This window comes from Phodopus roborovskii, unplaced genomic scaffold (assembly GCF_943737965.1).
Source record: "Phodopus roborovskii unplaced genomic scaffold, PHOROB, whole genome shotgun sequence".
NCBI classification, from domain to species: domain Eukaryota; kingdom Metazoa; phylum Chordata; class Mammalia; order Rodentia; family Cricetidae; genus Phodopus; species Phodopus roborovskii.
Window position 1 is genome coordinate 38,668,049 of NW_026126410.1, and position 1,153,433 is coordinate 39,821,481.

General features: G+C 41.0%; 3 protein-coding genes across 3 annotated transcripts; 2 read left to right on the top strand and 1 right to left on the bottom strand.

The window, feature by feature from the left end:
• The first annotated feature begins 46,793 nt into the window (after window positions 1-46,793).
• Window positions 46,794-838,307, top strand: Ctnnd2 (catenin delta 2). Its single transcript, XM_051182606.1, has 23 exons — window positions 46,794-46,915; window positions 188,581-188,717; window positions 331,950-332,062; window positions 450,407-450,441; window positions 451,018-451,131; window positions 464,819-464,991; window positions 477,969-478,524; window positions 499,528-499,722; window positions 511,695-511,950; window positions 598,725-598,857; window positions 629,892-630,105; window positions 677,873-678,056; window positions 718,361-718,478; window positions 723,991-724,176; window positions 739,546-739,719; window positions 754,846-754,920; window positions 755,922-756,072; window positions 795,945-796,155; window positions 801,467-801,551; window positions 822,437-822,563; window positions 826,489-826,620; window positions 831,890-831,963; window positions 837,117-838,307. Exons 1-23 carry the CDS (start codon window positions 46,858-46,860, stop codon window positions 837,375-837,377), a joined length of 3,762 nt encoding a protein of 1,253 aa, XP_051038563.1. The 5' UTR covers window positions 46,794-46,857; the 3' UTR covers window positions 837,378-838,307.
• A 165,958-nt stretch (window positions 838,308-1,004,265) lies between these two features.
• On the top strand, window positions 1,004,266-1,053,902 carry Dap (death associated protein). Its single transcript, XM_051182605.1, has 4 exons — window positions 1,004,266-1,004,446; window positions 1,017,239-1,017,335; window positions 1,052,467-1,052,509; window positions 1,053,507-1,053,902. The coding sequence occupies exons 1-4, from the start codon at window positions 1,004,392-1,004,394 to the stop codon at window positions 1,053,618-1,053,620; spliced, it is 309 nt and encodes a 102-aa protein (XP_051038562.1). The 5' UTR covers window positions 1,004,266-1,004,391; the 3' UTR covers window positions 1,053,621-1,053,902.
• A 22,988-nt stretch (window positions 1,053,903-1,076,890) lies between these two features.
• On the bottom strand, window positions 1,076,891-1,139,713 carry Ankrd33b (ankyrin repeat domain 33B). The gene is made up of 4 exons (XM_051182607.1): window positions 1,139,235-1,139,713; window positions 1,099,110-1,099,239; window positions 1,086,048-1,086,188; window positions 1,076,891-1,077,747 (listed from the first exon to the last, which is right to left on the bottom strand). Exons 1-4 carry the CDS (start codon window positions 1,139,589-1,139,591, stop codon window positions 1,076,915-1,076,917), a joined length of 1,461 nt encoding a protein of 486 aa, XP_051038564.1. The 5' UTR covers window positions 1,139,592-1,139,713; the 3' UTR covers window positions 1,076,891-1,076,914.
• Between the last annotated feature and the right edge of the window lie 13,720 nt (window positions 1,139,714-1,153,433).

Here is a 1,153,433-nt window from a genome sequence, read left to right on the forward strand (position 1 = left end):
AAAGCCAAGTATTTCTCACCACAAAAGTCAAATTAGCAAATAAAATTTATATGTGCATGTGTATAGTATCAGGCACAAAGATTAGTGCAGCTTTTGTAATAAAATATCATTAAAATTTAATGTATGGTAAAGTTGATTTTAAATTATTTCAAACCAGTTCTGAACCCCTCAAAATATGGTCGTGTATTTTTAATTAATTTTCCTGTTTCAGAAACATACAGATTTCTTCTCTACCGTTATCACATCAATATTTTCTGACCAGAAGTTTCTCAAATATCAAATCTAAAAAGTTTAAAATCATTGAAACTTCAAGAAAGAATCTGGGTTAATTTACTTATGTTTACATAAATTATTTTTCAAGAAACATGAATCATCTCCCAATAGATTTTTAGTATTTTTAATATAATTCTACATCAAGTAACATATTATTCTGTTTGTACCATAGTTTACACGTCACAAATTTTATACTCAAGAATTTAGAAAAAACACAGTAACATTACTAATTCTTTATTACCTTCAACTTTCTTAATAAAGTGATTGTAATTTTGAAATGGGAAAAAAAGCTTCTTATAAAATTATTTTTATTACGCAAAATAGTCTTAAATAATAGTGAGGACCAAACAATTACAAAACACTGATATGTTAAAAATATTTTTGTCCAACTTGTACTTCACTGTATTTGTTTTATAATTCATAGACCTCATGTTTAATTCATAAGCAACTCTAATTTTCTCAAGAAAAGAAAAAAAAACAAATGTGTTCTCTTTAGGTGGGGTGGCATTTATACTATTCTTTCTGCTGTTGAAAAATGGCTTTTTATACAGAATATGGAAAAATGTTCAGGATTATTTCTGTGTAATAAGTCTACCCTTGAAACACGAATAGCAATGCTTGCTTCAAATTTGGCATTGTTCAGTGCTTGGGCCATGACATCCAAGCCACAAAATGGTGTGGAACCCATCCTAAGAGAAGTTCATAGATTTCTAGAACATTCTTTAAAAACAATTCCATTGTGAGGGAATGTAAATTAAAACCAATAATGTACAACAACTTATTGATGATTATGAAAAAAATTAACTTTCACTCACACATTTAGAAATAGCATTGTTTTTTTCTAAACAACACCTCAAGTCCTGGATTATTTATATTTAAACCAGCCTTGGATTCCAGAGGGGGGAAATGTTGGAAGAAGAAAAGAGACTCTAATCTACACATATACACAGAGTACATACAAGCATACACATGCATGTGCTTGCACACACACAGGCTCATATACATCAAACACATAAATGTGTGTTTTCACATGCACACAATCACACATGTACATGCCCACATACAAATACACACACACACACACACACACACAGTGTCACACTTGTGGTCCCTGCACACAAATGATTTTAAAAATGCAATTATAAACTTCTGTTAATGACATAACACGATTTTCCAGAAACATAACTTTAATATTTTGATTTCTCCAGAGTGATTTAAATTTACTCTGCCACCATCTCTAAGTGAATATAACACTGAAACGAGTAAAAAAGTATTTAGAAAATTATAACTATACTAAACAATAAAAAAAAAATTAAAGAACTCCTGTAAAAATATGACGTTTACAGAATACCTGAGAAAAACAACTGAAATCCAGCTGGGTTTGACTATGTTGGGCAAAGTATCTTATTTTCTCATTACAAACCTTGCCAGAGAACATCTTCCTGCAAGGACACCTCTGATTCATTTCAGTGAAAACCTGATTGTTGGGTGCCTATGCAAATCAAAAGTTGCTTTGCACTACACCTCAAGAACAGAAATCAGTTTCTGAAAGACAGAAGGCAGAGCCAATTAGCTTTCCAAACCTTAGGCTACTGCAGAGATTTTAAGTTAATTGAGCTTCTCTTCACTGTGAAAACCCAGCCGAAACCCACAGTTCTCTCTAAGGGCACTGTAATGAGAAATCATCTCTCTTAGGAGGTAGATAAGTTAAGCCAATTTCTGGAAGGGGACAAATGGGATATTATAATGTAAAAATCTCCATCATTGCAAATGTACAGTTTTTTTTGATAATTTTTTTTCAAAACTAAACTATAGTAATATCTCAGAAGATACTGGAAAGTGGACCTGTCCACAAATCTAAGAACAGATATTTAATGTTTATCGTTGGACTTCCCCTGCAAGCAGAAATGGAGATGGTAAACGTTGGTCTTCCGTTAAAAGCTGGGGTGTGAATGCTATGTATTACTTTATGAGTTTTAACAATAGGAGAGAAGCTACAAGCAAACAAAAGGACAACAAAGCAGTAAAGCAAAGGAAACATGCAGGTTTTACATGTGTATCTAATAGCATCAGGGTCACAGTGCTGTTGTTCCTGCTCAGCTGTGACCTTCTCTCAGGCCTTTGGAAAGGTGTCCATGTCGACATACTCCTCATTAAGAAATAGGAATAAAGGAATGCTCTCTACCATCCACTTATATGCAAAGGCAAGATCACCAAAAGAAGGCTAATGCTCACTCCTCTGTACAAAAAATACAGCATTTCCTGCATAAATGTATTTTTTCCTACACTCCTGTGTGATGAAAGTAAAACCATTCACACAAATCGCAGATTAATGTAGTTTAGCTCCCTATGAACAGATTATGTTCTTATATTTTCTTTTGTAAGTCCCAGCAAACTGGGATTTATCATTTAATTGTATATGCAGAATTTTGAAAAAAAACTTACAAAATCTCAGTGAAGAGAAAATAGTAAAACGGAATAGTGAGAGAATGTTCAGAAGGGCTGGCATTGTGATCTTCCTGATGTTTTCAGTACTTCCCTTAAACAGAAACTTATCCTTAGCTTTAAGGACAAAATGATCTCTTCTCATGGTATGAAAATATTTTTACTCATAGGCTGGGGAGGCTAAGCTAGCAAAGAGCCTGCTGTGCAAGCCTAAAGACCTGAGTTCAATTCTCAGAGCTCCCATTTCAAGGCCAGGTGGGTATGTGCTGTTCTCCTGTGGCACCTTACTGGGCACATTGCGGTTATTATGAGAGGTAATCCTCAGGGAGGAGGCTTCTGGGTTCATTCTAGCTCTGCTCTCCTAGTACTGTGTTGAGCATATGTAATATCTTCAGTAAGTCTATACACCACAGTAATGACAAACATGCCAAGATATGGCCGCTGGTACCAAGGAAGAACATTCATCTTAGTGGTAGCTAACAGTTGTCTAGTTGGATGGACAGCCCACTCAACAGGAGGAAATCAGTACTGTAAATCTAGCCAATTACCCCTGGCTAGAGAGGCTGTAAATGCTATAGATGAGCCTGATATGGTCGTTTCCTAAATCAATATAATTTCTAGCTGCATTCTAAATCCCTGTCTTTATACCCATAGATAAGTGTGACTTTTTTTCCCTCTCATCTAAGAACCTTCTTTTGCAGCAGGTGGAGGTCACTACAAAGATCTTCAGTGGGTCAAAATGTAGAAAGTACATGACTATGGGGCAGCTGGCCTCAGGGGACATCGTGGAAGCAGGATAGAAAGAATGAAAAAGCAAAGTAACAGGAAACCTTCTGGTAGATAGTATCTTCTAGACATGACAGTAATTGTATCCATGACATCCCAACAATATGGTTGTCTAAATAAAAATAGTGACAGCAGGACAAAATGAACAGAGGAATTTTCATAAGGTCCCACCCCTTGATGGAGACCTAGAGACAACCAATAGCTACTGAGAGATTTAAAAAGCAAAAAACAAAAAAACAAAAATGAAAACAAACAAACAAAAAACTAATCTACTTTAGGGATTAGACCTCTGATAAGTTAAATACTTCAAAGTATTTAACCCTATGTACATGCAAGAACATTAAATGGACTCAGTAGAGGTGTGTGTGTGTGTGTGTGTGTGTGTGTGTGTGTGTGTGTGTAAAACAATAGTAATTATAAAAGACGGGGTTATGAATTTGAGAGGAATTGAGGGGAAAAGAAAGGATTTGTGTGGGGAAAGGAGGAGAAAATGATACAAATATAGTTCACGTATAAGAAATTCTAGAAAAAAAATTAATTCATACAATCTAGGTGTGGTGGCTTCCCTTGCAATCCTACCACTGTAGAGAGAGAGACATGCAGGTCTCTGCAGTAAGTTGCAGAGCTAGTGTAAACTACTGGACAAGAACAACTTCACCTCAATGAAAGGCCCTGTCCAAAGAAATAACAAAACCAGTCTTCTTCTGGCTTCCAAGATGAGCACACACATACACACACACACACACAACTATACAAACATGTTCCCATACACACATATATGAATCTATAGAAACAAGTCTCCACACACAAAAGTGAGCATAAAATCACTTGACTTGTCAGTTTCTAAAGTACATTGAAGTTTCCTGAAACATTCTTTCAGCTTATGTATATCATGGGTATTTTCTACCTATTTTGATCCTTAAAAGCATGTATACAATCACTCATAAATGTCTTCATTACAGACTTGTGAATGAAAGTATTGCACTCAAAATAATTTGAAACTATTTTTTGGACAGGAAAACTGAATAAGAGAGAGAGAGAAAAAAACATTGTAATATGTTCCAGATGCCTGCTGACAAATAATTGCTTATAATAAATTTCTAGTATAGTACTCACTCTATTGTTTAATGGTAAAATAGCTGCTAACAATGACATACTTGTTAGTTTTGTGTCTGTGGATAAGTATTAAGGACACTCACAATCATTTTTTCTGTGCTATTTACCTTCGTGTCTGCATTGCTTCATGGTACTTTTCAAACATACTTTAAATGAAGATACAGATTTCATAGTGTCAGAGATGGGAAAAAATCAGGACAGAAATAAACAGCAATAAGGATTGAACTAAGAATTGCATTTCATATCTCTTAAAATTGAATGTGATTATAAGCTCTAGTCAGTTAATGTCAACATCTGTAACAATATCTCCTTGCTTTTATTACCACAGCATAAAAACCTAAGTTGGCAGACTTGCTGTGAATGGATTATTCCATTGTTGTGTTAAGTTCTTATATGACAATGGTAAGTTTATTCAAATAAACATCACTTCAATTTCATCAATGTGGTTTATAAATTATCTTCCTATACATATCACATATTATTGTTTTCCTTTGCAATAAATCTGGAGTGTGCCAAGTAGACTGCTCTGAACACTAGGGTAATTTTAATGGTGCTGTTTGATCATTGTAACAGAGGTTGCATGCAGTAACACACAAAAGCAGGACATGATGAAGACTAAAAATAACAAGCAGCAATCAGTTGCTTCTGAATCCCAGGTGTACAACTGCAGTATCTTCTGAATCCAGTTCCCAAAGGAACAGAGCACATTTAGGGCAATTAAATGGCACTATCTTTTATCTCATGAAAGGGTCAAAATCTATTTTTGCAGTCAGCAGCAATTATTGGCCCATTATCCTATATTTACCCCTGAGGATTATTCGCCATCTTAGTTCTCCTCCAACACTTGGGCTCCCTGAACATGGGCCTTAAGAGAGAAGTCATCAAAATGCAAAAGGATGAAGGCTCAGTGACAGCCATCTGGGAAATAATGATATAACTGGCAATTGGCAAGATGGATTACTGTGGAGCATTGATGAAAACACACACACACACACACACACACACACACACAAATGAATGCAATCATTCTGAAAATGCACACTAAACATATGTGATCAGACATTGCATTGATATGTTGGCATTTTTGGGGGATGTGAGGTAAGTCACAAGAGTTCATTTTGGCTAATCATTTCATAGAAATGCATTTAGCATCTATTATGTACAAAGAATTACTGGGTACTGGCACTGCCGTGACCTCAATGTTAAAAACAGAACTCAACCTGCCAAGAGATTTAGTGGGGGCAAGATCAGACAGGGAATGATTTCAAGGTGGGGTGTAATTACAGTCTTATAAGTGGACTGTGCAACACTGCACAGTTATTGTCACTTAAATCACCCTGACTGGTGCCGAGAGGGATCAGGTAATAAAAGAGGAAACAGTTCCTTGGAACTGCATTCTTTCTGAGGGGATCTCAAAGACACCAAGATAGGGCAGTTTTATTTCAGTGTGTTTTCTGGCCAGCTCAGAATGGAACAGCATCTCCATAACACCTCATTGTTCTAAGCCATTATGAAAAATACCAACATACTTATTTTCGGAAGGAAACTTGACTGCATTTTCAATCTTACAGGTGTATGGTTTTCAATAATGTTGTATGCTTTGGCCAGCAAAAGCCAAATGGTTGTTCTGAATCTGATTGGCCAAATATTACTAGGTTTCTTGGGAAAGGGGTAAGAACTCATCTCAATGATTTCATTATCACTGAGATTTAGAAACGATTTTACCTAGAAGAAAGGGACCACATCACATAGTAGTGTAGTCACAGCTGGCTGGACTCATGTGACTCCACTGGTTACAAACTCCCAAGATGGAAAAACAATCCTGGGTATCACAGCTATGCATTTTGTTTTACCCTCTCCAAGATATTGATCCAACTGCCTTGTCATTTCTCCCTGAGCCAGCACTGCTCAAACTGATTGCAGGACAGAGTACAGTTTCCAGCACTGGAGGGAAAATGGTAGGAAGGCTAAGAGTTCTATACTTCCCATGTTAGCATGCTTATTTGTTTTAGAAAGGAATATTCTAGATAATGAAGATTGTAGGGGAAAAACCTTCATAACATTTCCTTCTAACTAAATTTAAAATAGATAAATAAGATAAGACTGGAGAGACAGCTCAGCATGTTGACTATATCACAGATTCTTAGGACCCATGGAAAAAAGGTGCATGTCACATTCATGTTTTTGTAGAACTAGGGATTCAGTCTGGCTGAATCTGTCAATAAATTCCAGCTTCAGTGAGTAACTTTGTCTCAAGAAGTAAGGGGGAGAGTCACCGGAGAAGGCAGACATCCTCTGCTGACCTCTGGCTACACGTGAACCACTTACATAATGCACCCACATAAACATGCACACACACAAATGTGAACACACATGTACAACACACACATATAAAGCATCATTAAATAAAATATGTCCCATAAATTTTGTTTGTGCTCACACATGATTTTTCATAATATTAGCATATGTCAGCATTGCAACCCATTTACTTTTTAAAGCAATTACTTGCTCTTTATTGTTTGACTAATGAAATAAATTATTTTAAATGCAATAAAGAGTATGAGTCAGACATACACATAATATCCATGAATCTTCTTTTAATTCAACGGATTTGGCACAGCTGTAGATTTCCTTGGATGTGGGTTGTAGCAAGCAAAGTAACGTGATCTATTTGGATTGAAAGTTGTAAGGGCTCATTAATAGAAAAATTGAATATCAAGACATTTAAGAACACATAGCACCACATGATCAGGAAGTTGAGCTTTACTCTGAAAAATAAAAAGAATAAAGTTTTTCAACAGGAAATTGAAATGGTCAGGTATGGTCTCAAGGAAAATTAATCTGACAGCAATGGTTGTGTGGATCAGATTGAGCAGGACTGGAGTGTGGGAGAGCATCATCTTAGGTGAATTTCTTGAGAATCTAAATTAGAGATGTGTCAGTGGAACTAAAGGGAGAAAAGGATCTATGAGGCATGTTTTAGAGTCAGGTCCAGCTGCATTCAGACATTAACTGATGATGCAACAATGGAGGCCAGGTAGATGCACTTATCTCAATTTCTGGGAGCTGTGTACTTACCTGACAGACTTATGGGGAAAGAGAGAGATGTTGGAAATGTGAGAAACTAAAATTCTGAAAATATGACAGCCTCAGTTGGAAAGCAACACAGCACAGTAAAACCTAGTGAAACTGCATTCCATTCAAAATAGAAGAATTTAAAATACCCGTAGAGACAAACAAAACAATGATGGGATGGATTTCTGAGGAAGATGGATAGAAAAAGTAAAGTGGGCCAAAGACTTTTCTTTCTTTCTTCAGAGGAGAACCATTGCAGGAAACTATTGTTATGTTTATCCTGGGCTGAGGACCTGGATGTCAAAGGGTGAATTGTGTTGACTTTTGAGTCTTTGAAAGGAAGACTGTCAAAACATGTTTATTATAGTATTTAATTGTCTCAATATGTAAGCCAAGGAATTTATATATACTATATGGAGCAATTAACAAGGCTGACTGTGTTCCAGATGTTTCTGCTCCAGGGTTTGAGGCAAGACTGGGTCCATAACATCATACTTATGAAACTGCTAATTATAATGCCTACTGGGAGGCTGAATATTAACATGGGCAACATCCAGACCATAAAGGATGTCAGAAAGTAAAACTGCCCTGCAGCCACCAGCTCAGGAATCAACCACTGCAACAACCAGCTCCTGATCTACAGCAGGAGCCCATTGAGAACAGGATTTGGTCAATGACTATGAACGTTGTCAATCACTGTAGTTTCCAACCCAGGATCAACTAGAAAAACAGTATGCAACAAAACAAATCACACAAAAACTTCACTTTTACTGAACTATCTTCGACCAGATCTTACACACAGTACTCTGCTTGCTCCTTGGCTGAGTTGTTTGGTTATTGTGTGGTGTCATTAAAATTTCCTTTGTCTCTGGCTACCCTTGGATCTCTGCCAAACACCAGAGAGGGTGGCTTGTCCACTTGTTTTAGGTATCTGTGAATGATTAGATTATGGGTTTGTTTGCTTTTAAAATTTAGATGGTACTCATTTATTTATAGAATTTTCCACAAATCTCATCAAGAAATTGAAGGCATCAATTTCAAATACAGGATTCATAGAGCCTTTTGTCACTGTAGCCTCTCAAATATGTGACAGTGTACTGCTAAGTTAGAGCATGTCAAAGTCAGGTCCCTTTGTGTTGAGTTCCCTGAGAACACTGTATGATGCCTAGATGCCTAAATGTTGCTAGATCCCATATGTCATATGTTAATCCTGCAGGGAATTGGGACATTAAGTTTCATTCGTTTTAATTCCTTTTTTTTTTTTTCTTTTTGCATTTCTATGTTATGGCACTCTGTCTAAATTCATTGTTGGTTGTGTGGAGAATTTCAGTGGAGAATACCACACCCTTTCTCTTGCCCTGTTATCAAGCTGGCTCCATGGACTACGAAAGGTGTGGTTCTCAATGCTCTGCATCCTATCCAAACATTCCTATGAGTCACCAAGAAAACTGAATGAAATTCCCTCCCTTTCAATATTTTCTTCCAGGAATTATGGCTCCATCCCAAAGAATAATTTCAATCCATAGAAAAGCACAGATTATTAAGACTCAAGTTGTAAACAGCCATTAAACATGAACCCCAAAAGACAAGCACCCAAGAATCACTTTGACTCACCATTGCCACCAGTCATAGGGTCATTTCCACTCACCGGACACTGGGTCATTTGTGCTGTATATAATCATACTCTGTATTGTAAAAGTTTGAATCCTTTGTTCCTCTGGAGAAAATTTGTGTCCTATATCCATTCTCTCTGAAACAACAATTTTTGTATCTACTACATCCCTTTTATAAACAAAATTATGGCAAGAACAAAATAAGATTATGGATTGATGGGTCAATAAGTAAGGTGGTTTTTATTATTTTTAACCTTAGTATTTGTTATGAGTCTGTCTAAGTTGTTGGGAGACCCAAATAATGAGAGATAAACTGGACCACATCTCAGATGATTATCTATTGGTAAGGAAACTGGTAGATAGTGTATCAGGAGGCACACCAAGATTCTTTTTTTCTTTTTTCTTTTTTTTTTTTTTTTAAGATTTAAGCTTATAAAATGAAATTCTGGATGAAGAAAAAGCCCAATAGTTAGATTTAAAAAGAACTCCAAAAAAGAAAAATTACGTTTGATATCCTGTCTTTCCTTAAATAATCAAGATGAACTATGAATATAAAAGGTCAATTTCATCAATTTTTGGTAGATGTGGGTTCTATTATTTCTATACTAACACTTGTCTCTTATTCAGAGCCAGGAAATATTTCAAAATAATTCATTGGTTTTTCCTGTCTCCATAGGGCATCTGTTCTTTATTGAAGTACATTCTATTTATTTATTTATTTATTTATTTATTTATTTATCTTACTTTACATATCAATCCCAGTTCCCTCTCTCTCCCTCCCTTTCTCACTCCCTGCCATGCCCCCCCCCGACCACCCTCCCATCCCATTCCCCCCTACACTCCACAGGGAGAGTGATGCCTTCCAGGAGGGGTCAACAAAATCTGTCAAGTCATTTGGAGTAGGGATTAGGCCCTCCCTCCAGCCTCTTGGTTAAGGGAGTATCCCTCCATGAGGAATATGCTCCCAAAGTCCTTTTATGTACCAGGGATACTGGTTCCATTGTCTGAGGTTCCTTAGAATGCCCAGGCCTTCTAGCTGAGACCCATGTTCAGGGGTTCTGAATCAGTCCAATGCTAGTTTCCCAGCTATCGGTCTGGGAACCCATTAGCTCCTCCTTGTTCAGGTCAGCTCTCTCTGTGGGTTTCTGTAGCCTGGTCTTGTCCTCCCTCTCTGCATCTGGATTCCAGTTTGGCTCATTGTTTAGCTGTGTGTGTCTGCTTCTGTTTCCATCAGCTACTAGATGAGGGCTCTATGATGGTGGATAAGTTAGTCATCAATCTCATTATCAGGGAAGCACATTTATGGTAATCTTTCCACTGTTGCTCAAATTGTTAGTTGGGGTGAGTCTTGTAGGTCTCTGGACATTTCTCTAGAGTCATTCTTTCAAACTCTATAATCATAGTTCTGAAAATAAGATTGTAAGAAATTTACTTTACAAAAGAAATTACCAAGGAATATTCTTCAGAACAATAAGACCTTTCTCTTTCAATAACCCCCAACAGGCACACAAGAGGCCCAGTTTCCATAATGGAAAAGAGAGTGTGACGGTGTTAGAGCCAGAGGTTGAGGACAGGAGCCAAACATATTCTTCTGGACATGACAGAACTGCTACACTCATGAAGTCACAACAGCTATGGTTGTCTACACAAAATCTGCACTAGATCAAGGCATTCAAAGTCCAGTATGGAAGGGAAAGACTCACAAAGCCCCACCCCTAACTGATGAGTTTTTGATAATGAATGGTTTCTAGTGGAAGGAGAGTAAGTTTTCTTTAACTTAGTGGTCCCTAGTAGGTTGACCACACTCCTGCAGAGATATTCCTAACCATTAGTACATGGACAACACAATTTTGACTTGGTAAATGTTTTTATTGGGCCTGAGAGGAGTGATATAAAGTAGTTTTAGAGGTGAAAGCAACTAAAATATTTTGTATGAAATTCTCAAAGCAACATGATGTACTTAAAAATTCCTAGTTGTTCACCACCTCCCATCTTCTGGAAAGGGTGCAAAAATGAATCACATCCACACTTGAAACCTACTTACAGGAAGTCATACTATACTTCATAGCAATATAATCTATTCCAATGTACTCCTATCACCTATCTTCCTATGAGTTGATGATTGGAAGACCCACAGAATTATTGATTGCCTTTCAAATCCTCGATTCTGTCCTGCAGCATAGAGACAGGACACATAAAGAGACTTCAATACATTGAAATCAGTATCCCTGACAATGTGGTGCCTCATGCAACATACACATCCTTTTCCTTAGTTCTCCAGTCAATCCTTTATGATAGTACCTTCTTTGTGTACTGAACCGGCCTATTTGCTTCGGCATAGAATACTGTGCAATGTAGAATACTATACAGTGTAGAATACTGTACAGCATAGATTCTTGAGGGTCATCTGTACATAAACTGTAATTGCACAGAGTAAAGACTAAAGAGTCCATCTCAATGGTGAGCAACAAAACATAAACTTATTGATTATTAAAGCACTTCCATCTGAGAGTTATGCAACTCACTCCTCTAATGGTTAGAGTAAACTCCTCCATGGTTAGAGTCTTATCAGTAGGATAGATAGTAAGAAACATCACCCACATTGACAGATACTATTGATGATAAATATACTTTTGCTGTGGATAGAACATGTATCAGTCTCAGTTTGTTGGCAAAAGTAGTAATGAGCAACTTACTGCATTGAAAATGTTGCTGACTAGTCATGATGCCATCTGTACTATATGATATACTTATATTTAAAAAGTACTTATATCAATAAAATGTCAAGCAGTAGTGGGGTCTATATTGCCTGATTGAGGGGTGTGGGGGAAGAGTTTGTATTCTATAGAGTTGATTCTTCTGGCCAAAGTTATGCTTTCTTGGCATAATCTGTAACATTGGTGATAACATTTTTACAGCATTTGCAGGAGGATTCTTTTCTCTGTTTTGGTCTGAATAATAAAGATGATGGCCCATACCATTCTGTGTCAAAACCTGGGAATGATGTGTGAATGGTCCCTCTCTCCAAATGAGTTCATGATGAGATGACCAAAAGTTCAGAGTCTTTCTCCATAAAATGAATAAAGACACAGATAATTCTCAGTTGTTTCCTTCCCTGAAATGATTGCCTTTTTACAAACAGAAAGTAATGAAAATGGTCAATGAAATTTGAATATAAAAAGGCATAAATTTAAGGCATAAATTTAAGGCATAAATAGACAATAGCTAGACCATATACCAACACTGTTATTTTCAAATGTTATAAAAAAAAAAAAAAAAAAAAAAAAAAAAAAAGCTTACCGCTACTCATTGAGACACACTGGAACCTTCATATGTAATTCTCTGTAATTCTCTTTTGCCCCTGCTTATAAATTAGGACCAGCCACTTCAAATAAGCTCACCTCTAACTTTGCAATGTTAACATCCTCCAAACAGAGCATACCAGAAGCCACCCACCATTTTTCCATTATTGAGCATTTTCACAATTCTTGGCTCATATGCCTGCCCAATACAGAGCACATGCCCTGGGGTGGGCACATGTCTTTTGTCAACCCTTAGATTTTCAGAATATAAACAGGCTTGGAGATAAGGTGCTTGAATAGATTATTGAGTTAGTAAGAAACTATTAGGATGAGATTCTTTTAATGTGACAAGTTATAAAAAAACGAGAAGCCTCAAAAAAAAATTCAAAAAACAAAAACAAAAAGAAAAAAAGACAAACAAGAAATTTCAGGTGAGTATACAGCCTGAAGATGGCTATCTTCAAGCCAATTAGAGGCCAGGGGAGAAACAATGAGACCTACTGGCATCCTAAACTTAAACCTACAGCTTCTGTCACTATGGAGAAATACATGCCTGCATATGGCACCTGGGCAGTGCTATTATATTTCATCAGCACTAGAAAGCTACAGGTAACTTTTCAGGGTCCCATGGCATTATCTTTGGCTGGTCTGTGTAGATTCATTTTGATACTAAAAGAGTGTTATGAGACAGGTATTCTCTGTTAATCATACTTTCAATACCATGACCAAATCTAACAGAAACAACTTAAAGCTAAAAGAAATCAATTCTGGCCCACAGTTTCACAGGTACTATCCATCATTACTGCGAAGGAGGCCCTGGAGTGGAATAATTAACAACACATAGCCAAGAAGTACAGAAAGGGAATGTCCCATGTTTGACTGACTTCCTCCTTTTTCTCTTGTTATTCTATATAGGCCTTGAGCCCCTGGTAAGGCATTGGCCACATGCAGGGTGGGTGTCTCACCAAAGTTAATCTTTCCTGGAAATATCCTCACAAACACAACTGTAGATGTCCTTACTGGCCTCCAATGTGATTCTAAATCAAGTCAAGTTGAAAATACAATTAATCACCATGAGTATAGTTTCTTTCTTTCTTTTCTTTTCTTTACCTTTTTTTTTTTGATACAGATATGAAGAATAAAGATTTGCATCTAGATTGTCTGCCCTGTGATCCTCTCAACCAACCTGCCTTACAATTAATGTAACAGCATTTCTTTAGGAAAGGCATCCCCTCTCCTAACTTTTATAGCCAATTGAAGTACCTCTCCTTTTGCTTCAATGACTACTCTTTGGAAGAATTAATGGTATACATAAGCAAATAGTTCTCATTTCAAGCTACTTTAACTTTTTACCAATATTGAAAAAACAAATACTTAAAATGTCATCTGATTTGCCAATTCATTTGGATTTATTTCCATGCTATCTCATGTGTCTTTGAAGGCATTTACTTACCATTTTTGTACATCATGCCGTGAAGCACAAAGAAGTCTCATTTTGTTCTGGCTCTTCATCAGATCACATGTGCTGTGTTGTGATTTCCCTGCTCCAGTAATATTTCTCCTATTAAGAGATAAGTTAGTTGTGGTTTGACCTTTATACACTTTTCTGAAGTTTCTTCTAATTGTACATCTTAGACACTAAGACTATAGAGCAGAGATAAGACAATTAAGGAGGCTTATATCTCACTAGGCCACTGGGCAAGGTTTGAGAGTTGTTAAAAGGGTAATTAATGATGTTGATGTTATTAATAACTCTTAATGAAACATTCCTTCTGCTGCCTACATACTTCTTGTAAGAAACATGTTGAGGAAGGGTGTGTTTGGTCTTCCTAATTGATAGCTCTTGGACTTTCACTGGTTCTCTGGCTGTCTTCAAACAAAAGAGTCTTACTCAAATGACCATCTGGAATGTCATTAAGCTAGTGTTGGCCACTTTGAACACGGAAGGAAGCTGCACCCAGCCCTAACTGTTTTCCAGGATGTTCAGTTTATACTAAACTGTTTGCCACCACAAGGTTGGCAAATTATAGGTGAATCTGGAGGCTATTTCACCTAAACCAAGAAAAGCACACTACTGAGTGGCCTAATAGAGGGACTGCCATGGCTGACAATGAAAAGACTAACAGAAAGCATCATTTTCATGGAAAGCATACTGTGTTTAGTACCAATACTCATTCTCTAGCTAGAAAAGTAGACTATTCACTTGGTTATCATGCTAAAAAAGAACAGTAAATGACTTTGGGGGAAGAGAACCGACCTGAATGAGGCTGGAGCAGGCTGGGCATGATAAGGTTCATTGTATGTATGTATGCCAGTCTCAAAGAGGTAAATAAAGACTTTAAAACTAAGTATAAGTAAAGGTGGAGAGACTAGCAGACCAAGCTCTTGCAGCAGCAGAGTGGGTAGCTCCTTGCCAACTAACAAGAAGGTGGGATTAAGCAGACAGCAAGCCAGGGTGCAAGAGATACAGAGCTGTGTTGACAGCTGGAAAGGTAACTGAGCTTCAACTCCTGCAGCTGACAGTGGCAGCCTTGACATCAGCGGCAAAAGAAGCCAGAGAAGCTGCTTATGAACTTTCTTCAACCCTTCAACTGTAACTATGACTATAGAAATGTAAAATGGCTTGGTAGTTCAAGAGAGTGGCCTAAGGAGGAAGAAGGACAATGGAAGCAAGTCAGAAAGAAAAGAGGGCAGAGAAATCAGCCTGTGGAGAAACAGAAAGGGTGAGACTCACAGGAAGGAATGGTAGATCTTGGTCACTAAGGAGTTCCAGAGAGCTGTGATTCTTTGGTGCTAAGGGTCTCAGAAGCAGGTTGAGGTTCAGGGCCCATAAAGATGTCTCTTCTTCATTTGACTCAAGGTCAGAGAGTACAAACCTGTCCTTAGTCTTCCAATGTTAAAGACAGAAGACCTAAAGGTCAGCTTGGCTACTTAGGATGTTTTGGTCTTGGTAGCAGATGACTTATCTAAATAACAACAGACTTGGGCTAAGGAGTGTTTGGTATTGACCCTCAAGGCCTGATAATAGGTGTAGTTACCAAATGCTTGGAGGATTAAAGGAAGAAAGTCTGTTTGCTCCTTATGCATGATCATAGAAGTCTTCTGCCATGTCATCCCCTCTTGATTAGAGTACTTGAGAATGTTGAAGAATATACTTGGGGCATTCAGTATTCACTAGATTGCCCTCCTGATTATCTTGTCTCTCTTTCTCTTTCTTAGAGACTTTGCCATTTTTCAATCCACACTCTCCCTCTTAGGTATGAACCAGACAAGTCAGATGGATCCTTCTGAAGGCCCACAATGAAGGGTTCCTACACTGAAGGAGTACAGTACAGGCTGCTTTCAATACTTATCCTAATGCCTAACCTTGGAAACTTTTACTGTGGAAACTTTAACTGCCAGACAACCTAGGCACACATGAGTTATACACTGGTAGAGCTAAGTAAGGGGTTCTAATACCAGAGATGTATAAACTGTATCATTTGTAAGGCTATGTGATCCAAAATCCAAGCTTGCACAAGAGCTACATCCAGAGGGATCTACTTGTGGATGCTCAATCTGTGTCACCCCCAAGGCTTGATGCGTCTAGACTAAGGGATAAAAATGTTCAGTTCTGAAAATACAAGTAAAGTTATACAGACTGAGTAGGTTGTGTTTATATATTTAGAAGTGTGTGTGTGTGTGTGTGTGCGTGTGCGTGTGCGTGTGTGTGTGTGTGTGTGTGTGTGTGTGTGTGTGTGTGTGTGTGTTAAAAGTTAAAGAAAAAAAGAGGCTATTCATTTGAAGAGAACAAGGCTGGGAAGCTGTGTGGTAAGGTTTGGAGGGAGAAAAGTGAAGGAGAAATGATGTAATCTTACTTTATTTGAAAGCTGAGGGATGTAGAGCCACTGAAGACAAATCTGGAAAGCTTCCATCCACCTGTATTTCATCTGTGAGAGCATGATAGGAAGCAGAAAGATCACTCACTAATGTGAAGGACACCAGAGTCTCTGATTAACTACTTGTGGCTCTTGGGGCACATATTTTCCTTTCTTGGGTTTTAGTTTTGATTTCTCTGAATTTATAAAATGGAAAACTTGGAATAAATGAGCAAAGTCACACCACAGGAGGTAAATCCAAACCAAGAAAAGCACCACTCCTGCTCCTAGCGCCTGAGTGCATACTCTTATAAACTTTATACTGCTGGCAAGCTGTATGCCTCTCAGTGCTCGCCCACTAATTAGGTTTTGCAACTAATAAAACCTTCTTGGCTTTAAAAGGTAGGTGATGATGGAACTCTCCAACAACTGTTTCCAAAGTGCTGGGCTTTGACAAACAGTCTCTTGGAAAGGAAAATTGACGCTCAAGTCCATGTTTCTTAATTAGATATTTAAGCTAAACCTCTAGAGTTAGATGCGTTTCTGTCACATAAGTCTGCAGGATGATGTCAGGAAATCATTGTATGTTTACTAATAACTAAACTTTAAACAACATATCATATTGATGGGTAAAGTATATTTCTCAAAAGAAGCTTGCTTCTTCACTAAGAATAATGTAAATTGACAGTTTACTGTTTATTATTTATTGGTTTGTAAAGATGATAAAAGTGACTTTGAAAAAAAATTCTGTTACTTCTTACTCTTTCAGTTATAGTGATTTTTAACTATACCAAAAATATAAAACTGAATAAAAGCCAAAATTAATTTTATATGAAAAAATCTACTTAAAGTTGTCATAGTTATAGAAACTTTGGATTTAGTACCTATATAAATAACAATTGCCTATGTTGAATATCCACTTGCTTTTAGAAATCACATTTGCTATAACATTCTGAGCAAAAGTACAATATAATAGGTTGTTCCAAGTTTTCATTTTGATCATAAAAAGAAATTCAATAGCTCTTTGTTTACTAGTAAGATTCCTTTATTATCTTACCCAAAGCAAATTTAAATAATTTTAAAAATATTCTTTTTGTACTATATTTTTAGTATGCTCTAATGGTGCTCTAATCTCACTTTTATTTTATATCAAGTCCAAACATATGACTATAAAGGAAGAAATTTTCAGATTGCTAGAAAATCCTGACATTTGTCATGGCTTTTTTCAAGACAATGTATCTGGACAGAATATAGATGCTAGCAAAGATCAGGACATTTGATGAATAATTCCATGATGGCAATGGTGGTAGTGGCTCGATGATGATGGTAGTGATAACACTGATGCTCTTGATGATGGTGGTGGTGATAGTGATAAGTTATAATAATGATAATGATGCTATGATAATGGTGATGGTGCTATTATTATAGTGGTAATGACAGTGTGATGATGATGGTAATAGTGACAATGATGATGATAGTGATAATGACACTGTGATGATCATGGTGATAGTGACAATGATGATGATGGTGAAAATGATGGTATTAATGACAATGATGATGCTATTAATAACAATGATGTTGATGATGGCACTGTGATGATGATAGTGATAATAATGATGATGGTGCTACTGATGATGGTGGTAATGACAGAATAATGATGATGGAAACAATGACAATGGTGTTGATGGAGATATTGACAATGATGATGATGGTGATGACAATGATGACAGTGTGAAGATGATGATATAATGGTGGTGGTAGTGTTGCTGATAACTTGTTCTTTGAATAAATGGTCTTTGACATGGAAACTATTTCACAGTTTGTTTTGGAACCCTACTGTAATAAAATGATGCTATGAGCTGGTGCTCTTGTTCTCTAATTTTAGGTGAGAAAATGAGGCACAGCAAGGATTGTTTACATGAGTGCTGACTTGGTTCAGGGCCTGAAAAGGTAGTTCAGCAGTTAAAGAGCACTGTTTGTTGTTTGAGAGAACCCGGGTCTAGGGGCCTTCCAAAGGACCCTAGCACCTACATGGTGGTTCACAACTATCTATAACTCCTGTCTTCCAGAAGTCCTTATGCCTTTTTCTGGCCTGTAAAGGCACAAGGCACACATATGGCAAGCAGGCACATGCAGAAACACACACACACACACACACACACACACACACACACACAAACACACAATTATTTTTCTGGATCAACAGCTAAGCACACTTTGTGCTGTAAGGAGTAAGGTGTTTCCTCCCGCCACTGGTCTTGTCCTGCCACCACGCCAGCCCCAATTAAATGCACAGAGACTCTGTATTTGATATAATGCTGTTGGCCAGTTACTTGTTCCTTATCATCTAGATCTGTCTTAATTATTAACCCATTTCTATTAGTCTAGTATTTCCACATGGTCTTCTTTATGGGGAGTGTACCAGTGTCTGGTCTCCCCAGTCTCTCCATCTTGACTCCTCCTTAAATACTTCCTCTTTTCTCCTTGTTTCCTCATCCCTCCTATCTTTCTTTCCTATTGGCCAACAGTGCTTTATTCATTAGCCACTATAAGAAGCATATTTACAGAATGACATCTCCCATCATTGTACTTTGTCACATTAATTGGCATATTTTTACTCAGCATCCATAAAACTAGGTGAGGTGTTCTAAAAAATTAAGACGGTTCAGTTCAGTTTGTATGTATTTGTTACACATAGATATTAAAAGGATCTTACAAAATAAGAGTATAGCCACATCCTCATAAAATAGTCCTCTTTCATCCATTCAGATTTTAAAGAATTGTTCATAAATTTTCATTTTATGTGAGAGCAAATGGAACTCACATGTGAGTGCAAATGAAATTTTACATTTTTGTTGTTGTTTTGAGACAGTCTTATTGTGTAGCCATAGCTAGCTTGTAAATCACTATATGGAATAAGCTGGCCTTTAACTCAGAGAATGCCCCTGCCTCTAGAATGCAGAGATCGAAGACATGTTGCGTTTAATTCATGGGTTTAGTTTTTAAAATATTTTAGTGGAGTATTTAGGGTTTTCTACATGTAAAATTATGTCAGCTAAAACCAGAAATACATGTACTTTTTCTTCACATGTATATGCCTTCTGGTGGTTTGAAAAAGAACAGCCCCCATAGGCTCATGTATGCTTGAATGCTTGGCTCACAGGGAGTGGCCCTATTAGGAGGTGTGGCCTCATTGGAGTAGGTGTGGCCTTGTTGGAGTAGGTGTGTCACTGTGAAAGAGTGCTTTGAGTTCTCCAATGCTCAACCTGTGCCAGGGTTGCACACAGTCTCCTTTTGCCTGTGGATCATGATATGGAGCTCTCAAATCCATATCTAGCACCATGACTACCTGTATTCTACCATGTTTCCAACCATGACAATAGTGGACTAAACCTCTGAAACTGTAAGCCAGCCCCAATTAAATGCTTTCCTTTATAAGAGTTGCCATGGTCATGGTGTCTCCTCACAGCAAGAGAAACCACAACTAGGAAATACCTTTTATTTTCCTTAAACAAGTATGATATATAGGACTTCAAATACCATATTCACTACAAGCTAGAGTGACAACTTTGTCTATTCATGGTTTTTTGGAGAAACTTACAAGTTTTCACCATTGTGTATGGATAAGCTGAATTGTTTTGTTTTTTATATATATATATATATATAAAGAGGTTGTATTGTGTTGAATTCAATCCTCATGCGTTCAGTTTTTAATATGTTTCCACTAAGAAAGAACACTAAATTCTACAAACTCCATCTATTCAAATATCTTAATTGTTTACATATATTAATGTGGTATGTTTAATGAATTGATTTTCATATAAAAACCTATCATGGCTAAGATGAAATAGTCATCTAAATATACACATTGTATACCAAAATCCCACATGATTATGGGGTTTGCTTCTTTGAGCTTGCTGATGAATTCCATTTGCTATTATTTTGTTAAAGTTTTATTTTACATAAGTTCATCAAGTTTATATTTTTATGGGGAAATTTTTCACCTTTCTTTCACATATAAATATTTTTGGTTTGAATATATTTTTGAAATTTTTGCTCCTTTATTTACATATAATTGTTTATTTATTTACTTACTTATTAAGGTATGTATGTATCAAGGAATGATAGTGGAGATAAGAAGACAACTTGCAGGAGTCAGTTCTCTTCCTCCATCATGATGTTTTCAGATTAAAGTCAGATTGTTATGCATGGCAACTAGTGACTTTTCCCACCAGTTGGCCTTACTGGTCAACCACTTTCTTTGTGAAAAGCTTCTACTTAGAAGTTCATATTGCAAAGGGGTTCTCTTGTCCATGGGCATAACTTTTTCTCACTGAGAACTTTCTAATTTTTCCCTTTGTTTTTAAATGCTGACCATTTGATGACAATATTATTGCTTGATGCATTTTTGTTTGGGTTCTTCACTTTGGGGACTTCACTGTCCTCTCCAAATATGAGAAGTCTGCTGGGGTTTCTATAGTGGACTTTCTTCCCATCTTTCTAACTTTCCAGAGATTAGTATTATATGTAAACAGATCGCATGCCACATGTCTTCTAAGTGTCATCCCTTTTTTACTTCTTTTTTCCTCCTGTATCAAGATGACACAAAATTACCTGTCAATTTGCTTCCTGAATTGTTTTTCTGATGAGATCTGTTATTCAAGTTATTTGTTAATAGATTTTGGTTCAATTATTATTTTATTTTTATTCTTCAGCTCCAGAATTTCTGTTTAGATCTTTTCTACAGTTTTTATCCTGTTGTGTTAATATTCTTTCTTTCTTTTCATAATGGTGGCTTGATTTTTTATTCTCTCTGTGTGTCCACTTGTAACTTACTGAGATGTGAGACAATTGCACTGACATTTTATTAGATATATATGAGTTCTGCATTTCTTTATAATGATTTGCCATTTGCTGAGTATTTATATTTGGTTCTGTCACTGTTTCCAACTTATTTATGTTCCTCTTACCTTTGTGACTTTATCATTTGAAGAAACATCTATGTTTACTTTATTTTACACTTTGTTTTAACAGGGAGATATGGGCAGTCTGCACAAAGACTCTAACATATTGTCTGATCCTTTTCAAGACTGTGCATTCTTATATTTGGGTATGCAAATTTCTAAACAGGAATCATCCTGGTGAGTGGTGTTTAAGGTTTTGTTTTTGGAAGCCCTAGCCTCTTGTTCTTTCTGGTGTCCAACTGTAGACTCATAGGCTGGGGTATGGAAGGGTATTCCATTTTTACCCCACATTCCCTCTGAAGAAACAACTTTATTCACACTGTGTACCGGAATGCACTGAATCTGCTTCCCTCTGTTTATAGTTGATGACTTCAAACTATATCAATCCCTGGTATGCTTTTTGTTAAACAAACAGACACAACCCCTTTGGGAAGTGGCTCCCAAAACCAAGGTTGTGTAAAGTACTATCTATTCTTCTTCCCTCTCTGGGGGAGATGAAGCCTCCAACAATGTACCTTGTGTCCCCACTCCGATTACCTTTTTCTTAACTATTCCCAGGCATCAAGATTATTCCAGATCTATCAGAGCCTGGAGTAAAGTGAGGAAGAATCCAGTCATCTAGGCAGTATAATGAAGGCTAAGGATTTTCAAGATACACAATGTTTTGTTTTCTTTTTCTTTGTGATGACAGCCATGGGTTCAGAGTTAGGGTCTTTACTGTAAAGTTCTGAGTTCTGCTGGTTTGAAGGAATATTTGATGCTTATTATAATGTAAGTTTGTTACTATACAGATTAATGCACCTTCTCCTAGCTACTCAAAGAGTGAATTTTATGGACTTACGAGAGAATGAAGCTTTAGAAACTTTTGAGTGTAAACTTTATTTTACTTAATATTTATTATATTTATGCTTGTTATATACTATAATATCTTACATACTATAATAAGTATAGTTCTGTTTATTACACTTTGTTATACTTCTAAACTCATTATATAATTTAGAGGTTTTTTTTTTATAGGTTTATAGGTGGCAAGTCAAGACAAAGAGAACATAGTATTCAGTATAGCATCCTAGAGATGGGTACCATCCAGAACATCTACCTGGTTGTTAATATGCACTTCTGGGTTGAGGCAAGAGGGCAACAAGTCAGGTTGAGGCTGGTCATTTCAGCTGGCCAACCAATAAGGCATCTTAGTGCCTCTTCATCTAGACAGTGATGTCCTCATTCTAGGCAGTGCCACTCATTTACATTGTATAGAAGAATGATTTCAATGACAAGCTGAAGAACCATAGCTCCTACCTGATGTTTCTGGCCCCTAGCTAGGACAGAACTAATGTGGAAAAATGAGGATGGGAAAACAGATAGGCTGAATAGATGTTTATTCAGGGAGAAATAACTTACAACAGAGACAGATGACCGCCAACAGGTTCTCGTCCCATGAATGCCTCTGGATCAGGAAACAAGAGGGAGCTCTGCTGTCCCCAACCTCAGACCTAGTTCTCCCAGGTCATGTACTGACTTGTCCCCACCCCTGATGGGTGGGGTCTGTGCAACAGGTGCTGGCAGGGTGAATATTTCACTACACAGAACCAAGAACATTTCCATGCTTGAACCAGGGACAAGATCTGTGCTTGGCCCTAAATTGACTGATCGGCTTCTATATCTTCTTCTCATGACTTTTGTGAAAGAACAGGGGTCACGGCTCTGAGAACTAGCACCTTTCTGATGTCAGCTTCACTGCTGTTTCTTTCAACCTTTGCTTTTCTTTGTACAGGGGAGGTGGAAAATATGGAATGCATTCATCATCCATTTTAACTCGAAATTTCAAGCCCAAATCATATTCTAGTTTTCTTACATAAGTGTGTATATGTAAAAGTAGACATGTTTCTTTCACATATGAGGAGATTTTACTCCCTTTGTTGATGTCTTGACCAGCCCAAAAAGAAACCTGTATTTGTCTGCTAGATCTGCTCTAACAAAATACCATTGGCTGGGTGTTTTAAACAACAGAAATCTATTTTCTCATGGTTTTGCATGGAAAGTCCTAAATCAAGGTCCAGTGGGGTCAGTTTCTCCATTACAATCAGCCACCATTAACAGGGGCCTCATACACATTTCCCTTGGGCATAGCAGATGGATGGACACAAAACCAGACAAAAATTTGTGCCATATTATCCCCCTTCATATAAGGATGTCAGTCCCACTAGACGATCTGCCCTGAAGATTCCTATTGTCCTTAATGTTCTAAAGAACACTATCAGATTGGTGGGTGTGGTGTCCATATATGTGAGGGTACGTATTTTAGTACATAATAAACATCACAAACTTTTCTCACAATTATACATTATTTCAAGTGATGATATTTCAACTTTCTTTTTTGCATAATACCAGGATTACTCATGTGGTCACTGCCACACTATAACTGTGTACTATTTGTATAAGTAATAGTATCATCACACATGTGGATGTAATAGTTATAGATGATCACCAGCATTTCCAAATAACCTATTCAAATTCTTACAAATACTATTGAATTTATATTTGATTAAAATAGAATCAATAGAACTCTACTAAATCACATCGTTAAAGTAGAAAACCAATCTCATTTTGCAATTTTGTGAACCATATTAGCTGTTCAACAATGAATTTAAGGGAATGGGTTTTTCTATGAATAGTATGTATTATGAATACTAATGGTAATTTCTTGTAACAATATTATTTGATGAAGTTGTCTGAAATGTCTGGTGTTTATTTTCATGTATGTAATTGATTTTTATGTGCTGTATATTTTTCAGAATAGAAACTTATTTTACTACTTTACAGTTTGGGAAATAGTATTTTGTCTTTTGAAAGAAATTACAATTACAAAAATAAAACTTGAGTTGAGTTGAAGATATGTATTCAATTTCTTCTTGAGATCAAGATGAACTGAACTGACTTTGATGAATCTGCCACTACTGTTAAGAAATATATGTATGTATATACATGCATACATACATATATACATACATATAATCTCCATATTTTCAGCAAATGTAGATCGGAGGACAACAACTACTTGGGTTATCATAAATTTTAAGTTATGTGCATATGTATCAAATGGCTTGGAAAACATAAAATGCTATCAGCAATGTATTATTGTTTTCATAGTAACCTGTTATTACCACATTCAAAGCAAACTGCAAAGTTCTTTTGACTGAGGGCAGGCAGTGTTATTGGACTAGCTCCCTGTGTTGTTCAGTAGTAGATCTATCAAATAACTATGTCAGCAATAGTGTGGTTGTTTGTGGTGTATTTGCATCTTTCTAAAAGTATTTAGTTAAAATGTGTTATAATTAATGCATGGCTTGGGAATTGATGTCTATCCTAACTTTTTTGACCTTGGACAAATAATTTATCTCCTTTATGCTTCAGAGGCAAAATAAAGGAGATCATACTAGTGATTTATAACATCCTTCTAGATGAAACAATCTAGGATGATCGTCTGAAATTAAGAACTCATTTCCTTCAGGCAACAAACATTTTAATCAGACTCATATAAAAACTCTTCTGCTTAATGGCATCCCTAGCCAAAATATGATTTTAAGTGCAATGTCTCCCCCCTTTTAAAAATAATAAATATACATCATCATCAAATACACATGAATCTATTAAAATGGCATATTAAAATTTAAAAAGTAATCATTGACCAGGATTCCACTTTCTACATCCTTACCATGCTTCTTTCTATGGACAGGGATTAAAAAGGAATAGGGCTCTGTATGGCTCCTGTGTTGTCACCCATAAGCAGGAAATGGGAAATGCAGTACAATTGCCATCCCAGTTATTCTCGGCCTGTTCATGCACAATTTTGCTTGACTAAGTGAAGAAGAGAAAAAAGTGGCTCTCTTAATAGTTGTCTCATGGGAACACTACAAAGATTCAACAAGAAATGTAAATAAATACACCCAGAAAAGTTTCAGTGTTCATGCAAATGGAGTTGAAAAGTTTCTACACCCTGATAAACCTCTCCGCTGATGTAGCAATCCAAATCAGACCAAATCAAACCAAATTAGAAAAAGCCCATGTTTCATAGATACAATGATCCTGGATGGCTTTCCAGCCACCCAGAGAGGACAAGGGAAAACCATGAGTCTGTTTTCTAGGAGACAGTTAGAATACCCTGTGGGTGTGGTCTTGAGCATCTATTGGGGACGAGGTCATCATTTGTCGGGCTTTCTGAGGTGCAGCAGAGTTTGGAGGGAGATGGGGGAGGGAGCTTAGGTGAAACTTCTACCATAACATCCCAGACTCTTTGGGTCTTTGGTTGCTAGGGGCTGGCGTGAAACCTCCACCAGAACATCTGGAGATGATCTTCTATGCCTATAATCAGTATATGCTTCTACAGTGGCCACACCAGTTTACTGTGATAACCCACAACTTTCCATAGCAAGGGAGTTACTTTAATCTGCACACAAACAGTACCATCTGTGTTTCTCTTGCTAACACTGCCTGGGATTCCCTAGAGTCTAGAGAATTCTCAATCTGTAGGTCAGGACACCCATATCAGATGATAATTCACAGCAGGGCACAATTTCAGTTATTAAGTAGAAACAAAATAATTTTATGGTTGTGGGTCACCACAACATGAAGAACTATATCAAAGGCCCACAGGATTTGGAAGGTTGAAAAAACACTGTGATAGATTATCTGGGGAGGGTAATAGATCCTATCTATTAGCTTTAGCTCTGTGCTTTCAGATATAACCATGGGCAAATGCACTGTGTAAATATTAAATAGAAAATTCTACAAGAAAACAATTCATCAGTTTTAAATAACATTTAGTATAGTATTTTGCTTTGGTCCAGTATTTTCTCACTGTACTGCATTTCACTGCTTTTGGAATGGTAATGTATAGTCTGTACTGTTGCAAGTTAGAAGTATATGATCTGCATTTTATTTTATTTTATTTTCTCAGGGCATTACAGTTAACAGGTTACTGTAAGTCTCAGAAATGACTTTGAACTTTGGATTTTAAAGTGTTGAGACTGTGATAGACTATGGGAACTTTTGAAGTTGGACGGAATAAATTGTTTGCATTATGATATGGCTACAAGACTATGGGGGCCAGGGAATAAAAGGTGGTAGTTTGAATAGGAATGTCCCCTTCAGGCTCAAATATTTAAATGTTTGGTCATTAGAGAGTGGTGCTACTTGAGAGGGGTTAGGAGGCATAGCCTTATTGGAGTAGGTGTGGAGTAAGTGAGGCTGAGCTTTGGGGTTTCAGAAGCACAAACCAGGCTCAGTGTTTTCTCTTTTTGCCTGCTGCCTATGAATCCAGATGTAAAACTATCAGCTACTCTCCAGCACCATGTCTTCCCGTGTTCCACCATGCTCCCTGCCATGTTGACAATGGGCTAAACATTTGAACTGTAAGCCAGCCCCAGTTAAATAGTTTCCTTTATATGAGTTGCTGCGGTCATGGGATCTCTTCATAGCAATAGACCATTGACTAAAACAGTGGAGGTTTTAGTGATACCTTGATTTTATGCACTGGGCAACTAAAACTCAAGCTCCATGGGAGGGACTGCTGTATGTTAACATGAAGTGTCCATGTTCTTTCTCGAACATTCAAAGTACAGCCTCTGTCTTGCTGTCTTCTCTGCTCTCAAATGCAGCCAGTTGTGAAACCACTACAGGGTAAGGAAATCTAAGGTGTCCAGGTACTTGCTTCTGGGGCTTCAGAAGATAGCCAGCATCATGTCCAAACTCACCAAAGAAGAGGCGTCCATTTCCATTGCCCCTAGCTTCTTTTATTTTATTATTGTTTTAATTTATTTTATATAACCAAGTCCATATAAATGAAAACAAACATTTATAGACAATATTTGGGAATTTGGGCGTCATTCTTTCCAAACTACTTCCTGCTGGTAAGGGGCACTGTCATGGGGGATTCGAAGAAGATGCAGAAATCCTGGCTGTAGACTGTAAGGCTGCTTTGTCCAGCTGTTTTGAATGTAGGCTCACCTGGTACTCTGTTTCAGGCGGTCTGGCTTGATCAAGCCACATTAGTCTGGAAGGAATCCACATCTTTTCATTTTCTGTGGAAACAAAAATAGAAATCCTTTTCCCCAGTAACTTGTCCTTGAACTTAAATTTTGGAGTCAAAGCATTTTTTTTATTTAATTTATTATTTTACATGTCGATCCCAATTCCCTCTCCCTCCCTCCTTCCCTCCCTCTCTCCCTTCTTTCCTCTCTCCCTCCTTCCCTCCTTCCCTCCCTCCCTTTTACCCTCTCTGCCCTCTCACATATACCCTAACCACCCTCCCCTCCCATCCCCCCACTCTAATTCCATATGCAGGGGAATGCCATCCAGTTGCCCCTAGCTTCTTTACTTCTGTCAAACCTCCAGACATGTGGCAGAGATGAAATGCCCTCTGCATCTGGGTCAAATCTTTACTCATATAAACAAACAGATCAATAAATTAATGAATATTACTACTACTGTTTGTTTATTTTCTTAAGTGTTACAACTTTTTTAATGGTTCTTTCAACAACCTATAAAATACTAAATTTTGACTGAGTCAATTTAGAGCAAAATCCATACCATAGGTATTGAGTAGGGTATCACCCACACATAATTATAATCATAATATAAAACTCATCATTGTATATTGGACCATAAAAAGATAAACTCCGGCACAATATGACTGATTATGAAAGTCTTTACTTATGTATCACTAAAAACATACTTTTAATCATAATCATACAATTATTTATATTATTATTCATGCAAGGTGTCAGCTAAACAAAAAAGCATTATTTTCTCTGTTTTCTTGCTCTCCCTACTGAGTCTCAGTCTCTACCACTCTTAGCAACTTGGTGTTTCACATGTTCTAGTGTGGCCAAGGGATCCACTAAATGGCTGCAGGAGATGTAAGAGCAATCACTTATTCTTAGGATAAACACATCTTGTCACAGGAAAAACAGTGACAGAGAACACTGTTATAAAGGTTGTTTACCTGAGGCAGTACTATTGGTCCTCTAGCTCTGCAGTTTCCATAGACACAAATTCAAGCAACATTAGATGGAAGACATTTTAAAATAGAGCACTGAATATGTTCAAAGTTTTCATTTCTCATTGCTCCTAAATGACACAGGCTTGGTGCATCACTCAGGGATTTTGTTCACTCTGATGTGTACCCAGGGAAATGACTTAAAGGAATGTCAGGTTTGTTTTGTCTCAGAGACTCTGAGGTCTCAGTACATGGCTGTTTTGTCCATTTCTCTGAGCCTCTGGCAAAGCAGAGTGTCATGGTGGCAGGAGCAAGAGGTAGGCAGCCCAGAAACAGGAGGAGGCAGAAAGGATGGGGCAAGAGACTTCTTTCAAGGTCTCTAATCCTGCCCCCTTTCACAGCTCCTACATCTTAACTAGATCCCAACAATGCCATTAAATTAAAAACACATCAATGGGTTGATTGAGTCATAAAATAGACCCACCATGATCAATCACTTCCCAAAAGTCAATTATAAATACTTCCTGCATGGGGAACCAAGTCTTTGATATATGGGTCTTTTGAGGGAATACTTCATATCCAAATCATAACATATTGTGCCATGCATTAGATAATTTAAGTAATCTAGAGATGACTTATAGCAGAAGGCAATATCTGTGTAGTTCATGTGTAAATGCTGTGCCACCATTGCAGAAAGTTTTAGGCTTCTACTTATTTGACTGTGGTCTCAGTATCCATCTCATGCAGTTTTCTTATGACACAGCTGTGTTTTCTCTCTTCTTATAAAGAAAATATTTTTTTTTTTGGAATGGCATTCACGTAAAGTCAACAAAACTTGTCTTAACTTACTTAAATTTACAAGAATTCCTTTTCTAAATATATCTGCTCTTGAGCTCATGTAGAGATGAATTTCAGGGGCTAAGTTGGCTTATTATATGTGTCAACCTGAATGGTTATTTGGTATCCACATTGAATATTACTTCTGGATGAATCTCTGTGCCTGTGTCTCCTGCCATCATAGTGGGCTCTCTGTCATTGACTCTAGCTTGGAGCTGGCAAACTGAGGACTAATCAGCTTTCATGGTCTTGTGTCAGTCCCTCATAACACGTCAGAGAATATACTCAGTTTCTACATTCACTGCCATGATTTCTGATCCTTTTTTTACAATAGAGTGAAAACACAGCCATATACCTATTCTATGTCTACTGTGCCCTGAATTATCCAGCAAATTACATGATATACTCAGCACTTAATAAAGTTGGGGTTGTGACTTCCCTAATGTAAGTGTTGCTACAGCATTTAAAACTGGCTAACCTAAAATTTTCAAAAAAATATATAATACATTTTCCATCCAAAAATATTTTTACCTTCTCTTTGGTTCATTGGGATGGAAACCCACTGTAAATCAAGGTGTGTGTGTGTGTGTGTGTGTGTGTGTGTGTGTGTGTGTGTGTGTGTGTGTTCTGTTTCTCTGGAGGCTAATACAGAGTAATAATACAGAGGGACACTATTTAACCCACTTCAAGGTATCACTGTATTACCGGGGTTAGTTGACTGTGGACATGAGATAATTAAAGTTTTATAATGAAGGAGTATAAAGAAAAATAATAAAATTTAAGAAATTCATAAATATATACATTATAATTTTATTAAACTGTTGTTAATGTCAATATATTTCCAAATATTTTGTCTATACTTTTATATCGAGATATGATTTATGTACATTTTGGTTAACTTGGGGCTCTAGCTATGAGTTTTGACAAATTTATTGTGATGTTTTGTTAGTTCAAAGAAAATTTGCAACTTCCAGGTTTATATAAGAGGAAGAAGTTGGAAATCCATATGTTGGTGATCCATAAGGTATTTATTGACAAACAGTATTTCAATGCAGAAGGGTAATATTTTATACATGTGAAGTCTGTAAAAACTGTTCTATGAGTTTACATGGGTCAGGTTTCCCAGTAATACTTCCACAACAATAAAGGATACCTTCAGAAGCTCTTCACATACTAGCAGAGCTGAGATTTCAGATACTGTTATTACAACCCCTGCCCCTTGCTCTCAGACTGTAGGTTTGTCAAAGAGTTGTCTGTCCCTGTTCTGGTAAAATGTCTGTAAAGTGATGTATATGTCCATGGCCAGTCAGATTGCTGGTGTACTTGGAGGGTGCACTGGACAGTGTTCTATTGTAGACTGCAAACAAACCCTCCAAATGCAAGGATTTGGGCCCTGTCTGGTATCTAGCAGTACTGTGTAGTAATATTACCTTGCTCCATCCTACTCCCAGGGCCAGGTGAGATGTTTCTTTTAAACAAACAGAGAGGAGAAAAAAAGCAAAGCAATAAAGATGTTAGGAGTTAATGGTGCTTGTAGAATTCATAAACTTTTGATTTCTCTGATATGGAAATACATGAGCTTATTGTTGACATCTAAAAAGAGGAAGAAGGAAAAGAAAATATAAAGTCAAACTCCCTCAGTGTTTATTGTACATACATATTCTGAGTTTTGTACCCACTCCTGACATGCAACACTGTCACAAATTCCTTCTTGCTTTCACTCCACACATAAACATAGATAGCTTATTGATGCAGGGACCACAAATAAAGCATGCAGAGAGGGAGGCCTCCTGCAAAGAAAAAAAAAAAGGAAGAAGCAAATCAAATAATCAAATAAACGAACAAACAAAAACCCCAACTAAGAACTTTAGCCTGAATAGCCTGAATATAATACAATCTCTTTTTGCCAAAGAAACCTACCTAATCAGGATAGAGGGACATGAGTTGAGGAGCATTATACACTAAAAGGAAACATAGAAAAATAACATGTCAAACAGTGGTCTGTGATGTAAAATATTATAGAAAAGTATTATGGGAACCATTATAATTCAAGGTAAGATTTTACAAAAATTACAGATGGGTCAGAGTAAGATCATGTCGGTATTACTTCTTCCCAGTTGTGCACTGGTATTATCTAGCAGAGTGATGGGAATCTAAGACTGATAATACTGAAAGATGTATGCAACTTTAAAGGGGAAAACGCCAATATATATACTCTTCTGTGTTAACAATGCAAAAATCTACTGAGAAGGTCCAAACAAAACTTACATAATCAACCTGGAAATCATTAAAGAAGTTATCAAGGTTACTGCTTCCTTCTGTTAGTGTGTGAGTCAATGGTTGTTTAAGAAACATTTCCTGGGCCTGGAGAGATGATTCAGTGGTTGAGAGCACTAGCTGTTCTTCCAGAAGTTCCTAGTTCAATCACCAGCACCCATGGTTGCTCATGACCATGGAATCTAACGCCCTTTACTGACATAAAGTCATACATGCAGAGAGAACACTCATATACATAAAATAAATAAATTTTAAAAGAAAGAAACATGTCCTATTTGAAATACAACCCTTTCTTAACTCACTCTCTATCCCCCCCCCACATTCTCCAGTAGCTGGAGTGCAGAGTTTCAATGCAAGTTTCAGTTGGGATAGAAATGAATACAGCTTTCCCTGTCAGGTTAACACTTGGATTTATGAATCCATTTCTCTTACATAGAAATGAAGAGGCCCTGTACCAACTAACAAAAACATCCACAGTGTTTACTAAACCACATCTACTTTGTTTTTGCACCTGCCAGTAGCCCTACATGATATTCTCACAGCTGTCCATCTTTCAGGAAATATGCGTTCTCCAAATGGGAAGGAAATACTGATTTTGGATTAAACTTGTCCAAATGGATGTATTATAGTTAATCGCAATTGTCATCTGCACCAGATCTAGAATTGCTTAGGAGATAGGACTCTGCATATACTTCCAGGAATTATCTGGGTTAGGTTAATCTTGAGGCTTGTCTCTGGGAAGTGGTCTTAATGATGTGAATTGAGCTGTGTAGTGATATTTTTTTCGTGATCTAACAAATAAAGCTTGCCTGAAGGTCAAAATATAAAGCTAAGCCACTAGTAAGACACACACACACACACACACACACACACACACACACACTAAACTACTAGTTAGCCACACACCTAAGCCACTAGTTAGCCATAGAGGGCAGGCCATGGTGGCCATACCTTTAATCCTATCACTCAAGAGACAGAGGCAGATGGATCTCTGTGAGTTCAAGGCCACCCTGGGCAGGAGCTCAGTGCAGTCTCAGAGAGGAATCTGAGGATTTGTGGAGCCAGGATCAGCCCTTTCAGTCTGAGGTAGAGGTAAGAGCTAATGGCTGGCTGCTTTGCTTTTCTGATCTTCAGTTTGAACCCCAATATCTATATCTGGATTTTTATTGTTTTGCTGCAGAGCTGGAGTCTGGGCTGGATTAAAAGGAGGGAGTGAGCTGAGCAGCAGCATCTGTCACTCACCGGTTCTTGAATTTGAACTCAATGTGCCCAGCAACCTGCAGCTCCTGCTTCTGTGACTGGTTCAGAGATAAGGACTGTGCCTGAGACTATGAACCAAAATGAACTGTCCTTGTTGCTTTTGCCAGAGTGTAACGAGTATGGGTTTTTCCATCTGCAGCCTGGTCTTGTCCTGCCACCACGCTGCCAGCCCCAAATAATGCACAGAGACTCTGTATTTGATAAAATGCTATTGGCCAGGTGCTAGTTTCTAATCGGCTAGCTCTGTCTTAATTATTAACCCATTTCTATGTATTTCCACGTGTTCTTACCGAGAGCAGAGGAATGGCGGTTCTGTTCTCTCCAGGCTCTCCATCCTGACCCCTTTACTACTTCCTATTTCCTCCTTGTCTCCTAGTCCCTCCTATCTTCCTTTCCTATTGGCCAACAGTGCTTTATTCATTAACCAGTATGAGAAACATATACAGAATGACATCTCCCATCACCAGAGTATCTGCTTTTACATTAATAGGAATAAGAAAAGAACTAAGACAGCCTGCATGCCTCTCAGGGTAGGACTCTGTCACTCCCAACAGGAGCTGCACATCTCTAACTGCAGATTCTCCAGTCAGGTACATGACAGGCAGCACTTGAGAACAACCAAATTGAAGAACACTCATAACCTAAGAAATCAAAACTTCATTATCCGTAATCCAGAAATCCCTAACCAGCCCTTTTGGGTGATGTTCAGAATTGCTGTCTCTGTTGTGAAGGTTTAGAAAATTACAGTACAAGTTTGTGCACAATCCATTCTCTTGCCATTGTCCCTTAAATTACCCCTGCCTGGGGACTTTAAACTAGATGCCTTTTCTCTCTGTAACCCCAGAGGCTGAGAGCTAAGAGCATGCATTGCTCATGGTTATTTTCATTTGACCTTCCTCCCCACCTTGAGCTTATAAAACTGGTCCTCTATGGTGCTCTGGCTTGCTCTGCAAGTAGCTGTGCTCTGACCTTTTTTTTCCAGGATACAGTTGAGAATGGAGGTTGAGCTCAGTGGTTAATGCTTGTCTAGTATGGACAAGGCCCTGAGTTCAGTTCCAGCACCATAAAAATGAACAAATAAATAATAGAGATGACAATTATAGTAGACTATACCCCAATCTATATGACATCTTTTTAATTTTAGTTGTCTTTTTTAAAGACATTACCCCCAAATATAGCCATATTCTGAGGCTTGAGTGATTTGAACTTTAAAAAGCAATCTTTTTTGTAGACAAAATCTAGCTGCCTCCCCACACCAAGTCTCTCATCAGTGTTTTGCATTGTGCTGCATGTTGTCAATTGGCTGATTCGTTCATGTACTGCATGCCTCTTTCCTTTCTGCTGGGTTTGTGCATGTGTATTGACTCATCTCATGGCCTCTACGAAAGACCTTATGTGTTTATATATTTTATTAACCCTAAGTCTATGGTCAAAGAGAAATTAAAACATTAAAAATACTTTTCAACTACCCAAATCCAATGGTTACGACATCTGTCACTTTCCAGACAGAGGGAGAGAGAGAGAGAGAGAGAGAGAGAGAGAGAGAGAGAGAGAGAGAGAGAGAGAGAGAGAGAGAGAGAGAGAGAGACATGGCCTCTAGAAGCAAACTGATCTTAGGCCTCTTAGACTATACAGAGTTTCTAAGAACCAAACATTTTTACCATTCACCTATAACATTTTCACACAAAGCCCTAACCATTTAAAAACATGTAAAGAATCACAGGGAATTAATACCCAGCAAAACTCTTTCTTATGTCACCACCAACAGTGAACAGGGATTGGCAGCACTGTGAGATTCTTTGGAGGTGTCCCCTGTTGAACCCACAGGAAGGGGTAGAGGAATCCAACTCTTTCAGAATCACTTTTGCTTTGTTCAAATTGTTGCCTGACAAATGGAATTGCTTTAGACTGTGGCACATCACACATTTTGAAGAGCAGACCTCCCATAGTACTATGATGCTACAAACTCCTGAAACACTTATTTTGACTGGGGAATCCTGGACCTGAAATTTCTAACCATACCTGCCTCCATCCATACCTTTGCCATCCTTGTTCTGGTCTCTACAAAGGCATCATTACTTCTACTTGCTTCTCTGAGTGTCCACACTCAGCAAATAGAACATTAGATAAAGGCTCTAGATCAGATCATAACAGGATCTGGTCAAAATTCACCTATGCCCCTTCATAAGTGCAATGTACAAGTCTTCCTGTGACCTAAAGAACATTATTTAGGCCCTGAACATGCTATGCACATTTTCGTCCATACTTTATATTTTCTACAATACCCTTACATCCCTTGCCATTGTTGTGAAGTCTACTTAGAATGCGTGCATCTGAGGTATTAATAGATTTCATTATGTGTTCATACTAGAGATGCCATCTACTCAGAGAAGGCCCCCTGAGCACAGAATTCAAAGTGGCATGCTTTAAAGATCCAGCACTTGCTTCCAGGCCCTTCATGTTTCAGCTCTGACATCCAATGCTACAAAAATTTGGAGAAGTTTCATTCTCTGCTCATTGCCTTTGTCCTCCTCTAGGGTGTTAGTTACAGGACAGCAGTGGTGCCTGCCATTTCTGGACCCACAGCATAGCCTACAATTGAATAAGGACTTAATGTTTGATGAGCTAATGAATGAATAAATGAATAATGAATTAGCAGGGTGAGTGAAAGAGATCTAAAGCCCCAATTATCATCACAGACAACCAAAAGATGATCACTCTTACAGTTAGAATTGTGACCCATGTGTAAGTTGAAGCTTTAAGTCTCATTCCTTAGATTATGACAACTTTTGGAGACAAGGATGTGAATAATGTAATTACATTAAAACTAGAGGGAAAGCTGGAGGACTCATAAGCCCAACAACATGAGAAAACAACAGAGCAATGGTTCAGAGAAAACTGCAAAAAGCCATGGGAAAGCCAAGTGCAGTCTCCATGGAAACCAAATCTTCACCCACCTTGATCTTTTAGTTCTATCCACTTGTAGTGGTATGTTTGCTTTGGCAATCTTTGTAAACTAGCACAGTATCTGAACTGGTTAAACCAACAAATGGGGGCAGAAGCCTAATATTTATATGTAAAGGTGAACAGCAAAACACAGGACATGGTGAATTCATAGTTTAGTAGGCATATTGAGCTGGGATCTAAAATTTACATTTGAAAATTATACATTTGTGAACATGCAAATAATAAAACTTACCTTTTTGGTCTCTTTTGAAATAGTTTAAATTAAAATCCTAAAGATTTTTATCTCTTTTAGATGTTGATTTCTGGCTTAATCAGAATATTTGAGAATATCGTCTGAGTCAGTCTAATCTAATAAAGCTTCCTAAAATTTCCCTTACAAGTTAGTGAATAATTTATCTGTTGAATGTCTAGAAAATATTCTTATCTATGGTATTAAATAGAGTCTAACAAGCTTCAGTTACTACATACATTCTTGGACTCATAGCAGAGTTATCCTCACAGATTCCAGTGTCTGGAGAATTTGTTGACATTTTTTGTTGTTTCTTCGTCACTTCCTTGACTTCTATATTACTTTGAACATATAGATCATTACTGACCTAAACATCCTATCTCCGGATTCCAACTTCTGGAACACTTGTGAGTCTCTTTCCAGGCCATATTGTTCAGTAGTTTTTAGTCATTATTGTATAAACATTGTCCACATTCCTGACTAACAAATTGCACTGAGTAGTAGGTCATGTGTATACACACTGTGGAGATTTGCCTGAAAGGTTTCATGCTTCCCATACCTTTTCCAGGCAGAAGGATGACCTTTGCATTCAGGGGCTTCACTAATTGGAGCAGAGCCATCATAAACACACACAATTATTACTCATTCAACAAATGAGAAGAGCAGGACCTCTGCCATCATTCAAACAATAGTTTTCTACCTGGGAATCTAGCCTCTTCCACTGCCCTGGACTGGCAGAGACCCTTGAGGGAGAGCAAGAATGTGACATCAGCTCTGCCCTGCACACTTTGTTGTCTGGGATCTTGTCTCCTCTGTTTTTTTGTTTTGTTTTGTTTTTTTCTTCATCAAGGCTCTGTGCTTCCTGGGCATATTTCTGTTCTCCATTCAAGACATCCACTTATACCCTGGCAGGAATAGAGATTTGCCACAAGCCAGTCCATCCTACCTAGAAAGAGAAATCCAAAGTATTTCAAAATTGAAGCATTTATCTTTTAATATGAGTGAGGAAAGTCTTCATTGAATGTCTTGTTGACATATAAACATCATATAAAATGGAATGCAGGATATTTAAGGGATGTTTTTGCCGTGGGACAGAAGTATGTTAGAAACAATTTTAAAGTAGAGAAATATGGTTTTATGTGAATGCAGGCATTTTATACAACATCTCAATTTAATAAAAACATTTGCAATGAAGGTTAAACCAAGTGTTCTAAGGGGTGATGGTCTTGCTTTTTTGTATATTTCTGAAATTTCCATTTTATTTAGGTCAGAACTTACTGATTTTTTTTATAACAAAAAGCAAAACATATAACAACATACACAATGCAAAAGTAAGTTTGATTTCAAAAAGCATAAAATATTGCTTCTATATATCCCATGTACAGAGACAGAATTCTTTTAAAATATGAATCTCATCTGATAACGTATTAGTGAATAAATCAGACTAATGGACTGCTACAGAAGAAGAAAAAAAAAACAAAAGCATCTAAAGATATATAACAACATGAGATATTGTAAAACAGATAAGCTTCTTCAGTCTGTGTCATAGATTTTCCCATTTTAACTCCTTAAAATTTAGTGAAGGCACTTAATAGAGCTAGTCTACACGGTGGAACTGATTGTGAAATATCATCATTAATCTGCATGATATAATTGCCTGTATGTAGGAAAAGTTCAGCTAATGCTTATTTGAAATAAATGAATATGAAAATACTGTATTGCAACACTGCATATAACCTATGTCTAAAGATTAAAACAAAATCCAGTAAGTGTGTTTTGATACAGCAAGACCAAGGCAGTAGCTGTCAAGGGCATTTAAATGTCACTGCTCATACCAGCCATCAATTATTAACCATTTCCATGTCCAGGCACTGGGGCATTTGCTTGTGATGCGCTGATTCACTAATTTTAGATGCCCGGCAGATTAGGGAACAACATTGTGTTTATTGTAGGTGACAGACATGAAACATGCAATGTAACATTACTACAATGAATAGAATCACTTCATATTGTGCTTTGTATACCATCTTGAAAGTAACACTTGAGTGGATGGGAAAACATAAAGCTGACCTATGTCTGAGGGAAAAAGAAACTACCCATTGGGGATGGTGGTAAAACAATCACTGAAGCAGTCTCCTCACACAAACCTCTGAATGAGGTGCCATTTGCAGATCATTTAACAAACAGGTCACATCGCATGTCACTTACTGTCCTCCACTCTCACACGTGAGGTCACAGACACACCAGCTACTTACTTCAGTGAAAAAGGATTAATTTTAATTTAAGAGAACATACATGTGAGGAAAACAGCCACAATATATTTATAGTAAGAGGAAGAAAGGGCTTATAGGCAGACTCCACCCCCAAAACAAGTTTTTTTCTAGCTTTCTCATATTGAAAAGCTGTTCTTCATACAATATGTTCCTATTACAGTTTCACCTGCCTCAAATCCTCTTAGATCCCCTCACTTCTCCCATCTACATTCAAACCCTTTCTTTCTCTCCTTTAAAAATAAGTATTTACGGAATAATAATAAAATAAAATAAAATCATATAAAACAAAATAATCTAAAATAGCATAAAACAAAGAAACAGAATAAAAAGAGCAAAGAGAACACACAAGAAGTACATGCAGAGGCAGAGACAACCACAACCACAACAACAATAACACAAAACCAGAAACCACAATATATATGCGAAGGACCTTTAAGATAAAACAAGCAAACAGTTCAAAGAACCACCAAAGATGAGAGTAAGTTCATTGTGTTTCAGATATCTATGAAGGTGCATGGGGACTTAAACCTCAGTAAACCTTGCTTTGTATCCCCAGTGAGACCTTTGAAGAGAACTGATTTTTCGTTTGCAAGTGGTTATCAATTGGGTTAGGGATGGAGGTCTATGTCTACTTCTCAATGCTGGAAAGTGCTTTTTGGCACAGACTCATAAAGGCCTTGTGCATGCTGTCACATTCTCAGAGAGTTCACCTGTGTGTCCATCCTGTCATGCAGCGTTAGAAGGCCTTCTTCCCTTGGTGATTTCAATCTTCATTGGCTCTTACACTTTTGCTGACTCCTCCTTCGTAGGACTCCCTGAGACCTACGGGGAGGGAATTGATGAAGGCATCCCATTTAGGACTGAGTGTTCATTGGTCTCTCACTCTCTGAATATTGTTCAGTCTCTATATTTATTTCCATCTACTGTGGGAGGAAGGTTCCCTGATGATGACTGAGCAAGGCATTAATCTATAGGTATATCAGAATGTCATTAGGAGACATTTTATTGCTATGCTCCTTTAACAGAAGAGCCATATTTAGTTTTATCCTAGGTCCCTGACCTGTTCCTTCTCAGGTTTTTAGCCACATGAACAGTGTAGGACATAGATTCCATCTCATAGTGTGGTCCTTAAGTAAATTAGGCATTGGTTAATTACTCCAACCAACTTTGTTCCGCCAATGCACTAGTGCATCTTGCAGGCTGGTTGTCATTGTAGTTCAAAGAGAAAATAGTTGGGTTGATGTTTCCCTTTGACTTATGGTAGAATACAGAGTACTTCAAACACTAATCAGTTTGGGCAAAGGCTCTAGCTCAGCACCACCTCAGCTTCTCTATGTTTAATGAGTGAGCTGTGTAGGCATTATCTTCAGCAACAGTGCCTTATTTTCAATTTGAGGAGAGAACCTGTAAGCCTTGGCAATAGGCTGGGTTATTTGGGGTTTTCTATTGGGTCTCTTTGGCCAACAACTCAATCAGATTTTTTTTCTGCAAATTTTCATGATTTCATTCTTAATGACTAAATACTCTTCTACTAAATGAATATACACACTTTTTCACCCATTCATTCACTGAAAGACAACTCAACTGTTTCTAATTTCTGTCTATAATGAATAAAGCAGCAATGAACATGGTTGAGCAAGGTCTCTGTAATAGGGTGAAGTGTCCTGTGAGTATATGCCCAAGAATGATATAGCTGGGTCTTGATGCAGATCAATTCCCATATTCCTGAGGAACCACCACCCTGATTTCAACAGTGATTATACTAGGTTGCACTCCTACCAGCAATGGATGAGTGGGCCTCTCATGCCACATCTCACCAGCACGAGCTGTCACTTTTGATCTTAGCCATTCTGACACATGTAAGAGAATCTCAAAGTAGTGTTCATTTTCCTTATCACCATTCTGTCAGTTCATCATCATGAACTCTAACCCTTTGGAACCACAAGTCCAAATAAATCTTTTCTTCTGTAAAGTGTAAGGAGTAGGTTTATTCCTCGTGCCGCTGGTCTTGTCCCACCTCTGCGCCAGCCCCAGTTAACACACTGAGACTCTGTATTTCATATAAATCTGTTGGCCAGGTACTAGTTTCTTATCACCTAGCTCTGTCTTGATTATTAACCAATTTCTATTAACCTCCACATGGTCTTATTTTACCGGAGAGAGAGCCCGCCGGCATTCTGCTCTCTCCGTCTTCCATCTTGACTTCTTTTCTACTTTCTCTTTCCTCCTTGTCTCCTAGTTCAGCCTATCTTGCTTTCCTATTGGCCAACAGTGCTTTATTCATTAACCAGTATGAGAAACATATTTACAGAATGCCATCTCCCATCAGTAAAGTGCCTCATAACACTGTGGTTTTATCACACCAATAGAAAGGTAACTAACACAGGGTGTGCTCCAGCATCCATGTCATTGGGGTAATGATGAGGGATCCTGGGAATTTTGTGCCCAGCCTCATTTCTATAATATGTATTTTTGTAAATGTAATGAAGTCATCAGTTCCTGTTGGCCTAGACCCCTGACCTACAGTTCATTTCTGATGACTAATATGTGTTCTTTCTACATCTGACAAGACTATGGAGAATTCAGAGATTTCAGTACAAACCTTGACCTTGATTCTTGCAAGGATACTTACTTGACTTCCTCATTGAACCTCCAATCCTCCTATTGGTGTAAGTACTTGCTTCATTGTGATTCAAAAAACTTAGCTCCTAACCTAATATGATCTCTCCTTGTAAGGAGTAAGGGTTTTACTCCTGCAGTTGGTCTTGTCCCGCCGCCATGCCAGCCCAAATTAACACACAGAGACTCTGTATTTGATATAATGCTGTTGGCCAGTTACTTGTTTCTTATTGGCTAGCTCTGTCTTAAGTATTAACCCATTTCTGTTAATCTAATATTTCCAGGTGCTTTCATCTAATCGGGGAATGGGGCCTGTGACTGGTCTCCCCAGTCTCTCCATCTTTACTCCTCCTTACTACTTCCTCTTTCCTCCTTGTCTTCTAGTCCTGCCTATCTCGCTTTCCTATTGGCCAACAGTGATTTATTCATTAACCAGTATGAGAAACATATTTACAGAATGACATCTCCCATCATCTGGTTTTGTGTTAGGACTTCATAAACTATTTCTTTCCCATTCTAGCTTCAGTGGCTTAAATGATAATGAATCCCATAGGCTCATATATTTGAATACTTAAACTCCATTTGGTGGTTGTTTTGGAAGGATTAAAAGGTGGGGCTGTTGTGGGATATTTGATTACACTGTATGAAGATTTGTTGCTGTGATTGGTTTAATAAAAGGCTGAGTAGCCAATAGCTAGGCAGGAAAGGATAGGCAGAACTTCTGTAAAGAGATAGGAATTCTGGGAAGAAGAAAGGAAGGATTTCTTCAGGAAGATGCAGAACAAGTTGGATGCACAGTGCTGATAAGAGATAAAGAGCCACTTGACAAAACATAGATTAATAGAAAAAGGATAATTTAAGTTATAAGAGCTAGTTAGAAACAAGCCTAAGCTACGGCAAATCTGTCATAAGTCTCTATGCCATTATTTGGGGGTTAGTGCTCCAAAGAAAGTATGGCAAGAAAGACCTGATATATGTGTCCTTGTTGGAGGACATGCATCACTGGGGCAGGATCTAAGGTTTCAAAAGACTCTCACCATTTTGAATTCTCTCTCTCTCTCTCTCTCTCTCTCTCTCTCTCTCTCTCTCTCTCTCTCCCCCACTCCTTGAAGTTCAAGATGGGATCTCTCAGCTGTTCCTGTCATTCTTTCATGGACTCTAATCCTCTGGAACAACAAATCCAATTAAACCCTTCCTCTTATGAACTGCCTTGGTTATGGATTTTGGCTCAGCAATAAAAATGTAACTAACACATCACCCTGTCCTGGCATAGTAAATAGAACTGCTTGAAGAGAAATGAACAATTAGGGAACAATAGAAGTTGGAAATGAATCAATGACTCATAGCACCACATAGCACACTTACAAGCTAGAGGAAGGAGAATGTTTTCAACATAGGCTCTGTTGGATCTTTCCCTTGGATGCTTTCTTCTATTCTTACTCAATATCCCTAGTGTAAATCATAGGTAATTCATCCTCTTCTCTGTTATTCCTCATTGATTTTACAAGTTTATTCTGGTAGCAAAAACACAATAGACACTCAACAAACATTTTCTGAATGAACAAATAAAAAAAATATCTTCATCATGCGAACTTTAGTGGCAATAAAGGACAGTCTACTTAGAGTGAAAAGTTTTTAATAAAACGGTGAAATGACCCAGACACTGGACTTCACAAATGTGGTTAGTGAAGATTAGAATCGCTGTTTTATCTTTTAGTATTTTTTTCTGAAGTCCTCAAAAAAACAGTAATGCTCTAAAGTAAGATGCTACATCTCTCATGTTTGCTATGATTTATATGAATCATATAAATCACATGTGATGATGACACTCATGGACTACTTCACATACAGATCCTTGGTTGTAGAATTTAAATTGTGATTTTTGTAATACATACATACATACATATATATATATTTAAACGAAAGGTTTGTAGTGCCCATGGAGGCCAGAAGGCATCAGATCTTCTAAAATTTGAGTCATAGTTGGTTGTGCGCTGACTCACATGGGTACTGGAAACAAATTTAGGTCGTTTTCAAGAGCCTTATGCATTCTTAACCGCAGACATCTCTACAGCCTCAAAATTACGAATTTAAAAGAGTTATTGTGACTATCTGTGTTTAAATACAGAACAGCAACTAAAATTGATGACATATAGTTATACTTCCAAATTTTTCAAAAGTTTCGTTTAGCAACAGGTAATATACTTTAAAAATTTCATGACTAAGATAACAATTTACTAACATAAAAATTACACTTTTTCTAAAATCAGCATAATTTGAACTCTGCAATACGATACAGGACTTCATGAAAATGTTTTTCATCATGATATTTTATACCCAAAACTTAAGTCAAACTTCCATCTAAAAATATAATTGCTTTAAGTTATAAGTTGATTTGGAAAAGAAAATCAAGAGGCAGGTGTTGCTTTTCCATGTGATCTCTGTAAAACATGGCTCTAATAATGTGCAAACATAATAGCAACAATAATGAATTTTCATTTAGCACCGATTGCTATGGCTTGGAACTAACAGAGTAACAATTTTCTGCATTCTTAGAGGATGTGAATTTAGTATGCTGTTTGTGACAGGATCCACAAGAAGCACGAGGCAAAAGATGGCAGCAGTGAGTCATCCCAACATCCAGAATCACACGGAAGCATCGCGTCTTATTTTTCAAAATTATCTAATTGTGAATTTAATAATATCTCCAGTTACAAATTATTCTGGAAGAATAGAAATCACAAGTGTTTCAATGAAATGCTGCGAAGAGTAAATTAAATCAGCATAGTCCAGGGCATTTCTGTTTCCTAAGTACCCACACCCACCACAAGAAGTCCAGCAGGGACTATTCAAGGGTGTTGCCACGGTGCATAATAAACCAATGGGAAGTTTGCAATTGCTCATAAAGGAAAGAAAGAAAACAGATGGGGGAAAAACTCTAAAAAAGGCACTCTAAGGTCATTTTGTCACACTGAGTCTATTTGGACATAAACATATACATAGTTCAAGGACAGAATCTGTGCACCTGCTACATACATACATACTGATGTTGCCTTTACTTGCTCCCTCTCCTCATTGCCTCCCTGAGTTAAAATACATAAGAAAAGCAAGTGACCCTGAGAGATGCCCAGGTAAGTGTGTTTGTTCTACAGCTATGAGAAACTGAGTTCCTATCCCCTCACAAAAAGCCTGATGACCCCAAGCTCATACCTGTAACCCCAGAATTGTGGGGACCTGGAGATGGGATTTCTGGGGACTGCTGTCCTCCAGATTAACAAGTTTCAAATTCAATTGGAGTTGATATAGATGACACCCGAAAATGGCCACAAGTCTTTCCTCACAGTAATCAGGCTATGTCATTGTCATACCATCTTCAAAGTAGTACTCCCACTGGAGAATTGTTTCTGGAGAGGAGACTTAGGTCACGTGAGACCCGAGGTCAGCGGAATGATGGCACATTTCACTGTTGAGAACAGGCATTGCTCCATCTTCTGTTCATTCGTTCACCTGCTCAGTCTGTTCAACTTTTCTTTACATTTGTCTCAGCCTTTAACTCCGGGGAATAATAGAGGATATCTCAGATTTAATGCAAGTAATTTGACTTCATTGGATAATCTCTTGCAAACTGAATAGAAACCTCCCTGAGATTACTGAAGCTGGGACGGGCTCCTCCTCTTATTTTTGTGCTTTGTGTCACACTTATTTGTGTCTCAGAACATGGTCTTAGGAAGCTGTAGAGTGGAGAGTAAACCTCAGAGTGTGGGATCTTCAGGGTCAAGGGAGATGAGTACTGGGGTAATTATGAGAAGTATTTGCCCTGAATGTGACACTCATGAATGCTGCAGCACAGGGCCACAGGGGAAGAGCCTGATGGCCTGCCTTGCTTGACATATGGCACGGGTTTTGTTTTTCAACAAGACTTTTCATAGTGTGACTTTGCTTTCTAGATTTCGTACTCTGTGGACTAATAGCTATCTAACCGAGAGACATACAGAAAACTCAGCTGGACTTAGAGAAAGCTGCACAGGCTTTTTGGGGTCTGCGGGGGAGGAATGAAGTTTCCATTTTAGCATGGGAAAATGGGAAGACGAGAAGGAAAAAGTGTTGGAGGTGCAGAAGGCACAACTGGATAAGAAGAGACACTAGGGCGAGGAGGAGAAACAGACAGTTTTTAAAGTTCTAGATCCCACAAGGCCCTTCCTTGCAGGAAATTCACCTATGTGCCAGATTTGAAACCAGACTGAATTTGCGTAAGGAGAGAGTATCTCCAGGAAAACACCATCAAAACACGGGAGGTGGTGGATACAGGACAGACAATATGAAGAGAACCTCACAGTCTCCATGCGTTCTTTGCTTTGGAACCCTAGAATCTGCAAAAGCATCCATCCCCATCCATTAGCTCACACGGCTGTCTTGGTGCTCTCCCTAACACCCAGGCTTGTCTAGAACCCCTTGCTCGCTCTACAGATTGGCATATGCCCTGCCAGAATCTACTCTCCACACCTGCTCCAGCCTGGGTGCTGTGCGCTCCCCAGGATGCTCGCCCAACCTACTCAGCCTCCTCCTCCCCTCTCTGCTGCTGTTGCTGCCACCGCGAAAACCAGAAGTGGAATTCGCGTGGCGAAGCGCCGCGCTCTCTCTGCGGCACTGGGCATGCTCCGCACCCGGGGCAGCTTTCGGCGGCGCGGCGGACGCTCGCTCACTAGCCAGGCGCCAGAGTCGGCCGCCGCGGCTGAGCCAGAGGGTGAGCTGCGGCGCGCAGCGGGAGGAGCCTCGCTCTCGGCGGCGGCGGCACAGGTGGCGCGGGCCGCGCGCAGGGCGCAGCTCGGGAGCGCTCGGCGCCAGGCGCCAGGGCGGCCCAGGCTCGCGCCCGCGGCGGCAAGCGACCGAGCGGAGCGGCGGGCGCGGTGGCTCGGTAGCCCGGGCCGAGCCCGGGGAGCCCCGCGGAAGCCCGAGCAGCCCGCGGAGCCCGTGGAGTCGGGCAGGGGGCGCTACGCTCGCCGAGCTCGGAAGGGCGGCCGGGCCGGGCGCTGCGCACTCGCGTCGGGAGCCGCCTCTCGCCCGCCGCGCTCGCCCCTGCTCCCCGCCAGCATCACTTGTCCCGCGGCCGCGCTCCGACAACAAAAGCGGAGGATGCTGCAGCTGGGCAAGGTCAGGACCTTGCTCTGAAGCCGGGCGGCGGCGCGCACGCCTTTCCCCCGACTGAGGAGCTGTCTTTGGCGGCGGGTGCATGTTCGCCAGGAAGCAGTCGGGCGCCGCGCCGTTCGGTGAGTTGCCTTCGCTGAGCTGCTGGAGCCGGGCGCATCCTCCGGGCGTCGTCCTCTTGCTCACCGCCGGTGGGGGTTGGTCCTCCGCTGCCGGCCGGGCCAGGGGTGGTGGCGGTGGCTGTGGGGTGCTGTCTGCCCCTGGGGAGGATCGCGATCGCGCCGGGTCCCCTTTCGGAAGACGGCTTTGCCCCGAACGGGGTCCGGGGCCAGTGTCTTTCTTGGAGCGGTTACCAAGTGGCTTCTCCGCGTGCTCCCCTCCTTGCCGCCCCTCTCCCCCGGAGGACGCGTATATAGGGCAACACCGACTGCTCCCCGCCACCCTCCAGAGCTACCCGCTTGCTTTCATGACGTCCCTAATATAAGGGAGAAGAGGGGGTGGGGGTGGGGAAGACTTCCTTCCAGTCTTTTGCCCTTATGTTCAATGTCATTACGATGTTTGGCTAGAACAAAATGGAAAGACTTGGTCATATGTGTCCATGGCCATTTCTTCAGTCTCCCGCTGCTCGCCAGACCCAGACCCCTTTGGTCTATATTTAGCGTTTCCGAGGACGCATTTTCAGAGGGATTCACTGGCTTCTGGGGCTTCTCTGCCCTGACAATAGATAGCGAGGCTCTGGAAAGCGCTGCCTGTCAGCCAGGTTTGGCAAGGGTGCTTGTGCTTGGGAGATACGCGTAGCGATATTTGGGTGATTGGTAATTAATGGCTGAAAGCAAAGCTGCGTTTCGCTCTCCTCCTACCCGACCTTCCTCTTCTTCTGGTGTGTAATGTGTTTTCATCGATTGCTACTCAGCAGGTTTGAGCCACTGTGTTCAGAATAAAGTCGCCAGGAAGGAGGTGCAGCCTCCTTGGTTTGAGGTTGAGGGTCTGAAAACAGACTTGGGCTCTTAGGGGGTGTGCATCTCTGTATTTTCCACAAAGAGCCACTTATTTCCCAATGCCCAAAGTTGTGTATCACTGTAAACACGGTGGTAATGAAGGGTGTGGAAGAAGAGGGTAACGGGGTGGGGGGTGGGGGTGGGGGGAGGAAGCTATGCATACAAGGGGGTTTGTATCTCCCTTAGTTGAACTGATCTGATGTGCTTTATCTCTGCAAGGCTTTATAAATGTGCATGCATAATGTTCTCAAACAAATACGTTGGCTTAGAAAAGAGATCTATAACGAGCAAAAATCAGGCCTGATAAGCTTGATGGACTGTTCACTTTTAGGAACTGTGTGACTGATATGTTAAGATACTGGGAATTTTCTGCATTGACTTCCTTGAAAATGGGGGGGGGGTGCTGCCACTGCCCATGAGTTACCTCATTGTGCGCTCTTCTTCCACTGATGGTAGTTTAGTTGATGTCTGCTGGTGGGCACAAATCTACATAAATAGATGGCTTCCCAGCCACACCACTAAAAATCCCCTGATAGAATGTTTGATATGACTCCTTTTAGATTGTCAAAATAGATCTGTGCACGATTTGGGTATTCTATTTATGGAGAGTATGACCAATAGGGGCAAGAATCCTAGTGTATGGAATAGCTGCTTTCAACTACCGGATGCCGCTTCCTTTTAGTGTTTCTCTGTGCCAAACAGAATCCATTGTTAATGTTGAACAAGTATTCTTACTGGTGTGTAGGTCACAAGATCTCAGGGCTTGACTGAAGATGGTTATGTTCAGAATTAGTTGCTGAAATTTTGTAATTATACTAATAATAAATGAGTGTGGTGAGCGCTCTACCACCAGAGGCTACACTGTTCAAGTTAAGGGAGCACTGTGGTTCTTTTTTACTTTCACCTTTATTCACATTTCGGAAACTTTACAGGGGCATCCTAATCACACTGTTGCAGCCCTTGCATTATATTAATGTGAAATTTCTCTCAGAAGCGTGACTTGGATGAAGAGGGAATGCGTTTCTCCCTCCTTCCCTTTTCTGTCAAGTCTAGCGTTTCAGTTTCAACCATGATTCTTAGAGACTAATTGACACAGCTGCTGGGCATGGGAGAAACCTCCATGTAGTGTGCACGAGGCTTTTATGATAGTACCTAACTGAATGGGAGTTATAGCAAGTACGTGAGATTGTTGTTGTAATAAAATTGTCTCAGTCTTGTTGAACGAGGTTATTTAATTTTGTGTGTTTGTGCAGTTCTAAAACCCAGTTATTATAGTTGTCACTAGTGTTTGCATTGTTTGTACTAAAAGTCACACACAGTCAAATTACAGCATTACCAGCTACTTCACATCTTTCACAATACAATAGAAGTCATCAGTTCTTCCTTGCAGTTCAGTAGTTCATCACAGAGAGGGAAAAAATGAAAATCAAATAATATTAGTTGGAAAGGGCAGTTTGTAGTTTAGTTAAATATTTTCTAAGAATAATATCATTTTCATAATGGGCTGTAAAATTGAAAAATGAACTTAGACCATTCTCCAAGTATCTCTTCGTGCACATAATAAAATGTATACAACTCTTTATGCTGAGCACATATGTGGAACTGGTGGAGAGTTTTGCACAGTTCTCTTATATTTTGTCAGCTTCCTCTTATAAAGGAAAGCCATCACTTTTAAATTGGAAATGATTCATAATAATTTGTCTATAAAACCATACATTCTTTGTATGTATCAGTATATCTAGTTGTAACAAGCCAACTGAAAGCAAAATAGGAAACCTATCTCAGACTTCTCCAGAATGAATCCCTTGCTCCCTTCATTTTGAATAGAATATGGACACATCCTTCTTGTTGGTTTTCTTTTTTCATGAATGTTGCTGTCATTTTTAAAGAAAAGTGAGGCTTGCATTGCACTTGCTGGCATAATTTTCACTTTGAAAACATCCCACATAGTTGGCCATATTTAAGCTCAAATTCATACTATGAATAAAATCCAAGCATACACTGTTCAGATATTTTTTTAAGCCAGTAGTTTGGTTGAAGGTGTCACACAATGGGTTTCTGTTGACTAGCTTATGAGTAAATAATCTTTAAATCCAAATTCTCCCACTGGATTCCAAGAGGGTTGTCACTGACCATGTTCCAAAAGTGAAGTCCTTCATTGGCTTCATGAGGTATGTGCTATTGTGTGTCAAAAGTTAATTTCAGTGAAACAGTTCACAGTTTTTGTTGCTCGCTTCAAGTTTATCTGATTACATGCCAAAGTAGCAGATTTTTATATGACTATAAAATATTAAACATGTCATACATAAATAGTTTCCATAACATTGTCTGCCAATCCAGCCTACTGATTAATAAACTGCCTGGTTAGGTTTAATGAATCCAATTATGTTCACAAACAGTACCTCTAACACAGGAAACTCATAGAAATATTTTCTCATTTTGTGATTTTAGTCCATTAAATTATGACTCATAACAAAATATAGGATAATGATAACTCCAGTTCTTCATCTTTTAATCACATGACAGTTGAAGTGATTTCAAGGACTTTGTCTTAGTTAATTGATTTGTAGGACATGGTTCACTAACATTAGGATATAGAAGTTACATTCTGTATCAGTTATTTTTATTGACAAGTTACAATTAATGACCAAATAAATGAGACAGTGATTCCTAGAAACTTCTGTCTTACATGTGCATCCACCCATTTTCCTGTTTGCTGAATGCTAAACTTATAAGTTAACAGATATTTCATATGACAGTACATCCCAACATTTGAAATTGATACAACAACGACACATGGATAGTAGGGCATGACCCAGTTTTTCTGTATATGTATGATTTGCAGTAAAAGTTATTAGAAAAGTGAATTTAAAGAATGTAATGCTGTCTTGCATCTCTCCCAATGGATAGAACATTGGCTTTGAGTGAATGCCAACTCATGTATTTTAGCTGCTTGGCCCCGACGATTTATATGGTCATCAGGCCCAGATTATTTATCTGTAATATGGGTAAAGTAAGGTAGACTATCTCAAAATGTTGGTTAGAATGTAAAATATGTGACTAAATGACTTGTAAATTTATAGTTATCAAGATGTGTGCTATGAAATAGATTATTGACATTAAATGTTTCCCATCCTCTCTAAGATTAGACATTGTTGTAGTACTATTTTGTATACATACATCATTGTAATATTTTATTATGTAGGTTGACATGTCAAATGAAAAATGTTCTCCCTTGAAATGCATGTTTCCTTTTTTTAATTGAAATATATAACCATTAAGGTAGAGGAAATTAAGCTATATTTCCCAGTGCTATTTCTTTAAATGCTTGTCATATCTCAGTAATCAGAAATTTCAAGACTTTGATATTCTTTATTATTGTTATGTCAGCTTCTTGATAAAGATCAAATTTTCTACAATGATTAATGTACGGAGACTATTACAGACTGTTTAATCAGCATCACTCTGTGAGGTCAGATATTAAACAGCTGCTCAATTTAAAGACAGATAACTTTATCCTCAGCAGAAAACTCATTTTAAGGGAATAATAAAAGGAAACATAAGCAGCAAAAACTGTTCAGAAAGGAACTGGCATCCCTGTTTAGCTGATGTCAGTGGAAACAGAACTGAGAGTGTGCATTGGTGCCGTTTTGAAGATCAGTGGTCATTTTCACGCATTCCCTCATCCTAGGGATCTACAATGAAGACAGACATGGACTTCAGTTTCTCTGGGCTTGAGGGTGCCTTCCTCCTTTGGTATTGCTGAATTCTCCAAAGTTGATGCTGCTGTGACCTTGTGTAGCATAAATTTTATGGTCACTAGCTTTGACTGGTAGTAGGATTTGTTACAGAACGTGACCCCCATGACAGCAGACTAATTTATCTTCAGTGAAGGAAACATTTTGAATGGTTATTGATATTCAAATTTGTGTTTTGTTGTGAGAAGTGCCAGTTATGTTTTCAGAGTAAAGTACATCCTCTTGTGAGAGGCATTGCTGACTTTAGTTTTTGTTTGTTTGTTTTTGAGCAAAGTAGGTAAGCCAATTATATTTGGCTAAATCAATATAGGTATATGTGTGTCAAAATTTTCTACAAGTTTTGAGTGACATGAACACACTTCTTTCTGAAAGTGATAGTAGCATTAACTCTAGAAAGACTGTTGTCCATGTTATTAAGGTTAGTAAGTATGGTTATCCTCCAGAGGTAAGGGCTCGTATTTCCTCATTTGTATTGTTTTATTCATTTAATAATTGTGGTTACCACAACTGATATTAGAAATTAGATTTTAAAAATGTGTGTTGGTTAAAATACATTTTTGTAGCTGTTACATATAATTCTGTTGGTTCAGGAAACTCTTCATTTCTACTGAAATACCTCTTCTCGTTTACATGTGTACCATTATTACAAAATATATAGTTTGTCTGAAAATCATGAAATACACTGAAATGTTGATTACTGTTGTCTTTAAGGAGCCACATAAGTAACCCCTCTCTGATGTTCTGGGAAAGCTGGGAAATTAGAAGTGGAAAGATGAAGGAATCTCCTCAAGGGACCAAACATAGCTTTGTGTGACCACTGAGTCACATTCTAAGTCCTTGGTCCATCTTCTTTCTTCCTGCTGTTGGAGATTCAGCTGCATCTGAGCTGCTATAGACTAGACTTGGTCTCTGTCAACAGGGTTTTTTTTTTTTTTTCCCCAGAGGAAGAAGGAAGAAACAAGGTCACCGATTCCTGTGTTCTTCAGAGGTAGAGAGAGATAGTGGAAGTTTGGAAAGGGGCCGGAAGTGTTTCATTAATTAAGTTCCCTTCACCTGAAAGGAAGCATCAGAAGTAAAAAACAAGGGTTCCCTGTTGGCATGGTCTATATAGAATTATGCTTCAGAGAATTCAGGTCATTGAAGCACCCTCAGCATTTCATTTAGTAGCTGAGTTCTTTAAATATTTCATGCTGTTTTGTCACCATATGAGGAATCGTCAGGGCTACTGCCCTGCTCATTTGTAGTGAGGATGATCTAGGACTTTCTATTGAGTTATGAATGGAGAACTTGAAAGTAACTTTCTTTCTTACTCTCCACATTATTTTTTAACTAATTAATTGGATGGCTTTGTAAGCAAAAAAAAAAAAAAAAAAAAAAAAAAAAACATTGACCAGGAAAAGGTGTGTCACAGGCTAACTTCCCAAACCACGTATAAATGCTGACCCAAGATAGCTATTATCAAGAGTATATTTCACCTCAGTGGAGTTAGAGTCTGAATGGTGTTTAATGTCTCAGGGCTAATAGGAACAATCATGGGCAGAGTTAAGAAAAAAAATCATTAAAAAGAAATATGTTTTATGTGACTCTGAGCATGAATGTTCAATCTAAAAATTTTCACTTCTTATAATAAATTTTATTCTTTATCAGATATTTTATTTGGTCCTTCAAATATTATAGTAACATAGTAGTCATTATCTTCAACATAGAATTACTTAACTTCCAGAAAGAACAATTCTTCAACAGTAAACCAAATTCTCCAAATAAAAAAAGAGCTATAATCCAACCCTCTGCCTCCAAACCAAACCAAACCAAACCAAACCAAACCAAACAAAAGCCCTCATCGATACAGAGCATTGCTCTGGAGTCCTAAGGAGACTGATTGTGAATTATGTATATGTTGATATAGTGTCTTCCAAACAAGTTGTATCCTTTATATTTGACCACAGCAAAAGTAAAATTGTTTTCTCATAATGATGGCAGCAATTGTAATTATAAAAGCAATTTTCCTGTCATGTAGTTTGCTTCTTTTAAAAATATTAAGGTTAAACATTTCACCAGCTTGTATACTTTTCTTTGGGGAATCCCATATTCCTACCTTCTCCTTTTCTCTATTGCCCTTTAGTTATTTAAATTGTTTACTTGTAGTAATTATCTTTTCCTTATCTATGTCTTACAGCTATTTGCCTCGTTCCATTAACTTTTCTTTGTGGGGCATGGTTCTAAACCGTGACCGTTGGCTTTTATGAAAGAAAACATCATATAACTCAACTGATTTTGTGTCTTGGTGAGAAATAAAGCAATGGAGTGGCTGTTGAGAAGACACCTTAAAAGTTGGCCCCAGTGGAGCGGGTTGTTATTGTCATTGTAAGTCTAGGGGACATACGAATTCCTGCATTTTCCTTCATATTGTTTCATAGACTTCTGTCTGTCAGTTTCAAGTTCACTGGGGAAGTAGTTTGGCACTGATCTAAGGAGAAACACATTTTTTACTTACATTTATCATTTTCCTCCAGAGATGTGTGCCCTTTTCCCTGGATATACATAGTATACCTTTTACCAGAATTAGCCCATTTGGGAATTTATTTAGGTGGTGATTGGCACATAGTAAATATGCTAATCCTTACAACCCAGATATACAACTTTGCTTGTATTGTCTAAACCAGTTCATGAACCTTCATGAGGTTTTGTTGTTATTCCCTTTGGGTTAATTTTGAATACTGACCACTGTAACCTTACTGGAAAAAAAAAATATGTAGTTCCACAAGTTCAGTGATCTATGATGGCAGCATTGGGGACTTCTGTTCACCTTACCTATGGGCCTGTTTTGCCATTTGCTTATTGAAATGAAACTTTCCAGGGTTTGTGGACGTGATAAGGTAATTAATGTGAAAACTATGGGAAACATTTAAGATCAAAATAGGTTATTTTTGAACTCCCGGTGTTCTCCAAATATGGTAATTTTTATGAGTTGGGATAATAGTATTTTTTTGCCTGTATAATAGTGTTTGAGCTCCATTACAAAAACAATTACAACATTCCCACTTCATTAATGACTTTAATGATTGCTGTATGGGAGAACATTGGGTATTGCACAAAGGAAGGAACCTCAATGTTAATATACTTGTTAGTTCTTTATACTACTTCAAAAATTTGAAGTTATGTTAAATTGAATCAAGAATTTTGGTACTCTCAAAGGGGATAGCATAAATCCTCAATGTTCCTCAGCTGTGAAATCTGTCAAGCTATCTCTAGAAGTTTTCTCTCCCAGAGGGTTGCTATGTCTGGTGCCAATGAGACTTTATCAGAACAGTTTTAGAAGTGTGAACTGTGTTTTGGCTTCTTATTTTTAAAGTATATTTCTTTAAAAAATACTTTGAATAGAATTGCAGAGATTATTATCACTCTAGTGGTAGACTATCAATTGGAAGAAGTCACAAAACCTTAATTTGTTGTGCATTTTCCAAATCTTTGAAGGAAATAAGGAAGGGGCATTATTATTCCCTGCTGAGTATTATTACTTAGCAAGTGGCAAGATTTTAAGGATTGGAGAGAACATGTTTTTGTTGATGTTTATTTCAGGCATATTGATCTATTTCCCTTATAAATCTGAAGTCCATTCTGCAACTCAGGTGCATAATTTGTAGATAATTTGTAGAATGACACCATTTTGCCCGCTTGAGAACTTAGAACTGTACAAGGGGTGATCGTACCTTGCACTTGTGGATACTAGATAGAAAGGAAGGAGTGGAAAGATAGTTTGTGTAATTGACAGGAGACACCCCTTGCTCAGTAGGTTTATATATGGACACACCAGACTAGGTGTGTTTTGGCGAATGCTGAGCTTGGTGCTTGGGTAAAAAGGGAAGACATTTTAAGAACTGTCAAAGAATGAATGAACAGCTTAAAGCATGTTCACTAAACTTGACAGAATTAAGCTTTAGGTAAGTAAGAAGCCCCCAGAGGAGCAAACAACATGTTCTGGGTGTGTCCCTTCAGAGCAAAGAAAGACTATCTCCCCTTCTAGATGAGGGGTTATTTTTCTACTTGAAAGGTTACAACTTTCCGGTTCTAAATTAGTTTTTAAAAATGTAGATGTTGGTACAACCTTATTTTCTATCAGGTCTCTGACTTACTTTCTTTCCTCTGTGTATACTCTCTCTTAAAATATACTAGCCACAGGGCCTCTTAGCATTGTGTACATACTCTCTGCTTCCCACAGTGTAGCAAGATAAATTTACCTGTCTTTCCTGTAGCCTGACAAACTGTCTTATACAGTATCCCGGTTTGTACACAGAAGATGGCAGCCTAAAAGCACTGGATTTCTTTAAACAGGGTGTTGGAGGAAATAAAAACTAAGTCATTTTTGAGCTTTCATAGCACATTAGTTTTTACATGTATATGCTCATATTCTCTCAATTGAAAATGATACATTTTATTTTAAAGCAACATATCTGATATCGCTAGTCAGTTTTGTTGTGCTCATGGCTCTTCAGAACACCCTTCAGTGACATCTACTTGATTGTAAATAGCAGGAAGTAATCTCAGGCATTTCTCATTGTAGCTTTTCAGGTGGGCTCTGATCCAAAGAAGATGCTAAGCTATGGTCACACACTCTCTCAGTATCCTTCATGCTCACTCAATTCTATTTATTGCACATCACTCTTTATTTTTCTTCTTAGTATTTAGAAAAAAAACTAGTATACTCTACCAGTTTATTAAGGTTCAACATGGTAATGAGGATGCTCACATACTGTAGGAGTGATTTCAATTTTACTGCTGAATAGCAGAGTGTTGCTACCTATGTGTTTATTGCTGATATGTCTTTGAGAGTGGATTCAACAGGTCATTTAGAAAGAATAAGCATGCTTCTATGTTTCTTACAAGACATCAGGAAGGTAACCCAAGATGAGATAATCATTCTGGACTTTGCATATCCTGCTCAACAGTTTCTAGTGGAACTACCAGCATGTGGGAACTCTCATAATCCTGTCTGGAAGCAAGCTATACATGTATACTGGTTTTTAAATATGGGGACACAATAGGGTTCCAGGTGTTGCAGTGTGTGGCTGTTGGGTACCAGAATACTAGATGAATGGCAGGGAACATATAGCATTTTAACAAAGTATCTATTGATTACATTACAAATTGAGTAGAATACTGAATGGCATTAGTTATACCTGATTCAAGACCTAAGAATATACCATGTCTCTATTTTGTGGGTATTCCTCACTGGCTTCGGGGAAACTCCATTAATCAGAATACAAAAAGACTCTTGGTAAGCTTAGGCAGTGGTCAAAACAAGATAGCAAAGAGCGTCAGGACAGACAATAGACTTCTTTTCATGTTTTCTAGAAGTTGGGAAATTCTGCATACTTGGTTGCTGGTAAGGACCACTCTTCCTAGTTCCAGATACTCCCATCTAGCTGTCTCTTCCTTCACATGGTCATTTGCCATCTGACCTTTCCTGGGAGGTATTTATATCCACCCCCATGACAGAATGAATGAGTGATTTCATCTAAGACAAGCTTAGCAAATCAATGTGTTTACTTAATAGAAGTATCTCTGACTCTTAGGCACCTGCTTCACTGAAAAATCCACCCCAGCACAGATGAATGACTAATAGAAGATGTATTAACAGAATCCCCATACAATTTTCAGGTAGTTACCTCATTGAAGAGTTTTATCTTTATTCTGTAAACCATAGGAAGGACTTTGTGAATCTTATGTTTTCTTATGAGCCCTGCCAATTTATCTCTGTTCATGTTTCACTCTGGAGAAGCAGCTATACACTCATGTTCTAGATTTGTCTTCACCCTACATTTTGCAAGGTTGGTGATTCCATAAGATCCTATTTCTGTGACTTCATGTTACCCTGCTTACCCTCAAAAGACCTCAATCCAACCATTTCCAGAGCTAGAGCTTCATCAGATGCATTCCTGCTGGGATGAGCAAGTGTTTCAGACATTTACTACAGGAAAAAGCCAGTGAGGTCTCCAATGTCAAGAAGGTCAACCATAATAAGTTTTCTATTTAATACTGAATAATTTCCTGAATGATTGAGAATGTTCAATAGATAATATTAGCAATTCTTGAAGTAAAATAAAATTATTCTTCAGGTCTTCTTAAATATTTGGCTTTGATTCATAAGCGACAGATGGTGATGTGAATCATGCTAGACACACATGTGTGTTTTTAAGTCTTTGCAAATCTATTTTTGCATGTATTGTTCAAAATTAGATGGGTGCTACTCATCTTGGTTCAACTTGCTGCATCTCCTTGCTTGAATTCTTAATGCTGGTCCAGTTACCCCACAACACACACACACACACACACACACACACACACACACACACAGATTTTGACTGTAGATTCCTGAGAGCAGGAACACTCCTTTGCCCTGTTTCCCTCCAGTACATTATTCCCACAGCTTCGAGAAGGCTTACATCTTGCTTTTGCTTATGATACCTGTAAAGATGGTGAGGGAAAGGACCAAATCTTATGATTGTTACATCTTCTCCAACAATCAGTGTCCTTAATTTATTCAGTTTCAGCTCCTTTGATCATCTTTCGGTCTTTTCTAGGCTAACATAGACATTTTTCTAGTAAAAAGCCCTTCCTCCCAATTTTATCACCTTAATAATATGTGCGTGAAGCAAAACTCATCTCATCTACAAATTAGTTTGCATCCTTGAGGGTTGATGGTTATGATATTTTAAAGGAAGCATAGGTGGATGTTGCACTGCACTCTGCGAACATTAATGCATGCCTGGCTTCTAGGCAGATGCCTTGTGAAGGATACATTTTTTAAACATTATCATCATTCAAGCCTGCGTTAAGTTCATTTTGAAAGCAGAGGAGTCAGAAGACAGATAAACCAACAGTAGATGGCTATCACAGATCAATATGGCTGATAGTGAGCAAGAGTTGACTGCGTTTCCATAAATAGGTCTTTCGCAGTGCCTACCCTAGTAACCTAGCTGCCTTATATTTCTTGGTATCATCAAACACAGCAGGTTGTTTCTCAAAGGTAGATTATCTCATTATAAATTCAAATATCCAGAATATTTTGCTGCAGAATAACACTAAGCATACTTTTGGAATCTAACCAACTTTGTATTTTCATGGGAAAGTTAAAATGTTACCTGGAAGAAAGTTGTATGTTGGGAAATACATGGGAGATGCTGATTTGTGTATAATCTTGGAGACCATCCTTCTAAGAACATTTTTTAAGGATAAGTATAGATGAGTAATAGTAACATTAGAAATGATTAGCACATTTAATAATCAAGAGTAGATTTGTTTTCCCAAAGTATGTATTTACTGTCAGATGTAAATTTCTATTCACTAGAATATTGAAACTGAAAAGTAAATTATTTCAAACTCTACCAGTGTCCAAATGTTGATGCTGGAATAAAACCTTGATTGTTTCATGTGGAACACACTGTATTGACTTTCAAAAGGGATACATTTTAGTGTGTGTGGGTTATTAACAGTTTTGAAATACTGAAATGTAATAAAAATGTTAGGTCCCAACAATATGATTTCAAGAGTAGAATTTCGATTTCAGTAGTTTCTTGGATACTATTGTTTTTTTCCTCACATTTGTGACTCATAATTAATTTATTTGCTGTTATAAACATTCATATCTGTTGTTTGGAATTTCTTGCCACAAAACCTCCCTGCCTAATTAAATTTCCTGTGCCTTAACTTTCACATTTAAACTGTATTATTGTCAAATGTGCCACCATACTGGGGATTATCCTTCTGACTTTGGAAGTGTATTTTAAGGTAGTTTTCTTGTGAGATTGTATTTTTTTGGCTGTCCACTCAAAAAGCTTTGCAGTGGTTCCATGTTTGTGAATCTTATGCTTTTGGATACTTCACTCTGTTAATTTTTCCTTAAAACACTTGACTCAGTTTAATTCTAAGAGAGGGCACTAGTGTTCAGGACTTAGTGTAGGTTCTCAGTGGCTTTGCTGAGAAGCTGGTCACCTCAGGGCAGGTGAAATTCTGGCTATCCTTACTTTCATGTGCACTGTTGACATTCTGTGTGCTATTTCAGATTTTGGCTTTGAGTCTCACAGAAAGGGAGAAAAGGAATATTCACCTGACTATTTGCCAAATGTGTCCCATGCCTTGAAAATGTTCCTCTTTATATCATTCTGAAGATGTGAAAAATACACACTGACCAGTATTATCACAGTGTTTCTGAGAATATTAGATGGGACCAAGAGAATGTCTGCTGTGTTTTTTTTTTCCTCCCTTTAATTCTTTTCCTCTTTCTGTTCTTGAAATAGGATCTCACTTTATAGATCAGTTAATTTGCAATTCACTATGTAGCCCAAGCTAGCCTTAAATTTTACATATTCTTCATTAACCTTTCTAGTGCTGAAATCATCATGTGAGATACAATGCTTTTACACCCATCTTTTGTCTAAATAATAATAATAATAATAGTAATAATTTCAATCTAATCATCATTTCCCCCTTAATCGAGGAACTAATTAATCATTTAAATACAATGTTTATTTTTTTCTTCGCTGAAATTTGCCACTTGGTGGCTTACCAAGTAAGACACTCCTGTGTTTTCAAAATACTATGGGAGATGTGCCAACTGCTAGGTCACAGGGGACCTCATGATTGGATTAAGATTGGTGTGGCTGAAAAGAATTAGCTGAAGTCCCCAAGCAATGCAAGAATCTTTGGGCTGTGTGTGTGTGTCACTCTCTCATAGGCAATCTTTCTTATCTTCAACAACAGTTTTGCCTTTCCTGGGGTTTTATACCCATCTGTAATGTATGTTTGGTCTTTAATCCCCAGAGAACTCAATTGAAATAGCATTGTAATATGCTAGTACTTTTCAAGGAAATTTTAATTTCTGAGCTATACCTATTATTAAAAAATTATCCTTCTTTCATATATTGCATCCTGACTGACGTTTCTCCACTTCCCTTCCTCACCTCCCCTCTCTCCCAGGTCCATTTCTCCTCCATTCCCTTCACAAATGAGCAGGCCTCCCATGGATATCAACCCAAGACAGCATCACAAGATAAAGCAAGACTAGGTACAAATCAAGTAGGAGGAAAGCAGTTCCAGGAGTAGGCAAAACAATCAGAGATAACCTCGATCCCATAGTTAGGAGTCCCACAAAAACACCAAGCTATATCACCATAAAGTATATGCAGAGGATCGAGATCAGACCCTGAGTTTTATGGTGTAAATATTTGCAAGTAAAAATGTTTAATAAACATTTGAAAAGAAATTGTAATTTATATAAGGTACTATTCACTTTAAAATACCTTTTTTTGGTCAGTGAGTCACTAGAACCATGGTGAAGGAGAGAACCCCTGAAAGGGGTATGTGTGTGTGAGTGTGTGAGTGTGTGTGTGTGTGTGTGTGTGCATGCAGATATACATACACAGGAATACATAATATAAAAGTTTTATTATTATATATGTTGTCATATATAATATACAATATTATATATTATAGGAAAATGAATCCTGTCCAAGAGTTCATTGTACTTTGGATATTTTGTTGATGTGGTGTTCTGCATCCAAGGACTCAACATGCACCAAATAAAAATAAATAAATACTAGTATGTATAATGAGTACACACAGGGTTGTTTTCATTGTTTCTGTTTCCCAAAAATTACTGTGTGACAGCTGATCACATAGTGTTTGTACTGTTTGCAATGTTGTGGTATTGAGAGCTGATGTAAACCAGAAGAGCATGCCCATAGGTCATACAGACATTGCATTGGTTTCCCTAAAGGGCTTGAATATCCAAGTACCATGGCAAGGGCTGGAACCAGTATACTAGAGATAGTGAAGGATCACTGTACTGAGTTGTGTAGTCTAAGATGTGAGCAAACAATTTCTAAAATTGTCAGTAACAATGATGCAGAGAGTAGCACTTGATCTTTGTGGGTTCCTGTGATGCTAATGGCATCAGTCTCCTGTGGGAAGCATTCCATGTGTCATAGGAACAATGCTGTTAGAATTGTTAAGGTCCTCAAAACAAGGGAAGTTTTAGCTGGATAGTTTAAAGTCCTGAATTCAGGAGTTACTTCTTTAGAGAGTGCACTTCTAGACACAAAACCACACCAGGTTTCAGAAATTTTCTGCTTAAAGCAGAGCCTTAGATTTTGTGCAGAACTAAGAAAAAAATGTCAAATGGCACAGAATAGTATGTGAATCATGATTGAGAATCAATATTATGATAATGTGCTCAAATAAAGTAGCAGCACATTCCAAAGCAATCTCGTTAGCTTTCAAGAATTACTATTTCCAGACATCAAGAAAATCAAGACCCATTTTTTAAAAGAATATAATAAAGGACTTTGGTGTTCATGTGTGCCTGTGTGTATATTAAGCAAATACTTGCGTGTATTTGGGTGATAGATAGGTTGATTTGTGTGTTGATTTTTATTTTGTTCTATTTTTCATGTATTTATATCTACATGTGTGTGTTCCTGAGTGAGTTTTATGTGTATCACGTGCATTCAGGAGCCAGACAAGAAGATCTTAGATCCTCTGCAACTGGGATTTCAAGACCCTGAGTTACAAGAGGTTGTGAGGTTGGGTGCAGGCAACCAAACTATGTTCTTTACAAGAGCAGTGAGTACTGTTAGCTGTTGAGCCATCTTCCAGCCCTGTTGATTTGACAATTTTGTCTTCATTTGGTAGAAGCAATGGATCATCACCAGGATGCTCATTTTCAGTCTCCTTCCCTCCTTCTTCCTTGCTGCCCTCAACCCGCATCTTACTTGCCTGTCACCCGAACCTCAACGGTGTTAGTTCAGCAGTCATGTTTCAGTGCTCCACTTGGCATCTACCTCACCCTCCCTCTTCATGCTGGCATGGTCTCCATGGCAACCCCAGGCTGCTCCACAGGCAGCTGGCCATGCAGGATGGCTGAAGCTGGCTGGCAGAAGCGATCAAAGAGCGAGGAGGCCTTGAAGAGCCCCAGGAAAAGCTTCTGGTGTAATTGCAGAGACAGAAATGAAAAATGTTATTAATCTGCGATATTCAGGGTAGCGGTGAAAGTCCCATGAGGACCAATCTTCCACCTGCACATTGCAAATGCCAGTATTCCCAAGTCCCCATGCTTTTTCCATGGGTGTGTTTACTCTGTTGGTAGGTGCAAAAAATATGGGCAGACAGATTGACCACTGAGCAAGGGCTAGTATCTGCATTGGGCAGTCGTGAAGGGCTTTAATAAAATACTAGGAACAGTGATGGCACCAGATCCCAACGCCACTGCATTTTATGATGCAGATTTCAGGTTAGTAGTCTAGAAATTAGTTTTATTCACTTCCTTAATTTAGATGTGCTAGAGTACATTGATTCATTTGTACTTAATGTGAGGTCTGAACTGCAGACCACTATCAAACATTTACTGGTCATATGTCCTTTAAGAATTGATCAGTCCTGAAGGTATGAGGCAAGCTGCAGAGTAAGCTCTGCTTATGCCTTGGGTTCCTCTGAACCTTGCTTGGCTTGATTGACCTTTCTACAGGGAGTCCATCCCAGAGACAAGCTATCAGATGTTTACAAGACATAGCACAAAGTGGATAAGAGTGAGATCAAAGAGCAGGGAGGAGACCTGCTTGGGGAACCACGTCCAAAGTAAATGTGTAACAGTTACATTACAGCTTAAAATACCTTCCATGCACACGTGTTGCTCTGTGCTTCCTAATGCCCAGTGCTGTTGTTTTTCAACACAAAGTGAAATACTGTTCAGAAAACATATAATTATATCTTTAATCCTCTCTCTCTCACTGCTTCTAAAAAATTCCTTTTTTGCATATATGTGTGTGCAACTTAAGTATTCTACACTGAACTTTTAGAATGATAAAGAGGGACTAGAAGGTAATTGTTTAATATTTTTCTTTCCTTATAAGACTGAGTTATCAGAAAATATTAATAATTTTGCTCAGTACTCTGTGGTGCTTACATATTTTTAGTTATTTTGTGAATGATGTGTAAATACCACATATGTGTAAAATAATATATAAAATGTATATGGAATTTGTATATAATTTATAGCTGAATTTACTTTCACTTGTAGTATGGAGATTTTCCTGATGTAAAATAAACTATATCCATTCATCATTTCATGGTTTGGTGATGTTATTTATCTTATAGATAATTGATATTTTCAAACATATGTTATGGATGTGATCCTGTCAATAATGGAGAGCATTACTGAGTGAGGAATGTTTTTTCCATGCCTGTTTTCAAACTCTAGGATAGTGACTCGGAATAAAAGCTGCACAATAGATAACTACAGCAAGCAGAGCATCTCTGAGGATATTCAAATATTGATAATAACGATAACTGAAAAATATGTCTTCAATTCCAGAAACCTTTCTTAAGAGTTAAATCTGATTTTTCAATGATAGTTCAAAAGTTTTAAAAGTCGGTTGACTTATAGAGACCACATATCTTACTTTCTGTTAATAAGCAAGTATAACTAAAAGAACATATCTACCCAATAGCAACATTTGGTAGTATTTAATGCACACACTGGAAAAGAAAAGCATCTGATGTGAGCAGTGTGCTTATCTGAAGACATTAGGGAAAAAGACAGGAAAGAAAATGAAAGAAAGCCGGTGGAAACCGGCCGTTACAGACACATGTGGTATAATCGGTCCTAAGAACCTAAAATTATTTACTAATTTAAAGCTAACAGTGACAAGTTTTACAATGGAATTTAAATGAGGGTGTTTGATGAACAGTTGATAGGAAAGCTGAGGAGCCAAACAAGAGGATGATGAGCTTATTTAGAGACTAGTCTAAGACAAGCTTTGTTTCCTTTAGCCCCACTCACTGTTCCTAGCATAGGGCTATGTTGGATGCCCCTCTCCCACTCCCCATCACCAGTTTCCTCACTAGTAAACCCTTTGGTATGAGCAGGGAGAAAGGGAGAAGTGTTATTTGAATCTCATATATAGGCAGAAGGATTGACCCTCCATATTTAGCCCTGCATTGCTAAGCCTGTAGTCTCCAAAATGCAAGGGTTGCTAAAATTGAGGAAGAAATAATGACCTAGAAAGATAATGGAAGGCACTCTCCATGAAACAACAGCCCAAGCTATGCAGGAAAGTCACAGAGAGTATGTAGCTTGGACTTTGAGGAAAGCAGTGAGATTCTGGGTCTTCCATACTTCCTTCTGTTCAGAGCTTCCAAGTGGTTAAGTCCATTAAAATCCATCAACAGAGACAGACAAATATAGAGGTCTACCTACAGGGCAGCCCTATGATATGGACCAAGCCTTGCTGCAGAAGGTATGGGAGTAAATATATATATATATATATATATATATATATATATATATATATATATATATATAGAGAGAGAGAGAGAGAGAGATATGAACCAGGTAACATTTCTAATCAATGCCTAAAATATAATAAACTCCAAAATTGTGCACAATCAGCAACTCCCAGTAAACTAGGTATATAAGAAAATATTCTGAATCTGAATAAAACTTAAACCCTAAACTTTTTGTACTGTTTTGTCATGAAAAGGAAAATAAGAGTTTCTGTAGCTACCATAGTATATAGAAAGCAAAGGTTTTAAAGAAACTCCAAAATTGTGCACAATCAGCAACTCCCAGTAAACTAGGTATATAAGAAAATATTCTGAATCTGAATAAAACTTAAACCATAAATTTTTTGTACTGTTTTGTCATGAAAAGGAAAATAAGAGTTTCTGTAGCTACCATAGTATATATAAAGCAAAGGATTTAAATATTTAGTATGTTTGAAGTAATTGTTGGTGCTGGAGAGATGGCTCTGCCTTTAAAGGCTAGGCTCTCAACCAAAGAAGTAATTGTTCATGCAGATTTGACTATTCCTATAATCAGCTTTCATGTAAAGCTCCTCTTTTGGTCAATTATTGCATTCTTTTACATTATATGTGTCAGATGTATGTTAAAGATTTAATTATGTTTTTTTGTTAAGGTATGAGCCTATAGATGATTTTTTTTTCCTGTGAAATGTGTACATGACCAAAGTTACTGTCTTACATTTCTACTGTGGTGATGAATACCATGGCTTTGGCATAGAGAAGATAAAGTTCATTGGGCTTACAATTTTAGAGGATGAATTCATCCATGACCACCATTATATGGAACACGGCAATATGCAGGCAGGCATGGTACTGGAACAGTAGCTGAGAACATGTATATTGTGACAACCACCACCAGGTAGAGATGAAACTGGAAGTGGTGTGGGCTTTTGAAACCTCAAAGCAGAATCACAGTGATACATTCTAAAACAAGGCCGTGACTACTCCAACAAGGCCACTCCTGACTCTTCTCACACAGTTCCAACAATGGAGATTAAATATTCAAAATTGAGTTCATGGAGATATCCTGATTCAAATCATATTTACATTGTTGAAAAATTATATATGTACTTTTTATATCTACCTACATATCTTCTTTTCACCTTCTACCTAAACTCCGGACAAGCCAGGATCTATTAATTCACTCAAAGGAAGATGAGTATGCAGTGCCTCTTGTCTTTTGTTTTGTCAATAAACATGATGAATACAATATAAATAGAGGCCATTTGATGATATTTTTTCAGTTGTGATATCCATAGTGTAATATATACTTCTTCATTATTTTATTTGCTTAATTTGTCACCAACCATGGTCTTGTAAGATTGCATGGAAGCACAAAACAGCTTTGTCAGAGAACCAACATTTGAGGTCTTACATCAATGCAGTAAGAATCAGAAATTTTCCATTATGGTCTTAGTTAACTTAATATAAAATATGATAGAATGGAGCCGGGTGTCTCTTCTTATAAGCACCCTGACCACATAACAAGATTCCTAATGGTAGTTGTTGGTTTTACTCTTTGACTCCTTGAGGGGCCTGCTACCAAGCTCCCAAATAAATACACAGTCTTATATACACACAGTCTTATTCTTACTTAAGAATGCCTGGCCTTGGGTTGACTTATTACTAGACAGTTTTGCTTAACTAATTATCCCATCTTTTTTTTTATTTATAATTTTTTATTTAATTTTATATAACAAAGTCCAATTAAATGAAAACAAACATTTAGACACAATATTTGGGAATTTGGGCGTCGTTCTTTCCAAACTACTTCCTGCTGGTAAGGGGCGCTGTCTTGGGGGGATTTGAAGAAGATTCAGATATCCTGGCTGTAGTCTGTAGGGCTGTTTTGTCCAGCTGTTTTGAATGTAGGATCAGCTTGTACTCTGTTTCAGGCGGTCTGGCGTGATCAAACCACATTAGTCTGGAAGGAATCCACATCTTTTCATTTTCTGTGGAAACAAAAATAGAAATCCTTTTCCCCAGTAACTTGTTCTTCAAGTTAAATTTTGGAGTCAAAGCATTTTTTTTTTAATTTATTATTTTACATGTTGATCCCAGTTCCCCCTCCCTCCCTCCCTCCCTCCCTCCCTTTTACCCTCTCTGCCCTCTCACATGCACTCTAAACACCCTCCCCTCCCATCCCTCCACCACAATTCCATATGTAGGGGAATGCCATCCAGTTGGGGTCATGTAGATGTGACAGGTCCTGTGAAGTAGGGACTAGGGCTTCTCTCCTGTCTCTAGAATAAGGCAGTTATCCCTCCATGGGGGATATGTTTGCAAAGTCCTTTTGTGCACCATGGATACATCCTGGCTCCACTGTCTGAGGTCTCTTAGACTGCTCAGCCCTTCTGGCTGAGACCGGCATGTGAGAGAAAGATTCCATACCACAAGGTTCAAGAAGAGTTTTTTTTTTTTTTTTTTTTTTTTTTTTTTTTTGTTGTGTTTTTGGGTGGGGGAAAGGGATCATAAAATGAGTAAAGAGAAGGGGGAAGACAGGTCTCTGGAGTCAGGAGCAGCAGGAGAGAGGAGAAGGAATGAGGGGGAGATAAGAAAGGGGGAGGGGGGAGAGAGAGGAATCGAGGGAGGAAAGGGGAGGGAGAAGAAGAGAGGGAGGGATCAATAATGAGAGATAGAGAAGGATGGGAGGTCGCCAGGGCCCTTTTAAAAGGGAACATAGTGAATGTGCACAGGTGTAGCTCTTAGTGGCTGCAGCTGATGGCGTATCCTGTCAGAAGCCCAAGGATAGGCCAATACCCTTTTATTATAAACAGGTGAGGAGTTAGAAAAGGATAGCAGGTGAGGCAGGGATGAGGACACCATGTGTTCAAGACTACTTCCTGCTGACCTGGGGCATGTCTTTCATCTTTGGGAACCTGGGAAAACTGGGGAGCCACTCACATCCTGGAGTAGCTGGCTCTTTCACTTCACCATCCAGGCTCTGTGGAACAGTCAGGAGACTCCTGGATCTGTTCTTGGCAGATCCAAACCAGCTCCTTAGGGCTTTAAATACCTGATCCTTTCCCATCACCACTGCATCATCTGGACATGGTTGGTAGTCCTGCTGCCTCCAGTTCTATGGCCAATAGCTGGTAGTCCTGCAACAATAGCTGATTAGGAATGGTCAGTGGGTCTCCACCAAACATCCCAATGGGAGAAAGGAGGTATAGATGATGACATAGCTCCCACGAGTGAGGCAGAGAAGACTCAAGGGTCTTCAATTCCTAGAGTCCCAGGAATTCATAGAGGTTTGATTTTGAAATAGGCAAAGGCTACCCAATGAGTTGTCACCAAAGGGTAGGGGCCAAGGGCTCTGAGCCCAAGAGACACACAGTTGCCTGGTGCCAGAACTTCAAGAAAAAACAGAAGTTGAGGAAAGGACTGTGCTTGAGAAAGGAAGCCTCACATCCAGGGGAATGGTCAGAAGTGGATAACTCCACCAGAGACCCAGTTGTTAGTATTGAATGGAATGTAAAGTCATCAGTGAATGAAACAGATTTGTTACAGGTGGTAGTAGAGAAGATCTTTTGAGTGTGGAACAAGTGGGTAGGGTCCTAGCGTGAAGTGATTATAAAGTGCTGGGAAGCTGATTTTTGGTGGGCTTATTCCACATGATCGAGGCAGAACAAGATTGAGGATCCAGTGAGAAAGGGAAAAGCTGCCTTGGTGATTCATCAATCAAGGGACAGGACCGGAGGACCGGATGGTCCAGACTGGCACAGGCCATCCAGTAGGTTGTCACACAAAGGGTGGGACCAAGGGCTCAGAGTGCAAGAGAGCTGTGGGTGCCTTGTACCAGGACTTAAGAAGGCTAAAAATCGAGAAACCACACTCAAGAAAAGACCTGAGTCCTCACCTGTGGGAATAGCCTAAGGTGGGCTCAACAGTCACGACCATTTTGGATGGAAGGACCCAGAGATCTGGAGAAGTGAGGCTTGTGTGTGAATTGGGTTCCAGGATCCTGGCTTGCCTCAAGCTGCCTGTGGGGGAAGGAGGAGATGCCACGGGAGTCTTGCCTATCAGGGAACCAATGTTGCAATGTAAAAAAAGCAGCATGTGAGAGATAGGGTTCAAGTGTGTGTGTGTGGGGGGGTGGAGTTATTAGGGAAAGAGATCATAAAAAGGGGAAAGGGATGGGAACGACCAGCCTCTGGAGGCAGGAGCATCAGGAGAGAGGAAAGAGGGGAAGAGAGATAGGGAGAGAAAGAAAGAGAAGGATGGAAGGTAAGCAGGGCCCTTTAAAAAGGGAACATAGTGAATATGCACAGGTGGTGCTCTTAGTGGCTGCAGCTGAAGGTGTATCCTGTCAGAACCCCAAGGACAGGCCAGTACAGATGCCTGAAAACTAACACCATCTATCTTTCATCTCTGGGCTTTAACCTTTCTCTATTTCTGTATACCTTTCTTTACATCTTACTCAGTGGCTGGCTGTGTAGCTGGGTGGCTGGTCCCTTGAATCTTCCTCCTTCTTTTGCTCCTTGATCCTTTCAGATTTCTCCTCCTGTTTATTCTTTCTTCCTGACAGTCCCACCTATCCTTTCCTGCCAAGCTCCTAGTTGTTCAGCTCTTTATTAGACCAATCAGGTGTTCTAGGAAGCCCAAGCAATGCAGCTCCACAGAGTTAAACAAAAAGAACATAAAAGAATGCAGCATATCATTGCATCATTAAACAAATGTTCCAAAGCATAAACAAATGTAACACCCCTTAAAACAATACTCCACAACACCCAACTTTGTAAAATTTTGTAAATCTTATTTCCTCCCTCAAAGTTGGTATCATCACACTGGGAGTTCAAGTGTTATCAGTGACCTGGGGGAAAGAATACATTCTCTCTGCTTCAGTCACTGACCACAGTCTAAAGTGCATTCAAACGCCAATCCTCTTCCAAGATCTGAACGTTTTGAGCAGAGCTGTATGTTCTTAGACCAAGAATAATAAGTGCTGGGTGTGCTTGCACAAATTTATCCATGATTATGGAGTTAGGAAGCAAGACTAAAGGTTGTGGGTAAGGGAAGTAATTTCAGGTTGAAGAACTGAACAGCTTAATAGACTAATAGGTAGTCTGAATGTATGGTTTGAAACTTAGCAGAATACCGGTTTCTACCAGAAGGATTCAACAATTTGGAAACCTTTGTTTGTGAAAGAATAAGGACTTTGTATTTTTATACAAAAAAAAAAACTTTAAACTATCCACCCAAGTGAAGGAATACAGCCGTAAATAGTTCTCTGAGGCTAAAAATCTAACTTGTCATCTATCTGTGCAAACCAATTTTGGATAAATTATTTACAGTTATTACAGTTATTTCCATAACTGTAATATTCCACATAAGTGTTTGAAATATTCAAATTAATAACTACTACATAAACATTCTTTCATGTATATTCTTACATCTATTTGTGTTATATTTTTCCTTCAAAATTATTAAGAAGATTTGCCTTCTTTTAGGACAGGCTACCTTATTGGCAAGTTACAGAACTTATTTCCTGAATTAAATATTATTACTTTTCCTTGGATCCATGATACCTGATCCTGCTTCTCGGTGTTTCTCATGAAACAGTGTTCAGGATGAAAAGGAATTATCAAATCTTGCTAATTGTAGTTGAGGAGTAGATCTTTGAGGTTTTGTTACTGAATTCCAAAATTTCCTTTGTTCTTGGATCCTTTTTGCTAAAAGCAAGACTGTATAAACTCTTATCAAGGGTCTTTCCACCAAGGACCAAGCAGGCTCTGAAGGAGTGTTGGAAGGGCTCTCCATTTCCACTTCTCTGTAGAATGCTCCTTCCTTTTCCTTATAATATCCCTCAATCTCTGGAGAGGCTACTTGCTAAGACATCCAGTAGATGCCTAAGACAGTGGCTAGTACTGAACTGTAGTGAGATATCCATCCACATCTCACAGCTCACATCTGTTGCACTGACCACACCCATTGGGGGCGTGGCCACAGGTGCCCATGTGACCCATGGGAAGCTAGGTCTGGGCTCTTGGACCCCAGCGCTCTGGCTTGCTTCTGATTGGGTCACACAGGGCAGCCAGTGTGGATCATCTGAACAGGGACTTGCGAACCATGTGCATATGAGAAGTGATATTTTATACCAAATGGCTGTGAGGTAGGTGGTATATACAGCAGGGCTGCTCTTTATTTATGTATTTAGAGGTTTAATTTAATTTTGATTTATGTGTATGGGTGCATTGCTTGAAAGTGTCTGTGCACCAAGTGCAACCTGTGCCCATGGAAGCCAAGCAGGGTATCCAATCCCTTGGGACTGATGCTACAGGTGGCTGTGAGCCTCCATGCTGGACCTGGTGGTTGGACCAGGACCCTTCTGAAGAGCAGCCTGTGCTCTTTAACCACTTAGGCGTCTTCCCAGCCCCAACATGACCACTTTCAATAAAGGCATAGTTTAGATGGCAAGAATTCTCATCCCGATTGTCAGAAATATGTGCAGTTTCAAACTTACCATTTATTTATAGAATTACTCTTTACATTATAAGAGCTGTATATGTGGATATTTTACCTTTATATTTGTCTGTACAACATGCTTGCCTGGTACCTACAGAGATCAAAAGAGGGTGGTGGATCTCCAGAAACTGAGTTTGCATGTGGCTGTGAGCCACTATTTGTGTTCTGGAATTGAACCTGGGTCCTCAGCAAAAGCAGCCAATGCTCATGGTCCACAGAGGAACTACTCCCTACTATTTCCCCCTTTAAGCTCTTCAAATTTTGTTTAACCAAAGGTAATGAAAACCAGAGGAAAATAAACCATAGCTAAGAAGGGATCACTATGCTTTTGCTTTAACACTGGAGGGAACAGCACCCACCAGCCCCATTGTTAAAGAAGTGAGCTGAAACTCAGATTCTTCTGTGCACACACTCCCTCTGGTCAGTTCCAAGGTGACTTGGTGTCATAGGTGTAGCCTTCTTCTGGACCCTTCTTCACTTGGGAGGGTTTCATTGAAAAGGGATCTGCAGTCTGCATGTTTTGGCTACTGACCCAAGCTTGTGCTTTGATCCATCAGTAATAGAGTGCATACACTCTTATATTTCTTAACTGGCTTAGAATGAAGAAGTTTCATATATCCTACGCATTCATTTTTTTTTAATATTGTGATAAGGTGGTAAACTCAGAGACTATCAATTTTAAAAACAAGCTTGTGTGACTTTATCTTGGAAGATAAATGCATACTACTGATGACTAGCAGTCTCATTCCTCCCGATATGCATCTCTGTACATTTGCTAACTTGGATTATGTATTACTGTTTCATAATCACCTTTCTTTGCTGCCTTATTCAGCTGGGACAAGATGCCATTTTCATCCTTCAGTCTGAAGCTTTGTCATTTCAGAAAGAATTTTGAAGCAGTTCACAGTTTATATATTTAATATAGATTCATTAAAAATAATTTAGCTCTATTTTATGCACATTTGTGTGAAGGTGTCAGATCCCTTGGACCTGGAGTTACAGACAGTTATGAGATGCCATGTGGTGCTGGGAATTAAATCTGGTTCTTCAGGAAGAGCAGCTGATGATGCTCTTAATTGCTGAACCATCTGTGCATCTCTCTAGATTCAGTTTTAAGTGTGTGTGTGTGTGTGTGTGTGTGTGTGTGTGTATGTGCATTTGTGTGCATATGCATGAGTGTGCTTGTACATGTGTGTTCCAGCAGAGGCCAGAAGAGTCTTGGATTCCCTGAAACTGGTGTTACAGGCTGTTTGTGAGCCACCAGATGTGGGTACTGGGTATGAACTCGGGGCTCTGGAAGAGCAACAAGTGCCCTCAACTGCTGAACCATCTTGCCAGCTCTTGTTCACACTGTCAGTGCTACAGTTTAGATATGCTCCAGTTTTCATGCCATAGGCCAACATCCTCCCACCTTTTTTATGTTTTAAGAAGCAGCTTTGGGTGAGTCTATTGAGTCACTGTTTAAGAGTGAATAGGTTTTTCTAGGAAATATATTCAGGAAGTATCTACCAAGTCATACTACTACTTTTCCTACCTCTGAAAAGTTTGCAGAGAAAACTCTTCTTCCTGTAGTTAATTCTATTTTAACTGCTCTCCTCTCATGACCCCACCTGCTCAATGGGTATGGGAGATGTGCTATATTTTAATTTACTAAATCACAAACAGTATCACAAAGAGGAACCAAATAGTTTAAGGTCATTTAGAGGCCAGAGTAAAGTCTTAAGGGGTTCTGTGGCATGTTTCTTTGGAATAGTAGTGATGATAGGAAAATTCAGCTTTTAAATATTTTTAGCACGATGCACCTTTTAATGCAATATTTTTATTTTATTCTGAGGGGAGTTCAGACATGCCTACAGTTTATTTTGATCATGTTTACCCCACACTACGCCTCCTAACTTCCCAAATCTAATCTTCATCTCCACACTTCTCCCCAATTTGATGTCACACGCACACACACACACACACACACACACACACACACACACACTGCACAATAGATACACTCACAGACTGCCACCACCAAGTTCAGTTTGTATGGTGTGTCGGAACCATGGACAAGATCATGGACAGAGTACAAGGAACCAAACCCTTAAAGAAAAACAAATGTTTTGTTACCCACCGGAAGCCACCTCCTGATGATTACAAATATATTAGTCCTGAAAAAAAATAGACAGCATGTAGGACAGAGGGGATCTCTGGCTAACAACCTTACTGAACCTGTTGTGTACACTGAAGGGATGGTATCTCTGGCAGACACTCAGTGCTTGTGCACAGGGAAGTTGACAGTGACAGCTGAGTGAGCAAAATGGTAACAATGGACTGGGAAAGTCTCTGCTGTCCAGGAGATGTGGAAGTCATATGTTTCTTGCTGTGCCCTTAAGCCAACTTGGCTCTGGGAATATGTTTAGCACCCTTTTATACAGAGAAGTGAGTCCAGAGAGCTCCCATTTATCATCAGGCCTGTTTATGTCAAGGGATGTTACAAAAGAATGTTTACTATAAGCAGATTTGGGGCTTTTATATTTTTGACCATGTAGCTTGGTCACCATGTTCCTATTGTCCCATTTTTAATGGAATGAACAAACTTCAACTGACTTTGTTTTCATGTAGCTGAAAGTTTGTCCACCTTAGTACTATTGACACTGGATTTGATGACATCCAGACTGTTCTTTGCATTACAGGACTTTTAGCAACACCCTTGGACTCAAACTCACTGAATGACTCTTGAATTCCATCTCCCAGTTGTCATAGCTGATGATGTCATAGGCATGGGTAAATATCTCCTGGAGAGAGAATCGTAGATGCATGTGTAAAGAGCCTTTATGGGAGCCCAAGCCTTGCAACTGCTCCCTGTGGTCCTGCCAATAGGCTGTGAGGCTGCATGCTGTCCTGTGCAACAAGCCACTTCCTACCACATCACTTAGCAAGTATCTATCAAATGAGTGACCTACTCCAGCAAGACCTCTGTCATCTTCCAGAGGGCCAGACGCTTTGAAATTTTTGTGCCATACCAATTAGTGACTGTGTCCAGAATGTTAGAACTTTCTTGCTTTCTTATTTTCCCTTATTTTATTCCCAGTGCCTCAGTTCTATTGTTCAAGGAATTAAAACATGAACTCTTCCGTTCTGTGATCAGCAGCCAAAGGGATTGGTCCTTGGTGCTCCTTTCAGCACGAATAAATGGTAATTTTAAAAGTGCTGATCACTTACTGCTCACACAGTAACCCTGTGTCTTTGCATCTTCTGCCAGACTGAACTGCCATCATCTCCATGTGGAAGGGAGAAAGGAAATCTTAAACAGCTCATTAAGGTTCTGATTGGCTGATTATAATAATCTGACATGTTCTTGTGAGCCTGCAATGTTTTCTATGATTTGTATTTTTCTTCCCCCAAATAAAAACAAAACCAGCAATTATTTCTTGCCTCAAATAATCATTGGACGTTTTCTCTGAAATGAGTCCAATGTCTGAGCAAAGGGCAAATTTTCTGGCTAGAATGAACGTGATATAAAATTAGCACTTGAGCCTTCAGCAAGTCCATGTTTTTCTGGAATAGTTTGACTTGTTGAACCCTTCTCTGGCTTCAGTGCATTTTGCATCAGCCAACCAGCTAGGCATTCTCGGCAAGTCATTATACTTTGTTAGTACAAGAGGAACGAAACCTCAAGCCTTGCTCAGAATCATGTGGTATTATAGTCAGGCCTGTGGTATTAAAACGAGGCTGGGAAGAGAAGGTGTAATGCTATGTCATGCAGCTGTCACAATGATAGATGTGCTTTCAGATACCTAGAAAATTTGTTCCAGCTTATCTACTGCTCCTGATAAGGTGTCATGGAGGCAGCTACTAGGATTGTGTGCATGATGACTGGAATCACGTATTGATTGGAACCACACCGAGTAGCACAGTTATTGATTGTTCTAAGACTTCTAAGAGTGCCAGAGTGGCACGTGACTCACCTCTCTGTGCATTTTGCCTGGGCACCAGAATAGATTGTGATGAGTTCAACAAAGGGAAGACTGCCCTTAGGACAAAGGTTCCCTTTCTCTCTGTGGGGAAACCCAAAAATGTCCAGATTGAACTCTTGTTTAGAACTTAGGAGGTATCAGGCACTGTGTTGCATATTTTAGGTATCAAATTTCTTCAAATTCTCCCAGGAGCTCCCTAAAGTGGATTTTAAATGACAATTTCAGTATTATCTAAAGCCTTCTGATTCTTTTACAGAGAGGTGACTTGGCTCACAGTAATATTTATATAACCATTGAACGTTCTGTACTGAGAAGTATTTGTTAATTCTTTTTTTTTTTTTTTTTTTTTACTTTTTTTGGAGACTGGGGTTTGCTGTGGAACAGCTCTGGATGTTCTGGAATTTGCTTTGGAGGCCAGGCCTTGAACTCACAGACAGAGATGTGCCTGCCTGTGTCCCAAGTGCTACAATTAAAGGCCTGCATGATGGTTGGCTTGGTTAGTCTTCCTGGGGTTCTTTACATCTGAGTGCATTGTTTTTTTCTTCCACTGTAACAAATCAATGTGTTGCACTGCTGTAAAATACCACATATTTATGCTCTTGAGGTGCTGTGTACCTGAATTCTCCTCAGGCTGTCACTGGTACCATCCAGGCTGTGATGTCTATGGAGGCTTCCTCCACAAGGCAACCCATTTCCTGCCCCTCCCAGCTTCTGGAGGTGGCCATAGTCCTTGACTTGTCTACCACTCTCCTCTTTTTCAAAGTCAGAGACCCATGGTGTGAGTGGTTTGAGTTGCACATTCATTGCATCATTCCCCCTTCCACCTCCTCTGCTCTCCTTCCTCCCTTTCCTTTCCTTTTCCGTTGAACTGATAAGAGAGATCTCCAACAAGAGAGTGTTTCTGAGCTGTTTGGAAATTCTTCCCCTCAATAACCATAGGTCTATCACACGACTTCAGAGCACTTGGATGGTCACTCTGATAGGAATATCTGAGTGAACTGTCTCTTCTTTTGACCTCATTTTAGAGATTTATGCCGTAAATCCCCTGAGATTTGATGGGTGGGTTGTTTGTGGTTCTCAGTGGAGGATGGTGATGCTGTGTGGGACACTGACTGGTGTGTGGCACTGACTAAGGTTGTTTTTTTTTTTCCATTCCTCATCTGGGCATGATGGGATGGCTAACAGCCTCCAGTCTAGGTCAGAGTCCAGCGAGGTGTTTTAGCACTTTCCGTCTCAGGGAGAGGCTCCATAGTGAATGGTTTTCTAATCTGCAGTACTGTTGGTTTTGTAACATGGGCTATGTAAGGTAAATGCTCAGTCTAGTAGCACTAACTGTGAAGCCTGTGCTGAGTCTGCCAGACAATCACAAGGGACCTAAGAAGCTTTCATCTTTCAGGAGGTGACACCTTGGGATAAAACTGCAACTGCTTTTGCTATAAGTTAGTGTGCTCATGTTTTATGAATCATAGTCAGGAGACTTCTAGGTTTACACCACATAGTGCTTTCTTTGCTTGATGTGGCTTACACCTTTTAGGTAATACATTGATGATTTTTTTCCCCTCTAAATAAATCAGCATGAATTTCTAGGAATTGTAGCATCATTTGTTGGACTTTACGTGTAAATGAATACTTGCTTCTTTCTCTGAAGGGACTAGAAGTCCTCCAAGGTCATTCCTAGTAGAAGCTTTTGACCTGGCTCTTAGAACTTTTTTTTTCCTTTGAGGAAGATGTCATCAGTTATTGAAGAAGACAAACAAATCAAGGAACAATTAAGATGTGGAGAAGCTGATCTGAATGGAGAAACTGATCTGAATTAATGGAGAAGCTGATCTGAATGGAGAAGTTGATCTGAATGCTCTAAAAGGCTAAAATGCAACTTATGATCTAGTTCACAATCATGATCAAAGTTTCATGGAGCTGTGAAGGAGTAGGATGAACAGACCTAAGCTGCTGCTCCACAGTCTGTCCCAGATAGTTGCCAAATAAAATCTTAAATAAGTGCTTATTAGCCTAAATGGACTAATGCTGATTTAAAATATGCATATCTCTTTTCTACAGAACTGTTGAAGAGCATTATAGAATTTGGTGTACCTAATTCATCTTGTGGTCAAACAGCCAAGTTTTATACTACCCTTAATTGTGTAATATCTTCTGTTATGTTTCCTTCATACACATGATTACATTATTGTGACATTCAGTCTGGAAAAAACCAAGCCTAGGCTACAACTTGAATTTTATGCCAGAGATGTGTTTGGAGCATCCTGGTATTTGTTAGGGCTTATTAACTTTACTTTTCTGGGCTTGCATTTAATTATTATTATTTTGTTTTAGAAAAGTCAGGATTAAAAGGACAGAACTCCATTTCATTCTTGTTCTTCCCATACATATTATATGCAAGCACCTATTATGTGAATAATTGAATTTACTGTGGGATGTTATTAATAATTTTATTGTCCTAGTAGCATCTGCCCATGCAATGCCTATTCCAATCAGAAATAATTGGTTCCTTGGCTAGGGAATCTATTGTGCTTGGGGTCCTGGTGTGATATTTCTAGCCCTGTAATTTGATTTATTCCTGTTGAACAAAGTCCTTTGAGACCTGTATCCCTTAAGCTCTAAAGGAGAATATTTTCAGGATACAACATTCATGCTAAGAAACAGCAATTGTTGGCAATCAGCAGTTTTATTATTTAGTACTTATTTGCATAACAATGTGCTGAGTACCAAGGAGAGTGTAGTTGAATATCTTCATAGGATTCATTTTCTTGAAGAGAAAGTTTTCATCATTATTAGGAAGAACTCATCTAAACACATGAAATTCAAGGGTTAAGGGAAACCTAATAGAAGAGATGACATCTGGCTGTAACTCCATGCCAAGCTTCTCAGTCTAATTCTGAGCTCTGTCCCTCTGCTCTTGAAATCTGAATGGACTTAATATATTATTTTACCCTTAAGTTTCCTACTGAATTGGATGTAAAGGGCTTTTTATTTTAACTTGTGTCTCAAATTGATATTCACTCTATTTCATTCATGTTCAATTTAATATAGCTCTTGTTTGTATCGCCTTAGATGTATTCAAAATGGATTTACAATAACTGTAAAGTAGTTTGAGAACTGTCAAGAGGCTAAGAATGGAAGGGTTTCCTCACGTGCAGAAGGAAATAAATTGGAGTTGAGCCTAGGGGTAATGGCCTAATAGCTATGATAAACAGAAGCCCCTTTGACAGAAGAGGTTGGGATGTGGAAAGGAAGTTACAGTCAGTAACAGTAGGATGATTATTGCTTTTTAAGTCACTTTTCAAAATGCTTACCTTTTTTACATCCATAGGTAAAGGACCAAAAATAACTACTTTAGCAATAATGATTAGGATACATCAAAGTTTTAAGTTGCCTTAACCTGTGCATATACTGTGAGCTCTTTTAACACATGAAATATGAGGGTTATTTTCTTTTGTTTAGCTTTTTCAAAACCATTGGTCCTTTGAAGTAGACAGGGGTCATGTGGTTAGTGCACACTTCAATGTTTCCAAGGAGCTCTGTCTGGGAAATGTTTCAGCAACTATAAATTACTGTTGAAAAACCTTCATATAGTAAAATAAAAAAAATACTAGCATTATGTGGTATAACACAAAAGTATTTGAAGAACTTTTCAAAACTAATGCCCCAAATTAAGAGGTTACACCTATGGAAATGTGGTTAAATCTGCACTTGAAGGAAGTTTTGACTACTTTTTTTCATTGAATTCAGTTTTCTTTTAGTTGAATATAGAATAGTTTAGGAGGTGATATGTCATTAGCAACTGTAAGGCAACCTGGGATGGTTGTGTACTAGAAGGTAAGATGCATCTTTTGTAGTTGTAAACAGAGTGGTGAGAGACACTCATTGATGTCATTCAAGATAAAATTTCAGGAAGGTGGGGGCAATAGACAGTAGACATGTGGATAATTAGGTGCCAGGCAATGAACCAATAGCTTAGCTTCCTGTAGAGTGAGAATACTCCGTGTACTTGCAGAATGTCAAGGAAATCAACTGGCTGGGGCTTGTAGCCAGGACACACAATATGAGATGTAGGGATGATGTCAGTGTTAAAATGGGAGGTCAAACCAAGTGGGCTTTGTGAGTCACTGTGAAGGTTTCATAGCTTTCATTCTCTAGGGTTTTAGGAAGTGGCACAACCCACTTCACATTTTCAAAAAGTAGTTTTTTTTTTTTTCTGCCCTAATTGTTTTGGGACCAAAGTTAGAGCAGCAAGCTCAGTTAGGAGACCCTTGCAGGGATCTTAACAAGAGAGATGATATGGTCTGTATAATAACACTGATTGTATTCTGTGTGTAGATTTCTAACAGATCAGGTAGGGTTGAAGAAATATTGCAATAGAAGGTAACTATAAGATTTGGCATGGCAGAATTATCTGAGCTGTCATTGAGAGTGCACTGAGTTAATCTTTGGGGGAGAAAGTTTAGTAGGTCAGTTGCACATTGAAATGTAGCAGATACACTATATTGTGTTAGGCTGTGCCTGGATGTAGAGGTCTACCAGCTGTTTAAGTAGAAGGGCCTATTAGATGATAGGTTGCACACTTCTGGTTCTAAGCAGAGAAGTCATTGGGACTCCAAAATATGAAGGTGTATAAAGAAGAGTACAGTACATTATTAATAGAAGAATTAAATATGCTGTTAATATTTTGCAGAAATAAAAGAAGGCTGCATAGAAAAATGATGCATAAAAGCTTGTTTTCTATTTAAGCAATTTCCTACAATTTAAAATTTACAGGACAGTGATAATAAGAACAGGCCTTTGCCTTTTAGGATCCTGTTACCTGAAAACAGTAACTTGATTATGATTGGCAATAGAGATTTCTGAAGACATTATTTTTATATATACTTTAGAATAAAAACAAATTATGATGTGTTGAAATGATAGAAATTCTACTGCAGTAGTTATATGTTGATGGCACTTTAGACGGATGCACTGCCATGATTTATACTTTTTATGTTGTTAGGGTGTGGCGTTTTATACAAAACCTTGAAGTAAAGGAGATTTGGCAGCTGTCTTTAAGAACTAGTGTATTTAAATGCCATGTTGCAGTCATTGAGCTCATTACTTTAATAAAAGTAAATTGCAGGTTCTAATTGGTTTCTAAACCTCCTTACACATGTATTGCAAGGTAGATCTTTGCACTTGTATAAAAACAATCTGCCTACTTCTGGTTCCCATAGAATACAGTTTACAAGTAAAAGCAACTACATGAATTTTGCTTTTTCCTAACTTGTAATTTGAATATTTCTCACATCTGTTAGACAACTTCAACTATAATTATGCAATACTCAATTAAAATAAATTTGGAAAATGGTAAAATTAGAAATGAACTTACGAGCATGTACTTTTTATTGTTTGTTGCAAATCTGAGTTAAATAAAATAGTACATTACTTGTCTTTTGCTATATTTCAAAATATGATATTAAGACATGGCCATTGTAACAGAGCTTTCCTTTACTGAGAAGTGAATTGTCCAGTTAACATAATTATGCAGATATCCAGTGGTTGAAATAGTTGTAAATATCCACAAACTAGCAAACAACAACAAAGCTATAGGAAAGAATAGTTGCTCTCCTGATCAGAATATCTAAACTCTTATCAATAGAAGAATTAAAATAAGGCCAAGGTGCTGCTATGGCCAATGGCTCTTGCTTAAAAATACACAACTTTTTCAGTGTATTTTTATAATCAACACATTCACTTTTTGTACGGATTCAGAAATATTATAATACCTTAATACTTAATAAAATCACATGCAGCGTAAGTTCGGTGCGAGTGAGCAAATGTAACACACATGAACACTGCTGATGAAAATGAGTTTTAGACTAGGAATTGCCTGCAAGTACTAGCTTTTTTTTTTTTTTTTCATTTTTACAACTCCAGTCTTATTTGTTTGTATGAGAAACTGAAGCAGAAGTTGGAAGCCATGATGAGACCACATCCCCACCTCAAGCATTTGGTGTTGGATTCTGCTCCACTGCTGAGCCCACAATTAGGCATGCACTGTCTGTGCTGTGAGTGCATTTGCAAGTTTACTGTCCAATAAAGTTCTTTGTGTTGTCACTTGTTATTTCACTATAATCCAGTTGAGGTTGGAATATTTTAAGAGACTTAAATCTGATTGACTCACAAATGACACTTTAAGCTGTACATCTTTTTCTAATTGTGATGATACTTAAATGGCAAATAAGAGATTGGGGGGGGGGTGGCCATTCCATTCCTGGTAGGACAGTATTGTGGGCAGTGCATGTGTTTGGAGTTTAAAACAGTGGACCTAGCTTCTATTCCTAGCATGCTCATTTTTAGCTAGTAAAAGAATTTAGTCTGTTAATGAATGAATGTTGGGTTCTGAGAAAAAATTAAGTATGAAGAAAGCAGGATTCTGGAAAGAAGAGAGAGTGCTCAGACAAAAGCTAGTGTCCTATAAGGGTGTTCAGAGAAGAGATATGTGGGCCTAGTGGAAGGAGAAAGGAAAAAAAAATGTTCAGAGGAAACGTGTAATACTGTGTGAACTGAAAGAACGCTCATGAGACAAGGGATGGAGAATGATCTGGGCTCTGGATCTGGGTAGAGACCTGGGGATTCCCAGTAAAAAACTGTTTTATTCTAAGAATTAGGAACTGATTCTTATAATATTCTCCCGATCCTCGTGAGTGATGGAGAGATACTTAATTATTGCTGTCATTGTTGTTTATTGTACTTTGATGTGCTTTAGCAAAAGAGTCCTTGGAAGGCTGTCATTTGGAACTTTACTCCTACAGATGGTGCCACAGTATAATTCAGAAGGGAACTGCTCATGTCATTCACAGGAAAGAGATGTTAGCACTGACCAGAACTGAAGAAGTGATGTAGCTTACACTGTGAATAAGCTGGCAAGCCTGGAGCAGGTGCTAGTCCCCCATTTTTAATGAAGGCCCAGGGTCCTCAAGGTTCTAACAGTCTGCTTCGGACTTCATCAGAATACAACATATTTTTGTATCATTGATTTCTCAAATGAATGTGGTCATGAAGATAAGGTATTTAATCTGAGGACATCACATAGAAGCTGACCGAAATATTAAATACTTAAAATTGTTTTTGCTCTTGCAAATTTTGTTTTGTTGTGTTAGTTGATAAAAGAAAGGTTGGATGGCTCTAAAATATTTAAAGTTTTGTAGGCAATACTGTGGGCCTGTGATAAGATGCTAGATTGTTAAAGTGTGTATACTGTTAGCAGATAAGACTACAAAGAATGGGGGCAATATTGCTACATTTTGCTAACATTGAAACCTCACATTGTAGGTAGAAATTTTGGTTCACTTATGTCACAAACACTTCAACCCTTTTTTTGAAGCCATATTCTTGCCAATTAGAAATTTACCTTTTAAATCATGAGATTTTCCGTGTGCACGTGTATCAACATCACTCACTTAAAAGGAGCTATGGGATAAAGCCAGCTGTCTATTTTTATTGTTAATTAGAGTCCTGTGTTTGGAGAGATGTTTAAGAAGACTTCTAGAGATACCATGGTAACTAGAAAAACCAAATTAAATCTAGGGGGAAGTGAGTGGAAAACAAGGATGTGCAATCACCAAATAAAGTAACTGAAAAAAAAATTGCTATGTCGCTGGGTTGAACCAAGCTGTCTGTAGATGAATTCTACTGCAGCCACTCTTGAATGTCCAACTACCACGCTGATGCTATAAGGAGTCCCAGCCTTACTACTAACCCCTCAAAACTGCTCTTAAGGGAACACACCTATGCTCTCCTCTCTGACCCATTTTCTTTGACCCTTTAGGATTTTTGACCTTGAGCAGTAGACTGTGCAGAAATAATGATATATTGGACTGTGGGTTTATATTCTTCCTTTATGCACATGCACATGTACTATTTCAAAGTCCACCACAAAGCAGAGAGGGGTAACTTCCTTTATATTGAGAGTCTTTGTAACAGCACGTGTATCCCTGATGAAATACTCACAGCTCAGGTTTATTAAACATGACACTAAGTAGGTTAACCCACATTTAGTGCATATCAACTCTGGTGCTTGCTGACCACAAAGTTTGTAGACATGCTCAAGCATCAGAAACTTTACATTATTCTGGGTCTCATTAGAAGGCAATTAAAAAGTCATTGGCCAGGAGTACTCCATCCTGTTATCTTCCTGCTCAGGACCCTTCCCAGTCCTCCTGAGTAGAAGAGCATCTTCTACACATCCTATAAGGCTATGGCCCCAGCCTTATTGCCAGTTTCCTGTGTCACACAAAACAGGTCAATAACTGCCTCGGCCTTTGTTATCTGTCATGTATTCCCCACTAAAAATATCTTGAGACATGGATGACTGGCTCTTAGAATCGCAAGCTCCACTGGAGAATTCTTTCCCTGAGCACATCTCTGCATTTGTCATGTGTGAGTACATAATGTTGATATAAGAAAAACAATGCATTCATTGTTTACTGGGAATGTGGGTTATTAAGAATACACAGTTTATGAATTAGTGATACAAGACTGACTTTTAAAGCCAGATGTGGCACATACTTTTTATCCCAGCACTAAGGAGGCAGGTACATCTTGGATTGCAGGCCATCCTTGCCTACATAGAAAGTTCCAGGTCAGATTTATGTGGTCTCAAAAAAAAAAAAATAGATTTTAAAGTACATGTAGCCAGCACAAATGATAGAAAAGCAATTACATCATCTTGAAATCTACTAATTGAATATTGATGTATGGTTTTAGACAGATTTTTTTTAGCAATATAATTGTTTTGATGGGAATTTAATAAATGAGTATAAACAGACTTAGTTTATATGCAGTAGATTTCTGTAATTTTAGTTCCTTATTGCCTTGACATTCCAAACTGATGGGAGTTGAGTTTTTATTCCATTGCTAGTAATTAATCTATTGAAAGTTAAGTCTGTTTCTGACCAAGTATATGCTTGGAGGAGCTACAGATAACTCATCTTAACTATATTATTGGTAGACTGTGCTACATGATACATGTAGAAGAGAAGGGAGTGTGTGTGTGGCTTTTGGTTGGTGCCCCCTATATCCTCCTCCTCTTCTACTCCTCCTCTTTCTTTTTAATTTTCAACCCCAGGAAACACAGGTTTATCCAGAAACCCATTCCAGAGATGAACACCATTTCACATATTTATTTGCTATGTTTACTGTCTTTTTCCCTCTCTCAACTCGTTGCTGGACAGTTTCCAGTTCTTTTAATCTGTTTTTTTTTTTTTTTTCTTTCCTCCCAAGATTGCCACTACAATTCCACCTGGGCTCTGAGTTTGTTGTATTTAGAGAAAGAGAGACATTCTTTAAATCTTTGTCATCTTTGTGTCGAGTAAAGGGCAAACTACTCAGGATGACCCTTGAGCATTGGAATGTGGCTTTTGTCCCACCACTGTCCATGCTACTCCTCTCTGTCCCCAGACCACAAATGGCAATTGACTCTTTGGTCATATCTTGAGTCACCTAGGGTTTTGATATTTTCTTAGCTGCTGTAGCAGGACTTATATTTGTTCTTTCCTTTTTTCGTCCCATCCATCCTGTACTGAATTACTTTATACTATTATACATTCTCAATAGGTAACCCACATTTGTTCATTTAATTATTTATACGTTTTTATTTGCTTACTCACTGTATTTTTCTGGTTTTGGCATGGATTCTTACAAGTTGTTGTTTCTGAGTAGATATTTTTGGAGTTGAAAATTCTATACACTACCCAAACAGTGTGGTCTTTTAAATGAATATCATCTTCACTCTCTATTCCAAATCTGTTTTCTTGTGACCATTCTTTATAAGCTCACAATTTAGGGGAAAGAAGCACATAACCAAACAAAACTCTCCATCACTAGCTTCATTTTCTCAGAGTGAAAGGCGTCAATTTCTTCATTTGCAAGGACTTTCCAGACTTAAATTGCTAAGCCCTGAATCTGACACTCTGACTAATTTGGTCTGGCATTTAAGAAAGTATATGGTGAGATGGCTTAGTAGGTAAGGGCACTTGCTACAAAGCCTGACTACCTGTGTGGAAACCTGTGACCCCACTTGTTTGGAAGAGAGACCCAACTTTCACAAGTTATTCTTTGAATTCCAAGTGTATGTCATGACTCATTGTACGCACGTATGCGTGCACACCCAGACACACACACAAAATAAATAGATAAATAATTGAAAAAAAAAAAACAGGGAGTAAATGTCTCAGAGGAGCTGGGTGATCTGGACAAGGCTCTGTTACTTCTCCTTAGAGAACCTAAGTTATGGTGATTATTTTTCAAATGTCCTGACACAGACACTCCATGGATGATCTGAAGGTGAGAGGTAAAATCTTCTTTAGAGTCAGGAATGATTTAGCATACCTATCATTCCATCCCAGAACTTAGGAGCCTGGGGTAGGAGGGTTAGCAGTTCAAGATCAGCCTTGAATATATAGAAAGACACTATTTGGAACAAAATGGGAGACATGAATCATGTATACTTCTTATCCCTCCTCAGTTTTCAATTTTCTTTGCATTTATACCTATGAAGAACTTATATACAAAACTTCTTTTACTGACCATTATTCATTTAGAGGAGAAGATACTCTAACTTGTTGGGTATATGCATTGAGCTTGTGTTTATTCCTCATGCTTAACTGTCCAAAAGGTACTGCTGAATATGTGATTTTCATATGTGGCTGTTCACCAGTCCCTCTCAAGGCTCTCATGGATTGTTCCTGTTTTCAGAGAAGGAAGGCCATGCCATTGGTTCATTGTGATCAGCAAAAGAAAGGGTGATAAACAAGGATGCTAGTCTAGTTCTGGGGACCTTATATGTCACAATTCTCTCCTTTCTTGGTGCTAAAACAAGCTACTGTTGTTCCAGTTTCAGCCTGTGAGATGATGCCTTTTACACAGATTCTTCTGGCATCTCTTATTAATCCCTGGTTGACTGCTGCCCTTTGGGCATTACAAGATTTTTCTGCTTGAGTGGGAAAGCCCATGAAAACATCATTCTTTAAGGAACTGTGACTTAATAAGATTTATGGAGGGATTTGAATGCAGCTGCACATTATAATTATGGTGTATTTTAAACACTCGCTTTTTGAAAAGTGACAGCACGTCATAACTGGCCAGGTTGGGAAGGAAATAGTGGGTGGCCATCACAGTCACCATATAGTTTTCCCCTTATGAATATATAACTTGACAATGTCAGAATACTTAATCTTGAAAACAAAACAACAAAACTCTGCAAGGTAATCTTTCATTTGTAGAGAAAGAACTTTGTGAAGGAGAAGTTGAAGGAGTGCTTCAAGGCTAAGCTGTGAAACCTGGATTGAAGCCCAGAGCAGGCTGTTCCTTTCCATTTACTGATGTTTGCCATGACACATGATATTTGCCTTTTGTATTATTAGGTGAGATTTTTCTATTATTCAGTACAATTGTTAAATTTTAGTCTTCTTCTAATCAACAGATGCTTGCTGAGTTTCTCATTTAAGTTAGAGAATCTTGGCCTTTCTTGGACTGTGTCAATGATCAAAGCAATATGGCATCACCTTTATGGAGTGGGAGAATGACAGTGACAGTAAATTATATTGCACAGAAACTGATGTTTTCTGTGACAAATGAAGCAACGGTACAGCTGGGTCAGGGAGAGTGGAGTCCAGGCAATGGGAAGGTGGCTAGAATTTGACTTAAGGCACCTAGACAGAGGTGACACATACAAATGAATGATTTGTGGAATTTGGCCCCATCTGAGAAATCACTGGCCCATAGAGAGCAGCAAGGGCCTATGGCCACATATGAGAGTGCTTATACTGCATTAGGACTAGTGTCTTGGATGCTGTAACTAAAAGGAGAGTATTATAGGACACATTAGATAACTAACCAGCAGGTAGGTTTTATATGGCTTTGTAGCTCAGTGAATGTTTTGAACTAATAATGCATAGCCTGATATAGCCTTAGATAAGTCTAGGTCTATGATAAGGAGGGAATGGTGGGCATATGGAGACCTGTTAACAAACTGTGTCTTCAGTTCAAGTGATGGCTCTTGCAAGAAGGGGACAATAAGGTAGATGGGAGGCCACAGTTGGGTATATCAGAATGGAAGCTTTTGCTAAATCACTTAGTCCATTGGGTATAGAATGAAAGAGGGAAGGCTAAGAGTAGAATGATTATGGCTAATTGTAGGCAACAGCTGAGGGGGAAAACAATGTGGTTTCAGCAGGTTTGTGAGATGAGTCAGCTTATGTTTTCCATTTTGAATTCAAAAGGCCTAGCAGGCAATAAGACATCAGTGTAGAAATATGTATGCACACAAGTGGGGGCCAGCTAGAGACAGTGTTTAGAGATTCATCCATATAGGCATGATGTTGAGACCTTCCAGACTGCATGTTATCCTTGAGAATGTGAGTTACAAGAGAGGAGTTTATGGGACCACTGAGCCTGAACAACACCGGCAAGAGCAACATAAGCAAGAGCCCCTGAGAATCATCCAGAGGCTTTGCAAGTGGCACTTCTTGAAGACTGTGTCTAAAACTCCTTGTGACAAAAGGAGTTGGAGTCATGTGATAGAAACAAAGTGTTTTTGGAGTGAGCTTTCCGTAGAACAGGAGACTGGGTGGGAAGAGGTTGCAGAACAGGTGTGTTCTTTGCAGATTTGTATCTACTTTCTAGTTTGGAGAGGCTTTACATTCTCCAAGGGTAAATGTGCCTCCCATATTTGAAGCTGATTTAACAGCAGAGGAAAACAAAAACACTGGAAGAGAGACAGAGAAGTAGGTAAGAAAAGACCCTCAGAGAGAAGCAGTAGCTGTGATTCTCAGAGAAGTGGGTAGAACTACTATCATCAGTTAAAGTGCATGGTTAAACATATTAATGTCTCCCCCTTGCTCATGTCCAGATGCCTCTTCTCATGGTGAACAAAAATTCAAATGTGTGTATTTTGGCCCTCCCTTTCCTGACTATGCTTTCAAATGTATACTATAAATCAGCATGATCCCAACACCCAGGATATTGTTTCCCTGATAACTCTAAGTTTGCATATACATTACTTCTTAGTAGATGTATGTTGCATGCATGGATATTGCTTGGATCACACTGAGGCCTTAGATTCAATCAGTGGTAATTTCATAGTGCAATTTGTCACAGTTACGGTTTCCTTTCACCACATGTAGAAGTGCCTTGTGTTTACACTAGTGAATTTTCTTGCTGTATCTCCTCACTCCTGGTAAATTCTTGCCATGTATTTATTTCTGCCTCTAGACTTTCATTTATGGCCAAGACAGCAAAACAGTGTGGCTGATCAAGGTTGTTTATTTTGAAATTGAAGAATAGACTTTTTTGAGATCTCAAGTATCCTCTACTGTTTGGGGATTTACTTTGTTTTGAGATAGCCTCATAAAGCCCAGACTGACTTCAAGCTCAGTACCATTCATTTTATAGCTGACAATCACTCTTGATTCTGGGTCCTCCTAAGTCTACTTCCCAAGTGCTTCGATCACAGGTATTCACAACACAATAGTTCTTTGGGCTCTTTATGTTTTCAATAATCAACATGGTTCTAATAACCACATTGTGGCATTCTTATGGTATTTTGTAGGTTTTAGTTGGCCTGTAGTCATCACTGATGAATTAACAACTGAAATTTAACAAGGTGTTGGGTATATACATCAGTTGGCAAGCAGGAAGCCTTGGGTTGAATCCTTAGAGGCATACACATCTAATCCCAGCACTTGGGAGGTGGAGGCAGGAAGATTTGAAGTTCAAAGTCTTTCTAGGCTGTGTAACAAATTCAACATCAATATGAAGGACAAGAAACTTCTGTCCCAAACAGAAAACTAAAAACAGAAAAAATAGGACCAGAGAGAGTACACAGTACATGCATTGTGTTCATCTAAGAGTGTAGAACCATTAAGAGGACAAAACCAAGTTGAAGTGTATAGGAGAAGAACAGAAGTAAACAAAGAAGGAACCCCTCCCCCCCAAAAAAAAGAAAGAAAAACAACAAAAATCTCAGATGACTTTAGGGAGAAGAACAAAATACATATAGCTGGCTGACTGGAGATACATTCAGAATCTTTTACTTGCATTTTCTGGAAATCATGGAATGAAGTCAGCTGCCCCTTGTCCTCACCAAATCGCCTCATGCTGATTGAAAAATAAATATCTTGTTATAGCCAGGTTTTGTGAATATCAAGACAGTTTTTGGGATTCCTTTTTCTGTCAGTACCTTTTGAGCATATTGTGTTTATCAAAATCACAAATGGAATCCACATTGCCCAAGTGAAGACTTGGCAGCAACAGCAGGCCAAGCAAATCCCAGAAACACAAACACGCCTGCAGACTGACGGAGAACCACAGCCAGAGGACAGCACATTGTGGCAGGGCATGGGTAGAATTGGATTGCCAAACAGGCTCCGTGTGAACATGGCTTCATAAAGCATGCCACTTGAGTGCATTATTGGTGCTGAGGGCACATACCTGAGATCAGCTTGTGACATTTCATCCAGTCATGAAGAGCACAGGTTTCTCATGGACTGTGGGTGTGCCAGTCATTGGTATTGTTGCCATGCCCAAATGCCTGACAAGAAAGAGCTTTAGAGAGAAGGCCTTGATGATTGGGTACATCTCAGGAGGCTCCATCCTTCTTGTTAGTAGAAGGCATGGAGTCATGGCCAAGGTAACTGGTCATATTTCACCTCCAGCTTGGAATCAGAGAGTGAGCAAGAAGCAGTGGTAGATTATAAAACCTCAGCACCATCGCCCATCTAGACACTTTGCCCATTGAGGCTTCACCCCTCAGATTCTACAACTTCCCTAACTGCATACTTTTCTGGGAACTAAACATTCAAACATATGAGCCCATGGAGGGTGCTTCATATTGATACCACAATAGATGAACTCAGGCAGGATCCAATGATATTTAAATACCACATCAAGAAGCTATGCACACATGATGTGGGACTGTGTTCCATACCTGTGCACATATACACATTTGTATTGTGCATATTTAGAGAAATACTATTTTTAAAAATTGACACAATCATGGGAATTGACAAGTGCAGTACCTACAGGGCAAGGAAACAGACTACAAACTCAGGGAAGAATTGATGACAAATATGTAGGATAAACTTTGTCCACAGACTTCATCTTGTGGAAGAAGTCCTTCTGTGGGATACCCCTGTCACAAGCACACTGTGTCAGAAACATAATATGAAATCTTTAGACTTTTTCATGATGTCAGAATTTCATGAATAAAAATAAATTTATGAGGCGCTTTTTATAAACAGTTACTCTAGTCCAACTTAGTAACTGCTCAAGGTAAATGTAAGGTCTTTTTTTCTAATTTTCCTAACACTCAAGTCACATTCTATCATCATGCAGTACAGTTGTCTATTTCTCATTCATTTGTCTGACTGTCTATCTATCCTATCTATCTATCCATCTACCTATCTATCTATATCTATCTATCATCTATCATCTATGTATTTTCTATCTACTACCTATTTATCTATCCATTTATCCATCCAGTAACTATCTCTGTAATATCTATCTATCTATCATCTATCTATTTATGTTGCATAATGATTGTAAAGATTTAACCCTGCCACAGCAGAGTTAAAACGTTTGAAATAGGCCCAAGACACAGAAGCTGAGAGAGATGCATATGATAACTGTCACAGCCTGAGGTTCTGCTGATGATGCTATTGCTGCTAGACAGTCTGGCTGCTGTATCTGTGAGGTGTGGTACAGGCTGTAGCAGTGAAGGACAGAACTAGATTGTGATGACTGAATAGGCAAAGGGGTGAATGGCAGGTCCATGTGGGCAAATGGGAGAAGGGACAGAAGACAATTCGAGTAAGGCACATCAATGATCACTTCTTAATAAGGACATGGTAAACTTGAACTTCTTCCGTCTGATGTGTTCAATAAATTCTTAGACCTGGTTCTCCTCCTAGGATATTAATATGTACAATCCCAATAGACTTTGACATATATAGGGTGGCAGCCATGTAGGTGTTTCTAGATGGAGTATTCATTCAGGTTCAATGCCATCCTTATTCCAGCAGATGTAATCAGAAGCTCCTTATCCAAGTGGTATATCTCAAAGGATAGCACATGCTGAAAAATTGCTGTTTTACACAATATAGACTAACCTTGGACAAGGCAAAACATTGTCTCAGCACTTGTATGTGAACATATTTGGGATATATAACCTAGCCAAGCTGACACATACACTCCCCTATCATAGTAAATAAATGTGTACTTTATAAAGTAGGTAGTCTGAACTATAAAGAAATCTGTCTCCAATGACACATAATGTGCTCCATGTTACAAACTTGTGTTCATTATTAAATGACATGAAAACATGTGAGGAGTATACTGTGATCTTGACTTGTATTTCAAAGTAAATGAAGGATTTCCCATTATTTTTATAAATACACTAAATATTCTACATTAATGTCGTTTGCCTTCATTCTCCTTCCTCAATGCAATGTGTTCCACCAATGCAATTATTATTATCGATGTGTAGTTGGATAAAACTACTGCTCACAAGTCACAGGGGTGCTTATTTGACATAAATAATGCATAAATTGTATAAACTAGAAGCTGATCATTACTAGCTTTTATATTGCTCATCTAGTATCTTGAATTATATCTTTGGGGAATTAATTTTTCTTTGCAAGATAAAATATGTTCTTCAATTTTAATTGGTACAGTACTAGAGCCTACTGTTTCTTATGTCTCTCTTTGCCTTGAAGGTTTTTTACAAGGGAGATGAAGGCCTTTCTAGAGGGTTCTTGATCCTTTGGGCTTGAAGTACAAAGAAATCTGTGTTATTAGCTTGGCTTGTGACTGTTTCTGTATCCTTTCCACTCAGCTGTTTGGTGTATTTGAAAACATGTGCATTGTATTCTGCCTGTTGGGGAAACCCTGTGACCATTGGACTGTGTGTGGCTGTTCAGTCTGCAAAGGCTCCCGTTTTTCTGATGAATCCATTCCAAACTGCTGACCATGGCTGAGTTGTGCCACTGTAGTCGCAAGTTTCTTTTCTTTCCTTGCTGTTTCTCAGTGCTTCCAAGTTGTTTGCTATTTGTAAGGGTTTGCTGAAGGTTGTGAAAAGCCTCTGTATGCTCTGACATGTACCTCCACCTCCAAGCCTGAGGCATGTAGACAAGAGTTTACTTACTGCTTTGCAAACTGAGGGTAAATCTAAACCCTTCACTAAATACAATGGGGTCTATTTTTCTAACTCTGGGCTGACTTTCCTGGGCACTTTTCTCCTTAGTTGAGGTTCCCTTTATTAAAAATCAGAAAACTGCCAGGTGGTGGTACACACCATTAATCCCAGAACTTGGGAGGTAGAGGTGGGCGGGTCTCTGAGTTAGAGGCCAGCCTGATCCACGGAGCAAGTTCCAGGACAGATAGGGATTCACAGAGAAACCCTGTCTTGACAAACCAACTAAATAAATAGATCTCACAGGAATCAATTTGACAAAGAGAATGAAATACCCAGACTTGGAAGGCATGGTTCTACTTTTGTAGAATCTCTGACCTTCGCAAGTAGATGTGGACATGGAGGCTTGTGTATCAGTGGCTCTGAGTGCAGAACAGGTATCCATCATGAAGAGTATATGAACCAGCATGGTGTGGGACTGAGACATTTCGGCCCTCAGGAGGTGAGATGAGGAACAGGGCTCAAACATATGATGATGAATAGGGTTTATGAAGAGAACAAACATTGGGCAAGAGAAAAAAAGTGAAAGAAACCATCAGAAGAGGTGTACCCTTAAATCCAAGATAGAAATCTTCAACAAGATCATATGGGGCAAAACTAAAGCAGTCAGAAGATGGATGTGTATGTTAGGTTAGGAGCATGGACATGATTGGGATCATGAACAGGACATCCTAGTGGAACAGGGTAGGCAAGACCGCCTCAGGTGTGCTGAGCAGAGACAACCGTGTCAGCACCAGTGATTTTGGTCACCAGGACAGTCATAGTTCTATAAGGAAGACCAAGGATTGTCTGGGGACACATGTAAAAATTCATTTATAGTGAAAACAATTGTGTCTGCATGAAGTAATATTCTCACTGCCTGAAAAAGTAGAATTGAGTCATCCCCTGAAACCAAATTCCAAAACTCTAATATCTTAGTGTTTTATCTTCCATAACTGGTACTATCAAACACACGATATCAATAGATTTACTTGTATTTTGTCTATTACATAATAATGAATAAAGTACTTTTAGCTGAGTTGTGCATGATTAGGACTAGCATACTTTTAAATCTGGATGTCTTCATTTATTTTTATTGAAGGACATAATTTTGTGGAGGGTGCAATATTTTTCTCCACAAAACATGGCAATATTTGAATATAAGAAAGTAATTTGACAATTTAAGATTCATTGCTTACTAAATAAATAGAAAGAGTAAGGCATGAAACTACCTTGTGTAGAAGTCAGTGTCTGAAAAATGATGTGTAAAAATGGAAAGACTACCTGGGATTAGAAGAATCTTGATTTCTATTAATATCAAGCTGTGTTAAAGGGAAGAATTAAATATGTTTTATAGCATTTTAAATGATGGCTAGTTTTAACAGAATTATGATCATTGAAATGTTTTCTTTATGGCTCTCAACAATGCAACCACAAGTAATCTATTCAGAAAGGCACTGTATGTAGTGGGAAATTACTCCTCTTGTTTAGAAGGCCAGCCTTCTTATTTAGACAATGCTCTGTCTGCTTCCACATTGTATGCAATTTAATCAGCCTTTTAAAAATACATCAGCTTTGCCACCTGCACAATGTGAGATAAAAATTTGATAAATAGTTCTTTGATATATTTAAAACACTATTGTATGTGTGTGCTTGTATTGTTTATCACACTGACAACATATGGGATATTTTTATTTTTTCCTCTAGAGATTTTTGTTTGAGTGTGTATGTCTGACATATGGTTTATAAAAAAATTGCCAACTTCTTCAAGTGGAATTGGTAAAGAAATAATATTTTCTTGTCCTTGCTTCTGTTTTGAAGTTCTAGTTTTTCGTATTTTGTGAATTTGATGTATCCCTTGCTCATGTATTTTGAATTCTTCTTTTCTGCATTATTATTCACTAGACAAACCATGATGGTTTGTGAACACAATACAATAACTTGTTCTTTTACTTTCTAAGGTTGTATAAAGTTTTATTTTCCTTGACTAATTTAATTGTTCTGTTCTTGCCTCTCTAGGAATAAACAGACATTATGCATTAAACTCTAGATACTAAATTTTACAATGTATTATTTGACACTTCTCAGCTTTGGGACATTTTTCATTTTATTTGAATTTTAAAAGCTCTAGTTCTTTTTTCAAATATCAAGATGTAGACTGTCGGGGTTGCAGTATTTGTTTCTAATGATTCTGTAACAACAGCTACAGAAATGTACTGCCCCCTTCCATGTCTGCAGACCAGAAGTTTAGGCCCAGGTGTCTCCAAGCCCATAAGGGGAGTGTCACATCTCTCTCCTGCTCCATATGTTAGTCTTTGGCATTATTGCTTTCTGTCTCTGCTGTCACCCTCCAGTGACATTCTCTTTCATATGGACCCTGGTCATATTGAATGCTCTGAACTTCTAGGACCTTGTTCTTAGTGTCTGCATGGCAACGAGTCCTTACATTTACAAATAAGGAAGACATTCTGAGGTCTTGAGGGAGTAGAACGTTCATACAGAAATTTTGTTAGTGTATGGGTTTCATATTATTTCATTACAGCTACCATTGAGTTGTAGGAATTTTGTGAGTATGTGAGATTTACATCAACTCATAGCTGCTACCATTGAGTGGATGAGCTTTATTTTACTAAACAAGTGTTTGCTACTTATCTACTCAGTCCTGTGCTAGGATGAGCCATGCAGCATTCACAGTAAATAAATTAGATTAAGACCCTCCCTCTCTTATAGCAAGTCAGCTTCACAATGGTAAGAGACATTGGCACCCTGGCTATCCAGGTCTGGAGAGTGATGACAGAACCTGCTCTACTTTGACATGCTCTCTGAACATGTCTAGTTTCCTTCTCTGTCCCCTGATGTCCAGCCTTGGAGATTCAGGTCCATCTACATGTCACATAAGTGACTCAAATTGAACTACCCACTCATGACATAACTTACCAGAGATGAAATTTAGGAGTAAAAAGTAGTTTCCTGTGACTGGAGAGTTTGCTCAGTGGTTAAGAACACTGCCTGCTCTTCCAGAGAACTTGGGTTCATTCCCAACACCCATATCATGCCTCACCAGTATCTGAACTCCAGTCCCGTGGTATCCAACACATCACCAAGAGTGTAGGTGATACATGGACATATATGCAAGTAGAACACTCATATTCATAGAAAAATACTATAATTACAAGTGGTTCTCTGGGTAAATGTATTGATTATTTTTAAAGCAATAATTGAGTCTTTATTTATTTACTGATTGACCATTCTTCTAAAATCTGACAATAGAAGATGACTGGCTTCTGTGAGAGACCCAGGTCTAGTGAACCAAGTGCTATGTGGATTTACTTGTGTCTGTGATTATAAATGAGGTGGGACAGATGTTCTTGTCTGGGCTGGTTTACACAGGGCACATTCTCCAAATTCCAGAATGGGTCATAGAATTACAACTGGACTTTGCCTTCATTTAAATGGGGTCTGCAAGTGCACATCCTAATTCGGCTTCAGGAGCTGCCTGAACAGATTTCAGAATCTGTCAAGGAATGTTGCCTGTGTGTTACAGTCTCACATTTCTTACTTAGGGGACCTTCATAATGCATTCACAATCAATGTCTATAATTTTTATAAAAAGTTTTGGGAGGTATCATGAAAGCATCTTAGAAATAGGTGTTAAACCATCTGTAAGGAGGCTTGTTCTTAAGTATCACCTAGGCTTTTGTTTGAGTAGATATGGGCTTTATTTGGCAGAATGTGACACAACTTCCCCCCTTCCACTTCCATGAAAAATATGGAATGTGTTAAGTTAGAGTTTGAAGACGTGCAACAACATGCCCATGTCCCCACTCAGGGATAGGAAAGCTACAGTCTCAGAAACTGCTTGAGTGTGATGAGAATGGGGATTTCATTTGAATTCCCTTGAACCCAAGTTATTATCTTAAAGATAATATTATCTTAAAGAGAGCAGTGCTTTAACCATTTTGAGCTACTGAAAATTCATAATTTGAAAATAGGTCAAGTTACAACTGTTACATGTTCCTGTTTGTATGTGGAAACAGAACAAAACACTTGACCTGAAAGTCAAATTATTGTTAGTAAGGAAGGACTGGGAAGGGTTTAAAGTGGGACAGCGAGGGCAAAACAGGTAATTAAAAAGCATCAGTGTATACGGCATATATTTGTGGTGGTGTCACACTAAATTCCATTAACATTAAAAACCCTTGTTAAGTGTGCAAATTCTTTTAAAACGCCATCGAGTCAGTGGGTTAGCATATACCAATTACCATTCCTCTTATGCATCTAGAAGAAAAACTAGATGAGTTTTAGAACTAATGAGATAAGCCAAAATATATGGTTTTAACTGTAAGGTAATTATTTGCCTAGGTCACTGTATATTAGTTGCAAAGGCAAATTAAAGGAGAGGTGGTTACTTTTCTTTCACAGGTCTGAGCAAGAGGTCCATCATGGTGGCAGGATTTGAGGCAGCTGATCACATGGCATCGCAGCCAGGAAGCAGAGAGTGGTGGGTGCTAGGGCTCAGTTCACTTTGTCTTTTCTACTGAGTTCAAGACTACAACCCATCGAATGATCTTGCCACCTAGATGAACCTTCATGGTCATGCTCAGAAGTCTGTCTTCTAGGAGACTCCAGATTCTGTCAAGTTGACAATTTGTGTTAACGATCATACATAACATCATAATGATACTCTGCTATTTCCTGTTAAACACTGTTGGCAGTCTGGATGGTACTTTGTTGAGGTCAGGGTTGTAGAAACAGACTTTATTCATTTGTTTTCCCTACTTGGACAGTGGAACAAGCTGGCTGGAAGTCGGTTAGTTTCAACACAGCAAATAGAAAAGGATATTTGGCAAGAGTAATCAGAAGGCATCAAGGAATGTGTTCCCCTGGCAGTAAGAATATTCTTTCCCCTGGTGATGTGGGTGGCTCTATAGCTATCTGGTCACCTTTTTCCACACAGTTAATGATGTTGAGTTCCCCAGAGGAGACAAATGGGGGATGGATTAGGAATGTCTTACAATACAGTGGTTTTTGTTCAAAGGTTAGACAAGGGTCTCTCATGCCATTGCCATTTGTTCAGGTAATTTATTTTATTTTATTTTATTTCATATAACAAAGTCCAATTAAATGAAAACAAACATTTATACACAATATTTGGGAATTTGGGCATCGTTCTTTCCAAACTACTTCCTGCTGGTAAGGGGCACTGTCATGGGGGATTCGAAGAAGATTCAGATATCTTGGCTGTAGTCTGTAGGGCTGTTTTGTCCAGCTGTTTTGAATGTAGGATCAGCTTGTACTCTGTTTCAGGCGGTCTGGCGTGATCAAACCACATTAGTCTGGAAGGAATCCACATCTTTTCATTTTTTGTGGAAACAAAAATAGAAATCCTTTTCCCCAGTAACTTGTCCTTCAACTTAAATTTTGGAGTCAAATCATTTTTTTTAATTTAATTTATTATTTTACATGTCGATCCCAGTTCCCTCTCTCTCCCTCCCTCCCCCCAGCCCTCCCTCCCTCCTTCCCTCCCTTTTACCCTCTCTGCCCTCTCACATGCACTCTAAACACCCTCCCCTCCCATCCCCCACCCCAATTCCATATGTAGGGGAATGCCATCCAGTTGGGGTCATGTAGATCTGACAGGTCCTGTGAAGTAGGGACTAGGGCTTCTCTCCTGTCTCTAGATTAAGGCAGTTATCCCTCCATGGGGGATATGTTCACAAAGTTCTTTTGTGCACCAGGGATACATCCTGGCTCCACTGTCTGAGGTCTCTTAGACTGCTCAGTCCTTCTGGCTGAGACCCATATTCAGGGGGGCCTGAGTCTGTCCCCTGCTGGCTTCCCAGCTATCAGTCTAGTGGCCATTAGCTCCTCCTTGTTCAGGTCAGCTGTCTCTATGTGTTTCTGCCCCATGGTCTTGTCCTCTCCATCTGCTTCTGGGTTCTAGTTCGACTCAGTGTTTATGTATGGGTGTTTGCTCCTATTTTCAACAGGCATTAGTTGAGGGCTCCATGGAGAAGTTAGTTGTTGATCTCACTCTCCGGGAAGGGCATTTATGATAGCCTTTCCACGGAAGCTGAGATTGTTAGTTGGGAGCAGTCTTGTTGTTCAGGTAATTTTTATAAGATAGGCAAGGTAACCTTTTGTGAATTTTTGGGTATACTGAGTCTCTGTGGACAATTACACTCTTTACCTGTGTTTGAGGGAAGAATGGTTCCTTTTTGTTTTAGCTCATGTAGCAGGATTCAAGCTTAGTCCTAATGCTAGTCTCTGGCTAGGTTGGTGTTGCTACTACTCAGCAGTGGTACACATATGTAGCAGAATTGTCTTACAGGTTCCTCCTTGACTGTAAAGCAGAACTTTCTAGTAGGAATTCCACAGAGGTAATTTTGCCTGTCTAGTAATTACATTAGCAAGAGAAAATAAAAATAAGGAAAATTATTTTAGTAGTCTATTAACATTTAATATCATCCAAACTCCTATTTCCATAAAGTTATTTGAAGCATAATTTCTATTGATTCCTCTTTCTGGTGACCCAGGATTTGTGGTATATTTTAGGTATGTTCTGTATTACTCAGATTATCATAATTTTAAGTGCTGAAAGCCAAATGTGACTAGGGGCACCGTATTGATAACATGTTATAAACCAAACATTTAGAGTCTTGGAATATTCTTGATAGTTTCAGAGGCTAAAGCTACTGAATGCATTTTATCCATACATGTTGATACCAAACTGTGACTTTCCATGCTGTTGGTATATTTGTTTTTCTAAATTCATCTAGAACTATGCATTTGTTACTGGTGTCCCTAACCCTAAACAGATACATCAAGGATGAGAGGTCATTGTGTGTTTTACTTCTTCAATTGAAGTATTTATTCAGAACTGGCTCCTTCCTTCAAATGGTACTTATATCCCCAATGCTATGTCCTTCATATAATGTCTTATGTCGAAAATTCATCAATATCTTTTAAAATGACAATGAGTCAGAGATATTTTTTCATGCTGTGAAAGTTTTACCATAATTGAAAAATAGATTATCTTCATTTATGGAGGGTCTCAAAATCGGCCAATGTGGAATCCTGTAAACTGTTTGATGATATTCAGAAATAGAGTGTCTCTCGTGTTTGTTTAAATATTTACTATTAAGTCTTCATGGATTGAAAAGGGAGCTCACTACAGGGGAAAGGTGATCTGCATAAAGGGATATGATGAGGACACTGTTGGAGCAGCTGGGCAATGGAAAGGTTTCTTGTGTTGCAAGGTGTCAAGTCACAGGATTTCACAGCCTGATGTTACTTGGGGCCAGTCTCTAGGTTTATAGATCAGTAGACATGGTCATGAAGTGGTTACAACAGCAGTTTTTGAACAAACTAAGTCACCTTGTCAGAAATATCACCACCTAGGGAGCCCTTCCCTGCCATCAACTTCCTCGACTCCATCTCATTTCCTTATGCCTTTTAGCCTGGCCTGTGTCCACTTGTGTGGTCTCTCACCATATATATGTATGTATATCACCATAATATATATATGGATATATATTTCTCAATCAATTATTGTCCTTTGAACTGTTTACCCTGGTACCTGGCAGAGTATGTCCTTGTGGTCAAAAACTTTTGTTACGGACTTATTCAACCTATGACCTAAATCTTGAAGGCTGCATTAAAAATACAGACAAGTTTACCTATAATGACAAATGAGGCTGTGATTTTTTTGATGTAACTTGGAGATGTAAATTTTCAAACATGACTTAATATCAAAGACAGTCAAATATGAAAACATTCTCTCTTAGGCAAATTTAGTACAATACTTAATGCTCACATTTTCATTTTTAGCAAAGAGTATTTTATGAAAAAAAAAAAAGACAAACTTAAAGTGGACATAATTTGAATGAACCTGGCCTTTATCCTAAAACATAGAGTGTAAGGAGTCGGTTAGCATTGCTTTCTGTGGCAGCTGAATCATGTTACCTCCAATCACAGTGGTACCTTTAAAATACTAATACATGTCCCAATCCTTACCCTGAATCATGGACAGTCTGGACTTGGACTTGTCATTTCAATAAATTGCCTGGTGATTCCAATACCCACCAAGGTGTCAAAAATAGTATTCTAGTGCATAAAACATCTGTCAGAGAAATGGTGTGTGTCAGATCTTTGAAGGATAGGTAGGGGAATCAAAACATGTTAGCAAAGTAGAAAAATCCCACAAAACATAGAAGTCAACCCTAGGGACTATAGGCTAATGCAGCTGGGAGAATTATGTTATCAGAAAACTGATAATCACTGTTGCTCTTTCGAAATATTGGAAAGGGCAAATTCTCCAGGAAGGGAGCATGAAGATATGAAGGAGATGACATACAGGGATGTTCTGTGTTATTTGATATAAGGTCTTTATAGATGGATGGTCCCAGCACAGTGGGAGACTGGAGTCTGGAAATCAGTCCTTGCATGTGTGGTCAGGCTACAGGCCGAAGGTAGTGCAAGCTTGCCATACAGAAGTGACTGTTGCAATGGGGACAGTCATGAGATGGAAGCACAAGGACACCAGAACTCTGTGCCTGGTTGTTCAGAACTGAAATTTTCCTCCAAAGTTCTGGTCCCCATGAACCTATGGACTTAGAAAACAAGAAACAGCACACATTTCTGTTCTACAGAAGAAAAAAAGAAACTCAAAGATCTGTGATCATTGGTCCATGTGCCAAAGATCTGGCTTCTTTCTGAAGACCCTCACTTTGAAAAAATGATACCCATGTTGCTACTTACAATTCAAAACCTGTGCACTATGGAGATGTCCACATTGGGTGATGCTCAGTGTTGCTCAAACTTGATATAACCTTGACTTCTGCCTACAGAACATCCTTCTTATTCTGCCTTCACATACTTCATGTAACTAGTGGCAATTCTGTGCTAGTCTGTGCTTCTAATTTGCAAAGCATTTCCACTTGCATTGTACTATTAATTTTTGAACAATGCTTTCTATTAGATAACAAATTTTATGTCAATGGCTTGCTAGTCTATAAAGGTAATAAAACATAAAAACAGGTATGATGATGATGATACACTCTGAACCTAGCATTTTGTTACTGGCAGTCATAATCATACATTGTTAGCTTCTCAAGTATAATGGTTTGTGTATATATACACACACACACACACACACACACACACACACACACACACACAATTGGCCACCCACTTTAAACACTTATTTCATGTGGTCTCAGTTACTTTAATTCAAGTTCTTTTCTATTCCTCTTCCTTTACCACTTCTTCCCCCATGATGTTGAAATTAATTATCTAGTACATATGGAAATATATATATGGAAGAGAGTTTGCAGAAGTTTAAAATTTTCAGTTTTCTTTATTGTCAAATCTCTACTTTTTAACACTAAGAAAATAGGCACTCTGTGAATAAAGGTGGCTTAACCAACATTTAAAAATGTAAAACAAGTTAACAAGTCAGATTCTGATGATTCCATTACTATTCTGAGAGATAATCCTTTTCCATTTTCTATGCAGATAATTAGGCTCTGTGCCAACCCCACTTGTTGCTGCTTACCATCTTTCTGTGAGTTCCCCTGCCTAGAGCTTTTGGCCTCAGCATGGCCTATCCATGGTTGTGGATGTCTTGCCATTGTCATATATCTTCATGTAGCCCTGAATTATACACACACACACACACACACACACACACACACACACACACAAACGCACGCATGCACACACACCACACACACACACACACACACACAAACACACACGCACACACGCATACTCATGCACACACATACAAAGCATAAGTTGTCAGCTCCTTGGGACCTCTGTCCCTGCATTTTTATAGCCAGTATGGCTACTCTTGGAAACCTGAAATATGGCCTAAATAAAATGTATTGATTCAAACAAACCTATTCCTGGACTTTAAAGAAAGTGATTTATTAGATTACTAGGAAGTAAGGTAAATTAAAAGACTGTCAACAAACAAAGACATAATGTATCTCTGTTTATAGGTAAGAGGACTTCCTTTTGAGGGTTTTGTTTCTTTGCTTGAATTTTAATTTGCATAATGTTTGCTGTATGGATATAAAAGTTTGGGTGAGTCATTTTTTGTTGTTAGTTTGTATCTGTTCAGTGATGTTGTTTCATTTCTTAGAATTAAGGAAGGCATTGCAATTTTGCAGAAAGTCTTTGTGTTTACTTCCTTATCAATACTCATTCTGATGAACTAAGTACTTCCTATCAATAAGGGGAAGCATGCCTCTGCAGTTCTGAGATTTCACATGATAAACCTACTCCCCACCCTGCAGAGTTTCCTGTGACATGTTGAAAGCTGAGATGGACTTAGTGTGATGGACTTAGATGTTCTTAACTTTCTTCTATTGAGTATTTGAAAGTTTCCCATTCACAAAATACTTCATTCTGTTTTCAAATGGTCCAGATAATTTTATTTGCCGATCTGAAGAGGGATGACACCTTCATACTTTTGAAAATTAAATATCACACTTCTGATGGATCTTTGGATCAAAGAGGAATGCCCATGAGAAATAAACAAAATATACTGAGCCAATTGAAAATTAAATGCATCACATCAAAATTTTGTGGGCACAAAACAAAACAAAACAAAAAACAAACAAACAAACAAAAAAGAAGATACCATTGGGAAGGAAATCTATAGCCCTAAACGTTGTAAATATAAAATGCTCAAGAGGGTCAAGTGCAGTATATTTGCTGAGCTCATGGTGGCCAGACAGAGAAAGGGTAGGAGGGGCTGAGATACATATGCCTTCCACTAAGCTCTACCTCCTTTCCACTGCCCTAATTGTGCCACAAGCTGGAGACTGTCCTTCCCTGTGCTGATTTGTGGAGGGGGCATTTGAAATCCAAATTGAACAATAAAATTAAGATTCCTAATGTGAGGAGACAGAAGTTACCAATATCACAAAACAAATAAGAAACTATTACTGATCATGTAGACAATAAAATAAGGTACCATGGATATCTCTCCAAATTAGAGAGAAAAAAATAGAACAAATCCCAAAGAATCATAAACTACCTACACTAGGTTGTAATTAAATAAATGGTCTGAATAATCCTACAGATGTTATTGACATTGAACCCATAATTAAAAACTTCCTAGGTGATATTGTTCCTATGAAGATTTAAGAAACATACTTAAAGTAGAAATACCAGCAATTTATATAATAACTTCTTTTGTGTGGAGAATAGAAGAGAGAAAGTACTTGCCAACTAATTTCATAAAGCCACATTATTATAATGTGGAAAATTGCAGGACAAGATAGCTCATTTTGATAATATGTAAGAAAGTTTCAAAAATTACTTAATCAAATTCAGAAATGCATGAAAGAAATAAGTTACCATGACCATTTTGACTCTGTTCCACATTTTAAAGTTGAGTCAAGGTTAAAAACTAAAAAAAAAATTAATAATATCTTGTTAGGATAATGCATATATTATTATCTGTCTTATGAGGGAATGTCATATACTCTTAGCATTTGTTGCAGTAAATAGCACTTTCAAAAAAAAAACAATGCCTGTTCATTATAAAAATGAATAGAAGAAACTATAATTTGGGGGGAAGGCTATATGCAAAAGACAGCTGTTTTATTTAGCAAAGATTAACCTACACACTTGCATGTGTTTCCATCAGACTAAAATACAGTAAGTGCATGTACTCTCAACAGTGCTAGCTAACAGTGCTACAGTTATAACCAGTTCAATAAGAGAAGAACATTCATCTAAACAGATCAAGGAGAAAGAAGCAAAGCCCTCATAGAGGATAGGATGGTCCATGTAGAATACTATAAGTAGTTTATAAAGAGCTTGATAGTAGATGAAGACTCAACATACACAAATCTAATGATATTTAAGTGACCATCAGGGAACAATTAGAAACCAACATTTTAAACTAACTCATTCATTTTCCAACAGAAATATGTGGACATGTACTGAGCAAACTATATGCTAAAAAATCACAAATATCTAGAGAGAAGTTCATGATATTTACAGCACAGGGACCAAAAGACCTTTGCTTGTGGACTGTGAGACTGCAGTCTGTGCCACCTATCTTATCTACAGGTCTAATGCAATTCTCTCGCCAGATCTTTGTGGGAAACTTTGAAGACAGCAATAATGAAAATCTTCATTCTATAGAAAAGGGAAATTAACTATCCTGTTTTTAAAGTAGATTAGGTTTGAGGAGTCCTAGAAGTTAATGTTAAGCTTCCTAACCAAGTATAGCAATCAAACCATTGTAGTATCTGAAGGAAACAGACCAGGGGAACAGAATAAAGACTCTAGTTATAGCTTTGCATGAATATAGTCAATTGATTTTTGCCAAGTTGCTGGCAAAATAAATGTATTAACAAATGGTTTTGATCAGGTGAAGAGACATGTTTAAAATGAAAAAGAAACCCCTGAATTTAAATTTGACATTGAAAAAAGTCTCATACATATAAACATAAATTATGAGTCTGTGGGAAATATCCCAGCCTTAGTGAGGTAAAAGCATACTAGACCAGCCTCCTATGCAAGGTCCATGAATATGGACATTAGCAATGTTACATTTTTCCTGAGTGCTATATTAATAAAATGGAAAGATAAATTACAGATCATCCTACAACATTTGCTTATCACCTGCTTCAAAAGTGACTTGTATCCACTACATGAATAACTGTCTAAGCTCATGGGTAAGAAAAAATACTGTTAAATAATGTCTAAAGATTATTATGATGGTGCCTGCCTCTGTTTCCAGCACTAAGGAGGCTGATGCAGGATTGTGAGTTTAAGGCCAACCTGGGTCACATAGTAAGAACCTGTCTCCAAATTTATCAGTGATGATAACAATGATGACAATGACGATAATGGTGATAATGAGTGAGAGAATCAGAATGACAGTGCATCAGAAAGATACTCTGTGGTGTTATATTTTCTTCCCTTCAAATTGAAACATTCCCTCTTGGAGAGATGAAGGCCATTCTTATGACTTACTGAGCTAAGGAAAGTTACAGGCTCTGGAAACCTTAGATAATGCTAAGCTTGACAAGGGCCTTCACCAAGATTATACGACTCAGCAAACAACTGCAAACTAGAGAATCTCTAGTTGAGCTGCCTATAAATTGTGCAGAATGCTCTGTGGATGAAGCTTTTGTGGGTCACTGTCCATGCACATTTGGGCTTTGCATTGATGTGGCTGTCTTTGCTTCACTACCAGTCTGGATTTGGGTAGAATCTTGTCTTAGGTTTATTGTTTTTGCCTAGCCAGGGTGAATGGTCATTTGTTCAATTCTCCTCAGGAAAGTTGTACATCATATGACAAATGCATCAACATGAATAGCAAACATGAAGAGATGTGGAAGGTAACTTGACTGGTAGGGAAATGATAATTAAAATCTTAATGAATTTCAATTTATACACCTCATAGAATGATTCAAATAGTGAACCAACTATTATTAACATGTTCTGCAGAGACAGAACTAGAAACCTTGCAGTTTCTTGTTATTAATGAAAAATTCTTTAACCACCTGGAAAAATAGCTTAACATTTAAAAATATACACACACACACACACTCTCACACACACTCACACACACACACTCACACCATATGATCTGGTAATCCACCTTTTCAATACAATAATATGTTATAGGATATAAATACATATTTACATGTAAAATTGTAAATGAATTTTTGTATGTGCTCTATCCACAGTTTCCCTTAAGTTGAAATTACATGGTGATCTTTAATGAAGGGACATTCAAATCTGGTTTATTCAAGCAATGATTTTTTCAGTGATAAAACTAAATAATGGTGCAATATACTTATGACACACTTCTGAGTGTAGGAGCATCCCTAAACACAGTTGCCTAGGATGTGTAAGAAAGGTAGCTGTGCAAGTCAAGGGAAACATGGTTTCTGCTTCAAGTTCTTGCTTTGGCATTACTCAATGACTGATTATAAATTGTAAGCTAGAATAAACATGCTCCTCTCTATGGTAGTCACCTTTAACCTGCACAAACATGGGGCCCCTATCTGATTTTTGTCCCCATGATTTGTCTTTTTCAGAGTTTGATGTACACTGTTTAGCTTTTCTGTGATGTGTTTCTATCACCCAGCAAAATGCTTTGGAGATTACAAAGGCACAGCTTTTTTTAGTGGACATCAATAAGGCTCTAAAATTATCTGATTGATATTCAGTGTGTGAATGTATCACATTTACTTATCCACTTATTAGTAATGTGCTTTTGTATTGTTTCTAGTGTATAGCTATTATGAATAAATTGTAATAATTATTTCCCCTGATGGCTAAGAATATTGAGCAATTTCTTAAGTGTTTTCCAGCCATTTTAGATTCCTCTATTGAGAATTCTCTGTTTAGTTCTGTACTCCACTTTTTAATTGAATTATTTGGTGTTTTGGTGACTAGCTTCTTGAATTCTTTGTATATTTTGGAAATCAGTCCTCTGGCAGATGTGGGGTTGGTGAAGATCTATTCTCATTTTGTGGGCTGCCATTTTGTCTTGTTGATAGAGAAATGCAAATCAAAACAATTCTGAGATACCATCTTAAACCCCACAGAATGGCTAAAATGAAAAACACCAATGACAGTTTATACTGGAGAGCATGTAGAGAAGAAGGAATGCTCCTCTATTGCTGGTGGAGTTCAAACTTGTACAGCCACTTTGGAAATCAGTATGGTGGTTCCTCTGGAAAATGGGAACCAATCTACCTCAAGATCCAGCAATTCCATTCCAAAAGGATACACACTCATGCCACAAAGACATCTGTTCAACTATGTTCATAGCATTATTATTTATAATAGCCAGAACCTGGGAGCAACCTAGATGCTCCTCAACCAAATGGATACAGAAAATGTACATTTACATAATGGAGTACTACTTAGCAGGAGAAAAAAAAAGATAAAAGACAAAAACAAAAGAAAAAAATAAGGAATCTTGGAATTCCCAGGCAAATGAATTGAACTAAAAGAAACCATCCTAATTGAGGTAACCCAGTCACAGAAAGACAAACATGGTACATACTCACTCACATACATATATTAGACATAGAGCATAGGTTTACCAGAATATAATCAACACCTCTAGAGAAGCTAGGAAACAAGGAGGACCATAAGAGAAACATACATGGTCCCCAGTGAAGGGGAAAGGGACAAGAGCCCCTGAACAGAGCTTGGGCGGGAGAAGGAGGAGGGACATAGGAGAAAGGAGGGGTAAGAGGAGGGGGAGGAGAACATGGGGAATCAGGAAGATTGAGTGGGGAGATGAATAGAGTAGAACAAGAAAAGAGACACATCAATAGAGGGAGCCATTATAGGTTTAAAGACTAATTTGGCACTAGGGAATTGTACAGAGATCTACAAGGATGACCCCAACTAGGAATCTAAGCAATAGTGGAGAGGCTACCTTAAATGCCCTTCCCCAGTAATGAGAATAATGACTGCCTTAAATGCCATCAGAGAGCCTTCATCCAGTAGCTGATAGAAGCAGAAGCAGAGATCCACAGCTAAGTACTGAGCCAAACTCCTGGAATCCAGTTTCAGAGAAGGAGGAATGACAAAGTGATCAAGACAGCAGTGGGAAAAACCCACAGAAACCTGAGCAAGTTGGAACTCATGGACCCCAAACTTATAGATGGGAAAGCAACCTAGGACCAAACAGGCCCCTGAACATGGGTATCTTCGAGTAAGATTGGGCAGTCTATGGGACTTCTGGCAGTGGAGCCAGGATGTATCCCTAGTGCAGGAACCGACTTCGGGTATCTGTTCCCCATGGAGGGTTACTCCCTTAGTCTAGAGACAAGGGGGGGATCTAAGGCCATACCCCAAATGCCTTGAAAGACTTTAATGATCCCTCATGGAAGGCCTCACACTCCCTAGTGAGTGGATGGGAGATGGGATTGGGTTATGGGAGGATGGATTGGAGAGGGAACTGGGATTGATATGTAAAATGAGAAAAATACTAAATAATAATAAAAGAGGAAAACATTTTCTTACAGATAAGAATTGTGGGTTTTTTGTTTGTCTATTTCTCTCAGCTTCATGCTGGAAATGGGTATAGTTTATCTCTGTCTGATACTGGGACTTGAAACTGGGATGCATAAATGCGAAGCAGTTGCTGTAGCTCCTCCAAATTTTATTTATTTATTTATTTATTTTTTCTTTTGAGTCCTCCTTAATTTGTCCACACCGTCCTTGACTTCACCTTATAGCTTAGGTGACCCTTGAGCTTGAGAGCCTCTGTTCTGGCTCCCCAAGCAATTGGTCTTGCAGAATGGTACCACTAGTCCTAGTTGGACTAGTGGTATATTTACATATATTTAATCTTTTCCAAACTCCACATACATGCTTATGTTTTGACTAACAATTTCTCTGTGTTTTTGAAATCATAGTGTAGTTTCTTAATATTTTATTTCATTCATGCTAGATGATGGGTTGTGGTATTTCGTTGTGGTTTTTCAGGCCATCCCTAATGGACACTGGTATTGAACATATTTTTATGTCCTGTCTGTGATGCATATCCTTCCTTCCATGATGTCTATCAGGATACTTTGCCAGTGTTTTAATTGAGTCATTCTTCTTAAAGCTTACAGTAGGGAGATTTTTTTTTTCTGTATTGCTATCCTGGATATAATCTTTCATGTAATGGGTGTTTGGATATATCTTCACTCAGTCTGTGTCTTACTTTTTTATTTTTTATGTAATAGTTCAAATAATAAATGCTTTATTTAGGTGTTCTTTGTTCTCCTTTTTTTCTGACTTCTGTGTTTTGAGTTCTATATTTGAAAACTTTTAACTTGTAACTTGGATTTTTTTTTGTTTTTGTTTTATTTTGTTTTTTGAGACAAGGTTTCTCTGTATTGCTTTGGAGCCTCTCTTGGAACTCCCTCTGTAGACCAGGCTGTCTCCAAACTCACAGAGATCCACTTGCATCTGTCTCCTGAATACTGGGATTGAAGGCTTGAGCCACCAATGCCCAGCTAACTTGGATTTCTAAGGACTTTTGTAAATTGTATCACTAAGTATTTGTATCACTAAGCTGGTTATATATAGTGTGAGATTCTTCTGTGAATTTACCTCTCATTTGTCCAAATAGGTGATAAATCTACAATCAGTTGTTGTGAATACTTTCCAGTATACTGGAAGACACTATGATCAAAATGCAACAGACCCTCTTATATAGATATATATATTTCTGAAATTTCAGTGGACCCTTATTCTATATATCTTGTCTTACAACAAGGTGATACAGTCCTATCTTACTTAAGTTTTCAACAGGGTCTTTTGAGGAGATCATATTTGCTGGTTTTCACCTGAATTTCTTTTTTTCTCAAACAATGAAAGGATACTTCATCTGTTGCATTTATGTGGAGATGCCTACAAGAATTTTGACTAGGATCACATTGAATTCCAGGAGGAGCCATTTCTAAAGAATTTCTGAACAGTCAACATCAAATCTTTGATTCATTCATGCATGTGGAGATTCTGTCTTTTAGTGTTTTTTTTTTTTTTTTTTTTTTTTTGATGATTGTTTTAGAACTTTCCTTTTGTAAGTCTTACAATTACATTTATCCTTCATTACACATCTCGTGTGGTTTAATGTTATAAATAGTCTTGGTCCATTTCAATTGGTAGTTGCTAATTGGTAGTATATATTTCAAGCATACCTATTATTAATAGTTTTTTATTTATTATTTTTCTTATTTTACATATTAAACCCAGTTCCCTCTCCCTCCCACTCTCCCATAGCCCCCCAACTCCCCCTCTTGTCCCATTCCCCACCCACTCCCCAGGGAGGGTGAGGCCTTCCAGGAGGTATCATCAAAATCTTTCAAGTCATTTGTTGTAAGGCCGAGGCCCTCCCTTGTGTCTCTAGAAAGCATACCTTTTTCATATTGAGACTTGTCCTGCAACCTTGTTCTTCTAGTAATTTTATTAGATTCTTTGGGAGACTAAGATCTAACACATTGTTTGTGAATAATTTGTATACTTTTTCTTTCAAACAATGTGCCCTTTTCATTTTCTAATAGTGTGAATTCTAATTCATTTTTTAAACTAGGAGTGAGCCTGACTCTCTCACTGCATGTCCACCACTAAATGTCTTCACTGAGACCCTTCATTACTATTGTACCTGTGCCTTATGCCATTTAAATTTTACTTTTATTGATATTCCTGATTTCAATGATTTTTATTATTCAGATTAAGGTGATTTTTCATGTATTAACATAATTTAGTTTGTATTTTTGTTCTTAAATATGAATTACATTTTTACATTTCTGTATCTAACTTTTTTCCATTAGGAAGGAGTGTTGAATTCCAAAATGGACACTGGATTTTTCTCTTTTCCAGAAACTAAAAATAACATACTTTGCTATTATTAACTATATACTCTGTACCATACTTTTGCATACTTTTCAAACCCCACAATGTAACATCATTTTTGGTCGATTGCTATTTCAATGATTAATAAACTTCAATATGAGAATATCTCTGCTTAATGATTTTTTTTATTAAGAACATGTTTTCTGTGTTTTTGCTGAAACTTATCTTGTATATCTCACTATTTACATTAACATTTTCATAATTGCCCATTCATCATGTTCCCATAGAATTAATTCTTGATGTACTACTCTGCAGTTTGGTACTAATATGATTGATACCCTATGGCCTAGCACACTCACTGACATGAGAGCATTGTTCTGCCAATAAAGAAAACATGTAACAGTAGCTTTGATAACAAAAAATGCATTATATATTAGTTGAGTACATGATAATTTTATAATAATTCATATTTCTTTATTCACTTCAGCCTTGAAATTCTGTGTTTATGATTTGGCTTGGCTTCTAGTGTGTTTCTTTAGCTGTAGCTTTAATATTCTCTGAATCAAGCTAAAATACAAATAGTATCTCAGGACAGATTTGAGTCAAGAAAATTCCTGATTGACCATAACACCCTTTTTGTTGTTGTTTTAATTGAAAATAGATTCTTCTCTCATAATATACATCCCAACTACACCCAACTACGGTTTCCTTCTCCCTCCACTGCTCCCAGCTTCCCCTTCTCCTCCTTTCCCCCAGATCCACTCCCCATCCATTTCTTTTCAGAGAAGAACAGGCCTCAAATACGACTATAACACTCTTCATGACACATACATAAACCAAAATCCAAAATTATAGTAATTGAAAAAATTGTGTGTGTCAGGAATGGTTTCTCATACTGATCTTTGCATTAGCTGTATGTGGGATATTAAATGTCAGTTTGAAGTCTTTGTTGAGTGCCGTTGTAGTCCTCATTTAATCCAGTGTTCTCAAACTTTATTCCCATTTAAAATGAGACTCCTGGTTGAAACCTACTAACTCATTCTTAGTAAGCTGAATGTATTCTTTGCTTATTGGGGGACAGTTGTGCTCCTGTAATGGATTGTAAAGAAATAGTCCCAGCATATTCATTGTTAAATTAGATTGTTAAAATAGCATACTGCTAAATTAAATTAGAATGGCTTTAGATTTTCTCAATTAAATAGAAATGTCAGTATTCCTAATTGACATCAAAATGTGAATTTAAGTGTCCCTTATGCTGGTATTAGGTCATTGACATTAACATTTAGCTTAGGAAATGATTCCTAAGTGATATATAATGGGATGTGGTAAATCATATATAGAAAGTTAAGCAGCTAAAGCAATGAGGTTTCAAAATAATTAACCAGCCATTTCACATATAGAGGGTCTAAAGTAAAGTCTTGGGTGAAATTGTTTAAGTTTTTATGAGTGATTTAAGTAAAGTTTCTTGAGTTTTGCTGTAGAATCTTTAACACTACAAAATGTTGAGTTTTTTAGTGAGCAGCCACACAGCTTTGTTCTACAAGTGGTAATTTACTACATTAAGTTCTTTTCACATTCCAATTCATTCTGTCATTTTCTTTACTCTTCCAACAATCTATTGTTGGTGTTTGCAGCTTGCACAGTAACTATTTTAGCTTGTGTGCTCTCAGCTGCAACTTATGTTCTGACAAAAGGAATTTAATTCTCTGCCTCTACAGGATATCTTGCAGGTGAAAGCCAGCTGGAAAACAAGGAGGTGGTGTTTTGATAACTGGTTAAAATGTTTGGATAATAACGTTCTCACTAAGAATGTTATAGACACAAGATTTACTTTATAATGTACACATTTGTGAGGGACTGCCAGAGACATTAGAAATTCGGCCATTGATGTCAGGTTCTTAATTGTGCATGCCTCTGGAAGCCTTGCCTTCTATTCAGGATCGATTCCACTGTGGGAGTAATTTGGCCCCAGGAGGCTATAGTGGATTAGCCAGTGGGATGAGTCTGATATTACTTTGCTTCATAGGCTACCTTTCAAAACCTACATCCTATAATTCCTCAAGTTTGAAGGACTCTGTTTCACAGTTTTCAATGTATTATAGACCAAAGTGAGAAAAGTATTTGATTTGTAGTAACTCTTCTTGCAGGAAGAATATCTTTTAGCTAGGGTAGTGGCCAAGAGAATCTCGTAAGAACTTCCTCTGAACTAATTTAACAGAGTTAAATACAAATTATGAGCACAAATAGACGAAAGAAAGTAATGTAATGAAATGTAGCTAATGTTTTAGAAAAGATGTATTTTCTTTTTATTTATTTATATGAACTTATTATCTGTTGCCACTTTTTTAAAGTTCCATCTTATTGGTTATAGTTACGTAGGAGATGAGAGCAATTACTTTGAGAGACAGGACAACTTTGGACCTCACATTGACTTTCTTAATGGTGCATGGAATCAAAGACATCATGGGCTGTATCCTCAGAAAGGGTTTCCTAATTCCCTGTAATTCAAGTACCAGATCAGTAACAATTACTGGCAGATTAGTCTATATCGAATTTCAGATTTACTTCTGTCTTAGTTGGGGTTACTATTGATATGATGAGACAAGATGACCACAGTAACTATCATAAAGGAAAACATTTACCTGAGGATGGCTTATAGTTCAGAGTTTTAGTCCATTATCTTCATGGCTGGAAGCATGGCAGCTTGCAGGCAGACATGGTACTAGAGAGGCAGCTGAGAGTTCTACCTGCAGATCTGTAGGCAACATAAAGGGAGTTACACTGGGCCTGGCTTGAGCACTCAAAACCTCAAAGCACACCTCCAGTGATACACTTCCTCCAACAAGGCCACACCTCCTAATTGTGGCACTTCCTATGGGGGCCATTTTCATGCAAACCACCACAGAATCCAAGCAGACAAGCAACAGAGAATCTATGATTTCCTCTTATTTGCATTCGGGAGGTTCAGAGCTGAGGCAATGTTTGGCAAGCAGACTGAGATATGAGTCACTGTAACTATACTTCTAGGATAGGGGTGTGAAATCTGGGGAAAGCCAGTAGCTGAAGGCACTGAATTTGCCCCTCTGATAATAAGGCAACTACTTAGGTTGCATTCTGCTCTGTTAGACTCAATTAGGGGCGTAGGCCGTTTCCATCCATCTTCTGCTCTCCTAAGTGTCTTTCCCTTACCAATCAATCCTGAGGTGGTGCGATCAGGATAGACATCTACTGAGATGTTTCCTGGAGTGTGTGAGTATGGCTGCAATGACCCTGGTGAAGGGAACTCTGTCACAGAGGCAAAATACTCTTTGGTTTGGACTTAGCCAGAGTCTATGCACATGACAATGGTTGCTTCAGCAGCGATGCAGAATAGCTACCCTAACTCTGGCTGTGATGACTGAGGATTTATAGCCTCCAGCTGCCCTAGCATATGCAGACAGAACAATCCTGGGTTTAATTTGCTCACAACCCTCTTGGGACCTTCATTTATCCTTCAGCAGGTCTTTGTAAAGGTTCAGGTGGGGAATTCACCAACCTAGATCTGCTTTTCTTGTGTCAGGGAAAACATTTCCTACAGTTGTGCAATATTTCTTTTCCCATTGTGAGGTTTCAAGTAGGCTGACTGCCATTCCACATCCTACTCTTAAAAAAGAAGCTAGGTTTGCTTCAAAGCATGAACATCAGACCATCTCAGAGCACCTGTAAGACCAGCCCTAGATGATCTCATACACTATTCAGGCTTCTGCAGGCAATTGCATGCATGTATACATACCCACCTGCAGATGAACACATTAATGTAATTTAAAATAAAACAAATCTTTAAGAGAAAAGATATTTATGAAGATGTTTTTATTTCTTTTAAATTCCATACTCTTCTATTATTCCATAGTTCCAAGACCTGATATCATCCTATCAATTAAATATTAATTAGATTATCATGGTGCATATATGTAGACATAGGGGCTTCATGGACTGACTCATGGTACCTGTCTACAAGGAACCACCAGTCAAAGGGGAAAGAAAGGCAGAACAGGTCATTTGTACACAAAGGGGATGGAATAGACCCATGTGACAGTTCATGTCCTTTCTCTAACCCCCCTGCCTCTTCTACCATCATGACCACAGTTTTCTGCTGTTAGAGGGAAATGTGCAATGACTGAGCACCTGGTTAATTTCATTGCGTACATTACTTAGATTTAAGGGTTAATTTTGGATGATATTTGGATTTTCTGTCTGGGGTGTGTACTCTATACTCTTTTATCTTGGTGAGTTCTTTTATTCTGTTAGACATGTGCACTTCAATATTTTATTGCTGCTTCATTGCAGCAGGTTGTGGAGGTTAAGAGTTCAGATTGGTCAAATTAAATTGTTCTATTTTCCAGCTGTGTGTTCTGAACATTAATTAATTTATGAATTTCCTACAATCATGTTAAAACCCTTCCAATAACACCTAGGTTTTAATTATTATACATCCTTCTTCCTGTCCATCTTTTCCTTTCATACATGTGTAAATACTGCTTTCCATATTATAAACTATAAGGATATATTTAAGGAGCCACAATCATCTTCCAAGTTAAAGACACAACTGTGCTCTGAAAGGAAACATAAGGTAGGGTTAATATTAGATTGAAGAGAAATGATACACACCACTTCCCTGTAACACATATCTTCCCTTAATCAAAACTTGAAACTCCTCAGAAAGGTTTTTCTTATTGGAGTTGTAATTTTCTTCATAAACTCCAATTTTGTTTTTGGATGATACCCAAGCATTGATTTTCTTATTTTATAATCATGTTTCCCTTTAGGGCAAAAATGTGCTTCCACTGGGAGCCCTGATTGAGTTGCATGCTTGCATTCAGCTGCACTGATGGACTCAGCTCCACTGGTCTGGGGGCACTGCCTCTCTCCACCTCCTCTTTCAGTAGAATTGTAGGATCCCTGGATACTTTCCCCTTCTGCAGACACAAAGCACAGATACTCTATTTCAGAGAACATAACTGGTCAGTGTTTAATAAGCCCATGACTTTCATGCATTGTTTGATTTAGAGATTCTGTGATGTAAATCAAAACACCAGTCCCTCTCGCCTCCTTTCCTTTCCTGATCCCAGGTTTAACTTAGGGGATATGGAGACTGGAAGTTGCTGATCTGTCTGTGCTCTCACACTCTTGCTCTCTCTCTATCCTCGTCTCCTGCTTCTTGGATAAGAGAAGGAAAGAGCCCTAGGAACTCACCCAGACAGCGATAGACCCTCCATTGTGACAGGTAGCCCAGAGTACCTCCCTGTATTTTGTGAAGTTTTACTTTAACTCTGGTCCACAGACTTTGCAGTTTAGCTGGCATCAGGGCACAATAGTATGCTGCCTTCACCCCCACACATCATAGAGCTCATCGTGTCATCACAAACTCCATTAGCAGTATGAAGATTGGTGGTATAGCTGTGCTCCTTGCTTTTCTGATATAAGACAGTCCAAATCTTCTTTCTGGTAGCAAGCATGTTGGGGTCATCTCTACAGTGCTCCTAAAATTGAGCACCTGCTCTAGACATTTACTGAAATTTCCATGCAGGAGGGAGCTGGATTCCACATGCCACTAAACTAACAAATTGATGATTGTCCAGGCCATTTTACTTAAAAATCATACTTGATTCATCCAGAGCTGTCTCTACATACTATTGCTTGACAGTTTCATTGTGGTACAGTGTAACAGAGCAGATAGACAAAAAAAAAAAAAAAAAATGTAGAAGCTCAATCCACTTAATGTTGGTTGTGTAGCAAGATGAGTAATTGCTCTATAATTAGGTTTCCCTAAGATGAAATTCTTAATGATCGTCGATTAGTTAAAATAAAATGTGTTAAATAGTATCTTGCTTGTAAGCACTGGTTCTTGCTCATGTGATAGTGAAGGTGGCCTTAGTGATGGCAGTTGCCTTACCAGCTCACAATGTAGAGTAAGTGGCAAAGTGTCAGTGAAGGTTGAACACTCACAATCATTTTAATTAACATTTAGTCTTAGTGGTTCTTGTTACTACATTTCTAAATGATTTACAATAACAAGTGAAAAAATGTAGCTTCATTCTAAGGTCTTGTTGATGTTTAGTTAAAATACTTACTAAAATCCTTGCTCTAAAACAGATGTGGACTATTTTATAAAGTGGATTCTGGAATAAAGGTTATATACCTGTGTGTGTGTGTGTGTATACATACATACATATATAATATATCAGTTATAGTTGCTAGGAGAAAAGGGGATATATCTTTCAGTTTATGCGAAACTCATTTAAGGGCAGGAATAATTGGATTAATTTTTATAACAGGTAGAAGGAGAAGAGGGTGGCTAAGTTTTATAAAAGGAAAAATGAACAGATATCTTCAGATTGTGAAAATTTTGTATGATGTGGTAGATAAGAAAAATTAATCTTTCAATGTATTCTTGAAGAAAATGATATGAATGTTATTCTATAAAAATGTGACTATATAGCCACTGAATTATTATTGTTGTTGTTGTGTGTGTCTGTGTCTGGGTCTGTGTCTGTCTGCATTTCAAAGTAGTAGTAATATTATAGGAATATGTTGCTTGACATGTCTGAAATTTTACTGTTACTGTGGGCTTTGTGATCTATGATTGGCTTCATGCTGCCCTCTGCTAAGAAATGGTTTGACCCTAGGACCAGTCCCCTTGCTTTATAGCAGAGAGTACCTCAGTATTGGTTCTCACATGCTCAAATACATCAGCCAAAAGAACAGATCCTCTGTTTCTTGATCATCAAACAAAATGTTCAACACTGCTGTCACTTTCCTTTCTTAACTTCATCTCCACTTGAGCTGTTCACCAGTTCAGTTCCACGACTTGCTTGGATGTCCACCCTTGGAAACACCAGTGCTATATTAAGTCATGGCCATTGACAGTGAGGTAGAGCAGGAGTCAGTGCTGGAGAAATTCAGTCTGTTCTTGAGTGTGGAGTAGAAAGCTTGGAAGATAAAATGGACCGTGTTGTGTCAGCCTGAGGACATTTTTCCAGTTAGCTCTTTCATGGAAAATGCATTTTCAGACTGACTTCTTAACAAGTGTATATTTTTACAGTCTTCTATTTACTCTGAAAACTAAAATGAGGAGTAGGATAGCAGGGATTGCAAATGAGGCAAGAACAATACCCTGCCCCTCAAACACTACTGTATTTTTATTAACATGGCATTTTCAGGAAGGGCAGCATGATCCACACCATGTTGTGTGATCCTTACCCACTAACTTCTGTCTTTAAACTCCTCCAACAATGAGACTGTAACCAACATTGTGGTCTCAAGAAAGCATCATGATACAAACTATGTAAAGAGTGATCCTTACTCACTAAGTTCTGTCATTAAGCACCCTGTACAATGATGCACAGGAGATAAACCACACAGAGGCAGGGCTTTCACTCACTCTTGTGGATTTTCATAGATAGCCCTTCCATTTGACAATGAGCTTTGTGACCATTTGGCAGACATGTTACTCTGAATCATTTCACTGAATGGTAGCAACACTTGAAGTTCATAGGAAATGACAGTTTAATACAACACTTTAAAGATCATTATATAAAAATGCCTTTTTCCTCCTGCAGGCATTTCTAATCTGGGATGTTCAGTTTCTGCTTTTCAGCCAAGGACAGCTAACCTGTTGATCAGTGTCCAGGAGAAGTCTGCACAGCCATCCAGGAAATTAAAAGCAACAGTGGAATATAGCATACTAGAGTGTTGTTAACCAGATCCAGATAACAATAAACATAGGAGACTCATGGCCTGTTGCTCCACTTATTTTAAATTTCAAAATGAAAGTAGATTATAGGATTAATTCCTTTTTTTCACTTTATAAGCAATAAAGTCATCAGTTGGACACTATCTGACCAAAAAAAAAAAAAAAAAAAAAAAAAAAAAAAAAAAAGGGAAATCAGTAGATATGCAGTGAACAAAATGGAAATGATTGAAGCTTTGAAAACATCTTCAGTAACGCATGGGGATTTCAGAAGCAGCAGGGGTGTTATCTGTGTACAGACACTATCTTGATGAAGAGCCATAAAAATTCAACCTGTGGTATGTAAATAGTTGTAGACATGAGCATTCTACTGGGAGAACTGGATGGGCATAAAATAGCCCCCGTCCCTGCATATTCAGTGTCCCCTGATACAGTAATCAGGAGTTAACTTGAGTTCCCAAAGCAGAACTGAACTCCTTTCCCCATTTTAATAATGTTGATCCCATTCGTTATGATCCAGCCTGTGTTGTGATGAAGAGAGCATGAAGCTGCAGTTGGAAGGCTATGGGCAAGCTGAGCTTGGCTAGAAGTTACTTGAGTAGGTTTGCATGATGAGTGCTATGAATCCATGGGTATTTTCTCCTTCTAATCTCACATAGACCCAAGGGGAGTGGGCCGCTAAAAAAAAAAACAAAAAAAAAAAAAACAAACAAACAAAAAAAAAAAAGGCAGAATATGTTGGCTCACTGTAAAATCCGCATAACTTTATAATATTGCTTTTTAAACACAAATATTTCATTTTTAAGATGACCTCCTAATACTTACAATATACTGAACATATGTAACATTGTTCACATTATATTAAAGTTCAGATGATATGCACAAATATAAATTATTGTTGTAACACAAGCATCCTTTGTGTCACATGTCATAAAGTTTGTCTTTCATTAAAAACAGTTTTCTCTATGGTAAAGTGAAGTGCTGACTAATTTACTATGATTTTAAGCTTTCCTTTAAGGTTATATGACAATATTTAATTAACAAACTTAAGTGGTGTGCTGCTTTTAATTTTAATCAGTAGAATACCTGTATATAAATGAACATTCACGCACAGGCACACTAATGATTCGGTTGGTTTCCAAATTACTTGTGTCTCATAATAAGCATTAGAAACAAAGTTGTTTTTCAAAGTTAATGATTTTTATGGCATGACACAATTGATGTAATTGCAAATTATGTTTTATAGTAAATGGAAAATATGATCGTTTTTAATTTAGAAATCAACATTTGTTAAAAGTAGTAATCCACATTAAAACATTTAATCCAATGCACATTTAATTTCCAAAACATTGCTTCAGGCAAAGGTTTGACATTTACTTATAGTTATAAGATTGATTTTCAGGATTATGCTGAAAAAATTAATTTGCTATAGCAAATCCTTGATAAAAATATGAACACCATCCAAAACTTCGTACCTATCTTTAATGAAGGCCTTTGTCAAAGTCGGTGCCATAGTTACACTTAATTACTCTTTAAGCTTATGTCATAATCATACCATTTTAGCTTAAATTAACAATTGCTCAGATGGCAACATTTGTAAATGCTCCCGATACATACTTAACTCCAAGGAAAACTGGCTCAGTAGACACTGGAAATGAGTTGTCTAATATGTTAGGGAAGATGGGCAAGATGTGGTCAAGATGTGGTACCACACACCTGGAATCCCACTCTGTGGGAGATACAGGCAAGAGGATCAGGAATCCACGTCCATCCTTGGCTATGCATTGAGTTCAAGGTTAGCTCAGTTATAAGTTAAACCCTCTCTCAAAACAAGTTAAACCCACATATATCAAGAAGCATAAAATACAAGAGGGATGCATGCTATCTTATTTGTAACTCCTTATATTTAAAATACCAATTGTTCAGGGGATGAGTATTTCTTCTTGTTTAGAATGTAAAGTGTCAGTGTTCAGGTTTGATATTCTTGCTTAGACACTGACACTTCTTTTTTTCTTTTTGGCACATTTCCTAAATGGTTTAGGCCAATATTTACATTTGGCAATGCAGCGCAAGATATGTTCTTCAAATGAAAAGCAGTGCAAAGCTTTTCTCCTATTACAGTATTGTTTTGGCTGCAGTCTATTGATCATTTTCCCATGCTTTCTATCCAGTGAGTGATGATTCTGTCTTGTTTGTTCCATTATATTTACAGTTGATTTTGGTTCCACCTGACTAAAATGTGAGATTTCTATTAGCTGGGACTCATCCATATGTCCTAATTTAGAATAGAACTATAAGCTTTCTGAATGGCTGGTGACTAAACACTATTTGGGATCCTGTAGTCCTGTGATGTTCCTGACTTTGCTGTTATTATGTCCAAGTTTCAAAAGCTAATATGTCTTTCATTATCATTTGTGAGGTTTGCCCTTGTTAGCATCTAGTCACAGCCCATGAGACCAGAGATTGCTTATTAAATCTTGATCTTGTGTCTGTGTTTTTAAATGGGCACTTGAGCCTATACATTCTCGGTAACAGAACTCAACATTCCACCCACCACTCATTCAGAAATCATCCCTAATGCACTGTCATGATATGTACAGTTTAACAACATCACTAAAATGGAATGATGTGCTAGTATTAGTGAATACACATATAGAATGTGATGTTTCAGTATCCCAAAAGGCATTCATATGAAATAGCCATTATGGAAAAACTAGATTATTAGAGCATCCAGGTTCCCCTTCAGTATTTGGGAAACCCATGCTTTCACACATTTCACAACCATTACCATTTACAGTTCAGTATAATGCTCAGTGTATCTTTTCAGTGAATTATAGCCCAAGAACTCTGTGTTCCATTCTAACCCCGTTTTTATTTGGCTTGGTGGAAATATGAATTTTGGTCTTCTCGCTTGTGTTATGTGTTTAATCAACCCTCTCCACATGCCTCTGCTGCTCTATTCTGGTGTTGAGCCTGTGTTGGACAAGTTTCTGCTGTGTATCAGAGCTGTTTTCACAGTAGGCAGTTCTGTCCTTCCCATGTCAATATCTTCTGCTGGCCACAGTCTGCTTTGTAGTCTCTGCACTAGCAAGGTTCTCACCATATGCAGACTTTGCAAAGGTTCGGGTCATATCTCCTAAATGGATTACATGTGAAGGAAGCAACCACATTGTTGGCATCCCTGCATGTAGAAGCTCTTCCATCATACTTCCTACTCCTTGTCAGTACTGATCACCCCATGGAAGAATATCACTGTACACAAAAAGTTTTCCCCTGGAATTTCACTGGTGTTTGGATGCTACCAAAATGCATGATAGGATAAAGAGCTCTTTAGATTGAGCCACTTGATGAACCAGGACTAAGTCTTACCAACTTCCAAGGTAGTTCTTTGTTAATGAGGTTCAACTCTGGTGCCTGAGGGTCAGCTCCCTTTCCACTTCATTTCACTGACTGGATTCTAGCCTCTTCTGCCAGCATCCACCTCCCTGTATTTCTATAGCTGCAACTGGGCTACAAGCTTGTCCTCAGTGTATAATGTAGTCAGCTTCTTCCCGAGCTTCCTGGTCTCCTTTTTGGATAAGGCTTCTGTTCATCTGCTCACCAGAAAGCCATGTAGCCTCTGATTTACCTTTCTTCTCTTTTGGTCAGTTACCTGTCATTTTCTCCTCATTTTTCCTCTGACCTTTTATTAATTTTGTGAACTACTGAAACTCTGTATAGAAGAGTCTTTTTTTTTTTTTTTTCTTGTTTGACTTTCCTTCCCCAGGTCACATGGAAAAACCTTCTTGTCTATTCTCTTACTCAAAGCTTAACCAATATTATTTTTAAAAGAACTCCTTGTTAGATTGGCATATTGGGGTTGCCGGCCTTTGTGCTGAGTCATGTGGAGTGAAAGACTTGCCTTACCTGGGGGTTGAAGCTGGCACACCTCTGAAAGTCATAAGCTTCTTCATGTTTTCATGGATATCATATATTTTGGGCAAAATAATGACCTACTCTGATACACAGATATTTGGAATTATTTTGTACATCTTGCATACTGTGGATATTCATAATCTTGTCTTAAATATATAAATATAATTTGCACCAAGTCTTCCCTGACAAATTACAAAGACTTACATAAAAATGATGCATTCATTTCTATACATCTAAAAATAATTGCACATGGAAACACGTAATTTCATGGATTCATATATCCACATTAACATGGGGGATATAAATGATGAAATTAGCAGTTGACCTTGGACTCGGGATATGGCTCAGCAGTTAAGAGCATTACTTGTTCTTCCAAAGGACCCAAGTTCAATTCTGGGCACACACATGGTGGGTATAATCATCTGTAAGTCTAGTCCCTGGAGAGCCAGTGTCCACTTATAGTCTGCAGACACCAGGTACACATGTGAGACTCCAACACCAATACAGGATGAATAAAGTAAAATAAAATAAAATAAAGCAGTTCTTTAAAAAGTAGTTGATTTTACTAAAATAAGAAATGCTCACGATCAGGCATAGAGTAGTGTTACCATGGTTAAGCAAATGCAGAAATTTTGCTACATATGTCTAAGTCTTTTGAGTGACTGTAATTTATAATTTTTTCAGTGTCTGTGTTTCTGGTAGAGAGATGGAGAAAAACAGAAGCAGGTGCATCCGAGGTGGTCGACAGACCAGCTGGAAGAGGAAGAATTAGAATAGAAACCATCTAGTTGTAACAGACTTCAAGTTCTGGCAGCTATGGAAAATACCACAGAACAGTTGGCATGAAACTGTTTGAAGACCCAGAGCTACAGAAAAGTCCTGAGAGGAGCTGTTTCCAAATGAAAGAGCTCCCTGAGGGAGCTAGGGCTAGTCTGAGTAACGACTGATCTCAGTTCAGATTCCTATAGGTTGCAATCGCCTGTTTGGAACTCTGCATCCTATGTAGACCGTGGGTGTCTGTCTGTGCTGCTGACGGGGTGGGAGAGTGTGAGCTCCTCAGACATCATCTGGTAGCTGGTGGGTGTTCATTAACTATTTGGCAATATGTGAATGAAGTATCGGTAGATAGGGTTCCATGACTTCAAATCTGTATCATATTTTCAATTTTTGACGTTTAATGAGTGTGCTCCAGTTGGGGGTAAGGAGAGGAATACTGCGGTTAAATAAGGATCATGATAAACAAATAGGCCAAATAGAAGTTTATTCAGGGAGAAATAACTTACAACATAGACAGAGGAACACCAGCAAGTTCCACCGGATGCTCTCTTCTCAGCAACCCTCTCAGCAACATGCCAGTAAGAGAGCGTTCAGGCTTCTCCTCAGACCTCCTTCCACAGGTCACTTCCGCCCCTGGCTCCACCCCCAATGGGCGTGGTCAGTGCCACAGAAGGAGACAAAGTGAATATCCCCCTACAGAGGAAGTGCTTTGTGTGTTTAGACATTTAAGAGGAAGCACTTTGGAGGAAGGGGTAGGATTTATTTTGACCTTACTATGTATGGCATTCCATCCAAATTCCCCATATATCATCACAGTCAGGGTATTTTATGTGTGATGCAACTTGTTGATGCATAGGCACTGTGACTGATGCTCTTTCCCATGTTTCTTTGATACCAGTATGTAATATAAGGGTGAGAGCCACTGCTGGGAGGAGGTCCACATCTTACTCAAACACATTAGATTAGTGAGTGGTGAATGTTAGTCTGTATGCTTAGAAATTGTAAAATGTATGCTTTACTCTTTTTTTTGGAGAGTAAAACCATGCTGCCATGCATTCCTTTTGGGCACTTGGGCCCTGGGAATGGTTTGAACAGTACAAGTGCACCTCGGCTCCTGTAGCTGAGCATGTGCACAGTGGGGATAGTGTGAACAGTACAGGTGCACCTCCGCTCCTGTAGCTGAGCATGTGCACACTGGGAATGGTTTGAACAGTACAGGTGCACCTCCGCTCCTATAGCTGAGCATGTGTACCTACCTGACAGATGAAGTTCAGAATGGAAATCCAATATTTTGGAGATAGCTTTACAAACTCAATGTTATGCTCTTTCAGCACACAATTCTTCAGTTATAACAGTTAGCAAATATGTGTTTCCAAGATTGACATTTAGTCCTGCCATATCTCATACCTGGTAAGTACATTAATACTATTTTTCTGGTCTTTGCTACACCTGGTGAGATAATGCTGAGTAGCACTGATGACAGGAGAAATAAGGCTAAAATATATGAAAAAATTAAAACCTGAGAAATGCATGGACTCTGTGAATAACAAAGCTTGGGAGGCAGGTGGAGAATAGACAAGCTTAGAAAACCTGCATCTTGACTTATCTAGATAGGAAGTCGACGGACATTGTCTAACAGGATACAGAAACTACCCCCGATCTAGGTGTGCTATCCAGAGATGTGGAAGTTATGACTGGAAAGCACAGAAAGAGAAAACGTTTTAAAATCACTAACATGGTAGAAGCAAAGGTTGGGGGCAGGATAGCATTGGTTCTCAACAGAACAAGTTCTGAATGATTGGTATTTAAATTTATGCACATACTATTATCATAAGACAAAGGATAGAATATAAGTGTAGTTGCTTATGTCTCAAGTGCTTATTTTATTGTAAGTTAATGCATAGTTATCTAGAGGTTGAAAATAAGAGAACAGAATAAGTAATATCACCCCTGACCTGAGCACTTAAAGGTAATTACTGCTTGCTCTATCCTCCCCATTCCACCCCAGTTACTTAATAAAACTGGGATGAGAGGAGTGACTGCCTCTTTGTTTAGGATAACATCTTAATGATAATCTTCAGGATCATAATGGCAGGTAGCACTTGTATTCATTATGTTAGAGATGCCTCTCAGTATTTTACAAGCACATCTCCTGAACACCCGCTAAGTGTCTTCAGGACAGACTTCTTGTAGGTGAAGAAACCTAGATGCTAAGACTTCTCAGCTCACCCAAGATGTGCTGTCAGACAAGAGAAGATCTGAGAATCAACATTGGAGAGGAGCCAGGGTGACAAAAGAGTGTCTGCCAAATGTTGATGGAATGTGTTCTACCTTATAAAATATAGATTAATTTGAGAATACCTTTGAATGCCTTAAGGTTACTTTATGAATTTAGTTTATGATTAGAATATTGTTGATTTTGGTAATCAGCTTCCATTGTTACTTGATTATATTAGCTATTGTCCAAAGAATTGTTATTTATGAGTACTCAGAGCTGTACTGATCATATGGGTATATATTATTTAAAAGGCAATTTGCTATGATGGCCCTTTAGAAAAATGATAGTAGTAGGCACCTTCTAGTATCTTATGAACTTAGTCAGAGGTTCTTGGCCAGGTTTATAGTATCAGTCCTGAGTTCTGCCTGTGGAGAAAAACTTAAATCCAACCAGGAAGAGGTTGTTATATGCCAATAACATCCTGTCAGTATTGCACTGATGCACAAGTCTTTTCCAGACAGTCATTGCTGTAGCACTCAGCATTTTCAGTGGGGTTAGACTGTCAATGAGTCTTCTTCAGCTTCCTGTAATGCCCTGCTGTCACTGTGACAGCTGCCCAGTATGGAGGAATGCACTAACTCAATAGAAGCTTGATTTCTTCATGTTTTGTGAGGAAATTACATGGTATCTTCTGCAATATAGTTGCATCATCAAGTTCCTGCTGCCAACAAAGAACAATGACAATAGCCTTGTTGTTTTGGGGGGGTCTCTAGAAACCCCTCGACTAAAAACATGGAGGAGGAAATTCTACACCCAGAATCAGTATTTTTGCTTACTAACTATGTCTTCTGGGAGGAGCATTATCCACCACATATACTGTACTTCCATATATAGAGAAGAGAACTTCTAAAATAACATCCTATATGTATCCATGTGGCTTTTTCAAACATTATTTTATGTGTTTTTATTATTTAAAGCAGTTTTCAAATTCAAAAAGTTTGATTATATTCTTCCCCTCTGCCAAGTGCTTCCAGATCCTCATCCCTTCCCACCCATTGCACTCTAAGTTCTTTCTCAAAAACAATAAATAAATAAATAAATAAACCAATACAACAGACCCATCTGAAACCAAGAAAAAAGAAAAACCCACCATCACCACCATTTCCTAAGCCCACCAAAGTGTAACCAATAAAAACACACAAAAAATACTGTGGAGGCCACTATATGCTGGTCAGCTACTCCTGAGCAGGGTTAATGCTAGTTGCTCTCCCTGTCTCCCCTTCTTGTCCCTCCTCATTTAAGTCTCTCCATCAGTGTTTCCCTTTCACACCACCTCTGTCTTATTATTCCTTCTGCTAAGTTTATTCTTTACCCATAAAAGCAATGGCTGTTAGCAGATTTTTTTTTTGTAAGAATAGACTATTTTACCAGCTATCTAGTAGCGTGCCATCTTTGCGTTAGTGTGTTAATGCTAGTAATATCAACTTCTTTGAAGTGCACTAGTCAGTCTTTGTATATATTTTCCAGAAAGCATGAAGGCTCTTGAAGGGTGGAAAAGCCACATGCATCTTCAGAACAAAGACCAGAACAGTAGCTAGAATTTGTAAGACTCCTCCTCCTCCAACTAGACAGGAGTTGGGAAAATGAGTAAAAAGATGAGATGAGAAATATAGCTGTTCACATATGGGACAAAATGAAAACTGGCAATAGACTGTCCAAGTTTGTAGAGAAATTAAGTGGCATAAATTAAAATATACTAGTGCCAGGACAATTAATGCTCAACACAGTGCTGTCCATGTAGAAAGGAAAACATAGGTAGGTAATAACAGGGAGTCATTAAATGACTCCTTTTAAATCAGGCTAGATCTTCTAGATGTGACAGGATGGATACGCGTGTGAACTCACGCAGAGATCATACCAAATGCACTCCCAGTGTTCAGAGGGGAAGGGGGCATGGGCTTCCATCCATGAGCAATAAGTTATCTCTAATTGACAGCTGCTTACAAAGAAAAAGTTAGTTTCTCCAATAGTCTCACTGAGCATATTAACCACACTGAAAGGTAGGTCCTAATCCCTGCATAGCCAACAGGAACTCAATGCTACTTTTGTAGGCTTTTTGTCTCATATTACTTTGTTCAGGCACCTTTTGTCTTACTGATCTTTTTATTGTACATTATGGTTTCTTCTGATTTTTATGTTTTTATGGGTTTTGTTTTGTGTGTTTGTATATGTTTCTTGTGTTCTTCATTAATTCTGGTTTTTGTGTGTTTGCTTTTTTTTTTTTAAGAGGTAAGACATGGGATTGGATGGGGAAGATAAGAGAAGAATTTAGGGAGTGAACACTATGATCAGAATATATTTTATGAAAACATTTTTCAATGAAAAGAAATCAATATAGAGCCATATCATAGATATCTGTATAGCAGCTAATATTATAATTTAATTCTGTGTAAGCTGATAAAGTTTATAACACCTTGCTATAAATAAAGTATATATAATGTGATGAACGCATGGAAATATAGAAGTCTAAAGAAAATTATTCAAAATCCCAGAGTATCATAAGTATGTATTTTCAAATTTTATAGGGTATATAATTAATCATGGAATTTTTAATCACTGTAATAATTAATATGTAATACTGATTTATTTGCATTTACTTTGATACCAAGACAGTGCTATTTTATTTTTATTGAAAATAGGTTCTTCTCTCATACAATATTTCCTGTTTACAGTTCCCATCCCTGTATTTCTCCCAGCTCTTCTCCCATCCCCTATGGACCCGTTTTCCTTATGTCTCTCATTAGAAAAGAAAAGGCTTCTAATAGATAACAACCAATATTAAAAAAAAAAAAATATATATAAAACAAAAACCATCACATCAAGGTTGGACCGTGCAACAACCCCCAAAAAGGAAAAGAGTCTTAGGAACAGGAAAAAGGATCAGAGATACACTTATACACTCAGGATCTTCATTAAAAATACTAAGCTGCAAGCCATAATATATGCAAAAGATCTGGTGCAGGCCCCTGTCAGCCCCATGCTTGATGCTTCAGTCTCTGTGATTCACTTGGGCCTTGCTCAGTTGATTCAGAGGACCTGTTCTCCTCATGCTGTCCATCCCCTCTGGCTCCTAAACTCTTTCTGCCTCCTTGTAAATGTGATTAACTGACCTTGGAGGGGAGGAATTTGGTGGAGATATCCCATTTAGAGCTGTGTGTTCAAGGACACATATCTGTCCTTCCCTCTTCCTCTCCCTCTCTCTGTGTCTCTCCCTCCCCTCTCTCCCTCTCTTCCCTCTCTCCCTCTTTCTTTCCATCTCTCTCCCTCTCCCCTCTTTATTCCCCCTCCTCTCCCTCTCTCTCTCCTCCTTTCCCTCTTCTCTCTCTTTCTCTCCCGCTCCCTCTCCCCCCTCTCTCTTTGTTTCTCTCTGTGTGTGTGGGGGTCTGTGTCTCTGTTTGTCTGTAATGTCTGGCTATGTGTTTCTGCATCTCTTCCCTTCTGCTGAAGAAGGAAGCTTATCTGATGGCGATTGACTAAATCACTGGTCTTTGATTAGCAGAATGTCATTAAGAGTCATTTTATTGATACTTTTTTTTTTTTTTGGACCAGTAGTATTTGGATTTTTACCCTGGGTCTCTGGTATATCTATTCTCTGGTTTTTGGTCACCAAGGCAGTGTCAGATGCGGGTTCTATCTTGTGAAGTGGGCCTAAATATAATTATATATTGCTTGTATACTCCTATAATTTCTGGGCCACCATTGTCCTAGCAATTCTTAAAGGATGGACAAATTGTAGTTCAAAGGATTTGTAGCCTTCCAGAACTATAGACACCTGGACATAGTAGTGAAGGTTTCATGTAGGCATTAGCTCACCTTCTCCATTTTCAGTGAGTTGTATAGATAATTGTCCTTAGTGGTGGGGCTCAGGCATCATTGTGTGGAGGTAGATCCATCGTCTTGGCAACAGCCTGAGTTTTGGTGGGATTTCCCTGGGACCTACTTGTCCAAAGACTCAATGCAACCCAGTCCTGGTACTGGAAGCCTCATTTGATAACTACAGATGTCTCACTGGGACGCCTTTTCCCCATTATGAGAAGATTTCATTAGGATCACCTTCATGCACTTTAGGAAGCTCCTCCTTCATTAGGTTTCTCCACCATCTCTCCAATGCCTCACTTCCAGCTGTCTGTCTTGCCCTACATTTGCTTCCTCAATCCTATCTCCCCTCTCCATTCCCCCTGATCTTTCTGTTCCTGCTCCCCCACCACCTCCAATCCACCCATAAAATCTGTTCTGTTTCTTCCTTGCTATGGATTGTAGGTTGTGTATCACTTATTTAATGGCTAATATTCACATATAACTCAATATATAAGTTTGGGCTGTTGTAATACCAACAACTGTACAGTAAATGCCAAAGTTTTTCCAGCATAGCACAGCACAACACAGCTAAATACCTCTAAGCAGATGCCAAAAGAAAATACACTTGATTGCTACCTATGGAGTCCCCATTGCACACCTGGAGGGTGCCAATGGCTGCATTGTACAAGTGGAAGCTGTAATTGTTGGATTATCATAGGTAAGAAATCCTAACCTTGCCTTTATACTTTCTGTTTCTACTCAGTTAAACTGTTTACTACTGGGGAAAAGCCCTTTTTGTTGTTGTCTTTTAATTCCAAAGCAGCTGTACTGTCAGTCTGATGCTGTGCCCTTGGTAAATGTAGCCATAGCTGCTCTTCACCCTAGGTGATGAATAATTTGCTCGTTAATACATTTGTTCTATATTGGCTGCAAAAATAAAACCACTGTGCATGCTTACACAGAAGCACCAGGCTTAACTGGTACCTGTCGGCTAGCAGGACATTCTGCCAGCATGCTATTTCACACAAGGAACAACAACAGCAAATAAATGTGTTCATTTGGGGAGATACAGTTGTGAAAGATAATTATGGAAGAACAGCCCAAACGTGTCTAGACCTCATATTATTCCTGTAGGAGATGAGATTCTTGAATCCGTTCTTTCTTTATCACAGGTGGATGTAAAGAGCATCCTCAGGAACAGTCAAGGAATGCCGTCTGCACCTTCTCATTACAAGATTTCATGCTGTGGATTGTTAGACACAGTGTTTTCAGAAAGTTCTGAATGCAGGATAGGGAAACTGGAAGATGTTTACACGGGTGATAAATAAGACTTGCTAAGAATCCATATATATATATATATATATTCAATTTGAAAAGAGGATGTTCACGATTCCAAATATTCAAAAATATTATAAGGAGGTGCTAACATTTTGCTTAAATAATAGCTGTCTTTGTCTAATAATTGGCTCTTTTTTAATGTCACTTCTTGGCATGTTGAGGAACCCACAGAAGCTTCATCAGTGGTATGAAGTATAAACTGCTTCCCATGGTCACTTCTTACCCAGACACAGAATGGGATGCAGCAAATGTATTATGTTTGGAGGAGTATATTAGAGATTTTACTTTGGCCTGTCTCTCTTTAGTACTAGCTCAGAGGCTTGCAGATATCCTTCACAGGTATCACTTAATTCCATGATCACAGTGCTGGGTACATTACATTTATAGAAAATTTGGAGCAGATATTCTCCTAATATTTATGCCATGAAGCACCTTGAATCACATATGTAATTCCTAGATGTAGCCACATTGGTATCTTTCAACTTCAATGTACCAAAGTACTCTTTCTGCCAATTCATCTCAGAATTAACCTAAATAAGGACAGAAAAAACAATGATGCATGTTCTTCTATGAATATTTACATTCCAATAAAAAATATTTACTCAGTGTCTATGATATGGTAGCATTTAACCATACTTTATTTTATCATCTTATTGACCCATTTGGTTGATATTACTTCTCAAAGAAACTATACTGGTATCTAAGAAGCATTCATTCCATAAATATAAAGTCATAGATAGCCACTCTTGACAACCCGTAGTTCTGAACTGACAAGCTCTGTAATTTGACAAGATGTGTTATGTAAGAAAGTGATTAGTTTTGTTACAGTCAGAATCTAGCACTGCTGTTGTATTTATGCATGAGAGAATAAAGCAAGGTATATTTTCAAACTCAAGTCCCTTCATTGATGATACCTTGGCTGGCACAGAAATAGCATCTATTACTCTCTAGGCTGTCAGGACACTGTTTTATTGTCTTTATAGAACTTGTTAGCACCTATAAAACATCATGTGCCCATTCTGTAGCCAAGAACATATCTTGACAGACAAGGGTGACTATTCACATATCAAATAAATATATAATATTTTCTATTAAGTCTTTCAAAATATGTACACGTTGTCCCAGGGAAAGTCAAGTATTGAAGATAAAGCAGTAAATCAAAAAGATGTAGGAGAAGTCATAACCAAAGTCATAGTAGAGAACTGTCTAGAAAATACATTCATGTTTTCAGGAGGGCACGGCCAAACAAAGTTAGGAGATTGAGTAATATTTGATACCGTGGAAAAGAAATAATGAACAGAGTAGCCAGCAAGGAATAGAACCTTCACTCCAAATTACAGAAAAGAAGGAATCAGATAAATAAAAATAGCATATGAAAATGACACAAAATTTCTGTAGGAATTAGGACCAGAAATGAAAATTGAGGAGGTGGATGTGAGATTAATGCATGAAAAACAAGAGGATGTAGGGACAACCATTTAAAAGAAGCCAGATAGAAGACAGATGGTAGGCATCCTTGGGGAAGAGCTGAAATCTGACAGGTGTGCTGTTTCTCAAAGGTAAAGCATATATCATAATTGAAGTAGCCACATACGTATGTACACAGCAGAAAGAGAAATTGTGTTTCCAGTAGGAGGTCACTTTAGAGAACTTAAAAATAAAGCCAAAAAGCTATTTAAAGCAAATTAGCATTTGGTATTTAAATAGGGACATGAAGTATTATATTAGTTTAAACGGCATAATATTCAACTATTTTTAGTTGTATCATGGTAGGGATGACATAACACACATAAACATCATACATCAAAGCATGAATTTTATTTATCACTAAATATATATATATATATATATATATATATATATATGTGTGTGTGTAGATGAGTACAAACAAGTAAGTTATGATTTAGGCGTATTCTCATGTTGTGCAGAGATAAATTAATGAGAACACTTCACCTCAGCAACTCCAGTACTTCAGAGGCACTCTTGTTCTTGAATGGAGGGTGGAACAGTTGCTGTGGAAATATGTGAATGGAGATATTAGTGAGGCAGGGAATTTTATAAGGATGTCATTCATTAAGTAAAAAATAGGGCATCCATTGAAATAATTTAAAAGTCCAAAGTTTAACTCAGCAGTATCTCAAGATATTATTGCTTGTCAATAATTCACAGTCACCAGATGAAAACTCCATTTGCACCCAAGGGGGCTTGTTAGTGGCCTAAGACAACAGCAACATAGAGTTCTTTCTCCTGGTCTCTTAAGGCATGATGTGACTCACAAGACATGTTCATTTTCTATTAAAGGCTGCTCACTCATAGTAGCCTCTAAAATATGAAGTAATTGCTACTGAACCCAGCTACAATTAATTATACATGTGATCTATAAAAACTTCAAGTAGTAGTTGTGGGGTTTTTTTTGTTTGTTTGTTTTTGTTCTTTTTTTCAGTAGTGTTTGGGGCATAACATGTAACATTTATCCTGGAGTTTAAATGCTGTGTGAGTATTGTGTGTTTAGAAGGCGAGGTAGCACACTGCACTCATAATTTCTTGAATGACAGACTGAACTGAATCCCTGTCTAAGCCTGACCTCCCTCTTACTTCACCCTCTCTGCTACTCCATTCTACCTCTAGCTTCATCCTCTCATCCTCTTTGGTTCCTTGGAACCTGTGTGCCCCAGCATACTTTAGTTGATAGAGTAACTAGTTTCCACTATTGTTAGCACAACATTCCTATTAATAATAATGGTTACAGTGATAAGCCTCTTCTGTTTAAGACAGTGCTACAAAAGAGAGTGCATGTGTTTTTAAAGTTTAAACATGCTAATTGTGTTGAAACTGAGCCTGGTTTCTTGGGGAACCATGTGTGCCTCCCACCGTTGTAATCACCTTAAGATGAGTGATGAAAATCCTCGTTGTGCGTATAGTGCTGTGTTCCTTGGGGAACAATGATGAGGATAAAATGGGAGAAGGGAAGCTCACACTTGGCTTTGAGTACTCTTATTAATGTTTTATGAGAAAGCTAGCTTTTAGTAGCTTAAAAATATATTTGTTTTAAAAGTACTAGTTTAGAAGTTTGGATTAACACCTTTGGAAAATATAAGGGAAAAATAAAATAGTTTATTAAGTGCATATAATAGTAAATTAATATTTTGATTTGAAGATACAGAAGTTAATAGCTATTATATTTTTTTTCTGTCTGACAAGCTACATATCTACTCAGTAGTTACAAGAGTAAGTAATATAAATCAAAATAATTTTTGAAAAAATAGTTAATGAGATGAATAAAACAGTAAATTGATATCTTTATCTGAAGAACTGCACGTTATTTAAATATTTTCTTCCATTTTGCTCAGTCTCAGTCCCTCAAAAATCTTTTTTTTTTTTTTTTGAAGAAAAAGTTTCACAGAGTCATGCATAAAATGTTGCAAGATTTCATCCTTGCCCAGGAGTCAGGGAAGATGGGAAGATTGAGCATCTGCTGGATTTCACTAAAAAGAAATGTGTCTATTTAAATTTGTTCTCTGCTTCAGAATCATTCCTTAAAATCCTGCACATTATGGTACTTCAGAGATATCTCAATGCTTGAGAGACACGCTGATCCTCCAGAAACCTGAGTTTAGTTCTCAATGTTCACAATTGCCTATAACACAACATCCAGGGGATTCCATGCTGTCTTGCCTCCTCGGGGGATTGCACTCATGTGCTGTAAATGAACTCATGGAGGCATGCACATATCACATTTATATAAATACATAGAAACCTTAAAAACATGTACATCAAAATAGCACATTATTCTGTATTAAACAATTATTTTAATCTATACCTATGGTATTTAAATATGCATATGGAACCCCTTTATCTACATTTATTAGTGAAAATCTAATCAGTGAACATGTTAAAGGTGCATTGTTTAATTAAAATACTCAAATATAAACATGTTTACTTTTAATTGACCATACTAATATAATGTATTTCATAACCAATATGACCTGTTAATATTCCCTTCACATACTTTTTTTGCTCAAGTTACAAATTAATGCTTAGTATGTTAAGAGTTTACAAATAAACAAATTGAGGCTAATAGAGGTTAAGTTACTCAGAGACAGATTAGCAAGCAAGACCAACTGTTGAAGAACAGTTCACATTCTGAGAGAGTATTCACACTCATGAGTGAAACTGTCTGTTCCTTTCCCTAATTTTGTAGATTAAACTCATGATCATTTATCATTTGAACCACACAAGACAGCCACTTTCTATGAATCACAGCTTGATCCACTCTGTAAAATATTTAATGTGCATTTTTTTAATGCAAAAATTTTAGGACAAGTTATTTTCTATTAAGTATTATTTCAGTCTGTGTCTTTGAAATAACAGGTGCTTGTAACTGTGTATGTAAATCCTCTATTTTTGTAAAGAACATTACCTATATGGAACTTTTGCACAGATATTCGTGCATAATTGGAGTTATCACAAGGTTAACTAGGCCAATGTATAAGAAAATAACTTCGACTAATGAAAATTGTATACAACATACTAAAGTAGTAAACTAATACCTTGTTTGAAAGAAACACAAGTTATTAAAACAATTTTGTTTTCATTTTTTTTTCTTTTTGATACATTTAGCCTGTATCCAAAGTTGGGTTTTGGGAGAAATTGCATATGAACATACATTAAAAACGTGTTATTTCATCATCTCTGAGGGCGAGAGGAAATTGTATCTTTCTGTATTATATCATTTTTATTGTTTCTTATATGTTACCTTTCTACATTGCAGTCTCTACATTTACAGCTGTACTGTAAATTATTAGTATTCAAATGTATAGTAGGAAGAAAATAATTAAAATTTAAGCCTAAGCCAAACAATCTTAAATTTCTTGAATTCTAGTAAATACCCTGAGCATATTTGAAAATAGTTCATTATTTCATAATTGTGCTTCTGAAAATTTTTCACTTAAAATATGATTAAAATTTTATATTTAAATTATTAAGGTAATTCATAAGGAAGCTTTGTGTTAATGATAAGTTATTTGTGGATAATAGTTGATTTACCATGGAAAATTTTATTTTGGGATGAATGTTTATAACTAACTCAATGTAACATACATGAGTTTTTATTCCTGTTTTCAGTTTATCTGCCCTGGTGGTCATACCAATGACTCCTAAGCAATGACTCCTAAGTCTTGGGATACCTTTAAACTATAGGAAAAGTTAATTCCTTTTATCCCTGCCCAATTTGGAAGGTCTAGCTGGGTCCCAGAACAGTCCTCAGCCTCTCCTGAGATACAGGCCAGTGCAGATGTATGAAGATTAGAGGAACATAGTGTCCCTTCCTCCCCTGGGCCTACAGTCAGATTCTTCACAAAAACCAATCAATAAGTATTCAATTTCTGTAGTCGAGGTGGCTTTTAAGAGTCTATCTCCATTGTTCATCAAAAGAATTTTATTTTGAAAACAAATATTTTTCAGTTCAATTTCCTACTTTAATATCTTTAATGGCTTATTTGCCTGTTTATTGCAATTAAGATTTATTTTTTTGAGACAGGTTTTCTCTGTATTGTTTTGTAGGCTGTCCTGGAACTCAATCTGTAAACCAGGCTGGCCTCAAACTCACAGAGATCTACCTGCCTCTGCCTCCTGAGAGCCGGGTTTAAAGGTATGTGCCACCAATGCCTGGCTTGTATTTTGCAATTAGTAATGAGATGAATACACATTGCATATGAACTCCAGTGTTTGGGAATGTTCTGTACAGCCCTCACCCTTGGCTGCATTAAACACAAACATAGTATTGACTCTGCACTAGTCTTCAGTAGTTTGGCCCTTAAGTTTCACCATCAGAAGCAACTTTAACTCTTGTTAAAGCTTCTTATGTAGCTTCTGAGTATTTCTTTTGCTGTTAGATTTCAGAGCTAGTGAGCATTCTTGTTCCAAAAAGAAGAAAATGGTTTGTGTTGATAGACGCTTGATTTTTATATGGATTTCCCACTTTTATTGAAAACAGATTCTTTTCTCAAACAATCCTGAATACAGTGTCCCCTCCCTCTGCTCTTCCCAGTTCCCTCCACTTCCCTACCCAGTCCATTATCTTTTTGTCTCTCATTAGAAAAGAACAGGTTTCTAAGAGATAACAACCAAACATAACAAAATGAAATAAAATATAAAACAAAAAACCCTATGACTTCAAGGATGGTCAAGGCAAAACAACCGAAGAACTTGTTCTCTCCGAGTTTTCCATCTGCTCTGGCTATCACACACTGTCTGCCACCTCTTCACTGGTGTTCCCTGAGCTCTTATGAGAGGGATTTGAGTTCCATATTATCTCTCCCCGCTCCTGTGTGTGTGTGTGTGTGTGTGTGTGTGTGTGTAATATTGGGCCGTGGGTCTCTGTATTTGTTCCCATCTGCTGCAGTAGGAAGCTTCTTTGATGATGGCTAAATAAGACACTGATCTCTGAGTATGGAACAATGTCACCAGGAGTCAGTTTGTCACATTTTTGCTGTTGTTTTGTTTTTAAAGACTAGTGCTATCTGGTTTTAATCTAGGACTCTGGATTATTTTGTGTTTGGGTTTTTGGGTTTTTTTTTTTTTTGGTTACTCGAGCAATGTCAGGTATGCGTTCTTATGGCATTTACTAACGATTAAAAGGATTAGGAATTTCAACAAAGAGACCTACTATGATTTTGAAAATATTTCATTTAAAATGATTTTTTTTGTAGTCATTGCCTTGAAAACTGACAAATATCCATGATTAACAATATTCTGTGGCTTTCTTCATTGGTATAGAGACTGATAAGTTTTCTGTGTTCCCATAAATACCTCCTACTCAGGCAAGAAAGCCCAGTTAAACTGTGGGTCATGCACACATAGACACAAAACTCAGAAGTAGAAGGGATACTTGTTCAGAAGTAGGGTTTCCATAAGAGAGGAGGGGGGGGATGATAGAGCAAGATGGGGAGGAAAATGACTAAGATTTATTATACACAGGTATGAAATTGTAAATAATGTAACAATACTGTGTGGCTATGTAGCAAAGCTATAAAAGGGAATTGAGGAGTTCAGTAGATGAGACAAAGGTTTGGCAATGTTGTAGATGCTACTGTCCGAGATTATTTATGATAGGAAATTTGTTGGCTTGCTGTGAAAGGACAGCCATTCAACAATGGGGCAGTGCGCAGCTCATGATGATGTTCTGTGTGTATAAAATGGAACTCTTTAATGAAGCAAGCTCTTTCCAGGGAAGATCGTAAAGTAGACATGGACTAGGGTGAGCAGGCAGAAATATCTCAAATGTGTCGTTAGCAGGAAAATAACCTTTGATGATATCTGATTCCTAATTCTTAGATTATGACTAAGATATCACAAGACAATGGGTTTTACAGTTAAGATTGCAATTCATCTAGCATTAAGGGGATATGCATTTGGCTTTTTCTGCTGGGCCTAAAAAAACATTAGTTCCCCCAAACCCCAAACAATTAGACCCTTTCCCACACAGAGAGATGCTAATAGAGGAGAACAACCAAAGATTTTGATCTGAGGATGAAGGTCAGATGCCAGGGGCCAAGGACTGCAGAGAACTATATAAGATGGTAAGGATGAGGAACCAGAGTCTTGATTAGAGTCTCTGATCATGTCAGGGAAGGCTGCCACTTATGTGTTGGACTTCTGACCTAAGGAACTACACCACACTGATTTTGGTGTTTAGTCACTTTATGCTACTTTCCCCACCAATAATAGAGCACAAAGTGACTTAGGTATACGGGTGAGGTGTTCCATGTGGACCATTTCCTTCTAAAAGTAAGTAAATACTTGGATTTTAAGGTGCTTTACTCCCTATAAAATTTTTTGACCTCTTCCTCAGCTGTCATGCTATCAGATGCTCTGGCCAGACCTCAGAGCAAGTCTATCCTCACCTCTGTTCTTTCTATTTTCTCGTGCCCTCTTTCTGTTTCAACCACTCTGTGAAGAGGTTGCTGTTGACATCCTCTGTTCTACTCCACCTCCCCCTGCTTTTACCCATTAAATCCAGAATGGCAACCTGGCTAGCGCCAGTTCACTAGGGTGTCTCTCAGTACTTCAGAGATGAAGTTAACGTCAAAGCATGTTGAGTCTTGCTGCCAACCTTCCCTCCCTTCTCTGTTTTGTCTCCTTGTCTGTTGCTTTAGTCACTCTTCTTATCTCAGTGCACAGCTATGTGTCACTTCCTTCAGAAATATTCTTACTCTTCTGTGTACTGTAATCTCCCTTTTCATAGTTTCAGTTGTCCAGGGATGAGCGTTTTCTAAAAATAACCAGTGGATGCTAGAGAGTTCGTTAGGTGGCTAAGAGCACTTCCTATGTTTGCAGAGGGCCTGGGTTCAATTCTCACACTCACATGGCAGTTCATAATCATCTATAATTGCAATCTCATCATTCTAGTGCATCTTTTGACCTCTGCATGTATAGTACACATTTATACATATGGTAAAACACTCATACACATGAAAAATAATTTTAAAAAATCTAAAAAATGAGAGATGGGTTAGTGGTTAAAAATGTGCTGTTTTTACAGTGGACCTGTGTTCAATTCCTACTACCTACATGGCAAAGCACAGCTGTCTGTGACTCCAGGTCCAGCTGGTCCAGTGCCCTCCTTAAAAACAAGCAAACAAACAAACAAACCACTCAATGGAAAAACACAGAAATAAATATGTTAAGTTTCAAGTAACTTTTATGTTTATATTGCTATAATTGCCCCATCTCATTATTGTTGTTAATTGTTTGCTATGCTTAACTTATAATACAAATTTTATCATAGGTATACATGTATATATGAAAACAATATACTTAGAATTTGGTACTAACCACAGTTTCACTATCCACTGATGAGTCCTAGAATGTGCCCTCTGTGGGTAAAAGGATTGTATATAAACAGATACAAATATACCTGGCATTTATTGTGTCTACTTCCTCCCTTTGGTGTGCATTAAAGTTTACAGCTGAATTCATGGCAACTAGGAGACACCTAAGATGGTATCTCTAATATACCACCATAGAAATTTTGTTTCAAATTTGAAGGAGTTGATACATTTTTATAATCCCTGAAGAGTATTATGTTACTTTCTTCCAAATTTCATAAGGCATGAGAAGGAGAAATCAACATACAGGAAGGAATATGAGATTCGTAAGTATGAACATAGTGGTGTTTGAAAGGGGATATTGTTACATTAATTTCTATGGGGATAATAGCATGAGTTATTGAATCAAGCCTACTAATCACTACAAGTGTTTGAACCATTATGAATACATGCAGTCATCCAAGCATATGAAACCCCTACCCCAAAGAGGAAGACCCAAGCAGGTTGGGAAACCCATGCTATTGTGTCCTAAAAATTTCATTTCCTAACCTATCAATCACTTATTTGCTGGAGGACAGATGGCATAAAGTCTGATTTGGTCAATGACTGCTGTTGATAGTTCTTGTTCCCTTCTGATTGAAAGTTCTCATTTTTCAGTTCTGTTGAAATCAGTCCTTGTGGAAAAAGATGTTTAAGTATGCTTTCAAACTTTAAATGAATTCTAAGTACTTAATATCCCAAACAGAGATTAATCCATACACAACAAAGCAATCCAGAGAGAGAAACACAAAGCCACACAGCAAGACTGTTGTGTTCAGGCCAGCGCTCATTGATCTAGGCTGCTCTCATCTCTTACAGGCTGGAGCATCAATGCCTGCAGCTCTGTACCTAATTACATATTGTCTTGCTCAGAAACAGTTGTTTCTCAGGTTCAAAATCTGAACACCCCTCCCGGAAGATTTGGTCAGTTTCTAAATTTTCTTCAAATCAAAATATAAAATGTGAATATCCATAAAACTTGAGAACATCATTGCTGCCACATTGTCTCATCCCTGGGAAAGACAATAACAGGACAAGCTGGCTTGTGAATAATGAATGCTGGTTTTAGTGCTTGGAGTGATTCAGAGTAAATATTGCCTGCTGTGTGATTGGCAGGGACACTGGCATAGTGTTTAGATGAGTATGTTCACTATAGACTGAGAACATAAAACCATCATGGTAACTTATAATAGTTCTTACTAGTAAAGTTGACTATATGTCCTATGCATACAGTTGAGACCAGTACTGTTTCTCAGAAAATTTTCTTATGATAAAATATGTAAGAGTAAGCCTATTAGAAGTCAGCATTTACCAGAAATTGTTTTTATGGGTACATAAAATATATAGTATTTGCTGATCCAGTGAATATAGTCCAAGTTTATTGGGGTGTTTTTTTTCAAAATATGGTGCCTGGGTGGCCTAGGAAACTGGAGAGTTTCTTACTGTTCTAGAGGCCAGAAGTTTAAGGCAGGGTTAGGCTTCTCAGAAGCTGCTTTGGGATCTGACTCACGCCTAGGTCTTTGGTTTCTGGCCTAATGGAAACAGAATTGCCAAGTTCAGGTGGCAAGTTCCAAATGACCTTTTGCCTGAGTGCTTGTCTGTGTCCAAAGGTTATATAAGATTGAGGTTCACACTACTCCAGTGAGAACAAAACTTCATTTTCAAATTCAATCCCATTCTGTGTAATTGGGGGGTTAGGATATTTACACTGGAATTTAAGGATGAGGCCTTAAGAAGAGTCAAGGATGAGTGAGGCTCTTTATTAATATTGTATTCATTTTATGTACCAAACACAGTTCCCAGTCACTCCCCTTCTCCTGTTCCCTCTCATGTCTCTCAACCTCCTTCACTTCTTAGAAAGAGTAAGGCCTTTCATGTGGAGTCAGTCAAGCCTGGTATATCAAGTTGAAGCAGGACTAAGCTTCTCCCTCCTATATCCCTGAGCAAGGTATCCCTGTTAGTATTTAGGCATCTCTACTGGCCTGTCCTTGGGGTTCTGACAGGATACACCCTCAGCTGCAGCCACTAAGAGCACCACCTGTGCACATTCACTGTGTTCCCTTTTAAAAGGACCTTGAACACCTCCTCTTTTCTTTCTGTTCCCCTCTGTCTTCCTCTTTCTCCCTCTTTCTTTCCTCTCCCCCTCTTTCCTTTCTACTCTCTTCTGCTGCTTCTGTCTTCAGAGGTCATTTCTCCTCTTCCCTTTCCCATTTTTATGATCCCTTTCCATAATAAAACCCTTCTACTTGAACCCTGTTGCATGGCATCTTTCTCTTGCTCGTGCTTTTCTTAAATTACAATTTCACTGCAGGGAATGGACTCCAAAACGCCAGTTCATGCACCAGTGGTAAATCTTAGTCCCACTTCCAGGGGCCTCACAAAACAGGACAAGTCACATTCAGAGGGCTAGTTCTGTCCCACACAGGCTTCCCAGCTGTCATTCCAGAGTCCATGAACTCCCACTAGCTCAGGTCAGCTGTTGAATTAAGTTCTTTAGAATGAGCAAGTGGAAGAGTAAATGAAACATCAGAAAGAGAAAACTGGGAAGACCAATTCAGTGATATCTGAGGCAGGGCTTAAATAGATTGACCTTGAAGAGACTCATGTGAAGTGTGCTGTGTATGCTATGAATCAGCGTATCACAAGCCTATAAAATGATAAGCCTACCAAATGATCAGCCATATATATTTGTTTAATTGAAAATTCTACTAACAACTCAGTATCTCTCTGTGAGGAAAATTACAGACCTAAAGCATTTATAACTTGCACTGACAAAATCACTAAAAAATCATTGTGTGCAGTTCTTGTTTGGCAAATGTGAGCATTTTACTCCATCATAACTATAGCTTAAGTATTTATCCATGAGTTGGTTTATCATTTCAAGACTTTTTGGCAAGGATTTGTTGGCCATGAATGGGAACTGGCAGGCAAGCTTCCCTTAGGGGATGAGGAAATGCAAGGAGAATAGAAGCATTGTAAGCTGCTAGAATATTTTTCTTTCAAGAGGACATTGCTGTTTTATTGGTGGAAGTAACCATGGAATTTGATAATTAAAAGAAAGAATAAGTAAAATTCTAGGCAACAAGAAGTGAAGATTTTTAAAGAGCCATGTCAAGTCTGAATAATAACTTGAACACACAATTCACTGGCCTTGGTGAGCTTTCTTTTAGACCCCTGCTGTAGTTGTCTTTGAATGTCTGCAAGTTCTCAAAGCTTACAGAAAATGATATATGGAAAGGGGTGTTCAAGCTTTTCCCATCTCTTATGCTATGAAACCCTGGGATAATTGTACCCATGTCTTTTCTTATTTCATTGGTACTTTTGAATTACTTGAAAATAGAAAACTCAATATAGAACTGAGAACTAATTTTCATAGTTAAAATTTAGGCTACAGTGATTATTATTGATGAATTTTAATAGGCATACTCAGACTTTTAAAATATGTGTGTGAATATATTTTAGAGGAAATGGGATCCTGGTGTCTAAATCAGCATTCCCTAACAGTTTATAAGTATAGAACATTGCCATAATTATTATCAGTCCTTCCTGACTGTGTAATTAGAGCATTGAGTTTGGCAGGAGTTCCTTCATTTAAATTGATTATCATCTGTGAATAAAAACTTTGAGACTGCCTGGTCTAGTGAAGAGAAAGGAGAATTGATGGGGAGAAATTCTGGTTTCATTCCCAGATTTAGAATAGCTCCATCATATGACTTGGACAGCAAGTCAATTAATTCTATTTGTAGAGTGTTAAATGCAGCCATCCCCTTCCTTGGCATGGCATCTGTGTCGCTGGTCCTCTTTGACCAGAGGGAATGCAGCATGGCTTCTCTTTGCTTGTCTTGTGAAGCTGATCTGTACACACTAGTTGACTTTTCCCTATTCATCAATCAGAAAATGAGGTTGGAAAACCAAAACTCCAAAGTATAACAACTATGCTTTCCAATGTTCAGCAGTGATGGATTGAGAGAACAGAAAGAGAATACAAGGTGAGAATGTGTTCCCATGGCCAAGATATGTTTTCAAGAGCAACTTTCTTCGATACATGGGAGATTTGGTTTGTGACTTTATTGCCCATCAAGTTAGGTTCTTAGGCATTGTTGTCCAAATGCATTAACAAGTCCGTTTAGCAGTTAGAAATAAAAGCATTACCCAGGGAACTACAAAACCTCTGATACAATGCTAGTGACTTCGGCACACAGGCATCATGCCTCAAGTGACTGCTTTTTGTACCATTCTACCCATCCCTTCACAGTTGCTTTGGCCTGCATGCCACTCAGAACATCCTCCTGAATTCATCCCAGTTGGGATAACATTTGACTTAGTATCAACATTCTCTTGTTGCTGGTGGCATACCATCTGCCTGTTTACTTCATTGTCATCATGAATCTCCTCTCCTGGCTCAGAGCCATCGCACTACCTTCCCTGTAGCTCCCTGAACAAAGCAACACCAATGGTACTTCCAAAGAACAGACGTATCTTACCCCAGGCTTCTGGAGACTGAAGATAGGAAATCAGGGTGTTGACAGAGCCTTGGTCCCTCTAGACACTGTAAAGAGGATTCTTCCATGCCTTCCCCAGCCTCTCGCTGCCCCTTGATTTGTAAATGTGTCAGCTCAGATTCTGTGTTTGTCTTCCTATACGTACCATTTGTGTATTCGCTACTTTTTTTTAAAATTATTAATTCTTAGTGAATTTCACATCATGCATTTCAATCTCCCTCATCTCTTCCCACATGTCCTCTACCCTTGCAACCTCTTTGCCCCCAGGATCAAACAAAATAAAAATTTTAAAGGGAAAGAAAAATAAAAAAGAAAGGAAAATCTCATTGTAGAAGCTATAGTGTAATAGAGTGACACACAGTATAGCATTTAATCAATATACCATTATTTGCAAGTCTTCATTGCAATGAGTCATTAATCTGGTTTGAGGTCTCTGGTTTTTTGCTACATCATTATTACTGGTTCTTCTCTGGGACTCCTCTTGGATATCTTGTAATAATCCTGTATCATGGAGCTCCTACAACTTTGGATCTGTAGAATTGGCCCCTTCACATGCTCCAGTAGATCGTAGATGGGGTGGGTTATGGAGTGGGCCAACACATAGCCCTGGCTATGGGTCTTGATGGTTGCTACATTGGTGAGCCCTCCAGATCTCTCTCATATAGTACCAAGATGAACTTTCTAGCACTCACCTGGCTAGCTCACACTATGTAGTAAGCAGCATGGAGTCAGGGTAGTTTTTCTGTTCTCATGTTCTCTGGGCTGGCTTGTCCACACCTACAGCCATGTTGGAAAGGGCCCATCCTATTCCAATGTTATCTCACTTCAGCCAATTGCATCTGCAAAAGAAATCCTATTTACAAACAATGTTAGGACTATAAATACTGTGGAATTAGATAGACCCTCTTGTTCTTGGGGGGATGATGCTCAATTCTGCACACTTGCCTGCCTAAGACTCTTAAGTCTGCCATATGATTTTATTTTCTATATTGCAAGATTGTCCCACTTTCTACTTCAGGTTCATGTCTCTCTCTCTGTCTCTCTCTGTCTCTCTCTCTCATAAGAATGCCAGTAGCCTTTCTTATATGACTATTGTGGGAACTGAATGAAATAGGTTCACCTGTTAATAAGTACAAACATGTCAGAACACCGGATAATTCCCAAGGGAGTGTGTTTTTCAGGCAGGCAGAGTTAGAATTTTATTGGTTGAAGTCACTACCAGTGGATTCTCATGCAGGATGAAACTCTCAATACATCATGTTAGTACTTAATGCTTAGTACAGTATAGAGCTTTATATAGTAACTATACAAAAGAAGCCAACTGGAACTTCAGGCATGTAACCCCAATTACTTGAGAAGTCAATGCAGGAAGATTAGAAGTTTAGGGCTTGAGAGGGATCCAGAATAAATTGAAACCTGCTTAGTCAAATTATAGAGACTTGTCAAAATGTAAAAATAATTAAAAGTTGGCATGGATACAGTTCTTGGTAAAGTACTTATCTAGCATAGAAGAGACTCTGTGTTCAAGTCTTCATTAATAGACAACAGAGATCAATGAAAGCCTTATACAGAGAGTTTAATATTATAGTAATCAAAATTTACTTCCAAGTCATCTAAGCTGTGTCTCAGTTCAGGTCAGATTATTTGTAGGCTTATCTGCCAGGCCTTACCTGAAACAACCCAATTGTACAAGCACTTTCCTGCCAGCTTGGTCCCATAGCCATGTCAGCCCCAAATAACACACCTAGACACACCTATGAATCTATTAGGCAGTTACTCGTGTTTCTTATTGGCTAGCTCTGTTTTAAGTATTAATTCATTTCTATAAAATCTAAGTGTTTCCACGTGGTTTTATCTTACCAGAGAAATGGTCCAGACCCCTTACTTCTGTCACGTCCTACATCTTGACTTCTCTCTACTACATCTTACAGAATCCTCCTTGTTTCCTAGTCCTGCCTATCTTGCTTTCCTATTGGCCAACAGGGCTTTATTCATTAACCAATAAGAGAAACATATTTACAGAATGACATATCCCATCAATTAAATCCAATCGAGATTGGTTTTTAAGGCCACCACAGGGTCCTCAACTTAGGTTATTGCATTTGGAAAGAGTGGTCTAGCAGCTGGTAATGTTGTGTATCTCCCATGTAAGCCCTGTGTGTCATGCAGAAACCAGAACAGACAGAGAAACCAATAGTTATGTCCCATGCATCAAGAAAAATCATCATCAACATTGTCATTTGTAGAATCTCTCTGTAAACATGAGGAAGAGGCTGAGGTACCATCAGAAGTAAGGTAAAGGCCCATACTTATTTTACATCTCAAGAATATTACCACTCACCCAGAGCCATCTGGACAAGAACAAACTGGAATGTTCTCCTGATGATCACTTATAACCACATAAGCAGTACTAAATAGCTCAGTGAAACAAAATTTGTGGGAGATGAGAGTTAAAGGAATGACAAGCCAATGAAAAGATATAAATCAAATTGAATAAGACAAGAAATATTGCTCTAGAAAATTTCATTTTGTCCCATTTTTTTTAAGTACAATGACTCTAATGAATGGTGAATAAATAGTAAATGAAAACAGATTGACCTCAGTTTTCTTCATCAAAACAAAACTCAGAAAAAAGTCTAAGTGCTCAAACTAATCATTGAAAAGTGAATCTGATTTTAGAAAGCAAAGAGGACTGAATTTTAGAAAACCAATGAATTTAAACTCTGTAGGCTAATGCCACAAGAAGGATATGCTTTTTTATCTTCCCATATCACATCAAAATGCATTTGAGAAACTTTAATTCATAGTATGGTTTAAAAATAATCATCATACCAGAAAAATAGAGACAGAATTGTTTAACTTGTTAATGCATGCTAATAAAAATGTTTTCAATAGCAAACTATTATAAATATTCCTATTGGATTCTAGAATTGTAGGGCATTGCATAATCTGTAACACCCAAGGCAAACTGATCCTAAACATCAGAGGTGAAGAAATGAAGATGCATGAGGCATGTTTTATAATCATACATGCAAGACACATAGAACAATAACCTGTAGGCTATTAGAACTAACCTATAAGCACATTTAAATCTCGAGATATGAAACCAGACATTTTTAAAATAAATTTTTAATTAAATTAAAACAATCTTAGTTTGCATACCAATCCCAGTTCTCTCTCCCACCTGTCATCCCATTCTGCCCATCAACCTCCCATCCTACCCCTTATCTACTCCTCAGAGAGGGTGAGACCTTCTATAGGGAATCATCAAAGTCTGCCACATAATTTGGGGCAGAACATAGGCCCTCTCGCTGCCCCCGCCCCATGTATCTAGGCTGAGACAGTATCCCTCCATAGGGAAAGGTCTCCTAAAGCCCATTCGTGCACTCAGGATAAATACTGGTTCCACTGCCAGAGTACCCATAGACTGCCTAGGTCTCCCAACTGACACCCATATTCAGGGAGTCTAAAACCAGTGATGTTTTACATAGCAGCCATAACAAGAAAATATAAAATGCAATTGCAGCCAAGAGTAAATTGATAAGAAACAGGTAAAATTTAAACAGTTTTATGAAAAACACTCCAGGAGAAAATTATAAAATTGTATTGGAGGTCAAAAAGAAAATAAGAATAAACTTGGGTTATAGCCACTTAATGGATGGGAAGGCTCAGTATATGAATCTTATCTAAAATGATTAATCCTAATAAACAAATGCACTAGTCAGAATTTCCCAAAGTATTCAGGAGTGGCAGGAAATACTCAAGTATTAAATATTTCCCACAAATAAACATGAATAAAGTAACCTAAAACCATTTTAAAATTAGTAAGGATTTTCATAGGACAGAATATGTAGGCATTGCTGGTTTCCATTTTTATTGATGGCCTCATTAAGTCAGAAAACTATATTGCATCATGTCACATCATAAAATTAAGACTAGCAATATTCTCTTGTATGTATGAGAGTTTCCTCTATGGGAAGAAACTTGCAGTCAGTGCCATTGTCTTAATGTTGGGTCACTAAGTATCTATGTGGAGAAGCTTGAACTTTTCGTTTCACACTGTAAGCACAAATCCTGGGTTGTTTAAACCTGAAATTCAGTGTTTTCAAATTATAAAATGTTAACTAAGGTTACTGTAATTTGGTCTATGTCTAAATTAATGGACATCATCCCTCTCATAGATTTTAGTGAAGGACTCAACTTTCTTAGCACCATGATGGGTAGGAACTTAGTTTATTAAATTAAGAACAATGTATACGAATAGGTTTAATAGCCAGACAGGGTAACTCTGGAATCTTGAATAGCTACATCTCTATATAATATGTCACATGTCTATCTGTCTGTCTGTCTATTTATCTATCTATCATCTATAACTGCAAATGTTGGGAGCCTGGATATATATTTCTTGCAGGAATGGTGCTGAACACTTTTAGAATAGGTCTTTCCACCCTAGTTAAGCAAATCCCTCATAAGCATACTTCATAGGTTTGTCTGTGGACTTTTTGCCTAAAAAATTCTATCAATCTCAACATCAACACTATCACACTTAATATGTAGTATTCAGATATTTTCATGACCTTATTCCTTCCCCAAACTCCATAGAATATTAGGGGAAAATTTTTGTTGCTTCATGTATAAAATTAAAATGATGTTACCCTAAAACCTACCCAGAGCTCCTCACAAGTTCAGTTAGAATTTCAGATGTGTTAAAGTAAATCTATGGGAGTTGCTGAGGGAATATGTTAAATTTGAAAGAAAAGGGTATTGAGAAGGTACCCTTTATTTTTCTATTTACATTCTATTTTTTTAAAAAAACTTCAACTTATTTTGTCAAAAATAAGTTACAGTTGTGATGATCCTAATATAGTTAATGGTTTTTCATTCTATCTGTCTAGTGTCAGAATTTTTCCTATAACTGTGCATTTTTTAACTTGTTCATTTTTTAATGTCAAGAAAGAATTGAATTATCAACATCAATTAATTTATCTAAGATCTCTCTGGAAAACCAGTGGCACTTAGTTTTCTGGGTTGGGTACTTAGGGATTTAAGGTGTAATACTTTATTTATAACCACCTCAATGATTTATCTGACAGCGAGAATCTTGGGAAGTTGCCTCACTTAAAAAGTGTTAACAAATTAATAGATATCTGAAAGAATCTCCAGGAACTATGTAAATTGAAGAATTCCCTTCTGAGAGGGCCATCTTCCACTTTGCATTTCCAAAATAGAATTATGACAGCTGTGGAAGTGTTCCATGCATGAGGGAAAAACAGCCCTTGCCCTTTCAGAGAAGATTGAGCACTCTATCTAAGCTGTGGTCGTGGAGGCTCTGCCTATGTGCTACCCTATCATATAACACACACACACACACACACACACACAGAAAGGGGGGAGGTAAAGAGGGAGGAAGGATGGGGTGTTAAAATACAATTAGCCTGTAATTGTCTACAGTATCCCTTCTAGATACCACAGGCTAACAAAAGCCAAGTTCCAAGAATGGGTTCCCTCTGAATTGTTGGCCAGCATGGTAGCATAGAACCACAAACATTAGAGGTTATTGTCAATGTTATTTGTTACTCTCCAGAACTTGATAGTAAGACCCATTTGCTTAACACATCATGTACTTGAATTGTGCTCAGCTGGGAACCCTATAAACCACAGTAGACATCCCCACTGGTACAGTAGAGGTGTGAAAATGTGGGAGTAACTAACCAATTTCAATTGAATTTATACCCTGTCTACAAAATGAAACCCAAACCTGTCATTATTGCTAGCTAGCTTTCTTGTACAGCACAAGACCATCTGCCCAGGGGATAGTTGTCCTATTTTGTTCTATCTTTCTTCTTTCTAGTCCTGTGATAAAGACCTGGAGCAAAGGAAACCTAGATAGAAAGGGGTTTATTTGGCTTACATGTCCAATTCATAATTCATCATGGGCAGAGACCATGGAGGACCTTATAACAAGTGAAGGTCACCCGAAAAGAGGTAACCTCGGATGAGAAAATACCCCCATCAAATTGGCCTTTAGGAAAATCTCCGGAGGCATTTCACTAACTGGTAGTTAATGTATATATAAGAACCTACCCTACCAAGGGCAGTGGCACTAGATGATCTTGAGTTGAATAAGAAAGCAGGCTGAAAAAGCCATGGAGAGCTATCTAGTATGTGGCATTCCTTTATGGTGTATTTCAGTCTCTGCCTCCAGGTTCCTGCCTTAAGTTCCCTTGGTGACTTCCCTTTATAATGGACTCTAAGCTAGAAGATGAAAATAAATTATTTCCTCTCTAAGTTTTTTTTTTTGTCATAATCAATAGCACATTAGATAGCTATAAAAAACAAATCAGGATATGCTATACATCAATTAGCAGTCAAGACAACCCCTCAGAGTTATACCCACAGGACAGCCTATCTGGGCAATCCCTTTTTAGGTAACTCTAGGTTATTTTAAGTTGACAGTCAAATCTAAGTAGGACACTCAACCCAACCAATTTCCTCTGCAAGATAAATTCTAATACTTACAAGTTTTAGCCTTCTTAAACCTCAAGTGTGTGATCTGCTTTTATATTTTCTTCCCTTTACTAAAAATATGTTCACAGCATATTTCCATCCCTCTTTCTACTTGTTAAATTCTTTAGAATTATTTTGATGGACATATATTATGCAACTGACTCATATTTTATTCACTTTAAACTGGGACTTTTAAGCATTATTTCTTTCTTTTTGCTTTTTTTTCTTTTTAGAATTTGATGCTCACATGCTGGATACTGCTTAAAACAACTATTTTGAGAATCTATATTAACAATTTCTATACTTCAGTCACTATTATTTAATATTTTTTCCTTTGAAGTCTCTGCATAAGCTTCTTCCAAAGAGATAACTTGCAAAGAAGTAACTTTTGTTTCTTCACCAATGTTGAATTTCATGGCAAAGTAAAAACATATTTAAACGTATTAATAGGGAATACAAAGAAATGTGGCTGTATTTCACTTTTATTACTGCAAGTCAAGAAGACTGGATGAACTGCTTTTCATACCAGCGATCCTTATTGATTTTTATTTTATTTCTGAGGTGATATTTTAATTAGATAATTTTTTCTTCCCTTTCCTTCTTCCAAACACTTCGATATATATACCCCAATTTCTTTCTTTCAAATGCATGCCCATTTTTCATTAATTATGGCTATGTACATAGATGTACTTATATGTAAAAATATATCCAAATAGTTTCCTATATACAATCTGCTCAGTCTGTATAATATTTCTTGTATGTATGACTTCAGGGTTAGACATTTGTTATTGGATAACCAACAGATGTGCCCTCCTTGTGTGAGAATATTTATGCTGCTCTCAGCCTTCTGAGTTGTTTGTACTTTTTGTGGGTCTTTCATTTTCACATTAGCACACCTGCTGCCTTATTTGTTCACATTTAGTTAGTCATGTTAACAAGGTGTTATGGATGTAGCTTCTGTGTTACTAGGAGACACAATCTTTCTGCCTCCCCCACTGCAATGACCACTAAGTCTCAGGTATGGTGCTGGGCTTGTGCCCACTTTCCCCAGTATAACCAGGTTGTTGTGGACTAACCAGACAGGTCCAGGAGGGATGCGACTGGGCCAAGCACAGACAAAGAACACTAGGAGAATGTGTCAGTGAACAGCTCATTTATTCAAAGTGGGTAAGGGATAGTTATACCCTAGGAAGAATGATTAGTTGGGGTCAGGTAGTGGTATGTCATGGGGCAAGAATATACAAGGGTACTTCATTTGCATACTCAGGGGCATCAAGGGCCAGGGGAACAAAACTTTAGGAATTCCAGCCTGGGATATTTTGGCAGACAGATAAGCACCAACAGTCCCTGTAGCTTTGGAGGCACTTGAGTTTATCAGTTGCTATTCACAGTTGGGGCACATCTGCATTTGGAGAAGTCTAAGTGCTCAGGTCTGCTGGCATCTGGGCATTGGGGTGGGGGAGCAGCCATACTTATGCTGCTCTAAGGGTGAGAAAATCTGGGGTTTTATGCAGACTTCCACCCCTCTTAGCCTCAGGCCAGGGATGACCTATGGGGGTTGTTTTGTAATGTATCCATTGAGCACTGAGCTCCAGAGCTGCATTTTGATTGGTTGTGGTTTTCCATAATGATCTCCACCTGTCACAAAAGGAAGTTTCCTTGTTGAGTTCTAAGGACTGCACATATCTGTGGGCATCAGGACTGTTTAGATTGCAGTTAGGGATTGTGCTGGGTTAGTAAAATAGATCTTAAGTATAATGAGAGAACTGTTGGTTCACACCAAAGTATTCATGCCACATGCCACTACTGCATGGTTAGGGTTATTGGGCAAGGCTGATCATTGCTGTGGCTCATAGGTGTTGTAGTGGGTAGGATTGCTGGGTGCTTCCCTCTTTTGGAAGCTTGCATGCACATGGTATCAAACAGCTAGTCCTCAGGGTGTGGGGGATTTTCAGGTCAGTTCCAACTCAGGCATCTCTGGGCCCTGTGTCTGAAGTGCATGTTGTTTCTACATATATGGGAATACATGTTTGCATCTATTGATTACAATCTCTGGTATATTCTCTCTCAATTATATTTTTATTTAAAAAATGCATGTACCATTAAACATTTTGGCCATCAATGAACTGTATGTTATTATATCACCTAATAATGATAATTTATGACATTTATTTTAGGAAAAAACTGACTGAAAACTTACATGTTTCTGATAGTATAACTGTTAAGTAGTGCATGACTGTGTAGGAGTTTAAATTACTAAAAATAAAGGTCAATGTTGTTTTTGTTTTTGTCTTTTTTTTTTTTTTACCTTGCATGAACACTTGAATGTCCATGTATGTATTTAACTAATTTATGAGAACAATGGAAAAGAGGTTGTACACATTATCTCAGCATTAGTTAGTTCATGCTTGGGAGTTATAATTCTCCCTGTTAAAAGTCCTTCTGTCTTTGTCATAAAACATTATTTATCACATCCACTGTATCACAGGTCTTTCTTCTAAGCATGTTTTCCTCTCATCTTCTAGAAAAATCTTCTAGAAACAGTAGATCTGACGAAAAGAATCTCTGGCCTGTGTTAGGTGCTGTGCTATCTTCATCTCCTATACTTTTAAAGTAATCTTTTCCAAAACATGTGTTACATGGTTTCCTTTCCCTTTGTATGTTTCTCCTTGCCCATTGCATGTACAAAGAGACATCTGTCATCAGGGCTGCAAGGAAGAGAATCTTTTTCTAGGATTTCTCCCTCCATGGGGGAACCACATTCAGGAAGTCTGTGGAACTTTTCTAGACCCCTCATTCTTCTTTTCCTTGGACGATTAGGAACCTAAAAGGAGATCAAGGTGGATGCTGCCCAACTCTATCTCTTTGAATTCAATTCTCTCCATAGTACAATAAGGTTATGAAAGTGTTATTTGTTTCTCTAGCCATGCATGAGCTTCAATTTTCAGATTCCCTTAGATAATAGCTCTAAAGAATATTAGACCAGCACACAGAGAGTACATTTCTATGTCTTCATAATCCCTTCCTCAGGCTCCTGTGTCTGAACATGGGCAGAGACTATGAGTAGCAATTTACCTGGTTCCCTGAAATGTAAACAAGGTTTCTGGGAAATTCATTCTAATCCAGGGAAATAAGGATCAATATGCAGACAAAACGTGAGACTCAAATCTCATTCCCTGGAATATGGTAAAAGTATATATAAGTTATTGAGTATTTCCCACTAAATGAGACCACTCTAAGACTTAAGACAAAAGATACATTAAACAGAAATGAATGATTTAGGGATTATTAGTGGCAATAAGTTTGTGTTTGTATTATATAATAATTATTAAAATATTTGAGTATTAGATGACAAAGGATAAAATGTGATGAGAAAAACACATTGAAGGGTATTCTTTGTGCAGACTACTCTTGGATGGAGTTGAAACATAGAGTCTACCATGGCCAGTCTCATGTTTGACTCAATTGCTTTTCAGACAAGTTCTAATGTATTAAATTTACAAACTAGTATCTTGTTTTTGTTTTATTTAATATTTATTGAGCTTTTTAACATTCCTTCCCTAGCTCAGACCACCACCATCAACTCTAGTTGCTTCAGCATCTCAGATCTCAGTTTTTAGAAACCCAGGCATGGCTTAAAAGTTGTATATTACAGAAAGCATTTTGAAAATAGAGATGTTGGAAAAATGAATATGTAAGACCAATGGGACCTTCTTTTGTATTGTTGTGAGCAAAATGGGGCCTCATTGTGTGTCGTTGTGAATATAATACTGTATGGAGAAAGAGAAAAGAATGATAAACTGATGCTTATTTTACATGTATTGGCAGTAAATATGTGTGAATTATTTATTATGTAAATTAGGTATTGAATATATTACAGAGAAATGTGGAGATTTTCTTTTGCATATTACTTTCCATTTTATATCATACCTTAATGTGTATTCACATATACATTCACCAGTTTACTTATGTGACTTTCTGAATTAGTCTCCAAATGAATACATAATACAACATAATACATAACAACCTGTGGCAGGAAATGAGTTATTTAGTTGTGACTAGTTCTTTGTAGTTTGAAAAAAAAACTTTGGCTTTATTTAATAAACTCTATTTTTAGAAGCTGACTATCTTAAAGGTGTTGCGGATCAGAATGGTATAGTACAAATCGCAACTAGAGAGGACAGGGTAGAAATTACTAAGTATATGTCTTGTGTATGAAAGCTTCAACAAATAAAATGCTTAAAGAAAATGGTAAAAGAATTTGGAAAGTGGATTTTTTTATTTTTTTTTTACAAGTTAAATAGGGAGAAATTTGCATCTGTCTGTTATTACTTTGTTCCGTCCTTGTTAAAGCATTGTGTTTACTGCCTGTTGGGAAGGTTGTATGAGGTAGTATTTTTCAGACACTTCATGATTGTCAGTATAGGTAGGCTTTAATGACCACTCTCTTCAACACTGGCCTGAAAACAGATATGTGCTTGTTTAAATCAATGCCTCTAAAAGGGAAATAAAGTAGTTAAAGGAAACAGGACATATTTAAATCAAAGGATATGTGGACAACACTTTGGGCCACAGATAGGACTTTCTTTCCCAAACACTGAGGTAGGTAGAAATTTTCAGGGGGACTCCTTAGCTTGTGGTGATGTTGGTGGAGTTGTCTGCAGTGGGTTTGCTTGCTAAGTGGCATCTTCTGTTTCTGAGTTGGGAATGGAGGGTACTGGTTCAGCCACATTAAATCCAGAGGCTCTCTGAGCAGGGGTGGGTAGAAGTGTCATTTTACAGAATGACTAACAGGGTCATTGCTGTCCAGACAGAGGCAGCATGGTGTTGTAGTCTTAAAATTTACAAGAACTAAATTTCATTTAGGGGAAGTGGCATTGTTTTATTAAATAAATTCACGGATAATTCAGCATAGTATATTTACTATCATTAAGGAAACCAGTCACCCAACATGAAAGGGAAGTCTAAAACACCGAAGTTTCTCAGAAGGAAGGAAAGGAGCGAGAGAAGGAGGGAGGAAGGGAAGGAAGAATTGCTATTTAAACAGCATCAGTTTGTATGTCTTCACGTAATCCAAGTGGATATTTCAAATTTAACAGAGCTCACCTCCACCTAAGGGACTTGCTGGCCTACCAACCCCCAGTGGTCTTAGACGTTCCCAAACCACAGCCCATACTGCAAAGGAAATAATCCCATCACATTCATATTCTCCTTCCCCCTCCTCCTCTCCTTTCTGCTCCCACTGGTCATCCCTCCCATTCTTTCACCTCCTCCATCAAACAGCCTGCATCTCACCCCCTAAGGGAATCTTTGTCAACAGGACTTGCCATGCACACAATTTTCCTTGTCTGTTGTGTTGTCTTCAAAACACCATCCACCTAAGCAGCAGTGAGGCCTGGAGCATGAGGACAGAGTTTAAGGACAACGATTGTTTCAGTGTTAGGATCAGAAAAGCCTGAAGTAAGGGAAAGGCCCTAGCGGTGGGATCATTGAGGGGTGAGAAAGCAGTGAAGGGGCCTTTAAACAAGTGGTTAAAATCCGGTTGTTTTGCACTCAATCTGTTATAGAGTTTGGGGGGTTTTGTAGTTAATTAAACACAGACCTACAGAATCTACACCCCATGTGTTTTCTTATGAATGACATGACCCCAATGCTTAGATCTAGAAAGGAACATACAAAAAGATGGGAAGGGTGTTGACTAGAACAGTTTATGTCTTTTATGAAACATGTTAAATGGTGTACTATCCACTATTGTCATTTTTTCCATTGCCTTGACTGAGGTTTAGCTAAGTTTTAAATTTAGAACAGTATTAGACCCACAGACTTTTGGGAGTACTAGAGTTCCCACAGGTTCACCCTCAGTTGCCTCTGATAGTCACTTCCCCCCATGAATGTGATGCATTAGTCATGATGCATAGTCCAGTACCAACACATGGTCACAAATTAAAGCCACCAAGTACCAAGCCTTCCTCCATTTTCCCTAACACTGTGTATCTGTCTAGGACCCGCCAAGGGCTGCCTGAGACTCTACTAATAATCAAGTCTCCTTCAGCTGTTTGTTTCTCACTGTGACAGCTTCTGCCGCTGTGGGCTTTTTGATGAACTTGACAGGTAGTAGGAGTACTACTCAGGCAGTTTATGGAACAGTTCTCATTTGGTGTCTGTCTCATTTTTTTTCTCCTCATTATTCGTTTAGAGTTAGTGAATTTCGCAAAAAGTCATGAAATATCTTCATCATATCATTTTATGTCCCTGTCCATGTTGATGATGTTCCGTTGGCCAACATTTGTGATCTTAGTCAACATTAGAAAATGCTGGTCACTAGGAACCTAAGGATTTGGAGTTTGGATCCTCAAACGAAAAGCTAGAGACGGTGGGTGGTCTAAGACAAATACTGAATGAATGCCATACTTGATATTCCAGGAGGGCAGGGTAGAAATGATGTGGGTACAGTACCTATATATGAAATTCTCAAAAATAAATAAATAAAAACACAAAAACAAAACAAAAAACAGTTTTTAGGCTCTGAAAACTTGTATGCTGGGGCTATCATATAATGAAAAGCCAGGTACTAAACGTGCTTATAGAATAGACCACGACTTGTTTGGGAGCAGTAAGGAAGAGCTCAGGACAAGGCATGGAGCTGTTTACAGAGCCAGGGTCAAGGTGATGGCATGTTCTCTAAGGCAATTCTGAAAGCTGAGAGCAGGTTTTACTGTGGAAAAATTGCCACCATGCTTGCCTGACAGCCACTTCCTAGAATAGTCACTATTGCTCAGAGAAGAAAGCCCACACTTAGCAGAGCAAAACTTAGCAGAGTTGCTGCTAAGACTGTAAGATTCTGGAATGAGACTTTGCCCAAAACTCACCTGTGGATCTATGCCATCTCCTTAGTCTTAGAAGTTTGTGAAGGGATGGAAACACTATAGAAATCAGCGTGTGTAACCAGAGCTTTGCCAGTGAAGGGGAGAAGGCACCATAAACTTTGTGCCCTTTGCAGATGAAACCATGCTTTCCTTAAATCCAGAAAGAAATGGTTTTTGTTTTCATTTGAAAGTGAAACTGTAAATGACTAGTATGTCTTGGCCACCATGTGACCAATCAACATTTCATAATGCATCAAAAGTGTTTGTTTTCTATCAACGAAGTTATATCACTGGAAATATATCCCAATGAGCAAGTGTGTATGTGTATTTTTCAATAATAATACAGGATACAGGGTTTATTAAATTGTTTTGTTTAAAAAAAAAAGACAAAATGAAGCTACTGCTTGGATTTCCTTCTGGTCAATATTATATGATAACCAGATGCAGCCCTACATATTAATGTAGGTCCCCATCTTCTTTGGCTTCTTGTTTTGATCTAGGTTTATACATTTCCTGCATGCTTCATTTTTAAATCTGGATACAGGATGCCTTCGTGTCAATCAAAGTAACTTTTGGTATTCTGACTATTAATAGCACTGGAGTCATACCTGCATTTTGTGTCCCGAGAGTCTCAGACTCATTGGCTGAGGACATCATTAAACCATATCTCACTCTTTCCAGCGGTGTTATTGTCACTGGCACAGTTTGCAATCCTGCACTAAACAGAAAAGCTATGGAAACTAAACCTACTTCCTGATGAGCGTAACTGTGTTAATGTAGCTGTAGGAGTGTGATGAAACGTGTTCACAGATTTATTTCACCCCCATGATTACTAATTCAGCTGAGGGAATCTTGGTCGGTCACTCTTTGAGAGAAGGGATTGGAGCTCAGTTTTCACCACTGGCATTTGGGTTGGCATTATAGCAACAGAAAATAATCAGCCCAAAATCAAGCTGAGCTTGCAGGAAGTCCAGGCATGTTGAGGATGATGGCCTGGGCCATCTCCTACTCCACTTTGAGAAAAGTGTGCTTTTCTCTTACTTAATTGAGAGTGTAGGGTTTTTTATTTTTTTCTTTCTTTATTTCTTTTTGTTTTGTTTTTGTTTTTCCCTATCCTATAACCATAGTGAGTCTAAACTACTGTGCATTATTCTGTTCTCGATTTTATTTAGAGGAAGAAGATGAACTCTTGTGACATGGGCTACCACAAGCTGTATCTCAGTCCAGTATTTTTGAGTTCTGTAGTAGGTTCTAGGCTCTCTTACGGAGTTTTCAACTAAGACATCCTTTCTCTGCTGGGCTGACCTCAGAAAACCTTTATCTGCCCAAACTCTGTCTCCATTTTTCCTATTTCAGAACCCCTAAATGGCACTAAAGAAATCTGTTACTATATATTTGAGGTGGAGATTTTGTATAGGGGAGTCAGTTATCTCCTCTTCCATGAGGATCCTAGGGATTGAACTCAGGTCATTAGGACTGGTGAAAAGTCTGTTTACCCCTTATCTTTCAGAGCCTTTTTGCCAGCCCTCCTTCCCAAAGATCTTATATTCCTGAAATGAATAGGTTTGCAAAGTATCCTTTGTACTGGGAGGTGAGAGATACATTAACTATGCAGAACAATAGATCAGGTGATAAACAAAGGAGAGACTTCATTATAGAAGGTAATGGATCATGAAACTGTATTATTCAAAGAGTACATGTCGTGAAACATCATATAACATTGCACATAGATCTGTGAAAAATAACTAGTCAATAAGAGTATATTAATATTGATTTAAATAATCTGGTTCATTTGTGATTATGCTCCTTGTCTATGTTTGTGCTTTCTCTTATAGAACTGCACTTAATAAATTTTTAAAAATTATTTTTAGGTAAACTTTTACAGAAAATTCAAATTGCTACAGTACCAGTAGTGGCCAGTAGAGGGGATCAGATCCTTGGAACTGAAGTTAAAAGACAGTTGTGACATGTCCGGTGTGCTTGGAACCAAACCCGTCATAATTTTTCATTTCTTTAAAAAAGCACAGCTTTTCATTCTGTGTTTGTTCTGTGACTTTGGGTTTACATACCCATAGCAGGGTTGTTTTGTTGTAACACAAGTCAACTCATATGCGTTTAGGAAAAGAAATGGTTTTGGCTGGTTTTTGATGGCTGTGGTTGCTTCTCTCATAATCCAAGAAAGAAGAGAGCTGAGTCTTGCTGGTCACTGAAGCCCCTGCTGCTCCTCCAGGGGCAGCTTTGGTGTGATCCTCTCTGTCATTCAGATCTCATCTTTATCTCTGGCTTCCTCTCCCCCCTTTCCTCTTCCCTCTTCTTCCCACTTTCTCCCTTTCCCCTAGTCTGTCTAGTTCAAAATTCAAATGGGTCTCTTACACTTGACATCTTACAGCTCTCTTCACTGGAGAGAAGCCTAGATAGAGCGGTGGGGGGGGCAGTGGGGTTCCCTCCCACACAAGGACTCTGGTGGGGTGGAGATGGCATGCTGATTCCTCCCATTACTGTTATCACTTGCACAGCTCAGGGCAACCCCTTAGTACTGGAAAGTCTGTTACCTAAATTAAAAATATATTCATCATATTTAATAACATATGTTTTTCCTTTTGTAGAACATGTAACAAAGTAGACCTGAATCTTCAATGACATCTCGAAGTATTGGCACATTCTAAATGTGTTTGCTTTCTATAGTGCACAGTGAGATGGCAGGAAGTTTCTGTCAGACTCTATGACTGACTTTAAGATCTGCAGTTTCAGTATTTCTTGTACTTTGTTCCAGTTTGTGAAGCTGCCATGGTCTGTCTGAATCCAAGGCATCTGTCTCCAGTTCTCTATGGCTTTTCTCTCCAAAGACTTCCCCAACCCGAAAAGCTTACATTCTCCTTAGCAATTTAACCCTGAGGCTGATTGCATTCTTTGAAATTTGTTTACCATTTTAAATTTTATGATTTCCTCCTGAAACTTAGCAGTGTATATTCCTGAAAATACACAGAAAGTTATTAAACCTGGAATTAGTCTGCCAACATATTTTCAAATCGAATGTTTAATTTCATAATTGGAAAATGATACATCTGCCTAGAGAAAATCAGTGGGGTTGGAAAACAAATTATGTCGACAGTGTTGATACAGAAAGATTATACATATTTATGAATGGCCAAATCATCTTATTACTGGGATTTGAAAATATAATTATTAACTATTTATAATGTAACGATTTCATTTGAATGCCATATCCTGCAGCATGGTGTGTGTGTGTGTGTGTGTGTGCAAGCACATTTGTATATTTAGATTGATGGCTGTATAGGATCTCTGGTTAACATTTCATTTGATCATTAAACCTTTAGTATATAACTCAGAGTCAGGTAAGCTGAGCGTCTGCTTCATTGCTATAGGCGAATGGATACAAGATGATATGATTAGTAAAACAAGTTGGCATTTTAATCTGTAGAAAACTATAATTTACAGGATCTGAGTAAGGTATGTAATTTACTTCTTCAGTATATCTTGTTTAGTGTTCCAAGACCATATTAAACTAAGTTCCTCTGAGGATATAGTTGTCACAATAAGAGTGAAAAGAATGTGTTCTTTTGATAAGTTGTTATTGTAGTTGACACCTCCATTTCTGTTAATACATTTGGGAAAATTGTACCAGCAGCTTTAGGTTAGACCTCTGGAGGGTACCCTGCCAACTCTCATAAAGTCCCTCAAGACTCAGCTTATCTTTCTGTGTCTGGGCATGCCTGTGAGGTGCAGGGTGGAAAGCAGCCAGTCTTGTAGCCCTAAAGGAATTTGAGAACTTCTAAATCAGGTTTTCTGAGCATGCAGCTTAGAATTCTGTGTTTTGAAGTTTGAGACCCACTGATTTGATTTGGAGGAATGGTTTCATTTAGATTGTAGCATAAGAGAGGAAAAGCAAATGGTTTCCTAGTCCCTGTAAGAAAAAATTGGCTTTGCTGTGTCAGCCAAGGGACCTGAAGCATCAGGAGTCCACACAGAACAGTGTAGTGAAGGTAGGTGTGTCTGCCTGAGGAAGTGGTTCTCTGTCCTGAAGAGGCTGTAGGAACTGTAGGAGTCTGCTTTTGGGAGTGTCTGATTAGTTAATCTTTAGCCCTGTCCATTCTTAGGAATAATTGTACAGTGTTTTTATTGTTGTTGGGGGGGGGCAGATTGGAATACTCTTGTGTTTTCTGAGGATCAGGATGGTATTTTTGTTGTTAAGAAAATGCCATGCTAGGCTTGGCATATAGGAACCTTGTATGTCTGTGTTCTGATGATTCCCCCATGCCTTGTTTTCTTTGTGATTTCCTGAATGGGAAGGATGCTCTCTGGGTTCTGGATGTCCTTCATTGCCATTTTCAGTAGACTGTGTCCATAACAGGATGCAGAGAACTTGCCACAAAGGGCACAGGCCAATGCAGAGAACTAGGTGCCATAAGCAGCAGCCTGCTGCACTTAATTGTGAAAAGCTTCAAATGAAAATCTTTATATGATTAATACTGTATTGAAAATTTGGTATGACAAGACATGCCAACCTCATTTGGGAATATTAATATGTAAAGGAACTTGTCATTTAAAATCTAAATCCTTACATTGTTATTAGGGATTTAGAAAAAAAATGCCTGGAGTGTTGTCTTAGTTGAAAAACTAGGATATTTTGCATCAGAGTGCTTGCTTCTACATTTTTTTTTTTTTGGTTTTGGTCTTTTCCCTATATTTGTCAAACACTGTCGAAGTAATGTAGGATGAAGTAGCTAGCGATGGCTGTAATAAGGGCTTAGTCAACAGATGGAATAGCTAGGAATTGCTGTGATGTGTTCTCAGTCAAAGGGGGAAGTAGGTGGGGGGTGTTGTAATGTATTCCAGTCAATAGAGAGAATACCTAGGGGGTATTGTAGTAAAGGATCAGTCAACATTTAGAGTAGTTAAGGGTGCTGTAACCTGGGGTCACTCAACATACTTTCTAGAGTCATTCATTAGACTGCCAAATAAATAGCAAGTTTACCTCCTAGCCTTTAGTGATACCTTCAAAAGTCTGTTGAAAACTAACACATATTCAAGGACAAACATGCCTTATGGCAGTTTGCTTTGATATGTGTCCTCCAGAATCCACATTCTATATTCTTAAAAGTGGGTTTAAACATAACTGTGGTACTAAAAGGCAGTACATTGCATGCAGGCATCCATCTAACTCTCTCTGCTGAGGGGGTTTGGAGGCAGAGAAGGGAAGGAGGAAATGTTGTAATTATAATACAATCCCAAAAATAGTGATTTAAAAGAGCAAAAAATTGAAACTAAAATTAACAACATTGAATCAGGATGATGTTGAGGAGCCTTGGAGGCCTTTTGTTGCACAAGTTGATCAGTTCCCACTTCCTGCTCCACAGGTGGCTTTTGATCATGAAGTGATGGTTCTACTCAGCAAGTGTGGGGAAAGGTGCTTCTTGCTACATTCATTGAGCTCACAGTTGATAGCATGTGTTGCACAGACATGGAGACAAGGTGCATGACTCCGGTCACAGCTGCATGTGTCAGACACAAACCAGCTTCCCGTATCTCCTGACTAAGGTGCATGTGGTCATGAAGACCCCCCCTCACCCACAGATGTTCTCTCCGTTGCAGGGTACGTTTGAGGTCTTGTGTTGTGATGCTTTGTTTTCAGAAGAGAAGGGAAGGAGAGTTTGCAGCAAGTCAGTCCTAAGTGTGTGTGTGTGTTAGTTCCTATCCCACTGCCAAAGGCAGAATGCCATCTTGGGGAGTTACAAAGACAAGATGCTAGCAGCTCTACCTTTATCTGGTGACATCTGGCTTGCTGGCAGAGCCCTAGGACTGTGCGTGGGATCATATAACAGGAGATGCAAACTACAGTGTGACCCTTCTGCCCTCTCTTAAAACGCCAATAAGATCAAGTCATGGGGTGACCTCTGATGACATTATCTCATCATGCTCACTTCCTGAAGGTTTGGACTCTTCTATTATTTCTCAGCGATTATTAAATATTAGGAACATACACAAACCAATAGTGACATACATGCAAACCATATCCACACCATACCAGATGATGGAGCAGTTCAGACTTCCTCCATGGTTTGTTTGGGGTTCCCCTTAATACCCTGGTTTAAAATGAAAATCATTTCATTTTGTCCATGCCACCAATATGAGTGTAATTGGCTCCACCCCACTCAGACCAATACATTTGCAACTTTTGTTTCTGTCCACAAGGAATACTTTCCACTTATTTTCATCTCGGATCTGCATTCATAATCAACTGAAAAAGTTTTGAATACCCAATAAAAGGAGATATATATTGTCTAGTGGACAATATATATGGACAATATATATGACTGGAAAAAGTCATATATGACTAAATGCTCATTACAGAGTAAAACACATATGCTGTGAGATTTTTGTCAGGTTTGTATGCCTTTTAAAATAGCCAGTCTTCTCTTTCTGTGATTGTTGTAATGTCAATTGTTAAGAAATAATGTAAAACCCACAGTGAACAAGTGGAAAGGCAGGCAGGAAGGAAGGAGAGAAGGAAGAGAATAAAGAATAAAGAAAAAAATGGAGGGAGGGAGGTTAGAGAGAAAGATCAAAGGAGAGAGGGACAAAGGAGGGAGGAAGGAAAAAAGGGAGACAGGATGGAAGGAATCGATGGAGAAAGTCAGTAACTTATCTTCTTGAAGACACACCTCAAAGTGGTCTCAGCATCACAGTATCAGTTGATGCTGATAAATTTACAATCTGAGTTGGTGCCCACGAAATAGTGTTTCTTGCTCTTTATCAGGATGCTTTTCCTGACTTAAATATATGGTTCGGACTACAACATAATACACACTTTGTCGGAAACTTTTTGTTTGTTTGTTTGATATTTGTTGCTGACTTCCTGGTCACTCAGCTGAGCACACACTATCTGCCACTCAGAGAATATGTTTTATGGCAATCAACCAAGGATCTTGCTATAGTCAGGTTAAGTGTCCCAGTGAATTAATTGTATTTAGCATCTTTTGTCATAGATGAAAGAAATTAGAGAAGGAAGTGTCATTTATGGGACATACATAAGGTACTCATGGGATGGGGGTAGAAAGAAAGAAAAGAAAAGAAGGCAAAAGAAATGTCCAGCTGTCTGGATTGCAGAGGCTCAGAACTCCAGGGACATCCCTGGCAGGGACTGTTGCAAGGTGCCACTACTGATGAGTCACATTTAGTAATTTATGAGGCTGTTGTTGCTTACCCAGGGTCTGAAGCTCACATACCTACTGTTGGCCTGGGGTAGGTGGTTGTTAGTACTTTGGCTTCTGTGAAAACTTATCATGAGTGCAGTGCTCTAAAACAATGCAGATGATTATCTTCTGTCTTCAGACATTAGCATCCCGAAACTGCTATGCCCAGGCTGATGTCAGTGGGGTTGCATTGCTTCTGCAGTCTGAAGGGGCAAGTATCTTTCCTTCCAGTCTTTGATATCTCAAGGCTGTTTGAGTTCCTCGGCTCCTGTCTCCCTTCTGCCTTCAAAACAAGCATAAACTTGCTGTGTCCGCTCCTGTGTCCCGTCCTCATCTTGGTTCACTCTTCCGCTTGTAATGCCATCTGTGATTACACTAGGTTCAAACACACAACTCTGCCTGGACTCACTGTTAACCAATAACCAATTTTCCATCCACTTACTATAGTCTCAGGTTTGAGACAGTGGAACAGCGAAAGTTAGGGGGAGCATTTGTCTGCTTCACGTAGACGATAACTCTTAATTAGAAGCCACCTGAAATGCATGCAGTACCACATAGATATATTGAAGTTGCATTTGAAAGGAGCAAGGAGCTAGGCTGCAAACAAATAAAGAGGATGAAATTTTGCAGCACTGACACATTCATATTGTCTCTGTGCATTGCTGAGGAGGGCATTCTAATGGTGTTTCTCTATGCAGTGAGGAAATATTGAAAATATTGCTCAAAGAAGGCATTCATCAGACTTCAGTATGATAGCTTTTCTAACACTCTTTGGCCAACTGTGACAGGCAATTAAGTCTGAGGACTTTCAGAAAAAAAGGGTTTTTTAAAAAAATCTTACTCCATCACTGGGAGCCATCAGAGCTGGAACTTGAGGAAGGAACCTGAAGCCAGGAACTGAAGCAGAAGCCAAGGATACACACTCCTTACAGGCTTGCTCCTCATAGCTTGCTCAGGTTACACCTCAAGATCACTTTCTCAGAGTTGTCATCACCTACAGTGGGTTGGGCCTTCCCACATCTAAGATCAAGCAAGAAAATGTTAGCATAGCAAGAAAATATAGGCAACCACTGAGTTGCCTATAGGCCAGACTTGAGGGGACATTTGCTCAATTAAGATTCTTATTTGCATATAACTCTATCTTCTTCCGTCATGTTAAAAACAACAGATCCAAAACAAAACAAACAAACAAAAACAATCCAGGGCAATGTCTGAGAGTTGGTGCTGTACCTACACAGGACTTCAGTTTGATTTCTAGCATTCACACTAAACAACTCACAGCTGCTTGAAACTCTGGCTCCAGAGAGACCCAACACCTGTGGTCTCCTTGGCACTGGGACTCACTATCTCTCTCTCTCTCTCTCTCACTCTCTCTCTCTCTCTCTCTCTCTCTCTCACACACACACACACACACACACACACACATGCTCACTCAATTAAAAATAAAGCAATCTTTTGAAAAGATTTACTCATAAAACTAAGTTTGCCTCATCAGCCAAGCCATAGGCAAATTAGACACCAATAAACCAAATGACTAGGTTACTACACAGCAATAAAATGACCTAAAGGACTCTAGCCAGCTATTTATTTTCATGGGATTGCTTTGATTTGTGTTACTGGGCAGAAATGTGATGACTATGATTGACTGGTTCCTTCTGTTTCCATTGCTGTCTTCCTGACCTCTTATTAGCAGTAATAAGAAAGGCCATCACGGTTATAGATTACAAACATTTGGATTCAATTCATATTTTTCCTTGCAAACTGTGGTTTGATTCAAACCCATGCATGCGACAGAGGAAAAAATAGGACAGGAAGAAGTACCTTCCCCAAGCTCATGCACAAGCCAGGCCTCAAGAACAGCATTGTTTCAGGCACGTTTGAGAATTTTCAGCTTGTAATTTAAGATGGACTATATAAATGTACAAATTCACTGCAAAGTAAAAACAACCAAAGTAGACTTATGCTTGCTTGTGTGTTATGCTTTCATTTGGAGATTGCAGGACACATTTATGTTGTCTCTCATTTGCTTTAAAAATGCTTTTATTTGGGGTCATCTAGCATCTTATAATTAGCAAGTATTTGTGTGTGTGTGTGTGTGTTTGCGTGTGTGTGTGTGTGTGTGTGTGTGTGTGTGTGTGTGTGTGTGTGTGTGAGCTGATGTCAAGTGCTTTCATTTTGGTAATACTGGAAGCAGCCCCTGGACATTAAAGTTTTCATCTAACAGCCCAAACTTATGGTTTTGTTCCCTGCTTCTTTAAAGAGTCAAAGTATGACCTTGAAAATATTACTTAATTCTTTTATGCCTCATTACGCTCCCACTTGCATTATCTTGGCGACGAGTCCTTCTTCTCCCTGGGGATGCTCAAGGACCACTCATGTGCTTCTGAACTCTTTGTTCTATGCCAAGAAGAAATGTGTAGAATGACTGTCGTTATTTTGGGGGGCTCTAGAATTGACAAGAGGAGATTGGAATGTCATCTCATCAAACCAGTAAATACTTTTCAAATTTAAAGGTGCATTTCTCCCTGCCCATGAGAGGAACTAAGTATGTGAGAAGTCACTTACATGTGCCAGAGATGATGGCATACAATCATGACTCCTGAAAAGGAACAGCCAGTGAGAGCTGGAGGACTGCTAGTTAAGGTTAGCCTGGGACTATATAGCTAGTTAAGGTTAGCCTGGGACTATATAGCTAGTTAAGGTTAGCCTGGGACTATATAGCTAGTTAAGGTTAGCCTGGGACTATATAGCTAGTTAAGGTTAGCCTGGGACTATATAGCTAGTTAAGGTTAGCCTGGGACTATATAGCTAGTTAAGGTTAGCCTGGGACTATATAGCAACGCCCTGTCTGAAAAGTAAAAATGAGCCAATGAGGCTTATGGCTATGTGGGTGACTTGTTTATGGTTTGTTTGTTTTTGTTTTTTGTTTTTTGACAGATTTCATCCCATGTCAGCCCTTGTCTTTTATCCTCTAGTTTTCTAATGATGGTAGAATATCGTTTTCCAAAATTTCCCATCACTTTTATTAATGTAGCCAATTTTAAATGTGAAGCTGGCAGTTTTCTTGCAGGCCAATATAATCTATGCCTTTTGTCCAGTGTAAAATAGATTATGGAGATAATTGTCTGTAGGTCCTATGGGTGGTTGGTGGCTATCTGGTGACCTCTCAGATAAGCAGGGTAGGCAGTACTGTGTACACAGGGGATGACTATAATAATGTTGGTCCTAATACATATAGAAATCCAGGCAGCTTGGATTTAGTGATGCATTTGCATATGATGGTGCAAATGTAGATATATAGCCTAATATTTTGTTACTTATCTTCTCTAGGTGTCCATGCAATTAAGTAATGACTTAATCATGAGTTTGATCATATCTTGAAAATAAAATGTACAAATAAACTTGTAATTGATGTTTCTCTTCCCAGTTTATTCAATCTCTTCACTCTGTCATCGGGCGTTTAATTTTGTCTTCAGAGTTCAGAGAGCTGCACCACTTTTTAAAATAGCTAATTGAGAGACATCTTTTCCCAATTGTGCAAATTATATGTGTGGTACGTAGAAATTAGGTAATGATTTGCCAATAAGATGATGTGTAGATTGGTTATTCGAAATTGAAATTCAGTCACTTGTACAATTTAAATTTAGCATCGTTCTGAGGGTAATTACCACTCCATAAACTCAGCCTGTCTGTGTTGCCTCTTGTGGCTGTCATGAACAAACACCCTCCCCAGGGAGCAGAAGCAGAGTCCCTGAACACAAAGGGCTCTTCAAAACTAGACTTCTCTTTCTCTGGAGGCATTACTGACATCATCAAACGCCAGTAGCCACTTGTTTGTTAATCAAGTTAATACATGACTAATTGATCCAATAAGTAAATGTTTCTAGGCAGAATACACATTCATACTGAAAAGATCAACTAAAAAAAATAAATAAAATAAATCCCATAGCACACAGCCTGGGTTTAAACATCAAGTCAGTTATTACTCATTCTGTCAGTCATTCATTCCACAAATATTACGGAAACACTAGTTGGTAACAAAATCTCTCCCTGCCAAGCCATAGAGAGCAGTGGGCTCACGTGAGTTATTCCAATTAGGGAATCATGAAGTCTGTGCATGCCTGTTTCTTTCCTGCTCACTTACCTTGTAACAACCAGGATATTTATGGAAATAGGAGTCTGCTCCTGTGCAGGTCACATGAACATTCCTGCCCCGCCCCTCTTGTTTACAGTCTCTGCTTCTTTAACCAGAGTGAGGGATTTAAAACCGCCACTGAGGCCTCCATGTTTATAATGTGTCCCGTGCCTTTTCACATCGGCTCCGCTGTAATTAATTTCACGGTGTTTTAATGGCTTATCTTAAAGGGGGTTCACCAGAGCAGGCATTTAGCAACAATAAAATTCTCTTCTCGATGCAGTTATGTTTCTTTAGTTTACAAATATTCCTTTGAATAATTGTGAATTAAAGCGAGGTTAGCGGATTTGGAGCAGCATAGCTAGCTTCTGGTAATATGCCCTTCAGACATTTGTGGGAGCGGTCCCCAGGCTTCCTTGAAGTGAACAGTTGACCACAGGTGCCTAGAGCCCTGGACAGCAGGGTGACATGATGGAGCTAATCAAGAGTGTCTTCTTAAACATATTTTCTGGATGTCGTAGTGCAGGACAAATACTAAAAACCAGAGACAGATATTGGGGCTCAAGCTAGAGACGTGAACAGCAAAGCAGGCAGCCACCCGAGAGTCCTTACCTCTAGCAGGCTGGGGTGATGCTGTCCTCAGTGTGACTGCAGAGTGAATACACTGCACTCCTATCTCCACCCTGCTGATATCCCTCTCTAGTGCTGGGATTAAAGGCGTGCACCACAACTGCAGGCCTGTAAGGCTGATTAGTGTGGCTAGCTTTGCACTCTGATCTCCAGGCAAGCTTTATTTGTCAGAACATAAACAGAATATCATAGCAGACACTGAAACACCTAAATCCTAAGCTTGCTGCAGAGCTGCCTGCTGGTAAAGTTTCTCTCTTCCTAACCAGAACTCGAATGCTATATCCTGTCAGTATGTACACGTTTTCTCCAGCTGTTACTCCACTCTAGGAATTTGTTTTTTCTTCCCCAAAGAGGGGCTCATTCTGGACCTGGATTGTTTCTGAGTAATGAGCTGTCTTCTTTTTCGCTGTTGTTGAGCTTTAAGGGGCATCTCCTGGAGTTAGAGCACAGTCCGGAGACTGGGAAAAACAAACGAGGTTTGAACAGCAGCTCTTCCCTCTGATTTTCTAGGGGCAGCACTTCTCAGGCTCTCGTTTGCCTTCTGCAGAAGGTGGGGGGTGAGAAGACAACACCCTGGGCTTGTTTGTTAAGGAGTCAGTGTTGACTAGCTTAGCCTGGTGCTCAGTAAGAGCTCAGGCAATGCTGAGCCTCAAAGCAGGAGAGAAGGCTCAGTGGTTAAGGGCATCTGCTGCTCTCTTAGAGGACCAGAATTTGGTTCTTAGCATTTACAGCCATGTGTAACTCCAGTTTCTGAGGATCTGGTGCCCTCTTCAACCAGGCATGCATATGATGGGCAAGCATAGTTGCAGGCAAACCACTCATGCATGTAAACTTAAAAAAAAAAAAAAAGTAAAAACTTTGAGTATATAGTCATTCATTTGACCTCGTTTGTACAGCCATCTATGTGCATATAATATTCCCTAGGATAACTGCTAGGACAGTTGTATCAAATTGCAAACTTTTAATTGTGTTTTCTTCTAAGAAACAGAAATGGATTGATATGGAACCTCTCTGGAAACATAGAGAAAAGATATGTTGTTAGGCATTAGTGGATGTTTTTTACTAGCCAAAATCTGTATACCTATGGTGTTTAATTTTAGGTTTTCCTTTATATATATGGAGTCATAGGCATCATGGGCTGGCCTTGACTTTGCTGTGTAGCTGAATATGGAATTGAACTCCTTATCCTCTTGTGTCCATCTCCCCAGGCCTAGAATCACAGGTGTGTACCAGTTCACCTGGCTTATATAGTCATGAAGGTAGAACTCGGGTATTACTGCAAGCATTCTAGGCTGCTTACACAATGGAGAGTTTTAAATTCGTAGATAGATGGGAAGTTAGAAATGTGTGAATTAATTTGATAAACACTAAATACTTTTGTTTACCCAAAACAATTGCTTTTCGGTGGAAAGCACTGATCTTTCTCTGTATAACAGCAGTTTTAATCAATAGCATCATTATTTCTGAAAGGGCGAAGGAACAGTTCAGCCTCATTTCTAGTGTGAAAGCCTTTCACCTACGCATGCTATCAAGACAGACATGCTAGCTAGCAAATTCTCAAGGTTAAAGTTTGTATAAAAAACAATGATGTTAGCTTCTCTGGTGGTGTGAATTGTAGGCTGGTGATCCTTTGCTCTATGTCTAAAAGCCATATATGAGTGAGTACATACCATGTCCCTCTTTTTGTGACTGGGTTACCACACTCAAGATGGTTTCTTTAAGTTCCATCCATTTGCCTGTGAATTTCAAGATTCCATTTTTTCCCCTGCTGAGTAGTATTCCATTGTGTAAATGTACCACATTTTCTTTATCCATTCTTCAGTTGAGAGGCATCTAGGTTTCTTCCAGGTTCTTGCTATTACAAATAATGCTGCTATGAATATAATAGACAAGAGAAAGAAAATAGATATCATAATAGACGGAGGGAGCCATTATAGGTTTGAGGAGAAAACTGACACAATAGAAATGTCCAGAGACCTACAAGGATGACCCCCAACTAACTGAGCAATAGTGGAGAGGCTACCTTAAATGCCCTTTCCTGATAATGAGATTGTTAACTAACTTATATGGCATACTAGATTCCTCATCCAGTAGCTGATGGAAACAGAAGCATACACTCACAGCTAAACACTGAGCTAAACTCCTGGAATCCAGTTGCAGAGAGGGAGGAGTGATGAGCAAAGGGGTGAAGACCAGGCTACAGAAACCCACAGAGACTGTAGTGAGATATTCACTTTGTCCACACCTGTGTCACTGACTACGCCCATTGGGAGATAGAGACAGGGACAGATGTTACCTGGGGGAACTAGGTCTGAGGAGGGGTCCCAGGAGTGCTCTCTTGCTTGACACAGGGAGATAGGAGAGCATCCTTGGGTACAGGAAACTGCTGGTGTTCTTCTGTCTGTGTTGTAAGATATTTTTCCCTGAATAAACATCTATTCGTCCTATTCGTTTCTCCTGATCCATATTAAACCATGATAAGAGACAGCTGCGCTGAACAAGGGGGAGCTCATGGACCCCAGACTGATAGCTGGGAAACCAGCATTGGATCATTGGACCTACCCAAACCCCCTGAACCTGGGTCTCAGTTAAAAGACCTGGGTAGTCTAAGGGACCTCTGACAGTGGAAGCTGGATGTATTCCTGGTGCACAAAAGGACTTTAGTAGCACATTCCCCATGGAGGGATACTCTCTTAACCTAGAGACAGTAGGGAGGGCCTAGGCCCTACTCCAAATGATTTGACAGATTTTGATGATTCTGCCTGGAAGGCCTCACTCTCCTTGCAGAGTGGATGGGGAATGGGATGGGAGTGATGGTCAGGGGCCATGGGGGAAAAACAAAAGAACAATGGCACTATTGATTAAATCTGCAGTTACACAGAGAAACACTGTCTGGAAAAACCCAAACACATAGAAAGAAAGAAACAAACAAACAAAAAGCTTTGTTTACTAGTCATCTTTAGCGATATGGAAAGTATATCCACAAGATATACTAACAACTAAAAACTGGTTAATCTAGGTAACTGCTGGACCTCTCTCTAAAGTTTTTGTTTCATAAAGATTGGTGCTTTCCACCAAAGGGCAATTGTTTTGGGTAAACAACAGTGCCACAATTTTTCTAAGTGTTACACTTCTTTACGTTTGCATACATGTAATTCAATAATTTTATCAGAAGTATGTGTCATAGTATTTGACATCTGATTCAGTATTATCATTCTATGAAGCATGGAAAATAATACATACATGAGAGACAAGGAAGTAGAAAATGGGAATCCTGATGGCTAGCAGAGGGAGAACATCCCCCAAGGCAGAGTCATTATACAGTGCTTTTAAAGGGACAAATGAACTTTGAAATCTTAAGTGTTGTTGTTGTTGTTATTATTATTATTATTGTGTTTTGAATAAATAATCTTGAATAAATTTTCACTCAACAATGATTCAGAATTTGACAAGATTGCATAAAACAGTTGTGCATATGTATAAAACCTGCTTTTCTAACAACGCTGCTAAAATTTGCCTTAAGGGTTTATAATGGACTTTGCAAAGACTGGAAAGGTTTTCTGGGCTCCCAGATTACCAGATACTGAAGGAGCCCGATGAGGAAAGCTAAAGTGTTGGATGCAGGATTCAAAGTCTCAGAGAAACAGAGGGACACACTTGAGGGATTAATTGTACACAACAGTGACTATAATTATAATGCATATTATGTTCCCAATGTTTGCATCTCAAAAAATTAGTATATTAGGTAAATTTACTAATTGTCTTTTCATTTCATTCCATAGTGCTAATGTAGGTGATGATATACAAGTCTAGCCTATAAAATATATACACTATTATTTGTCAGTTAGAGTTTTATTTAAAAGATAACTGATATGATAGTGGTTAAGACTGTAGCATCCTATCTCAAGTTCTCAAAAACCATGAACTTCTTACACACACACACACACAAACACAAACACACACACACGTGTGCGTGTGCCTCTTGACCCAATACTATAATTTCAGCTACAGGGGACATGTGGCTGTGGAATACAGAGTCAAGACCAGATTGAGCAATTTAATGAAGCTCCAATGAAAAAAATTGTCTATGATCAGAGTTCCATTGAAGAGGACTTACCTGATACCACAAGGCCTTGTTTTTGCTTCAAGGTATGACAAAAAACAACTACAACAAAACAAATAAACAAATAGAACAAAAATGCCAAACACTTGAAACTTAGAAGGAATGAGTATGGTTTAAGTTAGGATTTTTAATGTAAAAGAATTATAGCATTTATGACCCTCCTACCCCCAGGGATAGCTCAGTCTGCTAAATGCTTGCCTTACAAGTGCAAAGGTCTACATTCAGTTCTGGGAACCCAGAACCCTGCTTAGAAAATACAAATGGCAGGCATAATGAGGCAGGCTTGATATCTTTGCTAGGGTGGCAGAGACAGGAAGATCACTGGGGCAGTAAGGTCTGTGTTACAAGGAAGATAGTCTTCCTTACAAGGACTTTTGGTGCTATCACTTTGGTCCCCATCTGTATGCACACATACACATACACACACACACACACACACACACACACAGAGAGAGAGAGAGAGAGAGAGAGAGAGAGAGAGAGAGAGAAAGAGAGAGAGAGAATAAAGATGTATTACCACAGTGAACTATTAGTAGTGATGTAGAATAGTCAAAAATTTAGTGCTGAGAAGATATACATTTTATCTTTCTTGAGTCTCATTTTTTTTCATTTATGAAATAGTCATTAGTGTCTTGTACTTTGGTGTGAGAGTCAGAATAGTTTCATTGGTAATGACACAGAAATGCATAAGTGCTATAAGGAAATAGAACATACAAGTCAGGAGGCGATGCAAGTGAATTTCATTTTTGTGGCTGGAATCAGCCACAAATGGCTGATTTGGACTTTTCAGCCTAAAAATCCAGTTTATACCACATAAGGCAACTGTAAATTGCATTTTAATTATCACATTGTCAAAGATATCAAAGATCACACATTAATATTTACTACAGTGCTTGCAAGTTGCCATACTTTTCAAATTATCATTTTATATGACATAATTAGACCTCTGCTAGAAAAACTCTAAGGGAAAGATATCATTATCTCTCTCTACCTAATGTGTTCAGATTCTTAGACCCAACAAATTTCCTAAGCATCTATTCTGAAAAGATACATGGATGTGATATGATTAAAAAGTAGCCCCCAATTAAATATCTTTTTTAAAAAATGTAAATGGACAAATAAGAAAAGAAACACACCTCAGTGGCACAGACATGCACAGATTGTGAATAGCATGGTGAACAGCATCCCATCCATAGAAATGGTAAATTCTTAATGCCCTGGACCCCAGAAACAGCTTCATGTGATTAACTCGGGTGTGTAGTGTTCACTTGAAAGCCTTCCCCAAATTTGCTTTCCTTTTATGGATGTTTTTCATGAATTAGGGGAGACAATGTTGGTCTATAAAGGCTAGCTTTGCTGCTGAAATTATGAGTGGTGGAGAGAATTATGAATGTTGGTTAGCTGCAAGCTTGTTAGCAAGATGCTTAGTAAATGGCTTTTTAAATTTGCCTTTGATTATTGCCTGAGTAGAGGTTTTGAGTAATACATTAAAGGAGCCCTGCTTTAATTGCCTGTTATGATGAGCTGAGTATCTATGTGGCCTGAATTTTGTCCCATAAATATTATGGAAACGTGTCCTTGTTTTATTTAGAAACACGTCTTCACCTCTACAAATGCATCATTTATATCCAAACTTAAATTTAGTGTAATATACCATGTGTGATTATAGTTCGTTTAGTAGTAACTGTTGATTATATCTTGACATGTAAGATGGCTTACTATCTAGCAGAGATTGTTTTTTTTTTAAACTTAGAATCAACTTAATAATAATTCTAATGCCTAGTGTAGGACTTCATAATTTTCGAAGTGTAATAATGAGAGCAGTTTTGAAACAGACATAATCTTGAACAGAGATCATCGCCTGCTCTGCCAATTACAGTGAGGCATGCAAGTGTATTTCCCAGTGGTATGGTAATTAAACCTGATCATTTTCAACCCCTTAGTCTGCCACAAATTGCAGCTACTGGTTTCCAAGCCTAAAGCAAAAGAGAATAAAGGAAAACAAAGAATAAAATGGATCTTTAAAAGAAATTAGTTTTCCCTGTACTCCATGTCTTTTTTTACTGGGCACTCTTTGTAAAGAGGCTTCATTGGGACCTCTGGATGGTGTGTCAGTCAATTGTGGGCTGGGGATGGTGGGATAATAAAGAGTCTCAGAACCCTACTGGCTTTCTCTAGGCAATGCCTGTTTGGATCCCAGGTGATGTTTCTACCGGGTTTGAGTAAAACCTTGGTTTCTCATAGTCACTCTTCAAATGTGCATCTGCCTGCCCACATACAAAGCCCATGACCTCCCAGAGCAAGGAAGAACACAAAATGAAGATCATGCCCAGGTTTCAAAGTACATGTATTCTACCATGCCTGTAAGAGGAGACATGAAATACTATGTTTCATAAAGTGGGAAAACAAACAAACATGTTTTTGGGTTCATAGGAGTTTACTTGCATGTATCAAGCAAAGGCAAAAGAATACATAGTAGCAAAATAAACAAACAAACAAACCCAGGAAGAGTCAACAGTAATCAAATAGGCACCTTCATTCCTGAGTACCTGACTGAGGGCAAAACAAAGGGTGATCTCTCCAGAGATGACCTTCCAGTTACTTATTTCCAACATGGTCAATTTTATAGCGTGTGATAAATAATATTGATCTCTTTTGGAAGTGGTTGACTTCTAGCTGGTGCCATGTATGCAGTGCTTTGGATAGCCACAGCTGTTTGCCTTTCTTCTTTTCCCTGTTACAGAGCTCGGGGGTCAATATAATCCAAGCAACAGAGCCTTCCCGGCTCCCACATCTACTTTCAAAAGCCCATATCCCATGGAACAATTTTCCAGTATAACTTGTATCACAGAATAATTGGTAATTTATATCTAGTTTCTCAAGAGACTGAGGCAGAAGTGTTACATGTGCAAGCCTTTGGCTACAGAGTGAGTTCAAGGCCAGTCTGAGTAACTTAGCTAGACTGTTGCAAAGTGAAAACCACAAAAGAAATGTGGATGAAGCTTAGTTTTAGACCTGGAATTTATCCTTCAGAGGACAAAAGTAATAGATAAATAAATTAATTAATTAACATGTGCATGTTGTCACTGATGATTTATTCACCAAAGCAAGTCCTAATATCAAGACTTTTTATTTATTTGTTTGTTTATTTATTTATTTATTTATTGTTTGAGACAGGGTTTCTCTGTGAGGCTTTGTAGACCATGCTGGCCTCTAACTCACAGAGACCAGCCTGCCTCTGCCTCCCAAGGACTGGGATTAAAGGTGTGCACCACCACCGCCCAGCTCATATCAAGACTTTTTTGTTAATGAACTATTTTCTTAGATAGAAATATACAAAGAACAGCTGTGATTTCTATCTGGATACAATTTCACACCATCCTGTTTGGGGGAATAATACAGTTCTTTCAGAGCAATATCTGAAAGGGACCAATAGAAAAATAGAAAGGACCTATGTATCTGGTAAGTGGCTTCAACCTGAACACATAACAAGGGGAGAACAGGATCTGCCATTAAAATCTCACAAAAATACTTTCAGAAAATGCATCCTAGAAACATAGCCTTAGCTTCATAATGGAGGGTCGCTATGGGCATTCACCAAGGGGAGCAGCTGAAGCTGTAATGCATAAGGATCTGTTTTCTCAATTTAGGTACAGTATATGGATGAGATTAGATCATTTTATGATATTAAAACATTTGTCCCTATCACTGTTCACGTGAAAGAGACCACTATTCTATGCATATTTTATGAACATTTTAGACTAGGTTCATGCAAGTTAACAAGATTTCTAAAAATAGCATTATAAACTTACAATAATATGAAATACTGATATTTGTAAATGTGTGCACTATTCACTCAAATCTCTAAGCAGACACAAATAAAATGTCCTATGAAGTCATTTTCATTCTCAACTAACCATTAATACATTGTTCTCACTGATTTGTCAGTATCCTTGGCTTTACTTAAAGATGGTTACTTTTGGGAAATGATGAGTCTGTGATGCCAACATGGATGTGGGAAATGTCAGGGGTTCCCAACCCTTGATGAAGAGCTAAAAGCAGTTAGCAACTGCTGATATAGAAAGACTAATATTCTCCACGGATATGACTTTCAATTGGTTATCTAATACCAAGTGGTCAGCCTTAAAATTACATACATATAAGCAACTCTAAGTGGACTCAAAACATTGTATTTAGAGAGAGAAGAGAGAGAGGTGTAGCAATAAAAATTAAAGAAAAAGAGGCCATGTACTTGAGCTTGAAGGAGGCATAGAGGATGTTGGAGAGAGAAGTAAGTGTGAATAAAATTTTAATTAAAAATAAAATAAAATAACAAACCAAAGAATGAACTTATGATAAACAATTAACTCTAAGCAACTGTCTAGAATAGATCTTGAGGATGAGGTATGAGTGAATGTCTGTTTGGCTTGTTTGTTCATTGTTCCAAATGGGTCTCTCCAAAAGGCTGTCACAGTGTTAGCATTGGCATTGAACTCTCAAGCACATGAAGATTTGCAATCATCTCACTGTTGTTCATTTGTTGGTACAGAACACACTGCCCAGTAAGCTAAGAAACGAATGCTTATCTTTTAGTTCTGTGGCCCAGGAGTGTGGTAGCAGCTTACATACATGTTGATGGATTTCCATTTTTAATCCTGTGCCTTGTGAGGATGCCAGGCAGGCATCTGCCATCCTAAGAGTCCTAGGGAGACTTGTCACTCTAACCATCTTATACCAATATGGCTTGTAGGTATCTGTCCTTGGCCTTTGTTGGAGGAGGCTGGATTTCTGCTTACATGTACTTCTTCATGGGGATGGTTGAGCTTTCTCTCAACATGATACCTTGCTCTCTACACAAACAACATGGGCAGAGATAACAATAATTGCTACAATTCACTGTCACAATCTCATATCAACTCCTACTACTACATTTTCTTTTCCGAAGGAGTCACCAAATCTTGCCTACTCTCAGGTGAGGTGAATTAAGCTTCAGAACCTGAAGACAAAAATATCAAAGGATTTGTCAACTTATTTTAAAAACACCACCTTTTTTCAAATAGCTTAAGAGAATACTTTGGAAACATTAGCACATAAAATGAATATGGGAGTTAAAGGCACATTTTTATTACTAATTAATAAATTCTAAATGTTTATAAATTATAGCATTGATCCCCTCCAATCTTTAAGAGGCAGCAGTGCTCTAAGTTTTAAAGACTAGACAGGGGCTGAGGGGTTGGATCTCCACACATTGGACACTGTCTAAAGCACTCAGGTCAGCAGTGATCTTCAGGAAGTACCTCCCTCCCTTTGTCTAAAACCTTTATAGAAGAAAAACCTTGTAATGGAAAATGTGCAGTCAGTGTTGAGACCCCAGCTGGACCCCAGCTGTATGTAGTTCTTACTTTCAAGCAACATTATATTTGGTATTTTCCCAGAAGTTCTTAACTGATAGTATTTTATTTTAGGAGACAGTCAATTGAAATAAGGAAAAAAATTGTTCTCAAAAAGTAGACCTATGCTTCCATGAGCAGCATAAGGAAGTGTCTGTGAATAACCAGGAATCTGGAATAGTGTGATATAATGTGATGACATTTGGTCATCACATTGCAATTTAATGTTTGCTGTTTACATCATTATATAAAATGATACAGATTTGATTTTCATTATCAGTCTCTGTACCAAGAACACTTAAAATCCTTGCAATTTCCTGAGTCTAAGGGTGACAAGAACATCTTGTCATTTTAAACCCCTTTCAAGAATACCTTGCCTTAGGCTGGTGAGATAAATCTCTGTGGTCTCATAAATAGATTAAGGATGGGAGCTGATTATCAGAGGAAACAGTTATGTGACTTTAGTAATAGAAATGTAAGCCCCACCCCAACCTCCAGGCTCAGGGGATGAATACCATTCTATTACCAGATAGTGAAATGAGTTAATATATCATGGATATTCATAAAAGTTGCAAATGATTATGAGGCGACTGGCATGTCTAGGTTGGGAAACTCATGCCTATATAGTCCTACCCCTCTTCCCATGCTGTAGACTCCATGCTGTAGACTTACTGAACCTGGGCCCGTGACCCCCTTCACCTGATTATCTGTGTTATTTAGATTGTGCCTCATAATAAATAGTAATAAGTTAAACAAGAGGGAATTGAAGAATGGAAAATATAACTAAGATTCTTATTTTTGAGAAAAGGGAAATTTGTAAACAAATTCAGTACCTGATGCTTGATAGTAAAAATGATATTTGCAAATTGAAAATTGGAAGATGAAGAAAACAGATTTCAAAGATAGGGTTAATGATTGGTTAATGACCGTTCTGTATCATCCAACTATTATTTTTCCATTTAAAACCATCTATTGATGATTTTATATATGATGCTTAAACACCTAAAATATAGTATTTAATGGATATATATATATATATACATATATATATATATATATTTGTTCATACACAAACACACTCACAAAAAGAATCTTTCCCCATTTTGCATTTCTGTTGAGACCATAACTACAGACAGAAGGGGAACACTTATTGGATTTAGTAAATTAAAATAAATAATTAATTAAGTATAAAAGGACACAATGTTGGGAGGGAGATATAATGGGCAGAGCCTTAGAGGATTTTTGAAGGGGAGCAAATAGAACAAATTATCAAAATATTATTTAGGTATATGGAAATTTTCAAAGAATGAAAAGTCTTCTTATAGTGAGGCAACACTTTAATCAAAACTCACTTTACTTTTTCTTGCAGTTCTATGTTGTAATAGGTGAAATGTATAAGTTAAGATTTAGACATTTCATGTCTGTGAGTAAAAAAGAAGTGACTATTTTCCAGCTATTTGTTTCCATTCAGTTTTTTTTTTCTTTCATTCTCTCTGGAGATCTAAAGGAATGTTTTTTGAAAAACAAACAAAAAACAAAACAAAACAACAACAACAACAAAAAAAAACCCAAAATCAAAAAAAGTAAAAAGTAAAAAGTAAAAAACTACAAACTATTCCAAGTCAATTGTAGCAACTAAAGTTGTGTAACATTGTTAGGAACGCCATGCTCTGTCTTTGGCGATATCTTTGTTGGAATGAGATAAGTAAGTTCCCTGACAATGAGTATTTAATCACAGTATGAATTCTGACCTGGGAAGCTCACTCATAGCCATGCTGGACAAGTAGCTTCCAGTATCCCGTGAAGGGTAAATTGCTGTAATTTCTATGGAAACTTTCAAATGTGACACAGTAAGAATATGTTGATGACCAGTGTGGGGCCTGCATTTGGGAAATTTCCAGTTAATGGATAGTGACAGTCAGAATTGGTAATTCACAGCAGTTAATTTTTTTTTGAGGACTGGCTGGTGCACATTGTGTGACATGCTTTTTAAACTGAGATATCATCATGCAGATCTATAATTGAGTATGGGAATGGAATGGAAATCTACGTATTTATTTGAAATATGGTGAAAGAGGGTACTTTGGAAGGCACTCTCTTTTCCTTGTCGAGCCTAGATTGTGGGGCATCTTGCACAGACTCCAGAATTAGATGTGACTTTTGGCTACAGGAGCTGAGAAGGGAAATGCTCAGCACTCTGAGGCTGCTCTGGAGTCTACGGTGTGACATGCATTTTTGGTGGGATTTTTATCTTTTCTTCCATTTTTCAGCTAAAATCACGTTCAACTAACCTGAGAGAACCTCCCATTACATAGACAGTCAAAATTTCAATGTTGCCTGTACCAGTTTTCTATTCACCTGTTGTCATTGTGGCTAGTTTTAATTCTAGAATTGAAACTCTATTATTTCCTTGTTATTATGAGAAGTGTCTCTACAGCTGAGGAAACACATTGTTCTTCTTGGGAAATGTATTTGTGTCCTTTCAATCGTGAGTTCAGTCATTGACTTCAGAGTCGAGCATCTCTAACGTTTACCTGCAATGTTGCTTTGATATCGTCATTACTTTCACTTAACCCTTCCTGTTGTAACTAGGGGCACAGACAGCTGTGTGATAGGCCAAAAGAACAGTGTTTGAATAATGGTATGTGTGATGTCCAAACTCATTAGTTTGTCACTTTCATGAACTTGGAAAATGTATAGGACATTTATATGACAATTGATATTTTGGGTGTAAAATTCCTTGGCATTTTAAAACAAGGCTGATGGTGAGTTTTAACTCTCCTTCTATTATGACATATTCAGTGAGCACTGATCATGTCAGGACTTTATAGGGCACCGTTCTAGGCACTGAGGTCATAAATATGAATGAATCACAGTTTGTGAGCCCAAAGAATCCATGATCTAATTAGGAGTCACAAAATGTAAATCTACAGTGTTATCCGAAATCTGAATGCACCATTGATTTAGTAGCACTTTTAGTGCTTAAATAGCTTAAAGAAGAAGGGGACCCCAGCTGTATCAAGTACTAGCCCAATTTAAAAACCATTAAATGGCCTTTAAAAAAAATCCAGTAGAAGTTAGATCATTAGATCTCACAGTGATAAATGCACTGCCAGAGGAGAGCTCACACATCAAGGAAACGGTAAGGATGAAATGATTCATATTGTCTGGAGTTGTCCAGAAGAGCTGCAAAAAGAATGAAAACATGGGAGAATTCATAAAGAGAAAGTAATCACCTTGGTGGTGATTAATGCATGCAGGAAAATGCTATGTGGGAAGATTCAGTGTTATAGAGTGTGCTGTGATGTGTGTGTGTGGGAGAAAGTGTCCCGTGACCCGAAATTCATCCCTGGGACTTATATGTTGTAAGAAGCTGACCATGTTCTGAAAGGTCCCCCCTGATCACATACATTCTATGGCATGCACATGCCTATATTTGCACCAATAGCACAAATACACATGTGCACATACACAACATACACACACACACACACACACACACACACACACACACACAGCAAAATAACTAAGAAAAAAATGGTGTGTATGGACTGCAAAATAACTAATAAAAAATGGTGTGCATGGACTACAATAAGCTGTATGTATGGCTGCTAGGTTAAGTAAAGCATGACAAGAATTGAGAAAGAAACATAGCTCATGCCAGGACCATGTCCTCCCATAGCCAGACTTCACACTTTATACCAGTGGCTTCTTGCCTACTTTGCTTCCATCAGTTTAGAAGGGGCTACTGTTTTAAATGACATTTATTTATTGTCGGGAACGGGCAAGGCATGTGCACCCCAGTGATCATGTAGGTGTCAGAGAGCAGCCTGCAGGAGTCCATTCTCCCTTCCACTGTGTGAGTTCCAGGACTGAACAGGTTGTGAGGCTTAGCATCAAACACATGGACCTGCTAAGCCGTCTCACTGGCACTACTGTAAGCATTTTTAAATGAAACTGAAGGAAACAGAGGAGTGTTCATGTGTTATTGGGTAATAATTACAAATACACTGTCTGTCTCAAGTAAAATGAAAGGTTATGTTTCATGTGTTGGTGTTCAGTGAAACCAAGAAAGCAGAGTGTGATAACCAGATGACTGGCAGAGAAAGTCGGCTCTCATTGTAAAGGTTATGATTGGAGGAGGCAGGGCTTCAGAGACATGGGTGACATGGGGCGGGTTCTGTTACTGAACTTGGGGTTCCCAGGGAGAAGATAACCGGAAATGATCTGTGTGGATCACAATAAACTTCCAGGTCATTATTTGCATATCTGGCCTTAGATGAATTTGGCTTTCCCAAAGGGACATGCAGACAAGGTTTGGTGACATGAAGCAGAAGGTTGTACTGAATACAAAGGCTTGTATGAAGTTCCTGGGTTTCAGTCTCTGTGGGCCATGTGCTGGAACCCTGTACTGTATAGCGTGCCTGACTTGTGTCGCTAGGCAACGGCATACACAGAATTGGGGAGTATTCTAGCATTACAAATCCACAACCACTAACAAATTCGGGGTTGACATTATGCTTTAAAAAGTCTTGTTCAAGGGTATCTTAAGCAAATCGCTGCTTCCAGTTTCCTTTCTTCTGAGAGTCACCCTGATGTCCCCCAAATCCCAGCCCAGGGGCCATTTCCCCTGATCCTCTCATCTTACTTAATCTATCCATTCTTGTCCTTTCTTCTTTGTCATATTCCACTTTTCTAATCCCCACCATTGAACAGTCTACCCTCTTTTGCCATTTTCCCAGAAGCTTAGATTCTTAGGGTCATGATTGCACCAGAGGAAACTGTCAGCTCTCACTGTGAACTTGCCCTGTTCGCTGGCTCTGCTTTGCTTTGGTGTTAGTCTTGGCATCTCAGAATGGAAGCTCAACTGGAACAGGCTTTGGGGTGAGCATGGCTCCCACCCTCAACTGCTCGTTGTCACCTTTGGCAAAACTATTTTTAAATACATGGTTGACCACTTAATTCCATTCCCTTGGACAACATAGAAATAGTGATGTCAAGCTTAGAAGGAAGAGAGCTGTGCAACACTCAGAAAAGAGAGGAGGCCTCTCCCTCTCTCACAACCCTCTCTGCTCTAGAGTGTGGCTGTGCATCTGCCATCCCCTGCTGTGGCCTCTACAGGCACCTCCCTTCGACCTGCAGATGGAAGGTATGTCCCAAAGAGTAATAATACAACAAACATTAAGTTTGTAGTGACACTCAGTTCATTTCATCTTCCCTGATGGTCAGTAACCAGTCCATGCAGTGATGCAGAATGTGCCTTCTGGATCTCCAAGCTATGATTAGCTTCCCACTGTTCTAATGTTTCTGGCACACAGGTAGACTACTTGTCCATTGTTTATGTTATGAATGAATTCAACCCAGGAGCTCCTCCTGCTGCCACCATATGTCCGTTCCTTTCAGCAACAAGTTGCAGTTGTGTCTCTGATGTCACGTGCTATGTCACACTTCAAGTTCTTATGTGGAAGTTTTTTTTTTTTTTTTTATCCACTTCCAGGCTTTGCCTTCTTTGGCTCTTGTGGTTTTCTATTCTGCATATAGTCCAATGCTGGTGTTTTCCATTTTGCATGGTATGCTCCATACATTATTTTTTTCTGATACTTTTTTTCATGTTGCTGTTTGCATGTATCAGGTCCCAGAAGCCTGCCTGATTGATGGTTGTACCTTAGTGGCCAAATACCCATGCTTCAAGACTGTCGGGTGTCCACTGAGCCAAAAGCCTTCAACTAGCCTTAGGATTCCTGCAAATCTTTCCTGAGTGAAAATAAATCACTCAAGTACTGTACAGAGAAGTGCTCCCCACAAAAAGCCATTTTGCTCATGTTACACGCTTTAGTAAGCCGCCATTATTGATTTTGCTCTAATAGTTCATACATTAACTCAACAGATATTAACTGGCTGCTGTATGCCAGCTACCAAACTAGGTATGCCATATTGAACACAGATCAAGACAGATCACACTCCTATCCTAATTACTCTGCTGTGACAGTGATTAACTATTATCCTGTTGATATTATGAAGAGCAGTGATTTTTAAATTTCTCCTTTAAAGGACAGAAGAAAGGGACATTGTATTTCATGGGTGCACAGTACATCTGGCAGAGGATGGGGTTCTGCACACCCCCTTAATGGTATAATACTTACAAATATAAGATTCAGCTTGAGTGTCCACAGTGATCACACAGAGGAGGTCAGTGTTAGCATTTTGTTGCTAACCTATACTAGAATGGATTCTATACAGCTCACTTTTCATAAAAATGATGTTTATTCTTAAACCCTTTGAAGCATTGCAAATTGAGGTAAAAAAAATAAAATCAAGTATTGAAACATATTAAACTTTTAAACATCAAGCTGCTGGTACCTGAATGTATGTTTAAATGGCAATACTTGAAGTATTTTATTACTTAGTATTAATTTGGTATGAGTGACCCATTGTGAATGTGATGCTAAGTGATGGAAGTGAAACAGTCAGTTATGACAGTGTATTTGTGTTTTAGAGCATACAGCCAGGAGGGCTTTGTCTCAAAGAGGCTGTTCTACACGGTGGCAGCCCAGAGTATTTTAATCTGGTGTGAAGCATCCAGGGGAGTAACATAGGCTTTTATAGAGTTGAAGTCATGGGTTGAAGGTAGAGGTGAGAAGGTCAGAAGGTGTATAGACATCCTTACTGACAATAAAGTAGAAGGTAAAATACACTATTTGGAGAAAAGTAAAATACAGGAAACATGCGGACTTGATACGCAGTGTTTAGAGTCATCTGGTTTTCATTCTGCTTCCAATGAAGATGTGGTTTCTGGCTGGGCATTCAAATGTGCAGGTCTTAGCAACAAACAAGGAGCAAGGAGGATTGATGTGGGTTTCAAGGTTTTATGCAAGGAAGGCCACTCTATACTGTATGCTGGATCCTGAGTGTTTCCTAAAGGTTCAAGTGTGAAAGTTTTGCTCTCTGGGGGGGCCTCGTGTGATTTGGTTGGAAATTTAGGATGTGGTGCCTAATGGAAAGGCAGTGGGTTATTAATGGAGACTGTGATCATGCTATCTTCCTCTTCTTGCCTCCAAGGTCATGAGGTGAGCTGTAGTAAGACTTTGCTTTATGGGACTGCCACCCTGAAAATAATGACAAGGAGACTCATTATGAAAACTTGGCATCCACTTAGGCTTTTTTCCAATTAGCTCTTATGACTCAAATTAACCTGTTTCTATTAATTTGCCTTCTGCAATCTAGCTCAGTTACCTCTGCTCTGCACTGTATGTCTGAATTCTTCAGAGTCTTGTAAGAACATCACTCACGCACCCAGATGCATCTTTACTTCTTCTCTCTCTACGGAAGTCCCTCCTATTCTATTCTGACTCACTGTTGGCCATTCATCTCTTTATTAAACCACTCAGAAGGCACAGGCATATCTGTATGGTGTGCAAAAGATTTTCCAACAACAGTGAGCACTTATCTCTGCCATGCTTGTCTCTGGCTCTCGTACCAGAGATCTAAAAATCAATGGTTCACTTAGTCTTGGACTCAGACTTCAAGAATTGTGAGCTAAATAGTTTTTTATGTAAGTTAATAATCTCAGGTATTTTTCTATACACATGGAGGGCTGACTAACATTAAAATTGGCAGAAGGAGTTTTATTTGAAGATTTGTAGAAAAGGTTCTCTCCCTGCCAGAGACTGTTCTACCCAGTCTGGACACTCAGGCAGAGCCAGTTCATAAGAACACAGCTCTGAAATCACCTTGACTTGCATCCCTACCTTCTTGAAAATTCTTCCTTCAGATTATTTCCAGATGTAATAGCTTCACACAAACGTTCTCATTTAGGATGCAGATTGGAATTGCTTCCAAGACTCCACTATGGGCTGTTTATCCATGCAACTTTGTGTTTGTCATTAATGATACCTTTTATTCTCGAGTGTAAGTAGTTACAGAGCAAAGGTACAGACTATTGAACAGTAAAAAAACACATGCAGGATTCATTCCCATATTTTTTATCTCTAGGAATTTGTGTATTGAGAAAATGCCTCCCCCCAAAAAAAGGCCAGGCAGTGGTGGCACATGCCTTTAATTCCAGCACTCGGGAGGCAGAGGCAGGTGGATATCTGTGAGTTCCATGCCAGCCTGGTCTACAGGGTGAATGCCAGGATAGACTCCAAAGCTACAGACAAAAACCTGTCTTGACAAACCACAAAGAAAAAGAAAAAAATGCCATAAATTCCAAAATGAGACAGATATTATACATAAGCATTAGGTAAATCAATTTTGAAATGTATGTTTATCAGATGTGAAGTATTAATTACATAATTAAGCCATACAGGATGTGTTTTGGACACTAGAAACTATTCAAAAGATATTGCTGAACAATATAACCTCTTCATTAATGCTCTATATAAAAATCAGGTAGTCACATCTTCAATAAAGCAAATGTATTTCTGTATCTGGGAAGGTAGGTTTGCTGAAGCTTTTCTCCCTTCCTCTCTCCCTCCCTCCCTCCCTCCCTTCCTCCCTCCATCCCCTCTCCTCCTTCTCTCCCTCCCTCCCTTCTCCCTTTCTTCTTCCCTCCCTTCTCCCTTTCTCCCTCCTGTCCTCCCTCCCTTTGTTTCTTTATTTCGAGGTTCAGAACTTTTATGCTCCTGCTGAAGCAGTTCAGAGCTTGGTTCTGGCAGGTCCTTCCCACATTCCCTTTGTCTCTTCTTAGTAGACCACAAGGTAAGTTTGGGAGCAAGTGTTACAGTCTTTGTTTCTCAGGCTAGTAGTGACCAATGGTAAAGTCATTTAAGTAGCATCCATTCTATTGGTTTCCATCCTTTGAAATAGACATCTTGAACTATAGCATCTCTCCTCTAGTCATATTTGTAATGATCTTTATTGTGTATTCAGATTCTGGTTTGTTAATCTTTCTCCTAAACACACTCATGTGTTCTGTTTACAATGGACTTAATTTCCAATGCTAGCCTGATCCCCCATGTGATATTATAAGTAACTTACTTCAAGAGTTGGTGAGTTGAAACGTTCAGTGAGGGGTTTGACTGACACATTATTATTACTTATTTTGGATAAAATAAGATTTAAATGGTCTTTCTTAGATTTTCATAACCCAGTATTATTAAACAATTGTAACATGTTATGTAGAGTAAGAGTATCTATAGCAATTCTACATCAGTATCAAAGCTAGGATGCTCAGAGAGGGTGTCATTCATACATAGCAAACTCTTGTGTATATGAGTAACATTGGTCCCAGAGGTACATATAATACTGTTGTGTGGGTCTGAAAATGACTTTTATTCATCCTTAGCCTTTTATTAGGGTGCTGTGGAAAACTTTGTCCTAGTTTTCTAACACTTTCTGTATTAATGATCATTTGTATGGGAACCATGTACCTGGAAGAGCAGTCTTTGTCTTATACTATTCACACTGACAGTGATGGAGCGCGTGTCTGCTCTGTAAAAGGCCCTGGGTTCAATCCTCGGCACTGTTAAAATACGTACATGCCCAAATGTATTCATACATATATCATTACCATCATCATAACCATTTCTCAGAGTTACAGAGAATCAAGAAGCCCAAGTTCAAGGCATGCCAGAGTCAGTGTCTGGTGATGCCTAAGTCCTGCTTCATACATACATTTTTTCATATGGTAGAAGAGGGAGGGGTCCCTTCTGGGCTATGTTATCATAGCATCAACACACTCATGAGAGCTTTTACTCAATAGCATAATCAGTCGCCAAAGGCTCACCACCTCATGTCATTAATATTTGATTCTGTGTGAATTTGATCAATATAATGGAACAAAAATAACTTTGGGGAATCTTATGTTTAGCCTGCACTAGTGTGTCCATTTTGCGTTGGTGCTAATGTGAGTTGAGTTTCTGATTTCTTTCTTAAACTCAGAGGTTTCTGTCTGCTCTCTGGCAGGGTATTAACTATTTCTGTATTTAAGAAGACTGACCAGACTTGCTTTTGATATCCTTTAGTTATTGATAATAATTGGTCATTTACATTGTGTGAGTTTTCTTATAAAGGGGGATACGTAATAGATTATCTTGAAAACATACAAACATAAAAGAGTAGTACATTTGTATAAGTCAGATGTCAATCTGTAGTTAGACTAGATTCTTAAACTCTGTTTTTATTCCTTTTTTCATCCTTATTATCTTGCTTCTACCTTATCATAATTTATTGTCCCACATGCAGGGTAAAAGAGAACAAAAGTGTCCCTTTGCTGTCTCAGACTTGGTTGGGGTTGATACATAGTGACATTTTCTTTGACTTCACTTGTTGGGACAGCTTGTAATTTTCATTTCTCCAACTGTATTCCCCATAGCTGTGTCTGTTTATGGTTATGTCTGGCTGGTCTGAGCTTGCCCTTTTTTATTACAGGAGCTATGCCTGTCCCAGATCAGCCTCCTTCAGCTTCAGAGAAGACCAGCTCCTTGAGTCCAGGCTTAAACACTTCCAATGGGGACGGTTCCGAGACAGAGACCACCTCTGCCATCCTCGCCTCTGTCAAAGAACAGGTAGGAGCATTCCATTTGTGTCTCATTAATGGGGGCACTTGAAAATTGCTTCTTTGCGTGAGCATTGATGGTTACATTATTTGAGAATAATAATTTTATGCTGGTGTTTGTTAGATAAATAATACTAAAATATGGTTAAAACTGTTTTTGGTGTCATGCTGTTACTTAGGCAGCTTTTCTTAAAAACATCGTCCATCATATTCTATAAGGAGAAGAATAGTTTCATGGAGTTGAATTTTTGGATGATTTTGATTAATATTTATTGTTGTTGGGGGTTTCAGGTCAAATAGTTGGTATACTAAAATAATATCTAATAAACTGTAAACAGTTGTTAGTTGCAAGGCTAAAACTTGAGACTATGTTATTAATAATTGAGTATATTAGGTATATTAGTAGGAGAAGGGAAAATGCCCTTCCTGGTGTTTTTTTTATGGCTAATAATTTTTTTTGGGGGGTGGGGAATGCTGGGTTACACTGGTATATTAAAGATTTGTGGAAACATTAATACTTTAGAGTTTAAGAAAAATCAGTAAAATTCATCATATAAAATATGTTAATTACAATAAAGGAAAAATTTCTACCCTTTTCCTGCCAAAGTCATCAAAATATGATTGACTTCTCAGATATGACATCACTATAAAAATAGATTTCTATAAAAAAAATAAGCAAAATTCAAGTCTGAGATTTAAAAAGAAACTGTTCCATGGATGCTATGTTTCTTGTAAATCAAGGACGGTGAATGACGATAGAAATCTGGATGAAGACTCATATTTTCTTCTGAATATATTTAGGCAATAAAGCAGGATTCTTATTTTAACTTTCACAGTTTATAGAGAATGCAGTATTATAACTTGAAACCTGACCCATATAATGTGTAGATGGTTTAATAAGCATTTCTACCTGTGAAATAAATTCAGGCTGCTTTCTTCCAGTTATTTTGAAGTCAACAATGAATTTTTGCAGACTTTAGTTGCACTGTGATGTTGTAGGACATTAGACAAATTCTTCTGTTCAATTATATTTTGTTCTCCAGTGCTCTACCTCTCCACTCCCTCATACCCTAATCTCTTTGGGCCTCACTCAGCTTTCCAGTGGGTTTGAATTGTTTTATTCTGTGATGCTGGCTTAGCAAAAGCATTGTAGGAAAGTGACACAATAGTAGCAGGAACACTGTGGCAGAGCACAGCCCAAAGGTGGGGCAATTCAGAACATTCACTGCTCTGTATGCACAATGAACGGGTACAGAAGAAGCAGATATTGTTTAATTAGCGGGGCTGATTTGATAAGTGTAGAAGCCACCTATATGTCAGTCTATCAATGAAGCCAAAGGATATGCCATTGACAGGAAAGATTAATGATACTGTCAGACTTGCTCTGCCCCCCCCCCAGCCCCTTTTAGGAAGTGATGGCTAAATAGGTCTATAGGGAGAGCTGAGTCAATGCATTTGATGGTCTAGAGTAGGAAAATGTTGAGTAGGAGTTTGTGCTGCTCCATGAGTTTGCTAGTGAAAACCCCACTCTTGAGTTTTCTGTTCATTCTAAGGAAAAGAGGATCTGGGAACCCAGCAGGGGCTCATGCCAGTCCAGGAAATCAAGGTACTTCCTCACCATAGTTGAACTAGTCTGGTGTCTTTGAATTTGACATGGAAGTCTTCCTGAAACACTGACTTTAGTTCAGTGATAAAATGTAAAATGTGAGCTGAAAATTTAACAAGGAAATGGCAAGACATGTCTAATGACAAATACAGTGTTTTATTGTGGGACTCAGTCCTATAGCTTATAATGAGTGAAAAAGGCATGCCTACTCAAGGTCCTATGTAGAGAAACTTCAGATCATTACAACATTACCATCTCTGAAAGGGACACATAAAGTTAGACAGTTGTGTAGTTGTTGGTTTGATATACTCTCATGTAACCCAGTCTGAGCTTGAACTCATCATTTATCTAAAGAAATTGACTTTGAATTTCTGATTCCCCTGCCCCTACAATTACAAGCATGTACAAAAATGCATGGATTATGAAATTTTGAGGATTCAATCCAGGGGTGCTTGGAGGCTAGAAAAGTACTCTAGAGTCACATGTTGTGTCCAAGTTTAGGCAGCTGTTATATGTTTGTAGATAACCAGTATTTTTAAGATCTTATGGATTTACGAGTTTTGATGGTTCATAGAAGGATAAAATCTGCTTCACCAAGCATGCTAACCACAACTGTACCAAGTGGATATAACCAGAAAGACTTGTCTACATAGGACATAATGAAGGGCTTATTGCAGATTCAGATGTGAGCTGGGTCTTAGTTCCTCTCCAGTTACAGTTTCAGTTTTGTACAGAAGAACATTTCTATGATGCCAGTGTGAATCAATATCTTATATAAAATTAAAGTTATTGCTTTGCAATATATAGACAAACATGCCCAAGGAAATACTATAGCCATAGACATGAAATAAGCATATTTGAAACAATATGGGGAGATAGTTGATATAAGACAGTGGTGCTTTCAGGCAGAAAAAGCAAATTATTAGGGAGTGTGTGGTATTTCAGGCAGTGGGTTATTGACAATAGTTAAGTAAACTACACATTAAAAAGTAGATAAACAAGCTGAGAGACAGCTCAGTGGTTAGGGGCGCTGGCTGTTCTTGGTGTGCTTAACCACTGGGCTCTATACTCAGTACTCCTATGGCAGCTCACAGTGGTCTCTGCAGTTTTAACACTGCTGCCCTCTTCTGATGTCTGCAGGGGGCAGGCACATGGTGCACACACAGAGGCAGGCAAACCATTCATACACAAAATGAAGGTTACAAAAAAAAAGAATGAGACAGAAGGAAAACATGAATAAAGATAGCGTTAGAAGGAAAACATCAAGAAAAAAGGTAAAGTTAGAAAGTAAATACCAGGAATGAAAAAAGGAAATCATCAGGAAAGTAAAGAATAGATGATGCAAAAAACAAAAATGAATAAAGTAAATGCCTATATATATATATATATATATATATATATATATATATATATATAGTGAAAATTAGAAAATACACAAGAGGAAATATATGCCATAGTGTAACAAATGTTTATAGACCTAATAGTACACTTTTTAATGTTGACGAGAAAAAGAATAGACTAGACTAGAAGACAAAGTAAAGCATAAATGTGAAATTCACAGGAGAAAATGCAAACATATCTTCTACAACTTCAGATTTATATATATATATATATATATATATATATATATATATATATATATATAAAATCTATCTATGTGTGGATATTTAGTACAATGCTTATTTGTGGGGTCACAAAAATCTAGTAGAATATTTGCTAGCAAAAGTAGAACAGTGACAAATCCTTTCTGTCAATAATGTAATCATTGATAAATGTGAATTGGAGCAATGTAAGTAGCATTTGAAAACAAAATTGTGAGACATTGTATAAGGAATGCTATATGATGATGTTAGCCTGTTCATGAGACCATGAACTGCTATTAAAAAAATAAATAAATAAAAGGAATTGAAGTTGGGTAGGTAAGGAAATGGTGAGGGAAGTAGGGAGAGATGAAAAATATGATCCAAACATATTGAATGAAAAATTATTAAGAGTGGATGGCAGGTATGTGGCCTGATCCTTGGGGGTGGGGGATCCCTGGTAGTGGCACCAGGACCCATCCCAGGAGCTTGAACTGGCTTTTTGGAGCCCATTCCCTATGGTGGGATATCTTGCTCAGCCTTGGTACAGCAGGGAGCAGCTTGGTCCTGCCTCGACTTTGTATGTCAGACTTTGTTGACTCCCCAGAGGAGTGGATGGGGATGGGAGGACGGGAGGGGGGATCTTGGGTTTGTATGTAAAATGAAAAATATTTTTTAATAAAAAATAAAAATGAATTACTTTAAAATTACTTGTAATATTCTAGAGAACTGAAGAGAAAAAGATAAAAATGTTACCTGTGATTATACTGATCATGGTGTGTGATTCCTTAGGAAGATTTGTGAATATTCTGTGTTCATAGGGGAAATCAGAAGTTACATCCTAGGCTAGACCTGTAGCACTGAACTACACTTCTACTCGAAAAATTCTTGAGGAGAAGAATATAACAAAACCTGAAGTTTGATTCTTTTTAGTTAAAGAATTCACCGTTTGGCTTTGGGGAGCGAAGCTGAGATTCTTCTGTGGTAGATGATCAAGATGAGAAGGAATCAAACTTCTTCCTGGGAACTTGACATAGAGCAAGCTGAGGGGCGCCAGGGAGATGTGTGGTCTGGTGTACAGTATTTTCTTAGGGGAAATGAGAAATCCACGAGGAACATACATAGGAGAGTTCTTGAGGTAGCCTGACTCAGATAACCCATCACATCTGTGTTGGGGGATTTTAGTACTAAACAATTTTAAACGATCATTTTCTCTCTTAAGTTTAACTTTTATTCATACAGTTTAAACAAATGAATGATATACCTACCAAGCTTTGTGTCTTCATAAAAAGTGACTATAAAAGTTAGGCTTTTATTTTTTAAGTTTTCTTTTTATTCAAGTGTATGTAGGTGTGCCTGTGTAAGTGTATGCCATTTGTCCAAGTGTCCTTAGAGGTCAAAGAGTGTATAGTGTCACTTGGAACTGGTTTTATGGGTAGTTATTGGACACCTTCCTTTCGATGCTGATCTTCTGATACACACACACACACACACACACACACACACACACACACACATTCAGCCCTAGTTATTAATTTTTATCATTAACAATAACATATATAATACATCTCTGTATTTTTCATTGGAGGAATATAATTGTATCTCCATTCTGTAGGTAATTGTGAAGACTGCCTATTTGAGTCAAAATCCCACATATTAACAGGGAATTTCAAGTATTATATTTTATGATACCACATCATGTTCTAATCCTGTCTCTTTGGAAGTCAGTTACTCCTGCAACAGGGAAGCCATTCTTTTGTACAGCAGGCATATGTTCTGAATATCTTATCTCCCAGTACGTTGAATAATTCATTAACTCATCTAGCCGCCATACCAAGAACCTTATCCTGTCAGTATACACTAGGGCAATGTTCGCAATGAAGATCTAGGAGAGTTCATTAGAATGAGTTCTTAATGAGACACAGGCTGGAAGCAAACTTTGAATGGAAATAAATTCTAGTTCATAATCATAGACTGAAACATACTACACCATGTTTTGTGAAACGCTTGCTACCGCACAGGAAGACATGAGTGAAATGTGTATAAGACGAGTCCTTGAACACAGCAGTCCTGCATTGTTCTACATAAATGTGTTCATTGATTTTTCTCTTTCCTGCAATTTCCTGTCTTGATTGCCACTTAATTGGCAGATTTTCCACTTTTGTTTTAGCATAAATAGATGGCCTAGCATGATAGGTGGTTAGTTAAATCCCATGTGTAAGTTTTCTTGTCTCAGAATCCTGCCTCATTTCCAACAGTTACCAGGTCTCTCCTCCTATGTGATTTTGGAGAGATACCTAATTTTTATTTCTTGCCTTATAACTGAGTGTGCCTCACCAAGAGAGTAGAGAAGGATGAGGGGTCATTGTATGGTGAGGGTGTGATACCAATCATTTGGATAAATTAGCAGAATAGTACCTTTATTGCAGTCAAAGGGCATAATTCAGTAGTGTTTACCAAGTTCCTATTGTGTGATCAGGACTATGATTATGAAGGTTGATTCTCAGGCTTGGGTTTTGCCTTCATGACAGATATGTGATGCATTTAGAATGTAAGGATGGTTGGGGCCATGTGAGTCAGAAGGCTTAGGAGAGCTGGTCTTAGAATTTATGATGGGAATGATCCATGGCTCAAGTAACTGATGTTTACCTGAATGTCATCGAGTGGAAAAGAGTGATCTGAATTCAGCGTACAAGTGGAGTGGAGAGAATTTAACCTTTTCAAAAGGGCTAGGACAAAAACCAAAGCAAAACAGAAACAAAATAAAACAAAAAACAAACAAACAAACAAACAAAAAAAAAAAAAAAAAAAAAAAAAAAAAAAGCCCAAATGGCTGGAAAGCCAGTCTGTCTGAATCTCATTCAGGAAATTTGTGTTATTGTTTTTATTGTCATCACACTGGCCCTGTCCACTGGTTTGAGGTCATAATTCAGAATACATATTCTGAAAAAGATTACTTACTGAAATGCTGATGGAGAAGCGGTTTCATGGTCACACTGTAAATGATGATGTAAGCCTGGGAATGGGTACTTAAAACTAGAAACTGGAAAGCAACCATCAACAGTGCCAAGACTTACGTTAAAACCATGAAAATGAGGAAATTGAATAGGAAAAGGAGACAACATGTCTGTCCTGTCTGACAGCTGTTGTGAGAGTGCAAAGGAAGTTGTGAGGAAGGCCTAGCACTCTCTCCAGTGGGGAAGAGAGAGACCAGTAATTTATTCTTCACTGCCAGAGAACAAGCTTGCCTGCCTGTGATCTGCTGGAGAAAAACCACTCTGGTCTTCAAATACATGTCTTCATTTAAAAAACAATTGTATGATGTTGATATTCTCTCCTAGAACCGAATTTGTATTCATCACACTTTATAACATTTGCCTTTGTTTCCTTTGCAGTGAATGTGAATATTACATTTGCTGTTTGCAATACTATGAATTCCCTGGGAATATACTTTTGATTAAAAATAACATCTTCTCTGTTATTTGGCCACTATATCATTTGATAATCACATGCTTCCAAAAATTAGTATCCAGGTGTAGTTTTCTTACTTACAATTTTTTGCATGCATGTCTGTATTGTGCACACATCTATGTTTGTTTGCGTGTGTTTATGTGTGTGTGAAGGCCAGAAGTTGCTTTCCACCATCACCTTATATGTTGTCTCACTTGAGTCTGTAGTTAACCAATTTTTCTAGTCTAAATAGCTAGGTTAATGCAAGCATCCTCAGTATTTGTCCTCTACATGGTTGGGATTACAGGTGGCCTGCCACACATACCTGAAATTTAAGGAAGTACCAGATATCCAGACACCGGTTCTTGCCATTACTTGGCTAGTGCCTTTATCCTCTCCCTCTGATGCATGCCCCAAATACTCCATGTCTTTTTTTATAAGGTAGGAGAAATCACTAGTCTTACTTAGTGCTTCTTGGTACTCTCAAACTATGTGAGTTAGATAAGCAACTTTTAAAGGAATTCTACCATCCAAGTATACTCAGTAGTGAATAGGTCACACAGGTGATTTCTGGGCACACACTAGTCTATATAAAGGCATTTGTAGTAGCATTTACCAGCTGCTACTGTGTGATCAGGGCTGTGAATACAAAGATTGATTCTCAGAATTGGAGTTGGCCTTTATGAAAAGCATATATAATGAGTTTTAAAATGTAAATGTTGCAAAGTTTTACACATTATTAAATTCCAAACAGTTTACACAGAAAAACACCCAAAACAGTGACACCTTTGAGGCACTGATGCCTTATTGCTGTCATAGTTTTCCTCCTTCTTCCAGCATCAAACCCTTTGTAAATTAGATCCCGGATCTGAGAGGAATTTTATGGGCCAGCATTGAGTACACTGATGTCTCTTAGATAGCAAAAACAATGCTCTTGTTTATAGTCAGTTAATCCATTCAGTATAGGAAAACACAGAGATAAGGGCATTTTATGAGCTTCTATCCTGACTGAAACACTCGCTGTGTACTTGACACGTGGTGATGTGCCATAGAAAGGTATGCATAATTGTATGCATTTTTCTTTTCTTTTTTTTTTTTTTTTTTTTTATGACTCACCCTTGAGAACCCCATGTACACACTTGGGTCACCCTGACTCTTCCCCTGAGGAATTGGTCTTCTGTTAAGTAAGGCCCGTGATTTAAATATGTGTTAAATATGTCTCCAATTGTGATTTAAAAAAAAAAAAACTTTCTTAATTTTATGTAAAATTAAAATAAATTTTGATCTTTTGAATTGCTTCATCAGATGTCATCCCCCCCCTTTTTTTTTTAAATATATACCTCCTACATTTATGAATTTAAAGAACTAACTTAGTATGGTATATGTCTTAGGGTTTCTATGGCTGTGATGAAACACCATGACCAAAGAGCAAGTTAGGGAGGAAAGGGTTAATTAGGCATACACTTAAGTATTGCTGTTCATCACTGAAGGAATTCAGGACAGAAACTCAAACAGGGTAGGATCCCACAAGTTGGAGCTGATGTTGAGGTCTTGGGGGTGGGGATGCTTACTGGCTTGCTACTTATGGCTTGCTCAGCCCACCATCTTAGAGAACTCAGGACCAACATCCCAGGGATTATGCTGACCACCATGGGCTGGGCCTTCCCCATTGATCACTAATTGAGAAAATGTTTTACAGTGGAATCTCATGGAGATGTTTTCTCAAATGCAGCTCTTTTCTTTGTCAACTTTAATTTGTCTCAGATTGACACAAAACCAGCCAGTACAGTGTAGAAGAATACTATTTTAAAGATAAGATTATCTTTTCCCTTTATAAGATACTATTTTAATTACTACTCCCCAGTTTTTACATATTGCATGATCTTTTAACATTATTAATGATGCTACAAACACAGCTGATAACACAGTATGGAACATGACAGAGCCTTGGTAAGCATCCTCCAAACAGTATTTTGGAGAAGCATTTTGGGAGAGTAATGACAGAATTATTATCCATGGAGAGAAGGAAATTAAAACACCTTTGGGAAAGGTCAAGTACAGAAAGGATTACCTGCAGATACCAGTGAACTTTAGATTCATTAAGTCAGAAAGGGAAGGATTATGCATACCATAATACTAGCAGGGAAATTTTTCCACGTGTCAAAATTAAAAAGAAACGTGGTGCTTTATTCCTGACGTTTAAACTTTCTATTTTGTTTCAAGCCTTGCATGGAGAGAGAAGAATGGAAGCATGGTTGCCCCTCCGTTTTCTTACTAGATCAGCAGCTGCTTTAGGAGCACAGTGTTTTTCAAGGTGTGGGTTCAGATGGGAAGGTATTGCTGGGAGCTTGCAAAGTGGGGTGTCTGTAGGTTAAGATACAGTTTATAACAAAGATAGGACAGAACCTCAGAACAGGACGTCTGCATGTCACAGACAAAGATGACTGGGTGTCTAGAGCTCTGGAGTCAGGTAGGTCAGAATAGTCACACTACACATGGGCAAACCTAGACATGAGGGACAGACAAGGCTAACAAGCTGTTAGAAACTTGGGAGTTAATGCTACAAGTCACCAGTTGTGAGACACTAATTCCAAAAAATATGGAGACATCATCTTTCTTTCCCACACCAATCTCATCTTACTTATGTGTTCCATTGTTTCCTGTGAGGTATTTTGTCTTTGTCTCTTAAAACAGATTTTCTCTAAAAATATTCTGAATACATCTGTCCTCAAGACATTTCTGTATCTACTCCTCTGTTTGAAGACTTGAGCTCTATTCTAAGGGTGAACTTGTGCCCCTTTCTCCATAACTGCTGTTTGAGGGGTTCCTATGGCACTGGACGGTGGGACAACTCAGCATTGCATGCTAAGCAGTAAGGAAGCTTTTAGAATATAGAGATTGAAAAATGTTTTAATGCCTCTCATTATTCTTTCATATTTGTCAGAAGAAATCATCGTTAAATATTTATCATGTGAAATCATATTAAATATTTTAAATGTGATATTTAGTGTTTTATGGATTCTATGATGAAGGTTATTCTTGAATATTATGGGAAATCCACAAATACCAATATTTTCTTCTGAGTTTTATATGAAAATGTGATTATTGAGGTACAATGTTTATTTTAGCCTATCGTAGCTCATTTAACATATCAATAGTATTTTTATATTGTTAAATTTCTTTCTAACATTTTCTAATACATACAAAATATAAAATCATTGTGAATTATTTAATAGTATAATTTTATTTGAATTTTATACCATTGTTGGTCTTTTCCATGGAGTCAATTTTGTCATACTTTCTTGTACATAAGTCACTGGGTCTACTCTGACAGAGATGCCTGGAGCAAAGTTTTGAAAAAGAGTTTAACGACCCTTACAAACTCACTGGGAAAATATGTCATAATTAATTACTGATAAGAGCCTCAGGCAGGACAACAAAGCAGGAACTCTTGGAGTATAAAAATCAATTCCTCATGAGTGGTTTTCTCAGAGTAGGAAATGAACACATAGAACTCCAGGGAGAATAAGCAGGAAAAGCACTTGTTCCTCAGAAAAGCAGGGCCAAAATACTGTCAGCCTAGCATCTGTCCATCCAACATTCAGATATGTGGTAGGAATATCTAAGATAACACACAACATATTATGGAACAAGGAAGCATCCATAAATGGTATCACAAATAAAAATACTTTCTCAAAAGAGTATATATTAAGTATCTTTAAAATTGCATTATTTTATAAAATGCATATTAGCTAGTTTTTATAAATTCACATGTAAAACCTTTTATCAGGCATATAATTACTTTTTTATTTTATAACTTTTTCCTTAATATTTTTGTTTATGACAGAAATTCCTAAGACTAAAAATTTCTCAGCTTGTCTGCTTAAAAAAAAAAATGCATTCAAGGAGATTGCTGGGAAACTGAAATGAGACGTTGGAGCGTTTGCTTTCAGTTAGTGATGATTTTCACTACAGTGCACAATCTCCTGTCTTAAATACAACAACAGACATGTAATGTGCTTTCTGATTATCTTCCTAAGGAAATATTTTCCTACCACACAGGTTCTGTTCAGGCTAAGACAGATTCCCTTTTAGCTCTGAGCTCCGTTGTGATAGGGACAGAGAGGGGCTAACGATTATTGCATTCTGAGAGGGTCACTAATGATGATCTTATTGTACTTAGACACCTCAGTGTTGGTGAGTTACTTCTATGGATGGTGTGTAACACTTAGAGAATACCCAGTTAAATACAGTTTTGCTATATTGGAGCATTCCTATTGTTGAGAGTCAGCGTCTTGGACTGGAGTTACCTGTACCATGCATCAATGACATAGGTAAACATTCCCGAGGCAGGCTATCAATCATGTTCAAGTTGCTGTCACTCAGCTGCAATCATAAAAGGCACATCCAGGTTCAAGCCCTGGGCTGTAATTGAGCTTGCTCTGTGGCTTGCTGCCACTGGAATATGAAGACCAGCATTCTCCTTTTTCAATAATGATGGGTTCTGATTTCCGTGCTCTACTCTTGGCCGTAGCAATCAGCTAGACTACTTGCCTAATTATTGTGGGGGGAAAAATAAAAAAAAAGTACAACTCAATACCAATAAGGCAAAAAGAGAAAAAAAAATCACATTTGACATGCAATCCTCCACATTTAGATAGACAGGGCTAAATAGCTCCAATTACCAAGTCAATAGATTGAGTCATGTGGGGATGCATATGCAGTCTAACACAACCGGAATGTCATGCTTCCTTCTGGGTGAAGGTACACTCATATGAAGAATTAAAACAGCAGAGAAGTCAGTGTCAGATTTTCCCAGAGTTGGTTTAGGCATTCAGAAACAATTTTGTGTGTTGTTTAGATATTCATCTCTTATGTTGGAAGTGATATCCCCATGTGCCTATTCCTGAAACTGCTAAATCCATACATCCATGACAGAGGACAAGCCATGTACCCAAACAGTTTAGCATGGTGCCCAGATCACTTACTAGCAAAAGAATGTGCCGCTAACAAATAATCTTGCCTGTTCCAAATGCTATCGACATCCTGCCAAAAGACACAGGCAAGTTCTTCCTAAAATTATTAATCTAGAGTGGAAATATTCCCTTTGGGGAGCTCTGCTCAGATTGGGAGAAGCATTGCAGCTCTCCATGGAATAGTGTCCGAGAACTTGGTCTTAATAATGCCAGTGACAAAATAGACATCCATATCTAAGATGATGCAACATGAGAAATAGCTATTCTTGGAGCTTTGCTGGATTTCACAGTAGACTGGCATCAGAAACTTTGCCTGTGTATTGATGATTTAATATTTTTAATAAAGGTAAATTAGAAGTACATGTACAGTGCTGCCGTTAACTGGTAATAGCAATTAATAGGTACTGACATTTTATGAAACTTTGGCTAATTAATTTATTTTTTAAAGCATGCATTCAGATCCTACCAATTTTTTAGCCCAAATGATATTTCCCTCTCAGGATATATCTCTGTTCATTGACCCATCTACCAGTTGAAGGTCATTTGGGTTTCTTTAACTATTATGTGAAGCTATTCCTCAGATGTATGAACAAACATCTAGTCACTCCAAATAGGAAACTAAAGGGAACCAGTGATTGTGAGTGAGGTTTTTTTTACAGGAGCAAAATGACTCAAGAGACAGCTGCATCAACCAAGCCCATCCCAGCATGGGTGACAAGTCACACAAGCTGGACAACCAGAGCTCGTTGCACATCTTGTAGGCAGCTCGGTTGTTCTGAGGCTCTTCTAGGCAGCCGGGCTTGTCTCAGAGTGTCTCTTAGCAGTCCTGACTGTAAATACAACCATTTATTTCTATCAGGAATAATTATGCTGTGAGAATTGAAAATCACATTTTTTTGTGTGAACTATTTTTTTAAATTTATCTTGCATTATGACCCATGAGTAAAGTGCTAGTTTACATGACCATTTAGGTTTTTACATTTTTAAAGGATTTATTTATTTATTAAGTATACATACAGGGTTCTGCCTGCATATATGGCTGCAGGCCAGACAGGGCACCAGATCTCACTACAGATGGTTGTGAGTCACCATGTGGTTGTTGGGACTTGAACTCTGGACCCCTGGAAGAGCAACCAAAGCTCTTAACCACTGAGCCATCTTTCCAGCCCCCTATGCTTTTACATTTTAAGTGCTGCTAGAATGTTTTGGAAAAGAGCTTACAAATGTGAGGGCTCCAGTTTCTTCATTACTTTGCCAGTGTTTGATGATATCTTTCTTATTACATCACTACTAATGGGATGGAATGTATTCTGAAATTCACTTAATTCAATGTGGCCTTTTTGATACTGTGTGTACATAAATGAATGAGATAATATGTTTATTTTATTAATGACATATATTTCATTATTACAGTGTTTAATTATCTGTGTATTTAACTAAATTAGAAACCATTTTGATGTCCATATTTTTTTTTCCAAAATGATTTTGTTTGGTTGTTTTTTGTTCGTTTGTTTTTTTTGAGACAGGATCTCCTTGTTTGGTCACTAGCTGGCCTCAAACTCACTGAGATCTGCCTGCGTCTGCATCCCAATTACTGGCAATAAAGTCATAGGCTATCACATGTGTCTTTTCAAGAAGCATTTTGAACTAATAATGATGTAGTATCATATGTAGTTTGGTGTGCTGATTTATTTTGATTGCTAACTTGGCAGGCTCCAGAATCATCTTGGAGACAAATTCATGGACCCATCTGCTGGGGGACTTTTAGTTTCAGAAGACTGGATGATTTGTATTCTATAGTAGGGAAGACTGACCCCAATTGTCTGAAGAAATAAAAATGTAAATAAAATAAAAAAAGATACAGGGAGTTGAGCACAAACATCCATCTTTTTTTCCTGGACTCTAGCTCTTGACTTCTTGATGTCCCTGCCATGCTGGAACCTCAAACTATGAGTCCAAATGTACCCTTACTCCCTCAAATTAGCATTTGCCATGGCAGTTTGTCCATGCAATTAGATAAATAACTGGCACACTAGTATGAATGGATCAAGAAGAGTTTGCAGGAGACACCTTTGTGGTAAGGCCCATAGTGTTACAGTGCCCCATGCCCATGATAACCACGAAGGGTTGATGGCCAGGAGTGGTCAAGTGAACATCTAAGTTTTGCTGTGTCTTTTTGTCTACCTTACTGCTTTGAGTTTAGTTCACTGACTTGTAGCAAAAGTTAGGACAATTAGAATTTGCATTATGTGAAAAAGCCAGCATGCTTCATTGATTTTGCTTTTTCAAAGATTTAGTGAGGTATACAAGTGTCCTTTTGACAAAGTCTTTCTTGTTTGATTTAGTTTGTTGTAGAGGACAACATTTTCTTTCTTTCTTTTTTTTTTTTTTTTTTTTTTTTTTTTTTGATTGTTGAGCAACTCAAATAGGGCTGTCACAACCAAATGATTCTCACTAGGTTGCATATATGGGATCTGGTGCCTACCCCTTTATAAAACAGTGTGGTATACAGTGATTTGAAGGCAGACCCCTGAAATCTCCTTTTCATTCTGGAGATGTATGGGATTCTTTTAAAAACTTAGTGATCTGCTGCAGCATTCCAGGGCATTGACTTTTGGCAAGGCCTCCTAGATCTGACTTCCTAGCAAAGTATAGCATGGAGAAATCTGCCTTCTACTCATTTCTGTGACTTGGCTGGCATGCTGTAGTTAATTAAAGGGTACTTCCTTAAGCAAAATGGTTCATTTACTCATAGGTAAGGTCTGCAATTAAGTCTGTTACTGCAAGGAAATGATTCCCAGGAACCAGCCAGGGTTGACTGAAAAAAGGAGCCTTTGCATGCTGCCCTGTTTGTTTTGCTTTTCTGCCTTACCATGCAGAGAGAGAGGTGACAGACCAGAAAGAGTGCCTGCACTTCCAGAAAGCATTTGGCATTCTTTTGAGATCGTCTTTAGTAAAATGTGTTCATGAGGAACACACCCATGACAGAGTCACTTCCATCTCCCACTGTGTCTTAGGCAAATTTATGTTAGTCCAGAGTCCTCTTTTCCCAACCAGTCTGGACATTGAATCTGCAATGGAAAGCATAAGGTATTTTATTTCCACATGTCTACTGTTGCTCTGTTCAGTGATGACAGGAATTGCTAACAGCAATGTGCCAATATCTAAATTTCCCTATTTATATTCCTGAATCCTTATCTTTTCCATCATAAGGAAGATTACACTGTACCCATGTTTAAGTTAAGATGAGGCTCAGAAAAAAAAAATGCAGCTCATATAGTCACACACTATTATGTTCCTGAGTGGAAATCAAAAGTAAATTTCCCCAACTTTAGAGTAAGTCCACCTTTATGCTTTGTGGCTTTACCTGAAGGAAATATTAGAAAGGAGAGCAGAATTCAGGCAACAAACAAAACACAACACACACACACACACACAAAAAAAAAAAAAAAAAAAAAAAAAAAAAAAAAACCACGCACACACACCTTAATCCAGAGGAATATAGAGATATTTAAAGACTTAGGAAAAAAATTATTTCTCTGTAAGATCAACTGCAGTCAATTTTACTGGGTTTCCTTTTTTTTTTTATCATTTTTTTTCAAATTTTAGATCAGCAGGGATATTCCTCTGTCATATTCATTCAGTGTGTTTTCAGATAGATTTGCAAGAAAAATCTTTCTCGTTCTCTTTTAAAGTAAATTAAACCATCACTCACAACAAACATACTCTCCCCATGTAATGAAATTAAGTGTTAGAGTACAATTTGCTATTAAACTAATATTGAACTTTCTGTTGGCCCCACAGCCTTGTTACAGCCCTGCCATGTTTGGATGGCTGTGACTGTGGAGCCCTTGGGGCGCCCCTGTTGCCTCCTCTGACTCCTTCAGTACACCTACAGGACACAGGTCAGGAAGTCACAGTCACCCGTGACAATGTGTTCCGAGTCAATTGATGGATTCTTCTGACTGACCACAACTCCCATTGCAATGTGCTAAGTACATTGCAGAATTGTTGATTTGTATTTCATGTCGCCTAATTTAAGTAGACTTAATTTTAAAATGTTTTTATAGTGTTAATATTATTTGTGTAGAAAATCTTCATGATGAAAATATGAAAAGTGACAAATTTTAGTCCTAGCCCTCAGCTGGCTGAGGCAAAAAGAGGGTGCACGTGAGGCCAGATTGATGCTATTGGAAAAATGTTGTATTCATATGAACAATTGCATTTTCTATGTAGATAAGTGCTAAGTAGCCCTACAATGAATAAATAATTTTAACTTGGATCCTGTGTATACAATCCTCATGACAGTAACAATAGTGTCCAGTTTCATGAGTGAAATTTCTCCTTTGGTATATGTTTCTCACTCCAGAATCAGAAAAGAAAATACTAACTGCACTTACTGTTTCTCTCTGGTGAGAGCCAATAATACTTTCTCTAGAAAATTTGAAGGTCTTGTCTTTTCTTACTTTCCCCTGTACACATGCTGCTATGTTGTCATAATTGCTGGGGCTGGAATGGTGCCTTCACTTTCCTGTACAGTGAGCATCACCCCCAGTAGAAGATTTTGATAATAAGAAATAAGACTGCCATGTCAAAGACTGCTGTGCAGTCCTGTTTATGTCTCTCTTTTAAGTTTTTATTGGGTTTGTTTTGAGACAAGATATAGCCTTGGCTGTCCTGAACCTACTTCAGGTAAAACTCATGAAGATCCACCAGCCTCTGTGTCCCAAGTACAGGGCTTTAACACATGTGCCACCATTCAGCTGTTAGCTTTTGGTTTTACTTATGTGTATGCAGGTAGGTGGGTAGGGGAAGGGAGCCCTGTGAATGTGAATGAAGTTGCCCACATGGTCAGTAGAAGGCAGCAGATACCTTGGAGCTACAGGTAGTGGTTGTGAGGTCCCAGGTGTGGGTGCTAGGAACTGAATTTGTGTCCTCTGCAAGACCAGTTCTTTTTGTTTGTTTGTTTGTTTGTTTTGTTTTAACTACCAAGCCACGTTTTCTGCTCATGACTTTGCTTTAAGCCATCAAGCATGGCAGTAGGATGTTTCTGAATTCAAATTTCTAGATTCCTCATTGTTGCTGTGCCATTTTTGTTTTGTTTTTTAAATTAATTCTTATTTAAATTAAAAAACAATCTTATTTTACATACCAATCCCACTTCAATTCATGAAGCATTACATACTTTTAAATGTATGTCAAAGTAAGGCATATATCGTCAAATTCATAAAATAATTATGTAAAGTATACTCATTTATTCAGCATCATTGGAAACAGTTTTAAATAAGCAATAACTTATGACAGTTCTTCACATTTGTAAGCACTAGCATTTATTTATCTTATGAAATTATTTTCATCTTCATCTGTATTCCTTGATGAATTAAGAACAAAACACTGCAGATATTTGACATTTTCATGACCTCTTAGTGTGATTAGTAGGAATACCAAGTTTGGGCACTGGGCTTCATCCATGAACATAGATGCATGCCCTTTGAAATTCCAGAGGGCCTGGTTTGTATATCAACTGGTCCAGACTTTGTTTTACAAATTACCTACACTTCATTACCAAAAGTATGGAAAGCCTTATCAGTACAAGCCCACAAGAGCCCAGAGACCTTGAACATATCTGAAGAGGTCATTGTGGAGTAAGAGGTTGAGGCAATTTTTCTCCCTGTTGACTTAATAAAAGTGATAGTTGATACAGTTTGCTGAGTACCTCTGCAAACATTGTTTGATTTGACCTTGAACTGTGTAATGTGGTTTCAGGGACATTTAGCTAATCTCACTGCACAGGCCCAGAAACTGGGAAAGTGATAGGCTTAATCAGTCATATGGATTATAAGATCTCCACATTGGCCAGACTTAGAGCTTCTACTAATAGCTATACCAACCAAAATAAAAAAAAAATTATTGAGGATTTATTGTGACCCAGAAACCATATCAGTCACATCCCCTTACTCCACATTGGGCATATGCAGTCATATAAATGATCTGGCAGGAAAACTCAACCAAAGAAGCTTAACTGGCCAACTCTAGTTTGGCCATCTATTGGCAAGAACCCTACCTTGAAGGGTTACAAGAAATTAAAAGGCAATCTCTAATAACAGAATCATTTATAGAAGGTAGACTGCATAGGGCACATATTATGTACTGTTGTAATTAGTTTTTATATAAAAGGCAATAATTAAACTAGGGCATTTAACATAAAATCTGGGATAGACAGATATTTCCATATGAAAATTCTATGTAATCATACTGTGGTACATGCAGAATATCACTGTGCCAACTACATGGAAGAGCAATGTCATCAAATTGTCAATAGTCAAAAGAATGTGTCTCTCAAGGATTCTTTGATCTGAGTCAACACAAGAAATATTTGAAGGCAATTGAAGAGTAATAATGTTTGTGCAAATATTCAGAATGACAGGGGATGAGAAGTTGTTTTTTTTTTCTCTTATATTTTAAAAGTTGTTACAATATCCAGTGGTAAGTTGTGTTATTTTTCCATGACAGAGGACAAATGAATTATTAAGCAAAACTTTAGTTCAAGTGTAGGCTGAACTCTAACCCTCTCTTCTTGTGTATTGAAAATGCTGTTCAGGCATTTTACTGCCTTGAATTTCAGGTGTGTCTCCTGGAGAGCAGCAGGAGAAAGACTCAGTACATAGAATTAAAGATTTATGTGAAAATGATGCTAGTGTTGTTTTGTGTTGACACAGACTGCTACCTGACCCTTTTCTCTCTCTTGACTTTTTGAGTCATCTTCCTCTTACCACTCTGACTTTAGAACTGGGCTGTTTTCCAAATAATCAGGAAGGACATGTTCAAACGCAGCAATTTTCAATTTTTCATGTAGACAGTGAAAAAAAAAAAACATCATCACCAAGGTAGAGGTGGTAGTTATTCTCTTTTGTGACAGGAGTCCTGGGGAGATGTGAGCAAATGTCTACTCAGCCCAGCAGACAGAGAATGAGTGATAGGCCAAAATCCAACTATGTGAACAAGTGTTTCTTGTTTGTTTGTTTGTTTTTGTTTTATTTTGGCATTACCTGCAAGAATAAGGGTGAGATGTTAGGGGAACAGAAATGGTTCAAAGACAGTTGCATCACCAAAAGCAACACTTGGGTGGGAGACAGCTCATGAGAACTGGAAAACCAGAACACACTGTACAACCTTCAAGTAGTTCAACACCTCAGAGAGACTTTTCCAGTAACTCAGGTGGTCTGAGGGTCTTCTGAGCAACTCAGCTCTACATTTTTCAGGTGTTTCCCCTGGTTTTTGCTTCTTCCAGAAAGCTTTGCTGGTTTGAGCCTACTCTAGGCCGCTGAGCTTGAATGTCTTTCAACATGAAATACTTCTTATGTATTTTTATGGAGGAAAGGGTCAAGTGAATCTTGCTAGTTTCAGGAACTTCCAGAAACTGCTGTGTTGTTTATTTCCTGAGCTTAAGGAGCTTCCCTGTAGGATAGAATGCTTTGCCTCTCTTTAAAATTCCTGTGCCTTAGGGACCTTACCCCTCAGGTCTGAGAGGAATTACCACCCTACATTTAGTAATTGTAGTTCTGTTTCAAAGCAGGAAGTATAGTTGAAGGGACTTGTTTTATTAGCTCTAGAAGGCATTGCCCTTCTCTCCCATTCTCTCTGGCTTGCTAAAAACCGTATTACATACCTAAAGCTAGTCAAGTTCTATTACCTTATTTGGCCACTTTCTCCTCCTGAGGTTAACTATCAAGGTCAAATTATCAAAGTATTGAAGCCATCAATAATGTCCGTTGACTCACTTAAAATTAAAATTAAATACCTCATCCTAATGGGTTTCACTTTTACCTTTATAAACTGTCATTTTTCTATGTGCCACATCTGTTTCCCCTCTATCCAAAGGCAGCTCTTGTCTCTCCAGGACAAATATCCCTGCCCTCTTCCCTTATTCTCTTCCCCTTCTCCCTCATACTCTATTGGCTGTGTTTGTGTCTTACTCCCTGCCCTCTGTTCTCCTGGGGTAAATAAATTTCCTTGTGACGAGAACTTGGCCTTGGTGATCCTGAGTCAAAACTTTTAATTTTAACCATGAACAAAAATTGCTCTTTGGGAAAACCATGGCCACAGTAGCCTTGTGGATGTTAAAGGAAAGATTAAGAGTTTTTGTAATATGCTAGAACAGAGGCAATAGACCAACTCCAAAAGAACAGTGGGAAATGAAGTAGGATATGAGAGTTATAGGCAACAAGAATTTTTCTATTATTTAAAAGAGTTTGACAACAGGAAGGCGTCAGCATGTGGTTCAGCCTGCAGGACCAACGGGTCTTTTAAGCTGTCATCTGATTCAGGCAATAGAGGCAAAGGGCAGCGGTTGAGACATAGATGAATTCTTCTTGGTTTCCTAAAGCCAAGAAAGATAGACAAGACTATCTCCCTTGCAGGTATTAAGGATATCAATATGAGATACACTCTTTCACCTTCTGCCCCTGTCTTTCTGAAAGATGTTTTATAATTCACATACTATAGAATGCACAGCATCCATGGATTTTAACTAAAACCCTCCACACTTCAAATACCACCTCTTTAGTTTTTATATTGTCTTCATCTAATTTAATCAGATGGGCCTATGTTCTAGTGACAACTTCAACATAATAGTATCTTTTATCTATTGGAAAGATAAATGTAATGTTAATGTTATTTTGTAAAATATTCTCACCATGTTGAAATGAAAGCATCCTCAGACTTCCTGACATCTTTTGCTTCTTTTTAAGTCTTCTATATCCTTTGTCTAGACTTTTTTTTTAATGAGGGGTGAAATTCTCTTTGTGTTGTTCCTTTTGCTTTCTGCATAATTCCAAACTTTTTACATTGGTTTGCAGATTACTGTATGTTCTTAGCAGGCAGGAGAAAAAAAATACAGAAAATGTTTTGCGTTGTTTTGTATAATTTTAGAATACAGTGTTCATTCATCACCTTCTTTATGTGACATTTTGACAAGCATCTTAACAGATTGGAGAATAGAGATGCTCTTACATGATTAAATTAGACAGAGAAACACACATACAACCATGCCATGGTGCAGTTCCATTTTCCCAGAGTCACTGAATAAGAGATGCTTGACACCTCTGTGTGCTGGGGGCTGGAGCCAGTACTTGCTAATGCTTAACAATAACAGTTTGACATCACTTTGATCTTGCCAAGTCTCTGACAAACACTTCTGATGGGCCAGTTTAGACACCTCCGCTCCAGACTTTTGCAGTAGAAATTAGAATGCTAAATTTGATCTTCCCAGCTTCTTCTGTAGCCAGATGTGAATGGTGTGAATTACAGTGTATATGATTTCTTGTCCTTTTTCAGTCATGCTTAATAAATTTCTCTCTTGGGTAAACTGAGGCACATTTTACAGCATGATATATGCACTCACTTATACTGGATATCTTCTCATTTTATGCTAATAAATCCATTCATCTAACTTCTGTGTTTCAAAAAAAAAAGTTACAAGTTCAACAGTATTCTCAATTTTGTTTATTTCTTTTGAATGAGTTACCACTTAGTGTCATAACTTAAATTTTAGCATTAGAGGAATAGATAAACAAGAGTATACTTAATAAACAAGAAATACTTAATTTCATCTCTTTGCTTTGAATGTGTATAAATGGGGAGGCTCCAAGAGGCAATAGATTTTTCTGATCTCTCTAAGTGGGAAAATGCTAAATTTTCCATCTTGGTTTATTCTAGAAAATGCTTGAATGTTTAACCTTCCCCATGTGCTAGGCTGCTGCATGCAGTGTGTTTCGGTTTGGGGCATGACTCATCATCTCTCATAACCTTTCTCCGAAGTATCTTTCTGAGTTACAAGAAGAGTTTTTTCATACTTTCTGAGTAGTGACAATACATTTCCAAGTTAGCTTTTTCAGCCAGGCTTCTGGCACTGGTGCAGTTAGATTATTTGCATGTAACTGAGAATGAAGAAGTAATGTGTGGGTCCTTATTGTGTAAATACACACAGAGAGTCAGACAAGAGTTCCCATTTATCCATGGTTCATGTGCTTTGGTGGGAGGCTAAGGGTCAGCTGTTTCTGAAGTCACCAAAAATTGCCAGCATACAATAACAACTGACATGTCATGAGACTCAGATGTTTGCTTTGATGCAGGAGAATCTGTATGACTGTGGACTCCACAGGCAGATGGCATTAGATGGAAACTATTAGCAGATGCCTGGAGAAAGGAGACTGGTCAAACATTCTGTCCCTTGATCTGGTGACATGTATCTGTGTGCATTTGTCCAATTTTACATAAAGTTTGTATACAAATGGTGGATTTTATGGAGTGGAAAACTTTTTAAGCAGTGGACTCTTCAAAAAATACTATAAAACACAGTTGTTAAGTATCTATGTTCTGTCCAAATTTTGTCACCATGTTTCAAACCACACCACTGAAAATAGTGTTGGGATTTTAGATTTGTTCTAAAACAACACATGTGTCATTCCTAGTGTGCAAATTGCGAATCCTAGCCAGTTACTCTGCTCATGGTATCATAAAACATTCAGGGTATCTATTGGGTTGGGTTTTCTTGAAAGTCCAATGAAGACGATTTTTTTTTCTTATTTATTTATACTCTTCACAGTATTCCTTTAGACCTGTCATTTTCAGTTGCTTCTTTGTCCAAGACTTCCATGTTCCATAGCTCCCAGAGTTCTCCTGTGGTTCTTGAATGTTTCCAATATCTCTTGTCCCTGCAGGCTTTCCAGCAAGGCTGCTGACTTCAACAACCTGCTCAAGAGGGTCTCTAAGATATGGTCTGATGGCAGTGCAGTTCCCTGTTGTGCATTTTGTATGATGGTGTGCACTCATCATATTCTGTTGTTTAGGGCAAGTTACAAACCCTGGTTACCCTCGGGCGGGCAGAGTGTAAGAAACTGAGGAGATATATAGGTCACCCTGATGTCTGTGTACAGTTTAGAAGATGTCACTCTGAGATGTTGAGGACCTGCTGGAAGTAGATGGAAACAGGACAGTGGAAGTTGGAGCAGGAAGACTTTCAACTTAACTTGGAGACAGTTGCAAGGCCTTACTGAGGGTTACTCAGATTCTTGGAGAACAGGCCCCATGCTGATTTGTATAGATATATATTGGGAAAGCAGAAATGTAACTATATGGATAAAGCAAGAGATGGATCTCCCTGCATTAACTACTCAAATATGTGCCTTTTCTTTTAGATACCTTATCCCTGACATTATCATATTTGTATGCCTTCATATGTGTAAATTTTACATTTGAAGAAATACAGCATTCTTATCATCTATTGGGGAGACTTCTCACTAGTATTTGATCCTCTCAAGTCTGGACAATGCCAATTGGGTGTGCAGTGTTTTGGATGATGTTCTGATCAACTGTACAGGCACCCTGGTAGGGATTTCCCACCATGCTTGTACCTTAAGGGCATTTGAATTACCACTTAGAAATTATTTATTCCTGCCCTACTGGCAAATGTCAGTTCTTCACATATAATGGCTGCTTTCTCTTCCCTTCCTTTCTGGCTTTGTCATCATCATATAGCTTTTCTAGTTTAATTGCAAGAAGATTGCCTCTTGTTTGTGAGATCCCTGGTTGAGATGTTTCCCATTTATTCCTAACAACATCTGCCTCTGGCTTAAGCTCCATAGAGCAGTACATCAGATCTCTCTGCCTCCATTTCTGTTTCAACTGGATTTGAATTAGCATTGTAAATACTTCCCATGTTAATATATGTGACTATATTATTTCCCTCTATTCCAGTGACTTTGAGGAAAGAGCCAAACAGGTGTGTCTAGGTAGTTTTCCTTCTTCCCTATCATGCAGGGAAACAGCTGCATGATAATTGGGCAGGCTGAAGACTTCCAAAAGAACAATTTCAACCTATATTTATTTATAGGTGAGCTGAAGTGCATGTCTTAATGTTAATCAAATGAAGGGTTTAATTTCTTAAGATCAAAATAAACGGACTTACCTAGTGCCAGCACATTCAGTCCCCACAACTAATTGCACTGCACCCATATTTGTGCTCATCTGGAACCTGGAACTTGAGTAGCATCTGATGCCAGGGCTTAGGTCCAGCATCCTGCTACATGGTAGAGGTGCCTTAAATACCCCACCAAGTGGGAATTGGGCAATATTCACTCCTTTTCATCAGGTTTAGGTTAACCATCTGTTACTGTGTCATCATGTCTTGACCTAAGTGAAAAAATGGGACCTGTCACTTTGACTCTGGTTAGGTAGCCTTCTGCACTGTGAGGAGCATTCTTAATTAATCTTCATAGAGTGAATGTTAGGCAGCACCATGCATTGAATCTGTTCTGGTTTGGAGCTGTCTTCACACCTCTGTAGCTGGCTTTCTCAGGCCATGTCCATACTAGATGGATGGAGTGAGCTCTGTGCTTTTCAGATAATGAACTTGAAGTTTAAGAAAATCTCGTCCTTCTTGTCATTGTTTTTAAAATAGCATGTTCAAAATTTTTGTCAAAAAATCATGTTTTTCCTTATCATCTTCATAAAAAATACAAAAGTTATAGGATTGTGGGCCAGTAATGCTTTGAAAAGACTACTCCAGTAAACACTTTTTTAAGACAATGTGTTAGTCCTTTGAAAATTCCCAGTGACTCATAAAAGAAATAATTATTGTGATTTTCTACCTCCTGGATCACATTCCCTGACATCTTGTTAATTATTTCAATTACCTATTGATTTTTTCCAAAGACATTGAGTACTGGTCACATCATCTTTTGTTTCTGTGATGCTTAATCTTGTCAACTTGATGGGCTTAGAGTCACCATAGAAACAAGTCTCTGGGTCTGTCTGAGGGCTTTTCTAGATTTCTTTAATGAAGGTAAGGGTAATCACCTGAGTGCTAGGCCACAGCATTCTATGGGCTGGAGTCCAGAACTGAATAAAAGCAAACAAGGGAGCCAAACAGCAGCGTTCAGAGTTCTCTAGTTCCTAAGATGCAGGGTAACTAGCATCTGTAGTTCCTAAGGATGTAGGTTTTGACTATTATAGGTAACTATTTATAATCTGTACTAAGTTATTTATATATTACATTTGTAAATGAGCTATATAAACACAATACCTAAATCAGAGGAAAAATATACATATCACAAAATTGACATTAAATTTGTATCAATAAATGTAAATGCATTCCACAACAAAGTTTTAATAACTTTCTAATTACTTGCTAATTAATTGCTTTCTAGTTCTAATGAAAATTTGGAAGGTCAGAGCCAGGCATGTAGATACTCACCGGTAATCCTACTACCACTTAAGAGAGACAGGTAGGAGAAATGTTAGGAGTTGAAGGCCAGACTTGGTTTCATAGCAGGTTCAAAGCCAGTCTGGGATAAATGACATACTTATTCAAACAAATGAACAAATCAATTATATGTTTGTGATAAAAATCATTTGTTTTGCAAAGAATTAACTAGAGTTGAGTAGCTCTTACCACTTTTGGATAGAGCAGGAAGACTCTAGTTAGCCACAGCCCTAGTGTCTACTGCATTGAGGTATTCCCTGTCTGGTCTTAAAGAGGTTTGCCTTTTTTAAATTCAGAAGGCTTACTTAATAAAATTTCTCTATTCTCTCTCTTCTCTCCCTCTTTTACCTTCCCTCACCCACTCCCTCCCTCCCTCTCCCTCCCTCCCTCTTTTCTTCTCTCCCTCTGTCCATATATATGGATATATAGATAGATACATATAAAGTATATGTATATATATATATATATATATATGTATGCATGCATGTATGTATGTATGCATGTGTATGGTCATATGTGTAATATTTCAGAGATGACCCTTTGATATTGGATAACCAGTTAGGGAGGCCTTGGGATGGCTAATTTTTTCTCTGTGTCTCAGCATCTCATAGTTGCCTGTAATTCTTTGTTTAAGGATGGGGCCTCATGAAATTTTCCCCCTTCCATAACTGCATCTGTTGGTGTCATTGTTCAGGTTCTGTGAGGCAGATACATTATTGAGGTATCAGGGAAGTAGGTTCCCTGTCATTTCTGGGAGACAGGTGTACGGCAGACTTCTTGGTCTTCTGACTCTATGACCTTCCCTCTGCAATGGACCCTCTTCTTGCCTTGTCAGGGTTATCAGTTATTAAAGATGACCTTATCAGATACACAGTGAGAATTTAGATTTCTGCCTTAGTGTATTGTTCATAGTATCATCCTCAGTTTATATCTAAGAGAGATGACTGTAAGTGAAGTGGGTAAAAGTGCCTTAGCAAAAGTGGGAAGGAGCGGACAAGGCTCAGACTCTGCACAGACACCATTAACAGACAACTTTTGATGAGGGTTCATGGGGCAGCTGTTGGCTATAATGGGGTGGAAGCCTAGAAGGCAAGTTCTCTCCTGGTCAGATTTCTACAGAAATGTTCTTGTCTTCTAATTCCTTTTGTGTCCCCAACTCAGGAAGCCTATTCTTGCATGTTCTCATAGCAATGGTGAGCACATGAGGAGGAAAACAATCCACATGGGGAATGTGCCCATTGAACCTTCACGTGTCCTGCTTCCAGAGGTGGAGTAAGAGGACACTGCAAATTTAATTCCCATTAAACTCTCGTTGACTCATGCTGTATATATCTTTAGGGTATTCTTGTCACAGCATTGCTCAGCCAAAGTGTCAGACTTGAATTCTTAAATATTTCCTCACCATTATTTTTATGTCATAGAAGACCTTACAAGTGGCAAGTATTTCTCTTTGGGCCATATCTATGTGTATGTGGTGTGTGTGTGTGTGTGTGTGTGTGTGTGTGTGTGTGTGTGTGTGCGTGTGTGTGCGCGCGCGCGCACGCGCGCAAGCAGAGACCTGAAATTCACACCATGCACCTTCCTTAATGAAGCTCAACTTTGTCTGTTGAATCTCGATGGCCCAAGAATTCAACAATTCCTCCTCTCCTAGCTAGCCACTTTCCACTGGGTTCCTGTTCCTGCCTCTCAAGCATTAGGATTACGGGGGGGGGGGGGTCCAGTTTCTATACAGGTTCTGGCAATTTGGACTCCATTCCTCACAGTTTTGTAGCAGACTTTATCTACTGAACCAAGTCCTGAACCCCACAAATATGTATTACCATTACTTTTATAAAACTTTAATAAAAGAGAAATTTTATATTTATGATCCAGGGGGCTTACTCAAAAGACTTTTATACTTTCATTGTTTTGATTGTTGATTGGTTTTGAATGTTTTTGAGACAGGTTTCATTATTTAGTTTTTATTGACCTAGAACTCATCATATAGTTCACTGGCCTGGTATCAAACTCATGAGAAACCAGCCTGCCTCTGTTCCCTGAGCAATAGGATTGCAAGCACACACCACCAGGCACGGCCTAAGTTTTTATATACAAATCATGGTATTGAATGTAGAGTGAAATTCCATCATAAGACTTTTTGTACACTTATTGAATCTTCCACAAGATTCATTGATTGAAGTGTAATGTTTTAGAAATCTATCCGTTTAGCTCAATATAGAATATAAATACAGAATATATACTTATTTTGGAAAGTTTATATAGTCACTTTGTTCAAGGTTGCTAGGATGTTCATTCACTTCAATATGGACTTACAAAATTAACAGCCATCTGTCCAAAGCCTCCAACTACTTGGTTGAGTGTAGCTGTTGTCTCTAGTGCTTACAATGATGCACAGAGTGTTCAGAGCCAGCAAGGGGTTGCTGAGGATCCTCTTGAGAGAATTCCATCAAAAGGGGCTCACGGAATCATATGTCTTATGAAAACAGAAATGGATACCTACTCAGCCAGTTGTATCTTCAAATAAAGGGAAGAAACCTCCACCAAAGGCCTATGGTTAATTTTATAGCCCTTTTAGAGTTTTTCCAGGTGATTTAGACACCTGAAAAAGTTATTTTGTACAGAATGGGTATCAGATTACCATGATAATCTTTAATTGCAATGAACATGTTTTTAATGAAACAACTGCCTTTTGATTATGTGTGATGTTGCCAATGAAGGATAATCTGTATAGCAGCATGCTGATTTAGCAAGACCTGCCTTCAAAACTTCTCAAGTGTTCTCTTAACAGGAAGGGTGCACATTGTTGCCAAAATTGTCAACTTCAAATAGACCACTTGCTTTCATGGAGGCCTTTCTCCCTCTTTAGCTCACTTGTTCAATAAGAGTCTTATTTAAGGACCTTATCTCTTCTTTTCTTAAGCTCCTAGCCCTATTGTATCTTTTAGAAATGCTCTGAGATCTGAGAGTATTCTTTCTAGAAAAAAAAAAAAAGAATCTTCTATTCATCTGTTTCTATTGACAGTTGACTTCACTGAGTCAACAGGAAACATAAAATAAAAAAAGTATTCCAGCTGAGGAGAATGACACAGTGTGTGTGTGTGTGTGTGTGTGTGTATGTGTGTGTGTGTGTGTGTGTGTGTGTGTGTGTGGTGTTGTTGTTGTTGTTGTTGACTGCAAAACCTTCCCCGTATAACACATTTTTACTGTGCTTCACTTCACAAATACTTCAATAAACAAAATAGACATTTTATTCTTTAAGGAGTTGGTTCAGCATACTCTGCAATTCTTAAGGTGAGAGCAGTCATCTTTGGTAATTGAATCTTTGACTCAAAAATTAACATCTATGATATTCTCAGAATAACACACACACACACACACACTCTCTCTCTCTCTCTCTCTCACACACACACACACACAGAGAGAAAGAGAGAGAGAGAGAAAGAGAGAGAGAGAGAGATTTAAAGCCAAGATGCAAGTGATTGTATGAAACTCTGAAGATCAGTCAAATAGATTTCATCAAAGAACCAATGTAGTGATACATTACTTATGACTTATAATGTATGCCTGAGGATTAAGAAAACAAATTCAACCTCAAGCTATAGAGATCAGGAAGTGGTGGCACACATCTTTCATCCCAGGACTCAGGAGACAAAGGCAGATGGTTCTCTCTGAGTTCAGGGCCACCCAGAGCTACAAGAGATTGAGTCAGTCTGAAAGAGTAACAGAGTTCACACCTTTAATTCCAGCACTAGAGAGGCATACATGATAGGAACAAGGTCTTTAGTGGTCAGTCTCAGGATTCTGTAGCCATGTTGAGGAGAGCATAGCACTGTGAGTAAATCTGAAGAGCAGTGAAGTCAGGAGCAGTTTGAGCTGACGTAGAGTCAGAGCTAGTGGCTGGCTGCTTTGCTTTTCTGATCTTCAGCTTGAGGCTTGAACCCCAATACCAGTATGTGGGTCTTTTATTTTTCATGCTTTTATTTTCCCCTGCTGATGAAGAAATGCTGTTGGACCAAAGAGAGAATTCTGCTTCTGGAGATTGATTCAATTCACACTTGGGGGCATTGTACTCATTTCATGCTCACCTTCATAATTTCTAACTTCATAAAGAACTAATTAAGTTTCTCATACAGGTACAAGTTAGAATGCTTAAACAAAGATTTCATTTTAAAAATGACATTCCAGGCTAGCCATGTGTAAAAGTGGCCAGGATGTAAATACATGGCCCGAAGAGGGAAAGCAAATGAGCCTTTCTGTTTCACCTCATTCAGTACTACTTCCTGGCCCTTCTTCTAAGATTTTTATTATCATTATTAGTATTAGTATTAGTATTTACTTTTGTCTTAAGGAAATGTTTGCTAAAACCCTGCAAAACCTTGGTTTACTGATGTGCAGTAATTTAAATTTCTTTCCAGTTTTTGTGGCTTCTTGGACACCCTGAAGTCTGCATACCCATGACTGATTCCTTTCCATTGTTTCCACATTTTGCTTCCTGTCATTCCATTCTTAAGCCTCTGACGATCCAGTCATCTTCCAGGTCCTTAGAGTAACTGTCATTCCCTTTTTTCACAGGACACAGTTTGTCAATTACCAAGACCTGGTTTTTCTCTTATTTGGATCATGCCTTACTCACCTTGTCCTCTCAAGAACCTCTCAGAATTAAAGACCTATCAATATCTCTGTTTTCAGAGTGTTTAATGTTAGGACTGTGTGTGAGAAACCTATTCTGTAGCCACTGACTGGATAAAGTTGACATACTTTGTAACAACTATTTTAGAAGTTTCTCTTTCTAGAAACATAATTACATGATCTGTAGGTACACTTACATTTATGTTTGCCTATATGTATTTAGGAGCACATCACACATATATAGCTAACTAAACCAAACTGTAAATCATTTAAATAATAGCATAGCATAGTGTTACAGCAATTGGTAAGAGATAGGCAATATGCTTATTGATACCAATTAGATTTTGAAAAAGTCTATACTTTGTGTTTTAGAATAAATGAAGTATATTTATAATTTCTCTGATGATTCCATTTTCCAAAAGTAAATAATTGGAATAATGACTTATATTTTACAATTTTTCCAATTTTGTGATGATACTAACTCAATAGATATACTTAGTACCACTTTAACTGCTATTACCTGTATTATAGCTGGATAAGAACATGTTTTTCCATGTACACTTCGTCTCCTTACTTGTTTTCAGGGCTCCTTGAGAGACAGGTCAAGGTAATGTGCCCCTTCCTTAGGAGAATGTACTGCATTTATGGGAAGCAGCATTGTTTGTCCTCGCCATTAAGTGGCAGGGAGAATTAGGCCAGGGGATGTTGCTGGGGAGCTGTCTCCTTAGTGAATGTGGCAGTTTTTCCTTTTATTCTGCTGCCTTCACTTACATTTAAGTAAAAAGAATATCTTTAGCAACCTTTAGTGCTCCCCTTTACATTCCTGTTTCCCAGCCCTTATCATTCAATCAGTGCAGCCACCAGCCAGATTGATTTGTTAGAATGAGATTGCCACTGGCATCTCACTGTGGCCTCTCTTTGGCACCCTGGTCCTTGTGAGCTCTGATGAAAGAATTTGGAGGAGACAGAGGGTAGAATAAAAGCAGGGTTTATTAAAGACTAAAGGGATGAGGGTGGACAATGACAGAAAGGATCATTGCAAAGCAGAATACTCTCACAGCATGAGAGTAGGCAATGACCCAAGACATTATAGTGGCAACCCCCATTTTAGGTGGCCTTTATATTATTTCTAAAGTCCCTAGATTGACAGTTGTTCTTGAAAGGTATTGTCCTTCCCAGGTGATTGACAAATCCATTTGGATTAACTCAATGGAAATGGCAATGGTTTTTGTTCTTTACTAGAAATCCTCCAACCACATAGCAGTCTTGGAAGGTTTAGGTCTTTATCTGTTAATGATCTCTGTGGCACTCAGACTACCATGTCTCTGCTTTACTCATTCTACTGAAATAATGTTCAGCCCCCATTCATTTGAGTAATCAGATTCTTGTAGGTGAAATTCCTTGCTTTATAAGGTATGGATTGTCGGGGATGGGGCCATACCTATGGAACCTCAAGACTTTCATCTCTAACCACCAGCCTAACAATATCTAATCTGTAACTCTACCTAGATGATCTTTTTGTTTGATTATTTTTGGTTTAGCCCAGGCTTGTTATAAACTTGTCACATTCCTGCCTTGATTTCCTAAGAGCTAGGATTATAACACTACACATAGCTCAGTCTCTCTTTGGAAGACTTCATAGCTTTCATTGCTATGGGATAAAAGCTGAGCTCCTAACCAAAGTTTTTTTCATGTTCCAGGAATATCAGCTTTTCCTTTGTGCAAGGAACAATGGAGTCTTCCAGAAATAGATGTTATACCTGCTTCGTTTGGAATCTCTCTCTTTTCTAATGATGCCCTCCATCATTCTGGCTTCCTTTTAAATCACCATTACTTTGTTTTCTTATTTTACATATCAGTCCCAGTTCTCTCTCTCTCCTTCTCTCCTTCCCACCCTCCCTCCCTCTCTCCCTCCAATGTCCCCTGACCCCCCCATCCCACCCACCCCCACTCCACAGGGAAGGTGGTACCTTCCAGGAAGGATCAACAAAGTCTGTCAAGTCATTTGGAGTAGGGATTAGGACCTCCCTCCTGTCTCTAGGCTAAGGGAGTATCCCTCCATGGGGCATGGGCTTCCAAAGTCCTTTGGGCACCAGGAATACATCCTGGCTCCACTGTCAGAGGTCCCTTAGACTGCCCAGACCTTCTAACTGAGACCCATATTCAGGGGGTCTGAGTTGGTCCAATGCTGGTTTCCCAGATATCAGTCAGGGGGTCCTTTAGCTCCCCCTTGTTCAGGTCAGCTGTCTCTGTGGGCTTCTGTAACCTGGTCTTGCCCCCATTTTTGTATCACTCCTCCCTCTCAGCAACTGGATTCCAGGAGTTTGGCTCAATGCTTAGCTGTGGGTGTCTGCTTCTGTTTCCATCAGCTACTAGATGAGGGCTCTATGATGGCATTTAAGCTAGTGATCAATCTCTTTATCAGGGAAAGTAATTTAAGGTAGCCTTTCCACTGTTATTCAGATTATCAGTTGGGGTCATCCTTGTAGATCACTGGACATTTCTTCAGAGTCAGTTTTCTCTTCACACCTATAATGGCTCCCTCTATTATGGTATCTCTCTCTCTCTCTTTTTTCCTCTTGTTGTCTCCTGACTCATTCTATATTAACTGGTTGTTTCTTAAACTCTTATCTGGAGTGACAATGGCAAGATAGGGATGGCTTTTGCCTTTTTCTTCAATAGTGTCCTGGCAGCTGCACAATCAAAGAATTCCACACATTTTATTGATGAAACGAAGCCTGGGGTCACATGTTTACAAGTTCCTTAATCATGTGGTTGAAGCCCCTCTTTCCTTTCAAGCTACTCTTGCAAGCACAGAATGGCTGATGCCACTCTGGTTTCTGAAAACCCTTTTAGGAAGAGCTGACCATTAGCTGCCTTGCTACATTCATTGCTACATTCTACTATTCAGACTGGGGTTCGGGGATCAGGAACATCCATTAGGATCATTCTGTAGGTACTCAACCCACAGAAGGCTTAGAAGCTAACTGCCAGCATCACTAACTTGAACAAGATCCCTTGTCTAAAAGCTGGTATGTTATTGAAGCACTGCCATAGAGACTCATTTTACTGCAAATTCATTAAAGTATCCATCATCCATCAGATTTAGGGATGGGTGATTCACTTGTGATAGTTTCTCCTTGAGGAAAGAGGCTTCTGGTTGGAGCAAGAGATGCTTGTGAAGCCAAGGAGGTAAGTATGTAAGTGGCCTTGATTAGGGCTCATCAAAATATGACTAGAGGTCAAATCCAGTTGGTTGCCTATTTTTTCTGTGGCCTGTGAGCATACGATGATTTTCAAATTTGGGGTAGTTATGAAGACTTGAAAGAAGAAAAACACCATAGGATATGTGAAATTTATATGGAATTTAATGTGTATTTTTTTTTAACAAAGCACGTCCATCTATTCATTTATCAGTGTGACATCTCAGCACCAACATGATAGTGTGGGATGCTTGCAAAAGTGGAATCATTATTGAGCTAAAACATCTAGTTTGCAGCTTCCTAGTTTAAAATACCATATAGGCATTCCTCATAAATATTCCTCATATATATATTCCTCATAAAAAGTGTAAGATTATTTGTAATATCCTTGGTGAATGCTTCAGGCACATCAAAGTCATCTGTTTTAAAGAGTGTTTCATGACATTAGACAATATACAATATATTTCAAAAGATTCAATACTAAACAAGACAGCCAGACTTGGAGGAATACACCTTAAATCCCAGCACTCAGGAGGCAGAGCCAAGTGTATTTCTGTGAGTTCAAGGCCAGCACCTTCAATAGAGCAAATTAGAGGCAAGTCACAGGTAATGAGTGAAAGCCTATTTCAAAAACAGGTTTTTTTGTTTGTTTGTTTTGTTGTTGTTTGTTTTTGTTTTCTTAATGCAAGGTTTCTTTATGTAACAGCCCTGACTGTTCTGGAACTTGATTTGCAGACCAGGCTGGCATTGAATTCACTGAGATAGTTTGTCTATGTCTTCTAAGTGCTGGGATTGAAGGCATGCACTACCACCACCTGCATCAAAAATAGTTTTGTAAGTAAGCAAATACAAAATTCAATATATAGCATCATCTCACTTCCATTATTTAATCTGTAGGCACATAATATTGTTTACTTTCAGTACGAAGTACATGGAACAGATTAAGTTACTATGAAGAACAGTAGTTGTACTGATTGCATAACATCTCTCAACAAGCCTATGTATGTTTAAAATGACAAGACCACACACTAACACATGGCCATCCAATTCATGCCAATGACTAGTTAGTAAAATGAAGCTTTGTATACTTTTTGTCATTTGTGAAGTAATAATAAGATGATACTCCATTCACTTTCAAGAGATACAAAAACATCTTTGTAATCCACAAATGGGAAAATAGCCTCAAATAGCTTCTTATCTGCCCAGTCTATTTCACAGAGCAAAAGGAAAATTGTAGAATGTTCTGTGCCTGGTCCTCATCAGCCTGTAGACAGTGACTCAAGCCTTGTGCATCAATGCAATGAAAAGCAACAAACCAGGAGCTTCTGGGACAGATGGTTGTTTTCCTCATTGTTGTTGCCACCAAACAACAGGCCAGATACAGATCGATGGCATAATAATTTCCCACAGGGCCGCTTGTTAAATAATTGTCTTGAACGATAGTCAGTGTGACATGGTATGAAAGTATTGGTATTTTTAATCACTGTTGGTATGACCCATCTTCTTCCATTATATGACCCCAAATCTTCCAGACCATCTCTTTGCAGTCTGGCTTTCTATGATTGAAGTAGTTTCCTGATCCACAGGAGAACATTTTAAAAGGCACCTCATGCCCACATGCAAACACATAGTGGTTTCTGAAAACCTCAGATAGTACCTCATTTGTATATCCTGTATTTTGCCTTTTATAATCTATGGTGTATTCAAATAGAGTACATCTGCTCTTCCATGAATTATATGCCAGGGCGGCTACCTCTACAATTAATATTCTTAAGATTTAAGTCTATTGTTAAGGAAGATAATGGTCACTTGAAATTCAGTCTTGTAACTGAAAGTGTTAAGGCCAATAACACACACACACACACACACACACACACACACACACACACACACACGTATGTATGTGTGTATATGTATGTATGTATGTATGTATGATTATAGATGGGGGGATTGTATAAAGGTTCATGTCCTGAACATAGTGGAAAAGGAAGACATGAAATTTAATCACACTATTCAAGCAGACATGGTGTTTAAAACTGATTGTTTCTTGAACTTTCTTGTTTAGTATTTTCTTACTTTTGTTTTACAGATGATAATTTTAGGAAGAAAGCAAATTTCTTGGTAGGGGTGGGGACTTCCATTCAGCTAGCCATCACCCTCAATTGAAGGTAGCAGCTTTCCATATACTTTCTATTCACCCAGTCTCATTGTGACTCAGTGTTTTGAGCTTGTGTTCTTGCTAAAATGCATTGGTAACTCTCAAACCAATTGCCAATTTGCTCTTGAAGTCACACACCACATGTGGGCATGTCGATACTACCAAAGATGTGCTGCTCTGTTTCTCCTCAGCTCATGTAGATAATAAACCTCTGTTCATAGTCCTTTTAGTGGCGCATTTCACAAAAGCATTCTCTTGGGGATAAGTGTTTAAAATGGGCCTTGGAGTATGCTGCTACTATTATACTATGGTTTCTAAGGACAAGAAAGCTGTAATAAGGATTAAATAGAAAATGTGTGATAGAAAAGCTATGTTTCAGCTGGAGTTACAGAGCGTTAGCTGTGGATTCAATGTTAAAGCAGCTATGCCTATACATACATGGCCCTTGTGATTGGACCTATTTGCAGTTCCTTTCTATCACAGATGGAAAAGATGAGAAAGGTTAGAAGTTCTTCCTCTGCTATTCCAGCCACTCCACCTTGCATGTTCGCATCAACTCTATATAACTTAGTCCTAGCAATATATGATTATGTGGTTTCAAGAAATGTTTAGCTATGGGAAGTCATCCTACATGCTGGGGTGAGACTTTTTCAGTAGTATGGCTACTTTGCAGTTGCCCCTGGTCTTGTAAGTAACCTGTCACCCATGTTCTTTAGTTTGTAAGTCTCCCAGAAAAATGTTCAAGCAACAGTCTTTGAAATGTTTTGAGGAGATAAACATTTTTATCATGCATGTCACAGTTGAAATTTCCACAAATCCCTTTTCAGTGTCGACACAGCTGTTTAATGTTTCCACAATGACTTTTTTCTTTACATATATGTAGCTTTGTCAGCTATTGCACTTCTCTAGGATTCTTGTCAGACCTGAAATTTGGTTCGTTTTCCACATGATAAAATGAGCTCTAGTTGGTGAGATGTCATAGAAGCTGCTTGCATATGACAGTAAGTCCCATTCCTCTGAGGACTACCACTTTAACATGATATTACTTAACCAATATTTTCTCAGTTTGAATTTTATATATTTATGACAGTGTGGAAACACAATTCCCTCATGTTGTAACTAAAATCCTTATGTAAAATTTGAAAACAATGTAAAGTAGAAGAGAGGAAATTTTTAAAATGTCAAATAGTTACGTGTTTAGAATTAGCCAATTAACATTTGTAAATGTCTTGAACACTGTCTGTACAAATGCTAATATTTAACTGCTCCATCATAACACTTTAATGGTTTTGTTCACACACACCCACATACATCCAGTAAAATAATCAAGTAAATCATTTCAATAGATGGAGTGATTGAAGACAATCCTCATGTTGACCTCTGGGCTCCCCATGTGAGTATACATACACACACACACACCATGAAAGAACTGTATTCTTTAGGCTGAAGGTCATTTCACTGATGACTCATGTGAATGATTTTAAGTTTGAGGAGATGATAATTTTCAAAACCCATGCTATATGTCTTCTCAAGGCATTTGCTTTAGTGACAGCACCATTGTGTGAAGGAATTCTAAAAATCAAAATAGGATAGGTGCTAAAATCATTGTCAAGATGGCAATGTCTCCTTAACTAATATTTTGTTTCTCTTTTATAACCTAAGTGCTGCCTGACTGTTTTGTCAGTGTGATAAAAGAGTCATTTGGAAGAAAGATCCACAATTGAGAAAATGCTTCCATCAGATTGGCTATATCTGTGAGGTTATTTCCATGTTTGATGATTGATTCCAGGAGGTTTAGCCCACTCTGAATTTTGCCACCCTTGGGATGCTTGTCCTGGGTGTCTAAGAAAGCAGACTGAGCAAGCCACAAGAAAGAAGCCAGTGAACATCATTCCTCCATGGCCTCTACTTCATTTCCTTCCTACAGGTTGCTGTTCTACTTGAGTTCCTGCTATAACTACCCTCAGTAGACTGTGATCGGCCGGGATGTATAAGCCACATAAATCCCTTTTTCTCCAAGTTGTTTTTGGTCATGGTCTTTGTCACAGCAATAGAAAGTGAACTGTAATAACACAGGGCTGCATTATTGTGTGAAGATTCATCTCCATGATTATCAGTTGCATGACACCCACAGCAGGGCTTCATGATACTTACAAGTTATCAGCTTTTTGTTTTGTTAAGGGAATCCTCATGAGAGCACAGATTCCCAAGGTCAGGATCCTTGTTTGAGTGAGTAGCAGGGCCGTGATTCTGGACAACCACACAGCTCTATGTAACTGAGACTGAGGAGGCCCTACAGAGCTATGCATGGTTCATATAGCAAATCTTTACATAAAATTGTCTGACAGTTTTTTATTTCTATTTTCAGTTGTATACTTTCCTTGTACATTTGTTGTGTTGCAACGTCCATGAGAATTTGGGTTTCTTCTCTTTCAGCCTATCCCTATCTCTTGATTGTATTACTTCATCAAAGTGCATTTTCTTTGAATTTGTGATCTTCTTTGAAGTATTTTTTTTTAATTAAGGCAATTTGAAAGTCTGAACACTCGGGATGATAATATTTTAAAACTTAACCAGGTTATTATTTATGAAGAACATATCAGCTTTCCACCCATGTTCAATGGCTGCTAAATAGTCTTTGTTTTCCTGCTTGGAAGGAAGTGTGAGTATTCAGAGTCTACTCCTTCACTATGGCCATGGACTGTACTGTGGCTGTCACAGGATGGCTACACCATGCTGTAAATCTACTCCTTTATTGTCCTCTATTCATGGATATGGACTATATTACTGCTGTCACAAGATGTCATTGGGCACTGATGAGGAGAGAGGCTAGAATCCTGATCCTCACACTAAGCTGGAGCTTAGTCAGTTTTATTATTGCAGCTTTCAAGGTGACTTTATATAACTGATCCTGCTTGCTCTATGATGGACTCATAGCTTTCTCATGTCAAATGCCTCAATAACAACAAAATAAAACACAGGAACAGCATTGCCGAGTATAGTGTTCATCATACTGTTTCAGCAATACACATATTCATAGCTGCGTAATATTATTGCACCCTCCATGTTTAAAAATATAAGCAATACCATGTAATCTGTATAGTGGCATTAACAGATTGATTTATATGCTAAATAGTTATGTTAACAAATGAATGAGTTTGCTTTTAAATTTTTGATGGTTATGTAAATGGTAGAAAAAGCATAGTTTGTAATTATAACAGGCTATGACTTAATTTTCAGACAGCATAACCCATATTCTCCTTTTTTTGGTTAAATTTTCTTTTATTATTTTATTATTATTATTTTTTATTTTACATGTCGATCCTAGTTCCCTCTCCCTCTCTCCCTCTTACCCTCTCTCCTCCCTCACATGCACCCTGACCACCCTCCCCTCCCATCCCCCCACTCAATTCCACATATAGGAATGCCATCCAGGTGGGGTCATGTAAATCTGTCAAGTCATTTGAAGTAGGGACTAGGACTTCTCAAAACTGAACCTAAAGAAAGGTCTAGAGACCCACAAGACTGCCGCCAATGAACAATTGGAGCAACCCTGGAAAAGCTACCATAAATGCTCTTCCCACATATTGAGATCAACTACTAACTTATCCACCATCATGGAGCCCTCATCTAGTACCTGTTGGAAACAGAAGCAAACACCCACACCTAAACACTGAGTCGAAATAGAATCCAGATGCAGAAGGAGAGGACAAGACCAGGTTGCGGAAACACAGAGACAGCTGACCCAAACAAGGAGAAGCTAAGGGGCCTCCAGACTGATAGCTGGGAATCCAGCATGGGACTGATTCAGATCCCCTGAATATGGGTCTCAGCTAGAAGGTCTTAGCAGTCTAAGGGACCTCAGACAGTGGAACCAGGAGGTATTCCTGGTGCACAAAAGAACCTAGAGGATACATTCCCCCATGGAGGGATACTCCCTTAATCCTTTCTCTCTTTCAAATTGACATTATCTTCCTCCAGTCAGTGGATCATGATTTTCCAATACCAAATGGTCAGTCCTGAAAACATAAACATAAGTAACATAATAAATATTGAGTAGATTTTTTTAGGAATATATGTGTCTACACATGTAAATGTATACATGTAATATTACTGAAGAAAGAGGTCATGCATTTGAAAAAAATTGAGAAGGGGCATATATGATGCTTTGGAGGGAGGAAAGTGAAGGGAGAAATGATATAATTAAATTATAATCTCCAAAAGAAAGAAATGATTAAAAAGTTCCACAATTTTTTTAAAGGAATGTCTAACATCTGCTATGTAATAAGTGGCAGTCTTTCTCAAGTTTAGTACCATCTTAGGTTTAATTGTTGCTACTGCTGCCCAGTCTTCTGTATGATAGAACTGTTTCTGAAGAATTAGGATTTGCCAAATTACAAGATGCTAAAGTAGTAATGTGGAGACTAGAACCCCATCACCAGCATTCAGTACCTCTCATTCCAAGTCATTCCCCACTTCTCATCGCAACAGGTCTTCATTTGTGATCCTTGCTGTGTCCTTCAGCACAGGTTGGGTGGGGGGTTGGCATCTGTGACCAGTGAACACACAATGGATTATTCCTCACTCTTGCAGCTCACTTTATTGCCAGAGCCCATGGTTATTTTCCCTGCCCCACTCCTGCTCCCCATGACGCAACATTGGGAAGGAGGTGCAGGCAGAGCGAGAGGAAGCAGCTGTAGGGCCTTTCTCACAGGACAGATTCCGAATCACATGACTAAATTTTTATTAGCTGCTGCATATTTTGGTCCTCACTTTCCTTTCTTGCAAAGTGGAGATGTTTAAATCCGAATATCACAGGGTTATTTTAGAAATGTATTTAGATAACACATGCAAGAATTTTAAAAATTGTAAAATGAAATGATTTTAGCAAAATAGCCTAGCACTGCTAAAGTTTGTGCTGACATTGCTTAAAGTTGAAAATATGATGTCAGGGGAGGGGACGTGCTTATTTCCTGTCACTATTTTCAGACTCTTCCAGAGGATTCTTAGCTCTGTGCAGCATCTGGCTGTGTGTGTGTGTATGTGTGTGTGTGTGTGTGTGTGTGTGTGTGTGTGTGTGTGTGTTTGTGAGTGCCTGAATGTGTGTGTTTAAAGCTTATTTATTTATTTTTTCATGTTCCTTTCACAGACAGTCTTTGTAGGTACACGCCTCTGTGTGTTTAATAACCATGCAGTATTGGAAAACTGAGATGACTTCCAACCATGGTAACCGAGGAGTTAGAAGTGTGACTACAATAGGTGACAGAAGATGAGTGGACTCTTCTAGGACAGCATAGACCTGTGGGTGGGAGAGAAACCACAGCTTCCAGAAGCAGAGTAAACTGCCCACAGCCTTAGGCCAGGCATGCTTGACAATAGGTTTTGGATGTTGGTAGCAGTGGCATTTATTAGGGACTCCATGTGAACTATACCCAAGAACCCTGACAAGAAACGGAATGTGTTCTGTTTGGAGGTGTGAAAGTAGCACCCCATGATGTGTGTGGAGACTGTGGCTAAGCCTGTCAGGAATGGGGGCTGGAAGGGTAGGCAGTAGCTTGGTGGACTTTGCAGTATAGTTTGGTTACCATGGCAACCACTGGAGGTTTAATGTGAGTAGTGATGGTATAGTAGGAAAATCATTCTTGATAGTAGTGTAAAGAATAAATGGGAGGGAAGAAGGAAGTGGGGAGTGGGACGGAGAAGGAGAGGGAGGGAGGGAGGAAGGAAAGGAGGGAGGGAGGGAGAAAGAAACACTCAGGTCACACATTTCTGAAAAGAAGAAATTAAACAAAGGATTGGCTCTTACATTCTTGATTATATTTTCTATTTAACTCTGAATTAGAAAAATAAATAGATAATAAAAAGTACAAATTTATATATTCCTTATATTTTCATTTAATGATATTACATATATATGTGTGCATATATATATATATATATATATATATATATATATATATATGGATGTCCTATATCCTTATATAGCATTTGCATATGTATATAAAATAAACAATTTCATTATATAATGAACTTTTACCTGTACTATATATCACTACATATAGTCTGAACATATATTTATGCCTTATTTAGTCTCATATAACACTATTATTCATATACCTGTTCTCAATTATGAAGCAAAGTGCTTAGGGGGAATTCATTCCCCTCCCTCTACTCATACTGTTTCTTATTATAAGCTTTGCTTGATTAAGAGCCACTGAGTGACAGGACAGTTGCCTTTCTGGGACCCACAAAGTCCTGAGAAAGTGTTGTGATGAGAAACATGAAATACATCTGTTGTTGTTTGTTGGCGATACCAGGAGCCATCATTCCCAAGGAAACATCATTTCCTAGCAGGCTCAAGATTAATGTCTTCCTCCTTTAAAACATTATTTGTTTCCTAACTTCTTGGAAGAGAGAGATTATTGAAATGAAGGACCATGGCCACTGGTATCCAATGAGATGCTCTGGTATATCAGTTCCTCTTGCAGTACTTAACTTCTCTTGAGGTTTTTTTTTTCCCCTTAAATCTTTGAGGTTTTAAAAATACACTTTAGGGCCTGGAGAGATGGCTCAGAGATAACAGGCTATTCTTCCAGAGGTTCTGAGTTCAATTCCCAGCAAACAAGTGGTGGCTCACAACCATCTATAATGAGATCTGATGCCCTCTTCTGGCCTGCAGGCACACATGTCGGCAGAACATTGTATACATAATAAACAAATACATCTTTTCTAAAACATAAAAATACATTTTAATAAAAAAGGAATGGATACCTAGTTAAGCTATACAGAACTGATAGTAATAGATGACCAGGCTATAAAATGGCTCTGTTCCATTCAACTTCCAATGAAGTGAATTGGAGGGCTGGTTGGACTATGAAATGTCAGTGTGATGGCAATGAGTAGGTGCTTTGTTTCTTTCTCATTGCTGTGGAAAAAACTGCCTGACAAGGAGAAACTTTTGGAAGGAAGGGTACAGCCATGGTGACAGGAAGCTGAGAGAGAAATGCTGGCGCTCAGCTCATTTTCTCCTTTGTAAATAATGGAAGAGCTGAGTAGAACAGCACTGCTCAAATTTCTGGTGAGTTTTCCACCTCTAGAAACCCAGTCTGCAAGCTGCCTCATAGATGTGCCCAGGTGTTTGTTTCTGAGGTACTTCTAGAACCTAACTACTTATAAATTGCTTTAGCTATCAGGGATCAGCACATGCATAGGCAGAGAGGAGGGGGGGGGTCATTGTATTGTTTTCATTCATTTAACTGTTGCAGTTGGGAAGCAGTCTCAGGAAGGAATTTCAGGGAACTTTAGAAATGGGGGGAAATCTTTCCATCTTAAGAAAGGTGAAGTGGAAGCTGATTCAGTGAAAAGCTTCAAGAATTGTGGCTGGCATGATTTATCAAGGGGAGTGAGGCAGCTCACACAGCCATCCATCCCCTGGTGAGGAAGACAGCAGGTACAAGCACAGTAGAACTTACATTGTCTACAAGAGGTCGGGCTTCCGCTTTTACTTCATGTATGTGATAAGCCTGGAATCCATTTGCTTGTTTTCGGCCTTGATCCTGTCTTCGTCTGACGGTAGGGCTCCTCCTTGTGCCTTCATTTGTCCTTTCAGTCATCTGTCTCACGAAGCAAAATCAAACTGTGAATTCAGAAATGTTGCTAAACAGGCCCACCAGTTTCTTGGTTGGGCACAGCAAGCCCAGCTGTTACCTTGGAATCTGTCTTGACATGCAAAATTGGAAGGGTACTTTCTCAGTGAAAAGAAAAGAAAATGAAACCTCTCTTTGTCTAAGAATCACTCTGCTGCATCAAACACATTCTCTTGATAGTTACATCACTGAGAGTCACAAAGGTCCGACTCTGAAACATGCTCTTTCCAATCACTGGATAACAGTGGATGTAAAAGAAGCAATCATAAAAACAAAGCAAAACAAACAAACACCAAACACAGTGTTCAACACCAAAAATACAGCAATGAAGGCTTTTAACTTAGCATGTGCCTGGTGTGTGTGTGTGTGTGTGTGTGTGTGTGTGTGTGTGTGTGTGTGTGTGTGTGTGTGTAGGCCAGAGATTATTATTGTGAGTGTGTGTTTCAATTATTTTCCACCTTATATACTGGAGCAGGGTTTCTCACTTGAACTTGGAGCTTGCTGATTCAGTCAGCTAGCCAGCCCATTGCAAGGATCCCAGATCAGCAGTCATGGCAACCTGGCTCTTCTGCAGTTATTGTAAACTCTTGTCCCATAGGCAGAAATCTCCTTACCCCCTGAACAATTCCCACCCCTCCCCCCATGAAGCCCTTTGGAGTGTTGTTTGTATTTTTATTTACTGTATAGTTCTTGGCCATTCACTCATTTTCCACATAGGATGTTCAGGTAGAAATCACAGGAGCTCAAAACTTGAGTGTGCTGAGAGACTTTGCTAGAATGATTCCATAGTACACATTACAGTGAATATCTTTCAAGATTTTAATTAAAGTAATGGATAATTATATCTTTTTTCCACTCAAAACATTTTGTTCAGCTAGGTGTGGTGAAACAATCCTGTAATACTAGCATATGCCAAGATAGTATATAAAAAACAAACCAACGAAAAAAATAAGAAAAGGAAAGGGTGTCATTAAGAATATTGTATTGTATGGGTGTTTGCTTCTGTTTCCAACAGGTATTAGATGAGGGCTCCATGGATAAGTTAGTTGTTGATCTCACTATCCAGGAAGGGCATTTATAGTAGCCTTTCCATGGAAGTTCAAATTGTTAGTGGGTGGCAGTCTTGTAGTTCTCTACAAGACTTTGGTTTCAATTTTATCTTCAAACCAATATTGGCTCCCTCTTTTATGTTCTCTCTCTCTCTCTCTCTCTCTCTCTCTCTCTCTCTCTCTCTCTCTCTCCCTCTCTCTGTCTCTCTCTCCCTCTCCCTCTCTCTCTATCCTACCTTCTATTCCTACCTGGACTCAATCTTCCTAGTTGCATGTGTTTTCCTCTCCTCCCCTTCTCTTTCTCCTACTTCTCTCTCCATTCGCTGCCCCCCCACTTCCCCTGTGCTCTGGGGGACTTGTCCCTTCCCGCTTCTGTGAGGGACTTTATATGGATCTCTTACAGTACACCTTGTATCCTAGTTCCTCTGGTGGTGTGATTTATAGGCTGGTGATCCTTTGATCTAGGTCTAAAATCCATATATGAGTGAGTACATACTATGTTCCTCTTGTTGTGACTGGGTTACCTCATTCAGGATGGTTTCTTCAAGTGCCACCCACTTGCCTGAGAATATCAAGATTCCATTATTTTTTTCTGCAGAATAGTACTGAGTCAAATTAGAACCCAGATGCAGATGGAGAGGACAAGACCAGGCTGCAGAAACGCATAGAGACAGCTGACCTGAACAAGGAGGAGCTAACGGGCCCCCAGACTGATAGCTGTGAATCCAGCATGGGACTGACTCAGGCCCCCCTGAATATGGGTCTCAGCCAGAGGGACTAAGGGACCTCAGACAATGGAGCCAGGATGTATTCCTGGTGCACAATAGGACCTTGCGAACACATCCCCCATGGAGGGATAACTGCCTTAATCTAGAGACAGGAGAGAAGACCTAGTCCCTACTTCACATGACCTGTCAAATCTACATGACCCCAACTGGATGGCATTCCCCTACATACGGAATTGGGGTGGGGGGATGGGAGGGGAGTGTGGTCAGGGTACATGTGAGAGGGCAGAAAGGGTAAAAGTGGTGGAGGGAGGGAGGGAGGGAGGGAGGGGAGGAGGAAGAGAGGGAGGTAGAGGGAACTGGGATCGACATGTAAAATAATAAATTAAATAAAAATATTTATTTAAAAAAAAGAATATTGTATTGTCTCTAGGCATAAGAGGTTTTGTATCACTTAAGGATACTTTGTATCACAAGTATGCATATACAACTTCAAAGTTTTTATGTATGTTATTAGATGTGTGTGTGTGTGTGTATGTTTACACATGGGCATGAATGTAGGGTGTGGGAGTGTGGAAGCTAAAGGACAGCCTTAGTTATCATCCTCAGGAAAGTTTTCTCACTGTTCTAAAGCTCACAAATTAGGCTAGGCAGGATGACCAGGGAACTCCAAGGGTCCCCCTTATCCCAGTGTTGAAATTACAAGTGTACTGTCATGTCCAGAATTTTGGCAATGGGGCTGATTGCTTCAGGTCCTAATGGTTCCAAGTCAAGCTCATTACAGATGGAGACTTTCTCCCAACCCATAGCTTCAAACTAAATTCTCATGTCTACTGTTAGGAAATAGGAAGGAGGGCAAGTACATGCAATATCTGTCCATCATTTTGTTCTGGCTTCTTAAGTACCTTAATGCACTTCACACATTTTGGGAAAATATCCATGATGAAAAGAAATCATGTAGAATGTTCTACTATTGCATAAAGTAGGTAATTTTTCAATAAGACAGGATCATTAAAACAGTTTCTCTTTAAATATTTGAGCTACTTTTCTTAATATCAGTAACCTATCAAACTGTGATGGTGGCAGCTCCTCTTGATAAGGAGTGGATTAGCCCTGTGGTGGTGTGTTACTAAAACTATGTCCTCTTCCTTCTCCTTCCTCAAATCTCAAAATCCTAACTCTTTTGCTGTCACAGTGTTTTAGGCCTATTGGGAGTCTGAAGTTTACTTCCTCCAAACAGCTTATGTTGCAGTTAGGAAGCAGAGATACAGCAGGCCACTGTGACTCAGGGTTTGACCTAAGTGTGTCACTCAATTATGGTGAGGGAAACACAGTTATTTTGCCTGGTGCTCTGAATGTAGTCACTCTGTGAGATTTCCACAGATTTTCTAAAAGGATCCTGCATGGATTTTTGAGGGAGAGAAATTAGAAACTTGTTGTCCCGGGCATTGTTGTCCCTAAGCTTCAGAAGTTGTCGATTCATTCTCTATGAGTACTTTATGAAGATCAGCTTTGCAGAAAAACAAATGACAATACTATTCATTGCTAAGTACTATTCAATGTGTACCCAACAGTGTCCAGGATAACATAAGTTATGTTAAGAATCAATAGAACTGATAAAATTTGAATTTTGAAAAAAAAAATGGTTTTAAGTTGAATTTTATTATTTTGTGTTATGCATTGTGGTTGAAGATTCAGCTATAAGAGAGTAATATTAGGAGAAAATGAAACCTATATATTTTCTGCTACAGTTTGAAAACTATTGTGCCAGGTTAGAACACTTAATTATTTTGGATGGATTTTCATTTTTCATTGGACTTTGCATTTTGACTTGGAAGTTTAACATTCTATTTATTGAATTTCTCTTCAAATAATATCTAAGTGTCTCGAGTCTCCATAATGTGTCTGAGGATTAAAGCAGTTACAAACTAATTAAGTAAAATATTAGCATAGATACACCTAGCATGAGAAGCTGAACCACCAGAAAATATAGTACGTGCCTGCATGTATATACACTTCAAGCATGCATAGTGTTCACAGAAGCCAGAGGAAGGCAGTAGATCCCCCTGGAAGTAAAATTACAGAAGTCTGTAAGATGCCATGCGGGTGATGGAAACTGAATCCTATGTTCTCTGCAGAGAGAGTGAGCTCATTCTTAGGATCATCTCTCCAGCCTTCTCTTAAGTGCACATTCAAGCACATGTGTCCATTGGAAGACTCTTGTCTTGGTTGTATTTCTAACCTCTGCCAAGAGGAGAGACCATTTCTATTACCTGCAGTTAGCAGATTTCCTGGAACATTGGCTACTCAGGAGTTTCCAGGATTGACTACTTAGGAATTTCCAGTTTGGGATCCACAACTGCTCCCAAAGCAACAATGGGACAAAGGCTCAGGCATATGCTTAGGGTACTGGAGGGCCGTGGTGAACTTTTTAGGAGAGGGAACCTGCCAGATGAAGTTAGGTCATTAGAATCCTGTCCCTAAAGGGAAGTCAGACCCATATTCTACTTCCTCTTTTGTATCCCAACCATCAGGTGGGGGGGTGCTGCTGCTCCACCAGAACATGGTGTCTTATCTATTCAGAAGCAATTGTACTAATCAGTCAGCGTCTGGGATCTCCAAAACTGTGAGCCTTTCTCCTTTTGGATTACTCAGGTGCTTGCTATGATGACAGGAAACTGACTAACATCCTGCATCATATAAAGGAATATATGTAACATAATGTTTTGTATGTCTAGTAAGAGGGTATGAAATTGCCTTGTGTTAAGATAAATATATCATCCCACTCAGTTTCTCTTTTGAAGCAGGAGATAATTTGAATGTTGTTTGACTTTATGCTGTGACTCTGTGGTAGGAAGTTATAGTCAGGCCAGTTGCTATTTCTAGATACCCAGGGTGAACAAGCTGGCCCTCACCTGTAGAGAAGGAGGCATGCTGTTTCAGGACTCTCCTCTGCAGATAGCTTATCTGTGTCTTACTGCACTGTGAGATTTACTTTCAGTGGTGACCATGGGGATGCTGCTGAGGAATATTAACCCATTCCTGATAGGTCAGCAGATTTCTGACAAGTAATTAGTAACATCACAGGTAGCTGGCAAGCTCAACCTTTCTAACAGGTGCATGCTAACCAATTTGTTTAAGGAATTAGGCACACAGCTCCAACACATATCTTAATGTCACGGCCAGTAGTAATTATATTGTGATAAATGACTTTATAATTAAGATTATTGTGTAGATATATAGCATTTATATTTTCTGTTTCAATTATTGTTCCTTCATTATCTCTGCCTGGTGAGAATTACAAGTGTTTCATTTCATGAAGAGTCAAAAGTGCTTAGAAAGCCCTTGACCAGGTGCAGTAGAAGCCAAGATCAAGTATTCTTAAACTAAGATTGAGGTTAACCTGAAAGGAAGGACTTGTGTTAGAAAAGATACTAGCTTTTGACTCACTTTTGAAAAGATGAATTTCCATCTGATAAATTATTTGAGATGTCTGGAAGTGGCATCTGTGGACATATTTCATGACTTAGCCTACCCTATGTTATTTTTCTTTCCTAAAAGACATTGCTTTTCGAAAACAACATACAGCTTCCCCTGGTTTTCTGCTCACATCTCTGGTACACTTTCCATTTCCCTTGCCACTACTCTCTTCTCTGCCTGCCTTTTAAACTCGTGTGTTCAACAGGGCTGCAGCCAAGGCCTCACAAAACTCAGCAGTGCTTTATATCTCCCTACACTCATACATGGTCATCCCTGACTTTGCTAAAGTTTGTTCAGCCCTTTCTAAAAACCCCACCTACCTATTTCATAAGTCTCTAAACTCCAAGTTAATAACTATAAGTAGAATTTTCTCTCCAAAACCAAGTCCTCTCCTGGACATGACTTCTTAGACCCTCCCCTTTTCCTACTCCTCATGGCTGACTATGGACAAGCCTGTTGAATTTTTGTCTTGCTATTTCTTGCATATGACCGTACATACCATCTTTTCTATAGGCACCATGCTGGTCTGTGACATTGTTTTCATCCTTACACCATGAATTATTTCTAAATACATCATCCTCACATATGTGTTTGCTCTTTTTTTCATCCATTTTTATAGAGCTATCAGAGTTTGTGTGGCTTTAATTGCACATTCTACATATTTATTACAGTACTTCTTAGCTGACAGTTTCCATTGTGTCAAGGCAGTGTTGTTATTGTCATTTAATATTGGCACTATCCAGATGACCCTCCGCTATGGAGAGCATCCTTCTGCATAATAAGCATTTAGTAACAAACCTGAAACTATGCCAGATGGATATTTCTATAACCCACCTACTACCCATGACAACCAGAATTCTATGACAAGTATTGGTAATGATATAGGAATAAAACCTATTTGAAAATGACTCCAAAGTCTTCATATAAGCCTTTCCTTGTCTATCCTTTCCCAAGGCCCCGCAAGTACCTTATGCCTTCCTTCCCTATTCATCATACCCCTAGTCTCCCATGTTCGTGTGTCTCAGTGCATCGGTATCTTTTCATCTCTGACTTATTTTTCATGTACTTCTGGTTAGTGCCCACTGTCTGTGAATAAATGACTTGTTAGGAGTACTACTAATGAGAATGGAGTTCTGAGATGGAATCTAGGAGTTCTGTGTGGGAACCACAGAATCTCCAACTAAAAAAAGAGTTAATTTACAGTGTTCTCTCCAATTTTAAGCACTTTTGACTGAAACAATAGAAAATGAATCTTAAGTACATGGGTTTATAAAAGATGGTATATACTTTCTTTTGTAAATTGGGGTTTATGTAACTGTGTGTTCTCTAAATATACTTATTTTACATTGCAGTTTTAGGTACTTGTACTCAAAGTTATTTGTTCATCATACCACATGCTCATCATATTAACTCATTTCTAGACAATGACAATCATGATGCATTTCTGTCATCAGCTTAAATAGGAGATTATTTAGAAGCCAAGAGTAAGACAGAATCAAATGGACAACCAATAATGACAGGGAGATGTATCTTCAATGTCAATAAATAATCACGGACCAAGTTTTGGTTTGTTTCCTAAAGATAAAGAGCCAGATAATATTGAGAAAGTTTCATAAGGTTAACATCATTTAAAGGTAATATGTTAATATGCATGAAAGGAGGGTAGGTTTAATATTAATTGAAATCAAGCATTTCATAGAAAAAGTTCTAAGCTCCCGAGTTGTAGTCCAGAAGAACAATGGAAAAATGCACAGGAAAATAAATAATGTTTTGCTGCAGTGTTTAGTAATGGCTAAGGAGCTTTCAGACCTTGAGATTAAAAACTCTGTGACTAGGTGATAACATATGGCACAAACTGATTCAGAATTAAGGACATTTTTAGTTACTGAGACAGTAATACCGAAGACAGAATGTAGCTCAGTTTGTAGAACACTTGCTAGCCTACATGAAGCCTTGGATTTGATTTTCAGCACTGCAGAAACTTGGTCTGCTGGCACATGCCTCTGATCCCAGCAATTCAGAGTCAGAAACAGTAAGAGCAGAAGTTCCGGACCAAAGTGGGCAACATAGTAAGTTTGAAACCAGCTTGGTTACACACGAAGTTATCTCAAAATAAATAACATTTAAATATGTATATTGTTATTTTAACTTTAGTCAGAGTTCCAGGGTGATTTAGACTGCCTGCTATTCTTTATTTTGACCCCAGGAGCTAGGAATGAACACTTTGTGCTTTAGCACTGAGCTACACCCTTGGACTGAATATAGTATTTTGATATCTACTCTTAAACCATGTGCCACTTATAGTCACCTATTTGTGGATTCATTCCTACATTTGATCTCTGAACTTTACCTTCTACCGCCTCCCTTTCCCTCAACCTGAGGAAACTAGACTCTGTAAGTCCAGAACTATCAATGCTGAGGAGTCTTCATTTCCATGTTCACCTAAGTATTTTTGTTTTTCCTCTTTGGGTCTTTTGGCTTTTTAGTCTGTTTGGTGTTTTTGAGACAGCACACCACTCAGCACCCAAATAAATCACACCTGAGGCTTATCCTTAGTTATGAATATCTGGCCTTAGCTTGGTTTGTTTCTAGCCAGCGTTTCTTATCTTAAATTAACCTTTTTACCTTTTACCTCTGGACTTTTATCTTTCTCTTCTGAAAATTTTACTTTCCTCCTTACTCCATGGCTGGCTTGGCGGCTGGGTAGCTCAGTGGCTGGCCCCTGACGTCCTCCTATCCTTGTCTCTCATTCTCTTTCCTCTTCTCTCCTGTTTATAATCTCTGCCTGTGAGCCCCTTCCTTCTATCCTTGCACCCGCCTCACTAGTGGCTGTTCTGCTCTGTGTTAGGACTACCAGGTGTTTTAGACAGGCAAAGAATCACAGCTTCACAGAGTTAAACAAATACAGCGTAAGCAAAAGTCACACACCTGAAAATAATATCCCACCATACGTAAGGGCTTCTTGGTAATTGTGATAGCATTGAGCATGACTCTGTAATGGAAACATTATCAAAATGTGATAGTCATCTTTCCCCCTGATTTTCTGCTAATAAAACTGTATACAAAGCCTACTTTATATCTGAAATGCAACAAAAAGAAAATGAAAAAAATGCACTAAATTAAAAATATTTATATATTGCATAGATATAGGTATAATACATTGCATGTAGGTAGGTAGATGGATGGATGGATAATAGATAGGCATTCCTTTAAAGTTTTATTTAACTGATAAGCTATTGAAAAGTTTTGATCATTCTATGTTAAAGTCTTTTCAGAGTGACCCAAGATTTGAAGGAGTAGAAGATGCAAACCACACTAATGAGAGAAAGAACAGTAAAAAGAGGTAGAGATCAGAGAGTCTATAGTTACACAAAGTCATTGAAGAGAAGACCCGCAGGGCCTTCTCTGGTTTCTCCCTATCAAGCCTGTAACATTCTTTCCATCCCACCACAGACTAGACTATTGCAGAACTCCCAGTAACAATAAAATATAGCCTAGGGTAAAGATTGAAAATACAGAGGAAAGATTAGACTGGATTCCTCATTGTAAAGCAGCAACAGTCCAAGTTTCATTTTGACTCATAAAAAAGTACCTACATAACTATTTGCTATAGTTTCTTTTGGTCTTGTTAAAGCAAAGTCTCTAGGTCAAAATGATATTTAGCCTAACATTCCATTGGACCTTATCCTTCACTTAGTCACTCCTAGGAGGGTGGATTCATTTTATTCCATGCTGAAGAGATGGGTGGAATAATTAGTCCTTTAATAGATGCTGTCATTTTTTTTTCTTCCCAATCTCTGGCTCTAGTGAAGTAGCTCATGTAGGACTGTAAGCCTATCCAGTTTTCTGAAATATTCAGAAAAGCCTAAGTTTTCCTTTTCTTTCTTGTCTACATGTGCTTTCTTTAACATCTTGAGTTTTCTTAGCCGTCCCCAGCAGCCTCTTTCCACCATGTGGCTGCTTGTCAACATTGTCCATGACATCCATTCCAGCCCAAAATGGCATGGACTTGTTTGCTTCTTCTCTTTTCAGTACTCTTCCTCCAGGATGTTGCTGATGTCTTATAGCTTGCCTGCCCTGGCAAGTTCTTCCTTCCTTCCTTCCTTCCTTCCTTCCTTCCTTCCTTTCTTTCTTTCTAAGTCTAATAATAATCCTTGAGCTTCTTTTGGTTCTATTTGTAATGTCTTTTATTAACAAGAACATCAAGAGTGGGCCTTCCTTTCTCCTCTGTTAGTCCTTGTACAGCATTATAAGAGCTTAAAAAAGAATCTCTGAGAGCCACAAACATCCTTTCTAGTGCAGTGACATTAGTATCTTTTTACATCGATGGATATGGCAAGATTATATCTAGGAGTTGGTCAACATAGATAGATATAGGTAGTAAAAAATCCCAGAGATACTTTCTGTCATTTTCTTACCATTGTTCCTTGGGTAGAAAGGGCAGCCCTTCTGAGACACTTCTAAACTACATTGGCTTCCTGTTTGTCATCACCTGGAAGAAATTTGACCTCCCATTCCAGGCAGGGTTCTGAGAGCTCCTTACCAGTTTCTCAGAAGACACTTTCTCTCAATTTGAAGTGTAGATGTTCCTCCTTTACATCACAAAAGAGTAGCTAAGCATCTCATGTGTTCTCTTTGTTTCTTAACCCACAGGAAAGTGCCAAGCAGCAAGCTCTTCTCTACCACTCAAAGAGAGCAATTCCTATGATGAGGCACAATTAGTTCCATTCTGTAATTTCATTACACCGCACTTTTATTTTTACCCAAATATATTCCTTCAACTTAGTCTCAGATTTTTTTTCTCATTTTGTAATTTCTAGTTGTTCAAATGATCCCATGCATGAATACACTTTAAAATCTTCCTCTCTGAAGAGTGCATTGGAAATGATTTGTTCCTTGGTCTGTACTTTCCCTACAGTGCTTATTTCCTAAAAGGATAAGCCGAATGTGCTGACTGGAGACATTGCTTCTTTTTATAAGGGAGAACCTATGTACCAGGATGCTGGGAGCATGGCCAGTGTGTGAGCTGCAGGCATGAAGATAGGCTTTTCTCTTACCTAAGGTCACAATTTGTATACATGCCTTTATCCCCCTACGGCTTACATTTTGGATTTAAGTCTTGCCTTTATCATTTTATGATACATCAACATCTGATTTAAACTGTTTACTATCTGATAGGTATTGCATGCAAGGGGAATGAAGCCCTGGTGTCTTTCAAAATTGTTTCTTGAAACACATGTGGTTCTTTATTAGTTATTGTGAAAGGAAAAATATGTACATACATACATACATACATACATACACAACACACACACACACACACACACACACACACAGACAAGCACACATATATATTTGTTTTCCATCTACTTAAAGTGGGAAGCCTTACCTGTAAAATGGGAACACATGTAAGAGATGCTTTGGGAAGAACAAAGGCATTATTATTGACAAGGTGATGTTGAAAAGGTGATGTCTTAATTGCTGTTCTCTCATCACTCAGCTAGTTCCTTAATACCCATCTTTTTCACTTCCCAGTTCCATGTCATCGTAAGTTACAGAGGAAAAACTGGCATCCTTCACTCAATATGTGAATAAATATATGTCTTTGTGGAATATACAAATGGGATAGAGGTAGTCATACTTGCATATGAGCAGTAAAACAATATTGCAACCCCTGAAAAGAAAACAAACCCTCCAGTGACCTGGTCTGCTTTTATCTCACAAGGGAATCCCAGAAGACAGTAGTTTCCTGTGTTGTGGAAATGTAGAAAGAATTATAATGGACTCTCAGGGGCTCCATTTTTATCAAGTAACCTACTGTATGCTATAACTCGATGGCATTCAGAACAATGTGTATGAAATGAAACTACAACTTTTTAATGTCAGTTTCACTGTCCCCACTCCAGCCATGAAGCAGCCAGCTGGAGTAATGTTCTCATTTTACAGCTACTGAGATGCTTGGGCTGGTTCCCAGATGGCCCTAGACTCACCATCACACACACACTCAAACACACACACACACACACACACACACACACAGAGAGAGAGAGAGAGAGAGAGAGAGAGAGAGAGAGAGAATTGGATGATTTCTTTGGTGAACTCTGATTGGAGATCTCACATGCACCAGTTGCACACACTAACCTGGCTTTGTATACTTAAACCCATGATTTAACTGATTCATAGGAACTATTACTGTGTGACTGTTTTCTAGTTCATTCTCTTGCTTACTGATTTAAAACCACCAACATCTCTGATACTATCCTGTCATTAAATATGGGTGGAGTTGGTATCAAAGAGGAAGCTGTCAATGATGTCTCACAACAAGAAGCCATTCTTACTTGGATACTCTACTCACAGTGCTGTCTCTACTCCTGTGCTGTCTGTCCTACTACAATTGCATTGCTGCTCCTACAAGCGACTGTTCATTCTGGGAGGAAGGATGATGCAATGGTCAGTTGAGACTTCCCTTAATCGAGTGTCTATAGGGAAGGTGGTGGCAGGAATTGCAAGAAGTAAGGCCAGTTAATTAAATTTAACCTGATAATTTCATGAAAACTATCATAGCTCAGGGACCATCTGAGCACATGTTTTACGATGATAATTTTTTGCTTGTATTTTTGTTACAACGTTTAAAATAAATACTTACTTTTTAAAAAATCTATTTAATGTACCCATCTTTGGAAACTCTTATTCAAACTTATGACACAGAAGTGATCTTAAAGTGTTATTTAGGATGGAAGTATTTGATAGATATAGGACAGTTTTGACAGAGATTTTAATAGTACCAGCCATTGATAGTTTTAGGAAGTTGCATTTTCTTTAAAACCTTACAAAATTCAGATCTGTTGCTGGATTTATGAGGTCTTTGATCCATTTGGACTTAAGTTTTGTGAATGGTGATAGATATGGTTCTAACTGCAGTCTTTTACACACTAGTATCCATTTAAGCCAGCACCATTTGTTGAGGATGTTTTCTTTTTTCCATTGTATAATTTTAGCCACTTCGTCAAAAATCAGTGTTTGTAGGTGTGTGGGGCAATATCATGGTTTTGAATTCAATTCCATTGGTCTACCTATCTGTTTTTGTGCCAATACCAAGCTGTTTCAGGACTACAGCTCTATAGTAGAGCTTGAAGTCAGGGATGGTGATGTCTCTGGAAGTTCTTTTTGTTGTACAGGGCTATCCTGGGTTTTCCCATATAGATCTGAATGATATTTTAGACTAACATTTAACATAATTGTTCTGTTGGCAACTTCTGCAATATGAAGATGGACAGCACCTGGGTGGATAAAAACAAAAAATAAAATGAAAGGAAGGACATGACTGCTCCTAGGTTTGGTGAAGGGGAAAGTTTGTTGCAGATATATGGGAAAGATATCTGGAGGTGTGTAACATGAGTTCTAAATGGCCTAAATAATAATAACCTGCAGCCAGATACTGTGGCAAATTCTGAAAGATCAGAAAGAGAGAGAAAAGAGCATAAATTTTACTTGTGTATAATGACATTAAAGAGTAGGTGGAGGCTATGCAGAGACTCTGATCTGGCAATCAAGGCTGCTACCTGTTCGGAAATCAGGGCTGGCTTGTGTACTTGTTCAGGATTGCAGAGCTGTCTTGCATCATGCAATTTGTCTCTTCCCAAATTTCTCTCCCTTTATCTCACCCTATCTGTAATTCTGTCCTTCTTGAGAACTCTTACTTTGCTAACTCCTTAGCTGAAAGAGTCTGAGTTCCTGTCTCCTGCCTTATATTCCTCTCTCTGCCCAGCCATATCACTTCCCCTCTATCTGCACAGGCCTCCAGACCTCTATGGTTAGCTCTGCCCACTGGTCTTCAGGCAAGCTTTATTTGTTGCAGTATAAACAAGATATCACCTCAGGAGAGCACAGAGTGGACATGACTAGGCTGAGCTGGACCATATGGGGTTGCGGGAGAAGAAAGGAGAAGGAAGAGAGGAGAACCAGGTGCAGCAGCCAGGAGGCCAAGGGTACAAGAGTGGGAGAGTAATCAAAATCAGTGGGTTTGGGATGGTTTCCACTGTTGCAAGTTCAGTTGCAACGAAAGAAATGGCCAGTCTGAGGTGTCTAGACAAGTAAACTTTACTCTTCATAAAGAGGGTGTGTTCAGGAGAGCAAACACGCACCGAGGCAGGAAATGCATTTGGTTTTTTTTTAATTAAGATAGTGATTGTTTATTTTCCCCATTTATTCTCCCACCACCCCTGCAGGTTCTCCAATTTTACTCAGTTGACTGGTATGAAAAGAATTGGAGCATAGGGAATGGAGAAGGGCGAGGGGTCACTGATGTAGGCTATTAAAATCATAGACTAGACAACAATGGGCCTTTCCGTTATTGGCTGGACAGGATCAAAACATTTACATAAAATTCCTATTAGGTTAGGGAGGTGTAAAAGGGTGTTAGTTTCTTGTCCTAAAAACAAAGTTTATATTATAGAAAAAAGCATATTTGATATTTCTTTGACAGCCCCTACAGATCACCAAGAACTTGCTTTCAATTTCAAAAGGCTGTGTAATGTGCCCAGCATTGGAAAACATGTTTTTCTTAAGGCATGACAGAGAGGAGATCATTTCTTAAGATTCTATTGTGATAAAACATTCATTAATGAATGAATACTTATTTGGAGATATCCTTCCAACCACCATGAAAATTAAATTTATGAACTAATTTAATTTAGGAACTTGATAATTTTAGTTATTGAGTATTGTTGGCATTGAATGTGTTATCAAAGATATGAAATATCTTTATTATTGCATTACATGTCTAACTCCTTGAAATAATTATTTTGTTATTTCTAGGTTAAATTATGACTGTTTATGGGATTATTTTATTAGCAATAACCTCTTATTTAGATGGGCTTTTTTGTATTGAATGAGTGTGTTTCAGTGTTTTGTGGAAGTTTAGAATCTTATCTTAAAAGTCTTTTCTTTCTAAAAACTCCACATTGTGTAACCCAGGGAAGTTGGGTTCCCTTTTGGATTAAAAAAAAAAAAAAATGTTTAAATGGTCAGAGGGAAATTCAGGGATCATTGTATTAGAGCTTGAAAGACATACAAAGGAGACAAGCACTAACTCTTACCAGGTACCAGGACAGAGACTGAGACAAAAAGGAAAGAAAATCAAGCCCTTTTGAGATAGAGTCCATGAAAGCTGCACGGTGAGCAACATGCATGGTGAGCAACCGAAGTCTAGAGTGTCAGGGAAAGAATACTTGGACACTGAAATATAGAAAAGGAAAAGTTACAATTTTTGAGTTAGAATTGAGAAAAAGTGGCATTATGTTGGAAGAACTATAAGCAACTTCATTAGTGTAAGGGCTTTGCACCTGAATTAATTGTGGAAACATTATTTTAAAATTTCCTTTTTTTTTTTTTTTTTTTTTTTTTTTTGAGACAGGGCTTCTCTGTGTAGCTTTGGAGCCTGTCCTGAAACTAGTTCTTGTAGATCAGGCTGGTCTGAAACTCACAGAGATCTGCCTGCCTCTGCCACACAAGTGCTGGGATTAAGTCGTGCCACCACCATCCAGCTTATTTTGTAAATTTATGATAACTTATTCTCCAAATTGCAGAGGCATTAAACACCATTTCATTGCATTTCATGCCTGTTTTTAGACCCATACTGGAAATACTAGTATTAAAAAGACATCTTGAAAATTAGTTATCAGCTTTAATTCCAATATTCCCCCTTAACAGTTGCTAAACCTAGTCCTGGATTTTACATCATTGCCTGCCTGTTTCTATCCTTAGTAGGTACAGACTGCAAGCATTTAGATGACTTTATGTATTTACCATTCTTTGAAATAATTGTTTAACTGGATGTAGTGTATAGTGGTGTGTACCTGTAATACCAGTGTTCAGGAGGCTGAGGTAGATTCAATGAAAAAAAGTATCTTGTGATAGTTGGAGATGACAACATATCTATGTCAGTAGCTAATATAACATTCACATATAACAATATGCACAAAATTTTTAAACACTCATTGTTGTTTTATGCAAGAACATATACTATAGCAGCAAAATATAATTAAGTTGAGATTGAGAAAACAAGTCTCATGACAATTATATTTCTTTAATACCAAAGTATTAAACACCAAAGTGTTGAGCCTAGTTTAAAAGCCTGAACAATTTTAAACCAATTCTAGTAAGTCTAAACCAGGAAAGTAAAAAATGGAGCAATGTTCAGGGTTTGTGGTGGTCTGAATGAGAATGCCCCCTCATACATTCAGATGTTTTAATACCTGGTTCCTGGTTGATTATGCTATTTGGGTATGTTTAGTATCTTAGTTAGAGCTTCATTGTTGGGAAGAGACACCATGACCTTCTGAAGGGAAACAATTAATTTGGCTTGTAGTGTAGAGACTTAATTCTTTGTCATGGCAGGAAGCATGATGGTGAGAAGGCTGACATGGTGATGGAGAGGTAGCTGAGAGTTGCATATCTAGATCCTCGGGCAGCAGGAGGTGACTGTGACACACTGGCTAGGCTTCAGCTTCTGAGACCTCAAAGATCCACCTGAGTGACACATTTTCTCCAGCAGGGCTACACTTTCTCCAACAAAGCCAAACCTCCTAATAACACCACTCCCTATGAGCATGTGGGTGACATTCTTATCCAAACTCCCACATTTAAGAAGTGTGGCCAGGCAGGGCCGTGGTGGTGCATGCCTTTAACCCCAGCACTGGGGAGGCAGAAGCAGGCAGATGGACATCTGTGAATATGAGGTCGGCCTGGTCTACCCAGTGAGTTCCAGGACAGTTAGGACACTGTTACACAGAGAAAACCTGTTTCAACAACAACAAAAACAACAACAAAAATCCAAAACAAAAACAACTAAAAAAGTGGCCTTAATGGAGGGAAGTATGTCAGTGGACTTAGGGTCTCAAAGCCACATGGCATTCCCAGTGCACTGTCTGCTTCCTGCTTGTGTTTTAGGCTATGAGCTCTCAGCTATTCTTAGCACCATACCTGCCTGCTACCATGTTTTCCCATGGTGGTGGTCATGTACTCCTATCCTCCTGGAGCCATAAGCCCAAGAAAACCTTCCATTTATAAGCTGCTTTGGTCATGATGTTTAATCACCATAGAAAAGGAAAATACTACAGAGTCAAAAGTGTAGAGTTAAGGTGATAGCCAGTTTTTTCCCCCAGCATGACAGTGTAAATATAGAAATGTTGGGGAAGAGGGTTTGAGGAAGATATTAAAAGTACCAAGCAAGTGATGGTTGTGATATAGCATCGGACCTTATGATGGCATGTGTTAGAATACTTGGGGGGGGGCATGATACTTATGTGTGGTCAGTCCATTGAACAGCACTACTAGGCCTGGTCCTTATAGTCCTCTGTAGAGTCATGTTCCAGTTCCAGATGTAGGTCCATGTTCTAGTGAGGTAAGCTTGTGATAAGAATGTACATGCTAACAAAAAGACAGAATAATTTATGAAAAAAACAGTAGCATAAAACCTTCAATTCTACAAGCCTCAACTAACTGTGGTCTGTAGAAATTAAGAATGTACTCTAATAGCATATACTACATTAGAAATATGTGCAAGAAATTATTATCATGCAGTCTACTAAAATGAATTTTAAAATCTTTTATTAAACTGCTAAATGGTCTCTAAATATTCTATAATTATCATCAGTTTTTTGATATTTAATTCATAGCACATCTTTAAATGCTTTTTACCCATCCTTTGTAAATTACAGACAAATGGCAATATTTATATTTCTTAGAGAAGACAGTGAGTTTTCAATTTCAAGTCCCCTACCTCTTTTTCAGACACATTTCAATAGTCAATAATGCTGATTATAGACAATGTATTCATATTGTGTAAATAAATTTTTAATTCATCCATTTGTCACTTCCTCCCATCAGCAATCAACTGTCATTTGTGGAAAGCTTACAAGCTGAGTTCATGGAGCCAGAGGGCTTAAGTACTTCAAGACATTGACTGTAATGTTTTTAAGGCTTTGACAAAGATGAGGGATGTCAGGATTTTTCAGTTTGGTGAGTTTCTGACTGAATAAGGCAAAACCCATAGCACTTGAAGCCAGGAAATAAGAGCTTTGCAGTAATGGATTTGGTTTAGTTGTTCACTGTCTCTAATTTGACTTGACTGAGTCTGATCCACTCGGAAGAGTGGATACACTCCAAATGTCCACCACCATTGCATATCACTGATGTGCAGAGGCTGCATCGTTACAGATGAATTCACTCCTTTTTTTAAGGTGAACTATGTAATGGGAGGGAGTTTTTGCAGACCAAATATTTATCGGGAGAAAATTGTCAAGTATATAAGAACTATAAAACTCACTATTTTCCTTCACAACTCACCCATCCTAAAGAAACAAGAAAGGAATAGATATTCTTGTTTTCCTCAGAGAACATATATAAATGGCTGACAGGTTTATCAAAAAGTGATCAACTTTGTTCATCATCAAAGGGATACAAATAAAAAATGTAGTAACATATTTCTTCCCACCTGATGATAATGCCTGTTATCAAAGAGTAAAATAATTAGTGTTGGCTTCAGTGTGAAGACAAGAGGATCATTCCACAGTTGTGATGATAAATTGGTAGATCCATTATGCAATATAATATGTCAATTCTTCAAAAAAAATTAAAAGCTATCAGTAGATACTACAGTAGATTGACTACAACGTATATATCCAAGAGGAAATGAGTCAATACCTTGAAGAAATATTTACAGTACCATAATTTCTATGGTATTTTTTAATAATATGTAAGATATGGAAAAAAAACCACCCAGTATCCATCATGGGTAAATGAATAAAGGAAACTTGGCAGAGACACACAGATGCACACACACACATTTCAAATTTTATTCTTTTCAAATTATCAATCATGTAGTAATGGACCGTAATTATATCTGTCCTTAATTCCCCCTCTTTCAGCTCTCCCCTAAACTCTCCATCTCATCTTCCTCCAACTTACTACCCTCCTTTGAAATTAAGTTCAATTAATTGCTGCCCATATGTATGCAAGCTCGGTGTCATCCACTGGGGCCTGGTGAACCTAGCTATGTGCACACTTCTAAGAAAAAAATGACTTTCCCTCCTGAAGCAGCCACCATCTGCCAGTAGCTTCTTCACTGGAGATGGGATACCCCTCTTCCTCACCATGCTGGAATTTTTAACTGGCTTGTGCATGTCTTGTGTGAGTAAACAATACCATTGCAATAAGAAGATTTTCTGGAAGGTGGGCTTTAAATGAGTTCACCAGACCCAAGATAAATGATAAATAGGTATTTGTGGGGAAGTACTTACACAGATAAGAGTAAATAACCACCAAGATTTTCCTGATACACAAGTAGCAGTCTCTGTCTTTCCCATACTCTCTGCAACCCAAGAGCTAAAACCAGCCTCTCCTCTACCTTATAATGTGTCACATCTGCACCTGAAGCCTCACCCACAGGGTGTGGCCACCACCACAAGTTCACTGACAAGGCAAGATGCCACTTCATTCTCTGCGCAAGACTAGAGCACCACCAGAATATTAATATTTATTGACATAAGCATGAGTGTTTTGACAATATGACCATTTAATAAAACAGTATCAATAAGTTCTTCCCTAGGGCCTGTGACTTCTGAGCCATGGTTTCTGGCCATGCTTATAGTATCAAACATAAAATTCCCTCCTGTAGAGGAGATCACAAATCCAATCTAGAGATCAGTTAGTTACCCCATAAATAACTTTGGATCCTTGTATTCGTTGGCACATGTTTCCTGCTAGGTCTCTATTGCAGCATGCAAACATTCAATTTAATATTACTCAGCTCCTTAAAAAGAAAACAAAGTCCTACACACTTCAAGTAACATGGATACAAATAAAGGACATTAAGCTAAGTGAAAAACTCAGAGCTGGGAAGATGGCTCAGTGAGTAAGAGTGCTAGCTCTTCAAGCCTGAGGCTCTGACTTTGAATCATCACCTGCACAAAAATTGGAATGTTGCTACTGTGCACTGGAAATTCTACCATAGAGACAGGAAGAATCTGAAGGATTGTTGCAAAGCCAACCTAGTAGAAAAGATGAGTTTCTTATTCTATGAGGAACTCTGTTTTAAGTCCCATAGGTAGCATACAACAGAGGAAGGCATCTAGACACCAAGGTGCATCCTCTATCTCATACCTACATTCCTGCCCTAGCAGAGGGAGGTGGGGATATTCAAGAAACCCAAACCCCATCTGACCTCTTTATTTGTGGACTCTAGAGAAGGGTATAAGTAGAAACACAGAAAGGATGATTGTTGCCAGGGACCGGGAAGAATAAGGATGTGGTGGGAATTTGAGCCATAGGGCACACACCAAACTTTAACTTTACAAATGAACAAACTCTGGAGATCAGTTGGACAGCATGACCACTAAAATTATTAGTAACAGTGAACATCTCAAATGTTTAAGAGAATCTATTTCTTTGTGTGTGTGCTTTTACTAAAGAAAAGTAAGACATAATAGAATTTTCACCAGCTTGACTATGCTAATTAATCTATAAATATGTGCAAATATTTAACTACTTATTATACACATAAAATATAATTAAGAAAACAAAGACTTTTTCTATAGAAAAAATACAGTGAGTAAAGATTGTCCTTTTGGTAAATTTGTACAACTAGAAATATATTTTGTCAGGTATGTGAAAACTAGTCTAAAAAGCCTACCAGTGATAAATGTTTCTTCTTGTTGGAAAATTTGAAGAGCTAGAAATATATTTTACCAGGTATTTAAGAACTAGTCTGAGAGCCCATCAGAGGTGCTGATGCAAAGAATGTAATAAATTATAAGTCTTCTACTCAGTGATTACTGATCGGATTTAAATAATATACTCGTGCCTAGACAAGGATGAAGATACTAATAGTTACACCAGTTCATATGATCTAACTAAGTTAGAACAGTTGATTTTTAAACATTCAAGTAGTTCCTGCAGTGTAATAAGTTCTCTGAATTAGGGTTTTATGTTCCATTTGGACGCAAGTACCACTTGCTCATTAATTCAGGAATAATTCAAGTGTCATCAGCTTCCTAGGCTCCAGGAACCAGGACACGAGCTCCACCTGAGACTGTTGCTTACAGCAGGAGTCCGGGCACTTAAGAAAGCTCGCTGTCCACAGACATTCTCATGGAAACTGAAGTACAGGCCTTACTACTAACATTTGAAAGTAGATGGGTATTATTCCTATTTGATTATGGGGAAAGTGGACAAAGTATATTTCAACAGAATTGGGTGCAAGAAGAGGAAAACCAAAGTGGACCATGTATTACACTTAAAATATTTACTTAAAATGATTCAAATGTTTGTAGCACTTTGGTTTTAAAATTCACTTTCTAACAGTTCCATTGACAGAAGCGTATTCCAGGGGTAGTTCACACAAGAGTATAGTTTCAGGGTGTGTGTGTGTGTGTGTGTGTGTGTGTGTGTGTGTGTGTGTGTGTGTGTGTTATATTTCAGTGTTGTGCATGTTGACATTGAACCTAATGTTTAATTCTGCTTTGTTGCCCACTACTACCATGACCCTTCAAAATCATTCTGTGTGTCTAAGCCCCTCTATTATTATCTATAAACCAGGTGCCATGATAATGAGTTCTCATAAAGTTGTGAGGAAAGTGGAATGATTAAAACAAACCTACATAAGTAAATAAAAACAAGTGAATGTGAGCATAACTTCTAGAATCCAATTTCATAGGTACTTACCTCTTTCAACCAATCTATAAAGGAAATGAAAAAGAGAAGCCACACAGAAAGGGCTGAGTTGAAAGCAAGACAAAAGATGGGAAGGGAACTAGGTAGAAAGGAAATAAAGATCATTCACACCCCATTATCAGGGCAGATATATTCCATTAGATGGAATAGCATACATTAAAATTATATCATGTTCTTCAGCATATTGGCTGGTACAATTGTGAGACTTAAGAATTTTATATTTAATAACAAAACATCAGCTGGGTAATGTGAGAAGCTTCTTTTGTTGAGAAGCATTAGTTTTTATAAAGTAGTAAGTCTAGACACAAATGAAATTACTGCACTTTATTTCATAAGAATTTTATGTACAGATGTGTATACATAGATATGTTTTTTCTCTATTTAAAAAGAAAACAAATGTACAACATAAAAGCAGTATATAAAACTTGGTCATTAGCAAATAAAGTTTGTTAAATATTCAAATAACTGGTTAAAGATTGCTAATGTGTGGTTAAATTTAGTATCAGTTACATGAGAAAGTAATTTGATGTCAGGTATTTTCACCTGTGCTTTAAGATGAACAGAATTTCTGGTATGCAGTTCTCTGTTCTATGTGCCTGCCTTAGGATGTTGACTAATGTAATATATACACAGAATGAATTGTTGTGAATTGTAACTGTATACCAAAACTACTCTAGGATTTTGCTACTTTATGGTTTTGGACCACATTGACAATTCTTCCATTAAATCAAGTTACTTATCTCATATTTCTACATTCATAGAATTATCTCAATAGTGAATCCATGTTTATATTTATCTTCAGGTTGATTTCTGTGAGATAAGCATCCATTCTTCAACTGTGTGCATTAAAGTGCCAATAAAGTGAGCCAGTGAGATGAGAGGCAGCCATGACTGCCCCCATCTGCCCTTCTGGAGCCAGGTGAATTAAAAATCTATATTGTTTGGTGATACACAGAAACTTTATTATTGTGTAATTACTCATTTGCCTTAAAAATACTTTGGATGTTTAAAACAAGAAAATCACTTATGAAAAATATTACATAAGCTGCCACCTTAATTTTTGTGACTTGTATCTGGAACGATATGTTCCTGTAATATTTCCAGAACTGTTGGATGCTGTATAATAGTGTTTCTGGACTGACATGTTCTCATCAAACTTTCAAATACGATTTTCTTGGTTGATTTCACTATTCCTTATTGATCTGCATATTGGTTTTCCTGTTAATAAGACATTCCTGTTCTGAACAAAACAGCCAAAGTAGTAAAGTCATACTCCAGACTAAGCAGTTTTATTGTACTTCATGTTTTGAATATTAGGAAAAGAGAAGTCAAGGCAGGCTTCCAACCTGTGACTATTTTATAAGCTTGACAATTAGAATTGGTCTCTTTAAAGTTTTCCTCCTTCAGTCAAATAGTTGTTTTCAATAGTTACCATAAAGTCAGATGGATAATACTGTAACTCTATGAGCAATAATAATGAACAAATTGAAATGGAATTTTCTGTCAACTCAGTTTACATATTAGGGTAATAAAAACATAATATTGCATTACTTATTTTCTATTTCCTTTTTCTACTGCATCATTCTTTTCAAACTACTTCCTGCTGGTAAGGGGCGCTGTCATGGGGGATTAGAAGAAGATGCAGAAATCCTGGCTGTAGTCTGTAAGGCTACTTTGTCCAGCTGTTTTGATTGTAGGATCACATGGTACTCTGTTTCAGGTGGTCTGGCTTGACCAAACCCCATTAGTCTGGAAGGAATCCACCGCTTTTCATTTTCTGTGGAAACAAAAATAGAAATCCTTTTCCTCAGGAACTTGTCCTTGAACTTAAATTTTGGAGTCAAAGCATTTTTTTTTAATTTAATTTATTATTTTACATGTCAATCCCAGTTCCCTCTCCCTCCTTCCTCCCTCCCTTTTACCCTCTCTGCCCTCTCACATGCACCCTAACCACCCTCCCCTCCCATCTCCCCACCCCAATTCCATATGTAGGAGAATGCCATCCAGTTGGGGTTATGTAGATCTGACAGGTCATGTGAAGTAGGGACTAGGGCTTCTCTCCTGTCTCTAGGTTAAGGCAATTATCCCTCCATGGGGGATGTGTTAGCAAGGTCCTATTGTGTACCAGGGATGCACGCTGGCTCCACTGTCTGAGGTCCTTTAGACTGCTCAGTCCTTCTGGCTGAGACCCATATTCAGGGGGGGGGGCTGAGTCAGTCCCATGCTGGCTTCCCAGCTATCAGTCTGGTGTCCATGCTCTTTAATAAACTGATAAAAGCAGATAATACTTGTGATCTTAGCCAAAGGACTGAAGTGATGACAGTACTCTTTATGTTTTTTATCACTGATAAATTCCACCACCTGGTAGTTAACAGAAACTTGACAAACAAGTCTTAGTTACTTTTCAGTTGCTATGACAAAACACCATGACTAAGGCAACTCAGAAAATATTTAATTTGGGGTTCATAGTTCTACCAACTGGGACACAGTAATTCAAACATATGAGCCTATGGGGGTCCATGTTTACTCAGACCACTGTACATCAGTGCTATTGTTAACATGACTCACTGTACAGGTCAATAGGTTTCACTGTGAAATTACAGCACATGCGCACAGCATATATTGGTCATATCCACCCACCCTGCTTTCTCTTCACAGGTCTTCCTTACTCTACCTCAGCAATATCCCATTCCCAAGTACATTACTTATTTTCCCATTGTGATGAAAGGAGACTCTTATGCAAAAAAAAAAAAAAAAAAACAAAAACTGTTTATAAAAATATCTTTAGGAATTTATTTTCTTGTATTCATTCCATGGTTTTAGATCTTACACTAAAGTTTTGCTTTTATAGAATTCAGGCTCAGTGTTGGATTTCACTGTTCTGCACAGGGTTCCCCAGCTTTCACAGAGTAGTTGTTGAGGATGCCCTTTTCCTGAAGGGATGTAATTTTCTTCAGTGTGTGAAGCTATGCTAAAAGAAATGTTTTCCAAAGTTTGCATTTCTTTTTCACTCTTAAGAAATGATTTCTCTGATTTCACCAGTGAATCTTCCACAATTTAATATTCACCAAGAAAAGCAAGCAACAATTGCCCTAAGCCTTGTGAGAGGAGACAAAGCTGTGATTACATTATGTACCATAAAGAAAAGATTATTGGGAAGGCAATGGAATCAGTGACCAACTTTTAAACCATATAAATTGTCTTATAGTACCTAAGTGAACACTTTCAATTACCTTGTGAGTGGGAGGAAATGCCCTTTATTCTTGTTCTAAGAAGAAAGTAGATGCTAAAAGAGATTAACTACCTCTTCTAATTTTAAATGGCTAAAGCTAAAGGGAGCCTGGGATGTGGTTTATCTTATTCTTTAACTGGAGATGTTTTCATTATTGTATATTTGAATAAATCTGAGAGAGTGCAATGTGATCATCACATTTTCTATAATCTTAAATAAATGAATTTTTATCCATTCCACATAGATTTAGGAAGCAAGCACAGCTTACCTTTTCCAAAACCCTGTGCTTTGAATGGACTTAGAAGATATTCCCTCTCAGCACCCTGACACATCAGTTGTCATGTAGAAAGCACTCAGGAAGGATGGATAAAGTCAAGATCATTCTACTCTCTGTGCTATGTGTCTCTGGCCTTCTCTTACTTCAGTGATCAGCAGGGTTGTGTGGGTTTATCATTCTTTTATCACCTATGGACCTGATTCATTCCAGTGTTCAGAAAAAGAATGATCCAAAGATGATGAGTATCTGTCGAGTCTTTAAGACAGAAAATGTTGTGTGTGCACCTATATGTGTATGTGCACCTATGTGTGTGTGTGTGTGTGTGTGTGTGTGTGTGTGTTTGGTGATTGTCAGTATTAGTGGGAGTAGAGAAACACTGGTACTACTGCCAGCATCTAGTTCTCTAAGACCTCAAGTGAAGCCAAATACTTCACCATAGAAAATAAATTCAGGATGAACTGGTATGAAACAGAATTGAAATTTCTTAAAATAATTTTAATCACAGAATTTAAGCATGGGAGAAATAAAGAAACTCTTAGGTTAGGAATAAATACTCCAGAGTATCACAGGGGAAGTCCTGATTTAAGGATCTTATAATAGCCACAGTTTCTAGTGGTTCTGAAATTTCATCTCAAAGGATACTAAAGAATCTTTTCCCTCTTGGCAAATTACATCTCGAGTTGGTTCCTGATGCAAACACAGTAGCTTCAGAGTAGATAAGTTAAAACCACCATAAGTTAAGACTTGACAGATAGTTTTGATGTTTGTGACACAACTAAAGTCTTAGTTCTCTTATTGAGGTTGTCTGAATATATCTGGGAAGACACTAAAGCCATACATGAAAGTCATGTGGGCTTAGGCTTTAAGCATGGGTCATTGCTGTTTTAACATTTAACATTTTTATTAGATAACATTTCTCTTTTGGATATATGTTAGAAAATATATGAAAGAAATATTTCTGTGTCAATAATTTGAAATTTTATTTTTTTGTTTTTTTCATGTGTATGTGCTTCTGCATATGATTGTGCATGTGGTGTGTGTGTGTGTGTGTGTGTGTGGTGTGTGATAGAGTGTGTGATAGAGAGAGAGAGAGTACACATGTGGTGGCACTGTACATGTGTGTACGTGCCTATGGAGGCCATCAAATCCCGTGAGACTGGAGTACAGGCAGTTGTGAGCAGCCTGATGTGGGTACTGGGAACCAAACTGCAGTCGTCTGTACTAGCAGTGTATGCCCTTAACTCCTGAATTATCTATTCAGCTCCTGATGTCTTTGTTTCTGAAAGATTTATTCATTTTTTTATATGTCAACAGTCTTGTGCTGGAAATTTCGACTCTCAGCTTATGAAAAGCTTCAGCACAGCTTCTTTCCCTTTACCTGTCCCCTTAATTTTCTTTCTCTCCATACCCAGCCTTAGTGATTGCTAATGGACTGTCTGAAGAGGTTCCTTGTTTTCGTTCCTACCTGTCATTCAGTTCATGCCACCTTTTACATAACGTTTGATAAGTACAACCCTTTTTTCCCATGAAGCTGAGGTATGAGCATGTCAGTAAGTTTAAGGGGTGGGATGCATAGCTTAGTCTTGCTAGTCATTAGTTATACATGGGAACACCTTTTGTGCTTGCCTTTTTTTTTTTTTTACACTAACATTGCATCTATATGCATAGCTACATAACTTCATGAAATATCAAGTACTCAAACCCAGTCTGTGTGACAACCTGAGGAACTGTTGATTGCTGAGGATGTGCCCATAGTTCTGCAAAACTGTCTACACTCAGACAATTGCCTTCATTAAGTAAACCTTCAGTAACCCTTAATATAATTAGTGATCAGAAAAGACAGTCTGTGACTGTATAATTTATGCACATAATAAAGCCAACATTGATGCTATGAGTCACTTATTTTTTCCCTTTCTCTTTCACAATTGTTTCTAAGAATTGCTTGGGAAATTATTTTTCCTTATTCCATACTGGACTAAAGCAGCTGGATGAGTTGAGGGAAAATTATAGTCTGATTTCTGAATGAGAAGAATCCATTCCTAAGTCTAAAGTATATTTGTTCTTTCAGTGTCTCACACTATCACTTCCTTAGATTTATTTTTTCATTTTTTTTCAGCTTGCTTTGTGTATGTGAGAAAATTGTCACTGTAGTATTCTCCATTTCGGTTCACTTTTTGCTTTATGAACTTCTTCGGGATTTTCATCATCTTGTCCTTGTCTGGTGGGCCTTGGATGCTGTCCTTTTTTGAGGTAACATGTACCCTCAAGAATAAATTATCTAAACCTCTCTTCAGAGTGTTTTATTAACACACTGAGAAAAGAAACTGTGTTCTGTCTGTGAAAACCCTATTCTTACTAAAGCTCTGGGGCAGGGAGTGAGGGGGGAATAGGCTCTATAGTTAAATGATCTTGCAGAATGATACTTGTAGTATGACTTCTTTCACAGATTCTTCAGGTGTCTTAGCCTTGTGGACGTTCTGTAACCTGTTTGTTTGATTCGTATAGAAATTTCCACATTAATTGAGCACTGGATTTTCTTTTGCTGACAGTTTGTATGTAATACTAATATCCGCTGAAAACAGTAACAATCACAATAGAGACAAGATGCTGTAACAGGGAGTCTCTTGTTTCAGTAAATAATATTCTTTGGGGGCTGTTAGACACATGATAATAGTTAAGGATTGCACAAGGGTTATGTGGTCAGTGCTTTCAAACTTGACAAACCATTTGAAGTAGGTGTTACTTTAGTAAATATAGATTATTTGAGTAGATTTGTTAGTGCCCACCTTTGCCAACAAGATCAAAGAAGAAGCCAGAGCTGCTTGAAGACAGTGGTGTTTAATAGAAATCATTTGGATCAGTGTGTTCCCCTTGACACTTTACATTCTGGGTGCTGGATAATTATTTCCCTTGTGTGTAACTGATCGCCTGAGCCTGAGTAGTTTAGCGACTCTACGACTCATAATTCTCACTATGACTATGACAAACCAAACATCTCCTGGGGATGGGAATGGGAGCTAAAGTGCTCTAGTGAAAGGACTATTGGTTTACATGATTTTCTTGCAGTAGACTGTCTCTCTCACTTTTCAGGTATCCCACTTTTGATGGAGAAGGTCAGCTAGTACTGGAAGTCTCTTCAAAAGAGTAGATATGAAGGACATTATTATTATTATTATGAAATATAATAGCTGGGATTATAACTTTATGATTCAGCATTTGGCTGAAAAAAAAAAGGCCCTGGGTGTGATATTCAACACAGAAATAAATCAAAACAATGTCAAAGAAAACATGAATAAGTAGATAGATGAATGATTGGATGAATGAATAAATGAATGGATAAATAATGTATAAAATACTAGACATGTTTCATATTTGTGTTTACTGCAAAGAGAATGAAGATCTATGATTCTGTTTAATTACATTCATTGTTGATATACATTTTTGCTGACTTTTGCCTGAAGAGTGTATTTGTGGGCTAAGTGGACTTTACAGTCAAAGAAGGGATGACTGGAAGATAACTTAAGCTCTTTGAAGAGGTAATAAAGAAGGGAGATATCTTGTTCTTTACTAGATGGCCTGGCATTCATTTGACAAATAGCATTCCTTTGGTCAGTATTTTAATTTAAAAATGAAAGTGTAATTATAACAGAAATAAAAGATTGACAGCCATATGATAAAGTATCAAACATTGTTACTAGGTTTCTGAGCAGCTGAGTTCTCTGGTATGAGATGATTGACTGAAGGTTTGGGAATATGGCTATTTCTAGAGCTGAGTGCATTAGATGTGGAATGAGGAGAAGAGGTGTCCTTTGTAGACTCATGCTGTCAGTCTCCCAGAAGGGCAGGAAGGAGAAGGAAATGCGACTTCTATTCTGCCTTCACCAATCTAATGTTGAGAGAATATATTAAAACTTTAATAAACCTGAAGCTAATTCATTTGACCAAAAAGAGATGCTATTATCTTTTCTCATTAAAATCAAAGACCTTGGAGACCAGTTCTTTACATTAGATTTTACTGATGGCTTCTTACAAGGTATTACTTTTCCTAAGCAGATTAATCCTGCATCCAGTTTATATCAGTTCTCTAGGTCTTGCATCCTGGTCTATAAAGTGAAAGTTAGATAAGATGTTCTCTAATGACTCCTCCAGTTTACAAGAACAAGATATTCAGCCATTCTGTAGTGAGGACTGAGAAGCCAAATTACGTGTGAAAGAGAAATAAGAAATGACCTTGTTTTAGGAGCAGTTTTATAAGTGAGTCCACTGTTCATAAACAGTTACTTAATGAAAAATATCAATAGATGGCCTTTTAATGGGCAGTGTGGGGTGTTTTCAAATATCATAACGTTCATAATTAATTAGAAATAATCTCTGCAATGGTTGTGCAGAGTTTCCCTGATTTCCAGCAATGTTGTTCTGAGGCTAAAGGGGTAGAGCTCTACACTAAATAAACATTTGATACACAAATAACAAGCAGTTTTTGTGGAAACAACTTGGGCACATGGAAGTCTGCAGTAGGGGCAGCTGGATGGCTTTGCAAATGATGATCTGAGTTAGATCTGTGGGACCCACCTGATGGAAGCAGAGATCCAGTTCCAGGGAGCAGTGCACAAACTTCTACACCAGTGTGAGACACTCTTATATACTTACCCTCCCATTCCCCCATAACACCTAATTAGTAATGTTAAAAAGACTCAGTAGTGAGTGTAATTGGGTAGAAATTGCATATTAAGTAATTGCTTCCATGGCCACAAATAAAATTGTTTCTCAAGTTTGTTTTTCTGAGGCCAGCTGATTTTGGAGGCTCCCATTCTCATTATTTGAGGCATCTATATTCAGCCTTCAGCAGAATGTCACTGTTCCCATGTTCACTGGTGATACCCAATCATTCCATTGCAAAGTACTCTGGTTATTGAGAGCTGTAATGATTTTTTCCTCTTCATCTTTTCAAATATTCAGTGTGAATTTAGAAGGGAAAATTGAGGCAAACATTTATAAGTGGGAAAAATATAAGGTAAAATTAAGTATTTTAGGGTAATGTTTTAAAAGTTAAAGAATGGCTAAATGACAGGGCTAGCCTTGTTCTTCTAAAACTGCTGTCTGTCTTCTTCTCCTCCTCCTCTTCCTCCTTCTTCTCATAGCTATGGGTTTTGTTTTGTTTAGTTGCTTCTATCATGGTTTTCCAGATCACGGTATTATTCATTCGTATTACAATCCACCTGCAACTTGGAACCCTGAGAAATAAATTCTGCATGCATAAAAGCCTGTGTGAGGAATTGCCTCTAACTCCCAAATGGAAGGTCATTGCTTAGTATTTATGTGACCTCCTCTACTCCTTCTTCACGCTCCATTCAACACCAATGTGCAAGCCTTAAGCCCAATCCCTGTGCTTGCTGATAAATAGATCTGCTCCAAGTGGTCGCACTCCAGATGCTTGCCAAGATGAGACACTTTATAATGTCTCAGAAGTGTCTCACAAGCATTGGACTGATATCCTTTGATTAACAATATTCTACATTTTCCCAGTGGTAGAGTTGATACAAGCTTGCCAGGTTGTGTTTGGGAATGGAAATTATCACAGGGTAGAATCCCTCATCGATGGGGGCTGTACTGTTCCACCTGTAACTTCTGTATTTTTTTACTACTTAAACTTTTATTTCCTTAATTCCCAAGGACTGGAATGTCTGTTATAACCACCATCTATATTGATGTGGAAACATACTATTCCCCTTCACACAGAATTATCTCCCACTCTAATAGATGTCTTTATCCCCAAGTGGAAGGAGATGTGAAGGCAATGACATTTTAAATACAGTTGTGCCTACAATTATCCTGGGGCAGGAGTAGGCTTTAGTTTGTCAGTAGTTAGATAACAAAATATTCTACAACCGGCATATAAATAAGTTTAAATGTATTTGTGCTTAATTTTTTGGTTTGGTGTTTTTATTTATTTATTTATTTTTTCATGTCTAATCGTGGGTAGTAACAGAGGGCTATGCTATTGATGTATGGATGGTCTGAGGAATTTGAAAGTATTTGTAGAAAACTAAGATGTATGGAATAATTTAGGTTTATGATATAAAATAAATGGGAAGGTATCTAGCATTCTAAAGACATCATACAGAAACCAGGGCATGAGCAGCCCTGGAGGGAGCATGAGTTTCTCTGGAAGCATGCATACAAGGCAAGATGAAAAGTAACCTCAAAAGATATCAAAAGATGAGTAGTCTAAGGTAAGTTTCCATCACTCCATCTCCTATGTGTAATGGATAGACTGGCCTGTGGTGGGAGAGTAAGACAAGGTCACAAAATTCCCAGGATATAGGGTACTAAATGTATGCATTTAGGTATTGAGCTCTAATTACAAAACTGAGGGAAATTAGGAAAAGAACTATTTTGCAATTTAGAGTGCTGTAGAAGTAAATACTAGAAATACCCTATTATACAAAGCAGCTTTTTAAGAATGGTGGTTTTCATCCTCTTATCCCAACTGATCTCCGGTTGTTGTTGTTGTTGTTGTTATGAAATATCCTTATCCCTGAACTCATATCCCCATTCACTCTTTTTTGCCTTTGGATCACTTCCTAAGCCACAGAACTGGCACCCACATTCAGAAGGCCTAGTTTGATCCTATGCAGGTTCCCCAGCAGTCAGTCCAGAGTCAGTGAGCTTCCAATAGCATAGGTCAGCTGTCTCTGCAGGTTTCCCCATCATGATCTTGACCTCTTTGTTCATATAATCCCCCCTCCCTCACTTCAGCTGATGGTTCTATGATGGAAATTAGAATGATTCTTCCTTTATACCTCTTGACATTGTTCACATAATTTTTGAGTCGTTTTATGTTGAGGTGCATTCTGTCTGCTACCCTATCACCAGGAAGGTAAGTGAATGTTCCTCCTTTTGGTGTGTCTTCCATATTGTGAATTTGCAGTTTGCAGGGACAGAGAATCAGATGGAGAACCCTGACTTGTCACTTACTCAAGAGTAAGATGACAGAAATGGAGAATCAGGGTACAGACTGAGGAAGAAAAAGAGCATGTAGCAGCAACTTTTGCACCCATGGAAGTCACACTGTCCAAGGTGCTGAACTGCCTTTGGTAATTCCTGAATGAAGTTGGGACTGGGGGCTTCTTACCAGGGTACATGCTTGTGCCTCTGCTCAGATGGCTGGTGGTAAAGACAGATGCTACAGAAATTTGCCTTTATGTCCACCCAGGCTCTTCTCTCCTTCTGGTGAATGCATAGTCCCTTGAAAATAGTTGTGTCTCACTATGACCAAAATTCCAAGAGTCACAGAAGAGAACAGATAGGATCAGGACATCTGACATGGGGCTGAGTCACATATGTCAGAGCCATAAGCCTGATTTGATCAACTTAAATTTGAACCAGATCTCACAATGCTCTCTACCTATGAGTACTGCCTGGGACCATTCTTTTAGGAGTGCCCAATCTCACAGCTAACACAAGCTTACACAAGGTTTTGAATGTGCCACGATGATAGGAACAAGATGTATACCAATCTTTCCAAGACTACAATAGGGATATTCTTGTACTTGTAAACAATTTCTGAAGTCTACTAGTTTCAGGGTTGGATTCTTGACCTGTATCCTTGAGCAATATTCAAGGAGAAGAAAATAGACTTATTTCATTTGTAGTTCCATAACCTCAAGGATGACCCATAGTAAAGAAAGGAAGATCTTTCCATCAAAAGGAATGTTTTAAAACAGTGGGTAAAATTAAGTCCTTCAAAGGAAAGCTGTGTAGAAAGCCATGGATTCAGAATGGACTGACAGAGAAACTTCATAACCCACAGGAAATATATATCATGTCAATCTTAGCAACACTGTTCTGTTTCTTGGCTTTCAATTCCATTCCATTGACAAAAAACAATGTCAGGTGCTTTTATCACCTGCTATTTAAATAGTGCATTTATTCTTGTTGCAGTTACTGATAGTTGCCAATGTGTAAGTGGTTAGTAACCAATGCATGCTGGTGGTTAGTAACCAATGCATGCTGCTGAATTGTCCCTGTTCCTTTTCAGTTCAGCTTTTTCTTTGTGTATTTGGGGATCTCTGTATTAGTTGTAAGTGTGTTAACTTCGAATATTTCACCCCACTGTCCTCTGTACTTTTCCGTTTAACAGTTGTCCATTTTCTTGGCATTTCTTTGTATACATTTTACCATTTTTTTTTCTCTTTCAACCTTTGACTGCAATGTGTCTGGCTTACGTCTGTCTGTTTATGGCTCCTTGCAGAATTTTAACCTTTTTGGTTGTGTGAGTTATGGTTTCTCACTGAATTGTGGAAGTTATAGTCTTTAGGTGTTTGACATTTTGTCCCTTTTCTGTCATGCCTTCCCTGTGGATGTCTCACATTGTTCTGGGATTTTGTTCAATTTTCTCCAGTCTCTTTTTTCTCCACCATTTAGGTTTTATATCATGTAATAGTCTACCATCAAGTCCACTGAGGTTTCTTCTGTTAGCTCAAGTCTACTATCACGGATTTATGATAAAATTTTCATTCCAATTATTGTCCTTTTCTACCACAGAATTTCACTTCGGCTGAGAACTGCTAAAACTGCCATTTGGGACCAGTAGTGTTTGCATTTTGTTCCTCTATCTGACCCATACTTTAATATTTCTCTGATACTTTGATTAATTAAAAACTAGACATTTTAGATAACATACTGCTTCAGTTGTGGATATTGAGTGCCCCTATTATTGTTAGCATGGGGCTGCTGTCTGCTTGTTTGTTTTGTGTTGTTGTCCCATGAGACAAGGTTTTACTAATCCTATGCTGGTCTCAAACTTTCTCTATAGCCAAGGATGTCTTAACTCCTGATCCCCTCTTACCTCACAAATTCTTGGTGTGCTTCAACACCTCACTTGTAAATTGGCAAAAATCTCTTGGTTATGCTCACTTTTCTATGTTAAGCACCTGCAGTCACTTCATATAGAATCTTGCCTCCATTACTCCCTCCCCCCTCTATCATCGCCTCATGGTTGATGCTCAGCTGTAGCTCTGTCAAGGAGTGCTGGAGCTCTTTCTTCCTCAAGTCTCTTTGGAGCTTTTCCCCATCCCACTAGATATGAGGCTTTGTGAATAGCCCTGGTCACAGGAAGTATCTTCGCAGCTGTCTCTCTTTTTGGGTCTCCCTATATCGTTCTTACTAGTCTTGATGCCATTTCATTTATTCCTGGGTTGACTTAAGTGCACAAAGCATGCAGATCTCCATTGTATTCAGTATTCACATTCACTTACCTTTTCATGCTCTGTTAAAAAACAAACACAAACACAAAAACAAAAAAACTCACAGTCCCCTTAAGATAACTCTGGATCCCTGTGTCTATTCACACTTTGTCCCTTTGGGCAGCATATTTCTCCCATGACTCTGGAGTTGTAGAAGGCAAGATGTTGAGGTGTTTCTTTTGGAGTGAATCCTTTCTCTTCTCCCAACAAAGGTTTCTGCACTTGCTATGGGCCCTTTAGACAGTTTGTAGGTAATTTTAATACTTTCATTAAAAAAAACATAAAAACATTCTTACCAACTATGGTTATCATATTGGATTTAGATATCTGGAGCCCATGAACTCTCATTCTCAGGTGAATGCCCTATGTGAACCCTGATTTAGAATATCCTCATCACTCTACCCTGGCCCCTTATGTAATTTGCAAGCAAAGCCTTGCAGTTTACTCTCAGCCATAAGAAGCCACTGATCTAAATTTGACTTTCTGACTTTGCTTTTCCAGAAGTTTCACAATTTTTTTTTTTACTCCTTTAGGTCCTTCTGTTTTGGGAATTAGTCACTCTTTCCTTTTAAGTGCCAGGTAGCATTCTCTTGGTAGAATAAGTTCATGTTAATCTACTTACCACCAAATTAACATTTGATTATTAGTTTGGAAACTAATAAGTGAATAATATTTCTACAGAAATTTACTCACATGCCTTTCTAAAGATAAACATTTCATGGATAGGTCTGATGGAAGTGTAGTTTCTAGGCATACTCAGTGCATGTTTAGCTTTTAACCAATCAAAAAGCTGCTTTTTAAATGGCTGTGTTATGATGTCTCTTCATGTGCTGGACATATTTGTTGTTATCTCTCTTTACTGTACACATTCTAGTGATTATACAGTGCCCTGTATTTTGTTTTTGTAGGTTTTATTTTTAATTATGTGTACATTTGTATGGATGGGCTGTGCACATGAATGCAGTATCTGACAGAGGAGGGCATCAGATGCCCTAGAGCTAGAGTTACAAAGTTGTGGACCATCTTCCATGGATATAGGGAACCAGAGTGGTATGTACTTTTAATGGTCTAGTCATCTCTCTGGTCCCTGTCCTCTCATTTCTTAATTATGACAATGAAAGTTTTTATTCAAATCCAAATAAAATTCACAGTGGAGTTCCTTAAGAATATTTGAAGATACTCAAGTTTGTCTCATGGGAAAACTGGTTTAATTCTACGTTATCAGCATTTCCTTAAATGGCAGTATGAGGAATATTAAAAAAAAAAAAAAACTGTATATACTAAGATGATATTATCACCTGTGAAATCTGGATATGTTTTATCATATGACATGGTTACGGTCTCATCTTTTTTTGGCACCCTCCTCCCTAAATTGCTTCCTTTCTGTTGTGTAGCCTTTGCTGGCATTAACTGCGCGTAGACATCATTCTTCTGTGTCAGCTTGCTTCTTTCATTTTCAGAACCTCTCTCTGCAGCGACAGATGTCACCGATTCCTCAGCTGGCCCCTGCATGGTTGTCTAAGGCAAAGCTTGAAGGTGAATGAACAACTGAATCCTCCTTTCTAGGAAATTTGTCCAAAAAATGGAGACAAGGAAATTGCCTTTTTCCTGCTGAAGTTTCTGTTTGGGTGATTTTTATAGGCACATAAAAATTTTAGAGCTTAAACAGATCTTCAACACCATCTTGTCCACTTTCTTTTCTAAGTACAAGACATGGGTCTTAGCATTGTATTTTACTAGTTTTTATTTTTTATTTTAAGAAAGTCTTTGAGTCTGACTAATACTTCTTTGTTTTAAAAGGCTTATTCTTCAGGGTAAATATGATATGGTGAGTATTCATCAGTGAGGGTGCTTGAATTCCTTTTTAGTAACCTAATGCTAGTTCTTTTTATATGGTTTCAGTATTCTCAAGAATGTGAGGGTTTCATTAGAGAGGGTAAAACACAGACATCAATGTTTTAATGTAGATTTCTGCTTTTTAGTATGCAATTGAAATATCAGCACTTCTTCTTGGGAAAACAAGTTCATAGCAAAATAAAATCTGTATTTGTTTAGGAGTAAACAAATATACCATTGTTATAGAGGTTTCCATAGATGATAAGCATGGATATGTAACCTTGAAGCCATTGAAAAGACAACACAACTTGCATAGAAATTTGACTTTCTATTTGATGATCCTATTAAGTTTTTTTGGGGGGGGGAACTATATGTGATGGGCAATCTGCATTAGGTAGCTTTTTATTGCTATAACAAAACATCAAATTCAGGCCACCAGTGAAATTGAAAAGTATTTAGCTCATACTTTTAGAGGGTTAAAGGCATGGTGCTGGTGTTGACTCGATATGGGGAAAACCTTCCCTTCCTCCATCATTGCAGAAAGCCATGGTAGAGCAATGGCTTATATCATCAATGAGGACACAAAACAGCAGGCTAGAGGCAGGGTGATAGTAATAGTCCTCTCTCCAGAACTAGCCAGAATCCTGCTTTGGAAGTTCTGCCCCATTTTACTGAGGTTCTCCTACTAAGTCCTACATTTCAGGACTTCATCATCTTTGAGCATCTACTACCCTGGGATCATACTACCTGCAGAGAAGCAGGTAAGCCAGCTCAATTATTTCATTATAGTAATAACAACAACCCAAAGGTAACTTCAGCATTGTGCTAGCTATCTCCTTAGGAGTTTTAAGGAGATGGTTGTAGTGAGATTCAGTTTGCCTCCAGTGCACTGTGATGTATGTATTCTCCCATGGCTCAAAAGATGGTTAAGAGCCATTTGTCACAGCATTGCTGTGGGAAAAAATGGTCAAGGGACTCCTCCACCAGAGGGTAAATGAAGTGGGTTCACGCATTTTCCTGGACTAACATACACATCACTATACAATGCCAGGAACAAAGATATAGTCTGAAGTGACAACATCAGGAAACAGAATTAGAGGAGAAGGTATACTGTACTTTTTAAAGATGCTCAAGTAGCAATACATATTGAGACAGAATTCAAATGACATTAATTTACTGAAGTTAGTTACTCCCTGGCAGACATATCGAAAGATAAGCAAAGAATGCATAAGCAGACATAAAAACAAACAAACAAACAAAAAGAAAACAAAACAAAATAGAAGAAATGACATCTACAGACCAAAAGATCTCAACAGAGAACAATTATATAAAAAATATCTCCTTTGCCTATAAAAAATAAGGTAAATTAACATTCATTTCATTTTAACTAGCATTGGTCTTTGAAAAATTGAATTATATCAAACCATATTGTATTTGATGTGGAGACCAATGATATATTAAAATAAAAAAATCAAGTTATGCTTCAAAGGCAAATGATGTGAGCTACAGATTCACAACTTTTAATTTGATATGCTTGAAATATCTGGAAATGGAAATAGAAGAACTTCTGAATGAAAAGTGTCACCTGCACAGTCATGTCACCACCTATGTGAACTCAAGGTGCCTGCATGGGGAGTGGGAAGGATGTTTTTGTGAAGGGCTAGTGGAGAGCAGCTATCATTCCAGGCACCAGAAAGGTCTGTCCCATCATTTACTTGTAGTTTTGGTTTGTGGGTTATTGCTTGTTTTATATTTTCTACTTTTCCTCAATTAGATGATAGGAACATAACTAATGTTCAGTGATTCAAAGAAAGACATTATTTGCGTTATTCAAAAACATTGGATTGTACCTTGCCAAATTAGAGCTTTAGGATTCTTATTTGTTCTAATAAGTAGGTCATTGGATATAAGCTCACGGGAAATTACTCTGCTCTCCTACCCAACATGTCAGCCCCTTTTAACTTCCTGTGATTTCCTGAAGCAAGGAATTGACTTCATGACATTAGGATACACTCATTTTTCCAAAACAGATTTTTCTTAGCACCATTCCTACCATCCAAATGATAGCAAATGACCTCTACTCAAATCCCGAATTTGAGAAAAAGCTAAGTTAGAGGTTATGGGAGAACTTTCCATCAACTCAAACAATCAGTACAATGTCAAAGTTATCATTGGGTATACACCTGTATGAAACGTTACATATATTGCTTTCTTCTTTTTCTAGGTAACTTTAATGGCGGGTTTTAAAGAAAATGTTTAGTTACATTTATTTAGTGCTTGTGTGTATGTGTGCATTTGTGTGTACATATAATTGTGTGTGACATGTGTATACGTGTGTGTGCATGTGTGTGGTGTATACACAGAATTGTACACATGTGTACTAGTTGATTCTCTCCTGTTTTGTGGGTTTTGATGATTGAACTCAGGTTGCCAGCTTTGGTGTCATGCACCTTTACCTGCTAAGTCATTCAACTATCTCTTAACTAATGATTCTATTAATTATTATTGGAAACTTAATATGGACTCACAGTTGGCTGATATTGTAGCATTATGTTCTGGAAGAGGCTGGTGTTAAAACAAACTACACAAAGCTTTGAGATGCTTGAAGCTGAAGGAAAGCTGCTGGTGTCTCTTTTTGCATTAACCGATGCTATTGACACCTGGAGAGGTCTTGAAATGTGATCACAAATGATGAGAGTTAGAAGGGCATCCCGGCGCACTGTTACCAGCCTTCTTTGATTGGAGGCCAAGCACATTGTCTTTTCCCAATTTCCCAGTTTTGCTCACTTTCATAAATCTAGCAGTTGGCCTTGAGGGATTTGCTCTTCATGACCCAATTTGGGAGCTTAGTGATCAGCAGTTAGTATTTTGGGTGCTCTGCAGATACTTCTTCGAATTAACTCTGGTTGTATTCAGTATATATCTGCTACCTGACAGCTAAACCAACCAAATAGATTCCAAGGTTAACAAAAGCTGCCAGACCTGGAACTCACAAAAGAAAAGCAAAAACAGTGGACACTTTTCCTAAGACTTCACACTAAGTTGCCAATGCTATCTCATGTTTATAATTGTGTGTGTTTGTAAACTCTGTAAGCTCTTCCCCTACCTTTATTTTTGAATTTGCATGAGTTTAGTACATATCATTTTTATTTTTTTGAGCTGAATCAAAGAAGCAAAAGCAAACAAGGCATGGCTGAGTGTATTTTTCAGAGTGGGATTTGTGGTTAAATAGTTTGTTATACCTGAGATACTGTTCCTCTTTCTGCTTCTGCAACTCTAAAGAAAGTATATTAATTACACAGTAGCAGCCACTAGAGACAAAGTTAGAGTGTCTAGCAAAAATGAAAACACATTCCAAGGCTCAACCACTTAACAACTTGTTGAGACTTAAACACCCTGACAATTTGTGGTAGCAGATGGAATATAATTTTGTAATTAGCAATGTGTACTTTGCTAATATGATGGTGTTTCTTAAACTCTCAATGAATTACGCAAATCTCTTTACCTGTAAGTTTATGTTTTGCCTTTCCCCTCATTACTAAATATCATGCATGGTATAGTGTTCACTCTGAAGACAATGCAATTAAAATCTTTAAATGAAGTAGGCAGTAGGCCACAACAGCAGTCATCCCTGAATCTGTAGTTACACAAAGTAAGACGCAAAACTCATCTGCAGGTTTCTGGGGAAGGAGACAAGCTGATGAAACCTGCAACTACAGACCTGAGAGCAGTGATTGGTGTCCCTGTGCTGAGCTTGCGTGGATGGCTGTGTGATCAAATGGCTTCTGACAGTTGTCCCTTATTGTTCCTGCACTTGGTCCTTGTTATTTATTTATTTTATATTCAGTCTTTGAGAGAACCCAATCACAGTCTTCTATTTGTATTGCCAGACAAGCTGTATACTTGAGGTTGAAAGAATATGCTCATAATATTGATTCCAATTAAATTTGTTTACAATCCACAGGTAATTCCATGGCAAACATTTACGATGTTCAGTTTTGTAAAGGGCTTTATTGACTCATAATCTATGAATTATAAAACTAATCAATATTTAATAATAATTTAAACGATTATTAATTTATTTATGTATTATGAATGTTTTGCTTGTATGTACATTTGTACCCTTCATGCCTGCCTAGTGCCCACAGATACCAGAAGAGTGTATCAGATCCCCCAGAACTTGAGTTACAGAAGCTTGTGACCTATTATATGGGTGCTGGGAACTAAATCTTGGTACTGTGGATGAGCAGCAAATGCTCTTAACCACTGAGCCATTTCTCTCCAGTCCTTAAAAATAATTGTATTAAATTTTTATTTTTAAAACTATTTCTTTTCAGTTATTTCTTTTTTTGAGATTATAAGACAGTTACATCATTTCTGCCTGCCCCTTCCTTCTTTAATACCTTCCATTATACCCCTCCTTAGTCTCTTTCAAATCCACAGCGTTGTCGGCATGACTGAACAAAGACGCTAACAATAAAAAATGCTGAAGTGGACAGCAGAAAACCTAAGCAGCCTTAGTCCTACATAAACAACTGCAGGCAGCTAAGGAAAGCTGAAAGCAGGAGAAAATAGCCTTCCCTAGAGAAGAGCACACCAATTGGTTAGATTTGTTAGTTGACAGTTTCCTGCATGTACATAAGGCCTTCTGGCTACTTTCAATCTCTGCTATGTCCTCTCTCCCTCCCACTCAGCTCCTATCGCCTCCCTCCCCTCCCCCACCAGTTCCTTTCTCACATTCATACCTTTTTGTTTTGCTTTGAGACCCATTAAGTATAACTGTGTCCCCCTGTGCTTCCATGTATTTGCTGCTTTCTGTGGAGCTGGTCAGCTGTACAGTGTGTCCACCACTGAAAACAATGACTGCCCTTCCCCAGAATCCATCAGTTGCTGTAGTTCAGAATAGAGGAGTAGGGCCTAGGAACCTCTCCTGGATCTGCTGTTGATTTACAGGTCCCACAGGGCCATTGATGCTAAACTGACCAGTTTTAGCAGAACCATTCAATACACATTGAAAACCTCACTTATGAGTTAGGTCCACCACAGTCATGATGGGACCCGTTTTGTCATTCTGTGTATTCTCTTGTGTCCCTGGCTGGTCACACTCACTTGCAATTGCAGCCACTGACATTTCTTTCTGTCACTTTTCTATGACTTACATGTATAGATTCTAGATGTTTAGTCTTTGGGATAATACCCTTCTACTCTTCAACACAAAACAAGCTGATAGAATGAAGATTTGATTGCAAAGTCACTTTTTGATAAAGACTAGAAGCTAGAAATAAACAGAGTATATTTATTCATAGTATTTTTCTTTTATGGGTTAAATATTTTTCCCTTGTTTTATGCTCTAACAACTCAGGGCATCTGGCCATTTTGTGTATGCTGTATCCATAGTGAATATTGCTAGAGTACTTTGCAGTTTTCAAAAATTATTTATTACAGGTTTTAGATTGCTGTCTGTCTTGGCTTAGTTTCTTGTTGCAGTGATAAAACACCCTGGCAGAGACATCCTAAGGGAGAAAGATTTTATTTGGCCAATGATCCCAAGTCCATCCTTATGAAGATGAGGAGGCACATGCTTGAAGGATCAACTTACATCACATCAAAAGTTAACAGAGTAGTCAAGAGCTTTCCCAACACAAAGTTAAAGCTCTTTTCCTCATTCCTTCCACTGAATAGTCCCAAATGCCTAAAAGCCACATGGTATTCAACTTTGTCCAAATGATGACCCCAACTCTTGGCACTACAATCTGTACTAGTCAGGATTCTCTAAAGGAACAAAATTAATATAATGAATATATACATTACATAAGGATTTACTAGATTAACTTACACAATAAGATCTCGGTGGTCCAACACTAGTTACCTTTTTATTTCTTGGTATATTAGGAGTGGAAAAGCCCAGTGTCTCACACAATGTGTGTTAGTATTCAGACATCTGTACTGGCCTTGTCCTTGGGGTTCTGAGAGGATATGCCCTCAGTTGCAGCCAGTAAGAGCACCAGCTGTGCACATTCACTATGTTACCTTTTAAATGGGCTGTGTCCACCTCCCATCATCTCTCTTTCTCTCCCTCTCTGTCTTTCTGTTCTCTCCTCTCTCTTTTCTCTCTCTTCCCCCACCTTTCCATTCACCTGCTGTTCCCTTCCCCAGAGGCCAGTCTCTCCCCTCTCCTCTTTATGATCCCTTTTCCTAATAAAACAAACAAACAAACAAACAAACAAAAAACCTTCTGCTTGAACCCTTTCACATGGCCTCTTTCTCTTTTGTGCTGCTTTTCTTGAATTACATCAGCCTTGGAAAGTCTTCTAACACAGAGAGAAGTCTCCACTCTTGACTTTTATTTTGTGGTAGCATCACACTAAGTTCCCTAGTCTCGCCTTGAGCTCTCTGTGACCCAGGTAGGCCTTCAGCTAATCCTCCTGCCTCTTCCTCCTGCTTAGTTGGGATTACAGACCTGCTTTACCTCACCTGGCTGATCACTTTCTTTTCAACTCCGGTGTCAAAAATAACTATGGTATTGTAAAATAATGATAGGATCATAAAGCTGGTTGAGGGTGAGGAATAGTTATTAACGTATAAGTTTCAGCTATAACTTTTTCCTAGCTGAGAGTAATCATTTCTGATATTTTGAAGGTTCTTGTAAACCTCACAGAGACGTCTTTTTCTAAGGAAGCCCATTCTTGATAAAAATACATTTTTCCTGAATGTCACTGTTCCAATTCTTTCATTTCTCCCTATAGTATTGTGTTTGAAATTACATGTTTATCAAAGTTTCATATGAGATTAAATATGTTCAATAAAGTACAACCTCCCCAGTTACTTTTGGCTTATCACTGACAATTAATACTGTATCGTCATCACTAAATATTAAGGAAGCTATTGTAGTCTTATGTAAATGAGAGCACCAGGGCCATTTAATGCACTGTCTCATCAAACACTCATAGTTTGCAGCATGCCTTTTCCCTGTTATTGAGCCAATAGGTGTGAGCTTTTCCTTTACAATGAAGAAGGCGGCTCTAATTCAAGCGATGTGCTTGCAATGAACATTGGTGGCTTCATCTTTTGAACAATATTTACTTACTTTATAAAAGAAGAGGTCATGAAGTTAAGGAGGAGTTCGAAGGGGAAGAGTGTTCCTGGACATGTTGCAAACCTGTTACCAGTGGATGAAAGTCTCAAAAAGATTTATTTTTGTGTCAGTGTGTGTACATGTTAGTGTGTAAGGGTGCATACATTCCACAGTGGACTTGTAGAGGTCAGAGACCAAGCCCAAGAGTCATTCTCCTTTCTATCTTTCTTGAGATAGAGGCTCATTTGTCAAAGCTACCCTGCATATGCCAGGCTTTCTGGCTCACATTTTCTAGGGGAGTGTCCTATCCTGCTCTCATCTGCTGTAGAAGTTCTGGAACTAAACACACATGGTTCCTGAGTTCCAGGACAAGTCCTCAGGTTTGTGGTTCAAGTATTTTAATTTGTTGTTTTGTTTTAGGTTTTTTTTGTTTTGTTTTGTTTGTTTGTTTTTGTTTTGATTTTTGTTTTTTACCTTCCATGATCTCCCCGAGTTAAAGCTCAGTAGCTTTAACTTTAAAACAGAGAGAACAATAAATTGATCATGAGAATCCAATGAGATATTGCCTTAAAACCCATGATATAGTTTAACCCACAATACATAATAAATCCTACAAGTGTGAATGTGTCTATCTTCAATTTACATTTCTTTACTTCCCACAAGGAAATAAAAATAATAAAAATGTAATCCATGACTGAACAGTTTTTTTCTGCAAAGAGTATTCATTGTGGAGGTCAAAATAGTCCATGAAGTTGAAATGATCCCTGTTTAGAGTCAAAATGTTTTAGTTTTTCTGAGATTAGTGTTGTTGGAAGTAGAACCCTTTGTTTGTTGTTTGGTTCCTACATTGATGTCACTCTTTCCTATAATTAAATAAATACTATGAAGATGCTTAGTGATTAGTTTTAAATAAAGATAGAAAAGGTTTCTCAGCCACGTTCTGTAGGGACAAGTGCACTTTAAAGTCTATATCATATTCTCAAAAGCTGTACAAACAGAAAGCTATATCTACCAATTTCATCGTTTTAGCTGGATGGTCAGTCTAGTTGATTGTGTCTTTTAGGATGGCTGTTATAAAACTATGTCATCAAAACTATTTATGAACCAACATGAATGCAAGCAAGATTGCTCTTTTAGACAATTAAAGAATAAAACAATAAAATTTATTAAATTACTATTATGCTCACTGTAGATTTATTATGTACGTGTATATATGCATACACATATGAAGTACTCTGTTGAACCCACTCCTCTCTTATCCTCAACCAATATTTCGTCAATAATTTTCATAGGGTTAAGAAAACAAATTCAGCCTATTTATTATCTCATTTGAGGAATAGTTTAGGAAATAGGGTATACTCGATATATATTTCTTGAATTTGGAGAGATAGCTCAGCAGTTAAAAGCACATACTGTTCTTGCAGAGGACCAGGGTTCCAGCCAACCAAGTTAGTCCAACTCCAGGGTATCAAATGTCTCTTCTTCAGTCTGAGGGCACACACACACACACACACACACACACAATAAATATTTATGGAAATGCATATATACATACTTTTATCTCTACAAACCATCATGATTATAATACTAGAGTACATTTTCATATCAGAGTTTGTGTTGAGTAATTGTTGGTAAATCTCCAAGAAGACAGACCTGTTCTTCCTTGCATTTATTTGTGAGGTGTTCTTTTCTGTAGCCACAAACAGCAGTAGCAGATCATCCTGAAATTGGTGTTCTCTGAGGACTGTGTAGACGGTTCTGGCACTTGGCATCAAGGAATGCTGCAACAGTATCAGAGTCACTAAGGTCTGTGTCACCTGCCACTAGTGTCTGGGATTTAGAACAGTTGTAGGATCTAGTTGTAACATACAGCTGTGGGCCTGAGAACTGAACTAGAAACAGGTACTAAGAAATGGACCCAGTGATCTATTGCTCTGAATGTAGGTTTTGCTTTATGGTTATATAAATTTAATAAAACACTAAAGTGAGGTCAGTAGATTAGAAGATGGTTGTTACCACAAAGATAGCATTGCTCAAATTTTCCAAGAGATAGCATGTGAGTCTACATAGGCTGATGTGTGTGTGTGTGTGTGTGTGTGTGTGTGTGTGTGTGAACACTGTCTGTCAGTGGGCAAAGGAAAGAAGGAACAAATGTGTGCAAGAGACCTCGTTGCATATTTGCCCAGGGATGGATGGGTAAGGCCTGGGAAGTAGGCTGAGCATGGGCTAGTGTGAATAAACTCATGAGGGCTTAGGATGTAGACTCTCTTCAGTTCTAGGCTCCTGTCTTTGGATGGATGGTACAAGAGTATACAGCTCTGAATGTAACTCTTAGTATCGGTGACAGTGGAGGGAGTCTCTGCATGGATTAGCTTACTAATACTAGGTGCCTTGATGGAAGTTAGTCATTACAGTTTCTAGGGCTGAAACTCTGTAGGGGAGAAGCTGCAGCTCTCTACTAATGTTCACTGTAAGCTCAGAGGACTCCAGAATGTTGAAGCATAGGAATTACAGAATTTAAAAATGGGATTGACACAACTTTGATTCTAAGTATTCTTTCCATGATGTAAAGTGATAATGTTACTGCTATTTTAAAAGCATTCATTTAAGACATAAAATATAAAATACCATTGGTGAAAATCTTTTTTGTTCATGTTAAAAATGCCTCCAGTACATTACTTTAGACAGATTTTTGTGAAGAACAACAACAATAAAAAATAAAAATATATCACAGAGTACTCCATGGTTGTCCTTAACTCAAATTAAGGTAAATTGGAAGCTGCACCCTGAGAGAAAACACCAAGTGGACACACAGCATGTGGAAAGCGGGAGAGGTCAAGCCAGGGAGAACTTCAGAGATAGTATTTCCCAGCTTCAAATGCTAAGGTGATTCTCATGAGTTTCCTTCCAAACCCCCGCCAGTTTGGATGCCATTCCATTAGTAGCAACAGATGGCACCACTAGTTAATGGAGAAGGGTTATGACTCTAACTGAGATAAGTAGAGGGGATTAGAGAGTCCCAGCTACTTGTGAAGCATTAAGAAGCTGGGATATTTCAGATAATGTCATTTTTATATCTTTACCTAAGCCAGAATGCTTACACCATCTGTTTGGGATGTTCAGATTTCCTACTCTGCCATCATATGAACATATTTGGAAATTTAAAATATATTAATTGCCGCCCATAGTGGGAGTGCAGATTGCTTTTGATCAGCACAGACTCTTCTTGCTCATTTGATTTTTAGGAATGCTAAATAAATAACAAATAGTAGGTTGCTACCACAGTCATCTCTACCCTTAAACTCCATGGAAGACCAGGTAAAGGAAAGGGGGCATACCGAGAATCAGTTTTGAACTCTTTTCACTTCTAGACTTTATCTTATTTTTTGGGGGGGCAGGGTCTTATGGTGTGCCACTGCCTAGGTTCATGCTCACTTTAACCCTGTAGCAGCCCTTGTGCTTCAGTTCCCCCGTCCTGTGTTACCATATGTGGCCCTGTGAAAGGCTGTTAAGTCAGTAAGTGTGTAAATGTTGCTTGTGTGGCATATGTGTGGGTATGTTGTATTTGTGGCATATATGTGTGTGCTGTATGCTGGGGATATATTATGTATGTGTTTGTCGTGTGTTATGTGGTGTGTAGTATGTAGCATGTGGTGTGTGTGGTATGTGCTATGGGTATACCATGTATGTGGTATGTGTTTGACATGCTGTGGATATACTTTGTATATGCTGTGGTGATATTGTATGTGTGCTGTGCATGCAGTGTATATGTGTTGCATACATGACATGTTTGCAGACAATCTTGTGAAGATGCATCCTTGGAACATTTAGCAGAGCTGGCAGTGAAGTATGAAGGAGATGGTGATCAAAGGCTTCTGATTTCAAGTCTAAATTCACACAAGCATGCAGGAAGCCTTTTAAGGTGTTCTCAGTTTCACAAATATATTTGCAAAACCTTTATTATGGTGATTCTAGGTGCCTATCCTTAACCCTCTGTCATAGCACAGTAATCCACTTGTGTATACAGCTTCCCAACTGAGATGCCTGTCTAGCTCCAAGCAGTACTTGTAAGGGACTATTTCCCCATGGCTGGTAAAGTATGCAGTACTGTTAAGATGCTTTGAAGTGGGTGGCACCAGTCAACTGTGGCCAGCTTTGAAGGGAGCAACAACAACAGATAAGCAGTGTGTGGACTGAAAAGAACACAGACAATAAAGGATGTAGAGCATATAAAGCCAAATGTATGCAAAGCAAAGAAGAAAACACTAACAGACTTAACTGACAGATACTGGCCCTCATTTTATAGTTTGTTATTACAACGGAGTTCCCAGACATCTGTTTCTTCAGCATGTGTAGGAGCCACAATACATACATGCACACACACACACACACACACACACACACACACACACACGGATGTGCATATACACATATATCCATGCTCATATATACATATCCATCCAACTATACATATATACACATTCATTCATCCATATATGCATGTCCATCCATACACACACACACATACACACACACACACATCAATCCATCCATACACACATGCACTTTCATACACACACACACACACACCCATTCATAGACACACACATAAACATACACATAATCTCACTCAACCAGTCTGAGAAAAGAGTTAATTCTCCAGCAAAACAGTTTAGGGGGATTTGTTCACCCTTCCTTCTCTAAGAAATTTACTCTGTTCATTAAAGCATAACTCACTTAGGAGTTCTGGTAGTAAAATTTTCCTTGTTCTGAATCAGCTTATGGTATGCTAAACTTGCTCACTAATATTTGTGAATTTGTTTTTCCTACAAGGTATTTTAGGAAATGGCTCATTTTTTCAGTCCATACATATTAATCAAGAGTCTATGACTCATTTTTTGTATTCATATTATTGTATTCTTCACTACAGCAAACCCAGGAAATAGTAACAGCTCAGTGCTTAATTGTCAACATACAAAAATTTATCCAAGTCTCTGTGTATATACCTGAATCATAAACACTAATAAATTTGCACAGTCCTTCATAGTAAACACATGGATAAGGTATAGGGGGAGCATGGTATGAACTGCCTTGTAAGTTTGGGTCAGGGGAGATTGGAATGGTACTAAGGACTAGAAGATGCCAGAGGAATTTGCTTCCAGGAGTGACTAATAAACACAGAATCACCATAAGTAATTGCAGAGAATGGCATCATGCCTAACATGTGATTGGGGCTTTGAAATAAACATACAGCAGGAAACTGAGCAAGAGGAATCAAAGCCAACATCTTGATATGGAATTAGGTGAGAGAAAGAATAAAACATCCTAAGTAAGCCAGAAATGTGACTATTTATGTAACAGAGAAAATGGTATTGCATGTATGACTTTAATAAACATGATGGAGAGATTGTCAACAAAAGTCATTCCTTACAGACAGGGAGGCGGATATACCCTTTAAAGGAACCAGGGAGGCTGATACCATGAAGCCATGAGAAGTGGTGGCTAAGGTCATTTAACAGCAGTGTGTGAACTGTGTCCTCATAGAGCAACCATACACAGGTACACCACAGTCGTGAAAAATGGTTTCTTAGAAGACTCTTGCACTGGGAGATCAGGAAACCACTGGCGGGTTAAACTCTGCATCTTGGTCAAATGTATCTTGACCAAAAATAAATAAATAAATTGGGCAAAACTATCAAATGGTTTTTCTATTCAGTATAGTGAATATTTGAATAGAATGGAGACTAAGCATGCAAGAGAATATGGTTGTACCAAGTTAGGCACTCCCAGGCGGCAAGGAGAAACATGAGAGACCTAATGTAAAGGGCATAAGGAAGCTGCTGCCAGCCTACCCAGCAGTTTGGAACTGGAATGAAGTCAGAAACTGTGACATTAATCTCTTTGGAAACAGTTTCCCTAACAGTCTGTTGGAAGTAGAGGCATACTGAATTAGAGGTTAGAGAGAGAAGTCCTTGTCACACACCCCCCCCCCCCAGGCATGGTCCTGCTTGCATTCCTTTTAACTTGCTACTTACACATTTTCTGCTTTGTATGTCCAGAAGCCATGTTCCTCCTCAGAGATAAGATCTCTAGATGTCCATCACACAAGGAACAAGGTGCCAATGATCTCACCATTAATTTGTGCAACTCTCACATCATTAGACGCATTACTTAAAACAGGGATTGACAAAGTTGTCCACATAGCAAAATTTCTCACACAACAGTTATCAAATAAGAATCACAATTAGCAATATTTAGTCCATTAACATTTAGTAAGATTTAAAAAAAAATATTCCATCATCTATCGTATCTTTGTGAGTCTAAAGTCTTATATGTAATTTATTTTTAATCCTAACTAAGGAAAACTATAACCATAACTATCTGTCTTCAACTCCATCAAAGACCACAGAAGGACAATACATAACTCTAGAACAACAGAGACAACTACCCTGGTCAGGCACCCAACCTTCTTCTGTAATGTTCCATCTTCATCCCATAGGCCATAGTGTGTCTGGCAGACTCCTCAGCAAAGCAGGAAACTTTAAACTGTCTGCCGGTGTTGGCAGTTTATCAGTCACTTTTCTCTGTGTCCTGCAGACTGTCTGGCAGACTCTTCCATGAAGTAGGAACTCTGTAGCAATGTCCATCTTGAATCAGCAATCACTTTTCTGTGGGTCCTGTATGTCCAGTTTATACAGCACAAAGTCAAACAGTCCAGACAAGAGCAGTATCTTGTCCAAATGGCTAGTCTTGTCATATTGGAAGTAATGCGTTTCGTCGATGTCTATCTTCCATCTTCCTTTCTGGTGCAGGTGGTGTTGCCAGGAGCATTTATGTCTCACTGTCAAGAAAAACCCTAAACCATTTTAAATGCAATATTCTGTAGGTCTTTGAAAGGTCTGAAGAATGCCTATTTATCTCAAATACATGTCTGTATATCTAGAAATCCTAAGTAACTTAACTATAAATTTTGACTATTATAGGTAACGATCTATAATCTGTACTAAGTTATACATTTTTATTTTTTTATTTATTTTTTATTTATTTTATATAACCAAGTCCATTTAAATGAAAACAAACATTTATACACAATATTTGGGAATGTGGGCATTGTTCTTTCCAAACTACTCCCTGCTGGTAAGGGGCGCTGTCATGGGGGAATTCAAAGAAGATTCAGATATCCTGGCTGTAGTCTGTAGGGCTGTTTTGTCCAGCTGTTTTGAATGTAGGATCACCTGGTACTCTGTTTCAGGTGGTCTGGCTTCATCAAACCACATTAGTCTGGAAGGAATCCACATCTTTTCATTTTCTGTGGTAACAAAATAGAAATCCTTTTCCCCAGGAACTTGTCCTTGAACTTAAATTTTGGAGTCAAAGCATTTTTTTAATTTAATTTATTATTTTACATGTCGATCCCAGTTCCCCCTCCCTCCCTCCCTTCCTCCCAACCTCCTTCCCTCCCTTTTACCCTCTCTGCCCTCTCACATGCACTCTAAACACCCTCCCCTCCCTTCCCCCCACCCCAATTCCATATGAAGGGGAATGCCATCCAGTTGGGGTCATGTAGGTCTGACAGGTCATGTGAAGTAGGGACTAGGGCTTCTCTCCTGTCTCTAGATTAAGGCAGCTATCCCTCCATGGGCGATGTGTTCGCAAAGTCCTTTTTTGCACCAGGGATACATCCTGGCTCCACTATCTGAGGTCCCTTCGACTGCTCAATCCTTCTGGCTGAGACCCATATTCATTGGGGGGGGGGCTGAGTCAGTCCCATGCTGGCTTCCCAGCTATCAGTCTGTTGGCCCGTAAGCTCCTCCTTGTTCAGGTAAGCTGTCTCTATGTGTTTCTGCCGCCTGGTCTTTTCCTCTCCATCTGCATCTGAGTTCTACTTCCACTCAGTGTTTATGTATGGGTGTTTGCTCTGCATACCAGGTTTACTTTGTAGTCACAGAGATTTGCTTGCCTCTGTCTCCAGAGTGCTGGGATTAAGGACGTGTGACACCACACCCAGCTCCTAGCTGTCTTTTTAAAACCATTTTATTCTTTTTCTCTCCCAAGCCTACATATATTTTAAAGCATACTGTAAACCTTTAGTGCTTTTTCCTAATGTGAATCTGTCTTTACTGTAAATCTTTATCTTTTTCTGGCCACGAGTCTTTATCTGGTAAACAATAACTTTGCTAAAATGAAAGTCATAGCTGTGTTAGTTGCAGTGGAGGCTGGTACTTTTACTGAGAGCTGTGCTCACTGCCTTGGTCTACGCTGCACCCAGCAGCATGTTGCCATCTTGGAGATGTGGTCACTGCCTTTGCCAGCTCTTGTACACATCCTTCAGTTTTGCTGCTTATGCTGAGTGAGGAAATCTCCCTTAAAAGAGTCGCACAGATCTCTGCTTGTGTCTAGCAAAACAGAGACCAACACAGAAAAATGCTTTTAGCAATAAGCCTTGCTTGTCTTTGTTCTTTTGTTTCTAAAACCCTTTTTTTAAGCTTTTGTTAAAATTTAAGTGGAAGTTCTTAGGATAGCCAAAACAACCCTATAAAATAAAGGAACTTCTGGAGGCATCACCATCCCTAAATTCAAGCCCTACTATAGACCTATAGTAATGAAAACAGTTTGCTGTTAGCACAAAAATAGACAGGTAGACCAATGAATTGGAACTGATATTAACCGACATACCTACAAACATCTGATTTTTGACAAAGAAGCTAAAATTATACAATGTAAAAAGAAATTATCTTTAACAATTAGTGCTGGCATAGCTTGATACTCGCATGTAGAAGATTGAAGATAGATCCATATCTATCGCCATACACAAACCTTAAATCCAAATGTATCTAAGACCTCAACCTGAGTCCAGCCACACTGAACCTCTTAAAAAAAGAAAGCAGGATGAACATATTGGTGCTGGAGACTGCTTCCTGAACATAAGTATCACTAGCTTAGACACTGAGATTGACAATTAATAAATAGGACCTCCTGAAACTGAGAAGCGTCTGTAAGGCAAAGGACACAGTCAACAAGACAAAAGGTCAGTTCACAAAATGGGAAAAGATCTACCCCAACCCCACATCTGACAGAGGGCTGATTTCCAAAGTATACAAATAACTCAAGAAGTTAGTCACAAAAACACCAACCAGTTCAATTAAAAAGTAGAGTACAAAACTAAATAGACAATTCTCAATGGAGGAATCTAAATTGGCTGAAAGACATTTAAGAAAGTGTTCAACATCCTTAGCCATCAGGGAAATGCAAATCAAAACAGCTCTGAGATAACACCTTGCAACTGTCAGAATGGCTAAAATAAAATAAAATAATAATAATAAAAAAAAAACATCAAGGACAGTTTATGCTGGAGAGGATGTGGAGAAAGGGGAACATTTTTCCACTGCTGGTGGGAGTGCAAACTTGTACGGCCACTTTGGAAATCAGTATGGTGGTTCCTCAGGAAAATGGGAATCAGTCTACCTCAAGATCCAGCAATTACACTTTTAGGCATATACCCAAAGATGCACATTCATACAACAAGGACATCTGTTCAGCTGTTGCATTATTTGTAATAGACAGAACCTAGAAGCAACCTAAATGCCCCCCAACTGAAGAATGGATAGAGAAAATGTACACAGTGGAGTGCTACTCAGCGGGAAAAAAAGAGAGAAAAAGGAAAAAATGGAATATTGAAATTCTCAAGCAAATGAATGGAAGTAGAAGAAACCATCCTGAGTGAGGTAACCAAGTCACAAAAAGACAAACATGGTATGCATTCACTAATATATGGATATTAGACATATATCAAAGGATTTCCAGCCTACAATCCAGAGGAGCTAGGAAACAAGGAGGATCCTAAAAGAACCATGCATGATCCCCTGGATAAGGGAAAAGGGACAAAACTTCCTAAGCAAATTGGGATCAGGGCAGAGGGGAGAGAGAGAATACAGAGGAGGGGAAAAGAGGAGGGGAGGGGAATCATGGGGGAACAGGAAGATTGAGTCAGTGGAAGAATAGAGGTGAGCAAGAAAAAAGATACCTTAATAGATGAAGTCATTATAGGTTTAAAGAGAAATCTGTCACTAGGGAAATGTTCAGAGATTTACAAGAATGATCCCAACTAAGAATTCAAGCAATAATGGAGAGCTACCTTAAATGCCCTTCCCCTATAATGAGATTGATGACTACCTTATATGCCATCCTAGAGCCTTCATCCAGTAACTGATGGAAGCAGAAGCAAAGACCCAGAGCTAAGCACTGAGCTGAATCCAGTTGTAGAGAGCAAGGAGTGATAAACAAAGGGGTCAAGACCAGGCTGGAGAAACACACAGGAACATCTCATCTGTAGAAGGGGAAACTCATAGACACTAGGCTGACAGCTGGAAAACCAGTATAAGATGAAACAGACCCCCTGAAAATGGGTGTCAGTTAGGAGGTCTGGGCAATTTATGGGGCCCCTGGTGGTGGAATAGCGTTTATCTCTAGTGTAGGAATGGGCTTTGGGAGCCCATTTCCCATAGAGGGATACTCTCTCAGCCTAGACAAATGGGGGAAGGCCTAGGCCCTATCCCAAATGATGTGACAGACTTTGATGGTACCCCATGCAAGGCCTCACCCTTTCTGTGACTCAGAAGAGGGATGGGATGGAGGTTGGTGAGGGGGCATAGGAGGATGGGAGGGAGAGGGAACTGGGATTAATATATAAAAGTGTTTCTAATTTAAATAAAAAAGTAAAAAATAAAACAGGTCTTGAATTATGATTCCCACTCTAGGACATATTTCTATTTATTATTTTGTCATCAACTCTTGTTGTTTTTACATCGTTTTTCTTTTTTTTAACATCCAAGTCTTTGAAAGGAATTCACTTTCAAAAATTTATCCAAGTTTAAATTTTTTTCATCTTTAAAAATCATTTTGAACTCAATATTTAATTTGAAATGTATAGTTATCTGAAAATGTTTTTTTGATGACTGAGCCTACATTATTTTTTTCTATTTTATTTTATTTATTAAATTATTTTTTTAAATTTCATTTTAAATTCCAACCAAAGTTCAGAACTTCTTTATAAATGTGAGACTGCCATGTAAACCAGCTGTCTGCATATTCTTTGAGCACCTGACAATGTATAAAGTGAATAATCTTTTTCTAATATTTCCTATTTGCTAGTGCTGTTTCTATAAAATAAATTCATCATAAAATATTATCATTGTAAATAAGTCCATAGTTAAGCTGTGAGACACAAAAATGTTGTATTCTGAACATATTTAATATGTAAATCACATATATTTTAATTTTAACTTCAATCCTAAAATATTCTAACAGACACAAATTATGAGAGCACATGTATATTAATCATCTCTATTCATTCTCATTGTACACATTTTGTGTACAAACACACACACACACACACACACACACACACACACACACACACAACTCATAATGACCTTGTAAAGTAGAGATGAATCACCTGAGGAACTAAATGATCATTGATGGCCATGTTCATGTGAATGTTTTCTCTCTTGGCTCCCACATCTCATACCACTGCATTCAAATAACAAAGCATGGATTTAGAAAATCACATGTTACGTACCATTCCCTGTCAAGAGCAGTCCATCCTGTAACTGTGTCCTAGTTTGTTGACCTTCCTATAGTCATCCTATTTGTCTCTGAGCTTCTGCTGTTTGTCTTTGCTATGTTATGGTGCTGAGCTTAAATACCCTGAAAACAGCAACTTAAGAGGAAAAGGGTTTGCTTTGGCTTACAGTTCCAAGGGAATATGGTCCATCTGAGTAAGGAAGAGTTGGAAGCAAGCAGGAAAAGTATGGTGGCAGGAACAGAAGTTTGGCTAGTCACACTTCATGTGAAGCCAAAGAGCAGGTAGTGGGACCAGGCTGTAAAGCTAAGAAACACACCTCCGGGGACCCACTTTCTCCAGTGAGATGCCACCTCCTGAATATTCATTACACAGCCTTCACAAACAGCCCTAGCATCTGGGAACCAAGTTTTCACACAAATGATCCCATGGGAAACATTTCACTGTTCCACACAGTGTTTTTGTAAACAGCCTAAAGCCAGGTGTGGTGGTGCACATCTTTAATCCCAGCACTCAGGAAGCAGACACAGGAGTATCTCTGAGTTCAAGGCCAGCCTGTCCTACAAAGTTAGTTCCATGACAGTCAGAGCTACACAGAAAAAACCACAATAAAATAAAATAAAACAAACATCCTTTGTATGTATCAGGGTTCACACTTTGTACATTTTATATGTTATATACCCAAGAGTTAAAGTCCATTTTATTAAGCTAACATTAAATTAGTTTCCAAAGTGGTTACTTAAATTCTGTCCAAATAGCAATAGAAATGACTCTCGGTTCCTTTCTCTTGCCTCACTGGACCATCTTCACCTTGGTTGACTGAAATGGAAGTGTGTCATCAGCCTGGAATAAAGGGGATGCAATGTTTGCTCTTGGTCCTCATCACAAGCCAGACATCAGGACAATGCTAAAGACTTTTGAGTATCAGTGTGTAACTTTTAAAAATAAGGGTTGTTCATTGAACTCAATAAAGATAGAATCTATGTAATAAGAGAGAAATGGTGATTTAAGGACAGCCTACACTACATAGCAAGAGGTTCTTTAAAAACAATAGTGAAGACTTTTGTTGAGAGGCAAGGGGACAGAGAGAAAATTTCATGGGATTCTGATGGGTTCACAGAAGTCATACAATTTCTCTGTTGTTACATCAAAAAATGAATCCGAATTCCCCTATCTGAGCTTCATATAATAGGATAAGTGGACAGATAAGTGGACAGAACTGGAGTTTAGGGATTAGTAGGCAACATCATCTAAGTTTATGTAGTCCACCTGAACAGAAAGTATCTAGTTTGGTCTGGTATTCTTTTCAACATGACTCATTCCTCCTTTTTAACATGGTAATTTATATTCTGCATTGTTGTGTGTTGGACATGTGTAATTGGTACTTTGATTTTAAGAAGTTTATAATTAATAAATTGCCTTGAGTTTGAGTCTCAGAAGGAATTTTGGTTTGCAACTGTTAAAACTGCAAGAGACCTTGGGTTTTTTTTTAAATTGGACTAAGTGCATTTTTCATTATGATATGGTCTAAGTCTGTGGTGGCTAGATAGTTGAATGTGGTTGTTTGTAGGAGAATAGCAATCCGTAAACCCATATGTTTGATTACTTTGTCCCAGTTTGTAGAACTGTTTGGGAAGGATGAGGAAGTGTGTCTTTGGTGAAGGAGGTATATCACTGGAGATGGGCTATAAGGTTTCACAAGCCCCTCCCTGCAACTGACTTTCCCAGTAAGTGAGTTCTTTATCTGTGCCTCTGCTTCCCTCTCTCTACCTGGTGGGTGTGTCTCAAGATGTAAACCCCCAGTTACTGCTGAAATGTCATGCCTGTCTTCATGGTGTCATTGTCTCTGCATGATGGCCATGGACTCTCCCACTGAAACTGTAAGGCCCCAGTAAAGCATCATGCTATCTTATCACAGCAATGCAAAAGTAACTAAGACAGTTATCTTTGTAGAATTGTACAGACAAGAATTAAATTCAAAATAGGGGCAATTAATTGCATGAAACAGAAAGCTCAAATTAATGTATAAATAATAAAGACATCTATTTGAATACCTGAATGGACCCAAGTTTGGCCAGTCCCTCAGTTTCTGGTCTATTCCTAGATTCTGAATACCACAGAACTTTTGTTTCTCATGGCATTCCTTTTCTGATCATTTTGAAGGAAGCATGAGGTTTACTTGAAACTCTCACAAGTGGCCTTCAAAAGCATTATTCGTTGACCTTTAGAAACATTTCAACTTAAAGTTCAATAATGGAGTTTTTATACCACATAGTTGTGATGAAGAAAGCAACTTAGGCTTTGATTTCATTACTTACACATGCTACTTGAAGGAAGATAATTGGTATATGAGTGCTGTCTTGACATTAAAATAAAAATAACTGAAGCAAAACAAATTTTAATGAAGCAGTCTTTATACTGGCGAATCTTCTTAGAAAATGTCACAGAGTGCATTTTGGAATACCCATATATCTCATTGGCATTGTCAAAGTGAAGCATGAAAAGCATACATTCAAGAAATGGATGTCACCATAGGGAGATAAATAGAGTCATGAACTTAAGCTGTTATCAGTTGACCCTTAGAAAATTTTAGAAGTTTGAATTTCTGATTCTTAGAAATAGCACTGTAGTCTTACTGAGCAATTTATTTTCTACCTTTTGCAGCTACAGTTTTACTGAATAATTTTTCTTTATATTTAAGGTTTACTTAATGCAGATACTTTGGAAAGGCAGGAGTGTGCATAGTTGGGATTCTGAGTATCTTGGCATAGCTCTGCTTATTTGGAATCCTAGCACTTTAAGGATCTTTGAGAAAGACAGGCATGCTTGGTATTACTCTTGAATGTAATTAGTGATTACACCTGACAGTTTCTTGTTCCTATGAAAATTAAGCTTCCAAAAAATGCATCATGAGTAATAATTTATTGAAAGAAAGAACATATAATCAAGCAAGTTCATTCACCTTCCAATGCTTCTTTTTAAAGCCCTGCTCCTTTTTTATAATCCAAGACATTTATTCGTTTAGATAAGCTCTGACCATATAGCCCTGGCTGCCCTGACACTGTGTAGATCAGGCTGGCCTCAAATAGAAAACCTGCTTCAGGCCCCTGAGTGCAGATATTAAAGGTGTATGTCACCATGACTGAATACATAAATCACTTTCTTTAGAATGTATAGCTGTTCAGTAGAATGGATTTCATTGTGATGTTTTCATACTTGCATGTAGTGTATTCTGGTCATATTTGCTGCCCTGTAATCCTACCTATTGGTCTCCTCTCCTACATATCTCTTTCCTATTCTCAAATACAGACCCTTAAATTTTCACATCTTTTAAAAAATTTTACTCTTTGTTAATTTCATACCTGTACTTAATGAAGTCTGATTACACTCACTCCCTTGCCCTTTGTTTGTTTGGGGGTTTTGTTTGTTTTTTACTTACTGAGTTAAACTATGTGAAAATGGGCTTTAAGTGTCTGATGGGGTAATCAGTAGGTACACAAATAAAGAAAATATAAAATCATGTTTTTCTAATACCCAAATTCAACAGTATTGAAATGACTATATGGTACTCTCACTTTCTAGAGCACGGAATTTTCTGTCAGTCTTTTTCCGTTTTACATTATATCAGGCTTAACCTTAATGTACTGTAGTCTGATGCTTGTCAGTCTGTATGTGTGAAGTTCCAGGGCTGAGATTATGCCAATGGAGACCTAAACATTATGACGGTATGTATTTCAATCAGAAGGAAATAATTCTGTTTGGAACGGCAAACTATCCCTTAATTTCTTATATGAATTAAGAACACACAAAGAAATAAAATTATTGCTCTCAGTTAACTGTATCTGAAAGGACTTAAAGGCAGAAGGATAAATGTTTTTTGTTTGTTTTTAACATATGGTAGACACTCGGTGGATCACATACTACTTGTCTGTCAAATTTGACCCTGAACTAGAAATGAGGCTTTCTAAGCTAGGATGGGGTGGGGGGAGTGACTGTTTAGAGATTCAAGATGCAGAAAGCACAAACATAAAAGGGAAAAAAAGCATGGTAGTGTCTTCTCAGATGTGATGCTATTACAATTGCAAAATTGGTACCCAGACCTATGTGCTATGCAAAGAACCATGTGAACAGTATGTTCACCCTAGTTTTGGCCTCAGGGAAAATACTTATCACTGAACACTAATAAACATGGTACAAAATTACATGTAGACTCCATGGTCAAGTGATAGCTTAATGCTAAGTCTACCTAAAAACACAACTCTGAAAGTTCGAGTTAACATGCTTTTCTGTTACTAACAGACTGACTTACACCTTGTATTCATGGAGTTATCCTTGAGTCCGTGATGGTTTATATGTAAGGTCTAATGTGTCTTTTTCTCAGACCAGAGAATAAAGAATATGTTTGCTAGCTTAAGCAAATAAATAGGCATGACTCAACAAGCAACTAGGTAAACAAACAAAAATGTCAGTGACTCTAAAATATGCCTTCCTAGTATTTTGAGGACTAGGTCCCTGTAGATGTCATTTTCAACACAATATTGTGTTGTAATTGATATGGACAACATCTTTGGGATGTTACTTAAGTTGTGGGCCATCAACTAGCACCAAAGAGTTTGCTTTTGTGAACAAGGGGAAGGGAGTGGATTATTGAAAGGGGGCTTCTCTGGCTGTGGATGAAACTCAGTCAGTCTACAAACAACAAAATGTTGGTTTTTCAGTCTGAGCTGGTTACTCCCCCTCTTAGTTTATCAATGTCAAAATGGGAATACTACTATTCTCTTGTATGAGATACACTAACTACGTAAGGGGTTATGGTGAAAATTAGTTGTTCTTACAAACCCATTACTTCTGAAATGAAGCATGCCCCCCCCAGATTCCATACCTTTGTAAAGGATTATATAAGGGCAGGAATGTTGCAGGCCTTAAATTAGGTTCTTTTGAGTTATCTTCAGTTCTACTAATAGCCATTTATGTCTTTTTTCTGTGTTTGACCTAATATTGTTCTGACAATCAAGTAAAATCCATTTTGGAATGTGCAAATTGATCCTAGCTTCCACCAAGTCAAAGGCTAAGAATGGCAGTGTGCAGCATCTGAAGCCTTCAGCAGATACTTTGCTTTGCTGTGTCAGACCTACTTGAACGTCCACCAATGCATTTTAAAAATACCTTGGTTAATGACTTTTTTTTTTCTTCTGTTACTATAAAAAATTGCATGAAACTCACACCATGTCAGAACATGGAATTTGTAGAAACCTAAATTCATGTTTTCAGGCCATGATTACTCAGTTTTAACTCCAGAATATGTCTTTTCTCTTTGAAGAGAGAGTTCTGTTGTTGTTGCTTTTCAACATCTTCAAAACTCTCAAGTTTGCAGCTTGAAACACTTGGTATTTCAGTATAAACTAGAGAGGGCCCAATGAAACTTTTCGTGTTTATCTTCTTAATAATACAAGTGAACTATTTGCCTTTTCTACCTGGACAAGCTCTGAGCTTTTGCTTGAGATTCTTCTATGAAGGTTAATACTATCATTGGATTGGCTAAGATTTCCTGAGCTTGAATCCCTTGGAATGACCTAGTCATTTCAGTACAGTTGTGCAGAGGTAACTCAGCATATGGGCAAATAAAGTGGCACTTTGTGTCCAGAACAAGCAGTAAAGTCTGTCATGGACACTTATATTGTGATCATAAATCAATATGGCAAATACTAGGACTCAAACCAAATTTCTGTCAAATGAATGAGTTCTAAATTTCTGCTTATATTTAAATGAGGTCATTGTGTAGGTTAAAGGACTCTCAGTGTGGTTTTGTTAGGCAGGACAACTACAGTGATAAAAGGTTGATATGGGCTGGCCAAGTGGAAGGAGCTAATTTCTTTATTACCTTGCATCCATGAAGTATAGATGGTTAGGGTTCATCCCAGTTTCAACTTTCACTTGGCTGTAATCTAACCTGGCACTGAGCCAACCTTGGTTTACACACACCCTCACAAAAAGTTCTTTCCTGCCATTTCATTGGTTAAAAGTGCTTATTATTAACAATACTGTACAAAACATAAATGTTGTTCATTATAAAGTTTTATAAAAGTGAGTGTTATATTTTCTAAATTTCAGGAAACATCATTCCTCCATTAGGGGTCAGTGAGCAATGAATAATTGTTTTCACACTCAAGACTGACTGTCTTAGTGAGGGTAGCAGATCCTACTGGTTTAGAAAGAAGGTCATATTCTTTAAGAACACGTAACTTTCTGTCTGTAGTAGGGAAAATAGCTTTAAATACCAACTACTCAAAGTTCATATGAAAGGAATAAAATACCCATATTTTATGAAAAGTGAAAGAGAAGGTATATTTTTATATCACATTGACTTACTGGGAAAACAAATAATAAGTATGCAAATAAAATTATTAAAAATTAGTAATTCATATTTGTAGTGACAGAGAATGGTATTAATGCAACAAAACCCATGAGACCTTGAAGCTGTAATTGGAGTACAGTGGTACCAGAGGAGAAGGCTGCTTGGTTGAGTTATATGTGACCTGGTCATGCAGGAAGGGCAGGGAGGAAAGCCGTACATGGTTGACGATGAGACACCATATGGGGTGAAGGAATTGTTTCAGTCATTCAAGGAAGACATGGTTAGGATTTGGAGAAATATTGGAGGACAAAAAAGTTAAGCAAAAGAAGACAGTCTTATCACATCCAACAGACTCTATGTACTAAGTATAACACTGATGAGCACAATGATGGCCATGATGATTGTGATTCACAGGACGCCACTGTACATGTGAGGGCAATTGTATGTGATATCTGTCACCCTGATGATCAGTAAGGTTCACTTGGTCATGTGTGTCTCATCCTTACCTCACCCTTCTGTTTTCCCTATTCCCTAAGCTATTGTCACTCAAAGACTAGAGCCTCCCAAGAAGGGAGTACCATTCTTTGATCAAAGGTATAGGAATAGCTGCATTCCTTTGTTAAAACCTCCAAACAAGTTCACAAGGAAGCCATCTCAACTCTTGATGCAAATTTTAATCACAGTTAAAAATTAAGAAATCCCCCATGCTGTGGAAAATAGAGTGGGGACAATGGCTTGGAGTTAGGACAAGAATTCAAGGTAACTAAGCAAAACAATATTGCAGAGTTTAATTTTATGTCATTTACATTTTAGATAAAGTATCACCCTGTTGCCCAAGATGTTTTTGACTTTGTGGGATCAATTGATTCTCCCCGACAGGCTTTGGAGTAGCTGGCTCTACAGATGAGTACTGCACCAAGCTAGACCTTTAGAGAAGAGATGGATGGCATGAGTAGAGTTCATAGGAATGCTTCAAGGTACAGTTTGCAGGGGAGTGGACTGAATAGAATATGCCTGGTGTATTTTTGTAGTGTGCAAGGAAAAGCAACTTAATTTGAACCTTCTGTGAAGTTTCTATCCCTTAGGCCTGCAATGCTGAAGATCTCATTTGCAGAGGTGGGGATGACTAAGAATTGAAAGGATAGGAGGGCTTGGACAAGGATAACAGGAGAACTAACAAATCTATTCTGAGCCATGAACTTCAAGAAGTCAGATAAATAAATACTAAGAGGCAGGGGGAGGTAGGTAGTTGACTGGATGAGCCAGAGCTCCACAGGGCCACAGAACTGAGATGAAAGCTTTGGGAGCCATCAGCATATAGATGATATTTAAAGCCTTAGGCCTGTCAGCGATAGCTCTGCATTAATTTCTCCTTCTAACTAGGTATTTTCTGTGTCTCTGAATCATGGTGATTCAGAATCTAACAGGACTCTTCATAGTTTCTGTTTCTTTGAGTCAGTCCACAGTGCATTTAGCACAGTATATTAAGATGGCAACTTCCATTTCAGAGCTTGTTGCAAATTGTTGATAAAATTCAGAGTTACTCCATTTTATGAGAGTATTTTCCCTCTGGGTTCTTTTTCATGCTTTATAATGGATTTGAGAATTTATTATAATGTGTAGTGTCAACCTTAAACACATTCCTTGCATGAGGCCTAATTATGTATCAATTTCTGCTTATAGCAGAAGGTATGTTCCTTTTCAAGTTGGAGGGGGTTAGATGCCTGCCGTGTTCACAGACTTTCAGCTCAAATTTTGAATTCATGCCATTTGGATTGTTGACAGTTTGACATTTTTAACTGTTCTAAGTTAAATAAAACATTACTTGGATAAACACAGAGACCACTATGTATAAATGGCTTCATAGTTAAGAATATCACTAGTTTTCTTCCCATAATTTTTCACACAGGATTCATAGTTATTTGTACCAATTGAATATCAATAGATTTTGTCACAGATGTAATAAAAAGATTTAGTTAATAAGTCAGTTTATGCTTTGTAATGAATAGTTGCTTTCTGTTTCTTAAAACCTGTACATTTAAAATTATGATTACTGCTGTAATTGGGTGGACAGATTATCTTTCATTGTCATATTTTATGTCTTTTGTTTATTATAGCATGGGCGCAGGCCATCATGCTCAAACTACTACTGACTGGCTGGCTCTGTTACTGGCTAATTTTCCTACACTGTGTGTAAATTAATTTGTGAAGGCTGCTATCATAAAGTGCCTGTGACTGGGTTGCTTAAACAACAGCAATTGACCATGCCAATCTGGAACTCAGAAGTTCATTTTTAGGTGTATGAGCAAAACTGTTTACCTCTGAGACTCTAAAGAATCAGCCTCATGCACTTCCTCTGGTCTGTGTGGACTCTAGTCTATCACTGCTTTTCCTTGGTTTCTAGAAGCATTGTGCTCATCCATGTTGTCATATGGTTGAGGCAGGCTCACTGTGTGCAAGTCTCTATCCTTCACTCTCAATTCTTACAAGGTCACTGATTACTTATTGGTATTCTAAGCATTCTGGAGGACCTAATGACCTCCTTCCAAATTTGTTATATCATTAAAGACTCTATCTCTAAAGACAGTCTCATTTACTTGTCTTCTGATCTGGATGCCAAGATTTTTTTCCCCTCATAATTTAGTCTGTTCTAGTAGTGTAGCCTCTTCTTCCGAGTCTTAATGTTCAAGGCTTTCCTGAAGTGCAAATGCATTCTGAAAGCTTTCTTTCTTCATTAGTATTGCTTGGAGCACATTGTAGTACTACTTTATTATATGTAATTTTTATGGTCCTGACACAGCATATGCCTCTTACCCCTCACATCCTCACTGAACTCCACTTGAGTGTTTCATGTTGCCAACTGCACTACTTACAGACATCTCAATCTTGGGATATTCAAAATGCATGTTGCTTTGTCTCATCCCAAAACTATCCCTCAGCTCAGCATGGAGTCCTCTGAACCCCCAAACTCAGTTTTATGAGCCATCCAAATGCTTCTTTCCCTTAGTTCTTTCCAATATGATCTTATTGCTATTTGGATTTGTATTGCTCCTCTATTCAAGTGTAACTACAATTGTGTTACAATTGTAGCACAAACTCTTATTTGAATCAAATAAGGATTTCCGTCTCTGAAGGCCAACATGAATTGGCATGAAATCCAGGTGCAGTTAAGTCAAGATTCCTTTATAGAGAGGACTAGGAGACAGCCTGCTTCCGTTGTTGATGTTGTTGACTGACTTCAGAAGTGTTGTGCAGTGCAGATGTGGGGGGCTCTGGTCTCTTGCTGTCCACTTGGCAAGACTACTTGTGTTCTTTGGGTTAAGACTCCCTTCTCTCTGACCTCATTTTCTCTTTTAACTCCTGTCTCTTCTATATCCCTCTGACTGTAGCCACATAGCATCGTTGGTGTCTGTGGACTCCTGTGATTTCATTTGGTTAACCAGGATGATTCTAAAGCTTTCCTATTTTATGTCAATTATAGAGAAATCTTAGACTACTTTCAAATCCCCTCCACAGTAGAACCCAGGTGAGTGCTTAATAGTTTAACAGTGAATAGGGGTGTGTGTGTGTGATTTTTCCACTAACAACAGCCTTTTGTTATTAGTTCCATGCTGACACATTCTATCTTCTCTACCACAGTAGCTTCCTTCATCATTCACTATATAATTTCTATGAATAGTGGGTAGGCTGATCCTTTTTTCTAAAACAATACCTATGGATCATGAAATTTGGGAAACTCTTCTATTTTCCTTTATAAATCAACCAAGACTCCATGGGAAAGGGAGAACCAACCTGGGAATACGAATTCTTGAAAACATGTGTTTTCTTCTTTCAACTATCTACATATTTTAAGGCATTAACCGACATCATTGATTTCTGAGCTGTATTTTAATGTTGTACATTTGTCAATGTAAATTGGAAATACTCTTTTAATCTGTTAGGCCATGATTAAATTCTTACTGTAGGAAATTCACTGTAGAAATAAATGAACAGATTTGTTTGGCAGAGATGTATAACAGTTTCTAGAAGAAGCAATGATGGGCAGAAATTGCTTCTGAGCTAAACTGGATTGTATACTGTGTTGAAGTGTGGTCACATCTGTCAACTTCCTTCTCCTTCAGTAAAGTTTCTGTAACAAAGCAGGACATTAATAACTAGGAGTCAAGGAACAAATGGGAAAGTAATGTTTCTCAAGCTAATAATTTGTTTTGTTATATAATAGATATCTATATTTATAATTTATCATAAGTTTAAGCTCTGTCTGTATTTATTGTCTTTTATTTTTAAGGAGCATTATCTTCCTGGGTTTTACATTTCATACTAAAATAATGTGATAATAAAAATGCATACAGCAAAGTCTATAATTAGCCATTACTCAGGATTCTTTGAGTCTGCAATCTGTTTCAATTCAAAGTAGAGATGTGGAGGGATAATCTTGGTTACCTAAGGATGAAAATTTGGGGGAGAGTCTTGTAGTACATCAGGCCTTCATAGTAACACTGACAGGGGTATTAAGTTTGAAAATAGATAGTATATCAGGCCTCCACAGTGACACTGGAAAAGGGTATCAGTTTGAAAACAACCCACAACTACAGCATTAGCAAGTAAAATACAGGTAAACTATCTGTGTTTGCTGTGTAGGATGATATGTTGGCATGTTCTGAAGCTTATGACATTTAGCAATATTCCTGAGAACCACAGCTGACAGTATTAACCCTGAAATGTTAGATGTTACCTATCTAGTACATTAACTATAGATGGAAACCTGTTGGGATTTACAGTCTAATGCAAGCATCCCACGTAATGGTGGGTGCGAGCTCCATTTTAGACTGAAAGACAACAAATGTTCAACAATTTTCTGTGTTTTTAACACACCAATTGAAGTTTTCTCCTCTATTCCTCTTCACAGAAGGATACACAAACCACTATACTTAGCTTTCCGTTTAAATTGCTGACTGATTTTTTTTTTTATACTTACCAAGATGCTCCAGCAAATCATTAAGATTCCATGTGATGTAATGTGTCAGATCCATCCTCTCCCTATGTTGTGCAAAGATTGCTTCTCCCACCGGTGTATTTTAATACTTTCAGTTCAATAAGTGAAAAGCAGCATTATGGTTTAGTGAGTTTTATTTCAGCATTTAAAAAGAAAGTGAATTCGTGCACTAGTTTCTTGTTCATTTCTGAATTCTGTAAGTCTATTCCATTAGCATTCCCCACGGCTTAGTGTGTCACTCCTCCATCTGAACTGATGACTAGAAGAGACATTCTGGTCTCCCTGGCCAAAGGGCAGAGACCTTGTTTCTTGCTGCTACTGCCAAGAAAGTGTTTGAATAGCACTGTATAGTGTCACTGTGATTATTATGCATACTGACACATGGGCCAGGGAGACTTGCCTGAAAAGAAATATTCTTTTGTGTTGCTTTGAATTCCCAGATACTTCTAGATGACAAAAATCAAGGAACTATTTTTGGTAGCAACAATGAAAATAAATAACTTGCATCCACTTCTCCCTGTAATTTATAATTATGACTATATTAACACAGAAGCAGTGAGGCATTGCTATGAACAATGTCCAGCATTAAAAGTTTAATTGTTATGGTGTGGTCCTTTATAATAACAACATGGATAAAAAGAGAAATGTTCTTAATTTTCCTAATAAGAGAAGTAGAGCCCTTCAGTGATTTCTGTATGCCCAACTCTTGGAACATTGCTGCTGTCTCCCTGAACTTTGGGACCAGAGGTTACTAGGAGGAAAGGGCTCCCTTTTTGGCGTGTAGAAAAACTCTCTGAAAATGTCTGTATGTGAGATTGGAGGCGTCTGACATATGGTTTAAGATGTAATAGTACCTGAGTGTGTTCTCAGTGAGGGAACCTGAGTACCTAGATATATTTTGATCAGTGCCTGAGTATTTTCTATAATTATAGCCTGGTAATTTAACTTACCAAATGCGAATGCAGGAGTGATGGCTCTGTACCAGTTCTGTGTATATGCCATGGCTGTTATGAATAACACAGCCTGAGTTGGGACCACTGGTGGCAGGTCCTTGGTCCTGCATTGGAACAGAAAGGATCATGGTCCTGGAGTGATGGACGGAGGGGGTGACTCACATTAAAATTTTTATTGAGGGGAAGGTAAGAAAATAAAGAGGCACGGAGACAGAGAGAGGACAGAAGAGACGAGAGAGACAGGAAAAGCCCCATCTGCCCCAGGGAAACAACTTAATTGGTGGGGTCTTTCTTTTAAAGGGGTCCTTTGCACCTGTGTAGACTACAGTAGTCATGGAACCATTGGCTGACCAGGGTTCTGCCTGAGTGCATTCTGCCAGGTGACAGAAGCAGGCCTTAAACAGTGGTTGTTAGCTTGGTGTTTTATGGGACTCCTAACAGTGAGAGCTGGTATGTCTCTAACTCTTTTATCTGCTCTTGGGACTCTTTTCCTCCTATTGAGTTGCCTTGTCCAGCTTTGATGTGAGGGCTTTTGCCTTGTGTTATTTTATCTTGTTATTCCATATTTGGTGGTTGTCTCTTGAAGGTCGGCTCCTTTCTGAAGAGAACCAGAGGTGATGTGAATCTGAGGAGGGAGAGAGCCGATGGGAGGGGGAATTGTGTTTAGGATGTATTATATGAGTGAAGAATCTATTTTCAATTAAAAATGAATGCTGTTGTATAAATTAGCATACTGTTATTAAATTCATAATATTCTGGTTTTAGATATTAATAAGTCCCTGAAAGATTATTGAGACTAACAAATGATTTATTTGAGATCATTTTGTAAACCATGAGACAGGAGATATATTCATGTATTATCATAATGATAGATTTTCTAATTTAGAAAATTATAACTTCCTAAAATCATAATGAGTTCTAAGAAGTAAAAAATTAAATATTTCCAATTAAATCTAATAAAATAATTTAAATTTAAAATTATTAGGGATTTTCAGAGAGATCACATTAAAATGTAACATCTAAATTTTATTTTAATAACCTGAATTAAATCTATTTCTGTAATTAACATTGTTAGCAAAAAATGTTCACAAAAAATAAAATTCATATAAAATAATATTCTATTCATCATCTATAGTAATGAAAGATATCATCAGTACAGAGTAGCAAGGACAGCAAATGAATCATTTTTATTAGTTCATACACATAAAAGTGGTTGTTATGATGTTTTGGAAAGAAGGAGTCACTTATAAAACTACTTTTCTATGGTTATCAATTATCTATTGACCAATATCATGAATACATGAAATGTGTTCTTGCATGTTCTGACATGTACCTATGAGAGCACAATATTGCATATTCTTTAGTTGGACTTTAACATCAGAGATGAGTTGCTTTAAAATGTGTCTAGGTCTGTGTGAGTTACTTGAAGAATAGCAGTCATTGAACAAAGAATTCTATAAGTTTTGTTAACTTGACCCAGGCTGTAGTTTTGAGCTTCTGGTGGCACCAGCAAACAAATGCTGTCAGATCTCTTCAAACATCTGCCTACATGTTCCTCATGAATTTTTCCCCATCAGTGTTCTCATTTCCTTTCTGTTCCTGCCTTGGCAATTGATGACATTTCTTTCCAGATCAAGCCTGTCATTAGTAGTATCATTTTCTGTAACACTTCTCCTCAATAATTTTGAAATAACAATGTCCTGCACTAGTACTCATTTTAAAAGATTTGTTCATTTGCTGGCCTATTTTTCTACTTTGAAAAAACAAAGTACAAGACATATTAAATATGTGTACAGAAAATTTTTGGTTCATATTATACAAAAGCTATTTTTAGATTTTTTTGATCCTCAATCATTATTTATTATTTGAGAGTCATTTAATACTTTTCACAAATTGAATGCAGCCCAAGTAAACTATACATACATACATATATACATACATACATATTTTAAAATTCCTTTTATGCTGTAGATAATAAATGCTCAGGTTCCTGGTTTCCTGTAGTAGCATATATATGTGTATAATCTTGGTACTAACTCCTCATTGACTGTCTAGGACAGCCAGCAATATCAGGTGAGGAAATCAAGTCACATACTATAATCATAGATCATTTCAGCTCAGACCTATAATTATGGTTGTATTTCAGAGGCCAAAATAAATAATCTCAGTATGTGAGACTTCCCAGAAGTAGTACAATTAAGTCATATCAAATCAGTTCTTAACTCTAATTCCTCAGTGTGTAACTGAAGTATCCACTGGATAAAAACAATGCCATCAAAAAAGCACGAATTTTCCATTTGTAGGTTCCCTGGCACAGAGTAAGTACAACTCTCAAGAAAATAGAAGACTTAAGTCCATGTTCTCTTTCTCATCATTGAAATAATTGAGTCATCAAATAATATGTTGATCAATATTATGAATTCATAAAAAACGTGTTGGCTCAAGTTCTTTTTTGTACATATGCCAACACAAGATTGTCACATGATTTTCTGTTAGACTTCAATTTCAATTTCAGACAGGAAGAGCTTCAAGGTATGACTGTGTCTATGTATAGGATTACATGCCTAAAACCCCAAGTGGAAAGTCTAGTTGATCTGAAAGTTATGGAATCAAACCCTTTGGGGAGCTGAGGGAGCCTTACATAATATGTAAGGAGTAGGTGAAGTCCTGAGTGGAGGTGTATTGTTGATATGGACATGGTCATGGGCCTCAGACCATAGAAATCTGACAAAGCTTTGCTTCCCAGCTCAGGCTTAGAAGGGTGGCAAAACCTTTCTTGCCTCTGAGTGTAAATGCTGGCAGTGTGCAAAAACTAGCAGCTCCCACCTTCTCTTTCCAGATGTTTACAGGATGGGACTTTTGTACTAATAGACCACATTCTAGTGTCCTCCTGCCACAGTTGTGCTGAACACATTTTCAGGCACATTTTACAATTGATCTCCTAGATGAATAGAGGCTGTGGTTTTTAAAGGGACTTTAGAAATTTGCAGAGTAAAGAAAAAAATTAAAAAACAAAACAAGACATTTCTTTTGCCAACGTAGATATAGAACTTAGAGAAAGTGAAACACATGGCAAAAGTACTGTTGGATTCATCAGTTTTATCCACAATTAATAAAAGTCCCCCAATAATTGTATTAAATTAGAATGCATAGGGCTTGTTGATAAGGGCACTTGTCACTAAGCCTGATGATCTGAGTTCAACCCCTGAGTGAATGTGACAGAAGAAGAATCCTCAAGTTCATGGTAGATTACTCTGACTCCCGCCACCACACAACACATACAAAAATCTTACATAAGTTCATTTGAAAAAGTTTAGAGGCATAAACCCTGCCATGTTAAAAATCAGTAACTACACATGTGTCATAAAAGATTAGAGGTAAAATGTCTTCTGGAGACAACATTTCTTTCAATTTTGTTGTAGTATGCACTTCCTTTTGATGTTTTTTTTTTCCTTTCTGAGCAAGCCATTAATAGATGCTAATGAAAATGTACAGTAAAGGTTCCTACTTTTAGTTGTGTCCCATACTTTTCATAATTTTCATGTGCATTAACAGAGATTTTTCAGCTCTTCACCTTCAGCCCTGCTGTTAAAGGACTAAATGTTAGACACTGCCTCTCTGTCTTCAATTTGCAAACCTTCCCACACGAGATTTATTGAAAGGGAAGGGGAAATGTATTTACTTTTACTTAGGGTAGTATAAGTGCGCTATTCTTACTCATGTACAGGGTTTTAAAATTTGGGGTTTGTTATGGTCTTTCACTGTGCCTAAAGTGACTGAGGAAATGATTTCTGATGAAGAATTGCTTAGCGGATAGACTGGAAGCAAGACAGTCACAACTATTCATGCCAGGGGAACTTGGCTGATGTTGATTGAATTGGAGGCTCTCAACAGAGCTATGCTGTGTCCTGAGGGAAGGGGAATGCTGAGGCTTCCACATTATGCAACCATTTTAAGAGCATAATAGAATACACCTGAGGTGTGACTACTAGGAGATAGAAAGCTTCAGAGTGAACACTAGTCACTAATGGGTAAGAACTCAGAGATGCTAAAATTCACATACAGCGCCTGCCACTTCAAGTCTGCGTGATGTAGGAAAAATAACTTAATCGCAATAATTGTTTCTTCATTGATCAAATGAGACCATAGCCCACTTCCCTGGAATGTGCTCAGAATGTGTGGAAAATCCTATCTTATGCCTAAGCTGTTGTTTTGAGGTAACTCACATAAAACTATTTCTTATGAACAGACGTGTACAAATGCACTTTCAGTAATACAGGAAGTAAGTTACTCTTGATATACAGGAAAATTACCTGCGGTAGAATACTGACTATTCTTAGCTTCATTATTTAGATTTTTTTTTTGGTGCAGGATGTTCATAAGTAAATAGCTCACCTTATAGACTGGGGTCTGATTATTACAAAGTCAGATGAAGTTAGAATATGTAGCATGAATAAACAGGGCTAAATAAACCTTAATTTTTCATGAAGTACTTGTGTGAGAGTAGTTCTGAAATGTCATGGAGTCATTCCATTCTCAGTGTACTGAGGAAATGAAGGGACAGTCTTCAGTATTTAGGAGCTTTTCAGAACTGTGGGCAAATCCAAGTAGACTCTTACTAATTCAATATTAATTCTAGAACCAGCTTAAGTAGTAGCCTAGAGTTATGGCTCCTGGTGTCACGCAATTATATGAAAATTTCATGCCTGAAAAAAGATACATTCAAAGTCTTATAGAAAAGGCTTCAAAATTCACAAAGTATAAAGTAATACATTTCTCAACAAATGAGAAGGTTCTGCTCCCACTGTGAGTCCTTTTAAGTAGTATAGAATGCTACCATATTGTGGACAAACTTATCCATGTGTGTTGCAGGTTGGAATGGGTCCTGTTTGGAGCTGGTGCATATTCAGGCCAGAAGTTGATTTAGGGATGTCTTCCCCAGTTGTTTTGTCAGGCCAGACATTGATTTAGGGATAAGGATAGCTTCCCCAATTGTTTTTCCAAAGCTTACTGATTAGCCACACTGTCTATCCAATGGAAACCAGGTCTCTCTCTATCCTCTAGGGTTGCAGATGTATGCCACCATGGCCCATCTTTGTGTAGAAGCTAGGAGTGCTTCCATAATGGTCTCATGAACTCTCATTTCACCTACATAAAATCTCACTTCATGATCACCTCATGTCTTCATGCTTTCACAGCAAGCACAAGCATTTCACCCACCGAATCATAGCCCCACTCCAGAATCATTTTATTACAAATTAGTAGGTCTTTTTAAATCTAGTACCCTAAGGTGCTCCACACACAACTAATAACTACTGTAAGACACAGAATGTAAAGGTTGATCTTAGCTCTCCAAGAAGAAATATAACAAACAGTATAATTCATGAAGGATTGTTGGTAGATGGTTCTGATAGTGGTACTGTTTTTGTTTTGTTTTTTTTTTTTTTGTTGTTGTTTTTTTTGTTTTTTTTTTTAACCACAGAGCATCAAAATAAAGCATAAAGAGAATACTAAAGTCCAAGAGTTACAGGAATGCATATTGTAAGGAGCCTACCTGGCTGTGTTTATTCCTTTGCCTTTAATGACTACACACTGTCACCACAGTTCTCTACACTTAGCTGGCCAAGTTGCAAGTTTATTGCTTAAGTAGAGGACAGTATTCCCTGATATCTATTGTTGGAAAGTGTGATAATACTCAAGTGCTGCATAACCTACAGGAAATCATTTTACACATATACTTACATAAATGTAATTTGATAAATTGAGTGGTAGTATGTTTTCAAGAAGTTACTCATACTTGTTTTAAAGTGTTGTATTGGTTTCTTTGCATCTTCCCATGGGTTCTCTGTATGTGTGCCCGCATGCAAAAATAGTTTTCAAAAAAGTCTGTTTAGCTGGGGTCTTAGCCAAGCACATTGTGTAAAGGACTTAAAATGCTTAGTCATGTGCGTTTTCTTATTGGTATTCTTTTGGTGCTTTGACCAAGGGCAACAGAACAATATGTAAATCCAGCCAAAGAAACAGGGCTCACTCTGTTTGATAGGGTATTACCCTGATCACCACTTTATATAAATGTTAGAAATATATAAGAATAAAACATGAGCTAAGTATGTGAAAAATTGAAACAAATGTCATTTCTAATGCTGGGAGATTTAGATGCAATTCTTAGCTACTAGATGAACTGAATTGTTCCTTCAAAGATAATGTCTTAAATATACACTTCAGACATAAAGTGTAAACTGCATATTTTCTTCAGCCAGTTATAAATGAAACAGTGCGCTCACTTATACCACAAGGAAACTGTCTTTTTAATTTAAAGCTGTATTGCATTCTGCCCATGCTTTCCTGTGTGTGTGTGTGTGTGTGTGTGTGTGTGTGTGTGTGTGTGTGTGTGAATGAGAAAGAGACAGTGAAAGTGACTCTTTTACAAATGGGCCTCCTACATTTGTTTTATTTCTGTTATTTGGTAGAACATCATATATTAAGAGTAAACCCATCATCCAGTGGCCTAGGAACTCCAGCCTCAAAGTTTTAATTTTCCCATTTCATGGACTAATTATTTACAACATCAAGAATGCCAAGATGTCAAGGAACTGCTGCCAGGATGGTCAAGTTTACATAGTGCTTGATAAACCGAGAATGCCCCTAAGGCAGTGAAATTAGTTACATGTCAGGACCGAGAGCTACAACCAACATTGTTTGTTAATCTGCCCTTGTTGGAGCTTTGCTTTGAGATAAACTGAAGGAGAGCATGTAATTTGCGTAGTGTGAGGTCCTGGATTCCTTGGTGGAACAAGCAGTATCCAGAACACATTTGGTTAGTGATATTTACAATCCCCTGCCTTCCTCTTGACAGAGTTCAAGTTTATAAGGATTCAACAAGCAAGAGTTTGTGTGTGAAGGCATGCAATTCTAGACTCAACAACAAGAGGCTTGCTTTGTGTCTGAGGAGCTTTCAGTAGTTTAAAGAAGCCACAGGCAGCACTGGGACTCTGACTTTATCTGAGAAAGTCATTGCTAAGTCCTGGGCAGAAGTGGAGCACTGTTTGCAGATTGCTCCCTCTTCTGCTTCTCCTTTTCTCCTCTTTGACACCCCTCCTCCCAGCCCCATGTACAATCTGTTTTGGCCATGGACAGCAGAGATAACTTCAAGACTACATATGAAGAACTGAGCTAGCTCCAAAACTGCTCCTCCTTGCAATTGTTTAATTACTATAACATCCTCCTGCTGGATCTTCTCCACAGCCAACTGGGTAATTTGTCTATCCAACACATGCCATTTTATAACTTAGACTTTGGAAGGATAATGGATAGAATTAAAGACTCTTATATTGGATTGCTTATTCTCACATGAATGAAAAGGCAAAATTTCTGGAAAGATGTGGGTTGTGAGAAGACTCATGGAAATATCAAAAATCTTGTTAAATAGAAAATTATACGCTGATGTGACACTTGTAAATCACCACAAAGCCAGCGGTTATAATATCAGAGCTTTCAATGTTGGTATTACTTCTCTTACCACTCTGAATTTACTATTAGATGGTAAAGTCAAGTCATTAAATATAACTTTGTTTCTGTTGCAGTATAAGAGGGCCACAGCATATCAAATTATTTTTTAAATAAATGATCCTGTATTAATTACATGGCTATTCCTGTACCCCTGAGTTTTGCTTTTAGTTTTTAAAAGCTAAAATGTTTTTCTTTTCAGTGATATTGCTAAGGTTATAATGTTGTGTTTGTTTTTTAAATCATGAATATTTAGTAGCTAAATAATGCTCCAGTTTTCAAATGCACATTCCAGTTATAGCCTCCAAAAAAAAATCTACCATTGAAAGTAATTTAGGACTTATAATTTTAGTAGGATATGATTTAGTCTTTAGTATTTGATGTCAAAATGGATATAACATTCTTTCTGATATACAATGAGATGTCAAAGTCCTCAGTCAACTGGTGTTTATGGGATATTTGTTATGGATTTTAACTGTTAAAAATGTGTCTTGTATCACCTGCAAACTTTTAGAAATACCTAGTAATTATAATGATTAAGTCATCTTGAATGTATAAAAATGTTAGTAGCATATATTCATTGCTCATTGTCATGGGTTTAATGAAGTCATTTTTATTCAAACTTATGATGCATTCACTGTATTTACTCATGAATTATGTTCCCACCCTTCCACCCCTGGAACATTATTTATGTGTGAAACATACAACATAAAAGTTCTGAAGTGATCAAGAGCAGGTGATCCACTATCATTTAAATACACCCAGTTTTAATGTCATACATGGTTCTGCTAATGTGTGTTCTTTGCTGAGTAGTAATCCATTGTGCTCGTTTCCCTCTTCATCTATTCCAGTTATGATACACAAAAGTCCTGAGCAAAAAGACTGTTGGAGCATCACAGTAGGTGAGCTCTGATTTGCTGGTATCACATTATAGGCTGTCTTTTCCTCTTAATTTATCAAATTCAATAATTAATTTATATCTTTACATTTTAATGTGCAGGAACATCAAGACCCAAATTAAACATTGTTCCTATTCTCCATTGTTTTGTCAATGTCAAATCTAGGGATCCCTCTATTCTCTTAGTTTTCCAAGGTTATTATGTATTCCTTTGTTCTTATGCCTGGGCTTGAACCCAAGACCCTGTTTGGTATACTGAGTGTGGGTTCTGCCATAGAACCATATCTCTAGCTTCTAAAAGGTTTCTCATTTTGTTTTGTTTTTTATGATTACAAGTTTTGTTAAATTTGTCACAAACAAATATTAACTTATGTGTGTGTATAATTTGCCTTAAACAATTTTTATGCACCCTCACAAGTTTGAGTTCATTCTGCTCCATTTTTGTGAACAATAAAAAGAACCAAATACAAAAATAGTGATGGGAGTATAAAATTCCATTTTTCATTATGCTAGATATGGAGTATTCCTGATATTGTGATATGCTGAATTTAGGTGTATCTTTGCTTATAACATAAGAATGCATATTTAGTTTACAAAGAAGGGTAGGAGAGGACAAGGTCAGTATATTGGAAAGAGGGGCTTAGATTCCTAACTGGAATCTTCAACTGGAATGCCATTAAGAGTGGGACACAAGTGGCAGGGAACCTCACTTCAAACTCTCATGAGACAAAATGCTGTTTGGGGTTAGGACTAGAATTGAAGGTGACACAAAAGTTGCAGTATTAATTGGTGGCCACTACCCTAAACACTGTGCATCATCCCATTCCTTTCCCAATCTGCTGTTATGGACATCAGTTAAAGTAAATTTTCCATAATGCAAATAATATATTGAAGGGTTTAAATATAACTGTATTAGTGATATAAAGTTAAAAGGGGGAAATATATCTGAAACAGGAGACAGAGATCCAACAATAAACAAAAGGTCCAGAAATTATAACTCCAGAGTAAAATCATCACTGTGCTTCCAGATACTATAAGAGATGGTTAACTATGTTCTTTGTCATAACCTAACAAAACTTAAAATCATGACAATAATATAAGACAAAGTAGATATAAGGCAAGGTATGAAGAGACTACGTGAACTCATGGAAAATGGAATAGTAGGAGAGGGAATAAACCCATTGCCCAAGAGAAATCGTCTCAGAAGCATCAAGAGAAAGAACAAATATTGGAGAAATGGGGGAGGGGACAAAATGGGAAAAAGACAAACTACAGAAAAGCAACCAAAAGGAAGGTAACAGATGCAGAAGATACTTGGTTGGGAGAAAGACCTTCAGCTGTTACAACATTCCTTACTTGGGTTTTTCTTTACAGATAGGAAATGGCCAGCTTTCCACACCTTTTCTGCAGGGTTCACTGTTGGAAGGTGTCAGGATGATTTCGTTAGAATTACTTGGGAGGAAGAGCTAAGAGACTTAAAAGGTTTGGATCCCATACGTACCAAACTTGGATCCCAGGAACACTTTCACAAAGTATGGTGCACCTGCCCTTGGGGGCCTCTTCCCTTCTGGGATTATGTAATGGGCATTTGCCTTCCTTTCTGGCAACAGAAACCATCTCCAAAAGTTTTGAAAATCTTTCTAGAAAACAGTACAAAAAAATTAAAAAGAGTAAAATTGAGATGTGAAATTTAGATTTAGACATGAAATTGTAGTGGAGAAAGTTTGGCCTAGAACTGCATTATGATCTATGAAATTTGATACTGGTTGCTTTTGTTATCGTTTTGGTGGCATTGGAGGGTGGTTAAATTTAGAAACTTCATGGCTAGGAAGATGTTCTGAACTGATTAAACTTGCAGCCTTGAGTGTGTGCATGCTTGCATGCGTGTGTGCGTATGTGTGCCTGCACACGTGGGTATGTACTCATGACTGTGGAACTGTCAGGAAAGCATCTGCCGTGTGTTTTTCAGGTGATGTTTTGGTTTGCTTTTTCTTTGAAAGAGAGTTTCTCATTGGTGTGAAACTCACCAACTTAACTAGGCTGGCTGACAACAAACCCAGGGTTCAACTTGCCATCAGCTCCCCAAAACAGGGATTTAATATGCCAGGCTTTAAAAAAAAAAACCAACCTTGTTTCAGGGAGTCAACTCCTATGTTTGTTCTTGCTAGGTATTTACTACCTGAGCTATTCCCATAACTTTGAATTGTGATGGCATGTGTGATGTATGTATGTCGTGTACACGTATGCTATATTTGTGATGTGTGTATGTGAGAGAAAGAACCACAGAGACAGAGAGATACGACGTAGGTTCATGCTGATATGTGCATGTCAGAAAATAGCCTTCAGTGCTAATCCTTGCCTCCCACCTTGTTGTAGGCAGGCTCTCTTAGTTTTTGCTGTTCCATTGTGAACATCAAGATAGCTGGCCTGTCAATTTTCAGAAATTCACTTATCTTCACCTTCCATGGCTGGGATTATACCGGGATTACAGATACACGCTACCACTTCACTTGACTTAATATGGGCTGAGGGAATTATAACCGAAGACTTCCTACTTTTACAAGTCCTTTACCCACAAAACAGTCTCTTAAACCTTGGCGTTTTAATAAGCTTGCACTGTTTTAAAAATCACAGGTTCATTTTACAAGGTTGCCGTGTATTGTGGTTTGACTGATTTCCAGTTATTTGAGTTTGGTCCTCAGTTGGTGGAGCTATTTGGTAAGGATTAGGATGTGTGATCTTGCGGGAGGAGGGGTGTCACTAAGGGCACACTTTGAGGTCTCAAAAGCCTATGCCATTCTCAGTTGACTGTCTGCTTGGTGGTTAGACTCATGACAAGAATTCTCGGCTGTTGCTCCATCACCATGCCTGCTTGCCTGTTTCTGTTTTGCCTGCCATGATGGTCATGTATACTAGCCCTCTGAAACCATGAAGCCCAAATAAAATGTTTTCTTTTATAATTGCCTTGGTCATAGTGTCTTGTCACAGCAATAGAAAAATACCCAAAATACCACATCTGGTCTTGTGTGAACCGACCTTAAATTGAATATCTGTCAGATGGGTACTAGTAATGTTTCTTTTATGCTTCACCCAACATTATCCTAACATCTTAAAGAATTATAGAATTGAAGCACATCCCCTGAATGTCCACAGCAGCCTTACTACATAGGGGTGCACTCTCAGTTGCAAGGAGCTTTCTTTAGCACTTGTGTTATGAAGTTGACTTGATATTAATTTGTTCCATAGTCCAATTAAAAATGTTTTAAAGGAGGAGAAATTGGTTTTGGCTAAAATTGAGGGAATAAAGTTGTTTGAGGTTACAATAACCATCTTGGGTGAAGGGTTATATCAATATATAAAATTTAGCCCCAAGGTGAGTATCTACACAGGTCTTCTTTCAGAGCATCTAGTGAGCATCTTAGATTTTTTTTTCCCCCTCATTTTATTCCTTTGGATTGCAGCCTCCTTTTAAAACCCAAAATAACAAGAATAAACACTTGCTTTTCCAACAACTGCCCATCTCTGAAACCAACACTGTGTTGGCTATTATATGAAGTAAGTGCAATCTTGCTTTTTAATTTACCCAGGAGTCAAAATCTAGGATTGGTCTGAGAATCTTATTTTATGATCTTTGCTTTAAAAAAAAAAAAAAAATGGTTGATGCTGTTTTTGTTTGCTCTTCAGATTCAGATAAGGATAGCTAAGAACCCAGGTACAAATCTGGGGCAAAAGAAAGGAAGATTAGAAAACTAGACTTTGCTAGGCTGGCTAGTGGGAGGGTCCTTTTGTGATGAAATGTTGCATAAATAATGCCGGTGGGGGTCTAAATTCACTGTTGCCATGGAGACCTTTGTGCCTGGCTGAACTCTATTCTTTTCTCTTTTAAGACAGCCACCACTAGGCTTGAGCTATCTGATTCATCTTGCTTTGCTTTTCCTTAACACTGTTTGCTAGTGGAAGCAGAAATTAAAGTGTGGAAATTCGACATCCTGACTTTCCCAGGACTACTATCTCCTGCCTTCTTAGACTCTGAGCCCCTCTGCTTGCTTTCAGCCTTCTTTCCAGGAGGTAGGACCAGGTGGGTGGAAAGCCTGCAACTATCTGCTCTGAGCCTAGAGAAGGAGAGCGTTGCAACCCTTCTTCATCTTTAGGATTGGCGGACTTTTCTGCTTGGACCACTGCGTTTAAGTTTTTAAGGACTCTTTATTTCCAAAGGTCCAGCAAAGGTAACAGAAACAAAATAAAGACTAACCCTGTTTGGCTTTCCAGTGCTTTTATTTTTTATGTTGTTTTCATGATGCTTCTCAAGTTTTGTAACTGCAGGCTGAGAGTTGTGTTTAGAATGTAAGGTAAAAATTTATTCCTGACCTCACAATGGTTAGCTCATTCAGTGTATGGACACTGAACTTGGGAGAGCCAAGTAAGGGAACTGAAAAGAACAGAAAGTGATTGTGAGGTCTGTTGCTCCGGTTCCATCTCTACTAACCACCGTGTCCCGTGATTGTCTTTAGTAAAACTTGTGTCATAGATGCATGATTTTGATTTCAAAAAATTATGGTTATTCATGTCGAAAGTGCATAATTTGTATAGAAGAGTAATTTATTTCTGACCTTTAATTTTTTTAAGTGAATAAGCCAGAAAGAAAGTATCCATCGAAAATAAGGAGATAAAAACCAGTTGGTAGTGTAACTATGTGAAGTAAGTGATAAATCCAACACACTGGGTAACTTGTTGCTTGGTGCTCCCTTTCTTGCCCTGGTTGTTCGGTTCTCAATGGCAAGTTTTACATTAGAACCAGAATATGGTAATGACATGTTTTGATTATTGTAAATGGTGCAGGTGTAAATTTGATGCATGCATCCCGTAATTATAGAAAGCCATTATTATGCCAGTGTCTTCACCTTGATTTGATTTGGAATACTTCATTGAGAGAATTGTTGCCCCAAACTGACAATGGCTTTGTATTTTTTCTGCTGTAGTTAGGAAAGTTTTTGAGGTACCTAAGAGGTTGTTGAAACCAATTGAGAGCAGACAGGCAGTGTGACAGACATCACCATGGAAACAGTCTACCCATGGAAACTGGACTTAAGATTGTCGTATGTGTGACATACATGTGTATTATGGAATTGTAAGTGATATAACATGGAAATCCAAGGAATGTTAAACTTTTGTATTTAAAAATGAGTGGGTGATCATAGTGTCAGGAAATTACTTCAAATCAATAATACCAGTAATAGATGCATCCCGATTAGTTCCTAGAATAAGTTATCTCTTCCAGAGGATTGTAAATGGCTTCTTTAATGCAGGTGTGAAGGTGAATTACCATACTGGTGTAAACATGACTTCTTATTTTTAGTTTTTTGTGGGGAAGGTCTTTGTAAACACATTCATAAAGACATTAATAAAATTTTGATAGAAACATACTTTCATATCTTAAGATGTTAATGGCCTACCCTTAGATATTTTTATTTCAAAGATGTCCATAAAGAAAGCTCACACATACTCTGCAGGGGCACCTTTAGCTCAGTGTCTCAGTGAATTAAAAGTTAACATTTATGCTAATCATATTATATTTAAGAAGACTTTTTATTTTTAAGACATGAAAGTCATTGAGTGGGTTTAAAATCTTGTTTTAAAGACTGAGGTGGATTCCTAGCATTTACAATCCCTTGGATTGGATCCCCAGCATTACCATCATAAACAAAAAAGAGTAATTTTACAAGACTTTATCCTTTGGCAATATGATCTCTATTGATCATTATTTAATAATATTATGAAAATATTAAAGTAATTGCCTATGAAGCTCCATTTTAGGCATAAATGATAGACACAAATCTTTTAAGTCAATGTGATGTCTTTGAGATGACTATAAATCTTCAAACCACATAACACAATACATATATGTAAGGAAACAGTTACTTTTAAATTAGCCAATTAGACAGTATGGTTACATATTTCCCCAAGTCACATAGATTAGGTGTTTGATGTGAGAAAGTATCTTGAACAGTATTTTTAGTGTAAGTTTGTATGTGAGGTGGATACAGCAAAAGTTACAAAGCAAAGTCCTTGAACAGCATCTGAAAGCATAAACAGAGTTGAATGTGGTTCAAAAAGAAAAATACTCTATGAAGCTTTCCAAATGCCAAGTTGAAAAATGCTATCTGTGCAGTTTTATTTCTAAATGCTAGCCACATAATTAAGAAAAAGAAACAGTTTCACTTGTTTAAAAACATCACTTTATTGAGAGTCATAGATCTGGTCCATAAGGCCCCACTCTGCCAACCTGGAGAGTCCTAGGTGACAAGTCTGACAAACACTTCTTGGATCAGCTTAAGATCAAGACTGTTGCATTTCTCCAGTTAGTTATATCTGCAGTTCTTCCATTGTCCACGTATTTTATAACACTGTATATTTAACAAATTTATTTTCTAACTTTCCTCTGTGCTGTAAGACAGTAGAAAACTCCAAATGAAACAAAACAAAACAAACAAACAAACAAACAAATAAAAAAAAACATTATCTAAGCAGTCTGTTGGGATCCAGATATCAAACCAAGATGATGATACAGTAGTTGATTTGCAAAATAGGAGCCTACACAAAATGTAAACTAGTTATTTTATCACCCAAAACAGAGCAAAATTGGAATCTTTATGGTTTGAACAAGGCTTCCATGGCCTTCCAACTGACTTGCATCCCTCTTCTGAGCTCCACCCCACCCCTGCTCAGTTTGCTGATGAACACAGTACAGCCCTTGCTGGAGTATGCTCTGTTCCCTTAGTGTCTGCATGTGCAGTTTCCTTTAGTTTGCTATGCCTTCCTAGCTGCCCTTCTCTCAATCCTTAGGCACAGGTTGATCTACCTTCCTCTCTGAATCTTTTCACACCTTTGTTCATATTTCCCTCCCTTTGTTCTAGAGGATCCTACTTACATTCCTTCCCTGTCATTTTCTTTTTTCTGTATTCTTGCTCTTTGCATTCTACATCGGCTGTTGGTTTGTTCACTGTTCTGGGAAGTTTTACATCAACTTGACACAAGCTAGAGTTATCTGAAAGGAGAGAATTTCAATTGAGAATATGCCTCCTAAGATCCAGCTATAAGGTGTTTTCTGAATTAGTGATTAATGGTGGAGGGACCAGCCTACTGTGAGTGGTGCCTTCCTTGGGCTGATGCTCTTGGGTCTATAAGAAAACAGACTGAGCCAGCCAAGGGTAGCAAGACAGTAAGTAGCAACCCCCCCCCCCCCCGGTGACCTCTACATCAGCTTCTGTCTCTAGTCTCTGTTCTGTTCAGTTCTTGTCCTGGCTTCTTCATTGATGGACTACAGTGTTGATGTGTAAGTTAAATAAACCCTTTCCTTGATGTTTGGTTATGGTATTTCATCACAGCAATAGAAAACCTGACTAAGATATTCACTGTTTTCTCCATTAGAATATATACTTCATGAGTGCAGGGATTTTTTTGTCTCTCCCCCTTCATTATCTGTCTCCTTTCCCAGCATATTTGTTGAATGATAAATGTAGATAGATATAGATATATATATATATATATATATTACTCCAAACACAGTGTTCTGTTTCCTTTCCTAGATTTTTAAAAGTAAAGGAAATAGTGAGTGTTCAGGGCTATCACTTGCAACCCAGAGTTTTATCTTGCAAGAGAGAAAGTGACCATGCCGACTCTGTTATATCCTCAGCGAAGGCATCATGACCAAGTGGGGATACAGCTTTAGCATTGTGTACAGTCGTTCAGGCTGTGAGAACACACATAATCTCTTTACAAGGTGTTTTTTTTTTTTACTTTCAAAAATGTAAGTGTGTCTTTGTGTGTGTGTGTGTGTGTGTGTGTGTGTGTGTCTATGTATGAATGATGACTCTGCCCTCAGAGGGCAGAACAGGACATTTCGCTCTCCTGAAGCAGAGTTATAGACAGTTGTGAGCTGTGTGGTGTGGGTGCAGGGAACAGAACCTGACTGGATTCTCTGCAAGAGCAATAAGTTCTTCTAACTACTGAGCCATCTCTCTACACTACATCTGATAAATTTGATTTCTCAACATGTGATTTTAAAATGAGCTGCAAATTCTAGGATGTTGATAAGCATGGCATTGTGGCTAATCACACAACACCCTTTTCCAAGCTTGTATTAATTTATGCAAAGATCTGATAATTATTTTTTTTTCTAGTAATAAAAATGTAAAATTGGTATGTGACTTCTGATTGCCTTCATTGGTTTAATTTGCTTTTTATCTTAATTACTTTTCTATTGCTGTGGTAAGATATCATGACTAAGGAAGCTTATAGAAGGTAGAGTTTATCAGGAACTTACATTTTCAGAGAGTTAGAGACCATGACCATCTTTGTGGGCAGTATGTCAGCAGGCAGATGGTGTAGGGCTGGAGCAGGAGCTTAAAGAGAGAAAGAGAGAGAGAGAGAGAATGCTCACTGAGAATGCCCACAGGCTTTATGAAACCCCAAAGTCCACTCCTAATAACATACCTCTTCCAGCATGGCCTCACCTTCTAATCCTTCCAAACAGTTCCACCAACTGGGGAGCAAGTATTCAAATATGAGCCTATGAAGGTCATTATCGTTCAAACCACCACCCTTTTGTTTTGCTTTTATAAAATGCTTATTTGTATCTCAGTGGTTAAGAGCACTTGTTGTTCTTTCTGAAGATGCAGATTCAGTTCCCAACACACACACTGTGGTTCACTCCCATACATAACTGCAGTTCCATGGGGTCTGATGTCCTCTTCTGATCTCTATGTGTACCAAATGTTTGAGTGGGGCATATACACACTCAGGCAAAACATTCAAACTTTACAACATTTAAAAGTCTTAAAAACAAGAGGTTTTTTTTTTTTTTTTTTTTAAAAATTGTCTCCTTGGTTGAGTATAAAGTAAATAGATAATTAGCAGCTTTTTTTTCCTACTGAGTGTCACCCACCATTTTAGGCACAGGCTGTAACCCTGGAGTGTGTGTTCCTTTAAGAAGGGGATCTCTGGATCAGATTATTGATTGCAGAGCTTCCTCATTAGTTACATATTCCCTCATTATGAATTGCACCTGCTTCACTTCATTTCAAGCCCCCAAGCCTCTTCTGAACCAATTTCTGGTAATTTTCATCAGCATTAATAGAGTTTATTCAAGAGATACTATATTCAGTGTTGAGCTGTTAAATGTAATTAAGTTTAGTTGCTGAGGTTGAAGATTGAATGTGTATACATTTCTAAGGAGTGCTTATGCCAAAAAAAAAAAAAAAAGAAAGCTTAACTATAGAGGTGGAGATGGGAAGGAATTAAAAAAGGAGACAAGGAATGAACCAGTGACAGTGGCCCTGGAATCCCTTGACCATTTGGCTAAGGGTCCATTGTTAGGAGTTGGCACTGGCAACAGTCCACGGTTATTTGTGGACTCAGGTGTCCTGTGGGGTACATTTGGCCAATAGAGGGCACATGTGTTGGCTGAGGGCCATTCATTTCCACTTAGAGTGGTAAACCCCAGTTTTAATGTTGTGGTGATACACAGTTTGCTGAGAACAGTGTAGGTATTTATGGCTTTTTCAATGCAGGTAATGTAGGAGTCTCAAATTAGATGAACATTCCCCATGAAGAAGGCAGCTGAGTTTAGTGACACTCATAACTCATGGTGTTATTTCACCACGTTTGGTGCTTACTGCTCTTGCTGGAAACTAGTTAACAAAGTGAAACACTGAGAAATGTTCTCTGGCTCCCTCCAGTTTATTCTGTTTTCTTTCCCTTGGTGTTGCTTTGGCTTTTGCTTCATTGACTTGTTTGTCTCCGTACTAGGGTAATACATTTGAACAATGGATTAGAACCACACCTGGCATTAACTTTCCTTTATTTTTCTTTTCCTTGGTCGTGTCCCATGTGGGCTTTAAAACTGCATAGTCTAGTCATTTAATCCCTCTCTACCTTTGTTTCCATGAATGCAGAATTAAAATCTCCCAATCTGTGGTCCCTTATAAATGAATAGGGTTTTGTTGTCTGTCCTATGGAGCTCTCCTGTACAAGTCTGGAAAATATATTTTAGCTATGGAGGGGCAATACAGAGTGCCTCAGGTGAGCTGTCACCTGAGTCCCTGGCCCAGCACCTTCATATCTGCCATCTGGCAGCCCCCAGCCTTTGTTAATTTCCCTCCTAGAGATGAAAGTCTTTGGAGCAAAAAGATCTATCATAAGATCATTGAGTTGTATAAGAGACAAATGTGACAGTCTACCAAAATATACATGTCAGAAAAATACCCTAGTGTTTTGAGTATGAAAGCAATACATTTAAATATATGTTTGCACCTTTGTATTCACGCTCCATGGAATCATTGTGTATACCTTGATCTAGAAAGTGCTGTTTCTTGTAGACTGGGTTGACTGGTTCAGCATGAAGCAGGGCAGATAGCACTCCATTTTCCAGTAGAGGTATGGGAAATAGGCCAGGAAAGTTTATATATGTGTTTTTCTAAGGCTTTTTCTGTCTTAATCACCATCTCATTGTCATACAGTTGTGAATAATTGTTTGTTGCTTGCAAGTGAGCATGTAACTGCTTGCCTTTCTGCAGATAGAGGGGCACTCAGACAATGTTGTCAGCACAGTGCACTCCATAAAGATACTAGAAACCTACCCAATGTATGCAAATGGTGTGTATTGGGTATATGTTTATATATCACAATGATGTGCTGTTTATGAATGATTATTGGTATGAAAGTGAGTGACTCAAATTTGTACTCAAATAATTGGAACAATGACTTCAAAGTAAACACATGCATGTCATAATATGCATATTTTGATACAATACATTTTGATAAGAACACACAATGCTGAGAACTGTCGTATAACAACAAAGATTTAAAAAATGTGAGAATATATGTCCTGCCTGTTTGTAAGCATAAAGTTGTCAATGCAGGGTATATAGTGTAGAGACGTCTGGTTCAACAGAAGGTTATGAAAATAGTTTAGTCAATTGTGATTTCTTTTGAAACGGCTACTTGACAAAGTTATGAAAGCTCATTAAAACATATTACTCTAATGGAAGTCCAATTCAGATGGTAAGAGAAGTCTTGGTATTAGGAACTTGAGACTTGTTATGTTAGGTCTGGAGTACTATGTGGATTGTTGGCAGTTACATAGTGGGGTGGGGTAATGGAGCCAACAAACAAGAAAGGAAACAGATGTGGCTGAGAATAAGTTCCCCATTTCAGTCACAGAAGATGTGGGGTTTTCACCCCGCAAGTAGTGCGTGCAATCAGCGGAAGAGTTGGCATCGTGCTAAGTCTGAAGGTAGACTGGAATGCAAGTCACAGTCATAATCACTCATTGGATTTTCCTAAGATTTTGATTTTGATGAAAAAGCTGACATTTAGTGGTTTTGAGGTGCTGTTCTTAGTAAATCTCCAAAGAAAACAAACTCCATGACCTTCTAGGTACCACTCACATAAAACAAGCATGAGACTCTTATAGGCATGATGCCTAGATTGACTAAGGTCATGGGAAGTTCAGTTGTGTGGCTTCTGGAAATTTCAGTCTTAAGAATTAGTAAATAAATTTCTTACTTTGACGGCATAAAAAAACTAAATTTAGTCCCCAGAACTGTATAAAAGCCAAATGCTGTGGTGTTCATTTTGAGTCCTAAATTTGGGAAGCTGGAGGCAGACAGATCCCTGGGGCTTCTTTCCCTCCATCCTACCTATGAGAGCCTATGAGTAACTTTGACTCAAAATTAGTGTAGGCAGTGTCTGAGTAACCACACGGCTCTCCTCTTCATCTGTGCACTCACACATGGCCACATATATGTACACACACGTGCAACCTACACAAACATAAACATTAACTTACATATAAAGTAATGTTACAGCCCTCTATATTATGAACACTGGGGTTTCTGGAGCTGAGGGATGAGCTTCGAGAGTAAGCACGCTCTCTAGAGATTGGAGGATGCCTGATGATTAAGGTGCAGAAATGATAAGAATATTAGAATTCTCATAAAAATGCTGATCTATCCTGTACATAAACCCCCTTAAAAATACATTTAATTAAACATAGCAGTAGATCCATGTCCATATGCTAGTCCTGTTTCTTCATCTGTAAAACAAAAGAAACATAAAACAGTGGTATTTTTTTCTTTTGTCTCTGGAGATTATTTGCATCACCTGGGAAAGGAAAATGGGACATTACTTCTATGGCAAAATGTATTGCCCAAGTTTATTAAAACAGGTCCTCCATGCTGAGTAAGATAGGATTGGAGTAAATCATTTGATTTGACTAAATACCAGTTCTGTAATGTTTATTAGGTACACATATCTTGTTGACTATTTAATTTCCTCCTAGACTATTGCTTTCCCCTCTTGATTAACAAGGGGAAATTGTTTGGGCAGAAATTGGCCTAATAGGTAGGAAAAGGATGCCAGAATCAGGAACAGCCCACAGCCCAGTGCTGCAGCCCAGGGTGCAAGCACCAGTCTCTCCTGCCCCCACTGCCAGGTAAAGCTGCAGCTGATGGGAATTTTAGTACCTGTTTTCAGGGGACAGGAGGATAATTTGGTTGTTCCTAAAAAGGCATACGCAAAATATTGGCTAAGTGTAGACAGATGCTAAGGTTATACTTTGTGCATGAATTCATGTGCTTGAATTCACTTTAATGGAGTCAAGCTTATGGTGTAGAATCCTGCCACCCATTATAACTAAGTTGTTATGAGCTGCTCATTTGCTAGAAGCTGCTGTATCGTGTGCAAACCCGACTGCCTTGATGGGTCTCATGGTACTTACTTTGGATTAAATGTGGAATCTTTTATTTTTTCCCCTGTGGTCTCACATAATGATATTAGCTTGTCTGCAGTGTGACAAATTCAGTGTACCAGGAACATCTGGTAAGCTGTTCTTGATAACTGAAAATAGCCTGCAAGCTCAGTGATGCACACCCAGTAAGACATTTCACATACTGGGGGCTATGGAGGCATGGGGGCTATGGAGGCATGGCGACAGTGGAGGGCGGGAGTCATCGTCACAGTTCATGTAGCTGCAACGTAAGCGATTCACACTGTGGCACATTCATCAACACCGCATTCCTACAAGTTCCTGTGTGATTATCAAGAGGCAAATATGAATGTATTCCTTGTCAACCCATGCTTTATTTATTACCAGTAGAGGAATTTCAAAACAGGGGGAAAATAATAAAGGGAAAAGAAAGTAAAACTTCACAGCATGAAGAGAGATTTAAACTCAGTCTTTTGATGTTGATCTGAAAACAGATCACACTGATAGGTTCAAACCACAAAGCTACGGTAGTGAAGAGACTTGAAAATTGAACACATAATGCTGTAAGAAATGAACAGTACATTCAACTCTTGTCTCATTTGGATTCAAACACGTTAATATAAGAATGTTCATGTTTTGACTGCTATTACCTAAGCTGGGGAAAATATATTTCACAGATGAGAGGCAAGAGTTGACATGTATATACATATTAAATACCTTATCAAGAAATGGGAAAGAGCTTTGAGTTGCCTGTTTGTTTTCCTGTTATTCCATCGACTCATTAGATAATCTTAAATTGTTTATTAACCCTTGATTGTCAGTACTCCTCCTTACAGGAGTGGAATGCTTTTCATATTCCAGATCTTTCACAGGGTCACAGTGAAGAAGAAATGTCTAAGATCATAGCTGTTATGTAAACAGCATTGCTCTTAGAACAATCACGTATAGCTATGACTTCTTTTATCTGATATTACCCTAATGATGACCTGAGACCCTTCAGTCAATATCAGGTGTCACAGTACTGAAGAAAACGCATATACAAATGTGTGTTTAATGTACGTGGCAATTCCTTATGTCTAAGTGTTAAGTTATATAAAGTGTGAACTCATTCTGAGCTGAGGATATACAACTCAGTATCTAGACTTTGTGGTTGGCTTACAGTCAGTGCACATATTCATTCAAAATGTTTTATTTCGGAAAAAAAAACATAAAAGAAAACAAAATCACACTGGGGCAATTCAGAAAAGAGGTTCCAAACTTTTGGGTATCCCAAATAAATAAAGTATTGTCATCAGCAACAATGAAGAAGAAACAAATGGGGCTGCTTCTTTGAATACAAGGACTAATAGTTCTATGTTTTAAAACCCTGGAGTATTTTACAGTAAACTTGATTACAGAAAGTTTCACAGTTGGTAATGATATGAAGGGAGGGACAGGCAAACGAAGGACCTCATGGTATAACTTTGGACACAGGCCTTGTTCACACTATCTATCCTGAAATTCCTCCAAATAGTCATTCTCATCGAGTATTTTATTGTCAGTGAAAGAGAGCTAAATATTTACTAAGGGGTTTTTTACTAGGGGAATGGGAAAGTGTTAACCTTTTTGTTAGGCAACTCATTTGCCTGACTGTCTGGCCCCTAGTAATGCAATTACATTGAGCAATTAGTTGTACTTTCTATAATATGATGACTTCCCTTCACTTTTACACATGGTCACCTTTAAGTCCTTATTATCCTAAAGTGATAACCCCTGCATCTGACATGATCTCTGAGTTGTTCCTTCTCTGCTGTCCTCTTCTCTTCCCTGATAAGTTGTCTATAAGTTTCATTCACATTTCCTTCTTGCTACTTTAACAGGCTACATGAAAGCATTGTATGTGATTGGAATCGGTGTTTTGAGACAGTGGGATTCTGAACACTTAGATTCGGGTAGACCTTCAGTTCAAGGTCCAGCTAGCTTTGTGGAATCCACTTAACATCTTTATTTCTGAGGTCTCAAACAATTAAATGTCTACTTTGTTGGGATGGTATTTCATAAATGTTCCTTTCCAGTGATCCAGTGAAAGAGAACTTGTTAGGAGCTATGAAGTCACCAGAAAATGGGATATTTCCTCTTCATACAATACTAAGTCACTCCCACCTCTCAAACAGCTATTGGTAAACCTAAGAGAATTTTATGCCACAAAGAAGATAAATTATGGGAAAACGGAGAATTTTGACTCAGAAATGAGGTAGAATGATGGTGTATAGGAAAAGTATCTCAATCTTAAAATAGTTAATTTTCTCAATTTGGATTTTACAATTTACTTTGGAGAAGGGCAATCAGTAGGTGGAAGGTGAAAATGTCCCAATGGTTTTCTCATGGCCAGAGAAGTTTGTCTTCACTCTGAAAATTGTTACAAACATTCCTGGCTTATCAACCATCTATCCCCTTACTGCTAATTGAATATATCCTTACTGTGAAATGAAAGCAATAGAGCTAAGTATGGTTTCTACTCCTGGGCATAGACAGTTGAAGAAAGAAGGCAAGTGTATAGTGAAGTGAATCCAAGAAAGTACCATTGGTCTTGTGAGTGTCAAGGCCAATTTTATCCCAGGCTGTGATGGGAAATACACCCACCGAGAGCAGGTGTCAGTATCATGATGCAGAGTTTGGATTTATTGCCATAAAATTGAAAGGCAGATGCATTCTTCTGGACTTAAGCACAGGAGATGCATGGAAGAGGAAAGGGGTTTATGGAGCAGTGAGGGAAGTTGAACTCATGCAAGTCCTTTTGAAAATGGGTATCTTGATCTGCAATGAACCTAGTCTTTCCCTCTTCATCCTTTAAACTAGAGAAGGCTACTTTCCCCAATACTGCAAGTATGTTGAAGAATTACCAATCTGTCTTGTCATTGCCTTTGGGTATTCCCAAATTTGACAGTTACCCTATTAAAAGTTAAGGATCGTGTTAGAAGGAGTTAGTTCCATCGCAGTGTGAACTTGAACATCACAGTGGAGATTTCTTCTAGTGTCAGGATAATCACATCATTTTATTTCCAGATGTGTGTAGGAGAGAGAAAGTAAAGTGAGCAATATGAATAGATGAGTTTTACTTATTCTCCATTAAAGAAATTTATATTCCAGTTATGGCTGCATGATTTCTGGTTCTGCAGGCTACATGAAAACAGTGTATGTGATTGGAATCAGTGTTTTCAGACAGTGGGATTCTGAATACTTAGATTGGTTTAGACTTTCAGTTCAAGGTTTACCTAGCTTTGTGGAAACCACTTAACACCTTTATTTCTGAGATGTCTCCAACAATTAAATGTTGACTTTGTTTGGATGATATGTGTTGGAATGAGTAAGTAATGGCATGGGAGACACTTAGCCAAGAAAGATATAATTTACTAATTATTTATCTATTGACTCAGTCATCATCTGTTGAGGACATTTTATACCAAGTGAGAAGAAATACTTGAGTAAATTATAGCTTCTAAGACAATGTATAGAGTTGAAGAGAAAAAAAATAGACATGGGGTTAAGTGAGTTCAATATACTCCAAGACTACTTATATTCATTGTCTTTGGGATGGTTGTGGAGCCAAGACTAATATGACCAATGCATGTGAATAAATACTTAAATCATTGACTGTAACTATTATGTTCTATTGCCATAAATATAATAGGTACTTCTAGCAGATGTGTACATCAAACTTATTACCTGAAAAAAAAAATACCAAAATACAAAGTCTGGAGCCCTTCTATATACAGATTTATATTCTGTAGGCTAAAGATTTACAAGGCATTGTGATTTTTTTCTAGATATTACTTAGTATAGCTAACAGTCATCAATATAATTTATTCTAAACTTTTAATCAAGGCCAGTGGAATTAGTATCACCTCGAACTATGCAGAAACTGATTTTGCTAATTTCTAGGTGTCTCTCAGCTGAATTAAGTGAATGAGCTGACATACTTTAAATAGCTGACAAGGCCTTTGCTAAGTTAAAGTGGCAGAGCATTCAGATTAGAGCCCACTGAATGAAAGAATTGGTCAGAAAAGATGTTTTCTTATGTTTCATTGTGTCTACTCTGGAAAGGTGCCTACGAGTCTGCTTCAGAGTGCTGATTCCTGTCATCTGCTGTCTTGCTAGGTGACCCAGAATGACACCATGGTTGTTAAAAACATTTATCTGTCAGCTTTGTAAACTTTTGTAGACAGCTCTTCGCCATAGTTTTTGACTCTCCAATGAGGTCTACAGAGCTGAACAGCTGACATTGATTTGTTCCATTCCATCTTGACATCATGGCTTGTTTTCCCCACATTTGTTGGACACTTGACTGTAAGATTCCTATTATTACCCTGTCATTTCACCATTCTCTTTTTAGACGTGCTTTGCAATGTATCTCAGTTGGACAGAATTAACATTTCCAGAAGGTGGTGGCTATGAAGTCAAGTCATTCATGCGAAATGGGAATTCAGTGTTATATAAGAAAGTAGGTCATTCAGGATTATTTATATCCAAAGCCCTTGATTCATCCAAATAAGAGACATTAGGGTACAAGATATTACCTCTGAAGTCAGATGTTGAAATGGAGAAGCCACCACACTGTACCATTACCTCCTCCCTGGTAAATCATCATCCAAAGATAAGATGTAGGTAGCAATAATGACCAAAATTAACTTCAGCCACCACCATTTTGCTATGGGATTGAAAGTGTGCTGCTGTGAGAGTCCTTGAAAGCATTGTCATAGAACCTGAAGACAGAGATAGCAGTGATTTTTAATCCTCTCATTATATAATTAACTGACTTGATTATGTTAACACTAGTGCATGTAAGGATCAAGTCTCATCTGGAGGCAGAATAGCCAGTATACTGAGAAAATAAAGGAATGTATAATCTTGTAAGGGGTTCTGAAAAAATGTACAGTCCTGTGGATCCACTAAATCTGTGGTTGTGTTGGAATTGGAAGTTCTTAGATGGGACTAAGAAAGAGTTCAGACTAGGGCAAGGGTTCATTAGTATTGTCTAATCCACCATCAAAAGAAGCCAACATCAAATACAAAAAGGCTATGGAAAAGCAGAACATTGGTTCCCAAGAAGGTTTAGTTGTTAAAATTCCTCCCATAAAGAGTTCAGGCCTGAAAATTGACTGCTATATTTATTTCTCACCCACTGATTTGCTCAAAATAAAATAAAGTATGAACCCAAATTCCAGAAATAGAGGCCACAGGAAGAAAGTTGACCAAATCTTAAAGTATCAGACATTCAGAAAAATAAAAAAAAAAAAAAAACCTTTCTTTCAAAGCAGGAGTGTGACAAGCACCTTGGTGTATGGCATGTTCATGCTTTAAATGGGAACATAGGAACCAAGCTGTGCAAACCCAAATATACAAACTCAGGGATTTCTACAGTTGGAAGTAGGTGTTCTTCTTTGCTTTGAAATTCTGAATTTTCTTTTAGAAATTAACTAGAACTGTTAATAAAGGTGAGCTAAACCTGTATTAACCTCTGATCTCTGGCCAAAACAGCAAGGAAACAATTTTAAAAGAACATAATGTATTAAATGAAGATGTGATAGATAAAGAATTGTGTTTCACCAAGGTTACAAAGCATCAATTATTAGAATATCTTAAATTAATTCTGTGGGGAAAACAACAGTGCAGAATAATTCAAGAGTTAGTAGAACATAGCGGCCAAAAGTAAAAATATCTTAGAACTTCCTGTTAGGAAGTATTGATGTGGTAGATGGACAAAGTGGCAGATTACTGATCACACTCAAGAAAATGGAGTTGTAAAGAATGAAAAAAGGTTAAATCCTAAGGCACTGATACAGAATTTATTTCCAAAAGTGCGTGGGGATAGAGGTATAGGTAGTATTATTTGAGGAAGAGAGCAGCTAATATTTCCACCCATCTTTCATGGGGTACCACATGGTACTCATTATTCTCAATCAAAATTATTGGGAGGAAACACAACCAGGGAACACAATCAGGCTATATTCACCATTTGTATACTCAGTACTCAAATATGAATCATTAGATATAGAACTAGAATATTTTCAATGATGCTCTCTCAAAAAAGTCTACCACATATGGAAAAGCATTATAAAATTGAGGGAAAGGGGAAAAGGACTAAAATAATTTTATGTTCATAAATTACCATATGATAATTAAGGGAACTCTTCATGACAGGGTATTTATCTCTTAATTACCAACCCAGGAACAGCAACAAACTAAAATTAAGGGAAGGAATATTTATACATGGTGAAGTAGAAAATAACACAGTCAAAAAGTAACACAGAATTTTTCAGCCTGGGGACAGGTACACCTTTTATTATGTGAGTAACAAAGATGCAATAATAAGGAAACTAGTTAGAAGAAAATTTTAAAATAATAAAGCAAAACCTTAAAATATGCTGTAGATCTGTGGTACTGAACTTCATACTGCGCAGAAAATCCTGCTGAATGACCACCAGCATTTCTAAAAGCAGCTATTATATTAAGACAAATCACCCAAAAATCTTATAACATGAGGAATGGAGAGCATATCAACACCTGCCCTGGGAGGAATTTAAAAAGGATTCTCCTTAAGTAAATAAATATCTTTGCAAGGTTACCTTCTCAACAGTAACATTGACAAGCTCAGATAACAAACACCACTTGACACCTTGAGGGGAAATAATTTCCCTCCTGGAATTTCTTACTCTCATACCTAGCCCTAGTATTAGGTGTGTGGATATTCAAAGTCTTACAAGAATTAATTTCATTCTGTTTATCTTGAAAGATAATTTTTTAATCAAGAGAGGGAATCAGGAGGAATTAAGAAGAAAAAAATCTACACAAGAAAGTAAATGCTAGAGTACAGAATCCTGGCAGTCCACAAATGCACAGATATGGAAGGTTCGAACAAGCCAGAAACTTTGCCAAAGATTTCTTCCATACCTTGTATTGATGGCTTCTTTCACATAAATAGCTGGGATATTTCCGAAGACATTATATCATGAGACCTCAATTTAAGTGAATTAGAAGAATGATAATTACACATACAACTCAGCAAAGGAACAACAGCAAAGACATCCAACTGTGCTAACAAAGTAAAAAACAAAAACAAAAACAAACAACAACAAAAAAAAAAGAATTGAAAGGTAGGTATTAATCATTAATGGATATACTGGTTTGCTATTTGTCCTACAGCATTATTCCCATAATTGTTTCTGATCATGAAATGTATTTTGTGGGAATTACCTTATACTAAACAACCTGCCTTTTGTTATCTTAAGCAATTCACTCACAAACAAATATGGCTTGAGCCAACTAGTGACTAGCATTTTTCTCAGAAGTAAAATTACAGATTAGAAAGCAGTCCCTTCTACATGATTCTTTCCACCCTGCAGGGACAGACACTGAATAAAATAATGAGTATAAATGCAGTGTAGTAACAAATTATATTATTGGGTCTTTGGATGATGTAATCTCATCATACATTATTTTCATTTTACTCATCTAGTTTAACTGATCAAATGTGTATATTCACTTGTACAATGTATTTTGAAATTTATATATGTCACAAAGTGGCTCATATTAAATACAACTTCTCTCATCTCACACACTTAGCATTTTTGTGATGAGAACCTGCAAGTCATATCTCATCAATAATCAAGAATTTAATAGATTGTTGTCAATTATCACCTCCATAGTGCACATTCGACTTCTTGCTTGAACCTGCCTTTCCTACATAATTGAAAATTTCTGTCCATTGACCAGATCCACTAATCCACTAATAATACCATGACACACAGTCCTGGGGTAACTGGCATTCTCCTTCTGTAAGTTAAAGTTTAGATCCCCCATAAAAAAATGGGAGTGTGCTTGCTGTGTTTCATTTAACACTTTCCATTCTCATGTAACTAGACACACCAGGAGGAACATGATCTTTTTAGTGTTATGGTGGAGAATCCCGAAATCTTCACTAGTGTGGATATATGCATCGTCCATGGTTTTTTCTACCCATTATCCTCAGGCCTGACCCCACTCTGTCAGAATACATAATTACCTTTCTCAACACTTGTAATGAGTCCTTTTGGGTTCCATGCACAGGACTCTTTTCCTCTTCATGATGGAAGGAAGGCAGTGAAAACAGCTCAGCACATTAAGGACACATGGAAGGTCTTCAGACATTCTTGAGAACAGCCTCCCCATTCCATCTCCTGCTAAGCCTAGGTGCAGAAGTCTTGAACCTCTTGTTATTTGTTTCCTGCAAGCAAACCACATTGTAGCATAAATGTAATTTCTGTCCCGGAGTCCAATCTGTCTTCTCTTTGCTAATCCAATGTCTGGTCTTTTGTTTACCTTCCCATACTAATAAAAGCATCACAAGTTTACTTTATTCAGTTCATGACCCAGTCCCAGTTTTCACCATTCTCGAGTCCATTTATGCCTTCCCAACTGATGGCCCATCACAGTGCTACATAAAACATGTATTGAAGGAACTAGATGAAGTGTGTGTTTTCTCATCTTAGTTTTCATGCTGACTAGCTAAGCCCTCTCAGGAGACTTTATGTGATTTTAGACAGTTAAAAACATTTAATAAACTCCATTTAATTAAAGGAAATAAATTATTAATCCAGGCTCCTCAGGACAAAGTTATAAAACTATATGATTATTTTCTTAATAATCCAAATGTATTATATGAGTCAGTGATGTGCTGTTCTTAAGTAAGACTATTTATGTCTTCTCATGTACATTTTAATAAGCTTGGAGTCATAGATCTGATGTTTATAACAAATGTTTGTTCCCTATGAATCTGCACAACACCTATATGTTGGAGGAACAGGGAAAAGGGATGTGTAGTGCTACTTTGTATTTCTTAAAGTGTCCTTCACTGCAGGTCATTCTCTCTAACCCTTGCACAGGATTCTCATCAGATCCTGGTGTCTCTTGCCAGTATCCACACTGCACGTTTTGTAGTCTAATTTGCATTTCTTCTTCTCCACTGGAACTGCACAGGTGAAGGTCTTAGTAAATAGTTATTCTAGATTCCCTTATGCCTGACTTTTATTGTCTAGTCTGATCTCCAAGTCTATTCATTTTTTCCACCTTATTTCAGGACAGCTTCATTTTCATTGCACTAATTCAGTACCATGTAGCTGTGAACATCTAGTGTTGTCTATTTCACTATGTACTTTTCTTTTTCCAGTCAGTCTCATACTAGTCTCCAGATCTGACTAGTGTAGTCTCTCTTCTTGATTGCTTTGGCAACTCACATTCTCTGAAAAGAACTGAGAGCTTATTTAGGCCTGAGAGGTATGCTCTTTCTCTAAACACCATGCTGATATAACATGTTATCTTTCCACCCGCCATGGGTGGAAAGTAGCTCCCATGGCCACACAGTCACCTCCATTCTAGGAATGTCGTGGTTGCTCTAGATGCAGATGTATTTTGGTCAAATTGAGGGTCTCTGCCAAAGGAAAACAAACCCACCTCTGAATAGTCCATTATTTGTCCCATCAAGTTACAGCTCTTTGCAGGTCAGTTATTAATCTCGATATAAGGCAAGTATAGGATGGTTATAGACCAAGAATTTATACATCCAGTGAGCCTTCCTCATAATCCTTGAATCATTTTCTTGGGAAAAGGGAGATACTGTCTGTGATCAAACTGTCTATGATGTAGAAAGACATAAATACCAATGAAAAAACAAACAAATGCCACTGAAGTTCCCAGGTTCATATATTTTAAAAGGGTTTCCTTAGGTTCAGAGACTCTAATTCAGCAGAGAGTAGAGAATGGAAGCAGAGTACAAAAGTTACTAAAGACCAGAGAATGAATCAGCTGAAGACACAGGAGAATATTGTTTCTGGTGTTCAGACAGATCTAGCAATACATGCTATCCTCCTCTAGTAGGGCCAGGCCTCCCTTCTATTCATGATGGACTGAGTAGAGTTCCAATACAGTCTTGGAGAATGATTGACACTAGCTTAAAAGCCCTGCTTTCCCAAGTAAATCTTTAGTATCCAAGGAATCAAATTGCCTTCTAGTGATTGCATAGTGCCTCAGAAGATAACTGGTCATTTTTGTAGGAATATGAAGATGTTCAGAACCCCCCCCCAAATAAACTACAAAGTAAAAACAGAGGTACAGAGGAGCCAGGACTGAGATGCACACTGAAGACAGAAGTCAATCAGCTGGATCTGACACAAAATTCTGCAACTAACAAATACTGACACCATAGTAGTAACATGGGTATAGTCCTCCATGTCAATGAGAAGCCCAGACAAATGACCCAAACAAAGCTGTTGCGATTTTTATTTACTTGCATCTGAGATAAAATACTTGGGGAATAATTAATGAAATATTGAATAATGCAAGAGAAAAGATTATTTAACTTGACTATACCAACAAAAAACACACAAAATGAAGCACGAAGAAAATTAAACAATTCATGAGTTAAGGGTTAGTTTTAAGTAACATGTATTCTCACTGAAGGAAAGCTCGAAGTAAAGAACATTCATAATGATAGTGTTTAATTTTTCTTGCATATAATGGAAGCTAACAATTTACAAGTCTGATCAGCTCAGTGAAAGCTAAGTAAATATTATATCAAGAAACATTATCAAATTTCACATAATCAATGATGGAGAAAACTATATTAAAGGCAGAAAAGAAAAATACCATTTCTATAATGTTATAAAGGCAAGGCAAAAGTAGACTTTTCAAAAATTTTGGTCAGAGACAGTGTAAGTGAGAAACATTATGGAAAAATACCTTTAAAGTTGAGATCTTTATTATTCTTTACTTCCGAATAGTATTCTGTCATGCACATGTACTATATTTTCCTGATGCACTTGTCAGCTGTAGGACATGCTGGTTGTTTCTATTTCCTAGTTACTGTGAATACAGTATCAGTGAACATGGCAATTATCTGTGTAGTATGATGTTAAATCCTTTGGACAGATGCCAATGGTATAGGTCAGCCCTAAACATGTATACAAATGTGCAACTTTGAATGGACTCTGCAGATTATTTATAATAATACATATTTAACAATGAGTAAAGAAAAGATCAATAATATGAGGAGGAGTTAGGGGCCATAACAAGTGTTGGAAGGGAGAAGGAGGAGTGGAAATGATGTAAATACAGTGTACCCATGCATGAAATTCTCAACAAGTAAATTTTAAATTAAAACAAGATAGTGTAAAAATAAAGATATATTCAAGTCTTACATATTTCAAAATATTCTCCCTCTTAAAAACTTACAGAGTAGGAAATATTCAAAGATGTTCATCTAAAAGATGGATGCTGTGTCTATTTAAAGGGATTCCAAATGCTGGAAATTCTTATTATCTGTTCCTAATGCAGTTTTCAAATGAAAATTTGCCACTATCCTGATTTCCCATCACTCCTGACCATTGACTGTCTCCTGTCATTCCTTGACTTGATGACACTTCCCATCACTCCCAACACTTGATTATCTCTCGTCACTCAGGGCTATTTTCTTCTCAGTCACTCCTGACCATTGACTATTTCCATCACTCTTGGCCAAGATACTTTTTCCCATGGTCCTGACTATTGAGGGTCTCTCATCACTTTTGACAATCAACTGTCTCCTTCATTAATAACAACATTGTTTCCCACCTTACCTTATCGTTAACTGTCTTCCATTGTTCCTGTTTGAATGGCATGAAGAAAGCATACTGTGAGAGTAGCTGCTAGCAAACTGCATGTCCTAAGTGTATGTCACTTGATTTTGTGGATGAGATTGTTGTACTGTGTCTCCATAATAGTATTCTATGGAGAAATTGAAATACAGTGATTTAAACACAAGTCATAGACTTCCATCTGGCTGGGAACAACCCTTTGTGGTCTTTAAGTTCATTGTTTTAAAGGTACATTCAATACAAAAATATAATGTGGTTTCCTGTAGCATGGACAGATTTAAGACCCAATATTATTGAAATACTAGAAATGAGCAAGTAGATATTTCTGCGAGGATGAACTTCCAAAGAAATAGTTATTTAGTGAGGAGGACAGGTTATAAGTCAGAGATTCATTCAACAAGGATCTTCATGTTCACTTTGTACCAGAAATCATTTGTAACATTCAGAATTTTAGAAGGAGAGACTGAAATTGACCACCGTGCTTCCTCAGCTGTACCACTGTGGTAGTAAGAGCAGTCTCTCATTTGCAAAATGGCTTGTACTTGAATCTCCAATTAATGTCAATATTTAAAAAAAAATCTACTTTTATGAACAATACATTTTGGTTTTGGGTTTTTTTGTTAAAAAAAAAAAAACTAAAGGAATTATCACAATCTGTAATAGAAGAACCTCATCCAAAAATTCTTCTTAAATTTTTTTCAGTTTTTTGAGATAGGGCTTCTTTGAGTAGCTTTGGAACCTATCCTGGAACTCTGTAAATCAGGCTGGCCTGGAACTCACAGAGATGTGCCTGCGTCTGCCTCCTGAGGGCTGGGATTAAAGGTGTGTACCACCACTGCTCAGGGAGAGTTTTTAATTTTCAAAATAGTCTACCTCTACCCTACTTTTATGTTGCAATAATATTTTTTTCCTTCCCATTCCTGAAGTATAACTGTGCAGATAATTCAATTTTTGAACTAGTTAAACATGAAATTGCAAAATAATAACTTAAATTTTTTTCTTAAGTATGTGACATCTTATAATTTTGCTTGTTAAATGACAGGATAAAAATTATAACTAAGATATATAATAAAAGTGCTTTAGCTGGGCATTTCACTGAATTCTCACATCCTGTTTATGAAATTAGTATTTTAGCCCATTTTAAATATGATGAAACAGGTAATAAATACCTTATATTGTGTCTTGGGGCCAGGGTCTTACATATCTGTCTAATTTTCAAGACCTTGCCTTATTATACAGCAACAGCCTCTGTTTCTCAAAGTTGATGCCTTGAAACAAAAATCTTATTTTCTCCATCCGTCATCCTGCCATCTTGGTTCTAAACTTTGTGTTGCATATAGATGCTACCATTTATCTTTTTGTTGGGTTTCTTTCAGGAATTACAGTTTGAAAGGCTGACGCGAGAGCTGGAGGCTGAAAGGCAGATCGTGGCCAGCCAGCTGGAGCGATGCAAGCTTGGCTCAGAGACAGGCAGCATGAGCAGCATCAGGTATGGGCCCTGTGCTCCCTGCATTTTCTGTACTTTGAGTTGCCATTGGAAGTGGTTGTGTTTGCTTCTTTTAAACCTAGCCAGGGAATTGGGACACTCAGTCAGATGGGAAAGAAATTGTATGTGACCTGAATTAAGATGTTCAGACGTGTCCGGAGTAGCCTGATTTGTACTTGAAACTCTTCTCAACAAAATTAGTGCTTGCCCTGAATACAAAGTGTGCAATTTTTACACAATTTCACACAAAGGGAAGCTTTGCTGCCGCAGTCAACTTGCTGGGATGGGAAGATGCCAAATCACAAGTTTTATCCTCCCTCCCCAAATGACACTGAACTTTGGGTTATTGAAATGAATGTTTTGATAGAATCCAAGTTGTTTGTTAATATATAATGCTGTTAAAAATTACTCCTTCTTGGGACCGTGTGTAAGATTTAGCTTTCTATTCTGAAACACAGTGTACTTCTTTACAGTATGTTTGGTGTTGTACTTTGGGCATTTCACATCTGTAGGAAACAGTACCACTTTGGCAAATGCATTCCAGTGTCTCTCTGACTGAATGCCATAGCAGTTTGTTGATCATTAATAGACTGAAGCAGGGAGGCTGTTTAGAGGCTGCCTCTCTTCCGTACCATGAATTAAGGACTTAGGCTCCTTCCACGGCCAGGGCTATGACATGACCTGTGGAATCATCCCCACTTGCATTTTTAATTGCCTCATTGCTTTCACAATCCACTTGTGGGAGCCAGCACCATAGTCTGCCATGGGTGGAAGTATGACAGAGATTCTATTCTTAGGCTGTCCACACACTTTATTCTGAAAGGTAGATCATGAATTTCTTTGGCTCTTTGTTCCAAGCTCCAACGTGAGAATTAAGCCACATAGTATCACTGGTCTTCTAATATTGTTCTTTTCTTATTTCACTGTAATCAGTTTTTGGTAGAAGCCTTTGTACCCTGGGTTTATGGACCAGGTGACTATCATGGTGAGGGTGTTGTTTTCTATTTGCAATGTCTTATTTTAGGTATGTGTCTTAGTTTCATTTTTATTGCTATGAAAAGACACCCAAAGCAAGGCAACCAATAAAGGAAAGAACTCATTTGAGGCCTACAGTTTCAAAGGGTTAATTTGAATCCATCATCAAACATGACTGGAAAGGAGGAGGTGGGATTATGAAGCTACATGTGATCACAGACAGGAGGTTGACAGAGATAAAAGTGGGCACCCTGTTGGCCCTCTCCATTCCCCCTTTTTATCCAGTCTAGGATACTAACACATGGGATTGTGCTCTTCACATTCAGCTGGATATCTTCTCTTCAATAAAACCTTCCTGGGGGAAAAAAAAAAAAAAAAAAAAAAAAAAAAAAAAACAACCTCTCATCTTCTCCTAGGTAATCCTCAATCTCATCTGCTTAATAATGAACATTAACCATCATGCCCTGGTGTACGTAGCAGCACACTGGTGCAGCACACCAGTATTTCTGTGGTCTCTGAAACTCATCCTGAAAATGACCAAGCATCTGGATGAACCAAAGCAGGATGGATAAGGAAAGGACAAGTGTACTGTGTCTGCTTTAGTTTCTTAAGATTGAATGAGAGCAATCAATGGTGAAAAGAAAAATAATTCATTCCACATTGCAGTTGTAGAAGTCTGAGGAACCTAACAGCTAATAAGTCTGTCTGATTTCATAGGTCTATATGCACTAAATTGACAGATGTTTTGGTTCGAACTCTGGTATCTTATTGGATCTTGAATCCAATTAGGAAGAGTTTAGTTATTCCCATGATATTTGTGCCACTATTTTTACCAGTGGGCATGTTCTGTATGATACTTTCTAATGATATTGTCTAAAGGTATTTTTACCATTTTATCCCTATTGCTTTTCTTGTCCCTTCATACTACTGCTGATCTCTTTGCTTTTCCCAACTAATCCTTTCACTTTCATGGCATTTGAATGCCTCTACATGAGTGTGTGTAAGTGTGTGTGTATGTATGTATGTATGTATGTATGTATGTATGTATGTATGTATGTTTCTCAACATAATGAAATATGTTTTCTTATAAGAGCATAGGTTATAAGATCTTTCTAGGAGCATAAATACCTTACATCACTGGGCCACTAAGTGCCTTTAGATCCTCTGGGAATGATATGGATGTCCACTTTGGGGCTGAACATTCAACAACAGTCACTTATTTTCAGCCCTGGACAAATTCCAAGTCTCAGCAATTTGTCCACTGTAAAAAGGAAGCTTCCCCAACCAAAGCTGGCAGCAACACCAAGCCACAGGGGATAAATGTAATTATTTAAGAGGCATGTTGATTGGAATATCATGACCATTTGACAAAGCATCAACAGTGACTTCCCTTTTAGGACCTATGATTGTTCTATGCATGGATTTTGATCAAATTCACAGTACTCAGCACAAATTCCCTACTAGTTTCCAGTTGGTTACTCCATGTCTATTATTCCAACTAGATACAATTTGTTTCACCTGTAGGTAGTATAGGACACAGATTCCACACATATGGAAAGGTTTTTATAACAGTTCTCCCTCGGCTTGCACTTTTTACCCATTTTACAATTCTCCCTCAGCTTACATTCTCTCAGCATACATCTTCTTATATTCTAAGGATGACCCTGGAGAGAGGAAACTGTCATCTCATTTCCACCTTGATTTGCCTGTATGCTGCTCATAGAACATGTGATGTCTTCAGTAGTAGTGTTTAAACATTACATTCTGGTGGTGACACAATCACAAACAATTGTATGCTTTGTGTGTGTGTTGGGGGGGGGTGGTTACTCAGCAACCTCCCCCAATGAACAACATGAAGACATGTCTGGGTCTGTCCCCTTGCCTATTTGGCAAGGCCCTTTAACAGCATTCTCAATATCTTTTTCCATATAGTCATGCCTCATCCATTCTTCCTTCATCTAACTGGTGACTCATCTATGTGATGCATAAGTCTAACTGAGAGAGACACTTCACAGCTTCTGCTATTCATGTATATACAACACATTCCATTCTAGTTGTTATTACCATGTGATTCCTTTTTTTTCTAAAACTTTTTATCTCTTTAGCCTTGTTACTTCCTCCCATGGCTACAATCACGTATGTGAGAGTTTGTGTCCTCCTGAGCATCTCTTTATTCAGTCCAGACGGAATTAGATGTTACTTCTTTGGTATACTTACTTTCTAATAATGCATGTTATAGGTGGGGATTGACACTCCATGGAATCTTCAATAACTTCCTGTTAGAGGGTGTTATAACTGTCCCTCAAAATATGAGGAGATTCTGTCAAGTGCTACTACAAATTTTTAAAAATCCAAATAGATACCCAATTATATTTCTTGGTTTCAATGGGCAGGAAAAATACAATAGAGTGAAAAAGAATTCAAACTATAGATAAATATATCTTATAGACCACCCTAAGGGAGAAATGGCTTTATATTTTTATTTTCTATATTAATGGGAGTACATGTGAAATGTATAATCTAAAAGTAAATACATGAATAAGTAACATGATACTTTATTACTATTATGATTAAGCTGTTTACATGTTCTTTTCCTCCTATAATGGATACTACATATTGGGTATATGTACATGACAGAAATTTATTTCTTATAGCCCTATACTCCATTCATGGAAGCAGGGTCTGCAGAACTAAATATGTCCATTAGGTCACACCTTTCACCACTCTGTCAATGACTAAGATCCAACCCATTAGTGTTAGAGGGCACAAACACTGTGACATTGTCCCACTTCCTGTTGTAGGGAATAATCAATTTGTAAATGTGTAAGCTATCGCTTATATACACAAGGGTGTATGTATATCTTTAAGCAACAAAACTCATTTGTTAATTGGGCATCCCAAGTCATTTTCACAGTAATAATTTCTAAAGTGTTTTACATTGCATGTGTATTTTTATAAGGTAATGCAATGACTGTAGACATACAGTTACTTTTCTTAATTCACACTTAAAAAAGTTTCTCTCTTTAAGGTTTAGGTTTTCATTTTGTAGATGAAAAATTTGTGGCAGAAAAAAATATCGTCCAGATATTAAAGTCATATACTGATTTTTGAACCCTGGTATCTTTATTCCCCAAACACATATGTTAAAATGCCATGACACAGGACCTCCTGTTTTAAAGAACCCTCTATCTCTCCTTGAGATTATTCATTAGAACATATTTCTGAAATTTATTCTTCTACAAGTGAGCTACTGATGTAATTAAAATATATAGAAAGTCCATTCAGAATTCTCCTGTGAAGTCTGGTTCTTTCATGTACTGTTCATGTTCATTTGATAATTTTATAAAAAGTATGTCTATATAACCAGTTACCATATTAAGCATTGTTTTAAATTGTCAGTACTGATCTTTTTCAATAATTTTGTGTATTATATTAAAACGTATGAAAACTTAATGCTTATGGTTACTAGTTACTTGGTAGTTTCTCATGAATAATGCATCTAAACCTTTCTACCATTTTTTTTTTTTTTGGAGCCAAGCTCTTTTCTAAAATGTCATTTCAAGCAAGTAGTATGTATTTTAATTCTAGAAATAATCAATTCACAAAATTTTATTCACAGATATTTTATCATAAAACAGATGGTGGAAGAGAACTATAATGGATTTTGAAATTTAACATTTTGATTGTGAGAGAACTGAAATCTGTAAGCATTTAATTAGCCTAAAAGATCTATTCTGTGTGTACTTCCGTCTTTGTAAATTTTCTCTAAGAGATGTGAAATAATGAGTTTTTAAGTTACATAAATTGTACTTTAAATTCACCATTGTTAGGCTAGGAAAGTGGCTCATAAGTAGAGTATTTGCATAGCCAGCATGAGACCCTGGATTTAATCATCAGCACCCAATACTAACAGAGCTAAACACAGGACCATTGCATTTCTAGATATTGACTAGCTTTGCCTTAGGATATGCTTTCCATGTCTTTAAATTTCAGGTTCCTAGCTACAAAGTTTTGACAATGCTTTTCTGTATGTCTGCAAAGATAAAAGGAAGGGTATAAGTGCATAGAAGGTTCATAGTTTATCACCAGTAAGTCATGTGTGTTTTTCTGTTTCAGAAAACACACAGAAAACCTTCTTATTGCAGTGTCTTGCTTAATTATTAAGCAACACAGATTATACAAACCTAATTTCCTTTCACTCTGGAGAAAAATTTGTGTCAGGAAGTACAGTATTTGTGTTCACAATCAAGACCAGAAAATGACAAGGTACAAGGAAAGAAAACTCACACAGGGCAACTTACCAAACTAATTTTGTTTCATTGATTTTATGTATGGTATTTTTTTTTCTATTTCACAGATGTCAGCTTTGAGTTTTATTACTTTTCCATTTGAATCTTTTTGGGTGTTGTTATTCTTATATTTTTTAAAGCTTTCAAATGTGTCATTATGTTATTTGTATAAGATCTATCAGTTGTGTTTTTGTTTTATTCGTTTTTTATTTTTAATTAGGCACTTAGAACTATTAACTTTTCTCTAGGAACTGCCTTCACTGTGTACCATACATTTTGTTATATTTTGTTTTCATTTGGTTCAAAAAGTGTTTTGTTTGTTTGTTTTTAATTTCCTTCTTTATGTCTGTTTTGACCCAACTTTCATTTACTGAGTTATTTAGGTTCCATGAGTTTGTGTACTTTCTATCATTTCTACTGTAGTTGGTATCTAGCTTTTGTGCAAGGTGAGCAGATAGAGTGCAGGGTGTTTTCTTATATCTGTTGAGACTTCCTTTGTGTTCAAACATGTGGTAAATTTGTAATATATTACTGTGGGCTTCTGAGAAAAGCAAACATATATTCCTTGGGTAGAATTCTTCATAGATGTCTGATAGGTCCATTTTATTTAACTCCAGAATTTTTCTGTTTAGTTTTTGTCTTGATGGTCTGTCTATTGCGAATGTTGAGCATTGAAGTCACCCACTATTACTATGTATAGTTCAATATGCGATTTTAGTTTAAGTAGTATTTCTTTTAAGAACTTGGGAACACTGTGTTTTGTGCATAAATATAATATTTGCTTTAATGAGCATGTAGTGTCCCTCCATATCTCTTCTAATAGGTTTGGTTTGTAGTCTCTTTTATCAGATAGTGAAATAGTGACTCCTGCGTGCTTCTTGTGTCCATTGACTTGAAATGCCCCTTTGCATCATTTTGTCATGGCCTTGTCGGTCTGTGATGGTGATGTGTGTTTCTTGGAGGCAGAAGAAAGATGGATACTGATTTCTAATTTCATTTGTTAGTCTGGGTCTTTTTATTGGGGAAATTGAGACCATTAATACAAGAGTTATTATTGAGCAATACTTAGTAAATCCTCTCATTGTGTAATGATGTGTTAGACTTCTTTTGATTAAATATTCGGTGCATATTATTCCTTGTGTCCTCTTTCCTTCTAGCATTCTCTTTAGAGCCTGGTTGGTATGATGCAGATGTGAGATGTTTATTTGTGTTTGTGATCGGTGGGTATTTCCTCACCTGTACATCAGAAAACAAATAGTCCTGGGTTTGCTCCCCCTTTTCCTCCTCAACTCTTCATCTTGCTTACACTGTCTCTTGCAGTCAGGAGGTGGGTATTTTTCTTTCTTTTTTGCATGCGTTAGTCTGTGTGAATTTCTTACACAGGACGGTGTATTCATGTAGATGCCAGAATTCCCTGTTGGTTGTCTTTCTCAATTGTTTTCCACCTCATATTTGAGACATGATCTCTCACTGAATCTGGAGGTCACACATTAATCTAGACAGGGTGGTAAACAAGCATTGGGGCTCTGATAGTACCCCTCTTTCTACCATGCCATAGAAGTTAAGCAAAAGTAGTCAGTTTCTCCAGAGGTTTCCACAAAGAATGGAAAGTGATTATTTAAAATATTTTTAAAACATTTGATGCTCAAGACCAATACTTTATACTTAACTTCTACTAGAAGCTTTCCCAATTCAAACAAAGACTCCTTGATTTGTTTCACTGCAGCCTGTGTGAATGTATTCTAATTCTCTTTTATCCAGGAGAAACTATCAGAATTTTAAATTTAAGAGATTGCTGTGTTAGCAGCAGGCAGCAAAGATGTTGCCTAATTTGTTGACAGTATAGCGGTATTCATAAGCCCCAGTCTTCTCAAACATCTGTTTGTTTAGTACCTCCAGAACTGAAGAGGTTTAAAAACTGCCACATATTGTTTCTTATTCTTCTGTACGTATTTGAGAATGTAGCTCTCAGCAAGATTTTATTGAAAAGATCTGTCCAAGGAATTAACTACTGACTTTTCTCAAATTTTAGCAATTAACCTTCTTTCCCTAATGTGTGAATGATGATGTCCACCTGTTGAGAACTCATTGTCATTTTAACATGCCTCATTTAAGGTAAATAATTAAAATGTGTCTTTAGGGACTCACATATTGCCTGTTATCTCATGAATGTCTAACAAATGCTTGGCTTTCAGTTAAGGAGTTTTAGTAGGGTGATGCTGGGGACAGTGGAGTTGGAACCTGTGAGTTCTCAATTTGAGTGTCAGCATTACACAGTTACTAACTTCATGCAGGTCCTTGTAAATGTTCCATAACTACTTGAATTTGGGAGAATGATTACCTTTTAGGTTTGTTACAAGGATTGCTTGTGGAAACAGAGAAAATGATTAGTCTTTGGCACAAAATATGTATTTGATATATATGGACCAGTCTTAAAGTATTGTTTATTGCTTGCTTTATCAAGTGTTTATGTCACATTCACAAGAAGGCAGAGAATGGCCTGCTTTTCACACAGACAGACAGACAGACAGACACACACACACACACACACACACACACACACACACACACACAAATGGTTTTTGTTCTGTTTCTTTTAGTTGGTGGGAGTATATGATTATACCAAACTACAGATAGAGTTTTCAACTATTGCCATTTGTAGCCAGAAATGCCACAGTAAAATTATGTATGTAATAGGTCTGTGATAGTATAGCCAGGGCAACATTTATGATGGCATCTTTAGTATGAAATTTGTAATTGATCTCATACTGATTATTGCTTGATGCCACTGCAATTCTTAGGTCTTCCTTGGACTATTGATAAGGTTCATTTAATTCAAAGCCACCTAGTACCAAGAAAGATTGCTACCAATGAGATTAATGTGGGAATAGATAAAATTTGTATTATCACTTAAACCGCAGAATGGTTAGTGTTTATTGAATACCAGGAAGTGTTTGTTGGAGGCATTGAAACTAAAGTTATTGTGTTGTACAGGTGTCCAAAAATTGAACTCTGCCAATTGCCATATAGGTAGGGGCCAAGGGCAGTGCCAAAGGAGAAGCAATGGATGTGGGTTTTGATACCCTTTAGTAAAAAGAGGGATGCAGACCATCAATTATCCATCCATGCACTAAATCAAGTAAGCCATGGCCATGCCATGTGCCTCACAATGTAAGATGCTGGAAAACAGCTATGTATAAGAAAGGAAGATCGCTGTCTGTCATGCAAACTGCAGGTTGACTCACATGGATCAACAGGCTGTTCTTCAGTGACTGATCCCTGAAGGGCAGGAACTAGGGATCAGAAATAGGGAAATTGGGGTGGGAAAGCCTTGCTCTGTTTTATGAGAAACAAGTTCATTGAGAATTACATCTTTTTTTTTTTTTCATGTTCTTTTTCTTTAATTTGTGTAGCACATTTGGCCTGAGCAATGGGGGTCTCCCACATACAGCAGAAGCAAAATTAGGCATTTAACAATTTGGTTTATTGAAAAGGGAGATGATGATGAAATTTATAAAGAGAAAAGTAATGCATTTTTATGAGGTGTCACATACTGCAATATTCAGTGGTGCATGAAAACTGACAATACTAATATCCAACATCTACTTTTATTTTAAGAAGGTCATCTGCTCACTTCCACTCTTTTTAAGCTGCCCTTCTAGATATGAACATTTCTTTCAGCTTTACTATTTGACAAACTTTTATCTCTAGAGGCCCAATCTACTAGGAAATTCCAGATATAATACTGTGTGTGTGTGTGTGTGTGTGTGTGTGTTATATGTATTCTTATATAATACCGTTTTTATGTTTTAAAATGTATTCTTACATAATATTGCTTTTATATGTATTCATTATCCTTTGCTTCTTACACTCCACAACTTCTTTCTCTTCCCCTCTTATATGAATGAAGGCTAAAGAAAGCAATCTTAGGAGAAGAGACTACGCTACTGAAGACATGGCACATTTTCAACTAAAGAGAATGTAGTAGCTCTTAGTTTGGGGTAAATCACACTGCAGGTGTGAAAAGTTAAGATGCAAACCTGGGCTGTCTAGTCATCTTCTATACCTGATTCACAAGCTGGTAGAACAGCTTCAAGGATATAAAGAGCAAGTGGCCTCGTTCTTAAGTTACCAGCCAGAGGCTAGCTGGTGGGACAGCCAGTAAGTTACCCTGCTATCAGTGTAACAGACATCCAGAGTTAAAAAGAATTACAACATCTTATATAATGGTTTGCAGGAGAGAAATGGGTCAGAGTCAGCCAGAAGTTATCATTCAGTAGGATAAAATCAGAAGGCAGGTAATCTATCAGTGTTTCAAAGGAGAACAGGAAATCTCCTCTTGTGCTCTACAACCTTGGGAACTGAAACCTAACTCCTTTGAGGCCCTGGTCCCAGCCCCAGGTTTAACCCTGTCATGTCTGCCCCCCCCCAGGCAAAGATACAGAACTAGGTTCTCTTTGTCCTTTCATCAGGACCTCTGAGAAAGCTTGATTGGCCCAGCCATCATAACTTACTGCCGTCTCAAGAATGATACTTCAGTTAGCATAGATGTGGCAACATCTTGTCCAGGTGGGAACAGTTCTCTTTCATATCCATAACAAAATGTCTGCTGAGGTAAGCCCTGTGTTTTTTATAGACTACTCTTTCCCCAAAGAACACACACAGAGAGATGATCAGAAATTCAAAGGAAGGAAACTAAATTGATTGCTTTCATTCAGGGAGGGGCTATAGAGGTATGCTTTACCCTTAGCGTTGAATATTTGAGGAAATTAGACCACTAGACTCACTAGTGAACTAGCATTCCAGAGAAGAAAAGTTAAGCACAACCTTATTTTGTGTGCAATACTTGCGGTCAGAACAGGGGAACCATAAACTAATGAAGAAACAAAGCTCCAAAGAATATTTGAATTGTTTTAAAGAAGTAATGAAAACAGAAGACTAAGGGAATCTTAAGTAAAACGTAGAGAGAGGAACTATTGGTGGTAACATCAGGGGATTGGATTTCCAGTTTTTCACAGAAGATTTAATTGGCCTCATTCCAGGGAGAATTATTTCATTAGCAATCAGGAAAGTACAAAGCAAGTGAATCTCCAAGATGCTTATTAGATCCAGTAATATTTCCAAATGAATCTATTCTCAAATAGTAGACTCTATTATATACTGTTTTTTAAAAAGGTTTCATTTATTATAGGGCTTTAGTTGTAGTGGAAAAAGAACATATTTAAGATTGTGCTATATAAATACAATTTTCAGAAACAAATGTTATTTCAAGATTGTAGCATGCACCATTAGACTATAGTATCTACACTGAGTGTATAGAATATTTGTAAGTCCATGGTTCTGAGGGAAATGCCTTAGTTCTGCTGGCCAGTTGCTACCAATGACTCCATTTGTCTCTCCATTTTCTCCATCAGGAGATTAGACTAATACATTTATGTATTTTCCATTTATTCATTCCATTAAATTATTTATGTTTTCCCTCACAGATATATTTCATATATAAAAATTTAGGTTGCATTCTTTTTGTTTTATTGAATTTTTAATGTGTTATACATTTTTTTGCGAACTATATTTTTTTTGGTTTTGTTTTTGTATATATAATGTTTTGCTTCTTGGGATATTTGGGTTAGTGTAGATTCTGGTAGCACATGCATTTTCTCAGCTGGTCCCTTCTACTGCATCATGTGACTGTTTCCCAGGGAATTTGTTATGTATACAGAACATTCTCAGGTTTGCATATTTTTGTCTCTGTAAACATGGCCAGGACACCATTGAATTCATGGTAAGGGCAAACATTTGTTCCCATGGGATGAGCAGAAGAGCAATAGCCAGTGTATAATGTTAAGAAACTTCTAAATTCTTTCCATGCGCTCAGAGCAAATCTTTTCCGAGTTGTTATCTGTGCTTTAAAATCTGGTGGATTTGAAGCTTTCATTATTTCTGCTCAAATAGAAGGCTGTACACATTTATTAGATATTGATGTTTATCGCTCTCCTAAATGCTGTGCATATTTACTTCTATTGCTGTGCATAGTTTCTTCAGTTGGCATCTTCATTTGAACTTAGGTATTTCCATTCTCAGTATATTAGGTTACTAACTTTCTGTTACTGGGTATGTTATATGCTGTTGTTCTCCAAATTCTTTGGCATTTGACACCCTCTTGTGCCACCTTTTGATGGACAGATTGTCTCTCTTGCTTTTATTTGCTTGCTTGCATATTTCCTTTTTGGTTTTAGGCTCCTGTTTCCTAGGCACTCCTGAGCTTCCAACATAATATTTTAATCTCTGTGGTTACCCAGTCAGTGCTTCTTTGATTTATGGCTTTAGAAACTTATTAGGAATCTAAATTATTTCAGGAATTCTGATGACCCATGAGAGTGATTCCATTGACTGAGAATGTGTGCTGTTATTGTTTTGTTGTAATCTGTTGATTGTTTTAAATTTAGAATATCAAGATAGATTCAACTTTCCTTTTTTCCACATGTAAACAGCTGATTGTCTCAATAGCTACTCTTCAGTAGACTTCCTTTTGCTTCATAAATGCCAGTGGTCTCTGTGACAAATCACACTTTCACAACTGTGTGGTCTGCTTCTAGGAAATTGATGCTTGACAGTAATAAGTCATTCAATTCTTGTACACGTTGTCTATTTAATTTATTCTTTTAATATGTCTCAGTGGAATTTAGAAATTTATCCTTAAAGGTTTCATTCATCAATTAGGCCGTGTTATGTATCTGTCACATATACTAGCATGCTCTCTGTAAAACTTCCCAACAGGTATCAGGTCATGTTCCTTAGACTATTTTCATTGGAATTAACTGAGGTATCGATTTAAAATATGGAATTCCCAGGAAGGTTTCAACTTGTTCTGCCTAGCATAAATGCTTCCTACTCACTCCTCATGCCTGACAACTGAACTGTTAGTCTGTCCAGGGAGAGCACAGTAAAGAATATAAACTCAGTAGCAAACACACAGAAACAAGAATTCTACCACTCTGAAAGGCCTTACTGTCCCTTTTGTTTATGTTCAGGTGCTTTGGGGTGCATGTGATCCACTTTTCCACTGTCCAACTATAGTTCCCTCTGCACTTAGTGACAGGATGTACCACAGATAATATAGTCATTGTTTTCTCCTACACATAATCATTTGTGATAAAATTTACTTTATAAATTGGCATAGTAAGGCACTGAAAACACTATACAATAATGCCATAGGACCACTGTAAACCATAGAGTATAATCAAAATGATTTCAATGTAGTTTCTCATTCTATCTTTCAAAATATCTTCTTGTAATATGTCTCTGTCCTGTGATGATAGGAGATAATATAGTGACTATCTGATGAAGGGTTGTGAACTAAAGAATGTAAACATGACCACCTGGAGTTCAGCTGCTACTGGCCTGATGGTGGTCCAAATCCCTACATGATATTGGATGACCGACCACCTGTAGCTGGAACTTCAGAAAGACAACTTCAGATAGGGTGGGACTCTGTACATGTTATGGCTCTAAACAGAATTTGTGTAGATAATTATCTATTAGCTCTGCCATTTTTCATTTATCGTCAGTGACTGGGTTACATTCGACAAAATAACACAGCACAAGGTTACAGCTCTCTCAAACCATCTTGTAGCAAATATGAATTATATGAGCAACATCGGCCCTGTTTTTATTCTCTAGCTAGAAATATTTTTCCCTACATCTTTGGACATTTCTTGGTCTTTATTACTGTTAGGAATGTTTCCTCTGAGTGAGAAGCATGCCATCATACCCTTTCTTATCACATCAGAAAGCTACAGACTTAATCAGTGTAAGGAGTGTAAAGGAAACCGTCCTTGTGAATAACCTTCAAATAGGAACCTGCAAAGAATGACATAATTTAGATATCACTTGATTAAACACCTCATAAGCAATGGGTAATTCCATTTTCTTGAATACATGTTTATTCTCAAGTTAATTAATATCTAGAATATTTAAAGATTAAAAAACCATAGATGCAAGAAATCTAGTCAATCAAAGAACTGGATCATTCTCAAAAGACAAAGTATAAATAGCCTATAAACTGATTTTTAAAAAACCTTCTTAACCATCATAAAAATATAAATAAAAGCTATGCTGAAATTCTACCTCATCAAGATATTGATCATGAAGAAAACAAGTAACAACAAATCCTGCTGAGGATCTGGGGCACTGGGAATCTTTACTGCACTGCTGGTGGGAATGTAACTGGCCTGGAAACTGTGAAAATAAGTGGAAGTTCCTTAGAAAAACTCAGGCAAAAGAAATAGAACTACTGCAAGACACCTTTGCCAAGCTTACATACTACATATATATTCAAAGGAGTAGGTAAAGATATGCCAGTGACTGCTTATGGGAGCACTGTTCATAATTGCTAAGCCATGAAATCTTTCTAGGCATCAATCAACAGGTTAATTGTTAACACATGCACAACACTATACAATGAGTTGATTTCAATAATAAAAATTATGCTATTTACAAAAAAATGAATACAATTGAGATCATCATGTTAAATGAAATAAGTCAGACCCAGACAAATATATCATGTTTTCTCTTACTTGTGGACTCTCACACTCATATAAAAACAAAATTATGGTTATAGAAGGAGAAAGTGGATGTCAAGGGAAGCTTTAGTGAGGGTTTATAATGAAGAGTTGGCATGGAGTTTCAGTTGATAGGTAATTAAGATTAAAAATATATGCAGCTATCTTTCTTGAGATTCTTGAGAAATTGCTTTTGAAAAGCACAAATTTAAGTTGACTGCACTGTGTACCTTCTCAAACAGATTATTTTTAAAAAAAGCCCATCATTCCTGAACTTTTCCTTATTAAAGTATGAACACTCATTGTGTCTTTTAAATGGCAATGCACTATTTGTCATTTATCACAGTCATCGACAGAACATTTGATGTTAGTGGCTAGTTCATATCGCTGACTTACAGTGGTGGCTGTAGCTATTTTAGCATTTATTTCAAAAACTAATCAGAGTTAATGCCCATTATTCTCCTTTAGAGGCTTTGCCATGGGATGAATGGAAACATGGTTTAAGAAACTTTGCAGCTAGAGCATAGAGTCATTATTTATTTTTAACCTGTTCATCTCTTTACTTTGCTACCATGGAAACATTTTATCTCAACATGAAGAAATTCCCTGTATCATTCTATGGGTTCTGAGTTATAAACTCATGCACTTCATCACTGAGCTTGTTGATTCTGAGACTTGAGCTGTGTTGTCTTTTTGCACAAAACTCATATCTAGTGCGTTTTATTGACTGAACCATTGCACTGGCTCATTTTATGTCAACTAGACAGCAGCTGTAGACATTTGGGAGGATAACACTTCAACTGAGAAATTGTGCCCATTAGTTTGGCCCTGGGAAAAAATGATGGTTGATGTGGGAAGTTGCAGCTGTCTTTGAGTGGGTCCACCTCTGGCTGGTGGTCCTAAGTGCTATAAGAAAGCAGGCTGAGCAAACCAGAGGAGGTACACCAGCCACAGCATTCTTCCATGGTGTCTGCATCTGCTCTTACCCTGTTTCTGTCTGCTTTGGCACCTCCCTAATGGATTGTGCTAGGGAATTACAAGCTGAAAAGAAAACTTCCTCTCTCAAGGTTGGTTTTGATCAGAGGTGTTTTATCATAGCACTAAAAACCCTAACGAAGAATGCCATTTAAGATATGCTGTATATTTTAGCATATATGAATTATGCAAATAAGGGGTTTCTTCATAACATTTTCATACATCATATGCAAATATACTGTGATTATATTCACTCCCAACATTTTTCTTTCTTATTCACTTCTCTTTCATGCTTTTTTTTTTCATTATCACTGATTGTCATCATATTTTCACATCATGCTTTCTACTCCATAGTCTACATATGAGAGAAAAATGTTAACATTTACCTTTGTGAAAGTGACTTATTTCTCTTTGTGTGATCTGTAGTTCTACCCATTTCCCCCGAAACAGCAGTTCCATTCATTAGGCCAGTGCAAATGTCTTCATAAACATAACTGTGCAAGTATTTCTACAGTAACCCAGCTTTGATTCTTTGGGGTAAAATGCAGAAGTGTAATGATTCATCAGGTAATGGAAGTTTTGCAGAACCACATTTCTGGTTTTCATGTGGCTAAACTAATCCTCACCATCAGTCCAATTATCTCCTCTATCCCGCATCCTTACCAACATTTGCTGTTGCTTGTTTTCCCAATGGTAGCCATGCCACCACCATCCCCCCACAGTGTAACTTATATTTTCATCATTATTAAGGGACAGAAGTTTTTGTTTCGATTTTTAATTGGATGGTGCCATAAAGCATTAGGTATCATTGTGGTTTGTAACCATCCAAAGGCCAAAGGCCACAATCCGGCTGTAGTGGATTGACAGTGAAACAGTTCTTCAGTGACAATAATGAGACACCACTGCAGTTTATAAAGAACAGAGAAGTCTGATGCAGAGCAGCTGCTGACATGATCTCTTGTTTAGATGGGGAAAAGATAAGGAAGATGACATTTAACTTGATCTACTGAATTGTAAAGCACCAACAAACTGGTAAGAGACTGTAAAATTAAAAAAACGAAAAACAAAAAGCAAGCAATAATGTAACTTTACACTTAATATGAGTAACCCCAGGGGAGAGTACTTTAATTCATTAAATTATTTAAAGTTTCTAAAAGCCACAAAGCAAAATGCACAGTGACTGGACTGAAGTGAGACTATGAAAAGTATACACTTTTAAAGATACAGGAGAGAATACACTACATTGCCAATATCCTGCCATTTGACTTACTGCAATAGCAACACATTTGGTTCAACCTGAATGGGCAGTTAAGAGGGAATGCATGTACCTTGTGGGCACCACTGTCTCTAACAAACAGCATCTGCCACAGCACAGCTGTGACTCCAGCTGCTCCATGGCATGGTCCAGGGCTTACTGATCATACAATGTCACACTAAGAAAACCCTGGAAGTTGAATGATTTGCTCATCTCAGTTATGGGCCTGCAATATAGGTCCCTTAAAAGCATCAGTCCTGGCTGATTCAAGTAACATTCAGCCACTTGTGTGTGACAGGGTCAAGAGATGGTCAGAAGTGGGATGCTGGTGAGGTCAACACAGATATTGGAATGAGAGCTCAGCATCTTCAAGAATCTCAGGGAAAGGCTTATGAGACTGAACCACACAAAAGACCACAGACAGGGCCTTAAGGAAAAGGTGCATGAGCTATTTCCCATGGCTCCAGTTGTCAGGATGGGGGAACAATTCAGATCCCTTCATAGCCACCCAGAGGAACTTTTATAGTTGAAAACACAGTTCTTACCTATGTTATCATTCGTGAATAGCATGCCTAGCATCCACTGAAAACTAGAGAGAGGTCCCTGATGTTTTTGTTATTTATTTTCTTTTCTGAGCATAGGACATTATTTTAATTGACCTTAAGTATTTACATAATAGTTAGGCATCTGTGAATAAACAATTTGTATTAATGGAGAAATGTAATTAATCTTAAAAATAATAGAAGGTATTTTTTAAAGTATACACATGGAACACATCATTTTTATCTAGTTAGTTTTAATATAGACATCCAGGTGAAAAAAGTTTTCATTCTATCAGAAAACTATTGCACATTTTGTGTGACAATATCCTCATTAAAAACAACATCCTGTGAATTGCCAGGGCAAGCTACAAAACAGAATACATTGACCTAAGTATTCCCAGCCAGTCTTATTATTGTGAAAGCTCTTCACAAACAATAACTAACGAGACAGCAAGAAGATGTTGCTTACTTTCTCCTCATTAAGTATCTGTACCTCAGGCCACATGTCCCTGAGTAATGATGGCATATATACAATAAATAAAATAGCCCAATTGCTGTTTTGCTGGCCTCATGGGCATTCATAAAGCTTAGAAAATGGCAAAAACAGCACTAATAAATCTTTGGAATTAGGATGAGAAGAAAATGTTATGATAAATCTTGTTTGTCCTGTCCAATGTACCCTTTACCACTTCAGCATGGTGGGAATACAATTAAGAATGATGCTTATTGGTCAAGGGGAAACTGGTATAGTTAATAAAAAGTGCTGGGCCATGTTTTTTCTGGAAGAGCCTTCTTATTGGCAGCAAGTTAATGTGAGGTAGCAGAATCCAGTGCTTTGCTAAGAACCTATGGTGGAAGGTACAATGTTATCCTCTTGTCCCACTTTGAAATGGCCCTAATGGCATTTGAAAGCAAATCTTTCTAAAACTCATGGAATTTGAAACTGCTGTCATTCAGTCACCGGTAGGGAAGGACGTTCCTTGTGGGCACTTGGCTGTCTTCCCACTGTAACAAAACAGTACAAGAATGGATAATCCACTCCTCATGGCTTCTCATGGCTCCTCGTTCAGGTGGGTTTTGTTGTTGTACTTGTTGTTGTAGTTACAGTTGTTGTTTTCACAAAAAGTCTGTAGTGAATCCATCATCTGGTAGGCAGTTTCTTGATAAGCTTCAGATTGTTCCGGCCCATTATTGTGGAGAAATCTTCTGCTGGTTTTTAGTGACTCAAAAGTAGTACTTACAATTCCTAATTCTACATCAGTTTCCAAAAGCTCACAATGGAAAACACACACAAAATGGTTAACTAATATGTATTTTTAAATGTTTGCCTTTTTTATCTCTTTATAGGGTGCTAGGGTATACTTGGGAATTTTATGTTTACTAATAGGAACACTGTATGTTTGTTGATTTCTTGCTCCTGAGGATGCCCTAGTTCTTAAGCCCACTCTATGCCCACTTAACCATGGGGGGTCTATCAGTGGCATTTTGACATTTCTTTTCCATTTGAGTAGATAGATTAGATAGATAGATAGGTAGATAGATAGATAGATAGATAGATAGATAGATAGATAGATAGACAGACAGACAGACAGACAGACAGACAGATTCAGGCCAACCATTTACTCTCTGTCCATTGGATATGAATGCTTAATTTAAAAGTCATAGAATATTGAAAAGTGAATGGGTTTCTAGAGCTATGACTTATACAGTGTATATAAATATTACTCAGCTTCATAATGTCAATGTTTCATTGTAATTTCTGCTCTTAATTTTTCTTTTTTTTATATAATTTTTTATTTAATTTTATATAACAAAGTCCAATTAAATGAAAACAAACATTTATACACAATATTTGGGAATTTGGGCGTCGTTCTTTCCAAACTACTTCCTGCTGGTAAGGGGCGCTGTCTTGGGGGATTCGAAGAAGATTCAGATATCCTAGCTGTAGTCTGTAGGGCTGTTTTGTCCAGCTGTTTGGAATGTAGGATCAGCTTGTGCTCTGTTTCAGGCGGTCTGGCGTGATCAAACCACATTAGTCTGGAAGGAATCCACATCTTTTCATTTTTTGTGGAAACAAAAATAGAAATCCTTTTCCCCAGTAACTTGTTCTTCAACTTAAATTTTGGAGTCAAAGCGTTTTTTGTTTTTTTTTTTTAATTTATTATTTTACATGTCGATCCCAGTTCCCTCTCCCTCCCTCCTCTCCAGCCCTCCCTCCCTCCTTCCCTCCCTTTTGCCCTCTCTGCCCTCTCACATGCACTCTAAACACCCTCCCCTCCCAACCCCCCACCACAATACCATATGTAGGGATCTGCTCTTAATTTTTCGAAGTTGCAGGCAAGCTTTTATTTTATATATATTGTTTATGCATTAGAATATGGAAATACAAGGTAATACGTGAACTCATAAATACAAAAGATATATTTAGATTTACAGTCTGGAGGTTCTACTCAAAGACTAAGTTACCCTATCACTGTGAGTCTCTGACAGAGGCATTAGGTTTTTTGGGGAGGAATGGCAGAATCAATATCTGGCACCATGACCCAGAAAGAAAAAGAGAAAGATATGAAGACAAAATCTTTAATAACCTTCCAGCACATACCCCTATGACCTAATAGTGTCTTCGACTGCTTTCTGCAGGTTCCCAATTGTACCACAGTGGGGTCCTGGCCTTTCCCAGTACGTGGAATTGTAGGGACACTGAACATGTTTAAACCACACCACCAAATGGCAAATTAACAGTTCTGAACACTTATGTTAAAAGTAATTATTATCTAGTGACCTCTTTGGGCAAGTTTTCATAATGAAGAATTACATGGTCAAATTATTTGACATTTAATTGATGATTAAGCATTTTCTTATTTGTGAGACACAGTGTTCAGTTTGTATATGATTGTAATATGAATGAAAAATCCACCTCACATATTTATCTTTTTGTGGTGAAAATATTTACTGTCTACTCATTAGTCACTTGAAATGTACAATGTTTATCATTAACTATATGGCTTATTCCATATGATAAACCATTAAATATATTCCTTTCCTTAAATCCAGATGAAGATACATTATAACAAAAATAATTTCAATAGTATTTTCAAAATGATGACTTTAGCAAAGGAAGAATTTTGTTTAAGAATGCAGAGGGTTCAAAAAAAAGAAAGGAATTTGAAAACAGTTTTGGGAGAGTCAGATCATCTGTAAGTCATGCTTTGGTGATGCTGAGTAGCCTTTCTCCTACTGCACAAATTAATTCATACATGAAAAAAAGTTGGAAAGCACTAGCAATTCATACCTATGAAAAGAAACAGTGGTATATTTCTCCTTTACATTAGTGGTTTGCAAACAATAACAAATATATTTTTCTTTACATAAACATACTTATACAGTGATACATATACACTCCACTGATATTCACACAGTTACATAGAAATTACATTTCATCTATAAGACTCTGAGTTAGGGTCCAATTTCAACTCTGTACTTAGAGTATTAAGTGTCAGATAGTAGTTTTAAACTATGAACTATTAGGGTCAAACCTCTAGGTTATAATACCAGCAATAACTGGAATTGAAACACTTATTTATTAGCTGTATTTTTCTAAGTGTGCATTGTTATACGTCATTAATTGTGTTTTCCTGAGATGGTTCAAGCATGGAAATACCATATTCCTTGTAGTAGCAGATGTAGACATGCTTTTAGTTTCTCTTTACTTTTTAAATAACCCAAGGAAAACTGCCTATTTCAAGATTACACTTGTAACAAAAATGTGTTTTTTATAGTGAAGAGGAAAGTAAGGGAAGAAAATTCATGCTCAACGTGACCCTGTGTATATAGGAGAAACAAATAAAAAACAATACAAACATCAGTATTTCCAAGAGAGATCAATATTGTCTGGGTGTGTTGAAGTACATTTCACATTACATAGCAATCTGAGGGTTTTATAGAAGAATTACAAGGTGTGTATTTGAGTGGGAATATGACTTATTTCATCATTGTTCCCTCTGTTCTTTATATTGACACAGATGAGTGAGCACCCCACGAGAAATGAGACTCATTTCTTTTTCATGACTTGGCCTCATCTAACGTTCACTCAAGTACAAGTCAGATCAGAGAATGGTTGCCACAAAAGCCTGTGAGGAAATGTTCCCCTGTGTGTTTCTGAGAAGGTGTGGCTCACATACAGTGCCGAACATTTAATTTCATACTCCCCATAACTTTACAAAAGAGGAAGACATAACTGCCACTTTCACAGTTTGTAAATGGATGTCACTAGACCTCTGGGGAGAACCGGAGTCCCAGGACTTCTGTTTTCTACCTGTACCAGTCATGTTACTATGGGATTTCACTCTAAGTCAGTAAGGCTGTGGGAATCTTTGGGTTCTTGCAACAACCATGTGTTCTTCAGTTTCTCTGCAAGGTGTTCCAATGACATTAGCTACGTTGAACTAACAGAAGTGAAAATGTTTCAATAAAACTTAAATGATATAAAAATCTAGTGACAAAAGCTATTTCTATATTCCTTCCATTTGAGAATGAAAAGACAAATGTTATTGTTTTAAATCTGGGAAAACATTAAGTTAAAACTGCATGAGAGAATCCTGAAGGCAGTACAATATGCTTTCTTGTAAACACTGTGAATATGATGGAGGAAGACCCCCCCGACACACACACACACTATTCAAGGTGTACACTACTAAACCCTAGTTCCACAAAATGACATTATGTGCTAAGACATCATGCATGCCTGCTAAGAGCTTGTTAGACAAACAGAATTAAAGTCTATAACCCAGATTCCCGAGTCAGACTCTACATTTTAGCAGGATCTGGGAGCATTAGAAAAGATATCAAGGTTTAAATAACTGTCACAAGTCATCTACTGATTACAAAATCTGGCCTTCATGGAAAACAATAGGTATAGTTAAATAAGATACTAATGCTGATGTTGAGAGCCATGAAAGAGGTTCAGTTTAGCAGGGCTTGGCTCTCCCATAACTGTAGTCTTCTGTAAACCCCTGAGCTGTGGTCAGGGTACAGGCTTTATATTACTTGAGGGCCATGTAGATTTTACTTCTGGTTCCCAGTGAAGACAGTTGCAATATATTTTTCCTGGAAGGCTTTTCAGTATAGCATCAATACTGTCAAGTGCCATTCCAGTTGAAAAGATTCATGAGGTCAAGTCCTCTTAGGTGATCACACCTTCCTTCCGGATGGAGTAAGTGGAGAGTCCCTGGTCCTTACCATTTACTGCTCACTCAGAATCATCAATACTTCCTGATATGTTGTTTACTGAAAAACATGCCCCTGTGTTCATTGGAGGTTTTACCTTTAATGCAGGGATTAATGCTGATTCAAGGTTTTTGGAAGAGAGAGCTGCCTCCTGTACTTGTGGATGTTGACTTTTCTTAGATCCTCTTACTGCCAAGAGTCTTTGTGGACTTCTCTCCACCTTCCCTGTTTTCAGCCCCCTGTGGCTACCACTTCAGTGTGCTCCTTCCTGTGCTGAAGTCCCTACTAATTACTTTATTACTCCATGAAAAGGCATTAATTGCTAACATAATGTTCACTCTTCTGAACTGATTACTCTTTTAATGCAAAAGTGACTACTTCTAATTCTCTCCTATTTGTGTCCCAACCACAGATCTTTTTTCCCCTATCAGTGGAGAAAGAAAGTTCACCTTTTGGCATGGCTATAGAAATCTTTGCCTACAATGCTGGACTCCTGCTTTATAATAGAAAATTTATTTTGTGACACATCAAATTTCAGTAGATGTATGTTTTCTCCAAGCTCCTTCTTGATGGTATTTATTTATTGTTATTTATTTATTGTTATTTTTTAAAATGGTTGACCTGGTTTTAGCTCTCCAAGTGCCTACATTATAGTTTTCATGCTCAAAGTAGTTAGTAAATCTTGAGCTGGGAAGCAGGTGTGAACTGAGGGTACCAGCATGGCTCATTGTATCTAAATTTACAATGTGTATGCCAAGGAAAAATTCTCTGATGAATATGGATAGCCTCAGATGGTCAGAAATGGCCAAGAACAGAATTATCTGAATCCTATCCCCACAATGGTATGTGGGTTAAAGTGAATCCAGTTTTAGATTCAGTTCGACTTTGTTTCCAATATTTATCATATGGCAGTCACAGACATCACATGGCCCAAACATATGCTCTATTGAGGCTTTCAGAGCATTGGTTATTAGAATAAATCACGCTTGGGCAAGGGGAGAAAGGCCCATCAGGACAGATGTTCCAAAGATAGGTAAGTATCAGCAACAACCTATCTCCAGGTCAGTTTAGAAAACTCAGCCTTTCTTAGGTGGGTTTGGGGCCCACAGAGCTTTGTACTTTGAGCCCTGAACAATACACTTGAAACACTAAAATGTAGGATTTTCTAGAATGTAACACCTCTCATACCAGAGTGGCAGGGTCTTGACAATCTTCCTAATCACATGAAGATCTTAACATTATTCATATTGCCAGTTTCTAAACATCTCTAGCATATCTTCTACCAGTAATCAAACCTGATTTTTATTTGCATAAGCCAGTGATCATACCCAGATCTTGGCCCCTCACTAAAGCTTTACCATTGACAACACAAAAGCAGTGCTTTGTTTATTATGGAGTACCTTTAAAGCTAATCACTCTGGAGATAATATGACAGACACATGGCTTTCTTTCCCTGCAAGCAATGAAAAGGTTTTCTTCCAGATAGGAAGAAGCAACATAGCCCTTACTAGATGTGATCATTCTAAATTCACAAGAGAGATAAGATACAATCGAAGTGGTCCAAGTGTCTGAAATACAATATGTCTAGCCAAGTCACACATGAGGAGTGCCAGTGCCACTATAATAAGTATATATGGATGAAATATGGTGGTAAGTGAAGACATGACAAAGGTCATCACAGTACACTCTTAGAGTCAGATGTAACACTGCGATTCTAGATTTTTATTGCATGATACAAAACATTGTCAATACAGGAATTAATATAGGCATATTTTAAGCCATCCTGAGATAACAGTGACCATTCTCAGGTATGCTTTCTGGCCTTTTTTCCTCTGAGTATTTTATACAGTTGAGATCTTACATATAGAAATGTCCCCTTCCCTCCTTGTCTTTCCTGCCATGGCTATCTTGAGGTGTTGGAATGACTAGATTAAGGACTGTCTAGCTGACTAGCAGAACATTCATTCTGGGCCATTCTGGGTTTGTGATAGTGAGTCCAGAGCAGACTGGACTGTACCAGCGGAATGAGTGGAGAAGGTCCATCCTCAATATGGGTGGCGACATCCACATTGTTAGACCTTTTATCTGTTTCCCAGTTAGAATACGAGAAAAAAAAGTCCTCTCTCTAATTTTTGTTCTGGAGCAGGAAGATCTCCTTTTGCCTGCCCTCAGGCATATGATCCCTATGTTCTCTGATTTGCCAATTCTAGGACTTAAACAAATGTCCCGTGGGTTTTCAGCTTTTGATCTCAGACTATATAGTTAAGTTACTAGCATCAAAAGAGTGGGTCTGTGGGACTTGAAATGTGTCATTTTCTCCCCTGTGTCAGATAGCCTATAATGGGACTTCTCTGCCTGAATAGTCAAATGAGCCAATTGCCCCAATTCCCTAATAAGTCCCTTTGCATCTATCTATAATTTATTCCTACTTCTATATATGAATGTGTCTGTGAGTGATATATAGCTAGGTGATCCATTTCTAACTTATTACCTTACCTCTGCCTCTCTGTCTGTGTCTCTACCTTTTTGTCTGCCGGGAGAACCCTGACTAACACACCACTCCTGCTTCCCCTTCTGCTTACTGTTTGATCCCCAGAGAAGCCCCAGCAAGCTAGATGCTTTTATGTTATACTCCATATCCAAGTCAGCTTCTTGGAGAACCAGATAACATTTGTTAGAAACAGGATATTTAGTCTCCATCTGTTTAGAGAAAACCATTCTTCAAGCCAAATTCAATTCCAAATTATTAAAATATTCTAATTAAAAGGATATTAAAGAACTTTGAACTCTAAGTTTCATTAAATCATTGAACAACTACTATATATCAACTACTATAGAGTATCTACTTTGCCAGGAGGCTGAAAACAAGTGTGTGTGTGTGTGTGTGTGTGTGTGTGTGTGTGTATGTGTTATAATGTGCACACTGTGTGTGCTGTGTTGTGATAAATGAGTTGTGTGGTATGAGCTATGAGTATGTATGGTGTATATCTTGTTGTATTGCATGTGTTGGGCTAGAATGAACAGTCTAAGAGATTAAAATATTTTAACATATGATATGAAATTAGTGAGACTGACATGAAAGCCGCTGTACATAAAAGATTTTGTTCTATTATTTCAAATTATTCCTATACTACAAGAGAATGTAGAATGCCACTTTCACAAAAGCAGTTTTATATATAAATCCAAGCATACTGCAAGGTAGAATACTGAATTAATTTCAAGGTAATGACAGCATTAAAAAACAATCATATATTATGTAATATCTAATATAAATGACTATTCTAAATAATAGAATAATTGAACTATTTGAACAATAGGATTTTGTAATGTAATTCTACAGCAGTTATTGAATATATTGGCTTATTTTAACAATAAAGCAAAGCAAGATCTCTCAAATCCATGATTTCGGTTTGTTTGAAAATACCATTAATCTCTTTATCCACCCTTTCTAATGAAATATTTCTTAGTCTGCTTAAAATTTTGCCTTGACTAAAGCTTAAGATATCTCCATAATCGTAGTTGACACTGAGGTGCCATTCATATTCATAGTTATGCTAAAGACTTATTAAACCCACCCCAGCCCTTTGTTTAGCAGAGGCAGCCAGTTTCCAAACTCAGCTTTATTTGACTGTAGTCCCTTGTGGCTATTGCTTTTTATTGAACCATTTTCCATGTGAGTTTCTCTTAAGCACCAAAGCAGAGCTAAAAATAGATCAAAGATGGCTCAAATCATGTGGAACTGTAGTGTGTTTCTTATTTATGAACTGTGTAAGATTTGTCTTCATTTGTCTCCTTTTCTGAGTATCTACAAATTAAATGGTCATTTCTGAGAGAGGTTTTGACTTGCCAGAACATTTTAACTGAAATTAAATAATCTGTTTAGTAACCTTGTCAAAATAACAATATTTTAAAGTAAAATCCATTTTTCTTTTAAACACTCATAGTAGGAGATCGTTACTAAAAATATCAACACCTTAGGCAAAGTATGTCTAACTCTTGATATTTGAGCAGGATTGTCTTCAAAGTTCATGATAGCGAACCCACACAATCAACATGCCAAGCATAGATAAATAAACAAAACAAAAAAATTGGCAATACATCTCATGATGTTTTACATAAGTTTACCCTTGATTTCCCAGACCTCAGAGGCAGGGTCTGTAGAATATCTGTGTCGCCATTTACTGCAAGCACCCAACTTCCCATGTTAGCACTGTGCATGTAGTGCCGGGTTTTCTCTTCCAAAATGTTTCCATCTTACCCCTAATGCAAGCATGGATTCCATAAAATAAGTGTGATCTTTGACATATCTCCCATAGCCAATTCACATCAATTATTTGTCAAGTACAGAGAGATGCCCTGGATCCCAGAAGACTTTGGGGCCACCTTTCTACAGATGAGAGGAAGCCTATTGTCCATCCTAAACCAGGGATGACATTTTCCTCACAAGAATGGCTCCTTCTGTTCAGACTATGCCTCAAGTGGTCAGCAGGGAATGGTTAGTATGTCTAGTTCTCTGAGCCATTTTCTCTGATAGTTGCTCAGGAAGGGTTGAACACAGTTCAGCATCATTTGTAATTGGACATGTGTGATAAGCTCCCTGAGAACTCCTGGGAGCAACATAGCCTTTGTCACCAGCCCCAGATTCTTAAACTTTTTGGTAGTTTTTAGAGACTTTATTTCCCTTTCTGATCAGAGCTGTCATAGTCCTACTGATACATTTCAATTGTTGTGAAATTTCTAAAGTCCCTATGAAATAGAGACTAGATCATAATAGAAACTTCTTCGTGTGTATACACATATATGTACACACACGTAAATCTCATTTTCAGTGTGAACCACTGAAAATAAAAATTCTTTGTTTAATGAGTGGCTGCATTTTGCTTGATGAGCCTAGCATGGGTGCATGGAAGGGAAGCCGACAAGTTATTCTTTTGCATGGCTTTGAGGTGCAGAGAATAATTATAGATCCAAAGAGCCCCTGTGAGTACAACTTATGCAAGTTCAGCTTCCAGTAAGTGTGACTGGGTGATGGATGATATTGTCACTTGACACAGTGTAGTTGCAGGGGGAACAATATGTTCATTCTTCGTGAACCCTGCATGAGATGCCCAAGTTTAGAGACCAGTTCTGGAGGTGACAGTGATTGATCATTCCCACGAGGAGCTTTTAAATGTGCCTTTCTTTACATGGATGATCATACCACAGAATGTTTTAAGAACTAACTCTATTAGAACTGTAGTGGAATAATATTTTAGTTTATTGAGTAGAAAAAAAAATCTGTTTAGAGAAACCCTCTCGATCCTTCTGAATCTCAGCATTCATATCAACACCATGACCCTTGTGCTGACCATTCCCCAGGTAACCCCATTGGCAGATGTGCATAGCTATTTGTTTACTAAACAACCTGCATGTCCACTGTTCTCTTCTAAGTACTGGACAGCCTCATTCTTTCTTATTATTATTAGGCAGTAATATCTGCAAGACAGAATTATATGGAATGTTACATATACACAGTACCCACAGAGAGTGTCATTTTTGATCACCCATAGTGGGAAAAACTAACTAGAAGAAATCAAAAGTCTCGGAGGCATTGCAATAACTTTTGACCCCACCTTTGGTTCTGTCAGTCCCAATGAAGTGGACTTTGACAGGTGACCTTTAGCACCTACAGGTGTGGGAAGGGACATAGGGAGTTTTGTGGGGTAGAACAGGTACACAAGTCTAAAACCAAAGCAAAGGTGGTTTGGAAGTAGGCCAGAGGTCAAGGCAGGCAGGAAGGTGGTCTGGCAGGGTGGCATATGATCCAGGAGAGCTGTGACTAGGCATGGTGAGCTTTGTACATGAGTGTCTTGGTTCATCAACAATCAGGACAGCTAACAGATGTAGATGTATCCTGAGCACCAGTCTTCTGACTCACAGGCGAGAGCACAGTGCCAGTCAGGAGACTGCTTGAGCTGGTAGCCATGTTCTACTGAACTCTAGGCTTGCTGGAATAAGTAGACCATCCCACTTCCTTGAAGTATATATCCCTATACCTTTTACATGTTTTATTTTATATATGAATATATGTATATATTCATATATATGTACAGTAATATCTTCAAAGTTGACATGTTTGCTGTTTTAATGTACAAATTTGTATCTTTAGGATATTTATAATAATGTATAGCTGTCACCATAATCCATTTCCCAGATCTTTTTATCATCCATCCCATGGTTTGAGAGGAGAACCTGTGTTAAAATCTGATTGCTAGCCATTGTGACTGTGATAGTAGGGTAGCTTTTAAGAACAAGAGTACATACAGCCAGCAATACCTGTCCTTGAGATTAATGTGAGCCTGGGCAGTTACAGAGCCACTCTGCACACTGACATCCTCTGTGGGTGCTCACTTGCAGTGTTATCTACCACAGGTTGAATCAACAAAGGACCTTTGATAATACCAGGCTCTTGGATGTCCCAGCCTCCTTAGGTGTGAACCAAAGCAACCCTTCCTCCTCACAAATAACCTAACTTCAGCCATTTGATTGCAAGAATAGACATTGGGCAGATGGCCTGTTGAACAAGAACACTCTACCCTGCCTCCTCTTCATTTGTCCGTAACAACCTTCATCTTTTGTTTCTGTTTATAATGAATTTGTGTCTTGCATGTACCACATATAAACAAAACATGTAGTAGTTTTTTCTATGCCTGGCTTATTTCTCTTAACATCTTTAAAACGAATCTATATTATAGGATGGTTGATTTCATCATCGTCATCATCATTATCATCAGCTCATCATTGGTGATGTTGCAGAAAGAACAGTGTTTCTAAGATAGACTCTTGCTTCAAATTCAAGATTTTTCTGACTCAGATGCCAATTGCTGGAATTAAGTTCTGGATTCATTTTTTTTCATGGGGTTAAATATAACTACACTGTATACAGAAGCCACATTTGCTATTGTATATGGCTATCCTTATCTATTTGGTTGCTTCCATCTTTTGGCTTATTGTGAAGAATGATGATATGAATCTTGGTATATAAATATCTGCCTCAGTCTCTGTGTTTCTTTTGTATGTATAATAGGAATAGAATTGCTAGACCAAAGACCATACTGCATTTAACATTACATGTAAGTTTTCTCCCAGCTAAAATGAAAATATAGGTGTTCCGAGCATGCAGTGATCTTGGAAGCATTAAGTGCTGAGGCATAGAAAATGTTTAGCCATCTGTGGAAGCATACTGACCCAGGAAAAGCTGTCATTTAGAGCTGACTGCTGTGACTTCATCTTGGCTCAGTGTCCGGCCATCTTGGCAATACCCTGTAGGTGAGACCTGGTCACCAGCACTATCTCAAGAATAGTGGGAACCTCACATGCCTGTGGTCTTCAGCAACCCATACATTTTACCTTTGTGGGTTTCTGGAGCACTGTCATTCCTTCAGCATTTGATTGTTCTAGCAGGAGAGGTAGCTCATTTCCCACAACAACTGAGAGTCCAGATCTTAAGAGTTAAATGTCTCCTCTATCAGTTTTTTTTAAGGAAATAAAATGTGACTTTGTTTTAATTGATGAATGCTAATTCATAATAGGAAACAACAGTGTCTCAGTGATTAAAGCTCACAAATGTCCTCTGAAACGTTCCATATGACAGGGGTCTCTGAAATGGAGATTTCATCGTGCAGCACATTGAACTCAAAGTGGTGTGTGTGGGTCTGAGTAAAAAGTATTTCCTCCAGTATGAAATTTAAGCTAGAATGGCCATGGCTAAAAAAACCTTAATGCTCATTCCAGCTTATTTTTTCCTATAGAAGTTAGTTCTTTTGATACCTTGCTTTCTGTCACTGGACAGAGGTCAGCTTACAGAAACTAACAAACTAAAATAATAAAAATTAGTCAATTACATTTAAAATCTGGCATGTCAAGTCGTATCCTATGAGGGTTCCTGAGAATTGTACCCAACAAACAGCATAGAAATGGTTCAAATAAAAGCACCATTGAGGAACAGAAAAAGTTCTGTGAAATCAATTGATTGCATGGACATGCATTCATGTATGATGAAAGCACTAGTGTACATTGCCACAAAAAAATTTGTAGAGCATCTATTTTCCTAGGGACAATAATTATGTTACAAATGAATAGGTGTTTCACTGAAAAGGAAAAGAAAAGGTGGGCTCTTGTGGAGAGGAATTTGTCTGGGAGAGTAGACAAAAGCTATACTTCTAATTTGCCTCCAGCATCAGTCTTCAAATTACTTGTAATCCTTTTGAGGTTGGAGGGTTTATTGGGGAAAGAGACTATTAAACCATCACTCTCTGTGTCACCATCAATGTCCTCATTCAGCCCCCACTTCAGCCTGAGGACTGTAGTGTCCCTTGTTGGACCTTCCAGACATTAAAGAACAAGTAAAGTCTCTTGCTTGCTGATACTGAAATTCCCTTAACAAAGAACAAAAGCCTTTAAGTCTGCCTACAACTTACTGCAAACACACTTTTGGGGTCCCTGCTTTAGAATGATTACATGTGAGTTATGATGCAGCTAGATCAGCAAACAATTCAAATAACCTCCATTGCATTTGGAGGGGAAGACTTGTGTGCTGTTCTGAGACTTCGTGGAAGGAGCTGGGCAAATGGGACAGGACCAGATTAAGGGAGGGACAACTAGGGGTGAAATGTCATGGGATTGGAATAAAGATGCTGGTGGGAGTTTCCTGCCTCCTCCAAGGAACTTCCCAAAGGTGTCTGCCCTTAAGAGAGCTCTTAGCTTTTTTATTTTCCTGAATAAGCATTTCTGTCCATCATGATTTATGAGGATCACTTTTGAAACATGGCTGCATTTGTATAACCAGGGGATTAATTAGCTGAAGACTTACAGTCACAATAGCATAAATAAAGCACCAGAATACTAGAGCCAAGATTGGAGGCCTCTGTTCAGCCAGTACATGGTGGAGAGAGAATGTGCAGCCCATAGTACATGTCCCTTGTACAGCCAGGGCATGCTCACTGTGTGCTAGTTTCAGGCAGGACAGAGAAGATGTTCTCATTTGGAAACCCAAATAGAAGCCATGCCAGACACAGAAGGGAGAGCCTTCCAAGCACTGAGTCTTTATGGACAACAGTGAGTACTTTTGTTATATTCCACTTTGAAATGACATAGGATAGTTGCTGTGATGTGTTCATCAAATTTACTCTTTCAAGAGGCACAGCCTCCAGCCTGGAACACTGCACTGAACCAATAAACCTGTCCTCACTTGAGAAGTGCCCTTTTTCAGATTTGTGATTATCCTGGTCTACATCTCTAACATATAAATATAGTGTTGCAAGTTCCTGTGGATACTAAAGTTTAGGGTGATCATGCTATCGGAATTATGGAAAGCCTCTTTGTGGTAGTTAGATAATGCTGGGGAAACCAACATCCACATATGTGATCCTTAGTCTTATTATTTAAGAATGGACTCAAACAGAAGCACCAGCACAGGTTCATTAATTTAATGGGACCTAACAGGAAGACTCTAGTCAATGACATAGCAATGGGAAATAGTTAAGTTTTAACTTTTAATAACGTCCTGACCTCAGAACTGTAGGTAAATATATATTTAAAACATGTTCCCTTCATTCTCTTTGATTTTTAAATAAAACATGTATATGAGAATTTATCATGTGACATTTTTCTTGTAACCATTATTTCCCCCTTTACTATCCAAGAATGGCATTTTTGTCTGTATGGAATAACAAGCTTCAATTAGTCTTGAACAATGCATACAGCCCTGCCTGGTAATTTGCCACAAGCTGACTATGGTGACAATGAAAGTGAAATCCAGAATGGGACAGTTATGGATGCTGTGCAGTTATCCAGAGTGGGACAGTTCTGAATGCTGTGCAGTTATCCAGGGTGGGACAGTTCTGATGCTGTGCAGTTATCCAGAGTGGGACAGTTCTGATGCTGTGCAGCTATCCAGGGTGGGACAGTTCTGATGCTGTGCAGATATCCAGAGTGGCATATTTCTGGATGCTATGCAGTTTCTATTTGCACTGACAGAGTCTCATTCCCTCAGAGGCAGGGGTGGAGGCTGTATGTAGCACACCCTCATTGTGAATGCTGATTTGATACTGTCTCCCTGTAGATAGAGCCTGGGTAGCATGCTTGAATTCTAACTCGGATAATAAAGTTGATTTTGGTCCATGGTAATGGTTTAGGAGAATGACACTAACAAAACAACAGATTGTGTTGGTGGGTTGTTGTTAGAAACCCATTAATTCAATCTTGTTATTAGGATACATTTTTACTTGACTGGTTAGTTGGTTGCGTTGGGTTTTTGCATTTTACATTTGATTCCTGGTAGGGGAGCAAACTTGCAGATAGCATTGAAAGGTAAGTACATTTAAAAACACTTCAAAAGGCTGGCCTTGAACTCACGCTTCGCTTTCTGCTTCCTCGGTGCTGAGATTACAGGCATGTGCCATCTCACCTCATCTGGACATTTCCGCATTGGCAAATTGACTATTCCATTTTCTCAATATACCAAATTTTCCTTTGCTATAAGTATTTATTCTGTTTCAGAGTAGTAATAAGTGCATCTGCTTAAACATGTCCTTTACTTTTTGTGACTTCAAATTAGAAATTTAGGAAATGGGAAAACAATGAAAGTTCCATTAAGCAAATAATCCAAACAGCATAAGCAATCTTTCTCATTTGCTTCCTCAGGTTCATACAGTCACAGTGTTTCATTGTAAGATGTGAATTTTAACAACATTAGCATTTCTTTCAGAGGCCTTTCCTGTATTAAGTTTGTTTCTCAAACTTCTAGATACTACACTCTGGCTTATGGCTGTTATAATGGTGTAGATTCTTCACTAAAGCTACTGAGATACTCCCAACCAACAGAGAAGAGCAGGATGCATGGCAGTCAATGAGTTAGCACTGGGTGAATAAGAGAAGAGCCATGGTTAGAGCAATTGCAGCAGCAGCAGCTAAGAATCAAAAAGACCAGGAAGACGGATTAGACAGTCTCCCTGTGATACACTGAGAGACTGGAGTCTGGGTGGGATGCTAACTAAAGGCTCCTTGGGACAAAGAGAGGAGCTATTACTTTAGGCAGAGTGTACACAGTACTATACCCTCACGATATCACCATCATGTCTGTGCCCCCTCCAGGGATTTATATTCATAGCAAGTATCACAAGTTCCTCTCTCAAATGTAGGTTAACTTTGCATGTTGGCAAGCTATGATAGTACTTTGAGTCAGCATTTCTAATGAAATTGACCTCAGATATGAAGGGAGGGAGATGCTATGTGTACGCAGAGTGGATCTAACTCAGCTTTGTCAGAAAGGAGAGCTTTCAATAGTGATTCTTTACTACATCAAGTAACCATTTTCTTGGAAATAAGAGACTGATGCTTGCATGCATCCATCCCACACTCTCTCACTTTGTTCTATTTATTCCCCCATCAATCTCTCTATTAAGCAATCTAGTGAATTGTTTTTAAACACCTTTTGTATGTTGTGGCTCATGAGCTTATGTACTGCTCTGAGGAGCCAAATACTAATCCAGTAAGTTAGGAAGTGAAGGAGCTTATGGTGCTTCAGAAAGTTCTTGTGTGGAAGTCTTGAGCCAGTGTTCTAGATTTAAGAGCTGTGGTATGTAGAAGTTGACTGGAAAGACTAAATTCACAAACAAAACAAAACAAATAAGCCTTTGAGTCCTGGATGGACAACTTTCAGTGCTGCTGAGAACATGTGTAAAAGTAGTGATGCCTAGGAAACGTTAAAAATGCCAACAAGAAACAATGTCCCTGATGTCTGATTCTAAAGGTTACTTCCAATAAACTGTGGGATAAAGGTCCAATAAAATCCCCAGACAGGTATCCCTCGGGTGTTAAAAAGCTTTTTTTTTTTAAAAAAAAAAATGTGACTATTTGCTTATAAGGTGTGATCTAGCCACAAGTATGGTGGCACTATTGTTAATATGAGCTTGCTGGCTATGTTAGGAAGGAGTGGCTACCAAGTGTGATTGAGGCTCAATGACAGGCATTCAGTGGGTCTCAGTTATGCTTTACAAAGAAGAAGACACTCACTAATTGAATCTTCTCTCTTTTTTTCTCTCAATATGCTATAACTTGGTACTCTTAGCCTATGTCACCCCATGACTTCTTCTCCCCGACATCCTCTCTATAATATGCTTCTATGAGTTTCAGTATTTTAGATCCTACATTAAAATGAAGTCAGTCAATGTTTGTGTCTGTCTGTCTGTCTAGATATCTCATATGTGACAATCTGATCATAATAGTATCATATTGTATGCTTGAAATTTGCTGCAAGGGGTAGACACTAAGTATTTTTATTATATATACACAAAAATGTAGAAAGGAAATTATGACTGTAAGAGGTTACAGATATGTTAATTACTGTGATGTGGCAATGTTTATATTTGTGAGAACATACATTTGGACACATTGGAAATGTGGGCTTCTTTCTTTTTATTCAGTAATGTGTTGATATGTCCTGGAGTACCAGAATTACTTAACTAGAGGTATACCTGCAGAGAAAGAGAATGTAAAGCTTCTTAGAATTATTTAACGTAATTCTGCATGGAATTCCTTTAGTTTTGGAGTGGATAAATATGAGAATTTGCTATTTTTATTTCTCCTTCTGAAACTAATGTTGTAGTAGCATACCTAAAGTAGATGTAATATTTGAAAGAATTAATTAGATTAGTATTTTAACCAATAAGATAATTGCATGATTTAAGTGTGTTTGCATTCATTGAAATCCATGTTTCACATGGAACATGAACACAGTAGTCAAATGCTACTTATTAAAAATCACAAATGCTGGAATTTATATTAATATTAGAAAACAATTCTTAATCTATACTCACCTAAATATGTATACTCACACTAATTTTGTAATTTTTATAAATTTTATATAAAAATAATCCATGGTAATAACTACATAAACATCAATGTGTATGAGTGTTGGGGATTTTAGTTTGGAATATTTAGGCATCTTTGTCACTTTATGAATTTTTCCATGTCATTGTATTGCCATTTAAATTTCTTTTCATTACTTTGCTATTATTTAAATATGTATTTATATATATTTATATATATAAATTGTATATATGTATATATTTAAAACTTATTATGTTCTGATAAAACAGGCAAAAATTCTCTTGGTATGTTTTATAGAAATTGTGGTCAGGCTGAGGTTTGTTTAATGGGCATCGTAATAAATAGAGTTTTCCAATTTAGGAACATGACAAATCTTGTGTTGACTAAGATCACCTTTAATTTTTGAACACTGATTTTTGGGGAGTTTTGTTTTTTTGTCTTTTAATTTTATGCTACACATATTACATGTATTTTGGTAAGTTTAAATATGTTGATTCATGTTTAAGTAAAATCATATTTCCACTTTAATTTTTGAACAGCTCATTTCTATAGAGTTAAAAATAATTATTTCTGTAAAGATGTCAAAAATTGCTGAGCCCAATTTCCAGCCTAAGATTTGTTTTCTGCACTTTCAGGATTTGTTATTTGAAAGAGTATATCAACTGTGAGTTGAGGATATATTTATTTGTTTATCCTCCTGTCGAGATGCTGTTAATTTCTGTTTCATGGCTAATTGCCTTGGTCAGGGCTTCCTTTACCATGTTAAATGGAAGTGTTGAGAGCTCCCTGTTTTGACGATTATAATTTGCTGTTAGAGGAGATGACTCATAATTACATGTAAATGATATATGGTGACAATAAAGGCAGATCCTGTTTTTCTTCTTTATTATTTAATTGCACTATAGTTATTATCCTTTATAAGTTAAGCAAATGTTTTAGCTGATTAAAATATTAATAAGCTTTCTATTCACTATAATAAAGGGCTCCATAATTAGATTTTTATAGATTCTATAACTACTTTAAACCCTTGTAAGAGAAAGTTGGACCTTTGAATATTTAGATTTTCTCTACAGGCAACTTACACATTTCTGCCAGAATTCAAACAGGACTGCTGTTTAAAATATCAGTGTGGTGCTATGTTAATAAAAAAAAAGAAGAAGGCATATTTATAGCACATAATGGCATACTTATGGATTACCTTTATGTCAGGGATTGTCAAATTCACAGAAATTCAAATATAATACAGAACATGCTATCAGCAAGCTAAGTGTGTCCCTTGCTTATAACATCGAGCCCTCTTAGTTGTCAATTAAATAACCATACACACGAGAACATGCTACCTGCTAGAGTGAAGACCTGCTGGTTATAGTACATAAACTGAATCTCCACCTGAGACGCAATACAGAGGAGAGAGAATAGCTTCATTTTGTCTGCAGAGCCTCACATCATTAACCTTCCAGTGTCACTTTTATTATACAAGGAAAATGAATGGTCTAATATTTGAGGGGATATATTACAACACCTCCCCCCCCACATACTGAGAAAATACAGAGTGTGAGGTCTGCAGTGCTTTAGCAAAGAGGAGCATCTCCCTTACATTAGAGGATTTGTTTTGTCGGTGTGAATCATTAGGCTGACCATTTCTAAAGTCCTCTGCTTTCAGGAAATGTCACTGATACTCTTTCATGTACAAATTACATGGAACAAACATTGGAAGTCATTCTTTTCATGGTTTCAAACTTATCTGAATATGTGTCATCCAGACAATACTGCCTGAGATCTTTCAAGGGGTTTTGGCACATACCTGTTTTCAGTCAGGTGGCAAGTGTTTTGAGCCTAATGAAATGGATGTTGCAGAGTCTGTTGTATTCCACACATAGGTGCCCTTGTGTGTCATCAGACCTTGCATGTCACTGCTTTACCTCAGTTATGCTCTATTGACATTTGAGGTCATAGTATGACATTTAAAAGAAAAGAAAAAAGTCATATTTTAGACAGTTTCAAGAGTAGAGTACTATAAGCTTTGCGGCTGGTCACAGGTGAAGTGTGCTATGTAGTTGCATACTAATAAGGTGATTTTTAAATATTAGTGTTATTTTCACATTCCTACAGTTTGTAGTGTAGAATCTGCCATGTGACTATTTGCAGCCAGTGCTCAAGATCAGAGCATAAGTAACCTCTTCTAAAACAAGGTACAAATTTGTGAACACTAATTCATAAAATCTAGATCATTTGCTTAGGACCAGCAGTGGGATTCATCTCAAATATGTATACACACAAGCACAGTTGTCTTTAGTCTGGTCAGACATTTACATACTTTATATCACCATGTATTTGGCTTTAAAACATACACACAAATGTGTGTGTGTGTGTGTGTGTGTGTGTGTGTGTATGTATGTATGTATTCCACAGTGCACACAGGGAAATCAGAAGAAAATGAAAACTTGAAAGTGTTAATACTCTTTCCCACAATGTGGATCCCAAGGAGCTCCCAAAAATCCTCAGATTTGATGCCAAGCACCTCTATCCATGGAGCAATGTAGTTGGCCTTCATGTATTTGTGTTTTCTCTCTCTTGTTATATTGACAATAAATTTTAGATCTTTACTGGTATGTATTATAATATTAAATAGATTCATATATGTTATGTAATAATTTAATATTAATATGTACCAGATATTATGTAAATACCATGGGTTATTAAATGTCTGATAAATTGCTTGTTAAACTAATCTTGAATTTATTATCTAGAAAATCAGGGGCAAATTAGTAATACAAGTAGGGGTTATTCAATAACATATTCTTGCCTATGTTCTACTTTTGTCAAATTATTTGATTTTAACGTACTAGTAACTGGACATGCACTTGCACGTAATACCAGAACTTGGGTGTAAAGCAGTGAGTAGCACTGAAGGCTGGAATATAGAAAGGTAGAAGTGGAGCTGAAGTTCCCGCACCTGTCTAAATTTGCCCTGTACTCACTCATGAATGTTTCCAGTGAGCATCCCTGTGCAGATTAACAACTTTGTTGAGAAAGTACTGGTGATAATGGAGTTGACCATGACTAGAAGTGGGCATACTAACACATAAGGAAGAAAGGATTCGTGGTTGTTATGATGACGTAATTTGAGCTGGGATGCTTCAAGGATCTGTTGAGTTGGGTGCATCTGTCTTCCCTCATTGTGCCTTTACTCCAAGTCAATGTAATTAAGAAATCATGTAGTTTCTTATCCATGTTTGCTCACCTATTCTCATCATATATGCTGCCATGAATAAATCCAGGACAGTAGAGACCCCTACAGGAATGAGATGTTTGCCAGTGCTCTTACTAATACTATTGACAGGAGAGCTGAGGCACACAGAGTGGATGCAGGAAGGCCAAGAGCTACCACAGTGTATGCTTATAAGTGATGCTTGTTGAATGAGTTATGTGTCAAATAGGAGAAAGAGTGAGTTCAAGTCCATGTAACATTAACACAGTTACAAGGCTACCAAGGTAGGTAACCCTTTTCAGAGAGATGTGTATTTGGTAGTTGTAAGGCTGTCTAATTTCTAAGATACTTTACAATTACTCTTTGGAAAACACATGACAGATTATGTTTTTATTAATGTGTTATGTGTGGCTCTATGTGACTAAATGCAGGTGCTCCAAGGTGGTGAGAGAGGGTGCCAGATCCCTTTGAGATGGCTTTACAAATGGTTTAGTGCCACCTGACATGAGTGCTGGGAAAAAAACTCAGGGTCTATGGAAGGACAATAATTTCTCTTACCACTGAACTCAGCCCCAGTGGAAGAATTTTTATTCCATGACTTTTTCTGAGTAAACTGTGTAAACACAGGAACACAGAAAACACAGTTCTGTGAAGGGACAGACTAGAAAGAAGTACCAGTGAAGACACCATTTATACAGTTGGGGACAGGGCAGTCATGCAGATCATGGGACTGAATTTTAAGATGTTAGTCTGGTGAGATGGCCTAGCAGATGAAGGCACTTGCCACCAAACTTAACAACCTGAGTTTAAATCCTGTAGCCCACATGCTGGACGGAGTTAATGCATTCCTGTGGGTTGTTCTCTGACCAACATGTACAGACCTATTTGCAAATAAATAAATAAATAAATAATATGTAATTTTAAAAATGAAGATGGTAATAGCAGAGAATAAAACCAAATATTGTGTTCTCTGGAGTATAAATCTTGTGGGATTTCATGGGTCACATGACCTTGAAGCGTCTTTGGATGAGAAAGTGAGTGAGAGTAGAGTTAAACTTTTGAAGGTACAAAAGTCCCATTAAATCATACAGAATTCAGGAAGAAATACCCCATTCTTCCACCATGCACACAGAATGGATTTGCTGTAAGTCTGAAATGATTTCATCAGAGAAAATTCTTTAGCTGTGCTAAAGAGAGACAGAAATAAAACCTTTGGCTCACAACTTTGGGTGAAGCTCCAAGAAAGTTGAGTTTAGTAATATATAAGTGGTATATAATGCTTTAAGGAAAACTATATGAAGATGTAGAATGGGATGGAGGTTGGACAAGGATATATACAGTTAGACATAACAATTCAAAATATAGAATGAATCGCTTTTTTTTTCTATGAAAGAGTATTCCTATGTATTCTGGGAAAACCTCAACCATGTTATTCACCTGCCTCAGGTGATAAAGTTCTGTATTTGCAAACATGTAACAAATGTGCCATACGTGAATACAATTTGAGGTGTCCTGTCCGTGGTGCTGAAGAGTGAGCCCTCTGCCCATGTGTGCTATACACATGCTCTACCACACCACTGTATCTCCTCTTGTGGGAAATTGTTTTAGAGATCTATTTCCTAGTATTCCAGCCTTAGGTTTAGTGCCAGGCATATAGTGGTTAATTAATAGAAAGAAGGAAAACAAATCTGAAATAATTATTTGAGACAATATACCTGTTTTTGCTACATATCTACTTCTGGAGAAGTAGACCCAAAAGTTTCAAATGCACTGGTCACTTACACAGTTTTGGAAAAACCAATGAAATTTCACAATTCTTGATGTTCCTGAAGTTCTGAGGCATCTCTCCTAGTCCCTAACTCATTTGGATTACCAGCCCTCAGCTTCTTCCATTTTATAGCCAAGACCGACCTCATGTAGAGGCCACATTGGTTCCAGTCTCCCCTAGAACTTAACTCTAGGTCTTTGTTGTAATCTCTGACACATTTGGGTTAAAACTGTGCTTTTGATCTTTCCCCATTACAGATAGAAACCAAATAGAATGCTGTGCCTGCAACTCATTAAATATTGGATATTTTTCCCCTTGAGAAAGTGAAGTGACCTTTAACACTTTCTAAGAAAACACGACAGAAATGCTGTGAGCAATGATTCCTTTAAAGAATAGTTCCAATCTTCTCTCAGCAAGGCTATGTGAAATGCCACAGGGCTTCTACTGTGTGGGTCCTTATTACCATAAAGTTCAAATTCCTGAGTCCAGCCCTACATTATCAAAGTCTCCTGCCCTGTCATGTATAAACTGCTATGGGCTTCACTTCCAGATGTGGTGTGAAAGCTAGCAATGTTCTCTACTTGAATATCTTTAAAATTTGATCATATTTGCTTTGTGTGTGTGTGTGACTTTGTTTATGTAATTTTAGTGCTGTTCACAAATATATGCAATTATAGGAACTCCTACTGATATGTTATGAGCAAGGATTAATGTTACTTGGGAACAGAGACAGGACTGCCAAGCAAAACTTGCCAGAAATGGACTCAAGTGATGTCTCTTTCTCTCTTTTAATAATTTGTGTGATAAGTAATTCTCAACTTTAATGAGTGTGGGGTTCGGTGATCTTCTTTCCCACTTATAAATGAGTAGTTTGGAATGGGGGGGGAGTGTGGTTCTGCTTTGCAAACAAACATTTTAGATGGTGTACCATTGCTGTGACCATGGACTATATTTATACTTTCAAGGATATAGGTAGAGGGATAAAATAAAATGGAGTTTTATTTTATTTTTTTTCTGACCTGCATAGCTTTTCTTTTGTGTGTAAACAGAGAGAGAGAGAGAGAGAGAGAGAGAGAGAGTACCACTTAGAAAAGGTGAGGAGAGGGAAAAAGAGACAGGGGATTTAAGAGAAAAGGGGTTATGAGAGAAAAGGCAAGGTCTAAAGAGAAGGGGCAAGCTAGAGAGAAAGGGAATAAATAAAGCTAGAGCAGGGGATGATTTAAAGAAATATGAATAACAAACCAAGAAGAGACAGAATAAGAGAGAGACAGTGTGCCAGAGAATAAGAAAGAAGTGCACATATACGAAAATGTCACAATAGACCTATTTTTATATGCTAATAATGAAGAAACATTTTAAAAGTCTTTGGGTCCTCTCACTTGTCCATTAAATAATATTTTGGCATGCTACCTCATAACCCCTGTCCGTACCCATCCTTTACTAAAATTAAAATCTATTTCTGTCTAACGATAGGGAATGAGTTGAATCCATTTTCACCATTTCCATACCTCACAGATTCTATGAGTTAGAAATTACAGATATAAATGGTATACCAATTTCTCACCTAGCTACCTTGGGTTCATTTATTCTGTTTTTCTTTTATCTTCTCTTTTCTTTCCTTTGAAATGCTGTGTGCATCTTTTCTCTAGGGTTTAGTTTCTCCACCTGCCATGATATATATTCTGACATAAACTCTCCTCATAGGGTTCAAAATGTAATCACTGTGGGATTCTTAAAATAGTGTTAATTTTCCATGCTTGCTTTTCTTGCCGTTTCATCCATCCAAAAAGTAAGGTTTGGGTGGGAACAACTGCAAAAATATGAAGTTGTTTTAAACTAAAGGAATGTTATAAAACATTCTGGAAGATACTTTTTAAATAGCTTTTTTAAATAGTGCCACAATATGTGCAGTCTCTGGAATCTTATCTGTTTTATAAGTACCTTTTTATAAGTCTAAATGGCTGTGTTTACAGAGAATTGTTCCCTTTAGCCAATAAAGCTAAAATCTGTTCACTGCTGCTACATCTGAGGAAAAGCCAACTGCAAGCCAGACTTTAGTGTTTTTGGCGGCATGTTCCTATTTGTTAGTGCTTGGTCATTTGATCTCCATGGAACTCTTATATTTTAAAGCAGTAATTTAGTCTTCATGTTAGCAAAGTGTAAGCTTAGGAAAAAGTTAAACAAATCAAAGGACAGTTGTGTTGATATCTTGCTCAGTTTCATTTTTAGCTCTTCCTTTATATTCCAGTATTAATACTATCCATCCTGTAGCTTTAATGATGGCATGGAAGTCATTCTGGATCCTCAAAAATTTCTACATTGTTTTTCTTTTCTGCTATTAAGCAGTTTTGTTATATCCACATGAATATTCATTTTGTTAAAGTACAACATGACAGACATTGTTTTACCTGATAATGTGTTGATATATGACAATTTGTGGCTACATTAAAGAAAACCGATTTCCTCGTTGGCTTTATCATGTCAGAAGCAGAAGGGAAATACTTTTTCTTTCTGGATCCACATCTGCTATTACAACCTGATGTCTCCATAACTCTGCATTTCTCTGTTTAATAGGCACTGACAGGAATACAAAAGGGAATCCAGGTCCCATAGCAGACTACTGTTTGCTTTCAGGTGCATCTGTTGATGAGTGAACCTTTGCTATAAAACAGACACTGGCGTTTTTACTTTATAACCAAAATTACTTCTGGCAGAGGAGAGCCCCAAACACTTCCAGATGCTGACTTGCTTCCTTAGGATGACTCCCTGGAATTGAAAGGGAGCATCGCTGTATATACTGGAAGTAATCCTCAGTCCTAACTATCATAACATAAAATTAAGGCTATGGAACAAAGGCTGTAATTATTCATCATTTATTTCCCTTTATAATTAATGAAACAGAATAAAGCCAACTATTCTATATGGCTGAGCACCAGGTTTCTTAGCCTTAATGTTTAAGAATTCTGGACATTGCTTGACTTTCAGATGCTTAGTTCTCAGTGTTATTGGTGAGTGGTACAGGTTCAGCCATTTTTCTCCTGTTGCTCAATAGTTTTGACCTTGCAGCAACAGGTTATGGTATGCTCCCCTGTGTCATCTAGTTCACAATGCTATCTAGCTTTGGAAAAGTTCAAAGAGAAAGACTAGTTCACCTCATTCAGAGTCTCCATTGCTTTGGATGAGAGTACCATACCTTTCTCACTATGTTCCTCATCCCTTAGTACCTGGGGTCACTGCTCTTGTGACACTGAGCAAGGCAAGGGGAAATCCCATTTTACTCCAAAGCCCAGCCTATTTCTAACTTTGTGTGATCATCTTGAAACCTCTTCATTGGAATCCCCTTCTCCTTGTTTTAAAGGCAACTCTGGATACTGTCATAGAATTTCCATTCAGTCTATTTTCTTAGCTTAAATGAATAGGATTGAAATCATGTACTACGGGAGACTGAGTATCAAATACAATCTAGTTTCTAACCATAGATTTCCTTGAAGGGAGCTATCATATTATCAGACTGCACTTTTCAGATCTTCTAGAAAGTCTTTGTATAATTGTGGACATCTCTCAAAAACCAGGGTGATTTCAGGCTTACGGATTGCACACAAGTTATATGAGTAAACAGCATGTAGAGATGCAACTGTGGCATCTGCTGATTTCATACTTGCTTGTCATCTCCATAGAGCTCCCCTAAATCACCTTCTCCCTCCTATCCTCAAGGAAAAAGCACAGCACAAGGCCAGGTTCCAAGTGACAGCCTCACATTCAGAACCCACAGTGCTTATGGTTGTAGAGCTCCAACTCCAACTGTCCCAAGATCCTTCCCCAACACACTGTCATCACCATGGAACTAAGACAACACAATTAGACCAGGATATTAGTCAGGAAGAGAAGAAAGTGATTGCCTTTCAGGGTGTCTCAGATGTCCCCCAAGGAAGAATCAGTTACCCCAAGTTCTACCAGAATGAGGATTAATCACCTCTTGGGGCAGCATGAAACCTGGTCATTTAAGTCATATCAAACAATATACTTTCTGGTAGCCATCTCATAACTGCAGCCTCTGCTGAAAATTTTTATAACAGCAAGAGATACATATAATGAGAATAGTTTGTGTTGATGGAGAGATCATAATCTTTGAATAAAATTACTCTTTGAATAAAAATCTAGTCATCATTTAGAATGCTTTGATCCCTGCCTTGTCTCCCTCCTACCCCTTTTAACTTCTCTGTATCTTGCAGACCAAATATGCACCAGGGTCTTAATCGTGTTGTTCTTGAGAACAATCAAGAAGAATGGTAAAGTAGAGCCTGTATTATTTTAGGGGTGTGGGCTGTGAAACATCCCTGAAAAACAACCCATAAGGAGTATCCCAGGCTTGGGACCTGGCTGTTCATTTAATAGTTACTAAAGAAATACTAGAACCTATGGCTAGGATGTCATGGGTGTAAACAAAGGAAGCAGTCAGTTGAGAGAAAAGAGAGAGCCTAAAATGTTGAGGGAAATCTTTGCCAGATGTGCATCAAACAGAGAATTAATATCTCAGATGCACAAAGAACACAGGAAACAAAACATTAAGGTAAAACTAACCCAATAAAAAATATGGGCTGTAGATTTGTAGAGAGTACTTAAAAGTCAAAATGTAAATGGCAAATAAATATTTTCAAAAGTGTTCAGCATCTTTAGCTACAAGATAAATGTAAATTAAATCTACTTTGAAATTCCCCCTTGTCATAGAATGTCTATTATCAATACAACAAATGACAGCAAAGACTAGTGAGAGTATGGGAAAAGAGAAATCACCATCAGTTGTTAGAATGCCAGTTGGTGCAGCCCCAATGAAAATCAGTAAGGGGGTTACTCATGGAACTAGAAATACTTCTAACATATACTCTAACATATGCTCACCTGTGCTACTCTTGAGTATAGCTTGAGAGTATAGTCAAGGACTCCATAATTTATTATAGAGGTAGTTGCTCACCAGTGTTCATTATTGTGCTATTCAAAATAGCTAGGAAATGGAATCAGTTTAGATATCCATCAACTAATAAATGGATAATGAAAATATGATGTGTAGGTATACATGATGGAACTTTACTCCACCATGAAACATGAATTAAAAATTCCTCCTTTTACATGTGTGCATTTGTCCGGGGGAGGGGAAACTGGTGTTGTAGTTTCTGTGTGGAGGTGAGAGGACAGCTTTTAGGAGACAGTTCTCTTCCTCCTCCGTATGGGTTCCAGGATTGAATTTAGTCATAGTGCTTGGTGGCAAGGGGAACTTGCCACCAAGCAAATTGAAAATAAATAAATAAAATCCTGAAAATTACAAATAAATGGATGGAACTGGAAAAAAAAATCAGTTAGTAAGGAAAAACAGACCCAGAAAGAGAAATTCTACAGATTGTCTCTCCTGTGTGGATCCTAGCTTCAGATCTTTTACTTGTTGGTTTAACCTGGAGCACTTGCAGAACATGGGACAGTGGAAAGAGATAACTGAAGAGATGACTTAGGAGAAAAACGCAGGAAGTAGAGAGGGGGAGTTTGGGGGGATTAAGGGCAAGGACAGGGAAAATGTGGGTAAGGAGTTAACCAAATCCAAGGGTATATAAAAAGACACATGGAAACCTATTGTTTTGTAAGCCAATTAAATGAGAGAAGAAAAGGAGATAGCCTGCCCATGTTTTTGCAAAGTTTGCCCCTGCCTTCACAGGGTAGAGAACAAGTTGGGAGAATCAAATAAGACTGTCTGTGCTCTTTCTGGTAATCCTATTAATATGTAAAAGTTCTAAACAATGACCAATATGTAGCTCAGTTTCAAGAGAATCCCAATTATAAATATAATGAGTCTTTTGCACCCTCGTTTATGTCCTTTGTATGTTTATAATTATCTTTTAGAATAAAGTAATAGTAAATCTATTTAAATGGAAATATCAATTTCACATAATTCATGAAGAGGTTCTTTAATTTTTAATCTAGAGGGACTTCCATTGAGCTATTCCCCAAAAGGCTTCCTCTTCCCAATACCAGGCATGGGGAAAAATGGTAGAAGGAGGCTATACTTGAGATTAGACATTTCCTTCTACCCTGTGTTTCTTGTAGTACCTTTATTTGTCCCATAAATATTTAGCACACAGTATGCATAAAACATCACAAAGGTGCAAGTGCAAATAGCAAATGTACAGAAAGATAAAAAGAAATAATTGTAAATTCCATTGTATACTTCATCTTTCTCTGGCTTGAGTAGAGCTCTGTTGAATTCTTGCGGTATTTACACCAACGTGGCAGAAGCTCCCTTTGTACAAAGTCAATAAACTTGTGAGGAATTGTTGATTTCAGAAGAAAAACAATACCATGATTAAGCCAATTAAATGAGAGAAGAAAAGGAGATAGCCTGCCCATGTTTTTGCAACATTTGCGTCTGCCTTCACAGGGTAGAGAACAAACGAGGTGACTTGGTGGCTGATGGATAGACCAAAGCTTGTTATAATATGGAGGACAGCCTAAGAAATTTGTTCAAAATAAAGATATAAGCAAAAGCTTTAAATGGGAAACCTCAAAGAAGACAGACTTTGACATTTAAGGTAGTGTAGGCAATAGGTCTTCAAATTGAGGTCATAATTTTCAAGCTAAATATAAAAAGATCTGTTTTTATCAGAGTGTTTTATGAACAGACATTAATATATGTAACCTTCAGAAGTCATGATACTAGACACATCATTCAGATACTGCTGGTGAAGGACATTTGATCAGCTATGTCTTCACGAATTGCTTATGTGTTGGCACCAACATTTCTGTATATGTTGAGGGTACAGATTCATCTGCCAGTGCTGCATTGACAGAGATAAACTGGTTCCTATAGTGTCATAAATACTCAGTCACCATGATCTAAGAACTTATTTCTATTCCAATATAAGCTTCATTCATTGATAAACCTTTTGGTAAGAGTATGATGATAGTTATTTACACATTATGTAAACTTGGTAATACTAACTGTGAGAACTCCAGAGTCTTTCAGTAGATTTCACATTTGATGTTAAAAATACAAATTGTGTATGTTTCTAGTTTAGATAGCCATGTAGGTGAGATTTTGTGGTATAGTTTCTGATGTTTTGTGGCTGATAGGAAGAAGTTTACACATCCACAAACCTAGACAAAGAACTACAAGCAACTAAGGAATGTTGAAAGCAGTAGAATCATCTTTCCCAGGGAGGAATACACAGATTGGTATTCAATACCACATGTCAGCCATTGTAATATGCATACAGGTAAGTAATATTATACAAACTACGTAGGTTGTATTTACGTTTTTGAAAACACCCACACACCCACACAGCCCCTCCACATACAGCCAACAACAACACTTAAAAAACTGAATTTGAAAGAGAGCAAGGAGGTACAGGGGAGATTTTAAAGAGAGGAAAAGGAAGGAGTAAATGGTGTCATTATATTATCATCTCAAAAAATACGTTTAAAAATGCAAAGCATGCCATTAGACATACATTCACATTCAAGCATTCTACTGACATTTCCATTATGCCATTATGTGAAATCCACTTGTCTTTCTGTGAAGATACAGTAGATTATAATACAGTAGGAAGTACAAAGAAATGAATAAGGGTGGATGATGACTTAGGGAGAGGATATGCAAAATAGTATGGATATGATGAAGAGAGACTGGGGTGGGCTTTGTGCTGTCGGATCCAAGCAAGAAAGAAATTCACAATTAACCCCACTTAGGCTCAAGGTAAATGGCAGTGATGAGAGGTGGAATGATAGTATGGGGACTATGGAAAGTGAGGGTAAAAGTTGGTTTTAAATTGTCTTTATGAAGGTTCTTATAGATTAGAAGCTTTTTATTCTTAAATAATATTTTTATTTATTCTTGTATAATGTATATAATATATAATAAAATATATAAAAATTATATTATTTTCCCTCCCTCAACTCCTCTCAGATCTGTCCCCATGTCCCTACCCATCCAACTTCATGTTCTTTCTCTCTCTTAACACAATTAAAGAGTCGGACTAGAGTTCAGTGACTATTCTTAATCATGGGGGCTGCCCCGGGGTGTGGTTGATATATCCAATGTCACTTTGTTGACGAAAACTGATTGTCTTCTCCAAGAAGCTATCAGTTATGAGTAGCTTCTTGACTAGGGGTAGGAGTTTGTGCCCACTTCTCATTTTTCCTGGATTTTGTCCGGTTTGAGCTTGAGCAGGTCTTCTGCGCATGCCTTCACAGTCTCTGTGAGTTCATAGATGTGTTTGCCCTATTGTGTCTGGGAAACAGTCTCCTTGAAGTCATCTACCACCTCTGAATTCCACATTCTTTCCGCACTTCCTGTGTATGGAGCCTGGGAAGGAGGGGTGTGATTTATATACAACCCAGTTAGAGCTGAGCATTTCAGAGTCTCTCTCTCTCTCTCTCTCTCTCTCTCTCTCTCTCTCTCTCTCTCTCTCTCTCTCTCTCTCCACACACACACTTATTCAGCTGTGGAGTGGATCTCTGTGTTAATTACCATCTACAGCAAGAAGAAGCCTATCGGATGAGTGGTTAATGATGCACTAATATATGGGTGTCCTGTGTGTGTGTGTGTGTGTGTGTGTGTGTGTGTGTGTGTGTGCGCGCACGCGCACACACATACACACATATGTCTCAATCTAACATGTAGGAGGGTTATTTAAGAAAGCTCAGTTGAAAACAATGCCTCCATAGGATAAATCTATGGGACATTTTCTTGATTTTTGATTGATATGCCCAACTCATTGTGGGTCATGCTCCCTCTGGACAAGTGGTCCTGGATAGTATAAGAAACCTAGATGAGTAAGCTAAGAGGAGCCAGCTAGTAAACGGCATTCTGACATGCCTCCTGCTTCAGTTCCTATCTCCACTTTTTTTCTCTGGTCAGGTTCCTTCCCTGACTTTCCTCAGTGACGGAATAGCTTGAGAGTTGTAAGATGAACTAAGTCCTTGCCTCCCCAAGTTGCTTTTGGTTGTGGTGTGTAATCACAGCAATAGATACCCTACCTAAGACAAGGCAATATACCATTAGGTGTTTTTTTTTTATTCCTATGTTTATTTATCATAATAATATTAATTAGTGGTCCCTAGGCCTATGCCCTATCCTTGTTTCATGTTCCTCATGGAGAGAGTCATATGTGGGTTACACATCATAGAGTGAAGTTTTTGACTTACAGCTAATTCACACACCGAGTCTCAACACTTTTCAAGTCTATGTGAGAAGGTAGCCCTTGCTTTGATTGCACATACAGTCTCCCGCCACCCCCCAAGATCAGACCTCTTGATCAAGCTTTCGTTTCCAAACTCAGAGCAACTTCCAGCTGGAATTAATCATTCCTGCAGAGTTACATAACATTCAGTTTTCTCCATCAGATTCCTTGAGTTCAGTTTCCTAGAAGCAAATTATCAGTTTGCTCATCACTGTGCAGACAGTACCTAGAAACATGCCCAATTCATAGTACTTCATGTTTAATATCACAGCCAATTTGGGCATCGGCAACAGACTATCATAACCTCCACGACTTAGAAACCATGCATGTCTTTCTGTTCTGAAGGTTGTAAGTCTGTGATCATGGTGAAATAGGGTTGTGCTGTTTGTATGAACTCTTTGTATTTTAAACCTTTAGCCATGTCCTCACATGACAAAAATAGAGCAAGCTAGCCCTCTGTCATATTTTTGTTAAAGTATTAATCCAGGGGTTCCCCTTTCTTGACCCATGCCCCCAGTTCCAACCTCTTTAAATTCAGTCCTTAGCAATAAATATGCCTCAAATTGTGTTAGACATATAATAATGATTTCAACTGGTGATTCAAAGGCCTCTCTGAGTCTGAACCCAATAAATACTCTAGTAGCTTTTACTTTTAAATACCATGGACGGTCACTGGCCAGTTTAGAGCAGTGGTTATCAACCTATGGGTTGTGAACCTTTGGCAAACCTCTTTCTCCAGAAAATATTTACATTAGCATTTATAACAGTAGCGATGTTATAGTTATTAAATAGCAGCAAAAATAGACTGTGGTTGGGGGTCACCACAGCATGAGGAACTGTATTAAAGGGTCTGCAGAATTAGGAAGGATGAGAACCACTAATTTAGAGGTGCCACAGTTGGCTCCCACTGACAAAGCTGGGAACATTTTTTTGGGAACACACAGTTCTAGAATGGCATTTTCATTCTTCTTTAGGGTTTATCTTGAAGGAGTTAATCTTGAAGGTTCTGAGACTGTGCTTTTCCTGAATTCCCAGTAATACTTTGAGGAGATAAGTATAATACAAAACAAAACAATATTGAGAATCTTGGGGAGAACTGACTGAGGTTTCCCTTTTATTAGCCAACCCCTAGTCATGTTATTTTTATGAAAGAATAAATGATCAGTGAACTGCTAGCCTCACTTAATGTCTCCATTAGAGTAGTTATTTTTAAAGGAGATTTTAAATATGTTTAAATATGAAAGTTAAAACAATGAGACTACTCACTCAATAGAAGAAGAGACTTGAAAAGCAATTGACTAATTACAAATTAAGAGATGTTAATGTCTGGCATGTTCATGTTCTTCTAAATGCAACTCAAGGTTATTCCTCATTAGTCGTCTTTGACTAGTAAATTTGGATTTTACCTGAGAGAATAAAAATGAATCCATGTGTCTGTATTATTAAGAGTAATTGTGTATACTCTGAGACACAAGATCCTCATTGACTCTGAGATTAAAGTAGGACTATAGACTCACAGCCTGGTCCTCAGCGTGTATTCTAGAATAGCTGTAGGAGGAATGAACTGGACATCAGGGTAAGTCACATTGGTATTAGGTGTCCCTGATGTTCCCTTTCCCACAGCCATGATACACAGGTTCTCTGAGATGCTCATCCTTCCGTCCTCATTGTCTTCTTGGTCTTCACCCCTTGGTGAAGACCTTCCTTTCAGGTAAGAACAAGAATCTATAGAAGATCATTCTGTCTGTAAAGTGAATGGGAAGAAGGATCTGTACACAGGCCATGCAGATCACACCTGTGCTTACACGGTGATGGGCTGAACAGTACTCTTGGTCTCAGCCTGGGCACTAGTTATTTGATAGCTGGTGTTCATTGATTTTAAAGGTGGAGTTAGAAGAGAAGAAAGGCTTGTGGCATCCCAGAGAAACACCTCAGTGACCCTCTCTCATTCTGCTTATAGAGATATGAAGGAAATATAAGCTGAAGGACGGAAGTGTGTCTTGGGATGACCCTACAGGCAGGATTCTCTGTTTTTTTACTCCCCTTCTAGGTGAAACAAATAACAAAAGAGCAGCAATGTCAGTAGTAATCACTTGTGTCTGCCTATAGAATACAGCCAAGATTGGGTAGCAGTTCATGAAGTAATTAACCAAACTTACCGTGTTTTATAATAAACATTTCAAGAAAAAAACTGTTGCTTTAATTCAAAACAATAAAAAATGAAACACAAGAGGAAGCCATTAGATAAACAGGAACCTCAACTTGTAGCAAGGCAACTAAACAAACAGGTTTTTAAATTCCTATCCAAATCATAGATAAGCAAACAAACAAAAAACACTTCCAGAAGAGAATTTTTAATATCAACTAAGAATTTGTAATTTTTTATATCACCTAAGAAGTTTTGAAAATTGTCCTGGGCATTTATAGCTAACCAGGGTAATAGGATATACTTCTCGTTTGGAGATGAATACTACAGCATCTGTAGGAGAAATATGGCTGTCTTGGATTTATTTGAAATACATTCAGCTCAGACTTGGGAGATGGCTCAGTGGATAAAGTATTTGTTGCACAAGCGTGAAGGCATTCAGATCCTCAGAAGCCACACTGAAATCTAGGCAAGCAAACTGGCCACCTATAATTCTGGGCTTGGAAGACAAAAACCGGGGATCCCTGGGACAAGCTGGTTTGCAGGACTAGCCAAATGCTGGCCTCAGTAAGTGAGGTAGATACCCAGGATCAACTTCATGTCTCCTCATGCAGTCAGATACATAAGCACAAACACCCATAGACATGTGCACACACGTATACACATATATACATTATACAAACACATACAAAAGATGGGATAAAAGGGGCTATAAAGTCATCTGGGAAATTGGAGTAGGGTTGGCAGATAACACAAGATGAACACAGTGTTAATAATTATTGAAGGCATATCATGGGTATCAGAGTTCAGCAATCCTCCTCATCTATATGTAGAGATGATGGATGGATGGATGGATGATGGATGGATGGATGGATGGACACATGGGTGGGTAGATATCAGGGACAAGTTAATAAGTAGTAACCCCACAGGTGTCAGACCTGTCTGTGATTTTTGATGGCTACAGTTTGTAAATCAATGGAGAGTTATAGGGACAGGAATAAAGTGTCCATTGACTACAATATAATCAGAGTTCATATTTTGGAGACTGTAAGTTTTGGAACACCATATAAGTATTTATTGATTTTTCACTAGTGGCTATTCTTTTTCGTGTGTGTGTGTGTGTGTGTGTGTGTGTGTGTGTGTGTGTGATATTTCTTCAGTTTCTCTGGTTACTCAATTTCTCAAAGGTGTTAGTATTCAGGCCTGTACTTACCTGTCCTTGGGGTTCTGACAGGATAAGCCCTCAGCTGCAGCCACTAAGAGCACCACCTGTGCAAGTCACTAAATTCCCTTTTATACTTCTTTGCATACTTCTTTCCCTTTCTCTCTTTCTCTCTGTCTATCTCTCTGTCTCCCCTCTTTTTATTCTCTTCTGCTATTCCTGTTCCCATGGGCTAGTGTCCCTTCTTCTCACCCCTTTTCCCATTCACTTTCCCCCAATTAAAAAAAAAAAAAAACTCCCTCTACTCAAGCTATGTCTTTTTCCCACACACTGCTTTTTTTTTTTTAATTACAAGAAAGGGAAGCCTTATCCAGAAACTGGGCCTGCACCAGGTTACAAGAGTGGTGAAGTAGTTTCCATCTCTGAAAGTCAGGAAACATGTATCTTTGAAGAAGTTTAATTGTTCTATTTTTAGAACTCTCTGCACAGCTGAAAGGACTCCAACTCTCATGAAGTCTGCATCTTAATATATTCATATTCTTAGAATAACAATGTTCAAGAGTCATCAAATGCATTTAGCAGGGAAAAAAATCACATTGAGGTCTTAGACTGGCTCAGTCACTGATACAATGGCAAAGGATATCAGTAGATGCCCTTCTGTCTACTGAGTCTAGAGTTAGCCCAGAGTCTAAGTAGTAAAACTTCAGTGATAAAGGATGGACTCCAAAGAGAAATAAATACAAACTCTCATGAGTTGGAGAGAGTGAGAGTAGCATAAAAATCCCAGCTGTACCCAAGAAAACAGTGTTACAGCAGAGAGGAAAAGCTACAAGGATAATAGGAGGATCATCTGTAGCCTTATGTGGAGTTGATATGTATGGGAGACAGTAATGAGTGAGTTTGTCGCTGCCTCTCAAAGCATGTTTGTTTTTTGTTTTGTTTATTATTTCAGGGAAAAATGCCATTTTTATTGGTAATTTACAACTAGATTTTGTTTAAAGTATTAAGTATTCTATAGAATGGGTTTGCAAGGAAGCTTAAAGCAATAGGCCTGGAAATAGCAACCCAATTTTAATTCAGTTACTAAATCATGACCTTACATGCCATTCTTTGATGTTGTTACAGTTCAAGATTGCAGCTCATGTGTGATCACAGGACCTGGTGATAGTTGAGCTGATCTGTTAATGCATTTTGTTTGCTTGGCTAGTTTTTGTTCATGGGTTTGTGCCTATGTATTAAAATTGATATTCATCAGTTGATGCTGTAACAAAATTACATAATAACATGAAAACTCAGTGATATGTAGCCCAAAGAATATACATGCACACTCATATTCATGTAACCTGACAGAAGCAAAGACTGAGCCTTGGCTGAGCATCCCTGATTCAGGTCTTGACTCCGTGCTTCAGACAATGTTCAGACCACTGCAGGTATCCTGGGTCCAGAATGAAGGGCATGGACTTCTAGTGATGCATTGCCACAGCATTTGACAATCTACTTTGCACAGTCACCCCTCCTATTGGCAGAATTAAGTCACCCATCCAAATCCAATGCTGATGGGGCATGGAAGCCCATTCCATGGAAGTGGGAAGAAGAGGAGTATAGATGCTGAAAGATAATTGAATTTGTCACAAAACCATTTAACCACACAATATTACACAAGCACATCATTATTTTCTCTCCCTCAATTTCTGGATAATGTGTTATATAAACATTAGATTTGTGTTTGAGTCAAACATGTGAATCAGTGTCCAAAAAATTAAGCACCAGGATTGACTGTAGTTCATTTTCCTAATGTAAGTTGGCTGGCTTCTCAAGGTGCTGTTGCCTCACCCTGCCTATTTATACAGATCATCCCCATGCAGGTACTTTTTGGGTCTCCAGGATATCTTGTATGCCCCAGTGTCATTTAGCCTGCTCTTCCTTCTACTCTATCTAGCTGCTTTCGCACAGTTCAATTAGACTCAAGTCACCTTGCTTCTTTCCTCATAGCTAACCATAGTTTGTGGAGAGATCATATCTGCCAGTCACTTTACATAGTATCATTAATGCGCAGATGACCTCTCCACTTTTTATTAGCAGCATCATTTGAATATTACAAAATGTATGTCAAAATGCTTTGATTAATGTATTAATACCCTGGACATTCAATTTCCTCTTTTCAGATAACTAACAACCCCCATTTTTAGACAGGTATCCCAGCACAAGTTTGACCCCGTTCAGGTGGCTGACTAAGGCTTCAACTTTTTGCTAAATGCCTGGACTTCTCTGTGCCTGTGTTCATAATCCTATGTCCCTAACTCTGGCTATGGTTTTGAAGTCAAGTGAGATAGTTACTAGCTCAATAATACGCTGGCATCAGGCAATAAAAACTCAGGAACTAAATATGGGTTTGATCTTTCCTCTCTGCTGAGTGTGGTTCTCAAGCTACAGCATCAGGATTTCAGAATCTTATATTACCAACTGCTGGGCATGGCCAAGAGTGGTCCCAGATACTTCTCTGATATTGTGAGCCAAAGTGGAAATAAAGTGTCTATTGTAAAATCTATGGGGAATTCAGAACAGTAAATTGAATGGCTTAAGATGACTATGATTAAGAAGCTCTGTGTGAAAATGCATACCATACAAAATCCTTTAGTTACATTATTCAAGGCTGTAACTAGAGTGTGCCAACTCTATAAGTCTTTAGGTTCACATCATTAGTTTAACAAGTGATCATTTTAAAGATGACAGAGAAAACACTGTAAATTCAGCAGTACTACTGCATCTCTCTTAAGACAATTGTCTTGAGTGTGTCGCTATTGTTCTGTGTTCATAAGGGCAGGTTCATGCTGGTGATGGTGTGCGTTGACAATGTTTTCCTTATGTCCAACCCTCCCCTCTTTCTTCCTCCAGTCTATCTCTTTTCCTTAAGTTTCACTTCTGCTTTTATGTTCTGTATACATACAAGATCTAGGATCCACACATGATAGAATGCATATAATTACTTTTCTTGAATTGGTTCAGCTCAAAATAATAATCTCTGGTTGCTGGTTGCATATACCTTCTTACAAATGACCTAACTTTGCTCTTTCTCATGGTTGAATACAATTATATGATATATATACATACATATGTGTATATATATATATACTTTATAAATATATGTATATAATGCAATATATAAATATATACCATTTCTCATTCATATGTTAATTGACACTAGACTGAAGCCATAATTTGCTTTTGACAATAGTATCAGTTTCTAAGTGAAATGATTCTTACTTAGTTACTCATGCTGCAGATTTTAATGCCTTGAAATATTTATATCAATAATAAAAAAATTATCAATGAACTTGCAAAAGATTTTCAACTTCAAGTCAGGGAGAGTTAAGTGAGGTTGTCAAAAACCCAAAGCGTAATTTTATTATAATTATTGATCCAATGGCAACTGTAGTTGCTACAGTCAGAACTTATATGCTGTCTATTCTTTCAACACTAAAAGAGAAACCCATTAGGAACATTTAAGAACTTAGACCAAAGAAGAAACTTTTTTCTTTCTGTCTTAGAGGATGTAGTGAAGGAAATATTAGCCACTGAAGGCAAGGATGTAATTATTTCACTAGACCCAAGATAAATGAGTGTTTGTTGGGGAACAATTATACAGAAAAATAGAAAGAACCATGGAAGCATTTCTCTGCCCTTCCTACTGGATTGGCTGACCCACCAGAAAGAGTACCCAAAGGAAAGCCAAGTCTCAAGCTTCCCTCTTTCCACTTTCCTGAGGCCGTGCTATAAGGGGTGTGGCTATCATTACAAGTTTACTGCAAGACCACTACAATTCCCCCTTTATTCTAAAGAAGAAGGTAAGCCTGATGCAAAAACTATATACATTGATAGCAAATGTCAAGTATATTCCAGGAAAAGGAAATATAAACATTCACAAATAAAAACCTACTATCAGCAAGAGCAACACTGAGCAATAGATATATAGTACATGTCCAGTGTACATGTCCAATATCAGTGTAAAGACATGTGTACATGTCCAATATCAGTGTAAAGGCATGACAGGGATTACTCTGATAGTAGTGCTAATCTGGAAACTCTAAATCTTGTCTAAGATAAGAGAGGATATTGCCGTGACTGCCTACTCTTCAACCTTATCAAAGACCTGAAAAGGAAAGTAGCAATACTAGGGTAATGCAAGCATGAGACTTCCAAACAGTGCAAGTGAAGACAGAAAGAGCAGGCTACCTGGACAGTCACCCAAGGTCTCACAGCAACGGGGTAACCAACTTTGGCTAAGGCCTAAAGTATCAGTTGAACAATCTCAGAAGCAGGAAAATTGAAAAACTATCTTACCCCGACTTGGAAGGGTTCAGCAGTCTTCGTTAAGTTTATCTCCTGCAAACTCAGTTAGGAAGACATGACTTAGGTCAGTGGTCAAGGTGGGGGCAGTTTTTTGCCTAAGCAGTCAGTAGCTGAGGAAGGAATGAACTATGAATGGGGATGGTGTGTCATTGGTTCCCAGTATACTCTTGGGAGTCGCTCAGTGCTGTCAGGAGGAATTGTGTCTCATGTCAATGAAGTACCAATATTAAAACATTGAAATGCCATATTCTGCAAGTCTTTGAAGTGTTTGAAGATCAAATATCTATGTCTGACTAACCTCATAGGTATAAGAAGCATCATGGATAACTATAATCTGTAATTCTCATTAACATAGTTGCTCAATGACTGAAGCTTCTTAAAATAATTTAGCAAGGACATTGATATATATCAAAGACTACAGGTAGAACTTAAAAGTGCAATATGATAAAATATCCTAAAATATACTGTTATGTCAATATAAAAACAGCAAAACATCATAAACAGAAAGAAGACCCTACTCAATCAACATAGACAATCTAACAATGTAAGTTATCTATAACTAATAGTTGCTAAAATTAGTTCACAAGGAGATATGTTAATTTACTATATCCCATCCTAACCATACCCTTCCCATCCATACCCTTAAACTTTTCTTTAAAAAAAAGATACCAGAGTCTGACCATCACCTTCCATACCCAACCCTACACAACTAAAAACCAACCCTAAGCAGGTAATAATTATCTCTTTTTCAGCAACAAGAGAAAAAAATCCTTTTACACCTACTGTAGTGAGGGCATTGTTTTTCTTAGAGTTACTTTCTGCTGAAATGGGGTGACAGTGACTCTATGGGATCCTGTAGGGGAAAAAAAATAAGACAACGAAAGTCTTGAGAGGACTAGCTGTAACATTTCTAGCTAATCTCTCAGTGGCAGGAAATGCTTGACTGAAGTCTTATCTAAAGCTCTGGCCAGGGTGTTATAAGGTGCACCATCTCAGCTTGTTAGTCTGGAAATATCTAGGGCAGTATTAGCCTCAAACTGGTCTTAGAGTGGCATTTATTAGTTCAGAGACATCAAGTGGAATTGATGAAGTGGGGCCCCATCTTCTTTCCAAAGATTTCAAAGATTGCTGTTAGGAAATTTTATTGTTCATTGTGGAAGACTTATACATGAATATCAATACAGAAAGTTTAACTTTTACAGGTATGCATACCTGGAAAGGTAGCAATAAGGATGAAAATAAATATGAAGGAAATTAATATTTTAGAGAGATGCCAGAGTTTTGGTAAATAATAGTCCCTAGATTTTGTTTTCTTCTATCTTACACCAATTGACATATGTATGATGATATATATATATATACATATATATATGTATATATATATATATATACTCTGAATTTTATTTTAACAGCATGCTTGAATTTAGAGGAGGAAAGCCAAATCTAACTCCAAATCCAGCATTGGTTTTACATGAATTGGGACTACCAGAGTACTAGGAAATAAGGAGATATGGATTTTTTTTAAAGAAACCTTTCAGTAAGAATAGATATTGGCACCATAAGTCAGATTCTCCTTTGTGTGTTGGCTCTGTCTGGATAGCTATCCTTTCTTCTTCAGGCATCTACATGTACAATGTCTTTTGGTTTCTTGAATATGGGTGTTTTCTATTCTCCTGTGAAGGCAAGAATAGAACACTCCCACTTGCTTTGTGAAGTCTGCAACCAACTTGTGGGATATGCCTTAGTGGATGACTTATCATTTCTCCTCATCAAGAGGTTTCTCATGTTTAAATGGGATTTTGATCAATTTCTTGATACCCAAAGCGTTTCTTTTCCTGTAGGAACAAAAGTGAAACTCCTACCCCAATGTAATACATATCCTGGTTTCCATACTGAGGTCAATACATCCTTGAAGTACACCAGCTGATTTAGCTTAGAAGTTTTTTCTATCGTCCAATGTCTTTCTGCAGCTGTTTTTCATTTCTCATTAATATTAAATAAGTTTAAGGTTAGGAAAGCATTATGTAATCTGTTTTCGGGGTCTACAGTCTAGATTGTTGGTAACAAAACCCTGGATATGAACAGAAAACTGAGATTAGAATTTTTAGATCTTTTAATCAGGATAATAAGAATGATCACCTTCTGCCTTAATGGTATCCTTGGAAAGCATTAATGTGTCCAATTCCTCTAGAATCTGGAACATTTCCCCATTTCTGAAATGGATATTTTCTAAAAAGTGGTATATTGACATTCTTAAAAAAAAAAAAAAAAAAAAAAAAAAAAAAAGAAAGAAAGAAAGAAAAGAAATGAGTCTCTAGGTGGGAGCTTCTGAAAAGAAGCAGTGATGTGATGGCATTGTTCTTTGTTCTGATGTTTGCAATATTTGTGCATGTGTGTAAATTGCAAATGTATACAAATGTTTACTGAATGGACTACAATGGATGGCTGACTGTCCTGAGTATATGCCTCAAAGAACAGCTGTCAGGAGTTGGTGACACATCTTTAGGAAAATATTTGTTTATTTCACATCCAACATTTTCTTCTAAATACCAGTTACAGATTTGGTTTGTGAGCTACGCAACAATAAACATTTATAGGCCAAAAATCTCCTTCCCAGTGCAAACAAAACATGCCAATATAGCTCAGTCAAATTGATCTTTTGACAGTGTTTCCCCTGAGAGATGTGTGTTTCTTTGTACATGTATGAACTGAAATGATAAAGTAGGCTTGACTATTATGCAACTGACTCCAGCTTCAGAGTCAGGAAAGTTTTACTGTGACACATGATCAATCTTCAACTACTGTAGTGATTCTCCAATGGAAGGCTTAGAGTCCTACTCATCAGGATATTTTGAATCCAATGCATTGTTATGGATTGCAGATAAATCTTTTGTACCAAAGGGTACATACTGAATTGACAAATCTTTAAATTGATTCTGTCTTCCTTAAGTCTAAATTCTACCATGGGTTTCATGAAAATAATTGTAAATTACTATACAATTTGACAACTTTTAAATGAACAATGTGTATTTAAATGATGTTTTTTTAAAAGCAGCCAGAGTCACTGGGGAAACTGGTACAGCACTTGCTGTGCAAACATGAGTATCTGAGATTGGATTCTCAACACCCACATAAAAGCAGAGTGGCTGCAGATGCACGTACTTGCCGAGGCCTGTAACCCCAGCACTGGAGGGACAGAGACAGGCAGACCCTTAGGGGCCTGCTTGTCAAGTGGAAGAGACAAGCACCAGGCTCAGTGAACAGTCCCTTAGAAAAGATAAAGTGGGACGCAAGGAAAAGATACCCAAAGTCAACATCTGGCCTCTACATGGATAACATGTATATACATGTGCAACCACACACATGTATCCTTACACATATATCATCTTCATACATATAACACACACAAAGTAATTAATATGACAATAATTCTGAATTATCTAGATTACACGCCTCTGTCTTTCCTAGATTAGAGGTGTTAAATTTCTTAAATATTGTTCCCTTATTCAATGAACGTTTTTACAAGTCAGTGATACCTAGTGAACAGTGTTTCTTAAAATAATAGTCTGTTCTCGTGAAATGAGGCACTAAATTAAAGCCCACTGTTTGAAGTCTGAAAACAGTAGCTCTGTTTCATGGAATTCCATTTCTGTAGCTATTGCCTACGCTCTTCTTTGACACATACATTATAAACTGATGTAAATGATATCTAGGTAATTAGTCAGCCCAAATAAATCACAAATATTATATCTGTGTTTTGCAAATATGTCTATAAGAACACAATTAACATAACGGTTAATATATTTCTTTAAGTTATTTAATTATTAAAACTTATGCGTCTATGGGACTTGTGAGGCCAGACATGTTTACATCTTTTGAGAGTTTTTCACAGCAGCCTTGATTTCAAATTCCCAGTGCTCACAGAAAGGATTCCTATATGCAGACATCTGCACAGTTATCTCCAGATACATTTTGATATATATATATATATATATATATATATATATATATATATATGTACATTATACTCACACTATTGAGTAAAACTTTCCTTAAGCCAAGACCCAAGGAAGTGAAGAATGCAAACCATTCTATACTGGGAAGCACACTAATTAAGAAAGCTCATTCATTAAGTTCCATTAACACTGGATTATGTTTTCACCTGTATTGTTGACGATCTTCTCCTAAATAAACTAGTAAAAATGCATGTTCCCCTGCCCTACTTACTGAAAGTAAAGGTGAGGAAAAAACGAGGTAGTAAGTGTGACTTATTAATAGTGTGCACCATGCATAGAATGTGTACAAGAGGGTAGATGTGTTTTGGAGTCTGAGGTAAATATTGAAGTGCTCAAGCTGGTTCTCACAACACTCATGGGGCTACCCAGTAGCTAATTTCATGATTCTTCACATTGCAAAGGTTATGATAATCTTTGACAGCTGTCCTTGTTCTTTTTGAAAATATTTTTGCTAGGCAAGTTCTCATGCATGAAATTGTGGTTGGTTTAGTGACAGCAGAGTGTCTAGAGAACCAAATGTTCCATGGTAATTAGAAAGAAAGCATCATGCATAGTTGCTGAATCGTTGGATTCTGTCTAAAATATGTTACTTAAAATATTGAGTTCCTCCTGGAAATCAGACTTGTCACTTTAGTGTCCTTCCATTTAGGAATCAGTGAGTTCTTGCTCTGACAGTGACATAGTTTACTTGCCAGGGAGGGTGGAATCTGATGGTGGGTGCCATGGAGCCTTTGATCTTTACAGAGTAGTGCGGTTGAGACAAGGTCTCAGTGCTCAGTGGACCTGACCTCCTAGGATGCAGGGCAGTGTTAAGATGTTCAAGTCTAGGGTGAGAAGATGACTCTCTTTTATTATGAAGACCAGAGTGTGAATCCATTAGAACCTTGTAAATGCAGGACAGGTATGGAGGTGTTTGATCATAAGATAAATATAGAGGTCCCCTGGAGAAATCTGGTTATCAAAACTAACTGAAGCCATGGGGCTCTAGGTTCAAACTAAGGGACATTGCCTCAATACATAAGAGTGAGAGCCAGGCATTGGTGGGCATGCCTCTAATACCAGCACTCGGGAGGCAGAAGCAGAGGGATTCCTGAGAGCTCTAAGATAACCTGGTCTACAGAGCAAGTTCCAGGACAGACTCCAAAGCTACAGAGAAACTCTGCTTGAAAAGCAAAAACAAAACAACAAAAAAAGAAGAGTGAGAGAATTAAGCAAGACATCCTAACTCAATCTCTGCCTTCATTTGTGTGGGTGTGTGTGTGTGTGTGTACACCCCCACAAACCTGATAAGACTACACCTATATGTAAAATGCATGCATGAACACCTACACAAACACATGTATACCCTACATGAACACAAACACTTGCATGCATAAGTGCAATAACACATGTACCCCACTTGAACACACACACATGCATGTGTGCACATACACACTACACATATGCATTGGACATGAACACACATTAAATAATAAAAACAGATTTTGGAACTTAGACTTAGTCTGCCTGAGTCAAGATCCCAGCTATGCCTTGTCCTAGATTTCAGACACTGAATGCATTTTTAAATAAACCTCTTTGTCCCTAGCTCCTAGTTCAGTTGAGAGACACTAATGGGGTAATATATGGAAGGTAGCTATGATGGCAGATTAGAGCCCAGAAAATGCAATTTAACTATTTGCACTTCTTACAATAAATGATCAGTCCCATTGCATACCCCAGATTCTGTTGACATAATATGGAGCCCTCTTACTCCCTCACCCCCTCACACACAGAGGCTGGGAGTTTCCATGTGTTGCTAAAGGAGAAGCCTGGAACTAGGATAGCTGGATCCTAGGTAGTGATAATAGTCAGCATGACTTCATAATGCTCTGGGGTGTTAACTACTGCAGTCCTTATGAAAATTCATCCTGCTTCCTCAAAATCTAAAATTGCTAATCACATTCATGACTTTTTGATTTCTTAATCATAATTACAGCTTTCATCGTAAACAGTCTCATGTTTTTATTTTAATGCACATTTATTTTGCATATTTTATTCCAAGGACAGAGCCTACTAAAAATTATTCAAGGTTTTTGATAAACTGGAGGTTATGCATCCTGATATGTTTATTTACATTTGCTAATGTGTAGATCAAGGCCGAGAAAACAATGTAAAGTTAAAATTAAAAGTGTGTATGAGTGTGTTTGAGAGAGTGTGTGTGGGGTAAGTGTGAGTGTGTGCATGTGTGTCTGTAAAGTCTATATTCTTTATCTTTATTTACTAAAATCAATACTTGTTGTCAGGCAAAAAATTTGGGCTATAAAACTGAAAATGAGATGACTTGAGATATTAAGTAGCTCCATTAAATCTGTCTGGCACATTGTGGATCTTTTATATTTTGTAGTTAGTACCTAATCCATGTTTGCCAAAAACTAAATGCATAATAAAGTTGCATTTAATTTCCAAAGCTATGAAACAAAATTAGTACCATGTAGAGTAAATTTTTATCTTGCTCTTAGGTTTATGTGTTGTAAATACATACTAAAGTAAATCATGTTCCTCAAATAGTTTATTTTTTAGTAGGGAAAGCAGTTAGAACCCTTTAAAAATTCTTTCCCTCTTTAATGTTTGGTATCTACTGAAAATCTAACCAACTAGAGTTCTTAAAACATGCTCTTGAATAATTGCCTGTAGTTCTTTGTCTAAAGGTGAGGCCCTGCAACATCTTCCCCTTCCCACCTTAGCATGCCCATTATTAGGGCCATGGTTCTGCTCTTGTCTGTGCGGCCATTCCTCAAACGAACAAATAGCGATGGAAAGTGCTGTGGAGCCCATTGTCCCAAGCCAGAAACTGAGGTGGCAGAGTGCTGGGATTGGGATAGTACCTTTCCTGGAGCTGTGCCTGTGATGCACACCTGCATGAATTCACATTCCAGATTCTTCCTTTCTTCCCTGTGAGATGGGCAGATACTGAGATGGTTGGGGGAGTCTTTCTAGAATATGAATCTGCTCATTAACAGAGCAGGTGGAAATGCAAGGCACAATAAGCCTAGAACAAGATTTCCAGGCAGCCTCAGCCTCCCTCGCTCACATTCACTCGGTTCTCATGGCACACACAGCTGTGCCTGCAGATGACAAAATCCCTTCCTAATAACAAATCTAGTTTGTTTCTTTCTTTAAAAAAAAACTATAAATAAAATGAGTGACAAGCGAATGTGTATCAGCACACCTCAATGAGCAGGCACAGAGAATAAATTCATACAACTGTAAAAGAGATGTGGGAGCTGAGTGTCAATCAGCACATTATCACCCATTAGCTTACCTCTACATATTCAGCCACATGATCCAGAATGCATCTTCCGAAGCAGTCTGTCTCATTTCACTTCAAAGAAGTAAAAGTATGTTCTAAGGGCATCTTCTGCGTAAATGTTTCCTTTCTTCTCTCATTGATAGTTTATAACTTAATTGTGTTTTTGTTTCGTTTTGTCCTTATTTTATGAAAGAGAAGCCAGTTAGCAAATTCAAACAAACCAATAAACCTAGCCACAGTTGATAGGCTGTAAGTTTTATCTAAGAGTCTGATCCCTGGGGTTGTTCATGGAGGACACAGACACTTTACCAGTGAGAGTACAAAGATGTCACAGAAGCACATACAGATGCTGGATATCATGAGAATTCAGCAAAGGGCCAGCCTCACTGAGCACTGTGGCAGTGTTCACAGTTTGCAAACTAATATCACAACACAAAGAGACTGAAATTCTTACTCATTCCTGGAAGAAACACAAAATGCTGAGTCTTGACAAACATGTTGATAATGACTTACAAGGGTACACATACCAGGTAATTCAGAACCTCATTTTTGGTCATTTATGCTGCAGAAATGAAAATGTGACTTTGTACCAGAACTTTATGGATTAGCTTTATCTGTTCCCTCTCAATATTAGAAGCAAGCTGAACTCTTTAATACTTACACAATGTTGTCCACATTACAGGACATGCCTCTGACATAAAAGGGATACCCACTGATACACATAACACCCTTAAGGAATCTTAGCACCACCCAGCCACTTGGAAAGATACATGTATAAATATTTCTGGAGCCTTCTCCAAGGATGATATCACAGTATTGAAAAGCACATCATTGATTAGCAGGCACTTCAGGAATGATCAAGGAAGGAATGAAGGAAGGTGTAAGCAAAGCTGAAAATGATACCAACTGCACACACACACACACTCACACACACACACACACACAGAGACATACACACTCACACTAAAAGTCATAACACTGTATATGACAAACACACAAATCACTTTTGTAATGAGGTATTTAGAAAGGTTTTTTTCCCAATATATTCCCATCTATGCTGCTTAAAAAGCTGAAATCTTTGGTAAAGGTACTCCAATGTGAAATTCAAAAAAGTCATGTTGTTGGATAGCCTTTTCTTTTAGCCTTTCGAAGTACAGAGAACCACAGCTGAGTAGGGTGATAAGTGAGTACAGTGTGAACTTATAGGGGCAACTTCATTCCATTAATTATCTTAAAGGGTATTTAAATATGCAAAAATCACATCAGGTCCATAAGATCATACATTGTGTTGCTTAAAACCAGGCTGCATATATAAAACAACAGCGGATTTTAAGAAGCACTTATACAAGTTTAAAAACAATACATGAGCAAAGATAGCTCAGAAATCAGGTGAAAATTGAGAAAACTGGATAGATGGCTGTTCATGGACACAATCAGCAATTTATATCATATGCAGCAGAAGAAAACACATCTAGAAGACTAGCTATATGACCAGAGGCTTAATTTAAATAAAAAGTAGCCATCTTTTCCTGAAAGTAGAAGAAAATACTAAATGATATTGACTGTTGGAAGTAGCTGTGTATATATGAGTGTTTTATACTATCAAACTAAGATACAGAGCAGACAAGAGAAATTTAGATTGTATTTTATAAAATAAGACCTGATACTCAAAGAATAAACCCAAGCCAACATTTTTTCTCACTTTAGCCCTGTTAAATTATGTCCAACATCATTATTGATAGCCTGAGTTCAGTATTTTCTTCAATAAAGACAGTAAAACCTTACTGATATACAAACAAATAAAAATAGTTAATTCATTTCATATTTTTACTGATCTAGGACTTGTTTTATGTGAGCATAAATATGGATATTAAGAGCTGGTGATTTTACATACTGTAGAATTTGAGGTTATTGTTCTATGTGTCAATTTCTGGTAAAGCCTGTAGGTAATTTCATCTATTTTTCAAATACATTCATGGCTATTTATTTCTCATTTTGGTTTTATTAGTCTCAAGTGTACTGATCTTGCTAAGGTATATTTTCAATATTGTATGAGATAGTCATTCATTTTTCCTTCTAACATGAACATAATATGCTTTTAGAGCCACTGGCTGAATGGTATTGTTTGTTAGTAAGTAGTACACTTGCCAAGTCCTTGCATGTTCCTGATATCACCTGATGGATCCTATTCATTCAAGTGTCTGCATATGCATTAATTTCAGGGTATTTGAGATATTTGCTTTTATACATTTAATGTATTTGTTTTCCATTGTGACTTTAGATTCCCCTCCCTTCTCTCCTCTAATTCTCTTCCCTCACCTCCTCTCCACCCCCAAACATTCCCCCTCTGTTTAGCTCTGTTCAGAAAGGAGCAGGCCTCCCATGGGTATCAACAAATCATGGCATATCAAGTTACAGTTAAGACTCAGCACCTCCCATTGTAATAAGGCTGGGAAAGGCTACCCAGTGTGAAGAATAGAGTCCCAAAGAGCCAAAATGTTAGGGACAGCCCCTACTCCCACTGTTAGGAGTTGCACAAACAGACCAAACCACACAACTGTCATATATATGTAGAGGGCCTACATTGTCCCCTGCAGGCTCCCTGGTAGTTGGTTCAGACTGTGATCTCCTATACACCCAGGTTAGTAGTCTCTGTGGGGTTTCTTGTGATGTCTTGACCCCTCTGACTTGTACAATCCTTCCTTACTCTCTTCAGCCGAATTCCCTGAGCTTGGCTCAGTGTTTGGCTATGCATCTCTGCATCTGTTTCTATTAGTTACTGGTATGAGGGCTCTCTGATGACAGTTGTGGTATTCACCAATCTATGAGTATAGCATAATATGGCTAGGCATCTTTACATTGAATTTTCTGAAATCATGTTCGGTTCTATCCTAGGTCCTGAGCCATCCATCCTCCAAGTTCCAGTACTCTTGGCAGTGTCAGGGGTGGGCTTGCTCTTCATTCTCATGGCACAGGTTTCAGGCTGGACCAGTCTGGTTGGCCATAACATTTGAAAATTAATAGAAATAGTCAAACTTCTTGATGGAAATCATATACCAAAATTAAATCAAGATCAGATAAACAATTTAAATAGACCTATAACCCCTAAGGAAGTAGAAGCAGTCATTTAAAGTGTCACAAACAAACAAACAAATAAACAAAGCACAGGACCAGATGGTTTCAACACAGAATTCCACCAGACTTTCATAGAAAGGTAATAGCAACACTCCTCAAATTATTCCACAAAATAGAAACAGAAGGAACATTGCCAAATCTTTTTATGAGGACAGAGTCACACTGATAACCAAACTACATAAATATTCAACAATGAAAGAGAATAACAACCAATTTCCCTCATGAAATTGATGCAAAAAATATTCAGTAAATTACTAGAAAACTGAATCCAAGAACACATCAAAAAGGTCATCCACCTTGATCAAGTAGGCTTCATCCCAGAGATGTAGGAATGGTTCAACTTAAAAAAATCTGTCAGTGTAATCTACCATATAAGCAAACTGGAAAATATTGTTTCTAAAGATGTTTAGTTGTACTTTTTTGTTAATGCAAGTATCTAGCTCATTTGCAAGTGTGCAAATAGTTTCATCTAGACTTGATTTTTCAAGTAGAAAGAGAATTGTCATAGATATCAGGAAACTACATTGAACATAATCAAGTACACACACACACACATACACAGATACACACAAACACACACACTTTTGTCAGAAGTGATATTTTAAGAGTTCTGTGTCTTTCCTTTTAGAAATAAAATATCTTGTTTTCTGAGTGCATAAACTATTTTCTGTTGACTCCATTCAGGAAATTATACACTGTGCACTGTGCAAGGCTATAGAGAAGTTATCACTCATTGGTGTGCATTTTTAACCAGTTACAGAAAAAAAGTATTGATTTGGTTTTTTTTTTTTTTTTTTTTTGTATGTGTGTATATCACACCATTTTCTATTAAACTGGTTTTCAGGATAGCTGGTTTCTTAGTTTATATTTTAGATTCTCTTGCATGTGCATGCAAATCAAGTATAAATAAATATGAACTGGTCAGCATGATTTACCCTCGAATCTCATTTAGAGTGATTGATAAGTTCTCGGACAGGAGGGGACTGTCAGTGAATGTTAGTGTCTTGGCATCAGAGCAAGCCCAGTGAACACTGTGCTCTGCACTTGCTCAACAGCTGTTTGGTTTGCCGGGGTTTATATTATTTTTCACTACTTTTAATCAGTTTTAGTTTGGCACATTATTAAGCTATGGTTTGGTGACCACGTTTCCAAAGCACAGGTGTTTGTGTTTGTCCTGTTGTCCTGTCCCCAGCCCCTCCTTCCACAGGTCACCTTCCATCAGCTTAGTAGTACCCCTTCTGCTTTACACTCTCAGGATATATTTACTGGAAAGAATGACTCCTGTGTCTGGCTTTTACAAGTGTCTGCTTGATTCATATAATACACATGGAAATCTTCTGTCATTCAGAAGAACAGGACATAATACACAACATCATTGGCAACAAAGATAGCTGGAATTTGGACTTTCTCTCTCTCTCTCTCTCTCTCTCTCTCTCTCTCTCTCTCTCTCTCTCTCTCTCTCTCTCTCTCTTTAGAGATATTACTTATTTTAAATACAGTGTCCTGCCTGTATGTGCACCTGTGTGCCAGAAGAGGTCATCAGATCTCACCATAGATGGTTGTGTGCCATCATGTGGTTGCCGGGAATTGAACTCAGGACCCTTGTAAGAACAGCCAGTGCTCCTAACCTCTGAGCCATTTCTCCATCCCCATGGCCTTTTTTCAGTAAGCTAGTGCATGTTAGTTAATCACACAGTAATGTAGTGTGGAAAAGGGTCTAGGTTTAAATTTCCAGTCTACTTTTAACTCTCAGATCTTGTGCCCTGTGCATCTTCATTAAAAAACCATTTTGTGGTCTTTTTAGTGCAGTGAACAACAACAGCAACACCTATCATTTTTAGGTTTTGTAAAAGTTGCAATAGATAAAATATGAAAACCCCAAGGTTTGCCATCAGACACGATTGAGTAAACATTATCTGCCATTACGACTTCTGCCAAGATTATCTTGAAATGTCACTTCATTGTAAAACTCTCCCTTGAGATGTCTTCGGATGGTACTTTTTTTTTTTTAATATTCCTATGTATCCCTTTGGTTATACAAAGACTGATGCATAGTTTAGTCTTCTGTTCTCTTCCATTGGCCATGGTGTTTCCAGTAAGAGTATAGAAATCTTAAGTACCCTGCATTTATCTTGATACCTTAAAACTTAAAACGTATCAAGGAGATACACAGTGTATCTTACAATTGATTGAACTGCAAAACTTCCTTACTTTCTCTTCTTATTTCTTTCCCAAGTTTTGATTCTTAATTTTGCCGGTGAAATTTGTTTAACCCTCCATAAAATACCAACGGATTGTGGTAGAATCTAATCCAAACAAAAATGTACCTTTTAAGCCACAGTTTTTATTTGAAATGTAGAAACCATAGGTCATGAACTTCATAAAATCCATACATTTTCCATTTTAAACTTTAAATATATCTGCTTTCTGCCAACTGCCATCCCTCCAGCATGTTCTTATCCAGAGGTCTCTCCCATAGCCTCCAGCATGTTTCAGAGATTCCTAGCACTCTGATCCTAGCACCCTGATATTCCCCACACAAGACTTACTCTTCTTTGCTACTCATTTGGGTCAGGAAATGGCAGTTCCACAATTTCAAATGCTTGGATGTTAAAGCTCAATGTTGCCTTTGACCTTTAATCTTATAGCTTGTTCATTCTGAACAAGTTAGAGTTCAGCCACTTCTTTGTGCAGTCTCTGTTGCCAGACTCATTCCCATTTTTGGGGTGCTTCTGTGCCCACCTTTCACACCACACCCTTGCCCGACAGCAGTGAGAGGTGGTCAGAGTAGTCAAACCATGCCATCCTCTAACCAGTGCCCTTCTGTGTTTGTCCATCGTAGAGGAAAGACTGCCTTTACAATGGCCTCCAAGACCCTGAACACTGTGTCTTCTCCTCTACTTTGTCTGTGGACATTGTTTTCTCTCCCTGCTTATACTCCACCTGTTTCTGCTTCAGCATATTCATCTCCTGCCTGTTCCTGAATATTCCATCTCAGTTCCAGCACCATTGGTGAGAATTTTCCTTCATCTCTCTGACATCACCTCCCTCCTATCCAAATTTTTACAAAGTATGTTTCTTGAGGAAGACTTAGATTTTCTGATCAACTGAATTAAAACAAGTTCTTGCCATTGATAACTGTCTAGGCTAGCCACCCCTATTTATTGATCATTCTAGCACTTTCTAGCCCAGGTCCACTGGAATATTCTCACCTTGAGACCAAGGATTTGGGGTTTTATTTATTAGTCCATGTTCAGTATGGAAAAGACAGTCAATGCTTCTTTGTTTAATGAAGGAGCACAGGCATGCATTCCTGGAGCTCCCCATTCACTAAAGCTGTTATTTATAGAGGAATATTGACCATACAAATAGTATATATGTGGCTTGATTGGGAGCCTAACCCTTGGAAATTTGTTACCCTGACATCATCTAGTAGGACCTCCCATGTATCACAGGTAGAAATCCCTCCAATGGTGGCGCTGCCAGAAACATGTGATGATTGGCAGTCTGCAAACAATGGGCTCTGGGAAACCACAAAATGCCAATTTTTGCCATTTGGACTGGTATGAAGATGTGTGCCTTAGACCCCAAAAATCAGCAGCAAGGGTTTCTTCCTGGCAGTGGTTTCTTCCTGACCCCAAGGCTATGTACTGTTTTTCAAACTTTACAATAAAAAGACTATGCAAAGTAATACAAAAAAATTAAAAAGGAACAGCATAGTAAAATACTCTGAACACTGTACTCTGGCATGAAAGTTTCTTGGCCATCAGCTGCATCTGTCTATGCATGACCTACAGAAGGAATGCATGTCCTATTTCAACCCAGTCCATACAATTGTGAGATTTAAAAGAAAACAATACTCTTTGTCTGAGATGCTCAGAAAAATTGCCTTTTAGACTAGTTTTATTTTATTTGTGATATTTGTTGGCTATTCATAAACCCAGGAAGAGGGTTGTACAGGAAATTAATCAAAGGCAAAGGTCCAGTTGCACCTGGGTCTACTCTTCTACTCTATCTCCTAAACATTAAGATTATGCATGATCCACATCCCTTCTGGCATTTTCATGAGTTTAGTACCCTGGGTTCCAGTCCTTATACTTTAACACTTAGCAGCCTCCTTAGCCCGGTCACCTGTCACTCTTGTTTAAATAGCAGTGCACTTTAAAAAGATGTAAACACAGCTGTACATTCTCCCAAGTTTTCAAACTGAGTGCATTGTTAATAGTCGGTTTCCTCAGAGGGTGCAAGATAGTTCTATGTTTACAACACATTGCATTGATAGCTAACACTGCTTTCAGGAGCCTGGTATTCAAAAGCCACGATCCCACAGGACCATAATTTAAAATGCATAATGAGCACAGGTCAGTGATTACTCGGACCATGGGGGGGAAGCAGTGACATATGTCTTTGGGATGTAATGAAGCAGCAATATGCTGTTCTTAAGAGTAGAGCTGTTTTCTGTACTTCATGTTAATGAACAGATGGATCTGGTGCGATGCATTTTGACAAAGTGCTCCAAAAGCATGCCACTTACAAGGCTGCTAAGCCACTTCTCCAGCAGTCCCTGCCTTCCAGAGTCATGCTGTCAGATTTTACAGGCCTCACAAAGGAAATGAAACAACTTTATAAGAGTGCAGGGGGCATGGGCCCTTTTGAGCCATGAGTAAAATGCAAGCTTTTACATTCAATCAACTGTGTGATAAAAAACACTTTGGTAAAATAGATATCAAATTCATGGGTCCCCCAAGCACAGCAAAGGGAGTAGGCCCATGGTAAAGTGTATACCGGTTGATAAAATAAAGTGGGGAATTTGTAAAAAGGAATTTCAATCTTCTACAAAATGAGGCAAAATGTGTAAACACAAATGCACTCTCACAAGAGCGCATGCACACACATGCATACACACACACACACACACACACACACACACACACACACACACACGATGTAACCAGAACCCACATCGGAATCCTATCTATTAAGAATATTTCATTAACTAGGTTGGAAATCATGTGACTTTTAGCAGATCCACACTGTCCTTGATTGGTCTTCGAGTGAATTTGGGAAGAGAGTCACTGCAAGCTGGATGTCCTGTGACATGCAGCTCAGTGATGCCATCTCCATCCCCCACTTTTTGTAAGGCATGGTGGAATGTCACAGTTCATGAAAAGAAAGTCTTCATAGATCAGTATTAAACGGTGGGATAAGTGTGTAAGGGTATTGTGGGAGTGTAGAGACAGATGAAGCATGCTCATGAATGGCTTCCCTTAGGTTAACTCTACACCCGGTTGGAAGACTAAGTATGACAGGTGGGCTCATGTATTTGCAAGTCTGGCTCAGCAGCAGCTTACACCACACCCATTGGGTAGACAGGATTGGGTGATACTTTTGAAGGCATCAGCTCAGCTCTGCTTTTGGTTCCATTTTATTGTTCTCTGTTTGCTGTGTGTGACCCCTCATCTCGTCCCACTGCTGAGATGATCGATCTCCTGCACCCAACATTCACTTCCATCCCTGATGTACAGACATTCTCCTAAGATCCTAACTCAGAATAAACCCACTGAGCGGCTCTGCCATGTAATTTATCAGAGTAATGAGGAAAGTGATAACGAGTATAGTCTTCCTTCCCAACTAATGTATGTTTGCTCAATAAAGCATTAAATAACTGTGTTTGTTAAAAAAAAAGAAAGGGGGAGAAAAAAATGAAATAAAGGTGCCACAGTGTTGAGAGTTAATTGTGGTTCATGGGAGTTAATTACCATGATACCTGCAGAATAAATCATTACTAGTGAAACAGTGAGATGTAAAGCTGAGGAGTAAACCCACAGCACAGTCATTTTGTGTGTCTTCCTAACACATTATTTCAGTTCATTGAGAACAAGATCATTACAAAAGGCCTATTACTTCTATTGTCAGATATCTGTACTAGTGAGACCCCCAATTTCTAATGCTAAAGGGTACCTCATATCAAAGTTGGGTGTTTGACATCACGCAGCTAAAATCCATTCAGGCCTTCATGGTGCAGTTTTATAGTCTAGTTAAAGGAGCTGACAAATATAAAAACAACTATAAATACAGCAGTTACTTCAGTGGCACACAGTTTTTGTATTGGTTTTTCGGGAGGCATTATTAAAATATCTAACTTTTGGAGCTGGAGCGGTGACTCAATGTCTGAGAATGCTTTCTGTTGTTCTTGCAGTGGACCCAGGTTTGGTTACCAGCACCCACATGGGTGTTCACAACTGCCTATAACTCCAGTTCCCTGAGATCTAATGATGTGTTCTGTAGGCATCAAGCACGGGGGCTTTACACACACTCACAAAGTAAAATAAATAAATCCTTTTAAAATATATTATTCTTTTTATAATATTTTTATTTAAATTTTCAACAAGCTTGTTTTACATTTTCAATCCCAGTTCCCTCACCCTCCTCCCCTGTCCCCCTTCCAGCCCTCATCCCATCTCCTTTCTCCTCCCCAAGGAGGAGTGAATCCTACCATGCTCTGCAAAGTCTGTCATATCATTTAGAGTATGACCTAGGCCCTCCACCACGTGTCTAGGCTGAGAGAGTATCCCTTAATGTTGAATGGGTTCCCAAAGTCCATTCCTGTACTAGGGATAAATATTGATACACTACCAGAGGCCCCAAAGACTGCCCAGTCCTCCTAACTAACACTCACATTCGGGAGAGGGATGGGGGAAGGGGCCGGGTTTTGACACCTTTGCTCATCACTTCTCTCTCTGCAGCTGTATCCCAGGAATTTGGCACAGCTAAACACTAAACTATATTATTCTTATATTGCACTTTACAATGATGTTTTTAAAACATAATTCTTTATTGATTATTTGAGGAGTTCACAGCATGCACCAAAATTCCGCTCACCTCCCAGTCCCTGAACACCCCCAAAATTAATTTAAAACGAAAACAACCAAACAAAACAAACAAAACCCCACCTCCTTCCTCCATCTTTCCTGCCTCTCCAATGCTTCTTCATTCATATTGGTCCCACACTCCCATCTCCTCACCTGGAAACATGAATAACAATTTTTCTCTTACATTGTTATTTGTAAGTTTGGTTATGTTTGTACACAGAACTGGCATATGTTAAATTGTCTGAGTAATTTTAGGTGAGTGTGGAAGGGTCAGGGGAATTCAGAGGCATCTTAAAACACTGAGAAGTCATTAATAATGCAAGACTATTGATAGAGTTACAAGTCCTTAAATAGATTTTCTAAGTTAATTAATCTCCAAATTGTCTACTTTAAGTCCAGCTATGTTTAGCAACATAAACTCACTTCTTTTTTTTTCTTTATGTGAATATAGACATAAAATGCCTATGGCAAGTATAGTTTAAATATAGAAATTCAAAGTTTCATTTTATGGGCCTCTGCCTTCCAGTATCGGTTGATTCCTTCAGCCCTAAACCATGTTTTAATATATCATCTGCTCAGACTTCTGTTTCTTGGTTTCAAAGCTGACCTTAATATTTTGGGAAAACTATTGCGAATACAAGCTCAACATTATCTTGATTGGAATTCACTTTTCATACATGTATGTTTCCACACATAATTTGCAGCAATATTCTGTTTGTATGAGAAACCTGTTCTCATGCTCAAATGAGTACATAATAAATATACTTAAACCCAAACTGATTGAAGATGCCAGACAAGAAAATTTTACTTATTATCTGCATTTCTGTTCTTTGGGAGAATGGTAGATATATGAGAATAACAATGAGTGTCTGAAATCTTACGTGTAACACTAAAGAAACTTTTCTAGCCCCTTGCTTTGACAAAAGCAACTATCATCAGATCTACATTCTTTCGCTTCCTGCCCATATGTACCAGAGCTCACAGGCGATAGTAGGAAACAAAGCCTCTGGGCCAGTCCACGTACAGAATGCAAAGAATACAGACAGTGCCCGACATGCTTAAAACATGTTTTCTATCTAAATGAACTTTCAGTAGTAGTCTGATGGGTAGTTAAAAACATTGTACCTGCAGAGACAGAACATGAACTTTGCTGTTTATTGGAAAAAAAGCAGGTGAACACAAGATATCATAGAAATATAATTGGCATGCTAAACCTATGAAAGACAGGGGCATATAGACAGGCAATGGGAACTCAAGAAAGTCATGATGGAAAAGTTAGTTAGTCCTCTTCGTTTCTATGACAGAATACCTGGATTCCAGAAGTTTCTGCACTGGCCATGTGGATTCACTGTTTTGGGGTCTGGGGAAAGATGGAAGCATGTGAGTACCAGTGTTTTAGAAGAAAGCTGCTTGCATCTCAGCCAGGAGCAGAGAGGATGAGTCTTACTGTCATAAAAATATTTTTCAGTGACAACATTTAAGCTTTCTTCTGTTTCCCTTAAATAGAGTAGAAGATCCTTGATAATCCCTGCTCATGTAGGGTAGGTAAGGAGAGTCATAACATCCATTATAATGCTAGACTTGGAGCTACCAATCAGCTGAATTATTAAACAAATGAATTATAATCTGTCCACATTATATATTGATATCTTAATCATGCAAGCCATATTGAATTCTCCCTCCACATTTTCACATTGACAGGATACAAAGTTCTGCAGCTAAAATCTTGAATTCTCTTCAGACTATACAAATAAAAAAAGAGAGAGAACATGGAGTTGGGAGGAGGTAGGGAAGCATGGGAGTAGATCTAGGAGGAATCAAAGGGAAGAGTGGGGGAGAAAAAAAAGGAAATGCCAAAATAAGAGCAAAAAATAAGACCCAGTTTGGTATGACTATATGGTCTAATGAAAATCTGTATATTTTTCTTCCTAAAAATTTGAAGGTAAACTAAATAACAGTGTCATAATGATATGCTTTGAGGGACTCTGCTCCAGACGGATGAATTCTCTGAATATATATATATATTTTTTTTGGCTGCTTATGAGTATACAAGAGTCTGTTTGATTTTAGTTGCACTTAGTCACAAATCCGCATGCCTTATAAATATTAATGTGATGTTAAAACTGTTACCGAAGATATGACCAGTACCCTACTGGAAAGTCAATAGTTCCCACAAGACATCCCTCTGGATACTGGGATCTTAGATTTTTGTTCACTGGTATTTCTTATGGTGTCCTGCTTATGTCCCCTCCTCTCTGGCTTAGTCAGGTGTCTTATCTCAGTATGTTATCTGTGCCGTCTCTCTCTCTCATTTGGTCTGGTGTGGGCTTTTAACTTTACATTGATTTGACTAATGTTTCTGAAAGTAGTGATGATGATGATGATGTTGATTTTACTAGTAAATACTTTGAAGCAGAGAAGGCAAGCCAGCCAGGATGTTTCTTTACCCTTGAAGCCTCTGCCAATTCAAGCATTGCTGTCTACTTTGGGGCTGAGTCAATGCCCTTGGGATGCCCTGTATTGCTTGGGTTTTTATTGTTTGGCTCTTGGAGGATCTAGTATTTACAATAAAGAACATGAATATCCAATGCTAAGTGTGGCTAAGAAGATGCTGTAAGCTACATGCTTGTACGTACTACTGAGTTTGCATTTGCTCCTTCCCTCTTCTCATTGGCTCTTTGGTGCAGACCATAAAATCATTGTTAAGTGCTGAGTCATCTGCTACCCTTAAGCCCTCTAGTCACATGATCTCCCTGTACAATGAATCCCATTACTTCAACCACTGAGCTTTGTCAGTGTGTTTACTATTCCCTACTGCACTTTTGCAGCTACCACTAAATAGTGAGACATGACACCGGTCAAATTGAAGCAGTAAACATCTCTCATCTTAGAGAAGACTAGGAAACATTTCATTTTATACATTTCACTCTTGGAACCTCAGTGTCACATAATTGCTGGTCACCCTAACACTTTCTTCCTGTGTATCTTCTTCAAATCATAAAATAGACTATAATGGAAAAATCAATAGCAACTATCTGCCAATTCTGCTATAAAGTCCAATACTATGAGACTGCAAAATATAAGTGAAAAAAAAATCAAAATCATTATGTTCTTAAAAGTCAATTGAAAAAAAAAATACACCTAAGGTGTAAACACAAAACTTACAGAAATAATTAAGAAATAAAAAGTATAATTAGAAGAATATTTGTCACTATCGCTCAATACACTTACATACTGAATATAACCTTGACATAAACACAGAAGGAAGAAAGCAAGATCCCAGAGATAAAAATTGATCTAAAGTCTATCAAGGAAAGTCAATGAGGGAAGTTAAAAATTTTTAGAAAAATATTAAAAGAAGCAAAATTTCCCTTGAACTGTAAAAGCAAAATGCTGAATTACTTAGACCTTAATGGTACCAGTGACGCCAGGGATTATGAACAAAGGTAGGACAGCTACAAGCACACTCTACTGAGAGAAACTGTAATTTGTATCATTGGCTATGACATAAAAATTAACATTAGGAAGGGTTCTATATTCATCTTGAAGTGGCCCATGAATTGCAAGATTAAATGGGAATCTGCCTACAAATGCAAGAATGGATTTAAAAAAAAAAATAGCTGTGAAGACAGAAGTCTTAACAATAACAACTTTTAAATTTTTTTGCATTTTGTGTGTGTGTGTGTGTGTGTGTGTGTGTGTGTGTGTGTGTCTTGACTTACTTTTCCTCAATGTTAAAGGCATCATCTGCTAGTTTGGAAAGAACGGCACCCAAATTCCCAATATTGTCTATAAATGTTTGTTTTCATTTAAATAGACTTGGTTATATAAAATAAATAAATAAATAAATAAATAAATAAATAAATAAATAAATCGCTCTTATTAAAAAAAAAAAAAAGGCATCATCTGCATGCGGTGCACACCTGTAGCCTAGCAGGGGGAGGCTGAAAAAGACAGAATTGCAAGTTTAAGGCCAGAATAGGCTTCCTAGTAAGACGCTGTCTGCAAAAACAAAATAACAATATTAATAATGACAAATGAGCAGATTTACCTGCCTCTGTTATGGAAAAAAGTAGAGTTAAACATAGATCTATCTACTAACTTGTATTTTGGCATAAATCTATCCAACTTGCTTCTTATTACCTCACAACAATGCCAATATGTACATGGACTTTTTTTGCTTCTCTTTGAGAATTATTATATTAATCTTAATCCCTGTTTAGAGATCAATCCTTGACAATGACAGGAAACTCCTGTGTCAAATTTTCTCACCATGATTTTGATGTGATATTTAATGGACCAGTTTTGCCCTTTAGAGAATGAACTGCCTGCGCCTTAAAAAGTCATAGTCAATATGTGTCCATCAGATAGAGCAGGGCACACTAATTAGCCACATCAGCTCAGGAGTTGTCTAGCATTTGCTGTAGGTAAATATCTTTATCAAAACCAATATACTCTCTCTAAAATTTGCTGTTTACAAACTTTGATAAAAATCAGTGTGAGTTTAACAAGAGGGATTGGTCTTTTCTGAATATAGTCGGATATAGTCAGTCCTGTTTCTCCTTTTTACCATAAAATAAGAAACTTTTAATGCAGTATAAATAGACAATCAACTTGCTGAAGTTCAGTACTGAAATTAGAAAATATGTACTGAAATATTATAATATTATAATAAGAAAATACACAACTAAATTAAAGGCTAAAACTGCATGGCAATTATTGATGGTTTTTTTCATCTGTGATTAAATAAAACATAACAGTGCCCGTACTAGATGTCAGGAATCAGGAATAGACAAAGAAGAAGGAAAATATGACCTGCACCATTGATCAAAGTCAGCATCCCCAGTGATATGCAATGCTTGAAGTTTGTAGTCTTACAAAGATGCAAGATGAGTAAATCACCAAGTAGAAGTCAGCAGTTTCCACAGACAGGGTGATTGCCTCCCAGGAATGCTGGCTACTTGAACAAGATGCAAGAAACCATGAAATGAGAGCAGAGACTCAAAGCTGCACTAGAGGTAAGGCAAGTGATGGATGAGTACACAGCTCTAAACAAGACATTCCCACCTTCTCCTCCAAGGCTTGGTAAGCAGAGGACCAAAGGAGTAGGAGGGGACAAGAGAGGGCAGTGGGATGAATATGACCTAAATACATTGAAATCACATATGAACAATGCATAAAAAACTCATTGTTATGTTATTAGGCTTCAGTCTTCAATACATGATACTTACATAGCAGTGACATTCCAGGAGTAAAAAGATACCCTATAAATCACAAATCATCTTTCCCTAAAACTGCAGGGTACCAGTATGAGATAACCATGTAGGGACCTGGGCACTGCAGCCCTCCCCATGCTGTGTGCTACACTGTGTCCAGCACTACTCCTGCCTACTTGGTGTTATGGACAATAAATAATACACTACAGTTGTTTTAGATTATATATACATATATATATATATATATACATATACATACATACATACATAACATAGTATTTGGGGTGCAGTTCTGGCATGTGTAGGAATCTCACCATGGTGGAGAACATTGTTTTCTCAATCTAGGAGTCTGTCTAAAGGAATTGATTTTCATGGTGTGAGTTTAGGATGAGATAAATGATAATAAAGCAACAATGACTTCCCCACTAAAGGTCCCTCAGAGACCTGTAAGTGGTTACAGAGGTATTGGAAGTGTCATCAAATCATCTCAGTCCATTTTTTTCCTGATAGCTCAGTGCTACAAATAGATAAGTTGTAACGAAAAAGCAGCTGATTTTGGCTCAAGGTTCTGGTCACAGTTTGCTGGATATATCTGGTGGCACAACTCTGAGTATGTATGTGGAGAAGCTAGTGCATGTGTGCATGTCTGTGTGCGTGGGTGCGTGTGTTTCTGGAGTAAAGCCACTAGGCACTCAAGCATCTCAGAGTATTCTATCCCAGCACTTTTGTCTAACCCTAACCTCCTCTCCAAAACTCTACCTGTAAACACTATTCAGATTAACTTTCTATGGCAAAATAATGGCATTAAGGAAGGCATTTCCACATGAGAGTTCTGCAGGGAACAAACTGTAACGGTCTCCTAAATGTCTCAGGGGTTTGAATATGTACAGTCTTCAGCAAAATGACCTTGTGGTTATCGTTTTTTAGAAACCTGATTCTATAAGGGTCCAGCAAGATAAAAGGCAGGTTCCACATAGCATGTAGCCATTTGGAAACAAAGTGGGAAGAAATCAAGATTCATCTTACACTTTAGTTTTTAGTTAAAGGTTGCATTTGCATCAGATATGGTAGACATCTCCCCCCACCCCTTTTCAAACACAGAACAAAGGGGACTCTAAGTTGGCAGGCCAGACTTAGGACACCGATGACAGGCTTAGAAGTCATTGTAATTACTAGTTGTCCCATATGCACTTCCTTCCAGGTGAATGGCTGGAGGGCAGAGCACTTTGTGTTGGGAAAAAAAAAAATGCTTTTATCTTTGTAAATGGGGCTCAAAGCTTCTGTGAAGTACATTTTTAGTTGCACCCCTGGTTTATTTCCATAGAATGTGCCCTTTGAGAAGCTTTCCAAAAATGTCATTTGCCCCTCTAGATGTGCACTGGCTGTTGTCTTCAAGTGGCTGAGCCCCGAGTCAGCTAAGTGTGAAAGCTGTGGCAACACCTTCATTTTTATAAGGAAATTCCAAAAATTGACAGCAAACTTCAGATGCATTTTGGTCATCTTTTCTCGGTACTTTTCGAAAGGATAAGCTGGAGCAGCCTGCTAAGTGGATTTAATTACTTTAATTGGCTTTAATACTTTCAGAGTCTGCATCATGTGGAAGGGGGAGCAGAAGCTGAATCACAGTGTGCAGTCCTGAGTGGCTGCTCTGAAATTTTATAGATCACAGTCAGAAGTGAGCTCCATTCCTGTCAGCTTGGCAAAATCACGAAGATGACAGCAACACTGCCTGGCTTCTGTCTTCTTACTCCTTGCACCTCAGAATTAGAATACAGATCATGTAAGAGGGCGCAGGTGCAGAATCCCTGCATTAATTATGTATTTTTTTATTTTTTATCATTTGCCAAATATGCATCCTACAATAATCTGGAACAAGCCTCCAGTTGTACACTGTCTGTATGGCAGAGAGTCCTGAAAGAGCCCAGTGTGGGGGATTTTGTACTATTTCAAGGAAATCCCTGATGAGCCTGTCTACTCAAGGTAGACCTTTCCAGACCACACTTTAATCCTTCCTAATGGACAAAATAACACAGGTGTGCAACTTTAACAATAACCATGTGAGGATATTAAATATTTTAGTGCAATCATTTTAAGAAAACTATATCTGACACAAAAGATGTAAGCTACTTTGGATGATTTCAAAAAATTTAGAAGGGAGAAAAAAAAATCACTTAGGAAAAGAAACACCTGCAAGAAGAGGTCCACCTTACTCCAGACCTAGAATGTTTCCACAATTAAGTAAAAGATAGGCACACTGTCTGAATGCCCTTGTCACACTCACCACTTACAGTATCCCAGACTTTCATGTAGTAGAGTTTATGAACCAAGCCTGGCAGTTTTTTCTTCTGAAACTCTCACAGTCACATACCATGGGAAGCATGTTACATGGTATGCAGGTCTGTAAACTTGAGAAAAGGGCGGCAGTGTCTCCAAAGTCATTTTTTCTCATTAAAAATATAAACGTAAGATCTTCCTGAGAAATTGAGACAGCTCATGGAGAGAATACTCACCAGATATGCTCAGGCTTGGGTCACCAGCACCACCAAACTGGAGCAAATAAATAACTGACAATAAAATGGAGTACAAGCCTGGTGGTGGCGGCGGCGCCCGCCTTTAACTCCAGCACTGGGGAGGCAGAGGCAGAGGCAGGCAGATCTCTGTGAGTTGGAGGCCAGCCAGGTCTGCAAAGCCAGTTCCAGGACAACCAAGACAGTTACACAGAGAAACCGTGTCTCAAAACAAACAACCAAACAAATAAATAAATAAGAAAAAAGATGGAATACAAAAAGCTAAAACAACTAAAGAATAATTATTTGTGTTATTAAACTTCTTTATATTTATGTTACTATGCAGTATAAGAGATAGATGGGTGGGTGGATAGATAAATGACTCAGATCTGAAGAGATTTGTAAGTCAATTTTCAATTTTATACATAAATTAACATGGGTAACAGTCCTGCAATTGCATCATATACCAAAATAGAGTTATTATTTAAATACATTTTTCTAACTTGGCTAGAAGCAATAGAATATAATTACAGTACATTTGAAATGAAATGTTGAAGGGGGAGCATTTAAACTGGCAAAGATATTATAGTGGCCTTGTGTGATTAATCTTTGAGAGGAATGGCAAGCATGTTTTTAATGAGTTTTAAATGTAAGACCAAGATTGATGGATAGTGTACACTTGGTATCAAGACTGAAGAGTATGCAAAGGAGACTGGGTGAGCATCTAGGCAGAGTCCACATGGGACAGAGGTGGTTTCTGGATGGGTAATCTACTGTCATTTTTCTTATTTCTCTGAAATGTAATTGTTTGTTTGCTATGGAGCAGTGTTAAGAAATACAGAGATTAGAATCACAGTGCCTCATTTCTTTGTTGACATTCACATGACATATCATAAAAATAAATTACTTTCCAGATCTCAGTAATAGAATTTAGCTCTCATTTATATTTCTAACTTTGTCTTTTCTTTTCATTCCTTTTTGTTTGTTTGTTTGTCTGTTTTTTTTGTTTGTTTGTTTGTTTCAGATGTCTTATGGGTGTTTTCCATCATAGCCTACTTCTATAGAATACTGATTATCCTGTAGAATAAAATTAAAGATAATATTTGTTTCTTGGATGAAATGCTGATATCCTAAGAATCAAGCCTGAGGCTGCAAATAGTACACATTGTCACCCCCAGATTCCAATCTATTACCACAATAACAAATGAATAGCAAAGGGCAGGAGAGCCAGCAGTAACCAGTCCAGGGCCCCAGGCAAGAGATGTCTGGCATATATCAGTGCTCTGTTGTAGGTCAGTTCGCAGTGAATGCTAAGAAGTCATGCCATGCCTAAAGGAGAGAAAGCATGTATCTGAGTCTTGCACTTGATGGAGCATCACAAGCAAAGAGTAAACAACTCACTGATAACACCTCAGAATTGGAACTGGGGCCTTTCCGGCCCCCAGCTGTTTGATTTGGACAGACATTTATGTCTTGGCTGGGTATGAGTATCGTGGCCAAACCATGCCTTCAGACACTAGTAGACTGAAGTGAGGGTTAGCGGGTAGCATATAGTAACCCTCTGTTAAGATTACGAAATCTCCCTGCCTTCCTTACTTAGTATGTCAGCCACCACTATAGAACTTGGCACGATCATAGCATAACCTGGGCATCAAGTATCATTTGGAAAATAACTGTAAAGAAGCAAAGCTAATGCGATTTCATTATTGTAGAAATACTGAGCTTTACTTCAGATCTACATAAATATTCTGTAGATTCTTCCAGAAACAATAACACCATCTTTTTAATCTATAATCATTTCTTGGAAAATAGTTCACCAAATTGTGAGTGTGATAATTTGATTCTTTTGTGCATATATTCTATGGCTTAGTTATTTGTGAGAAGTGCTAGTTAAATAATCAAAAAAAAAAAAAAAACTATCGCAGCTTTGAAAGTGAACGGTTTCATGGTATTTGTCCTTTGGCATTACAACATGCACCACATGAGTTGGGTCAATAGCAAATTCCACCGTAACATTGACCATTGTCCTATGGCCTTACATTTATCTAAATAAAAGTAATCTGAAGTTCATAAAACTGTTGGGCTGAGACACAGACAGTTCTAGTATGAAATGTATGAGCAACCTCCACCCCTCTTGCTTTTTACTGGAATCCGTCCCACCTGGCTGATCCTGGATTCCAGGAGTTGTGCTTGTGTCTAACATGACATTGAAGTTCAGTCCATTTCTTGTTGAGATCTCTGAAGTCCCAAGTCATCCAAAGGTGAGGAGGAAAGTGCTGTACTATTCTGGTCATCCAGACCCATGCATCACACGGATACATGATTATCAGAAGTGCTTTTGCTCTGTGCTCTTATAGAGGCTGAAGAAACATCACCAGTGAACAAAACAGGAATGCCCAGCTTTCATCAAGATTACACCTGAGAGGAAGAGAAGCAAATGAACTATAAAGAAGAGAATGTAGGATAAGAACAAGGGAGGGTTGTTGTGTTCTTTCTGTAGTCAGTAAAACATCAAGCAAGGGACCCTAAAGGAAAAAGAAAGGGGTGAGCCATCTTTGAAAGTACCAAGTGCATAATGCTGGAAGAACTGTCAACCTAAGGATAGCCTAAGTGACATGTGCACTCAGAGTAGGCAGATAAACACAGAGGGTCCAGCCTGCAGAGGGCTCTCCCTTTTGTGCAGAGCATCTCACCCTTTGAAGATGTAGAAAACTCATATTTTTTTATTTTTGTACACAAATACATTTGTCAATATTAAAATGTAAGACATACTGAATCTAGTATATCACCATTTAGATTCATGTACAAATCAAATCCCTAAATTGGATAGACAGTTATAGAAACAGATGAGATGTGATGTCCAGGGTTAGCTATTGAATGTCTTCCTTTGAGTTGCTCCCATATTGTTCCATTTTTCTGTTTCTTTTTGGACTGTTGTTTCCAAATACACTTTAAAATCTATCAGTCATCATATTATCTCCATGTGGCATTAGATTTAATAGGCAAGGAATACTCTAGTATGCATGTGGTTTTTTTTTTTTTGTTTTGTTTTGTGTGTGTGTGTGTGTGTGCATGTGTCTAGACTATATTTAATTATTAAAAAAACTGCTTGGGATACAGGCTGTAAGAAAGGCAATTAAATATATTGCTGAAGGATCAATAATTCTCTCTGAAAAATGGTATTTAAATAATACTGTTTCAGAAAGTTTCAACTGCATAAAAATTGTAAACATTAGTTTTACAATGAGAATGGACAATTTTTTGAGATGATGTGGGAAATTAGTTCTCAGATGTTGCATTAGCACATTGACACCATGTTTGTTATCTGTGAGAAGAAGCTATCTAAATTCAATTGCAGATGATAACACTATCATTGGCTTTAATGTATCTTTACAACCATAGAGAGATAAACTGAAATAAAAGATTAATTAAATAAGCACTGTATATTAAATATACAAGTATACCTATACCCGTTTCCATATAGAAATCTATGGTAATGAAGACTTTCATTTTCATTAAATTTCATTTGAAACTTTGTAATATTTCTGCTTGTTTGAGTGTAAGTAAATAAACCACCCAGATATAATCTCCATTCTTAGAAAGTGGTGACTATTAATGCATGTTCCTGGAAAGCAGGCAACAGTATGGCTATGGAGATGCATGTTTCTCATAAAAAGAGAGGAAAAAACCTTTGTATTTCAATACAATATTTAATAACCAAATAAACCTCTCTTTTAAATGATGCTGAACAGAACTTCTTATGGTGAACTTTAATTGCCTCAGACTATACTTATTTTCCTATGTAAAGTAACAGTTAAGCCTATGATTCTGTTTACAAAATCAAATTTAAAAGGCTGCTGAGCTCTCACTATGGAGACCAGTAATTTTTGTTGATGAAAGAGACTTGTACTAAACTATTTAAACTCCTTTTAACGTGTGTGTGTGTGTGTGTGTGTGTGTGTGTATGTGTTGATCTACACATATGTCATGCTGCACTGTGTCGGTCAATAGACAACTTGCCAGAATCCATTTTTTCCACAATATGGCTCCAGAAACTTAAACACATTTTCTCCAAGTGCTTGGACCTACACAGCCATCTCTCACTGTTCCTTGTTTAAAATCCCTAACCCTGTAAATGACATGGTAAAATATTAACAGAGATAGATAGATAGATAGGTAGATAGATAGATAGATAGATAGATCTCTTTAGAATCTTACCTTTTTATGCCTGCCTTATAATATGTGGGAGCCAGGCTATTCCCTATAATCTCTACCCAAGCTATGCTTTACCAATCCCCTGAAAAATAAGAATCAGGGGTGAGTGTCCTAAGACATTTCTACACAAACCTCAAGTATGTATGTGTGGCTTTCACTGGGCATGTGAGTATGAGCTGACTTAACAAGGGAGAAGGTGGCTGCCTCAGCAGGCAGAGTACAGAAAGCAGAGTTGGAAAGAGGAGGTCACTCATTCATCAGTTCTGTGAATGGGAGCAGGGGGACAAGAACATGGAAGACACCAAGCTCATTTTGAAACAAGTAGGAGTATCTGGTAAATTTGATGGGTATCCCTGTAATGATTCTTGAGTCCACTAAACCCTCCTTCCTCTGCAAGCAGTCAGGGCTGAGTATATTTATGCATGGGTAAAACAATCACAGTCTCCTTGATGCCAGAGGAAAACCAAACACAATTCTTAATCCCCTAGGGAACATCAAGGAGTAGAAGCCACTAACACCTAGCATCTAGATGATTGAAGGAGATTGCAAATGAGTGATGGTAATAAGTGCTAATAAGTGCTTATTTGACCAAACTCAAACTGGATTTTCAGGCTTGTGGATGGTGCACTCTACACAGACATATATAATAGCAGATAAAAGTTTCACTGCTTTTATTGTATTCATTTGGATTATTTGTTCTTTTGGCCTGTAAAAGGCTTGCTTTCTCTATAATAAATAAGTAAGTGCACACCCATTGCCACGGGGGAGATTTATGCTGACAGAATCTAAAGGAGGTGCAGTCATGTTTCTGAAAGGCCCTGAGCAAGCATAATGTTGGTTTGGATGGGAAGCAAAATTCTAAGCTCTCATTTAATCTGATCACTTTAATTCTGAGCAGAACAAGCCTTCCCTGATAGGCATTAGTTACTATTATTTGAAGCAAAGAAGTCATTTTTCTTCATGCCCTTAATCTCTCTCCTGTGAGAAATAGTCACTCCTTTGTAGGACATGATTGACAGTAGACTGACAAATCAGTATGGGAGGGAGGAAGCAGGAAGAACCTAGTACCACAGAACTTTCTGAGCTGTCTCTATAAAGATTTTTGTTTTTGTTTTAAATCAGGATTTCTCTCTGTAGCCTTGGCTATCTTAGAACTAACTCTGTAGAGCAGGCTGGCCTTGAACTCACTGAGCTCTGCCTGCTTCTGCCTCCCAAGTGCTGGCATTAAATACGAGTACCACCTCCACTCTAAAGGAATTTTAAGCATCACTGCTTACCGTTTAATGAGACATCCCTGGTGCATCCTGGCAATCTACAGAGAACATTCTCATCAAAGGTTAGTGGAGACATATCCTCTGTGTGTGGCATGATGATTTACCTGAAGACACAGGTAGAGAATTTTTCCACTGATAATGAAAAAAGGCATGATCAGCCATGACTCAGCAAACTGAAAAAAAAAAAAAAAAAAAAAAAAAAGGAAAAAGAAAAGAAAAGAAAAAATGGGAAGGGGTCTAGACAAACTGTTGCCTGTGTAGCTGGCAAAGCAATAGGGTTTCCCAAAGCCTGCTTTACTATGGAAACAGAGAGAGGAACATACTGGTTCCCAGTTCTGTTTCTGAATACGCCATCTTTCTGTGTACAGCTCAGTTCCGTGTTTGGTCCTGTCTTTGCTCTTTTCTAATCTAACAGTTGAGTGTCTTATAGCTTCTGCTGCTATGAATTCCTCTAAGTAAGCCCCAAAAGCACACAGAAGGCAAACCTAGGCGCTGGTTCTCTGCCTGTCTCACTTGGATCTCAAACAACTCTCAATCTCCCATCTTTAGAGTTCTGATGGAAAAGGAGAGACCAACTGTTTACAAGCAGTTAATTTTCTCATGCTCAGAAATTACACCCTATTCATAGACAGTCTCCAAAAATCCACTCTTATTAAAAAATATCCTTTTTTATGGTAATAAAAAGTCATTTAATGAAAAATGCACGCAAAGCCTTCTGATACTGGTATTCTGTTTTATCTTTTTTTTTTCAAATTGTATTTTATTTATTTATTCTTCTCTTGTTCAATACTTCCCAACTACAGCTTCCCCTCTTTTCCCCCCTCTCAACCTCCCCCCTCCATGTACTCTCTGTTTATTATATCTTAACATACAGCTTGGAGCAATCAAAGGAGGCACCTGATTTGAAGATAAAATTTATTTTCACACATAGAACCACACTAATTGTATTTAATTTCTTTATTACATTTTGGTATGAAAATTCTCAACATCACTAATAAACACAGTGGAAAATATTCATAGAGAAGAACAAAGAAACTTATTAGAGCAGTCAATTCTGCTTATTGCATCTCTTAAGATGTTAAAACTTTTAGGAGTGACCATTTTGGTGTTGGACAACCAATTCCTGAACTCTTCCCTGGGGAAGACTTTCTCCAGCCCTCAGCCTTCCTCAGCTACCCACAGTGCTTCGTGTAGGGTTGAGGCCTCTTGGGCTTTCCCCATCCACTTTAGCATGCCTGCTGTTGCTGCCCTTCAATTCATGTTTGTTTGTTTGTGCAGTCCTGTTGGTCAGACTTCATGGGTGTGGTATGTGCACATGCATACACGCATACTTATTCACACACATACATATGTATGAATGTAACAACAATGGAAAAAAAAGAGGCCACACATTTGAAAGAGAGCAAGGGAGGGCATATGGGAAGGTGTGGAGGGAGGGAAGGGAAGGCATAAACTTTTAGAATATCAAAAACAAAAGGAAATAATAGAAAATAAATAAAATCATTTTGAAAGTCTTTCAGTATTAGATAGCAAGGGCAGATCTTCTCAGCCTGCACTCTGATTCTTATTTGTTATAACTGATGCCTGGCACCACACTGTCCTTGTCTTGTGAGCATTTTGTCATATAATATGATAAACAATGACGGCTTTTTGCCATGAGGAGAGATTATGAGACAACAAGGAAGAAATTGTAATTAGGGTTCAGTAAATCTACAGATGACTTAGTTTTACATTCTTGATGTGTCTTTCTTCACTAAGAGATAATTGAAAAACGTTGGGCGTTTTAGAGTTCAGTGGCTGAGATGTCACTGTTAATATATGGGTTTAAGGACATGAAAACGGCCTTCGTTGTTAGCTCTCTGGGCTCCGCATGCTAAGTTGTGATGACACAGTTATTTGTTAGTGGAGTGGCGTGCTTGTCAGAGTCCAACAGGCATCATGCAGAGGGCCGGAGGGTTTGATGTTCCTGGCATCTGGGTTTCAGCTCAGCATTTGCCACTTAGGCTGCAAGGCCTTTAGCAAGTGGCTTCAGTCACCTGGAGTGTGAAATGGAGAGGGTGCCCCTTTCTCCTTAGGGGTGTTGGCAGTGGATGGGTTGCATGTGAAGCTCCCTCCACTTAGCTGGGAGCCAGCGGCTCGAGCACTGCCTAGGGTCACCAGTGGCTGCGTTACAAGCATGTTGTTTACTTCTGGCTGACCCTGATTGCTATGATGCACACGTATTATAATGTGCTCTACACTAGCACTTCAAAGAAATATGTGCACAAGCTGTCAGATTTAAACAAACACTTTCAAAAGCAGTTTAGGTTCCTGGTTTGAGTTTTTCTCCCAAGACCAGATTGTATTATAGGCATTGCTGGCTACAGATTTGAACACTGGTTGATGGGAAAACAACTTTGACGGTCTCAAAGTCAGGTGCCATACATATATATTTGCATCATTTAAAATACAGGACAATGCTAGCAAAGTAGCTTAATGGGTGAAGGCACTTTCTAGAGTGTCTGATAACCTGAACTCAACTCCCTAGGACTCAAGTGGTGTAAGGAGAAAAGTTCACCCCACAAAAGCTGTCCTCCGTCCTTCACATGTATACATTGCATATGCATGTGCACCCGCGCACGCGCGCACACACACACACACACAAACACACACACACACACACACACACTCAGAAAAAGATATCATGAAACTAAATAAGTTAACAAAATGAACTTTTTATTAAATGAATCAATAAATACTTTAAAAAGTATAAAACTGTAGATCAAATGTTATACTTTTACTTGAAATGTTACATATGCTTTAGGTTTTAACAGAAAGAGCTTCATGAAGTGAACCTTCTATGGAGGCAAAGCCCAGAAAGAGTCTGCTAGCTCTTCCCTTGACTCCGTTGGCCGTAAAACAATTCAAATTATATGACCTAAAATGTTTGAATTTCTGAAAACCTTGAGACTAGCTGGCATTTAGAAGGAGCTCTTAAATTACATTTGTTTTGTGTATTTTAAAAGACAAACCATACAATTTTAATCTGATTTTGGTTTATATTTTTCCATAGCAACTCAATTTCTCTTCGTGAAGCATAAAATGCATTTCTATTTACCAGCATGTTCTCTTCATTAAATCAGAGAATTTCAATAAAATTATATTAACCATAATAGCTGAAAGATTAAGATGAAAGAATCAAATATTGAATTCTGTGTGCCCTTTTTATGGATGTTCTGTAGCCTGGCTTGTCATCCTTTCTCTGCTGGCATTGAGTACTTAGCCCAGAGGGGTGTAAGAATTACTACCCATGCAAACATGTGATGTTATTAAAATAAAATAATTTACTTTACAGTTCCTTTATAATTTTACCACTATGCCTGGGATTATCCTTGTAATGGTTACAGAATAGTTGACTGTGGTCATCAGAATTCTGTGGCTACTGGTTGCATTTATCTAAGTATAGAAGACTAAAGTCAGTGTGGGTTCTGAGGAATATATGCCACTGTCTTTACTTTTTGATTCAAAAATGTTGTATCCACATGTATTGTTCACTCTGAATATGTCTCCTTCAGTTAATTTTCAAGTTAAAATAGGAATGTAATAATTTAGACAAATATATAAATTTCTGAATATGTCAATCACATAAATAATACTGTAGACTAATATTATTATAGATAACATGCCCAGAAGAGTAGAAGCTTGTCATACTTATCATTTACCAAAAAAAAGTCATGATAAACACTGCTCTAAGAGGCCATATTTACGGAAAAATCATGGTTAATTTATTTAATCAAAGTTTGTTTGTGTCTTAAGAGACATAAGAAATGAAGATGCTGGTATAGAAAAGTGGTATCCATGTAACTGTGAAGAATGGAATGTGGGGGAGATATGTGAATGAAGACTGATAGGATCTGATATGTATAGACTTACTCCTAGGCATCAAGCAAGACAGGAGACAAGAGGGCAGATAAGCTGGTAGACACTGATTCCAAGGGCTCCCACCTCCATAAGCAAAGACAGCCGACCTAAGTGTCTGATTTGTGCTGATTCCAAATACAACCTAAGAGTTCAGTATTTTGGTATTACCATATTATCCTGAATGCACCTAAACTCAACTAAGTTAGAAGTCAAGCAGCTTTCAAGCCCAATTAGTCATTGAATGGGAAAGGCCAGTATTTGACTCTGATACGATGGTAATATCACCACCCATGAATGGCAATCATAACCACTTGTCTTCAGATACATCAGTGGAAAAAAGAACTATACTATAGTTACTCTTTTAGAGTTCCTGTTAATAGGAATGGCCTTTTGTATGCTGTTAATTTGTATTTCTCTTTTTGGTTTATGAATAAAGCTGTGTCAGCCAATAAAGCTGACCAGCAGGATGTAGTCAGGTATAGGCCGGGCAATGAGGACAAGAGTTAAGCATCACCATGTGCAATGTAAGAAGAAAGAATAATGTTATAAAGTTATTCCCTTGATACTTTACTGATACCATTATCATTCCTATAACAGTCTGCTGATTTAAAAATGTAGCATTCCATTTGTATTTATTTCTACCCCTTGCAAAAAAAGATTTTTTCTAATACTTCTTGGACCAGACCTGGAAACACTGTTCAATTTTCTTATACTGAGGATTCACCACCACCACCACCACCACATTATTGACTTCTGGCTTCCATCAGCCAAACTTAACAACGTCAATATGGTTTGGATTTGATAGATAGATAAATCTATGCTGGTTGCAAAAAGTGCAATATTGAGATAACTTTTAATACTCAGCAGATTGTCTTCCTTTATACTGTTACCTTTTTTTATGTTGTATGTTGCTTTTGGAAGCAGCCTGACTCTTTGCCCAGTATATGATAGTTCTGCTGATACTTTACTATTTATTGATGAACATATCTTCATGAAGAATTTTTTTGGAAACTCATTAATTCAGTGAATACGTTTTCTTCATAGCACACTTGAAATTATTCCTAATAAAATAATAAAAAATGAAAACAAAAGAAGAGAGAATAAAACCAATAGTGCCAAACACACAGTACCACAGATAATGATTAGAGTTTTCATTCAGAAAAGACATTGTCTGTGATTAAGCTATACCTCATAGGATTGTGTGTGTGTGTGTGTGTGTGTGTGTATACACACATGTGTGCATGCATGCATACGTACATTCATACATACATACATACATAGTGTTTGTAGGAAACCTGATTTTTATTCATCTTGTATTTGTACTGATTGAGGTATAGCACACTATGATGATTTGATAGTTTGGTAAAGGAAGCTGCTTCAACAGAATTTAATCTCTCCTTACTGAAAATGATTATAATTAGCTATTTTTTTCTGTTGCTATGATAAAACACCATGACTAAGACAACTTAGGGAGGAAATTGGATTTTGCTTAAGGTTTCAGAGAGATAATATTCCGTGATTGCAGGGCAGAGGCATGGCAGTTGGAGCTCAAAGCTAAGAGAGCTTTGGTCTTTCAATCTCAAGCATGAAGCAGAGTGTGAACCAGAAGTTGGTAGGGTTTTTAATTCTCAGAGCAGCCAGAATTACGTACTTGCTTTAGCAAAGCCTTACAACCTAAACCTCCCCAAACTGCCACCAACTAGGGACTAATTATCCATATGTCCAAGACTGGAAGGCATTTCTCAATCCAACCACAAGGATCGAAGACATTTATGTTTCAAACAGCAATTTATAAAACTGATGCAAGACCTCAGATACGTCTCTTTCCAGACCCCACTTTTGATGATATAGTACTAGGAGCTGTAAGGAAGCTTCTGTATGCTGAGTCAGCAGCGCAAACTTGGGACTTTTGGGCTTCCTGTCTCCTGCACGAGAATACTGCATGCGATAACTATCAGCCTAACTCCTTTCAGCTGTGTGAGTCATTTTTCAGAGACTTGGGTTTCCTCACTGGCACCATAGCTGCAGGCGTGAGTGTTCCTTGTAGAGTGTGACTTTCAACACTGTAGTCACAGGAACTTGGGGATGCCATCTGGAATAACACTGTCTATAGATTGTGTGGTAGTCTAACCAGTGCGACCTCTGACTGATCCATGTTTGATCTGCATCACATCCAAAGAATTGTTGGTAGTGAGAGGTGCTGCATGGCTTAGAATGTAAAAGGTAAACCACTGTATTCAATGATACTTAAGTTGAAAGATGTGTCAAAACAGCAATGGAGGGATGTGAGCACAGGATATTATATAGTCAAGACAAAACAGCCCTTGCTAAATCTGCAAAGGGCTCTTCTACACTCAGTGTGCTAATTCTGAGAAAGGGCTTTGGAATAAAGATGTGCAAGTAATGCTACCTGACAGCTATATTATAGATTATGAATTCCTAAAGCTGGTGTTATGGCAATACTCAATGGCAGCTGTCTCTGTACAGTTGGTATTTATTAAGTGCCCATTTGCCAAATGTGATAGTATATGTTGGGAGGGTAAGCAATAAGTTATTTGAGTTAATGTAGAAGCCAGGATCATACGTGAAGGTTAGTAAGAGCACATAAGGATGCCACCACTTGCATGTGTGAACCTAATACCCTGAAACACCCTATAAATTCAGTATGTCACTTCCCTTTAAGGGGAAATTGGGGCTGCTGTTCAGTCAGCTGGGTTATTATCATTTAGAAACGTTATGTATTTTCAAACTCGACTCCAAATTGTATTTAGTCTATAATACGTGATGCCTACCTCCACCCCTGAGGCTGTCAGGTGGCTCCTAGCATCTGTAGGACCATCTACCACTAGGCCATGTGGGGTAGCATGGACTAGTGTCTTGATGAAAAGATGGTCCAAAGCTTGGCAGATACCAGAGCAGCCAATGATAATATGGCCCCACATGCTGACTGCCAAAACATGGAGATGCTTCATTGTTTATTGGAATAAGTCAGTTAATATGCATTCAGAAACAGGGCCAGTGAACTGATTGACAAAACCATAGCTTGCCATTTTAAACAATTATATCACTTGAAATAACATTGACATAATTAGAGTTACAATGACTGACCTTCTTCCCTTCACACAGGAGATTCCATCATTCTCTTTTGTCTATTGATTTCTATAATACTTTCCCAAGGCTTGACTTGGGGGAATTTCCATGTCTCAATTTCTAGTCATCATCAGGAAAACTAAATGCCATAGACTTGTATGCCTGACCCTCTCTAAGCCTCTTAGTTACTTAATGTAATTGTGCCTTGAGCAAACAAGACTTAGGGAGCGCAATCAAGAAGACATTTTCTCCAGTTCCCTCTCTCCTCTAAGCTGTATTGCATTTTGGGAAAGTCCACTGTTGATCACTATGTCTATGACAATGTCGCCACATGTTAAAGTATTCACATTCATGTACCTGAGTGAATCTCCACCATCTGTGTTGAGTTACTGTACCCACCCACACCAGTGATGGGCACTTCTGTGTCTCCTCATTGACAGACTGAACTATTTGTTCCACAAATAGAAGGTGGGGTAGGTGACTTCGTGGACAACAGTAGTAATGCCTCTTGAGTTGATTGGTGCTTAGGCCACAGTGATACTAGATTTTAATATATGGCAATTACTATTATTTATGTTTGTAGCATGAATAATAAAACCCCAGAGACAGATATTGAGGTTCAAAATTAAGAAAAGAGAATCAAAGCATCCAGCCATTCAGTAGCTATTATGTCTACCTCAGGCTGAAATGGAGATGCTATCTTCCCTGTGACTAGAAACTAAATCTCTGAATACATGAGGCAGTGGGACCTGTATTTTATGTACTTCTCTAGAGCTGGGATTAGAGGCATGAGCTCTATTTCTCATTTAGACTGATTCACTCTCATGTAGCCCTGGATGGCCTTGAACTCACAGAGATCCATCTGCTTCTGCCTCCTGAGTTCTAGGATTAAAGGTGTATGGCACCACTTCCCAGCACTATGGTGTGGCTAGCTTTGCATTCTCATCCTCAGGCAAGTTTGTAAGCTATTCATCCTTCTTCTGTAAAAACAGCTAGAGTGATTATGGAGACCTTTCAGAACACATGGTGAGGGCTTGCTGTATGTTGAGGGAACAGGCTGTGGATGTATGGCTGAAATGGAAGAGTGGGAAGGAAGAGCATCAGACTGATATTAAGGAAGTTCTAGCATCCTTTGTAAACCAGCAGTCCACCATCCCAGCATGATGACCAACACCTCTAAGGAAAAGACCTCTGTAGTCTCTTGGTGATGTGTACCCCTGCCTGTGCCTACTCATTAGTGACCTTGCTCCCTCTGCATAGACACCCTTAAAATGTGAGTCACTGCTTATACTCTACATCTGGTCCAGCAGCTTATTCCTTTGCTAACCTGCTCTCTGATATAGCTTGAGCCTTGTGCAGGAACATTTCCCTGGACATTCCCACAACCTGTAGCCAAACGGCATATTTCTTAGCTTCTCCAGTTTAGAGTAAGAATCTGAATTCTCTGGGTCACCTCATAGAGTGTCCACTGGCTTGGAGGCAGAGGGGCCTCTGCAGAAGGACTAAGGGTGCTGCAACTGCTTCATGGCAAAACTCCTATTTCTTGCAGCTCAATTCGTGTTTGAACTTGTTATATGTCTGCACATACACTTCCTATAGTGACATTTGCATTTGGTTGTTGAGGATGAGAGAAATTTCACTTTACAAAATCAGTCTCATGGTTATTTATAGAATTTATTGTCAGCAAAATGTCCAGGCAATATGAAGTACTTTCTTATTTCCAACTCTGTCTTCCAGAAGTTCTACGTCACCTCCGTGTGTTCCAATCATCTTTTAAGTGACCTCTGAACAAAGGTTCCACTTAGTGTGATGGACTAACATCTAGAATTGTGAGCCAGGATACTCTCTGTCTCTTAATTAGTCAAATTATTTTATCACAGCAACAGGAAAAAAACAAAGGCACATATATATAAGTGTTTTAGGGGACAAAATTAAACTTATAAAGGGAAGGTAGTGAATGTGCACAGGGGGTGCTCTTAGTGACTGCAGCTGAGGATGATCCTGTCAGAACCCCAAGGTGCCTGAATACTAACACCCTCCAATTAAACTCTGAGGAGTGTTGTCTTTCCTTCTCCTGCTGTTTTTTTTTTTTTACTACTACTACTACTACTACTACTACTACTACTACTTGACTCACACACTCTCTTTGAGAAGAACGAGCCTTCTCTGTCTCAGTCAGATCCTGGCATGTTTGGCCACTCTTCCCTGATTTATACAATGAAGCCGACATTGCTGGGCTGAAGTGGAGGATCACAGAGCACACCAATGTTTTGCTCACACTCAGCTGGGCTTGGGAAGCAACTGGATTCATGCTTATTGAGCATCTGAGAACACATGTAAAAGTTCCTGTTCCACATTAAGCTCCACAACTTTCTCTTGTTTCTTTGGGTCACTTAAGGCTAGACCTGTCAGAAAATATTATATTTTAAAAAAATCAGTTATTAAGGGCAGTCAAGCCTGAAGAAATGGAAAACAGTTTGTGCATTCTTCATATCGGGTAGTTGGGGAAGGGAAAGAATTAGAATATGATCAAATTATTTTATATAAAAAGATGATAACTTATTAGAGTGATCAGGTAGATGAGTACTTCAGTAGTCTAGCATCCTAATTAGCTTTACTGTCATCTTGACACAACATATAGTCGCCTGGGAAGATAATCTCTATTGAGGGACTGCCCAGATCAGATTGATCCATGGCCTATTTGTATGGGATTGCCTTCATAGTTAATTGATATAGGTGGGCCCAGTCAAGTATAGGTACCACCATTCACTAGGCACATGGTCTTGAGTTGTATAAGAAATCTAGCAACCCATGATACTGTAAGTGGGATAGTAAGCACTGTTCTTCTAAAGTTTCTGCTTCAAGTCCCTGCCCTGACTTTCCTCAGTGATGGACAGTAACCTGTAAGCTGAAGTAAACCCATTTCTGCTATAAGCTGCTTTTGGTCAGACTGTTTTTAGCAACACAATATAACTAGGATGCCTAGTAACTCATTCAGGGCCCATGTCACTTACAGAGTGCATTTGGTCAGTTGTTGTGTGCTGCATGCTTCTAAGTCTTTTAATTGCCCTGAAGCTTGGCATCGTCAATGCCAGGATAGCACAGTTAGCATCTTTCCAAATTACCGCTTCTGGAGTGAGCCACACTGAGCCAGCACTCCACACTGTTGATGGAGAGTAATTAATCATGTCATTTATCCATATGTATAAGTGAGATTGTGCCATTGTCAAGCAGCCAATGGACAGGTGGCATGAATGAGGAAGAAACAGGTGAAGTAGAAAGAAACAAATGTCTACCCAATGCCTACTGTGACTATGCCCAACTGTAAGGTTGATGTTATAATGTCTCCCTGGAGGAGAAACCTGTAACACAGAGTGTTTAAAACTCTCTAAAGTTGACACTATGGAGAATTAACAAAGACTAAATTTGAACTTGATTTTATTAAACTTTCAAATACCTTCTTACAGCATAGAATTGCTTTCCTTCCATTATTTAGAGTTAATTCTTTGCCCCTTAAAGTAACAGTATATAACTAAAGGGAGTATATAGATAGATGACTAAGAAAAAAAATCAAAATGGACTAGAAAATAAATCTAGAAGAGAAATTGATTTTAACTACAGAATTTAATCAGCATATATCTGCATACTCATATGCAAAGACTCAGGTGTGCATGCATTTCCCTTCACACACACACATACTTAGAGAATCAAGTCAAAGAGAGGTCTGAATTTACTGTTAGAAACAGGGACCCTGGTTTATACCAATTCTACTCGACCAATTACTTTTCACTGAGTCACATTAATGCATAATCTTCAGATACATTTTTGAGAAAATGCCAATAAATAAATCAACATACACTCTTTTTAATGCTCCCTTGTCTTTCTTTTGTCCTCTTCAACTGCTAGTAGAAAATGGAGAATATTCTGAATTATGCGTGTATGTGTGAAAAGCAAAGAATACATGAACATATATACATATTTATATATGTACATATATAGATAGATAAATAGAAGTGTTTGCACATGCATGTACATACACACAGATAGATGACAGATAGATAGATAGATAGATGATAGGTATAATTAGGTGGATATAGATAATATCATTACCATAGGGCAGAATGATACACTAATTGTTTTTACACTATCTCTCATTAAACTTCACCACTGATTTCTATTCATAGCCAGAACACATTTCAGCTGATGTTTAGCCTGAGTTCACACTTAGAGTACTGAGAATCCTTTACAGAAGAGACATACATTAATCAAACCTCTCAATTCAGGCCCTCGATGGGCAAAACTTAAAGCTAATTCAAAACAATACATTGTTCTTCCACCAAGAGTAAACAATATTTTTTAATTGTTATCCTGAATGTATATAGTTTCCACTAACATTTATTTCTGCTGTTTAGCATCATTTCTTGTATTTTATAATACCAAATCACTAAACAAAATCTACACAAAATACATTTTGAGTATTCACAAAAATACTCTGGTTTTCCAGTCTCTCAATTATAAAACTGTATCTACAGCTACTCTACTCTTTCTTACACAGAAATGACATGTAGAAAATCTCAATACATAAATTGTTTTAGTGAAACTCACATATTATTACCATGCTATATTAAGCAAGAGAATTGTTCCTATGTCGAATGTGTCTGTTTATCCTTTGTCTGAGCTTTGAAAGAAAGACATGTTTAAAAGGCTTTACACAGTTAAGTATGCCTACACGGGAATGACAATAAAAGGGATGATACAGTCACATCATCATTGTCAGGCAAATGTCAGTCAAACTGCTGAAGTACCAGCATTGCATCTAAAAACTTCTCCATTTCTTAAAGATAACTATTAAATAATTACATAAATAAATGTGCACAGACATGAGCCTTAGAAGATATTAGACAAATAAAATGATAATTCACACGCATAATTGTTTTTCCAGCAATCATAGACACAGCTCCTTCAATATACACATGCATATTTTTCCACATACAGGTCAAGTTTCAATATGTTGTGTTATAAGAACAACATTCGACACAACTCTTTACCCTTAAGGCACTTCATGTAGGTACTCCCCATAACATAATAGGCATGAGAATGCTGAAAGTGGTTTTAATGGTTCTATCAGTGCAGAATGCTGTTCAGTCCTTCTCATTCGATATCAGTTAGGAATTATAAGGAGTACTGCATGGTGAATATCTATTACTACAGAAAGAAATTGAACTGTTGTTAGTTGAGTGATTTATAAGAATCAATGTGATATATTTTTATAAAAACATGAAGCATAGAATGGCTAATGGTCCACAGTATTTTTCTAAATAAGGAAATAATACACTGAGAAATATAGTTATTCTTTCTTGCTCTATTTATGTAAGGTTGATCATAATAAAATAAATTAGCCACTTATATGTATTGTTTTTAATATTTAAGAAGGTTACTTCTATAAATTACTGGAGAGAAATTGGCAGAACAAAAATAAAGATACAGTGCTCTATTAACAAATAGACTTTTCAGCATTCTAATCAGTTTGAGACTTAGTTGGTGTGAAACTTACTGATTTTATATACTCATGTGAATATATGTTAAGCAATTAGGGACCTAACTTACTGAAACTCCCATCTCTGTATTGTCTTATGTATAAATCTTAAAGTTAAACTCGGTCATTGGAGAACCTTAACTGAATTTGAATTCTTCTAAACCGTATTATTTGGGAAGGAACTTGTAAAACGAGTTGATAACAATGAAATAGTTTATAAAATAGTTTATTTCTTGTCTCAATCATTTTGATGCCATCTCTGGAAATCTGTCTAAGGCAAAGCAGCAAAGCCTCACATGGATAATTATCACAGAAGCATAGAAATGTAGATAGTACTCAGGTGTAAAAATTTCTCAAACATGTAAAATTACAACAAATTCAACTGAATGTTAGAAATGAGAGACTATGAAAATACATCCATAGCAGTCTGGTTATAAAGTCAGTAAAAATTACTTACTCAAGTTCCGAAGAAATACTGAAAAAAAAATATAGCTAATATAAACTCATGTTAGCTTGTAGTAATAGGGGAAAATATAGCCAAATGTCCACATATATTTTCTATGGTTTACAAAAGTCTGAATGTTTTAAATATTTTTAACATTACTGATTTTTTACCTTAAATATTTATTACTTATGTTTTTTCTCAAAAATAATCTTATTAAATCAAAATTCATTTCACGGAAACACACATAAAGGGCTCTCATATCTGACATCATTGGGGAAAAACTCAAACTAAAAAGCCAAAAGGGCATATTTGATACTGTAAATTTTGTCAAATTCTATTCACAAAGAAAGAAGATAAGTATGATCCATAATTATGCAAATGGCAGTGTATGTTAGAAAAAGTACTTTGTTAATACCAAGTCACTGATGACTAATAATCTGACTGCCACTCTCCCCTCCTGCCCTGGTGTGGAGCTTTGTGCATTCTTTCAGAAAGTGTTCTACCATCTTGCTGAGATCTGAACACTTTTCATGTTTGCACATTGTAAACATAATGACCCAGTGTCAAAAGGCTAGAGAAGCACCTTCTGCATTTTTATCAACTCTTCATGGCAAGTGAAGTCAGATACTCTGAGACCTTGCATATAGGTGAAAGAATAATTCTAAGACATCACCAGGGTCCTGGTTATTACTTGTCTGACACACCTTTCAAGAAAGTAATTAGCAAGCAAGATCCTAGTATGCTTTTTTTTTCAATTTCCTCTTGTAGCACAATCGTTACCATTTAAAAGAAATTGGTTGTATGCCAAATGGCGACTGCACAATTCCAAACTGATGATCATAGAGACAGCCCTGCTTTACTCAGTGAGCTTCAAAAGAAAATCAAAGGCATGATTGTAGGGAGAGGAGCTGTGAGGGAGTGGGAAGGGTGCAAAGAAGATTACAAGAGTGAAGTGTGAGAGCAACAGAATGCCCTACACACCTCTATGAAATTGCCAAAGAAAGCCTAACCATTGAAAACACAATACTTCAGTAATGGGATCTTAGTTCTTTGCATTTCTTTTCTTGGGGACACACACACACGTATATGTGGTAGTTCTGGGACTCACACTTGGGTGACTAGAGTTGACAACTAGCAATTATGTTCACTGAGACATCTCACTGACTCAATAATACTTTATATATTCAGCTCTCAGATGAACAGAATTACATATTTTTTAACCAAAACCCTGCCCCTTTCTCTCAACCGCAGTTATTTTATATACATTCTGTTTTCACAAAAGACAGAGATTGACAAAATTGATGGACATGATTATATTTAAATTATATTTAAGCTCAGCATATAAAAGCTAAAATACAGTTTTGCAATTTTATAGATTAGACAATATAAGGAATGATTCTGGTACCTAGAAGTTCAACAGAAATTTTTTAAAGAATCATTTATCTGCCCATATTATACTTGTCTGATATATATATAGGCATAAATGCATTTTAAAAGTATACCTTTACCCTGAACTACAGTTAATCTACAGTGACTGTTGGTATATATCCTTCATGATTCTATGAATACTATGAGCGTTTTCAAATGTTAACTAAAAGCTGAGACACATTTCTGTCTTCTCAAATCAGGCATGCTGCCCAGTAATTCTCATGTCAGAATTCTCCACAACCAATCTGTTCTTATCTAGGAATAGTGCATGAGAATTTGGAAATGCATTTATTTCCTCTTAGCATTTCATAAACATTGAAATAGTCTTAAAGTAAATAGCTTGTCTTACTGTTTTTATTTTCTCATATTAGAATCTTAGCAAATCACAGCTTGAGTGAGTCGTCATCAGTTGACCAGGAAAGTAGAAATGGAGCGAGAGGGAGAAAGACATTGCGGCATCTCCATACAACCTGTTGAGTCCATTTAGAGTCACTCCTACACCATAAGTATTTAGGGCTGACCACTTTGTATTGAATAACCAGTTAGGGAGGTTATCCCTAGGTAAAACTAACTATTCTTCTGTAGCTCATCCCACCTGTTGGGGGATGGGAGGGACCCCCTGAGATTTTGCCCATCCCTATTGGAATGTCATTGTCCAGATCTTGTTTAGGTATCATATCTTTGAGATTTCATGGGTGCAACTTCCCTGTCATATATAGAGGGTGCAATCTGTGGTGGTTTGGGTGAGAATGAAACATTCCTCTCCCACACACATAGGCTCATTAATCCCCAGCTGATAAACCGTTACAAAGGGTTAGAAGGTGGGGCCTTGTTGTACCCTTGTTGGAGATATGCCACTCGGAGGGTGCTTTGAGATTTCAAAAACCAACACGAGCCCATCTCCTCTCTCTCTCTCTCTCTCTGTCTCTCCCTCTCCGACTCTGTCTCTGTCTCGCTCCTCTCCTGTCTTCTCTCTCCCCCCCATCCCCCTCTTCCCTCTGCCTTCTCCCCTATCCCGTCCCCCTCTTGTCTCTGCCTGTGGATTAGGATGTGAAACTCTCAGCTATTGCTCCTGCCCTATACCTGTCTTCTCCCCATCTCCTCCCACCCACCCCCCCGTGGCAATAATGGGCTAACCCTCTGAAACTGTGAGAGTGCTCCCTATTAAATGCTTTGTCTCATAGAAGTTGCCTTGGCCATGGTGTCTCTTCACAGCAATGGAACAGTAACTAAGACACAATGTGAGGACAGTAAATTAATCATCAACTAGAATAACTGCAATGTTCTACTCTGAATTCAGGTGTGAGGGAATACAGAGGTGGAATGCGATGTGTTCCACTGAGCAAATGAGCATCTCATAGTTGTACATGAATGTTAGGTGGACAGATTTCTGGTTGGTCACAGGGGCAGCACCCTCTTCCTGTTCTGGCAGTTTACCTTAGCATAAGTCTTTGTAACTTCCTCCCTTTATTTTTCTCTCCTAAACACCAGCCAACTTGACTTACACTTCAAATTATCCATGGGTAGTTATCTACATCTCTTGTTCTATTTCGCCAATGGAGCCCATTAACAAAATTAAGGATGGAGAAGGCACAGTATTGGACCTTCCCTTTTGGGGTAATGGCACAGCTTCTTACTAAGTCACACACAGATCCACTTTCCACAACTTATTCCATCCACCATAAACACATTTCACTATTGAGTCCATTTGATTCAATTAAAGTCCAGTGAATGGTTACAGGAAGCTTGTATAGAAGAGCTGGCTCTGAGGTTATAAGAGTGGGAAGCCTGTCCCTGCTTATATCAGCTGCAGTACTCAGAAGAGTGGCCGCCACACACGGGTTGAAGTAGCTAGGGCAATGTTGGAGAGCTCACTCTGGTGGGCTCACCAACCCTGCAACTATCCAGGCCCAGAACCACAGTTATATGTTGGCCCACCGCAACACCTACCCTAGCTGTAATCTCCTGGAGTACAGGGGCAGTCAGAACTGTGAACCCCAGGCTGCAAGATCTCTATGTCACAGGGCAGCAAGGGGATGTTAGGAGGAGTCCCAGTGAGCTGTCCAACTTCAGTGGTATAGAAGAGACCAGGGATCTTGAACCTGACCAATGGCTCTTCTGGTTAAAGTCCTGTATGTATCTGAGGATAAAGGGGTTTCTGTGTGACTCATTATATCACACTGCAAATTCCATGTTGAGTTTCTCCCTTTCTTCCTGTTTTTTTTTCCTTTCTTCCTTTCTTCTCAAAATTTATTTTTTGGAGGGGGATAGGCAAGACCAGGAGACATGATGTAAAAGACACAAAGAATTAATAAAAAGAAAGTTAAAAGAAATTGTTCTCCATCTAGATATAAGGCAATACCTTAGTTTGCTACCAGTGCCAATCTCTATTATAACTAGTGCTACTGGGCACTTTAATGTTGCTGTGAATTATCGTACTATAGATGTTTACTACTGAAATGACTGTGTTATAATATTCCTATAAAAATTTGACATGAAACACACACACACACATACACACACACAGTTATGTTACTTTACAAGAGATTTCCCCATGTACATTTCATTACATAAAGAAAAAATTCCAACTGCATTTTCTGTAGGAGCACCTAAGATGCATGCTGTTTCAAATGTGTACCTGCACATACAGAGAATTATCAGGGTCCAGAGCCAGGTGCCCCTAAAGCAGAACAGCATTTCTGTGCCTTTTGTGACTGTGGTTTCATCATGTCATTTAGCTTCTCCCATGATAGAGACTCACTCTTTCCACACTCTCCCCAGCATCACAGTATGGCTGACACAGTGACCTACGTGCTGCCTCACACCAAAATAACATGATAGTATCTGGTATCCTACACAGTCCTTTCCATGCACCTGTAGTGTCATCTAGACATGTTAAACTGACTTCAATAAGTCATTTTTTTTCCATCATGTTTGTCTCATGTTGTAACTCCACCATGTCAATTCGGCTGTAGAATTCCTTTTCTTTCTTCTGTTGGACTTTGTCCCATCGTTTCTTTCAAGACCTGACTCAAATGATGTTTGTGTCCAGATGTCCTGCCTGGTGCAGGAAATCTGGGAGGAAAAATCTCTCTCCAGTCCAAGTATTAACACACATAATATGTTCTGATTTACATCACATTCTGTGTTCCTTATTTCTTGATATTTTGTGTGTTGTTTCCATTCTGAACTATAATTTTCTCTAAGCAATAAGACTTAGTACTTTAATAATTTTCTTTAAATATTAGTTTCAGAAATCCAGAGTATGCTGTGCATCTAGAGCTTCTTTTAAATGCAAGATTGAATCATTATGCAATGAAGACAATGCACGATTCCTAACCCACTGTTTCTTCTCTTTTTCTTGAGGATAAAAGTACCTTGCAAAAATTCAATACAACTAGTACATGTACTAGCCAGTCATTTGAGCAGTTTCACTTAGTGTTGGCTGCCAAGGAGCATTGTGCTCAGTGCATACCTGTTTTGATTATCAGTTACACTTTAACAAATAATTCCCAAGCTCAGGGCAGGAACACAAACAGACTAGTTGCAGATCCTGTGGGTAAAGACTCTAAGTGGAGCATATGGGGGGATTTCTCCCATCCTTTGTGGCATTAACCAAGGTCATTCACTTTGTCAGCTGAGCTCAGAAGTAAAAGTTCAAGACCATTTCTCTCATGTATCTGCCAACTCAGTACACCTCTGCACAGCTCCTGTCTCTCCAGCTGGCCAGCTTGGGCTTTCTCATTGCATGGTTGTCATAATATAGCCAAACATCATGTATGGAAGCTGGTGTCTCGGAGGTACTTCTGTGTATTAAAAGGAGCTGAAGATCTCTTAAGACCCAGTCTACAGAAGTTAGAAATTTAAAAGTTCCAGTCCCCTGCTTCTAACTCCTTCCTTTTATTACTATAAATGGGTCACAGCTCTAGGGGAGGAGGAGAGGTAGAGATACTACCATTTCTTCCTAAAGGCTGGAGTTGTGGGCAGAGGGAGACTAGTGGACTACTTAGACTTGTTTCGTAAGGATTAACTGCTTCCCAGAGCTGTGGAGAATCAGTCCAGTAGTTATTGTTTGATTTCTTGACACTCCCATGGATTGATGGTGGGCTTTGCTGAGTACACCTCCAAAGACTTTTGTCAACTTTCACTTTAAGTTGTTGAACACAAACTAGGGGCATTCAAGTAATTTAACACCAGCCTCCAAAAAGGAGCCCAGAAGAAAAACAGAAAAAGAAAAGAAAGAGTCCATACAAATCCCCTGCTATGTAGATTAATCTCAGTAAAGAACAGCTGCAAGATACTGTTGACTTCACAGAAAAAAAATATTTCGGACTACTTTAACACATAGTACAGGCTTACTCTTTTTTTAAACAGTTGTGAGAGCCTTTAAATCTCATAGACTCAACTGCACATCCCTACAGAATATACAGTTCCTTCTGATAGAATGCAGAATTCTTGATTGAATCTCTACAAAGGAAGAAAATGAGAGACATGAAGTATGACCCTTATGCAGAGTTTATTCCTGCCAGACAAACTGAAATTTCATTCCCTGTGCATCATTAACCCTAGGGTTAGACACTGACATTTCTCAAATGTCCCCATTCCAAATTAGGGCATAAAGGATGGTGTTGTTTTTGTTGTTGTTTTGCATAGTCCTGGTGTGTGTGTGAGTGTGAGAGAGAGACAGAACTCTCTATCACATATGTATTCACATGTATGAATGTTGGTTTCTACACCAACATTTCACCCCACTGTATCTGTGTCTTTTCCATTAATGCAACAATTTCAAAGAATCATTTTACATTTTTTATTTCAGTAGAGAAATCAGATTAAGCCTATCATCAATTACAAGTAAAAGAAAGCAAAGGTCACATTTGATTTCCTTGTTATTCCTTCCTGACTACAAAAGGAAAATGAAGGAATCCTGGACCCTGGGGATGGGCAGGATTTTCTACTTGGTGGACAACCATGTGTTCCAACCTTACCCCACTTCCTAGAGACCCTTCTCTCACCTCACTTATGCAAAAATATCAGTCACTTCCCCTGAGCTCCTTTTTATTTTCATTTTCAATTAAGTTGCTTATAATTACTTTATGAAACACCAGGTTTCGTTAGAACATATGTATACATGCATATCATTACACACAGTGTCTTTTCTGTGCAGCAATTTGTCCAGGGCTATAAGACTCAAGGAGTAGGGTAAGAACTAAGTCAACAACACACACTTGCTGCATTAAGACCATTAAGCATCTCAGGTGAGGAAGATTTTGTGATTTCCTCTCAAGCCATATTAAACCAACAAATCAAAATGAAGGATGTCCTGGCTGGCAGTGTGCTTCCTGTGTGGTTCCTTCGTCAAGTCTCGCTCTCACTCTGTTGTCTTAAACAAATAGGAAGTCCTGAGGGGCAGAGCAGGGATATGGTAATGACAAATGTTGCTGCTGACTTTACATTTATCATCTTCTTATAATTGTCCCCAATTAGAAGACACTAGGAACACATCACACAACACTGATAAGTGAAAATGATGTTTCATTGAACAAGAATCTTGAATGAGTGAAATATTGCAAAGGGCTTAATTAGAGAGGGGAAATTAGTTTGCTCAAGTTTATACACTGGACAGAACATAACTGAAAACTGAAGACTTACAATAAAGAAGGATAAAATTCAGTGGTATTTGGAAAGTGTGTTCTTATTGTGTGTATAAATGGAACCCTTGGTCAGGACCTAGAGAAATACTTTCACTTTCTGTCTTTGAAAGGAATATACTGACTTTAAGAGAAGATGGCTGTCATTACCAATGGCTCTGGCTTTCCCAGGAAGAGTGAGGTAGACACGTGATGTGCTTACATGAATGAGACTTTGCAAGATCAAGCCAGACGAAAGTCCAAGCATGGACTGGAAAGAGTATAACAAAGTCCCACCCATTGCTGGGAAGACATTGGCAATCAGTGGCTCCTAGAGGAAGGATAATCACTTGTCTTCCAGTAGATAGCCCACACCCATGAGCACAAAGACAGGAATGAGTACATTTAATCAACACATCACACATGCATGATTGAAATTTTCAAATAATAAATAGTTAAGGAACCAAAAAAAAAAAAAAAAAAAAAAAAGACAAAATCCATTGTGTAAATTTAGATGTGTAAAATACAGATTAAAATTTCACTGTTGCTATAAGTGATTCCATCAGTACAATGTTAAATATAGTTAGTGTTCTTAAAGTATTGACCATATAGGATGAAGGGGGCAGAGCAGGGCATGCCTGATTGGTGAATGTTTTTATTCCCAGCAAGGTTTTGTCCATCAAAACTTTCACTACACGTAGGTGACTTATTTATTCCAGCCATGCTGGACTCAGTGAATGTCCAAATAAGATGGATTTCTTCAAGAACAAGTCAAGGATCCACTTAGGAAGGAGAAACTCTGCATTGCCTCACCATAATGACTCCCACCCAAGAGCACAGTTACTCATGAGTTCCAGTCCCCGAGCTTCCTGGGGTCAGCTACAAAGGGGATGTTGCTGGGTCTCTGTCTTCAAGGATCTCATGGTTCAGTGAAGCCAAACACAAATTATCTTAGCATGCTTTGATAAAGTGATAAAGCAAGGGTAGTCTCACAGATGCAGAACCTGACTCACATGGACCTAACTGAATCACACACAACGAAAACAGACAGCTGAGATGAAGTCCTCAAGGCAGGTTGGAAGTGTCCCCACAGACCTACCAGAGCTCTTCAGAAGAGCCAGGCTTTGCCCTCAAATCAGTAGACAATCTGACAGCTTATGAGCTGAGTTTGGTTGATTAGATTCTGCTTTAGACTATCAATCACAGCTATGTAGTACATAATTGATTGGAATGGAGTCACTGCCAGTCTGAGGAGATGCAGCTATGTTCAGTGAAACTGAAAGGTAGCATGAAGGTCTGTTAGTACTCTGCCCCTCAGAACTTCATATTGTTTAGTTGCCATACCATCTATCAGTCACATATCATATTGTCACATCCCATCCCATATGTAAATATAGTATGTAAATAGCTCATGGAAAGATGCTACTGAAGGTATTTAAGTGACTTGAGGGATGGATCAGTTGGTATCACACTTTGCAAGCAGAAGAATATGAGCAGCAATCCCTCAAAACCCACTTTAAAAAGAAGACATGGTTGCATGTATTTTAAATCCTAGAAGTAAGAAGTCAGAGAAAAATGGGGAAAGAGAAATAAGAATTTAGCATTATCAGCATAGATTTTTTTGTTTATACCGTTCTGCTCCAGAGTGCTTGACTCAGGTACTTCAGCATTGCAATCCCAGATCGCATGGTCTGTGGCTGTGCACATGTGGGCATTGGGCTCCTCCACCTCCAGGGGAAGCGCTGCACAAAGTCGCCCCCAGTTTTGTTTCACTGTGCACTGACATGCATTTGTTCAGCATTCGACTCTTACCCAGGAGTCAAAAGAGTCAATGATGAAGCCCAGCTGTGGCTTCTGTGACTTCCCTCCCCCACTAACCCCTGGTCATCATTTTATCTTGGGTGTTGGCTGACAAGAGTAAGAGAGATGAGATAACTCCTTGGTAGCTCATATTTCTGAGAAGATCTTGTCTTCTTCACCTAGAGCCAGTTCGGATTCAGAGGCAAAGCCTGGCCTTGTGGAGCTGTTGGCACTCCTGCTTACTCTGAACTTAAAGGCACATGCATAATTTGGATGAGCCCCGAGTCTCATTCATGGTTCCAGAAGGGATCATCTGCATGTGAATGAACTGGAATTGTACATAGCTCTTCCACTCACACACCTGGTCCTCTCCTGAATGGAGAGAATCACTCCTATCCTCTAGGTACAGAGTTCTGTGTACCACTGCACAGGAAGCAACACCAATTTCCAGCCATGACAGTTAGGAGAATGGGCATCAGAGGACATTTATAATGGAAAATAATCAGAAATGTTGTCAACTAGAGTGGTGTTTAAATATCTTAAAGTCTTTTAATTTGCGGCTCTGTGAAAAATTTGACATGTTTTGCCAAGCATCACTGTGGTTTATCAAGAACTCTTATTCAAATCTTCATTCCTTCATGAGCATAGTAGTTCAGAATAAACAGCTGGTTTATACCTGCAAAAGATAAACAGTCTGATATAGTCTTTCAATTCCAAATATTCTATACTAAACATTGGAGAGTAGTTTTAATTCTGTGATTTTAATTTTAAGCACAATATATATGGAAAGCAATGGACATATAATTATTCAAGAAGAGCAATTTCCAGGTATGCAGATAGCAGTTTATGAGATGTGCAGAAAAAATGGGCTCTGCAGGGACCTGCAAATTTTTGGGAAGAACAGGAGAATATCTACCAGGCAACAGCCCATCTTTAATAAATGTTGGCAGTACTGCAATACATTGCATTATGAGAAATCTTCTGGATTTAAAGCACATGCATTACAACTTGCATTTCTTTCTAATATATGAAGCCAAAATATCACTTTAAGTTTTCCTTGAAATTCTAGGACAACGATGGAAAGTAATTTTGTGTCCTGATGAGCAGGGAATCTTAGTTATAGGCCATGAGCTTTTCACCAATGACAGCTCACTTCTTGCACCTGATTGGTGATGTTATATTATGTTGTAGGGATAACACCTAATTCATAGAACAAAGCTTCAGTGAACCTGGGCAGGTTCAGTCAGCTCTGATAAGGAAGAACAGCAAAAGGATAATCACAAATAAACAACACCCTTTGGCCATTCATGTTTTCTGTCCCTCCCTTTCTCTGTCATTATACCAGTATCCCCAATCTTCATTGCATTTAGTTTATATCACATGGGAGAACAATCAAACAGCATCTCCTATACCAGAAAAAAGAAAACTCAGGGGAAAGAAAATGAAGCATTGTCAAACCACGCTCCAGTTTTGTTTTGGTTTTTATTTGTGTATAGTTACAGGTGCATGAAAATACAAGATAATTTACACAGAAGGTTCACTTGCAACTTTGCCTGGTTCCCTTTACAATTTAACATGTAAGGCATTGGTATACTCCAGACTCCAGTGTTTTTTATTTTTAATGTACTTCCCTCTCGATTCTCTGCTCCCCCTCTCCACCCCTGTCTCTGTGTGTGTGCCACTACAAATGTCAGCTTAAAACAATTACATCATTACAAGGCTCACCTATTCTGCATCCTACCCATCCTTAATACTTGGCCATCATTAATCTCCGGTCCTCTAGCTTTGTATTTCAAGACAATGACTTCTTCTTTAAGGCACCTTAGTTATTTGAGAAACATTACCCACTGTGTATAAAAAGCCATCCTTTCCTTTGCTGTAGAGGTTTCCATGTGTGATTTATTGGTACTACTCACTGCTCTGTTGATGAGTTATGTTTGCTGGTATTCCAGCCCTTGGTAGTTATAAATATTTGTACATCCACTTAGTTTTTCACTAAACCTCTGGATAAGGTTTAGTGGCTTATATGGTCAAAGACTGCTATGACCCTTCAGGAAATGAAGACTAGAGTATGTATATTCATGTTACCTGTGTGTGTGTGTGTGTGTGTGTGTGTGTGTGTGTGTGTGTGTGTGTGTGTGTAGAATAGATGAATGAAAAGCTGAGAGATTTATGTACCTGAAAGTAATAGAAAAGTGAATCCTACACATGTTCCACACTCATACACACAGTCACAGGAAGCAATAGAACAGGAGTTTAATTTCTTTTTTACTCAGGAGTTGAGGTATTTTCATGGGGACAACTTAGAGGACTGTCACTTTGGAAATCTTCACATCTATCAGCAAATAGGAACCACTCTTTCCCACTCTCTCCTTTAAAATACAGTCATGAGCAACCAGCTTCCAGATCCAGAGCTCTGAACTCCAAGAATCAGAAAATAGAGTGCTCAAATTAATAAACCTTTGACTGTGACTTACAAAGAATGCCAAAGTTAACTGATCCATGTAGCGATGTACAGTACAGTAGTATTAACATATAAACTACACAAATGGCTCTTTAAATTCTTTGGACAGCACTTTACAATAGGAGCCCTGGCAATCAAAAATTATAATTTACTATACTCAAATTTGTGGAATGCGCACTGGCAGAAGTACTATGATAGTTTATTTTCTAATGTAGTTATATTTCTCCAAGTACAATAATTTGCCTTATGTACTAGTAAAATCATTTAAAAAATAATTTCTAGCCCATGCATGAGAAGGTTTTCAGGATCCATGGAAGGAGATACAGCATGAGAAATTCATATTTTATAATACACCATTTTTGTTGCTGCTTTCAATATTGGATAGTGTACATAATATGCCTCTTATAATATAGCTACAATCAACTCTGAAGCTATCAAATTAATTTCAAGAAGAGAAACTTGATTTCATTTCCTTCCCATGGTAAGAGTTCAGCTTTTGTGTAGCTAACACAGTTTTGGATGATGGAGCCTTAGGCTAATTCTTTGTGGTTGTGACAGACTGGAATTTTTATTGCAAAAGAATTAAACCCAAATGGAATACATGCTTTTTCTATCTTGCTTAGCTCTAGCTGGCTCCCTCCCACATGTGACAGAGTTGTGGCCCTTTGTGATACACACAGGGGCAACTTATACTCAGGCTACCCTGGGGGATCGTGTGTGCTTTGCTCTATCAACTGCTTGCGTATTTTGTCAGTCATCAGTGCCAACAGAATTAGTTTAGGAATGTGGATTTCTTCTGCCTCAAACTGAAAAGAAACTCCTAAGAGCAATTTGAGTCCTGTATGTTTTCTCACATGGTTCTGAAAACAGAAAATGTTGCTGGTTTTCACTATAGCAAAAGTGGTGGCAAATGCCAGGAGAGACAGCCTGTATGGCACTGGTCGAAGAAACTTACAGTTCAAAAGCAAGCCTCCTTTCTTTTTAAATCCTATATCCCTGTTTTAGTGCTTATTTTAGTTTTGGTGAAAGCATAAATTCTGCAGAACCTGTGATGTAGTCATGTGGTAATATTTAGCTGTCCCCAAGCAAAGACAATTTGAATTCTGTGCCCCATGTAAGCTCCCTTTGTTTTGTGAATTGGCCATTCTTTCCCAAGCATTGGTTCCTTGTGATTCTAATCAAGATGCCCCTCATGATATTAAATCCTATGTTCCTATCACTGTTCTATGGGCTTAGGTTCTTTACAGTCTTAGTTTTCATAAATCTCTATAAGAAATATATCCCTGCCTTTCAAAAGAAGAAACTGTCCATTAGACAGCAGATATGCCAAAGGCCCAGTTGATTTGCATACGAACTCCTTAAACAGGACTCTTGATAGAGCACCTCTCAGCTCTGTACACTTGATTGTAGACAACCCTATCCTGTTGGCACTTATGTGAATCCACTTTCCAATCCTGAAACAAAATACCTGAAATAACTAATGTACACAGGTTAAAATGTTTATTTTGGCACCCAAATTTGTAGGTTTCTTTCAGTGATTGGTTGAATTCATTACTGAGCTTATCACAATGAGAAAACTTGACAACAAAAAACTCTTCACCCCACTTTTCTCATACAACAGACAAGAAGAGGCCAGAGTCCCACAATCCCTGTTTGGGGTCATCTTCAATGACTTACACACACACACACACACACACACACACAGAGAGAGAGAGAGAGAGAGAGAGAGAGAGAGAGAGAGAGAGAGAGAGTCTCTCAAGAATGCCACAGTCTTTCCATAATGCCCCCCTGGGGCCATACCTTTAACCCACAAGCCTTTGGGAACATTCAAGTTGCAAACTATAATGAAAGTCAGGGTAATCTAGTGATGTCTCCCTATCACACTATGACTATAATATTCAACTAGGGGTGTTTCAGGGACAGAAGCCATAGACAGTAACCAAAGGGTAAAAAGAGGTATTCACCCCAGCAGACTAGGAAACAGAATGCACATATGAAAAAGCAACAGTGGCCATAACAAAGTGCCACATACCAAACAAACCAATTTCTCCTCATTTTCACCACACACATAGCATTCCCACAGTATCTAAAACTTTTCACTAAGGTCATTTTATTTTTCAGTCACTGCCTACATGTGTGAGGTACTGTGAGCAAAATTAACTACAAAAAGCTATTTTTCTATTAAAGCCAGGGTCAAGATACACAGATGGCATCAATAAGAGGACCTTGGTTCTTGTAGGGTTAGAATCAAACATTAGTTTGGAAGCAATTTATTTTACAGCCACTTCAGCTGGCCTATGTTTTAGGTGCTATGCTCTGCATCAAGGCAAACTTAACAAAAGTCTCCTAGTTCTGTACCCTTATTTCATTTTGAACAGTGTTGGGAGCAATAATGCCCTGCATGGTTCAGGGTGGAGACTGATGCTTCAGGCATCTGAAAGTCACAAAAGAAAATATATTAGAGCAGGTCCATCAGAGAGAAAGTATCAGTAATAATGGTTTGCTCTATATCTTTTTCTGACGTTAAGAAAACCTCTGAACTTTCATCTATATTCTTTATTAGAAATGGCCCATAGGTGGGTGATGTGATCATCAGAAAAGACAATGGTGGAAACCACTTTGAAGGAGGGTTACGGTGATTTTCGATCTAAACTAGCCTCACCACACACATACTTCATGCCCGCAGAACAGGAAAGTTGTTGGTTGCTAAATAGAAATGTTCTCATATCCTCTACTTCATTATTTTGCAGAATTCTGTGATTTTCCTCACATTTGACATGGAGGGGGAAAATTAATTTCTTAAAATTTTTTCAACCTTTTAAGCTACAGCTATCCTATTCAGCAAGTGCAGCTCCTCCACTACCAGCAGCGGCCAGGCCAGACAGCTAGAGCCGAAACCTGAGGGAATTCTATTTCCTCAGGCACTGAATCTTTCAAAGCTACTAAGGAAACTTACTTCAATCTCTGTCCCACTAAAATCTCAAGATTCAAAGGTTAAGGTAGAATCCCACTTTCCAGAGAAGCTGAATAGCAAGCAGCTCACCTACCTCACCTCCTCGCATCTCTCAAGAAGTCCTCCGCCTCATTCTTGCCCCTCCTTATAAACCCTTCTCCACCTGGCTCCTCCCTACAGCTTCCTGTCAGCTAGTTGCTGACCCAGTCTCCTGACTGCAGGTAAATTTTATTTAACCATGCATATCTTTGCATCATTAAACAAATATTCCAGAGCATAAACAAAAGTAACAACCCCTTAAATTAATAGTCTGCAACAATGAATTATGTCTTTCCAAAAATGGATTTATCCGTTGTACTAAACTTATTTATACAATTGTGAATGTTTGCTGCAGGTAATCCCTAATTCTGCATATGAGGATATCTGAGACACAGGCCTTGTCCTTGATCATTTAATGAATACTTGGACTTAGAGTTTTGGGATTTTGTTTTTAAAGATGGGTTCACCTTATAGCACGTCATAAGGGGAGGAATCAAGTACATAAAACATGCAATTACATGGAATCCCAGAGCAGAGAAAGGAAAGTATGTACTTAAGGAAACAAAATCCAAGCCAGATTCCTCTGGGATGTCTGCACTCTGTGATCAGTCTTACTGCTAATGCATTTTAGCTGTGTGAAAGAAATCAAGGAAGCCACTGAAGTGATTAATGCTTTTTGTCTGCCCCAAAGGAATATGACTTTTTTCCTGAGAGGACATTTCTCTAATACCATCAAGAGTGGGGTTTTTTTCTATTATAATAGAAATAATAATAATAAAATATTCGTTCTAATTTCTGTAGCATCATAAACCTGAAACACTTTAGAAAGAGAAGAAACAAAGAATAAGTATGTGGTCATATGATGTTATGCAGTGATTCACTTATTATCATAGAGGAACAGATGAACCCCCAAATGAGCAAAAGCAGGGGACCCACCTTCTCTTTGCAAATATTGCCTTGGGCCACTTCCATCTAGCCCCATCCTCTGCAAGGGCTCAGTCAAATGGGAAGAACTACCCGTGAACACCAATGATGACACATTCCTCTAGTGATTGGTGTGATGTGACTTCTACACTGTCAGTCTTCAACCCCAGAGTTTCCACACCACAACACCTTATTTCTCACCTGTGTTCTGTGCAGGCTGGTAGAAGTGTCCATTCTCACAGACCCGTCCCAACCTAGGGCTTAAGATGATAGAAAAATCGGAGAACTTATGCCTGCCCTTCTGTGCTGGGGCAGGAAATGACACCCGGCTCTTCTTCCCTTGGGGCTTTGTGTGACTACCATCTACATATCATGGGCTGGGTCAAAGTCCCAGAGACCCACAGGGAGACAACAGGATGCTGATGACCCCAAGGGGTGGTTCACTCATTTGCACTGCTTTAGACACAGGAAGCTTACAAAGCATCCATCCTCCACACCCCAGTGAGTGACTTTGAATTGTGGATGAGGGGTTGGCATTGTGGTGTTGTGCAAGTTAGTTCAAAGACTTGATGAGACTGTTAGTAGCTATGTGGTCCTTAACATCTCTAAGTTCTGCTATTAAAAGAAAGAAAAAAAATAGGTGAGGGTTAAGAAATATGGACCTGCTGTATACTAGGTCTTAGTACCAAATACCTAGATTGCTTTCTGCCTGCTATAATATGGAGATAGTAGCAATTATTTCCTTATATCAGCAACAACAACAACAGTAGTAGTAGTAGTAGTAGTAGTAGTAGTAGTAGTAGTAGAGTTCTCTGAGGCTGCCATGACATCACCTCATCTGCCTGACTTAAAACAATACACATTTATTCTCACAGTTTGGAGGGCAGAAGTTGGAAGCTCTTGTGTCAGCTAGGTGATGATTCCTTACAAAACAGAAGAGGAAATTCCTCTACCACCTCCACAAACCTCTTCCTGATTGTGTGGCTTCCACTTGCTTGTGTCTGAGTCACCTCAGTCTTAGCTCCCTTCTTTACTTGTCCATCCCCATGTCCCTGTGGGTCCTCTTAAGTCTCATATAAGGATATTGTATTTAAATATCTTCTGGAGAAGACCTGACAGATGACTGTTAAGTGATAATTCATCCTCAAGACACTCTGTACAAATATTTTACCTTGCACAAGTTTCAAGACTTTTATCTAGAGTTTATTTTTGGGGAAAGCCACTATTCATCCCACTACAGTAAGAGAATGTTTTCTATTATTACAAATTGATGGCATATACACTTAGAAGGTTATGCCACCTTGAAAGCTTGTCCAGTCTTAATATGCAGAATAACAAAGCTTGGATCAGCACTAAACCAACAATGAATGTCTTATCTAGTAATTCTGACATTCATAGCACTTAAGGACTGTATAACCTTAATGTTTACAGCAGACATTTAGCCAAGCCTACATATTTTCTGAGCTTTTAGGTTTCTGGTGGGGCATCACCTATACATTTAAGAGGTGCTACAGATGATTGTGATATAAATAATATGTACTTGGAGTTACTCAGAATGCCCAGGTTCTAGTGTGGTTTCTGAAAATGGCCAATGGTATTGATATATAATATTAGAACCGTGACACCAAATGCTTGATAAATAGTATTCTTAAAGAAATAGGATAGTCGTGGTGGCTATGGTTAAAGAAGTATCATGGTGATTCTTGAATTTTTAATATTAAACAGTTTTATATTCTATGTTACCTACTAAGGGAAGCTGCCTTTCATTTTAAAAATATTGACTTGTGTATTGCATTCCCATGGTAAGGGTTGAACTTTGAGGTTAGAAATAGCTTTTGTATAATGCTGTATCTTTTTAATGCATGTAAGAGCTTCATGGAAATGAATTTGTAGTTACCTTTTCATGTGTCAGATCTGTCTTTAGCTCTTAGCATTGTAAAAAAATTTTCCATTTTGCTAATATTAGTTGGCTCAGGAGCAAGACACCCTATAATAGTCACTCATTTCTAAAGGGACCATTCTTGTTCTCATTTACATCAATCATGGCTTTTCTGAGTGCTGATTTATACCAGAATTCCCCTTTCCCACATAAATGTATTCAGAAGCTGCCTCTAAGGTACAAATTAAGGGTCTAAAATCCACTTACTGTTAAGGGACTGATGAGCCATTCATGGAAGCTGCTTGATCAAGGCAAAAATCTGGTGAAATACATGTAGAAAACCATTCTCAGGATGCTATCTGCCACAGATAGCCCTATTTCTTGTCAGTTATTGACAGAAAATGGGAGTAGTACTATTAGAAGAACATACAATGGAAGTTATTCACAACCAGAAATTTCAAATGTATTTATCTATTTTATAGTTAAAAAGCCATGCAAAATAAATGAGTTATCTCTGTGGGTCTACCTGAAACATCACTGACTTATCCTTCATATATAGATGGAAGGTAGATGGATGGATGGATATGGATAGATAGATAGATAGATAGATAGATAGATAGATAGATAGATAGGAACAACTATTTGGATCACTTTTATACGATACATTGTTAGGAATTTCAAAATATACATTCAGTTGGTGGTAATACATTATTATTTTTAAGTTACATTATTTGAGCCACACAGTCAACTAGAAAGAATAATTTATAGGAAATGCTGAAGTAAAGGCAAAAGTTATTTTATCTTGTTTTTAATAAAATGGGGGTTTATATTTCTTTATTAGGCTTTGTTACAATGTCTAGTACTATGCAGCCTTGTATTTCAAAATAATCCACAATGAGTAAACCTGAATTATCCATAAGATATTGGATTGGATTTTGGGGTGGGGGGGATGAGCTATCTTTATGAAAATTACTCAACAAAGTCCATTTATAGTGTGGCATTTATAGTGTGCTTCTGTGAAGCAAAGAAGGATATAGGTCAAAATTAAGATTCTGTCTCAACGGGCCCTTTTCCCTTTGTGTAGACTTGGAGCCTGCTCTCCTGCCGTAAGGTCCCTGTGTGTAGTGTTTAGAGCCCTTTCCTTGTGAATCAGTCGTTACAACTGTGTGTTCTCTTTCTTGCAGTTCAGCAGGGGAGCAGTTTCATTGGCAGACACAAGGTAAAGTGTGGCCGCTTGATGGAATCTTACTTCTCCTACATGTACCTTTACTGATTAATTTTCTTATGAACTATAGATTTCTAAAAGTGAATTGGGGAAAAAAAACAAGACAGTAAGAATTAAGTGAAGTTATCATGATAGCTCATAATTTGGGGTGAGGGGGTCTCACTTCTCTGAATTTTCTGATAACTGTATCTTCTCCAAGGATACAGATAATTGATTAACTTTTGCTTTTCTGCTTGACGTCAAGGCCTGCAAAGGTGTTGTCTAACAGATGTCATATTTGACTGTTAAATAATAGCCTAAGGTAGTGTTGCTCACCCTTGCTATTGCTGAGACACTTTAGCACAGTGCCTCACGTTGTGACGACTCCCCCAGCCATAAAAATGATTTAGTTGCTACTTCATAACTGTAATTTCGCTTCTGTTGTGAATCATAATGTAAATATCTGAAATGCAGGCGACATGCAACACCTGTGACCTGTGTGCTGTCTGAGTCCCCCAAAGGGGTTGAGAACTGCTGACTTAGGGCTTCAGCATTACCCTGTCATGTTTACTGTTTTATGTCTCCTTTCAGATGGTCAAAAAGACATCGAAGATGAACTTACAACAGGCCTTGAGCTGGTGGACTCCTGCATTCGCTCTCTGCAGGAGTCAGGAATACTTGACCCACAGGATTATTCAAGTGAAAGTAGGTCCAGCAGTAGCCCCACTGGGTTTTGTGTCTTGGCTTTTGTTTGTTTGTTTGTTTTGTTTTGTTCTTGTTTTCTTAAAGCAGTCTCATGTGGCCCAGACTGTCTTCTCACTCACTATGTAGGGAGTCAAGCTTGGTGACACTCGCCTTTAAACCCAGCACTCAAGAGGCAGAGGCAGGTGGATCTCTGTGAATTCAAGGCCAACCTGGTCTACAGAGGGAATTCCAGGACAGCCTTCAAAGCAACACAGAGAAACCCTGTCTTGGGAAGAAAAAAAAAAAAAAAAGAATGACGTTGAACCTCTGATGGATTGTAATCCTACCTCCTCTATCTTTGGGATGCTGGGCCTGTATCTCCACACTCTGGGATGGAAAGTTCATACTAGGCAAGCTCTCGACAAACTGAACTACATTCCCAGCCTCAGCAACCACACATAAGGGAGATAACTAAAATAAAAGTACAGAGACTTTTAAAAACAACATGGGTACAGGTTATGCGAGTTGCTTATTATTCTTGTGGTAAAACATCATGTCCAAAGGGAACATATGTAAGAAAGAGATTATGTTGGCTTAGGGTTTCGGGGTGGTGGTCCATGGTGAGGAAGGCAAGACAGCAGACAGGCTTGGCAGGAAGCTCTCTGATGCCATTTTGTGTCACACCAGGAACCACATAGGGAAAATGAGAATTGGGGCAGGGTATTTACTACCTGTGACATAATTCCTTCTGTAAGTCTTTCTGTCCTAAGCCTCCCCAAACAGTGCCACCAACTGGAAATAATTGTCATTCAAACTACCACAAAAGTCATTTGTACTTAAAGCTTAAATAATAACTTTACCTTTCTTCACTCTCAACAATTTCCTCACCACCAATTAGGTTACATGGTCTCCAAGCCAGCAGTTATAATTTAAGTTGTTCAGCCAGGTTTCAACTTCTAGACAAACATAGTTTATGAACTTAAATATTTGTTTAACCAACACAACAACTGTCTTAAACTTAACTGTCACAATGGGTCATCTCTGGGAGAGGTCTTCATGGCCCAATTATATAACAAGACAGGTTTTCCGTATTATATAATCCCTTTTAACTACTCTGTACTATATCAAAGTTATATGCAACAACTTTTTCTATATTTAAATTGTGTTATGTCTATGGTATTTAAAGATTTATTCATATAGAGTTATGTTTTTCACTTAGAATAATTGATGCTTAGAAATAAAGAGTACAGACACTGCAATGAATCCTTTATTAATAAAGTCCTGTGGACTGATTTTAGCAAAATTTCACAAATCACACTTTCAAAACACACAATATCTTGGTGATGCCAGGATCAAAAAAAAAAAAAAATAGACCTAGTCAGGATTTTAAAGAGGGCAGTGAGATATCAAATCTGTTTTCCCTCATAAAGATGGAGTGAATGGAGCACTACAAAGGAATGAAATAGAACAGCATAGGGTCTGAGTGTTAAGACAAAAATTCAAAACTTAATGATTAACCCTGAAAAACATACAAAAGGTAACAGGATACAGACTGAGCAGGTTATATTTCAAAATATATGTATACATGAATGTAATGGTAATTAATAAAAACACAGGCCATGAATTTGAAAGGGCAAGGAGAGGTATATGTAAGGATTTGGAGGGAGGAAAGGGTAAATGATGTCATTATAATCTCAAAAATAAAATTCATAGAAAGTCCCTCACAGAAGGGGGAAAGGACAAGTCACCCAGAGCACAGGGGAAGTAGGGGGAGGGCAGTGAATGGAGAGAGAAGTAGGAGAAAGAGAGGGGGAGGAGAGGAAAACACGTGTGACTAGGAAGATTGAGCCAGGGTAGGAATAGAAGACAGGAGAGAGAAAGAGAGAGAGAGAGAGAGAGAGAGAGAGAGAGAGAGAGAGAGAGAGAGAGAGAGAGAGAGAGAGAGAGAGAAAGAGAGAGAGAGAACATAAAAGAGGGAGCCAATATTGGTTTGAAGAGAAAACTGAACCCAAAGAAAGGTCTAGAGACCTACAAGTCTGCTGCCAATTAACAATTTGAGCAACCGTGGAAAGGCTACCATAAATGCCCTTCCCGGATAGTGAGATCAACAACTAACTTATCCATGGAGCCCTCATCTAATACCTGTTGGAAACAGAAGCAAACACCCACACCTAAACACTGAGTCGAACTAGAACCCAGATGCAGAAAGAGAGGACAAGACCAGGTTGCAGAAACACATAGAAACAGCTGACCTGAACAAGGAGGAGCTAATGAGCCCCCAGATTGATAGCTGCGAATCCAGCATGGGACTGACTCAGGCCCCCCTGAATATGGGTCTCAGCCAGAAGGACTGAGCAGTCTAAGGGACCTCAGACAGTGGAGCCAGGATGTATCTCTGGGGTACAAAAGGACCTTGCGAACACAACCCCCATGGAGGGATACTCCCTTAACCTAGAAACAGGAGAGAAGCCCTAGTCCCTACTTCACATGACTTGACAGATTTATATAATCCACCTGGATGGCATTCCCCTACATGTGGAATTGGGGTGGAGAGATGGGAGGGGAGAGTGGTTAGGGTGCATGTGAGGGGGCAGAGAGGGTAAAAGGGAGGGAGGGAGGGAGAGAAGGAGGGAGGGAGGGAAGGAGGAAGAAAAGGACAGAGGGAGAAAGGGAGGGAGGGAAAGGAACTGGGATTGACATGTAAAATAATGCATTAAATAAAAAAATAAAAGCAATAAATAAAAGTATTAATTTGACCTTGTCAGTGCACACTGAGATTGAATGATAAAAGAAAAAGTACAAGAAAAGTAGACCTTACTTACCAATTGATAAGCAGAGGGTGTGGAAGTGGTTGCATTGCAGACTGCTTAGGCAGCATGAACAGAGCCTAGGCTTCAGTCCCTCAGGAGGTGCACATCTGAATCTCAATACTATATGGCGATAGGAGAATCAGAAAGTCAAGACTACAGAGTGAGTTTGAGGCCAGCCTGGATTATATGAGTTTCTATCTCAATTAATAAATAGCAAGTAAGAAAATATTTGAAAAATCAACATATTGAATATATTTTCAGCTTTTGTCATATTATTATAAAAATACCTAACTAGGAAATTTTGAAATGAAGAATCAGAGAGAAATTAAAAACATCAGATAAAAAGTTCACATTCACTGATAAAAATTCACACTTTCTCTGTGTTTTAAGGAAGATTAGATACTTTCTATAATGTACTGAGTAGCCTGATTCAAGATAGTTAAGATTTTCACCTAAGCTCTGGTATCCAGCTCTAAAGAAAGGAAAAGTAGCAAAAGCAAACTGTCTGCTAACAAGGCAGCTGCTCTTCAGACCTGTGTTTGCTTTTCTGCATTCCATACAAGTGCACTCACATCAACTTTGCATTGCAACTGTGAGATTTGCTCATTCTGTTACAAAACACTAGTTAACTTTTTCTGTACTAAATAGGGTTACATTGTAAAAATATATTACAATTTCTTTGTTCTCTGAAATGTTGATTGCTATTTGGCTGTTTTCTAATTTGGGATGTATGATATATATATATATATATATATATATCATATATATTAATATATATCATATATATGATATTCATATATATATGAAAGCAGCACCCAAATTTCTGTGCCAAAAGATTCTGAGCCACAGCAATGTAGGAAAGAAATTTGCTCATAACAATTTTAGAAGCACTTGGAGACTAAAGTCACTGTATAAAATTTAGGGGAAAATTGAAAATATCGGACACATAACTATAATTGAGGATATCAATATATTGTTAATGTCAAGTGTTGAAAGGATCTGAAAATTAAAATGTCTGTTCCCCTTATGTCTAGCAATTAGTGATCAGATAAGATAAAAATTCTATCCAAAGGACTTTAACTAAAAGCAATTTAATTAAGAGGCTGTTTACAAAGCCATAGGCAAGATTAAAGGAGCAGACAGTACAAGCTGGAACTCCCGGGAATTAGTAACAAACTGACAGAGGCTGTCACCACTCTTGAACCTGAAGCAACTTGCTAGAACTGGTAGAAGCAGAGTCAAGCAGAAAGAATGCAGTACTGGTAAACCTAACCTCCTTGCTCCTTTCCTACATCCCCACCTCACCCCACCCGCACTTCTGCCAGATCCAGCAAGTGCTGGGCCCCTTGTCAATGGAGGGATTGAAAGCAGTGAGTATGGAGGTCAAAAGTTTAGCAAGCATAGTGGTCTACTGTGTAGTGCAATAGTATCCAGTGTGAATGCTCTTGGTCTAGAAACAGCACATAGATATTGCGCTCTTGGATACATCCATCTAATTAGTGAAAGCACATCAGATTTGGGGAGTCCCTTGTGATTATTCAATCAATGGCTTCATTAGCTAGAATAGCTGTGAACTAGCTAATGCTAAATTGAACCTGGCATCCTGCCCTTGAGTCTCCTAATCCCCACTCAAAGGGGACTGAAACAACACTAAATAAGACTAAATCAGCCTGGAAAAATATATTAAATAGGAAGTTATTTGCATACCTGACCATGGAGTATTCAATTTGTTATATATAAAGCTTTTGTTATTTTTCTTCCCAAGTACTGATTCAAAATAAATGTTAAATTATAGTAATCTTCTCTTCAGAATTCCATGATGAGTAGTAAATACCCAGATATACTAAATATTTTCCAACTGTATTTTTTAAAAACACTGTCCTGAACAGTATGCAAAACATGAACAACCTTTGCCACCATGCCATTTTCTCATACACATATGTGTCACTGAGTCTGTAGAAAGACGGCTTAATTTTAGTTAAATGAAACAGAGCATAGGAACAAGAACAATTTACTGATGATGCTAGGAGCCATTAGCTTCTCAGCATTCTGCATGGCTTGGCCTGAATGAACATGGATCAAGAACTTCATTTAACTCATGCATCCTTGGAGATACAAACAGATATGAGATATCAGGCTGATGATATCTCAGCCAATAACTAATAAAAGTACTGACCGTCAAAATCAAAACTAAAGCTGGACACATACAGAAACAAAAGGACAGCTTGGGATAAAAATGACATATAAGTTAACCATAAATTAAGTTGTCTAATATATTTTAAGAGAACGATTATGTCTTTATTTATTGTATTAATGAATTTGAACTCTATTATATTGTGGATATTTCTGCCATTCGGTGGAAAGCTCATAAGAGCTCATATATGAAGGATTTTTTTAAATGTATATAATTCTGAACTTTCAAATCCCTGCATAATAAAATGTCAGGAATCAATCATGTATAGAATTCTACTCAGAGCAGACAGGACCCAAACAGAGTGTATGCAATGTGGTTACTGTGAACTCATTCTTCACTGTAGATCTACAGTCTGTCCTTTTCATTTTGTTGTTAGAACACTTAATTCACATGAGAACCTTTGAGACATCAAGTTATTAAAATGCTGGAAAATGAAATACTACCATATATCAATATGATTCATAGTATTAAATGTGGGATGTATTTTGTGGAGTGACTTTTCATAATTCCATGAAGGAACACTAACAGCAAAGGTAGAAATAATAGCAATGAAAATGAAACATATGAATCAAACTTGTTAAGCACATGAAAGCCATGGTTAAGGGAAATGGGATCGTGTGTTTTCTTCACTGTTTATCATGGTGGAAACCAAGACTCAACAAGACAGAAAGCCTTGGGGTCTACATGGCTGCTTTGTGGATTTACTCCATGTTTCTCATATCTTCTCACATGGAGAGGGGTTGGTGCCTCAGCTGCAAATATAAATATAAAGTATACTTGGGAATTCTTGGGGGGTAGTGGTATCTGTTGAGACTCTTGCAGAGAACTCTCATAGTCAAACGGTCTTCACAATGCTAACAGATCAACTGGTCTCCATGCTTTACCAATAGCCTTACTAGTCATATGTTTTAAACATCCCACCAAATACCACTGCTTATAATCCATATTCATTGCTGGTATAGTTCCTCAGTAGTATGTAAGGGTACAACTTGTTTGAGAGACCAGAAAGTTTGAGAGCTACTAGAATTGAGATATGACATAGCATCAGTATATATCTCTATGTGAGAAGATGGATCATTAGAAATAGGGTCAAAGTTCACAAGCAACCATGTAGACCTCTGGGACAGGGACAAGTCCACCATTGAGAGACACAGGCTGCTGCAATTTTAGATTCATTTTAAGTCTTTTCTCTTTCATAACTGGCCTTCATTAATTTTTCATTTCTTTTCAAAATTCTTGGTATGCAGAGATGAATCTGCTTTCATTAGATTATTAACTTATTGGGTGTATTTAGTATTTTTCTCCTCATCACTCAATAGTAATACCTAATGGTAAATAACCAGAAGATAAATCTTGTGTAGAAAGGAGCATTTGGAAGCTACATGGGAAGTAAAATCACTGCTCTATGGTTCCACTCCCGGGCTGTATAATGTTCTTTACAGAGCATTGCAAACTAAAATTACATATTTGGCTTATGCTTTTGACAAACACACTTCCTCAGTCTTCTCTTTCATGTACAGACCTAAAGGACGTTGCACTGTGCAAGACCCTTACCAACTTTGGGCCTATGCCTCTATATCAGTCAGGCTTGCAAAAGCAGCAAGACAGTGACATTTGTTGAATTTAAGTCAGTTTAAAGTCTCCAGTCTTCTTGGGACCACTGAAGTTTTAATTCTCACATAAATCATTTCACACGTTGGAATCAACCAGACACAGAGAGGGAAATGGAATGTAAATGCCTCTCTGCTCTCAGAGCTGCCCTGTGGGCTTTAAGCCTGCTGTGTAACAAGCCCCTGGAGCTTCTAGTCAAGTTTTGATGGGGTGGATGGATTGATCTTCTATTCTAGGGCCTCCACCCTGGAACTTCTCCAAATGATAACTCATAAATAAGTTACTAATGGGTCCTGGGTGAAAATAACCAGCTTGGCGCCACCAGGTACATCTTCTGAGTATCTTGGTAAAGTGACAGGTTCTCTTAGAACCCAGGAAGAAGAATCTTCTGCAATAGGTAAACAGGATGCATGGTTCATTTTAAACAAAGTCAGTGTTTATATTCTGCAGAACAATGTGTGGTTACTATAACCGTAATAATCATCTTGCAAATAATTATCAGTCTTCTCCTTTATTTTGTAATTTGTAATAACACCATTGTACATAATCACCATCTCATACTTCACTTAGCCCGATCTAGAATTTTCCATCAGCCAGCTTCCCCGTACCCCTCTTATTTGGTATTGTTGTAAGTGTTTACTCTCATTTAAAGCAAACAAAGTTCTTCTTCAGATCATTCTTAACCTCCTCCAAATATCAAGTAGCAAGAATGCAGAAAAGAGCTTCAGTTTCTCCATTGTTACAGATGTGTGTGAGATTTGGTACAATTACTCTTCATGGCCTGCATAAAAATAAGTTTATTAAATTATCTCACAAAAAAAGGTTACTCCAGATTGTACCATGTCTCTGTTCTTCCTGAAATCTTCCTGAAAAGTGTAAATGTAACTAAAGGTGTGAGGTATGCCCCTTCCTGAAGGTATGCATCCTTTGCATGTTTATTTTTCTGCTGATTATCCTAAATTAACAGTCTCACAAACATATCTCCTTGTTTGCCTGTTCAAGCCTTGCTCAGTCCTCTTAGGGTTTTCCTAATGGTAAATAATTCTTTAAAATCAACTTTATAAACTCTGCCCTTTGAAGACCTACCCTAGTTATTGGGTCTTCACATGCCTCTACAGGTGACTTTCACAACCACACTTCTGCTCTAAAGTTTTCTTTATGTGTGTTTTTCTAATTACTTGGGAAATTATTGCAGACCTAAAATATTTTACTAGCCAAGTTTCACTAGAGTCTGAAGTGTCTTTAAGGTCCTTAGGTGAATTCTCACCATCCTCTCAGACTCCAGGACTCAAACAGCCAGGCAGTCTCAACCTGGATTGCACACACCTTCCTGCCATTCATCATCCTTTTGGGAATGTTTCCCCTGTCTGCTGAGTTCTTTGTACATGTCCCTTAAATATATGTCTCCCTATCCACCCTTTGTCTCCCTGCTTCAACTGCAAATTTCGAAATCAACACAGATGACTTTGTCTGCACTGCAAAGGGTCCCCAGTCTCTTTTCCCTACTGCCACTCAGCAGCACCCTGCTGTCACTTTAGATGCCTGTGATTTCATAAATGTACCCCATGCTAGCTCATTGGGCACTGGCACAACCACTTCTATAGTTTCAGCTCTCATCCCTGCTCCAAGAACCTTTTATCGTTCCTACAGTACACATGTGTCTGCTGGACTATTAACCTTTCTTGGAATTGGGTCTATAGAGAATTAAGGTATAATGGCAGGACAGGGTTAATTTTCCCTGGGCGGTTGGCCATCAGAGAAAGGTTCTGGGAGGTGATATTTAAGCATTTGACATTTGAGAATGAGCTCCACAGTTAGCAGGGAAAGAAATTTCAGGTTGAAAATAAAACAAGAACAACTTTCTCCCAATGACAAAAAAATTTAGCTTTTCGACTCTTGGATGTGACAATAAATGTTTGCTTGTGTTTAATTTTGTTTTTTAGTGCTGCAGGCCACTTTGCTGAATGGTGCATTAGGTACCCCCACCCACAAAACAAAAGTGTTAAATAATAATAATAATAATAATAATAATAATAATAATAATAATATGTGAAACAGCGCAATGACATGTCCCCACTCTGGGTTTATAATTAGCACAGCATGTGGCTCTGTAATTGGACAAGTAGATAATTAATAATGATAATAATAATAATAATAATATAATACTGTGGTATAAAATAATTCACATAAAATCTTGAAGTCTGTGAAGAATTTTCAAAATCACATTTGAAGAGATTAAAATGTGAAGCAACAAGATAAGGCAAGGTCTTGGTTAAGTGCACTCCTGGAGCTAGACAGCAATGTTTGACAACCCCCTCCCCCAGTGGTACCCACTTACTGAGTCACCTCACCTGGGGGACTCTTCGGTTCCCTCAGCAGCAGAGAGACTGATAATACTATTCCTTGCTGAGACTATTTGAAACTTCACTTTGTAATAGGTGCCAAGTGTGCCCTGCAGTTCTCGGGACCTGCTATTGCTGTCACTCCGACCCGCAGCGGCACCTGTGGCTGTGGAATTGTGTAGGAGGACGAGCCCCACATGTGCTGGCTTCTGCTTCTGGGTTGATTTTTTTTTTTCAATACATACCCCGTCATTTTACTTACATTGTTGTGACTTACTTGATGACTCGCAAATGTCACTTAGTCGACCTCTCGCCTCTCTGTGTTATTGCACACTATATAGTTTAATTCCAGAGAAGCTCTCCTTAAACCTGCAAACATACATACATGCTCAACCATACATCATCATAGATACTCTTAGAGTACCCAGTTAATTTCATGAGAAACTGACTGTGTATCATGGTATCTGTGTTAATATGGCCTCTAAGTGGGTCTAAAGCTCTATGTATAAATTAATATTTCAGCCTTTGTACTTCCTGATGTTGAGTCTCTTAAATCAGCAGTAGGCAGTCAGCTCTTCCAGCCCCTGTTGGGACCCAGAAGTAGCAGTTCACTGGGGAAATGATATAATCTGAGAAATGAAGACTTCTGCTGTCTGTTTTGTAGACTATTTCATCCTTATTTTGTGAATGTGTACATGAGACTTAATGTTTTGGTTTAAAGGGCAGCACTTCCTGGATGTGGAAACATAAGACTGGGGTTCAGGCTCCATCTTCAGCCACTAAGCCTGAGACCCCAGCTCTAGTTCTTCCTGTCCCTCTCTGTTCACATTCTGGGAACAATGAAAACGTAAAATACAGTGCTCAGTCCTGACTTCCCAGCCCAGGTTTCTAGAAATGCACTCCCAGATCATGTCTTCGGTTTTCTGTGAAGACAGAAATTATAATCCTGGACTGCTAGGAGATCAGATATCTTCTGGTGCAGTTATTAGCACAGAAGACAATATTTTCAACCATGCAACTTAAGGGGGAAAATGTTTTGTGTTTCTCTCACAAATTCTTCCTCATTATCCCATCATTGACCAGTATATACACTCCATGGCCTCAAGATTGTTACCTAAGTTTGCCTCTAGCCCAAGAAAGCCTACATAGAAATCCAAGAGTCCTAGAGAGAGGAGGGACATATAATTCAAATATCTAAACTAAATGCCTTAAAAATCTTTGGCAAGTTTATATTTTTCTTCCTCACTGCACAGTCACATTAATCAACTAACGGAAATTTGTATGCATTTTGATTTCCATTATAAAGTGATTTAGGGATGTTGTGTGATTTTTTTTTATTTTTTTATATTCTCATGTATGCATGTCCTCCAAAACTAAAAAAAAAAAATCTTGTTGAATTGAAGCCTAATGAACAGTGGGGAAAAAAATTCATTGTACAGTGCACACAGGGTCTGGGCTATTGTCCCGACTGTTTTGTCCTTGGCAGGTGACATATCAGTGTTGTGATGTTATGATACTGTTTGTTGCTGCAATTATCGTTGTCAGAGCACATCTTGGTTTCAGGGCTTGAGATGTATTAGAGGGATAATGAGATAGCGAGTCTCACTTTGTTTTCATTGAGTATTGATCAAATAAATGACTGATTCTATAAAAGATGAGCAGGTTTGATTACCCATGATGCATTTCTCAGGGGCAGATAAGCCATAAGTTCAATTGCATTTTTTTTTTTTTTTTTTTGGCAAAAGAACCTTATGTTTTTATTTGAAAATCCTTTATAAAGAACATTTGTATGTTTGTGGAGATAATTGCATTAAATTCATGAAACATAATATTATTTAACTTGCTAGTCAGGAAAAGTTCACTGGAGCAGATTCACATGCTCTCTTAAAAGACAAATAATTAGAACATGTGGGCATTTTGCTTTATGGATTATGTTAAATGATGTAAGGTTAAAGTTTCTGCTTTATTTTACTCAGTTGAGATTCCCAACTCTGTGCGCTGTTGTGTGTCTTCCATAACCGTCCTTGCCCTTGAGGTACACTGTGGGAGTAAGCTGTGCCCAGTGCATGATGTAATGTGCCCATCTACTATCCTGCATGAAGTAACAGTCTAAAACAGAGTGAAGCTCCTGTTTCTGATAGGTCAGTGACTATCAAGAAAAAGCCATTCCACTTTTACCACATTCACTCTCTGCATTGTGGTCTTCACTGAGGGCCAGAACTAAAGCACTTGGCCAAAGCTCAACACTGCTCTTCCAGGGAGGACCCTGTTTCTTCTCTATAGGTAGCCCCCATGGATCACTACCTCAAAGAGTTTCCTGCTGTGCTTACAAAAGCTCCTCCAGACCTCTGCCTGCCCATTGTCAAGAACGCAGAGGCCAGCTGTTGACTCTGCTGTGCCTGGCAATTTCCGCCACTGCCATCAGGATAGTGGACTTCTGGTACCCTGAATGAAAGAGGATGCATCTCTGCATAGAGGCAGCATCGTTCTGGTGACTAAGCTTGCAATACTGTCAAAACAGATGACATCGTCTTTTTGCAAGCTGTTGAAAACATTACTGCCTGATGTGTACTGTTTCCTTGGGACTCTGTTCCATGTTAAAAGAAAACAGTTGTGCTTGTGCTTTTGTAGAGCCTTTCATGATATGGTTGGGACTTAATGGAAACACAATTTAGAATGGTATCCTCATGTTGTTTCGAAAAGCCAACAGGGGATGAGGAAGGCAGAGACCCTAAATGACATGGATCATGTGAAGGAACACTCCTAAAAATAGGCATGTTATAGTTACCAAAGAATGGTCCTTGTCACATCTAGGGTTTCATTTGAAAAAGAAGGCCATGTTTAAAGACAAATAAGAATCCTGTGATTTCCCACTTACAGAGACAATACTAGTATCTTAAGGAGCAAAGAAAGCATTAAGGATGTTCCATGACTGTCCTGTAGGCCATATGTTCTATTACTCTGTATGAATGAAGAACTTACTTCCTACCATGCTGCAAAGACATTGGTATTGCCAAGTTCTGGCTCTTCTAATACTGTTCCTGCATCAGCCACCTCAAACACACACAAGGGAAACTAGCATAATCTTACTTCTCAGTGAGTGTTTCAATTCTCAAAGTGAATATTAAGTTTGAGTTTACTTTTTTTTTTCCTAAAATAAAATGTACAAACTCTTGCAAGAATTCAATATAAGTAAAATACAAGAAAATAAAGCCAAATTGTGTGTGCCAACTGTGACTAAATTTTAAGGTCAGGGTCCCACTGCCCTTGAGCACCAATAAACACACAGATGATATATTAATTATAAAGCTGTTGGCCATTGGCTAGGGATTCTTATTGGCTAACTCTGTCTTAATTATTAACCCATTTCTATCAATCTATGCATTGCCACAAAGCTGTGGCTTACCCATTAATGCCCGGCATTGTGTTATTCCTTTGGCAGCACCATAATTCGGTCCACCTATGTTTCTCAGAATTCTCTTTGTCTCCTAGCCCTACCTATACTTCCTGCCTCGTTTGCCACAGGGTTTTATTCATCAACCAATAAGAGAAACATATATACAGAAGACATCCCCATCACCCACTAGCTCAGATCAGCTGTCTCTGTGGGTTACCCCATCATGCTCTTGATCCTCCCTTGCTCCCTGTCTTCAACTGGACTCCTGGAGCCCGGTCCAGTGCTTGGCTATGGATCTCTGCATTTGCTTCCATGACTTACTGGATGTAGGCTCTAGATGAAGATTAGGATATTCATCAATCTAATTACAAGAGAAAGACAGTTCAGGTATCCTCTCTACTATTGCTAGGAGTCTTAGCAAGGGTTATCCTTATGGATTTCTAGGAGTTTCCTGGCACCTAGTTTCTCCTTAACCCATAACTGCTTCCTCTATCAATATATCTCTTTCATTATTCTCCCCCCACCCTACACCCAACTCAACCAACCAGATCCCTCATATTCCCATCACCCATCCCCACCTTCTACCTTCCACCACGCCCCCCCCCCCCCCGTTTACCCAGTAGATCTCATCTATTTCCTCTTTCTAGGGAGATCCATGTCTACCTCTTAGGGTCCTCATTGTTATCTAGCTCCTGTTTGGTTAACAATGTCAATCTAAACATCACATCTTTCTCTTTGTTCTCTTGCTGAGCATTGCTGTGATGGCAACGATAACTAGTCAGCAGGGACTATATGAGACCACGGTGAATCCTACATTGTATGAACAGCTATTAATATTTTAAACACTGTCTGCTCTCTGGCACTGTGGTATTACATCATTATTTATACAATGAAATCTGTCACTGTTCAGAAGGTTTTGAGTGTTTTAGCATGCCTGTCAGGAAGTGGGCGATATAATTATATTAATGCAATTAAAATGTACAAAAAGGTGAATTTTTTACATTATTTCTGTTTCTGATATTGTCTGATCCAAAAATAACTACTTGATTAATTTGCTTCATAAGAAATATCTCTATGTAGGTCAGGATGAGATCATTTGAAAAATCTACTCCTCTGAGAACTTTTAAGCCACACCCAACACACACACACACACACACACACACACACACACACACACACTCACCACTCACACAACCTCATCTGGAGCTGAATTTTATGGTCATTTTAGTTCTCAGAATCCAGACGCCTGGAATCATGTGCATGTGATAATTCCAGGCTACTCTCAATAAATAATACATGTCATTTCTGCTTCATTGAGACTGTCACTGACTGCTCTAAATGACTTTCAACGCAGGGCCCAGCCTGCTCTCCCAGAGTGCACTTCAGCTCAGTTCCAAACCTGAAGGGTCTTTCCAGTATCCAGCCAGCTACCATAGCAACCAGACCCTGGCCCTGGGTGACACAGCCCCTTCTCAGCTCCCAGCACGCAGCACACAAGCCCGAGCTGCCACCCAGAGCTTCAGCCAGGTAAGAGCCCTTTGCTCTTTTGTGGGGGTGCGCTCAAGGGGAGCAGGTGCAGAGATAGGGGCACAAGGAATGTGGGAGCCAGAAGGTTTCTGTGGATGTGTGCAACAACTTACAAAAGGTCTTTGCTGTGAATGAATTAAAGGAGTGTCCGACTATGAGTGTAGAATAATATACAGTGAGCAACATTTTCTTTAGGAATGTCTGTGAGTCGCTAATCTTGTATCTCTGTTGTATGCATTTATTGTATGAGTATGTAAATAAGCATATAGTTACCATGCTTACATCTATTTGTGTTATCAGATCAGACAGTCTGAATTTCTGAGTTTACCTGGGAAAATAAAACAGTAGTCTTTATTCTTAAAAATAAATAAATAAACAAAATAAGGCGTGCAATTATTCTTTGAAGTTAATCCTATCAAGGAGCAGTGCAAACTCTTAATCAAATATAGAGAACTAGAATATAGATAATTGTGATTAGCTTAAGAATAGTTACACATTGTCAAGTCAGATTTTGAAGTATACCCTTTATTGTTTCTTTAAGGCATGTGAGTATTCTTTCAATTCCACTGCACAAATTCATTATCTGTAGTTAAAAACAACTTGCTTAAAGCAGACACGTCTAATGCACAGAGGAGTGTAGATACACATATACAGGCACACGCATACACACACACATGCACGCACACAAACGCAACCCCCCCCCCCACATACACACACAGATTTTCTTTTAGGTGGTATAAAAGTTTTCAAAGGATAGTGTGTGTGTGTGTGTGTGTGTGTGTGTGTGTGTGTGTGTGTGTAAGATTTTATTTTTATGATTTGGATGTGTTATATATTCGATTATATATTCAATCAAGTCACCAGCATTAATATATTCTATGTTTATCTTCTTTAATGAAATTTTGAGCATATTTTCAGCTGCATAAGAAATTTTGAACTTATATGCTTTATATCCTAGAATGAAGGACCAACAACTCCCAACTTTTCAATGAGGAGGCTTGTTATTTCTTAGGTACTTACTGAGTATTACATTTACCAGGAGTCCTTTCCAAGTCTTAGAGAACATCACTGTACACCTCCAGCCCATCTCTCTCTCTGATTTCGTATTATTCACCCATGTCTCTTTCCAAAAAACCTGAGAGGTGCTGAAAGCAGGCTCTCCTCTATGAAGCAGAAGGACCTCGAAGGCCATGAGGGCCCACATATTAGATTATAAAGGCTTCATGTAGCCACTACCACAATCAAGTGACACTGTATATTTCATTTCTTAAAGTTAAATCATTCTGATAATTGTATTTTTAAAAAATGACTTCTTTCCTGGAACAACTGCCTTGACAGCTGTGGTTTTGTAAATGTTACAGTCTTGTGTGCTGGGCTGTAACAAAGTGGATAAAAGAGAATTATAAAGCAGTTCATGGACTTGAATGCTTGGCTCTCTGCCTCTCATGAAAGTTTAATCAGAAAGTGTTACAACATTGTAAGGATGTCACAGCTATGTATTTGGAATCATCACAGTTGTAGTTTGAAGGCACCAGTGAGTGTGAATGCTCAAGATACAACTTGAGTAGGCATCAAATGTTGTGGAGGCCAGAGGTGGGATCAAGAAGTCTCAAGACTCAAACCAGACACTGAAGGACTAATGATGAGATGGGAGTTGACCAGCTCAGCTCTAAAAATCTCACTGGTGATTGGAACCATGATGAACTCCAGCCTTGTACTTTATATGAGAAAATGATTTGCTGGATACCCTATAGGACCTGTCATTTCAAAGAAATAGCAGTGAAATGATGAACCAGAAAATTAGCAATTAAACCAAACAATTAGTGTTACCTTCTTGGAAACAGAGCAGTCAGGGCCTATTTCAGAAACATCTCATTCAGATCCATGGGTCCCACAAAGCCCATTCAATATATTCTTGTCAATATTCTAAATGGTGTTACGTCTCCCCTTCAAGCAAGATTAATTTTTTGAATGTCCTGTGGTTAACAAGTGCTACAGGGGTGAATAAGCCCAAATTGTAGCTAATGGATGATGAGCTGAGTAAGATCAATACTCAACAACAACAACAACAAAAAAATGTTTATACATTCTCTCTAAAACATGTGATTCTAAGATGATAGGAATTGTTTCTCTCTTGCTCACAAATCATACCCCAATGTGAATATGAAGCTGTGCCTTCAGTGTTTAAGTTTCTGGTTTCAACTTTTCAGAAGACTCTGGTTGATCCAACATCCTAAGCATTTACTGAATGACCATGACTAATTCTGCAGTAGGCCTTGGGGATCAATTATATCCTTGTGGTTGTGTACTCTCAGAGCCCCATTCGTCACAGGAGTCACAGACAGACAGTTCTTCTGTGTTACTGGCTAGACTTTTTTCAGATGCTAAGGTGAATTCGTGAAGTTGAATTGGAGCACAGCAGATGTACAGTCCACCCCAGTAATGACATCCAGGAAGTGATGGAGTCATCCCAGAGTCTCTGCTCATCCAAGCCAGACAGTTGTCATAGGTTTTAAGCAAGCAGTGTGGTTTACTGCTCCTCATCTGCTTGCTTCTTCCCAGCTAATGCTGGTTCCTATAAGCAGCCCTAATGGAATAGAGCTTCCCTCCCACTTACCTCATCTGTTCATTGATTCATCAAGACATTTATTCTGTGAGCCTGTGTTCTTGGGATGGTGAAGTATAGCAAATAGACATGGCCCTAGTCCTTGGGGACCTTTTATTGTAGCGATATACATGGAAATCAGAAAGTCAACACTTCAAATAACTAAAGCGCATAGTGTATATCATATACTAGAAAGTGACAATCACTTGGGGGAAGGAAATGGACATGGAATAGGATGATACTTGGGAGGAAAATAAGACACTGTAGAATTTTGTGGAGGAGACATTTAGAGAGGGGCATAGTTATAGGGAGAAGGTGAGTGTCATGACCTCCAAGTGGAGTTGTCGGGCATATTAATAAAACAACATGAAGGTCTGGCAACTAGAGCAGGGTACACAGATTTGCCAAGAGACTTAAGTGAATCATTGGTAGAGCTCATCTTTGAGTAAGTAAGAAGCCAATGAAGAGTTCTGAGCAGAGCATGACTATTTGTAAAGGGCATTGCCCAAGGTTCCCGTTGGTTTGATATGGTTCCCATTTGTTTGATTCAGTTCCCATTGGTTTGATTCAATGCAGATTTTCACCTATAAAAAATAATTTCTACATCCTTACTAGCTGGCTTAAGGTCCACCAAGTTCTACCAGGTTCTGCCAGCATCAGGATGATACATCGTAATGATGCCATACCAGCTTCTGTGTAGGTTGGAGAACAAGGAGTTAACTAGCCTCTAGGTTTTTCTTGCTTCCATGCATGTAAAATTTCCTGTTTATTACTTGAAATTCTGTTCACACAACTTATGGCATAAAAGAGCCATTCTGAAAATGATTCTTTTCTCATGTCTAAAAATAAAGTAAAATCATCTAGCAAGTCACTGCTAAACGACACAAAATAAATGAGAAATATGAAATTATATATCTGAGGACACAACCCTGGAAAAGGGCTCTCAGAGCTCAGACATATTTTTAAAGCCATTCACATATTTCCAGGAAGGACCTAAATATGCCTTGGTAATCCTAGGGAAATGGCCAGCAGGAAACTCATAATCATGTGACAGTTACCTAAAATGAAACCATACAATAACAGACACTAGTAGAAGAGCAACAAGCTTTTTTATAGAACAAAACCCCTCATTCCTTTTCAATCTGGCCTATCTGTTTAATGTTACACTGACTTCAGGTCTTAAAAGTCCCTATGTATGCTGTATCATAATTATGAATATGTCAATGTTCATGTCTCCGAGAGGGAACTGAGTACATTGTTGGAGCATGCAATATTACACGGCTACTTTATGAGTGGTGGTAAGGTAGAACCGAAAGTCAGCAAAGGTTCAGAGGAGGGAAAAGTTTCCAATAATCAGCCATTTCATTGATCTCAGCTTGGGAAGGATCACTCTTGCTTACTTAAACATAAGATAAATTATCTTAAAGTACTAGTTTGAAAGTCAAGTTACCACCAGTACATTTAGAAAACACAGCTTTGCATAGATGTATGCCAGGTAGAATGCATAGTATGCATCCAGCATGCAGTGTTTAGAGGACAGAGCATGTTGTTTTATACATTTTATTTGGCATATCTGTGGGACTCTGGCAGGAGGATTTTTTTTCAGATAGTTTTAAAATGCTTCTGGTATATCTGCATTTCATGCTTTGCTTTGGAGTCTTCTCCCCTTTTTTTCATTTCTAGTATAGATATGTTTAATCTGGCTTTGACAATTGAAGTGTTTTGAATTTAGGGGAGTATATATTTGTGTTTCAGCTAGCATTTCTTTTTCTGTGCAAATATTTAGAATATTAAAGTTGTACTGACAAAGCTTTGTGCTGAAGTGAAAGTTTGATGTGATATGTTTTTGCCAGTGTTCATGTAGACTATAAAAAGATGAGCCACTAAGACGCCCTTCCTATATATTGCTTATGTTAAGTATGTATAGGATCTTTGTGTCATTGTTTTGTGATTTCTTCTCCACTTTTCTTTCTATTTTGGGTTTATGGAAGTGTTCATACATAAAATATTTATTAGAATGCCCTATTAGCTATGACCCCACTAAATTTTTATTAAAAGGAAGATAAAGGACAGGAAAACTCAGTATCCAAGGATCCAAAAATTTGTAGCACTATGTTTGTTCTAATGACATCTTGAAATCCTAAGAGTTTAAGGGGTGGAGAATTGGCATACTTGGTACCTCCTGCTGCATCACCAGGAGCCTGGTGGCTTGCAGGATCTCTCCACATCTCCGGTGTGTCTTCTCATTCTCCTGCCTCCTGTCCTGCCATGCCTTCCTTTTATTAACTATTTTTTTCATTTATTTTACATCTCAACTGCAGGTTCTTCTCGCTCCTCTCCCTAGTCCTGCATCTCCCCCACCTCCCTTTTGCCCCTCATTGTAACCCATCTCTGTTCAGAAAGGGGCAGATTTCCCGTGGGGGGGGGGTAACAAAGCATGTTATATCAAGTTGAGGTGGGACCTAGCTCCTCTCCTTGTTCTAAGGCTGGGCAAGGCATCCCAGCATTAGGAATTGATTCCCAAAAGCCTGCCAAAGCCAGGCCTTCTTCTTGTTTCTCTCCTATTCCTACTGTCCTTACCCTCTTCCTTCTCTTTCTCCTCTTCTATTTATTACTTTCCATAGTTTTGGGACCCTCCAGTACAAAGTAATGATCGACAAGGTCTTGGTCTTTTGGCCCTTTAACTGAAGGGGAAAAAATTTATCTTCATTTTTTCTTCAATAAAGTTGAATTTGCCAGTGAGATGTTACCTACAATTTTACTAGCCCTTCATTTCCCACTGATGGTAACCACTGTGGCAGTTAGTGCCTTCAGGGACAGTGTGGGCTCTGTACATAGATGCTGTCTCTTCCCTTTATGTTGTTTATCTGTTTTTATCAAAGCCAGTACCCTTGAGAGAATCGCTAGACAAGCATCACATCATTTTACTTGACTGTTTCCAAAATCAAATCTTTCTTACAGTACCAGGATTTTCTTCCCTTTGAAATTAAAGGTTGCTATCTCCTTCTGTGAACCATTGCAGAGGAACAGTTATCAAATTCCTGTGAACAATGGTAGCATTGCAGAAGCCAATTTGTTACAATAAAGAGCAGATACAGGGAACATAACTCCCTTGGGGATGTAAATTTATCCTCATAGTTACATTTTACAGACTGCTTTAGTAAAACCATTAGCATTTTAGAGTTGGTCATTTTTGTCTTTTGAAAGGTGGGAGAGCCAGTCATTGTCCAAACTGTGTGAAGCCCAGAACTGCCACAAGTGTCTTCTAAGAAACCGTAATGATTTCTCTAGAGCTTTAATCAGCCCTGAGCTGACCTTACAAAATCACCTTACTTGATGGTTCTCAGTGAGAAATCAGTGTCTCCAAAGATGTCATTGCAGTGCCTTGTTCTTCATCCTGGCTCTTCTGAGTCATTGGAGGAGTAAACCCCAGGCATCTCCTTACTGTCTGACCACTTTGCAGTCACCTAGACTGCACTGTGTTAGCTCCTGCAGATGTCACCCTTTCTGGTGCAAGTCCAGGGCTGTGCTCCTGCTCCTGTCTTGGCAGCCTGGATGTGGAGACTCTGCTTGCTTTGAAATGTGCAGTCCAGACTTTTCTTTCATGACCCTGTGCTGACCCAGATGCACTTCAGCCCACTGGGACTTAGTCACCACCATTCAGAGCTGTCTTCAGAGGGGAACCTTTAGTGACAGGTCTGCCCATGTGTCATAACCACAGGAAACCGAGTCTGGGTACAAAGGAGACAGCAGACTGCAATAGACATTCAGGGGGCTCATCTTGGGAGGCCACCAACCAGCAACTTCAGTTGCCCATTCCTGACTGCACTGCGCTAGCTGCCTAGATTCTGAGCAAACATCGCTCCTCTCCCAGAGCTGGGGACATTCTGACGACTTCAGTAAACTTGGCAGGTCTCAGTGTGTCCTCATAAGGGCTGTCATAAATCGGGGACGTGCTTTATAAGATGTGGTTTCATTTAGCATGATGGTAGTGTCCCCATGGTTGGAACTCACGTTTCCTGAGAGCTTGTTAGCTGTCAGGTCACTTGAGAGCTGGAACCAAGGCACTGGGGTCTTTCTTCTTTTCTCCTTCTGCTGTGCTTTGATTTGTTTATATTCGGAATACCAAAAAAGAGACTAAAATAAGCATCCAGGCTCCAAGAAAGGTCCCCTTTGTGACCTCTTTGCCATCCCTGGTTCTTTTGTAGATGATTCAGAATGAAGATCAGGGAGCAACTGTGTGCTATTGAGGCCAGTGCAAGTTTCTGGATTAAATCCACCGTATTCTCAGGATCTCTGTTCTTCCAAAACAGAACAGTATCATGCTTGTGAGTGAGATAGTATACCACACACTAAAATGCAATGAAATATCACAGAAAAAAGACCATATTCAAGAGAACTGGTGAGCCCACTTCCAGAGCACATGGCTTACCGTGCTGGGGCAGCTCCTTGAGTTAGTGACTTGTGGAGTTAGTGAGTGAACTGATGCATCAAGCTTGTGCTCTGTTTTAAAGCCTGTTGTCCCTTCTTCCCCCAACTTCCCCCAATTTCCACATCCAATTACCTTTCAGTAGCAATTAGACAGTATATCCTCTATTAAACAGTTCTATCAAAGAGGCGTGAATCCATTGCACAGAAATAGCCACAATAAACAGACGAGTAACACGCACACATGCATACATGTACACAAACACAAAAATAGAATCTAAAACAGCATATCCTAAGTTTGTCCAAACTAAAACTTACATGCAACGAGATGTGAAGTATTTGTCATATAAAAAAACATTTACAAGTTTATGGTTTCTATTTTTCTTAAGGATTTTCTCACAGTGACAAGATTAAACAGAGCTTACACTGAGCATGTACCCAGGACAACATCCAGGCCCATTCTGATCCAAGTTCTTGTGAAATGTGTTTATCATTATTTGTTGATGGACATTTCTGTCCACCTGGTCCCATAGCCATTTAGTCCGAAATAAACACACAGAAGCTTATATTAATTATAAACCTTTTGGCCTGCTGCTCAAGCGGATTACTATCTCGCTCTTACAACTTAAATTAACCCACAATTATTATCATGGTTAGACACGTGCCTTGGTATCTTTTCTCAGTAAGGCATTCTCATCATGCTTCCTCTGCATCTGGCTGGCAGCAACATCTCTGCCTTTCCTCTTCCCAGAATTCTCCTAGTCTTGTCTGCCTGGCCAATCAGCATTTTATTAAACCAATGTGGGTGACACATCTTAACAGTGAGCAAGAGCATTACCCACATCACTATTGTTCCTTAAGAACCTTTTCAACAATGACACATTTCTTTCCATTGGCATTGCTTATAAATATCCCTATGGAAAGGATTCTAATCCTTAATTTAAAAAAAAAAAAGTCAAATTTTGGCTGATATGTAATTTTGAAAATAGACTTAGTGTACAAACTTAGAGGTAGAGATGAACCCCTACAGGAGTGGGTTGAGTTCTCTACATCTATTGTGTACTGTTTTTGATTCAACAATGGGTTATAATAAGCCATCCCATGAATTGTAAAGTAGACTTAAACTGCAAACTTATGTCTCCCAGACTGGCTGAGAGTTACTAAATGAATTTATGCAGTGAAACAGAAGTGGATGCATGCTCCCATATTCCCACTTCTGCACAAATGATGAACTGTTCTTAGACATTTATCACTCCATCAGTCCCTGTGATGGGCCATAGAACCTCTGGATCGTTTGGTATGGCTATCAATGGGCTTTGCAGCTGTTCAGTCCAATAAGGTGGTCTCCAGTTACATGTGTCTATGTAAATTGAGATTGATCAAATGTAAACTAAGTCCAGACCTTAAGCTGACAAGCACCATTTGAAACACTTGGGGAGTTTGTCTGCCCAGTGGCTGCCATATCAAGACATACCGGTTTGGGACATTGCCAGGCTTACAGTGAGTAAACATGACCATGCTGCTCAACAGGTACCAGTAAGGGTGGTGTCATGGAAAGGCCAAGTGATGGAGGGTTTTGAACAAATGAAAACAGCATGCTATGTTAAAGTCACATTTTAGTACACAGTGAATAATACTTACTGTCTCAGAGAGAATGCTTCTTTCTCCTTTCTTTTCTTCTTGTTAAAAATTTGACCAAACCCCTCCTATATGCCTATTTTTGACTTGGACACCTTTTCTTTCAAAATGTCTAGAGGTAATATGGCATTTTCCACAATTTCTGCAGATTTGGGGACAATTTAAGGAAACTATGTAGATGTTCACATTCAACAGAATATTGTTCTAAGATTAATCATTCCAACAGATGAATGTATAGCAAAGGTGCTTACAAACTGTAGCTTTCCTGGATTATACACCATTCAAATACAGAAATATTGAGAAATTTTCCTATTTAATTAGTTAAGTAGCTTTTTAATTGAGTTATTCCTTTTTAAATTATTTTTATTGTCAAAAATTTCATACATGTGACTGTATATCCATTATTTACAATACTCCCTCTCCATGCTCATGCTCCAACTACCCCCTGTGTCTCAAATGTATGACCTCTTCTTCTTTAATTACTATTGTTTTACACACATACACACACAGACAGACAGACAGACACACACACACACACCCTTCTAGTGTTGCTCATATGTACATGCTTTCTTTTATGGATGGCCACTTGGGATTGCAAAATCTCTTGGGGAGTTCATCCTTGGAGAAATCTGATCCTTCCTCTCTCAGAGCCTGTAGGTCTTCATCTAGGGGTGGGGCCTTGTGAAATTTCCACCATCTATGTTGACATGTTGGGATGTCAACTTGTGTGATCATTCTGCAGATCATGCTGAGGCAGACACATCGTTGAGGTTTCATGGGTGCAGCTTCCCTGTCACATATAAAAAGTTACTGTCCTGTGCTCTGGCTCTTAAAAATCTAACTATCTCTCTTTAGCAATGACCCTTGAACTGTAAGTATGGGGCTTCATAGTAAATTTAACAAGTGGGGCTAGGCATGCCACGGTCATTTATTCTATGCATTTTGACTTGTTGTGGGTCTCTAAGGCAGCCTCCATCTACTATAAAAAAGACACATAAAAATATATATGTATCCCTTGAGAATTTCAAACATGCACACAAGGTTTTATAGTAATACACACCCCTCACTCTCACCCCGTTTTGCCCCCTATTCATCCTACACCCCAGCTTACTCTGCTCAAGTTCATGCCTCCTTCTTATTTGTTTGAAACCCAACCAGTCCAATTTGTGCACTTTGTGTGGTCATCCACTGGAACATAGACAACCTAGCAGGGCCACACCTCTGAGGAAAACAAATTCTCCATCCCTCAGCAAGCATCTCCTTTTAGTATCTCCTGGGTAAAACATTTTGATACATTGTCCCATTCGTGCTGAGACTGACCTTATCTCTTTTTAAGGTCTTCAGCAGGCAGCCATAGATGCTAAGTTACTTTTGCACTGGTTTTGTTGTGCATAGAGGACACTACTACACAGCACTCCTCCCTGTTTTCTGACTTTTAACAATATTTTTGTTCTTCTTGGATGAAGTTCCTGAGCATTTAAAGGAGGTAGTTCAATACAGTTGAGAGCTAAGCAGTTCACAATTACTTATTCTTTGTGCTCTGACCAGTTGTATATCTCCATATCAACCTTCATCCACTGCTAGGAGGAATGACAACTGCACTTAAACTAGTTATATGTATCAGTATTTATTAAAATAATGAATGGCATTTGGTAATGGCATCATTAATGTGCTACAAGGTTATTATTGTCCCACAGAAGACATAACAAGGTGTTATTGGAAGCAGGATGCTCCCCTATTCTCATTTTCCCCATCATTGTCTTTGTGTATCAAACTCTCCCACCACTTACTGGCTGGGTACTGGGTTGAGAAGTCCTAGTCAACAATGAACACAGCAGATCCTCAGAAGGAAAATGTCTGTGGGCTTGTCACAAAATTTTAGATCAGTACTGTCTACCTCCCTTGACAGACGGTTAGAAATGCCAACCCCAGGACCCACTTCAGACCCCCAGAACCAGATGGTCTGCCATAGTTGCTTCTCAAAGTTTTCTGGGGATGGAATCACCTAGAGAGCTTGTCCAAACAGTGGTATCTTGGCTTCCAGCAGGGTTTCTGTTCTGTTCAAGATAACACTGCTTTTGCCTGGTGAACAGGCAGCACCCTCTACAGCCACAGCTCTCAGAACTGTTTCTCATGTGTGTTGGGTATTGCAATCTCCTGGGAAAGTGGGTTGGCTGCCTGTGGCTTAGGTCCTACCTTAAAGGTTCTGAATGAAATGTCTAGAATAATTCATGGCAGTTTAACATGTTTTAAAAGTTCCTCTGACAATTTTCACCTGCAGTTTGTTGTGGGAAACCCAGCCTGTTATGTTCCATGCTTAGAATTACTGCTGAGGGAAAAGCTCGAGGCTTCTCAGGATGAGGTTGGACCTCAGGTCTGGGATCTATGGAGATAACGGAGTTCTGCAGAGCTTGTACAGTCTTAAAATTCTCAAGGCTAAAACCTCAGGAGCCAAGTTTATGAACCACTTTCTCATTGTTAAGCAAGTGCTACTGTGGTCTCCTTTGTGGATGAGGTCCCGGCTGTGGTTGCTAGAGAGACTTCTTGGAGCAAATGCATGGGGCTTGCCTTCTACTCCTTCTGTTACACTAAAAATAATCACAGTTCAAACTGGGATACATAATGCACTTATGAAATTTATATTAGATGTACACATTATATATAAACCAATATGTGTGAGAGAAATACACACAGAGCTGGCACACAAAGCTATGCTTGGAGTGTGTGTGTAAATGAGTGTTTACACTTGCATACATGTGCATGTGGGTGCATGTACCTATGTCAGGGTGTGGTCAGAGTCAGCCCTAAGTGTCCTCCCTCCATTCTGTATACTTCCTCCTACCCAACAGTGTCTGTCATTGGTCTGGAATTCTTCCCTGAGACTATGCTGGCAGGCTAGGGAGCCCCAGGGATGCTTAAACTATCTGCCTCCCTAGTATGCAGGAACCACGTTTGCCCCTCCTTCAAGCTGGGTTTTAGGGATCAAGCTAGACTCTTCAAGCTCAGGAGGCAAGATTTTACTAACTGAGATGTCTCCCAAGTCCCAACTTGTTCTTATTAGAGGAACTTGATGCTGCCCAGCTAAACCTTCAGCATTTCTCCTGATATCCCAGAGACAGTCTGAGATGCTGTGTGTGTCCAGCGCAATTGCCCAGCCTCCCACTTGCCAAAAGCCATCACAGAGGGCAAGAGACACAACTGAAATGTTCTGTGGAGAGCACGTACCTGCTCTTCTGTCCCCTTCACTTCAGCTGCTTGCTCTCTTCCCTGTCCAGCCAGCACTCCTTGTTCCCAAACCTTCTTTTCCAGTTTCTCTCACACACAGAGCAAAGCTACTAGCTTTTTGCTCCAGGGACTCCCTAGACTCTTTCTCTTCCCCTAAGTGGAAGGAAGCTTGAAGGATCAAGACATGCTCCCCAGAAGTGGTTGACAGTGTAGTGTTTTCATTGTGATGCAAATTTGTCTCAGGGAAATATTCAAGGAAACTGCTTTCTCCTTCAGTGATCTTTCTAGCTCCACCCCAACCCATGTCTTTTTTGTGTTCTAAGTAAAGGAAGGCAACTGGCTTTCAGTTGGAAGACACAGCTGCAGGGGCTCCTAGAAGACTTCCAGAGAGAGATGTACTGAGCCATCTAGAGTACACTTTTAAAATCCAGAAAAGAGAAGCACTTTTTGTCGTTTCACTTTTAATTGGTCTGCTTCCTCTAGATTTTTTTTTTTTTTTTTTTTTTTTTTTTATACTGAAAACCCAAGCTTACTCTTGTGAGGTAGCATTTCTCCCTCTGTTTAACTCCTGCCCCCAACCCCAAGAGTCTTAACGGAAAAGCAGCAGAATAAATTCTAAGTACTCTCTTAGATGTAAGGTGTCTAAATATGCAATTCCGTCAGTTTTTGGTGGCAGGAGGTGTGTCTCCTGAAATAATGAGAGCATTTAATGTCTGGAGTGTTTATTAAAACTGCCAGAAAGATGGCATTCTGAGAGATCGCCAGTTGGGTGGCCTTTAATTTTTTTTTTTTTTTTTTTTTTTTCCTTGTGACTAAAACCTCTTGGAACGCTGAGCAGAGGCATTCCTCTCGCCCCTTTGTCAGCCTGTCTTTGCTAGCCCACTCCTTTCTCCCTGGAAAGGAAGAATCTGCCTGGGAACGGACTGGGGCGTGAGTTCGCGTCCCTCTCCTTTTGCAGCTTAGGTTGCCACGATCTGGGCGCAGAAGTTGTCCTTTGCAGCCGGGCGAGCGGGCGGGCGGGGCGGGTGGGCGGCTGCTTCTCCATCACTGAGGGCGCGTGTTCTCTGCTCTTCCGGCACAGGGCACAACCGGTCGCGCGGGGCACCTGGCGGGGTCCGAGCCCGCGCCGCCGCCTCCGCCTCCGCGGGAGCCGTTCGCGCCCAGCCTGGGCAGCGCCTTCCACCTGCCCGACGCGCCTCCCGCCGCCGCCGCGCTCTACTACTCCAGCTCCACTCTGCCAGCGCCGCCGCGCGGGGGCTCCCCGCTGACCACCACGCAGGGCGGCTCGCCCACCAAGCTGCAGCGCGGAGGCTCGGCCCCTGAGGGTGCTGCCTACGCCGCGCCGCGAGGTTCCTCGCCCAAGCAGTCGCCCAGCCGCCTGGCCAAGTCCTACAGCACCAGCTCGCCCATCAACATCGTCGTGTCCTCGGCCGGCCTGTCCCCGATTCGCGTGACCTCGCCCCCCACCGTGCAGTCCACCATCTCCTCTTCGCCCATCCACCAGCTGAGCTCCACCATCGGTACCTACGCCACCCTGTCGCCCACCAAGCGCCTGGTCCACGCGTCCGAGCAGTACAGCAAGCACTCGCAAGAACTGTATGCCACGGCCACCCTCCAGAGGCCGGGCAGCCTGGCAGGTAAGGGGGTTGGTTCCCTGGAACGTCTCACCTGAGCGCATATCGGGGTACACGGAGCGACTGGATCCAAGCAGCAGGTCTGAGCATGTCTTGGGGCCAGTTTTCAGATTCTGGGGCTGTGGGCGATGTCAGGGCTTGCCTGGAAAGACAGTCAGCATCCTTCTTCAGGTGTGTCTATGGTGTGGTCTGCCTCTAAAACCCTCCTGTCCTCCCTCTTACCTCCCCAGAATCTGAAGACTTAAATCCAGCAACAAGGTTAATTTGGTAGGACCATATAGACCTGTTGCTTGCATCCAGAAAGAAATCCAGTAACTATTCCAGTGGGTATGATCAGAGTTAGTTGACAGAGAAAGTTAGATTTTTTTTTCCCCCAAAAAATCAGATTCTGAACTTAAGTAGGTTACAACAGCAGAGTAAAGAAACCAATACGAAAGTGTCTTCAACGTGTTACCTATTTCTTTATAGGCTTGCGTGGAGGTCGGGGGTCGGATGGGGAGTTGGACTGGAGTTGGGGGAGGGGCTGCTTTCCATGCTACCAGTTCAGAAGAGGTGACATTTCTATGGTGCCTGCCCTGGCGAATCTGCTGTTAGCAACATATGCTCAGCTTCAACAAGACACTGTGATTGCAAGACTAATGCTCCCTCCTTAAACACCTGACTAGTAATCTGGATTTATTGCCTATTTCTTCCCTTATAGGCGTATTGGTAATTTTGTGACTCTGGTAACAGATGCTGTGCTCATATGTTTCTTTTCTTGACACAAATAGATGACTGTGAAGATAAATAGGATTAAAAAAAAAGGGAACTTGTTGCAGGCACAAGGCAGGTGGCCAAGGGCATCTTTAATTCAAACACAGTAATTGCCAGCGTGGACTAGCCTAGCTTAGCAGGATGCAGGCTGGGATGTGCTGCCTACAGATGTGTGGTGTGAGTTTACAGAATGGAAAATATTCACTCTCGCTGTGCTGCATTGCCTGGAGAGTGACATTTGGGAAACCATTAGTAATGCCCAATATCTCCAATGTAGCTGCTAGTTTGAAGAGCAGCCTGGGAAACAGGCACCAAAATTTAAATTTATGAGATCAGACCAAGAAGAAGCAGAGAAGTGGGAAGTTACAGAGACTGAAGCCAGGGGACACCCCCATGCTCCCTCCCCCCAATAGCCCCCTACCTCCCACCCACCAGCTACTGTGAGAAGCTTCAAGGAATCCTGGTCCAAGGCCCAGACCACTAAAGACCATATTTCATTTCTGAGTTTACTTGAGGAAAGAAACTATGATTGTTGTTTACTTGGTTATGTGTGACACCTGCTTATGTGTGACAGATGTATGTCTTGTCACATTGCACCACTGCATGGAAGCAGAGGGTGTGGCCAGGCAGCTGAATGTGTAGGATCTTGAAGAAAAGTCTAAAGAAAGGAAATATGATAACTAAGAACCCAACTGTCCCCTGTATTGTTGACTTTAGAAAAAAATGAGTTGATTTTAAAAAATGGTTAATGTTTTGATGTCTGCAAAGAATTTTTCAAAGTCTTTGCTGCTGCTGCTGCTGCTGTTGCTGTTGGCATTGCTGGTGTTGGTGGTATTGGTGGTATTGGTGGTGATGGTGGTGGTGGTGATGTGTGTGTATGCATTTCAGTTTCTTCTCTGTTTCTCTGGCCAGAAAGGGAACCTCCAGTTGACCAGCACATTCTCACCCATCTGTTCCTCGTATTTTCTGGCCACATCTCATTTTTGGTACCTAGTTAGAAAAGATATCTGATGTGATATTGAAGAGTCTTAATTTTAGAGTTGCAATGAACATTTTAAATGTTTGAATTCATTTGTTTAACATACATGTTAAAACATTCATTTAAAGATTTTCTCATGCAAATTGATACTGGTGGTTTTGAGTTCAAAATTATCCTGTCAGAGTGTGTGAACATTGGGTTTAAATAAGATTTCATGTTCTACTTAGAGAATCGGGACCCAATAGCCTAAGAGAGATGTAGAAGACAGACTGTGGTCTATGTGAACTCACAGATGAACTTTCATACTCTGATGCCCTGTGTTTGAAAACATTCCAAGCATCAGAAAGTTAGGAGTCACCCATCTGCTAATTGAAAGATCACAACAAACACATTGAGGTTACAAAATAGATTTTGTCTCAGCAAAGCTGGGAATTGGGAAATCTGTCACTGACCACTAAAGCATCCATAGAGGGTAGTGATACCCTTTAATAACTAATTTCACATTCCTTTGTTATGTATTTCATGTGCCACCACTGGGTCAGTCTCTGAAGATTATGTAACCACTAAAATCTCTAACCTCTTCTCAAATATAGAGGGCATAAAATTATCTTTTAAAAAGAGGGTCAAGACCAGGCTGGAGAAACACATAAAAACTGCTGACCTGAACAAGGTGGAGCTCATGGACTCCAGTCTAATAGCTGGGAAAATAGCATAGGACCGACTCAGAATCCCTGAATGTGGGTGTTAGGAGAACTGGGCCTCTGGTAGTGAATCAGTATTTATCCCTAGTGTAGGAATGGACTTTGGGAGCCAATACCCTCTCAGCCTAGACACATGGGGGGACGGCCTAAGCCCTGCTCCAAATAATATGAGAGACTTTGAAGACTCCCCATGGAAGGCCTCACCCTCCTTGGGGAGCAGAAAGGGGATGGGATGAGGGTTGGTGGGGGGACAGGGGAGGACAGGGGGTGTGAGACCTGGGATTGACATGGAAAACAAGCTTGTTTCAAATTTAAATTAAAAATTATTTTAAAAAATACATTCAGTAGGGTGGCTAAGGAAGTGTCTAATGAGCAGGTGACTTTTGAGTCTTTCCCCAAGTAGTGGTGCTAGAGGAAGGGTGCTGTGATAAAGTGAGTTTGAAGGCTGAGGAGTAGGGTGTCCCTGGTGTGAACAATGGGGAAATCAGTAAGCAGAAGGAAGGCCATGGGATGAGGTTGACCGTTTGCCAAGGGGCTGGGATAGAAGGATCGATAGATCAGGAAGGCCTTACAAGATTGAGAGCAGGAGCAGGGATGACACGGCCTGGCTTTGTTTGTCACAGGCTTATTCTTGCTGATATATAAGGAATAAAATTTGTGGATCAAAGGCAAAAGTAAGACTGTAATTTGGGGGAGTTACTACAGTAATGTAAGTTAAAGTTAATTGTGAAAGCATACTTAATGGAAGGTGATGAACAACAGGGTGTGTGAGTGTGTGTTTGTGTGTGTGTGTGTGTGTGTGTGTGTGTGTGCAAGTGGGCATGCCCATGTGATTTTCTCATGACTTAGGTGATGGTGGTAAGAAAAAGATTACCAACAAAACATAGTTTCCGTGATGGAGAGGATGGAACAGCTTCGAAAAGCACCTGAGTAGACCTAGGTTTTTACATGTGGTGGCATCCTGCCATATTCCCAGCGCACATGACACACAGAAAGTTGGATATACGGATCAGAGTTCTATTCAGGACTTGTTTGTCTAGCTAAAATGAAGACAAGATTGCAGAATGCTATCTAAGGATTTCAGGCTGTCTGTGGTGGAAAGACTTTTGGCAGGAAGTAACACATGCACCTTCTCTACTGGGTCATGCTGGTGACATAACTTTATAGATGCTAACCCTAGACTTTAGAGATTTCACAACCTGGATTAAACCCACCAAATTTTAAGTTTTGGGGTCTTGGGTCATTAGATACCCATGATTTTTAGTAGTGTTTTTTCTTATACAATTATATCTTTTTATTGTACAAAACTGAGTGGAAATCAGTTCTGCATCATTGGAGGTGCCGAACTTTAAACACCTTCATACTTGATGTTTCAGAAAAGGTCGCTATAGTATCTACTCTTAGCCTTTTAGAAGTAATTAAGGTAATGTGATGTATTTGTGCATTTCTGACTCATTAAAAGTTATTTTAGATTTATTTATCAGATAACCAACATGGGGGCTTAGAAATAGCTGGAAAGAAATCACACATTTTTTTCAATAGGCAGAAAGCAACCATTGGGAACTGGAAAGCATGCACATCCTGTAATTAGTGTGTAAAAGAGTCATCATCCCTGTGTTCCAAATGCATGACTTCTTCAGTTGAGGATGGTTTAAAAACAGTGTCTCCCACCACAGTCGAGGTTGAACTAGAAGTTGATGTGTAGCCCAGGATGGCTCTGAACATACAACAATTACTCTGGTCTGCCTGTCTTCACCTCCAAGGGGCTGGGATGGGATTACATTCATGAGCCACCATTTTCAGTTTTTCAAGAAAACTGCTCCAATTTCAGTTTTAATACCAGTGTAGACTGGGAAAATCCAGAAGGGGCCAATTAGTGGGATCTCAAGTGTGCCTAGCATGCTTCTTTGAGAAAACCATCCTAGGATCTTAACTTTGAATGAGGAACTAGTTTGAAATGTAATGTAGCTGGAACTAACAAAGCATCATTATGTGTATGTGGTGATGGACAAGGCACAAAGGACCAGCACATCAGTATCTGTTCATCAAAGATGAGTGAGGGTAAGAAATGTCAGGAGAGTGACCAGAGAGGATAGCACAGAAAAAGGAAATGGGCCCTACCCAAAAGGGCCTGTGATGTCATCCTCTCTGCAGAGGGTTGGCAAGCCCATCTTTGCCTGTTAGCAACTGTTCTGGGAACTCTGTGCAAGATGGGTCAAGAATAACGGGTAAGCAAACAGAAAGGACTTGAAAGCGTTCTTTCTGCCTGGACCCAAGTATTACAACAATCTCCTGCTCTTTCCCAAGGAGTGAAACTCAGTGCTGATGGCTTAAAAAACATTAGAGTAAGAAAGCACTCTGAATGATAGAACTTGGCTTTGACATTATTCACTTGACAGTCTCTTTGCTTAACTTAATTTTCTGTACATTGAGTTAAATGTATTTATCTCAGTGAACAAACACATTAAATATGGATGAGGAAGAATTGTACTGAAAAATGCATTATGCTACAAAACATTTGTCTTGAATCACTTACTGTGCCAGGTGGACATCCTGTGATCTCCAACAGCTGATTGAGGTGGTGTGATTTTTACCTCTATCCCTCAGAGCTGACTGCTGAAGTTCAGAAATGATGGAAATGATGTATTCTTTGGCAAAATCTGCAGATGACAGGAGTGTCATTTAACCTGGACAATTTTGATTAGAATCTTCATAGTCTAAGCTATATGTAACCCATAAGTAGAGGACATATTTTTATGTCACTAACAAAAAATAGTAAGGGCATAGATATTTTTTGCCTACAGGTGTAGATTTTAGTGTATATAAATCTCTGGTGATTTTGAAGGAAGAAAAAGCCTCTCAAGAATGTTTCAACATCCTATTGAGTATGATTTCACTTACCAATTTTTGTTCCTTTTTGTGAAGGAAATAGCATGATCTTTCATTTTCTGAATTTAGAGCCAAATTAATCCTGTTAGAAATACAAATACAAGTTGTAAATATGTATTGAAGTTGTCAAGCTTCAGAAGCTTCCTTTGAGAGGGAAATAACACATGAAATGTAAATTCTTAGCCAGTGATTTCCATGGGAATTGCCCTTATATGGAGAGTTATTTAGTCAAGGCATGATCATCTTATACTCCAGCCAAATGGACCTCAATTATCCTGCTTGGAGTGGATCAAGTACTGTAAACTCTGAGTTTTAATAATTTGGAGCCATCGTTCAATCCCTGACTGAGGTCCCCAGGTCTGGCTCTTTTAATAAACAAAAGGGAAAGTGTTAATCAAAGCCCCTGTAGGGTGTGCTGTGCCCCACTCCTCTCCTGGAGGAGATGATCCCAGAGTTGAAGGGCGTGGTCACTGGATAAGGTCAGAGGGGACTTTGTTTAACACTCAGCTCCTGGAGTTTGTTCCAGAAGCAATGGGATGCCTGGCCCCTGTTCTTTCATTTTTCTTCCTGGAGCTCATGATTTCCTAGCCTTCAAACAAGAGTGGGGTGCATTTCATGAGCATCTACTCACTCATGCTCTAGACATCAATGAAAATTAGACCTTAAAAAAATCCCTGTTCACATTTACATTTTCTACTCGTTATTTGATCAGCCTGAGATCTTATACCTTCACTTGGTTAAGGAAACATCCTCTCATCTGTAATGTCAGCAGATCTCCCAGGAAGAGACTCCCTGGGCAGCTCTCCAAGCCAACAGACACCTGTATTTCTACTGGCCAACCCCCTCACCCAACCACCCTAGGGCTTTTGCACTGGAAGACCATTTTGCCTGGAACATTTGAATCTGTGGAGAATGTATAACATCTACCACCACTCGTATGTTGTGGGTACATTCTAGGACTCCATGCCTTCACCCACTTGAGGAGTATAGATCATTTACCACATCCTGACTTTCTCCTTCAAAAACTCAGCACTCCTACTTTACAGTAGGCAACCATAGTCTTGGTGTCTTCTTAGAGGCTCCGGTCATTGCTCCCTAACCCTAAGAAGGCAGACACTTGGCTCCAGCATGATGGATCCTGTGTGCACATTAGCGTGTCTAAGTCGCCATCTGCCTAGCAGGCCAGAATTCACAGAAGGATCAAATCCTCCATAGCTGCAAGTTAAGTGTATGTAGTATCTATATTGACCTTTCCTGGCTATCCAATTTCTATCCAATCAATGTCCAGGTGAAACAGGAGTGGGGAGATTGCTGCTTACAGCATCCTCTTCCAGGAAGCACATGGCTACAGTCTTGAAACTGAGTTCACATTCGAGAAGGCATAAGAAGCCATGCTATCATTTCTCTTTATTAATGTTTAACTCAAAGGTAATAGTACCTCTCCTCCTATCCTTCCCACCTCATTCTAACCCTGCCAGTGGAAATGTAGTAAACAGATTAACTTGTTTGGGAAAGGGAAGTGGTATCTTCATATTGAATTCCTTCGATGCAAATAGTTATTTGTATTGTATTTAAATTACCTGGGAAAATTTAAACTAAAAACTTAATTGAAATCACAAGGACTGGTTCAACAGGTATCCTCTGCCTCACATTTGCCATACTGTTTCTCACATACCATCCCCAAATTCAGATGTGGGGATACCATGGGAAGTGACGTCACCAGGAGACAGGACATAGACTCCAGTATCGCTAATAAGCCAATAAAAAGTTTTGAAAACACTGGAAGTTATGAGTTAGAGTCAAGCTGTGGCTTCTGAGGACTCTGAAACATGAAGCTGAAGATGCCATGGACAAAGTAAAAGTTAATGTTTGCCATGATCGGTCCTAAATTGCTATCCATCTTTCCCTGTGTCCCCTCTCCGATCAGAATGATTAGGGAGTATTCCAAGAAAAAGGAGTTCGAGTTTTATCTTGAATAATACCATAAACAGCATTAGAGTCAGACTCCTGGTTCAGATGGTGTCCTGAGTGAAGTTCAAGTTACATGGCATACACAAGGGTTGGGAGGAAGGTGGAGGATGCTGCTTACCACCAAGTCATTATGAAGAATGAAGGTTGCCATGCCTAGTGGGAAACACTTCTACTCACACTTCTGAAAGAAGCTGCTGCGGGGTTTCTCTTCCTCAAATATGATAAATTAACAAGGATTACAGAGGAATGGGAGAGAATTATTGGCCTGAAAAAGAGAGACTAAAATAGAAAAATTATCTCTCAGAAGGAACAGATAATTTAAGGGATGTAAGAAATTAAAAGAAATAAGCAAAAGCTTGAGGTCTGGTATTGAAGAGGATTTAGGAAGATCTTGAATTCATTAAATAAAAACTGGCTAGGATATGTAGAAGGAACAAAGAACATGAAAATCCTTGTAGACTATGAAAACATAGCTCATAAAACTGAAAACAAATGATAAAAATGACTGGAAAACAGCTAAGGAATAACCCAGAAGGTAGAAAATAAAAAGGGATAGAGATGGAAAAGGGAAGGAAGGGTAAGGGAAGAAGAGCCAAGACAACTTCCTTCAGGAGATATAATGTATGACTAGGTCTCAGAAAGGGCGTAGAGAAGGTAAATTATCAAAGTCATAAGGTAGAATTCCTTGGGGCTCCAGCCTTAGTCAGAAACACCTTGTGCTAGGAATTGAAAGTGTTCCTTATTCCACATCATGAAAATTCAAAGCACCAAGATAAAAAGACCCCAGTGTCTCTGGAGGGAAATAAAAGACTTCACCTGACTAAGCAGTCACAGCTTTGGACAGCAGAGAACAAGAGGTTCTGCCTGAGGAGCTAAGGGAGTAATTCTTAACCCCAGATCTACTCACACCCTGTTTCCTACTGTAAAGGAAAATTCAGACATGCTCTAACATGCAGCTCCTCAGAAAATCCATCCTCTAGGCACACTGTCCTAGAAAAGATACCGTATTTGAAAACTGTATCCTAGATAAATAAAAGCCTAAAACGGGAGGAAACAGAACCCTGAAATAAGACAGTCTGACTAGCAGAAAAATGAAGACAAGTCCAGAAAGAGGCTCCAGGCAGCAGGTTAGGACGCCAGAGAAGAGAGACTCAACCCAAATTCCAGAGGATCTGTGTGATGTCAGTATCTAAGAACAGAAAGCATGAAACAGGAGCCAGCCTGATTGCAGATAGAGAAGAAAGAGTTGTTACACTCCACAGAACCCTGTAAACCCAGAAGGCAGTGGTTGAGAGATTTAACACATAGACAGATGTGTGAGCATATAGTCCCACCCCTTCTTAGCTCTGTAATGCTGTGCCATTTCACTGAAGCCAATGGAATTTAAAGAGCATGACTCTCATGCCTGGCACTCTTCTCAGGGCTGGGGGCTCACTGTTGAGCAGCAGAGGCCAAAGCCCTAATATTCTATCAGTAGTCACATGAGAACATCCATTGGTGGAGACTACGGAATGCAGAGCTCAGAGACAGAGAAGCTGGGGACACGTCACAGAGAGGAGATCACTGGAGCTTCTGAGGCAAAAGGGTGTGGGGGAAAATTGTGCACTGCCCACTGGGATGTAAAATGGGGTTTCTTAGGCTGTTGGCTAACTCTGCAGGGTTGGTAAAAGAGAAAGACACCTGTAGTCTTTAAAACATCCTGTGAGATTGCACAGCCCCTTGTTTAGTGTGTCCACAGGTGACACAGGCTTCACAGTCCTTCATGATCATGTCTTGTTCCCAAGGATGTCATAATGTCTGGCTCTTCTTGGCTTTCAAATATACACAGATTGGGACCTAGGACTTAGGATCATCTTACAGGAAAGACAGTTAGAACAAACTTGTCTAATGCAGCTTGACATGAGAAGGGATCTGATTGAAGTAAACCAAAGAGAGAAGCATAAGGATGTGTGTCAAGGATGGGCTGTTAAAAAAAGCAACTTTCAAGGTGCATTGTGTCACATATTTCTACACTCATGTGAGTGAGTGAGCATCTGACTCATGTCTCAGGCACCATGTTTTGACTACATTAGTTCTTTCTCTGTTGCCATCACAACATAACTTGAATCTGACTACAAAGAAGAGTAATTTAGGTCAAGGTTTTAAAGGCTGACAGACCATGAAGGCTACATCATCAATTTGGTCTCTGTTGGGAGCCCCTTAGGTTATGTCACAGCATGACAGGTGATCTCAGAAGGACAGCATATGGAAGAAATAGCCACATGGTGAAACAGGAAGCAAGAGATTTGGGAGCCACATAATTTGTTTGTTTTGTTGTAGTTTTGTTTTCTAACAACCCATTGACTCAGCATCTAGCCCCGGTTCCACAAGAACTGCATCAGATATGTCTACAGACAGCATTCTCTGCAACTGACTTGTCTAACACGTAATCAAGGCCCCTCCTCTTATAGTTTCCACCATCTCCATCAAGGCATACCCACGCCTAGGACCAAGCCTCCAACATGTGACTCTTGGAGAAACTCTGTACCCAAACCATAATGGAGTCACACTGCATTTTGTTTTTAAACTAAGGGCTGACTTTTAATTTCTGAAAGAATGAATTCTCTAGAAATCCAAATAAGTGTCTTTGCATTACCCTAAGGGTGCCCAAGAGAATGTGAATGAATTCTGACAGCATCAGAGACTGAAGGCAAAGTGAGGGTATGTAAGGAAATTAAAGAGGAATCAATTAAAAAGGGATTGCCTCTGGGAACAGAAAAATGAACCGAATGCCAGTAAATTTCCTTGTCCTTTGAGAAATAGGCCGCCTGTGAATGAGCCCTGTGGTTTTCTGGTACCGTAAGTGTTCCTTCAGAGCTGAAGAGAGATGGCTAGCACACCAAGCATCTGCTAGGAAATGCTTTTCTGTACAATCTAGAATAGCAAAAGGAAAGCACGGCTTGGAAGCAGAACAACTCAGAAGCAAGAATCTGTGTGTAGCTGAGTCACCAGGACTGGGGGTGGGTGCCGGCTCCTCAACAGCCAACTGTGGGGCAAGTCATTGACACTGGTGAGTTATCCCTAACTTCAGAGCCTTTTACCTTTAATGCTTATGTTAATGGGTATCAAGGAAAATATAGAATAAGCACACATATCCCCATATACATGCAGATTAAGTCAAGTGAAAGTATATAAACTCTCTGTGGGATATTCCCAATATATGGGTCATTATATATTCACTGTCATAGGCCCTGACTTTGACACCAAGAAGGAAAAAGGAACAAATGTACAGAATGTTCATTTGGGCTCCTAAATGACAGCTAATGGAATTTCTGTATGTCTAGGACATTATTACATCATGTATCTTCCAATAGATGGCAAGTCTACAAATGTGTTGGCTGCCTATGGTAAGCACAGTGGTGAGTGAAACTGTTCTAGTTGGTAAATAGCCAGAAGCAACATTTATAGTCACTAAAATGTGAATACAAAGTGTTTAGTTAGAATTCATGTTACTATTACTAAAATATCTAAAGTGGAAAAAATCAAGAAAGAAAGAAAGGAAACCTCAACTCAAGAGTGAAAAGGTTTATTTAGCTCACAGTGTCTGAGGTTTCTTCCCATCTTATCAGGGAGAGCTCGACAGAGTAACTCACCTCACACCAGACAGAAAGCAGATGATGGGATAATAGGAAGGATCCAGGGAAAGATGTCACCCCTAAGAAAGCACCCCAGTGACATACTTCCTCAACTCGGTCTCACCTTCCACAGTTCATCCTCCCAAGCTTCTATTGAAATCTTAAATTTATAAATAAACTAAACCCTCCATTGAGCAACGTCCCCATGATCTGCTGAGTCTGAAACCACCTCATAGGAATAGCCAGAGGTATGTTTCACTCATCTCCTGGGTGTTTCTTAATCCAATCAAGATGGTACCCAAAATTAACTATCATACAGGTCCTGTCTAACATGCACAAAACAATAGAATCAACAAAAACCAACAGGAGAAAGGTAACTCTGAGGGACATATTCCTGTAGGGAAGGGATTTCTGTCCTTCCCCACTAAGCTTTGTGGCTCTCTAGAAAGAACTTCTGTCTTTCTTGGGTCTCTGATGTGAGATGCATGGACATCCATAAAGCAGGCTGTGGAATATTGTGGATTCATTAACCACAATATAACCCTGGGAAATGTTATAAAACCAGACACTACATGTTCCATGCTATTTCTTGACCTTATGCAGTACATCGTGGACCTTTCATGAACCCGCAGCAAAGGGAATCAAAAGAAGACCTTCAACAATTTGACTAAGGAACAGGTTTGAGAAAGCCTTTTCAGTTTCTACTCACTGTGTAAATATCTTCAAAGAGACTCTCCAGCTCTGGCTTCTGCCTGCTGTTCTTCCTGGATGGCCTCTGAGTCCAAGGCAGTGAGTTACTAGAGGGGTGGAGTCATGCTAAATTTTATATGTTTCTGATTCCAACTTTAGCTATCTGTGTGTAGACTGCGCACATGGTATAAGGAGGTGAAATCCCTCCTTACAAAAGAAAGAAACATACATTCCAACAGTTAGTGTAAATAACCGAAGTCCTTGTTCCTTCTCCTTAGGATGAAACATGCATTCAAATATGCACCATGAACATACTACACACACACACCTTGTTCCACGTTTTAAGCTCAGCTGGTTAGATAAAGGAAACATCATAGCCTTTCTGCTTATTCCACAGTGATGTAGTTATCTGTTTGAGTCGCTATAACAGAATACCACAAATGTCATCATTTTTATACAGTGGAAATTTGCATGTCACAATTCTGAAAGCTAAATTATCTAAGACCAAGGTGGTAGTAGATTTGATGTTTAGAGAAGCACAATTACTGGTTCATTGAGGTAGCCCTAAGAGATCATTCTGGGATACATTACAGGGGTCAGAAATCTCAGGAATGAAGGCTTCGTATCATCCCTGCTTAGTACCTTGAATTTATGCTCAATTTTAGAATTTGTGGAAGATACAAGCATACTACCACAGTCTTCAATTAACTTGTTACTGCTACATACTCCACTGTAACATTTTCACCCTTGTGAAACTTTCTATCCTAGAGAAATGTCAGTCATACCATAGGATACTCTTCTCTAATGACTGACAAGTTATCATTACCATTTCTGAATAGAGACATCTGAGCAAATGGATGGTAGCATTTTAGCTAGGCATTGGTGATTTTGTATATGGTAAGAAGTTAGTATTTGAACAAGGGCAACTGTTGTTCAAATGACAATTCTATGTGTCTAATCCAGAAATTAATGAAACTTTAAAATATACATCCTCAAAAACACATACTTAGAACTTTTAGAAAAAAAATAAAAAAACAAAAGTGAAAGCCTCTTGGAACTGCATAATTCACACTATAATTCCTGTCATCTCAAAGCTTTTTTTATATACCAAATTCTACATAAGTGAAATTATCAAAATTAATAAAACATCAATACATAAATATATTGTAAAGTGTAAATGCAGAGAATAATGAATCTACAGGGTCTATATCTGGTACTTTCTCATTGTAAATTATGTTGTAAGTTAATGTGTCATTTTCTTATAGAAGCCATAAAGCCATCTCTTTCCTAGTCAAATCACTACAGAAAAACTATACAGAAAATGCATTATACTTGCACATTTTTGAAGCTTAATGTCTAGTTCTTAAAGGAACTTTGTACAGCCTATGTATGATATATTGAAAGCAATCTTTTGTTTATGTAAACCATCTCCAGTCAAGTATTTTAAAAATCGCATCCCATGTGGTTTTGCACACCTTTAATTCCAGCACTTGGGAGGCACAGGCAGGTGGATTTCTGTGAGTTCAAATCCAGTCTGTTCTCAGTAGTAAGTTTCAGGCCTGCCAGGGGCTACACAGTGAAACCCTGTCTCAAAATCTCAAAAAGCAAATAATCAAAATGTAACTTGTGAAACACCTGTCTCTGATTTTCCCGTTTGTTGAGCCCACATCTTCTTTCCACTCTGAGAATTTCCTTTGTAACCTGGAGCAGAACCCAAATGGGAGATAGCCCTCTCCCCCTGGCACTTTGAATAACTAATAAAACTTGCCTTGAAGTCTCAGCCTGTCATGATGCTCAGGACATACCTTGGTCTGGATACTCTCCATGGGAACACCCAGGATTTTCTATAATAATTATGCCTGGCCCATGCAGATGCACTATTCAAGAATGTACTGATGAATTATTCCAAAGCAGCAATTGAAAAATAAAATGAGACTGGTTGAGTTTTATTTCCCTTGTTGATAAAGATGAGTTTATGTGTATGAGACTGACCACTAAGAACTCTGAGAAGTGACTAATTAATAAGGTGCCAAATTATAGATTGCTTTCATCAGCAGTTAATTGAGACAATAAGAAGGAAGCAGTGAGCCAAACTTGTGGTCCATTCCATCCAGGAAAGAAATATATTTGAAGCAATTTATAATAACTGCAAAACTCCTCCCAGGTAAAAATTAAATTTCATATGCTAAGCTTCTTTGCTTGTAGATATCCAAACATTTTTAATTACAAGTTTGAATATAATTTTGTGGCTCTATATAAAAGTATAATAATTCTGCACTCCCTGCTCTTGCCAGGAAAGGTCAAGGGGCAGTCTGTTAGAATCTTTCTGAAGGCCCTTTTGCCAGGCTGAGTCTAAAGCTGTTTTGGAAGGATGCTGGAGAGTGCACAGGACATTCATGAGCCATGACTCTGACTCCACTCACTCTGTGGCCCAATGCAGAGGGGCATCAGAAGTTTATTTCCTTGGATATCACACCTGATACTGCTCAAAGTCTTTTATCAAAAAACTGGAGAAGTACAGGAGGCAGGGGGAGGGAAGAGTCATCTTGATGTCTATTCTTGGTCACTGTCTGTCAGGTCCCAGGGTTTCCCAGCAATAACCTAATTGCAGCACAGCATAAGGCATGCTGGGGCATAAGTCCATATCCTTGTGTTGTTATTTTCAAGGGCACTGACAGCTAGCTTTACCCCAAAGCATCAGAAACTAAATCTCCCTCCCAGAACCACTGTACCTGTCCATTCGGATGGACATTCCTGGAGATGTTCTGACTCTCAATTTAAGGGAACTACTGAAGACAAAACTTGAATGTGCACTGAAGACCATACATCTTGTCTCGAATCTACAGTGACCATTAAAACCTGGTTATTTACAGAGGCACCCAGAAAACTATTCTATTCGTCAGGCTGCTTTCTAAGTTTGTTGTCTGAAAAGAGCCTCCTGCATAAATCTTGTAAGTCTTGGAGGTAAATGCCACACAGATTTTTTTCCAGGGAGGGGGAGTGTTATTTGTGCTTTTGGAGAAAGTGGAAGATCAAGGGACCTTTGTTTTACAGGGCATGGGCACTGTGGCAGTGCAGGGATTCTACCCCCGTGCATCTCCAGAAACACATCAAAATCAAGATAACCTCAGCAAAATCATCCTAGCCCATCCTGGTTTACAAGCCATCTGATAGATGAACACAGCATCTCTGTTTTTTCCTTCTTAGAATTGACTCTTCCTCCAGATAACCATAACCCTAACCCTCCAAGCTGTCTGGAGGAAGAGTCATTCTAGGACAGAGACAAAGAAATCATCTGTGGCTCCCTGGTGTGGACCTGGCCTTATGGAGCCACATAGCAGCTACAGAATGAGTCACCACAGTGAACAGCATGCTAAGCCAGGCTGCTGGGCACCTGCCAAAGTCCACCTGCTTGGCCCACATCCAACTGCACACTGCATGCTGCCCTGGATTTTTGTTGAGGCCACTTGTGTTTGCTCAAGAAAAAGAAGGGGAGATCATGGCATTGATATGTCTGCCTCCAGCATTCAAGGCAGGTACCCAAATGGAAATCCTCTAGTGATCAGATGGGCCATCACAGCTAGACCAATAGACTTGGTCTTCTCAAACAAGCAGGAGCCTCCTCTGTGCATCTGTTAAGTTGTGCAACCTCAGGCCCTCAGAAGTGCTGAGGAAGAAGCTGAATTTCAATCAGGACATTCTTACCCATGGTATTTTGAGAGACAAATACCAGGTGAGGAGAAAGCTTGCTTCAGGGACAGGTGCCCCAGCACCGAGTGTACCTGGTGTGTCACCCTCATCAGTGGCATCTTAGACAGTCACACATTTCAGAGTAGGAAGTAAAACATGTGATAATCAAATAGCCCATCTTAAGAACACAGGGCTACCAGAGGTCACATTCCTGGTGTTCCCCATCACTCCTGCTTTGCAAAAGCCTGCCTGCCTCTGAAGGAATAGAACAAAAGAAGTCTGTTTTCTTGAAAGTTAAGGAAGGAATGCTTGGGCTTACACAGAAAGTACAAGATGAAGAAACCTTTGTTTTACAGGAGACTACCTCACACAGACACCATCATTGTAGTGTTAGGATCAGTGATTATGGTCACTGGATTTTTAGTTTTACTGGAAAGTACTTGACTAACAATTGGTGACAATATTCATTTGGTAAAGGGAGAGATAGTGTGTAGTAATTATAGAGCATTGTTTTGGATATCACATCAAGAAAGTGATGGGAAAAAAACCCTGGGTTTTGTATACTGCCACTTTGTTCACTGTCGCAATCTCCCTGTGTAGCCAAGGTATCCATGATAGCAGCAAAGCTGTGTGATGTGTAGAATATGAAAATCTATTATTTATGTGATAGAGGAAATAGGAAAGATACTTTTTCTTTCCAAAAAGCATCATCATGACACAGTTTTATATTATTAGTTTGAAATTATTAAGTTACAATGTAATTTTATCATTGACTACCTATGAATTAATAATTTCCCTCAAACATTGATCTGAAATATGTCTCTTAGTCCACATACAAAATGTATCCATATAGTTTTGCATTTATAGCACAGGAGATACATTATCAAGTGAGTTCAATGAATTGGTGTTCATTTGCAAATAAAATTTGGTTCATGAATCTAACTTAGGAGACAAGAAGATTATTCTGGATTTTTTTTAAATACTAAGATTAACTTTTGAATTAGCATAGGAGTAGGAAGTAAATTTGGGAATTTCAATTTGAGTCAAAAGCCAAACCCAAGAACAGAACTGTACTGAGGGGAAGCATTGATGGGCTCACTGTGCTGAGAAGGAGGAGCGTTGATGGGCTCACTTTTTAGTTATCTTTCTCATTGTCTTTCTTGCTGTGATGACTTATTGAGGAGCCAAGACTGATCAGAAACTCACAACAGTCCTCCTGTCTCAACCTCTTTAGTGGTGTGATTTCTGGTGTGAGCCCCTACACAGGGTATCCTCAGAGCACCAGCGAATACCCATCCTTACATTTTCTTTTGAGATCAGTTTCATTCTAATGATTTGTTTCTCAGTTCCACAATAATTTTTGCATCTCTATCCACTTACCTGGTGTACACTTAGAATATTATGAGAGTAACCAAAACTATTAGATTTTACATCTTTTACATCCCATCCATATATCACGTTTTCCTCTGAGTTTAATCAAGCAGCATGATTTCTTTTTCTCAAGAAAAGGAAAGCACCATAATTTACATTTCATATAAGTTTCAGACAAATTTGCATCACTTAGAATGTTGCAAAATTAAATCTCCAGGTTTTTAAAATTTGGATAGTGCATGCTAGTAAAGGTATCGAGTTGTTTTGTTTTTAAACTAACCTATACTTATGCACAGTATGGACTCATTTCTAGAGTCTAATGTCCAGGGGACAAAGAATATCTCCCACCATGTCTATCAAGTACAAAGTACTTTTGCTCATGGTCTTTTGTTTCAATCCTCTAACATCCCAGGCAGACAGGGGAGGAAATTGGGGAGGAGGTTGCTTTGGTGACTTGTCCCATTTCCCTAGAGTTGTTAGAGACAGATCTGGGGTAGAGTTCCTCTCTGATTTCAGCTCTGCTCTCCAAAACTGACACAGTAGAAAAGTAAAGTGTTTTTCAAAGTACTGTTTCTGTTTACATGAAAGTTTTAAACATTGTGGCCAACAACCCAAAGCCACCTTTCCTGTGCATCATGAGCCACAGTGTCAGACTTCCCTAGAATGATTGTATGTGTGAGATGGAGACAACACACAGTATGGGATGAATGAAATCTTGGGCCTTCTGGTTGGTTCTCCAACTTATGCAGTTTTCACGACCCCTTGCATTCCTCGACAAGGGATGGACTTTGTCCTACCTACCTCCAACACCACAGTCAAGTGATCTGAGCCATGAAAAGACAACCTGAGGTTCAGGGGTAGTTCTGGTAGCAGCTGCCATGCTCCAGTAGGGTATCAGCCTGAAGGATCTCTCATGGAGCTTCCTAGACCTCTGGGAGCCATGGCCTGCACAGAGCACACATGCAAGGCATACTGTCACTATTCTGTATCACTAGTGATCCTATATGTCATGCTCACATTCCAGATGTGAATCTTTAAACATACTTTCAGATACGTTGTACATCAAAATTGCCAGTGACTGTATTCTGTGGCCTCTGAGTTTGAGTAATTGAAAGAGTGGAGAAATGTGATAGAATTGTAATCTGAATATTAGAGTGGTTGCTATAAGTTATAAACTGCAGTATATTGGCATCGTCCTTGCAAAAACACGCTTCTACAATGGCAGGGAAAACTGTCCAGGCAATTAGTCTGATATTTTCTTTGGTGCATCATGTTTTCACTGCATTTTGCTACTTTTCAGCTCCGAGCTCCCAAGTGTGGTTAAGGTCAAGTTCCCAGAATTGTTTGCTACCAACATAATTGGTAAGGGCACTTGACCTTGGCATTGGTGACATTTTAGACCAAGTCAAAAATTTTCCCAGCATGTTTCTTCTTATAATAGCATGATTCCAGTTCCTGGGAAAGATATAAGAGTCCATGAGTGGTGTTTAGCATCTTTTATGGTGCTTAGAACTTAACTGTCAAGTAGACCATGATGACAAAAGGAAATTTTTAACAAGGAATAGTACATTTTGTTTGTGTCAGAAGATATATAAAGCATCTAGGGAGATTTGGGCGCATATTCCCAGAATTGGTTTTCATGTAAATCTTTTCCTTCATATTGGCCATGACCATATATACATATTATTTTTCCCCTGAACAAGGCCAGTATTTTTTTTTTAATTTTTGGTTCCTTGGCCTCTCTTCTGGTCCGCATTCCTTTTTGTTTGTCTAGATAATAACTGTGTCCACCCACAAGGTCTTTAAAGCTGACCACAATGGATTAAAAAAAAAAGAGAATAAATAGTTGTCTTTTGAGAAAGACTTTTCTCCATATTCTATATACAATTCAAATAGGGAATTTATCTTATGCAACTGTTCTCATGGGAAAACACTATGAGTTGTTAATATTACTAGCAAAATTCTAATATTTGATAATGTCATCATTATGTTTTTGCTGACTTTGGATTTTTTTATAGTTTGAGAATTTCACATGTGTTTATGATGTGTTTGACCCATTTATCCCCTCCAATTTCTCCTCTCTCTCTCTCTTCGAGTTTCATATATGCACTTTCTTTTTCTTTAAAGCCCCCTGGGTTCAAGTAATGCTTTTAGTATGTGCAGTGGTTTAGGGCCATCTACTGAAGCACAGGTAGCCTCTTGGGGACCACAGCCTTGAAGAAAACAGAATCTCCCTCTCCCAGAAACCATCAGTTGCCAATGCCCCCTCAGTTAGAGACAAGACTTTTGGAACACCTCTCTACTCCATGCTTGGATTTTGCCTGGCTTGGTCTTGTTTAGGCACTGCACATGCTGTCAGGGCTATTGTATGTTCATATGTGCAGCTGACCAGTGGAGTCACTATAGTCATCTACTACTTCTGGCACCTATAGTCTTTTTGCCCCCTCTTCAGTAACAATCCCTGAGACTTAGGAGGAGAGGGTATGGTAGAGACAGCTCACTTAGAGCTGAGCACACTGTAGTTTCTCACTGTCTTCACATTGACCATCTGTGGGTCTATGTGTTAATTAATGACAATATTTGTAACAATGCCATCGTGCTGAGAGGATTATTTTCACAAAGATTAGGCTTCGTGTTAACATGCTGACTCCTAGCCTGGCATTGGATTATTAATTTGTGAATGTAACTAATGCATTTTAAGAAATATTTGCGAACATGTCCCAAAGTCACCACCAAAGTTCAGTAGCAATCCTATTTGTCCACCACTGGGTGGGATTTCTTTCAGACTTAGAGCAAAGAAATGATGATTAAGTCACCACTCTAGAGTCCTAGAGTCCTGCTTAATTTTTAGTCAACCATGTAATGTCAGAATGGGAATAATGTTTCCATGTTTTTTAGACTTTGGAGATCTTACCAACATAATCTGAGCCCCGGGAGGAAGAGTTGATAGCAGGAACTAAAGTACACTGCACTTAAATATATCCTGGCAAATCTAAGCTTGAGATTTAGTGGGGTGCTGGCATTTGGAAAAGCAGATGTGATGCGCCTAATTATGCAAAACACTTATTTGCAGTCTATCATTCATCACAACTCTGGCCAGATCTGAGATTATTTAATTATCAACAAAGAGAAATAGCTCACCTACCCTGATCTTTCCCTTCCTGTGCACACCTATTGCTTTTATTTTTATGAAATAAAAATATGACATCATAACCGCCTTTCCCTTCTTCCCTCCAATCCTTCCAATGCAGCTCCCTAACCCCCTCTTAAAGAGCTCTAAACCCAGGCTATTGAAGGTAATTTGCAGTTAATTCCCAAGGTGGCTGGTGGGTGTCAGTTTGAGCTGGGAGCGAAAGTCATTGCTATAACGGACTGCAGTCCCCTTTGGTTCTCATGTTCGCTCTCAGCCCACTATAGATACATAGCACTTCTCCTTGTTGCTCCAAGTCCATGCCATGATGCCATTGCCCCGATGTTCATCCTCTTGACATTAGCTCTAAATCAGTTTCTCATTTCCTATCATTCAGTGCAACCAATGCCATAGTATTCCCTGGTATGGAAGGCCCCCTTCCTTAACACTTCCTCATGGCTCCCTGCTTTTGAGCCTTGCTTTAAAGTAGCACTTTCCCCAAGTTATAGGGAGTGCTGTGAATAAGGCTTCACAAATTCTAGAAAGCTAAAACTTTTACTCATGACCATCAAGTGTAAATAAGCCAGTTAGTGTGAGCATTTGGACATTGTCCAGAGGGAGGAGGACTAAATGCCAATGCTTCCCTTTGGTTAGCCAGAGGGAAAGGAAGAGGGATACAGAAACCTTGTCCCTAAACACCTGCGTGTCTCAGGCATAGGGGCCACCCTCTGGCAACAATTTCTAGTTTCCTTTTCCGGAGTGAAGGTCTTCAGTAACACATCCAGATGACATTGCTACTGGAGCCTATTCACTTCCTCACCATTTAGAAAATTTCTGTCATACTAAGTCAAAATGATGCAAGGATTTTTAAGATTGTCCATCTGATTCCTTGGTTGAGGAGGCAGGCTACATTCATCAGGCTATGAGAACAGAAATGTTTCAGGGGTCCTGTTTGGTGTGGATTTATTTGAGAAAAACCCAACATCCATCCAGTGACATCAGCTTTGGGAGCAGAGCAAGGCAGCTGCATAGAGTGATAAGCTGATTAGCCTGGCACATTGCTGCCATTTGGTTATTCATTTGCTTTTGGGGTTTTTTGTTTTGTTTTGTTCAGTCTTTTAGATTTCAATCATTATGCCCTTCCATTAAAATATTCTTAGATAAAATACCGTTTGGATGTTGGCTGAGTCTTAATGTACCCATGTTCATTTATTTCAGCTGGGTCCCGAGCCTCATACAGCAGCCAGCATGGGCACCTGGGCCCTGAGCTACGGGCCCTGCAGTCCCCAGAGCACCACATAGACCCCATCTATGAAGACCGTGTCTATCAGAAGCCCCCTATGAGGAGTCTCAGCCAGAGCCAGGGGGACCCTCTGCCGCCAGCACATACTGGCACCTTCCGCACGAGCACAGGTGTGTACTGGGAATACATTGTGTCTGCTCACTGGATATGGGGGTTATGAACCTGTTTAGAAGCTAAATAATTGTTCCCAAATGAAAGGTAGGGGTGTGTGTGTGTTTGTGTGTGTGTGTGTGTGTGTGTGTGTGTGTGTGTGTGTACTCCCAGTCAAGCCTTATAACCTGTTTCTATGATCAGTATTTTTGATGATGATTGAGAATATACCTCCAGTTTAACTACCTAATTATGCCATGAATGATGGAAGTACAAAGGGAATTGTAAAGTTACTTTATCAAGTTGAGAAACTAAAAACAAACAAACAAACTAAACATGATTGATGTTTTGTGTGCCTTAGGTAGTTTAATGAATAAGTGTTCCACAAAAGCAATCAGTACCCCTGTCATAAAGTATAGATGCATTATTTTCGTAAGTCAGTTTTAATGATGTTGTCTACCTTTAGCAAGCTTAGAGATCAAAATATTTGTTAGAAATGTGACATATTTTGAAGGTAGACTTAGAATGTTTTTCCTACACACCAATAGACTAAACCATTCCGAATTGTTATTTACATGCTGGAACTGAGTGATTGCTGATAACTCAATAAACTGTGTAGCTCTCTAGGGTTAAATATATATTTTTAGTTGTACATAACCACAGGACACATGGAGAATGACAAAGTGTTTCCTATGACCTGTAGTCATCTATAAAATAGTTTAAGATTATGCTTGTCTTCCTAACAGTTGTTTAGCGGTGCATTCATTGTAACACCTCAGGCTCCCAGGAAGGTAGCAGAGTTGCCTTGTGGGTTGGCTGCCGGTGAAGCTTACCCATGCTGTACATGCTGAGAGCCATGGTCAAGGTGTGGGACAGCTGATGAGTTAGTCAAAAGCTTAGCTGGGGCCTCTGTAACCTCTGAGCATTGTAGCCTCTGGTGACTTTGTTAAACAGCGTGTGATGCTGAATTACATGTTTTGGAGTCAAGGGACGCCACTGTTGTGGTTGATTATGGACATTTACATTTCAGCGGTCCACAGCACTGAAAGAGGAAAGGCTCAATACACTCCTTGTGACACTGTGAATGCCATTCAGTGTTAATAATATACATTTAGCCTTAGATAAAAAGAACACTGGTTCATCCTTGTCAGACCTTTCGCTCTCAGCCTGCTCTGTCTGGTACTGTCTGGAGTTGGGCCACTTGAATATTTCTTTCTGTGCAAATTATCAATTAAGATAATTTTATTGTCATACATACACCTTGCGAAGAAAGAGGTGGCAACCTCAGTGGTGTTGAACACCTATTTTGATTAGACAGCAAAAGAAGTTCATTGAGTCCCTGTTCTATACATGTCTTTAGGATTCTGTTTTGCTAGTAAATGTCTGAAGGAGTAGTCAAAAAATTAGCTACAATACAAAACAAAATGAAACAAAAAACCTCCATGCACTTATCTTGCATTCCAAGCCATAAAAAATAAAAAAAATGTTCAGTTTAAATAAAAGGAAGCTATTTTTGTCAGTTACTTTAGTTTTACTACTGTGATGATATACCCCCCGCCCCAAAAAAAAAAAAACCTTAGAAGAGAAAAGGGTTCATCTCTGCTTATATTTGCAGAAGGGACATAGCCTATCATGACTGAGGAGGCAGGCATGGTGGCAGGAAGCTGGCTGATAGCATTTCCACACACAGGGAGTAGAGAACAAGAGCCAGAACAGGAAGTAGGGTGAGGCTATAAATCCTCAAAGCCCACCCACAGTGACACACTGTCTCCAGCAAGGTTACACATCTTCAAGGTCCCCAAACCTCCCAGATACCACCAGCTGGAAACCAAGTGTTCAAACCCATGAGACTAACAATAGTATTTCTCATTCAGATCACACACAGTTTTATTCCCTAAGGCTTAGAAACTCTAAGCCTGTGATAGGCAGAGAGTGGCCTGTAGTAAGATATCTACCCTACCCACACCTGTTGCACTGACCACTCCCATTGGGCCGGCATGTCAAATCCAGCTTGCAACTGTTTCAGTGATGAACAAGAGCAGAGACTAAATATTAGATGTTTCAATGACTGGAGAAAAAAAATGAAGAGATGAATAATGTTTTCTGATATGTAGTGACATGAAATTTAAATTTTAGTGTCCATGAGTAAAACTTTGGATCATGCCCTCACCCTTACCCTCAAGTGCCCCTACAGCTGCTCTGGGAGTGAAGAGGTGCAGAGGCAACATATGAAGCTGTGACAGACATCATACAGCTCTAGACCCTGGCCTTGTGCAGAACATTTACAAGCCTATTCCCCTGCACCAATGGAGAGACATCTTGAGGAAAGACTGCTATGCTATTCCTCTTCCTTTGAGGGCAACCAGCAGTCCCCTCAGAAGGCTTCAAAGAGTCTATTGCAGTAACAACCCCGGCAGAGACCTGGCAAGATGTGGAAGTCGGAAGTTTGACACCACATGCCAGCTGGCACAGGGGGCTCCACCCAGTTTTGAGCAAGTGTGATGATTCATAGTGCTGTGAGCATTTCTAAAGCCCATAGAAAGAAGATGGAGGAAGTAAAGCCACAAGCCCCCAGCCCACCTCTGCCCAGGAGGCCTTGTGCCTGATTCATGCCCTCACACCCTAATGCAGGACCCACTCTTTTAGAGACTGCATGTGAAGATAACACCTTTAGTATACACGCATGCATGCACGCACGCACACACACACACACGTGCACACACACACACACGTGCACACACACTATACATACACACAAACATTTACACGCAGAGACACACACACAGACACACACAACACAAAGACACACAGACACACAGACATACATACACATACACACACATAGGCGCGCGCGCGCACACACACACACACACACACACACACACACACCTCATGTTGCTGGAGTTTCTTGTCTCACCAGGTCCCTCTGCCCTACAGCTCCAAGTAAGCACCCCTGTAAAACTGTTGTTCAATGGCTAGGGCTTCTTATTGGCTAGCTCTGTATTAATTATTAATACATTTCTATGTAGTCTTAGCTTACCAGAGAATGTTGGGACCTGTTTTTCCTATGGTAGCTACATCATGTCTCCTCATGACACCTCTCTGCCCACCTTTCCCAGAACTCTCTTGTTTCCTAGCCCTGCTTATCTTCCTGAATCTTGGCCAAACAGTGTTTTAGTCATCAACCAGTAAGAGAAACATATATACAGAAGGATATCCCCCATCACAAACACACACACGCACACACACACACGCACACACACACACACACACACACACACAAGTATATTACTCCTATATAAGAGGCAGAGGCATGTAAAATAATATTAAGTTTTATCTAGTATAACATATACCCTGAAATGGAAATTACTAAGAAGTAGAAGTTAAAAATAATTACAAAAGAGCTATAAGGAAATATTCTAAGATTGCTTTTTTGTATCTATGTTCATTTTATTCATATCCCTTGTGTTGTACATACCCTATGTCCAGAGACCACTGAAACTGAGCTAAGACACTTCCAGGGCAAAAGTAAATATCCTTACCTACTAGGAGAAGGGGCCTTATTCTAATGAGGCCCTTAGGTTTGAAGTACACTGTTAACTATTCTTAGCTCAGATTGACGGGTGATGTGACATGAGCAAGCATCCTTACCTTCCTCCCTTTCAGTGACAGGGAACCAACTGTAGCTCATTCATTTCTATCCACCCAAACAATACTGTAGCAAAAACAGGAAGCTGATCACTCTTGCTCACTGCATCCACTGTGGAAATGAAGATGAAGGAGAGGTGCACCAGTGAGTGGGGAAATGAGCAGTTGGTGCTGAGAACCAAGGGTGAGGTCTTAACAGACAAGGCAGGTAGCACACAGACAGGTTCAGGGACAATCTTTAGTGCATTTCATGCATTTACTAATCCTGTGGCTGGAGTACAGTTTGATGTTCATTTTGTATATCATAAAGCAGACACAGAGATGTTGCATCCAAAGTCACATAGGTTATTTGGAGCCAGTCTTTGAAGTGTCACTTCTAGGATGTCTTCTCCTAGATCCTGCTCTTGCTTGAACCCATGTTTGTAAATACCATTTGAAAGCAAAACAGAGTCATTTATTACCCATGGCGATTCATGGCTTTGGACATTGTGTTATTTTAAAAAGGTATCTACTGAGATCTGCTGTTTACTGGATACACTGGCTGATCAGAGTGGCTTAGAGGCTACTGCTTGTCTTTGAGCACATTCCATCTCATGTAGTTTCCTGACCACAGAGAAATTTGATTAACAAAGGGTAGGAATGCCTGAAAGGTCAGTGTCATGGGTCTGTTTTCAACTAGCTTGTTCTCCAAAGCATCTTAGGAACTCGATGGCAACTGTTTCCCTGTCCTTCCCTCTTACATGCTAACCTCATCCGTGGGCCTCCTTGGTGCTTGACTACAGCTAACCTGAATAATAAGCCACTCATGGGCAGAGAGATTTTGTAGGGAGATGACTGGACCAAAAAACAAAACAAAACAACCCAAAAAGCAAAAATACAAAGAAAACCCAAATAATGCCTGCAGAGCATGTTGAGACTACAGACTTCTCCATCTTGTGATGGCATCCCTTGTGGGATGCCCCAGGATTTCCTTCTTGTATGCACTCATCACTATCACTTTCCTGATTCTTTCCAACCTTCTTTCTCTCTCTCCTTCCTTCTCGGCTTCTAGCTATAAACCACACATATCTGTTACTTTTGTATGGGTAGTAAGTCTCAGATGTAACCTTAGACAGTGCCACCTTTCTACTTTTGTGCATTCAAAAAGTCCCATGAACTCCTGAGCCGTGCATGAGCTACCTAACTCTCTTGTGGTTGACCTCATGAATATGTGTTTAGAAACATTCAGGTTCATGCTGCAGCATCAAGAAGCCCAATCCCCCATCTTCATCTCTTCTCCACTATGGGCTGTTGGTGGCAAAATACACAAACATTTCATTGTTCACATAGGGAATATTTGGATTCTACAATGCAAGCAGTTGAACAATCCATTAAAGCCATACCAGATGCTGTGGTGTCCTCCATCCCTTATTGAAGCCTCAGCTCCAGATACTGTCTTGCCCAGACACACCAGGCCACTACAGGGTAGAAATTGCTCTCTCTTTCTTCCACCCAACCTAACAGCAGGCTCATCAGCAGTCTCAGTGGTTCCAGACATATAAGTAGAGACATCTGAAGAAAATCCATCTATCTCCATGCCTGAAGACAGCAGTGACAGACAGAAGTCAGCATAGTAGTTCAGAAATACAGCATCCTAAAAGAAGCAAGGACCATATTCTGAATCACCACTGGCTCCTAGACAGCTAGGATGCTGGAGAATGTCCCATCACCAAACATAAGAACTCTTCTGCTCTTTGAGGACCTATAAATGTGGATGGTAAAATAAAATGGAAAGAAAGTTACATACTGGCAAGTGACAACGTTATCCTTGTCCTGGCTCTTTGAACATAGCTGTCTTCATGCTTATACCACATCAGTAGACAGAGAAGTGCTGAAAAGAATTGAACCCAAGGATGATGTGTCAAGTGAATAAGGTATCGTTTGTAATTTTCACATAAGGGTTTAACAGCACCAGAAGTTAGAACTTAAGAACCATTAAGGTATCAGCAGAAGTTATCCCTCTGTGGACCCATGATTACGGGTTAGCAGCTTGTGCCCTCCATACTAGACATTGTCTATCAATTCAAATGGCTAGAAAGCTCTAGAATTTATTTGTATGTCCACTCCAGTTCTTGGCTGTGTTTCAGGTTTGTAGACGAGTGAATTTATCAAGATCAGAGCACAGCATACATTTGAAGTAGAAGTGTTTATTTTGCACAGTAAAAAATGGACACAGCACCTGTAACTGCATTACTACCAGATTCCAGGCTGTGCCTTTGATTATGTTTCTCAGCTGTCTAACAAACTTTGCTTGAGTAGAACTTCGTGCAGCATTTCTTCTTTAACTTCTTGCTTAGCAGGTAGATATTTGTGTGCATATAGAACATAATATGCCTTTAAATCATAAGAACATACTTGATATAAAGTCATTTAGTCCTTAAGTTAGTGGAGCATCCTCATTCTGTTCTGCAAGCATCCAGTTTTTACAAGCAGCTATGTCTCCATGTTTGAGCCTCCTGTAAAGCCAATTAATGGTGGGATGTCTCTAACTTTCTAGAGATGGGCAACTAGGATATCTGCTCATGTTCTGTTTGCAGTCTCTCCCTGATTCTCCCTCTTAGGCTATGTTAGGTTTGTTCAGTTCCTCTATGTCACCCTAGGTAATAGAGGTCACTCCACCATGGACATGTTAACATTTCCCCATTCATATATGCCATTTTCATCCACATGGAAAATTCTATTCAAAACCTTCATCCAGGCTCATTCAGTTTTCACTTGAAAGCAATTTTAGCACAGTTCTTTCAAATTGAACAGATACTGATGAATATTTAAATAGCAGATAATAACTTAAGATAAAATCATAAAAATTTATCCAAAATGTGATATATATATATCACATTTAATTTTAATTTCAAAGCCTATGGGCTATATTTTATGAGCATACCCTAATAGCTAGCATCCAGCCGATAAAATGGGATGAAACAGGGAGAGAAGGATCAGTTGGCACGGGGTTTGGTCTCCATTCTACCCATTCTGTTCTCCACAGGGGATGCCCTGTGAAATGAAGAGGTAGCATCAGGAAATGGTAGCATTCACACAGGTTGCTGTTTGCATGTGTTGACGCATCACATGGAGTTGGTACTAAAGGAAACTCTGCATGAGGATAAGATTATTATTCTTTTCTCATCTCTAGTCAGGGAGGCATTGCTATACAAAACTGAAAATGAGCCCAGGATGTTTAGAGCACAAGGCTGTGTTGTCACCCACTGGTAGTTCCAGCACACACTCTGTAAATGGGAAGAAATGAAAATTGTGTGGCAAGAAATATGCATATAAAATTGTATGGAAGAATATGTGTGTAAGGCTGAGTGTGGATTCATTCACTTCCTGGTGTGTCCATTCATTTGTTCATATTTTAATTTTTAGAACAAACTATAAACCTACTGAGTTCTGCTGTACATAGCTGTGTCTGAACTAATAATCAAGTGTAGCCATTCCTAAATATCAAAAAAGATCCTAGTAATTATTTTTTCTTTTAATACACATTTTAAGTACCTGTTTAAAAAATAAAAACTTCTTAAGAATTCTTAGAACTAGACTAGGAGGGATGATTCCGTGGTTGAGGGTAGGTGCTGGTCATGTAGAGGACCTAGGTTTGATTTCCATCACCCACCTGGCAGCTCCTAGCCATCTGTAACTCAAGTTCCAGGGGATTCAGCACTTCCTCTGGGTACCAGGCATACATAAGATGCACATGCAGACAAAATATTCAAACATATAAAATGTCTGAAAGACATAACTATGTCTAAAAGAGTGTTTGCAATTCTCTTCCCTGTATAAAAAAGAACAAAACACTTCTTAAAATAGGATTTTGTCCCCTTTTGAAACTCTTTCAAACCTGTTATATTCATAACGTAGGGGAAGGGGACAATGGAAGGGAGGCAGGGGAATTTGTCTCAGAGAGGGAAAAAGGATGCCCTTTGATAGTGAGGAGACAGATGTGACACATAGGAAAATGGCAGTTTATAAATGTACAAGGGGGAAACCCTGTGTTAGAATGAGGTATTTAATTTTAATTGGGTATGTTAATTATATGAACCAATGTGGGCTTTAGATTGTTGGACTTCAATACCTTCATAACTGGACCTTGGTAGTCAGCCTCAGGAGGAGAAAGTGGACAAATAAGGGAAGAGACGTTGGTGGCTAGCTTCAGGAATGTGATCTAATGGTTTTTAGCAAGACAGAGGGAATGGAGGAGAAAGACAAGGCCTGCCAGAACCATGCTTACCAGAGTTGAGCTAGCCAGAGCCCCTTCTCAAGAGGTTGGACAACCAGCTCAGCACTTAGGAACATGGGCTGCTCTTGCACAGGTCCACAGGTCCCTTTACTAACACTTACACAGTGGCTTGCAAACTTTGTGACTTCAGTTCCAGTGAGTCTGAGGTCTTCTTCTGGCCTCTGCAGACAAAAGCACCCACATGGAACACAGTGTCAAAACACACACATACACAGACACAGACGCACACACGCGCACACACGCGCACACACGCGAGCGCACACACACACACACACACACATAAAGATAAAATGAAAAAGATGTAAATATGTAAAACCAAGGATTAAAAAAATACAAAAAAAGAAATTGGTTTTCTATTCCATGTTGAATTCCACTCTATATTCCTCACAACAGTTACTTACCCTGTGCACCGATTCCTGGATCTTATTCTCCTCTTGTTTTTTCCTTTTTCCACAAACAATGCTTGTAGCCATCATTCATAAAGCAATGCTTGGCTTTATTAACAAGGATACATTGTTCCTCTTTCAAATGTAGCACACAAAGCATCTCTCTGTGTTGCCTTGGCAGATGAAGGTTTTATTTGTGTAACTCTCTGAAAACACAGATAATTTCAGCAGTGGCATAGGTGTCTGTCGAAGTGTCAAGTCCACTGCAGAGGAGGTAGCTTGTTAAACCTCCCCAGAGAGGCTAGCAGCACAGTTCATTGAGTTCTAAGAAGTCATGGGAGGAGAAGGGGCTGTTTGCAGAGGAAGTGAGAGGAAAAGGACAAGTTTGCAGAGCTGATGAAGCATCAATCCCTCCAAATGTTTGCCAGGAGGATAGTCGATTGGTTGGAGTAACCTGCAAGGTCAGTGGAGCTCAGCAAATCAGAGGGCAGTGTTGAGCCCTGACTCTTACAGCCCCTTCCCCCACTGTGGTCCATATAACCCCATAAAATAGCAGTTGTGACATTGTTACTTTTCTGAATCAAGGTTTTGTTGTGTATGGCAGCGTTTCATCTTGGATAAGCCAGTTGCTTTGTCCAAAACAGAAGACTGGAGATTGAGTGCAGAGCTGACCTCCCAAGCCTAGCTAGCACTCAGTGAGCTGCATGGTCCTTACCTGGAAAAGGCCTCAATGGAAATCATATAGGAGGCTGGAGAGTTGACTCCATGGCTGAGAGCACTTGTTCCTTTTGCCTGGGACCTGGCACTCACATGGCAGCTCACAAACATGTACATCTCCAGTCCTAGGGGATCCAATGTCCACTTCTGATGTATGCAGGAACCAGGCACACATGTAGTATACAGACAACCATGTATGCAACACACACACACACACACACACACACACACACACACACACACACACACACACACACACACACAAACTCAAGCAAAACTCTGAAACAAGTAGGAACCTTCTCCACCATTCCTTCCTTACACATCTAGGTTTTGCTGTAATAGAATTGCACATCTTTGTACATTTTGAGCCTATTCCTCTGCATTCTTACCAAGGTTGGGTCTGCTCCTCATCAGTGTTTTTCCCCAACCCTTCCCTTTTCTGCTTTTAGTGTCCTGAGTCTGATTGGGAGACAGTTATTTCATTCATCTTACCGCTTCTAGCATTACTTTATAAACATTGTTTATTGTAGGTGTGTGATATATGAGTGTGTGCAAGCATGTTCATGTGCGTGCAGGAAGACGTGTGTTTGGTATGTGAGAAGGTGCATGTAAAGCATGGAAAACAAGCTTATGAGCCATTCTCCTTTGAGACAAGGTCTAGAGCTCACAGATAGATTGGCTGGCCAGGGTAGCCCAGGGATCAAGTTTCTATAGTCCCAGCATGCCACCTCCTTGTCCAGTTTTGTCTCATGGGTGCTAGGGATTGAACTCAGATTCTCCTACTTTCACAGCTAGCATTTTACCAACTGATCTTTAGGTTATAATATTATTTCTTGGTCTCTACTACATATGCCTTCTTGTGTGAACCACCAGATTTAACAACAAATACATTTTTAGAAAAGAATATATTTTGCCTGTAAACAATTTTCAGCAAGAATAAACACTGATGTTTGGCTTCCTGGGTGAAGAATGCTCTCTAATGAAAATGAGACAGTGTACTAAGTTTCCCCTTTGCCCTTCATAGGTTTTTAATTTTTGTTTTTGTTTTTTTACTGCTAAATACAACTGTTGAGCAAAATGAGATTTTATTTGTGTCTGTTTTCTTGTCTAGATTTAAAAACTACTTTGATTATAGTATGAAGTGTATCCTTCATATTTTTTAATATTTATTTCTTTATGGTGACTGACAGGGGCCACCTGCCTCACTTGCAGCCAAATTTAAAAAAAAAAAAAAAAGGAAGAAAAAGAAAAAAGAAAGAAAAGAAAAGAAAGCTTATATAGTAAAGTATCTCCAATTTTTAAAATACTACTTCTTAGGAAATATGGGGACTTTTTTCTTAGAAAGATTTTTTTCATAAATATTTCAATAGTTTTCATTTGGCCCTGTCATTTGGCCCTTTATCCTAACTTTTGCTCATGATACAATAAGTGTGGTGATATATATATTTTTTTGATCTAATAAAGCCACTAGACATCAGAATGCAAAGCTAGCCACAGCCATAAAAGCTGGCCAGTGGTGGCACACACCTTTAATCCCAGGACTCAGGAGACAGAAGCAGTATTGAAAGTTAGTTGGAAAAGTAAAATCCTGAACTCATAGGTTCAAATCCTGAGCTTATCATGGGCGTCTCTCCCAGTTTACTTTCAGTACTTACTGTTTTGAAAGAATTCCTTACATGCTCTCAGCAATGTTTTCCCTGGTATGCCATAATTTCCTTTGTGTTGCATTTGGTGTATGGCCCTTATGACTATATATACACACTAAGAAATAATTCCTGGGAAGTCAAAATTGTGCTCTGTGACTTGGAACTGGAATCTAATTCCAGGTAGTGCACATGGATATGGGTTCCCATATGCAGGCGTTTGCTGTAACTCAGCATCTACACTGATCTAAGTTGTCACAAAGCAAGTGTCCTCATAGTGATCATTGCTGGAACAGTAAATAAGTAGTCAACTCCCGCTCATAGGAAAGTCGTTATTTCCATTTTATATGTCAATTTGACATTAGATGTAAATATTTTTGAAAGACAGATTAAAAACAGTGGCCTGACATTATATAAAAAGACCTCAGGAAAGATTCAGTTTGGAAACAGTGAAACTGATTCTGGTAACTTGTGTGAAACCTCAAAGCAACCTAGACATGTTGGAAGAATGCAAAGACTTTGAGGATAGCCATGTCAACTCCTCACTCTGCCTTGCAATTGGGATGGCTTTTTCCTTACCCCACGTGTCAACTGTCTCCCAAGTGCATTTGTTCTTGTGAAAATCTTACTGAGAAGGAGACACATGAAATCGTTAGGGGTTTACTGTACAGAAAGAAGAACGGCACAGCATGGGATGCTCTGGTACTAATGATGCATATTTGAGCCCTCGCTCCACAGCCAACGCCAGGCATACTCTCTTCCTTCCCCTTTCTCTGATCTGAAACAATGGTTTTGCTGCTAAATTTATTACAAACTCAGAGAAGTTAATGTAATGTTAGTCTGAACTCAACCTGAATGCTCTCAACCAGCACAACAACAAAGAACTAGTTGCTCATGCTTTCTTATAAAATATTTTCCTCTGACATTTATTTTAATCTGTGCTGGAGATTAAACCCAGGGCCTTCTGTACACTGAGCAGGAAGTCTGCCAGAGCCACGCCCCAGCCCAGGTTTTAGTTTTGAAAAATGTTCTCATGTTGGATACATGTGCCTTCCCTTTGATGTTGGTTAGCAGCCAACTCCCAGCAAATATGCTTTCTCCCAATACTTTCGGGCTTACTTCTGAACGAGCGTGTGAATTGTCATTTGACTAGATAGCGTTGACTATGTCGGGTCAACTGTGACAGATTAATTTTGTTTTATTCTTTCAAACCCCTATTTTTTTTTTAATGTGTGTACAATGTTCCCCTTGCCTAGACCTGGTTAACCGTTTCTGTGAGCAGGTCCTCAGTTTTTTACTTTGTCCCTACTTTCCTGTCGTAGCCCCATCTTCCCCCGGTGTCGACTCCGTCCCCTTGCAGCGCACAGGCAGCCAGCATGGGCCACAGAATGCCGCCGCAGCCACCTTCCAGAGGGCCAGCTACGCTGCTGGCCCGGCCTCCAACTACGCAGACCCCTACCGACAGCTGCAGTATTGTCCCTCCGTTGACTCTCCGTACAGCAAATCTGGCCCTGCCCTCCCACCCGAAGGCACCTTGGCCAGGTCCCCGTCCATTGACAGCATTCAGAAAGACCCCAGGTGGGTAAAACCATATTTATTTACTCTGAGATGTATAAAGAGGTTTTATAACCCAGTCTCCTCTTGGCACTGTCTGTGACGTCATCGCCTCCACCTTCTTATTATTGGCTGAGAATGAAGATACTGGCTTTTCTTGGGTTTTACAACTTTTTTGTTTGATATGAACTATGGACACATAGGATTGTCCCCTAATATCTCCTATGGGTCAACACCCAGAAGTAAAATATAAAGCACTATCATAAGAACAACTTTGGATGCTTATGGTGTAGCTGTCTGATTTGGCCTGGAGAGGGTCTTCTGTGAGGTGGAAGCAGAGACAGGAACTGGTCAAAGGTTTCACCTTCAGTACCATTGCCAACCTCTGTCTTTCTGTTTATTAGAATATAAAGATCCCCCCACCCACCGCCCAACACCCACTGCAAATATTCCCAAATTTGAGAAGGCAGAGATTAGTTGTTTGGGAATGGTAAGAACTTGGCTGTGGATTGTTGGAGAAATGACTTGGTAAGGTGCTTTTCTCTTTCCCCTTTCCAGCGTGAGCAGGGGTTTGCATGATGCTCTCCACCTCTGAAGCTGGGTTGACTCCCTGTGGATTTATGTAGATTCAGTCCCATGTGTGCACAGATACCAAAGGATATGCTTAAACATACACACACACACACACACACACACACACACACACACACACACACGTATATATACACATATATGTAAGTATGTAACCTGCACCTGGGAATACTCTAGATAGGCCAAGATTCCAGTATTTCTTTAGGGCTTGGCTTGAGTATGATGATAAATTTGAAATTCATCTCCAGACACTTCCCTGACAGAGCACACAGCTTCTTATGTACTGTATCGAGAATTTGCATGGTCTCCCTTATAAAAAAGAAATTGCTTCTTCAAACATGAAAGGCGAATGGAATCATTTCATAGTGTGCTTTGAGATAGCTGCCTCAATACAAATGAAACCCACATGGAGGGCTCTTGCTAAGTGTTGTGTTTGGTACAGTCTGCATTGTAAAGCTGAATGGTACTAAAGGCTCTGTTCTGACTGTGGGAGATTGAAAGTATAGCTCATCCACAGTGCTCAGCGCTGGTCTCCGGGTTTTCAAACATTCACAGCAGTCACAAGTTTTTGAACTGAAACCTGCTCTTCATTTGTAAAGCCTGCATGGTTAGGACCTTCTTCAGAAAGTATTTTTATCACTCTTTATTTGGAAATATTTATTCTTAACAACAAAGTAAAAATTATGGAGATGAAACATTGGTGAGAGCAGAAGAGATGCCCATATAGGATGCTGTATTGGCAGAATTGACATTGTTTGACTTTAACATTGTGTTAACTTGAGATATACACATGTGTTATATTGGATATTATGTATTCTAGTCCTCCTTCTGCTGCTGCAATAAAACACTGACCAAAAAGGCTTGTAGAGGAAAGGGCTAATTTGCTTATACTTTCCAGCCATAGCACATCATTGGGGGAGTCAAGACAGGAACCCAAAGAGGAGCTTGAAGCAGAAACCATGGAGAGAAACTGATCCCTGCCTCTCTCCTTCACAGGTTAGAGCTTGGGTAGCTTCATTACATGACAGAACCACCTGTCTGGGGATGGTACCACCCACAGTGGAATTGGCCCTCCTGCATCAGTCAGTTAATCTAGGCAATGCCCACACCTAACACATACATGCCCACAGATCAATCTGGTAAAGAGGGCTGCTCACCTGAGTCCCTTTTATTCAGACATCCTTTCAGTTGAAGCAGGTGTTGCTCTATAGGCATGGCTGTCCCCTAATGTACTATGTGTTCCAAATTAGCATCAAACTCATGGTCCCCCTGCCTCAGCCTTCTGAGTACAGACATGATAGGGATCAGCTACCTCATGAGAATCATATTATAGCTGCAATAAAAAGGCTTTAAATGTTCATATTAAGGAGTGTATTTCAATAAGGAATTAAATTTCTATTTCTGGAAGCAGTCTAGCATCTGTTTTGTACTGTGTTAAGGGCGCTTAATTTTATTAAGTGGATTAGCCTTCCCTTTCCACATTGCTGTCACTCCCAGAGGTTAACTTCTTCCTGTATTTGTCACAGCCTTTTTACACTTTCAAGTTATGGATCATGTCGCCTGTACTTATTGAGTGCCTGCTATATTCCAAAGAGAGAAACAGCAGTTAGAAATGGTAGAAACAGCAAGAGAATGTTGGCCACTAATCTTTAGTATGTGTTACATTATTAGCAAATTAGTGCTGTGTGTATTACAAGTTCACTTTTATTTTCAAGAACACTAGAGTCTGGCCTTAAGTGTGTGTGTAAATTCTGAAGATTCCAGTATGCTAAGCACAGACATATAGCCAAAAAAAAAAATAGGGAATCAGAAATCATGGCAAGGACCAGAAAAGATTGTTTTGTCTTAATATAAAAGACAAATAAACCCTACAGTAATGCCTTTTTTGCAGGGTTTCTTTAAAACTCTTATTATTGTTGCTATGGATTCAAGAACCGTGTAACTCCAAGTCCAAAGGGTTAACTTTTAAAAGACATACTCTATTTCTTTCAGATGATAAGTTTTTCTTGTTTCCAGATCCATAAAAGATCTAATTGTGCTAGAACAAAGATATCTAACTTTTAGGGCTCAGAAGTATTTATATTGTCATTAGAAGCAGTTGACTGAAATCTTTTGAGCCTCTTGCCTGTTTTTACACTTCTGTACTTAGTATTCATTAGACTAGAAGTAAGGTCCTGTTTGCTGTCTATAGTCCAGTGAGCTAAGGACTGGTACAGGAGCTGTCTAACACAGGAGCCCCCAAACCTACTGGTGACATTATGAAATCATTTTGTGATTTTGTTTGTTTGTTTTGGTATGCCAGCATGAGTCTTTTCGTTCCTGTGGACTCTTCTGTGGCTCTTTCAGAGGTGCGGATGGTAGTTTTGGGCAGCTGTGTCGCAGCAGGGAGAATGTGGAAGTGGTTCAAGCAGCTCTGGTATAGGACAGCGACTGTGAGATATGTCATTTCTGTTACAGTTACTCAGTTTTTCCAGTATCTGCAGCTTTGATCTTAACAGAGTTTTTCCGCCCGCCACCGCTGGTCTTGTCCCGCCGCCACGCCGCCAGCCACAAATAATACACAGAGACTCTGTATTTGGTACAATACTGTTGGCCCGGTTACTTGTTTCTTATCGGCTAGCTCTGCCTTTAATTATGAACCCATTTCTGCTGATCTATGTATTTTCACATGGCCTTCTCTTACCGGGGAGGCGGCTGGTGTCCAGCTCTCTCCAGACTCTCCATCTCGACTCCTCCTTACTCCTCCCTATTTCCTCCTTGTCTCCTAGTCCCTCCTATCTTCCTTTTCTATTGGCCAACAGTGCTTTATTTATTAACCAGTATGAGAAACATATACAGAATGACACCTCTCATCAGACCACTTTCTTTTTCAATGAAGACTTTTAGAGTATTATTCAGTAAGACGTTTCTAAGCAAATATTGACTTTTAACATAACAATTTGAAGTTAAGGGAGCCTTATTCTCTCTCTGTATTGGAGCCCCAAAGACAAGCTATTACTTTTAAGTTACTCTCAGCCTTGAGGTGAGGAAGGTTTGTTCCCAAGGGCCTGGGATTTCCTTGTGGATAGTAGTGGGCTCGGTCACACAGATTCAGGGAAGATGTTGGTGTTTCTGCTTTTAACTCTTTTAGACTACCAAATGTCCAGAAATCTTTTATCCAAAGAGATGGGGACTTGCAGTTTCGTTTGTAAAGTCAAGAACCCTGGGGGAAACAGGGTTTTTACACATATAAAATTCACATCACAGCCACATTTGCTGAAGGTATTTTTTTAAGAAATATGATTATATAGTATTTTCCATAATATGTGAACCTACTGACTATGGAAAATGGCTGATATATACTTTATATATTATACCAAATATTGAATTGTTTATATATATATATATATATATATATATTAAATATACATGCTTAGATATACTTATGGACAAGTTAAATATATGTGTCAGTCACAATAGAATCATTATTTTAAAAGTTAGATAGTGAAACAACTAGAAACATAAGTAAAAACAGATGTATCAGTGTCTACTGGCAGGTACTATACGTGTTCTCATGCATAAAAGAGCAGAAGTCATGTTTATAACTTTTGTGACATGATGTACAAATCAGAACAGTTGTTGCAACTTTTGGTAAGTTTCATTAATACCTTTTTTTAGGCTGTTGAAATTTATGCACACTATTTCAAAGACAATTTTCAAATATACTCAAAGACATCTGTGTGTGTGTGTGTGTGTGTGTGTGTGTGTCCGCGCGCGCGCACGCGCGCACGTGAGCGCACGTGAGCGCACATGAGTGTTGTGCATGCATGCGTGTACATAAAACATTGGTGCATGTATGTGGGGATGTGTGCCAGTGTGCACACAGTGAGGAGAGGAGGACACTTGGTGTATCACTGTGTCATTTCCACCTTACTCTCCCGAGACAGGGTCTTGAACTGAAGCTGGATCTAGGCTGATGGCCAGCAAGTGCCAGCAGTCCTCCAGTGCCCATAGCTGGATGTGTAGACATTTGCAAGTCCACACATGGATTTATTTCATGTAGGTTTTGGAAATTTGAACACAGGTCCTCAGCTTGTACAGCAAGTCTTCTTATCAGCCCAACTATCTTTTCAGTGCCAAAAATATCACATTTACAAATGCAATTGGTAGTAAGTCTCTCCTTTTTGGTTTTTGGGTTTGTTTTGTTGTAAGTAACAACAGAGAAATGCACACAGTAGCATGTTTTAAATGACATTGGGCCCAAATCAGCAATTGCATTTTCAGTTGGCTGCAGTGTATCCCTATTCCTTGGACTTGTTTTAAGTTTAAAAACTGATTAATATTATAAAAATAGGTAATTTTAGGGAAATATATACTTATGACTACTGTATTTTATTTGAAATTTTTATATATTATGAAGCTTACTGTATTCAAAAAATCATAATTTTTCACTAAATAATATTGCTTATCCATATTTTATCAATGGGAAAACTTCAAAAAGGAACATCTTCAAATGTTTTTCTCATTATCCATCAATGTGTATCACACACATATATATTAAATGAACCTTTAGAGAGAAAGTAGTTTTAAAATGCTTCTAGGAAGGTGGAGGTTAGAATCTTTTTCAAATCTTAATGCTTAAACTGTATTACTGTGAAATTTAGATTATTATCTAGCTTAAGTCACATTGCTGAGTTATTGACAAAGTATGTATAACATGCCTATAGTCTATTTCTCTTGGGCTTTGATTCTAATCAGATCCAATGCCCAGTTATTACTCACCTAACTGGACCTTCCAAGTCTGAAAACCATTATTCACTTTAATGAGTAGCAACCACCCTATCTCTTCTCTTTCCAACCTGGTCCTTGCAGCTGGCTGCTCAAATTGAACCATTTTACAGAATTGTTGTAGAATAAGCCAGACCCTATGATATTGATGATAGTGTCATTTGTTGTTATTTTGTAGTTTTAGTTTTGGAGGTCTCATATAGCCTCAAGCCTGCTATTACGTAGGATGAGCTTGAACTTCTCATTATTCTGCCTTCACTGCTCCTGTACTGAGATTACAGGTGGCCACCAGCATGCCATGTTTTAAGAAATGCAGAGAGTCATCCCTAGGGCTTCAGATGAGTAGACCAGCACTCTACCAGTGGAACTGCATCCCCAGGTCTCCACATGTATATATGTATGCATGCATGCATGTATGTATGTATGTATGTATGTATGCATGCATGCATGCATTTGTTTGTTGAAACAAAGTCCATGTCTCTTGTAGGTTTAGTCTTTGGACTTGGTTCCTATCTTTGAGATTACAGGAGAATATGATGGTACTCTTTGAGATTACAGGAGAATATGATGGTACTCTTTGAGATTACAGGAGAATATGATGGTACTCTCTCCAATAAATAGTTACTTCACCCTCCTTTACCCAAAATAGTCATGCCCTCTTTCTCTCGTCAGGCTGCCTCTGGCCACTCACTGTCCTGTCTGGCTTTCTCATCTGCCCCATACCTCACCATTATTTATAGAAATGGTTTCAAATTTACCTTGGATGACTTACATTTGTGTGATTTTATCTGTTGGTTAAATGACAATGTTGTTCATAAGTGACAGCCATGACAATTAAAATTAAATAATAATATGGCTCATGTCTGGTGTTAAACATTTTATATCCATTATTTAAGGTGATAATTCCAACATCTGTATAGCATGACTCCCTCTTTAATTACCAGTAAACACTCATGTTAAAAATGTTCTTGGCCATGACTGCCTATCTTTCATCATCCTTAACTCTGCAGCCACAACTTCTGTAGATCCTGCTTCAATATAAACCTGATCTGATATAATATCAGGACTGACTTTTTATTGTACTTAGAAGAAATGTATTTTTTTATCCTCTGAGTAGTCTGAGGACAGGACTAAAGAGACTTGAAGCTTCAGAATTCTGACTTGTATTCATTTGAGATTTAGCTACTATTGGATGTGATCGTTTTATTTATCATCTTCTTCCAACTGTGTATGTGATAAGTTTTCATAAAAATATAAGTAATGTGGAGAACTTCTCAACTGTTTTGAATCAAGAGAAAGATAGTGTGCTTCTGGAACAGAACAAGAAAAGGTAGAACTGGCTTTAGGTAGAAACATTGAAGGAAAGCTCCAAAATATTAATTCCTATCATCTGCCTTGTTATTCCATCATAAGCAATGATGTAAAATACCTTTTGTTTACCGTGTACAACCAATATGGATGTATGACTTGATGTCATATGTCACTTTTGTTTGCCATCTTGTATTGAGCAATTAATTGCACTAAAAAATGGAGCACTCAAAATATTTGTTGTTGCCAGACAGCTGGTAGCTGACTGTCAGTTGTTAACCAGTGACACTTTTCATTACCTCCTGAAAAGTTTGCAGAAAATTGAGGTCATTAATTTAGAGATTCTGACACTGGCAGAAAGAAGATTAGCATTTCAAAGTCAGAAGAAATGCATTTTAGCATGAAGTTCCACTGAGCATGGCACATTATAATTTGATGAGTCCAGTAACTGAAAATCTTCCATCTACTGAAGATCATCCCCAACCACTCGAATGGGATTGCTGCACTAAGTGTGTTATCAGATAGTAAATGTTTTAGGAAGAAAAAAAAAAGAGGAGGAGGAGGAAACAGCGAGAAATGACATTGGGTATAGCTGTGGGGCACAATTACATAAATGACCATATTGATGGGCCAGAGGAAAGAACATCCATGTATCTTTGTCTGTTACTTTTCAATTTTCTAAAGCATTTCCATATTACTTTGTTCTTGGTTTTTTTTTTTTTTTTTGTCTCTTGTTTAAACTTTCATGTTGGAGCTTGTCACCTGAGCCACTAACTTCCGTGTCTTAAAGCCAGGACACCACACTGATGAAGTTTACACTGTGATAACTAGGTCACTTGCAAGAAGCCCTAAAGTACAGGTCTCAATCTGCCCGATGCAGTGCTGAAGGGTGCTGTGTTAGGGGTGGGGCTCCTTACTTTCAAAGTTAGCTCAGCAGGTCACGGTGTTTTTTGACTCCATACATCAGTTTCTTTTTGAAAGCTTTATGGGTACCAACAGAGAATGACCACTCCTTTACCTTGCACAGAAGCATCACAATCACTTAACTCCTTGGGGGAGAGAGACATGAAATAACTTTAAATGTAGGACAAGTGTTTCAATAAAATAAAAGTAGACTTATGAGGGGAAAAAACCCAAAGTTGGTTAAAGATAGATGTTTGGAAATCACTGACTTAAAAGCCACAATGAAGGAGCAATCACTTCTTGAACAAGGGAGTGATATAAAAATTAGTTGAAGATATATATATATATATATATATATATATATATATATATATATATGAAATAGAATGGTAAAAAAATCTCTGAATATGTTGTAACAACAAAAATGTCATTCAGAGGGCTAGAGGATATGTCGCAGCCAGTAAAGTTCTCACTGTACAACCATGAGAACCTGAGCTCTTATCCCCAAAACCTCTGTATAAAGGTGAATGTGATGGCATTTCCTGGCACTGGGAATGCAATGGGGCTTGCTGACCAATCAGCCTAGCTGAATTTGTGAACTCTGGGTTCAGGAAAAGACTCAATCTCAAGAATAAAATTGACACACAACTAGAGACATGGCTCAGTGGTTAAGAATGCTTATTGCTCTTCCTGGTGATACAAGTTTAGTTTCTGGCGCTCACATCAGGCAGCTTCCGAATCCCCTGTAACTCTAGTTCTAGGAGTTCCAATATTCACTGGTGTACATGGACACTTGCACTCACACAGTGCACATAAAATCATACAGGTACACAAATACACACACACACACACACACACACACACACACACACACACACACACACGATTTTTAAAATGAAGGAATAGAGCAGTAGAGATAGATACCTAATGTAGACCTCTTGCCACCATGTGTGCCCACATACCTGAACATGTATGTGTGCACATACACACCGGATAATAGGAAAATGCTATTCAGGCACTTTTTTTTTTCAGATAAAAACCTACACAGGAGCAGGATAAGGAAGCCAGGGAGAGAGAGGATGAATGAGTCATGCTTGGCTATAGCTATTTTCCAAACTTTGCCTTCCAATACCTTGTAGGAAATGATAAAAGTCATTCCTATGGAGGTTACCACAGCTTTGCACTAGTCCTCAAATGGGCTACTAAAGTCTACAAATATATCATAATAATATATTGCCTAATTATAATAACTATAATACCATGTTGAAGAATGGATGTAAAGTAGCTTTTAAAATAAGATGCCATATTATTCTACAGAATAAAAACATTTATTCATACAGCTTGAGAATTAGCATATTTATGGTGATGAATTTTAAGTATTTTATTCTTTTACTCAGCAAATATTTATTGGGAAATCTGTCAGGCACTGTTTTGGACACTGTAAAACATTTGCATCAGGTAAATGAGGTGAATATAATGACTAGGAAATAGTCATGCTTAAAATCATATAAACTTTAAATTGAATGTAAATGAAAACTTAGCTTTTACATTTATATTTAAAATTACCCTTAGTAACTCCTTATGCCAACCACCACATAATTCTGTCTTAATAACTTCAGTCCTTTTCATACTGCCTGTTTGCTTCAGAGCCAAAAAAAACATCTTGTGATTTCTACTTCAGTTGATTTCCCCTCACCCCAGGAACGAGGCCCCAAATCACCAAGCATTTAGCCAACACCAAGGAATCCGATAGAAAAGCATCCCATTCTCCTCAAGAGCCAAAATGATTCTCTTCCCTGTCTCTTTACAAAGATGCTGCTGAGTTTCAAGCCATGTCAGCCTATATTAAAAAATTACTCTCTACGGTAAATGAAGTTGACAATAGCAAGGTACTTCTGACATTGAAGGATGAAGTCTTACAATGCCTGTGTGTTTTTAGATAAGATGGTGTGCCGGTGCCGGGGCCTCGTAATGTGTTCATTGTCCTCTGTCCTGAGGGTGACTGAAACATTAACAGATTTAAATTTGCCATAAATCAGATTGAAAATAACAGAAAGTGGCAACATTAATATTGTAAGTGGAGCTTTAGTAGTATAAACGCTGTGTCTTTAAAGTAGTGGATAAATGCCTTTATGGATATATTTACACAAATATCTACAGTCACTTAAATATTCATATATATATATATGTATATATATATATATACACAACACTCACACACACACACACACACACACACACACACACACACAGGGCTTCCCTCTATAGCATTAAAGCTAACCCTAACTTCTAAGGACAAGACAGCAAATCATCACAAAGAATGCATTTTCATTCCTCAACAGTAATGCAGATGCAGTTTTATTACTGACATCATTGGTTTACTAAAAACTGGAGGTGAACTGAACAGTGTAGACAAATCCCTTCTGCCCCTGAGCCTATGTAGTGCATCTGCCATTCTGGCCCATGCTCCAGGCTGAAGCGCCTGTGTGTAATAGGCCGCATTAGCTCATTCTGCACAGCGAACGCTTACAAGTTGCAGGAATGAAAATGCGCTGTGGCAAGCTCAGTCAATAGGAGCTTGTTGTAAGTTTCCAGAGAGGTATGAAAGAGGCAGGAAATGGGCTCAGCGGCCTCAGCCAGGAGGGCCTCATTGAAAATCAGTTCACAGGCATGGGTACAATAGAAGCATTTGGGGCCTGGGCAGGAACTCAAGAATGGCGCTGTGGGTGGAATGAGCCTGCTCCGGGCCTCACTGAAGTCTGTGCTGAGAGATCTAGGCCCCTCTGACCCTTCTCTGACACCTTGCTACGAACTCCTTCTCTTGGCTCTGCTCACCAGGGCTATTATGGCAAAGATTAGGCTCAACTTAGGTCCCACTCTTTGCCTATGTGCAGAACTCTCCAACACCTTAGGTTCCACCTTGCTCTGGAGAGGTGTTGTGGACTCGGTAGCATCCTCCAAATTCCTGTGATGAAGTATTGACTCCAAGAGGGTGGCTAAGGTAAATTAAGAGCTCCGTGCTAAGACCCTGATCCCATAGAGCTGGTGACAAAGACTGTGTGCACACAGTGGGAACCCAGCCATGTGCAAATTGAGGAGAGCAACTTCAGAAGAAGGAAAATGGACTAGCACCTTGACCTTGGGTTCCAGCCTCTAGAACTGTGAGAAAAAGAGATTTATGTTGTAAATGGTGTGCAGTCTATAATATTTTGTTGCCACCATCCTAGCTGGGCTTAGCATCTTCAGTGAGCAGCCATGACAGTGCCAGTGAGACTCCACTTGTTCAGAGATTATGTCATCTTCCAGCTGCTTAGAAAGTGGCCTCTGGGCCATGAGACTCCCAAAGCTATGATGGATTCTGTGGGAATCTGCAAAGCTGTGTCCTCAAGGAGTAAGGTTGAGAGGTGTAGTGAGATAGTTACTTCATCTCCTTCTGTGGCACTGATCACGCCCATTGGGGGGGTGGAGCCATGGGCGGAAGTGACCTGTGGAAGGAGGTCTGAGGAAGAACCGGGGGAACGCTTGCTGGTGGGACTCCTATAGGAGAGCATCCGGTGGAACTTGCTGGTGTCTAGGTTGTAAGTTATTTCTCCCTGAATAAACATCTGATCCTTATTAAACCGCAATAGAGAGGAGCTGTGATTATGACAGCTTCTCCAAGAAGGCCAAAGTGAAGCTGGACTACCTGGCCCAACATTTTGTTCATATAGATAGGGCTTTTATTATTAATAAGGCATAGGCTTTGAGGTGCAATATGCAGGCCAAATTAGAGCCATTTATCAGCTCTAAAAAAAATGAAGATTAATATATAGGTTCTATAAAATGAGATTTGAAAATGGAGAGAGTTCTATACTTTTCCATGTATCCTTCAGCCCCCCTCATGTGTGTGTGTGTGTGCGTGTGTGTGTGTGTGTGTGTGTGTGTGTAAATGGTCCTGATATATGTACATTGCCCCATTACAGAATCGAATTATAAATTAATGCACTAAAGCAAATTTTACCCAAACAAATGAGCTCTAGAGTGAGAAAAACTTATTGGCATCCAACTTATTGGAGGTAGAGGCTTGCTCTCCTAAGTGTGGACCTGAGCCTGGGTGCTGGTGAAAATTTAGAATCCCAGACCCTACTCCATGCCTCTGCTACCACAATTTGAATATCAACCAGACCCAAAAGTATGAGCTGTGCATGTGGAAGTTGGGGGTCACTGGGTGTATCAGAAACACCTCTCAAGCACCACACCCAGTTTATTGCAGAAACCAGAAATCAAACACTGGCATTAAGATGTCTCTCTAATTGGACCATGTTAAAAAGTGCCTGGTATTATATTGCAATGTTATAGCATAACAAAGTATGAGGATCATTTGATTTTTATAGACTTAGAGTATTTCTTAGTTGATTAAATGTCTAAATTTGAGAACCCAGGTGTTTCAGGCAAGTAATATCATGACCAACAAAATGTAAACTCACCATTTAAAGTGTGAGTTTAAGGCATATTTTACCTACTGAAATTTTTGTTTTCTTGGCTTTCAGAGGTTTTCTATGTGCCATCCCCATTTCCCCTAGACAAATCCTTTAAATGTCTCTATTTTCTCCCATTGAACCTTTCTCAGCTTGATGCAGGAGCTCTGAACTCTTTATCCAAGAATTACTTATACTTTACAAAGCCTTGTTATTTCTATAATTCTTTGCTTCACTCCTTACCCTCCTGTCATGCCCTTGATCTCCATCAGTCTCAGTGTAATTGCTACACCCGGGCTCCTCTGATTGCATCTAAGCAGGAGCATCTCTCCACTCGAAAATTCCTCCATCTGGACATAGACACCTCCTGCATTGTCATTCTTCACAATCTGTGTGGAGCATGTGTCCATCTCCCACCAGGTAGATTCCGATCAGGAAATTCAGTCATGTATATCTCATTAGCATGGAAAGACATTCAAGCCTGATGTCTTCAGACAAGTGTACTTACTGTATTGCAGCCTGAAATTTTGTGTTAGAATTGCAGAATCCCATATCTACTTCCAGACCTACAGGCTAGTATCTGCAAGAGCATCCAATACTGATCCATTTTACATTAAAGTTTAAGAATCTTCAATTAAAAAATCAGTATTGCCCTTTTCTTTCTGCATTGGAAGGTAGCAGTATTTTATATACCTTATTATGATGATGACCACCTTTGATTTGGGGATGAACTCTTAAGGGACCAAAAATGAGGGGGCAAATAGTTGATTTTAACCTTTGTAAGGGAAGAGAGAAAATTCAGATACACTTAGAAGGAAGCAGACATGCTGGCTGTGTTGCTAGACTAGATATTCGCAGAGATTAGCCATAGGGGATTCATCCCTTGAGTTGTAGATTAACTAGCTGAGGTAGTATATCTGAGAGTAGGAAGGCTTGTCCTGTTCAATATCTGGCTCAGAGTCTGTATTTCTCCAAAGGCCCCTTCCAAGTCTCCTTCACGATTTTCTATGCATCCTCTTCACAAATAGTGAGCAATACCTCCCACCTCCGAAACTCACTATATATTTACCTGCACAGCATTCCAGAAAACATACATGTATAGCAAACAAAAATAGGATGACCAACCTGACTTATTGTAAAAACATTCACTCAGGGAAATAAAACCATCTCAACAAAAGTTGTACTTTGAATAAAATTGTACTTTTTTTGTTTCATGGTTATACACCATTTTTTTTTTTTTGCTTAATCCATATTTTTGTTCCACAGTGTACTATTGGCCATGACAATCACTTCATTCAAAAATTGGTAATTAGATCTTTATTGTCAGAAGAAATGAATTACACGTGTATATTTGTGGGTGTGCATATTCCAATGGATTATCACAGTACTCTCAATCATTTCAAAGGGATAAAGCATGGAGGTTCCTTTAACATGTGGCAATCCATTGTGATCTATATTTTATTGGGTCAAATTCTGACTCTTTCATTAGGCCTATAAAGGAAAATAAAACTTCTGAAGGCTTCCATTAGGCATCACCTTTGAGCCAGTTTCTCAGGAATAAGAAAGGAAACAGTCTCAGTTCATCTCAAACCCCAGTTCAGGCAAAAAGGGGCCAGTCTTCAGCTACAGACTTTGATTTCCATTTAAGTCTTTTACTCTTTAGAAAAACAGAATAATGTGTTGGGTTGAAAGCTGGAAAAAAAAATGAAACTTGGCCTTGAGGTTTTTGAGAAATCAGTACCCATTCCCTTGCAGGTTTCAGAAGTAAACCATTTTAGCCTCAAAACAAATGGTTTCTTTCAATTAACACACAGCAAATGAAGATGTCTGAGTGCCTTGAAAACAATGGCTGACTACACACTTTTCCATCCCATGTACAATGGCACACTGTCCAAGCAATGGCACACAGCCCTCAGATGGAGAAGACTTGGGCGTTTCATCTTCTCAAGAAAGCCAGAATTCTCTCCTGCCAGTAACCTGAGGTGCCCAGCCTTGTTAGCATAGGTACCATCCAAGTATCCCATTATTCTTTTGCTAAAGTGAAGAGGCCCATCAGATCTACCTCCCAGATTCTCTAAACAGGCAGAAGGCAAGCTTTCTGACAGTAATTACACCTAATGGGAAAAGTTCCTTTGGTAATTTTTAATAAGACTGGCCCTGGCTGTGATCACTAATTACTCAGATTGTCACTTTAAGGTTTGCCATGCTGTCCCAGTGTTAACAACTGGGGAGTAGCACCCTAGACAACTAGGAATGTGTCCTATTGTGTGATCGTATGGTGATAGAACAGGTGGTCTCTATCATCGTTGTCGGTCCTATTGGGGTTTGTCATGTAAACTCAGGAAAGGGTACCAGAACCCCTGTGAAATCCCCTCATACCCAGCAGCAAGTTCAGACACTTCATGCTCTGAAGAAAACCCAGACCATGGTCAGACACATCACACATCTAAAACTGGAGTTTAGTATCTTAAACATTTGGCATTCATTTCGTGATAGCCTACCTGTCACCTGATGTCTGTGCTTATGCCATTTAGATTTGCTGATTATCCATCTATAGGCATCTTCTAGTGGCTAAACTATGAAATGCTTCTCCTGGGTTGAACACACCTTTAAATCATAGCACTCACCCCCTACATGTACTCCTGTGGTCAGACACTAAGTACATTTTCATGATGCTCCTCTTTCTGCTCTAGCTTTAGGATAGTTCTCCGGGCTGGGATTAGGGGCTTGCTCATCAGTATTTTCTGCCAAAATAGAGTACCAATACTTCTGTGTTCATTATCTTGACCTGGAGCAACGATTCTGTTTTATACCATCCATGCTCTGACTCTCCCGCTTGTAATAGCAGTTGCTCTCTTAAAGCATGTAAACTGAAAATGGCTTTCATAGTAAATGTATTCAAATACCACACAAAACATGTAAGTCCATAAAAGACTGAAACCACCAAACAACTTAGGATAGGTTGGCTGCTTTCTAGACACACACATGATGTCTAATGGGGCCCTTGTGTGGAAAAGTACCTTTTGGTCACTTATCATTTGGAGGCACTGCACATGTGCTTATTACATGTTACTGTGCAATAATGCCTTCTCTATGTCAACAGAAGTTGAGGCAGTCAACAACGATGTGTTGAATTTCAATTACCAAGATGAGCAATGTATGTTCTATATCTACAAAACCTTGTTCTATATCTACAAAACCTTTGGGGTGTCTCTGTGAAAAGGACAGATCAACACCTTGCATCCTGACCACTTAATGTGAGAGGGATAGGCACTCTGAGAAGAGTAGTGTGGAAGGAAAATGGGCAGACTTCCCAGAGCACAGGTGCTAAACTGCATTGCAAATGTGTAGTGGGTCACATAGCTAACTGGGGGGGTGAAATATTAGCAGTGGTGGAAGGTGTTGATCGACCATGAATTCAAAACCAAATGTGTAATGAACCCAGGAAGCTTCTGCCAGTGCTTGGTCATGTTGTACAATGTGACTTCACCAAAGCCTAAACACTACAAACACCTTGCACTGAGCAAGACCCCAGACCACTCCACAACAATGGATGCTTCCCAGAACACACCCATTAGAAGGAATTGTCCTATGTCCCAAACTCCTGTGCTTTTACTGCCTGTAAAGTTTGATACTATTATAGAAACACAATGGTTTACTGATGGCGTAAAGACTTTTACCATTTTCCTACCACTCTGCCATCATGTGACTGAATCTTTGGATTGTATTTTGTTAGAATGTTTTATTTAAAAATAAATAAATAAATAAATTGTGTTTTTAGTTGCTGACTTGATTACTTCCATTAAAATTAAATGGCTTTTGGCTTGAAATAAGGACAGTATTTCTAACTACTTAAAATTACCCTAAACATATTTCTGTCATTTAAACTGAGTATTTCTGTGAAATGCTATTCTCAGCATTGATTATTGTAAAATCAAAGTGTCAATCAACTGAAAAATGTTGAAGATACTCACCATCTATCTACATCCTGCCATGTCAAATATTCAGCCAAGGTTTAATTACTTACAGAAAAAAGCTCATCCACTTCATTTGTATGCAAATTCCTCCATAATACATAAGCAAAAACTACATATAAATTATATGTATATCAAATAATTATTTTTTTTAAAGTCTTTGATTCATTATCAGTAAATGTTGCATTTCCCTCTCTTTACCCCAAGTCATGGAAAATTTTTTTTCAGATAAAGTAGGATCGTCACTAGGAAAAAAGAAAAGAAAACAACCCTAAGAAGCCCTGTTCTAGAGCCAACTGCATGAGACAGTTGAAAGATAAGCAGCCCCCACAGGCCCCTCAGGCCAAGTTTCCCACAAGGGTAAGTACTGTAGTGTAGAGAGTCATCGAGTACTCAGCAAGGAAGACACAGCTATGGAGGGAAGTACTCTGAAGAGGTAGCTTTCAACTTGGCATTGTCCTGATGAGTGTGGACCTTGTGAGGTAGTGTAAACTGATGTCTTTATCATACTTCCAACAAACGCCCCAAAGGGTAGGAAAGGGGGCCAAGCTTCATAAAGTCCATATCTTCCCCAGGATCAGAGCAAGAGGGCTGTGTGTCAGCCAACTGCCACATTCACAGTCTCTAGGAAAGGATTGCAAGGAATCTCATCTGTCTATATATGAGCACATGCTGTGTAGTTAGTTCTCTCATCTCCTTCAAGTACATCTGTCTGCTGGTACATGCTCCCTGTCTTCCCCTATTAACTCCAGCACGTTGCTTCTCCTGGAGATTCTCACAGCTTAAATCATTTCGTGATGGTGTGTGGCAATAAAGCCAGAATTTAGGGTGGATTTGCAATAATAATAGTACTAATGGGCTGGCCTTGAACTCATAATCTTCCTGCCTCCACCTCCTTCAACAAATCTTACCGGTGTGCACTACCACAACCGGCAATAATAGTAATAATGGAAACTTCATAAGTAATAAAGGGTGCAGGCAGGAGAGAAAGTTGTTCTTGTGTCTCTGGCTCGGTAAACTGCCATTTGGACCTTTAAACTCTGTCCAGTTTCCACTGTCATCTGGGAGATACATGGAGCTGTAACTAGATTTCTCCCGGATGCAACCTTACTTTAGCACAATGACTTTTGTTATTGATACATCTAAAGGTGGCAAAAAAATGGAAAGTCATATTCAGTGGAACAGCATATAATTTTGTTTTCTAAGTTTTTTTCACTTTTTTTATTTTGTAAAATACTATTTTATGTTATTTTTCCTGATAGCTGAAACGGTTTTGATTCTGTCTCTTGGTAGCAGGTCAATTTCCAGTTTGGTTGCATGTTGCATGATATTGGAAAGGCGATAAATCTTGGAATGCATTGATGAGGTCTGCATGTATTCAAGAAAAGAGGGAATGAGAAATATAAGCTTTGAATTTCTAAAACAACAGTATTTGTTCTATAAGATGTTTTGAAAATGCCTTCATGCTTGTCAAATGAAAGAACAGATTACATGAGTCAATGTTAAGTTCTGTTAGCCCATTCTTGGGAACTGGTGTCACTTTAATAATGTCGAATATTAAACAGCTCTTGTTTTCAGTGTGGCTCTAACACACTTTTTTCCTTTTCAGTTGCTCAGCTGATTAAATGCTTAGTATTCTGCCCCATTCCTTCACCCACAGAGCTTTTTTGAAAACCACAACATAGTTGCTTGTTTGTCTAAGGGTCCCAATATTTAGATTAAAAAAAAAATCCTAATGGAAAAGGGAAAACTGAAGCGACTATTCTTCTGTGCATGAAAATGAAAGGTATTAATCCCCAAGGAACAGTACCATGTCTGCAAAATCTGCCAATTGAATCTTTAGAAACTAACAAAAAGTATTAGATAAAATGTTGTATTTGATATTCATTTATTCTTGGTTCATGTTGGTCTTACCACTTGGTCCTTGCCAGTTGAATGCAGTTAAGCAAGTCCTATAACCAATGAGCTCAGGTGATGACACCATATAGAATAGTCAGGGACCCTAGGTTTCATTGCAAATCAAATCCAATTAGAATTCTGAAATATCAGGTCCACAAGGGGCACCATGCCATTTCCATTTGAGGCTGAAGAAGCATCACTAAAAGCTCTGTAGAAATTGAGAACATGTTATCCGTTGCAGAGTCAGATGTGACACACCAAAGTATTCTGAATGTATAAAAAATCCGATGCAATTATGGATTTATTCTGTGCTTTGTCACGCTTAAAACTTACCAGACAGCCTGTCGAGTCTGTATATATAGTACGTAGTTAGTCACAAGGTAGCCAAGGAAAGGCATGTTTGTACAGAAGCCTGAATAAGAGATTAATACAATCCAGCAGAGACTGAAGGATGGGGGCTAAAAGGAATGCAAAATTCAAAGGCCTGAGAACTGCAACAATGAGGCCTGTGAATCTGGAAATACCAGCCTGGAGAAATGGGGCAGGAAATATGGAGATTTGTGCAAGGTGCAGTTGTGGGATGGTCCTTTTAAGACAGGATATGTGACAAATCAGACAGAGAAGCATTCAGCATCTTTACAAATATGGATATTACATTTTAAAGGCTCACTGGGGCTTTGAGAACTAAATTGGAGTAGACGAGGGGTAGAGATACTTTATAGAGGGCACTGCTTACCTAGACTGTAAGCAAGTGGTCCAAGCATGAATTTAGGAGGTTGGGTGGTCATCAGAAGTCCGCACATTGGGAATGTACTTAAGGTGGGATCCACAGAGTCCTGAGATGAGTTTAAGTTGGAGTTCTCAGAAAAAAGGACTAGGATAGCCACAGTACTGATGCCCTAAATAGCCTAGAAGAACCTTGTTTCTCAAGGTGAGACATTGCAGACAACACTCTGTTTGGGTGGCATGAGAAGAAGCAGAATGGAAGGGTTGGGGCTTGTCCATTTCTCTGCAAATACAGATGTGGAACCAGGGCTCAGGGCACAGACAGGGCTGGAAGGAAGACCTTGCCATCCCAAGCCTGTGACTCCACATGGGCCACTCGCTGGTTTAAGCTTTTTGCCCATATTATAGCAGTTTTATGATTCCTAATAAGGTAAGCACTATTCTTATCCTCAGGTGACACTTGAGCAAATCCCCTCAAAGCCGGCAAACAGCTTTGAGCAGAGGAAAGTTTGGCAGAGAAAACTGCAGTGATACCAGCAGTGGGAGGAGGAGGAGATGATCAAAGAGGTTGCGCGAGTCTGGAAAGCAGGAAAGAACACAGGTAGAGAAAGGACAAGCCTGGGTTAGCTGCCGCTGTGCCATCTGGTAAAAAGGCTGCTAATGGTCCGCCGGAGCCTGCAGCTTTAGGTCTGGGATCTGGGGCAGTAAATCTCGGTTTGCTGGACTTCCGAATATGAAGAGGAAAAAAATTAAGACATCAAGCGTAGGGGAGTTTAGAAGCCAGCACGGTGTGCCTTCAGGAAGATGAACAGCTGCCTTGGTTTCAATCTGTTCGTCCCAATTCCAGCTGCCGTACCTTGAACTGGTTACATAACCTCTCTGTGCTACAGTTGTTCATAACTAGTATGATAATGATAACTCCTATGCCTTATTATCCTATGCCTTATTATCAGTCACAGAATTGTGTTGATATGTGCAAACTGCACAAAATGATGCCTGGCATTTATTATTTTCAATTCAGTGGTGTTATCATAGGCATTTGTGGCTATTTTACTAAATATGAGTGTGAGAGGCTGTATGTACACACACAGAGAGAGAGAGAGAGAGAGAGAGAGGAATTCTTTCCAATAACAGATTTGCCAGCTGCTGGAAGGCAGATGGATACAATATGGGGTGAAGGTAGGTAGGGTAATTGTGAGAACTGTTGTGTTTGGCAGAAGAAAAAGATTTAGTGGTATCAAAGGAAAATGGGGTGGTTCCATCTATTTTAACAATTAAAAAAGGCCCGAGTAAATGGGAATAGGCTCTGTCAGGTGGGAGGAACTGAAGAGTGCCCCTGTCTATTTTGCCATAGGGAAAAGATTCCAAGTGTCTGAGGGGAGAACAAGGAGATATCTGGATTAGAGAGTCTTGAGTGTGACAGGGTATGAGGCCTAGAGTGGTGGGGTTGCAGGTAGGGTTGAGAGGTAAGTAGTAGTGAATGAAAATGGACCAAGCATAATGGTTTTGTGTTGGCCTTAGCCACGGTAGCAGACCAGAGCCACAGTCTAGATGATAGAGCACTGCCAGGAGGATGTAAACAATCAGAGACCCAGAGCTTGACTGTAGCTGACTCTAAGTCCAGGCAGGGTGATAGCCAGGACCTTAAGAGTGGCAGATAGTACACAGGTCTTTGTGGTCAACACACTAAAGAATTCTTTTGTGTTAATGAAGAGGTGGACCCTCGTGAGTCCTCACAGCGGGGTTCCCTTGCAGGTTCCCTTGTAGTCAGGTCAGACTCTGTGAGCCCCTATGGGCACAGGCTTGCTGACTCTGTGGGTTTTCTCGTGGTGTCCTTGGCTTCTCTGCTCCTACAATCCTTTCTTCCTAATTTCTGTAGGATTCCCAGAGTTCAGCATGATGTTTAGCTGTGGGTCTGCAACTGTTTCCAGCAGTTGTTGGATGAACAACTGGGCTAGGCAATAATCTATGATTATAGCAGAATACTGTTAGGCATCATGATATTGACTTTTTTTTACTCCAGTCTTGTTTAGTTCCATCCTTGGTGTAGTACACACTCATGCAAGGATAATAAGCCACTTCTGACACTTCGTGGAACACGAAGGAACAAGACTAGATGACCCAGAAACCTAGGATATAATCCAATGTTATGGAGCATTTTCTTAATTGAGGCTTCCTTCTTTCAGAAGACCCCAGCTTGTATGAAGTTGATGTAAAACTATCCAGTCACAGGTGAGAAGTAAAAGCATATTGCAGATACTTTGAATACATGGATGCACCAGCCTTATTTCATCCTCCTTCCTCTTGCTAACTGTGCTGCCTCACAATCAACCTGCAGCAGCTAGTATGGAGAGGATGCAGCCTGTGGTGTATGGTAGCTAAAGCAATGAGTTGTACAAATACAGGTGGGAGGGGAATATTCTTGGTTTTATAAAAGCCAATATGTGGTCATGATGAGGGTTGGTAGGAGGAAAGGATGGATGAAAGAGGAAGGGATGGGGGATGAAGATGGAAGAATATGTAGGAGCAGACCAGAACCAAATAGAATATAGCTTAGTAAGACAACAAAGATGGTACTCACCATTCTCAACAGATGTCTGGTGACATCCAGATTTCCTCCCTTCTCTGGGAGAAGTGGTAAGGGCAAAAACAGCTGCAAACCATAAACACTGTCAGAGAGAAGTTCTAATTCTACAAGGAGGGGTGGCATTTAAAATGATCTACAGAATTTTAAAAATGCAGGTAAAAATGTTCTGTAAAGATGAGATGTTATAAGAAAAAAAAAACCATTCAGAAAACAGAGTATAGGCAAAGGGTGTGTAGTCTGAGGCACTGAGGCTAACTTTGAATAAGTTAGTATGGCATAAGTGTGAGAATGGATCTGTAAGTGTGAAGGAGTGAGTCTAGAATGGGGTTGAGAGTGGATGAGGGTGATGAGAGGTGGTTGATGTTGAGTGAGGACATTACTCTGTGTGTGTGTGTGTGTGTGTGTGTGTGTGTGTGTGAATATACATAAAACTGAGCATCCGTATTGCAAGTGTGTTTAAGTATATGCGGGATATTATATATAGGGGGAAATGTGGACACGAGTGTCTAAAAAGCTGAAGGTGAACGTGTAAGAGTTTATGTGATTATGTGAGGGTGAGAGTATGTAGGGACAATGAATGCAAGTATGTATATACACAAGGATCTCTGTGTGTGTGTGTGTGTGTGTGTGTGTGTGTGTGTGTGTGTGTGTTTTGTAATGAGTGTGTAGGGTAGTATGAGTGTCTTGTTCACAAGAAGGGGCCCTCTGAACTGAACTGAACCAGATGGCAATGTCAGTGGATGATATGACCAGTCTTTTCCCTTGGTGATCTCCCATGAAGAGGCAAGGACATGTGTTTCTGAAAGCCAAAAGCTCCCAGGTGTTATGAACGAAGATTGACAGATTCAGAGCTGAACTGCAGGAAGATTACAGTGATTTTAATGTGTAGGATGGAGTGAAGAGACAGATCTATGAGCTGTCACAAGAGATGACTTTGGAGTTTTAAACCTTAGAAAACAGAGTTATAAATAGAAGCAGTGGAGGTAGGAAGCGAAACAAAGTTTGAGGGAAACTAAGGATTCACTTCTGATACATCAAATAGAATATGGCAAGTCACTTGGTCAGCAGAAATGCTTTGAGAACCCCCTAGAAACCAGGTTTGCACTCAGCACTGGGAGAAAATGAGCAATATGATGCAACCACTGAACTCCGTGGATGGAAAGCTTTTCTAAGTGGTGTATTTCTACCTGGCCACTACTGAAATGGAAGCCCAGACCCTTTAAGTGACTCAAATATGTGTTAAGAAAGACAAGTACACCTGAATGGAAAAACCTAATCTTAGCAATGACATTCTTTGCTTGGTTTTGCATTCTATTTATTCAGTATCTCTAATCTGTTTTGCCTTGATTGAAGCCGAATCTGTTTTTTTAAAAAATTAAAAGTTTAGCTATAATTCTGAATTTGTGAAAAGCAGAACCTCAAGGAAAGTAAGCCCATCTTCCCTAAATCAGGGTTGCCAAACAAACACCCTGTAGATGATATCTGGCCCCTAACCTGTTGTTTTCAATAAAGTTTTATTGTCATGCTCATCTCTTTACCGGTTGTGAATGGCTCGCACAACGACTGGATTGACTGGTTCATCCTTCAAAGCCTGAAATATTTACTCAGTGGTGACTCTTTGGAAGAAAATTAAATCACTGAACTTTATTTCTAAAATAAGAAATAAGTTGAATGTTTGTTTGCAAATGCAATATATAGATAGCCATTGCCCACAAAGTAATAATAAATAAATAATATATAATATTTTTGTGCTATTATAACAAAAATACCACAAATTGATTGGCTTATAAATGAGATGAATATTTTGTCACATACATGGAAACTGAGCAGCTCAAAATGAAGGGTGCCTCAAGTTCAGTGTCTGACCAGGACCAACTTCTAGAGAGTCAAAAGTCATCTTCTGTGCCCTTGTAGCATTAAGAGACTAGAGACCTCTCAGAGGGGTGCTGTTGCCTAATGACCTCATCCTGTGACCTTAGGGATGAGGATTTCAACATATGCATCCAAAAGCAGCATGAACATTCACTCTACAGTGAATACTCTATAACACCTTTGTGGGAACATTTAACCAGGCCTGGGCAGGGAAGGACACTGACCTATTACAAGGAAGAGCTCACTTTATCCTAAACATCTGTCATTCACACATTTTTCACTATAAACCAGTGTTTTGCTTTGTTTGGATTTTGTTATTTTTTGAAAGGGTTAATACTATTTAAAATGAGGTCAACAGTTTTGTGTTCATGACTATGATCCTAGCATGTGGGAGACTGAGGAAGGAGGACTCCTAAATGCTCAAAGCCACCTGGGTTAATATGAATTCATTTCTGATTAGAGTAGTAAGACTCTGTTTCAGAAAACAAAAAACAATAAAACCAAGCAAAAGAAAAATGATCATAGGAGCTCAATACATAATGAATTGATACAGCGTGCACATTCAAGAAAATGTGGTTTAAAATCTAGGCAGCACTTGACTAGTGAAACTCCTCTTACCCCCTTGGCTCCTAGTCTTAAAGCAGGTCCCCAAAATGGTTTCACATTGGTCTGTCTTATGCTAAGAATAGACCTTTCCTCCCAGCAGGCTCCCTTCTAAATTTGACTACCATGCTTTGCAAGTCTGACTCATGAGTTAAAGCACTATATACACAAACAGAGAGAGAGAGAGAGAGAGAGAGAGAGAGAGAGAGAGAGAGAGAGAGAGAGAGAGAGAGAGAGCGAGAGCACAGAAGTTAGGGTATATAACCTTGGGGACAAAGGCCTCTGATCTCCCTTGACTTCATTACTGACTCAGGCACAGAGAGAGAGAGAGGGATGACATTTCTAAACTAGTGATGTGGAAAGAATTGCTATAGCCGTGAAGACAGATTTGTCTATGGGGATGGATAAACGACTTTGAAGGCACTTCAGAAAATGCTTTGGATCACACTTTGAGTAAGCTTGCCTCATTGAACTGAGCTGGTGGCCTCGGGGTCCACTCCAAAGGACACTGATCGCTTCCACTTTCACCTCAGAAACTTTGGTCACAATTTCCAAAGAGCAAAGGTTAGTCTTGCACCAGAACTTGGGTACTGTGAACCCTACACAGAGAAGGGGCACCATGACCGTGAAGGCAGCAGTGAGCTCTGTTCTGGGGCAGATTGTGACAGTTGTCACTAATGACAGAAAACTGCATTGTTTGAGTGTTAGACCAAACTCGATCCTTTTGCCTTTTTGTTTGAACACCACATAAGCTGAACCTTTGAGATATTTTGGCATTTCAATTCAGCAACATGGTAAAAGATGACAGCATCAAACACCCCCTTGCTCATGTATGGATAAAAGCACACTCTTATGTTTTAAAGATAGTTAGTCCTTGCATGCCAAGGTCCAGGGTCAACCTGTAAATTCTGTAAAGATAGCAAATCAAGCAACAGTCTTTCTGTTTCCAAGGCAACAGAATCACCAAAAAAAAAAAAAAACTTGATTTTTAATCCATTAGACTGTAATGCTTCTTGTACCTTTCAGTTGAAAGCAGATATCCCCAGATCTGTCCCATGGGTCTGTTTTCCTAATAATGTTTCCAAAAGAAACCCTAATACTGATGATGGAAGAAGCCTACAAATTCTAATGTAGAGCTTAGTGTAGCTACAAGGATGATTAAATGAAATATGATATGTTACCAGTTATCTCATTATATAGGATTAGTTTCAGTGGTTGTTGACAGAGTTCAGAAAATATATACCGATGGAGAAAAAAGAAAAGGGATGTATTGGTCACAATGCACAGTGAAAGAGGTACAGATTAAGTATATCCACCAAGGCTTGAAGGATGATGTAGAGACTGGAAAAAAAGAGGTAAGGTACTTTGTATGGGATGGAAGCATCTTGGGTTTTCATGAATCTATGTTAGCATGTCTATTCTTGTTACCCTTCTTCATGTTATGTTTAGGGCAGTCATGTCGGTGATATCAATGGGTATAGCTTATGACATTACAGGTGATTGAAAAATGCTGAGAGCAGAAGAAATAGTTTCCCCAGGGAAGAGCACATCAATTGGTCATCCAATGCCAAATGGCCAATCATGAAAACATGCATATCAGTAACACTACGCAGACTGACCAGGTTGTGCTTATGTATTTTATGAGTATAGAAATTATGTGTGTGTGTGTGTGTGTGTGTGTGTGTGTGTGTGTGTGTGCATGTGTTTAACAACAATAAAACAATAAATGGGGGGAGGGAGAGGAAGGCCATGGACTTGCAAAAAAGCAAGGAAGGTTCTAGAAGGAGGAAAAGGAAGGGAGATATGTATAATTACAATCTAAAACACCAGAAGAAGTCATTTCAAAATGAGGCAAAGAACTGCAGAATTTAGGAGAAGATGGTTATCATTGGCATTAGGGACTGGGACTAGAAGCTTTTGGTACTGGAACGGGGAAGAAGGGCAGATAACTTCAAGGAGGTTGCTCATTTTTTAGCAGTTGCCATTTCTGGAGAAATGGGTATTAGCTTCCATCCACAGCTCTATCTCAATTTCTCTAAATTAAGTGAAAATCAAGGGAGGTTGGGTACATCAGGAAAGAGTTGGGGAAGGATGAATATGATCAAAATGCATTCTATGAAACTATCAAAGAAATACTAAAATATTTTTTAAACATTCAAGTAGGATTAAGGAGGACATGAGAATATGTTTTTGTACAAAGATCTCTTTAGTGTACATGATGTGTTAGCCATTTGGGGGATCATCTGTAATGAGTAGGAAAACAATGAAAGACTCCTCTGGATGTCTAGAAGTCTGATATAGGGGCTAGTATCCAACAGCGTCCTCACATGACAGAGGAGGGCAAGAAAGAGGAAGTAAAGTGATAGCATTAAACCCCATCTCTCTGGATAATAGAGCCACTGGGCTGATATCATGAACTCACTCATTAGAGCAGAAGTTGTGGGACCTAATCCTCTCCTAAATGCAATGCTCATGGCAGAACAAGCTAGGTTGCCCCTCTCTAGTACATCTTATCCCCAGCTTCTGTGTTTAACTTAACTCAAGACCCTAATTCCTACCTCCAAACCTTGATGTAGGGTCATCTTTCTTTGTCACTCTCTTCCTCCTCTTTGTCATTTTGTCAGTATTATGTGTTTTTCAGGTGTGTTTAGGGAAAATGTGTTCTTGGAGTTCACCACTTGTTGCTCTTCTAAATCAGTTTCTTTGTTGAAAAACCTCTTACCATCTTTAATCTTGCTGTCCTCCATCCAACCATACTTTGCAGAGTGCACTAAGATCTGTATATTCCTGCTTGACTTGGGATTTCCCATAGCAATCCATTGTGTGAATCATTAGCAGGCTCATGCTAGACACCGAGAAATATTTATAGATACTGTGGGAGATACAGTGCTGAGTTTTGGGCAGAATACATAAACAATTCAATAGCATGACACATGATACAAAGTAGGTACACTACAAGGCACATAGAGCCCTGTCTGGGGAAGCTGTTATAGGGGTGTTACAGGTGAAAAAAATTCCAAGGCTATTCCATTATTAGCCTGACACTGAAGTGGTCTGTCCTATAGCACAGAAATTTGGAGAAAACAGAAAACAAGAGCCAAGCCTAGGGATTAGAAGGCAGGACCTATAGCCGGATGCTAAGGTCTTTCTTGACTCTTGCCTTTCTGGTTGTGTAATCCTGGAGAATCCACTTGCCCTCTGGTGCTGCATTCCTTGTCTGCTGCACGGAAACAGGAAAAGCAATACCTGCCTTGCCAAGTTGTAATGTAGAGAAGAGTTGGAATTTGAAAGGCACTCTGAACTCTTTAAATTAGCAAGAGCTGCATCAGCATGCTACACCGCCAGTTCTGACATGACCAGGAGGCTGCAGGAAGCCCCACTGCCGCTGGAGAGGCATGTAAGAGCGCTGACTGAAAGCTGAGCAGCAGCCAGCACTCTGTGTGCAAATAAGGGTGCAGCAGTTCATAAACTCATTTCTTGACCTCCCTGGGCCCTGGGCAATGGGAAACAGGTGGCATTGTCCATGAGAGGGGAGGGGAAGGATAGGTAGAGGAAGTAGAAGCAGTAAAGGAAGTGATCCGCTCTGCCTGTCATAAGGAATCATAGCTTGTCTAGTTGAGCATAACATAGTTATTTGTTCATAGTTTTGTGTGACACAAAAGGTTTCAGATTGAAAACTGAAAGGCCTAGGGTGTATGAAACATGCATAGTGTGTGGAAATGCTATTGGACAAATGTGTGGGCTAATGGTGTCAGTGTAAGTGATAAAATCCAGCAAAGCCTGTCTAGGTTCTTGTCATCTCTGTGCAGCATTTATCTCATAGGTATGAGACAGGACCACTTCTGAGAGAGGAAGAGGGTTTGTGACCTACTACCAAGCAAAGTAGGTTATAGACTCTCTTGTTTTTATTTTTTATTTTTTGTTTGTTTATTGGTTGGTTTTTTTCACAGAATGGTTTAGGAAAAGTTTAGATTTTATGACTTTCTATGGTTTTCTATTACCCACTTGGGGGGGGGATTCTAGTTCTTATAGTCACTTGGAAAGATACCGAAAAGTGTGAGAGAAAAGCTCCACTTCTGAGGTTTTCACTTTGGAGTTCAGTTTATTGAGGCCCAACAATGGTTAAGACATATTGAAAAGGAAGGGAAAGAATCCAGCTGATCTCTGACCATGGTGGCCTAAGGGAAGCAAAGCCATGTACACAATTAACAAAGGACAAGGTACAGTTAAAATCAATATATAAGGGTGGTGTAACTCCATGAGCAGATAGCTGCCTTTGACAAGTAAAGAGAGACAGATATAGGGTCTCTTTTCTTGCAAGGATCCCTCCCACCACCTCAGCATACTGTTTCTTGTCCCAGTTCTCAGTTTAAAAAAATAGCCTTTTGAAAGAGAGAGAGAGAGAGAGAGAGAGAGAGAGAGAGAGAGAGAGAGAGAGAGACCGACCCTGGGGGTTCAGAAGATGGCTCAATGGGGAAGGCTGCTTGCTGCCAATACTGATCACCTCAGTTTGATCCCAGAAACTACATGATGGAAGGAGAGGACTGACACCCCACACATAGATAAACAACATGAAGGGGCTCTAAATCTCAGTAATTTTGTGCTTTCCTAGAAGAACCCAAAATTATTGTGCCACTTTTAGATATGCAAACGCTGTGTATCCAGGTAAGTGGTATAGTATTTGTTTAGTTTGTACAAAGCTCTGGATTTTATCACCAGTAAACAAACAAACAAAACCTTACAAACATCTGTATAAGTCTGGGTGTGAGAGGTGCATGGATATGATCATGAAGGGAATAAAAAGGGAAAACAAGCCTCCTGTGGTGATACATGCATGGAAGAGTGTCTGTCTGTCTGCCTATCTCTCTGTCTCTCTGTCTCTCTGTCTCTCTGTACCTGAGTGTATGTAGGTACAAGAAAGGTCAATTTAAAATAACAGATTGCTTTTGCAACATTTCACAGACTTTTAATACAGTATTTTCCTTCAATACCTAGTAGACCAAATAGCAATACTCCCATTTTAGAAGGAACATTGAGTCCAAATACTTTCTGAGTGACCACCATGAGGTTACTATACAGAGCAGACCCTGTAAATTCATGGTAGCTTTCTCATGGTACCCACTTACTTCTAAAGGTCACGAGAAGCTCCAGGAGAAACATGGGTCTATAGCCAACAAGGGTAAATCATTTCTTTATGAAAACTGATAGACACCAACAGAGGACAATGAATGCTTTCTCTATGCCAGACACCCGATTAGCAACCTCTATCTTTTATGGCACAAAGTCTCCACAAACACCTAGTGAAAGAATTTATTTTATTACTTTTTATAGAAGAAGGAAACTAAGACCACAGACTATATGTGACTTGCCCAGGGCCTCCAAAAGCAGGAAGAGGTTCCTTCTTGAAACCAGTGTGGCGGCTCCCCCTTATGACTGCCAGGGACAACCCTTGCTAATCAGAATAAATAATTAGTTTTAAGCTTTGTCCTAAAAAAAAAAAGCAATAGTATTTCTGCCCATCTTAGTCTTGATTTGTACCTCTACTACCAAACAGAAGTGAAAGTCTGCTCAATGCTAAGGACTTGACTAAATAAAGGGGAAGAGAAGTGAGTTTGTGCCACAGATGATGGCCTGAAGATGTCCACACACTTGAAGTAAAAAGAGACATGAAGGAGTTATAGGGTGGCCAGATGAGCAGTGATGAAGACACCAGCAAAGGCTAAGAGTCCAGCCATCCCTGTGAGTATGGACACCTGAGGATGTTGTGCAGGACAAAGGAAAGAGATGGGAAATGGAAGAGATAGAGAGGTATAACTTACTAAATGGCTGATCTCCCCCTGATTTCACTCTGCTCTTGCAAAATTTTCCAGGTGCTTTCCAACCATGAGCATATACTAAATTTGACATCCTGCATTTGCCCTGGGGTCATTTCCACCTTGCAACTGTCAAGAGTTGAAGGTGCACTCAAAGAGCTTGGAAGTTGTGGCCATGGTGGAAGTCACACCATGACATCTCTGCACAGAGAACAAGTCATGATTTATCAAACTACTAGGAGGCCTCTTTTCTCTGTTGCTGCCTTTCCTTTGGTGATCTTTACTTAGTGTGCTTTGTTCTTGATGCTACATTTAGTTTCTTCAGGATTTATTACATAGCTCCAACACCAACTATACCAGAGTGTGTAGCGGTGATTTTTATTTTTTTTTTCTTTTCCTCTTCTGTGGCCCAACAATACTGACACAATACTAACTTCCTTAGTTGAAACAAACAGCCCCTGCTCCTTCCAGAGGTTGACCAAGAGGACCCTGACAGTAAGAAGTCTACATGCAGGAAGTGACTAAAGGAACCATCACCTGCCTACACTGACTTCTGCTTGTGGTTTTCTACCTGGAATGGTTATGGTTTCCACTTGCAAAGAGGTTCATCTGTCCTAGAAAGTACAGCCCTCTTCCCTTCCCCATCTCAGAGCAGAAAAGGCTTGGCACTGTTCATCTAGAACCACAGATACCAACTGATCATATAATGAAAATGCTAGAAGCACAAACTATGTAAAACCAATTCCGTGGTTCCTGGTTGACAGCTAATTGCCGGTACCAATACAACAGTTTCTAGGCGCTGCTGGCTCCCTGCTGCCGACTTTCCTTCTTAAGATCCACTCCTACTTTCTGTGACTTTCTAACTCTTCTAGAGGACATAAACCAGCCATTCAAGGTTAAACCACTCCAGAGAGAAGAAAGCTGACCAGTGAGGAGTCAGTGAGTTCCAGGGGTGTCCCAGTCATACTGGGGGGAAAAAAGCTAAGACAATATTCCCAAAAGAATTGCATCTTCTCTTTTTTTCCATGGTAGGAAGGAGCAAATTTGGTGGAGTGCCCAGTATTTATTATAGTGACATGGTTGTCAATTTTAGTATAAAATATAGATTTTAGGATTAAAATGAACTAAAACAATAATGTGTTCTTATCCTCTCATAAGCCATACTTTACTGTAGGGCAGAGGAAAAGTCACTTATTTTCTATCAACAGTAAAAGTTTAGGGGGAAAGGTAGTGTTTGACTTCTTAGAGGAGTGTTAGGAAACAAATAAGCAAAGTTGGTAACATTTGAGGGAGTTTTCCAGAAGTGAGTTATTTGCAGTTGTCCTTATAAAGTGTACAGTATAATGAATGGTTCACACACATGTTGGTCAACACTTCCCCCTAGTTCTTTCACCTACTCCAGCTGAGGCCATCAGAGCTGTTTTCTGGTCACTGAACCCTAGAATGAAGAAGTAGACAGAGGAAGATCTCATACTAAGAGATTCTATTTAATTCTTTTTTATTGTCTTCTCCTGTTACAATCTTTGATACTCTCACATCCCCAGGGAAGAATGTGCTATAGACCCTTATTATCTAAAGATAGCTCCCTCCTCTTTCCATGCTGTCTACATTGTGAGGATGGGTTGGGGTTGCTGAATAAAATAAGGCTAAGAACTCCAGGTAAACAACAGCTATAGTTTTCATCCCAGATATTATGTGAGATATACCTCAACTAAAAATTTTGTTTATGGAAAGTCTTGTTTTATCAGGACTCCTGTTTTTTTGTTTGTTTGTTTGGTTTTTTTTTTGTTTGTTTGTTTTGTTTTGTTTTGACAAGTCAACAAACTATTTGAGAAACAACAGGGTAGGCAATGAGTATTTTCAGTTAGTGGAGCTCCAAGCTTCATCTTCATGTGGAGAATGGAAGGAATGGAACCTCCACGGAATATGGACCTCTAAGGAGGATGGATCATACATACCATAACTGTGAAAGTGTGAACAATGGGCTTCCATGAATAACATCCAAGGACTAGATGGTTCCCTGTGCTTAAATTTCCATGGTGGCAAATAACCTTGAGCTTTCCCTACTTACTCCACCTCTCATAGGGAGCAGGTTTGTTCCCACAAACTTCCTTTCTCCTGGACAACTGCCTATACTTCCTCATCCTGGAAGCCAAAATGAATCAATCCTCCCTCCCAAGAACAAGGTTTTCACCCATTTTTCCCTTTCAAAGTTTCTGAACATTAACCACAGAACCTGCAGTGCAGTAGGTACAGACTACAGAAATACTTTCTAAAGGAAGGGTCTTCACTCTCCCAGAGACCACAGTGCCATAGCACTCAGCATCAGATTTAGGTGGGTACCAATGGCTTCAACTCATTGCTGTTACATTTGCAATCTTCATGGGCCTTAGTCTAGAAGTGACCCCTTTAAATGAATGACCAGACACATCTTAGCAGAGGAATTTTCAAAGAAGAGAGGAATAGCATGACTATCATAGGCATTTCTTGCTAAGAACCTACCAATTATGCTGCTAATAAAATAGGGTAAGCTTCTCCAGGTATAGAATGAAAGTGGGAGGTATGAACAGGAGTGATGGTTGCCCTTCATGGGCTTTTATGAAAAAGTTCAAGATCTTTCTCCATCCTGTGACTTTGGGAAAGATACTTCCCTTTCTTATATGTTTGTTCCTTCAACAAAATTTAAGATAATAGGCCATACATCATGGTTTAGTTGTAGGGCACTTGCCACCACACCTGGCAATCTGTGCTGACATCCCAGGACCCATACGGTAGAAGGAAAGAACATGAATAAAGTATCCTGTGGCTTTCATGCATGTTTACTATGGCACAATCTCACAGACATACACAATAAATGAGATTTTAAAATATCAAAGATAAAAATAAAATGAAGATGATGATGTGAAGGTGATGTGAAGATGATGATTGTTGAAATAAGACATACAAGAAAGGCCAGCATATTTGTTTCCTTCGGTAAATATACAACTAGTAACTATGCTCCCCACCTTGAATATCGGGAAAAAATTAAATTGAGAAACATTGTAGGGTAGAAACACCTGTTGAAGGCTTAAGAAGTGATCTTTAAATGAAATAAAGGCTTGTGAAAGTTTTTGTTTTTTAAGAAGAGTGAACAAAATGACCAATATCTCCATAATTTCTCTCTCTACTAAGAGTTCACCAAAGGCACTCTTATCAACTTATCTGAGGCAAGCATTCTTATATTTGAGCTCGTAGTTTCTGCACACTGCTGACATGAATGTGACCCTAGTAATTATATGTATCAGTTGCATAAAAAATATGACATGATGACTCAGTATGTATTTTACTAATCTGAGCACAACTCATCTATTCACTTTATATCTTACAAAACCCTCTACAGAGTTACTCAGGCATGCATGCATTCGTGTGCATGTGGGTGTGCGTGTGCGTGTGGTTGCACATGTAATCCAGTACTCAAGAGGTTGAAGGCAGAGGATCTTGAATCTGTGACCAGCCTGGGTTCTACAGCAGTGGAGTGAATTTCTCTATCCTGGGATAACCTAGGCACAATTATACAGAACCTATAGTTTAACGATCTTTGTTGTTCCCACTTAAACCCTCTAATCAGAGGTTCACAATTTATTTTTAATTTTTGGAGTTCCTTTTATACTCTTAAAAATTACAGGATACTTCAGAGAGTTTTATCTATATAATGTTTATCTGTTAGTATTTATTGTAAGTGATACTAAAAATTTAAATATTGAATTTGGTATATTTGTTAAGTAATCATCTTAAAGTAAAATATAAATCCATTATATATTGACATAAATTTAATTTAAAATACTTATACTTTCTGCATATAAAAAGATGTATTGTGGAGAATTAGCCTTTCCCAGGTTTGAGCATCCTTATTGGTTATCCAATACAACATGGCTCAGCCTTGAAGCCATATACACATAAACAAACAAACCAGACACAGCAAGTTGTATTCATATTTTTGTATACACATATATATGTATGTAGTTATAATAAAGTAAAAGCAACTATCAATTTAAGTGTGAGATGGGCTGGCAGGGAAGGCGTGGTAGAGATTGTAGGGGAAAATGACAAGGAGGAAAATGAGGTGATTCTATTTTGTTTGAAAATGTATTTTAAAGTAAAATAAAAAAGAGAAAAAGGGCCTATATTTGGTAGCACTGCAAATATATAGAATGTTTGACTTAATAGAAACAGCTGAGTTTTTATATCTGAATCTGTAGATATCATGTATTAGAATATATTTGTTTGAATCACATTGAGATAATAACCCACACTCATCCACAGATAATGTATTAGTTCCTCTTCTGTTGCAGTGATAAAATACACTCACAAAAGCAAATGAAGGAAGAGGGGGTTTATTCTAGCTTAGGAAGCTGAAAAACAGCTAAAAGGAAGAGCAGGAAGCAGGCTAATCAAACTTTCATCCTCTTCAGAGGAAGCAGAGTCTGCAGGAAATGAGTTCAGGCTATCTATCGTCCCTCAATCTTCACCTACTGTGGCATACTTCCTCCAACAAGGCTGCAACTCCTAAGGGCTCCACAACCCTCAGAGACAATGCCACCAACTGTATATCAGTCACCCAGATACAAGAGCTGTGAGCCAAATTTCTTATTCCAAACACATTGGTGAAGTAGAAAACAATATTCCCAGGGCCTTTTCAAATAAATGTAGATGTTCTTTAAACTGCAGCACAGCTCTAGATTATATTTCCTCAAAGGAATGAAAACACTACCCCTCTTACTCAAAATCCATTGCATTCTCTCAGATGGACCTTGGGGTCATAAGTGGATTTTTAAAATCCCCATGTGATGTTGACATATTCTGCAGTAGGTTTCTTTCAGATCTTCTGAATACCAACATCCACTATACAACTTCTAAACATCCCATCTGTTAACAATACTGATGATAGCATCAGAAATCATTGAGAACTGCATGTGATGAATCTGAGTTTTACCCATGCTATCTCTGTGAAAGCTCATGTTTAAACAATGGAGAGCAGTGCTGTCTTATGGGTTGTGTTCCTTGAAGTGAGGTATTTCCTTTGTTTGTCTTTAAGAAAAAGACTTGCAAGTCCCCCAAAGTAAATAACCACACCCAAGAAAAAATGCCTAATTGGATTCAGAACCTACAGAGGCTGTTAAAGGAGATGGCCATCAATAGCAAAGCATTTTGTGTACTCTTCTCTATCGCTCAAAACATTAACAAGACTGGCCTTCTATTGTTAGTTGTTTTGTACACTTTGGCTCTTTGGGGGAGCCTGATACCCAGCTCCCAAATAAATCACACACGGTGGCTTATTCTTAGTTTTGAATGTCCAGCCTTAGCTTGGCTTGTTTCTATCCAGTTTTTCTTAATTCAAATTAACCCATCTACCTTTTCCCTCTGGGCTTTTATCTTTCTTAACTTGTGTATATCTTACTTTCCTACTTACTCTATAGCTGATTGGCTGAGTGGGTGGGTAGCTGGCCCCTGACAACCTCCTCTCCTGGTTCTCCTGCTGCACTTCTCCTAGTTTCTCTTTCTATTTATCCTCTCTCCCTGCCAGCCCCACCTATCATTTTACCTGCCTCAATTTTGTCCTTTCAGCTCTTTATTCGAACCACCAGGTGTTTCAGACAAGCACAGTAACACAGCTTCACAGAGTTAAGTTAAATAGATGCATCATAAACAAAAGCAACATACCTGAAAATAATATTCTCCCACAGCCTTCCTGGGTCAGATTCCTTTAAAACTGACCATTTTAACTACACATCCAAGGTCACTCACTGGAGCTGGCTTTTTTTTTTTTTTTTTTTTTTTTTTTCCTGTACGGGCGTCATGAATAGCATAATATCACTGAAAGTAAGCTTCAAAATTTCAAAATTCATGCTCAGTGCCCAGTAATTTTACCACCTGTTGTGTAATGTTCCTTTACACTGTGTGAAGATGTGTCACTGAGATTGGTTTAATAAAGAGCTGAATGGCCAATAGCTAGGCAGGAAGAGGTTGGCACGACTTGTAGGGACAAAAGTTGTCAGGGAAGAAGAAAAAACATTGGGTTGACAGATGCAGAACAAGAAGGACATGCAGGAGGAGAGCATGTAGATGAATAGAAATGGGCTAATTTGAGTTCTGAGAGATAGTTAGAAACAAGGATAAGCCAAGGCCGACTTTCATAATTAGTAATAAATCTCTGTGCCATGATTTGGGACGTGGTGGTTCCTTCTTCATTAGTATAAACATGAGTAAAGTCAAAAGGAAAATAGTGGCCTACTATCAGCAAATAGGTAGACCTGGTAGATGCCCTTAAAGGAGTCCTGGAGTTCAAACACCTGCATCTATGGGGACATTTTTTTCATTGAAGACAGCACAGTGGCTGGGTAGATTTTCAGATAGCCCAGCCCAGCACAGCAAGCTTGTATTAAGTAATGCCCATATTTTACTCAGTAGTTGTCCAAGTACAAGAGCACAACTAAAATTGGCCAAGGCAAAGTGAGGAAATATTTCTTTACTTTAATAAGGAATTAAATTCCAGCACTCAGTAGGCAGAGGTAGGTAGATCGCTGTGAGTTCAAGGCCAGCCTGGTCTACAAAACAAGATCCAGGATAGTCAGGGCTGGCTGTTACACAGAGAAACACAGAAACCCTGTCTCAAATAATAATAATAAAAACATAGACAATAATAACAATAGTAATACAGACTAAAACTCAATGCTGTGTGGCTGAAATATATAATTAGAATAAATTTCTATTCTTCAAATTGTAAGGAAGGAAAAATAAGCTCTTTCCCACCATCTCCCTGAGCAGTCAGACAGATCCCTGTCTGTTCTATCTCTCCCCCCTCTTTCTTTTCTCTCTCTCCTCTCTCCCCCCTCTTTCTTTCTCTCTTTCCCTCCCTCTCTCTCCTCTCCTCTCTCTCCCTGTCTCTTTCCTCTTTCTCTTCTTCCCCCATCTCTTTCTAATAGAACTTATCACTTTGAAAAAATAAGGAAAAAGAAATTTGTTTAAGTTCCCAGGTTGGACCACTTGCCTTTGATTGATAGCATGTGTCCAGCTGAAGAATCCCCAGGTATGTCAGGAGTACTGTAGATAAAAGAGAAGACAATGCTTGATATCAACAAAGAAACACTAGTCCTTGAAGAAGGTTAATATGTGACCACTCCTGTCATGTACTCAGATTATTTCTCCACACAGCAACATATTTAACTGTCATCATTCTGATGGAGAAACAGCCTACATTATGATGTAGAAACATCCTAACTTCCTAGGATTCAGTTAAGACAAGTAGTTTTACTGACTCTCACAAAACTAGTTGTACCATGTAGTTCTCCTTTTATGGATCAGTGTGCCTTGCTGTGGTATGTTTGTTAAAGACACAACAGAGATGACTTTCTGTTAAAACAGGAAAGAGGTTTCTTATGAAAACACTCCACGTTTGATCCATCCCTTGTAAGGTAAAAGAATAATATGAGTATGAAGGCCATGCCAAAGCACCAAGTGACCTCCAATGTCATAAAAGTAAGGCAAAATTGATATATTTTCAATGAAATGTCTTCCTTAGATAGAATTCTTTTATCCTCTGTTAGATGCCCCCTCCAAAGGTCAATTACAGTAGAATCCAAGGTCATTTTTCAACAGACATGATGAAATGATGGGTATTTATTTGTATGAGATCCTCCACATGCAGTGGAAATATGTGTTTTTTAGACAGGGCCTCAAGTCATCAAAGCTTGACAATAACTAATGGTACTTTTGACCTCCCAATCCAAGACTGAGGATGTGCAGCACACCACTCAGAATGTAACTGTAGATTTAAAAAGCTAATGGATATTTACATCTAGAGAGACATTTTATTTGGTTAAATGCTCACCTTGAAAACAGGAAGACCTAGTTCATATCACCCAAAACTCATGTTTAAAAGCCCAACACACTTATAATTCAGTGTTAAGGAGACAGGGAATGATGGGCTCATGATGGGTTCCCAGGTCATCTAGCCTAAACTAGTTACCATGTTACTACTGATGGTAAGAGACCTATCTCAAAAAAAAAAAAAAAAAAGAATTCAAGGTGAAAAATTTGTGAGGAAAGACACCTAAGGTAGACCTCTGGTCTCAACAAGTACTTGCATATTTTATCTGGAGTGTATACATACACACAAGCACACACGAAGTAATCATTATTTAAAGTCCTCAAGGCATTAGGAAGATAGAAAAAGTAAAAGGCAAGCCATGGAATTCATTGTTGGAACTGAAGGTGAGTGCTCCAGACTTCATCTTGACTTGAGCAACAAATTGTGTTGCTAAGAAACACACATACCCCAGGTGCATAAGGTTTAGCTCAGACTATACAGTCAGCATCTTATTACAATGCCTTGCTACAAACTAAATTTACAACAGGCTTTGTTTTCATATAGCTTTGAATCTAGTCTAAGGGAAAGAATGCAGAACCTTTAAGATTATTTAAGGAGCCCTGTGCTTTAAAATGATGAATCTCTCCTCATGAGCAAAGAGCAAATTGCTCAGATGTGTTTTAGGAAGCAGAACATGGAGATATTTCTTGGAAACATGTAGCTTGTATCCTGCCATTTATAAGTCAAGGACTGTGCAACTCATAGCCTTCTACATCTTTCTCTAGACTCCATTGCACAGGAGAGCCAGGCATTTCATGGATGGACTTCATGATAAGCCCAAAAAAGTTACTAGAATCCCTACATCCAGGTGTCAGCAGCTATCCCACTACTAGTGTCTTATATAAAGTGACCCTGTAAGATGCTTTCCCTGGAGCTTTTGGATGTGGGGGGCTAAAAGGGTAATCTGCATTTATTTCTAATGGTGAGCAGTGAGGAGAGCAGCCAAGAGCAGCCTTTGGGATGATGGGGAACAACACTTGAGAGAAGCATTGATGGGTAGCAGGGGAAGTGAATCCCCTGTACCACCTTTGAGTCTGTTCTTTCGGAGGTTTCAGAATTTCTGAGAACCCAGATGGTGGTAGTGGAGTTGATGTTCACTTACTGGTTGGCTTGCTATTTATTCTGTGTTGTTGTTCTCATTTGCATGGATAGAATTCTACCTGACTGTAAAGGAATGCTTCAGCAATTTGACCTGCATAATAATACATCTGTACTCATGTTATAGGTGCTGTTTTGAAGCAAAAGAGATGTTTCTCTGCAAGTATACCATTTTCTCAGTATCCTGGAGGTATTCTCATGGCCAAATTCTGTTTAGCAAGAGAAAATGCCCCCTTCCAGAATATAAGAAACTGCGTAATGCTCACTGGGAGAACTCCATTGTTGTTCTTGAATTGGGAAATGGCAGCTACAAAGGGGTCTAGGGGTCTATGAGCATCTCTGTAAAAATGGATGGACAGGACTTGGTTCATCTTCCTTTATCACCTTTTTTGTGTCATGTATCCCTTAGGTGCTCTGGGTCGCCAGGTGAATGAGATAAATGCTGAGGGCCACATAAGCAGATTGCAACACAGTAGTATAATCAGATCCATGGTGAAGTATAGGAGTGGAGAGTTGGGGAAATAGGATGAGGTTTGTGGGAGTGAACCAGGACACATCAGAGCTGAGATGTGTGAGATTATGCATGATCTAGGTCAGAGCCACTAAGCACAAAGGCATGAGTTCATCACTGGAGTCAGAAGAAGTAAGGAAGTAAGGAGAGCTGATGATTTTTACTGCAGGGAGAAGCCTAGAACACACTAGAGATAAAGCAATTAAACTTATAGTTTTCAAAGTATTTTATGACTTTTTCATTGACATTTGAAATCAAAACACAAAAGTGTATTACTGAAAGAACATACTGCGTTGTAGTAAATATATTTTTCTGAAAAAATTAAAACCAAATACAGTTTCTGATCTTTAGAGTGTCATCTGTTAACTATTAAAATTATGGAGTATATGGTCTGATGCTTTATGAGAAACTTGGCAGAGGATTGTAAAACTCCCTGAAAGACAGAGAACTCACGTTATCATTGCAGCCTGTCTTTTTTACTTTGCCATACAAGATAGAGAGATGCGGGGAGGATAAATGTCTCAATCGGATTCCTGGGTAGAACAATCTAGACTAGTGATTTTCAAACATTGTGCTTTGAAAACAACTCTAAAACAAAAAGGGGAGGAATAAATAAAGACCATTGGAAAGGTAGAAAATGCCAAGTTGCAGTACAAGTAGAGAGAATGGTGTTTTTGTAAACTTTGATTTCATTTATATATGCAGTAATTAGCAAACATATATCCATATGTTCTGGCTGCAAAGCATGGAAAAGGATGTTCTGGGCATTGGGGCCCTGAGATGCAACTGAAATTGCATCTTTTCATTAGCAACTATTCCTGGAAACAAGTGATGCTCAGGGCTCTGTGTGGACCCAATCAATCAAAGGCCACCCAGCAATACAAATGCAACTCTCATCTCATAGGGAGTAAGAGATAGTTCATTCTTTAGCAAAATGTGGGTGACCATGTCCAGGGGACCTAGATTAGATTGACCTTAATAACTGAACAAAACAGAAAAGTTTTCCTGAAGGTTTTATAGTTACAGAACAAAAGTAAATCATGAATTCAGGTACTCTTCAGTTACATTGGTTGATGCATCAAGTAAACAGATTTCAGCAGAGAAGAACACATATCTGCTGTAGGTCTCGGGTATTATCTGATGGCATTATTAGCTTTGAGTTAGTGGAAACTAGTTTGTTAAGTTAATAAATTTCCAAAGGTTTCATGATAGTCACAAATGGTAGGTCACATACAAGTGGGTAATGAACAGCTACTAAAAGACTTAAAATTTAAGTCCTTAATTGTATCGTTTAAGTCTTAAAAGATAGCTCAAGGTATTTTGACCCTGGATCTCCCTCATTCCAACTCTCACAATTATCAGGTCCTAATCTGTCACTGAGCCTTGTAGAATCTCTAAATTGGGAACTTCTTCGATGTGGAAAAGTCAGCACCATCAAGCGTGCGTGCGTGCGTGCGTGCGTGCGTGCGTGCGTGCGTGCGTGTGTGTGTAGGTTAGGAACCAGGAAATTCCAGACAGAGACTCTAGGCACTGAGTGACAACTAGTTCTGCTTGCACTTGGAAGAAGCTTACCAGTCCCCTTTATTTTCAGGCTACCAAGGTAGACTTCTATCCACCAGCTCCTACTGGTTGTCCTTGTCCTGGGAACCTTAACTTTTCTGTACTTCTGGGCTGTGCTTGAGTGGAAACAAGATGGTTTCTGTAGCTTTGGGGAAGGCTTTTGGCAGAAAGCTACAAGGCAGAGAGAGGCTCAGCTGTGTACCTGAGCTCAGAAAACAATGCCCCTTACAATGTCAGTTCCTATTAGTGTTGGAATGCAAAGCGTCTGCTGTCCCCACTCTGTGATCCTCCTAATGTCTGTTACATGAGGCAGCATTTGGGTGCTTTCAAGTGAAAATCCCAGCCAGGAGTGGCATCCAACACCCAGATTCCTGAATAGTACCTCCTCCCACTCACCCACACTGCTGCCAGCACCACTGAGCTTCTCTCTTTTGTTCAATAGAGTTGCCTGATAGTCCCTGGAGTGTCCCTATTTCATAGCATAGGAAACTGTGTTTACACAGGCCAGTTATTTGTTTTCTGTGTAGAAAACAGTTCTTTCTAACTCATTTGAATTATTTATTTTCCTTTGAAGAAAGCTGAGTGTACAGGTTCATTTACATCCCTGGCATCTCAGAATGGATCCTGTCAGGAATCCAGTAGTAAAGGCTGCCTGGAAATGGAACATGCTGGGGACAGGAAGGATACCTTGCTGGGCCTTCCCACCAAGGAGGCTAGACTATTCTGGGATTTTCCTCAGCATGCCTGTTGGCTCTTACTGCAGAATTATGTGCAAGTGTGTTTTCAGGAAGAGTCACGTACTAATATTTTCAGGCACACAGGGAAGATTCAATTCCTGAAAGCCTGGTTAGTGCTCTAAGCTTTCTTCTTCTGTGGATGGAATAAAGGGACAGTGAGATTCTAATTGTTGGTGTTTTAGATACACAAGCAAGTGTGTGTTATGAACCCTCATTTTACACAGATCCTAGTTTTAGGTATTGTTGGATTCACCAGCCACAGTCGTTGGATGAAGTAGCCTGGGATATCTGTTAATCTTGTGAGACTGGTGTAATCTTCTGAGACTGGTGACAAGCTACCTTCTGCCTTACATTGAATGTTGGGTTTTTGCCATAGCTCCTCTCTACCTGATGGCTGACAGCACAATTTGCTTTGGAAGGTGCCGGCCTACGTCCTGTAAATCCCAACATGTCCTTGCCTTACACAGTGCAGGTGGGAACTGAGAAAACTAGTATCAGTGGCTTCCTGTCTACCACCTAGTAATGGTTACTGCCAAGAAGAGTAATTTGCCAATGAAATAAGGATGTCTTCCACAAGACCTATTCTTTATGGTGGACCTCCATCACCTTGTGGTCTTGTTCCTGCTTCTCTTTGTAATTTGGGCTTTTGTTGACACCCTGCTCCCCAAGGGCAAAGTTCCAGTCACAGAAAATGGATTTCTGTCCAATAAAAATTTTTCCCTCATTGAGAATGCTCGCAGTGTAAAGCTGTCTTCCTTCCCTCTGTCACCTGCTGCTACCTTAACACCCTGTTCATCTGGAAAGCCAGCCACGATTCTCAGCTATGGTGAGTGGCCAAGCATAGCACAATACACCTTGCATTCCACTTCCTGGCTTGCTACCTATATTCCTTCGAAGGAGCCTCTTCCTTCAGACAGGATCTGTGTCTTGCTTAATGGTGCTCCCAGAACCTAGCACAGTAGAGACAGGAACAGATACATTTGCTTCATTGAGAGTTGCTTAGGATCTTATCTTGAAGGCTTGACCTCCAAGCTGATAACACTGTTAGGAAGACTATTGAGGACTCAGAGCCTGGTGGAAGGAAGTTGGGTTGTTAGGAGTGTGTTCTTGCCCTTGTCACATTGATACCCTGGTAGCTTGGACACTCTGTCTCTCCGGGAGCCATTCCTTGAGTTGATTTCTCTCTAGTCTTCTATGTCAATGGAAGAAGCTAATGTGTGCTGTCTGTATTTGGTAACACTTGAAATCACACATCTTTTCCATAACCAAGGAACCCTGTATGTTGTAGCAAAAAATAAAAAAGGAAGTTTTATTATTTTTACTTATAGAATTTTATATAACCAATTTGAAATAAGGTATATTCAACTTCCTTAGCCACTGCTTCAGAGTCCCTTTAGAAAGCTGATTTGCAAGCCTCAGCCCTACCTACTCTTGGTTGATTGATTTCCATCACAGGCATCCATTTTGTCCAGATAAAAAGCTATGTAAACAGACGGCTATACAATGAAGCCCACAGTATAGGTTCCTAAGTGAATAAGTATCTGATATCTGACAACCTATATAATCATTACACTCTTACAAGCAGTGAGAACTGATTTACATAACAATGGTTTTAATTAGAATTCTGTTAGCATAAGCGATATGGTGTTAAAATTAATTAGTGATTGTTTTTCCTGGGCCTTAAAAACATCACTTGAAGGTATAGCAGGAAATATTTTATAAGCTGTTTTTATAACAAAAGCTATATAATGTAATATATCAGTGTCACTTACTGTTACTTTTCCTTGGGAATCCTAATCTCATAGGACATTAAATATACAGCACATGGCTTCCATTCATATCACCTTAAAATATGGATGTAATATTTTATACAAAAGAAAAATAAGCTGTAGCAATGGATCAGGCTTCAGTAGAGTCCTAACCTAGAAGACACTCCATAATTTGTCATACCTGAATGATGTCTGACATGGTCCACAAATCAGGACAGCATAAATTTTTGCTAATTCATACTTACAACATACATTATAAATTATAATACACATCAGATTACAAATTATTAGCTGTTGCAAAATAAAAATGTGAAAACAATATCCCAGGAGAAGGAAGAATTTTAACTGTTCTTAACAACTTACTGGTACAGGGTTTCCACACTGCTGTGATAGTTTTATCAAGTTTTCAGAACGTACCCAGTCATTCAAACAATAACTGGAGAAAATCAACTCATCTTCATGTGCAAAGGATGAGGCATAGTCGCTGTCCTGAAAAATGAGATTCACTTGAAATGCAAGCCTCAGGATTGTCTAAACCTGACCCCTGCAGTTGCTTGGTAGGGGCACTCTCCAAACTAGCCTTTAAAGACTATATGTAGACTGTCTTGGCATTTCTTGATAAAGTGCAGCATACCATCACCCCAGCTGATACTTGCCTGTCAGACACTTTGTGTTTTCTAAATAGTACTTCCGTCATCTAAATCTGTTAGTATTCTCTGAGTAAACAACCGATGTACAATATAAATGATAGATAGACAGGCATGCAGACAGGGTGATATTTATATCGAAGAACTGGCTCATGACTTTATAGAGTTTGAGCAAGTTCACACTTGCAGATAGGATTGCTGGCTGAAGATCCATGGCAGAGTCCAAGTGTGAAGACAGTAGAAGAAGTACATCTTCCAACCTGAGCTTCTTAGCATAGAACCAGGCTCTTAATCCATCAGATTCTTATCTTAATAGATCAGAGGAAGAGAGAACACTAGATTGAGACAAATATGATCTTGGTTTTTTTGAGTCTGAAGTAAAAGTTCTCTAGCAAAATTTATCATGAAGGGGACCACACAATAGCAGAATCTTATCATTTAGTGTTTAAGTTAAAGCTGATAGGAACAATTAAAATAGTAATAGTATTAAATCAACTCATGGTTCATTGCTCTGTAAATATTAATTGCAGGAAAATTTGCATATGAATGTCTAATTTTAATCACAATTAATTGATTCAAAAAAGATATGCAAATCAACCTGCCTGGGTGATCTGAGTTGATGTTAATTGCCTAGCAACTAGAGACCCAGCAGCCATTTCTCTACCCTATTTGCAGCAGGATGTAGGTCCCAGTAGAGCAGTTCATGTCTGTTGCTAACCAAGATCATCACATTCACCCTAATGGGGCTTGGAGCTTGGCAGAACAACTTTGCAGTGACTTCTACTACAACACTTACTATCCCCCATCCTAGACCTAAATCAGATGTTTCCTTCTGGGAGGAAGGATGTCACAATTCCCAGGTCCCTGGAGCCAGCCTATAAAGGATACCTTCTTTGGCCTTTTAACCACCAGTCATAAATATTTAGCATCCACTGTCTGCCAGGCTTGCAGCTGGATGATATGACAGAAAGAGATCAAATATGGATGTCAGGTGGGAATTGCATCCTTCTGAACACCCAATGGTACTGACTGATGACAGTGACAGAGGCTGATTTCTCAGGGTCCAGCCCCACTACTGGTTGGCTGACAACCAGCCAGCAATACTTTGTCAAGCATGGGAGGTGTGTTGGTTACTTTTCTCACTGTTATAAAGAAATACCTAGTAAAAGCAACTTCAAGGCAGAAGAATTTCTTTTGTATATAATCTAAAATAGGAGGCAAAGCAGGAACATGAGGTGGCAACCTACAGTGGATCTTTAGTCAAGAAGCACCCTTAGCCCTGGAAACCATGGCAAGTTTTTATGCATTCCATCAGCTAATGGATGCATAGAAGGAAGGCAAGAGGGCATGTGAGAAAATGTGAAAGTGAAGGGCCATGTCTCAGTGATCCACTCTCATGGACACTGATCGAGTCTTAAGAAAATGAGAACTCATACGGGCATGGAAGGCATTGATCCATTCCCGAGGGCTGACCCCATGACCCCAATGGTTTCTTAGTAGGCCCTACTTTTCAGCATTGCTACTTGAGGAATTAGTAATTAGCATGGGTTTTGGCAGACACATTTCCAAACCACTGTATCCTTGTAGGTACGTTAGTTTGCAAGAGAGAGCAGAACTGTGGTAAGACATGGAGAAAGGTGTACTGAGGTACTGTTGTCTCTCACATCCAACAACATCAGTGTTAAGAGCGCAATGAAGACATGGTAGCCCATGTGAAGTAGCGCTTGGTCTCCAGCCCTTGGAGTTTCTATACATCAAGTGTATAGAATTGCATGTGTGTACACACACGTTAGTAGGCGTATTTATACACTCATGTGTATGTATTTTAAGATAGTCTCCCACTGAAGCAGAGGTCACAAATTTGGCTAGTCTATAGTTTATCTGTCCAGTGAGCTCCAGGGATGCTGTCTGGCTCCTCAGCACTGGTACTGAGTGCAAGCACTGCTGTTTCTGGAATTGGATAGGGTACTAAAGATCCACACTCAGGTTCTCCTGCTTCCGTGGCAAGTATGGTTACTGATGGAGCCATCTCCCAACCCCCAGGTATAGCTTTTGTTAACAAGGAAGTTATAATTTTTATGAATTAACTGTTTTTCCTCTTATGTTGAAAAAGTGAATTGTAAAATGGCAGGGAAAAAAATCTGGTTTCTGTTCTCAGTACAAGTGGTAGTTTTAAAAGCTTGAGTATTCTTAAGTTATTTCATAGAACCCACATTTCTCTAAGCTTCATAGGGTTATATCATGGTTTGAAGATAATTTTACCAGTGTTTCTTCTTGGGCTGGCAAGATGGCTCCCCAGGTAAAGGCACTTCCCAGCAAGCCTGATGACCTGAATTCAAACCCAGGACCCATGTCACAGAAGGAGAAACCAGGCTACCACAAGCTATCTTTTTGTGTTTCCCCTACCACTGCCAGAATACATACTTACAAATGAATAATAAATATAATTAAAAAGTATTACCTCTCATTGCTCCAGGAAGAAGAAAATAGACAAAGGCACAGGGTCACATCACGTTCAAGTTGTACTACATATTACATACTTTGATTACATGCTTATTGTCTTCAAATGCATAGCTTGCTTGTTTCTTTGGTCTGTCAAAAGGAATTGACATACTATTTGAAGCATAAATCAATAGAAGCATCTTCTCTCACATTCCTAGAGGCCAGCGATCTAAAGTCAAGGCATGAACAGGACCCTGAAGACTGTCTCAGCTGTTCTTAGCCCCGTTCTTCTCTTCGTCTTCCTGCAGCCTTCCTCCCAGATTCCCTTTGCATTTCATATGCCCTCTCCTTTCCCTTATAGTGGAATAGGTCACTGAATATACCCTAGAATGATTTGTATTAAGACCTTTTTGTAATTTTGTGGCAAGGACTCAATAACAGATACTAGGAATAGCATGTAGGTATACCATTTTGTTGTAAGCCGATTTGCAACTCACTGTGCCTATTTTTGTAATTTGAGATGCATTTTGTTTTGGATCAACATGCCATTGTTTTATGTCCTGGAAATTTACACCATTTAAAATAATTATACAAATAAAGTTTTGAGTTTCAAAGACATAAGTCAGCCTATGTTTTAACTGTATTTTTTAAAGCATGTACCAAAAATAGATGACATGGGAATTAAAATCAGATATTCTGCAGTCTGCAAATTGTATGTTTCTCTTGATGGAATTAAATTGTCTAGAAAACACAATTAGTAAAATGTCATTGAAGAAATACATTCTGTTCAATGCATTCCCCCATGGGTTGGCACAAAGGAGCAACCTGATTGATTTGAAATCATCTCAGCCTTCAATTCTAGCCATGTCGAAGTTTCACTTCCCTTAAATGTAGAGCTGCAGGGGTTTATGAACTAGTAGAGGCTAGCAAAGGATCTGCTCATGGGGTGTGAGGGAGAGGATGGTATGTCTGTTTCACTTAATGCTTTCTCAGGCTAGGACCTCCTTCATGACTAGTGACTGGAGCAGCCCGATGAGGTGTATTGCCCCTTACACCTCCTCCTCAGTAATTATGGAAAAGTGAACACTCTCTCTCTCTCTCTCTCTCTCTCTCTCTCTCTCTCTCTCTCTCACACACACACACACACACACACACACACACACACACACACATACACACAGGCGCACTTGTGTGTGAGCACATGCAGAGTTACATACCTGTCTAGGAATCCATCTGGCAGAACCCAGAACCTTAGGATTCGAACTGGCTGGTTTGGAACAAACCAGAGCAATAGAAGAAGTTTAGGGATAAGTTTTGTTATGTTTTTTCATTGTTATTGTTGTTTTGTTTTTCCCAATTTCACCACTGCTAATGCTGAACAGCCTTCAGGAAACAGAGTGGTGAGGTACTAGACATGTCACTTAAGGCATTGATGTCCTAGTCTTCAATGCTGCCTCTAATGTTCACTTGGACCACTTGCCTTTATCTTTGTGTCTCAGTTTCCCCATCTTTAAAATGGAGATCCTGATACCACATGTCTTATCATATAGAGTAAAGATGAAATAAAGTGATTGATACATGAAGCACTTATAACAGGACTCTCCTGCTTCCATCAGCTACTGGGTGAAGGCTCTAGGATAGCACTTAAGGCAAATATCAATCTCATTATCAGGGAAGGGCATTTAAGGTAGCCTCTCCACTATTGCTTAGATTCTTAGTTGGGGTCATCCTTGTGGACCCCTGGACATTTCCCTAGTGCCAGATTCCTCTTTAAACCTATGATGGCTCCCTCGATTAACAAATTATTTCTGTCTTCTAGGGCTTCCTGTTAGAGCTGTTCTTCCAACCTGCCTCAAGCTTGTCCTTATAAAATAATTATTTTGATTAAAAAAAACTACTTACAATAAAAATATTTTAATCTGAGGTTTAAAAACAAAAACAAGTTAGAATACTTTATGAATAGAAGATTTTTTAATTATTGTACTTGATTTGGGGAGCTTATAATCTATTTCTAAATATATATATCTTAATTTAACTTATTCTACAACAACAGTGTTAAAATCAACTGCGAGTAAATCTTGTTCCAGTGAAATTTTAATATGTTTTGGGCGCTGTCTTTTTTTTTTTTTTTTCAATCAGCTACATTTTGCAGAAACTTTCATTTTGTTGTGTTTTCTAGTTACTCTCCAAAGTGCATTTTTAATGTGATATTGAATATGTGCTTTTTCCTACCTAATGGTTTTACTGATATAGGTTATTTACTGCATAGTGTGAGCATAAGACATGGAGGTTTAATACAGTAGCTTCCTATGAAAAAGCTTTTTGGCTTTGCTGCAACAGACATGAGATCAACAGAATTTAGTAAGAGCCCAAAGCAGCTCCCAAACCCCAGTGTCTATAGGTTCAAGACTTTGAGAACAAGGTTTCACCATCATCATGAAAGGCTGGGTTTCACAGAGCTGCATGGTGTTGGATGCAGGGTGACTGTAGTGTCAGTGACTATCCCACCACCACCACTGCAGTTAGGAGAAAGTGACTTATGGGGATGCAGCATGGGTGGTTGAAACTTTCCACCAAGGAGTCCTGTAGAGATGTAATTCTGAGAAGGGGAGAGCATGGGAGAGTGGATCAGGATTCACATCATAACAGAGTAAAACTTAAAAGCATAAACACTCCCTGAGATTATGCCCTCCCTGAGTACCCAAGGGAGCATCACATCCTTGTAGGGAAACTTGAAACTTGATTGTGTTTTTGGTTTTTTTCTGGGAGACAATAATATACTGAGCCAAATCATGATGCATCGCATCAATGCAAGAGCAGACCATTGCATTCTGGCTGAATAAACACGACGCTGAACAGTAATACCAGCTACTGGGTGGGCCCAGGAGTAGGAGCTACTGGGAATCGGCTGCTGTTGCCAGGAAAGCAGGAAGCATTCACTTACTGCGTGGATCATTAAGTGGAATGCCTCCCTCTGCAGAGGTGTGCGGCAGAGGTGTGCAGCATCCCGGGAGGTCGGGGGAATTCGTTAGAAAGACATTTTACTGGATGAAAAGCCCAGTTTTCCTTTAGGCTTATGACTCTTAATAAAAAATAATACCTAGTTATTTTTAACAAAGGCATCTTCCTCACCTTAGCTCAAGAGAACTCATGTTCAGATGTGGGGTTGTTCCCTCCAGCCAGCAGACACAGTTTTGCAGGCTCATAACTCAGCCAGTCAATGCCTCTCTTACATGCATTTCACAAGTATACACATAGGCACCCATTGTCTTTTTTAATTGAAATTTTATTTTTAAAGCAATATATTGTGATTATGATTTCCCCTACAACCCTCTCGACTCGATAACCCAAATCCATACCCTTCTTTGCTCTCTCTCTCTCTCTCTCTCTCTCTCTCTCTCTCTCTCTCTCTCTCTCTCATTAGAAAATAAACAGGTATCTAAAAATGAGGTAAAATAAATAAAATCAAACAGGACAGAATAGGACAAAATGAATAAACATAATAAAAACAGTCAAAGAAAACACACAGGGACCACATATAGACATAGAAACACACATTTATGCAGACAGGAATCCCATAAAAATAAAAATAGCAAACCAGAAACTATAATATATAAACAAAAGACCTGGAGGTGGGGGCAGAGGGAGATGGAGAGGAAGAGATACAAACACACACACACACCCACACACACACACACACCTTCCAAAAATTCCATTGAGTTTGTTTTATGCTGGCATCTACTGCTGGACAAGGGGCCAGTCCTTAAGCATAGCTTGTATACCCAGTGAGACTCTGTTGGAGAAAACTAGTATTTCCTTTGCAAAAGGCTATCAACTGGAGCGAGCTTCTATGATAGGGATGGGAGCCCATGTTTACTTCCTCTCTCAGCACTGGGACACCCATCTGGCCTCTTCATGCTGACACAGTCTCTGTGAGTCATTTTATTGCTATGTTCCTTTAGTACAACAGTAGTATTTGGTTTTACCTTAGGTCCATGGTCTATCTAGTTTCAGGTTCCTAACAACTCAAGCTGAGTCAGGCATGGGTTTCACTGCATGGAGAGGATCATAATTGCAATCACATCTTGATTGGTCACGTCCAAATTTTTTTGTTAACTATTGCATTGCTGCATCTTGCAGGCAGGTCACCATTGTACGTGTAAGGGATTTCAGATATACTGGTATTTACCTTCCTCTTCTGGAAGCATGTAGAGCACCTTGCAGTACCTAGAACAATAGTCAGTGGGGGGGTGAAGCCTGTAAGTAGGCCCCAGCTTAACTTCTCTGGTTTCTGTAAGCCATGTAGTTGTTGCCTTCAACAATAGAGCCTTACCATCAGTTTGTAGAGAGCCACCATTATCCTTTGCAATAGCCACGCTATTTGGGAGTTCTCATGGAGCCCCATTTTGCCAACAATTCAATTAGATGTAACCCATTTCTAGCAGTGGACATTTCATTTCATGATGAGAGATGTCCAGTTGCACTTTGTCTCCCCGTTGTTTGGCGAATCTATTTAGATTTATCTTATATATGTACATATTTTAAGAAGCTTCTATTGATTTAGGTTTCCTCATGACCCCTCGAGTGGCCCTTGACTTTAGCTAACCCTCACAGTATTTCCTTCTTTAACCCACTCTTCCCTGACCTTCCCATTTGATCATCTCACTCTATCCCCCTCACCCTAGTCCACCTATTACTATCTATCCTATTTCCCCTTCCTAGGAAGATGCTTCCCTCCAGCTAGTCCCTTGTTCTATACTTATCCTCTATAGTTATTCAGAATGACATCTGCTTATCAAAGGCTTAATGGCTAAAACCCACATGTTAGCAAGTATATACTATATTTTTCTTTCTGGGTCTGAGTTACCTTACTAGGAATGATTTTTTTCTTTTCTGTCTCCATCCTTTTACCTGCAAATCTCATCCATTTCATTTTTAACAACTGAGTAATATTTCATTGTTGTAAAATGTGCCACATTTACTTTTCCATTGATCCATTCACAGATGTCTATGCATCTTTAAAGGTTGTATTCAGACTGTTCTTGGAGTTAGCAAAAGAACATATACATGACTGTAGACATTCTGAAGGCAACTCAGCCACATTACTAGATAAACTCCCTGTAAAGGTCAGGGACAGATAGTCCAGGCTTTGTGGCCAAAGTGCAAACCTGAGAATATTATGAAGACACTCATGCAGTATATGAAAAGTAATTATCACAATTATTGCTAATGTAGTTAAAATAACATTGTTAATAATAAGGATGATTTTTTTTTATCCAGCTCCAAAACACTAAGATTGGGATTTCAATAGAGGATAACACATTGCTTGAAAGGGTTTCAAAAGTCTCCTCTTTATCATCAAATTGGTCACCAGTGTTCTATGTGAATGCTATTATTTTACATCAGTATTTATTTTTTAGAAACATGCAATTTTTAATAATTATTTTGAGAATTCATGCAATCTATTTTGATCCTACTTGCTTCCTTCCCTTCCACCAATGTTTCCCATATCCCCACCCCCAGATTTTCATCTGCACTAGTCTTTCATTTATTTATTTTGTTTAAAATAATGTAACAGGTTCAATTTGTGCTGTCCACATACCCAGGGGTGTGTGACCATCAACTGGAGATGCTAGATCTACTAAGGGTTACACCCTTAAATTAAACTACCTCTGCATTCTCTGGAACTCAAATAGCCCTCAGTTAGGCACAGGTCCCACTCCATGCTGAACTGTTGACTGGCTTGCTGTTGTGCTGGCAATCACAGCTGCTTGGAGTTCCTGAGCGCAGAGGTCCTGTCAAGTCCAGGAGACAGTTTCGTCCAGGTTGTCCTCAACCTCTGCCTCTTACAATCATTCACCCCTCTCTTGCATGGTGGTCCTTTAAGCCTTGCAAGGTTGTGGTATGCCTCACAGGGCATATTAAGTGAGGATGCAGCCTATATGTAACCAGTAGTCAGTCCTCTTTTAATATACTGATAAGGTATGTGTTAATGAGTATAATTGTAGCATTTTCCTCAGGCTTATAAAAAATAGGTACTTTATCCTGCCATGTTTTCATAGGATACTTGTTTGAGTCCTCTTGATGCAAATGAAATATAACAGTGTTTTTATGAGACGGCTGTGCAACAAGAGCCTGTGATCTGGTAATGTAAGGACTATTCAATACTGAGTGTTCAAGTTAGTGTCAGGAGCTTTTACTTAGAAGACTCAACAGGATATAACTGATTATAAAGGTCACCATAAGGCAAACATGGTTTGGGTTAGTGATTTGAAAAAAGGGTATCAGGCAAGTGTGTATGACCCTAACATAGACTTTCTTTATGGGTCTGGATGCAACAAATATACAAAACATTAACTCAAAGCCATCCGTCCTTCCAAAAATACTATGCTCAGAGCAGTACCTCCAAGACCCAGGTGAAGAACCAACAATGTGGGTGCCATCACTGGGCGTAAAATCGCATGGGTAGCTACAGTGGTGTATTGCTTTGGCTAGTTAGTGGTCAGAGACATGATGTAATTTGTTCAGATAACAACCTATGCCACTCCAGTTGTTTTCTGAAAGCATCTATGAATTTAGTACAGAGTTATTTTTGCAATATTTTTTGCATCCAAGGATAGAAAGTTTGAATTATAATTAGCAAGAGTTGTGTTCTCCTTAGGCTAAGTGGCAAGGTCCTCATCTTAGAACACACCCTTGTTCTGCTCTCCCTTGCTCCCTCCCTCTTAGGCAGCCCTCTGTGAGGACCCATTTGACTATCACACCCAGTTTTATAAGTAATATCGGCTTCTCAAAGACAAACCATGACTCTTTGCAATGTATAATCTAAGTCTAATATTATCTGTTTATCTGATTATATAAAACCTTTCATGCTGGTGATGAAGGCCCCTTGATGATTAAGGTTAGGTTCCAGATTAAAGCAAGTAAAAATGTCATTACCAGTGCTATTTTTTTTTTGTTTTTGTTTTTGTTTTTTATTTTGTTCACTGTCTGGAAATGTACCATATGTGTGTAGGAAAGGAAGGAGGCAAACACTCAGAAAATACTAATTAAAATCATCAAAAAGTTATTTTTCCTGATTTAACTCTACTCTTTAAAAGTGATTACTGCACAGCTTCTCAGATCATTAGTGATCACTAAAGTGTACAGATGATATTTAACAGGGTATGCTTACTTTGCTTCAAAGTGAAACATATTTGTATACATGCGTGTTTGTGTGTGTGTGTGTGTGTGTGTGTGTGTGTGTGTGTGTGTGCGCGCGTGCGTTTGTGCGTGCATGTGTGTTTTCCAGATGTAGATTCAACTCATCCATAGCCAGGAAGGGCCCTTTATTAATCACAAGTGGTATTTTAAAAATGAATAAGAACTGAATAAATAGAAACTTTCAGTGTATCACTCCCATCAAGGTGACTGGTTTTCACTTATTTATACATACACAAAGCTATGATTGAGTGGGTTGAGTGATGGTGGTTAATATTAATATTTAGCTCATTCTTTTTAGTGCTTAAAATGTAGATCTAAAACAGTGACATCAAACATGCTCCTTTTCTTATCTTACATATTTTATTTTTGGCACATTACTAAATACAATTTAGTTTCCATAAGTATTTTTATTTGGGTGGTACATGGTATTTGCATCAGCTATGATTTGGTTCACTCTCATCTACCAGGGTGTTCTTATTGGGTGTTTCTTATTGGCTGTTTTAAGCATTCTTGTGATAATAAGGAATAAGGATTGGGTTGCAAGAATCCAATAAAGCCACACAAAGGAGGTATTAGAGGCACAGCCCAGAAGTACAATGCTAGACACTCATTACAAGAGAAAAGATCTTGATCCTTCCTTAAACTGACTCTAGTGGTACCCTGTGTTCAATGGGAACCTGTAGTTTTCATGGGCATTGAATCATATCGATTGTTTCCCAGCCATGTAAAAATCAGTCTAACCGGAAATATGACCCTGGAAAAGCAGGAGGATTTTAATACCGCATATTAGAGTGCTGGGTTTATGTTCTCTTTTTACCAGATCATTTTCCCTGATGTATTTAATAGGCTTATGGAAATACAATCATGTTTGTGACAACCTGTGTCACATGTTGCATAGTGTGTGTCATCTGCACTTATCAGTTGCTATAGGCTCAATATATATTGTACAACTTTAGTGTGTGAGTCTCTGGGCACATGTGTGAACAGTTGGATGTCACAACTTCAAGGCAAAAACATGCAGAAATTCCTACTGTGCTCATACTTTCTGCTTACGGACAAAATAAAAATAAAAACAGCCCCATTTGGAGTAAGATCTTAAAGGAACTATTTCAGATAATTTCTATATTCATAGAAACTTGACTCAAAATTGAGGGTTTTGTTCGAATGTTGTCCACTTCATTGTGGGCATTTAGTTTCTGATTTGGAGTTCCTTCCATGAGAAGCATTTTGACATTAACTGTTGTGTAGATAGCCAGGATTAACACTGCCTCAGAGCTCAAGATTCCATGCCTTATATGTGTCCATCAGTAGGATGATTTTATACATTGGAAATTCTAGATGAAAGTGTGGTTCTGAGCATGTCTGTCTTTGGGGTTATATAAAGACCAATGATGATAGCTGGAGTGTCTTGGGGCAGGGGATTACTCCTATAGACTCATTCCATAGGGAGATTAGAAAGGGCAAGTCCAGAAAGGAGCTCCAGCAGCAGTTTCCAAAAGTGCGTTTTTAAAATGTAAGTATTTGCCCTTATTTGGTCTGTACATCAGATCTTACCTGCATTTCATCTTCCAGAGACCAAATGCTTGGGTCTCTGTTCACATTTAACTTCTAAATCTGTATCAGCTTTTGAAACACCATGGGCTGCATTGTGTGCTCTGGCTAAATATGGGTATGGTCATGAAACAAATTTTGACTGAAATTTAGATTCTTCTTAGAAAAGATTTGGGGGTTTGGTTTGGCTTGGTTTTAAACAAAATACTCTATTTATTATGGTCCAAGTGAGCTAAGCCAGGAAAGCTATACACTCCTGCCTCTGTTGGTATGGACCCGACAGATTCCCAATGAGCAGTACTTCGATAGAAGGGTTTAGTGTACTGTGAACCTGCCCTCTTATATTTGCAGAGGCTAAAGGTTGATCACACATGAGGGACAATAAATACCCAGCTTCCTTTCTCAGGTGGGTATTGCTAAGCAGGCCACCCAGCTTCTGTCATTAGCTTCTCCACCAGCCTATGGGCATGATGGGTTTAACCCCTGACCCCATCATTTCCCAGCAGAGCAGGTCACTCTGAGAGCCAGTGTCTTCTGTCACTCTATGATCTCACTGAAACCAACCATGACAGGTGCCTTCCAGAAAGTGTGCTCTTCGCTAACGTTGCATATTCTGAGTGAAAAGTTTTCCAAGATAAAGAAAAGCAACAGGGAGAGCATGAAGTTCATCGTTGAGGAAAGTGCTCACGGGAGCATGAACTCTTGGTGGAAAAAATTCAAATCATAACGACACCAGTGGGTCTCCATCGTATAACACCCGTTACTTAATGCCTTTCATGTGCTCATTATGACATTTTAAAAGATAAGGAAGTGGACAGAAACATAACAGAAATGCCCCCTTTAACTAACACTCTGTTTTTTAAAATTGTAATTATTAGGAATATCAAATTAATAGACACAAGAAAGAATCCAGCTAAAATGTTGTCCCAAACATTGGTGAGCCATGTTTTATGAAGTCCTTTTATAGAATGTTCATGTAAAAGATAGTGACATTTATGTCACAGTTTTTTTTTTTTTTTTTTTTTTTTTTTTCCCCAAAAGGGGGAAAGGGGGTTTTGGTTTTTGGTGTTTTGTTTTTCTTACTATCAAGACCAACTTGTCACACACACCTACCAAATGTATGCAGTCTTTTTAAATTGCGTGGTGAGGATTTGACATTTCAGGACTGGGCAAATAGGTTGGTCCCCTTTTGTTGTTAATCAGTCTCTCACAAGCTGGTGGAAGGAGTCTTTCAAGGTAATAAAAATCTCTTCCTGTGCTTCTTCTCTGTGTCTCAGTTAATGACTGGTGACATCTAGTGGTAACTACTGGTGACTGGATTTGAGCACTAAGGATTGTACTGGAGAAGCAGATCCAAAATAAACTGGAGTACTGGTATTTGCAGATGGAGGTAGTCAGATGTCAGCATCTCATGGTGCCATTGCCAAGGCACCAGTTTCTACCATAACTACTGAAGGCAGGCCCTTAGCTGCTCATGACTTCATAGATAGTTGTTAGGGGGGCTCCCTTGGCCCCCTTTTGAGGAGCCTGCCCTTCCCGTCACTTGTCATTCATAGAAAGCAGTGTCAGATCTGCTTGCAGCATGTATGGCAGCTCAGAAGAGCGAGCCTTGGTCTCCTCCTGATGTTCCTGGATGGGTTTCCACATGGGAAGCCAATCTGTAATGGCAGCTTCTTTATTAAATATGTTCGCTGGAAATTATGCTAATTATACTAGAGTGTAATTATAGACTACAAAGATTCTCTCACAGTCTGACTTGAATTGTTGTAGATAAATGTGCATTAACTTAATAGTGTGCAGCTAATTGTGAAAGGTAAAGGGGAGGTGGGGCTGTAATCAGTTACTCAGGGCTTTAAGGATGCCTGGTCCCAGGCAGATTGTACCCGTGAGGCCCAGGTGCAGGGAAGCCCTCAATGAATGTTCTTCCTCTATCTGTGTCCAGAGTTTCAACACAGCACTAAAAATAGCCACTGGCGAACCAGTTAACCAGCCTAACAACTCTACTTGTCAGTAGAATTCATTACAGCAGAGTTAAACCCTATGGCAACTATATGTTTTAAGTATGTTTGTGTAGTTAATGCTTTAGACTTTATTTATGCTTTTGTGTATATTTATGATAACTGTGGAAATGAAAATAAAATACCCATCAGCCCAACTGACTTCAAATCTCCAACAAAACCTGTATTCTGGGAAATAAGTTCTATTTACATGTGATTAAAGAAGCCCAAGGCCCGAAGTTACCAATTCAAAGAATGGCATTGTTCGCCTGTTGTGATGATGGGAAAGACACATTCCACATTTGTTGTTTAGATCTGCTAGTTAAAGATTTCTTAAACCTGCCGGTGAGGTGGCACCATCAAAGCCCCAGAACCAGTGAGCTGGATTGTGGTTTTAAAAAATAGCATGCATATGGCGAATGGGGAATGATTTTTGCAAGTAACGCCAGAAAATGTTCACATGTCTTCTGAGAATGATTAATATCCAGTCAAATGCTGATAGGGAGTTTGGCGAATAACTCTGTGAGGGGAGCAGAGATCCAGCAGGTTCAACAGTTTGAAAGGTTTGCACTGACAGGGAAAAAAAGGCCACAGCTATAGTGCTGGCGGAGGTTCACCATGGGAGACTAACTGTCTTATGAAGGAAAAAGCTTGTGTTGTAGGATAACATACCTATTCCTTTTGATTCCAGCAAACTTTAAAGAAATCCTTACACATGCCTTTACAGCTAGAAAAACAGTGGAAGCATGGAGATGTAGACCAGGCTTTTACTGACTTCTTTAATATATTTTTGGACTACATTCATTATGTCAACTAATGGGTTTTATGACACTATGATACAAATATGTTATATACTCTATACTTTGACCATATTCACCCCGTTAACCTCTCTGTCCCACTCCCTACTCAATCAATGCTCTTATCTTCCTAAACAGTTCACTTTCTGCTTTTGTTCCCTGTGTGTGTGTGTGTGTGTGTGTGTGTGTAAAAGAGAAGAAAACGAGAGAGCCCTAGATTCCACATACGACAAAAAGCTTGTGATAACTTGTTTTCCTGGGTCAGCCTGGTAATCTCCAGTTCCACCCATTTTCCTGCACTCTGTTAATCTTTCTGGTTGAAAGTGCTTCACTGTGGACAGGAACCTTCCTTTATCCATCTCTATGACTTAATGGCAGCTAGACTAATTCTGGCTATTAAACATAGGGTGTCAGTAAACATGAGTGTGTGAGCATCTATGTGGGTGCTGATTCAGATTCCACTGTGTATTCCCAGGAGGAGCATAACTATATAGTTTGGAAGTCCTTCATCATTTCGCTCCATACTGGCTTCCACGGTGACTGCACTCACATCCTCTCCACAGTATGTAAAGGTTCCCTTTTCCCCATATTCCCACCAGCACCCCCTGTTGTGTGTCTTTCTGGTGACAAGTATTCTGACTGGAGTAGGATAGAGCCTCCTCCGTGCAAATTTGATTTGGCTTTTCCTGATGACTAAGGATGCGGAGCACTTTTCATCTTCTTATTGGCCATTTGTATTTCATCTTTTGAGAGCGATCTGTTAAATTGCTGTTTTCCCATTTCTCTCATTTACATTATTCTTCTGGTTTCATACATAAAGTGTTTGAAGCACTATCAATCAAGAGCTCTCCATTTCTAATTCCCTAGATCTTTTCTGGCCCTATTTGTCGGTTCTTTAGAACATTTGCACTAATTTCTTTTCTGACTTAATAAAATTTAGCCTAGATTTGTTTTGCTTTTGACATGCCATTACATTTCTTTTTTGCTAAGACAATAAAGGTATCAGAAGAGTTTGGGGGAGCTGATTATTTAATGAATATGCTTGTGATTGAAGTGGGAAATTGATCTTTGCTATATGATGGTATGATTGAATGTCTACACCAGTGAGTTCAGCTGATTTACACCCAACACGATGTGAAAACTACATGTTTTCACAATAGATTTTTGCCTCCCCTGTCAACACTATATAACTTTCTCAGATATATCCATCTTATAGAACCAATTACAGTACACTGGTCAAGTCTATCACCCTACCTGTTTCTATAAATAAAGTTTTATTGACACAAAGCCATGCCCATTTGCTTGGACCTTCCTGTGGCTGCTTTTCTGCCACAAGGACAGAGTTAAATAACTGTAACAGAGATCATGTTCAGGCAAAGCCTAAAATGTTTATTTTTTGACCACAAGAGAAATATTTCTAAGTATGTATAAATCTTATGCATTTACATATTCATATGCATGCCTTCATCATGAAGTTGCCGTGCTGTAAAAAGTCAATATATATTGTCTATTAAAAATATCTATTACTGTCATGTCATTAAATCCAGTTTTGCCTACCTGTTTGAAACTCAGTTGTGAAGAGGGCATCAGATGAAATAGTATTGAATTTCTCATAACAATCTGGGAGCTAAAATATTTCTCCTATTTTTTACCTATCATTATAACAGATTTGATAGTAAGGATATGTACCATGGCACTTTTGCAAGAATGTGAGGCCCTGGGCTAGTTAAAGACTACCTACCGTCAACTTGAGTAGTGGAAACAACAGGAATCTCACACAAAAGCAAAATGTCTGAGACTAGGGTGTTAGTATGTCTCTAAAGGGAGGCTCGAGAAAGACCCTCCCCGCCTCTTCCAGCTCCCTGGGCTGAGAGCCTTGGCTCTATTTGGCTTATGGATGCCTTACTCGAATCCTTGCCCTGTGTTTACATTGCTTCCTTTCTCTATCTTCAGGATATTTGGATCTCATGTCCCCTCTTATAGAAGGGTACTGATCACTGGATTAGCGCTCTTTCTGTCCATGTGATCTGTTAACTTGGTGCATCTACAAAGCCCCTTTATCCAAATAAAATCACATCCACGAATTACAGGAATTCAGATTCCGACATGGCTTTCTAGTTAATACTAATCAATGTAAATCCTGAGGAACTGTTGTTTGGGAGACCAATGTTTCTCTTTGTGTTTTAGACCACATGTTGAATCAAAACAAATGATTAAACCAAGTATTTCAGTCAGGCAATCCAATAATAAACTAAAAGTAAAAGCTGATCAAAATGCTGTTAGCCACACATATTTCTAAGAACATCTATGTTTACTTGACTGGAAGGTAAATGTCAGAGTACAGATAAGAAATCATGAAAGAGAATATGATTTCAGAAGTGTGGATAGAAGGAGGTGGTCAGAGCAAAGGTCTGTCAAGTTCTCTTGGCCTTAGCCAAATCTGGGTGTACCAACGTTGCTGTGAGACCTAGGGTGACTGTTCAGGTGGCTTGCTGTTTCTGTCCTTGCTGCACCTTTTGGAAGTTGTCCATCCGCATTTCCTGTCTACTCTAGTATCGTTAATTTCCTTCTCAGGTCTTGATGAGGTTGAAGATTATACTATCACAACTATTATTCTCTCTTCCTAGTTAGATATATTAGGTACTAGACTTACGTTTTCCAGCTTAGGACAACTCTATTGTAAACTCCATTATGCCCTCACCCTAGGACTAGATATGTTGGTCATTTTTTTCTCGATTTTCCTTTTCTTAGAGCACACTTGTTATTCACTGTTTTGTATATAGTTTTGTATTAAGCCTAAATCTTTTCTTTAGACTAAAAGGGGAATTGTAGTGAGATAGTCCTTCTGTAGCACTGACCACACCCATTGGGGGGTGGAGCCATGGACGGAAGTGACCTGTGGAAGGAGGTCGGAGGGGGCCAAGTAAGGCGCTCTCTTTCTGGCGTGACTCAGACAGGAGAGGATCGGGTTGAATTTCCTGGTGTTCATCTGTCTAGGTTGTAAGTTATTTCTCCCTGAATAAACATCTATTTGGCCTATTTGTTTATCCTGATCCTTATTTACCACGATAGGCGCTGTCATGGGGGATTCGAAGAAGATTCAGAAATGCTGGCTGTAGTCTGTAAGCCTGCTTTGTCCAGCTGTTTTGAATGTAGGATCAGCTTGTACTCTGTTTCAGGGGGTCTGGCTGGATCAAACCACATTAGTCTGGAAGGAATCCACATCTTTTCATTTTCTGTGGAAACAAAAATAGAAATCCTTTTCCCCAGTAACTTGTCCTTGAACTTAAATTTTAGAGTCAAAGCATTGTTTTTAATTTAATTTATTATTTTACATGTCCATCCCAGTTCCCTCTCCCTCCTTCCTTCCCTCCTTTCCTCTCTCCCTTCCTCCCTCTCTCCTTCCCTTCTTTTTACCTTCCCTGCCCTCTCACATGTACTCTAACCCCCCTCCCCTCCCATCCCCCCACCACAATTCCATATGTAGGGGAATGCCATCCAGTTGGGGTCATGTAAGTCTGACAGGTCATGTGAAGTAGGGACTAGGGCTTCTCTCCTGTCTCTAGATTAAGGCAGTTATCCCTCCATGGAGGATGTGTTTGCAAATTCCTGAATGTCCTTCTTATTGAATGATCTTTAATATTCTTCTCTATGATAGTTCCATCTATCACTGTAGTTAAACTACATTTAACTACATACAGAAATGTATCTTAGAAGGAAATATTACATATATTAGACAGTTTGATATGTCAAGGGTAAAGCCAAATGGTTTGAAGTATCCTTGTTGGTCAATAGGAAAAAAAATTAAGAGTAGATGTTTCCTAAAGAGGGGACATTGTTTGGCTGCCAGAAAAGAAATCTTTTGTTCTGTATGTGTCCTTGTGCTTTCCTCTAAGTTTCCATTTGGGGTAAAACTTGGCTTCTGTAGGCACCAGGTTTTTGCTCATCTCTGGAATGTTCTTTTTCCATCAGAGCCATTGGGAGTTTCTTCTGAAGATCCTGCCATGTATAAATAAGTTAAGTGATTCTAGGACAAAAAAAAAAGTCTTTTCTCAAGGCCTAGTTTTAAAAGCCTGTGTTGTTGAAAGGAGTTGTAAGCATTAAGCTAATCCAGAGCTGAGTCTGTGAATGTAAAACTGATGTCAACAAAAAAATCTCACCAAATGTGGTTTCAAAGATCTAATTGGCTTTTAGTATTGATTTATGAGCCAGGCAGCATCTCCTTAACAAAATGGAGAGGTTTTCTGCTGGGAGAATGGTCAGTCTGTAAGGCAGCATTATGCAAAGCTCCTGCTGGTCATTATCAGGTTATTTTCCATCTATGGCTGTCAGATGAGCGCCCATCCCTATGATGTTGGCTCTGGTAGACTGGGCCTTCTTTTGCTGTGTTCTTGTGAATATCTGTGGTTATTTGTTTTCCTTTTAAACCACCTGTTGGGGAATTAGCCATCGTCTGTCACTGATTGTCAGGACAGATTGTACACATCAACTTGTTTGGTTGAGCAATGGGACTCCTCAGCATAAGTAACTGCATCTGGGGTCAGATACTTTGTTTAACAATCATGACATCTTTCATAGGAACTGTGCATGGCTATCATTAGATGCTGTGGAGGACAGAGAGAGAAAGAGAGTTTGGATAGTGCCCAGCACTATTGGGATGGATACTCATCACGTTGTTTTAGAGCATAGTGCCCATTATTTCAGCCCCAAGTTGACTTACATAATAGGAAAAATTGTGACTCTGTTTACCCATGCTTAAAACTACAAACCTTGTTATGCTCTGTGTTCTCGATTTTTTTTTTCAACTCACCAAACCAAGTTGTGGTTTGGAAAGCCAAGGTTTGCAGTGACAGGAGGCACTCAATCCTCAGTGACAACAGAAGTAAGACACTTGGCCTTCAGAATGGCTCACCAGCTAGAGAAATAAACAGTCCTCGGTTTCTTCAGAGGGACCATGGGAAGCTACTTTTCTGTGGAAGCCAAGTGATTCTGCCCACTAGAGAGTTAACCACCTGTTCAGCTAGAGACTTTTATAATTGGGTACTTATGAGTCTCAATTGCAAAAGCCCAGGAGGACACTGGGTCCCTTGCCAGATCCTAAATATAGTGCCAGCAGCAATAAATAACAAAGTTTTCAGAAAGCAGATTCTGAGGGGAGGAACCTTCAGAATATAGAGAGCCTGTATCCCACCCTATCCTCTGTAACAGTAGGGGCAAGACAAGGAAGGACAGACTGGGTCATTACAAAAAGCTGGAGACAGTAAATGAAGTGTCAAACTTTTGGAAACATGGCTTGGGACCAGAGTCATTTTGTCTCATACTAGGGAGTACATTTTTTTTCCTTTTGTTAAAAATATACTTTTCCTCACATAACATATTCTGATTACAACCCCCCTACTCCTCCCAGTTCCTCTATGCTCCCCATCCCTCCCAGGCCCACCCCCTCCTGTCTCTCATTAAAAAACATACAGGCTTCTAGCAAATAATAATGAAATATAATAAGATAAAACAAAAACTAACACATCCAAATTGGGTGAAACAAATAAATAGAGAAGGTACGAGATATAGAAATGTACTTATTCACACACGCGGAAAGCCCATAAAAACACTAAATAGAAGCCATAATATATACTATAAGGACTTTTGTGGTAACAAAAGAGAAGAAAAATATATAAAATAAAAAATAACTAGATAAGGATTTTTTTAAAAAAGGAAAATCATAAAATGACATTATGAGACAAGAAACCTCCAAAGATGCCATTGAGTTCATACCTTCTCCTAACCGTGTACTACTGGGCATGCAGTCTACTTTTTTTTTTAATTTTTTTCCTTTTTTTAATTTAAATTTGAGACAAGATTGTTTTACATGTCAATCACAGTTCCTTCACCCTTCCATCCTCCCCTATCACCTCCATCAAACCCCAGCCCATCCCCTTTCTGCTTCCCAGGGAGGATGAGGCCTTTCATGGGGAGTCTTCAAAGTCTGTCATATCATCTGGAGCAGGGTCTAGGCCCTTCCCCATGTGTCTAGGATGATGGAGTATCCCTCTTTGTGGAATGGGCTCCCAAAATCCATTCCTATACTAGGGATAAAGATTAATCCATTGCCAGAGGCCCCATAGACTGCCTACACTCACATTCAGGGCATCTGGGTCAGTACTAAGCTGGTTTCCCAGCTGCCCCTTGTTCAGGTCAGCTGATTCTGTGAGTTTCTCTAGCCTGGTCTTGATCATTTTGCTCATCACTACTCCCTCTCTGCAGCTGGAGTCCAGGAGTTTGGCTAGTGTTTAGTTATGGGTGTCTGCTTCTGCTTCCATCAGCTACTGGATGAAGGCTCTAGGATGGCATATAATGTAGTCATCAATCTCATTAATGTGGGAGGGCATTAAAGGTAGTCTCTCCACTATTGCTTAGATTGGTAGTTGGGTTCATCCTTGTAGATCTCTGGGCATTTCCCTAGTGCCAGATTTCTTCTTAAATCGATAATGTCTCCTTCTATTATGGTATCTCCTTTCTTGTTCTCCTCTATTCCTTCCCTGTCTTCATCTTCCTGTTCCCTCATGCCCACCTCATACAGGCTACTTAAGAGTAGTTTGTTTCCCCAGTGCGACTCCCTTGGAGAAAACTAAACGTTCATTTGCAAGTGGTTATCAGCTGGAGATAGCTTCTGGGTTAGGGATGGGGGTGTCCACTTCTCCATTCATCTCTAGAACCCCCTCTTGTGCAGACTCATGCAGGCTCATGCTTGTTGCTTCAGTCTCTGTGTTTATATGTGCATCAGCCTTACAGAGTTAGAGCACCTTGTTTTCTAGAGCCTTGCTTTCTGTCCTCCAACCCTGTGGCCCTTACACTATTTGCACCCCCTCTTCTGTGGGGTTCTTTGAGCCCTGAAGAGAGAGACTTGACTGAGACTCTTTTTTTTGTGTGTTTTTTAAATTTAATTTATTCATTAGTTTTCCACCCTGACCACAGTTTCTTCTCCCACCTCTCCTCCCATTCCCTCACACTACGTCTCCTCTGCCCTCTTCCCCATCCATTCCCCCTCTGTTTCTGTTCAGAAAAGGACAGGCCTCCCATGGGTGTCAGCAATGCTATCACTTCAAGTTGCAGTAAGACTAAGCAAGCACCTCCCCTGGCATTTAGGCTGGGCAAGTCAATCCAGTATGAGGAATAGGTTCCTAAGAGTTAGCCAAAGCACTAGGGACTGTCTCTGCTCCCATTAGCACAAGTCCCATGCATAGACCAAGATATACAACTGTCACATATATGCAGCAGCCTTAGTTCAGTCCCATGCAGGCTCCCTGATTGTTGGTTCAGACTCGGTGAGCACCTATGAGCCAGGTTAGTTGTTTCTGTGAGATTTTCTTGTGATGTCCTTGACTCATCTGGCTCCTATAAGTCATCCTCCCTCTCTTCAGCAGGAATCCCTAATCTTGGCCTAATGTTTGGCTGTGGGTCTTGGCATCTGTTTCCATCCGCTACTGGATGAAGGCTCTCTAATAACAGCTAGGGTAGTCACTAGTCTGATCACAGGCCCAATCAGGCTACATATCCACTATTGCTAGGAGTCTTAGCTAAGGTCATCCTTGTAGTTTTGTGGGAGTGTCCCTTGTGTCAGTTTTCTACCTGACTCTGAAAAGCAACTCCTTTCTAGTCATTTATTTCAGTACCCTTCCCCTCAGCTCACCTCAACCCAATCCCTCAGGTTCCCATCCCCACTCCACCAATGAGATCTCTTCTATTTACCTTTCCCAATGAGATCCACATATTCCCCCCTTGGGCCTCCCTTTTTACCTAATCTCTCTGGGTCTGTGGATTGTAACCCCTTACTTTACAGCTGATATTCACTTACGAGTGAGTACACGTCTTGTTTATCTTTCTGAGTCTGAGTTACCTCACTCAAGATGATTTTTTTATAGTTCCATCAGTTTGCCTTCAAACTTACTGGTTTCCTCAAAGAACCAACACTTTGTCCCACTGACATATTATATTGTCCTTTTTTTGTTGCTGTTGTTTTATTGATTTCATCATGGAGTTTGATTATTTCTTTCTATCTGCTCCTTTTAGGTATGATTTCTTCTTTATGTTATGGAGCTTTCAGGTATGCAGTTACATTGCTAGTATGAGATCTCTCCACTACTTTTATGTAGGCACTTAGTGCTGTGAAATTGCCTCCTAGAACAGCCTCTGTTCATCCCATATGTTTGGATATATTGTGCATTCATTTCATTCTGTTCTAGAAAGTCTTTAATTTCATTCTGAATTTCTGTCTCTATCCACTTTCCATTCATTAGTAAGAGATTCCATTTCCATGAATTTGTAAGATTTCTATTGTTTCTTTTGTTAATATCCTGTTTTAATTGGTCAGATAGGATGCAGGGTGGTATTTCAATGCTCTTGTATGAGTTGAGAATTTTAATCTTTAATTTTATTCTTAAAGAAAAAAAGCACAGTAAAATCCTTCTGGGAAAAAATGACATACAAACACAAACAGTCTTTACATACTAAAAATGTTAGCCCCTTAACCTGACATTGCCATTTGTACCAAAAGACAGATTCATCACTCCAAGAAGTATGAGCTAATGACAGTTAAAATCCTCAGAGCCCTGCTCTGGGACCATTCTAATTAGAAATATGTCAGAATTAATTTAGTAACCTTTGTATGAATTAATTCTTTACCCATTAATTCATCAACTTCCTAGTAACACCAAATTTTATATCACTTCTCTAATTGTTGAAAAATGATCATCTTTGCAAACCTGATATTTTTGGATTATTGTACAATTTATTTATTAAAATGTATAGTACATAAAAATTTAAATATTTTTATATTTCAACTTTTTATTTTTTGAGTTTTTTGTAAAACCTTGTGTTTTTAGCTTCATCAGAAGAAGTACAGGCTCAAAATGTGTCATTATGTTATTTATTATCATAACTATTTGTTTTTAACAGTACCTTAAGATATAGCATTTCAAAGGACTACCCATAACAAATGTCATTTATGCATTTAACCTTTCTGGCAGAATCTTTGTTTTACATTGAAATGTTTGTCTCTTCCTCTTCTTCCTGTCTTCTCATCCTCAATGGTTCCTCATTGTTCACTCCTACTTGAATTGTTTCAACAGTTAATAGCAGAAATGCCCATACCATTCATGGAAAAGCCACTGTTTCTGTCATGAAACAGCCCCACGAATTATTTTGTTGATCACATGCAGAACTCCACAGGGAATACCTCTGATGAGCCAGAAATTTTAGGATGTGGTATCCATATTTCCATTTTGATATAATGTTGTAACGACAGACAGACAGAGAGTTTAAAAGGAAGGTGTCTCAAAAAAGAACTTGAGCCATGGTGTGTGTGTGTGTGTGTGTGTGTGTGTGTGTGTGTGTGTGTGTGTGTGTGTGTGTGTGTTTCAGACTGGATCATGAAGTTGTGGATTAGCAAGTCTAAAACCTGTAGGGATGCTTACAGTGTAGAAATTAGGAAAGAAAGTGGTTCTATTTCTGATGATTTCTTCTTCCCCAAAACACCACACTCCCAGTATCTTCTATTTCTGTGTGTCTCTGTCTTTCGCTGTCTCTTTCTCTCTCTCTCATCTATCTCTCTTCCTCTTTCTTTCTATGTCCATACCTCCATTACTGATATCCTCTTGTCAGGACCACATCCAGAAATACCTTCTGAGCCACACCAACGTTGACGTTTCATTGCCTGACTGTGAGCTGTGGCCTAGTCTAGCTGACACAGAGAACAGCCTTCTATAAAAAGGGCATGCTAAGTCCCATGCCGGCACACTTGATCAGGAGAGAATGCAAAATCTCCCACATAGCTAGGAATTGTGGAAGAAATCAAAGGTTACGGGAAAATACAGTGTAGGCAATATATACAACATCTCTATTTAAATTCACTTTTGAAATGTTTCCCTTTGATTTTTTTAAAATCAGGATATAATCTCATATCATTATGACATATCTAACCAGGGTTTGTTTTCTGTTTGTGTTCCCCTCACCTCCTCAACCCTGTAGCCTCCAAGGTCTTCTCCTCTTTCATGTCCCATGAGCCTTTCTACCCAACCCCAGTCCTTCCTCATCAACTATTACTACCTTGTCTCGGTCTTCTTTCTAGATTTTAGACTTTACCCACACTTACACCTGTTTACATGTTCACACATTTACATTCATAACCTGATATTCATGTGTGAGAGACAATGTACGGTTTTTCTCTTCCAAGTTTGGGTCACCTTGCTTAATATTCTGCTTTCAAAGATGCAGTCACTGCCTGATTTCATTTTCCTTCATGGATGCTACAAGAATCTTCTCTAATGAAGGCTGAAGCTGCACTTATCTGTGATATAAGAAGAATAACTATATAGAACATGATTGGAATGACACCTGTTTAGGAAATTGGCAGTAGCAAGTGCTCGTCTAGGGGTCAAGACCTCACCAGCCATGGGTAGTTGGCTGTGTTTTCAGTACCAGGCATGAATTATATCCTATTGAATGGAACCAGGATGTCTTACTCTTTCTCAGCTTGAGCCAACTCTACCAGGTAAATGCTTGTGGAGAGTAATTGCGATGTTGATGAGTAAATGTTGTAAAGGATTTGGAGGTTGCCAAAAGGAAGCCACTGTGATTCTTGGGAGAGCAGAAAGAAGTGGGGCTGAGCCAGCTCTGCCAAGTGCTTTCAGCCTAGCCAGCTTTGAAGCCCTGAGTGTACCCACATGTCTGTGGTCTTGCTGGCCCATAGAAGACATTGTCCCAACTGCAGCCCTGCCAGACTCCCTAATAGGAAGAGTTTTTTTGCTTCTCCAAGGTCTGAGTTCATTATATAAAATACATCAAGGCTAGGGTGTCAGTCTGGCTTCAGACAGCTTTCTTCAGGAATGCCATAATGAAAGGATCTGACTTTCAGAGAGATCTAAATTTGATTGAGACACCATAGCATTTGAGGAGCATTATTTACCCCAGGATCATGACATTGGAAACTGCTATCCCACCTCAGTCCCTGGTGGAAATTGACCTGATTGGGTGATAAGAGGATGAAAACAATATTGAAGTGCTTGGGACTCTTGGGTACCTTCCCTAACAAATATTGCATACTCCATAATTCCCTGGAACATAGAATAGTCACATACTCATTCACTGAACTATATTTGTTGAGCACCAAGAAGACCCATCAGCTATCAAGCTGCTGTTAGGATGACTGATAAGCTCTGGAAATTTCCATATACCTATAGCCTCCTCATGTTCTGTTTCTGCCCCATGGCTAGTCCTTTACTTAGATTGCTTGAACCAGAGCTAACAAGAGGGCATTATTGTACACTTTGTCTCTCTTCTGCACACACAGTTCTGGTTCCAAATTCACTGAGCTTTGGTCCATAAAACTTATTCTTCCATTGGCAACATTACCATTAAGAAGTAAGTAAGTAAGTAACTCCAATTGTATAGTGTGGCTGGTGGGTGATGAGTGTTGGGCCTTTCTCTTGCTACTTCAGAAATACTACTTCATGCTTGTGTTTCTCAATCAGGTATGACACCCTAGCCTCCCCACAAAGTATTTTATAATAGCTACAATCACTTTTACCTGGCACAGTGAAAGGGAATTATATGCTATTGGTTCCTAATTGATATAAGCCAAGAATATTGCTTAGCATGTTACAGTTCAGGGCAGCCTCTTGTTTTTAGTCATAAACTGTCTGATCCAAATGTATATAGAGTTAAGCCTAAGAAACGCTGTCTTACACTATGCTACTTATCATAGTTGTCAAGAACACTTGCTTCTCGGGATGGGTAATGACCTTTTAATATTCACTAGTCCTCATTAGCATTTTACATTTGGTGGATGTTTGGGGTCCCAAAAGCAGAACAAGGGAGACAAAAAGTAGCTGTCACATAAGACAGTGGATGGGCAAATTGACAAAAATGGTGACAGAATGTCGATAGTATCTGTAGAGGGTTACACACAGTTGAGTCTGGGCTCATGACTCTTACAGGACACAAACAGACCCGCAGTGTAGCTGAGGGGAGAGGCAGTAAAGCCATGGGTGACAGGGCACATATCACGGTTTAATAAGGATCAGGATAAACAATTAGGCCGAATAGATGTTTATTCAGGGAGAAATAACTCACAACATAGACAGGTGAACACCAGCAGGTTCCTGCTTCCAAGAATTCTTCCGGAAGTCCTCCTGTCCCTGTGCAGCTTGCAAGAGAGCATTCTCCCCAGCCTCCTCTGACCTAGTTCCCCAGGTCACTTCTGCCCCTGGTTCCACCCCCCCCCCCAATGGGCATGGTCAGTGCCACAGAAGGAGACAAAGTGAATATTCCACTACAGGCACAGGTCAGGGCCACTGCAAAGTCAATGAGATAATGGTGCTTAACTTTAGAAGCCAACAGTGGCCACACTATGCAGGATCAGTGGAAGGTGACACAGCCTGGAATAAAGAGCTTTAGAAAAGTATTCAAATTTTCAAAACATCAAGGCCTTGGGAATATTATGGAAAATGAGTTTATAGTCCTTTGATTGTGTGTTAGAAGTTACAAATCATTCTTTTATTCCCAGTAATTATTCAACAGTTACTGAAGTAATGGTCCTTTGGACTGTGTGTTCCTCTGGGATAATCCTGCCCTCTGTCATCTTTGCCATGTCCATTTATGGTTATTATAACAATGTCATGGGCTTTGCATTTCAAAGAAAAAACAAATGTGGCTGGATTTTGCTTTATATAACAGCATCCCAAGTTTTAATTCGAAGATGGTACTTTTTTTCAATTTTTGCAAGGAAAAATATAATAACTGAAGCTTTCCTACCTACTAAATAAAAAGAAAATACCATCCCAGCATGCACCTGAGTCATACATTTACCTGCTTGAGGTTCTGGTTGGCTTCCCTGTGAAGCCATTGTGTAGTGTCCGATCTCTAAGAACAATGCCTAGGAACAGCTGGGGATTCAGCTGTCGCAGCAAGGGAATGTAGAGTCAGAAGAGACATCCCTTCCCAGTGCAATATAAGGGGTACAGCTGCAAGGTTAATAAAAGGGAAACAGAATAATTATTTAGTGATCATTCTGTGTGACTTGGGAGGCTGCAGACTGAAGGTCCACAGACACAAACTACCTACCTGTCCTCGGGTTCAGAGAGCAGCAGGGGCAGCCATGAGCATTCATGATGGGACAGGGGAAGTGGGAACTGATGATGGCGGATTGAGTAGGAAACCCAGGAAAGGCTGTACAGATTCTCTCTGGCCTCTCTGTTCGGTGCTCTGCCCGAACAGCAGGACTCCTTCTGAAATGGGCTTCTAGGACTTACTACCAAACAAGGTGGGACAGAGGATGTCTGTATCAGTAGCTTCCATACAGAAAGACCAGGCCCAGTTAGACAAATGTATATTTTGTTTAACTGCTAGCATATTAGTTATTTTTTTCCCTATTGTAAGAGTACGTTAAGTTTGCTCACAGTTTAAGGGGTTATATAGTCCATCGTGATGGAGAAGGGGCAGCAGTGGGAACATTAGGTGGCTGGGCATATTGCATCCACAGTCAGGAACCAGTGATGTCCAGCGGAGCCACACTCACATTCTTTTTATTCAGTCTACGCGGTGGTGCTGCCACATGAAGGAAGGGTCTTTCCCTCTAGGGTATGCCTGTCTGGAAACTCTCATAGATGTTCACAGATGTAGATCTCCTAGGTGACCATAGAGCCTACCAGGATGACAGCTTGCCTTGGTGAAAAGGGACTCCTCGGTTCCACCACCTGCTGTGAAATAGGGTGTGGTGGTTTGAAAGAAAATGACCCCCAAAGGAGTGGCACTATTAGCTGGTATGGCTTTGTTGGAGTGGATGTGGCCTTTTTGGAGGAAGTATGTCACTGTGGAGGCAAGGTTTGAGGTCTCACATATGCTCAAGCTATGCCCAATGTGACACTCAGACCACTTCCTGTTTCCTGCAAGGTGTCAGACCCTTTGCTGCTTCTCCAGCACCACATCTGGCTGCACACTGCCATGACCCACTGTGATGATAATGGACTGAACCTCTGAACTGTAAGGGAGCCACCCCAGTTAAATGTTTCCTTTATACGAGATGGTGTAGAAAAGCTAATAAGACAGGAAGTTCCTGTTTTTATGCTTCCTTTGGGGGAAATTAAAGGATGTTTACAAGAGGGCAAGTAAGGCTAGAGAGAAACTTGGCTTCCAAGGCCACCTCTGTGTCCTTTTTTTCTGGGACACCATCTCCTGAACCCTCAAAGACCACATATATGACAAGCCCTGACTTAAAATGCACATGCACAGACAATTATCTTGAAGTAAGCTTTGGTATTTGCCCATCTCTTGTCTTCTTAGTGCAAACCTGTCTCCCTTTGATTTAACTATAAAGGAAGTATTAACTTACACAATGAATAGTAAACTTGAAATCTTAAATATTCAAAGACTTAAACATAAATAGGTCAAGGGATATGTAGAAAAACGTTGCAGTTGACACATGCATGATGAATGGAGAACAGAGCACATCTTAAAATGTACCATTAATGGCTTAATGCTTAGAACAGAAATTGTAAGTATACAGCCAGCAAGATGGCTCAGTGGGTAAAGGCAATTGCTCCTGAGGCTGATGACCTGAGTTCATTCCCTTAGGGTTTATGTTCTAGGCTATCAAAATGTACATGTTGTTTTTTAATCAACTACAAGTACTTTCATATGCAAATAAGAGCCACAGTTGACTCTTCTTACTCAGGGAAATACAGACTTTTTACTTTGCCTGGCAAATAAAAACTAATTTTCACCTCTAGTGGTGTTGAAGGAGTTTGAAGCTCTCTGAGCTCTAGGAACTACACCTTTCCTCTGACCTTGTGAAAGAAAAACTGTTTTGTTCTGGCCTCTCAATCTGGTCTGCATCTCGGATACCTAACAAATGGAGTCAAAATACTTGTCCAAGGGCAACAGGGAAATGGGTGGCATTCTGGCCTCTTCTGTGTCACAGGAGCCAGGTCCTCTGACTTTCTTAGGATTAAATTGCTTAACTGTTTACCTGGAAAAAATGCTGGAACAATGCAGCCTCCTTTGCCAGGTTTGATACCCTCAGCTGCCATGGGGTTGACTTTGAGTGTGGAACAGAGGGGAAGAGTCCAGTGAAGGCTGAATGTGGACCCATGAACTCCGGGTCCTTTTACAATTCTGGGCAGGTCACTCAAGCTCCCTGGTGTTCCAACCCTTCCTCTGTCAACAGAAACACCCAAAGCCGCCAACTCACAGCACTTTGGGGGAAGATTGCTAAATTGATTACTAACATTTATTGAGCAGCTACAATAAAATAAGGGAGATTTATATCTTTTTCAATCCAGTTAAGGCTTTAGCTTGTTAGATTTAATGACTAGACAGGCATCATTTTCTGAATGTCCACTCTGCTTTTCTAGTCATCGTGATAAATTTTAATTAAAAATTCTAGATCAAAGTCACATTAGACCAGGTAAATAAGTGACTATTGAGACTGTAGAAGGTTATGTGTTTTATATTACATCATTCTTAAAGAAAATGTGATCTTTAAATCTTAACCAACAGATTATGATTGCTCTGAAAAAAAAATCCCTTCTAGAAGTCTTCAAATATTAAATACTAGATTGGTAGAATAATGCAAATAATGAAAAAGTACTTTTTCTGGAGGACTTTTTATTTTCAACTAACTAACAAGAAACACAATTCTCTAGTGAGATGGGTATATAGACAGTCTATTTTATTTGATTACCATGTTGATTCATTAAATGGTTGACAGGTGACTAACAAACGCCAGAGGAAAAAAAATGTAAATTAGGAAGGAATCTGGAGAAGTAGGCTGTCTGTAGAATTGAGGCCAGATCATGATTGAGAAGCAAACAAGCTGTGCAGTCTTTGGTGGAGAGGACCCATCTTTCTTTGCTCTGTCACCTGATCCTGCCTCCTGAGGAAGCGTGAAAGTCAATAACATAAAATGTCACCATATGGGTAACTAATACATGTATTTTAATTACAGAACTAGATCTCAAACTACATTATGCCTGGTGTGTGCACTAAATCCAATAATTTCTTTTTCTCATCCTAATGGAATTCTTAGTGGGCATGAATTTATTCTTGTACCTAACTCATAAAATACTAAAGAATGTTTGATAAGATGGTGAGCATCTTGGTTGTGACCACAGACACAATAATCACCTGATTATGGACTTCTAGAAAGTTTTGGGGGTGACTGAACCACAGTAGCTGCATCGATGTGTGAGAATTAGTGTACTACCTGATGGGAATGAGGTGCACATTAACAGACAAGACGTAAGTGTAGTTCTGAGCTGCACAGAACACGCTCAACACATGTTACTTCTCACTAAACTAATTTCTGTCTATGTGGAGTGAAGGTAAGTCAGGGCTTAATGGAAAGTAATGCAGCATCCAGCAGACAATATGTCTAATAATTACGTGATAATCATCTCTAAGGTAGAAGGGCAAGAAGTATCTATTTCACATTTTTTTTTACCACCCCCATGCAGTCAAATCCGAGACAAATTGCTTGTTACATTGACCCCAGGGCAGAGCTCTGTCATCACTGAATTTGTTTGCTTTCCCTGGCTCTCAGCTCTCTCTTGTGATTTCTCCTTCTGCAATCTGAGTTCATCGCAGCCCAACAAAGGCTCTGGAGAAAGGGCAAGGAATGGGCAGGAAGGAAGGCCCTTAAGATCAAATAGAAGACAGAAAATGTTAAGCCCAGTTTCGTACTGTGAAGAACATGTTGTATGTAATAAAAGAAGTGTTTGCTCTGACAGCTGCCCCTCAAGTGGGACTTTTGTGAACATTGCATGATTCTTGTGCTATCCTGTGACCAGGGGTCTCTCTCTGTCTAGACTGGTTCTTCCAGGTGCTTGGCTTCTGATTCAGAGAGTTAGAAAAGTGCACATAAATAGCAAACAGTAATAATGAGACAGCACGGTTCGCACTGCAAAGGAGCCTCAGGCTCCTTGAGCTAGAGTGCCAAGAGCAGCCAGGGGCTTCCTTCATAGATTGCAGAAAAAAGGAACTGAGTGCAAAAGTTGTGGTTTTCTAATTTGATTGACAGATTGGGATCATGGAGTCTTTCCTTCATTGCACATTTTCTTTCCCTGACTTTAATCATCTGACTTCAATCATATGCATGACTAGTCATATGTAACCAAAAATGTTTTGTTTTGTTTTTTACCTAAAAATTCACTCTAAGGACAAAGGTTGTCTTACCACAATGTCCCCATCCCCTAGTTCCTAGATATTCCCCTGACATGTTGAAAGGAAGCAGGGAACGACTAAAGGCTTATTGTATGATTTGCTGTGATTTGCAGCTCTATGTAGGTGAGGGTCCTATGATGCCAGGTGCATTGGTATGAAACAGGTGTTGGCTCAAGCAGAGCCATCAGTTGCTAAGCTTTTCCTACACTTGCTGCCAGCACTCTAAGGAGAGAGGGAGATGAAGAAGGGACATAGGATGGGGTGCAGAGAACACCCTAGAATGATCTCCTTACCCCCCCTGGTTATATGCTCATTAAGAAATGCTGTGATTTATGTCCTTCATCTTGAAAAGCATATTTCAAAACATATTCTGAAGAAAATTCTTTAAAAAGGCGAAAATCTTTTTTTTTTCGCCAAAGAACAAATATTTACATTCAGCTGACTTATCTGGTGAGTCATTTAATTGAAATTCTAAAATTAAAGTTTACGAGACTGACTTCCATTCATATGCAAATGATCTCTCCTTCCTCCAACAATTACTCATTAAGCTAAAGTTTTCCACTATGATTTAAGTAACAGCTATAATAGGGAACCTTTCACTTACCCTTGTTCCCACAGTGCTCAGTTTGCTCAGGGACACACAGAAAATTCAAAGGGACAGTGGGTTATTTTAAATAGTTTGAGAAAATATAACAACGCCAAGTATGCAGGAAAGCTAGGATGAACTTAGATCTGTAGATTCAGATGTTGATGATGACTTGTTTTCATGTTTTCTTTATTTTCTAATCAAGATTTTCATCACTTTGTAACATGGACTTTCAGAGGTTTCTATAATAATAAACAAACAAACAAAAAAATCAGTTGCTGTCAGTAGAGGAGAGGAAATGAAGACAGCATAGCTTTCTCAAAGTTTGGGTTGTTTGGTTGTTTGGTACCAGAGAACTTTATCTTTTGTGGAACTGACAATTCTTAGGTTGATGGGACCAACCACTGACTAAAGGAAGCTGTCAGGCATACCGGCCAGGGGCATCTTGAAGCACAGAGCCACCCAGGTCTTCCAGCCTGTCATATGTAGGAGCTGACTTCGTGTCACCAGATCAAAAGCATCTGGAGTTTGCTGCTCTTTTGTTCAATCACTTCTTACTAAGGACATGGAAGTTTTCACAACTTTGCCTGCACAGCAGTTACCTCAAGCCAATGTCCATAAGAGCCACTGTTCTTACCATCAGTGATTTCAGAATAGTGCTTGTAAGGTGGGCCTAATTCTTCTGGATGAAAAGCTTTCAGTGTTGATTAGTGAGAAAAATAATAGGACTACTATATGAATTTATGATTTGAGTAAACAAACTTCTATTTATTTGCCATTTTCCTTCTCCCTACATTGAGACCTATCTGGTCACCCCCTACTCATCTCAAGTTGTGACTACTGTGACAATACCAAGAGTGATCCCCAAACTCATTGCAAACTTTCAGTTGATTTTCAATTTAATCAGAGCATTTGTCCTAAGAGTTAGGCACATGCTGATCCAATAAAAACCATACCTACGAAGTTATTAACACAGAGAAGCATAGTGAATACTATGTTTTAAAAATGAATCTTACTTACTATTGTTATTGTAATTTGACAAGAAATGTGCATATATATTCCATTGCCAAGCCATGGAATTCTCCAGGATAATACCCTACAGCTCCTGCCACCACATACCTCTTTGTCACTTATTTGATTCATACTGGAAGGTGAAAATATTTTCTGTATATAGAAAAATATTTGTATTTTTATATTTAGAAAAATGCAGACATTGGGTATGGCTGTAAGTTAGTAGTTTTAAAGTTAAAGGCATTAGGATTGGATCAAAAAGAATTCCTCTGCAACCAGGATGAATCCCTGGTGCACAAAAGGACTTTGGGAGCACATTTCCTATGGAGGGATACTCCCTTAACCTAGAGGTAGGAGGGAGGGCCTAGTCCCTACTCCAAATGACTTGACAGATTTTGATGACCCCTCCTGGAAGGAATCACCCTACATGTAGTGGGGGGATGGTATGGGAGAATGGGGGAGAGGGAGGGAAGGAGGGAGGAAGAGAACACTGGGATCGATATGTAAAATAAGAAAAATTAAAAAAAAAATAGAAAAAAAGAATTCCTCTGCATTTGATGCCAGGAATGAGAACCCCACAGTGCTCTTCTCATATTAAGAGTAAATAGCAGAAAGATTCCATGTTTTCCTTAACTGAGTCAGATGGATGCATTTCTATTTGTTTTTGTTGCGGTTGGTTGGTTGGTTGGTTGGTTGGTTGGTTGGTTGGTTTGGTTTTTGTTGGTTGGTTGGTTGGTTTGTTTTGTCAGAAGCACCACTAGCTACAGACCTAATTGACCAGGTGTCTTTCTTCTGCTTTCCCATTCTAGCAGCTAACCACCACTGGTATTTGTATCTCAGACTAAAATAATATAATCTATGAATCATTCTTCAGGAGTGTCAAAACTACTACCTTAAACATTTTATGATACAACATTATCCAAAAGAAAGGTATATACAAGCATTGTGGTTTCTCTGTGACAGGGCAACTCATCTGTTTCAGGGCCTTCAAGTTGTAGCTTTGCTGTGATGTGCAGAGGGCTTAGGATGTAACTGTAGACCACGGAATAATGCTTGAGTGGAGGCATACAGCTTTAGAGTAGGAAGTTGCTAGGTAGCATTTCTTTTCCTCCTATGCTGTCAAAATCTCTTCACTGAACATCTGTTGCCCAGACTGCAGGGTCGGAATAGGTCCCTGGCAGCCCAGGACAAGCTTCCACCATGGGTGGGGCTTGGTATTGTTACATTGAGCATGAACACTTTTGTAGCTCACCAAACACAGGCAAGGTGACTGTCTAACAAAAGTCAGACCCTACATCATCATGTCTGAGGACAGACAAAATATGAATGTCATCTAAAACATAAAAAGTGGCCACCAGTCTCCCTGTGCTGCCTGAATGATGGGGTTTCAGTCACAGCATAGGACCAACCCAGCCCCCCCTGAAGTGGGTGTTAGTTAGGAAGACTGACCAGTCTATGGGGCCTCTGGTAGTGGATCAGTATTTATCCCTAGTATACACGAATGAACTTTGGGAGTCCATTCCACATAAAGGGATACTCTCTCAGCCTAGACACATGTGGGAGGGCCTAAGCCCAGATCCAAATGATATGATAGACTTTGAAGATTCCCCCATGGAAGACCTCACCCTCCCTGGGGAGCATAAAGGGGCTGGTAGGAGTTGGGGGCAGGTGGAGGGGGACAGGGTAGGAGGGGAGGGAGAGGATTGACATGTAAAACACGCTTGTTTCACATTTAAATTTTTTTTTAAAAAAAAAAAAAGAAAAAATATAATCTGTTCATTCTACGTAATGTTGCTTGTGTGTAAGTTTTCGTGGCTGACCACTTGGTATTGGATAACCAGTTGCTGTGCTGCTAGTTCCTAGGGAAGACTACTCCCTCTTTCAGTGTCCCTTAGTTACCTATACTTTTCGGGTGGGGGAGAGGTTGAGACCTCATGGGCTTTCCCTGTCCACTTGAGCATGTCTATTGTTGTTTTTGTTCAGCAGATGGCTAGGTAGTCAAGATTTATACATAGTGTTTTTAGTCTACTGTTTAATATCCTTTAAAAATATGTGTATTGTATAAATATATATGAACATATACAGTATATAGTCAAGTATTATATGGGTGTGTGTGTAAAATACACATAGAGACATGTGTGCATGAATATGCATACATACATGAATATCACATAAAAATATCCACACAAAACATTCTAAAGGTGACCATTTTTTCCTCGTGGAACATTTTTAATTGAATACATTTAGTAACATTAATGAATACATAACTATCATCTTAAGGTTCATCAACATCACAGAGGTAAATGGATATCTTTTACAGCCTCGTGCTCTTTTAGAATACTTAGGTCTTTAGTAGAAGCAGGAGTTGGTTGATTTTTAAACTGCATGTAATTAAAGAAAGTAAACAAAAGCATTAATTTTGCGAATCCTCTCATTTCATTTTTCCCTCTCAGGTCTTACTAAACTGAACTCAAAGGAGTCTGTGGCTGTCCAAGCTTAAATTCAAATATTTGGAATCTAAATAGTTCTCACCATTTCACTGTTTGTCCTCTGTACTTCAGCAACCACTAGGAAACATGTGATTTCACTTTGACCATCCTCATCAAAAATGGTAGATATGGGGCCCAGCAGGTGCCCTCCTATAAGCAGCATCACCCACTAACACCAGAGTGGGTCTGTGGTGGGGTGGTAAGGATGAGCAGGTGGAGCAGGGTTCTTACTGGGTGCTCAAGGAGTTCTTTTTTTTTTTTTTTTTTCTCACAAATCCCACAACATGACAGCCTGACGGCTCTGCCTGCAGAATGCACCAGACCTCACAACTTGCCCCTCAGCACTCTGCTGCTCCCCACTTCCAGGCAGACCATGGGTTCTGTTTTCAACAGTGGCCAGAAGGATCCCTCCATAAACTCAGCTAGATCCAGGTGTCATTGACACACTTTTCCCAGAGATTGTGATTTTAACAGATGCATACAACCTCCTTTCAAGTGATCCCTTTAACATGTGAACTGGATTAACACATTCCATTGGCATCTGTATCTCCCCATGCCACAGTCAAAAGCAACAACAATTGACACATCCCACAGTATCTGGACACCTTTGACCTCTCCTCCTGGGGCTCAGAGTCTGTTTCCTTTGCCCGCTGCCCTCTTTCCTGATGTGCCATGCACACTCCTGCTGCAGCACTTTCTTCCCTAGCATCATTTCCAACTTTGGCAGTACCCCAGAACTCCCACAGGCCTACATGTTGATATTTTGTTTTACGCTTCTAATTTCCCAATCACAGTTCTGTGAATGCCGTATGGCAATTGTAACATAGTACTGTCAATGCCAAACAAACAAACAAAAACAAAGTAACCAATTTCTCACCATCTCCGGTGTCTGATGATGAAGTTGTTGGCAGAGCTGGCTCTTCCCAGAGGTGATGCTTCTTGTGTTGTCAGGAAACCATCACATTCTTGGCTTGCATCATCACACCATTTCTGACTCTATCTCCACATTCTGTCTTCTCTCGGTGTTCTGTGTCCTTTTCTTTCTTTTATAAGAGCATTTCCTTAGACATAGGGACCACTAGTGTTCTGTGTCCTTTTCTTTCTTTTATAAGAGCATTTCCTTAGACATAGGGACCACTATAGTCCAGTATGATCTCTTCTTGTCTTCTCAGGTTTTCTCTTAACTCTGTCTAAGGTTTCACCTAGACATGAATTGGAGGAAATAATACCTAACACACTACACACTACACATATACCACAATCTGGTAAGGAGTCTATTTTGCTCTTTTGACAGTTAAGTATCACTTACTATTTGAATGTAAGTTCCTCAAGACAGAAAGTGATTCTTGTCAACCTCAGGGACTAGATACTCTATAGATATCCAATAAACCCTGCTGAGGTGAGGAGTGAGGGGTGGGTAGACTTGCCACTGGATCCTAAGATAAAGCATGCAGGTTGACATGGGTATACAAGAAGTTAAGGCTACACTGTTTTCTAGAAATAAAACAAAGAAGAAGAAAACTATCATCAGAAATATGTAGATACCCAAGAGGTGGTCAATAATCTGTGCCTTTATAATGAAAAGTGACAGGAAAGACACTCTGAATTAGACTAGAAGTGCTTTCCCTTGTGGTATACCAGGCAATTGTCTCCATCTCTTTGTCCTAACAGATTTCTCTTAGACTTTCCAGGGCTGTGTCTTAAAATCTAAACTTCTGAATCCATTCCTTTCTGCTGTTACAAATCCACACAACACTGAGGGGCTTAAAACAGTGAAGCTTTATCCTTTTGTAATTTTACAAGACATAAATTCAAATTCAGGTGCATCATGCTACAACCAAGGGATCACAATTAGTACTGTCTCTCTGGGGGAAATTGTAAGGAGTACGGGATTTTCCTCCCGCCGCCAGTCTTGTCCCGCAGCCGCGCCAGCCCCAAATAATACACAGAGACTCTGTATTTGATATTATGCTGTTGGCCAGGTGCTAGTTTCTTATCGGCTAGCTCTGCCTTAATTATTAACACATTTCTGCTGATCTATGTATTTTTTCTTACCGGGGAGCCGGCAGCATACTGCTTTCTTCAGACTCTCCATCTTGACCCCTCCTTACTACTTCCTCTTTCCTCCTTGTCTCTCCTATCTTCCTTTCCTATTGGCCAATGGTGCTTTATTATTAACCAGTATGAGAAACATATACAGAATGACATCTCCCATCAGAAAATCTCCTTCCTTGCCTTGGAAAAGTTCCTGAGCTGTGTTCTTCTGCCATCACACAGCTCTTGACCCTTTGCTCATCCTTGAAGACATCCTCCTACCGTAGCTCAAGGTGCCATTGTCACCTTCTTCTGTGGCCATTGCCCCTCTCCTCCTCTCTCTTAGGAATGCTTGAATTAGCATCAGAGAACAGTAGGTTTGTTGTTCAAGATAATCTCCTTCCCTCAGAGGATCCTTCACTTGATCATATCTGCAAAGTATATTTTTGCCAGATAAGGAAGCATTCACAGATTCCTGGAGTCAGGTCTTAGAGGATATTAGAGGCTATAATGTGCCTTTCCATAATATCTTCTTTCTTTGCTATTTGTCTGTGGCTATGTTAAGACACTGTAATCAAGGCAACTTATAAGGAAAGCATTTCCTTGGGGCCTATGGTTTCAGAAGATGAAAGTCCATGATCATCATAGTGGGGAAAAAGGCAGCAGACAGGCAGTCACAGTGCTGGAGCAGTAGCTTAGAGCTTACATCTGACCCACAAACAAGAAGCAGAAAGAAACTGAGCTAAATGAATGGGATAGGCTTTTGGAACCTCGAATTCCCCACCCCACCCAGGATACACCTCCTCTAACAAGTTCACACCACCTAGTCATTCCCAAACAGTTCTATTAATTGGGGACCAAGTGTTCCCATATATGAACCTACAGGGGCCATTCTCATTTAAACCACCATGTGTTCTAGCCAGAGACCTGTAATAAACACTGAGACAGGTACAGAATGTTAGAGACCATTCTCTCCTGATTTCCTAAGGGGATTCGTGCATTTCACTTATCCATCTGTCTTAGTTTGGGTTTCTATTGCTGTGAAGAGACACCGTGACCAACTCAACTGTTATAAAGAAAAAACATTTCATTGGGGCTGGCTTACAGTTTCAGAGGTTTAGTCCATTGTCACCATGGTGGCATGCAGGCAGGCATTGTGCTGGAGAAGGAGCTGAGAGTCCAGCAGACAGCAGTATCTTGAGTATATATGAAGCCTCAAAGCCTGCCCCCACAGTGGGACACTTCCTCCAAGAAGACCACACCTACTCCAGCATGGCCACACCTCCCAATAATGCTATTCCCTATGGGCCAAGCACTCAAATACATGGGACTATGGGGGCCATACCTAGTCAAACCACCATGTATCAGAAATACTTCTCTTTTTTTCTTACTGCCATGATTATTTGTTATATCCCTCATGAGGTAGGTGTAGTGTGAATTCTATTTGGTCTTATCAATAAAAAACCAGGAGCCAGATATTAGGGGTTGAAATCTGAAAGGTCAGAGAAGCAAAGCAGACAGCCACTAGTTCTTACCTCTGGTGAATCCTCAGACCAAAGGGGCGTTCCTGGCCTTACAAATCCTCAGATTGAATGCCATGAGCTCCTGATTCTTCCTGCCTTACATTCCTCTCTTGGTCCAGCTATACAACTTCTGTTTCCATCTCCTTAGTGCTGACATTCAAGGTGTGTGACTCCCAATTACTGGAATTAAAGGTGGGAGCTCTGTTTTTCTTTTAGACTGATTCAATGTCATGTAGCCCAGAGTGGCCTTGAACTCACAGAGATCTGCCTGTCTCTGCCTCCTGAATGGCTGGATTAAAAGCATGTGCCACCACTGCCTGGCATCCATGGCTGACTAGTGTTGCTAGCTCTGAACTCTGATCTTCAGACAAGCTTTATTTGTTAGACCACAAACAAATTATCAACACAGCTTGGCACATATCTGTGGAGTGGGTGGCTTGTCCAGGCATGAGGCTAAACCAAGGAGTCATAGCAGAGCGAATATATGCTTGTGATATGGCTGAATGAATCTGTTTTTAGTAAGACTGTACAATGTGAAGAAAACCACTTCTTTCAACAAAATTATAACCATTCACTTTCTTTCTAGGTGGTCCTAATTCTAGTACTATTTGTATTAAAGGTTTAAAAAAAATACAATTAACAGATTTTTTGTTTGGGATTGCAAAGTACTCAAGCATAAAGTGGACACCATTAATGCTTTCATGTGAATATCATCAGATAACTTCACTTTAGTTAGTGAAAATGGGAATATCTCCTTTTTATTATTAATGAAAGCCTTCTGCCTACTTTCTAATTCCATCGCCTCTGAAGCACTCCCAAGTTCCTCAAAGATAAAGTGAAATAAAGAATAAAACAGCCTACCTCATAGCTTTAGATATGAAAATTAAAATTAGTCTTTGAAACTTTTAGAGTTCAAAAGTTTATAATGCTCTCTGGCCTGGAAGAGATGATTTCTTTGGTGAAGTGCCTTCCCTCCCTGCAGGTGTGAGGAACTGAATTTGGATCCCAAGTAGTCCCATTAAAAAGAGAGATGGGGGGGTCATCAGCATGCTGAAGTAATCTCAGAGCTTGTGGGTGAAAGGGGCAGTAAAGTGATTGGCCAACCAACCTACCAAAATCAAGCAGTCTATTTGCCACAGAAAAATAGAGGGCAATGGAGGAGGTCCGCTAATGTCTACTTTATTTCCATTTGCTTGTATACTTACATACAAGTAGACACACACACACACACACACACACACACACACACACACACACAGAAAGAGAGAGAGAAAAGAGAGAGAGAGAGAGAGAGAGAGAGAGAGAGAGAGAGAGAGAGAGAGAGAGAGAGAGAGAGAGAGAGAGAGAGAAGGGGAGAGTTGAGATTTCTTACATTGGTCCAAGCAGGTACCCATGAAGTTGTTTATGCTGCAGTCAAAGGAAGAGTGTCCACTCTGGCTTTGCTAAAAGTGAAACTTGAATTCTAAGGACCCTGGGTGGCTGGGGTTCTTTTCCTTGGGGAACTTGATGAAAAGTTGTGACAGCCCACCAACTCTTTGAATTTGGTGCCAGCATAGCATAGTAAGGAATTTCACAACTGCTAGCTACTTAGCTCTGTGCTAAGCCTTGTGATCTTAACAATGCAGACCATTCATACATGAGGGAGGGTGTAGTCACAATGTTGTTGGTCTTTGTGACAAACTTTAATGGAGGAAAGGTTACATTTGCATATTCTCCAGTCCATTAACATTTTCAGGGTAAAGCCTGGTAACATATGAGAGTTATGAGTTCGCCTTCTAGAAATTAGAGATGGTTCTTATTTCTTATTCTTCTGTCCTTCATCTAGTTATATGGAATCCCTGACATTTCTAGAGGGCCCACACTGGGTGCCAGCTATAGCTATTATTGCTAACCATCCCACCAGTATGCTAAGGTAGGAATTATCATCTCACGCCAACAGACGCGCTCAGTGAGCATCCACTCAGCCACTGCCTCCCACCAAATTAGTGTGCAGAGCCAGGAAAGAATAGAAGGTCATGGATGATCTCTGAGCCTTTCTCCCAAAACAGTGGGATCTTTGGAGGTTCTGAACCAGAGAGGTGCAGTCGCATTCATACTGAGAGATCTAGAAGAGCATTGAGGTGGGACGTGATTAAAAAGGCTTGTGGATAGGGATTTCCAGAGCTGCGGCAGTCTTCCAGTCTTCCGTTCACCTGTCCAAGAACAGTTTGGAATGCTCACCTGCCACATCTGAGTCTGCTCTCTCTCTCTCTCTCTCTCTCTCTCTCTCTCTCTCTCTCTCTCTCTATCTCTATCTCTATCTATCTATCTATCTCTCCCTGTGTGTGTGTGTGTGTGTGTGTGTGTTTGTATATGGATACATGGAAACACAGATATTTAGGGCCCCTAAGCCTTCCTTCGTGGAGCTCTTGCTCGAAAGATTTTGTGATGTATACCCTATAAGCCATTGGCTAATAGAGCAATTACCATCTGGCTTATAAATTAAGCTGGAATGAGTTATTTACTAATTGCTTTCTGAAAGTATGAGTTTGCCTTTATTCATCTTAGGAATGCAATGTCTCTGCTTGGAAGTTTAACTTATAGGTATTCTGTAGATTTTAGCTTCATTTACATAATGATTCTCCTGGGCTATTATTATGAGGACAGTGTTTTTGTTTTTAGATTGTTTTGTTTTTAATTTACAGAGGTGATCTAGAATCATGCAACAATGGGAAATTAAATTAACAGGAAAACAGACTTCTCATTCTTCGACCCGTAATTATTTTCTTCTGTGATCACATAGGCGATGAAGATTCAGTGCCAGTAATCACTTAACTATTTTCAGAAAATATTTGCTGGATAAATCTGTTTGGACATTTGTCAGCATAAGGCAGAATGCACGTGTATTTAAGACTTCCTCCCCATGAAATCAAATGCTTCATCTCCTCCAACAAAAACAAACCATTTTTGAAAGCCTTCCTATTCCATTTGTCTTCAGCACCAGCATGCTTCAGGGTTTGCTTGACAGTTCTACTAGTTGTGATAAAGGAGAGATAAAGAGGACAGGTTAGAGTTTGCCAGAAAACTTTTAACCTTGGTCTCTGCCTTCTCTACTTCATTTTTCATAAGTCCTCTGCTCAGGCAACAGCTTTGACCTGCAGTGGTAGGATGGATGCTTCTGAATCACTTTGCCAGGAGTAGGAGTGGCTGCAAAGTCACCCCATTTCTCCTCCAGCCCATCTTTCAGATAAACAGTTCCCATTATAGCTTCTGAGGTCAGGTTTTTTATCTGTGGTCTCAGAAGTTGCATTTTTATTTCTCTGTTAAAAAAAATCAGCTCTCTGATTTCTAAGAATAGACCCCACAGAGTTTACCCCATTGGCCACGTGACCTACCCAAGGACCCAGATTTCACCCCACTGGCCACATAGTCTACTTGAGGACCCACAGAGTTTGTCCCACTGGCCATATGGTCTGCCCAAGGACCCGAGTTCACCCACTGGCCACTTGATCTACTTGAGGGAGATGAGGAATGTCCTAGATTAACATTCTTATGAACAACACAACAAAATGAGCTTTCGAGTAGATATAAATGTTTTGGAACATATATCCTGAAAACAAGGAAGAGGACACAGAAAGGAAGACAGGACACAAAACTTGCTAGCATGCATTGACAACCTCTTCAAAAAAAATTTACCTTTTTTAAATCATCATGCTGTTACACTTCCATCCTCAGAACATTTGATGGTTCTACTCTCTCTTTTTGTTTCATGTTGTCTCTTAAAAGGTTTTGAAAATAACAATAGTAAAAGAACAGTGTCAGTATTCTCTCATCTGCTCTTGGATTGTACCCATTGTTGTTCTCATCTGATAATGTCAGTGAATGCTATATATATATATGCCAGCCTTTTGAATATATTAGAATAATGTGTCCTCTACCCACTTAAGCCCAAGTAAAAAATGGGGGAGGTATTGTAAGTTATCTTTTCCTAATCATTTTCTAAACTTTCAGTGGAAATATTCAGATCACATATATGTATGTAACCTTCATGGAGTATGAATGTATACAAATGTGAACAGATTAAAAACCGATACCCCAGACCTTTTCAAAAATGCCCTGGATATGAGGAAGCCATCACAGTCACTATGAAGTGTTATCTTGGCTGTGAAGCATATTTAGTGTGTGTTGGAAGAGCAATGCATGTGCTGGTCTTTGTTCCTAATGTTCTACTGCTTCCATTCGTGCAGGGAGTTTGGATGGAGAGACCCAGAGCTGCCCGAAGTGATACAGATGTTACAGCATCAGTTCCCTTCCGTCCAGTCCAACGCTGCAGCTTACCTGCAACACCTCTGTTTCGGAGACAATAAAATTAAAGCAGAGGTAAGTGCTGCTAGTATCATTAAGTGGATAGTGTTTGGTTCATAAATACTTAGGCATGCTCAGACTCCTGTCAGACAGAAATATGGGATATGAGAAAATGAAAATTACACTGTTGACTTGTAGATTCATCCTTGAGACTGAGTCATGGCACTTGCCACATAATTATTTGCACGTGCATGCACACATCCACCTGTGTTGTTTGAATACTGAGGATGCAAGGGCCAGGCACACTTGCCGATCTTAGAAAAGCCGAGTCTTCAGGGCCTTGTGCTGGCTGTGATTTGTCTTCCTTTTCCTAATCTTGTCTTTGTGGATAATCTGTCTCCCAAGACTAAAAAAATGCAAAGCATCAATTGTTATCTCCTCAAATTATTGTTGAGATTCATGATGGCCTGTCTGTCTTTGAGAACTTGTTAGTAGGATAAGCACTGTAGGCTTTGCCGTATAACCACATGTTCCAAACCATTTACAGAAGCAGCAGTGGATATAATATGGATGTATGTGATCCATTAAAAAAGCCTGTGTTGTCTGTGTTCATCACATAAATGGCTGTTAAAATGCTACATGCTCTTGGAGTACCCTAAGGTACTTATTACATTGTAGTGTGTTTTATTTTTGGAAAATGACCATGGTCACTGCAGCTAACTCAAATTGTTTTCTCAGACAAAAGACAAGCATTTGTATGCAAGGAGCTGAGTAATCAAGTTTTTAAAAGATTTTATAAACTATAATGAGTCATCCCCACAGCATGTAAGCAACTTTGAGCATGCATCCAAATCGGGTAACAGTGGACGGAAAAGATGTGAGAATGCCATTGCAGTTTAGTGTGGATTTTGGCTTGCTTATATTTGAATGCATGTAACCTGACAGATTTTCCTTGAAGAAGTTGGTTCATGCCCACCATCAGGAAAAAAAAAAAAAAAAAACATTTCTTTGTTGTTCTCAGAAAGCTGTGATGTGATGGCTGAGTCTTGAAGGGATGTGGTTGACAGCTGGTCTTGAAGGATTATGGTTGATGGCTGGATCTTGAAGGGAGTGTGGTAGTGAAACTGGTGCTCCATGGGCGGAGACCAGCAGTGCCACAGAGCACCCTGTAGTGCACAAGGCAGCCACACACAGCGTAGAATTATCTGACCTTAAATGCTAAGCGAGGGTAAATTTTAAATGTAACAATGTACCTACTGCTAAGGTGACCTAAATCACTTTAAAGTTACATGACAAATGTTCCATGTAGACACCATCTTAGGATCCCTGCTTTGACCTTTGATACACACACCATGCCCAGTTACCATGCAAGGTGAAGGGCAGAGTCCTGATTAGGGTACCACACACTGACAATATTCTAAGAGGAGACCTTTTGATTGTCTCCCAAGGTCATGAGAGCATCTCCTTTTGTTGTTGGCAAAATGCTGATTCAGAAGCACTTGGTGTGTCAGGTCCAATGTGGGCTGGGTTTCTGCCCCAAATCTGGGGCTGATATTGGGTTTTTCTGATATCACTCACACCCCAAGAAAACATAGTAAGGCGTGTTGCTCACATGATGGAACTTTCAGGAATAAACAGAGTACCTCTAGCGTAGTCCAGATGTGGTTTCCAGGAGGTTTGGAAAGGACACTGGCTCAGTCCTGTGAGTGGTTGGGCAGTGGGTTAATGCCTACAGACTGGACCTCCTCTGGTTTAAAACTCTATCAATGGGGGAAATGTGAGCTTTCTGTCTCATTTTTTGGATGAGGGACAAAGGGAAGAGGGGAACTGACAGCTTTTAAGCCATCAAAAGTCAAACATCAGAAAACGAAGTATCCAGTCAGGCCTCCATGGCCTAGGGCAGTCTCAATTCTCTTGTCTAACTAGCTCTGCACACATGCTCTGTGGACTGGCCTTGAGGCCTATTGGCTACTGTGCAGCCTGGCAACAGATCTCAGACTTGCTTGTTGCTGTATCAGAATTGCCCTCTGTATCCTGTGGTGGACAGAGTCTGAGCAGTGAAGGGGAACCAACATATCCATCAAATCAGATAAAGGAAGTTTCCCACGCCAGCAGCCAAGCCTGTTGTCTGGAACAGAAGCTATTGCCTTTGGGAACCTCTTTGGGGAGCAGGGAAATGCTGGATTAAGTGTTAATGTAAAGTAATTTTAACAGAAAGAAAAATACAAGAGCAGAAACATGTGCATGGGAAAACTAATGATGCCAAGACTGTACTGGTAGGGCCTTTGTGGGATTAACGAACTTGACTTATACAGGCAGATTACTGAATAAAATACTCTATCCACAGTTTTGTGTCTAAGAACATAAGACATTAAGTTACATTTTAGCTTATGAATGTGTGTACATGTCTGAATGTGAGGACTTGCATGTATGCGTCAATGGGTACATGTGTATGTTATATACCAGTGTTCTTGTGAGCATATGTACACATGAGCATGTCTGTGTGTATATGTGTATATATCTATGTACATATAAATATGCATAATCTAGTGTATGTCTATATATGCCAGTGCATGTGAGTATATGGTAGTGTGACCATGTCATTCATATTCATATATATATATATATATATATATATATACACACACACACACACACACACACACACACACACGTGCACATATAATTCTTTTTACTTTTTCTCGGTCGTTGGGCTACCTGTATCACCTTTCAGTGTTTAGAGGTTTTGTTGTTATTGTTGTTCCCCAACAGCTAGCACTTGAAGGACAGTTAATATTATCAATGGAACTCTTCCTCCCCACGGGTACTCCCATCCTCAACTCTGGGGCCCCACGGTGACGGTCCTCTGGTTCCCGAGCTGCAATAGAAGGAAGATTAGGGTAGTGCAGGACTGAGGGCATGACTTAATACTAAGCTGAGATCAGGAGGCGGAACTTGTCCCCCACTTCCTGCAATCATATATGATATGCATATGGGTATGACTATATGCACATGCAAATGTGTAAAGTCTGACAAGAATTCTACATGGATTTGTTTTGTCCTCTCATCCTTAGTGTCCAGACTGTTAGTAATTACTCCCCCTTTGTGATGGATGGCTGCCTGTCATGTTTTCATATATAGGTATTGATTTTTGTAATTACCTGTTGTCCAAATACTAATCTGGCAGGCACTAGCCTTTCCAAATTTACTCAGTCCTCGAGTCTGTCTATTGCTTTTTATTGAATTGATTTAGCCCTTCAGTCTACATTTCATTATTGGTATTGACTTTGCTCTCACAATGGATAGGCCATTGAGCAGGAGGCAGAATTAAATCTCTACATAGAGGGCCATAAATCATAGTTCACTCATTCCTTATCATGGTGCTTTGTACAGTTTTCTTATAATGAAGTAAAGGAAAACATTCACTTTTGTTCAAATGATGCTGGAACTTATAGGTACAAAGTCTTAGACTCACTTCCTTAAATCAACAGATGAAAGCCAGCCTTTTACCTTTTCCTATGGAGCTAATGGACTGGAATCTGAGCACTCATGCAGCTCCCTGCAGTGCAGCAAACCTGAGGCGTTAGGACTATGGAGGGTCAGTTTGACAATGTCTAGAGACTGAACAAACTTCACATCCCAACAGGTGTCTCCATCCAGGGTAGGACATTTAAGTGTCAGGAAGCACCTGAAGATTGGGAGAGATTGGAGGGATACACAGCTCCTTCAGAGTCTAAGGCAAGATCACAAGAAAAGTAGCTAAAGAAACATTAAAAGAGAGGAGAGGTAGTAGAGGGCATGGAGGGGGGGTCTGAAGTCTCACATCATAGTGTGTGAGACTTGTCACACACTACAATACAGTGGTACAAGTCTCACACACCACATTGTATGCTTCATTTCGACGTAGCTAGTAGGCGTCTGATTCCTAAGTCATATTTCAAATGGGCAGAGGCCTTAGTATCATGAGTAGATGTCAGTGAAGTATGAATAGTGCTTTCCATGTGTGCTAATTGCTGGAGATGTCACAGTAAATTACCTTTAAGTCAGAGGGACATGGGACATGGATGCCTGCTCAGGAGTATGGACTGCAGGCATGTCTGAGGAAGTGTATCAATACTGACAAATTTTGAGCATTTTTTTTCACCAATTCTTTCTGGGAAATCCTCTTCAATTAAACATGCTAAGAGCATGCTGTTGATGTGAGGATAATACCAAAAGCCTTTGTAAGTTAAAAAGAATTTTGGTTTAATCTCTGTTCTTCTTCTCTGTATTTTATTCCATGTCTTCTTTTGTATTCACCCTTAAGTAGGCAATAAGATGAGTTATTTTATTCACACATAAGGAGATTCACATACTAGGAACACACACACAAGTCTGTGCACTTTAATTGCTTTTAAGTAATACACATCCTAGATGTTAAAAAAAGTACTTCTACCCTTCTAAGTGATGGTAAAGGATTATTTTTATTATTGAAATCTATATTTTATTCTATTATCTATTCAAGATAAATGTAATGAAATTAATTAATTAAATGGAAATTAGTTTTATAAAACCATTAGATGTTTACATTAAGGATTGTTTTCTGTTAAATATAGTTCTATTCATGAATATCTTGTTTTTCTAAAAATTCAAACATTGTACTGCAACCCCCACATGTGGGAATATTTGACAAATGTCCTGAATCTACCAGTAATGAAGATTTAATGTAGAGTTGTGACCTGATTCCTCCTTATAAGAAAAATTAGCTTGATTGTAAAATGTGCAACTGAAATATTTGAAGAATCTATTACTAAACTTATGTCATTCTGAAATAGGGGAAATGGTACTAGAAAAACAATCCTAGTTCTATTTAGTCTTCCTCAAAATAACCCTTCCCAACGATGCCATTCCCATCCCTCAACACTTTCCAATGATGTCATTCCTGTTTCTCACCCTTCCCAATGACATCATTCCTGTTCCTAACCTTTCCAAATGATGTCATTCCCATCCCTCAACCCTTCCCAATGATGTCATTCCTGTTCCTCACCCTTCTCAATGATGTCATTCCTGTTCCTATCCCTTCCCAATGACATCATGCCTGTTCCTAAAGCATACTTTGTTTGTTACAGAAAGGTAATTCTAGTGAAAAGAGAGAAAGATGACTCACAGATGAGTTAGCATTAAAATAGATTCAAATGTTACTAATATGCAGGTTAATGAATCCACACCCACCAGACAAACATGTAATCTGCACATTGTCATTTAGGGATTACACCCATGGGAGGGCAGAATAGAGCTCCAGAGTGTTTGGAATGAGTACTTAAAAGTACAGTTAGGGAGAAGTCGCCTGCTTTCTGTAGTGATGAACTGCCCAAGTTAAAAAAACAAGCAAACAAACAAAAGAAATAAAAAGAAAAAGTAACCCAAAAATCAGACGTTGCCACAAAAATACTATCTACAATTTACCCACTTAAAGCTAGTGGAAGAGGGCAAAGAGTGAGCCCTTCAGCTCTGAGGGTTTTATTTATATGTGCCTATGAAACTTCTTTTCTTACTCTAGAGACAAGGGCTCATCATGTAGCACAGGCTAGCCTTGATTTTCATCCTCAGCCTTCTGAGTGCAGAGATATATGGATTATAGATGTGTGTCACCATTCCTAGTTGTATGTCTGTGTGTGTGTGTGTGTGCATATGATGTCCAATTTGTATCCTTTATAATCATTTTTTCAACTTGGAAGTATATTTATCCGGAACACAGAAATTGATCTTTATGTATAATGTTCCTTTCTCCATAACCGTGTCTTACCCAAACTGATTTAAAATATTTCTGATGTTAAAGAAATCAGGATTTGTTCCTGTCTACTACATGTAAAACATTTCCTGGTTTTATTTCATTTTTCATTCTTTCTACCTCATGTAGTTGAAGGGAAGTTTCTGTCCATCCTTTTACTCAATTGCCTTTGATTGCTTCCCTCTCTACCCTCACTGTAAATTATTTCTCATTGCCTTTTCGGAGAGCCTGTATTTGGTTGCTAGGCATCAGGAAGTAGAGTACCATTGCTCTTATCAAAAGGTTGAACTCTGATTGTCGTACCACTATGTGGCTCCAGGACCTTGGGAAAACTGCTTTACCTCTGAGTTTTAGATAACCAGGCTGAACTGTAGCCTGGGGGCTCTGTATCCATTTTGCAAGGACACCACTGTGCTGACAGCAAAGAGCAGATGTCAACTGGAAAACTTCGTAGTAGTAGACAAAAATGTGTGCGGACACCCTATTTGCCTGTCCATCTCCGGAGATCTGCTGCTGTCAGCTAGGGAACACTGAAAAGAAGTTGGTGATGTTAACAAATGGTGCTCTGGAACATTGTTTTCAGGGATAATCATGATGCTATCTGCTACAATAGAGGCAGGAGGAGGGACAGGCTGGAAATGTGCTTCCGGTAATAGTTGGGTCCATGGTGAGCTCCTCGGAAAGCTGAAAGCCTGCAAAGATCCCAGCCCTTGCCAACACAGGAGGAAAATGATGTGTGGTCCACTGTGAGCCCTGTGCTGCCAGAGCTAATGGAGAATGAGTGACGATGATGGCCAATGCATTTTTAACGTTTTCCCCAAAAGCCTGGTTCTTCACACATGAAGGATGATGGAGGAGGTGGGGCACCAGTTACAGAACCTCAAAGGAAGAATTCTGTGACTCACCCTCAGTGGAGGAGATAATAGGTTGGCAAGAGTGTTAACAGGCTGTGGCAGAATTAGAAATAACGAAGACAGATAGATTCCACTGAGGCATGATGAAAAATTATGACCTTTCTTTTGGATTGTGGAGAAGTCAGTAGAGACAGAGACTTTCGGAGACAACAGGATCTCGTTACTAAGAGGCTTTTGTACTCCCCTGACCTGGGGAGCTTGTGTGTCCCTGACACGTACATCTTTTCATCACCTGCTCTAGAACACCTCTACCCTCCCGTTGCCATCTCCTGAGCCTGTCACTTCTCTACCCTTTCCTGGGCCCAGGCCAGTCAGTCAGGCTTGTCTGGCCTAGGAAGTTTTTCTCAAGGGCTAAAGAGACTAAGGGCTGACTAACTAAGACCCTCCTTGCAGGTGTCATGGAAACCTCAGACACCAGCTTAACACTTTTGTGTGACTTATGTGATATGCCAAATAGGTACTTCCCACAGTCCCAGAGGACACGTCATAGAGATATGAGCAATTTTCATACCCACTACAAAAGGAGTTCTTGAGTACAAGAACTAATTCTAAAAGGATTAGTTCTTAACAGAACTATATCTTGATAATCTCTTCAGTGGTTTCATGACCATTTTCACAGGAACTTAGAAAATGATAAAAATCCCACTTGGGAAAGATGGGACAAAAGAGACGTGGTATTTAGAGGAGGCCCAGCTTCCTGAGGTTCACGTATGAGCTGGTGTCTTGCCTTGTGTTTCAGACCACAGGGAGGGTAACATGAGGATACAGTTAGTCCTGGGAATCTAGGACTGCCCTAAGATTTCAGGATTCCTAGGGTAGACCATCACAAGGTTATGGAAAAGAGAAGAGGTTGGGAGCAAAGAGGTGTCAGAGGTTCCTTCTGGATCACAGCACTGTGGAATGAAAACAGAAGACACAGATTGGGACTGCCCACTGCAGGGCCCCCAGAGAGCCTCAGCAATTCAGATGCCCACAAGCCACCTCAGCACAGATGACCCCTAGAAAGAGTATTCTCATGCCCTATCTTTAATTAAATGGATTTGCTACTGTCAGTCCCACTCCAGCAGAGGAAGAAGACACAGAGGAAGAAGGAAGGAGAATGCAGCATGTGTATTAAGGTGCATCCAGCCTCTTTTATAAGGGGAGGAGGGTTGGGACACAGAGGGGTGTGGTGGGATTAGAGTGATAATGAGGGTCTGAGTAGAACCATAGCCAGACTTGAGTCTGTGAAACTACATTGAGACCCCAAGGAGTCAGGCCACTGTTGTAGTAGAACTTAGCAACCCAGTGTCAGGACAAGAAACTTGCCTTAAATCACCAGGTTGTGATGTTCTCTCTGCAACACAGGGATGAGTCAAGAGACACCTCAAAAACTGGGTGGAGACAGGAACAGTCATGCAGCTGGTGTCCTTTAAGCTCTGTGACATTTCTAGTATTGGCCTGTTCACTTTTACGCTGGGTTGTTTTAATTTCATTTCTTTTGTGGGTCACATTCTCCTCCTGTTTGAAAGGGTCCTCTTCTTTACCTGCCTTGGAATAGTTTCTAGTCTTTGCCATAATGAGAAAGAGAAACAAGTACCCTGCCTGGATGTCGGTTGGTTCATATTGGGGGGGGGGGTATAGGGACTTCTCTCCTGGTTTTGTGTCCTTGGTACAGTTTATTTTCTCTGACAATGTCTCATGTCATGTAAGCTGAGCTTGAGCTCCTTCTTCTCCCTCCACCTCCCAAATGTGAGCACTGTGCTCATTTTTCCTTGCTACATTTCTGGAGATGAAGTTTTCCATGTGTTTTTAAATAGACCTATTTCTGAAGCATGACTCCATCCCTCAGAACATGATTAACTTTATATACAACATAAACTGCTTCACCCAGCATTTTAGACTTTATCTTTGAAGGAAACAGCAGAATAACCCTGGCCTTTCACCTCCTAGTAGCCATTTGATTCTGAATTGCTACCAACTCATCACCCTGGGGCCTCACTTCATGCTGGAAGAAAAATCTCTAAATCATGGAACCAAGGAGGGCACATCTTGTTTACCTGACATATTTTCAGTTTTCCCTTCTAAAATTCTCTAGGTTTTCCTGGCACAGAGCTAAGGAAAACATTTTCTCAAACTCTGAACACAATGTCACAGGAAGGCTTGGGCAGTTTCCTTTATCCATGCACAGTGCACTCTCCTATGGGTTTCCATCTCTGCGTTGATCCGTTATATCCACTGCCTCTGTTTTCTTGAGTCTGTCCTCAATAAGTGAACTTGACCTCACTCTCAAGTTTCCTGGTGTTATTACTCCATTTCATCTAAATCAGAAGGCTCAGATCATCCTATTCTGGTAGCAATGCCAATGTGGAAGGGCCTCTCCCTGGGTTCCACATGGCACTCTTGGAAGTATTTGGGTTTTTTGTTTGTTTGTTTTGTTTTTGTTTTTGTTTCTGAAGCTATACACTATGAATGTTCATACAAGACACTTTATGTATTCTCCAAGGATCTCTACAAGGCTAATTTTAATTCCCAAACTGTTGGAAAAAAATAGAAGTTTATGATTGAATGTATTTACTTGGTTAACAATGATGTATGAAGAGACAAGCTTCCCAACAGAATTCACCAGAGCCTTGTTAAGACAAAATGTCCTTGGATATCTAGCTGAGAGTAAATAATGCTATCATATCCAATCTCTGTGTAGTTGAATGGATGAATAGCGGTTGTTCTAGTAGGAATTTTGTGAGTACATTCAGCACTCCATGTCAAGGGAAGTCACAGTCTCTGCATGATGTCTTCCTAGGTTTTGAAGTGGGAGTCAGGACAAGCCACCAAACACAGATGATATAATCTGTAATCCAGAGCAGGGACTTAAGAACAATGAAGACAGTACTCCCCATAGTATGTAATATATGAGATAGATTTATATAAAATATTAGCAATAAATCATTTTAAAGCAGTTATTTTATATACTTATAATGTTAACAAATTTACATACTAATGATCTTGATAGGCTAAATTGTTTTTTACAATAAACAAATCTTAACTGAATATTTTACTATAAGGTGTAGATATAGTTTGTGCTCTTCAGAGGTGATCTTTTTTTGATCTTATAGCTGTCATTGATGAGATCATGTCTTTTCATAAATGCATATGCATAAGTGATGCAAAGGTGTTCAGAAACATTCCAGAAATTATTGAATATTTTGTCCTAATCCCAACTCAAACATCAACTTAAAAGTCAAACTTTCTAACACAACAGGATTCAAAGATACATCCATCTTGTACTTCACTGAGGAACAATACTAGGAAAATACTAAAAAATCTTTGTTTTACATAATTGAACCATGGTGTTTCTGTGAGAGCAGGATACTGGGTACCTATGCAAAAAACACTGTGGTTCATGGGCTAGTGTGGTTCATGGGCAGCAGTTGGTGGCAGTGTGTGGCCTGATGACATGTGTACTGTGAAGTTCTGTGTGTGTCCACAGCCAATCCTGGAGGTCCACCACCAGGGGCTCCTCAGATTCAGTACACATCGGAATTTAGACTAGTCTGTGGATGTTCTTCTGACAATTTCCTGCTTCTAGAATGTGCAGAATGGCCATACCCAGATACACAGCCTATGGGGTCACAGCACACAGGTTGTTTCAGAGGAAGCTGGGGATTTTGATGGTTAAGAAGTTGTGACTGCCCTGAGGTCATCCCTCAGAATTCCCATTTGACTTTACAGGGAGACATTTGGGGACTGTTGGCAAGAGGCAGGGGCAAAGTGAGAGTTAGTTCCCATGTTCACATCTGGGCTGCATCTTGTACTTGCACTTGGACATTGTTTGAAAGAACTGGAGGGATCTTAAGAAATGAAAGGGAAGTCTTCAAAAATGAAAACTGTTTTAGCTTTAAGAATGCTATTATTAGATATGAGCTGTAAGATAAAGAATTACACATTTACCAGAAAGTTAATATTCATAGTGGGGCTGAAGAGTTTACTCAGCAGTTAAGATTTCCCAGTCCACATGGTAGCTAATGATTTTTATCACCAGTTCCACAGGACCCAGTGTCATTTTCTGACCTCCAAAGGCACTGCACATGCATGGTGTGCAGACATACATGCAAGTAAAACACCCATGCACATGAAATAAAAATGAGTAAGTCTCTGAAAAAAGAAAGTTAATATTCATAATTTTCATTTGCAAGTACATATCAAAATATTTCAATTACTCAACAATTGGGTCCTTGGTCTTTAAAACTACTTAACTGGATTGTCAGTTATTTGACATTAGTAAATCTTCTTGTAGGCTTATGCTTTTGTTTTAAACGACAGAACAAAGGCAGAATTAGTCCACACTCATAATCTTCCAACAATTCAATAAACATCTGGTAAAGGAAGCAAAAAGAAAGTCATTAGTGTGAGGAAGGAAGGAAAAAAGAAAGAAAGTAAAAGGAGGGCGGAAAGGAAGAAAGGAGAGTAAGAGGGAGGGGAGGGGGGAAGGAAAGAGAAAAGAGAGAGGAGTAAGAGTAGTACAGACCAGTTATTAACACTGGCCCTGAACCACTTGATAGAGAAGACCCAACAATCTTGAAACAAAAACAACACACAACCCCTGAAATATTCCAGCAACATCTCTGCCCACAGAGGAAGCAGCAGAGCAGGTACCATGGTTCACAACAGTTCTAAACACAAAAGTCCTGTTAGACCAGAGCAGTGGACTGTAGTCAGCTTGACAGATGATTAACAACTGAATAGAGTAGAACTCCTGGGATTCTGACCTTATCCAAGTCAATGAACGCCAAGCAAATAAAGAAGCTCAACAGCTGCCAAATATTGAGGAGGCTATAATCAGCCTGCAAACCTGCTGTGATTTTTGTTTTTATTTTTGCTTTGTTTGTTTGATTGCTTTTTCTTTCTTTTTTAAATAACCCATTTCTGAGAAAGAGCTAACCTCAATTTTCTTTTTATCTCAGATACATGCAAACTATCTTAATGGGTTTCACAGAAGATATGTTAACTACTCTACTCCTAGCGTGACAAGACCTAAGTTTACTAATGGTAAAGTGCTCCAAGACATGGAGTTGATGATACCATGATTACAAAAGAGGAGGAGGGTGGCCTAATGGAAAGAGTATGATTTGGGTGATAAGCTGAGCTAGGTAGACAAGTCTGCAGAGCCACAGATTCTGACAGGGAAAAGTGGGAGACTCAATTGACCAGAAGTGTTTCCTGGATGCTCTCCCTAAATAAAACAACAGATAGAGCTCCTTAGATCGTAGAGAGATAGTAGCATATATTACAAATATTAAGGTCTATTAGAAACAAGAAGCAAAGAAACAGGAAAGAGACCAAAGAGTGATCGTGGAGGAAAGGAATGAAAAAAAATAGAGTCATCAGCTCTGGACATTGGTCAATGATGTGGTCATAAATCAAGCAATGAACTCCTTGACCTTGGTACTTCTTCAAGCAGAGCAGGTAATCATTTCTCTTGATTCTCCTAGGCCTAAGTTCAGCCATGCCATTTGCAGATTACTTCATCTAGCTGCCCAGAAAGTCCCAGTAGTTGGAGCCTGGGAAGATGATGTATAGGTTATTACGGTGGAAATAGGAATTTGGATGTCAGAACAGGAGGGCACAGCAGCACCTGCTGTCCACAGGTGTGCAGATAAAAGCAGCTGCTTTGTTATCTACTGAAGGCTGATGAGATAACCTGGGACTCAACCATGACCCCAAGTGTTAGCTTCCTGCTGCTACTGTAACAAATTAACTACAAATCTAGCTGCCTAGTTTTAAATGATGTTGTCACCTTAAAGCTCTGGAGCCCAGACATCCAAAATTGGCCTTTCTAGGCTGAAACCCACCGCCTAACAAGGAGGTTTGTGTCCCCTTTCAGAATTTCTATGGTATAAGCTATTTGGTATTTGGGTTCTTCTTTCTTTCCTTTTTTTTTTTTTTTTTTCCCTGTTCCTAACTTCTACTGGTTTCCATTGGTTCATGGCTCCTTCAATCTTCCAAGCCAGCAACTTCTAATTGAATCTTCCTTTGTACTGTTCTCTCCTTGGTTCAAAATCTTTTATCTTCCTCTACCATATTAAACAGATCTTTGAGGTTCTGTTGGGTCCAGTCACCTTCCCTCAGATAAGATTCTAGACTACCTGATTAGGTTACAGGCACCGGTCTTTTCCTTCATGGTCTTTAGTGTAATCCCAACAGTTGTTATGAAAAATCCCCTTTCAAATACTTGAGTGAGCAGTCATAGTTTCCTTGATAGTTACATTCAGTCTTGCCTACTTTCGAACCCTGTATGTCCAAATTAGCTAATCCCTTGAAATTTTTAATATTATTTCTCAGAAAAACTAGAACTGATGTTTTCTTTCCCCTGCCAGTTTCTCTGGCACTAGGTAGAATTTTTTTCTGCAATGAACATCCTAAGAAATGAATCAATAGATGATAATTTGTTCTGCAATTCAAATTTTTCTATTTTAATATTTTAATCCTGCCTTCCACCAAGAAAAATGACAGCAGAATGTGAAGACTTTGTGTTATGAATAATCTCCCTTATTGTTCTGACTTCTGCCTGTCTCTACCTTATAACCCAGGCACACCTCACAAAAATTGGCTATTCATCCACAGACCTGAGTGATACCTATTTCATGTGATTTTATATATTTTTACATTATGGCAAACAAGACATCTGCATGTCTATAATTAGCTAATATATTCAGGATGAGCCTCCGTAAACAAGATGCAGGTGCACACAGCACAGAAACACTGTGGTGGCATTTACTTGTGGGAAAATTACTGTTGCTTCATAAATGAAGAGTTCCAAGAAAAACACGTTCTACATATGCAAAATGTTTGCCTGAGCTTCTGTTTATATATTCAGGGTTGTATAATATTCTAGAACTCTGAAATAGCTTCTTAGGCACTGAAATTTTTATTAAAACAAAAAACAAAACTATTTCCCCTAAAGGGTAGAGTGGACAAACAGGATGATTATATAGTTTCCAAGTCTGGAGTTAAAGTTTCATTCTTCAAAAGAGCATGCATGGTATGTCTGCTCTGCTCCAGGTAGTCCTCAGGTCCTTGAAGAGCTGAGTTGAATACTGCAGATCATGTCTCTGCTGTCATGGTGCTTATACCCTCCAGACTTGGGGTGGAAGCAGAAGTTCAGGGGCATGCATAAAACAAACAATCAGGAAACTAGCAAAAAGTGTAATGGGACCTAGGAAGAGAGGTGGACCTAAGGCAGAGGGAATGGTGTCAGGTGAGAGGGTCATTTCAGTATTTACTCAGGCTAGGTGGATGCCTTTGTGATGGAAATGGAGCCATTCTGTAGCTGTGGTGGGCTCCATGGCATCCAGATGCCCAGAATAATAGAAGCCAGATGTAGTCAATGGGAGATGCAGGGTAGAGTGGGCAGAACCAGACACTGGGGTGATGACTCTTTAACATCAGATGTAGAGGATTCTAAGCAGTGATTGACATATCTGATTGTGTGTGCTTAAGTAAAACAACTGTGATTACTATGTACCTGTAATTTAAAACTCAAACCAAAACCTTCTTTGGTACCACTCTGCTCTGTCACATATCCTCCAGGTCAATCAGCCTAGTTAAAACCCCAGTGTGTACCCACTGCTTGCCTTCGAGTTTGGAGAAAAACTTCATTTTGCAGCACTTAGAACTCATAGGACAATTCTTGAAGAACTAAAAACAGAAACCAGGTCACTTATATAGACTGCTCTTCTTTAAATGCATAAATAGAAAGTGACTAAAGAAAGAAACTCAGTAGTTTAAAGATGGAATTCGAACAGTAGAGGTTTTGAGTTCTTGAGAGGCTGCATGTATCAGGAGCTGTCTGACAGCCAAGTAAATGACTTACAATGGAAGTTGCAGACATTTAGTATGTAAACTCCAGTGAAAGTCTGAGAACTGAAGTTAATGACGGAGAGAAATGATTGTTCTCAGCTTTGGTGGCTGCTTGATCTGTTGAAGACTTGCAGACCTCCAGTGGGACCTTTGACCCTACCAGTAATGAGTTAAAAGCACAAAGAAAATGAGTGTTACATATTTTAATTGGAGCAAAATAAATGAGTGACTCTCATATGGGTGAGGAGACAGAGACTCTTTTTTCTTTTAAAATTCTGTGTGTGTGTGTGTGTGTGTGTGTGTGTGTGTGTGTGTGTGTGTGTATGTGTATACTCTTGCTGTGATAGGATTCCATTGCAAAGGCAACTTACAAAAGAAAGAATGTACTGGGGCTTATGGTTCCACAGGTATGAAAGTCCATCATGGCAGGGAATCCTGGAAGCTAGTGGCAGTCATAGTAACAGGAACAAATAAGCACTCACATTTTGAACTTCAAGCAGGAAGCAGAGAGTAAACTGAGATAGCATTTGCTTTATAAAACACTAAAGCCCACTGCCAATGACACACTTCCTCCAGCAAGGCCACACCTCCTAAACACACACAAACAGCACCACCAACTGGGAACAGAGTGTTCACACATTTGAGCCCATGGGAGACAGTCTCATTCACACCACCAGAATGTATACAATATATACATGTTTCTTCTAAATATATATTAAATATAGAAATTAAATCAATATTAAATATTAAACACGTATTTAATAATATTTAATAATGAATAACACAATGATAATATATGATATATTATATATATGTATATATATATATGTTATTTTGGAATGCTTATGTTTGTAGAGTTTTCATAATTTCGTATTACTGACGTTGAAATGATGGGGAGAATTGCTAGGCATTCATGAAATCCCTTACAGATTCACCAGAATGAAATGTCTTTCTTCCTCAAGGAACAAATCACAGGGTCAGGATGCATGTCAATGTGCTTGGTGGGATTTCTTAGCACATAATTTTGTTTTTTAACTCAAAGGTAATAGGTGCATTGAAAGTATCAAAATCCTAGTGTCATGTGAATGCTCTTGGGTTGACAGACACAGTGATGAGTGAATAACACTGAGTCGGCTGAGAAGCAGCCTCTATGTATGTAAAGACACCAACTGCCGAAGGATTTCTGGTCACAGCTTTCTTTGTATTCCAGAGAAACAAAGGAAGGACTAAGGGAAGCATCTGGTGCATCTGGTTATTGATTATAAACTGTTGGCCAATGGCTCAGGCTTCTTATTAGCTAGCTCTCTCTTTCTCTCTCTTTTCTTTTTTTGCTTTTTTAAATTTATTTATTTTATATAACCAAGTCCATTTAAATGAAAACAAACATTTATAGACAATATTTGGGAATTTGAGCATGGTTCTTTCCAAACTATTTCCTGCTGGTAAGGGGCTTTGTCATGGGGGATTAGAAGAAGATTCAGATATCCTGGCTGTAGTCTGTAAGGCTGCTTTGTCCAGCTGTTTTGAATGTACGATCACCTGGTACTCTGTTTCAGGTGGTCTGGCTTGATCAAACCACTTTAGTCTGGAAGGAATCCATATCTTTTCATTTTCTGTGGAAACAAAAATAAAAATCCTTTCCCCAGTAACTTGTCCTAGAACTTAAATTTTGGAGTCAAAGCATTTCTTTTAATTTAATTTATTATTTTACATGTCGATCCCAGTTCCCTCTCCCTCCTTCCCTCCCTTCCTCCCTCCTTCCCTCCCTTCCTCCCTCCCTCTCTCCCTTCCTCCCTCCCTCCTTCCCTCCCTTTTACCCTCTCTGCCCTCTCACATGCACACTAACCACCTTCCCCTCCCATCCCCCCACCCCAATTCCATATGTAGGGGAATGTCATCCAGTTGGGGTCATGTAGGTCTGACAGATCATGTGAAGTAGGGACTAGGGCTTCTCTCCTGTCTCTAGATTAAGGCAGTTATCCCTCCATGGGGGATGTGTTCACAAAGTCCTTTTGTGCACCAGGGATACATCCTGGCTCCATTGTCTGAGGTACCTTAGACTGTTCAGTCCTTCTGGCTGAGACCCATATTCAGGGGGGCCTGAGTCAGTCCCATGCTGGCTTCCCAGCTATCAGTCTGGTGGCCCGTTAGCTCCTCCTTGTTCAGGTAAGCTGTCTCTATGTGTTTCTGCTGCCTGGTCTTGTCCTCTCCATCTGCATCTGAGTTCTACTTCGACTCAGTGTTTATGTGTGGGTGTTTGCTCCTGTTTCCAACAGGCATTAGTTGAGGGCTTCATGGATAAATTAGTTGTTGATCTTACTCTCCGGGAAGGGCATTTATGGTAGCCTTACCACTGAAGCTCAAATTGTTATTTGGCAGCAGTCTTGTAGTTCTCTAGACCTTTCTTTGTGTTCAATTTTATCTTCAAACCAATATTGGCTCCTTCTTTTATGTTCTGTCTGTCTGTCTGTCTCTCTCTCTCTCTCTCTCTCTCTCTCTCTCTCTCTCTCTCTCTCTCTCTCTCTCTCTCTTTCCTATCTTCTATTCCTAACCAGGCTCAATCTTCCTGGTCACACATGTTTTCCTTTCCTCCCCCTCATTTTCTCCTACTTCTCTCTCCATTCGCTGTCCCCCCACTTCCCCTGAGCTCTGGGGGGACTTGTCTCTTACCAGTTCTGTGAGGGACTTTATATGAATCTCTTAGAATACACCTTGTATCCTAGTTCCTCTGGTGGTGTGAATTATAGGCTGGTGATCCTTTGATCTAGGTCTAAAATACATATATGAGTGAGTACATACTGTGTTCTTCTTTTTGTGACTGGGTTACCTCATTCAGCATGGTTTCTTCAAGTGCCATCCACTTGCCTGCAAATTTCAAGATACCATTATTTTTTTCTGCAGAGTAGTATTCCATTGTGTAGATGTGCCACATCTTCATTAACCATTCTTCAATTGAGGGGCATCTAGGTTGCTTCCAGGTTCTTGCTATTACAAATAGTGCTGCTATGAACATAGTTGAACAGATGTCTTTGTTGCATGGATGTGAATCCTTTGGGTATATGCCTAAGAGGGGGATTGCCGGGTCCTGTGGTAAACTAATTCCCATTTTCCTGAGGAACTGCCATACTGATCTCCAAAATGGCTGTATGAGTTTGCACTCCCACCAGCAGTGGAGGAGTGTAGTTGGATTATCTGTTGCCTACATTTTTGTGGGTGTAGTTACCTTCCTTGGGTTGGAGTTTTCCTTCCAATACTTTCTGTAGCGCTGGATTTGGAGATACGTATTGGGAAAATCTGGTTTTGTCATTAAATATCTTTTTTTCTCCATCTATAGTGATTGAGAGTTTTGCTGGATATAGTAGTCTAGGCTGGCATCCGTGTTCTCTTAATACTTTTAGAATATCTCTCCAGGACCTTCTGGCCTTGAGGGTTTCCATGGAGAAGTCAGATGTAATTTTGATAGGTCTGCCTTTATATGTTACCTGTCCTTTTTCCTTCGCTTCTCTTAACATTCTTTCTTTATTCTGTATGCTAGGTGTTTTGATTATTATGTGTTGAGGGGTCTTTTTTCTTTGGTCCAGCCTATTTGGGGTTCAGTATGCTTCTTGTACTTTCATGGGCATGTCCTTCTTCAGATTTGGAAAGTTTTCCTCAATGTTTTTGTTGAATATGTTTGCGGCACCTTTGAGCTGGGCTTCCTCACCTTCCTCTATGCCTATTATTCTTAGGTTTGGCCTTTTCATGGTGTCCCACATTTCCTGGATGTTTTGTGTTAAGGATTTGTTGGATTTATGATTTTCTTTGGTCGATGAATCTATTTCTTTTAGTTTATCTTCTGCGCCTGAGATTCTCTCTTCCATCTCTTGAATTCTGTTGGTTATGCTTGTGTCTGTAGTTCCCGATTTTTTGCCCAATTTTTCTATTTCCAGCATTCCTTTGGTTTGTGTTGCCTTTATTTCTCTATTTCAGTTTTCAAGTCTTGAACTGTTTCCTTAGCCTGCTTAATTGTTTTTTCTTGGCTTTTTGTACTTTCCTTAAGGAATTTGTTCATTTCTTCCACTTCTCACATCTTCTTTGAGGGCCTCTATCATTTTTATGATGGTGATTTTTAAGTCGTACCCTTCTGCTTCCTCTGCTGTGTTGTTGTGTTCCATTCTAGTTGGTGTAGATTCCCTAGATTCTGGTGGTGTCATGTTTGTCTTTCTGTTGTTAGGTGTTCTCTTGTATTGCCTTCTTCCCATAGCTTCTTCCAGTAGGTGTTGGTGGGGTCTCCCCTTCTCTCTATGGTACTTCCCTGGTGGGCTTATGTGGGTCTGAGATTCAATATCTGTAGCTGTGTGTGGTCCAAGCTCTCTAAGAGGTCTCTCTGCAGACAGGGACCCAGGGATGGGGTCAAGGATGAGAATCCAGTAGAAGATGCCAGCAGGAACTCCGAGTGGTCCCACAGAGATAGGCAGATCTATGAGAGGGGCCTGGGACTCCAGCAGAGGACTGGAGGTGTGGTCAGAGACCAAGCAGGTGGAAATTAGGGGTGGTCTCGCGTGGTTTTCCAGTTTGCCCTTCCTCAAAGCATAGCACTCAAAACCATGGGCTCCAGTTTCTCTTCAAATCCAGACCAGAAGGGGCCTGCACTTCTTTTGACAGGCAGGTCACAAAGTGGCCTGATTGGCTAGTAAGGCCTGAGTGATGAAAGCACCTCCCAGGTGGTTGCAGAGTGCATGCTGTGGCTTCTGTGCTCATCCATGGTCCACTTACAGTTTACTACAGTAGCGCTCCCAGAACAGAAATCAATACACTGGCACTTGTTCTTCTTAAAACAAAGCCTGAAGCAAGAGTAAAAGCCTACAGTGTGTTTACAGGAAGTGTCCTGCAATGCCTGTGACTGGCAGGTTGGCCTGGTTTTGCTGACTGGCTGGTTAAGCTTTAACAAGAGCACTTCCTCAAGGGTTAGAGTTTGCTTAAAGACACATCACGGGGTTCCTTGGCTCTGGCTTTTACTCAAGACCCAGACATTGTAGACACCTGTGTTGGCAGTTTGTCAGTACCTTTTCTCCACATCCTTCAGACTGTCTAGCAGACTCTTCCATGAAGAAGGAACCATATAGCAATGTCCATCTTGTATCAGCAGTCACTTTCCTGTGGGTCCTTAGGTGTAATTCTGCTGTCCTCAAACTTTGATGGTTTTAGTTGTTGAACTCAGCTTGTGGTGGTAATGCCTGGAGGTGACCCACCAAATCGCATCCGGCAGCAGACAATCCTTCTGATCTTGGTCCCTGAAGAATAGCTCTTAACAAAAACATAGACAGATGAACTCCAGCAGGTTCCTGGTCCCAGGAAGCTGTTCCTGTGCTGCAGGCAAGAGAGCTCTCTCTCTCTCTCTCTCTCTCTCTCTCTCTCTCTCTTATTAACCCATTTCTATTAATAAAGTATTTCTACATGATCTTATCATACCAGAGAAGGGTCCAGATCTACTACTCCTTCCTCGGGTACACAGAGCCTCCCTCAAGGCGTCTCTCTGCCTCCTCTCCCCAGAATTCTCCTCGTCTGGTAGCCCAGCATATACTTTCTGTCTGGCTACTGGACAATCATCAACCAATAAGAGAAACATATATTAACAGCATACAGAAGGACATCCCCCATCATGTGGTGCATAGGTTTTTAACATGGCTGTTCACAGTTGGCTGAGTCTCGTAGAGCCCCAGGGGATTCTGGATGGTAGCATAGTTTATGTCCTTTGCTGAGACTTTGGGATTCCCTGCAGGCTGACCCTCCACATCCAGTAGCAGAGCTCAAGGGAGAGTCATAGATGGACTCCGTTGTTACCTTCTGTGCTCAGGAAAGAGGACTATCAAATTAAAAAGCAGCAATAGTAGCTTACACAGTTGAGATATGTGGAAACCACCATGTTTGTGTTAATATTGATAAAACTGCAGATGTGAAAGAAAGGGGAAAATAGATTCTAAGACTCTTATTCACACGTTGGAAAATGAAACCATTGAAGTGTCTCCCCAGATGGATTATTGCCTCTGAAGCCACAGCCTTCGTTACTTCCATCCTCTGCTCAGGAAGCCGGGGTAGGTCCTTTCCTGCTTCCACCTCCATCACTTCCACAATTGTGTGGATTTCAGCATCATCCTGCTGTTTCTAGTGCCCTCGGTATCAACTTCTAGGAAGTGTTCTGTCCAGGCTGCTACCACCCATCACAGCACCTGCCTCTCCCCTACCCTTTCAGGGCTCTCTGTCCTTGAAGTCACTCAGTGCCCACAGACTGCATGGAACTAGGCCTTCTGGCCAGAGATGCGTCCTGTAATCATGCAATTCAATTTGGTTCTGTTTTTTCTTTAAAATTTCTAAGAATCTTAAGTTCTTCTCCACAAACAATCCAAAGTATTCCTAGTCATGTATCAAAGTTAGAAGAAATTTGCAGATGAAAACATACTGTCACCTAACCCTAACTCAGACCCTTTTCCCCATACTACCTCACCCAAAAACGTGTGGCTCCCTGGACTGGCCAGATGGATCAGTGGGTAAAGGCTTTTGCTAGCAAGCCTGAAGACCCAAGTTCAAACCCCAAAACTGACTTGGTAATAGGGGAAAGCTGACACCTGCACATTGTCCTCTGATTTTCATGAATGTGCACGGTCACATATGCACTCACACACATAAACACACACTCATATAAATACACTCATTCTCACATAAACACACATACTCACACACATACACCAGACATACACACACTCATTTAAACACACTCATTCTCACATAAACACAGACAGACACATACACTCACCTGAACACACACTCTCACATAAACACATACACTCACTCACATAAACACAATCACTCACAGGCATATACACATACTCATATAAACATACAAAAAAGTAAAAACAAAAAACAAAAGAGCAAGTGTGTAACTGCACACTGCTTGCCCTCGGAAAACCCTCCAGTGGACTTCACAGTGTCGTCCATACCATCACTGTGAGGTCCTCCAGACCGGGGCCAACATTTAATAAATATTCTTTCTCAACCATAATCTAGTCCCTTTGATATTGGTTATTGCTACAACAAAAAATAATACATTTTTGGAACTTGTAGGATGCTTCATAACTGTGTACAAAGGGAAAAGTACAAAATGTATAACAAGAAGATGTTTTCAACCATGCAATTCATATAATAAAGCCTATTTTGGATTCTATACAATTTCAGGAGATTTATTGAAAATCTTACTTGAAGTAGCACTTTTTAAAAAAAGATATATAATTTTAAAATAACTTAAATGTGAAGGAAATTTTTGCTAAACATTCAGCATTGCTCTTTCAGTGGAATATATTGCTTTTTCTTTAATATTTATCATCTGTTATAACTGTGGGCTATCTGAAACTCAAAACAATTTCTCTATTATGTTTTTGAAAGATGCCATTTTTCCATTTTTCATAGACAAGGGTATAGTAATTTTTTAAATGTATGCTTTTGTGTCAACACAATGAAATTTAAATGAGGAGCTATGTTTTTCATAAGTGCTTTGCCATCTGTCAATCAAGCAAAGTATGGCTGTGATGATTATCAGCAGCGTGCTTGTTTATTAAAAAATGAAAAAGCCAAAAATCAGTCAGCCATGATTTCTTTCTTTGACTTAAGCATTGTACTTACAGCCCTATCTACCAAGCAGATCTGGAATTTGACACTATCAAATTCCTGTCAATCATGTTGGAGCTGCTGAGTTTCTCTCACTGGAGTGGTCTTGGTGGTTTTGTGAGATACCCAGTCCATCCTTATGCATATTCATTAGTTTGTAAGATAGTGTTTTAAAGCAACTCTGCTTCTTCCTTGCTCATAGTAAGCCAGCACCCCAGTGATGACTAAAACCCCCAAATTCAGCCCTGCAGCATGGTACAACTGGTACTATACCTCTCTCTCTCTCTCTCTCTCTCTCTCTCTCTCTCTCTCTCTCTCTCTCTCTCTCTCTCTCTCTCTCTCTCTCTCTCTATCCCTTAGCCCCAAGCCCTGACCTCCTTGCTCATCCCAGTGATCCTCACCAATAGACACACATTCCACAAGCAGTCTGCTGCCCCCTGGAACTCACATCCTCTCTTCTGGTTCTGTTATTTCTTTGGGTCTTGCTTCCTGTGTACTGGAACTATACATACAATTTACCTGATCTTTTGTAAAAGGAGACTGCAAAATGTTGACTAAATGATTGCCAGTCTCAGGTAAAGCTACCTCATTTTCCACAGTTCACTAATTATATTTGATTCCTTTCTGGCTTCTTAGTCTCCAACTCCTACATAGGCACACTGCCTCCTTTAAAGGAAAGTCTTGGCTATCTAAGCCTAACCCTAAAGGATAGAAAGAAAGATGAATTAAATGAATGGCGGCCTGAGCCTTACAAAAAATAAATGCTTGGAGAGGATATCTGTGGGCCTCCTGAATTCTGACATGGCTTAGTAGATAGTCTGGCTGTATCTCTACCTTTTTGGAGTTTAGAGCTTCAGAAATTATACTACTGTATATTCTGTTTTTTGTCTTTTGGATTTTTTTTTAACATACCCATCCCAGATCCCTCTGCCTCCCTGCCTCCCTTTTTCCCTCTCTCCCCCCCCACATGTACCCCTCCCACCCTCCCCTCCCTCCCCACTCCTTCTCCACATGTTGGGTGATGCCATCCAGGAAGGATCATCTAAATCTGTCAAGTCATTTGAAGTAGGGGCTAGGACGTCTCTCCTACCTCTAGGTTAAGGGAGTATCCCTCCATGGGGGAATGTGCCCGCAAGGTCCTTTTGTGCACCAGGAATACATCCTGGTTCCCCTGTCTGAGGTCCCTTAGAGTGCTCAGGCCTTCTCGCTGAGACCCATATTCAGGGTTTGAGTCAGTCCCATGCTGGATTTCCAGCTATCAGTCTGGGGGCCTGTTAGCTCCTCCTTGTTCAGGTCCTCTGTCTCTGTTACACAGAGCTCTGTTACATGCTAAACCACATGTGAACTTCAGTTTTCCATACATTATCACCTGAAAGCATATCTTTTCCCAGTGAAGAAATGAAAGCATGTTAGTAATTTTTAGTGTATAGGGATAAATATTTCGACTCAAAGGAGATGTCTAACATGTTTTCTTAAGATCAGAATTTGAAGAGCATTTGTCTTGAGTCAGCACATGTATCTTTGGATTTATTACAAACTCAAACCTGCCCAATTTGGCCCATGTTAATGCTGAGAGACAGGAAAGGAGGGAGAGAGAAAAGACAGTGAATATTTGCACCAGGAGTCAGATGAGGATGTCTCCTCACCCCAGCTTGAACCCCTAGAAGGTTGTGCTACAGTCGTGTTCACGCTTCTAAAATCAGTACTCCTAGGATCCCACACACTGGATCAGTTCCATGTGTTTGCAGACACCCATGTTCTTTTGGAAATAAGTTATATCATTTTTATGTTCGTGCCAATTAATTTTATCTTTATTTGGAATATTTAGCTCTTCCTTGGTACACACAACACATGATCACCTCCCTTATGAGCCTTCCATCATGAAATTCAATCCTCCCACACTGGCTTTTAGTGTTGCCTTTTATCAGACAACAAATTCTAACTGTAGCCAGCTGTATTTCTTGGACATCCCTCAGCCATTTTGACTCTGTCATCAATAACCCAACATTTTATTTATTGAAACATTATAAAATATTTATCAATGAGAGAAAATAATCCCATTTCATTCCTCCTTATTGAAAATGGTCTTTATTTTATGATGTGCTACAATTACATATCAAAGTTATACTATATTTAAAAAACATTTTGATTGAAATTTTTTAAAACTATAAATAATTTTTTAGCAAACATTGACTTTTCAGTATCTAGCTCTTCATCCCTGATCTGGGCATTTGTTCTGTGTATTAATGTATTTGTTTGTGTTGCTTAGCAATGATTTCTAATTCTAGACATGTGGTTACAGAGTTTATTCAATGACCCAGGTTCACCAATAACAAGAGGATGATTAAAACTTAAGACTGATATCATTTTGTATAAAGAAGTTTGGGATAGTTAAAAGGATTCTGAAATGGGACATGTACAAGGTGATTCTTGCTTGCTGCTGTAGAATGTAAGTTACTGTAACCCTTTAGACTACATCAAGTGGTTAAACTCAGGTAGAACCCACCATCCCTGAGCATGTGTGGGAAACTTCTTTTCTTTACACTTGTTGCTTATTTATCCAAAATACAGGCATTAAGAAATCTTGGTCTTCATGAGACTAGATGAAGAAGGTGCAGTACATACTTACAGAGGAGTACGTCCTAGTATTAAATGCAAATGGCAAATTCGCTTGGTTTTGAGACAAACACCATGTATATCTCTACTCAAATAAACATCACCAATGTATCACACCAATCTGTGATCAGTGCAAGCAGAGGGAAGTGAGTCCAACACAGTACCACCCAAAGACTACTTTATGGATGAGTCCCAGAGGTGCGTGAGCATTAGAAGTACAAACTAGATTTAAATGTTAAAGTCCCTGCCTGCCTCAGTTTCCCCACCTAACATAAGGCTGTGAGCATTTTGTCCATCAAGTTCAGAGCCAGTAATTTCCCTGTCTGCCCCTCACTGCTTTGCTGACATGGGGGGTGAGTGTTGGGTTTTCATTGTGTCAGCGGCTTTTATGTCAGCCTTAGCTTCTGCAGTTAACACCTACCCAAGCACGCTATCTTCTGATGCTATCCCACTTCATGGTTCATAGTTATTTATTTACCTACCTATTTATTTCATAGGTAGGGTCTCATTATCACCCTGTGGCTTCTCACTATGTAGTCAATCAAATGTCTAACTCCTTTTAACTTATTTTTATGCAAGTTTGAAGAATGGAAGGTGATATTTCCCCTACTGTATGATCCTGTTTTCCTTAATTCTGGGTTAAACTGCTGTTTCGGGAGGACATTCGAACTCTTTTTGTAATGTGCAGATCTTTGGGGGTTTCTCCCTGTCTTCTCTTTTCTTGCTGCTTGTGGACTCTTGGTCCATTGCCATGCCATTCTGCTGATTGATGATTTACACTTGCTCCCTCTTCCAGAGTCCTGTGTTTCCCTCTGACTTTTCCCCTGAATTAGTTCTCTTAGATGATTTCTTTTTACTGTCATTCTGTCCAAAACAACTTTTAGGCATAACCTGACTTTGGATTAGAAGAGCTTTAGTTTGTATCCCCATGCAGGCAAATGAAGTCTGATTGTTGTAAAAAGTTTCAAAAACATGGTTCTCTAGACACATTTATTCACAGATACTCCTGATCTATTTTTTATTAAAATTTTGATTGTTTTTAATACACACACAAATATGGTAACTATGGAGACAGATAAGGAAAGTCTTGAGTTTTCAACCTTATGGAGCTTCTGTCTTGCTTGCTGCATTTCCTATCTTCTGAAGCATTTTCATAATTGTGAATCTTCACTTTTTCAGTCTTAAGGACCATTTATTTTATCCATAATACAGCTAGGTGACAAGGTCCGTCATTGGTATTGTCACACTGTTTTGCATTTAAAGTGAGCTTGGTTCTTCTTGTATTGTGTAAATACACAGTAGTGATCTTTACCATGCATCAAGTTCACGTTTCTGGAAGAAAAGGATAGATAAGCAAGGGATATTTAAACTGGTATTGAGCACAAAGACAGTGGAAAGCAAGTCTGTGTTTGAAGTGAGCTGTCAAGGTCAAGCTCCTCTTTACCATGTTCTCACATGCATGAGAGAACAGGGATGACACATACATGTCATTGCATGATAGCAGATTATCCAGAGTTATGCAATAGCCCATCTGTCAGTCATTGAAGACCTGCCCTGTTCTCCACACTGGGGATCCCTCTTTCTTTCCTTCTCCTGTATCATGAAATGAACCCAGAAGGGACCTCAGGTCTCTTGACTCAAATTTTTTCTTGTGCTATTCCCATGCTACTATAGATTGTGTTTCTTTCTTGCTGTTGATAAATTTATACTTAGCTGCTTGGGATGATGGTTCAGTAAATAAGGCCATGTTTTGCTCAAGTGTAAGACCCTCTGTTTGAACCCCAGCACTCTTGTAAAAAGTGGAGTGTGGCCACACATCCATAAGCCCCGAGCTGTAGAGGATGAGATAAAGGGGTTTCACAGCTGCTAGCTAGCCCAGGTTCAATGAAAGAGTCAGTCACAAAGAATTAAGTAGAGAACAAAAGAGCAGGACACCTGAATCCATCTTGGGCTTCCATGGTGCACATGGATGGGCCCATCTGCACACTTATATGCATGCACATACACATACACATATGCACACATAGTCTATACATATAATATATTACTATGCATCTTGTCCAGTTTATTGTTTCACATTCACAGAACCCAGATAAACATATTATTGTGGGATACCCTGAGACCTCCTGGAGTAACATTTGGGAAAAGAACTCAGAGAATTGGCTTGTTTTTGTTTGTTTGTTTGTTTGTTTGTTTTGTTTTTTGGTTGTTTTTGTTGTTGTTGTTGTTGTTGTTGTTTTTCTTGCATTTTTATTTGAAGGAAGCCCTTCCATGGCTGCATTAGAGAGTAAATAATGCTGAGACCATCTTTGGGGTTCAGCAATTCTAATCACCTAGGACTGTATGGAGGACCTGGAATCCCAGTCCTCAGGAGTTTGGCTTGAGATTCACTTGGCGTCTGTGCCTGTTTCTTTGGCAGGTAGCCAGATATTCATACACTCCCACCCGACCTTACCTCATTCTCACACTGTGTAACTGACCAGAGACCTTCACTGTGGTTATTGTCAGGAGGAGACTAACAAGCAGAACCTTGCAGTAGACGGGGTGGGATTTCTTCATGGTGTTGCAGGAATGTTTGTGTCCATTAAGTACCTCATGTATCACTATGTAGAAGATGACAATTCATGTTTAGTTCAAAAGAGAGAGTTTCCCCTTTCTTTTATCTCCACAAATGATAGGACCCTGAGGTGATATGTACTTGAGAGTTAATACAGCAGTAAAATAGATCATTTCAGAAGTTCCCATGAGAAATAGTTTTCTTTAACCAGCTATGGACAGAAAACTTTACTAATATTTACTATAAGCACAGCTACTCCTCTTAAGTGCAAGGTAATCGAAAAAGATTAAAAATGTCAGTCTCTTTTCCATGGCCTTCTTTTTGTCCCATGTTCCCAGAGTGGCCTTTGGATGGTCTTATCTGATGCCAGTGCCAGCCGAGGAAGGACACATTGATGGCATCAGAGTCTGTGGAAAAGCCTGTACGGGGGTGGCAAAGATTTTATGAATTTGGTGCTTATGTGGAAAGAAGAAAGAAATAACACACATTAGTGCATCTGTTGACGTGTGTCCTCCTCAAGCATCCCCCTGTGCTGTCTCATTTGCTTCCCAACAGTTCCTGGAGTAGGCAGGGCAGGGATATACACTGCAAAAAAGCAAGTAATTCTGTGCCAGATGCAGGTGGAGATGGAAGTCGGAGCCCTACACATCCTCCACCAAGGTCCATGAGTAGTGCCTGGGGAAGGCTGTATGAGATAGAACCATCTGGGCAATTTAAATTCTTATTGGGCAATCAGTTGCTGTAGTCTTGTTTTCTCATCTACTTATTGGAGGTTAATCTGTTAATGAAATGAAAAGCATCCTTCTCTTTAGTCAATTTTTCATTTAACAAAAAACTAGCACCTTGAAATTGAGAATCTGAGTATTTTTGTGTAATTCCAGTTCTTGGCATAAAAGGAAATATTTTTCTGAAATATATAGAGAGCTAAGATTGCTCAAAATTATTTAAATGCCTTTAAGAAAATCTATTAAGTTGCTATGAAAAGAAAAGCAAACGTTGCTCTTCTTTTAAAAACAGGTTAGTTCATTTTTCTTATGTTGGAAATATAGCTAACAAAAATCTTATAGGACAGTATTTATGTATGTAAATGTATCTCTTAAATGACCAGTACAATCAATACAACTGATTAGAATAATAGATCCCCTATTGGTTTCATTAACCACATACCAGACTGGATTCTGAATGTATTACATAATACTTTTAATTTGCACTAAAACCACTTTTACCTGCAGGAACTGCATTCTTTTCACTGGCTACTATATGCTGTATTATTCCATTAGTAAATAATTTACATATTGACCAGATATTAAGATTAATAAGAATATCCTTTATCAGGTTGGTTTATAGTTATAGTTCCTTGACAGATAATCTTTTTGTAGATATTTTTATTGTTTCTTTGGGAGTTTTGTGTTCTATGTATTCTAATGGCATTACCCCTTCACCAACTTCTCCTGATCCACACCTACCTCTACTCACTTCACTTTGACTCTTTGCTATTTAAAAATTACAGTTTAAAAAAAATCATCAAGTCTAATTTGTGCTACCCTAATACTGTTGGGTGTGAGGCCATGGTGGTCAGACCTAGCAGGGTCGTGTCTTTCCTGAACATAACACCAGTAGCACAGACACTGAGATCTACAATTAATAAATGGAACCTCCTGAAACAGAGAAGCTTCTGTCAGGCAAAGGACACAGTCAACAAGATAAAACAGAAGCCCTACAGAATGGGAAAAGGTCTTCCCCAACCCCACATCTGACAGAGGGCTGATCTCCAAAATATACAAGGAACTCAATAAGCTAGTCACAAAATAATAATAACAACAACAACAACAATAATAATAATAATCCAGTTTTTAAAAAATGGGATACAGCTCTAAATAGAGAATCCTTAATACAGGAATCTCAAATGGCCAAAAGGCATTTAAGAAATTGTTCAACATCCTTAACCATCAGGGAAATGCAAATAAAAACAACTCTGAGATTCCATCTTACACAGATCAGAATGGCTAAAATAAAAAACACCAAGGACAGTTTATGCTGGAGAGCATGTAGAGAAAGGGGGAACACTCCTCCACTGATGGTGGGAGTGCAAACTCATACCACCATTGTCTCTTTTTAATAGGCTCAGAAATCATTTGAGATGCCCTCCCCAGGCATCCTTACCACCTGCAGTCTGTGCACAGTGCGAGGAAGAGAACTCAGCATTCACTCAGTGATGCTGTGCCCCAGGAATTCCCTCCCCACACCCTCCCCTGTCTTCTCTTGTGCTTTTCCCACAAGAGGCACAATACACAAAACGCTACATCATACTTTCCAGACTAAAGGGTTTGGGTTCTGTGAACACTGTAAGGCTTCCTTCTTTTTATGTTTGCATTATGTGCATGAGTGAAAACACTTCTTGTAGGCTCCTAATGAATCATCAGTGTTCCACCCTATGTTCATGAAGCCTTCCCACTGTATGATTGTAAGCTGGTTTGGGACGTGCCACTGGAGATCCCTGAATACATCCATGGCTGTTCACAAAAGGCCTTTTTTCCGTCCTTTACAAGGTATATAACTCAATTTTGAAAAGCAACGTTTTAGTGAATCTATAGAACCCTAAGTTGGCAAGTTGTGTATTAATTAACCCTCCTCATTCGTTCAGCATGTAGGTGGTGAGCATTTATGGTGAGCATGGCTTTGCACTTGGGCTGAAAACATATTGGTGAAACAAATGAAGGTCCTACGGGATCTTGGAATGCTGGGTTGGGGAAGAGTCATTTCCAGATTGCAGCTAGAAGCAGTGAGGTTGAGCTCCATTGTGACAGGAGGCAGCCATGTGTCCTACTACATTTCTGGGATGAATAAAATTTCTGGGATAAGAAAATTAAATCATGAAGGTGTCAATCCTTTAATCCCTCGTGATACTGAAGTCTAACGAGAGACAAAGAAGCTCTCCCAAATGGATCAGGTGATTTTCTATATAAGTGCAGTGTTCAGATGAGGATTCCAGGAAAGTGTTTATGTATTAATGAGCTAGTTTGTTTTCCTTGTGATTTAAATATTTAAGTTGGCACCAATGTTAATGGGAAACAAAAAGAACACATATCTGGAAACATACCACAAAACACTCTTGCATTCATCTCTAGATTATAAGTTTCTTTCAACAAATGGAACACTAAAACAAAACTCATTTTCCACTGTTGTCAATCAAAGACTGAAGCTATGACATGCCTTCTGTGGTCACCCATGCTGTGCCTCTCACTCCAAGTGACCTTCTTACATCCCCAGAGCTGCTGAAACAAACCCCCCTGTGTCAATTATTTCAGATACTCATCTAGTTTCAGTGCCTTTTATGTTTGCAGTCTTTTCCTGTTGAGTAGAATATTCTCAATGATTTCTATATCAATACTCCTATCCTTTAAGACAATGGTAAAATTTAGTTAAGTCTCAGTAATGGTGATCATTTTAACTCTGTGAGCATGTGACATTTTTGTTTTGTTTTGTTTTGTTTTAAAGAAATGTCTGATGCACCCATTATGAAGTTAAAAACCACCTTTCCAAGATTCTATGGTTTCAAAACAGTGTGTTCATTTTCTTATTGGTAGGAATAAAAGTGGTTACAGGAGATGGAATCCGAGAAGAGCACTTAGTTTTCTTTCTCTTTCATAAGCCTTAATTCGGTTCAGTGCAATTTTTCTGTAGCCGGTTGGTTATCCAAGGAAAACAGTGCTTGGGCTCAGACAGTGGAACCCAAGCTCCAAGGCCAAAGCCGTTTCCCTTGTTCTTTCAGATAAGGAGACAAGGAGGCATACAGCTCCTGGTGGACCTTCTGGATCACCGGATGACAGAAGTCCACCGTAGTGCCTGTGGGGCTCTGAGGAACTTGGTGTATGGGAAGGCCAATGACGACAACAAAATCGCCCTGAAAAACTGTGGTGGCATCCCAGCCCTGGTGAGACTGCTTCGCAAGACCACAGACCTGGAGATCCGGGAGCTGGTCACAGGTTAGACTTTTCATTAAATGGTTCTGTTTTGTCTCAAGATATCTGTTTCATTTTGTAGCCCAGTAGCAAATGTGTGAACCAAGTATTATAACTCAGAGCCTCCCAGAGCTGATAACATAGTCATTCTCCAGTTTCAGATGAGTGAGTAAAATATTGTCAAAGGTAACACATGTAGGTTGATCATACTCAATAATTAGAATATGGTAAATGTAGCTGTCACTAAAATTCTGTGATCTTACTTCAGTCCTTGTCATTTTCTTTAGAAGTAGCTGAGTATCTTACAGTACCCACAGGCCATCGTTAGAGCAACATTAGAAATAAATGATAAAAGGACAAGGCATTCAAGCTATTGGCAAGCAGCCATATGTTTTGGTGTATAAGTGCACTGAGCATATTGTGATTCTGGTGTTAATTTATTGTGTAAAATACCCCTGCATGCTCAAAGCTCCAAGGGTATAGTACTGAATAGTACAGAACTGTTTGAAGTTAACTTGAATGCCTTTCCATATTCACAGACCTGGGTTTTAGACTTAATCATTGTATCTTGTAGAGTAATGAGGGTTTAAAGAGTGAAGATGTTGAAAGCATTCTGCCTGTACCTTTCTTAGAATAACTGGGCAGAGTAAACATTAGCCACTAACTGTCATCCTCCACTTGGTAAGTGTGCAATTTAACTTGTTGGAGGTCTAATGACATACATGTCCCCAGTATGGGGTTCCAAATTGTTCTGAAGTTCCTTCTTCTTATACTCACTGCTGTTTGGGGGTGATGTTTTGGCGCCTGGTTCATTAAAGCACTCCTTTAATGAACAAGTGAGTTGCAAATGTAACTTCCCCAAAACATCTCTTAATTATCCACTATACTGTCTTAGGTCTAAAACTTCCCTGTATCTGGGCAGACGAAGTATGAGAAAAAATTACTTTAAGGAAATACATAGTTAAAGCTACAGAATCATAAACAGGCACACAAGGCTGGGTCAGACTCCCGGTTTCAGTACATTTCCTTGTGTTTTCTTCCTTTGAGGTCATTGTTCTATCTCTTTCTTGTTTTTGGCAAAGTTTAAACCAGACCCCAAATGACTCATTTTTATTTATTTATTTGTTTGTTTGTTTGTTTACTTTATTTGTCATGTCCTCCCCACACCCTTACTTGCTGGCCGGCTTCATTTCCTCTTCATTTTTCTATAAGTAGAGGCTTTTCCTTGTGGAAATAATTGTTGGCAAGGGTTAGTGTTATTAAAGTAATGCTTCACAATAAACTCAGATGGGTCAGGCAAGGTAAGGTCATCATCATCTGCATTGTGTGATTTTTGAAGACTGCTTTGAGGTGAGTTACATAATCTAAACTGTTCCCTGACATTATAAGTAATGCAAGATTGGACTGCCTTTATTTTCTCTGATTGTGTGTGAATTGGAAGGTGCTTGGGTGAAAAGGACTCAGTGTGTATGAGGATGCTTAGTGCTTAAAGCCAGTGGATGCAGGAACCCGGGAATGAGAGTCTTGACAGCGTCTTCTGCATGTGCTGAACATGCCATTTCATGCTTGGAAAAGGCTTGGAATTAGGTCTGCTTTGTACTGTCTGCAACACAAACCCATTACCTAAACATTGCTTCAATAGCATTCATACTGTGTGAAAGTTGGAGGTGGCTGATGGCTTACAGAGAGAGATTGCAATGGGGTCCATTGCCCAGCCCCATGAGCTGCTGCTGGCACGTGAGGTGATTATAAAGGGGCTGAGACAAGTCGTAGCATTTCCCAACTGCTACTGGAAGATCTTGGAGACCATAATTTTAACCCCAAGCAATGGTAGAAATATTTCTGTGAGCTACATTTGGAAATATCAAAAGCACACATCCTTCTAAGAAGGTCAAAGGGATTCCACTTGTGGAGAAGCTTGAACTATGGGAAAGATGTAGTACTTGGCCTAAAGGCAGAGATCTTCCATTCTTACTCTGCTTCTCCTGAGGAAAGCCAAACAAGGGGGTCCCCATGGTGGCCAAAGCTGGCTTCACTTCCCTTGCAAAAAGGCACCCTGCCTTTGAAACACCAGTGATCAATTATGAACAATCCAAGTTCCCCTAGCAGGTGTGCTCTGCCTTCCCAAAGGCAGAGTGTTATATTCTCCTTGTGGATGGAGTTAGCATTGTAGGTAATGTTAAATAGCAACACTTGGGCCTCAGTACCATCCTGCAGACGGGAATGGGAAGAAAACACCTGTGAGGACAAGCTTTTGCAGAGGGCAGAGGGCTGGGTGCTGGGAATACAGATCCTTCTAAGTTTCCCCAGTGGCAGAGATTTGAGGGAACTAGGAAGGCCGCATCACTCGGCTGACTTTTCTTTAAACATCACACCAGTGATCAAGTCTAATCAAAGCCAATCCCCCGGCCTGAGGAAAAGGAAATGAGGTAAATTGAATGTATCTCAGAGAACCTTAGAGACAAATTTTCATCTTCAGCACTGGCCCATTTCATCTGCCAAAAAGGGCTTTGAAGTGGTGATTCTGTTGGCTCCTGCAGAGCATGAGGAATTCATTGTTTTAGTTTGGCTAACTCAGTAGAGCCCCAAGGTCACTAAACTTTCCATTTCTCTTTCCCCTCTGAGACACTTGTCTCTGGCCAAGTTATACCAAGGAGACTATAACAAGCCTGCCTGTGTGGGCCCAGGAATGTCGTACTTTCCATTCTTCCCTCAAACACTTCAGAGTGTCCAGCCGTTAGGTGCTCTGCTACGCCTTGATAATTAACTAACTCACCATCTAGAACTTTCTGCCAGGGTGAAGCTCTGCTCTGAATGACCAGAGCCTGGATTATTCTGAATGCTAACTTTGTGAAGATACTGCGGCCACCATAGATCCATGTGTTTGAGTGCTTAGCCCATAGGGAGCAGCATAATCAGGAGGTGTAGCTTCATTGGAGTAGATGTAGCCTTGCTGGAGGAAGTGTATAACTGTGGGGGTGGGCTTTGAGGTCTCATATGCTCAAGCTGTGCCTAGTGTGGCACACAGTCTCCTTCTGCCTGTGGAAAAAGATGCAGAACTCTCAGCTCCTTCTCCAGCACCATGTCTGTATGCATGCCGCCATGTTTCCCACCATGATGATAATGGACTAAACCTCTGAAACTGTAAGCCTGCCCCATTTAAGTGTTTATAAGAGCTGTCATGGTGTAACGAGTACGGGTTTTTCCTCCCGCCGCCACGCCGCCAGCCCCAAACAATACGCAGAGACTCTGTATTTGATACAATACTGTTGGCCTGGTTACTTGTTTCTTATCGGCTAGCTCTGCCTTAATTATTAACCCATTTCTGATGATCTATGTATTTCTCTTACCAGGGAGCCGGCGGCATACTGCTTTCTCCAGACTCTCCATCTTGACTCCTCCTTACTACTTCCTATTTCCTCCTTGTCTCCTAGTCCCTCCTATCTTCCTTTCCTATTGGCCAACAGTGCTTTATTATTAACCAGTATGAGAAACATATATACATAATGGCATCTCCCATCATCTCCTCTTTTCTGTTTAAATAAAAAGAAGGGTTTTAACCTTAACATAGCAAAATATATCACATAACAGTTATCAAATAAGAATCACAGTTAACACTATTTAGTCCATTAACATTTATCAAGATTTAAGAAACTATTCCATCATCTATTTTATCTTTGTGAGTCTAAAGTTCTATATGTAACTTATCTTTAATCCTGACTAAGGAAAACTATAACCATAACTATCTGTCTTCAACTCCTTCAAAGACCACAGAAGGATAATATATAAACTCTAGAAATGACAGAAACAACTCACTGCCTGGTCACCCGAAGTTCTTTTGTAATCTTCCATCTTCAGCCCATAGGCCATAGTGTGTCTGACAGACTCTCCAGTAAAGCAGAAAACTTTATACTGTCTTCTTGTATTGGCAGTTTGTCAGTCACTTTTCTCTGTGTCCTGCATACTGTCTCGAAGACTCTTCCATGAAGCAGGAACTCTGTAGCAATGTCCATCTTGAATTAGCAGTCACTTTTCTGTGGGTCCTGCATGTCCAGTATATACAGCATAAAGTCAAACAGTCCAGACAAGAGCAGTATCTTGTCCAAATGGCTAGTCTTGCCATATTGGAAGTAAACTCCATAACGTGTTTTTTTAATGTCTATCTTCCTTTCTGACGCAGGTGGTGTTGCCAGGAGCATTGGTGCCTCTTTGTCAAGAAAAACCCTAAACCATTTTAAATGCCATATTCTGTAGGTCTTTGAAAGGTTTGAAGAATTTCTATCTATCTCAAATACATCTCTGTGTATCTTGAAAACCTAACTAACTTAACTCTAAGCTTTGACTATCATAGGTAATTATCTATAATCTGTACTACATTATATTTCTATATAAACACAATACCTAAACAAGAGGAGAAATACACATCTCACAAAATTGACATTAAATTGTATCAATAAATGAAAATCCATTCCAAAACAAAGTAATTATATCAATACCATAATTCCCTTTTTACCTTGAAAAAGAATTGACTATGATCATTAACCATTTATAACCAAGTCCATTTAAATGAAAACAAACATTTATAAACAATATTTGGGAATTTGGGCGTCGTTCTTTCCAAACTACTTCCTGCTGACAGGGGGCGCTGTCATGGGGATCCTAAGAAGTTGCAGAAATCTTGGCTGTAGTCTTCGAGGCTGCTTTGTCCAAGCTGTTTTGAAAGTTGGATCACCAGCGACTCTGTTTCAGGGGGCCTGGCTTGATCAAACCACATTAGTCTGGAAGGAATCCACAGCTTTTTATTTTCTGTGGAAACAAAAATAGAAATCCTTTTCCCCAGTAACTTGTCCTTGAACTTAAATGTTTGAGTCAAAGCATTTTTAAAATATATAAATTGAATTAATCCAGCAGTATTTCCTTCAACAGTTGTTGTTTCCTCAGCAGTCAAATGATATAAAGACAATATAATGCCATACAGTAACCAGATTCTCTCTGAGCTTTTCATCTTTATGTGGCTTTATTATTACTCTGTTTCTTTTACTTTTTATTTTTTGAGACAGAGCTTCTCCTTGTAACTCTTATCTGCCCTGGAATTCACTCTGCATACCAGGTTTACTTTGCAAATCACAAGAGATCTGCTTGCCTCTGTCTCCCAATTGCTGGGATTAAAGGTGTGTGCCACCACACCCAGTTCCTCTTTGTCTCTTAAAAACCATTTTATTTTTTTTTTCTCCCAAACCTACATATATTTTAAAACACTGTAAACCTTTAGAGGTTTTTCTTAATATGAATCTGTCTTTACTGTATCTTTATCTTTTTCTGGTCATGAGTCTTTATCTGTTAAACAACAACATTGTTAAAATGAAAGTCTTTGTTTCTGCCGCGGTTTACCAAAGATGGTGGCGGGTACTTTTACCGCCAGCACTGAAAGCTGTGCTCACCGCCTTGGTCTGCGCTGCCACCCAGAAAGCATGCTGCCGGCTTGGAGATGTGGTCACTGCCATTGCCATCTCTCATACACACCAACAAATTGTTAGCAGAGTTATTTAAAAGCTGTGTGTTTTTTGCCGCTCATGCTGAGTCAGGAATCTTCCCTTAAAGGAGCCGCGCAAATATCTGTTTGTCTTTAGCAAAACAGAACCCAACCGGGAAAAATGCTGCTACCAAGAAGCTTTGCTTGTTTCTGTTCTTTTGTTTCTAAAACCCTTTTTTAAGCTTTTGTTTAATTTTAAGTGTAAGTTCTTAGCCACATTGGGCGCCATTTGTAAGGAGAAGGGGTTTTTCCTCCCGCCGCCAGGTCTAGTCCTGCTGCTGCGCCAGCCCCAAATAATACACAGAGACTCTGTATTTGATACAATGCTGTTGGCCCGGTTACTTGTTTCTTATCGGCTAGCTTTGCCTTAATTATTAACCCATTTTTGCTGATCTATGTATTTCTCTTACCGGGGAGCCGGCGGCATACTGCTTTCTCCAGACTCTCCATCTTGACTCCTTCTTACTACTTCCTATTTCCTCCTTGTCTCCTAGTCCCTCCTATCTTCCTTTCCTATTGGCCAACAGTGCTTTATTATTAACCAGTATGAGAAACATATATACATAATGGCATCTCCCATCAGTCATGGTTGTGGTGTCTCTTCACAGAAATAACACCCTAACTAAGACAGAAGAATTCTGACAAATGTGTCCACATTTTATAAACTTGCTAGATGAGCAGTGGAGAAGTCGGTGTCTATGGAAGGTGTGGCAGAGGGATGTGAGAGTGTCTTGCTTCACTTCCTTTGCTCCAAGGAGCCTCCACGAATCCTTGGGGAATGAGGTCAAGTGTTCCTGCATGAATTAAATAAAACTGTGACTTTTCCGTTCTCCAGGAGGCATGAAACAGAATATCAAGGATTCATGACATGGTATGTTGTAGGAGTTCCCCTAGGTAAAGGGAATTATTTCTGTCTCTGTCTTTCTTCTGCCTCTGAGCTCATATATTGGAACAAAATGCACTGGGAAAGGTTAGAGAAACAGGGAGAGGGGCTTCTTTGGAGGCATTCTGTCTATAGTTACATATTAGGATTTGCAGAATTGCAAGGTGGTTAATTTAGTGATTTTTAACATGTTTAATAAACAGGAATTTGGATGAAACCTAGCTATTAAGTCATGGACTCAGCCTCTGTCCATCAGCAGGGAAATGAGGAAAGAAATAGGTGACATATATGCACAATGGAATTGTATTCATCAGTAAAGAACAACATTATGTTATTCACAGGAGAGTGGATGCAAATAGAGATTATCATATGAAGCAAATTTAGTCAGGTTCATAAAGAAAATTATCACCTTTTCTCTCATTTTTGGATTTATATGGAGCCATAAAATTGTATATGTGCACGTGACAGGAAAGTAGAGGTGAGGCCTCCAGGGAAACTAGAGGGACTCACAGGAGAGGGTAGGATGAGTGGGAGCATGACAGGGGCAAGAACCTTACATACTTGCGTTAAAATGACCGCATGAAATGCATTACCAGGTGCAAGGTGTGTATACCAATTTAAAATGCTACGGAGGAGTCCAAACAATAGAAGGGTAAAATAAAGCAGGCATCATACAGGACCATAAATTCTTGGAAAGCTGTTTGAGCAATAATTCAATGTCAAAATAGAGGTATCTGTATGTAGCACACAACCACATATGCTGGGAAACACCTGCCTGCTCACTCTGCAGCCTCGTCTCACAGCAGCATGTATTTCTTCGCCATCTAGTAGGCCTGGGCATACATAATTTTCCTCCTATGCAATAATTATGATGAGATAATGATCAGCATTGTAGTTAACCCCAGCTGAAGTTATTCTCTGCTGTCTGTCCATTACTCACAGTGCTTGGGAGCAAGAGAACCAATTAGAAATGTTGCACGTCCTTTGGGCTTGACTAATGGAAGTTTTTCCTCTCTCTAAATGTGGAAACAATCAACATAAAATTTGAAACACACAACTGAAGTTTTGGGAACGCTTCACAAATCGTAATAAAACAGTGCTTATTGGATCGTAGACTCTGTTAGTAAGTTTTTACATTGGTTTAAAGCAAGTGTCCCTGGAGGCATCACTTCTCCGACAATAGTGGGTATTCTGTTTATGCTGTGCATGCCCAAATGGCCCTTTCTTGTAATTAAGGAGACCAGCCACTGACTCAACCGTGCAAATGATTTCATTTTTCTTTCTCAGTTTTTAAGTCAGCATACCAAGTATGTCATGGCATGTACTTCATTCTGACTCCTCCTACTCCCACGCTGTTGCCCATTCTCTCAGCTTCCTCTTCTTGGTTCATTTCTGCCACACAAATAGTTCCCCTTTCTTTCATACTATGTATTCTGTTACCTGATCTTTATTATATTTTTCCCTTTCCTTCCTCCCTTTCCATTGTCTCCTTCATGGCTTCATGACCTAAACACACAAACACACACACACAAACACACACACACAAACAAACACACACACAGAGAGAGACACCACATACAAGTCCTGCATATGAAAGAAAACTTGTAGTTTTTCTTTCTAATCTTTGCCCATGCTTTTGATTGATGATTTCCTTCTGTCTACTCCACATACTATATCCCAAAGCCCCACACATCTGGCAACATTGGGGTCTTGTTCTCCAGATGTACTGTACAGCAGTCCTGGCTTACAGCATCTGTGCTCCGGATCTCAGTGTTCTCCTCTCTAGTGTTTTACTGTCTTACATATTCCGAAAAATGGGAAATCTGGAGATATAATTAAGAAAATGATGGTTTTAAAGTCCCATATGTATTATACTGGATGTGAAATTTACAGTAGAAAGTCATTTTTCATAAGAATACTTTATAAATTTAATGTTATCTTTGATGTTATAGGATTCTGTGAAATTATGTGCTGACATACAACTGCATGTTTCTTTTTAAAATCTTTCTTGGTACTGAATACTTCCAGGTTAAAAAATTACCTTCTCCAATGCTGAAATATTACCTTTTTAAAAAACACTAATTCCCATAGCCTCCTCTTGTATGGTCTATGTAATTAGTTAGACTTTGACCCTCAAGTTATTTTTCCTTTCCTTATGTAATTTTGAGACCTTTGCCATTTCTGTTACATAACCTCTGAACAGTTTCCACTGCCTAACATTTATTTGTGACTTTGATTTTCCTCACTCTTTGCATAAGCCTCGGGGAGGAGGGTCAAGGAAGAGGATATCATCTGTTTCATTAATTTTAAGAACTGGCTTTCTGATTTCATGGCCTCTTTTTAAAAATAATAATACTTACTGTTAAAGATTTTCCCTAAGAATGTTCTATAGCATGAATTAACTCACTCTTCCCCTGTGCCCACTCTTCTATTCAGGAGTGATTTGTCTCTTTAGCTTTTCAGGCATGCTTTACCTGTGACAGTCACCCTAGATTTCTAACTTTAAAACAGAAGGAAGCTGGGTTGTGTTGAGTTCTGTGCACACAAATGAAGTATGATAACTCTTGGTGAGCTTTTACTCAGGGTGGACTGGTAGGGTCTACTTTACTCAGGATGGACTAATAGGGAGAGCTTTTACTCCAGGTGGACTGTTGGGTGTACTTTGTGGTCAAGAGCCCATGAGTGTTTTCGTTGGGTAGGCTTTTCTTCAAGATTAAATTTTCCCTAGGGAAGGTTTGTAGCACTCCATTATACAATCAGTTTCCTTTGTTTGTTTGTTTGTTTGTTTTGAAGTTCTTTGGAGTTGTCAGTTGGTGTAATTGCTCTGCCTGCAAGGATGGTCCAACACATTCCTGCCAGTGAGTGTTTCTTGCCCTTACATAGCTATGGCAAAGCAGAAAGTAGCCCACTGTCTCTATACAGAGCCTTCATAGCTTCTCACATCCTATCTCCTTTCCATATGCCACATGTTTGCCTTCTGTGAAAATCTTCAGGACAACCAGTTTATTCACTGAAATAGAGCTCCTTAAGTAGACTCCAGTCCTAACTGAATCCCTCCCAGAGCCCCACCAGTTCACTAAACTCCTTCTGTTTGCATGAGATTTCTCTTATTCTGGATTACATTACATCTTTCTATTCTCTTCCTAATTCCATTAGATTCCTAATGACTAATATCTTCCCTGCTGAGTTCTGAATATTATCCTCCTTCCTGGCGGAAGCCAGGTTGGAGACATTACTCTCATAGCATAGCAACTACTTAAGCTCACCAATTCAAAACTATTATTATTATTATTATATGTTTTACTTATATATTTTAATTTATATGTTTTTAGGATTGAAGCCATGCTATATGAGCACTCTACCACTGAACTACATCCCCAGCCCCAAGGCACTACCCAGTTTTCTACAATCACCCAGAGGCCCCTCCAAAAGTAGGAGCTAGTGGTTTATCATGATAGCCTTTCTTCTACCTTTATGGCTTCTGAGGGAGAGGGTCACTTGCAATTCAGGGCAGAGAGTTTCTGCATCACAGCAAGAGTTACTGAAATGGGTCAGAAGAGCAAGATTTTTAATCAAAAGCAGAGCCATCATGTTCTCAGGATTCAAAATTGTACCCTATTTTCATTCCTTAGTCTAAACAACATGTACTCACAGAGAATCAGGACCTCCACAGTACAAAAACCAACAACCCAGGAGTGAAAATGAATGCAGATGTCCCAGAGGAACAGGAAAACAGTGCAGAAATAGCAAATCCCCAAGGAGAAATTAAAATCAAAAGGTAAAACCTATTTCTTGCCCAAATCCAAAGACATGAAAGGTGAAAGCAAAGTTTAAAAAGCCAGTATCTCTTACCATTGTGTGTAGCTGGGAGTGAAAACGATGGTAATCACAGGCTAAGCTTAACAAAGGCATCTTTGATGGATACCATTCTGCTCACTGGAGTAGCTGAACAAAGGGGCACCCTTGAAGTTATGTTGGCGTAACAATACCAATCTGGTTTCATTTGGCTTCAGGAGTCCATTGTCAGTGAACTTAAATTTAAGCAAGAGAAAGGCTGTGTAGGTTAGTTATGGTGTTAAGGAGGCCAGGGAGATGGCTCAGCAGTTAAGCCCACTGGCTGATCTTCCAAAAGACTTGGGTTGATTTTCAGCACCCACATAGTTGCTCAAAACCATCTGTAACTCAAGTCCTAGGGCATCTGACCCCTTCTTCTGGTCTCCTCCTATAAGGTACATACAGCACAAAAATGCATGCACACAAGCAAAACACTTAACACATAAAAAATTATGTACATTAGTCTTTCAATTTGGTATTAAGCGTTTACCACCTGAAGGATATTTGTCTGTATCCTGTTGCTTATTTTGGAAAGTGGAACTGTGTGTAAGTCCCCTTACAATATCAGAGGATGGCATGGAGGCAACCTACTCCATCACCAGGTATATCAACTGTGGTTTCCCTGGAAGAGCAGACACCCTGGAGTGGCATTGGAAAATGGACTTACTGTCAGGGTTAGACCTGATACTGGAGGAAAGTAATCATAGATTGTACATACTAGATGCATGGGTATGAGTGATTGTACATCAACATAGCTTTTTCTGTACACATGGGTGGCTGGCCTTTGGGTTTCAGTTTACAGAAGCATCTTCCTGTACCCACTGTGGGTGGCATTATTTCCTGAATAGAATCCTGGACTCTGTAAGCAGAGTGCATCCTGAGTATAGATGCAATGTGACTGGCCAGCTCCTGGCTGCATATTCCTAACTTGATTGGACTCAGCTTGGTAGGAGGAAATTGGGAGCCAGAACCGGGCTGGAGACTGTAACTTTTTGCTTCTTTGCATGTAGATACCATGAGGCTAATTACTGCAGAGAGATGACTCTAAAATGGCCAAAATGATATGCAGCACCATCAAAACCCTGTTCACCTCACTCTCTGTCCTAGAGGTAGACACAGGTTTGTAGGTTATTCTCACTCATTCATTAAACACATCAGTGAGTGTGGTGAGTGCCCACCCTATTGATGTGAGGCCAAGGTGCTTAGTGTTGCAAGAAGGAAATATCAGATTCCTCCTGGTCATAGACCAGCTTTCTCATGGATACAGAGTCCTTTTCCATAGCTAAGATGAGAATGAGTGCTTTTTTTAGGGAACCAGATGGAAGATAAGGTCGGGATGAAGCCAAACAGAGAAAAATTCTGTTTTTTTTTTTTATCTTATATGAGAGAATGAATACCCTAAGTAGAATTTCATAATCAGGTCATAAAACCATTGCAAGATGTTTCAAGCTTAAAGCCAGAGGCATGCCTTCACAGAACTTGTGTCATGGTAGACAAAACAGAGAGTAAACCAAAGTGATCGATCTACTTCAACGAAGTGGCAAGAGCTGCCATGAAAAATCAAGTGAGCTGTTTTCCTGAGATCAGAAAGGGTTTAGGCTTATATACAATGAAGCTCTGCCTGAAAGAAAAAAGCCTGCATGTGATGACATATTAAAGTAGAGGCAAGTTTTACTCTCTCATACTGGAAATCTGAAGAAGTATTGTCATGTGGTGACACACCCCAATCCCATGGAGTCATCATACCCATGTCCCTTCACAGCTATGGCTCCTTTTTCAACAGTTTGTCTCTTACTGCTGGTCATGAACATGCCTTGTGTGTGAGATACTCGATTTAAATTCTACAAAAGAGCTATAGCTTATATTATAATTGTACCTAGACAAATCATCCTCACATATACCTTTATTAATTGTAAGATAAGACATAGCATGTCACTAATGTCATGTTGGGGGTGTTTACTTACCTAAAAACACTTCAGTGTTTCATCAGAATCCTTTGTATAGACTAAATTCAGTTGTTGTCCTGCAAAAATGAGAACCTGAGTTTGGATCCCCAGAACTCAGAACAGTACAAACGTTTAACTCCAATACTGGGGACACAAAGACAGCAAGATCCTCCAGTCTAGCCAGTTAGTGAGTTCTGAGCTAAGTTAGAGACCTTATCTCAAAAACAAATCATTATCATGGAGAAACTGTTGAGAAAGACACCCAACATCAACATCTGATGCACATGTGGGTGTACATACAACACACACACACACACACACACACACACACACACACACACACTGTGCATGCCCATAGGCTAATGTTAAGGGACATCTGATGTTCATACACACTGTGTATGCCTGTAAGCTAATGTTAAATGATAAATGATCATCTTCTTCTATCCTACATATTCCCAAACCATTTGAGGTTGCCTTTGCAACCTCATGGAAAATTTATCTCTGTGATCTATAGTGCTGGAGACATAAGATGAAATTCTCTTACTCACCCTTGCCAGACATGATGGAATCTTAGGAAGATTCACAGGAGGGCATTGGTGAGCACTTTCTGTTTTTTTTGTTGGCTCACCAGCCTTGAAATATACAGTGCATTTGTGCTCGTTAGGCCTGACAATGTGTAACTGATTTCTATCTCTACGTTGCAACTCAGGAGTTACAAGTTAATTAGAAACACTTTTCCCTAATTATATTTGAGGGTTTGCTCTATTTGCTCTACAATTATCACAAAAATTATGTTAACTAGTGTTAACAAACACAGTGTAGGAATCCCCACCGGATGTTGGAACTGAGGGGCAAAGCATGCAGTGTCAACATTCCTTGCCCAACACCTGGTTTCCTTCCCAACAGATGCTTTTATTCTAAACTTAGAGTAAATCATCCAGAATAGACTTCCTTCATGCTGTGTCTTGGAAGGCAAAACCCAGTCTGGCAGAATGGAAGCTTCAGTTCTGCTAACTCTATACCAGATTTTTTTAGTGATTTGCTCCTGCACGGGAGTTTTCTTTGATAGCATGATTGGCATTATGAAGTGGTGGATGAAGCATTTACCTATTATTCTTTATCAATAAAAACCCAGGAATCCTATATCAGGGTAAGAACCTGAATGATCAGAGAAGCAACAAAGAAGAGACGAGTAACACCTCTCTCTCTCTCTCTCTCTCTCTCTCTCTCTTTCTCTCTCTCTCTCTCTCTCTCCTCCCCTATCCAAGGCTGAGAACATTTCTAAATCCTACCCTATGACTTCCTGTGTCTCTCTATATGTCCTCAGTCCTCCAAAACCTCTATGGCTAATTTTGGTCACATAGTACCTAGCTCCACCCTCTGATTCAATGTAAACTTTATTGTTAGCCTCACCGAGTGTCGGAGTACAATCAAAATGTCCCATAACAGTTAGATGTCAGCCACATGTCCTCAAGGATTGCTCAGGGACTCGGTCTCAGGGAAATGACTTCTTAGCACAGGAACTATAGTCTAGGAACTTGAGAAGCAGGGAAATCAGTGTAACTTGGTCTTCTTGTCATCTTACTTTGCTGTTCTTGTAAGTACTGTCTTGTAAGACAGTAAAGGAAAGAGGGAGATGTGATCTCTGCCCTCAAGGAGTGGCCAGTTGAGAGAAATGGATTCATTCTTCATAAGACGAACACCAAGGAAAGAATAGAGAAGCTTAGAGCAGGAAGCATCACCAGTCAACTGGCCAAGGGCTCTGTGCTTTCCTTTGGATAGGCAAGAAGGTCTCCAAGGACTACATGCTAGTAGCTTAGCTTATGTTTCCCCCAGTGTCTGACAGCAGCAAGTAGCAGCAGGAGGTGCCCTCTAATTTTGCAGCTGTTGTGCCAGCCTGAGACATCCAGATCCTTAGTCCTTGGTAATGGCTGGTGTTCGAGCCTTGCCTCTACAAAGCTGGCATCTCTCTGAAGCTTCTGTTATGATGCTTGCACATTCTTCTCTTCTGCCAGGATGATTTGGACACTTGCCTCTCTCAGGAAAGCATTCTTGAGATGAGGCATCAGGAACCAGGCATTGGGTTAGGCAAGGATCAATCAGGTTCAAGCAATCTCCTCCCATTGGCTAGATTTTAGAAGGTGAATGGGAGCCCTGGCTAGGAAACAAAGAGTGGTCTGGCGAAGCAGCAACAGACTGAGACCATTAAATGAATTTGTGCCTGTGTGTACTGCTGGTGGGTGAATCCAAAATCTGTGTAGGAAACTTTTTTTTTCATCTCTTGTTACTGTTGTCAGTGTTATACACTGGAAATTCAGGACTTGAGGCAAACAGGGCTATTCTGGAGCCCTGTAGTGAGTATCAGAAATGGGGCACCAACTTCTGGACACCTTTGAGGCCCTATGACCTCTTCAACTGTCACAAAGTAGTTGTCCAGAGCTCAGGTAAACATGGAAGGCCAGTGATGTAGAGCAAGAAATAGTGTTAGAAGGTCACCCTCTTGGGTTCACGTAGCAGTGACAGGATCTTCAACATACACAGGCATACATGGTGCTTGTGAGATCAAACTGATACCAGTACTGAACTGAATTGAGCATTTGTGAACTCAAGATCACTTGAGATAAACTTTTATTGAACCATATAATGACAACACATGGAGAGTAGCAAGAGAGTGTCTCTCAACCAATCAGTGGAGTAAACTAAGCAGCCTGCATTCATACCTGGAGGAGTATCTGGGCCAGTCACAGCTGTCGTTTGGCCGGGCTTTGATTCTGGACCATTCATCGTCATGAAGGCTTATGTTTTGGATCAGTCATAATCTTGCTACCAGTAGTAGTTGTCTATCATCCAAGGGAAGTGCTTCCCTTGTGGCCAAATTAAGAATGGCTCATCCAAATATGTGATTGTACAAAGTCTGGTTCAAACTGTTTACACAGTCCTCCTGGCAATAGCCGTGCTGTCCAGAGCCAAGAAAGTCGGTGACAGTCTTTCCATGGCTGTCTCAAGGTCTGTAGAATGTTCCAGATTTCTGGTGCTAAGGGCAGTCTGACAGTTGTTAGAATGATAGTCTTTTTGTTCAGAATAGCATCGATAACAAGAGAGAGTCCAAACACTGCTAATTAGGAAATCAAATTACCACATTCTCAATGTTTTTGTTTATTTGGAGGGAGGGGCGGGAAAATGAGCAACAGAAAGGAAACTTACAAACTTGGTAGAATCCATCATTAACCCTGATAATTTAACAAAGAAACTCTGGTTTTAATAACTCTTAACAATGTTTTGACAGTGCTCATATCTTCCCAATACACATGGGAAGTGTGTCTCTGGACTATTCTCCATTGGAGAAAAATTTAAATGTTATCCCAGAAAAAGCAAATTGGGGAAAGAGATTTAAAGATGGACACTTGGCTTTAAGGTAGTCACAGCAGAAAAAGAAAACATGAGTCTCGAAAAGCTGTCACTTTATATAAACCCCATAAACTACCTTGGCAAGAATGCATTTAAGCTGAGTCATCTGTCTGCTTATCTTGGTGAATGTGTGCAAACTTACACACTCACAGAAAAACATAGACTTCTACTGAAAGTAGAGCCCCTTTTCATGCTTGACTTTGCCAGTTCCTTTCACGAAGGCCCAGTTCTGCATGTATGAGTCTGTCTGGGATTCTCTCCCCATCAATATGTGCCCCCAATCTGACCTCTGTGTACCTCTGCTTGGAGGGGGTGAAGGGAAGACTGTTATGTATGCATCCAGACCCATTTCACACAAACACACACTTGTCCTACACTTTTCTTGACTTGAATCTATGTTGACTATTTTTTCAGCAAATGGACTTTAATTCAAGAACTCAGTTTTATTTTCAAGTGGTGTACATGCGATGTTCACACCCACAGGGTCCAGAGTTCACCTGGGCAGCCGCTTAAATGAAGGGAGCCTGCATTCCAGTCAGGTGTCCAGCATTAAATACTTCCACACTTGCACTGACAAGACTCCCTCACAGTTCATGTCAAGAGCTGACAGGCAAGTGCAGGATGTTTTTAGGGCAAAGCACTACTCTCTCTCTCTCCATTTGGTGTGATTCAGAGCCTTCCTTCTGAAGTTAGTGAGAGGCAATAAGACACTGGACATATGAGGCTGAGAAATGCACATCCCCACACGTTGAGAAAACATTAACAAAACGGGGTAGTAGGCACGAGAGTTAGAAGTTTGATGGTACTGGTGGTGGCTCTTTTTATTTGTTTTATTGGAATTTGGGTTTTTACTTTGTTTTAGCCGTTTACTTTTTAGATAATCTTGTCGTCTCAATGTAGCAGATGTGTGGTTCCAAGCATTCTGGGTGCACTGCAAAGAAAGAATGAGAAAGTGAGAAGGAAAGACCACAAAACTGAGTTAAAGTAGCAGCAGTCGTCTCTTGTACACCTGAGTCCTCCAAGACAAGAAACCTCTGGTGTGCACACACGGACATGTATAAACGCAGATGTCTACACACAGGTGTGCACCCGTAATGAGTCCTCAGCATCAGTGTTGCCTTCCCAAACCATGGTTGAGCATAACGCTTCTCTCGCCATCTCTCGGCCCTTGACCTTGACCTGAGGGGTATTTCCTGTGATGTGTAATCACCATGTGCATTGATCACATCCCACCCTTTCTTAAGGATATCTGTGGAAGGAGTGTATTTGCATCCTTACCTTCGTGAAGCCTTCAGGAGGCTCCTGATATTTTGTTACATTGGCAGGAAGTAGATATTTGCACTTAACACATCTTTGGGCTTTTGAGATGAACGTGGATCATTTAGGCTCTGTGAGCAGTTAATCAATTTAATAACTTCCTGCAAAATTGCCTTTGCTATTAACTTAGTTATTGGAGTGTGTAAACACAGATGTGAAGTTTTATTATTGGGGGAAAGAAACTTTACATTGAGCATGCCAAGTTATTTATAAGTTGAATCTAACAAAAAATGTGATTGAATGGGGAAAACTGTGGGATTTCTGAAGGGGAACCTCCCCACTGCAAGCACAAAGCCTCATTAAGCCAGACAGACAGTGAATGGAAATGAATATTCTCATGTTTAATGGTCTACTCCTGTAGTGTTTAAAATGAGAAATGTTGCCCATGGCCCAGGTATTTGAACACATGGCTCCTGATTGGTGATATTGCTTGGGGAAGTTTAGGAGGTGTACCTTTCTGGAGGGATTATGTCATTGGCTGCTTGGTGCTGTGCGTGCATACCATGATAGACCCATCTCTCTGGAACCATAATCTCAAGTAAGTTAATTTTGTCACAGCAACCAAATAGTAAATGTCTCTTTACTACCAAGGAGTTCCCTCACCATCTCCATAAAGGCTGCCTGTTATTTGCGTCTAAGGAAACAATGTTTGCTATGGTAACAGACAACTCTATGCAAAGTCCTTTATTTAAAAAGAAAGAAAGAAAGAAAGAAACAGGATTAGGTCACAGTAAGTTTTACAAGTACTCAAGCTCACAGCTATACTTGGAACTATTGTTCCCACCCCGTTTATCTCTCATCAGTTACTTTTTCTATGTGTTTTCTTCAGAGACTGTTGTCTCTACTGAATTCTTGGAGGAGGACCATGACACTAAGAGTTGAGGACAGGAATGTGACAGCAGTCCACTCACTTATAATAAGAGTTCTCACACATCTGTGGGTTGTGGTAAAATAAAGCCACCTAGACATGGATGGGAGAGGAGAGAAGTTGAAATTAGAGCATATTCATTTAAAACAACAAAGGCAAATTCAGTCTTCTAAGCTATCTCACAGGTAATCTAGTCCTGTATGGTCAGCCCTAAACACACACACACACACACACACACACACACACACACACACACAGAGAGAGAGAGAGAGAGAGAGAGAGAGAGAGAGAGAGAGAGAGAGAGAGAGAGAAATCATAATGGAGGGAATTAGCAGGTGATAGACTTATATATTTATGTGTGTGCATGTAACAATAACTGAAAAGTAGTAGACCTTGAATTCTAGAGGATGTACAGGGGGAGATAACATGGGACATGGGAGGAAATGGAAGGAAAAATGAGAGGGAGGACATGATATAAATAGTGTACTCATATATAAAATCCTTAAAAAAGAAATTATTTTAAGCCAAAAATTACCTCCCATACATATCTCCTCCAAGACAGGGATTCACTCACTGGCTTTCCCACACTGGCATGCACATATGTGCACACACAGGCATGCACATGCTAGAGCCAAACATGCCTTTAATCATGCCTATGTGATATAGGCATGTTCAGACATGGAAGAGTAAACATGCAAACACATACCCAGGCATGCATATATAACTATGTACACACCAGTGCACACACACACACACACACACACACACACACGGCAGTCAGGGTGCCCTTGCATTTGTGAGCCTTCTCAGATGCAATTCTATATCTAAAGATCTTCTGTCCCAAGCCTTCTGACTTCATTTCTGTATCTGTTTTGTGCACCAGGCCCAGCAGATCTCCGGCAATGCTCCTGGAGGTATGCGGGTCATCCCTGGGATTGTCACTGCTCCCCTGGGCACTGTGATTACTGCTTTGCTGGCTGCTACAGTCTCACAGACTGGTCTCCAGGCAGAGTGTCCCATGGGTATCAGCCTCAAGCCCCCAGAGAGCTGTACTTGCAAGCTGTTATGTGACCCAGAAAGAATGGCTTGCAGCCCCTTGCAATATGATTTATATAGAAATCCCTGAAGAGTGCTCCTAAGGCCCCAGACGTGAAGAAAACCAAGATTTCTACCTCTATGTCTTCCCCTGAGGTGAGACTCAGGCTTCTCCTTGCTGGGCTGGGGCAGACTGTGTTCGGTTCTTCAAATCCCTCATCCAGCACCCCCAGGACTGCATTCTGTTCTTGGTCTAGTAGCTGGCTTCTGTTTGGATTGGTTTCTCTCCTAGGAGCTTTTCTGCCCCATCAGCCAAGACTCTCCCAGTCCATGTGACCAATCCAGACAGGTCCCAATCCTCCCAATCATTTTTGTGCCCAGAATCTTCTGTATGAACACAACTCAAGTTGATGGTCAAGTATGTGAAATGTGTGGAAACAAAGTACATTTAATCATATTTTAGGATGCATTATTCAGTACACATTATGAATTACCTTTGAAATGCAACACAATCTAAGCATGCAATTCATTTCTGTTTCATACCCACCCATTACACATTGTCTGAAAATAATCTTGTATATCTTTTAATAATGTTGTACATGAAACAAATTTTTCACAATGGCAAGGAAATGGGAGTGGCTCTTATTTTGCCCTGGTGACACCGGATAAGACAAGTGGTACACCTGCATTTTCATTACAACCTGTCACATAAAGTAGGGTATGTTATTTTCCACCTGAGCTTCAGGGTAGTCCTTAAAACCTTAATATTTAGAAACATTTGGGGTTTGAGCTTGTCAGGTTGGGAATGCTTAACCTGCAGTAGATTCTGTCCACCCTGAGCGTCCATGCTGCTTGGAGACACAGGTCCTTTCTAATTTCTCAGTGGACACAGTCACTCTAATTCCCAGAAATTACCAAGTTATGTAACTACAGGTACATGAATTTGTTTGGCTGTCTACAGATCTAGGTCAGATTTCCAGTGTTTGCTAGGAAGTTGCAAGACAGAGAGTTTGCTGCACTGAGACCCTGGCCAAACATGGAGAAGAGCTGGTTGCTACTAACCCCATCCTTTAAGGCAGGTAAGGTCCATCCATCTCTGCCCCCCATCCTGCACTTATGGAGCATGAGCAGAACAGACTGTCTCATAGACATCATGATGCTGAAATTCCATAATACGTGACACACACCATCCCCACACATTTATTATGTAAAGCTTAAAAATGAGGGACATCGAGAGTGAAAGTATCTGAGGGAGGGAGATATGGCTTCTAACCTAGAGATCAAGCTCCAATTGAGTCTTGAAGTGTTGGGCAGTGAGTACCACACAGGCCCTGAAGCTTTTGGCTTGGGGTGCCAGAGGGAAGAAGATGTGGTCTCTGACCCAAGGAGCACCACCTTTAGATTAGTCTGGTGTAGAGACTGTACTCCAGTTTTCCCTTCCCCTGACTGACTACATCTCAAAGTGCCCAGGTAACAACCAGTTACTATGTCCTTCTGCTAGCTTACTAAGAAAAGCTTAGTCCTATTGTGGCCATGTCTGTGTTTGCTGGCTGCCCACGAAAGGATAGGGTCTCAGCCAATCAACAGTAAATATTTTCTTATAATACTTTAAATATTCACTTGAAAATCCACTTCTAAAAAAAAAAAAAATCCTTACATGCTAAGGCCGTAAACCCATTTTCCTTTGCTAGCCTTAAAGACTCAGTAAATGCTGCCAGAAAATTCTCGAAAAGCAGAGCCACTAGATCAATATTCAAAGAAAATAAAAAGCATGTTACCAGTACTATCCCCATGTTGAGAGGAAGAAACATTTTCAAAAATTAATGTCATCTATCCCAAACTAAAAGTTTCTTCTTGTTTATGGAAAAATCACTTTTACAGTACAAATCAATTCTCCAAGAAAAATATGTACATTTTAAAGTAGACACTCTCCAGAAAGGTGTGAATTAGCCATGTTCTCAGATCTGAGACATTCTGACAGGAATGGAGGCTGGCATATAGTTTTAAAGAACATATTTACTACAAGAGATGATCCCTTTGGGAAAGAATTTAAATTGCATGTGTTGCAGATGCCAGTATTATATATGGTTAAATCTGTGCACTTAAAAGATGGTTCTTATTATAAATAGTAGCCTTGTTCTGTGAAACATAACAAATTACTCTTTTATCTTTAAGAATAAATGTCCATATGTCTTATCTTAAAAAATATCTCCACACTGAAAAAAAAAATGTAGCATCTGAAAACTAATGAAATATAGCTATGAGAAACTATTCAATTATTTCTATACATACCATCCTTATAATTAATAACTGTAAAAGTATGAGTTCTTATCTCAGTTAATTTTAAATACATATTTTCCAGTTATCAAAGTTCTGTATTCTACAGATCATTGTCAAGACATGGAGTTTTCTAACAAGGTCAAGAGCTCATCTAACAGCTATTACATTATCTTCTGGCCATAAGTGATTAAATACTGTGGTCCTATTTATCCCAATCCAATCTAACACCAGCATTTAATATGCTATAAATCATAATATGAATATATTCTTTTTGAGAGAGTATTGTTGGATGGGTTTCTGTCATCATAAACATGCCAGGCTTTTCAACTGTGCTTGCCTCTGTTTTGGTAGGACTCCATCCCAGATGAGGCATTCATTGTTAAAGACGTTCCTGTGATGGACACTGATAGAACAAATTCCACATGGGCTATATTACAGATATTTGATTTCTTTTTTCCCATGAACATAAATACACAACTTCTTTAAGGGCAGAGGAAATAATATTATCACCAATGAGCCATTGTTGGACTAACCTGGTGAATAATTGTCTCCAATTTGCCCCTTAGGCTGCCTGACTACATCCCAACATGGTCCTCAGCTATTATCCAGTACTGTGTTCTCCCTCTAGCTGAAACAGGCTCAGCCCATTGTAGGCATGTCTGTATTCCCTGGTTGTTCATCTGTCTACCTGTGACTGCATGGTAAGACCTCCCTTGCTGTGGGAGTTGTTAAGGGTATCTGTGCCCTCACACTTCTGTAGAAGCCTTAACACTACTGCAGGGATGGAAACCGGCATTGAGAGATCCCATTTCTTACTCCAGCAATATTCGTCCCGCTTGAATACTGAGCCAACGCTTGGTCTTCTTCCTTCTACATTTCTGCTCCTTTATGGCTGTCACCACCTGCTCCATCATGCCACCAGACGCCAGGGATCAGCAAGTGCCACCTGTGTCCACTTGTCCTACATGAACAACTCAGTGCAGTTTTTAAATGCATGGTTTATGATTCCCTGTAACAGAATTCATAGTACTTTTCATCTGATTGATTAGTTGAATTCAGTCACCACTATCCATAACCTACCTGGAGAAATAATTGGTCCCACTCTCTTGTAAAAAGAAAGGAAGGAAAGAAGGAAGGAAGGAAGGTAGTCTTCATAAGATTAAATATAAAAATATTCTTGTATTCAGCTGAGCCATCTCTCCAGCCTAAAAACATATTTTAATAATTTGTAATGCTTGTATTTTAAACAATTGCATAAGTATATGTTCTGTTTAATTTTTGTTAAATGAACTGGGTAGTTTTAAATAAGTACTGAATAAATCTTTGAAGATTCCAAAACTTGATTTCTTTTTTATTTTTGTTTTATTGTTGTTGTTGTTGTTGTTCTTTTAGGGTAATAGGAGTCCCAACTCTAGTCAATATAGGATATATATATAATTATATGTTATAAGCTTATCAGAAACTAAAAATAGTGCCTTGATGTTCATGATTAAACTCATTTCCTTAGCTCGAGACCTGGGGAAAATACTGCAGGATTCCCTTGTGAGTGTGTCCAGTGTCAACATCTCACTTCCTTATCAGAGATTTAACTGAACTTTCTTTTTTTTCTTTTTCTTTTTTTTACTTAGTAACTTTAAAACATTTTTTTATTTTTTTTATTTAATTTTATATAACAAAGTCCAATTAAATGAAAACAAACATTTATACACAATATTTGGGAATTTGGGCGTCGTTCTTTCCAAACTACTTCCTGCTGGTAAGGGGCGCTCTCTTGGGGGATTCGAAGAAGATTCAGATATCCTAGCTGTTAACTGAACTTTCTTAGTCGCTATGAAAACCAAAATGCATTGGAATTTGTTGTGGTTAGTCGAGAGTCCTAACACTCATCCTACTTTGCAGGTGTTTATATACTCTGTTTATAACATTCAGTCACAGGGTTGTGCTCCTGGACCTTATTTTCTCAGCCCTGAGAGAGGTTGAGTTTAATGTTGTTTTATTTTCTTTTATTAGGATTGTAAGAAGTTATATGAAATCTGGTTTCAGCCGATCCTACAGACTTACTCTTCTAGATACTCTCTAATTTGTCATTTCTTTTCAAATTTGTAGATGATGGAGACAAGCAGATGGTTGTTGAGTAGGGCAGTGACATGAGTCCCTCCTGTATGGTAGCAACATTAATCTGACAGCAGTGGCATGATGGATTGGAATTTTCTGCCATGAGATATGCAGAGGTAGTAGGAACAGTTAGGTTGTTGTGATTTTTTTAAAGCTAGGGATCATGACAAAAGAATCCATTTAGGTTCATTCCAGTTCTCACATTTCTGCTATTTCAAGTTAGGACCAGGAAATGTTCTCCGTGGGGTAGGGTGACTTGAAGATGGACTTAGAAGCACTGAGAACTATGGAAAGAGCTCAGTGTATGACAAGTGCCAAACTGCTTTCAACCATGTCAACAGTATCCTCCTCAACCTGCAAACCCAAACTAAGCCATATGCTTCAAATAGGAGTGGCTGGAAGCTTTACACACTTGGACTCTGGCGACCAAGAGTTCATTATTAAGTCTATAAACAGTTAATGCCCATTGACAGCAGTGTCTGAGCAGTGGCTATTTGTTTCCAGAGTCTGTGTATACATAGTGTTCATGGTTGTTGAACCTCAGTAGAAGAATCATGGTCGGTAGGAAATAGCAAAGACTGCCTACCAGATTTTTTAAGTAGGATGAATGATAGAATACAAATGAATGAAGTAGCACTGCAAAAAATACAGCACAGACACCAATAGATGGAAGTCCCCCAAAAGGGAAATGAGAAAGTAATGGTTTTGCACATCAGTACATGTGCTGATGCTTTCAGAACTTGTCTGTTTACTCCTGATGCAGTCAACTAGGAAGGAATGTTCCAGAAGCCTACCAGAAGATAGCTGAGACAGAACTTTATGGTAGGAAAAAACATCTATGCGGTGACAACACCCAGTGCAAAACTAGCTTCTTGGTCCTATTAGAGAAGACCGCACACTAAACGTTGTTGGGTGGAATTGTCATTTAATAGTTTTGAAGCACACTGGCAATTTATTACTATTTAAAATATCCACTATCTTTACCAAATCATTTAAGTTTTTGGAGCTCATACTCAGCAGGTATTAAGAGAAGTTACCAATGAAGTTGAGTTAAACATAAGACATATTTAAAACACCTTGTTGATATAGTATGAACTGATGTCAGAAAAAAAGGAACATCACAGCTCAAACTTCCATCCATGTGTGATTGAATTAAAATGGACCACTGGTACATGCCATTAACACTTGCAGTCAGAAGCAGGGATGAATAGATCTTCAAGGTCACAGCGAGCCTGCTCTCTGTAGCCAAGTCCAAACCCACCAAGGCTACATAGTAAAACCCTGTTCCTCTCTCTGTGTGTCTCAGTCAATCAAGGAAAAACATTGCCCGTGCAATATAACATTATTAGGCATTAAAATTAACACATGGCTGCATACTTGTTGATATAAAAATAGGTCAGTGCTCTGTGCTGAATATAAAAAAGCTAGCATGTAGTGTGTGTGTTGATTTCTATAAAATGACTTGTGAGTGTCTACCAAGCCAAGAGACACCACAGGAGCCTATCCCAGTAAGTCTCCATGTTTGTGGCTGCATTTCTTTTTCAGGTTATGGCTTTTTACCTAGACTGAAGATTTTAAACATTTCGTGTATTAAACTTAAAGTTTGAAGGGGAAACTAATAACCTATACCAAAGCATGCACTTTCTGTGAACTTCAAATTGGATAATGATTAATTACAATGTAAATTGAAATTATTATACAGTCTGTGTGTCCATATAGGAAAAATCAAGACTGCCAAAACCAGAAGCATTGTAAAAGTTTAGTTGAAAGAGGCAGAGCCTGGAATCTCTACATTTTAACATAATGGCTCAGTAAAAGCTGTCTTTGATTCTCGGGAAACAATACCGTTTCCACTCACCTGAGGGTTAGTCAACAGATAAATGCGTTACATGTGTTCCGCATATTCAACAATATCTCTGGAAGTCATTTTATCAATTTTGTGATTTACCTGGAGGAGTAATGCTGAATGTCACACAGCATTTAAATAAGGAAGATTGTCACTTTCCCTAAATTGTTTTCTGAAAATCCTATTACACTTTACATTCCAATCATAATAGCGGCCCCATCATTATGCATCCATTGCCATGCTCTGCTTATGCTATTGCTTTGATTCAGAAAATGCCTAAAATAAGTGATTTTATCCCTTCCTGTCATTTGTTCTGCTTATAGTCACCGAGTACCTGACGTAATGATCAACCTCTCTTTGTCCTCAATCAACCCACTGATGGATCTAAACCAGATGCTTTGCTTTGAAAATTGCAACTCTGTTTTTGGTGGGAGTGGTTTTTGGGGGAAGCTTGCATAATAACGAGAAGCTTACAGGCTGAGAAGATGGCTCAGTCAGTAAAATGCCTGCCTCACAAGCATGGGAACCTGAGTTTGGATCCCTAGAATCCACGTGAAAAGGTACACCCTTTAGCAGGTGTCTGTGGTCCTACTGTGTGAGAGCAGAGTTAGGTAGATCTTGGAGCTAGTCACCTAGCCAGCCTGGCCAAACCCATGAGCTGCAACTTCAGCAAGAGTCCCCACCTCTTGTAAAGGTGTAAAGGTGGTACACGTCCAGGAGAGACAGTGCTGTCTACCTCTGTCCTCCACATGCTGGTGCACCCACATGCACACACACGCACACACACACACACACACACACACACACAGTACACACATCACACACAAACAAAACAGTACACCAATACTACACAGACACAGACACACACACACACACAGTACACACATCACACACAAACAAAACAGTACACCAATACTACACAGACACAGACACACACACACACACAGTACACACATCACACACAAACAAAACAGTACACCAATACTACACAGACACAGACACACACACACACACAGTACACACATCACACACAAACAAAACAGTACACCAATACTACACAGACACACACACACACACAGTACACACATCACACACAAACAAAACAGTACACCAATACTACACAGACACAGACACACACACACACAGTACACACATCACACACAAACAAAACAGTACACCAATACTACACAGACACACAGACACACACACACACACACACACACACACACACAAACTCCACTATAAATAAGTAATAAAATGTTTTTTGGTTTTGTTTTTTGAGACAGAGTTTCTCTATGTAACAGCCCTGGCTGTTCAGGAACTTACTTTGTAGACCAGGCTGGCCTCAAACTCACAGAGATCCACCTGCCTTTGCCTCCTGAGTGCTGGGATTAAAGGTGTGCACAACTACACCTGGCATTTTAAATAAACCAAACCAGACATTAACGATGATTGCCATCTCCTTAACCACACCTGACTGTACCTACAGTAAACCTTCATAGTGCCTCTCCTCTCAGGTCTTCACCACCGGCCCCAGAGAGACCAAAGTGTGGGGAAAAGCAAGTGAGCTTGAAATTGTCAGAAAATCCAAGGAAGCAGTCCTCTTCCAGCCGGGAATATAATCTGGCTGATTTAGAGCTGGTCAGACAGTTTGTGACTCCTGTGTAAGCAGAAAGAGTGTTTGCAGAGCCTGGGAAGACAGGGAACCCTAGAAAGATGATGCCATCGCCAGAAAGGCTCTCAGCCTCAAGTGCCAAAGTGAGGAGTTGGCACAGCATCCCTGCTGTCTCGCTCCATGCCCTCTGAATCTACTCAGGCCCTTCTATTGGCTGAACCATGCTGCACTCAGGAAGGACATAGGTTCCACATCAGGACACAATGGCTTCTTTTCAAAAGAATTCCTTAACAATTCTATACATGTGTAGAACATACTACGGTTATATGCAGCACTTACTAGCCTCTCCATCCCCTCCCCCACTTACCAACCAGCTCCCACCCTACTCCCACACCCATTTTTGCCTGCAAATCTTGCTTTTAGAAGACCATAGACAGCATTAGATATTGGGGTGCCATACAGTGAAAACACGGTGGCTTTGGTGATATTTTCCTCTGAATCTACACAGACAGCAAATCACAAAAGCACAAGAATTTTCCAGGGGTCTAACACATAATATCTGTGCATGTTTTCGACTTGAAGTGGCATCCTTATTGACAGCCTCACGGCATGTGGAGGCATCGAATGGCATGCACTTCACATATCCTCCCCTATAGACCTTACCTTTAAGTCCTGAGTCACATGGTATTTCTGTCGGGGTGACTCCTACAATCTGTCTGGACATCCTGAGCTTGGGACTCCAGAGTAGCACAACTGCCTTGTGTCTTCCATTACCACCCATTTGACATCCTGGCTCTGCCTCTACCCCTCGAAGATCCTCAAGACTGATCCTCCCTCTCTTCTCTTCTATCTCTTGTCTACAAGCTCCAAAAAGAACGTGCATAAAGGCTGCACAAAGACTACCAGTTTTAACCATAGAAGGTTCTTAACCTTCCTAATGCTGCAACCCTTTAATAAGTCCCTCATGTTATGGTTACCCCCAACCATAAAATTATTTTCATTGCTACTTCATAATTGTAATTTTTGCTACTGTAAATCTCTGTTATGCAGGATAACTGATATGTGACCCCAGTAAACAGGCTGTATGAACCCCAAAGTGATCTCAACCCATAGGTTGAAAGCCATTGCTTTAGAGCTTAAGACACTTTGGTTGAGGGATGTCTTCTTTACTGGATACATGGATAATAAAGTGGATCCACAAGTAGATAATGGAGTTAAGTGATTGTTCTGATGCACAAAGGTCTCCCTTGTCACATCCTTTGGTCTTCACATAGTTTTTCTCTACTCTTCAAGAGGAAGTGACATGAGATCGCATGTTGATGAACTCTATTCAGTTGGTCAGTACTAGGATACAATAATGGACAACCACAATGGTTCTTCTTTTTAACAATTCTTTAAATCATGGAGGCCAAACCATGCTGGCATTCTGGGCTGAAGAGATGGTTCAGCAGTTAAGATTGCCTGCTGCTCTTACACAGGACCTGGGTTTAGTTCCAGCATCCACACAGCAGCTCATAACCATCTGTAACTCTAGTACTAGGGGATTCAATGCACTTCCCTAGCCTCTAAGCACACAAATGGTATATAGAGATATGTGCAGACAAAACACTTATACAATACAGTAAAAGTAGCTTAAATACAGTCCCAAAGCCATTTCCATTAGAGATGGAAATTGGGTGAGTCTTTTCCACATTTCCTCATGGTGGAAATGTTAACTATTGTTCTAGTATATGATTGCAATTTCCCAAATGATTGGTATCTCTTGAATATTTGAGATATACATCTTGATTCAAAATTTTAGTTGACATCTGCCATGAAATTAAGCCTCCAGACACAAAAACTTACCCATTCATCACAAGTCTTTGCTGTGTCTTTCTTTTCACCTGAATGTCTCTGTTCTTCCCTGGATAATTCTGTACATCACTCAAGGATCATCTCAGGTCCACCCCTACTTTTGAGCCTTCTTTTATTTCCTCCCATGGAAAATTTTCATACCTGTATATTCTTGTCATACTCTCTCTGATGGCTCATGAATGTTATTATGTAAGACCCTGTGGAGTCATTTTCAAATTGTCACTGAATACATGCACATACTTTATTTTATCTCCGTGGGTGAGCTCTGCTTCATTGACTGTTCTTCAGAGTGACTAACAGACTAGCAATGCCTTGTATTAGTAGATATTCATAAATTATCTGCTGAAAAATTAAAACCATTAAAAATGGCACAAGGAATAGAAGTGCCCCCAAATGTCTGGTGAGGCAGGAGATTGACTTATGGAAACTGAGTTGGAAGAACATGTACAAGAAACCTGTAGTTGTAAAAGTGAGACTAAGACACATAAATCTGAGTGTGGTCAGCAGTGTCATATATTTCCCATGAAGTAACCTCTAAGAGTATCTCTGAGGGGCAGTAGAGTTTGGAATATTGGAACCAGCCTTTATATTTGAGCTTTCTAATTTGTAACTTCTCCTTGAGAATGTTTTCTAAATTTTTTTTTAATCACTGGATACAAATCTGTAAAATGACATGCCCAGCTATACATCTTTCCTTGGTTATAGTAATGAAATATTGCAGGTTTACAATACAGCATAGTATATTATAGTTCTTATTTAACTGAAATGGGGTAATTTCATGGTGTATAATTATAGTGATGGGGATTAGGTTTGAGGTTACTTTCATTGCATGTTGTATTTGTTCAGCTTTCTACCATGGAAGACTATTATTGTGTTGCTGTAGCTTTGATTTTGATTTTTTTTCTTTTAGGTAGCAATAAAAGAATTAAACATTTGCAAAAAAAAGTTATTAGCTGAAGTAGTTTCAGGGCTCCAAGTGCTCTTTTATTTTGAGAATTCAAATGGCTTCTTGAAATTTCTCAAGCTATGTGACTTGAGGCTAAACAGAAAGTGGAGAAAAAATAGAACAGGGAAGGCTTCTGAGTATATGCATTCTGCTCCAAAAGATGGTAAACTCTATCACCTCTTTAATTCAAGTACCTGACATTTGTCAGTTTGCTCACATACATCCTATGGCATCTGGCCTTCATTCTCGTCTACAAGTAGAACATAGACAGGGAACTCACTTCTCATCCTCTGAGTTTTGTTAATCTGTCAGTGTATACAGTGTGAGTAGCAAAGACCCCAGAGAATAATAACAACTCAAAATGTGAGATTGTTTGGCCATTTTAACAATGTTTTTTTCTTTATTTTCCTTTTTATTGCAAATAGCTTTTTTAATGGTTTTTCTTCTTTCCCTCTTACTCTTCCTAGTTCCTTCCCATCTCCTCTTCCATCTGGAATCATGTTCTGTATGTATCTCATTAGAATATGAACAGGTTCTTTAGGGATGATAATAATAAAAGATAATATAATAAGATAAAACAAAAACTAATACATTAGAATAGGGCAAAACAAGGAACAAAACAAAACACAAGGAAAAGAGGGCAAGAAAATGCACATAAGAAAGATATAGATGCAGAGAACCACTCATAAAACTATAAGCATTATATATATATATATATATATATATATATATATATATGTACACACACATACACACACACACACACATATACACACACCACTCTCTATCTCCTCTTCCTCAGGTTTCCCCATGCTCTGAAGGGAGGAATTTGATGGAGACATCCCATTTATGGCTGAGTGTTCCCAGGCACTGTACTATGAGTATAGCAGTATAACATTATGAATCATTTTATTGTTCTTTTCTTAAAACAACAATAGGATCTGGTTTTGCCCTAGGTCCCTGGCTTGTAGTCTCAGGTTCTTGGTCACTCAGGAATTGTTGGGTATGTGTTCCATATAATGGAAGGGGCCTTAAATAAGATCAGATACTGGCTGGTTACTCCACAAGCTCTGTGTTACCAATGCATTAGCATGGAAGACACCATTGTAGATCATGGGGTTTGTGTCTGGGTGGATGGGATGTTTGCGTTTCTCTTTCAGAACCATTCCTTCAGAATACCTTCTTTCCAAAGATGCTAGCACACAGGGGTGGGGACTCTATAGGTACCGCTCAACTTCTCCATGTTCAATGCATTATGATGTTATCTTCAGCAATGGGGCCTTGCTGGTGGAGAGCAACCTGTAGTCTTGGCAACAGCATGGGTTGTTTGGGGGTTTCAATAGGATCCTTTTGAACTACAACTCAGTTAGGTCTAACCCAATCTTTATATTGGAAGCTTCATTGGTGATAAAAGATGGCCAGTTAGGGCTCTGTCTCCTCTGTAATTCGACAATTTTACTTAAATCCCCTTCATATACATATAACACTTACAAAGCTTCTACTATACTGTGTTTTCATAATACCCCTCAAACGCTCCTTAATTTTATCTGTCTCTCCCAATCCTCCCTATCCTCCCCTTCCCACTTCCTTTCCACTTCCTCCACCTGCTTCAGCCTACCCCCCCCCCAATCCTTAACTTCCAGAGGCCACTGAGAGTATACAGCAGGTGACATCTAATACTTAACAGACCATTTCACCAGATGAATAGTTCTCTGATGGGGAGCCCCACTTGGCTGTGGGGGTCACTGACTGTAAATGGCTGTCTCTGTCTGGAGTTTCCTCATGTGCCACTAAAAACAACTATTAGTATTTTCCCCACTGCTTGCATGTTTATGTCATGAAAATGTTCCATCTGCTGTGGTTAGTCAGGAAGATGATTTCTGCTTCACTATATAATTCTGATGAATAGAAATAATACTAGGATATTTTTCATTACTCAGATTGATGTAGGAAAACAAGAGTGTTCTCAGTCACAAAGATAGGTAACTATAGGATGCAGTACAAATTCAAGGCGAACTAGTTGCCCCTAGAGACAAATTAATAGAGGTCAATTTCCTAGTTATTTATTGCCGATTCAAGGTCAGTGCATGAAGCAACTTAAGTAGACTTAACTTTCTCGACATTGGCCTTTCTGCATGTACTCCCCAAACTCAAGTTCAGCCAACTAACTATTCATTGTTCAAGTCCTGAATTTCAATGTCACTTTCTGCCTGGAAACCCCAGCAACTCAGAGCTGCATGCTTACTTTACTCAACATGCACAGTCGGTGTGACTTCCCTTGCCTGAGAGAAGCCGTGAGACCTGTATGGCTCGGTTTCTTATTATTTACTCAAGAAGTGCTGTGTGACCCTGATAAATGTGATTCATACTTGTCAGAAGGTTTTGGCTGTGAGAAGAAGCAGAAAAGATATAGGAGGAATTAGGAGAGAAATGTAAGAGGTAGGGGTGTGTGTGTGTGTGTGTGTGTGTGTGTGTGTGTGTGTGTGTGTGTGTATGTGTGTGTGTGTGTTGGTAGGGAGATGTAGCTGAATGTGCAGATGGAGGAGTAGGAGGGCGGAATAGGAGATAGATGGAGAGAAAAGTATTATGTAGCTGTATATAAAGAGATGTAGCTGTGTAAGAGAAACTGTCAGAAAAGAGATTATTTTAAATGAAGTAAAAGAGGCTACCATCAGGAAAGCGTGTTTGTTGCTTTTTTTTTTTTTTTCTTAAGTTACCATCAGAAAACATGTTTCTTTATTTACCCTTGAATTGAAAAGTCTAGCCCAAAGATAGAGAAGAAATATTTTTTTTTTTAAAGTTCCTTGTTGCTCTGAGAAGGCAGGCTTCCCTGGGATGCAATTCTTCACTATTCTATTTCCCTTTCCTAGGGAAATATATCTGTCCCCTCTTCCCAGTTCCTTACTCTGTACCTAACCTCTGTAGTTCTACATACTGACATTGACTTGACAGCTAATGTTCATATATAAACAAATACATACCATATTTGTCTTTCTGGGTTTGGGTTACCACACTTGGGATGATTATTTTCTAGTTCCACCCATTTGCCTGCAAATTTAATTTCATTTTTAATGTCTGAAAAATAGTTCATTGTGTAAATGTACCACATTTTCTTTATCCATTAATCTATTGAGGGCTATTTAGGTTGTTTCAACTTTCTGGATATTATAGAGTAGCACTGAACATGTTTGAAGAAGGACTCCTGGTAGGTTAAAGCATCTTTTGGGTATATGCCCAAAGAGTGGTATAGATGGATCTTGTGGTAGATCAATTCCCATCTTCCTGAGGAACCGCCACATTGATTTCTTCTACCATTCTGTAGGCTACCATGTTATCCAAATGACAGTGTCATTTACCTTGTAGAAGCTTTGCGGTTTCATGAGGTCCCATTTATTATTTATCTTACTGCCTGTACTAGTTGTGTTTTGTTCAGAAAGTCTTCTCTTTTGCCAATAAGTTCAAGACTGTTCCTCATTTTCTCTTCTAGCAGGATCAGTGTATCTTGTTTTATGCTGAGGTCTTTGATACATTTTGAGATGAAATTTGTGCAAGGGGATAAATATGGAACTATTTGAATTTATTTACATGTAGCCATCCAGGATGACCAGTACACATTTGTTGAAGATGCTGTATTTTTTCAGTGTATATTTCTGGCTTCTTTATCAAAAATCTGGTGTCCCCAGGAATGTGAATTTTGTCAGTGTCTACAATGATTTCTCAGTATTTTCTTATTATGTATATCTTGCTCAGCCACCAGTGTGACAATTTATATACTAATACTAGCATTTGTATGGCCCAACAACTTTCCTGTGAGTACCTATTAAAGACCCACCAGTAGCTATTTCTTTTATTTGTTTGTTTGTTTATTTATATTTTATATATCAATCCCAGTTCCCTCTCCCTCCCGTGGCCCCAGAACCCCCTCCCATCCCATTCACCACCCACTCCACAGGGAGGGTGATGTCTTCCAGGAGGGATCATCAAAATCTGTCAAGTCATTTGAGGTAGGGTCTAGGCCCTCCCTCCTGCCTCTAGGCTAAGGGAGTATCCCTCCATGGGGAATGTGCTCCCTAAGTCCTTTTCTACACCAGGGATACCTCCTGGTTCCACTGTCAGAGGTCCTTTAGACTGTCCAGGCCTTCTAACTGAGACCCATGTTCAGGGGGTCTGAGTCAGAACAATGATAATTTCCCAGATGTCAGTCTGGGGGGTTCCATGAACTCCCCCTTGTTCAGGTCAGCTGTCTCTGTGGGTTTCTGTAGCCTGGTCTTGACCCCTTTTATTATCACCCCTCCCTTTCTGCAACTGGATTCCAGGAGTTTGGCTCAGTGTTTAGCTATGGATGTGTGCTTCTATTTCCCTCAGCTACTAGATGAGGTCTTTATGATGGCATATAAGTTAGATATCAATCTCATTATCAGGGAAGGGCATTTAAGGTAGCTTCTCCACTGTTGCTCAGATTGTTAGTTGGAATCATCCTTATAGGTCTCTGGACATTTCTCAAGAGGCAGTTTTCTCTTAAAACCTATAATGGCTCCCTCTCTTATGGTCTATCTTTTTTTGCTCTCGTCTATTTGTCCCCTGACTCAATCTTCCTGATCCCACATGTTCTCCTCTCCTCCCCTTCTCTTTCTCCTAACTCCCTCTCCACTCACTGCCCTCCCACTCTCAGTATGCTCAGGAGATCTTGTTCCTTTCCCCTTCTGTGAGGGACCTTGTATGAACCTCTTAGGTTCCTCCTTGTATCCTAGTTTCTCTGGCAGTGTGAATTATAGGCTGGTGGTCCTTTGCTCTATGTCTAAAATCCATATATGAGTGAGTACATACCATGCTCCTCTGTGACTGGGTTACCTCATTCAGGATGGTTTTTCAAGATTCCATTGGTTTTTTTTGTTTTTTTTTTTTGTTTTGTTTTGTTTTGTTTTTTTTTTGATTTTTTCCCCCCACTGAATAGTGTAAATATACCACATCTTCTTTATCCATTCTTCATTTGAGGGGCATCTAGGTTGCTTCCAGATTCTTGCTGTTACAAATAATGCTGCTATGAATATAGCTAAACAGATGTTCCCCTTTCCCCACATCCTCTCAAGTATAACCTGTCTTTGGTGTTTCTGACAGGAGTATCTCAGTTGTTTTCATTTGCATTTCCCTGATGGCTAAGGATGTTGAACACTTTCTTAAGTGTCTATCAGTTATTTTGGATTCCTCTATTGAGAATTCACTATTCAGTTCTGTACCTCCCTTTTTTAAATTTTATTTTTTTCAGTTCTGTACCACAGTTATTTTATTTTTTATTTTTATTTTACATATTGATCCCAGTTCCCTCTCCCTCCCTCTCTCTTTTGCTCTCTCCCACACTTCCATGCCCCCTCACTACCTTTCCCTCCCATCCCCCCCACTCCATATATAGGGTGATGCCTTCCGGGAGGGGGTCATCTAAATCTGTCAAGTCATTTGGAATAGGGACTAGGTCTTCTCTCCTGCCTCTAGGTTAAGGGAGTATCCCTCCATGGTGAATCTCCAACATGGCTGTGCACTCCCACCAGCAGTGGAGGAGTGTTCCCCTTTCTCCACATCACCTCCAGCATAAGTTGTCATTGGTGTTTCAAATTTTAGCCATTCTAGCAGGAGTAAGATGGTATTTCAGAGTTGTTTTGATTTGCATTTCCCTGATAGCCAAGGATGTTAAGTACTTTCTTAATTGTCTTTCAGTCTTTCTGATTTCCTCTATTGAGAATTCTCTATTCAGTCCTGTATCCCATTTTTATATAGGGTTATTTGGTGTTTTGGTAACTATTTTCTGTCAGATGTGGGGTTGGTAAAGATCTTTTCCCAGTCTGTGGTCTGCCCTTTGGTCTTGTCAACTGTGTCCTTTGCCTTACAGAAGCTTCTCAGTGTCTGTGCCCCTGGAGTTATGTTCAGGAAGCAGTCTCTTGTACCAATTTGTTCAAGGGTACCTCCCACTTTCTCTTCTAAGAGGTTCAGCGTGGCTGGATTTCTGTTGAGGTCTTTGATCCATTTGGACTTGAGTTTTGTGCATGGTGACAGACATGGGTCTATCTGTCTTCTACACACCATCATCCAGTTGTGCCAGCACCATTTTTTGAAGATGCTTTCCTCCTCCAATTTTAGCTGTTTTGTGAAAAATCAGTTATTTGTAGGTGTGTGGGGTATTATCAGGATTTTTGATTCGATTCCATTGGTCTGTCTATTTTTGTGCCAATACCAGGCTGTTTTCAGGACTATAGCTCTGTAGTAGAGCTTAAAGTCAGGGATGGTGATGCCTCCTGAAATTCCTTTATTGTACATGTTTTTGTTTTGTTTGTTTGTTTGTTTGTTTGTTTTTTGGCTATCCTGGGTCTTTTGTTTTTCCATATAAAGTTGATTATTATCCTTTCAAGGTCAGTGAAGGATTGTGCTGGGATTTTAATGGGGATTGCATTGAATCTGTAGATTGCTATTGGCAAGATTGCCATTTTTACTGTGTTTATCCTACCTATCCATGAGCATGGGAGAGCTTTCCATTTCATGGTATCTTCTTTAATTTCTTTCTTTAAAGACACAAAGTTCTTTCCAAGTCTTTCACTTGTTTGGTAAGTGTTACCCCAAGGTACTTTATGTTGTTTGTGGCTACTGTAAAGAGTGATGTTTCTAATTTCTTTCTCAGCCCCTTTGTTGTTTGTTGTCTGTATATAGTAGGGCTACTGATTTTATTTATTTATTTGTTTGTTTGTTTGTTTGTTTTGGAGTTTATCTTGTATCCTGCTAATTCGCTGAATATGTTTATCAGCTGTAGGGTTCCCTGGTAGAGTTTTTTGGGTTGCTTATAGCTATCATATCATCTGCAAATAGTGAAAGTTTGACTTCTTCCTTTCCAATTTGTGTCCCCTTGATCTCCTTTTGTTGTCTTACTGCATTAGCTAGAACTTCAAGTACAATATTGAAGAGATATAGAGAGAATGGGCAGCCTTGTCTTGTTCCTGATTTTAGAGGAATCACCTTAAGCTTCTCTCCATTTAGTTTGATGTTGGCTATTGTTTTACTGTATATTGCTTTTATTATGTTTAGGTATGTTCCTGTTATCCCTGATCTCTCCAAGACCTTTATCAAGAAGGGTGTTGAATTTTGTCAAAGGCTTTTTCAGCATCTAGTGAGGTGATCATGTGGTTTTTCTTTTTCAGTTTGTTTATATGGTGGATCACATTGATAGATTTTCATATGTTGAAACATCCTGCAACTCATGGATGAAGCCTACTTGTTCATGGTGGATGATTATTTTGATGTGTTCTTGAATTCTGTTTGCCAGTATTTTATTGAGTATTTTTGCATGAATGTTCAGGAGAGATATTGGTCTGTAGTTTTCTTTTTTATTTGTGTCTTTGTGTCACTTGGGTACCAAGGTGATTGTGGCCTCATAAAAAGAGTTTGGTAATGAACCTTCTGTTTCTATTGTGTGGAACAATTTGAGGACTATTGGTATTAGCTCTTCCTTGAATTTCTGGTAGAATTCTGCACTGAAACCATCTGGCCCTGGGCTTTTTTTGGTTGAGAGGCTTTTGATGACTGCTTCTATTTCATTAGGGGTTATAGGTCTATTTAAGTTTTTTATCTGTTCTTGATTTAATTTTGGTAAGTGATAGTTATCCAGAAATCTGTCCATTCCCTTTGAATTTTCAAATTTTGTAGAGTACAGGTTTTCAAAGTATGACATGAAATTTTTCTGTATTTCCTCAGTGTTCATTGTTATGTCCCCCTTTTCATTTCTGATTTTGTTAATTTGCATGTTCTCTCTCTGCTTTTTCGTTAGTTTGGATAAAGGTTTGTCTATCTTGTTGATTTTCTCAAAAAAACAACTCTTTGTTGCATTGATTTTTTTTTTTTTTGTATTGTTTTCCTGGTTTCTACTTTATTGATTTCAGCCCTCAAATTGATTATTTCCTGGAATCTACTCCTCTGGGGTGAGTTTGCTTCTTTTTGTTCTAAGGCTTTCAGTTGTGCTGTTAATTCTCTAATGTGACTCTCCTCCATTTTCTTCATGTGGGTACTTAGTGCAATGAACTTCCCTCATAGCACTGCTTTCAAGGTGTCCCATAAGTTTGGATATGTTGTGTCCCCATTCTCATTGGATTTTAAGAATTCCTTTATTTCTTTATTTCTTCTTTGACTCAGGTATGGTGCAATTGTGCATTGTTCAGTTTCCGTGACTTTGTAGTGTTTCTGTGATTTGTGTCATTGTTGAATTCCAACTTTAATAAATGGTGGTCTAATAAGATATAGAGGAATATTCCAATTTTCTGTATCTGTTGTATCTGTTGAAGTTTGTTATGTTGCCTAGTATGTGATTGATTTTAGAGAAGGTTCCATGTGGAGCTGAGAAGAAAGTATATTCTTTTGTGTTTGGATGGAATGTTCTATAGATATCTGTGAAACCCAATTGAGACATAACTTCTGTTGTTTCTTTTCTTTCTTTGTTAAGTTTCTGAGTAGTGGTCCTGTCTAGTGGTGAGAATGGGGTGTTGAAGTCTCCCACTATGAGTGTCAGTGTTTTATGTGAGCTTTGAGTTTAGTAGCATTTCTTTTATGAATGTGACTGCCTTTGTATTTGGGGCATAGATGTTCAGAATTGAGACTTTGTGCTGATGAATTTCTCTTGTGATGAATATGAAATGACCATCTTCATCTCTTTTGATTAATTTTGGTTTGAAGTCTAACTTGTTAAATATTAGGATAGCCACACCTGCTTGCTTCTTGGTTCTATTTGGTTGGACGATCATTTCCCAACCCTTTACCCTGAGGTAATGTCTGTCTTTGAAGCTTAGATGTGTTTCTTGTATGCAGCAGAAGGATGGATTCTGTTTTTGTATCCATTCTGTTACCCTGTGTCTTTTTATAGGCGAGTTAGGCCATTAATGTTTAGGGAAAGTAAGAACCATTGATTGTTAATGCTTGTTTGTTTTAGAATTGTTGTTGGCACTGGTATTGTGGATATATTTTCCCTGCTTTACCCTTGGGTTTTGGTGAAGTGGGATTATCCATTGCCTATGTCTTTGTGAGCATAGTTACCTTCCTTGGGTTGGAGTTTTCCTTCCAGAACATATTGTGAAAATCTGGCTTTGTCATTAAATATCTTGTTTTCTCCATTTATAGTGATTGAGAGTTTTGCCGGGTATAGTAACCTGGGCTGGCATCCGTGGACTTTTAGTATTTGTAGAAAATCTATCCAAGACCTTCTGTCTTTGAGAGTTTCCATGGAGACCTCAGGTGTAATTTTGATAGGTCTGCCCTTATATGTTAACTGGCCTTTTTCCTTCGGTGCTCTTAATATTCTTTCTTTATTCTATGTGTTAGGTGTTTTAATTATTATGTATAGAGGGGTCTTTTTTCTTTGGTCCAGTCTATTTGGTGTTCAGTAAGCTTTTTGTACTTGCATAGGCATGTCCTTCTTTGTTTGGAAAGTTTTCTATAATGATTTTTTTGAATATGCTTTCTGTACTTTTGAGCTGGGCTTCTTTGCCTTCTTCTATGCCTGTTATTCTTAGGTTTGGTCTTTTCACTGAGTCCTACATTTCCTGGATGTGTTGTGTTAAGGATTTGTTGGATTTAAGATTTTTCTTGGTCGATGAATCTATTTCCTCTCATTTATATCCTGTACCTAAGATTCTCTCTTTGATCTCTTGTATTCTATTGGTTATGCTTGCATCTGTAGTTCCTGATCACTTACACAGTCTTTCTATTTCCAGCATTCCCTCAGTTTGTGTTTTCTTTATTGTCTCCATTTCAGTTTTTAGGCCTTAAACTATTTGAGTTGTTTCCTTCATCTATTTCATTGTTTTTTCTTGGCTTTCCTTACTTTCTTTAGTATATTGGTTCATTTTTTGCTTGGCCTTTTTTCTCTATTTATTCTAATTTTTTGTTTGTTTTTTTTTTTTTTTCATTTCTTTAAGGGATTTCCTCATATCATCTTTGAGGGCCTCTAACATTTTTATGAAGTTATTTTTTAAGTCATTTTCTTGTGCTTCGTCTGCTTTTATGTTCAGATCTAGTTAGTGTAGAGTCCCTCATTTTGGTAGTATCATACTGGTCTTTCTATTGTTGGGTGTTTTCTTGTATTTCTGTCTTCCCATTGCTTCTTCCAGTGGGCGCAGGTAGAGTCTCTCTCTACCCTTGCTCTCCCGGTGAGTGTAGATGTGTCAGGAGTTCGATGTCTGTAATGCTGGATGATAGGAGCTCTCTTGGAGGTCTGTCAAGCAGAGGCCACAGGAGGGCCACTGATGTGAGGAAGGCAAGCTCAGGATGGTCTCAAGCACTCAGGCAGAGGGCAAGCGATGGGGCCCAAAGATCAGTTGAATGCAGATTCTAGGTGGGTCCAGTATGTTCAGAGCCTACCCAGGAAGTTCCAAGGAAGTGGAGGGGGTGTTGGACCAGCACTCTGGCCCAATGCTCACCCAGAGCAGTGAGCCCAGCAGGACCAAGGATGAGGGGATAGCAGGCTCTGGGTGGAAAATGGAAAAGAGTACCAGGACTGAACCACTCAGCCTAGTTTATAGGGGTGCAGGAGATGCAGAGCTAACCCAGGGAGTTCCCAGGAAGGATGTGGGGGGATTCAGGCAGGCTGTGGGGCCCAAGATCGGGTGAGTGCTAGCTCAAGATGGTCCTGCATGGAGAGGTGGGTCCAGGATGCTCAGAGCCAACCCAGGAAGTTCCAAGGAGGTGGAAGGGTGTTGGACCCTCCACCCTGCACTCTGACCCAATGATCACCCCAATCAGTGGGTCCAGCAGCAGAGGCTATTTCTTAATTGTTTGTGAGAACTGAAATTTCAACTTCAGTCTTTGATTTCCAATTGCTAGTCTTTTTATTGTGCTACTTAATTTCATAAAGGCTTCTTTTTTGAAGTCATAGGAACAAGGATATTCTTAAAAAGTGGACCCAATTGTTCTTCCCAGTTGCCCTCTTCCAAGAGTTTATTAGTTCATGTTAAGTACCCTAACCACATAACATTTGAATCTAGATAACTTTATAAAGAAAAATGCTTATTTAGTTGACAGTTGTGCTGACTAAAAGTTAAAAAAAAAGAAAGAAAGAAAGAAATAATGAATGAATGAATGAATGAATGAATGAATGAAATAAATCTGACATCCCCCTTTATCTACCCTGGGCATAGCTGTCTTCATAGCAAGATTTCATAAGGGAACAAGACTTCACAGGGCAATTTAAGAAGCCAGCAAGGCCACATCCCAGGATATCTTCCACCTTTACAAATGCTAACCTCCACACTTGAGGCCCATGCCTTTGCAAGTGAAGCACTGGGAGACAAAGCTAGTCCAATCCACAGCCCAGGGATGCTTGACTGTGAAAGCTTCAAACCCTGATGCTGCACCAACAGCACAAGAATAGGCTGTAGTTATATATATGGCATAACACAGAAGCCCCCCAGATGGCCGGCATCCTATTCTGTATAGAGGTTACATAGCCTCACTCTCTTTCTTCTCTCTAGGCCTAGAGAGTCAGGAGAAGCTGTGAAGAATGCTGCCAACATGTGAGGCTGTGTGAACCCTGGGGTATGACACTTAATGAAGCTGCAGATAGCTTACCCATCACACAATCTCTGGAGATAAAGGAGTCCCCTGTGCGTTCAAGAATTCATAGGTTCTGTGTTAGCCAAAGTTGAGAGCCCACACATTCTCAGCCATTCATATTTGTCAAATGTCCTAAGTGTCAACAAGCGAGAAAATATTGGCAAACAGGGCTAAGTTTATTAGACTTACAGTCATAATTATTATAGTCTTAATCACGAAAGAAATTGTGTCAAAGAAAGATTGTATGGGGTTATTAATCAGGCTCTTGGGGGCTGGGGAAATGACCAAGTTAGTAAGAGTGCTTACTATACAAGAATAGGACATGAATTCAAATCGTCAGCACCTACTAAAAAACTGAACACACCTGCACATGCCTATAACTCCAGCATTGAAACAGGGGAGACAGGCGGATCCTCAGAGCTCACTGGCCTGCTAACAGTCAGAACAGTAAGTTTCTAAATCAGAGACACTGTTGGAAGGCAAGATGGGATGTAAAAAGGAAGACACCCAGTACCCTGTTCTGACCTTCAGATGCACATACACAGGCATGCACACCCATGCAACACTCATGTGTATGCACCACACATACATGCACAACTTACGCAGCACACCAGACAGACAGACACACACACACACACACACACACACACACTAATATGTATGCACCACATGCACCACTTACACAGCACACCACACACACACACACATACACATTCATATGTGTGCACCACAAAAACATGCACCACTTACCACACCACACACACACACACACTGAGCTCATTGCTGCATGATTAAAGGTGGGTATTCCTCTCTGATGGGGCAGAATTTATATTGGTGGCACAATACAAGGAGAGTGTTGATAAATAAACTCTAGGTCTTGAGAAGCCAGTTTTCAAGACATTTTCTTCTGACATCTACAGGCAGCAAACATACCCAGGGGGACACATACATACATGCAGACCAAAGACAGGTAAACATAAACATTTCAAAATAAATCTTGTTTTAAAAAGAATAGGCTGTAGTTATATATATGGCATAAATCTTGTTTTAAAAAAGGATGATTTTCTAAAAGATTCATCACAAATTTAGATGCATATTGGTCTCTTGCTATATTAATCTTATAAGCTTGCGCTAAACTTTCAGCAGTTGTAGTTGGTGCAGAAATTTGAACCTGACTTCATTGCTGGAGTCAGTTCTGACCTTAGAGTAAGAGATCTTCAATTTTGGTGGCTGAATAGTTGCAGGAAGTTGTTTTAGAATCATAGCAATTAAAATGCCTCATGGGAACCAGATAGGTTTTGTCCTCTCAGACCAGAATATGACTGCTTTATGCCAACAGAGGCCATAATCTCAAAAGTAAAGGACAATTCATGCTTCATCCATTATGCAGTTAAATTTGATGATGGATGGACAGGCAGACAGGCAGACAGACAGGTTGACTAATTGATTCTCCTTGAAAACAAGGAAAAACTAACTTAGTTTATTCTCAGCCTTTATCTGTATGTGTTTCTTTAAAATGACTCAGTGTTTGGATTAGAAGCCATATACTGCAGTAGTAGGATGAAATGTGTGGTGATGCTGGTGACAGTCACACGTTTTACTTCCTCCTCGCCCCCAAATTGACAACTCCCCACAACCCATTCCTCTCCTAACTAGCTCTTAATGCTTTCCTGATCTGAAATTTCAAGAGGCTTAACCTTCCCTCTGCCCACCCCAACCCCCTCCCCCTGCAGAGACCAAGAAGGTTTACTCTTTGGGGAGATGAAGGAGAATTTATACTTTCTTTGTTCTGCTTCCTCAATCCCTGGCACTCCTGAAAGAAAGCTTGAGGGGTCTGGGCCTAAGGAATTACCCCTGGGTATAAGCATCATTATGGTAAATGTGAGCATAAAGTTGAGATAAATGCTTTTATTAAACAATATTTTGTAAGTGTCAGGCGCTTGGACGTGTGTGTGTGTGTGTGTGTGTGTGTGTGTGTGTGTGTGTGTGTGTGTGTTACATCAAGAAGGACTCTCACTGTGGTACAATTCTCATGCACACCTTGAGGCGCAACAGGAGTTCAAGGACTCCCAGAAGCAGAGTTCAAGCAGCAGCTCAATCCCATTCAAAACTATCCGAATGCATGAATCAAGGTGGGAAAGGAAGCAATTGAGTTCCCTCTTGGTCCCCTTTAAATTACCTCACTAAGCCCAACCCTGATTCCCTTACAAGATAAACTGTTTGGAGGCTGGAGAGATGATTTAATAATAAGAACACTTGGCTGCTCTCTCTGAAGACCTGTTCCTCCCAGCTCTTGTAACTCTAGCTTCAAAGGATCTGACTCCATCCTCTCACTTCTGTGGGCACTGCATGACTATGGTGTACAGACAAACATGCAGCCAAAACACCCAAACACATAAAGATGTGGTTTTCTTATGGTTGTGTCAGAGACAAGGCATCGCCATATAGCCTTGTCTGTTCTGTAGACTGTGTAGAGCAGGCTAGCCTAGAACTCATGGAATTCTCCCTGGATCTTCCTCCTGAGTGGGATTAAAGGTGTGCACCACTACACCTGGTCTATAGGTTTATGTTTTGAAATTTTTAATGAAAAAGAGGAGAAGCTTTTGGTCCCATATAATTTTTTCTACTCCCTCAGGTACACAAGCTGTCACTCTCAAAATTAAGTAAATGAAGGTATTCCTTAAACTAAATCCTCATAAATGCATACTTAATTTTTCATGAACTGATTAATTTTAAATAAATATTTTTAAGACATTTAAAAGAGATGAAGCCCAGACTTCTTCTGGGCATTTTTTAGAGCACCACCCTTTGTTGGAATTCTTCCTCAAGATTTTAGTGAAAATCAAAACAGCCTAAAGCGAATGGAGGGTGAAATAAAGACCTCTACAACCCAGAGGCCATGTTTGAGGCTTGCTGTTATTAAAGTGTGAGTTTTATTCATTTTTTACACAGAGATTGTCATCTCTTTCAGGTTTGAAAAATCACAATTACCCCCTATTAAAACAAAATAAAGGATCAAATGAAAGTAATTAAAACCTTATTAAAGAAATTTTAATAAACCAATTACTGCTCATGAATATGGTAATCTAAAAAAAGCCATCCTTTGCCTGAAATAAAAATAAAGTATCTCTTAAATATATTTAGTATACATCATTAGTTATTTAAATTTCTTCTCAACTAAATGAACTGTCAATTATATTTGGAACAGTAATAACTTTATACTTATAAAAGGATGCTACTGGATGATGTCATTAATGGAACATTCCACAAAAACAATTTTATTACAGATTACTATCAGAAAGAAATTAGCATACCTTCATCATGTAAATTAAAATTTTCCAATTACCAATTACAACTTTTTTTTTTAACTCCTCATGGATGCTGATACTTTGTGAATTTGGTTTGTTCTACAATTTTTTTATGTATTACAATTTGGCATCACCCTGGGTAATTTAGAATTATTGGTAAGTTAATATAATAAAACTACCTAGATCAGCTGAAGAGATGAAATTCCTAGTGCTAAATTGATTACTGTTTTTCAGAAGTATAAATATTTCTCTGCCAGCTACAAGTAGAATGTCTGTGTCTGTATAATCATGGCATATAATGCCATTTAAATAGCATTTTCATATTTGCACCAGGATTTATTATTTTTGTTGCATCTGCTGTTTCACTCTTTCAGTTTACATTATCTTGCTGGCTCCTTAGTGATTTACAAATGCTTGATGCTCAGAGCCCCTGGCTTCCTTCAGGATCTTATCCCGTAGTTACTTACTCTGCTTTTTTGCAGTAACTTCCTGGCAAGCGCCCCCTGGGTGTTGAATGCTGACACTGAATGCTGAGTGCTCAGTGTCCACTCACACAAGTACTTTCTATCCTCTCATGGCTGGAAAGAAAAGCGAGACAGTAAACTGAGGTGCAAGTAGAGGGAAGTGTGAGGTGAGCCTGCTGGACAAAGGAAAGGGACATCAAAGGGGAGAGAGAGAGAGCGCAGGGCAGGAAGGAAAGGATGTATAGCAGACAAAACCCTGGAGTTTAAGAGCTAGAAACAGCAAACATCTCATGTCTAAGGTCAGGGGTCCAGGAGCAGCCCCATTGTGGAGCGGCTTACACAGTGCTCCAGTCATGTGACTTGTTCAATGAAGGCCACCCTCTTCAGCACAGTGACCTGTCTGTGGGCTGCCTGTGGGTCCTGAGGTGGAACAGCAGGGTGCACTGCCAGCAAACAGCCCCAAAGGAAACTAGGAAAAGAAAAGCCACAATGCTGTGCCTTACAGCCTGATGCAGGCTCTCAGACGGCCATTCTGCTCTGTTGGCCACAGAAGTCATTGAGTCCAGTTCCCTCTCCTGTGTTCAGGCTTTGGCTGCCTGGTTTTGTAGGAACTACCAAACAGTGTGTGGTCACATCCTAAACCACAACAAAAGAAGGGAGAAAAGGAAGGAATGACGAATTTGAACACAGCCCAATTCTCATTTCATTAGAGAGGAGGGTACTTAGTCTAATTTCCTATATGAATCTCGAATCTCTTTCCTTCCAATGTATTCTCTCTTCCCCCCCCCTCACTTTCCCAACTCTTCAGCTCATACCGAGGTTGTCCTTGGTGGGGTCACAGCCCTCCTTTCAGGGTGGAAGACGAGAGGATGCAGACCACGGGTTTTCATGAGTGCACTGGACTATGACAAGCAGCAGCACAGTGTGGAAAGGTAGATGAGTATGAACAGAGGGACCATTCCATGCTCAAGTCTGAACTAGCTGAAACTAACTAATAAGTCAACAAGAAAGATGAGGGAGACAGAACAGTCCAATGAAGACATCTTCTCTTTATCTTCTCTCTCCTTGTAAAATATTAGACGATTCCTTATGCATTCCTTCTATTTTCCATTGAGTGTTATCTCTTCCTCCCAACTCTTTTTTAGTCCCTAAAATAGCAAAAGTTATTTATTATCTATTATTATCACAGAAGGGCTTACAAGGAGAAAATGTACATTTCACTATTATGTTTTGCTGTGCTAATTATGTTTTAAATCATCCACTTTCAGACTTCAGTTTATATGTGTTAGTATATTCAATCAGGGACTGGTAATGAAAACACTCATTATCTTTTGTCGCCATTGTTTTACATATGGTGCACACAAGCGCTTTACCAGGGCTTTCTGAAAGGTTCCTCAAATACTGAGATGAAACATGATTTACGTTTAATGTTCTCTTTGAAACTGAAAGATCTATTGTTTTGTTATAAAATGACATTGTGTCACTACAAATGAATGCTGGCCACATTTTGATCATTTCAGTGATCAGAATTCAATAAGAGATTTCATCATGGATGAATGAACAGCTTTATCTTATTTTTCCAAAAATATAATATGTTGATGTTTCTAGTATCACAAATCAAATCCCACTCAAAACATATTTTCTACACCTACTGTTTACCTGAATGTTTTATATACTCAATTTTAGGAGAATAATGAAAATAAAACCCATACACAAAGCATAAGGAAAAACATTGATACAGTAAAAGGAGTTTGGGTAAACTCTTCTGGAAAAGACAGGATGCCAAGGTTTATTTTTGGACAAAGGCAGAGGTAAATGTGTGGATGATCAGAGAAGGCTGGTTTGAATACAACTGTTTTGTAAAAACAGGCAAACCAGACCTGTCCTCAAGGGATGCCCTTCACTAAAGGACTGGTTTGTATATGCCAGACAACTGCTTTCATGTAAATAAACCTCTCAGTAAATGCTGCTTCTGAAGACAGTTTCAAGTTTATCTCTAAAGCAGTTTTTATACAACAGTATAGTCACTTATTTAACTAACAATCGGGTTTGTGTGATCATTGTCTATTTTTAGTATGTGGAATGCAAGGATTAATCAAAATGTCAAGAACAATGTCGTCAAACACAATGGATGAGATGATATTTCATCTGGTTAGAAGGCCACAAGCCCCCTAAACAAGTAACCTGGAGGTCGCTTTTTTTAGGACATGTCAGGCTTGTCCCAATGCATGCCAATGGTAGCAACTCCAGCTTAAACACAGATGTTTCCTTTTCATTTATGTCTATTATGCAGAACAAAAATAAAATAAGACCATTACTTTAAGAGAATTTTTAAATGGTGACATACATGGAGGCAATGTCTGTGGCCTCATCTAGAATTAGTTTTCTGTTTAGAAAATTTATATTTTAAAACCCAAAGCATTCTGTGTGGCCAACATTTTTTATTTTGTTCTATCTACATTAGTTAATGTTATACACAGTCTCCTACTCTCTGTTGCTCCATTTAAAAAATATTTTTAAGATCATAATATAATCATTTTCCCCTTTCCCTTTCCTCCCTCCAACCCCTTCCATGTACCTACTGGCCCTGCTCTTTTTCAAATTCATGACTTCTTTGTCATTAACTGTTGAGGGCAGGCTCTAAGACACAAGTGTTAACCGATACCCCCTGTCTTTTATATTTATGGTGTGTGTGTGTGTGTGTGTGTGTGTGTGTGTGCGCGCGCGCGTGCCACAGCACATGTGTGCATGTCAGAGAACAACCTGCAGGAGTCAGTGTCCTAGTCATTGAACTCCGGTCTTCAGCCTCAACAGCAAGCATCCTTACCTACTAAGTTATCTTGCTGGCCAAGTGCATACTATTTACCCATTGCTGCCAATGCTGTTATATCTGGTAAGGAAAACTGGTTGCAATGACAAAGAATGGTACCATTCAGTGGCTCTCCTTGTATATATTTTGCAGGAGTCCTTTGGAACCTCTCATCATGTGATGCACTTAAAATGCCAATCATCCAGGATGCCCTGGCAGTGTTGACCAATGCGGTGATTATCCCTCACTCAGGCTGGGAAAATTCACCTCTTCAGGACGATCGGAAAATACAGCTGCATTCATCACAGGTGCTGCGCAACGCCACTGGGTGCCTAAGGTCAGTCCCTTCCCGGCCCACTGAGCTCCTGGTGTAGGGGCTTCTTTCTGTAACCTTGATGACAAGACTGTCTTATCAAGACAGATGTTGACAGGCATGGCAAATAGAAAGCTAAAGGAAAGCACTTTGAGGGGTGTGCTTTCCACACTTTCCATGACTCTAGACCCACACAATGTTTAGCTTAGCTAGCTTGCTGTCTTACATCTAAAGCAATACAAAGAGTTCCATCTCAACTAAAACCAAGTTCCTTTCTCTCACTGAAAACAATAGTTTATAGTAATTTGACATGACATTTTACGTGAAAAATAAACCAGGCAATTTCTTAGGGAGAGTCTGTGACAAATGTATAGGGACATAATTAAATAGCACCAGGAACTGCTTTTATTCTGACTTTGTTCCTCCTTAATTCTTTGTATGGTTACAAGAGTTCATAATTTCTTAGAAATATCTCTTTAATGAGGCCCGCTTACTTTGTGTTTTTCAAATGATAAAAAAATTAAGTATCCATAATTTTTAGTGCATTAAAAAACAAATCCCCACACAGAAATCTATGTGGTCTTCTTAGAGTTGTCTGTATACCTTGATTGACTTTTAGGAAAGGAGGTATAAAACAAGATAGACAGACATTTCTCTAAAGTCAGCCTGTGCTCATGGGGAAGTTTTATATTAAAGTTGGAGATTTCTACAAGATAGAACAAAAGGGCTTGTTGAACATGCCTAATCAAATAATCTATATTTCAAAGCCAATGCTTAGAATGGTGTGAGCTGGGCTGTCACAGACCTACAGTTTCCCCATCAAGTAGACCATTTTTAGCCAATGAGAGTTACTAGTAACCATCTCATGAATATCTGTACCAATGCTCTCAGCCCTGGCATTGAGAGGACATCTTTTGTGTGTCAGTGTATGTGCAGAGTAAAACTCACAGCAGGAATCCTCTGAACACGTTTCCTTCACCACATGACATATGAACCTTTGGCATGACTTCACTGGATATTCTCTACCATAAGCCAGATTTATACTTCTCCAAAGTTTCCTGTTGGAGCATCCTTTTATGATGTCTTCAATTCTATTATCCTTCGGAGGCCCCACTCTGCCTGAAAAGCTGTAAATCTTCCAGTACCAACACTGGAGGTACTCCCAACCAGTTATCTGCACCTGTGAAAACTGACTTTCCTCTTTTTGCCTTCTTCTGTTTGCAAAGCCACTATTCATTAATGATAATAGTAATAATAATAATAATAATAATAATAATAATAATAATAATAATAAAGTCTGTGGAAGGAGGAGCCAGAGATTCTGTTGCATAGTGACCAGTGGAAACCTGGCCAGCTCTGCATGAAATTCTGAATAACAGGTACATCCTTGCATCTTCATGACATTTTATTCAAAGATGAAGGCATAGGCACACTGGGTATATTCAGCACCTTTAATGATAATATCATGAGGCTTCTGGCTGCGTTTAAGATCAGGGAGAATGTGAGCCAGCTTACAGTGAGATAAAATCCGGTTGACACCCCACACTTCTCTGCCCCTACTGCTTCTGCTTCCAGGAGGAAGTGACCACAAACAACACGGGAAATATTAAAGGAAGAGGTTGTTAGGTTCAGGAAAAGTATGCTGTATACAAGTCAGGTTTCCTAAGCCATGATGCAAGCAGAGTGGGTGATTTCTCACATTTCTGAGTGTGTTACATGAGCTATAAGGCAAAACCCCTTTGCATGTAACAAACTATTTTTTAACTAAACTTCTGTCCTACAGAAAGGCAGCACTGTTCTCATTGGATAGCCATTGGCTAGCACTGTTCTTGTTCTTGTGTGATGGCCATATCATGTCACATTGATAGTCTCTTTGGACTGGGAGAGGAAAGTAGTGGTTGCCCAGAGAGGTAAAATGAATTTATCAAACAAAGACTCCATGAACAAAAGGTTTCAAGGAGTTGCCTTGTTTATCCATCCACGGTCCCCTGAGACAAGGACAACACACCCAACCAGTTGCACGTGTCTGTGACTGCACAGAGCTTTTACGGTTTTCAGAGCTAGTTTATGTGTGCTCTTGCTCCTCTCGGCAGCTCTTGGATCTTGATTCTTATTAAAGAAATCACTTCCAATGCTGCTTCTACCTGTTAGCACTTTGATCCCATAAGCCTTTGCTAAGTGACGTCAGTGAGCCAGGAGATCCTCACCACAGCTCCCAACAGGCAGTAACTCCTAACCAAACTATAGGTTAAGAGTTCTTAGCCCTTCTAGAGGGTGGCACACACATTTGACCCTAACAGAATACTACACTCTTATATGAATACAATAATAGCACAAGAAGAAAATTCTGTATTATTTTATATCAGGATTTGAATGCATACATATTTTTTGGCATCCAAAGAGGGTCCTGGATCCAGGTCTCCATTAATACCAAACTGAGTCTTGCTTTCTTTGTTAGCACTGGGGTCAAACCCAGGGCCTTACATGTGCTAGACAGGCAGTCTACCACTAAGCTGCATCCCTAACCCTGTGCATAGTTTATTCTCTTACATTTTATAAGCTTGGTAAGTTTCTGCTTATTTAAGTTATGGGGCCTCTCCTGGCTTTTGACTCACACACCCTGAGTCGTCTGCAGACCATTTCCATTTGACCACACTAGGAGAATATGTAGGGTCCTATGGTAAGATTGTAACTAGGCCTCCTGAAATAGCATGTAACAACCAGCCAACCTGTAGTCCACAGTCCTATGGATTGAGTCATTTAATTTCATTTCCCTTTTTCTTTTGGTGTTTTTGAGACAGGCTCTTACTCTGTTGTTCATGCCACCCTAGATTGTGGAGATCTTGCCTCTGACTCCCAGGTGATGAGAATTCAGCACACACTATCATGCTCCACCTTTAATTTCTTTGTGAGCATTTACTGGGTGGCACTTCCCTAGCCAATAGTCCTTTTGCCTTTAAACGTCAGTTGTTTCTTCTTCTCTTCCTTTCCTCACTTTCCCTCCTCAGTCCTAAGCTGTGGCTGGATGTGAGCTGTGTCTCTATGGTCATGTGCTGGAAGATTGCTCCATACTGTGGAGATGTACAAAGGTGGCAGTGCCTTTGGCGATGGGACATGGCTGGTTCTCTGAGACAGATCCTCACAAAGAGTAGCCGGAATCCCATCCTGCTCCTGGTTCCTTCCACACTCTCCTTCAGTGGTGATGGACCTGCCTTGAGGCCCTCACTAGAGAACAAGCAGAAAGTATTCACCTGACATGATCTCTGAGCCTCTAAAACCCAAAATCATTTATTTCTGTAGAGCCTTGGACAGTTGCCCAGTGAACTCCATAAATCTTCATTTGGAACCATGAATGTTCTTGAAACACACACACACACACACACACACACACACACACACACACGGAATATCCTAGTCAATCCTGTGTCAGACTCCTCTATTCTGTGACTGATGCGTTTAAGATGAGTTGATATTTTAGGGTTATTTCTGAAACTGCAGTTTAGGAATACATAAATAAAATGAAATAGAAAGGAAAATAAAACTGTTTTCCCAACACAGAATTTTCTAACCTAGTACAGCAAATGGCAGGTAAAAATAAATATATTGGACCATTGTTAGCCGTCATGACTCTTGACTTCATTCATAGCATAATTCACACTTGTTTCTGGAAGAGAGGCAAGGCTAAGAATTGAAGCAATTAATATATTTTTTTCACCATTTTACTTTGCAGAGATGAATTTAAGTTTAAGTATATAATTCACACCACTCTTCACTGTCCAAACACTCAGCAGAGAAAAAAATTCAAGTAAAATAAGTTTAATTTTATGCAGCTAAAATCTGAATGTCCAGAACCATATGTCCTCAGGCAACTCATGGTCTTTGTTGGCAGTCTAGGCTCTTGTGTGTCCTTCTGTAGTAGATGCTACAGTATATCCACAGTGGGTGCCTCTTCATCCTGATCCACAGAAGCCACATTCACAGAGTGCTCCTCTGAGAAGAGCCCCCAGCTTCTGCCTTCCTTAGGAGGAAACAGTCATCTCCTGTGGACACTGCAAAAAGTTATGCACAGATGATATGTTAAATGAAGACTCAATGCCCTCAGCACTTTTCCATTTAAAATTCATTTTGGGTAGGAAATGGAATTTCTCTCAGGCAGATCCATCTATTTGTTCCTGAAATACCTATTTATCACTGATAAAATAAGATAGAAATGGGGGTAGGGAGATCTCTTCAATTGTGTGGAAGGAATGAGTTGGTAAAATATGACAGTTGCTGGATCATGGGATGGGACAGAGGGCCTGAGAACCATGAGTCATCAAGTCACAGGGCAGGGTAGAACTTAACTCCATCACTGCCTCCCCCGTGTCTACCTCCTCTTCCCAAACACAGTCACACCCATTCGTGCGCATTTCTTCCTATCTTATAATTCCATCTTCTGTTCAAACCTGCTATGCCCAAACTTTATTTTTAAACAAAAGCTTTTTAAAAAATATTGTCCAAAACAAGTGTGACAAATTATTAGAAGGGCTTGGTACATAAATCTGAGTGAAATTATTCTCTTAGTCTTTTTCTTCCTCCTTTTATGATTATGAACTCCTCTGGGGAAATGACTTCATGCAGACTGAGTCAGACCTGGGAAGAGATTTGGGTTTGTACTGATGACTGTTTTGTTGAGCACTGTGTAATCAAATGTGTCTCTTAACCTCTGGCCATTATAATGATCACCTTCAGCTGAAAACATGTATTAATGGGTTGCATGAGGCCAGTTCTGAGGGGTCTGTGAGCAAGTTCTTGCCGGCCAGGGTCAGTGTAGTGGTGGAAATAAACAAACATTCCTCCAAAACCCATGTCTGTCTATAACCTTGGCAGGTGACCTTTCTTGGAAATAGTGTCTTTAGAGGTCTGATTTAGTTTGACTAGGGAGGGCCTATGTGTAATGGTGCCTTTTTAAGGAGCAATTACATGGAGATAAAGGCCTTGGAAACAGATATGAGGAGGCAGCTATGTGCTAAGGAACACTGAGGATGCCTAACAGCCACCACAGGAGAGGCTCCCTGGAGCCTTCAGTGTGAGCATGGTCATGCTGGCACATGGGTTTTGGACTTCTAGCGTCTAGAACCCTGAAAGAATACATTTCTGTTGTTTTAAACCAGGAGTTACCCAAAGACTCGGCTCTGGCAGATGCAGAAAAGAAATGTATCTTCCTTAGTTGGAAACAGAGGGACCTGCAGAGCCAGGGGGCACCTGAGAACACAGGACAGGGAAGACAATGAGTAAACTACTGTTTCCAAACAGTCCTCACAAACTAGGACAAAATGGCCAGAGGGGGACTTGATTTTGTCTGTGTGTAAAACCAGTTGCCTCCATAGCTCAAACAAAGGGACGAAGGCATTACCTATGCAGGAGTGAGGTCTGCATGTCCAGATGTGATTGCCTCAGACTAAGAAGGTTTGCCTCCAACCACGTGAGCAGATGTGCATGAAGGCTTCCTAGGAGGGTGTGTGACTTCTGTGTACCCTGCTCTCACCCAGGAGCCTTTCTTTACCTGCTCTCCTGACTCTGAGTCAGCATCAGACATAGCTTGGATTTACAGAAGACCATGTGAAGCCAGAAGTCATTCTGGGTTCCTGGAAACATGACATGATACATTTGTCATTCCCACTGTGCATCCTTGTGCAGAATGGATGCTGCCTGGACTTTCTAAGAGAGATGGCTGTGTTTCCCATTTAAAACATATAGATCAATACCCTAAAGATCCTTGGCATGTCCATAATCCTCATTCAGGATGAGCTGCAGGTAAAGCCTTGATAAGCGGCCCTTCTCTCCCCCTTTTAACCCAGCGACTGGCTCCATAAGACAACTCAGAAACAGCGTTGTTACTTTGTGGCTGGGCTGCCTTTCCTCATGGGTGCTTAGGACTTGGTCAGCGGTGGGAGCCTGTGCAAAGGCTGCCTTTGTTAACTTCCACAGCTCCTTTGCCCACGCCGCCAAGTCGCTTATTTATTTTTATTATTCTATTCCCACTTCAGCATCTTGTCCTGAAGGACAACAATACACAACCCTAATTTTTCTCATCTATCTTTGTGTACACAGAATGTTATTAAGCCTGTCAGAGGAGCTGCACTGTGCCTGCGCTTATGAGTATAATTAAACTCAGACCCTCAATTAGTCATCTTAACCCATATAATGGATCAGCGCTTGGTCCCACAGTGCCACTAATTCTAGAGTGACCTTGAGAAAACCCATCACAAAGTAATGCTAATGATAATCACACCATGGCTAGAAGGCCCTGAGGACATTATTTCATCTGGTTTACTCTTGCATTAGCCACAGGTAAGAAGAGGAAAATTACTATTTTAATGTTCAGATCATGCCAGTGTTATCCACCTATTCAGATGAATGTTATCTTTTAAATAGTTTGTTTCATATCCATACATGCAGATAATGTGCTTGGATCAAATCTCCCCCCTCCACACACACACACACACACACACACACACACACACACACACACACTTTCCCCTCTCATCCCTCTCTTGTCTTCTTCATCACTTTTACCTCCCAACTTCATGTGCACTCTTTTAAAACTCATTGAGTCTACTCAGTGCTGCCTGCATATGTATGGATTGGGACCATCTACTAGAGTATAGAGAGCCTCTGAAGGCTCACATCCCAGAAGCATGCTGCACTCATCTGTGGGTATGAAGACAAGCACTAACAGTGCAGTTATGTCCATTTATCAGAATAATAGTGCAATGGCCTCCCTAATCCTATGACCTACTCCTTTTGGGCCTACTTAATGATTCCAGGGGTCCCATCCTGTAAAGTGGTCTTTAAATCTAACTCAAAAGTAATTGGCTACTCCCATAGCAATTATTCTACAATTGCACCAGTGGTCGATATGTTGACAGACTAGTTATTACTGTAGTTCAGGGTTCATAGCTAGGTACCACTGTTGAGTTAACTTCCCTAGTAGCATCCAAAGAGCCTTCCAGTACTGCAAAAGATGGCCAGTAGGTCTGAAAGTGTTGGGACATTGAACTCTGGGGTGGCTTGCCCATCTGGACTAGGATGTGGGCATTTGCCAGCTGCATGGAGCATTGTGTACCTGGTGCTTGTAGCGCAAAAGGACTTTTTCTCTGAGAAGTATACAGAGGTGCTACATGGAGGCGTTTCCCCCTCCACCTTTTCTACACCTGGGCTTCAAATGGCAACATCTCCTCACTGGCTGTTTCTCACTGGCTAGAGGGTTTAACATCCATATATGTGACAGAGCTTTCTTGAATCATGCCTCAGCAGCGCATGTTATCCAAGATGGGGGTCACAGAGGCCAGTGGGACAGAACTCAGGAGTCTGAGAGTTCATCTGACTGAGAAGTGGCTGCCTACCCAGCAGCTGCATTGGTAACAGGTCTGCGTGGCCATCAACTGCAGTCCAGTTCCCTTAGCGCAGTCACCATGAGGTAGAAACTATTTGGACTTGCTCAGCTACTACACCAGTGTCTTGGTCTGTGTGACTTGAGTCACTGGCTCTTTGTCCTTGCAGCTGTGTGGCTGGGAGGTAGACATCAAAGTCCCAATGGACCTGCTCCTCTAAGGACCCTGCCCTGAACTAGCAGACTTCCATCATCCACTGTGTCTGTGTGTGTGGTCTTCTCTCAGGGATCTGTACCCAATTTTTCTTTATCTTTTAAGGACACCAGTCAGACATGGCTAAGATGTTATTTTAAGCATATTGCCTCATTTTAAAGTCCCTGCCTTTAAATACTGTCCCATCCTGGGGTGGGGGGAAGGGTCTCTAAGTTAAGAATTCACTTTGAATTTCAGAGAGACATATCTCAGGCTATGGTAATGCTATCACTATCACAGTTGAATTTCTCTGTTCGATCCCATTTTAGAAGATACTGGGTGGTTTGTTTGTTTTGTTTTGTTTTTGTTTTTTTTTTGTTTTGTTTTTTTTTGTTCTTTATAAATAATCACACAAAGCAACAGGTTTAGTTGTAGCATGTTCCGACATGCTTCTTTCTTTGCTTTCCTTTGTCCCTCCATGGCCCTCTCCTCCTTCCTGCCTACCACCTGCTGATCTCCTTTTCTCCCTAATTCCCCATGTCCATGTCACGTGCTTTCTGTCCTTCCTCTTCTCCCTCCCTCTTCTGTCGTGTTCCCTGTCTGTTCTCATGTCCTATGAACACACTATCAACATCTATGTGCCTGTACAAAAAATTAAAATCTAGGATATGCATATTAGAAAAAACTTGTCTTTCTGTGTCAGGAATACACAAATCTCATGGGGTTTTATTGTTTGTTTTTTCAGCCTGCATAAGATTGATTTGTATGTGTGTACCATATTTTACTTGCCCATCAATCTACTGATTGACATCTAGGCTGGCTCTGTTTCCTACATACAGGTATTGCTGTGCCTGGATGTGTTGTAACTAGACCGCATCGTTCTAGTTTCAGGGTTTTTAGAATCTATCATATAGAATTATAAAGTTTGGGTTTACTTCCCACCAGCAGTGACCACGCATTTCTCTCTCATGTCCTCACCAGGATTCATTGCCATCTGTATTCTTGATGTTGTCCATTTTGACCAGGATGAGATGGGCTCTCAAAGGAGTTTTAGCTTGCATTATTCTAATGACTAAGAAAACTACTTTTCAAAAACACTAATTGGTTACTTATCTATCTTATTTACTAAGAGCTGTCTGCTTAAGGCATTGGCCTATTTATTATTTGGTCATTCTGTTTTTATTTTGGGTGCTTAGTTTTTTGCAGTTCTTTATATAGTCTATATGTTAACTCCCTGTGTGAAGTACAGTTGGCCAAGGATTTCTCCCACCTTGTAGGCTGTCTGCTCATCCTGCTGACCAGACACCTCACCTCACCTGTTGTTTGCAGAAGCATTCATGTAATGTAAATGGGAGTTCATCAGTTCTGGGAGTGATGTTCTGTGCTACTAGAGTCCTTGTCAGAAGTTCATGCCTGTGCCTAAAATCTTGAAGTATATTTCCTGTTTTTCCCTTGAGCAGTTTCAGTTTTAGCATTGCAGGTTATAAAGTATATGATTGTGTGTGTGTGTGTGTGTGTGTGTGAGAGAGAGAGAGAGAGAGAGAGAGAGAGAGAGAGAGAGAGAGAGAGAGAGAGAGAGAGTAGAATGAGATCTAACTTAATTCCTTGGCAGGTGTATATCAAGTGTTGCCAACTCCATTTGTTGAAAAAGCTGTATTTGTTCATATGTATTATTTTTTACACACCCGTGTAAAAATGTTATGTTTGTAGGTGTATAGGCTTATTTCTGGGTCTTCTGTTTTCTTTTGCCTTCTAAATGTCTGTTTGTGCTAGTATCGTCCTGTGTTTGACACATTGGCTCTGTAGTATAATTTGAGATCAGTTACTGTGTTATCGCCAGCATTATTCCTTTTGCTTAAAGTTGCTTTGTCTTTGTGGAGTCTTTTCTATTCACATAGGAATTTTACAATCATCCTTTCTAATTATGAGGAGAATGTTTTAGAATTTTAATGAAGATTGCACTGAATATGTACACTCCTCTTGGAGGTACAGCCATTTGATCACTATTAATTTGAACAGTTCATTAGCAAAGAAAATCTTCACATGGCCAAATGGTTTCTCTAACTTCTATTTCTATCTACAGGTTCTATTATATGTGTCTTTTATAGTTGTTAAGTTTATTCCTAGGTATTTTTAAGCTATTGTAAGCGAACAATTTTCCTAATGTCTTGCTTAGCAGGTTCATGATTGTATATAGAAAAGCCATCAATTTTTATATGTTGATTTTATAGCTTTCAAATTTGGTGAAAATATTTATCTGAGCTATGTATTTTTGATGATTTCTGTGAGTTTTTTTAAGTATAAAATTAAATTACCTACTAACAGGGATAATTTGTCCTTTTTTCCACTTGTATTCGCCTTTTCTCTTATATATTTTTCTGGCTGAGATTCAAGCACTGTGCTGTAAGAGCGTAGATACTCGTACTTTTCTAGACGTAGATATAATTTTCTCAGATTCCTCCATCTAATAGAATGTTGGGCCATTTCCTCGTGCACAGCTCTCTTATGTGTATGCATTTTCCTTGAGTCCCTATTTCCTTTAGGACTTTTATCATGAAGTCATGTTGAACACTTTCAGATGTCTTTTCTGGATCTGTTGAGAAGATCGTATGATTTCTGTCCTTAAGTCTATTTATATCATGTGTTACATTTATTGATTTATAGTGTTCTTTTTTGTTGGGTCTTTACCTGGTTTTGGCATCAGCATAATTCTGGTTTTATAAAAGGATTTAGGTGGTGTTCATTCCCTGTACATTTTTTTTTTCAAAATGGTTTGAGAAGTATTGATCTTATTATACTTTCCTTAAAAAAATTGGAAAAAGGAGCATCCTCCTGATGGACAGAGAGCTCTAAGAAGAGTTTAGTGCTATTGACATACCACTAAACTGCCATTTACACATCTTTTAACTTTGTTTCTGGTACTTTATTGTTTTATCTTTGAGACTCGGAGGGAGCATGGGAAGCCCTTGCATCCCTGTCCCCCCTCATTTGCCCTTCTATGCCAACAACACTGTTCCAGGTTCCATAGCTCATTTCCCATGATCCTCTGGAACTCACTCAGGTGCTGGCCTGACAAGGTGTGTTGTCGTCTTTGGTGAACATCTCACTTTGGTATCTCTTTCCAGCTCCTACTTTCCTTCAGCCAGTTCCCCATGAGTGCCTTACCCAGACTTTTGTCATGTTTCAATAGCCCAGACCTCCTTTCTGGCTTGTGTGTCACCTGCCTGAGACAACGTTTCACTGGCAACAGTACAATGAGCCAGTTGCCAGCAGCTTGGCTCCTTTCTGGAGGAATTGTACCTCTGCCTAGTTTTGTTTCCTTTAGTCCTTCCTCTTCTACAGATTAAAGCTATTGTGTTTCTATTTTAACCTTTCTGAGGCATGGCTCAGATGCTTCCGATAATCTGCCAACATGCATAGAATGCCGAAATGGTGGCAAGTAACTTTCAACGGATTCAAACCTTTGTATAGCAAAGTCATGCTGGCCAGCATGAAGAGTATGTGATTCATTATATAATATAAACAAAATGCCTACTTTATAACCTAAGCAAAAATAGTTAATATTAACTTTTGGGTCCTATTTCCAGGTGGCAGTGATCATAAACAAAGGCTGTAAAAATGTCCCATAACACAGACTTCCCTGTTCATTTCCTTACCCCCAGGAGATGAAGCTAGAGCTCAGCATGGTGGTAGAGTGTGAAGCAAGAATTCTCAGCAAACTCTACCACTGCTTGTAGTGTGACTTCTTCAAACCAGTTAGTGAATGAGGGAGTCACATTACTGTATGACACCAGAACTAGGAACCTCCCTCTGCATGTAAGACAGAGGCAGCCACCTCTCAAATACACCTCGGTTTATTTATAGTAAGACTGATATGCTGGAACAGCCCAGATGCCTCTAAAATCACCAAAAGGAAATGAGAAGTTCATGTAAGGTGTTTACTCAGAGGTGACACCTCTGAGGAAAAGTGGCCAGAGGAACCAGGAGAGCCACCAAAGCATGATTCAGTTTCCCTCAAGTAAGAAAATGGAAGGGAAGCGGGGAGGAAGGAAGGAGGCAAAGAGGTGGACCCTGGAATGTCAGGCTGACAGAACTCATGAAGCACCTGGAGAGTTCTTTAACCCAGTCATCCTTTACAGGAGCCAGGTCTTCTGTTATGAGCTTGCCTTGTGGGTGCTGCTAAGATCTGTCAGTCATTGTCCCCAGCATATATGGGAAATGAAGCCTTAGTGTGAAGGAAAGACACAGTGATGCATTTCAGTGCACAGCGGCCAGAGCCGGTCAGTCAGTGACACTTTTTCATCTGTAATCTAGCAAAGCACTCTCATGGAGCCTACACCAGCATTTTCATTCTCTGTAGACTAACTGCATGAAGTACCAGTGCATAATCAGGACGTTCCCTAGTGAAATCCAACTGAAAGCCTGGTTCTCTCCGAATGTTCCTTTGGGCATCCTCCATGTACCAAGCCATGGAGTGTGTGCTGTAGGCATGCTGATGAGCAAATGGACAGTGTCCACAGGGTTAGCAGCAGATAGGCATAGGTCTGCCTATGTATCCTGAGGGATAGATAATACAAATGGGTGTGTCTTCTCTAATTAACCCATCATTAAAACAATAGTCTCTTTCTTTCTCTCTCTCTCTCTCTCTCTCTCTCTCTCTCTGTGTGTGTGTGTGTGTGTGTGTGTGTGTGTGTGTGTGTGTGTGTGTGTGTGTGTGTGTGTGTGTGTGTGTGTTTTCCTGTGTATCTGTATGCATGTAGAGGCTACAAGTCAATGTTAAGTATCTTCTTCAGTTTCTTGCCTCCTTATTTTTTGAAACAAGGTCCAGAAGACTGAATGGCCAGACTAGATGGCGAACAAGCTCCATGAATCATTATGTCTGTCTCCCTGTAACTGATTAAAGACACAGGCTGCCATTGTTGGGTTTTACAATATGGTTCCCTAGATCAGGAATTATAAATACACACTGCCATTCTTGGCTTTACATGGTTACTGTGCATATAGTTCTCTAGCTCAGGTCTTCATGCTAGTATGGAAAAGACTAACTAAGTATCCATAGTTCTTTCTAGCATTCATACTTTATGAGCTAGTAATGAGGACCACTTCTTCCCAAGCAATATGCAGTCTCTCTTAGCCAGAAAAGATGCATATAATGGTTTCATCTTACATGTAAATGATTAGCATAAAATACCCCATCATGCCATTCATTCCATCTATAGGCAATAGCTAAAGCTTTTAAAAATATTCCTGTGTTTTAATTTGGTTGAAAATGTTGGCATATTATAGTCATTTTTTCCTAGCTAGACTTAGGGCTAATCTCAATACTTAGGAAAAGAGGCAGGAAGATGGACAATTAATACACAGCCTAAAACTCTGTTGCTGCTTCCAGGCCACCCTGAGCTATAGACTGAGACCTTATCTCAAATGGTCAAAAAACAAAAATTGTTCTTCCTGCCAGCATATAAATGCTTCCTAAAAATCAAACAAAACAAATCCCATGGAGAATCATCAAGGTCTTTCACATCTTTTGGGGAAGGACCAAGGCCCTCAACCTCTCTGAGGAGTGGATGGGGGTGGGATGGGAAGATGGTGGTGGGAGAGAGAGAACAGGAAGGAGAGGGAACTGGGATTGATATGTAAAGTAAAATTGTTTTTAAAATTAAAGATATATATCAAGAACAATGAAGTGTAATTCATTCCCAACCAGTATGCCAAAATAATTTTTTTCAGACTTTTTTATTATTTGTAGATTTAATATCATGCATCCTGACCCCATTCATCTCCCCTTCCCTTCATATCCACCCTCTGCCCTAGCAACCATACTTCCCCACAAAATAAATTTAAAATAAAAACAAAAACAACCAAAAAAAAAAAAAAAGTCTCCGTGTGACAGCTGTAGTGACACACTGTCACGCCGCATACCCTTTAGTCCAAACATCTTTACTTTGTGAAAGTGTCCAGTGCAATGTGTCATTGGTCTGGTTCGAGGCCTCTGGCCTCTGCTACACCCTCTATACATGTCCCTCACTAGGACTTGTCTTGGATAGCCTCTTGTCTTGTGTCATGGAGATCCCGCTGCTTTGTATCTGGAGATCCAGCCCCTTTGCATGCTTTAGCAGCTCATGGATGGGGTGGATGTTGGGCTAGGCCAACTCATGGCCCTGGTTCTGGGCCTGGGTGTGAGCTGGGTGGTCCACCCGACAGTTTCCCCTCATTGACAGCACCAGGGCCAGCTCTCCATCTCACCCACTGCAGCGAGCAACAAGGAGCAGGGCCAGTTCTCCTGCTCTCATGCCCTCAGATCCTGGGATTGTGGATAAGCAGGCCCTGAAGGTGTGAGAGTGGGAGAGCTAGCCCCACTGTCTGTCCGTCACGTAGTGGCATAGGCAAGGAGAGATGACCCCCCTCGCCCTCTGCTACCTACTGCAGGTAGGAAAGCTGGTTCCAGAGACGCAAGAGTGGGAGAGCTGACCCTCCCCTCATCGGCCGTAGAACCTGGGAAAGCGGGCCCTGCCTCTCACCTGAGCAGCACAAGAGAGCTGACCCTGTTGACCAGGGTATGGGTAATCTGGTACCAGGAGCATGTGTGAGATATCCAGCCTCACCTTTCCTCTGTCTTAGGGTGGAGTGAGCACGGGAGTTAATATTTATTTATTTATTTTTTTACAAAGCGTTGTTTTATAAGATAGTGGATCCCTGAAAAATAAATGGAGTTCATTCTTTTAATCATTACAGTTTCTTGAGTTTATATATGTAATCAGTGTGTGTGTGTGTGTGTGTGTGTGTGTGTGTGTGTATGCATGTATATAATTCTCCCAGATTGCTTTGCCAGCATTATGTAAAGATCAGTTTCCCTGAAGATGCAAATAAGCCAGTCTAGCGACTGACATTGCAGGATGCAAGAACTCAACTCTTCCACTCTTCCACTTATAACTTATGTCCTAAGCCTTTGTAATTCTTTGACATGTCTGCTTGTGTGCACTTCTTCTTTACAGAGTGACATTGTTTTAAAAAGCAGAGTAAACAACGATCATAGTTGGTACAAAACAGCAACAAGGTGTATATGGTTCACCTCAGCTTGTCTGTGTGAGTCCTCTGGGAAGAAGGGATGCTTAGCAAATGAGAGCCCTCCACAGCATTCAAACCATTCTAAGTCAGAGGTCTCACCTTGCCACACTCCTTTGTGAGTTGGGAGCTAGATGCTTGAGCCAGTACTGAACCAAGTGGCTTCATTGTGGCGCCACCCTTGAACTCATTTCCTTGACTCTAGCACACATACGAGCAACAACAACAAAATTAACACCTAGTACTGAAATAGGAAAGCAACAATACTTAAGGGTAATGTGTACAAACAAGTTGATACCTTCAGCTTCGTGCTGTTGGACTCTATGCTTTTCTGTCTGTGTCATGAATGTATTTCTCAGTCTCTTGGTCTGCTAAGTAAGAGGACAAACACTCTAGGACTTCTGATTAACCTGTGTCCTTCATTATTGTCCCCAGGAGGTGCAGGTGCATCATTATTCCCCATTAACAAGCTCTGCACCACCACAAAAGACATGATGCCACAGAGGTACCAGAGGTACCCACTGGAGCTAATGCATTCTTTACAATTAATTGCACTTCTCTTAGGGTAACCTATTACCAGAAAGGAGCTATGCTAGCACAAAGATTTTGTGTGAGGATGGCTATACCCAGGGAAGGCCAGCTGATTCACCATGCCCCATGATGCTCCATGAATGCAGTATGCTGACTTTTGTGTCCTGACCATTGTTCTTCCTGGGGCTGCATTTTCACCTGACCTTATTTTGGAAAGCAGTGTAACCACTAATTGCAAGCTAATTTAATTTAAGCAGATGAGGGTACCGTCAAATAGAAGTGCTCCTACCAGAAGTGGTTGTGACTGCCCTTACAGCTCTGCTTTGCACAAGGGTGGGTCAGGCAGTTGGCACAAATGGAGCTTACTGAACAAGTAATTACTTCACGGACAAGTAAAAAGCCCTGTGTCCTTTTTGAGTCTGCCAGGAGGCGTGGCTTGTGGCCTGTCACAGTGAGTGAGTACCCATGGCGGTGGGAGGAACCTGGCTCTGGTCTTTGACTCAGTCTGGCAGCACTTGAAGGTCAGGCTTTCTCCCTGGCATGTAGGAAAGTGGCACTGAAACTTTACTTTCTGGAACAGAAAGAAATTTTGTTTCTTTTCCACTACAAGTAACACTGTCTTCTGGACTAGCAAACATGATTAAGTGTCATTTGTCCTTGACCCCTGTCAATCCTGAGCAGATGAAGTAGATGAATAGGACAATACTCCTCAGCCAGATGGGGCAATAGGCTTAAAGAAGAAAAGATAGAATTTATTAGGACTTTCCGAGGCTAATTCCCATTTGAGGGCAGATCATTGATGATGGATGATCCTGTTATTTCCTACCAAGTACTCAGTGAGGAAGCTCTTCAGCTTCACAGGGAAACCATTAAAGACAACTTGTCTGAGCACCTACCTACCCCAGGGCTTGAAAGGTGCATCTCCCACCTGGGACAAGAAGGCTGCTAGACAAATGGCACCATGCTCCTCACCTTCTAGGCTTCTACCCCTTTCTGTGGAAACTCACTGAGCTGTGAAGCCTAGTTCAGGAGACTCCACAGACCTTCAGGATGCAGGGACTCCTAGAGATTCAACGCTCCAGCCTGAGTGCAATTCAGGCCAGTAGAAAAGTTAGATAAATTCAGTTGTGATCCCACATCCATGTGTATTTCCTTCATTTAGCTTTTTTTTTTTTTCATGAAAATAAAATCAAGTGAAAGCCATACAACATAGAGATAACTACTTAAAGTGAAAAACTCAATGGAATTGTGTTGGCTTAGAATGTACTGCAAACCACCAGGGTCTACTTCCAAACTATAGCGCCTCCGAAGGGAACCATGTCCCTATTAAGCACACAGTCCCCCTGCCCAGTTCCCAGGTCCTGGTAGTTACCAACCTGTGCTTTATTTCTGTGTATTTACCTGTTGTGCATATTTTGTATCAGTGGACTGATGCCATGTGTGGAGTTTGCTTTCCATATGTTCTGGATTCATCCATATACTGTTGCTTTTTGTGAACAGAAAAGCAAACAAGAACATTCCTTTCGGTTTGAATAATATTGCTTTGTGTATATACTGTCCTGGGTACCTACTCAACCATTGGTGAGTTTGGCTGTGTCTATTCTTTGGACACTAGGAATAACCCTGATATTGATACCTTGGTGTGGGTGTTTATTTTTAATTCTTAGGGTAGATTCCTGGGAGCAGAATTGCAAGGTCACATGTAACTATGGGTATTATTTTCCAAGGAAAAACAAAAACGTTTTTCCTGGTTTTTCTTTATGATTTTAAGTAAGTGAACCTTCATTGTGTTTGGGAGCTCAGATACCTCAGTTCATACATTATCTTACTTATCTTCTATTTCTCCATTGAATAGTTTGGCCAATATGACCCTTGTCATCAGATCAATGTTCATGAGTTCTTAGAAGAAATGGCTATCCATCAATGAGGAAAAGTTGGACTAGCCCTCCAGTGTCCAAAATCATTTGATTTTGCCAGCAATAGTTAGTAATTGTTTTGGTCATGAAATCTTCTCCATTTCATATCTGCATGAAAATATAACTTGGTAATATTTTCCATAAGCAATTATAGGCATCAGAAATATTCTGAGAAAGAAAAGCTTGCCCTAGATAAAGACAACACATGCACCATGCACCATCATTTTGTTTCTGTGAATGTCTGTCTTCAGGGTGCGTGGAGTAGCTCTGGCCTTTCATTTGGTACCCACTTTCCTTTCCTCAATCTTTCCTCCCAAACCAGTGTCATGGAATGAGTCACAGGCCTTCCACTTACCAGTCTTCCTCCCAGAGTACTATGCAAGTGTTTGTCTACAGCTGTGTAAATAACAAACTAAGACTTGAATGTTTACTGGGAGTAACATCATTCATGGATACAGAGAGACAGAACCAGAAAGACAATAATTCCTAAACAATTTAGGGTCTATGTATTTTTTACATTCCTTTCCAGGTTATCACATACTTTTGATGGTGACATACCACATCTTTACCACACTGGCATGAAATCCAATTATTCTGCGTATTTTGTAAATAATGTTGTTAAGGAAATCTTGACTTTAGAACATCATTTGACAAGTAAAACTAGTAGACTAGTGAGTGGATGAACTCCTCACATGGCTTCTCTGTCAATCAATCCTTCCAGATAAATCTGGGATAAATGTGATACTTTTCCCAGGGTTTTGTTTAACATAATGTATGACATGTTCTTAATTCAACAAATGTGTATAGAGTTTACACTGTGCTAGACCCTGGTGATATTACTGACAAGAAGGACACACACAAACACACACACACACAAACACACACACACACAAACACACACACACACACACACACACACACACATGCGCGCACGCGCACTGAAGGAATCAGTAAGTGGGACCAGCTGACCTGAAGAAAAATAGAACAATTGGCTTCAACCTGGTTGGGAATATAGGACACCTTCCTAGCATATGCAGTGCTAAGGGCTTTGAGTTTGACCAAGAGCAAATTGGAAGATCTTGGAGAGGACTTATATATCAATGTAAGTTTTCTAAGAATCACTACAGTATGCCATGGAGCTTCCATGGAAACCAAGGAAGGAGGAAGAGCAGGGAGACTGTGGGAGATGGGAGATGGTTATGGATAAGACAGTGGCCATGCAGGATAACTAGTGGCACACTATGGAGCTGCAGCTGGTTGGCTGTACCATTTGAATGAGGTTTTGTGGGAAAGAGTTAGAAGCAGATACTACTGACAAGTAACCTGACACATGACAGATTTTCCCTTAGGGAAACCTCCAAATCAGTCAATGTCTGGTTAACACCTTCAGTCTTTATCTCCATAATACTCTCTCTCTCTCTCTCTCTCTCTCTCTCTCTCTCTCTCTCTCTCTCTCTTCTCTCCTCTCCTTTCCCTCCATCCTCCTCTCCCTCTTTCTCTCTCTCATGGAACTTCTCATTCTCCCCTCCTTTCCTTCCCTCCCTTCTTCTTTTCATCTCTCTCCCTCCCTCTCTCTTTCTGCTTGCTTCCCCCTTCCCATCTCTTCTCTTGCATGCCTTGAGCATGGCAGCCCATAGATTCAATTTTGGAAAGCTTGTGTGCTTTCCTCTTATTATTTATTTTCTGTTCATCACTAACTGAACCTATGGTCTCCATGGCAAATAAATTCAAAACTAAAATGAAAAGACATGGCTAGCTCTCTTTATGCAGGTTGCTATGACAAAATACTTTCACTTGTGAAATTAAAAGACAACAGAAATTTGTTCCTCTGTCCCAGAGGCTGAGATGATGGAGATGCCAACAGTGTGTCATGATGGTTGCTTTGTGTATCAAACATTATGCCTTCCTCCTGTGTCTTCACATGGGAAAGGGGACAAGCATCCTCCCCTAGGCCTCTTTTGTAAGTGCACTGATTGTTAGTATTCAGGCATCTGTACTAGCCTGTCCTTGAGGCTCTGACAGGATACGCCATCAGCTGCATCCACTTAGAGCACCACCTGTGCACATTCACTATGTTCCCTTTTAAAGGGCCCTGCCCACCTCCCATCCTCCTCTTTCTCTCCCCCTCTCTGTCTGTTTCTCACCTCTCGTTCTCTCTCTGGCTGTCTCCCTCTCTGTCCCCCTCTTTGCTCTCCTCTCTCCTGCTGCTCCTGTCTCAGGAGGCTGGTCTCTTCCCTTTCCCCTTTTTATGATCCATTTTACTACTACTAATAATAATAATAAACCCTCTGCTTGAACCCTGTCATGTGGCATCTTTCTCTCAAAGGATGCTTTTCTTAAATTACAACACTGCTCCCATCTTTTCACCTAAGCACCTCCCAGAGCTCTCACCTGTGAATACCCTCACCCTGAAGATTAGCTTCAACATTTGGGGTACATAAGGGATAATGTAAGTATTCATGCCTTCACATTGGCCAACACTACTGGAGAGGAAAATGTTGTTCCCTACCCACCTCCAAAATTCAGATTGAATAGAGAGCGTTAGTACATCTCCCCTGCTTGTAACTACATATAACCACAATGCACCTTGTCTCACCTTACATGAGTAGCCAGGGTTGATAGAGAGTGAGAGTCATGGCATACACAGCCTTTCAGATCTGTCCATGTGCAACAAAAGACAGGGACATGTTGTTTTGAAAATTACAGAAATCTGTAATTTCTTTGAATTTGGAATAAACTAATGTGTATTTGATTTTTCACATTCTATAAAAATATTCAATGTTGAGTACTTGTGATTTAGATTAAAGTGGCCCAGTATGCTTCTTGGAGATTTTAGCAAATTATCAGATTAAGTGAAGCCATTCAGTGCCTGGATAAGACAGCTATAGCTTGTGTATTTATATGGCATAGAGGGATCCTCTGGCAGTATACATTTTAAACAAAAGTTCACCTACTCTACCTTCTTGCAGCTATGTTCTTTATGGGTTAACTGATCTCTAAAACCTTTCTGTCTTAATACTCATGGAAGTGTTAGTCATAAATGTAATTATGCTAGGATGAGATTTAAGAAAATCTTGAGTTTCTGGCTTCTGTTTTCTAGGTTATTGCTACACCACACTGATTTCTTGGTATGGTTTGTGCCAGGCTTCTAAGAATTGCAATTATCTACAAAGTACAGTGAGGGCATAGCAGGAAGGTGTATCTGGGCTGAGTGCGAAGGAAAAACACCTTCTCTTTTGTATTTTAGCTTTTCTTGAGGAAGAAAATTTTTATTTTTTAAATAAATTTTTAAAGTACAATTTTAAATAAAATATTTATATCTGCTTAAAACCAAGAGTGATGAAAGAACTACATGCAAATTAAAAACCCTTAGATGGTGGTATTTGTTTGGTGTGCTTAGGCTAAGCCATGAAACTCAGCTTTCCAAGGTCGTCTCATGACTTGCTTAGAAAGATGATTTGTGGATTCTCAAAGTGTCTTTGCAAATGACCTTTTGAGGCAGCTGGTATAATCCTTGGATTTACAAAGCATCACTCCTCCCAAAGACACAACAATAAAATGAGGTGACATACCCTGTGGTATTTTGCTCACACTGAATGCCTTCATCTAGGAACTTTTGGGAACTATTCTTGTGTGTTTCCTAGAGTTGGTGAGAATCTTGCTTACATTGAATTGTTGAACAAGTGGCATCTAAAAGCCCTAATGACTGTCTCCCATCTTGTTCAAAGCTTCTAAAATGTGCCCAAAAGAAGAACCAGAAAGCTACTCTCATATTCATTAAGTTCATACACAGCAATGTTAAAATGAACATTTGTGTTAAATTGCCTGAGGAATTTCAGACAATTGGTGAGCTACCAAGACAAATTACTGCAAACTAGGGTCACAGAATGTACAGTATTATGACCACAAAGTTCTGTGTCCCAGAAGGACAGCATTCACACAGAACTACATGATTGTCTCTAGCCCATCTATTGCATTATGGATTTTTCTACTAGTTTTGACATTCTTTGGCCCAAGTAACATCAATACATGAGTTTTCAAACTTAGCTCACGATTTAAGAAATTGCAGTGATAGATACATTTCTAAGACAATAAAGGAAAGACATATATTCTATTTTTTAAATTACTTCCATTCCATTTTGGACACAGTTTTTAATCTTTTTTGGAACAATGAATTTTTATTAGCATTTTTACCATAAATTAAGAGGGCCCCATCCCTTGCAGAAAAGAAATATGAAAAAAATTGTTATAGTTCAGGCTTCCATAACCAAGTGTGGTTGACTGGGTAGTTTATAACTGACATGAATGTGTCACAGCTCTAAAGGCTTGACATGTGAGACTAGGGGACCAAAACAAATGGATTCTCACAAGTGAAATGTTCTAGAAACAGACAGAGGCTTCTTCTGTGTCTTCACAAGGTAGAGGAAGAGCTAACCAGATCCTTTGAGTCTCCTTTATGAGAGCAATGATTCATTCAGGTAAGCCCCAATCATATAACCTAAAGGACAGCAAGACACTATCTCCCACTGAGATAGTCACACTGAGAGAAACTCAACATTTAAATGTTGTGAGTCCACCACAGACATCAAAAATTCAGAAGGAAAACGACACTAACTGGAACAGGCATAGGGTAACAGAACACGGGCGGTTGACTGATCTCTCCTTCCTTAGGACTACTTAACCCAATCATTCTACCCAGCCATGCAGGGCAAGAATCAGAAGTCGGGTAAGGGAAATGTTCATCACAACAGTTAGGAGGGCTAGGGAGCCACATAGAAGGAGAGAATAAACTATGAGAGCATATACAGTTCTCTTCTCTGAATATACTTTCAGGATTATTGTGGTAGCTACTAGTACCCAAAAGCATCATGCAAATGAGAAACATGCCTGGAGGAAAACTTAGCATCTAGATAAGTGAGTTTTTAGAGACTCCTTGGATTCCGAGCTTTAGGAAGTCTTTGAAGTACAGTTTGATAACATTTCCTTCAAATAAATAAATATAAAAGATTACATGACTGCATATAGGGGATTGGGTGAAAAATGGAAATGGAAGTTAAAAGGCTCATTTTAATATATATTCATAATCCAGACTGCCAGCTCTTAAGAGTCTTCAAACCACAATCTGATACCTACTAGGCGAGTGACCAGTTTTCAATTGTCCCTTCCCTGTCAGCTTTGTTCTTCTGATCCTCAGAAGATGGAGGGTTAGAGCTGTGTGTGGTGGCACATGCCTTTAATACCAGCACTTGGGATGCAGAGGCAGGTGGGTCTCTGTGAGCTTCAGGCTAACCTGGGCTACAATAAGTTACAGGACAGGTAGGCCTATGTAGAGAGACCCTGTCTCAAAAAAATCAACACAACAAAACCCCAAAAGTAAACAAAAAACAAAAATGAACAAATATATCATGGAAAGTTGGACTATATCACCATTACCATTCACTACTTCTTTTACTGGATGCTCTGTGAAGTTAATATTGAATTTATTTTTCATTGTTTCTTTCTATGCCAAACACAGCTCCTATTTCAAAGGCAGCAAGAGCCATGTTACTCTTGAACCAAATATGAGTGGCCGTGGCTGCCTGGAAACACAGATTCACACCACCCCAAACACCATGTTCCAAGATAGAAATGGACACAGGAAGCTTTTATGGTAACATTTTCAAATACATTGGTGGGAACATCTAGATAAACCGATTACAATCTTCAGATTCTATCGAGGATATTCTTAGCTTTGGGGTTGATGATCTACTAAGTGAACACATTATACAGAAGGTTACATCTGAGATTCACTAGTATGTTAGATTACAGAGAGAAATGAACAATGAATGGATATTAGAGGCTAGCGATATAGCTCAAGATAATCTGACCCTGGATCTGTAACATTGCAGTGTGGTACAATCACAGTGCTAATCAGTCAGTGTGCAAGTTTCATTTCTGCTGCTATGATAGAAAACATGGGACAAAAACATAACTTAAAGGAGAAAGGATTTATCTGGATCACCATTCCAGGCTATGGTTAGTCATTGAGAAAAAGAAGGTTAAATCAAGAACTTGAGTATACCCTGTTCACATGACAACCACAGTCAAGAGTGGAGAGAAATGAATGCATGCATACTCATTTGGTTTTTCGCTTGTGATGAGCTTGATCTCTTCACTCATATACAGCTCAGACCTCTTGCCTAGGAAATGGATTCACCCATGATGGTCTGGGTCTTTTCACAATGCCCCAGAAACATGCCCACAGGCCAGCCCAATAGAGAATAATTAATTGAGACTCTCTTACCAAGTGATCACAGATGGTGTCAGATGACAACTGAACCCAGTCATCACAGACAGCACTGTAGAATCTTCAGCTTAGGTGGGGATTTTGCTGGGAACTTCAGTTGTCACGCCCTATTGTATTAATTTATATGCATATGTCCATGCATATTGTACAACACACATATTTATATGTGAATAATTTGTGTGTAAAGTTCAAGTCCTCTGATTTCTCATATGAAACCACATGTGGCTGGTGAATAATTTGAATTAGCAGAAAGGGAAGGAAATACTTGCTTTTGTTAATTTGTAAATTGAGTTTGCTTTGGACCTTTGACTTTAGCTGTTACTGCATTTACAACTGGGCCATCAACAACCCATTATTTAGCCATGTGTAAGTGTTTGCTGCAGTAGTGTGTGCCCTTCACAGAGGTAGAATAGCCAGATCTGTAGTTGTTGTGGGAGCTTCCAAATGTAAATCTGGTCTTCAGGTCTATCACATGTAAGTAAAACCTTGTACATTATTGTAATCAAAGGAGATAGGCACTGTCTGGATGTCAAACCACATGAGAACACTCCAAATTCCAGAGGTGATCACCAAAAGATCAAATGCCAGAGAGTCCAGCCCATGCCCTTAGTTCAGCCAGTTATGAAACAACCATGAACAGTGTGTGCATGTTTGGGGAGCAAAGGACCACATGCCCAATTAGGTTCCCAGTTAATGGTTTTAGCCACACAGCATTTGTATTCTTATCCCTATGATTTCCCTGTAATTTAGCCCAATGGAAAACTTTTAGCAGACGTTTCATGGAGCAGTTAACTCTGTGGCAACCATCTAGTCTAATTGGAATCATGTAGTTAAAGCCCCAGGTAGTACTTGACAGGGAAAGGGTGTCTTTCAACTCAGGTACCCTCAGGTTCTGCCTTGGGCTTCCCTGGAACTGTGTTCCCTGATGCATGGCTGACTGCAGAAGGCACATACCCAGGCAGTCTCTCAAAAGGACATTGAGCTCATCCATCTCCTTCTGATACTTTTCATTAATGAGGAGACCTGGGAGTCTTGGGAGGGTGATACATGTAGCCATGGATGCTGTAAGTACAGAATCGCAGCAGGGTTCTCTGCTGGCCACAGTGGGTAGCTGGTCTCTGGCCATTGAAGCATTCTGTCCCTGCAGTTCAGCAAAGCAATTACCAAGCCCTCGTCATCTTGATTTATAAAGAAATCGCCTTCCTTAAGAGAAGACAGCCAGGTGCACAGTAATCCAAACAGCTAATCTTTTAACAATTAAGGGAACTCGTTTCTCCGGAAACAGTTCTGACTGGGCTGTGATGAGGAACAATTTGTCCTTAGCTGTGGGAGCTGGGACGTGGGGGATAGGAGCTCCTTAAGTCACTTCAAGTCCCCAGTGAAAGTATACAGAGGTATGGCTAATCCTAATGTAGTTAATATTTCTTGATATGTATGGCTGGCATTTCAGATAATGCTTTTCTAAAACTCTGGTCATTTATAGTTAGCACACAAAGTAGTCACTTTTAACAGATTTTCATACATAAACTTTTGGTTGATTCTCCTCCCATCTTATCCCAAATCTTCCCCTTCTTGTACCTCTACATCTCTGGGGGCTTCTTTTGTGTTTTTATATCACTTGTTCAGTTACAAACACATGAGCACATGCATGCTTCCTTAAAACCTCTTCCCTTGTTTAGTTTCATCATCTACACCTCATACTTAACTGACACACACATGTACATGTGTATGCACACATACACAAATAGATCCTGAAAGCAAAGATCTACATTTGAAAAAGAACACACAGTATTTGTCTTGCTGAGACATCAATCATCACTTAACATGATTTCCAGGATGGTCCAGTTTCCTAAAGTTTGTAATTGTACTTTGCTTCAAAGTAGAATAAAAAAATCTACCATGTATATGTACCATTGTACATGTTTTGTTCCACAATCATCTGAGGATGGACAATTGGGATAGTTCCATTACCTTGCTATTACATAGATGAGCAGATAGCTTCAGGTTAGAACAGAGATTCTCTTGAGTGTAAGCCCACAGTTAGTATAGCTAGGTCATGTTATAGTTATAATTTCAGCCCTCTGAGAAATCTTCATACTGATTTCTATAGTAGCTAAACCATTGGCACTCCAGACAGCAGTGAAGAAGGATTTCTCTTTTCCCACAATCTTGGCAGAATTTATCATTCATCTTTTATTTTTTTTTTTAAACAGCCATTCTGACTGGAACATGAATGAGTCTTAAAGTAATTTTAGCATGAATTTCCCTGATGTCTAAGGATGCTGAACTCCCTGGATGTTTATAGAATATTTATGTTTCTTCTTGAATACTTATGTTTCTTCTTTGAAAACTGGTCAGTTCATCAGCCTATTTGTTGACTGGTAGTTTGGGGTAGGTAGTATTTAACTTTGCATTTCTTTACTCACAGTATAGATAACTTACCCCCAATCTAACTTGCAGCTGGCCTTCTATTCTCAAGGCCATCTTGTTCTTCTTCTGATAGTTTCTTTTGCTGTTCAGAAACTTTGTCATTTCATATAATCCCAGTTTCCTGGGCTACTGAACTCTTAGTCACAAAGCTCTTGCCTGTGTCTGATTCTTAGAGTGTTTTCCCTCTGAAAGTTTCTTCACTTCAGCTTAAATTTGGGTCATCTAGTCTTTTGGAATTGATTTTTTTCTTTTTCTTCTCTCTCTCTCTCTCTCTCTCTCTCTCTCTCTCCCTCCCTCCCTCCCTCCCTCCCTCCCTCCCTCCCTCCCTCCTTCCCTCTCTCCCCCTCTCCCTCTCCCTCTCCCTCTCCCTCTCCCTCTCTCTCTCTCTCTCTCTCTCTCTCTCTCTCTCTCTCTCTCTCTCTCTCTCTCTCTCTCTCTCTCTGTGTGTGTATGCAGAGTGAGAAATCCAGATCTAACTTCACCTTCTATGTAGGTAGGTATTGAGACTGCACTATTTGTTGAATGGCCGTATTTTCCCCTCAGAGCTTTGTCAAATATTAGGTGGTGAAAGCTGTAGAGGATTTGTCTGCATATCCTATTCTGTTCCATTGGCTTGTGCGTGTGTGTTGTATCATTACCATACTGCCCTTGTCACTATGGCTTCTGAGGCTGGGTATTGTGAAACCTCCGGCACTGTCTGTCTGCCTCAGATTGCGCTGGCTGTCTGTGGTCTTCTGCATTCCCATATGAATTTTAGGAGTGTTGTGGTTGTTTTTTTGGTTCTGAAGAAAATATCATTGAAATTTTGATGGGGGCTGTACAGTTAGTAGGTTGGGTTTAGAACTACAATTATTTTCACTCAATCAATTCTTTCAGTCCACAAGCATAGTGCATGAGTATATCTGTAGTGAGAAATCCAACATACCTGAACCTGTTGTACTAACTATGCCCTCTAGGGTGTGAGCACAGGAGTGGGCATGACCTGGGGGGACTAAGTCAGGGGTCCCGGACCCCAACTCACTGCCTTGCTTCCTGGTCAGAGACAGAGAGCATCCGGAGGCATCCTTGGGACAGGAACTTGCTGGCAGTCATCTGTCTCTGGTGTAAGTGATTTCTCCCCAAATAAACATCCATCAGCCTATCGTTTTCCCAGATTCTTATTTATCCTCATTATATATACCATCTAACATATTTAATGTATTTTTTCAATGTTAAACTTTTCTTTGTATAAACATTTAACCCCCTTGGTTAGGTATAGTCCTAGTCTTTTTTTTTTTTTTTTTTTTTTTTTTTTTTTTTTTTTGTGTGTGTGTGTGTGTGTGTGTGTGTGTGTGTGTGTGTGTGTTGTGAGTGGAGTATTTATTCCTAATTTCTTTCTTAGCAGATTTGTTATTAATATATAGTAAAGCTATTGAGTTTTGTGTGTTACTATTTTAGGCTGTTAGTATTTTCACAAATGTCAAAGTTTTCTGCCAGAGTCTCTAATTTCTTTTAAGTATAGAATTGTGTTATCTAAAAAGGGGAAAAATTAACTTCTTCCTTTTCTATCTGTATCCAATCATATCTTTCTCTTGTCTCATCTCCATGGTTGTAACTTCAAGCACTCTATGGGATGAGAATGAAAAGATTGAGCATCCTTGTCTTGTGCTAGATTTTATAGGACACAATGTTATTAGTTTTTCCTACTTAGGTCAGTGTTATTGATAGGTTTGTTGTATCCCACCTTTGTTATATAAAGATATGAACTCATCTATTCTTAATTACTTCATGAATTTTATCTTAACAATATATTAAACTTTGAGGTGATTCCTGCCCTTGAAACAATGTATGTGATATATTTAATTAATGATAGGGTATATTGAACCAACTTTGCATCCCTAGAATGAAAACAATTTGGTAGCAATATATGTTTTCTTGAATTGAGTTTGAAAGTATATTATCGTGAAATTTTACATGTATGTTCATCAGGAAATTGGTCTACAATTTCCTTTCTTCCTCCTCCCTTCCTCCCCTGCTTTCTTGCTTTTGTGTTAAATATTTACGAGGTTTGAGAATCATGGTAATACTTGCTTTGTAGAATGCATTTGGTGGTGTTCCTTGCCTTTGTTTTCTGTGTAAGAAGTGTAGTTGTTAGAGCGTATAAACTTTAGTGGAATTCAACAGTAATTCTGTCTGGTCTTAAGACTTTGTGGGGAGATTTCTAATATTGCTTTTTCTGGGTGTGGTGAAATTTTCTATATATTTTGATATACCATATAAGTTTAGAAGTGTATCTTTTTCTTCTAGACTTTCCAGATTTTTGAGTATATGTTTTTAAAATGGTCCCTAATGATCTGAATTCCACTGGAGTCTATTGTAAAAAAAAGTCTGTTTTCATTCCTGCGTGTATTAATTTGGGTCTTCCATTTTTGTTATCGTCTCAAAGAACCAGTTATTTGTTACACTGATTCTATGTAATTTTCATTTAGTCTCTGTTTAATTAATGTATGTCCTGGTGTCTTTTATTTCTTAATGACTACCACATTTGAATTTGCTTTCTTGTATTTCTAAAACTCTGAGCCATACCACTAGGTTATTTGTTTAAGATTTCCTAGGACTTATTTGACTATACTCACCTGGCTATACATTCAATAAAATGTCCTAAACCTAGAAAAGCAAATGGACATCCAAATGAAAGAAGTATAAAGAACCCTAAGTAATCATGACCAGGAAAGAATCTTTCCATGACATGCCATAGGAAATCAAAAATATAGGTTCCAGAGCTTATGTTCAGTTGTGCCATCATTTGCATATGAATATGGCAATTTTTTATTCCCTTCTTTGACACATTTTTTTCAATAACCCACTTTACCTTCTAAGTATATTATTTAGTTTTCAAATATTTATGTTGTTTCTCTTAGAGTTTATTTCAAGTTTTATTTGACTGTGATTAGATGAACAATAAGGAAATATTTCACTTTATGTTTGTTTCACTTTTTTATAGTGATATACTGTTTCAATTGTTTTAACATACTGTTGAAAAGAAAGTGCATCCCCTGCGTTCTAGAGGTCATAGTTGCATATGTCTGTTAGATCCAAGTTTAACTCTGATTTTCTTTTTTAAGTTTTAGTTCAGAAAACCTTCTAAATATGATATTAAGATATTGAAGTCTCCAAGTATCGTTTTGTCAGAAAGCATGTTATATTTTTGGTGTTCGTGTTTTGGTTTGGTTTAGTTTTTATGAAATTGGGAGCCACAAGATTTAGTGCATAAATAATTACAGTGGAAATGACTTCTTCCTGGGAGGTGGTGATTCACACCTTTAATCCCAGAGGCAAGAGATCTCTTTGAGTCCCAAGACAGCCTTGTCTACAGAGTGAGTCCCAGGACAATCATGACTGTTACACAGAGAAACTCTGTCTCCAAAATCAAAAACAAATAAACAAAAAATGTTCTAAATGAATTTTTCTCCATATTAAAGTCTAATGGGCCTCTTCATGTCTTTCTAACTAATTTTGGTTCAATATCTATTTTAGAGATATAAGAATTGATGTGCTAGCTTGTTTGCAGCATGTTTGCCTACTAGGTTGTTTCCATCTACTGACTCTCATGTTTTGAATGTCTTTACAACATAAGTGTGTTTCTTGTAGACAGCAGACAGTTGGGTCTTGTTTTTTAATCCAGTTAGTTAGTCTGTATTGCTTAATTGGTGAATTTGGACCATTTGCATTTTAGGTTGTTATTGAGAGGAGTTTGCTATTTACTGTGATTCTGTTAGCTGATATACTGTTTGACTGGGTTATTGGCATTTCTCTTCCTCTTTTCCTATTAGTATTAGAAGTCTATTCTTTTTGTGTATTGGCTATGATTGAATCTTTCCCAGTTTGTCTCTGTTCATTTGCTCCTCTCTTGTAATATATTGCATCCTATGTCCTCCTAAATTAGATGGACTTTCTTCCCACATTATTGCTTCCAGAACTTTCAAAGAAGCTATTTTGTTTGGCATGAATCGTCTTAATTTGTTGTTGTCTTGAAATGTTGGTTTATTTTTACCAATTTTAATGATAATTTGCATACTGTGATCTTGGTTAGCATTTACTTTCAGGGCTTGACATATCATTCCTTGCTTTTAAAGTAGCTAATGAAAGTCATGATATTATTCTTGCATTTCTATCTTTCTATGAGTTAGCAATTTATAGCTTTTAGTATTGTTGCTTTTTATTTTTGCCACATTTATTATGATATATCATAGAGAGTTTCTTCACTTGTCTTTTCTACTGGGTATTGTTTATGCTTCATTTAGTTAGATATTTATTTCCTTAGGCATGGGAAATTTTCTGCTCTAATTGCATTGAGTAAATTGTCTATGGCTTTTGACTGTATCTCAATTCCTTTTATTCCATGGTTACTTAGGTTTGTTCTCTTGAATGTATCCCAGATTTCTTTGAAGTTTGAATCATATTTGTTAAATATTTGATGCATGTCTATATCTATTATTCCTTAGTCTCATGTTCTCTGAAATTCATTTTTATACTTGGTCTTGTCTGCTGATTGTGCATTCTGCTGTGGTTTTTATTTGATTTTCAAGAAGTTCTGTTTGATTCATTTTCAGCATTTCAGTTTTTTCCTGATTTTTCCTCCATGCTTTAAATTGTATCCTTTAGTTTACTATTTCATTAACTTTTGTAACAATCTCGTATAGTTCCTGGATTTATATCCTTACTTTGATAATCTGCATATTAAAGTCCTTTGTGTGAACATTTATCCTTTGAAAGCTAGAACTCTTGACTCTTGTTTTCACATTCCATCTATCTCTGTGTCTTTCATTCCCATTATTGGAGAATTGTGAAGCTGTGGATATGACACGATGGGGCATTGTCTCATTATTTCTCCAGTTTTACTACTGTTTTGTTTTGTTTGTGTCTGTTGGGATGGATATGTCTGGGATGTGTATTCAAGTTTGATTTCTGCCTTTTCCCCTCACTCTTTTGTTGTGTGAAATATTTTTAACTCTTTTGTCTTTTTTTGAGGCCTGCCACCCAGCTCCCAAATAAATCACACATGGAGTCTTATTATTACTTATTATTACTTAGCTTGGCTTGTTTCTAGCCAGCTTTTCTTAACTTAAACTAACACATCTACCTTCCCTCTCTGGGCTTTTATTTTTCTTACTTCTATATATCTTACCTTCCTTCTTACTCTCTGGCTGTCTGGACTGCCGGGTGGCTGGTCCCTGACATACTCCTCTCCTTCTTCTCTTGCTGCTCCCCTCTTTCTCATTTCTCCATTTATACTCTCTGCCTGCCAGCCCCACCTATCTTTGCTCCTGCCTCACCATTGGCCATCTGTTCAGCTCTTTATTAGACCACCAGGTGTTTTAGACAGGCCAAGAATCACAGCTTCATGGAGGTAAACAAATGCACCATAAACAAAAGTCATACACCTTAAAATAATATCCTACCACACTTGTTTTTTGCTCATTTTGTGTTATCTGATTCTTCCTGGAGGGTTGCCTTCAGTTGAAGATTTATTGCTTGTGTATTGCTCTATTTACAGATTAGATGGCTGAAGTCCCCCCACATTGATATATCACCTCATATAGCTGTGCAGTATCCTGGGTCCCTGATAAGGTTCACATGCAGTAGATTTGTAGGTACTGGTCGAGAGGAAAGTTTAGTTTGTAGATGCCCTTTACTAATACTTAAGTACTTAAATAAGGAAGAAATGGGGAAGGGAGAGTAAAAGGTAATACATGAAAAGTAATGACAGTAAGTGTTGGAGATATGAGATATTAAATGGAGTGTTATAGATCTAAAAATGTATAAAATGAGAATTTGTTAGGTATAGATGAAGAAGGGACTGTTGAGAAATTCTTTTATGATGAAATAAAAGTTAAAACATAGTATCTTAATAACTAAAACACAACTAGTAAGTAATTAAAACAAAGAAAAAAACTAAACAGCACAAAAAGTTAATAACATGAAATAGAAGATGTTATACCCTAATTATTTCTTCTTCATTAAGCTGGTATAGTTTCTATCTACCCTGAGACAATCATTTGCATTAATCTCTACATGTGGTTAGAAGGAAGGAGTTTAGTCAGTGCTTGAAACCCTTTCAAGCAAAGGTTTCTTCGTGTGTAGACTAAGTCTACCAAAATTTCCAGGCCAGAGGACCCCCCCCCCTCCCTCTGCCTGTAGTGAATTGGGAATGAAATATTCCATAGACACCATCTCTGAAGGGAATGAAAAGTCCCCCCCTCCACCCCCGAGTGCTGTTGTGTGCTAGCAGAGCACTCCACTAGGTCTCTTCCAGAGGTCACATGTAATTCACCTGGCAATATGAGGTGTATTTGTTTTCCAGGGTAGGTGCTCATTATCTTTGACTTCTTGTCCCATACCCATGTTTCCCTGGCTACACTTTTGCTACACATGCTCAGGCTCACTCTGCTTTAGTCAGTTTTTCATGTTTGGTCTTCAGCAGCCTGAACCTTCACACAAATCAAAGCTACTGTTGACATTTAGAGGGACTTTATCTGTGTCCTTGTCTTAGTCAGTGTCCTACTGATATGAAGAGATGCCATGACCACGGCAACTTTTTTGAAGGAAAGCATTTACTGGGGGTGGTTTACAGTTCAGAGGTTTAGTCCATTGTCATCATGTTGGGAAGCATGCATGCAGGCAGACAAGGTGCTAAAGAAGGAGCTTGAGAGGCTACATTTTGATCCATATGCAGCAGGAAGAAATAGACACTGGGTCTGGCTTGAGCATTTGAAACCTCAAAGCCCACCCCTAGTGACACACTTCCTCTAACAAGGCCAAATCACCTAATCCCTATCAAGTAGCTCCACTCCCTGATAACCAATCATCCAAATATATGATCCTGTGGGGGCCATTCCTATTCAAACTACGCATTCCTCAAACCCAACCTGGATTTAGGGAGCAATGTACTACTCAAAGTCACTTACTTTAATTTCTTCTTAGTCTTGTGGAAAAGATGTATGGCCTCAGTATATTATAAATTTTTGTGCCTCTACCCATACAAAATTAAGAACACATGCATAAAACTCTAGTAAAATGATATAATACTAGTGTTCAGACACCCATTCCTGAATCCTGTAACTGAGCAACAGATGAGATCCAGGTCAGGAGTTGGTGGACTGGCCCATGAATCCAGTCATGTCCATGACTTCATCTATATAATGGACAGTAAAAGTGAGTTGTATGTTTTTAAAAGGTTTCTGAAAGAAGAATGAAAAGAAGTAACAGGGTCACTATATGGCCTCAAGAGCTAAAGTGTTCACTCTCTTCTTCTCCATGAAAAGTTTCTAACCCTTGGTTTGACACTGCAGTAAATGCAAGTGTAGTTCATAGGTGATGGTTGGCCTAATGGCTATAATTTGCCATTCCTGTGTGTTTCCACATAAATAATTTATGACAAATTCACTAGTCACTGAGAGGTAGTGACATCATCAAAAGTCTGTATTTTACTTAACTTTCCTGTTGAAAATGAATTATATGTAGTCATGTGCTGGTTGGCTACTAGAAGCTGTGACTACTGGCCTAAAAACTATGTTGTGTTGGGGAAAACCATGTTCTATTGTGTTAGGAGCTGCCTAGTGAACATTGTTCAGAGTCTGTAAATCATGCCAGTAGTAGTTTATCCCATGGTTTCTGGTCAAACAATCAGTATCTTCATGTGAACTCTTCAGTAATTTCTTGCTGTGACACAGAAAGCAGTCCTTAGGCAGGCATGTATGTCTGTCATCCAGACGATAGAACATGGGAGCAGGAGACAGCCTTAGGTTTGTCTTTTTAACCAAATTCAAGACTGATTCTGACATTCCCAGAGTCTTGGAGTCACTGGAGAAAGCAGGAGCTAAGTATTGAGGAATGTCTTCTGGTGTCCCAGCTATTAAAGGAAGGCCCTGGCACTCCCACTGCTGAACAGGCTTGTTGTGGGCCTATTGTAGGATGATCACGTAGTTTGACAACTTAAAGTATCCTGACACCCAGAAGTCCTAAGACCACTGGTCTAGAGCACACAGGGCTGAAAGGAGTGTGCTTTTTCACTGAGAATGTGGTCACAGTAAGTTCTGAATATGTGCCGTTCAGGGAGAGGCAAGGCAAGTATGAGAGGAGTCTGCACTGTCCTCCCAACCTCACTAGTTTGAACTTCAAGCAAAGTTCCTTGTTACAAAGGATCCCTGGAGTGAGCCATGAGGTGGTGGAAAGGCTGAGGAGATTACTGTGGTTCGAATTTGAAATGTCCCCCCAAATGCTAACTTGCTGAAAGCATTGTCTCAGGCTATAGACATTATTAAGCACTTACTGGGTGTTTAGGACATGACTTTACCAACAGATTAATCTCTTACTAATTTCATAGCTGAATGGGTCTTTTAGGAAGCAGGGTCTTTCTTGGTGGAGGAAATGGGTTTCTGAGGCATATGTTTTGGTCCAGACGCTCTCTTCTCAGGCCTGTTGTCCCCTGGGTGCCACACGGTATGCAGCTTTCCTCTCCATATCCTGCCACCATGATATAATACCTCACCACAAGCCTGAAGACAAAACCAGAGAACACTGGACTAACATCTATGAAACCATGAGCCAGAATTAATCTTCCTTGAACTGTTTCATAAGCTAATCAGGGCAAGAACAAGCTAACTAAGCTAACTAAGGCATAAAAGGTGGGCACAGAGTTTATAGATGGGCAGTAAGAAGAAAGACACTCTAGATCAGTGGCTCTCACTTTCCTAATACTGTGTCCCTTTAATACGGTTCCTCATGTTGTGGTGACCCCATCCATAAAATTATTTTTGTTACCACATATTAACTATAACTTTGCTGCCATTAAGAATCATAATGCAAATATCTCATGTGCAGGATAACTGATATGCAATCGCTGTAAAAAAGCCAAAGAAACCATTTGGTGGTAGGGGAAAGACACAGCTACACCAGAGAGGGGGAAATAATTTCCATTTTGAGAGTAAAAGCTCCTCCCCCAAGCCCCCCACCCCAGGTTGTAGATTAGTGTTGAACAGGAATGTCAGACAGTCCTCAGGCTGCAAAACAAAGTTCTCTCCACTGTGCTATCAGTCATCTGAACCATCATAGGAGAAAGCACATTTCAAAGAGAACATACTGCTTTGCTTTTTCTCTGGAATCTGAGCTTTCTCGGAATAAGCCAGGTGAAGGGAATAGGGGCAAATACAAACTGTAGAAAAGAAGCCTGCATTCAAATCCAGAAGCACACATCTGATATTTATACATAAGCATTTTACACAGAGGTAGATCATCAGTGCACTAGGAGTGTCCCCAACTTCCTGAATTCCATTCCAAATAAATAGGTGAACATACTGAATAATAGCCAACTTGCACTGTGTACCTACAACAAACATCTCAGGCACCCAGTGATGGGCATGCACTTAGGATGGCATGTCTCAGCCCTCCAGACAGGAATACTGCAAAATAAGGTCCCATTATGAGGAATTCCCATATAAAAATCTGTGGTGATCAGCACTCGTGTCCAAAGAGCTAAGGGAGTGTTGAGGAAGAGACTAATTCCAATACTATGCCCCTAAATCCATCCCTTGGTTTTCTGTGTGGTTTGATCTCTCACATGCCAACTTTTTTTGTAGCAGACATATCTATTACAGGACATAATATTGGCATTCACAAGTGGTCTAAGTGCCCTATGGACCCTGGGAGAACACTGTATGTGCAATTTAATTTAAATTAATGCAGTGAGTAATGGAAGACCAGGGGGAAATGTCCAGTAGCACTGGAGATTAGGAAAAACGAGGCAGTTGACTGCTTGCAAAGGAATAAAAACTTGGTCTTTCAATCAGAAGATATAGAAACAAATTATGTCATTTTTACATAGCTAAGAGAACTATAGAACCCACTAAAATCTAAATCTGTTGACTAATGTGCTGACAGTTTGGCCAAGGTTATGTAGACATTATATATGTATTTGAGGTTTTCACAAAGAATCCTCAGGAATTTTTTCAATGCTGTTTTTTTTTTTTGTTTTGTTTTCATATAATTTTGTTGCACAATTTCTAGAGAGATTTAGAAATAGCCTCCCCCATGATGGGCAGAAAATTATTTCAGTATAGTGGGCATAATGACTTTCTCTATTAGGCATTGGCTCATTGTCAAATCCTTACCTATGTCTATGATTAAAAGTAGACACTTGTAGTTCATAACTAACAAAGCATTGATAGTAAATATGTAGGAACAGATATTCAAGCTGAGATAATGTGAAGCTTATGTCTTTATGGTGTCCTGGTGACATCTCTACATTTAAACCGTCAGCTGGCATGACTCCACTTTAGTGATGATCAAAAGTCTGTAACAGTAATAAATGCTGAGCATCACAGTGGGAGAGTAAACTTGTTTTAAGGGAAGAACAAGAGTCACATAATGGTTTGAACGTGAAATGTCTCCCATGGGGTTCGAACACTTGCTGCCCAGCTTGTGCTGCTCTGGGAGGTGGTGGAGCTTGGCTAGCAGAGGTGGGTCAAGGGATGGAGGTAAGAGGGTGGGACCTTGTGTGGCTTCCACTTCCTACATCCTGCTTCCTAGTATGGCCATCATGTCAAATGCTCTGCCACAAGCCTAGTCGACATGAACGCTGCTGTGCACACACACCCCACTCCCACCCCATCCTACTCACCCTGAATGCAGGTATGGGCTGTATCTTCTTCCCTTAAGTGGTGAGAATGGTAACTGAGACACCCTTCTTCACTTCACAGCAGAAACAAAGGCTGACACTTTCAGCAATAGTGTAAACCCAAATCCAAGTGCATCTCGAAGAGTATCTCCAGAAAAGAGATACTGCACATGCTCTGGTGTCCATTTAAAAGTGCATATTGAGCATCCTCACGGATGCAGATAATGCTTGTGTCTGTGTTTGTCTCTGAACATGTGTATGTGTGTGTATGATCTCTATATGAGTCTGTGTGGTGTGATTCCGTGCATATGTGTGAATCTGTGTCTGTTTGTATGAGTCACTCGTGTGTGTGTATGTGTATCTATATGGATCTGTGTGTGTGTGTGTGTGAATGCATGTGTGTGTGGTTCCATGTATATGTGTGAATCTGTATCTGTATAAATGAGTCACTATGTGTGTGTGTAAGTTTATGTATATGTGTGTCTTAGTTATTTCCCTTCTCTATTAAAGTGTTAGTAACCTTTGTAAAATTCTTCCTTCCTTCCATTCTTTCTTTTTTCCTTTCTTTCTTTTGAAACAGGGTCTTACTATATAGCCCTAGATTACCTATAACAACCAGTAGACCAGAATAACCCTTAATTCACAGAGCTCCACCCACATCTGCCTCTTGAATACTAGTATGAAAGACATGTGCCAACAAGCCTGACTAGTCTTTCTTACATCTCAATACCTTTCACATTTCAAAATAGGAGCAAATTAAAGTTTTTTTGAGGAGGCTGAACTTGAATCAAATAAAAACTAGCATGAAGAAAACTGTTGGAATTGCCATTGCTAGCTTCTAACGTTGGTTAAGTTTCCCATCCCTGCTGCTTCCTGATGGCTGGTCCATCCTGTACCTGTGTTAAATAACAGTGAATGAAGCTGATCATAGGGCCCTGTGAAAGGAGGCAGTTTGCTGCCATCATGAGCTTAAATAGAAAAGGGGCTGAGATTATTAGGGAGGATACAGATGCGAGGGTATGCATGAACCATGTCATCTCTAAGGAATCTGGTTCCCATAATTATTTGTGAAAACTCCCCCATCAAACAAAAGTCTCACACACACATTGCTACCGAACCTTCTTCCTGCCATGAAAGACTAACTGAATTTTTTGACAAGCTTCCTGAATCTCTTCAAAGCTCTACCTAGTGGAAGTCATTTTCTTTTCCTTTTTTAGTTTAAATTTGAAACAAAGTTGGTGTTCATGTTAATCCCAGTTCCCTCACCCTCACATCCTCCCCTGTCACTCTCACCAAACCCCAGCCCATCCCCTCTCTGCTCCCCAGGGAGGGTGAGGCCTTCCATGGGGAGACTTCAAAGTCTGTCACATCTTTTGGGGCAGGGCATAGGCCCTCCCCCATGTGTCTAGACTGAGAGAGTATCCCTTAATGTGGAATGAGCTCCCAAAGTCCATTTGTATACTAGGGATAAATACTGATCCACTACCAGAGGCCCCATAGACTGCCCAGTCCTCCTAACTAACATCCACGTTCAAGGGGTCTGGGTCGATCCTATGCTGGTTCAGACTGGAGTCCATGAGCTCCCCCTTGTTCAGGTCAGCAGTTTCTATGGGTTTCTTCAGCCTGGTCTTGAGCCCTTTGCTCATCACTCCTTCCTCTCTGTAACTGGATTCCAGGAGTTTGGCTAGTGTTTAGCTGTAGAAGTCATTTTTAGGTGGCATGATCTAGAATATTATTTTATAATTGCCCTTCTAGATTAGAATGACACCACCACCACGCCTCTCACCTCTCACAAATTTTTCCCAACAGAAGGTTAACTCCTCCTACTACTGTTGCATCCCCACCAGATACCTTTTCAGAAACAAAGGTTGGAATTTACAAGATTTCACATTAAAATGTTTTTAATATTTACCTAGTCACCTTATCTAAGCAACTAAATTCTTCTATTTATATTTTAAGATCAGTAAAAATCCTACTTAAATTGAATAACCTTTCATAGTGTTATATTAAAGTACTGATGAATCCTATTTTAACCCACCCTATAAAATATTTAGATATCAAAGTAAACAGTTAGGATCAGTAGCCTTTTAATGGCATTACACCTATTTTCTTTTCATTAAAATAAAATCCCAAATGAAACCAATCACTCAGATTCCCAGCAGCCCTGTAGCACTCCAGTTTCCTTCAGTTTACCTATGCTTCGTTGTGTCCCCTTCACTGACTTTCAGACCCTCTCTGGTGTGGGTGCTGGGGTGGGGTCAGCTCCTTCATCTCCCAAACAGTTCACTGCCAGCAAAGAGACAGAGTGAAACGAGAAAGCACCCATGTCAGCCAAGATGATAAAATGAAGTCACCCTTGATGCCTTCATTCCAGACTCCGCCCAGATGCACAGATTGGTGTAGTTAGCCTCTTTGTCTCCCAACAATTAGCAAAGAACACTGCTCCTGCAATAAATCCATCCATGGAGTTAGAGTCCAAATGCCATGCTGTACATTATCCACAAGGTGTATGTTATCCACCTCCATCCAAGCTTTTTGAGTCAGACTCCAGAGTAGAGTGCAGCGCTCCCTTCTAGTTGCCTTCAAAGTCATCATCAGGGTTCCCAGATTTGAGGATCACTGCACTATCTCACTCTCTTTCCTTTATTTCCCTTGTGCTCCAATTTTCTTCCAATCATGTTATGCCTTCTATGGATTCACCTCTTCCAGCATTCTTCATGTGCTGTCAATAGTCCTGGCAAAAAAAAAAAAAAAAAAACCAAATCTCTATTGGAGCTGAATCATAAATAGAGATTGAAGAACATTTTAGGTGACAGAATAAATAAACAGCACTCCCAAAGATTCTCTCTAATAATCTACCAGGACACCACATGTCTTCTGTAGAGTTAGAAGCACGTCTGTCTGCTTCTTAACCATGTGAGCCATTACAACAAGCTCCTTCTGTTGCCTTTAGCTCAGGGTGTGCAACATGGGAAAGAGTGCTGTGCACTTCCTGTGGGCTACATCAGAGACATGCCAATGACACAGAGAGGTTATATCCCTAGAATGAATTCCTACAAATATACTTCTGGCAGGGCAGTGGAAGGCATATGCTTAAAGCATATACATATATGATATTTAGTAAATTGAAAGCTCTATTTGTGAAAATACTTGAGATTTCTTGAAGAATGTTCAGAAAGCTTCTTAATCCCTCTTCAATTGTAAATGAAGTGAACCTCTAAAATTTCTACAAGTCTCTAATTCTCAAGAGTGGTACTCTGATACATCATGCTTAGAATTCTGCATTCTGTCTTTAACAAGTTGCAATAGATGCTTATGAGTTGGATCCAAGATGTGTTTGTTTGTTGAAGCCATGTCAACTTGCTAAAGTTACACTCTCATTGTAATTTAAAAAGCGGCTCCGGAGAGAAATGAGACAGAGCTTGGGTATTTTTTGTTTGTTTTTTGTTTTGTTTTGTTTTGTTTTGATTTTTAAATTAGGGGAAAGTGACTGGGAAAGGGGGGAGGGGAGAAGGGAGATTGGCCTCTGGGAACAGGAGCAGCAGAAGAGAAGGAAGAGAGAGAGAGACAGAGACAGAGAAGCAGAGAAAGAAAGATATGGGAGGTGGACAAGGTGCTTTTAAATGGGAACATAATGAATGAGCACAGGTGGTGCTCTTAGTGGCTGCAGTTGAAGCTGAATTCTGTCAGAACCCCAAGGACAGGCCAGCACAGATGCCTGAATACTAACACTCATTAAACATTGTAAAATCAAACAAACAAACAAACAACAACAAAAAAAAAAAAACAGAAACCAAAAAAAAAAAAAAGCTTCCTTCTGAAAGGGTGGTCTCCTGGCAGCCACCTGAGGGTCATTGACATGTTCCTTTGCTTTTCAGGAATGTAAGTTCAGCTGGAGAGGAGGCCCGCCGAAGGATGCGGGAGTGTGATGGGCTCACAGATGCCTTGCTGTATGTGATTCAGTCTGCGCTGGGAAGCAGTGAGATCGATAGCAAGGTGGGTGGTGTTTGCACAGATCCAGATTGTTAATGATTGCAGGTACTCCAGGGATTAGACAATGGCTAGCCACCATGGGAAGCTGTCACACTGTTTCATACTTATGTTCTGAGCTCTGTCATGATAGAACTCCAGAGTTGATCCAACATCTAAAGTGATGCTCACTGAGGCTCAGAACCAGCATTTGAAAATTGCTGGTTTTGAAAATTCAGTAATTTGAAGTAAAATTTAGATTATTGTAAATAAGTCATATCATGGGTGTCCTAGATGAGTAAACTTTCACAAATCTGAGCCTCTAGCTTGCACTTTTAAAAAAATCAACTTTTAAAGACAAAGATACTAAATTTCTCTGAATTTTGGGTAATTATAAATTCTTGTAAATTAAATTTTAATAACTATTTAATTACACTAAGGACTGTTTTTAAATGCCTGCAAAACCTTTTTTAAATTTCCAAAAAGTTCACTCAAAGTTTCCAACATGTTATGTCTCAATATCACTGCGCTGTGTTAGTTCACAAATTCAAAGAGGATTAGTATTAGGTGGGCGTCTCCAGTATCTGAGATATTTTGTTCTGTCTTTATTAAATTAGTTATTCCCAACAATTAGAAACTTATAATCTTGTAATATCCTGATATATAGCTATATGTCACTTATAATTTAAAAATAACTCCTGTGACAAATGTCACTCTTTAATAAGGACTTCTCTAGAGCTGCTGTTACAGACATTTGGAGCAGAGCAAGGCTTTGTTATGAGAGCCTGTTTAGTGGGCTTGTTGAACACCCTCTCTGACCTCTGTGTACACACTAGATGCCAATAGCTTTCCCCACACCCATCTACCTCCATGGTACCGTTGACACATGTATTTACACATCTCAATTCAAAGATACATGACAGAGTTTATAATGGAGTCAAATTTTAGGACCATGGATTTAGGTTACTCCCAGTTCCAACTTTTTAACATAAAATCAATTTCATGGAGTTCTTTTAAAATGCATTGGTGGGAATATCAGAGGAGGTGGGTTGCAAGAAAATGGAAAGAACTTTGTTTTAGGCCTTGTATACTGTTTGACAACACTCTAGCCCTTTCATTGGTAGAAAGCTAGAGTTCTCTGAATACATTCCAAAAGGTCTGGCTCATAATAGGACATTAGGTCTGATGGTTGTAGGGGCCAAGAAGGTAAAGAGTGATTATTTAGTAAGTTAAAGATTAGCCATAATAAGTTATGGTTAGACTCTGGGTCTGTAACTTTGAAAACACTCCACAGTCATGGAAGTTTTAATCAGTGAGTCCCTGCAGCCATATTCTCTTCAGGAATTCAAATCCATAGTACCAAACAACAGTGTCTCCAGACATAGAACATGTTCCATGAGGAGCTCAGCTGGCATTGCTGGGAGCCCATGGCACTGCTTTGACCCCATGGTTCCCACACTAATTCTTCATCAGAGTTGCCTTGGGACAACTGGTGAAGACCCATTCTAGGACCCCATTACCATCCTCCACATCCAAATACCCAACTCTGGCTTCAAGTATTTATCCATGTAAGAATGAATCATGGTCTATGATACTATGGGTTAAAGTCCCTACTGAGTAGATGGAGCTTTGAAATGGACTACTTAGGAAGTGTGCATAAGGTAAAGTAGTTGTGAAATCAGATGGAAAGCAAATATGTGGGTTTGATTTGCATGGTGTTTGCTTATGCTGCTTCAGGGAGGCTGCTTCAAGCCCCAGCACCAAATAAATGGCATGAGATGGCACACGCCTGAATTCCAGCACTAGGTAAGTGAAGGCTGGAAGATCAAAAGTCCGTGGCCATCCTCAGCTACATTGAGTTCAGTGTGAGCCTGGGTTCCATGAAACCTTGTCTCAAAATAAGACAGAAAAAAACTATAATTTAGGGCTGGAGAGGCAGCTCAGCAGTTAAGAGCACTTGCAGAGGACCTGAGTTCAGTTTCCAGATCCCACATTGCAGCTCATAACTCTCTATAACTCCAGTTCCTTTCCAGAGGATCCAGTGCCCTCATCTGGCTTTTGCCAGCATCAAGCATACACATGGTACATATATGCAATAAAGCAATCATGCATAAAATAAAAATAAATCTTAAATAATAGTTCAGTGTGCTTAGCCATCCATTAGCTCAAGCATGGGATATTAGATAATCAAGACTTAAGCATCCCATTTTGTAAAGACCCTTAATAACCATTGTATACCTATTAATATTGTTGACAAGAAAATTAAATCCCTAAAATTATGACCAGCCAAGAAATCTTGAGTATTTACAGGAGGGAGCCTGTTAGCGTGATAGACCTGTGAGTGATGAAAGCTCGTGTGCATAGTTCACTGCCTTGGCATCGCTGGGCATTTTAGTATTCCGAGTTGTAAAAGGCTGAGAGGTGGAGAAGCTAAGCCTGTGAGTCTGGCAAATACAAAACAGCTTTCCTACTATCTGGACCTTGCTGGTGAATAAAATAAAAGCCATTGTCTCCACCAAGCTCCCTTGCTCACACCTCTGGAGATTTAGGCAGTTTTCAGCCATGGGACGTGGGCACCATCGTACTCTGTGGCATTAGCACTTTTGTTTTGGACCATTACAGTGAGCAGACACCTAACTCCTGGGAAACCTGGGAGATGATCTCTTTTGATAGCCATGTTTTTTTCTTTTTTCTAACAGATGAAATAGAAACAGAGGGCTTCTCCAGGCTGGAATGAGAATATTTGGAGTATTCCTGTTGCGTATAGAGTGTGCTGAGCTGGGCATCCAAACAGGGCCCATATTCAATGCCCTCTCCATCCACTCTCTAGAGCACTATACCTGAGTGCCTTCAACTTGCGACAGGAAGGGCCACCATATAACCACATGCCATGACTGTTAAAGGGCTCCATCCAGTGTGATGAAGCTTTGCGGGCTGGATAATACAATTGACTTCTAACATATTATTATTGCACCATAATTTTCCACTCAGCCCTCAGCTTGGCCACTTCTGAGCTTTCACAATGACAAGTTAGACGGGGAAACATGAGTGCACATTCTCTTTAAGGCCAAAGAAGTTAATGAATAAGAGCCTGGATTCCATGCAAGCTCGTGGCTCTGCTCCTATAATTGGGACAGTTTATTGAATGGGTAACATATGGTAGAGCCCTCCACAGATGACTCCCAAATTAGCCTGTCCTAATGGGAAATAAGGAGTCACAATGGCCCTGGTGACCAACAAGAGCACTAGAAAGCGCTGTTGACAGTAACAGATGGCACAAACACAGCCACCAGACTCCACTCGCCTTCTGCCAGTGCCACTGATCTTTTTTTCTCCACACTCCCTTTTGTGTATGCTTTTGAGCTGGGAACCTGCTAACCTCAGCCAGAATGCCCAGCTCCAGGAAGCTTTATAAGAAGCAGGTTTGTCTCCTCTCTGGGCTCTTTCCTTCCCACCCTCCCAGCTCCCTCTTTCTCTCTCTCCAGTCTCTCCCCACACCACCTCCCTTAATGCAGAACGATTATAAAGCACCCCTTGAAACAACTCCAGATTTAGTCTCCATAGTCCTGTCAGCGGAACTGCGAAGCCCCAGGGGAGACAAGATAAGGAGGAAGCTAGTTCTCCCGAGTGCCTGATGGAAGAGACATCAGTTTGAGATGATTTGAAAATTGTGCTGGCTTGTGCCATAACATTTCCCTTTCAAGGAGAGACGTGTCTGCCTTTCATGTGTTCTCCTGTGCTTACCTGCTTTCATGCCGGCTTCCTTTCCTGATGTCCAAAGGATGCTCGAAACAGAAAATCAAGTTGGCTCAAAGCCTGTGGGATTAGCAGCCATGAAACCTGAAAAAAAAATAGCTGAGGATAGTATGGGTCCCAGAGTGTATCCTGAAAACTGCTTTTCTTGACTGACAGTCACACCACCCCTAATCAGATAAAGAGCACAGACTACCCTTTACCAGCATCCTGCCAATGAGGGCAACAGGCCAGGATTTGAGTCCGGCGTCCTCTGCCTGTTCTGGCACTGACCCCAGACTGGAAAGGGATGGTTTTTAGCAATGAGCTACCAGTTGTTGGCTTCATGCATCCTCTTCCTTTTGCAGTATGAAGTAAATACATCCCCTACATTTAGTAACCACATAATGGATCTCTGAATCATAGTCACCAAGGTGCAAGGGTTTGTTTTCAAAATAAAATTGGGGGAGGGTGTTTCTTCCCCTTACTGTTTTCCCTCTCTTAAGATGAGAATTTTATTTCTCTATCCCACCCCACCCCGGCCACGTTTCTTAAGTCCAGAACAAAATTTAAAAGGCCATGATATGGTTCAGCCAGTAAACATGCTTGGTGCACAAGGCTGCTGGCAACATGACTGATCCACAGGACCCACAGCAGAAGGAAAATTCTCCTTAAAGTTGTCTTCTGAGCTCCATGTGTGGCCTGCTGTGGCCTGCACAGACACACACAGACACCAATGCATAGGCAAAAATACACAGACATACAAACACATTCACAGGAAATAAAATGTATTATTTTTTAAGTCAACTTTAAGGGGATCACTTTCTGCAGAGGATCAAAGTCAAGTACAAAGGAAAAAAATGTGTGTCACCCAGTCTCCTTCTAAACTCTTATATTGCCCTATAGCAGCCAGGGGTGCATTTTTGCCCTCTACATGCGGTGGCCAAAAACATGGGCATGCTGGCTTTGCAAAAGCATTATTATGAGGCAAGGCTCAGGTTGGCTCTGTCCTGTATAATGTGGCTTACTGGGCCTTGCTCTAAATTTCTGAAAGCTACTAGAACTTTTTAACCTCACCTGCACACTTACTGGTGGCAACAACAAATGGCACCAGGGCTCTAAATTCATACCAACCTCCCCACAGCCCTGTGATGCAGGCATTTTTATCATTACCGGTTTTACCACCGGGGAAACAGAGGCACAGGATGGTTAGTCACTGTGCACAGAGCCACACAGCCATCGGGCAGAGCTAGGATTCACACCAATGCCAAGACAACCTGCTGTGTTCCTATACTCAGGGTCCCCCACATGTCTCTAGCATTATGCACACTGTGCATCTCTTGGTAAATGGTGTGTGACAGCATGCCCAGCAAGAGCCGAACTAAATCCACTCCCTGTGATTGTAGTGACTTGGGTTCCTAAACTCCATGAGGCAGGACTTGCCTGTAAATGGTGATACTTTGGTTGTAAATGTGTCCAATTCTCACAAGTGCATTTTGATTACCCCTGACTGGTGTTTGTTAAAGTACCTAATGTTGATGATTACTGTCTCTCAAGTGAGAAATGGTCTTAAGACCCTCCAAGCTTATCCAGATTCTTCCTGTTGCAGCTGTTAGTGGAACCCTTGAAAGCAGGAGCTAACTGCAGTGAGGATCAATATATCCATGGAGATTGACTACCTTCCCAGGGTGGAGGTGTTTGCTGATTGGCTTACACTCTCTCCTCCCTGCCTTTCCATGGTGGAGTCACCTGCTGGTTGGCTTATGCTCACAACTCTGTTTCCCTTTTTCTTTTGTGGATGCTACAGACCGTTGAAAACTGTGTGTGCATCTTGAGGAACCTCTCATACCGGCTAGCAGCAGAAACGTCTCAGGGACAGCACATGGGCACAGATGAGCTGGACGGGCTGCTCTGTGGGGAGGCCAATGGCAAGGACGCAGAGAGTTCCGGGTGCTGGGGCAAGAAGAAGAAGAAAAAGAAATCCCAGGATCAGGTGATGCTACATACTCACAGCTGCATGCAATTACCCCCTTCCTTGCTAAAATACTAAAAGCTGCATCAATATATAGAGAGATGCAGGGCTCTGCATTTACAGTGTATGGTGAAACCACTAGCATGTCTGCATGGTTTTCTGTCTTCCAGTTCAGGCTGGATAGAAACTTCCAAAGTAAAGAAAATTCCATCAGCATACTCCAATGACCCAGTTCCTAGAGTGTAGGTAGAAGGTACTGATGCTTGTATGTTGAATGACAAATGCATTGAGTCCTCTTTGGTGATAGTGATAGGTGGCTGCCATGAAGGTGATGGAATGCCCAGGACAGGAAAAAGTGGGTAATCATGGAAGCTGACAGAGGAGACATGATATACAGTGTATGTTTGACAGCAGGTTTCAGAAGGGTTGTGGAAGTGTGGATGAGAATTCCTGGGCTATACAACTGGGTGACGTCAGAATTCTGGTCTCGGGGAAATGGTATTGGTAAGTTTGGAACACTGCAGCTGGAGAAGGAAGCTTCCTCAACATAGGGTGCTCTGCACTGTAGACACATGTAGGAAGGCTCCCCTGATGTATTGCGAAGGTCATCAGGTATCTCTCCTCAGACTGGTGGACAGAAGGGACTTTGGTCTGTTCCTGGGGTCCCTGGGGTATAAAAACCCTCACACACAGTGCCTCTAGGACAAGGCATGGTGGAGCTGCCCGTCTACAAGCAGCTGAGAATCCTGCACTGGAGTAGGCTGTTTCCAGACACTGCAACTGTCTGATAAACACCAAGTCTCCAGCATTCCCCTCAATCCTGCACAGCGTGTCCACCTTCCCTCAGACAGGAAAGTCTCACAGTCAGCAATCACATATCCAGTGTCCTCTGGACACTGAGGTCACATGGCCAGCTTTTTCTGGAAACTGTAGTAATGCATCCAATTGATGGGAATTTTGCCAACCCATGACCTGATTGACCTGAAGAAGTGTCTGCTAAGGAGACACGGGGCCCACAGCCATCTCTGTAGCCACATTTTGAATCCAAGACAGCAGCGGTGAGTATCAGCTATGTGCAGCCCCTGAGATTTTCCCAAGTGCTTCTCACACCAGGACCTGCGTGTCCTGCTTATCCGTGCCTCTAAAAGGGCCATGCTGTGTGCCCTGCACAGATCCTTCCCACTCTGAGAGCTGATCCCAGTTCTGCCTTTTCCTCTGTCACAAGTCAGAGCTCTGAATCTCTAATCTTCTTCCTGAATAGACTGAAGGACTGAACTGTGAATATTAACACAGCCACTTAATACCCTCTCACTACAGGGCTGCAAAGGGCATCTCATCCGTGTTCACTGGATGTTTTTTAGCTGGCTTTATAGTAGCTGCTTTGTCGTCCTTCAGTATTGTGCTAGGACATTGGGAGCAGAATATACTGTTCTTCACATTCTCCCCTTGAGCCAACTAAAACAGGGACTTAAGAGAATACAATGGGTTCTCCTTGTCTGTAGCCATGCTCTGTGACCACAGGCCTCACACAGCTTTCCTCTGGACATAACAGCCATGCAATAAGGATATAGAAAAGAAAGTATCTCCCACCACCATAGGAATGTTCTGGAAAAGTGCTAAAGGCTAGACCTCAGAGGCAGACCAGGCAGCTCTACAAGGTACATTTAGGAGACAACTCTAAATGATCAGTCTTAATAGAAGGAGCTTTTGACTGACATAGAACCTATTCCCAAGACTGGCTTCACCCCTTGCCTGAGCCTCTGGTTTGACACCAGTATCTCGCTTCATAAAATCCCAACCTGACAGAGGATCATCTCTCTTGAATGTCCCTTATGAACTCTTGGATGACAGAGGGGATAAGTGTCAACTGTGTTCAGAGAAATGAGTACCCATAAGAGAAGGAACATTGTGGGCCTCACCCAATCACAGCCCTTCTCTCAAGGTGTAAGCCATCCTGTGAAGCCCTGAGGAGGAATCTGCAGACTTCACTCTATACTTGTAGCCACATACTATGACATTTTCAACTTTTTAACACTGAGAATGGTAAAACCATTCATAGATTTTTGTGATGTTTACCAAAAAAACAACATAAAATTGCTTATGCTTCATTGCTCCCAATCTTTCTAAGAATTTTCTTGAATAATGTTGTGGCAAAACCTCTAAAAGTTAAGATGTAGTGGAATGATGTTGTCTACAAAGACTTTTCAGATTCAAATATCAACCAAAGCTTAGGTTTGATTTGAGATTTTTTTGTTGTTGTTGTTGTTGCTTGGTTGGTTGGTTGGTTGGATATGGGGGTTTTTGTTTGGTTTGGTCTTTGGTTTTAGATTTTTCACCATGAGCTACATATATATATATAAAAATATTTGGAAGTTCCAAAAATTTAATGTCAAACTTAATTGGCAATGTAAACTGAGAACTATGATTGTTTGGAAAGACCATTCAATATATTTTTAAAATAATCATGTAGTTATAGACTTGTGGGGAAAAACAGGGATGAAGTTTCAAAGACTGAAAATAGTGATGACAGACTAGAAGGTAAATGAGGTAGGTGGGCAAGGCTGGGTGGCTTCATGCTCTCTGCAAGGGAGAGAACTATGGTCTATGGTGCCAACTCTGGGGCCAGTTTAGCTTCTCCAGGTTAAACTAAGCAGTGATTTTTTTTCCCCAGGCATGTCCTGTAGGGCTTTGCGCATGGGGATGAGACCACCATTCAGAAACAGGAGTGAAGGAGCATTCTGAAGTTAGGGGCAGGACCCATAGCTCAGTTCATCAGCTTTACCAGGATACAGCAGGCTGAGCAATACAGATGTCCCAAGGCCTCTGAGGGACAAAGCATAGTTGTCTTCTCTGACTTCCAGGACAGCAGACTACCTTCTGCCTGGAAATTACCAAATTTGTCCAGAAAGCATCCAGGGAATTCTATGTATATAGCTTCAACGATGGTCAAAATATCATCTGACCCTGGGATCTCTACTGCCCCAAAGTTGTGAGTTGGTTCAGCCTTGCATTTTCTCTTAGCTGCTGTGTGTTCTGGACAGGCACTCAGCCCCAGCCACACTGCCACTCCTCAGACCTGGGTTTTTAAGGAGTAGTTAGTGGTTTGAAGATTATAATACATAATACAAGCTTTAAAAAGTAGTAGAAACCAGATGAACCTTCATGATATGTGTGTCGTATGAAAAAATAAAATGTATGAGTGTGTAAAATATTCTAGAAGAATATGAGGTCCAAGGTCGACTGGTTCTGATAACACTTAGTAACACCATTTAGAAATAATGTTCAAGCTGGGTGCCTGTGTTACATACCTGTAATCCCAACAACCATCGTGATCCTGAGGCAGGATACTCATAAGTACACATACAGCCTAGCCCAATCTCTAAACCTGTCTCTAAACAAAACCAAGGTGTTGGGATATTGTTCAGCTGTAGAAAGTTTCGCAGGAGGCATAAGGCCCTATATCTGATACCCAACACTACAATATAATTATAATTCCAAAAAGTCCTTAGTAGTGAATTCTATGTATTACTATAAAAATGTCTGACTTTCTGTTATATTTAAGATGCCTCAGAGAAAGACAGAAAGGCCTATATAAAACCAAAGTGTTTGTATCCACAGCACAGATCACCACTACAGAGGAGCCAGATACTGATCAAGAAACGGAGTCATTAAATCACAAATGGTTTCATGATGACGCTATTTTCTAAACATTGGCATCCATCCTTAAATTTGGCTTTAATGAGTCAGGCATGGTAGTGTACTCCTTTAATCACAGCACTTGGGAGCAAGTGGGCCTCTGTGTTTGAGGCCAGCCTGGTCTGTACATCAAGTTCCCAGGCAGCCAAGGCCACATAGTAATATATAATCTCAAAAAAATTAGCATTTGTATTTTGAACCTTAGAAGAACCAATACCATTCTGCAGGTCAGATTTAATTATGAGATTAAAATCTCAGAAATGTTTTCTTTTATTTCCTTGATAGGGGTAATTCAGGAAAATGTATACTCTGAAGGTATGTCACATTCTTGCTTTCATTTAATTAAGTGGTTGCTATGGAAGCATTGCTGAACTCTCGACCTGAGTACAGACCTATGTGGAAAGTATGTGCTTTGCCCTCTCCTATAAAAGCTCTTGACAGCTGACTCTGCTCAGAGTCTGTTGCTGAACTGTAAAGCTGGTAGTTCCTGGTGTCCCTTTCTGAATAAAACTTCCCAAATTGACAGCCCATCAGGCTTCTCTCTGTTCCGCAGTTCAGTTTTGTGATGACAGTCTAGCCTCTAAGGGCAATGGGGAAACCTGAAAACGTAGATGACAAAAATAAATTTAACTATTAAATGTCCCCTTTTGTACAAAGAAGCCCTTTGGGGTTTCTTTTGCAACTTGGCATGTGGCCAAGGACCTGGTAAGAGCGCTGATGGGTTCTGCTCCATCAGAGCTGAACGGTCAAACCACAAAGTCCTGTTGGCTGCAGGTGGAGCAGACCTAGGTCTCATTCAGCATGAGTCTGACACTAGGAAAAAAAAACACTGAGATAAATAAAGCAAGCAAAACAACAGGGCACTCTGGAGCTCAGATCCCCCGTCTCAGTCTCAGGAGTTACCAGCAAGTGCTCCTCTCAAAGAGATGATTATAAAGCCAGGTATGTGTTCAAACAAGTGATGGGAAGTTGGTCAGATTCCAAACATGATTCTGACCTGGTGTTTAAATAGATCTTCTCTTGTGACCATCTTTGTTGCATGATCTATTGCATCCTCCTCAATGTAAGAGTTAATATTTTGCTTTTTGTGAATCTCCTTAGGTTGTAGGTGGTAAATGCCTAGGTTAGTGTAACGTTTCCTCTGTGAATCTCTCCTTGGCATTCCTTTGCTACTTTGCTGGGAGAATGATTCCTCCTAATTGAATTAAACCTCAGCTCCACCCTTCCCCATGTAAAAGTGCCCACTGGTCCCTAATCTACTCCATCTCTTTATTTAGGTAGACTCCTCTCATAGTCTCTAGAGTTGAGTACATCAGTGGTTCCTTCAGAGGATGGATAGAAGGTCTATGTGGATCTTATTTCCATATGTGACTTTCATTACAACACCCGGCACCACTTAAACTATATGGCCTTAGAATTGCATGCATTTAGTTTACATGTGTGTCAAAGCATCCTTGTAAATGCCGTTTTAGATCATACTGGAATAAAGGAATACTTTGACCTCGAGGGGTTAGCATAGCATTCTTGAATTCTGCCATGTGCCCATCATCTGCCACACTTTCTTGAATACTTGATATTTTAGTACTAGGCCTCAGTCTTTTGGAAGCCCATCAAGTCTTGTGTATGATATTGGCCTGAAAATGAGACTCTGACACTAAATAGCATGCATATCTCAAGGCACAAATGTGAATGTTATTCCTTATTGAAAATGTTACAGTGGAATTTTGAATTCATTTGACAGTGTTTCCTATCAGACAAAACAAATGTTAATTATAAAAAGAAATCCAAATATTTTCCACTTCTGGATGCTGTATCAACAGATGCAACCAACAATAGACAAAATACTGAGAAAAAAAAGTCTGTTCCTAACATGTTCAGACTCTTACAGTTACTCCAAAAACAATATAATGTAGCCACTATGTACATGTAATTTATACAATGATATATACAGTAAGTGATCATGAGATGATTTTTATGTACAGGTTATATGCAAACACTTGTAAGGAGTACGGATTTTCCTCCCGCCGCTGGTCTGGTCCTGCTGCCGCACCAGCCCCAATTAACACATTGAGACTCTGTATTTGATATAACTCTTTTGGCCCCCTACTTGTTTCTTATTGGCTAGCTCTGTATTAATTACTAACCCATTTTTATGTATTTCCACGTGGTCCTACCGAGAGTGAAGGAATGGCGGTTCTGTTCTCTCCAGACTCTCCATCTTGACTCCTCCTTCCTATTTCCTCCTTGTCTCCTAGTCCCTCCTATCTTCCTTTCCTATTGGCCAACAGTGCTTTATTCATTAACCAGTATGAGAAACATATACAGAATGATATCTCCCATCAAACACTACACCATTTTTGTGTGGGAATTTCAGCATGGACTTTGGTATCTGCTGAAAATCCTAAAACTGATACCCTACCTACCCAAAACACTAAGGAATGACTGTATATATATATATACCCATCATGTGTAAATAGTATGTAGGCAAAATAGAAACACACTACAAGAAGAAATACACATGCGCACAACAACATCCTCACCTGTGGAAACACAGTTTACAGTTTATACACCCATCAATTTGGATCTTTTTCATTCTGTATACATCTATAGCTTTGTTTGACCCTTTAGAGTACAAAGACACTCTGTTGGTTGGGTGCAGACGCATATGTTCTTCTAGTACATCTTCCTGACTTCCCAACTGGTGCAGACCTCCACTCTATAGTTCTCAGGTACAGATGCTATGTATGTTTGAGAGCTCTAACCTTTAGGATACTGAGCTCCTCTTTATATCTAAGAGCTCTTTACATCCACAGTCCATAAGCAGAAACTGAGAAAGAAGACAAGCATTTCCTTCCCTCTATACACATCACTGATCTCCAGATGCCCTATGCCTCATAGCAGCCCCTCAGCTGCTGGGAGCTCTGCAAAGTATAGTGCTTTCCTAGAACAGTCTGGATCCTCTGTAAAGTTCCCATCGGCCTTGTCTTAGTGAGCAAAAAGGGATACAGTGATGTATGAAGTAGGTCCAGTGGGAGGTCTCACTGAGAGAAGTATCATTGTTCAAGTTGTGTAGCAATGCCTACACAATTTATTAGACCTTTTATTTATTTCATTTTTCATAAACTCTCTGCAAGGAATGCATCCCCTTCTTTCCTGCATTCAGGCAACCTCTCCTCTACCTGCCTTGGCCCATCTATCTGTGATGGGGAGAAGAAATATAGGGAAAACCTACTGTTTTACTACCAGCCAGTTTTCACCTACTACAGCATGGCCTGTCTCCTTCCTGGCAAATAGCCAGTTAGTCTGGGAAGCAGAATCACCACTGTAAATTCCATCCTGGACTCATGCCATAGTGTGCTGACCCAAGCCTTATAGGAAATTTGGGTTGCTTTCAAATTTTCACTGATGTAAACTGTAGTAAACATCCGTGCAGTCAAATCTCACCTACCTCTTTAATCACTTCTTACACTTTATTCTCTTCCATGAAACACCTAGACTAAATGAATTGTTAAGGTTTGTGATACACAAACCAATATTTATGTTTTTGCACATGTATGGCATGCATAAATATGATTGTGTTCAAATGTAAACATGCATGTTTGTGTATGCGTGTATATACACACACATGTGGAGGCTCATCAATTGCATGCCTCAATTTTTTAAGACAGGGTTTCACACTGTACCTATAGCTTAACCTTTTGGCAAAGTCAGTGGAGTCAGCCAACTCGAGACACCCTTTTTGCATTGCCTCCCCATGTGTGGGGATTGCCAGTGGATGCCACCATGCCTGGCTCTTTTCAGTGCATGCTCAGTTTCCAAACTTAAGTTCTTGTGTTTGAACATTCTGAGTCCCCAGTATTTGTCTTAGTTACTCTGTGAGTGATAATTTAAATAGATGAATATGGTTTTACATATATAATCCCTCTGTCTTTTGGGGCACTATTGGTGACTTTGAATTTTTGTGTCTTAATGTCACAGCTGCCTTCTTCTTTCCAGACATTCCTTTTATTAGTAGCCATGGTTTCATTTTGCTGCGTAATACCACTTCCCTTCTAGCCATCTGCTGCTTTCTGTCACTTCTGCTGGCTGCAGCCTTGTCTCAGTTCACTCTCACCCCACCATATGCTGGGGCCTTGTTGACTTAAGACACCATATTCAATGTCACAGAAACAGCATGTTGCACATTCCCACTGTTTCCATCCATCCCTGAGATTTTCCTCCTTCTTCATCACGGCTAATAGCACCTCAAAGGCGCCGTTTAGGTTCAGGGTAGTTCACAGATGGAAAAACATGTCTGATTTCATTTACTTGGTTTTACCTCACTGCTCACTACTCCATGCCTTCAAAATGGTTTCTTAGCCTGTTAGACCAGGATTTCCAGATCTAGCAACTGAAAACATTTTGCAGTGAATAATTCTCTGTGTTGGGTCTACCCTGTACATTAGTGTTTGTCAGCATCCTTAGGCTCTACCAATAGATGCCAGCAGCTGTAACAACCAAAACTCCTTACAGACTTGGCCAATTCTAGTGAGCAAGGCCTTCTGAGTGAGCAACAAATAGCCAAGACAACAGAGTTAGCAGAAAGATGTTAACATGCCATAGACTGTGCCTCTGCAGATAGCAGATTTTGGTTTCCTTAGGCTAGGATGGGAAGCAGCAGGAGAAGAATTCAGGATAAACCTAGTACTGCTCCAGTGGTCTCAACACAATGATATAGAAAAGGATTCAAATGAATCCAGTAAGGCTGAGCTGCCCTAGTAACACATTTTCCATCCTGAGGAATGTATGCTCAGCCCACATTGTTATCCCTAAGGATATCCGGGAATGTGTTTGTCCTGATACCTTGTTGGAAGAGCCTCCAATGTTGTCTCCTCTTTGAAACAAGTGTCCAGTCTCTTCCCATTGTCTTCAAGCAAAGCCTGGAGACAATGCCTTGTCTGCAAACACAGCAAACTAGCCGGTCAACTCTGTCCAGCCTCAGCTATACCCAGTGACCTCTGTATGGTGCTTGCAGAAATCCACAGAACCAAGCTACCCTCACTTTTAGAATCCCTACGAGATAACATGAAATATCCTTTCTTTTCTGGCTTACAGTTTGAGTTTTTAAATCCCCATCTTCTCCATCTTTCTCCCACTACATCCCCATCCCCAAAAGGCTGGGAGTGGTCAAGAATATACCACAAAAGCAAAAATTATTTTTGTGCTGTTCAGAACATGCCTGTGCTGTAATGGCAGGGGAGGAACTTGGGATTGGATTTTTACTTTTGGGCTCTTTTTATCCAGGCTACAGCCCAATTAAATCAAACCCCGCTTAAGAAAACATTCTGTATAAAAACTTAATTTGTCTTCCTACATTTTACAACCTGTGACTTCCCCAGGAAGGAAAAAATGGGATCTTAAGTCAGACTGGTCTTGTTCCCCATTGCTGCAAATTCACTCCCTTTGTCTTGCAGCTAATTCCGGGCTCGTTTGTTCATTGGTTCACTGGAATTCCTTTAGGTAGAGTTTGCTTGTGCATACATAACGGCTGTGGTTGTCCCTAATTGGCCAAGAAATCTGGGAACTATGGATACATTCTGCTGGAGAGGCCGCCCTTTGCTATCCGTGTTCCTAAGATACAACTCACCAATAAACATATTTTTGTAGTGTAATTTTAACTGGCTGAGACTAGAGTGAGGCTGTGACACTTTGGGCAGAGGAAGCCAGTCTTGTGACACTTTTTATTTGATGGGAATCCTTGTACGTGTGTAATAAGTGGCATTTATTTGTTAGAAAGTTCATGGTATACAGACTAGGGCATGAGAGACCAGACAGGGAGGACACTGAGAGCTGGTAAGAGCAGAAGTAGCCCTATGGTTCTCCATATTTAGCATGAGCATTGAGATGTAATAAAGACAGTTATCCTGTGGACCTTCTTACAGCCCTGTTTACAAAGTCCCTTTGTAAATTACATTGACGTCATTACCTGTTTTTTATTTTTGTTCTGCTTTGGTTTGGTTAGGTTTGGTTTCTGATTTTTACCTTTTACGTCTTTCTCTTCCTATAAAGGACAAATAACTTCTATTTTTAATCTTCAACCTAACTGTAGTAGAAACATTTTAAAAAGAACACAAACCCAAAAAGGAAACCAAAGAGAATTTCAATAGTTTTAACTATTGATAATTGTACATACTTTAGGGTACTATATGATATTCTAGTCCATATAAGCAATTATAATAATCTCATCAGCACAATTGCCATACTCATCTCCCAAAGCATGTGCCATGCCTTTGTGTTAGAAACATTCAAACTCCTCTCTACCAGCTATTTTAAAAGCATTTTTAATACATTTGTTTTTTATTTTATTGAACATGGATGTTTTTCATAAAGTGTATTCATACTCACTGTTTAGCTGAGGCTGGGCTGCAACCTTTTATCTCCCATCTTCAGTTACTGAGTGGGGGTCACAGGCATGCATCACACCAGCATCCCATGCACCACTAACCAGCATGGTACTGCTATACCAGCATCCCTGTGCCAACATTCCATAAACCACCATACCAGTATCCCATGTACCACCACGCCAGCATCCCATGTACCACCACACCAGCATCCCATGTACTGCTAAGCCAGCATCCCATGCACCAGTACACCAGTATTGCATACACCACCATGACAGCATCTCACGAACCACCATACCAGCATCCCATGAACCACCAAGCCAACATCCCTGGTGCTCTCAATCTTTTTCCCTATTACAGTTTGTTTGTGTTTGTTTTATCCTATTTTTTAATATTATTCTTTATATGCCTGTTTGTTTTCTAACAAGAATCAGAAAGAGTATGACTTCTGATGGGGAAAATGTCTACTAGCTATTTTGAAGTATACAATTACTTCTTGTTGATTACTGTTACAGTGCTCTGCTATAGAATATTGGCAGTTACTCTTGCTATCTGACAGCACCTGAGCATATATGACCCACCCACCAATATGTTGTCACATATCTGCAGCTATATGATATTTTACAAAGATGCTAAAAATAAATACACACTGATGAAAAAGCATCATCAACAAATGGCTCTGGGAAAACTGGAGGTTCACATTCATAAGACAAAATTAAAATCCCTATCTGTCACCCTACACAAAATTCAACTCCAAATATACCAAAGATCTTTATGATAAACCTGAAAGTACTACAAGAAATATAAGCAGTACGCTACACAATCTAGGAATAAGAAATGACATTCTGAATAGAACTCATTTGTTCAGGAATTAAAGCCAACAATTAACAAATAGGACCTCATAAAACAAAAGACTTCTGTGCAACAAAGAAAACACTCCACCAAGTGAAGAGGAAACCCACAGAGTTGAAGAAAATTCTCACAACTCTGCATCTGACAGGGGATTCATGCCCTGAATTAACAAATAAAAAACAGAATAAAGAAAACAGATGACCGAATTTTAAAACTTGTGATACAGATCTGAACAGAGAAGTCACAAAAGAAGAAATCAAAATGGGTAAGAAATATCTTTGAAAGAGTTCAGTATCCTTAGCAATTAGGAAAATATAAATTATAACATCTTAGAGATTTCATCTTCCCCCGGGTCAGAATGGCTAAGTTCAAGAAAACAATGATTGGAAAGAGGAAATAAAGGGGAGAAATGATGTAATACAGTACTAATATCTGAAGGTTTTTTAGTACTGCTATATATAACCATATGGCCTATTTGTAGCTTTATGAGAATCTTCAAAGGGATCTCCATAATGGCTGGTCCTGTTGTCAACCACAATGGATGATGGTCCTTCTTTCCTCCACACACCTGTCATCATTTGCTTTTCATATGTAGAGATGTGAACACTCCCTGTAACTGAAGACACACACACACTTTGGACACAAGACTCGGAGATGTGAATGCAACTGACCCAAAGGCTCTTTTCTGTGTACTGACTCTCATAATGTCTAAAGGTGCTGTGAAACTGCCAACAGAGAAAAGCAAATCAGTAGTCCTCCCCAGCTGTAAAGTGTGTGAACCACAACACTGAGCAGCATGGTAAGATACCCACAAGAGGACATTTAGATCTTTCAAGTAATCAACAACTGCCTAATTGGACTTACAACCCCTTCAATGGGAGGAAATTCACATCTGGACCTGTAAACCTGCCAGTTACCCATGGCTGGTGAGGTGATGGACTCTGGAGAAGAGCCTGATACTGACTCGTTCCTAATCAGTTTAACTTCTAACTTCACTCTAAACTCATAACCTTACACCCAAAGATAAGAGTAGATCTCATCCATTGTCAAATGAGAGGGGCCTTTTTTTTTCTTCAGCAGATAGAAACCATTGCAGAAATCCACAATTTATCAAAATACAGCGAACAAGAGACTGTGGGGTGCCAAACCCTGGTGAGTAGATCCACAGCACACTTCTATACCTAAGGTTCAGGGAACACCATGGCACCGCAGAAAGCCTGTAAGAAGTGGAATGCTAGAGTGTCTGCTGGAAGATACTGTCAACTGTATACTTCAGGGATGTAACTCTTAAGAAACAGTCACCCAAATAAGACCAGCACCAGGTGACATGCCATTGTGGATGAAAAGAGTCTCACAAGGCCTCACCTTTAGGTGAAGAGCTCCAGGCAATTAATGGCTGTTGAGAGAGGGAGAATCGGTCTTCTCCAAGAACAAGCCTCCTTATTAGTTATTTAATTTCAAGCAGTCAGTCCTAAACACATACACATATGAGCAATACTAAATGGACTCAATGAGATGCATTCATTCGTATCTACTCAACAATAATAACTGAAGAAGGAAAGGGTCATGAATTTGAAAGAGAATTGGGGAGACATGGGAGGGGAAGAAAAAGATATATAAATGATGTAAATACAATGCTCATGTGTGAAATTCTAAATAAAATAAAAAAAATACTGTTTCTACCTATAGAATAGTTGTACCCGCATCCTGCATCCATTAAATCCATACCACCATTGACCTATACCTTCTTGATGTCGATTCTGGCTCAACAAGGTCACATCTATTGACAAAGTCCTTAAAGAAAGCTTCCAACTGGTTTTTAATGGAAAATGGATGATTTCCCTTTGATTAACTCAATAAAAGTTTGGAGAAAGTACCCAGATAAAGGTCAGTTACATTGACTGGCTTTGAACTGGTTCTTATTCTTCATTATTAACATGTGTGAGTTTCATCAACTCTGTGAAATAGCAAAGATTCCCCTTTGAACCCCAGCCCCAGGTCACCATCAAAGATTAACCACGTTCACATCAGTTGTTCTTTTATTTCTTCAGATTCCCTCTGAAGCTGTTAAGAAATGATTGTAATAAAAGGTATTTAAGGCTTGCAGAGATGACACGTAAGAGCAGAAGGAACCTGTCTAGTGATCTAATCATTTATCCTGCTTTACAGAGCAGAAGTTAGGGAAAGGAGAACAAGGTGAATCCCAGCCAAAGAGAATGCAGCTGTCATCCCCACACACATCAGCTGCCACACTCCAAAGCAAACATCCCAACACATCTTCCTTCCTTGGGGAGGTGGGGTCCTGTCCCATTCATTCTGACAGAGGCAAAGCTACTCCGGGCTCAGCTGAAATTTTATAAGTTTATATTCTAATTTCTGTGAATATCACTAGACTTTTAGAACTCGAAATGTTCTGAGAAATGACAGACTAGAAAACAAAACAAGTAACAGACACATTAAATCTTTGTCTATCTCTTGTACTAGCAGATAGACTCGCTCTGCCAGACTGGGCTCTTGAGAAGCCTATGCTGTGCCTTCTCATCATTGGAGTAGACAAAACTACAAAATGACTGCTCTTTCTCTGGTGCTGTCTCTGTTTTCATTGCAACAAACTAGTTTCAGATAACAAGCCAGGAACAGTGTGGCAGGACCGAGTTACTTTCCTCCTAATATTTAAAAGGCATAGACTTCTTCTGTGGGTGGCTATTCACAGATGCAGAGGCATCTTGGAGTAGTCAAGATGAGATTTTGACAAAAAGAACAAGAAGCCTCATACAGTAAAGTGCCCTGATTATAAAGTGGAAATTGTGTGTCCGACTAATTAGGAATGACCTTCTATGGCTTAGCTGCCATCCATCTGTGAGATGTCAATCATTGCTAAGCTGCAGCCTTGACTGAAAGCAAGCTACAGCCTAATTGAGAGAAACAAGACAGGACTGCATTATCTTTAGCTTGGCAAATAATGAAGTCTTGAAACTATTGTGGCAGTTAAGTAACTTTGAAGTCTCTCTGACAACTTTTTTTCACACCATTTTTATGTAGCAAGGATACTAGACAGGCCTGCATCTCCCTCTGGTGAAAACTTAAGCACTTAATGAACTTATTTCAATTCTGAAATACAGTATTTTTTTTCAGGTTGGTTCACTGTAAACATATCTACAGATATATGCGTACATAAAATATATGCAAGAACACTAAGTATATATCAACTGTGTTTATTTTTGATGTTATTATGAAAGTACACAGTAATCCAAAGAGCTTAGCACCTCTACTCTAAATTTGAAAGGAATTGTTTTGTCTATAACTTATCCAAGGATTAAATGTATTTTTTTATATGTCTCATTTTGACTTATACTCCTGCCTTTGGTTTTTGGTTTTCATAGAAGATAAGCTTGATGTGATCAAAGATGAGTATAATTATTTTAGTGTTATTTTTAAGAGTAAAAATGATGAAAAGTTAGATATGCAAGCAATAGAATTGAATCATTTTTTCAAGCGTTTTGTGATTATTATGGGGTTTTATAATGCATTTTTTTGGGGTAAACCATGAACCTGCATAATTACCTTTATTTTGTTCATTTAAATTTTATTGTTACCATTTGTACAAGAGGTCACAGTCCTCATGACTGTCATTTTAATGGTGAATTTTGTGAACATAAGCCATACTTTTTAAGTTATATGTAGTTAATTTTAAATACAAACTCTCTTATTATTCATTATATTCAAAAGAAAGCAAATGTAACTATTAGGGTGGCTGAAAGAAATCTAAATTTGCTGCCTGGTATAGTGGCACTTGCCTTTAATCTCAGCACCAGGGAGACACAGCTGGGCAAAATCTCTGTGAGTTCAAGGCCATCAAGGTCTACATAGTGAGCTCCAGACATCAAGGACTAAGTTTGCATACAGTATTAGCTACATACTAATTGTAACAGTTTGCTCACTATTGTACATTTTTAAGTGATTGTTAGAAACTCTGATGGTAACTCACATCAAGCATAAGACATATGGAAATGTACCAGAGTTGTGCAAAGGTTGTCACACTCAAGCAAAATAAGTGAAGGTGTTGGGTTGAGTAGCTTGTAACTTCTGTGCAGTGTCTGCTATATGCCAATAATAAAATATGTGACTTTGATCTTGCCATTCTTCCACTCCAAGATTATGGATCTCTGTTTCCCTCCTTTCTCTAACAGTTATGTTGGGCTATTTCCAAGAGCAGACCCCCTTCAAATGCTTCTGAACAGGCTCCAACTCTCTGCCCTTGATCAATAGTTCAGTCTCAAGAATAGCTCTCTGATTTTTTTCCAGTGATCCCTAGAATGCTGACCCTCTCTGCTTTGTTGATTTTTTTTTCACCAAAGGCTATAATGCCTGCTTTGCGTTTACTTGTGATTTGTGTAGGATGCGGTATCATGAAGCATAAAGATGTTAAAGATATTTAACTCTCTCATTTTTCTTTCACCAGTGGGATGGAGTAGGACCTCTTCCAGACTGTGCAGAACCACCAAAAGGAATCCAGATGCTGTGGCACCCATCCATAGTCAAACCCTACCTCACACTGCTCTCTGAATGCTCAAACCCAGACACGCTGGAAGGGGCAGCAGGCGCCCTGCAGAACTTGGCTGCAGGGAGCTGGAAGGTATGGCTAGTTCCTTACATACAAAACAGTCTGGAATCATGAGCAAGCCTTAAAAATGGTTCAAGTGTAGGCTTGAAAACAGTGCAATTCTAATAAATATTTTAAGACACTAGAGAAAAAGTGGTTATATTGAGCTGTTGGGTGTAGGATGCCCTTAGATTTTCTTCTTGGGCTCCAGTGGCCTCGAAGACCATTGTGAATGTGAAGGGATAGACATGAGTATAGCCACTGAAAACACTCTAAAATGCTTGTCATTTTACATGGATAGATAACCTGCTTACCTTTCAGGAATTACTAGGATAAGTTGATGTTTCAAAGCATTATCATTGACCATCAAGGGAGCTAAGTCTAAGCACCGTTTCTAAAAACCATGTGCACACTGTAGCACCAGTTCCTGAACCTTAAAGAGTAAAGACTTACAGAAAGGGAACAGCACATACATGAATGTAACAACCAGAGGGGACCCCTCTTCTCCAAGGTCTTGTAGATGGCTGGATACTGCCCCTGGTTGATTTTCATAAGAAATGGTCGTCCCTTCATTTGGGGTAGAAAATATTCTCCTTATTTAAAAAAAAATCCATGTACCAGTCTTCCCCTTGAGTGAAAAGGTATGGTCACCGAGAAAGCTGGTGTGGGAAATGTCAAGAAAAGAGATCAGAGAGTTTTGAGGTTTTTTCACCACGTTCCATCCATTTATTACCAGTGCCTAAATTTCAAATGTTCATAATCTTGTTATTCCTTTGACATGTATTGTCTTCAAAAACACATTAGCATTAACATGTAGAAACATAATATTCAGAATCACAAGGCCAGAGAAGGACAGAACATGGCTCTTACCTTCCAGTGTCTGACTTCTCCCTCTCCCCTCATCCTTCCTTCCTGTTGCTTCAGCCTGAGTTTTCGAAATTTCTTTTTTCTCACCCATGACATCCTAGTTCTCTGGACCCAGCCCTAATGAGTTCTCTTGAGGCTGCTGATGGCCGGCAAGCTCAGTCTTCTCTTAAAGACCTTAGGGATGAACAAAACTGATTGTCTCACTCCTGCCCATGAGGCATCCCCAGTATCTAAAGAATTTGGGTTGGGCTGGGCTGCAAGTAAAGTTGTCTATTATTTTCAAGCAGAGATTGGGGGAAAAGTTAAAGAAGAGTCACACTCTTCAGAGGGCTAGCACATAACATGCCATGACTAGGAAAGGTATAATAATGGAAGTCACTCCTTTGAATTAGCTCTCGGATCTTACATTTCTCTAAGCTTTCATTTCCCAGAAGCCTTGATTGGAATCACAGTTCAAACCTAGGTTGGCCCCATCTTTTCTAAGCATGAGAAGACTGAGCAAATAAAAGCTCTCTTGTATGTCACATGACTTGTTAAACACAGGTCACTGTGACTGCCTTACTCTGCAGAATGCAGGATCATCAGGACACAGGATGCAAAAATGGTAGAAGATGTAACAGACCAAGCAGTTGTCTCTCTGTGAGATCAAAAGCCCTCACACAACACACAGTTCCCTTCCAGCTTCCCTTCCTCAATGCACTAGCTGGACAAGCAGGAGAAAGTAGGTTCTGGGGTGAACCTGACCTGAGGCATGAAAATGTACATGGTAGATAATCACATATACTATTCTAAGATACAATTTTAAGTAATTTTTTTATTGATATGATTTTCTGTTTTTATTATTTTTCATGTTTATTAAGAAGTTATTATATCCTTAAGATAATTTAAAAATGGAGAAACATCTTGAACACTTAACTTAAATTCTGTATTCCATATGTTCTAAAAAGTTAAGGGGAGAAATGTAGATGACATAAATCAAACCTCTGGAGTCTTGAAAGTAATGTCTGAAATTAAAACTGCAAGGAATAGAATTAATGGCAGACTAAATAATGCAAAAGGGAAAAATGAATTTGAAGACAGTATAGGAAACTATTGAGAATGAAACACACAGATAAGAAAAGCAATGTAGGCACAGATGAACAAATTAGGCTGATGTGTGTAATGATTCTCCACATAAGAGAAGAGGGCAAGGAAGAGAACAGAGAATAGTTAAAGTGGACGTTTTTCATCTATAATGCAAACCATACATTTATATATCATGAAAGTTAGGAAACCCTGGCCACAAAAAGGAAAAAGGAAGGAAACTGTAAAAAGAACATTGTAATCAAGTGCTCTACGCTGGTAATAAAGTGTTAAAAAGTATCCAGGGTAAAGTGAATTGCTATGCACTACACTGCACTGTGTCTAGGCCCAGCACACAATCAGTGTCATTAGTCATCCATTCATTCATGATATAAACCTTACTGAGCTACCTGCTGTTCTCTAGGAGGGGATGTGGTCCATGAGGCCAAGATGCAGTTTTCTCCTTGTGCTCTACTGACTGGCCTGTGCTTGGATTAGCAGTTCTCAAACACTGGTGCTTAGTTCCAGCAGCATCTCCATACTCATCTCTATACCAGGCCATAACATTGATTCCTAGAGCATCCTAAGGCCATCCTTAGAGGGTCACACTTTAGGACTCTTCATTTGATTTTGATTACTTGATTCTGACATTAACTATCAACATGCTTTGTTATTTCTCTCTGTGTGTGTGTGTGTGTGTGTGTGTGTCGTGTGTGTGTGTGTGTGTGTGTGTGTGTGTCGTGTGTGTGTGTCTGTCAGTCTGTCATAACATATGTGTGGAGATCAGACAACCACTTGAAAGAGTTGATTTCTCTCTTTCACTGTATAGGTCCCAGAGACTGAACTTGGGTCCTTAGGATTGGCACAAGTGCCTTTTCTTATTGAGTCTCATAAGCAGTCTATGGCATGCCCTTACTCATTCAGTCATCTGCTCTCAGAAGCCTATGGCCTGCCTTTACTCCCTGAGTCATCTCAGCAGCCAATGGTGTGCTTTTGGTGTGAAACTGATAGTGAGGCATCATAGGAGAGTGATGGCTTCCCCAGTGCCTAGGTCTGGCATGCCCAGTAGTGCCACCTGGGTCCCCAGTATCTGACTAAAATGTGGAATATTTTGTTACTTACCATTAACCAGGGTTGTTTGGAGAACTAATGAGATGTGTCTGAGTCCTTAATTAGAAGGGGAAAATGATAGGGTTTCAAACTTTTGCTATTTTTATGTTTTCAATTTTTTTTTTTTTTACTACCTTGGATCATATAATGCAAGGCGTGAAGGATGTATGACATCACTCCAAGACTTCTGTCAATCGCACTATGCTCCTCTCAGCCCTGAAAACCTGCATATTAGTTCAGTTCTCCCCACTGTGAGTCTATCCTGACATGTCCAGAGGACATTTGTTTACCAAATTTTCTACTACCAATAAAGTGTGGATTCACAAATGGGAGAGAGAAGAACTTAAGAGAAATGAACTCACCAGTCCAAAAATCTGGATAACGTTTAAAGACTATGACCATTGATATTCTCAAGTCTCTATTAGATTATGAGCATGAATTAGAAAACTCAGTGTTACAGCCTTATAACTAGGCACAAAGATACGTGATAAGAAATGCAATAGACGTCCCCAAGGCAGAGAGAAAAGGTAGAAAATGTAAATATAAGTATGTAGGAAAGAAAACTGCCAGAGATCATTCCAAGACTCGCAAGCTTCTAATGAGTGATTGGATTGTCATAACGTCATCCCACTGTCATCAGGATATCTAATTGTTATTGGCTATTTCAGAAGGTGGAATTTTAGAAAGATTTCTATCACGAATGGACAAAGTAGAATAACAGCTCTTGGATGTCAATCTTACTATAAGCATTCCTTCTTTAACAATTCTAGACAAATGGGTCGGTCTGATGTCACAGTAGACTGCCTCTTAGTAATGTTTCTGTGCATTTAAAAATATGCACACATACAAAGATCATTATCATTGGATTTCACATGTGTATACCGGAATCAGGCACATTCCTGCCTTTTGTTATACACTGTGTTTACTCTGCTATGGGGAAAAGGAGGTAGAGGGTTCTTAGAGGAGATTACACCAAACAATGATATATTATTATAACAAAAGAAAATCTAATATAAAAACTGAACAGAAAAATCCTTACTTGACAGAGTCTCAGTTCAAAGGAGATGGCTCGGTCAATAGGTCAGTCACTTGCTGCACAGGCATAAGGACCTGAGTTCAAATTTCTAGAATCCACATATAAAGCTACTGCAATTCCCGATGCTGGGAGATAGAGATGGGAAGATCCATGGGGCTCGCTTTCCAGCCAGTCTAGCCATATTGGTGAGCCCTAGGTTCAGTGAAAACCTCTATCTCAAAAAAATAAGGTGGAGAATGACTGAAAAAGACACATGATGTTGACTTCTGGCCTCTGCATGCACCTTCACACCAACATATGAAGGCAAACGTGCATATAGCACACTCACAAATGCAAATATGTCTTTTAAAACCCATAAATAACCAAGACTATGCCAGGGTATATGGTGACTGATGGCTTTCACACAGTGCTACCCTCAGCAAGCTAGCCCTCTAAAAATGTGTTTTTATAGAAACTGTCAAATTTTAGCGGTATCTTTTAGTAGTCCTTAACTTTTATTACCCAACAAAACAGAAATGAGGAAGTAAAACTGGAGAACTTTGCATGGAGAGAGCTCATTATGAACCTCCTTGTCTGATACAGTAACTTCCATTTATGAAAAGAGCGTGGTCACTCTTGGGCTGTGACAAACTGACTAGCAAACTGGATCTTCCTAATGGCCCTTAACACTTTCTAAACCTTAAAATGTTCATTACTTGGTTCATGACCATCAGACAAAGGTAATGGCATTATGGCTGAAACAAAGTGATAAATGTTTCTCAGAACCATCATGGACTTTTAGTTACACTCATCTTGTTCACAGACAGTGAATTTATTTGTAGCAGAATATTAAAATGAGTGATACAGCAATTTGAAGATTTCCAAGATGTGAATGGAATGCTCTTTCAACTCCTGTTTATAGATTCTATTGTAATTGAGGTTTATGAAAACACAGGCTTTGAATTGTAGAAATATGTGTGTGATGGCAATGAAGCTAAACATTTAGATAGCTCCAGTCTATTTCTATTAATATATGAATGTTCCCTAGGAATATTTTCAGTCTATTTATATTAAAAATAAAACAGAATAAAAAGCTGCATACATAAGAGAAAGAAACTGAGTATCTGGCCATATGGACCAATTGAAATTATTTGAATGTAAGAGAATTCAGAAATTAGAGTCTTATCCTTCGACAAAGAAATTACAACCTTGAGAGGGACAGCGAGTTTAGCTAAGTCCAGCAGTCACCCTGTCTTGTAGTAGAGAACCAGAAGAGATTAGTAGACCACAACTACAACAACAAAAAAAGCAAGACCCATCTAAGAAGAGTGAATTATCCTTGCCTTAGTTTATGGCACAAGCCAAAGCATAAGTTTTAGATGCAAACAAGAGTTTATTTATTTTTTGACAATTCTTATTTCTTTATATATATATATATATATATATATATATATATATATATATATATATATATTTAAATTTGAGACAAGCTTGTTTTACATATCAATCCCAGTTCCTGCACCCTCTCAGGCTCCCCTGTTCCCCAACCAACCCACATCCCATCTTCTTTCTGCTCCCCAGAGAGGGTGATGCCTTCCATGGGGAGTCTTCAAAGTCTGTCATATATTTGGAGCAGGGCCCAGTTGCTCCCCCATGTGTCTAGGCTGAGGGAGTATCCCTCTATGTGGGATGGGACCCCAAATTCCATTCAAATACTAGGGATAAATACTGATCCACTAGCAGAGGCCTCATAGACAGCCCAGTCCTGCAAACTAACACCACATTCAAGGAATCTGGGTAGGTCCTATGTTGGTTTCCCAGCTATCAGACTGGAGTCCAATAGCACCACTTTGTTCAGGTTAGCAGTTTCTATGGGTTTCTCCAGCCTGGTCTTGACCCCTTTGCTCATTATTCCTCCCTGTCTGTAACTGGATTCCAAGCTCAGTGTTTAGCTGTGGGTGTCTGCTTCTGCTTCCTTCAGCTTCTAGATGAAAGCTTTAGGATGGCATATAAGGTAGTCATCAATCTCATTATCAGGGAAGAACATTTAAGGTAACCTTTCCACTATTGCTTAGATTGTTAGTTGGGGTCATTCTTGTAGATCGCTGGACATTTCCCTTGTGTCAGATTTCTCTTAAAACTTATAATGGCTCCCTCTATTATGGTATCCCATTTCTTGCTCTTCTCTATTCTTTCCCTGACTCAGTCTTCCTGCTCTGTCATGCCCACCTCTCCCCTCCTCTTCCCAAGTTGCTTAGGAGATCTTGTCTCATTCCCCTTATCCAGGGGACCATGTAATACTCTCTCAGAGTCCTCCTTGTTTTCTAGCTTTTCTGGCAGTGTGAATTGTAGGATGGTAATTCTCTGCTCTACATCTAAAATCCATATATGAGTAAGTACATACCCTGTTTGTCTTTTTGTAACAGGGTTATCTCACTCAGGAGGGTTTCTTCTAGTTCCATCCATTTTTCTGCGAATTTCAAGATTCCTCAGAGGTTAGGAGCACTGGCTGCTCTTCCAGAGATCCTGAGTTTGACACCCAGCAAAGAAGAGTTTTAGTTTTTTTTTTTTTTTTTTTTTTTTTTTTTTTTTTTTTTGTTTTGTTTTGTTTTTAATGGAACTTGAAATGTCATGCCTGATAGGTAAAAATAAAGAAAAAACTGTCCCTACATGACCCAGGAAGTACAACAGGGTCATGAACCACAACAGTATTGCAAATGCTGCATACATTGATGTCAACTTCAGAGGTAGCCTGTGCTGCTAACTTGATGCTGGGTTTGTCACTGTCAAAACAGATCACCTGACTTCTGCTATAGCTCTAACGTAAGTGCTAGCATCCCTTTCTGGAATTGGAGAAACTGCTGAAATGAATCAGAGACAGCATAGAGAGTGACAGAGTCCAAATTTACCTTTTTCTAAAGAAAAGCAACCAGTAATAAGAAATAGGTAGGACAGTGGAGTTTTGACAAAGAACTTGAAGATAAGAAATTTTAAAATGTTACCTCTGTTTCTGAAACCAAAATTACCAGAGTTCATGGGACAAAATACCCAAGATGGGGATTTACACAGGAAAGTCCCTTCTAACATTCAGCATGGAACTCTTTGCACTTGCCTGTATGAAAAATTCCTAAGACTGGCAGAGTCCCCCTGAAATTACAAGGAAGAGTAAAATTTGGCTCCTACATGAGATGGACATAGTATGGTGTCATATAGGGAAAAAAATCTCACAATGTATGGGCTATTGGATAAATTACTCAGAAAGATCTCATTTATTATAAAGAGTATTAGCCATACTGGGTGTGCTCCATCCTTTCCTATAGAATTTTATAAGCAAGATCCAGATTCACCAAGAGTTCATACTGTATTGATTGAAGTCCAGACAAAGATATCTATGGGAATGTAGGCATTTTCAGTCTTCCACAATTAAAATTGGGAATGCCTGTCATTCTGTTGGAAATTACTCTGTCAAAAAAAAAAAATAGAAAATGTAGTCCATAATGAAAAAACAAAGAAAGAAACAGCTCAAGACTGACAGATGTTAAAATTAGCAAACATGAGAAAATTCTGATGGCTTTATATATGTTCAGAAAATTAGACATAGAGGACATGCATTTGAAAAGCCAAATAAAGCATCTTAAGTTAAAAGTACCATATTTGAAATGGAAAATACATGAGATGCAATAAGTAGCAGATTAAACATTGCACAGAAAAAAATTAGTTTAGTACAGGTGGAGACAGTGAAACATCCATGAACCTCAGCCAGCCTAGTGCACACATCATTGGACTCCCCAAACAAAAGGACATAAAAAGGATCAAGAGAATAGAGAAAAAATACAAACATAGTGAAAACCATAAACTCACAAAGCCAAGAAGCTCAAAGAACGCCAAACACAAGGAAACTGATTAAATAATAGCAAGTACTTCATAATCAGATCACTCAAACTCATCATTAATGAGAAAAGTTCACCACACCCTGCCTCCTGAATGGGATGGGGGTGATTGCTCTCATCAGCACGTTTTTTTTTGGGGGGGGGGCAGCACCATGGACAGCAAAAGAGCATTTCAAACAAAGGCTAAGGAAATGCAAGGCTTGCAAGGCAGATGCAAATTCACTTTGACACTTGTAAAGCTACCTGTTTTGGGTCTTTTTGAGATGTAAACTTTGCTGAGAGCAGCCATTGCCAATCACCCATGTGAAATTGTGACATAAGAACTTGAGTTGAATTGCTATAGCATTGATTTGAGTATTGGGCACAGCACCTCAGTATTCTGATCTTCCCACCCTGAAGAAAATCATCTACTAAAAAGATCATGAATCAGTGTTTCTGGCACCACACATAGGGTACAGAGTTGAGAGATTAGTCTGTCTGCAGAAAAGACTCCCACAAGAGCACAAAACCTAGAATATTTCCCCGCCCTCTTGGGGAAATCTCTGGCCCAGTCAATTACACTGCCTTTAAAGCATAGACCCTTTCAGTGAAGATCGTTCTGCCTTACATAATAAGTACTTAGTGTTGAAAATCAGCCTGACATTTTCTTTCATCAATTAAACACTCTTTCATCTTCCACTATGCATCAGAAGCTGAAGACAATTGAAAGAAAGATGATTATGGCCAAATGCTGATGCATGGATTAAGATACTTGGGACTAGGTTAAAAATAGGTTATTATAATTTTATTCGGGAAGAAGTCACTTACATAAGAAACGGATGGCTCACAAGTTCCCACTCCAAGGATCCATACCCAGGCTGCTCTCTGTGACCGCCCGGAACGAAGAAATCTAGCGCTGGGGTCGTGACTCCAAACCTAAACATGCTGCCATCAAGTCTACACCTGTGACCACGCCCAAGTAGACATGGTCGGTGCAGCCAGTGTGGGAGGGGTGGATATCTCAGTACAGATGAATGTAACTTAGTCTCTGTAATAAAGATGGGAAAGTTCAGAAAAACAATGATAATGGTGTGATGAGAGTATGTAGAGTGGCCCTCAGGCCACTTTTAAAAGAAAGCAGTAAGGGGGGTCGGCACATTCCCAGCATTGCTGCTTAAAACCTCAGTATAGAAGGCAATGTCTTAGGATTACTTCTGGCAGACTATTCCAAGCAGTCTGTTATTTAAAGGAAGGCCAGCTGCTCTGACATTCAGACCCCCAAATATGAAAAGTCTTAGGCAAGATAGAAGGCAGAATTTATTTTCTCCTGATGTCACAGGAAAAACGAGGAGTCAGAGGGAGGAAGCAGTTCACACAGACTAAGAGCCCTTCTGTCATCTTCAACAAGTGACTCCAAGACTACTCCCATTGTTACACCCACCAGGAAACGAAAGAAATACAAAATTCAGCCCCTAACAAGAAATATTCTCCCATGCAAATCCCAGTGATAGCTCTGTTCCCTGCTGATACTATAGTGTCCAGGGAAAAACAATTCCATGTGGTTTTGTCCCCACCAAAATGGACAAGAATTGTAGAATGGGCCAATAAATATAGATTCAATAATAAATTCATCTCCTTTCATGAGAAAAAAAACTTCCTCTAATATAGTTCATTTGTGCTGCAGAAAAAAAGTGTTGTGTTAGTAGAAAGAGGTTGCAAGTGAGTTCTGCTGCTGCATAGGAATCTTCCACAGGAACTATACTTTATGGTCAGAAGAATAAAGGCCTCATTAGCATGGCCTCTCCAGACTGTTCCATATAACAAACTAGATTTCCTCCACCCATGCCATCAAAAGAAGAAGTGTTTTATTATCTCCAAAATAGAATTCTCCTGGCTCCATGAGAAAGATGTCAAGACCAGTCCCCTATTTTCATGTGAGAAACTACATTTACAAAGAGAAGGGGAAATTTTTGCTGTAGTTTTGAGTAAGGAAAAAGTAAACTATGTTGAGTTACTTTTCTTGTCTCCTATTGAATGAAAAAAAATGATGTCCAGTTCAGCCTTGCCTGTGTGCAGTGGCTAGGAGCCTGCCACCCCCACCACACCCTGCTATACCCTGGTTAGAGGACAGAGTGCTCTCAGTCTCCCCCCTCAAGATGTACTTACACAGTGCTATCTAGGGGGAAATGTAGGGGCTGGGGTGAGTTCTTAGACAGCCTTAGTTTCATACATACAAGACCTATCACCGGAAGAAGTTGCTTCAAATCCCCTGAAAGGCATTTCTAAATGGTGTTTGTGCACTGGGCCTTTTACCTCCAATGTTTGGGGGGAAAGCTACAGAAAGGTTCGTGGTGAAAGATAAGTTGTTTAAATTGATCATTGCTGCTCTTCGGCATGGCCGAGACTGGGTTACAGGTACTTGTTCAGCTTCATGAATGCTTTCTCTGGGTCACTGCCAGTTGAGCCCCACCTTCTTTACCTCTTTCATCAATAGCCCTTTCCTCCTAGGAAACCTGATCACCTGGACTTTAGTGTTTCCAGCAGATTCGTGGGATAAAACTCAGTCTTTCCCAATACCTGGCTTACATGTAAGACATGTGAATGGGGACCTACCCTCTAAGCATAAAATATCTGCTGCCCCCTTAGGCAACATCCCTGTTTATAAATTATAGCTTTGTAACAGGGAAGTCCTTCACTAGTCTCCTTGACAAGATTTCCGTTCTCTAAGTAAATACTGAAATTTGGAGGACAGAAGTGAATAATCTTATTCATGGCTGAAGTAAAAGGAACAACACAGGGCTGCAGAGGAGCCCTCATGGAGAGGGCTTTGTATTGAGATTTCCCAACTACTCCATGGACCATATAGTAGGCACCAATCCAACTTTAAAGACTTAGTAACTCAGACAATAATTAATAATAATAATAATAATAAAGCAATAGTACTAACGTGAGCCATACCATAGAAACACCATGGTTTCTGAATATTTAATACATTTTTGTAAGAAAACTTACAGTAAAGTAACACTGAATAAATGATTTGTCCAGTGGGATACGTTCTACCCTAATATAGTGCTAATTAGATTGGAAAGAAAATAACATGCCATTGCTAATAATTTAGGAAGCAAATTTTAGATTCTCGTAATTTAAACTGAAGTTGTTGTTGGATATTTTTCATTTTATGGAGTAAGAATTAAGTACATTGAGGTCCCATGACAGCAGAAGATGCTAGAATACTTCTGAAAAGCTAAATTATGGGCTGAAATAAATGAGTCAGTAAGGCACTCACCATGAAAGTTTGAGAACCTGACTTCAATCCCCCTAAACCATGTAAAAAACAAAAAGCAAGCAAACAAACAAACAAAAAGTCAGTAGCCACACGTGTGGGGGAGTGGAATTAAGGTTTTTTTTTTTTTTTTTTTTTTTGGAAATTAGGTTTTAATATGGGACATTTCTGTACCATGTCAAGAGTTAAAGTCTACTTTAATATTCTCAATGGGGAAATGTCTATCATTTAACAGAAGATCTGTTAAATAGCTGACCCATCCCTATTACTATTATGGGTCTGGCTTCAAAAGAGACTATTTTGTTCTTGAAGGAAAACATCATCTTCAGTTATGTAGTGCAGTATTATGATTTCATGGTGGGAGCAAGTAACCTAAGAGAAATTATCTCTTACCTGCATAAATTGGCTGTAGTGGAATTGTCTCATCTTAAGTATGGAGTAATTTTTAGAGATATCATAACCACCCTTTGTGTTTTATTCTGGCTTATATTTTTAAATTAAGTACCAGGAAAGCCATAACTGAATCAGGCAACCTGGATATAAAGTATTAAGAAAATACTGACTTTGCTTATCTTTAAATTCCTTAGGGTAAGGAAAATTGTTAGACACAAGTGGCTTTGTTCTGGGTGGTCCTTTTTATGTTCATCTCTGAGACTCATTTTGCCTAAAATAACAAAAGTAGGAAAACAACAATCTACACCCTTGTAGGGAAATTCAGCTTTTCTATGTTGGCAACCCTTATCTTCTGCTGGCTTCGAGATGATGCTGACTTTGGGTTTTGTGAGCATAACTCTGTAGATGGAGAGTGGTTAGCATGCATTGATTCTCCTTCTGAAGTCAACGTTTTCCTGTGGTGCCTACTGCCTGGGGAACACATGGTGTGATGGTTGGTGGCTGGGACACCTCTATTGCCCACTCTCAGCCTCGCCTCAAAGTTGAGCATCTTTGCATGCAGCATATCTCCTCCATGCTAACAATTCACATGAGTCACCTGCTTCTGAGCCAAATAACCCCTCTATAATTCTTGTCTATAGCTCTTTTCTCCTTCACTCTTCAGCTCATAGAAGCCCTTGGGACTGACTACCCCTGGCGACACTGGACACTTCATACTTCCTGGATTTCTCCAAGAGAATACTGAAAATCTCATTAGTCCAATAAGGGAAATCCTTCAATGACTCCGTCCTGCCATCTTTGTTGATGGGGGAAGGAGAAAGTAACACTGTACCCTCACCCACATCAGCAACTTGCCTCTAGACACTCCAGTGTCGTGGTGACAGCTTACAAAATACTATTATATCTCTTCCTTCTTCTTGTAATATCCCCCACACCAGTTTGGAGACTCTGTGTAGCCTCTGAAAACTGAACAAATTGGTTTTTTGCTTCTAATCCTCTTTTAGTCCACACAAGTCTTTACCTGGTGTGCTAGCCTTGAAAACAACCACTTGCTTTTTCTTCTCTGTCCTGTTTTGGCAACATCTTGTGAAGTTGAACCGTGGTCCAAACCTCTGCCCTGGAGTAAAAGGAAGAACACAGTGTTTATTGTTTGAAATATTGTCTCATTCCATGTAAACAAAAGTGGCCCTTTTTTGACACAGACAAGATATTTCAGTCACACGTGGCTTTCTCATTGTCCTCAATGGATCAGAACAGCTGTTTCCAAGAATAGATTTAAGTGCCCAGTGGGGCAGTTTGTAATACTTAACTATTTTTAACACAAGAGTTTAGAGGGAAGTTAAATGGATTATTTTCAACCAAAAATGATTAAATGAAAACCAACATTAGTTGATTAGCTAAAGAATTCTATAAACTATGGGATGAAGATGTTCATAATGGAAGCTTCCCTTCTGAGGGACAAAAGAGAATGCATGTCAAGCACACCAACTCAGGGATAGTGCTTTGTGAATTCAAGACCAGGTTAAGCATTCCTGGTCTGCATCATGCTGTACTTCCCCTGTCTCACCTGTAAAACATGACTAGTGATGGCACCTGCTTCACAGAGTTGAGGATTAAATAAGTTCAAACATACAAAGATGTTAGGTGTCCTGGGAAGTGCGTTGTTAGGTGTTAGCTAACGTGCTTCAGCTGTTAGCTGAGCTGTCTTTGGGAAATCACCATGTCAGGGACAATTTGAATCTGGCATCCTGTTCTGCTTTTGTGCCAGGTCCTTGTGTTCTCCCTTCCTCTTTTTCCTCCTCCCTGTTCTTGCTTCTCCCTCTTTCTCTGCTGCTTTTGATAGTATGCAGCATCTTATCCTGATCATGGATCACTCTTCTCAGTGGCATCCTTGTCACATCTGGTTCGTCTCTGCCCTTCGTGCTGCCCTGCTCAGGGCATACTCCATCTGTTGACAAAACACCAGGACTCAGTCAGGTAATGTACCCCAATCGGGATGCATTATGTTCACCTTTCTCTGCTGTCCACTTACTTCATTGACACCCGTACTTTTTGCCTACAGTGTTTGGCAGCCCATACACCTTTCAAGCCACCACTGGCTGTGTGAGCCTAGTCATCCTACACTACTGGAACCTGTGAAGCATTCCACAGTTCCCAGGCAGCTTTAGCTACAGTATGCCTTCTGTTCTTTTAACACCTTACTGGGTGACTCATCATGGGTTTCCAGCCCACACCCTGAACTTCCAGGCTAACGGCTTAAGAACATTACTACCTCCTATCTTGCAAAGTCTAGAAACATGCAGATTTGCAGCCCCCCCAACACACACACACACACACACACACACACACACACGCACGCACGCACGCACGCACGCACGCACGCATGCATTCCAAAAACAAAAGAATGTTCAGCTCCTAAATCACCTGAATATCAAATCTGTCACCAGGCTATCACTTTTTATATTTCAAAATATGTATCCAGAACTCATGCCTATTGGAAGCCTACATGGTCATTTTTTGGGGGGGAGTTTTATTTTGTTTTGTTTCCTCCCAAGTTCCCATCAGAGTTAAAGGGACTCACTCTCTTCAATCTCCACTCACAAGACCATCTTTTTATCCATCATAGGGGAGGTGAGTGCAGTACTGGACCTTCCAAGAATGTCATAGCTTTCCCATTTAGGGACATTACAGATACAGCAGTGTGGAGGATGAAAGTCAAAGGCAAACCAGTTTGAAGGCTTGTCAAAAGAAATCACATGGTCAGAAGGAGTGACAGCAGCAGACAGACAGAGAGAGAGAGAGAGAGAGAGAGAGAGAGAGAGAGAGAGAGAGAGAGAGAGAGAGGAGAAGCAGATTTGGGAACACGGGTATCTCTTGTGATGAGGTTATTAACATTTTATATTTAAATGTCCTTATTGATAAAGTGATTATTCTGATCTTCCTGTGGTTTGGGAATTAGAAGAAACATCAACTGTATAAACCAAGAGCACACTTGGGAGGAAGACTTGGTAGTGGAAAGGGAGCTATCTCTAAGGCCTATGCTCTCAATCCCATTCTCTGCACTCCAGGTTCTCTCCTTAATTTTATAGAAAAGGTCAGCCATAAGTGGCTGCATAAGCATAGGCTTCACTCTTTTCTGGGCTGGGTACTAGACACTCAGATAGAGAAAGGGATGTGTCTAGAGAAGGCATGTTTCTTTGTGGGGGAGGGGCAGATGCACACATGGAAGTGGGCACTTGATGCCAGGTGGAGCACTCCCTCTCAGGGAAATGGTGTGAGAGCCACACAACGTAATCTAGGTTAGTGATTTCCAAACCTTGGCGATTCTCCACTGTCAACTGGGCTCCTGAATGTGGTGTCCTTGCTTCTGTACATGGGGCTGCTGAACGGGCTGACAGGTGCCCTGGTGAGTTTTATCTGTGTGCCTCCCCCTCTAGCACAAGGGAGAAAAAAGAAGAGTGTGCGCTCTTGGATGATGGTGATAAACAGAATGTGAATGTGACTTCTAACGTAGGACAGGATGAAGTTGTTTGTTTTTTTTAATCTCATATTTCATGCAGGGCTGGGCTGAGGATGTGGCAGGCATGGCGTATGCCCTACGTTCACTGCCAGAGGGGGCTCCCTGCCTGCCACAGGTGAGAGCCAGCTCTGGGGTGCCTGTCCCTATGGGGATTTGGGGGGGGGGAGGCTGGAGTGGGCCTGGTGGGGGAAGGGTGGGGAAGGACTGATTCCCTTAGAATCTGAATCTTCTTTCCTGAATGTATTTTTTCCAGATCATAAATGTAATCATGACCAATCGAACCCTTACAGTCAGTTTTTCTCACAGCTATCTATGGAACACTATGGAACAATATAAAACATATGTGCATGTCTACAAAGCTCAGGCTCCCTGCATTTTGTTAAATGACTGAGTCCCGGGGCTTTATCTGCCCAATGGTACTCTTCATTTAACAGAAAATGTCAGCTGTGTTGCATAAGGGTACCAACCCCAAACCAAAAAAAATTATGGGACATTGGATGATAGCCCTGGAAATAATACATTTTTATCTTAATGTTCGTATTTCAATAAGTGTGACCGTTTTCACTCTTGCTACTCAATCTCATATTTCCCTCTTCCCAGTCCTATATTCTTTATATTACTCATTTCTCCTCCATGAACAAAGGGTCCCTTCCTTTGCATGCATGGCAGTTGGTCTCTAGGGGCCACCTCAGAGCTCTTAACAAAGGCCACCCATATTTAACCCACACCACCACTTCCTGTGATTTGGTGGTTCTTGTTGTTTTATTTCTCTAATGTCAGTGGTCAGCTCTATCCACCCCAAACCTCCATCTCTTATAGTATCATGTGTCCACATCCTGTAGGTGGCATTTAGCTCCCAGTGCTGAAAATGCTGTCACCAGAGAGAGGAATTGTGGTCCATGGGGTGACCCTGGAACTTCTATCTTAGGTTCAGAGGGGAAAGGTTAACACCTCCCAATGCATGTCTAACGTATTCAGCCTATTCTGCAGCTAGGTCACGGCAAGTCAACCTTTTTGGCTCCTGTGAACAGCCGTCTGACAACCCTCAGAGCTATTGGCTTTCTAGGGCTTCTCACTACCTCTTTCTAATCTCCTCTGCCTTCCCTCTTTTGACAGTGGTCTGTATATATCCGAGCCGCTGTCCGGAAAGAGAAAGGCCTGCCCATTCTTGTGGAGCTCCTTCGAATAGACAATGACCGTGTAGTTTGCGCAGTGGCTACGGCACTCCGGAACATGGCCTTGGATGTCAGAAATAAGGAACTCATCGGTAAGTTCTCTACCTGGGCTTTTTTGCACAGGTGTGGGGGGAGGGGCTGAATTCTTCTTGAGAGCATAGGCATATGTGGGTGCTCTCCTGCTTTGATCGGTACACTGGCTGGTCCTTTAGAATTTAAAGGGAAATGTGGTTTTTAATTCTTACAAATGGAAAGGGAACCGCCCCACACACACACCCATGCTTCATGTTCAATCCTGTTGTCCCAGTAGTCTGAGGCTCTGCTGTGGTGTTTGTTTGCTTCCTACGTGGTGAAATTAGGGAGCCTGATAGAGCTCACCTCCTTTTTTCCCCATTCTCTATGCCTTTGCATTTATATGTTTGGTTATGTGTTCCTGTATTGTTTCATCCTACTTAAAATGAAATAATCTCTCCTAAGAAATAGCAAAGATCTTTTATTAAGGGGGCATTGGAGAGGTAATTTATGTATGTGCCTCTTCGACAAATAATTCCTCATTCCCTGTTAGTTCCGGGCCTGTTCTAGGTCCAGAGAGTTATACCAATGTGTGCAATGGACAGGAAGCCTTGAGACATTCCATACAATAACCAAGACAAATAATGAGTCACGTGCTGCCTGTAAGTGTTCTTTGGGGGCAGTGATAACTGAAGCTGTCACTGATGAACTTGCAAGTTTTTTCAGATGCATTTAAATTTCATAACCACTTAGCCATTTAAAATGTGCAAGTCCATGGTGTTTCATGTTTTTCCAATGCCATATCATTGCCACCTCTTGGTTCCAGAAGATATTCATTCCTCATCCCAAAGGAAACCCGTTAAGCAGATTGTATTCCTCTAACTGCAGATGCCAACAAGCTGCTCCGTGACGTCAGACTCCCCTGATCTGAACATTCCTTATATGTAGATTAATGGAATGTGTGAGCTTATGTGTCTTGTATAAGATTCTAGAAATGGTTGTGGGCTGTCTTATTACATGTTATATAATTGTATAATTAGAACACAAAGTGGCATTAACACACACAAAACGTGGAATGGTCAAATCAAGTTACAGTTAACATAGTATTTCACAAACTTTGTCAAGGTTGCCACATGTAGTTCATGCTGTCCTTGGATGGGTTGAATAAACAAAGCTGTCCCCAAAGTTATAACTGCTTTGCCTCAATCTTCCTTATGATAGGATTACAGACCTGAACCACTATGCTGGAATCAGTATTTACATGTAAAAGAACATTCAAAATGTTGCTCTATAATTAAAAATAAAAAAAATCTTTTAAAATCCTTTTTTTTTTTTTTTTTTTTTTTTTTTTTTACCCTTTGACCAACATCAACCCATCACCCCCAGCTGGTAGCCTTCAATAACCAACATTCCGCTCTTGCTTCTAAGAGTACATTCATTTTATATTCATATTCCCCTTGCCATGGATGGCCCCCCACTTCCACCCAAGGTGTCACAAATGACATCATTTCCTTTTAGTTTGAGTCTGAAGAACAATCTATTGGATACACCACCTTCATGCACTCAGGCATTGATGAACACAGGTTGTGGATATGCACCCAGAAATTTAATTGCTAGATCATAGGTAATTCTAGTTTCAGTTTTTGGATGTGACTTCCATAACATTTCCCATGATTTCTCTAGTAACTTATAATCCCACCATCAAAACACAGGGAAAGGTTCCCCCTTCGCCACACTTATCTTCATTTTTAAAAGCTAGTTTGACAGGTGTGAGATGATTTGTCATTGTAGATTGATTTTCGTTCTGGTAGTGATTAGTAATGTTGTGTAATTTCTCAGCTATCTCTTGGCCATCTGGATGTCTCCTTTTGAGACATGTCTAGTTATGTCTCAATTTTAACATGAGCTGTTTTCTTGCTATTGGATTTGATTTTGTGTGTGACTTGGTATTGGCCCCATATCAGGTTTGGGCTTTGAAACATTTCATTCATCTCAACCCTCCGGTGTTGGTCTTCAGGTGCTGTCACTCACACCCTTAGAACCTTTTCAGTTTGATGCAATCCTGCATGCATGTTTTGAGTTGTCTTGCTGAGCTTTTATGGTCAGATCTGTAAAACCTCATTATTGTATGGCTTTCCCCTATATGTTTCTTTAAAACATTATGCAATTTCACATTTAATTATGCAAACTAGTTTGGGCTTAGCTTTATATATTGACTGAGATAAGGATTCATTTTTGCTCTCCTGTATTCAGCTTTTACACTTTAAGGGTGTGATTTTAAATGAGGTTACATGGGGAGTGGTTGGTAAATCTTCCAGTTGAGGCCTAAAGGAAGGTGGCTTTGCAGACCTGTAGAGGTAAGAGAATCCAAGCTGAAGGGGCAGCATCTGCAAATGGTGCACTACGGTGGGATCTGGAATAAGTCAATGGGTTTTGAACCTTCAAGAAGCCTCGTTTCTGTAGCAGAGGAAGTAGTGGAATCCTGGGTCAGAGAGGCCTTCTTGTGCCTCTCAGTAAGTGGGAAGGTGCTGGACAAAGGCTAGTTGATGCCTAGAAACTGAAGAATCCGCAGGAACCTACAGGGAGGTGGCACAAGCTCCACAGTTCTCTGTCACAAGGGTGGCACTGGAGTTGAGGAGATGGCAGAGTTCCTCCTGGGCATCTTCTATGACTCCTGGACAGTTTACAGACTTCCATCCAACAGCATTGCAGTAGGTGACAGTTGTCAGTAGATGGGATCTGCAGGAAGTTGGACCAACCACAGAAGCCAAGGTGTTGTTTACTGTACCATCTGGCAAATTTGGAGACGTGGTATACGTGTGGGCAAAGCTCTATCCCTTCAGGAGCCAGGTATGGTGTGCTGAATAAACCCTCAGTGTCCAGGGCATGATCCTTTCCCCCTGCCATTTCCCAGTGCACATCAGATCCTCGACTCAGAACCAAAGTATGAGCAGGTTTGCAGCCATTTATTTACTCAGAATAATATCAGACTTCAGGTCAGCATCTCTAAGGATAGATTATAAAGGAGGACATAAACTTGCAGATTTGGTATTTGTTCTTGGGTTGGGCTTAATTTTAGGATTTGCAGACTCCATGTGCTTTGTGCATTTAAACTAAGCTAGTAGATCAAAAGGTCAAGGGACCCTCTGCATATGCAGGTTTCCTTTCCTTAAATAGTTATTCCAGACAGGACCAGCAACAGGCCTTCCAATAAAAGCCTCATAGCTTCTCTGTAACATAGTGGGGGAAAAATCAATAGCTAATCAGTCTACTGCCTGGATGTTAAGTACTAGGTATTGTGCGCTTACGTGTTTTATGTCTTCTTTTGGATTAATATGTAACAAAATAGTGAACTATCGATTGGCCTTATAGCTCCTGGGCATATCTTGTTTCTCTGAAGTCAGTTGTCCAATGGCCCGTCTGAGCTTGGAAGACTTAAAGCTCCAAATTGTCCATTAAGCCGTTTCCAGCAGATGTCACCACATAGGAAATGGAAGCAGCCATTCAGAAACAGAGCTGAAAACACTGAAGCCCCGGGCTCTATGAAAGCAACAACTTTTTTGTGTGTGAATGAAAAGAATAGAATTTAACAAAACGTTAAGATTCTGTTTAGGAGAAAGCACCCAGGACTCTTGTCAACTAGTTGACTCTAAATATTGTATCAAAGTGATGTTTGTATGGAGAAATGCTATATAGCACTTCACACATTGAGGAGAAACAATGACTTTGAACCAAGGACAACAGCAGCAGCAACAAAGAAAGGCAAGTGTGGCCATCTTGTCCTTTCTGTCAGCTCTCCCTGGAAGTGTTGGTGAGCTCCCCTGGGTTCATGGTCTCAAAAGATCCTCTTTGTACACTCACTCTGCCCTCACTTCAGCAAATGCCACTTTCCCATCCACCAACCCACCTTATGTCCTCCCTCAACTGATTTTCAATAGACATGATCCCTATTTAAGTTGGCTTTACTTAGAGCCTTTCAACTTTATGATAATATGCACCTATAAGAAATTGCTTTGAATTTTTTAATTTTCATTTTATTTCATGCTGATGATTTGTCAACACTGGGCAGTGGCATTAAACGACAACTCCCGATCAGCCATGGGATCATGGGGGAAAGAACTCATATGCCATGCACTGTGTTGCTCAGCTGTGATGTAAGTTAGGTGTATTAAATGCATAGGATTACAATATTCTCAACTTAATAGTGTCGTGTTTTGACGTAACTCCAACATGATGAGGACATCCCTATGTAACATTATTTTCTGGTCTTGTTTCTGTCCCCTCCACTGGGACACGAGCTAATAAGGAGCCTTGTCTTATTTTCTGATGTATTCCATGTGCTTGGAACTGTATGTGACCCCCAATAAGGACATGATAAGAATTTGCAGAATGAATAGCAGAGATAGATTTTTCTGATACAACTATAATCTTATATTCTGTATCAGAAAAAAATATTAAGTAAACAAATTAAAAAAAAAATCAACCAACAAAAAGGATTTTGTGTAAATGAACAACCAGAAATTCAGTCCATTTTCTCCTTAGCTTTTCTATTGCAGGCAGGCACTTTGAATTTCAGAAGGAATCCAGCTTTTCCAATCACTGTCACTGGTTCTGGGGTTTCAGTTTAAATCAAAACTCTCTCAAACTATTCTCTTAATTGCCATGAGAGTGGGCATACAACCACATTTGAATTCAAGGGGTAGATCATCTTTAGAGGAGCCCCTTTTCAGGAAGCTGATGAGTAAGCAATAGTCACACTTTCCCCCATTACATCTACTGAGAAGCAAATAACATCACACTCGGGAGCATAACTGCCTCCATCTTCTCATTGGGCTGTTTTCCATGGTTATGTATACATCTCTGCAAACTGATGATAAACATACTATAGATAGCTCCTGGATTCTTAATGGCGTGGCTCAGTAGCCTTTGAAGCCTTCAGAAATGTTAATTATCCTTCAATGTAATGAAGGCTGTTGAAAAGAATGGTAGTAATTAGTTTCCATGAAAAGGGCGTACCATACCGCCTCACTTAGTTTCCAATTTGCCTCCCATTTCAGCACTTGGACAGTTCCTAATGGAGGCCCAATCCACACCCATCATTGACAAACCCAACAGAAAAGCCCTAAGGCATGTGTGAACTTGTACCTCCTGATCTCCTATGTCATTAAGCTCAAGTATTCCCCCCTGATGAAAACTGTTTCCTTAACTCAGAGCTTTTTGGGTAGCAAATACTTGAAAAGTCTTATCCATTGTGTGATTTTTTTCACACTTGCACTGACTGTACTATTCTCTGAAGCAGGAGGTATCAGGTTAGGGATAGAGTTGTATTTAATTATTTACTGTTTTGAAATTTAAATTTCATTTTTAGAATTCTATATGCAAGCGCTATCTTTATATCATAACTACCCTTTTCTCTCACCATCCAACTCCTCCAAAGTCCCTCCTCTACTCCCTTTACAAACTATTGACAAGTTATTTAATTATTATTATTGCCAAATGTGTATACACATATCTGCTAAATTCAGTTAATGTTGCTAGTGTGTGTGTGTGTGTGTATACATACATACATATATGTTTAAAACTGACTTCTTGGGATTGGATAACCTATCAAGGTTTATTCCTGAGTTGTATTTACTTTTATTTTGATGTTTCACAATGCCTGGAGCTTGTATATGCCCATAAGAAGTACTCAAAATATATTTGCTGGATGAGTTTAGTGATAAATAAATAGCACATGTTGCTTATTTTGAAGAGTGTATATAGAGAGGGATTTGAGAATCACAAATGAAATGAGAATGGTTCAGGAATTGTCTGGTTCAGCCTTTTCCCATAGAGTTCAGGAATACAGGAGAATGGTGCAGATGTTCTGTCAAATCCAGGATTCTAAGCAGACTCATTTTCCTGCTGATTTAGATGAGACTGGGTGGAAAATAACACTGTCCATGTGTGGCTCAGTCACTGCCAAAACCTCTGTGTTGGCAAGGCCCCTGAGTGTGTTGACATACCCCATGGAGTGCCTTCCTTAGCACATCTCTGGCAGGCCAAGAGTGGAATGCTGTCATAAAAGCTAGAAGGCTAGCTTTTGTACATCTCGCTAAGCTGAAGATAAGAGCCTGTACATCAGTTCATGAGCCAGAGTCCATTTGCCTCTTCCTTCTGACTTGTAAGACTACACACACACACACACACACACACACACACACACTGCTGTATTAGAATGGGGTCACTTGGTCTACCCCACTGTTGTGAGCCACAAGAATACAACTCGTCTTGGGCTGGTCCTAATGTTGTATGAGCCATTCTTCACATTGTCTGAATTGTTTATCAGCTAGTTGGGCTCCTCTTGGGGCATTGCCTTCCCAGCCAAGGGAGGCACGAGGCAACCCAGGCTTTTTCTGAACCTTTTCCTACTATGTGTCCCTAAAAGATGGTAGACCTCCCAACCAGTATACATCACATGATGCCAATAGTACCTTCTTCATATGTGCCCTTGAGCCTGACAAGTTTCATCTGTGTCCAGGAACTCTAGAAACCTCAGGACACCCAGGAGGCCATTTCTAGTCCTGGGAATGGATAACTTCACTTTATTAAGTAGATCTGTGGAAAGTGTAGAAATCTACCTTCTTTGCATATCAAAACATGCTCTTCAGCCCGGGGCAGATGTTGTTTTAATTAAAACACATGTAATTTCAATTAGTATTTTAAGAAGAGGCCTGATTTCACAGACAGGGTGATTTATGCTCTCTCACTTTAGTAATTCGGTCTCACAAGCCAGACCCTACCTAACAGAAGGAAAGTTCAGCTTCAGCCAAAACTTCACAATTTGAGATAGGTTGATTGTGTCCTGACCCCCAGAATCCGGTGTCCTACAGGATGCCTCTCTTTTCTATGAAGCCACAAGTTCTTTGTTAATTAAGTTTTGACACCTATTGGGGAATGTTGGTGGCTGCAGCTGGCAGATAAGAATTCCTTGGAAGGTCAATTATAAATAAATCAAAGGAGTCAAAAATTATGTTATTAGACAGGAGTTTAATGGTTCATCCTTTGGAAATGTTTCATGTAGGTAAAATGCAAAAATGAGAAATTTCCAGTTGATTCCAATTCAGCTTAAAGAGTTAAGAGAAGGCAAGGGAAAGCGGGCAGGGCTTCCTGGTGACTAGGCATTCATCTAATGCCTAGGCAAACAGTTTGAAGAAAATGCTTAGACAAGGGGATATGCGAGGAATGGAGTGGCTCTCTGCAAACATCCTATCAAATCTTGAGAATTTAAAAGCAGCAGAGAGGACTTTAGGAGGATAAGATGTTTAAATTGCATCCCTGCTGAAGCATGAACTGTCACCTTTTCCCCTTGTCACCTCTCCCACTCACGGACGCCACATACACACAAGTCTTGACCATATGGGAAGTTTTACTCTCTAATACTAAAAATAATGTTGTGCAAAGGCCTTAAAATGTGTAAGATGAATACTCTTTTAGCCAACATTGCTTATATTTGTTATTTATCCTGTTGGATTTTGAGGAATGGCCAAGCAGGCGAGTACACTTGTCATTACGCAGTCAATTTTAATATTGAAATGGTGTCAGAAGGTAGCCAAAGTGAGATGGGCAAGAGGTTCTACCATGAATGTGCACATGATGCAACAGGGGGAGGCAGGCATTCAGAGGTAATCAGTCATAAGGGACAGAGAACACAGTGACTGCTCAGGTACAGGCCAGGGAAGGAATGAACTAGAAGCTGAAAGATGTGGCTGTGGCTATCCAGGTAGCCTAAGTCCAAGGCAAGGGTGTTGGGCTATTGGTACAGGAAAATGAGCATTCTCTTCTTGGAGGTCTTAGGCATGGTGACCCCAGATTTTCAGAGCAAACTCAAAGTGAAGCTTGAGGAAATTTTTATTACACTTTCAAAGAACTTCAAGGTGACAAGCTGTAAACCTGTGCAACTGTCAGGAAAGGAAATCTGGAGAAGCAAAGAAGACAGGCCATGCTATTTGAATTAAGTCATCATAGACATTGGACATGTACTCCACAAACAGCCAAGTGGCAGGGACAGTAGCATTAGAAAAAGAATAAGGAAGGCCAAGCACCAAGAGAAACATACTTAGGCACAGATTAGTGCTGAAAAGGAAGATACAGAAAAGAAGAAAAAGGAAAAGTTAAACAGACCCAGCTGAACCTCAGAGACAGTGGCTCTGTAAGCAACTACACTACTGGGGGGAATTCTGGGAAGGAAAAGGGCATTAGATGGGTAACTATCCCTCCTATGTCTTTAACATTGCTTACAGAGAGGAGTTGCCTTCCAGAGGAATGGTCCTGAACCAGGCCTGCTGCTAAGCTTAACTCTTGGGGGAACATATTTACTGTAAAGCTATGAAATGGTTTCCACAAGAGTGGGTTTTGATCCAAAGTCCAATGAGTCAAGAAGAACCATTTCATTATGTGCCTGGGCCCAGAGAGGAGCCAAGGCACAATTAGTGACAAGCATGGTTGGATCAGCTCCCAGAAGCCCCTCTTAGACTCTCCTGAAATTTTTTCACAGACCTTTGATATACAAAAGGGTTTTCATCTCTCATATTCTAGGAAGTTCATGATTCATTACTGTGATAGAAATGGCTGTCTTTTATTTGTAATGAAACTTCTTATTTAATTTTGTATGTTAGACCTTTAATCAGTATCAAGTAGAACAAATAACTTTCCAAAGTACAACAATTAAAAAGACAAAAGACACCCATCCCCTAATGCACATGTATCCTCTGAACCCCTGGCAATACCGATCCTCCCTATTGTCATTTGATAAATGCTTGGAACAGACAACCTGGGATGAAGTTGATAGAAGTCACTGTGTGCTGTGCTGACTCCAAGTAGGAATGACTAACATCGCAGCTCCAGCATTAGAGGGTACCCTGTGCTCAAGACAGACCAAAAGATAAAACTCCAGTGGTCCTCACCTCGAGATTTCAACAGTTTAATTTGCTTGTCAGAAAGACAAGTTATAGCCATGGAATAGAAAGGAATAGTATTAAATCTTTAATTAGGTTCACAGACAAATGTTCCTGATGCCTGTGTGAGTCAGGCCATTTTAAAAGTGACCTTATTACTTTTAAATGTTAGAGACCTAATAGTTTTAACTTTCAGTCACCATCAGGTTCATTCTTCTAATTCGCACCCTGACTCTCTGCTTGCTGCCTTTTGCCCAGTGAGGAATGTGTTGGAATGCTGATTTCTTCTCTACATTTTCCTTCACTCCTTGAGGTAAATCTTTTGATCCAGTTCTTGAGTTCTCCTCCCTGCCTGCTCACCTCTGTCTCTTGGTTCTGGCCCAGAGTCCCTTCTCTGTCCCTTCTCAGCTTCCTGCACAGACATCACCCATCATTCTTGAGACCCTGACACCTTTAAGTGGCTTCCCTTGAGACAGATTCAGGGTTCCCGAGTGTAAATGATACAACATAAGCCAACTGCCTGGATTTCTCAAACAAATCACTTTCTCCCTCAATAATCTCCACGATGATTCTTCCTACCATAGGCACATTTTTAAAAAACTGATTTCTTCATTTTTTTTTTTGAAATCAGAACTACCCCCATAAGTCCCAGCAATGTGGTTGCGTGAACATGAGTTGAACAAGGACACCAGTATACACGCTAATGTGTATGGGGGCGAGGCTCAGGAGGCTGCAACCACAAAAAAAACTACAGACAGCTAAGGAAAATTGAGAGCAGTAGACAGTCTTAGCTAGAGCATGATGATGTTTGATTGATTCATAATCTTCATTTCTAAGATACACATGCCTAACCCCTCACCTCCTCTCTCGTACTGTCCCTGCTTTCTCTCTACCTTATTTCAGGGCTCTAAATCTACCCTCCTCCCTCCCCTCCTTTCTCACTTCTATCTTATACTTGGTCTCTTCATTTCATCCTACGCACCCTGTATCATTCACCCACATCTAGAGTAAGTCCCTTCTGCCTGAATGGAGAAGTCCTTAAGTTCTTCCAGTAGTGAGGGTCTTTGAAGATTAATTCCCTTGGGCATTTTCCCAAATGAAATTATTGATTTATGATTGATTGGTTGGTTGATTGATTGATTGATTTGCCATTCAGAATATCTCTCTGCTGTGTGGATTCTGAAATGCTGCTCCTCTCCACCCCCACCCCCCAGCTTTGAGTACTTTAAAGATATCATGATGATGACTTTGCTGACTTTTGCTATCCATTCTTTTTTTTTAATATTTTGATTTTTTACAGGGAATTACAGTTATGAGATTGCCATGCATCTTACAAGAGACTTTGAACTTTAGACTTTTAAATAAGTTCGAGACTGTTATAGACTACGGGGACTTTTGAAGTTGGACTGAATACATTTTTGCATTATTTAGGATCGAGGGAGTGGAATGAAAAATGGTGGTTTGAAAGAAAATGGCCCCCAAAGGGAGTGCCACTATTAGGAGGTGTGACCTTGTTGGAGTAGGTGTGTTCTTGTTGAAGGAAGTGTGTCACTGTACCCTGACGGGTCACATGTGTCTTGTGAAGGACACTTCTGGGCTTCAGTGTGAAGACTGTCTCAGACTCTAGGAGCAGCTAATTCATTCCCCTTGAAGGCAACCTTTGACCTTGCCTTTGTGGCAGTTGCTAATATACTAAAGTAAAGAATGACAAAAAGTTAGGAAAAGCCAAGAAGTAATTCCATTGCCTGAATTGAACATTCCTGAGTGGCCTGGAATTGAGCATTCCACAGTTATGTGGTATGTATTATCCTCTCATTTATCCAACCCCTGCCCCCCGCAAAAGAAAAACAACAACAAACATTAGAACTGTCTTTTTTTTGTTGTTGTTGTTGTTTTGTTTTGTTTTTTGTTTTCCTGCTGATGCTTCAGGCTGTGGATGAAGAGTTAGTAGACTAGAAACAAGGACGTTAGCTGATGAATATTGTCAAAGATGTTGCTTAATAGAAGAGGAAGTATACCATCCCTAATCATCTTCATAGCAGAAAAAAATGGAAATATTTTCCATTAAGCAAAAGACTAAAATTAGATAAGCCATTTGAGTTACAAGTCAGAGTGGGCCTCCTCTGGATCCTTATTCCATACTGCAAGCCTGTGGTTTGATCCTCTGACATGACCATCATGATCTCTGAGTAATAAATGGTGCAGCAAGCCTACCTCAGTACACTGTGCCCTCCTGCATGCATCCAGGTTTTTACCCATAGCAGCGCAGCACAGAAGGGAGAACACAGAGGGAAGATGGTATTGCCCTTTCCCAGTAGCATCGTTAGGCAGCACTTCTAATTACCTTGTTTGTCATTTCCCTGCATGGCTCCAAAGGAACCCCAACTCCGATAGGTTCCGTGCAGGCATGGGGTGGAGAATTTAGGTGTTCTGGAAGCAGAGAGGAGGAACTTTGGAGAGTTCTTACTCTATTTGGCAGTATGAAACTGGTAGAGTGGAGCCTAAAAGTGAGGTAGACCGAAGTCTCGTGCAATAACCATCTTTATTCAGGACATCAGATAATGTATAGATGTTCTGAGGGTCAGGCAAGGTCACATGAGCAAGGTTCACTTGAGTTCAAAGTGTAGGCAGTCACAAGGGCAAGGTCACGTTGAGTTCAGGCTGTACACAGTCATGAGGACAACCTATACTTGAAAATAACATTCTGAATAATAAGGGGTAAGATGATGGCAATCTGAGGTAAACCCACTCCTATTTACTACACCTAGAAGGGGCACAAAAACACATTCTAAATAATAATAATGATGATGATAATAATAATAATATAAAAACAAGAATAATACAAAACAAGCAGAGAAAAGAGCCAAATCAAAAGCACAAGAAACACATGTAGGTGCACACACACACACACATACACATTTGCACACACAGAAATCATATAAAAACAAAATCAGAAACCGTAATTTATAAGAAAAAGCCCTGTAAGGTAAAGGTGGGGGTTGGCTACACAAAGCATTAGGTGGCAAAAAAATATATCCTCCAAAATACCATTGAGTTTGTTTTGTGTTGGTCACCTACTGCTAAGCATGGAGCCTGCCCTTAAGTGTAAAAAACAACTTTTTAAATATACCTAAGACAGTCTGTATGTCAGTGGTATGGTATCTACTATTATCCTCATCTTTAGCAATATATAAAAAAAAATCCTCATTAAAGGAATTAAGTTTATTAATTCCCCATCATCTCTTCACTTCTATGAAGACAGATGCCTTTCACAAATCTCCCTCTCCAAATTTTGCCAATTTGTGCATTTTGTGTTCTAAAGTTTCTTATTTATAGTTCTTTACATAAAAAATAATTAAACTTTAAATTTGGATATTTCTCATGGTATCAGACTTTAAACAATCAATGTCTTAATTGCTATTTCTCTATTACTTTATCTATTACTATAGATATTAGCAGTTCATCAAAATAATATGTATGCCACAAATCTCAGTTAAAATTTAAATATAAAAGTGAAATTGTATTAGAAATACATTTCTTAGACAAATGAGCCATTTTCCCTCAATCATACTCAAAACTAATACTTCTTATTGTTTGAATGAACAGGGTTCAGTATCATTCCATTTTCATCGGTTTTGTTTTGATTCATAGATTTAAATCTAGGAGACAGCCTTTGTGTGTCTAAGGTTAAGGGTTGGCAAAGCCTTTCACTGTTGCTGTAAACAGCTTCTCTGATTTGAATTTCTTTTGCCTTTCATTTCAAAAGTCTCATTAGGGTGTATCATTGGAATCGATTTTCAATTACATATTAATGAACATCTTTGATTCAACCTCCTTCTGATGTTGTTGAAGCTAAACAACTGGAAAGTTCTGTCTTAGAAAAAAAAATTTGCGACCAATGCATAGATGCATTTCCTTTGCAGGCTGGATTTGGGCTGCCTTGTGATACCTTAGTTCCATCCCATAGGATATGAACCATCTTGGAGCAGAGAGAGCAGGCTTGTTTGTGTAAGAAATGAAAGGAAAATCTCACAAAGAGCGTACTTGTGTTTTCCAGCCAGTGGTCTTTCTAGTAACAGTGCATGGGGAAACAGAATCTGGCATGGGTTCTCTAGACCCTTACATCCCCTCCAGAAAAACTGCACAGAATCTCAGTGTCCATGGACTCCATTTGCAAAGCATTGTTCCAGAACAACTGGACTATGACCCCAAGGTTGCTCCCACAGCCCAAGGCCAACTTTAAGAGGACATGTGTCTTAAGGGCCTGAGCCCCGATTTTCCCAAGCCATCTCTCCCTGAGTTTTCTTCTGAATCTCATTGAGTAGAGTGTGAACACAGTATGAGATTTAAGAGTTACATTTTAAGTTAATAAGTCTGCAGGACAGGTTTTATGCTAGATCATCATTTCTTATCTACACATAGAGAGTCATTATTGGGAAAATGAGTGTAGTATTTAAAACTTCCCAGAGACCAATTAGATATAAAGAGAAGTCTGGCTTTCCGACTGCTAGTGTCACAGTCCAGCTCTTATGCCATAAAAGAATAATAGACTGTTTAACGTAGTTGTCATCATCCTATAATAAAAATAGTTAACTATAGAGAGCTTAGTGTCATGTCATTTCCTCCTTGTCTATTGACTTCCAAGAAATAGAATTGATTTATTTATTCATTTGAACAATAATTGTTCATGCCTGTTGTACATCAGTCACTGTTTAGCATCAAGCCTTCTGCTTCATGGAGCCATGTTCTGCTGTTGCAGACAGTCCCCCCAAGCAAGCAAACAATAATTGCTTCATGGTATAGAGATGATAAAATAGGATAAAGGGTCACAGAGTATAAATGAGAAAGGGTATTCAATATAATGTTCAGGAAGTGACTCTTGGATAGAAGCTAATCATGGAAACACCTGAGAGCATCAAGTGCAAAACCTGTGGTGTAGGAGGCAGCTGGAACACAGCAAACACAGGGGCATGCATTCTAGCTGGCAACTGCGCAGGGAACAGTTGGATGCTGATGCTTGTCATACACAGTTAAGGAACTGGATTCTTTCTCTGGGGCTTTGTGCCAAAGAGATCAAGTCTGGATTGACATAAGATTGTTTCCTGGATGTCAGTTAGATTCTAAGCTATAAGGAAGGAGAGTGATCAAGAAGGCTTGACTACAGAGTCAGGAATGAGTGGCCCCATTGAGACACGCCACGCCGATGGATGGAAAGGAAAAGCCATCAGCAGGAGGACAGAGGAGAGGAGCGGGTGATAGAATCAGGAGTTCAGTTCTGAACTGAAAGTTTGAAAGATCTGTTAGACATGAGAGGGAAGCAGGTAAATAGGAGGCTGATGGTGTGAATTTGTAGATCAGGACAGTGGCACTTAATGCTCCCTTTATAGAGTTAGAAAGCATTTAATATGTTAGTTCCCTTAGTACAGAAAAGCAATCAATCTCAAGGAAGCTTCATCTTCAAGTAAAATGGCCAGGGTGCTAGAAAGTGGTTAAGAGCACTGGCTGCTCTTCCAGATTTCTATGGTTACCTAGTGGCTAGCTCGGCTCACTGGTTTCCAGGCAAGCTTTATTTGTCAAATCACAAAATATCACAACACATGCATCCAAAACACACACACACACACACACACACACACACACACACACATATGTGTATATATATATATATATATGTATATATATATATATATTTAAAAATAAAAATGAATAATCAAATAAAATGCCTAGCCACTGGCAGGCAGGCTTTCTGTAGATCATTAACCAAGGCTGGGTTTCTGTAAAGTTTTCTACTCTTAAATAAAAAGAAGTAACAGTGTTTCTGCCTGAAAAATCTAAGCCCACCTTTGTTCCCATAATTTCAAGATGATATAGTTATTGTACTTAATCAGGAGTTCATGTACATGTGGCCCAGCCTGTTAACCAGCCCTGGAAAAGCCAATCAGCCAACAGGGCTGGGAAGTGTAGGTCTCGATGGTAGCAGGTTTTAATTTGTGTATGTTTACCTTTCCTTTTCCTGAAATACACTTGATATTTGTTATCATTGTATATAGTTTTTGCATCTGGCTTAAAACTTTCTTTAGATTAAAAGGAGAATTCTAGCAGTGTCTCGCCTGTGAACCTGTAACGGTGGCCACACCCCTTTGGGGAAGCAGAAATTGAATGCTTCTTTCTCTTGGGTCAGCAGATCCGATAGGAAGGGCAAAGAAACACTCATTTGGTTCTTTATTATTATATGGTAAGTGTTCTCCAATAAACACCCATTTTTCATTTATCTTGGTTATAGTGAAATCTTTGCATCCTCACCTTCAGATGGTTATATTTTACTAGTAAAATTTTCATTTGCCATATGTATGTGAGCAGTCACCCTTCATCTTATCACTTTTGAGGACTTGATAAATACATACAGAGAGGACAGATGGCCAAGTCACTCTGTCTTATTCAGCTTTTAGTTGGGGCAGATATTACTTTTGGAAGGAATATACGAATGTCAGGTTATTTACTTATGGGATTAAATTATAATGAATTTGACGGAGAGTGCATCTTTGCTAGTATCCCTATGCTGCAGAGAGGATGCCTTGTCTCCCCCATGGTCTCCATCAGATGTTCTGGCTGTGAATAAGCTCGTGTTTTTCAACTGAGTGCAAGACTTGATGGGAGACTTGGACAAACATTTAGAAGTGAGAGTAGCCTGTGGTGAGGCAGATGCTTGTGGGATGGATAAATCTAATTGATGGAGGATTGTGGGAGGCACTTTGTAGTCAAGGCCCCTTTATTTTCCAGGAAAAAGAAGCACGGTAATTCCTTTTCTGATTTTAGGTAAGGTTCAACACTCTAATATATATAGATGTATGTATGTATATGTATATGTATGCATGATATATTTATATGTGTGTGGATGAAATAGAGTTTCTGTGATACTTTTTCCCATTACTTCATTTGAATTTTTGAATTTTAGTTGGCTATGAGTGAGTGGTTTTCTTGTGTGTGTGTGTGTGTGTGTGTGTGTCCTGCTGTGCTACAGCAGTTTTTGTATGATTTTTTCCAAAGCTATTTTCAAAGATGTATGGGAGTAGGAATAAGAAAACATGAGAAATCGTGTTGGTTCTGCCTTCAGATTCCCAAGAGACCTTTTACGTGTTTGTTTATAGCTGAGACTCAACTCTACAGAACCAATGATCTATGCAAGAAACCCTGATACACACCTTCCAACTGTTTCCACCCATTTCATTGTTACTGTCCCACTGAGACTTTGTCCTGGTCAGGACAACTCAGGATGTCACTAGTGGCTGAAGGAAGGCTGTTAACAAAGATACATTATTTCTACATGCTATGACTAGTAAAAATTATTCAGCATGCAGACCGTAGCCTTCAGAAACATCTTGAATTGTGTGTGCCCTGGGCTGACCCTGGAACTCCTGAGTCTGTCCCTTTCAATGGCCCTGGGCATCTGTCTGTCTGTCTGAGAACCTCACAGGTGGTACTCATGCATAGTTCAGGCTGAACCTCAGCACTGGGTTGTGATTCTCACCAGATCAGCCTCCCTCCTCTCTGGAATGCTGCTCTTTCCTCTCTATGTTTTGAACTCTAACTTATTGCTTTAAAAGGTTTTTAAAACCTTAGAGGAAACCTAAGCCATGTTGCCATTAAGGTTATGCAGCATATCCATGTGTTTAAAACACTTACCAATCAGAGTGACAACCGAGTCGTTGTTACACACAAGAATAAAGGTTAAGTGTTTCTAAGGTTTACTTAACTTTATCTATTCTGCTTCTCATTTAATATTTTCTTATTAGTAATTCTATTCAGTTGGTAACATCAGCTGAGTGATTGCTATATTTAAGACATTGGGCTAAGTTTTGTGGTTTCCATGACCTTTATCTATTTTGTCCCAACTCAAAAGAATTACTGAATAGTGTAGAAATGTGAAGTGATTTTTCTCAGAAGTAAAAACTGATGCTCAGACATCTCTTTTTAATTCAAATGTATATTTAGCAAAGTACAAGCAATAGGCAACATGGGCACCACACTCCATGCTCCAGAGTCCTAGTATTATACTTATGCATGAGCATCAGACTTGTGTGTCTGTGAGTGAGTGTATGTGAGAATCCTTACAATCATATCTGTTTTGACCTTGAGGCAGACCTCTTTCTGGAGGCTGGAGGCCAATGAAGCAAAGCTTGGTACTACAGGTTGACTTTCCATCTCCTTAGCACAGAGACATCCAAACATGAGCCACTCATATGATCGCATAGCCTGGGCAGTCTGCTGGGGTTCTGTCCTTGCCCAGAGCAATCTCTGGTACTCTGATAGCAGTCTCTGTCTTACTTCACACCACCTACATTTTCTTTGTTTAAAACCACTTAGTACCCTACGACCGAGCACAGCTACCTCTATAGCAACTTCATGCTGGAACTGGCCAGGATTCAGGATTGGAAAAAGAAGGAATTCAAAGTCTTAGGGTACAAACAATCTTCTCCTTCAATACTTCCAGTTAAAGCATTGAGGCTCTTTCCACAACTTTCTGTATTGAACAGTCAAGCTGTTTGTCTGGGTCAGAATCTCTTGGAATAGCAAGTGATGCTAATGAGGATAATTAAGTAATGTTAACGAGGAGAGCCAGACTTGCCTGTAAGTTCATTGTGAAGCGGTGTGTGTAGGAACAGTGGGGAAGTAAAGTTGGTGATATAATACCAGGGAATCCGAGTCCTCTTTGGGGATCTTTATTAATGGGGTACCATTAATAAAAGTATTTAGGAATGGGTCTGAAGGCACAAGGACTCTCTTACTAATATTTAAAAGAAAAACCCAAGTGCAAGCAAGGCATGAAACCTCAGCAGCTGTCTGGAGGAGGGGAGAGGGGGAATGGGAGGTGGGCAGGGCCCTTTTGAAAGGGAACATAGTGAATGTGCACAGGTGGTGCTCTCAGTGGCTGCAGCTGAGGGTGTATCCTGTCAGAACCCCAAGGACAGCCCAGTACAGGTGCCTGAATGCTAACATCAAGCACTTCGCCTTTCTTTGGTGGAAAAGGTCACAGACTCTGAACTTAATATAACAGGGAAGCCAGCTACCATCATTTGTACTTGCCAGGCACCCAAAGGCAGAGGCCCAGTAGCTATTCCAGTACATCCATGGTCGTACATGCATGTATGTGTGCTCACACGTGCGTGTGCGTGCGTGTATGTGTGTGTGTGTGTGTGTGTGTGTGTGCGTGCATGCATATGTGCGTTAGTGGGTCTTTGTGTACCTGATTGAAGGCCAAGAGCCCAAGGAAGCTGAGACAGCAGAGTGTTCTGTGTGAGTGTAAAGAGTATTTCGTTCTAAATCGGAAACAAGCAGGAAAATTAGAGACACTGTCAGTTATTGACTGCTTGTCATTTTCAGCCAGTTATTAATGGAAGTTCTGAATGGTGCCTAGAGATAGCATGCTTTCCTGCAGGAATGATTCTTAACAGACCAGTTTCCAAAGTCGTTTATTATAGATAAGAGTCTGCATCCCTGGTCAGGTGGCTGGAGACTGTGGGTCTGTTTAGCTCTGGAGTCTGACCACTGTCCATTTATATATTTAGCCTTTCGGTAGAGAAACTTGAGGCTTTCTTTACAGAGCTAAGGACCAGACCCAGGACCTTGGGTTAGCTAGGCAAACACACTACCACAGAGCTAAATCCTGAGAAGTGAGTTTGACGGCAACAGAGCTCTTATCCTAATGTATTTTATAATCGTTTTAATTACAGTTGTATCAAAATGAAACATAGGTATTTTGGAATAAGTTATGCACTTGCTCTGAATGTCTCCTCTCCTGTGTGATAGATAAAGGTCCTGTCTGTAGACACAGAGAGGAATCTTAGAGGAGAGCGTAGTGGAGATAGAAGGGCCAGCCTGAATCAGTGCAAGCCTCTGATGCAGGTTAGGATCTAGGTGTGCCTTCTCTTGAGTCGCACCTCAGTGGACACGTTGGGGTGGGCTTCTTGTGGGAAAGTGTTCATGATCTCTGAGTCAGTAGATCGGAGAAGAGGTACAGCGTGGCCTGAAGTGAGAACATGCTTCCAAGACTTAGTAAGTAAGGAGAAGGGAAGAATACACACTCAAAATTCCAGGGCTGCAAAATACATGCGATAATTCTGTAGCACAAACCATTTTTGAACCTAACTTGTAAGAATATGTTTAGAGAAGAGCCATATTTTCAGTTCCCCTCACTCCTCCTCTACGCATTGCCAGGTCCTACTATGAACCTGGTGCCAACAACGCCTCCCTATGATTTGTTAGTGGTTATGATGCCACGGAGTCACAGCATGTATCCTCACTAAGACAAATTGATTGTACCTTACAATTTTACTTTTTAAATGGAATGACAACAGAGAGATATAAATGGTAAAGTGTATTACTCTTAAGGAAAAGGCACCTTTTATGTTAGCCTCATAAATTGCCATGAAATCTGGTTATTTACTGAAGGTATACTGTGCAGCAAGGGGCACAATCGTATGGCTGCAGAGTACACAGTGCTTACAGATGGGAAGGAATTTCGGGATGCCTTACAGATGAAGGACACACACACACACACACACACACACACACACACACCTACAGTACAAGAGAAGGTACATAAGCAATAACTCGGGACTTTCCCATATCTCAGTGGAGTCCCTGCAGAGTTATCACAAGCCTTATATTTTCATTCTTCAAGTTAAAGATTTTCCTGCATAGCTTCTGTCCCTATTTGCACACTTGTTTTCCTGTACAGTGTCTGTTCCAGCCTCTGTTTGCACACTAATTTTCCTGCATGGCATCTATTCCAATGCATTTATTTCCTCTGCAAATGTTCCCCATGGTTGCACTCTGCAGACAAGTGGGGGGGGGGGAGATTGCAAACAATTTGTATTGTGTCCATTACACCAAATCACATCTCCTGTTTTCTCCTTCTGATAACACCAAAAAAAAAAAAAAAACTAAAACAAACAAACAAAAAAACACATGAGCATGAGTGCCCAGAACTAATGAGGTTACTGATCCAATGAGAGGAGTGCAGAATAGACACTGGAACACTTTAATCCACGGCTTTCAGAAGGAGAATTGCCTTTGCCTACCACCTTTCCAGAAGTTACATGGTCCCACCTCTGGCCCCCTGGATCCATAGGTTTTTACAGGTGACACTTTGGGTCTCTCTGGATACATTTAACAATGTCTGGAAATAGTTGGAGGCACATCCAGTATAAATTGAGGCCAACCATGCATAGGACAGTTTTCACCACCAAGTATAATCTAGCCCAAAATGTAATTAGCACCAAGGATGAGTATCAGAGACAGACTAGGGGCCACCAGAGATCTCAGACATCTTCTAAGAACCTTCTCCCCAAAAGTACTTAATGTGTTTAAAGGAGCTAAATTAAGTCCAGGTAAAACTGAAAGTGACAACTGGGGAAGCCACTGAACTCCTTACATGTATGGACTTGATTCTCTACAGGTAACATGGGAGCAATACTAGGAGGGCTCAATGGGGAAGACTCACCACAAGATAATATTCTAGAAACATTTATGTGGCTATTAGAAATGATTATCTCTCTGTGTGGCCCCTACTAGTTTCACAGGCAACATGAGGTATACCAACAAATACATATATGCAGGAATCTTTTGGGGGAAAAGAGATTTCATGTGGTCTGGAGGATGTACTGATTAAAATTCATGCAAAAAGGACCAGAGTTCAGATTCCCAGAACCCAGGAAACACTGGGTATCCTGGAGGCTTAAGTGTGATTCACCTGCGTGGTGGAGGTAAGGGGTCCTCAGAGCAAGCTGCCTAGGGACACTGTCCATGCTGGTGAGCCCTGTGATTGATTGAGAGACTCCAAATTAATGAATGAGGCAGAAGAGTGCTTGAGGATGAGCCTCACATTAACCTTGGCCCTCTATACATACTCTTGTATCCCCCCACCCTGTACACACATGTGTGCCCATCTGTGTGCAGCCACACATACATATGTGCATGTTGTGCGCGCGCACACACACACACACACACACACACACACACACACCAGGCAACATGATCAGAACTAACAATCAAGACTACTTGAACACCTGATGGATGGCAGCTGCCATCACTTACAGAATGAGTTATACTTGAGTCTCAAAAACTACCTTGTGGCATGACTTGTGTTTGCTGTACTCTGGACTTGTGGTTCATTGGTGTCTGGAAAGACACAGAGATTGGTCATGTGTGGTTTCATACAGTAAATGTGGGATACAAAGCAGTTCCAATTCTGGGAGCTTAAGTAATACCTCTATCCCAGGCCTCAGGGAGACATTTTGCTGTGCTGGAAGGGTGCCCGGACTTGGGGTGGTGAAGAAGACTACTAAGGATGCATTGTGTGGGAAATTATAAACCATCTCTAAATGATGAGACCCAAGCACAGGCCCTAGAAAAGCTGGAGTTAGTGAGGCAAAAGAGTAGACCACACAGAAGGCAAGGATACCAGGTACAAAAGTATGCAGTGCCTCTCCACATACATCATGCACCCACACTGGGCACCTCCACTCTGTAACGGATTCACAGAGTTAATGCAGGACTACTTGGAGGGCACGGTGTGGTTCAACTTCAGGTCCAAAAGTTGTTGTTTATCTGTTGTGTGGATTTGAATAGGAACGGCCCCCATAGACTCATATATTTGAATGCTTGGTCCATAGGGAGTGGCACTATTAGGAGATGGGGCCTTGCTGGAGGAAGTGGTTCACTGTGGGCGTGGGCTATAAGGTCTTATGAGCTTGTCTGACAAGTATGGCACAGTTTTTCCTTCTGCTGCCTGTGGTTCAAGGTGTAGGTGTAAGAAGTATGGCTTTTACGCCTGTTGCTGCCCGGTCTTGTCTTCCCACCGCGCCAGCCCCAAATAATAACAGAGACTCTGTATTTGATACAATACTGTTGGCCCGGTTACTTGTTTCTTATAGGCTAGCTCTGCCTTTAATTATTAACCCATTTCTGCTGATCTATGTATTTTCACATGGTCTTCTCTTACCAGGGAGGCGGCTGTCGTCCAGCTCTCTTCAGACTCTCCATCTTGACTCCTCCTTACTCCTCCCTATTTCCTCCTTGTCTCCTAGTCCCTCCTATCTTCCTTTCCTATTGGCCAACAGTGCTTTATTATTAACCAGTATGAGAAACATATATACATAATGGCATCTCCCATCATCTCCTCTTTTCTGTTTAAATAAAAAGAAGGGTTTTTTAAGCTTAACATAGCAAAATATATAACACAACAGTTATCAAGTAAGAATCACAGTTAACAATATTTAGTCCATTAACATTTAGTAAAATTTGAAGAAAACATTTCATTATCTATTTTATCTTGTGAGTCTAAAGTCCTATATGTAACTTATCTTTAATCCTAACTAAGGAAAACTAACTATAACTATATATCTTCAACTCCTTCAAAGACCACAGAAGGATAATATATAAACTCTAGAAATGACAGAGACAACTCATTGCCTGGTCACCCGAAGTTCTTTTGTAATCTTGCATCTTCAGCCCATAGGCCATAGTGTGTCTGGCAGACTCTTCAGCAAAGCAGGAGACTTTAAACTGTCTTCTTGTATTGGCAGTTTGTCCGTCACTTTTCTCTGTGTCCTGAAGACTGTCTGGCAGACTCTTCCATGAAGCAGGAACTCTGTAGCAATGTCTATCTTGAATCAGCAGTCACTTTTCTGTGGATCCTGCATGTCCAGTTTATACATCACAAAGTCAAACAGTCTAGACAAGAGCAGTATCTTGTCCATATGGCTAGTCTTGCCATATTGAAAGCAAACTTCATTATGCATTTCTTCGATGTCCATCTTCCATCTTTCTTTCTGGTGCAGGTGGTATTGCCAAGAGCAATTATGTCTCACTGTCACTCATGCACACACAAGCACATACAAGGTAGGCAAGGGGATGTCATGTTTTCAATATACTAAAAATGTTTGATCTATTCCTCACATATGGACAATGTCATCTTGACAGATGGTACTCTGCCATGTCATGAACCCACAGCCCAACATAATGCCTTATATGAGGAAAAAATTACCAAAACTTATTTTTGTCATTACTCTGTGTGGTGAACTCTGGGTGACAGAGCAGTGGCCCAGCCTTCTCTTGTGCCACTTCATCCTGGACTGATGGAAAAGGGCACTGGCAATTTTCACTGCTTCTTTGAAGCTCCCAAGTAATCTTTAATTTCCAGAATAAAGACCCTAAGCACATATGCATTTCCCTGAGAAAAATCACAGCTTCACAGAGATATTTGCAATAATGAAATGCATCTAATTAACCCTTCTGAAATCGCCAAGGGGACCAGCACGGAGAGGGATCACTTGGGATAAAATTGAAATGTCTTTTCTATTACCAGTACCATTGGTAGTTACTTCATGGACTTGGTGCCACTATCAGTGACTTTCTGGAGACAAAGATATGGATTTGCTCCATGGATCTCACAACTCATTCTTCTCGGTAAAATAGGACAGCAAGAGCACGTGCACACATACACACACACACACACACACACACACACACACACACACGGGTGACAGCAGCTGATGGACTTGCTGAAACACCATCCTCGTATGTTTTTCCTTTGTTTTGTCTTAAACACAAACCTTAGCTTAATGGTGGGCCTGCCATTTGAGAAGACTCCAAATAGTGCTCAGTGAGGAATGACGTGCGTGTGGTGTATGTGCATAGCTGTGAAATAAAGTAAGTCAATTGTTAGAAGTGGCCCTGCTCAGACTGTCTGCTGTAAACATGTCCTTAAAACTATGCATTGACCCAGGCATCATTTTGCTAGGTCTGTCATAGGGAGCTGGCACTAACTGGGTGGGTTCAACACTGTGAGTGTGGCCTTATTTGAAGATAGAAGCAGGAGTCTTGAGATAACATCATTGTGAGATAACACCACACATAACATCACGTAGGCCCTAAATCCAAAGACGTGTGTCCTGAGACACAGAAAAGGAGACAACATGCATTCAGAGGAAACAGCCATGCCGTACAGCCACAAACCACAAAGGTGAAGAACTGTTCTTCTCTAGATATCAAGGGCACGCAGCCCTACCTGTATTTTTATTTCACAGTCAAAGCTCCTAGAATGGTGAAGAAATGTCTATGTCTAGCTCTGAAACACTACCCTACTCTAGTCACAGGAAATCAATACAGAAGGAAGGGAAGGAGTTCTGTTCCTTCATCACTGTCCCAGAGCCCCTCCTTGCTCTCCTGCTGAACCTGCAAACAAACTCCCAGGTGCACTTCCCTCTGGGCATCATTCAGTGTGTAATATGTACTTGCCTACTCAGTGTTAGGAAAATACTTACCTCAACTTGACCTTAGCCACTTGCCAATAAAAGGAAGGCAGTTGCTTCCTTCCTAAACTGGACATAATAGAATTGTGCCAGGCCAATCAGTATTATTGAGCCTTCAGACTTCCAAATTTACTCACTGCCAAGATCTTTTCATTTTTCTTCCTTTCTTCTTACTTTTTAATTTTCCTTTTTTTATAGTTTAAATTATTTTTTATAGATTCCAGGAAGTTTCTATTGAATCAGGTTTCCACACTGTCCCCTAAGTGCTCCCCAGATCCACCCAGATCCAGCCTTCTCTCTCCACACTATCTCCCTCCATCTCATCTCTCCTCCCCACACATGATCCCTCCCTCTCCCATCCCTATGTGCCCCCAGGCCACCCTCAAGATCTAGTCCATTCCCCCTCTCCCTGGGAGATCCATGCATTCTCCTCCCACTCCAAGCCCTCTTCTTTCCCTAACTTCTCTGAGTCTACTGATTGCAGCTTGTTTATCAATTACTTAAAGGCTAATATCCCCTTGTATGTGAATACATGCCATATTTGTCTTTCTGGATCCATATATTTGTCTGAAAATTGAATAATATCCTTTTTTTGTAACAACTGAGTAATACTTCAGTGTGCAAATGTACCACATTTTCTTTATCCACTCTTCAATTCAGGGACATCTAGATTGCTTCAAGTTTCTGGCTATTACAAATAGAATAGCAATGAACATGGTTAAGTAAGGACTCTATCGTAGAAATGAAGCATCCTTTAGGAATATGTCTGAGAATGGTATAGCTGAGTCATCAAGTACATCAATCCCAAACTTTCTAAGGAACCGCCATATTGATTTTCATAATGGTTGTACAAGAAGTTTGCACTCCCACCACCAATGGAGGAGCGTTCCCCTTGCTCCACATCCTTGTCAGCATCAGCTGCCATTAGTATTTTTGGTCTTAGCCATTCTTACAGGTGTAAAATGGTATCTCAAAGTTGTTTTGATTTGCATTTCCCTGATGACTAAAGGTGTTGAACATGTTTTAAGTGTTTCTCTGCCATTTGAGATAGTGTCCTTTGCCTTAAGTTTCATGAGGTACCATTTATTTGTTGATCTGATGCCTGTGGTATTAGTGTCTGGTTATGAAGTTGTTTTTTATGTCAATGCATTAAAGCTATTCCTCACTTTCTCTTCTATCAGGTTCAGTATATCAGGTTATGTTTGATCCACTTGGACTTGAGTTTTGTTCACGATGAAAGATGTGGACCTGTTTGTATTCTTCTACATTGCAGATAGCCATGTAGAATATATCCATGAATTCTGCGTGTAGAATAAATCCAGCACCATTTGTTGAAGTTTTTATTACTATAGCTCTATTGTACAACTTGAAATCAGGGATAGTGACACTTCCAGCAATTCCTTTATTGTTCGGAGGTTGTTTGGCTACCCCTGTTTTGCTGTTGCTGTTCCGGTTTTGTTGTTATTGTTTTCCCATATGAAGTTGAGAATTGCCCTTTCAAATCATCACAGAATTGTGTTGGAATTTTGATGGAAATTGCATTGTATCTATAGATTGCTTTTTGTAGTATGGCCAGTTTTACTATGTTAATCTTACTGATCCATGAGCATGGGAGATCTTTCCATCTTCTGATATCTTCTTCAGTTTCTTTCTTCACAGACTTGAAGTTTTAAGCACGCAAGTCTTATACTTGCTTGGTTAGAGTTACCCCCAAGACATTTTATATTATTTCAGGCTATTGTGAAAGTTGTTTCTATTTTTTTTCTCAGTCTGTCATTTGTATATAGGAGAGCCAATAATTTTTTTAATTGATCTTGTATAGAGACACTTCACTGAAGGTGTTTATCAGCTGTAGAAATTCCTTGGAGGAACGTTACACTAACTTATCATCTGAAAACACAGATACATTGATGTCTTCCCTTCCAATTTGTATCCCCTTGGATCTCCTTTAGTTGTCTTATTGCTCTAGCTAGAACTTAAAAGTACTATATTGAATAGGTATGGAGAGAATATACACAGCCCTGATTTTAGTGGAATTACTTTGATTTTCTCCCATTAATTTGATGTTGGCAATCAGCTTGCTGTTAATGCTTTTGTCATGCTAGGACTTTTGTGAAGGTGTGTTCAGTTTTGTAAAATGCTTTTTCTGCATCTAGTAAAATGATCGCATGTTTTGTTTTGTTTTGTTTCAGTTTGTTTGTATAGATTACATTGACAGATTTTTGTGTGCCTCTCTGGGATGAAGCTTACTTGGTCATGATGGATTAGCTATTTTTTTGTTTTGTTTTGTTTTGTTTGGCTTTGTCTTGTTTTTTGAGACAGGGTTTCTCTGTGTAACAGCTCTGGCCATCTTGGAACTCACTGTGAAGACCAGGCTGGCCTCTAACTCACAGATTCACCTGCCTCTGCCTTCCCATTGCTGGGACTAAAGGCATGCACTACCACTATCTGGCATGGATGATCTTTCTGATGTGTTCTTAGATTCAGTTCAAAAGTACTTCATTGAATATTTCTGCATTTGTGTTTATGGGGGAAATTTGTCTGTAATTCTTTCTTTTTTGTGTCTTTATGTGGTTTAAGTATCAAAGTAACTCTGGCCTCATAAAAATTAATTTGTCAGTGTTTTGTTTTATAAAATAGCTTGATGAGTATGAACATTAATTCTTTTTAAAGATAGCTAGAATCCTGGGTGTTTGGGGTTTTTGCTTTTTGGTTGGGAGACTTTTAATGACTGCTTCTGTTTTACTTGGGGTTCTAGGCTTATTTAAATTGTTTATCTGATCTTGATTTAACTTTGGTAGGTAGCGCCTATTGAAAAAATATCCATTTGTTTTAGATTTTCCAATTTGGGGAAATACAGGTTTTTAAAGTATGTGTTTATGTTTCCCTGAATTTCCTCAGTGTCTATTTTTACATTTCCTTTTGTGTTTCTTACTTTAGTTAGCTTGGATAAAGGTTTGTCTGTCTGGTTGATTTTCTCAAAGAAGAAACTCTGTTTCATTGATGCTTCCTTCACCTTCTCTTTACTTTATTGATTTCAGCCCTCGGTCTGCCGTCTACTCCTTTTGTAAGTGTTTGCTGCTTTTTGCTCTGGAGCTTTCAGGTGTGCCGACAAGTTGCTAGCATGAGATCTCTTCAATTTTTTTAGGTAGCACTGAGTGCTATGAATTTTCCTCTCAGCACCAGTTTCATTGTGTCCCGTAAGTTTGAGTATGTTGTGTATTCATTTTCATTGAATTCTGGAAAGTCTTTAATTGCTTTCTTTACTTTTGTCTTGACCCATTTTTCATTTAGTGGACAGATATTCAGTTTCCATAAGTTTGTAAGTGTTCCCTTGTTTCTGTTGTTGATATCCAGTTTTAATCAGTGATGGTCTGATAGGAAGCAGGGAGTTATTTCGTATTTTCTTCTTCTGAGACTGGCTTTGTGACTGCATATATGGTTGGAGAAAGTTGCATGAGATGCTGAGAAGGTGTATTCTTTTGTGTTTCGGTGAAATGTTCTTTAAATTTCTGTTAGGTCCTTTTGGTTTATAATTATCTGTCAGCTCTAATATTTCTCTGTTTAGTTTTTGCCTGGATGAACTGTCCACTGATGAGAGTGGGTTATTGAAGTCTCCCACTATCATTGTGTGAAGGTCAGTATGTGATTTAAGCTGTAGAAGAGTTTTGTTGTTGTTGTTTTTCTTTACAAAAGTGAGTACTTTTGTGTTTGGGGCATAGATGAAGAATGGAAATGTCATCTTGGTGAACTTTTCCTTTGACAACTATGAAGTGTCCTCTTTTGAATAGTTTGAAGGCTATTTTAGATATTTAAAAGGCTATGACACCTTGCTTCTTAGGTCTTTTTGCTTGGCATATGTATTTCCAGTCTTTGGCCCTGAAATAATGTCTGTCCTTGATGTTAAGATGTTCTACATGGATGAAGAAGAAGGATGATCTTGTTTTCACATCTGTGTCTTTTTTACTAGGGAATTGAGACCACAGCTATTCAGAGATATTGATGGCCAACAATTATTGATTCCTGGTATTATTTTGGTGGTTGTGGTGGTAATGTGTGTGTGTGTGTGTGTGTGTGTGTGTGTGAGAGAGAGAGAGAGAGAGAGAGAGAGAGAGAGAGAGAGAGAGAGAGAGAGAGGTTTGCTGGTATGAGATTATTTATTTCCTGTGTTTTCGTGAGTATAGTTAACCTCAGGTCGGAGTCTTCCTTCTAGCACCTTCTAAGGGCTGGATTTGAATTTATCATACAATATCTTATTCTCTCCATCTAAATAATAATTGAAAATTTTGCTGGTTATAGTAATCTGGGCAGGCCTCTGTATTCCTGAGTCTTCAGGACATCTGTCTAGGCCCTTCTGGTTAGGAGGGGATGGTCTATGGGATCCACAGTAGGTATGGGCAGGGATGGAGAAGCTACAGCTGGAACAATCCTTGGGGATTGAGTATGCTTGAGGAAGAGAGTGAGCAGAGAATGTCAGTGGGCAGGCAGCCTGGTCTTCTGGCAGGCATGGCCTGTGGTTAAGCAGGGGGGCTGGGACCCAGAGACAAGTGGAGGGAGGGAGGCCAGGAGGAGATTGTCCTTGGATCCACAGGAGGCATGGACAGTGGGGAAAGGAAGCTGCAGCTGGTCTTCTGTTGGATTCCTAGGAATGAACCTGAGGGGTTGGGTCTGCTGTGGAAACAGAGAGAGCAAAGGAGGTGTGCACACAGACTACCTGTTCCTCTTTCAAATATGCTTAAAATGTAAAATAGTTTTTAGTATAATACAGCAGGGGCTGTTCATACTGAGTTGCAGAATGTGTGTTGAAAATATTCATCTAATATGAAGAAGACACCCTACTCACATTTGTCTAATAAAAAACTTGATTTTCAGGTTTGGTTTTGTTTGTTGGTACTGGCCATGGTCGTTACGTATGATAACTAAACTATTTGTAGCTCAAAATTTCAACTCTTATATGATCCTTACCAGTAATTATTTCCCTTGCTGTTCTCTGGCCAAGCATGTTGAAATACACCTGAGAGAATTCCAGGGCAGTGTGCTGCACACACTTAGTGCCCATGCTTCAGAAGGTAACACTGCTAAGAAATCGCTCCTACCAACCTCAAGTACACCCAGAAGAATAAAGAAGGGCAGAGGCAGCTATCCCCTGTTCCCAGAACAGCCACAATAAGATGTGAGGCCAGTGCCCTGTGAGCCAGCTACTCTGAGACTTCCATGAATGACAGTGTCACCACCCCTTGCTAGAGTTCTATAGGGAGCAAGACAAATAGACACTTGGAGATTTAAAAAAAAAAAAAACTGACTGCCTAGATAAGAAAGCTAAAACACCAAGCATTTGCTGGGCTCTGGAACAATTGAACTACAGAAACCCAGTGCCTAATATTTTCTGCTTTTTTAATCTCCCATGCAATCTCCGCCATTCATCATGTCTTTCTCCTTTGCAGCAAGTGAAATCCCACCACAATAAAGAAATTGCCAAAGGATTGCCCAATGCCTTTTCTTTCCCTAGCATTTTTCAGTGTTAAATATTGCTTGTAATAAGTGTGAGCTGGGCTCAGATCTCATATATAGCCATTTTGATTGAGAGGGATTAGCACAAGTGAACGTTGATCTGTTCTTTGATTTCAAAGCTCATTTCATTTCTGTTACATCTACTTCGTCTCTCCTTTATTCTTTCTCTTTATATCTACTTCTGAATAGTTCATATAATTGGTGTAAATTGTTGATTTGTTTTTTACTGTACCACAAATACAAAAACTTTTAAACTCATCAAATATAAATCCAATAAGTTTTCATTTTTCGCACATATCATAAGCCTGCAGCATATGTGCTGGCAGATTAATAATGCTGGCAGTGACATTCAGAACGTCCACTGTGGTTAATTCACAAAGAAGTACTCAATATTATGTGGCCCAAGACATTTTCACAGTTCATAGGAACACTGTTTTCACAAGCTAGGGAATTGGGAGAAATATCTAAAACATAAGCCCACGGTTATTAAAATAATTTTTCAATATCTTTGGGTTCTATTGTTCTTTCTCGCAAGTTCCATTTGTTGCAAATATATGAAAGATGCCAAGTGTCTTTATCATGAAAATAGGACATAATATATCAGTGGGCAAAGAGTACACAGTAAGCCTGATGTAAACTTCAGGTTTTATAAACTTGTACTGGTAAAGAAGGAAAAAAAAAAAAAAAAAAGAAGAAGTGAATAACAGGAGTCCTTTTTCTTGCCATTTGTTTTAAACAAAGGAGCATGTTCTAGTTAGCCTAGCTGTCAACTTGACACAGCCTAAAGTTATTTGAAGGTGTCTCATTGAGGAATTGCCCTGATCAGATTGGCCTGTGCCTATATCTGTGAGAGACCGAAGATTCATGATAGATATGGAGGGGTGTAGCTCACTGGGGGCAACACCGTCCCTAGGAATATGGGCCTGGGCTGTGTAAGAAAGCCAGCAGAATATGAGGAGGTAAAAGATCCATAAGTTGCGTCCGTCTATGGCTTTTGCTTCAAACTGCTGACTTGAGTTTATGCCCTGACTTCCCTCCACGATGGATTCTGACCTGGAAGCATAAGAAAAAATAAATTCTTCCCTCCAAGAGTTGTTTGGGACTAGAGTGTTTTACCACAGAAACAGAAACATGAGTTCAAACAAAGCAATTGCTTTGGTTAGAAGCGACTGAACCCAACCCCTCATGCCATGTGTCTTGGGTAGGGTTTCTATTTCTGTGAAGAGATCCCATGGCCACAGTACCTCTTATAACAGAAAACATTTAATTGGATGCCTTAAATTTCAGAGGTTCAGTCCGTTATCATCACAGTGGAACATAGCAGCATGCAGGCAGACATGGTGCTGGAGAAGGAGTTGAGAGTTCTACATCTTGTGCAGGGAATAGGAAATTAATCTGCCTCACTGGGCATGGCTTGAGTGTATATGAGAACTCACAGCCTACCTCCACACTTCCTTCAACGAGGCTACACCTACTCCAACAAAGCCACACCCCCTAATAGTGCTACTCCCTTTGCGAGGATTGTTGGGGGGAGGCATTTTCTTTCAAACCACCATACCAGCATAGGGGACTATCCATTAAATATGGAGAGACGGGTTTCAGAAGTTATAGGGCAGGTTTGGGTCTAGTGGCCTGTAACTAGGGATCCATCTTGTATTAGGAAAAGAGGTCAAGTAAATGTCCCGCCAGCACCATCACTCCCACCGCCACCCCCTGCTACCTGCATCAGGACACCTGTCTCCTGAGGCTGGCCTCCGCTCTACAGGAACCCCTTCACAAGCTTGTTTTACAGGCAGAATCATGTACTGGGAACCAGTCAGAGAACATCACATAAACCCTCAGGTACTGATAGCACATAGTAAGAACAGAAGTAAAATTAGAGCTGACTGTTGGAGACTGGTAGTTGGCTTATTGGTAGGTACCAAAATAGAAAACAACTGTTTGATTTTAAGATAACAAAAATTTAAATGAATTTAAAACAGAAAACTTCCTGCACTTGAATAAAATGACATTGGGAATTCTTCCATATATATCTAATTAGTTAGAAAGAGGATGGAAGTCTAGGTAAATACTATGTCTTCCTTATGCATCTTTGTCTCTCTACACAAGGCTTGAGTGTGTAGAGTCATAGGAAATGTGCCTATGTGAAAGCAGGATAAGGAAGGTGAACTTACAAATAAGGCATTCCTAGCTGCTCCCATCAGCCAATGTAAGCATACATTTTCTCTATCATCTTGTTATTTTAATGTCTGAAATTTTCATATGTTCATATAATGTGTTTGGATCAAATACACCTCCATTCTCCCCTCCCTAAAAGTTTCTAAAATATCTTCCCCACTATTTATCCTTCCAAATTTTATGATGCTGTCCATAAGCACATGGATATAGGACCATCTACTAGACCATTAATAATCTCTCAGGGCCCACATCCTTGAAGGAAGCTATCCCTCTCCAAGCAACCACCACTTATCAGTAACTCTTCACCTAGGGGTGAGATTTCTTGACCACCACCCACATCTGTGCTGATTTTTTTTTTTCTGACTTGATCTCACATAGGACTTGTGTATTCTCTGTCATGCTCACTGAATTCATATGTGCAAATGGTCCTGACAAGTCCAGCAAATACCACTTTGGTGTAGATGTTCACTACCTCTTGGTTTTACAATAGCATACCCCCTCACAATGATCCCTGTGCCTTGAAGAGAGAGGTGTGATGTCCCATTTACAGTTGAGCATCGCTAATCTCTTATTCTGCATATTGACCAATTGTGGGGTTCTTTATTACTCTCCATATACTATATCCAGCTTAAAGAAGAATAATATTAGGTTCTCACCTAGGACCTAGAGCCTAGCCATTGGTGGGATTTTGGCCCAGTTAATGGTACCAGCCCATAAGTTCCATCAGGAGGCACTGGCTTAAAACCAGATGAGAACGTTCATGGCACTATTGCATCAGTGAGAATATGTCATCAAGCCACTTGTTATTTTAGCACACAGTTCACCGTCTAAAGTCTTGTTTTCACAGTCAGAGTGAGTTCATCCATTCTTATTTTTATTGATATTAACTCAGAGTGCTATGAAATTTAAACGTGGTTGGTGGTAAAGATACATGAATATGCAGAAATTACTGTGCAAACGTAAGAATGGGTAGCAGAGAAATAACAGGGTGATCCCTGGAGTCATAATTCTTGGGTTACACATTTTCTCTGCTCATGCAAATTTGGAAAAGCCTGAGTAAAGCTTATTTAGCCAAGAAGCTGCATTTTTGTGTGTCAGATTGTATAGGATGTTTACTTTTCTAGTTTGAAGTAAACTTGCTAATACGATATCATGAGTCAATGCCTTGGATATCAAGTACAGCAGTTCCCACATTTAAGCTTCATGAATCCATTTTAGCAACATCTTATAGATGCTCTGTTCCCAGACCTTTCATGGAGGTAAGTGGCTGTAGCAGGAGGATGAGCACTCACTGTTCCTACATTGTGTGTTCTAAGGGTAGATGCAGTTGTGTATTAACTGGCCAGTAGACATCAAGTTGTTGGGGTTTATTCTATCTTCAGCCTATAACAGTATCAGAAAGGTTAAGTCCAACATAGCAGTTATGGATGGAACTCTGATGAGTATCTGTGGAATGCCTGATGGAATAAATGATGGTAGAAAACTGTCCCTGCACTTAGAAGATCTGTACCATGAAAGGAACTTGAGGGAAGGACACAGTACATAGAAAAGTTGCCACTCAGGAGACTTGAAGGTACCAAGATGGCAAAAGACAATCTGATATGTGCCATTTAACTTCTTGAACTGCATTTGTCTTATACATAAATTGGAAATTGTGTCTCCTTTCTGTGTCTCCCAAGGCAATGCCAAACAAAAGTGGCAATAACAGATGTCAGTGTTCTTGGAAAGGTAGGGCCACTGACTATGTCATACAAACTCTGAGGAGTAGCACACACCTCTCTTGGTAGCCTTAGTTAAGCTTTTTCACCCCGTTTCGGCAGTAGTACAAATCAGTTTGCTAAACCAAGAATGGGATTTTGTAATCCATCCTTAGGCTACTTGTACTCAGCACACTGTCCCAGTGAGCTCAAGTCAGAGTTCATTCCTGTAACCGAATCTTTATTATGGAAATACTAACTCATCCTGTCTGTGGCTGGCTATTGTCTTATGAAATGTTTGTCTTGGGAGAATGCTTAGATTTTGATAGATAATAATTCTAAGTAAAAGAAAGGGCCCTTCATAGGTTTTTCTGTCCCGAAGCTATAATTAGTTAAGTTTGAATATTCTCACTTCTGTTAAAATTGGGCAATGAGTTCAGATAATTATTTTGAAGGCTATCATCATACTCATTATTTAATCATATTAGCTGAATCCTGTTCAAATGTGTATCAACTGCTTGCATCCTTTTCAATATTTCTAAACCTCAGTTCATTTCTGGTTCAGAAAAGCTTGTATCCTGTCTCCTCCTTTTAATTAGCTGGCATTTTTATTTTTAGAATCATTTTCATGCTAGCTGTATGTGCAAAACCTAACCCCCTCCTTGCTGGCATTCCCACTCCTTCCCTTGCAGACCTTGACACTCAAAAGTGTGGTGAACTCTCAGATCGAATTCAGTGACTCCCACTGAATGGAACCTGAAAGTGCCAAAAATGCAATTCATTTTGTATTCCCAACTGATGAAAGAGTTACTTATTGGGGGTGAGTAACTCTTGGGAAAGCTGTATACCACACAGAGGAAACAATAGATCCTGCCTCATTTAATATTACTTCTTCCACAAAAGGATAGTAACTCTTTGAGTCATTTTCTCAGGCCAACTGCTTATCAGTCCAGGCATGTGAAGTGGGTTCTTGTACATGTTATAAATCGGTGTTACAGGACAAAGCACAGTTACAGGACAAAGCAAAAGAAACTATAACCTATCTTCGAGAATGTGTCTCAACCTCCACCCACACTAGCCATTGGATTCCCTCCCTCCAAAGGATGCCTCCTAACTATGCCCACCTCTATACTTTTCCTTCTGTTAAATAAGTCTCTAATCAAGTACAGTAACAGGTACATTAAAAAGATCATTTAAAAAATAATTCATCTATTGCAGTCTAACACATGTGAAGGCAGGTCTCCTGCCGGGAAAGGAGCTGGTGTGATTAACCCAGAGGGCTGTTCTTGTTGGTGCCGTTCCCCACCGGTCAGGGGAGAGCTGGAGAGAATGAACGCATCAAGAGATGAAAAGGGACTTAGAGAAAAGTAATGTTACCTTGGCAAATGGATGTCAGTTGGAGATAGCTTCTTGGTGATAGATGAGAGTCCATGTTCACATCCCCATCTCGTCAGCACTGGGCCCCCCATCTGACCTGAACCTGTGCAGGTCCTGTCCTTGCTGCCTGTCTCTGCGTTCATGCGTACATCAGTCCCGTTGTGTTGGAAGCCACTGTTTCCTTGGAGTCATGCATCCTCTCTGGCTCTTCAAATTAAATTCCTGTACCCTGCAATACATGGCCAACACCAACTGAACTCAACAGCATTTGTGTGCACTTTTTGTCTGATATTGCTTTGTTTGGATGCTTTTTGTTTGGTTGGTTTTGTCTTATGGCCTTTTGCTTGAATATTAATTATAGTTTCCATTTTTATGGTTTTGTTTCTTTTTTGAAATCCCAGTTTTATAGACACAGACATAGCAAGCAGTGCTGACCCACCCTTGTGGTTATCAAGGTGAGAAATGTATGCTGCAAGTCTCAACAGTTGGCTTTTACAGTCATTTTCTGACAGAAATGTTTCATTCCTTTTCATCTCAGCTACTGAGGTCGGGAACACAGAACTTTAAGGTGTGAGTTTCACCTCTCCCAAGTCCATTACCTGCCTCAGAGACTACTCCAGGTTTCTGAGCTCCATGTTTTCAATGATCCCAACCATGCTGCCTACCTATAGGGCTGAGATGCCCTACACCATATAGCGTAAGCCAAGTCAGTGTCCTGGGAAGAGGCTGAGGTAGCAATTGCACATGCAAAATGCTCTAGTTCTTCAATGGATTTGTCATGTCTAATTTAATTTTACTTGGCTTTAAATGTAACATAGCTGCTAAGGACATGGTTACAGGTTTAATTTACTTGATTACATGCTTCTGAGATTCAGGTCCATTATCTACCATGAAAACCTGTAGTTCAGGAAAGTACACAGATAGAAAGGGCACTTTGTAACTGTTTCCCCTAGAAGTATTGACCCAGGCTGATCAATGTATGTTTTTACATTTCCAGGTGAAGCAGTTGGCATCATTGTCTTCTTTGCTGACAATTGGTTGTCTTATCTGTGTTTTAGAAACTTTCACAGGGATCTTTTCAAGAATTCCAAAGGATTTGTTAGAAGAGGGTTCCATTTGAAGACAATGTCATTCAAATTTTACACTGTAACTTATTAGATGAGGCAGTAAAGAGAGACAAATGGGAAGGAGGCTTTCATAATGAGCCTAATTGGAAATGTAATGTTAGCCACGGTCACGTGTGTTTCGCTTTGGCCATCGATCTTTATTCTATTGGTATTGGATACCTAAGCTATCCAGCCTCTCAGAGTGGTCTGATTGGAATCTGAAAGAGCTGTGGGAATCCCATCTTCTACATTGTGTTGATGATGTCAGTTTTGACTATGAGCAATAGCCTACTGCTTACCATACCATGTGTGAGCATCCTGTAAGCAGGCTTCTACCTTGATACTTTTTTTTTTACATAGGCACAGTGGCTGAGCTGGGATGTAAGACAGGGTCTTAGGCAAGCATAAGAGAAAATCAGGTATTGCCTGCTGTCAGTAAAGCTGGGTATCTGTGGTTACATAACTATCCTAATCAGTAAGTGCAAGGCTATCACAAGTGACCTACCACTGGAGTTAGTTGGTGACTCACATGAGAGCAAGCACACTTGATATAAACCTAAGTGTAGACACAATGGGGAAGTGAGAAAGCTCCAGGCCTTATGCTCGTAAATCCTCATCTATCCAAGTGCATTTCAGAACTACCAGCAAAGGAAGTTTCTCTCTGAAACGTGGATGATCAGCTGGGTAGTGGTGGCACACGCCTTTAATCCCAGCACTTGGGAGGCAGAGGCAGGAGGATCTCTGTTGACTTCAAGGCCAGCCTGGCCTGTCTCAAAGGTTGATGGTCATTGTTCTGTCCCCTCTCCAACCTAAAGAGTATTCTCAACTTACTGTTCACCTCCTGTGTGAAGCCTTCCACAACCACCCCAAGCCAAACCAATTTTCATCTTCCCAAACTCCCTTAGAGCACAGAGTCAGCATGGCTATCATCAGTTTGTGGGTGATATTTCCCTTCTCCCCTTGAAATAGCCTCTAAGTTCCCAAACACCAGAAAGAGCTGGAAAACTTTCCCTACTGCCCAATTTTCCCATGCTAATAGTATTCAAATTCTTAACACATTCACAAAGACACTGAAAAAGAACATTATGTTCTTAAAGAACTCAGCGCAGTCAGCCAAGAGGTCTTCTAGCTGGGACCAGTTGCACTTGATTGTTTTCCTCACTCAGCTAGTTAAAAATATATATGCTCTGGTAACTTGAGAAAAATCCCTAGCCGTCCAATGAAGCATTTGTGTGCTGTAGTTGACCTGCTGGAAGAAAAAATGTTCCAGTAAGTTTCCAGCAGCAGTGACATCCTGGTCCTTTGCATGTTGGGCATGTGATCTGGCATGTAGAAGTGAGTGAAAAGCTGCTTGGTAGTGGGGTGGTTTCCCTGGCATGTGAACATTACAGGAACAGTTGTGTCTCTTTTAGGCCTTATAGATTAGGAGGCCATGAAGAAGCCACACATTCACAATTATCTGACATAGGTTTGTTTATTTATTTAATTAATTACTTAGAGACAACGTCTCATGTAGTGTGGACTGGCCTCAAACTTTCCATATATGCAGGGATGGATAACCTTGAACTTTTAGTCATTGTGGCCCTACCTCCCAAGTGCTAGAGATCAAACCCAGGGTTTCATGAATGCTAAGCAAGCACTCTTCCAACGAAGCTACATCGTTTGCCCCTGACATTTTTTTAGTCAAAAAAGCAACCAAAACTAAGAGATTCCACAGGTAAGTCCATTTTGAACATTTTTGTTTTCAACCATGATGACATTAAAGATCACAAGACCAGTCTTCTACATTCAACGTGTGAATGTCCAAAATATTCAGTGGTTAAAATGTCTCTGGATCCTGTGGTCACATCTTCCCCCATCACTTCCCTTACAGAGGCAGAGAGGCAAGGACATGTCTGTCTCCTCACATCCATGGCTGACAGATTTGTCTTCTGGTGGTTTATGACAGAACCACAAGCATGCTGAGCTCGACAGAAGCAGGCTTCTCGTCAGAGTTGAGTTGATTTAACGATAAATATATCAAGCGATTTGCTGTGAGGACTATCCGCATTCAAAGCGTCCTCTCAAACCACTTTGAATGCTGTCATTAGAAAATAAATACACCACATTTGGGTGTTTTCAAGTCAAAGCACTTCTGTCAGATACTTCCTCCGCTGTCGTCAACTGAATGCAGACATTCGTCTATTTCCGTAATTGAAACATCAGCGATTTCTGTCCAAGCTAAAATAAGCCACTAAAGTAAGGATAAGAACAGATATCAAAATATCACATTACAGAGCCCTGTGTTTTATTTATTACTGCCTGGAGCTAAGATATTGCCTATTCCCATGGGATTTTTTTCTCCTGCCCAACATTGCCACACATAAGACAATTTGCCAGAAGAAGAAGGTGTCATTTAAAGGTCTGTTGCAGGTAAAATATTTCCTGTAACTATTAAAGCTGGTTACATATGACTAGTTCAGGGACAGGAGGTATGTAAAGGACCAACTTGGAACACCTGCCAATTCCTCCCTGCAAAAAATTAAGGGGCAGCCGACTTTGCTGCAGGCTCTTGTTTACTTCCAGAAGTACATTAAGGAACAGAATTGGAAGCTGCAGGTGGGATGCATTAATTGTCTTGCTGGGCTGTTGGTAATGTCTAAAGTGGTTGGTATCCTACAAACACTCTATAAATCTGTCACTGTAAGTACCTTTATCATTGGGAGAGGCAAGGCTGTTAGTGATAAAGTGAATTAAGTAAGCAAAGTTGGGTTTTATTTTACTTCTCATACAAAGGAAAATATGCCAGATTAGTAAATGCTATATTACAGAACCATGCAATAAAGGCTCATTGGAGAGACAAGGTTACCATAGTACACAGGATACTGCATTAGATGATTTGTCAAGGTCTCCCCCCATGCTTGTGATCCAACTGCTGTGAAATTATACAAATCCCGATCTAAGTTGATGTGGTTGTGTCAGTCACCATACATTTTATTTACTTCCGTGGATATAACATGACAACTGTTGAGGCTGTATCCTTTGTTAGTCATAGAATAAATGCTTCCCATGGGTTTAATCTTTAAAATAATCTTTTTTTGGTTTTTTGAGACAGGGTTTCTCTGTAGTTTTGGAGCCTGTCCCAGAACTAGCTCTTGTAGACCATGCTGGTCTCGAACTCACAGAGATCCTCCTGTCTCTGGTGAGTGCTGGGACTAAAGGCATGTGCCACCATCGCCCGCCTAAAATAGTGTTACAGTTCCTGTATTATTATTGTTCTTGCTTTAAGAACTGAAATCACTGGAGGTTAGAGCCATAAAGTCACTCCCAAAGAGAATCAATCCTACATATATGGACTATCAGACCCTGGGGCCTTTGTCGTGAACATGCACAGTTGGTTCTCTGTACTGTGTATTCCTCAGCCAGGACTCATCCACCTGCAAATCAAAATTATTTGGTTAATATTTATGTGCATTAGTCACAGGCAGAATTTTACTTTTAGTAACATGACATCAACTGTTTGTTTTTACGTGGCTTTTATATTAAATTGAGGGAGAGAGGTAATAGAGAAATGATTTCAAGTATGGAGAAGGATGCACATACGCTGCTTTGTGTGATACCTGGGCTTCCTTAGATCTGAACACCCACAGTGTGGTGCTGAGGGTGTCGTGGACCCTGTGGCCATTGGTGGACAACCGTCCTGTTCCTTCTGTGTGTTTGAATCACGCTGCACAGCACAGAACATGCAGTGTGTTCTTGTGTCCTCTTCTCCTCCTCTGTTCTTATCTCCACATTGCTTCTCTTCTTCCACCCTGACCTTTGCTAAACTGTTCCCTGAATTTTCTTTCCTAAAGGCAAATATGCCATGCGAGACCTGGTCCACCGGCTTCCTGGAGGAAACAACAGCAACAACGCAGGGAGCAAGGCCATGTCAGATGACACCGTGACAGCTGTGTGCTGCACCCTGCACGAAGTGATCACCAAGAACATGGAGAATGCCAAGGCCTTACGGGATGCTGGTGGCATCGAGAAGTTGGTTGGCATCTCCAAAAGCAAAGGAGATAAGTAAGTCAGGGCCGGCATTGTCTTTGCATTGCTAAAGTAGACTTAACATCCCAGCCTGCAATCTGAGTTCCTTCATAGGGCAGTCAGCCATATTAGGCTGGAAACATGGCATTTTCTCCCTGATGTTATAGTTCATCTGAGGTTACCAGTCCCTGTATCAGTGGACCCGTATCCTTTGGGTCTGTGTTCGAAGTCATCGCAGAGGAGTCCTCTCTCTGTGTCCTTCCTATGGAGTCAGAGAGAACTAAATTCTGCTCTAGTCTCCTTTACTCACTGTGAGATGCTGGGCAGGTAATTTAATTTAATAAGTTACTATGCCTGTGCCTTTGCTTTCTAACCCAAAACTTCCTGGGATCAAGGATCATCAAATCTGAAAAGGTAAGAACAAATTCCTCAGGCAGAGAGGAGAGTGTTCAGTAGGGCTTTCAGTCAAATGAACAAAAGGGAAACAAGACTTGGTCTCCAAGCCATCATCGTACCTCTTCCATACATGAGAATATTCCCTGTGACTTAACAATCAAGGGTATCTTACTCTATGCAACTAAAAAGCAATTCATCAGCCAGGATGTTAGTGTATCAGCCAGTATATCAACCTTTACAGAAACCTTCACTTCCCTTAATTAAATTTTGTCTTCTGCAAGTCCCTCAGTGTAATCAAAGAAGATTAAATGGGTAAACTTTTTATTATCAGGGGGCTGCCGACTTCCTGCCTTTTCATTCCCTGCCTCTCATCCCTTTGCATCTAAATGCTAAATAATTAATTTTTCTTTTGTTATTGAAGATGGTGAGGAATGCTCTTCCAGACTCTCTGGAAACTCTGTCTCATTGTTCCATTTAACTCAGGTTATTGGCAATGTGTTCTAAAGGTTTCGCGGGGAGGTTTTGAAATACCCCGGGATCCTTAAATAGGTTCATTCGGCATTTCAGCATTAGATTTGAGTACATTCTTGTGTTGAGGAGTGAAGCCCACTGGACTCAGGCAATTGTGCAATGTAGACTCGGGGCTTGAATTATATTCAACTTATGATGTTCTGTCTGAAAATAAACACCATCGTTCACAGTCAGGAAGCTATGCAGTTTTCTTCATCAGATAATTTCAGCAGAACTGCGGGCCTCAAGGGAAAGAAGCGCTTGCTTGCCTTGAGCATTGGGGCCCAACATATTGTTGCTGTTACTACTTTTTAAAGTATAGATACTTAAAGACACAATAGAATCACAGTTGACAGGAGTACTCTATTTGCCTGCGTTTATGAGACATCCCAAGGTTAAAGTACGGTCTCTGAATTTAAAGACAAGAAAGCTAGGGGTGGGTGACTGGGCATCTATCAAGTCCCTTCAGTTGCATTGAGTTTTTCCACAGCAATAAGTGACATTCAGCTGGCCTTGAGCAGAAAAGACACTGTGGTCAGTCTTATGGCCAAAGAAAACTATTTGGTGAAACTATTTTTAGAAGTCTTTTTGAAGAAATCACTTATAAAATAATGCAGCTCCTCGTTGGTGACCCCCATAAATTGCACTGTAAGGTGTGGCTCACACTTGGTTGTTGTAAATGGGCAGGTGTTTTTCATCTGTAGGTGATCTCAAGAGTATCCTTTAACTTGACTAAATATGTTTTCATAGACAGTCACTCATTTCATCTAATTGTTCCTTTATCTCATTATTCTTTGTCAACAGCCTAGAGCTATGGCTTTAATAATGAGTGTGAAATTTAACGGAATCAGGTCTCTTACAATTGTAGTTCTCACGCTTAATCAGCCCTTCCATTTTTTTCCACGTGGTTTATCTTTTTGTATATGAATATACTAATTGGAGGATCAAAGCAAGGTTTTTATAACTTCCCATTTCCTACCTACACTTTAGTTTATAATTGCTTTTCACTGCTTTTGAAACAAAATGAGTCTAGGTGACTGGCTCTGACTCATTGTGAAACTCCTGTCCTGCGATGAATTTGGGAGCCAATAACTTAGTATAAACATAAGTTCATTCCATTTGACCTATAAAACTGTCACAAGTATATCCGCACTAAATTGCTCTTAAAAACTTGCTATGAACAAAGTTCAGATCTGACTTTTATTTGAAACAGCATGGGGACAAACATGACAAAACAAACAAACAAAAACATAGAAGAAAATGTAAATATGCATAGCTGTGGTCCTCAAGTTTTAAATATTTGTACATTTTGCTTCTAAGAATGAGCAAGCCTAACCATACAGTGATGTGAACAAATCAGACTTGTAAGGTGCCACAGTGTACTGGAACCACACACCTATGGTATTGGGAAGACATTCAAGGTGACTGGTGCTCTGGGATGCTGCTGTGATATGACTGAGTTGCATAGCCGTGAGGAATTGCACAGTCAGAAGTCTTCAGCCTCCCCTGATTGGACAGCTCCCGTGAAGATCAAAGTCCTGTAATTGTTACCAACACTTGTAGGAGCTGAACGTGTACTACTTTGAAGTCTGATGACTGACTATTTTCATGTCATTTTTAAACACACACTGCAGACATTCCATCATGTCCATCTGTTTCAAATATCCACTTTCCTGATTTCAACAGTTATAGGGGAAATCCTGTTGAATGTGTCATTGTATTTATCATAAGGCAGAGAAGCTATTAACAGTCTGAACTGTTACTTGTCAGTAGGGAGCTGTGTGCTACAGCCGGGTTATAATCCCTTAGAAACATTCGATTGTTCTAGCCCTTCGGTGACAGTTACAGCTTTTCAGGTAGATCCGCTGGTGACATTGGTCTAAGACGAAGAAGAGGGCAGTGTCCTTTTGACCTTCGTGTTATTATTACAGCATGGTATGCTAGCATTTTCATTGAGAAGCTAAGCTGCTCTGCATACACAGCCACATCGCTATTTTTTTAACTAAGCAAGAAGTTGAAACAAACAAAAAAAAATTACACTGTGTTAGAGGAATTTTTCATGCTAGATGTGTCAGCCACACCGCCACTACCTGAATTCTAATAATGTTCCTCCAGGGTTGCCTGGACATTGCCAGAGACAAATATCCAAGTAGCAGGGGTAAAACACAGCAAGATCAGTTAGTCTTTGTTTAACCTTGATTACATATGGCCAACAGGGGCTCTAATCTGCATCCTTGAAAGGGTTTACATTTCTCTATGTTGCAGGAATTTAAACCATAGCTGGAGTGTGATATTATCATAAATTATAGAATAATTAAATATCCATTCATTTTAGTGAAGTAAAATAAATGTTAACTTATTGTAGCTAATGTATTATGGAGAAAAATGTAATTCATAGAACCTCATTTTTTCTGTTAAAATACAACCATAGTTGGATTATTTCTCTGAAACAGAGAAACTGCTGTTCTGCAGTAAACGCATGAAGGAACTTTAACCTTTGCTCACATAAATTACAAACATGCAACCCCATAAAACAGCAGCCATGCTATCCACATGTCCTGACATTCCACAATTTCATTACAGAATGCCTGTCATAAATGTTCATTTTGTTTTGTTTGTTTGTTTTTCAGCTCTCAAATTCAAGCTCACCCCAGCCCATCTACCATCTGCTTCCTCTGCATTTCAAAGGGCTTTTAATTTCAAATATATTTTTTATTTAATGTTTTGAGAATTTCATACATAAGTTCTGTACAATTCCACCCCCTTCTCCCCCTTCCAAACTCCCCATCCCCCCAATCCCCTCTCAAATTCATGATCTCTTGAGATTCCTATGATTGTTATTGTTGCCTTGAGAGAGAGAGAGAGTTTGACAGAGAGAGAGGAACAGAGACAGAGAGTGGGGAGGGGCAGTGATCTGCATCCATTTAGTGTTGCTCTTATATGCATGTTTAGGGATGGCCTAGGGAATGGATAAGTTACCAAGGGACTTGCTCCTGACGAAAACTGACTCACTGTCTCTCAGCATCCATGAGTTGCCGGTAGCTCTTCATATTTGGGACCCCCACCCCCATCCACATTGGTTTATCACTTGGTGTTGTCATTGTGCAGGTCTAATTAAGGCCGACATATTGTTGAAATTTCATGAGTACTGCATCCCTGTCATTGTTAGAAGACACTATCTAGAAGTAGGTGTTCTGGTCCCCTGGCTCTTTAGGAAGAGGGTACAGAAAGTTTGTAAGAGTCAAAGACATTTTTGGTCTCACTTCTGAGACTGTTTTCACTGGATCTGCTATCCAAATGACTCAGTTTCTGTACTATCCATTGCTTTGGAGGCCTCATTACTTATAACATCCTGCCCAACACACAGCCCCACAATTGAAGCCCAGATCGTACCTCCCTCTAGTTTTGAGTGCATACAGTATCGTATGTGCTGAAACATGGCTACACTCTGCTTGTTGGATTGACAGTTAATTGAGTAACTGTGACCAAGAACAGTATACCCCCTGCAAACTGTCTTACTCCCTGCAGAAAAAGTGGACTGGTCCCTAAGGTAGACCATATCAATGGTGGCCACTAAAATTAGGCAGCTGGTGGTAAAACCAGTCTGTTAGAATTAAGTGTCTGCAAGTAGTTAGTTAGTCCTTCCTCTAAGCAGGTCCTAGTCAAAGAGGCTTTCAAGAATCTGACGGGACTAAATCAATATGGCTAAACTGACCTAGTCTCTGTTTTGACATGCAGCTTGGCATTGACCAAAAAGGAAGAGCTGTGTCTTCTTAACAATTGCAAAGGCACAGTCTGAGGAAAAGTCATAAACTGTGACCTTGATACCAAGGACCAAATTTGAAGAGCACACAGGACTTCATAGATTTTTATTCATGGGCATTCTTAGGTATCCGTGTGTGTGTGTGTGTGTGTGTGTGTGTGTGTTTTCTTAGCATCCACAAGCAAAAAGGAGTACTTGTCTGTGCTCACATAGGTCAGTGTGCCAGCCCCATACCTTCATTGTGCCCTGGGGATATGGATGATATGGATGTCGCCATACTTTTTATTACCCATGTATGGCACAACACTGCTGTAATAAATTCCTATATCTGGTCAGTGCTACTGAATCGCTTTTGAGATTTTATATATATATATATATATATATATATATACATATATATATATATTTTTTTTTAAATAATTAGAGACTATATCTGCTTTCTCCCTAAATGTCACGATTGAATTTGGTGTTTGCATTTTTGAAATTGTTTGTGGAATTCTAGTGCCTTCCTGCTGTTACCTTAGAGATTTGTCAGTAAGGAGAAGAATGGGGACTAGGAAAAGAATAGTGAAGAGAAAAATCCAAGACGGTGTGGTTTTTGATGTTTCCTGACAAGACAATGTGGTTCCAAACCAAGATGCCTTTGGTCATATCCATTTCCTGTCTTTCCTTTTGCAGGCACTCCCCAAAGGTGGTCAAGGCTGCATCTCAGGTCCTAAACAGTATGTGGCAGTATCGAGATCTGAGGAGTCTGTACAAAAAGGTAAGCAGTGCTTTGTTCTAACCCGATGCTCCTGAGCTCATGGGTTTTAGGCCCAAAGGTGCTAAACATGGCCATAGTAAGAAACATCCCAGGTGTAATGAGTGCTTGTCCTGAGACAAGAGAAGAAAAAGTTCCCTCTCAGATACCAAGACACCAACACCTGAGCCTTCATGACTAAACAGATCTAGACTTACCTAATCTTACACCAGATCATCCTTTTTGGTTCCATAAGAGCCTATAATTTCTTTTCAAATTGTTTAGCATCATGACTTTTGTTATTGCCGGTGTGTGTGGTATATATGGACACATGCTCCATGGTGTACATACAGAGATCAGAGAACAATTGGGGGAGTTGGTCCCCTCTTCCACCTTTATGTGGGCTCTGATAACTGAGTACAAGTCTTAGGACTTGCTTGGCAAGTACCTTAGCCTGCTGAGCCATCTCACTTGCCCTATGATTTATTTTATTTTCAAATACTCATTCATATTTTACTTTACAAGTGTGTATGTGTGTGTGTACCTGAGTGTATGTACTCCTCATGAATGTGGGATACCACAGAGGTCAGAAGACATGGGGCCCCCAAATCTAAAGTTACAGGAGATTGTAAGCTTCCATGTGGGTACTGGGAAAGGAACCATGGTCCTTTGAAGAGCGATCCAAACCACTAAAACACCTCTCCATCCTCCTCTTCCATTTTTAATGAACACATAATACATATACATATTTACAGAGCATAGCACGCTGGTTCAATACATGTATCCATTGGTTATTGGTCCTCTCAAGGTATTTACCTCATCCAGTCTCATAAGCATGTATCATTCTTTATGGAAATTATGGAAAAAATTCAAGATTCAGCCATCTAGCTATTTTGAAATACATGATACAGTATTTTGAATAATATGAATTCACTTTATAGAAAAAATAGCACATTTTATAGAGCTCATGAATTCCAAAGTAGACAAAAAAGTCATAAATTTAGAGATTTTGAAAAAAATTAAAAAGCATCTACGATTTTGAACAAGTAATTAGAGAGAGGACACAGGAAAAATAAATAGCTCAAGAGAAATTGAGTGAGTCAAAAAAATATGGTAGCTGAAAAAAATAGTCACCTACAAGATGCAGTGATTACTGTGTGTTCCTAGGTCCTGATGACCTTAGTGACCTTAGTGACCTTAGTACATTACTGCCCAGAGGATAGAGATGAAGGTCTCCCTGGCTGCCACAGGTCACTGGAGATGCTTGGCATTCATTCTGTGTGCTTGTAAGGAAAGCAGGAATTCATATTTTACATTTAAAAGCATCCTCACTCTCAATGTGGTTCAACAATAAAACCTGGAAAGTACCACTTCCAGAGATGTTGGCTCTGCACAGCATGCTGAGTTCTACTGAAGAAAGGAATTCTTGACAATATCTTCCAGGGACTGTTTTTTGTTTTTGTTTTTGCTTTTCTTAGCTGAGCAAGTGTGGAGAATTTAAATTCCAGTAATATGTACAGATGGGGAACATGGTAAATGCACGAAGAATACCTGGGTTCAGAAAGGAACAGCAGGGCTGGGTGAGGTGGGTGGCTTCCATCCACCACTGCCAAACACCCTGGTGAGAGAACCAGCGCCATTATGCACATCCCTAGCCACCAGCTCCTGCACACCTGCAGCAACTTGGGCAGGGATGTGAGGGCACACACAGTATCTGACATCACAAGGTATGAGACCTGTCTTGCTGGAGGCACATTTTTATCTCTAAGCCTGTGGGAAAAGTAAAATATTTAATACCCGTCTTTCCTGTTTTAGTCTATTTTTAGATTTCCCCAAGGGCCCTTCTTTCCTTAAGCACTCAGTACTTGGCACTTTAAATTTATAAAAGTTAACTTGTGCTTTTCTCTTGCTAAGTTTTCCTGTGCTCCTGAACACTGCATGCTTAATTTAAAACAGAGATCATAAAATTATGAGTTAGGGGACCATTCCGGGTTGGTGAGAAACACTCCTAGATAACTTTTCTTTTAAAGATGAGCTAGTATTTAGGGGTTCTTTACTGTTTTCTGTTTTGCATGAAATTCTCACCACCACTCCCCATCCTCCCCCCCATGTCTGCTCAGCTCCTTGAACTCCTCCAGAAGCCAAGTGAAATCTCCATCAGAAAAGGTTGTTGAGCTAAGCATGGGGCAGACATTGGGGATCACCCCATGAATTGGGGTGGAGCCCGTAGTTCCAAGCCAGTGGTTTCAGGAGCTCCAGGAGGAGCACTGGCACTCACATGTGTGAATGTGCTCCTCTGCAGTGCACCTGATAACACTAAGCACTCACACTATGTGCACAGTGGGAAAGCAGCTTTGGGCACCCTCAAGCTATTTACTGAACAACGGTAGGGCAAGCTTTTCACTTCAGGGCTTTTTTTTTTTTTTTTTTTTTTTCTTTGTTGGTAGTACAGTTCAAAAAGTATAATTGTCTTTCTATCTCCACAAAAAGAAGTGTGTGTTGACAGACATTTAATGGAGCTAAAACTCCAGAGCTGAGATGGTTTAAAATGTGTTTCATATGAGCACATTCAAGAAAGCCCGGCTGGAGAAATCAATGTGATGTTTTTAGTTGGCCCATGATTAAAAAATGTTGAGAAAGAACTGTTCTTAATCATTTCCAAATTATGCGGTTGTAAAATGAAACCGGGACCTCAGAGCTCAATGTCACTTGCTCTACTGATAAAGCCCTGCATTCACAATCACTTTCCCTTTGAAAGACCTGCGGGGGGTGGGGAGAGACGGAACTAGCTCATTCATTCTTCCTCTTCAATTGTCTTTAATCGGCAGGGAGGCAGGTTTCTGTTCTGTTCTTCACTGACAATTTGCATACCACTGAAAGCTGTGTGATCCATATCTTTTAATTATCCTCATTTCAGATCTACTTATTAGAATCTATTAGAGATCAGTAAATGAAGGGCTCCAAGGAAAACTGAAGACACAGAGGCCATGGCTGGGCAAGTGTGGAAAGATGGAGCAATTGTTGGCAATTCTATTACTTTCTGAATTATATACTTTAGGTGTTAAAGCATGGATCAAAGGGGAGAAAATTATAGAGCTAAATCTTGAAGAATGTTTAAAATTTGTATAATTAAAAGTCTGGGGTAAGGGTATTGTATTATACCAGGGAAAACACAATTGGGAGATGGAATTTGGATGTCTGAGACCCAATTCGGCTACATCCATCACGGTTTCAGTTGGCACACAGAAGCCAAACATGCATATCATTAGCTCAACTGCTTTATTTTTCAGAGATTCATTTTTATCAGCTAGAATACTTTAGCTATGTGGGTTCTGAGCAACACAAAACTGTGGGTTATTCATGATGCATTTGATGCCCCGAAACACATTCCTGTTAACTGAACCTTCAACCCGAGTGGAGCCCATATGGATTATCCACTTCTAGAAAAATATACCCAAGAGAGTCCTTGACAGTGATTCAGAATTCTTTTCATGCAATCTGCTGCACACTGTCCGTATCATCCTCTCCATGAGCCGCTGGGGGTCTGGAGCTGAAGATTTCATTCAGTCATGATTGCCACCAAGATTCACTTTGTCACCGTTTCCACTCCTCCTTTTCCCTTGTTCCCCTGCTGTGTCCTGCTGTCTGTAGATGCTAGTACCCTATTCTTTACCCACGGTCTTTCTCCTAAGCAACTCCACCTGCCAGCCATTGCTCTGTAATGGAGCCCAGCAGGAAAAACCGTACCCATGGAGGCTTAGGAAAGCATACCACAGGCTCCGGGTTTTATGAGATGCATGTGAAAAGCAAACCGCCTTGGGTTTTGTGGGTGGCTGTTTCTGTTGCATATCCCCTCTCAGAGCATGTGCGTGGGCATGGTGGGATGCTATACTGAAGACTCCAGTTACTTTGAAGAACAGAGTGAAGCCTGAGGAAGAATAACATATGAGTTCAAGCAAAGCTGACCCCTGCCCTCCTCCCCACAAGTCTCCCCAGTTTGGTTCCATATGCTTCTAGCTTGAAATGTTGTGGAACAAATGAGCCAAAGCAGCCTTCTCTTAACTCCCATTACCGTCCTCCATCTTGCCTCAGGCTCCGGATTGCATCTTCTCCATCCTTGAACAGCTCATCTTCCTGTTCATTCCTTATGTTTTGGTGTGTTGAGAGCTTGATGCTTGGGACTCTGTTGTCTGGTGTGCACATTTCCCCTGAGTGGCCAGAACTCTCCCCACTGGGTGCAGTTAGCCAAATGTGCCTTTCCCTACAGGGTGTTTTTGTAACCCTAACTCTTTACATCGTTAGCCATCTACACGACCTATTTAAATAACTTTTCTGCAGTACCCTGCTGCAATCAAATCCCAGACAGTCTGCTTCTCCTGAATTCAGCTGCTCTGCCTGCATCCCCTGCACCTGTCATCATAAACTAGCACTGTTCCCCACATTGGTGGCCAGGGCCCCTTCCTAGCTCTACCATAAAGATGTAGATCTCAGCCTCCACCCACCCCCTTTTACATTCAGGGTCATATGAACAGCTGCCTCTTCTATGCTGGATTATTGGGCTGAGCTCTTATCTGAACTTCTCCTCTTTAGACCTGGCCTTTGCCAGTCTGCTCTCCAGAGGACAGGGATAAACTTTCTAAAGAGTCAGCATGATCCATGCCTTCTGGTGGCCCCCTTGGCTTTCTGGATGGTGTCTAAATATCTTGACATGGCTCATGAGTCCTTCCAAGATCAGTCTCGGCCTCTGCCTCTAGCTCTTCCCATCTCTTGCAAGTACATATGCAGCCATGTCTGGCCTTCCCCTCAGACCCTCCATTATTATATCTGTATTCTGTCCAATGGCACGTCTCACCCTTCATTCTCCTTTAGTTTTGATATTACCTCCCTTAAACATATAAAATCTATGAACTCCCTAATCCAAATGAAGAGCACTGCTTAGTAACCTAAAACAGTTCTTAAAAATGATGAACTTAAGTAATTTACCTTTAATTTACACTTTGAATCCCTTTTCAGTATTATAAGCCCATGCCTAAACATATTCCAGTATACTGGCAATACACCATTTAATGACTACATAAGTATTTATGCTTCTGGGAGAAACAGTTTCCATTCCTGGCTCAGGTATTTGTTGTGGAAGGGTTTTTACTATGAACTTATTTACATGGCAAGTCGTCCATCCCATCATAAACATTGCAATCACACTTGGCTCCAACCCTGGAACAATTAATATCCACCCTAATGAAAAGCACCAAATGAAAGATCCCCCAAACATATAAATGGCAAGATGAAGATATGCCTCTGGAAAGAGACTTCATCTGTATGCATGAGAAATCAGACTTCAGTCAATGAAAGAAACCAAAGCAATGTCTCCGGCAAAGGTAACGGGGCTGCTTTTTAGCTTTCCCGTTTAATAAAAAGTCACAGTTCTTAGTTTATCTCAACTACTTTGATTACTCTCTGTGCCACATTTAAAGTTTCCTCTTACAGACACCAGTATCTGTGAAGATACCGCCCACAGCTTAATGGAATAGAAAATTGAAGCTTATCTCATCCCAGCCAGAGTAGATCACTGGTTTATAGGTCTTCATGAGGCATTATGCTCATGACCACGTTAGCAGACCTTCCTGAACACAGGCAGGGTAACAGGCATTGGTTTTAAATTTCACACAGCCCGTTCTGCTTCCAAAGCATCATACACACAGCAGCTGCTTGAAATGTAAGCATCTTTATCATTTGAACTCTGGGTTTTTGTTTTGGGGAAGTTTATTGTTCCCTATTAAGTGTAAATCTTGGTGTTTCTTGGGATGTAGATTCATACAAAAACTAAAAGGGGTGCAGAGTTCCCATATGCCCCCATCTTCATACATGGACAGCCCCCATTGTTACCATGCAACAGTACAGTAGTGTAATTGATTCAGTTGATGAGTACATCATAATCACCTAGAGTCTGGGTGAGAGTTCTCTCTTGCTGTGTATGGTTCATGAGTTTGGACAAATGAAGAATTAGATGGGTCTACGACTGCAGTGTCCTCCAGATTCTCACTGGCTTGAAAGCTGTCTATGTTCTTCCTGTGGACCCCAGCCTTGGATTTGAACAAGATTAAGTATATGTGTGTCTGTGTATAGACATTGGACTTCCTATTTCTATCTTGTTCCTTTGAGACAATTTCATTGAGCCTGGAGGTATTGTTGATGTTCAACAAACCCCAGAAAACTTCCTATTACCATCTACCATGGAACTAGTTACAGGGATGTGTACAGCCACTGCCAAGTGTTTATATTTGTGCTGGGACTGGAATTCACAACCCCATGCTGATGCAACAAGCCTTCTCTTGCCCTTCTTACTTCTCAGCTTTGCAGTTAGAAGAATGAGGGCTGGGTTAATACTTCCCTCACTGTGTTATCCCATTAAGAATTAATAGATCCTACTTCTGAGTATCTAGGATAGTGAGAGGAAGGAAGGAAGGAAGGAAGGAAGGAAGGAAGGAAGGAAGGAAGGAAGGAAGGAAGGAAGAAATTATCCTCCAAGACATGACTAGAAAAACACAAAGATTTGGGTCAGGTTCTTAAAACAAAAAAGAAGCAAATACCCAAGGCTTATGTCTCAAAGGCTTACAATTGCAGCTCTTCAGGTATTTTCCTTAGGAATCACTTGATGTCAAGTTAGCTTAGCAGAAGAAGCTGAGATTAAACTCAGCTATGAAACATTCCCCTCCATAAATCTTAGGAATTTACTTGGTGATGTTTGTATTGACAAAGAAGGTCTTTCTTCATGAGGTACTCTGACCTCTAAGAGACAATTCTCAGACTTTCATCATATGATATCTGTCCAAAATCAAATGCACAAATGGGAATCGTAGCAAAAATCAATTGCACAAAAGTGGAAATCGATGTATGTGGTAGTTACTGAACAAGGAGTGACTAAATTACTGCTCTTGCTCAGATAGATCCCCAAGGAAGGGAAACCCATATAGCTACACCAAATTAAACATTTCCTCTTTAATTCCACTCTATCAAAAAGCTTCACTCATACAGTTTGAAGTCACAGAAAAGTCAACAATGTAAATGTAAGTTTAAGTATATACAGGAACTCACTTTATTCTATTAACTCAACTCAGCCACTTGTTTTCTGGCAAATCAGGATAGACTGGGTGTTGTTACACCTACCATAAGTTCCTCCTCTTTTCTCTCTTTCATATGCTGTATCTGTGCACATCTCACACCTGCCAAGCTGGTTAAATAGAGGGAGAAATGGCTCCGTTCAGAGGAAACCCAGCCTGGTTAGCGGAGTTACATCTGGCTTTGGTCACCCTATCCAGGAGACATGTGCACATGTTCCCTCCTTCTCTCCTGGGGTCAGTGGTTTCATTTGCATGGAGACATGAGTTATTGAGCCTCTCCAATCTGTTGATGGATCACTGATGCCTGAACTCCTTCACTGAGCTATTCAGAATTGTCCATCAGCCCCAGGCTTCTGCTAGACCTTAAAGCAAACTACACTATGTACAAAGGCTGTGTCCTTATTTCTCATGCTATTTGGGAAGTTCTGTTTAGATGGAAATGTTAATGATTATGAGATCACACGCAACTCTTGCAAGTGTGTCATGCAGTGGCTTGAACTGAAATTTAAGTCACAAGAGCAACAGTCATTTCAATCCTGTCACTCAATGTGTATATCACCCTGCTAACACCACTTAGGACAGTAGTCCCTGTAACGCCCAAGTTTTCAAGAGCACACAGCTAATGCCCCTTTTGTCTGTAGTCAGTTTTGTAGGAACCTGTCCTCTGTCCCACATTTTCCTTCTCAGTGAAAATGTTACAGTAGTTACCAGTTGCTTCAACCTTAACAACTAACCCACATCGATGGCTTCTTCCCCAGTCCTATGCAGGATCAGTGCACTAGGAAAGACTAAGAAGCCTTCAGATGGTCTGTCACAGAGTGAACAATATGAAAACTAGTATCGATGGCCAAGGGACAAGCAAAGTCAAAGAATGCAGAATCTTGATGCTTCTTTTTGGTGCTACCAGTCTGGTGGTAGGGTGACAGCCTTGACATGGTTCACATGCACTCCTGAGAGGGGCACTGAATACCCATTTCCCCAGCTACCACCCTCTCCCAGTTTGACCAGTAAGCAGCCATTTCAATATTCATTTGGCACACAAACTGAGTTCCTATTTCCTTGGTTGTCTTCTGGGTTCTGGAAATTTCTAAGTGAGTTTGTTCATATTGGGTTTCCTTTCCTTGTTGCTTAAGAATGTGATTCTCAGTAGCTTTTTCTTGAATGCTTTACATGTACTTTATCTGGACTCAATTCCAGAACAGATCCATGTTTCTCTTGTTCATGGTTTGAGATTCTGAAGCCATTTTCTCTGAAAAAGAACTGGGATATGTCTGTTTCTCTCCTTCCCATTCTACCAGCCTCCCCTAGTCATTCTTGCTCTGTAGATACACATTCTCTTTGTGTTGTCTTTGGATCCTCTCCTGACCTTCCTACTTCAGTGTTCACACTGATATCCTTCACACTTAAGTTTGCCAATTAAGGTTGGAGTTCACTCTGTCTACCCCACTTTTCACTTTATACTTCTATGCATCTTACACGCCTGTCCCTTGGAGGTGGTCCTGGAAGCTGTCCTGACACTGCTGGAATCATTTCTAAATGCAGAATTGTCTGGATGAGTTAGGGAGGACTGCCAGCTATATCCTTAACCTTCATGGTTAATGATCCAACACCATAGAGCTTTAATTTGCTGCTCAGGTAGCCATCCTTAATGGCTTTATGGGTGGGTGGGTCAGTTCTTCCCCCAGCAACACTCAACACACTTTGTACCTGTGGCTCTGATATGCTGTAAGGCTCGTAGGCATACCTATCATCCATGAGATTGTCTCTTCAGTTGAGTGGACCTCTCTGTCCATTAGCAGGATCTCATTTACCCATTCCTGGTAGTCAAGGTCTGTAACATCAGCTATCCCAGAAGCTGAGGCAGGAGGATCACAAACTCAAGGCCTGCTTGAGAAACAAAGTAAGATCCTGTCTCAAACTGTAAGTAAGAAATGGAGGTGTAGCTCCAGCTGGGTGGAAGAGTTCACATATGCAGGTCCCTGGGTTCAACTCCAAGTACTGCGGAACCTGAAAGAAGTTAAATATAAAGCATTCAAGATAGGCTGGGGCATGTTGTCCAGATGCCTGTCCAGGAAGAAATGAAAATGGAGTTTGTGGATCAATCCCTGACATTTCATCGCCTAGGAATCACTCTCCTCTGGGTTTTTAATCACTAATTTCTTTGTTTTTCTCTTGCCTTGGGACACATTCCTCCTCTATTTTTTCTTAAGTCCCTGGTATTCTCTGGGGTATCTTTGCTTTGCATCTTACCCTGTGAATATAGTTGATCCCATCGGCTCTCCTCTGAATGCATGCGAAAACCACTGGTACCCACATTTGTCTATCTGCTGTCACTCCTGCATTTTAAATCTATGGGATGTTCCCACACGGGTAGCTGTCCTCCCCAGTGATGCTCATGCCAGTCCTTAGCTCTCAGTAACATCCCCAAAGCTGTTCTTCCTCCTTTGGTTTTATTGCACCATCTTTGTCATCTTCAGAATGCTCTTCCAATGCCATAGTTGGCCTGTCAATCTCCTGTGGAATCCAGTTTCTCCTGGTCTCTGGCCCCTCTCAGTCTGTCTTCCCTCTATTCCTTACTGTAACCTCTGTAACCTTGCTCCTCCTTGTCCTTCCTCAGTAAGCAGCCCAGGGTCTTTGCATTGCCTACACACAGGTTATCTCTTCAGTCTGTCTCCACTTCCTCCAAGCCTAGCTACTTATAACTCAAGTGTGGTTCTTGCATGTTGCCGGAAGCATTCATGACTCTCTGTAATTCTCCAGGGTAGGAAACAATAGTTTCACTCTAGGGCTCTTACTCTAATGACTGTCGCTGTTGCTGTGGCTGCACTGAAATACTCACCCCTCCTCCATCTCTGTCACAGCCACACCTGTCACTTTCTCTCTGCTCCATAATTATCAACACTTGCTGTGTGATAACAGCCATGTGTCTGCCTCTGGATTCAGGCTTAGCAGTGTGCATCCATTGTCTACCTCCATTTCCCTGTATGGACCAATCTTCAGGAGGTGGGTGGGACCCAGGTGAGCTTCCACGTTACTGATTGCTTATGAACATGCATGAAACCTGACTTGCAGTATCAAAATTGTGTGTGAAAAGCCATGCATTCAGATCCATAAACATGAAGGCTAGACTTCATTCAGTTTTATCCCAAATTTAGCTTTATACTATTAATCAGAACACAGAGGACATAGTTAAAATAAAAACCATTAAAGTCAGCTTTTTAAATGTTTCTAATTGAAATATTATTTTTGTTATATGCCCATATGTGATATGTAAATACAACCTTGTAGATCCATTTTTGTTGGTGTTGTGTACATGGGTGTCAGGTACTTGGCCCGTAAGTGGGTCCATCCCTGGGAGAGGCTACTTCGCCTTTCCCCCATAGTCATTAGTTGCCTGTAGTTCTTTGCTTAGAACTAGAACACTGGGAAATTCCCCCTTCCACATCAACAGGTCCATTGATAGTGCCGTTGTTTTGATCTTGTTTATGCAGCCATTTCCAGGAGAGGCTGTTTCACAGCAGACTTGCTGGAATTCTGACTCTTAAAATCTTTCTTTCGCTCCATGTTCTCTGAACCATAAACGCAGAAACTGTGATGTAGATGAATCTGTTGTGGCTGGACTCCCCACATCCAGTGATCTAGCTGTTTCTAGTTGTGGTTTTCTGTGATGGTCTCCATTTGCTGCAAAGGTGAGCGTCTTTGACAAGAGCTGGTAGTTACACTCATCTGTAGATGTAAGGACAGGGTTTAGAATATAGTGAGGGATTGTGCTGGTCTAGAAAAGTGATAGTAGGAAATTCTTTTCTAACTTCTGTGACCTCACTAGCCCTGAGAGGCTGGCTTGAGTGAGTTCCAGTACAAGGCATGATTTGCCTCCTGTTGAATGGACCTTAAGTTAAATTAGACAGCGGCTGCTTGCCACCAACATGTGCATGGACTTATTACATCTTTATGCATATCTTGCCAGCCTAGTAGCTGCCATGGTTCATAGGTGCTACAGCTGGATAGGACTGCTTAATTCTTTCTGGTCCTTGGCAGCCTGAAGAATATTTTCTGAAATTACAGAAGCTAAGCCACAGGAAGAGGTTGTCATATCAAGTACTGTCTTCAGCAATAGGGGCCCACTGTCAACTCCTGAGAGGCAACCAAGGGCTGCACCAATAGTCTACACTGTTTGGGGAGTCACTTCGATTTCCCTAACCAGCTGTTTAAAAGGAGTCTTCTTGTGCCTGATACTGGGGTTTTATTAGTCTGTGGTTCTTGTGGGGAACAATGGCAGGCCAAGTGACTCAGCTCATGTACACATGCACTTACACACATGTATGCAAACATATATGTCCATATGTCCATAATACTATATATCAAACAACCTTGGTATTATTTTTCCCTCCTTCTCCTTATTATTGGCTTCCCTTCTTCTCCCTAGTTTTAGCCCCATCCCAATTACCCCATGCCCCTTCACGTCCCTGTATCCTGATGCTCCCTTCTCAGGACCCCCCCCATATGATCCCTTTATGCATTCCTGGTTCTGTGGCTACTTCGTGCTGTATACTCATATCTGAGGATTTGGAGCTAGGAACCACAGATAAGAGAGAACATGTGCCATTTATCTTTCTAGGTCTGGATTACAGTGTAGGAACTAGGGTTCACTGGGACTCAGTATAGGTTGAGTGAGGTTTATTTGGAGAGAATTCACTTATACATGAAACAGATGACAGCTTCGGGTTCCTGCCCCACGGATGCCACACGGATGCTCTCCGCAACCCAACCAGGAAGCAAGAGAGGGAGCTGGCATCCAGGACCCCAGACCTAGCCTTCCCAGTCAAGTCCGCACCAGTGTCCACACCCCAATGGGTGTGGTCAGTGAAACAGGTGTGGTGAGGGTGGATATCTTACTACACCTGGTCACCTCACTTAGTGTGATCTTTTCCAGGTCCATCCATTTCTTTTCAACTTCATGGTAGCATTTTTCTTTACATCTGGGGAGTTTTCCACTGTATGTGTGCCACATTTTCATTCTCTGCCCATCTGTTGAAAGACATTTATGACCCAGCTGACTCCTTGGTGTATGCCCAAAGAACTCATGGCCCTATTCAACAGTTACTGTCTCGGATGTGTTCATTGCCATCCTATTCACGAACAGGAAATGAAAGTCTACTTTTTTACTTAAAGTCCCCAAAGGGACACCACAAAAGAAGCTGGTTGGATCTTCTGGTTTCTTAAGGTCTTTGCTTTTCTTCTCTTGGTACCTGTTGAAACCTAACAAGTAATGATTTACCCTCTTTGAAGTACATACATTTCTTTAAACTGGTCAAATCTTGCTGATGATATGTCTTCAGAATTAGCCCGATTGAATTAAATTGAGTTTGTAAATTTGATTTATAAATATTTCCTCTTAGATGGTGCTTCAGAAGAGCCATACCCTTATATATACTGTACCTTTAAAACCCAAATCAATTTAATTAAATCTCTTTAAAAGCAACAGAGCTGAAACAAAGTAATGAAAGCCAGGGGTCTGTCAGGTAGTGTTTATTTCTGCATTAAACTGCAAATACTCCCTTTTGGCCCTTAACATTTAGTTTAAATATTCAACACTAATAGCTCTTAGAATTGTTTGGTGGAATTAACTTAAATGAATCCTTAACAAACAGTTTGCCTCTAAAATAGAGATAATTTTATATTATTACAACAAAGAACAGCAGAAGGTATTATTGCTATGCAAAATCTGGCTTGGTCCTCAATCACACTGACTGTGTATCAAACACACTACCTCTGTTGTTTCTATACTAGTGAGTATTTTCTATTGAAATAAAGACAGAAGGAAGTTACTCTGCTAGTTCAGTACACTTTCTTTCTCCTTCTTGGATGAATTCATTCTTAGAAACACCGGGAAAACAGCACCTCTCTGAGCAAGCATTTTTCATATATGAGGGTAGTTTGAGCTTTTTCAGAAGCTGGCCACAATGTATGTTTTGACTATTATTTGAACAATTGCTTCCCCAATGAAGAAGTCCTGGATGTGAATGAGAGTGACAAGCTCTAAGCGTATGAGGTAGATGAGTGGACGAGCTTCAGTTACTAAAAGCCCGAAGGATTTGCAACACACATTCCCTTCTGTCTCAAGTCACTCAAAGAAAATTAGAATTGATGGGCTGTGTGGACTGTAGAGCCTTCAAGGACTGCAAAGGCAGAAAAACTTGTTTTTGCTACTTCAGCATCAAGTAGTTTCTGGATGTCCACTGAGAAATCCTTGTTCTGAAGCCAAATAAATCTTATCAGAGGAAGAAAATTAGAGAGCTGTTTATAAAACAAGAATGGGGCCAGTGGCAATACATGGGCTACCACTGTGTGTGTGTGTGTGTGTGTGTGTGTGTGTGTGTGTGTGTGTGTGTGCTGGGTTTTAGCTGATGTCCCCTATGTGAATAAACAATTTTTATTGTCAAAGTCAATTATTTCCTGAAACCCATGACAGTCAGAGATGTCTCTTTATCATGAGAAAAGATTTTGCCAAATCTAAATGTGAGACATAGAAATCCATACACCAAAACTGGCTTTGGAGAGAACGCTGTGAACAAGGCCATCAACATTGACCTTATCCAGTCTGTGGCTCTCCACTGTCACCCGTCATCTCATTCTGACATGGTTCCCAAAACTCATCTTCCAGAAGTAGAGGCCAGAGGCTACAAAACAAGTAACTCAAAGTCCTATGCCCTACTAACCCTCACATTTTAAAGTGAGAATTCAATATGGCACCCCATTTTCTCTCTCCTGATGACCAAGTCTCCAACTTTTCTATAAGAAGCTGTTGAGACATTTCTCTTCCATCTTCTCATAAACTCTCTTCTGTGGTCTGAGCCAACTCGTTGTTCTATTAACCCTTCCTCCCCTGATGTAAATTATAGTTGCCCATCCTTCTCTGATTGAGTGGGAGTGTCTGCACAACCCCACATCACAGTTTTCATTCTATCTCACCTGAATACTCTCCTCTGCTCTGAATATCATGGTTAGCAAACCATCTGGAATGTGACTCTGGCATCGCTGTTCCCTAACCAGTAAGGCCATGCCTTCAGGAACCAGCCCCTCGGTATGTTAGGCACACTTTTGCAATGGGTGTGCCTGTCTATAACCAACCTTGAAGGAAACTGGAACACAACTAATGAGAAATGTGATGTGTTCTCCCTTCTCATCCTTTTATCTCCAGCTCTCCTGGGGGTTTGTGGCTGGGGAAAGCTGAGTGTCTTCACTCTGGACAGGAACTTACATTTTCTGAAACAGTAGAGATGAAAGAGAAGGGCCACATGCACTAAAAGATGGACATGGAATCGGCTTCAATCCAGAGGCCAAACGTACCGATAGACTGATGCTTCAGAATTGCGCTCGAGGTTAGATAAAAATGGGCAAGTTCATATACTCCACAACGAAACACAGGCAGCCCAGAGAAACTACCACTGACAGATGGAACTGAACTGAAGGCTGCTTTCTGAACTATTCCAGCTGAACCAATGCTGCTTTGCAGCCCAGTGTGTGTATGTCATGGACCAACAACAGAAAAAAGATTTTCCTGTGATTACTTTCTGCTAAAACAATACCAAAAAGATCATAAGACTCTGATCACCCTTGTGATAGAACCAGAGAATACAGGGCTGTAGAGCTATACCTATGGAATTGATTAGCACTTTGTGTTGCAATAATTACTGCTATTATCTTACAGCAGAAATTCCGACTAGCATATGTCAGGCATAGCTGTGTTCCGGCATTAAGCCCAGCAGCAGAGTTTCAAAAAACAAGGCTCTCTGCCTCACAGCTGGGAGACAGGCAGACCTGATTGCTATAGTCTGTGCTGTGAAGTGGACATGCAGTGTTAGTGGGAAACGGAAACTGTAGCATGTGTCCTAGATGCTCCCGAGCCTTGGAGGTGGGCAGCACACTTTTTGCTGTTGTAATTCGATGCACCTGCATTTCCTGCCTCCTGTTTACCTGGCACAAGGCAGAGCCGCATTGATATACTGAACAGATTGTAAAAAGGAAGGCTCTGTGCTAGGTCTCTGAGCTAACAGCTAGAAGGTGTGCACATGTGAGAGTGAATCACAGAGTCAGGGAGGCTCCACACACAGGTGTGGCCACAGCTGGAAGGTGTGTACATGTAAATGTAAATTGCAGAGTCAGGGAGGCTCAGGACTCTGGTATGACCCAGCTGAGTATGAGTTTGGGTATCTCTCAACTCTGAGATAGTGACCTATTCTTGCCCCCATAGAAGTCCACATTGAGAATGCTTCCGTGGCAGTCCTAAATACACTAGGAGACTGATGAACTTTGTGTTTGTTTACATGTGTGTTCCACCTAGCCTGTCCCTGTGCAGAGAAACTATAGGCTTGCAACTAGGGTGGGTCATTAGCATCAACCAGAGGGACAAGGGAGGTTTTGCAGGCAGTTATGCCCCAGCCTTACTGGGAACAATGTAAACAGAACCTCAAGGGCTGAGGCACAGGTGTTGCTACATGTTAGGCCCCCATGCTGGTGAGTTGTGTCGCCCTTGAGCTATGGAGCTATGGAGGAGAAAGTAAAACAGATTCTACTAACCCGGTCGAGAGGAGCTGAGTCCTCAGAGCCTTCTTTCTGTCCCACCTCTCCATCACGTGAGCCCTCCCCAGTAGGGTAGATGGTGATCCTAAGAACAGTTTGGCCCTTGACCAGCACTCCGGCTCAGCCTCATGAACACACCTAGCAAATTCCATACTGGTATGGGTTTAGTGCCTTGTGATTTCCCGAATAAGAAGTTATGAGGCTGTGCTGGCCTAAGCAGTTTATAAGCTACTCAGCCCCTCATCCCACCCTGTCAGGGAGGTCCCTCCTCTAAAAGCATTCTGTTGGGAAATGTTCAGTGCATGTTCACAATTATAAAATGGAGTCTGGGAAATGGCTCAGCCGGTGAAGGGTCTGTCGTCATGCAAGTGTGAGGAAGTGAATTCAGATAATCAACACCTACAAAGAAAGTCTGGTGTATAGTGTACACCTGTGTCTCACTGCTAGACTAGAGGATCCTGGGGGAGTCTACCCAAGTGGTGAATTCTAGGATCGGTTAGAGACCCTGACTCAAAATTAAAGTGGAGAGTGAGGGAGGAAGATTCTAGAGATTGCCCTCTGCTCTCCACACATGCACTTATGGGTTCACACCACACATGGTGTGGGTGTGGGTGGGTATGGTGTGCTTGGAGAGAGAAAGAAAGACAGAGAGAGAGCGAGAGAGAGAATGTGTGTGTGTGTGTGTGTGTGTGTGGTGCATTGTGTAGTGTGTGTGTGTGGTCTATGTGTGTGGTGTGGAGGATGTTTGTGTGGTGTGTGTGGATGTGTATGTGTGTGGTGTGTGTGGTGTAGTGTGTGTGTAGTATGTGGTATTTGTGTGTGCTCTGTGTGGGTGTGTACATGTGTGTGATGTGGGGTGTGTGGATTTGTGGGTGGGTGTATGGATGTGTGTGGTGTGTGTGCAGTGTATGTGGTGTGTGGTGTTTGTGTGGTGTGCTTGTGTGTTATGTGTGTGATGTGATGTGTGTGTGTGTGTGTGCGCACGCACATGGTTATCAAGTTCACATGCACACACATCATAGCCCTTACCCTCCAGACGATAGCTACACTCATGAAGCACTAGTGTTCTTGAGATGATTCATAATGTTGACCTGCTTCCCCTGGCTGAGAACCCCTGAAAATTCTGCAGCAGAAAGCCATGATGTTGAGGGATAATAAACTTCTTAGAGAAACACCTAAGAAATTTTGACATAGAAGCCTGAACTGGTGGGAAGACAACAGGAAGGTATGTAAATGGGTCAGGTGATTGCTAGTGGTGAGTTAAAGCTCTGGACTTCTCTGAATTTCAGTTTCTATCTACTCAGGACAATTGAGCAGCCTCCAGTTTTAAATTTAAGTGTTAAAAATAAAAACCAAGTGCCAGATCTATCACATTTTTGATGGCTTAGCTGGGTCTCTAGCTAAAGGGACTGTTTCTGGGTCACTGCTCTGGTTTGCAGAGTCACAGACATTTAAGAAGTTCCTTACCATCAGCATTGAGAATTAACAGCTCCCTAGCTACTGTGTCCATGCCTCATTCTCCAGTTCTCTTCTGTGAGCTTCCTTATCTCACCCCAACAAGCCAAAGAGATGGCACAAAGGAATCTTTGGGTAAGCATTTAATGTAATAGAACACACTCACACACACACACACACACACACACATCACATACACACACATCAACACCACCACTAACAACAAAATATGGCCAAGAATGACTTAAATTTGAATGAGACAAAATAGTGAGCAAAGATACAAATGATAAGCAAAAAGATCTCCCAGAGTTATTATGTATCTGTATAAACTAGTTTTAAGTCTTTATAAGCTACAGCAAGATGCTAGTAAATAATAGTTTATTGCTAACTACATTACAGGTGTGCACATGGCTAGCGGGACCATGTTTATTAGACAATAATACTACCATCAAAAATACATATCTTCATTTTCTGAGCTTATTTAGAACACTAAGAGTAAAACAATAAAAAATTCAAAGGGTGTGGAGAACAGCAAGGCTTCACAGTAGCTAACAAGCCAGAGTTCGTGCTTGTACACAGCTGTGATCCATCTCATCTACTCCTGGTCCAGCTGCGCACTGGCTCTAGCATCCAGAGTTACATACACCATGCTATGACATTTGTACGCATGTGGCTTCAGAATAGAAATCTTAATGCCCCATCCAGGCTTTATCAGATGCAGCTATATCAAAGTTCTACAGCTTGGCTATTTATAAGATTCCTGCTTCACTGAAAGAGAGAAAAAGGAGAAGGTCTCCTCTCATCCAGGGTTGTTGTTTGTATGGTGTGTGTGTGTGCATGTGTGTGTATGCATGTGAGTGTGTGTGTGTGTGTGTGTGTGTGTGTGTGTGTGTGTGTGTGTGTGTGTGTGTTATGCCTGCCTAGAGTCCACCAGCTCAGCTAGTCAAGCTGCCAGAATGCTCTTGGGATTTAACTTCATTTCTGGAGCACCGGAATCACACTGAACCAACACATCTACTCAGTATTTCCATTGGTTCTGGGGATCTGAACTCTAGTCCTCATGCTTGCTTTGTGTGGCACTCACTGAACCTTCTCTCCAGCCCCACCCAAGACCTCTTGATTCCTACTTAGCTCTGAACTGAGCCCCCACCACACACACTCTTCTCCTAATGCCTAAACTATATTCCTTACTTTCTGTTGCTGACCTCATTTCTTGTTTTCATTGAGAAAACATGCAAAACCAAGAAAGGAGATTGTCACCCTCATGTCCCAGAATCTCCCCACTTCCCTATCTCTTCTCTGGACAGCCTGTCTCTCCTCAGCTTTTCCTCCTGACCAGCAACCTCTGGGTGCACTGCATCCTCCATCCTCCCAGTCCTATGCCATCCTCTAATGGTCCCCCTCCCCCACTTCCCTACCCTGTCTCCAGCTCCTTGTCTTGGATGTTGTCATTCTCATTGGCCTGAGTGACTTCCAGACCATCTCTTAAAGCATCTCTCCATCCCTCACTCTTTCCAAGCCCCATTTCACTGCTTCCCTCGATTCTAGAACTTGCCAGGAGCTGTGCAGACTCAGTCTTCCGTATCAATTCCTATGATCCTCTGAGACCACTTGAGTTAGATTTTACCAAATTTCTCCACGTACCTCAGTCCCCCCCACAGTGATTTTTGCCTCTCTGAGAACAGTGTGAAGGCCATTTGCTTGGTCTCCTCATACATTTACTCCTCTTTCCTTGCCTGATGCAGCACCTGTCACCATCTCCACCCAGATGTTGCGTTCAGTTCCTCTGGGCCTCCTTTGAAGCTGCTCTGAGGAGCTGTTCTGACTCTGACTACTGGTGCATCCCTGGACTCACTTAGCCTCTGCTTTATGCTTTTCTTAATTTGCATTCACCCTCCAGGTTATGTCTGTTTTCTTGCCTTAGATAATATGTGTTCTGAACTCCAGAATGTTACCTCTGATCTTGCTCCTGCGGGACACATTTGCAGATTCTGCTTGACTCTTTATCTTGCATCCATACCTTTCAGGCATCTCTAATGCAATATCCTCCCAAAGCAGTCTTGACTTTCCTTCCAAAACTACTGCTCAGCCTTAATTCTTTTCAGGAGCAGCACATCCGTGCCAATGGCTCACAGCAGAAAACACAGCATGAAGCACAGTTTCTCTGTCTAACACCCAAAGGCCAAGGTATCAGATCTTCCAACGGAGATTCAAACATTCTACTTCTCCCCAAGATCTCCGTCTGAGTCCCTTGCTCATGTGCTCGCTCCCTCCCTCCAGAGCCGCTGCTTCTGCTTCTTAGTGTATAAGCTGTCCTCAGTTCCCAACACTCAGAAGGCTTTGTCTTCCTTGATCACTCCTCAGTCATGGCAACCATTCTGCTTCCACCCAGTGCCTTCACATCTGTTTTCCCTTGACTTGGAAGTCACATTTAGTGGCTGGCTCCATGTAACCCCAATAGTGTGAATTCTCCACTTCCTTGACACAATTTTCACAAGGCAGCCACTAGAAGTTTCCTCTAACTGCTGTTTTCTCTTCCAGGTAAAAGAACTTCACTTTTAATAGCAGTATCTTTAACTTGCCTCCTCCTTTTTTTTTTTTTTTTTTTTTTTTAACTTAGAGTAACCTCACTTCTTTCCTTCTCTGTGAAATAGAATCCAGCCCTTGGAAGCATGAATAGAATCTTGCCACACAGCCACTTACCCAGGGTCTGTTAGGTAATCTCTTTCAAAAGACCCTACTTCTAGTCCTGGCTTTATCACATGAATAAGAACATGAACTATCAAAATCAGATAAACAAAGACTGAAACGAGTATGAATTTTATTCTTAACTTCCATCTATTAATATTTGCACTGATCCCTCATAGGACATCAAATTCTTTTGAAGTCTAAATATTATCTTTTTAAAAAACAAACTAAATGAGTTAGGAGGAGTTGTCTCCATGAAGAGGGAATTGAGAGCAACTCTGTAGTTGAAGGGACTTAAATCATCAGCTGTTTTGATTTTCTTTTTTCTTTTTTTTTTTTTTTGTTCTCTATGAATTCATAAATGACCCACAATGCATTTGTGTAGCTCTTATAATAAAATGTTACATATGCATTTCACATACAGACCAGATAGTGGAAGGCTAGGGAAATATGGTGGGAAACATTTTGAGGATACTCTGATCAGAAGTGGAATTCCCAGGATCACCAGGGAATGCATCATCCATCCAATGTCTTACCAGAGCCTTAATTAAGGTCCTGAGGCAGGAGGGTTGGGCTTCTGTGACACAGAAAGAGGTTGGAAATTATGTGTAAAGGAAATAAATGATATGGTACGATGCTGCCACAGGACATTGTTCACAGATCTGTCCTGAGTATAAGAAAGTAACACTTGAGAAAGGTTCACTAGTGAATAGAGACCAAGCAGGCAAAAATAGACAATTGGAGCTATCTGACGTTTTGAGCAGTGTATTTGCCTTTTAAAAACGTACGTGACCAAAACAAGTTGGCACAGAAACCATTATTCAATATTGGGGAGGGGAAGCAGACACAAACCCCCCACCTTCCAGGGCCAGGCTGGAGGAAGAGGTGTGTCCTCAATTCCCACTGCTCTGGGTTAAGCCTTGGTGATGTGCAGGGCTCTGTAATCTCTTCTGACACCTTCAGAAATGTTCTGCAAATTTAAAAGCCTGGAACTCTGCAGAGTCAGGAGGTGAAGCATCACCCTGCCTTCCCTGCTTAATAAGAGTGTGCTGTCTTTTGCAGGATGGATGGTCACAGTATCACTTTGTAGCCTCATCTTCAACCATTGAGAGGGATCGACAAAGGCCCTATTCCTCCTCCCGCACACCTTCCATCTCTCCTGTGCGTGTATCTCCCAACAACCGCTCAGGTAAGCGCCAGCCCAGGCCTTGGTTTCCTCCTGAGCCAAGGGACTCATGTCCAGCCCCTTATCCAAATACCACACTGAGAACAACTATTTGGCTTGCACACTAGATAGTATGTGGGTGTATTTTGTTATGGTGACAACTCCATTGGCTACACACAGACTGAGAACCAGTGTCAGCTGAGCTTGCTTCCTAACTGTGGGATGTCCTCATGCTCTCAATGAAGAAGGACTCTAAAAGAGGAAGCAGGAAAGAGTTCACACATCACAGTTACATAAGTGCTTCTAACTATCCCATACACAACTCATTTATTATAAACTATTAACCATCAATACATTCATATCACACTCAACTTCTACTTGTAATCTTTCCCTCCTTTTGCCAGATTCCCTAGCACTTAAATTTTCATCTCAGTTCATTTCTAAAATACTTCTTCATATGATTTTCCAGTCTTTTTTCTGTAAGCCCTGAAATTAGATGGAAATGTGAAAAGCAAATATGCCTGGCATTTAGTACCATAAGCACCCTTTTGTTCCCTTCCTCGAAGTATAGGGTTTTAAGCTTATCTTTCCCTGTCTGGATATTTATTTTTTGGGTTGAGGAATGACTGAAGACTAAATAATCAGATGTTTCCACGCATACCCTGATATCTAGGCTCTTATTTGTGATAGCTTTTTCTCCTCTCCCTGCCCCAAACCCCCACCAAAGAAGTCCTGTTCTCCGAAATAGCGTTTTGGAGGGTTGGGTAGAAAGTCTACCCATCCAAGTAACTTTTGTGTTCCTAAGGATGACTGGCTCAAACTTTACAACAGACTTACTGTCATGGGGTTAAGGAGAAGCAGAGGCAAAGAGAGAAATTTTGAATGAAATCAATTACCCATTCCAAGCTCTATGAAAGTTTGTGTGTTCAAGGTATGGTTGTCACTTAATACATTTGATCCCACCATAGATGAGAGTGAGGAACCACCGTAACTGGGAAGCACAGAGGCAGGCACATACTTCTAACTCTACAATTCTGAAAACTTAAAGGGTGCCTAGGACATACAAGGAGTGTGGCTTGCTAAGGGCTCTACCTAAGAGCTACACTCAACCAACCAGAGTCAGGAAGACGAAGTGATAGAGTAGATGGGAAGGGGCCAAGGTGTGGAAAAGCCATGCCTGGAGTAGGCAGGCAAAGGGCAGCCTGAGGATTCATTCCACAAGTGCTTTGCCTTGGTATTTCCCAGGCCAGGCACATCAAGACACCTAATAAACATTTGTTCGCATGATTTGGTATTTCCTAGAGCTTAACCCTGATTTACTGAAGACTGGGAGCATCACCGTGTGCAAGGTCTCAGGAGATAATTACACACTCCATGTAGCTTAATAAGCGTCACCATCTGTGCAATATTAGGCTCTCATTTTAGACGCTTTAGTCAAAAGGCTCCAAAATACTGTGTCTTCTTGATTGATAGCACTGACTCCTAAATGGCCAGGTTCTGTGCAAAGATAGCCAGGACCAGAGGAAAAGGACAAAAGAAGGATTTTCCCAGAAGAGAAAGGTTGAACAGTAGAGAGAGAAGTCAGGGGGGTGTAGAAGTGAGACCCCCCCCCCACAGCTGATGAGACAAGAACGAGAAGAAATGGACTGAATACAACCAAGCTGGGGCTCATTAGGGCCTGAGTCGTTCTCTCAGTAATTCTCCTTTACGCTCAGGATCCTGAAGATCCATAAATGTAAAGCCCTTTCACTGTGCCCCACCCCCTGTCTCTCATCCAGCCTGAAATGCACAGCAGCCCAGTCCTGTCCTGTTCCCTGCCTTCATCGCTTCGGATCCCTCCTTGAAGAGCCAGAGTCCCTGCGTAGCAGGGAAGTACACTCTTGAGTCAGATCACTGCAGGTTGTCATGTGTGATGTCCCTGGATTTCCACTGGGTGCTTTGACCCAACTGGTGTTGTACGGAGCACAAGCATCTATATTTTAGGAATTTGGGGGTTTCTTTCTGATTAGTTGAGGTTAGAAACCTCCAAGTACCTCAAGAGCTGAGCAGTGAGCCTTTGTTTCATTTTGATCAGGTTGGGATGTGTAGTGACGCTCTTTTGGGACAGCCAGACAGCATCCCTACATTTGGATGTGACTTCTCCCAAATACTTCCAGCTAAGAATCTAATGAATCTGTACATCTATTTCCCTACTCTCCCAGGATGCCCTGAGTTTAGCAAACATGGCACATTCACATCCCTGCATCCTGCAGTGTCTGGCACAGGGATTTGCACACAGAGTTGATTAAGTTTGACAGAATCCAATGACTCACAGGGTGGAAAGAGGCACATTCATGGGAGAAGCAAGCCCTGTGTGGTGGGGCTGAGGAACCCTGCACAGAAAGGTAAACTGAGGCATGGCTGGAAAAGTGGCTTAGACACTAGCAAAGATGGCTTTCTGTTAACAGTCAGTTTCTAAAGAACAGAACTGCAGACTTAGAACCAGCTCTGCTTGTTAAGAGTGGATTCTAGGCCTTTCCAGGGAAAATTCAAACCGAAAAGGTTGAGGATTTGGTAGAGAATCACCGGATCCTTGGACTGATCTCTGGGTAAATCAAGATTATGGAGCAATGCCCTGCGGTTTAGGAAGTCAGAGGAAAGTGGAAGATAAAAGCACACCGTAGCTGAGGTCTCCAAACTGCACATGATGTCCCCACCATGGTGGGAACCAGCCTGGCCCACACCCCTGTAGCACCAACATAATTTTCTGCACCTTCCCACAGCTCTGTGCTGGTTCGGTGTTGAGTTGCTACCAAGCCATCCCATTAACTGTGGCTCCCATGTTTCTGGTGCCAGTTTACTTTAAAAATATGGAATTCCCCAGGAAGTCATTCCTGTCATTACAAATAGGGACATGGCCATGGTGTGGTGCATTCCTTGTGCTCAGCAATCAGCAGCAACAGAAATGTAAGGGGTGCATGAGACATTATTGACGTGATAATCCCAAGAGCCGAAGCCAAAATGCCCTGTCAGGAACAAAACGTTCTTGCCACCTATCCCAGGCTAGCCGAAGCACAGCCTGGAGGGTGACACATTTTAGCCCCACAGGCTCCCCATGTGGGTGATGTGCTTTCAGCCCCACAAATTCCCTTCATGGGAAATGTTGCTTCTGCAACATAAGGCAGCCTCTGGGCAACCCTGGGTTGAAATCACATTGTGTTTCTTTTCATCGGGGACTCTTTGGTGTCAACATGGGTCTGATAAACTTCTGGCTAAGACCAGAAGTGTTTGCAGTTTCTCATCTTTAAGTATTTTTACTTTAATTTGGAATAATTTCATATGTATCATGGGGACACAGAGCAGAGAACACAAGTCTGAACACAAAATGCATTCGTGTTCCCTGTAGAACTTTCACACAGCCTGGAGTCACTTGAATAATGGGGTCTAAGTATTTGGGGTGCTTTGACTGCAGCCTGTTAGGTGGGATGTGTGGAATTTTCCACTTTGGTCTTTGTGCCAGTGCTCAGGAAGTTTCAGATTTCAGAGTACTTAGGGATGCTCGAACTGTGACAGCTCCTTTCAAGTGTATCTAATTAAAAAATAAAGTGAGGGCTAGTGGGAAGAGAAGGAAAAGGAGCTCTGAAGACTGGTTCCCTTCGTAAAGTGTTTATGTACACCTAGGGAGGGTCACATCTCCACCGTTTCTACCCAAGGAGGATGACCCAGGGTATAATCCCCAATTGCCTGCCTCCAAGTCAAACTGTCCCTTTTATGATAAAGCAGCAGTCACCATGTGCTGAGGGAAGATGGTAAAAGCAAAAGTCAGAAGAAGTAAAACTAAAAAATAAATGACCCATACACCATAGTGACATAGGTTGGACCATGTGTGTCTGTGAGGTGAAGTGATTATGGGAAAAGCCATGCCACAGAGTGAGACACAGAAACAAACCTTTCTCATTTCTTTATTTAGCAAGTGCCCCAGCTTCACCTCGGGAAATGATCAGCCTCAAAGAAAGGAAAACGGACTACGAGTCCACTGGCAACAATGCCACTTACCATGGAACTAAAGGAGAACACACTTCCAGAAAAGACGCCATGACAGGTAAGCATAGTCGTGTACTTGATCTGGACCAATGCTGAGGGCCAGGAGGACTGTCAGAGCATGGGAGACCTTGATAGTACCTGGAGCAGAGGAAAAAGACAAGGGTACCCAGGACTCTTACTGAGACGTTTTCTTCTCTTACCATGATGCTGATCTCTTACATAGCAATGCCCATGAAGCCGCCAGAGAATGGATGAGCTTTTGTCTTCACCTCCGTCCTAGTCAGAACCATCCTCTTTCCATTCCATCAGCTGGGACCTGAGGAAGCCAAAGCTGATACACTTGGTGCCTGCGAGTTCCCTTCCCAGAATGCCTTGCTCACTCTGACATATAAGTAGGTGTGGCCCTATTAGTAGGTGTGGCCTTAACCCCTCATGTCCTTTGTACAGTTTTCCTTGGGGACTTACAACTGTCTTCAGGGTCTGCATACGCTCCTTTCCCTATAGTTTCTCTAAGAACAGAGATATAGGGATGGCACACGGGAAGTAGGAGGTGGGGGCCTCCTTTAGAGGACTTAGATCTTCAAATTAGACTCTTAGAACCACATGATTTTAACAAGGGATCAACACAACTCCTTGTCACATGGAGATGAAGATGGGTCCCTCCTGTAAATAGATGACGAGTAATGGCCTTTAAAAGGAGATCAGGTGGTCATAGCATTGATAAAACTGGGGTGCAAAGTGTGTAAACCTAACGAGATACAGATGCTCTCATCAGCACAAGCTCCAAAAGCATGGGGCCTGGGTCTCTGATGTTATTTATGCACAGACCTGCAGGGAAGCAGGCCAGACAAATTGGATGATTTATTAAATGTCTCCCAAACCCAAGACAGATAAGATAAATTTTTCCAATAACAAATGTATTTACCCCAGCAGCAGTGTGTCCCTTTTTTTTTTACCCTGCACAGCTGCATAAAGAAACATGCACAAAAGATATGTCTTACCTGCACCCCAGGGACCACATCTTACTCAATGTGCAGACCCCACATGGTACCCTTGATCCTGAAATGCTCTTGGATGGGGGAGAGATGAACTCATTTCACCACCATAGCCTATCCTTCTCTCTCACTGTTTTGCCCTGCCCTATGAATGTCGTTCTAGCCATCATTGAATAAGGACCAAGAAAGTTGAGAATCTGAGTCTCCAGCATAGAGGTGCCCAGGGGAGAATAAATTCATACTGATTAGCTTGAATTCATCTGACTAGTCCAGTTTATAATTATTATTGTCCCAGGTAGCCACAGCACCAGAATCTGGGATGACAGATTGGGATTATAGTTACAAGAATAATTTTAAGATTGGTTGTTTTGCCATCATTTGAGTTTAGTGTTGCTCTTCAGCTCAGCTCTCTGGCCCTATAGAATCATCCCAAAGGACTTTAACAGCCATACGTTTATGCTGAAATAATCCTAGTGATGCTTGAGTTTGCCCCCCTCCCCACACACACACACATTCAGTAAAATAAAACACATGCTGTCTCATGTGCCCGATAGTCCTCCTGCCTAGGAAATGGCCAAGATCTTGACAACTCTGCTATTGAGATGTATGGAATTCTTTAAACCTACTTAGAGGCTCAAACAGCTTAGCTCTGATTTACTTGAAAACTCAATTCAAAACAATGCCATCAGTCATGTAGCCAACTTAGAAGAAAACTGAGCCCTTTACTGAATTTGTTTGTATAAGAACGTTCTTCTCAAGTCAACGGGTGTTTGTATAGAAGCTGGTTGTTATCAGCAGCACCTGTGAGGATGGTGGGAACAATACAGGAAGTGGAGGGATGGAGAGGCAGTGGGAGCAGTGAGAGGGGTGGAGGGATAGAGAGGCAGTGGGGAGCAGTGAGAGGGGTGGAGGGATAGAGAGGCCGTGGGAGCAGTGAGGGGTGGAGGGATAGAGAGGCAGTGGGAGCAGTGAGAGGGGTGGAGGGATGGAGAGGCAGTGGGAGCAATGAGAGGGGTGGAGGGATAGAGAGGCAGTGGGAGCAGTGAGAGGGGTGGAGGGATGGAGAGGCAGTGGGAGCAGTGAGAGGGGTGGAGGGATAGAGAGGCCGTGGGAGCAGTGAGAGGGGTGGAGGGATAGAGAGGCAGTGGGAGCAGTGAGATGGGGAGATGATTGTGCTGGTGACTTTGTGACCATGATAATACTGGGCTGCGTCAGTGACACAAAGGAGTTTGCAAGGGTGGTGAAGGCAAAGGTCCAACTCCCTGATGGTGCGTTAGGGGCAGAGGTGAGTGCGCATCAGCGATGCTGGAGGTAGAGTGTTGAGTGTGATGAGCGGATATCGATGTGCTGGAAGGACACCAGTGGTGGAGTACCAGTGCTGGCGGGGATGAAGGCGGAGGTCTTGGTGATGAGACTGAAGGTAGTGATCACCTCCTGTCAGTGGTGTGATTAACTCCCCAGCCGAGCCACGATAGCACCCAACATGTCACACTGGGACAGAAAGGTTTGTTTTTTTTTTTTTCCCCACCAATTTCCACTCTGGAAAGTTTGTGAAATGCCCATCATTCAAGAATCCACTTATAAAGTCAGATTTCTTAGGATCTCCATATCAAAACCAGTATTTTTTTTTCCCCTCATTTGAGATTAAACCCAAGGTGTGGTAGGGATTGGTGGAAAAAACCTCCAACGTTTCCACCTTTCTTGGCCCTGAGGAAATAGTGATGTCCTGCCATTGCCCAGTGGGGAGATGCTGTCTGCTATGGGAAAGGATGGGCCACCTGCCCTCAAAGGCCATGTTGGAACGCTGGCGGTAGGCACGGGCCCTCACCGTGCTGTTGTCCCCTCGCTTGGACTTAGAAACCCAGGTCCATGTGGGTTTTCATCCCAGCCATCCCATGCTTTCTGCTGCGTCCCTTTCCAGCTTCTCTGTGTCTCCGAGAATGCCCTCTTCCCTTGTGTTTCTGCTGCGGAGAGGCCCAGAGAATCCCACTGTCAGCTGTGCGCTCAAGCATGCCAGACACTGGCAGCTAATTCTCCAGCTGTGGTTGCCTAGGAACCACTTTGCACCACCTGATCCCTGGCTGTACAGCCTAACTTTAGGTTTGCCTGGGGGCTTCACCTTTCCATCTGAACTTCCCTTTTCATCCTGTGTGATGCCTGCAGTTCCTGTCAATGCCTCTCAAACGCCTTTTAAAGCCATTCTAATCCTCTCGGTTAGAGATTGAGTGTTTAGGGAATGACACAACAAAGAAAGGCACTTCTCTATGAAGAGAATCCTTGAGGCCTTCTACTTCCTACGCCTGCGAACGTAGTTCACTCTCAACCAGTCTTCTCTACATAAGCAAGTGAGCCTAAGAGCTGAGGGCAGAACGTCCAACAGAAACATCTACCGAGAAACCAACAACACAGCGTGAAAAAGAAGCTAAGGCTTCCAGCCCCTGAAAATACATTATCCCAAATAATGGAAAGCCTGTCTTTCACCTTGACCTTGAAGTGACATTTTTATCAGCACATGTACATAAGACAGGAAGATGATTTCTAACATTCATGCCTTCATTCTCTCATTCAGTAATTATGTGTCTTGAGCTCTGTGAAGATCCACTGAGACCAGGCTCCATCCCAGAGGCACACAAGCAGAAAGCATCAGACATGCTTATCTATTTTTATGGGGCATGTTTTCCACCAAACATGGTCTGGCAATAAACAAGGTCAGCAACAGAATAAGCTCTCCCATAAGGTCATGCCACACAATGCTGTGCATGATGATGTGACCAAACAGATACTGAGACAGAGGAGGCCAGGTAGAGAGGGTAGCTTCACAAGCCATGGGCAACAGGGAGACATCTCAGCTAGTAATGGAACACCAGCCAGATGCCAGAGTGACTAAGACAGAGTGACTAAGGGTCCATAACAAGAGAGAATGGTTAAGAAGCATGGTGGAAAGTGGGGTTGTGGGCAGATCACATGGAACTTGAGCAGTTGAGTATGACCAAGCAGAGAGACTGATGTAATTGGTGAAGATGAAGGCAGGACAGGCAGGAAGTTGAGCTGCCTAGGAAGATTCAGTGATCTGGGAGAGAGTAAGGAAGACAGAGCCAGGTGTAATGTGCGTGTGTTCACAGAGGATACCAGAGTGGTATAAAACTGAGAAGAGAAGGTGGAGAAAATGCTCAGTGTGCTTTGCAAGCATGAGTACCTGAGTGTGAATGTCACACACTGGTGTAAGGAGCTGGGCATGGCTGCCTGTGCCTGTCACCCCAGCCTCAGAGGGGCAGAAGCAGGCAGGTATGGAGTGCTTTGTAGCCAGCCAGTCTAGCCAAAATTGTGAGCTTCCACATAGTGGCCAGGCCATAAGATGGAGAGCAAGAGTAGACAACAACTGATGTTCAATCTTTCTCCTTTACCATGCGTGAGCAAGGACACACACACACACACACACACACACTTCCATGCGCATGCAACACACACAGGAGGTAATCCTCACTTCCCAAATGCTATCTTCACTATCCTCAGATCTTGGAAACCAAGGATATTTTAAAAGGTGTGTGTGTGTGTGTGTGTGTGTGTGTGTGTGTGTGTGTGTGCATGTATTCTATTGATTCTGTACAAGTAGCATTTTCCAGCTCTTCCTTAAGTCATGATCCCTCAGTAGATATGAGGAAAATGGTGCCCTTCATCTGGGCCTGCGGCATAAACCTCCAAGGTACCATCTGAGGAAATGGGCCCCTCCCCTAGAAGCAGGATACCTTCCCCTCCCCTCACCTAGAGGCAGGTGTGAAGACAGTGTGGACTTACCTGTGTTCCTAACAGGATTCTGAAGCTCCCCTTACCCCCCCCCCACCAGATGTGCAAGGGGTGTTAAGATGGTGCTGTCTGCATGGCCTTGAGGCCTTGGAGAGTGAACTGTTTGAGAGATGACCAAGTGTTTGTGTGCATTCAAATTAGAAACTGTATTCTTGTCATCCTCCAGATAAAAGCTAAGCTGCTGATCAAGCTCCTGCATCTCCAGCATGGGTGACAAGCTTTCATGATCCTTTGGTTTTTACCAGGAAAGAGGGCAATAAAACTTGCATGATGACCATCTGTTAGCCTGACCCAGTTCATGATGTGAACATTATTAGAATAAGTTGAGAGGCTATGGGAGTTCATGACATCTTTTCTCTTCTTTCTGAATTTGTAAAAGCAGATTTGGGGACAAAGAGGCCCTTCCCACTTGAAATGGTCCATGACACACCAAGCTGTATGAGGCCAAGAACTTGCCTCAGTAGCCATCATTTCATACTTGGGACCTGGCTTTTATTGATAATAGTTTTGTGTCCCTTTTGCTTTTAGCTCAAAACACTGGAGTCTCAACTTTGTATAGGAATTCATATGGTGCGCCCGCTGAAGACATCAAACACAACCAGGTGAGGTGCAAGCAATGCATTTGTACTCTTGTGGCCTAGAATTCTAAATTGCTTTCTCAAGGAGCAAATTGACTTCTGCCTCACAGTCATCAAAATAAAACCTGCCCTGTGTTCTGTCCTCATATCCAGCATAGCATGCCTGTGCATGGTGCGCTAGCAGGCTTTAAACAGCCTCAAGCTTCTCAACAATGCCTCATTTCACTGTCACTTCCTACCTGGTGGTAGAAAGTAGGTGTCACACTATGGTACTGTCATGGTTTGTGCCCTTCAATTCTGGGCTCTGCTAAAAGAAAAAAAAAAAAAAAAGAAAGAAAAAGAAAAAAGCCAAAGCCAGTGGATAAATATATTGGGTCATGTGCAGTGGACAGGAAGTCACCAGGTGCCCTCAACTATTTTCTTGCCAAGGAACCTACCTACCTGTAAAGATGGGGACAAAGTGTTTAGAGATAGCAACTCTAATTATGGAAATCAACCCTTTTTCCTGTAGCAAATATCATGGCCTTCTGTAGCTTCATGGAGCAGAGAATAATTTCATGCTCTGAAAGAGATTTGTAGGGATGAAAGGAAACTCCTGATTTTGCAGCCAAGAGTAGAGGATTGGCCTTTAGTTACACAGGCAGAGAGAAGCTCACCGCAAAATCAGCACATCCCACAGCAGCCTTCCTGTCCATACAATCCTGCTGTATTTGGTAATGAAAACACACCCTGGTATGGCCCAGGCATGGTCTGACTACAGTAGCTCCAAAGATTGTTCCCTGCATTTATAGAACAGCCCATAATCTTCTCAAAAGAATATTTTAAGAATATTCTGATTGTTTATGAAAATTAGAAATAAGGTTTGCAAAGTACCACTTGACCCGGGCCAGGTATGGTGCCTTAAACATGTAATCACAGCACTCAGAATGTAGTTGGCACTAGTTCAAAGCCAGCTCAGGCAACATAGTAAGTTCTAAGCCAGACAGGGCTGTAGAAAGAGAACCTGTCCCTAAAGGAAACGGTCACAGAGAAAGGGCGGGCGGACAGGCCTAGAAAGGAGGGTCTCTAGGACAATGCAGAAGACTGAAGTACTGAGAAGGAGGCACAAATGCCAGTGCCTGATGTGTGGGCAGCATAGTAAGGTAGGGGACAGCCCTGAGTCACACTTGCAGTGACGCCACAGGAAAGGAGCCCGGCTCTGGGGCAGGGGCACAAGTCACATGACTCCCAAGAACTTCACGCGCATTTTCAGAAAGCTATATACTTCAAGCCTCCTAGGAGGGACAAGCAGTAGTGTAAAATAAAGTTGAGGGCCCTTGGTGTGTATGCCTGGTGACAGACAGGTTATATTCATCATTTGAGCACTCCCCAAAGTCCTGGTGAACGTCCACTCATCAGTTCCACGCTCGGAAATGCAACTATGTCTAACAGCACACAGCTGTCTTGAGGTGGAAGTTTTGATTCATAAACTCTCAACAAAGGGGATTCATGTTTTGATGACCAGTTCCAAAGTCATACTTAAACCACAACCTTGGGGATTTCTACAGTCCCAATCTCAGATAATCAGACAGGTATAATTGTCACTAGAGATAAGGAAATGGTTATCCAGGAACTACAGGGTTTCCCTTCAGTCCTCCAGCTGGGAAGAAGCAAGGATTCAAACTGATTCTTCAGCCTCTGTGTCCCATTTCCCATCTCTTGTCTCAGTGGCTGTAAAATCTGGGCAGGAGCCCACCCTGCCCCCCTTCCTCACCCCTCCACCCCTCACTAGCACCACCCAATGCTATCTAACTGTAAATCTGTGGGCTCCCAAACCAGACTTTCTGATTCAATAGATATGGGATTTAGCCCAATAGTTTACATCTTGGACAACTTCCCGCTGCTGTGACAACACTGAGATGCAAGAAATGGCGTAAATGGAAGTCCGCACCATGTGACCTACTACATTGACACTCTGAAGACCCCACCAACAGCAGCTACATTTGCTTGGGTTTAAAATAAACCCAGTTTGCTAGTCAGTCTTAATCTCCCCACCCCCCCAATGCTGTAACAAAATGCTGGAGGCTAGGTACTACTTAAAGGGAAGCAGTTTAGCTCCTGGTTGGGGAAGCTGAAGTACAAGACCAAGAAGCCCCATCTGTTCAGTCCCTTGTGAAAATGTCCCGGCTGCACAGTGGAAGTGTGAAGTGGAAGGGGGAAGTAATTGGTGCAGAAGAGGCCAGCAAAGTAGGAATCAGACGGGCAGACAGATACGATACCTAAATAGACAGATGGAGGACAGATATAGGTTGATGTGGTATGCATGTATATACACGTCTATGACACTTTGAGGAATAAGAAAACAACGATTGTTCAATGCTGGAGGAAATGCATACTGACATACAGAGAGTGAGTTCCAGCAAGCACCCTCTGCAAGCCTTCTGACTGGGCCTTTAGGTGCCTCAAGCTCAGACTGCAGCACAGTCTCACAGAGCATCCAACTCTTTCTGGTATGAGAAGAGTGGGTGCCTGCCTGTGCATGCTGCCTGCTAAGCCTGGCCTTCTTGGATGTTGCATACTACTTTCAAAATTTCTCTCAGGCCCAGAATCTGGGGCCACCAGAGGTCAATGCTCCATGAACATCCAGACTCTCACAGATAGATTGAAGCATCACTCATTTGCCACCTTTAACTGGAAGTATGAGGCATCCTGGGCAGCCTCTATGATGAAGTTTCCCACTTCTGTGCAGAACTGATCGATTTCTAGTATAAATCCATTATATATATATATATATATATATATATATATATATATATATATGGAGTTTCTCTTACTTGAGAGAAGAATTATATGCAGGCCATTAGAGGCATTCATTTACACACACTGTGCTAATTACAAATCACTACCTATTAACTAAACCCAATTTCTAAAGGAGGCTACTACCCTGAACCTTAGTAAAATTAATAGGGAATTATTGAATCTCCTGAATAGCATTCAAACTATATCTTTTCCAGAGTGTTTTGTATTTCATGTCAGACATGGCTGTTACAGGATATAGAGCTTTTCACATGGCTTGGGACACTGGCTGGGGGGGGGGTCTCCCTCATCCCACAACTTAGGAACATCTGCTTACAATGAGGGGTCAGGTACCCAAAAATGAATCCTAGAGTCAGTCAAAACAGAAAGAGATTATGTGGGGGGTGGGGTGGCTAATGTATTATTGGCTCCAGGATGGCCCTTATCTTACTCTCACTAAAGTCAAGCAGAAGAACCAGTTCTTGACCTCTAACGAGGCTCCTGTGACCTTTAAATATTTCTAGACCCTACATCAGATAGTAACCACAGAGGCCAAGCACAAGGAGCAGTGAGTTGGGCTGGAACATCCATTGCAGACACCACCTTCTAATTAACAGCTTCAGAATGCCCCCTGAAGTACTAAGCAAGACCTTGTGCATCAGAGACAAAGTACTGCTGAGTTGCCAAGGCTGGCCTTGAACCCCCAGCCTCCCTTATATGTGGTATTACAGGTGTGAACCATTGTTCCTGCAGTGTTCTTTAATGTAATCTGTTTTGTCTTCCAGAGAGTAGAATATTTGGACCATGTTTTTGTGTATTTGAGTGAGGTCCTGAGTAACATGGTAAATAAGAATCTGGGAAACGATAAGCTAATGGATGTTTATTCGGGGAGAAATCACTTACACCAGAAACAGTTGACCAGCGCAGGTTCCTGTCCCAAGAATGCCTCCAGATGCTTTCTGTCTCTGACTAGGAAGCAAGAGAGCGAGCTGGGATCCAGGACCTAGTCCCTGCTGGTCACACCCACACCTGTCCCCATGCCCCTATGAGCATGGTCAGTGCAACAGGTGATGGCAGGGTGGACATCTCACTTTGTGCAGCTGTGATGGAGTGGACCAACCCCAAGGAAGCCACACTTCCTTACATGATTGCAGAAATGTGTTGTAAGCAGGAGCTATGTGGCCATTAGGCCTCGTACATGTCTAGCCTCTTCGATATTGCAGCACCAAAGTGTGATGCCAACAAATGTAGAAAAGAGAGATGAACATCCATTATTCTATAGTTTAGTCCACAATTCTCTACTCCACAGCTCACCCAGTAAGATAGCAGAGCTGCTGTGACAAACAGTTGGGGGTTCCTCAAAGTGTTAAAGATAGAGTTACCTGCTCAATCTGATCCAAGGTGCACCACCAAACAGACCAAAAGGGGGAACTCATATACACAGAGGTGCATCCAATTGTTTACCAAAGTCAAATGGATAAACAAAATGTGGTATGTGCAGTCAGAGTAATACTCATTCTTAAAAAAAAAAAGAGAGAGAGAGATTCTGAAAAATACAGCATGCTCAAGTGATAGGAACTTACTGAGGGAGAAAAGCCAGATATACAAGCATAAATACTGTGTGACTCCATTCACATGAGGCTCCACAAGTGGGCAAATTCATAGAGACAGAGATCACCATTCACATTTCCAGGATCTAGGAGTGGGCAATAGGCTTAATGAGCATAAAACCTCCTTCCTAGTCAGCGTGCCCCATGGATCCCCTGCTATAGGCAGCCAGCACACCTACCAACTTCTATGTGGGTTCTAGGGGTCCAAACCCTGGTCTTCAATTTCATGGGAAGAACCTTATCTACTGATACATCTCCCTAGTTATCAGACCTCTCCAGGCCCTCTTTTTCCTGGCTACCACATCAGAAAGATCAAATGTACTTGTTTTCACACAGGGCTGCTAAAAGCCAAGTTGCTTTCACAGAAGAAGTAAGTAGACTAGTGGTCAGCAGAGGCAGGAAAAGTGGAGAGGAAGAGGAAGAGAGAGATGGATGTTAGATGAGGACTCTGGCCCCCATGAGACAAGGAGAGTAAGCCTTCAAACCACATTCATGATGAATTTTCTGTGCTTTATAAAAAACTAAAAAGGAGAGTTTGAAGATTTTCCAACACCATGAGGTTGAAACGCTACTCAGCACATTGAACACCAGCATCACATCGCCAAACTGCACCCCAAGTATATGTAATTAAGAAAAAAAAATGTCAAATTACGTGGAAAGAACACAGCCACTGGCAGTGTGTACAAAAACCCTGGAGAAGGCTCCAGCCCTTTCTACAAAGGGTGGTAGTGACATGGGAAAGAGGGTGAATTAGGGAATGGCTGACCCGGAATGACACTTTCTCTCTTCCAGGTTTCAGCACAGCCTGTCCCCCAGGAACCCAGCAGGAAAGACTATGAGACCTACCAGCCATTTCAGAATTCCACACGAAATTACGACGAGTCCTTCTTTGAGGACCAGGTCCACCACCGCCCTCCAGCCAGCGAGTACACCATGCACCTGGGTCTCAAGTCCACAGGCAACTATGTGGATTTCTACTCCGCTGCCCGTCCTTACAGTGAACTGAACTATGAAACGAGCCACTACCCGGCCTCGCCCGACTCCTGGGTGTGAGGAGCCAGGACATGAGGCACTCGGGGAACAGTGCATGTGCATGCATACCACAGGACATTCTGTTGTTTTTTTCTTTTAGTTTTTTCCCCCTGCAAATTTAGTTTGTTAAAGCCTGTTCCATAGGAAGGCTGTGATAACCAGAAAGAAATATTCAGAGCTATTTTAGAAAGTTAAATGAATCGAGAGTTAACTGGGGAATCGATAGAAAGCTAAACACAATCCTAGATGTGATCATATTTGACACCTTTCTAGTTTGAACTATAGAAATTTCAAAGTGCTTTATAGTCCATGTGGCTGAAGGAAGGAGAGAGGGGATGGTCAGGGTGGTGAGCGTGGAGGTTATCGCTAAGCACAAGACAGAATAGTTTATACACTATGGGGGACGGCTTCTCACGCTTGGTTTACTCTCTTCATCCGTGTGAATCTAGACTTCAAGTTGCATTGGGGTATCTCTGTACAGCAAGATGTCTCTTGCCTTTTGTTAATGCATTGTTGTAAAGTATTTGATGTACATTACAGATTAAAGGAGAAGAGAGCATTGTGTATATTACACCAACGCCGCCGTGTTTCCTCATCAATGGTTCTAAATATTGCTTCAGTTTCAAACTTTTGAAAGATGTATGGATTTCCAGTTTTCTTTTCTTTCTCCCAGTATGTTTTAACAGAAAAGAAAAAAAAAACAGCAAAAAAAAAAAAGAGGAATATTTAGCAGTATTGTTCGTTCTGATATGTGATTTGTTCGTGGCAACTAAACAAGGCATCCAGCAGTTTCTCACAGCTAACACGTCATTCCACACTCCTTGTCAACAAAGTGCTTTTTCACTGCCTAAAATTTTAGATGTAGATATTTGAAATAGATTTTTTCATTTATACCAGTTTTCTTTATGATGATACAGTGTTAAAAGAAAATAAATTACAATTGATCTGTCATCCATATTTGCTAAGAATGTCTATTTCCATGGACCAATCTTACAAAATACACATTCTTGCTTGTGTGTCTGTGCGTGTGTGGGTGTGTGTATGTAAATGTATGTATAACGATGACCTGTGTGGAATTTTATTTGGATAGAAGCAGTTTCATCCGCTGTCCATCTTGTACAAGCCTTTGTTTTCCAGTATCAGTGTGCATCAGTTTGTTCCTTTTGTAATGTATCTACTATTCTCGCCATCTAGTGGCTTGGGATATTAGCCCAGCTGAAGTAAAGTAGGATTTTCACATGTTCACACATTCTTGGATACCAACTCTTTCTACAGGTCAATCCCTTCCACATTTTATGCCCTCAGAACATGCTATACCATGGTCAACTCGATAGTTTCACTTTGGGGCCAATTACTTGAAGTATCCATAGGAGATGTAAACTGCTCGCCTTATCCCCTCTCAAACTTTTTTGTTCATGTGGCAGGGAGCAGTAGACAATTATGGGCTAGATGATTAAAACTGAACTTGAAGCTAACGTTAGACTAGTGGTTAACAGAGCTAAGAAATAAGGCTAACCATTTCAGAGAACGTGGGCTGTGGGTAAATTAGCTTTGCTCTTTAGATGCAAGTGACTGAGGCCAACACGTGCCTGGCAAATGTTAACTGTTCTTGGAAAAAAATAAAAAATAAATAACAAAAGAAATTGGCTGCCATCTTCCTTTAAAACTGATTCCCTTCCTCCACCACCACCACCTTTCTCTACATAGTTTAATTCAGCTCAAAGTCTAAAAATCTATGGTTTTCCTAAAAGTTAACAATGATCCAACTATGCCTTATTCATGCAGCATTTGGGGAAGGAAATGTTAATTTTCGGAGTAGACCAGCAGGCCTAAGCTTACATGTGAATTCTACTATAAATTGCATACTGTGTTGTTTTGTCTCTTAAGGACTCTCTGAGCCCCCTCAAAGAAGTGTGCTCCCATCCATGCAGAAAGATAAATAGGTAGCATCAAGAACAAGGATGCTTTGTATTTCCTGTGTCACTGGATGAAATAGTCATGTTTACCAAAGTAGAGGAATAGTATCACTTACCACAGCCAAATAGCTGGTTTAGTCTTTTCATTTCCTTGTTCAGAGCTCAGCAAATGGAAATAAACACAAGTGTTGAGGACCTCCTTCTTCCAGAAAGGACTTACTGCTTTCTTTATGATTTTAAGTCTCAGTGAGTGGCTCACATAGGCAATTCTTGGATACCAAGAATGTCTCTGATAACCTATATTTCTTTAAGAATGTATAGTGCCAAGCTATGATTAACTAATTCATACAGGATCCCCTGGCATCACAGAAAGAGCTACAAAAGAAGATTTAGAGTGATCAGACTTATTTAAGCCAACCAACTTTTCTTTTTTTCAGTATGTTCATACAGACATAGATACAAGACAAATGTAGGCTGTGGTGGTGATAAATTATTTATGGTTTATTAAAGCTTGCCTGAGGATTCAGAAAGCAAAGCCAGCCACAGCCAGGCAGTGGTGATACACACCTTTAATCCCAGCAGCCATACTAGCTAGCCAGGCAGTGGTAACATCTTAATCCTAGGACTCAGGATTAAGAGGCAGATGGATCTCGGTTAGTTCAAGGCCACATTAACTACTTGAAATTGATCCAATTGTAAAGAAACAACTTATACAGGTGATCTCAGCACCTGGGATCACACACTTTTAATCACAGCATTAAGAAGGTGGAGATGGGAATGATATGGCTGGGCGGAGAAAGGAGTAATAGGCAGGAAGAGACAGCTTTCACCTCTGAGTATTCGTGGAGGCAGGATTGTCCTTTCAGCTGGGTAGAGGTAAGTTCTACTGACTTGGCTGCTTTGCTTCTCTGATCTTCAGCTTGAAGCTTGAATCCAAGTGTCTGTCTCTAGGTCTTTTAATTTCCTTGCTGCAGTAGACTGTGAGATAAATAAAGGTGATCAACAATGGAAGAAAGAAGGGAGAGGTGGGTGAACAGGTAGATAGGTGGATGGAAAGGCTTCACCTGAATTGTAGAGTAGCCCAAAGTCCCCAGAGGCTTCCTCCACAAAAGTTGGTCAGTATTTGAGTCAAGATTTGCAATGTGACATGCACTGGATAAAATATCAACACAGAACTGGACCCTTCTTTGATTTTGCTTTCATTGAGTTGATGACCAAGTAAGATACTCCATACCAAGTGGCTGCCTTTGGTTCGTCAGGGAATCTGTATCCCCCACTGAACAGAGAATGGTGTTTTTCAGAGAATTATATGGGAATCCCAACATTTCTTCTCCTATTTAGCCCTTATGGTAGAAAATAAATATACTCAATGTACTTGAGAGAGAGAATCCAGACCTTATGTATGAAAAATAGACACCCCTTTCACTTGAGGATGTGACCAGTAGAAACTAAGGAGCATTTGTCATTGTTGCAGTTAATCTTAGCCTGTGGGCTGAGATCTTTCAATACTGGATCAATTGTAATGTCACCCAGTACTTTGATCCTTACTAACAAGCATTGAAGTTGAAAGGCAGAGCTTAAACTCAGAAGTAACGCAACCACAATCACAAAGCTCTGTGTACTTTATATCATGTTTCTCCTTTGTCGTGTGGTGCTGTCCTCCTTGTTCCTGGGAATTGTGCCTCAAGAGGTACAGTTTCTGTCTGGAGAAACTGGGTATTATTCACATGGGTGTAGGGAATATAACACAGTCCTTGCCTGAGAAGCCGCTGTTTCCAGCTATACTCCTCCAACAACAAGACACTCTGTCCAGTAGATCTCCACTTGTCATTCAGAAGATGTGGCTAGTCTATTAACCCAAGGCTAGCATTATCAGCTAATCTTTACCAGAAAACCAACAGCCATGCTGGAACCTCCATAAGGCCAAAGTAAGCCAAGCTTCTGGGAAGCACACAATGTATTTTAGAGGTAATTGGTTGTCCAGCCCACCCACATCCAGAAAGATTTTTCAGGGGAAATGTATTGCTGTAACTCTGGTCTCCAATATTCTGTTGTTCTGCTTCTTCCTTGGGATCATGCAAATTCCTAAAACTAGCTGCTATTACACAGCTTGTTTTGGGGCAAACAACCTCACAACTCTTCACGGTCAGTGCTTATCATTCTACTGGTGATCACTGAGCTAGTTCTGCCCATGTTTAGACACCAAGTACTGCATGTACCATGTACCTGATCCCATCTGAAAATCTGAACCTTTCTCATTTACATTTAACCTGAAGTTCTTACACAAACAAACTAGTACATGAATCCTTAATAAGAGAACTGGACAATTGGGTTGCCAAGGCTTCATTTGGATCTTAGAAACAAGCTCCTTCCCATGGTGCATCTCAGGCCTGGATCTCACTGGCAATACCTTAGATAAAGCTCTGTGAAACAGAATATGCTCCTGTATCCTGTAAAACTAAGTAAAAAAATTGTAATGTCCCAGACTATTCTTGTCCTTACAAAGTGGACAAGACCTCTTGCTGTTACATGAACTACAACTAAAAGAATTCAAGCTGTGGACATATATATTATTCAGTAAATATTCCAGTGCCACCAGGCCTGTATTCCCAGAGACTTGGGAAACTTATAGAGGAGAATCATAAGTTCAAGGTACCCTGAGCAACTTAGTAAGATCCTACATGAGGTTCTGTGTCCAATGCCCAGTAAAGGGGAAAAGTATGTGAAATCATGTCCAATTGGATTTATGTAAGTCAGTAGCAATGGCTGCCACTTAATTGATAAAGATCCTTCTGATAAGTGAGTCTGAGTTTCCAGATGCATGCATGCATATATATATATATATATATATATATATATATATATATGCATATATATATATGCATACACACACACACACACACACACACACACACACACACACACACACCTCTCTCCTTTGGAGTTAGAAAGGACATTTACAGTAAAGAAAATTCACTGTGTTTGAATACTTACTATCACCAATGTTGGTGATAAATCAAAAGGCGATGTTATTGCAAGAGGGCATTAGAAACTAGGACTCCGAAATGAGATATAGAGTATCATCTCGCTAGGACGGAGAATTGAAGAGTTGACATGGGTAGAAAACCCATTTTTTTGAAAGCATATGGAGAAAAAGGAGTCCCAAAATGGTGAAAGTCTTGAGGGAATGGCATAATTCAGCTCTGTCTGGTCATAGAAACCGGAGTCAATGTGGAGTCAGCAGCTACACAAACACACGGGAGGTATATTTGAGGGGGCAAAACTTGATTATTATTATTCTTTTCCCCCCTCGTGTCTCTTTAGTTTTCTTTTATCATTATTTATACCAACAAAGACAAACATCTCTATGCAAGAAGGAAATTACAGCCACAACTTGCATATTTTCCAGACAAAATCTTTACATAGGAGGAAATCCCATTATGACCACAAGTTAAATGCTTTTCTCAGAAGCCCTCATGCAGTTAGACATTTTCCTTTGGATTACTTTTCCTACCATAATGCTTTCACCCCAAAGCAATGGTTCTTTGGTTACTGACTAACAACATTTTAAGCAATCCAAGTATATTTCATCCAGTCCCTTTGTGCTGGCAGACAGCACTCTGAGGCTTCGGTGTAGCAGACTCCTATCCTACTTCTTTCTACTCTACAAAACTTTACTCAAGGGGCCAGCTAACTTTCTGTTTTTCTTTACACACAATAGTGTCATGTAATTTCCTTTCAATACTGTTTCTTCAAGGTGCATACTGAATCCTGTGGGTAATTCTGTAAGCCACATAACCAAGAAACTCAGACTAAGCCTGGGCGCAGAGACACAGCTGATTTCTTTGATCATCAGCCTGTTTTTTCATAGGCAGCATCCAAGCTTCACTTAGCACCATGGCTCCCATATTTAGCAGTCGTTAGCAAGTTTAAATTAAACGCTTAGTGCCTTAAGGTTTGGGAATCTGCCTACAGGCTTCCTTGAGGAATATCATTCACACAGCATCCTATGCCACACTGTTTACTGTTGCCATGGATTCCCAGAGTCCCATCCTCCATCCTGTCTCACCTGTCTTCTCTGGGCTACTTTTCATTTGTCCTGTGTGCACAAATACAATCATTGACAGAGCCCATGCTGCATTGTCCTTTCAGAAGTTCTCGACTGGAACAGGTCCTCACCATCACATTTCCCTTCACTTGCACATTCAGCAGAAAAGTGGGAAATGGCTGCAGAGACTCTTTACACTCAGAATTGAGGTAAACAATCTTTCAGATAATCACACAGTTTGGTCACACAGACCTTCATGCAAATAACATGCAAATCACTAGCCCTGATAAACTATGTGTATACTACCTGAGTAGCCTACCATTAATGGAAGAACTCCTATAATATCATTGACTTTATTTTTGTTGCTTTAAATTTTTATTAGTTCTTTGAGAATTTCATACAATAAATTGTGATCATACCCCCATTACCTGCCCCACCCAGTTCTGTGCTCTCTTATTTATCAAACCCTTCAAGTCCATTTGTGCTGGCCAATTACTCTTTGATGTATTACCATTCATGTGGTCAACCCACTGAGGGTCACATGCTTAAAGAAAATTCACTGTTTCTCTTCCAGCACCTATTAATTGCTGATGCCTCCTCAATATATAACACCTACTAGCACTATGAAGACTAGTCATTATGAATGAAGTTTCTGAGTTAATAGCCACATATGTATGTATAAATATATGTGTATGAATGTATATGCTTATATACATATATTTATGTACGTATAAATATATGTGTATGAATGTATATGCTTATATACATATATTTATACATGTATATTTATATGTGTATAAAAATAATGAAAAAGAGGACAAGTATTTGAAAGAGAGCAAGAGGTTATATGGGAGGGTTTAGAGAAGAAAATTATATAATAATATTATATCTCAAAAATAGAACATAATTTTAAAATTCCAAGGCTGGACTTAATGAAATAGAAAAGAAGGTCCAGTGAAATGAAGAGTTGGTTTTCAAAAGGGTTAACAAGGTTGGCAAACCTTTAGAAAAGTTAACCAAAAGAAAGAGAATCAATATTACTAAAATTATTTAAAAAGGAGTCATTACAACAGACATGGGAAATTCAGAGTCTCAAAAGTGCATACTTTAAAGTTTATTATCCACTAAAATAGAAAATCTAAAAGAAATAGGTGAATTTCTAGATATATTCAGCCCACCAAAGCTAAACCAAGATGATTAAATAATTTAAACAGGCCCATAACATCCAATGATATAAGAGTAATAGTTTAAAATGCCCATATACTTAACTATTTAAATATAATGTATTCAATTATAAAAGATAGGGTCGAAAGTCATACAGACATATCATTTGAGCTAGGTCTATTTTGATATTTTCTGCTATGCAACAAATTGCTGCAAACATTGTTAAAGAACTTTCAATGTGGGGGCTGGAAAAGGGTAAAGGAGCTTGCTGTACAAGCATGACAATGCACATTCAGATCAGCATACTTACATAAAAAGCCAGGCATGTTTGTACATGTGTTTATAGCCCTAGTGCTGGGGTGTGAGGCAGAGACAGGAGGATTGCTGGGGCTTGCTAGCTACAAGTCTAGCTTCAGATCCAGTGAGAGACCCTTTACCAAAGAAACACAACAGAGAGTAGTAGTGGAGGCCACCCCACATTCTCCCTGCCCTCTGCACCTGCATGTAGTGGAGGGCACCCCACATTCTCTCTGCCCTCTGCACCTGTGTGTACAGGCACAAGCACCTGCAGGACTCACACCCAAAACACACACATACCAGTAACTATTTTTAATTATGTTATGAGTTATTATTGTGAAACTGTATAGTAAGCATTAGTTCAGAGGTAATAAGATCTCCAGGATGCCTGTGCTTTTAGCCTTGAATCCATTAAGTAAGAATATACTCAAGAAGCCTAAGCAAAATTTGTGTGTCTCATTATTGTAAGGTCATATGCTCATTCCTGGATGAATCCTTACAGATGGAAAAATGGAAACTTCTCAAGACACAAACTATGCTTTTCAGAGAGTGGTCGGATACAAAGTACCACACTACAGACTCTGCTGCTCATTTCTTAAATGGATTTTTAAAACAATTCCTAAGCAGACACCCACAGCTAAACACTGAGCCAAACTCCTGGAATCCAATTGCAGAGAGGGAGGAGTGATAAGAAAATGGGGTCAAGACCAGGCTACAGAAACCCACAGAGACAGCTGATCTGAACAAGGGGGGAGTTCATGGACCCAGACTGATAGCTGGGAAACCAGCATGGGACTGACTCAGACTTCCTGAACACAGGTCTCAGTTAGAAGGTCTGGGCAGTCTAAGGAACCTCTAACAGTGAAACCAGGATGTATCCCTGGTGCACGAAAGGACTTTGGGAGCACATTCCCCATGGAGGGACCACCCTCCCTGTGGAGTGGGGGGAGGATGGAATGAGAGGGGATTGGAGGGCATGGGAGGAAGAGGGAACTGGGATAAATATGCAAAATAAGAAATATATATATATATATATATATATATATATATATATATATAAAATACCTTTGATCTTCCTGGTATTTTAGGCAGGAAAGAGAGGCTCTGGGAGATTAAATAGCTTGCCCAGTGCACTGGGGGAAATGGCTCAGTGAATAGAGTGCTTACTTCACAGTGTGAGAACCAGAGTTGGGATTCCCAGAACCCACAGAAATTTGGACAGGCATGGTAACTACCTGTGGTCCCAGTACTCAGAAGAAAGACAAGGAGTCCCAGGGTAAGCTGCCTAGCTAGACTAGCCAGAACTGATTAACTACAGTTTCAGTGGGAGATCTTTCCTCAAAAGTTGATAGCAATCAAGGAATACACCCAACATGAACTTGATTTCTCAATGTGCCCCCCAACACACACCTACATTCATTAAATATTCATATACACATAGGTGCATCAAACATACATGCAAATAATGCATCCAGAGTCACAGAGTAAGTGATGGGATTTAAAGGGTAATGCTGGACTTGGGACTCTTACAACTGAGTCACACTAGAACCTAGAGCTACCTAGTTCAAAGTCCACAGGACCACTGCTTTACACAGATGCACACTAATTTGTCAGCCCAATTAACAAAGTAAACAGAAAGACAGCTAATATTTCACCTACCTTTGCACTCCCTGTCAGACATGATTCTAGATCTATTGGGACCAATTTCTAGCCTGAATGATTCAGCTTTCTTTCTACTAAAATTCTAGGTATTTTTTGTTTGACTTCACTTTGTGTTTGCTTTTCCAGATGTGAACCTGTGTTGCCAAGAGCCTCTCATATTTATGAATTTCGTCTTTTCAGCAACACTTCAATTTCATCCTGTTCCACCTCTGTCTTTTGCATCTTTCTGTCTCACTTGCTATAAGCCTATCACAGACCATTAAGAGACATGCAGACCCAGACCATACTTCAGAGCCAATTTTATCAGTGAAGGCTATTGATCATGCCATACACAACATAAAGAAACCAAGTGAGCCTTACATGGCCCCTGTCTCCAATAGTTGTTGGTCACAATGGCCACATTATGTATTAACAGCATCACAATGACCACATTATTTAGTAACAGCATTACAATGACTACATTATGTAGTAACAATATCACAAAGACTACATTAGGTAGTAACAACATAACAATCACCACATTATGTAATAACAGCAACACAATGGCCACATTATGTAGTAACAATATTTTAGCCTTAAAGTTGCTACAGGTTTCCAAACCTTAAATTGTGCATCTAGAGTGTAGATGTCTGCCTTGACTTTCTAGACTGCTATAACCAAAATACCATAGACTATTGGCTTTAACAGAAATATTTCCTTTTCACAGTTGTGGAAGTTGGAAGACTCAGAGGCACCAGGAGATTCAGGACTGAATCTTTGTCAATAGGAAGCTACATTTTCACCATGGCCTCTTTCTATAGTAGAAGAGAAATAAGAAGAGAGAGAGCGAGAGAGAGAGAGAGAGAGAGAGAGAGAGAGAGAGAGAGAGAGAGAGTGTTGTGTGTGTGTGTGTGCACCTGCCCACACCACACTGCATATGTGAAGGTCATCTTCCACCTTGTTTGAAGCAAGGTCTCTGTATTCACATTGGGCATACCAGCTAGCTGGCTTGTGGGCTTGTGGACTCCCCCTCTCCACCTCATCTCACTGGGTAAGAATGCTAAGATTACAGACATACCCTAGCATATCTGACTTTTACTTGAGGTCTGGGGATTAGAATTCAGATCTTCAACTTTGGGCAATCACTTTATCCACTGACCCATTTTCTGGTCTGAGCCTCCATTTTCTCCATCACCAGAATAAGAGAGTTAGCCTACCGAGAGTCCCAAGGTCCTTTCCAGCAGATATAGTCTCTAATTCCCATGTTCAGTGATGCCTTCCTTTCTTGCTATTATAGTTTTGAGTTCAGACACTATTTTTAAAACAAAATTTTGTGCAACAATAAACAAGAAATGATACAATGTATTCCCAATCATCTTTGCAGCCTATCCACTCATATTTTTTTCCTTCTCTTGCTCTATTTAGAAGGTCTTTTGCAACAAAGTAGCTCCTTGCCTTCCATAAAAATCTTCTTGGTGATGAGAAAAGTGCTCTGTTCAGATTTTTAATATACACTTCTGCTCTGCACAACTCCCTCCAGAAACTCAGTGGCATGCTTTCTATTACAGGACAGGAATAGATCTCTCTCTCTCTCTCTCTCTCTCTCTCTCTCTCTCTCTCTCTCTCTCTCTCTCACACACACACACACACACACACACACACACACACACAAATCAGTGGGGCTGGGCAAGTAGTTTGATCTGAAAGTGCTGGATGTATAAGCATAAAGACTTGTGTTCAATCCCCAACATCCAAGTTTAAAATTCTTGGGGTGGTGGCATACGTTCATAACCCCAGGACTAGGGAAGAAAAGACAGGGGGATCCCTGGGACTTGCTGGCCAACCAGACTAGCTGAATCACTGAGTTTAAGGTGAAAGTAAGAGACCTTGTCTCAAAAACAAAGGTTGAAAGCAATCAAAGAAAACACCCAAGGTTGATCTCTGACTTCCACTTGCACCCATCTACCTACACACATGTACATCTACACATGAACACATACACACACACACACACAAACAGAGAGAGAGAGAGAGGGAGGGAGGAGGGAACGAGAGAGAAGAGGGAGAGAGAGAGGGAGGAAGAGAGAGAAAAATAAACAGTGTATCTTCACTGACTTCTTGAAGCTGACTCTCCAACAGGCGCTTCCCTTGACATTTAAGTCTAGGAAGACTTCCTCTCCCAGCCACAACTCCCCACCCTGCTTCAAAATGATGCACAGTTATTCATGCAAATAACCTTGGTCTCTGCACCATGTGAGACATGTTCATCTTTCAAAAGGATGAATTACAAACACAGTGCTTTGTGTTTAGCTTATGAATGCAAAGGAATGAAAAGTCACAAAATATGTGATGCTGATTCTAAATCCCCTGAGAGAGCCATTTGTCAACTGTATACACCCCATTCCATGATTACAAATGTCCACCTATAGATACACTCAGGAAGCAGAGAAACTTATTTAGAGAATACAATTTGTATAGTGTCAGCACAGGTTTTTAAAATATCCCAAAACAATCACTAACAGGGGTTTTATTTCAGGTAGAAAAAAAAAATCATTCCAATTGGCAACAAGAAGAGACAAGACTTAAAATAGTTTTTGCTTACACATTTTCTGGCCTTCAGCATCAACTTGTGACATAAACAGATGACACATCAGAGAGGACTTTGATCTCCTAGGGAGCAGTCGTTTAGATCTAGCCTTTCTTTATTTCATCATGCACTGTTCTGTTTTCTAGAAACATATCTATTGATAATTTGCTTCTTAGTCAAGTAAGATCACAACCAAGATGTAATTCTTTCAGGTAAGACTGTCTGAGTGATCCTGGAGAAAAGGGTTATCCAAAGGATGCTGGAAATTCTGGTAACACAGGCAGGAAGTGACAGCCCCAGTACAGGAGCTGGAACACAACTACAGAGCATACCAAGCAGGAGCAGCTGTGGACCCCAGAGGAAATCGCCCTCAGTCACCATCATCCATGAAGACGCAGGACAAGCTAGCTGATGGAGGATGCCTAACGCTCTACTACATTAAACACTCCTTACTTTCTCCTACCCTCTTCAGTCCCTCACTGTCAGCCATGGGTAAAGGTCAAGGGCCAGAATGAAGTAACAGGAGCCAGCTTTGGTCTCTCACCTTCAACACTAGAAAACTGGACTCGTGTGTGTGTGTGTGTGTGTGTGTGTGTGTGTGCGCGCACGCGCGCGCACGCACGCGCGCATGTGTTTGCTTGTGTGGGTGTGTGTGTGTATGCTTGTACAAGGATCTGCAAAAGGAGGAAGTATAAATGGGCCCTGTGATGTGGCATAAGCAATGCACTCTCTATGGACTGGGAAGAAACCCCAGCCAGAACTGACTCAGTAGAGGGAAGAGGGAAGAGACTGGTGAAGCCCAAGGGAGGCTGAATCTGTGTGATACATGTAGGAAAGAAGAGCTGAGAGAGGTAAGCCAGTGCTACAGCCTGAATACTTGTGCTTCCCCCAACCAGGAATACTGTGCTGAAATTCCAAATTGGTAGCATTTGGAGGTAAGGCCTTTAGGTGGTTATTAAGTGATCAGGAGAACCCTTGTGGTATGATCAGTGCCTTTATGGAAGAAGTCTAAAGGGAGATTCACACATCAGCTGTGACGTCTCTGCTTCATTTGATGTTCAGTCTCCCCAAAATACTTCCCATCACCCAGGAAGACAGATCATCTCTAAAGATGTTTTCTTTCAAACATGACTTTGGGTCCCCAGTTCTAGATGCTTTATTGTTGTGGAATATTATTTGAAGATGTGTTACATTTGTTTATGCTGTGGAACACTAGTTTTAATGATGCAAAGATGTGTTGCATTCTTTTATGTTGCGCTTGTTTAACTCTGTGAAGCTGTGTTGCTTTGCCTGTCTAAAACACCTGATCGGGCTAATGAAGAACTGAACAGCCAATAGCAAGGCAGATGAGGGATAGGCGGGGCTGGCAGGCAGAGGGAATACACAGGAGGAGAAATCTGGGAAGAAAAGAATCAAGGAGCAAGAAAAGAAGGGGCTAGCCACCAGCAACACAGCCAGCCATGGAGTAAGAGGTAAAGAATGATATAGAGAAAGAGAAAAAGGTAAAAGCCCAGAGGCAAAAGATAGATGGGATAATTTAAGTTAAGAAAAGCTGGCAAGAAACAAGCCCAGGCATTTATAAGAAAGACTAAGACTATGTGTGCAATTTATTTGGGAGCTAAGTGGTGAGCCCCCAAAGAATAAAAGAGCAACCAACTACACTTTATGATGGGAAATACTGTCAAATCACACCAGTTGCATGTAGTGGGATTTTTTTTTTCATGTGCAACAACGTACATCAGTTTTCAGGGTTCATTTGACAAGTTAACATACCTCCCAGGTGGCAGTTTTTATATTCTGGAGAATCCACAAATCCCAGTTACAGCCCTGCCTTTCCAGCTACCTCTGAGAGCAGAGCAGGGCACAGCTCCTTTGTAAAAACCAGTTCATTGGTTGTGGGATGTCTGCCAGGTCTCTACAATCTCCATGGACCACTCTAAAGAAAGCAGAAAGACGAAGAGGATGGGTCCAGATGAGGGTTCCCATTGAGGGAAACTGACTACTGTGGGAAGAGTTTGCAGTGTGTGGTGAAGTGGGAATTAGTAGAGAGAGCAGAGAGGGGGCGGAGAGAGGTGATGGACACTTCCAACTACACTTAGAACAGGCCTTGACATGATAGACACATGAAGCCTACTCATTCCATAAAACTGTTGATAATGGCTAGGTGTGGTGGTGCACATCTTTTATCTAAGCACTTGGGAGGCAGATACAGGTGGATCTCTGTGAGTTCAAGGTCAGCCTGGTCTACAGAATGAATTCCATTACAGCCATTGATAGTGGGGTTATGCCTATTAAGGAGGAGTGGAATGGTATTTTTAACCCCTTATTAATACCTTTACCTTTCTGACAAACACTCTTACACCTCTAAATCATCACCGTGGTAACAAACATCTCAGGTAGCAAGCCTCCATATAATTTTAAAAGTACCCTTATATTGTTTATGGAACCTGAAAGAAATGAAAAGGATTGCTCACAAGTCAATGAAACTAAAAATGAATCTACAAATACTTGCACAATGGGCCACAAGTTTTTCTGTGCATTGTAGGTTGTGTTGTGCCTGTTGAAGTCGCAACATACTCCCATTGTGTTTGAAACACTGACTATGCACTTGAGCAGACAAGACTTGTAAATGTAAAAATAGATAAAATGGATTTGCTCTGGATGGCCAATAGAGATGGGCACTGAGCTACTTGTCATGCCTGCTGACGAGCACACAATGGGGCACTTTTCATGCAGCTGCAGTCCCTTGTGTCCTCCCTATCTTGTCTCATAACTCACCCAGAATTGAGAGTGCGCATTATCAGGTACAGGTCACATGTTACATTGATAAATTAAAGGTATGTAATCATTAATCCTGCATTGGGCCTTTCAAAATGAATAAAAGAAATGATGACTTATGAAAATTAAAAGATGGGACACAGAAGTTGTGACCTGTGGGTCATAGATGAGCAGAGCAGGGAGAAAAGCAAAGGTGGGCCCTTCTGGGCAAAGGCCATCCGGGCCAGGGCTCTGACTCCCTCCCCCAAGTGAGCACCTTTTGTCCTAATGGTTCTGTTGCATAGTGAGAACTGCAGTCGTTAGCTGAAGTCTTGAGCTCAGAAATCTGATTGGCCCGTATGGAGGCTCCTCTGGAGCCCGCAGAAGAAACTCATCTCCATCTACACACTGCATTCCTACAAGAGTGTAACCTCCAGCAGTACAAGAAATAAATATGTATTTTTCTAAGACACAGTCTTTGATAATTATGTTAGTATCACACAGATACCATTCTACCTGAGCCCTTTGGCATCTGTCTTTCTAACTATTCTGATGGGTACTTTGCTTAGAGGACATTTAAGGACACTCAGTAATAGTGGGAATTGAGTTGATATGTCAGTTTCAGATTTTATTTAGTGTCCATTTGGGGTGAGTATGTCTGAAGAAGTATTCTGAAATTGGTAGAAATGTCTTTAAACAAAACTTCACCCTACTCATCTGTGTATAGAACTAAAAGCAGGCAATCAGCACAAGTTGTGTGGCTCCTTTCTTATTGGAATGTTCAGCCAATCAGCACATCTCACAGCATGACTGTGTCTTCTCATTACAGAATCTAAAGCTGGAGCAAGAAGTGATGAGAGAATTGGAGTCTTTGGAGTGACAACTGGTCAGTGTTCTGATAAACTGGGAGCGACCAATTTATAGCACTTAACGTGCATTGATCACTTCCCATAGAGAAGATGGTGTGAATACAAAGAAGCAAATGTTGGGGCCTGTTCTAAAAGAAATCACAATGTAATGTAGCCAGAGCTGACCTAATATCCTGAAAATTGGGACAAATGAAAGCAAAAGGAAGTTTATAAGAGCACCGATGGAAGGAAAACTGGTCTAGGAACATTCAAGAATAAACAAACACCAAGATAGAGCCCATCAGGGGAGCTCATTCCCCCCATAGACTGTGTGAAAATTGATATAAGATTGCAGTGATTGAGAAAACTTTAAAAAAATAATGTCCAACTATTCTCAAGTATTTTTAGTTACTCAAGTTTTCTCTAAAAATTTAAAACTTTATTGCATGCCCCTAGAAAAGAAACAGCCTTCTCCAAGGTATAGAACACACAGAGGGCAATATATGCCACTCCATCTCCTTTAGCCCCTCAGACGAGATCCATCATGATGGAGAAGTCATCCAGATTTGGGAATTTGTATAGTAGAAGGAGAAGCTTCCATTCTTTCCAAACTACTCACACAGGAAAAACCAATAGATTGTGTACCTGAGAAAGCAGGCATGCCGGCATCACCTGGAGCAACATGGGCTGTGAACTAACTGACCCAATTCTGGAACAATCACGGTCTTTCTGAATATCCCTGACTTCTTTCTTTCATGTTTCTTTGTATTCTTCCTCCTCTGTTTAACACCTAAACAGTGAACTTGCTCCAGCTCCTGCCCTGCCAGCTCCGGCTCCCACTCATTACCTGTGGATCTGTCTTCTGTTGCCTGAGTAAACAGAAGTCCCTGCCTTCAGTCAGGAACTGGGTCTTGAGTTGCAGACTTAAATAGCATCATATCACTCGTGCAACAATGATAATAAAACTCAGTGCGCAACACACAAGGAGACAATATGAAAGTGAGGGAACATGCTGGGAGAAGGGAAGATTTCATCAGGAGAGGGATGCTGTAAGAGAGGAGAATGGAGATGAAAACAACTAAAACTCATCACTTGTGTGTATGAAACTAGCAATGAAAATCTATAACAAGAGTTGCGGGCTGTAGAGGGGGACCACCTTGTAAAGCTCTCTGCTAGAACTCCTGTGCATGCTAAGTGTCCCTGTAAACAAATACCTCTGTCCTGCCATCCAAGCAGCTGTGGGGTTTGTGCGAAACTCTTCCTGCTCCTCTGCTCTGCCTGTTTCAGTAAATGGCTTAGAGCTGGATGCTCTCCAGTCCTGCACTTGGTCTTTCCACTGTCTCTGCTTTTAGCCAGCCCAGTTTTCCCTCTCTGGTCCACTGTTCTGTTCGCAGCATCTTCTGTTCTGTAGAATGACCCTCTGGATCCTGCCACCTATTTTTATGCTGGATTCACCTCCTCAACATAAACCCAGTTCCATTGCAACATTCCCAAGACCTTAGTCTGAACTTCAAGAGTCTTCCCTTCTGAAACAGCCTCTACAGCAGCTCCTTCAGCATTATGGCTGGATCTACATCTCTGCTGATGCCAGTCTCTTGGCCATGCCACAAAGTCTTCATGACTTACTACTTGGTGAGCATTCTACTACCATTTGATGCCTATGCATACCTGAACGATGTGTCCTCTAAGCAGGGTTCTCTGGGGCTATGACCTGACCCACTCCCATTACACTCATGTTGCTAGCTCTTTTAGATGTTGTTGGCAGACTTCTCATAAGATATCTGCAATTCAGGTTCATCTTGGATGTCTTGAAGTCTTGACATCTGATATAGTAGTGTCTAGCATGGGATGGCCAATAAATGTGGTGGCATAAAAATGTTTATGTAGGGGGAGAGTTACTGTTCCAATAAAAAGGCTACACAACACCAAGGAGTTTCTGCTAAGAAAGTCTCACACACTTGTATGAGACTTGAGCATGTTACACAGAAGACAACTAGCTATTATTGAAATGGAAATGCAGCTTGTGAAACTTAGGGATCAGGTGCAATGTTTATCAGATTTCTCCAGAGAGAAAACAGGTGAGAGATTTTGGGTTCTTTAAAAGAGGAAAAATCAGAGGCAGAGGCAGGGAGATCTCTGTGGGTTTGAGGTTCCTGGTCTACAGACTACATTCCAGGACAGCCAAGGCTACACAGAGAAACCCTGTAAAATAAGAGAGAAAGAGAGAGAGAGAGAGAGAGAGAGAGAGAGAGAGAGAGAGAGAGAGAGAGAGAGAGGGAGGGAGAAATAAATCTCAAGTAAGCATGTTTAATTTATTTCTCTCTTTCTATATTTTACTCGGGCCATATATCAGAAATCAGAAAGTAGCAACAATAAAAACAGCCTTTATTCCATGAAGTAAATGTTTTATTGAACTGCTTGTATTTGGAGAATACAAGCCTTCTTGCTAATGTTTTTATTTCCCTTTGTCAATTTCATGAAGATATATGATATAGTTTGATCATTTTCATCCCACAATGGCCTTCCTCATGCTCCTCCCCCACACTCACTCTTCTCTCCCATGACATCCTCTTTCTCATTTAATGTGTCCTTGGTTTTCTTTTGGGATTTGCTTGGTTGGTTACCCACTCAGTTTACTTAGGGTTGCTTGTGTGAGCATGGGCAGAGGGTTCTTTGTTGAAGCATAGGCAAGCCACCAATGACAACAGCATTCCGTGAAATGATACCCCTTCAACTCACTAATGATCCTCAAGGGAGGGGTGGGGCCTATGATGGAATGTTTGTAGGCCCCGTTTTATATAGGTCTTATGCAGATAACCACAGCTGCAATTCCTTCTGAGTGTAATGCACGTATCTTGTCCAGGAGACAGAATTTTACAGCTTTCCTCCTCCTCCAGCTCTTCTTTCTGCTCTTCTTCTGTGATGCTCACTGTTGCGATTTTTAAAAAGTGGTTAAAAGAGAGAAAGATGCCAAGTGACAGAGTTCAAGAGAAGGGTTTTTTTTTTTTAATTTGGGGGGTGGTAACATAAAAAGTGGAAAGACAGGGAGGAGACTGGCCTGGGGGACAGGAGCAGCAATGGGAAAGAGCAGGGGGGGAGGATGGGAGGTGGGCGGGGCCCCATTAAAATGGAACATAGCGAATGTGCACAGGTGGTGCTCTTAGTGGCTGCAGCTGAGGGCATACAGATGCCTGAATCCTAACACTCACTAAACATACTGATATTGATATTTAGGACTAAGCACTCAACAGTTACTTATTCCGTGTCCTTTGGCCAGTTGTGAATCTCAGCATTGACTGCTGCCCACTGTATAGACAAGCTCTCTGACCAAGGCTGAGAGTATCGCTAATCATCAAATACCAGAGTTTACAATGCCCTTCTTGGAGGATTATTTCCATTGTAAATCATTGAATATTACCATGTGTTTATTATTACCTAGTTGACAGTTTTTCAATTTGTAATAACCTTTATTTCCTCTAGTGTAAGTGAATATCTTAATGTACCTGAAGTACAAAGAGAACAAAAAATACAAATGCATTATGGGCATCGACAGAGGTTCAATGATTTAATGGTTTAACTGTTCCTCGTTTAGTAAAGAGAAACCCACAAACCTTCCACCCTTCAGGAGAAGTTTTCAAACTTCAGCAAGCACTAGGATGTGAAAGCCATTTTGCTTATCCACTCCGTGACCTCACATACAAGAACAGAAGAGTTCAGACATTAAAACGCCATTAACATCACTTAGGTTGCAGGATTCCCACAGGCTCAGCAAATCTGGGTCTAATTACTGCTGACTTAAATGTGAAAAGAGGGTATTCCAAAGTTGCTTACAGGAAGGTCTCACGTGGTTAAAAAGAAAAGAAGAATGAAAATCAACAGTGAGAGAGAGCAGACAGGCTGTAACTTAATTAAACGTAGCTTCTGGTGAGAGAGGCAAACTGTACTCAGGATTGCTGATACCGGAAATTCTGAGATACCTGAAGTGGCCTGATAATTAAACAATCAAAACGCCTTAGCACTTCTGCCTTTCTCATGTCCCATTGCAGAAGGGAAATGGATGCTGGGAAGACCAAGGTTAATAATATCCAGGGAGGCCAGAGCAGATGAAATCCAGAGGCAACCCCCCAAGCAGTGAAGAACATGCAGTACGTATCCCTTTCCCACCCACTGCCATCCGAGCAATGCCTGGAGCATCCCTCAGCAATTCTGACCTGTGCAGCAAGCCAAGGGAAAGCCGCTGTGGTCCCCCCACCCCTTGGCTGGTCTGGCATAGCAAGTGTCATGGGAAGATGAACAGGAAACTAGCAATTTCTGCTTGGAGACCCCATCAGTGAAACTTCAGGAGTGTTAGGAGTTTCCTTACTGCTACCACCCTATCCCACTATCCCATCCTGACAAGACCTGAGGTAGAACAAAATGGGGACATTTCCCTGGATTTGATGAGCCACAGCCAAGGCAGAGCAGGAGAACAAAACAGACATACCAATGTGATCACAGTTTTAAGCCCAGGGAATCACAAGAGACAGACTTCCGAGGGGCTAAGGGCCTATAAACTTTTAGTGCCTCAAAGGCTGGGTCACATAATCAGTTAAAAAGAGAGGTCACCAGTGAGTCACCACGACATACCAGACATGGGTGTCAGTGGTGGCTTTTTGGTTTGGGGTTTTTTGTTTGGTTGGTTGGTTGCTTTGCCACTGGGCTCTATGACACAACCACCTTATCCAATGGCAGCTTCACTCTGTTGCTGAACATTCTTAGAACATTGCCACTTGAACAGGGTCACAGGTAAAATAGGGACTTACTTTCCAAACTGTGTATGACCTACAACTTTGACTAATGTCTGCCATACCATATGCTACGATCCTGACTTGAAAAAGTAATAACTGTTGAACTACAGCCTCCTGTACCATTGTTTCTTCTGTCTTCAATCCCCCAACCACCCACATCCAACCTTTCACTCCATTTCCTCCTCCCAAGTTCCTATCTCTTTCTCCAGAAACCATTGTAAGCCCCACACTGACAATGACCCTCACTCAAAGATGACAAAGTAGCAAAACTTTAATTCATTGTATCACCACATCCCTTTATCACTATGCAAAGTCAAAAACTACCAACAATATGTAACAAGACAATGATAAAAATGACAACTGTGCACTTCCATCACCTTACTTAGGTAGCAATTAATCCTGTCTCCAAACTACGGAAAGAGTAATGACTAGACCAGAACTATGGTCCTACCTACAAGTGGCATGCCAGTGAATGTCTCATTCCTGGATCTCATAGTTAAAATTCCACCTCTCAGAAAGATTCTAGTAGTATCCCAACATCATAATTACAAAAGCTCATTCTCAAAAGTCATATTCTGTTGGAGTTCAGTAGGGGTTGGATGTGGTCTCCCAAAGATTCTGGGCTTGTTCTCCAGGGTAGCCGGACTGAGAAATGGTGGAACTTTCAAAAGGTGATGCCTAATGGGAGATAGTTAGGCTGTTGAGAACATCACCCAGAGAAGGGATTCATGCACCCCACAAGAATGAGTCACAATAAAGAACACCCTGCTTCCTACGAACCTATTGACACATGACACAAGATCATCACTAAAGCCAAACAGATGCTCTTGAACCTCTAGGATTGTGAGGGAGAAAACATTTATTTAAACTTATAGGAAATAAAAATACTAAGATGCTATGTTAGCATGGATAAAAGGCTCACAAATATATACTAATAGAAATGAAAAATAGCTCAGAAGGCTTGAAATCTACCTCCATGGATAAAAGGCTCACAAATATATAATAATAGAGATGAAAAATACCTCAGAAGGCATGAGATCTACTTCCTTTTACTCATGTTAAACCTTTTATCTACAAAACTGACTCCAGGTTGTTCTTAAGGAGGTGTCATGGCATCACCTGCCCCTGATCCTTTTCAATTGCTGTAGCTCTGCCCAATATACATCCTTTTGAATTTAGAGCCTCAGCTTACCCATCACCTTACCCAAGACATCATCTTTTGTTCTGCTATGACACTTGCCAACACTGCAAACATGATGGCATGTGCAGAAATGACAACACTTGGCTGCTATTGAGCAATGTGGGGGACTGAGAGTAATAAAGGCCGCTGGAGGATTCCCTAGTCAGAGAAGATCAGAGCCTGCCCTGCAGGTCCTGACCTGGATCCAACATAGATAAAAACAGTGGTATGTTCTTGAGTCTCTGCGATCAGGTCCCCCCATGGACCTACAGAGTCATCGGCACATGCTCATTGGCGCTGATGGATTACACCTAGTGCTCTGCTGGTGAACACTAGTGGCTACTGAAACCCGGCAGTGTCCCTGTCTGTCTGTCATAGCTGCTCAGATATATGATAAGGGTGAAAACCCCAACCTTATAAATAATTGTTTGGGTAATTGGTGATTTAAAAAAAAAATACATCTCTTGCTGTTCAATTGTAGGTGGATGGATTATAAAGGCCAATATAAAATGTGCAAAAGGTGGTTTCTCTGTATTGTAACACAAGAACCATCCCCCCACATAGGGTCTGACTTCATCCCTGGCTTATATTCACCATAAGAAGTACAGTGTGAGAAGTCTTCTGTAAGTTGCTAGAGCTGATAAGATGGAAACTTCTCTTGACTACAAGGCATTCAAGCACCCCTGAAGCCTTCTGTGAAAGCCCACCTTTACCAGCTTCTCTAGGCCCAGATTAGAGCCTTCTATACACTCAGACACCTAAGGTTGCTATAATCCTGCTCATGACAAAACCCAGAATTCTGTATCTCTGTGGCACAAAGTATCGCATGAGCATTAGTGAAACACTGTTTGTAACCTGAGTGCCACAGAGCCAGCACCCTCCCTGCCGGCTGCCCTCCTTGCTCTCCTGGGAGGCTTAATGGAAGAGTTAATATCAAGGCCTCGCTGCAGCTCCAGGCAGGCCAAACACACCTGAACAGCACCACCAAGGGATGTTTGTCAAAACAGCTAATTCCTAAGAGACAGATGTGTAATTCTCTTTTTTAAACCTACCTTCTATTTATCTCTATTTCTAGAACTAAAATTACAGACTTGCTTTGCTGCAGGCCCTGGCACCAAATGTAGACAAAAGCTCTCGTGGCAGCCCCACAGCAAATCCATCTGACCCGAGCACCCCTCAGTTTGTGGATTGCCACCTCTAGTCCTCTCCCTACAAAGATGTAAATTGTGAAAGGACAAAAGTGGACAAGTCAAGCTGTGGATCAGTTCAGTTCTGCATGTTTCTGAATAGATTTTTTTCCTTGATTGCAAAAAAATGCATGTCTGTCCATTTGTAATCCCGTGCTGCTGGCAGACATTAAGTCAAATTCACTTTTTGACATTTTTGCACAAGTGGGAAGTTAACATCTTTGTCTCTCAAGAGAGCATTTTACTCAAATTCCTGCATTTAGTCAAATGAGGCATTTTTATGATGTCACCATAATTTATTTGAACACGAGGTTTGTATCACTTCCAGGGGATAAGATATTCATATTCAGCAGCCTTTTTAAGCTTTGAAGAATCTAAACATTAACCTACCATTATCTGTGTCCCCTTAGATACATAATGAATAGTGAGGACTTGGGAAGTGTTCATTTAATTAATTTATAACTGGAAAAATATCAAGGGCACACAGGAAACTAAGCCGTGACAATGGTCTCCAGTTAGGTGAGAGTCGCTGACTCACCGTGTTGGTCTTCACTGAATTGGCTCCTGGGGTTGGTACTATCCTAGGTGTTGTCCATGCAAACATATAAGTGCAAGTGAAGTGACCAAGGTAAGGCCTTCTTGTCCTGACTCCACTTTGTGTCAGTTTAGACACTTCTCAGCCCTCTACACCCTCCAACAGCCATGCCTGCCTTGGCAACATTTGGGAATATCATTCCCCTGACCATGGTCTATATGTACCAACCAAAATAATGAGTGTTTACACCAATTAAACTTAGGCTAAAATAACTGAAAATGTATAAATCAAAATTAATTGTCACGTTAGGTCTGAAATAACTATGTTCTGTCAGACATTTTACAGTGTTACTCTGACTCCCAACTAACACTAAAGGTATTGTGGTTTTTGACATGCTGTACCCCTGAGCTTTGGTGCCAAGAAACTCCATTAACCTGTTCAAGTCTCCAGGAAAATGTAAAGGATCCTCAGACTCTTTATTGGCTTACTCTGTATGGTTGTCTGTATCTTTCTCTAATGGAGTGTTCCACCACCCCATAGGATCAGCTGGGGTCAATTTAGAGAGATTCTTAATCTTCAAATGTTCCCAAAAGAAAGAAATGTCTACCAAAGACACTGTTGAAAATGAGATTTTCCCACAAGATCTCACCCACAGAGAGCCCAAGAGCATGGTGTCCTCACAGTAAGAGCTCTTGGCCCACAGCTCTACCCTAATCACATGGCAATGTCTGCCCTGCAACCCAACCCATCACACTCTTGACTCAGTATCCTCCTCATAGAGGGAAGGAAATCCTCCTAATGATATGCATCAAGCAGGGGGTTTTGCACATTTGTAACAGGAAAAGAGACATGGAGACAGATGCAAACGGGGGGGGGGGGGAGAACACCTCCATCTTACCACAGGCTCGGCATGCCACACAGACAGCTGTCTAGACCAGCTACAAAGCTAACATCATTAACAGGAACTGTACTTTCTGAAGGGTTGTCAACACACATGGACAAACATCAAGACTCACCGTCCTCACCTCAGAGAACATAATCCAAGAACAGACTTTCACAGGAGGAAGCAATATACACATTGAGGTGAACGAAAAGTACCAAATTCAGGTTCGAAGAAGGAAGGACTGGGCTAAGAGATACAGGACAGACACTGAGACTAACGCAGCCCATCACTGTCAGCTGGTGACATTATTCCTGGAATTTAAAACATAGTTAAGAGGGCCTTCTTGAAATATAGAAAATGCTTTTAATTGCATTAAGTAAAATGGGAAAAATTAAAAAGCAGCAGACCATGGTTATGGATTAGAGTTGCTTAAAAATATGTGTGTGGAAAAGGTTTAAAAGTGCTCTTAGAATTTAAAAGAGGCCAGCCACATAAAAGCTATTAGATTAAGGCTTTTTTTTTTAATTAAAAAAAAAATTACTATGTCTCAGCCTTTGAATTTAGAAGAACAAATAATGTTTTTATTTCCAAAGTAAAATTTCTTCTCTCTCTCTCTCTCTCTCTCTCTCTCTCTCTCTCTCTCTCTCTCTCTCTCTCTCTCTGTGTGTGTGTGTGTGTGTGTGTGTGTTTGTGTGTGTGTACACATGTGTGTATTGTGCTTGTGCACGTGTGCATGCGTGTGTATGCATGTGTGAGCATGTGCACATGCTCTCAGTGCTAGAAGGTTCCTGCAAATGTTGTGCCACTGAACCACATCCCCAACCCCAGAATCCCAAGCACATCTGACCTAGTAGCCCATGCTAAAGCCCCTTAGCTGCTACATCCTGAGAACACAGGCACAGCCTTTGGGGGAAGGCGGTCTCAGGACAGGTTTTCAGAGATCCTTCCAAGTGTTAAACACAAACTTTCTTTTCAACTTCCCCAAACCGGACCAACTATCAGTATAAAAGAGATCAATAATAGACTTAGCCCCGCCTCTGTCTCAAAATCTTTCAAAAATCATTGTAGAATAAAGCCATTTCATCAGTATTTGCACGTTGTCATCCAGCAATGGTCTTAAAGGAATAGCTGCTGGGGAATAACAGGAAAGGGGCTCTCAAACCTTTTTAAGTGTGACCTGGAAGAGAGCAGAGTTGTGACACATTACACCTGCCTAGACAAGGACCAGGCATGGCTAGAGTCAAGACAGGCTTCACAAAGCAGGTGTTGGGTCCCTGGGTTCTTTCATCCTCTTTTTGATGCTGCGGCTCATTGACTAGTCGATATGAAATAAAAAGTATGTGACACGGATGCCTTATAGGATGTAATAATGAAAGAAACTGAGGTTGCTCATTTCAGTTCCCCTTGAGCCCTAGTTTCTTTTATTTAGATTTTGACAAGATGTTGCTAGTAAGCAACCCCCCAACATCAATCTCTATGTGACATAGGAGGCACCCAAGCTGAGTGAACTCTTTCCCCATCCATGCCAGGGAAACAGTCCTATGGACGAGGGAAGCCCCAGGGTGGGACCAGCCGATGTTATTGGCAGCCAACAGGAACAGAAGCTGTGGCTGCCAAGGAGGATGCTTGGGCAAGTTGCAGCTCATTGCAGTGGATGTGGCTGATCCATGTACAGAGGAGCTAGTCTTGGGGGTCATGAGATTTCCAGTTGACTTAGCCTGAGCCAGACTGAACCCTAGTGTGGTTAAGGTGCTGAGAAGTCAGGATTTAATACATTTCACTGCAATCAGACGAAACTGAGCAAGAAGAAAACAGGTCACCCTGAGGGAATGTGTAAGTGCTAATGTAAGAGCTTATGAAACCTCAAAGCCCACCCCCTGTGATGCACCTCCTGCAACAAGGCCACGCCCACTTCAACAAGGCCGCCTCTTAATAATGCCACTCCTTAGGAGGCTATAGGGGAGCATTTTCATCCAAACCACCACAGCATCACACTGGGACTTGTGAGGCAACCCTTAGTGTATTGAGGAGCTCCTGGGTTCTCAGTGTCTCCAGTGTTAGGACAGCCATTGTTGGACTATGACTACTGGCCCATATCATGTAGGCTGATTAATAAATCCCTTTTAAATGTACTCATTCATTCTATTGGTTCTGTCCTCTAGGAAACTCTTACTTGTACACTAAGCAAACACCCTAGCTGTCAGGTGAGGTACATCACAAGCGCCTTAAACACCTCTTATTCAATAGTGAGAAAAAGGAGGAAAGATGGAAGGTGAAGCTTTTGGTAGGGGTGTGCCCGCTGGGGGTGCTTCGGATCCTAAGACCCAAATGCAAATACATTATTCTCAGTCTGTTTGATGTTCCTGTAACAAGCTATCTGAACCTAGGCAGTTTGCAAAGGATTCGTTGTTAGGTTCATCAGTGTGGAAGAAGGGAAGTACAGATCTTGACCTCAGTGTTTGTTGACTTTCTGGAAACGTCCTTTTACAACGAAGCCAATCCCATAACAGCCCACTGACGTAGGATCACATGATAGCCTCCCATGTGAGGGTTTCCCTGTAACCTACCAAGCATCCCTTGACCAAAAACCTTTGAAGTTAATTTGGAGGTGAGATTCCCTATAGGTGAAATTCATCAGACACATCGAAACTGTATCGGCTGCCTCACGCCACCTCCACCACCCTCTCTGCTGTGTTTGAGAGGCTATCTCCCACGTAAAGAGATGTACAGCTCTGATTTTAGAAGTGAGGTCTTGGTGTGTCAGAGAGATATCCAAGCCCACAACTACTTCCTCCTCTGAATCTACTCACACTGTAGCTTTCAACAATCCCCACCACGGTTTGCAACTACCACCCACTGCCCTTGCCTAGGCTTCATCCTCAGTAAATAACATAGCGAGATTTTTATTTTTAAATTACTTCCCTGTCTACTTGTAAATGTGTTACTGGAAAGAAAAGATGGCCTGACAAACTTACTGAAATTTTTATTTATGACAAACTGTGTACAAAATTCCTTCATTTCAAACATGATGAAATTTTTCTGTCCTCCAGAATTACAAATTACGCATGAATTTGCCTGGTTAGACATCTTCCTTCTTCCCCCATTGCTGTGGAGAAGTGAGGATTATACCCTCAGGTGACAGCTGGTAGAATTGCACCTGGCAAGTTCTTGGCATAGTGTCAGGGATCACATGTCGACATATCAGTAAAATAAGCTCAAATGACTAAATCGTTTGCAGATGAGAAAAAGCACATACCTGCCTACATGGTGAACATTAGAGGAGAAAAATAAGAAAGGTGGCCTTAGAGAAGGAAAATGCAATAAATATGTTCCTTCCCTGAGTCAAAACAAATGACGCCAGAAAGTCCTGGAGGCCAGAAGTCTGCAGTCAAGGTCAGGGTCTCACAATGTAATCAAGTTGAAGATCCCAGGAGGAAATTATCCTGGAGTTAGGGTGGGCTCAAAAGCCAAGAGTTGATATGTTCTTATGACAAATAAAAATTAATTTCAACGTGCAAGCTCCAGGGACCTCACCAGGGAGAAATAAGTCAGCCAACTGAACACAGAGGGTCATGACACCTTTTACTTAAATCATTCTTTGCATATGAGATATACAGACCAAAAGTGTGAGGGGGGGAAAGGCATTCAGAAATGCTAAGCAATTTAAGCCCTGAACAATATAGTTACATAGTTAAAATAATAGACAAAACAACCATCAATGCAGAATAAATGCAATGCTAAGGAGAAATATTTCTCAAAATTTAAGATAAATCAAAAATTTTTTTCACCAGCAAACTTCACTAAAATGAAAGAATTGTTTTCAGACAGAAGAAATAGATTATTAGCTTAAAACACAGACATGCCAATAGGAAATAAAATAAAAAAGTAGTATAAAATATAAATAAATCTCACTGATGCATAAAATAATAAGAATATCTTGTAACACTTGAAACATGCAAAATTAAAGTACATGGAGACAGTTCTGGAAACATGCTCTGTGGTAGATGTTAAAACCAAATGGGATCTGTGTGTCCCTGCTGCTCTGGAAGGCAATGCTGAAGCACAGACTAAATCAGATTTGAGGTGGATGTACTAAGGACTCATGCTGTAATCCCCAGAGAAGTCACTAGAAGAATAGTTAAAGGATGTCACTAGAGAAGAATTATGGCAGAATAATAAAAATCAAACCTTGAAAATTCCAAAAGAATTATGAACACACAAAAAAAGAAATGTAAATAAGATTAAATATGAAACACATAGAATATGATGACTGGAAGCCCTGATGTGTTATTGGTTATATCATACCTGAGGCAACAAAACACCTTCATGAATAGAAAAGTATTGTGAGGCTGAACTGAAAGGAAAAGTAAGTTTAACGCTACACTGGCAACACAAGATGTACTTAAAAATAAGAAATATGCAGCAATTAAATCCAAATACAATAAACTGCTTTAGTACTGGTCAAGATAGCATGTGCCTGCAGCCCTAGGACTCCAGAAGCTACAGCCAGGAGGATTATTTGACTTAGGAGGTCAAGACCAGCCCAGGCAACACAGCGAGACACTGTCTCAGAACAAAAGAAAACCTGCGGCAAACCGATTGGTCCAGAAAAGCAGGTTAAATAGCATGCATACCTAGAGAAACTGAAACATTTCATACAGGACACACCTGTCCATCCATCTGGAAGATTAAACAATGGTTCGAGCCTGAAAACACAGGTTACAGACCCCAAAGGAAAGACTAACAGACCTGCATTGAAACTAGACCAGCCAGGAATGTTCCCGCACCTCGCCTAGACACTGACATCACACAGAATAAAAGACAGAGCAGACTGGATCACAGTTAATGGACCTGTCATAATTGCCACACAGAGACTGCTACGTTTGGAGGCCAAGCTTTCGTGTAACATGATAACCAAAGAGGAGAGGCAGGGACAGGAAGATGGTGAGCTCAAAACCAGCCTGGGCTTCAAAATCAGACAGCTTCACGAACAAACAAGAAGCTACCACAACAAATCCAGCAGGGAGAACACACTACCATAGACTACACAATGAAGAAAATCTTAACCATCCAAAAGGCAGTCTTGGGCCCCAAACTTGATTTTAAAAATCACTACACTATCCTAAAGCTTCTGAAATTAAGGAATAAAGGTATAAAAATAATCTATAGGCATCACTTTCATTACATGATTATCAACGGGATAGAATTTTAGGCTCTGTCAAAGCCAAGAAAACCAGAAAATCTCCCATTTTCTTCCTATAAATTGTAAATATTTTAAGATGTAAAAATTCCTAAAGTAACTTTTGCAAAGCTGTGCTTTGGGTATTTCTTCTTCCTGTTGTTAAAGGAAAAGATTAGGTACTTGCTATTACTCCAAATTTTTTAACTTAATAATAAAAGACTAACACTGTAAAAATTGCCATTTTGATCGTTAGTGTTTATTAGTGAAAAGACTCAGAATCCTTGAACATTTCTTGGTGATTTGCATATTTGGCCTCTATTTGCTTGAATTGTTTGGAACATTTCTGACAAGTACATAGTTGCTACTGACTTGCTCTATGAAAAGTAGAATTCTTGACACAAGGTCTTGCTATATAGTCCAGGCTAGCATAGAACTTGTCATTCTCCTAAGTCAGCATCTTGACTTCTTGCTTGGTTTACTGTTACATACCTGCAAACCTGATGTCTTACCCCACAGGCCTGCTCATGATATTGTCCACCATTTTGTACATGCCACATGCCACAGAAATGGCCTTGGAGGAGCTGCTAATAGTAACATTTAGGCTGCTAGTATTTTATTGTGATGTTCTTTCTTACAAAGAACTGTGTAGCTGTGGAAAGGTTGTCCCAGCATTAAAGAGCTTCCCAGGGGATGGCCAAGGAGAAACTCATGGCCAATGGTACTAAAGGAGGAGTGTGCACCTCAGGGATGGAGTTTTTCGGGTTCTATTTACATGCTTAACATTAATAGAATGCTATGCGCGTAAGCGGAAGTGTAGGAAAGTGCTTAGTTCAAATGTGTGCTTGGTGGGAATCCTCCATAGTTGAGCAGTCCAACTCTCATGATGTGACCATTGTGCCCATCAGCCTTGGCATAAAGACCGATCAACAAGGTCATAGCAGGACAAAGGGCAAGTTCAGAGGAGCCAAAATCAGCTGTTACCCGCTCAGGACTCAGGCTGCCAGCAGGGAGAAGCCAATCAGAAGTGCACTCGACAACCCTGGGCACTCATCATCCTGACTGTGGAAGAAAAAAAGAGGTGATTTGTCAAAACCGGAGATCGTGGATTTCCCCCAGTGTCTGACCCTGATTCTAGAGAGACATTCACTCCAGAGGCAATATTTTTTTTTAAAGAATCATCTTTAAACTAATGTGTTTGGTGTCCTTGCCTATATATTTGAGGGGGGAAAATCAATACAGAAAAGTGAATTAAAATCAGCAACTAATTGGGCTGATGTTAATGGAAAGAAAATGTAATCTGCCAACAGCCAGCCACATTAGTGACAAGTGTGGGCCTGATTTTCTAAAATTTCTCCTCAGGAGAGGAGAAACTCTTTTGATTTTAGCCTTTTTCTTCCTGCTGTGTATGATTGCTCTTTGTGATTTTCCTGCTATTAGCAGGATCCACAGAGTCCCTCATTTCAACCTGGCATTACAATGCAGCACCGTTAAATTTTGTGAAATAAATTGCCAACCTGCATTGAATTACTCATAGAAGGGTTGATTTAGCTACCCAGAACTGTAGAAGTGAGGACCATATTCCAATGAGGAATTTCATCAAGCCTCTATTTTAAGTCAAAAGGGAACTTCTCTCTTCGTTCTGGGCTAAGGTACTCTAATGATGGTTATTTATTTCCTTGAAGATCAAAAAGATCCTAGGACATTTTCTCTGGATGTGTGCCTATAGGCAAATACATTTCCAGGGTTACTATTTGGCAGGGTCCTTGGCAGCATTTAAAACTAATTTGACCACCTGATCCCAAACTAAATAGTAAGGTCGTAGGTCCCTCTGCATTCCTCTCCTCTTCCAGTAATCAACTGCCCCAGACAGACTTGTGAAATAAATTACCTTGGTTTCTGTGTGCTTCTCCCTGCTGTTAGTAATTCATTTACTCCTTTCTTTTCGTAATATTCTTTGTCCGTAGCCCTGTCTTTTACTTTTGCTTTCTTGGTCTTCTGACAACAGGGAGTCACTGGTATACCAAGTGTGTGTGTGTGTGTGTGTGTGTGTGTGTGTGTGTGTGTGTGTGTATGCATGTATGTATGTATTTACTTAGTCCTTTCTTTTAAAAAAAATGTTCTTTGTCTTAAGTCCTGTCTTTTACCTTTGTTTTCTTGGTCTTCTGACAACATGGGGTCAGTGGTGTACCAAATGTTGATTCTGGACTCATAGCCTGCTTCAAACTTTCAGCAAAGGTGGGTGATTCTGAGGACATAAAATGATTGCTTGAGATCCTTCTGGTTGAGATGTTTCTGTTGAATAAAAGCAGATCAATGAGTAAGTGTATACCTCTCTACCCTCCCCGAATGTCAGCATCACTAAATGTCCAGTCTCCATCCATAGTCCATATTAAGAACAGAGAGAATCCTCAGAAAACACATAATGAAGAATAAAAAGAAAAACAATCCAAATTCTCAAAACAGGGGGAAATAAGACCAGTTAAAGACCGATTGTCTCACTTGGCAGTTTCTGTAAGCAAGAAAACAACCAAGATCTGAGTCACAAGAAAAGTAAGCACAGGCACTAGCCATGTCACATGGCTTTGCCCCATTTCAGAAAACGTACTCCAGGCATGTTCATCTTGCTTTCTATGACCCATCTGTGTCCTTCAGTGCCTACTTGGCCTGTCAGTTCTCGGAACACCCTGGAAGATCAGGTTCCTCCTGAACAGAGGCTCCATTTATGTGGCCACAATTGCTATAGTTCTGTTTGCTGCTGTGCATACCTCTGACACCAAAATACAGAGTTCTGAAGGAAGAGAGCGGTTTAAAGACTGGGCTTTCTCTGTGCTCATCATTTTCCTACATCAGCCTTTGCTCAAAAACAAAACAAATGTCTTTGCACTGGCATCAAAAAGGAAATCAGAAATCCAAGACAATACAAAGGAGATTTGCTAAAATAACTACCAAACAGATCACAGGCCCTTTGCAAACAGGACAAATGACTACATTTTATGGTACATTCATTTACATCTACCAGAATATTCTGAAGTGCAACCTTTGTAACAGTTTTTTTTTTTTTCTTCACCCACAGTCTGAAAACTTGGGCTCACTTTAAAATGTTTTATCAACTCCCAGGTGTCATTTTATAAAGAATCCTTTGTATATTATGCTCTACTACGTCCAAGTGTGGCCAGACCACTGACTTGATAGCAGTAGCAACTGCCATAAAGAAATATAGGCTGTGTTTTCTCTTTTAAATGTGTAGAGTTAAACTACATGAGTTTTGGTGAGCATGACTATTAAGAAAATTAGCTTTAAAACAACACTAATAATAGCAATAACGGTCAGCCTCGTGAGGCTAATTAAAGTCAATAGAAAGAAAAACTAGACCCCGGCACTATCTTGCAGCTTGAGCCCAGGAAACTTGTCAAACCATGATGGATGTTGTGTGGAGCATTTACTTTGTGAGTGTGTTTATTGTTCACTTCATCCCACTTTTCTTCCATCCTCCCTGAAGTTCAAGAAGGGAGACAGACATCCTTAAATTACACCTTTCGAGGTATAAATTGGACAGATGCTTTCCTGGGGCTTTCCTCGAAGAGTCTCGGGATCTGTCTAGTTGAAGACAATCATGAACAAGGATAGACACTCAATCACCTTGTGCCATGGGGGCAGACTCTGAATAGAACAACCAGTGCCAACAGCCTGTCAATGAAGCATTCCCTATCTGACCAGTTTCCAAATGTTGACATTAGCTCCCATCTCTTTCCTTGCTTTGATCTCTGTCTTACCACCCTTGACTGGCTCTTTTTTATTGGCAAGTCCTTGCTAAGCTCCATGTAAATGTTTCAGGGATCCACTGTGAATAAGCAAAGTATATCATCTGGGGTGGGGGTGGTGGCGGGGGTGGAGGAGGGCATAGCAACCAAGGCCAAATGAAAAGGAAAACCACAGGACTTGTTTAGGCAACAAGAAAGGAAGCACAACAAGCCACTCTTCCTGCTAGTAGCACTTGCTTTTGTCCCAGTGAAAGATTGTTGAAGCCTTTCAGACTCTTGCACCCATATGCCAATTTCAAAGACCTATCGTCCACGGGCTTCTTTTCTTCCTTGCTGAGCTTAAATATAGTGATTATGTCCTTCTAATTACCAACCTCCTTTTTGCTTTCTGTTTGAATTTTCCTCATTTTTACTACTTCATCCAAACACGACATTGGATAAATGCTTTTTATATATATATAAACTAAGGTGGTAATTGTGTCAAAGGGAGAGGAGTTTGTGTATAATCTGGACTTGCTGTTAAAAGAGGGGAGAGATTACTGTATGTATATGGGTATATTCCCTGCAATTATGTCTGTGTTCTATGTCTGTGCCTGGGGCCTACAGAAACTAGAAGAGGGCATCAGACACCCTGGAACTGGAGTTACAAGTTGTTTTATGGGTACTGGGAATTGAACTCAGGGTCCCCTGGAAGAGAAGCCATTGTTCTTATCTGCTGAGTTGTCTCTCCAGAGCCCACCCCTGAGTGTCTAAGTAATCTCCCTTGAGGTCTAAACATACACTTACAAATATGACACCAAAAGTATCCGGTTTGATTCATCCCCAGATGTGGTAGTACGGACAAGGGAGCCAAAGCGGAAACTAAGTGGCTGGCACGTCTTCCCGAGTCCTTCCTTCAACTGTCTGGCATGACCTCGGTCTGCTGCCTTTCCTGATATGCTATCATATCACAAGATAAGGCAGAATCGTCTGAAAATTTGTCAACTGCTGTTTGCTATTACCTTGCCGAAGGTCCCAGTGCAGACGGGAGCCATAAGTTACCATATTTTGTTCCCTCTGAACCTAAGAAAACCTCATTCAAATTTGGGTAGTGGATAGCAATTTTCCTAGATAAGTCAACTTAAATTCATGTTTAATTAAAAATATACTCACAAACATGATAGGAGTCAGTAGTTTGAGAAATAATACATTTCAACAGTTTACAGCTATACCCTTCTTGGAAGTTATCCTCTGGAAGTGTCCATTGTCACAGAATTGCAGTAAAAGGCAGTCACTAGAGACTGGAGTGGGGGCTTCTGGAAGTGCTGGGCAGAGGACACATAGTTCTGCGCCAACAGGAGAAACAAGCTCTTGTACACCACGGTGTCCATGGTTACCAGCACTATGTTATTTACTTGAAAACTGCTGACGATCTGACAGTTCTTACCACATACAAATGACTATGGTAAGTACGGGCTAATGCAGATGTTGATTAATTTTGTTCACTATTCAGCAGTGTGAGCTTATATCAAAACATCTTTGTGCTCCATATAAGCACACATTTTTTATTTTTTGAATAATAGTAATTAATAATTCTTGGTGCTAATTATTTTTAGAATAGTTGCTATAAATGTACAAGCTCACAGTGAGGTCACTATGTGCTTTCACTGCAGATTTCTGGACCATCCCATAGTCAATAATGGAGTCAGAGAATTTGCTTTTAATAACCATACTAAGTTCACCCCCCCAAAACAAAATTCATGTGGGAAAGAAATACTTGTCATGCTGCTATCCCTAATATGTGGGGTCCTGAAAATATGCTTATGATTCAGTCAAGTGAGTGACAAATTGCTTACTGATATTAGTATTCCAGCCTCTGTCCTGGCCTGTCCTTGGGCTTCTGACAAGATACACCCTCAGCTGTAGCCACTAAGAGCAACACCTGTGCACATTCACTATGTTCCTTTTTAAAAGGGCCCTGCCCATCTCCCATCCTCCTCCCCACCCCCATGGCTGTCTATCTGTCTCTCTCTGTCCCTCTTTCCTCTGCTGCTCCTGTCCACAGAGGCCAGTCTCCACCCTCCCCTCCACCCTCCCCTTTCCCCTTTTTATAATCCCTTTCCCTAGTAAAAATTAAAAAAAAAAAAGTCTCTGCTTGAACCTTGTCACATGGCATCTTTCTCTGGAGTGCTGCTTTTCTTAAATTACAACTGGAGGATGTAGTTCAGTGGTAGAGCACTTGACTATACTACATGAGGTCCTGGGTTCAATACAGGAGAGCAATAACAACAAACAAACAAAAAATTAACAAATACAATATTTAGTTTGATGTTGTCAACATAAAAGGAACATATATACATATATACCTACACAAGCATAAATACATCTGTTAAGAGTATTCAGGACACATACTGGATTAAGTCAACAACATACAGACAATGAGAGACTTTGGATCACTTGGTCATAAGTGGGATGTCTTCATCAAACTCCTCCCCTCCAGACTCAGGGAGCTCTGTAGAAGAGGCAGTAAGAAAATCATAAGAGCCAGAGGTGGTCGGTGACTCTAAGGAAACAGTGTCTTCCAGACACAGCAGGGTTGATGTACATAAGAACACTGTGACAGCACCCATAAGACCTGCACATGAATAAGCCAGACAGGGTTTCAGCCTGTGAGGGGGAAGTGGAAATGGTCACCTACCCCTAACAGAAGCTATTTGCAATTGATATCTTCTGGAAGAGGGAAAATCAGTTTTCTCCAGTGGGGTGTCAATGGGTATATGAATCACATTCCAGGGTTGGCCCTGTGCCCAGGAATAGTTGGCCAACACAAAATGAACTCTATGGGGGATTTTTTGTGGGTTGTTTTTTCTTTTTTTAATTTGGCATGTTGTCTTATTGGATTTTTGTTTTGTTTTGTTTTACTATTGTGGGGTTTCTAATTTGTTTGTTTTTGAAAGAATGAGAGAGAGAGAGACAGAGATAGAGAGAACATAAAAATGGGTGGTTAGGGAGATGGGGGAAATCTGGTAGGAGTTGGAGAAGAAAAAAAAAACATGATCAAAATACATTAAGAAATTTAAATAGCAATCAGGGTGGTGGTGGTGGTGAACCTCTTTAATCCCAGCACTCAAAAGGCAGAGGCAGGTGGATATCTGTGAGTTTGAGGCCAGCTTGGTGTGCAGATCCAGTCCCATAGCTACTGGGAAGCCCTGTCTTGAAAAATAAAAAACAAAATTTAAATAACAAAAAGGAAAAAAACACATATCAAATTGTTACAACAAAGGCAGCATTAGAGAGATGGATGGGGACAGTTTTAAGTAGACTTCAGACTCATCTGCTATGTTCAACTTTTAAGTAGGAGCATGAATTGTCTTTGAAATACCAATGACTGTTTTTTTAAAAAATAAAATATTTACATGAAATACACAGTGGCAGAAGTAGCCACAACTGATTAATATGTGATTCCAATATGTAAGCCATGGGATATTCAACCTCTTGAGCAAGAAACAGAATAATGTCTATGTTCTAGGAACCATGATGAAAGGGTAGGAAGATGTTCATGGTGAGAAGTCCCCTGCTGCCTCAAGGCCTGATCTGTCCTTGCTGCGGTCTCTAGGTCTACCATGGAGAATATACACACATCTTTGTTTAAAATTTTATGAGAATTTCATACATGAAAACTGAATTTATATCATGTCCACCGACTTCCCCCCTCCCTCCTCCAACTTCTTCTCTGCCCTTGCTCCATCTAGTTTGTGACCTCTTCTTTATTATTGTTTCACACAACACATAAACTCAACCTTGATCCCATGTAGTGTTGCTCATATGTATATGTATTTAGGTCTGACCATATGAAATTAGATGATGAACAGGCGGTCCATCCGAGGAGAAGACTTTCTTTCTCACTTAGCAATCATTTGTTGCCTAGAGTTCTTCACCTAGGGGTGGGACCTTGTGAGATTCTCCCTATCTATGTTGGCATGTCAACTAGTGCTGTTACTGTGCTGGTCATGTTTAGGCAATCATATTATTGGGATTTTGTGGGTGCAGTTCACCGTCAAATGTAAAAGATATGTTCTCTCGGCAGCCATCTTGGACCCTGGCTCTTGATATGTCTGACATCCCCGTGTCCTCAATGCTTGAGCTTTAGGTGCAGAGGGGTGTTATAGATAGATCAATGAGGTTAGCTATTCCATGGTCTGTTGTCTTCGTTTTGATCAGCTGTGAATTTCTGTAGCAGTCTCCATCTTCTATAAAGGAAGCTTCTTTGGCCAGAGTTGTAGACATAGGAGTAAGTTTTTAGAACGCAATTAGGAGCTGTACTGCTTTAGGAGAGTGAAAGTAGTACTTTCCCTCTAAGTCCTTGATGTCACAAACACTGAGTAGTTGACTAGGTTTACAGTGTCAGGCATGAATCTCCTCCTACTGATTGAGTCCAGTCAGCCAGCATTTGGATATCCCCCAGGTATAAGAGCCTCTATAGATAGGGATAGCAGAAGGGAATGATGAGAAAACAACAGGGAGGGACTAGAACAGGGGAGGGAGAAGAAAGGTGATACAGAGAGGGCTGAAGGAGGGATAAATAGCTCTAAGGATTTTTGAAAAAAGCCATAGGGAAACACTGATTTTGCTTCCTTAAAATACTATGTATGTATGTATGTATGTATGTATGTATGTATGTATGTATGTATATATGAAGTAACACCACTTGGGATTATAATGGTCCCCACAAGTGCCATGGACTGACTAAAATGACTCCAGTGCCAAGCATGGAAACCTTCTCTTGAGTTGCTCAGGGGAGTATAAGAAACCCCCAAAACAACATAGGATATCACTGTTGTCCTTAGTGTCCTCACAGAACTTGAAGGTAAGTTCTGAAGGCCCCAGGATTTGGTCATAGGACTTGGAGATTCAAGCTGAAGGGTTCCTCCCTGAGGACTACCTCTCCTTGTAGCCAAGTGAGGGGCTCTAGAGACTATGAATTAGGGAATGGGGAAAAGGCTTGCTTGCTTGTAAGTGCACATTGAGGAAGACCTTGGGGATGAGTGGCTGAGGCAAGAGATCCCTGAGTAAAGAAAACTCATGCAAAGACCATGAGTCAGATTCACTACTGATGTTGGGGGCTGAGAAGTGTATGCCTAAAAAATAGTTTAATGTAATTTATTATTCACTCAAGAATTAGACCTTAATCAGCAGCATTTTTCATAAACTAAAATATACAATTTCCCTAAAGGGTTGTGTTTTGATCTTTAAGATAAAGCTATAGACTATATCTCTTTCTTCTATTTTCTTACAGCAGTATTTCTATGCAGATTCATATTAAGTTGCTACTTTCTCCATACTGAGTGGCTTTTTAATAGAAAGATAATAAGGCCACTTAAGCTGATATTAAGTAACTATTCATTTTTCACATTGTGTACTCACCTTTCCTGGGGTAACAGGACAACACACACACACACATACACACAGATTCTAATTACAAATGCTGCCAAATAATTACATTTCACACTGTACACTGGAGATTGGAAAAATTGTTCCAAAAATGAATTCTCTGTGAGAAAACATAATTCTGAGTTGCAGCTCCAATGACTGAAGGGCTGTACAATGTGAAGAGACCTTAATGGCCATGACAATTACAGTAACAGAAGCGTACGGAGCCCTGGTAATCCATCAGGTGTACTGTTAGGTACTTAGCACATGCTGCTTCATTTAGTCTCATGGCTCTGATGGGTATATGATTAATTACTGTCTGCGGTAACTCTGAAAAGGCCAAGGCTTCAGAAATCCTTTGCCTGAGATTCAAATTCAGTCTTGTCTGGTTCTTGGTGTGCACGCTTGTGAACCACACTTTCTTCCTGCTGCTGACTGTCTAGTAAAGGTCTCTGTGTCACACATAATTTTATTTTTGAAATTTATGTAAATGTCCCTATAAAATGTGTCAAGTTTATGTTTGTTGCTCCTCACACCCTAGACATCTTAGCATTGCTTTAAGGGGCACTTAAAAACATGAATGGTGTTACAATTGTTTTTTTTCTATATTCTGTGAACCAGGATTTTCTTTTGAGGTAGATCTTACGTCATATATTCACATAAACTGGAATTCAACCTTCAAGAATGTTTTGAGTTTCTGTTTTTTTCCTGGTGCTGTTCTGGGAGGGTCTGCTGTTCCAACACACAGAATCTCCCTGGAAAAAGTAGGCTTCCTAACTCTGATAATGTAGGTCTTCCTAGCTATGATGAACTATTGCCTAAGAAACCATAACCCAAAAATAGACTTCTCCTTGGATATGCTTGTCTGGTATTTTGTCCCAGAAATGAAAAAAGTAAATACTACAGGAAATTAGTACTGAGAAGCAGAGTTCTTGCTGTGATAAAGCTGGCATACCAGCATACCAGGAAAGATGCCTTGAGAGCCCAACCCATCTTCTCAAAGACTCTGGTCTGTAAAATTAGAAATGTACTGGGAAAGCTTTCATGTACACAGAAGAGGCCTTGTATACAGAGTGCCCAAAAAGCTCAAGCAGGGCACCTAGAAATGTGTTTTACCTACAGAAGCACCCAGAGGCCATCCACCATGATCTAAAGGGTCCAGCAACACCTCATGCTGTCATCATAATTTGGCATCATCCATGTGGTGGTTATAAGGGTGGCAGGGCTCCAAGAAAGTTTGCTCCCAGGTTCCAGAAATACCTATGGAGCCCCATAGTGTATAGTGCCATCTGAATCCCAGCAGAGTCTCTGCAAGGCCAGTCCATGAAGCAGTGAAGACAGAATCTAGCCTGCAGTGGACAGCCCAGGTTGTTATGAATGACAGGACTGTGAGACCACCACTGTCCTTCCCTGCCCTGCTTTGGAAATGGGAAGGTTCTGTGCCATTGTATGTTAGGCGTGTGTAACTTGCTTCTTGATTTACAGGCGCTTACATTTAAGAGTTTTCCTTCAGCATCAGAAGAGATTTCAGGATTTTGAATGGTGTTGAAGCTATTAAGACCATGAGGGCTCTTGAAGTTAGCATATATGCATCTTGCATCACTAGATAGCCCAGAGCATTTAGAGGTAGAGAAAAGTGTAATGGTTTGACTCTAAAATGCACCCCCCCCAGAGGATCTTGTTTTGAGTTATTGATCTTCAGTTGATAGTGGTTGGAGGCATGGGGCAGGGAATACTGTAAAAGCTTTGGGCTCATGGGATCTACATGGTGACTAGGGAGGGATGAGCTCTGACAGCGATACCCTCTTATGGCTCCAGCATGCACTCTCTGCCTCCTGGTCCATCACAGAACAAACTATCAACACAAGCACACACTGCTGTGAACTGAGTTGTCCCTGCCACCGGGCCTCTCCTGCTGTGGTGGCACATACTCTTGAGAAGCTTTGAGCCAACATGAACTTCCCTCTACCAGTATCCTTTCAGCCAGGTATTTGTCAACAGGGGCAAGGAAGGGAGTACAAACCTAAATAAAGCGTGTGGACTTCCTTTTGTCCACCCAGGGAGGTAAGATGTCTCTTGTTTCATTGTATCTACTTGCATTTTTCTAGAGTCATTTCTTCAGTGACCAACCCTGATATCTTATAGCAGTACCATACTGTTTTAAATATGAGATAAAATAATGTAATATTAAATTAATAGAATAACTAAAATTACCACTACTTTACCATGTATGTTATGAGCATTTTTCCCTACAGCCTGGTCTCCCAGCCGCATCAGCCCCAAATAACACACAGAGATGCTGTATTAGATATAAAGCTGTTGACCTGTTACTAGCATTTCTTATTGGCTAACTCTGTCTTAAATATTAATCCATTTCTATCAATCTAAGTATTTCCACATGGTCTCATCTTACCAGAGAGAAGTTACAGAGGTCTTCTCAAATCTCGACATCTTGAATCTCCTCCCTACTATTCCTGGAATCCTCCTTGTCTCCTGGTCCCACCTGTCTTGCTTTCCTATTGGCCAACAAAGCAAGGAATTTTAAAATGTCCCACCTTTGTTGGCTGGTTGTCAGTCACTTTTCTTTGTGTCCTGCAGACTGTCTGGCAGACTCTTCCATGAAGCAGGAACCCTGTAGCAATGTCCATCTTGTTTTAGCAGTCACTTTTTTGTGGGTCCTGCATGTCCAGTTTATACAGCATAAAGTCAAACAGTCCAGATCTTGCCCAAATGGCTAGTCTCACCATATTGAAAGCAAACTCCATAACGCGTTTCTTCGATGTCCATATTTCTTTCCGACTCATGTGGTGTTGCCAGGAGCAGTTGTGCCTCACTGTTAAGAAAAACCCTAAATCATTTTAAATGTCATATTCTGTAGGTCTTTGAAACGTTTGAAGAATGCCTATCCATCTCAAATATATTTTGAAAACCTAACTAACTTTAAGTTTTGATTAACATCTGTACTAAATTACACATTACATTTTTAAATGAGCTATATAAACACAATACTAAACAAGAGGAAAAATATACTTATCACAAATTGACCTTAAATTTGTATCAATAAATGAAAATCTATTCCAAAACAAAGTATTCATTTCTATATCATAATCCCCTTTTTACCTTAAAAAGAGATTGGTTGTGATTATTTATAACCAAGCCATTTAAATGAAAGCAAACATTTATAAGCAATATTTGGGAATTTGGGCATCGTTCATTCCAAACTGCTTCCTGCTGGTAGGGGCACTGTCATGGGGATACTAAGAAGATGTAGAAATCCTGGTTGTAGTGGTCTGCAAGGCTGCCTTGTCCCAGCTGTTTTGAATGTTGGGTCACCTGGGACACTGTTTCAGGGAGTCTTGGTTGATCAAACCATGTTAGTCTGGAAGGAATCCATAGCTTTTTATTTTCTGTGGAAACAAAAATAGAAATTATTTTCCCCAGTAACCTGTCCTTATTCTTAAATTTTGAAGTCAAAGCATTTTTAAAATATATAAATTGGATGAATTTAGCAGTATTGATAAGCCAGTGTATTTTAGCAATTATTTCTTCCTTAGCAATTGAGCAATTCAAAGACAACACAATAGCATATAGTATCCAGACTCTGTATTTTCCAGTTTAAGTGGCTTTTTTATTACTCTATTTTTTCTACTTTTATTTTTTTCATTTTTTGAGACAGGGTTTCTCTGTGTAACTTTTATCTGTCTTGGGATCAACTCTGTATACCAGGTTCCCTTTGAAATCACAGAGATCTGTTTGCCTCTGCCTCCCAAGTGCTAGAATTAAAGGTGTGTACCACCACACCCAGTTACTCTTCTTTTTTTTTTAACCACTTTATCCTGTTTCTTTTTATCTCCCAAGCCTACATATATATTATATTTTAAAACACACTGTAAATCTTTAGAGGCTTTTCTTTATCTGAATCCATCTTTATGTTGAGTTAGGAAACCTCTCTTAAAGGAGCCAAGCAAATCTCTGCTTGTCCCTAGCAAAACAGAGACCAACTGAGAAAAATGTGCTACCAAGACTTGTTTGTCTCTGTTATTTTGTTTTGGAAATCCTTTCTTAAGCTTTGTTACGTTTTAAGTGGAAGTTCTAAAGTACCCATGTTGCAGGCACCATTTTGTTACGAGTAGTTTTCCTGTCAGCCTGGTCCCACAGCCATATCAGCCCCAAATAACACACTGAGATGCTGTATTAGATATAAAGTTGTTGGCCTGTTACTTGCATTTTTTATTGGCTAGCTCTGCCTTAAATATTAATCCATTTCTATCAATCTAAGTATTTCCACATGTTCTTATCTTACCAGAGAGAGGGTCCAGAGTTCTTCTCAAGTCCCTACATTTTGAATCTCCTCCCTACTAGTCCCCAAATCCTCCTTGTCTCCTAGTCTTGCCTATCTTGCTTTCTTATTGGCCAACAGTTATTCATTAACCAACAAGAGAAACATTTTCACAGAATGACATCTTCCATCACCACGTATTCCTTAAAAATACATAGGAGGAAATGTTTATGAGATAATTAATATTAAATAAATTTTATCTTTTCAATTCAATCTCTGTACATAATGAAAACGCATCACTACTTACAAGAGTCTTTGTTCATATTTTTTCCCCTGAAGTGTTTCTCAGTCTAGGGGTGGGAAAATGCTCACATTTGTGAAAAGGCAATGTTTGCACATGAATGTTAATGGCAGCACATGACATAATAGGCAAGGTTTTATTTATGTCTGGAGTAGTCCATAGCAAGAAGATGTGCTAGAGTACCCCACACCCTTTGTGCCCCTTTGAGCAGGATCCTACAAACATGATTCTGACTGCAGCAAATAAGCTAAGACAGCACTCTTTCAATAGGATGCTGTTTCCATGGAGCTTTACACAAACCACAAGGGACTTTAGGGGATATGAAATCCAAACAGATACTTAAGAAAATCATTAAGAATAGCATGAAAAACAACCTTTATGACAGTGATTACCTCTGAGGAAGGAAAGTGATCAAGAACAAAAAAATGTGGAGATTTTCGACTGCATTGGCAGTATTTGGCTTCTTAACCAAGACGGTGACCCAAAAGCATGTTCATAGTTTTCTAATACTGTTAATTATGTCTGAAATGTTTTATACTAGGTTATAAGTAAAGCAGCTACCATTTTTATATGATCATTTTGTAACAAAATAGCTTATTTAATTTTTCTCTTGTTCCTATGAATACTTTCATTGGCTACTGATAGGGTTTCCAGGGAGTTAATCATATCTGAAAATATTGAATTACTAAGGTATAGAGGTCTGATCGAATTTTCTGTAATTTACATTTTTTACATATCCACAACATTTTTATAATGATGGCTATAGAAGTCACCTATTCTATTGTTCATCATCAAACATAGTACAGATTGCTTTTCCAATGTAATGATAAGACATGAAACAAAGTGAAGAATACATATTCAATGTGTGTGTGTGTGTGTGTGTGTGTGTGTGTGTGTGTGTGTGTACCTCATCTTGTTACAAGGAAACTTTCATTTACTTTGAGTTGCGCTGTGGTAAGCACTTCTCTAAGTCAAGGTGGGTTGGATTGAACAGTTTTGTTCTGCCCTCTATGTGGTACTGTTGGACTGGCATCCATAAGTAATGGGGAAACGTCATTCTTTCTGCTTTAGGGGGAAAGCCTAGAATTTATGAGTCCCTTAAAGACATGGAAGCATTTCCTTGGATAGCACAAACTTTGAAGTGAAATATATAGAGTCCTTTTTTTTCTTTTTCTTTCTTTCTTTCTTTCTTCCTTCCTTTCTTTTTTTTTTTTTTTTTTTTTTTTTTTTTTTTGACCATTTTCTTATAGTCTCCATTTCTAGGGGTTTCTTGCAATCTTTAGAAATAAAATCCAAACACAGCATTGTCTTCCAACCATCACAGCTGTGATACCATGCAATTTTACACACTTTTCCTACTGCAGATAAAATGCAGGCAGAGAGCATATTTGACCACCTGTACAATGAATGTTTTATTTGTAGAACTTTTTTCCAGACTTCTCTTTTGAATAATATCAAATTGCCTCCACCATTCTTCCATTATGATTATCCATGTGAAAGATGCTAGAGTAGACAGAAAATACCAGTCTTTCATCTGAGATGTGATAACTTCAATATTTCTGACAGCAAATTTTCAGCTAGTTACAGAACATTATCAAGATTTTTTTCTAAGAAAGGAAAGCTTGTGCATGGGGTCCATCTATTCTATTAACATAGAATAGAGTATTTCCTAGTATCTTGACTATTAAGCATAATGGACTGAGCTGACAGACTTGGGAGCTTGTGGTTCCAGTCCCTAAATATTAGAAACTTATGTCTCAGGCACTGGGAGCCAGCGCTTCATGTTCTCAAGACAAAGGCTTGATGCTCTGAGTTCTGATTTCCAGTGGACTGGCACCCAGCCCTAGCTAATGAAATCTTGGCCCTAAGCAGTGGTTAGTAATCAATGCCAGCTGGTGTGATGTTCCCAAGTCTTGGGTCTCAGGACTCGTGGCTCTTAACAATGAACAGTGTTGCAGTTTGCAGGACCCTCCAACCCTTGCAATGGCTCCTGTTTCATTTCTCAGACTTTGGGACCCTTGACCTATAGGGCACAGTAGCCCTCTGGAATTTGGCTCATCATTCATCTTTAGTTCTGCAAGTCTCCTGTCTTCTGCTGTCTTGGCACCCCATCCTCAGTTACCTTCTCCCTCCTTTTATCAGCCTTTGCCATCTTTACCCTCGTAGCATTCAGCAGTTCCCCAACTGCCTTTGTGTTGCCTCGGCTGCTGCTGTGTCCTGTTCATGATACTATCTATGTATCATAATGGATGTCAGAAGTAGAATAGACTGTTCACAATAGACTGTTTAGGACTCTTCTCTTGGGTCAATGTCACAACACTAAGCACAACAGAGAAGGAAGTCTCCTGGACGACTTGAAAAACAAGCTAAACACTCTGGTTATATAAGTCGAAAAGGTGTGGGGGGGGGGAGGGGCAAGTACAACATTTTAATTTGCATGCATCACTGCATTTCCTCCAGTGTTATCAACTGTAGGTATTACATATTGATCAATATGCATGCCTAGCATTACAAACTCCATGCAGAGCTGCCAAGAGAAGTGCACCCTTCTTGGCCTGACAGAATAGTTTAAGGGTCATTTAGAGTACAAAAGGCATGTCCTGGGGGGTGACACATGCTAAGACTGCACGGGTTGGCTGGAATAGACATGACTAGAACAAGCATTACCTAAAGCAAGCATAGTGGTCAAGGTGATCTGCAACTGCTGGGATACACTCAAAGTGGTGGTAAGATGCCTAAATCAGCCAGGCCTGCCCGGGAGGCAGGCTGGACAGCTGCCAAAGAAGGGGCAGTTTGCTGAAGACAGTCGGCCAGGAAAGGCCTGATGGCTGCTGCTCAAGGGACCACATCCCACCTCTAACCATTTCACTCATTCACAGAAATAATAAGTAAATAGTGAATGGTACCTTCAAAAGAGACCAAAAAGCTGAATGTGAAACTAAGAGTCTTAGCAACGCTGAATGATGCCTAAGCCCTAGCTAAAAGCCGGAGAAAGCTGAGGTAGCTCTACTATGTCTCAAACCAATGAAACATCGGCTGGGGAGAAAAATATACATGCAGATATTTTCATGGAGGTATATTAAGATAGCACCTTTAACAACCCTTGCATTTCCTTCCAAATTTGGCACATTTCTACCAGAAGATAGATACTGAATGTCAATTAAGATTATTTGTTGAAAAATCTTAGGCAAGATAATAAAATCATCCCCAATTACAGTATCAGGAGCAAAGTGAACATGTAGAAATTTATGGCTTCCCACATCTCAGCCAAAATGCATCGCCGAGAATATTTTTTCATTCTTTTGAGACAAGGTCTCGCCCTGCAGCCCAGGCTGCTCTTGGACTTCAGATCCTCCTGCAAGGGTCTCACTAGCACCAGGATTACTGCCCTGTACCACTATGCTTGCCAAATTTGAAATTTTAAAGTCACCTTAGATTTTTTTATAACTAACTCAGAACAGAATTTATGAGTGACAATTAAGATGGCTGCCCTCATTTCATAAGTGTCCTAGTCAACATGCACTAAAACTGATTAGATGGTTTTAGTTATTGAAAAAAAAAAAAGAGCCAAACTGCATAGACCTGGGAGTTCACTCTTCTCTATGTGTAGTGTTTGTAGTTCTGAAGTACTGACTACAGTCTCCTGAAACCTAAGCTACTAGGTCATGGATGAGTTCACAGTGTGCATTTGGGTAGTCGGCGTCTCCTCCCTGACCTTTTTTTTACCTCGTGTTTGTACTTTAGCTTTTATCTAGCCAGTTCTATGCCTGATGCTTGTCTTGTCTGCCACTGTAAAAATGCAAAAAAAAAAAAAAAAAAAAAAAAAAAATGGCAGGAGTCAAGAACTTATTCCAGGTTCCTCTCTGCTAATTCTTCTTCTGGTCTTTGGCTTCTTCCATTCCCTTCAGTAGCATTTAGAAATTCATCTCTAAACACCTATCTCCCTGCCATAGAGACACCCTCACTGTGAGTAGGAGTAAGGGTTGAACACTGTGTCATTTATAAACAGCACATTCTCTTTTCTACACTTTTATTCTTCTCTCACACATTGCACCCCGACTGCAATTTGCCCTCCCCTTCACTCCTCCCAGCCCCTCCCTACACCTCCCCTCTCTGGGAGATCAATTCCTCTTCTGATTTCAAAAAAAAAAAAAAAAAGGATGTAGAAACCCAGTAGGAAGTAGGAGGGAAAGGTAAGAGTCAGAGACACCCCTACCCCCATTGTTGAGTGTCCCACAAGATCACCAAGCTACAGGACCATAAGGAATCTGCAGAGGACCTAGCTCAGACCCATACAGGCTCTGTGTCTGTCACTTCAGTCTGTGAGCCCCCATGAGCCCTGCTTAGTTGATTCTGTGGTCTTGTTCCCTTGATGTCCTTGACCCTTCTTGCTCCCACAATCCTTCCTCCCCTTCTTCTGCAGGGTTACATAGCTCCACCTAGTGAAGCAGCAAATTTTTATTTGAGGGTGTTTTATTATCCAATGATTCTTGAATATTATTTCAAAAGCCTTGACAAAGTACTCTGAACATCTTTTCTCTTAAATTCTCAAAATAAAGAATTTCAAGCCCCATCCAAGTTTAACAAGAATGTTATGTTCTTGTTATAATTATGATCTTTTAAAAGTTCTATTATCTGGATCACAAGGATGACATGAGACCATGAACTCTTAGAGCAGTGTGTGTTCTTAAACTGAGTGTTTATGTTCTCTCTGAGTCAGTTGAAATTTAACTTCCAAGGTCATGGTATTAGGAAGAAGGGCCTTCAAGAGGTCGTTAGGTCATGTGTTGTGTGATATTGCATCTGACAGTAAAGTTTGCTTCGAGTCAGAGGGCAGAGCTAGCCTCTAGCTGACCAAAATTAACCATAGAGGTTTTGGAGGACTGAGGATAGATAGGAAATAGGAAGTAGTAAGGTGGGTCTGAGAGAAGATCTCAGCCCTTTTGAATGAATGAACGGAAGAGATAGGAGGTCACTGGTAGCTTCTACATCCAATATCTGACTCCCAATTTTTTATTGGCAAAAAATAATTAGATAAATGCATCAGTCATGAGGAGGCATCATGGAAAGGACTAGTGCTCTCACTAAACAGACCCTACAAAGTTAGCTTGTCTTTTCTACCACATGAGAACACATTAAGGATGCTTGCTTATGAACCAGGAAGTGGTCCATCACCAGACACCAAACCTGCTGTCACCTTGATCTTGAACTTCCCAGGCATAGAAGTATAAGAAATAAGTTTTTGTTGTTGATAAGATACTCCATGTATGCTGTTTTTTATGTATGTTTAGTTTTTTAAAACTAAAATCCCCATCAGTCTAAGAACTACATCAGTATCTGTAAAATCTGAACCTAAACCCTCTAAAAGTCGACTTCACTGGAATCTCATAGTAGTTTAAACACAGAAGTCTAGCAAGAGCATAGTCAAGCTGAATCGAACCCTGTGCCGGAACTGTGAACTTCTCATTCACCACAGTAGGTGGATGGCTGAAGTCACCACCTGGAGTGATGCACTGGCAAAAGGCCATGGCAAACACAAAATGATGGTATTATTTACTAGAAAATATGTTCACACCTCACCATTAAACCTAGAGGCCCCTTTTGTGTTAAAGACTTCTTTCAAAATAACTCATCATGGACTTTAAATGAGACTGTAATTCAAAATGAACATTAAAACCCATAATTAATACTGAAAAGGTATGCCAGCCACCCTTTTAAGTGCTTTTAAAACATCATTTATGTATTCACATACATCATACCCTTTAATTCTTTACTTCAACCCTAAGAGGGAAGGATACTGTTTCATCCTGGTTTTATAGATAAAGAGAGCAAGGCTTTAATATCTGAAATTTTAAGAACCACCCAGTGGAAATTTTACGACAGCCACTCAGATGATGGGTCATTCTCAGGAAAGTTTTAAGACAGTCTAACTGGACCAAAACATAAATTCATTTATAAATCCATTGTAGGAAATGTAGGTTCATAGCAACAACACACATCAAACTAAATTAAAGGTAAATGTTAGTCAGGCTTGATGGAGCATGCCTACAGTTCAAGTGCTTGAAAAGGTTGGGAAGGAGAATCTGAAACTAGCCTGGGATACACAAGGAGTTTGAGGCCAGCAGAAAAATCATACAGTCAGTTCAAGGCCAGTCTGATAAGTAGTAAGTCTCTGTCTTCTGCCTCAAAAGGAAAACATATGCAATGAATATTACGGGTCTCATGGTTTAGCCCATAGTTTATGAGCATGGCAGGCCATGATTCTAAGACTCTTGTACTTGTTTCTAAGTAAACTGTGAAGCATCAAAATAGTTTCATAGCATCTATGCATAACCATACTTGAAAGCTCAGTGAGCAGCAGCTCTCTCACATACTTGGGGCTAGCAGCACTCCCCCTTCAAGGCCAAATACAAGTTTTTTGTTTGTTTGTTTGTTACAAATTTTGGCTTTAGAAAACTATGAAAGCACATGCCACTCACACCCCAAGGCAAAGTCCAAAGTTTTGTGTCCCAGGCCACTTACTCACTCCAAACCTGCCTGTGATTTATACCACATGTGAATCCATCTTCTAAGCAAGTGATGCCTCTGAGAGATGCAGAACTCAGATTTCCATGCTTGTTTGCACTCTGGGAAGAACATGCTGGATTCAGGACACAATGAGTGCTCAATGAATGTCTATTAAATAAATGAGCTTTAAAAAAAAAAAAAAAAAAAACCTACCAAGGGCAAAGACCACTCAACACAGCCAATCCACCTGCCTGTGTGTTTCACAATGTCCTATTGGGTTCTCCAAACTCACGGCCGCATCTCTCCTGGGTGTTCATTTGAGGGGTACACAGGTACCTATGAGGACATACAGCTCATTGAAGGGCAGGGTGCACGCTGATGAACAGGTATCTTGAGTAGCTCATTAGTCCCTCTTGACATTGCATTAGAGGGTCTACCACTGTGTCCCATTTTTTTTCCATTTTGCTCTCTGATATTGACCAGACGGTGCCTTCCCATCCAGTACAACAAGTATATGACAAATGTTTTTAATCTTCATTTTCCCCTAGGTTACTGAGGCGTAGAAGATTTAAACCACTTGTCTAATGTCACCTATGTTAGCACAGATGTAAAAAAAAAAAAAAAAATACCAGTTTTCAAGTTGTTTCACATGTAATCTTAGCCATGTGGATTACAAGCTACAGGAACACACAACCCACATGTCCAGTCTACTGGGACCTCCATAAGCACTTAGACCACACTCAGATTTACACTGTGCTTCTGCAGTGGATGAATAAGTGCATAAATTAATGGGTCTAGGAGCCATACATAGAGGATAAATACCCAAATGCTGTGCCTTACAGTTACCGGAAAGAGAGATGAGCTTGAACTGCTTTGTGGAGGAAAGCCACAAGGTGATTCATGAAACTATTTTGGAGACTCTGGAGAGATTCTTGCCAAAAATGGAATACCACAATATGCTCTAAAAGCAGCAGCAATTGTTATCTTGCCTCATGAGGCAGACAGCATGGGGACAGCCTGAGATGGCACCTGGCTCTGTGCCTGCATTTTCTCTGATTCTCTCAATAAATGCCACAAGAGTCTTCAAAGAAGATAGGTGAGGTTTGTGCTCACAGTCTCAGAGCAGAGACCCTCCTCTTCTGGTCCTTGACAGTCAGATGACAAAATGAAAACAGCAGAAGACACCACACTCCTCCTTTGGTAGAGGGAAGGAAGATCGCAGACATCCTGCACTGAGGCAGCCCTGCCTGGCCAGAGCCTGAGTAGTAGGATGGTGAGTACAATGGAAACTGAACCCAGCAGTATCGAGTACCAACAAATGCTTCGGTTCCATACTAACCTTACTTTACATAACCTGCCCATCTTTTGGACTCTGACTCGTCCAGACAACCTTGAAATGGAGTGTCAGATTTGGCATTTTTCTAGTCTTCCAAATTTATCTGTGTCAACCTCTAACCATGCCGTTTCCTCTTGGAAACGTTTTCAGAGAAGTCACTCTGAGTGACTGTCTCTCTCTAGTAGATGAAGGAAAGATAAATGCATAATTCTTTGAGTTGTATTTTTCTCTTCTGCTGTGTCACAGAGCAGTAGAAGTCTGCCAGCTCGTTAACACACCTCTAAGAAAGTCAAATGCCAGGGCTGATGAACACATACGTGGAAAACTCGTTACCCATTGCCCGTTTTGTTTGCCTGGTGTCTTTACTGCTTTCTCCTCCCACTTGTATGTGCATGTCCAGTGTTGCCCTGTCCACTAGTCACCAAGCAGTTGTGGAACCAACAGCTGCAGTCTTCTGAAGAAGTGAGCTGCAGAGACTTCATACTTGAATACCGCTTCTTACCCTGACCTTTCTTTAAAGATGTGTTTTCCAGTTTTCTTTGTTTAAGTATAAGACACACCAGTGAAAAACAGAACACCCAGAACAGTCACGTTTGAGAACACTGGACTCAGGTAGACTCTTGGGCGGGTAACCACCTGCTGTTCCTCATCCCTCTATTAAACACAGAGCCAACACCTGACTTCCTCTCTGCAAAGAACTCTTTCATCTTCCTTATTTTTTAACTTTTTTTCAAAAAAGAAAATCTCATTAGCACATTTTTGTCTTCTCCCAAGAATGTTACTGAGTTTTTAGCCATAACCAAGGAACTCTGTGATCGGCTATTATCTCTCAATAATTCTCCTTTGTCTGTAGGCATAATGAAATCATCAAAACAATCTTTGAACCCAAGAGGATGATAACAACCACCATGAGCAGACCCAGGAAAGTGCATCTGGTGGATAAGTTTCACTGAGTCATAAAACAATAACAATGGACCACTGTGCAAGACCAAGACAAAGACTAATTAGGAAAGAAATCGATACATACACAGCATAGGCCTGCCCTCTTTCTCACATTGGGCTATGTAAGCACATTATCCCAGGAACAGTCACTGTTCTCAAGCTAGATCATCATCCACAGGGATCTCCCATGAATAGCTTATTAGACCATTGCCCAAAGGTCCTCCCATCAGTAGCTTCATGGGAAACCCTTTCTGTGCTGTGAATGTGTTCCAGTGTCTTTCTAGAATGAATGGATGGCCACAAGCCTATAAGGAACTTGGGATGCTGCAATTCAGTGTTATAGTGTCCCAGTCACCACTAACTCACCAGAACCCATTCACAGAAGCCAATTCAGTAGCTAAGCATGGAATGGAGTCAGAAAACAACTTTTTTCCTCCTCCTCCTCTTCCTCCTCCTCTTCATTTTTTGGAAATGATTGTTTTGTTGTTACATGAGCCTGAGATTGCCCATTGATGCTGGCTCACTGAAGAGTGAAAACTGACAGCAAGACATCTCTGCCAATTCACCTCCACTCTGTGCCTCTCGCTTGCGATGGATGAAACAATGATGGTTTGCATCTTAGGGTCACCACGTCCTGTGCTCCACAACCACGGGCAGCACTTTCATTCAAGCCTAGATGAACTCAACCATCGCTGTGACTGAACTCATTCCCAGCATGCTGCAGACACCTCTCTCCAGACATCACAGCACCAAAGAATTCACCAGCTCCTGACGTATCTTGCCTCTGTCTTTCCAGTTTCCTGAAGCAAAAAACCAGATGCCATGCCACTCCAGCTCCCACATCTCATCCCCAGTTCACCATCACAACCTACAGATTTTCCTCTCAAACCCTCCCTCCAGCCTTCTGAATGATCCCCTAGCTTTGTGTGCTCCTCCACAGATTGCAGCAAGTCCCCCCATTCTTCTCCACAAAGACATCCCAAATCTCTGTCTCTCCACATCCCTAGTGCCTTTGCTCTTCCTGATAGAGAACCAGATTTCCCATAGACATTCCTGCCCTCTCTTAGAAGGCTATTCTTAGAAGAATAGCCAAGTGTCCTCCTCATTCTCTTGGTGTCAGAATAAATATAATTTGCTCAATAAAGCTGTGCCCTGATCACTCATGAAAATGGAACTTACATACATGTATACTTGTTTATATCATCATAGAATCCTTGTTTATAACATCATACCACAGCTTCTGAATATATACTTACTTTGATATCTGCTTACTTAAATCCAAGTCTTCTATTAAATTGTGAATCAAGTTAGCTTGGACTCTGCCCCTGGCACTGAGCCTGTCATTCAACAGCATAAGCCGCCAAAAAGAATTTGTTGAAGAGTGAACCAATGATGTCTTCCAAACCGAATCATCTCTGAGCCCTTTTAGTACTTCGTCCTAAAGGTGGATAGGTCTTGTTAAACTGTAAACCTCATTATTTTGCTCTTTGAGAATTTTAGAAGGGCATGGGCAGGGTGGTGCACCCTGAAACCTGAACTCTATAATGAGGCCTTGTCAGGATGCTGGCTCCTATATGGGTTGCCTTGGGATCTACGAAAAAAACACTAGCTGTACAATGCTGGTGGCTCCACTGAAATGTAGGAAGTTATAATGTTTCTGTCTTCAGAATCTGAGTCATCTTCTTTTGTCTTCCTGCCAAGAGAATCAAGTTTAATTTTGTAATTTGGGCATCATATCGGATTGAAAATGCACATATTCTGAGCTTCAAACTGTGAGGATCTTCCATCATTCAGCTCGCTGGGCTCTGCATTTTCTGGATTATTGGAACTCTCTTGTTTACTATAGAGTCCCAGTTTAAATTTGTGTTTGCCAGTGTGGTATTTCTTAGATGACAAATATCAAACAGGAAATACACAATATGCTACTGTCTGACACTATGTAGCATTATTTGTTGATACTGTCTGCTTCTTTGCCATGGAGTTAAAATTTCATGTATTCCAGAGATTGGCATAATTGGACATTGGATTGGCAGTGTCTAGTAAGTGGCTCAAAACCTTATTCTCTCTAATTACTGAATCAAAGGATGACATATATCACAATGACATAACTGAAATATTAGGACAACTCTTCAACAAGCTCAAGGTTCTCAGGAGAGGAAACTAACCACATTGAAAGAGCCACTGATCAACGGGTAAAATGACAAGTCATTGGAAGTGGATTTAATACTATGTTCTCTTAGCAGCGTAGAGTAGTAGATTCTCCATGAGGGTCCAAGCTGCTGGGCGGGGGATTGTCTCCTTTCCTTTCTTTAAAGATATAGCCACTTATGTCCAACATGCTGCAGTGATGAGTACATAGCTCTAACTGAACTGGGCTTTTTAAACAAAGACACAAAGTTGAGTGACTATGGAGGGAGTGTAGGAGGAACTGGGGAAGGAGAATGAATAAGAACAAAATGATATGATATATGAAATTCTGAAAGAATTAATAATAAAAAGGAGATAAAAGTTTTAAGTAGAAAGGGCAGAATCATTCAATAAAATGAAATACATAACAAGACTTTTTTTTTAATCCAGACAACTGATTGGTTAAGATACATACACCAGGGAAGTTTAGGGTATGCACGGAAGTGTGATGAACAGACATGGACCGGTTTGAACTTAGACATAACCTGTTTTAGCGGAGCTAATTTTGAAGTGACTGGAGGTTAAGGACAGAGAAGTGAAGGCTATAGACTAGTAGGAAGGCCGCATGGGACACAAAGGAAGGCAAAAATAGATTGGCATCATAAAGCCTACAAAGGAATAAAGCCAGTGGAAGAGTGTGAACAAAATATGGAATGGCCAACTGGGCAGAGGTGGAGAAGAGATCCTTTAGCAATTGAATGTCACTTAAGCATAGCAGGTGTGGTGAAATAAATTACATAAGGTATAAATTCCAGGTGAGAGACAACTATGTACCACAGTGATGTTGGGGTTGGAAAAGTTATACATCTTTGTAATATCAGCAAATGTTCCTTTGGGATAATTTACTAGGAATTGACCCCCTTTCTGTAAATGGGGTGGGATAGAACATCTGCCCTAGGGTTGCTGGCATAGTGAGTAAAACAAGAAAGTAGAAAGAGGCATGTCCAGCCCACTTGGCCCTCACTCTGCATTCTGCCTGCTTGAGGGAAAGCACTAAGAATGGCTGATCTGCCCTCAGCATGTCCCCCCAATCCCTGCAGTGCAGAGCTGCCTGGTTGTGTAGAGTACGGTGGTTTAGTTCCTCTACGAGGCTTACACCCCTATGCCAGTCTGGCATGGTGTCTCCTCTCCTGTACTCATGAGCTAATTCTCCACAGGACTTGAATCTTGGAATTGTTTTGCTCAAAATACATCTTATCCCATCCTTGGTGAAATAAAGCAGTGTTGACAAGAAGTTCTGATAATTACTCCTCCAACAATAAATCACTCTGCTGCTGAACCGTATGTACTCCATGTGGGGTATGAGAGAACTTCAGAGAAAACATGCTGAAGAAAAAAATGGCTCCCTGGGAGGTGATTACAGATCATACTCACTCAGGCTCATACACAAGGCTCCGCTGACTGCCAGGTTGGCAGGAGATATCCAGAGCAGGCATCATGAGGCTGTTGGGGAGACAAGGAAATCTGTTCCTCGCTCTGCTGCTACTTGTCCCTGGGAAAAGCAGGAGGAATGGGCACCGGGAGGGGGGGAAGTTTACAGTTTTTCTCCTTCCCTGACTCATCCCCCATCCATCCATCCATCCATCCATCCATCCATCCATCCATCCATCCATCCATCATCTCTGTGATGCTCTCACAGTCATGTGGATGAATAGTGTTTACCACCAGCATATGTCTGCTATTTGCACTGTTTTGCCTTGCTGTACGGGATGCTGGTTCTTGTGAATACCACCCTATTAATTAACTTAATAAAAATCAAATCTTTATAGTCTGTAAGAACAATGGAAGTACTGGAAATACATAAATGAGAGGGAGATGCTACAGCTTAAGAAAGAAAAGGCCCTGCCAATGTTTACACTTCATATAAGCAGAAGTTGTACCAGGGCCTAATGTTTAAAGAGAAGGAGGTGTGGAAGGATTATGGGAGGGGCAGAACACAAAGGGCTTGAGTCATGTGAGAAATCGTAGCTGTCTAGGATGGCGTACTGGTTTAAATGAGAATGTCCCCCATACGCTCAGGTATTTGAACCCTTGGTCCCCAGTTGGTGGAACATTTTGGGGGAGGGGCTAAATGTATATAGCCTTGCTAGAGAAAGTACGCCACTTTTAAAGATTATGAAGTTTCACCCTGCTTCCAGCCTGCTCGCTCAGCTCCCTGCTCCTGTTGCCATGCCTGCTGCTCCTTAACTGGCCTTCCTACTGAGATGGACTCATACCCTTCTGGGCCATTAAGTCAAAGTAAATTCTTCCTTTTGTAAACTGCCTAGCCATGGTACTTTATCACAGGAACTGAGAAATAACCAATAGATGGTGACCTGAAAAGAGTCCCAGTGTGTGTGCCTAACTGTGCAGGGGCAAGAAGTGGATGACGTGAAGTTTTAATGGGTTCTTGCAGTTCTCTTGTTAAAATATTTCTCCTTTTCCCTTCCTCTCTCTTCCTCCGCCTCTCTCTCTCTTCCTCTTCCTCTCTCTTCCTCTCTCTTCCTCTCTCTCTCTTCCTCTCTCTCTTCCTCTCTCTCTCTCTCTCTCTCTCTCTCTCCCCTCACCCCCTCTCTCATTTCTTTTCTGTCCTCCAGATTACAGCATAGGATACAGAAGATTATAGGCATGTGCTCCCACAGATCAAGCAGGCAGACTGGACACTGGGCTGCAGAGCCCCCAGGGTCTAGCTCCGGAATTGTTTCCACCAGGTCATACTGCTTTGTAAATGAGATACAAGCGCTCCACAGTTTTAAATATAAGAGCAGCAACTAACAGCCCCAAGGATCTGGGCTTGACACTGTATTGTTGGTTGCACTGATTCCCTCAAGCCTCCCAGTGAGTCTGCACAGTAGATTCATCCTCTTCCTCCTGATGAGTAAGTAGACTGCAGTGTTGTGTTAGCCAGACTTACTGTTACTGGGACAAATATCTGAGAACACTAACTCAGGGGGTAAAATGCTATTTATGTTCATGCTTTCAGAGGTTTGGCTTGTCTTTGTTTTATGTTTCTCGAGACAGGGTTTCCCTGTGTGGCTTTGGAGCCTTCCTAGAACTCGCTCTTGTAGACTGGGCTGGTCTTGAGAGGTTTTCGTGGTTTGTTTATTCTGCTGACATGAACCTGAGGTGAAGTTGACACCATGGATGTAACTCATGCTGAGGCTAAGCAGCCAGCCCTGTGGTGTGGTGGACAGTCAGCACAGAGAGAAAGTGTGGAGGAAGGGAATAAGATGCATCTCTAAAAGGCACGTTCCAATGACCTTCCTTTCACCAGTCCCTACTCACAACATTGCAATCCAGTTATGACCCATCAACGAGCAGGTCACGATCCAATCACTCCCTCAGATGCCACATCTCAACTTTGTTGTGAAATATTGACTTAGCTATGCAAGGATGTGTTGCCTTCCTTTAACTACGTAGAGATGTATTGCATTTGTCTGTTTCAAAATATGTGTTTAACTATGTAAAGATGTGTTGCATTTGTTTGTGTTGTGGAATACGTATTTATCCACGTAAGATGGTTCACATTTGTTTAACTATGTAAAGATGTGTTGCATTTGTTTGTGTTGTGGAATACGTATTTATCCACGTAAGATGGTTCGCATTTGTTTAATTATGTAAAGATGTGTTGCTGTTTTTACCTTGCCTGCCTAAGGTACCTGATTGGTCTAATAAACAGCTGAATTGCCAATATCGAGGGAGGAGGTATAGGTGGGGCTTCTGGGTGAGGAGAGTAAGGAGGAGGGGAAATTCAGACTTGGGGAAGAAAGAAAAAGAGATTTCAGAGAGATACCAGAGGCCAGACAAACACCGAGAAAAGAAATGAAAGACATACCAAAATGAAAGAAAGGTAAAAATCCCTGAATAGAAACAGATCAAATTAAAAGAGTCAGTGGGACAAGCCTAAGCTAAGGCTGAGCATTCATAACTAATAATAAGTGTCCATATCTTTATTTGGGAGCTGGTGGCAACCGAAAGTATAGCCCAACTACAGAACACTGTTTGCATCAGGGACCAAGTCTTAAGTGCAGGAGCCTTTTGCAGGCACACTTTATATCCAGATGCTAGCAAGAACCCAGACATTATAGAATCCATCACCGTCAGCAATTGGCAACTAGGCAAGTTACTATCAGCATCCAAATTGATGCATTTGTCATGGTCTGGTCCAGCTGATTCATTTCCTCGGAGTTCTGGAGGCTGAATGTGCCAGCTTCTGGTGAGGAACTCCTTGTCACATGAGCGGCAACAGAGGAATGCTGACCTGTTCTTCCAGAGGAGCCCACTTGAAGAGGTTTCAGTTCTGCCTGGTCCTGCAGCCATTTAGCCCCAAATAAACATACGGACACTATATTAATTATTAACCTGTTTGGCCGATTGCTTAAGCTTCTTATTGGCTAGCTCTCTCTTAATTATTAACCCATTTCTATTATTCTATCTATTGCCATGAGGCTGTGGCTTACCCGTAATCTGGCATGTTACTCCTTCCGCAGCGTGGCATCTCTCTCTGGAAGCTTTTCTTTGCCTCTCTTCCCAGAATTCTCCTAGTCTCATAGTCCCGCCTATACTTCCTGCCTGGCTATTGGCCAATCAGTGTTTTATTCATCATCCAATAAGAGAAACATATATACAGAAGGACATCCCCCATAACCCACTCCTCAACATTAAGCCCACCTGGGGCAACAGAATGAACCCAATCACTTTACCCTTTATGCCCAGTCACCTCAAATGCAACCCCATCCTCCAACACTGTTGCATTGAGGCTTAAGTATTCAGCACTAGAAAGAGGTGCTTACCCTATGTATCCCAGTTCTCAGAAAGAACCCTGGGAATCAGCCTGAATCACCGAGCTCTCATTGAAGCAGAACTGTTGTGAATGTCCACATTAACCTGAGACCCCATGACGGCCTCCAGATCCTGGCTGCTGAACACTTATGAGGGGGCATTTGGAAGGGATTTACAGCTAGATGAGAGGAAAGAGGCCATTTCTTAGATCCAACCTATTAGGAACAAGGGATGATTTTTCAATTTGTTTCCCTTCTCTCTGAGAAATTATAGGATATCTATTCTAATTTATTTTTTAATGTCTGTGTGATGGGCTCCCTGGGATAGCCCTCCTTGCATCTCTCCATATGTAATTGTTTTCCTCTGTCCATTCTATTTCCTCAAGTGAGCTTTGGCTTGGGCCACGGGCTCGTTATCTTCCCTTTATTAATAGCCACCTCTGTCCAAAGGCAGGAAGCCGTTCTAATAGGAACACGAAGAGTAGGGAACAGCATGTTCTTTTGAGTTGAAATAAATAAGGAGACTGTGTGGGAGGTGTGGTGCTGCGAATTAAGGAGGGGAGAGAGCCATGTATGTTGCAGGCAATAAAAACACACTGTCCTCCTGAAAAATGAATCACCACTGAGAAGGAAGGAATTCTACCTCTGCCTGCCAGAGACAAACCTCAGAGATTCTGTTTGTTTGTTTGCTTGCTTGTTTGTTTTTCCTTGTGACCCATTTTATGATAGAAGAGGGTCTGGAAAATACCTGTTCTGCTTTATGTTTCTTCCTGATCTCTTGCTTGTCTGGATCGCGAGAGTTTGGATTGCCACACACAAGGATTCTGTGGGCATTTCTAAGGATTGGGCTAAGGAGGAAGCTAAAATGCAGGGAAGAATGATCCAGGGTGAGTCACTAACACTGGAGTGACTAAAGGGAAGAGTCAGCAGTGGCTAGCCAGGAGCAGGGGCTGTTCAGAGTGGACAACTATTGCGGTAAATAAGGATCAGGATAAACAAATAGGCCTAATAGATGTTTATTCAGGGAGAAATAACTTACAACCTGGACAGATGAACACCAGGAAATTCAACCCGATCCTCTCCTGTCCGAGTCATGCCAGAAAGAGAGAGCCTTTCCTGGCCCCCTCCGACCTCCTTCCACAGGTCACTTCCGCCCATGGCTCCACCCCCCAATGGGCGTGGTCAGTGCCACAGAAGGAGACAAAGTGAATATCCCACTACAGACAACACTGTGGCATCAGCCAGGACAAGACTTCACTGTGTCGCTGGACATTGCATTGCCCAGACACAGAATTTCCAGTGTCTCGTGATGTTGACAGCAAGGATGAAGGAGAATTCCCCAAGCTATGCTTTTTCATATTTTGTTTATTATTTTGAGTGTGTGTGTGTGTGTGTGTGTGTGTGTGTGTGTGTGTGTGTGATGTGTGAGTGTAAGCACAGAGAACACACATATGGAGGTTGTTACATTGGGTATCACTTCTACCCTTCCACAATGCAGAACCTCTGGTGTTTAAGACTGTGGGACAAGTGCTTTTATCTCCTGAGTTGTCTTGCTGGCCAAATTATTCTTAAAACAGTTTCTCTTAACTCCCATTTCCTTCCAAAAATGAATCAGCTAAAAATCATATTAATTCTCTCTCCTACAGTATGCTCATGGATTCCGAAGGTCCCTGGATTTCTGCTGTCTGGTGCCCTAGGTTACAGAAAGGGCCAGGGATACTAGAGTGTTTATAACCAGGCAGTACTGGCACATGCCTTTAATCCTAGCACCCTCGGGAGGCAGGGGTGGGCAGATCTTTGTGAGTTCAAGGCCAGCCTTGGATACAGAGTGAATGCCAGGACAGGCTCCAAAGCTACACAGAGAAACCCTGTTTCAAAAAACAAAAACAAAACAATACCTGTGTTTATAAGTTCAGAGAAACAGAAAGAATCAAACATGTTGTCTCTGCATTGTCACCCATGGGTAACCCCACACTGCCCATGCCACAGAGACTGACATCTCCAAGCTACCACTCCTGTTCCCCCCAGCATTGGACTGGCACAGTGGGCCTCCGTTTCCTGACAGTGTGGCTGAGTTGAGGAAGACAGCCTTTGTTTACCTCATCATAGCTCCTGTTCTCCCTGGGTGGCCGGTGGTGTGGCTCCTAGGCCTGACAAGAAAACAAACAGAACTGTGGAACACTGAAGTGAGCAGAGAAATTTAGAAGAGCCAAAGTAAGATCTGGCTATGGCTGATTAGGACAGGATCGCTCCTGGAGCTCCAGAACTGGGGACTCAGTGTGTAAGAGAGTCAGATTCCCAGGGAAGGTGTTACTGAAAGAAAGGAGGTAGGAGAGAAACACTGGTGTTCAGCAGAGCACCCAACGGGGACCAACAAGTGGCAGGACATCCACTCAAACTGACTGCCAAGGCCAAAGGGGCATCTGGGCTCTTGGAAACCAACACAAAGCAGGTATTTACTTTTGTGTTCACACCAGAATAGTCTATCTCCACAGGGGGTTTCATGTCACTAAAAAGAGCCTGATGTCACTACAGGCAGTTTCACCATGTTGGCCAGGGTAAGGAGAGGAACACTCTCCCAGCAGCTGGAACATGACATAGACCAGTTGTAAACTGGTGTTAATCTTGCAGCAGAGCTGACTGACCCACCGGCATCTGACCTGCCCAGCCATTCTGCCTTCACAGCTTTTTTCTGTTTTGTTTTGTTTGTTGTTGTTGTTGTTGTTGTTGTGTGTGCACATGTGCACACTGCCTGTATGTGGACCTCGTGTTTGCAGTTTCCCGTGGAAGTCGGAAGAGGGTGTCTGATACCCTGAAACTGGAGTTCATGGCGGCTGTTAAGTTACACATTGTGGGTGCTGGGGACAAAACTCTGGTTCTCAGCAAGAGCAGCTGGTGCTCCTATCTGCTGAGTCATCTTTCTTGAGGATGGTAAAATCAGCAGGAAGACAGACTCACTGATTGCTCACATCTCCCCTTAACAGTGTCACACAATGACTGAGTCTGGTCCTCTCCCCGTGGAGCCCAGGCAAACTCTTGTGTGGGTGACGCTGGTGAGAGGAAAAGTATCGGCTCAGGACCCCCAGGGCCTTGGGAATGAAAGAGATTTATTTGCCCCAGAGGACCAGAGGGCAGGGACTAGGAATGAAGACAGGAGATAGAGGACAAGAGAAAAGGGGAAGGGAAACAAGGGAAAGGGGGCGGGGTATTTGTCCTAGAGGGTCAAAGGATGCCTCTGGATAAAAGGGGGTAGATATGGTACATAGGGAAAATGCAGCTTATAAACGTACAAGGGGAAACCCTGTGTTAGGATTAGGTGTTTAATTTTAATAGGGCATGTTAACTAGGTGAACCAAAGGGGGATTCTGATTGCTGAACTTCAATACTTTGATAGTTGGACCTTGGTAGTCAGCCTCAAGAGGAGGAAGTGGCCAAATAAAGGAATAGACCTTGGTGGCTAGCTTCAGGAATATAATCTAATGGTTTTTAGCAAGGCAGAGAGAATGGCGGAGAAGGGCAAGGCCAGCCAGAGCCATGCTCAGCACGCTGGAGCATCCAGAGTCCCTTCAGTTGGTAAGGCAGGAACTCCAAACGCCTGTGTTCTGGGACCCTAACAGACAGGTTGTGGCACAGGTGACAGGCACAGCCATGGGTAAGAATCTAGCAGTGTCTGCAGCCCACAGAGCTCAGACCACTCCATGGCATTCCAGGGACTATGAGCATCTCTGGCATGTGTACTCCCACAGCCACAGTGTCAGTCATTTACCTGCTTCCTTCCACATCTACACTCTCTACCGTGTCTTTAAAAAAACATGATTGATCACAATACTCACAACATTGCCATTTATCTTTTGTTTCATAGGTAAGAAAAATGAGTTTTAGATGCCTAATATGCCCAAGGTATTGATTTCAAGCCTTAACACAGAATAAAGAAAAGTATAAAGATCCAAAAATGAGAGTTTCAAAGAAGCTCGAAGTGCCTTTTCCTAAACATGCGGCCAATAAGAGACTAATTGGTTTATTTGGTGCTGCAAGTTTCCAATAAACTAGCTTTTCCCAGAACTGAGATATGAGTACATTCATCATAATAAAAGTTTCCCTGTTTTAGAAGTATGAACTCTAAAGCATTTATGAGTTTTAGTCAAGCTCAATGACTCAATTATTCAATTAAGGGAAAAAACATGTCCAGACTACAAGCCCATGGAGATCTGTTTCAAGCAACCAAAGTACATAGCCATACTGCAGCCCTGTCAAAGTTCCCAGGGTGTGTGGCCCCTAAACCTGTGAACACACTGGCAGCACCAAGGGGACTTGAGATTTCCAGAAGCGTGCGTGGGAGTTGTGGGACGAAGTGAGGGGTGGGTTTGATCAAAGTAGATGGTTTGCAAGTACGAAATGCTCAAACATTAAAGTCTTTAAAAGAGTAAGTATTTTAAAATTTCCTAACAAGTGACATAAAGTGACGGCGTGGGAACTGGGAACTAGTAACCCGCATTCTGCATCGTCTGGGCCAAGTGAGAGCAAAGGACACAAAGAGCCCATGACATCGCCTCTAAGAAATGACAAAAAGCAGTGGACTCACATATTAGTCTCCTGTGGTGGCCATAACAAAGCACCGTAGCCCAGCTGCTTAAATCACAGACATTTGTTTTTGACAGTTCTGGAGGCCGGAAGGCAGAGCCACACGCTTGGCAGACTGTTTCAGCAGGGGCCTGTCTCCTTGCCTTGCCGTGTTTGTTCCTGTGAATCCCCAGCCTCTCTTTTATTCCTCCAGCACGGGTGGCCCTTCCTCCTCTTATAACGACATTCATCATGTTGGTTATTGTCCCATCCTTCTGACCTCATTCAACCTTAATTATCTCTTGGAAGACATTGTCTCTGACTGCAGTGACATTAGAGGTTCTAGCTTTGACATAAATTTTGAGGAGGACACAATTCAATCTGTGTAATAAATAGCTCCTTGTCAACCAGACCACAGTTCAAGAACAACGCATATTCAAACATATCCCTTTATAGTTACCAAATAAGATTGAGGGTTCTGTTGATTTATCTGAGATAACAAAGAACTATTTGGAATTAATTGATAATTATTCCACCACAATTTCCCCAAATCACATAGATCAAGAACGATACTTTTCAGAAATAGGAAGAATTTACCCTTCTGGTGTTCTTGAATGAACAAATGACATAACTGTGTATGATTTGTTTTGGTGAACATAGACGGGCTTCATGACATGTTCATATGTGGATATTACTTTGCTCATAGTCAGCTCTCTCTACTATCTTTTGTTATCCGTCCATAGCTTCTCTCCGCCCCCCCCACAGTTCCCCCTTTGTGATGGCTAACCTCAATTGTCAACTGTAGCTCTAGAATCACCTGCTACGTGGGTGTCTACTTGGGGATTATCTTGATTATATCAATTATGGATCAGCAGGGTATGAGGCACCATTCCCTGGGAAAGGACTCTGAACTGATAGAAATGAGAAAAGCGAGCTGAACTTAAGTATCTGCCGCACTCTGCTTCCTCGCTGTTGGTACAATGTGATCTATCACCTCGAGCTCCTGTCGCAATGAAGTCCCCTCCATAATAGACTGTAAGCTCAGACTGTAAGCAGAAGTAAGCCCCTTATTCCTTAATTTGCTTTTGCCAGAGTATTTCATCACAGCAACAGGAGTAACTAATACACTCTACTTTTATGTCATACAGATTTTTTTCCCCATTTAAATTCCACGTAGAAGATGAACATCTGTGTCTTCTAGAAATGACAGGGAAGCTACACACATCATAATTCAACAACATGACTGCTTAAATAAGACCCAAACGATGACAATACCAATAGATATGCTAATATGGAAAAAAGAAATATCCTATGACCTGGCTCATAGACAAAGAACCACAGGCAACTGATTAGTACTGAGAGAAGAAAATCAGTCTATCCCAGAATGAGCTGCTAGCTGGTTATCTACCACAAAGTGGTCAGCCCTGAAACCATATGCACGTAAACGGCAAACACAGACTCAACAGGTGTGTTACACATACACATACGCACACATGCACGCGCGCACACACAGACACACACACACATTATTTAACAATAATAATAATAATAATAAAAGTAAATTTGAAAGAATGAAAGGGGACATAGGAGATGTTCGTGGGAAGGGATATGAAAGGGGTTAGAAGGAGAAAAGGGAAGACAAAGGTGATATATTTTAATCAAAATTTTAAAGGACCTTGCTTTCTGAGTCTGCCTTAATTTTGCTTATGGCTTAATTTCACTGCTCTTTATGGCTGGGTAAAACCACGTTGTGTGTGTGTGATATGCCGGGATGGGGGGGAGTGTGTGTGTGTGTGTCTGTGTGTGTCTGTGTGTTCTTCTTTTCTTCACCCATGCATCTGTTGACAGACACATAAGCAAACACTTATATTGGCCTCTATGAATCACGGACAGTAAACACGAATGTGCTGACAGCCCTACTTATGAATCACTGGGTAGTTAGACTTTCAGTTATGGTGAAAAGCCTCCACACTCATTTCCACAGTGACTAAAATAACTCATATTCCCACCAGCATCCTGTGAAGTTGCTGTTGCTTATTTTCCTGATGGTAGCCATCCTAGATAAGACAGGATCTAAACACAGTTTTGATTTGCATTTCCAAGATGGCTAAGGATAATTGAATATATTTATTGTACAGGTATTAATTAAATATTGGCAGTGGGGCTGGCACTTGATTTTTAGAGTTGTTTATATATTCTGGATGTGGATCTGCCAGGCTGACTGACGTACAGTTAGCAAAGATTTTCTTCCACTCTATAGCCTGTCTCCCCTTTGTTAATTGCTGCTTTCCTGGGCAGCCACTTCATAATTTCATGTAACCTCTTATAGTCTTAATATCTGAACATTTTTCAGACATCCCTTGCCTTCACCTGTAACTTGAAATGTTCTCCTTGTCTTTTCCTTTAGTGGTTTCAAAGTCTCGATCTTTGGTCCACTTTGAATTTGTCTTTGTATAGCATCAGAGTTTAGATCTAGTTCAGTCTTTTAGGGGTGCATATCCAATATTCCTAGCACAAATTGTTGGAGAAACTATTTTTGTCTTCAGTGTACTTCTGTGCACTTTTTTTTTTTTTTTTTAATCAGTGACTGTAGCTGTGTGGGCTCATTTCTGGGTCCTTTGTTCATTCTGTTAGGCTGTATGTCTGGCTTTGTGCCAGTACCTCAACTCTACACTATAATTTGAAATTGAGTGTTATGATACCTTCTCTCTAGGCCCAGGATTGCCTTGGTTATTCGGGAGCTTTTGTGCTTTCGTGTGAATTTAGAATTGTTTTGTTGTTGTTGTTGTTTCTAGTTCTATAGAAAAATGTTATGGGAATTTTGATGGGGATTGCACTGAATTTATAGATCACCTTTGATAATACAGCCATTTTTATAATATTAATTCTGACAATCTGTGTGGAAGGTCTTTCCATCTTCTTTAATTTCTGTAATTTCTTTCCTCAGTCTTCTTTAATTTCTTTCCTCCGTGTTTTGAAGTTTCTGCTATATACATCCTTCATCACCTTGGTTAGGTTTAATCGCAGATTTTTGGGAAGATATTTCAAATGGAATAATTTTCTGGAGTTTTGTCTCTATATGGCCCCTGTGGGTATATAGGGATGCTACTGCGCTTGTATGTTGATGTTCGAACTTTGCTGAAAGTGAACATCAGACCTCGGAGTTTTCTGGTGGAATCTTTTATGGCCTTTTAGTTATAGATCACATTACCTACAAATACATGTAATTTAGCCTCTTCATTTCCTATTAGTGCCTTGTATTTCTTTTGTTTCTATTAGACTTCTGGCTAAGAATGCAAGCATTACATTAACTAAGACTGGAGTGAGCACACGCTCTTCTCTCATTCTTGATGCTAGATAAAATGTGTGGATTATGCCCATTCAGTATAATGCTCGTTTAAGGTTTGCCATATATAACCTTTGTTATGCTCAAGCATGTTCCTTCTACTTCTAGATTCTTTAGGGTTTTTATCACAATTATGTATTCAAATGTGACACTTTGGAAAATTGACCAAATTGAGCCAGAATGTACCTTGGTAGTAAAATACTGTACTAGACCCTGGGTTTGAACCCCAATAGCCCAATAAATACATAAATAAATTAGTGAATAAAGTTTTATAATTATAGATCAAAGTTTATTATTATTTGAATTGTTTTCATTTTGGGTTAATAGTTATTTTTGACTTACAATTATTTCCATTATTTTAAACTGTTGATAGTTTGTGTAAGTATGATAATATACTGTTAAAATTTAGACCTCTATAAACTTACACATTCCTGGGTATTTCTGGATATGTCAGAATTTTTTATTTCTAACAATGTTTAATGTACAATAAGGATGGATTATTAATGAATTAAGGGTAATGTTGGGACATGCATTCTGTTATCCTCTGTGGTCTCTTGGACATGGCCTCTGACTTATCAGCCTGTCTTTCTGTTCCTATTGTGAGGTTGGTTTCTTGTCCCACACACAGCACCTCAGTTCTCACTGGCCTTCACAGGGAGGTCCACTGGTGTCCCTCCTGAGGGCATGCACACTTATCCTTAATCCCAGCTCTCATCTCCCTGTTGATGTTAAGTCAAGGAGGTGGCCACAGCCACTCTCATTAACTGCTGTATCTGCCAATAGAGGATCATAGGAAGGTCTGTATTGCCCCTTCCTATCACCCAAAGACCTTATCTTCTTGATGACAGCCCATCTAGACCCTTGGTTGCTCCACAATTCTCCTTACACTATCTCTTCTTGGTTTCTTTGTCTTTCCTGAAGCACCTTCTATCTTTCTTGAAAGTCATTCAGTAGCCTCTCATAGCTCTAGGGTCTGAGTCCCACAAGACAAGAGGATGTAGAGGCTATTTGGCACCACTTCTCATCTCCTGAACAGCCCCCCTCCAGAGCCTACCCCTTAACCAGAGTAATAGATTACTTTGTTGAATGGCTCACTCTACCTCGGTTAGACTAAGGAGTCTCCAGAATGCATGGGCTTCACGGGTCCCAACTATACTCTATTTCTTGACCTGGATGCTCATTACAAAAATGGTCATTCATGAGAATTTGGAGAGCTTATGAATTTTGATGTAGGAAGTTTTAGTACATGACACTCCAATATGTCTTCTCTCCCTACACTCTCGACAAGAAACAACACAAAAGACAATCTAGAAAACTATAACAACAAAGAAAAAGGTCACTTACCCTTTTTTCTTCTACATACCTCAGCCTTGCCTCTTTGCATACACATCTGTGAGTACATGCAGCCATCCTTATATCCTGCTTCCCACTTAAGATTTAGTAGTGGATATGTAACCTGAACTGGCCATCTCCTGTGACCAGGAAGATTTCTAGTGGAGGGAGTGGGACACCAGCCAAGCCACATGACCTTCAACCTACAGTCTGTTCTGCCTGTGGAATGTGCTGGGGTAAGGGTGGCTCCAGAGACCTAGGACAGGAGAAAAAAAAGTCAACGTAATGATACCTAACGATATTCTCCCATTGCTTACCCCCAGGTGTCATCAGAGAGGCTTCATCCAGCAACTGACGGAAACAGATGCAAACCCACAGCCAAGCATTAGGCTGAACCTAAAGAATCTTGCTGAAGAGAGGAAGGAAGGATTCTAGGAGCCAGATGAGTCAAGGACATCACAAGAAACCCCACAGAATCAACTAGCCTGGGCTCATAGGAGCTCACAGAGGATGAACCAACAACCAGGGAGTCTTACATGAGACTGACATGGTCCCTCTGCATATGTGAGACAGTTGTATCTTCTTGTAGGACTCCTAACAGTGGGAGCACTAACTCATTTGCTGGCTTTTGGGACTCTATTTTTCATACTGGGTCACCTTGCCCAATCTTAATACAAAGGGAGGTGCTTAGTCTCACTGCAACTTGACATGCCATGTTTTGCTGATATCCTTGGGAAGCCTGCCCTGTCCTGAACAGAAATGGAGGAGGAGTGGATGGGATGGGGAATGTGGTGGTAAAAGGGAGGTGGGAGGAGAGAATGGGAGGATGGGAGGAAGGGGAAACTGTCGTCAAGATGTAAAATAAAAAGATTTTTAAAAGGATTATGTAATCTTTCCCATAAGTTAGCTACTATAATGTGACACTTCCATGATTTTATACTTTATCTACAGTTGAATAAAATTTATGGGCAAAGCCATTATTCAGACTGAGCTCTGTGCTATTCCTCAGATCAAATAGACTCACTCATTCAAGTTCCAGATCCCCTATTAGTTACAGTTTCTTAGAGAGATATAGTGGCCAAAGCCCCCAGAGGCCAGTTTTAGGCAGCTCAATAAAGCAAGATATCAAGAAATCAATCTCAAACTGACCAGGAAACTCTCTCCCTGCTATTTAGCTTCTGGAGACTTGGAAATCGCTATGCAGGCTGCTGGGGAAGAAAGACCTCAGTGGTTTTACCCTCTCCTTGGCCTTACATGCTACAATACCAAACTGCCAGACAAATTATATCTAATGCTGCAATAGTGGCCTGATGGTTATGGAGATAACCATCCACTTTATGATGTTATGATGAGATGTGAAGCCTTCTCCATGGGAGGCAGATATGTCTGCTACTGTAAAAGTCATCAAAAGCCCATGACAGGATAGGGCATAGGCCTCAGGGGATACTCTACTGATATAATTGCACTAAGTGGTCATAGTGTCAAACTAATATTCTTAATATTATGTTTGGATGCATAGGTTTGTGCTGTTTTCAACCTGAGTCACAGAAGCTTCTTTTTGCAGTGAACAGTAGTTAGTGCAGTGACTTGCCATAACTGAGAATGAATGACCATGATAGCTCAACTGTATATAGGTTTGAAACATAGAAAAGTAGACAGAAAAACAAAAAAAGAGGACAGTGGGTAGAACATCTGTGAGCTGCTGTCTTCTGGCCATCACTTGACTAATGCCACAACAGCTGTGGTGGCATGCCAAAGATAAAACAGTCAAAATTCCAGCACGGGTCATGGAGATGCTCCCTGGGCCCACCACCTAGCTGAGGGACTATTAACAGTTCATAGCTGCTGAGGGACAAAGTGTCGCTTTTTGGGGGGGATGTGGCTACTGGCAGATTTGCCATACCCCAGCGGATAGCCTGACACCTATTAACACATGGTCTGAAATAACTGGACTGGGATCTGGTACTATTACTACTAATAATCACAATAATAATTTAAAATAGGACATACATTTAGGGGGAGATGCATTAGTGTTCCCAAAAAGAGTGGGAAGGAAGAAGTGTGGATAAATAAGATGGAAACACAATGTCTGTGTATAAAACTTTCAAAGGGTAAATGGTACTTTTCTACTGCTGAGATAAAATACCATAACAGAAGCATTTATTTGAGTCTATAGTTCCAAGGGTTTAGCGTCCATGATGGTGGAACAAAAGTGTGATGTCAGGAAAAAGTGTGAGCTCCCATCTCAAACTGAAAGCAGGAAGCAGAAAGAACTAGCTCATATGGCAAGAGTCTTTTGAAATCTCCAAGACCACCCATAACACACTCACTCCAAGTCCACACTGCCTAATCGCTCCCAAACAGATCCACCAACTGGGGGCCAAGTCTTCAAACATTAGCCTACAGAAACCATTCTTATTCAAACCAACACTATAAATTAATACATTATTTTGGAAAATTGTAGGAGATGGGACTGAGATGATTGAAGGAGCCAGAGGACCAGGACAAGTGCTATGAAATTATGTTGTCCATAGATGACAAGAAAACTGCCTGCAAGAAATCTCAAAGGGGAAAAATACTGAATAAAATGTATACAATGACAATTCCAGTTGGCATGCCAAGATGGATGGATTTGAAATCTCACAAGGTCCTGTACCTAAATGAAGAGTGTCTTAGTTAGGGTTCATATTACTGTGATGAAACACCATGACCAAAAACAAACTGAGGAGAAAAGGGTTTATTTGGCTTATACTTCCAAATGGGGGAATTCAAGACAGGATGCAAGTAGGGCAGGAACCTGGAGGTGGGAGCTGATGCAGAGGCCATGAATGGGTGCTGCTTGCTGGCTTGCTCATCCTGGCTGTCTCAGCCTGCATACACCCAGGACTACTAGCCCAGGGATGGCACCACCCACAATGGGCTGGGCCCTCCCACATTAATCATTAATCAAGAAAAGGCCTTACAGCTTGATCTCATGGAGGCATTTTGTCAATAGATACTCCCTTCTCTCTGGTGACTCCAGCTTGTGTCAAGTTGACACAGAATCAGCCAGTACAAAGAACTGTAGGCAATTAATGACTGCTGTAGCTACTGAAAGAGGAAGAGCCTGTGTTCTCCAGGGATGAGCCCCCTGATAGGTTATCCAATTTCAAGCAGGTCCTAAACAAATGCACATATGGGAACACCAAATGGATTCTGCACCCGTGTGTGTGTGTGTGTGTGTGTGTGTGTGTGTGTGTGTGTGTGTGTGTGTACTGTGTGGTATGTTAGCTGTGGAAACTGCAGTAGTTATCAGCAATAGGAGAAGGCTAGTCTTTGAAGCTGACCTAGGTGGGTCTAAAGAAGAGGCTAGGCCTCTGGGGATGCTCTGGTCTTGCAGTGTAGCCTATGTAGCCAATTGTTGAGCTGGCTTGCTCTGGGGAAACATAGGTTTCTCAGAGTAAGTGGGGTTCTGTCCAAAATTACACTTAGCATCTAGTGCACAGGGTTTTAATCAGCTAACTGCTCTCAGAACTGTGGATGAAAAGAGTAACATGTTCTGTGGTTAGCACACAAATACTTTTAAAATGTGTAGCCAGGCTCACACCTTTAATACCCAGTACTTGGGATGCAGAGGCAGGTGGATCTCTGTGAATTTGAGAACAGCCTGGTCTACAAAAGCTAGTTCCAGGACAGCTTGGCTACACAGAGGAAATTCTGTCTCAAAAGAAAACAAACAAACTAAGTCATAAAATGTGTATGAGTGTTTGAAGAGGAAGAGAAGTCTTGTAATGCCCTCCCTCGACGTCTGCTCCCCAACCACCAGAGTTCAACCAAATTGCCAAATTGCACCTGACAAACCTTAGGCAAACAACTTAGTCTCAGTTTGATATTAACATGGGATTACAGTGAGAATTAATATATGTATCTGAAGTCTTGAGATATGGTAACTTCTTGAAAATCAGAATATATTAAATAGGACATTTTGTATTAAATATTAAATGTTTAGTTTGCCCAGAACAGGACACTCGGAAAGGGGTCTCAGCTCCCTTCTGGCAATGTGACATCAAAAAGGTTGTCTGAGTTCTCCAAGCTTCTATTCTCTCAAAAGTGAAAGGATTACTAGAATATAATAAAAACAATCACAATGTGCATTTGTTTTTTAAGAATAAAACAGCATATCCAAAATCTGAACATAATGTCTGCCATATGCTAAGTAAGTTCTTAGTAATTTTTTTTAATATAGCAAAAAGAGATAAGATTCCATAAAAGCCACGGATCCCACTGTGGAATGGCATGGAAGCATCCACAGGAAATGGATTATTTTTAGGCATTAGTAACTCGAGACTCCCCCAAGTTCCAGCCCTCTAAAGCTCTCAGCATGATGGCGACTCTTGGAGTTTGACATCTTCAATCTGTGTGTTGTTTTCCCACCCATTCAAGGGGACCAGACTCCTAGCCAAGGAGAAATGTGACTGCACAAACTCTAACAAGAATGCTTCTCAGGGAGATGAAAGAGGATCCAGTGAGATGATGGACACTGCTATTCCTTGGGTATGAAATACCCCACTCCTGCTCTTGTATTAAAGGCACAATCCTGCCTGCAAGTTCAGAAGAGGGGCTTTTGGGAGAGTGACTTTCTATGACCCCCTATCCAAAAACAGCTAGTGACTTCCTACTGTGCAGCAAGTTATATAAACAGCATCGTGATGGGAGATGTCATTCTGTAAATATGTTTCTCTTATTGGTTAATGAATAAAGCACTGTTGGCCAATAGGAAAGCAAGATAGGTCTGACAAGGAGACAAGGGGGATTCAGGGAGATGTAGTAGATAAGGGTTAAGGTGTAGGATGTGACAGAAGAGGTCCAGACCCTTTCTCTGTAAGACCATGTGGAAACACTTAGATGAATAGACAGAGCTAGCCAATAAGAAACGCTAGTAACAGGCCAACAGCCTTATATCTGATACAGTGTCTCTGGGACCAGGCTGGTGGGAAAGCGCTTGTAACAGCATCAGGCTCCACATTCTTGCCCTCCAGCATTGAGCCCCGTCCAGCTCTCTGGTTGCTCCATTCAGGAGCTGCTATTGCCTTCCCGAACTAGGCCAGCTCTGTTGTGACTGACTCCCACCCCATGTGTTCTCCTAGCAGCTGTTTCCTGGTTTCCTGGTTTAGCTGGTAGCTTTTGTCAGCTTGACACAAAGAGTCACCAAAGAAGAGGGAACTACAGCTGAGGAATGGCCTCCTTTGGGTTGGCTTGTGCGCCTATCTGTGGGGTGTTTCCTTGATTGACATACAATGTAGGAGGACTCAGGCCACTGTGGGTGGCGTCATCCCTAGGTGGCTGGACCTGGACTGAATACTTAAAGGCACCTGAGCAAGCAGAGGAAGCAAACCTGTAAACAAGGTTTCTTCATGATTTCTGCTTCAGTTCCTGCCCTCGATGATGGATGTGTGAGGATGGATATGAAAGCCAAATAAACATTTTCCTCCCAAAAGATGGTTTTGGCCAGTGTATTACTACAGCATCGGATAGGAGACGAGGGTACCAGCCCATCCTCTTCTAAGTTTCTACTGCTCTTGAGTAGCTCTCAGCTCCGGGGATACAGCATCTGTCCTCCCAGCTTATACTTATCAGTCATTGTAACCCTTTCACCCTTAACTATTCCTTTTGCCCGATACTTAACTATGCCATGGTGATCATTTTTTGTGCTAATCTTTACCTAAATCCATACCACTGCTAGGTTATAATATCATTTAAGGGCAGGAAGACCACACACAAGCTGAATTTCACAGCATACTCACTAAAATATTTGTTGGGTTTTTGCCATTCAGAAGATAGTCCAAATGGATTTTTGTGGGTTTTCTCTTAAACTATAATTAAAATATTCATTTAATAATCATTTCTGCATATTTTAATTCACTTTTGTTGATCTTTATGAGATTCAAAATGACATTAGCAACACATGCAAATAGTAGAGTTGACCGGGAAAATAATGGCACAAATACAGGATGTGGGTAGCTGATGGTGAACAGTGAATGATATGCATAGGGAGGCTTAAGGGAGCTATGCTTCTTAAGACAAGGACATTTCTTAATACCTTGTGTGTATTCATGGGTGAAGAGCCAACCAAATATACATGACCATATTTCAGAAAAATATTACGCTAGCTAAGTAATTCTAGCATTCAATGAAGGTTAGCAAGCAGTGAGTTCACAAGTCTGGGGTCCCAGCAGAGCCTGAAGCGTTCCATAATCCACCTGCCTGGTTTTCCCTCTCCTCTTCTTCCATCCATCTCACTCTTACCCTGGGGACTTTTATTCAAGGAGTACAAGTGAAGGATATCTCCCTCTGGGGACAGTGCCTACCACCATCACAGAGGGCACTTGGTAATACATGGGAACACTTTTGGTTGTCAGCCCTAGAGGCAGTATGACTAGCATATGAAGTGTGGGAGCCAGGGATGCTGATAAATGTGCAGAATGCACAAACAGCTGCACACAGCTGATTTCAGTAATACCTAGGGCACAAACTTTTGTCTCCGGGGAGAGAAAGCAGGCTATGATACCCTTAGACCCATGCTTTCTCAGCCCAGGCATAGGAAGGAGCAGAAGAAGGCAGAGCACAAACTTCAGGCTCTAATGTATCACACTCACATTCCACATGGAGCAATCTGCTCTTATCATAGTAAGCCAGATAAAGCACTACAACCACAAAAGAAAAATACCAAAGAGCCTGGGTTGAGGGGAGATAGAGGAGGAAAAAAAGGGAGGTAGAGATAGGAGAGGGAGAAGAAGGGAGGGAGGGGAAGGAGAGAGAGATTTGCAAAGTCCACAAACTCAGCAGGTATATTATAGCTGTGCAAAACTATTAGCCCATGAAAAATTAATTCTAGTTTTCATTCAGTAGCAACTGACATTAAAATGAAAATAAGACCACTCAAGTAATTTTGAACAGCATCATCTCCGCCAAGGCACTCTGGTGGACTATCTGGGGAAGGTGCTGTCAGTCACCAAGTTCATGGAGCAGAAAAACAGTCATTTCAGAGAACTTGCAAATCACCCAGACGGCAGGCTGTTTTCTGTTCGCTTTCCCATTTAAAAGCGTTCAAGAATCAGTTCGATAGAAAGCACCCCTCAGAAAATTTAAGATAGAGTGTTTATTGGTTCTCCTCAGACCAAAGGAGAGGAAATAAGGCAGCAACCACAAAGCAAATGAAGTGTGTGTTTCCCTCGGTGGCACCTAATGAATGGGATAGTCGGATGAGTGACTCAGTTGGGGTCTGAAAATGAGCTGTGCATGCTTGGTTTGTAGCTTAAGCAGTAGGTGCCAGAGCCAAAAACAGAGTCCTGTTTCCTGACAAATAAAAACACTGCTCTGGAGAAAACATGGGCATCTGTTGAAAGAGCCTGAAATTGCTGCCCTGAAGATACATAGACAGCCACAGATGTCCAGTCCCCAAGGGAGCTGGGACATCACTTGGAAATGATTCTCCTGGTGAAAATTTTTAGCCAAATACCGGACTATGAGATCCCTAACAAGCTAGGCTTGATACCTGTCTTCAGCAGATTAAGGGTTTGAAGAGAGAATATGAAAAATTGTTCACTGTGGTCACAAGGGAGAGAAATAAAAATATCTGTGATTTCCCATCTTTGGCTTGGTAGTAATACGAAGTTTTATATTAAGAAGTATATATAGCTAAGCAGTCCTGGCCAAGGGGTAGTCTCTTCTATCACCAACTCTTGATTGTCTGGCACCTAATGCTTGGTCTATGCTGCAAATTGTCGGCACCATATATATTCTGTTTCTAGGAGGTAAACTGCCCCTCTGGCTGATACATGAGTGCTAGCTTTTTTTTTTTTTTTTTTTTTTTTTAACCCCTAGGACAAGACTCCTGTGAACATTCCCACTCCTTGGGTCCCATCTGAGATCTGAAGAGAGGTGTACTCATCTCTCTTTAGAATATCTTCACTTATGATTCACATTCTATTCGGAGGCAGAATCCTCCTAGCTTACAAGCTTTGACAGGAGCAGACAAATGTCTGGTGAGGGACATGGTTTTAAGGTATCATCTCTGAGTTAGCATGGAGGCTCTGCCTATAAGGAAAATTTCACAGTGAAGTCAGAAACTGTATCACGTTCTTTGCTATTTCCACAGTGGTGCCCACTGAAGGACGAACCATCAACTATGAAGGTTCAAATTCTGGGCTGCCTCCCACTTGCTTTGTGTAATTCCTCGAAGTTTCTCCTCTCATCGTGTTTTCCCAGGGCCCTTTGGCTCTGAGACCACAGAAAGGAGAGTAACTAAATATGCAATGATGATGAAATAGACAGGGCTGAACACTTATAGCCACCTCTAGCTCCAGTATAAGAAGTCAGTTTGATAGAACCCATAATTCCAAGTGTAGTCAAGGAAACAGTGAGTGGCCTGGGCAGCGAAGGCTAATGATGGAGGTAGCAGGACGAGAGTGTGTGCAGAAAACAATGATAGTCAGCCGTTGCTATCCCTGAATGAAAGTATTTTGTGTTTATTTATTTATCTTTTGTCACAACAACCGAAAGTTAAATTTCGAATGCCCAATGATTCTGGGATGTTGCTGACAGTGCTCACCTATGTGACATCATATGATACCACTGCAACCTTGATTTTGAACACCCAACCTTTGAGCTATGATAAATAAAAGACCCAGAGATTGATACTAAGGTTCAAACATTAAGCTGAAGAACAGAAAAGCAAGGTAGTGGGCCACTAACTCTTACCACTACCTCAGGCTGAATGGGCTGACCCTGCTGCTTCTCCTCAACAAGGCTGGAAAATCCTCAATGTGGCAAATGAATGCCTCCTACTGAATACTGAAGACCCTGCTTCTATCTTTTATATCCCTCTATTGCTGGGATTAAAGACATGTGATCTGTTACTCTTTTAGACTGATACACTCTCATGCATCCCTGAGTGTCCTTGAACTCAGAGAGATCCATCTACCTGTTAATCCTGAGTCCTAGGTCTAAAGGTACGTAAGGGCACCTCCTAACTTCTGGCTTCTGGAATTAAAGTCGTGTGCCTGGCTTCTATGACTTGTGACTGACTTTGCTTTCTGAATTTTCAGAGCAAGGGTTAATAAATCATAAATAGTAACCATCACATCGAACTATGTGGTGCATTGCATCATACCATACAATTCCAGCAACCTTGACTCTGAACATCCAGCATCTGAACTGCACATTACATGTCACTATGCCATGCAATGGAAGCAAACATTTCTTGAAATGAACCTTGGCTTGGATTCTGGGCAACTCTGTTCTATGAATCATAGTGTCTTTACTATAGACTCAATTTACTTAATTACAGAAAAAGATCTATTTGACATTTTCATGCCTTTGTTTCTCAGCATGTGAGCATCAAATCAGTGTGTCTTCGGATTATATTCTATTAGAATGCTTGATTTTAAAAATCATCATTATAGTGGCTGACTGGAATTTCACTTAAAAAGATTTTTGAATAAAATATGTCCTGTGATTAGGGCAGAATTTCCAACAATTTCCAAAATCACCCTGAAAATTTTTATGTTATGTATTAATGAAGAAGAATTCTGAGCCCTGGCAATTATAATCAAAATACCAGTCAAGTCTGAAAACATTGAAGATGCTCACCCTGCAGTATCAAGCACTGGGCCAAGACTTAGCCTTTCTGTGGAAATCATCAAGCACATCCAAATTCAGTTGCAAATTTACTAAGTGGCAAAATTGTGCACATCAGAGAATTAATTCAAAATGCATTTAATTTTGATTCACTTTCAGTAAATATTTGGTCCATATACTTATTAACCTGGGGTTACATATCAGTTTCCAGATTGCAGGGTCACAGGCTGAAACAGTTTAAGAAGCCCTGGTCTTCTGTATGCATAGATTGTTGCCTTAGCTAGACAGAAGCTTTTTTAGTTTTACCAAATCCCACTTGTCAATTGTTGACTTTAATTCCTGGCCAAATGGAGTCCTGTTCAGAAAGTCTTTTCCTGCACTTATATCCTGCCTGTGTTTTCTTCCAGCAGTTTTAGTGTTTTGGATTTCAAATTGAGGTCTTTGATCCACCTGGAGTCATTTTTGTGTGTGTGGGAGATGTTTGAGCATCTTTGTCAGACATCAGATGGCTGTAGTTGTGGACACTCATGGGTTTGTTGTTGTTTGGGTTTGTTGTTGTTGCTGCTGTCTTACTGATCTTCATACCTATCTTTATGCTAGTACCATATTGTTTTTAATTATAGCTCTATAATGTATCTTGAAATATAGAATGCTTATCTCTCCAGTATTTTTCTTTTTGCTCAGGATCAATTTAGTTGTCTGGGGTCTTTCCTGGTCCTATATGATTTTTAGGACTTTTCCTATTTCTACTTAATGTTTTGGGAATTTTGATTGGGATTACATTGAATCTGTAAGTTAGTTATGATACAGAATTGGAGAACATCTTTGTCAGCTATGCATCTGACAGAGGTTTAATATCAGAATATATTTAAAGACAAATTCAAAGAGCAAAGTGTTAGGAAAACAAATTGCCCTGTTGAAAAGTAGGCAATGGATCTGAAGAGACAGTTCTGGAGATAAGAAATAAAAATGCTAAGAAACACCTCAGAAAGTATTCATTGTCCTTGGGAATTAAGGACATACAAATTAAAACAACTTTAGACCTCATCTCACCCCAGCCAAAAATGTCTAAGCTCAACACAACAACTGACAACAAATGCTGGCAAGGTTGTGGGAAGAGGAACCTGTAGGCATCTGGTCTGTGGACCTGAAATGGTGGCCACTACCCTTTGGGTGTGGCTTCAAGTGGATGGATGTGGAAAGAGAGGAGCTTGAGCATAGCTTTCCTTTGTGTGCTCTTTCTGTTGGGTCAGCGGACCTTTGTATTTTTTTGTGTATTTGTTCCACAATTAACACCCACTTGTAATTTACCTTGGGTCTAGTAATATAATTACATCCTTGCCTTCAAGAAGCCTCCTTCACTATTGGTGGGAATGGAAACTAATGCAACACTCTGGAAGTCAAGATAAAGAATCCTCCAACTTTAAGTGAAGATATGCTACTTGGGCTGAAAGTGCTTCCAACAAGAGCCATAGACTAACAAAAACCCTCACCCAAAGCACAAGAAACTTCCATTTAAGTTGTTGGTCAAGGTAGACCAAGAGACTCTCCAAACAGCATAGGCTATTCTTGTGGCCCTTTCCTGCCTTTCAGAGGTTGAAGATAAGTCCCTATTGCTGCAGGTAACACACACTTCAGACACAGGACTTAGAGAATTTGATTTGGATCTAGCCTGAAAGCCTCCTTGCTGTGGTCTCCAGAAAGTACTATGCAATCTGCTGGGGAGACTTGGGGCTTAGGGGGACAGAGGAGTCAGGAATCAATACTTCTATCTAGATATGACACCTACGAAGCACAACAAAGACCAACATGGGAAGATGCCTCTAATGGAATAGTACCAATATATTCATGGCAACCAACTACATATAATTGGACTTTGGGTACACTCAACAGAAATGGATCCTAAAAGAGAACCTATTACAACCACTGATGAAGAATAATGCTCTTGCTCACTGTAAAAATTTGTCATCCATATTGGTTTCATATAACAGATTGGCCAGTAGCCATGCAAGAAGTGTAAGCAGGGCTACCAGACTAGGAGAATTCTGGGAAGGGGAAGGCAGAGAGGAGTCGACAACCAGACACAGAGGAAGCAAGATAAGAATGCCTTACCAAGACACATGGAATTATGGGTTAAATTTAGTTGTAACTTGTTGGTAATAGGCCTGAGCAATAGACCAAGCAGTTGATAATTTACATGAGCCTTTGTGTGTTTATTTGGAACTGAACAGCTGCAGGACTGGGCGGGACAGAAACTTCTGTCACACTCTAAAACATGTCCTTATGCCCACAGATAAGTGTAGTTCTCAGCCCTCATCAAAGAGACTTCTCTTTACAGCAAATGGAAACCATTCACAGAAAACCACAGCTGGCCATAAATGCAAAGGTAGATGAATTATCTACAACACAATTCCTACATTTAAGGCTCAGGGGACATCATGTAAGAGGGGATAGAAAGATTGTAAAAGCCAGGGGACCAGTAAGTCTGCTGTGAGACTGTGAATTCTAGAGATTTCAAGGAAGCTACACACGTGATACCTCATCAATACGGCTGCTGGGACAAGACCTAAATGATGACAATGTCAATGGACAGACTAACATGGAATGGAGAAATTTCACAGGATCCCACCTTTACACAAAGAGCTAAATACAGGTGAATGAGGGAAAAGTCGTCTACCTGAGAGATAACTTAATTAGTTATCTAACACAAAATGATCAGTCCTGATGTCATATACACTGTACTAATATTTACATGTATTTACATAATTGTGCCTTGTATATCTACAGTAATAATCATAGAAAAAGAGGCTATCGATTTGAGAGGGAATTGGGGGGAAGGTTATGGGGGTGTGGAAGTAAAGAGGTAAGGGAGGGTTTGGATATGGGAAACAGAAGGGTGACATGATGTAATTATAAGTTTTTTAAGTGTAATAATTAAACTAGGAAGAGAAGGAGAAGGAAGCCCTGTTCTAGAAAACTATTACCATAAGTACAAGACAGGGTTATTACCTACAAACAGCTTGTGATAAGATGAAGATGAACTGCACAGCTGAGTAACCTCAGAAATTTATATTTTTAAGTCAACTCAAAAGTTAGTGAAGCCAGAGGGTTCATTTAATAGTTCAGTCACAAGATAATTTAGAAAAGCTTTCCTGATTCTTGTTAATGTCAGGAAGGCAGACGCTGTTAAGGGTAACAATAGCATAGGGGCGGGAGTTGGGGGTTACAGTAGCGGAGATAAATGGGCTCATCCCTTAAAGACAAGAGCAAATGAAGATTTTTAGACAAGGAGCAGAATAGGAGTGAATAGGAATAAAATTGCCAAGAGGAAACATTAAAGCTAAGGAAGTCTTGTTAGACAGATCACTGCTGAAGCAAGCTGGGGAGATAAGATGTGGAGAATGGGAGGAATTGGATCCCAGATCAAGTATGGAGGATTTCCACTTAATCAACCCACAAGGTAAGAGCCAACTGTCAGGACCTTCAGAGATTCAGTCACCTTCACTAGACTAGGAGGAAGAGAGAGCCTTCGTTACATAAAGGAAGTGCTACAGTCTGGGTTGTGAAAGGCCTACCAAGGTCCATGTGATCAATCTTGGTCTCCTAGTGTTTTGGGGACCTTACACAACTGGGGACTAGTTGGGAGAAGTTAGGTCACTGGCAACATAGCCTTCAAGGGGATATGGGAACCTCTTTTTCTCCCTTTGCTGCCCTGCCTTTGCAAGAATTGGCGTCTGTGAAAGCCAAAGTCAACTTTTAAGATTTAATTACTGTGTTTAAGAGATCCATGAAATAAAATGTCTCTAACCTGTAAGCCCCTTGCCCAAGGATAGACAGTTCCTGAAATGCTGGAGGCTTTTTTTGTGGGAGATAAAAATTTACAAGGTTTCACTCCCCTAAACAAGATTTATTTTTTTTTTTTACCCAACTACACAGATGTACTTGATCACATGTGGGTAGAAGGTCATAGGCCAGAAATATGTCAGGATATATGCTTGCCTCTATTGGACCTGAAGGGAAATACGGTGGCTCGATGGTTTTGCCCTTGCAAGCCTCTGCAAAACATGACTCATGACCATTTCCTGAACCTGGCCAGAGTCCATCAACCTGGCCAGTACCTAATTAAAGCTTGCTTCAAGTTTGGCTTTAAATTGTGGTAGTGGTCTTATTCTTAACCAGTGGGATTAACACCTCCTCTACTATGTACCCAACAAGGTATATTGTGCTGACCCACAGCAGAACAAAGTAGGAGCATCAAGAAATAAGAGTTTAAACCATGAGCCAGAATTAACTTCTTTTCCTTTTAAGGCATCTTCTACATTTTATAAAATAATGCAAATCTACCACAGAATTAAACAAAATTCAGTAACAGTGGCTTTGACAGCATCATCAAACCTTGTCTAAGTGCATCTTTGGACTAGACTGCAGACACACTACACTCAAACCCTAAGAGACCTGACCTTTGGGCTTTTTCTTAAAATATTTTTCATTACCTACTGATTGACTTTTTACATAATTAATTTTTTTTTCTCCAAACCCCTCAGAGCCTGAAACAATACCATGCCTGTTTGGAGAGCTTTGGTTTTTGGTTTTTTTGTTGTTTTTTTTTTTTTTTTCCAAGCAGTTTAACTTTGGCAAGCACCAATCAGAATGTCTTGCTAACAAATGATATAATTTCTAGCCCTCCTTTCTGGCTTATAGCTATAAATACCACCAAAACTTTGTAAAATCGCACAGCATTTTCACAATTGCTTGAGTCTGTGTTTTTCCAAGATTACATTCCTAATTAGCCCCAAGCAAATGTCATTTTCTTCACTCTCCCCTACGCTGACTTTACTCCCAATTAACAGTCATAAGACATTTGATTCCAAGTCTCGTCTCCGAATTGGAATGGTTTGAATCCAAAATGATCCCCAGCAGGCTTATGTTTTGGATGTTCCCTCACCACCAGCTGGTGGCTCTATTTGGGGAAGCTGGGCCTAGACAGAAGCAGGCCATAGGATGAGGGCCTTTGAACACTGACCTGGCCTCTGGTTCCTGCCACTCTGTGCTTTCTGCTGTGCTGGGAGAAGCCTCTACCACACAGACCTCCACCATGATTTCAGCTGCTCTGCCATGACTTCACCCCAACATGATGGATAGAAGCCTTTTGACACCATAAGTCAAAAATCAGTCTTCCTCTATTTGGCTGTCCTCATAAAGTATTTTGGTGGCAGTGCATGAAAGTAAATAATGCAGAAAGGTGACACCAAAAAAGTGTGTTCTTTGCTGTGACTAAAACCCATCCATGCATCTTGGCCTTTGGAACTACTAGTGGGAAGAGTTTGCTATAATGCACAAATGTGACCTGCAGAAGCCCTGGGATTCGGTAAGTAAAGCTGAAGGGCAACTCTGGTCAGAAAGAGTTTGGAAGAGGTCATTCATGTCACATTCTTGCACTGGGTCTGCCCACATTCAGTCAAAGAAATGTTGAGTGAGACTAAATTCAAAAACAATGAACTGATCAATTTGGTGGAAAGAATGTCAAAACAGCATAGCACTGAGACCGTGGTGTGGTTATTACTTGCAGCTTTCATCCAGGTTTACACTGAGAATTGAAGTAAAAAGAAAGCAGAAAGATGTGGGGGAGATGTGCTGTTTATCCAGGAAAGAGTGTGCGGGCTTAAAGCTGCAGGCAAAGAGGATGTAGGCACTAAACAGATAAAAATCTTGAATAGTTTAAGCATGAAATATCCTTCACAGTATGTTTGAACACTTTAGCCTTAACATTTGAAACTGTTTGGGGAGGTTTATAGACAAAAATTTCTGTCCCACCAGGTCCCACCGCCCTTCAGCCCCCCAAAAACACACAGAGACATTAATTATTAAACTGTTGGGTGACGCTTAGGGCTTCTTAATGGCTAGCTCTGTCTTAATTATTATCCCATAACTACTGACCTATGTATTTCTAAATGGCCTTATCTTACCAGAGAATGCTTGACTCATCCTATCTTCCCGGTTTCTACATGGTGTGTCCTCCTCACCACCTCTCTCCACCTCCTCCCTCAGAATTCTCCTCATCTCCTAGTTCCAACTATCTTCCTGCCTCTATTGACCAATCAGTGTTTCATTCATCAACCAGTAAGAGAAACATATTTACAGGACATCCACCGTCAGACGTTGAAACTTCAGGATGAAAAGACATGGCTTGTAGCCACAGTAGTGGGTCACAGGGTCCGGTTTGAGGGTCATAATCTGCCTCTGTCTGGCCTGAGCTCTGGCCTACAAATGTGTGAACAAATTATACCACAAACTCCTGCCGCTGTGGACTGACCCCTCCCAGTCACCATCCCTCCTCACCATGGTGGACTGTATTTCTAAAGTATGAACCCAAGGAAGCCTAGCCACCCTCTGGTTGCTTATGTCACAACAAAGAAAGTAACTTGGCCAGTAACATTTAGAGACAAAGTGATTTGCACTGGGACACTAGGAATGATGCCTTGAGGACATTTCGGTACTTGCCAAAGCTCCATCCATTTCAGGTTCCAGTGTATAAAACTGCAAACTCACTAAAAAAATAAATAAATAAATAAATAAATAAATAAATAAATAAAAAATTAAGGATTCCATCCACTGCCTCAGCTGCCAGCAGCACTTGGCACCATCCGCATGGTAAGAAGAGTGCATGAATTACAAGATTACAGATGCTTCCACCATGATTTCTGGGGAAAGCTGAGCTGGAGAGGCAATATGTAGCAGAGTCACGTTCTCTACGTGGGGTCTCTTGTGGTGGGCCATGCCAGGAGCCATGGGAATGAAGCCCAAGTTGCAATGGCAACCCCAGGATGCAGGCAATACCACAAATGAGGAATGTCTGCTGAAAATCTATAGGCACCACATTTAGCCCTGCTGTGAGGGCTTCAAATGACAAAGCCATAGCCAACTGTCGCCTCAGCGCCATGCATCTGAATGCTCTATGTGGACATAACTGGGTTTAATGCTTGTACCACTAGACTTCAGTCCATTCTCACCGCCAGCTTATTCCACTTGAAAAGTGCCTCCCAAATTTCTAAGGCATCTGAAAACCAAATGAGCGTTCCCACGCTTCACAATGCCTTAACCAAACAGCTGAAACCAAGTTTATCCCATGACTTTCTGCTCATGCTGGCATGGTTTACCACTCAAAGCCCCACATCAACTTCTTGAGGGGACTCTTGCCCAGAGGAAAGTGCTGAGGTCTATGTTCCCGGAGCCTCATGAAAACCCTGTTTACCCAAATGACAGATGACTTATCAAGATGCTATCAAGTTATTCACTCCTCAGTCTGCTTCCTTCAACCTGGCTTTGTTATGTGTGCCATGCCTGAATCATATAGTCGCATTTTTTTCTCATCTCCAATTAGCAACTCCTTTCCATACATGGAGAAAACCAAACAAACAAACAAACAAAAAAACTACCCTCATGTACTAAAAAACTTAAAGAAAAATTACTCTCCCTTCCCTGATACTCAACAAGCCTTTAACACAATTGTAAAACTGTCAGTGTCAGAGAGTTACTACGTGCTAGGTTTCTCATAGTTACCAGGATTCAGCTTGATCCCCAAATTCCTCAGGTGGTCCTTCAAAAAGTATTAACCTTGCTGGGTGGTAGCTCACACATTTAATAGCAGCACTGGGAAGGGAGGCAGGTGGATCTCTGAGTTCAAAGCCAGCCTGGTCTACAGAGTGAGTTCCAGTAAAGTCAGGGTTATGCAGAGAAAGCTGGTCTCAGAAAAAAAAAAATTACCTTGATGGCACACATAGGAATGACTATTATGAATATCCTGGGCCTCTTTGGTCAGTAGAAGTCAGTGAGAAACCACAGATACTTGGGTGCTAAGTTTATAATTGAAAATCATGAATGACCAGATCTTCCTTACAATTGACACCCACCCACCCCCAGGTCATACACATCTCCAACCTGAAACCTGATATTCAAAATCTAAGACATTTTAGCATTAGCCTGTCATTACAAGTTGAAAGTGCCACCAGCTTTCCTCACATGATGGGTTACAGTCAAAAGATAGGCATTAAAAATGCCTAATAACACATCCAGGCTATTGTAGGAGGTCATATGTGGAACACAAGTGAATTTCACTTTAGACTTGGGTCTAAGAGTTCACATTACATGTGCTCAAACACTCAAAAATGTTAAAAGTCTGCAAAAATGCTACTTCTGTTCTTAAGCATTTTAGATAAGGGGTCCACAGCCACACCTCAGGGACCCTTGTATGGCACCATTTGAGAGAGATGGAGGCCAGGGCAGGAGGCTCGTGACATTTATTCCCTGGATGAATATTGGGTTCTAAGTCAGGACCATGGGAGGGATTGCAGCTTGGAACTCTATCAAGAACAAGTATTGGGGAGCCTCCTAGGGACTGGGGACTGCACATGGGGGAGCCTGTCCTGGCAAACCAGTCCATTCAGAGTCTGCTAGCATCCTAATCCCATCTCCAACCACAAGAGGAGGTAAACTTGAGCATGTTTCTGGCCCACCTTCTGGGACCCTACTTGGAGCCTCCTGATGCCTGGGGGGCTAGGCACTAGGGAACCTATCCCTATGGACCAGCCTATCCAGAGTCTGCCCCACCTCCACCCATGGGAGGAGCCTGCCTTCTGATGCCCTGCTCAGAGCTTCCTGAGGGTTTGCACACAGGGCAGCCTGTCCAGGTAGACCAGCCCATCCAGAGTCTGCCAACATCCTAGTCCCACCACCACCCACTGGATGAGGAGAGCTATCAGAATATTGGACTGGCTTGCACCCACTGGAAGAAAACCTTGACCCCATACCCACCAGGAGAGGGAGAGAACCCACAGCTACACACTGGAAGAAAAGATGAGTACACAACAGTGTAAGAACACAATCAACAAGAAAGATCAATAGGATGCTACCAGCGTCTAGGGACTCCACACCAGAAAGATTGAATTTCCCTACACAGATGAAGCAAAAGAGAATGACCTAAAAACAACTTCATAAAGATGATAGAGACCCTAAAAGAAGAAATTAGAAAATCAGTTAAAGAAATGGAAGAAAAGATAAACCAAAAGTTGCAAGAAACAATTCAAACAGTGCAAGGTTTGAAAACTGAAATAGAGAGAAAAAAAAAAGTCTGAGGGAATGCTGGAAATAGAAAAGCTGGGTAAATAATCAAGAACTGCAAATGCAAGCATAACCAGCAGAATACAAGAGATGTAAGAGAGAATCTCAGTCATTGAAAATATACTAGATGAAATAGATTTATCGAACAAAAAAAAATCTTAAGTACAACAAATCCTAAAACAAAATATCCAGGAAACATGGAACACCATGAAAAGACCAAACCTAAGAATAATAGGTACAGAAGAAGGTGAAGAAACCCAACTCAAAGGTGCAGAAAATATATTCAACAAAAGTTAGAAGAAAACTTTCCCAACCTAAAGAAAGACATGCCAATGAAAGTACAAGAAGCTTACAAAACACCAAATAGAGTGGACCACAAAAAAGTCCCCTCTCCACATAACAATCAAAACACCAAACATACAGAATAAAGAAAGGATATTAAGAGCAGCAAAGGAAAAAGGCCAAGTAACATATAAAGGCAAATCTATCAGAATTACACCTGACTTCTCCATGGAAACTCTGAAGGTCAGAAGGTCCTGGATAGATGTTCTACAAACATTAAGAGACCATGGATGCCAACCCAGACTACTATACCCAGCAAAGCTTTCAACCACTATAGATTGAGAAACCAAGATTTTCCACGACAAAACCAGATTTAAACAATACATATCAACTAATCCAGCCCTACAGAAAGATCTGGAAGGAAAACTCCAACCCAAAGAAGTTAACTACACCCACAAAAACATAGGCAATAGATAATTCCACTTTGCCAAGAGCCAAAAGAAAAATGGTAGGAAATCCACACATAATACCAACAACAACAAATCCAAAGGAAACAAGGATTAACAATCAATGGACAATAATAGTCCTCAATATTAATGGTTTTAATGTGCCTATAAAAAGACACAGGCTAACAGAATGGATACAAAGACAGAATCATCCTTCTGCTGCATACAAGAAACACACCTCAACCTCAAAGACAGATATTATCTCAGAGTTAACGGTTGGGGAAAATTTTTCCAATCAAATGGACCTAAGAAACAAGTGGGTGTAGCAATCCTAATATCTAACAAATTAGAATTTAAACTAAAATCAATCAAAAGAGATGAAGAAGGTCATTTCTTATTCATCACTAGAGAAACTCTCCAAGATGAAGTCTCAATTCTGAATATCTATGCCCCAAATAAAAAGGTACCCACATTCAAAAAAGAAACATTATTAAAACTCAAATCACACATAAACCTCACACACTTATAGTGGGAGGTTTCAAAACCCCACTCTCAACACTAGATAGGACAAGCAGATAGAAACTTAACAAAAAAACAAAGGGACTAACAGAAGTTATGACACAATTGGACATAACAGACATTTATAGAACATTCCATCCAAACACAAAATAATATATATTCTTCTCAGTACCACATAGAACCTTGTCTAAAAGCAAACACATACTTGGTAATATGGCAAACTTCAATAGGTACAAAAAAAAATGGAATTATACCCTGTATATTACCAGACCACCATGCTTTAAAGTTAGAATTCAACAACAACACAAATTGCAGAAATCCTACAAACTCATGGAAATTAAACAATGAGCAATTGCACCATTCCTGGGTCAAGGAAGAAATAAAGAAATTAAAGACTTCCTAGAATTCAATGAGAATGAAGAAACAACATACCCAAACTTATGGGACACTTTGAAAGCAGTACTAAGAAGAAAGTTCATAGCACTAAGTACCCATATGAAGAAAATGGAGGATAGTCACACTAAAGAACTAACAGCACAACTGAAAGCTCTAGAACAAAAAGAAGCAAACTCACCCAGGAGGAATAGACACCAAGAAATAATCAAATTGGGGGCTGAAATCAATAATGTAGAAACTAGAAAAACAATACTAAGAATCAATGTAACAAAGAGTTGGTTTGTTGAGGAAATCAACAAGATAGACAAACCCTTATCCAGACTAACCAAAAGGCAGAGAGAGAACATGCAAATTAACAAACTCAGAAATGAAAAAGGGGAAATAACAACATAGACTAAGGAAATGAAGAGAATCTTCAGGTCATACTTTCAAAACCTGTACTCCACAAAATTCAAAAATTTAATGAAACTGAACAATTTTCTGGATAGATATCACTTACCAAAATTAACTCAAGAATAAGCTATTTAAATAGACCTATAACCCCTAATGAAATAGAAGCAGTCATCAAAAGTCTCCCAACCAAATAAAGCCCAGGGCCAGATGGTTTCAGTGCAGAATTCTACCAGAAATTCAAAGAATAGCTAATTCCAATACTCCTCAAAGTGTTCCATGCAAGAGAAACAGAAGGGTCATTGCCAAACTCTTTTTATGAGGCTACAATTGCCTTGGTACCCAAGCCACACAAAGACATAACTAAGAAAGAGAACTACAAACCAATATCCCTCATAAACATCGATGCAAAAATACTCAATAATGTATTGGCAAATCAAATGGAAGAACACATCAGAGAAATCATCCACCATGACCAAGTAGGCTTCATTCCAGGGATGCAGGGATGGTTCAACATACAAAAATCTATCAATGTGATCCATCATATAAACAAACTGAAAAAGAAAAACATGATCATCTCACTAGATCCTGAAAAAACCTTTGACAAAATCCAGCACTCTTTCATGATAAAAGTCTTGGAGAGATCAGAAATAATAGGAACATATCTAAACATATTAAAAGCAATATACAGCAAACCAACAGCGAACATCAAACTAAATGTTGAGAAATTCAATGTGATTCCTCTAAAATAAGGAACAAGACAAGGCTGTGCACTCTCTCCATATCTCTTCAATATTGTTCTTGAAGTACTATCTAGAGCAATAAGAAAAGAAAAGGAGATCAAGGGGATACAAATTGGAAAGGGAGAAGTCAAACTTTCACTATTTGCAGATAATATGATAGTTTACATAAATAACCGGAAAGACTCTACCAGGGAACTCCTACAGCTGATATTCACCTTCAGCAGAGTGGGAGGATACAAGATTAACTAACAAAAAAAAAAAAAAAAAAGAAAAGAAAAAAATCAGTAGCCCAGTAGCCCTATTATATACAGACAATGAAAGGGCTGAGAAAGAAATCAGAAAAACATCACCCTTACAATAGCCACAAACAACATAAAATATCTTGGGGTAATGCTAACCAATCAAGTGAAAGACCTATATAGCAAGAACTTTGTGTCTTTAAAAAAAGAAATTAAAGAAGATACCAGCAAATGGAAAGATCTCCCATGCTCTTGGATAGGTAGGATAAACACAGTAAAAATGGCAATCTTGCCAAAAGCAATCTACAGATTCAATGCACTCCGCATCAAAATCCCAACACAATTCTTTACAGACCTTGAAAGAACAATACTCAATTTTATGTGGAAAAACAAAAGACCCAGGATAGCCAAAACAACCCTGCACAATAAAGGAACTTCCAGAGGCATCACCAACCCTGACTTCAAGCTCTATTATAGAACTCTAGTATTGAAAAAGCTTAGTAATGGCATAAAAATAGACAGGTAAACTAATGGAATCAAATTGAAAAACGTGATATTAACCCACACACCTACGAACACCTGATTTTTGACGAAGAAGCTAAAACTATACAATGGAGAAAAGAAAACATCTTCAAAAATGATACTGGCATAACTGAATGCTAATGTGTAGAAGACTGCAGATAGATACATATCTATCACCATGCACAAAACTTAAGTCCAAATGGATCAAAGACTTCAACATAAACCCAGCCACATGGAACCTCTTAAAAGAGAAAGTGGGAGGTATCCTTGAATTAATTAGTACAAGAGACCACTTCCTGAACCTAACACCAGTAGCACAGACACTGAGATCAACAATGGGACCTCCTGAAATTGAAAAGCTTCTGTAAGGCAAAAGATACAGTTAACAAAACAAAATGGCAGCCCATACAAGGACTGATTTCCAAAATTCACAAAGAACTCAAGAAGCTAGTTACTAAACCACCAAATAATCCAATTAAAAAGTGTGGCAATGAATTCTCAATGGAGGAATCTAAAATAGATTAAAGACACTGAAGAAAATGCTCAACATCCTTACCCATCAGGGAAATGCAAATCAAAACAACTCTGAGGTATCATCTTACTCTAGAATGTCAGAATGGCTAAAATCAAAAACACAAAAGGCAGTTTATGCTGGAGAGGATGAACACTCCTCCATTGCTGAAGAGAGTGCAAACTTGTACAGCCACTTTGGAAATCAGTATGGTTATGGCGGTTCCTCAGGAAAATGGGAACCAGTCTACCACAAGATGTAGTAATTCTACTCTTAGGCATATACCCAAAATATATACATTCATACAACAAGGACCTCTGTTCAACTATGTTCATAGCAGCATTATTTGTAATAGCCAGAACCTGGAAGCAACTTAAATGCCCCTCAACTGAAGAATGAATGAAGAAAATGTGGTACATTTATACAGTGGAGTTCTCAGCGGGAGGGGGGGAACAATGGAATATTGAAATTTGCAGGCAAATGGATAGAACTAGAAGAAACCATCCTGAGTGAGGTAACCCAGTCACAAAAAGACAAATATGGTATGTACTCACTCATGTATGGATTTTAGACATAGGGCAAAGGATTACCTGCCTATAATCCACACTGCCAGAAAAGCTAGGAAACAAGGAGAACCCTAAGAGAGACACACATGATCCCCTGGAAAGGGACAAGTTCTCCCAAGCAAATTGGGAGCATGGAGGGAGGGGAGAGGGAGTTAGGAGAAAGAAAAGGGGAGAAGAGGAGGGGAGAGGAGGACATGAGGGAGCAGGAAGATTAAGTCAGGGAAAGAATAGAGGAGAGCAAGAAAAGAGATACCATAATAGAGGGAGCCATTGTAGGTTTAAAGAGAAATATGGCACTAGGGAAATGTCCAGAGACCCACAAGGATGACCCCAACTAACAATCTAAGCAATACTAGAGAGGCTACCTTAAATGCCCTTCCCTGATAGTGAGATTGATGACTACCTTATATGTCATCCTAGAGCCTTCATCTAGTAGTTGATGGAAGCAGAAGCAGACACCCACAGCTAAACACCAGCTGAACTCCTAGAATCCAGTTGCAGAGAAGGAGGAATGATGAACAAAAGGGTCAAGACCAGACTGAAGCAACCCATAGAAACAGCTGAGAAACCAGCATAGGACAGACCCAGACCCCTTGAATGTGGGTGTTAATTAGGAGGCCTGGGCAATCTATGGGGCCTCTGGTAGGGAATCAGTATTTATCCCTAGTGTACAAATGATATGACAGACTTTGAAGATCCCCCATGGAATACCTCACCCTCCCTGGGGAGCAAAATGGGAGTGATAGAGGGGAGACTGGGAGGAGAGGATGAAGGAACTGGGATTGACATGTAAAACAAGCTTGTTTCTAATTTAAATGAAAAATTACCATTAAAAAAAGAACAAGTATCATAATCCAGGGAAACCTGGCCCCGCCTCTAGCCCACCTGTGCACTGCAGGTTTATGTACCCTGGCCCTTTAAAAGAAAGGCTCCACCCACTTCCCTTCGGTCCTTCCAGCTGTTCCCCTGGGGCAGACAGGGCTTTTCCTGTCTCCCTCTTCTGTCATCCCTGTCTTTGTGTCTCTTTACCTCTTTCCTCTCCCCACTTCCCTTTCTAGTAAAACTTGTCACTTAAGCTGTCTGCCTGGCATGTTTGTCCCTTGCTCGCCATGGAGTCTGCCAACTCCCCCCCCCCCCCACCTCCCATGTGCTTTATTATAACAACCAGGATCTAGGAGTGGAAGGTCAGGGCTTCCTAAACCCAGCACAATTCCTCCCTCCTATTGTTCAGCTTTATTGGGCAGAAGCAGGCTCAGGGCACCCCTTCCGTTCATACTCACTTCTCCCAGAAGGCCCGCCCTCGGCTAACCCTGATGGGATGAGTGCTCTGTCTGGAAAGAAAGCAGCTATGTATGTACTCCCTGCAGAATAAACCATTGCCAGGTTCAGTGGACACTGGGAGAGCCTGTGGTCTAGCTGCTGAATCTGGAACGATGCGCTTTGGCTATCAGAAATACTTTATACCTCACATAATTTTATCCCCCATTGCTCTACTTGCGACTTAGGGAATATCCATAGGGAAATAACTAATGAATTCCTAGAACTTGCCTGTAGCCACAGGAAACTCATGGTTAGCAAATGGGTGCTATGAATGATTTGTCATCCCCAAACAAGATCATGGTCTTATGCAATGCACACTTTGTAGAAATTTCCAAGAAGGCTGAGTTTCCAATATTTGCTTTGCCAACTTTTTCACATCTTAGAAAGCAATATTTTCAGGAAAACACACTACAGATTGCCCCTCCCATTGTCTTGGAAACCTTGGGGGCATTAAGTGAAGGACCTCTGTCAAGACCCAAGGACAAAATATCCAAAACCATCTATCTGGGGTGAATGACAGGAATCCCCAAACATCTAGGATGTCTTTCCACACTTGTCAGACTTTACCTGTAGCTCAGCAGCTTTTCCTAGCAGGCCAGCCAGCCTACAAGCACAGTTCCTCATGACACTGCATTGAAGGCTTATCATTAAGTGAGGGTTCAGGGCATCTCTCTGTGAGCTGGAGTCAGCAATCTGGGTTCTGGAGTATGAAGGATCCAGCGAGTATACACAAGAGGGGAAGAATGAGTGACTGTGAATTCCCAACAACTGAAAGCTGCTCCATGCTTCTTTCTCAGTATCCCAGGGACAGCACTCAGTTGCCCTGGCCACTCTTTCCTCCTTCCTTGATGAAATATTTACCGAGCAACTGTTTTCAGTAAGAGGGGGACTTTGACTCCTACACAGCTGGGTCTCCCGCTTGAGAGACAAGATAGATAAGCACCCATAAAATATTTAGTAATGATACAAAGGCCAGAACAAGCAATTCAGAAATAATGATAGCTGTAGGGTTCTGGGGAGAAAAAGAGCCACAAGGGTCAACATGCTTCATTCAGAGAGGCTTTCTAGCAAGATACCAGACAGGGTGAACTTTGGGCAGTGCAAAAGCTAGGGAGAGACCATCCCAAGGGCTCCAGAAAGAGACAAGGAGAAAATGAACTCATGGATTTTGCTTTGTTTTGCTTTAAACACAACACAGTTTTTATTCCTTTTCACTGGCATGTAGGCATTATAGATAACACTGGATTTCATAAGACAATGTCAAGTGTATCATGTGATTTGTTCACATTCATCCCCGATGCTCTTCACTTTCTCCCTCCTCTCCTTCCCCTGCCCACTACTATCCTTCCTTTCCCCAGCACCCCCCCCCCCTCTGCTTTCATACTGTATGGGGCTTTGGAGAAACACTGAGAGTAGAGTATACTGAGCCTAGGAGACTCACACTGGGCCCTCCAAGAATGAAAGTGAATTTGAAACAGGCTGGTGGTCTGTGGAGGGATGTGGCTACCCCAGGCTTGCTTCTCATTTCCCTCCAGCAGAAGCTACCAGAGGGTGTACCACCCCAAAGCCATAGCTGGATTTTATTTTTGTTGTTGTTTGGTTTTGTGTTTTTCTTGAAACTTGGAAACAGGATAGGATATAATTAGGATGATCTCAGGAACTTCATCTACTGAAGGGAACAAACCAAAGTATTCAAGATGTTTTGAGGGTGGTGGTGGTGCACTCCTTTAATCCCAGCGCTCAGCAGGCAGAGGCAGGTGAATCTCTGTGAGTTCAAAGCCAGCCTGGTCTACATAGCTAGTTCCAGGACAGCAAGTTCCAAAGCAATACAAAGAAACCCTCTCTTGAAAAAACAAAAAATAAATAAATGAATTAATAAATAAGTAATAAATAAAAATAAAATCAAGATGTTTTGATTAAGGGAAGCTATTGGGGTGAGAGTAGAGAGGGCAGTGGTAGAGTACCTGACTAGATTTCATGATTGCCAACATTATTTTAAGAAAGAAGAAAAGAAGGAAGGAAGGAAGGAAAGGCACTATAAGAAAAAAATTACCTTAATGGTACAATTTTTTATAAGCATACAAATGTAAAAAGGGTCACAATTCCTTATTTCCTCTAAATCAAGTTACATTCAGTGAACAGAAAATTCTAGAAATGGTTCTTCAGACACCCGTCACTTAATATGTGACCACAATGATATCACAGGTTTGAGCAGAAAGATGATGTTTCCCTAGGAAAAGCTGAGTCAACTGGAAGCATCTAATTAGAAAGAGAATTATATACCCTTACACCAAACAAAATGTCAAGTTACAGAGAGGCTGTGAAACTATATAAGACTTCTAACTTAGAAACAGAAAAAAAAATCATAAAATTACACAAAAGGACATCTACTCATAAAAAGGATGAATGTGGTAGAATAAGTTGGTCTTTGTTTATTACAAGTCAACACTATGAGGATGGATGGGAACCCAAGGAGGAAGAGAGAATACTTCCTGGGCACATGAGTTGGTTTGGGATACAATGGTGTAATCCCATAGACTAACTTTTTTATAACCATTGGACAATCACCCCTCAAGAGCCTTGAAGGCTGAGAAGTCCAAGACACCTGAACATGTGACCCCATGAGGACTTGCTCAGTGGTCAGTAGGTTGCTTGATTTTTGTTCACTTCATTCTCACATGTTGCAAAGCCCACAGAGCTCTCTGGGTGTCTGTAATGCTAGGGCTCATCTTTAGGAAGATCCCACATTCAGGACCAGATCCCCTTCCAAATCCCCCACCTCCTAATTCTGTCATATGAGGGATTAGGATTCCTTGGTGTAAATTCAGACACCACAAATTCGCTTGCACTCTGGTAAAAGAGCTGTGTCCAGAACCTTTGAAGAATGCCATCATATCAGTAAGACAACCCAACCAAAGAAATAAGAAAGAAATGGCCCAGCTAGGACTCATGAAGAGGAAAAACCAAACATCCAATAGACACAAAGATTGATACAAACTCATCAGTAACTGGAGAGATGTTAATTACAGCCATGGTGAGATATGTTTCCTTCAGAATGGCTAAAGTGGAAAATCTGACAATGCCATGTGTTGACAAGAACCTGAGGCAGCCAGAACTCTCATACAGTGATGGCAAATGAGTAGATTTATACAAAATTCTGTTGTTTTTCAGCCTTTTCATTTTTATATTTTAAAATGTTTTATTTAAGCTCTATGTTTTTCTTAAGTTTTCTATCTATATTTTACCAAGTTGAACTTTATAGTTTTCTCTGACTTACACTACTGACTACTATATTTTGTAAGAATAATTAGCCTTAACTTGGTGAAAATCTCTACAGTCAGAGAAATCTGAAGTTGAAAAGGGACCATTGAATATGAACTTAAATTTTCTTACAAAAGGGCTTACGTTTAATATCTGCCAATTCATAAACAAGTCTTTGAGGTATCCTTGCATTCCCCAATTTATAAAGTCTTCAGTATATTTTTATTATTCTTTGAGAATTTCACATATAAATATAATGAATTTTTATCACATTCAGTCTTCCCTCACAGGAATCCCTCCTCGAGCCCACCCCATCCTCCCTCACATTTTTATGACTTTTTATAAGAACTAAGTAAGTTCTGTTAGTTCTGTGCATACATACATGGGTGTGTGGCCATCCACTAGAATATGAATATCATACCAGGGCCACACCCCTGAAGAAAACTGACTCTCCCTCCCTCTGGAGCCATCATCTGAAAATAGGTCCTCAGCCTGGGTGAAAGAAATACACACACACACACACACACACACACACACACACACACACACACACTATGTTATAGTAAATTACATTATAGTAAAAATTTAAACACTAAAAGTATCTAAACACTAAAAACAATCTAATACTTGAGTGTTTCTAAAAGTCCTTTTATTTTTATTTTACTTGTTATCAGTGTCTTGTCTATATGTGTGTATATATGCATCCAGGAGGCCAGAGAGGGCAATGGCTCCCCTAGAACTGAAGTTGCAGACTGAACCCAGGGCTCTGCTCCCCAAAGCTGCTGGGTCCCCCCCAGTGCTCTTAGCTGTTGTACCATCACTCTGGCCCACATCTTAATCTTTGAATCATTTAATTTCATATAGCAACGGCAACTTTACAGATTGAAGAATTGAGGAAGGCAGAGGGAGAAAGTTATATAGTCAGGGTCACAGAGACTGGAATAAAAGACTTAAGGATGAAAGACTGGGCCTCAAGCCAATCAAGGGGCCACCAGCATCTGGAAAGGCTACAAAGGGATCACAGGTAACGTGACCCTGCCAACACCTTGGCTTTCGCTCAATGAAACCCATCTCAGACAGACTTCCAACCTCCAGAACTGTACATTTGTGTTACTTTAAGGCAACAGGTGAGGTTATTTGTTTACAACAATGGTAAGAAACTAGCTTAAAAGATTTTCCAACATTACGAAACAAAAAATGAATCTATCTATCTGACAGGTTGCCTTGCTGTGTAGAGAAGCCATTAGGCACCATCAGGTAGGTCCCACTCACCAGGAACAGCCACCTGCTAGGTCATACCACTCATTTGTCAAGAGGGAGATTTTATTTGCACGGCCCATTACCTTCCCAGTGACGCTTACTCAACTTTGGATGTCAAGTTTCAGGATTCAAAAATTGGGTCCCATTGCTGTGTACAATGTCCCCCGAATGAAAAACAACCCAACACAAACTCACAAATCAATAGCACATGATCTGATTCAAGTTCAGAATTTGGCCAGAGACTGTGGTCTGGTAGATCATCAGTAAGTGCCAATCCTGGTGACGTCGTTTTTCAATATCAACTAAAACTGTGTACAAACTATAATCTCCTTAGCTTGCTATCATTTTTATTAAACACTAATAAAATATAAATAGCAAAAGTTTCTAATATAAATGAACTAAGTTACTCTAAACACCAAAATTATTCTTAATGGGATACATTGATCATTTGAAATATTCAAAATTGTCCAATTAATTATACTAATCTAAACTGATTTTTGCTTTACATAAAATTACCCAGAGACATATTTTTACCTAAAACAGTTTCTCAGGTACAAGGAAAGAGGTGTATAAATACTCTACAATTTTCCACTTTCATTTTTAAAGTTTTCCTTTCAAAATGAAAGTTTTTAAACCTAAGGAAGGAAGCTGCTTTTGATAGCATCATTTTCTTATTATTTATAGTATAAATATATATTATAAATTATTTATAGTATAAATAAGACTATACATGTATGCTTATATGCCAGAAGAGGGCACCAGATTTCATTATAGATGGTTGTAAACTACCACAGGTTTGCTGGGAATTGAACTCAGGACCTTTGGAAGAGTAGCCTATGTCTTTAACCACTGAGCCACCTCTCCAACCCCTGGAAGCTGCTTTTGAAAACAGAGTTCTTAGTGATGGGTTGCAACTGTTTTCTTAGTGATTATATTACCATCATCTTCCTCTCAGTATTAGGTATTTTCATCATAAGGAGAATTTCACGGTATGGGAATAGGACATGGGAGTTACTAGTGCGTTCTCTTTCAGAAAGAATGTTTCTGGAAGAGAGGAGCGAGGAGGTCTGTGTGGAATGGGGTCAGTAAAGAGGAATTTACCAAGAGTTCACACCACCACTTCACATGATGTAACCATGGTGATTGTGCGAGCGCTTCATTTCATCATAGTTCTTCAAACCATTAGCACTGCACATCAAACACGGCTCCTCCCACTGCCTTTCGTCTTCCTGGGTCTTTATTTGTTTTGTTTCTATCTCTAAATGGGGCCACATAAAATAGTGCACACCTGAAGTGCTGGTGCAATGAGGTCCTGAAGAGAAGGAAAACACCACAAAAACTCACAGCCTGGCCTTGTGGACAGCCTCAGCTTCAGGTACCCCAAGCACAGAACATCTTAACTGCATCCCTGACAAAAATAAAAAATAATAAAAAAAAAGATGTGTTTTAAAATAATTTCCAGAGTCAGGCTATGCAAAGAAGAGAGAGAAGAGAAAGAACTGGGATTGGAAGAAAGCTATGCTTGAAATGAAAACGGTAGCTGTTGCTGCCAACCCCTCAGCCCCAGTACAGAGTGTTGGTCCTTGCCCTCCCTCACTTGCACGGATCCACACTCTGTTTTCTCTCTGGAGTAGACTCAAAGGATCATTTCGATGTCTTTTCCAAGGCTATTTTCTTACATCCCATTTCTTCCCTGAAAAATACCTTTTCTTTTCCTGTTTTCAAACTTGAACTCTCTGTTTACCCAAGTTTGCCTGACAACAGCCATGTGGCAGGGAGCTTCATGAATTCTTACTAGTTGCTGCCTTCTCTGTCCTCCCAGTGCCCATCTCCTTTCTGCCGCCACCACCACCACCACCACCCCACCCTCCCCACCCCACCACACCCCACTCCACCCCTTGGCATGGGAGACATGGCTATCCGCTCTTTGCAACTAACCAAACAGATCCATGGCATGGCCTCTCTCTGCTTGGCTATGAAAAGATTGCCACCAGGACTCGTGAGCCTTTAGCACTCTTGCCTCTGTTAAACAAGACTTAGCATAGGATGGCTTTTATAGAAGGGTAAATTGGGTTTGGCTACAGACTGACATTTTTATGTTGACTTCCGAATTTGAATCTTGAATGTAATACTCTTCTATGGTCAGGGTCCAGGTGGAGGACAAGGAAGGAAGAAGAAAACCAGAAGAGGGATGAAGGGTCCCTGGGGAAACTTGAAGGTAATAGTTATACACAACCCATGGAAGTTTCCTAAATTGCATGAGTTTCTACCCACTTTACCCTAGAAAGTATCATCCCTCCAAATTATCCAAACCCAGGAGCATTACCTGTGTAATTTGCATCTCTGCAGCAAAGACCATCAGATTATCACAGGGTCTGTTTGTATGGGCTATGGAAAAGGGACAATGCCCAAGGAAGGTGCACAGCATGCAGTCAGTGGATGCTGTCCTGAGCATTCTCTCAAGAACATCCCTGGGGGTCAGGACATCACTGACCAGCTGGCAGGGAGACCGTGCTGCTGGTCCACAGGAGGTCCTTGGCAAATGGTGAGGCAGTCACAAAGAGAAATCGCCGAGGAAAAGGATGATTTGAAGACACTGCATGGAGCCCTGCAACAGTCGGATAGTACTGGTGTGTGGTGCTCTGCAGATGCTCCAGGAGCTCAGTGGAACCTCTGAGCTGAAGAGCCAAAAGGATAGATGTGTCCCACAAACCTGAGAACTTGTGTCCATTGCCACTCCCACACGGTGGGCACGAAAGTCAAAAGTGAGGGAAGCCAGTGGTGCAGATGAAGAAATCTTAAGACCTTGAAATCAACTTTAGACATCAAGAGATGCACCTCCATATGTGGGGTAACGGAGGGATGTCTCCTTGACCCTGACATTGCTTCAGTCTTTGGTGTAAACGCTGTCATCCCTACGACGGCATCCTCACGGTGGATGTGAACACTACCTGACTGTGTCTGAATATTAAGAAAGCTTGAGGGTTGGCCGAATACTCTTTATATAGCTGTTGCTGCACAATGTGTTATTCTCCAAAGAATGTAGACTTTATGATAGCTGGGAGCCATTTGGTGCTCAGCAGTAACTCTCCGCCAGTGCATTTTATGTAGCAATAACTCTGAAGTCTTTCTACCCTTTTGTCTTCCTCGCCTTTCTCTCTCCCGTCTTTCTTTCCTTGATCTCTACCTATAACTTAGGTACAGCTAACTGCTAACACCGAGAAGCACTTTACAGCATATAAAGTATTCTTTTTAATCTGCCGCCTGAAGTCATTTGATGTGTTTATAGTTTCTGTACGCTTCACTCCTGCAACTCTACCAACAGTGATTGTTTTTGATTAACACAACTGAGGGAGGCTTCCCAACCCCTCCAAAGATCAGGCCCAATTCTTCCACCAGGAAGAACCCCCAAAGGGGTGAGCAGGGAAGGGTGAAACAAAGGGCACAATTCCAGGTGGGGTCAGGCTTGGCTTGGTCCCCACGGGCCTCTGGAGGAGACTGCACCTTAAGCTTGCCCCAGTTCTGAGCAAAGGAGCCTCCTGTCTGGTGAACCATGGGCTGATCTGAGGAAGAGAGAAAAACAGAGTATATACATCCAGGCACTGCAACTTTTGTTTATGGGCCAGGGAAGCGACACAGTACCCAGAGAAAACCTTCCAAAGTCACAGGTAGCCTTAGCAGGGAAACAGAGAGATGACAATAGGCTAAACAAGTGTACTGGGCTAGGGACATCCCCATCAAACCCACATTTGACTCCCCGTGTTCCCGTGATCTACATGCCTTCATTCTCCTTTCTCACACTGCTGCTTGCCAACCAGATGAACTCCTTGGGCTTCAATCTAGCTCAGGTGTTAGTGACACGTTCCTTGATTGCTGGTAACCCAAACGCAAACTCTGCCTTTTCCCATTCTTTGTTTACCTTGAGCACCTGCCTAAGAGAAGAGCTTCCTGTCATCAGTTTAATGAGTCTTCCCTGGTGTCAGCCACACTCCCTGTTAGTGGGTCGGATCCTAGGTAACCCATATTAATACATCACTCCAAGACCCTAATTATCTCCAGGAAGGCAGTTGGGGAAGTGAGCCCACTAGATGACAATGACTAATGTTAGCACCAGGACTCTCAGTCATGGTGAAGTCTGTGCTCTTATAACATAACACTTTGTGTTTCAAAGCTTTCTCAAACCCCCAAGCTTTCCTAACCTTCATGGATACTCAAGTAGTGACCACATGTATCGTTGGGGTGCTCTGTGTGTGTGTGTGTGTGTGTGTGTGTGTGTGTGTGTGTGTGTGTGTATGAATGTTGGAGCTTACACCAAGAGTAAAGCAATGCCATGGGTACACATGGGTTCAAACTTCACTTGTGTCCTAAGCAGAAACACAGTCAGCAAATAATTTTGGTTTTTGAAATTCCCCTTTCAACTTCATCAAACAAGCTCATGGGTATTTGACAAGGCATCTAGCCCAAAAGGAGAGAGAGAGAGAGAGAGAGAGAGAGAGAGAGAGAGAGAGAGAGAGAGAGAGAGAGAGAGTTTCCTGCTGAGAGAGGATCTGGGTCAATTTTATAGATTTATACCCACATGACATTCACAGAAGTACAAAATTTGGGAGATGCCTGTTAAAAGAAAAATTACACCAACTATCAGAATGTTTACAGTTCAATAAGTGGAAACTATCCAGGATCTTTACCAAAATCAATTTCTTGGCATCTTACAGAAGCTTCCTTGGGATTCTGGTACAACTTTAAACACACACACAAAGTCATGCACACACACACACACACACACACACACACACACACACACACACACACACATGCAAGTACTGTTCCTGGGAAGCAAAGCAGCAACACTTTCACTCATCAGGATTCCATTTTACTCCCACAAGCTGGCATCTCAATTCACAGATTAACTTCCCTCCAATCACTGGAAATCTGTGGTTCTGGGATATGCTTTTAATTGTCTCCACAATGTACTTGGAAGGTCATTGGGGAAACAGCACACACATTTCCTGTAGGGTACACCGACAAAATAAAGACCCAGAACAGTGATGTCCAGGAATCCAGACCCTCCATCCCAAACTGGGCTCTGTTCTTTACTTTCCTGAATTCCTCGCTGATTCCTTCTCCCTGGATATTTATGTAGGTGTCGGCTACATGCCTGATTCTGTTTGGTTTATTCTTCCTCAGGGCTGCAAGACAAAAGCAACTGTTCAGTCAAAACCCTCTTATTTTTCATTCTCCCTCTATTTGTAGCAAAAATTAGGCTTGTCTGATAAATTTATAGGGATGCCAAAAAGCTCAATAATCAAGATAAATAATGTCTGGGGGCATTGCTTTCCAAAAAGCAGAATGAATGTGAATGAATTGGAGCACGATGAATAAAGAATCAAATCTTTAACACCTCTGCCTTGCCAGGGACTCTGTGGTGGTCACAAGCTGTCATCTATGCTTCTTGGCCCATAATGCATTGTTTCTGATTCCCCAGTCAATGTAAACAGGGACATGTGATCAGTTCTGGTCAACTTGTCCAAGCAGAAATAGCCACTGTCACCTTTAGATGGGAGCATGTGTTTGCCATTTCTAGGTCCCTCCTAGAGCCCCCCCCCTTTTTTTCATTCACAGCAATAGACAAATTTATACACTAGCAACAATGCATTCCTAAATAGGTTAAGCAGAGCCTCCCTACAAATCCACAATGGCCATGTGATTTAAGCAGTAAAGAAATCTGTATATTTCAAGGTATGTAGGTTCTGGGGAATGTTTGTCACAGCAGCTGGCCAAACTTCTTGTGACGGATACAAACTACAAGCAATGTTCTTACTAGGGTTGTCTCAGTTCTCCAAGTGTCCCTAGCACCAAGGCTCTGCTGAAGCTTCTTAACTAAGAACAAACTACTTCTCTCCTTCTTCTCTCTCCTGTAGATTTTATTCTTCAATCCTATGTTTTGTCCATTGCAGATGGACAAATACAGATTGGAAAACTCATGTCATGTCTTACAAGCACCTAGACTTTCAGTCAGCTCCTGGGAAAGGAGTCTGGGTTGCCAGATCTATAAAGTCAGGCCAGAAGCCTCCCTACCCAGAGTAGCTATGAAACTAAATAAGTAGCACAGGAAGTCCCCAGAAGCCAGCTGCTGATGCATTTTAATCCAGTTTGACTTGCACCTGATGCACTCACATAAACACAGCTCCACATCATCCATCCCCTACCCAGCAGGCCAGGACCAGCAGGCTGCATCCTAGCGGCAGTTTTGCGATAGAACCCACTTTGGGTCCCCCAGTTCTTCCTTTCCCTGCTCCTTGTGCAGGCCATTAGTGCCTTCCATCAGCAGTGACGTAGGTTCCGTCTATAAATGTATTTTCTTTGCTAAGATGACCAAGGCAGAGGGGGCAGGGAGTGATCCCTGTCAAATCAGCCTGTAAAACTCGAAAAAAAACGGAATAAGAAAATCAGTGTCACTTTTGAGACTGTGTCCTCTGTTAGTTATGATAGGTAGATGTAATGCCACACCTCGATTGTGTCCCTCAAATTCATATGCTGAGACCCTGGCTCTCAAGATGACAGCGTTAGAAGACAGAGCCAAGAAAGATGATCAGGAACTCTAATTAAGTGGATCTGTCTGTCCCCTCATAAAAGAGGCTTGGGAAAGCCTCAAGTCTCCCACCATGATGAACAAGTGAGACAAATTGAAAAGGCCTTGTATGAACCACGAAGCTGCCCTCACCACACACCAAACCCAACAGGGTCCACATCCTAGACCTCTAGACCCTAAAACTAAAAGAAACAAACTTCTGATGCTTATAAGACAACCCCCCTATGACATTATGCTACAGAAGCCATTACCAATTCAGACATGGGAATGTCCCTAGGATTAGCAAAGTTAATGGTTTAGTTGGATAATACTGTATCCCATGCGTAACTACTCACCAAATGCTAGGCTGTATCCTAACTATTTAGAGTATGTGTTAGTACAAAATTGCCACTATCCATGTTGAGTCAAGGGGAAGGGGTGTTTTGATAGATCGGTGTGAAAGAGGGTGCCAGGACTTGCAGGTTTTCCTTGGCAAATATGCTCAACTCTTCTTCTAATGTAAGAAACCAAACTCCTTCCGCCATTCATACAGGCTCACCTTGGGTTGCTAGAGAACAAACTGCAAGTGTATGGGGATTTCCCCTAAAATCCATGTCAAAAGATTGCTAGACATCATCACATGTCATTTCCCATTTCACCCAAGATCAGCACACCGTCTATGACTTCAGAAGTCAACTGGTAGTGGCTATCCTAAGATCCTAACTCAGAAGCATAGCTCAGAATGTCTGGGAAGGCTTCTTGAGTTTGGGTTTTAGGAGAAATTCATGTTCAGCAGAAATTTGACATGGGAGAATGACAGATCTTGTCATCTGTAAATTTCCCCAGGGAGCTAAATTGGTGCCCAAGGCTGGCAGCCAGAGTCAAGCAGAGAAAGCATCGCTCATCTTGGTGAACATGAGTCACTTGAAGGCCATGAATATAAACCATAAGAATAGTATGTCACCTATGTCTCTTTCACAGAACAAGCTAAATGTTTGGAAGGCCTGGGAATGAGCTCAGAAGGAAAAGAATAGCTTCTGCACTAAGGGAAAGACCCAAAATCCCCACTTCTCATGGAACAGGTGACCAGAGAAGTCGTCAGGAGGTGGGAAGAATTTCATCGGAGGGCATGTGTGGTAGAGGCTTCCAGGTTCTATCCATGACTTGTTCTTCTAATCTTCCAGTATAGATTGGTGGTAAGTATGGCATTGCTGTCCCTGTTTCAGAGTCACATGGCCATGGGATATCCATATATACACAGGACCCCATAATGGTATAGCTTGAAACAGCAATATGTTATTGCTTTGGCATTGTAGAGTGAAAAAATCCAAGATCAGGGTATTGGCGGAGCAACCTTCGCTTGCTTCTTTGGGTTGTTAATTAGTTCCTCGATATTCCTTGGCTTGCAGTAGCATTTCTCTGTTCTCTGCTTTTTTTTGGCTGTGTGGCCTCTGGTGTGTCTATGCAACACGTGAGGAGATGTGAGCAGAAGTCTCTGGCACAGCTTCTGAGGAAAGGGTTAAACTAAATGGTAGAATTTGCACTCTGCTAAGATTCCTTGTTAATCTTCCATCTTGCTTATGTCATTGTTGTTTGAGTTTTCTGTTATATGCAGTTGAACTGAATCCTAAATAAAACGGCACAGTGACTTCACCACGGCAGTAGCCACAGCTTCTTAGCTTTCTACTGTTGTGATGAAACACCATGAGCAAAGGCAAGTTGGGGACGAAAGGCAGTATTTATTTCCTCTTACAGCTTGTTGTTCATCATCCAGGGAAAATAGGGCGGGAACTCAAACAGGACAGGAACCTGGAGGCAGGAACTGACATGGAGGCCATGGAGGAGTGCTTCTTGGCTTGCCCAGCCTGCTTTCTTACATGATTCAGGCCCACCTGCCCATGGCTGGCATCACCCCCAGTAAGCTGAACTCCCCCACATTAATCATTAACCAAGGCCAACAGACTTGCCTATGGGCTAGTCGTAGGGGCATTTTTTAGTTAAGAATCCCTCTTCTAAAACAACTCAGGCTTGTGTCAAACTGATAGAAAAAAACTAACCAGGACACATGGGATGAAAGGAGATGGGGGGAGTCAGTATGGATGGCAGCCAGAGCGGCTGTCCTTTCCTCCCATGCCAGGTTTGAATCTGCCACAACCACAGCTCCAGGAAATCAGGTGTCTGTGGTCCGGTGGCAGCCCAAGAGCAAAGCAGGAGGGAGGGACAGGCAATGGTGTCTGTAGCCACTGATAGCAACATAAGCGGGGGCTTCCATGCATGTCGGTGACCTTTGCGGGTTCCAGTCCCAGCTAAGTGTAATCATGGCGTGCTGACAGAAAAGTGACAAAAGGTCTTCTTTGCAATCCTTTCCCTTCCTGGATTCTCAGGCCGGGTAGTCTGAAACCTTCCTGTAAAGAGCTCAATAGCACATGTCTTAAGTTTGAGTGAGGGGCACCTTAGCTACTTTTCTGTTCTCTATAATAGTAAGATCTGACAGACACAACTTGTCAGAAGAAGTTCCTTTGGGCTCGGGGATTCAGAAGATCACAGAACAACACAGCAGAGAAGGCAAAGCCAGCAGCCTCGATGGGGATGTCCGGAGCTTGAGGGCTTCTTGTGTCTCTGCTGACAGGAAGCGGCAAGGTCATGCTGGAGCAAGAGGTCTAACCTTCATGGGTTTGTTCCTAATGAGCCTTTTCCTCTAGACAGGCCTCATCTCTCAATCACCCACAGCATCTAAATATTACACAAGCTGGGGACCAAGCATTCAGAACACGAGACTGTGGATGACACCCCCAGCTCTACTAAAGTAGTCAGAAACAATATGAACAAATCCAGTCATTCTTGTCACTACTTATGAATCACACACACACACATACACACACACACACACACACACACACACACACACACACACACACACCCTCCTCCAAATTTAAGGGTTGACAATGTAATTGTACTAAAAGGGAGATGACTAGACTACGTATGGGCACCCCCTGTGAATATTCATCACATAAATCAGGGTTTAGCCAACTCCTAGATTTGTCAATAAAGTTTTATTGGCCCACAGTCTACCCAGGCATTCACACAATGTTTTTGTCTGCTTTGGGGTTGCTTTGGAAGAGGAGCGCCATTGTGATGAAGACTGGCCATCAACAACTGAAGTGTTGATGTGCAGAGCTGTCTGGCTCTTCACAGGAAACACTGGATGAGTCCTGGCCCAGGCAACTGTCCCGGCTGAGGTCTAGCTCTGGAGGCAATGCTAGCCCTGTCACCTGTGCCTGCTGCTCTGAGAGCCCTCTCCTGCAGGCATTCCTGTGGGAATCAGGGCCTTCCTTTCAACTCTCCTTCCTCATGAGTCAACGCACTAGTTGTTCACTGTTTGCTAAATACCCACCAGGAGTCTTCAAAGACCAAAGAGAAAACTTTCTCTTCCAGCCCTAGCATGCACTGAAGGCTGCTAAGCTCCATGGCCTTGCACTGATTTTGATGACCAGTACTGAAAACAGGACACCTAATGAGATGCACAGAGACAAAAATTTCTTCTTAGTAAGGGCTGCCAAGAAGTTACCTTCTGTTGGTCGCACAGTGGTGTTAAGTCCAGCTTGGCTTGCTAACTTGAATTTTCCTTGTACTTCAAGTAAGTTAAGGCACTCCCAGGGTTCATAGGGATGGCCTGCCAGGGCTCTTGCACAGTAGGGCTCCAAAAGCAATGAGATTTCACAGATGAGAAAGGCAGAGTAACAAAAAGTCACTAGGAAAGGTGAATGCACTTTTACCCTCTAACACAGCCTCCTGTGGATTTGAACCTGCTCCTGTTTGAAGGAGTGTAATAAACACTAAGTGAAATGTAAAAAGGCTACTTCGTCCAAATCCCCATGCGATGGTGAGAGCATAAGGCAGTAACTCCTAAGGATTTCTGCTCGATGAAGGATGCCACAAGCAAGGGAGACAGATGGTCCACTTAACAGAGATACTTTCCCTGCATAAAACAACAAGGGATTGATGTCTAGAATAAACAAAGAATGTCTTGCAAATATTTTTTTAAACCAGTAGGCATTTCTCTAAGTGGGGAACTATCTGATAAGTGCACACAGACACTGAAAGTTTCCGGCATCCCGGAGAAAGGGACATCAGCGGTGAAAACCCACACCAGAATGTAGGCCACTAGGAGGGGCCCCTTCCAGCTGTAGGAGAGTCACTCACAGGAGCCAGTGCAGCCACGGGGAGCCATCTGTAGGGTTCTGTGAAACTAGGCATACTGTCCCCAGTCTTGGCATGCACACCCGATGACTGTTCACCCAGGCATCTGTCGCTTCAGTCCCAGGACCCACATGCAAGGAAATGCATAGAGGCTGTGTCTGTGGGCAATACATTTGGTAACTGCCGTATTCAATGGTAGCTCCACTACGAACAAATGAGAGAGAATGCTGGATGAATGAAGAGCTCCTGGAGAGGTCCCGGGCAGACAAAGTTCAGTGGGATACTACTTGAATGATATTCAAGTAGGTTTCACACACACACACACACACACACACACACACACACACACGCACACACGCACGCACGCACGAGCTCGTGACTACACATTCTATGCAGCTACCCTCTGCACTGGGTTCCTAAAAGCAGATCCTGAGAGAAGGTTGGGTGTTAGAGAACAGCAAGGGTGTGGGGGTGGAACTGTGGGGCGTTAATCATGTCCCAGACTTCTCCTTTTTGTCTCAAGGGGACGGGCCTTTTGCACCCTTTATCACACAAGCCTCCCTTGGTTGGAGCAGGGAGCGACTGTCAGCAGCTGTAAGCACACTCTGAGCCTGCTCCTGAGACAAATGAGGAGGACACTGGGAAAGGACAAAACTACAGGAAATATAGCAGAGCTGATCTGGAACACACCAGAAATGTGAACGCAGTTAACCTCAAGACCCAAGCCCCTGCCTTTAACTCAGAGAGGGGGGCAGTCTAGACAGACAGTGCTCTGTGCAAACCCTGGAAGCTTCCATCAAGAAGGAGCAGAATGGACACCCTGCCACCTGCTGGCCCATGTCACAGTACAGATGCTGTGCTTCAGGGAGAAGCAGGGCTCTGAGCCCAGGTTTATTTGTGAACAAAGAAATCAGAGAATTCAAATCCCCTCTCTGTGAGGTAAACTATGTATAGCCTCAAAACAAGTGGCCATGGAGGGGAGCAGCAGCAAAGGCAGAAGGATTCTGAACTTCCCTCTGTGTAATCCACACAGAAAGGCAGAGCTGGAATGAAGGGCTAACCGGAGGGCTTCGCTGGGTAGGTATGAAGCAACAAACGCAAGATATTCAGGGACCGAAGATGAAGAGGTCTTTCACACAAAGACAGATGGCTTCAAGTGGGTGGCGGAATTCAAATAGATGGGGTTTGCTTGCTTCAGGGTAGGGCTCTTGCCACCTTTGTCAGGGAGCTGGTGGATTTGTCTTGCCAGAGTAAAGCAAAAAGCATGTGTCACCCCCAACACATGCCTGCACACAGGTGCCTGTGTATTCCTGCACACAGCTGCATGCTTGTTCACATACACATGCATGCATGTGTACAGGATTCATGCAGTTATACATGTGTGCACACATGAAAATTCACCTTCCTCTTTTCTGAATCAAACCTTGTCTCATCTACCCACAGGGATAGTGTTGGGGACTCCTCTGCTTCACAGAAACCACCACTCAGTTTTATAAGGACTGAGACCCAAGCCCAGGGGCTAAACTCAGAAAACCTTTGACATCATTCTGATCCCAAGGCACACACAGACATCTGTGTGGTTTCCCAGCATCACAACTCCCACATGCACATTAGTTTCTGGAAATCCTTTTTCACAGACTTGCCCTCTCAGGTCATCTATCCTGCCCAGTCTCAACCTGGTGAGATTCCATCAACCCAGGCAGCTCAGGCCAGTGAGGCCCAAAGCCTGGCCCCCAGATTAATAGCCACAGTTATGGAAGCATGCTGGAGGTGCCAGCTCTCATATCCACCCTAGACTTAGGGGAAAGTGTGACATCAGCCCCAAGGACTGATGGGGAGAAATGGGTTAGGGATAGTGGGCTGTTCTTTCCCATTGTCTTGGGCTGCTGGAAGGAAGTGTCACAAAATAGGTGGGTTAAAACCCACATAAACCTTTCCGCCATAGGGACAGGAGCTGCTCTGCACTCCTTCCATGGCGATGCTTCTTAGTAGAGTGGGCAGTTTGACCCCACAGAATTCAGACAGACAGACAGACGACAGTGTGGAGGCGATGACTAACAACCATGCCCCATGAGGACTGAGATGGTGCTCCCAACGGCCAGGGAAATAGGGATGACTTTCAGATCCAAATCATGCTCAAATAGCAACACAGTGTCATTGTTGCTGGTTTTTCTTGTCCTGCCAGGTCCCGCCACCCTTCAGCCCCCAATTAACACACAGAGACACTATATTAATTATTAAACTGTTGGCCGATGGCTAGGGCTTCTTATTGGCTAGCTCTGTCTTAATTATTAACCAATAACTACTAATCTATTTATTTCTACGTGGCCTTATCTTACCAGAGAAAGCCTGGCAATCCTATCTCCCAGTTCCTCCATGGCATCTCTTTCCAGATCTTCTCTGCCTACCTTTCCCAGCATTCTCCTTGTCTCCTAGTCCCACCTATCTTCCTGCCTTTATCGGCCAAACAGTGTTTTATTCATCAACCAATAAGAGAAACATATATACAGAAGGACAACCCCCATCATATCATTCCTCCCCGGTAATTCTTCTGGGTTATCACTTCTGCTCTGAGAATTCCTCTCCACTAAAACAAGACTGTAATGGCCAAGGCTCCCAGCTGCAGGGAAGGGCAGGCCTTGAAGAGATAGCAGCATGAGCAATTGACCTTTCCACCTAGAACCTGGAGAGCCAGCATCTGGAGACAGAGAATAGAGGAGGGGTCATGGAAACCAGGAATGTGGCTACAACATGCAGGCAGGGGGCAAAAAGAGGGGGGCTTGTATTCATGTCAATTCAAAATCCATAGTAAGGAAACCTAGAGCAAAGAATGAAGCCCAAGACACAGGTGAGGACAAGTGCCCTTCCTGGGCTTAGGGCGTTCTGAAGGCCAGAGCACAGCAGATTTGTCTGAGTATCAGGAGGAAGGAAGCTGCCTCCCAAGATTCCTATGGCTGTGCTCTGGATTCACCAGGGGACCAAAACCAATAGGAGATCCAGGTGTGCATGGAGATGAGAGGGATGGAAATGGACAGAGAAAGAAAGGAAGAGAAGGGAAAAGAGAGGAGAGAGAGAATTGGGAGATTCACAAGTAGTTCCTGGGGCACATACCTAGCTGACCCATGCCTTTCTCCAGTGTGGGATGTACAAAGACATCCCTGGTGTTAAAGGGAGTGTAAGGGACTGGCCCTCCAGGGCTGGAATGGGGAAAGTACTTTGCCTGGAGTCCAGGGACCATGGGAACCCACGCTGGACACAAGAAGATGGCCAGGCAGTCTGCAGAGGCTAAGCTTGGACATCAAGCCTGCAGGGATAGTTGCCCAACTCCAGCCTGCTGTTCCCCGCAATCAGAGGTCAGCCCCCAGCCCAGATGGTTTGCCTCCCTGCCATGCTTGCTAGAAAGCACATCATCCTCCAGGAGAAAATTATTCAGAATCATGAACTAACTTATTACCCCTTCCCCCCGGCAACAGATTCCAAGCTTTACACCAGAGCTTGCCAGAACAGGCTGGAGTCAGCAAGATAAAGTTCTCAGCCATTTGTAGACATGAGGGTCTGTGAGCTAAATTAAACCCAATTACAAAACAATAAAGAAAGTTACATTTCTGCACATCAGAGTTTTATGGTCGTGGAATTTGCAGCTACCATGCAAGGACTGAAATTACGAGTCAAGACAGTGTGATGTTCACATACCACCTCTGCTGGAGAAGCAACGTGGTTTATGAATTCAGGAAAAAGCAGAGTGTATGCCTAGCGGAGCTTTAGAACCTGTCTCCACTTATAGTTCAGCCTCTCCATCTTACAGATTACCTGACACTTTCCCTCAAAGCCAGCTTCCCGTAACTGTATTAGTTATGACTCTTTTGGCTGCAAGTGACAAAATCCCTAACTCAAATAAGCTTAAGAAAAGAAAAAAGGGATTTCTTTGCTCACAAAACTAAAGAATCCCAGGGGTGCCATTGCTTCAGGCACAGCTTGATCCAGGCTGTACAAGGTTTCCCGGGGATGGAGCATCTGTCTCTGACTTCTCAACCCTGAATAGTCCAGGCCCAGGACCCATGTACTCACAAAAAATTAGCCACAATTCCAGCCTGGTGACCATTTCATACCAACAGCAAAAGAAACTATGCCTCCCGGATAATTTGAAGGAAAGCCCAGAGAATAACTCTTCTCAAATGCAGGCATCAGGTGACCACCACCAAAAAGCCAATCTCTCTGTCACCAAAGGATGGAATATGCAGATTGGCTTAAACAGAGTCAGCTTTGCCCCTGGACCTCACTGGAGAATGATGGCGACTTACTCCCTAAGGGATGTAGGGGGTGGAAAGTAACAAAGCAAGTGTCTAGTATTCTATCTCAAATCACAGTCAGAGTTTGGTCCTTAACATTTCAAGATAGACCATTCCTGAGCACAGACAACTTTCCAGTTGTTTGGCCCAGGTGGAGCTTTGATAATATACTGAAATGTTCCTTGGATCTGTGAATGTCACTGGCTGAAAGCAACACCCACCAATTCAGGAGACCTTACTGAAAAAGCATACTGTCAAGTATGGAAGAATCATGGAGACCCAAACTGGATTTGCATCAAGCCCCAGGCACCAGGCCACACGAACCTTTCTTTTATTTTTTTTCTGTGTGTTCATGTCAGTCTTCCATTTCAGTCAGTGGCCCCTCTGTGTGTGTGTGTGTCTGTTTGCACGCTATCCCATGGCTCCTGAGGCTTGTGGACATTTAGCATCCTGAAGCAGCCTCTTGCTACTGTGTTTTGTTTTCCGAGCTCTCTTACTCCAGCTCTAGCTCCAGGTGGGCCACGGTCCTAGCAGCACATCTTCCTAGCTCCAGGTGTTGGTGTAAGTGTGGGCAGGTGATTCAAGCAGAGCCAGTAAGGTGGCAGGACATTCTTGGTGGGACTTGGGGAAACTGATGCTGCTATGTGCACTTTAGCCTGGGAATCACCAGCTGGAACTTCTGCAGCTGGAACTCCTCTGTACCTGGAGATTTCGCCAACCTATTGAAGACAGAGGCAAGTGATGGAGAGCCTTTCACACTGGCATGATTGATTAGTGTGATTAACTGGATCAAGCTAAAGCTCGGGAGTCCACCTTGAGGTGTTTTAGTCAGTCTAAAGATCTCCTTCTGTGTAAGCCATCTGGACTGGACAGCAGCCTCCTCTACCTGAAATAGCACTTTATAGATGTGTCCCCACTTTAGTGCCACATGTCACCTCCTGCTGAAAATACAAGTTCCTGGTGAAAGCATCTAAGTGTCCCAGTAGAAGAGGTGGCATACCTTGTCCATCCAATTTGGCCAGAGCGTTTTGTAACCCACTGATAGGTATGGAGAATCCCTACAGAATGAAATGCACTTGCACAAAGGAAGATACCCTGTCATATGCAAGTATGCAAGTCATCCCTGTGTGTTCAATGCTTAGCTCTGAGCTGTCCTTTTTTTTTTTTTTTTTTTTTTTTTTTTTTTTTTTTTAGACAGGGTTTCTCTGTGGCTTTGGAGTTAACTGTCCTTTTTTGTATGTGAGTGGACATCCCAGCAACCTCATGGTAATTCTTCCTACTCCATTATATTCTACTAGTAAACCTCACTGCAGACAATCATGAAAAACAAACTGATAAGTGAGAAGCATAACGTGATGGATGGATGGATGAATGGATGGATAGAAAGATAGATAGATAGATAGATAGATAGATAGATAGATAGATAGATTAGATAGGCAGATAGATAGATAGATAGATAGATAGAACTGTACAGAGACAGAGACATTTCCCCTTTGTGGCCACCTCCACTAGCGAGAACTTAGTTGCTGTTTTCTCTACATCATCAGCATATTCCCCACTGGTGTCCCTGGCTGCACTGGTTCTTCCTTGGTGAAGACACTTTACAGTTCTCCCATATCATGTTCTCACTGTGCAAAGCTTTCCTCAGTCTTAGGGATGCCCTGGAGCTGGACATGTTCTACTTTAAATCTAACCTCCCACCAGTACAGCAGAGACGCCTATCAACAGCCAAATCTCAAATGTGCTCAGCCATTAGAAGAATTTAAATCCTTCATCAGAAGGCTCCATAGTTTCATTGAATCTGCTTCTATTTTTAAATTGTATTTATGATCAGTGTGCTAGAACGTGTGTGAAGGCACATGGATGACACTATATGCATGTGGAGGTTTCTCTATTCACCCATATATGGGTTCTAGGACTAGAACTTAGGTTGGCAGGCTTGTACGGCAACTGGCTTTACTAGCTGAACCACATCACCAGCCCTGGATCTGTTTCTTCCAGCATGTATGCCTGCTAGCCAGAAGATGGCACCCAATCTCATATAGATGGTTGTGAGCTACCATGAGGTTGCTGGGATTGAACTCAGGACCTGAACAAGGAGGAGCTGAACAAGGAAAGAACAGTCAGTACTCTTAACCTCTGAGCCACCTCTCCAGCCCTAAGAAAACATTTTATTTTTATGTATATGAGTGTTTGGCCTGGATGTATGTCTGAACATCATGTGTGTTCTTGGTGCTCGTGGAAGGCGGCATCACATGACCTGGAACTGGTTTAATAGGAGGTTGTGAGCTTCCTTGTGAGTGCTGGGAATTGAACCTGGGTCCCTTAGTGGAGCACTCAATTTTCTTTTCTTTTTCAGAATCTCAATTGAGGAATTGCCTCCATCAGTTTGGCCCATGGGGTATTTTCTTTTCTTTTTTTTTATTTAATATTTTTATCTAATTTATTATTTTACATGTCGATTCCAGTTCCCTCTCCCTCCCTCCCTTTTACCCTCTCTGCCCCCTCACATGCAACCTGACCACTCTCCCCTCCCATCCCCCCACTCCAATTCCACATGTAAGGCAATGCCATTCTGGTGGGGTCATGTAGGTCTGTCAGGTCATGTGAAGTAGGGACTAGGGCTTTTCTCCTGTCTCTAGGTTAAGGCAGTATCCCTCCATGGGGGATGTGTTTGCAAGGTTCTTTTGTGCACCAGGGATACATCCTGGTTCCACTGTCTGAGGTGCCTTAGACTGCTCAGTCCTTCTGGCTGAGACCCATATTCAGGGGAGTCTGAGTCAGCCCCATGCTGGATTCCAAGCTATCAGTCTGGGGGCTGTCAGCTCCTCCTTGTTCAGGTCAGCTGTCTCTATGTGTTTCTGCTGCCTGGTCTTGTCTTCTCTGTCTGCATCTGGATTCTAGTTCGACTCAATGTTTAGGTATGGGTGTTTGCTTCTGTTTCCAACAGGTATTAGATGATGGCTCCATGGATAAGTTAGTTGTTGATCTCACTATCCGGGAAGGGCATTTATGGTAGCCTTTCCACGGTTGCTCAAATTGTTAGTTGGTGGCAGTCTTGTAGGTCTCTAGACCTTTCTTTAGGTTCTCTCTCTCTCTCACTCTCTCTCTCTCTCTCTCTCTCTCTCTCTCTCTCACTCTCTCCTGTCTTCTATTCCTACCCTGACTCAATCTTCCTAGTCGCACGTGCTTTCCTCTCTTCCCCCTCTCTTTCTCCTACTTCTCTCTCCATTCACTGCCCCCCCCACTTCCCGTGTGCTCTGGGGGACTTGTCCCTTCCCCCTTCTGTGAGGGACTTTATATGAATCTCTTAGAATTCACCTTGTATCCTAGTTCCTCTGGTGGTGTGAATTATAGGCTGGTGATCCTTTGCTCTATGTCTAAAATCCATATATGAGTGAGTACATACCATGTTCCGCTTTTTGGGATTGGGTTACCTCATTCAGGATGGTTTCTTCAAGTGACATCCACTTGCCTGTGAATTTCAAGATTCCATTTTTTTTTTTTTTTGGCAGAGTAGTATTCCATTGTGTAGATGTGCCACATCTTCTTTATCCATCTGAGCCATCTTCTTATCTCTTGTGATGGATTGAATGTTTGTACTCTATCCCCACCCGACCCCCCAAAAAATTCATATACTGAAGCTCTGATCTGGGACACAATGGTATCTAAAGGGGGACTTTGGGGAGACTTAGGTGAAGACATGAGGCTGTGGCCTTAGTGACGAAATTAATGTCATCAGAAGAAAACAAAAACAGCCCCCTCCCCTCCTTCTCCTTCTCTTCCTTCTTAGTTTTTTTTTTCTCCCTCCTAGTCCCTCTGCCCCTACCTCTTTGCTCCCCCATGAGAGGACACAATGAGAAATGAGCCAACTAAAAGCTGAGCCAGTGGCCTTCCCCAGGAACTGACCATGTTAAGCACCCTAATTATGGATGCCTCACTTTCAGAATTATAAGGAATACACATCAATTGTTTAAGCCATCTAGTCTCTATTGTTTTGTCAGAGAAAAACCAACGTCTCTTGGTATGAAAAGAGAGTCATCCAGGTAAAAGAAAGGAAGGAATCTTTTTTCTTAATGTCAGTATTTTCAGGGTCAAATTTAGATATAAATATATTCTGATATACCAAGGAAAGTTTTTCTCAGACACAGCTTGCATTCAGACGTTATTTAAATCATCAAAATGCATTCAGCTTTGCAAATCAGTGAGGATTGCGATGGTTCCGATGTAAACAGGGAACAGGTGCAGGGCGCTGAGAGCAGTAACTAGAGGCAAATGGCTGTGTGATGCTGAGTGGCAAAGGGGAGGGAGAAATGAGGCTGAAGAAAGTCTCACTGTTGAGAAATGTGAGTAAGGCGATCGCTGTGTTCATCCATCAGGTTTCAGTCAAAGGAGCAGACCTGGAAAATGTAGAAAAGGACATGTCCATGTGTATGTGAGTGCACATGCTACATGTTACATGCCCTGTGCTGTATGTATATGTCAGACAGCATATGATCTATGCTTTTCCTTTTTTAAAATTTTTATCAGTTCCTTGACAGTATCATGTGTTTTGATCACATTTATTTGCTCCCCAACTCTTCCATGATATAACTCTCCTTCCTTATCTACCAAATTTTGTGTTCTTTTTTTTTTTTTTTTTTTTTTTTTTTTTTTTTAAGCCTTTAAGACCAATTTGTACTGCCCAATTATTCTTAAGATGTGTGGTGTTTCACTGGAGAGTGACTAACTTACCAGAGTTCAGATCACTTTTCACCAGAGTATGATCAACATCCCTAGATTTCTTCCTCTCCCAGCAGCTAACAATTGCCAATGACTCCTTGGATTGGGGTGGGATTGTGTGCCCTAATCTGCTTGCTCTTCATGCTGGAACTCTATCTGGCTTGAGCTTGAGTAGATTTTGAACATGCTGTTATAAGTGCCATGAGTTCATCTGAACAGCTACATGGATGTGTTTAGAACATGTTTTCCTGTAGCAATCTGTATTCATCAGGGTTCTCCAAAGGAACAGAACTGGTAGAATGAATCTACATATATACATACATCATGCATACATACATACATACATACATAGTATATATATAATATATAGTGAGGAGGGTTATTAGAATGACTTACAGGCTGTGGTCCAGCTAGTCCCTTAAATGGGTGTGGGAGAGCTGACCCTGAGGGCACGAAAGCAGAAGAGATAGCCTCATTCCTCACTCATTGCTGCAAGAGGTTGGGGCAATGCTGGAGAGCTCACCCTGGTGGTGAGTACATGTAAGAACTGGTGAGCTGACCAATCCTGCAGCTGCCCAGGCCCAGAAACAGGGTTATGACCTGACCGGCCCCAACATCCACCAGCTCTGTGATCTGCTAGAGAACATGAAGGGACTTGACCTCTACATTCTAGAGTCTTTGGTATAGGAAGGTACTCTAGGTACTCTGCAAGCTACTGAAAGAGAAATGCAAACATCAACCCAGCCAACTGTTACAGTGTTGAAAAATAATGTAGTGTTGTCTTCAGGTCATCCATTTTATCTACATACTACAATTAAAGTCAGTGTTATCACTTAGCTATCACATGTTAAATAATTCACCGTGATCTTTATTTATTTGCAATTTTATTCTTTGAGAATTTTGTTCAGTGTATTTTGAACATATTCACACACACACACACACACACACACACACACACACACACATCCTTCACCAACACCTCCCAGATCTACCCTACCATGCCCACCCAACTTTGTGTAAAGACAATACTCTACCATTCAACCACCACTATATTATAACATGAGATCACTTCCATGGTCAAGTGACGCTAGCTGTTCCTGTAAGAACCTCAAAATCACTGTGATCTTGGTTGTCACTAAACTATCACTTACCCATACTGAATAATCTATAAGGTATGTTATTAATGTATTCAAGCAATTGGTATTTTGTACATTACAAGATTTAAAAAATATCATGGATATGTAACATATACAAAAATAAGAATTCTTTAAACAGTGACTAACACACCCTGAAAAAAGTCATGTTGCTTCCTCTATGCTCCTTTTCCTCCAATGACCCAGCACACTTATTTGTATGCACACACCTGCACATGAACACACCCATGCATGCACATACTTGCACATCCATACAGCTGCATATGCACGTACCCACGCATGCACACACAACTCCATTGCTTATCAGTTTTTCCAGAAAGAATGGAAACCTATTTAAAAAGTAATTCTTTAACTGACCTCAAACCTGAAGTGACATGAAATGAAATTCCTGTGGCAACTGCACACTATGGATCAATTGTATAAAGGACACTGAGAGCCAGAGGGAATGCTTGTTCCTTGTGGTATCAATAATGTCTTCCTCCCTTGGAATATGAAACTGTGAAGCCTTAAATAATCAAAATTCCTTGAGTGAGACACACAACCTTGCAGACTACACCTGCTACATACCCATTTTTACAGTGACTACACTTGCCATGAGGTGAGGCAGAAAGGGGTTTCCCATGTGTCTCCTCTAAGCTCCTCTAAGCCATCGGGATATGAGCTATGGCTATGGGATGCTCCTGGGTGGTGATTTTGGAAAGAAAGGTCAGCATGTGCAACTCTGAGATCTGACTCTGAACTGTCCATCAGACTGGCATCAACAGATAAGTCCTTTGGGGGAAATCAGGTTGGGTTAGGCCAGGAAGATGGAGATTTTATGGTAGAATAAATACCTTGTTAAAAGGACATGGAGTCTCTCTTCCCTCTGTGTCTCCCAATCTTTCCCCACTATACTAAGGAAGGCCATGTCAGTACATAAGCAGGAGGAAAATTCACCAGATGCCCACAGTGCTGCCACCCTGAGTTTTCCCAAGAGCTGGGTCTCATACTAAACTGTTCTCAGTCGCTGGGCTACATCCAAGCCTAGGCTGACCTCGAACTTGTTGGTTTTCATTCTTTGACCATGAGCATGGATTCCATTCATTTTGCTCTAAGCAATCAGTGACAGATGCTCATTGGCACACACTACTGTGACTGACTTATTTGCTAAACAGCATTACTGTGACATGAGATAACTGCCCCGTCATGGAAAGCAAAAGGAGAGAAGAACCACTGTATATGTGTTCAAAAGGAAAAAGCATACTCTGTGTTGGCCAATTGCTCATGGGGATGAGGACTGCCCTACTGTGTGGTTGATAGACCCAGTGTCACTCCATTGGTGCAAACTGACTTTCGCTCTCCCAACAGGTATCAGTTACAAGTACCTTCTTGGTTAGCAGTGGGACTTTGTACCCTTTCCCATGCTTGGATTTTGTCTGGCTAAAACTTGTACAGGTTGTTGTGTGTGCTGTCACAGTTTCTGTGAGTTCATATGTGTAACAGCCCCATTACTGTCTCTTTGGTGTCAACCACTATCTCTGGCTCTTATAATGTTTCTGCCTCCTCTTCTGCATAGATCCATGAATCTTGAGAAGGATAAGATAAAGACATCCCATTTCAGATTGAGTGTCCCAAGGTCTTTTATTCTCTGCTTCTTGAACAATTGTGGCTCTCTGTGTTAACTGCCATCTACTGCAAGAAGTTTCTCTAAAGGGAGTTGAGCAATGAGCTTATTGGCATAGGAACAATGTTTCTAAATGATACATCAATAGTGCAGGCATCAAGACCAACAATTAATAAGTGGGACCTCGTGAAACCAAAAAGCTCCACAGCAAAGGACACCTACAGAATGGGGAAACATATTTACCAATTGTACACTGGACAGAGAGTTGCTGTCTAGGGTACACAAAGAACTAAAAAAGCTAAACATCAAAGAAACAAGTAACCCAATTTTAAAATGGGATGTAGAACCAAATAAAGAGTTCTCAAAAACCGAAGCACAAATGGCTGAGAAACAAAGAAACACTCAGCATCCTTAGCCATCAGGGAAATGCAAATTAAAACTACTTTGAGATTTCATATTACCCCAATTGGAATGGCCAAGATTAATAAAAACAAATGGCAGTAGATGCTGGCAAAAGTGTGAGGGAAATAGAACAGTTTTTAATTGCTAGTGTAGAGCAAACTTGTGCAACCACTATGGAGTTGTGATGGAAGCTTCCCAAAATGCTAAAAATCAATCAATCTCAAGATTCAGCTATCCTAACTCTTGGCCACATATCCAAAGGGGCATCCACCCTACTAGAGAGATACTTATTCCTCCATGTTCACTGCTGCTCTATTCATAACAGCCAGAAAATGGAAACAAGTTAGATGTCCATCAACTGATTAATGGATAATGAAAATGTGGGTTATTTACACAATGGATTGTTACTCAGCTTCTAAGAAAAATGAAATTATTAAATATGCAGGTCAATGGGTGGATCTAGAAAAACAATCATCCTAAGAGACATAACCAAGACTCAGAAAGACAAATAGTGTATGTCTTCTCTTATATATGGATGTTAGCCTTTGTGCTTTGGCTCTATTTAGAATATCTACAAATGTTCTGTAGCTAGAAAGGGACTGGGGAGAAAAGAATACTACCAAAGAAGGAGGCTATAATATAATGCTACAATGGGATAACGGGGAATATAGTAGGATTAAATGGGGAGTGGGGTGGAAGGGCAAGGTAACTGAGGGAATATGGGGAGGAACAGCTAACACTAAAGGCTTTTTGAAAAGCTATATGGAAACTACTACTGTGTAGTCTTCCTAAAATATATGCATAGTAAGAAGAATTTCAATGGAGTCACCACTAAAGGATACAATTGCCCAACTGGACATTATATGCTACCAAAAATAAAACACCCAGTACCAGGAATTGGTTACGTATTTTTTTTGTAAGTGACCAAAGAGGTTCCATAGATCCCACTAACTATAAAAGGCTATTGCCAATACTATTGGTTACCCTCGGCAACTTAATGATAAAGCCTTCTTGCCGAACGCAACTTATTTATGCCATTGAATGTGGCAAGATCAAACCAGTGCCTAATCCAAAGCTTCAACCAATACAGACTGGTGTTAACAGTGCTGGAAGGTACTGTATACTCTACCAGAGGAGGAAAGCAATGATCAGCCTCAACCAGCTATGAAACCTGCAAGCTAGATGAACTGACCTGCCTGCCAGATCCACTGGTACAACAGTGGCATGATATTATGGGAGTAACCAACCATTTCTTGATTGGATTTAAAGACCACTCCATGAGATGGAGCCCATACCTGATGCTGTTAACGAAGTCAGGGATCTGGGACTAGACAGGTCCCAAGTCCTGAGGGGAAAAACTACTATTATTATTCTACTAAATGAACATAGAAGCAAAATGACTACTAATGACATGTTGCTACACTATAGATTTCATTTACATAAAACTGTAAAAACAAGCGAAGCAAAAGCACACCTCTGGCACTCAGAAAAGTTTACCACTCCCTTTGGGCTGCTAACTTTCCATTTCTTGTTTAAAGCTGAGGGCACATGGGCATGTTCCATCGCTGAGCATTTATTGCATAGGTTCTTCTCTATAATTGGTGTATTTCAGCAATTTTATCTCATTTTAGTTGAAGTGAGACTGGAATGACCATATTGGAGGGTGAGGCTAGAGAATCGGATACAGAAGGTATTTCCTGGCTTACATTTTGGCCTTGCATTACAATTCCATTTGAAGAAGAACAAATTGAAAGCAGAAGTCAGTGAGACTCTAGCCATCTCAACTACTCAGGATACTGAGGTGGAAGGATGGCTTGTGTCTGGGAGACCCTGTCTCCAAAACGAATAGGTGACTGGAAACAGACCCGAGAACAGGCAGAGAAACAACACCCTTTAGAAATTACAAAATCAATAATGGCTTACTGGCCATTGTGGAGAACACACGCGCACACACACACACACATACGCACGTGCATATGGGAGTGAAGGGGCATAGGGTATAGTTAAAGGAAAGGAATGCAGGCAGCATCACTCCTCTGAGCATGGAAGGACCCTGTGGAAGCTCAGGAGGATCTTTAATCTGTAAAATGCATGACCCTGTACAAACCCTAAATTTTCTACTCCCTCACTGTAAAACAAGACTAAGGACTCCTACCATGCAGGGTAGTTTTAAGGAACAAATGGCATAAAATGTTAAAGGATATCTTTCAACTGCAAGATACCATGCAATGAAAGGCATCCTCTCTAAGAGGTTTTATTTTGTGCTTTGTACGAACCAAACAAAAATAAATAAGGCCACTCGTGGTCACAGTGGACTTCTGGCCTGAGTGCCAGAGTGTATTTGCACTTGAAGTTAAAATTATTCATCCCAAGCAACCCAACACAAGAAGCTGGAATGCTGCTCCATCCCTCATTCCCTAAACTTTTATTTAAGACACAAGATGCCAAGACTTGGAGACAACACCGTTTTAATTCAGAATTGCCCTTGCTAATCCTTCAGAGAAGTGAGAGATTGCCTCATTATCTGGCGTTATGCGGCCAGTTTCATCACTTTGTGATCAGTGTTGCTTGCACTTTCCTTTTTTACGAGGCCCTCCTTCCAAGGCTGTGGCACCTAATTCTGATTTAGTCTAATTTTGGAACCACAAATATAAACTTGTGTGGCATTTCACTTATCTCCAAAGTAAAGTTATTGCTCTGGTTCTAAGTCCCTTTTTAGAACACATTAGTGTTTGTTGAGTTATTGATCTTACTTGGAAAATTAGAATATTAGTGTTCGTGTCCTTTACATTAAAATGTCATTTGTTAATTTGCATTAAATAGCTGGCATTATGGGCCCACTGTGAATTAGTTTTGCTTCTAGCTGTTACTAATTATTAACATTTTTTATCTTTGTGCTTCAAGTGTTTGTTTTGATATCCTGCTTTCCTATCTGTTCCAAGTCATAAGTCATCAGGGAGGAAGCGATTAATCCACGGACTGCCCGAATGGCATTCATCCTGGGAGACCATTTATACTATGAACTAGAGGGTACCTTTTAACAACTGGTAAAGATCAATCTGTTTCAATATTGAGAATTGAAATATAGAGACTTCTTGATGCTTAATTATCCTGTGTAGGAACGGCCAGGCCTTCTGCTTGACTTTGATTTCTGCAGTGGGGAGAGAACGAGCTACTGAGAATATCCACTTACTCCTAAAATACAGACAAACCCTGGGGAATGTGGGAAACATTTAGAAGAACATGAATCCACAAGTAAGAGAAAGTCTGGGGTGACTGCTCAGTTGGTGAAATATCTGCTGTGTAAACCTAGGGACCTGAGAGAAGCTCCAAAACCCATGTGCAAGCCAGGTATGGCCGCATGACTTCCTTGGGAGGAAGCATCTCAGGGCATACTGGCCAGCTGGACCTACTCAAACCAGAAAGCCCCAGGCCAAGAGAGACACTGTCTCTAAAAACAAGGTAGACAGCCCCTGAGGAACTGACCTCTGGCCTTCACCTGTGTGTGTACACATTTTCACACATGCCTCATACACACATGTACCACATGAATGCATGTGCACACACACACGTGCACACACATGCACTCACACACAGAGGGAAGGGAGATAGACAGACAGTATGGAATGTCCAGATGCTTCTAGACACTAAGAAAAAGATCACATGGTGCCCAAGAGGCAGCCCTGTATCCCGGGGCCCAATGGCTGAGGGCCAGTCAGTCCTAAACATTTGTGTTTTGAGAGAATGAATTCTGGCCCCTTTAGAGGGGGGGAGGTAACTGGAGCTTGTAGCTTTACTCTCAGTCAGTGTGCTCAAAGATCTTTTGCCTCCATGAAAACATGGTTCTGTTATCAGAAGCAGAGTTGCTTAAAGCCAGGACAATCTCACAGCCTCTATGGGCTACATACCCTGGGGTGGCTAAGCTGGGCCTTTCAATACAGTATCTCTTCTAAGGTTCCACTCAAGATATCAAACATACATGGGTCTCTTCCCAAGATCACTCCTATTGGTGGGGTTTGTTCTTCATCGGCTGTAAGCCATGGGCAGACATTGATGAAGGCTTCTCTCTGCTCCTCACCACTGGACTTCAACACCGAGAATCTTGTAGCAGAGTTGCCAGCTTCCTTGACAGTGAACATGGAAGAGGAGAGGCAAGATCCAGCAAGACAGAAGCCAGAAGACCATCTCAGAAGTGGCATCCGCTCACAGTCAGGAGTAGCAAGATGATTTGGGTCAACCCACCACGGGGCAGCTCTCGTTCTCCACACATGTGTTCTCACCCAAGGATGGGATTATTAGACACTAATGCCCTGGATTAAAGTCTCCATCCAACTAAGACCCTCAAAGAAGGGGTCCTACCAGCTGGCAGTGGTGTCTCTGAGGCTGGACTAGATGCTCTGAAAAGATCAGGACTTCTGCCATCCCCGGTTGAGCACTGTGGCTGGGTCAATGGCGCCAGAAGGAGGACAGCCAGCAAGCGGCAAGTCCTTTCTTCGTTCTTCCATTCTCACTCTGAGTGCCCATCTGGCAAAGTTAGAAGAGAGCCGGTGGCAAAGGTGCATGTTTCTTGTAGAACTGCAACCCTGGGGTCATATTTGAGTGCAGGAAGTGATGTTGAAGCTGAGAGCTCGCCACTTAGTGATTATCATGTAAGGTAGTGGGAACTTTCTTCCCATTTGCCCAATGATGAGGATCTCTGTCTGGGAATCAAGGCAAAAAATAACTGTGAGGTCTTCAGCTAGAAGTCAACGTAGCAATTTTGTACATAGCTTAGGTGTAGAGTCTAAATTTATACTATCAAAACAGTGCAGAGACCTCAAAATAAAATTAAATAACAACAAACATCTCAGAGCAGTGAGACCCTGAGGTTACCAGCAGAGACAGCTATGTAGCTTCTCCTGTTGCCAAGGTGAATGGGCCTTCATGTCAGAAATGAAAAACAGGACAGTTGATGTCGTAACAGTGGTTCAGCAATCACTAAAAGAGTGAAAAGAGAAAATGGAGCAAGATGCATACATAGTCAAGACCTTGAGGGACCAGAAAAGCGTGCTAGAAGTGACAACGGGCATCTGCTTAATAATGGTCAAAGACATAAACAAATGTGATCACCATGGAAGAGCAAGAAAACAGGGAGGGAAGAGGCAGCCTCTCCCAGTAGGACAAATGAGGCTTCCAGAAAAGAAAAAAAATAATAATAATGCCTGGGAAAGATAATAGGCCAATGGGTAGGTTAAGTAACAGATTAACTGAAAAGAGGCTCAAACAATGGAGAGCTCTAGATCTGAACAAATATCCAGTCTGCAGAAGAGGGTGAGAAAAGGAAAGGTCATACAGAGAGAGAGAGAGAGAGAGAGGAAAGGAGAGAGAGTTTCTGTAGGGTATGTTGGCACATACCTGTACACCCAGGACTAAGGAGACAAAGACAGGCCTAGAAATTTGAAGCAATGCTAGGATACATACTGAGAGCCTAGTTCAAAAAGTTAAATGTGTATATATGTACATATATGTGTGTATATATGTACATTGATTTCATCCAATACGTACACATACATGCACACAAACACACAGAGTCCCTGGCGTATAGAGATTCAATTTACGATTTTTCAGTCTTATAATGAACACCTCCAGCACAAAATATGTGTCCATTTTCTTGCTATGGCTAGAGCTATGTGGTGCAATGCTGTTTTATGTAGCGCTGGACCCCATCAGCAAGCTGTCCCTTCCCATCAGCCCAGAGTTCATGAAGGGGGACAGCCAGCTAGCTACAGTGGCCTGTGTGATTAAGGCAGATGTTCTGCAGAACAGATAGACTGAACACATCTACAACCTGTGATGGGTTTATGAAGCTATAACTCCATCCAAATCAAGGAGTATCTGCATATATACTGAAAGTGTCACTAAGAGAATGTAGAATAAAAACAGGGAGGTGCTGTATATACCCACAGAACTGAAGTAATAGAGAAAGTGAAGCAAGAACTATCTAGAATCTGTGGTCTCTGAGATGTGTGCTGGTCGAGAAACTCTCCAAATCTCTAGCAAGATGAAGTTATTCTCATGTTTCCTGACGGCATTTGGTTTGCCATCTCATCTTAAATGGGATTTCCATTTCCTGGGGTCATGGAAAGGTTCCTGCTAGGTGTTGAGCCCTGCTTTCTCCTGTACCTCCCTATGGATCCTGGTTCAGATTCCTGTCTGGAATCATTCAGAAATCACCAGCATGACATTTTCGACACAGTACAAAAGACCACAAAGGGAATATTCCATTCCTTTTCTTTCCCTTTCGGAATCCTGGGCTAAGTTTCAAGGATGACAGAACTATAGAAAATGTTGGAACCAGTGGGAAAGTAGTTAGGTTTAACTTACTATCACACACACACACACACACACACACACACACACAAGGCCTGGAGATACAGCATGCACAGCAGAGCATAACGCGGCACAAATACAACCAGGCAGAAGGTTTACAAGTGCAGGGGTGGAAATACATCTCGGGATCAAAATAGGAAAAGAGAGATTGGAGAGACAGTGATGGCATTTTAAAAAACAGACTCAAGTTAGACAACTCAAAACCCTACAAAGGGTCCCTATAAAGAGTCCTTTATAATCTGGCAAGTGTCTCCTACGTCCTTGTGACATATAGACACCTGACAACTACGCTCCCTGATCCTAGCCCAGTCTGGCTACTCTCTGCCCTCTGTTGCTAACATGTGCAGAACCCCACAAACTACAGTGGTTGCCATGGTCCTTCTAGGTAAAACCACCATTGTTCCCCTGCCCCTGCACCAGAGTTAAACATCCTTCTTCCTGGTCCTGTGATCAACACTCTCTTCCCACCTTCACCCTCTCTCCTCTGTCTGCTTCCTGGGCTCCTTAGCCTGTGCTGGCCTCCAAATGATGTATGTTTCTCATTCCTTCTCCCCAAACATCCTAAGTTCTGAGCACTAAATCCCCAAAGCCCTGGCTTCAACTGTTGCTTAATGCTGACAGTGTCTCCCGCCTTTCAATGGCTCCAAGCTGAAGACCAAACCCTTAGCCCATAGGGACATTCCAGATCTGAGGACTCAGCTCTGTAATCCTGAAGTTCTTACACATCATGGAAGTGTTTGGTGTGTGGGGCCCATGATCTAGAAACATGTACCATGTCAGCACAGTTCCTCATAATGGGGACTCCTGGACCAGCCAAAAGGCAGGACAGCAGCTTTCCCATCCCTCTCTCATAGTCCAATGAACTGGCAATGTGCCCCATGCCACTGTCATTTCATTCAGAGGAGCATAGAGCAATAAGCAGTGTGACCCAAGGGGATAGACTAGAGAATTCTAAAACAGAACCATTTTCCGTTCTTTGAAATTACATGGCTCTTTTTCCCCCCTAAACATCATTTTAAAAAGTACTTTCAATTTAAAATAAAGTCTGTTGAATTTAACAGGACTTTTTTTGCAGACACATAAGGTCCAACTCTTTTGTATCCAATGTTTGCCCAGTATTTCCAAACCTGTAAATGTGTTTTGATACCTAGATTTCATTTTCACAGTAGATCTAGTTGAGCAATTTTCATTCTTAGATGAAGGGACTTGAATATCAAGAGCTTAGCCCATGGCTTCAGAGCCGCTAACAAAACAGTGGTGATATAAACCCCCCACCTTGAGATTCTCATTACAGCCATGTCCATCATGCTACAAAGCTAGCACTGACTGGAGCACAGATCTCCATCACGCCACAGTGATCAGGTCTCTACTCCTCCTGAGAATCTGGTGTTCAACAGAGATGGGAGATAGGGAGCAAAAATATCAAAAGCAATAGATTCTGTCTGAAAAGCAGAGCATGAGAGAGGGGAAAACAAGAAAGACAGGACAGAATACAACTGCTCCAGCAAAATCAGATTATTCTCAAAAATTCCAACTAGACAAATATGCACAACCCAATCAAATTTTAGACTGAAGTCAAAGCATTGGGAACTTGGCTATTTAAGGAGGGGGCCTTGGAAAGACTCAGGAGATAGACAGCAGATCCTGGGCAGATGCTTTGGAACATGGCCGAAGGGTCTGTGGAAGCTCAGGAGTCCTCAAGGCCCCCCAGTTCCTTGTCCTCTAGAGCCTCATATTCACTGACATGTTTATCCCCTGTGCAGAGCCCCGGTGGGAAAGACAGTCCACAGCTTTCATTTTCAAACATGGCCTGTGGGAAGCATGGTTGGCAATGGAAAGGGCTATGCTAATCAGGAACCCCACATAGCCCTGCTTCTACTATTGGCCAGGCACCAGCCCCCAGAGGTGCTCAATGTTCATAATAAACGATGGATTGCAGCAGCTAATCTTTAAGGTTGCCCTTGCTTTGAACTTCAGTAAACCAGGGAAGATGAAGAGAAGGAGATAAATCCCTGGGATTTACCCCGGCCCCTAGAAGCATTAGCTTTTCTTTTTCCATCTTTGTCCAGGCAATACCTTTACTTTTTGTCCTTTTAAAGCAGGCTAGGCTCCAACTCTAGGCAGCCTTTTGTCTCCCACAGTTTATACTGTAAACTCTTGAATCTAGATGAAGACAAGACCAAGAGTAGAAACTTGGTGGACACCAAGAATGGTGTTTTAACTCTTTCTCAGCCTTATCCTGAGGGTAACCTGGCTGGGATCATTTAAGAAAACCTGAGGCTGAGCCAAAGAGCAATGTGGAAGAGGGTTGCTTTTTCTTGCCTTCCCTGCTTTTCCCTCCTCCAAACTCCGTCTGGCCCCCAGAAGGATACTGGAAAGGATAGCATGAATTCAGGGAGCTTCAGGTACCAGGATATGTGAAGAACCTTGTTGTCCTTGGGACTTGAGTTTCTAAAGTCTGCAATCCCAGGTCCCCCACATCTGTGAAGCTGTGTGTCTCTGCATTATTCAGGAGCTAGGCTGCTTTACAATGCACTTTTACCCTGTCAGCTGGAGAAAATAAACCCCCCTCCTTGCTCAGGGGTATATAAAAATGCACTGAAATTCCAGCTTGCTGGTGTGTCTCCAACAGTGCACATGACCTATCCAATCCCAGCTTTTCTGCATGTGTCTGTCTGTCTGTCCTTTCTTCTTTCCCACATCATTATGGCCAGGTCAATCTCTAAAGCCATACAGGTTGCAGAAGTCAGTGAACATTTTTTTTCCTGCCATTTTTCACTATTTAATTCCGGGATCTCATTTATCCACATCACGAATGTCTACATCCCCAAACACAAGGATTTAACTACGTGTGTGCACAAAAGTTTCATTGCACAGAATTTCTGCTTCCTGGGCTCCATAAGATTCTCCATGTTCTGACTTAGGCTGTCAAGCACTGCATTTCACTCACCTGAGTTGTCCAAGCTCTGCCCATGTTCTCTTGTATTACCTAGAGATTTTCTTATACCGGCCACGTTAGGAGTTCTGTTCCCAGTTCACTGAGTGTAGAATTTAACTAGGAGATGGTCAAGAAGGAGGTGTATGGCTCATGGTAAGAAGATAAGACCCCAAGGTTTGAGGACATGGCAATGCTCTCTGATGTTTGCCAGGCCTTTCCCTCAACCTAGTTTCATTTACATCTCTCTCTCTCTTTCTCTCTTTCTCTCTCTCTCTCTTTCTCTCTCAGGACAATAGCTGTAATTAACTGAGAAAGTGTGTAAATCAATACACATGAGTAATTAAGAATACAGAATTCAACCCCAACTCTAGAATCTGATGGCTTCTTGGGAAACTATTCCTTAGCAATAGGCATTCATTTTAAATCCAGTGATCAGCAATAAACCATTTATCTACAATGATCAGAAGGGCATCTTTGTGGTAGGGTACAAGTTCATAGCCCAACTCAAATTGGAGTGGTCTACAGGGAAAAAAATTCAAAGTTGGAAATGTATATAGAAAGGTTTTGGAGGTGGTATTTTTTTTGGGTTTTGGGGTGGTTTTTGTTTGTTTGTTTGTTTGTTGTTTTACTTTTTAACTAAAGAGGTTACTCATAGCCTGGAATCGACTTGCTCATTGTCATTTTTAGGAGAGTAGCAATGAGGATGACCAAAGATACCATGAACTGTTGGTAACAAATAAATAAACACACCTCCCAAACAATAAACATGAGTTTCTTCCTTTTGCTAGAAATGGAAGATTTAACATTTACACCCATGAAAGAAAAAGTAAAAGAGAGGCGGGAAAAAACAAAAAATAGCTGTGTATCAGGGTGTTTCAAAATAAAGCAAAAATTGTGATCCTGTGTATTATTAATTAACTAGAGGTGTAGCGCGTGCTGCCTCCCAAAGAAGCAGTTAATGGTTTCTGCACTACAGAGAACAGGAGCCCAGGGTAAGTGTCGTCTCAGACTCAGCAATTTAAACAAAACAGCATTTAATAGTGTGTCATCAGGCTCTTGCTGTGCAAATGCACACGGTCTGTGTGACCCAGTAGGAAGCAGGACTCATAGACACACTGCAGTCTGAAGAGTCTGTCTTCACTCTTTGCTGAGTCATTGCAGCTCCAAAAAGAACAAATGACAACTGCCTCCAGGTGACTTCTGAAACATCAGTGCTGTCTGTCAAAGCCAGGTACCAGGGGAAGCCATCAGCCATCCCACCTTATAACACAGAGGGTAGATTTTACATATGTGCACATTTTGAGTAGAATTTTAAAGTATTTTTATAGCACATTTCTCTTTATATAATTCAATATCCAGGAAGCAAACAAGATGGCTAACATTTCAGGGTCAGAATTTCTCTTTCTCACCTCTTCCTTTCTCATTTACATGCCATACATTTACATGTGTGTCTGTGTGTGTGTGTGTGTGTGTGTTGTGTGTTGTGTGTGTGTATGTCCTATCTGATTCATTGGGGAGATTGTACATGATACTAAATATCTTTGATTTTATGCAAACCATATCCCAGATCATTTAAAGTACTAGAATGCATTTTTACTTGCAAAATAAATTGCTCATGCTATTAAGTGTCTAATCACTGCTTCATAACCTTACGCATTCCTCTGTTCACCATTGAACATGAACAACAGTACAGACCTCCACTGAGACATTTTTCTTCAAACTGCTGATAAGGCCCCGGGAAGTTGGTGAGGTTACTGTCCCCAAGTGTTCTAGAACACCGACTGGCCTAGACATCTCTCTGAAAACTCTAGGATCACAACTTCCTCTGCATGGAAACAAGTAACCAAGTAGCACAGCCCTGTCTGTCTGTTACTAATGAAGAGGTGACAGAAAGGAATGAATCAGCCAATCAAAGCAATGACAGGATGCCGTTTACAATGGAAGAGATAATACTGGAATTTTAGCTCAGGGCCCCTGAGTATTTTTATCTTAATGTTGTGTACTTTTTCCCATTAAAACGTGATTCTCCTTTCTTTCGTTATGTCTTAGCATGGCCTCTAACCCTAAAAGTAAGCTTTTATCACATGTGGTAGAGAGATAGAGTGCTGAGCTGAACCTGTGTCCTCTGTGGTTGGCCATCAAAGCAGCAGGTTCCCACACCCCACAGCTCTGTCCAGAGAGAAAGGAAGCGACTTCTGTCCATCTTCATACCCCAGCTGCAGAAGTTCTGCGAGATACCTTCTTCATCTCCTCACACTTGTTACACTGGAGGAGGAAGAGGTCAGTAGAAATTAATTAGAAGAGGCACTTAAGCATAAAAGTGAAATTTACCAAGCAATTTCCCACTTCTTGGTGAAAACCTCATCCTAGGCCATGTCTCCTGAACAAGGGGCTTTAGTTTGTGATTTAACAGTAGGACAGTGGGGTGTTTCATAGCTCATCCAATCTGCATCCGTTTTCACACTGACTGAACAAATGCAATTAGCTTGCAGTGAGCCAAGTAATGGTTTTCTTCAAGGATTGGGAACACTTCCTTAGACTCTAATGTGTACAAACGTCTGTGGTGGCTTCTTCCACCCAAGCACCTGATAGCGGTACCCCATGTCTTTTCCACTGGACCAACACAAAAGTTTTGTGGCAAGAAAACAATCCTATGGGACTGGAGAGACAGTTGAGATTCAGAGGCGCTAGGCCTCCCTGCCATTCCTAGGTTGCATCTTGTCCTGGAAAGGAGGGGAACTAACACTGTGGAATGCCATGCACTGCACTGATGCACCGCTGTAGGATAAATGAGCATGCCAGAACCTCAGGTCTACCAGAACCAGAGCAGACACCACGTCTGACTCCATCACCACTGTGTCTACTGCATACAGGCACAAGTCCTCTGCATATCCTAACAAGGACTGTAAGAGTTCTAAAAGTCAGCTGCTATATACAGTCTTCTGGTATAGATTTTGCAAGATCCAAAAGCAGCCCAGGGTGAATTGCAAAGTTAGAGGACTTCACCATTCATTTCCTGAACAGTGCACAGCCCAATGGGAAGCTGATGGGCAAAATCAAACCCATGAATCTTTACTGGGAACCTGTGCTTTCTTAGACTCCTACAGAAAGGACAATGGCATCACTGTCAGGTCTGAGTCCCGAGAAACAGTGGCCAGAAGTGACAGCGTCTTTAGACTCAGTGTTCTCTTTTGGTCATGTCACATCTGTATTAAGGTGTGGGCTGTAGGGTCTGGCATTAAGGAGTGGAGCCTGCTGCCAGAAGCCAGTGAGGGAGGGAGTTGGAGACTCCCAGCCCGTCTCCTTTTCCTGACTAACACTTCGCCCCATGAGAACTGCCGTGCTGGTCCGTGCTTTGCCGCAGGTGTTACAGGCAGCACTGTCACTTAAGCAGGGATTGCTGAATCTTTATTCCTAGCAATGAGGCGAGAAATAGAATGTGCACAGCTGGATTTTCAGATCACAGGTGGGGTTTACAAGGCTTAGGGGCGTGGAGGGGAGCTGTCTTTCACCGTGCTGACTGTATAGTCAGGCTGGGAGTCAAAATCCATAAAATCGAAAAAGAAATCCCACGTTTTTTGCCTGCTTCCGCTTCTCAGTTCTTGAAAAAGAAGTGGCAATTTTGTTTGAGGTAATTAAATGAGACAAGCAAGAATCCCCCCAAAGTGAAAATCGTTGAATATAAATAATTTCAATATAACTCCTGTCTGCTCTTTACAGGCAGTCTATAAATTTCCTGAGAGAGGGGATGTTTGTCCACCTCTTTTATTGTCCATGGTACAATTTATCATGACACACACACACAGAGCAGGAATGAATATTTATTTTTGGAAAGAGTGGAAAAAAAAAAAAAAGCTCAGACACAGCCTCACTCTCCACCAAAAAGGGGGAAATCGTAAAACAGAGACATCAGAAGTATAAATAATAAAGTGTTTGTACCTAATGCATTAGGGATAAAATGCTTGTGGCAGACAGGACAAGGACTTCAGATAAGGAGACCTGAGTTCAAATCCCAGCTCCATCACCTTCAGAAAGTTACTCCATTTCCGTGAACCCAGGCTAATGACTCCGAAGGGTTTTCTTGTTCTGTGGGAACCTAAGTCAGAACTGTCATGACCCTGCTCTAAGACCTTCTCCAAGGGCTTCACATCTCCCCTGCAAATAAAAGCCAATGCTGCATGAATAACTAAAGGTCTGGAATCAGGGCTCATATCTGTACTCTCAGTACCTGGGACACTGAGCATGTGAGTTCAAAGCCCACCTGTATTACATAATGAGTAAGTTCTGTGCCAACAAAGCAAGGGCTCAGCAGTTACACGTGACCCACCCCTTACCTCCCTTAGTCCAATTGATGTGTCTCATCCCCTTGTGCACTGTGACATCCTTTCGGGTCACAGGCTGCCTTCTTTTCTTTCTTAGTCGACATCTGCACCTGCTATTTAATATTGTGACTCGAGCACTTGAAACTTGCTTGACTTTTCTTCTTAGTGTTATATTTCTCCTTTCTTATCCAGGAAGAGTCCAGCAACCACACTGCTTCCGGTCTCTGCGAGGCACACTCTCTCAGGGATCCAGACTCCAAACTTTGGAGTTAGTGATATAAATAAGTTTGTAATGTATAATAAGTAGTATATGACACGCTAACTTATTATTCATATATCGTTTGCGAATAGAAATATTATAACTTAATAATGTAAGTTCTTGATATAAAGAAGGTTTTACTTTATGATTGCATAACCAGAAATTTCAAAAACATCAACAGAAAAGATACCCAAAATTAATTAGTGAGATTGTAATACAATTAACAAATAAAAATGGTCACTGTGTATTAAAAATGAATATATTAAGAATAAGTAACAGAAGGCCATTATTTCTATTATTTGTCTGTTTAATTCTTTATATTTGTTTTCCTGGGTTGTTTTGTAGTTGTTAGTTCTGTTTTCTCATACAAGAGATGACTTTATAATGCAAGCACTCAACCGCTTGGTCCTTCTGCCTCAATCTACCTTGTGCTGGGATAGTAGATACATGCCTTGTCTACACTCCTGGCTTTGAAGTCCACATTAATCACAGGGAAAGATACGCAGAATCGTGTCTAACTCTTGCTAAGGAGGCCTTAAGACCTGTGTGAAGAAAACCAGTAAGCATCCTGAAAAACACAAAACAACACTTGATCCAATGGGAAATCCAAGGCAACTAAGGTTGGTTGCAACACTGTTCTCATTTATTTATTTATTTATTTATTTATTCCTTTATTTTATATAACCAAGTCCATTTAAATGAAAACAAACATTTATAGACAATATTTGGGAATTTGGGCATTGTTCTTTCCAAACTACTTCCTGCTGGTAAGGGGTGCTGTCATGGGGGATTGGAAGAAGATTCAGAAATCCTGGCTGTAGTCTATAAGGTTGCTTTGTCCAGCTGTTTTGAATGTAGGATCACCTTGTACTCTGTTTCAGGCAGTCTGGCTTGATCAAACCACATTAGTCTGGAAGGAATCCACATCTTTTCATTTTCTGTGGAAACAAAAATAGAAATCCTTTTCCCCAGTAACTTGTCCTTGAACTTAAATTTTGGAGTCAAAGCATTTTTTTAATTTAATTTATTATTTTACATGTCGATCCCAGTTCCCTCTCCCTCCCTCCCTCCCTCCTTCCCTCCCTTTTACCCTCTCTGCCCTCTCACATGCACTCTAACCACCCTCCCCTCCCATCCCCCCACCCCAATTCCATATGTAGGGGAATGCCCTCCAGTTGGGGTCATGTAGGTCTGACAGGTCGAAATAGAACTCAGATGCAGATGGAGAGGACAAGACCAGGCTGCAGAAACACGCAGAGACAGCTTACCTGAACAAGGAGGAGCTAACGGGCCACCAGACTGATAGCTGGGAAGCCAGCATGGGACTGACTCAGGCTCCCCTGAATATGGATCTCAGCCAGAAGGACTGAGCAGTCTAAGGGACCTCAGACAGTGGAGCCAGGATGTATCCCTGGTGCACAAAAGGACTTTGCGAACACATCCCCCATGGAGGGATAACTGCCTGAATCTAGAGACAGGAGAGAAGTCCTAGTCCCTACTGCAACACTGTTCTCTTAAAGGCAGGTTAAGCCAACAGGCTGAGCACACACAGTAGGGTAGCAGATCTAAGATTTAAGAGACCTGAATGTGTGTTATTAACTCTGGCTGGAAAGTTCCAATCTCCTAGGATGTAGACATTTTCCTAATAATGCACTACCGCAGGCCAGAGAGTGATTATGCAGTTCATTTAAATAACAAACAAGAAAACCTGGTGTGAGGATTGAAGAGCAATGTGGAAGGGCTAAGAGAGGCTAGACCTCTCAGGCACCACAGAAGGTGAGCTCTGCTGTTCAGAAAGCTTTACACTGGTGCTCAGACAGAGGGACTCAACCCAGAAGAGATGATCCAGACTCACTGACTGAATACTTAGCACACAATGACGTCTCACTGAACCAGGAAGGACCGTCTTTCTCGTGGGTGCAAAACCAAATGTCTAATGATAGATATTTGAATGAAATATATATGTATGTAAATATATATACCAAATGCATACATACATACAAATGTGTACATATATAGTAAATGAAAATGTAGAAAAATCCTCTTTAAACTAAGAATAAAAAATAAATATCTATGGAGGAAGAGCCAAGAAGCAGCCAGCTCTCTCTTGAGAGTTGCAAGCCCATCACGGTCCGGCGAAGGCCACACATCCAAGTGCATATGTATGTGTAGCACAAACTGAGACTTGATGGGTGAAAAAAGAGAATATTGTTGTTGCATGGGTAAGGAATGAGAGTGGATTTGGGAGGGGCTGGGGGAGGGTGAAAATGATCAAAACACATTGTACAAAATTCCCAAAAAGCTAATTAAAACTAAGAGAGATGTAGCTTATTTGATTATCTTAAAAAAAAAAAACTTTTTGTTTTCCTGTTTAGTTTTGAAAACTTCACACATATTTTACAGTTATATTATGATCATATTCCCCCACATTGCCCTTTCTTTATAGGAAAGAAAACCTCATGTATAAAGTAAAAATGACAACTAACACACCAAAAAAAGCACAAAGATCAGTGAACTTAATTTGTAAAGAAGTTATAGCAAAAGAAGAAAAGACCAACACTGGTACTTCACGGTAACCTAGAAATATTGAGTGAAACATTTGTGGAGGAATGAATGCAACTAATTCACTGACCAACAAAAGGATGCTCCACTTTGCTTATAATAAGACAAACGCCAATTAAAATTGTCCCATGGTAGCATGGGATTGAGATGCATTGATGTTAGGTGCATGTGCTTGTAACAATACAGACAGATGAGAGAAGATCTTCCTTGGTCACCTGTGAAGGATGCTGAGAGCCAATTCATTACAGAAAAAGTCAGCAAGCAAGGAGAAAGGCTCAACCACCAGCCCTGCCTTTATTAAATGCCTGTCGTTGGGTGAACTCAGAGATGTGATAAAGGGAACCTTCTCCAGGTTATGAATAAAGAAAGATGGAGTTTAAATATCACCATTTTGCAACCTCTAACGAACTCATGCATTGAAAGAAACACAAATTGACAAGGTGCATGTATCTGTGTATATGTGTGTGCACATATTTCAAAATCGAAAATAATGACCAACACCTAAACACTCTTGCCCCAAGCACTTCAGATACACTTTCTGTAAATAGTCATAGTGGAAAAACACAGCCCAGAATTCCCTTCTCTGACTCACGTCCCACCCCTCCCCTACCATCACTGCCAGTGACTTGACCAGCAGGGACAGGGTGTGTGGTCTGACTCATGCTGCAGTACTCTGGCACCCAGCAGAAGCTGGTCTGACACCCTATGTGTACTTAGCTTCCTGCTTGATCCATCCCCCTTCTCCCAGGTCCCTTCCTTTATCGATCCCTTAGGGGAACCAAGTTCAAAGCCTTGGCCTATAAGTCAGCCCTTTTGGTACCCATGGGAACCTCCCAGCCTGGAGGCATCTATCTAGTCCTGCTGTTATACAAAGCCTATCTCCAAGTCTCTAGCTTGACATCCTCGCAGCCAGCTGTCCTTCTTCCCAGATGTCCTTCCTCATGTGACAGACCAGGAGAGACAGTGTGTGTGTGTGTGTGTGTGTGTGTGTGTGTGTGTGTGTGTGTGTCTCAGGGTGAGGGGGCGTCTTAAAGTCCTGCTGGGTTAACACTCACTGGGGAAGGGAGCTGGAGAGATGGCTCAGATGATGCAAGTACAAAGACTCACAGCTCAATCCCAGAATGCCAAAGCTGGGTGTGGCAGCACAGGTTTGAGATAGCAGCGCTAGGGGGGTGGGTCTCTGCTGGATCTCCAGGGCCTGTCACTCAGCCAGCCTAGAACACAAGGCAAACTCCAGGCTACTGAAAACCCCTTGCCTGGAACAAAAAAAGATAAACAAAGGTGGATAATGACTAAGGACTAAGGTCCAAGATTTTCCTTTGGCTTCGTCATACACAAGCACAAGTGTACACAGAGATGTGTATAAAATAAAAGGCTTCCTAAGACAGAAAAATCCACCAAGAGCCCACAAACTCACATGGCTACGAGTTCAGATCTCATTTTCTTCTAGAAGAAGTGAGGAAAGTGTGCAGATTTTGCAGGGGTTTGAGTGAGAATGAGTGTGTGTGCTTGTTTCTCTCACGTTTCGGCTCTAACAGGGTTTCCAGCCTAGGGAAACAGCCCAGGGAACAAACAGGAAGTTGACTGCAAACCTCTCCACCTTTGATCATGTACAGCAGGTCTGGGCCGTCTGTGTTAGCACAGTGAATCGCTGTTTTCCCGGATTGTGTTAGCCTTAGCAGGACTGCTCGTTGCCCAGTCCTAGCCTCAACCTCCACTAGGGCATCTCAGAAGCAAGGGCAGAGTAAAAACCACATCAGAACTCCAGCCAGCTTTCCAAGTAAGGCTTCTGTTGAGTTGTCTCTGGGCATCAAGTGTTTTCCTTCTGGAACAGTAGTCCAAAATTCCATCTGAAGCAACCTTACATACATTTAGATACGACAAGTCAAGGGAAGATGTGACTCTTTTCTTCTATGGAGACAGAGTTGCCCGTTTGACTGGAGCCTGTGGCTCACCCCTGCATGGTCTCTCTCTCTCTCTCTCTCTCTCTCTCTCTCTCTCTCTCTCTCTCTCTCTCTCTCTCTCTCTCTCTCTCTCTCTCCCCCAAAACCCCGCATACTCAGAGAATCTCCAAACAAAGAAAAATCACCAAAAAGCCCAGTCCCACGTTCTTGGTGGCTACTACAACTTCCTCCCCTGAAGTCACCAGCCACCCAAGTCCCTACCTAAGCATTCAGTTTTTGACCATACTTGGGTACAAACCCAGCTTGTGACAAACACGTCATCACCCCTCACCTACAATCTGAAAAACTTTCCTGCCCTGGCCTGGGCATTTGATTTCTCTGACCTCAATCTCTGGGACTGAAGAACCTGTCCAGATTGCTGTGTTCAATGTACCTGTTGTTACACTTTCTGGATTCAGCTTCATCTGGCTTACTGCATGGGCTAGCGAAAGAACTCAGTATCAGGGGTCAGAAAGCCTACTAGCCACCTCCCAGTTTTTGTTTGTTTGTTTGTTTTTGTTACTTTCTCCTGGGTCATCCTAAGGTTTGCCTAACTTTAATTCATGCTTACTACTTCTGTTTTCCTCTCTGGCCTGATTTTTGATCCTGTATTCCAGTCAGGCCTGCCATTTTATCATCCACATTTGTGAAAATATGCTACTTGCCCCACCCTTCTACACAGACTGGAAGACAGATGGAGTGAAGACCTGACCTTGAGAGCGGCAGCAAAGAGGAAGGCGATCGGGTATGCTTAAAAATGCATGGTATCTGGACCATCAGAGGGGAGGCCGCAGTGGAATTTTACCGAGGGATGTAGGGGAGGCAGGAGAATGATCTCACTCACCATGGCTTTAAGAAACTTTCTGAAAGATTGCTGTATTTCAAGATATAAAGGTGGGAAAGCAGGGAAATGACAGAGGTGCAAAGCTATGCCCACTGGTCAGAAACCGGCCGGCAGGAGTGTAAACATGATACACAGGACAGAACGGACAGGTCAGTGGCAGAGCAACAGGGCCCTGAGAATTCAGAGAGCATTCAGCCTCACAGTGAGGAGCTTGGGAGCTGCTAAAATGCCTTGGAGAAGAGAGTAAAGTCTGACACAGGCGGAGAGACATGGACCGCATACACCTGTTTCTCCCAGTCCTGGAAGCAGGGAGGGTTGGATGTAGAGGTGGGCCTGATTTCCTCTGAAGCCTCTTGCCTTGCCTTGTGTGTGACCGTCTTCTGCCTGTGTTTACAGATGGTCAGCCTAAGCATGCCTGTACCCTAGTTGCCTCTATAAGGATGCTAATCAAACTGGATTCCATAACATGTAAAGACCTCAAGAGCCTTCACCCCATCTTCAAATACAGTCATAATTTGAGGTTCTGAGTTAGAACTTCAACATTTCTCCTATCTTGTGTTGACCTTATTAAACTGCTGAATTAACCAACAGGACAGCTGAATTAACCAGCTCAGGACAACTCTGTGAGGGATAACCAGTGACCTTTACCTTAAGTGATCCTTGTTATTAGTCTGTTATAGCCCACAGCACCCTAGTTGGTAGAAAACTCATAACTTCCGTGAAAATCTCTGGGTCCTCCTTGGTTCATTTCTCCATTTGCTTTGTCCAGATTGGGGGTGAACACTGAAGGGTACCTGTGCAGAATCCTAAGTACTGGCCGTCTTCCCATGAGAACATGTTAGGTACCCATGTAACACCCTCTCAAAAGTGTTAGCCACTGCATACAATGACCTATGTTTGCAGCAACAGGGCAGGAAGGGGAGGGCCTGTTAATTAAAGACTGTTGACTCTGCTACAAAGTGCCTTTGTGTTTGTTTTGGCTTCAGTTATGGCCCTCCAGAGAAACAAGAAATAAGCCCAGGTCCCTGAGTCACTCTGACTCACTCTTTACATGGCCTAGAGCTAACTCTGCTTATTACTGATACTGGAGTTTTTTATCCAGAGGCCATCCACCTTTACCTGTGTGTACCAACTTACATGCCTGCTTCAACATTTGCGGGTCAGTCTTTCCTACCAGAATATGGTTTCCCCTCAGTAACAGCCCCTTGCCTTCCTAGTTTGAGGGGCACTGCATTGAATGGTCCTTCATTGCTGCAAGTAAGAAACCCTGGCCCACTCTAACTCTCCTGGCCATGCTTGTCCCACCATGTCCTGGGATACAGAAGAACTTGAACAAGCCAGAAGGACACTGTCCTGGTGTCAACACCTTTATCTGCTCTGCAGTAGTTGTACTGAGTCTTCCAGGGAGACAGGATGAAAATAAAATAAAATGAAATAAAAAAGCAAATAGAAGGAAGGGTCAAGAGACATGAAGAATTCCTCATCCTGGGATCTAGTTTGAGTTTGCTGCTGGCCGAGTCAAGAAACTCCATCCAACAGATAAACCCAAATGGCCTACCCAGACAGTGCTCTTCTGCCTAAAGACATCTTAGACAAGGGTTTATGAAAATCAATAAACCATGTCTACCTATGGCTGGAATGTTTGTGGATTTGCATTTAACTGTGTTAGTAATCCACCTTACAATTTCATTTTCAAAGTGAAATTCTTTAAGAGAAGAGTAACAGCCAAGGGCTGGGGAGGCAGCTCAGTCAGGAGAGGGCTTGCTGTGACAGAATGGGAACCCGACTTTGATCCACAGAGCCATATGAAGACAGAGGGAGAGGTGTGCACGATTGCAATGCCAGCACTGGGAGAGGCAGAGATAAACAAATGCGGGACTCTCAAGCCAGTCGACATAGCCTGCCTATTGAGCTCTTGACAGTGAGAGAGAAATTAAAAAACAAACGAAACACAGGTAAGGAACAACACCCAACATTGACTGACATCTGGCCTCCATACGCACAGACACACACATTTACCTGTACGATTATGTACACCCACAACCAAGAGGACATAAATAACAAGCAGCTCATATTTTTTTCTTGTAGTTCATTTTTAAACTTTGCTTATTCTTTAAACTTATTATAGATTGCATCCTTGTGAAAATGCAATTTTAAAAAAGCAGTCATGTCTATTTCTATCGTTAAGACTGTGAAGCATGACACTTTTGTGTTCTCTCTCTCTCTCTCTCTCTCTCTCGATCCTTGTGTTGCTGTGCACTGTACTTTTCCTCTCTGTATGTGTGTGTGTGTGTTTCCTAAACAGCACTGCTTACATCCAAAATGTGTTCTACCCCTTGTCTCTTTTTAACAAACTCACTAACTTGGTGTCAAACTGACTTCTCCTGAAGTTGTTTTCCACAAAGCAAGATTTCGCTTTGCCTGAGCACAGGTCCTGAGGGACGCCAGGAAGAAGTCCTTGGGATGCTGGTGGCACTGTTCAGCTGCATCTCACTGCTATAACTACACTGGGACTCCTCCTCCTCACATCTGCATTACCCAGGAGCCTGCGTCCTACACCTGAGACCTGAGACAGAGCTCTGGTCTGCCAGGGTCCTCCAGTTCTCTGTGTTTGCCAGCCCACTCTTGCCCACTGAGAGGCAAGTAGGTAAGGGTTCCACTCCGACATCACTGGGCCATATGGTAGTCTTCTAGGTCCATTCTCCTGGTGCAGACACGAAGCCGGAGCAGTCGTAGCAATACTCCACATTGCATCACACCATCCCTTCATCCTGTATAAAGCATTTTCACCCAGGCCGTTGAACTTCATCCTCTAAATGATGACTAAGTAGAGCAGACATAATTGTCCTTTTTTTGGGGGGGGGGTTGGGTTTTGTTTGTTTGCTTTTGAGACCAAACTTGTTCTTATTTTACAGAAGAAATACATTTGTAGAGGATGACTGGTTGGACAGAGGTCAAAGGGTAATGATTTGGAACAAGTAAAGACAAATCCAAAATCATTCAGTTTCTGTCCCTCTAATTAATTCAATTGTATGCCACACATACTTCACCAATCTTCCTTTCCTACTGAGCACTGGGATGTCTGTGAGGAAGAGACTGATGTTCACGCTCTGCTTAAAAGAGGAAGAATAAGCTCAGGTTGGTGCCAAACTGTGGCAGCCTCACGCTTTGATTTGTTGTGCTTAATTTAACACAGTTCCAAGAATCTGGTATGTTCTGTTAGAAATTTCTTTGGACCTGTCTCTTCCACAGCCCTGTATGGGAATGGAGACTGGAAAATAAGGTTAGGTAGTATTTATGAAACTGATAAGGGCCTGTGCTCAGCAGGCGATAAACTCTGCAGAAACTCAAGAAGAGAGTCATGGGGGTAGGTCACAGTGAGGAGTGAAACTGAGATCTATTAGGGGAGGAGGGGAGCCACAAGGGGACAGAACTAAGATTTATTTAGTGAGCTGACGAAACAACAGAAAGCATTAACTATATATACAAAATGCATATTGCTCTTCCAGAGTATCAAATAGTTATTCCTAATTAACCAGATGCCTCCAAATTCCAAGCCTGCAAACCAGACTCATCAGTTCTGAGTCTGACGGTTGGCCCTGTTGGTCTGGTTTTTTTGTTTGTTTGTTTGTCTGTTTGTTTGACTGGTTCATGTGCCTGCAGCAGGCAGGTGGCTAGGAGCAGGCTGGTTGAAGCTGACTTCAGCTGAGACAGCTTAGCACTACCACACACAATCTTCCATCTCTAACAGTCTGGCTTGGTCTTGTAGTCATGGCAATTTGAGGACCATGAGAATTAATTGGTATTTGTCAGACATCTGTAGGCCCAGGCTTAGGTCTACTATACTGCCATATTTGCTGCTTTATTGGATCTAATGCAAGTCATAAAGTAGGATATACCCCAGGGGACAAGAAACTAAGCCACCTCCCAATGTGAAGCACTTGGAGACAAGGGGCTGGAGAAGGAGAGGCAGGAATGCAACGTGGATGGGCATGTGCCAAATTTGAGGGCCAATGGAGCACAGGGTAAGACTGACATGGCACTAAGAAAGGTTCCCTAGAAAAGCAGGAGTAAGCATGGTCTTCCTGGTTAGGAGGCCAGGGATAGGAGAGAGCTGGAGAAATGGCTCAGCATCTAAGAAGGCTTGCTATCATGCGGAGGACCCAGTTCTGTGCGCAGCATCCACTTTAAGTGGCTCACAATTGCCTGTGACTCCAGCTTCAGAAGCTCAAATAACCTCTAGTGGTCACATGGGCACCCAGGCATACTCTCAGTACACACACACAGGCACACTGGCACAAACACCAATATACGCAAAAAAAAAAAAAAAAAAAAAAGATTAAACAGATTAAAAATTAATCAGTTTTACATAAGAGAATGCAGTGGCACTACACCCCAAAATAAAGGAACAGACCAAGAAAGCTATTGTAAGTCACAGCCAGGGCTATCATCAGCTCCTGGTGTACTGGCACTGGGGAACTTCGGTCAGCTGCTCATTTCCAGATACGGTAGGTGCTGTATGAAAAGGGTCTTAAACGCATAGTTGTGTTTGTTGTTGGTTGTCAAAGCACATAAAAGTAAGAAATATTCTAAGATCTGTTGCTGAGTTTCTTTAGCACATTTCTGAGACCCCTGATGGAGAGGGCATGCTCATGTTTATCTGAGATGTGTCGGGAACATTTCCTCTACAGAAGTGAAAAAGACACTTCCTATGCTTTGTGTTCCACAAAAGATATTGTTGCTATTTCAGCCCAGGCTCGCAGAGCTAGCAAATATTTTAAAGCTTCACATCCTTTTATTCAAGACCAGAATATATGGTCAGAAAAAAAAATAGAATAACTGAACAGGTTGCTCTGAATATGTTTTCCATCATGTAATGGCAATTAGTCAATGATCTTATGGAGTGTTAAATATCAGACAACCCAGAAACAGCAGAAAATTGCTCATCTCTCAGTGACTCAAATCTCACCTGTGTTTTTGTTTCCTGTAAGCAGTTTTCTGATTGACCAGATAAGAAATAACCTTTGCAACAACTGTCAATAGAGGCAAGGTATAGATAGATGCAGCGGGGAATCCTTGAAGAATGTTCTTAATTATGAAATTCACAAACGTGTAACATTCAAGCATGTTTGCTTTTAGTAGTCAGCAACAAAATGCCATTGCATGCCCAGACAAACAAGGGATTGCTAAGAGAAGGAATGTAAACAAGGAAGTAACTGATGGAAGTAACCAATGGAACTAATTTCACCTGGAAGAAGATTCCTGCTTCTTGCCTGGTAGAGGCAGACAGATGGGATTTATGTCTTTATTGAGTTATTTGTCCTTTAGCACACTGTTTGGGCACCTGATTTGTACAAGGCAACTCCTCTGAGATTCAAAACACCATCTTCTCCATATCTGAAACCGTCTGTGAGGTCAAGGCGTGTGGGAGAGCCCCGCTTGGCCTCAGCAGTCACCAGCATTCAGCATTCGCCTCACTTCAACTGTGACTACAACTGTGTCATAGTGTCGACGGCCCCAGCATGCCCCCCCCCCCCCGCCTCTGTTGGGATATGTTCTGTGCCTCTTGCTATGAGAGCCCTGAGAGTTCTCTGGGCTCTTCTGTAAGCCTTTTGGCTTCTGACCAGAGGAACTTGGACTAACCTCAAAGACCTGAGCTTTGGTCTAGTCCTTGGTTTCTGTGGGCTCTGCTGTCAGGGCTGGTAGGAATGAAGATCTAAGTTTATACTCAGAGACATGGGCAGAGACATTAGGCCCCTCCCTATGCTCTGAGACCAGGCTGCTCTGGCCCCGTGTGTGTGTGTGTGTGTGTGTGTGTGTGTGTGTGTGTGTGTGTGTGTGTACTTACAGTTTCTTGCCTGCTCTTACCTCTATAGTCTTTATGGTAAAAATCACTTAAAACTTTACAGACTCCCACTGAGGAACTGGGTCTAAAATTCTCACTCACTCTTGAGAAACAGTCAGACGTATCCCCAAGATAAAGCAAGAGGTTGATTTACCAGATGGACACTTCCTAGGACATTAATCTGTTGAGTGGGCTTGAAAGGATTGTCCCCTTTTCTCAGCAAACTCAGATATCCAACGGTGCTAGTGTCCAATCAACACAGCAGGCTCCACAATGATGAAGTCCATTCCAGTATCCTCATCCTTGCCTAGGAAGATAGGACTTCCTGAATACTCTTGAGTTATGGTATTGATTAAAGAGGTACCCACATTAGAGATGATAGAAAGTAGCACAGAAATGAATCGTGTCTTCTGGTCCTTGAATAAATTTAACTTCTATCGTTTGCTGGCTATGGACAAGTTACCTCCCCTCTTTGAAAAATAGAGCTAAAGACTCTAGCAATCAGCTCTGTAAACAGCACCAGCATGCATGGTTACCCAGGAGCTGTGTGGCATGAGGTAAAAGATGGAAGCCAAAAAACAATAGGAAACAGAGATGCCACACAATCTCATTTGCCAGACGATGCTTACTTATTCTGTTGACACTGTTTATCCAGTAAACCAAAACAGGAGGGGAACCTTTTGGAGGAAGACTTCCCTCTGTCTCCTGGCACAATGTACAGCTAACAAACATAGCAAATTTCCCACGCAGAAATTGGCAAAGTGACAAACAGTACTGAATAAGGTTTGAGAGATAGCCACTCTTGGGAGGTTTGTTTGCCCTGCTCTGGTTTTGCTTGTTATAACTTTGAACAGCTTTATATCATATCGAGGTTAGATGGGGATGGGAAGGAAATCATATTGGAAATACAGCTCAGTCTGGAAAACACCAATGCAGAAAGAGTCTCCCTAGTACATGAGAGGTAGTTTTGCAGATTGATGGTCACCTGTGCCCCTGGGAATGGCCAGCTATGTGGACAAAAGCAATGCCCACCCCCTAAGAATCTGACTCAAGCAGCAGCCTTGCTCTGTTATTTTGCAAAATGCTCACGAAACAACTTTGTCTTCATGCCTGTGCTTCCACAGGATTGTTTGCAGCTTGCACTATTAGGTTTTCTGGATGCAAACCTGAGATGGCTCCCAATGCAAACAGAGAGAGAGAGCTCTGTTACAGTCCATTTGAAAAAGCTACACACTGGAATACGGAAATAGAAAACACACTCTATATTTATCCAAAAGCAATGGAGCCTCAAACAATAAGTTAAGACTGTATTCTTGAGGGAGACAAAAATCTTCAATTCTAATATAAACTACATGACTGGTTATCTCTCTATATCATTAACAAAGTTCCCAAGCCAAATGAACTAAATGTACTCTGGATAGAGGAGATCCTTTACAGAAAATCAGGTCATTGTCAAAGGAGAGATTAAATACAGAGGGCCTCATCCTGCACGGACCTCCAGGCAGAAGGCTAAGGCCTGGATAAAAGCATGTTGATAGAAAACAAAGCTCTCAACTCAAAGGGAATGTGAGGTGCTTTACTCTGAAGCTCAAATATGAGTGACCATGCCCCAGGAACACCAATTTAGGTTATGCCAAATACACTGTTCCCACAACAATTTAGGTTATCCCAAATACAGTATTCATGGAGTTTTTATGGCAACAGAACAAAGAAAGTTATAAATCGAGGCATTTTTTTAAATAAATGGAAACATCAGAGGTGGGAGACTTCAGCTGTTACTAGTTAGCTTTCTTAGCCCTTCCACAAGTGGGGGATAGGGCTTTGCTGTAGGAGAGAAACTGCAGCCAGCCTACCCAAGCCACAGGTATCCAGGCCAGACTGCATGAGCACTTACGGCAGGCTCTTCCTCCCTAGGCCAAGCCTGCCTCTGTGCCCAGAGACTGCTGACAGAAGACACCCGACCAGAAACACCAATGAGGAAAGGGCATACAGCGGAGTCAGCCGCCTGAGCCAATGGGACCTTGGGAGCGGGTATAAAGGCAGGCCTAACTTCCTGAATAAAGGAGTCTGCAGCACGCTCTGCTACTCACTGACTTCCGGTGCCTGAGTCTTCTCGGTGCTGCATCTTCTCACTCCCACGCCCAAGGGGTGACCGAGCAGGGTAACCTGCAACATCTGGTGCCTCAACATGGGTCTCTGGGTCTTTTGTTTTGCTTTTCGGGGGGGGGGGGCTGGTCTTAACCTTTTGTTGCTAGAGGTGCATCAGCAGATGGATCCTACAAGGGCGCACTTTTGTTTTCACTATCTGCATCCTTTCGGATTTCGAGGTGCATTTCAGCGTCCCGCCCGTCTTCCATGACTTGTTCGCTGAGTTGGCCCCTGCATACTTCATGTCCTTGGTCCTTAGAAGGTGAGCATGGGGACTCTGCTTGTTTTCTGTCTTTTCCTTTGTGTCCGTCTGGTACCCCTGGTGCATTAGGTAGGGACGTCCACTACACTTAGGTCCAGCACACTTGCTATGTTTGTTAGAGTCTATGTGTTTTAGACTTTGTTCTTATCTATGTCTCCTGCCATTAAGAGAATGGGGAACTGACCCTCCCACTGTAATGAGCTTCAGGTGAGGGCATTAAAATCAATATTGGTTACCAGGTGCCTTAAGGTTTAGACTGCTGATCTGGAGTACTTTGGGGATGAAGCCGTGGTGTTGGTCTCCTGGATTTCTCCCAGAAACATGTGGGAGCCTGACCTCTGGGTGCATGTGCTGTTTCTAGCCCGAAAGCCTGAGGTCACCCACAACACTTTGTTAATACACTCCAAAAATGTTCATCTCTTTCGTAGGAAGTTGGGTCTAACACAGAGTAGGACAAGGAATGGCTCTTAGGGTGGAGGGTGAGGAGGTAAAGATAGCCCAAAGGAAACTGTAATTTGGTTATCGAATTACTTATTGAAGATTTGATTGGCCTTTGTAGACACAGCTTCCTCTCAGGAATTCTACTTCAAGAGTGTAAATGGAGACTACTATACCCTAACCATTGCTTAAAGAATCTGTGAGCCTCAGGTAAATATTTAAACCTTGATTTGCTTTGTACCCCTCTCCCCCCCTCCCCCCCCCCACACACCGATTTCTCTGTATAGCTTTGGAGCCTGGCCTTGAACTCACAGAGATCTGCCTGCTCAGGATCAGCCTCCCAAGTGCTGGAATTAAAGGCATGTGCCACCACTGCCCAGCTTAAACCTCACTTTGTCAGAGGAAACAATTCAAGGACATTGGGTGTGACCACTTTAAATGATAACCAGACCTCTCTCACATAACCACAAACAGTTGCTTTGGCCTTGGTCAGGTCCAGCTTCATACTCCTGCCTAGGGGGTTCCATAAGGAGGAAACCAAGCCTTGGGAAAGTGAACTCCCACTAACTTCAAAGATACAAGCTATTAGGTCCAAGGAGACCCCAGTTTCTTAAACTCCAAATGTCCAGAAATGAGCTTGATCTGGTCCAGGAGGATGCCCGGTGGCTATATAAAAAGGCCAGCATTGTTATGATAAAGTGTGAGGGGAACCTTGGCAGATTTCATGGCAGGTGAGAACAAACAGGCCAGGCAGACAGAGCTTAAGTGAGAAGACTTATTAGAAAGGGAAAGGGGTCGGGGGTGGGAAAGAGGTAGAGAGAGAACAGAAGAGAAGAGGGAGACAGGAAAAGTCCTGTCTGCCCCAGGAAAGAAAAAAGAGAGAGGGAAAGAGAGCATAAGTGGGCAGGGGTCTTTCTTTTAAAGGGGTCCTTTGCACCTGGGCTGACCAGAGTACTGCCTGAGTGCATTCTGCCAGGTGACATGGGCAGGCCAGCATAATGCCTGAGTCCTTACAAACATACATCAGGAACTTGTGAAGACTGTTCCCTACTATGAAAAGAAGTCATCTTCCTTACCACTAGCAGAAGGGACAAATGACCCCCTGTGGTGATTATTAGCATATCAAAGTGTGTGCTAGCCTCCAGGTTCCCTTGGTATCACAGATACCTCTTAGGCTTTTCAGATTGTCTGCTAATACCCTGGCCCTTCTCACCTCCCCCCACTCTAAACCCCCTCCTGCCCAGAGTTTCCTGCTCCCACACACTCATTCTCCTTAGAACCCTGCTAGCTCCATGATTTTCTCCCCACCACTCTCTCTGCTCCTGATGCTCTCGCCCTGTTTTCTCTCTTCCCTGTTATGCAGATAGCACTGGCCACGCCCAGTCTGCTGGCCAGGTTCAGTCTACTTTTTTCTCCCCCTGGTCTGGACTCTTGCAGATGCCTCTGGCTGTTCTCTAACTCTTATATCTACAATAAAAGTCTCCCCTTAACCATGCCAGTCATGTCATCAATTTATACACATTTTATTTCTTTTAAGATTTACTTATTTATTTTGTATGCACTGTTCTGCCTGCATGTATGCTTGCAGGCCAGAAGAGGGCACCAGATCTCATTACAGATGGTGTGAGCCACCATGGGATTGCTGGGAATCGAACTCAGGACCTCTAGAAGAGCAGCCATTAAGAGCCAGCTCTCTAGCCCACAAACATTTTACATTCTAGAACCTGTGCTTTAAACAAACTGAGATAAACCTGTTTTGCCAGGTAACGGGATAGTACAGGGCAGGGCAGGGCAAGGAACTAGACATCACGGGCTATAAAGCAATGCTGACTACTGGCCTGCTCCTCTTGGATTACTCAGTTTTCTTTCTTACAGCACCCAAAGCTACCACTTTGGGGGTGGTCCACAGTGAACCAGGTCCTTCCTCATTAATCATGAATCAAGAAAATGCATTACCGTCTCATCCACAGACCAAGCCAGTGGGGGTTTTTTCCCAATTGTGGTTTCTTTTTCCCAGATAACTTTAGTTTGTGTCCAGTTGACATAAAAGACAATTGTCAACAACGTTTAAACAAAAAAGTCACTTGTGAGAATTTTCACCACCATTTTGGCCTATTAGAAAGAATCTAAAAGCCTCAGTAAACTGAGGTAACTGAGCCTCAGAAAAACAAGGGCCCTGCACAGAGCTCCCTGTCTCTCCCAGGACCTGAGGGCTCCTATCCCACACAGAATGGCTTTTCCCAGTGACAGCACTCATTCCTGTGTCCCCAGCTTGGTTCTGGCCTTCCTAAGGGAGGCAGGTAGGGCATGCAGAGTAACATCCCTCTTTCCTAGGATGTTGGCCATTGGAATTTGGAGCCTACAATACCTTGTGGCATGCTCAAGGTCCTGGGGGTGCAAACTGTTGAGGCTCTTAAAAGTGTTCTTGCCTCATTCCTGGGCAGGCTGTGCCAGGTGCAGCCGCCTGATCCTGACCTTTCTCCTAACCATAAACAAAAGACGCAGTTTGACTCTCAGCCCGAGGTCCTTTCTGATTTCAACAAGCAGTAGATTGAATCCACAGAAGCTGGAGGGGAAGGAAGAGCAAAAAGAGGAATGTAGAGGGCCAAGAAACCAAGGCCATCTTGCTCCTCTCCATGGCTGCCCAAGGCTCTGTCTCACTTGCTAGGCTCTGAAGTAGAGAGGCTCAGGGGGTCATCTCGTAGAGGTGTCCAGGATCATGTGCAGCTCAGTCAGGGGGACACTTGCAAGACGTACCTCTCACTGAAAGTCACCCGGTTGCATAGGTAAGAGCTTCAGTTTCACAACTGAGGAAATTCAGCTGCTACTTTGTAGAACCCTCTCTAGTGAATGAGAGTGGATGGTGAGGGAGGGGGTTCTCACGAAAAGACCCAGAAAGGTTCAACACACACACACACACACACACACACACACTCACACTCACACACAAATTCATACACACACACCTCCTATTACCTTGTGTTATTTTGGTCATAGTAGTTGCCATAACCTAAGTGTATTGTTTTCTTGTACTAAGAGTCCAGCTTGTGTTCTGATATGATTCGGTGGAAGGACAAAACTTGGCTTACTGGGACACCATTCCCAGGAGCTGTAGGGCTTTATTTACTGGGAGTATATTAAGCCAATTAATTTGCAGAGGACAGTGTCCAATTTCACCTCCAGTTTGCAATGAAACCTTAAGATGCTCTTTAGAAAACTAACAGGTTCTAAGGAGATGGCCCTTGTGGTCAGAATATCTAGACTATTCTATTCAGGAAAAGGAGGAATTCTTCTGGGGTAGGGGCAGTGGTAGGAGTCAGGTAAAAACTAGGTTTTTATAATCATCTGCCACTGAGAAAGAGGCACATGAACTCTGGCTACAAAAGAAGAAATGATAAGGCCACTAAACAAATACTGGCTTCAATGTTGGTTAATTGTCCTCCGACAACTGAACATCCAATATGAATAACATTGCTTCTGGGGCCGTTCCAACTTAGACTGGAGTCACACCCTACCATTTATCAGCTATAAATTGTGGCTAAGTTGTCTAGTTTCTTTAAGCCTCTGTTTTATCACCTCTAAATCAGATGTTATAACAACTTCTTCAGAGGTTGGAATAAAACTGAATGGTACACATAAAACTCTTAGCATGGACAGAGAGCACTCTGCAATCATGGGCTATAACTTCTAATCATGGAGTGTTAAAATACCCTTTAGGTAAAGCTTTGTTACATACATTTGCTTGTGACACCCTCCCCTCAACAAAAGGCTGTGTGTTGGATTCCTGATTCCCAGGACCTCCAAATGTGAGGTTGTTGGCATTAAGGTCATTACAGAAGTGACAAGCCCAAATTTGGGTCATTGAAAAGGAGGTTCCATTCAATATGGCTTCCTCATAACACAGAGAAATTATACAGAGGTATGCAGTATGGGTAGACAATGAGAATGCACAAAGGATGAAAATGACTTCCTACAAGTCAATGAAAAGGTTAGAGCAGACTTGCCCTCAGAATGGACCAGCACTGCTACTACAGCTGGAATTTGACTACCCCTGTATCAGAAGTTTGGTCCCCAGCCTGGGGATCTTCCGGATGTCAGAACCTTTTGGAGGTCTAGACTAGTAGGAGGAAGTGAGGTCACCGAGTGGGTGTACTCTTGAAAGGGGTATTCACACTCTCCTCTCCATGCTGATCATTTTGGCTTGCAGCCACCCTGAAATAAATAACCTCTTCCACTACATGTTTTGTCATGATTTAGTTTGCTGCTGAAGACCCAATAGGGACACGCAACCATGACTAAAACCTTCTTTATAAAGTCTGTTGTCTTGAGCATTTTGTCACAGCGTGGAAAGCCAACACATCTTTTGACGTGTTGTCAAGACTTCCAGCCTCCAGGTCTGGGATACAATAAACTTCTGCTGCTTCAGCCACCAATCAGAGAGCTACAGCAATAATATCAATGAGGTACATCTAACACACAGCCCACAGCAGCCAGCATCCTAGTACAGCTGCATGAATCTGACCCAGTACTTTTGTAGACTGCACATTGCAGTGTTAAGAGATTGAATACTCCAGTAATCACCAAAGTAGAAGGTATTAGGAGCAGAGCCCTGTCTATCACCCAATCATGTCCAACCTGGGCCCTGATTCTCTATCTTTTACAGTCTTTAACAGTTGGCTTAGAGCTGCTGCTGTCTTTGCTGTCTGTAGACACAACACCACGAAGAAAGGTGTGTCTGTGTGCAACTCCATGTCTAGATTGTTCTAAGTTCATGCCTGTGTACAGAAAGTCCCTTCAAGAACCCACACAGGTGGGTAAGTAATGAAAAACAAAGAGCACAGGTTGGATTGATTTCTCGTTATCATCCTGGTCTCCATCTAGACCCAGGCCTCACTGGCAGCCATTAGTCCTGCTCTTCCATCCCTTCAGCTCTAGCTGATGGCCACAGAGATCCTCCCCCTCACCTCATCTCTGCCAGCCACTGGACAACTGTCAGGGCCTAATAAGCAGTAGGAGCCAGCAGCATGTGGGGCTAGCAAGGCCACTGGGCAGTGACAACTGCAGAGGCCTGGTTGCCGGTGGCTTCTCTGCCAGGCCACCAGAGGTTCTGGGAGCCAGTGGAGCATGAGAACTGTTCAACAGACTGAATACAGGTTTAAGCTTGAGTTTGTACACAGTCCAGATTCTGGAATCTGTGATGTGCACAGCTTCAATGTAAAAAATAGATACAGCCTTTTAGACCAAAATGGACATTTTCTGACCATTTGTCTCACACAAAATTAGCCTATTTTCTTGCATTAAACTATGATCCTACATGCATTATAAAATTACATCTGTACATGAAGACATGAAAACCTGCCTGAGGCATTTGCCCATTTTCAGAGCAGTGTGCAGCCTAGGAGAGGAGAGCTGGGGTCTAGACATGTTTAACAAAAGGTAGAGACATGTGACAGAGGACACATGGGAAGTCATGTTGTGACTGTCCCTGGATCCACACCCATGGGTTCAATTAACAATAGTCTGAACATATTCAAGCAGTTTTAAAGGGAAAACTGATCTAAAATTTAAAAGCATACATAGCACTGATATTGCATTAGGTATTACAAATAACTATTGTTTAAAAGCACAACAGATGATATGCATAGGTTGCATGTCAATGTCATGCTGTTTCATGTAGGGGACTTCTATGTGAGGACATTCATATCTCTCAAGGGTTTTAGAACTGATTCTCTCTGGATATATGTGTGTGTGTGTGTACATATATATGTATGTATGTATACATATGCATGTATATGTGTGTATATAACATATATATGAAATATAGTTATAATTCATATAGTATAGTATATATAGTATAGTATTATGTATAACTATATTCATAAAGTAGAATATATATACACACACACACACACACACACACGAGTATAATTCAGGAGAGTGATGTTCCCAATACAGAGACCCACAACTGGACCATATGCAGAGAGTGGGAGACTTTGGAGCACTCAGTCCTAAATGAGATGTCTCCATCAATCCCTCCCCTCAGGGCACAGGAAACTGCAGAAGAAGGAGCACAAAGAATGTAAAAGACAGCTGGGATGGAAAACAACAAAGAAACAAGGCCTTCTAAACACAGCAAGACCAACACACGTGCACACTCACAGACTGTGGCAGCATTTATAGGGCCTGAAAAGCTCTAAGTTATGTGGGGGGGTTCCCAGTGCTGAGGGGGGAAGTGGACATAAGCCCCCCATCCAAATCCAGAAGCTATCTCCAATTGATAGCTTCTTGCAAAGGAAAAGTCAGTTTTCTCCAAAGCATTCTCATTGGATATACAAACCACTCTTAAGGACAGACCCTAAGGCCAGCAGTATTTTTGGTATTTTTGGAAGTGTTTTTTGAAAGGGTTGTTTTTTTGTTTTGTTTTTTGTTTCATAATTCCCTTTTTTTTTAACCTTGCAGATAATTCACTCATACAATGTTATGTTCCTTGTGTGATATTTTTCATTTTGTATGTTAATGTATATGTGTGTCACATATGTGCAAGTGTGAGCCAGTACATACCTGTGCACACATATGCAGGGGCTGGAGGAGGATGTCGGGCACCCGGCTCACTCCTTCACTAATTCAAACTGAGCTGTCACTAGCCAAAGGCTCAGCTGGGGGTTATGAGTGTGGAGCTGCTTCCAAGGCTACTCAAGACTACATGGGCCTCATGGTGCCCTGGGTTAGTCGTGCTTATGTGCAGAATACTGCAGCCTGCCTAATTTACAATAATGGAAATTATGAGAACAGTCCCAAAGGTTTATATGTTTGAATATGTGGTCACCTGTTGGAGGAGATATGTCACTGAGGGTGAGATTTGAGGTTTCAAAAGACTGGATCCATTCCCAGTGTCTGTTCTGCCTCTCAGTTAAACATCAAGATGTACCCTCTCAATGGTCCCTGTCATATTGCCCATGTTCTACCACCATGGACTCTAACCTCTCAAAGTGTGTCTTAGTTAGTGTTTCTATTGCTGTGGAGAGACACCATGACCATGGCAGCTCTTACGAAGGAAAACATTTAATTCAGGGGATGGCTTACAGTTTCAGAGGTTTAGTCCATTATCACTGGGAAGACATGGCGGCATGAAGTCATGAAGGAGCTGAGAGTTCTGCATCTTGATTCACAGTCAACAGGAAGTGAGCTGTCTCACGGGGCATAGCTTGAGCATAGGAGACCTCAAAGCCCACCTCCAGAGTGACACACTTCCTCCAACAAAGCCACACCTCCTAATAGTGCCACTCCCTATGGGGGCCTCTCCCTTTCAAACCACAAAGTGTAGGCCCAATTAAAAGCTTTCTTTTAAAAGTTGCCTCGGTCATAGTGTTTTATTATAGCAATGGAAAAGTAACTAAGACAGAAGCTTATTGGTTCACAGTTCTGGAGGCCAGAAAGTCCAGGACTGGGATGCCAATACCTGGTGACAGCCTTCCTTCTGCCTCACCCACAGTAAAAGGTAAAGGAGGAGTAGAGAGCAGGACTGAGGACATGGACTAGTCTTCCTGTATGGAACACATATGTTCTGGTACTGGGTCAGACTTATCTCATGGTCCCTGCACAGACAACAGCATGTTTTCTGCATGAAAATCGGGCAAAAATTAAAGTTAAATGTGCAATAGAACTATCGTGTTACCACTTCTGACAGAGCATTAAGCAAACATCCATTTTCAAAAATGATTTACTATAAAGAAGAAGGAAGAAAGGAAGTCTCCCGCAGCATCTACAGATTTCATATTAAGAGGCCATATTAGCAATCACCATCCAAATGCAGCAGGTGTGACCCATGAGCTCCATCATCCATAATCATTTAAAACGTGATATGAAACTGTTGAACCCATGAGGTGAAGGTGGAAAGATCTGGAATTCAGTCTAATAATAAATTCCTTCCTAATGGACTAGAACAATGTCATGATGGTTAACCTGGATTTGATTGCATTGAAAGAAGTGGACTGGGGGGGGGCAAGTAAAGCACACCTCTGGGTGTGTCTGAGACGCTGTCTCCAGAGTCGATTAACATATGGGGTAGTACTGGGGGAGGGGCGTTGTCCTGAAATGTGGGTACCACCAGCCTGTAGCCTGGGGGCGGTGAGATGAAGCAAAAGCAGAAGGAAGTCCATTAGTGCAGCCCCCCATATCTGTTCTCTCTGCCTCCTGCACACCAAGAGAATGGGCAGCCTCCTCTCCCACATACCTCCTGCATACTCCTTGTCATGACAATTTGCCTCACCACCCAAAGGCCCAGAAAGCAACAGAGTCCAGCACCAAGGCTGACACCTCTAAAATCATGAGCCAAAATCATATCCTCTCTGTCTTATTATTTTCTCAAGATGACATCATGGTGACAAAAACTAATACAGGTAGTGCCACTGCACGCTTCGGCTGATCACCGATAACGTGACAAAGATTCATTAGGAAATCCATCAGTTTGAGGGGCACAGTTAGCGTAAGTCAAGTCTAGTAGTGATGATTCCCAAGCCCACGATGACACAGGAAGAGCCAGTTTGGTCCACATTTTTTCTTTTCTTTTTTTCAAATTTTAGTGTCTAGAAAGAAGAGCTAGACAAGTTAAACATTCAGTGAAGTCCAGAACATTCTCACTCGTACTCTACCTGTATTACCAGAGAAGCTTATTATTTCAAATAGTGGCCCCACATCTCCCAATGCCTGCCCTTCTATTCCCTCTATCTGACTGTGTCTTCATTATCCCAGAGGTCTAAGTTCAGTTTTGAATATGCCCAAGGTGTGACCTCTTTTCTTCCCAGGAGCGTGCTGTGGTTTGAATGTGTCCCTCAAAGTCTACACATTAATCTCCAATGCAACTGTTGTGCTGCTGGGTGGGCCCTTTAAGAGGCAGTTAAGACCTAGACTGAGCCTTCCTGAGAGGATTAATATGATCATTGGGGAACATTCATTATCACCACTGTTTGTGTAAGAGTAAGTTAAGAGCACCCTGTGTGCTGCCTTCCGCCATGTTATAATGCACACAAGGCCTCTCACCCTGACTGTGGTCTTTTGTGCTTCTATAACTGTAAGAAAAAAAGTCCCTTTCTCTGTGAAATCTCCAGGCTGTACTTCTCTGTTACATAGAAAAAGGTGAGCTACAACCGAGAACACTCAGGAAACCTCCTCACGTGCAGTATCCTGAACCATCCCAGCCAGGACAGATGCAGGAATGTCTGGGCCTATCCAGTACCTTTCGTGGGAGTCTGTGACCCTGACTCATTCACGGCCTCCCAACACAGTGTGGGGAGTTGTTACAATCAATGCACACGAACACACAGTCTGTTACTATCTTCTGAGCTGTAACAAAAAGTGAATTTAACAAAATTTAGCTTTCTAAAAAGGGACGTGAGTATGATGTTCATATAACAAAGAGTTAGGTAACAGCCTATATGTTATAGAATCAACTAATGGTTGTTTTGTGGTAAACACCATCCTCAATCACACCATCACAGCTGTCATCTCCCATACAATATACTATTGCGGTAAATAAGGATCAGGATAAACAAATAGGCCGAATAGATGTTTATTCAGGGAGAAATAACTTACAACCTAGACAGATGAACACCAGGAAATTCAACCCGATCCTCTCCTGTCCGAGTCACGCCAGAAAGCGAGAGCACCTTCCTGGCCACCTCCGACCTCCTTCCTCAGGTCACCTCCTGCAGCCTTCTCACTTTCTGAAAGCTATGGATGGCGTGATTGATGTTGCATAGTTCTGAATCCTGACCACAGACCAGAATCACCTGTGAGTGTTGGAGTTTCTGATGGGATAGGCCTGAGGCTAGAAGAGAACTCCAAGAGCTTTGCAAGCTTTTGATGACATGTATGCTGCTGGCCTGGGGACCACACTCTCAGAACTACTGCTCTGAAGAAGACACCTGCAAATGCTATGAAATGCAAATAAACACTTTCAGGGCTGCAGCCCAGATCCCCTCTATTGCAACCACTCTACGCACTGTTACAAAGCAAAAACCACCATTGGCAGTGACGTGTGTGTGTGTGTGTGTGTGTGTGTGTGTGTGTGTGTGTGTGTGGTGACTGTGCTCCAGGAAGCTCAAGTACAAACAGAGGCAGCAGGCTGAATCTGGTCTCATGCCAGAGTTTACTGATCCCGCCAGGAGGAATTAAGTCTATGCAGGCAGTACCTCCCTACCCCATACTTCCTCCTAAATACACACAATTAGAACCACAAATTCAGTGACACCTGCCTTTTACCTTTGAAACTCTGCAGAAACACTCATCATATTAGTGTCACAAAGCCTCGGAATGTGAGGTGTTATTCAGCTTTGCAACTAGTTTCAGAGAATATCATAGTCTATTTCTGTCACCTGTCAACATGCCGTGTGAGCCTCCAGTGAACAAGATTGAAAATACCGTGGAACTGGAGCCCTTCCTTATCTCCACTTTCTAGAAAGCTCTTGGCATTTGGTATATACTAAAAAGATTTGTTGAATGAAAGAAAATGTGCAAGACCAATATTCCTTCTAGCCTTATGAAATCTAAATTTGGCCTTGGAGCCTAGTTTGCCACCAACTGTGTATACCTTCTCCTCGCCATTGACACTCCCGGGATGCTAGCAGCAAAAAGGGACCATAGGCTCGGGCATGTTTATGTAGCCAAGACCACCACACTTGGAGAGATGACAAGGACAGCATTCCATTTGTTCTGGAAAGGTTTGGGAGGCCCCACATTAGATGATATATGTCACCATGGGATTTGGAGTTTCTTCTTTGGGTTCTTGGCCCCACTGATAAAAGAATTCAAGAGCAAACTCAGGAGGAAGTCTTGGACAGTTTTCTTGCTGTTTAAAACAAAAGTGACAGGCCAGGCCTGCTGGAACTCTCAGCAGCTGTCAAGACGAGGGAGGCAGAAAAGAAGAGATGAAACCATGCCATTTGAGTTAGGTGTGAAGGTCAGCCATGTGACAGACAAGCAGCCACATGGCAAGGATAGAGAGAGCTTCGGCGGAAGTGTGAATACACCTAGAGGGGAGCGGCAGAACATCTAGGCACTGGCAAATGTTTGAAAGACAGAAAAAAGATAAAAGGAAGGAAAGGGGGAAAGGTGTGTTTTTCTGAGTAACTCAGAATAGTGGGCAAGTTAACAGAGATAATGACAGAAGCTCTGCTAGCAGCTGCACTGAGGGCAGGGAGCTAGGACCAAGGCTGAGACCCTAGGGCCACTAGTGGGTATTGCATCTGATGGGACAGGTCAGACTCAGGAACAGAGAGGTCGTCTGGGTAATGCTGGCCAGTGTGAGTAAGGAGTCAGCCTCCCAGAAGCAAGAGAGGTGATTATGTGCATATAGCCGTTGGAAAGGGGAAACATGTCCTATATGTAACAGGCACCAAGAAATTGCTTATGGAGGATGAAGGCCTGAACTCCCTCCTTTGTTTTTTTTACACACATCTCCTTTGTCTTAAAACTAAAGAGTCAGACTCCTGTTTAACTCTGCCTGCTGGCACGTTGCCCACTCAAAAGGTGTCTTCTCTAGATAATGGGCCGCCTGGCTAGCTCAGTCAGTGAAGCATAGACTTAAAACCTAGGCATGTCTAAGCCATTTCGTCCGCCTTCAACGAGGAAAACACAAAGAGAACAGGAACCAAGACATCTTACCACCGTCGTTTGCAGTGCATACTCTGTCCTGAAAGTCTGCAGACAACCCCTTGGGTGTACATCCCCCTGGTATTTTAGGAACAGCAAAGTCTCACACACAAGACCTCACAGAACAGCAGCAGCACTCATCTTGCAGAAAATGGTTCATCCCCTTGAGAGACAGGGATAGCTTTAGACCATCTCACATAACTGGAACTGAGATGAAGATTAGCCAGCCCATACTGTGATCGAGATCACGTGACCATGCACACCACTCACATCTTAGTCCAGCCTAACCCAATGCCCAAAGGTGGGCTGAAATACTTGCTTCCTACTTTCCCCCAGAGGATCATTTTTATTGAAACCCTTTCTTCTGTTTTTGCCATGACTTCTGTTTGCTTTCTTTGAAAGCAATTAGATTGGGTGTTTTGGGACCAGGTAGGAATGCAGTCACATAAGCAACCACTGAGGTGAACCTTGAAGGAATTTTTTCAGGTGAAGTAATACAGTCCCAGGCAAATACTGTGCAATTCCACTTAAAGGATAAATGTGAAATGAGTCCGGATGGGCTCACCCCTGTGAACAAGAACAGTTCCCCACAAGGAACAGGCTTGGGACCTCATGAAATGCTCTTAAGTTTATTTCCCAACTTGGAACTACACAAGGTATAAGGTCCAGGAGGGGACCTCCTGGAGGGGAAAGGCGGCACCAGAGGACAGCTGTGCTGTTATCTCCTGACATCAAGTTACAGAACAATCACATAGGGTGCATCAGAACCTTAGACTAGGTCCCCAGACTGAAGACATGGCTCAGAGGTTAAGAGCCCTGGCTGCTCTTCCAGAGGCCCTGAGTTTAATTCTCAGCAATCACATGGTGGCTCACATCCATCTGTAATGAGATCTGGTGCTCTCTTCTGGACTGCAAGCATACATGCACACTTATTAAATAATGGTTTTTTTTTTTTTTAAAGGAATAGATCCCCAGGGAATGGGCAAATCCACTGTGGCCTGTAACCTGATTATCAGCCAAGGAGGCGCCTGTCCTTGCTTTTGTCACTGGGTTCTAAGTGTTCCATCTGCTACTGTTTACTGATTAACACCCAGAAAGATGACACAGCGCAGTATCCGATTCCCAGTGAGCTAAGGGCCCAGGATGCTGCATGCTCTCTGGAGTAGAATGTTCACTTAAAAGAGACAAATGTGTGACGGGTAAAGAGAGGCAGAAACCAGCCCAGAGAGGACTTTTCTCATTGCCGTGACCAAATACCCAGTAAGATGCAACTGAAGGAAGAATTTATTTTGACCTGTGGTGTCCATGGTGGTAGAGAAGGCATAGTGACAGGAGTATGAAGTGCTCACTCACATTGTGTCCACAACGAGGGAGCAGGATTACAGGGGTGTCTGTAAACAGTAGATTCTCCAGAAGTGGAGAAAAGCCTGGCAGGCCTCAGCCTGAGGAAAGGCCAGGAATCACTGAGCATACCAACAAGCCTGATCAGTCCCTGGGTTATTGGCTATTGGATAGGTGTTGCATGAACTGGAGATGGGATAGAACGTCAGGGCTGGAACCCAGAGACCCACCTTCTCTAGCAAGTCTCTACTTCCTGAAGACCCCATAAGTTCCCCCAAAGAGCCCCAGCAGCTGTAGACCAAGAGCTCAAACATGGGGGGGGGGGACTTCACACTCAAACTTCAGCAGAGGGAGTTGTAGGGAGTCAGTGTGTAGCACTGCAGGTGGCCTTTCCTCCGATCGGGTGGTCCACGGCTGAGCACATCTTCACGGTGGAGAATCACCACCTTTACCGCAGATTCACCAATTGACATACCTACCCCGTCTAAAACCCATCTCTACACACATAGGAATCATGGCTAACTAAATATCTGGGTGCTGTGGCTCAGTTAAGCTAACACGTAAGATAGAGGGTCACATTGTGTCATCTACTGGCAGTTTCCTGACAGGGGACACTCTTGCCATGTCCAGAGACTCCTGGTCATTGCTGAGGCTGCACAGGAATCTTTCCTTAACCTCAGGCACACCCCTGCTGTGTTCTGCAGAACTTCCCATAAGTTTTCAGAATGTTCTCTTTCAAAATGGATAAATAGAAAGAAAATGAGGATGCCAGCACCCCCTAAATGACAAAAAACAAACAAATGAACAAAAAAAAAAAAATCAGTAGACAAGCAAATCTAAGACTGGCCTGGAACATCGTTCTGTGGTTGCTGAGTGGTGTCCTGTTGGGCTGTATCATTTCCACAGCCTTGCATTTCTTCCCCAGATGACCCACGGATCTTCATTAAGATAAAGGAGATGGGAGGGTACCTAATGAGCTACTAAAATTGTATCTTTCCTTTCCCGTGGCCAAAGGTAGTCTATTAATTTGTATCAGGGAAAAAGCTCCAGAATGGCACCCAGAGGGTCCTTCCACCCCAAAAGGACAGGTGGAGACTTGTCCTTATCTGGGTTAACAGCAATTGTATTTCCCAAGCTTGAACTTTTTCTAGTATTGAACAAGCACAAAACAGGCTTTGTTGTAGACACTGAGGACCGGAATGTGACAAAAGTAATTTTTTACAGCCTTCCCCAGCCTGCGAAGTCACACAGACACTCTGGTGGGAGCAGAATAATTAATCAACGATGGGAAATCACCAGCAGAGAAGAAAAATGGTTTTGAAAGAAACCCAAGTAATTTCAGCAGGAAAATGGGCTTTAAATTTGTTAGGAATATTGCTTTGCCACCTCTAACCTCAGGAGATAGAGAATCAGGAAGAGATGAAGAAAGCCACAGGAAATATCTTCCAGAACCACATCCAGAGATAAGCTTGTTAATGCAGGCTCTTAGCAACTATTATGAGACTTAAACTTAATATTGTCTTAGTCTGTTTTTTCTTTACTAACAGGAAATACCTGAGGTAGGCTTTTTAAAAGGAAGTGGTCAGCTCCATGGGCTGGTGGGTCACTGACCAAGTGCAGGCTTGCTTTTCTCTTCGGATATCATTCTGCTGTTTAGATTTAACAAAGGGCCTTTTTTTGTAGTTTTCTTCCAAAAAATGTGCTCAGAATATGCCCCTGTTTCCTGAAAGCAGTCCCAACATCCATGTGGCAAGTTGAGAAAGGGCACAGCACACAGCTTTGAAGGGAACAAAGTAGCGGCAGCCTCTTTCTCTCTTCCTCTCAGGGGAGCCCTGAGACAGGGAAGGGGGTACACCAACACACTCAGAGCTCTGAGACTGACAACCTACTACACAGACCTACATAGCAGGGCCCAGAAACATCTGAGGCTGCAGCAGAGCCCATACAGCCTTCTATCAAAGGGGCTGCCCAGCAACTGCGAGGCTGAAGAAGAAGGAAAAGCCTTAGACTTCACCTGTTCACTGGCTAGGGTACTGCTACCTCCAGTTCTTAAGCCTTTTCTCTTTTTCTGTTCTTGTGTACCTGTGATGGGAATGTATGAGTATGGATGCTTTTGCATGTGTGTAGGTGTGCATGTTCGTGTGTGTGTGTGTGTGTGTGTGTGTGTGTGTGTGTGTGTGTGTGTATAATCATCCTTCGTTGCTTTTCTACAGTGTTCCTTAAAGCAGAATCTCTTGGTCAAAAGCCCAGAGGGAACCCAAGTAGCTAGTCTTGCTAGGTAGCTTGCCCTGGGATCCCATCTCTGGTTTTTGAGACTGGAAATGTAGTGGGCAGAAATACCCACCAGGCATTTACATATGTTTTGGGGTGGTTCAGACTTGAGTCCTCATGTGTGAGCGCCAAGTGCTTAGCTGCTCTGCCGTCGCCTTAGTCCCAGACTCATCTTTATTCTGCATCTACAGGCAGTGTCACAGGGCTGACCTACAGCAATGGTTCACAAACAGTCCAAACCGTCCTGGGGAAACCTGGTGGCGGTCAGAAGAGGCTAGGCTCCTACAAAATGACTAGGAAATCATGCTGATAATGGACTAAAATATTACTGTTTCCCACTCTATCTCGAGGCTACAGTGGAGCCTTCTTGTAGCTACGTGATGAAAGATGTGGAGGTAATAAATGCAGGTACAGAGATGATGCAGCTGTCTGGACTTAGGGCGGGACCTCCTGTGTCTGCTCACTGCATTCTCATATTAGGTGAGGAGAGAGCCTGGTCCTCGTCTCCCAGAGCCCTGTGCTTCCTCTGTATGAACAACACCCCCCCCCATTCCATCCAATCGGAAAGGCTCATGCTCTTGGCCTTGAACACCTTTCGCTGAACCAACACAAAGCAGTGGGAACCTGTTACTATTCTAGTGGGTTTATCACATTCTACCCTGTCATTTTTTCCCTCTAAAATCTCTAAACAAGCAACATGCTTTGGGTAGACTTCTGTTCAATCCTTAAGGCTTACACAGCATTCCCAGAGACATTCTAGAGGATACACTACAATCTCTGTGTTAAGACTAGGACACTGAGCCCTAGGGAAGGCGGCATTTTCTGGAACTCATAAATCAATGTGTGGTCTAAATGGGTTCAAATGTGTCTACAGACCTCCTTCACTGACTCTTCTTTCTAGTCTGCCCACATAGGAAAAGTCCCAGCAGAGCCTGGGGGCTTGAAAAGATCATGGTGGCCTAAACATGCTCCCGGTGTCTCACATCCACGCTAAGATGGATGGTCTCACAGCCAAAGACCCTTCCGGAAAGGTTTTATGTATTTTTAAGGGCAAAGTTATGTCTTAGTAGCACTGTCTCCTGGATATATTCTTTAAAAACAAAGTAACAAAAATATTTTATTATTCAATTTTAGATTCTGGGCTCCCCTGAGATGATTTTGTCTGGCTGAAAGCCTCTTTATCCTCAATGTCTTTGTCATGTTTATTTTTATACTTACAGCAATTTATATACCCTTGTAAGAAATTTTATATAAGAAGATAAATGCTAAACCATAATACTGAATAACTATTTGACTCCTTAAGATGAGTATTATTGCCTCCAATACAGGACCATAGCCAGAGACTTCCACAAGGTCAAATCATGGCTCAGAGGACAAGTTGGCAATGCCATTTGTCCATACCCTTCTCCTTAGTTCTCCATTAAACACATCTTTTCATAAATAATCGACAACATGCTTGGGGTTCTTCAGGGAATCCAAATTCACAGTGCCGGGACTCTCATTTTCTTTATAGTTTCTATCTCCTTACTCCCAAATAAAGAGAAGAGGAATACTTTCCATGGTTCAGGTTGGTCATTTCTTTCTTCAAAGTCTTTTACTAAACTATAAGTTGATATGGGGCTGAAACTAACTCCACATTTGTTAATAGCTATTGAAGCGCTTCTGAAAATCCCCTGGATGATTTCTCAGTCACCCTGTGACTGAGGACAAGTTGAAACCCAAGGGAAACCCTCAAGGATTGATTGCCTCTGTGCCCACACATGCTCTTATGTGTGCATGCCTGTGTGTGAGTGTGCCTGTGTGAGTATGTGTGTGCATGTGTGTGTGCCTGAGTATGTGTTTGCATGTGTGTGTGTGCCTGTGTATGTGTGTGCATGTGTGTGAGTGTGCCTGAGTATGTGTGTGCATGTGTGATTGTGTCTGTATGTGTGCATGTGTGTGATTTTGTCTGTGTATGTGTGTGCATGTTTGAGTGTGCCTGTGTGAGTATGTGTGTGCATGTGGGTGTGCCTGTGAGAGTATTGTGTGCATGTGTGTGAGTGTGCCTGTGTGAATGTACCTGTGTATGTGTGTGCCTGTGTATGTGTGTGCATGTGTTTGAATGTGCCTGTGTGAGTATGTGTGCACTTGTGTGCCTGAGTAGGTGTTTGCATGTGTGTGATTGTGTCTGTGTATGTGTGTGCATGTGAGTGTGCCTGTGTGAGTATGTGTGTGCATGTGGGTGTGCCTGTGAGAGTGTGCCTGTGTGATTGTGCCTGTGTGAGTATGTGTGTACATGTGTGTGATATATGCCACAATCTCATTTTTCTTTGGCATTTGGAATTTGTGTGGGACCCCGCCCCATGCATGGATGTCAAATCAACTATACTTCATTTTATTTATAACTTCTATGGCATAGTAAAGAAATATCTTTAATGCTATCAAACTAAGTTGAGAATGAAAGCTACCCTCCCTTTGTGAAGCCAAATCAACAATGGGAAAGAATTCTGTGTGGTGAGTAAGAATATAAAAGTTCTTGTCCATACAACAGCAGCACAGGAAGAGAGTAGAGGCTAGCCTGGAATAAGGAAGCAGTTGAACTGACTGGTACACCAAGTTATTTTAATACACCAGGGGGCAATTCCTGTGTTTTATACTCAGTGATTAAAAAAAAAAAATTCCATTGCAGACATAAAAACATATTCTCTGGTGTATTATACTTTATAAGTACTTTCAAACATGCAATCCGAACAATGGAATAAGCGTCTTCTCTCAGGTCAGCTGACCTTACAAGTTGGCTGTGTTGCAGGAAGGAGTCCATCTTGAGAGTGTCTGGTGGAGATGGTACTCTGCAATGGAAATGGTAGATACTCAGACGGGAAGAATTGGCCTGTCCGTCTAAGGAAGCATTGGAACAGCCAGTGTGAGCCAAGGAACTGAGAGCAATCAGCTAGCTGATGGTTTGCCAGGTCCCGTCACGAAAGGGCCTGGTGGGCTGCATGGGTTACAGGGTGCATTTGATGTCTGTAAGGGCTTCAAACTTGGGAGCCTCCTCTACGAGGAATTTGTTTTCTATACAAGCCTGCAATCTACCTGCCTCTTAAGGACAGTGAGCTAAATAAACACATCTTTTATGAATTACCCAGTCAAGAACAATATTATAGGAGAGAGCACCCAAGGAAAGGGTAGAGATGCAAATATTTACAATTCTGCAGGAAAGTCAGCCGAGAATGGCATCCCCTAAATCTAAAGAGGATCCGCAGCTGTCCCCAGTGCTAAGAGATCAAGGACACTGGACAAGCGACCTTTGGGTTTGGCAGCGTGGGGTCAGGGAGGGGACTAGTCAAGACGTTGTAGGGTGAGGAATGAGTAGATGGGTGTAACACCCAACCTCTTCTTCAAAGGTATATATGCAGCCCAAAGGGGATGGTGGCGCGCCTTTTTCCTAAAGATCGGAGATGTGCCATTGCTGATCTTGTCGAGCTGCAAGTTCTGGAGAGGCACCGGATGAGTCAGTCGAGCAGCAGAGTGGGCCAAGGAGCCATGAGTGATGAGTTGATAGTTGAGAGATGAAGCTGGGCCTTTGTGTCCGAATGTAAACCCAGCGCTGAGGTTTCGAACCACCGGCGGGCGACGCTTCCCTCAGTGCCATCTCGGCCGAGGACGCGCACTGCTAGTCCAGCTCCCTACCGACCGCGGAGCCGCGCGCCTTCACGGACACGCGCCTCGTCACGCTACCCCGCCAACGGCCAGGAGATAGACGTGGCGCTGGCCGCTGCGCATGCTCCACGCGGCAGGGCGGGGCAGGGCGGGGCGGCTCGCCCAGCGCGGGTGGGCGTGGCCGTGCCACGCAGCCGCCCGGAGCCACGCCCCCGGGCCAAGTCGGCACTGCGCGTCCCCGAGCCGCGCGCGCCCTACGCCTTCCTCCCCTGGGACCCGCGCGCGCGCGCACTGCCGCCCACCCCGCCGTCGCCGTCGCCCCTCGGAAAGTCAGCGGCTCCCGCCATGTCTTCGCCTCCAGAAGGGAAGCTGGAGACCAAAGCCGGACACCCGCCCGCCGGTACTGACTGGTTTGCACTTTGTCTCGGGGCGCCGGGCGGGGGCGGGGCAGGATCGGGGTCCCCGAGTCCCCGTGTGCCCGTGCCGGTGCGATGCGCACGCGCGCAGGTTAGCGGGACCCCCGCGGGTCACAGGTGAGCGGGACACATAGCCAGCTGGGGAGTCGCTTCGAGTGCCCGCGCTAAGCCCAGTTGTACAAACGTCAAAACTCAAACGCAGGCAGTTTCTCCTGAGATTGTACAGTTGTCTGGGGGGGGGAGTCCTCAACAATTAAAAGACAGTCTTATGTCGTGGTGATTAATCGTGGGCTGACAGCATTTCACACTGACAGACCAAAGGAACGGAAATAATTCTGATCGTTTATCACCCAGCATGACTTCCTTTCTTCACATTTTCTTTTCTCATCCAGCTTTGTCTTGAAAGTGGTTAAAATGATATTTTTAAAGGCAAACTCTGAACTTCGAAGCCAAGGCAGTTAAGTTCAGGAAAGAGCCACCTTTAGGAAATGGCAAGCAACCTCTGTGTGCCTTGGGCGCCGCCTCCACTCGGTTCCTGTTTTTCCTCCCTGGAGGCCACGCTTGTGGGGTTAGGTGGCAAGGATGCCTGTGGAAGGCTGGCTGAGAGCCAGCTCCAAGGCCGCGGGTCCGAGCAGCTGCATCTCCTTAAAGCTCTTCCAGGTCTTGCTGCACATTGCTGCGCTATAAACCAGGGCTTCCAACAGCACACACACACACACCTTAGAAGAAGAGGAACGTGCCCGCCAGGGGACACATCTGTGCCTTCTTTCTGTAGTACGAAGTCACACTGCAGTCGCTGGCCCCCACTGCAGGATAGGAGTGACAGGGGAGAGGAGAGGCCCTTTTCCAAAGCGGATTCACTGTGACAGTGCCTCTCAGCTAACATAACTGGGTTTAGGAGTTAGAACAGGATCCTGCTGCAGTGGAAACAGCTATGGGAGCCCTTGTGTGAGATGCCATCATGGAGTATGTAAGGCTCTGGGTTCAATCCTCGCTTCCAGCAAAACAAAGCCACCCTTGCAAGATTTCTTTAAGACACTGGCTCCAACTGTAAGGACTTGGGCAGAGCCCTGATCAGCCCAGGGTTCCATGACTACTGTAGTTTGCATGCGGGTGCAAATGACCCCTTTAAAAGACAGACCCCTGCCCACTTACACACTCTTTTCCACTTATGCTCTGGTTCCTGCTGTTCCCCTGGGGCAGACAGGACTTTTCCTGTCTCCCTCTCATCATCTGTCCTCTCTCTGTCTCTGTGTCTCTTTACCTCTTTTCTATCCACCCACCCCCTTCCCTTTCTAATAAAACTTCTCACTTAAGCTCTGTCTGTCTGACATGTTTGTCCCTCCACCTCTGTCAGTCATCATTCCTGCCATGGAATCCACCAAGGTCCCCCTCGGGCTTTATCATAACACCAACCCCCAACCAGATCTATGGAAACTGGTACCCGCCTGCAAAGGAAAACTTAGTCTTCTCCAGTGATCTCACTGGGTATATTAAACCACACTTCAGGAGCAGTCCCATGCACAGTCACTACAGCCAACGCAAAATGAACTGAACGGTATTTTTGTAGATTTCTTGTCTCGTGTTGCTTTGTTTGGGCAATTTTTTTTTTTTGTCTTATTAATCTTTTGCTTGTGTATTTTGGTTTCTCGTTTTGTGTGTATGTTTGAGACAGTTTCTTAATTTTTGGTTTTTTAAAAAGTGTGAAGTTGGGTGGGTGGGGGAGGGGAAAGCACAATCAGACTGTCTGGAAAGAGTTCTATTAGAAAAAGAGACAAAACAAGACAACAACAACAAAAATATTTCAGTTAAGGGAAACCCTGACCTTTAATTCCTAAAGGAGTAGTTTGAGTCCGACTGCCTGTGGGTCTGCCCTGCATGCCCTACACCCCAGGGTTACAGGCAGAGGCCATGGGCCTGACACTATTGAGTCTCCCTGAATAAGGAGTTCCTTAACGTGCGCCTGTTGGAAAGATATGAGTCAAAATGGCATTAATTAAGTTGCACATGGAGACTGTCCATATGCATCTAAGGGACAGAGGAAGAAGACGCACACGTGGGGGAAACCAGAGTATTCTGGCTTTCTTTGGTTTGCACACAGACTTTTTAATTGGAAATGAAATACCTTGTTGGGCCTATTGTCTGCGCCTGTGTAGCAGTGCACTTGGACTCCAAGTTAGAGTTTTGAGGCATCCACTGTGCTTCTCTGGGACTCGGGGTTTCCTCACCTGACCTGAGAGCCTGGGCCAGATGGCCGTCCTCTGGCTACCCATTAGTTGGACCCAGCCTTGGGACTGTCGCTCTTGCTCCTTTGCCTGTTTGGTCCTCTAGTTAATCAAACAGATAAGCTCAGGTGACCTTAGGGCAAGCCCTTTAGCTCACCTGACCCAAAAGTCTATCAGTAATGTAGCTGTCCGAGTCACATGCCTGATATCCCAAGGCCAGCTGGAGGAGTGGGTAGGAGGATTCTGGAGGTAGGTTGTGGTTCCCAGACACGCCTCTCCTGTGCAAGTCTTTCCCTATCTGCACAAGTTCCTGGATTCAGCCTTTCTGTGACAGAAAGGCAGTGTGCCTTTGTAAGGTCTGGCAGTGCTAGAGAGTAGCAGCGCTACAGAATAAACATTTATAAAAAGAAGAAAGGGCCACCCACTATTAAAGAATAATAAAGGGTTGCCAAGAACACAGTTCATAAGTCAAAATGACTGCCTTAAGAACTTCTGGAACACTTTCATTAAGTGCTGACATCATATAACAGCCTTGTGCTTAGATCTTTAATTGGAAATAATAAAATTCTCTTACCACAACTCTTTTGCTGTCCTCTCTTGTGTTTTCTCTTTATGGGCCTTCCTAGCCCCTCATTGTCCCTATCTCCTCCTCTCTCCCACTTCTGGCTTCTAAGCTTTCAAGACATCTTTACCTTCAGGGGCTGTCACCATACCTGGAAGGAGACACTTGGTAAATGGCTCCAGGAAAGTTCTCCCAGGGCCTGTTCCCACCCACCACCTCACTCCCTGATAACATTCCCTGCTGCTTCTCTGTCATCCTCTTTAGCACTGGTGAAGACTCGGAATGATAAAAACAGTAGCTAGAGTCTGGACAATGTAACAACTTACCAGCAAGTATGTTAAGTGCTAGGTACTTTCACTATGGTGGCCTACCATCAAGATACTGTGGACAGTGCCCTGTAAGTCATTGGCAGAGCTATTTGGAGTGACTTGCTAACATCTAAGAGCTGGCTATGGGGGATGGGGAGTTGGCCTGAAGGATCTCAGCAGCTTGATAGTATTCATCACTCAACAGATGCCACTGAGACTACTGAGGTGGTTTGCAAAGAGAAGGATGCCAGACGTGCCGGAGACCTTCCTGTGATAGGGGCTACTTTATTGTGTTCTGCACACACCTCCCTGAAAGCAAGCCAGTCAGCTCTAACTGTAGCCCACACTAGTGTTGCGTCTCCCCAGAAAATATGTACAGAGAAATGGTGAGCCCGTCCGTTTCACTGACATTACTAATGCAGCAACGTATTAAGAAGCCGCCCTCGTTAGTTCTAACAGCAACCATGGTCTTCCCAGCTGCCCAGGCTACACATGATTACTCATCCCCAACAGTCCCCCTGTGAACTGGATAAAAATTTGCTTGACAAATACATGTGTCAGGCCTATAGCCCCCACCACATGCACCCGTTACCCAGGGGAGCCAGATCTCCCAAGTAAGGTATCATAAATCTGATAAGGAGATCCCATCCAAAGTTGTCCTCACATCTGCCACAGGATGAAGTCAAATGAAAATAAATATAAATGTGACTGTTCAGGTCGAGTTGCCATTTTCAGCAACACCATCTACCTCCATTACATTAATCTCTCAGACACAGATTCAGGATGTACTAAAGCCTGGGGACCATAACTGATCCTGAAGTATTTCCTTGCAGGAAGTTTTTGGATTCTCCAGACTGCTCTGTTGCTAAAATGGAAAGAGAATTCGCCTTTTATTGCAGTGTGCATTCTCATATATGTGGTAAGCAGGTTCCAATGTCCAGCCAGTAAACCCAGCCAGTGACCACAGGCTGAAGGGAGCAAGCACCCCCTGCTTCCATTCCTAGCATGCCATAGGGCAGACAATGATTTACTTACTGGTTTCTTTTAGTTGTTTCCACCAGGGTTGACCTAGCATTTCTAATGCAGTTATAATTTCTTCCTCTGTCCCTTAGACACCTCTGGCTCTCTTCCCCTTGTGGAACCTTCTGTGTGTGCCCTATTCATTTCAGCCACTGTGCTCTGTGTCCAGACTTGGGTTGATGGCCTTCTCCCATCCAAAATCAGACATCTTTTTGTTTACATTGGGAATATTCACTTTTTAAAAAACAGTTGTTTTAGGTACAGTAAATGAGCTGAAGAAATCAAAGTTTCTTTTTCTCCTGCTGAACCTCCAGCAAGGAGCATTGTGGAGCCCCAGACACTTCCTCCCCTGTGATGCCACCATGGCCCCTCAGGCTGCCACACAGGGATGAATATAGTAGACATATCAGGTGTCTGGTGGGGCCGTGAGAGGCATGCTTTGCTGTGTTAGTTTCTGTAGCTGCTGTGGGTAATTATAGTAAACTTGGTGGTTTGAAACACTATGAACTTAAAAGTCACTAGACAAACGATTGTGTTCGTTTAAAGTCAAGTGGCAAATAGTGCACTTTGTTCTTTTTAGTCATATCACTGTGCTTTTTAATCTCAGCAAATGCAAAATAATTCAGTTCCTTCTTGCACAGACTGAAAAGTCCAAAGTAAGTGTCCCAATGCTAAGGTCAAGGTGTGAGCAGGGCTGGCGTCCTCTGGAGGCTCTGGGGAAAACCTTTCTAGGTCTTCTCCATGTTGAGTTCACTCACATGCCTTGGTTAGTGGCCCCTTCTGCCACCCACACTGTGCCCCTAACTCTTCTCTTTCCTGGCTCATAAAGAGTAGTCTTAAATTCAGCTGATTAACCTTCTAAGTCCATCTGCAACCTTAATATCGCCTTGTGGTAGGACACATTTGGGGAGAAGGGACATCATTACTGTCCACCAGTTACTGTTCCCCAATCGCAACAAAGTTCAGAAGTGGTACGAATCAACACCTAACAGTCCCTGCCTCCAGGCTTTCTGGTGACAATTCTCCCCAGCACCTCCAGCGATGGGTCCTGCTTTCTCTTCTGACTGTCAAGGCTGCTCTGCAGCTGCCTCTGCACTCAGACACAGTGGTGGTATAGAAGATGGACACAACCTTCCTAGACCACACTCTGTCTCTTACCTTCATTCCTCCACCCTGGAGAGTGAAAGGAGTTGCCATGTGACTTAAATCGCTTAGCACCTCAGCATCCTGTATCCTAAGTGCAGAGTGTTTCTGTCTTTCATTTTCCTCTCAGCCTCCTCGGTGATGAGCTGTCTGAGGTGCAGGATCAGGGCATAAGGGAGAGGCTGATAATTTTAGCACAGTTCACAGAGAGCCTCTGTTGGGACCCTACCCGGTCTGGGGCGGAGGGTTCTATGGGCTCTCCCACAAGTGACAAAGTGATAGACCAGACATCAACACCCAAGGCCTGCCCCTCTCCTTTCAGCCACCTTTTGCTAACAGAGCTCACAGTCTGGATTGCATGAGCACCGCGGAAGAAAGGCCCCTTCCCTGCCTGATAACATAGAGACACTCCTCCTAATGAAGACAGGCTGCATTCCTTTGCTCTGTTCCCAATTTCTAGCCCCTGTCCCACATATCAGGGGTGGGGGGTGTCAATTCCACCCCATCCCCCCCGCCCCCCTTACATGCCTTCACAGTTCACTGCCTGTGCTTAATGCTACAACATGTGGGTTGCTTTCTTGTGTTCTCCCCATCAAAACAGTCGTAAGAGCCCTTCATCTCTTAAGGGTGGATTACCTACTTTAGATACCATTTCAACAGCTCTTCTCAAGGAAGGACAAGGACAGCCGCCCTTGCACGACATGCTTTAAGATCTTCACTCAAGCTTTGCAGACACGGTGTGTGTTATTAACAGCCAAACCCACTCCTGCAGCGTTCTGGAAGACATCCTCCCCTCCATCTACTGTCCTGCTGCAGATTTTCCCAGCCTCTTGCTGAGCTTTAGCAATAACTGCCAGTGGCTCCCTCTCGGTTCAGCACTATAGCAGCTGAGGAGAACTTCAGCCAGGGATGGCAGGTAGTCAGTCACTGCCCACTCCATTTGCTTCCTGGTCTACCCTCTTTCCATTGGATGGCTTTTCCACAGACTGCTTTTTTATTTCAAACTTTTTTCCCTTCTACAGGTGATCTGATGATCAGGACTTGACCATAGTTGGTCTGCGCTCTGTGCTTGGCAGGGTTCCCACTGATTAAGAACATAGATCATGTAGCTCTGCCTGCTTCAGCTGGGCCTCTTGCAGACTGTGCCCCTGGGAGAAACTGGGCCCTAGCACCAAGTGACTAAAGTGTGATGATGGTGCGGTTAATTCAATGCCTACAACACAGTGACAATAAAAGGGCAGATGTGGCAGAATTACCCAGGATACGAGTCTCTGGAAGTGTCCTTACCTAACAGTGGTTTCATGCTGATTGCCAGCATCACATGTCTGTCAGTACCACAATGATCTCCCCCCCCCCATGGGTTCTGTTACCTCCACAGTGAGGAAATGTTTAAGCACATAGGCTTTGAGTACTTGAGATTGTTCTGAGCTCTGAATCCTCACTTCAGTACATGCTTGGTAGAGTGGAGCATATCGTATATGCCAGACTCTCTTGGGAGATGCTTCAGGAGCTCACCTAACTCAGGAGTTATCCTAAGATGTCTATGGATATCTGGGCATGTTTCTTCACAGAGAGTGTCAGACACACATGTACATGCATTCACACAAGTGCGGGCAGAGCTGGGATTTGAACCTGAAGGCCTGGAATCCAGTCCTTAACCTTGCCATTACACTGAGTGTAAAAGGAAGCTATCACACTTCAAATGTTGAATCTCATCTCAGTAACAACCACAAAACAAAAATCTGGAATTCTCCTTTCCAAGTGTCTCAGAAGGAAAACAAAAAAAAAAAAAAAAAAAAAAAAAAAAACAAAACCGCCTAGATTTGCAAATGATTCCACAGATTGCTAGTTTTTCTAGGTAAGCTGATAGAACCATGCAATATGTTGTCATAACTTTTGGCATTATTGCAAGCTAAAATAAATCTGCCTCTACCTTGAGTTATTATTAACATTGCCACTTTTTATTGCTGCATTAATCACAAACATACTGAGATGGATTAATGGAGTTAATTGTTTTTAGACACTGAAATTAAATGCAAGTGCTAGGTGACTGGGCTCTGGCACTGTGCTTCTTCAGAGGAACAGACAGGCTGTTCCGGAGTGCCTGCAGAAATGTGCTGTTCTGGAGCGCCTGCAGAGATGCGGTCATTTCAGATGTCACCTTGACATTCATTACCAGTTCTCTTTGTCTTCGTGGCACAGCCCTTTTCATTTGTCGTCAGTTTGTGGAACATCTGCGAACTGCCAGACTGAAATGTTCCAGAGACGTCATTTATCAGTGATGGTCCCTTTGCCACGGCTCCTGTAACAGAATGCTGCACCTGGGCAGCTCCTGTGATATACATTTCTTTCCCATGGTTCTGGAAGCTGGAAGTCCAAGATGAAGGTGTTGACATGCCTGGTTCCTCCTGAGCCTGCTTTCTTCCCTCCCCCTAACCTCCATCTGGCAGATGAACTCACATGACCTTTTCTTCATATATGGGCACGAAAGTGCGTAAGTTCAGTTACATTGGAATTCACCTTCAATTTTAGCTTATCTCTTTAAAGGCCCTGATAGCAAACACCAACACAATCTTAAGACTATGGCTGTTAATACTTTACCATATACATTTGGTGATCATATGCATTTGATGGCATACACTATCACAATCTTAAGGCTATGGCTATTAATACTTCACTATATGTATTTGGTGACACAACAGTGTTTTCCATCAGCTTCTGGTGGTCATGGGCAGGAAGAAGGAAGTATATTCTGAGAAGCACTTACGGGACAGTTCTAGATTCTTCATTCGTCAAAAACTTCCATAGTTCTCAGATAGAAAACCATAACACACCACAGAATTTTGATCTAAGTCTCCATTTCAAGTGAGGCTGGGAGTCTTAGGTTAAAAATGTGCCTACAATTTGAACCCTAAGGACCAGGAACAAAGAAGGATCTGAAACAGACATGAGACTTGGGCCTTAGTGGGTGGGGTGTAGGATTCCGCCCCCCCCCCCAGATCCCAACATAAGCTGGGTGCTTAGAGGTCAGACTGTGAAGAGGCCTGTCCAGCAGCACAGTGAGACAGCAAGAAGCCCGATTCCATTAGCCTGGGCTCCAGATGGAAATGAAAGTGAGAATTTGTGAACACAGGAATGCTTTTAGTGTGCGTTAAGTTGAAATGTACATTATATGGTACATTTCTTGCCTTACTAGTTAGTCTATGTGAAAATACTTGCCAGAAGCAAGGTAAAGAGGAAAGATGGGATTTGGTCACAATCTCAGTCTCTTGAAGCCAGGCAGGCATGGCAGAGTTCATGGTGATTGGAAGGTGTGGTGACTGGAGACATGGCAAATCAAGAAACAGTGCCCAGGACTGAAGCCAGGGCTGAGTGATAATCTTCAAAGCCACCGCCCACCACACTTTATGTCCATCAGCTAGGCATCATATCTCAAAGGTCCTCAGTCCTGCTAAGCAGAGCCACCAACTGGAGGCCAAGGGCTGCAAACACAGCTGAGTGGGACATGCCACATTCAGACTATGACGTCTGCTGTGGCCCTTCGAATGCTAAGAAATCCACTGGAAGCATGACAGGGCCTGAAGGGAAGAAATAGAAGTTATGGCCTCTCCACAGAGCTACTGCCTCCACCAGGAAAGGATCATGAGGTGTCCTGCTCCCAGGGAAGACAGCACATGGTCCACAGTCATCAAGCTCAGGGTCAGCAGACAGCAAGAGTAGATGCACAAAGACCTCAGATGACAAAACAGCAGGACAGGTGACTGTAAGACGGGTGTGCCAGAAACAAGCAACAAGCACATGACTAGAAATAAGGGAGGACTTAAGTCCCCAACAACGACCTGATGACTTGGAGACAAAGCCAAGCTCTTTAAAGAGAAATGAAGTTATTAAAGGTCAGTTGTTGAGATAGAAGGCAGATTTTTGTGTTGTTGAATATTATTTTAAGATGTGTCACTTCTGTTTATGCTCTGGAACATTTGTTTAATGGTATGAAGATGTGTTTGATTAAATAAAGTTCACCTGCGATAGAGAGGCTGGATCAGCAACTAGCTGACGGGAAGTTGTAGAGAGAAGCCAGGTGGAAAAGGTTTATGATGGGCGAGAAAAAGCAGGAGGACTTGGGAGACTCAAGGAGGTCAGCTAGGTGAGCCACTTGCTACTCAGCCTCTCTGGGAAGCAGGATTCTATCTCCACCTTTGAATTTTGAGTTCTTTAGCAGGACAGAGATTGAAGTAAGTTTCCTAGTAGCTTTGAAAGAGTTGGTGCCTGAGGGAACAGAATTCCCTCAGGCTTGGGCTCTTGCAGCCTAGTTGCTGCTGGCAGTGGGTGGGGGTGGGGTGGCAGCTGCTGAGTAGGATAGCTGTAACTCAAAAGGCAGCTACAACTAAAGAAAAACAAGTTTGTGCTCGAACCACAGGGAAGGAAGGGTCCCTCCAGCAGCCTCAGCTGCATTTCTGGGAGCATTGTTAAACAGCACCCATTCTTTCCCTCAAAGTAGCATTGTGACCAGGGCTTTGGTTTCAAGCTCAGACTGGCATACATACCCTTTAAGGACAGCCCTCTGACCTACCAGCCCGTTCCTTTGCCTTCTGTGAACAGCTGTAGGGTCCTGCTGGGCACGAAACCAGTATCTTTATCTTTCCAAACCTAAGGCTGGCCATGTTTCCCAGGGAGGGCAAGCCTGAGAAGACCTTCACCTGCTCCTCCCTGTCCATCCACGATGTAAACTCGCCCATTCCTTGTGACCCAGCAGGGTCCATCCAAACCAGGAACACCAGAGATAAGCTGGCTACTCTGTTCCATGGGATACTGGCAATACTGTGGTAGAAGAGTACATCCTCTTCCACCCCAGAAGGCTATGGATGTTCAAGAGGGAGAGCAGGGCTCTAAGTGCCACAGAAACCTCCCATGCCAGGGCACTACTCTGTCCTCACTTAGAGGTCTGTGTCTTAGGAAGTCCCTGTCTCTGAAGCTATGTGCTGGCAAGGGTGTGCGACGGAAACTAATTCTACTTTAAAGAAAAAGTTTGTCCTGAGCCAGATTGGCATACCTGTGTCTCGGGAGATCTGGGGGACTGTCACAACCCCTGTGAAAGATGTACTGAACTTTTGTAGCCACAGAAGGAAGTCACAAGTCAGCAGAAGCCTTGTCCAGAGTGTCAGCCAGGTGGGCCGTCCCCAAGTGGGAAATCTTTCTTACAGGCTTCAGACGATACTTCATTCTTAATTTCAGGTCCAGTAGAGGTTATGGGTCTACCAAGCTTAACACCAATACATTCTAGAGAGTTATCCAAGTCTTGAGAACATTAGGTTAGAGACAGACGTTGAAGTCGATGGCTGTTGATGGCTGTAACCAAGGTAGTTTTAACTCTCACCCTGAAGAATTCCATCTCTGCACTGGCCCAGTGCTCAGCTCAGACTAAATCAGACATTCTCCAGAGTCTTAGGACAAATCAGCTTCTTCAGAGAACTTCAACCCCACACCATGGTGTAAGGCTTAGTGATCATAGGGCCCATACTTGCAAACCATGTCCTGGAACAATGCTACTAAAAGATGATACCCAGGATTATTGGAGAGCAAAATCTGCTGTCAGATACATTTGGGGAAACTTCATGTTCCATCCCACCAAAAAGCTTCTTGATGCACATTAGCGCAGTGCAGGTTCATCAAAACTCTCTTGGACCCATCTGAGGCTGGGGAGATAGCCAACTTGGTACCATGCTTACTCCGAAAGCCCGAGGATCTGAGTTCAGATTCCTGATACCCACATAAAAGCTAGTTCGTGCCTGTAATCACAGTGCTATGGAAGTGGGGAAGAGACAGCTCCTCAGAATCCACCTGAGAAAAAGCAGGTGAAGGAAAGATTGAGAAATACCCAGTGCCCATCTCCGGCCTCCACACTCACGCACTCACAGTAATCAGTGGGGTTCTGTCTATTGTAATTTAAGAAATGTGCACGAGAGAGAAAGGCACAGGGTTTTTTTTTTTTTTTTTTTTTTTTTTTTTTTTTAAATTAGGGGAAGGGATCATAAAGCGGGGAGGGAAGACAGGACTCTGGAGACAGGAGCAGCAGGAGAGAGGAGAAAGGAAAGAGGGGGAGAGAGTGTGGAAGAGACAGAGAGGGATGGGAGATGGGCAGGGCCCTTTATGAAGGAAGCAGTGAATAGAACAAGTGATGCTCCTAGTGGCTGCAGCTGAGGGTGAGCATATCTTGTCAGAATCCCAAGGACAGGCCAGTACAGATGCCTGAATACTATCACTCATTTCTTCCATCCTAGACCCTCCACCTCCAACCCATCTTCCTTCATCTTGCAAGGACTTCCCACTTCATACTGGCTAGCTTGACTACAGTTAGAAATAACAAGTGTGGGCACACATGTGTAGAATGTAGAGGCCTCTTCCTGGTGTATGCCTGGTCATTTCTCAGTAGGGAGGGAGTTTCTGTGTGACCCAGGCACAGAAAATTGTAAACATGTTGTCCAGAGCTGCAATGCTCATGACAGACCAAACTGCCAACAACAAAATGCCTATCACCTGGTGAGTGGGCCCATTGAAATGTGCTATATCCGTGCAGAGGACAGTATTTGGCATTAAGAAGGGATGAGCCCTCATACACGGGGCAGCAGGTGAATCTTGAAAACAAAGGAAAAGAGCCAACGACCAAATTCTGTGTCTTATGGTTTCTTCTTCATGCTAGATGTCCAGATTAGGAACATATGACTGATGGTCACCAGGAGCCAAGGAGGGATGGGCAGGGAAGACTGTTCATGGGTATGGGATTTCTACATGGTGAGGGAGAGCAGTCATGACAATTGCCCCACCGCTCTGAATGTACTCAGCCTGTCTACATAAGTGAGCTCTGTTGTACATGAAGTGTGTTTCCATGAAACCACTTTTTAAGAGAACGTGATGCCTGCCAGCCGCAGCCTTCATAGCACAGTTTGGGAAGGATTGTTCTGATCGGCCTCGTATGTAGCCCATGGCTGGGCTCTGAGATTCACCCAGTAGCCGTCCCTCTGGAGCTGGGAAATGGCCATATCAGCCCAGTGCTTACTCTGAAAGCCTGAGGACTTGAATTCAGATTGCTGGCACCTGCCCAAAAGCTGGGCATGATTCATGTCTGTGACCTCAGTGCTAGGGAAATTCCCAGAACTCACTGGGCAGCCATGGCTATGTCCAAACCACTGGTATTTGAGAAATAAGATCTAGGCAGGGTTTAAGTGACACATAGACCCTAGAGTAGCTGCTTTGTCACCGGGCCTATGTTCTGCTCACACTGGTATTCTTAGTACTTGAGAGGTGATCAGAAAGGAACTTGGGAGCCTTGGGAATTTTCTAAGCTATCAGAGGGCACTGAGGACCGTATCACGTCAGTCTCCTCTACATCACACTACCCTCCTCTCGTTTATGATTGTCCCTGTTCTCGGGAGTCCAGTAAGTGTAGCCTTCCATCAGGCGCACCAGGTCCACGGGCAGATGCACCTCCACCCTGGTCACCCGACTTTGTTTCTATTTCAGTGAAGGCTGGTGGAATGCGGATTGTGCAGAAACACCCACATACTGGAGACGGGAAGGAAGAGAAGGACAAAGATGAGCAAGAATGGGAAAGCACCAGGTGAGAGGCGTCTGGCGACTCCCGCAGACTCGGCGGATGACCACTTGGTTAAACATTAATGTCTGTTCCATGGTTCAGACACCTCCTGGGCTCCCAGCCCGCATGCTGTGTTTCCCTTTCCCACCACGAGGCACGGTTCTGTGCTAGTAAGAGGGAGACAGTACATCTGAAGTGTACCATTTGGCTCATCTCCCAAGCACTTTGTCCTCTGATGTAATCGGGGCTGCTGAGCCAGAGCATAGCTTCAAGCGACAGCACTTTAGTCCAGGACTGGGGGACACACAGCTTCCACCTCTTCCCGCAGCTCCAATGCTGGAGGAAACAGATTCTTGTGGTTGGTGGTTATCTGTGCTCAGGTCTTTTTGCCTGGTCCAGAGACGTGTGTATTGCCCATATGTTGACAAGAGCTCTCCACTAGGCTGTAGCCTGAAGACCCCTGGAAACCCCCAGGGCCACTCACACTAGTAACTTTAGCATCCTCACAGGCAGGCTAGAGAACATCTGACTTGAGAAATTCTTGGCAGGCAGATCTGTAATAAGCAAGGCCACCCTCCAAGTGACCTTGAATGTCTGTCCTTCAGCCACATATCTGCCCCAGCCATCCTGGGTCCTGCATTCTGTTTGCCCCTCTCTGTTCACCACCTGTTTTCTTTGAAGGTTCTAATCTCAAAGTTTGGTTTAAGTAACCCTGCCATAAGCTGTCGGCACAGACACAACCGTGAATGCATTCAAACGGAAGAGCACTGCAATCACATCCCACTGCAGACAGGGTCCCCACCCTAGCAAGAAGGAAAGGGGGTTCAGGGGAGGGGGTGGTTTTGAGGGATGGAAAGTGCAGGGATGTGTGTGTAGGAGCAGATAGGACTACCCTTTGCATTTCTTTCTGACTTCCCTATGAGTGAAAATACAACAGCTACAGGAGATGAGCAGCTACAATAACGGAGGATGAGTGGTGTTGAAAGACTGGGTGTGCCCGCCTTAGATTACCGCATCCTCTTCACCTGAAAAAGTACTCAATCTCCCCCACACCTGGAGAGCTGGGGATGCTGAAGCAAGCAAGCAAGGTCTGCAGACTAGGGTCTGCACAGATGCAAACAAAGAATCTCTGTCGTGCTTCCCTGGAGTTAAATTTGCTATGCTCCTTGTGGGTACATTGCCTTTGGCTTGGCTCTTCGCCAGTGTGGTTTAAAGCCTGTGACCTAACGGGAGCGTATCCCGAGTGGGAGAAATCTGAGCACCAGGCTGTTGACTAGTGTTGCCAGTGCAAGCATCAGTCCTGGTCTCCTGTGTGACGGTGTGGGTTTGGCTTTCCCCCATCCTCCCTGTTTTGTGTTGGATGACTGAATTAATCATAGCCAGCATAGTCAGTAATGATCACTGCTGTTGCTTCTTTGGGGATTTTGAAAATACCTTTTATTACTTTCCTGTGTGTGCACCCAGATGCCACGGTCCACCTGTGGAGGCCAGAAGACAACCTTCAGGAGTTGTTTTGGTTGCACCATGTAGATCCCAGGAATTGGACGTGGGTCATCAGGTTTGCAAGTGCCTTTATCCACTGAGACAACTTGCTGGCCCCACTTTTTGGTTCTTTGTGGGTTTGGGTTGTTTTTTTTGTTTTGTTTTGTTTTGATTTGATTTTGTTTTTTGAGACAGCCCAGGCTGGCCTCAGATTCACAATCCTATTTCTGTCTCTTGAGTGTCGGACGTACAGGTCATCAACACAGACCACAGTCTGGATCCTTCTCTTTCTAAGGCGAATTCGTTCTGACAGCCAGTACTTCTCGAATCCATGACCCTCCATTACGTCTTTTCCTTCATGGTATAGAGATGGGGGCGTTGTCAGTTTTCAGCAGGGCTCTAGGGGCATGGCAGGCATCACTTTATACATGGAAAGGCCTGTTTGTTTGCAGAGCATGTAGAAAACATAGTCATCCCCTGGGAATGGCACTGGGTGTGCGGTTTGAGCATATTTATTCTCATGGCTCTAAGCTTGCACTCGGGTATGAAAATAAGCATGCGGTCTACATCACATGCCAGTTCCCCCCTCAAATCCAAGACTGTGTACCAACTCGGTTCTGGTGGCTTCCTCCTTCCTCTTGAAGACAGAGCAGCAGCAATTACAGAGAAAATGACCATTCGGAGCCCCAAGTTTCCCACAGCCTTCCCTGGCAATTATTTCCTCACATAAGCTTATGCAGCCCTTAATCTTTAATTTTCCTTCTGCTGCCGGGCTGTTTTGAGTTATTGCATTTAAGGGAATAGAAAGACTATATCAAAACCATGAAAACAGGGGCTGCAGAGATGGCTCAGTGGTCAAGAGCACTGGCTGCTCTTGCAGAGGAACCATGTCCGATTCCCAGCACCCACAGGAAGCCTCACAACCATCTATGACTCCAGCAAGTCTATGGGCAACAGACACATGTAGCACAGTAGCACAAACACATACATGCAGAGAAAAGGCTCAGCCCTGGGCACATTTGCTACATGTACAGACATACAGTGAAAATGCTCATACCCCTAAAATAATGAAAGGTAAAAAGAGAACCTTGAAACTGTTCTAAGACCACTCTCTCTGTGCTCTTGGTATTTTCTCTGTACTCACCCCCTCCCTCCCAAACCCTATCTCTATGCTCCTGCTGTTCTGTGTGTACTCTCAATGTATCATGTGGGGAACTGCCTAACCACACCTCTCCCGAGGACCAAGCCTTGGTTTGTAACACTTGCTGTTTTTGCTAGCTAAACACTCCCACCATGCCCGTTTTAAATAGAAACATGGTATCACTAGCGCAGACATGAGAAGAGGGACCTCTAGGCAGCCCTCACACCAGAGCTAGCTCAAACATGCCAGGGACTACAGTCCCCTTGTACATAATTGTGTTTGTTGTTTATAGTCCATAGTCTTGAAAGAGATTAAATACATGAAATACTTCCTGATCCACTGTAGAGGTCCACATATTTATTCTATCTGGTGCCCTCTCTAGTGAAGTGTGTGGCTTGGAAATGGGTTAAGTTTGCCCCCCAGACACTCCTGTGTTAAAATGTAGTCCCCACTGTGAGGCGCTGAGAGGTGGAAAGGTCAGACTGGCAGGCTTTAAGGGGTGGCTATGTAAGTCCTAGCCTGGACCCCGTGACTGAATTCCAGTGACTTTATATGACAAAATGGGAGCAAGGGAAAGTGATACATGTGCAGTACTCCCAAGCTGCCCCACACCTCCTAGGAACTGTCACCAGATGCAGCCTCTGACCTTGGACTAGACATGAGCCGAGGTAAGACTCTTTTCTTTAAAATTAGATTACTACATTACAGGGACAGAAAATGGACTGTGGCAGAAACGTCTCCTGGGGATGAATTCTTTTCATCTTTTATCTCTCTGAAAATGTATTTGTTCTGCTTTAACTTTGAAAGGATGGTGTATTTGTTAGCCTCCTTGTCACTGTGACAGAACACATGACATCAACAACTTAAAAGGAGGAGATGGGTGCTTTGCTGCAGAGGGTCTGCGTGTGCCCATTCAGCTCTGCTGACGGAGTCTGCACTGGCCGAGGGTCTTCTCAGCCTGTGCAGGAGCTGAAGGGGGCTGTGGGCCATGGCAATGGAGTCGTCCATGTGCTGATTCTGCAGGCTTTCTCTCTGTGTCTCATGGCTACAGATCCTTCTGTTCAGCCATGCCCTCCCCTCCATGATGGACTGAGCTTTCAAAACTGCACCAAAATCAACCTTTCTTTCAGTTGTTTCTGGTATGCATTTGGTCACATGATAAAAACAACGCAAAGAACTGGAACTATCAATGAGGTCATCTCTGTGATGGCCTGGCTGTGTCAGCCAGCAGGACTGTGAAGGTGTAGAGCTGAGCCATAACTGTGGAAGACATGTGACCCTGGGCTTTCACATAGGAACATGGGGTCTCCTGCGTGTCCCCTGTCCTTCTCCTATAAGAGAAGCCTGACCTCCAAGCCTGTGGAAGTGGTCATAGCTGCGCTGCTCCCCGGTGGCACTGGCCATGTCCAGTTTCCCCACAGCCAGCAGTGTCTGATGTCCCATGGCTTTTAGATAGGTGTGTGCCTTGAATGGTCTGCCTTTACCTCACACACTCCACCTCCTCCCACATGTGTCCCCATGGCCTAATTTCCCCTTCTTCCTGCTTAGGGGTCACCTTGGTGATCTCTCTTTACCTATCTCTGACGAGACCCTATTTCCAAATAATGTCACAGTTTGAAAGCTTGCAGGCTTAAGATTTCACCACACCCCCTTTAGACTGAGCCCAAAACAAATGCCAGATTGTGGTCCATTGCGGTCTTAGTAGTTCTCAGTAAAGTTACCTATTGGGATAAGAAAGAGCGAGCTCAGAACTCGGAAGTCAAGGGTAGCACAGCTGTGTGTCACTTAGCACAGGACCCCTGCATGAGACTGTTTATCTCTGAGCTGTAATCTGAGTGTTTGAACTGTAATGGATCTGTGCGGTAGACTAATGTGAAAATCATACATGAGTTCAGTGCTGTCTCTTGTGTCCAGGCAGTCACCAGCTGCCTTTTCAAAGTGTATCCTTTTCCCAACATGTATGCAGACACAGGCAGACCAGGATGGCTTGGTGCCAGCAGGCCAAACTCAGTGTTGCATTGGGGCCCCAGTGACATGACAGCAAGAGCTGACCCAGGTTGGTATGCCGTGGGCCCCAGAACCTTGCGCTGCACAAAAGGCACAGTGTCCGTGTGTCCAGGGCCTTGTGTGACATGAAAGGTCTTTATGGAAGGCTCACTGGTGGCCCCTGTTTATGAATCAAGATGACACAGCTGTCAACAAGACCCTCAGAACAGAATGTACCTGTGGTAAAAATGTGTAAAATGGAAGTGAGCACCCAACTCTGCATGGGGTAGCAAGTGGGAGATCACTGGGTTTGCCTGAGTGAGTCTGGGGCATCATCATTCTAAAGCTGCCAACAGAACAGAGGCAATGTGTCTCAGTCGCACACCGGTGAAGGACGAGAGTGAGAGTCACCATTTGACTGTGGCTACTCGAAGGCTGGCAGAGCCAGTACCTCAGCAGGGTCAGCAGGTAGTATCAGCTGCACTCTGTCAAGTTACAGTCACCAGCATCCAGAAGAGAGGTGCAGTGTGGTGTCTGTCTGCCTCAGACAGTTCTTAGTCTATCCCATGGCTACCACCCAGAGTCACAGACAGACCCACTGCCATGACCATGAGGCTATTGTAGGCAAGACTTCTCATAGCTGCTGTCTGTCTGTGTTTCCTGGGCTGTAATGGTGGTATGCCACCGGTTGGGTGGGTTAAACAGCAGAACCGTGATCTCTCGTGGCTTCTGAAAGCTTGATGTCAAGTGTCAGCAAGTCACACTCCTTCTGATGTGTTAGGAAGGTGTCTACCCCAGTGCTCTTGTTGTCTGGTAGTTTATCAATATGCGCACAGAAAATTCCTTTTTCAAAAGGACACTAGCTGTTGGCAGAAGTTTCTGTCCTACAAGCCACTCTCAAGTAACCACACAGAGCCTTAATATTAATTATAAATGCTCGGCCAATAGCTCAGGCTTGTTACTAGCTAGCTCTCACATTTAAATCAATCCATATTTCTTATCTATGCCTTTCCATGTGTCTTGGTACCTATCTCAGCACAGCATGTCCATTGTCGCTGCATCTGCTGGCGACTCCTGACTCCACCCTGTTTCCCAGCATTCTCAGTCTGACTCTTCTGCCTACCCTTATCCTGTTCAGCTATTGGCCAGCCAGCTGGTTTATTAAACTAATCACAGTGACACATATTCACACAGTGTAATGTCAGTCATGGTAGAGTAGGGCTCCTCTAATGTTATATAAACTCAGCTGGACCAATTACAACTGCAGTGGCATCACTTACAAATAAGACCCCTTTCTGAGACGCTGGAGCTAGGGCTTCAACACACGTTCCTTAGGGGGGAGGAATCCACCATACCCCACCAACATCCCAAAGGCAGTGTCAGTAAAATCACTTAACTATGAAGTTCTCAAGGCAGCATTTACTGCTGTCCTGATTGAGCACTATAGCAACCTGTCTTCCAGGCCACATCGACGTTCTGTCCCAAGGGTTCTGTCCCACACTTGATTTCATGCCCCATCAATTTTAAAGAATATTTTCTGTATTCATTCTGTTGAATTGTTTGATAAAAGTCTCATTATGTAGTCGAGGCTGGTTTCAAACCTGAGATCCTCTTCCTGAGTCTCCCAAGTGCTGGGATTATTGACTTGTGCCACCATTGCCTGGGTCATTTTTACATTACATGCACACACACACACACATGCGCACACACATGCGCACACACATGCTCACTGTTTGTTTAGTGCTATACCTCCATTCTATAAGTTATATATTGTGTACAAAGTAGATGGCAACCTAATTGATATAGGCGAGATCTAAGCAGCAGCAACTTGATACTATCATTAGCTAATATCTCAAGGTCCAACCACCCTTGTAGTGAAGTTTCCTATTAATGATTCAGGATGTCAGTTTAAATTTATAATGACCTTCTGGGTAATTTCAGGTTTGGTGGGGGCGGGCTGCTTCTTGTCACATCCAATTAGATCACGGCATTTGCCACATCGTTGGCGATGAACTGAGATGAGAATATTTCCTTTCCTTTTTGCTCACAAGTGTGCATTTAGATTAGCTTCATCGTAAGCCATTTGTCCATTTTCTGAGAACCAGTTTAAATTCATTCCAAAAGCAGCACTTGAACACAGTTCGTGCCAAGGATGAAGCAGGAGTTTGCCTGGGTAAACCATCAGCCACACCTTTTATTCATGCATTGCAGGGTGCTGAGAGCAGATGAAGGGACATGGGTCTGTGAGGAGTCACCCCCTCTGCTTCCATGAGACCGGGTGATAGACACACATGTTAAGTGGTGGCTGATGTAACTTAGTATGGTGTGTTTCTCTGGGGCAAACAAGTGTGAATGGAATGAGTTCTCATGTTCATCTCCCTCTCCAGACTAAACATAAGCCACCCTAAGCTCAAGGTCCATCTTCCTCTCTGATTGGCTCACACCCCAGTGGCCGACTTGGGACTTGTCATTATGCACAGCACAAGTTAAACCTTTCTTCCCAAACACATGGAGTATAAGTTTTGCATGGTAGACAAGATTGTAACTGTGTTTACGAAGTGAGTTAGAGTCTCCTTATGAGCGTAGCAGGGTGTGTGTGGCAATAGCAGAGTCAGGCATTGGCATCCTCCACCCTTCCAGCCTGATTGCTCTCACTAGGAGGGCAGCAAAGGAGGGTTGCATTTTGTGCACAGCCAGTCCAGGTGTCCCCACACAGTGATGGAGCATACACCACAGACTCCTGACTGAACTCTGAGTCTGGGGACAAGAAAGGAAGTGTGAGTATGAAGTCTTATGCTGTGGTAATGGGCTTTGAGGTAGTATTTATCCACCACCTGACTCCATAGTGGGTGTGGAAACCAGAAGTGGTTTGTCACCTTCTTGGTGGCCTTTGGAAGCCAGGTGCATGTACTCTCTGCTGCAGTAGGGCCCCTGTCAGCGTGTGGAGGAGGGAAGAAAGAAATGGGACATTTCTGAATGTTCACACCAGGACTGGCCTCTCTGTTCCGTCCTGGAGACCCCAGGAGTTGCCCTGTGTATCAGGAGTGTTTGCTTACCATGAACATGTGAGGCGAGCTTGGGTTTATAAAATAAAATACGTGACAATGACTCCATGGAAGCAAGCCTTGGTTGAGTCCACTGCCTCTTTTAAATAACCCTGTTGAGTGCAGCTGCCCAAGAGCACGATGCTCAAAAATGCCTGGCAGAGTCTTTAAAGATGTATTTCTAAGACTACTAACCTGCTGACTTCTTCCAGCCAGTGGGGCAGGTGACTGGGCTGGTGGACAGGAAGAGCCCTCTTCACCTTCCTGGCCGTATTCTGTTGTTGCTCAGCTCTCTCAGGGCAAAGCATTCATTGATTTCTGCTTGTGTTCCTCCCGTGGGACAGAGTTTAGTCATTGAAGGTGAGTTACTGTGGATTGAACATCTGAGAATAGTGTCACACTCAGAAAGGTCCCTTAGCTTTCACAGGACGGTGACTGTATCTATGGACGCTGCCCCCAGAGCACAGTTACATGTCCTCTCTCCTCATTTGTTGTGGTAACCTATAAAGGCTGCCTATGCCCCCAAAAATGATAGTTCCATTAGGATACACAGTCAAATCTTAGAGTTTTGTAATTGATCATATCTAGAAAAATTTATGATTAAATTATCTAAGGGAGTATCCTGTCAGAACCCCAAGGACAGGCCAGTACAGATGCCTGAGTGGATACAGATGAGTGTCCCACGAGTTCAGGTGGCAGTGTCTTGTGGCATGAGTGGATACAATCCATATCTAAACCTTCCCTGAGGCAGTTATGTGACAATTCATACATGAGGGAGGGAAAGAAGTCTGTCTGTCCATCACCGTACTCTGACCAGCTCCTGGGAGGTTTCTCTGCCCCTAGGACCACCCAGGGGCACAGAGTACCAGTGACAGGACCGAGACCTACAGACACCTTGCCCCTGACCTGACCTCCAGCTGTGCTGGCCACGGCCCATCTTGCTGACACGCTCAGAGCTGAACAGAAGGGAGCAGAAAATGCCTGCATAGTTTTAATCAATCACTTACGTCCGGTGTTGTTCCTGCTCACATGCACTTCCCTTGATCTGAGCTCCCCACAGGGGAAATCTTTCTCTTTTAACGGTGGTGTTTGGGAGTGCGATGGAGTTCTCCAGTGTGGTGAGGTTGATGAAGTGGGCCATGGACTGAGGGTCTGAGGCTTCTGGCTTGGGGTGGATCTGAACATCACTTTGGTGGTTGTGCTTCATGGGGAGCGACTGACGCACTGTTGGAGCTGGTGCCCAGGTTTGGCGAGGTGTCCAGCTGCCACTGGCTGTAGATTGGTAAACTGAATCCCAGCTGTGGTGGCGATGGGGGTCACGGTGATGTTGGTTAGGCTGAAGGAACTACTTTATTTAGAGTTTTACAAGGGAAAGATTGTGCCCCCTGCCATAGCACAAGAGGACCTTAAAATCCTGTGCCAAGTGAAAGAAGCCAGGGGCAAAGACACAGCCTACAGGAACCCATTGGCAGGCCCAGAGCAGCACCGTTTGTAGATTAGGAAGCAGAATGGAAGTTACCAAGGGGCGTGGGGAGAATGGGGAGGGGGTTCAGTGTGCTGTCTTTATGCCCAGAGGGATAGGGCTTTGTCTCAGCACTTCAGAACTATACACCTGAAAATGGCCAAGGGGGTCAGTTTGATCGTTTCTTACCGGTATATGTGCATAAGCCCAGCACAGCAAAGAGGCCTCCATGCTGTGGCAATACTTTGGCAGCTCAGAAGCTAAACTGTACTACCTGTGACTCAGAAGATGCTGAGCAGCTCTACCTGTGACTTAGCAGATGCTAAACTGCACTACCTGTGACTCAGCAGATGCTGAACAGCTTCTTCTAGAGACCAACCAGAAGCCTGTCTACAGATGTTTGGCGCACCACCGTCTACAAGAGCTAAAAGGTGACACGGTGCCAAGTGTCTGTTATCTGATGAACAGAAAGAATCTGCTCCATCCATATGGATAACGAGTGAGGGCTGAGTCTGGTTATGACAGTAGATGGAACTTGAAAACTGTTTGCCAAGTAACAGAAGCAGACACAAGTGGCCATGGTTCCGGTATCATTTGCAGGAAATGTCTGAAGGAAGGAAATCTATAGAGAGAAAGTAGCTCACTGGCCACTGATGCCTGGGGAGGAAAATGGCCCATACAGAATGGTGGCTTAATGGGTATGGGTTTCTCTGAAGATAACTGAGTGTTCTAGAATTAGGTAGTGACAATAGTCCCATAAGAAAATGAATTCAGTGAGCACTGACACATTGTACAATTTAAGGCAGTTGAAATGATAATTCTTATTATCTATGGATGTTACCTCAGAAAAGGGGTGGGAGCCCTGGCTGTAGTCCAGCCTCCATTTTTTCTTAACTAGGAAAGCACACAAGTGTCAAAAGGATTTCCTATAGGGCTGTGGCTGCCATCTCAGGGGGAGCAGGACTGTTCTGAGAGAAGGGGAAAGACAGATGCTTGGACACGATGGTCTCTGAAAAAGAGCCAGAGCAGCTGGGCCAAGCACACACTGACCTCCTCAACTCATTGTGCATTTGTTTCCTTAGGCTCAGAGGGCTGGCCAGAGATAGACAGGCCACATCCACACCAGTGGTACCCAGAAGATGAAGTGGGCATCTCTTGTGTCTGGTTTTAAAAAGCAAGGTGTTATGCCAGAAGCCCTGTAACAAAGCCATTTGTCAGAACTGGGTCACATGACTGTAAATCTAGCATGCCTAAGGTTCTCTTAGACCCACAGTTCTCAACAGAATAAATGTTTGGCATAGGGCTACATCTTAAAGGTTAGTCCTTATAGGTACCCTTGGCACTAACCTGTGAAGTTGCTCAAATGTCACTGCCTCTAGTCTTCTAGTAGACATGAGTATGGCAGAGATTTGGCATTCCACAGGCCTTCCATCCATCCCTAGGGCACACACAGCACTGCTGGGTACCAGCTACTTCCTACGCAGGGCATGCTAGTGAGCTTGCATTCCTTTGGTGTCTGTGAGCCTAGATCATTGAAGTTGTGTTTATCATCATGGCTGAGCAGGCAGTATCTGATAATGCCGTCAGTGTGGGGAGTTCACTGAAACAGGTTCCTGTGAGTGCCTGGACGTTCGAGCACTTCTCTGCTATTGGCTTATGCCACTAGAAAGAAGGGTTTTATGCTAAGGAGAAGCTAGAATGGGTTCTTTGCAGACATGACTTCAAGAGTTATGCCAAACTCAAGCCTAAGGATTTACAAATGATACACAGTCAACATAGTTGCAAGGTGTGTGGCCCCGGATGCAGTTGACTCAACCTTCCCAGGATTGCTCAAAGTAGAGCCCCGTGTGGGACAAGCATGGTGTGCTAGAGAAAAATAGAACGTGTCTTAGATCTTTCAAATATATATGTCAAAACAGTTGTACTGCCACTGCTAGCAAGACATTGGATTTGTGTGAGTCAAGGAAAGAAGCTGCCGGGTGGCATGTGTCTCCGAAGCTGTCTCAGTGCTTTTAGTTTGAAACCTGTGCTCTTTGTGGGGAAAGGCTTGTTGGTGTCTTGCAATGTTAGTACATTTTGCATTTCGGTAACCAGACTCCTCAAATGGATGGATTATAAAGGAAGGCTTTGTTTTTGGCATATGGTTCTGGAGATTTATAACTAAGGGAGATACTCGGTGTCAGCCTTTGACTTCCACATGCTGTGCACACCAGGGCAGGGGAAGGAATTCCCTCCATGCTGTTTCTTCTCAGTTAGCTGCATGTTGGTTGGCTGTCTCAGTCTGGATGCAGAAACATATCAGACTGTCTGCAGACTGAGCATGCCTGGAACTTCCTCTCCTTCCTGCTTCCCAGCTGCCTCAGAATCAGAACTTTCTCCTCAATGTCAGGAGAAAGTCCCCTCCTCACCGAAAATAAGGCCACAGCCGCTTCCTTCATACACCTCATACTTGATGGCCGTGGTCCCGCCTTAGGTCTGTCTGAACACTGTGGCCCAGCAGACTGAGAAACACTTGGACTTGGGGTTCACATAAGTACTTGGGCCTCCCTGTCATAGCACTGACCAAATTGTGGCCACTTCTAGAGCTCCTAGAGCTGCTTCTGTCATATCCTGCTGTCCTGACATGTCAAGAGTCATTTCTGGATACCTCGCAGTTCTGCAGACTGGATCATTAGAGCCAAGACACACCACCAGGATGGAATTGCCGTGTCTGGAAGCATTCCAGGCCTCCAGGCCTCAGAGGCCTAAGCACCCACTGTCCCTTCCCATATCCAGCCAGAGTAGAGAAGGGAAGACTTCACCCCTTATGCCTGTGATGCCTGCTGGTGTCTGCAGTCAAGGAGAGCTGTCTCCCTGTCCCCAGAGAAGAGAGGGATGTCACCAGAGCCCTGTGCAACATCAGCCAGACTCGTACCAGGGCTTTCCCTCCTGGGAGGATCCCACTGCATGCACAGGTGACAGCTGATCCTCGTGACACCATTGTCTCACTGTGGGAATTGATGCTCCAGGGGCTGCTGCTACAGGATCACTGGCCTGGTTTTTATTCCTGTTTCTCTGGAAATGGTGGTGGTTTTTCTCTGATATGGAGAGAAAAGAAGAGGCCTTAGGTCTTTGTTCTCTTTCCCTCTCTTAATTTTCTTAAGTGAACCTCCTCTCTCTGTCTCTCTCTCTCTCTCTCTCTCTCTCTCTCTCTCTCTGTCTGCCTCTCTCTCTGTCTGCCTCTCTCTCTCTCTCTCTCTCTCTCTCTCTCTCTCTCTCTCTCTCTCACACACACACACACACACACACACACACAGTAGTGGGATATTCACTTTGTCTCCTCCTGTGGCACTGACCATGCCCATTGGGGGGTGGAGCCAGGGGCGGAAGTGACTGGTGGAACTAGGTCTGAGGAGGAGCCAGGAAACACTCTCTTTCTGGCTGGCTGGATGGGGAGAGGAAAATATCCGGTGGAACCTGCTGGTGTTCATCTGTATAGGTTGTAAGTTATTTGTCCCTGAATAAACATCTGTTCGGCCTAATTGTTTATCCTGATCCTTATTAAACCACAATACACACACACACACACACACAACACACACACACACACACACACACACACACATACACACACACACTTCACTCCCAGGACCCTGGGAGGGGAGCCTTCCTCTAAGGTGTACACACTCCCCAGCCTGTGTAGTGTGCTCTCTAAGAGGTAGACCCTCCTTCGTGAGAGACTCATTTCAGCTCCCTGATGGACTTCAGAATTGGCAGGTTCCCCTAAAGGGAGGAGGAGGCAGAGATAGAAGACCTGTCCACAGAGTAGCATTCAAAATGTTTTTCATGGGACTCTAATCTGCTTTACAAAGTATGTCATTCAGCCTACTGAATTTGTAATTACATGGAGTTCTCCCTGGGCCCTGGGGCATAAGAGGTTTAGAAGGTTGTCGTGGATGTTAAACAAGCAATCCAGCCTTGTTCGGGAAGTCTCATGACCAAATAATGGCAAATGTAAGCTACCCTCAGCCTCAGCTAGTTCAGATCTTGCAGGGAATTTGATGTGGCTCCATTTTTATGGTTGAAGAGCTCAGCCCAGAAAGGCAGAGGACGCGTTCTGGATCACACTGAAAGAACAGGCCAAGCTAGGATTTGACCCAATTGTCTAACTGCAGAGGTGTCTGCCACTGCCCAGCATACCACCTCTATTCTGGTGACTAGTGCTGTTTTCCCAAAGACCTGGGGCAGATTATTGAGTAGGGTATGTGGGGTCTGCCTGCATCTTCGCAATTCTGAAGCATCTTTGCAGAATAGGATTGCATTACTGGATGCTGACTCCCCACTCAGGTCATCTCAGAAGGGGACACTGCAGTCAGCTCAGGCACTGAGGGTCACGTGGCACTGAGGCAGTCGGTGTGCAGTTGTCTGTGCAAGTGGCACACACTTCTGTGAAGACAGCTTTTTTTCTCAGCTGCTAGTGTAGAATGATAGTCTGCATCTGAACCAGCCAACCCAGGATGCGAGACCCTGCACTTCTAAACTGGACACACTAGCCCGCATTGCAAAGAAATCAGGAAGGAGAAAGGCAAATAGGGGAAGTTTGAGTCAGAGTGAAAACTGATGATTCATCTCTGTTAAAGCCTGTTATGACCCTAAGTGGAAAAATAAAACTTGCCTTAAACAAGAAGGGCGGTACCGGCAGGACCACAAGCAAATACAGCTGAAGAATGAGGTTGGTTTTATTTGGGCCACGAGCTGTTCCATGCCAGACTGCAGAAGGAAAGGAAGGCTGAATGCTCTGGCCCTGGCAAGACCGCGCCCACAAATGGAAGTATCAGAGAGGCAGAAAGTAGGCAGGGTAGGGCACGGCAGCAGGTAGCTCTGGAATCCCTAGATGTCTTTCTGAGAGGACTGGACAGCCCAAGCCAGGGAAGCAACAAGCCTCTGCCCCTCCAGCCTCCCCTCCTGCAGGCTCCTCCCTTGCACCCTCCCCTCCTGCAGCTTCCCCTGCAGCCTCCTCCCCTGCAGTCTCTCCCCCTCCCCATCAGTCCTCTCCCCCCATCACAGACTTAAGCTTGACTCTTTTCTGTTAGGTTACACAACACCCTTTTCAGTCCCTGACTACATGTGTGATGCTAAATTAAACTACTCAGGGCCATGTCACCTCTAAGAGTCAGAATTATGTGTGGACCATTTTTGTCCTAAGCAAAGGAGCTCTGAGCTGCTTGGCACTCTGTCCCCTGCCCTCTGTCTCTGGGGTCCTGGCCTATGCCTGCCAGGTGGCCATAGGTAGGTCACTAAGCTTTAGTGTCTGTGCCCTTGTCTGGAGCCCAGAATTTTTATGTGTCTCTTTCTCTGCTGCAATATTTGTGGTAGGAAGAAAATGAGGATCTGTAGTTTTGGAAAGCCGTTAAACCTCGACGTATTTTAGTGACTTTCCATATTTGTGAAGTTCCTGGAGTCTGGCTAGAGACTAGAAGAGACTGCAAAGCACAAGTTGGTCTACAGAGAGCTTGCTGGTGGGTCCTTGCTAGTTTCCAGATGTTTCAAAATTACTCCAGGATTAGAGGTGCTGTAAAGTTTTTTAATTTAAAAAATTGGGATTTATTTATTTAGTGTGTGTGATTTTTGTCTGCATGTATATATGCATTGGCTCTTCTGTAACTGGAGTTACAGATGCTTCTGAGCCTCCGTGTGAGTTCTGGGAACCCAACTCCTCTGCAACAGCATTCAGTGCTGGTAACATCTGAACCACCTCCCCAGCCTCGTGCTTATTATAAAGGCTTCGCAGAAAATATTGTGCAACATTTGCTTAGGGCACAGGAAGTGTGTGCTGTGCCCGGCAGTGTGTTAGTCACACCTCACAGGTTACTTTCCTGCTGTGCATTTTCTTCGCACCCAAACAATGCACCATTTGTGGCTGGGTGTTTGCTGCAGCCATCTTCCAAACAGACGCCTGGCAAACACAGTTTAACAAGCAGTCCCTGAGATGCAGAGCTGGACGGACAAGTCCCCTTTTCAGTACCCAACATAGAAGGCATTGCCATTCAGTATTCTAATGAGGGTGTGATAAAGGCGTATGATAAAATGTACAGGCACTGTAGTCCAGAGAGTTAGAATGGTAGAAACCTGATGGCACGCCTTCATCCATTCACCTGATGTCTGGACTGGAGCCTGTGGCATCTCTCCCTGAAAGGACCTGTGTTAATGAGTGCCTGTGGCTTGTAGTCAGTCTCCTTTTACTGAAGATGCTCAGGACTGCTTGTGGGTTTTTTGTTCCTGCGCATTTTTGTTCAGATGTATACATGTGTCAGCAGGCATGTATGAGTGCAGGTAACTGTGGAGGCCAAAGGCACCAAGTCCTCTGGAGTGGGAGTTAGAGGTGGTCATGAGCCAACATATGTGGGAGCTAGAAGCCAAACTTGGACCCTTGGGAGGAGCAGTACATGCTCTTAATCACTGAGCCATTTCTCCAGCCTGGGAACTCTCTTCTTATGGGTGTGTCTGGGTCATCTTAATGGATAAACCTGCAAGTACCTCCTCCCCTTGTAGGCTCTACCTTTCCCCAATGTCCCAAGGACATACAGGACATGCACTTAACAACAGCAAGCCGTGGTGCTGGTAGGATAGCCTAATGAGTAAAGTTGCGTAAGGCATCATGGAGAAATGCAAGCCCCATTAGAAGACCTGGGTTGCCAGCAAACTATGAATATCAAATTGTGGGGGGGGGTGTGCACACACACACCCGTGGGTTTTATCATTGTATAATTTTGCATCTGAGGAGCTATTGGTACAGTGTTTCCTTTCTCTGCTGGGGTAACATTCTCCACACACAATGCCTCAGAGAGACTAAAGACTCAGCTGCTTTCAAGTGCTTGCTCTTCCTTAGAGTTGGCCATGGTGGCTGGGGGCAACAGTGACACAGCTGTGCGGGGCACATCTGTCTGTATCTCCTCACCCCTGGATGCCGTTGAAAATACGGCTTTGAGGAGCGGCTGACCCTTACAGTGCTGGGACTTTGTGGCTGCAGTGTCTGGACACATAACGTGTAGAGGACTTTTTGGGAACTCTGGCTAGGTAACACTGAGGCTTTGGTGATTAACACCAGCTCTGTGGGCTCCTTCCCCCGATGACCTTAGAGGATGGTGGGGACGCAGAGAAGAGCTGGCATGCACAAGTGTGACCCACAGGGGACTGGGGCGAGAAGAATGTTACTGTTAGGTTAAAGCATCTTCAAAGGTGGCATCCAGCCTGGGTGGCCTCTGACAGCCACCCCCTGCTGAGGTAAATGTTTAGAGTTGCCATGATAGAGAGGAGCTAGATTTAAAAGAGTCTCGGTACCTGAAGATATCTAGACTTCAGTTTACCTTGCACACTGGTTGTGTTTCTGAGTTACTACTTCCTTCCTTCCTTCCTTTTTATTTAACATTTTGAGGCCTATTCAGCCTCATTTTCTCATTGATTCTTCATGGACGGCATGTAATTTCTATATCCCACTGCCATAGCCTTTTGGGCCCTAAAATTTGGTATGCAATAATTACATAAGCCATTGGGCTTGCATGCAAACACTGGCCACAGTGCTCACTAATCCAAGGCAGAGTTTCTGTGAGATGGACATCAAGCAGTCCTGGCCCAATATGTTTCCCCTGTTGGAGAAATTAACAACGTTGTTTATCTCTGCTAAATCTGGGCATGATGTATCAAGAGACATGCTGTCAGGCCCAATTTAGTATCATCAGATTAACTATTACATGTGACAAGTTGACATGTGCAGAAGGTGATAAATAGCTCCTATTGGATTCTGTGCCAGGTTCTTGTGGTTAGGGGCACAGGTGATGAGCTAGGCTGACATCCCCCCTACCTGCTGCAACTTCCCATGGTATCACAGAACTGGTCCTCCAGACTTGAGTTACCCACAGGCTCTGGGATGCTTGTGTTTATGTGTTATTGTATTGTTTGAGATGGGTGCACTCAACACCATCTTCTAGTCTCCAAGGTCACTAGGCATGTATGTGGTACGCAGACATACAAGCAGACAAAACTACCATACACATAAAATAAAATAATTTTTAAAGATTTTTTTTGTGGTTATCCAGGGATGTAGCTCAATGGTAGATAGGATGTTTGCCTAGGACCACCAAAATAAAAAGAAGGCATCTGCCAGGTCATCGGGACATTGTCAGTGGTAAGTCTCAAGGTCAACAGATGTCAGCTGGGAACTCGCCACTGACCTGCTTCTACACCTCCGAGTAGAATAGGGCCCACTGCAAGGGAGGCACATTGCACAGTCACAGGTCTCCTTTCCATTTTCAAGCAGGAAAACACGAAGCAGACCAAGGAGTGCCCTGTGCATCAAGTGTCTGTGTCGTTCAGCCCTCTGACCCTGTGCTTTCTCCACTCACCGTCCATCCATCAGACTTGCCTCTTTCCCTGCCCTTGTCGTTTCTAATTGAGGAACAACCACTGCCTCTCTGGTTCCAGGACTGTCTCTCCCTGAGTACACAGAGCATGCAAGCTGCCTGGAGAGACACCTCCTAGTGTCCAGCGTACCCTCCACCTCTGGAGCACAGTGCAGCGTAGTGGGTGCATGGCTAGGAGAGGAGAGTCAGGTGTTGTTAGCCTCAGCTCTACAGGACCATGGAAGGGCATCCATCCCCTGGAGCCTGAAGTTCTGGGTCAGAAATGAAACAAAATAAGAGCCTCTCATGTAAAGATGCAGCATGTGATGGGTGGTGGTCACTGGTCGTGCTCAGTGGTGGCTTTGAATTGATGTCTTGCCAGCTCATCTACCCACAGCTATCATGCTCCACTGAGATGGGCTGGGACTGGGACCACTGGTGTTGAAATCAGCAGCTGGTGAGCAGCCCGGCCTCGGCTTCCATCCTGGCTTGCCCTTACCATAGCTGGAGCATTTTTCCCTGGTCAGGCCACAGGCTCTAGTAAGAGGCACCATCTTCCCCAGCCTCCAGCTAAGCCAGGCAAAGGACTGAGAACATTCTTTGTACCGTATCATCTGAGGCCAGCTTCTTAGTCTCGTGGTCAGGGGATCCTGGGCATCCAGCAAACACCCCCCTATGGTACATCTTGGAAATTCACAGGGCACCATGGCATGGGGTCTGATTAGGGGGAGGCCCTTGCCTCAGAGAAAGCCACAAAACTCTGTTCACCCCACAGTGCTTTCCTACTGCACAGCACCTCCTGGGAGTATGATGGGATGCTTCTGATCACACCTGGGAGGTGTGGGGGGGGGGGTGTGAAACTTCCAGTGGTGGCATCTACATGGGGTCTTTCCGGATCGCCATGCCCCGTCTAGAACTCTGGGACTCTGCTGCATCTGGATCTTGTACACCAGGCAAGAATGACAGGGCATAGACAGAATAGCTGTACATCGCTGGACTGGACCTCTGTGTGTCTTCTGTAACAAGCAGCTCACCTCAGTCTTTGTAGGACCGTGTGTGTGTGTGTGTGTGTGTGTGTGTGTGTGTGTGTGTGTGTGTGTATGGCAAAGTGTACCCTCACAGTGCAATACCTCAGCAGCTCGCACCGCTGCTGAGTGACAGTCTGATCTGTATCTGCTGACCAAGTGAGACAGCAATGTGGAGCTCTCTTTCAGATTGCAGGCCAAGTCTGTCTAAGGGAAACATGATTTATGCACAAGTGTGTTCATAATAGACACACCAATTACTTGTGTAGAGGCTCTTATTATGGGATGTTTCTAATTTCCTTTCAAAGTCTTGTTTTCTTAGAGGTTTTTAATATTCTCCTGCCATCTTGCTCATGTTGTCTGGAGCCCTTCCCCTGGCAAACACAAACTTCAAATTAGTGCAGGAACTAAGCTTGTAGTTGGTTGGAAAACTTGTCCCCTGTTAGGGACACACCACCTTTCTATGCTATGGTGTATCTGGTTACAGGTTCTGGGAACCCGTTACAATGGTCACAGGCATTCTGTCACAGATCCACCGTTGTGGCAGTTCTATAGTGTAGGTGACTTAGTCACTTTTTCCATTACTGTGACAATTGTCAGAGCAAAAAAAAAGAGGAGTTGTATATTTTGGCTCACAGTCCTTGGTGCCATTGAGAGGCGGCCCAGCTCACACTCACTACCCATAGTCCTTGGCACCGTTTACTTGAGGCTCAGCATCATGGTGGCAGGAGCATGTGGCAGAGGCCACTTTCTCATGGTAGATAAGAGGCAGAAAGGAAGGCCAGGAACCAGGGCCAACCCCCAGAGCGTACCTCAGTAATCTTCCCCCAGCTTTGCCTCCACCTCTCACAAGTTCCCTAAACCTCTAAAACCAGCACTGCCTACTGGGGACCAGGCCTTCAGCAATGAGCCTGGTGGTGTCTCATACAGCATAGCAGGAACTTCACTGCGTTTCACAGTTTGAATTTTGAAGAGCATCCTCTATGGCTGGAATCCCAGACTCTGCTGACAAACCTGTGAGTTTGGATCCTGAATCTTTCGTCACTGTTTACGTGGCATAGGCAGCTACTTTTTTTTTTTTTAATGTATTTGTTTGTTTGGGGTATGTGTGTGCATGCTTGTGTTTGTGCGTGCAAGAGAGACCAGGGGTTGCATCCATTAAACCATACGATCAGAGAGACCAGGAATTAGGTATCCTGGGCCTCAGTCCTGAGGTTGTGCATGCAACAGCTACAGAGTCCTGAGACTACAGGCTAGGTCCCTTCAGCTCTCAGCCTCCTCTTCATCTGTGTGGGATGAGGCCAGCGCTATGTGGTCATGGCCTGCACGCATATGACACTGAGGGATGGTGGACAGGCAGGCAGAGACATCAGTGGAAGCCAGAGTATTCACTGGTACTCAGTGAGGCCAGGGCAGAGAAGGGCAAGCTGCGGCTGGCAGGTCAGAAGGTGGCACCGTCCCCTTCTGCCTGGCCGGTGGTGGTTTTCATTGAGAACCCAGGGTTGTCTTTGCAGATCATGTGTGGGACCGCACAGACGTTTTCTAGGCAATCCATCTTGTCTCTGCCAGGTCCATTCCTCTGTCCCACTAGGCAGGGTGTGGCATAGAAACACCCAGGATGCAGAGAGCAGAAAGTTGCCCGTGGCAAAATAAAGCAGACAGGTGAGCGGTGCGGGGAAGATGGGGGCTTAGAAATTGCTGTTTTCACATTTCCAAGCTACAAGGCTGATGACAGAGTCACTGAGGTGAGCTCTCAGGCCCTCATCTCTCCTCCTCAGGGTAATGGCTGTGTTGTTCTTCTGTAGACAAATGGTGGGGTGTGAAGGGTCCTTCCCCCAAGGGAGTCCTTCACAGAACATGTGCCCTTTATAAAATCTGAGAAGCCAGGGACCATTGAGATGGCTTAGTGAGTAAAGAGCACTGTCCATGTAACCCTAATGGACTAAGTTCAAGCCCCAGAAACACCCCCGCCCAAGAAGAAGAAAAACCCGGATGCAGTGTGGCATCTGTAACCTTAGTGCTCCTGTAGCAAGACCGGAGGTAGAGACAGGAGAACCGCCCAGAAGCTCATGGACCAGCCAGCCAGGAACACCCCAGAGCAGCCAAAACAGATAGCTTTGCCTCAAGAAGGTAGAAAGAGAGCCAACTCCCAAAAGTTGTCCTCTGGCCTCCACACGCACAGCACGCATGCGCCTCCAACACTACACCGTAGTGATGAATCCTTCCTTCTTAAACTGAGAGTTTTGGAAGCCCTAGTGGTCCCTGGAAGATGAGATTGGAGCTACAATGGAACCTGAGGCAGAGCTGTGAGCTAAAGGAGCCCTTTCCTGCCCCCAGTGTTTGAGCAACGCGCTCAGTCCTCAGCCCAGCCAGCTGCTCGCTCACTCGCTCATGTGTGCAGCACTTCTCGCTGGCATGTTGTGAGTGCTGAGGCTTCTGCACCCACACTTGTCTGTCAGCAAGCCATCAGCACATGTCCCAGGAAGCTAGCTGCCCCTACAGCCAGCAGGTCCATTAGGAGTTATTGAATTGTATGCATATTTATAGCAACTTCCTAATAGTTTAATAATTTATTCATCCCGTATGGCTCCTTCGGTCTATTGCTTTTAATTGTTCAGGGAGCCCTTTTAGAGCTAACTCTACCAGGTTAGGCTCTCGGAGTGACACTTCCAGAATTCTAAAATGGAATCCCACACACTTGTCCCTGGTTGGAAGCACCTGCCGCACAGTAAATAGACATCCATGCAGGAGTCCAAAGTGTGTTCCCTGTCCACATGCATCACTGCTGCTATGAGTCTGCAGAAACAGCCCGCTCTTCTCTTAGCCCTGGAGATCAGTACAAAAGCATCCAGTATCCTACAGCTGGATTTTGTGTAAGACAAGACAGATGAGGGACATAAAGAAAAAGTCATCGTAGACAAGAAGAAAAGATCCTCCTATGTCTCAACAAGGAAGCTGCCTGTTGGGGAATGTCCTGTCCTGTAAGTGTGGCCCAAAAATGAGCCATTCATCACCTCCCCCCACCCCTAGCTCTTACCACTCAGTGACAAACAGAGATCAATGGAGATGGCCATCTTCTGTTTCCCTGCAGGTAACTGAACCCAGTAGTTGGAAGATGTCCCCGAGTAAGAAGGGAGTCTTTGGTGATAGTCTGGCCATGCAGACAGAGCACACCAGATTTTCCAGTTGACCAGGCTAGCACCCACACAGCTTTGTCTTGAGAACAGACCTTGGACACAGTGATCTCTTTTGCAATGAATTGAGTTTCTGGTCATTGATGACATCACACAGTTTAAAGATGTCAGTTTCCTTTTTTAATTTTTTTATTTACTTTTTACATTCCAATCCCAGTTCTCCCTCCTGCCCCTCCCACCTGCTCCTCAGAAAGGGTAAGTCCTCCTCTAGGAAGTCTACTAAGTCTGTCCATCATCTCCTTGAGGCAGGACCAAGGCACCACCCCACCCCCACACCCCTGTGTCCAGGCTGGGCAAGGTACCTCTCCATATAGAATGAGCTCAGTTTGTGATTTAGTGTTGGAGTTTGGACCCACTGCAGTGACCTCATATATTGCCCAGTCATACATTGTCACCTATATTAAGGGAGTCTAGCTCGGTCCTATGCAGGCTTCCCTTTTGTCAGGCCTGAGTCAGTGATCTCTCACCAGCTCAGGTCCGCTGATTCTGTGGGTTTCCCCATCATGGTACTGACTCTATTGTTCATAGTGTCAATCTTCTATCACTTAATTGTACTCCAGGAGCCCCACCCATTGGTTAGTTGTGGATTTCTGCATTTCTCCATCTATTTCTGGAAAAGGGTTCTAGCTTCTCTGGAGTTGTAGATTTTAGGTTGGATATCTTTTGCTGTATGTTTAGTATCCACTTAAGAGTGAGTACATGCTCTAGTTTTGGGTTACGTAGTTCTGTCCATTTACCTGCGAATTTTAGGATATCATTGTTTCTTACTGCTGAGTAGTACTCCATTGTGTAAATACACCACATTTTCTTTATCCATTCTTCAGTTGAGGGGATCTAGGTTGTTTCCAAGATCTGGCTATTTCGAATAATGTTGCATAAACAGAGTTGAGCAAATGTCCTTGTGGTGTGAATACGCCTCCTTTGAATATATGCCCAACAGCGGTATTGCAGGGGAAGACATCAGTTTCTTTACATGATAAATGTCTTCTGTGCCAGAGTCTGATGCTGGTCAACTGGACTTTGAGAACCATTCCAGATTTTTTAGGGACATACAGCCAGAGTCCTATGAAGAAAGTCAGTCATTGCTGACCAGTGCCATGAGTTAGCATACAGCGAGGAGGCAGGGTTATTTCCTAATAAATTTAACTCAGTGTCTTGAAAGTGACCTTCAATAGGTACACACTTTGTCCTTCTCTTCCTTTCTGCCCCCATCTACTGCCCTTATCATGGATTCAGCTCCTCACCCTGTGTCCATTCTCTGGTTCTCTGAATAAATGCTCTTGGCCTGAACTCATGATAGGAGGCAGAAGGTTGAGCAGAAGCTGAGTGGAGAACCTGTTAACTTGGGCTCCACTGCCCATGGATCCAGCTCAGCCAGATCTCTAGGTAGCAAAATTGAATCTGCACATCTCCAGTCACTCTGTCTTAAGCTTTTGAGGCTGACAGCACACAAGTGAGCCGGGTTAGCCACCTCTGGTTCCTTAACGTCCTCTGTGATTGAAATACTGTACTAAGCTTAATGTCACTCTCTGATGACATTGCTGGCACCCAAGGAGCATCCGTGTGCACCAAGCAGTGTGCTGGGCACTGGGTGCACAAACTCCCCATAGTCCCCATCCTTCAGAGGGAGCCGGGGTACAGAAGTCTCCATCACATCACATTTCGGTTTAGTGGGAGGCTCTCGTGGAAATACAGCTGCTTCGCATCACTTCTACCCTTGAGTCAGGGAAAGTACCAAAAGGTAATGTGTGAGGCAGCCTTTGGAGTGGATGTTTACCAGCGGGAAAGCATCAAGGTCAGTGTAGGCAGAGGGAATATGAACATTGGTTCTGCAGGAGGGGGAAAAGAATGGAAGTCTACAGAGCCAGGACCTGCATAAAGGTTAGGATTACTAAACTTGTATCTCTTCTTGAAATGGCATACATTAGTGTTGTATGCCTTTGAGAATGAAGAAGGCACTGTCAGTCATTACACCTGGACAGACGGACTGCCCTGGATGTGGGGCCACCCTGTGGACCACACCAGGCTTCCTCTGTGTTTCCCTGAATAAAGTGTCTTCTCCCTCTGCTGGTCACCAGGAAGACAGCAGGAGTTAGGAGTGACTTCATTTGTTAAACTCTTTTAGAATAAAAGGATGGAAGACAGATACAATGCTGTCTGCCATTGCAGTCATTTCTGAAAACTACAGTGCCAAAAACATTTGTACTCAGGTCCCCGATAGCCATCTCAGGCCTCTCTCTCAGCCCGATTACTGAGCTATAAACATGCTGGGGTTTTCTTTCTGTGCCAGTTGGCCCCTTATTGAGGCAAGTGCCAAGGAAATGCACCAAATTGCATCCCGAACGTGGACAGATCCCTGCTTCCCCAGTGTTCAGGGTTAGTACTCCTGGTCCATCTTCACCAGCAATGTATGAGCAACAGAGACACAGGCATTCTCATCTGGGAACATCTGCTCGTATGCCTCATTTTAAATGAGAAACAAATCATAGAAAAACAGACTCTCGGGCCACCATGCCTGATGACCTGAGTCTCATCGCTGAGATCAAACTGAGAGAGAGAGAGAGAGAGCGCACCAGCTCCCGCAAATTTTCCTCTTATATATGTGCTATAGTGTTTACATGTGTGTACATATACACACAGCATATATACACAAAATACATGTAAAAAAATAAACAAATGTTTCAGGTCACAGCTGTGTGCACATGTGTCTCATCCAGTCCTAGTTCTCAAACTGGTGTGGCCTCTGCCTCATGCTGGATGTCCTGTTCACTTTTGGGAGGTCCATGGGGTACAGACACAGGAGATTCAAACCCCTGCCACTGCAGATCAGGGAACACTGGGACCTGGGTTTTCCAGGGTAGTTCCCGTGTCAAGCACCCTCCCTGAATGTCCACACAAGACCTGAGGCAGATGGTCTCTTTGGGGATAACAAAATGCACGACTGTAGCTTCCTAGTCGAGTGAGCAAACCTCAGCCCCACAGAGAGACGCCCTGAGTCCACGCCTCCTCCCTTAGGTCCCAGCATCTTCCTGAGGTTGTACTCCATTAGGGCAAGCCTGTGTGAGTTGCTGGTTCTCGTCCAGCACCCAGCACTGTGGTGAATACTAGGATGGCTCAGTGACTGAGTGCACTGGGGACACACTGAGGACACCAGCCCCCACAGGCTGGCTGCTGTGCTCTGCACACTAGGGCTGCACTGGATCCTCACAGGCAAGGTACAGCCCCCCAGCCGGAGCTGCCCTTCCACTGAACCTACCCTCTCCCCAGTCCTGGCAACTCCTTCCAGTTTAGCCCCAGCCTAGTCCGTCTCCCTCCCTCCCTCCCTCCCTCCCTCCCCTCCCCCTAATCCTCTCATAGGTTACCACAGTGTCCCCCTCCCTCCACTCTCACTTGATCCCGCCTGTTCCCATCCCCGCTGGTCCACCTGCAAAATCTGTTCTATTTCACCTTACCAGGAAAATCCATGGGGTGTCCCCTTGAGCCTCCTTGTTACTTAGCCTCCTGGATCTGTGGACTGTAGCATGATTACCCTTTTCTTAACAGCTAGTGTCCATCATAAGCGAGTACATGCCATGTTTTTCTTTCTGGGTTACCTCAGGACAATTTTTTCTGGCTCTGTCTGTTTACCTGAAAATTTCACGATGTCATTCTTTTTTAGCGGCTGGGTAGTATTCCATTGTGTAAGTGTACCAGATTTTCTTTATCCATTCTTCAGTTGAGAGATGTCTAGGTTGTTTCCATTTTCTGGGTATTATGAATAAAGCTGATAGTTGAGCAAGTGAGAGAGCACCCTTTTGGGTATAGCTGGGTCTTGAGGTGGGTTGAGTCCCAATTTTCTGATTTCCACAGTGACTGACAAGTCTGCACTCCCACCAGCAATGGAGGAGTGTTCTCCTTGTTCCACATCCTCGCCAGCTCTGTTTATTGGCAAATGTCATCAACTCATTGGTGAGCAGTGATGGCCCTTCATAAACACCCGCAATGTAGCCATACCTATCTTACTTTCTTCACTCAGAATGGATGAGCCTAAGGAGACAGACAGACAGACAGACAGACAGACAGACAGACAGACAGACAATAGATGCTTGCCCAGCTGTGATAGAAGAGGGACAGTTCAGGTATGGGCCTGATCATAGACAACATCTCAACAATATGAATTCTCCTTTCCTAATGCTGCTTAAAGAGTAAGTTTTCATTTAACCCGAGCGTTTCCTGGATGCATGTTCTATTCAGCCTGCTGAGGGGTTGGTCCAGGGTTTCTTCTAGTTGCCCTGTTTATACTGTAGCCATGTCCCTAGTTCTGTCTCAGTTCCGCAGAAGAACTGCCCAGGTCTCTGCTGGCTCGGTCCTTCCTGTAAAGTACCAGCAGGGGGCCACACTGGTCCTACAGCCCTGCTGCCCCACGTGCTAAGGCAATGCTTTCCCTGCTTCTGCCTGGCTAACCCTTACTAGCAGGTGTCTTTCTAGGTCACAGCACACGTGGAAGAAGTTTCCCGGATTAGCCTGGTTATGTTAATCAGATGCTTGGCTCCTTGTTTCACAAGGGAAACTGGAGTTCAAAGACTGTAAGTGCCATTGTGCTTGGCTCTGGGTTAGACTGCAGACCTCTTGCCTGCCTGCTGGCCTTGGGTTCTTTCAACCTTTGAGAATGCCTGTCAGTCTGTCTTCTGGCTTCTCACTTCTCAAAAATAAAGCCCAACTGTATCATCAGTGAGATCAGCCATCCCAGGGAAAGCCCAGGGGAGGAACACCCCAACTGTCCCAGGGAAAGCCGGGCAGGAGGAAAGGAAGTCTCTGAGTGACTTAGAGCACTGCTCTAATCCATGCTCCCCCTCTTTCAGAACACCTGAAACCCTGATTTGCCAAGTTCACAGAGATGCTGTGGTTCATCCTAAAAATAGCTTGATGGTGTGGAAATTCTGTCCATCCTTTAGTACATACTCAGGGTTTTCATGGTTTCCACAGAGACTGGCCACATTGAACCTTGATAATGTTGTTCCTGGAAAATTATCATGACCTTCCATCTCAGCTCCTGGCAACCTTCAGAGGTTGTTTCACTGGTCCCTTGGTGACCTAAGGGACCTTTTGGGAACAGTCTTTGCCTTGATTGCATCTGTGAACAGGGTCCCCGGTAGTTGTCACTCCGTTCTTGCTGGGGCAGAGAAGAGAGATAGCATCATGAAGGGTGAGGACAAGCCCCACCCCTCCAGCTATTGAACAAGCAGAAACCAGGAGGCACAAACACTTCCTGGATTATGAGTATACAGGCCAACCTTAGGGTCCTGGATACTGATTGACCCTAAGTGAGCGAAGATCAGAGAGCACCATGGTTGGTCTTTGTCAGGGAGAGAGTGGCACCTTTCCCTAGGCTCTCAGTGCACTCAGAACCAAACTCTGGGGGGCTGCGCTCCATGCCTGGCTGTAAACGTGAGCATGGCAGGGCCCCTGGGTGGGATGAAGTCATCCTCTTCACTAACTGCTTTTAAGAAGGGAGCAGAATTCTCGGTGGGTTGGGTTTTCTTCCTACTTTGCTGTCTTCCTTTGCTAAGACTGGAAGAAGCCCAAGTACCTGCTGTGATCTAAGGAGGGCTCCTAGGCTAGCATCTCCGCACAGGCAGCAGGTGAGTTTGCATATCGCCAGACCAGGCTGACAACCCATCTGTCCTCTCAGACGCTGGAAAGGATTGATGTTCTCCACTCACCAAGTCCCTCTCCACCACATGTGACAAAGAGAGTAGCAGGTACATCATCCTATGCGTCCAGCAATAAGGAAGTCACAGCCCCCCCCTACTGGGCAGATCCTCTGCATGCCTGGCTTGGACTCCAGCTGTGTTTTGTCCTCCTGGCCATGCTTTGCTTCTTGTTAGATGCATAGCTTCATGGCCTAGTGGTTGGCAGAAGCTACCCCAAGTAGGTAAAAATCACTTCTCTACTCTTATTGCTGGGTTCTGCCTCCTGTTGACCACTGACCTGGAGATGAAGCCAATGCAGACGGTTTATGGTGTCTGGGTTTATCATCACGCCCTTTCTGATAGAAGTCTATTAGCAGTTGCTGTGCCAGGTTTTTCTCCTTTGGGAGCCATAGTAGAGCTTGAGTCCAAAACTACATACTTTGAACTGTGGATACCCTTCCCCCAGAAACCCTGCCCTTGTAAAGCATTATCCTTGAGCCTGAATTTTATTTGCAGGTGTAACAATTAATACTTGAGTTTTCTGTAACTGCCTAATCAGCATCAGCGGCGATTCCCTGGTACTTCCCTGTAATTGAAATTCAGAAGAATGCACCTAACAACATCACTGCCTTCAGAATCAAAGATGGGAGAGCTTTAAGTGTGCCGCTTACTGAAATCAAGGCACTTGTAAAGCTTTTAATGCGTGTGTGGTTTTACACACAGCCTGATGATCACACAGACCAGTCTCAGGCAGCTCTGGGTGGGTAGCAGCACACAGGCAGCTTCTACCCTGTTCCAGGATGCTTTCCAGACATCCTACAGATAGGTCCAACTCCCGTTAGCACGTGCAGAGGCTGCTGCCTTCCATCAACCAAAACCCTTCGCCAGCGGCTCCAGGGCCTCCTGTCCCGCAGCTTCTCATGCCCCGACACTGGCGTGTGACAGAACACAGAACACTTACAAATCTGCCTTGATTTTCAAATGTGTTCCTTCCTTTGATGTTGACCTGCATTCTTCCTAAAAGTTATCTTCCCCAGAACTCCAGCAAAGCGAAGTAACTTGCCAACTTGTCCCCTTCGGAAATATAGTGTTCAAAGCCGGGCAGACAGAGCTACAAATGTTTGAGCACAGAGGAGTCTCTCTCCTCATAATTTTCTGCCAGTCCTTTGGTACCAATGATGCTTAGGGTAAAGACAAGGGGAACTCAAGGGAGGGCACCCTGACACCCCACAGAGGAATCCTAAGAAGCCCTGAAATTCTTTAATCAAGGAAAGAACAAGAGAGGACAACGGGAAAGGAAGGAGAGAGAGAAAAATTACCCCGAGTAAAGGTTTAATTTTATTATATGTATGAGTGTGTCGGGGGCATGTAATACATGGACACAGGTGCCCCCAGAGGCCAGAGGCATCGAATCCTCTGAATCAGGAATTACAGGCGGTCGTGAGCTGCTCGGTGTGGGAGCTGGGAACCGAACTTGGGTCCTCTGCTACAGCAGTGCCTCCTCTTAACCACACAACCACCTCTGCAGTCCCGGAGAGGAATTCTTAAGTTACAGTTCAGGAGACAAAATTAATTCCATTGTCACCCCCAAACATGAGCTTGTGAACAGGTGTGTGCTACATACAGCCACAGGTATGCATATTCCTTTACACTTCCAGCTGTTGTGAGGTGGATCTCACTCCCATTCTACAGGTAGATAATGAAACCAGGAGGCTGCCCATCTGGACTGAGAGCCACTGTCTCCCTTACCCACACTCCTCTCCCCCTCCCCATGCCAATGCCCCTTCACACACTTTGCTCTGTGTGTCACAGTGGTAAAGTATATAGAGACAGCAGTGCTGGGCTTTCGTGGCCAGGGGTCCCTCGTCTATGGTGGGGTGGAGGTCATGAGTGTTGGGCTCCCAAGGTCATCACCACATATAGAGTCTGGGAGGAGATATCAGTCATGGAGTAGTGATGATGGCTGTCCTGTGTGTAAGGGAAGGAAAGGAAGTAGGCAGGAAAGGGAGGAAGAAAGGAGGGTTCCATTTTCTGGTTGTGAGAGTCCTGGCCAGGAGCAGCTTTCTGGACTGCCTAGAGATCAAGTGACAGTCACAGCCCCTCCTGAGGCAGCTGGTAGCTCTCACACTGCATCCCCAAGTGAGACATTAAGTAGAAGTCAGTTTTCTAGGTTTGACCCTCAAGGTCCAGCCAGCCAAGCCTTAGAAGTGTTTAGAGCCCCAAGCAGGAGCTGCTTCGTCACACGGGGCCCCAGCTCTGGCCGCCTCTGGATATTTGGGTGAACGGGCTGGCCTGGGTGAGGTTTTGTCCTGCAGAGTCAGGCCCAGGACCTGTGGGGTCTACAGAAAGGAACAGGCACTTAGGACCAATTCCAGAGAGAAAACGTCTTGTTTCCAAGCAGCTGCTCTAAACCAGAGTGAACACGAGCCACACGTCTGCTAGCCTAGCACCTGCTTATGCCCTCTTGAAAAACAACCAATTGCATGTGCCTAAGGCAGAGGGAGGGCTTGGGTCCTCCCCTCTTGGGTTAGCCACACTGAAAGTGCTCAGGTCCAGTTCCACCTCCACTAAGTCTCACCTGACAGTGACTCTTTCGGAAGACACTGGGTTTCCTGATGCTGTGCCTGGCCACAGCCTTCACCAGCTCTGAAAGGACCAATGGCGCCATCTGGTGGTCCACTAGGCAGCACAGGACACAGCCTCAGCCTGCACACTTGAATGCCATTACACACCCTGTCTGGGTGCAGTGAAGTGAGACCGGAGCCTCCGCTCACCAGCCACGCTAATGGTTATTCAGGCGTCCATGAAATTAATAACCCCAATAATAGAATACCAGGCCAGGAAGGTATTAAAAGGCAGGAAAGGACTTGTCTTCCATCTGTTTGCTAGGAGATGCTTTGGGAAACACCCCAGGTGGGAACTCTGAGAGCACATAAGGCCACGGATTCAAAACAAAGCTGAAGTAAGCATCCAGGGTTTGCTTCCAAGTTGTCATAACTCTGCTTCCATGCAAAGGGTAGCCAAGAAGAGTGCATTACATGGGAGCCACCCGGCCAGTTTGTCCTGACAAAGCTACCACATGACCTCTTCTTCCCGTCAGTGTGCTCTGACTTCTGCATGGAGTCCCCAGCTCTGTCACGGAGATATGCACACTCACAGAGCTCAAGCCTAACATCCAAGGGTCAGCACTGCCACCCCATCCCCACCCCACCCCCACAAATCCACAGCATACCGAGCAGTGCATCGGTGTCCACTGCAGGCACCTAGCACTACTCTACCCCCGCAGGAGGTCATTGAACCCTGCGGGCATTGAGCCCCACCTTGGCAATAGCTCTTCCCATCAGCTTTGCCTGGCTGATGGGAAGGTGCAGTCAATTTCAGCTGAGGTGTGGGCATGATTCTGCAGCTCCTCTGAGGGACTATGGTATCCTCTCTAGTCAGCGTGAGCACCGATGATCAGTAGCAGGTAAGACATGTACTACAAGTATCCATTGATGGTACTGACTGATGGTGGTGTCTTCTACCTAGACGTCAGTGCCTATGATGGGCTTCCTAGGGTTGGGGTAGCCTGGCCCTCCTTGTAAGTGTGTTTTGGGTAAAGGACGACTCCACTGCAGGTTTGGTCACAAGAGAGGAACCTGCTCGGGCAACTGCTAAACCTCTTCCTAGAAACTGACATCAAGGCTCTGGCACACAGCCCCTGCCTCACCAAGCAACTTTGACATTCTAGAGGGAAATCCTCTTCTAAATGCTGAGGTACCCTCATACAAGAACAGCCCCTCCTGAAGCTTTTTGTGGACGGTAGCTGGCCTGCCATATTCCAGCATCACTCTCTTCAGGCAGCCTCCCGCTCGGGTGGCAGAGCTGGTAGCCCATTGCTAATTTTTCACTGCCCTTGGGTACCACATCACCTTCATTTGTCTTGACTTCAGTGAGCTAGGAGCTAAAGAAGCAACTGCGTAAATCATGTCAGACAGACAGACAGGCCAAGTAGAGTGAGGCCTGGAGAGCCATCTGTCCTTCAAGTGCAGTCTGTGATGGTGTCTGTTCTGATCTGAGACCTTTCTCTACTTACTGAGTACAAGCGGGGTGTGACTCCATACGTCTAGAGGATCTGAGGATAAAACAGCTGGTTAGAATTAGCGGTAGAAACACGTGCCTGGGGAGCAGGTGGGGACACGTCATTATCACTCTTGTTGTCTCAGCAGCTGACTTACCAAGTACATGGTATATGCTAAGCCCTGTGAATGAGTTGCACAGCCACACAAGCACCTGCAGGGAGAGGGTGTGCTGCCCATCCTTGTTACACAGGAGAAACTAAGCCACAGCCTATCAGCTGATCATCAGCAGAGCTGAGATCCCAGTGTAGACCCTCTGATAACCTAGTCCCTTCTGAAAGCCACCTTCTGTCCTGTCCTTCACCCTTGGTCCTGTCCTCCATTCCGTGATTCAGTGCAGTTTTAGAGCCTTTGCTCCACTGTGTTCTTGAACTGGGCTGTTTGAGACACTGGGGTAGATTACCAGGCAAGACCACGGCCTGAGAGCCCCTGAGCTAAGCACCAGGACTCAGAGCAAATCTGCAGCCTATCAAAACTGCTGTGTCCTCCATCAGATGGAAGTAACACTTGCTGGGGAGACTGGATGAACTATGCATGAATTCTCTGCATATGGCGTAAGTGTTGTAGGCATAAATGGTCGTTTTTTTAAAGAAAGTCAGAAAGTGAATGTTTTAATAGATTTGAATAAGTTCTGTCAAATAAGGGGTTTTTGGATTGCATTTACATTCTTACCTTAAAAGGCTGCTTCATGAAGTCGTACACAGAAGAAAATGCCTCAAATGTGAGGCTCATAGCTTACAATGGTGGCCATGGGCCCAGGACAACCCTGGATCCAAATCTGGCTCCCAGCACTTGACTGCGATGTAGTTTGAATCCACATTTGTGGGAATACCTTCAAAGTCTCGAAGTCTTCAGAGTTAGCCTGGGATGCACCACGTGACCCAGACTGCCTCCAAACTCCAACTTCGGATACTTTTGTGTCCGCTTCCCTAGTGCTAGGCTTACAGGGTGCCATGACCTCTGACCAGAGCGTACATTTGAAGACATGACCAAAATGGATTTGAAAAGATAATATTTGAACTTTTTGCTTCATGTTTTTAGTGTTTATTAATCTTTAATATTTAATGTCAACCTGACATAGAAATTTAATATTTATCTCCCCAGTTTGCCATGTTTATTCCTTCTCAAATCCCCTTCCCATGGGGACTCTGGGCTATCTGTACCCCAGTGAGGCCAGGGCTATCGGGAATGCTGACCTGTGTTCATTCTTCTTGTTCCTAGTAAGTTTCACCAGAAAAAACACCCCGGCCCCCCCAAAAAAAGACCTAAATAGCTGCATTGTACAGGACATGGCAAAGCTGGTTGGCGCCTGCTCCTCATTGCACCGACAGCAGAGCCTCTTCCGCCTGCCACCTAGTGGTCGCCAGCACAGTTGTTCCTCAGAGTCCGATGTGCTTCCTGGAAATGTCCCTTTGAGTACATTGAGATGGGATGCCGACTTGTCCAGTGGTAGATGCATTTGTAGGACATGGTCATCAGGGACAGGGTTGTCCTTGAGCTGCCTGTGACCACTGTGCCCCCAAGCCTCCCTGTGATGACTGGCATAGGAGCAGTCATTCTTACCTTACTTCTGGGGTCTCTCTTTCAGCCCTAGAGTGGTAGGGTGATAAAGTGGCAGCTGGGAATGTGGGCATGTGGTCTCCAGGGCCACATGAAGGCAGCTGTTTCCACACATGTTTCCTCCTATCCTGATTCTCACACCTTCTGTCAGTCATAGGGCAAAGCCCCACCCACCTGTCATGCTTGACTCAGCTAATACACAGGCCATGGCCACAGTGGAAATAGAGGAGGCAGGTAGAGGGATAGTACCCAAGGCAGCCTTGGGGTATGAGCAACTGTCCTTGATGCCCAGGAGCAGGTGCTGATGGGAGGTCCCTGGTAACTGGTTTCCAGGAGACTTGGGCAGCAGCTATCACAAAGTACTTAAGAGTTGCAAGCCATTTTAATGCAATGAATTTTAGGTCTAGAATGGTAAGTTTCTCTGGGTGCAAGAAGGGGTTAGGCTCATCATTTCCAGTAATTATTTTCTCTTTGGTACCAGTACAGCAGCCCTCCCTAAAGACTTGTCAGAACTGGCTGTACATAGGACAGATGGGTCTGGTACCCTTGCAGCCGCAACTCCTGGTTGATCCTTGCCAGAAGTAGCCAGCACATTCTGAAACTGTGCATCCACAGTTCCTTCACTACATGAGGAGGTTTGGAATTAGCAAACTGACTCCTCTCTGTAGTTAAACCAGCATGGAGTAGAGAATGCTCCAGCCCAGTTAGCCCCACCACAAGTGGGGTGTTTCTGCGCTGTTTAGTAAGATCAAGTTTCCTCGGCTCATGAAACAACAGAAATTACTTGAAGAACTTCAAGTGGTTTACCGAAGTCTTCAGGATATAAGCACCAGTGTACTTTCTAGATGTGTGGCCTTTGCCTACACCCACACAAAGACTAACTGTGGCTTCCTTCAAGGAGCCCTGCAGCAGAGCTGTGGGAGGTGGCCTGGAATTCTGCTCATGGGATACTTACACACACACACATACACACACACAGAGAGAGAGAGAGAGAGAGAGAGAGAGAGAGAGAGAGAGAGACCAATATACCTATCAGGCTCACCATGTAGAGGAGTCATTGCAAAATGGCATTTGTGCTGAAGGTTTCAGACATTGTCTAATGTTCTTGACTTTGGGGTTGGTGGCAGCCAGTGGTCCAGTCCTGCTTAGTTAACACATTCCAAAGATTCTGTCTCATAGTTAAAAAGGAGCAGGCACAGAGGTGGGTAATGAAAATAACCAGGGAGCCCAAACTCATTCTGACTTGATCTCCAACACAGGTGGGCTCTGTCAGGGGACGTTGGTTCATGGTGACTTGTGCTCTACCTCCAACTCATCCTGGTGTTTCTAGACTGTGCAACACACGCCTGTCCAACCAATCAGTGAACATACAGGACTTTATAGGTAGAAATATGCCCTCCTGTCCCCAGTTTAGGAAGCAGTCTCTAAATCAGTGTGACCACTTTTTTTTTTTTTTTTTTTTTGAGAAGAAAAGAACGTGACCAGATGGGAAGGAGATCTGCCACAGTAGTGGGGTGAGATTTCCCTGAGTGAGCATGGATTCTTTTGAGGCTATACTCTGTCTCTCAGCGCTGTACACAGTTTCAGGGAGCTGAATATGAATTAAGATGTCAAGAACTGATGATAACACAAAGAAAACATATACAGCTAATAAGTGCTAATAAAAAAAGTTTCAAAAACATGTAATGCTGGAGCACTGCAGGGTAAAGGAATACGCCATGTGAAGCTGTTTCTGCCCTGCTTCAGGGAAGCCTGTTTGCATGGTCTCATTCAGCAGCAAAAAGAAAAAAATAAAAATGGTGCTATCTGCTGCAATCCATTTCCGTTCTTCACTCTTCCTGCCTAAACCTCAGAAGTATCCCCTGAGCCCCACAGCTCCTGAGCCTTGCAGTCCTCAAGACACCCCCCCAGGCCCCCAAGCGCAGCAGCCTGATTGTAGAGGAAAGAGTTGAGCTTTCATTTCCCAGCTTCTCCTTCCCTCCTCCGTGGCAGAAGCCACCACTGCTCATTCTGGACTCTCCACGGTCACTTTGCTCCTTTTTCCCTTGTGTGAGTCACTCGCTAAGCCCTCAATTTTCCTTTCTCTTCCCCAGCCCACCTAAACCAACCGTGTTCATCTCTGGTGTTATGGCTCGGGTAAGTGTGACCTATGTCCTGGATGGACAAACAGATGGTGGAGGGGTGTGTGTGTGTGTGTGTGTGTGTGTGTGTGTGTGTGTGTGTGTGTGTGTTGGGGGTGGTGGGGGGTTGGTCCTGTGACCTATTTACTGGATGGACAAACAGATGGTGGAGGTGGGGGGGTGATGGAGGGTTGGTTCTGCACCCAACCTGCTCCTGTAAGAGTGTGAGCACAAGAGCTCCCATGCAATCTCCTCTTGCCTCGGTAAGCCTACCCATCTGACCTGGGGCTGGTGGCTTTCTTTGGTGACAGACCTGCACACGTCCAGGCCTGCCCACCTGTGTCTCACCTGACAGATTTTATCTGCTGGCCCTCAGACTACACACATGCTTTCTGACACACCGTGGACCTTTAAGGGGCCCTCTTCTCTTGAAATCCAAGCTCCACTGTTCAAGGAAGCCATCATTGTTGGGTACAGCTTTGCTAACACAACAACTGTCACAGCCATCTACAATCTGGGGCCAGCCGATGGCAGGTCTGCTGAGTGCAAGAATGTTAAGTGTCTACATAACCAGGTCCCTTCTTGATTGCATTGCTCTGTCTGTCCTTGCCCAGATCAAATCCCACTGTTGGCATAAGAAGCCGAACATAGGCAGGCCCTTTCTCCCGACCCCCGAGGGTTGCTTCTCCCCTGCCATTTGTCCCAGGCCCGCTCACAGCCGTGCCGACAGATCCAAGTGTGAAGCTAGATTTGGCTTGTCTTGTTCCAGACCTAGGAGGGAAAGCAGCTGGGCCTTCTCAAGGCAAGGCTGCAAGCACAGTCACTGTGCCATCATGTGCCACTGTTTGCTCCCTGGTCCTGCTGGCCCGCAGAGCCTGGCAGCCACAGCAGTAGCCCACTGCTGACACACTCCCCTACCCCTGCAGGAAGCTGGTGGGGGGGGGGGCTGGGTTCAGAGGACTTTCTGCTCTATTCGTTTACTGTTAACCAGCTTGTATATTGTCTCTTTGCAGGGTGACAAAGATTTTCCCCCCGCGGCTGCACAGGTGGCCCACCAGAAGCCACACGCCTCCATGGACAAACATGTTTCTCCAAGAACGCAACATATCCAGCAGCCCCGCAAGTGACCTGCGCCCAGATCCTGGTGCCCAGACCACAGCACCCTCTGCAGCAGCAGCCAGGCCCACATCCCATGATGCTCCCCGGCCAAAGGAACTTGCACTTTCTGAGCAGTTCACCAAGTTCAGAAACCTAAGACAAAGTGAACCCCCGCTGTCTCAGACCCCCGAACCCCAAACTTTGTTTCTAAGAGTCCTCACTGTGTCAACGAAGAGTCATTGTACCCTACCTCCCCCAGAAGTACCATTAGCAGGACTTGGCAGGTCCTGAGGAAGCCTTCATACCCACAATCACTGAAAAGTCCTTACTCTTGGTCCTAAAAGGAAGAAGCCATTTTGGGGAGATTGATAAAGTTAGAAAAACAAAACACTAGGTGTGGCTTTTATAAGTTGTGCTTACATCCTACCCCAGGATACCCTGGACTGTCCCACCCCACCCCAGTTTATGGCTGCAGAATTCCTGCTTTTCTGAAAAGCCAAAGGGCTTCTTTAGCCAGATATAGAACCTTCTAGAGTACTGCTCATGGAGAGTGCTCCAGCATGGCCCCGTGGCCTGCAGTCAACTTCAGGTGACAGTGGCCCTGTGAGCAGTGTCTGCACCACCAGCCACCGTCCTGGTACCATTTGCCAAGGCCTGTGCCATTTCACTGAAGGAGAGAGGGGCTCCTTGAATTTTATAAGCAGTTCAGTGCCCCAGCAGTGGACTTAACAGGGAGCAGGGCACAAACCCACAGACCTTTCTTGTCAGCCTCTTCCCTCTTAATTACTGAAATGGCACGAACCAAGGGTCACATTAGAGACCCAGGCTTGGCTACAGCACTACCATGGGACCCATAGCCTTGCTCTGTTGTATGGAACCAAACACAGGAAAGGACCTTAGAGCAGGCAACACCAGGTCCCCTGTGCGGACCTCTCTGCCTCCTGTTGTATAAATCTGGAAGCATCTACAGTCTCTTCCAGTCCAGCAGACTGAGGAGCCACCCCATGATGTTCTGCATACTCTGAGCTAGCTCTGGTGTGCGTCTGTGGGCTCTAGGTCACTGAATGTGACACGTTTCCCTAAATGGATTTCCTAATCATTGACACTGAGAATACGTTGATTATAATAAAGCTCCTGCATTCTGCCTTGTCTCCCTCTTATGTCTCAGAGAGTCCACTTTTAAGATCCCGAGGGCTGTCACCTATTGCAGTGATGGTACAGACAGGCACGCATGATGGATATCCTCAACACGCATGATGGATATCCTCAACACTGACTTCCTGCACATAGAGTTGAGCTGCTGGACACCTGGCAAGTTGAGCATAGTCGCCTTCTGTAACTGTCAGAAGATGGAAAGGCTTAATCCAGTTGATTGATGTGTCCTGCTTGGGTCCAGCAGCTGGCTCTGAGCAGGGTAGGTCCTTCCAGGGCAGAATTAAAAGAGAATTAGTAGTAGTAAGCCCAGGGGGTAATGCTGAACAGCTTTTGGTATACAAGAAATTACCTATTTCAGATCTTCCTAGACAGCTGCTAAAGCTGGGGCCCCAGCATCAGGCCACAGCTGCATGTAAGTCAGGGAGGACTTGAGAGGCTGAGAAAGGAGGATCAGGAGTTGAAGGCAGCCTTGCATGTGGCTGGGTCTGCATCTCCCTCCGGCCCTGCCCCTCCCTCCCTGGTTAGTCTGGTCACCCAGAGAGGCCACTGTTGGTCTTCGTGTGTCACAAAGAACAGCAATGTTGATCTTCATCTTGCATCCAGGGACGGAGAGAGCTGTCCTTGGTAACTAAGTATGGTCAGTAGCCGCCAAGCCTTCCCCAAACCTGTCACCTGCTGCAGATTTCAGAGCTAGCCCCAGAACAGACCTGCAGGGAGAGAAGCCACAAGAGTAGTGCTAGGGCCCCGCGCTGTGAGCCACTGTCTGTGGTTCGGTCCCAAGGCTGCAGTCCCAGGCCTCCCTGTGGTCTCGGCTCGGCTTTGCATGAATGACCTGCCAGTGGGTGTGTTCTACTGTGAGGGAAGACAAAATCAATCTCGGTAGTCAATACCAAAGCCCTATTATCAACCGGCTCTCAGATGAGATATGCCAGTGGCCACTAAGCACATAAAAAGGGACGTGTCCTAGCTGGGCACATGTGGTGACACATGCCTGTAATCCTGGCGAGGCTAAGAAAGGATCATGAGTTCCAGGCCATCTTGTGCTGCACAGTGATGCCTTGTATCAAAAAAAGAAAGTAATCAAGGGAATGGACTTTAGACCCACAAGGAAATACTACTGCAGCTAAAACCGAGTCAGACAGTTACAGCAGCTGACAAGGATGTGTGTGCAAAGCAGAGCTCTCACACAGTACTATTGGGAGTGTAAAATGGCGTAGCCCCTTGCAGAAAGCAGCAGCTCTCTGAGCAATTCAGCATGAAACTGCCAGCTACTCACTGCCGGGCATAAGTCCAGTAGAAATGAAGACATGCCTCCACAAAGCTTGCACTCGGTGTCTATAGCAGCATTACCCAACAGGTAGAAATGACTCAAGTGCTAACCTGGACGCTCCCCCTGGGAACACCGCAGGTGTGACCATGGAGGTGCCAGTGAGGCAGGCTGGAGGCGTGCCAGAACGCACACGTGTTAGATAAAACACTCAACAAGACCAGGAAGTGAAGTAGGTGATCCCTGGGCTAAGAAAGCTCCCATAAGTAACCCTGGGAGCCAAGAACAGAGGAAGCCTGACATTGCCTCCTCACATCCAAAGAGGACAGAAGCCAAATTCAAAGAGTCCTGGATTTGTTCTAGGTAGATCAACACCCATCCATTCTATAGGTTTTCCTTAGCTCCTAGTGCCTGAGACAAAGAACCCAGAGCTCAGGATGAGCCTTGGTTTTAAGATCTGCTTTGTCTGCTTATTACCCACAAGGCCTTGGGAAGCTTGCTTGTTCGTTTTTTTCTAAGTCTCAGTTTTATCATCATAACACAGAGAACTTTGCAGAACCTCCCAGAAGTTCCCAGATAACCCTTGTACATGCTAAGACAGTTTATCTGTTAACACTGGTGTATCATCATGCTTTCTATTTATAAAGCAAGATTGGAGATGCTATGAATTCTGCCCAATTATCAAATCCCAACAGGAGGTAGGGGAAGAGAAGGGGAAGCCAATCCTGGGATGCACCAGGAACGGAGTCAGATATCACAAGCTTAGCTACTGACCAGAAAGGTGCATACTGCTGCCCTGCACACCTGCCCCTCACTCTTCCATATGCCCAGGTGTGGAAGGCAGGTGAGCCTTTGTGTGTATCCAGGGGCAAAGACACTGGTGGGACATGCCAGAGCTTCTGCTGCCCTGGCCACTGGACAGTGGAATGGCCTTCAGCCACCAGCCCTAGTTAACCCTGGAACTCAGATGTCCTAGAGCTGGGTGGGGGGCAGACATTAGAAGGCCCAGCAGGCGTGTGATTAATTATTTTCTAAACATCTGCCTACCACCACCACAGCCCATGGTGTTCTGCTGTTCTGCAGATTCCTGAACTTCCCAGCTGCTGTGCTGATTAGATGTTGCTTTTTACTAACTCAAAAGGAACTTTTCCCCCAAGACAGGGCATCCTGCTGGCCTCTGCAGGATCAAAACAAAAACCTAGGCCTTTCACAAGGCTCTAGAGGAACATCCACAGCCATATGCCCCTGCAGAACCAGAGGACAGCAGGAAAGAATCCTGAGCACTTGAAATTTCATAACTGTGGTCTGGGCCAGGAGTTCCCAGAGAGACAGAGCCAAAGGGTATGACTATAGATGATCAAATCTTACATAACAGTGTCTAATGATGGTCCTCATATATCTCATTCTGTATTACTGGGTGTTTCCATAAGATTACATCACCTAGGGACACTGCACCTGTCATGGGCTGTGTAAGTACACATGAGACTTGAAAATGGCAAAATCAGGTCATGGCTTATTTCTTAGAACAAACACCTGTTCCTAAGTGGCATCTAACTGTATGTGTGCACACATGCACAAACATGTTTGTGGAAACATTTTACCCTTATTTGCAATCTCATATTCATACACAATGTGGATTTTTTTCATTTTTATTTGTGTATATGTCAGTGTACAGTGTATGGGACCTGGTGGAGGGCTATGCCCCTGAGCCGAAGCAGAAGCCAGAGGAGGACATCAAGTGTCCTGTCTTCCCATTCTCTGTCCTATTCTCTTGAGACAAAGTCTCTCACTGAGTCTATAGCTAGGCAGGCAGCCAGCAAGCCAGAGCGACCCTACTGTCTCATCCCACACGGCACTGGATTTACAGGAGCACACAGCAAAGCCTGCATGTGTGTGTGTGGAGAGGGGCGTTAAACTTGGGTCTTCATTTTTGTGAAGCACGCCCTCTTGCTAAGCCAGCTCCCAACCCTACACTATTTGCTTTCAAAAGTTTCACATGCACAATGTATTTTGACAAGTTTTATCCTTGTTTCCCTTGCCTGTCATTCTTGACCAAATCCTGTCTTTCCAACTAGACCATCTCCTACTTTTGTGTCTTTTTGTTGTGGTGCTGGTGGTGGTAGTGGTTTTGATATGTCTGTGTAGGCCTGACTGGGCTGCTACATGCTAGATAGACTAGGTTGGCCATCCTCCTGTCTGTGTCTTTTTTAGTGCTTGGATTACAAGGGGCAGGTGGCTCTCCGTGAGTTTGAGGCCAGTCTAGTCTACATAGTGAGTTTCAGGACAGCCAGGGCTATGTTGAGAGATCAAATCTCAAAAATAAACAAAATAGTAACAGTGAAATGCAAGTGTAAGCCAGCATTCTCAGTCGAAGGAACTTATAAAAAGAACTGGCTCATGAACCTACAGACACTGGCAAATGCACCCTGCAGACTATGGTAGGAGGATGCCTCCCTGGGAAGGCTGAGGTGGCCGTAGGAGCCCAGGGGTTGTCTGTGATAGACCGTCCATGACTCTCAGGAGCATCAGACTTGGACAGACTGCTTGGAGTTCAGGCACACGATGGATGGAAGACAATCTACTTTAGTCAAAGTCCACCAATTGAAACCATGTTCAAAAAGTCTCCATTGAGCAAAATGTTTAACCAAATATCTGGGCACCGCGGCATGCCAACACAGGAAACGAGCCAACAGGAGTTCACAATTCATATTTAGCATGGCCCCAAAGCATTTGGGATCCGTTTCCCCTGACAGCACTGAAATGGCTGCAAGTCTTTGCAATGTTCTGTCTAGCATTTAACTTACTCTTCCAAACAAGCATTCTAAAATTCAATTAACCACATTCATAACAAGAGAAAATATTTTTCCCTCTTCCTCCCCTTTAATCCTAAATATTATGATAAGTCCAACTACCCTGCTTTTTTTAAAAAAAAAAATCCAATTTGTCAACTGAAAAAAAAAAAAAAAACCAACACCATCTGATAAAATAAACTAATATAATCGGGAGGATCTGGGACTCTTCTTGGAATTCCTAAATGAGATTTTTTTTATTACATGTCAGCATTGGCGTTATGCACTGCTGTGGGTCACTTAAAGAGACAGGCCAGCATTCTGAGGCAAAGGGCTCGGTTTTCCATGCAAGTCACAAGAACCCTTCACAGTCTCTTCCAGAGAGAGAGATTCTTGGGACTATGGAATGTGTTTAGAAAATCAATAAGGTCCTTGTTATCCCAAGAGTGGTGGCTGTTACCTAGGAGTGATACCACCTGACATGGAACATTTGGCAAAGTCTGGAGACAATATTTTGTTGTCACAACTGGGAAGCAGTTGGTAACATCACCTCACACAAAGAGCGGCCTCATTCAAAAGGTCAGCAACGCCAAGACCATCAACATGTTATGTGCCTGCTCTGTTTCTAGAACCCTCTGGTTTATTATAATGTAACTAAACAGTCTAAGGTAATTTCCCCTCCATCTGGAATCTTGAAAGCGCACAATCCAAGTTTCCGGGATGAAGGCAGTGGAAGCGGCTGCCACAGCCCGCACGTGCACACCTTCGCAGTCCTCAAAGCACAAAAGAGCAAATTGCCGTGATGCAGATTCACTCCTGGATGCGTTAGATAGAGCAAATCTCTTCTTCAGGGACTGCGTGCAGCAGAGCTACAGTGTTATGGTTGTTTTCTCCTAAGCTGATACAAAGGAGAAGCGAGATAAATGTCCCCTGGTGGCTTCCCCCGCCAATTCACAGAGGGCAGGCGGGACAAGCTTACAGGCTTTTGGCTCAGCTTTTTAAATTTTCTCTAAGAAGGGTCTCGAAACCTCTTTCTGAATGGTTGCAGCCTGTTTTCCATAGTGAACGGTGTGCACTCAAGCTGATTAACCTCAAGGCTATCAGGACTCATTGCAAAAAGACAAGTAGCTGAAGAAGAAAACGGGTGTCTCTGTAGAATGAGCTGCTAGGTACGAAACTTGAGTGGGTAAAGAGTGCTTGCAGGAAGAGGGAATGTTGGCCTTGCCTTGTGTCCCTGTCTTCTAGCACAGTTGCTACCTATCACAGCCCTCAATACACGCTCATTTCTGTCCTGAGGAGAAAGGACTATTCATGAACTGGAGAGATATGAATGAACACCTATCCACCCCTGAGCAGGCACTGTTGACAGATTAAGGATATGATTTCACCCATCTTGCTTGGTGAACTATGAGTACTGGGCTTCCTCACAGGTGTGTGTGGGGAGGGCTTCCTCACAGGTGTGTGTGGGAGGGTTTCCTCACAGGTGTGTGGGGGAGGGCTTCCTCACAGGTGTGTGGGGGAGGGCTTCCTCACAGGTGTGTGGGGGAGGGCTTCCTCACAGGTGTGTGGGGGAGGGTTTCCTCACAGGTGTGTGGGGGAGGGCTTCCTCACAGGTGTGTGGGGGAGGGCTTCCTCACAGGTGTGTGTGGGAGGGTTTCCTCACAGGTGTGTGGGGGAGGGCTTCCTCACAGGTGTGTGGGGGGCTTGGCATGGTCCACTCAGGAATACTGCATCTCAGGAGCCCCCTTCCACAGGCTTCAGGTAGCACTAAGATTTGCCTCTCTCCACTTAACATTTCCCTGTAGAGGTTGTACCTTCCTTCTGAGTTGTCCTTTCTTTTCTGTTTGATAAGCCTCCCTTCTCCATCTAGGAGGAGGAATCTGGTGGAATCAATCTACCTCACAGAATTCTGTGGAATATACTCACTGAACCCCACACTGCCTGAAGATGAACATGGAACTCTGGCTTCTTGACAGCCTTCCTGCAATGAAGTCATATAGTTGCTCTATTTTCAGCTACAATAAATGCAGCGAGGTAAGTCCACACTGCTGTAAAAGACAAGCTTCAGAGACCTGGACAAAACAGACTCTAAAACCTACTGTTTTCTCACCAATTCTACTCCTCACCAAGATGCTGCCTCCACCATCAGCTGACAGGACCGGAAGCCAGTGCAGGAAACCTCCACCCTGAGGTGTGCTTCATCTCAGACCCTCAAAGTAAAGAGGATGGCAATACAACAATTGTCAAGGACAAATCTAGAGTCATCTTTCCATAATGTGTAATAAGGAACCTTCTTCAAATGAGTTGCCATGTCCTTCCAATGACTTACAATGACCTTCCTACTCATTTAATACCCCGATGACAACTAATCATCTCTTAGAAACTGGTTTTTTTGGTTATCACAACTAATACTTTCCCAGCTTTAATACTAATTTTCCTCAATGCAGTCAGTCAGATTATTTAACTGTTCTTATAGCTATTATTATCACAAAGAAAAAAAATCCCCAGGTATCTCAAGGAGGTTGGAAAGATGGCTCAAGAGTAAAGGCACTTACTGAACAATCCCAGCAACCTGAGTTTGATTCCCGGATCCCACTCAAAGGTAGAAGAAGAGAATTGATGCTACAAAGTTGTCCTCTGATCTCCACATGTGACCTGTGGCATGCATGCCCACACATATCACACACACACTCACACACCACACACACACACACACACACACACACACACACACATGCACACACACAGAGTAATTTTTTTTTTAAAAGTTAGCCCAGAAAAGGACACCAAAACCGAAAGACTATTACATTGCAGGCACTGACTGCATATCTAAGAAGGTGAGCTGGCAAACAGGTGAGTTCAGCAAACATGTATTTTCTCCAAGGACATTGAGTTAACCTAAACATAATGAGATAATGATAAATGGTGAGCACTTATTTGCTTTGTTTAAACCAAGTAAACTTAACCATGGTAACACCATGTTTCATTAATCACAGAGACATTGAACTAGACAGATATCCCTTGGAGGAAAGTCTGGGGCTAAACCATCACTGTGATGACCACATGACTGCCCCCATCATCGTTAACATGATTATCAGAACCCTCAATACCACCAACACTGGCATCTCCATCTTCATCATCAGGATCTTCATCAGCCGTCCCACATCTATGGAACTAAGTACCTGGCCTCCCAGCAACCCTACTTACTACACATTGTTAATTTGCAGACAAGAAAAATAAAGTTTAGTGAAGTAAAATAACAAGCCTGATTCGCATAGTTAAGTGTCAAAGCTTTGGTTAATCTGACACTAAGTTCCATGCTTTCTAATACTAATCTTTCTTCTTTTCCTTATCTCTCAAGACAAGCTATCACTCTAGCCCAGGCTATCCTCAAATTCACAAATTTACTATATAGCCCTAGCTTATGTCTGTCTTAACTGACACTTTTGTCTCAGCCTCCCCAGTGCTGGCATTATAGGTAAGTGCTACCACACCCAGCTGTCCAGCACCAAAGTGCCGGCTTTGAGACTGAATATCTAGCTGCTTCTCAGAATCCTGTTATTAGTACCAAGACCTCCTAGGTACTTGTTCCTCTTCCTTCTAAATTTTCCTATCTGTAATAATAGTAACAGTCCCCATATTTCAGTATTGTAACATGCCTGGCCTGTAATATGTATAGAAGATACTTTGTAACTATATTGTTATCTGTTACATGGAATTGTATTTGTCATAATGTTTTATTAGAGCAACATAAACAAAATTAAGACAAACCAACTCAGTCCCTATGGGAGAGGAGGATCCTCTGTGTTTACTCTATAGAGTGGTCAAAATCTATTTTCTCACCACTCTTTAGTTGGAGGTGGGCACAGGAAACCACACAGGCTGTGTCTTGGGACAATGTAAAACATGCTTTCCCTTTCTGGCTTCCTGTAGCATCCTATCTGTGTGAAGTTTCTTTATGAAAGTAATATGAACATCGGCTGCCTACAGATGAAGGAAAAAGGTGCACACTAGTTGAGTACTTGGTCTGCTGGTTGCTTTCTGGAAGCATTGCCTGGCTCTACCTCAGGATCTGGTAGGGCTAGTGAGCAGGACATTGGTTATGGGTTATGGGTTATGGGACTGGCTGGGTCACCTGACAGCAAAGTAGATGCTTTCCTATCCACAGCAGGCTGTGTCTCCTTACTTCCAGTCTTTATTCCCACTTTAAGTAGCTGGATGGCAGAGGGCAGGCAAGCAACATGGCCCCACTTAGAGGGGGTACCTCCTTTCAGAAGGTCCAAAGCCAGCCTTCAGCCTAGCCCTACACCAGCAATGGGGAAAATGACAGGCTCAGCCATCAGCCACCCTTTCTGAGTATCAACAGAAAGTAAGAAAGATGTTGGCCCAGAGGGTTGGGATGCTGTCTCTGGTTCTGCGGATACTGCCACTGATACAAGAATTATGGATTCTATAGTCTCCTGGACCTTGACTGCAATGTGACTCCTGGACCACAACTACAATGTGGTCCTGAGAAGGTGCCAAAGCTCCACCTCCACCTATAAGTAAATAGTTCAGAACAACTCACTGACACCAGAGTTTACACCAGACTGAGACTGAGTGGGTCTAGTCTCTGTCTTCCCCCCAGGGAATTAGAATTCAGGAAGACTTTAAAATACACATTTCCCTTCTGCTCCCTGTAAGCCATATTTTGCTACTTGACTCTCCATCAGGAATTACTGGGGGTCTTGGGAGTTGTCCCTGATAGTCTGAAGGGCCAGAAAGCACAGAAGGGTTGGGGAATCCCCGAAGACTCTGAAGAGACTGGACACTCAGTCTATGCTCAGAGTCCCTCCCAGAGGTCACTCTCCTGGGCTCAAGCTTAGGTTAGGTCAGCACTTTCTGGATTCAATAACAAAACGCATATCACAGAGGAAAAATGTAATCAGGACTGCCTTCCAGTCTGTCTGATTCCAAAGACTTTCCTCGCACAGCTTAGACTATGCATGGTGTCATTTGCTTTAATTAAGCAAGGCAAGCATCTTCTTCCCCGTATGCCTTTCTGGGAGAAGAGCCAGCCCGCGTCTAATAAAGCTGGGTATTTTCCACATTGTGTCTTCAACTGAGCTGACTTAGCTGGTTTTCATATTGTTCAACATTCTCCTAGCAAAATGCCAATGCCATTGTTAGCATGGCCCAATCTGCAATGTCCAGATGGGCATTTCATAGGACAGTCACCAAATCCATGCTGATGGATGGCAAGATCTTTGTATGACTCTTGGGTAGAAAGGGTTAGGTAGGCAATGGGTGCCTTCCTATGAGAGCTCAGCACATGGAATGATGATGGGAGCTCACCACAGGGAATGATGGTGGGAGCTCACCACAGGGAATGATGGGAGCTCACCACAGGGAATGATGATGGGAGCTCACCACAGGGAATGATGGGAGCTCACCACAGGGAATGATGGTGGGAGCTCAGCACAGGGAATGATGATGGGAGCACACCACAGGGAATGATGGTGGGAGCTCAGCACAGGGAATGATGATGGGAGCTCACCACAGGGAATGATGGTGGGAGCTCACCACAGGGAATGATGGGAGCTCACCACAGGGAATGATGGGAGCTCACCACAGGGAATGATGATGGGAGCTCACCACAGGGAATGGTGGGAGCTTTCTGCTGGCAATGCTGGGTGCCAGAGAAAGTAATACAGAAGACTTCAGAATGGCAAACAGGGAAGGGCCATGGAGGCCTCAGTTGGGGGTGAAGACTACAGGAAAAGTTAGCCACATGCTGGATTTCTGACATGGGGCTGGGTCTTCCAGATGAGGTTGAACCATGAGAAGTCCACCTTTTGTCCTTTGGATGCTGAAAAGCATGAACTACTGGTCCAGTCTGCCCCCAGCTTCGTGCTTTTCAAAGGACAACAGCTGGACTCTGCCGTGGGCATGGTGGGCACAATGGAACCACTACTACTAAGCAAACCCAGGAAGGACAGAGACGCCACCACCTGCTTACCGTGGGTGGAGGGGCCGACGGTAGGAGGACAGCTTGCGAAGGGCCAGTGAGGGGACACGAGAAGGTAGTGGCCAGGACAAAACCGACAGAGACACTAAGTAGAGTCTGAGTGGGGGGTAGACCTCCAAGCTGTGAGTGCTACAGGCTAACAGACAAAAGTTCCCATCTGTAAGGAAGAAAACTGTCACATCCTTACGGCATCATGGATGCAGGGAGAGCAGGAAGGGCTGGCAGCACGAGCCCACGGGAGATTTGACTGCCTGTGGCATTGCTGGGAACCGGTAGAGCCTTCAGGAAGCGGGGCCTCGCATCAGGCAGCATGCCCTTGAATGCGATACATCATGCCTCATCTGTTCCCTCCTCTCCTCTCTCCCTCTACTGCATGCTTCCCTGCCTCGGTGTTCTGCCGTATCAAACAAACAGAGCCGGGAATCTCTCTTCCTTCAAGTTGACTTCCTCAGGTGTCTTTCTGACATCAACAGAAAATTACCAAGAACTAAAATTAAAACCCAACATTAGGCAGCACTTGAACAATTCGCTGAACCAGATGAGACTTTCATGGTTTAAATGTCTTGTTCTTCAGTCCGTTCCCCGGATAAGTCCCTGGCTCACAACCCTTCCTGTCACATGATCAGCCACAGGCCCTGTTTCTCCCCCTAAACAGCTTCAGTTTCTTGCAGTTTTCTCTAGACTGACTGTGACTGGTACTGCTGTTCTTGGGACCATCCTTGGGTCACTAATGTCAGGTACAATGTCAGTTACCCATAGTGTCTAAAGCAACCTAAATGGTGAACTACACAAAACAAAATGTTTGCACTAATGGGATAGAAAGGATCTTCTTAAATATAAGTTAAGATATAAAAGTTAGCTTTGAAATTTTTGATTAAATAGCCCCAAACTTACACATGAAATGCATGTGGTAAAATGGGAAAAAAACAAAAAGGATATGAAAGAAAGACAACCATGCAGCATACAGAGAAAATGCTTGCAAATCGGCAAAAAAAAAAAAAAAAAAAAAAAGCATAAAAAGTAACACCTAAAACAACTGAAAACCAAACATCAGTAAGGACACTAGACAGGAAATAAATGGGTGAAAGACATAAGAATTATAACCCCAAGAAAGTTGCAAATAAAGAGGACAGGATATAGTGTGTTAATCATGGGATTTGCAGGCCTTGGAGAATCTGATGGCAGAGCATGGCCATCACATCGCAGGGCATGAACGAGGGGGCAAGGAGGGCAATGAGAGAGGAGGATAGATAATGAAAAAGACTAAAATCTGTTATATAATTGTATGAACAGCCAAAGGATGTTAAAGAATGGAAAAGGCTCTACAGAAGTTTAAAAGAAAAAGTTGAGTTTCCTACTGTCGTAGAAGCTTCCTAAATTATATGTGTGTGTGTGTGTGTACATGTATATATGTTTGTATGTATTCATATATATGTATGTATATATGTATATATGAAAAGAATTTAAATGGAGCCAGCATATAACAAGGGATATATACCTCATGCCACCAAATAAAACCATTAGAGACAGAAATGAATCACAACTTTTTGAGTCTCTGACCAAATGGGTCTCTTAGACACCCCTCACCCAACAGCACAGACTATTGGCAAGGCAATTGGTTAATCTCTACAACTTGATGGCAAGACCTCCTATTGCTGAAGACTCCACTTAACCCATTGACCATGAGAAATTGAGCTGATGTCCATCTAGAAGCATCACTCCTAACGTCCAGCATTCATGGTGCTGGAAGGTGCATCTGAAGGAGAGAAGTCATCACTGATATCACCCAGCTACAAACCCTACGACATACAACAATGACCGGTGCTCTGCATGCTTCCAGAGGAAAGAAGTCATCACTGATAGCACACAGTTATAAATCCTATGACACTCAAGAGTGACCTGCCTGCAAGATACACTGGTACAACAGCAGCACAAATGTTATGGGAGCAACCAACCACTTTTAAGAATTTGGATTTAAGCTACTCTATGACATGGAACTCATACCTGGCACAGCTAAAGTAGCCAAGAACTTGAGACCACATAGGTCATGGGACCTAGGAGAAAACCTACTACAGTTGTTCTGCTAAAGGAACATAGCAATTAAGTGAATTCTAATGACTCATTGCTATACCCAGAGAGCAGAGTTTCACCAAAACCTCACCAGACAAGCTTCTTCCTGAGGTAATAGAACTTAACAATGAGATCCACAAGTTGTGCAAAGAATGAGAGACTTTGGAGCACTCAGCCTTAAATGGGATGTCTTCATCAAACTCCTCCCCTCAAGGCTTGATTGAGGATCTATGTGAAAGAGGAAGTGGAAAGATTTTAAGAGTCAGTAGACGATGGGCAACTTCAAGAAACAGTGCTTTCTACATACAACGGGCCTGAACACATGCGAACTCACAGAGAACGTAACAACACACACAAGACCTGCACAGTTTCAAACCAAACAAAATCCCAGCACTGGAAAGGGAAAGTGCACACCGAGTCTGCCCCTAACCAGGAAGCTGTTTGCGATTAGTTTTTCTTCAACAGAGCTTCACCGTGTGTACTTTTAATCATACTCCAATGCAACTTTTTTTTTTTTTTTTTTTTTTTTTTTTTTTTTTGAGAAGGGAGAAAGAACATGAAGCTGGGTGGATAGGAGGATGGGAAAGGATATGATCAAAATATGCTGTGTGGGGAAAAATTCAATTAAAAAATGTTAAAGAGAGTAAAATGCCTTCTACCCAACAAATGCTGTTCCTTTATTCATACATAATATTCATATGTATATACAAATAGGATATTTTATTATCTCTAAATGTTAATATCCAAGTGTGCTTAACAGTTCATCAGTGAGGAGATGGTTGACCAATCATATTCACTTCCACCCTAGAACTTTATAAAGAGAATGGAGAGGATCTAAAATGTTCCCTATAAACAGTGTGGTCACAAAACCACTTATTCAATGACAGGGAACTTGTTTGCACAACAAAGAAAAAGTACATCAAAGACACAGTTCTAGAGGCTGGGTCAGTGATTAAGAACACTTGCTTTTAAAAAACAAAATAACTTGGTTTTGCAGAAGACCGAGATTTGGTTCCCAGGACTCACATGGTGGCTCATGTCCACCTGCAACTCCAGTTCCAAGGGGTATCACTTCTGACCTCTGAGAGCACCACACACACACATAGTTCATATGTGCGTGCTGACAAAACAACCTATCCCAGGGTTTCTACTGCTGTGACGAGACACCAGGACCATAGCAACTCCTATCAATGAAAACATTTGATGGGGCAGCTTACGTTTTTCAGAGGTTCAGTCCATTATCATCACGGCGGATGTGCAGACGGAGATGGAGCTGGACATGTAGCCAAGAGTCCCACATCTCAGCTTACAGGCAACAGGAAGTAGTCCCAGACACAGGGTGTAGCATATAGGAGACCTCAAAGCCCACCCCCACAGTGACACACCTCCTAATAGTGCCACTCCCTTTGGGGGCCATCTTCTTTTAGACAACCACACCTATACACATAAAATTTTTTAAAAATTCTTTAAAAAATTAAAAGCACAGCTTATATATTATAAGCCAGTGTCTACATATAAGGGAGAGCGTGAGCTTATAATGCATATACATAGATCTATGTGAGTGTAGATAAAGTCCAAAAGTGTAGAAAGGAGACTGAGAGGGTGACCGTGGGTGATGAAGGGTAGAGTTCAGGCAAAAGCACACGTGGGCCATGAGAGGCGACAGAAAGATAATTTTTCTCTAGTTTCACAGTGGATATGTGAGTTCTACTTTCTGAGCATTGAAGTAGCAAGAACCATTTTGCATTTCAAAGGAATCCAGCAAGTGTTATCCCTTGGACACAGGGAGTGTGGAAGCTGGGCTTTAATTCCATCACACTCACCCAACTTAGGAAAGTGATTTTTAAAAATTCGTTCTGGGGGAGGAGTTTTGTAACCTGATTTCTCTCTCTCTCTCTCTCTCTCTCTCTCTCTCTCTCTCTCTCTCTCTCTCTCTCTGTCTTCTGTTTAAAACTGTATCAGTTTTATTATAATGTTATTTGACATGAAGGTCATATTACTGAAAGATTTAAACTAGCAAAGAAATAAATGAAGCCCAAATAATTGGAATGCAGGGCGGAATTTGCTAACCATTGGCTCTAAGCTAGCAGGATACCAAGAATTCACACTGCCCCTCCTTTCAATGAGTCAGCAGGTGGTAAATAGGGTCCTTAAGAAACAAAGAGATAGCTGCAACTCTAGTTTGCCCAGGCAAGATTAATTAGCACACCCTGAGGCCCTAAGGTCTGTTGACCCTAAAAGCAAGACCATCCAACCTCAAAGGGTCACGTACTCAAGGGACAGAGGGTCACAACCCCTCCCTAAGCTTGTGGGTTTTGCCTTTAAAAACACCTGTGCCTGGAGAATGACGCTTCTCTCTAGCCTGTGTGCTGAGGGGACCCATTTACGAAAACATTTCCTCTTTAAAGCCTCTTGCATGTTGCATCAACTGGACTGGACATTGAGTTCTTGGGGGTACCGACTGAAACTGGGAGGCTCCTCATTCTGAAGGTCTTACATAACAATACATAAAATACAGTTTTTAAAAATAAATATACATACTGTTAAGAGTATTGTCTGTTCTTCTAGAGGACCTAGGTTTGATTCTCAGCACCCACACAGCAGCTGACAACCATCTGTAACCCATTCCAGAAGATCTGAGGGCAACAGGCATACAAAACACTCATACACATAGAGTAAAATAGTAAAATACATACATTTAAATTAAAAGTTAAAGAGACAGCCTCATGTGCAGCCAGCTACTTCTCACCACAGACCCCCTCACCATAGCTTTATCTTCTCCTCCCTCCTGTTTTCTGCCTTTTTTTTTTTTTCTGTTAAAACCAATTTCCTAAATATTTTTAACCAGTTGTGGTGGTGCATGGAAGTAGGATTTGCTGACGAGGCAGAAGCAGGAGGATCACAAATTTGAGACCAACCTGAGCTACATACGCCTTTATACTGGTGAGATGGCTGAGAGTAAAGACTTGAGTTTGAGCCCCAGTAACTACCTAGTAGGAGAACCAGCTTCCACAACTGTCCTCTAATCCAGCACACCAACACACACACACACACACACACACACACACACACACACAGCATACACACACAACATATACAACATACACACACATACACACACATATACATAACACACACAAAAAAAGAGAGAAGTAATAAATATAAAAATGTCTTTAAATTATTTCCCAAACTCCACAAGGACATTTTAATCAATGAAATAAAATCCCTGAATGATAATACATATGGTATGCCACAATCAGGTAAAGTGAGACACAGGAAAACAGGTGCATTCTGTCTGAGGGGTGCTCCTTCTGGAAGAGTGGACCATGAGCAGATCACCATGAGGTAAGAGGATGCACACATGAGCAACACCACATTAAAGACCCTGACCCTTGCAACCTAAAGTGGAAGGATGTGGAAATAAAATGTGTGAAACCGCTTCAATCAAAACGGACGACAGGAAAATACCATACACTTCATAGCACTTTTAAATAATGTATGCATGTAAGTTTATTCAAATATCACAATTTTATACCATGAGAATACTTATTTTACATGTGATTATTTTACCATTGTTTTATTTTTTTTCCAGTGTTCTTTTTTTCCTACACTTTTAAAACAGAATTTGTCAGAAGTTAAAAGAGAGAAACACATTCTTCCTATTAAATAATATCACATTTAACTTAGAGGTTACAGAATTTGTCTATCCAGAATTGAAGCTCCTGGGGGTGGGGTGGTCACACACATTAGTGGGTCCCAAGGTAGCCCTGAGGTCTAAATAGGAAAATATCCTGTATAAACTGTAGCAAAATTCTCATCTCAAAATAAAACACTCTGGAATTTACAGTTATATTCATATTCAAAATCTTTACAATGTTCAGAAACTACGGGCAGTTTTAAAAATGACGAAAGAAATTGCTTCACATTCAGAAAACAGCTCAAACCAGGAAGGCAGAAACCGAACCCCACCCTGGCAGTGCAGAAGTCTGCTCCATGCCTCACCGGCCAGTCTCCAAGGCAGAAAACAGATTCTCACACACCCAGCAACTTCTAGGCACAACTCTCTTGCTGCTGCTTGCCTTTTACAACTATCATTTGGAGCAGGCCCCAGGATGGGGTGCAGAGGACGTGTAGCGTCCACTCACGCTGTTCATTGAGTGTACTCACTGTTCTCTGTCGTGAACCAGGTTCCAGAACTTTCTGGCTGGTGTCAGTTGGGCACCTGATCACTACTGCTCAGGTCTATGAAGGGTCGGGCCAGCACTGCCTACTGCTCACTCCCCCGAGGGTGGTCACCTTCACTCCTCTCCCATCCACACTTTCCTTTAAAACAACAGAAGTCACCTCACAGCCAAGGGATTGTTTTCAAACCCAGCACTAGTCAGCCCTTCTAATACCAAGGCAGACTGGGAACTCCAAACGCTGTTCTGGGGTTTTCCACCTGTGTCCAGTTCCACAGAACATACTCCCCCCTAAGCAGGAGGGGAATTCTGAGAGGCTATGGGAGCTCTCCAGGGTCTCCTCTTGGGTCTGGGCCCCTTGTGCAGCTGACACACATCAAAACCAGAGCCGAGCCAGACAGAGCTGTGTTGTTTGTTCTCAGCCACCAGAGTCAGCGCCATCTTCTAGTAAGACAGCCTCGGGTATGAAAACTTCAGCCATGTCAGGTCTCACATTGTTTGGGGATTCCTGGTAAACCCTCAGGCCTTGCAACTGCCTAAGTACACACCTCAAAACAGGTCACAGAGACCCCCAGGGGGCCACTGTGAGCCACTGCAGCTAGCACATTACAAGCACAGAGTTCTGGCCCTTCGGTGTGTGCATTTAAGAAGACGTCGTGCATGGTCCCCACTAATGTAACCTGCTGCTGAGGGTGGCAATGCACAACAGGGGCTTCGCCTTCCATTGTCATCCTACTTCAGGCTGGTGCAGTCTGAAAATTGCATGTATAGCCTGTGGCATCCACCAGCAATACCTGAAAAGCAGCTAGACCAATCCAGCCAGACCAAGGCAGGTAGCATTCCCGATAGCATGGCTGAGTCTTTAAATAATAGTAATAAATTAAAATAAAGCTTCCAGGGGAATTTTCAGTCACTTATTTAAAATGTTATTAAAAATAATGAGAATTCAAGGGAAAAAAAAAATAGCTGACCCGACGTACACAGATGTCCGGAACTGGCAATGGGTGACTAAGAAGAGGCTTTCCATTCCTGGTGGCTAACATTACTCTCGCTTTGATAGTCCCAGTTATCCCTCTGTCCCCTCCTTCACTCTCTAGAAGCCTTGCCCCTCCATGTTGTTGCCTAGCTTGAAGGTGCCCAGGGCTGGCAGCACAAACCAGAATCCAGGCAGTGACTGGCACTGGAGAACTCATGGGGACCCTGCTGGAACTTCCCAAACACTAGAAGAGAAAAGCCCCTTTCTGTATAAGAGGAGGGAGTTTATGATGAGACACCATGACTCTGAGCAGCTCTGAGCAGCATGGGGAATAACTGTGGATGCTGCCGGATTCCTGGGGACTGGAGCCCCCACCCCATCTTACCTATAACATCCTTAGCTGCACTCTACAGACCTGGTCCCAGCTGCCAGCTGGGAAGGAACAGGCAAAGGCCTCTTGACACACCCTCTCTAAGTCGCTAAAGCCCATTTTTTAGCCCACATCATGAATCCTTTCTTTCCTGGTGTATAGTCAGAGGCATCCAAAGCAGAGATGGAAAATGCCTTGCCATTCTAACCTTTTTCTGAGGATCAGGTGTGGCCCAGGAGCCTGAAGGAGCTGAAGGGCAAAGTCCCTCCTGCCACCTGCTGTCCTGCTCCAGTACAGCAAGCAAACTGCCCACAGAGGCCATGAGGGATCAAGTGTGCAGAGTTTCCCTCATCCATCCTTCCCGAGGAGCTCTGTGGGTTCCTGTAGAATGACTGTGGACATGTTATCCTCAAAAGCAAGGAGAAAAGACCAGGGGTGTGGTAAACAGCTAGGGGGTTATGGGCTGTCCATCTGGGTATCAGTCACTTCTGCCTACCTGGAACCAACTGTTAACACGAGGGTCACACCCAGAGGCAGCAGCTGAGAGACACAGCTGTGGTTTCATATGCACAGCCATTCCCACTGCCGTGTTCCCATAAATCTCCAGAGACAAGTCCCAAGAGCGAACTAAGAAACAGCAGCTTTGACACTATCCTGGAAATATTTCTGCCCAGTTCAATCATAATTGACTTCAACATCAAAAAGATTTAAAATTCACTTCAACTTTTCTCCTAACTATATTTATGTATAAATCCCTGAGAAGACACCTGTCCGCTTGGAATTCACTATTTACAGTTAATACACACGAGGGCAAGCAGATCCCCAGGCCTGTTCCTCTACTCTCCCAAGTCAGCAGAGAGGACCAGGCCTCCCTTCCGAAAGCAGAAGGCAGAGTTGATGTCCTGAAGCCACAGCCCTGCCCTCTATCCACTCCTGGGGATCTAGAGGTCTCTGCCTGGTAATGCAGTGAGAAAAACAAGGGCTTCTCAAGGGCCTTTGTTTTTCTGCCTTTTTAGACCTCAAGGCATCTGGTGCCAGATGAGCAGGAAGTTCAACCAGACCGGGGGGGGGGGGGGGGGGGGGGTAAACGGGTGGGGGGAGCAAGCAGAAAAAAGGGTGAGGGAGGGAGAGGTGACACAAAGAAAGAATACAGGGGTGACACGACGATAGAGTCACAGGGACACTTGCTGGACACAGCAGAGAAAGGGTTATGCATCAGGCCCTCTCTATGAATAGCATGGAGTTACAGGGAGGGTGACCAGTCTGTGAGTAGATACAACTGTTCAAACAAAACAAAAACTATTCCTAAAGAATGCTGCTGGACACGGGCAGCACTCAGGCATCCCAGCCATCAGGAGGCAGAGGTAGGCAGATCTCTGTGAGTTCAAGGCCAGCCTGGTCTACAAATGGAGTTCCAGGACAGCCAAAGCTACATAGAGAAACCCTGTCTTGAAAAACAAAACAAAAAAAGAATGCTGCTAGATGTCAAGGACACCAGGGGACCTCGAAGACTGATGAAATGTCTAATGAAACCCTCAACTAAAAGGAGATGGAGCTAACAACATGGCTTAAGAACAGACATCCTCCTTCGGTCACCCCCACAGGGACACCAGTAGCCTGAGACAGCTTCTTCCTTTTCAACAAGTGAACTCCGCACCTGTGTCTCCACATCACCTCAGCCACTCCACTCCCAGGTGACCCTGAAGGTGCAGGCAAGCATGGGTAGGAGGGCTCTGTTCACAAGTGTGTGTCCCCATGCTCCTCCCATAAAAGCAAAAGCCACCCCAACCCCAGAATGAGGAAGACGCTAGGCCACTTTCTTGACTGGGGAGATCCCTGAAGGCATCACTCCACTAAAGAGCTGGCCTCCCATAGAATGATCTCAGACACACTGCTGGAGACACCAAAAAGACTCTACAGACCAGGCTGGACCGGCCTTCCCTACACTTGGGTCCCCTGAGTTTCACAGCTCAATTTTTCTCCCCAGGTAACAAACTAAAGCTCACCAACAAGAGAGGCTTCCCCAAACTTTCACACCTCTGTCATTGACTCAAAGACTTAGGGGTTTAGAAGTCTTATAAAATAACACAAGTGTCACCAAAGCTTTCATGTAGCTAAGAGGAACAGCATCATCCAGATACCTGGTCAGGACTAGCACGTTTAAGGGAAGAATGCCTCTTCCAAATACTTGGGAAGCAGAGGCCTCCAGCCCCTTGCTGCAACACTATTCATAGTCCATACTTATGTGGGATGCATCTGAAAAGGGATCATGAAAAGGTAGATGGATGGGAGGGACCAAAAATGTACATCTCTGATAGGTCAGCAGCGGGACCCAGGCTTGACAGGGTTATGTACCATTCCTAATGTGACCCTAAAACAGTATAAACAGGATGGGCGATTTGCCAGTGCACTAACCCAGACTCTAAGTCATTCCATGGGTGAGCTGCCTGAAAACTGCTGTTCCTATGACAACCAGGCAAACTGCATAAATGGAGCTTGTTATGGGAGCTCAAACTGGGTATCCAGGAAGAGCCCCCTGAGACAAGTGGGGCTTCCTACAGCCCCTGCTGAGAAGCCACAGTCCCATAGCATTGGGGTATAGCTCCCCTCTACAGCAGGGATGTGGATTAAAACTGTGTTGTATCTATGGACAACCAGCATGAGGAAAGTAGATTGCAAGCATTGTGGCTAACAGTGGCAGGGTCTGTGACAAGCTGGGTGGTAATGGACATTCATGACAAGAAGATCCACAGTGCCAAGAGAGAGAGAAGAGATGGTCCCAAAAGATCGCGGAGGTTGCTTGTGGTCCTCATAACCCCCAAGGAGATTTAGTCAAAATCCAAAGTCCTAGGTCACAAGAGCAAACCCAGCTAACAAAGATCAATAATTGTAGAGGAGGGTCCAGACCCAAGCATTATCCTTGGTATCTTTCTAGGGTTAAAGAGAAACTTAATATGATTTTAAAACACCAAATGGTGACACACCAGTGTTAAGTCTTCCTGGGAGCAGCCTACAGTACTATTTTATGGAGTTTGGGGGCAGGTTAGCAAGATCTCCTATTGTTTGCTGCCTAATGGTACCAAATAGGAAGGAATAAGAATAAACCAGTACCTCCCCCCACTCTGCCCATAGTATGAGGCAGACCTCAGCAAAGGGCTTCCAAATCCATCCATAATATTCTGAATCTATAGCTTCCAAGTATTTACAGTAAATACTCAAATAAAGTGCACTTTGACAGATACTCTAAGACCCAGTTGGGGTTTTCCAATGATTTGAAGATAAAAGATAGATATAGAGAGAAAACTTTCACTGACAGGTTGGCACCCAAGGCAAATGCCATTCCTGCCAAAGTCCCACATATTGGAAGTTCTACAAAGGTTGTGTGAGGATGAGCCAAACATTGGGGCTCATCAAAGGGGAATTGTCAGTCAAAACACAAAAAGAGACTCTCTGGAGGAGAGGGCCACCATCAGAGTATAGGCCACTCCAGGAAAACCTTCCCCAAACTGTGTAGTATCCAGGGTGTACCACCTGTTCAGAAAGTCGCCTGTCCGCCCCTCACAGTTTGCAACATCCCTACCCTCTGCATCTTTGACATGTTGAAGGATATCCACATTCATTTTGTCTGAGCACATATGACTTTGCCTCTACCACTCATTTGTTAAATCTTCCCACGTTAAATAACTGTTTCCCTCAAATTGCCCAAGCCCATTGCTTTAAGTTTGGTCCTAGCAACATATTCACTTCTGCAATGAGTCATAATCACTTTCAATGAGTGATGATGATGACGGTGATGATGATGATGGGAACAAAAGTTTAAAAAAAAATGAAACAAAGGAAGTAAGACTTCCATCTCACTCAATCTTTTTGAATAGAAGTCAGTACCTTCATCAAGTAGAAACAGGCATTTGGCATCACTCAAGTTAATAGGAAAAGCCAGTGCGCAGGTGTGTCCATGGGACACAAGAAGGCAAAAGCCAGAACCAAGTGACAAGTGGGCAGAATCCCACGAGTTCTGTGTAATTCACACAGCCATTACACGTATTTATTGCTAGAGGCAGCATTTTAAACGAAGGTCTCCAAACACAAGTATTAAAACTGCCTTAATTACAAAGAGCCTGTCGTTTGTAAAATGCTTCAATTTTTCATAAATAACATAATACAAAAGTATGCGGAAATGCCCTTGATAAATTAGGTTTTTTAATTCTTAATTGGGGTCCTCTAAGGGGTGACTTCTAAGTAAGCTGCTCTTCTAAGTACAGATTGCTCAGGGAACTAGTTTTAAGCAAAATCATCTGTAATCTTTTCAGTTCTGCATTGGGAGTAATGTGGACACCCCCCACCCTCACCCCTACCCCCTTCCTGGATCTAGGAAAGGAGAATGACCCAGAGGCTGTGTGATGCAACATGCACTCGTGCCAGAAAGGAGCACCCCTCTCTGTGGTGCTGTCTACACCACCCGCAGACTCCCAACTGGATCCCTGCACGTGGTGAGCATCATGGCCCCTTCACGTCCTTTTCCTCCAGCGTGGCGCCCGCTTTTCCTTCTGAACCTCTGCCTGACGTTTCTTCTCCGCCTCCTCCGCTTTCCTCTTCTCCTCTTTGGCCTCCTTGTACCGCCACTTGGGGATCTGCAGGTATATGCTGTCCTTGTTATTGCCCTTGGGCGTTGCGCGCTCGGGCTGGAAGGTGGGTGCAGGGGCCTTACTGATGCGCACTCTGGGGACCACCACACCTGGCCGCACGCTGCTCCTCCGCAGCAACTGCAAGGGTAGGAGGCTGGCCTTCCGAGAGATAGGGGCAGGGGTGGATCCTGGTGCCCCCGAGGACTGGGATGACCAGGGGCTGGCTCTGGGGGTCTCCAAAGTCTGGAATTGCGGCTCAGAGTCCTCTATCTTGTTGCTATCCTGAGCAATGGTGTCCTGGTTCCTCCTAGCTGCAAGGATTTCCTGCACTGCTGGGCGTCTTTTCCCCACACAGGGAGGGTTCTCCGGGCACACAGTCTGGCAGACAACAGCAACAGCGGGGCTATAGAGGCTGGTGGTCATCCTAACCATGTGATCAAGGACACCTCCATCCTCCAGGCTCTGGCCTGAGCGGGAGGTCAGAGTGGTCCTCAGGAACTCGGTGAATCTCTGAAAGCAGTTTTTGGAGCCCACAGGTTTCAAGAGCCTCTCAGCAGGAAGTGGCAATTCCAGCTTATACTTGTCCCCAAACTGCTCTGGGCAGGGTCGTTCCATCAGCCTTTGCATGACACGCACAGCCTCCACTCGACCAGTGTACGCAGCCCACTCCTGTGGTGACATCCCACGACGGGGATCCCTCGCTTGGACATCTGCCCCTGAAAAACAAAAACGCACATGCGAAGTGTGCCAGGCGGCCAGGATGCGCTTCCACGGGCAATGAATGATGGGAGAATTTGGAACAGTCATGCTGGTTAATTCTATATTCATTTGGCTAGGCCACAGTACCCAGTGGTTTGATCAAATCCTGAGCTTGACACAAGCCTGGAGAGATTGGACTCAAAGTAGGAAGGCTTACTTTCCAAATGTGGTGAGCCTCATCTGATCAGCTGCAGGCTGTAAGAACAAGGAGGGGTTTCCCAGAGCGGCTCCCTCTACAAATTTCAGAGCCCTGAATGACCATGATCGCATAAGGCTCTTTAAATGACCTGTGAGCTGTTTCTTTACACACTCTCCAGGCACACCCCTATCTTCCTGGAAAGTCTCCCCTCCCAAGTTCCCTTTCCCAAAAGACACTGCAGACAAACCCCAGCTCAGCTGAGACCTCATACATTCCAACTTCTGCCTACAGAAGTGGATGCAGAATCGCTGTTCAGTTCATCTTGGCCCAATCTCAGCCCAACATTGTCAATAATCATGCAGGAGTTCAAGTCCCATTGCTCTTGGCTGGCAAAGCATCCAGGAGAACTAGGGCAATTACCTAGTCTGTGAGCCCCCCCCCCCCAGGGACTCAGCCAGCAGGGCCATTTGTGTCTCACACAGACCCACCTATCTAATACAGTGGCTGATGAGTTGTTCTGAACTCAGCCACCTCCCTGGCCTGCAGGCCCACAGCAGCCTCATGGCTGAGAAGACCACCTCCCTAAACTCGCCTAACTGAAAGCCTGAGTCCTGCAACACATTAAAAGAATACCAGTCTTAGCAAAATGGCAATTATTTGGAACTGGAATTCAGGAGGAACTCATTAGCTGAAGCACAATTTATAAACTAGCGAAAATGAAAAGGGGGCAGTAAAAGTGCCACTGCAAAAATAGATGACACATTAAACCTTAATTAATTGCATGTCACTTTAAAAGGGAACAAACTGCGAAATTAAAACTCTAATGAACACTGCATGAAAGAGACATTTTTCAAATGCTAATGACAAACTAAAGCAATGGCTGTCCAGAGCTTAGCAGTCTTCCTCCTACTTTTTAACATGATCAGAAAACAAACACTATAAATCAAGAACAGCCAACCCACTTTAGCAGCCCTGGACCCCAAGTCACCATGCTCCAAGTAGTGACTCACTTCCCTCAGGAAACTGTTGCTAAGGATAACAGCAACTAAACTATGAGTGATGGGTACAGCTGTCCCTGGTCTCCCTTCGAAAGGGATTGGGCCCAAGACCCCCAGCGGGTACCAATTCTGAGGTGGCTCAGGTCCCACATATAAAATAGTACATTTGCATCACCCTGATACACTGAAACATCTCCTGATTACCCATAATCCTAACTCAATAAAAATGCTATCTATGGTTGCCACATTGTATTTAGGGAACAGCAACAAAAGAGGTGTGTGTGTGTGTGTGTGTGTGTGTGTGTGCATATGCATGCATGTGTGTGTGCTCTATCAGAACTAGCTGAACTCAGACACAGAATCAAACATGGAGCTGGAAAAATGTGCTACAGTGCTTGGGATTGAGATTAAACACAGGACCTTGCTTATGCCAAGCGTATGCTCTAGAAGGGGATTCTAAAAGAATCCTAGAAGATGGTTCACACTTTATAACGACCCCTTTTGAAGAGTGACAAGAGCTTGGGAGATGCTGTTATATCCTGTCCTTACAGTGGATCACCAGTGCCACTCCCAGCCAGCACCATCTTACCCACGGAATAAAACTGGAGACAAGACTTGGGCTCTCACTCTTGTGTCTACTAGCACCATGCTGTGTGCTGCCATGTTGCCTACACAAAATGCTCCACTACACTCAACTATATACAATACATCATGATTGGACTAACTAGGGTTGCTCAATGTTGAAAGTACTAGAATTTTTGGCCAGTATTTCTTTGTTATGGTGATAGCCTGTGCACTGTGGTGATGTTCTAATAATATCTTTGGTCTCTAAAAGATGCCAGTAGCAACCCATTTGTTGGGACAGCCAAACTCTTCTTTGGCCATTGTCAAATATCATCTAGGAGACAACATTGCCCCATCTCAGAGTCACTGGTCTAACCTAAGGACTACGGTCCTGTCCCCATCGGTCAGCCCCCTGTGGCTCAGTGAGCCAGGCCTGACCAGTGAGCCCTAATGAGTTGTTTGCCTCCTGCTGTTCATTCCTACCAGAAGCACAGATCAGGGGCCCGGAGGTCTGGTGACTCCCACAGAATCAAGGTGCCAAATGGGGCTGGCAAGACGGTTCAGTGGATAAAGTGTTTGTCGTGATCATGAAGACCTGAATGGATTCCCAGCCCATGTAAAAAGCCAGGCACTGGGCATGTTGGAGTGCACCTGTAATCCCAGTGCTGGGGAAGCAGAGACAGGGGCATCCCTGGAGCTCACTGGCCAGCCATTCTAGCTGAGAGGAACCTCCAGATTCAGCAAGAAACCCTGCTCAAAAAAACAAGGTGGAGAGCAAAAGACAACACTAAACATTAACCTCCGGCCTCCATACACAGTCGCATTCACATGCATGCATACCCACATACCAATATGCATACATGTATGCACACACACATCAACATGCATACATGTATGCCCACACACCCCAATATGCACACATATGAACACACATATGAACACGTATGAACACATACACCATGAATGCATACACGTATGAACACATACACCATTGGGCACACACACACACACACACACATACAGGCTAAGCAGAACTGGTGGGTAAAAAAAAAAGCAGGGTCTACATGTCATGGAACCTAAGTCAACTCTGAGTAGGATCTTCTGACCCCATGGCTTCCAATGAACTGAGAGAAATGTGTCTGCCTTCTTTAAATTGTCCCCAGGGTGGGATTTTTTTTTTTGCTACTGGCACCATGGTAAGCAAGTGCTAAAGAGAACCGGCAGACCTTGTATCACTTGGTCTCAGGAACACTCTCCCCTGGGAGCCATGATGACCCAGGACCAGGCAGCCTATGAGAGGGAACAGAGCAGGAAGCAGAAATGTGTCACTTCCTCTTTCTTTTCTGTCCCAGTAGCTACCTTTCATGTCATCTATCCTACAAAACCCAGCTCAGCTGCCCCCCTGCCACTGCTGACCGGTCCTGGCAATCATCACTATCCTGCCTACTCTAACTTAGGCCCTGAAAGTAGGGCCAATTGTGATGCAAGGGCCACCCTCCTGACACAGCAGGGGTGACAAGCTCCTGTGAGACTCAGCAAGCAGGAAACTGGCACCCCTGGGCTATCAGCAGGAGGATACATCTCACAGCCTACCTGGGCCTTCAGCTGGCACTCCTGGGGTGTCTACCTTTCTCAGAGGCAGGCTGCAGGCAGCCCAGCGTCCCACAGGGAACACAGCCACTCCCGCCTCCCTCCCCACAGTGCCTCTCCCTAAGGCATGTCCTACAAAAACTGCTCCCTGGGTCTCTGCAGTGGAGAGTTCCCACTTATAGGCTGCTTCCTGGCTTTAAGAGGAAATTATGGTGACAAGAATCCCATGGGTTTTGAGAAGCATATCATGAGAGCTTGTCTAAGAAGAGAGCAAACATACAGGGAACAATGTCTGCAGTGAGCTCCTCACTTCCCTGTCAGTCAATTTTGTCCCCAGGAACCACAGCAGGACCCTAGGCTCCACTTCATGTTCTCCCCAGAGTCTGCAGTGATTACATCACACTTCAGGAACAAAGTGAACTCTTAAGCAAGTCTGGAACCTGGCAACTTCCACTGGGAGAAGGGGGGGAAATCACATCGTTGACAGAGCCACTTACGGAAATAGACCTGTCACTTTGGTGCATTAATATTCCACTGGGTTAACAAGGTGCTGCATGTCCCTTTCTATTCTTATCAGAATGGCTGGCATTATCAGGACGCCTGATCCCCAACAGCCACTAGGTCGGTTTGCAGAATTGGCTGCACTAGTCATTAAATTCAAAGTTCCGATAATCCTAACGTTATTGTATTCTACCTGACAATGCAGATAAGGGCTGACATGTGCCTGTGGTTTGCCAACTGAGGAAAAATCTAAAGGGTTTAAGGGGTCAGCCAATTCAATCATTCATCATTCTAGGTGAAGTGGTTCCAACTGCATGTAATAAAATCGCAAGTCAGAAACTCAAATCTGGTGTCAAAAGCTCTCAGGAACCGAAGAATCCTGCATTCTAAAAAATAAAAATCAAAATGACATACATGTGTTTTGTGCTAATATATGGTATCATATGTGTCTTTTGCTTTTATAATAATCATATAGGATAACCATTCTGCAGTCTGCTGCTGAACCCACTGCCCTCTGACATACATAAATGCTGAGGGTTAAATTCAAGAAAAATCACAGACAACTGGTACCTAGGAATATCTCCATTTTCTTAATACTGTTGTATTTAAATGGAAATAAGAAATCAAATATCAGTGTAAACTTTTTAAACATCTCAACAGGCATCCTTACCACTGTCTAACAAACCCAGAAAGGCCATTCACTTGAACACTGGTTTCTTTTAAGATTTATCTGCTATAAAAGGAAAACAAAGGTAAGAAGACAGGTGCAGACTAGAATATTCTAGAGGCTGAGTGCTCCAATCAAAGCTTCTCAGGGAGCTGAAAGGCACCCTAAAGGGAGTGCAGCCCAGAACAGAGCAGGCCAGGAGGAGGGAGGACTGTGTCCAAGAACAGAACAGTCTCTCTCTTTTTCTTAAAAATCACATCCCACTTTAATTAATTGCATCTGTGGCTCTTGGTAGGAGACAATCACATCCCTAGGGGTCATTGGCAATATCCGCAGGCATTTCGGGGTGTCCCAACTAAAGGGTACTAACAACATATGGTAGTAGAAATAATAAAAGCTGCTAACGCCCTACACATTGGCAAGATGGCCCCCACAAGGATTGAGCCAGCTCCACATGTCACTACTGTCAAGAAGTTCTGTGCCTTATCACAAGGATGATTTTTAAAGAGAAAATTTTTGCTCCATTTGTCATTCATTCACAAATAAATAGCTACTGATCGTGCCAATATATCAATAATGAAAGCTGGTGTAACCAGCACATACTGGCAGCTTCCTCCAAGGTAGGCACCCTGCCTTCACATGAACAAAATCCCACCTACAACTTGCTATGATAAGGCTGTCACTAGTTCTTTGTCATTGTCTGGGGCCCAAAGAGGTCAGTGACAGGTCCCTGTACAGGTAAGTAGCAGGCTGCACAGGTAGCTGTATTACTGGCTTTGGGCTTGTTTCTACTGCATTCTAAAGAACATGGCCAACAACGACACGAACTCCTGACGATTATTCTAGACTTCAGTGGAGAGAAGCTCAAAGTGGTTGTGGGATCAATGGGGAAAAGTTTAGAGGCCTCATGTCAAATTTAGAAGCAAATAGCCGACAGTAATAGAAAGAGCAATATTAACACCAAGCCAAATGCCCTCATCTTCCAGGAGCCAGGGAGAAATGTTGAATGCTGTAGCTAATACCTGAAACCATAGGAGATCTAAGAAAAAAATGACAAGAATAGTTATTTCAACTCCCGCCAAAAGAGAGTTGAGAATTCAAATTAATTAATTTGGGGAAAAAGCACTTGATATGATTGACGCCCTAACTTTTGGGTTGAAGAATATAAAATCACTAAAGACCTACATTTAGTTATAACTAGATCTTGACACAGTAAACACAAAGATTTCACCCAACCCAATAATCACCATTTAAATGGAACAGGAGGGCTTCAACTCTGCTGATACAGATATCTAGCTTTTATAAATTAAATTCAGTTGAATGAAAGGCATAATCAGTGGCATTAATTTCAAAATACAACAACATGGATGTATTATTCCAATGTGTATTTGCACATATATGCACACATGCCACTGCTTACACATGAAGGTCAGAGAACAACCTGCAGGAAAGGAATCCGTTCTCTTCCATATGGGTCCTAGGATTGAATCAGTGCCAGGAGTTCGCTCTAATTATGATTTTTTTTTCTTCAACAAAGTTTTTTACCTCCCAAGTTTCCTTCTTTGCTCATTAAATCTGGGGTGTTTTTCTTAAAGTATTTTCCGACACATGTAGATTAAATCAGGAGGAAAGGAAAGACAACCCAAGGCTGTGAATCCCACAACTCCAGAGTAACCACAGGGCAGACAAGGGGGAAAGATGCCATGTAATGTAAGTCACAAACAACAGATAAAGACAGAGCAACTGTCACAGACCAGAGGGGGATGGAGGACATGTGAACCACATGTGGAAACCAGCTGGGGGCAAAGAACAGAAATAAGGCATTCATGGGAGGACCAATGTCTAAAACAATGTCACCACTCTTGGGTAACAAGGATCAGAGGGGCTTTGTGGTCTGACCTCAGTGTGCTCAAAACTCATTTGCTGGAACTTTGTATGCACTCTGATGGTAATAAGAGCCAAAATTTTGAGGATATGCCTTGCCTGAGAGCAAGGCCCCACAAACAGGATCAGTGCCCGTTGTGAAGACTCTTAAAGGGCACTTCTTGGCCCTGCTATGTGAAGACACATGGAAGCTTGAATCCTTGCAAGCATAAAATTTGATGATGCCTTAATGCCAGGTTCCCAGCATCTAGAACTGAGAACAGTACATAGATTCTGTTTATAAACCCTTGCTCTTCAGGAATGGCCACACACTCGGCAAAGGACAAAGATTTAAAGCAACCACATTAAGTAAGAGCAACACCCTGTATGGTGTTAGATGCTAACTTTGAACCCACTATTGTGCACTGCATTTTTTTTTCTCAATTCTCAAAGAAACCTACTCAAGTTGCTCCAGCAATGACCCTTTCAATGTCAAATCAGGAAAAGAACCAAAGAGGTCAGTCCCAAGGAATTTTTCATGGGTTCATCAGTGAAGAGGTCAATCCCAAGGACTTTCTCATGGGTTCATCAGTGAAGAGGTCAGTCTCAAGGACTTTCTCATGAGTTCATCAGTGAAGAGGTCAGTCCCAAGGACTTTCTCATGGGTTCATCAGTGAAGAGGTCAATCCCAAGGACTTTCTCAATGGGTTCATCAGTGAGGAGGTCAATCCCAAGGTCTTTCTCAATGGGTTCATCAGTGAGGAGGTCAATCCCAAGGACTTTCTCATAGGTTCATCAGTGAGGAGGTCAGTCCCAAGGACTTTCACATTGGGGTTCAAACATCTACACAGTGCTATCACATTCATCCTCAGAGGGGAGGGAGAGGAAGGTTGAGGACAGGGAAGTACTCAGGATGTCAATGAAGACACGCAGAGCAGTATGCTGTCATGGAGACCCAGCTTTAGCTGGAGGATATTCCCATTGCTCTGAAGGAGCAAGCCCATCCCTACCCTGGGCCATCTTCAATACTGCGGCCCTTAGGACATAGGCAAGGCCAGAATGACCACTTCTTATACACATGTGTGTTCAGGTGCACATGCACATGTACCTAAAGAGTTAGGCATGTGGAGGCCCATAGCTGATGTCAGGGATCTCCCTTGAGTACCTCTGACTTTTGTCCTGGAGCGCATTCATTCAGCTAATCTAGCTAGACAGCGTTTTCCTGAGACCCCCTTATTGTTTTTATCTTCCCAGTGTGGAATTCCAGGTGGGCTGCCATGTCCACTGACATTTATGTGGGTTCTCGGAATCTCGATTCCAGTCCTTGGGCACATGGGGCATCAATCTACCTGCTGTGCTAACTGCCAAGTCCCCCAGAATATACACTTTTGAAGAATAAATCTGAGCACAGCTAGAAAGCCAACAGACAGACAGATAAGGGAACACATCAGCAAGGAGCAATGGGAATTTCAGGAAATGGCCAGTGCTGTGATCAGTCCTCATTGGCCAGCCCTGAAGCCATGTGCTTTGGACTTCTTTTCCCAAATGTAGACAAGCTCTCATGTGTCTCAGGCTTCCCTTAGATTTGGTTTGTAACTGAGGATGGCTTTGAAGTCCTTGTCCTCCTGCCTCTGAATGTGAGTGCTGGGGTTACAGGCATGCATCACCACACCCAGTTTTGCATTACTCTAGGATTGAGTCCCAGGATTCTCTGTGTATGCTGGACAAGCATTCTGCTCACTGAGCTATATACCCCAGATTACTTTCGGCTTTTCAAAGAAATGCAGCCACGCAGCTCAAAAAAAGCAAAACAAATCCATTCCTTGCCGCCACTGTTTTCAGTTAAATGGTATGGGTCTATTTAGTATGCATTCTTTAAAAGAAACCCCTTGGCATATCTAGAGCCTAGAGGCCACACTGGACAAGTGGACTTACCTGCCAGCATCAGGGCTCGCACACACTCCGTTCTGCCCTGCATGGCTGCTTTCATGAGAGCAGTGAAGCCAAATATGTTCCGCCTTTCTAGGTCCAGGCCAGGGAAATAGTTGAGCAAGTAGTTGGTGATGGTGGCATGCCCTGAAAGAGAATGACACATGCATGCAGATTCATGTACCCACATGGGTGATCCTTTCTATGTGGCAGAGAAAGAAACTGCTCCTCATCAACCATGTAGGCTGTCACCTGGACACAGGGAGCACAGGAAAATGGAACTGTGCAGTTCCCTTGTGGCCTTTCAGTCTCCCTGGGGGTGGGGGGCACAGGGCAGAGGCGGGTTTCCCACAGACAGGGTGCAGTCAACTCCCAGCAGGAGTCACTGGGGCAAACAGGCTGAAAAGGAGCTTGGGAAACATTTCCAAGTGGAGGAACACATCAAAGCCAGAATGTATTGTAGGGGCATCTTGCTTTGCCAGTGAAATTGGGGGATCCCCACCCTCTCTGTACCTGATGCCATCCTTCCCTTTACCTTTACACGTATGGAAGTCAGTCCCCTGTGGCCCAGAGTCCCCTTTCCAGCATGATTCCTGAGCAGAGATTGAATGGGTGGAACAACATAGGACCTTGGGCCAAGAAACACTTTGGAGGCTCTCCTAATTTTTGCAGACTGAGAAGTCTGAAGCTAGTGGCAGCTCTGAGAATCCATCTCCCTGCTGTGGCTGCAACTCCAGCAAAGCAGGTTTCAGAATGGAGGTAGAAGGTAGAGGGGGTACATATATCCTTGACCTTCATCCTCCTTCCCAGTCCTTACACACTGTATGAGCACAATATTAAATCCACCCATACACTGAGCAGCTTTGGTCAGCCCAAGCACACCCAAGTGACACAGATATCCAGGCTGCAACCTCTGTGGTCCCTTGTGAGGGACATTATATACACCAGGCTGCTATCCACACTGTCCAAACTCAATCTTTGTGGTTAACCTGTCACCAACTTAAAAGTTAAAACAAGCCTCATAGACCAAAGTTCTGAGTCTTAAGAAGCAGGACTATGGCTCACTGCTGAGCTCAGCCACAGCTCTGAAAAGGGGGTCAGAGCCTTGCTGACTGTTGGGACCAGGCTGCGGCTCCAGGCTAAGTAACACGCAGGTTCCGACTTGCTGATGGCGCCTTTTGGACTCACTGAACACTTGGCCTCCTCTGTGTGAAGGGGGTCAAGATGAAGCTGGGGGTCAAGAGCCCACAGTAGCTCAATAGTTCTAAAGCTGGTGAGGTAGTAGAAGACAGACCTTTGATCTCGCGAGCTTGTGTTCCGCTTGAACATTCGCCACACCAGTCAGATTTAGTCCGGGTCTCAGTGAAACAAATTGCGATTTGTTCTGATCATTTTCTTTAAAGTGTGACACTGCAAGTCAGTCGTAATTTGTAGATGTTGTTTGTGCACAACCACAAACACACACACACACACACACACACACACACACACACACACACACCCTTTGCAAGTTGAATCATCTATAAAGCAAACCTGCCCATTATAGAGAGATTTTATGCATATTGTATTAAGGACAGAAAACCCAACATGGGAAGTTGCGTCCTGACTGGAGTCTGGAGCCCTGATTATGCCAGAGTCACCTCACCCCTCGTCCCTAGGCTTTTCCAGAGGGAGAATGACACTTCTACCATGCAGATGTCTGCATTCAGTAGAAATTAAAGATGGCTGTATAAGCAATAACTGTTCTCCTGAAAAGTCAGGGCAAGTGGAGACTGGGAGACTGGGGTGGTGAGTGGAGCTCATGGATGTAACAATGTATCACTTGACAGCCAGGAAAGATGTCATAGATCTCCCTGGGGAAGTAAAGCAGGACAAGTAAACCACAAGTGCACGCTCTCTCTCTTTCTCTGTCTCTCTGTCTCTGTGTGTGTGTGTGTGTGTGCACGCGCACGTGTGTGCGTGCACACGCGCTTGCATGTCACTATGGTGACCCACGACCCACAATCCTGTTTCTATGGAATCTAATGCCCTCTTCTGGCCTCGTCAGGCAGCTGCACTCCTGTACACAAATACACGCACATACATAATTAAAAACAGAAGCCTTGTATTTCTACCAATAGTCCTGTGGGCTGTCCTCACACACAGCCACCCTTTACTAACCATTCCTGTCCTTTCAGCCATGTGCTTAGCTGATACCAGCACTCTTTCAACTGTGACTGAACTCCATCAACACCTTGTGGTGAATTCAGTGGCGTTTTTGTTACTTGACATCCCCACAGCACTGACTGCTTCCCCCTCCATCATTCACAGAACTTTCTTCCCATGAATACTCCTGAAGCTCACCATTTGACACACACGCCCCGCACCTCACTGCCTTTCTTGTTCGTGGAGAATTGTTGCTCCACAGATGGGCAGACAAGCCCTCTCCTCACCCCACACACTCTCCTTCCATATCCCCACATTCCACGTACTCAGTTATTAGCTCCAAATCCCCAACTCCCCACATCAACTTCTGACCTTTGTTTAGTTTCTCACCTAAATATCTGTCTACCAGGTACTTATCCTGGCTGCCCCACAACTAAGCCACACCCCTTGCATCAAACTCCAAATGCCTTCCATTCTGGTGCACTCTCCCCATGCCCCACCTCTTCTTCAAGGATGGATAACACCAGACATGTAACCCAGAAGCCTGGGCTTCATCCCAAACCCCGCACATCTCCTACATGCCACCAGTTAGCAAATTCTGCCAATCTCCCGTCTCCCCTGTCTTCCAGCACGCCCCATCCTTGCTTTTCCATGCCCATGATCTGGGTGTGGCATTTCCTCTGGCACTCCTATGACTAGCCTCCCTGGCTTCCCTGCTGCCCACCCTCCACCTACAGCATGTGTGGTCCAGGAAGAAGCCTGTCTGACCACAGCAGCCACTCAAAACCCTCAGTGGCTTGTGCACCTCGGACAACTCACTTCTGTGGTGAGCGTCTCTTCTTTACCCTCCATCCTCAGCCACATCCTCCATCCCCCAAACACATCACCCTCCATCCCCCAAACACATCACCCTCCATCCCCCAAACACATCACCCTAACACATCATCCTCCATCCCCCAAACACATCACCCTCCATCCCCCAAACACATCACCCTCCATCCCCCAAACACATCACCCTCCATCCCCCAAACACATCACCCTCCATCCCCCAAACACATCACCCTCCATCCCCCAAACACATCACCCTCCATCCCCCAAACACATCACCCTCCATCCCCCAAACACATCATCCTCCATCCCCCAAACACATCACCCTCCATCCCCCAAACACATCACCCTCCATCCCCCAAACACATCACCCTCCATCCCCCAAACACATCACCCTCCATCCCCCTACACATCACCTTCCATCCCCCAAACACATCACCCTCCATCCCCCAAACACATCACCCTCCACCCCCCAAACACATCACCCTCCATCCCCCTACACATCACCTTCCATCCCCCAAACACATCACCCTCCATCCCCCAAACACATCACCCTCCATCCCCCAAACACATCACCCTCCATCCCCCAAACACATCATCCTCCATCCCCCAAACACATCACCCTCCATCCCCCAAACACATCACCCTCCATCCCCCAAACACATCACCCTCCATCCCCCAAACACATCACCCTCCATCCCCCTACACATCACCTTCCATCCCCCAAACACATCACCCTCCATCCCCCAAACACATCACCCTCCACCCCCCAAACACATCACCCTCCATCCCCCTACACATCACCTTCCATCCCCCCAAACACATCACCCTCCATCCCCCAAACACATCACCCTCCATCCCCCAAACACATCACCCTCCATCCCCCAAACACAGACTTTCTCCCCTACCTGGTGACCTCACAGCTCTCCTTTGTATTGTGGTTTGCGTGTTTGGATCTTTTCCCCCCAAGCTCTTGCTTACACACACACACACACTCTTGCTTACACACACACACACACACACACACACACACTGCATTGAGCACACTCCCCTCACACTTCCACTCCTTTCTCACCCCTCCCCATTCTCATTAGTCCTCTTTGTTCCCTTAGCTCAGTGGTTCTCAACCTGCCTAATGCTGCGAACCCCACCCATAAAATTAGTTCATTGCTACTTCATAAATAACAACTGTTATGGATTGTAATGTAGATATCTAATATGCAGGACACCTGATATTTGATCCCTGTGGGGTCTTGACTCACAGGTTGGGAACCACTATTTTAGGGTTTTACTTCTACTTTGGTGTGTGTGTGTGTGTGTGTGTGTGTGTGTGTATACATGTAGCTGCTATATAGAATAAGGAACACAATTGAGAAAAGACATACAACATTTGTCCTTCTGGAAACTTGACTCCAGCCATATCCATTTTTCTGCAAATACTATAACTTCCTTCTTTATGGTTGAAAAAAAAATCCATTATGTATATATACCACATTTTCTTTACACACTAAAGTTGCTGGATACCTAGATTTATTCTAGAATAGCGCCACCACAGACACAGATATGCAAGTATCTCTGAGATGTCTACAGCTCCTCTGTTTTAACCCCCAGGAACTCTGTCTCTAACCCGGGGTCTCTGTATACACCCCATCCACAACACCTAGCCTCTCTTTGTCTGGCCATCTGATGGGCCACCCTTTCCAACACTCCTTCCTCCCTGGTTTTGCAACAGGATTTGAACCCAGTGTGCCACGGTGAGCCACAGCCCTCCAACTGGCTGCAGACTCCAGGCTCGGTGAATACCTGTCCAATAAGAAGGTCAAAACACACCCAATTCTCCCTCCGGAGAAGCTCCCTCAACAGACACTTCATGATCATCAAGCCACCAGCCCCACCATTTAAGATTAAATGGTCATCATTCAACATGGTCACAAGCACCAATTATGGCTGTCTTGCTGTCACAAAGAACAGGGGCAGGTGGTAAGATGTCTTCCTCCATCCAGAGCTGTCTTGTGTGACTTGACTCACTGTGCTCTCCCAATCGGGCCAGTAGAGGGAACTCTTGGCTTTGGAAATGCAGAGGCAGACAGAGATTCCCTGGGAATTGCTACTAGAAGAGGAGAGGGAGAAGCCAGAGCTGGGGAAGCAGGGCTGGGGGAAGGCAAGCTTCCCTTCCTGCCTTCCAGGGTACAAGAGGAGGGCAGTGGCTGGGAATGCTCTGCCTGGGAATGCTCAGGCACAGTGGTAGTGTGTTACAGGTATGAAAGCTAGGTTTACTGGAAGGGGCAGGTCAAGGCTAGAAAAGCAATAGCTTCCCAAAATTCTAATCTTTTCTTTAAAATAAGAGGAGGAGGGTGAAAGGGAGGGTGGGGAGGAAACAAGCCCTTCATAAAACTCAAGGTAAAACAAGACCCTGATGATTGGAAATGATAGATTGTTTTAAAAAAGGAAGGGCCCAGCCTATACTCGCATGCATGCATGAACACACACACACACACACACACACACACACACACACACGTGTGTTTTACAATGAAGAGCTGGGCACAGTGGAACGAGCCCATAATCCTGGTTGCTCAGGAAGCTTTGGTGGGACAACTGTTAAGTTGAAGGTCAGCTGGGCAATGCAGTGGGACCATGTCTGAAAAGAACAAAAGGGCTGTGGATGTGGCTCAGTGACCTCTGGCTGTCCCTGGGTCCTCCACCTCTTAAGGGCATGGGAGCTAGAGAAATAGCTGAGTGTTAAGAACACACACTACTCTTTCAGAGAACCTGAGTCTGGCTCCCAGCACCCACATCTGGCAGTTCTCAACCGCTACCACCTCGCCTGGTAGTTTCATTCTATTGCAGTGATAAAAGGCAGTCTGGGGAAGAAAGCGTTTATTCTGCTGACAATTAGGGTCCCAGTCCATCACTGAGGGAAAGTCAAGGCAGGAGAGCTCAAGCAGCCAGTCATAGCACATCCACAGTCAAGAGCATTGAGAATGAATACATGCTAGTTTCTACTCCGCTCGCTTTCTCTACACTTATACACTCCAAAACCCACACGTAGGGAATGGTGCCACCCACAGTGGACCGGGTCTTCCTGTATGAGTTAATGAAACCAAGACAATCCCCACAAACATGTTCACAGGTCAACCTGATCTAGACTGTCCTTCACTGAGGGTCTTTTCTCTGGTGATCCTGGATCAGTGGCCAACCTTCCTAATACTCCGACCCTTTAACTCAGTTGTTGCTATTTTATAACTTTATTTTTGCTGCTGTTATGAATGGCAATGTACAAGATATCTGCTATGCAACCCCTGTGAAAGGGTCATTTCACCCCAAAGGGGTTGTGACCCACAGGTTGAGAACCAATGTCTTAAGACTGTGTAAAGTTGACAGAACTAACCATTGCCCGAGTTCCTTGACATCTGGGTGGGAAATGAAAATGCCATGAGGACAGTGCAAAGCCAGGAGTTCCACAGAAAGACCAAAGGGAAAGATTAAAATCACAATCTTAATGGCTTTGTCCTCGTCATGTGTGGTGGTGTGAATAAGAACGGCCCCCACAGGACAGGCTCGTATGTTTCAATGTTGGGCCACAGTTAGTGCAACTGTTTGGGAAGGAGTAGGAAGTTTGGCCTTGTTGGAGGTGGCATGTCACTGGAGACAAGCTCTGAGGTTGCAAAGGACAGAGAATAAAGAATGATAATGTAAAGCCTGGCATTGGATGACATGGTTACCATGGTTACGTGGGGACCTGCTGAGTGCAGATTAGTAAAAACAGTGGTATAGAAGGGCAAAGAGTTCACAGACACACACACACACACACACACACACACACACGGCACATGCACACCATTTGTAGAGACTTCACTGCAAGAGCAAGTTCTAGATAGTGGCAAAAATTAAAAAAAAAAAAAATTATCAGGCGGATTACGAGGGCTCCGGGCTCCCAGGAAAATCGTGGCACCCGAAACTCGCAGTGCCTCTGTGCCCCTAAAGTCATCTCCTGGGGGTCAGTGGTGCAGCCACTGCAGTGGCTTCTAGGGAATCCCTCCAACCCCCATGATATCTGTTGGGAGAACCTCTGGGACCTAGGCCTTCAGGGTGGGTCCCTTAATCAGGACACTAGCATATCAGACACTTGGTGGCAGGCCCAGACTGTTAAAACACAAACTCCTAGCACAGGGCCTGGCAGTCAGTGTGTTAAACAGCTCTATAATAACTGTGTGTGGATTAATCAGCACAGGTTCTACAGATGTAAGAGTCAGGTTGAGAATACACCATGGGGCTAAGCAGTCTCTGGCATTTCCAAAACAAACTAGGGAAAGCCTTCAAGCTGAGATGATTACAACAAAAAAGGGGTTGGGGGGGCCTCAGAGGAGGAGGTTATGCCTAGTAAGTACATAGGAGGCCTGGAGTCACCCCCAGCACCAAAAGGGCAGGGTCTGGGGAGAGGACCACCCAACAAAAAGCTTTACCATTCACATTTTAATACCTCCTCCCCACTGTCTCCTAAGCAATTTGTAGAGCTAGAAGCCTGGGCTGGCAGAAGCAAACGCCAATGTGCCAATCCTTCTCCCCCCACCCCTGCATGTGCGCGTGTGCACGTGCGTGCGTGTGTGCCTGCGTGCGTGCGTGCGTGTGTGTGTGTGTAGAGGTGGGGTGGGTGGGGGAAGGCACAAACAATACAACTGCATTTAGAGCAGAGGAACAAACTGGCAGTCAAGGTGCAGTAACAAGCCAGGGAAAAGAAAAACACTGTTAAAACAAAAAAGAAGAAATTTTTAAACCAAGAAGCCCTTATTTAGACCCTGGGAACTAACACGGTTGCCTCTGCTGGGCTGTCTAGCAGCCCATGGGCCATATGTGGTCAAGAATAGCCACCAGTGCAGCCCACAATGAAACTATAGACTTTCTGAAAACATGGGGTTCTGTTCTGTTGTTTTGTGTGGTTTTTATTTGGCTGGAGGGCTGATGTTTGGTTGGTTAGTTTGGGGTTTCTGTAACTAAATTAGTGTCAGATCCCAATCCTCGACATGACAATTTGGCCTCAGCTCTGGCTGGATTCTGACCAGATAAACGCTCAGCATTCCTCAGGAACCTTGTAAAGTGGGTTTCTGTTGGCCAGAAAAAAAGCCATTATTGTCTTATTCCCTCCTACAGTTCCCCAACCTCCAAAGAGGGCATTCAGTTCTCTATTAATTCAAACCTGTCCAGCAGTTCTGAGCCCCACACCTAGTTCCCAGGCTGTTCCAGCTAACCCGCCCTCCTCCCCCTGCAGCTTAGCCCCTTACGAGACCAGCAGGACTTCTCCCCATCGTTTTTTTGCTTTCCTCTCTGTTCTCATTGCTCTGGTAACTGCTAGTCTCTCCTCTCTCTGTCCCTAAAATGTAGCCATGGATGGGGTGATAACTAATCTCTGTTGTCAACTTGACTGATCTTTGGAGCCACCTAGGAGACACACCCCAGGCTATGCTGTCAGGAGGGCCCCAGCGAGTTTGTTTTTTTGTTGTTGTTTTTGTTTTTGTTTTTGTTTTGTTTTGTTGGTTGGTTTTTTGAGACAGGGTTTCTCTGTGATTTTGGAGCCTGTCTTGGAACTCACTCTGTGGACCAGGCTGGACTCGGCACTCAGAGAGATCTGACTGCCTCTGTCTCCCAAGTGCTGGGATTAAAGGCGTGCACCACCAACGCCAGGCACTCCCAGAAAGTTTTAACCAGGGACAAAAGCCCCACACCTGGCTGAATAAAAAATGAGGTGAGAGTGTCCTGGCTGTGGTGACAATGTGATCAGTGACCCAAGTCCCTGCCACCACAGCTAAAGCTACTCTCAACCCCATAACCCCAGACCACACCGTGATGGACTGCACCTTCAAGCCTCAGAGTTCAAAAAAATCCCTCCTTCCTGAAGTTGCTTTTCCAGGCATTTTGTCACTGGCAAAATCTCCAGCTGCCGCCAGGTCATTGGTACTTTCTTAGAATGCTTCTGAATTTCTCACAGTGCACTGGTGCACTAATCAAAGCTGTGGGAACTGGCAGATTTTTAAAGTTTTTATTTATTTTTAATTTATGTGTATAACTGTTTTTTATGTTTGTATATGTATGTGCACTGCATGTACGTCTGGTGCCCCATGAGCCAGAAGAGGGTGCCAGATCTCATAGTACTGTAGTTAAAGACAGTTGGAAGATGCCATATGGGTGCTGGGAACTGCATCTTTGTTTCCAAAGTCAAGCATGAAGGACGGATTATATTTTTGGGTATCAGCAAACTACAAAAAGCAGGTGGGACTCCAACTACCCACCACAACACCTGGGAGGGAAGAAAGGAGAGAGGAGGGAGGGAAGGAGGAAAGCTGGGAGGGGTAAGTCAGGGGAGAAGAGCAGGAGGGAGGGGCAGCCGATGTTATACTCAGCCAAGTTGTTGCTCGTATGCTTGCACAACCCAGAAACATTTCAAATAGGCAAGAATTCAGAGAGCATCCCTCAGGCATTCAACACCAGCATGCAAATCAGTCAGAAAAGATACCTCACCTCCTTCACATTCCCTGCTGTTGATCTTGCCCAAGTCCACGGCCTTCGATATCCTTACTCTCCATCAACCCCATACGTTTCTGGTGCTATACCCTTCACCAACCACTGGACCCTCCTTGTTGATTATCCCAACATTCAAACAGAACCCATGCTTCTCCAACTCCCCAACTGTTACTTTTGCACTCTCCACAACCAGTACTGGCCCCTGAGCAGACACCTGAAGGTCCCGACTCCTACCTGATTCATCACCCGCAGCACCACACTGACAGCTATGCTCCGGGCACACAGCTCTCCTTCCTCTGCAATCTCCATGCACCATGTCACCGGGAGTCACCCTGTTGGACACTGGGTGTCCCAGCCCCTACCTTCCTCCAAGGACTCTCTCCTGTTTTATAGATATTGACTCTAAGCCACACTCCCTATACCATCCCTGGTCCCCTCATTCCTGCACCTCCATCCCAACCCCAGGCTTTGACACACATTAGCCCAGGTCCTCTGAACCCTGGCCAGATAAAATGTCCCCATTCCACACATAGCACACCCTTCCCAGTGCTAGGCTCTGTGTCTATTTCTCTGTCCTATGAACTGGAGAATTGCTCAAAGCAAGGTAGCCCCTCACTCCCGAGTCCCTCTTCCCTGACACAGTGCCTGGCCCACACGATATCCCATATGATGGTTGTGATCACCAAACACCATCACTGCAGTGATGGCTAGTTTTAATCAATGATCACCTGAGGGAAAGTCCCAGTGAGGGATTTAGGCTAGCCTGTGGGTGTGTCTGTGGGGGATGATTAATCAACTCATCATTATGTTAATTGATACAGGAAGAGCCAGTCCACTATGGGTGGCATCATCCCGGCATGCGGGTCCTGGATTGTATAAATGTAGGTAAACTGAACTGAATAGCAGGCATGTTTGCACCCATGTATTATTCTTTCTCTGTTCTTGCCTGTGGCTGCGATAACATTGCTTCTCAGGTCTGCTGGGAGGGCTGTAACCTGGGATTGTGGGCTGAAACAAAGTCTTTATCCTTTAAGCTGTCTTTAGCTGAGTATTTTATCAAGCAGCAGAAATTAAACTAGGGCATGGGCGCCCTCACATCCCTGCTGCTGGTGCCTGAGAAGTGGCCTTCCAAAGCCTGGGACCCTACAACAGAGATGAGGTTCCCACTCTAGACCTGGGAGAAGAAAGGGGAATCTTCTGGCACAGTCCCTGGCCCTGGTGATTTGGGGAGGTTCTCCACCATGAACTGGCCAATGGAATACACAGACTACCTTCCACTAAGAAAGATGCCATAGCCAAGAGCCAGTGTTACTGGCCTCCCTTGTGTCGCCTGATGAGATTCACCCAGACCGGACACAACATGGAGCCTAGAAAGCAAGAAGGGGCAGAAGAGGTCTCTTTCGAGCAGCAGCAGATACCCCTGCCAGCACCACCACACTTGGGGCACTCTCTCCAGTTTCAGAGCCTTGAGTCCAGTTCCCAACTGTGCTTCCTAATTTCATGTCAACTTGACACAAGCAAGAGTCATCTGAGAGGAGGGAGCCTCAACTGAGCCTCCAGAGGATCAGGCTGTAAGCAAGCCTGGAGAGCATTTTCCTAATCAGTGATTGATGGAGGGCTCAGTCCATTGTGGGTGGTGTCATCCCAGGGCTGGTGGTCCTGAGTTCTATGAGAAAGCAGGCTGAGCAAGCCATGTGGTCCGATCCAGTAAGCAGCACCCCTCCATGGCCTCTGCATCAGCTCCTGCCTCCAGGATCCTGCCCTGCTTGAGTTCCTGTCCTGAGTTCCTCCAATGACGGACAGTGATGTGGAAATGTGAGCTAAATAAACCCTTTCCTCCTCGAGTTGTTTGGTTCATTACAGCAACACCAACCCTAACAAAGACACCATCCAAGCTGCCCCACACTCCTTCAGGGCACATAGGTCTCTTCTTCCTGGCTTAACCACAGGCAGCTGTATTACTTACAACTAAGAACCTGACTGATGAAATAGATTGTCATCCTTGGCTATCTTTGGAGACAGGTTCCAGGATCTTTGTGGATACCAGAGCTCTCAGGTTCTCGAGTGCCTTGTATAAAATAACAGTGGAGGATGGAGAGATGGCTCAGGGGTTAGGAGCACTTACTGCTCTTCCAGAGGACAAGGTTTTGTTTTTCAGCACCCACATGGTGGCTCACAAACACCAGTCATTCCAGTCCCAGGGGATCCACCACCCACCCTCTTCTGGCCTCTGTGGGTACTGCATGTGTGTGACACAGACATACAAGCAGGCAACATACCCATACACATTGATTTAAAAATTTTACCATAGTGTTGTGTTGGCGTATAACCTACACACATGCTCTTGTGTGCTTAAAGCATCCCCACGTTACCTACAAGAACTAATGGTGTAAACATAAATATTACACAGTATTTTAAGCAAATAATGATAAGAAATGTCTATGTATTTTAGTGCTGATATACTATTTTTATTTATTTGAGTGAGTTTTAATGATGTTTGTTTCACTCAGGATCAAATCCAGGGCCTTCTACTTGGTAAACAAGCACTTTACCACTGAGCTGTCTGTGGCCCCTGTTCCAGATCCAGTTAAAACAATGTATCTTCTAACTATGTTGAAACTGCAGATAGGGAATCTCAGGATACAAAGGACTGAGTGTGGTCTACAGAGGCTGAAAACAGGGAAAGATCAGCTACACAACTAACTGTTTGAGACAGAGTAATCATTCATGTTAAGTGACTGAATGGAATATATATATATGTTAATTTATTTGTTTGTTTCCTTATTTAGTTATTTGGAGAAAGGGTCTCCCATATTTCAAGCTGGCCTCCAACTCCAGATACAGTCAAGAATGACCTTATGACCCCAAGCTTCTTGCCCCACAGCAGCCAGACCTGAGTACTGACATCACAGCTGAGACCACGCCTGGCTTGGGTGCTGCTGGGGATCAAACCCAGGGCATCCAGCATGCTAGGCAAGCATTCTACCAACAGAATTGCATCCCAGCACTCTGAACATACTGAGAACAAACCCCTGGGAATTGAAGTGCATCTGGTAATGGTGGTGCATGCATTTGCTTCCAGAGATGACCGTGACATGTACTTGGACCAAATTAGCATGACTCTTACTAATTTCGTCTCACTCTGCTACATGAATTTTCTGCAGCTCAGAGAGCTGTCCCTGGTGTTTCTTTATAGGTAAAGTGCAAGGTCACCTTTTCAATGTACATAGTTACATAACTGTCAGCAAAGCATGTGACTGTGATTCTTGCCCACCGGCATCATGCCACCCAGTCTTGGAGGGCTGTCAGTACTGAGTGACCAGCAAGCCTGCCTTCCTGCAGTAGCTATGTGATGGAGACACTGGCTAGTGGCAGCTCCATTCCGAATCCTGCCTGAGTGGGTAAGTATGTTGCTCCAAGAGCACAGAGCGAAATGTGTGTGTTCCTGCATGCCAGTCGATCCCTTCTTGGCACATGCTACTAGCACCTATTTCCATCTTTATGAAACACATTTGGGACCCACAGGAGCCCACACAGTCAGTGGCAGCACCCGAGCAGATGAAGGCCAGCTCTTACCTGCCTGCGCAGCAGTGATGAGGGCCGTGTTCCCTTCGCTGTCCTGCCAGTTGACGTCAATGTGGGGGCACTCTGCTAAGGCCACCACAGTATCCACAAAGCCATGGTAGCAGGCAACAATAAGGCCAGTCTAGAAATGAAGAGGGGAAATGGGTCAGAGGTACACAGCCCAAGCATCTCCAGTGAGCTCTGGGAACCCAGGGGCAGGGAGCTGTCCTCCTGGGAGCTGGAGGAGGGGCAGTAAGGACCTCAAGTCCCCAGTTCTCAACATCTTTAACTTTTAGGTCAACCACTTATCTGCAAATGAGCTGAGCCCATTCCCAAGAAGCACGATGTGTAGTCAATGAATGGCTAGATCTCTACCCTCAGAAGTGTTTCCCTCTAATGGGAAAGAAAGCACATACACAGGTACACACACAAGCACGCGTGCACGCACGCATGCACGCATGCACACTGCAGCACTCAAATGCTATTAAAACACAAGGGAGGTTATATAGAAGGAGAAAGGACCCTAACGCGGGAGATGGGAGAGAAGAAAAGTAATAGGAAAACCAAATATTGCTTATTTTCTCATATGCAGAATCCATCTATATAAAGATTACAATAGCATCCATAACATAGGTTTTATCATCTCAGACACAAAAGCAGGTGGCAGACTGCTTGTGGGGTCTGAAAGAACCAGTGGAAAGAGAAACAGGGCAAGATAGCTCTTGGCTCTGGCTAATGGTGGGGAGACTGGGAGGCACAGGCACTGCCCCTGTGACCTCTAGAGGATTAAGGCTGTTACTGAGCCCTGAGGAGGCAGCTTCCCCCAAGAAAGGAGAAGACACAGAACCCAGGCTGTCAGGTGCAGTGTGAGCAGCCGCATCCCACCTTCCTGCCTGGATGGTCCTGGGCTTTCCACTTGGGTGTAAAGTTCACTTTTGTTGTTCTTAGGATTCCTCTTTGCCGCTGCTTAGGGAGGGAATAGCTAACATTAATTAGAAATGGGTGCTGTTCAAGGGAAAGGCTCCTAACTCCTTCACACACTTCTCTATCCTCACTGGTCTGTAACTCCCAAGGAAGGGACTCCAATTTTGGACCTCAGTGGCAATCTCTCATGTATCTGAGGAATTACAAATCCATGGCTTAGTTTCATCATTGGTCAAGTCAGAAGTAGACTGGGGAGCAGGGACTCCATGCTGCCCTTTGAACATGTGTAAGCAAAACATCTAGGCATGACAAAACACACACACACACACACACACACACACACACACTTGAGAAATGTATTGGGTAGATGACTCAAGAATGCACAAACATGAGATTCAATTACAGGATATCCCTCTCAATCCCCAAGGGCTTTACCTGGAGAGCCTGGTGCTATAGACTGATTGCCTTTGTCTTCTTTCAAGTCACCTATGGACTCCTAATCCACAGTGTGATGACATTAGAGGGTGGAACCTTTGAGACCTGACCCATCATGAGGATACCACTATCATGAACAGGGTTAGTGACCAAAGAATAGGGACCTCAGACAACTCTCCAGATGTTTTCCCAGAATTCAAGAACAATAGAGAAGGTGGCCATCCGAGACCTGAAGAGACAGACGCTCATCAGAACCAAGGCCCCCTAAAACCTTGACCTCTGGCTTCCACAGAGTACAAAACTGCAAAGGAAGAAATTCCCATCGTTCATAAGTCACAACATCCACAGTGTTTTGTTACAGCAATCTCAGCTGACCAAAACACTTCTAACAGCAAAGGTGCGGGGTTACATTCTCTGACACAGATTAACAGTCACCTAATCCAGGCTCTCAGGAGCCAGATTTGATGATTACGCCTCTTTCAGCACAGCTAATGCATGCTCTCTGCTGCATGAGCGTGCCAAGGTTACGTTCACAGCAATCCCATGGTGGCCCAGCATTGCTTCAACCAGATTTTTCAATAAAAATGTCACTGGTGATTCGGGCATGGTGGCATACTCCTGTGTCTCAGCCATTTAGGGGGCGAAGGCAGCAAGATCTCAAACCAAAGCCAGCTTGAGCTCCAAGGCCAAACTGGTTCAAAACTACAGGAAAAATGATTTTTTTTCAGAACCTGCCTTTTCCAGTTATCATAAGAAGTTGTCCTGCCAAAAGAATGTTAGATCATGTGTCCACATGTCAAGCTCTAAGGAATAATCTCCATAAAGATAGCCCACTACTCTCCAGCTGATGGCTTTCAAATAGGTTGCCCATCCATAAATTAAGATTTTTTTTTTCAGCTTTTTAATCTTAAAGAGAAAGAGCACAGAGCGCTGCAGGAGTGCCAGACAAGCAAGATGCTGGAGTTGGCAGTTTTCCTGCTGACCTGGTCACGAACCAACTCTCCATCCTCCCTCTCTCAACGGTCAATTCATGGTTGCACAAATGAACCAGAATGCTCCCAGCACCACCTGGGAACTCCTGAATTCATCCCAAACATATCTGGGTGGAAGAATTGCTCTAGCATTTGACTATTTCCTGATTTAGAAGTAAGACGTACTGAACATACTGTAACTTCCTCTTTATGCACTTACTGTGCATACATGCTTACATGCATGCACACGCACGTGCACATGTGCACACGCACATGCTCACACACACACACAAACACACACACACACACACACACACACACACACACACACAGTTTTTCTTCAAATTAAAAGAAGAGTCTTTGCTGTATGCTTCTGGCCTTCTTCCATCACCAAGCTCACCCATGAAAACAACTCGGAGATCTAGAGGAGTACACACAGTTATTGAAAAGCCGTTCTGTTTCTCCCTTAGGAGTATATAGACCGTGAAGCCCGCAGGTCTAAGTCACCCATGTAGCATGGATTAAAGGAACAGCTCAACCCCCCCTTGAGAGAAGTCAGCTGCAGTTGCCACCCCAACAGGATCCTCCTCCTGTACAATCTCCAGTTCCAAGGGTGGTTATGTGACACTTGGGGTCCCTGGGTCTTGACCAGCTCTTCTCTTGGGACAGCTGTCATTATGATGCTGCTCCCTGACTACGACTACTGAGGGTTGTTCCACCCACCCACCACCTGAGGAAGAGTTCTTAGAACAGGAAACAGGTTAGATGACGGCAGCCTGATGTTTGGTCAGAAATGAAGACTGCCAGAGAAAGAGGGATGACTAAACACGGGGGTTCAGGAAGTAGTGACGCTCCCCTTCTGCCCCAGGACCTTGGTGACTATGCAAAATCGAGACATTTGTGGCCTATCTTCTTGGGCACTGGTCCAAAAGGCCAGCAGCATATCCACGTTTAAAACACTAGTTCACATTCCAGAATGAAGGCAGAGCTGCTCAGGAGGCCTCACCTCTAGTTGAGGAGCTGCTGATAAATAATTGAAGGCTCCTGGGGAAGAAGAGTCAGTTCTCTCTAGAGATGTTGGCCTTCATGGGCTGCCTATGTCCTGGGAGATGGGCCTACATCCGTGCACACGAGGCAGCTTGTGTGGTTTAAGTTCCGTCTTGGCTGGAGTGTTAGTGCCCCAGGTTAATGTGATTTTAGTTTGCAGTGTCCGAATATAGAGTAAGACTGAACTTCTTCGATGTCTTGTCATCCATCTGCATTTCCACTCTAATAAACTTTATTTATGTCCTCTGTCTACCTCCTCCTGGCTTCATCACCTTTTCCTCATTGATCAGGCTAAGTTCTTTATGTATTCAAAGTCAGCACTGTCCACAAGAAATAGAACGGGTATCACCAATGACTGTAATATAAAATATTCTAATGGCCCTATTGATAAAAGCAATTATCCCCACAGTGTACTTTACTTAATCCAACATAGTCAAAATATTTCCATTTCAACAATAATCAATATGGGGGGGGAGGGCAGAACCTATTTTCTGTCCTTCCTATTTACTGTATGTTTTGCCAAAAAAAAAATCATTTTGATGTAACAAGATTGTTATTGTTTTCCATTATGGCAATGCTTTTTGTGATTTAAGACATCCTGCCTGGGCTGGAGAAAAGACTCAGTGGGTAAAGGCACTTGCCACAAAAGCCTGACAACCTGAGTTTGATTCCCCAGAACAGGTAGAAGGGGAGAACTGGCTCTACAAAGTTGTCTCCTGACATCCACATGTGTGCTGTAACACACACACACACACACACACACACACACACACACACACACACACACAGTTTTCAAAGTCAGAAATTCCTTCTGGTTGGGTATGGTGTATTCTCCTGTAATCCCAGTACTCAGAAGGTGGAATAGAGGTTTCAAGGCCAGCCTCAGTTACATGGGAACCTGACAAACAATAAAAATGAAGCACCTCCTTTGTCTTAAAGCACTACAAAGATACTCATGCTTTATGTGGAAAGTTTCAGGGTTTACATACTCATTTTTAGGTTTAATCCACCATTGCCTCGTTTTTCCTGAAGTGACCTTTGTAAAGATCTAATTTTCCTTTTCCTGCATGGCAAGCCAACTTTGTCATCACAATTTGTGAACAAATTCATCTGCTCTGGTCAGTAATATCACACTCAGGCATATCCCAGTGTCACACAAATGCCAGAATGCTCCTCCGGCCCTGGACAATCCTGACTTCACACTGTATGTAGTCTTAACTCCTCCTCCTCATTCTCACACTACTTCAGAATTACTATCCCATGCCGGCTAAGGTTTGACCATATTGGAAACTTAATATGCAAAGTGACCGTGTGAAGTGGGCCGCTCTCAAGTGTGGATCGATGCTAGTTTTATGCAGGCAGCAAGTTGAGGTCTGGCTTCTTCAAGCAGGCACTTCTTCATTCACAGAAGGGCACAGCAAGAAAACATCTCCTTGATGTAGACTTACTGACTTCCCAAAGCCAATCATGCTTCCATTGTTTACATGCTACTGAAGGTATAATAATTTGTTACTGCAGAATGAAACAGACTAAAACAAGGACCATGTTTTTGATTTTTTTTTTTAATTAAAACCACATTAGGAGTAGAAAAAGTAAACCACGCAAAATGCCAGGCCACAGGTCATGAGATGACAACCCAGGACAATGCTCGGGTTGCCAGCAATAGGCATTTTCTACATCTCCTAGGAAGACAAAGGAAGCGGCTCTTCAGAGTCACTGACTTAACATGGTTGCACTACAAGAGGGAGTTACAGAACGTAGCAGCAAAACCAGGAGTTAGAAGTAAAACACCAACCGTGTTTCTCTGACCCAAGTAACACTCAATATGGTATTCTCAGGAATGTCTCAACACTACAGTGCAGCCCCCAGGGTGCTGAAGATCTGAAGATGCCAGAAACATGGGACATTCAGGAGGCAAGTGGCAGACAGAGTGGCGTGCCGGGGGGGGGGGACGCATGTGCCACGGTGATGATGCATGAGCCCTGATTGACAAACATGGGGCTGCACTTTGGTCACCTTGCTTCAGTCAACTCTGTCCTTGCTAACCTTCTGCCCCAGCCCCCTCTTGGACAGGGAATGCTCACGCTGCACCTTGGTGTGCTGGAAGCACATGTCCTAGTTACTCCTCTTTTCACTGTAAATACCTGACAATAATCAACTTGAGACCCGCGGTTTATTTTCGCAATAGTTGAAGGAGAGATAAGGCAGCTGTGGTGCGGAAGCCATGATGGCAGCAGGAGACAGGTGATCACATTGCCCCTGCAGTCAGGAAGTAGCAGACAGGAAGTGGAGCCATGCTCTAAACCCCAAAGCCTGTCCCCAGCATCCCTCCTCTCCCAGTGAGGCTACTAAGCCTCCAAGGTTCCATAGCCGGGGACCATGAGCTAAAACAAAGAGCCTACAAACCATGCACGACAGTGCATGCCTTTAGCCCCAGCACTCAGAGAGGAAGGCATGCAGATTCCATGAGTTCCAGGATAGCCTGATCTATGTAGTAATATTCCATTCTCAAAAGTAACATCAAATAAAGAGCCTTTGGCAGTGATTCTCAACTTGTGGGCTGTAACCCCTTGGGGGTAGAATGACCCTTTCCCAGGGGTCACCTAAGATCATCGGAAATTATCAGATATTTACATTGCAATTCATAACAGTAGCGAAACTACAGTTATGAAATAGCAACGAAAATCATTTTTTGGTTGGGGGGGTCATCACCACATGAGAAACTGTAGCAAAGTACCGCAGCATTAGGAAGGGTGAGAACCACTGGCCTGTGGGGACATTTCACACTAAAACCACAACAGTATCTAACTTGGGTTTGATTTTCACAAGAGCTGACAGCTAAGGGGCTCCTGTGAGTCTCAGAGGTGACTCTGAACTTGCAGTTTTGAGCATGTTAGGATGGCTAGGACTCTGGGGAACTCTAGAGATGGACTAAATGCATACTGCATTGAGATCAACACGAGACTTTAGAGCTCTGGGGTGGGGTGTTATGATTTCAAGTGATGCATTTGGGTGTCAAGTTGACAAAAGGTAAATTTTTGATGATCAATCTGGTCAACTTGACTGGATTAAAAATCACCTAAGGAAGTGGTTCTCAACCTTCCTAATGCTGTGACCCTTTAATACAGTTCCTCATGCTGTGATGACCCACACCCATAAAATTATTTGTTGCTACTTCATAACTGTAAGTTCAATATTATTTATGAATTGTAAAATATCTGTTTTCCAATGGTCTTAGGTGACCCCTGTGAAAGGGTCATTCAAGCCCCAGTGGGGTCACAGGTTGAAAACAGCTGGCCTGGGCATTAACAACCTATACTTTGGGTCTTGTATGTAAGGATGTTTCCAGAACAAATGAGAGGGGACGGTCTACCCTAAATGTAAGTGGCACTACCCCATGAGCTGGGGTTCTGAGCTGAATAAAAAGGAAAAACCCAGCTGAACACCAGCAACCCCTTCCCAGATCCCTAATCTGCCCAGATGTGAGCAAGCAGCTCCCACCAGTAGGCATGACTTGGTCCTTGTTAGTCCTTCCATACCTGAATGGATGGCAACACATAAATGGTAAGAAAAATTAACGATCTGAAATACATAATTATTATCATCTTTTCAAAAATCATAAAAATTACTACATGTCGTATGAATGGTGGCTAACTAATGCCACGTATCAGCTTGGAAAATTTCCTTCTAGGCTTCAAATAGGATTTTCTGTAAGCTTTGAAGGTAATAACAGCAATGCTGTTTCTTCCCCCCAAAAGAGTGTTCTTTTGAAATTAGGACAAAGAGTTTAAAAACAATTTTTCTATTGTATAATCTCATTAAACACTTAAAATGAGATATATAAAAATTTGAAGTAAAAAGAAAGAACTAAACAGTAAAATAAAGAAAAAATATGTAAACTTTTATATTAAAAAAGTCTGAAAAATTAACTATTAGCAATGTATGGGGTGGGGGTGGGAAGAAAATTACCCGGATTTCAGCCTGTCTGGTCTGAGGTGAGGCTATTTCCTAGCTCTGGAGGGTTAAGTGAGACTGTCACCCACAGTCTCATATTTGAAACTTGCTTCTCAGTTGGTGTCAAAGTTTAGAGGGGTCATGGAACCTTTAGGGGGTGTATGCAGACTTTGCTGGATGAAGTACATCACTGGGGACAGTTCTCCATTTCTCACTTCATCCTAACCCCAGTGCACTCTGTTGTCTTTGTGCGGTTGAAGATGCCATCTCTCAGATTCCCAATCAGGCCACCCGCTGCCACATCTGCCGCTTGCTGCTGAGGCTCAACCCTTACGATGGACTCATTATTCTAGGACCACAAGCCAAAATGAACTGTCCCAGAGGTTGCTCTACAGGACACGATGTTTTATCACACAGAGAGGTAAGCAATACACACATGACATTTTTCTTCTACAGTAGTCTCATTGGTCATGAATAGTTGGTTCTATTTAATAATTGAAAACTTAAATTTTTTAAGAAGATAAAAATTTCAACAAAGCTTTCGATCTTGGGCCTTTAGCCACACAGACAAGCTCGCAGGTTGTGGAAACAGGAGAGAGACAGCTGCTGCTTGCCCCATACAAAGCATAGGGAGGGTATCACAAGCTTTCTGCACCTTCCATCAGACAGCAAGTGAAGAACAGGCTGAACAGGGCTTCGGCTTATGGATTTCTTGGAGGAAAAAAAACTCCATACAAGCCAAGATACAATTCAAACTAAGCCTAAATTGTCCATGAATATCACACTCGAAGAAGTAAAGCCCTTTGGACATTTTTAGGTTACCTGCATGAATTTTCCCCTTCTGTAGCTGCTCCCAGCTGGTCTATTGCATGTCTCGGACAGCGACATGTTCTACTTAGTGTTAAAGAAAACCCTATTGTGTATGTGTGTTTTATGTGTACTTTGTTTGTGAATCTATGTGTCTGTGTATGATTGTGTTTATGTCTCTCCCTGTGTGCATGTGTCTGTGTGTCAATGTGTGTATGTATGTGTGTGTATGTGTGTATGTATCTATGTGTCTGTGTGTGACTATGTGTGTGTGTCTGTCTCTCCCTGTGTGCAAGTGTCTGTGTGTCAATGTGTGTATGTGTGTGTGTGTGTATCTGTGTGTCTGTGTGTGACTGTCTATGTGTATGTCTGTGTGTGTGCATTCCTGTGCACTAACAGCCACGTATGCACATGTGGAGTTCAGAGATTGATATCATGTCTAACTCTGTCGCTTTCCAACTTACTTTTGGCACAGAGTCTTGATTTCACTGAACCTGGAGCTCACTGGTTAAATTGTCTGGTCAGTAAATCCCTGCAACCCATTTGTCACCTGCCCACACTCAGAACTTCCAGCTGTTTGAGGCGAATGCTAGATAGATATCCTAACGTGGATCCTCAGGCTTGCCTAGCAAGCCCTTCATACATTAAGCCATCTCCTAGTCCCCCCTAGTCCCCACAATATTTTGAAAGACTATGTTTTCACAAGTATTGGGCTGGATACACCACATAAAGTGTGGTGTGATTGAAAGCAAAGGGTGGGTGAACAAGCTGGGTGTAGATTCCGTAAAACAACTAACCTGATTGGGTTCAGCCTCTGCCCAAGCCACTCAAGGGAGGTCTCTGGACCTGTAACACAAGTGTTGCCAGGAGCTGGAGAGAAATGCAAACCTCAGGCCCCAATGCCGGCCTCCTGAGTCAGAGCCTATACTTTTTAATAAGCTCCCAAGTGGCCTGTGGGACATGAGGCAGGAAGATGTGGGGCAAGGGTGCTGGGTGAGCGAGGCTCTCGGCTGAGCAGTTTAGATGCTCACACTGCCTGGGAACCCGGGTCCACACATCTCTCCTCCTTCAGCAATGCCAGACAGAGTTCACCTCACTTTTACTTTAATTGTGACTGGGATATTTTTTTTTTCCTTTGATGAAGAGGCACACCCACTCTCTTGCCTTGTCCAATCTTTCTCTTGGCATATCCTAATAAATTCTTACCTATTTCCAGCCTAGGTACACACAGTCACCCTCAAATGCCTCCCACATGATGTTGTCAGCAGACTGCCTTTGAGAACACATGATAGGCCCTCATGACAGGCTGGAAATGGCGTCTTCTAGAGTTAAAAATATATAGGCATAGTTATACTTGCCAAGAATGGGTAACTAATCAAATACCCACAGAAAGAGGCCCCAAGGAAGAGTCACACTACATCTCAAGCCATCTTTATCCACACCAACAAGCAGGCACTGGTACCCTGAGCAGACTTGGCAGGAGTGGAAACAGGAAGAGGAACCAATAAGATAGATGCAGAACGTCCTTCCTCTGGGGACGCTGGGTCTAGGGAAGGAGCCCAGGAAGCAAACAATGTGACATGAGCTGGCCCCGGGGACAGTGGGTGAGGCAGAGCAGGAGGAAATTGTCCCATGCTGGGGAGGGGTTGGCACAGTGCAGACAGAACCTCCTTAGCCAAGCCACCGGAGGGAGAGAACTTTGTCACAAATGTACAGGCGCCTCCAGGTCAATTTGGTCACAAGGCAGGCTGAGGCTGTGACCCATGACCTCACCAGGGAGAACTACAGCAGGCCAGGTGCCTCACCTGGAGTAGCATCAGATTTCCCTCCTAAAAGCCTGGCTTCTCCAGCAGGAGGCGAAGATGAAAGACAGCCTTCCAGTTTCTTCTATTATTTTCAAAATAGACTTTGTACCTTCCTGCCTTTTTTTTTTTTTAAACCAAGCTCATTTGTGATTTCAGATACAACTGAAACAGACATCTGTCTGTCTGACTCATAACCATCAGGACAGACGACTTGGATGGGACATTCTGGGCTTTGGAACACTTTCAGGTGTTTGTTAATGTCTCCTGATGTGATTTCTTTATGTAAAAGGATTTAAATTATAACCTTTTCCAAATGTGAAGGTGCTCAATATCATTAGTCACCAGGGAAATGCAAATTAAACCCACAAAGAGACAGCACTGCACACCCACCAGCATGGCTAAAATTAAAAAGACTGACAATACCAAATGTTGGCGAGGGTGTGGAGTGCTCATGTTCCCAGCAAGGGGGTGGGCGGGCGGCGGGGGGTGTGGAAGCGCCCCTGGAAAGCTGGTTGCTGTTAGAGCTTAGCACATGCCTACCTCATCATACAGCAACACCACTCAGACACGCCCCAGAGAAAGAATGTCTATGCTCAAATTAAGACAGATCCAAGAACACTGAAGCCTGATTGTTAACTCAGGCCCAGAAGGCAAGCAGTGTAAACACTCAAGAGTCCTAACACAGCTGGGTACAGCAGCTCACTCTTGCTATCTATTTCTTGGGCTACACGGAGGAGATGGAGGAGGAGCGGGAGAAGGAGGAGGGGGAAGGGGAGGAAAAGTGTAAGAGGCAGAGGATGGTACAAGTAAACCTGAAGATACACAAGTTTACAAAAACTGCTTAACAATAAAAGAACAAAATCTTGCTACACACTACAACACTGACAGACCCCAAACATTCCACTGAACAAAACAGGCAACCCCCAAGGAGTATTTGCTGCCATACAACTCAAAAATTCCAGCCCTAGGCACACATCCAAAGGCGGTTAAAGCAGGAACTCAAAGAGAGACCGACACACTTGTGTTCATAGTTGCATTACTCACAATAACCAAAGCATCCAAGGCCTTGGCGGATGATGAGTGACGCGCAGGGTACATATATAAGACTATTTTTCCACTCTATAAAGGGATGAAATTCTAATATGTGCTACAACATAAGTATGTTGTGGGAACACATTCAGCCAATAGCCTTTGAGGTACCGGCCCCTTCAGGGTGGGATCTCAGGTGCCATGTGTGGCCTGGGAGCAGGCTGGAGGTGGTGGCTGCATCCACAGCCTAAGGGCAGAAGACCTAGGGTTAGGGTTAGGGTTAGGGTTAGGGTTAGGGTTAGGATTAGGGTTAGGGTTAGGGTTGTCACTCATGAGTGATTCCCCAATAAATACCTGACCTCCCTTTATCCCAGCTTTTGTGGACTATATTACAGTGGTCCCTTACATAAGTAGACTTTGAAAACACTATGCAAGTGACATAGGCTAGGTACAAAAGAGCATGTATGTCCCTCTGTATTGTCTGTACTCCATTGCTGGGATAAAATATCGTGATGGTTTCTGTTGGTTTATGGTTCCAAGGAGAAGCCTATAATGATAAGGAAGGCATGGCGCTGGGCAGCAGGAGCAAATGGCTGACCACATCTTGTCACACAGGAAGCTGGGAGAACTAACTGGAAATGGGTGAGCCTATAAACCCTCAAAGCCCACTCCCTGTGATATACAACCCTAACGGGGCTGACCCTCCTAAAGGCTGCATGACTTCCCCCAAAAGTACTACCCACCAGTGACAAATGTTCAAACACCTGAGCCTGTGGGGGACACGGACCATCCATTATATTCTGTCTATGTGAAACACAGAATAAGCAAATCATAAGACAGGGTAGGCTAGAGAGCTCAGACGCTGAGCAAAGAGGGGGCCAGTGATGGCTGCACACTATTGTGAAAGAATTACACCAAACAGCACAACAGTGGTTAAAGGGACAGTTTTGTTACACACATTCACCACAACGTTTAAAAACAATGGGATGTACAAAAAACCAAACAACAAAAACCAAAAACATTGAGCTGAGTTCAAACAGGTGAAGTAACATGAACTGTTTCTCACTGCAGCTATTTAAAATGCAGAGAAAGGGTCTGGAGACATGGATCCATGGACTACAGCAGCTACTGCTCTCACATGGACCGGAGGTCAATCCACAGCACCCACATCAGGCATAGCACAACCGCCTCTAAACCCAGTTCCACTGGGCCTGAGTCCTCCTCCTGGACCCTGTGGGCTCCTGCACTCAGACGAGCAGATACCCACACACTTACATACAGTCAAACACCCCCACACACATAAGTATGTTTATACATAATTAAAAAAAAAAAACTTCAAGTGAAAAGGAAAAGCAACTTAGAGGTCCACAGAACAGATAAATCTCATAACCCTTTGTGATGAGTGAAATCAGCCAGACACAGCACGGCTCTGGGATTCTGGAGGCTTCTGCCTCTGCTCCACCATCCACGGTTTTAAAGCACAGTGGCCACCTCTGATGGGCAGTGACTGGAAAGGGGGCAAAGGGAAGTATACCAGAGATGGAGACCCCCCAGTCTTGGAGTGGGAGATGACCACGCAGTTGCGGATACAGTGCATGCCACACATGACACGTGGTGGGTGGTGCATCTCACACGTGGCAGTGGAATGTCCTGCCACTCACTGGCCCCACAGCCATCACGCCATAACCTATGATGAATGTGCTGTGGGTAAATTTACTATACTGACAGTCATAAGGAGTGATGTTCAGCACACTGCATCTGATAACAGTAAAATGTGAGTGTGTTGCTGTTATGGCTTTCCTGCCTTTTGTACCTTTCATCATTTTTATTTTTATTTTTATAACATATGTATGTATGTATGCACGTGTATGTGTTCATGTATGTGAAACTATACATGTAAAAGTGTGCGTGCACACACACTTATGCGTGCTTGTATTAGACAGATGACAGACTGCCTCAGGGTCATTCCTCAGACACCTGTTTTTTGAGATAGTGTCACCCACTGGCCTATAATCTGTTATGTAAACTAGCTGGATGGCCTATGAGGGAACTACCTGTCCCCAACACCAGGATCATGCATGGCTTTTGCTAATATGGCTTCTGGAGATTTCCCTCAGAGCCTGAACTCTCTCTGCAGCACTGACTTTTTTTTTTTTTTTTTTTTTTTTTTTAATGCACCATTTTACTAGCAAAAATGATATTTTTTAATGGTAAAACAGAACGTCCTATTATGGTTCCAATCTCCAGTTTACCTTGGCTTTCTTTTTTTCTGCATCACGAGGCCATTGATGGACTGGCCTGCACAGGCTTTCAGGAGTGCAGTGTACAGTATCAGCAGAGTATCACCTAACCACTCACTGGCAGAGGGCATACCTACAGTAGTATTGCATGCTAACCTGTTGAGAGCACCCAGCTGTTAGAGTGCACAGGCTTTGCTGTGTGTAAGCAGCATATCTGTAAAGCGAGCTAACAGCACCAAGCACAGCCAGAGCTGTCAGGGCAGAGCTACAAGCCAGAACTAATAGCACTGAGGCCACCAAATGAGAAGGCAGTATCCCCTCAGGGTGGAGAAGCAGGAGAGAGCCAACAGGGTGAGGAGCAGACAGCAGAGGGATCTGGCTGAGTCCTGGGTGAAGGAAACATTGAAGAAAAAAAAAAAATCTAGGCCTCTTCCCAAAAACATCAAAGGCCAGAAACCCAAAACCACTAGAAGAGTGTGCCATGTGCACACTCAACAATTTGAGATATAGGTTTGTATTATTTTGAGGTATGGCTTCATAATAGCAAGTGTAATTAATTGCAAAGGATGCTGGGATTACAAGTGCACACATAATGACATCATTCGATTGCTCTGGTGTGTTTTCTGCCTTGCCTGGAACAGGCTGTCCTGCTTATTCCAGGAACAATAGATGCCTCAGGCACAAGCAAGATGGGGTCACCAAGTTCTGAGTCAGTCGAAGCAGCTCTACCATGCCCTGGATGAACTTCCCAAAGAAAGCACTCCTCCAAGGAGGGTGCTCCCCACCTCGCAGCTCCTCCGCTTCAGACTGGCATCAATCATTAGAGGAAAAAGCCGGTGCCTTCCGGAGTCAGATTCAACTAGGTGATAACCAGAAAAGATGGGAAACATCAAAGTTGGAACCCACAATGGGCAGAACCTCAGGGAAAAAAATACAGAACCCTGAGGGGTGCGCAGTGCACCCCGCTACACAGGATTCTGAGCCATGCACCCCTCTCCTTCGGCTAAGACCGTCTGGGATAGTAGGAAAGATGTTTGCAGCAGTTGCAATGGCACAAATCTCGCTCTTAGCCTTGGAGAAGTGGCTGCAGGAGGACCCCAAGTGTGTGGCTAACATGGGCTCTCTCAAAGTAGAGATTCATATGGGGTAGGGGGCTATCTTAAATCCGCAGTATCCGTGAATGTGATCTTATTTGGATATGGTACCTCTGTGGATAAAAACCGAAAGATCTTAGGGGTTACTCATGAAGTCTGGGACAGAGCAGACTACATGGAAATGGGGATGGTTTTGGAGCAATGCCACTACACACCCACGAGTGCCTGGCTGTGCTAGGGACAAGAAGAGGCACAGGAGCTGTGCACAGGAGACAGGGAGCCTGACTCTGCTGTCACCTGGATTTCTGACTTCCAGACTTCAGAACTGTGGGCTTTGGGCCCAGTCTGGGAGACTGGGACAGAGAAAGGAGAGAGGTAAGAGCCAATGCCCCTCCCCCAAGCCAGTACCAGGTTAGCCTTGACTCCTTAGTTCTTCCCCTGACCCCCATCATGCTCAGGGTGTCCCACCTTTCCCCGCTTCCCACTCCAAGCCCCCTATCCCAGACCACTGCTCAGGCCCCTCTGTGGGCTCACAGACCCCTCCCCTCCCCCGCAGCTTACACCTCCTCTATAGCCCACTATCAATCCCGGTTATCTCTCCCATCCTCCCTGTCTCCCCCCCAACCCCCACCCCATCCCCTTTCTGCTCCCCCAGGGAGGGTAAGACCTTCCAGGGGGACCTTCAAAGTCTGTCACATCACTTGGAGCAGAGCCTAGCCACCACCCCCATGTGTCTAGAGGAGTATCCCTCTATGTGGGATGGGCTCCCAAAGTCCATTCATATACTAGGGATAAACACTGCCCAGTGCTCTTAACTGACAACCACATTCAGGGGGTCTGGTTCGGTCTATGCTGGTTCCCCAGCTGAGACAGCAGCTTTAAAAGGCATTCTTGACCCTTTTTGTTTGTTAGTCCCTTCATTCACCACCCCCCGCCCCATGAATGAGTTCTGGAAGGCCACGGCAGCCACAAGGGATGTTGAAGGCTCCTGAAGTCCCTGGAGATGTTTCTTCTATCCTTTGGGTAGGGTAAGACAGGAAGCTAAAAAGAATGACTTCTTGGCAGAAAATGAGGTGACAGGAAAGGAGTTCACTCAGAGGATGCCAGGAACAAGGAGCTGCTGGGACTGGGTGAGATCAGCAGAGAGCCCTGGTAGGGAGGGTGCAGAGCGGGCAGGATCTGACCACAGATGGGGGATGGGAAGGTGGCTTCATAGGACTGGTAGCACAGCTGGAGGTGTCCCGGCAGGGTAGAGGGGTGACCCGAGGTAGCAGAGGACAGGATGGGGTCCAGGTGAGCAAGGTGAGGAGCCTGAGCGGGAGAGTGGGAGAGAGGGGCCAGGGCTCCCCAGTTCCCTGGTGTCCTATCTCGATGCCGGGAAATTTTATTACAGAGATAAGTATGTATATGAGAAAGAGGAGGTAGAAGAGGGAGAGAGAAATTGGATGGTTGTCTTGGAAGTTTTAGCATTTGAAGAGGCAATAGGACTACAAGCCTGATGCCAGCCTGGGCTAGTGTGTTCTACATGCTTCTGTATGCAACACAGGAGAGTTGTGTCCAAGAACCTTAACTGAATGGACAAGCCTGCTTCCAGAAGTGACTTGACCGTCATCTGTGCGTCTGTTAAAACTATCTGAGATTCTCCTCCCCACCCTGCATACCAGGGCCGTGTTCCTTCATTAACCCTACAGCCCTTTCACAGGGGCCATATCTGACAGCTGCCCTTCCCTTTACATTGTACCAACATGTAGAATGCAGGGCTTTGCCTGATACTCACAGCCTCAAGAAACCCTGGAAATTTTACTGTTTCTAGACACCCAAAACATTCTACCCTCTTTCTTTAGTCAACGACATTTTATTTCCTCATATGTAATATACATATTAAACACAAGCCTTTACAAATTGATCAGTTCAAATAAATAGAAATATATCAGTTACATATAAAATAAAACCAAAAAGTTGAACAAATATTATTAAACACACACACACACAGCACTTTACTGGGCGAGTATATAGAAACAGACATCTCTCAGCTCCCATCCCCCATGGAGGGTGGGGTCTGGCCAGCCTCAGTGGTACCCTGTCACTGGCACCTGTTGTAAAAGTAGGTATTTGTTTGGCACATTTGCAAAAAATAAAAATAAAATCTGACTATACCACACACACCTATACCCAAAACACTTAGTCATTTGCTTACCTTTTCTTCTTCCAGCTACCGGAAGGCTGGGTGGACATTTAACAAGAGAGACAAGCAGCTGATTCAGGAAATACTCAGGGCAAATACACTGGAAATGTCATGTACATGCCGCCCCCTTTAAAACAACTAAACGGGATGAAAAAGAAGCCATCAGGGAATCTCACACCATCAGAGAGACTCCAGGGTAGGCAGGTTAAGGCACTTGCCACCAAGTCTGATGACCTAAGTTGTCCTCAGACCTTCACACTTGCACCTTGACAAACACAGAGTCTACAACCCTAATGCACTATTTAGAGAGTTCTACTCAAAAGTCATTTGCCCACAAGGTGACAGTGAATCCCTGAGCTGGTACTATCTTCACCTCTGGCTACATCTGGTCACAGATGTGACATGTAAGTACACGTGCCTCTTAGGTCATTGTGGACATGCTTCACACCTCAAACACTTGCTTTCTAATACCTGACGCAGTGTCTGACCTAAGGGAGCTTCCAGAGTAGAGCTGTGAAAGACTAGCTTTGCTGTGTGTGTGTGTGTGTGTGTGTGTGTGTGTGTGTGTGTAAAGAATAATGAGTTCATAGCTATGGTTTCAACCCCAGAACAAGGATAAAGGCCAAGTAAAATACATGCTGCTGTAAATTAAAATCCATCACCAAGGAGAAAAAAAGTGACCCTGTCTTGCCAGGATCCTCAGCAAAGCGACACTGTGCTACAGCAACACAAATTTTACTTACTTTCAGTTTGAAAAAAAAAAAAAAAAAACTGGAAATTGGAGATAAAAGCACGCTTATGAAGTCAAGAAAATGTCACTAATCTTGCAAGCAACAAAGCACTGAAGATGGACACGAGAAGAAATGGGGGATTAAGAGCGCCCTTAAAGCGGTGGTGGCGCACACCCTTAATCCCAGCACTTGGGAGGCAGAGGCAGGTAGATCTCTGAGTTCCAGGCCAGCCTGGTCTACAGAACAAGTTCCAGGAAAGGCTCCAAAACAATACAGAGAACCCCTGTTTCAATAAACACCCATAACCATCAGAGAAGCTGAAAAGGAAAAAATTTAAAAAAAATTAAAATTAAAACCACCCAGCGCTGCACGGTATGGAAGGGTGGGAGGTTTGATGGTGTGTGCATCTATGACCTCAATAGACTCTAGCGTCTAAGACCAGAGAATCTCAAGTTTGGGGCTAGCCTGAGCCACACAGGCTACAACCATGTCCCACAACACACATGCACACACTCACGTACCTACCCACGCACCATACAAGGAATGAGAATAACATGTATGAAATAACGCAGAGAGGTGGCTGGCTCTGACTCGGGAGGGGGAAAAAGTGGGTTAGGAACAAAAAGCTCCATCTGCCACAGCAGCAAGTCATGAGCATCGTCCCACACTGGTAAGTCAAGACTCATCATGAGTGAGCAGGTTTCCCTGCCAGAAAAGCATTCCTTCAGTCCTTGACAGATGAAATGAAAGCGAAAGTGAGAACAGTAGAAAGTGATCTGTCACTCAAAGTGGCAGCCAGGCCTGGGGTGAATAACTGACACTTCCCACCATAAGCTCATGGGCTTCTAAATCGTTTTCTACATGAGTGTGTCTCTTACATTAGCAAAATGGGGAGATAAATAAATAAATAAATAAAACAGGAATAAGGATGCAAATTCATGAGGATGTGGGTAGAGCAGACGGCCCAGAAAAAGCCCTTTGTCTTTAAAGGTTTAGTGTTAAAAGGAAGGACCTGGACAATGGATTAAATACACAAGCAACTTTTGGGGGGCAAGTTAACAACAGAGTAATAAAAACATGTATAAAGCCAGGCAGGGGTGGTGGCGCATGCCTGCAATCCCAGCATCCAAAAGGAGGCAGCAGGAGTGAGATTTCTAGGGTATCCCAGGATAAACACTGTGAACTTGTCAAACGCATGCACAAACTCACGCTCTCTCCAAGTATGAAAGCTCATGCCTCTGATCCTAGCACTTGACTGGCTGCACTGTGAGTTAAGAGACCAGCCTGGACTACACAGTAACTTCTGGACCAGCCTGGACTTCACAGTAACTTCCGGACCAGCTTGGGCTACAGAGTAAAATCTTATCTCAGACCACAAAGCAGGAGAAAATACTTAAGGGGTGCGGAAGATAGTTCATCAAGTAGATGAACTACCAGAGCTGGCTACCTAAGTTCCATCTCCAGGACCCACATGGTAGAAAAACAGAATGGAGTCCCTGCAGGTTGTCTTGTGACATCCACACACGTGCCACACATGCCATGGCGTGCATGCCATTCCCCTCTCCAAAGAGCAAAAATAAATGTATAAATACATACATACACACCTATATCCTAAAACAGTTCATTAATCAATGAGACAAGAAGTGTTTTGAGGGCATAGATACAATGAATTAAATAAAAAAAAGTGTATTAGACAAAATGATAACATTCACTTGGATAAAACCATCAAAAGAAAAACTAAAAGGCCACTGAAGAACAGTAATCAAAATGCACAGTAAACCTATAGGAGCATATTAAATATCAGCCTGAAGTACCAACAAAATAATTATGATATTAAAATTATTATTATCCAAACAGGTAGAGAACAGGATAATCAAAGACCAGCAAAGAGATAATCTAATGAGCATATGTAAGCTACACATCAGTTCATCAGCAGGCAGAAAATGTAAATTAAAGCGTTAATGAGGTGCCAAGTACTCAACAATAAAGATAAAACATCAGATCATCACAGAAATCACATTACCCAATTGCCTCTGCTGGGCAAATGCCCCCAGCCCCTCTGGGGGAAAGTAAGGCTGGATCTTTACCTAGCATCTTAAGCCCAAAAATGAATAGATAAACATATAGCCGTAAAAACACTGAGAGGAAATTCACATGGCTCCTTCTAAAAACCTGGCTTAGAAAGGGTGGCTTGCAGCTCAGTGGCAAACACCAAATCATATAGAAATGGGTTGACTCTGGCTGTAGGAAAATTAAATTCTCCCCAGCAAGACTGTGCAAAACAAACCAGAAACTGTAGACTTCGGCTACAAGAGAGGGCACCACGCAGACCCTCTCTTCATAAATAAAGATGACTAATATTTTCTGAACGTTCCACAGTTGAGTGTGGTAGTGCATGCCTTTAACTGGGAAGCAGATGTAGAAGGAACAACCTGATCTACTCTACACAGTGAGTTCCAGGCCAGCCATGCCAGCTGTATCGTAAAACAGTATCTCAACAAAACAAACACTTAGTAGAGACATCCACCTTCCAGCCAAACAGGACTGGCAGGCCAAGTCCCCAGAAAGGTGAAGTTTCATACTTTTCAGACTCTGTTGCTTTGGAGCCTGTCCTAGAACTCACTTTGTAAACCAGGCTGGCCTCAAACTCACAGAAATCCTCCTGCCTCTGTCTCTTGGAGCTGGGATTAAAGGTGTGTGCCACCAACACCCAGCCACACTTCCTTCTTAAAGGCTGTTTACTCACAAGGCTACAATACAGAGAAACCAAACAGGAAATGAGCAAAAGAGAAGAAAGCAGTCCAGCACAGAACTGGAATTAATGTCACGTAGACAACACAAAGTTGTGGCCCACCAATGACAGCAAGCTCACAAAGTCACAAAGCCTGCCATCGATGTACAAAATCCAAAGCTAGCCTAAGGATAAGGCAAGCCAAAAGGAGAATGGACTTACGATGACTACAAGCCAACATGCATCACTCTGCCCTGTTCTGTCTGAGCCACCTGGGATCCAGAGTTTAACTAGCTGGTTTGACTAAACTGGACTGGACCATCTGGGGAAAGCACAAGGCAAATCTCAAACTCTGGCTTGTGTCTTGAGCTCACCAGGATATTCTTGGGTAGCTCAAGGAGCAGGACTTTCTCCTTCCACATGAAAATAGGAGCTGAGGACACACACCTTTGAAGGATGTTGGTCAAGCAGGCAGGAACAGAAAGATGGATACTGAAGCAGTATGGATCTGAATGAGACTCATGACAATAAGCATGGTGGTCCCTTTTGCGAGGCAGTTTGTCATAGTGCTGTCTTGGTCAGTATGTGCTAGGTGGCAGTGCAGTAACAAGCAAGCCCCAGTCCCAAAGGCTTTGACAGGCATCTCCTTGTTTACACTATATGCCCACAGCAGATGGTCCTCTTTTCCATGGAGCATTCTCAAAGGCTCTGAATGGTGGGATAGACTACCCAAAACTGTAGGTCTCCTTGAAGAGGGAGAAGGGAGTGATTCAGAAGGTACCCCACCCCGATAAGGCCTGAGAAGCAGAGGAACATGGGAGGGTGGAAAGTTCATGTCTGTACTTTTGAGGGAAGGGGGAAAACTACTGCAGGGGAAAGGCAGGGGAAATCTTGGATGAAACTCAGGTGGGGGTAATGACTGGGACCCCACAAGGTTCCTCAGGAGTCACACTAAGCCTTTTCAAATTATAAAAATCAGGAGCCTTTTCATGAAACAAAAACTTTACATACGCCCAAATGTATTTCGGCAGGACAGCATGTCCCAACTCCTTAAACAAGCATACTGCTAGCAAGCTGAAAGCCAGCAACCACGTGGACAATGTTGTGGTACATGTAAATGTATGGGGAAAGGCACACATTTGCACTGTGAAGTCAAACACCAGGAAACATGAGTCATGCCCTGGGAATGTAAATGTACTGAGAAAGGTCCATATTCACCCAGAAAAGATCGACATTTGAATCTGGCTCTGACTAGAGGAGCACAGACAGCATCTTTTCTGAATTATGCATCCCAGCGCCTCACAGGAAAACTGCTCAGTTCAGCACTAAAAGACAGATGAGAACAGTACTGATCTAAATGTCATCTTATGGAGTGTTTGGAAAAGTGAGGAAGAAAGTCACACACACACACACACACACACACACACACACACACACACGAGCACAGAACAGCAATGGGAGCCCCCAGTACACTGTATTCAAGCATTGCATCAAATCCAACCACAGTGGTTTCTGAGCAAGCAGAGGTCACTGGCTGTGGCACCAATGCCACCTTCCTCCTTTCTTCTTCACATCCAGCTATGTGATAACACATTGCCACCTGAAGACAGACAGAAGGACTGGCAACACCCGCAGGTGCCAGAGGAACCTCAGGAGCCACTTTCACATAGAGCCACGTGATCACAGAGCTTGAGGTCTTCTCTGGGCCTGGCTAGGAGGAAGACTGATACCCTGTCTGTTTCAAGGACAGACAGAGGGGGGCGGGGCTACATGGAGGGGCTAGCACAACAACTCTGTTTTCTACTTCACACACCCCTGTGGTCACCTATCACATGCCACAGCTCAGGGTCTCTCTGGGAACACCGAGGAAAGCAAGCAGTCGTCAAGCATGCCTGGAACACTGGGCAGGCAGGTAGGTCGAACAAGGCATGACACCCACCGGAGTGCTTTCTGGTCTCAGGCTTCCACATGCTTCCCTTCCCCAGAACAAGTGAAGCCTCCTCAGTCACACTCACACCCTGAACCCTTGTATGTCCCACATCTGTGGTCACATAGCTGGAAGATGCTACCATGGTGAATCCCTAGTCCCTCTTGCCATTGTTCCTGCCAGACAGACAGCTGTTGTCTGTCCTCCACACCAGCACCTCTAGCTGCCTTATCATTCCAGAAAAGTCCAAGCTCTCCATCGGCTCCTTCTAAAACGTCTCTCCCTAGACTTGGAAACAACACGGTAGGCTTTTCTCCAGCTTCAGTTGTTAACCAAGGGCTTCTTTTTTCCTCGGCAAAGAGGGAAGTTTCAACATGAACCAAACACTGCGAGACCCCGTCACTGCCTGTTTATCTTCTGTTCTGAGAACTCACCCTCCCCCAGGGAGCGGTTCTCATGTTTTACTTACGCACCTCAGTAGTCAACTCCTCTCCCAACAGCACACAGACTTTGTAGAAGCAGCCAGAGACCCTGTGCTCAGCAGCCTTCCCGGCAGAACCACCCAACACAGGGACACACGGTTCAAAAGTATTTGAAAAAACAAATATGTTAAACCCAAAAGGCAACTGTATGAAAACTCTAGCATGTTTATGCAAGTCCTTTTCAGGTTCAAGTACTACTAAGTTATTAAAGATCCCTTTGAAAAAGTCAGAAAGCAAATGTGTGCCACAGTAGTGCATGCCTGTGAGAAAGATGGCAGATTCAAAAGTACTTTGGATTACATAGTGGGACTCTCTCTCTCTCTCTCTCTGCCGACCCCACCCCCAAACATACACCACACATACACCACAGAGTCACAGCTTTCTTGGCAAAACACAGATCACACAATCACAGTAGGGATGAAGCATCCACCTCCAGCTTCTGGATAGCTCCGTCGAGAGCTGTGTCCTCACTGAGCACATGCTGGTTGCCTTCACTTGTCCTCAGTGTCCCTCACTGCAAGCACTGGATAAATGTGGAAGGGCGAGAAGAAAATCTGGAAGAATTTATAGAATTAAAAGTGCATTTTTTTTTTTTTTTTTTTTTTTTTTTTTTGAGACAGGGTTTCTCTGTATTGCTTTGGAGCCTGTCCTGGAACTAGCTCTATAGACCAGGCTGGACTCAAACTCTGCCTTCAGAGTGCTGCAATTAAAGGTGTGCGCCACCAATGCCTGGCAAGAGTGGACGTTTTAAGCCTCCTAGGGCTAATCCCCTCAATTTGGAGTTTTGCAAGTTCATTTATTCTGTTACAATCCCAAGAGGAAAATATAGTCTAGTGTCAATATTCAAACAATAAAAATTCCAAATGAGAAAGCAACTGTGTGCCAGGTGCAATGGCTCATGCCTTTAAATCCAGAATTTGGGAGGCAAAGGCAGACAAATCTCCATGAGTTTGAGGGCAGCCCAGTCTACATAGAGTTCTGGACTATCCAGAGTTACATAGTGAGGCCCTGTCTAATTAAAACAAATCAAAACAGGAAAAGAAAAACGGGCAGCAAGAGCTTGCACAGCCAGAAACCCTGACTATGGGAGCGTGTGACAGGAACGACCTGAAGAAGCCAGTATGCAGTTTTCTACAAAGACACTTTCATTCTGCAACTTTCAAAAAGTGTTCTCTCAAGGCCATCTTAGCCGACACATAACCACGTCTCAAGGGAAAAAAAAAAAAACAGTGCACCAAGGAGTATGTCAGAAAAAGAATGGATAAGTAGATAAAAACCAATTGATCAAACTGCAGCTAAGGAAGTGGCAGAGTGGGCAGTCAACTGCTCCTGAGTTCACCCTCAGCAGCGTCACATCCACCTGTGCTAGCTTAAGGACTTTTACCTCAGGGTAATGGTATCCCCACGGAACACTTGACAGTGTCTAGACAGCATTGGTCGTCACCACTGGAGAGCAGGTTTATCCTGCCATCTAATATGGGAACATCCTGACACTACTAAGCATCCTACAATGCCCAAGACAGTCTTTCCACAAAGCTGTGGGACCCAACACCCCAAGAGTGCCAAGCTTGGGGGATCCTATTCTAGTTTTAAATGATGACAGTCGTGACTTATGATGACGTGACTTAGATTTTGAAGTCATAGTGACATGAGAGTAATATATGTGAGAAAAAAAGATAAAACAACAACAACAACAACAAAACTAGTCAATTAGCTGGGCGTTGGTGGTGCATGTCTTTGATCCCAGCACTCGGGAGGCAGAGGCACGAGGATCTCTGTGAGTTCGAGACCAGCTTGGTCTACAAGAGCTAGTTCCAGGGCAGCCTCCAAAGCCACAGAGAAGCCCTGTCTCGAAAAACCAAAAATAAATAAATAGATGAATGAATGAAAGAAAGAAAGGAAGGAAGGAAGGAAGGAAGGAAGGAAGGAAGGAAGAAGAAAAAACTGCCCTGGGTTTTGAGTTGGGTCTTTTCCCAGATTAGTAAAACCTTCCTTTTCAATGCTGGACAGACAGTAGCAGCATGCTACCATCTCTGACCAAGAGGAAGACAGCTAACAGTGCAAATGCATGCTTAGTGTACTAAACACATTTGCTTGGGGGAGGAGATAGTGGTTTGGAGACACAGTCTCACTATGTAGCCCAAGTTGGCTTCACAATCATCCTCCTCCCTCCACCTCCCAAATGCTAGGATTACGTAATCCATATGCCTGCTGTAAGTGCATCCTGAATTTGTGGCATTTTAAAGTTGTGACGTGTGTGCCCTTCGTGACCTCATCATACAGTAAGGAGCATTATTTTGCAAAATCAAGAACCATGGACAGCAGAACACAGTGCCCAAAGCTCATGAAGGATGAAGAGCATACACGAAGTGTTGCTGGGCTTCAGACTGAATGGACTGAGAGAGGGTGTTCCTGGCCATGCTTTCAAGAAAAAGAAAATAAAATTGACCAACCCTCGGTTATAAGCAAAGCATAATGAAAACCAAGGTGCAGAGGGCCCAAAGTCAGAGGGGATTTGTACAGTGAAGGACCCAGAAGCATCCGCAGGCAGGTCAGATCAAAGAGCAGGGAGAGAGCAGGCATGTCTGTAATCGAGGCCATCAAACAATGGGAGCCCAGAGGGTGAAATCACTTTGTGGGACATGAGGGAAGGTGGGCTGTCCTCAGGGTTGCAGCCAGAAGCAGGGACATAATCAGAGCCAGGTGCAAATGTATACTTTGGTGCAAGCCCACCAGGCACTGTGGTGCATGTCTGTAACCCCAGCCCGTGTGAAGTTGAAACAGAAAGACCATGAGTTTGGGATCAACCTAGACTACACAGTGAGGGCCCATCTCCAAAAAAGAAGGGGAGGGGGAAGGAGGAAGGAGGGAGGAGGGGGGAATGAAGAAGAGGAAGAGAAAGAAGAGAAGTCAGCAAGGTAGGCCCCAGTACAGAATCACCAAGAATTCTAGCAGTAACAGCAGAGCACTGGCCCAGGGGTCCTGGTTAGCCCCAGCCTGTGGCTGCTTGTCCATACCCCAAGCCTAGAGGTACCATGGGAAATGGTGAGAAAACCCACAGCAGGAATCCTGCTGATCCAACAGCAGCTGGGGCCGAGCTGGTAACAACTTCTGAACACTCAAAGGCTTGGCCAGCAGACCATACCACTAAGGCAGAATTAGACAGGGCTCTCCAGAGATTCAGAATCAATAGGAGGTTCATACATACATAGATTTATTTTAAGGAACTGGTTCTCACGAGTATGAGGTCTGCCAATTCCAAAACCCACAGGGCAGCCCTGGAGGCTAAAGATGGGCAGGAATTCATGCAATGATGCTGTTGGGTTTCGGTTTGTCTGTCTGTGCTCTGTCATGGGTGCTGTGTGTGCACGTTGCTGTAGGCATGTATGGGTGTAGGTGAGTGCACACATGCTCGTGTGTACATGCAGGTGAAGGTCAGAGGTTGATAAAAAAAAAAAAAGTGTCACTCTCGAATTAAATATTGAGTCCAATTACTTGGCTAGGCTGGCTGGCCAGCTGGGTCCAGGGAGCTGCCAGAGTTACAGACACCTTCTGTGTCCAGCTGCCATAACAGCTGCATGTGTGCACACACTCTACTCACTGAGCCCTGCTTTTGTTTCTGTTTTTTGAACAGGATCTTACTCTAACTCACCCAAATCCTCCTACCTCAGACTCCCAAATGCTGAGATGGCAGGCTAGAGTCATCATACCTTGCAGCACTGTCATCTTGAGGCAGAATTTCTTCTTCAGAAAATCTAATGTTATGTATAAAGCACACACACACACACACACACACACACACACGTACGTTATGAAGGGTAACTTCTCTGACATAAAGTCAACTGACTACAGATATTGATCCCAGCTCCAAAGTCCCAGTAAAGGAATGTCCAGACCGGTATCTGGTTAACTGCATCACACCACAGCTGGCCAAGCCGATTCAGAAATGAGCCACCACAGGAAGAGGAGACTAGCATCTCAGAGGGTAAAGCTGAAGGTCTGTAGGCCAGGTAGTCTAGGAGGGGACCAGGAAACAGGCAAGTGGAAAGCCAAGAGAGACACCAGGCCACAAGACGGAACTGCAAAGGACAGAACTTATGGACAAGACCATTTCTGGTCTTGGTTGCTTGGTTTTGATTTTGTTTTAAGTAAAAGTGACTTTCTGAGCCAGACAGGGTAGCACATTCTTGTGATCCCGGCACTAGTGAGGGTCAAGCAAGAGGATTACTTCAAATTTAGGGACATTTGGACTATCAAATTAGCTCAAGGCCAGTCTGTACTACAAAGCAAAACTCTATTATGATAATAATAATGGAAAAAAATGTCTTGGAAAGTCATGCACATATAATTTTATTCATGTATTTTCAAGCTGCTTGATGTTTTTCTTGCCCCTTCAGCACCCAACGCTGTTCTTATATCAGAAGCTTTGACATGACCATAACTCCTCAGAATGCCATCGCTCAGCAGTGACTTTTCCCAAGTCACTGAGACATGCAGAGGCTTCCTGCATTTGCTGGTGTACACACCACACATGGTCTAACCCACTGCAAGCAAAGCCAGCATGAACAACAGGATGACAAGTGCCAGCCTGGACTAAAGCTAAGGAATGAAAAAGTGTCTTCAATGTTGAGGACTCCAATAAAATTGTCCACAGGACTTTGGACCCTGTGACAGCCTCTTACAAGCTAAATAGGCTTTCTCTTCTTACAGTCACCCCAAATGCTTCCACATCTCCCTGCACACGAACCCAAAGGATTCAGATTTGTTTATCCACAAAAGGAAATTAAAGGTGAGCTTTTGTTTGTTTGTTTTGTTTTTGAGACAGGATTTATCTGTGCAACAGCTCTGGCTGTCCTAGAATTCACTTTGTCAACCAGGCTGGCCTGAAACTTACAGAGATCCACCTGCCTCTGCCTCTCTCCTGCCCCCACCCCACCCCAGGTGCCTGGCTATTATTAAGAACAAAGTCACCAGTTTCCCTAGTGTAACAGTGTCTCAGAGAATCTATTTACTTTTTCTGCACATTGGGGGGGGGGCTGGAAGCCCTAACTCCCATTCCCCACTGTAATGGGGCTCTCTACCTCCCAAAGACCACCCCCACCCCCAGGAAGACAGCTCTGTGCTGTGTCATGTGGTAAAGAGAACAGTGTAGGGCTGAAGATGGCTCTGGCTCTGTGGGGATAAAGTGTTAGCTGTTGTCAGCATTGGAGCCTGAATGTGGATCCCTGGCATTCACGAAAACGTCAGGAGTGATGTATGGACGTCTGTAACATCGGTGCTGGAAGGATGAAGGGAACATGGATCACAGAGGCAGGTAGATCAGGACTCACTCACTGGCTAGCCAGTCTAGCTGAAATGGAGAGCTTCAAGTTCAGTAAATGACCCTGGCTCAAAAACTAGGGTGGAGAGTGATCCAGTGATCCAACATGGACATCGAGTCTCCACATGAATATACACAGTAAGTACACACTCGCAGACAAACATGTACATGCACACACAAACATTAAGAACCCAGGGTAAACAGCATACCCAGTCCAGCTAGTGCCTTCTAGAGTGGCCTCCCCACCGTCACAGCCAACCAATCAACAAGGCCTGGTCCAGACAACCATGGAACAGAGGGCATGCCCATGACAAAATATGCTAGTGTGTCCTTCCGCTGCCCCACAGTGTCCACGGAGGGCCTTAGAAACTTTTGGAAACACATCACCAGCCCACTCACGGCATCTGTACTCCAGAGAAAAGGTCACCACAGTTCAGCAAGCTGTGTTCAAATATTAACTAGGTGAGCGAGGCTGACTTTTCTGCACCTGGAACTCACTTCCTAGAAACCCATCCATGCTCTCAAGCCAAAGAAAAGAACCTAGCACCACTTCAAGCCAAAGTGGAGGGACAGCCAGGTCAGTGCCGGCTATTTTTAACAGATGACTATTGTCCCATGAATTGTCAAGTGTTGATGCTGAAGGGTTAGACTGAAACAGCAGAGTGGGAGGGGATGGGAGGGGAGAAGAAGGATGGGTCCTTTAGAACTGGCTCTGTGCCAACACTGAAGTCAAACAGAAGCTGAAGGAAACTTCTGAAATCTGCCACAGCCGCTGTTGACCCCGACATCAGACCCAGGACCGGCCAGCACCCACCACCCCCAAAGCAGGACTCTGCTCTGACTTTGTACTCAAGGAAGATGAAAAGCCATGGCCATCACTGGCAGGATGGCCACAGTCCCTCAGGGATTCTCCCTCTGGGATCTGGACGGCTCTAGCTGCCTCCAGGCCCATCTGCCAACCCTCAGTCCCCCCCACTGGCTCAGACTTGGGGTACACCCAGATATGTGCCACAGCTGTTCCCTCATCTCCCCCTTCCTAAGAGGACAAGAGTTCTTGACCTGTGGGTGTGCATGTATCCCACTCTGTAACCAAGGACAACCTTGAACTCCTGTCCCCGCCTCCAAAGTGTCACACCGGCTTTTTGTTTAGTTGGTTGGATTTTTTGACAGTGTCTCACACTGCAGCCCAGACTGGCCTTCAGACTCACAGCAGGCAATCCTCCTGCCTCAGCCTCTTGAATGCTGGGATTGCAGGTGTAAGCCACCACAACCAGCTCCATTTCCTTAATTGCCCCTTTTTGCTTATGTAAACATCTGCTTGGCTTCCACCTTTTTCCAGGGCTAAAGTGCCATCAGCAGCACTGAGAAACAACCTCCATACTGATCCACTTCTGACAGCCATTGCTGCTGACTGAACAGCCACCACTGGACAGAAGAACTCATGTATCCCCAGGGAAGCACGGGAAGGTGCTGCCAGAGCACAGAATCTTCCATGTCAGGCCTACAGGACACAAGATCAAAAGTTCAGGTGCTCATGGATGAAAGCACTTGCTGCTGTGCCTGACGACCTGGTCAGTCTCCGGATCTCACAGAAGTAGGGGAGAACTAACCCCTCCATGCATCTCTCTGACCCCCACATGGGCACCATGGTACACATGTAGCCACACACATAGAAAAAAAGCAAATGAAAAGTATAAGAAGTATTTTTCAGGGCTGGCGAGCGGCCCTGCCATCAAAGGCACTTGTTGCTCTTGCACTGGACTGGGCTTCATTCCCAGGACTCACACGGTGGCAGCTTACAACCATCTGTAACTCCAGTCCCAAAGAATCCAAAGCCCTCTCCTGACCTTCAAGGGCACCATGCAACACACACACACACACACACACACACACACACTCTCTCTCTCTCTCTCTCTCTCTCTCTCACAGTGTGCATGCATATATGCAGTCAAAACCCGCATGCCCACAAAACAGTAAAATAAATCAATCTTTAAAAACACATTTTAGAAGAGCAGATGGCTGTCTCTGAGCACACACACCCCCAGCAGCCAGAAGGAAGATCTGGGAAGGGGTACAGGAAGGGTACGCTGGAAAGATCAGTACTCAATTGTGGCTTTGCTCCTGCTGAGCCCTCAAAGCATAGCATCCAGCAAAGACAGCAGTCACAGCAGCTGGCGAGGATGGCAAAAGGGCTGGCGCTGAGTGGTATAGGACACCTGAAGCAGCAGCATCCATATCCAGCAGTGTGGGCTGGAGTGGTCCTCCAAGCCCAGGAGATTGCTTCCTATATCAGCAGCCTAGCGAAGCCCAAGGCTCTGTGCGTAGGATAGCTCCTGCTACCCATACTGAGCCAGGTCCATTTACATCACCAAAGGTAGGTTCAAGCAGAAAGTGAAAGTGGCATCAAGGGGGAAACCCCCATTAATGTCTTGAAATAGTTAATAGGCCCACAGGAAGTTGCACTCTTCCAACGCTTGTCCTTGATGCCAGTACCCTGCAAATGACACAACAGCAATACCAGGAACTTGACATTGCTTCAAACCACAGATGTAACTGTACCTGTACAACAAGTGTGTATGTATGAGAGTGAGCACGTGTGTGTTTAAGGGTATTTGTATGCATGTGTGGTGTGCAAAAGTATGTACCCATACACATATGAGAAAGTGTGTCCATGCATATGTGTCCTGGAGTGTGTGCATGCATGTGTGTGAGGGTTTGTACATGCATGTGTATGAGTGTGTGTGTGTGTTCCTGTGTATGAGGATACGTGCATGTGAGGGCAAGCACAAGTCTGTGTTAAATTACACACACTTTAAACCACGTATGTCTTCCCATAGCCACTACACATAAGGTGCAGAAATGTTTCATCCTCAGTGTTAGCATTCAGGCATCTGTACTGGCCAGCCCTTGGGGTTCTGACAGGATACACCCTCAGCTGCAGCTACTAAGAGCACCACCTGTGCACATTCACTAGGTTCCCTTTTAAAGGGGCCCTGCCCACCTCCTATCCACCTCTCTTTTCTTTCTCTCCATCTGTCTGTTCCTCTCTCCTCTCTTTCCTCTCTCCTGCTGATCCTGTCCCCAGAGGCCAGTCTTCCCCCCTCCCCTTTGCTTAATAAAAAAAAAAAAAAAAAAAAAAAAAAAAAAAACTCCTCTGCTTGAAGCCTGTCACATGGCCTCTTTCTCTCTCTCCCAAGCTGCTTTTCTTAAATTACAGCGCTCAAGGCTTCTCCAGCGGTCTTTCTTTAGCAGCCCTGCCTTCTCCACCCTGGGTCCTTTCTCCATCTTCACAGTCTTCAATGAACTCTTTCTCACTCAGATAACTTGTGTCTTCCTCCCCTACTCCCAGAACTGAATACTGAGCTCAGGGCCCCCCACATGTTACATGAGATTATCACTGAGATGCACATCTCTTTTCACTTCTTACCTTGAGGTAGGGTCTCACCAAGTTGCCCAGACTGGCCTTGAACTTTTGATCCTCCTGTCTCAGTTTTCTCAGAAACTAAGAGCACACATACGCTTGCACTGTGAGGTCCAACTTCTCTATTTTAACCAACTTCATGGAAGGACACTTTCCTAGTATCTGGAGGCCTAAGGCTCCAACCTGAGCATTACTAACTAAAGAAACAATACATAATTATGGAGGAATAGGTACTAAAAAATTAACACCCTTAACTAACAGGAGATAGATTTTATCACCTCATCATCCACACACCTGTCTGTGCCTCTCTAGCTGGGACAACCCAGGACAGGTGCTGGAAAGCAGACTCTAAGCCATCTCTGTAACCCCAAATTCTTAATATTTGCCTCATCTAAAATACAACCTCCTGAGAGCTACACAAAGGCTCTGTAGTCATATTCCCACTCAGCCTTTCCCATGTTACTCAGGTCTCCGTCACTCCCCTGAACCACCCTTCCTGCCCAGGTCTTTCCTTAGTATTGCTAAGCATCCAGTTAGGTATCAGCAGACTTGGCAGGCCTTGGGTATGGACCCCTCCCCCTCATAATCAACGCTATGTAAAACCAAGAACTGGAGTAGTAAGACTCGAATGACCAGTCAAAGAAAAGGGACCTGAGTTCTGTCTCTGGCCCTGGAAGGAGACAGGACAATCTGGTCTTCCTGGAAGGCCATCAACTGATCAGTATCTAGCACTGGTTCCGGGAATCATGACTCCTTCAAGATTGCTATCTAACAGAAAGAAGACTTTACATACCATTGCTCTCTTCTGTAAGAGTCAATCCAAGCATGCCTTTCAATCACCTGACAGGAAAATGGACACAGGGAAGGCTGTTCCAGACACATTTGAACTAGTATAAGACCTAACTGAAATAGAAGTTGGGAAATGGCCTCTCTAGCCAGTCCTCACACTCACCCAGCAGATGTCCTACACAGTAGTATCTCTGGCTATTGTCCATGCTCACCCCCTGAAAGCACTCTGCTCTGCAAAGGTCTCTTTGGCCACTGAGCAACCTCACCCTAAGGGAATGATGCAATTTAGGCAGTAGTAAATTCCACTTATATCTCTACACCATACTCTGTGTATCTCCTCTGAATTTTTTCCATGGAGATCAGGAAGCTAAGGGAAGACCCGGGCAAGATCGAAATGGCAGTGATTACACATGGGCATCCACGTGTGCATGTATACACAAGTACCAGACTGCCTATATAAATTACTTCCCAACCTTCTTAAATGAACCCATTACCTTAGTTTAATTCAACAACTTCTGTTTCCTTCTTATTCTCTTTAATAAAAAATAAATAAGATAAACGTATTGTTTTACACAAGGGATTGTTTTGACTTATGTATTCCCTATGGCTATGATTAAGAATTACAACCCTAATAGGCTGAAACATTGGTCCACAAAAGTTAAGAGAGCTAAAGTCAATCCTAAGCAAAAAGACTAAGGCCTCATCATACCCAATCTCAAGTTATATAATAGAGCTATAATAATAAAAACAACATGATATTAGCACAAAAACAGACATGTAAATAGACTAGAGAACCCAGATTTCCATCTACACAACTACAAACACCTAATTCATTACAGAAACTAAAGACACTGAAGAGAAGACTGTTCTGATGAAGCCCTGGATTCCATGGTAGGAAAAGTCCTGTCTGCCCCAGGGGATCAGTAGGAAAGAGAGTGGAGAGAAAGCATAAATGGGCAGGGTCTTTCTTTTAATGGGGTCCTTCAACAAATGGTGCTGGGAAACTGGATGTCCACATGTAGAAGAAAGGAACTCGACCTTTTTGTACTAACTGTACAAAAATCAACTCCAAATGAATCAAAAACCTCAGTGTAAAACCTGAAACTGCTAGAAGAGACAGTAGAGAGTAAGTACACTGTAACACACAAGCACAATAAAGATTTCTAAATAGGAATCCAGTTGCTCAGGAAATGAAGCCAACAACTGAAAATGGGATCACATGAAACCCAAAGGCTTCTGCACAGAAAAGGAAACTGCCAATCATCTGCCTACAAAACATGGGAGCACACTTTCCAACAGAGGAAAGGGGTAGTACCTAGCATCTCATGTGATGGTACCTTCGTGGCCCAGAACTTGTAGGTGGAAGTCAGAGGACAACTCAGGTCATCCGACTTGGCAGCAAGTACCTCCATCCTCTGAGCCTTCTAGCCTGTCCCACGAGCCAGCCCTACTGTTACCAGCTATAAAATGAAAGGGGACTACATATTATCTCATTATAAAATGGACATGTGTTGATGAAGGCTTGGTGCTAGCCTGTATCACTACTGGGATAAGATTTAAAAAAAAAAAAAAAAATTTAGGGGGTGGAGCCTACCAGGAGGAAGTTAGCTCATTAGGAACAAGTTTTTGAATAGCATCTTACTTAGTCCCTCTTTCTCCCCTTGCTTCCTGACTGTCATGAAGTAGCCTCCTCTGTTGTTTTTCTTTATTTTCTTTATTTGCTTCGGCCTTTTAAGCCAAGGCTATCCTATTCAGCAACCACTGTTAGCAGCTATGGAGGTTAGGCCTCAAGAGCCGAAGCCTGAGGGAATTCCCTCAGGCACCAACTCTTTCTTTCTAAGCTACTAAGGAAATTTATTTCAGTCTCCATCCCACTAAATAACTCAAGATTCAAAAAATAAATAAATACATAAATAAAAAAAAAAAAAGAACTCAATATTTAAAGGTTGAGGTAGAATCCTGTTTCCCAGAGAGGCTGCATCACAAACAGCTCACCTCGCTCACCTCTTCTCGTCTCCCAAGACTCCTCCTGCTTTTCCTCACCCCTCCTTATAAACCTTTTCCACCTCGCTCCTCTCTACAACTTCCTGTCAGCTAGTTGCTGACTCAGCCTCCTGACCACAGGTGAATTCTATTTAATCAAACTCGTCTTTGCATCATTAAACAAATGTTCCAGAGCACAAGCAAAAGTAACACGTCTTAAATAGTCTGCAACACTCCTCCATCACATGTTCCCACGGGCCCGATACCACAGGTCCGAGTGACTGTGGACAGAAAACATTGAAGCTGTGAGCCCAAATAATCCCATTTCCTGTCGCACACACACTACCCAGCGTGCAGGTGGGCAGGACCAGAAGACAACGTTCTCCAGTCCGACCTCTCCTTCCACTCTTATGACAGTTCCCAGGATTAAACGTAGGTTGTTAGCCCTGTGTGGCCAGCATCTTTACCTGCCATCTTGTCAGCCCCCTCATCCCAGCCTCCTGGGAACTGAACTTGGAGTCAAAGTTCGTTTCTGTCACCTAAAAGTCCCAGGCATCCTGTGGACATGGAGGCTGAGTTTGCATCATTAAAACAACTCAGAAATACCAAGAGAGAGCCACTCCCACCGCCACAACCACACTGATCGAGGACTGACCTCAAACCACGACCTCCTTAGCTTAGCCTCATGTCCTAGGCTTAGCCTCATCTTCCCTCAGGTACTCACAGCAAAAAGAACTACCCACCTTCCCATCCCCCTGCCCCACTCCACCCCTACTTCAGTGGGAAAATCCTGTTTTCTGCATTTGGACTTGACCTGGGTGGCTTACTTCAGCAGAAGTGGAATTAAACCTAGGCCAAAATGGCCCTTCTGGAACCTGCACGTTCCACACAAAGCCAGCAGGACCAGCCTGCTTAGAGGGTGAGTGGTCACGAATAGCAGAGATGAGTCATCCGCTGAGGCCATCCTGGTCTTGCCATCTGCAGCTCACCACCAGCTTGGTGCCCACAAATGGAAACTCTAGCCTCCATAGACTGCACTTGGCCACCCTCAGCAGAGAGGTGACTATCGAACCCCTGGGGTTTCCTAGGTATGAGTTACATGGTGTTACAGTATAGCATGGGTAAATGTCCCACAAGGCCCTCGAGTTAAAAGTTTGGTAGAACTCTAAGAAATGGCCAAACCATTAGAAGGTGGGGCCAGGCATGAGGTTCTTAGATCCATGGAGGTGTGTGTGTCCTCAAAGGGGACTACAAGACTGAGGGGCCTACTGTTGTGTCAAGGTAAGAAATTCCCTGTACCAGCACTGGGGAGGCAGAGGCAGGCGGATCTCTGTGAATTTGAGACCAGCCTGGTCTACAAGAGCTAGTTCCAGGACAGCCTCCAAAACCACAGAGAAACCCTGTCTCAAACAAAAACAAAACAAAACAAAAAAACAAAAACAAAAACAAAAAAAAAAAAAACCATGAAATTCCCTGTACCATGGCCATGCAGTCATGGTACAGGAAAAAAGTGACATGTACAGAGGCAAAAAGAGATAGGCAGGCCTGGGCTGGAAGCTGCACAAGTCCGAATCCAGACAAATATATTCTTTTTTTTTTTTGACAAATACATTCTTATCAATTATCTCAAATATTTTTGTTGTAGGTACACAGACTAACACAGGTAACAATACACAGCCACAGATAACTGATGTCCTTACAGCTAAGACATAGGCTCCTTCTATTGATGCTAGGCCAAGGTCAGTGGACGAGGAAGAGCTGGCCACCAACCACAGGCCCACTTGAGCTGATTCACATTTCCTTTTTTTACTAAATATTTTCATTTATTTACATACCAACCACAGTTTCCCCTCCCCCATCTCTCGCCCACCACCTCCCATCTACTCCACCATTCAGAAAGGAGCAGGCCTTCAATGGGAGTCAACAAAGCCTGGAATATCAAGTTGAGGCTGGACCAAGCTCCTCCCCCTGCATCAAGGCTGGAGGAAGCATGGAGAATGGGTCTCTTAATGCAATCCGTGGAGTTCCCAGTACAATACTATTCAATGCCCCCTTCTCTCTTTCCCCACGCTGGAGGATGATACCATAAACAGGAACATGGTGGACCAGGGAGGTGACCACACACACACAAGGACCTAAGTGTGAACCCTTAGGACCCACATGAAGCCAAGCTCCATATTGTGGGCCTATATCACCAGTCCTATAATGACAACGTTCCTAGGACAAAATGGAAGGCAGACAGAAGCATCTCGTGGGTCACCCTGACATATGCCAGAGCAAATAAGAAACTCTGACTCAAACAAAGGTGGAAGGTGAGACAGACCGGAAGCTGTCCTCTGGTGAGCATGCCTACACTAACACACACACCTCACAAACAAGCATTCATACCCACACAGAGTGCACACACCACATACATGCCCCACACACACACACCACATATACACACACACCACATACACACACAGGCCATATACACCACATATCACACACACACACACACACACACACACACACACACGCCACATACACACATATACACTACACACACGCCACAGACACCACATACCACATACACACACACATGCCACACACATCACACACCCCACACACACACCATACACCACATACACACACCACACACACACACACACACCATACCACATTGGGGGGCGGGGAACAGGGAAGACTAAGAGGGGAAAAACACATGAGCACATCTTCCCAAACAGCAAAGCAAACTTCTCCCTGTGTGCAATGGCCCCTGGCAAGCATTGGAGGTTCGAGGCCAGAACCTACTCTCCATGGCAACTAGCCAAGACCTGGAAGTTCAGTTTCTCTGTAGCCCAGTTTCTGTGCACACAGGACATTCGGGGCCTAGGAGGACAGAGGGTTGTGCATGAATTCCAACACTGTGACCCTCACTTTAGGAAGAGGAAATCCCTACACTCATAATAAGTCCTTCATTTAAAAATATGCAACAAATTTCTCAATTGTACTTAGAGGCCAAGTGGTGATCACATCCAAGTATCTGTAGAATAGGAGACATGAGCCTCTTGCATGAGGGTTGGGCACCCAGGCTGGTGGACTTGGCTGTGCTGTTATTTCCTGAGATTTCAGCATACAGGTGCACTTTAAGCTTAACAGACATAATTTGGCCCAGGTGTCTGTCGTCAAACCACCCGCCCTTCCATGACGACTAAAATGGTACAAATATGTATCTTCCATTCTGCTGTTACAGCAGTAAGCCTGACTTGGATGCTAGGGTGCAAAGGAAAGAATTAAGAAAGGGATTTCTGGGGGGATTTCACTACCCTTTAGTGAGGAACCAAACAACCAGAGTCCAAACTTATGCAATAAATATTTAAATGCTGCACAGTAAATCCTGAGATCCTTCCGAACACTTCAGCAGCCAATGCGTGTTCAGCCACATCCCCTAATCTCACACAAGATCCTCAGCTGCCTGTGGCTCAGGCTGAAGGCGTTAAGGGCAACTTCAAAAGCCTCTACAGCAGCACAGCGGTTCCCAATCTTCCTAACGCTGGGACCCTTTAATACAATTCATCATGTGGTGACCCCCAATCATAAAATTTTTAGTTGCTGCTTCATAACTGTAAATATTACTGTTACAGACCTTAATTGTCTGCCATGCAAGATATCTGATGTGACCCCTGTGAAAGGGCTATTGGATCCCCAATGGGGTCCGGGCCCACAGGTTGCTTTAGAACCGGCTGCTTTAGAGGCTCCTGGAAGCTGGTGCTAAGCAGAGGTACTCCCCAGCTGTCACCGGCTTTGGGCCTGCCTAAGGTTTTCATTGGGACAAAAGATCAACCGGTAGATCAGGCTGGGACAGAGCTCCTGCCTCGGGACCTTTTTCCTTTCCCGGTCTCTGCCTAACAACCTGCTGGCAAATGACCAGCAAATGGAGAATCTCAGTGCTCAGTGTCTCAACCCATCACCGCCCTCAGCCAGCTCTGGGCTTAGATGGGAGCAGGTGGAAAGGCCTTCCAGAGAAAGTACCCTTAAGACAGAAACCTGCAGGTGGTGAGTCATGTGACCATTAGAGGGCACATGAATCTCTACAGACCAGATGGGTCACTGGCAAGCTGACAGAATTCCCCATATTCCTCAGTCAGCTAGGGATGGCTGGGTAATCTTCACCCGGCCTGAGTGGCCTTTCTAGCCTTGGCTCTCACAGCCCCTCCTCTCCACTCCAGACCATGACCAAACCATAGTGTAACGGCCCCCACCCCTGACTCCATCTGCCTGATCAGAATGTCTTCTGCCACCTGACCCCCGAAATCTCTTGCTTTCTCCTTAATAGCTAAGAGTAAGAATGTAGTCTGTTGCTTTCTCCCCTCAGAGCACACAGAACATGAGCCTGGGCCTCTGTCCTGGAGATAAAAAGCCCAGGGCCCTTTCATCAGGTCCCCAAGGGCATCTGATGGGTACAAAGACTCAGAGCACCACAAAGACGTCTCAGCCTATAGTTCATAACTGAGGGAAGAGAAACTGAGCAAGAGAAAGTTTTCCCTGGCACAGGAGCCACAAGGCTGGACAACATTCTCTTCAGAACCAGACACAAATGAAGGAGTCATGAGAAAGAAGGTAAAATGAGGGCCCTATGTGCCGGACTTCAGCTAGCTAGGGACAGAACCATACTTCAGGCTTGAAAACCATGTAGAAGGGACTGTCACTGAAGGTGTGCCAAGCCAGAGGAAAACAGGAACTGCTTGGGGAGGTGGGGGGGGGGGGACCAGGGCCTCTCCTACCTGGCCCTTTCCAACCTCTGGGTAGGGGAGGGCCTCTACAGGGGTCCTGAAATTGGATCTTTCCTGCTCAAGTCTCCCGTGCATGGTTTAACTTCTCAGCTTTCCTCACGCTTTCAAACTTTTGAGTATTGTTTGTCTGTCCACCCCCCTACAGAAATCATAATAAACCTGAGGAGACCAGTGGCCACTCATAGGTGATAGCTTCCCCAAACACAGAGACCCTTTGTCCTGGCGATCCTTTCAAGCACGGTTTGCTTGCTCAGGAAGAAGAGGTTTCTACTGGGAACGCCTGACCCGGAAAACTAGCTTGGTTAAACTGAAAGTGGAGCAGAGAAATAGCCCCCGAGTCCTCCTACAGCTGGGACAGCCACCACAGGGCACCAGGGTGTGCTGCCTTCATCATGTAGGTCTTTTCCCTGATGTATCACAAGCAGAAACCATTCCTCCAACCAAGTCCCATGCTGTCGGGTTATCGAAAGCAGAAAATGACACACTGGCTTCACATTTTGCCTCAGTCTGACCCAGACTACAGCCGCGGGCAAACCACTGCCTACACACAGCCCCAAAATAAGCCAAAGGCACGGGGTCACCACGTCCTTATACGTCCTTATACTAAAGCGGTTATTTTCTGTCAGCTGCGACTCGGAAGCAGCAGCACAGACGTCCCTAATTTGTGCAAGACTGAGTCTGCAGAAACCACGGGGCCTCCGGGAACATAGAAATCAGGTAAGGTCGTTTGTCCACCCAGCAGAGACTAATGGGGACACAGGCGCAACGGTCACTTTGCTGGTCCGTGTTCGGTGGGAACGGCTCTCCAACTTTTTCTTGTCTCTTTGGAAACTTTCTTGCTTTCTCTGAGCCTGGGCATAATTAATGGAGACTGCCTCCCTACTTCCCTGCCTGCCTAGCTCAGTGTGTGCGCTCCTGTGCTGCGCCGCACCGGGCCTGCCTGAAGGGTGGCTGTGAGGGCTTGTAGGCTTCGACCCGCAGCGGTGACCCGTAGATAAGGCTAGCTGGTCCCCGCGAGGGCCACTAGGAGAAGCAAGGAAGACAGAGCAGTAAGGGAAGGGAACTGTACCTTTCAAACCCTAATTCGGACACCAACGTGTTAGGTAAGGACAGCGGGAGAGGCCTGAGGGGACAAATGAAAAGTGGTCCCCTGCAGGGGAGTAGAGACCGTCACCTATCTGGGGCCTGGGGAAATGTAGCAGTCAGTGAGAAAGGAACCCCCCCTCCCCAGACGTCAACACTTTACTAACGCGGACTTCCTGGGAGAAATAGGGGATCCCCGGAGCGGTAAAGGGACCGGGACGCATTAGGAAGCTGGGTCGGGCCATCTCCCGCCGGCTCCGCACCTGAGCAGAGCAAATGGTGTCCCATCACCGTAAGCCACACGGTAAGGAAAGGGCGCTCTGAGCCGCGGCAGATCCAGAATTGAGGTGGCACGAAGGTCGGGGTGAGGGAGGGGAGCGGAGGAGACCCAAACCCGATCTTACCCGGCCGTTGCGGTCAGTCTCTCGTACCTCCTCGGAACTCAGCCCGCGCCGCACCAGCGCCCGCAGCAGCCCCACGTCGTTGGTGCAGGCGGCGCGCAGGAGGGTCGCCGCCTCGGGGACGCCCTCCGGGACGCTCTCCGCGCTCTCCGCGCCGCACTCCCCTTCGCCTCCGGGAGGGTAGAAGGAATCGTCTGATGCTATGCTGCGGGTGTCCGGCAGACTCGAGAAGTCTTCGTACTCCTCGTAGTCCCCTGGGTCGTCCCCAGTCTGCGCGTCCCGGGGTGGCGTCGGCGACTGCGGGGACGACAAGCAGCGTGTCCCGCCGCCCTCCGGCCCGGGCCCAGCCAGCAGCACCATGCTGGAGGCCTAGGCGCGGGCCGGGGGCTGGGGTGCGGGTTAGGGGACCCGGACTCGGGGAGCGCCCCGAGGTCACCGATTCTTGCCCCTTGCGTTCCCAGAAGAGCCAGGGGCCCCGCGCGCTCCAGCCCGGCGGAAAACGGCGCCAGGCAGCTGCGCTCCCGAAGCAAAGTCACCGACGACTGAAGAAAAGCCCCTGGGGTGGGAGGAGCCGCGGGGGCATTCCCTGCGCTGCCGGGAGGGGTGGTATCTGGGAGGTGGGCGGGGCGCCTTCCCAGCTGGAGTCCCGAGCTCAGCAAGGGTCCTACCGTGACCTCGCCGCTGCCAACCGGCCGCTTCGTCCCGGAGCAAGGAAAGGCACGCGCGGGAGAACCCGAAGCTCTAACTCGAGAGGCTGAAAGCCAACGAGAGGGACAGCGGGGGCCCCGCCCCTCCTAGGGCTGCTCCCTGGGGACCCAGGTGTTGATCGGGTCCCGGGACCAAGGGCTGAGCAGGTTTCTAGCGTCGGAAAGTACCGGCCCCTGGAGACCCGTCCCCTTCCCACTCCCCCCAGTCAACCCCAACCAGCCCCCCAGAAGGGAGGAGGGGCAATTTCTCCTGTCGCCACAGGACCAGCCACCCGAGGGCAGCCTGAGCTCTGGGGCCAGTTGCACTCGGGAGACTGCCCTAACAGGATCTTGGAGCACCTAAGGGCGTCCACTCTGGGGCGGGCGGTGGAGCCATCCACTTTGACGGAAACTCCACCTTGAGGGAACCTGCCCTAGCGATGACCGTGATCCAAATAGGGGCTGGAGGCGGACTTGGGAAGACTAACCCGAAGGGGAGGCGGGGTCCACAGAGTCCCCAAGTCGGGCAGAGCCCGAGTAGGCTGCAGCTTGCTGGTTGGCCCAAAAGAGATCTTGGAGGGATGGAGAGGTGATCGGGAACCTCAGGCAAGGATGTCTGGGTGAGGAGAGACAGCACCCCAGTTGAAAGGGACCCCACTCCCCCCCCACACACACACCTCTGGTCATTGTCACTTGAGGGGGAACTAATGGATCCTGGCAGATGAGAAAAAGAAGGGTTTGTTCCCAGGGCTGCAGCCAAACATTTTGGAAATTGCAACCACTGACCACGGACACCGCCAAGTACCAGCAGCATCTTAGCGCCCGTGTGCATCTGTCCCGGTGGCTGGTTGTTGGGAAACGTGTATAAGGATTTGTCACCTGGAGCCCCGTCACTTGGAGTAGGAGTAAGAGGAGGTGGTGTGGCCCTGTTCTAGGGGACATCCCGGCTGGCTGTGTCTCACAAGACTAAGGCCCTCCCCACCCCACCCCCACATTGCCTCCTCTTCTGCGGATCTTGACAGCGCGCCCACCACGTGCACCACGTGGGAGGCTCAAAGGTGAATAAAACTGAGACACGGAGAACAAGATGAAGGGATCCTGGATACCGGCGAGCGAGTCGAGGGACTTAGTGGGAAACTGCATGCGGTATGCTCTGACTGGCACTGCAGGCTGAGAGACCTTAGACCCTTGAGGTCACCCGCCATGGGCCAGTCACACTGTTGCAGAGGAGCTGGTGTACTGGGGCTTTCTTTCTGAAAACCACCCACCACCCCCAATCAAGGTTCAACTTCTCTGTGTCTGTAGCTGTCCACAGCTGCGTGTATTCCCACTGGGAATTTCCCCTTTCCAGATCGACTTTTGTTACAGGGACTCAGGGGATTTACAGGGGGCAGCTGCCCCCGCCCCTCTGGGTATTACAGTGGCCTTGGTGGTGCTGGCTTTACTCTCCTCCCAGCTTGCCAGAGGGTTGTTTTAAATCCATATTCCATCATCACCACCCAAGTCCACGGGGCCACTTTGCAGGAACAGGGCTGTTTCTAGGGGTGGGGAGAACATGAAAGTATTGCAACCTTGGGGGGGGGGGCTGAACCAGCTGCAACTTTATCATCACTGACAGGGAGGGGACAGTTGGTTTTCCACTTCCTCTTTTCTTTCTCAGAAATTTAGGTCCAAATAGCGCTAGAATCTTTTGTCATTTAAAGATATACTAGAATAGGATTAGGGTATAGCTCAGTGGCGCCTGCCTAGTATGCCTGAGACTATAGGTCTGGTTCCCAGCACTTGAGCGGTGGGAGGAATAAAACAGCTCCAAAGAATGAGCCCTGATTTGTATTTAATTGCTTTCCCCTGTCGTTAAAAGCCTATTCTTGCTCAGCCCGATATTCTCTGTGCCTGTGGTTCCAGTTCTAGGACAGTGAGGAGAGCAGTTTAAGGTCATCCACAGCTATACAACAAATTTGAAGCCAGCCTGGGCTACTTAAGGCTCAGTCTCAAGAAACAGACCTGTGTGTGTGTGTGTGTGTGTGTGTGTGTGTGTGTGTGTGTGAGAGAGAGAGAGAGAGAGAGAGAGAGAGAGAGAGAGAGAGAGATACACACTCCTTTATCACAAGGGCAATAGAGTCTTCATCTTTGAGAAGGTGGAGAAAAGAAACAAAAAATTGAAATGAGGCATATACATATATATAGAGAGAGATTTTATTATTTTTTGCAAAGCCATTATTTATATATCATGTGAACAAAATCTATGTGACAAGGAGGAACAGCTTACCAAAACTTCAGACAGACACAAGCTCATTTTAAAATCAATAACATGCTCGAGAGACGGCTCAGCGCTTAAGAGCACTGGCTGGTGAGATAACTCATTAAGGGCCCTTGTCTCTAAGCCTAACAACCTGAGTTTAATTCCTGGAACACATAGTTGAAAGAGAACACCAACCCCAAAAGTTGTCCTTTGAACCCTGCACAAGCATGGTCATGCACAGAGGACCCAAGTTTGGCTCCCAGCACCAATATCAAGCAGCTCACAACCATCTGTAACTCCCCTTCCAAGGGATCTGACACCCTCTTCTTGCCTCCATGTATTCTGCTTTCATGAGCACAAACTCAAACACACACTTCAAAAATAAAAAGAAATCGTTAGGGCTGAGAGATGGCTCAAGGGCTAAGAGCACTTGAGGCTCTTGCAGAGGGCTGGATTTGGTTCCTAGTGCCCACGTGGTGGCTTCCAGCCATCCTGTAATTTCAGTTCCAGGGAAAACTAGCATGCTATTCTGACCTCCTCAGGCACCAGGCACACACATGCTGCACATACATACATGCAGACAAAACATTCATACAGGTAAAATAAAAGTAAACTGTATTTGCAAATTAAAAATGTCAGTGTGTTTATCCCAGAAGATGACAAGTATGCAAACCCCATGTGCTGTCTTTTCCCCCTTTGTTGTAGGGATAGGAAACCCTAACAGTAGGGCAAACCCAAGCCCATCCCAATGTTCATGAAATAACATACTACCGGTTAGTCATGGTAACACACTGTTGTAATCCCAGCCCAACTGAGGCCAGCTTGGGCTACAGAATGAGACTGTCTCAGAAAATTAGAATGGAAAAACAATGCCGACTTCCCACTGGTGAGGGCTGGCTTTACCAGCCTTTCAAGTTGTGCTCCTGCTGGGTGTTGGTGGCCCATGCCTTTAATCCTAGCACTCTCACTCGAAAGGCAGAGGCAGGAGGATCTCTGTGAGTTCAAGGTCAGCCTGGTCAGGACAGGCTCCAAAGCCACAGAAAAACCCTGTCTCGAAAAAATAAATAGTTTTGCTCCTACTCTGGAATTCAACCTTACTTTCAAGGGTTAACTCTGGCATTATGAGGATTAAAATGTCCATCCTCCTTTGACCTTTAGGTCTTACAACTTGCTGAGGATAGTTTTGAATTCTTTGCCCTTGAGCCAAGGTGGAGTACAGCCATCTTATGGGCTCTGACAATGTTGTCCCATGGAAGGCAGCTTGACTGGGGGTCTAGAGCACATTATGCTATGGGACAGCCTGGCTCCCATGTAGCACCTACCGCTGCTAAGCTGCCATGACAGTAGGTCTGTAATGTGAGTTTGCAGAATTTGTTTGGCTAATTCCCCTATTCATTTTATGTGGGGGGGGGGGCAACAACAATAAAGTCTCAGGTATCTGGGGATGACCTTAAACTCATGACCCTCCTGCCTTCATTTCTGAAGGTCTGGATGTGCAGGCAAACATCACCACACCAACAAATAGCCTACTCTTAACAGTCAAGGTGTTCCTAGCATTCTCCAGATGTTTCTTTTGAAGAACATCCCATCTGAAGTACCTGGAACTCCTTAAACCCCAATCTGCTTGTTTGTTTGTTTAGAACTCATTGCTGTTTTTCTTTTTTCTTTTTAATTAGTTCTTTAAGAATTTTAACCATGGGCTGGACAGTGGTGGCACATGCCTTTAATCCCAGCACTTGGGAGACAGGTGAACTCTGTGAGTTCAAGGCCAGTCTGATCTACAGAGCTAGTTCCAGGATAGGCTTGAAAGCTACACAGAGAAACCCTGAATTTTGACTATGTTCATGCACTCCTCCCAAACCCATGCCCACTTTCCATGCACTCAGCTGTGTGTCTTTTGTTTGTTTTTTTTCCCCTCATCCATCAAACCAATTTGTGCTGCTCTTTTATTCATGGATGTGTGACCTTTCACTGGAGCATGGTTGACTTAGGATGCACTATAGTGTTAAAGAAAACTAAATCAATGACCAGGCAGTGTGGCTCGTGCCTTTAGTCCCAGTCCTCAGGAGGCAGAGGCAGGTGGATGTCTGAGTTTGAGGCTTTCAGAACTGCTGAGTTCTGTATGTGCAGCTGCCCTGCTCTACCTAAAGGACACTATTCCCTTGGATTCACGTTCTGCCTCTGGCTCTTCCTGTCTCTGCTTCCTGTTCCAAAATGATCCCTGAGCCTTGGGGGGCGGGGTGGGGAGGGCCAGGAGGGGCAGTGCAGTAGATGTCCCACTTGAGACTGAGCATTCTGAAGGCTTTCATTCTCCATACCTGTTTGTGGGTTTCTGGGCTGACCTTATCAGCTTCCCTGATGAATGCTGAGAGATACCTTGGTAGATACATATAACAATGTCAGTTTAGTATTATGTCCGATAGCGGAACAACAGTGGGATTTCCCCTCGGGCCTCTGACCTGTCTAGCTACAGATTCTTCACCTAGCTATAGTGCTGGGAACATGTTTCATTTTGTGGACCATGATGTAAATCCACCCAGAAAGTGGTTATGAGATCAAGTTGTGCTGTGTAGCCTAGGCTTGCCTTGAATTCTTAGCAATCCTCCTGCCTCGGCCTCAGGAACACTGGAATTATGGACCTACACCATCAAGTCTAGCTTTACCTCTAGTAGTTTGCTCAAAGGCTAGGATACCGGAAGGCTTGCGGCTGTAATGTCCTAAGTGCCTCACACCGTTGTAAACCGGTGTAACCAGACCCCAGTGGAGATACTCAGAGGAAACAAGACAAAACTATTCTTAAGCAGATCTCATGAGATAATGCATATCTGACACGATCCTGTGTTGTTAGGTTGTACAGAGTTGCTTTTCCGTTTCTAGCAATGATTTTTAAAAGCCAAATGGGGGAGAAAACAATTGCTGGGAAAATGTTCCTTGTGCTGTGTGTTAGCAGGAGTTGGTTCATAGCCAACTGCAGGGGGATGACTTGTAGATCAAGAGAAAGCTGAGTCTTTTTACTCATTCTGTTAACCCTGTCATCTTCAGGTGAGTGGAAGTCACACAAAAAGCACTGGGCCTGGAGTACTCACACATGTCATCTCAGAATCTGGGAGTCTTACACAGGAGGATGCCAAGAGTTCAAGCCCTGCTTGGCCCATAGTAATGGGTATCAGGATGAAGAGGGGACAGGGAGGGGCTGAACAGCTGGACCCACGTTGTATAGCTCACCAGCAACTGTAATTCCAGCTCCAGGGGACTCGATACCCTTTTCTATCTAGCCTCTGTAGGCACCCACATGCGTGTGGACATACATGCATGCCTGAGCACCCATTGTAAGGACTCAGGCATTATGCTGGCCTGCCCCATCACCCCGCAGAAGGCACTCAGGCAGTGCCCTGGTCAGCCCAGTGTTTTGTGAGTACTAGTCTGCTTGCAGGTGCAAAGGACCCCTTTAAAAGACAGACCCCGCCCACTTGTGATCTCTTTTGTGTGCGCGTTCCCCCCCTCCTGTTCTGTTCCTGGTATCTCTGTCTCTTTTCCCTTCCCCCTTACTCCCCTTTCTGATAAAACTTCTCACTCTAGCTCTTTCTGCCTGGCATTATTCCCTCGGCCTCGGTTCCCCATGTGGGACCCCCCCCTTCCAGCTTTATCTTATAAGTAAAACAAAAGAATAACACCCACAAATACAACTAATTTTAAATTAATAATTAATTTTTAATGATGTGTAAAGGACCTGTTGGCTTGCCTTTGGAGGCTGGTAGCCAGGCATGCAGAGAGGCCTAGCCCTGCTCTTATAGGAATGAATTGAGCAGTGGCCTAAGTTAAAGGGAATAAGGGGGAGGGGGCAGTCTACGGAGCTGGACATCAAAAAGGAAAATGGGGGCTTGGCTGAGAAGGTGGCCCCGGAGCGGAGCTAGATTTCAGGAGGTTTCCTCTCAGCTCTCAGATGACTGGGCTGGAGGTTCCCCTTACTCTCCCAGATGCCACAAGCTCCCCATCTCTGGCTGCCTGCAAAGAAGCAACAAGACAGGGTAAGGCACCTGGGCATGCAACTAGAGAACTCCACTTTCCCTCAAGACACAAGATCAGGTCCCCATCTGAATCAAGGAGAATGGATTTTAAAACCAATTCAGACTGACTTTAGAGAAATGGGAGCCAATTAAAAACAGGAGACTGTCCATGACCCACCTCCTCCATGAATGAATGGGGTTGGGTGTGTGAGGTAAGGAATCCGCCGGCTGGGGGTGTCCACCTTTCCCCATCCATTCCCATCCTAGTGCCCCTGTACAGGCTCTGTAATAGTTCTTTTTACATATTTTCCCAGTGACTCTGTGCAGAGCTGTGTTCTCTTGTCACCAGATACAGTGTCCAGGTCTCACTCTCTCCCTTTAGCCCCATCATCCACAACGGTGGCTCACCATCTTGGTAGATACTCAACAAGTCCCAGTGGGACAAAAGAGAAGGCAATACCTCCTAAACACTACCACGGCCTCCCCTGCTGATTCATACATGGTTCAGCACAGAGAGGCTGATGAGGAAAACAGCCTTCCTTTGTCCATTTACATTTCAAAGTCTTTGGACTATCAGGAATGTATTTGAAACCTATCACCAGAACTAGCAAGAGGGCGTGTCCTGGGGTTGCCCAAGATTGTGGGACCACTTCCAAAATCCAGCAGTCCTCTCTATAAAGCCAGGTTCATATCTTGTCACTGTTTGTCGACTGTTGGAGGCAAACCTAAGGACATCACCCAGTGCTGACGTTAACACCCCAGGAGGGATGAGGTCTGTCCCCAAATCACCTTGTCTTTTTCTCCTAATGGTATACATCCAGTAACCAAAGTCAGGCTTCATCAGAGTTTGACAGTCACCACTGTGAACTGCAATTTGGCTTATCCTTTCTTGAGTAAGTTTCAAACCAAAATGTGTCCATGGAGACAAAACTCAAGATGGGAGAAACTTGCCTGAACATGCAGTGCATGTTGGGAAAACTGTGCTCTCCTTTCCTGACCTTGCAAAAAACCTCTCCATAACCTAAATGTATCTTGTCTAGAAGAAATCCAATAAAATTTAAGTTCCCTGCTGTATTCTGTCTGGGGTTTCCCTAATAAAATGCCGCACTCCCACATACCGGTGCCTTAAACTGTGGAAACCCATGGTCTTCATAATTCTTTGAGTGTCAGAGTTCAAACTCAGGGTGTCCCTCTGAGAACTTGGAGGGTGACTGTACCCTATCTCTCCACAGCAGTTCCCTGAACATCTTTGGTGTCCCATGACTGTGTGGAAATATTACCCCAATCTCTCCCGTTATCTCCTGTGTGTGTCTGTGTCCAATTTCCCCTTCCTATGGGGATACAGCCAGGGTCCACTCTAGTGGACCTGCAGCTGGTATTTCAGTTCTGAGCCCATTGACTAGGCAGAGTTGATGATAAAACCTAGTCTAGAAAATGACTTCTGGGTTCCCCAGGAGATAGATGTGTTGTTATCTTTGGGCCTGTAACCTTGGCTGCCTACAAAGCTTGCTTCTAATTCCAACTGAAATACAGTGTGTTGAGTAATGCTCTACCACACGCCCAGGGGAAGATTAAGTGGGAAAGAGAACAGGAGGGGCCGTGATAAGGTTTAAGATGAGAAAACCAGGAAAGGTCCCATGGAGATGATGAGTTTAGAATCAAGACCCTACAAGAATTGGGAGCAAGCCATGCTGGCCCAGGAATCCCAACCCATCCCCACCCAGTCGTCATGTGCATCCTTAGAGGTGGGCAGTTATTCCTGATCCCTAACTCTGTAGCCCAGTGCTTGTTGACCTCTCCCCAGACAACCTTAGCTCCCGCCGGCCTAGCAGCCAGTCCCCACCTTGGCCTTCTCATAGGACTGTTCCCCTTCACTTAATCACCTTCCACCTAAATCCTCCATCTTGCTCTGTAGAGAGGGTGCAGACTGGCCCCCTGTGTGAACACCTGGAATCCCCTCGGGCCTACCACAGTCCCCTGAAGCCCTGTCCTTTGTCCCTTCTTGAACTCTAAACCTCATACCATCAGAATTCTGGATGGCCTCCCTCACCCTCCTCAGGGTCTTTTGCCTCAGTCACTCAGATTGCCCAGACAGCCTCGACTTCCCCCTTCTCTCCTCTATGTTGCCCAGAGTCACATATGAAAGGGCCCAAGCCCTTTTATCCTGTTTATCTGAGAGAACAGAATGTCTGCAGACCTGAAGTCCCTCTTCAGGTAGGCTGGCTGAAACCGGTTGGGTTTTAGGTGGCTTGCCAGAGTGATAGCAGACAAACTCTTAACTTCATGATAATACGATAATCCTATCTGCATACAAAACAACATGGCCTGGTGAGCCAAGACAGTTGACAACAGCCAAGGCTACAGCTGAGAAAAATAAAATTCAAAAAATAAAGAAGCAGAGCCTTAGTTCCAGGAAGTCCCTGTATTCCCAGAAAACACAAGAATACCTTTCACTTTTATTAACCTATCCCTTCCCCAGACTAGTCTCAAACTCATGGCGATCCTCCTGCCTTCGCCCACCCAAGAGTTAGGATTGCCAAAGTGAGCTATTATGTCTGGTTCCCTCGGTTTTCTCTTTACCCTGTATCTGTAACCACCCTGGTCCTCCCCTTCCCTCCTCCTCCCTTAATGATCAGTTGGTGCTCCACTTTGTTATTGGTTCTGAGAAAGGAATAGAAAGGTCCAGTCTGAAGGCAAAAACTGGTGCAGCCAGCCCTGTGCAGAACACACCAGCCTCACAAGCTGCACCCCAGTCTCTCAGTTATTCAAGTAAAATATATTTGAAAATTACAAAAGTAGTCCATGCTTCTAGGGCACCCTGGCAAGTGCCATGGTCTGTAGAAAAAGAAAACAGTCTTCTCCCAGCTGTTTGCACCTCCTGTAGTTTCACCCCTGGGCCACTCCCAGAGGAAGAGGAAGCCTGAAGTGCCTTTCGGTTCAGTTCTGTGAGTTTTGTGCCCATCTCCAGCTTGGAGCCTTGTGTGACCCTGCCCCTGTCCCCTTGTCTGTCTAAACAGTAAGAAAAGGCAGACTCTTGTCATGTGGACACAGGCTATACTGTGGTCATCCAGTTCTGTTGTCCTGAGATTGCCACAAAGAGAAGGGAACTGGCCCATTCCATCCCACAGGACCACAGAGGAGCATGGCTGCTGGTCCTGAATTAGATGGTGACTTCCAAGACTCCTGAGTATCTACAACTGTGTGTGGCCCCTACTCAGAAATGTCCACTGAATGAGTAATGCAGGGACAGACAGTTGAGCAAACCCAGCCTTCTCAAGCAAGCTGCCCCCCTTCCCAACAGGCCAGGGGAACTGCAGAGAGCGCCCTAGAACTTACAACTCTGGCACTTTCTATGCATGGTTGCTTCTCATTTTATGCCTATAAAAATCTCTTGCACAACTCACCAGAACGTCATTCCTGCATTTTATTTTCAGGACCAAAAATATCCCATCAATACAGATAAATATGCCCGCGATCTATATCCTTCCATCTCCTAATCCGTAAGCACTCAGGCGGCTTTGGACCACAGCAGATGCACTGTCTGCTTTCGCGGGCACATTTCTTTCCTTGCTGATTTCCTCACTCTCCTCCAATGACTCATGCCCACATTCCCTGCAGGCAGCTGGCTCCCCAGCCCTTCCAGCCTGCAGGGATGGCTGGGGTGGGGGGCTCCCCTTGAGGCGTGGCTCTGCTTTACTGGTAGACCTTTCCCTCCTGAGCAGCTACCTCTCAACTTATTTTAATTAAGCACTGATTTGCTACTTATATATTTCTTCCAATTCCATGTCAGGCAGGGGAGGACAGAAGGATGTCCCAGCATGCTCTGCTTACAGTTGTACAGGATGGAAGCTGTCTGAGACAGCAGCCTTCTCCTAAGACAAGTAGCTAGACATCTGAGAACCACTGTGCCTTCATATCCCCAAGACAAGGCAGGCAGGCAGGGAGGGGCCTTTCTTACTCCAGCAGAAGGCACAGCAGGTGGGCAGTGGCTGACTGGCGACCTGGTTGAGTTGGTCACCATCAGAGTCAGAACATACACAAGTCAATCCCGTGCCTCCTCTACCTTCACTGAGGCTAACCGTGTGTGCCTCAGGGATACTGGTGCTGAGGATGCCTGAGGAGACAGCTGTTGCCACAGATGGCCAGTAAGCTGTCCCTCCCCATCCCCCCATCAGCCTCCAAAGTGCTCAGTGAAGTTCTCCTAACAGTCTGAAAGAGATGTATCACACACATGTGGACACAGGCATATTCATACATACGCAGGCATGCATCCACACACACTCTTTTTGTTTGGTTGGGTTTTTTTTGTTTTGTTTTAATTTTGTTTTTCAAGACAGGGTTTCTTTGTATTGCTTTGCAGCCTGTCCGGGCACTTGCTTTGTAGACCAGGCTGGCCTGGAACTCACAGAGATCTGACTGCCTCTGCCTCTGCCTCTGCCTCTGCCTCTGCCTCTGCCTCTGCCTCTGCCTCTGCCTCTGCCTCTGCCTCTGCCTCTGCCTCTGCCTCTGCCTCTGCCTCTGCCTCTGCCTCTGCCTCTGCCTCTGCCTCTGCCTCTGCCGAGTGCTGGGATTAAAGACATGTGCCACCAACGCCTGGCTCACACACATTCTTTGTAAAGACTTTGGATATTAAGCACCTGCCATTCATTCATCTCTCTGGTGTCAGTGAATTTTCCATCTACCCCAAGTAGCCAACCCTTGGAGATGAAGATGGTGACATTCTAGAGCTCCAGTATATTCCCAGGAACATGGAAAGGGTAGTCTGTAGGGGTGTATGGCGTGCGCACGTGCACACACACACACACACACACACACACACACACACACACACACACATTTCTACCCTCATTTCCCTCCTTTCATTCAGTTGGCCTTGCCTCACAATCTTGCTAAATTCTGCTGTCTCCAGTCTGTTAAATACTCTCATTCTTGTGTTTTTTCCTCTTTTTCTACTTCAACTTAATTCTTTGAGGTCTCCTCAGAAGTCTTCTTATCAAACTCTGTCTCATTGTCTCATCCCCCTTCAGCCAGACCCCTGCTGTGGAACAATCTGCATACACTGTAAATATGTATTACTCTCATTTGTTAACAAAGAGCTGACTGGCCTACAGCTAGGCTGGAAGAGAATGGGCAAGAGAGTCAAGACTAGGAAGCCCTGGGAAGGAGGGCCTAGTCTGAGGAGGAGGGCGGAGTCTGAAGAGAGGCCATTAGATAAAGAGCAATCAGGATTGGAAGTACCTGCATGAGGTGAACAAGCCTCAAGGCAACAAACACATAGATTAATAGAAATGGGTTAACTTAAGTTATAAGAGCTAGACACAAGCAAGCCAAGCTATTAGCTAAGCATTCCTAATTAATAATAAGTATCTTTATGGTTATTTGAGAAACAGCTCGGCCTACAGATCCCCCTCTAGGGACTCATACTGACCACCCACCCTTTCTACCCACTGTTACAATTTAGTGCCACCAACAAGGCTGTGCCCAGTAAACAAGTCTGCACACAGGGAGGTGAGGCCCACAGCCTGTCTTAGGACTCTTCCTGTGCACTGCTGGGTCTGTACTGATGCCTCATGCTGCACTGTTGATTTCTGAGTTTTCTCCCTGTTCACATCACTCCACATCTCCACCGAGGTTCACACTCATAGTTCCAGAGTCCAGATTCAAGAGTGTGATCCTCTCAGTAGTACAGCATAGGAAAGAAAAATGACACTAGATGTGTTTGGGGGACAGGGCAACTTTAGACCAGATCTCATGTAGCCCAGGCTGCCTACAAACTTTGTATAGCTGAAAATGACCTTGAACTCCTGATACTCTGGCCTCTGCTCCCCAGGGCAATTCTAGACACAAACCCAGCTTCCCCAGGTGCCTTACACTCTCCAGGACCAAATCTAACTCATGTTTACCCTACAATGGCTCCTCCTGCCATTCTGTAGATCATGTTTGGGGATCCCACCATCTACCCAAGAATTGCTATCCCTCATTGCCTCCTCAGTGTCCTGAGGGCTTGAGACACCATGGTCCACAGTGGCAGCGGACAGATCTCTTGAGTTTACAGTGGGCACATCAAGGTTCAAAACCCTATGTTGACTTCTCATCCACAGGCCTTGGAGTTTCTACTGCAGCACATACCCAGTCCAAGATTCACGTGTGTCCCATAAAACATGGGGACTGGTATAGTCGTGGAAGTTCCATCTTGTGGTGTCGAGGTATGTGGCTGGGGAGGGAGAACAAATGTTTACTTAACCATGGGGGACATGAGGAAGTTGTGGCCCTATTCATACAGCAGGCCACTATGCAGCAGGGAAATAGATGCCCCCCCCTCTGCACAAAACACCAGTGGATGCCACCACCATGAGTTCAGCCAAGCATACAAGGTCACATGATGCATGATTTCACTCACATAACATTTAGGGACTCAATCAAAACTAGTACTTAGTGATCGGATAGTGTCTACCTCAGAGGAGGTAGATGTGATTGGGACAGGGACAGAGATGTTTAGGGAACACTGACAATGTGTGATTTGCTGAGCAATGGTCATGCAGATGATCTCAGGATGATGACTGTCCATGTGTGTATACTGGTGACTCTTCTAAAGTATGTGACACTTCAAGTCAGCTTTTAAAAGCCTCATCTTTCATGCCTGTCTCTGCCCTACCAAGAGCCACTGTGGATCCCCATCATTGCTGCTCCCCCTGCATCCCCATCCTCTGTGGAGAATGGTACCACTATCCCACTGAGAAGTTCAGAAGGGCCCCCTCCAGGTCTCTGACCCCTTCAGAGGGCATCCCCGACTGTTATGTTACCACCTAGTCCTTCCTCCTTGGCTGAGCCATGATTGTGACCCATGGCATTTCTACTCTCAATTTCCCCAAACCAGATGTCAGCTAGGAATCCTCATTGTGTGTCCCACAGACTTCCTGCTGTGTATAATGTAAAGAACAACACTGGGGATGGAGAAATGCCTGAGAGCTCCCACATCTTCAGGGAGCTCTCAGAAAACAGCATCCAGAGGCTGGGAGGAAACTGGAGAGGCAAAGCAGAGGAAACTCTGTGAGGAAACAGATCTGTGAAGGCCTGGGTGCTGGGGGGGAAAAAGAAAGGGAGGGGTGAGGAAGACAGAGGAGGAGAGGGAAGGGAAGGGGAGGGAAGGAGAGGGGAGGGGAGGGAAGGAGATGGGAGGGGAGGGGAAGAAGAGGGGAGGGGAGGGAAGGAGAGGGGAGGGGAGGGAAGGAGAGGGGAGGAGAGGGGAAGAAGAGGGGAGGAGAGG

Excerpts from the sequence above, each read along its gene's own strand:
- Ctnnd2 (XM_051182606.1), top strand. The coding sequence starts at position 46,858 with ATGGCTGAAAGCAAAGCTGCGTTTCGCTCTCCTCCTACCCGACCTTCC. Across the intron at positions 754,921-755,921 it reads GGGCTCCCTGCCTGCCACAG|TGGTCTGTATATATCCGAGC; the intron begins GTGAGAGCCAGC and ends CTCTTTTGACAG. Across the intron at positions 756,073-795,944 it reads CAGAAATAAGGAACTCATCG|GCAAATATGCCATGCGAGAC; the intron begins GTAAGTTCTCTA and ends TCTTTCCTAAAG.
- Dap (XM_051182605.1), top strand. The coding sequence starts at position 1,004,392 with ATGTCTTCGCCTCCAGAAGGGAAGCTGGAGACCAAAGCCGGACACCCG. Across the intron at positions 1,017,336-1,052,466 it reads CAAGAATGGGAAAGCACCAG|CCCACCTAAACCAACCGTGT; the intron begins GTGAGAGGCGTC and ends TCTCTTCCCCAG. Across the intron at positions 1,052,510-1,053,506 it reads TCTCTGGTGTTATGGCTCGG|GGTGACAAAGATTTTCCCCC; the intron begins GTAAGTGTGACC and ends GTCTCTTTGCAG.
- Ankrd33b (XM_051182607.1), bottom strand. The coding sequence starts at position 1,139,591 with ATGGTGCTGCTGGCTGGGCCCGGGCCGGAGGGCGGCGGGACACGCTGC. Across the intron at positions 1,099,240-1,139,234 it reads AGACTGACCGCAACGGCCGG|ACTGGCCTTATTGTTGCCTG; the intron begins GTAAGATCGGGT and ends CTTCATTTCTAG. Across the intron at positions 1,077,748-1,086,047 it reads GCGAGCCCTGATGCTGGCAG|GGGCAGATGTCCAAGCGAGG; the intron begins GTAAGTCCACTT and ends TTTGTTTTTCAG.